The 922,382-nt window shown below is 48.7% G+C and overlaps 365 protein-coding genes across 365 annotated transcripts; 189 read left to right on the top strand and 176 right to left on the bottom strand.

Annotated features, from left to right (window-relative positions):
- Window positions 1-588: 588 nt before the first annotated feature.
- Window positions 589-1,830, top strand: N7503_007010 (zinc-dependent alcohol dehydrogenase; the record flags this gene model as incomplete). Its single annotated transcript, XM_057066557.1, has 3 exons — window positions 589-709; window positions 789-1,079; window positions 1,136-1,830. The coding sequence occupies 3 exons, from the start codon at window positions 589-591 to the stop codon at window positions 1,828-1,830; spliced, it is 1,107 nt and encodes a 368-aa protein (XP_056920238.1).
- A 789-nt stretch (window positions 1,831-2,619) lies between these two features.
- On the top strand, window positions 2,620-5,538 carry N7503_007009 (uncharacterized protein; the record flags this gene model as incomplete). The annotated part of the gene is made up of 1 exon (XM_057066556.1): window positions 2,620-5,538. The coding sequence occupies one exon, from the start codon at window positions 2,620-2,622 to the stop codon at window positions 5,536-5,538; it is 2,919 nt and encodes a 972-aa protein (XP_056920237.1).
- A 1,357-nt stretch (window positions 5,539-6,895) lies between these two features.
- N7503_007008 (Major facilitator superfamily domain-containing protein 10) lies at window positions 6,896-8,329 on the top strand (the record flags this gene model as incomplete). The annotated part of the gene is made up of 2 exons (XM_057066555.1): window positions 6,896-6,964; window positions 7,046-8,329. 2 exons carry the CDS (start codon window positions 6,896-6,898, stop codon window positions 8,327-8,329), a joined length of 1,353 nt encoding a protein of 450 aa, XP_056920236.1.
- A 1,335-nt stretch (window positions 8,330-9,664) lies between these two features.
- N7503_007007 (Catalase B) lies at window positions 9,665-12,102 on the top strand (the record flags this gene model as incomplete). Its single annotated transcript, XM_057066554.1, has 6 exons — window positions 9,665-9,952; window positions 10,014-10,239; window positions 10,294-10,709; window positions 10,760-10,924; window positions 10,976-11,150; window positions 11,213-12,102. 6 exons carry the CDS (start codon window positions 9,665-9,667, stop codon window positions 12,100-12,102), a joined length of 2,160 nt encoding a protein of 719 aa, XP_056920235.1.
- Window positions 12,103-13,930: 1,828 nt separating this feature from the next.
- On the bottom strand, window positions 13,931-15,081 carry N7503_007006 (uncharacterized protein; the record flags this gene model as incomplete). The annotated part of the gene is made up of 4 exons (XM_057066553.1): window positions 13,931-14,256; window positions 14,314-14,518; window positions 14,575-14,751; window positions 14,818-15,081. 4 exons carry the CDS (start codon window positions 15,079-15,081, stop codon window positions 13,931-13,933), a joined length of 972 nt encoding a protein of 323 aa, XP_056920234.1.
- Window positions 15,082-16,229: 1,148 nt separating this feature from the next.
- Window positions 16,230-18,026, top strand: N7503_007005 (uncharacterized protein; the record flags this gene model as incomplete). The annotated part of the gene is made up of 2 exons (XM_057066552.1): window positions 16,230-17,180; window positions 17,235-18,026. Coding segments are annotated over 2 exons (1,743 nt in total), but the record flags the coding sequence as incomplete, so codon positions are not given.
- A 701-nt stretch (window positions 18,027-18,727) lies between these two features.
- N7503_007004 (Zn(II)2Cys6 transcription factor) lies at window positions 18,728-21,081 on the bottom strand (the record flags this gene model as incomplete). Its single annotated transcript, XM_057066551.1, has 7 exons — window positions 18,728-19,112; window positions 19,166-19,348; window positions 19,406-20,013; window positions 20,098-20,178; window positions 20,236-20,543; window positions 20,597-20,859; window positions 20,915-21,081. The coding sequence occupies 7 exons, from the start codon at window positions 21,079-21,081 to the stop codon at window positions 18,728-18,730; spliced, it is 1,995 nt and encodes a 664-aa protein (XP_056920232.1).
- A 984-nt stretch (window positions 21,082-22,065) lies between these two features.
- Window positions 22,066-23,858, bottom strand: N7503_007003 (cytochrome P450; the record flags this gene model as incomplete). The annotated part of the gene is made up of 3 exons (XM_057066550.1): window positions 22,066-22,757; window positions 22,818-23,657; window positions 23,726-23,858. The coding sequence occupies 3 exons, from the start codon at window positions 23,856-23,858 to the stop codon at window positions 22,066-22,068; spliced, it is 1,665 nt and encodes a 554-aa protein (XP_056920231.1).
- Window positions 23,859-24,357: 499 nt separating this feature from the next.
- Window positions 24,358-25,866, top strand: N7503_007002 (uncharacterized protein; the record flags this gene model as incomplete). The annotated part of the gene is made up of 2 exons (XM_057066549.1): window positions 24,358-24,442; window positions 24,503-25,866. 2 exons carry the CDS (start codon window positions 24,358-24,360, stop codon window positions 25,864-25,866), a joined length of 1,449 nt encoding a protein of 482 aa, XP_056920230.1.
- A 1,577-nt stretch (window positions 25,867-27,443) lies between these two features.
- N7503_007001 (uncharacterized protein) lies at window positions 27,444-27,925 on the bottom strand (the record flags this gene model as incomplete). Its single annotated transcript, XM_057066548.1, has 2 exons — window positions 27,444-27,699; window positions 27,804-27,925. 2 exons carry the CDS (start codon window positions 27,923-27,925, stop codon window positions 27,444-27,446), a joined length of 378 nt encoding a protein of 125 aa, XP_056920229.1.
- A 1,797-nt stretch (window positions 27,926-29,722) lies between these two features.
- N7503_007000 (uncharacterized protein) lies at window positions 29,723-31,647 on the top strand (the record flags this gene model as incomplete). Its single annotated transcript, XM_057066547.1, has 3 exons — window positions 29,723-29,807; window positions 29,860-30,495; window positions 30,548-31,647. The coding sequence occupies 3 exons, from the start codon at window positions 29,723-29,725 to the stop codon at window positions 31,645-31,647; spliced, it is 1,821 nt and encodes a 606-aa protein (XP_056920228.1).
- A 1,647-nt stretch (window positions 31,648-33,294) lies between these two features.
- On the top strand, window positions 33,295-33,801 carry N7503_006999 (gamma-glutamylcyclotransferase family protein; the record flags this gene model as incomplete). Its single annotated transcript, XM_057066546.1, has 1 exon — window positions 33,295-33,801. The coding sequence occupies one exon, from the start codon at window positions 33,295-33,297 to the stop codon at window positions 33,799-33,801; it is 507 nt and encodes a 168-aa protein (XP_056920227.1).
- A 592-nt stretch (window positions 33,802-34,393) lies between these two features.
- Window positions 34,394-35,479, bottom strand: N7503_006998 (amidoligase enzyme-domain-containing protein; the record flags this gene model as incomplete). Its single annotated transcript, XM_057066545.1, has 2 exons — window positions 34,394-35,169; window positions 35,221-35,479. 2 exons carry the CDS (start codon window positions 35,477-35,479, stop codon window positions 34,394-34,396), a joined length of 1,035 nt encoding a protein of 344 aa, XP_056920226.1.
- Window positions 35,480-38,042: 2,563 nt separating this feature from the next.
- N7503_006997 (pepsin-like aspartic protease) lies at window positions 38,043-39,264 on the top strand (the record flags this gene model as incomplete). The annotated part of the gene is made up of 2 exons (XM_057066544.1): window positions 38,043-38,353; window positions 38,415-39,264. The coding sequence occupies 2 exons, from the start codon at window positions 38,043-38,045 to the stop codon at window positions 39,262-39,264; spliced, it is 1,161 nt and encodes a 386-aa protein (XP_056920225.1).
- Window positions 39,265-39,920: 656 nt separating this feature from the next.
- N7503_006996 (uncharacterized protein) lies at window positions 39,921-42,482 on the top strand (the record flags this gene model as incomplete). Its single annotated transcript, XM_057066543.1, has 3 exons — window positions 39,921-39,939; window positions 40,040-41,604; window positions 41,661-42,482. The coding sequence occupies 3 exons, from the start codon at window positions 39,921-39,923 to the stop codon at window positions 42,480-42,482; spliced, it is 2,406 nt and encodes an 801-aa protein (XP_056920224.1).
- A 587-nt stretch (window positions 42,483-43,069) lies between these two features.
- N7503_006995 (uncharacterized protein) lies at window positions 43,070-43,318 on the bottom strand (the record flags this gene model as incomplete). Its single annotated transcript, XM_057066542.1, has 2 exons — window positions 43,070-43,227; window positions 43,294-43,318. The coding sequence occupies 2 exons, from the start codon at window positions 43,316-43,318 to the stop codon at window positions 43,070-43,072; spliced, it is 183 nt and encodes a 60-aa protein (XP_056920223.1).
- Window positions 43,319-44,475: 1,157 nt separating this feature from the next.
- Window positions 44,476-46,288, bottom strand: N7503_006994 (cytochrome P450; the record flags this gene model as incomplete). Its single annotated transcript, XM_057066541.1, has 3 exons — window positions 44,476-45,136; window positions 45,194-45,958; window positions 46,029-46,288. 3 exons carry the CDS (start codon window positions 46,286-46,288, stop codon window positions 44,476-44,478), a joined length of 1,686 nt encoding a protein of 561 aa, XP_056920222.1.
- Window positions 46,289-47,012: 724 nt separating this feature from the next.
- N7503_006993 (uncharacterized protein) lies at window positions 47,013-48,479 on the top strand (the record flags this gene model as incomplete). Its single annotated transcript, XM_057066540.1, has 4 exons — window positions 47,013-47,064; window positions 47,194-47,646; window positions 47,702-47,794; window positions 47,851-48,479. The coding sequence occupies 4 exons, from the start codon at window positions 47,013-47,015 to the stop codon at window positions 48,477-48,479; spliced, it is 1,227 nt and encodes a 408-aa protein (XP_056920221.1).
- A 1,673-nt stretch (window positions 48,480-50,152) lies between these two features.
- N7503_006992 (cytochrome P450) lies at window positions 50,153-51,968 on the bottom strand (the record flags this gene model as incomplete). The annotated part of the gene is made up of 3 exons (XM_057066539.1): window positions 50,153-51,233; window positions 51,291-51,784; window positions 51,846-51,968. 3 exons carry the CDS (start codon window positions 51,966-51,968, stop codon window positions 50,153-50,155), a joined length of 1,698 nt encoding a protein of 565 aa, XP_056920220.1.
- A 926-nt stretch (window positions 51,969-52,894) lies between these two features.
- N7503_006991 (uncharacterized protein) lies at window positions 52,895-53,769 on the top strand (the record flags this gene model as incomplete). The annotated part of the gene is made up of 3 exons (XM_057066538.1): window positions 52,895-52,921; window positions 52,973-53,515; window positions 53,578-53,769. Coding segments are annotated over 3 exons (762 nt in total), but the record flags the coding sequence as incomplete, so codon positions are not given.
- A 1,147-nt stretch (window positions 53,770-54,916) lies between these two features.
- N7503_006990 (MAPEG family protein) lies at window positions 54,917-55,420 on the top strand (the record flags this gene model as incomplete). Its single annotated transcript, XM_057066537.1, has 1 exon — window positions 54,917-55,420. The coding sequence occupies one exon, from the start codon at window positions 54,917-54,919 to the stop codon at window positions 55,418-55,420; it is 504 nt and encodes a 167-aa protein (XP_056920218.1).
- Window positions 55,421-55,991: 571 nt separating this feature from the next.
- Window positions 55,992-56,891, top strand: N7503_006989 (uncharacterized protein; the record flags this gene model as incomplete). The annotated part of the gene is made up of 1 exon (XM_057066536.1): window positions 55,992-56,891. The coding sequence occupies one exon, from the start codon at window positions 55,992-55,994 to the stop codon at window positions 56,889-56,891; it is 900 nt and encodes a 299-aa protein (XP_056920217.1).
- Window positions 56,892-57,891: 1,000 nt separating this feature from the next.
- N7503_006988 (mitochondrial carrier) lies at window positions 57,892-58,928 on the bottom strand (the record flags this gene model as incomplete). The annotated part of the gene is made up of 2 exons (XM_057066535.1): window positions 57,892-58,755; window positions 58,809-58,928. 2 exons carry the CDS (start codon window positions 58,926-58,928, stop codon window positions 57,892-57,894), a joined length of 984 nt encoding a protein of 327 aa, XP_056920216.1.
- Window positions 58,929-59,590: 662 nt separating this feature from the next.
- N7503_006987 (uncharacterized protein) lies at window positions 59,591-60,517 on the top strand (the record flags this gene model as incomplete). Its single annotated transcript, XM_057066534.1, has 1 exon — window positions 59,591-60,517. The coding sequence occupies one exon, from the start codon at window positions 59,591-59,593 to the stop codon at window positions 60,515-60,517; it is 927 nt and encodes a 308-aa protein (XP_056920215.1).
- Window positions 60,518-61,324: 807 nt separating this feature from the next.
- N7503_006986 (acetylornithine aminotransferase) lies at window positions 61,325-62,644 on the bottom strand (the record flags this gene model as incomplete). Its single annotated transcript, XM_057066533.1, has 2 exons — window positions 61,325-62,122; window positions 62,174-62,644. 2 exons carry the CDS (start codon window positions 62,642-62,644, stop codon window positions 61,325-61,327), a joined length of 1,269 nt encoding a protein of 422 aa, XP_056920214.1.
- A 405-nt stretch (window positions 62,645-63,049) lies between these two features.
- Window positions 63,050-64,396, bottom strand: pgxC (putative extracellular exo-polygalacturonase; the record flags this gene model as incomplete). The annotated part of the gene is made up of 1 exon (XM_057066532.1): window positions 63,050-64,396. One exon carries the CDS (start codon window positions 64,394-64,396, stop codon window positions 63,050-63,052), a length of 1,347 nt encoding a protein of 448 aa, XP_056920213.1.
- An 873-nt stretch (window positions 64,397-65,269) lies between these two features.
- N7503_006984 (SDR family oxidoreductase) lies at window positions 65,270-66,316 on the top strand (the record flags this gene model as incomplete). Its single annotated transcript, XM_057066531.1, has 1 exon — window positions 65,270-66,316. The coding sequence occupies one exon, from the start codon at window positions 65,270-65,272 to the stop codon at window positions 66,314-66,316; it is 1,047 nt and encodes a 348-aa protein (XP_056920212.1).
- A 429-nt stretch (window positions 66,317-66,745) lies between these two features.
- N7503_006983 (SRPBCC domain-containing protein) lies at window positions 66,746-67,345 on the top strand (the record flags this gene model as incomplete). The annotated part of the gene is made up of 1 exon (XM_057066530.1): window positions 66,746-67,345. The coding sequence occupies one exon, from the start codon at window positions 66,746-66,748 to the stop codon at window positions 67,343-67,345; it is 600 nt and encodes a 199-aa protein (XP_056920211.1).
- A 320-nt stretch (window positions 67,346-67,665) lies between these two features.
- Window positions 67,666-68,862, bottom strand: N7503_006982 (protein kinase domain-containing protein; the record flags this gene model as incomplete). The annotated part of the gene is made up of 1 exon (XM_057066529.1): window positions 67,666-68,862. The coding sequence occupies one exon, from the start codon at window positions 68,860-68,862 to the stop codon at window positions 67,666-67,668; it is 1,197 nt and encodes a 398-aa protein (XP_056920210.1).
- A 921-nt stretch (window positions 68,863-69,783) lies between these two features.
- Window positions 69,784-71,717, bottom strand: N7503_006981 (uncharacterized protein; the record flags this gene model as incomplete). The annotated part of the gene is made up of 3 exons (XM_057066528.1): window positions 69,784-70,748; window positions 70,852-71,526; window positions 71,588-71,717. The coding sequence occupies 3 exons, from the start codon at window positions 71,715-71,717 to the stop codon at window positions 69,784-69,786; spliced, it is 1,770 nt and encodes a 589-aa protein (XP_056920209.1).
- A 57-nt stretch (window positions 71,718-71,774) lies between these two features.
- On the top strand, window positions 71,775-73,822 carry N7503_006980 (putative endosome-associated ubiquitin isopeptidase (AmsH); the record flags this gene model as incomplete). Its single annotated transcript, XM_057066527.1, has 2 exons — window positions 71,775-72,282; window positions 72,347-73,822. The coding sequence occupies exons 1-2, from the start codon at window positions 72,136-72,138 to the stop codon at window positions 73,820-73,822; spliced, it is 1,623 nt and encodes a 540-aa protein (XP_056920208.1). The 5' UTR covers window positions 71,775-72,135.
- Window positions 73,823-74,033: 211 nt separating this feature from the next.
- N7503_006979 (uncharacterized protein) lies at window positions 74,034-74,369 on the bottom strand (the record flags this gene model as incomplete). The annotated part of the gene is made up of 2 exons (XM_057066526.1): window positions 74,034-74,183; window positions 74,250-74,369. The coding sequence occupies 2 exons, from the start codon at window positions 74,367-74,369 to the stop codon at window positions 74,034-74,036; spliced, it is 270 nt and encodes an 89-aa protein (XP_056920207.1).
- Window positions 74,370-75,347: 978 nt separating this feature from the next.
- Window positions 75,348-76,539, top strand: N7503_006978 (putative oxidative stress response protein Oxr1; the record flags this gene model as incomplete). Its single annotated transcript, XM_057066525.1, is given in 3 exon segments — window positions 75,348-75,748; window positions 75,762-76,334; window positions 76,395-76,539. 3 exon segments carry the CDS (start codon window positions 75,348-75,350, stop codon window positions 76,537-76,539), a joined length of 1,119 nt encoding a protein of 372 aa, XP_056920206.1.
- A 1,550-nt stretch (window positions 76,540-78,089) lies between these two features.
- On the top strand, window positions 78,090-79,645 carry N7503_006977 (uncharacterized protein; the record flags this gene model as incomplete). Its single annotated transcript, XM_057066524.1, has 5 exons — window positions 78,090-78,218; window positions 78,289-78,325; window positions 78,382-78,449; window positions 78,526-78,908; window positions 78,979-79,645. The coding sequence occupies 5 exons, from the start codon at window positions 78,090-78,092 to the stop codon at window positions 79,643-79,645; spliced, it is 1,284 nt and encodes a 427-aa protein (XP_056920205.1).
- Window positions 79,646-79,824: 179 nt separating this feature from the next.
- On the bottom strand, window positions 79,825-81,779 carry N7503_006976 (uncharacterized protein; the record flags this gene model as incomplete). Its single annotated transcript, XM_057066523.1, has 6 exons — window positions 79,825-79,964; window positions 80,016-80,298; window positions 80,368-80,543; window positions 80,594-80,865; window positions 80,942-81,278; window positions 81,335-81,779. 6 exons carry the CDS (start codon window positions 81,777-81,779, stop codon window positions 79,825-79,827), a joined length of 1,653 nt encoding a protein of 550 aa, XP_056920204.1.
- Window positions 81,780-81,921: 142 nt separating this feature from the next.
- On the bottom strand, window positions 81,922-82,893 carry N7503_006975 (uncharacterized protein; the record flags this gene model as incomplete). The annotated part of the gene is made up of 1 exon (XM_057066522.1): window positions 81,922-82,893. One exon carries the CDS (start codon window positions 82,891-82,893, stop codon window positions 81,922-81,924), a length of 972 nt encoding a protein of 323 aa, XP_056920203.1.
- A 633-nt stretch (window positions 82,894-83,526) lies between these two features.
- Window positions 83,527-84,765, bottom strand: N7503_006974 (uncharacterized protein; the record flags this gene model as incomplete). The annotated part of the gene is made up of 1 exon (XM_057066521.1): window positions 83,527-84,765. The coding sequence occupies one exon, from the start codon at window positions 84,763-84,765 to the stop codon at window positions 83,527-83,529; it is 1,239 nt and encodes a 412-aa protein (XP_056920202.1).
- A 919-nt stretch (window positions 84,766-85,684) lies between these two features.
- N7503_006973 (NADP-dependent isocitrate dehydrogenase) lies at window positions 85,685-87,721 on the bottom strand (the record flags this gene model as incomplete). Its single annotated transcript, XM_057066520.1, has 6 exons — window positions 85,685-86,646; window positions 86,704-86,842; window positions 86,901-86,934; window positions 86,995-87,005; window positions 87,154-87,189; window positions 87,437-87,721. The coding sequence occupies 6 exons, from the start codon at window positions 87,719-87,721 to the stop codon at window positions 85,685-85,687; spliced, it is 1,467 nt and encodes a 488-aa protein (XP_056920201.1).
- Window positions 87,722-88,566: 845 nt separating this feature from the next.
- On the bottom strand, window positions 88,567-92,109 carry N7503_006972 (C-1-tetrahydrofolate synthase; the record flags this gene model as incomplete). Its single annotated transcript, XM_057066519.1, has 5 exons — window positions 88,567-88,878; window positions 88,991-91,518; window positions 91,575-91,612; window positions 91,672-91,692; window positions 91,767-92,109. The coding sequence occupies 5 exons, from the start codon at window positions 92,107-92,109 to the stop codon at window positions 88,770-88,772; spliced, it is 3,039 nt and encodes a 1,012-aa protein (XP_056920200.1). The 3' UTR covers window positions 88,567-88,769.
- A 492-nt stretch (window positions 92,110-92,601) lies between these two features.
- Window positions 92,602-94,363, top strand: tif34 (translation initiation factor eIF3 subunit i). The gene is made up of 4 exons (XM_057066518.1): window positions 92,602-92,760; window positions 92,824-93,342; window positions 93,410-93,526; window positions 93,579-94,363. Exons 1-4 carry the CDS (start codon window positions 92,734-92,736, stop codon window positions 93,936-93,938), a joined length of 1,023 nt encoding a protein of 340 aa, XP_056920199.1. The 5' UTR covers window positions 92,602-92,733; the 3' UTR covers window positions 93,939-94,363.
- A 392-nt stretch (window positions 94,364-94,755) lies between these two features.
- Window positions 94,756-95,293, bottom strand: mbf1 (multiprotein-bridging factor 1; the record flags this gene model as incomplete). Its single annotated transcript, XM_057066517.1, has 2 exons — window positions 94,756-95,064; window positions 95,135-95,293. 2 exons carry the CDS (start codon window positions 95,291-95,293, stop codon window positions 94,756-94,758), a joined length of 468 nt encoding a protein of 155 aa, XP_056920198.1.
- A 1,360-nt stretch (window positions 95,294-96,653) lies between these two features.
- Window positions 96,654-97,530, top strand: N7503_006969 (O-methyltransferase; the record flags this gene model as incomplete). Its single annotated transcript, XM_057066516.1, has 3 exons — window positions 96,654-96,698; window positions 96,753-97,436; window positions 97,486-97,530. 3 exons carry the CDS (start codon window positions 96,654-96,656, stop codon window positions 97,528-97,530), a joined length of 774 nt encoding a protein of 257 aa, XP_056920197.1.
- A 670-nt stretch (window positions 97,531-98,200) lies between these two features.
- Window positions 98,201-99,108, top strand: N7503_006968 (SH3 domain-containing protein; the record flags this gene model as incomplete). The annotated part of the gene is made up of 4 exons (XM_057066515.1): window positions 98,201-98,257; window positions 98,311-98,719; window positions 98,773-99,000; window positions 99,053-99,108. The coding sequence occupies 4 exons, from the start codon at window positions 98,201-98,203 to the stop codon at window positions 99,106-99,108; spliced, it is 750 nt and encodes a 249-aa protein (XP_056920196.1).
- Window positions 99,109-100,143: 1,035 nt separating this feature from the next.
- Window positions 100,144-101,498, top strand: N7503_006967 (AIM24 family protein; the record flags this gene model as incomplete). The annotated part of the gene is made up of 5 exons (XM_057066514.1): window positions 100,144-100,150; window positions 100,206-100,223; window positions 100,277-100,822; window positions 100,879-101,228; window positions 101,280-101,498. The coding sequence occupies 5 exons, from the start codon at window positions 100,144-100,146 to the stop codon at window positions 101,496-101,498; spliced, it is 1,140 nt and encodes a 379-aa protein (XP_056920195.1).
- A 326-nt stretch (window positions 101,499-101,824) lies between these two features.
- Window positions 101,825-102,164, top strand: N7503_006966 (uncharacterized protein; the record flags this gene model as incomplete). The annotated part of the gene is made up of 2 exons (XM_057066513.1): window positions 101,825-101,988; window positions 102,047-102,164. 2 exons carry the CDS (start codon window positions 101,825-101,827, stop codon window positions 102,162-102,164), a joined length of 282 nt encoding a protein of 93 aa, XP_056920194.1.
- An 800-nt stretch (window positions 102,165-102,964) lies between these two features.
- Window positions 102,965-103,918, top strand: N7503_006965 (uncharacterized protein; the record flags this gene model as incomplete). The annotated part of the gene is made up of 1 exon (XM_057066512.1): window positions 102,965-103,918. The coding sequence occupies one exon, from the start codon at window positions 102,965-102,967 to the stop codon at window positions 103,916-103,918; it is 954 nt and encodes a 317-aa protein (XP_056920193.1).
- Window positions 103,919-104,752: 834 nt separating this feature from the next.
- N7503_006964 (translation initiation factor eIF2 subunit beta) lies at window positions 104,753-106,315 on the bottom strand. The gene is made up of 4 exons (XM_057066511.1): window positions 106,195-106,315; window positions 105,881-105,980; window positions 105,188-105,796; window positions 104,753-105,122 (listed from the first exon to the last, which is right to left on the bottom strand). The coding sequence occupies exons 1-4, from the start codon at window positions 106,204-106,206 to the stop codon at window positions 104,956-104,958; spliced, it is 888 nt and encodes a 295-aa protein (XP_056920192.1). The 5' UTR covers window positions 106,207-106,315; the 3' UTR covers window positions 104,753-104,955.
- Window positions 106,316-106,934: 619 nt separating this feature from the next.
- Window positions 106,935-107,364, top strand: N7503_006963 (uncharacterized protein; the record flags this gene model as incomplete). The annotated part of the gene is made up of 2 exons (XM_057066510.1): window positions 106,935-107,202; window positions 107,261-107,364. 2 exons carry the CDS (start codon window positions 106,935-106,937, stop codon window positions 107,362-107,364), a joined length of 372 nt encoding a protein of 123 aa, XP_056920191.1.
- A 291-nt stretch (window positions 107,365-107,655) lies between these two features.
- Window positions 107,656-108,476, bottom strand: N7503_006962 (alpha/beta hydrolase; the record flags this gene model as incomplete). The annotated part of the gene is made up of 2 exons (XM_057066509.1): window positions 107,656-107,994; window positions 108,066-108,476. 2 exons carry the CDS (start codon window positions 108,474-108,476, stop codon window positions 107,656-107,658), a joined length of 750 nt encoding a protein of 249 aa, XP_056920190.1.
- Window positions 108,477-108,993: 517 nt separating this feature from the next.
- N7503_006961 (uncharacterized protein) lies at window positions 108,994-110,937 on the bottom strand (the record flags this gene model as incomplete). The annotated part of the gene is made up of 4 exons (XM_057066508.1): window positions 108,994-110,173; window positions 110,206-110,426; window positions 110,480-110,808; window positions 110,868-110,937. The coding sequence occupies 4 exons, from the start codon at window positions 110,935-110,937 to the stop codon at window positions 108,994-108,996; spliced, it is 1,800 nt and encodes a 599-aa protein (XP_056920189.1).
- A 1,438-nt stretch (window positions 110,938-112,375) lies between these two features.
- Window positions 112,376-113,266, top strand: N7503_006960 (RNA recognition motif domain-containing protein; the record flags this gene model as incomplete). The annotated part of the gene is made up of 6 exons (XM_057066507.1): window positions 112,376-112,395; window positions 112,503-112,575; window positions 112,642-112,748; window positions 112,817-113,067; window positions 113,125-113,154; window positions 113,226-113,266. 6 exons carry the CDS (start codon window positions 112,376-112,378, stop codon window positions 113,264-113,266), a joined length of 522 nt encoding a protein of 173 aa, XP_056920188.1.
- Window positions 113,267-113,822: 556 nt separating this feature from the next.
- On the bottom strand, window positions 113,823-115,108 carry N7503_006959 (gamma-glutamylcyclotransferase; the record flags this gene model as incomplete). Its single annotated transcript, XM_057066506.1, has 6 exons — window positions 113,823-114,344; window positions 114,449-114,533; window positions 114,619-114,623; window positions 114,754-114,803; window positions 114,909-114,940; window positions 115,014-115,108. The coding sequence occupies 6 exons, from the start codon at window positions 115,106-115,108 to the stop codon at window positions 113,823-113,825; spliced, it is 789 nt and encodes a 262-aa protein (XP_056920187.1).
- A 1,801-nt stretch (window positions 115,109-116,909) lies between these two features.
- N7503_006958 (uncharacterized protein) lies at window positions 116,910-118,208 on the top strand (the record flags this gene model as incomplete). The annotated part of the gene is made up of 1 exon (XM_057066505.1): window positions 116,910-118,208. One exon carries the CDS (start codon window positions 116,910-116,912, stop codon window positions 118,206-118,208), a length of 1,299 nt encoding a protein of 432 aa, XP_056920186.1.
- A 643-nt stretch (window positions 118,209-118,851) lies between these two features.
- N7503_006957 (BTB/POZ domain-containing protein) lies at window positions 118,852-119,427 on the top strand (the record flags this gene model as incomplete). Its single annotated transcript, XM_057066504.1, has 1 exon — window positions 118,852-119,427. The coding sequence occupies one exon, from the start codon at window positions 118,852-118,854 to the stop codon at window positions 119,425-119,427; it is 576 nt and encodes a 191-aa protein (XP_056920185.1).
- Window positions 119,428-119,674: 247 nt separating this feature from the next.
- On the top strand, window positions 119,675-120,710 carry N7503_006956 (putative short-chain dehydrogenase/reductase family protein; the record flags this gene model as incomplete). Its single annotated transcript, XM_057066503.1, has 2 exons — window positions 119,675-120,528; window positions 120,587-120,710. 2 exons carry the CDS (start codon window positions 119,675-119,677, stop codon window positions 120,708-120,710), a joined length of 978 nt encoding a protein of 325 aa, XP_056920184.1.
- A 574-nt stretch (window positions 120,711-121,284) lies between these two features.
- N7503_006955 (EF-hand domain-containing protein) lies at window positions 121,285-122,467 on the top strand (the record flags this gene model as incomplete). The annotated part of the gene is made up of 4 exons (XM_057066502.1): window positions 121,285-121,325; window positions 121,390-121,408; window positions 121,464-122,385; window positions 122,445-122,467. 4 exons carry the CDS (start codon window positions 121,285-121,287, stop codon window positions 122,465-122,467), a joined length of 1,005 nt encoding a protein of 334 aa, XP_056920183.1.
- Window positions 122,468-123,623: 1,156 nt separating this feature from the next.
- On the top strand, window positions 123,624-125,658 carry N7503_006954 (MDR family MFS transporter; the record flags this gene model as incomplete). The annotated part of the gene is made up of 4 exons (XM_057066501.1): window positions 123,624-123,902; window positions 123,979-124,008; window positions 124,067-124,499; window positions 124,553-125,658. The coding sequence occupies 4 exons, from the start codon at window positions 123,624-123,626 to the stop codon at window positions 125,656-125,658; spliced, it is 1,848 nt and encodes a 615-aa protein (XP_056920182.1).
- An 897-nt stretch (window positions 125,659-126,555) lies between these two features.
- Window positions 126,556-128,447, top strand: N7503_006953 (MFS transporter; the record flags this gene model as incomplete). Its single annotated transcript, XM_057066500.1, has 2 exons — window positions 126,556-127,123; window positions 127,177-128,447. The coding sequence occupies 2 exons, from the start codon at window positions 126,556-126,558 to the stop codon at window positions 128,445-128,447; spliced, it is 1,839 nt and encodes a 612-aa protein (XP_056920181.1).
- A 201-nt stretch (window positions 128,448-128,648) lies between these two features.
- Window positions 128,649-129,962, bottom strand: N7503_006952 (putative aminotransferase; the record flags this gene model as incomplete). The annotated part of the gene is made up of 1 exon (XM_057066499.1): window positions 128,649-129,962. One exon carries the CDS (start codon window positions 129,960-129,962, stop codon window positions 128,649-128,651), a length of 1,314 nt encoding a protein of 437 aa, XP_056920180.1.
- A 424-nt stretch (window positions 129,963-130,386) lies between these two features.
- On the bottom strand, window positions 130,387-130,797 carry N7503_006951 (uncharacterized protein; the record flags this gene model as incomplete). The annotated part of the gene is made up of 1 exon (XM_057066498.1): window positions 130,387-130,797. One exon carries the CDS (start codon window positions 130,795-130,797, stop codon window positions 130,387-130,389), a length of 411 nt encoding a protein of 136 aa, XP_056920179.1.
- Window positions 130,798-131,390: 593 nt separating this feature from the next.
- N7503_006950 (ankyrin repeat domain-containing protein) lies at window positions 131,391-133,436 on the bottom strand (the record flags this gene model as incomplete). The annotated part of the gene is made up of 2 exons (XM_057066497.1): window positions 131,391-131,899; window positions 132,140-133,436. The coding sequence occupies 2 exons, from the start codon at window positions 133,434-133,436 to the stop codon at window positions 131,391-131,393; spliced, it is 1,806 nt and encodes a 601-aa protein (XP_056920178.1).
- A 1,178-nt stretch (window positions 133,437-134,614) lies between these two features.
- Window positions 134,615-137,712, bottom strand: N7503_006949 (ankyrin repeat domain-containing protein; the record flags this gene model as incomplete). Its single annotated transcript, XM_057066496.1, has 3 exons — window positions 134,615-134,959; window positions 135,034-135,370; window positions 135,422-137,712. 3 exons carry the CDS (start codon window positions 137,710-137,712, stop codon window positions 134,615-134,617), a joined length of 2,973 nt encoding a protein of 990 aa, XP_056920177.1.
- A 745-nt stretch (window positions 137,713-138,457) lies between these two features.
- N7503_006948 (uncharacterized protein) lies at window positions 138,458-138,879 on the bottom strand (the record flags this gene model as incomplete). Its single annotated transcript, XM_057066495.1, has 2 exons — window positions 138,458-138,690; window positions 138,804-138,879. 2 exons carry the CDS (start codon window positions 138,877-138,879, stop codon window positions 138,458-138,460), a joined length of 309 nt encoding a protein of 102 aa, XP_056920176.1.
- A 1,074-nt stretch (window positions 138,880-139,953) lies between these two features.
- N7503_006947 (uncharacterized protein) lies at window positions 139,954-141,044 on the top strand (the record flags this gene model as incomplete). Its single annotated transcript, XM_057066494.1, has 3 exons — window positions 139,954-140,082; window positions 140,132-140,266; window positions 140,331-141,044. 3 exons carry the CDS (start codon window positions 139,954-139,956, stop codon window positions 141,042-141,044), a joined length of 978 nt encoding a protein of 325 aa, XP_056920175.1.
- Window positions 141,045-141,400: 356 nt separating this feature from the next.
- N7503_006946 (GFA family protein) lies at window positions 141,401-142,027 on the bottom strand (the record flags this gene model as incomplete). Its single annotated transcript, XM_057066493.1, has 4 exons — window positions 141,401-141,651; window positions 141,744-141,807; window positions 141,869-141,915; window positions 141,976-142,027. The coding sequence occupies 4 exons, from the start codon at window positions 142,025-142,027 to the stop codon at window positions 141,401-141,403; spliced, it is 414 nt and encodes a 137-aa protein (XP_056920174.1).
- Window positions 142,028-142,823: 796 nt separating this feature from the next.
- Window positions 142,824-144,700, bottom strand: rlmA (SRF-type transcription factor RlmA; the record flags this gene model as incomplete). The annotated part of the gene is made up of 3 exons (XM_057066492.1): window positions 142,824-144,380; window positions 144,437-144,593; window positions 144,645-144,700. The coding sequence occupies 3 exons, from the start codon at window positions 144,698-144,700 to the stop codon at window positions 142,824-142,826; spliced, it is 1,770 nt and encodes a 589-aa protein (XP_056920173.1).
- Window positions 144,701-146,491: 1,791 nt separating this feature from the next.
- N7503_006944 (DUF1708 domain-containing protein) lies at window positions 146,492-149,853 on the top strand (the record flags this gene model as incomplete). Its single annotated transcript, XM_057066491.1, has 6 exons — window positions 146,492-146,681; window positions 146,769-146,926; window positions 146,981-147,074; window positions 147,129-147,357; window positions 147,411-149,725; window positions 149,780-149,853. 6 exons carry the CDS (start codon window positions 146,492-146,494, stop codon window positions 149,851-149,853), a joined length of 3,060 nt encoding a protein of 1,019 aa, XP_056920172.1.
- A 1,536-nt stretch (window positions 149,854-151,389) lies between these two features.
- On the bottom strand, window positions 151,390-152,280 carry N7503_006943 (ThiJ/PfpI family protein; the record flags this gene model as incomplete). The annotated part of the gene is made up of 3 exons (XM_057066490.1): window positions 151,390-151,778; window positions 151,874-152,111; window positions 152,206-152,280. The coding sequence occupies 3 exons, from the start codon at window positions 152,278-152,280 to the stop codon at window positions 151,390-151,392; spliced, it is 702 nt and encodes a 233-aa protein (XP_056920171.1).
- A 751-nt stretch (window positions 152,281-153,031) lies between these two features.
- Window positions 153,032-155,182, bottom strand: N7503_006942 (putative sucrose transporter; the record flags this gene model as incomplete). The annotated part of the gene is made up of 8 exons (XM_057066489.1): window positions 153,032-153,942; window positions 153,991-154,106; window positions 154,159-154,348; window positions 154,401-154,472; window positions 154,521-154,587; window positions 154,648-154,892; window positions 154,967-154,992; window positions 155,085-155,182. 8 exons carry the CDS (start codon window positions 155,180-155,182, stop codon window positions 153,032-153,034), a joined length of 1,725 nt encoding a protein of 574 aa, XP_056920170.1.
- Window positions 155,183-156,164: 982 nt separating this feature from the next.
- Window positions 156,165-158,818, bottom strand: N7503_006941 (glucose-6-phosphate dehydrogenase). The gene is made up of 9 exons (XM_057066488.1): window positions 158,618-158,818; window positions 158,243-158,315; window positions 158,165-158,185; window positions 157,752-158,102; window positions 157,470-157,667; window positions 157,325-157,409; window positions 156,989-157,273; window positions 156,560-156,931; window positions 156,165-156,503 (listed from the first exon to the last, which is right to left on the bottom strand). Exons 1-9 carry the CDS (start codon window positions 158,659-158,661, stop codon window positions 156,391-156,393), a joined length of 1,542 nt encoding a protein of 513 aa, XP_056920169.1. The 5' UTR covers window positions 158,662-158,818; the 3' UTR covers window positions 156,165-156,390.
- Window positions 158,819-160,701: 1,883 nt separating this feature from the next.
- On the top strand, window positions 160,702-161,575 carry N7503_006940 (60S ribosomal eL33 domain-containing protein; the record flags this gene model as incomplete). The annotated part of the gene is made up of 5 exons (XM_057066487.1): window positions 160,702-160,726; window positions 160,851-160,860; window positions 161,059-161,112; window positions 161,178-161,320; window positions 161,376-161,575. The coding sequence occupies 5 exons, from the start codon at window positions 160,702-160,704 to the stop codon at window positions 161,573-161,575; spliced, it is 432 nt and encodes a 143-aa protein (XP_056920168.1).
- A 2,973-nt stretch (window positions 161,576-164,548) lies between these two features.
- N7503_006939 (DUF2406 domain-containing protein) lies at window positions 164,549-165,790 on the top strand (the record flags this gene model as incomplete). The annotated part of the gene is made up of 5 exons (XM_057066486.1): window positions 164,549-164,729; window positions 164,804-164,881; window positions 164,985-165,110; window positions 165,171-165,221; window positions 165,285-165,790. 5 exons carry the CDS (start codon window positions 164,549-164,551, stop codon window positions 165,788-165,790), a joined length of 942 nt encoding a protein of 313 aa, XP_056920167.1.
- Window positions 165,791-166,435: 645 nt separating this feature from the next.
- N7503_006938 (DUF3602 domain-containing protein) lies at window positions 166,436-167,298 on the bottom strand (the record flags this gene model as incomplete). The annotated part of the gene is made up of 5 exons (XM_057066485.1): window positions 166,436-166,555; window positions 166,657-166,779; window positions 166,913-166,982; window positions 167,158-167,188; window positions 167,259-167,298. 5 exons carry the CDS (start codon window positions 167,296-167,298, stop codon window positions 166,436-166,438), a joined length of 384 nt encoding a protein of 127 aa, XP_056920166.1.
- A 767-nt stretch (window positions 167,299-168,065) lies between these two features.
- N7503_006937 (uncharacterized protein) lies at window positions 168,066-169,304 on the bottom strand (the record flags this gene model as incomplete). Its single annotated transcript, XM_057066484.1, has 1 exon — window positions 168,066-169,304. The coding sequence occupies one exon, from the start codon at window positions 169,302-169,304 to the stop codon at window positions 168,066-168,068; it is 1,239 nt and encodes a 412-aa protein (XP_056920165.1).
- Window positions 169,305-170,551: 1,247 nt separating this feature from the next.
- N7503_006936 (putative mitochondrial phosphate carrier protein) lies at window positions 170,552-172,159 on the bottom strand (the record flags this gene model as incomplete). Its single annotated transcript, XM_057066483.1, has 7 exons — window positions 172,078-172,159; window positions 171,687-171,969; window positions 171,456-171,620; window positions 171,152-171,405; window positions 170,748-171,093; window positions 170,676-170,695; window positions 170,552-170,624 (listed from the first exon to the last, which is right to left on the bottom strand). The coding sequence occupies exons 2-7, from the start codon at window positions 171,954-171,956 to the stop codon at window positions 170,552-170,554; spliced, it is 1,128 nt and encodes a 375-aa protein (XP_056920164.1). The 5' UTR covers window positions 171,957-171,969; window positions 172,078-172,159.
- Window positions 172,160-172,501: 342 nt separating this feature from the next.
- N7503_006935 (putative cystathionine beta-synthase (beta-thionase)) lies at window positions 172,502-173,084 on the top strand (the record flags this gene model as incomplete). The annotated part of the gene is made up of 2 exons (XM_057066482.1): window positions 172,502-172,597; window positions 172,656-173,084. 2 exons carry the CDS (start codon window positions 172,502-172,504, stop codon window positions 173,082-173,084), a joined length of 525 nt encoding a protein of 174 aa, XP_056920163.1.
- A 385-nt stretch (window positions 173,085-173,469) lies between these two features.
- Window positions 173,470-174,095, bottom strand: N7503_006934 (vacuolar ATPase assembly integral membrane protein VMA21). The gene is made up of 3 exons (XM_057066481.1): window positions 173,833-174,095; window positions 173,679-173,770; window positions 173,470-173,620 (listed from the first exon to the last, which is right to left on the bottom strand). Exons 1-3 carry the CDS (start codon window positions 173,928-173,930, stop codon window positions 173,493-173,495), a joined length of 318 nt encoding a protein of 105 aa, XP_056920162.1. The 5' UTR covers window positions 173,931-174,095; the 3' UTR covers window positions 173,470-173,492.
- A 299-nt stretch (window positions 174,096-174,394) lies between these two features.
- On the top strand, window positions 174,395-177,733 carry N7503_006933 (DEAD/DEAH box helicase; the record flags this gene model as incomplete). The annotated part of the gene is made up of 1 exon (XM_057066480.1): window positions 174,395-177,733. The coding sequence occupies one exon, from the start codon at window positions 174,395-174,397 to the stop codon at window positions 177,731-177,733; it is 3,339 nt and encodes a 1,112-aa protein (XP_056920161.1).
- A 304-nt stretch (window positions 177,734-178,037) lies between these two features.
- Window positions 178,038-179,093, bottom strand: N7503_006932 (uncharacterized protein; the record flags this gene model as incomplete). Its single annotated transcript, XM_057066479.1, has 4 exons — window positions 178,038-178,058; window positions 178,125-178,593; window positions 178,645-178,917; window positions 178,969-179,093. 4 exons carry the CDS (start codon window positions 179,091-179,093, stop codon window positions 178,038-178,040), a joined length of 888 nt encoding a protein of 295 aa, XP_056920160.1.
- Window positions 179,094-179,654: 561 nt separating this feature from the next.
- On the bottom strand, window positions 179,655-181,644 carry N7503_006931 (uncharacterized protein; the record flags this gene model as incomplete). The annotated part of the gene is made up of 6 exons (XM_057066478.1): window positions 179,655-180,110; window positions 180,173-181,139; window positions 181,202-181,286; window positions 181,336-181,412; window positions 181,457-181,512; window positions 181,567-181,644. The coding sequence occupies 6 exons, from the start codon at window positions 181,642-181,644 to the stop codon at window positions 179,655-179,657; spliced, it is 1,719 nt and encodes a 572-aa protein (XP_056920159.1).
- A 440-nt stretch (window positions 181,645-182,084) lies between these two features.
- On the bottom strand, window positions 182,085-183,437 carry N7503_006930 (tRNA-dihydrouridine(20) synthase (NAD(+)); the record flags this gene model as incomplete). The annotated part of the gene is made up of 1 exon (XM_057066477.1): window positions 182,085-183,437. The coding sequence occupies one exon, from the start codon at window positions 183,435-183,437 to the stop codon at window positions 182,085-182,087; it is 1,353 nt and encodes a 450-aa protein (XP_056920158.1).
- An 826-nt stretch (window positions 183,438-184,263) lies between these two features.
- On the top strand, window positions 184,264-185,483 carry ipp1 (inorganic diphosphatase IPP1; the record flags this gene model as incomplete). The annotated part of the gene is made up of 3 exons (XM_057066476.1): window positions 184,264-184,623; window positions 184,691-184,810; window positions 184,911-185,483. The coding sequence occupies 3 exons, from the start codon at window positions 184,264-184,266 to the stop codon at window positions 185,481-185,483; spliced, it is 1,053 nt and encodes a 350-aa protein (XP_056920157.1).
- Window positions 185,484-185,840: 357 nt separating this feature from the next.
- Window positions 185,841-186,158, bottom strand: N7503_006928 (mitochondrial 54S ribosomal mL53 domain-containing protein; the record flags this gene model as incomplete). Its single annotated transcript, XM_057066475.1, has 1 exon — window positions 185,841-186,158. One exon carries the CDS (start codon window positions 186,156-186,158, stop codon window positions 185,841-185,843), a length of 318 nt encoding a protein of 105 aa, XP_056920156.1.
- A 601-nt stretch (window positions 186,159-186,759) lies between these two features.
- On the top strand, window positions 186,760-188,014 carry N7503_006927 (putative protein transport membrane glycoprotein Sec20; the record flags this gene model as incomplete). Its single annotated transcript, XM_057066474.1, has 3 exons — window positions 186,760-187,076; window positions 187,135-187,385; window positions 187,440-188,014. 3 exons carry the CDS (start codon window positions 186,760-186,762, stop codon window positions 188,012-188,014), a joined length of 1,143 nt encoding a protein of 380 aa, XP_056920155.1.
- Window positions 188,015-188,326: 312 nt separating this feature from the next.
- On the top strand, window positions 188,327-189,677 carry N7503_006926 (replication factor C subunit 2; the record flags this gene model as incomplete). The annotated part of the gene is made up of 4 exons (XM_057066473.1): window positions 188,327-188,451; window positions 188,507-188,585; window positions 188,644-189,456; window positions 189,513-189,677. The coding sequence occupies 4 exons, from the start codon at window positions 188,327-188,329 to the stop codon at window positions 189,675-189,677; spliced, it is 1,182 nt and encodes a 393-aa protein (XP_056920154.1).
- A 397-nt stretch (window positions 189,678-190,074) lies between these two features.
- N7503_006925 (GMC family oxidoreductase) lies at window positions 190,075-191,980 on the top strand (the record flags this gene model as incomplete). Its single annotated transcript, XM_057066472.1, has 3 exons — window positions 190,075-190,417; window positions 190,478-191,689; window positions 191,763-191,980. 3 exons carry the CDS (start codon window positions 190,075-190,077, stop codon window positions 191,978-191,980), a joined length of 1,773 nt encoding a protein of 590 aa, XP_056920153.1.
- Window positions 191,981-193,175: 1,195 nt separating this feature from the next.
- Window positions 193,176-193,664, top strand: N7503_006924 (uncharacterized protein; the record flags this gene model as incomplete). Its single annotated transcript, XM_057066471.1, has 1 exon — window positions 193,176-193,664. One exon carries the CDS (start codon window positions 193,176-193,178, stop codon window positions 193,662-193,664), a length of 489 nt encoding a protein of 162 aa, XP_056920152.1.
- A 1,630-nt stretch (window positions 193,665-195,294) lies between these two features.
- Window positions 195,295-196,995, top strand: N7503_006923 (sugar transporter family protein; the record flags this gene model as incomplete). Its single annotated transcript, XM_057066470.1, has 4 exons — window positions 195,295-195,387; window positions 195,446-195,619; window positions 195,675-195,867; window positions 195,917-196,995. 4 exons carry the CDS (start codon window positions 195,295-195,297, stop codon window positions 196,993-196,995), a joined length of 1,539 nt encoding a protein of 512 aa, XP_056920151.1.
- Window positions 196,996-197,159: 164 nt separating this feature from the next.
- On the top strand, window positions 197,160-198,408 carry N7503_006922 (uncharacterized protein; the record flags this gene model as incomplete). The annotated part of the gene is made up of 5 exons (XM_057066469.1): window positions 197,160-197,262; window positions 197,335-197,356; window positions 197,465-197,533; window positions 197,584-197,675; window positions 197,737-198,408. Exons 1-5 carry the CDS (start codon window positions 197,182-197,184, stop codon window positions 198,406-198,408), a joined length of 936 nt encoding a protein of 311 aa, XP_056920150.1. The 5' UTR covers window positions 197,160-197,181.
- Window positions 198,409-199,202: 794 nt separating this feature from the next.
- N7503_006921 (Phomenoic acid biosynthesis cluster MFS-type transporter) lies at window positions 199,203-201,658 on the top strand (the record flags this gene model as incomplete). The annotated part of the gene is made up of 14 exons (XM_057066468.1): window positions 199,203-199,358; window positions 199,411-199,491; window positions 199,549-199,601; window positions 199,667-199,748; window positions 199,814-199,906; window positions 199,955-200,037; window positions 200,091-200,172; window positions 200,228-200,585; window positions 200,655-200,719; window positions 200,777-200,936; window positions 200,997-201,152; window positions 201,207-201,417; window positions 201,501-201,558; window positions 201,617-201,658. The coding sequence occupies 14 exons, from the start codon at window positions 199,203-199,205 to the stop codon at window positions 201,656-201,658; spliced, it is 1,680 nt and encodes a 559-aa protein (XP_056920149.1).
- A 486-nt stretch (window positions 201,659-202,144) lies between these two features.
- Window positions 202,145-203,131, top strand: N7503_006920 (uncharacterized protein; the record flags this gene model as incomplete). Its single annotated transcript, XM_057066467.1, has 1 exon — window positions 202,145-203,131. The coding sequence occupies one exon, from the start codon at window positions 202,145-202,147 to the stop codon at window positions 203,129-203,131; it is 987 nt and encodes a 328-aa protein (XP_056920148.1).
- A 1,837-nt stretch (window positions 203,132-204,968) lies between these two features.
- N7503_006919 (alpha/beta fold hydrolase) lies at window positions 204,969-205,880 on the top strand (the record flags this gene model as incomplete). Its single annotated transcript, XM_057066466.1, has 1 exon — window positions 204,969-205,880. One exon carries the CDS (start codon window positions 204,969-204,971, stop codon window positions 205,878-205,880), a length of 912 nt encoding a protein of 303 aa, XP_056920147.1.
- Window positions 205,881-207,087: 1,207 nt separating this feature from the next.
- Window positions 207,088-207,869, top strand: N7503_006918 (DJ-1/PfpI family protein; the record flags this gene model as incomplete). Its single annotated transcript, XM_057066465.1, has 2 exons — window positions 207,088-207,151; window positions 207,223-207,869. The coding sequence occupies 2 exons, from the start codon at window positions 207,088-207,090 to the stop codon at window positions 207,867-207,869; spliced, it is 711 nt and encodes a 236-aa protein (XP_056920146.1).
- Window positions 207,870-208,051: 182 nt separating this feature from the next.
- Window positions 208,052-209,221, bottom strand: N7503_006917 (uncharacterized protein; the record flags this gene model as incomplete). Its single annotated transcript, XM_057066464.1, has 1 exon — window positions 208,052-209,221. One exon carries the CDS (start codon window positions 209,219-209,221, stop codon window positions 208,052-208,054), a length of 1,170 nt encoding a protein of 389 aa, XP_056920145.1.
- A 561-nt stretch (window positions 209,222-209,782) lies between these two features.
- On the top strand, window positions 209,783-210,755 carry N7503_006916 (ATP-dependent Clp protease proteolytic subunit; the record flags this gene model as incomplete). The annotated part of the gene is made up of 4 exons (XM_057066463.1): window positions 209,783-209,956; window positions 210,013-210,031; window positions 210,120-210,287; window positions 210,364-210,755. The coding sequence occupies 4 exons, from the start codon at window positions 209,783-209,785 to the stop codon at window positions 210,753-210,755; spliced, it is 753 nt and encodes a 250-aa protein (XP_056920144.1).
- A 326-nt stretch (window positions 210,756-211,081) lies between these two features.
- N7503_006915 (DSC4 family protein) lies at window positions 211,082-212,254 on the bottom strand (the record flags this gene model as incomplete). Its single annotated transcript, XM_057066462.1, has 2 exons — window positions 211,082-211,868; window positions 212,022-212,254. The coding sequence occupies 2 exons, from the start codon at window positions 212,252-212,254 to the stop codon at window positions 211,082-211,084; spliced, it is 1,020 nt and encodes a 339-aa protein (XP_056920143.1).
- Window positions 212,255-212,534: 280 nt separating this feature from the next.
- On the bottom strand, window positions 212,535-214,412 carry N7503_006914 (M18 family aminopeptidase; the record flags this gene model as incomplete). The annotated part of the gene is made up of 6 exons (XM_057066461.1): window positions 212,535-213,538; window positions 213,586-213,678; window positions 213,726-213,861; window positions 213,922-214,023; window positions 214,100-214,161; window positions 214,217-214,412. 6 exons carry the CDS (start codon window positions 214,410-214,412, stop codon window positions 212,535-212,537), a joined length of 1,593 nt encoding a protein of 530 aa, XP_056920142.1.
- A 956-nt stretch (window positions 214,413-215,368) lies between these two features.
- Window positions 215,369-217,368, top strand: N7503_006913 (WD40 repeat domain-containing protein; the record flags this gene model as incomplete). The annotated part of the gene is made up of 4 exons (XM_057066460.1): window positions 215,369-215,691; window positions 215,775-215,902; window positions 215,955-216,538; window positions 216,604-217,368. The coding sequence occupies 4 exons, from the start codon at window positions 215,369-215,371 to the stop codon at window positions 217,366-217,368; spliced, it is 1,800 nt and encodes a 599-aa protein (XP_056920141.1).
- A 673-nt stretch (window positions 217,369-218,041) lies between these two features.
- Window positions 218,042-219,378, bottom strand: pdx1 (uncharacterized protein). Its single transcript, XM_057066459.1, has 2 exons — window positions 219,139-219,378; window positions 218,042-219,003 (listed from the first exon to the last, which is right to left on the bottom strand). Exons 1-2 carry the CDS (start codon window positions 219,215-219,217, stop codon window positions 218,195-218,197), a joined length of 888 nt encoding a protein of 295 aa, XP_056920140.1. The 5' UTR covers window positions 219,218-219,378; the 3' UTR covers window positions 218,042-218,194.
- Window positions 219,379-219,726: 348 nt separating this feature from the next.
- On the top strand, window positions 219,727-220,578 carry N7503_006911 (uncharacterized protein; the record flags this gene model as incomplete). The annotated part of the gene is made up of 1 exon (XM_057066458.1): window positions 219,727-220,578. One exon carries the CDS (start codon window positions 219,727-219,729, stop codon window positions 220,576-220,578), a length of 852 nt encoding a protein of 283 aa, XP_056920139.1.
- A 680-nt stretch (window positions 220,579-221,258) lies between these two features.
- Window positions 221,259-225,317, top strand: N7503_006910 (cohesin subunit SMC1; the record flags this gene model as incomplete). The annotated part of the gene is made up of 6 exons (XM_057066457.1): window positions 221,259-221,289; window positions 221,344-221,437; window positions 221,496-224,454; window positions 224,507-224,814; window positions 224,871-225,237; window positions 225,300-225,317. 6 exons carry the CDS (start codon window positions 221,259-221,261, stop codon window positions 225,315-225,317), a joined length of 3,777 nt encoding a protein of 1,258 aa, XP_056920138.1.
- A 609-nt stretch (window positions 225,318-225,926) lies between these two features.
- On the top strand, window positions 225,927-227,694 carry N7503_006909 (glycosyl hydrolase family 79 C-terminal domain-containing protein; the record flags this gene model as incomplete). Its single annotated transcript, XM_057066456.1, has 4 exons — window positions 225,927-226,104; window positions 226,160-226,259; window positions 226,311-226,835; window positions 226,887-227,694. The coding sequence occupies 4 exons, from the start codon at window positions 225,927-225,929 to the stop codon at window positions 227,692-227,694; spliced, it is 1,611 nt and encodes a 536-aa protein (XP_056920137.1).
- Window positions 227,695-230,621: 2,927 nt separating this feature from the next.
- On the top strand, window positions 230,622-232,258 carry N7503_006908 (DUF2841 domain-containing protein; the record flags this gene model as incomplete). Its single annotated transcript, XM_057066455.1, has 5 exons — window positions 230,622-230,729; window positions 230,786-230,981; window positions 231,045-231,509; window positions 231,569-231,754; window positions 231,810-232,258. Exons 1-5 carry the CDS (start codon window positions 230,646-230,648, stop codon window positions 232,256-232,258), a joined length of 1,380 nt encoding a protein of 459 aa, XP_056920136.1. The 5' UTR covers window positions 230,622-230,645.
- Window positions 232,259-232,899: 641 nt separating this feature from the next.
- Window positions 232,900-233,121, top strand: N7503_006907 (uncharacterized protein; the record flags this gene model as incomplete). The annotated part of the gene is made up of 1 exon (XM_057066454.1): window positions 232,900-233,121. One exon carries the CDS (start codon window positions 232,900-232,902, stop codon window positions 233,119-233,121), a length of 222 nt encoding a protein of 73 aa, XP_056920135.1.
- Window positions 233,122-233,666: 545 nt separating this feature from the next.
- Window positions 233,667-235,916, bottom strand: N7503_006906 (arylsulfatase; the record flags this gene model as incomplete). Its single annotated transcript, XM_057066453.1, has 8 exons — window positions 233,667-234,402; window positions 234,453-234,540; window positions 234,591-234,604; window positions 234,657-234,968; window positions 235,023-235,199; window positions 235,253-235,419; window positions 235,482-235,790; window positions 235,851-235,916. The coding sequence occupies 8 exons, from the start codon at window positions 235,914-235,916 to the stop codon at window positions 233,667-233,669; spliced, it is 1,869 nt and encodes a 622-aa protein (XP_056920134.1).
- Window positions 235,917-236,451: 535 nt separating this feature from the next.
- On the bottom strand, window positions 236,452-237,442 carry N7503_006905 (UbiA family prenyltransferase; the record flags this gene model as incomplete). Its single annotated transcript, XM_057066452.1, has 2 exons — window positions 236,452-237,364; window positions 237,414-237,442. 2 exons carry the CDS (start codon window positions 237,440-237,442, stop codon window positions 236,452-236,454), a joined length of 942 nt encoding a protein of 313 aa, XP_056920133.1.
- Window positions 237,443-241,355: 3,913 nt separating this feature from the next.
- N7503_006904 (non-ribosomal peptide synthetase) lies at window positions 241,356-244,388 on the top strand (the record flags this gene model as incomplete). The annotated part of the gene is made up of 1 exon (XM_057066451.1): window positions 241,356-244,388. The coding sequence occupies one exon, from the start codon at window positions 241,356-241,358 to the stop codon at window positions 244,386-244,388; it is 3,033 nt and encodes a 1,010-aa protein (XP_056920132.1).
- Window positions 244,389-245,237: 849 nt separating this feature from the next.
- On the top strand, window positions 245,238-245,790 carry N7503_006903 (uncharacterized protein; the record flags this gene model as incomplete). Its single annotated transcript, XM_057066450.1, has 2 exons — window positions 245,238-245,528; window positions 245,593-245,790. 2 exons carry the CDS (start codon window positions 245,238-245,240, stop codon window positions 245,788-245,790), a joined length of 489 nt encoding a protein of 162 aa, XP_056920131.1.
- Window positions 245,791-246,679: 889 nt separating this feature from the next.
- N7503_006902 (glycerophosphocholine acyltransferase) lies at window positions 246,680-248,408 on the top strand (the record flags this gene model as incomplete). Its single annotated transcript, XM_057066449.1, has 2 exons — window positions 246,680-247,608; window positions 247,667-248,408. 2 exons carry the CDS (start codon window positions 246,680-246,682, stop codon window positions 248,406-248,408), a joined length of 1,671 nt encoding a protein of 556 aa, XP_056920130.1.
- Window positions 248,409-248,983: 575 nt separating this feature from the next.
- On the top strand, window positions 248,984-250,728 carry N7503_006901 (MRS7 family protein; the record flags this gene model as incomplete). Its single annotated transcript, XM_057066448.1, has 3 exons — window positions 248,984-249,050; window positions 249,120-249,610; window positions 249,679-250,728. 3 exons carry the CDS (start codon window positions 248,984-248,986, stop codon window positions 250,726-250,728), a joined length of 1,608 nt encoding a protein of 535 aa, XP_056920129.1.
- A 1,123-nt stretch (window positions 250,729-251,851) lies between these two features.
- On the top strand, window positions 251,852-254,060 carry N7503_006900 (NUDIX hydrolase; the record flags this gene model as incomplete). The annotated part of the gene is made up of 5 exons (XM_057066447.1): window positions 251,852-251,878; window positions 252,403-252,559; window positions 252,683-252,709; window positions 252,930-253,412; window positions 253,750-254,060. 5 exons carry the CDS (start codon window positions 251,852-251,854, stop codon window positions 254,058-254,060), a joined length of 1,005 nt encoding a protein of 334 aa, XP_056920128.1.
- Window positions 254,061-254,532: 472 nt separating this feature from the next.
- Window positions 254,533-255,798, top strand: N7503_006899 (uncharacterized protein; the record flags this gene model as incomplete). The annotated part of the gene is made up of 1 exon (XM_057066446.1): window positions 254,533-255,798. The coding sequence occupies one exon, from the start codon at window positions 254,533-254,535 to the stop codon at window positions 255,796-255,798; it is 1,266 nt and encodes a 421-aa protein (XP_056920127.1).
- A 3,942-nt stretch (window positions 255,799-259,740) lies between these two features.
- On the top strand, window positions 259,741-262,049 carry N7503_006898 (dynamin family protein; the record flags this gene model as incomplete). Its single annotated transcript, XM_057066445.1, has 3 exons — window positions 259,741-260,124; window positions 260,176-261,590; window positions 261,659-262,049. 3 exons carry the CDS (start codon window positions 259,741-259,743, stop codon window positions 262,047-262,049), a joined length of 2,190 nt encoding a protein of 729 aa, XP_056920126.1.
- Window positions 262,050-265,168: 3,119 nt separating this feature from the next.
- ams1 (alpha-mannosidase) lies at window positions 265,169-268,500 on the top strand (the record flags this gene model as incomplete). Its single annotated transcript, XM_057066444.1, has 2 exons — window positions 265,169-267,825; window positions 267,879-268,500. The coding sequence occupies 2 exons, from the start codon at window positions 265,169-265,171 to the stop codon at window positions 268,498-268,500; spliced, it is 3,279 nt and encodes a 1,092-aa protein (XP_056920125.1).
- A 287-nt stretch (window positions 268,501-268,787) lies between these two features.
- On the bottom strand, window positions 268,788-269,716 carry N7503_006896 (chromatin modification-related protein EAF6/MEAF6; the record flags this gene model as incomplete). The annotated part of the gene is made up of 3 exons (XM_057066443.1): window positions 268,788-269,051; window positions 269,123-269,347; window positions 269,519-269,716. 3 exons carry the CDS (start codon window positions 269,714-269,716, stop codon window positions 268,788-268,790), a joined length of 687 nt encoding a protein of 228 aa, XP_056920124.1.
- A 330-nt stretch (window positions 269,717-270,046) lies between these two features.
- On the top strand, window positions 270,047-270,931 carry N7503_006895 (low-affinity Cu transporter; the record flags this gene model as incomplete). The annotated part of the gene is made up of 4 exons (XM_057066442.1): window positions 270,047-270,136; window positions 270,200-270,401; window positions 270,570-270,753; window positions 270,814-270,931. 4 exons carry the CDS (start codon window positions 270,047-270,049, stop codon window positions 270,929-270,931), a joined length of 594 nt encoding a protein of 197 aa, XP_056920123.1.
- Window positions 270,932-271,092: 161 nt separating this feature from the next.
- Window positions 271,093-272,714, bottom strand: N7503_006894 (putative F-box and JmjC domain protein; the record flags this gene model as incomplete). Its single annotated transcript, XM_057066441.1, has 2 exons — window positions 271,093-272,278; window positions 272,428-272,714. The coding sequence occupies 2 exons, from the start codon at window positions 272,712-272,714 to the stop codon at window positions 271,093-271,095; spliced, it is 1,473 nt and encodes a 490-aa protein (XP_056920122.1).
- A 349-nt stretch (window positions 272,715-273,063) lies between these two features.
- On the top strand, window positions 273,064-275,145 carry tif1 (putative eukaryotic translation initiation factor 4). Its single transcript, XM_057066440.1, has 4 exons — window positions 273,064-273,335; window positions 273,479-273,553; window positions 273,639-273,707; window positions 273,765-275,145. Exons 1-4 carry the CDS (start codon window positions 273,299-273,301, stop codon window positions 274,775-274,777), a joined length of 1,194 nt encoding a protein of 397 aa, XP_056920121.1. The 5' UTR covers window positions 273,064-273,298; the 3' UTR covers window positions 274,778-275,145.
- Window positions 275,146-275,398: 253 nt separating this feature from the next.
- Window positions 275,399-276,385, top strand: N7503_006892 (uncharacterized protein; the record flags this gene model as incomplete). Its single annotated transcript, XM_057066439.1, has 1 exon — window positions 275,399-276,385. The coding sequence occupies one exon, from the start codon at window positions 275,399-275,401 to the stop codon at window positions 276,383-276,385; it is 987 nt and encodes a 328-aa protein (XP_056920120.1).
- Window positions 276,386-278,451: 2,066 nt separating this feature from the next.
- Window positions 278,452-279,464, top strand: N7503_006891 (oxidoreductase, short-chain dehydrogenase/reductase family; the record flags this gene model as incomplete). Its single annotated transcript, XM_057066438.1, has 2 exons — window positions 278,452-278,524; window positions 278,614-279,464. The coding sequence occupies 2 exons, from the start codon at window positions 278,452-278,454 to the stop codon at window positions 279,462-279,464; spliced, it is 924 nt and encodes a 307-aa protein (XP_056920119.1).
- Window positions 279,465-281,526: 2,062 nt separating this feature from the next.
- Window positions 281,527-283,398, top strand: N7503_006890 (uncharacterized protein; the record flags this gene model as incomplete). The annotated part of the gene is made up of 4 exons (XM_057066437.1): window positions 281,527-281,876; window positions 281,936-282,046; window positions 282,104-282,395; window positions 282,610-283,398. 4 exons carry the CDS (start codon window positions 281,527-281,529, stop codon window positions 283,396-283,398), a joined length of 1,542 nt encoding a protein of 513 aa, XP_056920118.1.
- A 2,332-nt stretch (window positions 283,399-285,730) lies between these two features.
- N7503_006889 (uncharacterized protein) lies at window positions 285,731-286,164 on the top strand (the record flags this gene model as incomplete). The annotated part of the gene is made up of 2 exons (XM_057066436.1): window positions 285,731-286,039; window positions 286,099-286,164. The coding sequence occupies 2 exons, from the start codon at window positions 285,731-285,733 to the stop codon at window positions 286,162-286,164; spliced, it is 375 nt and encodes a 124-aa protein (XP_056920117.1).
- A 394-nt stretch (window positions 286,165-286,558) lies between these two features.
- On the bottom strand, window positions 286,559-288,345 carry N7503_006888 (uncharacterized protein; the record flags this gene model as incomplete). Its single annotated transcript, XM_057066435.1, has 3 exons — window positions 286,559-287,619; window positions 287,641-287,890; window positions 287,953-288,345. 3 exons carry the CDS (start codon window positions 288,343-288,345, stop codon window positions 286,559-286,561), a joined length of 1,704 nt encoding a protein of 567 aa, XP_056920116.1.
- Window positions 288,346-288,660: 315 nt separating this feature from the next.
- On the top strand, window positions 288,661-290,542 carry N7503_006887 (uncharacterized protein; the record flags this gene model as incomplete). The annotated part of the gene is made up of 2 exons (XM_057066434.1): window positions 288,661-290,432; window positions 290,494-290,542. 2 exons carry the CDS (start codon window positions 288,661-288,663, stop codon window positions 290,540-290,542), a joined length of 1,821 nt encoding a protein of 606 aa, XP_056920115.1.
- Window positions 290,543-291,583: 1,041 nt separating this feature from the next.
- Window positions 291,584-293,271, top strand: N7503_006886 (cytochrome P450; the record flags this gene model as incomplete). The annotated part of the gene is made up of 3 exons (XM_057066433.1): window positions 291,584-291,661; window positions 291,711-292,557; window positions 292,616-293,271. The coding sequence occupies 3 exons, from the start codon at window positions 291,584-291,586 to the stop codon at window positions 293,269-293,271; spliced, it is 1,581 nt and encodes a 526-aa protein (XP_056920114.1).
- A 200-nt stretch (window positions 293,272-293,471) lies between these two features.
- On the bottom strand, window positions 293,472-294,935 carry N7503_006885 (alpha/beta hydrolase; the record flags this gene model as incomplete). The annotated part of the gene is made up of 4 exons (XM_057066432.1): window positions 293,472-294,333; window positions 294,389-294,497; window positions 294,555-294,687; window positions 294,741-294,935. 4 exons carry the CDS (start codon window positions 294,933-294,935, stop codon window positions 293,472-293,474), a joined length of 1,299 nt encoding a protein of 432 aa, XP_056920113.1.
- Window positions 294,936-296,066: 1,131 nt separating this feature from the next.
- Window positions 296,067-297,776, bottom strand: N7503_006884 (uncharacterized protein; the record flags this gene model as incomplete). Its single annotated transcript, XM_057066431.1, has 1 exon — window positions 296,067-297,776. The coding sequence occupies one exon, from the start codon at window positions 297,774-297,776 to the stop codon at window positions 296,067-296,069; it is 1,710 nt and encodes a 569-aa protein (XP_056920112.1).
- A 581-nt stretch (window positions 297,777-298,357) lies between these two features.
- N7503_006883 (uncharacterized protein) lies at window positions 298,358-298,783 on the top strand (the record flags this gene model as incomplete). Its single annotated transcript, XM_057066430.1, has 1 exon — window positions 298,358-298,783. The coding sequence occupies one exon, from the start codon at window positions 298,358-298,360 to the stop codon at window positions 298,781-298,783; it is 426 nt and encodes a 141-aa protein (XP_056920111.1).
- A 34-nt stretch (window positions 298,784-298,817) lies between these two features.
- Window positions 298,818-300,349, bottom strand: N7503_006882 (glycosyltransferase; the record flags this gene model as incomplete). Its single annotated transcript, XM_057066429.1, has 3 exons — window positions 298,818-299,076; window positions 299,134-299,751; window positions 299,820-300,349. The coding sequence occupies 3 exons, from the start codon at window positions 300,347-300,349 to the stop codon at window positions 298,818-298,820; spliced, it is 1,407 nt and encodes a 468-aa protein (XP_056920110.1).
- Window positions 300,350-301,950: 1,601 nt separating this feature from the next.
- On the bottom strand, window positions 301,951-303,300 carry N7503_006881 (putative integral membrane protein Pth11-like; the record flags this gene model as incomplete). Its single annotated transcript, XM_057066428.1, has 5 exons — window positions 301,951-302,383; window positions 302,454-302,830; window positions 302,886-302,953; window positions 303,006-303,042; window positions 303,103-303,300. 5 exons carry the CDS (start codon window positions 303,298-303,300, stop codon window positions 301,951-301,953), a joined length of 1,113 nt encoding a protein of 370 aa, XP_056920109.1.
- A 1,260-nt stretch (window positions 303,301-304,560) lies between these two features.
- On the top strand, window positions 304,561-305,576 carry N7503_006880 (DUF924 family protein; the record flags this gene model as incomplete). Its single annotated transcript, XM_057066427.1, has 4 exons — window positions 304,561-304,620; window positions 304,714-305,106; window positions 305,399-305,440; window positions 305,487-305,576. The coding sequence occupies 4 exons, from the start codon at window positions 304,561-304,563 to the stop codon at window positions 305,574-305,576; spliced, it is 585 nt and encodes a 194-aa protein (XP_056920108.1).
- Window positions 305,577-306,635: 1,059 nt separating this feature from the next.
- Window positions 306,636-307,811, top strand: N7503_006879 (uncharacterized protein; the record flags this gene model as incomplete). The annotated part of the gene is made up of 2 exons (XM_057066426.1): window positions 306,636-307,579; window positions 307,646-307,811. The coding sequence occupies 2 exons, from the start codon at window positions 306,636-306,638 to the stop codon at window positions 307,809-307,811; spliced, it is 1,110 nt and encodes a 369-aa protein (XP_056920107.1).
- Window positions 307,812-308,652: 841 nt separating this feature from the next.
- Window positions 308,653-309,830, top strand: N7503_006878 (kinase-like domain-containing protein; the record flags this gene model as incomplete). The annotated part of the gene is made up of 2 exons (XM_057066425.1): window positions 308,653-309,636; window positions 309,705-309,830. 2 exons carry the CDS (start codon window positions 308,653-308,655, stop codon window positions 309,828-309,830), a joined length of 1,110 nt encoding a protein of 369 aa, XP_056920106.1.
- A 1,759-nt stretch (window positions 309,831-311,589) lies between these two features.
- On the top strand, window positions 311,590-313,073 carry N7503_006877 (PWI domain-containing protein; the record flags this gene model as incomplete). Its single annotated transcript, XM_057066424.1, has 4 exons — window positions 311,590-311,693; window positions 311,760-311,850; window positions 311,918-312,082; window positions 312,150-313,073. 4 exons carry the CDS (start codon window positions 311,590-311,592, stop codon window positions 313,071-313,073), a joined length of 1,284 nt encoding a protein of 427 aa, XP_056920105.1.
- Window positions 313,074-313,678: 605 nt separating this feature from the next.
- Window positions 313,679-315,344, top strand: N7503_006876 (CRAL-TRIO domain-containing protein; the record flags this gene model as incomplete). Its single annotated transcript, XM_057066423.1, has 4 exons — window positions 313,679-314,431; window positions 314,552-314,593; window positions 314,653-314,752; window positions 314,821-315,344. The coding sequence occupies 4 exons, from the start codon at window positions 313,679-313,681 to the stop codon at window positions 315,342-315,344; spliced, it is 1,419 nt and encodes a 472-aa protein (XP_056920104.1).
- Window positions 315,345-316,049: 705 nt separating this feature from the next.
- N7503_006875 (putative cell wall protein) lies at window positions 316,050-318,770 on the bottom strand (the record flags this gene model as incomplete). The annotated part of the gene is made up of 1 exon (XM_057066422.1): window positions 316,050-318,770. The coding sequence occupies one exon, from the start codon at window positions 318,768-318,770 to the stop codon at window positions 316,050-316,052; it is 2,721 nt and encodes a 906-aa protein (XP_056920103.1).
- A 4,509-nt stretch (window positions 318,771-323,279) lies between these two features.
- N7503_006874 (serine/threonine/tyrosine protein kinase MPS1) lies at window positions 323,280-325,757 on the top strand (the record flags this gene model as incomplete). The annotated part of the gene is made up of 1 exon (XM_057066421.1): window positions 323,280-325,757. The coding sequence occupies one exon, from the start codon at window positions 323,280-323,282 to the stop codon at window positions 325,755-325,757; it is 2,478 nt and encodes an 825-aa protein (XP_056920102.1).
- Window positions 325,758-326,513: 756 nt separating this feature from the next.
- Window positions 326,514-327,626, bottom strand: N7503_006873 (rRNA-processing protein NSA2; the record flags this gene model as incomplete). Its single annotated transcript, XM_057066420.1, has 6 exons — window positions 326,514-326,529; window positions 326,585-326,611; window positions 326,676-326,861; window positions 326,939-327,481; window positions 327,540-327,550; window positions 327,624-327,626. 6 exons carry the CDS (start codon window positions 327,624-327,626, stop codon window positions 326,514-326,516), a joined length of 786 nt encoding a protein of 261 aa, XP_056920101.1.
- Window positions 327,627-328,074: 448 nt separating this feature from the next.
- Window positions 328,075-328,830, top strand: N7503_006872 (mitochondrial 54S ribosomal protein bL21m; the record flags this gene model as incomplete). Its single annotated transcript, XM_057066419.1, has 1 exon — window positions 328,075-328,830. The coding sequence occupies one exon, from the start codon at window positions 328,075-328,077 to the stop codon at window positions 328,828-328,830; it is 756 nt and encodes a 251-aa protein (XP_056920100.1).
- A 262-nt stretch (window positions 328,831-329,092) lies between these two features.
- On the bottom strand, window positions 329,093-330,345 carry N7503_006871 (uncharacterized protein; the record flags this gene model as incomplete). The annotated part of the gene is made up of 4 exons (XM_057066418.1): window positions 329,093-329,522; window positions 329,581-329,957; window positions 330,013-330,120; window positions 330,181-330,345. The coding sequence occupies 4 exons, from the start codon at window positions 330,343-330,345 to the stop codon at window positions 329,093-329,095; spliced, it is 1,080 nt and encodes a 359-aa protein (XP_056920099.1).
- Window positions 330,346-331,259: 914 nt separating this feature from the next.
- Window positions 331,260-332,687, bottom strand: N7503_006870 (VOC family protein; the record flags this gene model as incomplete). Its single annotated transcript, XM_057066417.1, has 1 exon — window positions 331,260-332,687. One exon carries the CDS (start codon window positions 332,685-332,687, stop codon window positions 331,260-331,262), a length of 1,428 nt encoding a protein of 475 aa, XP_056920098.1.
- Window positions 332,688-334,154: 1,467 nt separating this feature from the next.
- On the bottom strand, window positions 334,155-335,303 carry N7503_006869 (uncharacterized protein; the record flags this gene model as incomplete). The annotated part of the gene is made up of 3 exons (XM_057066416.1): window positions 334,155-334,433; window positions 334,487-334,960; window positions 335,010-335,303. 3 exons carry the CDS (start codon window positions 335,301-335,303, stop codon window positions 334,155-334,157), a joined length of 1,047 nt encoding a protein of 348 aa, XP_056920097.1.
- Window positions 335,304-336,167: 864 nt separating this feature from the next.
- N7503_006868 (fungal specific transcription factor domain-containing protein) lies at window positions 336,168-339,283 on the top strand (the record flags this gene model as incomplete). The annotated part of the gene is made up of 11 exons (XM_057066415.1): window positions 336,168-336,202; window positions 336,269-336,302; window positions 336,358-336,457; window positions 336,724-336,780; window positions 336,832-337,218; window positions 337,272-337,711; window positions 337,758-337,903; window positions 337,952-337,972; window positions 338,146-338,423; window positions 338,553-338,586; window positions 338,725-339,283. The coding sequence occupies 11 exons, from the start codon at window positions 336,168-336,170 to the stop codon at window positions 339,281-339,283; spliced, it is 2,091 nt and encodes a 696-aa protein (XP_056920096.1).
- Window positions 339,284-339,721: 438 nt separating this feature from the next.
- N7503_006867 (putative C6 transcription factor (OTam)) lies at window positions 339,722-341,851 on the bottom strand (the record flags this gene model as incomplete). Its single annotated transcript, XM_057066414.1, has 2 exons — window positions 339,722-341,447; window positions 341,505-341,851. The coding sequence occupies 2 exons, from the start codon at window positions 341,849-341,851 to the stop codon at window positions 339,722-339,724; spliced, it is 2,073 nt and encodes a 690-aa protein (XP_056920095.1).
- Window positions 341,852-343,104: 1,253 nt separating this feature from the next.
- On the bottom strand, window positions 343,105-343,676 carry N7503_006866 (DNA-directed RNA polymerase II subunit RPB4; the record flags this gene model as incomplete). The annotated part of the gene is made up of 3 exons (XM_057066413.1): window positions 343,105-343,232; window positions 343,296-343,423; window positions 343,486-343,676. 3 exons carry the CDS (start codon window positions 343,674-343,676, stop codon window positions 343,105-343,107), a joined length of 447 nt encoding a protein of 148 aa, XP_056920094.1.
- A 321-nt stretch (window positions 343,677-343,997) lies between these two features.
- trm5 (tRNA (guanine) methyltransferase) lies at window positions 343,998-345,652 on the bottom strand (the record flags this gene model as incomplete). The annotated part of the gene is made up of 4 exons (XM_057066412.1): window positions 343,998-344,971; window positions 345,025-345,102; window positions 345,170-345,271; window positions 345,364-345,652. The coding sequence occupies 4 exons, from the start codon at window positions 345,650-345,652 to the stop codon at window positions 343,998-344,000; spliced, it is 1,443 nt and encodes a 480-aa protein (XP_056920093.1).
- Window positions 345,653-346,096: 444 nt separating this feature from the next.
- Window positions 346,097-347,221, bottom strand: N7503_006864 (uncharacterized protein; the record flags this gene model as incomplete). Its single annotated transcript, XM_057066411.1, has 2 exons — window positions 347,043-347,221; window positions 346,097-346,989 (listed from the first exon to the last, which is right to left on the bottom strand). The coding sequence occupies exons 1-2, from the start codon at window positions 347,209-347,211 to the stop codon at window positions 346,097-346,099; spliced, it is 1,062 nt and encodes a 353-aa protein (XP_056920092.1). The 5' UTR covers window positions 347,212-347,221.
- Window positions 347,222-347,716: 495 nt separating this feature from the next.
- On the top strand, window positions 347,717-349,024 carry N7503_006863 (uncharacterized protein; the record flags this gene model as incomplete). The annotated part of the gene is made up of 1 exon (XM_057066410.1): window positions 347,717-349,024. The coding sequence occupies one exon, from the start codon at window positions 347,717-347,719 to the stop codon at window positions 349,022-349,024; it is 1,308 nt and encodes a 435-aa protein (XP_056920091.1).
- A 178-nt stretch (window positions 349,025-349,202) lies between these two features.
- Window positions 349,203-352,325, bottom strand: N7503_006862 (PX domain-containing protein; the record flags this gene model as incomplete). The annotated part of the gene is made up of 7 exons (XM_057066409.1): window positions 349,203-349,430; window positions 349,485-350,625; window positions 350,674-350,770; window positions 350,821-351,451; window positions 351,506-351,814; window positions 351,886-352,115; window positions 352,217-352,325. 7 exons carry the CDS (start codon window positions 352,323-352,325, stop codon window positions 349,203-349,205), a joined length of 2,745 nt encoding a protein of 914 aa, XP_056920090.1.
- Window positions 352,326-353,469: 1,144 nt separating this feature from the next.
- On the bottom strand, window positions 353,470-356,235 carry ace1 (putative C2H2 transcription factor (Ace1); the record flags this gene model as incomplete). Its single annotated transcript, XM_057066408.1, has 3 exons — window positions 353,470-355,191; window positions 355,350-355,594; window positions 355,746-356,235. 3 exons carry the CDS (start codon window positions 356,233-356,235, stop codon window positions 353,470-353,472), a joined length of 2,457 nt encoding a protein of 818 aa, XP_056920089.1.
- A 1,879-nt stretch (window positions 356,236-358,114) lies between these two features.
- On the bottom strand, window positions 358,115-359,791 carry N7503_006860 (putative MFS multidrug transporter; the record flags this gene model as incomplete). The annotated part of the gene is made up of 3 exons (XM_057066407.1): window positions 358,115-358,682; window positions 358,732-359,549; window positions 359,600-359,791. The coding sequence occupies 3 exons, from the start codon at window positions 359,789-359,791 to the stop codon at window positions 358,115-358,117; spliced, it is 1,578 nt and encodes a 525-aa protein (XP_056920088.1).
- A 1,184-nt stretch (window positions 359,792-360,975) lies between these two features.
- On the top strand, window positions 360,976-361,182 carry N7503_006859 (uncharacterized protein; the record flags this gene model as incomplete). The annotated part of the gene is made up of 1 exon (XM_057066406.1): window positions 360,976-361,182. One exon carries the CDS (start codon window positions 360,976-360,978, stop codon window positions 361,180-361,182), a length of 207 nt encoding a protein of 68 aa, XP_056920087.1.
- A 993-nt stretch (window positions 361,183-362,175) lies between these two features.
- pex6 (AAA family ATPase peroxin 6) lies at window positions 362,176-366,673 on the top strand (the record flags this gene model as incomplete). The annotated part of the gene is made up of 3 exons (XM_057066405.1): window positions 362,176-362,365; window positions 362,439-366,171; window positions 366,232-366,673. 3 exons carry the CDS (start codon window positions 362,176-362,178, stop codon window positions 366,671-366,673), a joined length of 4,365 nt encoding a protein of 1,454 aa, XP_056920086.1.
- A 369-nt stretch (window positions 366,674-367,042) lies between these two features.
- Window positions 367,043-368,314, top strand: N7503_006857 (F-box protein; the record flags this gene model as incomplete). Its single annotated transcript, XM_057066404.1, has 1 exon — window positions 367,043-368,314. The coding sequence occupies one exon, from the start codon at window positions 367,043-367,045 to the stop codon at window positions 368,312-368,314; it is 1,272 nt and encodes a 423-aa protein (XP_056920085.1).
- Window positions 368,315-368,871: 557 nt separating this feature from the next.
- N7503_006856 (3'-5' exonuclease) lies at window positions 368,872-370,110 on the top strand (the record flags this gene model as incomplete). Its single annotated transcript, XM_057066403.1, has 2 exons — window positions 368,872-369,136; window positions 369,200-370,110. 2 exons carry the CDS (start codon window positions 368,872-368,874, stop codon window positions 370,108-370,110), a joined length of 1,176 nt encoding a protein of 391 aa, XP_056920084.1.
- Window positions 370,111-370,517: 407 nt separating this feature from the next.
- On the top strand, window positions 370,518-375,053 carry N7503_006855 (uncharacterized protein; the record flags this gene model as incomplete). The annotated part of the gene is made up of 5 exons (XM_057066402.1): window positions 370,518-370,697; window positions 370,736-370,900; window positions 370,955-371,026; window positions 371,374-374,235; window positions 374,811-375,053. 5 exons carry the CDS (start codon window positions 370,518-370,520, stop codon window positions 375,051-375,053), a joined length of 3,522 nt encoding a protein of 1,173 aa, XP_056920083.1.
- Window positions 374,853-378,731, bottom strand: N7503_006854 (hybrid sensor histidine kinase/response regulator; the record flags this gene model as incomplete). Its single annotated transcript, XM_057066401.1, has 5 exons — window positions 374,853-375,115; window positions 375,171-376,774; window positions 376,832-378,102; window positions 378,168-378,306; window positions 378,376-378,731. 5 exons carry the CDS (start codon window positions 378,729-378,731, stop codon window positions 374,853-374,855), a joined length of 3,633 nt encoding a protein of 1,210 aa, XP_056920082.1.
- A 910-nt stretch (window positions 378,732-379,641) lies between these two features.
- N7503_006853 (mitogen-activated protein kinase Hog1) lies at window positions 379,642-381,030 on the top strand (the record flags this gene model as incomplete). The annotated part of the gene is made up of 8 exons (XM_057066400.1): window positions 379,642-379,697; window positions 379,753-379,800; window positions 379,855-379,984; window positions 380,044-380,087; window positions 380,146-380,245; window positions 380,301-380,657; window positions 380,714-380,792; window positions 380,843-381,030. The coding sequence occupies 8 exons, from the start codon at window positions 379,642-379,644 to the stop codon at window positions 381,028-381,030; spliced, it is 1,002 nt and encodes a 333-aa protein (XP_056920081.1).
- Window positions 381,031-381,437: 407 nt separating this feature from the next.
- N7503_006852 (uncharacterized protein) lies at window positions 381,438-384,625 on the bottom strand (the record flags this gene model as incomplete). The annotated part of the gene is made up of 4 exons (XM_057066399.1): window positions 381,438-382,741; window positions 382,813-383,398; window positions 383,458-384,239; window positions 384,292-384,625. 4 exons carry the CDS (start codon window positions 384,623-384,625, stop codon window positions 381,438-381,440), a joined length of 3,006 nt encoding a protein of 1,001 aa, XP_056920080.1.
- Window positions 384,626-385,695: 1,070 nt separating this feature from the next.
- Window positions 385,696-386,418, bottom strand: N7503_006851 (uncharacterized protein; the record flags this gene model as incomplete). Its single annotated transcript, XM_057066398.1, has 2 exons — window positions 385,696-386,098; window positions 386,153-386,418. The coding sequence occupies 2 exons, from the start codon at window positions 386,416-386,418 to the stop codon at window positions 385,696-385,698; spliced, it is 669 nt and encodes a 222-aa protein (XP_056920079.1).
- Window positions 386,419-387,592: 1,174 nt separating this feature from the next.
- Window positions 387,593-388,138, bottom strand: N7503_006850 (uncharacterized protein; the record flags this gene model as incomplete). The annotated part of the gene is made up of 1 exon (XM_057066397.1): window positions 387,593-388,138. One exon carries the CDS (start codon window positions 388,136-388,138, stop codon window positions 387,593-387,595), a length of 546 nt encoding a protein of 181 aa, XP_056920078.1.
- Window positions 388,139-389,689: 1,551 nt separating this feature from the next.
- N7503_006849 (SET domain-containing protein) lies at window positions 389,690-390,751 on the bottom strand (the record flags this gene model as incomplete). Its single annotated transcript, XM_057066396.1, has 3 exons — window positions 389,690-389,903; window positions 389,951-390,689; window positions 390,742-390,751. The coding sequence occupies 3 exons, from the start codon at window positions 390,749-390,751 to the stop codon at window positions 389,690-389,692; spliced, it is 963 nt and encodes a 320-aa protein (XP_056920077.1).
- A 289-nt stretch (window positions 390,752-391,040) lies between these two features.
- Window positions 391,041-391,448, top strand: N7503_006848 (uncharacterized protein; the record flags this gene model as incomplete). The annotated part of the gene is made up of 1 exon (XM_057066395.1): window positions 391,041-391,448. One exon carries the CDS (start codon window positions 391,041-391,043, stop codon window positions 391,446-391,448), a length of 408 nt encoding a protein of 135 aa, XP_056920076.1.
- Window positions 391,449-392,908: 1,460 nt separating this feature from the next.
- N7503_006847 (sugar porter family MFS transporter) lies at window positions 392,909-394,901 on the top strand (the record flags this gene model as incomplete). Its single annotated transcript, XM_057066394.1, has 8 exons — window positions 392,909-392,977; window positions 393,031-393,082; window positions 393,136-393,391; window positions 393,449-393,697; window positions 393,745-394,273; window positions 394,346-394,523; window positions 394,576-394,641; window positions 394,693-394,901. 8 exons carry the CDS (start codon window positions 392,909-392,911, stop codon window positions 394,899-394,901), a joined length of 1,608 nt encoding a protein of 535 aa, XP_056920075.1.
- A 158-nt stretch (window positions 394,902-395,059) lies between these two features.
- On the bottom strand, window positions 395,060-396,349 carry N7503_006846 (uncharacterized protein; the record flags this gene model as incomplete). Its single annotated transcript, XM_057066393.1, has 6 exons — window positions 395,060-395,535; window positions 395,619-395,845; window positions 395,890-395,929; window positions 395,997-396,024; window positions 396,082-396,118; window positions 396,174-396,349. 6 exons carry the CDS (start codon window positions 396,347-396,349, stop codon window positions 395,060-395,062), a joined length of 984 nt encoding a protein of 327 aa, XP_056920074.1.
- Window positions 396,350-397,080: 731 nt separating this feature from the next.
- On the bottom strand, window positions 397,081-397,820 carry N7503_006845 (putative quinol monooxygenase; the record flags this gene model as incomplete). The annotated part of the gene is made up of 3 exons (XM_057066392.1): window positions 397,081-397,191; window positions 397,242-397,576; window positions 397,625-397,820. The coding sequence occupies 3 exons, from the start codon at window positions 397,818-397,820 to the stop codon at window positions 397,081-397,083; spliced, it is 642 nt and encodes a 213-aa protein (XP_056920073.1).
- A 294-nt stretch (window positions 397,821-398,114) lies between these two features.
- Window positions 398,115-399,236, top strand: N7503_006844 (Zn(II)2Cys6 transcription factor domain-containing protein; the record flags this gene model as incomplete). Its single annotated transcript, XM_057066391.1, has 1 exon — window positions 398,115-399,236. One exon carries the CDS (start codon window positions 398,115-398,117, stop codon window positions 399,234-399,236), a length of 1,122 nt encoding a protein of 373 aa, XP_056920072.1.
- A 1,028-nt stretch (window positions 399,237-400,264) lies between these two features.
- On the top strand, window positions 400,265-401,302 carry N7503_006843 (zinc-binding alcohol dehydrogenase family protein; the record flags this gene model as incomplete). The annotated part of the gene is made up of 1 exon (XM_057066390.1): window positions 400,265-401,302. The coding sequence occupies one exon, from the start codon at window positions 400,265-400,267 to the stop codon at window positions 401,300-401,302; it is 1,038 nt and encodes a 345-aa protein (XP_056920071.1).
- A 773-nt stretch (window positions 401,303-402,075) lies between these two features.
- Window positions 402,076-402,682, top strand: N7503_006842 (uncharacterized protein; the record flags this gene model as incomplete). The annotated part of the gene is made up of 2 exons (XM_057066389.1): window positions 402,076-402,354; window positions 402,419-402,682. 2 exons carry the CDS (start codon window positions 402,076-402,078, stop codon window positions 402,680-402,682), a joined length of 543 nt encoding a protein of 180 aa, XP_056920070.1.
- Window positions 402,683-404,683: 2,001 nt separating this feature from the next.
- Window positions 404,684-406,229, bottom strand: N7503_006841 (DUF3712 domain-containing protein; the record flags this gene model as incomplete). The annotated part of the gene is made up of 3 exons (XM_057066388.1): window positions 404,684-405,420; window positions 405,487-405,911; window positions 405,979-406,229. The coding sequence occupies 3 exons, from the start codon at window positions 406,227-406,229 to the stop codon at window positions 404,684-404,686; spliced, it is 1,413 nt and encodes a 470-aa protein (XP_056920069.1).
- A 630-nt stretch (window positions 406,230-406,859) lies between these two features.
- On the top strand, window positions 406,860-407,768 carry N7503_006840 (oxygenase MpaB family protein; the record flags this gene model as incomplete). The annotated part of the gene is made up of 1 exon (XM_057066387.1): window positions 406,860-407,768. One exon carries the CDS (start codon window positions 406,860-406,862, stop codon window positions 407,766-407,768), a length of 909 nt encoding a protein of 302 aa, XP_056920068.1.
- A 719-nt stretch (window positions 407,769-408,487) lies between these two features.
- N7503_006839 (uncharacterized protein) lies at window positions 408,488-409,111 on the top strand (the record flags this gene model as incomplete). The annotated part of the gene is made up of 2 exons (XM_057066386.1): window positions 408,488-408,615; window positions 408,676-409,111. The coding sequence occupies 2 exons, from the start codon at window positions 408,488-408,490 to the stop codon at window positions 409,109-409,111; spliced, it is 564 nt and encodes a 187-aa protein (XP_056920067.1).
- Window positions 409,112-410,363: 1,252 nt separating this feature from the next.
- On the top strand, window positions 410,364-410,777 carry N7503_006838 (uncharacterized protein; the record flags this gene model as incomplete). Its single annotated transcript, XM_057066385.1, has 2 exons — window positions 410,364-410,672; window positions 410,727-410,777. 2 exons carry the CDS (start codon window positions 410,364-410,366, stop codon window positions 410,775-410,777), a joined length of 360 nt encoding a protein of 119 aa, XP_056920066.1.
- A 736-nt stretch (window positions 410,778-411,513) lies between these two features.
- On the bottom strand, window positions 411,514-412,105 carry N7503_006837 (uncharacterized protein; the record flags this gene model as incomplete). Its single annotated transcript, XM_057066384.1, has 2 exons — window positions 411,514-411,945; window positions 412,001-412,105. The coding sequence occupies 2 exons, from the start codon at window positions 412,103-412,105 to the stop codon at window positions 411,514-411,516; spliced, it is 537 nt and encodes a 178-aa protein (XP_056920065.1).
- Window positions 412,106-413,623: 1,518 nt separating this feature from the next.
- On the bottom strand, window positions 413,624-415,609 carry N7503_006836 (indoleamine 2,3-dioxygenase). The gene is made up of 2 exons (XM_057066383.1): window positions 414,860-415,609; window positions 413,624-414,802 (listed from the first exon to the last, which is right to left on the bottom strand). Exons 1-2 carry the CDS (start codon window positions 415,148-415,150, stop codon window positions 413,645-413,647), a joined length of 1,449 nt encoding a protein of 482 aa, XP_056920064.1. The 5' UTR covers window positions 415,151-415,609; the 3' UTR covers window positions 413,624-413,644.
- A 936-nt stretch (window positions 415,610-416,545) lies between these two features.
- On the bottom strand, window positions 416,546-416,983 carry N7503_006835 (uncharacterized protein; the record flags this gene model as incomplete). The annotated part of the gene is made up of 2 exons (XM_057066382.1): window positions 416,546-416,557; window positions 416,615-416,983. 2 exons carry the CDS (start codon window positions 416,981-416,983, stop codon window positions 416,546-416,548), a joined length of 381 nt encoding a protein of 126 aa, XP_056920063.1.
- Window positions 416,984-417,794: 811 nt separating this feature from the next.
- N7503_006834 (uncharacterized protein) lies at window positions 417,795-418,076 on the bottom strand (the record flags this gene model as incomplete). Its single annotated transcript, XM_057066381.1, has 1 exon — window positions 417,795-418,076. The coding sequence occupies one exon, from the start codon at window positions 418,074-418,076 to the stop codon at window positions 417,795-417,797; it is 282 nt and encodes a 93-aa protein (XP_056920062.1).
- Window positions 418,077-419,268: 1,192 nt separating this feature from the next.
- N7503_006833 (class I SAM-dependent methyltransferase) lies at window positions 419,269-420,123 on the top strand (the record flags this gene model as incomplete). Its single annotated transcript, XM_057066380.1, has 1 exon — window positions 419,269-420,123. One exon carries the CDS (start codon window positions 419,269-419,271, stop codon window positions 420,121-420,123), a length of 855 nt encoding a protein of 284 aa, XP_056920061.1.
- A 238-nt stretch (window positions 420,124-420,361) lies between these two features.
- On the bottom strand, window positions 420,362-422,157 carry N7503_006832 (putative ribosomal assembly complex component Ipi3; the record flags this gene model as incomplete). The annotated part of the gene is made up of 2 exons (XM_057066379.1): window positions 420,362-421,732; window positions 421,813-422,157. 2 exons carry the CDS (start codon window positions 422,155-422,157, stop codon window positions 420,362-420,364), a joined length of 1,716 nt encoding a protein of 571 aa, XP_056920060.1.
- A 1,240-nt stretch (window positions 422,158-423,397) lies between these two features.
- On the top strand, window positions 423,398-425,605 carry N7503_006831 (uncharacterized protein; the record flags this gene model as incomplete). Its single annotated transcript, XM_057066378.1, has 2 exons — window positions 423,398-424,546; window positions 424,610-425,605. The coding sequence occupies 2 exons, from the start codon at window positions 423,398-423,400 to the stop codon at window positions 425,603-425,605; spliced, it is 2,145 nt and encodes a 714-aa protein (XP_056920059.1).
- Window positions 425,606-426,097: 492 nt separating this feature from the next.
- Window positions 426,098-427,354, top strand: N7503_006830 (lipoate synthase; the record flags this gene model as incomplete). Its single annotated transcript, XM_057066377.1, has 1 exon — window positions 426,098-427,354. The coding sequence occupies one exon, from the start codon at window positions 426,098-426,100 to the stop codon at window positions 427,352-427,354; it is 1,257 nt and encodes a 418-aa protein (XP_056920058.1).
- Window positions 427,355-428,018: 664 nt separating this feature from the next.
- Window positions 428,019-429,531, bottom strand: N7503_006829 (phosphoserine phosphatase SerB; the record flags this gene model as incomplete). The annotated part of the gene is made up of 3 exons (XM_057066376.1): window positions 428,019-428,342; window positions 428,408-428,665; window positions 428,722-429,531. The coding sequence occupies 3 exons, from the start codon at window positions 429,529-429,531 to the stop codon at window positions 428,019-428,021; spliced, it is 1,392 nt and encodes a 463-aa protein (XP_056920057.1).
- Window positions 429,532-430,602: 1,071 nt separating this feature from the next.
- Window positions 430,603-432,187, bottom strand: met16 (phosphoadenylyl-sulfate reductase (thioredoxin); the record flags this gene model as incomplete). Its single annotated transcript, XM_057066375.1, has 2 exons — window positions 431,418-432,187; window positions 430,603-431,348 (listed from the first exon to the last, which is right to left on the bottom strand). Exons 1-2 carry the CDS (start codon window positions 431,599-431,601, stop codon window positions 430,603-430,605), a joined length of 930 nt encoding a protein of 309 aa, XP_056920056.1. The 5' UTR covers window positions 431,602-432,187.
- Window positions 432,188-434,022: 1,835 nt separating this feature from the next.
- On the top strand, window positions 434,023-434,259 carry N7503_006827 (succinate:quinone oxidoreductase subunit C; the record flags this gene model as incomplete). Its single annotated transcript, XM_057066374.1, has 1 exon — window positions 434,023-434,259. The coding sequence occupies one exon, from the start codon at window positions 434,023-434,025 to the stop codon at window positions 434,257-434,259; it is 237 nt and encodes a 78-aa protein (XP_056920055.1).
- A 2,304-nt stretch (window positions 434,260-436,563) lies between these two features.
- N7503_006826 (glycoside hydrolase family 30 protein) lies at window positions 436,564-438,074 on the bottom strand (the record flags this gene model as incomplete). Its single annotated transcript, XM_057066373.1, has 2 exons — window positions 436,564-437,174; window positions 437,225-438,074. 2 exons carry the CDS (start codon window positions 438,072-438,074, stop codon window positions 436,564-436,566), a joined length of 1,461 nt encoding a protein of 486 aa, XP_056920054.1.
- Window positions 438,075-438,791: 717 nt separating this feature from the next.
- On the bottom strand, window positions 438,792-439,463 carry N7503_006825 (uncharacterized protein; the record flags this gene model as incomplete). The annotated part of the gene is made up of 1 exon (XM_057066372.1): window positions 438,792-439,463. The coding sequence occupies one exon, from the start codon at window positions 439,461-439,463 to the stop codon at window positions 438,792-438,794; it is 672 nt and encodes a 223-aa protein (XP_056920053.1).
- A 502-nt stretch (window positions 439,464-439,965) lies between these two features.
- N7503_006824 (uncharacterized protein) lies at window positions 439,966-440,667 on the top strand (the record flags this gene model as incomplete). The annotated part of the gene is made up of 2 exons (XM_057066371.1): window positions 439,966-440,359; window positions 440,414-440,667. The coding sequence occupies 2 exons, from the start codon at window positions 439,966-439,968 to the stop codon at window positions 440,665-440,667; spliced, it is 648 nt and encodes a 215-aa protein (XP_056920052.1).
- A 91-nt stretch (window positions 440,668-440,758) lies between these two features.
- N7503_006823 (putative short-chain dehydrogenase/reductase) lies at window positions 440,759-441,694 on the bottom strand (the record flags this gene model as incomplete). The annotated part of the gene is made up of 3 exons (XM_057066370.1): window positions 440,759-440,821; window positions 440,873-441,597; window positions 441,652-441,694. 3 exons carry the CDS (start codon window positions 441,692-441,694, stop codon window positions 440,759-440,761), a joined length of 831 nt encoding a protein of 276 aa, XP_056920051.1.
- Window positions 441,695-445,138: 3,444 nt separating this feature from the next.
- N7503_006822 (putative MFS maltose transporter) lies at window positions 445,139-446,910 on the top strand (the record flags this gene model as incomplete). The annotated part of the gene is made up of 4 exons (XM_057066369.1): window positions 445,139-445,357; window positions 445,408-445,886; window positions 445,942-446,279; window positions 446,330-446,910. The coding sequence occupies 4 exons, from the start codon at window positions 445,139-445,141 to the stop codon at window positions 446,908-446,910; spliced, it is 1,617 nt and encodes a 538-aa protein (XP_056920050.1).
- A 974-nt stretch (window positions 446,911-447,884) lies between these two features.
- N7503_006821 (uncharacterized protein) lies at window positions 447,885-448,148 on the top strand (the record flags this gene model as incomplete). Its single annotated transcript, XM_057066368.1, has 1 exon — window positions 447,885-448,148. The coding sequence occupies one exon, from the start codon at window positions 447,885-447,887 to the stop codon at window positions 448,146-448,148; it is 264 nt and encodes an 87-aa protein (XP_056920049.1).
- Window positions 448,149-449,305: 1,157 nt separating this feature from the next.
- N7503_006820 (GDP-mannose transporter) lies at window positions 449,306-450,654 on the bottom strand (the record flags this gene model as incomplete). The annotated part of the gene is made up of 4 exons (XM_057066367.1): window positions 449,306-449,745; window positions 449,802-450,182; window positions 450,243-450,333; window positions 450,394-450,654. The coding sequence occupies 4 exons, from the start codon at window positions 450,652-450,654 to the stop codon at window positions 449,306-449,308; spliced, it is 1,173 nt and encodes a 390-aa protein (XP_056920048.1).
- A 1,035-nt stretch (window positions 450,655-451,689) lies between these two features.
- Window positions 451,690-452,252, bottom strand: N7503_006819 (uncharacterized protein; the record flags this gene model as incomplete). The annotated part of the gene is given in 3 exon segments (XM_057066366.1): window positions 451,690-451,954; window positions 452,168-452,198; window positions 452,216-452,252. 3 exon segments carry the CDS (start codon window positions 452,250-452,252, stop codon window positions 451,690-451,692), a joined length of 333 nt encoding a protein of 110 aa, XP_056920047.1.
- A 15-nt stretch (window positions 452,253-452,267) lies between these two features.
- Window positions 452,268-453,983, bottom strand: N7503_006818 (uncharacterized protein; the record flags this gene model as incomplete). Its single annotated transcript, XM_057066365.1, has 2 exons — window positions 452,268-453,684; window positions 453,751-453,983. The coding sequence occupies 2 exons, from the start codon at window positions 453,981-453,983 to the stop codon at window positions 452,268-452,270; spliced, it is 1,650 nt and encodes a 549-aa protein (XP_056920046.1).
- Window positions 453,984-454,711: 728 nt separating this feature from the next.
- Window positions 454,712-456,577, bottom strand: N7503_006817 (ankyrin repeat domain-containing protein; the record flags this gene model as incomplete). Its single annotated transcript, XM_057066364.1, has 1 exon — window positions 454,712-456,577. One exon carries the CDS (start codon window positions 456,575-456,577, stop codon window positions 454,712-454,714), a length of 1,866 nt encoding a protein of 621 aa, XP_056920045.1.
- A 36-nt stretch (window positions 456,578-456,613) lies between these two features.
- On the bottom strand, window positions 456,614-458,529 carry N7503_006816 (uncharacterized protein; the record flags this gene model as incomplete). Its single annotated transcript, XM_057066363.1, has 2 exons — window positions 456,614-457,897; window positions 457,945-458,529. The coding sequence occupies 2 exons, from the start codon at window positions 458,527-458,529 to the stop codon at window positions 456,614-456,616; spliced, it is 1,869 nt and encodes a 622-aa protein (XP_056920044.1).
- Window positions 458,530-460,157: 1,628 nt separating this feature from the next.
- On the bottom strand, window positions 460,158-462,079 carry fbx15 (F-box domain protein; the record flags this gene model as incomplete). Its single annotated transcript, XM_057066362.1, has 2 exons — window positions 460,158-461,870; window positions 461,924-462,079. The coding sequence occupies 2 exons, from the start codon at window positions 462,077-462,079 to the stop codon at window positions 460,158-460,160; spliced, it is 1,869 nt and encodes a 622-aa protein (XP_056920043.1).
- A 1,354-nt stretch (window positions 462,080-463,433) lies between these two features.
- On the top strand, window positions 463,434-464,944 carry N7503_006814 (caspase family protein; the record flags this gene model as incomplete). Its single annotated transcript, XM_057066361.1, has 4 exons — window positions 463,434-463,779; window positions 463,836-464,640; window positions 464,700-464,869; window positions 464,919-464,944. The coding sequence occupies 4 exons, from the start codon at window positions 463,434-463,436 to the stop codon at window positions 464,942-464,944; spliced, it is 1,347 nt and encodes a 448-aa protein (XP_056920042.1).
- A 1,241-nt stretch (window positions 464,945-466,185) lies between these two features.
- Window positions 466,186-466,755, top strand: N7503_006813 (uncharacterized protein; the record flags this gene model as incomplete). Its single annotated transcript, XM_057066360.1, has 1 exon — window positions 466,186-466,755. The coding sequence occupies one exon, from the start codon at window positions 466,186-466,188 to the stop codon at window positions 466,753-466,755; it is 570 nt and encodes a 189-aa protein (XP_056920041.1).
- A 3,198-nt stretch (window positions 466,756-469,953) lies between these two features.
- Window positions 469,954-470,988, bottom strand: N7503_006812 (SDR family NAD(P)-dependent oxidoreductase; the record flags this gene model as incomplete). The annotated part of the gene is made up of 3 exons (XM_057066359.1): window positions 469,954-470,433; window positions 470,492-470,776; window positions 470,830-470,988. The coding sequence occupies 3 exons, from the start codon at window positions 470,986-470,988 to the stop codon at window positions 469,954-469,956; spliced, it is 924 nt and encodes a 307-aa protein (XP_056920040.1).
- Window positions 470,989-472,321: 1,333 nt separating this feature from the next.
- N7503_006811 (uncharacterized protein) lies at window positions 472,322-472,801 on the bottom strand (the record flags this gene model as incomplete). The annotated part of the gene is made up of 1 exon (XM_057066358.1): window positions 472,322-472,801. The coding sequence occupies one exon, from the start codon at window positions 472,799-472,801 to the stop codon at window positions 472,322-472,324; it is 480 nt and encodes a 159-aa protein (XP_056920039.1).
- Window positions 472,802-474,237: 1,436 nt separating this feature from the next.
- On the top strand, window positions 474,238-475,792 carry N7503_006810 (uncharacterized protein; the record flags this gene model as incomplete). The annotated part of the gene is made up of 2 exons (XM_057066357.1): window positions 474,238-474,296; window positions 474,340-475,792. The coding sequence occupies 2 exons, from the start codon at window positions 474,238-474,240 to the stop codon at window positions 475,790-475,792; spliced, it is 1,512 nt and encodes a 503-aa protein (XP_056920038.1).
- A 330-nt stretch (window positions 475,793-476,122) lies between these two features.
- Window positions 476,123-479,190, bottom strand: N7503_006809 (uncharacterized protein; the record flags this gene model as incomplete). Its single annotated transcript, XM_057066356.1, has 4 exons — window positions 476,123-477,904; window positions 478,427-478,555; window positions 478,615-478,824; window positions 478,876-479,190. 4 exons carry the CDS (start codon window positions 479,188-479,190, stop codon window positions 476,123-476,125), a joined length of 2,436 nt encoding a protein of 811 aa, XP_056920037.1.
- Window positions 479,191-479,787: 597 nt separating this feature from the next.
- N7503_006808 (putative RNA polymerase II Elongator complex associated protein Kti12) lies at window positions 479,788-481,134 on the top strand (the record flags this gene model as incomplete). Its single annotated transcript, XM_057066355.1, has 3 exons — window positions 479,788-479,793; window positions 479,841-480,194; window positions 480,256-481,134. 3 exons carry the CDS (start codon window positions 479,788-479,790, stop codon window positions 481,132-481,134), a joined length of 1,239 nt encoding a protein of 412 aa, XP_056920036.1.
- A 733-nt stretch (window positions 481,135-481,867) lies between these two features.
- N7503_006807 (putative C2H2 finger domain protein) lies at window positions 481,868-483,688 on the bottom strand (the record flags this gene model as incomplete). Its single annotated transcript, XM_057066354.1, has 3 exons — window positions 481,868-482,513; window positions 482,578-482,844; window positions 482,913-483,688. The coding sequence occupies 3 exons, from the start codon at window positions 483,686-483,688 to the stop codon at window positions 481,868-481,870; spliced, it is 1,689 nt and encodes a 562-aa protein (XP_056920035.1).
- Window positions 483,689-486,237: 2,549 nt separating this feature from the next.
- N7503_006806 (uncharacterized protein) lies at window positions 486,238-487,150 on the top strand (the record flags this gene model as incomplete). The annotated part of the gene is made up of 2 exons (XM_057066353.1): window positions 486,238-486,428; window positions 486,526-487,150. Coding segments are annotated over 2 exons (816 nt in total), but the record flags the coding sequence as incomplete, so codon positions are not given.
- Window positions 487,151-487,982: 832 nt separating this feature from the next.
- On the top strand, window positions 487,983-488,963 carry N7503_006805 (palmitoyl-protein thioesterase family protein; the record flags this gene model as incomplete). Its single annotated transcript, XM_057066352.1, has 1 exon — window positions 487,983-488,963. The coding sequence occupies one exon, from the start codon at window positions 487,983-487,985 to the stop codon at window positions 488,961-488,963; it is 981 nt and encodes a 326-aa protein (XP_056920033.1).
- Window positions 488,964-489,594: 631 nt separating this feature from the next.
- Window positions 489,595-493,198, bottom strand: N7503_006804 (uncharacterized protein; the record flags this gene model as incomplete). The annotated part of the gene is made up of 3 exons (XM_057066351.1): window positions 492,934-493,198; window positions 491,282-492,836; window positions 489,595-491,238 (listed from the first exon to the last, which is right to left on the bottom strand). Exons 1-3 carry the CDS (start codon window positions 493,146-493,148, stop codon window positions 489,595-489,597), a joined length of 3,414 nt encoding a protein of 1,137 aa, XP_056920032.1. The 5' UTR covers window positions 493,149-493,198.
- Window positions 493,199-494,092: 894 nt separating this feature from the next.
- Window positions 494,093-494,530, bottom strand: N7503_006803 (mediator of RNA polymerase II transcription subunit 31; the record flags this gene model as incomplete). The annotated part of the gene is made up of 1 exon (XM_057066350.1): window positions 494,093-494,530. One exon carries the CDS (start codon window positions 494,528-494,530, stop codon window positions 494,093-494,095), a length of 438 nt encoding a protein of 145 aa, XP_056920031.1.
- A 785-nt stretch (window positions 494,531-495,315) lies between these two features.
- Window positions 495,316-495,852, bottom strand: N7503_006802 (uncharacterized protein; the record flags this gene model as incomplete). Its single annotated transcript, XM_057066349.1, has 1 exon — window positions 495,316-495,852. The coding sequence occupies one exon, from the start codon at window positions 495,850-495,852 to the stop codon at window positions 495,316-495,318; it is 537 nt and encodes a 178-aa protein (XP_056920030.1).
- A 1,095-nt stretch (window positions 495,853-496,947) lies between these two features.
- On the bottom strand, window positions 496,948-497,280 carry N7503_006801 (uncharacterized protein; the record flags this gene model as incomplete). The annotated part of the gene is made up of 1 exon (XM_057066348.1): window positions 496,948-497,280. One exon carries the CDS (start codon window positions 497,278-497,280, stop codon window positions 496,948-496,950), a length of 333 nt encoding a protein of 110 aa, XP_056920029.1.
- A 1,277-nt stretch (window positions 497,281-498,557) lies between these two features.
- On the top strand, window positions 498,558-499,004 carry N7503_006800 (uncharacterized protein; the record flags this gene model as incomplete). Its single annotated transcript, XM_057066347.1, has 1 exon — window positions 498,558-499,004. The coding sequence occupies one exon, from the start codon at window positions 498,558-498,560 to the stop codon at window positions 499,002-499,004; it is 447 nt and encodes a 148-aa protein (XP_056920028.1).
- A 1,366-nt stretch (window positions 499,005-500,370) lies between these two features.
- Window positions 500,371-501,495, top strand: N7503_006799 (RHO alpha subunit C-terminal catalytic domain-containing protein; the record flags this gene model as incomplete). Its single annotated transcript, XM_057066346.1, has 1 exon — window positions 500,371-501,495. The coding sequence occupies one exon, from the start codon at window positions 500,371-500,373 to the stop codon at window positions 501,493-501,495; it is 1,125 nt and encodes a 374-aa protein (XP_056920027.1).
- Window positions 501,496-505,274: 3,779 nt separating this feature from the next.
- Window positions 505,275-506,210, top strand: N7503_006798 (alpha/beta fold hydrolase; the record flags this gene model as incomplete). Its single annotated transcript, XM_057066345.1, has 1 exon — window positions 505,275-506,210. The coding sequence occupies one exon, from the start codon at window positions 505,275-505,277 to the stop codon at window positions 506,208-506,210; it is 936 nt and encodes a 311-aa protein (XP_056920026.1).
- Window positions 506,211-507,377: 1,167 nt separating this feature from the next.
- On the top strand, window positions 507,378-509,181 carry N7503_006797 (Pal1 family protein; the record flags this gene model as incomplete). Its single annotated transcript, XM_057066344.1, has 4 exons — window positions 507,378-507,429; window positions 507,586-507,833; window positions 507,888-508,344; window positions 508,397-509,181. The coding sequence occupies 4 exons, from the start codon at window positions 507,378-507,380 to the stop codon at window positions 509,179-509,181; spliced, it is 1,542 nt and encodes a 513-aa protein (XP_056920025.1).
- Window positions 509,182-509,908: 727 nt separating this feature from the next.
- Window positions 509,909-512,811, bottom strand: N7503_006796 (MCM DNA helicase complex subunit MCM2; the record flags this gene model as incomplete). Its single annotated transcript, XM_057066343.1, has 5 exons — window positions 509,909-510,005; window positions 510,064-510,233; window positions 510,284-512,577; window positions 512,635-512,747; window positions 512,807-512,811. 5 exons carry the CDS (start codon window positions 512,809-512,811, stop codon window positions 509,909-509,911), a joined length of 2,679 nt encoding a protein of 892 aa, XP_056920024.1.
- An 860-nt stretch (window positions 512,812-513,671) lies between these two features.
- On the top strand, window positions 513,672-515,347 carry N7503_006795 (putative metaphase-anaphase transition protein (Mlo2); the record flags this gene model as incomplete). Its single annotated transcript, XM_057066342.1, has 4 exons — window positions 513,672-513,771; window positions 513,828-513,882; window positions 513,931-515,284; window positions 515,340-515,347. The coding sequence occupies exons 1-4, from the start codon at window positions 513,686-513,688 to the stop codon at window positions 515,345-515,347; spliced, it is 1,503 nt and encodes a 500-aa protein (XP_056920023.1). The 5' UTR covers window positions 513,672-513,685.
- Window positions 515,348-515,612: 265 nt separating this feature from the next.
- Window positions 515,613-515,828, bottom strand: N7503_006794 (uncharacterized protein; the record flags this gene model as incomplete). Its single annotated transcript, XM_057066341.1, has 1 exon — window positions 515,613-515,828. One exon carries the CDS (start codon window positions 515,826-515,828, stop codon window positions 515,613-515,615), a length of 216 nt encoding a protein of 71 aa, XP_056920022.1.
- A 577-nt stretch (window positions 515,829-516,405) lies between these two features.
- On the bottom strand, window positions 516,406-518,174 carry ssn3 (cyclin-dependent serine/threonine protein kinase SSN3; the record flags this gene model as incomplete). The annotated part of the gene is made up of 3 exons (XM_057066340.1): window positions 516,406-517,474; window positions 517,529-517,682; window positions 518,078-518,174. 3 exons carry the CDS (start codon window positions 518,172-518,174, stop codon window positions 516,406-516,408), a joined length of 1,320 nt encoding a protein of 439 aa, XP_056920021.1.
- An 810-nt stretch (window positions 518,175-518,984) lies between these two features.
- On the top strand, window positions 518,985-519,424 carry N7503_006792 (LysM peptidoglycan-binding domain-containing protein; the record flags this gene model as incomplete). Its single annotated transcript, XM_057066339.1, has 2 exons — window positions 518,985-519,087; window positions 519,153-519,424. 2 exons carry the CDS (start codon window positions 518,985-518,987, stop codon window positions 519,422-519,424), a joined length of 375 nt encoding a protein of 124 aa, XP_056920020.1.
- A 1,287-nt stretch (window positions 519,425-520,711) lies between these two features.
- N7503_006791 (uncharacterized protein) lies at window positions 520,712-521,262 on the top strand (the record flags this gene model as incomplete). Its single annotated transcript, XM_057066338.1, has 2 exons — window positions 520,712-520,862; window positions 521,063-521,262. The coding sequence occupies 2 exons, from the start codon at window positions 520,712-520,714 to the stop codon at window positions 521,260-521,262; spliced, it is 351 nt and encodes a 116-aa protein (XP_056920019.1).
- Window positions 521,263-525,577: 4,315 nt separating this feature from the next.
- N7503_006790 (uncharacterized protein) lies at window positions 525,578-526,594 on the top strand (the record flags this gene model as incomplete). Its single annotated transcript, XM_057066337.1, has 3 exons — window positions 525,578-526,128; window positions 526,190-526,455; window positions 526,506-526,594. 3 exons carry the CDS (start codon window positions 525,578-525,580, stop codon window positions 526,592-526,594), a joined length of 906 nt encoding a protein of 301 aa, XP_056920018.1.
- Window positions 526,595-528,125: 1,531 nt separating this feature from the next.
- N7503_006789 (DUF2841 domain-containing protein) lies at window positions 528,126-529,415 on the top strand (the record flags this gene model as incomplete). Its single annotated transcript, XM_057066336.1, has 3 exons — window positions 528,126-528,669; window positions 528,719-528,904; window positions 528,958-529,415. The coding sequence occupies 3 exons, from the start codon at window positions 528,126-528,128 to the stop codon at window positions 529,413-529,415; spliced, it is 1,188 nt and encodes a 395-aa protein (XP_056920017.1).
- A 1,303-nt stretch (window positions 529,416-530,718) lies between these two features.
- Window positions 530,719-535,008, top strand: N7503_006788 (putative phosphatidylserine decarboxylase Psd2). The gene is made up of 8 exons (XM_057066335.1): window positions 530,719-531,066; window positions 531,123-531,380; window positions 531,490-531,534; window positions 531,607-531,822; window positions 531,894-532,323; window positions 532,380-533,891; window positions 533,948-534,699; window positions 534,760-535,008. The coding sequence occupies exons 2-8, from the start codon at window positions 531,234-531,236 to the stop codon at window positions 534,937-534,939; spliced, it is 3,282 nt and encodes a 1,093-aa protein (XP_056920016.1). The 5' UTR covers window positions 530,719-531,066; window positions 531,123-531,233; the 3' UTR covers window positions 534,940-535,008.
- A 715-nt stretch (window positions 535,009-535,723) lies between these two features.
- Window positions 535,724-537,621, top strand: N7503_006787 (Mis12-Mtw1 family protein; the record flags this gene model as incomplete). Its single annotated transcript, XM_057066334.1, has 5 exons — window positions 535,724-535,910; window positions 536,015-536,575; window positions 536,636-536,803; window positions 536,853-537,021; window positions 537,075-537,621. 5 exons carry the CDS (start codon window positions 535,724-535,726, stop codon window positions 537,619-537,621), a joined length of 1,632 nt encoding a protein of 543 aa, XP_056920015.1.
- Window positions 537,622-538,147: 526 nt separating this feature from the next.
- On the bottom strand, window positions 538,148-539,810 carry N7503_006786 (uncharacterized protein; the record flags this gene model as incomplete). Its single annotated transcript, XM_057066333.1, has 4 exons — window positions 538,148-538,465; window positions 538,531-538,819; window positions 538,877-539,397; window positions 539,454-539,810. 4 exons carry the CDS (start codon window positions 539,808-539,810, stop codon window positions 538,148-538,150), a joined length of 1,485 nt encoding a protein of 494 aa, XP_056920014.1.
- Window positions 539,811-540,112: 302 nt separating this feature from the next.
- Window positions 540,113-540,901, bottom strand: N7503_006785 (isocitrate lyase/PEP mutase family protein; the record flags this gene model as incomplete). The annotated part of the gene is made up of 1 exon (XM_057066332.1): window positions 540,113-540,901. The coding sequence occupies one exon, from the start codon at window positions 540,899-540,901 to the stop codon at window positions 540,113-540,115; it is 789 nt and encodes a 262-aa protein (XP_056920013.1).
- A 1,404-nt stretch (window positions 540,902-542,305) lies between these two features.
- Window positions 542,306-543,718, top strand: N7503_006784 (FAD-dependent oxidoreductase; the record flags this gene model as incomplete). The annotated part of the gene is made up of 1 exon (XM_057066331.1): window positions 542,306-543,718. The coding sequence occupies one exon, from the start codon at window positions 542,306-542,308 to the stop codon at window positions 543,716-543,718; it is 1,413 nt and encodes a 470-aa protein (XP_056920012.1).
- A 754-nt stretch (window positions 543,719-544,472) lies between these two features.
- Window positions 544,473-546,105, top strand: N7503_006783 (MFS transporter; the record flags this gene model as incomplete). The annotated part of the gene is made up of 5 exons (XM_057066330.1): window positions 544,473-544,566; window positions 544,613-544,858; window positions 544,911-545,726; window positions 545,780-545,953; window positions 546,023-546,105. 5 exons carry the CDS (start codon window positions 544,473-544,475, stop codon window positions 546,103-546,105), a joined length of 1,413 nt encoding a protein of 470 aa, XP_056920011.1.
- Window positions 546,106-546,288: 183 nt separating this feature from the next.
- N7503_006782 (uncharacterized protein) lies at window positions 546,289-546,489 on the top strand (the record flags this gene model as incomplete). The annotated part of the gene is made up of 1 exon (XM_057066329.1): window positions 546,289-546,489. The coding sequence occupies one exon, from the start codon at window positions 546,289-546,291 to the stop codon at window positions 546,487-546,489; it is 201 nt and encodes a 66-aa protein (XP_056920010.1).
- A 674-nt stretch (window positions 546,490-547,163) lies between these two features.
- Window positions 547,164-549,791, bottom strand: N7503_006781 (threonine/serine exporter family protein; the record flags this gene model as incomplete). Its single annotated transcript, XM_057066328.1, has 1 exon — window positions 547,164-549,791. The coding sequence occupies one exon, from the start codon at window positions 549,789-549,791 to the stop codon at window positions 547,164-547,166; it is 2,628 nt and encodes an 875-aa protein (XP_056920009.1).
- A 4,090-nt stretch (window positions 549,792-553,881) lies between these two features.
- On the bottom strand, window positions 553,882-555,651 carry N7503_006780 (uncharacterized protein; the record flags this gene model as incomplete). The annotated part of the gene is made up of 1 exon (XM_057066327.1): window positions 553,882-555,651. One exon carries the CDS (start codon window positions 555,649-555,651, stop codon window positions 553,882-553,884), a length of 1,770 nt encoding a protein of 589 aa, XP_056920008.1.
- Window positions 555,652-557,823: 2,172 nt separating this feature from the next.
- N7503_006779 (putative APSES transcription factor) lies at window positions 557,824-560,067 on the bottom strand (the record flags this gene model as incomplete). Its single annotated transcript, XM_057066326.1, has 3 exons — window positions 557,824-559,667; window positions 559,742-559,928; window positions 560,035-560,067. The coding sequence occupies 3 exons, from the start codon at window positions 560,065-560,067 to the stop codon at window positions 557,824-557,826; spliced, it is 2,064 nt and encodes a 687-aa protein (XP_056920007.1).
- Window positions 560,068-560,570: 503 nt separating this feature from the next.
- Window positions 560,571-561,001, top strand: N7503_006778 (NADH dehydrogenase [ubiquinone] 1 beta subcomplex subunit 7; the record flags this gene model as incomplete). Its single annotated transcript, XM_057066325.1, has 3 exons — window positions 560,571-560,622; window positions 560,686-560,807; window positions 560,897-561,001. 3 exons carry the CDS (start codon window positions 560,571-560,573, stop codon window positions 560,999-561,001), a joined length of 279 nt encoding a protein of 92 aa, XP_056920006.1.
- A 737-nt stretch (window positions 561,002-561,738) lies between these two features.
- On the top strand, window positions 561,739-564,335 carry N7503_006777 (glutamate--cysteine ligase; the record flags this gene model as incomplete). The annotated part of the gene is made up of 7 exons (XM_057066324.1): window positions 561,739-561,967; window positions 562,022-562,094; window positions 562,174-562,239; window positions 562,303-562,445; window positions 562,500-562,625; window positions 562,675-563,260; window positions 563,325-564,335. The coding sequence occupies exons 1-7, from the start codon at window positions 561,957-561,959 to the stop codon at window positions 564,333-564,335; spliced, it is 2,016 nt and encodes a 671-aa protein (XP_056920005.1). The 5' UTR covers window positions 561,739-561,956.
- A 454-nt stretch (window positions 564,336-564,789) lies between these two features.
- Window positions 564,790-565,236, top strand: N7503_006776 (uncharacterized protein; the record flags this gene model as incomplete). The annotated part of the gene is made up of 1 exon (XM_057066323.1): window positions 564,790-565,236. The coding sequence occupies one exon, from the start codon at window positions 564,790-564,792 to the stop codon at window positions 565,234-565,236; it is 447 nt and encodes a 148-aa protein (XP_056920004.1).
- Window positions 565,237-567,642: 2,406 nt separating this feature from the next.
- Window positions 567,643-567,861, top strand: N7503_006775 (uncharacterized protein; the record flags this gene model as incomplete). The annotated part of the gene is made up of 1 exon (XM_057066322.1): window positions 567,643-567,861. One exon carries the CDS (start codon window positions 567,643-567,645, stop codon window positions 567,859-567,861), a length of 219 nt encoding a protein of 72 aa, XP_056920003.1.
- Window positions 567,862-569,326: 1,465 nt separating this feature from the next.
- Window positions 569,327-571,159, top strand: N7503_006774 (uncharacterized protein; the record flags this gene model as incomplete). The annotated part of the gene is made up of 4 exons (XM_057066321.1): window positions 569,327-569,590; window positions 569,643-569,829; window positions 569,880-570,500; window positions 570,567-571,159. 4 exons carry the CDS (start codon window positions 569,327-569,329, stop codon window positions 571,157-571,159), a joined length of 1,665 nt encoding a protein of 554 aa, XP_056920002.1.
- Window positions 571,160-576,663: 5,504 nt separating this feature from the next.
- Window positions 576,664-578,424, bottom strand: nsdD (GATA-type sexual development transcription factor NsdD; the record flags this gene model as incomplete). Its single annotated transcript, XM_057066320.1, has 4 exons — window positions 576,664-576,876; window positions 577,015-577,335; window positions 577,476-578,322; window positions 578,393-578,424. The coding sequence occupies 4 exons, from the start codon at window positions 578,422-578,424 to the stop codon at window positions 576,664-576,666; spliced, it is 1,413 nt and encodes a 470-aa protein (XP_056920001.1).
- A 10,894-nt stretch (window positions 578,425-589,318) lies between these two features.
- Window positions 589,319-590,115, top strand: N7503_006772 (macro domain-containing protein; the record flags this gene model as incomplete). The annotated part of the gene is made up of 2 exons (XM_057066319.1): window positions 589,319-590,004; window positions 590,058-590,115. The coding sequence occupies 2 exons, from the start codon at window positions 589,319-589,321 to the stop codon at window positions 590,113-590,115; spliced, it is 744 nt and encodes a 247-aa protein (XP_056920000.1).
- A 2,494-nt stretch (window positions 590,116-592,609) lies between these two features.
- On the bottom strand, window positions 592,610-592,903 carry N7503_006771 (uncharacterized protein; the record flags this gene model as incomplete). The annotated part of the gene is made up of 1 exon (XM_057066318.1): window positions 592,610-592,903. The coding sequence occupies one exon, from the start codon at window positions 592,901-592,903 to the stop codon at window positions 592,610-592,612; it is 294 nt and encodes a 97-aa protein (XP_056919999.1).
- Window positions 592,904-594,893: 1,990 nt separating this feature from the next.
- N7503_006770 (sporulation-specific 71 family protein) lies at window positions 594,894-598,358 on the bottom strand (the record flags this gene model as incomplete). Its single annotated transcript, XM_057066317.1, has 3 exons — window positions 594,894-595,448; window positions 595,505-598,195; window positions 598,254-598,358. 3 exons carry the CDS (start codon window positions 598,356-598,358, stop codon window positions 594,894-594,896), a joined length of 3,351 nt encoding a protein of 1,116 aa, XP_056919998.1.
- A 346-nt stretch (window positions 598,359-598,704) lies between these two features.
- N7503_006769 (GLTP domain-containing protein) lies at window positions 598,705-599,561 on the top strand (the record flags this gene model as incomplete). The annotated part of the gene is made up of 4 exons (XM_057066316.1): window positions 598,705-598,846; window positions 598,906-598,964; window positions 599,019-599,137; window positions 599,216-599,561. The coding sequence occupies 4 exons, from the start codon at window positions 598,705-598,707 to the stop codon at window positions 599,559-599,561; spliced, it is 666 nt and encodes a 221-aa protein (XP_056919997.1).
- A 2,310-nt stretch (window positions 599,562-601,871) lies between these two features.
- Window positions 601,872-603,214, top strand: N7503_006768 (uncharacterized protein; the record flags this gene model as incomplete). Its single annotated transcript, XM_057066315.1, has 5 exons — window positions 601,872-602,024; window positions 602,076-602,183; window positions 602,247-602,656; window positions 602,716-602,780; window positions 602,844-603,214. The coding sequence occupies 5 exons, from the start codon at window positions 601,872-601,874 to the stop codon at window positions 603,212-603,214; spliced, it is 1,107 nt and encodes a 368-aa protein (XP_056919996.1).
- Window positions 603,215-604,316: 1,102 nt separating this feature from the next.
- On the bottom strand, window positions 604,317-606,628 carry N7503_006767 (uncharacterized protein; the record flags this gene model as incomplete). The annotated part of the gene is made up of 6 exons (XM_057066314.1): window positions 604,317-604,965; window positions 605,015-605,231; window positions 605,283-605,657; window positions 605,708-606,201; window positions 606,275-606,297; window positions 606,356-606,628. The coding sequence occupies 6 exons, from the start codon at window positions 606,626-606,628 to the stop codon at window positions 604,317-604,319; spliced, it is 2,031 nt and encodes a 676-aa protein (XP_056919995.1).
- A 751-nt stretch (window positions 606,629-607,379) lies between these two features.
- Window positions 607,380-607,799, bottom strand: N7503_006766 (uncharacterized protein; the record flags this gene model as incomplete). The annotated part of the gene is made up of 1 exon (XM_057066313.1): window positions 607,380-607,799. One exon carries the CDS (start codon window positions 607,797-607,799, stop codon window positions 607,380-607,382), a length of 420 nt encoding a protein of 139 aa, XP_056919994.1.
- Window positions 607,800-608,538: 739 nt separating this feature from the next.
- Window positions 608,539-610,054, bottom strand: N7503_006765 (uncharacterized protein; the record flags this gene model as incomplete). The annotated part of the gene is made up of 5 exons (XM_057066312.1): window positions 608,539-608,710; window positions 608,788-609,317; window positions 609,368-609,418; window positions 609,474-609,752; window positions 609,809-610,054. The coding sequence occupies 5 exons, from the start codon at window positions 610,052-610,054 to the stop codon at window positions 608,539-608,541; spliced, it is 1,278 nt and encodes a 425-aa protein (XP_056919993.1).
- Window positions 610,055-610,637: 583 nt separating this feature from the next.
- Window positions 610,638-613,043, bottom strand: sly1 (syntaxin-binding protein; the record flags this gene model as incomplete). Its single annotated transcript, XM_057066311.1, has 4 exons — window positions 612,881-613,043; window positions 612,597-612,819; window positions 612,153-612,535; window positions 610,638-612,103 (listed from the first exon to the last, which is right to left on the bottom strand). The coding sequence occupies exons 1-4, from the start codon at window positions 612,915-612,917 to the stop codon at window positions 610,638-610,640; spliced, it is 2,109 nt and encodes a 702-aa protein (XP_056919992.1). The 5' UTR covers window positions 612,918-613,043.
- A 1,106-nt stretch (window positions 613,044-614,149) lies between these two features.
- Window positions 614,150-618,026, top strand: N7503_006763 (uncharacterized protein; the record flags this gene model as incomplete). Its single annotated transcript, XM_057066310.1, has 6 exons — window positions 614,150-615,483; window positions 615,879-615,981; window positions 616,035-616,558; window positions 616,622-617,028; window positions 617,083-617,318; window positions 617,373-618,026. 6 exons carry the CDS (start codon window positions 614,150-614,152, stop codon window positions 618,024-618,026), a joined length of 3,258 nt encoding a protein of 1,085 aa, XP_056919991.1.
- A 4,480-nt stretch (window positions 618,027-622,506) lies between these two features.
- Window positions 622,507-623,842, bottom strand: N7503_006762 (NADH:flavin oxidoreductase/NADH oxidase; the record flags this gene model as incomplete). The annotated part of the gene is made up of 2 exons (XM_057066309.1): window positions 622,507-623,604; window positions 623,672-623,842. The coding sequence occupies 2 exons, from the start codon at window positions 623,840-623,842 to the stop codon at window positions 622,507-622,509; spliced, it is 1,269 nt and encodes a 422-aa protein (XP_056919990.1).
- A 1,359-nt stretch (window positions 623,843-625,201) lies between these two features.
- preB (alpha-factor pheromone receptor STE2) lies at window positions 625,202-626,308 on the top strand (the record flags this gene model as incomplete). Its single annotated transcript, XM_057066308.1, has 1 exon — window positions 625,202-626,308. The coding sequence occupies one exon, from the start codon at window positions 625,202-625,204 to the stop codon at window positions 626,306-626,308; it is 1,107 nt and encodes a 368-aa protein (XP_056919989.1).
- A 1,186-nt stretch (window positions 626,309-627,494) lies between these two features.
- On the top strand, window positions 627,495-628,981 carry N7503_006760 (MCT family MFS transporter; the record flags this gene model as incomplete). Its single annotated transcript, XM_057066307.1, has 4 exons — window positions 627,495-628,281; window positions 628,333-628,438; window positions 628,491-628,766; window positions 628,819-628,981. 4 exons carry the CDS (start codon window positions 627,495-627,497, stop codon window positions 628,979-628,981), a joined length of 1,332 nt encoding a protein of 443 aa, XP_056919988.1.
- An 874-nt stretch (window positions 628,982-629,855) lies between these two features.
- N7503_006759 (uncharacterized protein) lies at window positions 629,856-631,256 on the top strand (the record flags this gene model as incomplete). The annotated part of the gene is made up of 3 exons (XM_057066306.1): window positions 629,856-630,068; window positions 630,306-630,779; window positions 630,837-631,256. The coding sequence occupies 3 exons, from the start codon at window positions 629,856-629,858 to the stop codon at window positions 631,254-631,256; spliced, it is 1,107 nt and encodes a 368-aa protein (XP_056919987.1).
- Window positions 631,257-632,328: 1,072 nt separating this feature from the next.
- N7503_006758 (ankyrin repeat domain-containing protein) lies at window positions 632,329-634,176 on the top strand (the record flags this gene model as incomplete). Its single annotated transcript, XM_057066305.1, has 1 exon — window positions 632,329-634,176. One exon carries the CDS (start codon window positions 632,329-632,331, stop codon window positions 634,174-634,176), a length of 1,848 nt encoding a protein of 615 aa, XP_056919986.1.
- Window positions 634,177-634,809: 633 nt separating this feature from the next.
- N7503_006757 (amphiphysin) lies at window positions 634,810-636,392 on the bottom strand. The gene is made up of 3 exons (XM_057066304.1): window positions 636,119-636,392; window positions 635,040-636,041; window positions 634,810-634,986 (listed from the first exon to the last, which is right to left on the bottom strand). The coding sequence occupies exons 1-3, from the start codon at window positions 636,300-636,302 to the stop codon at window positions 634,964-634,966; spliced, it is 1,209 nt and encodes a 402-aa protein (XP_056919985.1). The 5' UTR covers window positions 636,303-636,392; the 3' UTR covers window positions 634,810-634,963.
- A 731-nt stretch (window positions 636,393-637,123) lies between these two features.
- N7503_006756 (IscS subfamily cysteine desulfurase) lies at window positions 637,124-638,653 on the top strand (the record flags this gene model as incomplete). Its single annotated transcript, XM_057066303.1, has 1 exon — window positions 637,124-638,653. One exon carries the CDS (start codon window positions 637,124-637,126, stop codon window positions 638,651-638,653), a length of 1,530 nt encoding a protein of 509 aa, XP_056919984.1.
- Window positions 638,654-639,112: 459 nt separating this feature from the next.
- N7503_006755 (phytanoyl-CoA dioxygenase family protein) lies at window positions 639,113-640,048 on the bottom strand (the record flags this gene model as incomplete). The annotated part of the gene is made up of 1 exon (XM_057066302.1): window positions 639,113-640,048. The coding sequence occupies one exon, from the start codon at window positions 640,046-640,048 to the stop codon at window positions 639,113-639,115; it is 936 nt and encodes a 311-aa protein (XP_056919983.1).
- A 647-nt stretch (window positions 640,049-640,695) lies between these two features.
- N7503_006754 (uncharacterized protein) lies at window positions 640,696-643,383 on the bottom strand (the record flags this gene model as incomplete). The annotated part of the gene is made up of 2 exons (XM_057066301.1): window positions 640,696-643,114; window positions 643,166-643,383. The coding sequence occupies 2 exons, from the start codon at window positions 643,381-643,383 to the stop codon at window positions 640,696-640,698; spliced, it is 2,637 nt and encodes an 878-aa protein (XP_056919982.1).
- Window positions 643,384-644,860: 1,477 nt separating this feature from the next.
- N7503_006753 (snoRNA-binding rRNA-processing protein UTP15) lies at window positions 644,861-646,486 on the top strand (the record flags this gene model as incomplete). Its single annotated transcript, XM_057066300.1, has 1 exon — window positions 644,861-646,486. The coding sequence occupies one exon, from the start codon at window positions 644,861-644,863 to the stop codon at window positions 646,484-646,486; it is 1,626 nt and encodes a 541-aa protein (XP_056919981.1).
- A 902-nt stretch (window positions 646,487-647,388) lies between these two features.
- On the bottom strand, window positions 647,389-648,467 carry N7503_006752 (DUF3716 domain-containing protein; the record flags this gene model as incomplete). The annotated part of the gene is made up of 3 exons (XM_057066299.1): window positions 647,389-647,957; window positions 648,074-648,406; window positions 648,455-648,467. 3 exons carry the CDS (start codon window positions 648,465-648,467, stop codon window positions 647,389-647,391), a joined length of 915 nt encoding a protein of 304 aa, XP_056919980.1.
- A 935-nt stretch (window positions 648,468-649,402) lies between these two features.
- N7503_006751 (SNF1 family serine/threonine-protein kinase) lies at window positions 649,403-651,920 on the top strand (the record flags this gene model as incomplete). Its single annotated transcript, XM_057066298.1, has 3 exons — window positions 649,403-649,791; window positions 649,869-650,701; window positions 650,758-651,920. 3 exons carry the CDS (start codon window positions 649,403-649,405, stop codon window positions 651,918-651,920), a joined length of 2,385 nt encoding a protein of 794 aa, XP_056919979.1.
- Window positions 651,921-652,430: 510 nt separating this feature from the next.
- Window positions 652,431-654,097, bottom strand: N7503_006750 (putative pathogenicity factor; the record flags this gene model as incomplete). The annotated part of the gene is made up of 2 exons (XM_057066297.1): window positions 652,431-652,837; window positions 652,894-654,097. The coding sequence occupies 2 exons, from the start codon at window positions 654,095-654,097 to the stop codon at window positions 652,431-652,433; spliced, it is 1,611 nt and encodes a 536-aa protein (XP_056919978.1).
- Window positions 654,098-655,206: 1,109 nt separating this feature from the next.
- N7503_006749 (DUF218 domain protein) lies at window positions 655,207-656,241 on the top strand (the record flags this gene model as incomplete). The annotated part of the gene is made up of 4 exons (XM_057066296.1): window positions 655,207-655,292; window positions 655,361-655,468; window positions 655,572-655,623; window positions 655,678-656,241. The coding sequence occupies 4 exons, from the start codon at window positions 655,207-655,209 to the stop codon at window positions 656,239-656,241; spliced, it is 810 nt and encodes a 269-aa protein (XP_056919977.1).
- Window positions 656,242-656,378: 137 nt separating this feature from the next.
- Window positions 656,379-657,470, bottom strand: N7503_006748 (spindle checkpoint protein MAD2; the record flags this gene model as incomplete). Its single annotated transcript, XM_057066295.1, has 8 exons — window positions 656,379-656,664; window positions 656,735-656,808; window positions 656,866-657,011; window positions 657,068-657,096; window positions 657,151-657,189; window positions 657,254-657,279; window positions 657,333-657,358; window positions 657,422-657,470. 8 exons carry the CDS (start codon window positions 657,468-657,470, stop codon window positions 656,379-656,381), a joined length of 675 nt encoding a protein of 224 aa, XP_056919976.1.
- Window positions 657,471-657,722: 252 nt separating this feature from the next.
- On the top strand, window positions 657,723-659,775 carry N7503_006747 (GTPase GUF1; the record flags this gene model as incomplete). Its single annotated transcript, XM_057066294.1, has 2 exons — window positions 657,723-658,456; window positions 658,512-659,775. The coding sequence occupies 2 exons, from the start codon at window positions 657,723-657,725 to the stop codon at window positions 659,773-659,775; spliced, it is 1,998 nt and encodes a 665-aa protein (XP_056919975.1).
- Window positions 659,776-660,305: 530 nt separating this feature from the next.
- N7503_006746 (DNA-directed RNA polymerase III core subunit RPO31) lies at window positions 660,306-664,739 on the top strand (the record flags this gene model as incomplete). Its single annotated transcript, XM_057066293.1, has 2 exons — window positions 660,306-660,400; window positions 660,488-664,739. 2 exons carry the CDS (start codon window positions 660,306-660,308, stop codon window positions 664,737-664,739), a joined length of 4,347 nt encoding a protein of 1,448 aa, XP_056919974.1.
- A 969-nt stretch (window positions 664,740-665,708) lies between these two features.
- On the top strand, window positions 665,709-667,924 carry N7503_006745 (uncharacterized protein; the record flags this gene model as incomplete). Its single annotated transcript, XM_057066292.1, has 5 exons — window positions 665,709-665,887; window positions 665,982-666,534; window positions 666,597-666,967; window positions 667,020-667,346; window positions 667,408-667,924. The coding sequence occupies 5 exons, from the start codon at window positions 665,709-665,711 to the stop codon at window positions 667,922-667,924; spliced, it is 1,947 nt and encodes a 648-aa protein (XP_056919973.1).
- Window positions 667,925-668,517: 593 nt separating this feature from the next.
- Window positions 668,518-670,127, bottom strand: N7503_006744 (aldehyde dehydrogenase family protein; the record flags this gene model as incomplete). Its single annotated transcript, XM_057066291.1, has 2 exons — window positions 668,518-669,933; window positions 670,047-670,127. The coding sequence occupies 2 exons, from the start codon at window positions 670,125-670,127 to the stop codon at window positions 668,518-668,520; spliced, it is 1,497 nt and encodes a 498-aa protein (XP_056919972.1).
- A 1,555-nt stretch (window positions 670,128-671,682) lies between these two features.
- N7503_006743 (uncharacterized protein) lies at window positions 671,683-673,626 on the top strand (the record flags this gene model as incomplete). Its single annotated transcript, XM_057066290.1, has 4 exons — window positions 671,683-671,733; window positions 671,782-671,890; window positions 671,951-672,189; window positions 672,247-673,626. 4 exons carry the CDS (start codon window positions 671,683-671,685, stop codon window positions 673,624-673,626), a joined length of 1,779 nt encoding a protein of 592 aa, XP_056919971.1.
- A 202-nt stretch (window positions 673,627-673,828) lies between these two features.
- On the bottom strand, window positions 673,829-675,472 carry N7503_006742 (uncharacterized protein; the record flags this gene model as incomplete). Its single annotated transcript, XM_057066289.1, has 1 exon — window positions 673,829-675,472. One exon carries the CDS (start codon window positions 675,470-675,472, stop codon window positions 673,829-673,831), a length of 1,644 nt encoding a protein of 547 aa, XP_056919970.1.
- Window positions 675,473-677,243: 1,771 nt separating this feature from the next.
- N7503_006741 (uncharacterized protein) lies at window positions 677,244-678,545 on the bottom strand (the record flags this gene model as incomplete). The annotated part of the gene is made up of 1 exon (XM_057066288.1): window positions 677,244-678,545. One exon carries the CDS (start codon window positions 678,543-678,545, stop codon window positions 677,244-677,246), a length of 1,302 nt encoding a protein of 433 aa, XP_056919969.1.
- A 2,263-nt stretch (window positions 678,546-680,808) lies between these two features.
- chsG (chitin synthase class III) lies at window positions 680,809-683,807 on the top strand (the record flags this gene model as incomplete). Its single annotated transcript, XM_057066287.1, has 5 exons — window positions 680,809-680,889; window positions 680,966-681,446; window positions 681,512-681,873; window positions 681,929-683,608; window positions 683,670-683,807. 5 exons carry the CDS (start codon window positions 680,809-680,811, stop codon window positions 683,805-683,807), a joined length of 2,742 nt encoding a protein of 913 aa, XP_056919968.1.
- Window positions 683,808-684,458: 651 nt separating this feature from the next.
- Window positions 684,459-685,283, top strand: N7503_006739 (NEDD8-conjugating protein UBC12; the record flags this gene model as incomplete). Its single annotated transcript, XM_057066286.1, has 4 exons — window positions 684,459-684,479; window positions 684,554-684,641; window positions 684,757-685,046; window positions 685,131-685,283. 4 exons carry the CDS (start codon window positions 684,459-684,461, stop codon window positions 685,281-685,283), a joined length of 552 nt encoding a protein of 183 aa, XP_056919967.1.
- A 320-nt stretch (window positions 685,284-685,603) lies between these two features.
- N7503_006738 (cytochrome c oxidase subunit VIIa) lies at window positions 685,604-686,682 on the bottom strand. Its single transcript, XM_057066285.1, has 5 exons — window positions 686,544-686,682; window positions 686,443-686,477; window positions 686,308-686,350; window positions 686,091-686,126; window positions 685,604-686,019 (listed from the first exon to the last, which is right to left on the bottom strand). The coding sequence occupies exons 2-5, from the start codon at window positions 686,470-686,472 to the stop codon at window positions 685,940-685,942; spliced, it is 189 nt and encodes a 62-aa protein (XP_056919966.1). The 5' UTR covers window positions 686,473-686,477; window positions 686,544-686,682; the 3' UTR covers window positions 685,604-685,939.
- A 263-nt stretch (window positions 686,683-686,945) lies between these two features.
- N7503_006737 (TBP-associated factor 8 family protein) lies at window positions 686,946-688,056 on the top strand (the record flags this gene model as incomplete). Its single annotated transcript, XM_057066284.1, has 2 exons — window positions 686,946-687,207; window positions 687,284-688,056. The coding sequence occupies 2 exons, from the start codon at window positions 686,946-686,948 to the stop codon at window positions 688,054-688,056; spliced, it is 1,035 nt and encodes a 344-aa protein (XP_056919965.1).
- A 243-nt stretch (window positions 688,057-688,299) lies between these two features.
- Window positions 688,300-688,671, bottom strand: N7503_006736 (uncharacterized protein; the record flags this gene model as incomplete). Its single annotated transcript, XM_057066283.1, has 2 exons — window positions 688,300-688,399; window positions 688,454-688,671. 2 exons carry the CDS (start codon window positions 688,669-688,671, stop codon window positions 688,300-688,302), a joined length of 318 nt encoding a protein of 105 aa, XP_056919964.1.
- A 323-nt stretch (window positions 688,672-688,994) lies between these two features.
- Window positions 688,995-690,461, top strand: N7503_006735 (putative Rad51 family DNA repair protein; the record flags this gene model as incomplete). The annotated part of the gene is made up of 2 exons (XM_057066282.1): window positions 688,995-689,054; window positions 689,115-690,461. The coding sequence occupies 2 exons, from the start codon at window positions 688,995-688,997 to the stop codon at window positions 690,459-690,461; spliced, it is 1,407 nt and encodes a 468-aa protein (XP_056919963.1).
- Window positions 690,462-690,529: 68 nt separating this feature from the next.
- On the bottom strand, window positions 690,530-691,732 carry N7503_006734 (threonine/serine dehydratase; the record flags this gene model as incomplete). The annotated part of the gene is made up of 2 exons (XM_057066281.1): window positions 690,530-691,299; window positions 691,396-691,732. The coding sequence occupies 2 exons, from the start codon at window positions 691,730-691,732 to the stop codon at window positions 690,530-690,532; spliced, it is 1,107 nt and encodes a 368-aa protein (XP_056919962.1).
- A 349-nt stretch (window positions 691,733-692,081) lies between these two features.
- Window positions 692,082-693,272, bottom strand: N7503_006733 (Ketol-acid reductoisomerase; the record flags this gene model as incomplete). Its single annotated transcript, XM_057066280.1, has 1 exon — window positions 692,082-693,272. The coding sequence occupies one exon, from the start codon at window positions 693,270-693,272 to the stop codon at window positions 692,082-692,084; it is 1,191 nt and encodes a 396-aa protein (XP_056919961.1).
- A 1,163-nt stretch (window positions 693,273-694,435) lies between these two features.
- Window positions 694,436-696,871, top strand: N7503_006732 (isochorismatase family protein family; the record flags this gene model as incomplete). Its single annotated transcript, XM_057066279.1, has 1 exon — window positions 694,436-696,871. One exon carries the CDS (start codon window positions 694,436-694,438, stop codon window positions 696,869-696,871), a length of 2,436 nt encoding a protein of 811 aa, XP_056919960.1.
- A 173-nt stretch (window positions 696,872-697,044) lies between these two features.
- N7503_006731 (rhamnogalacturonan acetylesterase RgaE) lies at window positions 697,045-697,854 on the bottom strand (the record flags this gene model as incomplete). The annotated part of the gene is made up of 2 exons (XM_057066278.1): window positions 697,045-697,685; window positions 697,743-697,854. 2 exons carry the CDS (start codon window positions 697,852-697,854, stop codon window positions 697,045-697,047), a joined length of 753 nt encoding a protein of 250 aa, XP_056919959.1.
- Window positions 697,855-698,540: 686 nt separating this feature from the next.
- N7503_006730 (NAD(P)/FAD-dependent oxidoreductase) lies at window positions 698,541-699,770 on the bottom strand (the record flags this gene model as incomplete). The annotated part of the gene is made up of 1 exon (XM_057066277.1): window positions 698,541-699,770. The coding sequence occupies one exon, from the start codon at window positions 699,768-699,770 to the stop codon at window positions 698,541-698,543; it is 1,230 nt and encodes a 409-aa protein (XP_056919958.1).
- A 356-nt stretch (window positions 699,771-700,126) lies between these two features.
- On the top strand, window positions 700,127-702,072 carry N7503_006729 (uncharacterized protein; the record flags this gene model as incomplete). The annotated part of the gene is made up of 4 exons (XM_057066276.1): window positions 700,127-701,083; window positions 701,136-701,231; window positions 701,299-701,426; window positions 701,478-702,072. 4 exons carry the CDS (start codon window positions 700,127-700,129, stop codon window positions 702,070-702,072), a joined length of 1,776 nt encoding a protein of 591 aa, XP_056919957.1.
- A 100-nt stretch (window positions 702,073-702,172) lies between these two features.
- Window positions 702,173-703,150, bottom strand: N7503_006728 (NADP-dependent oxidoreductase; the record flags this gene model as incomplete). Its single annotated transcript, XM_057066275.1, has 1 exon — window positions 702,173-703,150. One exon carries the CDS (start codon window positions 703,148-703,150, stop codon window positions 702,173-702,175), a length of 978 nt encoding a protein of 325 aa, XP_056919956.1.
- Window positions 703,151-703,936: 786 nt separating this feature from the next.
- Window positions 703,937-704,844, bottom strand: N7503_006727 (enoyl-CoA hydratase/isomerase family protein; the record flags this gene model as incomplete). The annotated part of the gene is made up of 2 exons (XM_057066274.1): window positions 703,937-704,678; window positions 704,732-704,844. The coding sequence occupies 2 exons, from the start codon at window positions 704,842-704,844 to the stop codon at window positions 703,937-703,939; spliced, it is 855 nt and encodes a 284-aa protein (XP_056919955.1).
- A 512-nt stretch (window positions 704,845-705,356) lies between these two features.
- Window positions 705,357-705,890, bottom strand: N7503_006726 (Hsp20/alpha crystallin family protein; the record flags this gene model as incomplete). The annotated part of the gene is made up of 1 exon (XM_057066273.1): window positions 705,357-705,890. The coding sequence occupies one exon, from the start codon at window positions 705,888-705,890 to the stop codon at window positions 705,357-705,359; it is 534 nt and encodes a 177-aa protein (XP_056919954.1).
- Window positions 705,891-707,259: 1,369 nt separating this feature from the next.
- tfb5 (TFIIH complex subunit TFB5) lies at window positions 707,260-707,614 on the bottom strand (the record flags this gene model as incomplete). The annotated part of the gene is made up of 3 exons (XM_057066272.1): window positions 707,260-707,307; window positions 707,394-707,545; window positions 707,596-707,614. The coding sequence occupies 3 exons, from the start codon at window positions 707,612-707,614 to the stop codon at window positions 707,260-707,262; spliced, it is 219 nt and encodes a 72-aa protein (XP_056919953.1).
- Window positions 707,615-708,530: 916 nt separating this feature from the next.
- On the bottom strand, window positions 708,531-710,394 carry N7503_006724 (putative MFS multidrug transporter; the record flags this gene model as incomplete). Its single annotated transcript, XM_057066271.1, has 6 exons — window positions 708,531-709,050; window positions 709,105-709,466; window positions 709,511-709,666; window positions 709,725-710,048; window positions 710,102-710,196; window positions 710,256-710,394. The coding sequence occupies 6 exons, from the start codon at window positions 710,392-710,394 to the stop codon at window positions 708,531-708,533; spliced, it is 1,596 nt and encodes a 531-aa protein (XP_056919952.1).
- A 380-nt stretch (window positions 710,395-710,774) lies between these two features.
- Window positions 710,775-713,125, bottom strand: N7503_006723 (alpha-N-acetylglucosaminidase; the record flags this gene model as incomplete). The annotated part of the gene is made up of 3 exons (XM_057066270.1): window positions 710,775-712,636; window positions 712,688-712,836; window positions 712,890-713,125. The coding sequence occupies 3 exons, from the start codon at window positions 713,123-713,125 to the stop codon at window positions 710,775-710,777; spliced, it is 2,247 nt and encodes a 748-aa protein (XP_056919951.1).
- Window positions 713,126-713,393: 268 nt separating this feature from the next.
- Window positions 713,394-714,679, bottom strand: N7503_006722 (isopenicillin N synthase family dioxygenase; the record flags this gene model as incomplete). Its single annotated transcript, XM_057066269.1, has 4 exons — window positions 713,394-714,128; window positions 714,183-714,251; window positions 714,301-714,624; window positions 714,677-714,679. The coding sequence occupies 4 exons, from the start codon at window positions 714,677-714,679 to the stop codon at window positions 713,394-713,396; spliced, it is 1,131 nt and encodes a 376-aa protein (XP_056919950.1).
- A 613-nt stretch (window positions 714,680-715,292) lies between these two features.
- N7503_006721 (putative MFS transporter) lies at window positions 715,293-717,068 on the bottom strand (the record flags this gene model as incomplete). Its single annotated transcript, XM_057066268.1, has 6 exons — window positions 715,293-715,647; window positions 715,704-716,147; window positions 716,200-716,397; window positions 716,451-716,564; window positions 716,624-716,800; window positions 716,863-717,068. The coding sequence occupies 6 exons, from the start codon at window positions 717,066-717,068 to the stop codon at window positions 715,293-715,295; spliced, it is 1,494 nt and encodes a 497-aa protein (XP_056919949.1).
- A 1,008-nt stretch (window positions 717,069-718,076) lies between these two features.
- Window positions 718,077-718,437, top strand: N7503_006720 (uncharacterized protein; the record flags this gene model as incomplete). The annotated part of the gene is made up of 3 exons (XM_057066267.1): window positions 718,077-718,179; window positions 718,229-718,343; window positions 718,407-718,437. The coding sequence occupies 3 exons, from the start codon at window positions 718,077-718,079 to the stop codon at window positions 718,435-718,437; spliced, it is 249 nt and encodes an 82-aa protein (XP_056919948.1).
- A 225-nt stretch (window positions 718,438-718,662) lies between these two features.
- On the bottom strand, window positions 718,663-721,137 carry N7503_006719 (LipA and NB-ARC domain protein; the record flags this gene model as incomplete). The annotated part of the gene is made up of 6 exons (XM_057066266.1): window positions 718,663-720,159; window positions 720,210-720,521; window positions 720,587-720,649; window positions 720,699-720,942; window positions 721,008-721,075; window positions 721,135-721,137. The coding sequence occupies 6 exons, from the start codon at window positions 721,135-721,137 to the stop codon at window positions 718,663-718,665; spliced, it is 2,187 nt and encodes a 728-aa protein (XP_056919947.1).
- Window positions 721,138-721,736: 599 nt separating this feature from the next.
- abnA (putative extracellular endo-1,5-alpha-L-arabinase) lies at window positions 721,737-722,923 on the bottom strand (the record flags this gene model as incomplete). Its single annotated transcript, XM_057066265.1, has 4 exons — window positions 721,737-721,872; window positions 721,930-722,015; window positions 722,070-722,546; window positions 722,657-722,923. 4 exons carry the CDS (start codon window positions 722,921-722,923, stop codon window positions 721,737-721,739), a joined length of 966 nt encoding a protein of 321 aa, XP_056919946.1.
- A 2,467-nt stretch (window positions 722,924-725,390) lies between these two features.
- Window positions 725,391-727,619, top strand: N7503_006717 (Arabinosidase A; the record flags this gene model as incomplete). Its single annotated transcript, XM_057066264.1, has 7 exons — window positions 725,391-725,543; window positions 725,594-726,108; window positions 726,165-726,248; window positions 726,308-726,384; window positions 726,448-726,632; window positions 726,680-727,168; window positions 727,224-727,619. The coding sequence occupies 7 exons, from the start codon at window positions 725,391-725,393 to the stop codon at window positions 727,617-727,619; spliced, it is 1,899 nt and encodes a 632-aa protein (XP_056919945.1).
- Window positions 727,620-727,751: 132 nt separating this feature from the next.
- On the bottom strand, window positions 727,752-729,066 carry sidJ (putative siderophore biosynthesis lipase/esterase). Its single transcript, XM_057066263.1, has 2 exons — window positions 728,912-729,066; window positions 727,752-728,842 (listed from the first exon to the last, which is right to left on the bottom strand). Exons 1-2 carry the CDS (start codon window positions 728,963-728,965, stop codon window positions 727,844-727,846), a joined length of 1,053 nt encoding a protein of 350 aa, XP_056919944.1. The 5' UTR covers window positions 728,966-729,066; the 3' UTR covers window positions 727,752-727,843.
- A 1,646-nt stretch (window positions 729,067-730,712) lies between these two features.
- sidD (nonribosomal peptide synthase SidD) lies at window positions 730,713-737,042 on the top strand (the record flags this gene model as incomplete). Its single annotated transcript, XM_057066262.1, has 2 exons — window positions 730,713-731,159; window positions 731,217-737,042. The coding sequence occupies 2 exons, from the start codon at window positions 730,713-730,715 to the stop codon at window positions 737,040-737,042; spliced, it is 6,273 nt and encodes a 2,090-aa protein (XP_056919943.1).
- A 458-nt stretch (window positions 737,043-737,500) lies between these two features.
- On the bottom strand, window positions 737,501-741,481 carry N7503_006714 (ABC transporter ATP-binding protein; the record flags this gene model as incomplete). The annotated part of the gene is made up of 1 exon (XM_057066261.1): window positions 737,501-741,481. The coding sequence occupies one exon, from the start codon at window positions 741,479-741,481 to the stop codon at window positions 737,501-737,503; it is 3,981 nt and encodes a 1,326-aa protein (XP_056919942.1).
- Window positions 741,482-742,438: 957 nt separating this feature from the next.
- Window positions 742,439-744,433, top strand: N7503_006713 (MFS siderophore iron transporter; the record flags this gene model as incomplete). Its single annotated transcript, XM_057066260.1, has 4 exons — window positions 742,439-742,725; window positions 742,782-743,052; window positions 743,106-743,448; window positions 743,502-744,433. 4 exons carry the CDS (start codon window positions 742,439-742,441, stop codon window positions 744,431-744,433), a joined length of 1,833 nt encoding a protein of 610 aa, XP_056919941.1.
- A 627-nt stretch (window positions 744,434-745,060) lies between these two features.
- On the bottom strand, window positions 745,061-746,440 carry N7503_006712 (GNAT family N-acetyltransferase; the record flags this gene model as incomplete). Its single annotated transcript, XM_057066259.1, has 2 exons — window positions 745,061-745,432; window positions 745,493-746,440. 2 exons carry the CDS (start codon window positions 746,438-746,440, stop codon window positions 745,061-745,063), a joined length of 1,320 nt encoding a protein of 439 aa, XP_056919940.1.
- A 427-nt stretch (window positions 746,441-746,867) lies between these two features.
- sidH (enoyl-CoA hydratase/isomerase family protein) lies at window positions 746,868-747,814 on the top strand (the record flags this gene model as incomplete). Its single annotated transcript, XM_057066258.1, has 2 exons — window positions 746,868-747,163; window positions 747,225-747,814. The coding sequence occupies exons 1-2, from the start codon at window positions 746,935-746,937 to the stop codon at window positions 747,812-747,814; spliced, it is 819 nt and encodes a 272-aa protein (XP_056919939.1). The 5' UTR covers window positions 746,868-746,934.
- A 4,472-nt stretch (window positions 747,815-752,286) lies between these two features.
- Window positions 752,287-754,110, top strand: N7503_006710 (MFS transporter; the record flags this gene model as incomplete). The annotated part of the gene is made up of 4 exons (XM_057066257.1): window positions 752,287-752,521; window positions 752,590-753,019; window positions 753,080-753,957; window positions 754,006-754,110. The coding sequence occupies exons 1-4, from the start codon at window positions 752,357-752,359 to the stop codon at window positions 754,108-754,110; spliced, it is 1,578 nt and encodes a 525-aa protein (XP_056919938.1). The 5' UTR covers window positions 752,287-752,356.
- A 751-nt stretch (window positions 754,111-754,861) lies between these two features.
- On the top strand, window positions 754,862-755,795 carry N7503_006709 (carbon-nitrogen hydrolase family protein; the record flags this gene model as incomplete). The annotated part of the gene is made up of 2 exons (XM_057066256.1): window positions 754,862-754,916; window positions 754,966-755,795. 2 exons carry the CDS (start codon window positions 754,862-754,864, stop codon window positions 755,793-755,795), a joined length of 885 nt encoding a protein of 294 aa, XP_056919937.1.
- A 172-nt stretch (window positions 755,796-755,967) lies between these two features.
- N7503_006708 (60S ribosomal eL31 domain-containing protein) lies at window positions 755,968-757,086 on the top strand (the record flags this gene model as incomplete). Its single annotated transcript, XM_057066255.1, has 4 exons — window positions 755,968-756,088; window positions 756,143-756,234; window positions 756,710-756,784; window positions 756,880-757,086. 4 exons carry the CDS (start codon window positions 755,968-755,970, stop codon window positions 757,084-757,086), a joined length of 495 nt encoding a protein of 164 aa, XP_056919936.1.
- A 700-nt stretch (window positions 757,087-757,786) lies between these two features.
- Window positions 757,787-761,572, bottom strand: N7503_006707 (uncharacterized protein; the record flags this gene model as incomplete). The annotated part of the gene is made up of 1 exon (XM_057066254.1): window positions 757,787-761,572. One exon carries the CDS (start codon window positions 761,570-761,572, stop codon window positions 757,787-757,789), a length of 3,786 nt encoding a protein of 1,261 aa, XP_056919935.1.
- A 335-nt stretch (window positions 761,573-761,907) lies between these two features.
- N7503_006706 (uncharacterized protein) lies at window positions 761,908-762,233 on the top strand (the record flags this gene model as incomplete). Its single annotated transcript, XM_057066253.1, has 2 exons — window positions 761,908-761,981; window positions 762,041-762,233. The coding sequence occupies 2 exons, from the start codon at window positions 761,908-761,910 to the stop codon at window positions 762,231-762,233; spliced, it is 267 nt and encodes an 88-aa protein (XP_056919934.1).
- A 2,113-nt stretch (window positions 762,234-764,346) lies between these two features.
- On the top strand, window positions 764,347-767,020 carry N7503_006705 (glycoside hydrolase family 55 protein; the record flags this gene model as incomplete). Its single annotated transcript, XM_057066252.1, has 5 exons — window positions 764,347-764,671; window positions 764,731-765,189; window positions 765,246-766,431; window positions 766,484-766,576; window positions 766,639-767,020. 5 exons carry the CDS (start codon window positions 764,347-764,349, stop codon window positions 767,018-767,020), a joined length of 2,445 nt encoding a protein of 814 aa, XP_056919933.1.
- Window positions 767,021-767,167: 147 nt separating this feature from the next.
- On the bottom strand, window positions 767,168-768,645 carry N7503_006704 (uncharacterized protein; the record flags this gene model as incomplete). The annotated part of the gene is made up of 5 exons (XM_057066251.1): window positions 767,168-767,171; window positions 767,308-767,846; window positions 767,901-767,975; window positions 768,031-768,322; window positions 768,374-768,645. 5 exons carry the CDS (start codon window positions 768,643-768,645, stop codon window positions 767,168-767,170), a joined length of 1,182 nt encoding a protein of 393 aa, XP_056919932.1.
- A 661-nt stretch (window positions 768,646-769,306) lies between these two features.
- On the top strand, window positions 769,307-770,433 carry N7503_006703 (uncharacterized protein; the record flags this gene model as incomplete). Its single annotated transcript, XM_057066250.1, is given in 4 exon segments — window positions 769,307-769,637; window positions 769,688-769,765; window positions 769,819-770,333; window positions 770,344-770,433. 4 exon segments carry the CDS (start codon window positions 769,307-769,309, stop codon window positions 770,431-770,433), a joined length of 1,014 nt encoding a protein of 337 aa, XP_056919931.1.
- Window positions 770,434-771,807: 1,374 nt separating this feature from the next.
- Window positions 771,808-772,133, top strand: N7503_006702 (uncharacterized protein; the record flags this gene model as incomplete). Its single annotated transcript, XM_057066249.1, has 2 exons — window positions 771,808-771,886; window positions 771,964-772,133. The coding sequence occupies 2 exons, from the start codon at window positions 771,808-771,810 to the stop codon at window positions 772,131-772,133; spliced, it is 249 nt and encodes an 82-aa protein (XP_056919930.1).
- A 464-nt stretch (window positions 772,134-772,597) lies between these two features.
- On the top strand, window positions 772,598-777,196 carry N7503_006701 (uncharacterized protein; the record flags this gene model as incomplete). Its single annotated transcript, XM_057066248.1, has 4 exons — window positions 772,598-772,648; window positions 772,695-773,003; window positions 773,057-773,570; window positions 773,625-777,196. The coding sequence occupies 4 exons, from the start codon at window positions 772,598-772,600 to the stop codon at window positions 777,194-777,196; spliced, it is 4,446 nt and encodes a 1,481-aa protein (XP_056919929.1).
- A 375-nt stretch (window positions 777,197-777,571) lies between these two features.
- Window positions 777,572-778,200, bottom strand: N7503_006700 (SCP2 sterol-binding domain-containing protein). Its single transcript, XM_057066247.1, has 3 exons — window positions 778,134-778,200; window positions 777,874-778,083; window positions 777,572-777,806 (listed from the first exon to the last, which is right to left on the bottom strand). The coding sequence occupies exons 1-3, from the start codon at window positions 778,147-778,149 to the stop codon at window positions 777,643-777,645; spliced, it is 390 nt and encodes a 129-aa protein (XP_056919928.1). The 5' UTR covers window positions 778,150-778,200; the 3' UTR covers window positions 777,572-777,642.
- A 413-nt stretch (window positions 778,201-778,613) lies between these two features.
- On the bottom strand, window positions 778,614-779,660 carry N7503_006699 (uncharacterized protein; the record flags this gene model as incomplete). Its single annotated transcript, XM_057066246.1, has 1 exon — window positions 778,614-779,660. The coding sequence occupies one exon, from the start codon at window positions 779,658-779,660 to the stop codon at window positions 778,614-778,616; it is 1,047 nt and encodes a 348-aa protein (XP_056919927.1).
- A 1,526-nt stretch (window positions 779,661-781,186) lies between these two features.
- Window positions 781,187-784,732, top strand: N7503_006698 (uncharacterized protein; the record flags this gene model as incomplete). Its single annotated transcript, XM_057066245.1, has 4 exons — window positions 781,187-782,394; window positions 782,461-783,223; window positions 783,279-784,643; window positions 784,718-784,732. The coding sequence occupies 4 exons, from the start codon at window positions 781,187-781,189 to the stop codon at window positions 784,730-784,732; spliced, it is 3,351 nt and encodes a 1,116-aa protein (XP_056919926.1).
- Window positions 784,733-785,495: 763 nt separating this feature from the next.
- On the bottom strand, window positions 785,496-786,594 carry N7503_006697 (Ran family GTP-binding nuclear protein; the record flags this gene model as incomplete). The annotated part of the gene is made up of 5 exons (XM_057066244.1): window positions 785,496-785,627; window positions 785,689-785,894; window positions 785,948-786,101; window positions 786,193-786,285; window positions 786,535-786,594. 5 exons carry the CDS (start codon window positions 786,592-786,594, stop codon window positions 785,496-785,498), a joined length of 645 nt encoding a protein of 214 aa, XP_056919925.1.
- Window positions 786,595-787,021: 427 nt separating this feature from the next.
- N7503_006696 (putative 26S proteasome non-ATPase regulatory subunit Nas2) lies at window positions 787,022-787,921 on the bottom strand (the record flags this gene model as incomplete). Its single annotated transcript, XM_057066243.1, has 4 exons — window positions 787,022-787,153; window positions 787,224-787,579; window positions 787,632-787,704; window positions 787,769-787,921. The coding sequence occupies 4 exons, from the start codon at window positions 787,919-787,921 to the stop codon at window positions 787,022-787,024; spliced, it is 714 nt and encodes a 237-aa protein (XP_056919924.1).
- A 676-nt stretch (window positions 787,922-788,597) lies between these two features.
- N7503_006695 (putative Rho guanyl nucleotide exchange factor) lies at window positions 788,598-791,273 on the top strand (the record flags this gene model as incomplete). Its single annotated transcript, XM_057066242.1, has 4 exons — window positions 788,598-789,116; window positions 789,171-789,485; window positions 789,787-790,288; window positions 790,339-791,273. The coding sequence occupies 4 exons, from the start codon at window positions 788,598-788,600 to the stop codon at window positions 791,271-791,273; spliced, it is 2,271 nt and encodes a 756-aa protein (XP_056919923.1).
- A 368-nt stretch (window positions 791,274-791,641) lies between these two features.
- Window positions 791,642-792,107, top strand: N7503_006694 (SBDS family protein; the record flags this gene model as incomplete). Its single annotated transcript, XM_057066241.1, has 3 exons — window positions 791,642-791,805; window positions 791,868-791,991; window positions 792,048-792,107. The coding sequence occupies 3 exons, from the start codon at window positions 791,642-791,644 to the stop codon at window positions 792,105-792,107; spliced, it is 348 nt and encodes a 115-aa protein (XP_056919922.1).
- Window positions 792,108-792,569: 462 nt separating this feature from the next.
- Window positions 792,570-792,938, bottom strand: N7503_006693 (uracil-DNA glycosylase-like protein; the record flags this gene model as incomplete). The annotated part of the gene is made up of 1 exon (XM_057066240.1): window positions 792,570-792,938. The coding sequence occupies one exon, from the start codon at window positions 792,936-792,938 to the stop codon at window positions 792,570-792,572; it is 369 nt and encodes a 122-aa protein (XP_056919921.1).
- A 1,172-nt stretch (window positions 792,939-794,110) lies between these two features.
- On the bottom strand, window positions 794,111-794,605 carry N7503_006692 (uncharacterized protein; the record flags this gene model as incomplete). Its single annotated transcript, XM_057066239.1, has 2 exons — window positions 794,111-794,484; window positions 794,548-794,605. 2 exons carry the CDS (start codon window positions 794,603-794,605, stop codon window positions 794,111-794,113), a joined length of 432 nt encoding a protein of 143 aa, XP_056919920.1.
- Window positions 794,606-796,683: 2,078 nt separating this feature from the next.
- On the top strand, window positions 796,684-798,501 carry N7503_006691 (putative NADPH oxidase (NoxA); the record flags this gene model as incomplete). Its single annotated transcript, XM_057066238.1, has 4 exons — window positions 796,684-796,793; window positions 796,847-797,101; window positions 797,154-797,563; window positions 797,612-798,501. 4 exons carry the CDS (start codon window positions 796,684-796,686, stop codon window positions 798,499-798,501), a joined length of 1,665 nt encoding a protein of 554 aa, XP_056919919.1.
- A 1,019-nt stretch (window positions 798,502-799,520) lies between these two features.
- Window positions 799,521-803,129, bottom strand: N7503_006690 (uncharacterized protein; the record flags this gene model as incomplete). The annotated part of the gene is made up of 3 exons (XM_057066237.1): window positions 799,521-802,207; window positions 802,298-803,057; window positions 803,112-803,129. 3 exons carry the CDS (start codon window positions 803,127-803,129, stop codon window positions 799,521-799,523), a joined length of 3,465 nt encoding a protein of 1,154 aa, XP_056919918.1.
- Window positions 803,130-803,396: 267 nt separating this feature from the next.
- Window positions 803,397-809,004, top strand: utp10 (snoRNA-binding rRNA-processing protein UTP10; the record flags this gene model as incomplete). Its single annotated transcript, XM_057066236.1, has 3 exons — window positions 803,397-803,773; window positions 803,837-808,413; window positions 808,467-809,004. 3 exons carry the CDS (start codon window positions 803,397-803,399, stop codon window positions 808,907-808,909), a joined length of 5,397 nt encoding a protein of 1,798 aa, XP_056919917.1. The 3' UTR covers window positions 808,910-809,004.
- Window positions 809,005-809,107: 103 nt separating this feature from the next.
- On the bottom strand, window positions 809,108-810,938 carry N7503_006688 (LLM class flavin-dependent oxidoreductase; the record flags this gene model as incomplete). The annotated part of the gene is made up of 8 exons (XM_057066235.1): window positions 809,108-809,335; window positions 809,390-809,567; window positions 809,620-810,176; window positions 810,226-810,285; window positions 810,346-810,358; window positions 810,414-810,624; window positions 810,675-810,815; window positions 810,866-810,938. 8 exons carry the CDS (start codon window positions 810,936-810,938, stop codon window positions 809,108-809,110), a joined length of 1,461 nt encoding a protein of 486 aa, XP_056919916.1.
- Window positions 810,939-812,067: 1,129 nt separating this feature from the next.
- N7503_006687 (sodium:solute symporter family protein) lies at window positions 812,068-814,689 on the top strand (the record flags this gene model as incomplete). The annotated part of the gene is made up of 11 exons (XM_057066234.1): window positions 812,068-812,173; window positions 812,228-812,291; window positions 812,343-812,400; window positions 812,453-812,639; window positions 812,691-812,790; window positions 812,841-812,924; window positions 812,982-813,168; window positions 813,221-813,271; window positions 813,318-813,488; window positions 813,543-813,861; window positions 813,920-814,689. The coding sequence occupies 11 exons, from the start codon at window positions 812,068-812,070 to the stop codon at window positions 814,687-814,689; spliced, it is 2,097 nt and encodes a 698-aa protein (XP_056919915.1).
- Window positions 814,690-817,194: 2,505 nt separating this feature from the next.
- N7503_006686 (uncharacterized protein) lies at window positions 817,195-817,512 on the bottom strand (the record flags this gene model as incomplete). Its single annotated transcript, XM_057066233.1, has 1 exon — window positions 817,195-817,512. The coding sequence occupies one exon, from the start codon at window positions 817,510-817,512 to the stop codon at window positions 817,195-817,197; it is 318 nt and encodes a 105-aa protein (XP_056919914.1).
- Window positions 817,513-817,887: 375 nt separating this feature from the next.
- N7503_006685 (amino acid transporter) lies at window positions 817,888-819,488 on the bottom strand (the record flags this gene model as incomplete). The annotated part of the gene is made up of 4 exons (XM_057066232.1): window positions 817,888-818,307; window positions 818,360-818,991; window positions 819,042-819,303; window positions 819,357-819,488. 4 exons carry the CDS (start codon window positions 819,486-819,488, stop codon window positions 817,888-817,890), a joined length of 1,446 nt encoding a protein of 481 aa, XP_056919913.1.
- Window positions 819,489-821,238: 1,750 nt separating this feature from the next.
- On the bottom strand, window positions 821,239-821,859 carry N7503_006684 (uncharacterized protein; the record flags this gene model as incomplete). Its single annotated transcript, XM_057066231.1, has 1 exon — window positions 821,239-821,859. One exon carries the CDS (start codon window positions 821,857-821,859, stop codon window positions 821,239-821,241), a length of 621 nt encoding a protein of 206 aa, XP_056919912.1.
- A 417-nt stretch (window positions 821,860-822,276) lies between these two features.
- On the bottom strand, window positions 822,277-824,295 carry N7503_006683 (GMC family oxidoreductase; the record flags this gene model as incomplete). The annotated part of the gene is made up of 6 exons (XM_057066230.1): window positions 822,277-822,482; window positions 822,532-822,868; window positions 822,921-823,709; window positions 823,754-824,024; window positions 824,083-824,164; window positions 824,226-824,295. The coding sequence occupies 6 exons, from the start codon at window positions 824,293-824,295 to the stop codon at window positions 822,277-822,279; spliced, it is 1,755 nt and encodes a 584-aa protein (XP_056919911.1).
- A 786-nt stretch (window positions 824,296-825,081) lies between these two features.
- N7503_006682 (uncharacterized protein) lies at window positions 825,082-825,937 on the bottom strand (the record flags this gene model as incomplete). The annotated part of the gene is made up of 2 exons (XM_057066229.1): window positions 825,082-825,294; window positions 825,356-825,937. 2 exons carry the CDS (start codon window positions 825,935-825,937, stop codon window positions 825,082-825,084), a joined length of 795 nt encoding a protein of 264 aa, XP_056919910.1.
- A 790-nt stretch (window positions 825,938-826,727) lies between these two features.
- N7503_006681 (uncharacterized protein) lies at window positions 826,728-826,865 on the top strand (the record flags this gene model as incomplete). The annotated part of the gene is made up of 1 exon (XM_057066228.1): window positions 826,728-826,865. One exon carries the CDS (start codon window positions 826,728-826,730, stop codon window positions 826,863-826,865), a length of 138 nt encoding a protein of 45 aa, XP_056919909.1.
- A 1,110-nt stretch (window positions 826,866-827,975) lies between these two features.
- On the bottom strand, window positions 827,976-829,512 carry N7503_006680 (arrestin (or S-antigen), N-terminal domain protein; the record flags this gene model as incomplete). Its single annotated transcript, XM_057066227.1, has 2 exons — window positions 827,976-829,258; window positions 829,311-829,512. The coding sequence occupies 2 exons, from the start codon at window positions 829,510-829,512 to the stop codon at window positions 827,976-827,978; spliced, it is 1,485 nt and encodes a 494-aa protein (XP_056919908.1).
- A 1,600-nt stretch (window positions 829,513-831,112) lies between these two features.
- On the bottom strand, window positions 831,113-835,196 carry N7503_006679 (DDB1/RSE1 family protein; the record flags this gene model as incomplete). Its single annotated transcript, XM_057066226.1, has 4 exons — window positions 831,113-831,139; window positions 831,195-832,479; window positions 832,687-834,763; window positions 834,953-835,196. 4 exons carry the CDS (start codon window positions 835,194-835,196, stop codon window positions 831,113-831,115), a joined length of 3,633 nt encoding a protein of 1,210 aa, XP_056919907.1.
- Window positions 835,197-835,576: 380 nt separating this feature from the next.
- N7503_006678 (ubiquitin domain-containing protein DSK2) lies at window positions 835,577-837,292 on the top strand (the record flags this gene model as incomplete). Its single annotated transcript, XM_057066225.1, has 2 exons — window positions 835,577-836,188; window positions 836,267-837,292. Exons 1-2 carry the CDS (start codon window positions 835,724-835,726, stop codon window positions 837,290-837,292), a joined length of 1,491 nt encoding a protein of 496 aa, XP_056919906.1. The 5' UTR covers window positions 835,577-835,723.
- A 1,087-nt stretch (window positions 837,293-838,379) lies between these two features.
- On the top strand, window positions 838,380-840,675 carry N7503_006677 (transmembrane 9 family protein; the record flags this gene model as incomplete). The annotated part of the gene is made up of 4 exons (XM_057066224.1): window positions 838,380-838,467; window positions 838,530-839,872; window positions 839,932-840,384; window positions 840,436-840,675. 4 exons carry the CDS (start codon window positions 838,380-838,382, stop codon window positions 840,673-840,675), a joined length of 2,124 nt encoding a protein of 707 aa, XP_056919905.1.
- An 872-nt stretch (window positions 840,676-841,547) lies between these two features.
- On the top strand, window positions 841,548-843,044 carry N7503_006676 (uncharacterized protein; the record flags this gene model as incomplete). Its single annotated transcript, XM_057066223.1, has 3 exons — window positions 841,548-841,764; window positions 841,830-842,179; window positions 842,238-843,044. 3 exons carry the CDS (start codon window positions 841,548-841,550, stop codon window positions 843,042-843,044), a joined length of 1,374 nt encoding a protein of 457 aa, XP_056919904.1.
- A 2,114-nt stretch (window positions 843,045-845,158) lies between these two features.
- Window positions 845,159-846,984, top strand: N7503_006675 (putative choline sulfatase; the record flags this gene model as incomplete). The annotated part of the gene is made up of 2 exons (XM_057066222.1): window positions 845,159-845,569; window positions 845,623-846,984. The coding sequence occupies 2 exons, from the start codon at window positions 845,159-845,161 to the stop codon at window positions 846,982-846,984; spliced, it is 1,773 nt and encodes a 590-aa protein (XP_056919903.1).
- A 1,284-nt stretch (window positions 846,985-848,268) lies between these two features.
- N7503_006674 (uncharacterized protein) lies at window positions 848,269-850,418 on the bottom strand (the record flags this gene model as incomplete). The annotated part of the gene is made up of 3 exons (XM_057066221.1): window positions 848,269-848,396; window positions 848,453-849,319; window positions 849,371-850,418. 3 exons carry the CDS (start codon window positions 850,416-850,418, stop codon window positions 848,269-848,271), a joined length of 2,043 nt encoding a protein of 680 aa, XP_056919902.1.
- A 767-nt stretch (window positions 850,419-851,185) lies between these two features.
- N7503_006673 (NAD(P)-dependent alcohol dehydrogenase) lies at window positions 851,186-852,265 on the bottom strand (the record flags this gene model as incomplete). The annotated part of the gene is made up of 1 exon (XM_057066220.1): window positions 851,186-852,265. The coding sequence occupies one exon, from the start codon at window positions 852,263-852,265 to the stop codon at window positions 851,186-851,188; it is 1,080 nt and encodes a 359-aa protein (XP_056919901.1).
- A 478-nt stretch (window positions 852,266-852,743) lies between these two features.
- On the bottom strand, window positions 852,744-854,472 carry N7503_006672 (glutamate decarboxylase; the record flags this gene model as incomplete). Its single annotated transcript, XM_057066219.1, has 4 exons — window positions 852,744-852,855; window positions 852,912-854,077; window positions 854,156-854,183; window positions 854,237-854,472. The coding sequence occupies 4 exons, from the start codon at window positions 854,470-854,472 to the stop codon at window positions 852,744-852,746; spliced, it is 1,542 nt and encodes a 513-aa protein (XP_056919900.1).
- Window positions 854,473-854,996: 524 nt separating this feature from the next.
- Window positions 854,997-857,286, bottom strand: N7503_006671 (acetoacetyl-CoA synthase; the record flags this gene model as incomplete). The annotated part of the gene is made up of 5 exons (XM_057066218.1): window positions 854,997-855,119; window positions 855,171-855,544; window positions 855,595-856,049; window positions 856,101-857,137; window positions 857,179-857,286. 5 exons carry the CDS (start codon window positions 857,284-857,286, stop codon window positions 854,997-854,999), a joined length of 2,097 nt encoding a protein of 698 aa, XP_056919899.1.
- An 877-nt stretch (window positions 857,287-858,163) lies between these two features.
- On the bottom strand, window positions 858,164-860,301 carry N7503_006670 (monooxygenase; the record flags this gene model as incomplete). The annotated part of the gene is made up of 6 exons (XM_057066217.1): window positions 858,164-858,981; window positions 859,033-859,175; window positions 859,226-859,543; window positions 859,593-859,876; window positions 859,934-860,013; window positions 860,079-860,301. 6 exons carry the CDS (start codon window positions 860,299-860,301, stop codon window positions 858,164-858,166), a joined length of 1,866 nt encoding a protein of 621 aa, XP_056919898.1.
- A 750-nt stretch (window positions 860,302-861,051) lies between these two features.
- On the bottom strand, window positions 861,052-862,272 carry N7503_006669 (2,4,5-trihydroxytoluene oxygenase; the record flags this gene model as incomplete). Its single annotated transcript, XM_057066216.1, has 4 exons — window positions 861,052-861,534; window positions 861,584-861,818; window positions 861,877-862,024; window positions 862,077-862,272. The coding sequence occupies 4 exons, from the start codon at window positions 862,270-862,272 to the stop codon at window positions 861,052-861,054; spliced, it is 1,062 nt and encodes a 353-aa protein (XP_056919897.1).
- Window positions 862,273-862,574: 302 nt separating this feature from the next.
- On the top strand, window positions 862,575-863,496 carry N7503_006668 (fumarylacetoacetate hydrolase family protein; the record flags this gene model as incomplete). The annotated part of the gene is made up of 3 exons (XM_057066215.1): window positions 862,575-862,733; window positions 862,790-862,867; window positions 862,915-863,496. 3 exons carry the CDS (start codon window positions 862,575-862,577, stop codon window positions 863,494-863,496), a joined length of 819 nt encoding a protein of 272 aa, XP_056919896.1.
- A 654-nt stretch (window positions 863,497-864,150) lies between these two features.
- N7503_006667 (uncharacterized protein) lies at window positions 864,151-866,474 on the top strand (the record flags this gene model as incomplete). Its single annotated transcript, XM_057066214.1, has 5 exons — window positions 864,151-864,801; window positions 864,851-865,051; window positions 865,246-865,296; window positions 865,348-865,466; window positions 865,520-866,474. 5 exons carry the CDS (start codon window positions 864,151-864,153, stop codon window positions 866,472-866,474), a joined length of 1,977 nt encoding a protein of 658 aa, XP_056919895.1.
- A 630-nt stretch (window positions 866,475-867,104) lies between these two features.
- N7503_006666 (metal-dependent hydrolase family protein) lies at window positions 867,105-868,439 on the top strand (the record flags this gene model as incomplete). The annotated part of the gene is made up of 1 exon (XM_057066213.1): window positions 867,105-868,439. One exon carries the CDS (start codon window positions 867,105-867,107, stop codon window positions 868,437-868,439), a length of 1,335 nt encoding a protein of 444 aa, XP_056919894.1.
- Window positions 868,440-868,592: 153 nt separating this feature from the next.
- N7503_006665 (uncharacterized protein) lies at window positions 868,593-869,522 on the bottom strand (the record flags this gene model as incomplete). The annotated part of the gene is made up of 1 exon (XM_057066212.1): window positions 868,593-869,522. The coding sequence occupies one exon, from the start codon at window positions 869,520-869,522 to the stop codon at window positions 868,593-868,595; it is 930 nt and encodes a 309-aa protein (XP_056919893.1).
- A 648-nt stretch (window positions 869,523-870,170) lies between these two features.
- N7503_006664 (Zn(II)2Cys6 transcription factor) lies at window positions 870,171-872,772 on the top strand (the record flags this gene model as incomplete). The annotated part of the gene is made up of 8 exons (XM_057066211.1): window positions 870,171-870,222; window positions 870,294-870,478; window positions 870,531-871,297; window positions 871,347-871,471; window positions 871,527-871,675; window positions 871,723-871,898; window positions 871,947-872,130; window positions 872,195-872,772. Exons 1-8 carry the CDS (start codon window positions 870,191-870,193, stop codon window positions 872,770-872,772), a joined length of 2,196 nt encoding a protein of 731 aa, XP_056919892.1. The 5' UTR covers window positions 870,171-870,190.
- A 906-nt stretch (window positions 872,773-873,678) lies between these two features.
- Window positions 873,679-875,022, bottom strand: N7503_006663 (uncharacterized protein; the record flags this gene model as incomplete). The annotated part of the gene is made up of 3 exons (XM_057066210.1): window positions 873,679-874,475; window positions 874,538-874,839; window positions 874,925-875,022. The coding sequence occupies 3 exons, from the start codon at window positions 875,020-875,022 to the stop codon at window positions 873,679-873,681; spliced, it is 1,197 nt and encodes a 398-aa protein (XP_056919891.1).
- A 556-nt stretch (window positions 875,023-875,578) lies between these two features.
- N7503_006662 (uncharacterized protein) lies at window positions 875,579-875,839 on the bottom strand (the record flags this gene model as incomplete). Its single annotated transcript, XM_057066209.1, has 1 exon — window positions 875,579-875,839. The coding sequence occupies one exon, from the start codon at window positions 875,837-875,839 to the stop codon at window positions 875,579-875,581; it is 261 nt and encodes an 86-aa protein (XP_056919890.1).
- A 1,795-nt stretch (window positions 875,840-877,634) lies between these two features.
- Window positions 877,635-878,140, top strand: N7503_006661 (uncharacterized protein; the record flags this gene model as incomplete). The annotated part of the gene is made up of 2 exons (XM_057066208.1): window positions 877,635-877,761; window positions 877,836-878,140. 2 exons carry the CDS (start codon window positions 877,635-877,637, stop codon window positions 878,138-878,140), a joined length of 432 nt encoding a protein of 143 aa, XP_056919889.1.
- Window positions 878,141-881,120: 2,980 nt separating this feature from the next.
- On the top strand, window positions 881,121-882,647 carry N7503_006660 (tryptophan synthase; the record flags this gene model as incomplete). Its single annotated transcript, XM_057066207.1, has 1 exon — window positions 881,121-882,647. One exon carries the CDS (start codon window positions 881,121-881,123, stop codon window positions 882,645-882,647), a length of 1,527 nt encoding a protein of 508 aa, XP_056919888.1.
- A 678-nt stretch (window positions 882,648-883,325) lies between these two features.
- Window positions 883,326-884,393, bottom strand: N7503_006659 (guanine nucleotide exchange factor SDO1; the record flags this gene model as incomplete). The annotated part of the gene is made up of 2 exons (XM_057066206.1): window positions 883,326-884,260; window positions 884,327-884,393. The coding sequence occupies 2 exons, from the start codon at window positions 884,391-884,393 to the stop codon at window positions 883,326-883,328; spliced, it is 1,002 nt and encodes a 333-aa protein (XP_056919887.1).
- A 275-nt stretch (window positions 884,394-884,668) lies between these two features.
- Window positions 884,669-886,641, top strand: cp3 (carboxypeptidase C PRC1). The gene is made up of 3 exons (XM_057066205.1): window positions 884,669-884,755; window positions 884,839-885,400; window positions 885,458-886,641. The coding sequence occupies exons 2-3, from the start codon at window positions 884,917-884,919 to the stop codon at window positions 886,621-886,623; spliced, it is 1,650 nt and encodes a 549-aa protein (XP_056919886.1). The 5' UTR covers window positions 884,669-884,755; window positions 884,839-884,916; the 3' UTR covers window positions 886,624-886,641.
- Window positions 886,642-887,035: 394 nt separating this feature from the next.
- On the bottom strand, window positions 887,036-888,261 carry N7503_006657 (40S ribosomal protein uS13). Its single transcript, XM_057066204.1, has 3 exons — window positions 888,173-888,261; window positions 887,866-888,031; window positions 887,036-887,580 (listed from the first exon to the last, which is right to left on the bottom strand). Exons 1-3 carry the CDS (start codon window positions 888,174-888,176, stop codon window positions 887,283-887,285), a joined length of 468 nt encoding a protein of 155 aa, XP_056919885.1. The 5' UTR covers window positions 888,177-888,261; the 3' UTR covers window positions 887,036-887,282.
- Window positions 888,262-889,030: 769 nt separating this feature from the next.
- N7503_006656 (uncharacterized protein) lies at window positions 889,031-892,303 on the top strand (the record flags this gene model as incomplete). Its single annotated transcript, XM_057066203.1, has 1 exon — window positions 889,031-892,303. One exon carries the CDS (start codon window positions 889,031-889,033, stop codon window positions 892,301-892,303), a length of 3,273 nt encoding a protein of 1,090 aa, XP_056919884.1.
- Window positions 892,304-892,875: 572 nt separating this feature from the next.
- N7503_006655 (peroxidase) lies at window positions 892,876-893,955 on the bottom strand (the record flags this gene model as incomplete). The annotated part of the gene is made up of 2 exons (XM_057066202.1): window positions 892,876-893,701; window positions 893,846-893,955. 2 exons carry the CDS (start codon window positions 893,953-893,955, stop codon window positions 892,876-892,878), a joined length of 936 nt encoding a protein of 311 aa, XP_056919883.1.
- A 642-nt stretch (window positions 893,956-894,597) lies between these two features.
- Window positions 894,598-895,263, bottom strand: N7503_006654 (uncharacterized protein; the record flags this gene model as incomplete). The annotated part of the gene is made up of 1 exon (XM_057066201.1): window positions 894,598-895,263. One exon carries the CDS (start codon window positions 895,261-895,263, stop codon window positions 894,598-894,600), a length of 666 nt encoding a protein of 221 aa, XP_056919882.1.
- A 439-nt stretch (window positions 895,264-895,702) lies between these two features.
- N7503_006653 (3-isopropylmalate dehydrogenase) lies at window positions 895,703-896,905 on the bottom strand (the record flags this gene model as incomplete). The annotated part of the gene is made up of 3 exons (XM_057066200.1): window positions 895,703-895,907; window positions 895,964-896,387; window positions 896,434-896,905. The coding sequence occupies 3 exons, from the start codon at window positions 896,903-896,905 to the stop codon at window positions 895,703-895,705; spliced, it is 1,101 nt and encodes a 366-aa protein (XP_056919881.1).
- A 608-nt stretch (window positions 896,906-897,513) lies between these two features.
- N7503_006652 (HSP70/90 family co-chaperone CNS1) lies at window positions 897,514-898,929 on the top strand (the record flags this gene model as incomplete). The annotated part of the gene is made up of 3 exons (XM_057066199.1): window positions 897,514-897,823; window positions 897,886-898,158; window positions 898,214-898,929. The coding sequence occupies 3 exons, from the start codon at window positions 897,514-897,516 to the stop codon at window positions 898,927-898,929; spliced, it is 1,299 nt and encodes a 432-aa protein (XP_056919880.1).
- A 1,158-nt stretch (window positions 898,930-900,087) lies between these two features.
- N7503_006651 (putative endo-1,4-beta-xylanase) lies at window positions 900,088-901,506 on the top strand (the record flags this gene model as incomplete). Its single annotated transcript, XM_057066198.1, has 5 exons — window positions 900,088-900,143; window positions 900,202-900,358; window positions 900,416-900,548; window positions 900,599-900,712; window positions 900,767-901,506. The coding sequence occupies 5 exons, from the start codon at window positions 900,088-900,090 to the stop codon at window positions 901,504-901,506; spliced, it is 1,200 nt and encodes a 399-aa protein (XP_056919879.1).
- Window positions 901,507-901,739: 233 nt separating this feature from the next.
- On the bottom strand, window positions 901,740-903,410 carry N7503_006650 (DUF2841 domain-containing protein; the record flags this gene model as incomplete). The annotated part of the gene is made up of 4 exons (XM_057066197.1): window positions 901,740-902,296; window positions 902,365-902,550; window positions 902,622-903,143; window positions 903,218-903,410. The coding sequence occupies 4 exons, from the start codon at window positions 903,408-903,410 to the stop codon at window positions 901,740-901,742; spliced, it is 1,458 nt and encodes a 485-aa protein (XP_056919878.1).
- A 5,239-nt stretch (window positions 903,411-908,649) lies between these two features.
- N7503_006649 (uncharacterized protein) lies at window positions 908,650-909,928 on the top strand (the record flags this gene model as incomplete). The annotated part of the gene is made up of 2 exons (XM_057066196.1): window positions 908,650-908,785; window positions 909,210-909,928. The coding sequence occupies 2 exons, from the start codon at window positions 908,650-908,652 to the stop codon at window positions 909,926-909,928; spliced, it is 855 nt and encodes a 284-aa protein (XP_056919877.1).
- An 809-nt stretch (window positions 909,929-910,737) lies between these two features.
- Window positions 910,738-914,026, top strand: N7503_006648 (putative nuclear serine protease HtrA2/Nma111; the record flags this gene model as incomplete). The annotated part of the gene is made up of 4 exons (XM_057066195.1): window positions 910,738-911,151; window positions 911,244-913,544; window positions 913,598-913,795; window positions 913,850-914,026. The coding sequence occupies 4 exons, from the start codon at window positions 910,738-910,740 to the stop codon at window positions 914,024-914,026; spliced, it is 3,090 nt and encodes a 1,029-aa protein (XP_056919876.1).
- A 1,014-nt stretch (window positions 914,027-915,040) lies between these two features.
- On the bottom strand, window positions 915,041-918,950 carry N7503_006647 (uncharacterized protein; the record flags this gene model as incomplete). The annotated part of the gene is made up of 4 exons (XM_057066194.1): window positions 915,041-915,619; window positions 915,679-918,567; window positions 918,625-918,715; window positions 918,772-918,950. The coding sequence occupies 4 exons, from the start codon at window positions 918,948-918,950 to the stop codon at window positions 915,041-915,043; spliced, it is 3,738 nt and encodes a 1,245-aa protein (XP_056919875.1).
- Window positions 918,951-920,028: 1,078 nt separating this feature from the next.
- N7503_006646 (uncharacterized protein) lies at window positions 920,029-921,502 on the top strand (the record flags this gene model as incomplete). The annotated part of the gene is made up of 7 exons (XM_057066193.1): window positions 920,029-920,068; window positions 920,241-920,264; window positions 920,336-920,452; window positions 920,512-920,543; window positions 920,623-920,740; window positions 920,796-920,992; window positions 921,044-921,502. 7 exons carry the CDS (start codon window positions 920,029-920,031, stop codon window positions 921,500-921,502), a joined length of 987 nt encoding a protein of 328 aa, XP_056919874.1.
- Between the last annotated feature and the right edge of the window lie 880 nt (window positions 921,503-922,382).

The raw sequence follows: 922,382 nt of genomic DNA, 5'->3' as shown, positions 1-922,382 counted from the left end.
TTGAACTCTATTGACCAAGGTTCACACCGTCGCATTAGGGGCAAATTGGCCAATCGGCCTTCCCTATTTGGAATTCCCAGTATAAAATTCGGACAGCAGCACCTCTCAGTATGAGGAGTAGGGTTTTGAAGACGGGATAATCTTTATAAGAATATCCATATAGAGTGTTCAAACGGGAATGTGTAGACGAATCTTGACATAGGAAGGTTTTGCGACGTATGCTGACCACGAAACATTTGATAAATGCTTAGGACGGTTTAGGCACTAGCATAACTAGATGATAGCCGATACGGCAGCTCGGCAATAGCGCGGATTTTCGGCTGAAAACTTAGATACAGCAGAAAAAACATGGATTGTGGCTTAGCTGATGTACCCATGTCTTCCAGCACAATCATGCCATCTCTTGCTACTGGAAGGCAGGGATGATGTTTCAGGACGAGAAGAGGGCTCTGGTTCGAGCGGCTGGCTTCCGTAGTTGGTTGCCACCGTGACAAAGCTACTGCAATCCGAAAGATCTATAAGCCGTGTAAGAGTGACTAGTTCGTAGTATCCTATTGATCACCATCGATGGCCTCTATAGAATTCATCATGAATCCAGTGCACGAAGAGCCACAATTTAAAATACCATCGCATTGCAAAGCTGGTGTCGTTGTCAATGAGGGCCCAAATTTCCGTGTTGAGGTCCAGATGGTACCAGTGCCCGAACCAGGTATGACTACGTAGAGAGGCTCCTCAAGTTGACTTGTTGCTTAGAAAATCTTTGCTGAATAACCATTCTTTACTTTCAGGTCCTGAAGATGTATTGGTTCGCCTCAACTTCACCGGTATATGCTCATCTGATATCCATGTGATGAAAGGGGATATAGGCATGCCGCGTATGTCAAAGTTTGGTGTTCGGTCCCCCGGTCATGAGGGTGCGGGAATTGTCGTCAAAATTGGTGCCAATGTGAAGAATCTGAGGCCAGGAGACCGAGCCGGCATTAAGCCACTGATGAATACGTGTGGTTCATGTCATCTATGCTGGGATAACAAAGAGACCTATTGCAAATCGGCAACTCACACGGGTTTGATGACAGCTGGTATGTCCAATAATCACCTGGCAGCTGAGATGCGCTAATTGGAGTTCTTTGATTAGGCACATACCAGCAATATCTGGTCTCTCCTGCTCGATATGTGACACCAATCCCTGATGGGGTCCCGGACGAGATTGCCGCACCTATTATGTGTAGCGCCAGCACTATGTATCGCGCCCTCATTGACTCCAATCTGAAAGCGGGCTCCTGGGTGGTTTTCCCAGGTGGTGCAGGCGGTGTTGGAATACAAGGCGTGCAGCTAGCCAAGGCCATGGGAATGCGGCCCATCGTTGTGGACACGGGTAGCGAGAAGCGATCCTTGTCTCTCAAAATGGGAGCAGAGGCGTTTGTGGATTTCAGAGACACGGACGATACAGCAGAGGCTGTGATTAGATTGGCTGATAATATTGGTGTCCACGGGGTCTTCATCACTGCTCCTGCGGCCTATAAGACAGCATTTGACCTTGTTGGTCAGCGAGTGGGAGCTGTCATCATGTGCATCGGAATACCTACGAAAGACTCGATGATATTCGGCGTTGAACCCCAGGATTACATTTTCAAGAACCTAACTATCAAGGGATCCTTGGTGGGAAGCCGCAGTGACACGGCAGCGGCTTTGGAATTTGCGAAGCGTGGTTTGCTCAAGCAAATCAGTGAGGTTTATCCGATTAATCGACTCCCGGAGGCTGTTGAAAAATTACGCAAAGGGCAGGTGGCAGGGCGAGTGGTCATCAACTTCAATTGGGAAGAATATTGAAAGAGGTTAATATAGTCGGAAGGCTATTTGTATGTTCCGTTACCCAATTTTTGTTAGTTAAATCGAGAAGCTTCCCATAAATTCAAATGTGTCCATTTCTCTTTACCTCTGTAGGCTGGTATTTCACCTTCATGCGTACCGAAATATCCTCTGATAACGCAGTAGATCATATTTTTAAATGATGGTCCACCCGTGAAATTGAGAGTGCCTTTATTGAGCTCAAAATATCCTGCTAAAAAAATGGGAAGCCCTTAGTGGAAGAAATGGAGCGAAGGGAAGAAGGCATAAAGGTAATCAGAATCAGGCAATCAGTGTTTGCTTCTCTCATCCTAAAACTAACGCTAAATAATCTTAAGTTGAGTGCACGCAAAGGTTGATTCATGATATTTTGAACTAATGACGATGGACCTAACCCCGGCATGACTTACTACATCCTCCGCTAGCTTCCGTCAAATTGTGTGTTATTTTTTTTGAGATGGTAATTTGGCTGGGTTACGCTGTTGGGCTGGGAGAGGTCCTAATCCAAAATGTGCCCTTTTACTGACCCAATTCATGGTGCTGTTCTTGTCAAGTCGCTTCAAAGTTACAGCGCTAAGAAGTGGCGAATGATTCAAAGCTGCCGCGGTTCGCCTCTTCCTCGGGATGACATCGACCCCGACCGAGCCGATCTCTGGACCCTTACTGGGAAATGCAACGCTTTGCACAAGACATTCCATATAATAGTCAAGTTTTCCAGTCCGTTATCATCCTCAATTTCATAGTCGAATTGTTCATGAATACTTTTCTAAGATGACTAAGGACAATTCAAGAACCACTCATGGTGATGCCGAGCCTGGGACTCAATCCTCTCATCGACGGCTTGCCCTGCCAGCGTGGCTGGACCATTTCAATGTTGAAGATATGAAGATTGTCCTGCGCTGCTGGGTTGCCATCTGGATATCGTCAATTTTGATGTTTATCCAACCGTCATTGAACAGCATTGGCGTAGCCACCTTTTTCGGCCCGTTAATGCTGTATCTCATACCACCCACTGGAGTTCTTTCCGCATACCTTGTGAATACTTTCTTCCTGTTGCTTGGCATGTGCTTGGCGTGGGCGTGGGGGCTTATAACAATGAAAGCAGCCCTGGCAGCTCGGCCCTCTTCCCAAACTCGAGCTATGATCGAGAAATTGAACCATCAAGTAATGTTGGAGTCCCAGGGGTCAGATAAAAGCGTGTCTTGGATAACGGAAAAATTGATCCATGAAGGGTTTATGCTGGATGCTCGGGTCACCGTGGTGTTTTATGTGATGAGTTGCATCTTTGTCTACACAATGGCCCGATTACGAGTTGCCAATCCGAAGTTTGCCCCGGGAGAGGTTTTCGGTAATATTGTCATGGATCTCTTCCTTCTGTACGGGCCAACACTGCCTTCCTTCACTGGAGAATTAGGTAAAGTCCTGGTTTTGCCTGGTGCAATAGGAATTGGCCTGGGTGTCGCGTGTTGTCTGTTGTTCTTCCCACAATCCACGTCCTATTCCATATTGTCAAAAATGGAGGAAATCGCTGAGACGTGTCAGACGTCGTTACAGTTCACGCGAACTTTACTGGCGGGAGGGTCTGTACAGCCTGGCCAGCTATATTCTACAAAAGCGAAGAACATCGCTGCCTTGAAAGCAATACAGCCCATGCTCTCGTTCTTACCAGTCGATATTTCTCGCTGTCGCTGGAATACAGAAGATATACGAAGTCTATATGAGCCTATGCGGCAGTTTATGGCAGCCCATGTGACCCTGCTTGACTTTCATATCGCTCGAGCAAAGTTCGAGCAAAGAATCAATGGGTCGCAGTCAAAAAAGACGAAAATCGAAGATATCTCAGAGAAAGTTGCAGCAGATAATCACAAACTACGAGGAGACGAAGATCTGACACTTGCATGGGAGGCGCCTGAATTGGGCTTGTTACGCTCGCAAACGAAAGAGTCACTGAATAGATCTATGACCAGGATATTGCCGATGTACTCAGAGTGTCTTTGCACCATCGAGGAGACTTTCCGGTTTATCAACACTCGTCGTTGGCGCCTTTCAACATCTTCAGAACAACCTGACCAGATTCTCACTCAGGGGGAATCACTCCTCAGTCGACTCAAGCTCGCAAAAAGCAAAGCAGTCAATGAGACTGCCGATTTATTGATTGAATGCCATGCGGATATATTTAGCGAAGAAGGGTCCCTCAAGTCTCCTGAGTTCGTGTATCCTCACTCCCTTCGCAGTCTAGCACTGGCAATGGTAATCGAGGAACGTATTCTTCAATGCGTCGAAGCCGGAGAAGAGCTTCTCACAAAAGTCCTACAGTTAACAAAAGATCGCCCGGTGGAGCGTGTTTGGTTTCCTGATGGACCACGTTATACTCTATCCTGGCTCCTTAATGGAGTCCGAGATATCCCGATGTCCATGTCCTTTTTTAGGACCGATCTGAATCCAGAAACGGCGAACATCGGCCGTAAAGATCCTCCGCAATTCAGACTAACTACTCGGATTATCCGTAACAGCTATCATTGGCTGACGGATCCAGCGGGCATTTATGCTCTGCGAATGGTAGTGGTCACCATTGCCACAGCTATTCCAGGCTCCTTGCCACATACCGCTGGGTTTTTCTATCGCGAAAAAGGTCTTTGGGGGGTCATCACAGCCCAAATCTGCGTACTCGTCTACATGGCTGACTTTGTGTTCTCACTTTGCGGTCGTGTTGCCGGAACCATAATCGGGGGAGTGTTGGGCATGGTAGCCTGGTACATTGGCTCAGGCAGTGGTCCCGGAAACCCGTACGGCCTATCAGCTATCACTGCTGTCATGACACTAGCGTTAGTGTGGTGCCGAATTTTCTTCCCACACTCCCTAGTAGGAACGGCCGTGATGAGCGGTGTATCTTTTGTGTTGGTCGTGGGTTTCAGCTACGATGCCACGCACATAGAAACATACGGCCTTCCTGGGTACGGATACGAAGCATTCTACAAAAGAGTGGTAACAGTCCTGCTTGGAATATTGGCTGCGCTGATCGTTCAAATATTTCCACGCCCGCCTTCAGCTAGCCAGCATGTCCGCAAATCTTTATCAGGCTCTGTACGCACATTGTCTGACAATTATGCAGTTCTACTCTCATGTTGGAACCGAGAGGATTCTGAGTGGGCCAATTCAAAGACAGATCAGATATCCCTACAGATTACAGAGAGCCTGTTGTCTCTGCAGGGACCAATAGGCATGCTGAAGCTGGAGCCTAGGATGGGGCCATTTAGTCAACAGACGCTTGAACGCACACGGGAGCTGTGCCAGGACATCAATCAGAGCTTTGCGAGCCTGCTGAATCTCCAAAGCACTCTTCCTCTCACCTTGCAAGATCGCCTTGCCCGCACAGTTGGCATACAGGAAGAAGAAAATATCAATGCGATCATGCTGGTTTTGCGAGTCATCGATCAGGCACTTAAGACCGGAGACCCTCTGCCGGAACGCCTGCCAACCTTGCGTACCGCAACATTTGCTGGTTCAAAAAGGCACGTTACAGACCTCAGTACTACACTACTTAGAGACAGCGACTACCGTCGCTACTGCGTAGCTGTTATTTCATATTTGAAGTTTCTGTCGGCCGTTGATAATATTGTGCTGTTATTTAAGGACGAGCTGGGTCAGAGCCATATTGTACATGGTCTAGGGTTTGCGGAAGCCGTGTGATTCAACGCACAATATAAGTGCATCGCGTTTCGGGGTTTACCATCTGCATATGACCTAATCCTTTGTGGCTATGTTTGACTAGGATTATATAGAAAGACAACAAAAAGCACCTTGCCCTATGAGTCCTACTCACTTGCTAGCGTCGGCTTTAGTAAGGTCTTATTAATATGCGGCCGTTGCTTAGCGCTCGAAACTATGTCGACAGTGCATAGTCCGGCCGAGTCTCGGAGCCGGCGAAGAGAATCAGCAACGGCCTATGGCAAGACTAAATACTCCAGTCAATATTTTGGATCATGCTCCATGGAGGTATCAAAACTAAAAGCTTGGAACCCTATGTCATGGCCTTACATCTAGAAACATCTACATAGTCATCAAGTCTTGTGTCTAGCCGCGGAAAAGCTGGTGCCGTCATCTTCAGCTATAATATCCTCTGAAGGTGTACTGCTTCACACGTGAAGGGCATATTGCCTTTGAGTTTGAGAAGGAATGGGGCGTAGGCCGCTTTCGGAATGAAGCTTTGCGTGAATTAGTTTTTCTAGATTTCAAAGCACGACATATCCTCGAAATTTGAGTTTCAATTGTCTCATTCTGGCGAATGGTTCTGTTCCTAAATTAAGCCGAAAGGATTTGTTCTACGAGAATGTCCTTCTTATTTGAGTTTGAGTAGGCGTTGGCTGATCATATCACAAACTAAGGGTCTCCAAGGCTGCTTTCCACTTGGAAAATAATATGTAATTGAGAAATCATTATAGAGATCCCGAAACGAATTTCAAATTGAGGCTGAACGGGAAGTTCTCCAGTGCGCATTTATTCCGCTTGTCAGCCAGTAGTACCACGGTAACGTACGACCCCGGACCACCTGTGTTCTTTTTTAACATAACGCCAACAAAATGATCGTAGTTAGTGGCTGAAGAATGACAGACAGTGGCAAGAAATCCACAAAATGCTATTCTGTTCCCTGGACCTGATTTAAGACTCTCCGCGATGCGAAGCTCGGCCGCCACGGCATCTCTCGGATGGATCTTACTCGGTAATTGACTAGAGTTAGAAAATTGCTTCTTGACGAGGTACATGGACCAGAAGTGGCCAAACAAGTCATTTGCCTCATGAAGATGGCGTCAGAATAGTAGGGATATATTCAATGGTACGCCACCAGGGGACAGCGACAGGTAATCACTGTGACTATCGTAATCCGCATCTACTTCAATTTCTTTATAACTTGGCTCTTTGGCCCTGGTTCTCAACTTCAAATTCTTTTTTTTCTTAACATCGATAGGGCATGGTATACTTTGGGCCTGCTGAGCAAATTCTATTTCACACTTAGACATTACAGTCACAATAAAGAAAAGACAACAACATGCCCGTTGATAACGTCCTGCGTAAGCAGGTCTTCAAAGTGTTGTTTATCTCGCTGCTCTTGGATCTGGTGCGTTTTAAGAACCCACCTTTCACATGGGCAATGATGCACAGGCTGACTAGCTAATGTTTTATTTATCAAATGGCCTAGATTTCCTTTACCTTCATTCTCCCGCTTTTCCCATCTCTACTATCGTTCTATCGCGCGCAGGATTCGTCGTCAAACTCTCTTCTTAATCGCATTCTCCACTACCTCAACGCCTACAAGAATTCATTTGCTCACCCTATCGACTCACACTATGACATTGTTCTACTTGGTGGAGCCCTCGGCTCACTCTTCTCCCTTCTTCAAGCTATTGTTGCCCCCATCATTGGTTACCTGTCTGATCGTTACGGTCGTCGTCGCATTTTGTTAACTGCAATGTTCGGCAATATACTCAGTGTCGCTCTTTGGGTCTCTGCAACAGACTTCCGCACATTCTTGGCCAGTCGTGTGGTTGGCGGCCTCAGTGAAGCCAATGTGCAGCTGGCAAATTCCATTGTTGCAGACATCACGGACGAGTCAAGTCGCAGCGCGTCGATGGCTCTTGTCGGGGCATGCTTCAGCATTGCTTTCACATTCGGCCCTATGCTCGGCGCCGCGCTGAGCTCGGTGGAGATTGTCACGGCAAACCCCTTTATTACAGCAGCTCTGGTATCGTTCGTTCTTGTTTTCCTGGAGACGGTTTACCTTTGGGCTTACTTGCCAGAAACCCATCCACGCTTGACTACGCTGAAACGTGTAGACGAGGCCAAAGGTTTATCTGGTAAAAAGCCGGCAACGAAGACGAAATCGGGTACCCCTACCATCCCTAGCAGAAGTACCAACAATCCCGCCATTATCAGTACCATCTACTTCTTTTTTCTATTGCCATTTTCTGGGCTGGAATTTTCCCTACCTTTTCTGGTCGCTACTCTACAAACTGGTCCGATGAAAATGAGCCCCGCTGCTTTGAACGGTCGTCTTCTTTCCTTGATAGGCTTGACCTCATCTATTCTTCAAGGGACTGCTGTGCGGAAACTTCCACCTCTTCTTATGGTGAGACTAGGTATCATTACCTGTGCGCTGTCGTTCTTCAGTCTAGCACACATATCATCATTCTCAGGGCTCTATGTTGTGAGTGGCTTGTTGGCTATAACTAGTGCTACTGTGGTCACCGGTCTTAATGGCCTCTGCAGCTTAGAGGCGGATGACACTGATCGGGGTGCGGTGATGGGCCGCCTTCGAGGCTGGGGGCAGGCCGGGCGTGCAACAGGCCCTATTGTGTTCTGCACCTTTTTTTGGTGGGCTGGCCGCCCTGTTTCATATACGATCGGTGGGCTGGCAATGTGCATGGTCGCGCTAGGCTCGTTGATCTTGCTAAAATCCCCTTCTTTACATGTCAAGACAAAATAGCCTTATTTTGGCATGTCTGGTTATCCAATACGATACGAGGAGTGGTAACAATCGATAGTCAGGCCAGATTGTTCAGTATTTGTGGCAAGACAGAAGATTTATAGAGAAACTACACAAGAGCAATGAAAAGAACCTTGAGTCTAAGCAGCCGTGGCAACTCCAGCCTCAACGCCTCATATCGAATTATTCCCAAATAGGAAGCCTATAGTAGGACTTGTAAACTACCTGACAGGTATTAAACTCTGATCCACCTGACACATTATACTCAGAAAGCTCATGTGTAAATGATCCGTCAAAATGGGCTTCCAGTTGGTTGCATGGTATCCTAGCACGCCATCAGATTAATTGGAAATGGTCATTTTGTTCAAAACGCCTAGACTCCTAAGCTTTAGCTCCCTCCACAGAGCCGGCCCAAGTATTGAAATTTGCGAACTTCATGATCGCTTCTGTTTAATTCTGAGTCAGACAATCATCTTCGTATAGCAAGTCTGCAAACCTGCAAACCGCTGCTGTTGCCGTGGCCCACTGCGGAATGTTGCCGCCTATGTGCCCTAACTTCGTGTAACCTAATATCCAAAGTCGCCAGATTATTCAAGCTTGCAAAGTCTAGACCATTACGTAGGTCATCTCTGAGGTTCGGATATAGTTTTAGACTACGTTTTTAGCAATAAATCCGGGGACCCGTGTCTTCCCAACTCGGTCACGACATCCATGGATTAATGCTATTAAAGTTCAAGCCCACATTTGTTAATTTTCTTTATTTGATGTGACTCAATGCCTGAGGAAGTTAGCCTTTTAAATAGCCAATGTATTCTGATTGACCTCCAGGTACGGCACGATTGAACACATGGCTAGATGCTTTAATGGCATGTTCTTAGGAGAGCCCCTAGAATTCATAAGCCATAATCAAGCACTCATTTGTGGACCACGGAGTCAATAGTGAGGCCCATAAACCATGAATAGTCTACTGACCTTCCAGATAGGGATGCATCGTAAGATGATGGTCGTTTCTAGAGAGCTAGACTGAAGACCCACTGCGCAACCGTAGATCGTATTCAAGTCGTGCCACCCAAGTTTCCATGTCATGTTAACACTATTAATCAAGACTTAATTAGTTAGATGGTGTCTAGCCCTTGCATCTCCGATGCATATGCAGGTGTCATGACTGGTCGCTTCGATCCGAGCAAGCCGACTAGTGGCGTGAAGAAAGGCGACATGAGGAGCATTTCCGTCTTCTCAACGTCTCATCTATACCTATAAATAACGGCTTCCTAAATTATCAATTGTCATTCATCTGCCTTTCATCAACCTCCAATTTGAGCATCTCGTGACAAGATGAAGTGTCTATCTTTCTTTACATGTCTTGTGGGCATTACCAACGCTGCCTGTCCATATATGACAGGCGAGATGCCAGGTCTGACCCGTCGAGATGAAAGTGATGCTACAGCGCAGACTGAAGAGTTCATGTCGGAGTTTTACCTGAATGATCAGAACGCCTACATGACCTCAGATGTTGGAGGTCCCATCGCAGATCAAAACAGTTTGAGTGTGGGAGAACGTGGCCCTAGCCTTCTCGAAGATTTCATCTTCCGTCAGAAGATCCAGCGGTTTGATCATGAAAGGGTATGTAGATTACTCAACCAGAATTGTTGAATTTGCACTTACTTACGCGTCTTATTCACAGGTTCCCGAACGCGCTGTGCACGCACGCGGTGCGGGCGCGCATGGAGTCTTCACGTCTTACGGCAATTGGTCAAACATCACGGCTGCCTCCTTCTTGTCCGCCGAGCAGAAAGAGACTCCCATGTTTGTGCGGTTCTCTACGGTGGCAGGCAGTCGTGGAAGTTCCGATACAGCTCGTGACGTGCATGGTTTTTCGACCCGCTTTTACACCGAGGAAGGCAATTTCGGTATATACAAGACACTCATACCCCTCTACAGACCTGTAGCTAACACAACGATAGATATTGTCGGTAATAACATTCCCGTGTTCTTCATTCAGGATGCTATTCTCTTCCCGGATTTGATCCATGCTGTCAAACCCCGAGGCGACAATGAAATTCCTCAGGCTGCTACAGCTCATGACTCGGCCTGGGATTTCTTCAGCCGGCAGCCAAGTTCATTACATACTCTTCTATGGGCTATGGCAGGGCACGGCATTCCTCGATCGTTCCGCCATGTCGATGGATTTGGTGTTCATACCTATCGTCTGGTAACTGAATCTGGCAAGAGTAAGCTTGTTAAGTTCCACTGGAAGAGCTTGCAAGGAAGGGCTAGTTTCGTATGGGAGGAGGCGCAGCAGGTCTCTGGCAAGAACACGGATTATATCCGCGAAGACCTCTTCGACGCTATCGAGGCAGGCCGTTTTCCTGAGTGGGAGGTAAGATTGAGGGTACTCATGCTTAGTGTTGCCAGACTGACCATCAATAGCTCGGTGTTCAAATCATGGATGAGGAAGATCAACTGAGATTCGGATTCGATCTACTTGACCCGACGAAATTCGTACCCGAAGAATACGTGCCCGTCACCAAGCTCGGGAAGATGCAGCTCAATAGAAATCCTAGAAATTATTTCGCCGAGACTGAACAGGTTATGGTAAGTCAAAGATTGAATTCTCTATCAGTGTCCATTTGTTAACTATTAAAGTTTCAACCCGGGCATATTGTGCGCGGAGTCGACTTCACGGATGATCCTCTTCTTCAAGGTCGCCTTTTCTCTTACCTAGACACTCAATTGAACCGTCATGGTGGCCCCAACTTTGAACAGCTGCCAATTAACCGGCCTCGAGTGCCAATTCACAACAACAACAGAGATGGAGCCGGTATTTACCCTCATTCATTTATCTCCACTTTGGTCTTCAATCCTAATGAAATTTCTTCTCAGCACAAATGTTCATTCCATTGAACAAAGACGCATACACGCCAAACACTCCCAACAATGGCTCTCCCATGCAAGCCAACCAAACCGTCGGTAACGGCTTCTTTACAGCTCCCGGACGCACTGTTGGCGGAAAGCTCGTTCGCAATGTCAGTCCCACATTCTCCGATGTTTGGTCGCAACCCCGGCTCTTCTGGAACTCCCTTGTTCCTGCCGAGCAGCAATTCGTCGTGGACGCCATGCGCTTCGAGAGTGCGAATGTAGAGAGCTCTATCGTACGAAGCAACGTGATCTTTGAGTTAAACCGGGTCAGCAATGATCTTGCTAAGCGTGTCGCTGAGGCGATTGGAGTTGACGCTCCTGAGCCTGACTCTACCTACTACCACGACAATACAACGGCCAATGTCGGAGCCTTTGGTCAGAAATTGCTTAAGTTAGAAGGTCTGAAAGTGGGACTGCTTGCCTCTGTCCAGAATTCATCATCGATTGCGCAGGGTGCGCAGTTACAAAGCTATCTTGCGTCAGTTGGGGTTGATGTTGTGGTGGTAGGCGAGCGCAAGGCAGATGGCGTGAATCAGACTTACTCTAGCTCGGATGCGGTCAACTTCGATGCCGTCATAATTGCCGATGGCGCTGCGGCTTTGTTCAACCCAGCTGCAACTGGAACTTCTCTGTACCCAGCAGGTCGGCCATTGGATATTGTCAATGATGCGTTCCGATTCGGCAAGACTGTCGGTGCACTTGGAAATGGATTCGCTGCGCTGCTTGCTGCGCAGGTTCCAACTGATCGAGATGGCGTCTATACTGCGGACTCAATCACCGATGACTTTGTGACCGGTGTTCAAGATGGTCTTCGCACTTTCAAGTTTTTGGATCGCTTTGCCCTTGACAAGTGATGAGTCTACTAGAAGCAATGGGACATTTCTCATGTCAATTCGGTATTACTGTAGGAGTCGCGAAAATGAGCTTGGCTCAATTCTTATAATGCCTGTTGGTTATGATATATCTTGTGACCGATCTTTCGTTTTCTTGTTCACAAAATAAAAAAGAAGGAATCGACGGAACATCGGGCAGAACTAACATAAACGCAAACTTGGAAAAAATATGAAAGGTTTAAAAGAGTAAGTACTACGGCATACCCGTGGACGGATAGCGACACATAGCTCAAGTATACTAGTATGACAACCTTTCTGCCGACCTAAAATACGGACCTGATACCTTAGATACCCACTTGAGCTAAGTGTCGCTTTCCGTGTGCCGTATACGACTTCTAGAAATTGATATGCCAATGAGCCTGCAATTCCTTTCCTATTCGTATGCTACCTTTGACATCCGTTCTCAAAATTCTGAAACACGTATCTCCGCCTGTGGACCGTTTACTATGTAGTTGGATTACCCATTGCATCAGGCGTCGAAACAATAAGATAATTGATATTTTAGCTTTTCGCTTCTATACATCTGCTACCTATACTTTTTTCAGTGTTAAAAATGTTCTCGATATCGGTATACCTGCATGATGTGGAGAACGCATGTGGGTATAATGACCCCCCAGTAGAAGAGGCGCTGAAAAGATCTCGGGAGATATTTTTCCTTTGTATCCTCCTCTAGAAAGTAGTCACATAATATGGCAATTATTGCAAGTTGCTCGAAAATCTTTCTCAGATAACTTGGACAGAGTTAACTCTTGTATGGAAGATCGAGTTGAACAAGGGTACGTACTGTATGGTCTTATCAATGGATGTGTTAGCTATGGGGAAGCTAGGCTTATCGACGGTTTCTGATGGAGTTTCAGCTGGCCTTTCAGAGGGTTTGACAGAGGATAATAGTGGTTTTGTGTCCATGTTGGATGTTCGATTGTCTGATATATAAAACATTGACTGTCCGAATTGTTTGGCAAGAACTCTGGAAGACGTGGGATAGCATCAACTGGGAAGGAATGATAGGGGTAACAAAAGTCACCCCGTATTGAAACCACATTAACTCCAGGCTGCAATGATTTCTCTGTTGTTCCTCACTAAGCACAATCAGGACAAGCTTCTCCGAAGGACGCCAAGCCGCGTAACCTAGTGGAGATCTTCGAGTTTAGCACTGACTGGCCCCACTACAAGATGCAAATTAGAGACCCACTCCAAAAAACTCGGGACATTATGTGCTGTTGTCAGCCCCAGCGTGGGATGGAAAATTAGTTTGTTCGGACATCTGAATCTGTGGCCCACAGGCACCAACAGAGCATGTATAGTCCCACATCAGAGGTGCTGCTAATTACATTACACCAGCACCAACATTGAAAGGGATACCTGGTATCTGAGTAAACGGTCAAATTTATACAATACATTCAATGGAAGATATTCAGCTTGATGTCTCTACCAAATACTTTGCCGGGGCCTTGATATCCTCTTTAAAAGCTCTCGTCATCTAGCCGGTGATTCAGGATTTGCCTCGGATCCACCGGCGTAGTTTCCGGCTGACAACCCTCCATACCAAAGTCGGAGAGCACCGGTTCGGCAAGACTGTCGGTGCTGCACTTGGAAATGGATTCGTTGAGCTAAATTCTGCGCACTGCATGAGTCGCGAAAATGACATTGCGTCAATTCTATTGAGGTCTCTTGGTTGTGAAATATCTTGTGACCGATCTTTCGTTTCATTGCTTACAATTTAAATCAACTGGAGCGAAATATGAGGGCAGAAACTGGTATGTGTGACTGTTCTCATGCAGGTGCTGACTCAGACTGCTTCCCAGAATGATTTAGGAATGAAGTCACGCTTGCGCCTGATAACCTCAATGAGACCCTCATCTCGCTGCTGTTCCACGTCCTTGGGGTGGTTGTTGACTAACATCTCCTGCACACTCTTGTCAAGCTTGTCAATATTGGCATCATTTCGGACGTATGCATGCTCCCTCATATCTTCAAGCCACTTCTGCGCACCTGGTCCCAAATGGGTAACAAGGTGACGGAACCCCCCTGGACCTCCACCACCACCAAGAACCTTAGTCATGTAAGGCCCTGTAAATGCCCATCGAAGTCCAGGACCGGTGGTAACACACAAGTCTTGAAGCTAATGTTAGCGATTGAAATGGATAAATGCCCAAGGTAGAGTATGCATACCGCAGTCCTCGGCAGAGATGATCCCTCTCTGCACGAGGCTATAGGCCTCATTGTCCAAAGCTACCTGCAAGCGGTTGGCAACAAAGCCGGGAGTTTCCTGGTGGATATGAACAGGCGATCTTCCAAGAGACTTGTAGAATTCGATGGCCGTCGCGATGACCTTAGGACTGGTACGCGGGTGAGGAACAACCTCGACAAGAGGCATCTAGTCTTTGTCAGCAAGCTCCAAAATCCTTCTATGCCGTCTTGAGTGTTTGATACCAAATGTGGAGGGTTGAATGGATGGCCGATGAGGATACGCTCAGGGTTCTGGCACCCAGTGATGAATTGAGAGGAGGGAATTCCTGACGAAGATGAAGCGATAATCACGTCTTTTTTCGTCTTAGCATCCAAGGATGCAAAAAGCTGACGCTTTAAGTCCAATTTCTCTGGTGCATTCTGATAATATGGTCAGCCCTCGTTCAGGATAATTTAGCATCAGTCAAGGACAAGTTGGAATTTTACCTCTTGAATGAAATCAACCTTTCCACAATGATCATCGAAATTCTCGCCGACGAACGTGCAATTGGATAGCGATGCTTCTGGGTGTAGACCTAGCTGTTGAAGGGAAGGCCATACACCTTTTAAATAGCCTGTTAAGCGCTCTTCCGCATCAGGGGCAGGGTCGGAGACTAGAACGCGAAGTCCATGTGCGAGGAACAAAGCAGTCCAACTAGCTCCGATGACTCCAGTTCCCACAACCCCAACGGTCTTGATAGTGCGTGCCATTTAGATAGAGAGTATAATCAGAGGCTTTCGTGATACAGAGATGCTCGAGTAGCCGCGTCTGAGCACATTTATAGGTCTAGTGTCCCTTCGGAAGTGGATGCCGGTCTGCCAGAAGCATAAGCCCATACCTCGGGTTCACCAACGATCGTTCCCCGCCGATGCGACTTCCAGATCCCCAATTGAGAAGATTTTACTGGATTGTCCGCGGTACCTTGTCATGCTTTGCCTTGGTGCCGTGCGAGCAGAATCTCATGAGAAGGCCTGGGGGCAAATATCGAGTATGTAGAAATCCCGTGTTTCACGTCCACGAATAAGCAGAATTTGCAGTACAATAGATCTGGGCTTACAACGAATTCAAAGAATTCGATCTTCCTAGCTAAGCTTGCGCCGTAGAACTCATGTTGGTGGAATGTTATGGTGTCTTTCTCAACTCTAGATACATATTGAAGCAATCAACTCCTGAAGCCTCGTCAAAGCTTGTCTAGCCTATTCCGGTAAAACTGCATACATTTTTTTGGGAGCAACAGTGTTCGGAACAACCTTGGAATGTGCCTAGGTAGCCAATGAAGTCTTTGTTTTTATGCGATTGCAATTCCCACGGCTGGGCCGATGCACGTTGTTGATCGCCATTCATCTTTCCGACAGAACCTCGGAAACCCTCGCTGACTAACCTTTGCAATCCCGAGGTAAGTCAAGACCAACCCGTCCGGTATGCGACCGGCGGAGGGTAAACAACATTTGCCCCTGGTGTTTCTTATTGGATTTATCGGAACGATGGTTTGGGAACCTCGGTGCGGGGCTGAGATCGTCTCACAGCCTCACCTCATCCCTCGCCGCTTACCATGTCAATGTGACAATTGTTAGCAAATGCATCGAAACGCCGATTTTGCCGACCTATCACATCGGCAAGCCGAAAGTTTCGCCCTGCTATTATGAGACATTTATTTCACCGGGTGGGTATCAGTTGAATGACCATCAAAAACGGTGGAAGAGTATCCTCGGCAGTCTTTTATTTGTTAAAACCGGCGGACGTCATTTCCCAGGGCGTTCTCTGCTGTGAATGTATTTATATCGGCCAACAGATCGATTGATGAATTGTGTACTATTGTTCCTTTCACTCAATTTTACGTACACAAATTGATACCAAAATGCCTGCATTTCATGAGACTGTTCCTAGTCCGGAGATCTACGGACCGGGCACCTTCGTTGACAAGAGCTTTCTTGCTGTCCCCGAAGACGCTCGCCGGGTGTTTGAAATCCTGGCGAATGCAACGCCGAACTTCACGAAAAGCTCGCGCGTGTGGGACTCAGTCAAGTTTGAGGGTCATGACAGACCTATGATTCCTGGGCCTCTCAAGGCCCCGGTCGTGGCCGCTGCACTTCACGCTATGTGCGGCGTCGTCGCCAATGAGCTGTTAGCTACACGCGATAGTCCAGAGTTGGCAGAGCAAGGCGTCACTGTCAATACCGACCACGCCGCAATCTGGCTGGGATCCATTCTCACTGTTAAATTGAATGGATCCGACTTGAGCGAGCGGCTCCATGAGGGCGAAGCCTCCGCTTCTATTTTCGACCATGATTTCCAGAAGGGCGTTTTTGATAGTACTCTTCGACTCCGAACGACTGCCATTTATCCAACCAAAACTTCTGGTGTTTGGTATCAACTGCATGGATCGCTCCATGCGGATACTGTCCTTGAGGCAATCGGAGTTGATCCTACGACAAAATGCAAGTCTCCAGCTGAGGCTTATAGCGTTATTCGCGAGCAAACTCAGAAGTTCTCAGCTGATGAGCTGGAGATGATGATGGTCAAGAACGGGTTTTGTGGAAGCATTTGTCACACTCCCGAGGGATGGGGGAAGACCCTTATGGGGAAGCGGCTCCAGAGCCACCCCTTGGTGAACTATTCCCTCCAATCCCATGCTGTTCGAACACCTGTGAGCCCGTTGCCGGTCGTTCCAGATGATAAACGCCCGTTAGCTGGTATCAAAGTTCTAGAGCTTGTTCGAATCATTGCCGGTCCGGTCATTGGTACTACCTTGGCTGCACTTGGGGCTGATGTCATTCGCGTCAACTGCAGCAAACTTCCTGATCTTAATGTAAGTGTCCCGACCAGGATTCCATGACAATAGCTGATCTTCCCGCCCCGATAGGCTTTGCAATTGACATTGAATGCTGGAGTCAGGACCATCGATCTCGACCTCACCATTGATGAAGATGTAGCGCGACTACGGGAGCTTGTTCAAGACGTGGACATTTTTATTCAGGGCTTCCGACCGGGCTCACTGGAGAGGAAGGGCTTCGGTCTAAACAATCTCTTGGAAACAGCTGGCAAGAGAGGGAAGGGTATTGTCTACGTGGAAGAAAATGCCTATGGGCCAGATGGACCTTATCACGAGAGACCTGGCTGGCAGCAAATTGGAGATGCCGCCTCCGGTGCCTCCTTTGTAACCGGAAGATCCCTCGGCCATACTGATGGGACAAGTGTCCTACCACCTCTTCCAATCTCGGATATGACCACGGGTCTAGTTGGGGCCCTCGGAGCTCTAATGGCTCTTCGGGACCGTACATGGAGTGGAGGTTCATATCGCGTGCTGAGCTCCCTGGTCGCCGCTGATGCAATTTCGCTTCGCCCTGAGATTGGACTGTATTCGCCGGACGTGGTGCGCGAGACCAATGAGGTCTTCAAGTGGGAAGTCATGGAACCTTCTCAATATGTTTCAGAGTTGCTCGTGGTCGTATTGAATGGATGGAAGAGGGTCTTCCCGGATTATTTTGCTGATGGATCGTCCATCATGACAGTGTTCGAAAATAGTCATTGGGGCCATTTACAGTTCCTCAGCCCAGTGGTCAAGCTTGCAAATGATTCTGTGACTCCTCATTGGACTACGCCATCTGTTCCGCTTTGTCATTATCCTCGAAACACCTCGTGGATTTGTAATCGTGGTTAGTAAACTGCTCGGTATTTAGCCATTGTGCATCCACGAAGCGTGTGTACCATTCTTGTCGATAAATGAGATTCGTGCTTCACTGATTTGACACGATTTGGAATCCGCTTAGTGACCGCGAATGTGAATATCTGTTGATGTCATTGATAGAAACAATTACCTCCAGCCCTGCACTCCTTATTTTCCTCTCTCGTATATATTAATCTACTTCCTTATTGCACTCTACACAATCGGCCATACTCACTACTTGTGCCTCGTGTTGTGCCCTTGCATTTCTGCCTGTAGCTCCAATACCAATGATAGTCGTTCTGTATAACTCTCTGCTGTGAATCTATCTAACAGGAGAACAGGCTGCGGCGTGACCCATCTTGCCTGTCGCAAACAAGACGTGGCTATAGCCCCTTGTGAGCACTCAAGAGAGTAAAACTGATTTCACCGAACTGGTTGGGACCTAATACGTCCAGAAAGCTCCTAAATCGGTATACAAGATCAATCCAGCTGCTATGTCTCTTGCCAGAAACCTGTCTATGTTGGTGGCAGCACAAGGTCTTCCCAAAATTCTTGTTGTGGATGTTAGCCTATGAATAGGGATACTGGAAGTTACAAGAACTGACTGATATGTGGGACTGTTTGGCCTGCTCTGAGTATGTACAAAGGATAGGAGTAGTAATCCTTTGGATCTTGAACTTCCTCCAATGCTACTCTGTATTCGCCCAGAAGCCCCTGAACAAGACTTCTTCCATTAGTGGATTTATCAAATTACCACTATCCGAATCCAAAGCTTCTGCATCACTAAACAGTACACCATCGTTAGAACCCTGTTTTCGCACAACGTCTTCCTGGACAATGTTGATGTCAGCCGTATTTGGTTTCGTCGTTGGGGCCAGATATCCCGGGAATATCTGGTCTATCGCTTTCGTGAAGAGACGGCGATACATCGAGGCAACTGCGTAGACTTCCTGGAGCTCTTCCATAACAAGCATGCAGACTTCAAGTTTGTTAAGTCCCACCCTCTTGGAAAGATCGTTACCAAATTTGCATTGCTGCAGGTATGTTTGCATGGCGGGAATGAGAAGTGAAGCTCTTTGAAAAATTATCAGTCTATTAACAGAGAGTTTTAGTCAGGGTTTACTCACGTCATAGCCCCAGCAAATTGAAGTAACCTTTCCTGAACAAGGGTCCCCAAGATCTCATTTGTTCGACACGCGGCAGCGTTAGCCCTAAGCCTCATTCGATGTTGCCAATCTCCATTTTCCGTAAGTTGAAGATCGAGCGGGTTTTGAATGCCAAATGAACAATAAAATGTGATGATCAAAGCCCTGGAACTTTCTGTGAGTACGGTGCCAGATGCTGATTAACGGCCAGGTGAAACAAACTGGTAGTGCAGGTGGACATGGTTTGAATAGAATCTTGAAACCCTCGTTAAGCCTGCTTCATATTGATCGGGGAGATCACATTGTGTTAATCGCTTCTCAAAAGCATTGATCTCTTGGCAGGATAACCTGGGACGAAGATTTTGGTGCTTAATATCCAGCACATCGCCCAATTGGCGAGTCAGTGAGATGAGCATTACCCAATACTTGGCTAATCGCTTCATGTCACCGGGCATATAAGCGCGAGCAGTATCTTCTTGCAGACCAACAACATCATAAAGTAGGTCATCCGGTGACGGGAATGGGGTGTCACAGCCCTCGAGCTTAATTCGAGCATGCGTGCCCATAGCAAGGCTAAGCCAGCGATCTCGGAAGAAGCAGCTCCACCAAAGGCGGCGCCAGAAAGACCTTTGCCGGTCAGTTATCGATGAGCTATTTTTTGAAGACGCGTTATTGTGATCCAGACCGAGGATTTGACAGGAGCTTATTGCAATGCCTGTCCAGTACCAAGGTTGGTTATATTCGTCGATATCTGCATGGTATAATCCCAGGAGTAGAGACGATTGCAAAAGAACGATTTTGCTTCTCTCGTTACCATTCCTGTACATGCACTGAAGTGATGTTAGTACTCAACGACGGAATAATCTGACGCTGATGGCTCCGATGATGTTATCAGGATAATGACAGGTCCTTACTTTTGCGCGTGAGTAGTACGTATTCTTCATAACCACTCTGAATGCATACCCCTCTGCTTTGAACGAGTCACTCGAAATGAACTGATTGAATTAGCCTTTCCAAGTAGCGATGAACAGTGTGTTGTCTGGAGCAAATACATTCGCTGCTGCTGAGAAAATACTCCATAGAAGACAAAGATTGTATTCGTGGAGCTTTCCAGCTCGGTGATGTACCAGAAGATCATCTACCTCAATGGCGGGCACGATGGGGTGAACGTAGAGACAATATGCTGCAACAAGGGCATCACATGTCTCACTTTTGGGTAGGCTATATACGCCCTTTTTCGCAAGAAAGTCGCGATCCTCATCTGACAGCTCTGTTACGACTGTTGGGGTCAGAAAGGACTTCGGTACTGATTGCTCTGTATAGCAAGTATGGTGGACGGAGGTGGGATCGATTCGATCATCTTTGAAGGCTGATGAGACTCTAACTAGATGACGGAGACGATATTGTTCATACCAGTATAAAAGTAAGTTTCGCCAACTCTGCGTTGTTGACCCAAGGCTTTGGCTGTCCTATCGGAGCGGTCGCCTTCTTCATATTGTAGGTCGTTGAACTCAGGGGCGGACTGTCCCAAGTCAATCCTCATCAAGTCGATTTGTGGACTTTCATCAACAATGTCAACGGCAGGTTCATGGTCGATTCCCACTGTTGAATTTAAGGGAGCAGAGTCAGAAGAATGGTCTTGATGATGAGTTGTTATTTGACTTCCTGTCTTGGCACTGACGGCGATCTCAACACTAATGAATTACGGCAGGTATCTTTGGAGTCGCTCACCTTTTGGCCTTTCTATCCACGATACATTGCGAGCCGTCCTGTGCACATCCAGCGCAAGGTACACCGGTGATCGACCAGCTGCATCGAACCTTTCGTTGGCGGCAGGCCTGACATGCGACTGCGGATCTGTAACGGCGCGTGTGAGTGGCTTTTTCGGCCGGCGGCATAATTTCAGCAAATAATGTAAATCCCGTTTCAAATTTCGGCTAAGAACACCTGGGGAGTATCTGGACTTTGAAGAGCTGCCGACCTCGGGAGGTTCTGGGTCAGTACGGGGGTGGCGACTTCGATCGGCAAACGTCGGATACAACGACAGAGCTAGCAGGACCTGACCGAGGTGAAAATCCTCGTATATCTTTTAATTATGGAAAATCTATTGAACTTTATCAGGAATATGTATGACTCACCGTCAGCCTTATCTTGGGCTAGATCCTCCTTTTCCCATGTCGCGGGATGTCAGACGACGGATGTCCATCCACTCCTTATGTCCCTCGCTTCTATGGCAGTCCCTACAGAATATAAGCCAAGAGCCATATTCTATGCTTCTCAAATATCTCCGACTATACACCTCGCTGTCGCGATGAGTATCCGAATCCGCTATATATACTAGATATCTTTATCAATTGTGGTAGTGTTAGACTGAGAATATTGAGGCCGAGTAAGACGTGATAAATATTACCCAATCAATTGCGAAAAGTCATCAAAATGTCAAAGCATTGGCTGCCATTTTCAAGACTTCTCACAGACCTCGCGAGACAAGGTTTTCCGACGTAAGACTTTTGCCCGAAGGTTTCCCCTGTATGATTGGCCCAAACAATCTGATATCACTTTCACAGTAGTCTGCATATTAAGAGGGGCAGGTAGAGTTTCGAGACCATCCATATCAGCATTTCAAGGGAATTAAGTCGATGCCATCTGCAAGCTTCTGCGGGAACGGGAGCTGAAGATCGAATTTGGCTCCTTTTTATGATTGGAACGGTCGACTTTACTATATCAATGCTTGAGGTACGGCGTGGCGCTGTTACTTTAAAATATTTTTTAGTTATAGACTTTTCTCAACAGTTGACATGGCGGTTGAATTCAACTAACAAATGATCTATGAATGATGAATTGTAGAATACATGGTACAACTTAACGATAACACCACTTTACTATTCCTGCTCTGTCTTTGGTGGCCATTTGACCCGTCTCTCAGCACGAACATAGAGATTGTTCGGTCTAATCAGCTGAAACTCGGGATCATACTCGATCGGATATTCTCCTTCACGATGAAATTTGTACCGATAAATCAGTTTCGGAAGGAAAACCTTGACCTCTTGAAGGGCGAAATTGAACCCAATGCACATTCGGGGGCCGACTGCAAAGGGGATATAGGCTGCCTTGTGCCTGGACTTGACTGCATCCGTATCCCATCGGTCAGGATCAAACGTGTTGGGATTGTCCCAGAGGTTGGGATTGTTGTGGATATGATGCAATGCTGCGATGAGGACGGCGTCTTTGGGTAGCCTATAGCCACCTGGCAGGATCAGGTCTTTCTTGGCTGTGCGACCCGGTTGGAACGACGGATTGTGGCGGCGTTGTGTTTCTTTGATGAACTTGTCGAGGAAATCAAGACGCTCCGTTAGTTCAGAAGTCATTTCAGTACTGTCGTCAATACCGTTGTCAATCAGCTCTTGAAGCAATCTTTCTTGCATTCCGGGGTAGGTTACGAGTCCGTAGATCAACCAAGACAGAAGGGAACTGGTCGTGGTAAAGCCAGCTCCAGTCGCCACCACGAGAGCCCACACGAGACTTGACTTGGGCAGTTTATCACCCTTGTTATCCGTTGCGCGAATCGCGTAGTCTAGGAATTATATATCAATCACATATCTTAATAAAAATCCTACTGTAATGTGTTACTCACCAACCATATTCGACGCTTTTAGTGCAGCATCTTGAAGGGGCAGGTCTTCAACACCTCCCCGTGCAGCATGTTTGATGGATTCATCGACAATCTCTTCCACGCGAGTCATACATCTCCTCAATTTTTGCGGGTCTCCAAATGGTAGCATTCGATACCAATTGCCTCGTGAGGTGACCTTCTTGTTCAAAGCAAGATTCTCGGCAATCAGATGGACCATTTCATGCATCGGAGCATCAGGGGAAGAGAAGTGCTGAAAGTCCAAACCGAGAGTGAGCTTTCCGACCGCCTGGGAGCCAAGTTTAAGCATATATTGATAGACGTTCCAAGCCTTGCCTTGCTCGTCAAATTCATCAAATACCGCAAAAGCATCCTCGACTGTTTTCTGCATTGTGGGAGCATAGTGACGAACAGCTTTTGGGCCAAGTGCAGGCGGAAGAAACTTGTGCGCAATCCTCCACTCCGGTGTATCGGTGTCTCCCAAGAAAACTCCAGCAGCTGGTGTTTTGATCCCGGAAAGGGGGTGTGCGGAATTGATTTTCTTTGTAAAGAATTCAGACTCAGCGAAAGCAATAGCTGCGATCTCTGGATCATTGGTTTGATAGATGGTTCTTCCCAGAGTAGTGGTCTTGATCAATGGTCCAAGCTTCTCGAAGAGACGTTGGTGATTGCCGAGGTGGTCGGGATAAACTTCAAAGTAATTGCCAACATATGGCAATGAGCTAGGCGTTGATGGATCACGGACCCCATATCCGTCAATTATGACTTCGATAGGGCCATTTGCAGCAATTATATCGGAGACATCGATGAGGGGATTGCTGTCTTTGCTTTGGAAACCGATGCCTAGTTTGAATCAATCAGCAGTCTGCCTTGCTAAGTTGTATCTATGAAAGCGGTTCAAGGGAGCTAACCATTGGGTCTCACGATAGAGAACTGATTTGCGATCAAAATTTTGAGTTCATCAATGTTTGACTGTTCCCTGACTTCAATGATCCTCACAGAAGAGAGAGGGTCTCCCAAAAGATGAAAATCCTGTACAGGCATGATGTAAATGGAACAAATTGCAAATGATTGTTTGTTCAGTGAACAGATATCTCACCGAGTCATTCTAGGTATTTAAGATGAAAATCATTCTCTCGCAATTGTGTATGTCATTCGGTATGCCGAGCTCGAGCCACGGAACGCGGTGCCGTGGGTCCTTTTTCGGGATTCGGAGATGTCGATGACCTCGGGAGTACTGATTATAGCGGGCCAAACAAAGCATTCCGGTTGGCCAAATACTGACATTACCTCGGTGCTTGAAGAAACGTTGCATCAAAGATGGTTCTTGTGATATACAAATGAACAGCAATATTGAATCAGTGGCTGGAAAAGCCGTTGGATTAAGAATCACTATATTTCCACCTCAATACGAGACAGTTTTGACTTTCTGTAACACTCTTTGAAGAACACTGTGCCTTCTGCGCCGAACCCTCACTCATTCATCACACCTTTTTGAATCGACTTCAGGGTACAATCCCCAGGAATTGGATCTCGTGACAGAATGACGTCCCTGAGAGAGTACACTTCTGCTGAAGTTGCGGAACACAAGACCAAAAAGGACCTATGGATCATCGTACACGGAAAAGGTAAATTTCAAAAATCCCAGACGGCAAAGACGAAGTAACATATTTTAACGAAATGCACAGTCTATAATGTCACCGAGTACGTCCGCGACCATCCTGGCGGACCGGATGTTCTTTGCGACGTCGCAGGAACCGATGCAACGGAAGCGTACGACGAGATTGGCCACTCCGAAGAGGCTGACGACATATTGGAGACCTACCTCGTCGGTAGGTTAGAGGGTACGCAAGATGTTACTCGTCCGAAGCCTGCTCTTCCCAGTCGAGAAGAGCTACCGCAAGCAACTACCAACATCGCGCCAAGCACAAGTGATAGCAGTCCTACTAGTAGTACAAGCAGAATTACTATTGGAAGTATCTCCATCGCTAGTGGTTCAATCGCGGGGCTGGCAGCGCTGCTCTATCTCTACAAAAGTTGTCATTTGCCCCTGGATAAATTTTGGTCCCTGCTGCCACAGTTAGCGCCAGCTTGGGTACACAGGCTTCCAGTGCCGAGATTGAGTCTGGCACGAAATGGGTTTCTGAATGGACTATTCTCTGGCTTTGTCTTTTCCGGAAGTGCTGGAGGTTTGATTGGTGTCAAGCTATCACAGTTCACTGAAATCGAATCAGGATTCACTCAGTACCCTCCGTACATCGAGGCCAGGAAAAGGTCAGAGATCAATCCTCACGAGGTCAAGGGATTCCTCTCGCCCAAGGACTTCAAAGAGCTTCCGCTTGTCGCCAAAACACTCCTTTCACCGGGCGTTTTTCTCTTCACTTTCCAGCTTCCAAAACCGCAGGACGTTATCGGCCTTCCAATTGGACAACACGTGGCCATCAAAGCAATGGTCAATGGACAATCAATTTCCAGATCGTACACACCAACATCGAACAACCTTGATCTTGGTATTCTGCAACTGGTTATCAAGTGCTACCCGGATGGTCTACTCACTGGAAAATACCTTGCGAACCTCACTGTGGGTGACAAAGTGCCTTTCCGAGGGCCCAAGGGTGCGATGAGATACCAACGTGGTCTCTGTCGACGTATCGGCATGATCGCTGGTGGAACCGGCATTACTCCGTTGTACCAGCTCATCCGTGCTATCTGTGAGGATGAGCGTGATACTACAGAGATCAGTCTTATATATGCCAACCAGTCTGAAGAAGATATTCTCCTTCGCAATGAGCTGGAGAGGTTTGCACGAAGATACAACAACGTCAAAATCTGGTACATGCTGGATCGACCCTCTCAGAATTGGGCTTACGGAAAAGGATTTGTTACGCCTCAGGTCATAAGCGACAAATTGCCAGGTCCAGCTGTCGATACGAAAATTATGCTCTGCGGACCACCGGGAATGATCAATGCCTGTAAGAAGGCTTTAGTCCAGCGCGGCTTTGAAGCCCCTGGCCCAGCCCCCAAGATGACCGATCAGATATTTTGCTTCTGAGTGATAGATTGTCTTCATTTCCTACTTCACTTTGCGCCTATCCTCAATTCCTTCTTTGTATCATTCGTGGTTTTTTTTTTCGGTTTGATTACATGGACCTTCTACTTTCCATACAGTGTCTAGATTTCAAGTTGCGTTACCTAGAGAAAATTTATAGATGACAGATAAATCTCACAATTTAGAATCCAAATGCCTATTCCTTTATTTTTGTGCTTATTACTATGCGAGGCATGGTAGAAGTAGTAATAGCTCTATCATAGTAGGGAAGGGGGAAATCTCCTGCCTATGGATCAAGTGTGGCGTTATGTAACCTGTAGTCTACATAACCTAATAAATATGGGTCATTACCGTCATAAGTGCCCTCCCCTGGAAACGCCTACACCGTCCTCGGCGTGACATAACAAATGCAGAATGTAGTATCAATTAGCGGTAGCCAAGCTCTCGATGTCGTCGCTAAGCTTAAATACGATAGCGGCTACGGCTAAACCTTGCTCCTCTACTAAGCTAGTAAGGTCTTTACTAAGGTCGAGCAACGATTGGCGTATCTTAACGGCGGCTTCCTAGGGGATATCAATCTTGGCTTTTAACGCTTTAATCTCTACTTCGTTATCTATAGTCGCTATACGGGTCTTAATAATAGTAATATCCTACTTCTTTTCCCGCTTAGTTTTGGCTATCTTAGACTACTAAGGCTAGGTAATTAAGGGAAATGCTTAGCGAATCATATTATTTAATGTATCCTTTACTTTAGTGCCATAGGGGCAGTAATAGAGTTAAGGACCTTAGAGATCCATAACACCACGTAAGAGGTAGAATGACTGTGCGGATACGTCGTCGCTAATGAGCTTTCGGACTAGGATATGATAAATTTTGTTTTTACTAAATAATGCTATATCATCGATTCAACGTGTCTGTATCTATCCTAATTTGTGGCCAAGTAGAGTAGATTCTAATTAGGAATGGCTAATCATTGCGTGGTCTTAAGCGTAAATACCAAAGTCGGCCACTGGTATGAAGTTAAAGCCAGGCTTTTGGCTAGCTAGAACGCGCGCACGGACAGATCACCACGTGGACACAGGCGTGGCGTTGTCTACGATCTACGATGAGGGACCAGCATGCACCGAGAAACGTATCAACGCAAGTCCATACCTGACCATGTTGTTATTGTTCTAGTTGAGCCGTTGCTGTCGGTCTGGCTACGTTCGGTCATGAGTTTTATCTGCAACCACTGGCCGATTTTCTTAAGCCTGCTTACTACCATCAGACTCAATACTCGGACGAAGTCGATCGTGACGTTCAAATGAGAATATCGAGGCGCTAACAGTGTACTCGGGTCTGTGCAGGTTTACTGTACCGAGCAAACCAAGGACAAGTCATTGACAGTAACAGAATGCCGCATAATAACTATGGTGTAGGGAAACAAATGTCGAGAAAGGTCTAGCTAAGGCGTGCACGCAATGACCTCATGACAGACGGAGGTGATCATCTGACCCACAATCCAATAAGTATCAGCCACTGGTTTCAAGAAAATGAAAAGACCTCGTCCTGCCATGTTCATGACCCTCAGTCTTGCCTTTCTACATACTCCGACCTAAGGCTGCGGCAAGCTGTCGAGCATGGCGAATATGGGAATAATCAGCATATGTCACATCCATGAGCCGTTCCCAGCCGTAATCTGACACCCGGCCCTCACGCTCATAGGCTAAGAACTCCGGCGCAAACCGCTCAAAGTCCTCGGCCCACTCAGCCGATGTATAATCATTGAGCGGCGGCACATCCCCACGCTGACTGAGTACCGCCATAATTTCCAAGATGGGTAGTTGTAGATCGATGCTGTTATCATGTTTCCGCCTATTAGTCTAAGGTACCGCGAAAGAAAGTTCGATTGAAGGGCTGAGAACAAAGGATGGATAATATCAAAGCCTATAAGCACGTACGGTTGATTCCAGCGGGGCGAAGTTTCGGGTCTATCGAAAAGCTCATCCCATTGATGGCCTAGGGAAGAATGGAGCATCGTGAGACGACCGATTTGCCATGGGCGCATCCGCGCCTCTTGCATAATCTGACCGTTAGAGCTGAAATTGAGCATGCGAACGAGCCCGTCCCGACAGCTCTGGTTATCGATCACAAAGAATACATAATGATATAAGATACGGAAAGATAACAGTGCCTGTACGGGTCATGGCCATTGCGCTGAAGTCGGCATTTTCGAGGTAGTAGCTCATAGGCAGGTTCTCCGGTATAAGGATTCGCTTATACTGGTCAACCATAGTAGTGTCTAGTATAAAGGCCGGAATCTGCGGTCTAGAGGTATTGTTGAACCTTAATGGATGATTGGACGTGCGCGCGAGATGGATGTAGAGTAGGATCAGCAGCTTAGTGATGCGAGTGTAGTTCTCAGGATCGTAGGGCTTATCGACAAGGCAGACGAAGAGTTTAGACTGGTCTATACCATTGAATCTGGTATCCAAATCCTCCGAGAATGATGCAGTCAAATAAAAAGACTAGGAAGTTCCCATTTCGTGTTAGATCCTCCAATCATTGCATAAGTTCAAAGGACATAGGACGGCGTACATCACGAAAGCTTTGATCTGCACACGCCCATTTTTCTATAAGATCCCGCCGTTGGGCTCTATCTTCCTCTGGGTCAGAAAGAGAAGTCCACGATTCCTGTAGGATGTTAATAAATTCTCATCTGCACAAGTACTAAGAAGCCTTATACCTTCAAAAACTGGCACCATCCTTTGATTTCTTCTTCTGGGTGATATTCATCCAAACGACTATTGGGTTGCAGGCGAACAGTGGACGGAACCCCACCAGGCCATAACTGCATAGGCGAAAGAATTGTCTCCATGATATTGGGGTTGAAAGTTACCAAGTCAACATAAGATAGATAACGGGTAGGAAAGGTAATTTATTGACAATCGGACAATCAATTACCCTGCCGCGCCCCACTGTGGGGGCAAGTCCCTGACTAGTTAGTGAACTAGTAATTGACTGGAAGACCGTGTTGGCGGTAAAGGTTCCCGAGTTCAGGATCCATCAATGCCTGGGACTCGGGGAAACTTATCCGAAGAGTAGTTCGCTAAGGTTCTCACGCTTAAGTTTACACAAGACCATTACTTACTGTAGCAGCACTAGCAGTTTAGTAAAATTACATCCCCTCTTCTCCTTAATAATCTCGTAGTCTATCCTCCCTTGCCCACTCACTCTCCAGTAAACTGGTGAGTCGTAGCTAGGTTTTCTCACAGACCGAACTTCAGAAATTGCTGGGCTAGCTATATTGGGATTCAGGCGGTACGAATCAAATATAGCTGACTAAGTAGATGACTCAGAAAAAAAAAGGGACAAAAGGTTGTGTATAAAGGGTGAGTGTACTAAAGCGGGAGTTTCGTATGTAAAATCAAGGAAAAGTGGGTCCATCCAAGCGAACTGTGTACTATAAGCGGGAGTGTTCTACGAGCGGGTGTACAATAGGTGAGAGTTGACTGTACCATCATGAAAACGAATTAGAATACATACGTGATAGTGCCGGGTCAGATCTTCTGGCACCTTCGTGGACCCGTCTTACAATATCTTGCCGAGGTAGCAAAGAGCGCTTCCGCGGGAACTCTCTACATCTCGCCACACGGTGGGCCATCTGTTATTCATTCCGCGGCTCAGTCGGGGTACCCATGACCTCTTTAGTGCCATTCATACTTGATAGAATACCGAAGTGATCCGTGTGATTTAGCATTGACGCTTATATTAATCGTGCACCATGTCTTATTTGTCTGCAAGATTCATCACTCAAGGGGCATCAAAGCTTCATCCAATTCTCAATCTATCCAACTCCCTCAAATACAGGACCTTTGCAATGGCAAGCACTTGGCAACCCCCGAATGATTACCGAAACAGAGCCGTCGTAGTTCTAGGTGGCGGTGTGCTCGGACGACGAATAGGTGAGTTTTCAACAACATATGCTCTTAGCGGATTGTTAATGACATACATTAGCTTGTGTATGGGCTTCGGCTGGTTACAATGTCCGGATCCGAGATCCTAGCCTCCAGCAGCGAAAGGAAAGTGTCGCGTACTTTGACGAAAACATCGCCCTATACACCCAGAAGACGTGCCAAACGCCAGGCACTGTGAAGTCATTGGAGAAACTTGAAGAAGCACTCACTGGCGCCTGGCTCGTCATCGAAGCTGTTCCGGAGGTTCTACAACTCAAGGTTGACACCTTTGCTCATCTGGAAGCATTTGCACCAAGTGACTGCATCCTGGCCTCCAACTCGTCTTCCTACAAGTCCTCCGAAATGCTGGACAGGGTATCCGATGCCACTCGATCTCGGATTCTGAACATGCATTATTACATGCCACCACGTAACATGGTCGTTGAGCTCATGACAGACGGTCATACTGAGGAGTCGATTTTCCCCTTCATGGTTGACCGATGCAAAGAAGGAGGAACATTGCCCTACGTTGCTCGGAAAGAGTCGACGGGTCTCATCTTCAATCGTCTTTGGGCTGCTGTCAAGAGAGAGATCCTGACTATTCTGGCAGAGGACGTCTCTACCCCTGAAGAGATTGACTCTTTGTGGGACCAAATGTTCGTGAAGGGAGGCGCGACCCCTTGCAAGACAATGGATGGTGAGTTTTTCCGCTTTGCCAGTGACATATGTTCAGGTTTAACAGCTTTTAGACGTGGGCTTGGACACCGTCGCCTTGATCGAATCTCACTATGTCAAGGAGCGTGATCTTTGTCCTGAAAACACCGTGGATTTCTTGAATGCCAGATACATCAAAGATGGGAAGTTGGGCACAAAGAGTCAACTTGGTGGTCTTTACCCTCCCGCAGTGGCCAAAGAGGCTGCAGCAAAAGCCCCTAGTATCCTTGTCTTGGACCTTGGTCTTTCCTCTGTCTCGCCAACGATGTCGTCTGGCTCTATCCTGGAATACTCGACCACTGGTCAAATCAAACGGGCTCTAGCCGTCAATCAGGCTCTTCCAGATGGTCTGGCAGTTGACACCAGCAGTGGCCTCGCGTTCTGGACCAACATGGGAATACCAGGAAAGCAAGACGGCACCGTGCTTTCAATCAACCTGCACACGACTGAGATAAAGACTATTGTTGCGCCTGGTACAATCAACACTCCAAAGCAACTGGCTTTGGACAAGGAGGCAAAGAAACTGTATTTCTGTGACCGGGAAGGCTGCCGCGTGTACCGCTGTAACTTTGATGGCTCTGAGCTAGAGACCCTCGTGTGGACATGTGAGCTTGAGGATACAGACCCTAAGAAGAACATTCACAACTGGTGTGTTGGTATCGCTGTTGACGCAGAGCTGGGTAAGTTTTACTGGTCCCAAAAGGGCCCGTCTAAAGGCGGACAAGGGCGTATTTTCTGTGCCAACATCTCGACACCTTTCGGTGAATCTGGTATCAACAGAAGTGATGTGGAGTGCATTCTCGACGGACTCCCAGAGCCTATTGACCTTGAGATTTCAGAGATCTCAAAGTCGCTTTACTGGACTGATCGTGGTGAGATCCCGTTTGGTAATTCGGTGAATCGCGCCCAACTCGATTCATCTGGTCGAATAATTGAGAACTCGTCGATTAAGAAATACGAGGTTTTGTATCGTCACTTCAATGAAGCTATCGGGTTAAAGATTGATGAAAAGAGCAACTCGATTTACGTGACGGACCTGGGCGGTCGCATTTATCATTGTGACTTGCATGGAACGGACAAATCTGTTTTGGTTGACGATGAAAAGCGAGCTTTTACTGGGCTCGTTTTGCTTTGATTGAACTTGCAGATCAGAAGATCCGAGGCATCTCGTACTCTGCGAATAGAATTATGTCAGATAACTGCTCTGGATTAGAAGATACAACCTCCCCTACATAGGGGCTCTATCTCGCTTTCTCTATGTCGAATTCCATAAACCAAACGTTACCCGAAGCATGTCCTATGATCAGAGTACTACCCATCATAAGCGCGCAACGCGGCCGATATTCTAGAGGAAGCCATAATAGCCGTTCACCACCTAGAGTTACCCATTCATCTTTCGTTTGCCCAATGAATATTTCCGTGTTGAAAGCAGAGGTGTCTGGTGTAATGTTGGAAGAAGATGACCCAATCTTGAAACATACCAGGTTGGTGTTCAGGGATGATGAATCCTGGGAGAACTTAATCAAATGAATCATGTGCTTGCCTCCAAGTATTTCTTCTCTTGTTCCTTGTTAATATCCCATATTCTGATTGCGCCATCAGATGTGGTAGTGGTTAGCAATCACCGATCCGGAGAAAAGTCCATCAAAGTGACCGGGTCTGGATGCCGTAAGAGTGTCTGGTACTGTGCACCTGTAGACGTGTTCCAGAGGCGGATGATACAATCTTCCCAATGCGCTGCAATAATTTGAGCATCGCGATAGAACGCTGCTGGCTTTGGGTCATAAATGGAAGATCGTTAGCCAAAGAAAAGAACCATCGAAGTGTGGTGAGGCCGTTCGAGAATATGTAATATGAACCCTGTCTTGACATCCCATAATGCAATGGTTGGCTTTCAGGCAAAGAAGCCAAAAGAGCATCATCATGCGAAAATACAACGACTTGGTTTTGATATTTGCGTTCAGGAAGCGCAAAACGTCCAGAGAACAGAATTTCCCTTAAATTTGCCGGTCGCGAAATCCCAGAGCTGAATCCAATTGGAAACACTGGCAGATGCGAGGTACCGGCCGTTGTTTGAGAACGTTATTGACGAGACAGCCACAATACGTATCCTTAAATCTTACACCGTTATAAAACTTTTATTGCACAGTTACTACTGTGATGAAACGTGTGATGGAAAGTTCGTAGCTTATTTGGCCAGATACTGTATGTATCTGTCTGTCCATTCTTCTACCTTTGAGCACCCCACTTCAACATATTTCACCACTCGGGCGGCCACCCCAAAACACATAGTAAATGCGATAAACTACAACTTGATATTTCAACAATAACGCATATAAATTGTAGTCTAATGAGTATCCTTTCATGTGGAGACTATAAGAGAAGCTCTAGTTATTGAAATATCAAGTTGTGATTTATCGCATTTACTATATGTTTTGGGTGGTCCGCCCGAGTGGGTGGCTCGCTTGGGGGTGAAATACGTTACTGACAATCAGCTTACATAAGGGCCATGATCATTACCGTCAAAAGGCATACTCATCCATCATCATGACAGCTTAAAATTAGTCCTTCAGGTCAAATACCAGGGCAGACGTCCCCTGCATGCCCAAATATTAAGTCTTCGTGATCTCGGTAAGATAATCAAATGCAGCCCTGATACTCCATTGCACTAAAATACTCTCCAGTTCTTCTCAGCTGCAATCTCAACTTTCCTTCCTGAATCTACAGAGATACAGACGTCTTCCAGACCTGCATTTGATTCTCCCCTTCTTTTGCCACAAGAATGCGCGCGAATCGAGAACCGCTTCCTCCACCGTCTCTCATGGTCCGCAAATTTCTTGATTACGAGGCTTCTGACGATACAAAGTCGGATCTACCAGCTTCTATTGAGCCTCCCGAGTCAGGCTGGCCACGAATGCCGTTCAGGAGCGGCTATTTCTTCCTTTATGGTTCACTGATGGATCCGCTCACACTTACCAGAGTGCTGCAATTGTCCGACCCTCCAAGAATGCGTCCAGCTAGAGTGGTTGGTTACGAAATCAAGTATTGGGGACGAAATTCTGCCCTTGTTGATGGAGAGCCCTTCCAGCCAGTTGATGGCTTTGCTTGTGAAATCCTTTGCCGGGAACATTGGGATCGGCTTGTTGCCTACATGGCGGATCACTACGACGTTGGCTCCATTTCTATCGATTTCATTGATACCAGGGAGACTGGTGTTGAAGGTGTTGCTTTCCACTGGAGAGGATATCCTGAAGAGTTGCGAGATGATAGCTTAAATCTGGAGACCTAAATACATGAGTAAAGATTGAAACAACCAGTCAACCCTTGATTACCCGAATGAAGCCTGCCTAGGCGACAACCCGTTATATCGATATTGTGCTTCACTTATACCCTTATTGCCCCCTTCTCGTTATGGTCGAGAATCCAGGTGCTCAAGCTTTCGCTGTCGCAGTACGTTGGTGGATGGTTGATACCCTGGCTTTGTTGACAGACTCGGATTCTCTTTTTGTATTTCTGCGTCTGTGCCCTTTTTTTTTTTTTGCATTGCTTTTCATATTGATAACAAATTTTGTTGCAAAATACAATCTATAGCCACAAGATCGATCCAAGCGTAGTAATCTTTGTTCGACTCGGTTTCCCGTGGTATCAGCCTGCTGATGACACGTTTATTCCAAGCACTCGGAGTTGTCACCGCATTTTAGCTCGGGATGTGCAATCAACTCAAAGGCTGCGGTCCAGCAAATCAACATACGATTAATAACTGGCGAAAGATCTACTTGGAGAGAAGGAGAAATTCTAGAAAGGGCTTCATGAGGTATAACTCGAGCTGCTCATAAGACTGCCCATAATAATGCAAGTTTGTCAATTGAGGCGGGTATACACTACAGCTGGTAGCCAAACTTCTTCATCATACAATTCCGTCTGCCGAGCTCCTGCATTCTGGTCTCCAGCTCAGCACGCTGTGCTTCTGTCAATTCTTGAGATGCTTGGGGAACTATGTATCCCGACTTTCCCTTGAAAATATGATCAAGGATGGTCCGATTGAGACCAGAAACTTCATGACTCAGTAGAAACCGGCGCAGGCCTTGCACATCTCGAGAGTATTGAAGTAAATCTCGGTACGATGATGTCGTCTTGGAGGCATGAGCAAAACACACCACAAATTCAACCCATGGAAGACACATGGTCTCATCAGATGCACCGGGCGCCATCCTGAACTCAATAGTTGCCAAGCCTCCATAGTATAGGTTTGTGAAGTTCCAAGCAAAGTATCTTTTACCGCCCTCGTTCATCAAGTCGGCGACTTCAACTGGGTGCTTGCATTTCTCTACAAGCCTGAGGCAACCCGAGATATCTTTTCCAATGAAAATACCATTGCCGCGTCGGTTATTGAGCGTATATTGATTCCGCCTGCGACATTCTGGCACCATTGCTTCTATAGCTCCGTCAAAGTATAGGATACTGCGACAAACTGATTTGAGGGTCGGGAGGCTCCAGCGAGAGTCTCCGGGGGGTGAAATGTGGACATGAACACCGCATGTCTGGTTGGATTCAATGATACATGCACGCCTGATTGTATTGAACATCGTACGAACTTCCTCGCGCCATGGGCTTCGTGCGTCATAATTAAGAATTGGCGAAACTAACTCTAACGGCCCTGGTAAAGGTCAGCACGCTACCAAACCTGGAAACCAGGAGAGCAACATACATTGGTGAACTTTGCTCGGCTTTACTGAACCATCATCGGTCAGAGACCACTCGAATTTGGCTTGAGAGCCTCCATATACCCCATCGACGTCGTTGTGAACTTTGGGCGCAGGCTTGCGGGCTGCATTGCAATGTTCGACCAGGAAATCGGCGAATTCGCTCAGGTCTTTGAAAGTCTCCGAACTGCGTCCTTTTGGTGATAAGAGTACTTCCATTTCAATTCCAATCTTGAACCCCTTCTCTGTCGCAGACGAAGGCATTGCGAAGGTGAATTGTGCGGTTTTCAATCAAACGGAGACCAAATTACAAGACATAAAACACAATCGACAAAGCAATTGGCGGAAAGAATAACATTTACTCAACCCCAAGGAAAGAGCACGCCTTTTTTGGAAGGAACCATTATTGCTGAAGCAAAAGAAACTTTATAAACTATACTGCATACATATGGCGAGATTTTCGTCTCGCAAGAAGTGCTGGATGCGAGTGAAGTATATTTGTCCTTCATCTGTTTATAGTATAGACATATCAAATCTCTCTTCGTGGTGAATCTCCCGTGTGCGTAATGGGGACAGCCTTCCCTTACATAACCATTCCGAGTCACGTTCGGCCCTGTATTATTGAATAGCGATGGCACTAGCAAATACACTTCCACAACTCTATGGTTGACCTCTCGCTTCCTTGTATGCTATTTTGGCTGTTGTGTTGTGGTCTTGCCATTGCTGGATCGACTCGCACATCTTCGTGCTGCCTGAGCGTTCCATGTAGAGAAACCGAGTCGCGCCGATCACCATTCGACGTCTGCATATGCGCCATTTTCCTTCAGGGGAAATCAACTCGTTATATTTGGCCAAGGCACGATTGCAGATGCCGCATGTTCATCACACTAAGCTGTGGCGGGCTGAAGCGAGCAAACTGTCGATTGGCAACCCATCTCAAAAGTAATAAAGCTCCTTGCTTCATCAATTATCTTGTTGAGCATATCCTCGGTCACTCTGGCCGCCTAGGCAAGCCCGTAGGAATCTATAGGGAATACATAAATGACGAAATTGTGTTTCCCAATCCTTCCCAAGGTGTAATCATTTTTGTTGTGCTGGCGTAGCAACGCGGTCGCGTCATGTTCTCCGTGGAGGAAGGCTTGGGCCGCAACGTACTCGCATATGTTCACGCATATCCAGCCTACAATATAGTCATTCGGGTCTGACATGAAGATAAATATTGGATGGAAACATCAGTCTGACTAGGTGAGAGCCAAACGGAAGGGACAATTCCACCTTCCACCGGGCCGGCCTGTGTTCAGCCTCACCACTTCTGCCAAATCGCATCTTTAGGTAACAAATACGCGGGACATAGAACTAATCGTCTCATGGTCCTTGATCTAACTGGATAAAGGACCTGTAGCAGGCAAGTCAGGCATACAAATGTCGTCCCTAAGCGCCTTGGCACGAATGACATTATGTACTTCGTAATGGATTTCAGAGTCAACAATGTACCGTAGAAGAGAATAATGCGAATTATGAATATTCGACAGGCCTCATTTATTTGCTTTTTCTTTACATGTATGGCTGTATCCACGGAGCTTACGATCCTGATTCCTTAAGACCTTTTGATTATGTATATGACAATGTAGTATCCGGAGCGCACGGGGCTCAGTAACAAAAGGATGGAAGATCTGCATTTCCCGGGTCAATATTCCAGATTTGTAGTGATCGTCATTCCGATCAACAATTCCCCTCTACTAGGGCAAGGTTCTTATCAATGTAATTCCTGTTATAAACTTCGCAAGGCTAAGATGGGTAGGCCCCTGAAGAATCTCGTGGATGCAATCTATCCGGTTAATTGGACGATAAGAGCGGGGGTGGCTTTTTTAGTCCAGGGTCACATCAGATGTGGATCATCAGTACTTCGTATATCGCCAGCGGGTATATATTGGTCCCGAAGCTAGAAGATTAGAATAATGCAGGGTCCACACCGGAACGTTGTAGATTGGATTTGTCTCGGAGCTCCGTCGGCAATTTCTTTTGTGCCCTAGACTATTTTCATCCCCCCTGAATTTACACCCGGAAACAAAAGAACTTGCATTATGGGGCAAAACCGTCGAATGCTCTAGAACTGAAGTGACTGGGATATTCTATCTGATTTACTTGAAAGTATTAGGTAATAGTATTGTTTCTTCTTCACTATCAAGGATGTATGAAAGCCGTAGGATTCGGGATTGACCATTAAGCTTTCTCCAAGCTTTCTTTACTGATCTCGTGCAAGACTAAATAGTTCGGAAAGCTCCGCCTGGGACCAAATTTGAGTAATTCCTAATGTGCCTTGATAAGAAGCGGATAAGCAAGGCCGCCTTGATATTTTTCTCTCTAGTTGAACCCTTTATGTCTTAGCGAGTTCTCCGCAGGCCTAAAATGCTAGCGCAGTTCCACTCCGGTCCCTGATGGTGCGCCACCAGCTCAACCAGACCCTTTGATCTTGAGTCCTTTGCTCTCTTTGGCTCCCCTCCAACACGGCTGCCTGGTAAATATCTCTAGTGTGAAATTGACCGATGGACTCCGTGAAGATGGCGTAACATAGGGTTTCCAGTCTGCATTTAGAGGATTCGGGTTAGAATAAGTTACATCGTCCGTGAATCGGGTGATAGCGAACTTCGTTGGCGCCATTGGGGGCTTGGATTCCTTCATGCATCTTGATATGTTGATAACGAGATGTACGAGTCCTGAGGTATACAGAAAGTTATAAAAGGGGCTTTGTCGCCAGGCATTCAAGTGCTTTCAATCCAACCCACATCACATCATCCTTCAATCCAATTCTCTTCAAGTCGCCATCATGGTCATTGTAAACAAGGTTATCCCGGCTCTTGCAGGCCTGGCTTCCATTGCCTGCGCTGCTCCCACCGCGGGAAAATACTCCGTCAAGCAGGTTGCCCGTCCTGCTACCAAGACCACCAACTTTGCGTCTCAGTATGCTCGTGCTCTTACAAAGTTTGGCGCAACTGTGCCATCCAATGTCCAGGCCGCCGCCGTTGCCAGCGGTGTGGCTACAAACACTCCCTCCACTGATGATGAGGAGTACCTGACACCTGTCAATGTGGGAGGCACTACCCTGCAGCTTGACTTTGATACTGGATCATCTGATCTGTAAGTATCAATCTGCCTTTTAGCCTTGTTTTCAAAAGGGATATGAGCTGATAATTCATAGCTGGGTCTTCTCTTCCGAGCTGCCATCTTCTGAACGGTCCGGTCACTCTTACTACACTCCAGGCTCGAGTGCCACTCAGATGTCCGGCTATACTTGGGACATCTCTTACGGTGACGGTAGCTCTGCTAGCGGCAATGTTTACAAGGACAAGGTCATTGTTGGTGGCATCACTGTCTCTAGCCAGGCTGTCGAAGCCGCTAAGAAAATTAGCTCTGAATTTGTCCAAGATACCAACGATGGCCTCCTGGGTCTGGGTTTTGACTCAATCAACACCGTCTCGCCCAAGGCTCAGAAGACCTGGTTCTCCAACGCCCAGTCTCAGCTGGCTGAGCCTCTCTTCGGTGTTGCCCTGAAGCACGGCGAACCCGGTGTCTTCGACTTTGGTTTCACTGACTCCTCCAAGTACACTGGTTCTCTCATCTACACCGATGTTGATTCCTCGGAAGGCTACTGGGGCTTCTCGGTTGATGGCTGGAGCGCTGGTAGTGCTTCTGGTGCCGGTTTCTCCGGTATTGCCGACACTGGCACTACTCTTCTGCTTCTTGCCGATGACACTGTCTCCTCTTACTATGATCAGGTTTCCGGTGCTTCGTACAGCAGCTCCGAGGGCGGCTATGTCTTTGACTGCTCAGCTGATCTCCCGGATTTCAGCGTCACCATTGGCAGCTACACCGCCACCGTCTCTGGCAGTCTGATCAACTATGCGTCCGTTGGTGGCGGCTCTTGCATTGGTGGTATCCAGTCTAACTCGGGTATTGGCTTCTCTATCTTTGGTGATATCTTCCTGAAGAGCCAATATGTTGTTTTTGATGCCAGCGGTCCCCAGCTTGGTTTTGCCCCTCAGGCGTAAACGATGCCTTTCTCGGCATTGGAACTCTGGTTAGGGGCTTGTGTCTTTGACAATTGATCCAGAGTTTCAATATACTGGGAACCCTTGGGCTAAGTTAGCCCGGATGCTGGCTTGTTGATGTTTCGAAAATGAATGATGTTTATATATATGTTGCGGTTTGATTGAATGCCGATGCCCAGTACAGCGGTAAAACATACTCTGGAATTCTGAAATTCAACATTTTATTTACAAATATACATACAAATCTCACAGTTGGTGTTACCCGTGGACAATGCACATATTCAAATTTTATAGTAAACCAAGCATGGACCTTTTGTCATCTGACCAATAGCGATGCAATTTCCAAGAACTGAACGAAAATTGATGCCCTGATTCTCAGGTGTCATGGGCGCGGGGCGATGACATAATCCCTCAGCCACAACGCCACATTCGATGACGGAGGCGATTATTTCTCTGGTGAATGGCACTTATCTTTCCTTCTTTTTTCTTTTTTGTCTCTCTCAAGCCTCACTCCTGTTCCGGTGGCCCTAAGTCTCTTTGGTTCTTTCGCTTTCTTCCCTTTTGATTGCCTCTCTTGCCGGACTTTTCCTACCTGTTAACCTCTACTTCCATCCGTTGTTTTGTTGTTGCTTAAATCGCAGCTGCCCCTCGCAACCATGTTTATGCTCCGCAACGGTAAGCAACGCGCGCCTGCCCCGCCAAACCCCTCCATACCACCTTCATATCGAACACAACGATCGTTCTGGAAAGTACTAATCTCAGGTTGACTTTCTAGTGAGCAAATTCATTTTCGGTGACACTTCGAAAGAATCCATAATCGAAATTCCCCAGGGCCAGCTGTATTTGGTTCGACCTTTGTCTCCCAAGGGTTACTCCGAACTCATCTTCAAGGACGCGGCAGCTACTATCCGACGCACTGGGCAAGACTTTCAATATCAGCTTGTCATCCAGAGAGCCTACGAGGAAGGAGAAGAGGAACTCGCGGACGACGAGGACGAACAGGGTGCGGCCGACAGCCTAGACAAAGACGAGAAGGTTTTCCTGCTAGACCAGACTCTTCACTTCCGCTCCGAGGTTCGTGACGGAGCTAGCAAGATTTTGGCTTGGGACGACCTGAGTGGTGACGAGGGTGACCTTTACGAATTCATTTGCGACGCTTCGGTTCCCTCCGAAAAAGTTGCCACCTTTGAGTTAGCCGCTCTGCAGTGCCAATACGAGCGCAAGTTTCGCTGCAGTGCTCAAAAGGCTAGCGAGCAGGACCTACAGGAATTTGCGTACACGGAGGAGAAGCCCATCCCTTCAGCCAGTCCCATCACTTCGCCCACTTCCCATTCTCGTGACCGTTCTTTCACCACCGAGGAAACCGCTGCTGAGATGGCGAAAGACGTGAAATATGCCCAGTCTAAGGGCCAGGTCAAGCCAGCTAGTGTCAATGAGGAGGTTACCACAGCCCCAGCTTCTGCCGCTCAACCCGAGGTGAAAGAAGTTCTTACACAGGAAAAAGCCGAACTGCACTTGTTCGACTTCTCCACTGGAACATTCGTTCTGCAAGACACCGAGGTGACCGCTGTTGTGTCAGAAATCGGGAACTGGCAATATTGGCTACAAATCACTGGCAAGGAGAAGGAGTGGCTGGGCCAGGCCGTTGTGGGAGACATCAACCCGGTTTTCAACTTCGAATACCTGTCCTTCATCTTCAACCATTATGCTGAGGATGGTGCAGCTTTCTCATGGCTGCTTCGATTCAAAGATCAACCCGCAGAGGAGCGCTTCCAAGAAGGTCTGATGCAGGCTCTGTGGGAACAGCTCAACGAAGTGAAATGGACTAAGGTCAAGGAGAACGAGCGTGATTACGTCCTGGATGCATTCCAAGATCTTACTATGGAGGACGCTGAAGATAAACCTGAAGAAGAGGAGGAAGAGGAAGAAGAGGACGAAGAAACCGACCAAGATGACGGACAGCGCAGCGAACACTACGACAGCGACGAAGAAGAGGAGGATGTTGTCACTCGTGATGAGGATGGAAATGTGAACTCCCAACTGGCGGTCGGCTACAAGCATGATCGGTCCTTTGTGGTTCGCGGCTCCAAAATTGGTGTTTTCAAGCACACAGACAACAACAATCTCGAGTTCTCAACTACCATCTCAAAGGTCGCAACTCCTGGTGGCAAGCTGTTCAGTCCTAAGAAGGTCATGCTTCACGCCGAAGATTCAAACATGATCCTTCAGAATAACGAGGATCCAAACTCCCTCTACCGCATGGATTTGGAGTACGGCAAGGTTGTTGACGAGTGGAAGATTCACGAGGACATTCCCGTTGAGACTTTCGCTCATGAGAACGTGAGTACATATGAACAAGAAGAGCTCTGATTATTATTGACTAACCGATTTTGCAGAAATTCTCCCAAATGACCTCCGCCCAGCCGTTTGTTGGTGCTTCCAAAAATGCCCTCTTCCGAATTGACCCACGTCTTGCTGGTACCAAGCTTGTCGATTCCGACTTGAAGCAGTATGCTAGCAAGAACGATTTCTCAGCAATGGCCACCACCGAAAAGGGCTACCTTGCCGTTGCGTCCAACAAGGGTGACATTCGCATGTTCGACCGATTGGGCATCAATGCTAAGACCCACATCCCAGCTCTTGGTGAACCCATCATCGGTCTTGATGTGTCGGCTGATGGACGCTGGGTACTTGCTACATGCCGTACCTATCTCCTTTTGATTGACTCCTTACAAAAGGAAGGTAAGAACGAGGGCAAGCTTGGCTTCGAGAAGGCATTCGCCAAGGACTCAAAGCCCCAGCCCCGTCGTCTGGGCTTGCAACCTGCACACGTCGCCCAATTCCAGCACGAGACTAAGCAGCCACTTTCATTCACGACTGCTCGTTTCAACACTGGTGTCGATAAGGAGGAAACTTCTATCATCACCGCTACCGGTCCATTTATTATCACTTGGTCTCTGAAGAAGATTATCGCCGGCCGCAAGGATCCGTACACCATCAAGCGTTACGCTGAGGATGTCATGGCTGACAATTTCCGCTTTGACTCTGACAAGAACGTTATTGTTGCTCTTCCCAACGAGGTCAACATGGTCGCCAAGCGTACCTTCCAGAAGGTCTCTCGTGAGAGTATTGCCGGACCCGTTACCCCCAGTCGTGCTCGAAAGGGGAGATTTAGCAGCCACCTCGGCCGCAACGACATTGTGAACTCCCCTTATTAGTAAATTCGCGCTGCCCCTTTATCCTCCTCTTGCCGGTCATCCCTGCTTTAATTTTCCTCTTTTTCCCTTGCTTTGTACCATTACCCATACCCCCTGTTGTTGATGTTTTTTTCCCCTTTCTTTTGGTTTCAAATCGCTTTCTTTCCTCAGAGATCGATCAGATGAGCTTTGCTACCAACAGTTTTTTCTTTTCACCGCGGGTATGTTTCTTGGGCCGTGCAAGCTTGAGTTTGGCATTTCTCTAGGTAGTGTAGCTAGCCTTCAACAAATACAGAAACCAATTTCGAACCCAAAGCATTTGAGCCTTGCGAAATCTACCTCCTCGAGTATCAGATGAGAACGTTGCGATCGAGCTAATATTGGAAACTCCATCCTAGAGCTGTAAACTATGAAAAACATCAAGGCATGACGTAGAATATTTGATTCATTCGTGTATCGTGATAATGTAGAACGCCTTAAACACTCCAATATCTTCCCATATGGACAGATTGCCTCCAGAGTCTATTGCTCAGTCGAACCCAGATATCCAAAAATTGAAAGTCAAATCACCAAACCGAATCCCGATGTCAACTGTGGTAGTCGTGTCATTACTCTTCCTTCCCAGCCATCCCCGAGCCCATAGAGCGATGCTGAAGCAGAACTTCGTATCCCATGATCATCAAGAGGAATTGGGCAAAGCCACCAGGACTTTCACTGGGGCGTCGGGATCGCATGGGAGGGGGAGCACTCTGAGCCACTGAGGTTTCTACGTTGTCAATGTTAGATTTTGCGATATGCCCGGAGGTTATATTTAACAGCGCTTCACACTTACGACTGATTGACTTGGGCGGCTCCATGATGTTGTTTGTTCCGAGAGGAAGTATGTAGATGACAGAGCAAAAGAGGACTTTGAATGTTGGAAAGTTTTGCCAATATCAAATCTGAAGGTGTATGTACCTTGAAGAACGGGTGAGAAGTTGGAGGTAGACGGGAAAATAGTGCAGTATTATATGTGATCGTTGGCGCGAGAGCCTTGTCTGGTACCGAGATATTCCCATATCTAAGTGTATTGATTTACTTTTATTTGCCGCGATGTACGTCATACTGCACCAGACTGTCATTCGGCTGTCATCTGGCCTCCCGCCAAGTCAGGTAGGTCCACCGCTCAAACCCCATGCAATCTGCAGGGGCCGTTTTGAGGGATTTATTCAAGTGTTCGGTTACTGCTATGCTCATTCTGCATATAGCTGGAATTATTGGGCGTCAACGTGCGGGGTCTGAGATACGGATCTAAAATAAGCCTCGAGGGCGTCAGCTTGAAGTCTGTATTTCATGACAAAATATGGGCCCGAGTGCTGTCTTTGCAGATCGCTCACTTTGTGGCTCCCGTGGCGTTGATTTTGGCCCCACGATGATGTGTACGTACCAGTACAGTATGGTCAACGTTTACGGATCTCAGATCTAGCTTTCTTAATCCTCCTACCGCACTTGGGGCTAAGAAATGGGGTCAAAAGATAGTCATTAAATCGAGGTGGAAAGCTTCGTGGAACGCCCCTTGCGCCACTGGTCAACGTGGCCAACGCCATTACTCTAGAACTCTGGCCCCCATTTTCAGCCCCCACTGATAGCACGAAGACGAACTCGAGATTATCATTTTGGCCGTCACCCGATATTACTCGTTGGTCATAAGCTTTCTCACACGGGCATACTACCTGGGCGCGTAGCAAGCATCCGGATGGTGGCTATGTATCATGCACTGCTATTGATCCTGGGAATATTCCTCAGAACAGCTCTATTCCCATGCCATGTATACCATACTAATTCTCCTCCGAGTAGATAGACATTTAGAATAGAAGCAATGTAGAGCGATATGCAATTAATTCTTAAGCATCTATATCTACATGAAACCGAAGGCATGGAAAGAGGGAATAAGCATGGACTCATAAAAACAGGGTTGAAAAAAAAAAAAAGACAAGAAAGAAATGAAAACACTCGAGTGTTTACAAAAAGTAAGCTATACCATACTCCGGCGACGGATCCTGACTGGGATCTCACCACATGGATCTAATACTCCAAATCCAAAGTTTTGGGAACTCATGGCCATGCTCTTCTCACTCGCGAGTATCTCACAGTCGTAGCTCGTTACGAGCAGAGCAATGGTCAACAAAATCTCCAGCCTGGAAAAGTGTCGACCTGGACAAGGGTGGTGACCTCCACCAAAAGGTGTCCAATGGCCTTTAGCCCTAGCCATGGAGAATGTCAGTGAATTAGTCTTTTCGGAGTATTGCAAAAAACGTCCGGGATGGAACTGATCAACAGGATGAGATTCGCACGATCCGCTGGCCCAGACTTCCGGGTTCATATGGCCAGGAGTTGAACTCATCAAGATCATACTATCCCTTGGAATGCTCCAGTCATGATTGATGATCACATTCTCCTTTGATGGGAAGCGCATAAGAAAGCCGTGAACTCGCAAACGGAGAGTTTCTGCAAACACAGCTTGCAATGTAGGCAGGCGAGTCAGGCGCTCAGTATCGAACCGGATCTCATCTGTTGGTGATCTTTGTCTAATCAAGCAGGATTCAACTTCACTTCGAACTTGTGCAAGCAATTCAGGATCACGAAACACATCCATGCATGCCCAGAAAGCTGAAGGAACCGAATTTGTAGTAGTGCTGTGATGAGGGATTAGCCGTTGCTCCTTGATTTGGAAAGAAGATGATTGGACTTACGCCCAAATAAATGCCAAAACCTCAGTTGCAACACTCTCATCGTCAAATCCATCCATATTACTGTATATCTCCAATAACGAGTGGAACATCTCCGTTCCCCAATAGGGACTTTCACCACCAGGACCGACTTGTGCAGGGTCGGAGTTTTCCTCTGCCCAAGCGCGCCAGCGTTTGATTGATTGGATTGCACGCGCTCGACAACTTCGAGGCTTGGAAACCAGAAAGGAGGGCAACCCACTCATAAGCTTTCCAACTCCGCAATCGACAGTCCAAAGATCATCTGGAAACCCAGGGTTTTGTCTGATCAGGTTTGGTCCACATATAGTGTCCACCACAGCAGAGGTAACTTGATTTTTGAAAATACTCATAAAGTCGTGTATGTGGGTCCATCCGCTGTCCGTGGCCACATTAAGAGACAGGAGATGCCTCGTGAGATGGTTCTCTAGTCCTTTCTCTAGAGTCTGAAGGGTAGGCCCACTCAAGAACCGCTTGAAGAACTCATGGGTCAAATAATTCATACGGTTCTTGGGTTCCACGTTGCTATTTGGTGCAGGCTCTGGGTTTTCACCCGAGTCATCTTCACTATATCGTACTGCTGCTTTTTCGGACATTCCGAATGCCTTTCGAAGGAAAGATCCATGGAAGCCAAAGGCAGTTACCGAGGGGGCTTTGAAAAGAGACTTGATGTTTGCGGCGCCTGATACGATATAGCATTCTAGGCCCATGAACTTTACTCGGACTGGATGAGGACTCCAAAAAAGCGTTCTTGAACAGAAATTATTAGTCTTCTTCGTCTTCCATTCTCTTTGATGTTTCTTTTCTATGGCCTACTTACTTTGACGAGATGACAAATTGCATTGGATTCCATAGGAACGTCAAAGGCAAGGTACCCAGAAATGGAGCGATGTGTGGCACGAGCGGGGGCTTTTTCTCTTGACCTGGTGCATCGACATATAAAGGGAAGCGAGCGGCAGCGACCGCATATTGGAAAATGGAGAGAAATATTAATAAGAGTCCAACTGAACAAGCCAGACTTTTCCATGGACTCAAGTCTTCGAGAGAAGCCGTCAGGCGTGACAAAACTTCAGACAACATGTTGAAGTCCGTTGAAATCAAGAATGAAACTTATTCCAATGTTTGCAATACGTAGCTTGAGAATCCGGGCTTTTCCGTCGAGTTTTATATTTTCATATGGCTGACATCCTCAGTGTATCTAAAAGCGTTCTTGTCTCCACATATATACCCCGGGGCCCCAATGAGAGCCAAAGTCAAGGCGCCTCATACTTCACTCTTTGAGATATCATCTGTGGTATTGATGATAGTTTGATCCAGCCAGACGGGACCTATTAGCTTTTCGCTCCCAAGCGATCCCAAGCCGCCGGAGAAATAGCCTTATTGAACACACATCGGTACGTTGTCCTGTATGGCAGCCCATACGAGGTATAGTCACTGCCTGAACATTGGGGGCCGCCATGCAGATACAGTTTGATTGGCCACGTTCCCACAATAGAAGAGTTTGGCCCCCCACCATCTGTTAACGAACATCGGAAAGAATATGGGTTTGTAGAAAGATAAAATACCGTGGAATTACAAGCCACCAGATCCTCCAAAGCGTGCATGACGTTTTTCCTGCATGATCGCGGGACAAATTGATTCCCCAATCGTATCCTTCACAGAAGAAGTGACTTATCTTGGGTGGAGTCTACTTTTTAACCCCACACGCTTAAAACAATTGTTTTCCCTCTCAGGCCCACTCTTCACCTCTGGAGGAATTGAAGCATTTTAGGTCCGACCAGCCCATTACATAACCTCATTCACCATGGACGCAGCAGCGCTTGAGGCATCGGGTATCAATCTGAATTTGACCTCCAGTGAGCGTGCAGCCATTATACAAGAGATTGACCACACTGGACTTATCACTTATGAGCAGTTCAAGGCAGGATTCCCCACCAAATCTTTCGAGAATCAATCTAACATAGCATAACAGATTGCACTTGGAGTCGTGTTCGCTCTTGCTTGTGCAAGTTTCATTGCACGTATCTCCCTGCGTCTTATTACACGCCGCCGGCTATACCTTGACGATGGATTGCTCTTTTTCGCCTTCGCTTGTCTATGTGGTGCTAGCGGCATCATGTTCAAGCGGTTGCGAGTTGTGTATCTTGAGTTTGCTGTGTTGAGTGGGCTCAAGTCCGCTTATTCGCTTGCTTATGAAGATATGGGAAACCTTGTTGCGCAGAATACCTGGGAGGTCGCATGGCTGGTTCTGTGCTGGACAGCTATTTTCGCCGTCAAATGGTGTTACTTCGCATTCTTCTACCCATTGCTTCGAAATATGTCCACCCGGTTCACATGGTACTACCGTGTCGGTATTTTCCTTTCGGTCGCTTGCTGGATTACGATCTGTGTTGCCGAACAGCTCATTACGTGCCCATATCTGGGTGCAGAGGCGGGTGGTACGTGTTGATACCATAATCCTTTGATCTTCATATGATTCTAAGTGAATTCTAGAGAAGTGCTTTCCAACTTTGCCGGCTTCGCATACCTCATTAATGGTCACGTTTTGGTTTTGGCCTGTCCTCGATGTGATGGTGGATATCATCAGTGAGTGCTTGATTACCTTACCCCTTCTCTCGCCAAACAATGCTGACTGTTCCTAGTTGTCAGTATTCCTATACTTCTCCTTCGGCGTGTACAGTTGGATGCCATGACCAAAATCGGCATTGGCTGCTTCGTATGCCTGTCCGTCTTCATGTCAGCCTGTGCAATCACTCGTGCTGCAGGGACATATTATCACGGATCTCTTGACTACCCGTGGCAAAATTTCTGGCTCCACATTGAAGCGTGCATTGCAGTGCTGATGGGTTCCATCACTGCCTACCGATCGACCCTGATTGGATCTAATGAGGTTTCTGGTCGATTCCAAGCATACGTGGAAAAGTTCAAGAGATCCCTCAAGCGAAGCACAGCAGAGGGAACAACGGATAAAGCTCCAGAGAACGCCCCCTCTCAAAGTGGGTTTTTCGGATTACCCCGTCTTCCTCGAGGGTTGGCAACCTTTTCAGGCCTCAAAACACGATTTGGGCTTAGGAGCACTCATGGTGCCACTCTCCCTACCACAGCTTCGCTCGACGACGAATTCTCAGATTATCACGCTTTCTTGAAGTCTCCACCGCCCGTGGCAACCGTAGCCAGCTCCAAGTCCCCGGCCTCTCGGGAAATGATGCAGTCGATGGGCTCTTCAACCACAGCCTATAGCCCGAATCAATATTCCCAGCGCTCACATTGATAATGGGATTTTCGCGCGAATTTTGTCGCTTTTAAATGAACGGCATAGAAGATTAGACGCGTCCAATTATCGTCTGCAACATGTATTATCATTGATGGGGAGATGGTGGTCACATTTTGATGGTTCACCAGACTTTACTTCACTTTCTCTTCCCTGGTCACTTTCTAAGAAACCCAGCACATCCCAGTTTGAAACTTCATATTGCATATAATATTATGAAGGTTACCACAGCATTTGACCTTGGCATGCTTCCATAAAGCTATCCTGAATAGAATCGTTTTAGTGTTAGCTAATGAGCTGAAATCAGTGATAAATCGCTCGTTGAAGCTAGTCAATTAGATTATGGTACCAAAATGAGGTCGACAACCCTTGCCACCAGTACATAATATTCAGGGTGCATGCGTTTTTCCTTGTGATAATCAGGCAGTGTTGTGCATCGTATCTATTCCGATCACGCTGACGCGTGGCTTCGGGTAAAAGAAAATTGGGAGTATTAGAAGTATAACGCAAGTCCGACTCCAGATGTCGAACTTTTCTGGCGCAAGTCGATTATTCCAAGATCTTGCCACAGACTTTCCCACAAATTGGGGTCCGTATCATATTCAGCTAAGCATTTAGATACCAGATGACAATTATCAATACCATTGGGCAAGGGTCGTCGCAAGGGCCTAGTAAGCTGGATTTCTTGGTGGGGGCAATATGTCCGGGATTCATGTTAAGGTTTCAATAAGTAAGAACTTGCACTCTTGCTCCGCCTTTTTTCACCCAGTACTAGCGCACAGATAGGCTCACAGTGGGGCCTTCGGGCTAAGGAAAAGTTAATCAGCACGCAGTACCAATTGAACCAACATTGACGACTGCGTGGCGACAAGATAAATAGCCAACTGGACAAGAATCCTTGTAATTCTATTTTTGTTTCTCGTCAGCCATGTACCTTGTACTTTTAACTTCCTGCATGGATGCACTGGCCACTTGGAAACACGAAAAGTGGCCGTTCGATACGTCATATCGAAACGACAAGCCACCTACATAGTAGGTATCAGTGCTCGGGGCTTACACATAGGAGGCCTCAGCAGTGGGGGCCAGGTCTTTCTCACTTTAGCCTAGATAATGCCGATCTGATTGATCGGCAGGCGCCTTTACTCAATTGATCCTTGCAAGCGCTCTGTGTTATCTACGTTACACAGACTTGTAAAAGGTAATACATGGCCCCCACATGGTCCAGACCCACGTCTCCAAAAAAACGGCCCGCTCCGATCTCGATGGTACACAAAAAGCGGTGGACATTTTATGCACACCATGTGGAGCACTGATACCCCAGAGGAACATTTGAAAGGTCATAGACAATTGTCTGTCTCATAGTTGATGTAGGCTAGCTCGACGACAGGGGGTTTTCTGGGGCCATCACAACCTGCATGTGGCCGAAAATAAGGAGGGTCTCAGCCTCCACCTGTGTAGTCGTTTCAAGAGAGTTAGGGTGAACTTATGTACAGTGGTTGGTTATATATCAAATTGTGATAATATTGATGCTTGGCATATGATGCCCTCAATTGTCTAAATCTGTCCACATCCTTACATGACACTAGCATCCCGTCTATTCAGTGACGACGAACCTGGCGTTCTTCGTTCGATAAATTGTCTCCATAACATTTCAATGCACTTGGATCAACCAACTATTCCCGAACTTTTACACGACATGGGTAATCATCTACTGGGTAGGCGGCTTTCTCGGTTTGGTAGGCTCTCTCTCCATTGACGGTATTAGGTACCGCCTTGCCAAACCGCCGAGTCAACCTACTGACCAAGCCTTCATTCTGTAATTTGAGCGCATCCCACTCGTCATATGCCGGCGAGATGTCAAAAGATCTCAAGCTCATCGCGAGAAGCACGCGTATCTCATTGTAGACAAGCGTCTGACCGATACAGTTTCGCGGACCCTGCTCAAATGGACGCCAAGCACCTGGTACTGGGTAAAGTTCGTGCCCTTCTTCGACTAGCCAACGTTCCGGGAGGAATTCCTCCGCTCGCGGCCATACACGAGGATTGAAGTGGCAAGCTTGGTGAAGAATATTGGCACCCACATAGTCAATGGGGTATAAATTGCCATGTCGGTCAGTTAGAGCCTCGTGCGTGCCTGCCAACTCTCCCCGGCTAGTTGAAGCGGGAGGGAAAATCCGTAGGGTCTCTTTGATTACCGCGAGTGTCAGGGGACAGCTATTCAGGAGAGCCGGGTCGGACTTGATAAGTTGGCCTGCGTCAGAGGGGTCGCTTCCAAAAACGCGATCGTGCTCCTCTCGTACTTGTTTCAGGATCTCAGGATGCTTGAAGAGGAGATGGTAGACATAGGTTATGGTGCTTGAAGTTGTGTCGCTTCCTGCAAATAAGAAGAGGCGGATCTGGTACGAAGCATATTGCGCAAAATGCTCATCCAGCACAGCTGTCTCGCTGACGGCCTTCTCCTCGCCAAGATCGGGATTAGCCAGATAAGCCTCGAGGGCAAGCGCAATAACAGATTTTCCTCTTTTAGATCCCGTCTGCGGCTTCTCCTGTCCCTCGCTTTGTTTCATTTCAATGAATCTTTTCTCGAGCTCTTTCCTGATAGAGGTATTAATGAGATTGCTATGATACTTTTGGATGAATGGTCGAAGGGGATTGATCAAGATCCGCGGATCCCAAAAGGAGTGCCAAGCTAAAATCTTCTGTAGAGAAATTGAGACCGGATGCTCGACGCGCTGGTTATTGGAATCCATGTCCCTGTAACATAATGGTTAGGTGTTGTTGCCTTTTGGTAAATGAGGAAACCAGACTCACAAAGTGACTTTCATAATGATCTCCATTGTCAATCGAGTTGTTAAAAGGCTCAGCTGAATCGGTTCCTTCGACCCAGCTTTCTCCTTTAGAATATCGCAGAAGACCTGGACTGAATCAACCACTGCGGGCACCAGATCCATCATACTGCCGCCACTAAACCCGGGATTGAAAATGGATCGCCAATATTTCCACTCATCATGGTTCATGCCGTGCAGACTTGGCCCTCCCACGATCGGATGCATGAATTTGAGATGCAGGGGAAGCTTGGGCAGGTTGTATTTGTTCGAGACCTGATACGCCGTCTGCGGGTCAAAGACCATGTAAAATGTAGGGTAAACGGGCCAAAAGTCCATCAGAAAGACTTCTGTATGTCCCCATTTTTCCAAGGCCAGAGTTTGCATGGCCAGTTGGACATTTGCGTCGGGTGGTAATCGCTCAACATATTCTTGGAGGACGAGAAGATGACCGGTGAACCAATTCCATTTTGGCATTGGCTAGAAAGAGCAGGTAAGTCAAGTGTCATTCACGTGTGAGGAAAATTGGCGGTTCACTTACTACACCTTGTTTGCGTAGCTCATTGATCTTGCAACGATGTTGATAGGCACAATGCAACCCATAGCCGAGAGCTGTCAATATTGGGGGTATGGCCAACTTGACCAGCGTATTAAGAATGGCCATGGTGTACCACGGCGGCAGAAATCAATTGGTGAGGCAGACTGAGAAAAGAAGAAATTCGCCAGCCGTGTTTTCAGGGGTCGCTGACATGTTTTAAGTCTAATTGTGAGCTGGGCCCCTCTTGTCACAATGTGACGTAGAGGTAGGGGTCAAGTGCTCGGGTCCTGTGGTGGGCCTGCAGTAGCCTGCGCGAGCTCAAACAAAGAGAACGAAAACCCAGGGCAATACCTTAGGTCTCAAGAGGGCTAAGCTTAGTGTGACCAATCAAATACTCGACGTACAAAATGCGACTGGCTGATTTCACGGTTAAGTGGATTTGGGATCATCCGGCACATTTGGCCCCCAAATTACTTGGCTGGTCAATTGGTATCCGATTAACCAATGGATAGCGGCCAAACTGTGGGACTGGAAAGATAGATTCACGACAAAGGTATGTAAAGTTTCCCCGCACCGCAAAAAAAAAAACAAAAAGCCGAAGCTCTGTCAAAGTAGGCACAAGCTGGCCAGAGACTATTCACCACCTAAAATATGGTCGGAATTTGCATGTTTGCCTACATATGAGGCAGATAATTATCAACAGTAGTTATCTGGACTCAAAAGATGCTACTATGGTGACATAATGCATACCGTAACGCGATAATCAACACACCACGTCCAATCTACGTGTAATAGCGCCAAGAGATGCAACCCCGCTAAGTTCTAATACAGACCGACTAAGCGCCTAACAATGCTATCACCTTCACGAATCCAGTATTCGTGCTTTTCCAACAAGCTTTTTCAACAACTTCATCTTTTGAAAAGAGCTGGCTTTCAGAAAAAGAAGATGCCCGTCAATATTAATACCGCTGCCCTCTATGTTGTCTTTATTTTGGTAAGATGCTAAAGATCCCGCATAGTGATACTTTAGTTGACGAACTTCGCCATTAGGGAGGACTGATATCCTTGGTCCTTGGAGCGTGAGTAACTCTTCTTGATATCTCCACCTAGAGCTTCTTTGACGAAAATAGCAATTAACTCTTTTTTCGTGGACCAGATTTTCCTGGGCTCGTACGGCCGCAGTGTTTCTGCCTCTGCCAACATGGGTTCCAGCAACCGTGACGCTCATATCACCGATCACAATACTCACAATGATAGCCACACGATACTTCTTTCGACATTCAAACAAGGAAGCGCCTCAGAACAGTCGATGGAGCACGATATCCAACATACTCAACCAGATTCAAACTGTTATATTGACCATCGTGGCCACAGTAGCACTTGCCTACCTCTTCCCGGACAGAATTCTCTCCTGCAACCTAGATCAACAATGGCAGGATTTTTTTCGTTCCAAGGATTCGCAAGCTATCCGCTCAATCCAAGATGAGTTCCGATGCTGTGGTCTCAGAAGTATTCATGACAGGGCATGGCCCTTCAAAGACCGAAACCACGGGGACAACGCGTGCGAGTTGCAGCTCGGATATCAAAGAAGCTGTTTTGCTCCTTGGAGAGAGCACCAGCAGCAGACATCTTGGATGGTATTTGCTGCAGCCATCTTTGTTTTGGTGGCCAAGGTGGGTTTACTATCACCCTGAGGCTTATGGTGTAATGGCTAATATCATATCACTGGGTACAGATCGCTTTTGCTCAGATTCTCGCCCAGCGAACGAGTTGGATGAGCACGCAATCTGGCAACACGAGGCCTGATTACCAGCGAATCTCACACCCGGTAGTGCAGGACGAAGAGGACGGCAATGAAGAAGGCCACGATGAGGCGCATAGAGCTTTCTTACCCCAATTGAATACCCAAAGTCGGAATGACTGGGAAGGGTAGAGACCCCATTGGCTCGGAATGCCCCCACATCCGTGCGAGCTCGAGATCATAGCAACAGTCCCATTGAATTCGCCCAATTTCTTTTATTCTCATGGCCTACCGAAAATTTGTTCACAGATGTAGAGATGACCCAGATGGAGGAATAGGAGAAATAAAGAAATCGATATTCCGGCTAATTTGAAGTCCTTTGAATCTCGGGTTTGACAGAGATATAATCAGTGTCTGTAGACCATCGGCGATAATCTCAAGATAGTTCTCCGCGAGAGCTGAGTAAATCTTTCGTTTTTCTGAATGTTCAGGAGATCAGCTCATTGGTTGTACACCATGGCTCATTGCTCCTCCAATGGAAACTCTACTATGAGCGGTGTCCTAGGAAGCTCGTCAATTCCCAACCTCATTACTCTCATTCCTGAGACCATAGCCATGTATTCAACACCTGAACACATTTCAGAGCCGCACATTCGTTTTCGATGATTCGAATATTGTAATCTTTAGGAATAGACTATCATTTTTTTTCTTTACATTGCGAGGGATGCACTTTGCAGTCGGCGAATCAGGTGCGCAGATAGACCTGGATGCCTCCCATGAGAGGCTTTCCAAGGCAATCAGACTATTCTTTTTACATTGAATGCCTCCGCGGACGCGTAGCGATATTTGTCATGAAGCTTTGTCATGGGCCGTATGCCGAAGAGCCGTCACCTCTTTGGTCCGAGCGTCAGCCCAGGAATCGTTGTCAAGTGGGCTTCTCTATTCAAGATTCAGATTTTAAGGTATTTGACGTCTCGACAGTTCTAACTCACATAAATGATCTAGTGGACACACATGATGCGCACAATAATAGCCTTGACAACGCTCGCAAGCACCGATGTCAATTGCTGACGCGGCAAGGCATTTCAACTCTGAACAGCCCCAGAATCGCAAGGGCTGGGCGATGATCCTCTTGGCTGCTGCTTACCAATTTGAAGATATCCATGGCAGACAGTTTTATCATCTTGGTCTTCTCAAGAGGGGGTTCCGTAGAGTCCGGTCATGAAAGGTTTAGCTCCAAGTGGGGGCCCAAACGTCCAACTGGACTTCAAGGAAGAGCCTCACTTTGAAATTTTAAGTCTCCTGGATAACTGTCCCTTGAAAGTTCCCCAAGATGAGTTCTTTACTCACAACCATCGGTCTCCGGGGCGCCTCCGCCACGGCCATCCCAAATTACGCCCCCGCATTCGTAGGCTTCCACTTTCTCTACGCCTACGGTGTCCTCTCCTCTCGAACCCTGAAACAATGGTACGGCATCGACCACAACGCCTCACCGCGCGAAGATCTCACAAAGTACGGCGAGACAGCCGTGCGCGAGGGAAAAATCACACGCAAACAACTCGATATGCTGAAGCGGAATGAGTCCGCCCATGCGAACTCAGTGGAGAACTTCCCGCTCTTGGTCGCGGGTTTACTTTTTGCTAGTCATGCCGGTGTTTCGGCGAAGATTATTAATGCGGCTGGATTGTCTTACACTATTGCGAGAATCTGTTATGGAGCGGTGTATATTCTAATTGAACATCCGAAGTGGAGTCAATTGAGGGGCTTATGTTGGTGGTGGGGGAATGTGAGTTGTTTCGTTTTGCTTTGGAAGGCTGGGAGGCTGCTTGCTGTTTAGTACAGATATCAATCCCATAAACTTCCATAAAGTCTCATATCATACGTTCTCCGAAGTTTTTGTTTTGAGTTCCAGAAAGAAACTTTAGAATTTCAACCTGCTTGCACGCGTTGCTTGCCACGTTTTTATGCACTCGCAACTTCACAGATAATGTATTATAGCTAGAACTATTGATAGAAACAATTTGTTAGCCTGGTTGATATACCCTCCTTTCTAGTGTTCAATCTCTAAATAGTAGTAGTAGTAAGTGGAGTGACTTTCATTCCGCGTTTAATTTCTCCCAGTATTTTCCAAGTCATATAATCGACATCCTACCAGCAGAGATGCAAGGGCACTTGAAACACGAGGAACATGGGTACGTAGTATATATTATTGTGGAAGTGCGGTAGGGAAGAAGAAGAGGATCTACGGAAACGGAAGCCTGAGTTTAGGATAGAAAGCTACCACTAGTCCTAATATGGGGTCAGCCAAAGTGAGGCATTCTTTTTGCAGTTATTCCACTCTTCGGACTCAAGCTCTTACCTCCGTGTCCCTCCCATCACGTGTGCGCTACACTCTAACGAAATACACCATGTCTTCCGACCACAAGAACCCGCCATCACCGAACGAGCCTTCAAGAGACAATGATGACTTCAAGGAATGCCTCATCTGCTATGATAGCGTCCAATCATCCGACTTTATCCCAGCATGCGGTGATTGCCCTGCAACCATGTGCGCAAGTTGTGGCCGTAAATGGTACGCATTCAATTCCCCCGGAAATGTGATCAGCACTCGACGACTCTGCTGCCCATATTGCTCATGCGTTCCAACTAGCAACGCAATCTACAAATACGGCAATGATGCAGCAAACGCTGTGAGATATCTGGCCGACACATCTTATGATTACGATATCATGTATGCATGGTGCTGCAAGTGTCAAGAGCCTCGACCCCTCGTCGAACGCAGTTGTTCACGTGATGACTTCAAGCTATTTCCCGAATGGGTATGCATGGACTGCGACATTCTCAGAAAGCCCGAGCTGGAGATCGCTGAAATCCGATGGGCCGCAGATGCAATCACGCAAGCACAGCTGTCCGGCGACTACGTGAAGCAGTTGAAGGCAAAGGAACACCAAGGCCGTGTGTTTGAGTCAATTGAGGATGGGACAATGGGTATCAAGCCCTGCCCTGGCTGTGGGATTCTAACCCAGCGGCCCTTCGAATGTGGCCATTTGCACTGCACTGTGGGTGGATGTGGGATTGATTGGTGCTACTTCTGTGGACAAGCCTATGACAAGGCTTCAATTTATCAGCACATGGAGGAAGCACACGGGGACGTGTTTGGTGGAATAATCATGGACCGTGATTTGGTTGCTCTGGCGGGCACTGACACCGACAGTGACCCTGACTTTGACTCTGACTCTCAGGATGAGGGTAAGAATGAGGATTGTGATGAAGATTATGAAGATGTTGAGGATGAAAATGACCTGTAATATCAGTAATACCTCAAGGATAATGACTACCTGTCACATATGTATCTACCACCTGGGCATATATCCCCTCTTTCTCTTCCCTAGATTCCTGTTCTAAGTAAGTGCAACATGCCTTGAGTTTCAGATAGCTGGGCATCTATGAATGACCTATTTCTCACTTTTTTTCTCATTTCTCTCTCAACGTTGTGTACTGTGTGATAAAAGCGTGTTCGCAGTCAGTTAGAAAGCTTCCTTCTTTAGCCCCACCGTGAAGAGACACAGGGTAAGTGGATCCGATAATCAGTATTCACTCTCAAAATTCCATCCAGCCCGGTATCAAATTGATATCGACAAACGTGTGGGTACTCAAGCCAGTCCTCAAGCAGCAAACAGTAATATAACCGTTCCATGGCGCATCTACCGCAGGTGATGGCTTTTATGCTAGAGGAAGACGAACTAGGAGCACTGGATGACGATAAGGCGCTCAAAGGCCCGATAGGTCAGGCGAAAGCGCTCTGGGAGACACGTTCCATATACAGATATTTTCGCATGAGTAAGCACGGTCGCTATAACGCCCATGGTGGAGATACAAGGCAAAGCACCCGTCAAGTGCGCTTAGAAATAGCTTGATTAATTAACTTGCTGATTGCGCCTGGCAATCCGACAAGAAGATAACCCAGAAATTTCAAGAATTCCATATATCAGTGACTGCCATTTTCTCTTTAAGAGTTTCATCAGTGTATATCACACATAGTTATGGGCCTTGATCTTTACCTAAAAGGAGAGCAAATGGGATATTGAATCCTTATCACCACAACATGAATGCATGTTGCACTCAGCCGAAACTAGTAGATTCAAGGTTCATCTTTGATTTCTCCTCTAGAAGGAGTTTTTGCAAGCACAACATGGAATGTATGCAACGGAATCCACGGCTTTCGACGTAGCATTGTTTGCCCGATTCTTCCAATATTATGATGCAGGCCTGGGAAAAAAAGACTGGATTATGTCAAATGCATCTGTACTAGTACACGCCCAGGTATGCTTTCATGCGGTCGTAAACAAAAAAGCTTGTCGCTACCATAGGCATAATCTTGATATAGCCAATCGTCAGGCCCAGGTAGAAGCCTCGCATGCCTCTTTCCAAGTATATAGTCCGAGCTGTCTGAAAAATGCTTGCTCGACGACCGCTTTGCATGTCCCTCCTGTTTACCTGCATGCGTCGACGTATGATCTCCAAAGGATAAGAGACTGTCTGCGCCACCAAGCCAGCCAGAGCTCCAGAAGTCAGCTCTGCAACTGCAGTCAACTGAAGACGCTTCTTCCCGCTCTGTGTCTGTTTGGATGGGTCAAGGGCCGTATATGGGGCCAGCTTTGGGGAACGGAGCCAGTCGCCAATGACATCGTGGGTGAAAAAGGAAGTGCCAGCGTAAGGCAAGATCCCTAACAATGTGGGAGCATACCCCCGGTAAAAGCTGGCAAATCCACCATCATGGTAGATTTCTCGGCAGGTTGCAATCAGCGATATGTCTTTTGTCTGGACGGCCAAATGCACTCGGATAAGTTCAAAAGGATATGTGCATGATGTCGATATAGCACCGGCTAGACTGCCAGAGATCAAGCGACGAAAGGGAGTCTCATGATTAGGAGATGTGATTAGAGTGGCTCGAATCTGGTCATAGGCGAGGAAATTTATGGCAGCGTACGGGAAGATCCGTAGCAATGTGACCGAGTGGCCTTGGAATAGTGCTTGGTTCCCATGATTCTGCCTGATTGCTTGAATGGCATGAACAAAGCCGAGCCAGTGCGTTGTATGCCGCACGTACCCGAAATGCGCCGTCTGAAACAGAATTTTTACCCGCTCTAGAGGTGCGACAACTGTTTTAGCCTGCGTTGATGTCAATGTTTGCGAATCTTTGCTGGGGCATTCCGAATACTTACAGCACATCCTGCCGACCCTCCAGCCAATCCCTTGCGCCATATCTGGCTCAAATTTCTTTCTTTTTGTTGCTCCTCTCGAATCAAATTTTTATTGATCTCTTCTGCTCGTGGGGACGTCATAAAGGAGCAGTACCTCTAGTGGAGAGGGGTGCATGAGCTGCTCGGAACAGGCGGATGGAAGAGGCAAGGGTAAAATGCCCAAAACAGCACTTGTAAGATAGATCCACACGACCAACCGGGTTGATACGTGTATTACCTGAGCAGAATGAGGGTATAAACTGATTCTATGTAGTGTGTATATGTATCTCCTTACACTATGCCGATTCTGACTTCATCCGTGACCTCGGGACCGGATCACGTGCCAGCTCCCCGTTTCTCAGGCATCAATATAGAAAACAAAGATTCCGACTCTCATCGTCGAGCGGAAAATGTATGGAATGTTCCAAGGAAGGAATTCCACCTCTCAGAACGAGGGAATTTTGATGTGGTACCCTTCAAGTCCAGGCCCTAGCCATCATATATCTTGTTACTTTACTTTGAATCATTCTTTCCCCCAAATGTTGAAGGGCAGGGAGTGATACAGGTCTGTTTCGGTAATCTATCTCACGGATTTTGTTGCATGCCCGACAGATGCTTGGCAAGTGTCGCCAGGACGCACTCGCCAAGACGCCAGTGAAGTAGCGCGATTTTACAACTGAGACAGTCACATCTGACCAAAGTATATTAAGCGAGGTGGCACATACCTGTACACTCCTTTGCATTTTGCAACCATTCGGATAACAATGCCTGAAGAGACGGATCTATTCCACGACGAATCATGGGGTGAACCATGGCGATCATCCGAGTTTCCACCAGAAGAGACTCCGCAAGAGAGACGGCAGCGATTCAACAAAAAGCCAGGATGGTCAAATGGTTGGAACGATTGGGTTCCTAGATTCTTCAGAACGCAAGCTGGATCGTCTAAAAGTTGGCCGTGGGGCTATGTCATATATCGGACGACATTTACAGAGACATCTGATCAAGACTGGGCGGCTGCGATCGAGATACTTGATCGATACTGTTCCACCTCAATAGACCGTTGGAAAGACTTGCAGAAATTTGAATTCCAACCTAATATCTGTGAAGTCGTCCATGAGGGTTATCGGAATGTCATTGTTCAGGACTCTAGCTTGGAAGGGGCCTCAGCAGACGTTATCCGCAAACGACACATTCAGTGGGACAAAGAGCGGGGGTTTTTTGTTGGATGCGGCACTCCTCGGGTTGACTATTGCATTGCGTTGGATGCCCGCTGTATACGGTCGATTCTGGCAAGCACGGAGCCAGATAAACCTGGCATGGTCGGATACGTCAACGTGATTGACTGCACCTTTGAGTATGATCCTACTGATCCCGATAACGAATGTTCAGAACACTATGATGGATCGGTCAGAGTCTGTCTGAATTGGCTGTTCATGTTCGCTTTGTCTTGTGCAAGTCACGATACCGGAGAGCAGACATGGGGAGACTGGGGGATGGAACGCCCTGGTTGGGCGATCTATACAGACGGACATTGCTCAGTAGTTGAGAAAGAGGAGGTCTTCCTTTGTTCATCCCATTATAATCTCTTCTTCGCTTCATGCTACCGTGACTATCCGAAGGAAGAAAGTCTCACCGAGTCTCAGTATAATGAGCACGTCCAATCCATCACCAAGGAGAGGCAAACTGATTAGTCTGTCTTCAAAGTGGTAGTTACTATAAGAAATCAAAAAAAAAAAAAAAAAAAAAAAGGAAGAAAGAAAAAGCATTGTTGATTCCCAAAAGTCAGTTTATTAGCTTGATTAAGCGTAAGCGTACGTACATGAAGCAATGGTGGCTGTTCTAAAGTAGGCTGTAGAGGAAATCGTTCTGCCTACTAGCTAAGTTCGTCGAGATGGAGATCATCGACGCACATTCCAACGAAGAGGCTTGTGAGGTCGTCCAGTCAATTACGAGTGTTTTGAACCCAAGTATTATAGTCAATACTGGCCTCTGGGTCATTGCTCTATCGAGTGCACACTTAGTCTATCGCAGTAGACGGAATTCTAGCCAGTCATTAACATACCATCTTTTCTCTGCTTGAAGAAACGACCCCACCAGTCCACAAGTATGACATCAGTATCAAACCTTGCTTTGTATGCTGTTGCAGCGCGGTTCAGCTCTATACAAGCCCTATCATTGGCAATTTTGAATTCATTGAGAGCCTTGAGCATGTTCTGATTGTTATAGACTGCAACTATCTTAGCAAATCACATTTAAGCCGGGTCAAGCTCAGTCTTATGTTGTTGTGCCACCTGCGTTTTGTATCCAGTCCAACGCCTGACGAAATTTGTCACTCTGGACTATTCCCGGCCAGTCCTTCGCGATACCTGGTCTTTGGCTTGGCATATGATGAGCAAAAGGCATAATCTTGCTACACCCTAGGTCATTGAATGGATGAACGGCTGGCATGGAGCAGGGATATAAATTCATTTATCTAGGAGAAACCTTCTGATCTAGGGTTACCGAGCAATACTGCCAAGAAAAGCAGACACAGCCTCCAAAAGGCGATCAATGGAAGTCTCTGTATGCATAAGATTCAGAGACATAAAACCCCGTCTCCCAATAGAAATCCCTTCAAGAAGAAGCATAAAGTAGAAAAACTCCCTCAAAGCCACGGAAGCAGACCCCGTGAAATGGACTCCAATCGCACTCCCATATCCACTAAAATTCATGTCTTTGAACCCGGATCTTTCGATAAGCAAAGTTGCCTGTTCCCGAAACCGATCTCCCATCCCATTCAACCGCTGCAGTTCCTCCTGCGTGATCAAATCCGCCGCAGCAACAGCAGCACACATCGTAAAGATATTGTTATTGAACGTCCCCGAATGATGAAGTGCAATTGATTTATCGCTCGAATCAAAGCGGTCCATAATCTCTGCTGAGCCACCAAAGGCACCGAATGGGAATCCACCGCCGAGATATTTCCCAACCGTCGTCATATCTGGAATGATATTCCATTTGCCCTGTAGACCGTGGTAGTCAAGTCGTGAGGTGACAACCTCGTCGAAGATTAGGACGGTACCGGTTTGACTTGCTGCTTCGCGGAGGAAAGATAAGAATTCTGGTGTTGCGGGACGCATACCGCCAGCTGCTTGGAGGGGCTCAACCAGGATAGCTGCGAGGTCTTTGATGAGAGGCTGCGTCGCGTCGATGTTGTTGTATGTACCCATCACGAACTCATGGGGCAGGTTCATAGGATTATCCTTCGCAGAAAAGCTCAGGGTGCCCCCGTGGTATCCGTTATCGAATACCATGATCTGGAATCGAATTAAAATCAAGCTCTTCATTGACAAAGAAAGATGTCATACCTTTTTTCGTTGTGTATATGCCATGGCAGTAGCAATAGCAAATGTATTCGCCTCGGTGCCAGAATTGCAGAATCGAACTTTATCCAGCGAAGGAAATCTGTCAATCAGGATCTCTGCTAGCTCGGCTTCTTTTTCTGTGATACCGCCTAAGCTGAAGCCGGTCGATAAAGCTTGCTGAACTGCATCGTAAATGACTGGGTGAGAGTGGCCGTATATGCCTGCTGAATAGTCTGACACGAAATCCTCAAATGTCACGCCGTCGACTGTTGTGAATGTGGCGCCTTGTGCAGATTGCACTATCATAGGAAAAGGAGAGGAGACGAGAACGGATCGTGTGCTTCCAGCTGGGAGCACTTTTTGGGCTCTTTCGAATGCCTTCTTGGATTTCTGGTGGCTTTGTTCATAATTTTGGATGAGGGTGTTGAGTTTGGCTTGCACTGTAGCGTTGGATGGAGAAGAGGCTAAATTCATTATGGCGGTGCTAGGCCAGAACAAACTTTGTTTTAAAATCTGTGGTTTGCAGTGTAGAATTGATCTTTCTTGGGCAATTCATGATCATGGGTATCCTATTGATGGCGGAGTTTTGGCCGTCGGGCAACCCGTGGACCCCGCACGGAGGCATAGAGTTGGAGAAAGCGGCGTCGATAAGTCTGGTTATCTAGGGTCCATGCGAGGCAGATAAGACTATATGAATGACACATCTTTATTGGCAATGTTCGAAAGGGAAAATCAGCATCGAGAATACAATGCTTCAAACCTTGGAACGTCTCAATTGCAGTTCTATCATCACGATAAACAAATATATACTGGATCATTGTACCATCATGGTACACGCTTTAACCCATCTAAAAATCAAAATATCGATCCTTCAGGAGATCAGTTGGGACTGAATGTACCATTCCGACAGTCAAATCCAAGGTCCGGATTCAATGTCGCCGTCGCATTGATACAGACAACTGTCGGCTCAGCCATAGTCTGCGGAATAATCTCAATATTCTTCAACTCAAAGTTCTTGCACGACGAGTTCGTATTGCACTCGATAATAACAGCTTCAGTGTGCTTGAAATCCGGCAGGCCAACATCATACCAGCAAGGATCAGTCACACAAGATCCATCACCTGGGCGCCATGAGTTAACGGTGCCAGTAAAGTCAGACCAAACGAAGTCTTCCATCATGACGGAGGCATTGTTCACACGTCCAGAAGTCACACCGTTTCCAAGCTGCGTCTGCGAAGAGCCCTGGTTGGTATAGCTCTGGGTGACGAAAATTGGGAAAGTGACATTGTACACGCGGATGTTCTTCCAGGTAATGTTCTTTGCGATGCCCTGGCCACCCATCCAGGACTTAAAACGAGATCCATAGACAGCATCAATGACTGTGACATCTTCAAAGTGAATATTGGAGACGTTGGCGAATTCGGACTGGGTTTGGCCTAGCGATCCGATGCTCATGCCGTGGCTTTGGTATCCAATGGTATTTCTTTCGAAGACCACGTTGTGGGATCCGGACTGGACAGCAATGGCGTCGTCTCCGTTGTAGATGACACTGTCTGAGATGTGGACATTGGTGGCTGTGACATCGAATCCATCGGTGTTGAAGGGGAATGACCCTGTCGACTCGGCGTCGATAAAGGCATGGCTGACGGTGATATTGTCTCCCTGCAACTGAACGTTCCAGGCAATTGGCTTGCGAGATTTGAAGTACTTGAGAGAACCATCCGTAGTCTGGAAGCTCATGAGATGGGGACGAGAGTCGATGCCCGTTCCGTTGACTGGGTTTGCATCCCACCAGGCCTGTCCGTAGGAGTTGATCCATCCATGGTTCACATTGGCCGAGCCGGTGTAATCGATATTGGGACCCTTGAGCTTGAACCAGTATGAGCCATCTACGTAAAGGCTACTGCTTGTTCCATTGACGATGCGTTGGACCTCTGTAATATTTTGAGGCAGGTGTAGGTTTCCGCTCATCTTAATCTCGACATTGCTGAGGTTTGTGGCAGCAATGGGAGTGAAGATGTTGTAATCGACACCATCTTGAAAGACGATAACAGAATCTGAAGCGCATTTGGCAAATGCTTGAGCGACGGCTGGGGAATCATTGGCTGTGCCATTGGAGGAAGGGATCACGCAGCGATGTGGGCGTTCGGTGGAGCGTTTGGAGCTAAGAGCACCCAATGCAAGGGAGGATAAACATAGGCATATCGATATCCTTGTAAATAACATTATGAAAGTCTACTTTATTCGATAAAATGATAATAGAAACCCAGATACACGCCATCCTTTTATAGTACTAGAATGCGCTCGGCCCTTGCAATGAACTCGGGTTTATTGAAAGGTAGATTCCCCATACCCCAGAGTAAAGAGAGTACTGTTCCCCACAATGCGGAGAAGAATGCTGGTAAAGTGTTGTATGTGGATGGACTTTTATTTCGGCGGATGGGGCTCCACAACTCATTGGTGGAAATAATGCGAAGATCGACGCCGCTGGACTACGTAGTGCCTAGAGAACACGAGGTAGTTATGTGCATTATTTTGTAGAGAGTGCTGCCCAAGTACATGTCTGGGGATGCACACATATATATTTGGGGGCTGGACAACTACATTGATTCGCGCGATGCCTCAATTGGCCGGCAATTGTTCCTTGACTTGCCGAAACTCGCACCACTAGGCACAGCCTGTGTACCGCCTGTGGGTCCCCTTCCGGGTTTTGGTGTCCAACCAGAGGTGCAGCGATTGTACTACCCTAGATGTCTGTTACTGACGTGAATCTAATCATCAGATTCAGCTCTTACCCAAATGTTGTTGCTGTAAAATATCAGAAATCCGAGACTTGATATTAGTGGGTTGCGCTTTCGTGTCGCCAATTCGGGAATAGTGCTGACATGTAGAATTTGCGTCGTTTGTGTCGTTTATGTTATTTTGCTCAAGCCTTTCATAGGATCACAGCTTGAAATCAAAAATAAATTCTGTGGATAGTTCACTTGTTCTGTTTCAGCTTCCATCATACAGCTTGACCCTCCCCCTTATTAGGCAAAACAACACAACCGTGCAAATATCTGATCTCTCATCTCTCATCTATCACCTCAGTTTGATATCATGTCTACCACCAAGCATTTGGTTCTCGTCACCGGTGGATCTGGATTTATCGGAGGTCACTGCATCCTCAAATGCCTCGCAGCTGGCTACCGGGTCAGAACGACTGTTCGCTCCCTGACACGGGAAGAGGAAGTGCGGGCTACACTTCGCGCCGCGAACGCAGTCAACCTCGAGGATCTGTCATTCGTCGAAGCCGACCTCAACAAAGACGATGGCTGGGCCGAAGCCGTCAGTGATTGCACTTATGTCCTCCACGTCGCGTCACCATTCCCTGCTGCGACACCCAAGGACGAGAATGAACTGATAGAGCCCGCCCGTGATGGTACCTTACGCGTGCTGCGCGCCGCCCGAGACGCAAAGGTCCTCCGCATCGTCATCACATCCTCAGTCGCAGCCATCCATGCAGGTCAGACAAAGGCAGGCGCAAACAAAGTCTTCACCGAGAAAGACTGGACCGATGTCGACGCACCTGGGGTCAATGCCTACGAGAAGAGCAAAACTTTAGCTGAGGAGGCTGCGTGGACCTTTATTCGTGGCGAGGGCGAGGGCCTCCAGTTGTCCGTTGTCAACCCTGTTCTGGTCATGGGACCTGTTCTTGCTCCAGACACGTCTACGTCCATTGAAGTTATCAGCCGCCTGATGAATGGCGCAGTCCCAGGCTGTCCCAACCTGAGTTTGGGCGTTGTGGATGTTCGAGATGTTGCTGACCTGCATATTCTCGCAATGGAGCACCCCAAGGCCAACAGTGAACGTTTCCTGTGCATGGCACCACCTGCAATGAGCATTAAGGATATGTCAATGGCTCTGCGGGAGAGCTTGGGGGACAAAGCGAAGAAGTGCCCGACGCGAGGTATCCCAAATATCATTATGAAGCTACTGGGACTATTCGACCCGGCTATTGCCATGGTGGTTCCTCAGCTGAGCCAAACCTTTGTAGCATCCAATGAGAAGGCTACCAGTTTGCTGGGATGGGCACCCCGGTCCAATGTCGAAGCTGTTGTTGCCACAGGAGAGAGTCTCATGAAATTGGGGCTTGTCAAGGTTTAATGAAGGGGATTCAGGTTATTTGTCTTGCGATGATGTTTCGAACCTGATTTTCGACATGCTTTTAGCTCTTGTGGATGAAATTTCCTTGCACATGTCATATTGATAATGCTTAATCTACATGTCTATGCAACCTTGAATAAGTCGGCGAATGAGGAGTCAATCTCCCAAGAAAAGAGGAATCGAAAATGACTTTTCCTCAATGCGCTACGCGCTACTGTACAACATCTTCAATGTGGATCATGATAGCCAATGATAAGTGGGTAAACAGCCCACCTTATCGGACCGTTATCACTCCACACGGAGATAAAATAGTCACCGTCATCACCCAACCCCCAGCTTTCTCCGCATAACAACAACCAAACACCAAACATCTATATTACAGCACGCCTCATCAAAAGTAAAATCTGGACTAGGGATATCATCGCAAAAATGTCCACACCCCTCTCAGACCCCCAAAATGCCGATCGCGCAACCCCAACAATCGAAGCCGCAAAGGCAACTCTCCACATAGGCAGCTCAATCTTCATCGCCGCCCCCTCAACAGCAGTCTGGGCCGCCCTAACAGACACCTCGACTTGGCCCTCCTGGAATGAGTTCATCCCCCGAGTAACCGTTACTTCCCAACCAGCCAAGGACGACTCGACCACCGAGCTCTCACCCATCCTACATAAGGGCACCAAAATGACCTTCCACGTCCGCATGGACCCCACCTCTGACAAACCTCAAAAAGCAAATGATACACAGCTCATGGTTACCGAGCTTGAGGCGCCGAATCCTGAGACGAATACACCTGGTCGGATCGTTTGGGTTTCGGACTCTGAGGCGCCGGGCGGGTTCTCGCCTAGTTTGCTCACTGCGGAAAGAGAGCATGAGATTAAGGAAGTGGAGGGGGGATGTGAGGTCAGGAATTGGGAGAATCAGATTGGGTGGCTTGTTTATGCTGTTAAGTGGATGTATGGGAAGAGATTGGAGGCGAACTTTGAGTTGTGGGTTCAGGATTTGAAGAGATTCGTCGAAGAGAGCCAGTAGGTTGGTGATTGGGGGACTTTTTGATTACCTTACCGAGTCTGCGATATTGAAATGCGAAAGTATAATGTGATGCATATCTGTTCCAAATTGAAAAGCTTCATTTGATTGAGGATGTAATTCATCCCATATTGTATTGATGCTGATGCTTCCCATTCCATCTAACCGGGTATCCTATTTATGCCAGGCCAGTGTTGAACCAAACCAACCGAAAGAAAAGAAAAAAATGCGCCGAGCCCATAATGCAACTATATCGCAAACAAACCGAACAAGAAAGAAATCCTAATAAAAACAACCTCAATCAAGGTAAATGCCGATCGTAATCAAGCATGTGCCATCTTCACCCAGTCAGAAGTGTCGATCCGTTCCATCGGGTCCTTGGCAACGGCAGGCAACAGCAACTTCTCCACGAACCCACCCCTTGGAACACGCGAACCATTCGTACCACACCTCGTGAACTCCAAAATCCGATGTCCATCCCTTGCCATCGCTAACCGCTGCATACTACTTGAACCGGGATACAACAATAAGTCACCAGTCGCAGCAGCAACAAGCGTTGCAGCAAGGGAGAAAACATCCGAAGCGGGCGAAGACACAGCCTCCCCCGATTTCAAAGCCTTAAGCGAAAGAAGCTCCGGCGCGGTAAACGGCGGCGTGAACGCCGACATGGAACTTTGACTCGCATCTTGTGCATTACCGCATAACGAAAGATCCAGTGCAGAGGAAAAGTCGGCAAAAAGCGGTTCATATGGAAAGGCACCGGCGCCTTCCGAGCCTTCATCCGGAATGGGTCGCAAAAGCAGATTATGCGGCTTGATATCCCCGTGAATAATACCAGCGCTCTTGTGTAACCATTCCAAACCACCAATAAGCTTACGGGCAAGATCACGCCATGAATCCGGACCTTGTACTGGATCAAACATAGTTGCCGTTGAAGGCCCTTGTTTCCGGATAAGGTCGGCTTGATCTTCGATGTATGTTGATAATGCCAGTGGGACGGCAGTCATAACCAGTGCCTCGGTATCGGAGTGGTACCCGTGAAACGGAATGATGTACCGCTCGTACCCAGGTGTCAGATTCAGGCGCGTCAATGTCAGCCCTTCAGCCTGCAAGACTGGACGTGCATCTTTGCGCAGGGGAGCCTTAACAGCGTAGACACGGGTTGTGGCGATAGGTGAACTGGGCGGAGTATGAATAGGTATTGGTGCACTTGGTATTGAGCGCGCCTTGTAGACGATACTCCAAGCACCGCGACCGAATTCAACAGGTCGATCCTCGACGTAATCTACCTTTAGGTCGTCGGTAAAGCGCAGCGGCGATGAGATATGGCGCAGCTGAGCTGTTTCTGCGGGGGTGGCGCCCAATGGAGGGATTGAGTGCTCGCCATCTTTCCCGATCGGAGTCACTGGGGGTGTGAGAGACGACGATGTCGGGGTCGGGGTTTGAATTCCGAGTCCTTTCCCATCGTGATTCGTTTGCAGCGATAATGTAGTTGGGGCGGGGGCGCGATTTGCGACCATTTTTCCCAGCGGGTAATTCGGTATACTCTCCAAGCTCGACTTCTTCGACGATAGAAGTGAAAATGTGTAGCAGATGTCGCGAGAAGAGGCTGACGCCAGATAAAGAGGCTTTGCACTCGGCGCCACCGGCAAAATAATCTAGAATCGGCGTGATACCAGGCGCATCATCCACGGGTTAGGGCACGGGTATGACGTGGTGGCAAAAATGTGACGAATGCAGAATGCGAACGATGCGAAAACGGCGCGAAAATAGACGGCGTACTCGTAGGAATCAAAAGAGAGAGAAAAGATTTGATGTTTATATTTTCACAGTCACAGGGACAAAGAGTCATAAAAGAATTGGGGGTCATGGGGGTCAGTGCTAATTAAACCAAAAAAAAGGAAAAAAGGGCCCAGTTCCACAGGGCGATACATGGTCTCGAACCTCACCCGATAAGTGTCAAGGTCGCAAATTGGCTAGATCGACAAACCAGTTCGATACGACGGTAGTAACCGTGGAATTGCTGTGGTAGCTTCGGAGTATAATGGTTTAGCGCGGGTGTTGGGAAATTACTTAGATTAGCTTACGAACCGGGAAATTTCGGGGAAACTCCGATGGTCTATCAAGTGCAGAAACGAGATTGTGATTGGGGCCAATTGTTTGTGATAAGGGAAGGATTCAGATGAATCCGGGGCGCAAAGCACATTAGCAAACGACTACGAATGCATGATCTCCACACGGCAGATGACTCAGGAAAGTCAGAAAAACCCTGAAAAAGATATAAAAGTTAGAATTAATATTTCCATCCAATTAAACGCCGTTGAACCCTTTGAACTCCTGACCAATCCCTTGGCCCCGTGGCCCCATCTATGTTTCTAATGCTTTCATTTCTATTCACATTCAAGCACTGACGTAGTGTAAATGATATACAATCCGGGGTATTAATGCAGCTTCTTCGCTGCGGTATCCAATCGGTACTCGCCGGTCCGGTAGGACGTCATAGTGCCGCCGAGAAGCCGGTTTATCTGCAGCGGCGACAGGTCCTGCGCGTTCTTATGATATTCTAACAGAATATCCCAGATAACTCGGATCGGCAGGGATATCACCCGAGTCTCGCTTAGGTCATAATCGATATTCTCCTGGAAGCACTCATTCGGGTCCAATGTGTCATCGGCCAGCGGCATAGGACCACAGTTCGGCTTGAGCCGTTTCCCCACATATTTAGCCAGACTAGGGATGCTTTTGACAACGTCATTAGCCGCTTGACCAGGGAAGAAGCGATCGGCCAGCTCAGCGATGCTCATGTGATTGCCGCTGCTGAAGCTGAGAGTCATGGCTTCAAATAGCTGCATCACTGCTTCACGGTCTTCGGAAGGGACCCTGCTGAGTTGTTGGGCTGAAATGGCATGTTCGTCCGCTTCGAAATAGACCAGGGTTTGATGGGCGCGAGGGAAGATCTCATCGGCCTCCATGAGCATTGGCTCGAATGGGCGCCGGTCCCATAGTAGGACAGAGTCATCCAGATTGTTCGAGGATGTTTCAATGCGTATATCGTCAAGGGCCCGTTCCCAGCCGCGAATGAGGCGGAAATGAAGGTCGGCCATTTTCTGGCTTAAGGCCACTTTTTTGGCCTCGATATCTCGATCGATCTCCTCTAGTGAGGCTGCAGTCACCTTAGGATCCGCGGCCGCACGCGACAAATCTCGTGAACGAGCATCGATTGCAGACATATCCTTGCTAATGTCCGCTCGAGCCCAGGCACAGCGGTTATCAAAGTTCAAGGCGGCCCGAGCTGTCCGTGCTTCCTTTCTAATTTCCGCTTCCTCCTGGGCCGTCAAGTCACGGCCTTTGGTTTTAGCCAGATTCTCTCCCCTCCGGATGGATCTCTCAAATCGGTGGTGACCTTCTGATCGAGCACGGGGATGATACACTACCTCTTGCTTGGCTTTTGCCCCCCCCTCTCCCGGGTGTTGGATTTTCCGGGGCCATCTGCATAGGCAGGGGCTCACGCCCGGGTGGAGTGATCACACCTAGCGCGGCGGATCTCTCAGCAACTCGCTGTTTATTGCGCTGAATAGAGTCCCAAGTTTTGAGTGTATACCACGGCTCTAGATCGTATCCACTGGCAATTTCAAAGTGATGCAATGCCACGTTTTCCGTCAACATCGCTGGTCGCCGGCGTTCGTGAATGCTGCGGGGGAGCACTACTTGCAATTCCGTGACAGAAAACCCAGCCAGGATGCGCACGCTGCCATAAGCATGGAGCCCAGTTTGGTTCATGCAGTCTTCCATCAACGAGGCCCACCACCGTGCCGGAGTCATATGGTTTTTCTTCGATTCCGTTTCTGGTGGGTTCGCAAGGACCAAGAGAGTGTCGTTCTTCGGCAAAGTGCCAGGCACTACATCCATGGGACGAATCTGTTCCGGTAGGTATTTTTTGTAGACTGTACTCCAGTTGGTTCCATAGATATCCCCAGATGCGAGCTTGTAACACGGTTTACTTTTGGCCAATTCCTTGAGGTATGATCCGAATACCTTTATATTTGGCTCGACCAGAACATGACGACGGGGACGAAGAAAGTCGTTCATTTTGGATGACCATACCCCAGAGCCAGGCCATAGGTCAAGGATGTCAACGGGCGCATTTCGTTGAAGGTAGGGAGACAAGCGGTGGATCATATCATCTAAGCCAATCGACACATTAGTCCGGGTTACTGAAAGTTACGAGTGATCTCATCAGCATACCACATAGCTTTTCGCTTATATAGCCTGCCGTAGCAGCCCTTTTCCGGCTGGCCTTTTTCACGAAGTGGTCGCGGAGGCTCAGAGTGATCGGGAAACGCGCGCTCACCTCCCATGTCGCCGCGGTTGTCATTTTCAATGCTCAATGCTGAGCAAAGCTTCCAATCCAGTTACTGTTCTTTTCATGCGTGTTATATTGAAAGCATTGTCGGGTGGTGGTGGATTGGAGCTGCAGTCGGAGTGGGAGTTGGAGAAGAATTGTGATTAATTTTCTGGAAGCGGAGACCTCGCGGGTTCCGCATCTCCCCCCACTAGGCATCACAACATCTCAGGCATCCTTCTTCCTCGTCTCATATCTGTTCGGCGCTCAACGTGGACCGCCTGAATGCGGTTGCCTATGCACCGAGTGTCTTTGGTCCTCGCGCCAGCTGTTGGAGATCGCTCCCTACTTATGTTAAGAATGCCCATTCAGATCCGGTCTGCGTGAAAGAGGGGCTCGTGATCTCAATCAACCTTCTTCGATTCTCAAACTTCACCTAACACACCACGCCATGGCTTCCCACATTTCAGGCCCTAGTGCGGGAGGCAGTCCTCCCCAGGCTGTAAACAAGATTACCAAGATTGCCCAAGATTATCAGTACAACGCAGCCGTCCCACTCAAATACTGGCTCCGGACCGCGGCCACACTGATGAGAGAGGTTGGTCAATCACCGCTGATCTAGTTGCGCGTTTCAATTTTGATTAACATGATCTTCTTAATAGGCCCAAATTTACGAGCGCGAAGGGCACGACGAGCAAGCCTACCTACTCCTTTTTCGACATGCCCAGCTGGTCCTGGTAAACCTGTCAAAACACCCAGATGCCGCCAAAGATGAGAAAGATCGCAAGGCTCTGGTGGCTGCTGAGAAGGAGGTGCAGAAAAATTTGGCCAAATTGGAAGTTCTCAAGCCCAGAATCAACAAACGATACGAGCGGTACATGCAGTTGATGCGTGAGCGCGACTCCAGAAAGCTGTCTCTAGAGTTCAACATGGCTCCGGAACAAGGCGAACGACCTGTAGATCCCGCATTGAGCGGTGTTGCAAAACCTCTGGAAGCTGGAGAGAACCAAGATCTCGCTGTTCGACTGGCGCAATCAGAACTCAGTCGCAGAGCTACTGTCCGCAGAACCGAAGATGATAATCGGCGAGCGGCGGGCGTATGGGGTGATTGGGAAAGTGCATTCAAAACGGACAAGCGGTCCGCCGACAAAGACTTGAGTCAACGTATTCAGGATATTAGGTCCAACATCGATCATACGCAGCCTGTCAGCCAGACCCAACGTGGGCAGAAACCGATACTACGCGAAACTCCCTCCGCCACGATGGCATATAACTATCCTACCGTACCTCGTCAGCAGGCTTTAGGACCACCCATCTCCTCTGGCCAAATTGCCATCCGTGACAAGAATGCGGAAAGGCAGCCACCCCCGATTCTACCACCGAAGGAACATGCTGAGCCACACAGAGCATCTTTCATCGATGGAGCATCTGCAGTGGAGCCTCCGCCGCTTCCATCAAAGATTTCAGCAGCTCCAGCCCTGCCTGAGAAACTGCAATCCTTGGATGGTGGTGCCTCTACGCCATCGAGCCTTAACCCGGCAAGTTACACCTTCAAGCCCTCCGCGTACCTGGAAAACGGTAGTCCACTGCGCTCTGTATTTCTTCCCTCCAGTCTTCGGGATCGATTCTTATCTCTGGCCGCTCCAAGTACCCGCCGGAACTTGGAAACCTGTGGTATACTCTGTGGTACACTAGTTTCGAACGCGCTTTTCATATCCAGGCTTGTGATTCCAGAACAAATATCCACCTCCGACACCTGCGAGACTACCAATGAATCAGCAATTTTCGAGTATTGCGACTCTGAAGACTTAATTATGCTGGGTTGGATTCATACTCACCCCTCTCAGACATGCTTTATGAGCTCGCGCGACTTGCACACTCATTCCGGGTATCAAGTGATGCTCCCGGAAAGTATTGCGATTGTCTGTGCGCCCAGCAAGAATCCGGACTGGGGTGTGTTTCGACTCACCGATCCTCCTGGTCTGAAGACGGTTCTCAATTGCACTCAGAAGGGATTGTTTCATCCGCATGCTCAAGAGAACATATACACGGGTGCATTGCGGCCCGGTCATGTCGTTGAGGTCAACGGCCTAGAGTACGAGACTGTGGACCTACGCCCCAAAGATGCGCGTAATTGAACACTTGTTTCTAGTTTATGTTATTCAACTGAATATGATACCCTCGGTCTTACACTACAACAGCGAAGGCTCTAAATCGGTCTCCAATCTGTAGTTTCCATAACAACTTTTGGGTGACCTATGCTCTGATGGTCGCTATGTACTCCACAAACCCCAAACCCCCTTTGCCACGTCAGATTCTTATGGGTGTGGGTGCTTATGGGCATGCGATTTAGCACCGTTCGCCCGGGTCATTCTTATGGCCGCCGAACCTCCACTCTCCTTCGCGTAATTCGACGGTGTGGGTGAGCGACGAACTCCGTCCCGGTGGGGAACCCTCGTAGGGCCCTATAGTCTGCATCAGGCATTGTCCACCGTCTACCTAGCAGACCATACAATCGACCCATACTGAGCCTGGTACTGCTCGAATCATAACTCTTATACTTACATCATTCCATGCTGGTTCATTGTGGGTGATACGGTGGTGGTGATGAGCACCGTACTTGTCCACCTCCATATTGATGATTTCATCGTGGTAACTGTCGGATGGAGGGAACCTGGTAGCCATTATCGCGGTGCAGGTTTGTTTGATAGATGAAAATTATAAATGGGAACTATTTTGATAATGAGGGTTGCAAGCCGTGTTTTCATAGTAGCACATTGGAGCGTGTGGGTTTTATATTTTTTCTATCCGCCACTCTTCCGTCATAGAGGCAAATCGGAGGCGTGCTCCCAGGACTTAAATCAAAGAAGATGGCACTAGCCAGGTGGTCGTTGGCACGGCATCGAGATGAAGGTGAAGGTCGTGTGACCCTGCCGTGCGGGAAGAGCCACGCCTAGCCTTATTACTTCGGTTATCGTTTATCGTATAAATATTGGAAAAAGGGAAAGAAAAAAAAACGAAAAAAAAGGGGTTGGATGGTATAACGCATCAGAATTCGATACGGCGCTTATAAAAATGTAGTCAGTAATACTTTAACCTAGTGGGGTACCCTCCATTGATTCCAATTGACTAAGAGGTATTGCATTGCACCCACGCCACTAGGCTACGTCGTTCGCCAATGCAGTATTCCTTTTGTGGGGTATAAGAGAACATATTTAAACTTGGAGTTTACTTTTTGTTTATTTTCTTAATGAATTCTATTCCCTTTTTGAGTTCAAAGCCGAGACTAAGATGATATATATTTTGAAGATTCCTCCTACCTTCTATTTGGATGATCGTGGATGTCATGCCACAGTATGGGCTAATCTATACCCCATGAAGTTTAGACTGCAATGCACCTAGAAATACCTAGAGATGACGACGCAAATAAACTTGCAAGCGTGTTAGTAATTTCGCAGGAATATAAACTTTGTTTATCACTGTAACCTTCAAATCTATTTAACTTTGAAGCTCGGAAGCTTATGGTGTACGAGCGCAGCTACCGCTACTTGATAAGCGATAAGTTTGTTTCATCTCCACCCCTCCTCGACTGAGGTCTATCTTGTCCTACATCTCTCCGCCAACTTTCCCCGGGTTCTCTCCCCACAATTGACTCGTGCCTGTATGTCGTTCTCATCTAAGGGGGATCGCCCCTCCGACACCCCGACCAGCTCCTCCAGGTCCGGATCTCACACGCCCCAAAATCCAGCCAACTCCAATTCCTACCAATCTGCCGCCTCCTACTTCTCTTACCCAGTCAGCCACGTCGTTACAGGTCTCTACCGACGCTTGACCGACCCCAGCATCGCTGCCCCCGCCATGCCATCCACATCCCCATGGTCGTCCCCCCGACGTTTTCACCCCCCGCCGAACCGCCTCACCCTTCCAACCACCACCTCTGACCCCTCTCACCCTCACAATTCCCAAAAGCGCCGACCTCCTCCAGCAGCAACTTCTCACCCGCGTACTGGCCGAGGAGATCCGCCTCCTCGTTCCACCGCGCCTCCAACTCGTCGAGAACTGGCGTCTCGCTTACAGTCTCGATCGCGATGGTGCCTCCTTGGCCACCCTCTACGACAACTGTGAAGAATTCTCCCACCGTAGCCCGCGGGCGGGCTACATCCTCGTCATTCGCGACTCTTCCCCGACAAGCGCTGTATTCGGCGCCTACATGACCGACGCGCCGCACCCTAACTCCCAGTTCTTCGGCACTGGCGAGTGCTTCCTCTGGCGCGCCAGTGTACTGCCTCCGCCATCGAGCTTGGGTCTTACGTTTCCCAGTGAAGGTCCCCAGTCTGAGGAAGCACTCGAACGCGCTGGTCTGCCACCTCCCCCCTCTGCTGACACCACTCACGCCGGTCGATGGAGCACGCTGCGCAACGAACCGAAATCGAGATCGGAGTCTCCTGCGCATAATCTAAACCTTAGTCTCAAGACTAGCATTGCTGCTGCGAGTGGAGGAGCTCTTGCGCCCCCGTCGCCATCGTCGATTAATACGACTCGGAGTGGGGCAAGTACCCCCGAGCGCATTCGGTTCAAGGCATTCCCGTACAGCGGTGTGAATGACTATATGATGTTCTGCGAGACTGGATTTTTGAGTCTCGGTGGCGGGTGAGTTATTATACTTGCTTGTGTGGCATTGATTTACCCAGGGACTGACAAGTAATACAGTGACGGACACTATGGCCTCTGGGTTGACTCTGGTCTGGAAAAGGGCGTCAGCGCGCCTAGCCAGACATTCGGGAACGAGCCATTGTCTGATGAGGGCATTAAGTTCGACATTCTAGGGGTTGAGGTGTGGTATGTCGGTTCCTGAGTTGCCTACGAACCGCGGGTGACCAGGACGGCACGAAAAGTATGCCAAAAATCTACATACGCTCTCTACAACTAGAAACAAAAGAAAAAGATAAAGGCAAATCATGATATTGGCGGGATTTAGAATACCCAGAGGAGGAAAATTGGATCCAGCGTCCTACAAGGGGAGGAGATTGACTTACTCATTCGGCGCATCGCTTTCTAGCATTTACTTTCCAATACCCGGGCAACGAAGCGATGCTGGACTCGCTCCGTTAGTCCCTTTCGGATATCAGCTCTAGCGTTCCCTATCTTCTGTCGCAATTTTGAGTACATTTGGTGGCGATAGTCTGCATATTCAAGTTTTAGCACCGGATAAGGGATTTGACAAACCCACTCTCCTATTTGTGATATCTTTGTCAGTCCAGATCCAAATATTGGTACTCTATGTACGGGGAGGAATATGTCCCACCTTGAGGCTGTATCTGCAAGATCCACTTCCTCCCCGGCAGAATTATAGTTTTAATTCCCCCCACGACCCGTTGATTTGCAAACCTAAAATCACTCTAGACTACGGCGATGTCCGAAAACAAGAATGTTGCATTGTCAGTCCGCCACTCATCACACTCGGAGACTTTAACCGCACAGACAGGGAAAAATGATCTTCAACTGTCGGATTTTCCGAGCGAAGATTTGCAGTCCAGACTTTTGGTTAGGCTCTGTTAGAGTTGAGTTTCACTGGGTCTTTTGCCCGGATCTTCATGGACAATAGAAATAGAGTATGGTGATCGGGGTTGAAAAGGTTAAAAGGGAATTAGCCAGCAGAGCTAAACTCCCAAGTCCCCCAGTCAAACGCTCTTTCTCAACCTCGCGAGAAAATAACCACGAAGCACTAGAGTCAACAACGGTCGCGATCTCTAGATCTCCGAGTCAGATCAGACTCGGCCGCCGGTCACCCCCGACTCGCACGAAGTAAAGATCCAAGCATTGGAGACTTGTCGGGGAGATGTCGCTCAATTGACAGACCCCACAAAGAAATTCAATTATCCAATCATATAAGACCGATGTACAAGTCTAGTCTAGATGCATGATGTCGTCGACGCAATCGCGATGCGGGCTTTGCCTAATGCGGCACGTCGAACGGCGGATCCACCAATTGATCAACGAACCACGAAATAAAACTCTGGTTTGGCGGACGTGAGTTTAATTGTGACGAGGAAATGGACGGCGAGGCTTTCTGCAGAATTGGTTTTTGAAGATAACGTAGGTTCACACGCTAGGGCTATGGTCGATCACCCCAGGGTTTGATATATATTGGATTCTTCCCACTTTAACACACCGTTGAACATTGAACACATGAATTCGACATTATTGCGAAATACTTTCTTGTCTATCATTGATAATTCTATTCGAGCTTTATTCATTCCCTGTCAACCTTCGTTCAGATTGGGTTCAGAAGCTACTTTGCCATCCAGATGAAGTGATATGTGCTTGTGTTGAAAATTGCCAACATTTACACAATCAAGGTCGTCCGATGGCTTTGAAAATATTATAACGTGAAGCACGGTGAAGATGCGCGTCCTCGCTATTACTACTATCTTTACCATTCTTGCGGCTCTCTTTGTCTCGATCCGGCTTTGGACACGATTCAAGCTGGTGCGAAGTCCTGGGCTGGATGATCTATTTATCTTTGCAGCTTTGGTATGTACTGCAATCTTTGACAATTTTGTTACTCCCACGATGCAGATGTGCTAATATGGATTGATTATAGCTATGTTCATTTGCATTCTACGGATTCATGCTAGCCGGTATGTCAATCCACCCTGGGTATATAATGCTGCATTAGAAACTAACAACAACACAGAGCGACACTATGGCCTTGGAGTCTCCAGACATCAATTATCAGATGATGTTGTCGAAAACCAGATGCACGTGAGTTCAACCCACCCCGCCAAGCTCCAATCATCCATAAAATCAGAAAGAAACCGTCACTAACAGGCCTCAACAGTACCTGTGGTTCTCAGTCCCATTCTACAATCTATCCCTAATCCTTTCCAAACTCTCCGCCCTATTCCTCTTTCTCCGCATCTTCCGCCTAAAACCCTTCATCCTCGTCACATACGCCCTCATGGGCTTTCTCGTCATAGCAGGCCTGTGGATGGTAATAAGCGGCTTCGTCTTCTGCATCCCAGTTTCAGATTTCTGGCGGGCTCCACCACCAGTTGCCGTCAAGCACTGTCTACCAAAGGGACCAGTCTGGTATTCCAACGCCGCGATGCAGATCTTTTCTGATGTCGTGATCCTCATTCTTCCTATGCCGCTATTGTATAAACTGCAATTACCACGGCCACAGAAGATTGGGATCATGTTGGTATTTGGCGTTGGGGTTTTGTACGTCTTCTCCCTTGCTCTCCCTTTCGACTTTACAAGAAGTATCAAGCTAACAAATTATCTCTATCAGTGTAATAGCGACAAGCTCCGCCCGCCTCTACGAGCTAAGTACCATGGTAAACGGCCGCGACTTCACAAAGACAAATGCCGCAGCAGCCGTCTGGTCCAGTCTCGAATCAAACGTCTCAATAATTTGCGCCTGCATGGCCCCCCTCCACCCTTTCATCTCAGGCATCTTCTCCTACTTCTTCCGTCCTCAACCACTCCACTCAACGCCCTGGTCAAAAACACACTCGAACGCGACATGTGTCGCTGACTCCCGGAAGCGATCTATATACGACCACGGACTCAGTTCGGAAGGCGGGATCTTCTCGAATGATTTCTTCTATGCGGGCCCTGGTGGGTATACGGCTAGTATCTCGAAGCTGGCAGATAGTGAGAAGGATGAGAAGGGGAATGAGTGTGAGGGTCAGGAAGGAATTAGGGTTGTGAGAGAGTTGAGAATGGTTTCGGATTCGGTTATGCCTAGCCCAAAGCTTAGTCCGAGACTTTTGGCGGCTGATGCTGAGAGGGATATTGAGTTGGGTGAGATTTCTGCGTCGGCGTCTGGGTCTGGATCTGCAGGTACTGGTGCTGGTGCTGGCGCTGGCCAAGGGACTTGGAACCCTAGTATCGAGTGGGATTTGGGGGATTTCGAGTTCCCGGATTATAAGGAGAGGATGAATGCTCCTATCTAGTGCCCAGGTGGCACTTTGGATCCCTGTATATTATATGTTGGATGGCATGGCGTATATATAGCATCTACTTAAGGGAAATACACGACACGCTATTATGATCATGAGAACTATTCATATTTGCTGTCCACGGGTGCTAAATTTCATGCGCCACCTGGGCTACATTGCGTTTTCAATGTCTATCAAAGACTCGGCCGAGCTAGATCCTTCCACCTCATCGCCTGCTCTATCGCTTTAGCTACAGCAACGCATTTCTCCTCTCCGAATCTGCCTCCTACAACCTGCACACCGACCGGCATACCATCAACCAGGTCAATATCATCTATGATCATCAGTATTAGTCGCACATACGCAGATGGGATGGCAAACTCACATTGTTCCTTGTTGAACTTGTCACCTGGATTCCTAGGGACATGATCCAGCCAGTCCTGACTCGGCACATCCTTGTCTCTAGAGACTGTAGTAACAGGAACGGTCAAAGCTGCGTATCCGACTAAGTTCCAGATACTAGTGTATCCAACATAGTTGTTAGACTTAACCCAGGTCCAGGGCTTATATCCGACCCAAGGCGCATTGGGCATGATCAAAGCATCAATGCCAGATGAGATCCAGCGCTCGAGGTACGAAGTTTCGTATTTATATTTGGCGGCGTTCAGCTGTGAAAGATTATTAAATGTACCGGTCACCATGAGGGGCTTGAGTCAGGCTGGAGATATCAATCATACCTGGTGTGTTTCCGAAGTCGTCAAGATGTTGTGCTCTTTCCCGACAAGCATACCCTCAATCAGAGGTTCACCTGTCATCTCAATCATCCGACGGCATCCTTCACCACCATCAGAGAGGATAGCTTTTTCCCATAGCTCGTATGCATATGCATGAGATGAGGCGTCCCATTCGAACACTGTACCGAAATTTAGCACGATTCACCATGTCAAGCCACTAATAACTCACCCTCGTGTCCAGCCGCTTTCAAAGCTTCAATAACATCCCGAACACTACGTTCAGCAGGAGGTTGGCATTTAACAACACCATCATCAACTAGAAACCCGATCTTTAACCGCTTAGGCCGCAGCGAAGCAAGACTCCTCCTCCACGGCACAGGAGCAACATGCTGATCCAACTCCCAAGGCGAAGCATACGGAACAGCTTCCATATACCGCTCAATAGTGGCAAGGCTGACACTCATCGGCCCAGCGACCGAGCGAACAATATCCTGACCGGGACTATTGAAACCTATTTTTTAGTTGATATCCTTCGTTTGAATTCGCAAACATCAAAAAAGGAGGAGACATTACTTACTTTCCCCTCTCATAAGGATGTCTCCCCGGGCTAGGCGAAAGTCCATATAGTCCACAAAGACCAGCAGGAATACGAATCGATCCGCCAAGATCGGTACCGATACCAAGTGGACTTCCCCTAGCCGCAACAATAGATCCCTCACCCCCGGAACTACCACCCGAGATCAAATTCCGATTGAAAGGGTTAACGCATTGGCCCCAGACATGGTTGTATGAGTCCGACATCATCATTGATTGGGGTAAATTGGTCTTCACGTAGAGAACAGCACCTAGTCGGCGAAGTGTTCTGGCGACAGACTTATCGTTTTGGGCTGGGTTATTTGTGAGCCCGACCCATCCTGAGAACGGTAAGTATATGACCGGGTTCAAAAGGTACAAATGCAATGGAACATACCGATGGATGTATCCACGCCCTTGACGGAGAACAGATCTTTAATTGAGACCGGGAGTCCGTGTAGAGGGCCCATGGTCTTCCCTGTATTAGCGAGATGTTCATCCATCTGCTTGGCTACTGCGAAAGCCTCATCAAAAAATATTTCCGTGCAACATGTCGTTAATTGATGTGCCAGCGCTGCGCGCTTAGCGAATGCCTGCGTGAGCTCGAGAGATGAAAGTTCTCCGGAAGAAAGCTTGCGCAGTAAGACCGTGATGTCAATTTCCTCCGTAAGTGCAAGCTCGGTAGGACTGAGTATCTGACGAATATACACCAGGGCGTTGGGTGCGGAGTCTACCGAGGGAACTGGTTCCAAGCGCCACTCGGGAGGGATCAGATCGAGCTGGCGCTCGCGCTTTTGCGCAGCGAGCTCTTGATAGGATGGAGTTGGTGTGTCGGTTGCCATTCTGCGATTACAATGAATGAAATCAATTTCTACGCATAGAGAAAGGAAATGAAGGCATTTATGGCTGGATGTATGTGAGATAAGAGATGCGGGGACCGGATAGATAGGTTTCCGCATTAGGAAGGCTATCTACCACTCGTATTCAGATCATTTTCCGCCTCCATCTTTCCTCGCATTGTTCTTGTGCATCCGGATAACGCGGAAAGTCGCATAGCTGGCAATTCCTCCAATAGGCCCGCAGAATCTCACATTGTTTTGTGGTGGTCGCGTGCATACCGGTTAAATAGGCTGGACTGGCTAGGTGCACGTAGAATCTTGATGATGTGGGGATCCTGGAGATAACATCGCATGCGCGGTCGACCATCTTTAGAAAAGCGTCCGAATATGGATTCGAGATATCAACGCCTTCGTTATTCCCATTTTCTCCCGCGCGACCAAATGCCACTATCGCGCCCGTGCATCTGTACACCGCGGCCGCCAGTCCCCGGTCTGTCGTATCGCTATCATCTACATTTAATATCTGATTCATCGCCCTGGAACTTAAATCCAAAATTCCGGGACTGATGTTCCGTTTTGCCAGATGTGCGAAGAGCTCAAATGTGTCCGGTGGGCAACCCACTGAGTCGAAGAAATTCGAGCATAGGATTCCGCGGTGCCAATCGTCGAATAACAAGTCTCCACCTCGAACCAGTGCACCTGTAACATCGAACCATACTAGGTAGGCTAAGACATCTCCAAGGCCAGGAACCCGAGCAGCAAGGCCATCGAGCTCGGCCTTGTTCTGACAGTGAAGGTCAAGAAGAGAGCGTGCACCTTGCAAATGACGATGCCATTTGCCAAACGAGCCACAGCATACTTCAAAGATGGCGAAAGTTGCAATCCCAAATAGTGCAATCGGGTGTCCGGAATCAATAACTTTGCTCAAGTTTGTCAGTGCGCCGAGATGCGTCTGAATCGATTGCTTGTTGTTTGATCCCTGGAGACGCGAGCGAGCGAAGCTCAGAGTGTGGGCAATGAGTTTGACAGCTTCCTCTGGTAGTTCCTCTTTCGTGGCTTGAATATCTTGATAGAAGTGCGACAGAAGGTCGATGAACCCATATAGATTAACAGGCATATTGTTGCTTTGTGGTTGAGTTGACCTTGACTCTCCACTCTCTGTTTCCATTATCGATGCTGACTTTGGTTGTGTATTTTCTGAGGTGGCTTTCTTGTCACCCATCCAGACAACTCTTTGGGGATAACTACAAGCCAATCCATTCTGCTGACAGGGTTGACAACGAGGGCGATTTAGATCACATTTGATGCCCTTGACTCGACAGCGGTGGCAATGTCGATCGTGTCGGATTCCTCGGGGCTTCTTGATGCTTGCCATTATGTTGTGAGTGTCTCGAAACGGAGTAGAGCCGGGAGATAAGGGTGCGGGGGAGGCGAGTTGCCCGTTTGGTTCTAGCAAGGAAATGGTAACGACCCTCGCGAACAACTCCATTTTAACGGCACGATTTATGTCAAACGAACAAATTGATGACACTGGTCAAGGAAAGTGTATTCCAACGCTAACCCGGTATAACTATATAAAGCAAGAATGTACATTGACGATGAGGGACAAGCACAAGTGCCAATGGACAGAACCTCAAAATGAACGTCAAGCACAGAGATACAAAGTAAGCACGGAATATCAACAAAGCAGAACAAAATTCAATAGCAAACAGCGAAGTTCCTGTCATTTCTGTACAGTTCAAATCATGTATCACTTTGAAATCTTGGCCATGTGCCAGTAGCGGCTCTTGCGGTCCACGTCATGCTGATGAAGCAGTCTCTTGGCCAGGCGTTCACGACGAGCACGTCGCTTGGTAGACGAATTGGTCTCGACAAAATTCGAAAGCGTCGACTTCCTTCCCTGGAGTTTGATCCGAGGGAGTTTGACATTTCGCTGGGATTTAGAGTGCACTCTGTGGGATTTGGGATTTTTGTGCCAACCGTCTAGCTTTGGGTCTTCTTCTTTCATGTCACCGACAGAGCCTGGGAGCTTCGACTCAGACTGCTTGAGTCTGGTCCGACGACGGCGGGAGAGTTTGACCGTTCGTTGGGATTCAGTTTCCAATCTGTGGTAATTGGGGCTTTTTTGCCAAACTGCGTCGAAATCGGCCGGGACTACTTTGTGAACTTTGCGATGGAAGCTGGCTTGGCAAGATGAACCCTTCAGCTTTATCTTTTGCCTAAGCCGTTCGACAGCGGCAGTAAGGGACCGGGTAGAGGCGATACTTGTTCCATTTGAGGAGTCCGCAGACGATCCCTTCGGTCTTTTCTTTTCCCTGAGCTGGTCGACAGCACCAGTGAGGGATCGGATAGAATCGATGCTTGTTCCCTTGGATGAGTCCGTAGGTGTCGTCGGGGTATCTGAACTGTCGGACTTGCTCGGTTCTGCTTCAGAACCCAAGATCGATTCTCCAAAGCTCGATGGCTGCGACGCAGTCGACACAGTTGACGCGGGCAAAGGAATGCTCTGAGGAGCCAGTGGCGACCCATTGGTACTATAAAGTCCAATAACAGGGCTCTGTTGCGTTGCATCAAAAGATGGGTTTCCAATACTGAACCCGATTGGAAACTTGGGGATGGTAACCGCCGCCGCATTCTCCCCCATGCCGTTGCAAGGTGTACCACTGCAATTCTTGTTGGCGCTGACCGCAGACTGAGGAGACTGAACGTCTTCATTGCGATCCGACATGCTTTGGTTGACGGAAGACACACTGCTCGAGCAGTTGATGCATGTCACCTCGTATTCACCTTCCCGTGGTATATAGCTTGGGGAGACGGGTTGCAAACCGATGTACGTATCGGGAGAGGGACTGGAAATTTGAAGCCATGATGGGAGCTCATCAATGGCGATGAGGGGTGTGGGGACACCACCGGGACGGAAAATGCAAAATCGGGGATGCAGCTGCTGGGGGCGAATGAAATGGACAGGACACACAGGTTGGAACTGCATGGTGACGGTAGTCGAGTCAAAAAAGAGTGAGTGACAGTAAACGAAGTAGTTGGGACGGCACAATGAGTGTGAGATAATGAACGTATTGTTCCAAACGATGGTGTATGAGTTGTAAATACGAAAGCAAAGATATGGGGAGAGGAAGAAGGACGGAACTATTGCTGCTGATGTTGGGAGTTTTGTCTACTATTTCGCGCCTTCCTAAATACTGAATGTCCGTGATACTAAATGAGAAGGAGCAACATACTGCCTAATCGAGCACATCGTTCACGGAGCCTATTTGAGAAGGCACAATGTCATAAGCCTAAGACAAATCGCCAACAACAGTGCTTAAACGCCTCTCCTTGTACAAGGCCTCAAATTCATTCAAGTCTATCACAAGTAGCAAAAATGGAGTTAAAAACCCCTATGAATGTTCACAATGATCCCGACTCTTTTTGCAGAATTTTGCAGATTATGAGTTATGCAACACTTGTCCACAGGTAATTTAACCCATGGAACCATGTCTGTTATTTACGTACTTCGGAAGCTTGGGGTAAGGCTCCACACCCCCTCAAAACGTGATAGGGTGGATTCCAATGACAACTGGACCCTGATAATGGCCTCAGGCACCACTGCGTGCTTGACTTACAAATTACAAATCAATGACTTTGCGTTGCTATAATGCTCCCATTGCACGCACAGAAACGACATCTCCAGTGCAGGACGGGGATGAAGGACTCTAGTGTCATTGATAATACATTTTACTATTATGGAAAGGTAGAAAAAATTGTTCATGCAGAGCGACTCGATTTTAATTTGTCCGACGACTATACATGTCAGAAGCTAGATCAAAATCCCCCGAGATCTATTTGGGGAAAAGATATCATATAGAAAGATTGCGCAGGCAGAAATGGGCATCATAAAAAGGGAAAAAGATCTACAGGCGAGCCTTGAGGTTGGCCTTGAGCTTGCGCTCAACGGCGGCCATGTACTCGGAGGTGGTGACCCAGGCCTCACGGTCCTTGCGGCCAGTGGCAAGGGCAAGATCCTTGGTCATGATACCATCGTCGTTGACAACCTCGATACAGGCACGCTCGAGCTCCTCAGCGAACTTGACAACGTCGGGGGTGTTGTCGAGCTGACCACGCTGGATAAGACCACGGGTCCAGGCGAAGATGGAGGCAATGGGGTTGGTGGAGGTCTCGTTACCCTTCTGGTGCTCGCGGTAGTGACGGGTGACAGTACCGTGGGCAGCCTCGGCCTCGAAAGACTGGCCGTCGGGGGTGACGAGAGTGGAGGTCATGAGACCGAGGGAACCGAAGCCCTGGGCGACGATGTCGGACTGGACATCACCGTCGTAGTTCTTCAGGGCCATGACGAAGCCACCCTCAGACTTGATCATCTGGGCAACCATGTCGTCAATGAGACGGTGCTCGTACCAGATCTTCTTGGCGTCAAACTCAGCCTTGTACTCCTTGTCGAAGATCTCCTGGAAGATGTCCTTGAAGCGGCCGTCGTAGCGCTTGAGGATGGTGTTCTTGGTGCTCATGTACAGAGGGAGACCCTTGAGGAGGGCCATCTTGAAAGAGGCATGAGCGAATCCACGGATGGAGTCGTCAGTGTTGTACTGAACCTGGGCGACACCACCAGCCTGGAAATCGTAGACCTGGGCAACCTCGGGCTCACCACCACCAGCGGGGGTGTAAACCAGCTCGAGCTTACCGGGGCCGGGGATGACACGGTCGGTAGCACGGTACTGGTCACCGAAGGCGTGACGGCCAATGACAATGGGCTTGTTCCAGCCGGGCACGAGACGGGGGATCTTCTCAATGATGATGGGCTCACGGAAAACGGTACCGCCAAGGATGTTACGGATAGTACCGTTGGGGGACAGCCACACTAGGTCACAAATGTTAGTCAACGAAAGGATATAATTGAGGGAAGACCACGACGTACTCTTCTTCAGCTTGAACTCCTCAACACGGGCCTCATCGGGGGTGATGGTGGCACACTTGACACCGACACCGTACTTCTTGATAGCCTCAGCGGCGTCATGGGTGACCTGGTCATCGGTCTGGTCACGGTACTCAAGACCCTGATCAATTGGTTAGCGGGACTGCGTCACAACTTAATAGGTCGGCTAAGAAGCTTACCAAGTCGTAGTACTTGAGGTCAATGTCGAGGTAACTGAAAAATGAGTTTAGTAAAACGGACGAAACGATCACCGCGTCTAGGTTTAGCACTTACGGCAGAATCAACTAAAAGAAAAGTAATGTCAGCCTTGGTCTAGACTTTTGGGGCGGTCTGATGCATCAACTGCATGCAGCTGTCTGCAGCCGGGAGCCGATCATGCAGGTTGAGCCGGCATGAGGGGTAGAGGGGCAATGAGGTTGTTCCGAGGCTTACCTTGTTACGGATGTCTTGCCAGATAATACGGGTCATCTATTGAAGATCCTCTGTTAGCAAAGTTCACAATTGGTGCCGAACAAGCCTCGGGTCGGTCCATTGGCATCGGGATGGCCCAATGACACATGTATCGAGACTAGCTCCCCCGTATTTCCCCGCGTTCAATGACTGACAAGACGAAAATGCACCGCTCAAAGCATGAGACATTGCAAGCTTGTGACACACCCCGCGCGAGGGAAAGTTCGGGGACTAAATTATAAAAGGAAAGGGATTCGCTCCATACCTCATCACCATCCAGCTCCACCACCGGGTTCACAACCTTGATCTTGCTTTCGGAAGCCATAGTGCGGGTTTGGGTAAGGTACAACGAAGGAGTCGATCCGGTCCAGCGGGAAGACGCAGAGATTCTGTGAGTGCGAGGAAGGGAGGCAGAAGAAAGAGATCTCTGGGAAGTAGAGAAGGAAGTAAAGGAGGAAGAGAGAAGACGAGAAGAAGAAGAGAGAGGGGCAACAGGAGGGGTCGCAAGGGACCGGCGCGCGAAAGCGGAACCAGACCGAAGAGCGTTCATGGTGTGGGAATCAGGCAAGAATTGGGGCCTATGCTCGGAAAAGCGTCAGCGCGACTTTCTCTCTTTCTGTTTGGTTCGGAGGCAGTATCGGGGGGGCAGTTTTGCGGGTTCGCCGTGTAGAACAACCGAGGGAACGATATTCGGCAGAAGGGAAAAGCGGCAGTGGGGTCGGAGTAGTCCTATACCCGATCGCAACGTCACTAGCTAAAGTTGCCGGGAGCAATGTCTGGGGGAGCGAAAGCCCGGGGGAAAACGGGAGTGGCCGGGTAATTGGGCAACTGGGTCCAGCAAGGCAAATGGGGATTGGGGGAATTACCGGAGAGTAGAGTGATGGCAAGGTCGAAAGGGAAAAGAGGAAAAAGCCTTGTCCGGGGGGGGAAACTCTGCTGCAAGGAACAAATGGATGAGCCAATGTTCTCTCCTCTTCTAACCGTTTGCCGCTACAAGAAGCGCCGAAGCCGGACAGTCACGAGACTTACTTTAGAAGAAACCACTTGATGGAGGACCAGATGGATGCTACTAGAAATTAAAAGGTAAGAAATGGAGGAGGTCTGGCTTCTTTCTTTTAAATCCCCTGGTCCTAGCCCTTTTTATGTTCCATTCATCGAGTCACCGGGCTCATAGCTCTATCCACCGACCCGCTACACGGTTGGGGGAAGAAGTCAAAACGTAGCGTTCTCCGGAGCTCGGAGCACTACTCCGCGCTCACCGAGGAAGGTGCTGGACCCACTTTTGCACCGGAGAACGATCACCCGAATAGCACGATCTACAGGTACAAGAACCTTGGATGCTAACTTCCTTGATTATGGTTGAAGAGAGAGTGAAAAGAAAATATTGTTCATAACTTCCTGAAATAGTATGAGTGATTCATCTGCTAATTGAACCTGGTGTTGAAATTCTCCGCTCTAAATATACCCATGGGACGCCAGATTATCGTTGTAAGTGGTATGTGTTGAAAAAAAGTCCCAAGCCGTGCTCAATGCACGGTTATATACACCCAGTCATTTTCTATTCAATCCGAACCTTAAAACAAAGTTTCATGCACGATCTAGAACAGACCGTCGATCTCACCAGTCTCCGGGTCAATGTCTACATTAAGGTAGCCGGGTGCAGTAGGCAGACCAGGGATGGTCTGGATGTCGGCAGCCAGAGCGTAGCTGTGAGTCAAATTAGAATTTGCATCCAACATGGTAGAATGGAAGGGGAACAAAAAAGCGGGTCATTGTGGGGATAGACGTAGTGGAAAAAGGAATGGGGAGAGAAGCTTACAGGTATCCAGCGCCCACGGCCAGTCTGACATCTCGAATCGGCACAGTGAATCCGGTTGGTGCGCCCTTCAGGGCAGGGTCGTGACTGAGAGAGTACTGTGTCTTGGCAATACAGATAGGCAGATTGGCAAATCCTTGCTGGGTGTAGGTATCAACCTTCTTCTGTGCGAGCTCGCTGAACTCCACCTTCTCGGCACCGTACATTTCCTTGCCAATGCGCTCAATGCGCTCCTGGATGCTGCCATTCAGGTCGTAAAGCAGCTTGAAGTCCTTTGGCTTGGAGCTGGCGGCCAGAACGCCCTTAGCCAGGTCAACGGCGCCGGCTCCACCCTCAGCCCAGTGGTTGGCGGGGATGGCGTCCTCGGCACCCGCTGCGATCGCCTCCTCCCGGATGACAGCAATTTCAGCCTCGGTGTCAGTCTCAAACTTGTTGATGGCAACGACCACGGGCACACCGTACTTGCGGGCATTGGAAATGTGCTTGCGCAGGTTCACACAACCCTTACGGAGGATGTCAACGTTCTCAGTACGGTAAACCTCGTGCAGAGCAGCGCCGGGCTTAATATCAGGACCGCCGCCGTGCACCTTCAAAGCGCGAACGGTGGCCACAATTACAACGGTATCGGGAGAAAGACCCGATGATCGGCACTTAATGTTGAAGAAGCGCTCACCGCCCATGGTGAAGTCGAAACCAGCCTCAGTCACCACGAAACCAGTCTTAGCATTGTGATCCTCGTCGGGCTCGGTACCGGCCAGCTTCAAGGCCAATTTATCGGCAATGACGGAGCTAGCACCGATACTGATGTTTGCGAAGGGACCAGCATGGACCAAAACGGGAGTTCCCTCCAAGCTCTGCATGAGGTTGGGCTTGATGGCATCCTTCATTAAAGCAGCAAGAGCACCGCCGGCGCCAATGTCATCACAGGTGACGGGGTCACCGCTGCGGGAGGTAGCGACCACCATACGGCCCAGGCGCTCACGCATGTCTGCCAAGCTGTTGCTCAGAGCAAGGATAGCCATACACTCACTAGCGACGGAGATGTCGAAGCCAGTCTCGCGGGAAAGACCCTTCTCAGTGGGGGCCTGGCCAACGGTAATGCCACGCAGGTGGCGGTCGTTGACATCAAGAACACGACGCCAGGTGATAGTCTCAGGGTCGATGTCCAGACGGGCAAAGCGGCGAATCTCATCCTCGGTAAGGTCATCGGGGTTGGTCTTCTCGATACCCAACTTCTTCAGGCGACGGAACATAATAGGCTGGAACTCGCGCTTGCCCTTCTTGGCGGGCACTAGACGGCTGTAGAGAGGACCGTCCTTCTGCGTGCTCTCATGGAACATACGGGTCTCAATGGCCGCAGCAAGAAGGTTGTTAGCGGCAGTGATAGCGTGAATGTCACCTGTCAAGTGTAGATTGAACTCATCCATAGGGATGACCTGACTGTAGCCACCTCCAGCAGCACCACCCTTGATACCAAAGGTCGGGCCTTGACTAGGCTGACGGACGTTGGCAAAGGTGACGCGGCCCAAATGAGCTCCAAGAGCCTGGGTAAGACCAAGAGTAGTGGTGGACTTGCCCTCACCCAGAGGGGTAGGAGTGATACCAGCAACGAGAACGTAACGTCCATTGCGACGGTGAGAGAGACGATCCAAGACCTCAAGTCCAACCTTGGCCTTAGTGTGGCCGTAGGGCTCCAGCTCGTGAGGCGCAACGCCAACCTCAGCAGCAACCTGAGTAATGGGCTTGGGGTATTGAGCGCGAGAAATAGCGATATCGGACGGGACTGGAGTCTGCAGACGAATAGGCAGGGGAGTAATGTGACGGTCCTTCTGCTTCTCGAAGTATGATTTGGCAGCGTTAACCACATTCTTCAGCAGCATGGCAACGGTCATGGGGCCAACACCACCGGGTACAGGAGTGATTTGTGAGGCCACCTGTGAGGCAGACTCAAACTCCACATCTCCGACCAGGCGCTCACCAGACTTCCTGGTCGCATCAGGCTTGTAGTTGATACCGACATCGATCACAACGCAACCTGGCTTCAACCATTCTCCCTTCACATACTCGGTCTTTCCAATAGCGGCGACGACAATGTCAGCGTTCTTCACGATATTTGGGATGTCGGCACTCTTAGAGTGGCAGACGGTGACGGTGGCGTGAGCATTACGGAGCAAGAAGCTGACTGGGCTGCCAACAATGTCGCTACGTCCCAGAACAACAGCCTGCTTGCCTGAGGGGTCCACACCACTGGCCTTGAGCAGCTCCATCACTGCAAGCGGGGTGCACGGGGTGAAATTTGGGCGACCACCACGCTTGGCCAGCTCACCAATGTTGACAGCACCGAATCCATCCACGTCCTTCTCATCAGAGACGGCAGAGGTGATGGTGTGTTCGGACATGTGGTCGGGGATGGGCAACTGAACCAGGATACCGTGAACGGTGGGGTCATTGTTGGCCTTAGTGATCTCCTGGAGGAGCTCCAACTCGGTGCTGGTCTCGGGGATGTTGATCAGAGTGCAGAGGATATTGGCCTGAAAGTGAGTCAGCGGCCATCCTATCTTGATTTTTGGCATTGGGTCAAATCTACCTCTTGGGCGGCCTTCAGCTTCATGCGCACATAGGTGCCTAGGTTATAATTAGCTCTATGCGTTCATTCGTCGATACGTCCTTGGTTTGAAACTAACTGGAATCCGATCGGTTGCCGACTGTAAATCACAAAGTGGTGTTAGTCAATCACATGCTTCTAGTTTTCCGTTTGGGAATGGAACAAGATGCTTACCCTGGAAAATGATCAGGTTAGGCTTGAACCGGGGGTTGGCAAGCTGAGTCTCCTCAATCTCAGTCTTGAGGCCCTGGCGAATGGCTTTGGCAATTGCCGTGCCATCAATCTTAGCGGCCATGGTTGCGGAGCTGCAAAACGTGCGATTCGAAGCAGCGGCCAAGGGTTTTAAAAAAGCAGACTGTTGGGACGAAGTCGTAAAGGTTGACAAGACAGAACCTCTTACCCCTCGTGCGGAGGATATGGTATGGTATGAAGACAAGCACAGAGAGGTGCGGAGATAAAAATTAGTCGCTCGCGCCTGGAGGGAAAGAGGACCGCGGGGTACGGCGGGGAACAGCATGAATATTATTGCTTCTTTAGGGGCGAGAACCCTCGGAGCTGATTATCGGTTCGGGATCACGGGGAAGCTTAACATTTCACTCTTAATGGTAGAGAAAAAACTCGGCATCAATGGAGATCTTCGCTAGAGTTTATGTCTTCTCAGATGTAATATCTTTTCCCCTTATATCCGTCTCTCCTGCAATGCCCTTTCTCGTTGCTGTGATACTTCGGGATCCGAAAGGGAGAACACAAGTCAAGACGGGAAATGGTGCCTAAGGCATCAAAGATACTGTGCTCCGAAGATAACGGTTGATGAGTCACGGTCTACAGTAACTAAATTGATCCGGTGAAGCATTAGTTAATCCGTAGAAATGGGCTCCTGATTAGGCCGGATAGGGCTTAGGGCTGAGGGGCAGTACATCACGTGTAGATACCGGATCAATGGTTCGGCCGGAAAAGCGCGATTCGATACGGTTTGTCAGTCTTGGCGCTGGAGGAGTGTGCGATGAAATTCACTAGTGAAAGAAAGTGACGGTTGACGAGATTGACCCCCCTCCTCCGATATACCCGCCATACATCCACCTCACTGAGACGATCAGCTCAGTGCATCTATTTTCGGTCCTTTCCTGTCGCATCCGCCAAGATGAGACCTATTTTGCTGTCAGGACATGTGCGTGGGATTCTTCTTAAAAGCTCGGGTCCACAGTGAAAACTAACCGCAATCAACTTATAGGAGCGGTCCCTCAACCAGATTCGTTACAACAAGGACGGCGACCTCCTCTTCTCGGTGTCAAAGGATAAGAATGTGTGCGCATGGTGGACTGCCAACGGCGAGCGTCTCGGAACGTACGCCGGTCACCAGGGTGCTATCTGGACTGTCGACGTGAGCCCCAACACTGTGATCCTTGCGACTGGATCAGCCGACAACACCGTCCGGCTATGGAACATCAAGACTGGCGACTGCATCAAGGTGTGGGAGTTCCCCACAGCTGTGAAGCGCGTGGCATTCTCCCCGGATGGAAGCAAGCTGCTGGCAGTGACAGAGAAGCGTATGGGTTTCCTCGGTTCGATCGCTGTTCTCGATATTGCCTACGGTGATGGTGAGGGCAACAACCTGGATGTTCAGGCAGAGGAGCCAAGCTTGCGCATCACTTGCGCTGAGAGCAAGGCTACTGTTGCCGGATGGAGCTACATGGCCAAGTACATTATTGCTGCACACGAGGATGGCTCCGTCAGCCAATATGACCCCAAGGTATGGCCGCTGAGATTTCGTTTTGAATCCAATGCCAGACTTGAAATACTGACATCTTTTTTCTCAGACCGGTGATCAGCTGGAGAACATCCAAGCCCACGAGTTCGACCACCAGATCAACGACATCCAATTTTCCGCTGACCGCACCCACTTCATCACCGCCTCCAAAGACAAGACTGCCAAGGTAGGCATATAAACCGATATCAAATCAGAACGACCTGGCTAACCCTTTCCAGCTCATCTCCGCTCGCAACCTCGCCATCCTCAAGACCTACCCCGCCGATACTCCCCTCAACTCCGCCTCCATCACCAACAAGAAGGACTACGTGATTTTGGGTGGTGGTCAGGCCGCCATGGATGTCACCACCACCTCCGCTCGCCAGGGTAAATTCGAGGCCCGCTTCTACCACAAGGTCTTCGAAGACGAGATCGGCCGTGTCCGTGGCCACTTCGGTCCCCTCAACACCATCGACGTTCACCCCGCCGGTACCTCATACGCCTCCGGTGGTGAGGACGGTTACGTCCGTATCCACCACTTCGATAAGCCCTACTTCGATTTCATGTACGAGGTTGAGCGGGAGCAGCTGCGGAAGTAAGGGATGAAACGCTACGCTACGAAAAAGTATAGGTGATTCGAGTCGAGGAGAGTTGTGTGTATGTGTTTACGATGCGAACTAGACTCGGGACGTTTGTTTTAATTTTGCCCTCGAGTCCGGCATATGGGATGAGATGATGACCTTTCGAGGCACGGTTTTCTCATTTCTTGATTCCTACATGATCAACCGGAGTTGGTACCCTTTTGCTTTTGTTTTTTGTTTAATAAAAGACGGCATGCTTCATTTTCAGTTCTCGAGTTATATGTCTATCTTGCTGGGGAGAGCGTGTGGATACACGGCTCGAACTTCCAGGGGACGTACATATCACAAAATAGACAATACAGAAGCCTTGCAAAATTCAATCAGTTCAGAACAAATATATGATACTTAGCTGGCAGGTCTAATCAGACATGATCAGCTCCTCGGCTTAAAGAACTTAGTTGGGTTGAGGTCGGGACTATGGCAAGGATATAACGCATGCGACCACCTGTCCGATCTAACTTCAAAATGAAGTATTAACTTATCCAGAACCACGGATCTACGTTTTATTAGAGACAGAAGAACTCGTGGAATAGATCACAATCATTGAGGTATCTCATTTATACATTTTTATCCGAATTTTCTCTAAGCCCATTCCATGCAAGGCCAGCGCTAATCCGACCAGCAGAAAAGAACCCCCCAAAGAGGTAAAAAGTAGACATCATATCAGAGAAGAAGGGGAAAGGCATGACGTTCATCACAAAGAAAACAAGTAAGAGGAAAGAAAATGCGTCTCATCCCCAAGAAATGAAAAGCCTCAGCCGAGGACTGAGTTTATTTATTTCTTCTTGGGGAACTTTTCTTTACCGATGTCACTACCACGGAGCTTAACGTTAAGCACGCGCTCCATGGCAGAGAGAACCTTCTGATCCGGGGCGGCGGATCCACGCTCGAAGTCCTGAATGACGGTGACGGTGGTGTTGCACTTGGTGGCGAGCTCCTTCTGTGTCATCTTGTAACCCTCGTCGGTACGGCGCTTCTTGATAGCATCTGCGACATCGAGGCCAACGGTCTTGGGCTTGATGATGTCGTCGCTGCGGTCGACCTTTGTGAGGTGCTGGCCTTCGGGGGCACCAGACTTAGCAGACTGTGGATTGGATTCGGGTTAGTGTTTGATTCATGTGTTTGGGCACTCATAAGATGGGGTGTGAACGTACGATATTACCAGTGGTGTACTTCTTCTCGGTGGCGAGAATACCACCCTGGCGCTGAGCGGCGTTCAGGGCACTCTTGCCCTTAACGACAGTCTCGCGGGGGGCCATACCGGCGCCACGGTGCTTGCTGCCGATCTTGGTGGTGGAGGTCCAGTCATCCATTTTTGCGGTTGTAGGTGGTGTTTGGAAGTTGAGTGGTGTGGGTTGATTGTGGAGGGAGAAGGGTGGATTATGACGGAGGCTCGCGTGAGGTTGGGTTTGATGGGATTTATACTGCACAGAAGCTTCTCGAGAGTGGGAGAGAGGGGAGTCACGCGCTAAACCCTTTAGGGTTTAGTGGGGGTTATTGTCGCGGATATTGTCATGCGCCTAACTCCGCTTGCCATGGGTACATTCTAGATTGTTGCTTAGCAATTGATTCTATGGATTTATCATTGAGTGCATTTGGCAATTGAGTATTTGTCGCCATTTTTCATTTGGTTGTTGAGTGCAAAATGAGGCTACAGACATCATTTAAGTGGGGCCACGATGATGTTGCCACCATCACCGTCTTTCATGAATCCAGTCGCTTGGGCCTAATCTTCTATATAGTCCAGTATTGAGCTTATTATTTGGAATATATCTAAGTGTCATTGCTATGTCCTCATTCTCGATCACACATTCCCATTGTTTATTAATGTGTTGTTATAACACTATGATGTATTCGACCCACTTGATGTCATAGATACTCGGTCCATGCTGGGGCTTTGATCTCACCGCACACTACAGACGGCTATTAAAAAAGAAATCAGTCATTTTGTCGTCGTATATTCACATATCAATTGGTTGACTCATTAATGAAGAATAGTAATTGTTGCAGCGCTTGAGGCGCAGCCTTTTTTCCTCTTACGGACCCCGACTTACCCCACCAAGTACAACACTGAGCCTCAAAGCGTCTGTAGGTATACAGTACAAGCAGTTTCTACTTAAGTCAGGTACCACTCTCTAGATGATAAAAATTTGGCAAATTTTTCAAAGTGTTGTTCACCACCTTGCACTATGCCTTCCTTTTTTCACCTACCTTGCCACCGTCGTGGCGTCTCAAACCTCGGAAATATACAACACCGGTTTTAAGATATACTGAAGATTATAGATCTGAGAATTGAAAATGACCGCAAATATCCAAGATCCAGACGTCCCCAGTTGATATTAGAAGACACCACGTGAACTCCATTACCGCTACCGCGACGCATGACTGCAGGCCAAGGCCTCGGACGGTCAGAATCTCCGAAGCATTCGGATATTTCCTTTCTGAGTTCCTTAACTCCTGACCTCGGAACTCCCATGAACATCATAAATCCCGGCTGGAAAAGGTGCGACATGATTTATTATAAATGCTACTCCCCAGGTTTCAAGTATTAGCTAGCTCAACAAATTGAATGCCCAGAAACAATAATCCGGAATTGCTTGCTTGAATCTGAAGCGAGACCTTGGAACCCGAAATATCCCAAGTGCTTCAAGTTATATTCTGTTGCATAGAAGCATGTCAAACAAGCTGCACGCACCTCGAGCGACTAAACATGCTTTTGTGAGTAAAGTCTCAACCTTGGTATTATGTAGATGCAATTCTAAGAATGACCAGGATGGCCGCGAAGTAGACCTCCTCCATTATATATACGCGCGCCCCGATATCAAAGAGCTCAACGGAAATCCACAGAAAGTACTCTCCGCAATCGATGAATACCACAAAGAATTCGAGATTCTCACCAATGTCGGAGCCAAGAAGGGCCAGCACATCGTTGACCTGATCAGCGAATGCAAACCATCATCCATGATCGAACTCGGTGTCTATGTTGGGTACAGCGCCATATTATTCGGAGGTGCCGTACGATCGCATGGCGGAAAGCAATACATCGGTATCGAAAAGAACCCTGAAATGGGTGCTATAGCCAGCCAGTTGGTAGATCTGGCCGGGTTACGCGATTTCGTGCAGATTATCGTTGGATCTAGCGATGAAGTCCTGCAAGAACTGGTTAAAGAGAAAGAGCTTACGCAGGTTGAACTTATTTTCCTGGATCATTGGCAGGATCTGTATCTGCCTGATTTATGGCTTCTTGAGCAGATGGATTTACTAAAAGTGGATGTTTCGGTAGTTGTTGCAGATAATGTGATCTTTCCTGGTGCGCCTCAGTATCGCAAATGGGTGGAGGCTACTACGAAGCAGAAGCGGGAGATGGTTAAAGGGGCTGGAATCGGAGCTGTTACGCCTAATCCTAACTTGGTATATGATACTATTCTTGCGGAGTTTGATACTGATTTTGGGCTGGTATGTTTGCTTCATTGAGTGTTTAAGTAAGATGTTAACTGTTGAACAGGACGGTATTACGGTCACTCGTGTTGTAGGCGATGAGACTGAATGATAACTTGGAATGATAATCTGCTCCACTGTCTATTTTCATCATAAAGCTAATAGCTATGGCTGGACGCCATAGCTTACCTGGAATCAGACTAGGTTTTGTTTAGGGTCAAACAGGTGATGCAAAGACCAGATATACCGTAGATCTAGTCTAGCGGTTCCGATATGTTGCTTTATCCAGCAATCGAGTCATTATTTTTTGCTAAACTGAGAACCACAGTGATCTCTTTTAAGTGAATGATTTTGATAAAAATTGATACCGGGAGACTCGGCTCTAAATACAAACACAGACAAGGATGGGGCCAGTCATGCTAGTTGTGCAGAGAGGCTACATCCCTTCAAATGCTGAGCTGTATAACAACAAAACACATAGAATCCATCTTGTGGAAAAGTACAATCAATACTTAAACAGAAATGTTCTCATAGCACAGTTCATATCTCATCAATGAACATGGCATGGTTGAAGAGAGATTACCCCTGGTGTTCCTGAAGTCTTGGCCCGCCAGGCAGACGAGACAACCCACTTGGCAGAGGAGTCCGGTCTCAACCTCCGCTATTCTTTCAGCTCTCTCCCTCAACCCATATCTCCCCTATCTTCGATTGCCGTCACTTTTCAGCAAGCGATTAATTCCTACATATTGAATCCTACAATCGCCCGAGTTTCCATAGCCGTCATGGCAAACAATTTTGCCTCTGCCATGACCACCCGGTCGCTCCGCATGGTCCGAACCGTATGTCTTCCCCACAGTACCTGAAAGTAACAGCCACTGACGAACAAACCCAGGAGCTGGAATTCCTAGCAGATTCATCTGTGATCTCACGTCAACAGCTGAACTCTATCCTCTCACAACTGCCCGACGAGTCCGATGCTCGTTCCGCGCCCCGACACCGCGAGGCTACGCCCGTGATGCCCACACCTTCACCCCTACCGGAACCTGTGCAGGCACAGCCCGCTCCAGCTCCCTATTCCCCTCCCGTGTCCCAAATGCACGATACTTCGTTGAACGAGAAAGCCCAGATGCACAACCAATATGCTTCACCGCCTCCTCAGATGGCTCCGCCGGCCTACCCTCAAGTTCCACCCATTCTGTCTCTCGCCTCGGCGCTATATGCATACACTCCCACCGATGCGGGTGATCTTGCCTTGCAGCCGAACGACCGTGTTCAAGTTATTGAGCACATGAATGATGACTGTATGTTCCCTCCAAGACGAATGGATTTTAAAATGTACTAATGTTTATGACAGGGTGGCGTGGTCGCAACGAGCGCACTGGTATGGAGGGTATATTCCCTCGCAGCTATGTCAATGTCTTAAATGAGAAGGTTGGCGGTGGTCCTCCGCCTACCAACTATGGTAACATGCCTTTGGAGGTCAGTCAAGGAGGACCTTCAGCTCCTGAGTCCAACGACCCGAAGGAGAAGAGCAAGTTCGAGCAAGGCGGCAAGAAGTTCGGCAAGAAGCTGGGTAACGCTGGTATGTGTCGCATCCCAAGATGATAATAAGTCAGTGAGCTAACTATGAGCAGCAATCTTCGGTGCCGGTGCTACTGTTGGATCCAATATCGTGAACAGCATCTTCTAGGCTTGCGGTACCATTCGGATCTGTTTATGCGGCACTCGTTTAATTTTGCTGGGATACTCCCATGATTTCATATATCCTCTTAAATCATTGAAAGGCGTTGGTGGATAATGGCTTAGTTAGCTTGGACAGATGGCTTACAGAGCAGATCAGTGATCTTCTCCAAACCATATGCTGCTATTTTGTATTTAGAGTGCTATCGTTCCACATTGCTATGCCTCAGGAAAATGGGTAGATGAATGCACCTGTGATTTGCTTCAAGCTCAACTTTGTCCCCTATTCTTTGCGATGATCATTCCCAGTACGCTTTGTTGTAAATATAACCTAGTGTCACCTGATTGGCAAGGAGCCAAGGTCTAACCCCGCGACTTGGCTGCCAGGTCAGCAGGGCCAGGACGCGTTACTAGTACTCTGGGCATTCTGTCCGAGCGGTAAAATATTCACATCTATCACCGTCGACCCTGTCGTGTCCCACTTTAAACTTCCGTATTCTGCTTGGCGCCTTCGTGAACCACCAATCACGCTTGAAGATCCACTTTACTACTGAATGCACCAGCCCATCAGATTGCGCAGATGGACCTTGTAAGCGCCCGGCTGGGATGATCATGCAGTAGTGAAGTGTGATTCGGCTGCCAATCTAAATGGCACTCAATTGTCTCCAAGACCTTCGGACCTAATAATAGGTTTGGAGCTCCCAGGAGTTCAGCCAGAGCTTTCATTTCTTTCGTGCATTCCTGGCGAAGTTCTCCTTTACTTGCATTTTGAGCAGGCTCTCAACTGTCATTGAAGTTAGCAGTCCTCCTCGATTCTTATTGCATTCCCTGCTGTTGATCAGCAAAGCGAGGCCGAAGTAGATTTGTTACCCCGCACACCACAAGTGGGATCTGTACGTTGAAATACAACCTGGGGTGATCGACTCTAATGATTGAACAGGAGTTTATTTGAAGTTCAATTGGACTTCGTCTATTGCATACATCGATGCCGTCCTTTTTCAACAAGAAAATGTCGCAGCCGCAAGCCCACTATCCCCCTCCGCCGATGTCTGGTAAGCTATTGATGGAAAAGATGTGTTTACTATTGCGCTAATGGTCATTACACAGCCCCGGCTCACCAGACAAGTAAATAACCCTCCATGATTGAGTATGAGCACATTCTGACATGCTCTATATAGCATTTTCTCTACCTCCCCAACAAACCTTTCCCCCACCCCAGCAAGCCTTTCCTCCACCCCCGCAGGCATTCCCTCCGCCTCCCCAGGCCTCTCCCCCACCCTCGCAACCATCGCCTGCTTTACATGGCTCCTTTGCAAATGCACCCCCACATAATTTTAGTTACCCTCCTCCACCCAGGTCCCAACCAACCAACAACGTATACCCGGGACCACCCCCGTCTGTTAGCCCTCCAATCCAGAGCCCACCACCGGAGAGTCAATACCCCCAGGATAAGACACCTTCCTACAACCAGCCGAGCGCTTCTGCGTTCCAGCAACCAGCTGCTGCCAGTATCAGCAGATCTGAGTCTCAATCGTCCTCATTGAACCGAATGGAAAAGATCCCCGGAGGAGCCCCCTCATATGGAGACTTCAAAGGAACAACCGCAACACACGACGACAATGTCGGTACATTCAACGGAGGAAGTTACAGAATCAGTCATCGTGATTCGAACTCTCTCTTGACAATCCAGCTAGCCATGGGTGCGCCATTGATTGTTAAACCAGGTAAGAAACATATCCTGAAGTATGTGATGATTTCAAATACTTAACGGTCTTTCTAGGTGCCATGCTTGCAATGTCCCCCACGATGACCCTTCGAGGTGAAGTCCATTTCACAATGAAGAAACTGCTAGCCGGAGGCAAAATGGGCATGTCTACCTTCACAGGACCCGGAGAACTCCTCTTAGCCCCCTCTGTCCTAGGCGACCTAATGGTGCTGCCCATCCGCCCAGAAAAGGAATGGATGATCGGAAGAGACGCCTTCCTAGCGCATTCATCTGCTGTCAGCCACGAATATGTGACTCAGGGTCTAACGAAGGCAATGTTCTCCGGAGAGGGTTTGTTCGTGTACAAGATCTCAGGAACCGGGCTACTTTGGATCCAAAGTTTCGGCGCAATCGTCAAGAAAGAGGTACGTTGCAACTTACCAGTTTTATGTGTTCTATGTGCTAATATACTACAGCTTGTGGAGGGTGAGAAATACTACGTTGACAATGGTTATCTTGTTGCGTGGAATTGCGATTACACACTTGAACGCGTTGCGTCAGGTGGAATTTTGTCTGCCTATTCTTCTCATGAGGGTCTTGCTTGCAAGTTTAAGGGTCCTGGAACAGTTTATTTCCAGACTAGGAACTTGAATACCTTTGCTATGCAGATGAAAATGAGTACGGCGAGTGGGTGATTTTTGTTTTGATGGTGTTAGGATGGGATGTAAGATGGACATCAATTTGTTAGTGTCGTTTGGTTTTCGTATCGTACTGTATACAGCTGCAATATACACCACTGCAATTTTTGAGTACATACATCTGGATTACGGACTCGAGCTCGCATCATGGCTGGGAATAAGGTTTTAGTCTCCGAACTGAGCTAAGTATAGGACATTTGAAGCCACCCGCTTCCCCATTCATATTCGGAAGGCTATAAAGATATTTTCCAAAAAGAAAAGTCCTGCAGTAAACATCACACTTGCAATTATTTTACTCTCCCCTCAATACCTCAATCTTTACAATGCCACCACAGCCCGGAAGTACAGATGAGTGCTACCATAGGGTCTCTGCAGAAGAGATGTTAAAGTTTCTCAAGAACAATGCCCTCCGCTACATGGTGGGGCATTGGCAAGCCAGTAAAGATTTATCACCAGCCCAATTCGTCCGTGAGTTCAAGCTATTTAAGTAAGTATCACCTGGATCGTGCTTTCAATAGGGTCTATCACTAACATTCTGTTTCTAGGCAAGGATTTGAAATACTTCAGAACATGATTACAACAATAAGAGATAATCCGGAGATAATACTTCCGGAGGTAAATGAGGACCCGCCACCACCATATGACGAAGCAACGACACCCTGAATCTTGTGCAAGGACTAGATGATTGCCTGGCTTCTTTGCAAGGGTTATGTTTGGGTTTGAATGTGAAGCAAATGGTATAATGAATATTCGTGGAAGAAGGATATATCCCTAGTGTATGGCTATTCAAGTAGTTGTTGCTTGTTGCTAACGATAAGGCAATTCCCCGAAACTTCGTCCCTGTAAGAATGTCGAAACGAGCTGCTGCTTTTTCATTTTTACAGTAGTGATGTGAGATGTAGTTCTATTCATCAAAGAACTCATTGGTGTAGTTCCGAACCATTACTTTTTTAGTTTATGATATACAAGGCCAGGGTTCCAGGAATTAAAGAAACGTACTGCGTGGCGAGACTGAGCCTTCAAAACTCTATAGTTGTTTAGACATATCGAAATACGGGGCCATCGGCAACCAGGACCCTATCAAGGTTGCCTGTCATAGTCGAGAAACAAAGACTTTCTGTGGCGCACTGACAGTAGAATTGAAAAATAGCCCCTACTCACGCTTTCTTCCCCAACGCCCTACCCAAAATACATTAAACTGGAATTCGTCAGGCAAAGCCCCAATCAGCTTTTTCCTCTTCCTTTTTTAAAATATACCTGGTAGGTTAACAGATTCACAGTAGTCACAATTTTCGGCATTGGCAGACCATACTTGCCGAAACGTGCCAAGGCATACGGTCCCGGAAATCGTATTTACTGTATTTATGGTGATGAGGCTCTGCTTTTTTTCGACTCATTGAACTTAATCTTTTTAGCCTAATTCACTATTGCACAGCTTGCTCGGCTCTTCATTACCACTTGGGATGGAGAGCACCGCAGAGCCACCCGCCGACGCGGAAGAGAATATGCGCCTGGCGGTGGAACGATTTCGCACCAAGATGGAGGCCTCCAATCGGCAGTTTCTTCAAGATCGAATGGATGAGATAGAAGCTATGAATCTCTCAACCGAAGAGGAAAAATTACTCGAGATGCGCACCTATTGGCCTGGCCTGAAAGCCAGGAACGACATTCGTTGGATGGCTACCCAACCACCAGAAGTGGTCCGTCAGTTGCACGAAGAGGCAAACGTTGACCGATTGAGTGATGTCAAATCGCTATACCATCGGCATATGGATGGTGTCGAACCGCCAAATGGGTGGACAGATGAGTGGCGCCAGATGTATTTGAACACCGTTCAGACTGTGTGTAATGAGGTGGCCTTTCGAAGTGAAGAGGACAACGATTTCGAAGTCCCGCCCTGCTATGATCTGGCCCTCTTTCTCAAGTACGCTAGTGGGGTCCAAGATCCGGACTTTCGCTACGCAGGCATGGCTTCTTTCGATCCACCTGGAAGTCTCGTGAAAGAGACCTTTGATATCTCCAAAGACCGAGAAGATCTGATTAGACATATACATCGCTATTATCTTTGCGAAGAATCCTGGTTCCAAGCCTATGCGCATCAAGACTTAGAAGTGCGAGCTGGCTTCCAAACCGGGAACGGCATCAAAGACAAACAGAGCGGGCATGATGAATGGTACAGCATGTATCTCTACTGTCGACGGGACCCGGAAGACTCTGATCAGAGCCACAAAGACTGGGCGTGGCGAGTGGTCATTTCTGAAGTCGGCACTTATAGAGACCACATCGAGGTATATGGGAAAAATCCAATATTCGACTCCATCGTTGAGTTTCTGGACTGGTACAGTAGCTGGCTAGAACATTTAGACATGGATCAGGTTCGGAAAGATGTCGCTCTAAATCATGGGGATTGGGACTAGTCTCTCATGAGTGGATGGATGGCGGTCAGGTATTTTGCAAGATACTATGTTTCTCTTGCAAAGAATTCTCTATCATTTTGACACCTTCGGCGACTCTCAATATCTATACGTACTAAGCGAGGAATGAGACGCGGTGGGCTATGTATGACCATAGTGAGGAGCCAATTGTTTGCATTAAGACCTGAACTTCATCACTGCCAGATAGTGCAATGACGCCTCAATGAAAATATGTGTGGATTCAAGAGCTTCAATGATAAGTATCGCTTTCTTCTCGGTTTGAATCCATTTCCCACTACCCTCTTACGAAACATCGAGAGATGCCTATCTTAATTGCTCTCTGAATGTAAAGAAACTAGGCCCCTGGTCCCTGTAGACTTGCTCAAAGTCGAGAGCGTTCTCCAGCATCAAATCCCGCCATATCTCGAAGTGGGTTACCAGGGGCTAGATACCCTGAGATTTGAGTGGGTAGCATTTCCCCATTAGGAGTACCCAGCAACAAAGGCCGTACTGACACCTCGAAGAGTCACCTCCAAGTATGGCTGTATAACTGATTTCGAAAACTACTGTACTTTGGAAAGAATATCCATGAATTTACTACTGGAGTATGAATCCTTCAATAGATTGTGCTTACTGGCTCACAGGTCACCCGGCACCACACTAGGGAACAAAGCCCCTTGAAACTGCCATACGTCAGTTGTAGGAAGTACTTTATGCGAAGGTTGAGGGTAGGATGCAAATTTAATTATGACTTAGTCGAATATCAAAGGTTGTTAGCCATTGAAGCTGTACCCAGAAATGAATAAACCAAGTCAATTAGTCAATTCAAACTTGAAAGTAGGTGGTCATATCAATCCATTTCATGGCGAACTATTTCTATCTTTCAAATCGTTTCCTCATCTCAAACCCCCAACGGTAGAAAGATACAATGCCGGGGTCTCATTTTCACCATCCACCAATCCCAGTACGTGACACGCCATAAAGAAGAGACAATAGGAAATTGCCTCTCCCACAAATGCCAAATCCAAAGCTTATCCCGCTTAACCAGTACGCTTCCGGCGGCCGACTTGTCCACGGAAACCGGTCTTGATAGCGGCGACGGAACGACGGGATCCGCAAGAGTTGCAGGTAATGAAGTACAGACGGTTCTCACCCTTGTTGAGCTCGGTGTCGGGGCTGCGGCAGGTCTTGCAAGTAACATACTCCACTGTAAATGTGTTAGAGCTTCGAATCCTATGATCAATGTCGCGAAAATAGAAAGGCGGAACATACCGATATATGACCTCAAAACAGACTCAATTTGTCTCTGGACGAAACGACCCTTAATGATCAGGCGACGGCTACCGTCGACACTGCCGCTGGTTCCCAATTCAGCGAACAGGAACTGCATGACGTGGTCGTCGGATCGCTTCATGCGCTTGCAGATATCGGCAATGTTGGCGAAAACGGTACGACGGTTACCCTCACGCAAGCACTGGGGAGGAGGAATCTTGTAGGACTTGGTTCCGCTGGACAGGAGGTCGGGGTGGTGGCTCTGGATGAGGGAGAAGAACCGAGAGACGAGAAGAGAGTAGGGGATGGTTTGGGTGGCATCGTGGGCCCAGATGCCGGTGCCGGCCTCAAGATCACCCTCGGGCAGGACTTCCTCCTCCTCAGCCTGCTCACCAGCCTCCTCGGAGACACCGGCCTCAGCAAGCTTGGCCTCGAAGTCACCAGTGTCGGCCTTCTTGGACTTGGACTTCTTCTTCTTTTTCAAGACGGAGGGGTCGAACTCGTCGCCAGCAGCCTCCTCACCCTCGCCCTCAGTGTCCTTGGATTTCTTGGACTTCTTCTTCTTGGCAAGACCCTTGAACATGTCGGTGACCTCGTCGACTTCCTTGTCTAGGATTTTAAATATATCCGTTAGCGGGTCCGGGGTTCAGACAGGTGGAACCCGAATCAGAAAGGGTAGCTATTGTGTCGTACCGGCAGGCTTCTCAGTCTCGGAAGACTCTGTGACTTGACCGTTGGTGTCCATAATGACCGATCCTTCGCTGAATGCAACGGACTTGCGCTGCTTAGTGTCCTGTTCGGGCCCCGCCACAAATTAGTGATGTGTAAAAAAATAGATTGTCAAAGCAAAAAAGTTCATGGAATGGCCTTTCTGAGGCGAAATAGGTCTCGGAGTCCAGCTAGAAAGCAAGTGGCTTGCGCGACTAGCGTGGGTGTCGATCGAGGGGTATTGTGCACGCCCGAAAGAAAATGTGGGTGCGGTAAAAAAGAAACTGGGTGTGACATACGGCGTCCGCCATGCTGGGTGGTTGCAGGATTTGCTTCGCTTGACCACCGAGGTATTTTTGAGGAGTATAGGAGTTGCGGGGAGGTCGGAGAGACGGCGATGTCGACAATGACGAATTTGATGCTGGGTCTGATATCTCAATGTTCGAGAGGCGAGTGTCTGTTATCGCGGGACAGCACGTGACCTGACTCATTGATAGAAGTCACGTGTAGCCACATTGTATAGATATTGTCCAACATTCCCAACATCGTGAGCACGTAGCAAGTAAGATATGAAGATACATGTGTCCAAAATCATTACTCGCTTAATTTTTAAGATTTTAAACATAAAGGTCGTTTGACAAGTCAATCAGTGGTACTTCGCTGGCCTACGTCCCATATAATAAAGCTGAGATTCTATATGCCTCGTGTTATGTACTTTAGATGACGATGACCATTCTTGAGAATTTCTAGGAAGATTTGCTCATAAAGGATTTCTCACGTCTGATTACCTTCGTTTGTACAATGATATACCTAAAATCCATGTATAGATCATCATGAAGCCCCACATGACTCAGCAAGCTCGCCGGCGCTTATGTAATAAGTGTACTACCCGCGGCGTCTACCTACAACCCTCAACACCGGGATCAACACCGTCCAGCTCACGGAACAAATGCTTTGATCATACACAGGGCAGTAGGCAGGCCACTGCTCTTCCTCAATCATTCCTACCCTTCCAATATCTCTCAGAATCACCGCCAACATGTCTTCCTCTCCTCCCTCGTCCAATCCCTCGTTCTCCATGTCCTCATACATGATCCCCTCCAACCAGCACTCGTACGACTCCGACGACGAGGTTGCTTCACTGCCATCGGAATCTACCACAGAATCTGACCTGGAAACCCTCTCCGATGACTACTCCGATGCCGAGGCTGAGTGGCGGGAAAGCATCGAGCAATTAGAGCTGCTTTTGACAATGGTGCTTGTGCCATTTATTGGCAAATACATGGGCCGGAAATGCGCATACTGGAGTAGGTCATCTGTCTTGCAGGATTTGGGGTACGCATTGCTAATATCAGTGATTTGCAGGCTGGACGCGATTCATGACATGGAAGTACCCGGTCGAGGTTGTAGTGCGGAGTCCGGGAATGTTCAAAGTCGCCGGAGCTATCGAGGCCGCTGCAACCCTTTAATACCATACCTTCCTTTGTCCTTTTGTCCTATGTTTCTTGTGTTCGCATTATTGGCGTTGAAAAGAATGGTCCTTGTTCATTTAGATGGTCAGATAAAAGCCATGTTAGGTTCCTTTGTCTGGCAAGCCATCTACTGAAGCATCGGATAGACGCGAGAACTTTCCCGCGGTACATCCTGTTAATAGTGCTTTGCCCCCTAGATTGCTCTATACCCAAACAATCCAAATCAAAATCCACAATTTCCCGGAGCTAGATTGATGGATGTTTTGTTCCACATCATAAATGACGTACCTACGCGGTGCCTTCTCGTGATGCAACATCATGAATAACATCTGCCACAGCCTGCGGCTTGCTCAGCATGGGGAAGTGCCCCGCATCGACAGAATAAGTACGAATGCCACCCTCCCCGAGCATGGCAGTTTGAGCCAGCTGGTGCACGGGGAGGACTGTGGCATCTTTCGTACATACAAGGTAGCTGGTAGGCACACTACGATACCCTTCATATGTAAGAGGAGTTTGAAAACTGGGAACAGCTTGGTAGACGATCTTAGCGAGATACTTCTCAGCTGCGTCATCGTCAAGGTCATTGAAAAACATATCTCTAGCGTTCTTGGGCCACAGCTCATTGCCCTGCGGCTTGTGCCGTTAGTTTCATCTTTTCTTGTGTTTTCCCATCGGTTATTGAGTCAACTTAAACCTACATCGATAGTCGCCTGGGACTCCAACATTGGATTCAAATCGACGATGCTGTTCCCCGCCAGCACCACCAAACTTGATATGTAGAGCAGAGCAACGATACCACCATTAAGGTCTTGTGCCAAGCAGTCTTTGCGGGCGAAGCCCTTGATACACTCTGTGCCGGGTAATCCACTGTATGAATGCATGACAATGACAACCTCTTTGCCTTGGGCGACAAGGCTCTTTAGGTAGTTCTGTCGGATGTACTCCGAAACATCATACATGGTGCTTGATGATGGTCCACCCTGAGAAGGGAGGGTGATAGGCTCGACAGGATATCCTTGAGACCGAAGTATCGCTGCAACAGGCTCATAGATGATGCCTTGGTTACAAGAACCGGGAATGAGGAGAATGGTGGGCTTTCCGTTAGCCATAATCGCGGTTTCGTAAAATGAGTCAAGGGATTTTTGGAAACACCGAATTAAGTGGAAATTGGCTACTAATAAAGGCCGGTTCAATGTTAAGGATTTGATTGGGCGCTCCTTTTCTTTTTCCTTGTTTCACGACGCTATTTGCGGGCGCTAATGCAGTATGATTATCATAAACATCACTGGCTAGGAAACGCATGAGCCGGGAACCATGTACAACCCGCCTATCATACCCGTGGAAAAGTTGATAGCGGTTGGAGTTTGATGTTGGAACTCGAAGATGGAAGATACTCCGATGCAATTGAACATTAGTGCAGGTGGTTTGGAAATATATGTTGAAGAACGCAGAATTTATTGATATCAGTTGGTGACTAAGAATAAACAACACTCCTCTGATACATGCGGCTCGTTATGCAGTCCATGCAGTCTGTTTTCGAAAAGAAACTACCAATTGAAACGCCAATCATTTGATATACACTGTATTCTTCGTCATGACTGTGAAGATCTGCCGAGAAGCCGCAGATCAATACAACCTATTCTGGCGCCAGAACCCAGGAGGAACTTGGTCATCGCTTGATTCATGGGTGATACTTGGATATAGGCGTGGCTGCCTTGGCCTTTTCATGCGACTTGAAAATCCCTGTTGGGGGCTTTGGAGCATCATAGCATCGCCTTGGTCATTCTCAGGATGCGTGACACGATTATTAGGGTCAAAATAGTCATGAGCAGCGGGAGGGAGAGGATACAGTGTTTCGACCCCGACCTGGGCATGTGATAACAAGCCCTGTGAAGGAACTTTGGACACCCCTGCGCCAACGAGCTCGGCTGTTGTCATGATGTCTTCAAAGTCAAAGGTTGGTAAGCTTTGTTGTACTCCCATCATCACCAAAGAGTCCATCTTGTTCTGGGTTTTGGGATCCACAATCGCCCAAAACGCTGCATCTAGATTGTTAAAGAAAAGGTCATCCGGTTGATTTTTCTGGGCTTCCTGAGTATCATTGATGTTGAGCCTCATTTTTTCCAGGCTCTCCGGCTGTGAAATAGAGTCGACCTTTTTCTTGTTGTGAACTTGACTGATCGGTCTAGAAGAAATTTGACGGGGCCCACGTGAAATAATCTTATCATGAGATAATTTCTCTGTAATTGAATTCCTTGCTTGGGCATGCACTGATTCCATCGAATTTTCTTTTCTCAAGCTTTCACAAGTCTTGTGGAATTCAGCATCAGGCGATGTGGCAACGATCTGGCGAGTTTGACTAGACTCCGATGCCCAGTATTCTTGCCGGCTGTTTAAGATGTCTTTCAATTCGTCGAGACTGTAGTATGTGTGATTTTGATTTGATGTTCTAGCCCAATCGTCTCTTTGGGTGGGCAAAAGACCCACGTGAAGAAGTTTTAACAACTCAATCTCCAAAGCAAGCTCGGGTTGCAAATTGCCGGGGTTTGTTTCAGACCAGGTGTATGGTGTATCAGATTGGGACCAACTCGCAATCTTTTTGACTGGATGTGTCAAAATTGAATGCTCTCTCTGAACATCAAGGTCCGAAGTTCTGCCCACGCAATGCCCTTGATCGATCCTGGGTTCCTCATTTGGCTGTTCGAATTTCCCGGCCTGGGAACTGAGTTGCTCTGTGTTGTTCCATTCGGTTTCCAGTTCCTTTACCAGCTCTGAGAATATGTATACAGGCCGCTTCTGTTGTCGACTAGTCCCATTCTTTGGAGGCTTGTGACCCACCTTGCGCCTCTTTTCCGTTCTTGGAGACTTTGATGGAGACTGTGGGTGCTTTTTGGTAAGAAATCTTCGTTCGGAGAATGCAGAATTGGGAACTTGTTGATGTCATCAGCGCTGCCATCTTCTGCCATCTTGGAGATCCGATTCTGCTCACCATGACCCAGCTTCATTGGCGATGATGCCTTGCCTTTGTTGAAAATTCCAACATTTAGATTGCCGCGGAGCTTTCATCAGAAGTTAGCGCAGTGACGGATAGGTATCAAGCACTTGTCTTTACCGTCAGCCTCTCACGCGCAACATTGGGTGCACGAAACACGTCGTTCATGGTGTGCTTCCTGCTTAGCCTTCGTTTCTTATTGTCTTTGTACGATGTAGACTGTGGTCTGATAGTGCTAGCGCCCTTATATTCGTATCGATCTTCCCGAGTCTTGTGGCGCGGCTTGCGGTCAAAACTGGGCTGTAGTTCGTGGCCAGCTTTCTCTGATTGGATTTGACCTTGCCCCAAGGAATCATCTTCTACTTGTACATGTTTGCGGGTGCTGTCGACAATATTGGGCGAAATGAGCGATGTATCCGCAACCGCTAGACCAAGTTGACTCGGGTCGTCTGTTGTTTGGTGTCAGTAATCTGGTGACACCAGTATCCACATAATAGTGGAACTATACCCGTAGCATTGCCAGCAGAATGAGCATCTGGAACTTTTGAAAGCCACCGATGTATTGACTTGAGATCCATCTTCATCGACCGGACTGACAAAATATCGACACGAGGTTATTGAATACATGAAAGGTCGCGGGTTCCGGAATCGACTCAGCCGAGTACATTCTGTTGATGGAAGTCACGATCCTTACCCGCTTCACCCCACCAGGGCCACCACCTCACCAACGTTCCATACTGCTGCGCTCTCCTCTTTTCGTCCAATGACTGCAAGCTCGTGGACAGGGTATTTTGTTTTGATGATCATCTTGCTTCAAGCTACAAGGGAATTTTTGAAAACCTGACGGTCTCATTCCCCTAACTCCCCGAAACATACCAGCTAATTTGAGGTTATCTTCAGACATTCAAGGTTCGAACGCCCTGCCAAGCTAATCCATGCGCTGATCTTTCCTTCCCTTCGGAGTCAATCCGAGGTACGGCCTTAGCGGTATGTGGGTCCTGTGCCCCTCCACCCACGCACAGCTTGGATTGGATGTGGATGAACAAGGCCGGGATTGGGGCTCCAATTGGTTTGACAAGGCCAGGTTGCTTCAGCCATTCTGCAGCCGGCAGTATTTGGGGGCCAGACCATTCTGGGCACAGGAACCCGGATAGGGCCACGGGTCAGGATTGCATACACATCGCAACTGCATGAAAACTGTGAGGTACCGTACCTAACTTAAGTGACACAGGTGCACGTTCCACAGATCCCAAATTGCGTGGAGAACCCCGCCCAGGCCAACGAATCGCTCCCAGGGTTCTTCGTTGCGGACCACGCGCTCTTTTGGTCTCCCCAATCCCGATATGGATATGTTGTGGCTTGAGTAACTATGTGGTTCCAACCGTTTTAGATGCGGTCTTGATCGTCTCACATCCATTGATGAGACAAGGGGGGAGAAACACCTGCCGTGGTAATCAGCCGTTTTGACTAGCGTCCCCCATCTTCCAAGATCCAGCCTCGGGTAACATCTGATTGATGGAGCGGGAAAAGGGCAGTCAGGCCGCCGGTTCCCGAATCAAATCACTGTTCAAGGTTTAGGCGGGGGTTATCTCGCTCTATGCAGCGCTACTACTTCTGGTTCGCTTCCCCCCCCACCTTGTCCTGTCACTATTTCCCTGTTGCCCGACCACTCCTTATTACTGGCCACAACCCGCCAAAGAAAACAAGGAAGACAGAAAAATAATAGGAAAGCCAAACCCAAATTCAAAGTACTCAGTAAGCATTATATCCTATTGATTTACAACATCTATTGGTTCTAGACCGATGGTAAATCTCGAGAATGTGAAAGCCCTAAGGCAGTGTGATTGTTACACGGGTTTGACGGCTGACTCGTTTCCGAACCACTAGGATCTCCCTGCCACTCTGCACCGGGCACAACCCTTTCATTTTCTTTTTCATCTCCAGTCGCTTCTTTCCACCTAGACTAATCTGGTTCCCAAGTTCTTTGGCCTCTTCCCGACGTTTCGCAAAGCTATTATGTCTAAGCTCTTCGTGCAGTATGTTCCTCTGCTTTCACTTTTCTGACCCATTTAAGGCCCGGGGGTTTTCCTCTTCATCGTGGGGGCTAGAGTAGTGAGCTCACTATATATGAAATGAACTAAAGCGGCCTTTCATGGCATACAAATGATGAGACCCTTCGTGAGGGATTCCAGAAGTTTGGCGAGATCCAGGAAGCTGTCAGTGCTGGCCCAGTCCATCTCAACGCATTCCTGAAGCATGCATTCTTACTCAAGTCATTTCAGATCGTCGTCAAGGATCGCGCAACATTGCGCAGTCGTGGATTTGGTTTTGTTCGCTTCGCCACTGATGCCGAGGCTGATGCGGCAATGAACGAGATGAACAACGTGGAGTAAGAATCCGGAGCAATCATATTCTCAATCCATAATTCAGTAACCTTAAGCTCATACTTCTTCGCAGATTCGACGGTCGGACTATTCGCGTCGACAAGGCATTTGACCGTCCCCAGCGCCCGGACGGCGGTTTCCAGGGTCGCGGCGGATATAACCAGCAGCCCGGTCAAAGTTACCAGCCTGGTGGCGGCGGTGGCGGTTATCAGGGTGGTGGTGGTGGCTACCAGCAAGGTGGTAACCGCGGAGGTTATGGTGGCTACAACAACCAATATGGTAATGGCGGCGGTTATACCGCTGGATACAACCCCGGCGGCTATGGTGAGTCTCATAACCTGTTAGTGGTTTGACGTTCATACGCACTAACATCATCTGTAGGTGGTGGTAATGGTGGTAATGGTGGTGCTGGTACGTTTGATTTCATGTCTTTGGAGATCCCGAGGTTGTAGGTATGCCTTGGTGTTCTAACATAGTGACAGGCTGGCGTCCCTCCCAATCCCAAAACCCAGAGGGCAACTAAGGCTCCAGATCTTTTCACGATACCCCATTGTCGTCTTTCTTGGTACTTGCAAAATCTTTTTTGTCTGCTTTTCAGAAACAGGGCTCACAAAATCCGTCGGAAATTGAGGTTTGATGCAATGCGGTACGGTACGTAGCTGGCTGGTGGACTTATGCAATGATTTTATAATCGACTTTCGCTTGTGGTTATACCTTCCCAGGTAGACCAAATCCGCGTGGGGACACTAATTTGCCTTGATCATGTCCTATATATGACGTCTTTTGTCTTTGCGTTGGTTTATGGGGTGTTTTACTGTACCAGAAACTTGGGATTGTAGGATAAACTTTGTATGTGAAACGAAAACGTCACAATCAATGCGATCACGGTATATCATCTCAATTCGGCATCAATTCTACTTCATTACTCTGGAAGAAATCCATACAGGAATGCGCATATTCCACCAAAACAGTTAGATATTTTTCAGCCATTTTTCATGCCCTGATCTTGCAAATGTCTATGCAACAAGCAATCTATGCAATCTAGATTGACAGGATTTGAAATCGATGAGCAATGTGACTCATTCGATATTATCTCCACGTGCCACTTCCTCATGAGAAGCCAATGAAAGCTTCACTTCCCGCTCTGCCTCCAGCTCCTCTCTATCGCCCTCACCCTCCACCTCAATAGCCTTAACCCTCTTCACCAAATCGGTAACATGAACATCTGCCGATCCCAGTCCAATCCCGTCTAACGCCTTCTCCAACAGGAAAAGATACTCCGAATTCTTCCCACTAAGCCCATGCCCCGCACTGATCACCTGCGCCACATTCTGCGGCTCACGCTGAGCTCGCTCACGCAAGAACTGCGGATTCGTTGGCTGGCCAATATAAACCATGCAAATTGAATATTTCCCAGTTGCATCAGTAGATGATGATTCCTCTCCAGAGACAGGATAGAAAGGCGTGAAATGAGCACTATAACCATCTATCTCACGCTCATCAAGGTAATCATGAACTTCTTCAGCATGTGAAGCGGGGATATGGTATGCGGCGCCCCACACCTTACCGGTAGATTCGGACTGGGATTCTAGTCTTGCCAGCTGTAGACAAAATTAGCTTGATTAGCTGCAAAGTCCAATGCCAAGGTGGGGCCAAGAATTGCCAAGTGATAACCTTGGAATAACTAAAAGGGCAGGTGAATTACCGGGTCATCCAGCGTCTCCCAGAACTTTCGTTCAATCACGGTAACAACCCGACCCGGCTGTTCGGGTGTCCCACGGTGGTCGGTACTAAATTCAGACAAAAAAATGTCGTTAGAGCCAATGTAAGGAATAAGATGTTCCTTTTGGGCTTGGCCCGTCCCGAGAGACATACCTAGCCTGAAAATAGAACGCCACGCGCGCGAATGTCAGCTTTGGATCGCTCTAGACTGTTGCGGTACTTTGTCTCTTTAGGTATCTTTGTAATGTCTCCACTGTTTTTTCGGTCAGACCATCATGGGGCTCTTACCTGCCAAAAGCGGCGGACATATCCACTGATGTAGCCTGGGACTCGTTGGTCTACGTGGCATGGTCAGTTCGCATTAAATAGCTACTTTGGGGCCTTGTAAGGGGTTTGATTGTGGTCCGAAATGGTGGACTTGGTCATAGGGTGGTTTCACGCACCATAATGTGGGGGTGGTTTCCAGATTAGACTCCTGAAGATTTGTTAGTTTTGCATGACTCAAGCATGCAAAGGAAAGCAAGGAAATTGGAGGGTATGTTGCTCACCCGTATCCGAATACCCAGAGGTCGCCTTTTGGAAAGTGTGTTTTCCATGTACGACCCTCAGGATGTACCTGGTGGCCTTGCAAACTAGCGGCCATATTCAGCCAGCCACCAAGACAGTTTTCAATGGGACGAATATGGGCGAAGCAGTGGGTACGAGACTGTCCACTGATTAAAATTGGTTGGCAATGTAGTGCAAACAATACAGAAACACAATGGTCTATGCAATTCTTGTTGAATGGTTGTGATTTGTGATCATATACATCCGCGCAGTCGGTGTGGGAAATCGTGTCCCCATTTGTTTGCAGTGTTTGTCTTCGTTCGCCGTACTACTAGAATATGATCCAACTCTGACATTTGAATTGATTTACTAAGCTGTAGCATGTTTATCAAAATCAAAGAGGGTAGAAATTGACTAGAGGGCGAGCGTTCTCAATTACCTTAATGATTATCGATGTGATATTTCAACATATGGACTACTTGAAAGATGACGGGGGAGTCGCTTAGTGCCAAGTGGACAGTGAGCTTAGCTAAAACAAGCATAACAGATGGAGAAACATCATGCTTAAGTTTTAAACTGCAAGTAATGTGACACCGATCAGAAGATCCGTTCTTCTTCTATTTGAAGAATTTTAACTGTTTTTCATTCTCAATATGTACCCATTACTCTCTCTCAGTGTTAGGGTAGACTGGCAATCGACAACCCGTTGCACCACAGCAATAGGCCCTTCGTCTCAACCACGTAATGTCAACTCAATTTATTAAGAGTCTGGATTTCTTCCCACTTTTACTAGCACAGTTAAGTTCGTTATCCGTGACAAATTTCCGTCAATTTATCGTGGGTCTGGACTATATATTACTACGCATCAAATCTGCAATGCTTTAAGCTGGGAATTGTCAAGTTGTCTACTGTAGTACACTTGTTGACGTCCTTTTGAATGAGCTGGCGAGTTTGATAAACACATCATCGTCAGCACTAAAAGGTAACAATCTATTTGGACTCTTTCATTCGACAAAATGAAGCCCCCGGAGGATATGAACGAGGTCGTTACGAGCTCATGGAGTACTTAGGAACCGACTCGCCGCCGGGTTGTCAGTTGCCTAGTATACACCAAGTCACTTGGTTCCTATTGGAGTGAAAAATGATATTTGAGGTATTTCTCACCGATCAAAGAGTGGAATACGAGCAAGGCGGGGTAGCCGTGCTGAACATTGGAAGATGGGACGCCAGTCTATTCAGCTGTTGATAGTAAAATCAAGCTACTAGAAGAAGTATCTGTGCTTGGACCCAAACTCGACATTGCCTGGCTTATCTTGCCGAATTTAGAGCAGTCTGATTAGTTCCAGCATCTTCAGCTCGGAGATCTTTGAGGGACTTGGCCTCTGATCTCATGCAATAATAGCCCTTTAGGTTGTGTTTTGCCCCGTTTTCTTGGACCCTGCTCATTAGCCACCAAAACGTGCTAAACTTTAATACAATGTGACATCTGACAGCTTCTTCTCTGAAGTTTCCACTGGGAAAGCCATCGTCAAAAACAATCTATCGCAATACGAGACCTACGAGAGGGCGTAACTTGTCATAAATGCTTGGGAGTTAAATGCCGACAGCGCCTTCTTCTAGGTCAGTCTCATTCATTGAGCTCGCCATTAGAGTTATGTACCGTTTGCTTCAGCCCCGTCATGGGTCATTCATATCCAGTGCTATTTCATGAGGATCGGCAAATATTGCCAAACAGGTCTGATGTTGCTCTTCTCCAGGTTTCAGGGAATAGTCTTCAGCTCTATAAGAACGGCCACCTGGAACGACAGATGAGATATAAGTCTTGTTGACACAATCCACGGAGAAACTTTAAATATCTTTTTCGAAGCAGAAGAATACTCAATTCAAAGGCATTTAAAATGGCTGACAATACTCCTGCTACCCAGGTCAAGCTCCTCACAAAGTTGCCAGCACCCCCTAGTGCCCCGCCATCACTGGCAAGTGGCATTGTGTCCCTCTTTGCGGACGACAACTGGGATAGCCAAAGGCTTGACTTGAACATGAATGACTTCTCTTCTGGAGATCGCCCGACCATCAAACGTTCTGCGCTCGATAACGCCACCTATGTCGCATTCAACTTGCCAATTGGCACAGTAGTGACCTTGATGGATAACGTCCAGCCAGTGCCTGCCGGAAAGCTGGCGGCCGACCTCAGCGGTTGTGGCCGATGTGTCGATCTGGTCGGCACCGGTAACACAGAATCAGTCGATCTTCAGTCCGTCAACATGAACGACTGTGTCTCCTCATTTTCATTTCGAGAAATCGATCTCAACATGGGAGCCATCGAGTTGTTCCAAGATGCCGACTTCAATGGTGGACGTAATACGATATTCCTAAGCGAATGGGACTCTGGAGTCACCTACTCGATCGGCGACTGGTGGATAACTGACGCGGTCTCTTCGGTCCGCTGGAAGTCCCTAAATGACCGCCAGGCCGCTGTGTTGGCTGACAACTCGGATGGCTCTGGAGACAATTTCCCTAACATCAAGGGATGGGGTAACAACAAAGAATCCGCCGATTTAGGAGATGACGCCTCTTTCAACGACCAAATGAGTTCCTTCCGTTGGGACGGAATCGTCCCAGCCCTGGAAATCATCGCACCCTTCAATATAGTCCTCAGCGGCGGGTCAACCTCCTCTGGGCTCACAGCTGCTGTCTCCGGGACCAACAACAGTACCCTGGCGCAACCAGTCACTGTAACACTCACCAAAACAGACGCCCAGACGCTGACTGTCACAACAATGGATGAGCAGGTGACAGGACTCAAGTCAACACAGACGATGGAGGAGACCGCAGGTGACCCTGGGATAGCATCGGCCTCGACGACTTGGGCGATAGAGCTGAGCTATTCCTACACGGAAAGCACTACCAAGGAGACCAGTGAAACGACGACCCTTGATCTGTCAATCGCGCAGACTGTCAATGCGCCTCCGCAATGCTCTTATACGGCGACTTTGATCGTTCAAATCGGTAAGATTCCTCCTAAGGTGTATACAACCACTGCCCAACGCTGGTATAAAGTTCCGGTGACTGGGGGCGTGATGGATCCGTTGAACAACAATTGGTATCAGAGGGTCGAGCCAGTGTCGGTCTCTGTTACTGGATCTCTTGCAAGTAGTACTACTGTCAACATTGTATCTACTCCGTTGACCTCCTAGATTGGGTCTACACTTATGTGCACCTTGATCGCGCTGAAATAAGCCGGGGGCCTTCAGTGTTTTTCATGGAATATTTTTGTTAATGAACACGTCGTAATCTTAATTGCAATTTTCAACTTCAGGCAAACATATTTACTGGGATGACCCACGGCCATACAGTACTTAGATTAAGTAGCAACTATCCATCAATCATATCAACCATCCCTAGAGTATTAAGTTTGTTTGACGTCCATTTTAGGACTAGTTGCCCTTCCTTCTTATACTTTGGCTTCATCTGGGTTAGATCTTTCTTCTTCCTTGCCACTCCCCAGGGCACAGGACAAGTACTGCATACTGCGCTCTTGTTGTGCTTCTCTGCTGGCTTTGAGTTCTACTCAAATGTTTTAACTGTCTTGCTCATCATCGTCAAGACTTTGCCTTTGTAACTTCAAGCGATGACCGACATGTCTGAAGGAAGTGACAAATCCTTTGCTAGGTCGTATGTAATGTGTATTCTAATTCAAGATTGATCCTATTTAACCACTGATCTAGGACTCTTCCACTCTATCATGGTTCCTTTGTTACAATTCGAATCGAATCCAGTGACCGCGAATACAAAGTCTCGAAAGAAATCATCTGCAGAGAATCTACTTATTTCTCAGCAATGTTCGAGGGCAAATTTAAAGAGGGACAGGAGCAGACAGCAATCTTGGAAGAAATTGAAGGGGTCATTTCAGTACAAAGTCTTGAGGCTTTCCTACAATGGATATACCTGCACAAGATCGAGTTTGATTTGAGAGAGCCCGAACATCAGATTTCAGCAGCCATAGAGTTGGCGCGGTTTGCAGACATGTGCAATGTGAGGACAATGGAATCTGAAATATCTCAGTACTTGAAGAGAGTTATGATCGACAATCCAAGTCCCGAGAAAAACCAACTTGGAGAAGTTGACACCTTCTCTGTCATCTCTCAGCATATAGTTTCAGCGACTTTTCTGCCTCAAGGCCACGAAATCCGACGCCTTCTGGCTATGGCGGCAGTGACAGGCTACCTTTGTTACGAGAACCACAAGTTCGCCCAGGAGACCAGAGACTACCCCACCTTTGGAGCCGACCTTCTCCAACAGGTAGGATACACTCTACAAGGACTGAAGATGCCTCGGTTAGCTAAGCCTGAGGTTACTTTTACGGATCCACTCGACGGTTGTCCAGTTACAATCCACAGATTTCTTACTAAATAAATGCCATCTTTCAACTTCAATAAATCTGAGACTTATTCTGCAACAGCAATGGTTGTAACTACTCATTTCACTTGACGTTGATTGGCTCCCGCAAGATGTTTGTAGAATATGACTAAGCATGCTGATGTCATCTATTTTGATCCATTCGAAGCTTTGGAGAAGCTCCATATTCACAAGTTCAACATTGCCTGCTCAATAAGTAATATTATTTACCAACAACATGGCGGGCTTGTTCCGCCTCCTCAAAATGCAATACACTCCCCCGACAGACCCTCGGGGGATTTCTCTTGCCGGCAAAACAGTCCTGTTAACGGGTGCAACCTCGGGTCTTGGCTATGAAGCCGCCATTAAATTCCTCAATCTGGGAGTCGATTCATTAGTGATTGGAAGTCGCAATCTAGAGCGCGGAAACCGCACTAAGTCCGAGCTTGAAAAAGTCACCAGTCGCCCAGGTGTGGTACAGGTCTGGGAGCTTGAGATGAACAATTTTCAAAGTGTCAAGGATTTCGCCAGTCGGGTCAACAAGGAGCTTCCCCGGGTCGATATCGCGCTGTTGAATGCCGGTCTCTGGAACCGTGAATATCTCCTATCGCCCGAGGGCTGGGAAGAGACATTACAAGTGAATACTCTCTCAACATCACTTTTGGCTTTGCTACTTCTTCCCAAACTCCGTGAATCCTCAGGCGCCGAGCCTACCCACCTTAGCGTGGTTTCAAGTCAGCAATTCGTTCGTGCCAAGGCTGAGAGCCTCACAATAGAGGGATCCTTGTTGGAACATCTAAATTCCCAGGATAGGTATCAGGGACCGAAGCAGTACGGGATTTCCAAATTGCTGCTCGAATACGTTGTGAAAACTGTCGCGGATCTTGTTCGCAATGAGGATGGCACAGTGCCCATTATCGTAAACACGATCAGTCCTGGCTTGTGCCAATCGTCCCTCACACGGCAATACCGTCGGCGATTTTATGAGCGATGGCTGTCGTGGCTGGCATACCGGCTCTTTGCCCGAACGACCGAACAAGGTAGTCGGTCTTTAGTAAGCGCGACATTTCAGGGCGTCGAGTCGCAGGGCAAATGCTGGCGCAGTGATGGTTATTTGGAGTATGGCTGAGTCTATATTTAGTTCTCTTTTATTATATCATCTGCTGACCGCATCCAGTGAATCCAAAGCCCTCACAACTGGACCCCAAGGAAAGGAGTTCCAGGACAAAGCGTGGAATGAAATCGTGGAGTTGCTAGAAAGCCAGGCAGAAGTGCGCGGTATTATCGAGGGTCGGGGATGAGCCATGTTTGAGGGTCGTATTCGTATGGTACTAATATCCTAATATAAAGCCAATTTAATAGGGCTATGCTAATAACCATAGTGGAGCCATAATAAATTTGAACATGGTTCAGGGGAGAAAGTTTAGCTCGCCATGAAGAATTTGAGTGTTCTAGAAAACACAAGGATCATAGCGACTATAAACCAGGAATCGCCAATTGGGCCACACACCACTGACTTCATATATAGGGCTGAATCTGCAGGTTCTTAAAGTGGGATATTGCTCTAAAGCCACAATTCGGTCCCATATAGTGGGGAAGAAACGTAGTGCGACCACTGATTTTTTTTTCTTGGCTTGGCTTCGGGTTTATCTACGTTAGGCCCAAACTGAAAACCACTGCCCCACGGCTCCGCTTTAACAAGAACCGTTCAACTTCGCATTCCTTTCCCAGCGAACTTTGTAATTTCTTTTCTCCCATTCACTCCTTTCGCCAGGTGAAGACTACGTTCCTTCATCCTTATCCTCAATTCCTCGTCAGGGCGAGAATTGCTCGCCCTTTGACACGCGTCCTTTCTTGCAGCCTAATTGCGTCACCATGGCCTACAACAAGAGTTACAACCCCGATGCGCTGCCAGCGTAAGTGCAAATGACTGGATAATTTGGAAAGTTTCCTGGTCGCTGACTTGGTGGATTGATACAGGCATGCTGAGCCAGAACAGGTAGCTTTTTCCAGGCCATGACAGCATTCAATGCTCCTGCTAAACCATCCCTTAGGTCGCGCAGATGATCGGGTCCATGCAAATGGGAGGGAGACCAGCAGCAGCACAGAAACCACTACCAACTCGTCCACCAGTTCAGAGCGTCCCTAGCGGAGGCGTGCCCCCTCGCGTACCCGTCTCCAGCGCTCCCCCGCAGCACAATCCGTATAGCTCGCCTGCCCCGCGCCCAGAGCTCCAGGCACCACAATCCTACAACGGTCGCCCTTCACCCGGAGCTGTCCAACCAAACCAATATACCCCATCAGGTCAACCCAGGCCGCATCCTTTGCACCCCTCACCACCACCCCAAAATTATGGTTTTGGTCCGCCTCCATCGCAAGCAAACCGCCCCCGACCCCCACCTTCATCTCGTCCTCCTCAATCACCCGCTCCCCCACCACTGGCAGTCCCTAGCGATGATCCTCAACAGCTATATCCCCTCTTCCGTGCGGCGAACTCGTCACACTCCGGTTCCTTGACCGAGCATGAGCTCGGCTCTGCTCTCGTGAACGGAGACTACACCTCCTTCCACCCGCGCACCGTCAAGATGATGATTCGCATGTTCGACCGTGAAGGCAACGGCATCATCAGCTTTGACGAATTCGTTTCTCTGTGGCGGTATCTCGCTGCTTGGCGGGAACTGTTTGATCGGTTTGACGAAGATCGCAGCGGGCGCATTAGCCTACCGGAGTTTGAGAAGGCGCTGGTCGCGTTTGGATACCGTCTAAGCCCAAAGTTTATTTCCGTACTCTTCTCGATCTTTGAGAGCAAGACGCGACAGCTGAATGCGGCGCCGCGGAGCCCTCAGCATCATGGTATGAGCTTCGATCTCTTCGTGCAGGCGTGTATCAGCTTGAAGCGCATGACGGATGTGTTCAAGCGCTACGATGACGACCGCGACGGTTACATTACCGTGAGCTTTGAGGAATTCTTGACTGGTAGGTTACCAAATACTTCCTGTGTTGTTAATCAGGAGCCCGGGCTGACAATATTGTAGAAATTCTTCAACTCCAGGATTAATCTTTTGACTCGTCTTCTTTTCCCGTTTCTTTCACCCTACTTCATCATTGTTTTGATCATTGGTGGTTTATGCATTTTTTTCTCCCTTCTATACCCCCACCCTTCATCTAGTTCTCTGATAGAGTCTCCACTGAGTGATGCCGATGAGATCGAGCAATACTGGCATTCACCCGAGTACGGCTGTTTCACTTGATCTGAGGCTTCGTCAGTTGTATCTCCATCAACACGTGTCGTCCATACGTATGTATATATGGTGATAGTAGACTCACCCAAATTGATCCACGTTTCTGGCGTCCGGAATCATAGAGGTGTTCGATTTGGGATTATATCTGTTTCAAATAATCAAATATGGAATCTTGATTTTCATTTCTTCTATTTACTTTCACATGACTTCTAAGCATACGTACGACTATAATTTGCCATGGAGGGTCTCAATGACATGATAGTCTCCACTTCCCGACAAGTTGCTGTCACACAATATGCTGCACAACTATAAAATCATTTGGCATATCAATCGATCATCAACTTCACCTCACTTTTGTAAACCTCAGATACAAATTCAACTACAAGCGGCGGTGCTCAATCGAGAAAAGCGAACAAATGTAAAGGCCGAAATCAAGCACTCGAGTGGAGTTTTGTCCCGTTACAGATTCGACCCACACCCCCTTACGTCAAGGAAGTATACACGTCCAGGCTTGGCCGAATGTTCGAGCCCCGGTTCATCAGGATCTTGGAACAAGCTTAGAAAACTGACCGCTACACTTTGCAAGGGTAACCGTGGCACGGTGATCTCGATTCGCTTTCGCATAAGCTCGGACAAATCAGTTCGGACTCAACGGAGCTCGGCCGTTCGGCCAACCCAAACTCCCGCAGGCACCCTTTTCCTCAAGTGGAGGTCCAGACCCATAATTAACCCGATAGGCTTTTTCTGCTATTTTTTTTCCTTTGAACACCAAATTTCCCAGCTTTATAAAAAAGGGGCCATGTCGCTTTAACGGTATATCGAAAATTTTCACAAAAGTGAACATCCAACGAACTCACCGTCCGAGCGTCGGGACAATCGATCCGGAACAGGTCACTTGACGCATTGCGCCTACATATCCACCATTTATTCCCCCGCTTGATTTTTTTCTTTCTGGTCCTCACCTCAGACACCATGACGACCGAAGCGCAAGCTGCGCCGAGCAATGCCTCGACTGGCGACACCGTTGTTTCTCATGAGTTGAATGAGAAACGTTCTTTGGAGGCTGTGGCGCCGGAGCAAAACCATGAGAATGTGGAGGAGAAAGCCGAAGCTGCACTTGAACCTGACTCGCCGACATCCATTGATGCGCCAAAAGAAAATGCTCAGTCTGGAGCTCCTCTCGATCGCACTCCTTCGTCTGCGCAAAAAATGGGCAACAAGAAGATCATTCTGGTGATGGTAGCACTTTGTGTAAGAAATATCCGAACCCGCGTGTTTCGCGCGGGGGATTTCATGCATATCCGAAAGCTAATTTTTCATATTTCAGATGGCACTATTTCTCGCCGCTTTAGATATGGTATGCTTACTTTTGCCATATCCCAAATGACTAAGAATATTGGCTAATTTCTTTGCAGACTATCATTTCAACCGCGTTAGTCACGATCGCAGACAATTTCCATGCTACCGAAAGTGGATACTCATGGATCGCCGCGTCCTACCTTCTCGCCAATGCCGCCTGTATTCCCTTGTGGGGCAAGATTTCTGATATTTGGGGTCGCAAGCCGATCATCTTGATGGCTAACGTCTTGTTCCTGGTCGGCAGTTTGATCTGCGCCTTGGCGAAGAACTTGCCTATGATCATTGCTGGTCGTGCGGTTCAGGGTATTGGTGGTGGTGGCATTATCATTCTGGCCAATATCAGTGTTTCTGATTTGTTCAGTATGCGTGATCGGCCTATGTACTATGGCATTTTCGGTGCTACGTGGGCTATTGCGGGTGCACTGGGTCCTATCGTTGGTGGTGCTTTTACGACCGATGTCACTTGGAGATGGTGCTTCTACGTGAACTGTAAGCAGCTCCGATCTATTCTTTCTCTGCAGTTTACTAACATGAGCTTCTAGTGCCCATCGGTGGTGTTTCGCTTGTCATCCTGTTTTTCTTCCTTCACATTGAATCCCCCAAGACCCCGTTGTTGGCTGGTTTGCGTACCGTTGACTGGATTGGTACTTTCACCATTATTGGAGGTACCCTTATGTTCCTCTTCGGTCTTGAATTCGGCGGTGTCAACTACCCTTGGGCCTCTGCCACCGTCATCTGCTTGATCGTTTTTGGTATCGTGGTCTGGGTCCTGGCTTTCCTCGCCGAGTGGAAAATCGCCAAGTACCCCATCATCCCTACCCGTCTCTTCGGCGAATGGTACAACGTCCTGATTCTCCTGGTCTGCTTCTGTCACGGATTCGTTTTCATCTCTGGAACCTACTACCTTCCACTATACTTCCAAACAGTCCTCATGGCATCCCCCATCATGAGTGGTGTCTACGTCCTGCCCTTGGTTCTCGCACTATCAATTGGCTCCGCAGCAACTGGTGTCGTTATGAAGAAGACCGGTCGGTACCGTGAACTTATCTCAGGAGGTCTCTTCTTGATGACTCTCGGCTTTGGCCTGTTCATCGACCTCAAGTCATACGCATCATGGTCTCGCATCATCATCTTCCAGCTTATCGGCGGTATCGGTATTGGACCCAACTTCCAGGCTCCACTGGTCGCATTCCAGGCTAACGTCCGCCCCGCCGATATGGCCATTGCAACTGCAACCTTCGGCTTTGTCCGCCAACTTTCTACCTCTATTTCCGTCGTCCTCGGCACGGTCGTCTACCAGAACGTCATGGGTCAGCAATCAGCTAAGCTGATCGCTGCCGTTGGAGCTGAGAAGGCCGCGACAATCTCATCCTCATTCTCTGGCTCTTCCAAGTCTCTCATTGAGAGTCTGACCGACTCCCAGCGCGAAGTCGTGCTCGAGGCGTTCACCTTCGCTCTAAGCCGCATGTGGATCCTATACACCTGCGTCGGAGGCATTGGCTTTTTCCTGTCCCTTCTCATCCGCCCGAAGGTGCTGAGCAAGTCTCACACTGTCCAAAAGACTGGTCTTGATCAGCAGGAGCGCAACCGACAGGATCTGATTGACATGCAGCGCAAGGCTCAGGGCAAGCCCGAGGAGGAGGCTTAAATATGCATTATTTCTTGGATAACTCCCCTTACATTTTATTGTATAATATCAGGTCTACCTTTGACCGCTGGCGGTATACGGGTGCGATCGATGGTCTATCATTTGCGGTGTTTGATGGTTTTCTACACTTGCATGATGTCACGGTTGAATGCATAGCAACTTCGGTTATATGATCAAGTTGCACATATCTTATTCATTGTATTTAATTTAAAATCTACATTGCTTCGGCATGATCTCACGTTTGTTCTTACTATCGGTATCCCGAACATATATGATATTTTACAAATCAAGGGATGATAAGACTTTATCACAATGGTTCGGAGATCCCCCTTCTCCCCGATAGTCTCGGTCGGACAACCCGCCGAACGCAAATCCAAGATCCACTTGGACTCAAGCATTTCGCCCCGAAATTTAGCCATTGGAATTTTGAACCATTTGATACCGCATTCTTACTCCAGTTTCATAGCCAAAAGACGCAAAAATCAGATTTATCTAGCTCGAGTCACCTTTATCAATGATTTCATCTCGCCAACCCGGTAACGAAGCCACCACCTCACAACAACGGCGAAAATTACGCTTTCCGACAATATTGAGTCACTGATCGGCCCGAGAAAACGCAACGCAAGAGACCCACAACCGTGCAGATCCTGAAATGAAATGTCTCCGGCCAGACAAACTCGATTTCTCAGCACTGGAACCATGAATTCTTAAAAGGCCGAGCGCGCCTTTCTTTTCCGTTCCTCTATTTTCCTCTGACCCACCCATTTTATACTCGGGCGAGAACGACACTACAAGGCCAATCGTTGTAGGGATACTAACCCTGCAGATTGGCTTGCACAACCGGTGAGAACACAACTCACAGATTTTCAAAAATCAGTCTAATCCGGAGGTGTGAAAATGCAGTCCTATCTGCAGTATCGTCGCTTAGGCAATGCGGTCCGAAAACAACTGGCGGACTTTCCGCTTCAGCAGCAACAGAAGGGCGTGAACGATAAAGAAGCCGAGAATGTGATCGCAAGTGCGAACGCGAACGCGAATGCGAGCGAAAAACAGACCGATTCGACTCCGAGCGATTCTGAAGCTAGCACTGCAGCTGAAAATGCCAGTGTGAACTCAGACCAGATCGAGGAGGATAACGATATTCCCTCGCACGACGCTCTCGGTAAAAGCCATACTCGTAACTCCGAAAAAACTGCCATCGCGTACCACCTTCCAGGCATTGAGGTCCGTTCTCATGTCGACGACTCCTCCGATCGGCCGAGTCGCGTCTTTGTCGTTGGTTGGGATGGTGTCAATGATCCCCAACACCCACGAAACTACAGTCTTGCCCGCCGTCTGACTGCCACGTTGATCGTGTCTGCGTTGGGTTTTATTGTTGGTGCAGCATCTTCAATCAATTCAGGCGTTCTACCACAGAACAATGCGGCATTTGGTATCAGCGATGTAGTAGGCTCGCTGGTAGATGGTAAACACCTAGTCCCATACTATACCAACGAATTTTTCACTAACATAATCCAGGCCTCTACCTACTAGGTTTTGCTTTCGGTTCTCTATTCAGTGGCCCGCTCTCCGAGATCCTAGGTCGCAACCTGGTCTACATTGGCTCCTTAACCCTATTCATGATCTTCGTCATGGGATCTGCCCTCGCACCTAACATCGGCGCCCAGCTTGCGTTCCGCTTCTTAGCTGGTGTCTTCGGTTGTCCACCACTGACATGTGCAGGCGGTACGATTGCAGATCTATGGAACCCGCTTGAGAAGACAATTTACTTCCCTATGTACGCCGTTCTCTCATTCGGAGGTCCGGTCCTCGGTCCTGTCCTAGCAAACTATGTCGGGCAAACAGGAGTCCTCTCCTGGCGCTGGAGTGGATGGATCATCCTCATCGGGTCAGGTCTAGTCATGGTACTCATTATCCTGTTCCAACCCGAGACATATGCCCCATTGCTTCTGCACTGGAAGAGCAAACAGCTACGCAAGATCACGGGAGATAAACGCTTCCGCTCAGAAATGGATCTGGAGAAAGTGGCTTTGTTCAGCCGCATTGGCGGGGCTATGAAGAGACAGTTCCTCATCACGATTCATGAGCCAATCATCCTTCTTATCTCGCTCTATATGACTGTGTTGTATATCGTGCTCTTCACTTTCTTTGATGGGTACACTTATATCTTCACCGATACATATGGTATCTCGCAAGGCTTGACGAACATCATCTGGGCCGCGATGTACGTCGGTATTCTCCTCTGCGCGATCCTCGTCCCGATCATCTACGTGCATACGAAGAAGGATTTTACAGCTGCTGCGGAAGTTGTAACTGGCTCCGATCCCTCTGTTGATCCACATGCCTTGGATGGCGTGCACACGGACCCTGAAATCAGACTTCTTTTCGCCATGTTTGGAGCGCCGTTCATTCCTATCTCGTTGTTTTGGATGGGTTGGACGGATTTCTCTTCTATCTCGATTTGGTCGCCCATCATTGCTTCGTCATGCTTCGGCCTTGGTACGATCTGTGTGTTTATCAGTTCGTATATGTATGTCATTGATTCTTATGACATCTATGCGGCGTCGGCGCTGGGATTCATGACTGTTTCACGGTACTGTGCTGCTGGCGGAATGACGGTTGTTGGAATGCCGTTCTACAAGAATATGGGGGTTCATTGGACTTTAACAATCCTTGGGTGCATTAGTGCTATTATGGTGCCTGTGCCTTATGTTTTCTATAAGTTTGGACCTGTTATTCGGAGGTGGAGTAAGTATGCTGTTACGAATGAGGTTGAGGTCAAAGTTTGAGGTTGAGATGTGACCTACTGAGGTCTAGTCTTTGTTGGCATGTATGATGATTTTGGGGAAGTGCTCGAGAAATTGGGCTTTGGATGGGTATGTGGCAGGAAGGTGTGTTTCTTTGTTGGCACATTATAATAGATAATAGATATTAGAAATTTAGACACTAGATTCCAAGTTTATGTTCATATTAATCAAGCGGTTCAGTGACTATTTCTGCAAAGCACTGACAATCCTACCAAGAGCCTCCTCCAAGTAATCCCGAGGATGTGAAAAGACAATCCTAAACCATCCATCATTTTCCGAACCAAACAACCCACCGCTAGCCAGAAACACCTTATACTCTAACAAACGCTGCATAACCACTTCCCCTACTTCATCATTCCCCGATATCTCAGGTCGAAGCTCTCTATATCTCTTCCCCAAATTGACCCATAAAAAGAAAGCAGCATTGCCCCCAGGCGCATACTCAATCTCATTCCTCTTCAAAAACTCCGCGGTAAACGCATAAGCCACCGACAATCTCTTCTGGTTCTCTTTAACATAAGTCTCCGTAAAGTCTTCATCTTCCAAAAGCAACGAAGTCAAATGATCAGCAATGCCAGAAGTATAAGAATACAAAGAAACGCCCTTCAACGCCTCGTGAAGGTCCCGATTCGCCTGAGAAATGATAGCTCCTAGACGAATCCCATTCGCGCCAAAGTCCTTACTCATACCCCAAAGCACATGTACCAATTGAGGATCGATAATGCCGTCCAAATTAATGGACAAAACGGATTCGAATTCCACCGGCGCCGGAGACTCATCGACCGTATTTTCCCAAACAGACAGCGCATAAATTTCATCGCTAATCAAATGTACCTGGTACTTTTGGCAAAGACGCATCAACTCGATGAGTACCGGACGTGAATAGCAGCGCCCAAGCGGGTTATGCGGGTGACAAAGCATCAGGCCTTTTACTCTGTTGCCGGTGCGTCTTTGGAAGTACTTCAGCGCTTCCTCGTACTTTTCCACGGCTTCCAAGCTAAAAGGATCACATTCCCCAAAACTAACAGGTACGACTGTCGTTCCGGGCCGCTGACTGATATCAGGAATGAAAGTACCATAATAAGGTCGTCCTAGTAGGATTCCTTCACCGGGATCCGCGAAAACCCAAGAGACATGCTCGATTGCTGGTGAAACGCCGTTCGTGATGACGAAATGATTCTGATTAAGCGGTATGACAGGATTGAAGTGTCTATTGAGGAATTTGGACATGGCGATTTTCAATCTGTTTGATCCGCCTCCTCCGTCATTGTAGGTGAGGAACCTTGCCGGAAGCTCTAGGTTGGTGTTGATGAATTTTAGGAGCTCGTCGTGCATGAGACCATTCTCGGCTACTCCGACGTTGACGTAGCCATTGGGGCTAATAGTTGGGTTCCAAGTGTCGTTCATTATGTCCCACATCATGTTCTTGGCTGAATCTTCCGCGGCGGTTTGGGCTCGGCGGGAGATGTGGGAGTCTATGCTTTCTTGATGTGACATCCTGCTGGTTCTGATGGACCGTGGGTTGCAAATGAGAGCAAAAATCGGGATAGGAGCAGATTTTTGTCAAATCTGCACATAGGTGTTTCGAAATGTTGGTTTGCCTGGCTCTGAGAATTGATGTCATGCTTCGGCTGCTATCGGCTCCATCAAAGGCCGAAATGTGGGGTCGAATTCCACTTTAATCAGACCTCCAGTGAAGGACCAGAAATGTCAAACACCGAGAATTTGGTTGATTGCTTATGAATACTGCATTTTGGTTATAGATGAACCCTGAAATTATCGTAAAGCAGTTAGGTGTCAGACTGAATTGTGATTGGTAGCATGTTATGTACGAGGACATGTTTGAGGTAAGGGCAGACGCAGAGCGAATAATGCTACATTGACGTATGTTTAATACTTTGTAGAGACCTTGAAATAATGCTCAACAAAGCATGTAGACGAACATAAAACGCAGACTACGCTCTCTGGGCATTTGTTGAGCATATAGTAAAAGTGGGTCAAGAGCATCGCGGGAGGTATCATTTTTGGGGCTGGGAAGAGAACATTTGCTGACCCAAAGGGAGCCAATGGCGGGATCATTCCGGATGGTTGCTTGTTGTTTGACTGACAGAGGTGCACTATACGCGATTTCGAGGTATGCATCCCGGATCATCTGAGCTGCGGATACCAAGTCCTCGGGGTCCTGAAAGTCCATCTTGTGCTGGAATTTCAATGTGAGAGCGATCTGGGTTATGGCAAAGTAAAGGAAAGATGCATTTGACTCAATCTGGCAGAATGGGCAGCTTTGTTGCGTGTGGGGTTCAGATTCAGTGGGGGCCAGCAGATCTTCCATTTATCCAATCCTGGCAGGTATCCACCTACCCAAGCTTGAATGGAACAGTCAGTTGTTACAGACCTGCATCTCTACTTTTAAGGTCACTCTGTAATTACTGTACACATGTCGTACAAGTGTCCAAGTGGGCTTGTATGTTACTGAATGTATGGGTTCCAAGCGCTAATCACCCCACCCCTGTAGGTCGACTGTTTTGTACATTGGAAACAAGCTTGACACGCACCCCAGGACACTTGTCTTGATGTATAAATACTATTATTTCTAGCTCCTTCTAAGATTGGATCCCGTGATGTAAAGAATCCATAGGGACCTTTGACTATACTTTTGGGTCTCATTATATTTTAGTCTGAATGACTGAAGATTGGTACTTTTCATGTATCTCATGATTGGTTTTGTATCGTCAGTACACCTTTGGTGACCCAAAGAAGCTCGTAATTGCCCCTGCATCTCATCAATTGTGGGGTTTGAACTCGAAAAATTGCCGAGCCTTGACCTGGGGTAAGATTATGACGGGAGAGAACACTGGTCAGCTTACCCCGTAGACAAACAGAGATGTAAAGATTCAAGCTATTAAGACTCTATTTAATATTTCTTCAGACTGAAATAGACTCCGAATGTCCATCAGAGTCAACGTTGGATTCAAATTCAGATTCGTCTTCTGATAACTCGCAGGATAAAGCACGATTGACATCGTCTTCCTGTGCTAGATCCCAAACAGCCTGACCTTTGTAATTCACCAAAGTGAGATCAGCACCACCTTTGCGTAGCTCAATGATAACTTCATCAGAAGTGACACAGTTCTCAGGATCGACTGCTTCATGCAAAGGGGTATTGCCACGGCTATTTCTAGCTGCGAAATCGATCCGGCCATCCAGTCTGAGTAAATAGATCCCATTGGAAAAACCACTTCGAGCCGCCATGTGGAGAGGGGTATCACCATTCACGTCTTTGTGATTGGGATCAGAACTCGCCTTAAGTAGCATCTCAAATACCTTTGAGTCCTCTCCCGGTCCGACAGCGCACGCCATATGAAGGGGTGTTTGACCGAACGAGTCCTTCGACATAGGATCGGCCCCTTGCTCAAGCAAAAATTTGACTGCACCTACACACATCTGGAATGATGCTTGATGCAGTATACTGCGACCCTGATTGTCTCGAGAATCCAATTTAGATCCATGTTGAAGAAATAGTTTTATCACGCGCTCGCACTCGTGAGGTTTGCCGCCATCCAGGCAATCTGTACACCAGGAACACGTACACCCGGAAAAGTTCCCGCTTTTTCGATTGGAAAAAGTAGTTCTTTCGTCTGCCGTATCAACGATACCTGATGGAAGAAACGCACTCCATCCAGATCTAGAGTTGCCATACTCCAACGCACGGAGTATTGGATCAATGCTCCCTGAGCCTGCGCTGTCGATACTGGCGCCCGCTTTGAAGAGAATATCCAGCATTTCATGGCCGCCCTCTACTAAAGCCCATTCAAGTGCAGTCTTACCATGACAATCCTGGGCATCCAGAGAAGCGTCATATTCAGTAAGCAGCTTTACCAAGCTGTGCTCCTTTGATAACACAGCCAGTTGGAGTGGCAACGCTCCTGTAGGGTCCATTCGGTTTGGATTGGCTCCATATTCCAGCAATACCTTAAGTACACCGTAACTGCCATTATAAGCAGCAATACACAGTGGTATGCAGCAATTTCTTCCGCCGTCTGCACCTCGTTTAAGGGCGGATACTATTCGATTTTGACTTTTGTTTCGTTCGAGGTCTCCGAGTGGAATGGGAACCTGTGGGTTACCCTCACGATCTAACCCATTGGGGTCGACTCCGTGTTCTAAGAGGCTTTCAACTTCGCGTTCCAATCCCTTATATGAGGCAAGCCATAGAGGCATGAAACCATTCTCATCCTTCAAGTAAGGATCGGCGCCATGTTCCAATAAGACTTGACTCAACGTTTTCTTATAACCCGGATAACCAAAGTAGCCCTGACCATGGATGGGTGCGTTCCCGTACCCGTCAACCGCATTCGGATTGAGGCCACACTGCAACAATGCTTCCACGGAATTCAGCTTCCGACTCTTGATGGCGATATGCAAAGCAGTGAATTTATTAGGACCAAGTTGAAAGAAATCGACACCAATGCGAGAAAGGAACCCGATCTTTGGTCCACTGTCGCTTTGAATTGCAAGATCAAATGGCTTATTCCCTTCCTCAAATGGACCGTCCAGGTCCGCTCCATTGCCGAGCAAAAGCTCCACCACCTCAAAGTGATCCCCTTGGATCGCTGCACTTAGCGCATTCTGGCAGTGAAAATCCGGATCACCGCGAAATTTCTCACCATAACAGATAAAAAGCTTGACGAGTTCGACATGTCCCTGGGATGCGCTAGCCCTGAGAAGGCTCTCGGCGAAATAAGCGGAAGCAATACACCCCGCATCGATGAAATGTCTCAATGTTGCCACTCGCCCATGCTCAACGGCCCAAATGGGTTCAAAATAAGGGTCAGCTGAACGATAGAGATGCCGATTCAGGGCACCGTAGCAACGGCGATTTGTTCGGGCAAAGGCATTGATTTCCGCCAGCGAATCGAGATGATCTGCGATAGCCACTAATATCTCACTTGGCAAGTTGAGAGGTAACATCGTGAGCTTCAAGCTAGGCTCTTAGGAAATGAAGTCGGCAACAAAGGCAAAATCACCCAGGGTGGAAGCCGATGTATCATCGCTGCGCAGAGACTGCATGAGGTTGGGGGCCGAAACGATGCCAAGGCTGGACTTCATCTTTCCGCCTCGGTCAAAGGTAATGATGCCCTGGACGCTAAGGTGGAGTCACGAGGGGTGTATCAGTGAGTAAGCTGGTAAACACCCTTGTCGCGCTCCCCCTTATTCCTTCCGCCGTGTCAGACAGCAAAATGCCTGCTGTGTTGACTTCGCCTTCCTCATTCGATTGTCTGATGAAACTGCTATTGACAAGGCACGGAAGAAACAATCGCTGAGCTACGGCGTCAGCTTCCTCTTTCCTAAAAACGCCGTCTAGAGTATTGAAGTGGCCTGGGCTAGTACGAGCTCTACAAAGGTTATCTTAAAAATCTGTCCGAGTTTGCCTGTGACATACAAGTTGGAAGGATAAGAGAATCCAGAATCCTGATTCGTCCGCTGTCGAAGAAAGTCCTGTCTAATCTGGACTGAACCGCTTCTCTATTAAAATTCTCAACCATTATGGTTATAAAGATAGACTTGAAACAGCAATTATCAATAATATAAAATGGAAGGATAAGCATAATCAAGGACCAGCTGTAGCCTATATATGAACAACACGGATATCACAATGAGCCACTGCATTGGGATATCGCTTAATATACTCGAAGCCAGAAAGCTCGTTGGAGTCATACTGAAGAATTTGAACTCCTCTTGTTTCTTCTCTCGCGCAAGAACACACCCAGTTTCCAAGTTGCAATACCTTGTACTACTTGCTAAAAAGAGATAGATGTCAGTTCTTGCTATGACATAGCTTGAGCTAGAATACCCACAGGAATACACTTGGAGATCAACCATATAGCGGCAGTAATAACAAGCGTCAAACCACCAAAAAGTAAATACCACCTCCAATCCGGATTATCTTGAAGCAGATTTATATTCATACCAAAGAGGCTCTATTATTCCAATTAGCCAAAGATATCGGATAAGAAGATTATGAGAATATACCAGACGACTTACCGAAACAAACATCAATGGCAGAAAAATGAACTATCGGAATTCTTTAATTGAATAGCCCCACGAGTCATTGTAAGACTTTACTTACAGTTATCCAGCTGAGACGCTTAAAACTTGCCGCCTCGTTTGTAGAAATCCATGCGAGCTCCTATTAGGTTGATTTTAGTACCGGGAAGAAGAGAGGCTTTGGTGAGTTTACGCACAATTTGCAACAGATCTCGTACCGCCTGTTCCATTGTGTCAAGATTTGCCGTCACTTTCTGGTCAATTCCGTCCATGAGTGCTCTGATCTGTGAGTCCGGCTTAAATGGAACGTTAGTGTCAACCAATCTATTGAGTCCTTCAATGTGCGATTTCAGGCATTGCCGTAGATCTGCACGCCCCAGTGCATTCTTGGCGAGCTCATCAATGAAGCCGTGGCTCCTCCCACGTCTCTTGATTTGATCATGTCTCTAGCAGATAGACCCTCATGGGTTAGCTTCATGGTTCACCCCGTTTGAGCCCAATAAAAGTGTAAATAACAAACCAGTAACTCAACCCTCTCATTGGCGACAGCGCAGCTTGCTTTCCATTGCTGCTGTAAATCTATAAGGAACAGTTTGAAAAACTCTAATGGAACTCTAGGAACCCAGCCACTAGAAAGCGTGCTGATAAATCCGTAGGCATAGCCTTCCGCTGTCCTCCTCCTAATCCAGGCTATTCCCCACGGAACCCCACCAGGAAAGGCTAGCGAGATATAGTTTATGGACCGATGGCCGTAATCTTTATGAGCAGAGCTCCAGTAACAACTCAAGGTGTGGAGTCTGTTATGAACACCAAGCGTCTGCGGTAAGTCTGACCATTTTGACGATGTCTCGCAAAGGCTTAGATCTCAGTTATAAGAGCGGTGATTCATGAACAGGAATGTCACTCACCTTAATCTTTCTTCCTTTGCTCTAGGCAACCAGTCGCATTTATCATGGTCGATTAATTCCAACTCATGGTTGCGGCCTCGAAACCTCCTAGTTATTTGAACCCACAAAGGCTTCCTGTTTCTCATGTTAAACCATTCATGGGACTGCACGGGCTGGAGGTCTGTTGATGTAGCGTCAAGCAGTAGATCTACGAGAGCTTTGCTTCGCACTTTCAGAGCACATTGCAAAGGGGTCTCGCCAGTGTAATCTGTGGAATTTATATCTGCCCCGCCCTTGATCAAAGCTGAAACAAGCTCCTGGCTTTCGTTGAGGCATGCAAGGTGCAGGGGGGTTCTTCCTTCCTGGTCAGTCTGGTTGAAATCATACTCTGCCTTATGAAGGGTCATCACCAATCCCAAAACATTCTCTTTTTCGATTGAACTGACACCTTCAACCAACAAATGCAAAGTGATTGTGTCACGGTCTTTCAACATATCAATCAAAGCCTTGTTGCCGCTCTCCAGTGCCCAAATCAATGGAGTTCGGGAAAAGAGGTCTTCGGTTCCATCACAAATATTTATGTCCACTTTGTCTGACTTGTGCTCATCTTTTAGAAAGTGCCTCGCCACTTCGTCGTCACCATATTCAGCCGCCCATGAGAGCCAGCTACGACCGCTTTGATCTTTCTTATTTGGAGTTGGTAAAGCCCGGATCAGAGCCGCGAGAATGACCGGATTCACAACCCCACCATGCCGTGGCCGGAGCAAATTATTTGGAGAGCTGATGTACAAATCATGCCTTGCTCTGAGAAACCACCAAAACCCCGTATGACCTTCGTTATCTGGAACATGGGGATCCGATCCATTTTCGATGAGCAAATGCATGATCTGGATGAATCCACGCTCTGCAGCCAGCGAAAAAGGAGTACGACCTTGTCCATCTTGGTGGCCCACACAACTTCCCAATGCTCTTAGTAAAAGCTTCACTGCCCGCACATGTCCATTTGCAACAGCCCAGCATAATGGTGTCCACTTCTGTTCGTCCTCTGAGTTGATGGCTGCATTTGATATGAGTAACTGGTTCATGATATTGGTTCTGTCAAGTCTTGCTGCCATAATCAGGGGTGTTTGACCTGTCGCATCTCGAGAGTCGACACAGATTCCCGGGATACTTAGTAAGATCTCGACTGTCGCATCATGTCCTTTTTCAACTGCCCATGCTAGCGCTGTTCGCCGCTTTGCATCAACCGAGTTCACGTTGACGTTTGCATTGAGCAACAGTTTCAGAATTTCGATACGCCCCAACTCTGCTGCGAGTAATAAGATTGGCTGCTTTGTTGGATGATTATTGGCAGAAAAGTGCTCAACTTGGAGCAAAATATCATCAGGTGGGAGATAAGTTTTGAATAGCCACTCGCTCAACGGGGGCCACTTGGCTTCATCTAATGCATGCACATCCGCCCTTGCACTAACGAGGAGCTCTGCTATCTCAGAATCTCCAATCTCTGTTGCCATCGAGAGTGGAGTGCGACCTTTAACACGATGATTGATCAGGCTCTCGTCGGTTTCAAGCAAAAGCTGAACAGCTGCGACATCCTGTTGAAAGATTGCCCATATCAGAAGGTTGCGTTCAATCCCAATAAATCGCTTTTGCTTCGTCGCTTTAGCAGCAAGCAGGTATCTTATCATTTCGCCAATTCCAGCCTCCGCAGCAATTACCAAATGTGTCCGACCGCTGACATCTTGATGGTCGTTATTCACGTCTTGATTCGAAAAGAGGTATTCCGCTGTCTCATGATTACACATCGAAAATGCCCAGTGTAGTGGCGTCCAGCCTTTCCCATCCGCCGAATTGATATCCGCATTAGACTCAACGAGGATTTTGACGTGGTCGAAGCACCCAAGCTCTGCCGCTAGTGATAAGGGAGTACGGCCTTCATTGTCCTTTTGGTCAATGAGAGCCCCTTTATCTATCAAAAGCCTTAAAGAATCGGTTTGCGGGTTTTTCACAGCGAAGAAAAGGCTTGTTCGGCCGTCAGAGTTGCAAAAGTTCAAGTCGATTGCTTCATGCTGCAAGAGCCTTTCAAGCACTATACATTTCGCTGTCGCCTTTGACAGCGGTGAGATGCCCAGTAATTCAAAATTGATGTCAAGTAAGGGATTTCTTAGGTACGTTTCGAGCTTTTTGATATTATGACTTACGCTATTAGGCCTTCGTAACACAGACGTGATTTTGGAAAGGAAATTTCGCTGAAGCTGAGTGGGAGCCATCACCTCCTCAGGACTGTTATCGTTAGACAAAAGGCCTTCCATTTTTCAGCTGGATCGCGTTTGATCAATATTGTAGTCAGAACTCATACGCTAGGTGTCTCAAGGGAACAATCAACTTACCCTGAGGCTCGGCGGGCAATCTAGGCGGCCAGCTAACTGACTTTGCTGCCTAAAATGATGCCTAACTGACTAGCCGTTTTGGTTCTTAAGCGCGCGCTATGGAGGCGTCATTGTACGTCGGGATGGGTCAAAACGCATTATTTTGACGCCGAATCATATTCGCTTTATCTCTCTCGAATATGACCTAGGTTAGCCGACAGGTTCCACTTAGAGTAACCGATATAGGTATCAATAGATCAAAGTAATTAATTTTGCTGTAGTCTACTGGGTAGACTGTAATCACCCCAGCGTATCTCACTAGCGAATGGACACCCGGTGGGCCCGTACTCAAATTATAGTAACGTCAGGAAAGTTTGGGTTCAATTGCCCACACCAAATATATAATTTTAAACTCGTAATAAAGGAAGTGGATTCAACTTTTGATACATTTTATATTCATGGTCACCGAGATATAAACCTTTTTGGAATCCATGTTTACTATATGTTCTGAAGTCTCCGGGCCGACCGGGTTGCCTGACTCGCTAATGGAATACGTTATTAAATCACTCCGTAATTGGCAGTTTGCAATCTTTCAGTGACTTGGGCAAGCTCCTCCATATGGACGCACCACCCAAAAAGTATATCTAGTTGAAGCAACCATCAGTATGCTTGCCGAAACTTTCCTTCATCAAAATGAAACGGTGTATTCACCACTGCGGGAGTGCTGTCTCGGTATAGCCGTGATTCCGATAGTCTCGCCTTGAAGGCAGACCCAGACCGTCATACATGGCTTCGTGCCACAGACAGCGGGGCGGAGTGAGAGCTTAGTCGCATCATCGACGGTGGTGAAGACGTATCGGTCATGAAAGAGCTGGCAGCCACGTTCATCTAAGTGATTTGTATGGCTGAGAAGGATGGCGTCTGTTAGGGAAAAACCTTCGGGTCCAAGGGACGTTGATTTCATTGTCATGACCGTGTTCCTATCCCTCACATATGAGCGAGAGGGAAGGAAGGGTCTGATAAAAAGCTCACACCGTCAATCTCGAAGATGGCTGTTGCTGTACCGATGTGGGTGATATTGAGGTGACCCTTAGAAGTTGATGAAGTCATGATTGTAAGAGAGATGGATGGTTTTGAAGGATAGCGGAGCGTACTGTCTGGCTTTGGAGGGTGATGAGGTTACGTTTGAAGAACCACCAAGATGGCTAAGATGACAAACAATTTAAAAAAACTCTTTTTCTCATGCTACACAACTTATAGTCCGCAGTGAAAATTCATGTGAAGTATTTATTCAACCTTCCAAAAGTTTATCTTCCTGTTGCATTTGCGGATTCCGTAGAACAAGCTCAAATGTAGAGATAGCGGACTTAAATACAACTTAAATACATTTGTCTTCTATGGTTTGATGATCTACACACAATGAGATTAGTTTTGGGATTGAGTAGAGTTTCATTATATACTTCAGTCTTCACTTTAGAAAATCCGCCAAGACTTCTAACATGACGTAATCACATATCACTTCAGCCATTTTTCACCGTAAGCAGACGTGGATTTTTCCCCTCTTTGCTGATTAGCACAGACCTCTACAGCGGACAATGTGATCTCATCTGCACTTGCAACTATTCATCAAAGTCAATATGAAGGTCAAGCACAGAAACGTCTGCCAGACTTGTAGGAAGCGAAAGTTGGGGGTAGGGACCACGAATCCCGAAACATAAGCAACACTCTAACCTTATGTTTATCCAGTGCGATGGAAAAAGTCCTGGATGCGGCCAATGTGCATTCTCAGGACTCAAATGTGACGGCTACCCAACAGACTGGACATTTATGCCCCAAAACACTTCGATGCCAAGACGGAAAAAAGTCCAAGCATTAGATCCAGTAGAACCAACAACAACACCAGTGACCAGTCAACAGTCAGTTGCAATATTGGCCAAAGCTCCTTTACTACCCAGGCAAAATCCGGACCAGCCAAATGCAAGTCACCTCTCGGCATTGATTGTGCAAAGTTTCGTGCCGGGAAGCGAAAGATCACCAAATGTATACAATTCAGATTACTCGGAACCTAGAATTTGTGGGTCCTGGGTGGAGGTGCTATCCATTCTTCCATGCCTAAATACTGGCAGCTTAGTTCTTACAAGAGCCGTCAAAGCACTGTCAGCTTCAATACTATCGCGGCCAAACATGGCAAACAAAGATTACTCCAATACCTACCACGAAGCTATCCATACACTCCGGAAAAGTTTCGGTGTGGATGGTAATAGTGTGAAATTTGAATTAATACCGACGGTCATGTGTCTCGCCTTGGCGGAGGTAAGTGTTTAGGCTAAGGGCCAGTATCTGCAGGTGCTGACTTTCCAAGATGATGATTCCAGATTCGGCTGCGGCTATAGCGGAGCATATCAAGGCTGCTGGACTATTATTTCAAGCCTATGGGCCCGATGCATGTAAAGAGGGATTCGGTCATAAACTTTTCGCTGGGTTCCGTCCTCTTCTGGTTTGTGCCTCTTACGTACCCTTGACTCACACGATATTATACTTGTACTAATTATTATTTTCAGACAATGCAAGCCATTCAACAACGCCAACCAGTCTTTCTAGCTTTACCAGCTTGGATTGATACACCGTTCTCTAGATTCGATCCTTCGCTTATGCAGCAGCTTCTTAATGAGGCTGTCATGCTTCCTTCATTGCTGCATCAGGCTGATATGGTGGTTGAAAATCCGGAAATCAGCAGCCATCCTGATCGTATTGAACAAATACTGGATATATTCATTAACTTTGCTTCACGCCTGGATAATTTTGAAACAGTACTGTGCGCTGACGGGTGTCCACCCTATTGGCCTCATGGCGATGCCAAATATGCACCCCTCCCTTTCTGGTATCCCAACATCACCCTGGCAAATGCATTTACATATCTATGGGCTTTGAAAATCATCTACATGGCCGAGATGAAGCGGCTATCCACTTATCTCCCCCGTGAATCGCCAAAAGAATCATTATCTCCAGGACGGCTGCATTTAAGTCTCGCTGAGAATGATCTGCTTATGGTAGTACTCGCAAGACAAATTCATTTGAGCATGGATTACCTGTTACAAGATGAGATGGAACTCTTTGGTCCATCGTCTACCTTCTTCCCGCTCAAGGTGGCGTATCAAATATTCAAAATGGATGAAGTCGGGTATAAGGCGGAAATCACCTGTATCGGGAGATATTTGGACAGACTCGATGAGAAAGGGTTACTCTCCGCTCGTTCTTTTGTCTTTGGTCGGTGATAGTCGGCAGCATCTGAGGTCTAAGCCGGTGAATGAAGGCGATCGTTTGCGACAGGTCGGATTTGACGAAATATTAATGACAGCTACATGAAAATCAATGTTTGAAGCATGCATTATGGCTGACCAGGGTCTATTCATAGAATCTGATATCAATTCCTTTGGCTATCGTTATCAACCAAGTGACTAAATCCGGCCTTTGATCCACTCACCCCACCCCCACATTGCAATCCGCAATCCACAATCTTATCACTGCAGAACCCCACAATCAAACACCGGACCATCAAGCTACTCCGAACAACCCCAATTCCCTGCCAACTCAAATTCCTTGGAATTTTATACAATAAACTCTTCGATATCTAGCCAAGCATGGGCTCCTGTTTCGCACCCTCAACAGCAGCAAGATAACTAGGCCGATCCTTAACATAAAACTCAACGTCAATCTTGCCGTTCATGTGGGCCTCCTTGTTATCCAGACCACCAGCCTTAATGCAGGTCATTTCTGGCATGATCTCTAGCTCGGTATAGAGGCTTGAGCCGCAGTTTGAGCAGAAGAAGTGCTTGTTGATTTTTCCGCTGTCACCGATGGCGTCATAAGAGTTTGGGGTTCCTGTAGACGTCGAGTTAGAGTGTTCGGGGATCTTTGGGTGTGCGTAACTGCTGAGTTGATGAATTGAGGGGATTTATGGTATTTGGACTCACCCTTTGTCACTTTGAGACTGCTGCGGGGAACGACGGCGTTAGAGGTGAATGCGCCTCCGGACCACTATGTTTGTTAGAATAGTGTTTGTATAGTATTTCAATCATGAAATTGTGTTTGAAGGTACCTTCTGGCAATCGGTGCAGTGGCAAAGGGCAGCGGTGTACTTGTCCACTGCAAAGAGTCTAGTTAGTTATTTACCCTAGTGATGGTAGATTGCACATGGTCACAAACCTTCAGCGGTGTAGTGGATAGCATCACACATGCAGCTACCAGTGAGAGTCATTTTGTATAGTAGTAAAGAAGTAAAGTAATTAAGGTTGTTTGGCGAGTACCTTGTGGGAATCAAAGATGCAGAAGAGAAGCGGGGGTTCACTCGTTAATGACGACGTTTTATACTTCATGGTCCTCGGCGTTCGGGGTTTGATCCGTACCCCCCACCTTCAATCGCCGAGGACCAGTTCGGTGTTGAAAACAGATGGTTGGGATCTGCATTTGATTCGGTGATTGCAAGGACAGGGCCTCTAGGGTTACACTTTCATTTTGGAATTGTTGGGAGACTCTAGATGCCCATGTGGTCAATTGGGTGGGGAAATGGGCCCTTGGAGCTTTGCTTGTCATACAAACTACGTCCACCGGTATAAGCTGTTTTTGGATGAACATTCATTGCTATCCTGATCAAATTGTATATACATCATCCGTACGCACGCGAAACAGATAAACGCCGACTTCCGACGACCGAGCACGACGAAGACAAATTCATAACAGGAAGGTTCATAGGCGGAGAAATTTCAGTAAATAATCAATGAGAGAAATGAGATATATCGAATCAAAATCATGAAACAGAAACCATCAAAGAAAGAATATGAGAAATGGAGTAGCACTGGAAAAGAAGAGGTATAAAGCCGGGGTATAAGAGCATAAAGATCCTGGACTCAAACCAAATCAGGAAAAAATGGAATCAAGAAAGAATGAAAGAGGTGTACGATGGGAGGAAATGATATCGACCGGGATATCGGAGTAAGGAAGATGGTTATCGGATAGGGTAAAGGGAGGTGAGCTGAAAGGAAGTAATGGGTTCCCTAGGTTTTTGGTTTTTTACTCGCGCCATCGTCTTGTGACCCGCTGTCTGGACTCTTGCGCTTCTTGTCCTGTTCATCTTCCCTTGCAAAGCTTGGTCCACTTTGCAATGCGGGCGTCGGGAAGTTGAGGGGACTAGGCAGAAGGCTTGAGTCTGGTCCCGAACGGCCAAAACCCCATTCCGGGAAGAAACTGGACGGTGACGGGAGGAGGGCATCCGAGACAAAGCGACTTGGAAGAGCGGAGATTGGCGTCTCGATGTTATTTGAGTTATTGCCATTGTTTATAGAATTGCCAAATGCGTTGTTGTGTGGCTGGGTCACTGGTGGTGGCGGACGAGCGAACGGGTTCGGCGGGCCTTGGGCGCCCGCACTGAGAATTGCCCCGGCCGAAGGTGAAGGCGGCGGCAGGACCACACCACCCGGCGTGGGGTTATCGCCATTTCCTCGAGCAGGTGTTGTTTTATTGCCAGCAGAATCTCGTGAAGAGGAGTCGGCCGTTGCACTACCCCGATCAGAGCATTCATCTGGGATCTGAACCTTCAATTGCGGACGTTTGGAAGGGAGCTGGCCACTGTTCATTCGCTGAATAGGCTTGATATCCGAAACTGATGAGGAGATGGACTGTGTACGCGGAGGCTCTGAAACAGCATTCCCAGACTCTGGCTTAGGGCCTGAGGCCTCATGTGACGTATCAGGCTTGATATTCTGGTTCACACGGGGTGATTCGTACATCGATGGACCCGCTCCGAAATGCCGGGCTAGCACGGATCCTCCGTCGTCAATGGGCGTGAAAATGCTGCGAGACTTGGACAAAAATTTCGGCTGCGGCGGTGATTGGCTATCCGGCTTCAGGCCACCCGACGGATTATCTGGACGCTCGGGGATTTCGGGCATGTTGCGCTTCTGGGTTTCAGGTGCAAAAGATGGAGGCATTGAGCCCCGCCCCTGATCCGTCATATAGGCCTGCGTGACTTGCTGTACCGGCGCATGTGATCCAGGTGGCATTCCCATCTGCTGTGAGGCAACGGCATGTGCGTGCTGGAAATGTTGCTGAGGCATTTGCTGAGGTAGACCGTGTGGGTGAGGCATTCCTTGAGGTGGTGTTCCTTGAGGTCCTGGAGGATGAGCATACTGAGCGTACTGGGCGGGGCGTGGCTGGTTCATGGCAGAGTGGACGTTCGGGTTGTACATAGACGGATTGGCCATATAATAGCCATTCTGCGCCGCGGGTGGCGGCGGCGTACCGTGATGGGGGCCGAGGTTTGAGCTAACGCGACGAACATGTGTATTCTGGGTATTTCTAGACGAGGGGCGGGAGATTTGGGAATTCGGGGTGCCATGTCGCGTCGGGAGACCGTTCGGAATGGGAGGAGACGCAGAGGGCGCATGGTTGACATGTTGGAAACCGGGCTGCTGGAGATGAGGGGGAACGGCCGTGTGAGTTTGTTGAATTTGCATATCCTCAGGAGCCGGTGTATGGTCCTCGTCTTCCTCGTCGTCATCGTCGCGCTTGCCGGAGAAATCATCTGGGCCTTTGTGCTCATGTGGGCCACCGAACTGTAACACCGGTTAGCAATTGCCTCTTGCCACTGATTCATGAGGGTATCACGTACATATTGGTACCGCCCGAGGGCCTCGTGCATGTCGCATGAGGAGTATTCATAAAGCTTCTTATTATGCCCAAAGATAATGACCGCGACGTCGACGGAACAAAGAACAGCCAACTCATGCGCCTTCTTGAACAGGCCACCCTTTCGCTTCAGAAATGTGCTGCGACAGACATTAGCATTTATCAGACATAATAACGCATCCTCGGCTTACACTGAGCGATTGCGATCATCCTTGATGGCTTTGATCTCGATCTTTCTGCGACCCATTTTGATCTATTCCCCAAACGCGCGTGATAGAATAGGAAAAGGAGTCGCCTCGTCGGGGACGGCAAGTTTTACAACCAGCACAGGCGACTCAAAAATTACTCGAGAATAAAGGTCTATATGCCACAGCGCAACATGGACATGTAGCAGAGCTGTGTGTGAAGTATTGCGCGATGCAGGTTTCAGAATGTTCGAGGGCAATGTCTAAGACTCGTGGTAGATAACCGTTGAAACGGAAACAAAGGAAGGAATGAAGTATGGTGGGGATAAAAGGGTTCAAAGGGAACCACGGATGCGAGACCGTGGAGTACCAGCTTGATGGGGGGGGCTGATTGACGATGCAGAAAGGTTGATTCTAAAGATAGAATCATTCATTATCGAGGGAAAGAAAAAGGAAAGGAGGGGATGAGGTAAGCCATGTGTTGGCCTGAGGCTGAGGGGCTATTAATAACTGGCTTATGTAACTCATGTATGTCCATCACAGTGGACCCCGTGATGCCCCGGTGATTGGTCGACACAGCACCCGATCAGGGTTTCGCGCCTAAAAAAACTATATCCAGCAGGAGAATGTCAGTGCTGAATCGGTTCTGATATCACTGGGGCCACATGGGGCTTGGCCTAAGCTCCCGACCCAGGTTGAAATCTTGCCGTTGAATGTCTAAGCATAAGAAGTATAAACCGGAAGATATTCAGTGGCCCGTTCTGAAACTTAAATGTTTCCCACGTTCCACCTTCCATTCATACCCAGTAGTACTGCGGGTAGGATCATAAAAACATTTAGTATTAGTGCATAGATGCATATAGATAAAAATATATAGATTGGTAGTTATAGATTAGCCATTACTATTTCTAGCCTTGAAAGCCAAGATCCAATGACAAAGCAATCCAGCCAAATTTGGGGTTCAACCTTGTGATTGGTTCCCGCTTCACCAATAGACCTGTACAATCTGATTCTCTCCATTTGACCCATATAGTACCGAGTAGATGGCTACAGGTCATTGGTACATATGATAGCTTCGTCGCCATCAACAATTCCAATTACTGCACTTCGTACTCCGTAGACAACAATGAAACACCCCCTAAACCCTGGATCCTGAAAGTCAATTTTGGAGATGATGATCGCCATCGGTATCATCCACTCCGCACATTGTTTTAGGCTTCACATGTGTATAGGTCGCACATTGTACTCGTCTTCGCTTTATTCCTTCTTTGGTTCGCAGGCAGTTTCTTATTCTTCCAGGATAATTTCTTATACGAATCAAAAAGCTAAAAAGCTAAAAAAACAGGGACCAAAACACTGCCAAAACCCAACAAAGAGGGGGGCGGTCGAGACCCAACGGTTAGTGTGATTCAATCCCGTTTTTACCCCTGAAGTCACCAACATCTCGCGTCTTGACGTTTCTCGTCAATGATCCATATTTCCTTCGCTATTCTCTCCTTTTGATCTCGATTCACTGGTTGATCACTTTTGCCCTGACCTACTCTCCAGCAGAGAGAGCACAGACTCCGTCCTAAGGAGATCGTTACCTTCTTTTTTTTTTTTTTTTTTTTTGCCTAAAGCCTGTCCCGGGGCTGCAGGACATCCCGGCTGGGTTTATCTCTTAATTTCTTCTCTTCACTTCTTCCAATCGTTGAATTACCTGTCGGTCTTCTGCAGTTCCCTTTTGAAATGCCCCCGCTAATGTTTATTTGTTGACGCAGATCAAGAAAAAAAAATTAACGGAGCTACCCGACACGCGTGCCCGAGCACACCTCCCTTCGAGCTTCCTCCAAGCGGTCGCGTGAATCTTCGAAATGCCGTTCTTTTCTCGCGTCTTCCGGAGCAAAGACTCCACCGCGACGAAGAAGCAGGCTAAACCAGCTACCACCGCGAACACGGTCCCCGCGAAGCCAAAATGGACCGACGCCTGGCAGCGGACAGAGGTCGCCCCCGAGGAAGTTCAAGACCTCATTCGAGGCTGTGCACAGGAATTGAAGGCGCGAGGTGGGTCGACATTTTTATTTCAACCATGTGGTGGTGTCACGGCTGCCACGCGCATACTTCGGATTGCTGATCATTCGTTCAATTTAGCTCTCGACACCCCATTCCTGCTCCTCCCCTTCCGTCCCAGTTCCGACCCTAGTGCGGCCCGTACATTCATCCGAAATTACTTCAATCAGTCCTTTGAGCAGGGTGCCCCGGTCAGCGGAGATGCCTTGATGCAGGAGCTGCGGCTCAATGAGCCGATGGTAAGAACTGTATCCTGGGGATAGCAGCAGGGCGGTCACTAACTCACGGCGCAGGTTCTTTGCAGTGTTTTGAAATGGTGTTGGAGCAGATTGCCTGGCGGTGTCGTTACTTGGGAAGCTTATGAGCTGTTTAAGGTTGGCGAACAAGGTACGTGCATCAACTACAATTTGGTGGGTAACAAATCCGCTAAAAATCCCATAGATTCGGATTGGGCCCGCGATGCTTTTGCGACTTTCATTCCTATCAGCGTCGACACTGATGCTCGCGCCAAAATTATCTTCGATTTCTTCGACCTTCTCGCATCGATCGCGGCGCATGGCAAATCAAATGGTCTTGGTGGCCGCAAGCTGTCTCGTTACGCTGGATGGTGGGCTTTTGAGCATCATGATACTGGAAAAGGCTTTGAAGCCTCCTATAAAAACTGGGCTGCGTATGAACGCCATCACTCTACTTTTTGGATAAACCTGACTTTGGTTGATATAGTGCCGCCGATGCAACAAGCCACTTGTTCTTTGCCTACTTACGCTCGCTTACCCCCGAAATGCCTCGTGGTGTGACTGGTATTTCTTCGCTACCTATCTCCCTCCAATCGCTCGTCGAGGCCACCGAATACCCCCCAGAGACGCCGACACTCCTACAAGTGACAACCACTAAGGTTGTCATGATTGTTGATACGGTTTCTCCCACACCTTTTTCTTTGTTGCGCCGCGCAAAGAACTTCGAATACCGCGACGACCACTGGCACTTGCAGGAATTTGCCAACTTCGAGGATCCGATCAAAGCTCTGACCGACGAGTGTCTACGTGTGTTGAGATGTATTTCATCAACTAATGAGTCGAGTGTTTCGAGCTCGAAGCAGTCAACCAGCTTGCGGGATGCGTCATGGTCTCGTTTTGAGGACATTGGATTTGGCGGTTCCATTGAGTCGGACGAGGATGAGGAGAAGCAGGCTCCGGCCCCAAAGGCTGATCCTGCCGCTAGCATTAATACTGCGCCTCGGTCGCAGGGTGGTGATCTGGGACGACCCACTACCCCATCTTGGGCAGACTTTATGTCGTCCGGCTTCTCGGATGATAGCCCACTGAAGGCCCCGGTTGGTCTCCTCTTGCCGCCAGACAAGGTCCTACCCCCGATCGCGGCTACTCGTGGCCAGAGCTCTCAATCGCACAGGCGCGCTTTGGCCCCCGAACCAGCCCTCGAGCCAGCTGAGCTGGCCAGCATCACCACTTTGGATTTAGATGACTCGTTTTGGTGGGTCTGGATCACCAGTCTGTCTGGTGATGAGCCGTCTTCGCGTAAGGCAGTGTTTGGTCGCTGTGCCCTTCTTGAGACGGTCATTCGGGAAACCAAATGGCTGATTCTCGAGGAGCAGATCAAGGGTGCTGCCCCTGAACCGGAGGCAGGCGCACAAATCGTTGAGAAGAAAAGTTTCTTCAGCTTCGGCAGTCGGAAGGGAAATAAGCTCGGTCGCCGAAAGTCTTCCGCTAGGAAGGTGGACTCGGTGGAGGACTCCTACAAGCGGGCCAACAACCAAGCCCCACAGAGCAAGACTAGCATTGGTCCTGATCAGCACAAGCGAATTCAGGCCGCGGCTGCAGCTCTACAGAAAAAGAACCGTGAGCAAGAGGCCGAGGCAAAGGATGCCGGGCGTCAATCGCGTTCTGACGCTTACTCGACCAAGACTAACTCAGTCCTGACTCTTCAGCCGGGCATTGTGAACGAGGCTTCATCGGCCATGAAGTGGGCCAGCAACTACGATAAGAACACTTTCCGTGCTGCCTATCTTAACAACAGCCGCGCCGGAACCGGTACCGTGTCTGGGGAAGCTGAGGAGCAGATCCCCGAGCAAATGGAAGATAAGCCCAAGACACCTTCAGCTCCTCTTCCACCCAGCACATCGAAATCTGGACCCCCGCCGCCTCCCAAGGATACCGCTGCCGTGGCCACCCCGCTTCCACCCTCGCCTGAGCCTGCTAAGAAGTCTTTGGCTAAAGCCGTGACCTTTCCTGAGGAGAACAAGGATAATGACAAGGATTCGCAGGCTGTTGTTGCTGAGCAGAGCGCCGAGTCTGAGACCCAGGCTGCCGCCGATGAAAGCAAGAAGCTCAAGAAGAAGGCCGGTAACACTGGTGGCTTCAAGAGCATGTTTGTTAGCAAGAAGAAGACTGACTTGCCCCCTGTGAAGGTCGGTGTCAGTGACACTAGCTCGGCCGTGGCAGCTGCTCGTGCCGCTCTCGAGGCCAAGGCCAAGGCTGCCCAGGAGGCCCCTGTCAAGGAGTCTCCCCCTAAAGCTGTCCTCAAGAAGAAGCCCGTTGCCGGTCAACAGTCTGCTGTGACAGAAGCCCCTGCTGCGGAGCCCATTAAGCCCTCTACACCTCAGCAGCCCGAGCCCGTGGCTAAGCAGCAGGCTCAGGTTGTCGGCTCCGGTAGCCCGCCCCAGACCCGCCGCGCTATTGAATACGACGCTTTGTCCCGTGTCGACACCAACGAGCGCGATGCAGCTGACCAGGAGTTCTCCAAATTCGACCAGGGTCCTCTGGTTGAGCAGCCCGCATTCCTTCCCGAGGATGATGATCCCGTCACTCCCAACAAGGCAGCTGATCCTGAACTTCCCCAGACCCCGACCAATGGTCACGAGGAGAAGATCGAGGCTGTCAGCCCCCTGAACGCATCCGAGGACCGGTGGAAGCAGATTCGCGAGAACGCTGCCCAGCGGACTGCTTTCCCGACTGAGGAGCCCGATACTCGCACCAGCCAATCGGAGCGCACAGACGAGGGAGACACCAGTGGTGAAGAGAGTAAGTTTTGCTGTGATTCTATCATCTAGTTTCCCTACTGACCTTCTTACCCAGCCATCGAATCCCGTGTCGCCCGCATCAAGGCCCGTGTCGCCGAACTCACCGGCGACATGGAAGCCGCCCGATAAATTGAGCCCTACTCTAATAGAGACTGTTCATTTCTGTCACCTTTACATTCAACCTACCTTCCACCTTCGCCAGGGGCCAGACCTAGTGTCTGATTGTCTCTTTGCTCGTCATTCGCGTCCCTCTCGACTAGACTTCCGTCTGTTCTTTATGTCTGCTATCTTATCCGACCACGTCTCACGACTGTAAGATTCATGTCCCTCCCATCTCACGGTTCCAAAGCGGACAAGTCCGACGAGAAATTCTGCGATACGATACGCCTGACGGGATCTTTTGGCTGTGATTTACCTGTTTTAGTTCTCTTGCCCCTACCCTCATATTCCAGACCCGATACGGCTGGACAGATATCTGGTTTCTATTTCCTATTTCCTTTAACTTTGTCACCTTTATTCCCCTGGGCTGATCCGATCTGCCCTTTTGTTTTGCTCTATTCCCCTTTCGCTACTGAATTCCCCAAGCTGATTCAGATTGCTCTTCAATACCTACGAATCGCTTTGTTCTGTTAAAGTCCAATATTATCTAGTCTTAAAATTTAGTTTGTTCTTAGTCAATCCAGATGTTATTGACTTGAACTTATCTTCCACCTGGATGTCATGAATTATCATTCCATGTCCAGATAGAAAAACCTGTCTAGATTTCGCAGATCTCGCGCACAATTGGAACGTCATCTTAATCCATCACTTCACTGGCAAACTTGCTAGCACGTCGAATCTTAGGTCCACAGAATACAAGTAACCAAGAGACTAGCGTCAAGGCCACCCCAATACCACCTAAGAAACTTGCAGCTGGGCTAAATCTCAAATACGTGAAAAGTTGCTTAGAAACCAGGGGAGATACCCCACCCATCATGTTCCGACAGAAGCTTTGCGCAGCAAGTGCCGAACCGGCGTAACGGTGATAGGTATCAGCAAGGTGATTGAAAAATTTATGGAGAGGATACCCATAGTCGAGATAGCCACAGCAATAGCCGGCACAATCCAATGAACGTAGAATTGCGATGTCCATCCAAAGAGGAAGAGCCCAATTGGAAGCAGGGTGCTTTGCAGACAACTGAAGTATAGTCTCTGTTCCGGAACTGAGTTCCACCCTTTGCGGCGCGACGCCAAGTTGGCTTGAACGATAGATATGGTCATCGCGAGTAAGCTTCCCACGCATGTCGCAGTGAAGACAGCATCTAACTCTGAGAGGCTAAAGGCATAGTGCTCCTGGAAGATCAATGGAACAACAGACAAATTGATAGTGACCTAGCCTTGATCCCAGCTTAGAGTTGAACTCTTCGTTGGCCGATTACTTTCTATTAGACACTTTCTTTCCCCCTGTGGGTAACTAAACAAATTTTCTTCCTTTTCCTATGCTCAGGTCGCTTACTACCTTGTTCTCTTCTTTCTTCCCATTGAAAGTGGGTCGTACAGTTCGTTTACTTTGATAAGCGCAGAATATGATGGATATAATATGGGTTTGATATAAGAGTGATATGTTTGCTGGGGAACTTGGGACGTATCAGGCACGCCAAGTGGCAGAGGGAATCATATATTAATTTAAACTCCCAAAGCCTTGAGAATAGCCTCACCAACCCCAGTAGCAGAAGCAGGGTTCTGACCAGTAATCAAAACACCACCAATTCCATTGGTCTTATCAGTGACAACCTTAACTCCCCAAGGCTCATCAGCCTTAACATACTTACCACCCTTAGCCTGCAACTCAGTCTCGAGCATGAAAGGCATGGCAGAAGAAAGCTGCACCTGGTCCTCCTCCAAGTTGGAGAATCCAGTCACCTCGGCACCTTTAATAAGAGGCTCGCCGGAGGAATTCTTAGTGTTGAGGAAGACGCAGGGTCCGTGGCAGACAGCAGCAACGGGCTTCTTGGCCGCGGCGAAAGTCTCGATGAGCTTGATGGAGGTGGGGTCGGTTGTGAGGTCGAACATGGCTGTTCAGACATGGATTAGTTGCATGCCATTGTAACTTTTCCTTTGCATCATGAATGTAGATTGATGTGGATTGAATGAGCGGTGTGGTACTTACGGCCATGTCCACCAACATAGAAAATAGCATCAAACTCGCCAGCGCGAGGAACCATATCAGCCAGCTTCTCGGTGTTGGTCCAGAGCGCCTCCTGGTTATCAAGGAAAGACTTAGAAACAGGGTCCGACTCGAACATCTTCACGGAGCCCTGGTCAAGTGGGGCCTTTCCACCCTTAGGGGAGGCGATAGTCAAAGAAGTCTTCTTGTGCAGGACTTCCCAGGGGTGAGCGAACTCAGGCTTAAAGAAATAAAAATCAGCATTCAATTCGATTTGTGGTGGTTTTGTTAAGCTGTTGACGTAGTCGGAGCTATGGCGGGGTAGCTGCACATACCAAATACCAACCCGTAGGACCGACGCCAGGGATCTGGTCGTGGGAGGTAAGAACGACGAGGACGTTGGGAGCCATAATTGATCTTATTGCGATTTTTTTAGAGATTGAGGATTGAGGAGTTAGGTTTTAAGCTTGAGAGGGGGTAGGGACTGAATTTAAGCTCGTGAAGAAGTTCTACCTTTCATTATTTCGTCACTGCCCCACTTTTCCCTGCGGATCGTTGATTATCAATCAACATGTGCTTGTGGTCGATTGTTTAGTGGTTTAGGGTTAGTGCAGACATCAGGGGTTTGTTCTAGGTTTTGGATATCCTATTTGCCAAGGTTATTTCCCAAGGTTTGAAGACTTGGTGGGTGCTTATTGTAAAGTCCCAAGTGTGTTAAGGTTTTAATATATATTTTGGCGTTGCTTGACCAATTGTTGCGAGATCAACCTTAAAATCTTGCAGTATTGAGACCAAATGCGCTGCTGAAAAATGGATAGTCATTTATAATTACAGTCGGTACTGATTGTCTAGGTAGGTCTCATATGCACGGATACTTCCACAATGATCCATAGACCATAACCTCTCCCAACATGCCCGGGAAACACCTCAAAGTGCGCCATCTTCGACGTAAATCGGTCACCCCGGCCCAGGCCTTCCTTAAATACTAATTCAGTTTAAAGTTGATGATCAATAAGCAGCATTCAAGATTTTATTATGTATATGACAGGCTCAAATTGACAGGATTGATGGGCGGGTATAAAGCTGTTTTTGTTTTTCTTTGTATCTCATACATACTCAGAATTATGTCATGTCCACGCATCTATTATTACACTGTAGGGCTTATGACACGTATCGTAACCGTCTCGTTGCCTCAGCAGCAACAAGCGCACTCAACGCCCCAATAAAAAGACAAATAGAGATCGCATTAGGCTTGTCTTTGTCCAAATTCATCCATTGAGTATCGGACGCATCGCCATCCTTTGGAGTCTCCGTTGCGCTAGGCTCAAGGATAGTAAAGACAATCCAGCTGATGAATGTGCCAACGAATTGGGGGAGTGTAGTGTACACATTCAGTACACCAAGGTAGATACCCGTTAACTCGCCCGTTGACGGGATATTCGAGTGTAAAGAGGAAGGATCTTCTTCGTCAGTGTCACTGTCCGTATCTCGGTGGTTTAGTCGAAGGACTTCCAACTCGGTATCTGCTGCGTTGGCACGTAGACTGGCTGATGTGATCATCGTCACGCCGGCGCGGGTGGACGATGCTGCGATGCCTGGTGCGCTGGCACCATTCATGGTTAGTTTGTTGATTTCAACGCCCATGAATGCGAAAGGGGCCCAGGCGCTGATTGCCCAGGGGATACCGCATACTGCGACCAGAGTGGTGGCGAAGGCGCGGGAGTGGGCTAGTGGAGCGAAGATCATTGTTACGGCGAACATGATCTGGGAAATGAACCAGGCAGTTTGAAGATCTGGTCGGACTGCGGTGAAGGTTTTAAGTACGGCGGCCATGCCTGGTGGGGGGCGGGGGGTGAAGCGAGAGCGTTTGCTGTCCGGGGACTGTACGCAGAATGGGAGTAGGACAGAGCTGATGAAGGTGATGGATGAGAAGACGACGAGTGAGAGACTGCCCACACGACCAACTTCGCCAAGCATATCGGTCGACTTGGTAATTTCATCTTTTGGTACTTCGTACCGGAAGTAGGTCTCGCCTACCCAGGTGGTACTATAGAAGAGGAAAGGGAACCATCCTGATTTTGTTAGCAAGGAACATCGTAACTTGCAATTTTGCAACATACCGATCCAAGCCCAGAATTGGGCCCAACAGATGGCCTGGATGCGCGGTGGCAGTTCCATTGTGGTCTGATAAAGCTGCGAGATCACTTGGATTGCACCAACTGACCCTTCAGAATCCCTAGTTAACAGATGTTAGTGCTGCAATACTTCAGCATGGAGAGGCATCTTACCTCGCGGAAATCAGAACACGCTCTTTCACCGAATATGAAGTCACCGCTACAGCAGCGATTAACGAAATTGCGGCTATAACGGTCATCTGCTTGAACTGCGTATCTCCAAAGAGACTTCCAAAAATGCTGACAGTGTTAATTGAGCCGATCACATAACTAATTAGTTGTCCAATAGCACACATCCGGCCCGCTATAGAGCGTTAGCACCCAACCCGAGTCCATATAACAAGATCGAAACATACCCCAGGCAGATCCAGCTTGTTGCAATGGAATCGGTAATGTATCCACAATAAGACTGCGGCAACATGCTTGTACTGAGAGCGGATTAGCGGTGGCCTCAAATCAGGTCTGCAAATACTGACCAACGTTGATAGAGAAATCCACAGCATAGATACTTGAAACCGCTAGCGCGATAGTAACATTCTTAGCCTGCAATCAAACCAATTAGTCTTAAGCCCCACAATTTAATCTGTCGCATAGCGTAAATACCTTTTCGGGATCCGTAACAAATAACCCCACAATTTCTGCTGTCCATCCCAGCACAATGAGACAAAACGCCACCACAAAAGACCCAAATACCATAAAAGGTCTCCGTCGGCCCCATTTCGACCGTGACCGATCCGCAATGACACCAATGAGAGGTTGAATAATCAATCCAGAGAGCGGCCCAGCAATCCACACCAACGATGTTTTCGACTTTGTCAAACCGAGTTGAAGAAGGTAGGGCGTGCAATCTAAAGTAACAGGCGCATTAGTCCAAGCCCCATTCAGTCACGGGATATTCGATCTGGGCCTCGTCTTTACTTACAGGTCATTTCAGTACCCCAAGTAAACCTGTCATAAACCCAGTCAGCCACAGATCATAACACCAAATTCACAGACCGATCTCCTAAACCAAAACTCAAATCGCAGGGCCGAAAACGTACTGTAATCCCACCAAGCTGAACGTCAACAGCATCATACGCGTCGACTCTGACTTTCCCTTGATGAAGGGAGTCCCCGCCCATCGTGCAGCCTGCGGCATCTTCCTATGCGCGCACTAGCATGTGCTCAGCTCCTGCGCGGGACGGACCCAATCCGATCGTAGTGCGAAGTATACAGTTTGTGGCGCGGCGTCGAGTGCGCAGCTTTCAATGTAGCCTGACCGAGTATATTAGGCGAAAAAGTCCGGGGATTTGGATTAGGACTGGTTGGCGCGTTGGCGTGCCCGATGCGGGTAGTGGATTGACGGAACTGTACGCGGAGCGCCGTAGGTTTCGATGTGGAACTCGGTTTGCCTATCTTCTATGCGGTATGATTGACCGATATATTTCGTGTGTCTCCGATGCGGTTTCAATTACTGGCTTGTGGTGCAGGCACGAGACTTGTTGAGGCTGCCGAGGGGGAGGTAACTTCGCGCGGGTTGGGCTGGGTTGTTGCGTGGTGTTCCCGGATCCGGAGGCGTTATGGATGTAGAAGGATTAGGTGAATATGCGAATGAGGTGTTCAATTGGGATGTACGGAGGTGAAAGGTAGGAATTGGGTTCTGGCGAGTGTTTCGTATTTCCTGGGGCGCAAGCGAAGCGGCAGGAGAAAAAAGGACTTGGCCTGAGCGCTGCTTATGCGGGCCCCCGGTCTTATCGCGCCAGCTAGACCCGCCAGGGGCTTGCGACAACTGATTACCGTTTTGGGTATCATGACAGGTGACAAACCGAGGTATTGTATATTGCTTGTTGGTTAGAGCCAGCGGTGATCAGCTCTATAGCATGGCTTGTTCGTTATTAAAGTTGTAGTTTTGCAGGTGTTTGTAGCTTGACGAATAATGGAGATACGTGATTGGCGCATTTGCTGAGTAATGGAGCCATTTATAGAACAAAATTGCGTGGACTTGCCGGGGCTTGGAGATTGAGTGGATAAGTTATACCCATGTTATGACGAGGAAAGGAGATAGCGGAAGCACCGGAGTACGAAGTATCAGAGAAAAATTCAAGGTCTTTATCCCGAGATTACATGCAAACACCTTAGATAACGATAGCAGGAAATACATAAAAAAGCTTCGAGATGTTTGCGTAACTTTGTTTCATTGCTGAGCCTCCATTTCTAGCATCATGGAGCTTGGTAACCCAAGATCACGATGCGACTCCCGCCAGCCCGGCCGGCCAGCTAACAGAAGTGAGGGGAAATCAAATAATTGGATTTTGTTCGTCTTCATAGCCCACCCGTATCGTCGTAAACTGCTACATTAACCACCATCTACAGACGGTTGGGGGTGGTGTTGGTCACCGGCCACTGGTAACCAGCGGCATCACTGAACTTATAGCCATAGGAAGCAGTGAAGTCGTCAAGGACGGCAGGACCGCGAGAGCCTAGAGGTCAATTATTAGCAAATGGTGTCGATGATTAACTGATTCTTCAAACATACCGTATGGGTACTCCATGGGAATGATCTCCTTGTTGTCATCCAGGTAGTGCAGGAGCGGGGTGAACATGCGCCAGCTGGCATCCAGCTCATCGTCACGAACAAAGTTAGAGTGGTCACCCTTGAAGGCGTCCAAGATCAAGGACTCGTAGGCCTCAGGAATCTTGAGGTCAGAGAAGCGGCGGCGGTAGGTCAAGTCCAGCTCGGTCACTACTGTCTGCATGGACAGACCGGGCAGCTTGGAGTTCATCTTAATGTAGACGGACTCGTTGGGCTGGACACGGATGACAAGCTCGTTACGAGGAATATCCTTGAAGATGCCGGAAGTGACATCCTTGAACTGAATGCGGACCTCGGTCTTCTGCTCGTTAAGGGCTAGAGAGGGATCAGTACTTTTGCTGATAGGGTGGGCATCTGCAAGTCGATACATACCTTTACCGGCCTTCAGGATGAAGGGAACACCGTCCCAACGCTCGTTCTTAATATAGGCAACCATGGCACAGAAGGTTGGGCAACGCGACTCCTTGGGCACAGTGTCGTCCTCCAGGTATCCGGGCTTGCTGCCGTCGAGAGAGCGGCCGTACTGGCCAATAATGACGTTCTTAGGCTCAATAGCATCCATGGCACGGAGGACGCGGACCTTCTCGTCACGGATGTCCTCGGAGGAGAAGGAAATGGGGCGCTCCATGGCAAGGAGAGTGAGAACCTGCAAGAGGTCTGAAATTTGTTAGTATCATAGTGTTGGCATCAAGACTCATGGTGACATACGGTTCTGCATAACATCACGGATGATGCCGAACTCGTCGAAGTAACCTCCACGGCCTTCGGTTCCGAAAGGCTCCTTAAATGTGATCTGTGAAGGGATTAGTGTAAATTCCTAATTGAACAAGGTTTCTTCCATCTCGGCACATACCTGAACATTGTCGATGTGGTGACGGTTCCATGTAGCGTTGAAGAACTCGTTTCCGAACCGCAGGATGAGAATGTTCTTGACCATCTCCTTACCCAGGTAGTGGTCGATACGGAAGATCTCCTCCTCCTTCCAGTTAGGCTCCAGGGCCTTCTGGAGGTCGCGCGAGCTCTGCAGATCCTTACCGAAGGGCTTCTCGACCTATAGTGAGAGTGGGGTATTAGCACCTACTGCCAAGCTGGGCTAACCTGTGCCTCGGTAAAAAAGCAATCTCTCAAAACTCACAATGATGCGGGCAAGACCAGTCTTGGGGTAGCAGTTGCGCTTCAATTGCTCGGAAACGGTAGTGAAGACACTGGGGGGCAGAGCCATGTAGAAGACACGGTTCTGCTCCTTGCTCTGTCGGCCCTTCTCAACCTCCTCGAGGTGCTTGTTAAGCTCGATGAACGAATCATCCTGGTCGTACTGGCCAGAAACGTAGGTGCACAGCTTGCAGAACTGATCTAATTGCTCCTCAATCTCCTTTGTGGGAATCTTGATGTACGAGCGCACGCGCTTCAGGTATTCTTCGTGGTCCATCTTTGTCCGCGCATATCCGACGATTTTAATATCCTTGGGGAGGAACTTGTTGCGGAACTAAGATTAAGTACGTTAGTTGAGCTCCGAAATTGGCGAATTTCTGCTTATCGAGCACATACGAGACCGAATAGTGCGGGGAACTGTCAACCGAGTTAGTCCTGAGTCACCCAAGCTGGGGGTTTCGAAGAGACACAAACCGTCTTCTTTTTTGCGAGATCGCCCGAGGCACCGAGCACCACAATAATGGTGTCATCTTTCAATTCGATGGTGCTGCGTTGGGAAGCCATTGTCAGTCGGAAACGATCCAGCTTGACGAGCGCAAAATTTGCAGTGGATAACAGCCGGTGGAGGGGTTTAAGCGGGGGTGAGATTGGAGTGAGACGAGGCGATCTGGTTGAGAAGCGAACAAAGCAAGAAAAGCAAAGAAAAAAAAGTCGAGAGAAGATAGCAGCGTGCGCTCGTTCAGAGAGCGACAATTCTTGGGTAGGGGTGAGGTTGAGGTGTAGCCGGCACGCTTCCGCTGCCGGAGAGAGAGGGGGAAAGGTGATGTCAGAGTCAGGAGCGGCACTCACCCAGCACTCTGGCGCTCATCGGTCTGGTTGATCGAACTGGCCATCTTTCCACACAACACAACTGGGTATAAGTAAAATGAATCAAAGGGAAGGAAATAACGACACAGAGAGTGGTATGGAAAGGAGGAAAATTAAAATTGGAAAGTTGTTGGGAGGGAACAGATCCAACAGGTTCCGGCGGAGCAGGTACTTTTCAATGCGTCGACCATGAGCTTTCGGTGGGGCGGTTTTGAGTGTTTGGGTATTTTATGTTTCAATGACCTGCAGGTATTAACATTACTGCTTTGGTCATGGACTTCGGGGCTAAGACGGTGCTTTCGCCCTCCTTTTGCCTATATAAGCAGTAGGTTCATGAGATTACCTCCTAGCGAGGCTATATTGCAGATACCTTAACTCCGGCTCCGTCTCGCCGGCCATTAACCCTATACTTTTTGGGACTACATAAAAGATGACACGACCCCAATTCTCCTCTACTTCTTAACCTTCTTTCCTCTTGTTACCTCGACCCTGCAAACTTCAAGCTGCACCGAGCTTACTGGGGGCTGAAAGCTATGTACAACCATAGTATCCTTCATGAATCTAATCCAAATGGATTTTCTAGAAGCCAAGACTGCATGGAAAAAAAGGAAAGAGACCGGTCATCTGATAAGCCATACATACGGTGACGTGATTTTTAGTTACTGATTTCCCACCGTTGGACACGGTTCCAAACAGCCTGAATTCATGGTGGAGTACGTGGCCCTGATCATGGCGGAAGCCTATGATACATGTAATCTGAAAAGTGGCTATCACAGAATGATGCGGTCAGCGATGCACTCATCAGTGGAGATTTTTTTTTCGTTCTTGTGGCTGCGACTCTAAGGTTGGTACACAGAAACCACCCTATCAGACAAGTGTATGGAATGTTGCAGGGAACCCTGGAGTGTATCATAGCTCCACAGAGTTTATTAATCACGGATTTTTGATCAATTGCCGTCAAAAATGATTATACAGCATTTGCCTCGTTGATTTAAAATCTTTGATTATATTCCTTGCATTTCTTTCTACAGTAATGTATTTCATACCTGGTAAAGAAAGTAAACGTACGGTATCCTGATAAGCTCCCCGGTGACCCAAATCGTGGAGTGAGGGAGATCGGCGCATTTGTCATCTCTCATACCAGACGGATTCTATTTTCCCGTGAGTCGCAGTAACTCCGGGGCATCGACCCGATCTACGCTCGGTCCAGTGAACGCCGGATTCGGAGCATATTAACCGTGGCCCTAGCCTGGGATGTATAAGAGCCAAATTCGGTACAAGGGGTACCGTTTTATGACAACCATCTTACCGTAATGAGAGACTCGCACGAAAGATGAGAATCTACCAGCTAGAATGGTGGGGCAAAATGGGGGATGGTTCTGGTTTTCCCAATCAGTGCTTTCGGTCTGTGGCACGCCGGAGTAATGATATCCGTTACTATAGATGAGGTGAACACCAATGCACTGGAATTGACACATAAAATCAACTAATTTGCTTGTCAACTTTTTTCATAAGCCGAAAGAATCATCTTATTAACCGTCTCCCACCGGCCCTGGAGCTCAAAACTAGGTTAACGTATAGTGTCGTCATGGTGAAGTTTGTCAGCGATATGCATCCAGCCCCGACTTGGACAAGCCGGGCCGGACTACTGTAGCCCGATGGCAGAATAGCTGTAAAGCGGTGGGATGCTCTGATGAGATCAAGTGGGATCAGGTAGGATCTGGAGTCAGGTGATAAGATGAAGGTCATGTGATATCTGGTAGATTTGCTGATGTGATCAAGCGTAGCCACGGAGCTCGGAGATACTGATGTTGCGTGGGTTCCTGAGGAATCCATGGATCCAGCTCTAGCCTAGTGTGTGGAGTCACGGGATCTCGCTTACCCTGTCGCTAAGATCCTAATTGGGACTAGGGCGAAAGTCAGCCACCACACCTTGCAAATTGATTGTGCGCTCGACTCTATCGAAGCGACGACATCCACGACAACCGGCAACGACTTCTGATCTCTTGCGGGTCATTTCTTCGACTTCTCCTCCTCGCCCGCTGCTCAGAGAAAAAGCCGTCAACATGCCTTCGGAACAAGGTCACCGCCGTGAGTGCGCCCCTATGAACTCCGTTATCTGTCTCGAAGAACCCCTTCAACAACCGAGCGCATCAAGATGGACGGCGATCCGATCCAAATGAACATGTTATGCTAACCCCTTTTCTCTTTCTAGTTTACGTTAAGTAAGTTAATCACCTTTTCGCCATCACGTTAGACATGCATGCACCAGTTCGAAAGTGGTTCGATCAGCAAGGAATATGGAATTCGGATGGACTTGGAACACTGCGACCACACAACACTTACCACCCAATATTCACCACACGCATTGCACACAAACGACACACGATATGAATGGAAGATTAATACGGAATTTTTTTTAGGGGTCGCCACCTGAGCTACCAGCGCGCCAAGCACACCACCAACCCCAACACCAGGTACATACCCCCCACGCACAACGAAATGATCGAATGGAAGAATGGAATCTGATTGTGTTATACAGCTTGGTTAAGATTGAGGGTGTCGAGGACTCCAAGGCTGCTCAGTTCTACCTTGGCAAGAAGGTCGCTTTCGTCTACCGGGCCAAGCGTGAGGTCCGTGGCTCCAACATCCGGGTGATCTGGGGCAAGGTCACCCGCCCTCACGGTACGTTACAAATCTTCAGGTATCCTCTAAAGTGGAAATTCTAACGATGTCCCAGGCAACTCCGGTGTTGTGCGCGCCAAGTTCCGCAACAACCTCCCCCCAAGACCTTCGGTGCCACCGTCCGCGTCATGCTCTACCCCTCCAACATCTAAACGGCAAAACCTGTATCTAGTGGCGATTCCCTTTCTTCGCGCAGACGGTCGGTCAGGCAAGGAAACGTCGACGGAACGAGCCGATGTTGTTGATATGAGGTGATGGAGTTGGCGGTTTGATAACGTTCTATTCGTGGGAGAAGACAGGGCCCATATCCAAAGCCCTATGAATCAAAAAATTACCTTTTTTCCGTTTCACTTGTGTCGGTTCCCAGCCGGGAAAGAGATGCTTCTTGTCATTCCCTCAAAAAGGAATTGGGGGCGTCTCTGTGATTTCTCCTTGTTTTTACTGGCACTGGCGCATGCATGATATCTGTCTGGTCATGCGGCGTCACTCTCCCACTGTGTATCTGACTCATACACACCAAATTCCATACCATTTTCAACAGACCGGTCAATCGAGTTCGATATCTTTCCTCGTGGGCCTCGTCTTGGTGTTAGAAGAATTGCAGTCTTGCCTGCTTTGGCTACTCCACCATGGCATGTCTTTAGGAACCAAAATATATCCACCCATTGCGACTGATTATGCCCACTTGTAGTGGTCTAGACCGGGACCTCGGCAGTATGTAGATTGTAGGGCTGACCATGACGTTACAAAGTTGCCTGTGTATCTCAGGCGCCTGTGTGACATGATTTCTGTGGATTTCGACCCTGGCTAATCAGTCTCATCTGAACCTCGGAAGTGACCATTGAACATGAGCTCCCATGTATGTATAGCTTGGAACGGCATATACCCTTAGAAAGTCCACCTCAATGGATATATATAGGCCCGGGGATCTTGCCCACATGTGAACCCACATGTGATCCGTTCCATATGTCAGGAACGCGCCTCATCAACTGGTCAAAATCGGCCGCTTGGCTTGATCTGGTTCTACGGTTGCACAATTTGTACACAATTCCATTGCTTAGCACGTCCCTATACCCCATGGGAGATCTCTGGGGAAATCTGCCTTGCCTCCTTGGACTTTGATAAATGCAACAACAACAAAACATGGATAACCTTGGGTGGAATAACAATAACTCAGTACTAGGTAACCAACGTTGGAACATATATATGGTTGGGCAATGCTCATACTATCCAGTCGAGAGTTTCTACTACTGTATATATATCTTGGAGTTCTGCGTTTCAAAGTCAAAAGAAAGCCCCGAGGTTTGAAGTGAAACATATATAAGATCTTCCTCAGTTCGGGTGGCTCGTCAAAATATATCTTTTCATCCAAGGTGTCCTTACTCGGAAGTTTCGTTATATAAAATCTCGAATGCATATTACGTCTACCCGTGAATGCATAGCCACCGAATAATGCTTAATATAAACTCACTTTAATCTCAAATAAGATTACGAAACCATCAGCCCAGGTGGTCCCTTTTGCTTGGCGCGGTAGTTTATTTGTCATTGCGTTCGTGTACTTCCATACCAGAACCAAAAATCTTGTAATTTCAGCTGCCAACATTGTGTGACAGCCAGAATTCTTGAATTATTGTCCAGGTGTATTTTGTGTCCAAGTTCATTGGGATTCCAACTCCAGACGATCATGACTTCAACTGTCCTCTGATAACCGGCAGATAGACTCTGTGGCTTGAATATGGATGCCTGATGATCAACAGTGGGGCCTGATCAACAAATCCCGTCCAGTTTGTCGCCATTGACAAAATTTCATCTGATTTGTTCTGGTGAACAATTCTGTGGAGATTGGCGGAGAGTCTCAACTTGCAAGGTCTGATCTATCCCCCATAGGATGCAGTTAGTCGTACGTATCCATGTAAACTTGATTATTGATTAAAATTCCCATCGTCTCGTCTTGTCGGGCCAGTCACGCATCTCGGCAAAGATCAATTCCGTGATCCGGTCTGCTTCTCGCTGATCCGCATCCGTGGTATCTTAGTCTGGTATATTAGTCTAGAAGCTACACTGGGGATAAGATTAAATATAAAGACGCACAAATGGGCATGAATCTAAAAATAATCATGACTGAAAGTGGGACCGAGGCACAAAGCCTTATCCGCGTAGCCAATTGGAACAAGCCGGGAGCCCATGCATCACGCTCCAAGCAAGATTTTCAACATTCTCTCGAAGTGAAACAGATCAGCAGATTCTGAGTATTTCGAGTGTGTTCTGGAATTTTGAGTTTTTCCAGCCGTGATCGCTGGGGGTGGAAGTCAAATGATGAATGAGCTAAAGCGGATTATGTATAAATGTGGATATAGATCAAATTGTAGCCGCAAAGATCAAATCAGAAAGAACGAGATTTGCTCGGCAAAAACGCCTAACCCCTCTCAGTCAGGTAGCTCGGTCCCTGGCGTCTTTTCATCACTGGGACGCTAAGGAAGAACCTCGCCAATCGCATGCACGCGACTCCCGGGCTGTGTACCACGGAACGTCAGGTACTGTGTGGAAACAAATGAAAAATATGCGCCGACTAGGAGGTCCTGTGAACCTAGCTGGATAGCTAGGTCTGTGTGAAATTGAGTATCTGAGTCTAATTTATAATTACTTTTTCAGTCATGGTTGATGCATGCACGAATTGACCCACTCCAAGCCAGATATCACAAGTAAAAGAAAAAAGAAAAGGGCTTGCGCGGCCTCGACGAACAACTAGGCTCCGCTTCACCAGGCGCCACGGGCTCGAGATACTTTCGGCTCCGTTGTACCCTCCATTGCGTGGCGTCTGTCGTCAACCATAGAAAAAAACTCTCTTCCACTTTTGTATTTAAGGCTGGTGACTCCCCAAGATTCCCGCCTCCATCGATAACGGTGCAACTCCACTCCCGATCTTTCTCCCCAACTCACTTCACCGTCTACTGCCTTTCTCCACCCAGCCAGGTAACCCGAATCCTATCTACCGAACTCCCATACGGCACTAGTGTCGCAAAAGCTTGCTTTAGTTCTTCTTTCGCGCGCAACGAACTCGCGCCGGCCCTTCAACTGGCCTGTGTACTGTCTTGGCAGTTTCCACCTTCATATCGCGCGCTCCACCACGCCCGTAGCTTGAGCAGATCACACCCTGTTTCAGCTTACCCCCCAGTTGCCTTGAATCTCGGACGCTAAACAAGAAACGGTGCCCCGACCCTAAATAAAATGGAAGGCCCCCAACAACCGACCCACGCTCCTCAACGGAGTCGTGGATTCAGCGTCAAATCCGACAATTCTCGCAATTCCGGTCACAAGAGTCAACTCTCCGAATCCTCCGAGGAAAAAGCCCGTCGCAATTTACACACCAAAGCCGATCCATTGGTCGCAATGACCGAATTACAGCCGAGTATGTCCTTATCGTGCCCAACGCGCGGTTTGACCTGCGCGGTCGCATTCGTGCCATACTGATGCTCTATACAGATTTGGTGGCCCTGGAGAAGTCCAACTTGGCTTCATTGAGAGAAACCCAGCACAAGGATCAATTTGGTGACCCGATCAGTTCGTCTCCCTGTCCAAGGCAAAATCCTCTTATCGGAGAGATTTCATCCATGTTTTTGACATGTCAATCGCTCATTTTTACTGACCCCTGCGTTCTTCATAGCCGATCCCGACTGGTCGAACCCCACCCGTCCACGTTTTGAGCGTCCCCTGGATACCATTCGATCGTTTGAGGCTGCCATAAATGGAACCTACGGTACCAAGCGCCGGGATTCCTACGCCCGCACAGGTTCGTTGTGCTCTATTCCCACCTTGGGACTCCGGACTGACCAGGATTACTCGCCAACAGAAGATGCCGCCTCACAAATGGGAGACTTCAGCCGACGAACAAGCTACTATGGTGAGTTACCAAAGCCCGTCGCACTCGCGCATCCACCAATGGCCGCTGATCGGGATGAACCAGGATCGAACAACCAACCGTACGGTCGCAATGGCCAATCACACCCTGGCAGCGTGATCGACTACGCAGGCTCGAGCCAGGCACCGGAGAGCTCATACCCCTACAACCAGAATGGTCAGCAGCGTCGACCTCGATACCCGACGCGTCAGTCTACGGATCAAGGCGTCTATGGAAACGGTAATCAGTATGGAGCCCCACAATATCAAAACCAGCGCTCTTACGATAATGTTACTGCCATGTCGGGATCAGCGTCTGGTACCGATTCATATGGTCAATCGACTGACCCCAGCTCTCTCAATAGTTCCGTGGACCAGTTACAGCAACGCCAAGATGGCTCCCCAGCCGAATACGGATACCAAGGCCAGAACATCAACGGCAGACCCTCCCCTGCGCCAGCTGCGAGCTCTACTTTCGTCCCGTCACAGGGTGGTATGAACGCTGTTAAAAAGCCCACGGCTGCGAATGATAAGCGGAAGAGCTGGTTCAAGCGACGATTCAGCAAAGACTAGATTGATTCGACTTGTTCTCTTCCACTTCACTGATGCATACGCAACCGCAATTCCTCTTGGAAGATGTACCACCATCCACCATCGGCGTTGAGTTCTCTTTTTCGTCCTTTTCTGCTTTTCCTCATTTACTTCCCTGCACAGTTTGATATCTCCGTTCTTGACCATTTGCTTCGGGTCATGTTTAATGTCGTTATGATACATGGGTGAGAGTCTATGGGTTATGGTTCATGCTCGAGGTGTTTTCATTATTTCTTTACGCGTACGATATCTTTGTTTTTGCGCGGTCAGCTGCTTTGTTTGATTTGATCTGTGCGAACCCGATCTCAGCGAGGCATGGATATGTTTTATGTTCAAATGTTATGTATAGCAACCAGATCTGAGTTTCAATCTCACAAAAATTCATAGCACCTCGAATCTTCATTAGTAGCTTAACCTCAACCTTCAGCATATACGGAGTAGGTATGGAGTAAGCATTTCGATGGATTATCCCTTATAACTCGCAGAAACTAAATAACCTCTAAATCAAATAAAGAATGGGAATCAAAACTAAAACCAAATCAAGCTTCACATCATCCCCACCGGCATCCACCACCCGCAATGGGATCCACCGTAGATCACACCTTGCAGCTCATGCAATGTATGAACCTACTTCTTCCCCAACAACTTATTCTTCAACCGATCCGCCAACCCTTCGTGTGCAACGTGCTTCTTATCCTTCTCCTTCTTCGCCGCCTCGTCGAGATGAACATTGCCCTGGCCACCGCGCTACAATAAAAGTTAGCAAGAAGTCCACCCAACCGCGCATCCCTGAATTGGAATATATAGTGACAGAGAAGAGAATAGAGGGGAAAAAGTGATCTGCATACCCCAACATGGAACGTCTCGTCGCTGGAATTGCGAACCGCCAGTTCCGGGATCATCTCCGCGTCGTGGGGGACTTTGGAGGTTGGGCGCACGCGTGGGGAGCCGATGTTTCCTGCGCCGCCGCGCTGTATCAATGTTAGTAGGTCTTCATAGCTATGATGATTGGGTGGGTATTGCGTGTTTGGTAGAGCGACTAAGCCAAGCCTAGGCTCGTGCGTATGGTGGGGTAGGAGGTGGAGAGGGAGGGGAGGTGCTTACGCCGGCAGAGTATGCGCCATCACCTTGGTCGCCGTAGACACCTTCACGGACGATTTCGCCGTCAATGTACCTGGTTGATTGTAAGCTACCGACCCGAGAGAGATCATGTGGTATTCGTGCGGAGTGGAGTGGAGTGGCGGGGTAAAGGTAGGGTATGCAATGCGCGGGTCTATTGGGTTGACGCTTGCGATCGGGACAGATACAGGAACAGGAACAGGAACCAGACTAGAATGGGGTTTGCATACTGCGTAGGATCATGGCCGATATTTCCCTGGCCTGCCGATTGCGATAGATTAGCCGGTGGTTCCATCGCGGGGAAGCGGACGAGCCAGAATGTAGTACATACCACCACGACCGTGTGAGACGATAGGAGATTCGTCAGGCATATTGATAGCGCTTTACTGCAAAATGGAAGGCTGTGAGAGATGCAAGCGCAAGGGTGCAGGACAGGTTCGCGAAGAGGAAAGACGTAAGTCTTATCGCACAGATCGGGACTAGGGAACCTTGTTAGTGGCACTCACGATAAGACGCAGGTACCGGATCTTGACGTTAGAGTTACGCGGTATGTTCAGTAGGCCTGACAGGTGGAAGAAAGGACTAAGGAGGAAGATAAATAAAATTAATGAGCACGAGAATCAACCGGGCTGATCTGTCCTACTTAACTACTGGTTACTAAGATCACGGCATCGGCCATGTAAGTAAGCTAGGCTGGTATATCCCGTTCCCTTACGAGCTAACATTGAGTAAATTTGACGGCGTCTGGTGCCAAGTGCGAGGCTTCTATTCTATCTTGTTTTGCTATTGATGCTTTCTTTTTCTTTGTTGAATACGATTGGTGACGTCGATTATGCGATAAGATAAGTGGCGGCGATTGGTGGATGTGTGACTAACCATTTGCTGATAGCGCTCTTGGCGGTCATTACTATTTAATATTGGCGTACAAAACATGGAGGCTAGAGAGATATTATGGCTGGATTAGGGGTCCATCAATCTACATCTTGACAGTTGACAACACTTCAGAGTAGATATGAAGAAAGTCATTCACTGTGCGTATTGTCACATATCAATAACAGCGACGAGAGTCACTGGCAAGGCAAGGAATCACGAAGTGGAAAGTTTCGTAAAACGCCATCATACAAATTGTCAACCGCAACTACAGTTTTCCAGTCGCAACCTCATTCTCTCGTAAATCCCAGACAGAATCTGGCACTGGCACCGGCACGGCCGGAACAAGTGTGGAAACCGAAATATGTGGCCAGGTAATTTTATCGAAGTTCATAAACACCACCTGAGTATACTGAATTTGTATCGAAGTGACCGTGATATTCTTAGGCGAAGTGATTTCATATGGCGGATGAACAAGGAACACCGGACCAGGCTGGCCAGATGCTAAAGCCGGGGCAGGAATTTCCATCGGTGCCTGTCCAGGTTTATAGGCAGGAACAACAAGAGAATATTCCACCGTCTCAATCCAGAAGGTAGCGTCCATCTGTAACGCATTGGAATTGGGCATCTGTGCTGCAGGGTTGCCGAGTAAGAAAGCGATATTCGCCGTTCCACCACCGAATTCTGGAGCCGGAGGGCTCGTAGACACGGTGAAAACGATTGTCTGGGTGATGTTCTGTCCTTGGATTGCATCACGTAAGACCGTGTTTGGATCATCTAAGATTGCTTGGGTGATTGTGCCTGCCGTGACGAATTTCGAGAGATCCTGTGGAATCCTAGGAGTATCCGCATTGGAAACGTCTAGGGCGTTAAGATTGATTTTTGGGTTTATTTCACCCACGCCGAAGGGTTTCAGGTTCACTGGTGAGATCTGTGGTGGACCTTGGGTTGTGCTTACAGGTGCTAAGCATTGAAAGCATTGAGCATTGATGGTTGTGCCATGTGGAATAGATGCCATTCGTACAAGAGAATCGGCCAGGACAGGAGTATTGTCTGTGGATGGGATATTCAACCACATTCCCGTCTCGAAATGAATACCAACGGGAGTACCATCACGTCCTCCATTCTCAATGTTTGCCACGTCGTTGACGGTCTGCATATAAGCCACGCCATTCAGAAAAATGTCGGCCTGCGATCCAAATCCCCGGTTGGCTATTTTGGATAGGGGCTGAGTAAAGGTTATGGTCTCAGTTGTTAAATTTAGCTCCAAGACATTGTCGCTAGGAAAGGTTGGGGGAACCGGATTGACAGAATCTGGGAATGATGTTCCTAGTGGTGGTGGTCCGCTGTTGGGGCGAAAGATTGTGTTTAATCCGGTCCCGTTGAAGCTTCCACTGAGCTTTGCTAGGACACCAAGCGGTGCTGGTTGTGTGTCTGGTACCCTTTGCTTCCTGCCGATTTGGGTATGATCGATCTTGAAGCCGGGGGGAAGATGGATTGTTGCCATAGCTACTATTGTGAATCTCAAATGATGATATTCACGAGTTGTTGCCGGTGAAATCTACTACCAGTTAGATAATTATGAGATGTTACTGCAGTCTAATGTCCAGGCTGACTGAACTAGGTATTTATAAAGTTGAGGAAGAGGGTATCAGAGATGTCATTAACATGGCCTTTACCGCTCGAATACTCAATTGCTGGTCTGATGCCGCATTCGTTGCTCTATTTTGGAATGCCCAGCACTGCACACCGCGTAGTGTTGAGTTCATGAATCTAAAATACATTAGATCAAATGACAAAATATCACAAGACCTAGTATCTGAAAAATTTATAATATTCCTCATTCTAGGAAGTCGGTCCTGCCAAAGAAAAGCAGATCTGGAACGTTCGGGAATTTAGAGTAAAATGGTTGTTTGCGATGCTTTCTCGGCCTGGTCCATGGCACGCAACCTCCAACCCCCCGGCTCACCCACGCCAACCTCAAAAGCTTACGTACAGCTTGCGCACAAAGCAAAATGACACCAAACATGCCTGTCAGATCCAGGGAAAGCAGAGAAAGTCGGTTTCATAGATTTGGTCTCGCCCTAAAACATTCCGGATCAAGAAGAAGCTTTGAGTTCTCTTTCCAGTAACCCGGTCTCGTATCACGGGATCCACAAAGACGGCCCGCTCCCCAGTGGGCCAGAACTGAGCATTGTTCCATATGTGCTGGATTCAAGATTTGAAAACACTCAAAGACATGGCATGGCCTGGGTCTTAAAGGATTGCCACGCAGACTGGCAGAACTCCCAAGTTTTAGTTGTCGCCAGCCATAGACTCCGCAGATCCCGCTGTCAGGCGCCCCAGGAACCGTGGAAGACAACCCACCGGAGACCTCGGGAATGTATACCTGGAACTTTCTCTTTCCGTTCATCAGAAGTTCTCGATCAGTCGAGGGATAATTGACATTATCCATCCTAGAGAAGTGCTACTGTTCCTGGCATGGTGATAGCTGTGTCATAAAATGAACATGTAGATGGTGCTTTTCTTCTTATCCGAGGGTAGATTCTTCTTCTGCTACGCAGTACGCAGTGCCCTTTTCTGGCTTCTATAGCTCATGACTATTATCAGAACATAGATTCAAAATCTTAAAATTGGCAAGATAATTGACGCAGGTATTCAGAAGTTTCGTTTGACAATTTCTTGGTTTCGACTGAGTCTGAGCTTGCATGATAAAAAGAGAATTGGACAGGGATAAGGCAGACATCGTCTCGCTTACTGAACTTTTTTCTGCTCGCCGCCTCCACCGGTGGTCGGAAGACCCATGAATATCTTGAAAGAATCGTAACTAAAAAGCGGTCAGCACTATTCCACATCTATCGCAGAAATAAAGTCATACATCATCCACTGGAGACCGGTCTGTAGGTTTCATTAGCATGGATTCACGGCTGTTCGTAGCCAGACTACTCACCAGGGTACCAATCATAACGATACGGACGGGTAGACCATTCCACAGACCCCGGAAGCCAATGTCACCGTAGATACGGCTCATCGCAGCACCAAATGCCTCCCCAGCCTGGCGGTTAGCATTCAGCTTGCTCACCATCACGTCAGCAGGGTGCGAGACCACAGCACAGAGAATACCCGCCAAGTAACCAGCGCTGAAAGCAACAGCGGTTTGGGCACCCTTGTTGTAATCGGACTTGTGTCCAGGCAGACTACGGTAAATCATCTCCACAATGGTCTCGAACGAAGCAAACTTCATCATAGTATAGGGGATCTGCCGACCCCAGAGTGGGTAGAGACCCTTATACAGCCTGGGGGGATTGTTAGTATCCTAGATGTGAACATTACTTCCATGCGTTTCAGACTGACCCGGCAACTCCTTCCTTGGCTACCACGCCGGAGATACCGCTAAAGGTCCCTTTGATGTCTGGCGGAATGGTAGTTTGCATCCGCACTTTGACGGATTCAAATGGACAGAGCGCTACATCGGCGATCAACTCAGCTGAGGCACTAGCGACAAGGTACAGCGAGGTCTTGTATTTGGTGGCACGTTCTTGGCCGACAAGATCACTGTAAAACTTTTTGAAGTATTCATATCCGCCGTACTTGAATGCACCTTGGGCCTAGAAAGTTGTGAGTCAGCATTTTTTCTTTAGTTATGGGGCTTGCTTACACTGTAGCCGAAAAACGTTGGACGCCAACCAGTGAACACGCCGCGCATGCCTTCGGCTGCACGAATTGTGGTGTACGCCTGTACGTTGCTCTTATAGAGCTTAGGATCAACTTGACGGCGACATTTGATCAGATCCAAGGGCGTGACAGCCGTGTGGGTAAGACCCTAAGATTACAAGGTTAGGAAAGACCGTTAAAACCCATAGTAATATATTATTGTCGGGTCACTGACACAAGCAAGAAGTCCACCAAAAGTACAGGCGGCGTAGTACTTGGGAGACCAAAGTTCAATCTTGCCCGCCTTATTCTGCGCTGTCTGACTAGCGGTCTCATATTCATGGACCGCTGTCTTTTTCACCTCGTCGACAACACTCCAGGCAGGGAAAGGTTCACGTCGTGGGGTTATATTTCCGGATTGCTCCGTGTGCGATTGCTGGCCTCCCAGTCCGCCTAGGGGATGGTGAGTAGCTAGGATTCTCACAATCGAGTCCGTAGGAATCATGGTGGTCTGTTTACTATGAAGTATTAATGTGGGTAACCAGAGTGGAGCACCAGACGTCCGAATGCAGCGATCTTGCTGGATGGGGAATGGCGGGGGCTCCACTTTCAAGTCAACAACGAACCTGCTAATATAGGACTTTTAGGGTGATTGAGGAGAGTTGGTCAGTTGAAATGAAGTTCAAAGTGACTCACAGGGAGACTGGAAGGATAAACGTCATATGATACAAAGGCGATAAGGCTGAGGGATCATGTCCGTAAGAGATGACGTAGAAGTTGAGGGGTCTTGGCGCGGGAAAAAGATGAAAAGCGCCGAGTTTGATCAAAGTCCGCTTTGATCGGTCAAAGCTCGTGCATTAGTCCCTTGCTGCTGCTATTATCTTATTTTCACACCAGAAGAACCATTGCGACTGGTTTTTCTTCTCCAGCTTTACCAATTCATAATATCGTACTTCTGTGACGCCTTTTTCGACCCCGAAGTTCCCCACTCTTGTCGCACTCCCCGAGCCCCTCCATCCTCCAACCCTCTCGATATCCACAAGCTACACAATGACCTCCTACATGACCGGCAGCGAGGCCTTCACTCGTGAACACCAACAGATGGACTCCGCACCCCAAGCAGCTTGGGCTGACAAGTACCGCGGGGTTAGTTTATACCCCAAGCTCCAGGAAACCGAAACAGCAGCTCATATTTTAATTACAGGCCACCATTGAAGACCTCGACCCGCCCCAGGCACTTTCCGTCTCCCCCGATAGCCCCATCTCCGCCGCACTCATGGCCGCTTACGAGCGCGACTACACCCACCTCACCGTCATTTCTGCCCAGCGATCTCTCCTCGGTTACCTGAGCATCCCCCGACTGAAGGAGCTGATCCAGAGCGGTGCCGTCAAGGATTCCGACCCAGTCTCTGCCGCTATGCAACGTTTCAACCGAAAGCGAGGCATCTACAAGGTGATCACCATGGAGACACCCTTAGAGGAGCTGGAGGAGTTCTTCGAGAGCGAGACCGGTGCCAATGGTGACAAGCGGGAGAAGCACCCATTTGCCGTGGTGACCGATGCAGCACGCAAGTTTGTGCTTGGCGTTGCTACAAAGGCCGATCTGGAGGAGTTTGTGAAGCGACGACCTTGAACGACCCATTGATCTTGGGTCTTGAGGTTCGGGTGGCATCCTTAATGGCTGCAAAGCATACCGGCGTCTCCGTATAAATAATTCGGGCATTATGCGTTGTGATTTTATTTTCTTCGGAGTGGGGGTCCCTTCAACATGGGCTGGCTTCTTTTAACATTTGTCTAAAATGGGGTGGGATCGCCGAATGGCTAGAGATCAGGGATCAGGCCTGTGGGAATTTCTTTTTGTCCTATGATATCCAAATAACACTCGAGAAATCTCGTAAATTTTTGTCACAATCCTCTGTCTAAGCTGAATATCAAATGGACTGCATAAATTGCCGAGAATTGAGTTCATCCGTATTAATACACCTGCAACGCCAGAAATGAAAAGTGGAGGCACAAGTACAAGGCTTAGAGCTTTCTATTATCACTGGCCTTTCTTTGATTTGGCTGCTTGCTGGTCTTCTTGGTCTTCCTTCCAGGCGACGTAGATGTAAGCGAACAAGACCACGTTCGCCGTGATGGCTGCTGTAATTCCAGAGTATATGGCATTGCCTTGATGGATGTTAGCAGTTTGAACCTTCATTAAAATCAAAAATGGGTTAGACCATACCACTAAAGATCGACTTCACGGTCAAAAAGTACATGCCAATGGGAGCAAACACCATGGCAAATGTGAAGCCCAGCAGCTTGTAGATGACATCACTGTATATGAGAGTCAGAATGAGCAAGGAAACTAAATTCTCAGGGTCTACCTATGTACATACGCTGGGACTGCAGGGGTCACGTCAGAGCTGCTTTCTTCTTGAGGAGACTTGGCCGCAACATCGGCATAGCTCTGCCCGTGAGGACGGCGGGCGGACATTTTGAATTGATTGAGGGTTGGGTTTGAAGGATGCAATGTGTTTCAGCAAGGCGAAGTTGATCAACCTTCCACTTGATCTTGTTGATAATGACGCTGAGGAGTGATGAAGCTATATTGCGGAGATCGTCCAAGCGCCCGGTCACATGGCGGAGAGAACAATGAAACGTCCAAAACTCCACTATTAACTTTTTGGTCAATTCACTCATGTTTGCAAGATTACGTTATATGGCCTTTTCTTTCTTTATTTTACATCTCTTTCTTCCCCAAATTGTCTGCACAATGTACAATGAATAAAGTGACAGTCACATGCGCGCTATCGGGCGACACGTGACTGTGGCGCGTTGGTATCGCGTTCTCCGCCGGCAGAAAAAAAGGAAAGCGATTTGCTATCGGTTCCTGAATCCCTTTGCAGACAGGGAGGTGGACCTCATATAGACATTCCAAAAAGGGAAGGGGCATTCATCATGAACGACACTATACCAGATACTCCCAATCGGGACAGGAAACAAACGCCCGAGGAAGACTACGAGACTATTGCCACGGTCCCAGTCGGGGCGCATTCACTGACACCCTCGCAACGAATGACCCAGCCAACCCAACTTGTCCAAATGCCTCATTCACATTCACGTGGATCTGTTGTTCAAGTGGCTGCTTCTTCACCCACTGCCCCGGCCCATTCACCTCCTCGCCGCAGTGGTGGTATATTATCCTCCCTCATGGCGCCTTCTGGAACACACTTTCGCTCTCCAGCAACTACAGTCCGCCCTGCCAAACGACCTTCCACAATTGATATTGACGACGGTCCCACCTACCGAGGAGGCTCGTCTGAAGACGAAGAAAACCACACCATCCGCTCCACCGATATAAAACCTGCGATGTTCGAAAAAACTCGCAGTCCGGAGAAGGTTGCGGAGTCGCCCGTTCGTACAAACGGTCCAATGGACCGTTTCAAGGAGATTACCTCTGCTGCAGTCTACGACCCCTCGACCAACGGTGTCAAGCGCTCTGCTTCCCAAATGAGCCCTACCGGAATCGACGATGTCGCCATGAAAAAAGCCCGACAGAATGCCCCCTCTCGCGCCATGCCCATTATCAATCAACAATCTTCTTTGCAGGCAATTGAAGACTACCGAGTTCGGGTCAAGGTGGAGCGCATTTTGAAAGTCATGCCTGGAAAATCCGTTCACGACTGTGTGGAGGCTCTCATGAAGTCCAACGGCAACTACGACGAAGCGCTGGATCGCCTCGCTGGTATCAATGGCGACAAGGCTATTGTCATTAATTCGTCTGATGACGAGTTGACTGCGTTGCCCACAGTGGCTCCGCTGCCAATGGCCAAGCAGCAGATCAAGGCCCGAGGTACCATCCACGACAAATGGGCCTCCCGAAATTTGAAGACTTCTCGGGATCAAAGCGCGATTGAGGATGCAAAGCCTCGAGGTCGTCTGATTCGCGGCCCTCGAAGCCGTGACTCCCCCTCCGCGAATGCAATCACCATCGACTCCGATGAAAGTCCACCCAAGCCAAAGGCTGGTGGTCGTCTCCAGAAAGGCCGCCGCCGAGAGCCCTCTGTGGAGTCTGTCGAGGCTGACATGACCGATTCTGAAGATGAAGATGTGCAAATGCAAGATTCCACCGCTGGCGGTTTGAATTCGAAGGTCCTGAAATTCTTCAATACTTGCAGCGTCCGTGATCTGGCCGACATTGCCTCCATCCCCGAGGATACCGCCAGTCACGTCACTACCCACCGTCCTTTCAACTCGCTTGATGATGTTCGCGCTGTCGAAGCCCCCGTTGACCCGAGCAAAGCCAAGAAGGCAAAGCCGCGCAAAGCCCCCAAGCCTATTGGCGACAAGCTCGTTGACAAATGTATCGAGATGTGGACTGGCTATCTCGCCATCGACTCCCTTGTGGCTGAGTGTGAAGCACTGGGTAAACCAGTCGCTGCAGAGATGAAGAAATGGGGTGTTGACATCTTTGGAAAGCGTGATGGTGATTTTGAACTGACTTCGATGACCAACGGCAACGCGCATGATTCCGGAATTGCTACCCCCTCGTCCAATCGCCAGTCACCCAATGACTCTGATGATGACGGCCCAGTGGCTGTGGTCCGAAAGTCCAAGTCACAGTCCAATTTCATTCCACAACCCTCGATCATGGCTGAAAGCTTGGTGATGAAGGACTACCAAATTGTCGGAATCAACTGGCTGTCGCTGCTGTTTGAGAAGAAGCTGAGCTGCATCCTTGCCGATGACATGGGTCTCGGTAAGACTTGCCAAGTCATTGCTTTCCTTGCGCATTTGTTTGAGCAGGGCGTGAAAGGCCCCCATCTCGTTGTCGTTCCATCGTCTACGATCGAAAACTGGCTGCGGGAGTTTCAAAAGTTCTGCCCAACTCTCTCGGTCATCCCCTACTATGCCGGGCAGGCCGAACGTGCAAATCTTCGGGAACAGATTGAAGACAACCGTGATGAGATAAATGTTGTCATTACCACTTACACCATCGCCAGGGCCAAGGTTGACGCGAAGTTCCTCAGAGACCAGGACTTCAGTGTCTGTGTCTACGATGAAGGACACATGCTCAAAAACCATCAGTCTCAGCTGTACGACAAACTTGTTCGCATTCCGGCTCGGTTTAAACTTCTCCTCACCGGTACCCCTCTCCAGAACAACCTTCAGGAGTTGGCATCCCTCCTGGGTTTCATCCTTCCTGATGTATTCCGGGAGCACAAAGACGATATGAACTCGGTCTTCTCCAACAAGGCCAAGACTTCTGATGAGTCTCATGCCACTTTGCTGTCGGCCCAGCGCATCGAGCGGGCCAAGTCCATGCTGAAGCCTTTTGTACTACGCCGCAAGAAGCACCAGGTCATCGATCTTCCGGCGAAAACCTCGCACGTCAAGTACTGCCAGATGAAGCCATCCCAAGTCGAGATCTACGAGCACGAGAAAGATCAAGTCCGCCAGCTCCTGGAAGACCGTGCCGCAGGCAAAAAGACCGGATCCAAATCGGCCAACATCCTCATGAAACTCCGCCAAGCCGCCATCCACCCTCTCCTCGCCCGTCGCCACTTCAACGACGAGCGAATCCGCAAAATTTCCAAGGCCTGTCTCAAGGACCCCCAGTGGGAAATGTCCGACCCCGAGACCATCTTTACCGAACTGAAAAGCTATAACGACTTCGAGTGCCATCGTCTCTGCGTGGACAACCCCAAACACCTAGGAAAGTTCAAACTGCAGAATGACGAGTGGATGGACTCGGGCAAAGTCGAACAGCTCCGTGAACTTCTCCTCAAGTTTATCGAGAACGGTGACCGAACCCTCATCTTCTCGCAGTTCACGCTGGTCATGGATATTCTCGAGCACGTCTTGGAGACGCTGCGGATTGAATTCGTCCGTTTGGACGGCCGGACCAATGTCGAGGACCGGCAGTCCATTCTGGACGCTTTCTATGAGAGAGTGGAGATTCCCGTTTTCCTTCTGTCCACCAAGGCCGGTGGTGCCGGTATCAACTTGGCCTGTGCCAACAAGGTCGTCATCTTCGACTCCTCCTTCAATCCACAGGAGGATGTCCAGGCCGAGAACCGTGCGCACCGTGTTGGACAGACCCGTGACGTGGAGATCTTCCGATTCGTCACTAGTGGCACGATCGAAGAGCAGATCTATGCCCTTGGGCAGACTAAGCTCGCCCTCGATCATGCCGTCGCTGGTGACGATGACGGAGGCTCTGCTAAGGGAGAGGAAGCGGGCATCAAGGCGGTGGAGTCCATGTTGGTAGCGGATATGGAGAAGGCGAAAGAGTAGGGGTGCGGTGCTTCGGCGCCGGTGTATGAGATTTGTATTTCCTTTGGGGAGTTTTATGTTTTTGTTTCATATGCACAGCGTGGGGCTGGGCCTATTAAAGATATCTGAGCCGGCTACTGACGGCAGCTAATAGATCATCACTGGCAAGTTTGCCTTCGAATCACTTTCTTCTTGCTTTAATGTAATATCTGAGAGATAGCTGCCTTTCTTTAACTTCATTCATCTCTCCGTATATACTCGTGGGATAACATGCCTTAGTAGATGGGTATTCTGGATTCAAGAAGAAAATATATGTGCTGTGATATCAAGATAAAAATACAAGCACCTGCAAAAGCAGCAACATAGCCAATGGGCAAGATCTTGTCACTTGATTACCCCCCGAATAACCAACATTCAAGGAGTTATTCTGATAGCCAACAGTACGAAGCCAAGTCGGAGTATCAGTGTCGTTCCTCAGAACATCGGAATGGTATTTATCAATAACGCCCTCAAAGCTCATAACAAATGTACCACCAAAGACATTCCCGTACCATGAATCCACATCCTGCCCGGTTACCAAATTGGCAACCGCCACAAAGTATCCCTTCATAGTCATATTTGCGGTCGTACCATCAAACTGAAGATTAACGACAGGGTCTGGGAAGTTTGTCCCGTTCAGACTAAAATTGAAGGTCACTGGTACAAATGTCCAGCTTGAGACTGTGGATTGACCGCATATTATTGTGCTGTTGATGTCCCAGTAATTAAATCCCGCATATTTAGTGAGTGTACTGGAAAGATTGTACGGCGGGCCTTGGGTTGTTTCAAGGGACCAGTTAAAATTCTCACTGCCGTACATTGAGTAATTTCCATACAAGGGGCTAGGAAGTTTTAGTTCTAGTGTTTGGCCTTGAGAGATTGTGTAGACTCACATGGATGAGAATAGTCCATATTCCAGAGAAGATACCTCATCGATATCACCATCGAAAGGTATTGAGCTGAAGTCAAAATTATGAGGCCAGAGAGTCAAGAAGGCATTCACTGGGTCATCGGGTGCGTTGTAGGAGGCTGGCTCTGTAAGACATAGCACCGTTGTGTAGTTCCTTGTGATCGTTTTGTTGCGAAGAATTGGACAGTATTCTGTTTCGGAAGATGCTAGTCCAGCATAAGGATTAAATTCAAGATACGTGGTTCCATTGTAGTACCTGTGGGTGATCAGAATTTATTTCGCATTCAGGGTTGGGGAATTGACTCACGATCCTACCCAACGGTAAAGTTCGCTCAAAGTCACGTTGTCGGGTCGAAAATTGAACGTCGAAGCATCTGCAAGCACTAGGCCGGTACTGGAAAGCACGACTGACACCGTTTGAAAACCACGCATCTTGCTCCTTTTGGGTAGGAGAATTTCTTTGAATTCTAGTAATGGGGCTTCGGAGCATTAAATGCAAAATCGCCGAAGATCCGGGCCTGATTAATATAATCGAAAATGCAGGGGAATATTGCCAGTTAATCCCAAGCTTTTCATTGACCCCCAAGGGTAATTTGGTGGCGCTATACAGCCACCGGTCCATCAGCCAAGCTTTCCTCCATAGATCTTAGCTTTGCGGGGCTGGCTGTAGCCGCACCAATCCCCGGGCGGAGACCTGTAGAGGCTCGGTTGTATGTGCCCTTGAACCCTTAGCCCCGGAGTATTCGGAGTTGATTAGGCCATAAAAGGGTCGGCTCTCCGAAGCTACGTAGTGTATAATTAGGATCCTTCGTACTCGTATCGAGCAAACAGCCGCAAAAGAAGCTTTCGGTTGATACAAAGCAAGTTAACCTAGTGGCTGCGAAGCTAAATGCCTGCTTGGCAAAAAAATTACTCACATTCTTCTGTCACAAAAGCTAGCATATCATGTTTCAATCAGGATCACTGAACATCTGATGCCTATTCTGCTTCACATCATTCCTTGAACCTCTCATACCAAAAACGAATCTTTCTGCTCTCGATGTTAAGCCGCAAATCATCTGACCATTCCCCTTTCAAAGATCGCGGCGATACCCGCGGAGGGGTTTCACCAACGTAAATGAGTTCATCCTCTGGCTCGAACTGGCGGAACTTGGTAAATTGCATGCATCCCGCCTGGTCGCGTTCCCCAGTAATGAACGACTCAAGGCCGTCCCAGCAACACCTCCCAAAGCACCCAAAGGGATACCAGTCGCCTATCACTATATCCAATGAGAGGAGCTCAGTGTCCATAGCGTCGAGGGATTGAATAAGGGTACGGCAACTGGCTTCAGTGAGGTTAGTATAGGGCCAAGGAGTGGTATTATCAGTACTCCAGTAAATGTCCCGGTGATTTAATTCAAGATGCTTGATGTTGCTTAGGCGAGAAATGATGATAAGGAGATCATGTGGCTACAGAGTCAGAGGAGTGTTGTTAATTGTATGGTCTGAGATGCTGACTTTTGTAGACTTACCAATATCAATCCCTTAAAGTTGGGCTTCATCCACAACCACTCATCGTTGGTCCAGTAAATGCTCAGGCCAAGGGATTGCAATTTTGGAAATTTATTGGGTAAATCAACAAGGTCTTCGATACTGGCGGAAAATGAACGTTCAATGGTCAATATTTCCGGTCCCCAAAACTCGGCGACATTCAATGGGACTCTAAACCGGAGGTGTTGTAAGGATCCGGCAGAATGACCTGCTAACACTGCTAACGATGCCTGCGGTAGGCCATAGCCTATGAACGTTGTCAAAGGTGGAAGTGCTCCTAAGAAACTTTGAAGCTGATCCATCTGCTCGAAATATGCAGGGGGAAGATCCTGATTCCTTATGCGGTACCGCAAAGAAGGATCAGGTACGCTGATTTCCAAACAATCTAGATCACGAAAGCAGCCAGTGATCTTAGGCAGCAGGTGAGTCCAATCTATCCCTATCAGCGATAGAGATCTAAGACTCTGCCACTGCAGCTGCGTGGCCCATAGCACGCTCTGCGATGGTCCAAATCTCATAGATTGAAAATGGAGGTTTTTGATTCGAGGCAGAACATCTCCTTCTTTGAGAGTGATCAGCCCTCTGTCGTTCCTCTCCCCTTCCTCCTCTACTCTCGCCTGGAAAGGGTGAATTCCACTGAATCCTCGTCGCCATTCTAGTTCCTTGATCAATCTTAAGGTTTCGAGATTCGGGCACCGGCAGATGATATCTTTCAAGTGGGCTGGGTAATTCGCAGCTGAGTCTGGCTTGATCGGGCTGTCATATTCTCCAAGGTTCCAACGAGCCGAGACAGACCGTATGAGAGAGAATTGAGGGGCTGATGTGTGCTTTGGGTGGATCTTCTGACATATCACGATCTTGGAGCTGGCAATATGAACTTTCACCTGGGGACGATGTTTGTAAAGCCGATACAGTATTATCCCGGGCATGTATTTCTCATGCCACCAGCTGGCTCTTGTGTCAGTTTATCTCACGCCAACCCTGGAAACATGTAAGAGGCAGTCACATACTAGAAATCATCAAGTCTTTCGGCTAATTCAAACAGATTGCAGATCAAGTCGACATCCCATTCAGAAAGTTCACGAAAGGGATCGCCTGGACCATATTTCAGCCAATCCGGGCCCATTACGATAATAGATCTCACATGTCGACAGAATCGAGTAGGACGGGGCCTGGCTTTGATAGAACGAAATCTTTGGACTCGTGGGGTCAATCCGAAGTCTAGTTTAAGAATTTCAAAAAGGATGGGAGTTGCCAATTCGTACAGTTGATGACTGGTCATGGCAACGCGTTTAAGAGAGGAACGGTCATCCCGATTCAGCTAAGTTGAATGTGAGTCAATGCTTGTGGGTATATCTCCATCTGGAAAACATACTATTTTCAGGATCCGAAGCCAGATTTCTGTGGGGAGCCAAGCTGACGGCCGTTTGGAGGAATTTGTGGCCGACGCCATTCTGTCAATGTCTGTGATGTGGATGGAGGCTTGCAAGAGAGAGGGAAAAAAAAAAGGAAAGTTTCCAAGGTTGAAGGCGCAACCTTTTGACGTTGAGAAGTGCCTAGGGGTATATGCCTTGGTGTCCAGGCAAACAGCACAACAGTTCCGACATCTGGATTCATGTCCCACTTCTAAGGTTGGCAGGTCTTTACATTCTATTTGTTTGGAGACCATTTGCGAGTGATCAATCACATGCAGCAGGAAAATGAATATGTAATCCATATCTTGTATATTATTGATGTATGTTTTGGGGAATCTATGAAGAGGAGAGGAGACGCGACACCTCAAAATGCAGTACCAAATCCAGGTAACCAGGCTATGCAGAAACAAGAAGAAAGAGAAGTGGCCGAGTGGAACAAGAAAGACTGAGTAGGAGTGAATACACTCTAGACAGCGATTTACACTGTCAACTGCTTCTGGGCCACCTCTGTCGCAGGAATAGAGGAATCTACAGAAATCTCGGGCTCAGCCTTGGCCATTGCCGAGGACTCTGGGATTCCTAGAGTACGAATAGGACCACCGGCGTGGGAAGGGGCAGAAGTAGACTTGGACCGAGCAGCATGGCCACCAGCCGCACGAGCCGACTCGTTATTCTCAATGGCATTCTGAACGGCCTTAGACCGGGCCTTTTCCTCCTCAGCAGGAGCTGCCTCCCACTTCTCTGTCAATTGAAGAATCTCGTCGAGACAAATCGCACTAGGGATGAGATCGTCGAATTGCATGTTCCGGCAGACATCAGTGTAAGTCTTAGACGCCTTCGCCTGGGCGAATTCCTTGTTCTTGCCGGGGATGAGCATGTTGAGCAGGTACTTGGTGTTTCCAAAGCGGTTCTCGCTCTCAATAGAGAACTTGACGTAGTTGTAAACGACCTCGCGCCACGGTGCAAGACCGCCATCCGCCTCAGAGCGAAAGCATGACGAGTTCGCCTCAGCAGATGTAGCAATCATAGCACCATCGACACCATACTCCTCCATCATTTTCAGCGCCTGATCGCGATTCTCAACATCACCGTTCATAACACACGCCACACCAGCCTCGTGGCAGATATCCGCAATCATACGAAGCTGATCTCTGATCGCACGCTCACGAGGCCGCATGGGCGTCGTACGGCAGTGAACAGTCAAACCAGTGATACCAGTGCGCACGAGTCGCGAGACAAGGCTCTTCGTCATTTCAGGATCACTAAGAATGCGAATCTTAACCGAGATACCGATCTTGAACGGCTCACCGACTTCGCGGACCAGTGCCTCAAGAATAGAAACGAGTTTATCCGGTGTGCGCAGTAGCGCGGCTCCCATGCCGCCGCTGGTACTGAATGGCTTGGGACAGCCTGAGTTGACGTCGACGCCAGCGACGTCACCGGCCACCATGCGGGCTGCCTGAACTGCGAGATCTGGGTCTGCAGTACCCAATTGGAAAATGAGGCGTCCTTTCTCACGCGCTGTGTCGATGCGGCTGATGACAGATTCCTTGGCTGGTGTGTCTGTACGGCCGCCGTTGGAGGGGAGACGAGTGAATTCGATGGTGCCGTTGCGAGGATTGACACGTCGAACGCAGCCGATTAGTGCTTTGTCGATTGTCTCTGGGCCCCAGACGAGGTCTGCGCCGTATTTGAGGGCCAGCAGGCGCGAAGGCAATTCGCCGGAGCGAACCATTGGGGCGAGCACAACTGTGCCGCGGTAGTCGACGCCATTTGCTGGGATGGGGACACGGGGTGCCTGTGCTGGAGAGGTTGTGGAGAGGGAGGCCATGGTGGATCGGAGAGATCGGATGAGTCTGTTCATAGCATGCTGAGGTGGGGTTAAAGATCGAGGGCGATATTTTTTTTTCTGGGGTTTGGTATCGGTCAACTCCGCCTGGCCAGTTCTATTGACGATCACGTGGAGATAAAAGAGATTAGACTTTTCCTTTACTGCCTTATTTCTCGGGCAATATTGCCCCTCCTTAAACTAAACAATTACGTGCCTGCCAAGACTTTGTCTTTCTTGCCCTTGGTTTCGCCACCGGCCAGATTCTGAATTTTGAATTAGGGTAATGTGAAATGGATGAACCAAACTATGCAGATATTCTGTGCACTTAGTATCTTCTACGCTATGATTCGGAATGCTACATTTTAAGCATATTCTTAGACTATGCCGATATCGGCTAGCTCTCGCAGCTGTCACGGGAACACTGGAGTACATGCAGAGCACATGGCGGAAGTGCAAGGGCACGAGACCCCTCACATATTGTTAATTGATCAATGTTCTGTAGATCTAACACTGTACCCTTTTAACCTACTTCGAAGCAATAGCGTCACGATCAATTAAGTCGGGATCATAATCCTTTCGGTATCGGGCCCGGTCCATTGCCGACACTAATACACGGAACAGCCAAACAACAGGCCAACACATCACACCGGACCCAGTTTGACCCCTGGAAACACCAATTTCAGGCCACGCAAACCACCATTATACCAGGCATTGAGTGTTCTTGGTGCACCAACCGCAGATCATTACCGTCATTTGGCGAAAAACCACGCTTGTATATTATAATTTTTGTCAAATTTGCTTGATTCCCTGATCTCCAAACTGCCCAATGGCACAGGCCGGTCCTCCCTTGGCCCGACTAGGATTCTGTGCCTCCACCGCCTCCCGAGGTGTTTGGCGCACATCAGCGACACAGGCGCCCCACACTTGGAAAGCCCCTCCCTCCTTTTCTTCCCCTCCTCTCTCTCGAGCTGCTCTCATCTCCCGGCATTTCTCCTCATCATCTCCCAAAATGTCTTACACTATCCGCAAGATCGCTCAGCCTTACACGCTGGAGCACCGTGTCTACATCGAGAAGGATGGCGTCCCCGTCTCTCCCTTCCACGACATTCCCCTCTACGCCAACAAGGAGCAGACTGTCCTGAACATGGTCGTTGAGATTCCTCGCTGGACCAACGCCAAGCAGGAGGTACGCATTACGCCTATACAGCGTCTCATCGATCGTCCATACTGATTGCGATTCAATTGATTTCCAGATCTCCAAGGAGGAGTTCCTCAACCCCATCAAGCAGGACACCAAGAAGGGCAAGCTGCGCTTCGTCCGCAACTGCTTCCCCCACAAGGGTTACCTCTGGAACTACGGTGCCTTCCCCCGCGTAAGTTTGATCGTTTACATACACCCCCACCTTCGTCCATCGAGTCATACATGGCGGGGTAAACAGGAATATCGCAAGACTAATCAACCCACTTTTGCAGACCTGGGAGGACCCCAACTCTGTCCACCCCGAGACCAAGGCCAAGGGTGACGACGACCCGCTCGACGTTTGCGAGATCGGTGAGCTTGTCGGCTACCCCGGTCAGGTCAAGCAGGTCAAGGTTCTCGGTGTCATGGCCCTGATCGACGAGGAGGAGACTGACTGGAAGATCATTGTCATCGATGTCAACGACCCTCTCGCCGCTAAGCTGCACGACATTGAGGATGTCGAGCGTCACCTTCCCGGTCTCCTGCGTGCCACCAACGAGTGGTTCCGCATTTACAAGATCCCCGACGGAAAGCCCGAGAACCAGTTCGCCTTCTCCGGCGAGTGCAAGAACAAGAAGTACGCCGAGGAGGTCATCCACGAGTGTGCCGATGCCTGGGAGAAGCTCATCTCCGGCAAGACCACCCCCGGTGACATCAACCTCGGCAACACTGAGGCTCCCGAGGGCGATGCTCACCGTGCTGACGCCGCTCAGCTCGCTGCTATCCCTGCCAACCAGGAGCTTGCCCCCGCTCCCATTGATGGCTCCATTGACAAGTGGTTCTTCATCTCCGGTGCCGCTGTCTAAGCGTCTGTTGCTGTTTTAAAATGAATCAAAATTAAACCTGTTGTATACCCACCGTCGTCACGATGATGTGTATATTTGAAGCATCTCTCTCTATTCTTGTTCATGTTTCTTCTCTTTGTTTTTGCAGCAATGGACTCTTGCTGGGTACAATCCTAATCCGATTAGCTGAGAAGAACAGAGAAAAAGTCATTGAGCGAATATCCATCAATATTTCTGTAGATCAGGTATAATATGCAAGGTATCTACTCTGGTATTATAGATATCCAACACTCATAACAGCGCCAGTAGTAAAACAACCCAAACAAATGCTATAGTACATGAATAAAATGAGCGATTCAAAAATCCAAATTGAATGGTCTAGCCCTTCAGACTGGCCTCGCGCTCCAACTGGCGACCAACTCGCGACACTTCCTCCACCACATCACCGATCTTCAGTCCACGCTTACCAACCTCCAGGGTCAGTTCCTTTCCACCCTTGAAGCCTATAGTCATAGTAGGTTCCTGTGTAGAGTTGCGCGGCAGCTGATTGACCTTGATGTCGATGAAGCTCGCGCCACCGGGGACGGTGTTGGGGGTGCGGAGGAGAGACAGGAAGAGGCGGCAGGGCCGAGAAGCCTGGGAGAAGGGGTTGAAGGTAGTGCGGAAGGTGGTGATCACACTGATTGGGATAGGCATGGTGGTGGTTGGTAGTCGCAGACTTCTGACGAGAGTAGTTCGGAGGTTTTGGGAGAGCAGCCTTATGGATTATCCACTATCAACAAAGTCAGCCCTTCAAATATCATGCAGTACAGGCCGTAATTGGTTCTGCTGTTGCAGAATGCCAGACATACCTGATCGGGTTGGATCTGGGGTTGTTCCGGAAGTTTTTTTTCGGGGTGCGATTCTGACCAAGAAGGCGCGCAAAGGATACGTTCTGCTTATTCGGATTGGCAGAATAGGCGCGGGAAACAGAAAAGCAGAGCCGGGTATTTCTTGAGCTGGAGAGGCGGGCAATTGGCAGAGTTGAGCAAATGAATGATATGGAGGAGCGAATTCGAGGGAAGTCCGGTGTTTGCCGAAAGTGCAAACACATCAATACAACGACGCAACTGCCACCTTGCGACGACCAACTTTACTCCCATTCTACAGCTTTTTTGAGACCAAGTCTAATTTGTGAGGTACTGGATCGAGCCTCAACCCACAATCCAATAGAAATTCACGCCTTCTTCCCTACGATTTGGCCAGTCAGATTACCCCTCGTGCCACAAACAAGTCCCCTCCGCGCGGTACACCAAACATGTCCCCCACAGCTGCTCTTCAAGCCCGCTTGAAGGCGCTGTCGGCTACGATAGGTCAGATCCAGCCTCTGATTGACCAACTCCGGAATTTCACACCCACCGAGAATGGTGATGAAGCTCGCTTGGAGCTCGGAGCGGAGATTCATGCGGGCCTTAAAGATGCCGAGGACGGACTTGAGCTGCTGCGGATTGAGGTAGAAGCTATAGACTCAAGCTCTGATACTAGGAGAAGACAGTCAGTGGCGACCGGTGAGAAAGAGGCAGAGAAAGAGCGTGTCGTGACAATGGCGGGGCGGTTGGCGGAGGACCTTAAGAAGTGTGTTGCGCCTTGCGTTGTTTCATTCAAGAATATTCCATACTTATGATGAAAACAGGACTCGAGGAGACTTTCGGAATGCCCAATTACAATCTAAGCGCCAAATGGAGCTTGCTAAGCGGAAGGAGCGCGAGCTGCTGTTGTCCCGATCGCAATCGGCTTCGGAGCGTCAGAATAAGCCATCAGAACATCTCACACAGGATGATTTAGCGCTGAATGCATCAAATGATGTTACTGCTGCTCTACGCAGAACACATCAACTGATGCAAACTGAACTTTCCCGAAGCCAATTTGCTCAAGAGACTCTCGGTCAGTGATAAGCTTGACGATCACGATTTGATCAATATGCTGACATATCAAAAGAACAATCAACCGCCGCTATATCATCTTTGTCTGAATCTTACACTAGTCTTGACACCCTCCTGGCTTCATCTCGTACCCTCGCCAACTCTCTTCTCCGCTCCCAGAAATCAGATACTTGGTACCTTGAAACTGCTTTTTATATTCTTATCGCGACAATCTCGTGGTTAGTCTTCCGACGGATTTTCTACGGACCTCTCTGGTGGCTAGTCTGGCTGCCGTTCCAATTCATTATGCGCTTCGTATTCGCCATATTTGGTGTGATTGGCCTCACAAGTACAAAGTCTCTGCAGCCTTCATCTAACTCGATTGCTGCTGATATCTCTGCTACTATGCAAGAGGCTGCTGCATCTTTCACAGGTGGCGCCGTGCCAGAGAACAACGATCAGGCTTTACAAGAAGAGGAAGATCGACTCATTGACAAGATCGGGGAGATGGTTGAGGAGGGACAAGAGCAGAAAGACATGAGTCTCGATGAAATACTGGCTGAGGAAAGGCACCGCCAAGAAGATCACCCTCGGAATCCTAAAAAGAGGATGATGGAAGGAGAACGAGATGTGCTAAGGGATGAACTATAGACCATAAAGGGGCACTCTAATGATATCAATGTATGTGAGAGACTATCGAAGCGTTTTCGCTGTAGTGAAAACAGTCAGCATGGTAGAGAAGTCATATATCAGCTCTGTAGCAGCCCAGGCCTATTGAATGTTTAAGTACGAATTGTACATTCTGATTGGCCGACGTGTAAGTGCTTCGCGTGTCACGTGCAGACGCGTTCCTATCCGCGGCGCGCATGGTGTTCGCAGGTTCAATCAATTTCGTCACAAAAAGCAATCGCCGTTCGTATCTCGAGAACGTCTTTGCTTCCTTTGACAAGCAAAGAAGCAATCATGGCCTCCACATTCTTCAACAACAAGGCCCGCGCAGCAGCAGCAGCAGCATCCAGCAGCTCCAAGGCGAAGGCGACTGACAACAAGGAAGATTCAACCCGGTTGCAACCCTGGGTAGAGAAATAGTACGCTTTAACCAATCTGAGCAAGCTATGCCTGCTGATATCTAACTGCAAATAGTCGACCCAAAACCTTGGATGATGTCGCCGCGCAAGATCACACCACTAAAGTCCTCCAGCGCACATTGCAAGCTTCCAACGTACACATTCACCTCATCAACCCCTCTTTACAGCCAATGCTAATTCAATGAATCAAAGCTCCCTCACATGCTCTTCTACGGACCCCCGGGAACCGGCAAAACATCTACAATCCTTGCTCTCGCCAAATCCCTTTTCGGCCCCGCCCTCTACCGCTCCCGTATTCTCGAATTGAACGCCTCAGACGAGCGCGGCATCAACATTGTCCGCGTCAAGATCAAGAACTTCGCCCGCGCCCAACTCTCCCAGCCAACCGGCCTCGATGCTGAATACCGCGCACAGTACCCTTGCCCACCGTTCAAGATTATTATCCTGGATGAGGCGGATAGTATGACCCAAGATGCGCAATCAGCTCTGCGCCGCACGATGGAGCAGTACAGTCGTATCACACGGTTTTGTCTCGTGTGTAACTATGTCACCCGCATTATCGAACCATTGGCCAGTCGTTGCAGCAAGTTCCGTTTCAAATCTCTGGATAATTCTGCGGCGGGAGTGCGGATAGAAAATATTGCGAAGGCTGAGGGCCTGAATCTTCAGGATGGTGTTATTGATACTCTCATTCGGTGCGGTGAGGGTGATTTGCGTCGTGCTATTACTTATTTGCAGAGTGCGGCTAGGTTGGTCAGTGCTACCAAGGCGTTGCCAGCCAAGACCGATGAGGATGAAGAGATGACGGATGCTGGGGCCCCGGAGCCGGGACTTATTACTATTCGCAGTATCGAAGAGATTGCTGGAGTTGTTCCCGAAGGCATACTGGATGAGATTGTGCAGGCTATGCAGCCGAAGAGCTCGGGGTCGGCATATGAGGCTGTGTCCAAGGTTATTACGAACCTTGTGGCTGATGGGTGGAGTGCGACTCAGGTTGTTGGCCAGGTTTGTGTAGCCCATTTCTTCCATCCCAGTTTGCATTTTTCTAATCCTTTACTTAGCTATACCGACGAGTCATCTTCAATGAAGCGATCCCTGATGTCCAGAAGAACAAGATTGTCATGGCCTTCTCGGAAATGGATAAGCGACTTGTTGATGGTGCGGACGAGCATTTGTCGGTTCTCGACTTGACTCTGCGCATTGCCGGGATCCTACGGAGCAGTTGATCCATTTACTATTACCAAAAAAGAGTGACAAGGTTTTCGGTCGAATGGGCTGGCCAAGTTGAAGGAGTTCGGGATGCATTTTTGAAAACATGCCGAGGCGTTCTGTATTTACTTTGATTTGATTTGATCATCATTTGAATGAAATGACTATGATACCCTAAGAACTGTTGTGCAACATATTATCGGCTATTCCTGCCGGTGAGAACGTGGTATGTTGGCGGTTATACAGAATGACGCCAGCATTCCACCGTTGGCCTCCCAGCAACCACTGTCGGGAGCCAAGCGTTAGGCCTTGTTAAGTATTCCAGAGCCCCTCAAACATTTTTTTGTCAAAGATCTTCTCTTTACCACGAGTACCCTAAATCATATCAGACGTCCTCTATCGCTTCCAGCGAAAATGATCGTTTCGACTCTTGTTTTGGGGAGTATATGGCTAGGAGCAGTCTTTGCGAAGAAACATGATACATTACTTGCATCATACGACTTTGTTATTGTTGGAGGAGGAACGAGCGGGTTAGTTGTTGCTAACAGGCTTACGGAGAAAGATTTTACTGTGGCAGTTATCGAAGCGGGCGAGTCGGTCCTCAACAATTTCAACGTTTCTACTCCTTATGGTTACGGCAGGGCCTTTGATACACCAATCGACTGGGCCTACCAGACAGAAGACCAAGAATATGCCGGAGGAAAAAAGCAGACTATGCGCGCTGGGAAGGCAATTGGTGGAACGAGCACGATTAACGGTACGTTCTTCCACCAGGACCGCGATAATCTAGGACTTGTACTGATGTTGCTTACTGCAGGAATGTCATATACACGAGCACAAAATGCACAAATTGACGCCTGGGAATCGGTTGGAAACAAAGGATGGAACTGGAAGAGTCTTCTCCCATACTACAAGAAATCCGAAGGTTTCCAAATTCCCACTCCAGATCAAGTTGCTAATGGCGCAGACTATTATATAACCTACCATGGACAAAATGGTCCAGTCAAGACCGGCTGGCCTTACGGAATGGCCAACAGCAGTGTGCTTCCAGTACTCGACGAAACCCTTAGCCAAATCCGCGTCTCTTATAACCGTGATGTCAACGGCGGAAACATGGTTGGACTAACAGTTCATCCCGATACCGTCGACCGAGAAGCGAATGTTCGACAAGATGCTGCCAGAGCTTACTACTGGCCCTATCAACAACGACCGAACCTCAAAATCATCACGAACACATACGCAAACAAGATCATTTGGTCCAATGATTCCCACGAAGCAGTTGCAACTGGTGTTGAGGTTACAGGCCCAGATGGCGTTTTAACAGTCCATGCGTCCAAGGAGGTAATTTTATCTGCTGGTTCTCTCAAATCACCCGTTATTCTAGAACTATCCGGTATCGGAAACCCCGATATCCTCAAGAAATACGACATCCCCGTCAAAGTCAACATTTCCACCGTCGGCGAAAACCTACAAGACCAAACCAACAACGGACTCACATACGGAAGCCGAGAAAGGTGGAGCGGTCTCCCAGCCTTCTCCGCCCTACCATCCGCCGAGCAGATATATGGTGACAAGGTCGAATCCATCGCCAATACCGTCAACGCCAGTCTCGCCGATTACGCTAAGGCCGTAGCCAACTTCTCGAACGGCGCTGTCCAAGAGGCCAATGTTCTTGCTGCTTTCCAACTTCAGCATGACTTGATCTTTCAAAAGCAAGTTCCTTACACAGAGATTGTCTGGTTGCCAGTCGGTTCTGTATTCGCGACTGAGTACTGGTCCCTTCTACCGTTTTCGCGGGGAAATATTCATATCACGTCGTCCGATCCATCGAAGCCGGCTTCTATCAACCCGAACTACTTCATGTTTGACAAAGATATGATTGCTCAAGCTGAAATTGCTTGGTACATTCGGAACGCATTCAATACTGCACCTTTGAGTGATCTTGTGACAGAGGAGTATGAGCCTGGGATGGATCTGCTACCTAACAATGCGTCTGAGAACGATTGGTCCGACTGGATCAAGGGAACCTGTAAGCAACCTCTTTCTTCCATTTCTCCTCCACCCTTCGTGAGTGCTGAGACATTTTGCTTACACCCTTCTAGATCGGTCAAACTTCCACCCCGTCGGCACCGCCAGTATGCTTCCACGAGCAAAGGGTGGCGTTGTCGACCCCCAGCTCAAAGTTTATGGAACAAAAAACGTCCGCGTTGTCGATGCGTCAGTCTTGCCGTTCCAGCTTTGTGGCCACTTGACAAGTACTCTTTATGCTGTGGCTGAGAAGGCGTCGGATTTGATCAAGAACAAATACACTGATTATTGAATGATATGAAAAGCGGAATGATTTATTTGTTGTTTATTTCCATGTATATTAATGCCAAAATACCCACCATGTTGATTGTCAATTGTTATTTTCATGTCATGAATGATTACCTGCATTCAACACTGAGCGTTATGAATGAAAAAAGCCATTTCTATCTCCCACCTTCCTAGTGTTCAAAGTTTTATCTTGGAGCGGTTATCACCGGGGCTTCCACCTTTCCATCTAGAATCAGAAGGTTCATTACTCTCGGTGTAGGTTGAGTTTCTTATGCAGCTTTAACTTTTGTGGCTGGAGAAGAAATAGGGTGAAGGTCAATTGCTGCAGCCTAACGAGCAAAGTTAAGGTTACATCAATCATACGATTGAATATGAAAACCACGGTATATGACTACAGTCTCGTCGAGTCTACTGTTTGTCTCAGATTCATTTCGATTCTTACTGCTGAGTTACCTGTTTGACGGACCCCAATTCACGTCACCATTGAGTAATATCAGATCTGCTGGGTTCTCCAAGCCTAGGGGCAAGGTAAGAGCATGTCAGACTACAGGTTGATGTTGCATTATGAGAAAGTAAAATCAGATCCTTGTCGTTTTCCGCTCTATTTTGATGACATTGCCTTCTTTGTCTGCTAGTCACGACCCTGGGCTGATTTCGGCCCCCGATGCTTGTGCTCCAAACTATTCAGAGATCTTCCGAGTCGTTGAGCACCTGCATTATATCTATTGTTTTGAAAATATGAATGTCTGTACTTTATGTGTGTATTCTAGGTATCGGAGAAAGGCTATGTCCACAAAACTGCCTCCCGAGATTGTCATAACTTTAGCCATTAACCTACTGAATATAAACAGTGTCGTTCGTCAGCTGTAGAACTTACGTGATATAAGCTAGCATGCAGAAAGACAGTACTTATGAGGACTACCACACCAGAAGGCTTCATGCGGTGTAACAGCAGGGGTCGAGCAAGCCGACAAACTCTGAAAGGTTCATGGTCTGAGTTCTTCGAATTGAGGTATAAATGCCATGAGTACATCCAGAACCTTGTCTCATCAGTTCTTAAAATCAAAAATTACATAGGAACAATCTTGAAAGCACTCAGCCTTTCACTTCAGCCGTGGTACATAAACACAATCACATGACACCACGTCCATAAACCACCAATGTTGTTCCACACTCTTCTCAGTACACTCCTCATCGCCATGTCTTTCGCAGCATGCGCCATGTCCCTCTCCCCTCGGTCCGCCATCCACGAAGATGAGCTTGACCGCTACGATGCCTTCTTGTCAGCTCTGCAGGATACCCACTTCATGGACATGTACCTCGAAAACAGCCAAGTTAAGATCGACGTCTACGAGCATCCATCCAACGATCTTGCACTTTCCGAATCTTTTGCTCCAAGTGACACTGCAAACCAGTACTTTGCCCAGGAGAATGAGCGCGCTCAAGAGGTTCTTCAGCCAGCCACCGACTCTAATGAGACTGTTGACGACTCGGCTGTGGAGAAAAGGAGTTCGGCCTCCTGCCCACGCGGCGAGACTCTCTTAGCCAGGGATGCAACCGCTTTCGACAAGCGAGCCTCTCGGTGCTACCAGTTCTGCGGAACGATTGCCAATTGTCGTGGAAACAATGGATGCCCTCACTGCTATGCTGTTCGACAAGGATGTTTGTGGCAGAAATGGTGCCGCTAAGTCATTTGTTACCGTGAAGGCTTATGGGTATGATGATATTTTTCTGTTAAGGACCTCTAGTGGCTTGGAACTTTTATGAGGGATTGCATCCAACATGCAATACATGCAGCATCTTCTTATCGCCCGTTTTACTATGACTACCAGTTCGAAATTTGTACTCAACATGCGATAATTCGCATCCATCTATCACGAAAACAATGAAACCAAGTTATTCTTCTTCTTCCTGTTTTGAATACCTTGACAATGAGTTCCATATACCCCAATTACCTTCCATCAACTTCTCCTCTCCTACCCCATTACCAAGTTAGCTACGAACTACCTACCTGGTAAATAGTATAGTACATGCTGCTATCAAGGATGGTACAATTCTTAATAATCAAGTTCAGACATGTAGAACATGTTGTACAAAGCTCATCCCTCATGACAGCAATCCTGATTTCCACTGCCTTCAAATAGTTTTCTTTAAATACCCAAAGCTACAGACCTCGGCTCGATTCTTTTTCTACGGAACGCCGAACCCTTGGTTTCCCACTATAGAGTCCATTGTGAAGGCAGGATTAGATTTATCCAAGATTTCTGTATTTGGTTCATAATTTGTAAAGAACTTTAAGAATGTCTGAGTTTCACTATGGTCCAGGCACCCTAAATTTTGCTGAGGGTCAAAATCATCAACCGAGAATGGGCTGAGAAAGGACCACCTAATTGGTCTCCGTCTTAAGATGATCAATAGACATTTCTACCATTTCAGGAGCTTTTGGAATGAAGAGATCGACTTTTCTCCAACTTTGGATCTGACTTTGTTTTCCTATTTTGTCCTTTGTGATTGTTCTTGTTCTAGGTAGGACATAATATCCTGGCTACTGTTTCCCAACGAAGTATCCAGATATGTAGCCCACGAAGGCATAATACCCAAATCATAAAGCATATCATACATGCAAGTATGTAGCAGTAAATCACATACCCCGCCTTTCAGCTTCCCCAGATCCCCGTGCGGCGTAACACTAAAGATCATAGAGGACCCTAAAAGCCAAGCCGGAGATACCCCGAGATAAACACATAGATTTCTATATATGGACAGCAGGTCGCTTTTGAGGCTTGGCTGACGAAGAATACGAGCGGGGAACTACAGTACAAGTTTCCCCTCCACCCCCTTAACATGGCTTCACATTGAATACTTTTATTCCATATTTGCTGTGGCGAAAGTTTCAATGACAATCAGCAAGGAACTAGGAACTATTCAGTGTTGGACAATCTTGCTAGATAGTATAAGCCCATTTCTCACAAGTGACAGGTCCAGCCTCACTAGGTATATCAAGTCGTACTCGCACAACTCTCGGACCTCACCTTCCAAAGCGCCACGCCACTGCGTATTCTTGTTTTCTACTTTGACTTCAGAATTAAGCTCTAGCACCCGTGCCGCCCCACATGTATGTGCGGGGAAAACATATACTAAAGAAGTTGATTGTTTAAGCAGCCACAAGAGGGGTATACGAGCTCTTGGCGCATACATAAATCAACAGATGAACATAGCGATGCTACTGAAGTGAAATTTAATAATGAATCCTATCTATAAATCCGGTAGCCCCATATTCATGTAGCACAGTGCAAATTATTCTTACCAAAATTCATCATGCGAAACCATATGGCTGCCGGGTGGTTTTATTCCCCCAGCCAAATCACCAGATACTTTGCTACACGCGTGTCCAGTCTCAAGCCACCCAAGGTAGGCCCAGTAAGCAAAAAGTCATGCATTACTACGTGAGACTGATTTATGGTCTCAGAATGAACTCAGAAACCCTTATGCCATCCTGCGCGAGCTCACAGCGCACCAATGGCTAATGTTCGCAGCGGGGTTTCTGGGCTGGACTTGGGATTCATTTGACTTCTTTACGGTTTCTATGACTATCACTGAGATCTCGGAAACCTTTGGTGTTTCATACTCAGATGTCTCTTGGGTGAGTCTCGCCTTGTATAGGTACATCGATTGTGTTCAGTAGCTGACCATGTCAGGGTATGACGGTTACTCTTATGCTTAGATCGGTGGGCGCGATTATTTTCGGCATCCTTGCGGATAGATATGGTCGCAAGTGGCCGATGATCTTCAACTTGACGCTGTTCATTGTCCTGGAACTTTGTTCTGGGTTTTGTAATACCCTGCCCCAATTCCTGGGTGTGCGATCTCTATATGGGATTGCTATGGGAGGTAAGTGTAAGGATTTCCAACGTTCGAGCATATCATTGATCTTTTTTAGGCTTATTTGGTCCTGCAGCAGCTACTGCTCTCGAGGATCTTCCATATGAAGCTCGCGGGCTACTCTCTGGATTATTTGAGATGGGCTATGCGACCGGATACCTACTCGCTGCGGCTTTTTACCGTGCGCTCGTCCCCACTACTTCGCATGGCTGGCGAAGCCTTTTCTGGTTTGGAGCTGGCCCGCCTGTGTTAATTATTCTGTTCCGGTGGTGGTTACCAGAGACCAACCATTTCCAAGTAATGAAAGCTGAGCGGGAAGCGCGTGCCAACGCTGTAGATGGCCATGCATCTGCAATGGGGTTCCGGATCTTCATCCGAGACGCTGGGCGTGCTCTTCGCGCTAACTGGGTTCTTTTCGTCTACCTCGTTGTCTTGATGACGGGTTTCAATTCCTGTTCGCATGGCAGTCAGGATTTTTATCCGACTTTCCTCAAAGATCAAGTCGGGATGGATGCGACGGACACGACAGTCATTACGGTGGTAGGCCAGATTGGAGCCTTGATTGGGGGATGCACGATGGGGTATATCAGCACGTTCTTCGGTCGCCGGCTAACCATGATGGTATCGTGCATATTTGGGGGCGCTCTCATTCCCGCGTATATCCTTGTTCGCACCGATTCGCTGATTGCCAGTGCCTTCTTCGAGCAGTTCTTTGTTGGTGGTGTTTGGGGTCCGATGCCTATTCACTTATTGGAACTTTCACCCATTGCATTGCGCTCGTTGATGGTTGGTTTGACCTATCAGCTGGGTAACTTAGGCTCGTCTGCCTCGGCGACTATTCAGTCTATTATCGGTGAGCGGTTTCCGCTGCCAGCCGGTCCAGATGGTAATAAGCGATTTGATTATGGGAAGGTGATTGCTATCTTCATGGGTGCAGTGTGGGCTTTTATGATGTTTTTCCTGTTTTGGGGCCCGGAGATGTCGCAAGAGGAACGCGACGAAGAAGCCGAGGCGTCATTGCGCCTGGAGCAGTTGCGTGCGGAGGGTGTCAGTTTGGCGGAGATTGGAAAGCAGCAGTTTGAGGCTCAAGAGGATGGAGACAAAGTAGAGACTGCCCACATTGAGAATGACGTCTGATGTATATACAGTAGGAAGACCATTAGCCCCACGGTTGCCCCGCGATCGGCGAGTCACCGGCGAGTCGGTTCGGGTCGTACACGATCGCGAATTTAGTCAGACTCTCCCTTTCGTTTCTCCAAGCTTCTCCTCTTTTACACTTGTGCATCTCTTTTGTGTGATTCTTTTGCTTGCATTTTCACAACCATGTCGCACTCGTTGTCTACAGAACCCCGCCATTTGACCGGGGACAAGGCCGGTCTCCGCGAGTTCCTCGACAAGTTCGATGTGAGTACCCTATTTTGATCCTATGCAGAGAGTCTCCATGGAACTCAATTGACTGATACATTGTTTCAATAGGTCTTCCTCTTCGACTGCGATGGTACGTTCCTCCCCTTCGAACCCGGCCTTCTCCCCGCCCTTGATTCCCCACGCGCAACCCGCTCGACTGCTCGTCGCAACAATGACTGAGACTCAAATGGCAATTTAGGTGTACTCTGGTCCGGCGATCACTGCTTCCCTGGAACAGTGGAGACCCTCGAATTACTACGAAAGAATGGTTGGTACACTGTCTAGTCACCATGCAGCGGAGGTTAACGCCCGTTGCAGGCAAGCAAGTGGTATTCGTGACCAACAACAGCACCAAGTCCCGCGCAGACTACCGCAAGAAGTTAGAAGCTCTCGGAATCCCAAGCAATGTGGTCAGTTGGAACAACACCCACCCCGAGACATACCTAGCAGGATGACTCACACCTCGAACAGGAAGAGATCTTTTCCTCGTCGTACAGCTCCTCCATCTACATCTCGCGCATCCTACAACTTCCGGAGAATAAGCGCAAAGTCTTTGTCATCGGTGAATCCGGTATTGAGCAGGAGCTGCGCTCCGAGAACGTGCCTTTCATCGGCGGCACAGATCCCGCATACCGCCGTGAGATCACACCGGAGGATTACAAGCTCGTTGCTGCGGGTGACGAATCCATCATTGACCCGGAGGTTGGCGTTGTGCTCGTTGGCCTGGATTTCCACATTAACTACCTGAAGCATGCGCTGGCTTACCACTATGTTAAGCGTGGTGCAATCTTCCTCGCCACCAACATCGATTCGACACTGCCGAGCTCTGGTGCTCTGTTCCCCGGTGCGGGTTCGATGAGTGCGCCGCTTATCATGATGCTCGGTCAGGAACCTACTGCGCTTGGTAAACCGAGTCAGGCGATGATGGATGCTATCGAAGGCAAGTTCCAGTTCGATCGTAGCCGCGCCTGTATGGTTGGAGATCGTGCCAACACGGATATTCGGTTCGGTTTGGAGGGTAAGCTTGGTGGAACCCTTGGTGTTTTGACCGGTGTGAGCTCGAAGGATGACTTTGTGTCTGGTCCCGTTCGGCCTCATGCATACTTGGATAAGCTGTCCGATCTACTAGAATCGGATTATTGATATACATGTAAAGACTCGATGAATAGACTCTTGGACTACATATGTCCCATATGTCCCAAGAAATGACATGGATGACTAGAATATCCCGATTGTTTATTATTTATCCTGGCAACTCAAGTGCTGCATCGTGCTCGTGAGATAGAATAGTACATGCCTTCACATCGAGATATAAGGAAATCTAGTCCAATAGGGAAAACCTATACCAACGCAGGGTCAATAGCCGCGACAAAGCCCCGTGGGGCTGATATGTGGCTTCCAGTGAAACCTCAGGTATACCGTCAAGTCCTTGGAACGTGCTAGCCCCAAAAGATGTTCCAAGGGTAACTAATAGGTAGATGGACCCCTAGCTCCTTCATTTGTGGGCTTCCACCAAGCTTCCACTCTTCGTTGCTGGAACATGATTGCTTACTAGCAGTCAGACAATCTCATTGGCCTGAAACTGATTTGATGTGTTCGTATGCTGGGTATCGAAGAGGTTAAGTGCGTTGAGTTCCGTGGCCCTTGCCCGGTCCGGCCCGTTGCTATCCCATCGGGATCCCATTGTGGCGTTTCGGCCGGTATCCCATCGAGATCCCATCGCCATCCCAGATTGTAAACTAAAGGTACCACCTTAATCCCCTGATTGGTTAGCAATATTATAGATCATGAGTCTTTTTTCTAGCGCAGGTCAATTCTAGCCGACCAGCTCTCCTTTTATAAGATCCAAATCATGTCCATAAAATTCGCAATCGCAATTCGACTTTATTTACAGAGCCATCAGCCTCTGCATCCCATATCACCCTATTCCGTTTACTATGGCTGCACTCATGAATGTAGATGGGGGTGAATCTGGCCTTCACCCTGTAACTGATGAGTCCCAGATCCCTAGCTCAGGCTCCCAATTCAGTGAAAAATGTGATAGCATCTCCCATGAAAGTGAGCAGGGGGAGAGAACCATTGATGGGGTCAAGGTACATTTAATTGCTCTGGCTTGTCATGGCTTTTCTAATATCCCAACTTTAGTGGATATTGGTTGTGATTGCCATCTTGTCTAGCCATTTGCTCTTTGCCCTCGACAACACTATTGTGGCCAACATCCAGGCTGTTGGTTCTTCCCATGCAGTTTTTGAAAGCGAGATTTCGCGCTAACTCGGTTCAAAGGCTATTCTCATGGAATTTGACGATGCTGAGCAGATCTCATGGCTCTCTGTTGGGTAAGTTCCGGCTTCTTCATTGATGAATCAGTTTACTGACATGACAATGCCTCTCGCCTCGCTAGCTTCACTCTCTGTTCGTGTGCTTTGTGTCTTCCCTGGTCTAAGGCCTACGCAACATACAACATAAAATGGCTGTATATCAGCGTGAGTTGAAGATTTCGACAAGAAATTCAGTGATGAAAGGGGAATGTCTAATCAATTTTCAATAGTGCGTCGTTATCTTCATGGCAGGCTCTGCTTTGTGTGGAGCTGCTCCCAACATGAACGCCATGATTGTCGGCAGAGCCATAGCCGGTGCTGGAGTGGGTCATTATGACTTCGATCTCTGATAAACACTAACAACTTTGCAGGGCAGTGGCATGTATTTTGGGGTTTTAACTCAACTGTCCATGAACACAACCGTACCTGAGCGTCCTTTCTATATTGGACTGACGTAAGTTTAGCCCAAAGTGCTAACTCATCTCCCTACTAATCAAAACTCCACAGCGCTGTCTCATGGGGTATTGGAACGGTCATTGGTCCAGCAATTGGAGGAGCATTCGCCGAGAGCTCCGCCACTTGGCGTTGGGTATGTGTTCGATAAACCAAGAACAACTGAACAGAGTCTAATTCACCGATTCCAGGCATTCTATATTAACCTCGTCATTGGTGCAGTTTTCGCTCCAGTCTATATCCTCCTTCTTCCTTCAATCAACCCCCTTCCAAACGCCTCCCAGAAGGAGAAGGCGCGGAACATTGACTGGGTTGGCAGCATCCTCTTCATTGGCTCTTTGGCTTCTTTGATTATGGGCATTGACTTTGGAGGTGTGGAGTGGGCTTGGGGCAGCGGCTCGTCAATTGCACTCTTTGTCGTATCTGGCATACTCTTTATTTTGTTCGGAGTACAACAGACCTTCTACATCTTCTGTAATGAGCAGAACCGACTCTTTCCGATCCACTTCATCAAAAGACGCTCTTTGGTACTGTTGTTCATTCTCAACAGTGAGTTATCTCCGTCACAGTATTGCCTTTTGGGTTCCTTGCTGCTAATTACCCTTGTTTTGTGATCAGCATGTGCCAGCAGTGGACTGTTTATCTCGGTTTACTATATTCCATTGTATTTCCAGTTCACTCAGGTATGAATCTCTTTCCCACATCGATGCCAGAAACTTGGATTCTAATCTATAAAACAGGGTGATACTGCACTCTACTCATCACTACGCATTTTGCCTTTTGTGATGGTTCTGATCTTTATCATCATTGCAAATGGCCACATGATGACTAGATTTGGCTACTATTTCCCGTGGTATCTTTTTGGCTCCGCCTGTGAGCTTGCTGCCGCTGTTTTGATGTGTGAGTTCCCCAGAATTACGATGACAGCGCGCACCATCTAAGAAGGGTCGGATATATTAGATCTTGTCAAGCCGGATACTTCCGCCTCTGCGATCTATGGATACACATCTCTCATGGCCTTGGGCGTTGGTTCCTTCAATCAGGCAGGCTACAGTGTAGTACAGGCAAAAGTGCCCAGGGCTGAGATTCCATGGGCCCTGGGCTTCATGATGGTTTGTAAGTGATTTCACCGCATTTTGTGGCGGCTGTTAAGCTAACTCGGAGCAATAGCCCAACTAGGAGGCATTGTATTAGGCTTGGGTGTTGCAGGTGCCATATTCGTCAACGTTGGAACAAATAATCTTTTACATTTGCTCCCTGATGCCGACCCCACTGACGTTAAAAACGTCATCGCGGGAACTAGTAGTGGATTTTTCGAGAGTTTGACACAGTCTCAACAGACTGCTGCTCTTGAAATCATTGTTGATGCCATTGATGATGTGTAAGTTTCATTTCACTACAAATCACGGATCACTAGGTCATCGATCATTCACGATTCTGGAACCCCACTGACTTTCCTTCCAGCTATACCCTTTTGATCGTTGCTGGTGGACTTGGTGTTCTCTTATCTATCTTCTTGAAGGTATTTCTCTCGCTCCTATCCCTGAACCCGAACATTGACTTACAACCCCATCTTTCAGCGGGAGAGACTGTTCATGGAGGCAACAGCCGGTGGTGCTTAGAAATCATGATCGTAAATGAATGTTGGTTTCAGAGAGAACGTGACAAGCAGAAGTTGGTGTTAGAGCAATTCCTTGGGGTTTCCTGGTACAAGGTAGATACAAATGAAGAACGTGAGATGTGCCTGAGCTGTGTACGATGATATCCAGACTGGAACTGATAATTGGCCTAGTATTGGTAGCCGAACATCCGCTAAACCGCATTTAGACAATTTTCATTGCCGCCTTATACACCGCTTAACAATGTATTGTGCATTTCTTGCCATTCAATAGCTTCAAATGAGCCTTTGTAGTGATAGGGCACTGCCTTGGGCTATCTTCAATTCCTCAGATTACTTGCATTAAACATCTCCGCTATGCACATGATATGCAGTAATAATCGCCAGTTACAGACTTATAAATGTATTCAACTTACTGGCAGAAAAGACGCGTGCGCTAGCCCTCTGATCTCCGATGTGGAAACCTGCACGGCCTCACACCTGACTCACCATGGATGACTACTTTAACCTGCCAGCTACGCCTGATCCTTCAAAGCACAAGATGAACATATCGAATATTCCAAATGAAATCCTTCATCAGATAGCCACTTTCCTAGACTATGATTCCGACATTTTCGCTTTATCACAAACCTGCAAAGATCTCCATTCTATTGCGGATCATATCTTGGCACCCCGAAAGCCAACAGACCCTCAGTCAAGCCATTATCTTGTGTTGTTGAAGCATGTCCTGACGAAACGCGATGTTGATAAGTTGCACCGTCTTTTGACGTCAACTATCAAGCTTCCACAAGATGAAAACATTGTTGGATTTATCTCGACCTTTGCCGTGAAACGCGGTTACTTGGATATTGTTAGGCTTGTTGTCGACAATTACCCGTCTTGCCTGACACAAACTTATCAGGGGATGTCTCTCACCAAAATCGCGGTGAGATACCACCATTCAAAAATCAACAGGTTCTTAACTTCTCGAGGTTGTCTCGACCCACGACCCGAAAACAGGCACATTTTTGATGCCCTGGATGAAGGATCGCTATCCAAGTTCCGACATGCCATTGAGGTCTTGAATTGTCCTATTGACTCCAAAACAGCCCTCACAAGTGACTTAGGGTACACTTTCGTCGCTGAGGTTCATTTTGCTCCACGTACTCCATTGTGGGTTGCTGCTTACAAGGGCCGATTGGACATCGTCAAGTACCTTCTAAACCTTGGTGCTGATACAAGCATCCGATCTGATCCCGTGCCGGCTCTCTTCGCAGCTGCAATAGCTAATAAACCCAAAGTTGTGATCTTCTTGTTAGAATCAAGCGCACATCCAGATCTACAGAAAATCGGATGTAATGCGTGGAGAATCTTAACAGGTTGCAAGAACAGAATGACAGAGCTCCTGATTGAAAAGCTTGATATTGATGCTCTGACGCTTCAAACCTTCAAATCAGTTGATTCCACCGATCCCAAACGTACCGAGGATGTCAAATGACCTCGTGAGATTCGCCATTGAAAGTGGCAAGAAAGAGTTCATGACACGTTTATTTCAAGGAAGTCATTCAGCGGCCATACGCAAAGCCATATCTGGCAGTGGTTACTTACTAGAGCCACTAGTAAGAAATGGCTATATTCAAGAAGCTGACTTATTGATGGCTTCCATTGACTTGCACAAATTGCGATTGTTTTTGCCTCACACTTTACATGGCGCTATATACTGGGTGCCTTGTAACCAAGAGCCATATGGCAATGCCTTTGTTTTGAAATACTTCTATGAGAAAACCGAAATTCTTTTTCATGCGCCAGGTATCACATTGGAGACTACAAACGCTCAGAATAGCGGAGCTGGCTGCTTTCCGGAGCCAGCTCAAAACCCCACCAACCAAGCAGCTGTATTCAAAAAAGCCTGGATGCAGTTATTCAAGTTATATTCAACAAGAGGGGATGTACTGCAAGCCTTCATAAACCTGGGATTCCTTCAATACCTCACCAAAGAAGAAGTCAAAAACACATTCCAATGGATATGTATCCATGGAAGCAGGGCTAGTTTCCAAATCTGGTTGCAAGTCCTGCCTCAATTTGGCTTGTGTTTGGATTCCTCATCTGAACCAGGACATTACCGCACGGATCACTGGCGTTATTATAAGGACAGGCGTCATCGAAGTCTCAAACATTCGCCAGAAATCCGACTCGAGACTCTCTTCGAATATGCTCTTTATGGGTGTCCGTCTAAGAGCCTTTTCTCGCTCCTCGCTAGACCAGACATGGATTTAAGACCGACGAACAAGACATGCCTAAAGCTGTTTGCTTTAGCTGTTTGTAATTGTCGAAACCAAACGGTCGAATGGTTTCTCAACAATGGTTTCGCTGCAGACATGAAATATGGGGAGGGGGACATGCCACTACTCTGCCTGGCCGCTCAATCGAGATTCCATGTGGCTAATACGGTGGATTTATTGCTCGAGCGCGGTGTTTCAGCCGACACAACGAATTCTGCTTTATTTCATGCTGCTGAAAATGGGAAGACACGAATGGTACGAACCTTACTTGCGCATGGTGCTGACCCCCTCATGGGCTCCCACGGATATCAAAAACCGCCTTCTAAGTACGGAATTCCACTTGGATGGGCCATTCTAGGGGAGAGAGTTGAGATAGTGAAAATTTTCTTGAAAACCTTGGAATCTCGGCGTGTCAGAATCGATTGGCTTCTATCTCTTGTTCCACGTGGAACGGGAAATAGTGATTTGGAAATTGCAAGGGCTTTGACGCGAACTCACTGGCGCATGGCATATCCTGTTCCAGAACCATGAAATACTACCCAAATCAATAGTATCTCACTAATAACAATGATAGTCCTTCTGCTACTGATTTTCTATCGTACTCATACCTTAGTCAAAAAGGTGTTCGGAGTAATAAATAATAAAAAATGACCAAATATTGACCGGGGCAAACTAAGTGAGCCTGAGCCTCAGCGCCCTCACTAAAGCGGCAGCCAAAATACGGCAGTGGGTGTACAGTCAGTACAGGGACATGCAACGAGGCGTAGAATGGTCTCTAGATTACCAATTTTACCAGACTCCAAATATATATTCAAAGTTACTTCTTAGAATAGGATCTCATCAATTATCGGAAGTTGACGTCCGAGTGGCATAATGATAACAGCGTCGGACTTTGCGTGAAACTCCGCGGAGTTTGGCTCTTCTCTAAGATCATTGAACTTGCAAAGTATAAAGAGCTACCACTTTCCGACAAACACCCATAGGAAACATTTCTTATACCAATACGTCTCCTGATTCACAGTTCTCAAGGCTCTAATCTCATTTTCAACCGCAATGGATTTCTCAAAGAAGTTTGAAACAGCTCCCGAATGCTGGATCAATACCCGCATCTGGCCCTGTTCAGGTACAGATCGCAAGCCTATGCTGGTCCTCCTCCACTATTGGGGTGGCTCAACAGAAACATGGCATAGACTCACTGATCGGGACTCACCGACATCGCTTAGCGCCGTCTATCCCACCGTTGCGATCGATCTCCGTGGCTGGGGAGAGTCGAGTGACCAGCCGTCCAGCATAGAGAATTCCTTCCAACCTTTTTCAATCAAATCAATGGCCTCAGATGTGAGCATGATCTTGCAGAAGATGAGATCCGATGCGGACACGAAGGATATGTTCGACCACGGCTTCGTTCTAGTTGGACATTCCATGGGAGCGAAAGTTGCTCTCACGACTGCCAATGACCTGAACCAGCTTCTCCCTGAGCTAAAGGGATTTGTCCTCATTGCACCAGCACCAGTGACGCCAATGATTTTGCCCCGCGAGATTATTGAGCTACGACAGACTGCGTACGACTGCGAAGCATCTGTTCGGGGTGCTATGGCGCATGACCTCGCCCAGAAGGGCATGCTATCGCCCTCTGACGCTGACTTGGTAGTTCGAGGTAGCTTGAGGGGACATCCTTTGGCCAAAAAGTCTTGGCCTGCTTATGCGATGCAGGAGGATGTTTCTGAGGCTGTGAGGGGTGCGCTGGGACAAGTGCGACATGGCAACTCACCACTCAAGGCAGTCGTGATTTATGGTGAGAACGATCCTGTTGAGCCACAGGAGCGAGTGATGGGTGAAGTTGTTCCTTTCCTGGAGAAGTGTGGAGTTGAGATCGTCAGTGCGTGTGGCGCCAGGAATGTGAAGCACCTTATACCTCTCGAAAGCCCAGAAGTAATTTATGATCAGATCTGTCGCAGATTCTGAGAAGATATTGCTTTGTCGTTTGTTCTACATAGACCGGGGTTTTGAGGAAAACTGGAAAGTCTCCTACTCAGTCCATGCATGGGTTAGAAGCCAAGGGTGATCTTCTACCATTAGAAACTACAAGCTTGAAATCTCGACTGTTCCCTGTACATTACGAATATTTTTGAGAACCCAACAGAAAACAACCTTGTAATTGAAGCCACTTAAGGTAAAGAGTCCTCCAAGTATAATGTTTGCCAGTGGAAGATGAACCTCCAGCTGATTTCTTATACCCTCAAATAGATATAACGGGGAGCCCACCTTAGAGTTAACGCTTTTCTTGAAATCTCCAGGACCTGTACGGATGTCCGGGCCAATACACAGATACTATGGTCCTCGACTTAATATTGACTACCAATACATTTCATTCACTCTAGTGTGCTTGTCATTCATGACTAGAAAGGATGGATATACGTGAATCTTGTACTACGTGTGAGGACTCTGGGACAGTTAGTAGTGCAGTGGTTTTGAATCGGAAGATGTTTCAGTATATAGTACTACCGGCTATTAGTAAGTGCTATCAGAACACAGACTTTTATGAAGACGTCCCTACTATCAATATCAAATCGTATAGACAGCCCGTCACACAAGAGCGAGTCTTATTTGCCTGGTATATAAATCTAGATTAGGAGTCTTTAGATTGACTTGACGCAGTGATTCTTCCTTTTATTAAGGCAGGCATGTTTCACTTCCACACCCGTATTCTATCATAGAAAGCATTTTCCAAATTTCTTCTCCAGTCAATTCCTTTGTTCAATGATTATTTTGAGAAATATGAAATTTAGAGTCTAAAATAATCTCAAATGGAAGTGATCGAATGTCACAAAGTCTTGGATAAAAACTCAATGATCCAACTTTGCTTTGCAAGCAGAGTGGAGCATGTCAATGGGGTTGATCGACACGGATATACCCGGCGGCAAGTATAGCTAGTGACCATTTACTCACCTTCCCATTCCAGTGTAGGATATTGTGAATATGTAGGTACTTGGTATGCACTTGATGATATTACTATTTTAGAAACGGGCACTTAGCCTTACCTAACACCGTCGATGTGTCTTCCAATTATAAATCAAACCGCTCCTTGTCCCCGGGAGCGTCAGCACGGATAACCCCGGAGCCAATGAGGACTCAGAATGGGATCACAAATCAACTCTCCCCCTCGTCCTCGATGGCTTTCTCGCCTTCTTCATACAACACTGCCAAAGACCTTCGACTGCATTCTACTATGGCAGGTAAGTTCTCCTGTCCCGTTGCCACTCCAATGACGGCTTCCAAGGAAAACAAACTACTAAGCGCGAAACAGATCAATCAACTCCGCTCCGTATCGGAGTGGCTTTATATCCAGGATTTCAAGCTCTGGATGTATTCGGCCCATTGGACTGCCTGAATACACTGTCTAAAGATGAGAATTTTACTCTGGCTCTCCTATCGTCATCTTTGGAGCCAGTCTCAACATCATCACCTCAATTTCCAAACGCAATTGGCCAAAGCGTTGTACCAACGCATACCTATGCAGCTCCACCGGAACTTGACGTCCTGCTCGTTCCGGGTGGTGTCGGTGCACGTGAGCCTGGCCCGTTAATAGAGGAAGTCGTCACGTTCATCCGGGATGTCTATCCGTCTCTCAAGTACCTGATTACTGTCTGCACTGGATCTGGACTTGCAGCGTGCGCTGGGGTTCTGGATGGGCGACGCGCGACGACTAACAAACGGGCGTGGCATGATACTACGGCGTTGAGTAAATTGGTGAAGTGGCAGCCGCATGCGAGATGGGTTGTCGATGGTAACATCTGGACTTCTTCGGGTGTTAGTGCTGGAATTGATGTTACGCTTGCTTGGATTGAGGCGGCCTTTAGCGCGGAAACAGCGAAAGATGTTGCAGACAGAATAGAGTACTCGCGGTGGAAGGATCCTAATCTGGATCCTTTTGCGGAACTTTATGGCTTGTGATGGGTGAAAGTGATTGACTGTTGCCAATAGCTAATATCTTCATAAGCTTTAGCTCAATGCTTATATGATTGTTTAACATTATATTTGCCTGCAGTATCCAGAGGCAGTCTCGATTGAAGATAGATGAATAGGAGCGAGATGGTAAGTATATTTGTGTGATAAAGTTATTGGTTCATATTATCTCAAATTGCCTCGAGTCCCTTGTCATTTGCAAGAAATTGCTTCAATTTCCACAGCGATAACATCAAATCATTCACGGCCTTGTTATTCGGTCTGAAAAACAATGCTGACTGGTAGAAGTGCGGGACAGCCTCTTTGAGCTTCGCCAAGTCCGAGTCCGATAACAGGATCGACAGGTCAAAAACAGGGACACCTCTCTGATTCTGAGGAAGGATAACAGACTCTGGGAAAGACCCACTGCTATTTTCATTTCCATCGGCCTCAGTCTGGCCTCCAAGAAGAAGCACCGCGCCGGATTCCATTTGTTCCATGGGCTCTAGTCGGTTTAGAGCCTCCGAAAGAGCCGAGTCCGAGTAACCCTGCATCTCGATTGCACTCCAAACTCGATTGGCAGCACCAAGGTGGTTTGATTTTAGACAAGCTGCCACAAGCTGCTTAACGACCTTACTTCTCATATGCCGCAGCATGTAGTCTGGCATGTTATCCATCCAGACCAGTTGCCTTTCTTCGCGCGCTGTAATAGGCCCTTGCGGATGCTTCCATCGATAGGGTATAAGTCTCGAAACAGCCGGCTTCTTGCCACCAGTTTTCCCGAGTGGCTTGGATATAGCTCGTAGAGATGACATGAAATTTGTCATCAGGAACACTAGCTGGCGACCAAAGTTTTCGTTCCGGGCCTTCATGGGACTGTTGTCTGTAGCTGCATTTGCGTCTTGACTCTGGCTTTGGCCCGTGGGTCTTGCTTTTCCTTCAAGTGAATCTTTGAGCAAGTCCACCGGTAAGAGATACATATTCTCCGTGTTGGGCTTTCGCACTAGGCCCCATTCTCCCATCAGGGCGCGTGGCATCCTTGCTCCCGATAGAGAACATGTTCTCATCGGCGACGCTAGAGCTAGCGCCCAAGGATTTTTGGCGAGAGGTTCGAGGCCGGCCTTTTTAGGGACACTTTTCGGGTCGGACTTGTGGTTTAATTCTGGGCGTAAACGGGTGAGGAGAGGCGATTGTGGTAGTCGTTGTGATGGGGGAATTGAGGCCTCATCTTGGGACTGGCTCTGGCGCGTCTTCGATGAAAAGGAGCGATGAGTTTGGGATCGCTGAAATGTGGATAGAAGCTGGTGAAATATACGGAGACGCAATACCCCAAGCGGGATTCGGTGGCTGGGGCAATTCATGTTGATGGTTGTGTAAGGAGGAGGTCAACTTTTGTTGCGGCGTTCCCATTACCCGTTGGGATTGTGCCAATCAGAGCTCGCCATTTGCGGAGTCGCTTCGGAGACAATCAATAGCGATTTGAGTAGTTGAATGAGCAAACATCGTCTCGGTTATGTCAATGAAGCTCTTACGATATTTAGAGCTAATATTGTATAGACGCCATTGCTAAGAGACATGCACCGTGCAGGGCGTTTCACGCTGGAGGCCTCAAGTCTCAGGCAGGTATGCCACGATGGATCTGACTGATATCTGGTTAGCTTTACTATAGTAAGGCGAATCCTGGGTCTGATATCAGTCGACTTAGTTAGTTTACGCAGAGCTTGCGGCATGAAACGTACATTTGAAAGTTATATAGTGACCTCGGAATTTATACAGAGCAGTCGGCCTAACTACAGTATAGCTAATAGTGGAGCCAATGGTGGCTGGAGCTTATCGTTATCAACTTTATCGACAGCTCCGCCATCTCATTTCACCTTCTCCAACTCCCACACCTCTGCATCTACTCCGCACGATCCGGCACAATGATGCGTACCGGTCTTCCCATCTTCCAGCGACTAGGCCGCCAGGTCTCTGTCTCCTCTATCCCCGCGCTTACGCGTGTTGCCGGCGCCCGAGCCTTCTCAAGCTCTGGGTCCTCGATGGACTACTCACCCCCGCGGAGTTGGACCCCAATGCCCATTGTCACCGAGACTGTCGTATGTCCACTCTTCCATTCATTGCTAATTCTTTCGCTCATTTTTATGCTATATAGGCCGGTGGCTGGCACACCTGTACGTCGGATCAAGACCCCACTTTCACCAATCCCATTCCCAAGTCTAGCCCGGACTGGCCTGGCTAATACATTGATACACGATTTAGACGATATCTTCTCCAAGCTCCTCAAGGAGCGCATTGTCTGCCTAAACGGAGAAGTCAACGACGTAGCATCAGCATCAATCGTCGCCCAACTCCTCTTCCTCGAAGCTGATAACCCGAAAAAGCCCATCCATCTCTACATCAACTCCCCCGGTGGCTCCGTGACAGCTGGTATGTGATACCTCCCACACACAAACACCACTCAGCTTCCATGTCTCAGTCCCGTTTCTAACCTACATACCTCCAGGTCTGGCAATCTACGATACAATGACTTACATCGCCGCTCCCGTGAGCACAATCTGCGTCGGCCAAGCCGCATCCATGGGCTCCCTCCTTCTTGCTGGTGGTGCACCCGGCAAGCGCTTCTGTCTCCCCCACTCGTCTATCATGGTGCACCAGCCTTCCGGCGGATACCACGGTCAAGCGACTGATATCGCTATTCATGCGAAGGAGATCCTGCGCATTCGGGCACAGCTTAACAATATTTATAAGCGCCATTTGAATGGTCCCAAGAAGCTTGAGCTTGATGACATTGAGAAGCTGATGGAGCGAGATTATTTCATGGGTGCCGAGGAGGCGAAGGACCTTGGCATTATTGATGAGATTTTGGATCGTCGTGTTAAGCCAGAGGAGAAGTGAGTATAGTTTAATTGCTTGGATAAGAGCTTATACCACTTGGATAGTCTGTGAGAGCTAAATACCCGGTCTGTGCTTTTCATTTCTCAAGTGTTCCCAGGTTGAGGGGATTGTTTTCTTTTCTTTTGGGCAATTGTACAATATCATGACTACTCATGTTTCTACACCATTTTTCTACTATTTATGCACAGGAAAGATCCGTTTTCCGAGATCTTAATCTGGATCTGTGTCTTTGTCTTTCATTCATACTCGGTAGCCAGCACCGAGGTAGGCATATGGCAAATCCGCATTATAGATCTTTCAATGAAGACTAAAATACATTCGTATAATCAGGTCGATGCATTCACTCGAACAATTCGGCCATCCGTCCCAACTTGCAGCCCGAAACGCTGTCGAAGGAATGTAGCCGTCTCCGATGATGGTACATAACCCGTTGGTCGCTGCGGTCTAGTCGAGTATACCCATTGGTTTCGTATTGTAGTAAAGAATCCCATTTCCATTATCACGGCCACACCCGAAGAGAACGAGTCAAGGGGGTGACCGTCCCGACTTGCAGCATTATCATCGGGATCCGCGAGGAGTGTCGTCCGTTCATCATTCACATCATCATCAATTTCAATAACGGGTGGGGTTGTGGATATATCGGCATCAGCTTCTTCGGTTCCGCGTACAACTCCTCGCTCCTCTGCGTCGTGATCTTGCCCCTCCGTCTGGCCAGACTCTCCGGCTTCCCCCGCCTCGGCATTCGTTGAAGCAGTGGTCGTGGTTGTAGTTGTTGAAGAGGGGTTCAGGGCGGCCGTCTTTACTCGCTCAATAATCAATCCCAACATGAGGAAGTCGACAAGGAAGATGAGAATATCGAAGGATATGAGTCGGAATGCAGGAACGGGCTTCTGTCCAATGAAGTCGATGAACACTCCGCCATGTAGGTAGCCGCGAGTAGCTTCTCCAGCTTCGGGGTTTATAATGAAGGCATGAAAGAGGATGCAGAGCAAGTTGCTGCCGATAATAGCAGACACGAACGGTTGATTGCGGGTAGGTTCGAAGGGCGCGGCTTTAGGTGTGAAGAAGATAAGTTGGACAAAGGCACGAATGGCAAACAAAATAACAGAGCAGCTGGAAAATTACAAAGCGCGTTAGAAAGTTCCTCGTTAATGTGGGGTTTCAGGACGAAAGCTGGGGTAATAGCTAGCTAGGCAGCTCCCGGGACTGAATCGCGATCGATCCCACCCCACCCAGCCATCAAATGGGGTCAGAGGCTTAACTTACTCCATATAATACAGCGCTGACAATTGGCAGTAAATGAGAATGTCCAGGTCCCGAAGTAACCGGTCGATGAAAGCGATCTTTGCCGTAGACTGGGCTTTCCTTACGCGACTGCGATCCTGGGCGCTGGGCGGACCAGTTCCGGCTGGTGAATCGCTTTCCGCGTCATCGAAGAGGGGTACTCTTGACACGTCAGCGATGTACTCTGCATCGCGGAAGACATCGACGTCTGTCATAGAGGGTCATGGGGGCATGGACACTGCTTTGCAATCGGGTCCAGTGCTGTAGTTGATAAGGTGTGGAGTCGATTTAGGGAGAAGCGGAGTTATCCCGGGCCGACCACCACGTGCTTTCAACTACAAGTATACAGCCTCGTGTCATCAGGCGTGCTAAAGTACATCTTTGTATGCAGGATAATTTATTTTGTGGTTGATTGAAGAATATACTTCATTTCATTCGCTTCATATGCATATTATCTACGGGCTTTATTTCAAGCTATTCTTGCAGACTAAAAGCTTAGTCCACGAAAATCTTGGGGGCCAACTCCGAATAATGCTCGAAGAATCCAGTGAAGAGACGAATGGCGTGGTCAACATCGAAAGTACCACCAGTCTCGCGAATGCTGTGCATGCTCAGCTGAGGGTTACCCAAATCCAGAGTACGGGCGCCCAGAGCAGCAGACAGCATAGGGCCAATAGTGCTACCGCAGCTAGAGTCGTTGCGGACGACAAACAGCTGCAGAGGAACGGGCAGGCTGTCCTGCTCACCCTTCTTGCGGGCAATCTCCTGAAGAAGGACGATACCGGGGGAGTTGGTCGCATAGCGAGCATTGGCGTTAATCTTGATCACACATCCCTTGTTAATTTCGGGCTTGTGGTCAGACTCGTACTTTTGAGCGTAGTTGGGGTTGATGGCGTGGGCCATGTCGGCAGAGACTAGGAAGGAAGTGGCGAGAGTCTGCTCGTAAGCGGTAGAGATATCTTCAGATGAGGAGGTAGCAGAAGGAAGAACCGACAGACGGCGAATGATAGAGGGGAGGATGTTCGAGTCCGCACCCTGAGCAGTGCGGCTACCGATTTCCTCGTGGTCGAACAGAGCAATCAGGCGGATGGCCTCCTCGTTCTCAAGTGCCTTCTCAGAGGGAGCTGACTCGGTGATAGCGGCAGTAGCACAGTAAGTGCTGTTCAGGTTGTCCAAGCGGGGAGAGAAGATGAATTCCTCGCTCATGCCACCCAGGCAGGACTTCTGGGTATCGAAGAGAGTGATCTCAAAGTCCAAAATGTCCTCGGGGGTGACTCCAGCCTCGGCCGCGATGAGCTCGACAAACTGGGAGTGGTGACGCTGGGTCACAGCCTTCAAGGGGGCGTACTCATCCTCCTTAGTTTCAGCAGCATTGGATTCGCTGGTCTGGTTGAGCTCCTTCGCAATTAGGCCAGCAATGGGGAATAACTGAGTCTCCTTGTTGAAAGAGAAATTCTCCTGGCGGTCGAGATGAATAGCCAGAGTGGGAATGCGAAGAACTGCCAAAAATTAGCCAACGCCCAATGCCTGGATTGATAGTACATACTGGGACGGTCAACCTTGACCAGCTTCTGCACAATGGATCCATTGCTGTCGCGGACCATGACCCGACCAGCCACACCCAAGTCACGGTCGAACCCTACAATCGTCAGCAAATTTCCCAGCAGATCAATGAATTATACATACAGGTGTGCCAGATGCCACCACCATAGCACTCAACACCAACTTGAATATAACCTTCACCTTGCTTCTTGCTGACAGGCTTGACCTTCAGGACAGGGGAGTCAGTGTGGGCACCAATCATAGCGATCGAGTTACCCGGCTATTTTCACATTGTCCTCATTAGCTATATTCGCAATGCTCTGAGCACTCTGACACAAACCTTCCATTTCTGGCCGATCGCAAAAGCGATGAGAGTGGTGGTGTTACGGGTTAGGTAGTAGCGACCGCCAGGCTTGCAAGTAGAGGCCCAGGAATCTTTTTCCTATAGACAGGATTAGCGCACATGTCTCAACGGTGATTCCACTATATAGATTGGATCAGTGGGGAACATGGAGTACCTTGATTTCCTGGAAACCAGCCTTGGCCAGAAGGTCCTTGGCAGATTGCACCGCGTGGAAGGCTAGACCCGGTTAACTCCACGATCGACCATTAAGGGTTCAATAGGAAAAGCATACGAGTAGGAGAAGCATTGACAAAGTCCAGGAACTGCTGGGCAGGAACCTTGGAAATCTGAGCCATGGTGGAAATAGATCGGATATTACGACTCAAAATAGGGAGGACAGAGGAGCGCATAGTCGAGTTCGAGTTGATGTGGTGGGGATGTGCCAACTGCGGGCAAGGTTTTCCCGCTGGCGGTGACAGGTGAACCATATGTTGCGGGGATAGATAAGACCTCAATTGAAGTATGTAGACAGTGCACACACAATTTGTAACTCATAAGTAAATCTAGTTATTCAGATCGACCCACTTGAGCTGAAGAATGTATTGATTTGACTCTTAATTCTCCGGTGAACCAAATGATTGGTAGAGTAAGCTCCTACTGTGGCTTACTGCTCTAGCGCGTCCGATGCGCGTGGGAGCGCGTTGATGGGTTTCACGGGTTCGCGTCTGATCCTCCTCAACCCCCCACTCTCAACCTATGACATAGTCCAATGAATCCACCATCACACGCGTAAATGTAAACAAGTCTGAGACTGTGCAGATGTGCAGAAAGAGGGGCTGGAACGTGTTTGAGTCAACACCCTGTTCCCGACCAAACTGAAATCATCTGTATAGAACCTTTGTAGATCATACATTTGAATCTAAGTAACCGTCGATCTGAGTGGAGCCATGGAATGAAAGGATTAGATCTATAAAAGAAGGGCTAAAACATAGTTTCCCATTTCCAACTAATAAATCGATGTAACAAACTCGAATTCCAAGACCATCCCAATCGGGTATAGCGTTCCCGACGCGTGACCGGGAGAGGGATGAAGTGAACTCGCCCTTGGATACGTTCCAACGCTTATCCCAGTCCCTTTCTTTGGATGCCATTCTCTTTGTCTAGATGGCCTTTGACACTTGAATCTTTGTGTTTCGTTTGAAGTCGTCCAAAGGTAATAAGTTGATTCCTGTGTCGAAGCGCCCATTTCAGTGGCTGGATCTGGCTTCCTCATCACAAATCAACACAAAGCCCCGGCAACCAGCGCACCTCAAATAGCAACATCGCCCATCACATTCTTGAACTCCAATCAATCAGCAATATCATACTTTCATCGCATGCGAATAATCAGCACCGTCAACATTCAGCGCGATCTGAACCTGGGGCCTGTGGATCAGCCGCCACTATGGGGGACCGATCTCAGGATACAGACGCAGGTCTGAGGGCTGGGAAAACAACAACAGGCAACACCCGATCGCAAGCCTCAAACGCTCGAGCTGCAAATATTGTTTCTCCTCCCGGGTCAAAAACACCGCCTTCTATGCCAGTAAAAAGAACGATATTGTATCCAGACAACATCGGCGGGCCACGAGCGCAGGACGGATCAGAGCCAGTGGATGCGAATGCGCTGGCCAAGGCACTTAAAGATTTTGATGAGGGCGGAATTGGAAGAGAAAGAACACCAGGAGCTAGTCCATGTCGAAAGAGACAACGGGTCTATGGAGATCGGTAAGTTAAGCGCCAAGGGCATCGAGAGAATGCACTCATTGCGAACGACGCAAAAGATGACAGTGAACTGACTGTTATCCAAGCTTTATTCCAAATCGTGAGGGACAAGACCTCCAGGCCACATACAGTCTGCTCCATGAGGACGGATGTCCTTCAACTCCATCGAAGTCGAAGAGACGTGCCCCTCACTCAGAGCTTCACTTTCAAAAGAGTTTGTGATTCTGTCTTGGTAGATTGAGAAGTGTGCACTAACATTCATGTAGCGGAAGAAGCAAATCGGACTTTCTCCCGGGTCTTGCGCAGTGAACTATTTGGAAATACCGTTCCACAACCTGACCTCAACTCAGCCTCGCCAGATCCATTAATGGGATTTAACGCCGGCATTAATGACAAAACTCGATCCCATACACCACCTTCTCTTGTCTCTAATCTCCCACCCGCCAGCATGACTCCTTCAACTCCACACAAGAACCTTTTCAACTACGGTCCCAGTCGCCCGGGCTCTAATCACCCCACACCCTCAAAAACTCCTCGAAGTGCGCATGCACCGAATCTTAATGTCCGCTCTGATCTGTATAGCCTATCACCTATACGATATGATAGCCAGCGGATCCTTGAGACCCCGCGCAAGCAGCCTCGTTATGTGAATAAGGTTCCCTACAAGGTCCTAGATGCGCCCGATTTACAGGACGACTTTTACCTGAATTTGGTAGATTGGGGCAGCAGTAATGTTCTTGGAGTTGGACTCGCCAATTCGGTGTACATGTGGAACTCTCAATCTGGCCGTGTGACCAAACTTTGTGAGCTCAAGGACGACACTGTCACCAGTGTTAACTGGATCCAAAGGGTGTGTATATGCATTTCAACTCCATAATCTCGTAATGTGCCGTGGCTAACAATAACTCCCTACAGGGCACTCATCTCGCCATTGGTACTGGCAAGGGCCTAGTTCAGATCTGGGATGCTGACCATTGCCGGCGATTACGGACGATGGTTGGCCATACCAACCGGGTCGGCGCTTTGGCATGGAATGACCATATTCTCACCTCAGGATCTCGTGATCGTCTTATCTACCATCGTGATGTTCGCTCCCCCGATCAGTGGATCAAGCGCTTGTCTGGCCACAAGCAGGAGGTTTGCGGGTTGAAGTGGAACACCGAAGATGGCCAATTAGCATCTGGTGGCAATGACAACAAATTGATGGTGTGGGACAAGCTGAGTGAGACCCCGCTCTATCGATTTTCGGATCACTGTGCAGCTGTGAAGGCCATTGCATGGTCGCCTCATCAACACCACCTACTTGCATCGGGTGGAGGTACAGCGGATCGCACGATCAAATTCTGGAACACGTCAACCGGCTCTTTGATCAAGGAAATGGATACTGGAAGTCAGGTCTGTAACCTTTCCTGGTCCAAGAACTCAGACGAGATTATCAGCACCCATGGATACAGCCAGAATCAGATTGTGATCTGGAAGTATCCGCGCATGGAGCAAATTGTCTCATTAACGGGTCACACTTTCCGTGTGTTATACCTTGCCATGAGCCCAGACGGTCAGACAGTCGTGACTGGTGCTGGCGATGAGACACTCAGGTTCTGGAAGATTTTCGACAAACGAGCTACCAGAGACTCGCGGCGCGAGGGTAGCAAGCTATCGGAATGGGGCTCCATCCGTTAGTATTCTCAATCTTGCCTTTCCATTTTCATCTGCATGCGACATGGAGTTCTGGGTCTTGGGCATTGATTCTTAGGGATCATCATTGCATGGTATCAAGGAAATTTGATCTCGATCATGGACATTTTCTGCATCGGCCTCTATCACATTATGGCCAAAACTTCTCTCATCGGTGGGGTTTGCAAGAATCCTTCATCCTGATTTCTCGGTGGGCAAGCTTTTCGTTCCCACTGAATCCATTCTTACGGCGTTTCATCATCTCCCCGGTCACTATTCTTTCTTGCGGTTTCTTTCTCTCCGGCGCAACTTTTTTCCCTTATCAGTCCAAGCGGTGGCGCTCATGGTGTTTCAACTAGGTCGCCGGTATCCGGCATTGGCGTCAGGGAGGATGGTTGTTTCTTATTGCAACTTGCCCTTTGATGATGACATGTCCCCTTCTTTCTCACTGTTTTTCCTCTTTTTCTTTTTCCCGACAGATTCACCTTTCAGCTTTACTCTTGATTTGATCTAATGTTATGCCATACCATCGGTCCGGCGCAGGGGTTCTGCCATTTTAGGATGAAATATCATGAAGGTTTTATACCTTGATTATTGAATTGACCCAACTTCTGAGTATACTTGTAGATCATGTGTAATGTAAATGAACCCAATCTATTCAATATCTAGACGTAGAAATCCACTCACTAAAATCTGACCCAGGCGGTATCAAATTACCTATGCTATACTAAATACAAGAGCCTTGGGTCCTCCAGAACGCAATGGAGATGTTAAACATAAAATATAAAATCTCTTAAAGATCAAAGAGATGTGATATCAATCAAAGCACATTTTAAAGCACTAGACGTGCAGGCTCGACCTGCAGGAGGGTCTTAATCCGCTCCAGGAACGCCTTGGCGCGCACCTCCTCACCAACCGGAACAACTAAGCTGAAGACATTGGAAGCACCAGCAGAGCCCTCAACGGAAGGCGCCACAGAAGAATTCTTCTTGCCAGGCTTGGCACTCAGGATATCAATGATATCCTCCGCAACAGGAGCTGACGGGCGGTATGCCTCAGCAGCCTCATAAGCATTCAACTCAGGGATGTAGTCACCACGCGAGATAGTAACGGGCTCGGCACCAAGGACCTCCTCAAACAGCTCATCAGCAGAGGGAGTGTAGTTCTTCGCGCGAGGCAAATCATCGTTGGCGAGATCAGTAGCCACAGCCAGGAATCTGGAGAGGGGGACAGTGACCCCTAGGTTATCCTGGATCTTCTTCTGAGCAGACAGGACGGCCGCAAGGGAAACTGAGATTGCGATTGAGGTCATGGGCGGGGGCTTAGCGACAACCGGTTCCTCCTTGACTTGCTCTGCGGCCTGCGCGGCGGGGGAAGAGACCGGCGCAGCGATCTTGATGTTGCTCAGGTCGAGGTGGGCCAGCTTGGCGAGTGAGGCGGCTTGAGCGGCTGGGTACTCGGCGGCGATCTGACCGATGTAGGCGAGGACATCACCCTTCAGGAGACGGCCCTTAGGTCCGGAAGCGGGGATCTTGGAGACTTCTGACTCGGGGATGTTCTTCTGGTGCAGGAGCTGGCTGACGGAGGGGTAGAGAGGGTAGGCGGGATTGTGGAATTGAGGGGCGGAGGTAGATTGCATGCCTATAAACATTATCATGGTCAGTTATGTCAATTTTCCGGTGCGTGAGAGCTGCGCTCTTGAGCAATTGAACTCCGATAAGGATATTCTGCTTTTGCGGAGCTCCGGATCGCATTGGGCCTGGAGCAAGGACTTACGCTTGGTGATTTGGATAACCTGTGGCTGGCGGCGGGCGAACATGGCCGAGGCCTTGGTGACGGGAATTCGAGCGGACATTTTGATAGGAGTTGCGGTGACTTTGGGAGGTCGTTTCGTTACTTGGACTGTCGGAGATGGTTCAAGCAAGGTCGCAACTCTCCGGAGGAGCTGGAATGTCGACGAAGAAGGACAGAATCGACCGAAAGTCCACCAGCGCGTCTAGCCGCGTTGATTCCCGTAATAAATAATGTGGTTCGTTTGGTCTAAGAGGTTGAGCTTAGGGATTGAAAGGAAATGAAGCCGGTGTTGAGGCCGTTGGGAGCTTCACCGGCGGCCGGGTCGGGAACATTTTTCTGCCGCAGCGGCTGTTTTCGACTCGCGGGTGCTTTCCGAGGAGAACAACGGTGGACTGATCGATCTTTTGGTAAGTGCTCTATCTTTTCTAAGATTGCTTCGCTTAATGAGGTCCATTCGGGCTTGGTTGAACTGCCATTGAATTGGTTTTTGTCATACGGCTATCTTATACGAAAATGGCTACTTAACGAAAGCGTTGTACTGATCTTGGCATCAACAGATTCCGCGCAATAATGGCCGCTAGACCTCCTACCTTCCGGTTATTTTGGCACAGGTTTGCCGGGCCTTCAGCTCGAAACAGTTGCCAGGCAGACTTTGCCCCTACATGGCGCTCATTCGTGACGAGCGCTCCGCGATCAGCTCGCGGACAAGCAAAACCATCCTCACGAAACGTCGTCCCAGGCTCGAGTGTTCCAGTTGGATCAATAGGACGACTTGCGCTTAAGGTCGCAAGAGAAGGCGATGTTGTTCTCTTCAAGGCACCTTCTCACCGCACCTATGTCATGAGCGCATACGGTCTCTCGGCATTCTGTTTCGCGTACGCACTGTTCAACTCCAACGACGTTTTTCGCGATGCTCAAATCGAGCGCCCTGTGTGGCAGAAAGGACTGTTTGGTGGTATTTGTGTGACAATGAGTGTCATGGGTACACTGTTCCTCGTCAGAACGGGCCATTTAGTTCGGAGTATCACCGCCGTCAAGTCTAACAACCAGACTTATATTCGTTTTTCGGTGCGGCGCATGGTTCCATTCACAAAGCCTTACCAAATTGAGGTTTTGCCATCGGAAGTTTCCATTTCCCGGCGGTTAGTAATCTCGCAGGATTCGAAACAGCGGTTTGAGGGGGATAGCAAGAAGATTGGTTCGGCACAGGATCCGCAGCCGGGTTTCTTCAAAGCTCCCGTTCAGACCATGAGTGTTGGCATCTGGAAGATGTTTATGTCTATGCGCCAGATCTTCACTGGTGAAGATTTTATCCTCATGAAGGTTGAGGGCCGCAAGCAAACGTTCCGGGTGGATTCCAATGGGTTTGTGTCAAATGATTTCATGGCTCTGGGTAACCCAGTGCAGTTCAAGAGGTCTTGAGCTCGCGGTAACATAGTGCTCTTTTTTCTTGTCATGTCTTAATACTCGGCTCCTCTGCAATGTTTGCATTTAAGCCTATCTTGGTTGCTTGTCCCTCGATGTTGGGAACAATTTCATAGTGTACATATACACCCTGTAACACCAATCACCATACAACTGACTATTCAGTTCATCTGTGTTGCTTTTCGTGCCTACGTATCTTTGCATATCTGTGTTTATATGAATAAAGTAACATCTTATGTTACTGTATACTTCAAAATTTCAATGTCCTATTGTAGTACCTCCTGAGGTATCAATTGCGGGTACCCAGATCACTTACGATATATAGTTCGGGTATGCGATGATTCCATTGGAAATTAGCTATACATAGACCACCATGTGCTTTGGATTCGATTATGAAATCTTTTGGTTATAAGAACCAAGTCTAGTCGTCTTCAAAAGGCTTTAAATTTAGCTTTAGATGTCCATAAAACATGTCTGCGACGACCTGTAGATAAGGGCAGAAAGTGAACACAAGCCACGTGACTAAACCGGCGCGTCGGGGTTGACGCGCGATTCCCCATATCGCGCCCCTCCCACTCATTTGTGTCCAGTCAGTCCCGCGATTTGACATCAACCACACCACATTCGCCTGAGTATTCTAAGCGCGTGGCTTCCTCAGGAAGCGGCTGCTTTGCACCATGGGCAAACTTATTCGCCTCGAGCTTTTCAGTATGTACGGCCTCAAAAGGGTGTATCGCGCAGATCGGCTAACTTTGCTTTCAGATTTCAAGTCTTACAAAGGACATCATACGCTGCTGTTCGGAGATGCGTACTTCACGTCAATTATCGGACCCAATGGGTCCGGTAAGTCGAATTCGTATGCAATTACATTACCACTTTTTTTTCCCCCGGAGGAATTAGCTGACCCGCAGCAGGATGGATGCCATCTCGTTTGTTCTAGGAATTAAGTCTTCCCACCTGCGATCCACCAACCTCCGTGACCTTGTCTACCGTGGGCGCGTTTTGCGCACATCGAAGGTCGATGGAGAGCCCCCCGCCAACGGAGAGAACGGCGAGGCGGAGGAGGAAGACGAGGACATGGATGCATCGCAGGATGCAGGTGGTCCGAACGACCCCAAGACGGCCTGGGTCATGGCTTGCTACGAGGACGATGCTGGTGAAGAACAGCAATGGCGTCGCTCCATTACAAGTCAAGGCACCAGCGAGTACCGCATCAACAACAAAATCGTGACTGCTCAGCAATACAACGAGGCTCTGGAGGAGGAGAACATCTTGATTCGCGCGCGAAACTTCCTCGTCTTCCAGGGAGATGTTGAGGCTATTGCATCCCAGTCGCCACGAGACCTTACCCGACTGATTGAACAAATTTCCGGCAGCTTGGAGTACAAGGCGGATTACGAAAAGTTGAAGGCGGAGGCGGAGGAAGCAGCTGATCAGCAGACTGTTCAACTCAATCGTCGACGAGGCATCAATTCGGAGGTCAAGCAGTACCAAGAGCAGAAGCGGGAAGCCGAAAATTACGCCCGGAAGGCCGAGGAGCGTGACCAAGCCATTATTACCCACATTCTGTGGAAGCTTTTCCACTTCCAGCGCTTGATCGACGATTCGAGTGCCGACATCCAGAAGTACCAGGATGAACTTAAGGAATACCGCCGTGGCGTCGAGAAGTATGAGACGAATGTTGAGGATGCCAAGAAGGAGCACGCCCGTGTTGGTAGGGATGTTGGCAAGGCCGAGAAGAGCATCCTGAAGAAGGAGAAGGAAATTGAGGAACTCAATAACTCCTTGGTACCTGTCGATGAGAAGGTTGATATCACACAGAAAAAGGTTGAGCGGTATGCTTCGAAAATCGATGAGATCCGTAAGGAGCGTGAGACCTACTCCAACGGCGCAAAAAAGCTTGAGAAGGACTTGAAGCTCGTGGAGAAAGCCCAGGCTCAATGGGAGGTTGAGTGGAAAAAGACAACCAACAAACAGGGCGTACAGCTCAGTGAAGCTGATCAGCAAGAATACCACAAGCTCCGCGAAGAGGTCAGCAAACGCTCGTCCGCCGACCAACTGAATCTCGACAACCTGCAGAGACAGAGAAAGACAGAGGCTGAAGCTGTCAACAGCCTGAAAGGCAAATTCGAGAACACCGAGTGGCAACTTCAGAGCCTGGAGTCGGATGCTCAGAATATGAATGAGCGCAAGGCATCTCTTACTGAAACAAACAAGACCACGTCCAAGGATATCGACCGCAAGAAAAAGGAGCTCAACACTTTGACATCTGAGCGCTTGAAAGTCTCGCAAATGAGAACAGAGCTTGAAGAAAAGCTGCAGGTTGTGCTGAGAAAGTTGCTCGAAGCCGACAATGGAAAGAAGCAGAACGAGCGTGAGCTGCGCGCCAAAGAGATGATCTCAACTCTCAAGCGTATCTTTCCCGGTGTCAAGGGGCGCGTCAGTGACCTTTGCAAGCCTAAGCAGCGTAAATATGCCGAGGCGGTTAGTACCGTGCTTGGCCGCCATTTTGATGCTATTGTGGTGGACAATGAGAAAACTGCCAAAGAATGCATCCAGCATCTTCGCGACCAGCGTGCTGGCCTAGCAACTTTCCTGCCATTGGAAACCATCCAGGTGAAGCCTATTAACTCTAACTTGAAGGGAATGCACCGGAATATGCGCCCAGCCATTGAGACCATCGATTACGAGGACTGGGTTTCTCGTGCTATCAGCTATGCGTGTGGAAACTCTATTGTTTGTGACGATCTGGAAACAGCCAAATATCTTTGCTACGAGAGGAATGTTGATGCCAAGGCTGTCACTTTGGATGGCACCGTCATTCATAAGGGCGGTCTCATGACCGGTGGACGAGGGCCCCAGCAGAATTCAAAACGCTGGGAGGACTCAGAAGTGGAGAATCTTTATAAGCTAAAGGATAAGCTGATGGGCGACCTTGGCAATCTCCCTAAGAGCCATCACCGCGGCTCAGAAGAGGAGACTCTGCAGGGCGAGCTTGTTGGTCTTGAGCAGCGACTCAACTATTCTCGTGAAGAGTTGAAGGCACTTGAGAGAAACATCAAGAGCAAGCGCAGCGAACTGGACTTTGTCAAGCGCCAATTAGAAGACCTGCGTCCCAAATATACTGAGCGGAAGGAGAATCTCGATGAGCTGGACCAGACTATTGAGGTTTCTCAATCCTCAGTTAGTCAAGTCGAAGATGAGATCTACGGCAATTTCTGCAACCGTCTTGGATATGCCAATATCCGTGAGTATGAGGCGCAGCAAGGTTCGTTGCAGGAAGAAGCTGCACAGAAGAAACTCGAATTCACTACTCAGAAGAGTCGTATCGAGAACCAGCTCAGCTTTGAAATGCAGCGAATTCAAGCGACAGAGGATCGGGTTAGCGGTCTTCAGGCTCAGTATGAGCGTGACATGAGTCTGATTGAGGAGCTCAAGAGTCAACAGGAGGAGATCCGCAACAGGCTGGATGAGTTCGGTGCCGAGCTTGAGCTATTGCGGGAGAACCTCGAGAAGCAAAAGGAAATCTACGCACAGTCAGCAGAGAACCTGACTGAGCAGCGAAGAGAACTTCAGAAGCGCAGCAAGCACGTCGAAGCGGCGCTCAAAAATATTAATGCACTTGAAGCTGAGATCCAGCGCAATTCGTCCGGTCGTTATGCCCTCCTGCGCCGATGCAAGCTCGAGGACATCGACGTTCCGTTGACCGACTCTTCCAACTCCTTCGACAAACTTCCCATCGACGAATTGGTGCAGGCTGCCGATCCAGATGCCATGGATGTAGATGACGCTGATGAACTTGATGAAACGCCGGCGGTGCAGGACTACGGAATTGAGGTCGACTTTGACTCTCTTGGAGAAACACTTAAAGAGGTATGTGCAGGCTTGAAACCACTACGAGATTACATGCTAATTCCATCTGCAGGAGGCCGATGATAAGCTCGAGGAAGAGTTGCTAGAAAAGGTTCGCCTTCTCAACAACGAGCTCGACAAAATGGCACCGAATACCCGCGCCATGGAGCGCCTCGAGACCGTCGAGAACAAGCTTCGTAGCACCGAGCAGGACTTTGAGGATGCGCGCAAGCAGGCCCGAAAGGCGAAGGATGGGTTTGAGGCAGTGATGAAGAAGCGTTCCGACCTCTTTAACAAGGCCTTTGCGCACATTTCCGAGCAAATCGGCCCCATCTACCGTGAATTGACACGCAGTGCCAACTATCCGCTGGGCGGACAAGCGTAAGTTCCGTCTTACTCATCCTTTTCCTTGTTCAATCCGACTGATTCTGTTACAGATATCTTGATATCGAGGACTCGGATGAGCCATATCTCGATGGCATCAAATACCATGCTATGCCTCCACTGAAGCGTTTCCGTGATATGGAGCATTTGTCTGGTGGTGAGAAGACCATGGCCGCACTTGCTCTGCTGTTTGCGATTCACTCATACCAACCCTCGCCTTTCTTCGTGCTGGACGAAGTTGACGCGGCTCTGGACAACACCAACGTTGCCCGCATTGCCAACTATATCCATGACCACGCTGCGCCTGGCATGCAATTCATCGTTATCAGTTTGAAGACCGGACTCTTCCAAAACAGTGAGGCACTGGTCGGAATCTACAGAGATCAAGTGGAGAACAGCAGTAAATCCCTAACTCTTGATGTGAGTTTCCTTTTTCACCCTTTGACCAGCTTGAAAATGAAGCTAATTTTTGTTTCTCCTAGCTCCGCAAATACACCTGATTCCTCGACAGAGGATCAAGAAGGACTTTTACGATGATCTGGTTGCTTTTTCTTCGTTTGTGTAGATTATTTTATGCCGGCTTTACTATTATTAGGTGATTAGCTGGCGAAGGTGTTCATTGCTCATGAGCTAGTCGTTGACTGATACCAGTTTTCTATGTGGAAATTACGGACCTTTATTTCAATTCCCAACACTTTGAACATTGTAGTATTTGTCAATCATATACCACTTTACCATTCAAGCATGAATATCCTGTCAAAAGCCGACTTTGGCAGGAACGAAGTAACGATCGTCCTCTCCACTACCCCAGATGTAACCCCCGCATTGTCAAGCCGGTACATGCGCTTGAAGAGTTTCCCCCGGTAATTCCCCACCAATGAACCCCTCAATGAACCCCTTAATTAACGTCATATCCCCCTGCCCAAAGCTTGTTACTGTTACAAGCGGCTTTTGAAGATTTCTGCCGGCTAAATACCATTAATCTACCCATGTTGACATCGGCAATGGGTGATTAGTACAAATAAACCCAGACAAGACCCGATGGAAACCAAATCAATCATTTGAAGTCCTTGAGTTTAGCGAGACGACGATAACAAATACATACCACTATGTTTGTGTCTCTGCTTTTTGGGGCTGCAGTAGTCGCCGCTAGCCCGACTACTGTTGCGAGAGGTAACTCATCCGCTGTGACAATTAGCCAGAATGCACCCAAGGATGCTGGTGCCGCAGTCCTGCGCCCATTTGTCTCGTTCTCGATTGAATTTGCATCCTTTCCGGACTTTGCCGGTATGTACATCGTGGCACTTCTCAGAAGATAAAAAGCTAAGCTGCTACTCACCAGGCAACTTATCGTTGCCAAACAAGTTCTCGAATCAGCTACTAGATAATCTTGCCGACCTCCAAGGTTTCAAGCCTTATATTCGAGTCGGCGGAAACACGCAGTAAGTTAATCTATTCATGAACTTACCCGGGTTATCTAATCGCCGCCATAGAGACTTTGCTTTATATGACCCCAACCTGAAAACTGGAATCAATGGTACGGTCGTTCCCGCTATCTCTACCGACTACCCATCTATCGTGTATATTGGACCGTCCTATTTTGAGTCATATGCAACATGGCCGGACACCAAATTCAGTTTCGGCTTTGACATGGGCAAAAACGGCACAGAAGGAATGGAGACGCTGCTGGCTACTGCTCCACTAGCATGCAAGGCTCTCAAAGACGGAAAGCTGGCCTACTGGGAAATGGGCAATGAGCCTGATCTGTTCAAGACAAGTGCACCGGATACTAAGCGGCCGGCAAACTGGACAGAAAGTGATTACGTGACGGAGTGGCTATCCAAGACCCGACTTGTCAAGCGCCAGATTGCGAAGGCTTGCCCTGATATGGCGAAGGATACAGAGTATCAGTATATCGCACCGTCATTTGCTGGAATAGGAAATAGTCTTGACCCCGTGAAGACATGGCAGGAGGGACTAGACACGGATCGTGATATCAAGTTGAACTCTATGCATAAGTAGGTTTTACTATTAAAAAACTTCTGACATGTCTTCTGACCTTGATCTAGCTACATTGGTGGCGCTACCCAGCCAGGGGTTACGCTCCAACGAACTCTGATGAACCATACGTCAACGGTCAACAGCGTCCAGCAACATGTGGATCTATCAAAGACTCTCAGTGAAGACGGCCTAGCCAAGGATATTCCTTACATCCTGGGTGAGATGAACTCCCTCTATAATGAGGGCAAGCCCGGATTATCCAACTCATTCGGCGCAGCCCTTTGGGGCGTCGACTTCAATCTCTATTGTGCATCACAGAGTATCCGACGAACACACATGCACCAAGGGACAGACTATCGATATGCATCATGGCAACCAATTGCCACCAACAAGACAACGATCGGTACCAAAGCACCATACTACGGAAACATAATGGTTGCCGCAATGTTAGGTGGCGACGGCGATCATGACAACTCGGACGATATCCGAGTCGTGAATCTTCCTCTACCAAAGGACACCGAAGCCGCCTATGCCACCTATATCGGTGGAAAGGTCGCCCGGATCGCCGTACTGAACATGCAGGAGTACAATTATACAGGAGCTTCAGCCTCGGCAACCCGCCCTACGGCGAGCTATTCGTTCCATTTGCCCGACATCTCCGCTAAATCTTTGACTGTCCACCGACTCATGGCCAATGGAAGTGACGCGATCACCGGCATATCCTGGGATGGCTGGTCATACAATTACGAGTTGAAGGGCGGTGCGCCCGTACGTTTGAGCAATATCACAGTGGGTGAGACGGTGTCTGTGGATGCCAATTCGGGGGTAGTGGAGCTTAAGCTTCCATATTCGAGCGGTGCTATCTTGAACCTGTAGTGGGTCCGATCCGCCGAGGGGGTAAGGTCAGATTTGGGGCCTATTTTGGCGAGGGAAATCAGGGCAGGAACGATCTGTGTCCATACAAGTTAGGAATTTGGAACTTTTGGCTGATGGGAATGTAGGGATTGTTCGAGTAATTGCTGATCATCCTATGGCCGGGATTTGCAGCCGGGCTTTGCGAGTCTGCGTTGACGCCAAATATAGAGAAGTGTGGAACCTGCAGTAGTCTCGGCTCGTGAAGGGATGAAGGATTTTAGGCAATCATGATATTGAATGATCGCCATTGATCTTCTCAACTTATCCAATGCATATAGTTTCTATTCGAGTTTAGACAATCCAAATGGAAATGGGAAGAGAATTGATGGGAAACCAAAAATGCCGCAGCATGACTTCTAATGCAATTGCAATTTCAATTTTTTCCCCCCCCTCTTTACAATGTGCAGAGCCGCTGCATTCCAGCGTCACCGCTTCAGCCTCACGAGTCACGACAATCCGACATTTGGAAGCGAGGATATAATGGCAGGATTACTTCCAAACTAAGGTATTAACGCCTTGCAAAGCCCAAGCCATCTGCAATGTGGAGCGCCCCAATGCCGGGCTAATGCATCAATAACCTGGTAACAGGAATTTGTCCTGCACGAAGTTAACAGAGGTAACACAATGCACTGGACGGGGTTTACGCATTAGCGAGTCGGAACGGTACTTTTGTCCTGTACTTGCTGGACTTACTGTACTTGTTAATTAAATTTCTAACGGCGGTGATAATGCATTCATGCAATGGCGTGAGCGGTACATGTATGGTCCGATCCCAATTACAGCGTCAGGTGTTGTACAAAGAACATAGCAGAGGCAAGGGGGCAGCGCATACGCCACTCATTCGAAGATTTGTTGAGGTCAATGCGGCTCGAAGATCAGGAGACCTTGAGAAAAAGTGCCTAGTGGTGTTTCTAAGTTCACGCCAAGGGTTGTTGGGTTTATCGATCTACTGTTCACAGTTCCCCGGAAGTTAATTTGGTTTTCTAATCTAGCCCTGGATTTATCGGTCCACAATATTACAGCCAGAGTGTGGGGCTTTCATTACGCAGATTCGATATCAATTTATCCTTTTTAGCGTTAATACGAGCGGTCTGATCGTAAAGGAAAAAAGCAATAGTCGCGTTCCCAACTGGGTTAAACGAACCAATCATAGGCCCCACGGGTGCTTTCTCCGGAGTTTCACGAAACTAGTCTAGCGGGGGATAGTTTCGTGTATGAAACAAGGAACTACGAATAAGAAAAACAATAGAAAAAAAGAAATATGTTGGGGGAGGCCGGGTTTATACAGGAGACGCTGCCACTACTGCAAGCCGCCGTGGTTGAGTGGCCACAGGTGTTGACAAGTGTTTGGGCATGGTGGAGTACATCGCCGATGGCACCTAACCTGGAATTCGTTGGCCGATTTACGATGGACTAAACGATGTCGATCCGGAGATATGGAATTGATTTAAATGGGCAAATTCGCTACTAGTCTTCCGCCGATGCAGTTAGTGTCGGCCTTTGCTCGGGCTCGAGATCCCATTCCATGTCAACTGGCCCACAAGGCGAAAGTCATTACCTACTTTGGAAAGAGAGATGCAAATGTGAACGTACAGTAGTGCTTCGACATATTTGTCATTTGTCACAATGGCATGATAGTGAAAAAAAAAAAAAAAAAGAAAATAGATGGGCATGACCTGGAGCAGACAAAAGTCCCAGGAATCAATGATCGCAAAGTGTAATTCGCATTGCGCGTTAAACCCAAGGTCATAGAGACCGGAAGTGCTCTCCCGGGAGTCTGAATAAGCTCAAGATTCGATGGTCTGTTTACATCGCCAATGGGTGGTCTAATTCGTAATCGCTTGGACCCCTTGAATTGGACCGAGGCTCGTAGCGCTTTCCTCTGGCTTCGATTCAAATATTAGGTCCACAATAGAGAGGAAAATAGAGTGGCTAGATGCGCTGTAAAATGCATCACGATCGGAAGAGGGAAGATCTTCCCGGGTCTACTATGGGTACTGTGTAAGCCAGGATGCTCTGTCAGCGCTTCCACATAACTTTGCAGACGATGACTTCAATGGCGTCCCGACCCGCTGCCTTTTGGGATCCAGAAAGTGTGGCTGAAAGCTTTGGCCTAGGGTCTGATCGCCGATCATGCCGTATCATTCGTCCACCGATGAGGCTGACCTTTTTCTCGCACGATGATAGGGTAATCGCCGATTTTCGGCATGAACTTGCTTCTGTCAAACCAGATGCCCCCTGAAAGCTTCTCGCGAAAGGTCTAATTCAATTGTCGCACAAAGAAAGGAAAAAGTGCAAAAACTATAGTTCAAAACCATACTTCAAAACTATACTTTACCTTTCGACTTTCTCTGTGGCTAGTGGCCCCAAGCGTAGAAGATCAACAAGGGTGGATACTCAGTTGAGTTGTTGACTTTCAAGCCATGTAATCGGGTGTTAGACGCGACCAATGAACTCCTTCATAAAACAGCCCTACTAAGGCGTCTGTGCGCTCGGCCTGGAACCCACTGGACCCATCTGAAGGGCCCTGTGCACCGATGATCCGATCGTGAGCTGCAGGACCACAGAGATCGAATGGAACGCTCCATTGCCACCGGTTCAGCTCCGCAGATATTCCTTTTTCCTTGCAGCTTGGTGCTGACGTATCTTCAGGGAACACCGATGTCTATATCTATTGCCGTCGGCTGCCTTTCCTAGTGGTCCAGGATTCTATATCCGTCAAGCAGCTGGCCGTGTTCTTTATTTCATCTGCTGCAGGTTTGCTAGTAAATTTCATTTACCTCAGGACCGAGTCCCACGTATTCCATTTCTATCCTTCACATCGGTCTTGACTCTGCTTTTGTGTCTGGACTCAAGGATTACTTTTTGGTTAAAGAAAACGATCTACTGTGACACATCCTCCTATTTATGCTATGGATATGAGTCGGTCACATCTAGGGGTTGGGGAAGCCCTTGAACGCAGGCATTCCGACACATCGGTATCACACTCCCATATGGTAATTGAATCGCCCTTGCGCAAGTGATTGGATTTTTTGACTCATATCATGCTTAGGCTGTCTCTAGCATGTCGAACAACGTGGAACTCCCGCACAAACACTTCGCCGTTATCTTCCTTGACCAGGATGGCAACCCTCAAGTCATGGCGTCCCCCTCAATTGCGGGCTGTGGGGGAGCTATATTCACACCGGACGTAAAAAACCGCTTCATGGAGATGACATCCCCAATTAGCCAATCCCTGCAGTATCCTAGTAAGTAGAAGACCCAAATCAGCCCGCTAGGAAATCACCTCAATTAACCTTTGGAACATTTAGACCAGGCATCACTTCCTCACTCGCCGTGGGGTATGCAATCAGACTTACAATGGGGGTTACCCAGCCACACCGGATCTCCTGAAAAAATACCCTGTGAATGGCAATCACAGCAAAGCCGACGGAAACGACGAGACATGAAACGGATTGGCATGGTCCGACCTCGACCCAAATCTGCGACACCACCACCAACGCCCCCACCCGGACGAAGTGTACTCCGTGTCGACAATGCGGATCTTTTGCGACGGTACTATGAGAAGGCATTTGAGGACTTTCAACAATTAAACTGCCGGGCTATCGCCAAGTCGTACATTAAACTCGTGGAACCTCGGAAACAGGTTCATTTCCCATACAATGGACGGAAGGTCATTGCAGGCGTATCGCAGCGCGTTAACCCTGAACTCACTAAGCCTGGGTGGTGGCCCCAGGACGTACAGCACAAAGAGCCGGATCACCTGTTGAAGCGAGGTAAAGATCAACCTATCCGAATGTTACACAGTAGTAATTTCATACTAACAAAAAACCAGACCGACTCAAGCTCCTGGTTCACATTCTTTGTGAACTTAAAGACAGCCACGGAGTCACAGCAGAGAAGTTGCGAGAAGCAGGCCAGGACGTGCGACGCCAAATCAGCCCAGCAAACCGCCTACAGGTTCTCGATGAGATTTATTTCGTGCGACAGATGGAAGAGCGATACCTCGACGGGAAGATCGGTACGTCTCTAAATCTTCAAAGTCATCAAGAGCCACCTCAATTAACCCTCCCCAGATGCAAGCACACTAGTCCAAGTGATTCACACTCACCTCCCCGAAGCAAACTACCAAGCGACCGACCCCGCAGCTCGCGTTCACTCCGCCCCTAGCACATCATTCGACACAGAAGATGATGAGCAAGATGACGAAGACCAGGGTCCTCTACTGGAGACCGCCGACCAGTACACCCTCCCAAGCCATCAAGTCGTCCCATTATCTCCCGCAACCAGCTGCAGCGAGTCAAGTGGACCCCACAGCCCGACTACAGGGTACGGCGCCTACCCCATCGGCATGGCACCAAACATGATCCCGCATGAATCGCCAGTCATCAAACAACAGATGCCGGATCCTCATGCTCACCCTCATCCCATGTCTGGATATTATGCACAGCCATTTGCGCCTACAGAGAAGAACACGGCGTACTGGCCCAGTGTGCCTCACTCGATGACACAATATGGATATTGAAATGATTAGTTTGACTCCAGAGCTTGAGGCTCTTAATTTCTTGAGAAAATATTTTGAAGCTACGAGCGCGGCGAACACGGATATGATATTTTGGGCAAATATAAGCAGTTCCCGAGGTCTATACATTTTTTAAATTCATTTCAATTAATTATGTGCTTTTCCAAGATTGAGTAGATTCAATTTAGATTTAGTTTTACCCCTGAACAGACGGGACGTTAATCAGATCAGGGTCTTAACGGGAGTCTTATGCTTAAGTATTGGTTTGTTGGTCGGTACTACTAACCATAACTTAACCTTCGGGAACTGACGAACGGGATGACGGGATGCGGTACACGTGGAAGCCCCACTGGCATACGCGGTCGTTCATACTAAAGCTCTTTCACCCGGCGGTAATTTCTTCTCTTCTTTTCAATCTGTTTCTCTTCAATCTACTCCGTATTTGCTTTCTATTGCATTTCATCTACAAAACCCCAGTCTTCACGCGTTTTTATTGTTGATCGTGATCTTCAACGATCTTCAGTGGCCCCATCCGCCCTACGCCCCACTTACAACGGTAGGATTCAACCGAACCCGGACAACCCGGCAAACTCCCATGCTCATATCGAAGTAGCTCATTTTTCTTGACTTCATCGCTCGCCAACATGCTGGACATTGTCTGGAAGGAAATGGCACCCACTGTGGCTGTCGTGGGTACCGGCCTTGTCTACTTCGGTATAGGCTTGCGCCAATATTCCAAGTTTACCAAGGCTCAAAGAGTCGTCTTTCAGATCGGTCTTGTGTGCTATCTTCTGGGCCTTTCACTGTTCGTCGCAACTCAGTTGCTGAGTCTTGTATCTTGCAAGGATGTTAGAGCTTATGTGTGATGGGCGATTCCGCAACACTGATATCAACACGATACCCGTTATCTGGATCGCCGATCATGTTGATCATGATGCCATCGGATATCGACAACGACTCAAGAAACCTACTGAATGACCACCAAAGTCCAAAGCGATTCGTGCAAAGTCGAAAACGCGATTATTCGCATTCAACTACCGGTCGCGACATTTGAACACCTGGATGCGCCAAAGGCCAACAAAATGCCGCTATGTCCTGTTGTACTCAGTGAGGCGCAGGCTGACTTGCGGATGCCTGAATCTACGAGTCAGGCCAACTGACGCAGAGATCGATCCGGTATTTGCATGCAATTTGAGTCGCATGTCAAGCGCTCTTGAATATGTCATCTCACGCGCCCCCTGGAATCTAGGGTCACCCGCTTGTCCAATACCGATGAAGTGGAAGGTCGAATACTTGATACCCATAGCCACCACCAGACCATGGCTCCCAAAACTGTATAGAATTGATATCATGAGACCATGGAATATTGTTCAGATTTTCACAAAATGAATATTCTCAAACCTGAGAAAATCTACTCTACACGCTCTCCAGCCTTAGCACCAAGCCAACACTTCTGCAACTCCACCTCATCCTCCCAAAGCTCAGGCGCATCCTCAATTGACAACCCAGGATCCATAGCATTCTCACCCCACACAATCCCACACTCATTCACATACTCCTCCCAACAAGCCAAAAGCTCCGCATATTTCTCGGGATGAGCCGCAGCTAGGTCCTTAGTCTCACCAGGATCCTCAACAACATTAAACAATTCCCACCCATCACCATTATCCTTCCCAACACCACCATTTGCCTTTGCAATATGAACAATCTTCCAATCGCCCTTGCGCATAGCTGCGCGGGCGAATAGTTCCCACCCGATAGGTTCAGAAGATGAATGAATATGCCACAATTCCTCGTCTTCGGCTTTCTGTCCTCGAGCGAAGAATGGGACCCAAGATTTTCCTCGAATGGCGTGGACGTCCTTGCCGCGGAACTTGGTCATCTTTTGGACCACTGTTGTCTTTTCGTGGCCTCTTAGCTTTTCTTTTGAGAAGGATGGCGGGAGGTTAATGCCTGCAAGCTCGAGGAATGTTGGGGACCAGTCCATCACTGTGCTGAAGGAGCGGTTGAAGGAACCTGGGGTGTATGGGAGGAAGGTGTCTTTTGGTGGCTTCACGACGCAGGGGACTAGAATTCCGCCTTGGGAGGGGAATCCTTTGAATAGGCGTGATGGAGCGGTTGAGGCCTGAGCCCAGAGAGGTCCGAGCCTGGTCAGGTTAGATTTGTGTGTTGGTTTCTCTGGGAGATGCGTACGTACCAGGTGAATGAGTTGTAATTACCGATGTTCTCGTATGAGTTATCGTAATACTTGTGAATGGCGGCCTTGATGTTATCGCCCATAACAGCTGCAAATGATTAGTCTGAGGATCTGGGTGTTAATGCTGTCTTGACTCACGTCTTGCTTCCAATCTATAGTAATCCGTTAGCAAATATACTCAACAATCAGATGGGAGACGCATACGCTGCACCCTCTGCTCCATTATCACTCATGAACACAATAAAAGTGTTATCGTACTCCCCAGCCTTCTTCAAATGCGCAATAACCTTGCCGACGTTGTAATCCATCGAGTCCACCATACCAGCGTAAGCTTCCATAGACCGACTAGAGCACCTCTTCTCTTCTGGTGTAAACTCCTCCCACTCGCTTGAGCCTTGTGTCGTAGTCTCCATCCTATGGGGAATAACAGACTCATCGATAATGCCAATCTCAGCAAGCTTTTTAAGCCGGCGCTCGCGGAGCGCATATGGGCCATCGTCATACATGCCCTTGTATCTAAGCAAGAGTTAGTCTCAAAGAGCTTATCAAGTATTCGGGGGTGAACCGTACTTGTCACGCTGGGCTTTGGAGCACTGCAACGGCCAGTGTGGAGCTGTATACGGCAGGAAAGCGAAAAAAGGCTTCGATTCATCGGCCTCAGATCGGGTATCGAGATATTCAATCAGCCGGTCAGTGTAAAAATCAGACGAGTAGAACCCTTCCGGGTCTTCATTTGTGTTTGGTGGCCTGATTTTCGTTAGAACCCCAATATGAAGAACGAGCTTCTTGATTTTACTCACACATCAAACTTGACACCACCCTCAGTGTGGACCGGCGACCCACCCATCGGGAACCGTTCCTGAACAGGCTCCCACGCATAATGACTACAGCATCCTGGAAGCATAGCAAACGCCTTCTGGAAACCACGTTCCGAGGGGCCCTGACTAGCCCGCAGACCCAGATGCCACTATGTTCTATTAGCATCCACTCAATTGAGCTCTTGAACCAAATCCGTAAGTGGTGTCATACCTTTCCAGAGATGGCCGTGAAGTACCCATTATCCCCAAGAATCTCAGGCAGAGTTGCAACATCGTTATTCAGATATCCTTCATACCCCGCCTTACCATTCCACCGCTTTCCACCCTTGGGACTGGCCCGGGATTCAATTAGGCAGCCAAGGCCACCAAGGTGTGCGTCTGTCCCACTCATAAGCATAGCGCGGGTAGGCGAGCACGCGGCCGCAGTGTGGTGGTTCAGCATGCGGATTCCATCTGCGGCTAGACGATCAATGTTTGGTGTTTGGATTTCACTACCAAAGCATCCAATATCGGAGAAGCCCTAAAGTACACATGGTCAGTAAATTGTGTTGATAGCGTTTGGAAGAGGAATTGAATGTACAAGGTCATCTGCAAGCATGAATAGGAAGTTAGGACGCTTTGGCGTCTCTGTTGCCGTGTTTGCCATGACGAGGTGCTGAAGCTGTTCCGCAACGTCTGTATCTCAGTAGAATACAGCTTTTGTGGCACAAGAGCTTGAGGAACCAAACTTCTAGCTGGGCTTTCTGTCAATGGCGGAAATGCGTTGGTTAAGAAGGGGAGAGATTCTCAATGACAATGGCGGGACAAGCATACTCCGCCCCACATCAATCTATTCTGTTCTTATCGCTGATTTATCGCGGGCCGCGACTGCTCGTTGGATGTGGGTCACGCCGGTCGGCTAATCCAGACCAATGCTGGTGCTTTGTAGCTTGCTTTCGTGATTTGGTGGAGAGATGGTGAATTCGGGTCTTCCGTACACTTAGTATAATGTAAATGACATGACGTTATTAGAGGGGCTTTTGTTCTTTGGCAGATGGAATGGAATTGATAAAATTTGAAACGGCACTTTCAGCCTATACAGGATTTACATTATTTTGTTTTCTCGGCTCCTCAGTGCTGAGATCACGGACCGGCAAAGTACAGATAATTTGGAGGCCATGAGTTGTAAACCCCAATTGGACTCAGCCACTCCTCGCTTCAACATGTGCATGGAAAAACAACATGAGATATGTTGCTAGGAAATAAAAGTATTTGTAAGTGATCTTATCGGCTTCCTTATGACGGAGCCCAACTAGTCGCACAGACAAAACCGACGTCGAGAGTAGAAGGCAGAGTCCAAGAAAACACACCGAATGCATCGATGAGCAATGGTGCCCAGTCAAAGTGACCCTCGCCAGTGCAGCCGTAATCATCACGATGGCCGTCCCGACTCGTAGCCAAATTTGTCCACGAGAACTTAGAAGCAGCGGCAATGTCTGGCGCCCTGCCTTTCTATCGCCCTCGATATCATGGAACTCCTGGACATGAATGGTCATAAATAGCCAAGAGAAGATCACATAGCCCAAAGAGCTACTATTTGCGAAAGTGGGCACATGATGAGCGAGCACAGCATCTATAAGACGCAGCTGGATGACAGCTCCAACAGCTGTAAAGGCATTCCGAGCAATCCAGTTGTCAAATTTCGGCCACACGTAGAATAGGAACGTCCATGCCTCCCATGAGAGCAGTGATGTCGCAGCGATAGGGCCAACATTCACATATATTATGGTGGGAAACAGTAACCAACTTAGTGCCCAACGGATGTATGCGCCCTCTTGGCTCATTTGACCTGATGGGATGGGCCTGTGCGGTTTGTTGATCAAGTCCTCATCAACGGAAAAGGCTTGATTTGCTATGTCGAATGTATAGGCGAACGCGATTATTGCGAGGACCATATCTGGAAACAGAGACTTGAACTGTTCAGGCACGACGCTCAAGTAGTATAGACGAGTGGAGAAAGATGTAAGTGCAATGCCACAGTGCGCTGTTAAGTTGTCTCCGAGTAGCGCTTTGGTTATTGACGTTTCTGCTAGAACAGCAGAGATGGACTTTTGCCTGCGCGGGTTAGTGCTGGACGGTTAAAAAAACGGAAATAGGTCCATACACGAAGCTAAATGGCTTCTTGGCCTCCATTTTGAAGGCAAAGCACCGCTGCCGTGGTATTCGATGTCTGAATAAAGGCCAATATGGCAAAATAATCTTTGAGCTTCCGAAGTTTGGGGGTGAATAATCGTGGAATTCCGAGAATAGCACACTTTCCATTCCTTCTTTTCTTGGCTGTGCTCGCCATTTATGTTCCATTCACTCATCACTATTCTTCTTGATTTAATATCTTGTGTCTTTCTTATTTACTCATACTGAGCTAATAATAAGGCGCATTACGTAGAACTCAGACAGGGCGCCTTAAACCACACTGAATGTATAGGGCGGATTGCGTGGCCCTTGTATAGCACGCCTTAAATTAGCACGCCTTAGATAAGCTTGGTGTTTTCACTTCAAGCGTCGAGTCAGATCGGAACCCAGGGAGCCTCCAAAAATACCATAGCCATGGCCTATAGCTACTATTGTATACGTAGATAGCCTCACGCCAAGATTATGCATGTCCACCCAATGTATTTTGCCCAATCAGATTAGGAATATAAGAGAGATATGCTCCGAAAGATCCCTACGCATCCGAAGGCGATGTATAAAACAAGTAAGATTTACTTCAAGAAGAAGGGGCTTCTTAGGAGATTAGATCATCAATAAATAGAGAAGTAAAAAGGTAACAGGCTTATACAACTTAGCCAAAGAATTAGACCTTTAGATACAGGATTTACAGGCAGGCAAGTATAATTGATCGACAATTGATTGATAAAATCGGCTTACTTGTTCTCGTGTACCAGTAAGATATGCTCAGGATTGTCCGGAAGCGAGGTAAAAACAAGTAGCCCGAAAGATAGGACCGGAAACCCGAGAAAGGATCTAAACACCGAGAGAAAGGACCGAAAACCCGAGATTTAGGACCGGAAACCTGGTTGCTGCAGGATCCCTAGAGATCTGTAATCTCTGACGGTAGACAATAGGCCAAGCGTACTGACGTTCGTTTATTTATTAGGTACTGGGAGGAAGAGCTACTTAATGAGGGTTAGTTATGTGACACAACTTTGTGATAAACTCGAGCTAGACGCGGCGCATCGCCATCATCCGCACAGTATGCATTCAGGTGGCTGTATGAGTGACTCGGCGATCTCGGCGATCTCGGCGTGACTGGCAATCATGCCAGGTACCCTTTTGGTGGGGGTTTTTGGCTACAATGCAGATCGCTCCGAATAGACCAGTTGACTCCAAGTAATTTGCCCATGCTCGCTCCTTTCATCTGGTTATCGGAAGATCTAGGCAGAGAAAATGTGACTTGCTATCTGTTCACCACGTTCCTTATCACTTTTTGGACCAACCAGCGTTGTTCGTATATTATTGGCTCGCCTTGGTAGTATAAGCCCATATACGCATATTATGCCATACTCCTTTTTGAGCTTACATTGACAGACAAGCTCGCCCGGAAACTGTTCCTATTACCCCCGCACGACGATTCTTCTAATTTGGCCATGTTGGCCCAAAGGGTGCTAGTTGCGGATATTGGTTTGACTCGGTGGCATGAGACTGGCATATGCTAGTCTGGATAGCCAGGGCTGATGATGCTGGGGTAACAAACATGCGTTCTGTATGAGCTTGGGTTTGACTTGGTTGTGGGCTGAATTGGGCTTCTACATTCTGCGACTTCCTGATTTTGCGACGAAAACGTTTCCAAATGCCTCTCAAAAGCTCATGTCGAAAATTTCTACCTGACTGCCGTTTTCTTGGCTTTTCAGTTGGACTTTGTGGTTGTGGGGTAAGATTCAAGAGAATGCAGGGGGCTTGTTCACTGTTCACTTCTCGCTGAAATTAGCAAGCCTGGTGGGCAAGGAAAAAGGCACTGTTCATCAACCAACCAGATAAATACACCGCCAAACACGTCACAATGGTGGTACTGCAGACGTATGTACACAGCGGTGTAGGTGTGGTGCGGAAGAGATTCCTAGTGGCTGGGGACAAACCTGGTCGTAGCATTTTCTGCATCACAGCTAGCACACTGTGTAACATTAGCATGTCCATTAGCTTTGAGAATTCAAGGTCTGCCCCCCCTCCCTCTCCCTTCTCAGTTTCATGATAGTGATTGCTAGCTAGACGCAGAGTGTCGGGCATGCGGGGCTCCCGGGACGGACCGCGCAGTCCGTGAACGGAGTGAAGAACGCCTAACATTGTGTTACCCAAGTCCTCAACATTCTTTTGCAGCCTTGGAAGACACCTGAATTGTTATTATATCATAAGCCTTCAGCTATTTAGACTAAAATTGATTCTACGGCCGGTAACAGGGTAATAGGAAGAGGTAAGAGTGATAGGAAGAGGTAAAGATGAAGGGAGCTTAGGTTCTTCAGATTAAGGTAACAATAGACTGGTACCCGAACAAACACTAAGAAGCAGTGAAAGGGTTAAATTTCAAGAAGGCCGAACTTTCATTTACTGTAGCGCCATAAATGCCGTGATATGATTATGCGTTGACTCTCTGCGTCTCTAGATATTAAGATGATGTACATCTGAGTGGTCCTGCAGTGGCTGTAGGTCAAGTCCGCACATAGAGCAGAAGCACAAATTAACCCATAACTGTGTAGCTATAGTTTGAAAACTCGTTCTGATGCCAATTTGCGGTTGGTTTCACCTTTAAAGAACAAATTTTAGAACAGCATAACCGACATCATCTGTGAATGCATGGTCTCCGAATGAGATTCAGAGTAGGAGTACCGGAAAACCACAGTGAAATCAAATGTCGCGTCAGGGAGGGCTATCATTTTACATGCATTTTCTAGCCTCAAACCAAGGAAACAAAGAGTCGGCCAAGCTCTTTTACCTGAGAAACAGGCTTTGAAATGCTTTGAGTATCTTCAATTATCTCAATCTCATGTGCCGCATACGCTCTGGACAACCATATGGATGGAATTTTACCACCCCCCTTCCCACGCCAGAAGAGTATATAGGTCCGTGATTCTGACGCAATCATCTTCTCAGCCAAGATGCCTCCGTGCAAATCCTTATCTGACAGTCCAAGGTCACAGCTGTCTGACGAATTGGCGCTGCACGGCTCCTAAAATGGAACTCTGAGAGGATTGTCGGACGCAGCCGAATCATCATGTTCGTGAACGAATGATCAAGGCTACTACGTATGCTCGACGTACTCTAGCTGTACATTTTCTCGTGTAGTATATAGCCGAGATATTATTTTTCTAACCATAAGCTCAAAATTTACATAATTTCCAAATATCACAGATTTTTTTCGGATAGTCCCCACTATTACCTTTGCAGGTTGACCTTAAACCTCAGGAAGCACCTTTTATCACCCTTCGGCCAGGAAACATACTTGTGCCCTGATTTCCGAAAAGTATAATTCCATTTCGTGCTTGCCTGAAACAATAATCACAGATGCGCCAGATGCGCTAACTGAAAGTCTCGTATAGTATTACTAATAACCTTTGTCTGATCCCATAACCTGTCATCCGGCGATCACTCTTGCTTTATTAAGAGGTCTGCATAGGAGATCGGAGAATATATACCCGTTCTAGACGAACTATATTAGAAGTTTACGAGATCGAAGGCAAATGTCCGCATATAGAAAGGGCAACGAACTGGTGGAGGGTCGCGTAGAATGCGAACAAATCACATACCCTTCAGCCTCTAGGTCGGAAGCATTTCAGGTCATAGATGACCCTCAAACTTGTTTTTATCAGGAAGGCTGTAGTCTTTTGTCGATTTGTGATATTCTTTAGTCGTGCTGCAGATGGCCCTCTTCCCAGCATGTCTAATGACGCCAACATATCTGAGGTCCTTGCGCTACTGACCAATCTTATAAATAACCGCAAGAACGACTCCTTGTTGCATTGAATAACTCACTATCTCTACTTCACAATCAAACAGTATCGACTGTTCTACTCCATTATCAAGAAGATCCAGAACATATTGTGACCAAGTCAAGATGGAACGTCTATTGTGCAACCGAGCCAATGAAGCCCGCGACTCTCTAGCTATTATCGATGGAGACCAGCGATTATCGTTTTGCAATCTCATCTCTGTTGCCGACATCATAGCTGAGAAATTGGCTGAGAAAGGACTGGGCATTCAAGAGCCGGTGGGAATTGTCCTTGGCCCAGGTTGGCAACAAGTTGTCTCCCAAGTCGCAGTCTTGAGAGCAGCTGGAAGTTGTACTCCCATTGATCCATCTGTGCCTGACATCCAACTCAGGGCCATGCTGTCCGACTTGGATGTGCGATTTGTCCTTACAACCACTGATCTTTCGGCCAGGGTGTCTCAGTTTGAGGTACTGTCAATTGAGTCCCTTTTGGAGTCTGATCAAAAAGTGGACATACAAGGAGAAATTACAGTGAGATCTGACATGCCTGAAGATCACAGAAGCCATCTTCTTCATACGTCAGGTTCATCGGGAAAGCCTAAAGCTGTTCAAGTTTCTTCCGCCGCCTTGATTCATCTGGCTACCTCATCCCCGATTGACATCAAGCCTGGTGATCGAGTTGGACAGTTGAACAACCCAGGCTTTGACCTGTCTTTGTTCGAGATATGGGTTACTTTACTTTCCGGAGCTACGGTAGTACACGTGCCAAAGTCCGCCATCAAGGACCCGCTATCCTTTGCCACTTTTTTGAAAGATGAAAGCATTACGAATGCTATCATTCCTACCGCTCTATTTAACATAGTGGCCACCAGTGCCCCTTCCGCGTTTCAAAACCTTCACCACGTTGTAACCGCTGGCGAGTCACCGAATCCAAATTCAATGGAAAATGTACTTGGCAGCGACGGCCCCCCTGCAAACTTGTGGAATGCTTACGGACCTACGGAGACGACATGCTTCTCGACTCTGCGGCAGGTGACTCTTGAAGACACCCGAAGTGGAGAAATCAGTGCAGGAAAACCGTTTGGAGATACTGTGCTCTACCTTCTTGACGAGGACAAGAAGCCAATTTTCGGTGAGGAAGTCGAGGGTGAAATTTGCATCGGGGGTCCAGGATTATCGGCCGGTTACTTGAATCGCCCCAAAAAAAACGCTGAAAAGTTCATTGAAATCGAGGCTCCAAGTCCCGAAGCATCTGATCAGCTGGAGAAAATTCGGGTATACCGGACTGGGGATGTTGGTGTCTGGAAAGGGGAACCGAAAACTCTCCATTTCGTTGGGCGCCTAGACCTTCAGGTCAAACATCAAGGCTTTCGTGTTGAACTTGAGGAAGTTGAGCGTACGATCGCCGCACAGGGAAACATCAAGGAAGTGGCCTGCTTGCATGAAAAATCTAGCGATGGTGCTGGATCCGACCGACTTGTGGCTTTCGTTGTTCCGGAAAGCGATAGCCCAATCGATCCACAAAGTATAATCGAGAACATCCAAGATCAACACCCTTACTACATGGTGCCTGATCAAGTCCAAGTTATCTCAGAGATGCCTTTGAATTCCCGCGGCAAGGTGGATCGTGCTACACTGGCTGAGAGGAATGCGGAATCCCACCAGGAGGAGTCCTCCCGCAACGGTGAAGGTGGAGAAATAGGCGGCGTCGAGATGATTTCCGAGATTCTGAAAGGTATTCTCAGTATCTCCACTCCCAGTCCCCATGAGAACGTTTTCTCTCTTGGCCTATCGTCATTACAAGTTGCTCGGTTCCTTGGTTCGATCAAGCAAAAGGTTGGAAGGTCGCTGTCAATTAAGGACCTCTATATCAACCCAACAATTGAATCACTAGCACAGCTCCTTGGCCAACCTGAAAAAGTCAATTATGGGCCATCTGAGATCCTGCAATTTGAAGCTGACAGCCAACTTGCCGACGAAATTGAGCTACTCCCGAATTGGTTCTCCGAGGGTCGCGTATTCCTGACAGGTGCCACCGGATTCATCGGAATTAATCTCCTGCATCGCTGGCTCTCCATGCCGTCCATGAAAGAGATTGCGTGCCTTGTCCGAGGCAATGAAAATCACTCGCCTATGGACCGAGTTCAAAATACATTCGAGAAGTACGATCTGTGGGAAGAAAATATGCGCGAGAAAATGAAGAAGATCATCTTCATAGACGGTGATATAACACAGGATCGCCTCGGGCTTTCACACAGCGATTATGAATGGCTTGTCGGTTGGGCGCCAGCAGTATTTCACGCTGCTGCCAAGGTCAACTGGTGTGAGCCTTACAGCAGTCATTATGCACCAAACGTGCTGGGCACCAAGAATGTTCTTCGTGTCGCAGTCGAAGGACGAAGAAAGGTTTTTCATTACATTTCCAGCATCGATGTTTGGGCGGTCACTGGACTCATTCTGGGAACAGAAGTTGTGTCCGAGGACGGCTCACTCAAGGTGCATCTTGCTTCCCTCCCTTTCGACACAGGCTATGCCCAAAGCCAATGGGTAGCAGATGAGATGGTGCAGAGGATGCGTGACCGAGGCCTGCCGGTGACCATTTATCGCCCTGGCTTCGTTGTTGGCGATAGCAAGACAGGGGCAGGTAACCCAGACGATTTCTTTAGTCGAATGATTGTTGGGTGCATTCAACTGGGATATTGGCCGCATCTACCATCACAAAATATGGAATATGTCACAGTCGACTATGTATGCGATTCAATTCTGCATATATCCTCAGACAGTCGCAACATCGGCCATGCTTATAGCTTGACTGCACCAAATCCAGATCTCACTACGCACATGGAAAAGTTGTGTACACTTATCAATGAGGCTGGCTTCCCCCTTGAACAAATCCCATATCCAGATTGGCTGCAAAAGCTAGAAACCTGGAGCCAGTTGGAATCGAGCCCGTTACTGTCTTTGATGCCCTTACTTGCAGAGCCTGTTCTACGTGATTCTACGCGTCTACAAACAAGCAAGTATTCTCCGGTTTATGAGTGCCCAAATACTTTGAAAGCAATCAGGAGCCGTGACGACATTTTTTATGTACAACTTACTTCTCAACTGGTACGGAGTTTCATCGAGTTCTGGACCCGTAAAGGGTTCCACAGCCTTTGACTTCCAAAAGAGGTAACAACCTGAAGTTGCTTGAAATTCAAAATTCCTTTTTTTTTCTTCTTCTTTTCATTCGTTGATAGCTATGGACACGCTCAAAATTGACAGCCTTTTTTCCAGTTTTCATAACCGGTGTACTTTACTGAATATATATAATCAATAAATACGGAGTGTTTCTTACCCCCTATAAACTCAGGGTTCTGATGATGACCTTTGATGGTAACTCTAGGTGTCTTCACAAGGAGTCTTGCCAGCTAAAAAGCTACTATGATACTAGAAAATGGCGATGATCAATGGTGAGCAGTTTCACCTGATTAAAATATAAAATCGCTGTATACCTCGAAGGCGGTCAAGACGCGGCAACATGGCATATGTGCGTGATCGGGCTTAAGCGAGCACCTCAAGTGTCAACATGAAAAACGAGTCTAATTTGGTGTCACTCTCTAGAGTCATACGCCATAATCGGGAGCTCCTCGTAAATCCACTATTTTGGACTTCTAGTCAGCTGAACGCGTTGAGATGCCGTTTCCAGCACATTGACTATGTCCCGGTCGAGGACGCTGATATCGACCAGATCACAAGGCAAAGGACATCTGATACACCAAATCCTGAGCTTGAAAAGGAGATGGAGGAAGTGGAATCGTTTTCCACTACTGTGTTGCCCAATAAGAGGGTCCGCTTCTTATTACGTCTTCTATTAACCGAAAGAAGCATATTCAATAAGTACCAGTGAGGGCCACAGCAAAGCACCGGTCGAGAACCTTAATATCATGTCACTAATACCAGCTTCTAATTAGAAAAGGTGCGGATCTGTTCTTCGCGGGGAAAGCTGTTCACCAGCCATCTTATATTATGTTCTGTCGCCGTATGCAGACAGCCCAGTCTCCTTCGCAAGACTTTCGTCCACTGGTCGGCTATATCGACTACATGCAAATTAATTCGTCTCGTAGGAAGAGGCTTACACCTCACCCACATCCGGACAAAGACAGAACTAATGATGTCTGTCAACGCATTTCTGATATCAGAGTAGCGCGAGCCACCCCTCAGGAATGGACCGAGGACCCATATTTGCTATGTATCTTGATATCTATTGCGCAATTTCAAAAAATTACCAAGGAAGGCTCACAGCCGGCAAGTCAAAAGGTACGTGCTATGGTTGAACTGGCTTTCCTTTGGTATTGTCACTCTACTGACTGATTTATTGAAGGCACGCCTTCTTGTGACGAATGGGCAGGATAAGGAATTCATACACCTTTATGAGGGCCATTTTACAACAGAATTTCTCAAGATGCTTGATGAACCAATGGCTGCTCGAGCTCCTACTAACGCCCCTACGATAAATCGGAGAAAGATCCCGTACAGACCTTTCGAAACCTTTGTGGAACGTATTCAGCCCAAGGCATAGGGTACTGGCGTTGTGCCTGTGGCCCGGTTCAACTCAGATGGCGCTTTTCATACCATTGATCAAGTGGCTCCAAAGTCACACGAGCAGACAAGTGAGAGAGAGCGCAAGACGAGGCGCAAAACATGACCTACGTGGCGTACGTGTTAAGCCTCATCTGAGTGTATTTTGAAGATGACTCAGGCATGATCTGACTCTGCCTACGGTATAGCAAACATGACTGCGACCGATTGTTTCTGGTGACCGCCACCCGGGGCCATAGTCACGCCTGAGCGCTCAACAGAAGATACCTAGGTCATCAAAGCAGTGAATAGACGGTGACCCGAGATATAAATTGGTTTCTTCACCCCTCGAAGTACGTGATTAGCCACCCAATAATCATTGGCAGAGACTCGTAGAGGTTATCAAAGGATCGAGATATTAAGGATTCCGATACCGTTTTCAGTAACGCAGATCGGGATCCGACCAGATGGAGACACAGTCTGGAACCAACAATAAACGCGGGCCCTGATCGGCGTGACCCTGTGGAGCTGCGTGATTGGACTAACCCGCAGACTGGACCGGGACCCAGATAAACCAACCAGCGGTCAAGTCAACAGCACACGCTCCGTCATCACCTTCTTGCTGGTCGATTGCACCCTTGACGGTACTTTCATCCAAAGTCAACCTTCTGTTTTCGCGACTTTGCCTCTGTACGTTGGGGTACGTCTTACCAACCACAATTCCCCCTGGTCTCCGCTGTTCTCCGCGTGAACCGTGGTCGTGATCCGCCCCTCCACTCCGATAAGGTAGGTGTCGCGCCTCTTGGTTTTTGCCCCTCAATGTATGTGAAGATAAGAAGGGTCGAAGCTGCACATGGCGGTGACTTTGCAAAACACGCGCTCGAGCCACCATGGGGATGCTAACGTTTGGTCGTTTCCTTAGCCGGCCTTACCCTCACCTCCGGGACGGTCCCACCCTCTTCTCCTTCCAACAACAGTTCCTGATGGAGGAATCAAGCGCCCACCAACGTCGGAAATCCGACTCGGCAGTCGCGCCAGAGTCGGTGGCGTCGACACCGGGGGCTTATGACTTGGATAACCCTTTCTTGGAGGAGTTCGCTGACGGGGATGAATTCTACTCCCCTCCTCCTTCCCCAGGCAAGCTTTCGCGTAACGGTTCCTTCTCAAACAGCAGCTCGTACCAAGAAGATTGGGAAACATTCCCGCCTCTGGACAAGTTGACTATATTCGATCTTCTCGACAACTTCCAGCTTACGCAGCGTCTGGAAAAATGGCAACATACAATCAATCTGCAGAAAGAGAAGGTGCGCAAGCAGCGTGAGAAGCTCCGATCGACCGGGCAGAACGCCAGACAGCGGGTTGTGGGAGAGTGGAAGCGTCGAGTTCCGACCGCGGACGAGCGACTCGATAGATACCGAAAGCGCATGAAGGCCGGGGTGGAGCGCCTGGGTAAACAGTGGAGCAAGACCGCCACTGTCACTCTTCGAGAGAAAGCCTCCTTCATCGCGGGTGTGCTCAACATCTTTATTAGTGGCTACCTGATCGGTGCTTGCCCCCAATACTTCTATCTCTGGTTTACCGCCCAGCTGGCGTACTTCATGCCCATCCGGTATTATACCTACCATGCCAAGGGCTACCACTACTTCCTCGCCGATCTGTGCTACTTCGTGAACATGCTCTGTATGCTGAGTCTGTGGGTTTTCCCTGGCTCGAAACGGCTGTTCTTGGGTACGTTTTGTTTGACGTTTGGAAACAACGCGGCGGCCATCGCCATGTGGCGGAACTCGCTGGTTTTCCATAGTATGGACAAAGTCGTCAGGTATGTACTCTCCGCCTTGACTCGAGCATCTTCTTGTAAACTAATCTCTTGCTTCCAGTCTATTTATTCACATCATGCCACCGGTCACGTTGCACTGCCTTGTTCACTTGACTCCAGTCGAGATGCTCAAAGAGCGATTCCCCGCAGTCTATGCCATCAAGTTCAGCAAGCCGGGTGACCCTGAGCATTACTCGCTATGGGCCATGATTATCTGGTCTACTATTCCATACTTGGTTTGGCAGTTGGCATACCATTTCATGATCTCCGTGCGCCGTGCGGACAAGATTGCGGCGGGACGCCCCACGAGCTTTACCTGGCTTCGCAAGTCATACTCCAAGGCCTGGATTGGACGGTTTGTCCTGAGCCTTCCGGAGGCACTGCAAGAACCGGCCTTTATGCTGATCCAATACGTCTTTGCGCTTTCGACCATGATCCCATCTCCCATCTGGTTCTGGTACCGGAATGCAAGCGGTATTTACATTTTCGCCTTATTCGTGTGGAGTATCCACAACGGCGCTACCTACTATATCGATGTGTTTGGTAAGCGATTCCAGAAGGAGCTGGACCAGCTGAAGATGGATGTTGCTCGGTGGCAAAGTTCTCCCGATGGAGCAGCTAGCCCGTTCATCTTCCCGGAGACTCCCGCTACTGTCGCCGCCGATGCATCCCGGACTCATGCTCCTCTCGAGAAGCGAGGCAGTGTTGACAGGATTCCTTTGTTGGATGCCAACCTGGCTGCCTCGACTGCCTTCCGTGATGCTGCCCGGGACACCGATTCCACTGTTCGCGAGAGAACCTAATTCCTGGGGTTTCTTACTTTCTTTAACCGTCCATGATACCCCTTGGCGTAGATGATTTTTATCCTTGCAAATATAGCGTTTACTCTCTTGATATATGGTGTTTTCATGCTGCATTGTTTTCAGATTCCATTGAGCTGGTGGAATACGCTTCAGACCCGATTAGATAAGAGACGATCATTCCTTGTTCAAATCCAGATTGATACGATGTGACACTTTTAAAGCAACACGTATATACGTTTGATGACAGAAGTTTCTTTGCATATTTTTAACACAAGACTGCCGAGGCTGCATGAGTGAAAATACAGCGCCAATAGAAAATCGGTTGATTTTATCTCCGTCGACACCTCCGAAGCCGCTCTAGGTCACGTGGATCAACGTGATGACCGGCAGCGTCACCTACATCTTCCGGATTCTCTTCAACCTACACAAATCCATACCATCCGTATTTTGTTTGAATCATCTTTTTCATCTCGGAATTGTCTTCATTTAAGGCAGTCTAATCGTTGTTGCGCCCTCCGCGACCCCCTGCTCGATTGATCGGGCCCTTTCTCTTCTCGCCCCAACATTTTCCGCAAATGTCCGCCACAATGAGGTCTGCTCAACTGGTGCGCAATACATCTGCATTGCGGTCAACCCTGGCTGGTATGTCATTCTGTTAAATCTTGAAGACCGAGGAACCGGTTGACTGACGTTTCTACCCCTGCTGAATAGCTCGCACTCGTGCTGGTGCTCTCGGCCCAGCTTCCATCGCTGCGGCGAACAGTTTCCTCCGAAATGGGCGCGGTCTTCCATCGCATGTGTCTGCCCTTGCTATTTTGATTCCCCAACAGCGTGCCTATGCCACTGAGCAATCCACCACATCCAACTCCTCCCAGTCATACCCTCCTCCTGGATTCAATGCCGAGCAAGCAAAGAAGCCTCTCCCCCAAGAGCAAGCGCAATCGTCACAAACAGTTGCCAAGGCTGATAAGCCTGCCACCAAGGATGCCAAGGTGGCCTCCAGCAAGGCTGCAGTGGACTCTCAGAAGAACTTGGTCGAGGAGAAGGAGGTCAAGAAGTTGACAATAGGACAGAAGGTCAAGAAGGAGCTGCAGCACTACTGGGATGGCACAAAGCTGTTGGCCACAGAGGTCAAGATTAGCACCCGGTTAGCTGTGAAGATGGCAGCTGGCTACGAGCTCAGCCGGAGAGAGCACCGTCAGGTAGGTCAAGGCTCCGATCGCCGTGATCGAGTTGGATCATTTGACTAATTTGGATTTGAATGTAATAGCTTCAACGTACCACCAAGGACTTGGGTCGGTTGGTTCCTTTCTCTGTCTTCCTTATCGTTCCCTTCGCCGAACTGCTGCTCCCCGTCGCGCTGAAGATCTTCCCCAACTTGCTGCCTAGCACCTACGAGGGCAAATCCGCTCGTGAGAAGAAGGCCACGAACCTGAGCTCCACCCGCAAAGAAGTTTCTAGCTTCTTGCGCAACACATTGCGCGAGACTGGTTTGCCCTTAACCGCTGCGACTGTGAAGAACGAGGAGTTCGCAGACTTCTTCCGCAAGATCCGCACGACTGGCGAGTCTCCCTCCACCGAAGATGTTGTTAAGGTCTGCAAGATCTTCAAGGATGATCTTACTCTGGACAACTTGTCCCGCCCCCAGTTGGTGGCTATCTGCCGTTACATGAACCTGAACACCTTCGGCACTGACGCTATGCTCCGTTACAACATTCGTCACCGTATGCGCCAGATCAAGCGTGATGACCGCGCCATCAACTACGAGGGCGTTGACTCGCTGTCCGTTCCTGAGCTGCAGATGGCTAGCGCCTCTCGCGGTATCCGTACACACGGTGTCTCCCCCGCTCGTCTCCGTGAGGACCTTACCATGTGGCTCGACCTCCGTCTTCAGCAGGGTGTCCCATCCACTCTTTTGGTTCTGAGCAATGCCTACATGTACACCCAGGGTGGTAAGGAGTCCGACATGGCCTCCCAGATTGATGCTCTGAAGTCGGTTCTCTCTAGCATTCCCGAGGAGCTGTTCCACGAGATTGAGCTTGAGGTTCACAACGCCGAGGGTGCTGCCACCAACAAGCAGCGTCTGGAGGTCATCAAGGAGCAGGAGGAACTCATTGAGGAGGAGAGCGTGCAGAACAGTGGAAACGACGAGCACGCTCCCGCGCCCAAGGATATCGAAGATATCGACGAGAAGGAGGAGGCCCGCATCGAGGCATCCTCCAACGGCACTGAGAAGCAGTCCGCTGAAGCTAATGAAGCCATGGCCGAGGGTGCCGAGGGTGCCAAGGTTGAGCAGACCAGGAAGAGCGATAGCTCGTAAATTTCATGAATGGCTCGGTTTGCACTTGCGTTTTCTTTCCGGGGATTGTTTTATTGGATAACATATAGATTTTTGTTTATTGTCTCTCTTCTTTTTTGACCCCTTCTGTTCTCCCCTTGTGTTACTTCTCCGCTATGTCGTTATAGACCCCCTTCTCTCTCCGACTCTTCTCTCCCTCTCATTCCCCCTTCTACTATTCCTTTTACTTTTTTGCTCTGATCTCTGGATCTTTGCCTGATACGCTCTTTTGAATCCCACCCTGTTCGCTGTGTCTCATTTTGCAATCTTGCGGTGTGCAAGGCAGTCGGTGTGAGTTGTCGCGGTGCCCTCACATGGGCAAGACCGGAATCTCTGCCCAAGTGGCCGGATATGTGGCAAGAATCTCAGCCATTGATATGAAGTTCAGAGCGAAAAGCCATGTATTGATAGAACAAATCCACATGATGCATCTAATTTGATTTCAAACACCTCACAAAGTATGAGTTCAAGATTAATAATCGGCAACCTTGAATGGCATCGTTAGCCGGAACAACACCCAACCTCGGCAAAACTACTGTTCGAATGGGAACCGAACCCTTTCCCCCGCAACCAAGCAATCGGCCTTATCCGAGGGCCACTATGAAGCTGGCCAAAATAGGCGGATCGAACAGGCGAGGGGAATGCCCACGTCCACATCAGAACCTTTTGAGATAACTCGTTAGTATTAGAGACATCGAGAAATATATTCATCGTTGTTGACAAGAAACTGGTTGTTGTCTATTTTCTTTCTTAGGTCACGACGTAGAATGGATTCATCCAGTACATCCCAGATCACGTGCAGCGAACCGCATCACTCATCCTTACGCCCAAAGAGACGGGGGTACCCCCGCTGCACTAGTGAACTAAACATTTTAATCTCCGGGTACTTTACATTTACTTCCTGTTGACTACTTTTGTATATTCTCCATTTTCATATCCCCCGAACTTCTATCCTCCAGCACATACCCAGAGTGCTATGCGGAGACATCCACGTCCTTTAATCCGAACTATCAGTCGCAAGTTCCCGATACCTACCAATCCACATCCAGGTCGCTTCCACGGTCTCTATTTGTATCAGGCAGAGAGTTGCCGCGCTTCTTCCAGTATGGCGCCGCTGAACCAGACTTCCTTGGTAAGTCACGTTATGTGCAAGCTTTGAGATGCACCGAAAGCCACAAATGCTGTATTTCTACGCTTTGGGATTAGTACTTCCATGCTCGACCTAACTATGCATCTACCTGTGCCTATCCGTGGTCTGCGTGTGTACCTATACACTCGGACCCCAGTGACCCATTCCATCAACACTATCCTATTTTCCGCATGAGATCTATGCGACCAAGATGACCACTGTCTTATCTCGTGGATACTATGTCGTCACGATTTCATTCCAGTCTTGTTTTGTTTTCTCCGTACCCGCATATTTGAGTTCCACCTTTCAAGTCTCACAGGCTTTTCATCGGGGTGTGTCACATTTCTTCAAGAAGATTGGCTTTGACGGCACCCGTGGATGGACATCCCGCCTAAGAATGGATGTCTTAAACCCAACCCAAAGTCGCGTGGCAAAGAAGAAAGACAAGAAAAACGCCACAGAACGATAGCAAGAACCAAAAAACAAGATTGATGGAATGTCTAGGCTAATATGATAGATGACAACAGGAAGCCATTCACCGATTCCGAAACTATGTTCCTCCGCCCACAGCGTACGAGGATGTCCCGGTGACCAGGCGGGCGGCAGTATTGCTGCTGCTGTACGCCGATGCTAAAGGAGACTTGAGAGTCGTGATTACGATGCGGGCCAAGACATTGAGTTCATGTACGCAACTCCCTTCCCCTTGCAACTAGACTAGCCCTGAAAACAGGGCTACCCTCCGCCGATGCTGCATGACATGCGGACTGCGCTAACTTATGCCCCCTATTTCGTCGGGCTGCATTCTAGATGCAGGAGATGCAGCTTTACCAGGAGGTGAGTTAATTATATAGTATACTACAAGGGGTGTGTAGCCCATGGCCACGAGAAAGAAAAACCAACAATGGGCAAAGACAAAAGAAAGAAGGATCAACAGGCACAATTTCCCTAAATAGAAAAAGAAGACATTCATCCAGTCTGCGGAAGAAGAAAAGAACGCAAACAAAAGCCCAACGGTGGAGTGGATCAGGTGGACCCTCGCTAACAAATAATTCAGGTCGAGCAGATGCGCCATCGGAGACGCCGTTCGAGACCGCACGTCGCGAAGCATGGGAAGAGATCGGGCTGCCGGGAATTGACCAACCCCTTCCCCACCCCTTCACAGTCGAACACCTCTGCGAGTTACCGGCAAATCTTGCCAAAACAGAAGTAGTGGTTCGGCCCTGCGTGGCTCTATTACATTCGTACGATGCAAAGACGGGTGAGAATGCGGATCCCGAGATCTCGCTCATTCCTAAGCTAGATGCGAGGGAGGTGGCTGCTGTTTTTACGGCGCCGTTTCACAGTTTTTTACGTATGAGGGAAGGAGAGGAATTGGCTTCGAATTCGAATCTGGAGCAGAATGAAAGTGCGGATTCAAGTGTGGATTCAGCTCGGGCTGATCAGGGTTCGTTGGGCGCGGACGCTAAGGGCTATGATAATGATCTGGGGGATTGGTATCGCGGATCGTGGAGCTTGTGGCACAATTCCAACTGGCGCAGTACGTATTCTCTCCCCTTTTTTCGTTTGCCTGCTCGCTTGCATTACAATTTGGGTTATGATTACCGAGCCCCTTCCTTCAACGCCCTTGTTTTTAATTTCCCGTTATCACACATGGCAAGGGGCCCTGTCAAACCGGACCCACTCTCTATGGTTCAAGGCTTGAGTCTAGAAGGAGAAACCGGTCGTACCGAACCATGTTTTCCAAGTGGATCCGGTAACACGAACGTCATTTGTTTTTCTGAGCTGTTCGTGTTATCGCTCTATTTGCTTATTGCGCTCAACAAAAATACAAGAAAACAATTCAAATGGACGACTGACCAGGCTTTCGACACTAGTGCACCAGTTCTTTGTTCGCGCCAATACCCGGGTGGTCACGCCAAAGCCCCACAGGGAGGGGAATGTTGAACTAGCGGCGGATCCGGATGGACAGGTCCAGCGCTATCGCGTGTTCGGCATGACAGCCCGCATCATTGTGGATGCCGCACGCGTGGCTTATGACCAGGAGCCAGAATTCGAGCATAACAGTCACTTTGGCGACGAGGCCATGATCGCCAAATTAAGGCGTCTGGGTCGTCTCAGTGCAGTTCGTAGACGGTCTGATCAATTGACTCGTGAGACAATGGAGAGGGCAGCCAAACTTAGTTAGCATTGCAAAGATAGAAGTCCCTTATTAGGCCAGGAAATGATTTGACCGATTACTAGAGTTGGATTAGTTCCTTACTGGGAGGATTGGGGGCGGTCATTCTTGGCGTCATCATGTTCCTACATAGATCGTCGATCGTTGGTTTGACAACGCATCATTTTAGGCCTAGTGGGCCACTTGGGAGTTCTTTCTGGAAACAGAAATTTCGGGGAAAAAAATACTCCAGAAATAAATGCATACCGTCAGCATAATTAATGTGATTTAATTCCTGATGGAGATCTAGAACTATTCCTGTCTTGTATTCAAGTATCCCTTGCGGCCCCTCGCGTTGTCCGTGCACGAACGCTGCTAGATAATAAACGAGCTGACTCCTCTTTTCTCCCTGTCCTTTGACTCGGTGTCTTCACAAAGAAAAGAGGCTTAATATCTTCACACCTTCCAGCATTTTCTTTGTGTCCAAGCCTCCCTACCCACCATGATGTCCACCAACCCTTCACGGCGTACTGCGCCTCCACTCTATTCGTCTCACTCGCTAGAAGGTATGGAACAGGTGGTTCCACCAAAGATGATGTACTTCACACCCCACCGCTCTGAGATTCTCATCAACAAACCCCTCCCTGGGCGACCGGTACCCATCATGATGCTGGATTCTCCGACCGAGGGCGAGTACTCTGCTATGTACAGCGACTCGGACAGCGACACAGAAAGCACCCTTGATGAAAGCCTACAAAGTCCCAGTGTCTCCTCAAGCTACTCACGAGAACGAGATTTCCCTATCTTTGTCCGATCCAACTCGGATGACTTCACCAATTTCGATCCCACCCCCGCACACGATATGGAACAACCAGTAGCGGTGCCGTCCCCACTTGATCTCCATCACCCGGAGGAGCGCACGGACGCCAGTCCCATCGACATCGACGCTTCCTCTATTATCCTAGGCACATCTGCACATTACGGTCGTCCGGTGGATTGGACTCGCAGAATAGATTCCAACCACTACTTCCGAGAAAAGACCTGGGATTTTTTCCCCGAGCTCGCGACCCCCTCTACTCGCCAAACTAGCGGCCGCCAGAGCCCCGCTTCTACTCGGACGGGCAGGGAAGGTCGCTTAAACGTTTCTGCCAAGACACCGAAATGGTATTCTATGCATTCATCGAGCTGGAAGCCTGCTGTTCGGGACTCGATTAAATCATATGTCAACAAAACATTGACCCGTGATGAGGCTGAAGAGAGGGATAGACCAGTCAGTGCTCGACGAGCCCCTCCTTCACGCCGTTTCACCGCACCCATGGGCCCGCTCAGCGCACACCCGCCATCCATCATGGGAGACGACGAAGATTTCGACGAGGAGTTGGAGATGGACGAGTTCCACGCTCAGTTGGTCGCTACATCGACAGCTAGCTCCAGCCGAGCTAACATCTTCGAACAACCACGTTCATCACCTCTTGCGCCGAAAGAAAAGAAGCGTGGCATGCTTAAGAGGCTACACAGAGCTACAACCTCGCCGGAGTATTTTGCTCATGCAAACCTGCCACCACCTACACCAACACTACCCAAAGCCAACCAACAACCCAAGCGCCAGACTTTGGCTGCGTTGCAAACTTCCTTTGATGACGCGAAGAAGCGAATGACCGAAACACCAGATGACCGTCGTCGCGAACTATTGAAATCCAAGATTAAATTTGTCGGGGCTGTTAATCCGCACTTGTGTGCGCCGCAGCCTGATCCTTGGTCTCCATGATCACATTTCATTTGTCTACCTTTTTCTTCTTGTTGATTTAGCGATTTATACCGATTACCACATGAGCTATTACCATGACCGACCATGCTTCTCCACTTGGAGTTACTTATGCATCCATTTCTTTTCTTCTTCTCTCTTGTGACGTTATTTGTCAAAATTCCGCAGCACCTCATTTTCTCCTATTTTTGTGCTGGATTGGCTTTTTGGTCTTTGTTTGTCATGCCCGCAGCTATGGCTGGATCCTAGCAGGTATACGAAATATAGAATTTAGTTATTTTCTTCATCATTTTGATCAATATATTATGTCTTTATTGCCTCAACCCCTCGCCTTTATCTCAGCATATTTCATCTATCAGCTACTCTACCGATAAATCAATTGCGTCAACCCGACGCGACTTTACCAAAATTCAGACACTGACCACTAGACAGGGATCCCCCCACACGACTTGCAGCCCCCTGCCTCACGCAGATTACATTTATCGGCGCTAGCTCAATTAAAGATGCAGCCACCTACGCAGCATTTACGCCCCTTTGATCCAATAAGGGAGAAAAAGAATCTCACCACATATGTAACAAACTAAAAATCCTTCGCTTCCCGCCGTCTGTTTCGAAACGCTGCATCCACTAATGTGGAAATTGGTCCATTGAGATCCTTCTTGGGGGCCGGTAATGGATTTCCCGAAATGTCGAGATTGTGGGGGGTGGGTGATGTTTGCCACCTCAAGATACTTGATGGAGTTGGTCTTGACATCGGTCGGCGTTGAGGATCAGCTGCTCAATTTGAGATTGAGATTCGAGGTACATATTTGCATACCTGCATGACAACTCTTGGTTATCGGATAATCAACTCGTTCGGGATTTACCTCGAGACAGGAGCCGCATCATAACGCGGGGAACAGGATCTACGATTCATTCACTCCTCTACTAACCCAATGCCAAGTACAGCCAAGTACCTAGCCCACGAGCCTCAGATCGGCAGAAGCTCTGAATCCTCGCCCCTGGAAACAAAACGTTGGGGCTGTTTGTTTGAGTTTAAGGTAATATGGTACAAAGCTCGAAGGCTCATTCCACGTGGGGCCCTAAAAATAGAACATCATGACATAAGGGCCCTTACCCGATTCGGCATCCTATGAGCTTATGCTCTTGCTTGGGCTATGCCAGATTGGAACATCTTACCTGATTTGTAAACTGCCTCACTCCATTACTGGATGCTCAACCAGTCAGATTTGATTCATGTCAGTTTTTGGAGCCAAATCCACAGCCTCGTGGCATTTGTGCGCTATCCTGCTATCTTGGGTTTAGTGGATTCATAGCTCTGACACCGCTTATACAGTGGATTCTGATCATAAGGTACCCTAGCTGCATGAGAGGCTCTGTGCTTGCTTGCAGATGGAAACTCGATTAAATATAGATGCAGGACCCAGCTGATTAAACTTTGTATGCATGTGCATGTTAGGAGATTTCGTTTGGGGTTTGCCACCCGGAGCTTAGTATTCTTTGAAAGATAATTCTATTTCCAAATTGATAGCATCGATTTCTATTAATATTGACTTACCTTAGGGGCTTGGAGATGATAATATGACGTTTGAGGGCTGAGAATTCTGTGTAGAAGAGAGATCAAATAATGACGTCTAGATTTCATCCCCAAGTTTGGATATTTGCGGCTATGTATAACCGGAGGCTATATGAGCGATGAGAGTCTGGGTATTATACTGTCCAACGATGTGTCATGAATGATGAATCGCAATTCTGAAAGAAAGGATATTGATCTCTTACTATGTATACACTCATTTGCTTGCGCTTGGAATTACCAATATAACGCTCCAATATCAGAAAGCTCAAGGTTAAACACCCAACTACGCATTAAGACTACATTGAAGGTTGTACTCATATATGAATCAAGAACTTAAATCCTATCCCGTAGCTTTGACCAAACAAACCGTTTAGGCAGCAACGACTATAAATTCCTCTTTTTCCTCATCTTCTTCTCTTCTTCTTCTTCTTCCACCACACCAAATGAAGTCCTCACATAAAGTGAGAACTGAATCTGATCACAGAGACCCCTGGAGGCTCCGAAGCCACCACGCACCGACCAAGTGTCTACCTTGGGCTGGTAAAGTGCTGTTATGGGTGTACTAGAGGTTCGGAATGATCTGAGGTCCTTTTCTTCCTGATCCGAGATGATTTATCAGGCGTCGTCTCTTCACGACTCCTTTTCAAAGTTTTTCACCTTTCGTCCTCACGACCTGTCTTGAGCTTTTGAGAAAAAAAAACGACTAGAAGCTCCTTCACGAAACAATGTTGGTGAGTATACTTGAGAGGAAAGTGGGTTCAAAGCTCATTTACCGGTGCTGACTTTTGCAGGCAATTATGCCTAAATACGGCGATACTTTTAGAAGCCTCACAGAGGCAGAACAGGGGACCAGCAATGAAAGCACCAACATCATCACAAAGTAAATACCCTATGACAATACCGAACGACGTTGCGCTTTGCGATGTTGTGCAAATTTATACTGACGTAGGCCTCTTGAAACCAAACAAACAGACACTACTTCCCCTCACAATCACCGACAAGTTTGACTGTTTTCTTGCTGTTCTATCAAATCGCAAGTTTCAGGATCTTGGACTCAATTCTGGGAGCGGTCAAGCGAGAACAAGTTGGTGACTTTGCGATTTGACAGACTGCGTGATGAATGTCCGGTTTCAAAGGCCAATCCATCGGTTACGGTGGACTTGAATCGCACGGAGAGATTCCTTATCTTTTTCACTTTCGGACAATTCTTCTAAGTCTTTGAAGTACTGGCACAGCATTCTCTTACGAACCCCTCAAACGCTCTTGCGTTCTGGAGCCGCTAAAACGCTTCGTGATGAGTATCTATCCTTGGTTCTCAACAGAGAACCACACCTATCGTGCGCAAAGCAGACGTGCTCCCTTCCTATGAGTCGAAGGTACCGCATGGGTCGTAGAAATGATCTTGCTTTGAGAAAGCGTGTAGGTATGTGGAGAATTGAAGACAACGTCCTTAGAGAAAGTTTATTAATGCTGACTCTATTCTGGTTGTAGGCCTTTGCCGATCAATGGCCAGGCATTCGGGTTCCATGCTTTGGTACCGAACGACATATGAGGCTTTACCATGGCTAGCAGGGATCCTAGCGCACAAGTCTTGTCATTGGAACAGCCCCGGTTATGCTTAGGGGGTTATGATGATCTATCATGAAAATTATGCGTTGGTGGGTCAGAGTCAAATGAAATAGGAAGGGAGCAATCCCAGACCATGGGTGTGCAGTGGCATGTCATGTGCCACTAGTCTGGCCTTTCTAATGAGGCGGAGGCATGTATCACGGATTGAATCATTTTTTCATCATGGTGGCCTCGGTCGAGCAGCTGGATAACGATTCCAACCAAAGTCAGTTCCAGGGTGGTAAGATTGATGCATAGCTCATGTATGAGCAATAACACTCAATTTTGCGATTCGGCTCACAATCTGAAATGCATGAAGTCCTTTTCTCCGAGCCTCCAAATGCTTTGTTAATATGAAAGCGAGTATGAAGCAGGCTGTAGGCAAAATTCAAATTTAACAAGAATTCCCAAACAGAATAGTAAATGTAAGTCCATTCAAAGTATGGTTGGCTGACTGTGCATCATTCTATACTTGGCCTTGTCGGGGCATTGAGCTATGACAGCTTCAGTAAACATTAATACCATTTTTATTGGTGTATCTAACGTACATGCTCACATCAATCCCTGGATCTCCTTCAGGCAGTGAATGACCCGTGTCAGTGTTTGTTATGAACTCAGCTTCTCCCTTGATTTCCCTTCCATTCTCCATCTCTCACGAAACCTTTCATCACCTTCTTTACCATAATCCCGCCATCTTCACTCATCCCGCTATCTTCACTTCAAAATTCTTCCTCTGACTGGCATTGCTCACCTACGACAAGATGAAGACGGAAGATACAAACGCATCGAGCCCCATGCTAGCTGACCCCATACTGTTAGAAAAGATCGACAAACTTTTTGCCTGCAATGTGGGGAAGTATGTTAGTCTCCCCCATCTTGTGGTTGTCGGGGACCAGTCCAGTGGGAAAAGTTCTGTCCTCGAAGGCTTGACCAAATTGAGCTTCCCTCGTGATAGTGGTCTCTGCACTCGGTTTGCGACTCAGATCATCTTCCGAAGAAATGCCAGTCTAGACGATCGGGTTATCTCTGCATCTATAATCCCGGAACCTGGTATTGACTCGCAACAAAAACAAAAACTGAGGTCATGGAAGGCAGAGGGAGTTCAAACCCTTTCAAAAGATGGATTTTCCGGAATGATGAAAGAGGTAAGACAAGACTGAATTATCATGTTTGATTATGAAGGTTGACCGACTCAGGTTCATCACGTTATGGATCTCTCCACCTCCATCGACGATGGAAAGGCAACATTTTCAAGGAACATTCTTTGCCTTGAGATCTGTGGACCTCAAGAAAATCATCTAAGTGTTATTGATGTTCCTGGAATTTTCAAAAACACCACATCCGGCCGTACCACGAAGAGCGATATTGACCTTGTGCGAAACATGGTGGACCAGTATATGCGAAACCCTCGATCCATAATGCTCACTGTCGTTCCAGCGAATGTCGACATTGCTACCCAGGAAATAATCGAGATGGCTCGCGAGGTCGATTCAACTGGAGACCGAACCTTAAGAATCCTCACAAAGCCCGATCTTGTTGACAAGGGGGCTGAGAGTAAGATCGTCGCTCTTATCGAGGAGGGAAATTCGCAAGGGCAACTTGGATGGGTTCTTGTTCGCAACCTGGGGCAAAAACAACTTGATGATGGCATAGTTGACCGAGACAACGAAGAGGAGCTATTCCACCGACAAGTGCCATGGAACCATGTTTCGAATGAGAATTATGGCATCAGGTCCTTGAGAACTCGTCTTCGGGATATTCTCACCTCAACGGTTCGCCGAGTCTTCCCTGACGTACGCTCTGAGGTATCCAAAAGGCTCAAGGAGTCGAGGGATGCCCTGAGGCTTCTTGGATTTGAAAGGGAAACACCGGAACAGCAAAGAAGATTGCTCATTGACATCGTCTCGGAGTTTCAAAAGGTCACACAGCATGCGCTTTGCACGAACTACGGTGCCTATGACATCTTTGATAAGCAAGAGGCAAGGCTTGCGACGTTAATCGCAAATAGGAACGCCCAATTTTCCTATGACATGTCAGATTTCGGGCATGAATATGCATTCAAAACGGAGTGCCCAGCTCTGGCTCAAGGCGAATCTCCAGCTCCGATCGCAGAGGAAAATTCTCCAAATCACAGTGACAGTTCTGATATCAAAGAGAGCAACAGTCCAGGACTTATGGAAAGCCGCAAATTTCCCGACTTGGAACAGCTAAATGAACTCCTGTGTGAGAACTCGGAGATCGAATGTCCTTCAACTTCGGGCATTGAAAGTTGGATTGAAACCATCCATCACGGTGCAAAAGGATTTGAGATTGGCACTTTCAACCATACGCTTCTTACCACCCTCATGAAGCGTCAAAGCAGCAAATGGCCAATGATAGCCAACGGATACATCAGTGATATCATTATTATTATTCACAATTTCATAGAAACAGTCCTTGGAGCTGTCTCAGTAGACAAGCACATCCCGTCGAATATCATGTCACTGTTAATGGACGACCTCATGAGCAAGTATCGGGAGTCAATCTCACAAGTCAATTTCCTGTTGAAGATTGAGCGTGAGGGAACGCCAATGACTCAAAACAGCTACCTCAGCGACAGTCTCCAACAGTGGTAAGTATATATGTACCCCTTACAGCCCATCTAGTCCTTTATGTGGTAGCTAACATATAGAGCTGCAGTCGACAGGACCGTGTCCAGTCTAACCTGGCCTCCCTGTCCACTCATTCGAAATGGGGAATGATTGTTCGACTAACGGATCTTACCGCAAAAAGCCCCCAAAGTAATGACAGAAAAACTGCCCAAGACATCCATGACATTTTGCAATCATACTACACGGTGGCTTGGAGAAGGTTCGTGGACTGTGTTTGCATGCAAGCAGCGGACTACCGCCTGGTGACCGGACCTGAGGCTCCCATGAGCCTGTTTTCTGCTTTGTGGGTTGATGGTCTCTCCACTGAGGAGCTCGAAGAAATTGCTGGCGAAGACATGAAGATCCGGCGCAAGCGCAGGCAGCTACAGGCGGAGATTGAAGGGTTGGAGGCTGGAAGGAAAGTGCTTTCTCGTGGATGAATTTGATTGAGTTTTTTCTTTGAGCCGTGTATCTAAGATGCGTTGGATTTGTTATTATTGATTACGTACGGTGGATTATCAAATTGAGAGAGATTACCAATTATGCCCTAAATATTCACATACTTTGAACTTGCGGCCCGCCACCAACACGTAGTCATTATGGACTGCGAGATGACATCTTGCCGACCAATAAATGATTTCTTGTCCTTTTAAATCGCTTCTTTTATGGATCTATTCGGGTGGTTAGGAAAGAGAATGCGGACACGGGAGGCCTAAATGCGACCGTAGAAGAATGGAAGTATTCATTCTTCTAACCCGCCTACATAGCGCACCGTGCGCCCCTGCATGGATCGTCGCTCTATTGAGTGGCGCAATATGCCTTAACGATATTATTGGATGACAGGCATTCGTATGTGGGATGATGAATAGCTCTGAAGATATATGAGTTATGATACCACTGGCAAATCCTGGTCTGTTGCCATCTTAATTGATTTAAAATCCCTCCATGCCCAGTATTTTGGGGAAAGGATTGAGTTCCAAGATCCATTATCATCATGTCGCTCTCTGATACTTCCAAACAAGTCAGAACTTCTGTTGGAATGGAAGTTGTCCAAGCTCCTCTAGAGGTTGACCACCGCCATGCAGTTTACTATCTAGGTGATACCCCTTTGGTTAAGGCTGACCCGCCACCTAAGCGTACTGTCTGCGGTCTACGAAGGGTCACTTTTTGGCTCACAATGTGCATTTTATTAATGACGATTCTGGTGTTTGCTATTGCAATTGGGTTGGCTATGGGCCTGACACATCAGAATGGTACAGATATTTCATTCTTATATAGAAGCTCTCACTAATTGACGAATTATAGGTCATCCATCAACACCATCCTGGGCCTCATCAAACAACAGCTATACAAACAGCTCATCGAATAGTTCCACAACTAGTCCCACAGATAGCCGCAAGAATATCTGGGCTGACACGTTGAACTCCACAACCCCAATCTCCTGCCCATCTGCAGACAACTCCATACAAATAATGAACGCACAGAAATATCTCATTCATTGTGACTACGACTTCATGGGTGACAAATCTATTTTGATGTTGCTACCTAACATGACATTGCATGATTGTTTGTATGTGTGTGACTCGATGAATGCTATTCAACAGCGGGATGATATTGGGAGCACCTTTTATGATCAAGATACATTAGTTCAGCTCCCTGGGAATTGCTGGTGTGTAGGGAATGCAACCCAGACGGCACGTGCACCTGGACGGGTTGCTGCTATCCCGCAGAAGTGATGTGTTCCAAAGATTCTCAATTTGTGAGTGTCAACGACTAAGGGAAGGATTCAATTTTTCTTCTCCAGGGTTTCTTCAGAAGGCTCAAGCCAGGACGTGTCTCACGGCCACCTCGTTGTTGACTTGAATCGCATGATTCAGTGCCTACTTTCAACATACTGTTTTGAACGCATGTGGGGGCACGCCTTTGATAAGCATAGGATGCCATTTATCTAATCCTAAGAGTGTAGAGTATCCGACTCCTTTATGATCAAGCTCTCTGTCACTCCAAAGAGTGCCTCTAATTTCGGGGATTTCAGTGTCACTTTGCTGATAGTGAGAGCTCTGGTTCCAAGAGAAATCAAGTTAGCGAGTGTTGAACTTTGTGTCATTGGTAGATGGAATATATATTCAATCTGAACAAACCTATACACGGATGGTCGAGCTGTTTCCAAACTACCACGCAGTAGCTCCCAGCCTCTTATGCTTTGCACTTCAAACTTTTGAACACTGGGTCACGTAACTAAACTCTGAAAAGCCTACAGTAGAAAGCAAGATGATCAATTGGGACCACGTAATACTATTCACATGGCTCATGTCGACTAACGCTAAGTGGGTCCGACCCACTCAAGACCCACCCGTTCTGGCAATGCTTACCTACAGTAGCCTTATCTCTGCTGCCCATAAAGAGACGTATGTATCGCCGCGGAAAGGCAGTTCATTCAAATTTGACACAATGGCAGAGAAGGCAATGGCAAGCATGGCCCTTGACGTGCTAGGCCAACAGCCAGACTTTTATAGGCTGTACACCCAGATATGCAGTATCTACTTAGTATTTAGTCCATCCACCCATGATACCATTGTCAGATCTTTGAGAGGCGGGCTTGATCGTTTGACACAGGCCATTCTATGCCTGCAGGAGAGGTCGTCAGCGAGGGTTCCAGTGCCAGTAACATAGGGGTTACGTAACCCAGATTGTTCCTTCAGGAACGATCCCCCTTGTCGTCAAAGATCTCCGACAAGATGCATGTGCGCCCATCGTGAAATCTTTACGAGAATACAACTTCCCCATGTCAATGCTTGACCATCAATCTTCCGGGAAGTACTGTCGGGTTGGCAGCGGAGTCAGCCCCAGTCTTTGCCGTCCAAGCCAATTTCATCACCGGTGGTCTCATCCTTACCATTGCCGGGCAGCATAGTGTCATGGACCTGACTGGGCAAGACAGTGTTATTAGCTGGATGTCAAAAGCCTGCCATGGAACTCAGTTCACTGAAAAGAAAGTCTCCATTGGGAACATGGATCGAACCAAAAAAACTTCCGCTGCTGGGTGACAACTACACCCCCGGTCCTGTGCTAGACGAACAGATGATCAAGGATTCTCCCGGAAATATGACTGAAAAATCGGCTCTGCCACCTGCAGATTCAACATGAGTTATGTGAACTTCTCGCTAATCGCACTAGAAACTCTTAAATATCTGGCAATAAACTCAAGGACCCTGCCGTCAAGGAGAAATGGCTGTTGCAATTTGCCATCGTGATGAAGATTGGAGCAATTGGGGGCCGATGAGGAACCTGGAATATATGCTACATATATTGGATAGCTAAGCTCATGTCAACAAGAGATCATAGATCTAAATAGAGAATCCATGGATACTGGGTTGTGGATGCCAAGTGGATGTGACTCGGCTGATCCCCGCCCTGACTCCGCATTCCGTCATGCCTCCGCATTTGGAACTCAGCTCCTCCCTTGAGTTTCACACTGCACAGCTATTCTCCCCCTCTTTGTCACACTTAACGCGTATCAGGAAATAAATCATTAAATTAAAAAAAACTTACCGTCAACATGGGTGGAGAAGCTCATGTCACCCCCATCCTGGCTACCAAGACCCTCCCAGTACTATCCGAGCGCCCGGTCGGTCAGCGCATCACGAAGATCTACACCGACCGACTGAAGCAGTTCACAGAAAAAGGCCAATATGCAGGTCAAAATCTCGTCTCCAAATTCTTTGAAGCAACCAACTCCGACGAAGACCATGTCAAGCTATCAGTGTATTCGGTCCCCAACCTGGAACGGCCGACGTTCGAAGAAGCAACGTCCCACGAATTCACACCTACGCATGTCGGAGAATCATTCGGACCCAGCTGGTCTACGCATTGGTTTCGCATCAAATTGACCGTCCCTGAGGATATGCGACAAAAAGAACGACTCGAGTTTCACTGGGACGCTCACAATGAGGGACTAGTATGGACAGAGGACGGTCATCCATTGCAAGGTCTTACCGGTGGCGGCGAACGAATCGAATGGATTATCCCTGATGCATGGCGCGATGGAAAGGAACACACATTTTACATCGAAATGGCTTGCAATGGCATGTTCGGAAATGCTCCCGGGGGCGACTCGATCCAACCGCCGAAGCCGGACAAGTCGTACCAACTCACGACAGCACGAATTACCGCTGTGAATCTGGCCGCACGCGCACTCTTTTACGATTTCTGGATTATCGGTGATGCTGCTCGCGAGTTCCCTGGTGACTCTTGGGAGGCACATGAGGCGAATGTGGTCGGAAATGCTATCATCGATGCTTTCACTGCAGGCAATGGAAGCCAAGAGTCCATCCTTGAGGGCAGAAAAATCGCTCAAAAGTATCTTGGTGACAAGGTGGATTCTTCGGATGTCTATAAGGCAGACACGAATCCATTTGTGTTTGCCATTGGCCATTGCCACATTGATACTTGCTGGCTGTGGCCCTGGGCAGAGACTAAGCGGAAGGTCGCGCGCTCCTGGTCGAACCAATGCGATTTGATGGATAGGTACCCAGAGCACCGATTCACTTGCTCACAGGCTCAGCAATTCAAGTGGCTTCAGCAATACTATCCGTCAGTGTTTGATCGTGTGAAGCGGTGGGTGCGAAAAGGCCACTTCCAGCCAATTGGTGGTAGTTGGGTCGAGCATGATACCAATATGCCAAGTGGAGAGTCTTTGGTCAGACAGTTCCTCTACGGTCAAAGATTCTTCGAGAGTCATTTTGGCAAGCGATGCTCGACTTTCTGGTTGCCAGATACGTTTGGTTACTCCACTCAAATCCCCCAGATTTGCCGCCTCGCCGGAATGAGTCGCTTTTTTACTCAGAAGTTAAGTTGGAATAACATCAACACTTTCCCTCACACCACTTTCCAGTGGGTTTCGTTGGACGGTAGCCAAGTGCTGTGCCACATGGCTCCTGCAGAGACATATACTGCTGAAGCTCACTTTGGTGATCTTAAGCGCAGTGTCACACAGCATAAATCATTGGATGCCGACAAGTCTTCCTTGCTAGTCTTTGGCAAAGGAGATGGTGGCGGTGGGCCCACCTTTGAACACCTTGAGAAGCTTCGTCGCTGTCGTGGCCTTAGTGACAAGATCGGTACTCTTCCCCGAGTCAAGATGGGCGAGTCAGTTGACGACTTCTTTGACAAGCTGGAAGCAGCCGCTGCAGGTGATACCCAGTTTGCCACATGGTATGGTGAGCTCTACTTCGAGCTCCACCGAGGTACATACACTACCCAGGCCAACAATAAGCGCAACAATAGAAAGTCCGAGTTTTTGCTTCGAGAGATCGAGCTTTTGGCTACATTGGCTACCATTCGTGGCAATGATGAGGATTACCGGTACCCAAAGAAGGAGATTGATGGGATGTGGGAGAACACTCTTCTTTGCCAATTTCATGACTGTCTGCCCGGTAGCTCAATCGAGATGTGCTATGATGACTCCGACAAACTCTATGCTGAGGTTTTTAAAACTGGGACCAAATTGCGCCAGGATGCTCTGGCGGCCTTGGGAATCACTAGTACCCTACGAAATGAAGCCCTAGCGGCTATCAACACCTTGCCTTGGTCTCGGTCGGAAGTGGTCAAGATCCCTGAGTCTATTAACACGGCTTCTGGTTCTAAGTACGCACTTATCGACGGTAAGATGGGTGTGGTGTCATGCCAAGACGTTAATTTCCAGACCACCAGCTCGGTGACCATAGCAGAAACTCAACCTGGAGTTTTCCGTCTTGATAACGGCAAGCTCAGGGTTGATGTCCAAGATGGAGTCATTACTTCATTGTTTGATGTCGAGGCCCAAAGGCAAATCATCGCAAAAGGCGGCAAGGCTGGTCAACTAGTGATCTTTGATGACAAGCCTCTGTATTGGCAAGCTTGGGATGTCGAGGTCTTCCACCTAGAATCACGAAAGGAGCTTCCTCGAGGCAAGACTGTCATTGCAGAGAACGATCCCCACCGAGTAAGCTTGGTGACGGAGACCAAGATCAGTGATAAGAGCTGGATCAGAACCACCATCAGTTTGTCGGCCTCGGTATCCTCCGAGCCCTCATATATTGAATTTGAAAGCGAGGTTGAGTGGCGGGAGACCATGAAGTTCCTCAAGGTTGAGTTCCCCGTTGATATTACCAACACTGAAGCCTCCTATGAGACTCAATATGGTATCATTCGTCGCCCGACCCACTACAACACAAGGTACGCAACCCCCCGGATAATGATTTGATCACTTCGATACTAACATACCATAGCTGGGACATGGCCAAGTTCGAAGTCTGCTGCCACAAATGGGCAGATCTTTCTGAGAACGGATACGGTGTTTCGGTTCTCAATGACTCGAAGTACGGGTTCGCAACATGCGGCAACCTCATGCGTCTCTCGCTACTCCGTGCTCCCAAGGCTCCAGACGCCCATGCAGATATGGGCCGCCATCGCATCCGCTACGCCATCCTTCCACACGCTGGTCCGCTCGACGAGCGTACCATTCGTGCCGGTTACAACTTCAACCAGCCGCTTGTTGTTGAGAAGGTCAGTTCCCATGCGGTAAACCACGTTGACTTCAGTGGCGTTTCGATCGAGGGCGCACCTTCCGTGATCTTGGATGCCTTCAAGCGAGGTGAAGATGATGAGGATGTTTCCACTGGGGAGATCGCTGCTCGTAGTGGAAGGAGTGTCATTATTCGTGTTTATGAGTCGCTTGGTGGTAAAGCTCTTGGAGCTATCAAGAGTACTTTCCCTGTCAAGCGAGTCTGGAAATGCAATGTCCTCGAGGACGATGAGGAAGAAATGGATTTCGTGCAGATGGTTGATAGCGTTGAGGTGGGCTTTACGCTACGGGCATTCGAGATCGCTACTTTCCGATTGCAGCTGTGATGGCTAGGCATTGATGCCTGTTCCTTTTACTGCTGATTGGACTCGCTGACATAATTTGCTATGAATCTCTGCCAAGTTTCAAGTCAATGATCTGACAATCAATATCTGGTATTCAAAACACTGTAGTCTTAATCGGTCGTGATGTACATGATGCGCAATAGAAGCGACCTTTTTGCCCTGCGCCATAGGCTCTCTTCGCCCATTTGAACGATCGCAGATTAACGCCTCCCAAACTCCATACCTAAAAAAATTCAAACAATAGCGACCTTCGACACGGAGATCAAATTCTAGTCCCGTCCGTAGCTAATCTTCAACCGCTTGACGGGCGGTTTGTCTTCATCAGACAGATCATCCGTCTGGTTTTTCCCCTTGGTATTCTTCGACCCACCACCGGATTTCTTCTTATTCTTCGAAGAGACTGATGCGTTCTTCGCAGACGCTGACGCATCGCCTCCGTTGCTCTTCATTGAAGGTGCGTTGCCACCAGCTATGGAAGTAGGCGTAGCCGCGTGCGACGGTGTAGTTTGTGCGGAAGAAGGGCCAGGCGAGTCCTATATAAGAAAGTCATTAGCGGTTGATACATCAGAATTGTAGCCATTAAGTCCTCGGATCTTCTACATACCATCATGTAGCTTGCAGAACTCCTTGAGAAAACCCGATCTGAATCTGTGACTTGCGCTTTACGACGCCCGCCAACGCCTGATCCAAGACTCAGACCCGAAGCGCCGAGACTTGATGCATTAGCCGATCCTTTGATGTAATTGTCGAAGCCCTTGATAATGTTGCCGGCGGTCGTCTCCTCGAGATAGGATTGTTCAAAGCGGAAAATTTGGTCTTCGAGTGCGGCCTGTGGAGATTGGAGGAATCAGTTCATGAACGAGCTTTCTCTCATGACCAAAGAAGAGCAGGCCGAGAAGTTCCGTATCCTTCTGTGCTGTCTTTTGAGAGCTATTGCAAAGCTCGCAGCCACTAAAGGAACGATGCAAGAATGACGCGCTGCTGGAGGTTCGACACTCACCATGCTCCTGTCCATCAATCGCTTCTTGGACAATGTGTCCCTGAGCTCCCGGCGCAACTTCTCGTAGTATGGTAATCCGCGACTCGCGGCATTCTGGTCATTAGGCGCATTTGGAGCCCCTGCTGTTGCGCCGCCTGCTGGCGTCGCAGGCGCGGCGGTCGCGGGTGCTGCTGTCGGGGCGGAGGCAGTGTCCGCCATAATGGTGTGGGAGGCAGATTAAATAGCAGTCGCTAAGAAGTTATTCACCAGCGCGTAGCATACAAGCGAAAAAAAGCGGAAGCTGGCTCGAGACGGGGAACGGCGACCAATGCGGGATTGGATTGGATTGGAGAGTTGAGGCGGTTCGGACCCGAGAGCTTATCGGTGGTGTTTGCCTTGTTTGCATCTGTGATGGTATCACCTCACGTCCCGCATTATGTTTACTTTCGATTACGCAGTCAGACGTGTGCTACTCGAGTAGAGGACTTTCTTGCTCCTTCGTCTTTGAATTTTGTTGTTTGATTTATCCGATAATATCTAGTACTCATCATGGATCACTCGATGCATATGGATCATGGTATGCCAGGTATGGATCACGGCCATGGCGATATGGATATGGGTGGCCAGTGCAACATGAACGTACGTGATTGACTATCTACTTTTCTTATAACATGGGTTCTAACTAAGCCTTCGCTCTGCTAGATGGTCTTCACATGGTCTTCCGAGAACCTTTGCATCATCTTCCGCTGGTGGCGCATCACAGGCCCGATCTCCTTCCTTCTTTCGCTCGTCCTTATCGTCCTCCTCACAGCGGGTTACGAAGGGGTACGCCAAATTACTCGCAAATATGAGATTGCACATGCACGACGCTTAAATGCCTTTACGGCAGTGTCGTCCACAGGAGGTAGGTTTTCAGTTGCGAGCCCAAACATACACACTTTGTTGTTGTCTACTGGACTATATGGCGTTGGCATCGGTGGTTGAGATTGAGGTTGAGATTGCGTGTTTGATTATAATTAAAACCCTTACCACTCCTGCTTGAGCGAGCTCTCATTGATGTCTTGCTCTTCAGATGGTGGTATCACCAACCCATCCCTCGCCAACGTCGTCTCCGAGAATGCGGGTCTTCCTATCAATAACGACGAACGCTCACCACTGCTTGTAGGAAGGGATAATAGGGCTGCCGTCGTGCGCCAGGGGAAGTTAACTATGGCTGCGTTGTATGCCATTCAGGTTTTCTATAGCTTCTTCATCATGTGAGTTGTCCCCTTGTTCTGGCTTTTCTTATGGCTACTGATTCCTTTTTGCTGTTGCAGGCTTCTTTTCATGACATACAATGGCGCAGTTATGATTGCTGTTGCTGTCGGTGCCTTTGTAGGATATCTCGCTTTCGCTGAAGGTACCCCTGCTGCCAAGTCGGTTGCTTGTCACTAAGGACTGGGCTTATCTCAGTGCTGAAGATGCGTGGCGGAGACTTGAACCATTGAGCATGACTTCGTAATTTTGTATTGCATCTGCTATGAAGGAGTTGAGTATCTCGTTGATATATTGTTGTTATCGTGGGACTGTGTCCTCTCCGGCTCAGTATAATTGCTTCATGGGACTTCAACATCACTCCCATCATCTCCAAATCCAAAGCTGAATCCACCAGCATCTTGTTCTTCTGCATCTTGTGTCTTGCCATGGACAATATCGTCCCACTTGCGCTTCTTCCCTTCTGCTTTCCTCTGCAGCTCTTCTTGAGCCTGTTGTAAGAGTTCCGGGTGTGCGTCTTGCATACCATCAATAAACTTTTGGTATGGATTTTGAACTGTCTTCTTGAACCCGGAGACTTGGTCGGATTTGTTGGATAGGAAATCCAGCGCAGCACAGAGATGTGCCCGGGGCATGAAATTTTGGGTAATGGCGACCGACGGTTCAAGATTCACAACCAAATGCCACCATCCAGACGGCACATGTAAAATCTCGCCTTCGCCGCAAATTCCCTCCATGCAGCCTGCCGTCCGTCGCGCCTCAGCGTGGAAAGTCAATAGCCATTCGGCGATACTGAGCGGTGAGGTAACCTCGCTCTGGTCATCCGAGACGAAAACTCCTGGTGGGGAATTCTGCTTATCGCCAGACGGGAACATAATCCAATACTTGGGCCCCCTGAGCACAGCATTCCAAGCACTGGTGGCGTTCGGGTCTTTATGGAATTTACTGCCCGACCGCTCTGGTCCCACGATCAACCACCGTCGATCCGGACGTTCATCCCCCAGCACCGAGAAAAAGTCTTCAGCGAAGCACGATGGCGGCCAGTAGGCTGCATCAGGGGTCTCACTGGGCGGACCAACTGCTAGTCCCATCTTGGAGACGAAGTTCCGATCGAATAGATACAGCGGACTTTCGTCCACATTGTCGGCCATGTAATCGCCGTATGTACGGAGGACCCAGTCAACTGCTTCTGCGCGGAACTTCTCCTGTCCGTATTTTGAAAGCAGATGACCAACCGTCCAGTTCTTGTAGACTGGCCAGTCTTTGATGGGCTCGGTCAGAATGAATGGGCGGTCAGCCCATTTTTCGTGGAACTCTTCCGGTGACAAGTCGGGTAGACGTGGAATTTGATTGCGCTTAGGGATCTTAGTGACATATGAATCCATAACGATGTGCGCGCAGTTGAAAGGTCGGTATAGAACATCCGAGTAGAGGTTAGAACAATCCACTACGGGGACTTTGCTGGCAGGCAGATTCAAATATGTTGATCGCCATGTTCCTCGCCATGTAAATGATTCAGGAGAACAGCTATTAGTGTCATTAGCCTTGGGTTTGTTGATTTGTTAAATATTCACCGGGCTCTGTTGCCTCAGTGGATCTTGGCAAAAATCAGCCAAGATATATAGATCAAAAGATCTACACTGTTCACCAGAGGCTGTGAGTTAGCTCAAACTTACCGAATGAACAGAGACTTCCACAGCTCCTCTGCACGGGTGAATGCGTAAAAAGCTTTACATGTCCTTCCAAATGCCAGTAGACTGGCCCCATCCAGGCATTCCAACAGCATCAGGATCAATTCGTCGGGTAGGAGTTGCCATGTGCCGATTGCCGAGCGAAGGTTCGATGTGGCTAATAGTGCATTGCCACTGGGCTTGACGCCTAGCGGATGGCTGGGAATAACCTCAACGCCCAGATCCTCATCTTGGGGTAGTGGATAACTCGGCAACGTTGTGATGTCAGGCATGGTCCACGGGGATCACTTTAGGGCTTCAAGATTTTTTTTTCTGCCCGTCCGAGCGCTCCTTCAACAACCCAATAGTAAGAGCGACTATAGAGCCCAACCGGGAAGCCCGACAATAAATGTAAGCTAGGAATTAAAGAAGTAAAGAAAAACGAATCAAGGGAAGACGTAGCGCCACGCGGCAGAACAAGGAAAAATCAGGAACAATACAATAGAAAGTAACCTTGGAACGATCACCAGCGTTGTACTCGCTTGGAGTAAAGCGGGAGGCCCCACATTGGGCAAGCGGTGAGGGTGTCCCGACCGTGGGTGAAAAAAAAAAAAGCGTCGCAGCAAATGGGCAGATCCGCTGGTCGATTTTTTCACTTCCTTTTTCTTCCCACTTCAGTCTTTACGACTTTCACTTTCCACCACCCATACAACTTTTACCTCTAGTATCCTGTCAACTCTTCTATTTGAAGAGTTCAGATACTAGCTTCTACAAAACTCGCGAACTACCCCACAGGGCACGTTCGCTAAAAGTCTCTCACCCCACCATCCAGATCACAGCAACACGCTTGTGATCACCACCTCAACAACCACCCAATATGTCGAACGATAAGGGTTTGGAGGATCTTCCCGAGGGTATGTGACGCTTCTATCCTCATATTCCTTTTTTGAAAGTTCGCCGATTCTCTTTTGGGGTTTTCACTCTCTGGAAGAGTTTGAGGTGGCGACGAGACGATGAAGAAAGGGACGACAAGACTAACTCGGCTTTCACCCAACAGGAATGATCGAGTCCAACTACGATGAGATCACCGACTCCTTCGATGCTATGGACCTCAAGCCTGAGCTGCTCCGCGGTATGTGATGAAATTTCCGACTTTTTGGCCCTTCCCTCGTGGGCGGCGGGACACGAAGAAAATTTACTGACGGGCCCCATTTCAGGTATCTACGCCTACGGTTTCGAGCGCCCCTCTGCTATCCAGCAGCGCGCCATCATGCCCATCATCAAGGGTGAGTTTTCCTCCGTTCAAAATATTATTTTTGCGATATCAGTCTAATTCCCCGCAGGTAACGATGTTATCGCTCAGGCTCAGTCCGGTACCGGAAAGACCGCCACCTTCTCTATCTCCGCCCTGCAGAAGATCGACCCCGAGATCAAGGGTTGCCAGGCTCTGATCCTCGCCCCTACCCGTGAGTTGGCCCAGCAGATCCAGAAGGTCGTTGTTGCCATTGGTGACTTCATGAACCTCACCTGCCACGCCTGTATCGGTGGTACCCCCGTCCGTGAGGATATGACCGCTCTCCGTGACGGTCCCCAGGTCGTTGTCGGTACCCCCGGTCGTGTCCACGACATGATCCAGCGCCGTGTTCTCAACACCTCCACCATGAAGCTCTTCATTCTCGACGAGGCCGATGAGATGCTGTCCCGTGGTTTCACTGAGCAGATCTACGACATCTTCCAGCTCCTTCCCCAGTCCACCCAGGTCAACCTGCTGTCCGCTACCATGCCCCAGGATGTCCTTGAGGTCACCACCAAGTTCATGCGTGACCCCATCCGTATCCTCGTCAAGAAGCAGGAGCTTACCCTTGAGGGTATTAAGCAGTTCTACATCGCTGTTGAGAAGGAGGACTGGAAGCTCGACACCCTGTCCGATCTCTACGAGACCGTCACCATCACCCAGGCCGTTATCTTCTGCAACACCCGCCGAAAGGTCGACTGGCTCACCGACAAGCTCACTGCCCGTGACTTCACCGTCTCCGCCATGCACGGTGACATGGAGCAGGGCCAGCGTGATGTTATCATGAAGGAGTTCCGTTCCGGTTCCTCCCGTGTCCTGATCGCCACTGACCTTTTGGCCCGTGGTATCGATGTCCAGCAGGTTTCCCTGGTCATCAACTACGATCTCCCCGCCAACCGTGAGAACTACATTCACCGTATCGGTCGTGGTGGTCGTTTCGGTCGTAAGGGTGTTGCCATCAACTTCGTCACCGCTGACGATGTTCGCATGCTCCGCGAGATCGAGCAGTTCTACAGCACCCAGGTTGAGGAGATGCCCATGAACGTTGCTGACCTCATCTAAACACCTTAACTCTTCCCCTTGATGTCTTGATGCGGATTATGATCGCAGAACCTGCGTAAAAAGTGGCTTTCTGTGTTTGAAACATTCCCGCTGCGCGGTGGCTCGATGGATTGGCTGGAGCCTATCTATATGAAGACTTGATGGACGCGGGCCGCCATCGGCGCCACTGCTATGGTTTCCTATGTCCCCTGCAATTAACGGAGATGTGATATGCTCGTACTTTTTTTGCTATCACGGCTTTCTTATTTTTTCCGCATTCTTCCTCCGTTTTCCCCTGTATCTAGCTCGCTCAGGTTGGTTAAGAATGTCTCTACTACCGTACTTAATCAATAGATCGGGCCAAAATGTGACTTGTTTCCTACGGATAATTTTCAAGTAATACTACACTGAGTCTGTGACTGTAACATATTCTATCTGACCAAGGTTGCGTCTTTCTTCCTCTTCATCAACCGTTTGTCGTTCTCATCTCATTCATTCACTGCAATTCTGGATTGATCTCTAATTAACTACCCCCAAAGCTCCTTCTCCAATCTTTCATCTCCTCACTTTCCCGAATGCATCTCTTTGGACACGTCCCTACTCACCTCACTAACTCTCACAGATTCACGCTGAACTACGATAATGGAGGCCACTCCACCTTCTGAACGTGATTCTCGTCTGAAACCTGTCCATCTCCTCTGGAATTACGAACTTCGCCGCACAAACCAAATCTTGACCGAGCGCCTCCTTCAGACAAAAAGAACAGTCAACGAAGCCGAAGAGGTCAACGACTATCTATGTGAAAGTTTGAAAGACCTCATCGGCATAATGAGCTCGCTCATGACAGCCAACATGAATTCAGCTGAAGATGACCAGTCTCTTGAGCTACGCAAGCTCCAACGCCAGTTCAAACGCACCCTGAAGGCAGTGAATAAATACACAAAGGCCACTGATGAAAAGAGCGACGCAATGATCAACTGCATTAGTGCAATCGGTCTTCTTCTGGGGCAGCTCAAAGAAAGGGCAGCTGCAAACAAAACGCGAGAGACCAGAATCAAAACTGAACCCCAAGAAAATACTACCATGACTGACGCAGCTCAATACCAGCAAACTACACGTCAATCTGCATCCACACACCCATTCGTCAAACAAGAGGAACAAGAAGAAGCTCTCACCAATGCCGAGATTGAAGCCAACTTGAAATCACGAATGAAACAGAATGGTCGTCCCCTTGAACTCTACTTTGAAGGAGCAAAACTATACCGTATTCGAATGCGTGCAATCCGGCCAAACAACGACATTGACCACATTGGCCCCTTCCTTGCTGGTCTGGATAACAACCTCTACCGTCGTCGTATTGTTCACTGGCTGAGACAGGAGACGTATGATTGGCCGTGGCTTGAGCATATCGTTCTTTGCATCCTTTCCGAGGAGGAATATTTCGCGAAGCAGGATTATGCGCTTGCGCACCAGTCTGAGGATGGGTCGGTCCTGTTACCGGATGGAACGAGACAGCATCGGTTTGTTATTCTTCAGCCTATAACCGCGGAGGACTTGACTGATTCCGAGGTGGAGGAGGAGGAGGAGGAGTGCGGGAATAATAGCCATGAAGCCTCGGGGCTTCGATGAGACTGGGTCTTTTTGCGGTATTATTGCACGGAGGGGGAGCTTCAGGCACGTTTGGGATATTCGTATCGGGTGCCTTTTTTGAAATATCCTTGATTCATATTTTATCATTTAGGAATCATTGAAGCGGATCAGGGAAAAATTAGGTTTGATCATCACATTTCGGTGTTTGAAGTGCAGCGAATTGTAGGATAATCTAGACCAAGTCGCCATGCGGGCTGTCATATACTCAAAGCCATTTGGCTCGAGACCACAGACAGACTGTCCATCCCTAAGTCGCATAGGTCCGACACCAACCATAAAACCGGCATTGTTTAACTCACTCTGCGATCACCTATCGAAAACCCGGGCCTCTGCCTCGAGGAGACGGCTATTTTTCTTTGGGATGAGTTTCGCGTGACGATCACGACCTCTTAACATCAAAAGAGCCCCTATCGCTAAAGATTGGTCTAGAAAAAAGGCCCGGCAGCAGCAAAGGAGCGTTATGCCATTTTACAGGAACTTTGTATCCACAGTTTGTTGGGATTTCAGTCGCATTTTTTACTTTATGTGGATCCATCGGGATTTGACAAGAGGGTTCCTAGTCACCATTTAGACGTGGCCCCCTTGCAGGTATCACAATCCCATGATGACCTGTGATATCAAATATAGAGGATCTCGAAAACAGACGACCCCCAGATACATACTTTCTCTTCTAGCGGCCTCCCATTACGATCGCGCTACGATGTAATTAGGCGGAGGAAGGCGCTTCTGTGGCGCGTGCAGTGGTATGGTTGGTCTCACAGTCGTTAGACCCGGCGACCTCTCTAGTGGGTCTCAGGGGAAGAAAGCGTGTGTGTCTAAGGAGGTTACAGTATCTGTTTTCAAATCCTTTGTACTATCTGTGTATGCGCAGGATGTGATCGTTCTCTCGCATGTATTCCGAGTTTCCACAAATGCTGTTGTGTCTGAATTTTTAGCTTAGCTACTTTAGCACTCGAAGATGGCAAAGATAGCCCAAACATTATTTTGTTATATTTTCATCAAGCTGGCCAACTGGCCGTGGATACTCAGATGAAGTCCCTGGTATAACATGGAGACTTTGAATAAGACTGTCTATCGGCTCGACTTTTATTGGATTCGTACACACCGTCATTCATAGATTATCCCTACGTCGCCCCAAACAAGCTCCCAACTTATCTTACTACGATCTAATTTGCGCATGAATGTTCGATCAGATGATCTGACTGGTTGCACCGGTCCTTTATCTCGTGCGCTCTTCTGAAAGAGGGGTTAGAAAGTTTTATGAGCGATTGAATGTGAGTGAGTGTCATTGCAGTTGATCTCCCACAAGGATTGTCGGCGACCAGCGTTATCCGTACAGACTCGAATAAGGTTCTGAGCTGGCTTTGCATACATATGCGAATGAGGTCGACCTATCAGTGAAGATCTTTCATACGCAAAATATGCACAGTGACGTCAGCCTACCTCAAGCTCAGCCGAACGAGCCGAACTTGATACATAATTGCTCTGACGAAAAGAAAACAGTAGTTAGTTTTGGTAACAGAATGATCTATTCCGACATATTGCAGCGTAATAGCATTACTTATGCTATCATATCTACACCGTGCTTTAATTTTGGCAGTTAATGAAGTGTGGAACGTAAATTTGTTGTTTCTACTTTCATACTACAGCCACTAGCGAAATCAGCTTGCTCCCTACAGACTGCTTTTGTTTTCTCGGGACTCACTGCCAAGGTCTTAGCGTAGAACTTTAATTGACCCATTGTAAATTGAGGGCCGTTAGGTAATGAGAGGTGTATGGTATAACCATCGAAACCGAGAATAGTGACAGCATATTTTCCCCCATTTTGGTAAAGATTGGCTGCTTTGAACGTGCGCGGTGCAAAATCGAACCGGCCGGCGCAACATCGAACCGACCGGCGCAACATTGAGCCGAATGGCACAAGATACGAGCCGTCAAGAATGTACTATGATTGCTGTATTTTTTGATAGGACTCGCATGAAATGTACTTTATTTTTTAATACTTTCCAAGATAATTGAATCGATCCTAGCCTAACGTTTGCATCATGCCTACCTTTAACTTCAACCCCGACAAAGACATCCCTGACCTCGCCGGCAAGTCCATCTTCATCACAGGTGGTCAGTATATCCCTCATCTCAAATCAACCTTGAGAACGCAGAACACGGCTATTGTTATCTCAACTCATATCATATCTAACTATATGCAGGAACCAATGGCTTGGGCGCACAATCTGCAGTCCACCTCGCTAAACACAACCCAGCCCACATCTATATTAGCGGACGCAATTCGAACGCCGCCGAGAAAGTCATTCAGCAGATCCGTGACAGCGGCTCCAACACTGAGACCACATTCATCGAATGTGACCTCGCATCACTCGCATCGGTAAAAAAGGCTGCCGAAGAGTTTGTGTCCAGCGCACCCCAACTCGACATCCTAATGTGCAATGCCGGAATCATGGCCAAGCCGCCCGCTCTCACAACAGATGGATATGAGCTGCAATTCGGTACAAATCACTTGGGTCACGCACTTCTCATTAAAAAGCTGCTTCCGCTCCTAGAGAAACGATCCAGCGAAGGTGGCGATGCCCGCATCGTCAGCCTCACATCTCAAGGCTTCATGCTCCACCCCAAGGGCGGAATCGTCTTCGACGAACTCAAAACCGTCCAGGACAATTTCTGGGCCATTGGTTCATGGCGCCGGTATGGACAGAGCAAGCTCGCCAATCTCCTCTATGCGCGCGAGCTATCCCGTCGCTATCCCGGAATCACGTCCGTTGCAGTTCATCCCGGCGTGGTTGCGACCGATTTGGTAGGCGGCCAGACGATTTTTCGAAAGGCTTTCATCCACGCTTCGCAGTTTGGAAACATCCTCAAGCCCGAAGAGGGTGCTTTAAACCAGGTTTGGGCTGCTACGGCCGCCCGTGAGAAAATTGAGAATGGGTCCTACTACCAACCTATTGGGAAATTGTCACAGGAGTCGCTGGCTACGACAGCTAAAGATGATTCGTTGGCGAAGCGATTGTGGGAATGGACTGAGGAGGAGTTGAAGGGTTATTGAGATGCTACATGGTCTGAACAGTGGTTGTTGTGGTGGCAGGGGCGTGGCTTTGGGGACAAACATTTAAGGCGGGCGACTTGGGCTCCAGTGCCTATATCTCTGGACGTAAGTCCACAGCTTTCGGTCCTGTCGAGCTTTCATACAGCCAACTGGCGTCTGAGACAGGACTGTCCATTTTCCCGTTGCATCGGAGGCCTTAAATGCCATATTAGAACCCTCAGAGTCAGACTTTGTATTATATGTGTAAAATGCTCATTTTGTTATACATGTGCTATTGCATGCGCAGTACGTGATCCAAAACTTGTAAAGGCTTATCACGCAGTTGGTTCATGAATTCCCTCCAATCGATGATCTTAACTTGCTCTCTTCTCGTCGGTAGAAAATCGAGATAAACGGCGCTGTTTTGTGTGCTCCATCATTTTCTTCGCAAATGGGGATCGTTCGCGAATATCAAAAGCCACATGACGATGAGCTCGGTGAGTAGCATGTAAGTGAATGCGATTTTTGACTTCCTATCTTAATGACCATAGCTTGTCACAATCTCATTTTATTAAGGCATTCTATCTCTGTATTAAATCTAGCATATCAAAGTTTCAGCAAACTCTAGATTGCTTTGATCAATGCCGGGACCTGTACTGTAACCAATTAACCCTCGGAAACAATTTCCCAGCATTTTGTCTAGTGGCGACTGTCACATTAGCCAACGGAACTGCTCCGCGGCGCACCTACCCTCAAATTCTTGGACGCGAGGATGATATCGACCTTTTTGACTCGTACTACTAGTTTCAGTGGTCTTAATATCCTATCCTTTTAACATCTATCTTCTGGATCAAAATGTAGGAAAAAGGAACAGCTTCACACTCTCTCAGTATACCCAGAGTCGGGAACAAGCAGCGGCAGGAAAGCGGATTGCGGACACCGTCCATACAAACGAGGTGAATACCAATGATTGCAGAGAGAATAGCCTACTGGTTTATCAAGATTAGCAATCCCCAAGTGGGAGCCACTCAATTAGAAGCAATCCATCTTTCTCTCCCAACGCATACAGCCAGCACCAGCCTGGCCTCCATGGTTATGAGATAAGAGAAACTTTGCATAAATATACGAGGAGATATGTTGGGATGGTCATGCTACTAATTGTGATCGGCTATTTGACCCGAACAGAAGCTCGAAATTCGAAGAACCAAGAATACCAGTGAAAGCGATTGGACCCACAAATCTAGTCAATCGTGATAGAAAGGATGTAGCGAAATTCGGCGGATTTTAGGTGCCACACTCATAGGTGATGCCCGCAAAACACGGTGATTGAGATCATATTTGCACTGCAACGCGGCGATAAGAAGGCATCGAAGAGAGACAAAGCGCGGCTTCGAATTTTTTCAGCTGTATTCATTATGTGACATGGAGGTTCGAAAGTATGCAGGGGTAAAGTCTCGAGATTGAGAAAGGCTTATGCTTCTTTCCTGTAGTGAATCATTTTGCAATGTTCTTGGTATTCAAGTGGATACTATAGATCATGGGATACTTGCTTTGTTAATTTCATTCATACCGTGCCAATACTCTTAACCGATTTTCCAGATCTCGGTTCCTTTTTTTCCCTCCCTTTCCGGGGCTTTCTTTCATATTATCTCTTTGACTCTGGACCGGCTGTGGGAAAAGAGCTTTTAATAATTTAAGAAACAACAAGTTTCCCTTTCATCCAGAGAATTTTTAATATGGCTCTTTGACTGCGATCTGCCTCTGTTGACATATTTCTTTCACAGCCTTGCAAATTCTCTATTTAGGGATTCTGCGCCAACACTGGGCGTGTTGAGATTGAAAGAAAAGAGGTTCTGTCCAAAGGCAATAGCCTGGTTTCTGCGATGTCGAGATCATCAACGAATCTCTCCACGCAATGGCTTGGTCGGTTGAACCATCTTTGTTGCGACGGGCCTTCATTCTGATCCTAGGGAAGAAAGGTCTATAAGTTTGGTGTGGCCCTCTGCAAACTCTTTGGTGATCGTACCTTTATCTCAGTGACCAAATACTATCGAAGCAACTAGGCCATAGCATTTCCGCGAAGATGACCGACGACGAATCGACAAAAAGTCCGGCTGTTCCCTCAAAGAGGAAGGGAAATGCACCAGCAAGACCCGGCAAGAGGACGAAGAAGGGCGAAGCGGACAAGGAATATGAAAGGATTGCATATGGAAGCGTCAAAGACCCAACACCTCGTAGAAGGCTTAATGTCAAACGTTTGGACCTTGATTGGACTTATGTGGGAGGAGAATTGGCACCGCTGGTGGAGGGGCAGGATACGGTTCCAGAGAAGCCTGCAAAGAAGAGATGGCAGCATCATGGCCCTGAGCCACTCACGGACTATAACTTGGTGCCTGATGACTGGAGCGCATATGATGATGATTTAGACGCCGAGTATGTTATTCCTTTACCTGAATTTAGTGGACTAAAGACCATCTATTGACAGCGTACAGGGACCTGGAAGGTCAGATCGAGCGATGCAAGGAGAGAATCACAGATAACATTTTGCCACACATTTTTGAGGCACGCTTGCAGGGGCTGGAACTCGAACTGGACAGACGGGTGTAAGCGAGGTTTCTAAGTGATACAAATCTACATGTTCCCTGGCTAATATTTTACAGTAAGACAGCTGAGAGGGAAGCCGAAGGTCTCAGTTGGGATGTTATCAAGCGGATACAGCATCTTAGATTGATTGGTAAATCGCTTTACAGTCAGCGGGACCCTCAAGAGAAACTAGTCACGATCATGGCTCTTTTGGATGCATATAATACCAAAAAGCTCGAGTGGACCCCTGGACTCATCACGTATTGGCAGAAAGGGCGGCAGCTATGTCAACCAAGACCATTTGATTGGGATGAATACGAAGCAGTACAACGTGAAAATGGTGATATCTGGAGTTTCTGGGTGGAAGGGGTAAATAATTTCTTTTCTCTGCTCTCATCCATCCACGTAGACACTACTGATACTGTTGACTTTAGCTCATGACACCCGGACCTGCGCCACAGTATCTTTCAGTGACGAGCCAAAGACAACCGGCTAATCCATATTTCAACACGGTAAGAGTCCAGTTCATCCTCTATCAATCTCCCATTTACTTCCATCTTTCTGAGTATCTTTCAACATCTAGATCAGGTTGGCTGTCCGTATACCAGGTTTGCAAGCATGGGCAGAGCTCGATTTCTTGTGGGATACTGGAGCATGCATGATGAACATATATCAAAGTGATCTTAACACTATTATGGGAGCCAATGCTGGTGACCTGCTTGGTACTGTTCCGGGCCGTTGGAACGCGGTTCCCAGCATTGGCTCAATTATCATGGCCGGCGTAGGAGGAATTCTTGCTCCAGCAGTATCAGTAGTCGAATTGGAAATAACCTTGCTAGACGCGAACCGCCAACGGATCATTCCATGGACGAGAGTGCAGGCTAGCGTGAATTCTGGCGTCTATAAACCGGGCGGTACGGATCATCGGCTTGATGGACCGTGGCTGCGGTCTCTTTTATTCATCGGCTCTGCGCCAGACAACAATCTCAGTCGCCAGGTGATTTTTTCAACATGCAAAAGTATGGCATTACCAGCACTCAACGTGGCCAGAGTTCCTCGAGTAGGCATGGCCTACGGTGCGGGCTTCTTTGCCCCACCTGTGGTTCCGGTGCAGCTGATTGCGACACCCGGGGTGGCTGGAGTTCCTCCGGTCGCCCCTGCAGCTCCAGCAGCCATGCTTATGCCACTTCCAGCTGCCTTGCCTCCTGGGCCTCTTGTTCCTGTACCTGAGCCAATGCCTGTAGGTGTGCCGGCTTCCTTAACCCCACTTTGGGGACCTGGGCCTGCAGGGCCGTATATTCCTCCTCCTGGTGTTCCTATGCCTGCTGTCCCGGCAGGCATATATCCAGTTGGGGGTCCGCCTGCGCCTTGAGCTCCTGTACCAGGGGTCTCTGGAGCCTCACCTTGCGTTCCCCTCATGAGGTAGAGGGAGCAGAAGCCTAGGAAGTAGACCTATTTCGAAAACCCACAACCTGTTTCATACAATCTTTGCGATCATGTCTTCTTACAGTTGCAGATGCAGTTTTCCGAGTCCCTATTTGGTTACTTCATTATCAGATTCCATTCTTTCATCTTTGCTTCTCATACATTCCATCATGTAGGAACTGTCCTTTCCAATGGTGTTATTCCTAGTCAATGCCCCTTTTTGAAATTTGGCATGATTCTCGTAAGTAAATCAGCTTTATATTTCCTTGAATGCAAAGTGTAGTTAGCACCCACGACTTGTTTCCTTCAATGTTGAGCATAGAGCCACCCGCTAGGTAAGTAAGCGACCACAAAACGTTCAATCTGTGAAAGTGGGATATGTTAATTGGTGATCATGATAGAAAATGTACTACAACATTTGGTTATATTTGGTATTTAGAGCTTAAAGTAGCCAAATTGGGAATTAAGTGTAGTAGCAGAATGATGATTTGTAGAAGGGAGGTCTGTAGGCTAAGGGAGAAAAGGAGAGGAAAGGCAGGGCAACTCTTTGAAATTTTTATCCCTATTACCGAGCGTTTAGCTGTCATACCAGCAATTAGAACATAAGGGGAATGAGGAAAAAGAAGTTCCTACCCTGACGCATGCTGTCCAAAACAAATATACTTAAATTATCATCAGGCTGTTAAAGGAGGGATCGCTCGACGGCACCACTCTATAAGATGTGGCCAATTTGACCATGGCAAACTCACACCGACAGCGACCACAACTATTTGGTGGAATAGAATATCGTGAAGACAGCCGGGAAAGAATTAGCGTTAGAGAGGTGTAGAACTTTGTTTTTGGAAGTGCATTATTCAATACTACTATGTATCTCGGACTGCCATATATGCTATACCGACGTACCGGCGTGCCAGCGTATTGAAATAAAGCGCCCTAATATAAACCAGCAGTATGTAAGAATATCTCGTCAGTCAATACGTAGTGAAAGGGGTTCCTCAATATATTGCTTATGTGCCCTTGCTTTTCTTTCCTGATGGATGGCCGGTTGATGTAATAGTGACCAGTATACAGGGCAACCCCGCGAAGCAGTTAGAAAATCAAAGGTCTTTGACCAACGTACAATTATAACATAAATGAGCTAACAATTCTCCCACTCTAGTTAGTCATGACTAGTCTGTCATCTGATTGGCTATGTCGTTTTTGCGAATGGGAGATCAAATCATCATCTTCCCGTCCCTGGATGAAAAGTGCGCGCGCAAGTAAGTACCGCAATGGAATAGTGCTTCATACACCAACTAAGATTTCAATACAGTATCTTTATTGAATGGCCAGGCTCACCTATCGGATGTCGACCTTTCGGACGATAGGTGGAAATACATCAATGGTCCAGCTTCCAAAGGTTCACAGGTTGCACATTTGATTCATAGCAGTTGCTGGGAAGTCTTCACATGCCACTTCAACGATGACCATCTCGATCTAAACAAGCTGTTTGAGATCATCAGTAATATGCCACCGGCTTATACGCGCCTCTATAAACGTGAGTGATGCCATCATTCTGTTAAAGTGGATTTATACTTAGGGTTGCATTAGATAATGGGCCGTGGCATCCCTTTACCACAGGTTTCACCTATATGGGTGCGCCTTTACCCAGATGCGCCAGACAAGTGGTCATTGTTGATTCGAACGCCGTCATACATGCGAACCCCACCGATCCATTTTCCTCTTTGCCCGCAGAAATCATGAAAGAAATAGCGAAATGCACTGATATGGTGGATTATCTCAATCTTCGGCTTGCCTCACGAGTCATGGCAACTTTGTTCCACACCCAGAGCTTCTGGCGCCACAGATTCAACATTCACATGGAAAGAGGGTTTTTGAACTCTCTTGTGGAGGAGGATAGAAGCAAGGGCTACTCGAGCAAGGAAGATTGGCATAAAATATACTACAAAACCCAACCCACCAGAATGTTGAGGTATAATGGTCGGAGCTCTTGCCAGCGTATTCTAGCTAAATACTGGTTCTGGCTGAGGATAAGCTGGGTCAGCGAAACTTATTTGAAGAGGAAAATATCACATACACCTCTGTCTGAAGAAGAACAGAAAGTTGTCACTGATGCTTGTTGGCATACAGCGAATCGACGACTTGCGGCAGGGCCAAGGGATTGGATCCCCAAACAACCTCTGGAATGTCCAACTACGGAGTATGTCATCCTTCCTAAGGCCTATTCTCAGATTGGGTTCTGGGTTTTTCAAACTCCAAATAGAGCTTTCATTGCCGGCATGGAATTCATCACCGACAGTAATGCACCGAACAAATGTTTCGGATACCAGATTCCTGGCAAAAAGTGTATCATTGATATCGGATCACGGGAGCAGTTGCGCGGATTTGAAATTTCCATTGGTCGAGAAGGAATTCATGCCATTCGAGTATGTACCTCAGGAGTCAAATCCACTTCAAAGAAAACCTTGGAACACCATTCGTCAGGATGGGTTGGGTCGCCAGAAGAGCCAGACAAATACGGACAATTGTCAGAAACTTGCAGTCTGGTTTCAAATAAGGAGATTTCTGCTATTCAAGCAGGACTTGACGTAAGTTAGAACTGATTCTGGATGGACGTTTGGTATAATTGCTAATATGCAGTTCATAGGACTGCAAGTTGGTTTCGCTGGCAATTGGAACTTGCTTGCAAATTTCAGCTGAGACGACGAAGTGACACTGAGTGTGTACTTGCTTCATATATTAAAACTTCAACTGGCCTTACTAATTGCTTCCAACGTGGACTATTCCTGATTGTTTCCAATATGGCTCGCTAAAAAGTTGCTATATACCGAGAGAATTGAACAAATATGCAAAGAAAGCAGAGGAGACCTCAAAACTGTCAGAATATCTTACATTGAACACTCATCTTGCTATTCAAGCCTGCGCGCCTCCATGCAGTATTCCACGGCTGTCACATTAGAATGGACAAAAGAAATAGTTCCATTTCAGCAACAGGCTGTGTCCCTTACATCTACAATTGAATGACCCTCGAAGCTCTAGGAACGTAGTGTATGGCGGCTATAGTCTCAGTAGGTATGGTGTTGAATTCTTGAACTAAAGAGCCGCGATCATGCTATACCCTCAAACCTCCTCAAATTTTCGACCAAAGGCACAACAATTTCTTGATACATCTCGCCCTGCATCTTTTCATCATCCATCGTCGATGATTTAGTGCCAGGCCAAAAAAGGCATTTATCAACAACAGTGGCATAGTCGAGTCCACTCTGCATTTCCACCTTAGTCAAGACGCGAGCAGCTGTTTTAAGATCTGCATATGACTTTATCGCATCGTTGTCTTCTGATATCTGTAAGGACTTGATTGTTTGACATAATGACAGCTCTACCAGGACAAGACCAAGAGGGAAAAGTATTTCACTTCTGATCAGCGCATTGCTGTGTTTATCTCGGCAGATATTCATATTCGCCATACCGACTTCGCTCTTCATATCCCATAGAATGAATGGGCAGTCGAGGTCGTTCGACGGTTCTGTGCAGACTTTGATATCGCGAGCTCTCCAGTGGTTTCTCAGCCAACTCCCATGAACCTCCAGAACACTGCATGCGAGGCTAGCAGCCAATCGAAGACGGTGTCTTTGACTGAACAAAAAACCATTGGTCGATCGGAGGCTCGTCGCTCCAAATGATTTTAAGATTACCTCTTCGAGTGATTGAGAATTGAAATTCTGAGCAATGCTCCGCACACGATACAAGTCGTGTCTGTGGCTCTCGTCTGGGAGATAACCAAGAAGAACGGCACATTGTTTTGGATTCGATGTCGAGGACAGGGCGAAGCATATATCCGCGATTTCAGGCACCGGGAAACTGCCCTCAGATGGAGTCGAACCATGATCATCCTCTCGGCCTTTATCGACGGCAAATTTGACTCTAGCTTCCTTTCTAAAGAGAGAGCTGTCTTGTAACTGACGTGGAGGAGTTGGTGGGCTTTCAATATTCGACTCCAAATATCTTGACTCGGCTTCGATCTCGAAATTTTGAATACAAGGTTGAAGATCGGTAGCTATCTCCGAAGTGATTATCATGCGGAATCTGGGATATGATGAGCTTTTGCTTGCCCTTTCCGGCTCTGGAAGCCATGGTGAGCTCAGCAGAAAACCAACATGATGGTTGTCTTTGCAAGTTCTCTTCTAACAATTGCCATGAATGATTGAGCGATGCAGACTAAGTGCTGATCTTCGGTTTTTCCTATGCTTCAGCAATGGACCCTTGACTCTGTTTTGCTTCTTCATCATAATTCGGCGGTCTGATTGTTCTGACAGATCCTTCAAAAAGCTGTTGGCCATGCGAATTCGATTCAATAGGTCAGCGTATATGCTTTTTGAAAAGATTTCCTTGAACTTCTTCAGCTCTTTTTTGAAAGTAGACCGGTTGCTAGAAGATGGCTTCAAGCAAGGGGATGGTGTATCAGCAAATTTAAGTCATGACAGATGTCGGTTTAACTCACTGTTGGAGGCGGGTTTTTATTCCATCCCAATTTGCGGTTCAAATCGTCCAATATCTCCGAAAGTCTCATCACAGTCATAGTGAATGCGGCGTAATCTCTTCCCAGCTTTACTTGAAGACTTTTTTGTACGTCTGGGTTCGTCCAGAGATTCACCAGGTGGTCGTTCACAGGCCCTTCGATGCCATCTTCATATTCGACTGCACCATCGAGTGACCACTCCAGCGTGTTGACAAGAATTGCCTTCTGGATTTCAAGCTCGGAGAGGTACCCATCGAGCTCCCTTCGATGGTCCTTTGCGCGGAAGCTCTTCAGAGTCTGAAGACCCTGCACGTAGTTGTCAAGTTGGTTTAAAAGTAGCGGAAGGATGGCAAGAGCAAGACCAACTCCTTCCATTTTGTTCTTGCTACGAAGAAGGCTGCCTTTTGGCCAGTCTCAAACTGCAAGGCGTGAGTCAGGCCTGAGACTGCCGGGGGGTGAGGTTTGTCTATGTACCTGTTTCAACCCCGCCTCAGCCTCATCTACCCCGCCTGTCAGATGGCGAGCCATCGGCAGTTTCGCATGCCAGAGCAGATATTAGCATGCTCATATCACTTGTACTTTAATCACACACTTCACTGGGTAGTAGCTGCCTTCGCTGGAGCTTGATTTTTGCCGAATTCTCGTCTCATTCTCCGCGTCGAGTGGTCTGAAGCAGGCCGCATCTCCATCATGGTCACCACAATATCAGTCTTCGTGACAAAGTGCCTGAAGCAGCTGAATCAACTTGCTCAGTCAGAAGGACTAAATCAGCATAAGTCCGAAGTTTCACCAGGGCTATGGGCGGATGAGCTCGGGCGACTACGTGTCTGGGCTGCCAACATTGGTGCTCATCAAACAGGGCAATCCTCTCTAGATTTTAGACTTCGAGATTCATCAAGCGCTCGAAGAACACTGATGCGGGTTCTAGAACGACTCCAAAGAGCTATTGAAGACCTTCAAGATATCCTGGACGGTTCCAAGGTCACTGAAGAGGACTCTATATTGGACTTCTCAGATTCGGAGGCAGATTGTGAACAACCAGAGGTCCAATCAACTTATTATGATCTGCGTGACACTATCAGCAGTTTATTCCAAGTGTCGATGGTGATAAGGCGACCGGCGCAATATGATCGCCTCGTTGGAACCAAAAGGTCCGACGCGGTCATGTTTGAGCCCTTTGATCGTGACCATGTTTTCAATAAATTTCCATCTGCAGACGCGACAATATTGAGACGCCTAGGACTGGCGATTTCTGAGCGCCGCGCTATTTTCCGATATCGCAAACGCCACCGCATGAAGCTCGCGCAGGGCAATGATCGTGTCTTCAATGATCTGCCTGATACGATGTCGAATTTAATGTCGGAAACTGTCGCGACTGAATTCTTGGAGTCACCCGAGCGTGAGACATCTGAATATGAAACTCGGTCAATAAGATCTCAGACATCCTATGCGCAGTCCATGGTTCAAGGAAATCACGGAATAGGGGTGCCAGCTCCACCAGAAGGATCTGATAATGGGGCTCCGTTCGAATGTCCTTATTGCTTTGTTGTAATATCTACATCGACTAGCTTTGATTGGTATCGCCATATCTTCAACGATCTCATGCCTTATGTTTGCATAGCCCCAATTTGCCTGCCACCGCATCGTCTTTACCGTAGCCGTCGAGAATGGTTCGAGCACTTACAATACCAGCACTCAATGACGGCTGAAACCAGTGCGGAGGTCAGTTGCCCTCTCTGTCAATCTCCAAGCCCTCCTAGAAGGTCGCTGGAAAAGCATCTTGGGCGGCATCTGGAAGAACTAGCGCTTTTTGCTTTGCCACGATCCGATCAGGATAAGGACGAGGAAGAGTTTGACTCCCTCTCTTCTTCACCTCCACTCCTGGAAATGCCGAGTCCAAGTGCATTTGCCTCTGAAGACGGGCATATTAGTATGGAGAGGCTAACAGAAGCGATTCGATCTATATCGAAGGATCTTCCAAATATGGTTGCAAATGGACTTGACGACGTGCTTCGAGAGCCATTTCGTTTTGTATCTGGAAACAGCGAAAGTCCCCAGAGCTCGAGATCTTCTGCATTTGCAGACGCGGGTCCAAGTACAAAGCTCATGCCCGAAGGAGGCCAAAATACGGCGGAGGTCATGCAACAGTTCGAGCCTTGCATATCAGATCTCTCGACCCCGGCGTCTGAATACACCCACAAGGACCGACCACTCGATGTGGATCGACAACTGACAGTCAATTCAACTATGTCATATTCAGCAAATAATTCCATGGAGGATTGGATCACCTTCAAATATACCCGTGATGGAATGAACATGGAGTATGAGATCCGCACGGATATAGAAACAATCAACCTTGACATTCTGAGCTCAGACTTCAAAGAGAAAAATTATGTTTACCCTCCCGCCAGTGCTGCCATTATGAACCCAGAAAAACAACAGGCTCGCGAGGCTCGCGACGTGTATGAAGATGAATGGAACAGATTTGGCTGGGCATTAGCCAAACTAAATCCAGTATTGCAGGGGAAGCGAGACCTTCTGCGGCGTGCTGTGGATGAGTGGCGATATTTGAAAATGGGTCCAAGACTTATCAGCAGGACAGAGCGTCCAGCTTCTGACGCAGCGATTATTCCAGAGTCACAAAATTCTCCATTCTTTAACCCGGAGCCACCAAAAGTTCAACCGCTTCCACCGATCGAAACCCAATCGAAGATTTTCATATGTACAATTTGTTCCCGGAGGTTCAATGAAATACACAGTCTCCGTTCACATATGCAAGTCCATCAGGGGAGTCGACCTTTCGTGTGTGAATTCTGTCAGAAGACTTTCACTAGCAAGAATGACTGTAGTCGACACATGAAGATCCATTTGGAAACCAATGACTGAGTTTGTGGTGGGTGTCAGCAAGCCTTTTTGCGGTCAAATGGATTGAATATGCGCGTCTTCAAAGTCAGAAACGTCAAGCTTGTCTTGAAGCGATTGATCAACAGCAGCGAAAGAGTTGATTGGAATTCAGTACTTGATGCGGTAGTTCCCTAAACTAAAGTGAAAGGCATCGGGCTTGTGAAGGGAGATGGTTTATGTACGAGGGCTGATTGACTTGTCTATATCAAATTGTCAGAAAAAGAATGATTTCCGGGTTACACAATCAGCCCAGAAATTGCAGTTTAAGATTAAGATTGACAGAAGCATACAGAGCTGGCCCTCCCGATGGTAGGAGGACAAGTGCTAATGATAAGGAGCACGGTGCCTACCTGATATACAAACTTCCCTGTTCCACTACTACGTGGCGGTTGTAAATCATTCTGGCATTACGTCTCAGTGCCCGAAAGGTGGGGTAGCAGGGCTAACTCGACGGGAAAATAGCTAGCTACATAATTAGTGCATGGGGCGCTTTTTTTTTCGGTCGCCGCCATCAAGCCAATGGCTATAGACTAGTTAGCAGGGGTCTGGGGAAAGAAGCCCCCAAAATCAAACCGGGGTAGCATCAAGTCGGACTATGTCGGGCATAATTAATTAACCATAGAGTTGAACGAACGATAAATTAGCGCAGTCTAGATTTCCATTGCACTTCGCGCTGCGCTTCTGAGTCAATTTTTGTTCAGCGGTCACAATGCTAGAGAATGCAGTCCAGGCGGTCTTAAGCCTCACCTCCTTCTGGGGGCTGGTCCTCAACCTCATCTGTGTGGTGGTTCGTGTTCCCAAGTTACTCCCCAGAACCTCCAATTAACACCTTTCAGACCACAAGCTATGTAATCTATCAAGCGTGGTTTCATCCATTAGCTGCTTATCCCGGGCCATTCTTTGCCAAATTGACCGACCTGTACTCAGTGGTACACGCACTGCGTGGCGACCGCCACGAGGACCTCTACCAGCTTCACCAACGCTACGGTCGCATCGTACGAATCGGCCCCAACCGCGTGACAATCCTAGATGCTGAAGCTCTAGAGCCAATCTACGGCCACCAAGCCAACGTCAAGAAATCACAATGGTACCACAGTTTCTACAGCGTCAGTATCTTCAACGCGATTGATCGTGACGAACATGCCCGCAAGCGTCGCGTCATGTCACAGGCCTTCTCAACTGAAGCTGTAAGAGGAATGGAGCCGCATATTCTATCTGCCATTCGCGACTGGTGTCTGGCCCTCGGCGATAAGTACCCTAGCCAAGATATCAAGCAGAAAGATGGCTGGTCGCGACCTAAGAATATGGTGCACTGGAGCGCTTGTCTCATCTTCGACGCTCTAGGCGAGATCTGCTTTGGAAAGACTTTCAATACTTCAATTAGTGATGAGAACACTTTCTTTTTCCCGCTTATGGCACTGAGTGTGCGTATCATGAATATCTGTGGTCAAATGCCGATACTGCGTCGCTTTGGCTTTGAAAAGTACATGCGTTACGGCACTGCTGCAAATCGTGATCGACAGATTGCCTTCTCGAGGAAACAGCTTGCAGCGCGATTGGCTGCCAATCCTACACAACGCCGTGATATTGTGTATTATCTACAGCTTGCGCGAGATCCTGATACAGGGAAAGGGTATTCAGTACAGGAGTTGATCAGCGAGGTTACGTTGTTGTTGGGTGCTGGTGCGAAACTCTCCTTCCAAACAAGATATACATTATTGCTAATCTTGAGCCTCAATAGGAGCGGATACTGCCAATACTGCACTGGCGGGAACTTGGTATTTCCTCGGCCAGCATGACAGCATTCGCAATCGCCTTACATCTCTGATCCGATCAACCTTCCCCACTCTGGAATCCATCGTCTCGGGCCCCGTGCTGTCCAGTGGCAAGATGGGATATTTGCGCGCTATCATCGAGGAAAGCATGCGGCTTTGTCCCCCAATTCCCATGGATCTGCCGCGTGAGGTTCTGCCGGGAGGTCTACGGGTCCTGAACTGGGAGCTTCCTGCTGGGACGGTAGTGGGCGTGCCCACGTACGCGCTGCACCACTCGCCTGATCACTTTGACCGACCGCTCGACTATGATCCCAGCCGCTGGCTAGTACGTGGGAGTGATGCAGCCGTGGGCACGGAAGGCGTGTCGGCTGATGTGATGGCCCGCCAGCGCGCTGCTTTTGTGCCGTTCAGTATTGGCCCACGGTCGTGCATTGGCCGTGGTGTGGCCATGGCTGAGTTGGAGATTGGTGTGGCCCGGGCCCTATGGCTTTATGATGTGCGACTATCTCCCGGGAGTGAGGGTCTTGGTGTGGGAAAGAATGGCGAGTATAAGATGAAGGATAATTTCATTGTAGGGAAAGAGGGCCCAGTGATGGAGTTCCGAACACGGCGAGAGATATAATCTCACGGGACCACTTTGTTATAGTTGCCTTACTCATGGCAATAACGTCAGGTGTGCGATATGTTTTATTCGCTTGTAAAACCATATACCGGCAAAGCAAAAGATTTGAAGACTCCTGCTGCTTGAGTACTACTATATCACATTTCTATGCCATGGTATAGTACTCAGGTATCTACATAAATCCACTTGTATCTTACAGCTTACAGCTTCTCCTTCCCTCGATCCTTTTCACTAGCCCGGCCGCCGCCAATAGGCTTCAAAACCTTGTACCAAGCCTCGCTCACCTCCAAATGATCCACACCCTTACGTTCCTCCTCCCACTGCTTCTCAGCCTTCCGAAACCGGTCCATCTCTTCTTCAAGCCACGCAACGCATGGCTCGATCACCTTCACCACCTCCTGAAAAGGCATCAAATGCCCCAAACCCGCCAACGTCACCTCCCGAACTCTCCCCTCTGGCAATCCTCCACTACCGCCAACCCCAGTCCCACAAACCTTGATACCCTCTCGGATCTCATCCAGCCTCAAATAGGATGAACCACCAAGGATCCACACACAAGAAGGACGCAGACTCGGTAATCGCAAGAAGGTACTCCGTGGCTCGGGGCGATACATAGGAATAAAAGCTGCAAGCGGATCCAAGTCCGCGTGTGTCGCGCGATCGATCACAATCCGACCTGTAACTGGGTCCCGGGCACCAAAGTTCTCCCGAATTTGACCAAGCAGGTCTTGATACTTACTTGTTGTCGAAGTAACGGGTGTTTCTGTTGAGTTGAAACGTGCTTTAACAGCATCCACGTCGGGGTAAAGACGGGTTGGGAGCTCGCGGAACCCGTATTGGGCCATGCGGTCAATGCAGCGTTGATCCCAACCCTTTGTAAGAGCGCGGTTTGCGCGCAGTGCGGTCTCACGGTTGGGCCAGATGTCGCCTCGTCTAAGGGTATAGTTGATTACGCCAGGGGCATCGGTGCCGAAGCCCATTTCTGGTGGGTTGAGTTGGATGACAGGATCAATTAACAGGACGGTTGTGAAGAGACGTGGGTGGAGGTAGGCCAGATTGGTGCTGAGAGATAATATCAGTCATGAATTTCCTTTTGGTAGGTGCAGGATAGATGAACATGATATTTCCTCCGAAGCTGTGGCCAAGACCTACGATCGGGCGAGGCATCTGGTCACGGAAGTGGTTGATCATTAGGAAAAGATCCCGTGGGTGGTCCATCCAAGAACCTGGGACGGGTCAGTGGAATTGAAAGAAATCTTTTGGAGCAAATGGTGCAAGCATACAGTCCATGCTAAGCTTATCCTCATTTCGGACTCCGCTCATGTTCATGCTCGCGCAGTCGGCTACCCAAATGCTGCGGATTCGAAAGCCGGTGCCTTTCTCCAACAACTCATCCCATAGAGGCTCGTACAGTTCCTGTATCGGGACGAGATCAGTATTTGATTTGGAGATGAATGGTTGGGGCTCACTTTTGGTAGCGCAACTCCATGAGCAGCAATCAGGGTAATGGCATCAGAGGGAAGGGGCAATTTTTGGTTCTTAGGGGTATACTGCTTAACATGAAGCTCTAACACGTCTTCCTGATTCACGGTGCTTCCAGGATATTCCCGAATGTGACATCCAGGAACGACATGCTCGGTAATTGTAAAGTTCTCGGTTGACATGATGACGGCTGTCAGAATTGAAGAGGTTTGCAATAAAATACTCTGGTGGATATGAGCTCATAAGAGCGGAAAGATGGGGTCAATGGGGGCGGTAAATCTGAGTGGGGATGTAAAGGAACGGTGGCCTGGGGGAGTGGATTAAACACTCCATTTCTTGCACTAGGCTGGATGTCACTTGAAACGATACCACGATCATCGTAAAAAGATAATAATTGGCAAATTATTCTGATCCAGCGAAGAAATAGTGAAATCAACTTCAGGACTGGATCATAGATTGAATTTGAGTTTGAGTTTAAAGATATGACCACATGAAAGTTATCAAAAACACCTCGTTTTCTAGAAGCAAATAATGGGGTCTAGCAATTTGGACCCGTTTATACAGTAGCGACTCGCTAAGCCGGCAGACAATGTCTCTTCCAATGGCTCAAATCACCAAAAAAATCGTCCGGAATTCGCCCCCAAATTGAACGGCACGACGAGCAAATTAATTGATGTTAACCGCCAATCAGATCCATTGAAATTCAGCCCCCACGCCCAGTCAAGGATCTGAGCCTCCACCCGGCCCGCACCGATCTTCTCCATCCCTGACGCCCCGGTGGCCATGATATGATCTGCACGCACCTATTCTGCAAAATGCGCACTGTAAATATTGAGGACGGTAGCCTGTATATCTCTCTGTCTATTCACAAATCACATGCGTCTTTTGTGCTCATCCCGAGGCCTTCGTCTGCAGGGCGAAAGGCCTTTATACCACTCCACTCGTTTACTCCGCCAATTGTTTTCCGCGCATCAGGGTCATCGTCGCCCTTTCCGTGTCCAATATGTTTGCCTCGGCCTTGTTGGTCAGTAGACTACCTAGGTTTGGGACAAGATTATTCGACTGGACACCATGGGGCTTGGGGGTAAGTGCTATATATGGAGTTTTGTAGGAAGCAGAGTTCAATCACAGTTTACGTGCTGGGTATGATTAAGTATGAAAGGGTAATTTCTTGAACCTTGTTAAGTCTACCGGCTGACAGTTCTATCTTCACGACGCCAAAGGAGCAGAACTTCAGTCTTGAAAGGTGGCTGTTCGTCTCGAGGCCATTGTCTAACATTTTCTAGATGATTATTATGTTGCCGAACCCTATTTTAGACCATGCTTGCCAACTGTCTCAACAAGCCATTGGGCTCCTCAATACCTTGGCTGCAAATCTGGTCCGCACGAGCCTGGGTATCGCTAACAGAGTAAATCCGAAGCTCGTCGGCATTACCGGAAGGCCGAATGTGAGCGACATCGCCATTTTCGAACGTGATACGGACACCATCGGTGTAGTTTGTCTTTTTCACCGGAGTGAAGCCAGCTTCAGCAGAGAATACCTGTTCAAGCTCGCGGCGAATCTGGGAGATATGGCGACCACCTTCCTCAGTAACGCTGTTAACGTGCTGGCCATTGGAATTGAGATTCTGCATGCCCCCCTCAGAGAACACAATTTCATGATCCTCCTTGTTAAGAGGAGAAAAGCGTTCGACAATTTTTGCGCTCGTTGGGCGAGGGAAGTTGCGAATCACCGCAGCCTTGCTGGATCGGGCTGGCAGCGATTTGAAAAGAGTCGGCACGTTGGTCTGACGCTTGCGGGCTGCGAATAGGACGCATAGGAGTGGCAGGACTGCATCGCGTGTAGGGAGAGCAGGAAGCTTTCGGCCATCAAGCTCAATATCGGAGCCGGTGAGGAAACCACCGTTGGCTTCCCAGCCTAGAACACGGCTGCGTCCTTGCTGGGCAGCGTTCTGCATGCCAGCAATCACGTAGGGGCTGCCGATTCTGGTCTTGGGCAGCAGGGCCTTGGCAAGAGGACCACGGTCAATGGCATCGTTGGTGCTGATGGGGACCACGACAGCGTCGGCACCGAGGAACTCGGCAACAACCATGCCTAGGAGATCTCCGCTGAAGAAGCGGAGTTTGCCATCCTCGGGCGACAGGAGGAGGGGACGATCACTATCGCCATCTGTGGAGATGACCGCATCGAAGGTTTGTCCGGTGCTGTCGGAAAGAGCTTGGACAGTGTCGAGTTGAGCCTGGTCAATGGCCTCGGTGTCGATAGGGACGAAGGTCTCGCTGCGGCCTGCAGGGACAACCTCAGCACCAAGAAGCTCAAGCAGCTCAACAATGAGATCGCGTCCGACAGCAGAGTGCTGGTAGACCAGTAGCTTCATGCCCTGCAGGGTATCACCCTTGAAGAAATCAAGGTACCGTTGAATGTACTCGCTCTTGCCCTCGGGGATGGGAGTCTCGAGGGTCGAAGTGGCAGCACGGAGCATGCCCTGCTCGTTGAAAAGGGACTGCTCAAATGGCTGTGCAAGAAGCTCTTTCCGGGCAACCTCAACAGACTCGTTGATAGGTTGCTCATCCTTCTTCAGCAGCTCACCCTTGGAGGTGTTGAGCTTGTAGCCATTGCGATCGAAGGGAATATGGCTACCAGTAACCATGATACTTCCCTTTCCTCTTTGCAAAGCGAAGAGAGTGAGAGCGGGTGTAGGGATAGCGCCTAGGCTGATAGGCCGCATACCCGCATCCTTCAGGGCCTTCTCAACGGCCTGGCAAAGACCGCCGCGGTTCGGCTCAACGTAGTTGATTGAGCTGGGGCGCAAGTCGTAGGCATAGTAGAAGTCATCGCCACGCTCAATGCCACCCTCAGATGGGGAAATGGCTTGAAGGTAGCGAATTTCACCAAGAACGTTGATGTAAATCTCCAGTTGGGTTAAATCGACGATCAAGCCACGTCGACCACTGGTGCCGAATTTGAGGATTTGAGGCTCGTAGGCGAGATTAGCCTCGAGTGAAGATGTTGAGGTGGACATTATGGGTGGTAATTAATATGATTAAAAAAGGGAGAAATCTTGAAGGTGGCGGGATGTTTCTGTTTACCCCACGCTCTGAGTTTCACCGCTCACCGATGCACGTCCGACAAGTCGTCGCCTATAGAGGATACTTCTTTGAGATGCTTTGAAGGATTTTGGTTTATAATGTATTTGACGTCAATTGAAATACTAAAATCAGGGAATCAAAGTCTTGAATTTTTACGTCCATGTTTGGATCTGTCTATGCTCTTGGGCTACGTATATGGACAGATTAAATCTTGAGGGTCTAGAACACGTGGAACATCGAAAATCTATATTATGTGGGCTCTCAATTTCAGGACTAGCCGCGTACATTTTACTAAAGTTCAGTTACAATCAATTGCTTCAGAACAGTGTGCCTGCTATAAAATATCCCAAGGTTGAAGTGGAGCGTTGGATGGTTTCACAAGCAGAAGCTGATCAGTGATCGCCTCGTATCTCCCCGCCAAGACATTCCTTATTCCTCCCGAACGTCATGGGATCCCAACTTCAACATCACAACTTCTCGATCAAACATCAAGCAGACTAGATCCCCATTTACAATGCAGGTAGCAGAAATACTATCTGATATCACGTCACTACGGGTTTGCGTAAGTCTCTTGTTCTCCAAGGCTGATGAGATCTCCCCTGATTCCACAAGGGATTGCCCCTCCACGCGCCGATCCCTTGTCAGCTCGAGCCACCTAAAGGCTAACACTGCCCAGGGCCAGAACGAAGCCCTCTCCCTAGTGAATGCACACAAATCCGTCACCGGAACAAGCGATACCGCTACAAATAGCCCAGTCGTAAATCTCTCCGATGAAGCGCCCGGAACCCAACCCAACAAAAAACATGAAGATTTGCAACGAGCCAAAGAACTGGTCAAGCTGCATTACGAATTCAAATCAAGACACTCCAACGGTGAGGTGGATGATGCATTACGAAAGGCACGCGAGGATGTGGAGCTGGTCCTGAGCGAGCTAGAGTGAACCTTGCAATATCCAAATAAATACCAGAAACCTTTCAAAGAGCGAAATCCGCAATCCTATCGTGCGCCAGGACCCGTCCCTCCGTCGTCTTACAAATATCCCGCATAGCAGCAGCTTTGGCATGAATATTCTTGTCGCCCAATACTGTCTCTAGCGCGTGCGAAAACTCCTCTGCGTCGATCCCGGGAGCTGCCTTTCGACTTCCGTGGACTCCTATACCTAGCCACTCGACTCGCGTTGCACAGTCGTATGTGTCGAGCCACTGCGGAATAATGACTTGGGGGGCACCCACCCTGAATATCACACACGATATCAGCAACAGGTTATATCTGGGAAAGGGAGCTACACACTTGCATGCTTCAAAGTATGAATTTGCGCCTCCATGATGAACATATGCCGCGATCTTGCCAGTTTCGAGGACAGCAATGATATCCGCCTGGATCCAAGGCACTAGTCTCACAGATCCCGAATCAATGAATGTCTCAAGAACCTTTTGAAATGCGTCTGAAGTCTTCCATTCGTATCGTAGTTTCCACAATACTTGATGGTCAGCGTGATCGTCGAGTATGGTTTGGATGGCCTTTGCCATTTGAATAGCAACATCCTCTGTGGGCTTAACATGTGACCCGAGGCTTATGAGAATAGTCGGCTTTATAAGCCATGTCGCCATCTCAGGATCCTTTTCCAAAAGTGACTGATGGAAACGGAGTATCGGCCCGCAACTAACAACATTATGTGGTACATGCAAGGGGAAATCCATTTCCCTAAATGCTGGTGTCAAATGCAGTGAGTCCCTTTGATAGGCATTCGTCAAGGGAAACGGACTCATCCCCTGGTGGTCTTTCCCTAATTCTTCAGTCTCTGACGAAGGGTTTCTCGTGGTCATAGCCATAGCTGCACGGAGCACGAGATACATATTCGGAAGTATCAACCTCCATGATAATGGATATGAATACCCCGACCCAGTCCTATAGTCCACTCAATCAGCAAATCCCGATCATCTCCACGCAAACCAGTCCCAGGATTCTCGCCTTACATAGGATATTTCCATAAGAATTCCGCATTGGGCTGATTCAAGATCACAACGTCCTTAAGTGGGACGGGCCACAAAACAGCAACACGAGACCCAACGCTCCGACACGCATTCAAGCCAACATGCAGTATCGGATCAACAACCACCACTGCAGGTTTAAGCTCATTCAAAATATCAACGCAGCTCCGGTATGCCCTTCCGTATTCGGAAGACGTCCAGCTAGACATTATTGTCCGGACTTTCTGGAAGCCGTCCACTGTGCCCGCAATCCCCGGCTTATGGTGTATCAAGCCGACATTAGTGCGGATCGCAAGGTCTTCCATACATGGCCCGTATATTTCGTGAAATTTCGCTGGCTCGGGACAGGGGACCTTCTTGTTTAATTCTGTTACCAGTGGTGCTACATGGCTGAAGGAGGCGATGTGGACTGAAAATTCGTTGCGTTGGAGGAATTCTTCTACTACTGCGAGGGCCACGTTGGCTTGACCCAGCTCGCTGTTGGTGAAGAATAAGATGTTTCGTGAATATGACATCGCTTCTGGTGAATTCACCGATGATTCTTTGAAATGCTATGGTAAATTTGAGCTGGATTACGAGACTTCGTCGCTTTAAATGGGTCTCTTATATTGTTTCACGGCTTTGTGGTACTTTCAGGTTATACAACCTTGTATTCATGAACAAATACTACCCGACCAGGTATGGACCGATTCGCTAAGCTTTGCAGTGAGGATTGAGCCTGTGGGTATTGATCAGAAGAAACGTCAAGCTCGTCAGTCCTTCGAAGTAAAATTTGGATCTGATTTGCTGTGTGATTGTTCCGAGGTCGACAAAATACATCAATGGTGCTATCCTCCAGTTTTTCTATCAGCTCTTTGTAGAAGCCACGTTCCGGGGGGAGCGCACTCATGACCAGATTAAGATTATGGAGAGCCCAGAGATTGAATAAGAGGAGATCAAAGACGAGTACCATCTCTCCCATTCGTTTCGCGACCCCGATCAACCGAGGGAATCCATCAATATCTGTCCACATCTTCCACGGGAATCTCCATCTCGCCAACTTCCAGCCATGTGAATCTTTGGGTTCCTGGGCAGTCAAATCTGGCTTTGAGATGGAGTCCCAATCATCGATCTTGAAGACACCCAGCGCTTGGTAAGGGTTCTACTTTTGCAGTCAGTGGTTATGGAGGGTCACCATCGAGAGAATTGTTGTACCCACTTGTAATAAACCTATATAACACAGCGTGATATAGCCAAGGTGTGTCAAAGGTGACAATTTGTCATGAAAATCCTCAAAGTGTATTCAAAACGCTAACAGAATTCGTCGGCCGGGTTTTATAAACTCTTCGCAGAAAGAGATACAATCAGTCAAATACCTTCAGAAGAGAAAGTCTTAGCTTCGCAATATGAAGAAGACATCTGCAAATAGCTGGAGCTTACCTGAATCCATAACACGTGAAATCACGCCGCTTGACTGGTGCGAGGATGTGTTGCGATTATCGCGCAGAATATGGCCAAAGCCATGCCGACACAAGTAAAAGAGACGATAGCAAATAAGAGTCTCGTAACATTTCTCCCACTCACTTCTTCCTCTTTCTCCAGGTCGGAAGATGCAGTGGGGAATCTGGTCAAAGGCTGTTCTTCCCCGTAGTATATCTCATGACAAGGATCATTGAGGCTGATTGTCAATGCCGACCCGTAACCACGATCCAGGTAACTCTTGCTTTTCCACATATCTTGGACGAAAGAGACCGATGTCTCTAGCTCTTTGTTGTAAGCACGATATAACGGAGAGGCAAGATTGCCTTTAAAAGAGCATTCTTTGGACAAAGAAAAAAGCAAATGAGCGTGATGCAAGGCTATTGAAAACAAAAAAAGTAATCTGGTGTGACGTACCACACATTATTATCTCGTTGTAGTAATCAGAGTCTTTGATTGGCCGAATGCTTTGATTTGTTTTTATGCCCCTTGCATGCAGCTGAACAGAGGAGCGGACGGCCCAATGAGAATTGTCGGCTGCAATCTACATCGAAGCATCTCTCCATCCGAGGAACACGTCCATTTTTAGTTTGTTTCAAATTAAAAGTTAAGAGTGGGCCGTATGCCATCAATATTATACATTTCAAACAGAGTACTTTCAACCACATGAATCTTCCCTCATATGAAATTCCCGCTGTACCTTGATACTCATCACATTGGTATTATTTTCAAGGTCGCTATCACGATCCTTGGGGAGGGGATCCATTTCCACTCGAACAGAACTGCAAGTCAACATAGCCTCATCACAATCCGGCCGAAAATTAACGGTTCGGTTCCTGGTGCTTCCTTTCTTCCTGGATAATTGCTGAAATAGTGAAATCTCTCCAAACGGCTTTGACCCTTTCGAAAATGTCAGATTTGTTGCCCACATGCAAATAATCGGTTGCAAAGTTGGCACACATGCGCAAATCACAGCCACGGAAAGTTCAATCTGAGACCACATGTATACGTCGCCCATGACCCATGACACGTCGAGAGAGGTTTTAAGATTGATTATGGAAGATATGCGGATGATACTGACAAAGATGGCACTGGAACAAAGAGAAGGAACGAATTAGCTATCGCTTGGAAGTTTGGAAAATTGAACGGTCTTCTACACACAATCCACCCAGGAAGAATATCCCACAGACTAGAAGCTTTTGGAAATTCTGCATTTGCAACTTCCAGATAATCGGCATTGGAATCATGAAGATGAGGCCGTCGGCCGCCACGTTTGTCGCCGCATTCCCAATATAGAAAGAATAAAGATCGAAGAGACATTTCCCTCCATCTGGGTCGGTATACCGATTCCAGAAGTATGAAATTGGCCGACAGGCGACCAGTAGCGTGATGAGACTTCCGATCCCCCATCCGATAACGATGAAGAGACATGCCCACGTGGCCCAGTTCATGCTGAAAATGCGGCGGTAGAAGGATATGATCGAGGACTTCACAAGAACAAGACAGGCAATATAGACGAAGGCGTAAGCCCACAGATTCTATTCCAATTGCAAGTCAATACACCTGAAACAGTGGGTAGTCGGATGTACGAACCCTCTGTAATTGCACCACATCATCCATTGTTCCAGCCCATATGTGCTTCCCAGCCCCAGAATCTTCGGCTTTTGTTTCATCAGGATAGTCCGCGACAATAATACTAGCAGTGCGCCTTACCTAAAATAGTCGCTGCAAATAATCCCACGACAAGAATCTGCATAAAGTCTGTTAAAACCCTCGCGACTTGGCTGAATATGCCTATGGTTTCACAAACCTGAGCAGCAATTATCGTCCAATCATCAATTCCCAATCCAACCTTTTTGACCGCAAGTCTTGAATAGATGCGCAAGGAAACACAGATAATCGAGAGAGCCAGCATTGCACTAATGGCCCCTGTAATTGTGTGAGCTTGGCTCTCCGACAAGTCCATGTCCGAGGGCGCCTGACCGAAGACAGCGTCTACACTAGCCATATCTTGCGATTGGATTCCCAACCAGAATCCAACATCTAGCTACCCATGCAGAGGAGTTTAGGAAAGGTTAACTGATTTAATGTTTGCCAGTCAGGGAGTTGAGAAAATACTAAAAATAGTTAGTGGGGATTTAAACGCCCACTTTAATCAACTCAAGGAGTCTATTTCCGCCGCTAAAGGTTCAACGAAGTACCTAGCAGGGGTACACATCCCGCAGTCAAATCAGTAGCATCTCTGACAAACCTACCGAATGGTTGGCCTTCATTAAGTGGGTACATGTACGCTGTGGCCACTATGGTCTGAGGATTCAATGCTTTCCGCCAAGCGGGTTTAGGCGCATGGCTAAGCCCCCAGGATTCCACTAACGTCTAAAGCCCCACCGGAAGCTCGTTTCGGGCCGCTCCTTCATTTTCTAGATTATTTTGGCAGTTGATCCGCTTTTGATCAACAAAACTGATATGAAGTAGATTAAACATACTTTGACTAGTGAAATTTTGGGTTGGTATGTCTTGGAACGCGGCCTTAACGTGCCCGACACTATTGACTTTGCTCACGTTTCCTTGTGGACGAGACTCCACTTCCGCGTACTTGAATCGGCGGGTGGCGCCGATTAAGCAAAACTCCCGCCGCGATCTCCACAAAGGGGAGTACACTCCGGGCTAGTAGTCTGGGCTTGCCTGGGATCGGAGTTAATATAATTCTGGCATTTCAATACTATCATGCAGGTGTCTAAATGTGTATCTATGATCCTCGTAATCAGCTATCGAGTCTGTCGGCGCTTTAACCTCATCGAGACCTTGCAGGTCTAAGTATTTACTGTGAAGTGAAAGATGGAGATGGAACAACTAATTTTATGAGTTTGTATCAGAAAAGACATGCCAAGCATTTCCAAACTTTCGAGCCAGGTTGAAGACAGCAACCGGATTTCTGTTTTTCGGTTTTTGTTTTGCTTTTACTTTTGATGTTGGCGACGAGTGCAAGGACCATGCCTTGAGTTCTATGCTTCACCCTGTGAGGAATATCCTTTGAGCCGCATCCTGCAGGCTGTCAACAACAGACAGTGCCATGTGATCTGGCATTTCCTGCTCCAGCCTCCTTGCCAAAAAAAAAAAAAAAAAAAAAAAAAAAAAAAAGCATATTATCTCCAAGCGAGTATTACCTGCTGTCCCAAATTTCCAGCAGGAATCCCTTCTGTGGACCTGATACTTGGATCATGTAAGTGTGGGGGATCTACAGCCTGAGTCAAAGTAGATGACCTAAATGTATAACATCCCTCATGGAACAAAGTCGAGTTTGTACATTTTTCTTCTATTCTCACAGGTACTTGCCTGTCCTAGCTCTCTGCAGCCTGGCGGTCTATCATAAAGTACTCAGTCAATTCAAATTTCATGAATCGAATTCACGTCGAAAAAGACATACGAGAATATACTCGATTTCTGGTTCGGTTCCAAATCATCCCGGGATTACCTGCGGCAAAAGTCATTCTGGTACGGCAGCCCTGCAGACGACGCCTACGTACGTGAAAACCTAAGTGAGACATACCAAGCCGCCAAAAATGGTTATCTCTATGCCTGGATCCGCGCCGGGGAGGGTGAAGGCGCATTGGCCCTGAATTTGTTGCTGGACCAAGTACCCCGCAATATCATCCGCGGGGCCCCACAAGCATATGCAACAGATCATAAGGCTGTATCAGTGGCACGGTATGCCATTGACCGGAAATGGGACAAGAAACTTCCTGATATTCAGAAGCGGTGCATGTATTCGCCGTTCAAACATTCGGAAAACATTGACGACCAGGAGCTTTCGGTAAGCTCTTCACAGAATTGGGGGATCCGTATCATCTTCACTGGGCAAAGGATTTCAGGCACCAAATTAAACGTGATTGGTGCTTTGTACATCGGGATAGTATTTTAGAAAGGTCATAAAGATATAAATGGTTTAACTAAATGCCATTATCGGGTTTCAGACCTGTGCCTGAATCTGTGAATCAGCTTGGATAATCTGATGTCCGCTCGGACGACTTCTGGAGCGCGGCTCTTAAGCAGTGCATCAACGAGCTTTCCCAAGACTTTTGATTTAACGCATCATAACATTATAGCCCAAGATTCACTCGTCATCGAGGCTCACCCAAGGCCTTATCGTAAGCGATGCCCCTTCATAGGATGTGTCCTACTAAAATGCGCCAGATCACGTCGCTAGATGCGCTTTCCACATCCCCCGCCACCATCGCACCGCTTGTCAATCTCACTCTCCTGAGCTTCTCACTAATGGCTTGACCCTCGCGCAAGGTTGAGGTGTGACGGGAAAATGTTGCGTCTCGCCGATGTTTGCGTTTCCGAAAATGGTGCTGCGGGATCAGACGTGGGGGATTGATTCCCAATATTGATGCCAAGTACGTCTACCCTTTTTGGCAAAGTCGCGCTGACCTAATGTGTCACTCACCTATTCCCAGCAAACACCTCCGCTCATAATTTTCAGGCTCATCGACGACAGCCACCTGATAATTTCGGACCTAGATATCCCCGGCGAGCTTTGTATTCGTATGCCCACGGTGACAGTGGGTATATATTATTTATAGCCTGAAGCAAACGCGAGCATTTCCATGCTAGATGACCAGTTTCGACGAGCGATATTGCACTATGCGACTCCGCTGCGCGAGAATGATATATTGTCGGGCGGAAAAGGAAAGGTTCGCGGGTTCCAGGTCGCGCCATCAGATTTTGAGTCGGTCTCGCTTTCGCATCCTGAAATAGCTGACGTGGCAGTGGTGGGGTTTTAACTTTCGAGAGCCTTACGAGGGCCAAACCAACTGACCTCGTGTTGCATAGCCCCTGTTCTTCACGTCAGCACCAGCCCTACCCAGCCCCACCCCGAAATATCGCTAATCGCCAAACTTATCCGCGCAAATACCATTTCTGGCCTATGTAGGCTTGTCATCATGCATTATTCACGCTCATCATCTACTTTTCGCCCAGTCAAAATGCTCTGCCCAAAGTTGGATCCAATTTAGGCAAATGAATGGTAAGGCTTTTCAAGCCTCTAGGTACTGCCCAGCTTTATTTACATTTGAGTTTGAACAAATTAATCTAATTCGGTTGCAGTATTTGGGGCCATTTGCTAGGTCTTATGTCATATTCAAATGTATAAAACTGACCTCTCTCTCCAGCAAAAGACACGATCATCATTCAATCCCAACCTACTATATCTGGCAAAGACATATTGATTTGATAGGAAATCGGTCTTCTCCAACTTCGGTCTTCTCCAACTTCGCTATCTCCATTTTTTTTCACGTTACTCTATTCTTTCTGAACTTATCATAAGACACGATATCAAAAATGCGTTTCTGTCTATTTGCTCTTGTCGCCCTCTCCCTGGGGGTGAATGCAATGCCTCATGCGCCGCAGGTAGTGAAGAAGTCCACTTCAGTGGGAGGTCAAAAGCCATTCTCATTCCCACTCGCAAACGGCTTTCCCAATATCGCTCAAGACTCGGATGCTCTGACAGAAATCGAGAAACAAGCACATGGCACACTGCCCAATGGAGCATCACCTGCCGAAATCGCAGACAACTCAGTTGCCGTATGGCAGCTAATTGCCTTCAATGAGCTTTTTGAAGTAGCATACTTTAGCAATCTCATTGACAACATCACGGACGGCATTTCTGGATATGAACTTGCCAGCCCTGCTGCACGGAATGTTATCACTACCGCATTAGAAGCAGTCAGAGCACAGGAAGAAGTGCATGCGCTCGGAGCAAATGGCATTCTCCAGGCGGCTGGACGTGACCCAATCAGTCCCTGCGAATATATATTTCCCGTCGACAATCTCGATTCCGCCATCAATTTCGCATCAGTCTTTACCGATATTGTCCTTGGAACTCTTCAAGAGGCTTTAAAAGTCTTTGGGTCTGATGGGGATGCAGTATTCCTTGGGTTGGTTGGCTCTGTCATTGGCCAAGAAGGTGAACAGAATGGCTTTTATCGAACCGTTGACAAGTCCGCCTTGCCACCGTCCACTCAGCCATTACTCACCGCGTCATCGGGCCCTTTCTTGCTATCTGCGCTGTATCAAACGGTCATAGTGCCTGGCTCTTGCCCTGATAGTCTACCCATTCCCGTTTTTGGGGCTTTGAATGTCGACACAAGCTATCCCAAGGCACAGACACAGGAGCTGGAGTTCAGTTTCTATACGAATGAGACAACTGTCAGTACTGAGGGCCTGAGCCTGGTATACATCAACGGGCAGAATACTCCAGTGGTTGAAAAGCTTTCTAATGTCCAGTAAGTTTGTTGACCGATATAAAGTGTTTTTTTATAAGGAATTCAGACTGATAATGTGAATAACAGCCTTGTTGATGATTATGTTCATTTCACCTCACCGTTCCCCTACCAGGAATATGTGATGGGCGGATTGACCATTGCCGCTGTCACTAATAGTGTTGGACCATTTTCAGATGCTAGTGACGTTGCTGCTGCAACTTTGTACGGACCCGGAATTATTGAACTTGCTTAGTATGATGGTTCTTATCCACCAAGACATTGGGAAGCGGGATTTGTGGCGACTTCAAAAGATCGTGCGACCGTGTGCTGTTCAGTCAATGGTCGGTCCAGCTTGAAAGCAATGATGAATCGTTTTACGCGACTGTAGATTAATTAAAACATCCCTAGGTCAGACATTGATGTATCTCATAGCGGCACCAGTGGTTTTTTTGATATTTTTGAAGCATTCTTTAGCATGAATAATTTTGATAATTTGATACAGCAATTGTTTAACATCATTCACTTGTCTCCAATATTTAGTGCGCAATATACATGTTGTGGCTGTGGTACTCGGCGAGCGGGAACCAGTCATTGGTGGTACTCAACATCAGAACCAAGGTTGCGCGTCTCAAGTCAGGTGCCATGATTTATCATTTCGTCATCCATCACCTAAAACTAACTTCACGACAGTCTTTCTGGAACGCTTAATAGGCTTCTTCCAGCCCGGGGTCTTTTGTCGGAAATTCTCGAGATCAATACACCCATTACACGGAGATCGTTCACAGAACCCGTGGACGCGGGAATAGAGAATGAATAAGGAGATTCCTCAAAGCCCTACCTATTTCCACGATCCCTTTGAGGAAGTCGAACTACCTACTCGTCCCTTGGCATCTCATCGTCATCATACAGTAAGGGACGATGGCAGAGAAACGAAAGACTTTGAAGCCCCTCGCATCTTCGATGGACTAACCAACATTTTGTCTGGCTGGGGATGGCTGTCTTCTGAACGTGAAGCCCGTTCAGAATCGTGGAAAGTCCTTTCTCGTCGAGATTCTACGAACGTGCCTTCTGTTGAGTCAGACCGGGCGCAAAGCATGCCAGCCACAAATTACGAGGCAAAGGCAGAATCACCCACATCATTCGCAAAAGATTATGGAAAATTTCATAGAGTTCTTCATTATGATGACTCAAATACGGTGCAATTATACGAAAAGAAATCATCGGTTGACCAGATCAAATCACCAGGAAGAACTCCATCCAGCCCTGTGGTGACAAAATTGAGGCGGGCTTCCTTAATCAACAAGACAATAAGAGAACTCTATGCAGTCAAAATGTTTCACTCTGCCCAAACAACCACACCACTCCCGTACGGAAAGCAAACTCCTTCTTTCTCACTATACCATCCTAACATTATCCCAATTATCGACATACTTTACAATGAACAAAAGCATCTCTGCCTCGTCATGCCCTACTGCGGCGGTGGCAATTTAAAGTCCTTTCTTTTCCCAGACGGACCACGAAAGGACAGAATCACGAAAGAAGAGTTAAACTGCTGGATTATTCAAATCATTCGCGCAGTTGCATTCCTTCACGATAAAGATATTGTCCATGGCGATCTGAGACCAGAACATATCCTTTTTACAACCCAAGGCGCAGTAAAGGTAAGTGGCTTTGGGGAAGACGAAGATGCAGTCCGAGAACTGGCGGAATTATTGCATGGCAATAATCGCACTTCATGCTATTCTGAGTCGGGAGCCAGTTCAAACATGACTCCGGCTTCTAACTATAAGCCCAAGATGTGCATTCGGAGGAAGCTATCGGAGGCAAGCGTTCCCTATCTTCCGCCAGAGAGGTTTTCTGGTCGACGTGGCTCTTTTCATCAAAGCTATGCACATCATCAAGGCTTTGATATCAGAGCGGGAGATGTATGGGCATGTGGTATGATCTACATGGCTCTGATATCAGGCAAGCTCCTTTGGCACAGGGCGCAGAGGATTCATCCTGGAAAGCCCTTTGCTAATTATCTGAACTATCGTCTGACCGATGACGGTTACGGTCCCATACAGTCGCTTCAACTGGTGAGTTACATTCGTCGCTTTTGTATGTAAACCTGAGCATGAGCATATTCTCTGACATCCCGGAACAGCGTTGTCGAAATGTGGTTTACGCGATGCTACATCCCGACTCGGAGTCGAGGATCACTGCAGCAGAGGTTTTGAGGTCAGAATGGGCCCTTGGCGTTGCGGTCTGCGAAGTTGGAGAGACGGGATGAAATACTGTGCTTTTATTACTTCTAATTGCATCATGAAGGCTTCCTCTGCACTACTTGCAAAGTCTAGATCGCGTTATTTGGACAGTTGGTCTTTACGCTGTATATTCCCGAGCGGAGGCCTTCTGGTCTCAGTCAATAAGATCAGACGAGCATCAAAAGGTGGAAGGCCATAGGGCCACCTGATATGAAAGCTTAGTAATCTCTTCTGATAATGTAAGTGTTTAAACAACATCAGTAAGGCTTCTCCTTTTCTCTGGCTTGCATTCCCGTCTCATAATTCACGACTCTAAATACCGGGGCACAACCGACTTCACGTTCGTGTCTATTACCCGCATAGTTCTCGGAATTCGAAGCATTATGATCCTGAACTATGATGTCTTTTCACTGTGATCATATCAGGAGTGGGCAAGTGTCAAAACAGGAAGAGACTAAGGCTGGGTCCGGTATAGCCAGTAAAAAGATGCCTTCATACTTAGCAAACGCCTATTCATCTGCTATCATCTACGTCTATCTATCCTGTTATGACATATTTATTTTCTGGCCTTGAGAGTATACATATGTCTGTAGAGTCATCAAGTCCCCTCAATCCGTTGGAATTAGTAAAAATAATGGTAATATCAAGGTCTCCCTGGTCTCGGGGAGTTATCTGGTTTTTATTCTTGTTATCTACATAGACAATGGTCTCAGTTCAGTAGTGTGAAATTTAGTATCTAGCTACTCAGACCTTTATATAGGTATTTAGAGATAATTGAACGCTGTCAGTCGTCCGCACTATAGAGCCACATAGTAGATGGTTCTGGAGATGGAATGAGAAGGGCACCAATTAAGTAGAAGTAAACCAGGAAGCAGCTTATGGCTAATTATCTGGAGGGGTGGGTCGAGCTCAATAAGCATTGTATGCCGAGTCACGTAACTTCGAGTTGAACGGCATGTGATTTTCGTTTACTTTTTATCCTAAACCTCACTGACAACCGTCTCTCACTTCATATTTCTCATCACCCCTTTCCAACTCATCATAATTCTCCTGCACTTGCATAGCTGTCTAGCACAACCATCATGCAACGCTCGACTCAGCCCACGGCTCAAGATATTGCCATGCAGGTATCGTTGCCGAAGCAGTTCGGTCTCCACTATGATCTGCTTGCATTTCATCATGGGTTGTATTTGAAACATCTATCTCCTTTGGTTCCAAGGTCCGAACAACGATATGAAGACAAGGTACCCGCAGAGCCTGAAGAACCAGCCAAACCATGGGATGCAGTGGATGGGCCATGTTGTCCTGGCTTGCAGCACCCTATAAATGATGTTGACCCTTGTTGCTCTGGCTTGGGGCTTTCAAAAGAGGACTCAATAATCCCATGCTGTGAAGGAGTTGTTCCAGAGAGCACAAGAATCATCAACGTTGAGTTGACATTGTTCCAGAGTATGCCGGAGGCCGCTGCATCTTTGTTATAGGTACGAGATGGGGCTTATATAGAATCTGTGGCACACAACTGCCCTTCTTCCGTTCTGTTGTGAGCGACTTTCTCTTGGCGACATCTTTGGTTGTGTATGTGGCATGGGGCTGGATCGAAGTACATACTTCGGTTAGGGTTGGAGCAGATACTGAAGCCCGATCTCTCAGGCGACAACGAACCTTGAAGCGGTGAACTCAGGTATGGCAGTTTCCTAGACCGCCTTCGAATCCGCGCATCTTTCTCCACCACGCGCCTCTTGCTCACCTTTCAACCACTGCTCGCCCAACCCCACAACTCCCATCATGGCCGCTCCGGTGGATGCGAAGCTTCTTCGGAAGACCAAGTTTCCTCCTGAGTTTAGCCGCAAGGTTGATATGCAAAAAGTCAACATTGAGGTGATGAAGAAGTTCGTCCACCCTTCCCCGGATTTTGATCGTGAAGGCGCCATGCTAATCTCCGTACTCAAATGCAGATGGATCGCAGGCCGGATTTCTGAGATTCTAGGCAATGAAGATGATGTGGTCATCGAGCTTTGCTTCGGCCTAATTGAAGGCACCCGCTACGTATGTTTCCCGCGGTGTCGTCTGGTCTTTGCTGGCGCCCAACTGACAGTATTTGTGGATCAATTAGCCTGATATCAAGGCAATTCAAATCCAACTTACAGGATTCCTTGACAAAGATACCCCCAAGTTCTGCAAGGATCTTTGGCTACTGTGCCTGAGCGGCCAAGAGAACCCCCAGGGTGTACCAAAGGAGCTTCTTGAAGCGAAGAAGCTGGAGCTCATTCAAGAAAAGGTGATCCCTTGCCCGCGACTCCGAGCAGATCCTTTTCCAAGCCCGTCGCTAATGCATTTTATCGCAGGCTGAAGCCGAAAGGGCCGCCGAATCCGCTCGACGACAGCGCGAGCAAGATATGGCCCGGGAGCGCGAACTGGGTGATATCAGGAACAGAGAACGTGGAGCCCGTGGAGATCGCGAACGAGGACAGAGGGGCCCTGGTCGCAACCGTGCTTTCGATAGCAATTTCGAACGCCGACGATCGCGATCCCCTCCCCGTCGCAACAGAAGCCGGGACCGATACCGTGAACCCCCACCTCGCCGTAATTTTGATTCTTACGTCCCGTCTAGCTCGAACCAAGGCCGCCACTCTCGCTCCCCTTCTCGATCTCGTTCCCCCCATTCCCCTCCTCGCTCGTCCATTCGGGAACCGCGTCATGCTGGTCGTGCCCGGTCTCCAGGCCGCCGCCGAACCTACAGCCGATCCATCTCCCCCAACTCGCGCAAACGCGAAGGAACTAGGCGCAGCCCAGACTACGGTGATCGACACAGATCCATTGACCAGAATAATTCACGCTCACCAATTCCCAGAGATGAACCAGGACACCGCTCGTTCTCCCGCAGCGTGAGCCCATCCTCTCGGCACCAAGACCGGAAGAACTCTGGCTCGAACGATCTCCCTCGCTATCGCCCACGTTCTCGTTCTCGTGAGAGAGGTAGAGGACGATATGAACCCGATACTTCCCGATTCAACGATGAACAGACTCGTGGCCGTGGATATGGACGACGCCGCAGCCGCAGCCGCAGCCGCAGCCCTCGCAGAGAGCATGAACGGCGCCGCTCTTTGGAGCGATACAATCCAGCTGCTCACAGAAAACGTGACCCATCTGTATCTACATCTGACAAAAAACAACCAAAGAATGCTGATCAGCCGGAAGATCCACCCACTCCCAACCCAATCGAGATGAAACCCAAGGCGGAGGATCAGGAGATGAAGGATGCTGAGTGAGGTGGATAAGTTCCTCACTCGCAGAGCGCTTGAGATCTTGAACATCTAATGGAATATCCACACATCCGTATTGACGTGGATCCAGGCTCATAATGTCTCGACTGAAACGATGTATTTTTAATGAAGAGATAGGTACTCGTTCTAGGCAACATGCCTACAGCGACGTTCATTCCTAGAAATAAAACCATACCCGAAATTCCTGTTCTTCACTATGCTAGTCCTTAAACAGCCTTGAAACTGGGGCCCCCGCTAAGACACAATAAGTCAAGTCATGCTACTCTGATGAACTCGATCACGAGCCCAGTCGTTCATCACTGCCAAGTTTGGATTATTACACCGGCTCCTACTTGTCACCAACGTCAGGACCTGCAGATCGAACCCTAGCTTTTCGTCAAGGAGATTTCCCTCGGCTTCTCCGTGCGGGGCTAATGCATCTAAGATCACATGGAGTGGGGGACAAGGAATTACCATTGGATATGGGGTCCAAGCTATCGCAAAAGCAAATCATTTGCCGAATAAGCACATAAGTACCTAGCTCGATCCCTCAACCCTGTTGAAAAGGACAGCATTTCGTGTACCGTGAAAATCACTCATTCCAGCCCCCAATGCCTGACCCGATCCCTATCCCAGAAGGCTATGTGGGGAACCTCACCCCAGTCCAACAAGAAAAACTACAACAGTTCTGGAAAGTGATCCAGCAATCATGGGATCCCACATTATCCAGTGCCGACGGTACAACCTCAGTAGCAAACTCCAATACAAATCCATCAAGTCGTCGACGATTCTTCTCCTTCAGTCGCTCATCAACCGAACCATCTGATGAAGAATTATCTTCAATCCCGCCGAATCTACTCGCATCTTTGAAACGTCTAGGTGCAGGCGCAAACGAGCTCCGAGCTGTTCAATCCCTGCTTATCCAGCTGCCCGGTGACAGAATCCGCATCGCGTTCTTGTCGATGCTCAAGCAAGACCATCCCGATGCACTATGTCTACGCTTCCTACGCGCAGAGAAATGGGATGTCCCTAAAGCTTGGATCAAATTCATACGCGCACTCAACTGGCGCGTGAACGATTATAAGGTCGACGAGGAGATTCTGGAGAAAGGCGAAGAATATGCATTTATCAATTCCAGATTGGAGGGTGACTCCACCGCGAAGAAAGATGGTGAGGGATTCTTGCTGCAGTTGTATACAGGCAAAGGACATCTGCACGGAATTGATCTGGAGGGCCGCCCTATTTGTATTGTTCGGGTTCGGGCTCATCAGCCGGGCACTCAGACGACTAAGGGGTTGAATGACTATATTGTGCATTTAATTGAGCTCGTGCGGCTGCTAATGGTCCCTCCTGTGGAGTCGATGGTACGTACGGCATGACACGTTCCGTTCCACCCCGGATCTTCGTTTCCAAGTTTCTGGAATGATCGCTTAAGTTTAGACTTCATTAGTTCGGTGGATACTAACCATGGATTTCAATTGTAGGCTATTGTTTTTGATTTGAATTCTTTCTCCATTTCGAACTGGGTATGGGGATGAACCATTTGATTTAGACTTTGAACTATATAGAAGCTGACGTTTGACAGGAACTGGCTCCCGTAAAGTTTATTATTGATTCTTTTCAAGAATATTATCCTGAATCATTGGGCGCTATGATCTTCTATAATGCCCCTTGGATCTTTTCCGGTATGTTCCGAATCTATCCACATCGCCTATCCGATATTATTGCTCAGCTAACATGTTGAGCTTCGCAGGGTTCTGGAAAATCATCAATGGTCTACTAGACCCGGTTGTCGCTTCGAAGGTCCACTTTGTCACTGGTGCTACAGAGCTGGAGGATCTCGTCCCTGCACAGCATATTATCAAAGAGCTTGGTGGCCCGGAAGACTGGGAAGTCAAGTACATCGAGCCCACGCTTAATGAAAACGAGAGGCTCCGTGATACGGCGACCCGAGATGCAATTCTTGAAGAGAGGAAAACGCTTGGCGATAAGTTGTTCAGTATGAATGCGGAGTGGATCACAGGTCCTGGGGGTGATTCCTTAAACAGCCGTCGTGATGTGGTGATCCAGCAGTTGTCGGACAACTATTGGCGGCTTGATCCCTATGTGCGTGCTCGTAGTCTTTTGGATCGCACTAGGGTTATTAAAGAGGACGGAAAGATTGACTTCTACCCTGGACCAGAAGCTGTGCCAGAGGTTGTTGTTGCGAGCGAGGTTGACGAGAAGGTGGCAGTGGAAGAGACTAATAGTATGCAGATGGGTGCTGTAGAAGCTTGAAAGAAGGAGTAATATCTGGTAGACTTTTTGTCACTGTTTCGGGCTTTATTTCGTTGAGTCGGCTCTTTTCTGGGTACCACACCTGATTCTTATATTATAACATGGAACACATCTGGCAGGCTGGGTATATCTCTGCACACTAAATCTGAAAACATTATCTTGAAAGCTGGGAGCAAATCGCAGTATGAGTAAGCCAGATTGGAAAGAGGATTGTTTATTTGAAAGGCATCTCTAATTTCTTCGTTTGCTGTATAAGATTCAACTTTTTCTTCGTAAAGTCAACTCGAGATATAAAAGCGGAAAAATCAGAAAAGTAATGCACAAAATTGCAAGAGGCTAAGGAATGTACTCCATTGATGGGAATAGGTATGATATCTTGATCTCAGAATAATAACAAATGATTTTCGCTCTGCGAAAAATACAGAGCCGCGATCCGCCAAGAGTCTATCCAACAGTGTAGACCAAATCTCCCAAAGCAGATTAGTATTAAAATTAGATATCTACAGGCAGGACAGAGGCAAGGAAACAAATCACCGCGTAGGTGAGCAGGGTGGAGGAATATTGACCATGGCCTGAGAGAGTTTGAACAGATCTGCAGGCCACACCACTTCAAGGGGATATGGTCATCTTGTCATGAGGGAAAAGGAAAATGGGTAGACGGCGGGCGTCGTGAATGTATGATGGGATGAATGGGTGAGTGATTATTTACTCGCATCCGCAGACGGTGGCGGTCTGAGTAACGTACACAGTGGTGATGGCACCGGAGCCCACGGGGGAGACGCCGGAGGGAGCAGCAGTGACGGCAGGAGCAGAGACGGTCTCGGTGTAGTGGATGGTCTCAGTGTAGGCAGTGCTGTAGTAAATGGTCTCGGTGTAACCAACGCTGCCAGTGCCGAGGATGGTCTCGGTGAAGGCAGTGCTGTAGCTGATGGTCTCAGTCTCACCAGCACCGGCTCCGCCAGCGCAGGGGGTGCTCATAGCAGCAGTCTCAGTCGGGGCGGGACCGGCAGGGACGGTACCAGTGCCAGCGGAGCCAGTGGCGGCAGCGCCAGAGGGCACAGAGCCAGAGGCAGAGCCGGAGGGGATAGAGCCGGAGCCGGAGCCGGAGCCAGTAGATCCAGAGCCAGAGCCAGTGGAGCCGGAGCCAGTGGAGCCAGAGCCAGTAGAGCCGGAGCCAGTGGAGCCAGAGCCAGTAGAGCCGGAGCCAGTGGAGCCAGAGCCAGTAGAGCCGGAGCCAGTGGAGCCAGAGCCAGTAGAGCCGGAGCCAGTGGAGCCGGAGCCAGTAGAGCCGGAGCCAGAGCCAGTGGAGCCAGAGCCAGTAGAGCCAGAGCCAGTAGAGCCGGAGCCAGAGCTAGTAGATCCAGAGCCGGAGCCAGTGGAGCCAGTACCGGTAGATCCAGAGCCAGAGCTAGGAGAGCCGGAGGGAGCAGCACCGGAGGGAGCAGCGCCAGAGGGAGCAGAGCCGGAGGGAGCAGCACCGGAAGGAGCAGCACCAGAGCCAGTGGGCGAAGCACCGGAAGGAGCAGCACCGGAGGGAGCAGCGCCAGAGGGAGCAGAGCCGGAGGGAGCAGCACCGGAGGGAGCAGCGCCAGAGGGAGCAGCACCGGAGGGAGCAGAGCCGGAGGGAGCAGAGCCGGAGGGAGCAGAGCCGGAGGGAGCAGAGCCGGAGGGAGCAGCACCAGAGGGAGCAGCACCAGAGCCAGTGGGCGAAGCACCAGAGGGAGCAGCGCCAGAGGGAGCAGAGCCGGAGGGAGCAGCGCCAGAGGGAGCAGCGCCAGAGGGAGCAGAGCCGGAGGGAGCAGAGCCGGAGGGAGCAGCGCCAGAGGGAGCAGAGCCGGAGGGAGCAGCACCAGAGGGAGCAGCACCAGAGCCAGTGGGCGAAGCACCGGAGGGAGCAGCACCGGAGGGAGCAGCACCGGAGGGAGCAGCACCGGAGGGAGCAGCACCGGAGGGAGCAGCACCGGAGGGAGCAGCGCCGGAGGGAGCAGCGCCGGAGGGAACGGAGCCAGAGCCGGCGGGGCTGCTGGGCAGGATGGAGACAGTGGCGGAAGGAATGCTGGGCACCGAGGCAGAGCCAGAGGGAGAAGAGCCGGAGCCGGAGCCGGAGACGCTGCAGCCAGTGAACCACTCAGTGATGATGACCTCAATGGAAACGCTGATGTCAACGCTGGTGCAGCCACCGAGGAAGGCAGCGAGCTCAGAACGGGCCTCCCAGGAAAGCAGAGTCAGGCTCTCGCCAGCCTCGAGGAGGGCAAGGGCACCACGGAGGTTGACGCTCAGAACAGCAATAACCTCCTCAGTCAGGAAAGAGGTGATATCAGTGACGAGACCAGTGACAACATCGACGGAAGCCTCAGCAGTAACGGCAACGGACAACCAGAGCAGGATAACGGCCTTGAGTTCAACACCGAGAGTGCAGTCAGAGCCGGAAAGCCAGACAGCCAGGGAAGTACGGAGATCAGCGCTGATACCAGTAGCAAGCTTGCCCTCGGCACAGGCCTTAAGACCAGCACGGACGTCAACATCAATCTCAGCCGAGACATCAGCCTCGAGGAAAGCAGCGATGGAGGCAAGGGCAGCGGTAGAGAGAACACCAGACTCCTCGACGAGAACCTCAACGGAGGCACCGACGGAGATAGAAGTAAGAGCATCGGTAGAAACAGAGCCAACGGCAACGAGATCAGCACCAGCCTCGCCCTTAATCCAAGCAAGAACGGAAGCCTTCAGGGTAGCGCTGAGAGCACAGTCGCCGCCCTGAACCCAGGCGAGAAGGGAAGCCTTGATGTCGGCACTCAAGCCACCGACAATACCACCACCAGCACAGAGGTGGAGACCGGCCTTAACATCGACATCCAGGTCGACGTGAGCGGAGATGAAAGCAGTGAGAGAAGTCTGAGCAGAGGCGCTGAGAACGAGGGTAGCCTCAAGCTCGGAGGCCGAGAAGATACCCTCAATAGTAACATAAAGGGACTCCTTGGCAGCGAGGTCGGCACAGGTGGGGATGTAGACAGCGAGACCGGCAATGACACCAGCATCGAGAGTGGCGATGGAGCCCTCACACCAGTGCAGGAGCGAGGTCTTCAGAGATCCAGTGATGTGGGTCTGGCTGTGCAACCAGGTCTTCAACTCACTACGAGCAGAAGCATGGATGGTGGAGTGGCTGCATCCAAGAGCTCCACCCTCAAGAGCAGCAGCACCGCGAGCGCTCAGACCAGCGAGCAAGCTAACGGAGCCACTGACAGAGGCAGAGGCACTGGCGTGGCCGTGACCACCCAGAACAGTGTCGAGGATGGTACCAACCTCGGAACCGACATTACCGAGGATACCGGCAACAAGGCCGAAAGTACGGCGCTCGTTGGTGAGTTCAGCCGGGTAGGCTAGGGACGAGCCCGCCAGACCGGCGAGCATAGCAAGAGAATAACGCATCTTCCTCGTGTGATGATAACGAATGTGTGTGTAGGTGCAGTAGCGAAAGTTTTATACAAAAATGTCGAAAAAAAAGAGACAAGAAAGGAAGAATAGCAAGACGGTCTAACAAAGCCGTCTGCAAAGGTATTAACGATAGACTGAAAAGATTGAAAATGAAAAACAAACTGATGAAGCAATAACAATCGAGGTGACGATCCTCGATCTTTATATACCCCTGGTCTCTCTTGAGAGCAGGATAAATCGGCCTGGGCAGGAGACAATTTGATCCACGCTGTACCAAGAGGGCTACCCCGGTCTCGAAGCCCTAGTCCACATTTCGAGCTAACTAACCCCTTAGGCTCTCGGATACGGGGGGGTAGACCTGGATCTTCCAGGGCAAGGTGTGGATCCATGAGGATCCACCGGCCAGACTGGAGACAAAAGCCCGTGCCGTCTACCTGTGGCGAGGTCGTTAGAAAAGGTGTCAGATTACGGATCATCTTCGATTTGCATACCGACTGTAGTGGCCCACATATTCATTAGGGCCTACCCGGCCCATCACGGCACCACACGTTGCCAAGTTATACAGATCTTCCCAGTAAGCTGGAAGGAATTATCCAGCACATCCACCAAGGCACGAGGGCGAGGTGGGCAAAATCTCTCAACGAGGTAAACAGAATGAATATCCTAGTCAAACATTCGGTCATCGACCATAGCCAGGGGAAAAGATCGTCATAGACCCACCAACGGTTGACCCATAACCCGAAGAATTAATTTCTATGTGACCATTTTCAACTCCCCTTTTTTTTCCGGGAGTATCAACTCAAAGTCTGGTCTGTCACAGACCTTTTTTGCTTCTTTTTTTGGTACCTGGATTGAACCTCTGCAGGGGTAAGCTCGGTGCGAAAGGGTTCCGAGTGGCTGATTATGGATCCGCCCAATATGGCTTGCAACCCCGGGGGTTTAAGACTAGGATACTGCACGGTCTATACGCTTTTTGGCAATATGTGGATTCACTCACTGTTTTGTTGTGTCAATTCCACTTGGAAACCTGAAAGCGACCTATCGAGCAGTAATACACCAGAAGTACCAGTGCACAACCATTGCACCATTGACATCGGTTGAGATTACCAAATGGGTGACCAATTATCCGTTCATGGATTACTTGTGCGGTTTTTTTCAAACAATTGATGTATTTATAGGACCGTTGACGTATGTACTCCGTAGTTTTACCGTGTTTGCGTACGGTGACTCGTTGCCTGCGATGATCTTTAATCTCTTTTTTCACCCCGTGTGATGACCTGCCAGATGTTATGCCATGGTTAATGCAGGTGCGGCGCCATCCCGAATGGATAGGCAGTGGCGAGGTACTGTAGATTGCAGTCTGCATGAGCTAGCAACCCACCCCCAGGGACCATCTCCACGGTCGACTTCCGAGGCTGTCTAGACGGGTCGACCCAAAATCCTCTCAAAATCCAGGAACAGGGTTGTTTCCAAGGCTGTTGCCAGCACTAATGCACGCCACGGCCGGGATCGCAACAATAGTGAAGGTCTCCTGCAGTTGAAAGTCCCCACTTACCAAAGCTCGGAACCATGAGACCGTGTCGCAGACTTGAAAGAGACCCATGGCTCGGAAGTGGGAAGGGGTAAAAAAGCTGAGGGTTTGAGGCTGTTCCTAAAATTGGCGTCCTTCACACTAGCGTGGAATACAAAACAAATGCCAAGATCCAGGGGTTTCCCGACGTCCCACACGCCTCGGGGAGGGTTAGGCTTAACTCAATCCGGCATAGTACTACTCGAGCAGGGGAAATGTTTAGCCTGAGTGGGGCATTCTGCTGTGTTTGCTAGCGTTTAAGCTTGTATGCAGCTTAGGCTCCACAAACTAATGCTCTCAAACAACGCTAGCCCTTAGTGCTACGCCATCACCACATTTCGGAATGGGGAACCGGTTCGTCGACCCTGATCCTGATTCTATGAAGCGATCGCGGTTTCATCATCAACCGTGGTTCTGATGCTTCTAAGAAAAGCTTTTTAGGCTTTTGAGGCGTCTGTTGAGAGACATATGGGTGTGAGATATAGTATCTTGTTCGAACATGTCTCAGCCCACCAGGTTTAAGGTTTGTGAGCCAGCAACTGCTCAATTGTGTGAACGGTTGTTCCAGTGGCTCTTGCTTCAAATTGCAATAAGTCAGATTTGCAATGAAACGTAGTGGGACAGGTGATCTTCTCCGATTGAGATTTGGTATGTACATGTAGGTGATCCGGCTGCTTCCTACGGTCGGTAACCGGCGGAAGCGATCAGGCATCCACCATACCAATTGTTTTTCTTCGATTTTTACTTCCATGGCATTCATAGAAGCAAGCCACCGGTAATCTAAACTGGAGCACATTCTTGATCTATTGATTTTGCTTCCACTGGTTCTACATATTAACCTCGAATTTAGGTACTATGAAACGCCCTATCCGAACCCTCGAACCACTGGGGGAAAAAAGGACTTATGCCCAGCTTGGGACATCGGCCGTTCGTTCGTTCCAATTTTTATTTTTTATTTCAACCAACTATCAGATCCTGTTTTCTAGCTTCTCACTGATCAGAAACTTTCACTGGAAACGGAACATTCAACCGAGACAATTAATCAAATTCGATCGATCAACCGACATCACATGTGAACCTCGCCTAATGTTGCCGGGCTTCGTTTGTGGATCGCATTGCATTGCATCCCACATGGCAAATCAAAAAGGCCATACACATGCGCGATAATATTGCCATTTCTTTTCTCACTGACAAAGAAACATTCAGTCCTTCTAGCACTTGGGGGGGACTCGAATCCATGCAGGAACCCGGTTGTTGCCCAATGGAATCGATGCCTCGGCGCCACCCCAAAGGCATTGCCCCTTGTTGCTTACATGGCGCAAAGCCAACTATGGGAACTGTATGCAGGAAGCAGAATGCGGCCTTGGAGAGAGTGGCGAAGTCTTGATCTTGCATCTGCATCGTCCCATGCACACAAATACGCGTCCTGATCTTTGACAGGTGAGTCAGTAAGATTAAAGGATTTATATTGGTCTTTTTTAAAACAGCATGCGTAAATACAATCGTCAATCTTCAGAGTCGGATTCGATAGCTCTAATGTTGGTGCTTCCACGGTCCAGCGTTAGGCTTTCGGCTCCGTTCACGTTGTTGACAGCTGCGACCGCTGTCCCACAGGGCTGGACGCGATCTATATTTGAGTTTGGACATGAACCCCCAACAAAGGGGTGATAAGATTTGAGCTTCGACTTCACCGATATTTTGTTTTTGTTTTTTTTAGGCGGACGTGGAGAATGATTCCAAATTTATTGTTTCCAATGCTGCCTTATTACTCCATAGGTGTAGATACATACTCGGCTCTAAATTGGGGCGTGCATGTCACAAAATATGGAAAACTCAAGAACTATGCAACCATGTCGCTGTTTAGAGCCTTCAAGCTCGCGATATTTACTAGGCAATCATAATTGCGGTTCCAGGATTATAGGCTTTGTACTTAGGTGTACATAAAATAAATTAACCCCCCCATTCTTCATCGTAAACCCTGTAACGATGCAACCATGCCATTGTCCAGAACTCGTGGACTCGGAGTCTTTACCAGGTAGTATGTGAATGCAATCTCCCGGTTCCTACCAAGCTTTTTACTCGGGCTTAAAATGTTGTAAATTGAGATGTTATCCATTAGAACACTGTAGCTGTACAACTATGCCTTTGTCTATACAGAACTCTCAAATCCAAGATCTTTACCAGGTGGTATAGGGGATTTTCAAGGATCTTTTAAGGCTTCCAAATATTCGGGCAATAAATGTTATCAATGGAGATTTTTCATTCGTAAACATCTTCGGTAAGCCCTGGAGGATGATGATGCACCTGCCCAGTGGATAATCTATGTTGTTGGTAGGTGAGAAATATATATCCGTCCCACTATGCATATTCACCTTGGCATTAGAACATCGGAATCATCCGTAACCTTTACAAAGTTGAACAAACGGACTATGTATAGTTCTATAACAAAACTAATAGAACCTTGAAAATTTACGCTTCCAGGTATCATCATTGCAAGAAGGCTGAATTTTTCTCGAACCGATCAGTAGCAATACTTGACAAACTGAAAGGGAACTTGCATGAAGTAGATCGCTACGTAATCGTGCTTTACTGTTCAACGTCAAAGTTGAAATTGTATAGCCTCAGAATTGACACTTTTGACTACAAAGCATACAGTGAGATAGTTTTACCATTATCTCGCTCATATCATCCATAACTGAACTCTGGTAGTCGCGATAAGAGGCAGCCCTTCCATTTAGACATTCTTTGTTGTGGCGATCGCCATGGCAACCACACAACACGTGACCATATAGCGCGCCCACTCGCGGTGGAACATCAGATTAATTGGACTTTCCCGTTTTGAGATCAACAAACATCCGACATTCGACATTCGACAACCTCGGGTCGCTGAGGGCTACATTGATTCCCGACTTCAATGTAGTGCGCTAGTCGCCATGGCCTCCCCGAATTCCCTTTCATCCGCATACAACAGCAACCTGTATCAACAATCATCCCGACCGGTGGCCCGATCCGCGGTTTCACGTCCCGGATCCAGACGGGTCTCCCCAGCCCTCCAGCACGCGGGGTCGAAAACATCCCTCTCCCGACACTACTCTGGCGACAGCTCTGATGATGAAGTCCCGGAACCGAAATTTAGCGCCTCCGTCAAAGCGCTTTTGGACGCAGATGGCTTAGGGTCTTCTCCCAGCCTCCAGAAAGGACATGCAGCATATGAGCGACGGGCCGCCGCATTGGGTTCTAGACATGGCAGCCAATCACCACGCAATTCATCGCCTCACGACAATTCTACAGGGAGCCCAGCACCGCGGGTCGTTCGCATCGGTGGTGCCTCCAGGTACTCGCGTGAAGGCTCTCCACTTTCCAACAGCCATATTGCCGAGCCGGAAGCGCAAAGGCATCCTGATGACTTCAAGACTCCTGCGCCACGACCACGCAGTGTACGCATCAATGCGTCGCGCAGCGATACAAGATCGCCGTCATCCCAGTCGCCGTCTCTGAACCGGTCTTCTGAACGAAACTCCGGTGATGAGTACGGCAGCGCTGATCGGTCTGATAGCGACCGGAAGTCGCATTACGAAGATGATCCTGTGGCACGAATCGGCACTGCTTCGGTCTTACGGAGTCGCAACTTGGATGAGTTTGGCCCACAGAGCTCTTTGCGAGTTAAGCGGGTTGGGCGACTTACTGGAACTTTCCTCAATGGACCTGCTCGAAGAGGAGTGTTGCGCCGCCAGAGTGAAGAGAACCATGAAGATAACTATCTGAATGACGGTTTAAGGGAGAACGGAGAATCCAACTATGACAATATTGAGTCTCAACCTCGAGATATTGAAAAGCCATCATCACCGAAGGTTTCATGGGCAGACCCGAGCCCACCCCAGGACAGTGAATGGCGACGATCTGAACGACCTGCAAGCACAGTGCGGAATGACGGTCCGTTCTCGAGACCATCTTCGCCCAGGTCTTATGGATCCCAATCCAAGTCCACTCCTGCGTCATCCGACCAGTCTTCAAGGTCATCCAGCGCAAGAGAACAGCCCGCTTTTAAAGTTCCATCTTTACCTCATCTACCCTCAGCAAGGGACCAGGAGAATGATCCGCCGCCAACTTTCAGACGGACAAAGCCACAGGGCTTGAATGTGCTGGACAAACCCGACAAGTTATCATCTATGTACGAAACCGAAAAGAAACAAGTTGCCGAAACACCAGCAGGAAACTCACCACGCAAGATTCTTGCTACCAGAAGTAGTAACACCCCTCATCGACCGGCGCCGCCACCCCCGAAAATGTCCGTTTTGGAGACTGCAACCGCAACTGGTGGAGCATCGACATCACAGTCACGAAAAAAGCGAACTCAAGTAACCATCAATCAAAAGCATTTCACTCGACTCGACTGCATTGGCCGTGGAGGTAGTTCTCGTGTCTATCGTGTGATGGCTGAAAACTACAAGATTTTCGCGTTGAAGCGAGTAAATCTGGAAGATCTCGACCCGCTCACGCTCACTGGCTACAAGGGTGAAATTGATCTGTTGAAGAAATTGGAAAATGTCGAGCGTGTGGTGCGTCTGTTTGACTGGGAACTCAATATGGACAAACATTCGCTCAGCGTACTCATGGAAATTGGTGAATCCGATCTAGAGAAGATTCTCGTGCATCGCCTCAATGCGGAAGATGCTGTCTTCGATATCAACTTCACCCGTTTCTACTGGAAGGAGATGCTCGAGTGTGTCCAGGCTGTCCACGAACATAACATTGTCCACTCCGATTTGAAACCGGCCAATTTCCTTATGGTTCAGGGACGCCTAAAGTTGATCGACTTTGGTATTGCCAACGCCATTCAAGACCACACCGTGAACGTTCACCGAGAACAACAAGTTGGAACACCCAACTACATGTCCCCGGAGGCCTTGGTTGACTCCAACGCATCCCTTGGGCTCCCTGCAAGCGTTGGCAAGGTGATGAAATTGGGTAAGCCTAGTGATGTTTGGAGTCTTGGCTGCATTTTGTACAAAATGGTTTACGGCCACCCACCATTTGCCAAGATCGCCAAGTATTATGAGCGTATCATGGCAATTCCCAACCCTCGTGTACAAATCGAATTCCCTGCTCATGCTATCGGTGGTGTCCCTGTGCCTCCTGGACTGATTCGGACTTTGAAGCGCTGTCTGCAGCGTGACCAAACCCTACGACCAACTATCGAAGAGATGCTCGGTCCCCGAGACCAATTCTTGCACCCCGATGCTCAGCTTGAGGGTGCCGTTCCTGTGACTCAAGATATGCTTGGACGCATCCTCGCCAACGTTGTACACCACTGCAAAGCGCGTGGCATTCCCAAAGAGGAAGAACTTGCTCAATGGCCCGCCGGATTCTTTGCGAAAATCAAAGCAGCCTTGGAAGAAGAAAATCCTTGACACACCTGACTGGTACCTTTTCCTATGTTTTCATTATCTGTGGTGGGCTTCATACCTTTTGTTTTTTTTTTAGAACGACTTTATGACTGGTGTTTGATGAGACATTCTCTTTTACTCTTTGTTTCAATAAAGATGCGGCTGATTCGGCTGATCTATCCTGTCAATCTGCTTTTTTGTTTTTTCCTACATCCGTTTTTCATTATTATTACCACGTCAGTTTACGCGATTCAGCGAGTCCTGTGGATCTTTACTTCTGTACATGATTTTGGATACTTTTCTATTGCATTGGATGCCGACTCTGGATATCGGCTTATTGGACCTTGGAGTTCATGCTTGGACTCCAATTTGGTTACGACGCTTAATTGACAACACTCTCAATTTCCTTTTCATCCGTCATTGGTGTACGGGTATACTAGTAGTCTCCAATCTGTTCTCTAAGAAAACCTCCATGGTGACATTGCGTACGTTGAGATATTGTAAGACTTGGTGTCTCTCTTGTCATGAAAAAATTGCATGAATGTGTAACTAATTGGTCAACCTAATCCACGGAAAACCAAGGCATGCAAGATACTTTTCGTTCAAAGACCAGATATTTAGAAAATGCGCCAGAAACACCAGAGTAATAGCATGGTCTACATCAACCGTATGAACCTCAAGAATCAATAGTAGTGTCCAGGACACGATGGTATCGAAGACAGACAGTTGTCTGCCAGGAGTGATGAACAAAGGAATGCCGGTCTCGTTAGAGCGACAATTTTAGACAAGAAGAACACTGATGGGGTAGTTAGCACAAGGTTTGAAGTTTAGTAGAGTTGAATATCACTTACGCATTGACACAGCCGTCATTCTCGGGACTGTAGATGGGCGTTTGTTAGTATGCATTTAAAAGTGCATGTATCGTGCAGAGGAGGAACTTACACATTGGTAATCTGGGCCCATTTACCCCAGACAACCTTACCGGAGGTGGTGACGAGACCCAACTCGGAGACGTTGACCTCGATAATGGTACCCTTGGTCAGGACACCAAGTTGGGTATATAAGGGGTTGGAGGGGTTCTTCTTGACCGAAAGGATGGGAAGCTGGACAGTGACACCCAATTCGGGGCTGGAAAAGTCATTGTTAGAATGATTTCCACCAAAACCTGACAACACCAAAAGCTGCCAATGGAGAAAAAAACATACTGAGTGACATTGGCCTTCTTGTAACGCAGACCCATAGGCCGGATGAATCGCTCGTACTTGACGGGCCGACGAGTGAAGTCGTTACCGACAAAGGTAGGCTTGGTAATCATACGCTTCCACGACTTCTTGTGGGTCTTCTTTCCGGTGTTGATAACCTTGAACATCTCCTCCTCACTGATACCCTTAACCTTAGGCAGGGGAACAGCGAACTTAGCAGCCTTCTCCGAACGCTTATCCTTGATAGCACTGGACAAAGCCTTGGCATTGGTAGCCTGCGAACGGTCGAGCAGGTACTGGGGCAGAGGAGTCTTGGAAGGCTCGTCGGGAGCAGCAGACTTGACGTTCTTCTCCTCCTGTGCCTTGATGCGCTTCTTCATCTGAATCTTCTCCTTGTGACGCTTCTGCTGGTACAGCTTGGCTCTCAGACCAGTGAGGTTCTGGGCATCGTAGGAGGCCTTGTGGCCCTCACGAGCCTGACGCTTGCGGACGCGCTCATCGTGATCGAGACGCTTACCGTGCTGCTTCTGCCAGCGCTCGATGTACCTGTTTTATGTGGGTTAGCTGTGAGTTTTATCGGGTGGTTGGCGGGGAGGGTACGGACTCGTTCTGAGGCTGTAGGTGGGAGAAATCGGTTAGTTGACTTGAAAATAACAATGAGCATGTAATTTGTGATGTGAAGACGTACCATGATGAATACAAAATGAGCACAGAGGGTGGGGTGTTAGATGTGGTTTGGACTGCAAGATCTAATCGCAGCCGAAAAAGTTGTTTCTGCGGCAAAGATAGCGACCCACGTGACTTCCTTATCAACACTGGGCTAGATCAGGTTCGAAGGACTAAGAAGTGCGATCAACTACAATTTAACCGGGGTATTATGAATTTGAAGAGAGTAATGAAAAAGTTCCAATTCACTATCATAGGATACCGTACATCCTTCAAGAGAAAAAGAAATCTGGTAAATCATAATCTCAGTATACATGGAATGAGATGGCGGCGCACGTGATCATACGGGTGACGAAGCGGCCACAAGCGCAGCATCTGATTTTCTCGAAATAGGAAGCCGCTCTAGCAACCCAGACCACCAAGATTCCAATTTCTCCCGCAATTCGTCTTTCACCGGGAAGGAATTGATCACCATGTTCTCCCGCTCAGTATTGCGGAGTCTCACCTCCGATCTGCGCTTGTCAGCGCCCTCGATCTCCACGGTTTCTCTGCCGCAACGAGCTTGCCTTCACCAAACGGCATCTCTCCGGAACGCGCAACAACAATCTCAGACCCAATCCTCATCTCTTAATCCCGAAACACCTTTGTCTGCTACCCCACGCGCGCAAGATTCCATCCCCGAGGCCTCCATCCACAACATTATTCCCCAAACACGCGATGATATTCCCCTCGCCAAGCAGCCCGTTGCTCCGACATTCACCTCGCCCCTCGAGGTGACCAAGTCCCTTATGGCACAGCTTCCTCACCTTGTTGGCCAGACACCTCACTACGTTACCGCCGAGATCCACGCCCGGCCCTTCCTCTTAACGGCGGGTGATCACATCCGTCTGCCGTTCCTCATGCCCAAGGTGAAGACCGGTGATATCTTGCGGTTCAATCGGGCCTCTGCGCTTGGATCTCGCGATTTCACCTTGAAGGGCTCACCCCACATCGACGAGCGATTGTTCGAGTGCCGAGTCCGTGTTATCGGTGTGGAGTCGGAGCCGTTGCGTATTAAGGAGAAGACCAAGCGGAGACAGAGACACACAAAGCAGGCTCGGAGCAAGCACCGGTACACTACTATGCGGGTTATGGATGTGCGGGTGAAGAGCCCCGAAGAGCTGTTGAAGGAGGGTGCTGTGGTGATTGAGGATGCGGCGGACTCTCCTCAGATTGAGGCCCGGTCATGAGGTCGTGCAGGTGCTTGCCAATAGCTTGGTGACTTGTCCTGCTGAGATGTGTTGCAATGACATCTTTGCAGCATATTTGTACAGATAGATGGAATTCGGCTGATCCTTTGCATGCATTGTATTTTATATCAATCTTTTCTTTGAATCTTAACAAAATTTATTCGAATTCCTGACAAATTTTTATACCTCAATGTGATTTAAAACAAAAATTGTCTCTAATCGTGTTATCATGAATTCGTTATCGTTATGTACAGAAAAATAGCTATGCAAAAGACTCAGGTCGAGCTTCAGGCTGACCCTGTATAGAGTCTTGAGAAATAGTGGTCTCCACTGTTTGCTGTGACAATGGTCTATCCTGTTCGTTTCGGTTCTCAACGATCTGCTCAATCTCCTCTTGCACGGGAGGATCTTCAAGTCCCCATGCGTTTTCTTCATCCACGATAGCCACACGGCGAGACAAAGGAGCTCGCTTTGGGAAATCCGACAAAGCACTGTCTCTACTCTTTGTATCCTTTCTTAAACTACCAGAAAGCCACCTGAAAAGGGGACGTAAAGTAGGCAGACAAGCACAGATAATGCCCACCGATTGCTCAACAGAAGACCAAGTCGCTGGCTCAATGTTCTTATAGGAACTATATTCGAGTGAGTCGTACTTAAAACTTGTCACCCGGAGAATAGAAATGATGCAGACACTGCCAAGAGTTAGAATCGAATACACTCGCTAGGGTTGAAAACTGAGAGTAGACTTACAAGGTTCCCAAAAGAAACATACCACTCAGAGTGACCTTTTGCCGCACGCTAGTCTGCAATCTCCAGGCCATTGGATAAGGAAGGCAAAGAATCAAGACATCAATGAGGAGGTTGGCCACGCCGGTCCAGCGTCCGAAGGCCCCAATGTTAATGCATTTCCCTGGTAGACTAGGATCCCAGATTTTGGCAATAGGCGAACATCCAAAAAAGATACCAAGGGTGCTCGCAATACACCAAGCGATCACCACAGCTCCAGCCACCCAAAGAGCCCAGCGGAAGTATCGAACTACTCCAAAGATACGGTAATATAGAAGAAGGAGAGAAGTTTTGGTGAGGACGGCATTGAGGGTGTATACCAATTGAATCGCCATGAAGATCTATTTAATAATTGATTAGAGATAGGAAGACCGACAATAGGATAAATATTCGTACCTTTCCGAATCCATGGACTTTCTCTGGAGGTAGGACATTACCGTCAGGACCATAATAATGCAGCAAAATTTGTGCCCATCGTAGAGCTGCCATAGCCCAGTTAACGACCTTGAAAAATGTTAGCAAATATGATAATACCATAGGACAAAAACAGAGATAAAAACTCACTAATGACATCGCGATAGTATAATCATCCCACCAGAACCCAGCACCTGAGACATGTCTCGCAGTAAATCTCAAAGCAACCGCAATGGTAGCAGGGACAACAGTAGCAATTGTTCCCACATAGATATGCCAGGTAGAATTAACCTCTGAATTCTGATTTGAATCCATGCGGGTCGAGATCAGAACCCTGCATGAACGATAATCTTGGCTTTGGATCCATAATTCATCTCGCTAAGACCCAGGACTTATATACAACCTTGAAAAAATAAACAAGGTTAACCGGGTAGGATCTGACGCGGTTAGAATTTCATAGATCAGTTGAGCCACATCTTGGTTGCTTAGCCTCCCCCATTTCCTTGGTACGCGGCGTTCATTCGGCCGGACCGGGTGCTGCCGTCATCGTATAGCGTATACGGGCGTATACGGCTCGGGCTGCCGCATTATCGGGCGCTTCCGATATTTGCTTCGAGACCTGGCGGCTGTATTCTCCTGTCTTTTATACGTAAAGAGTAATTGTGCGGTTGCTTGCGACAGGGGTCTCGGGGACTATGATCGGGTTTCAGGTGTGGCGACCTATCAAAGGCTCGGTATGTTTGGTGAAGTGCCGATGGTTAAGCCGTGCGGAGGCAGGGGGGCAAAGGGGAGCTGATTTTTTTTTTGGCTCTTCAGCATAACTTTTATCTTTCGGCTACGGAATGGAATTGAAGATTTTGAAGAGAGGTGATTAGTAGATTGTAGATGTAGTTCGTAGTAAGGAGTAGTTGAGTCGAAAAATCCGGGGAAGATGCGCTAAGCATGTCAGTCTCCACTGCCCCGTTGATTTTCTTGCGGATCTTTTCTTTTCCTGCCGAAACGAATCTATGATGCTTTCTATGTATAGGACGTAAAATATCGTCTGATCACCATAGGTACTCCCACAATCAGTTTTATTTATATCCTTTCCGTACGTCATTGTGTGTGAAAAATTAGGTTTATGAAAAGTTCAGATTGAGTTATTGATGGTATGATCACGCAAATAGTAGCCAGATAAAACGCTTGATGAAATAGGAAATTGGTCATGACCAGCAGCCAGGCATATACCGTTAAGCCTCAATTCTTTCTAATCCGAGTTGCCCCCTGCAAACCTCCAAGGAACTAGCCTCCATTTCAGCATATAGGTGAAACTCATCTGCGATAAGGCACCCTAGGGAGCGCTGAAAGCCATCAAGATCAGGCTCGGCACTCATAATAAGTTGTTTTGACTGCGAGGGACTGCCGAGATTGGAATTAAAAATCCCACCGGCCGACAACGGCAAAAAGTCTTCATAGGTGAGAGGCTCATAATACAAAACACCTTGGTCTAGAAGTTCTTGCAGCGGCACAGAGGAGCTTCCAGATTTGGAAAGAATGACGCCATCTTCCGACAGTTTCTTGCCCTTCGGGGTCACCCGATAGCAAAAGTATGCTAAATTATGCTCACGCAAAGCTTGCAACGTATCCGGGAATTCTTTGAACCGGTTTTCCAGAAGTATTTCGTAATCGTTGCCTTTGATCTTATTCTTCGCTGCCTCTGCATTGACACGGTCCAAGATCTGGTCGTAAAGCTGACGTCCCTCTCGAGTCAATGCGTAACCTCGTTGCTCCACCTCGCCAAACCGGGCAGTGTGCGATCCTTTCACGTACTCGGCCGATGTGTCATGGAAGTAGACAGTCTCTTCCAGGGCCTTGAAGCTCGTCTGCCGAAGAAGAATAGGACAGACTCGTTTGGGAGGTCCTTCGATTCGTTCCTTGGCAGGCATTCCACGGTCCACCATGAGCTTCTGCACTAGATCGATATCGATAGTGCGGGGAGTCAAGTGATTGATATGAGAGCTGGGGAAAGAGACAACATCGGCGATAAGAGGGTGCTCAGCTTTGAGTATCTGGTATTCATCTAGGGAGACTGTTGCTTTCGAATGCCATCTGAATGTCTCAAGGCCGTTCTTTATGAATTCAGAGCACTCTGTCGAAGATAAGGATCCTTTTGTATCGACAAGATCCAAGAGGGATAGAAGTCTCGGCGTGAAAATGTTCCTTCGCTTCAGCGCTTGTTGTGCCAGCTCTTGTGTCCTTTCTGTCAGGAGGTCCATTCTCAATACTGTTGTGAACACGCGGAATGGATGCTCGGCGAGAGCATCGTGTGTCTTTGGTCGGAATGCGGTGGCATGCATGGGAAATCCAGCCAGGCTTAAGTCATAGTATCCCACTGGGTACATTCCCATGACAGCAAACATCCGTCGGATTGTGCTCAGTTCCTGGGGTGTTCCTAGTCGAATAGCGCCGTGTCTCTCTACACGATGTCGCGAGGGCAAGATATCATCGGGGTCGATGACTTTACCTTCTAAGCTTTGACTGGACTGAATAGCTTTTGCATCTGCTTCCCAGACCACATCAACAAGATCACCGTAAAGAGGGACTTCGCTTTTGTACATCTCAGAGAGAGCATGACAGAAGCGCGCCCGTAGCGCATTTTGGTCCCAGTGTTCAGTCATAATAGAATCCGTTCAGGTTGGTTCCAAGGTTCAGAGTATTGTATTGAGGTTCAGAGTATAACGTAAAGTTGAATAGATACTGAGGTTCTTCTCATGGATTTCAAGCATAAACAAAGCATCGCAGATAACTACATTCTTTTATATCAAGTCTGACTTGTATAACCCCCCGATAACCGATCTCGTTATCGCCGTGATTATCCGTTATCGGGGATCCGTCGGAGGCGCCGATAAGATTATCGGATTACCTCAATGATGAAAGAGGTCAAGAATAGATGCGGGGAACGTACCATAAGCTGGTTTCCATTACCAATCTAAAAGCCAATAGTTGGGGCTATGTTGAAGCGTGGCGGGATTTATGGCGCAAACCAATAGGATTCAGATCCGTCGGGAATTTCATGAACTCTTTGTCTGCCGGATGTGCCGTATCGCCGTCGATTCGCCGAGGTCTGCCAGGAAGTAGTCCCTATGCATTTTAACACCGTAGATCTGAGTTACTACTCAATCTAATACTTCCGAGCTTGGGTTTTTGAATTTCTTTAGTTCATATGGAACGATTTTCAAATGAAGCCATAGATGATATCATATGGTTTTTATGCTGCTTGCTCAATCAACATTCGCGAGATGTTTGACTGAAGTTCAATAACACTTTCAATGTAACTTTGAACACGATTTTTGATAAAATATTGAGCGTGGTTAGCTCAAACAATATCATGCATCTCCCCTAGGTTCTCTTGAGATCCAATCTGCTTTACAGTCTCCTTCTTTCTATATCACTTCTCATATTATATAAATGGTTCGAGACTTGAGGATTTGAAATCATTCTAATATGACGAAGACTGTGTCTCTAATTTTGGAGAGTCACGAATCTTTGTAAGATGACCCAGGTCTGCATTAGCATATCGACTTGGTAGATTGCGGTCTCTAGAAGGATGGGAATTCCATTCTTGAAGCACCTTTTACGTGACTCGGAGTTCGCTCTTCTTTTAAAGATGATGCTGGTCTACGCGCGTTTCTGCCTTCATCAGAGTGACTTTCTCGCAGGGAACAGGAGCTCCTCACAATATGAGTCGCATTTGAGCTAGCATACTGTTTCCATAATCCGATGTGCAGCGCGGCCAAAGTGACCACCAAACTCTCATCATTCCCTTCGGCTCTCACTTTTCCATCCCACCCACCACAGCGTATTTATTTCCATCGGATTCCTTTCCTAGTCTGCACGAACATGTAATTTAGCAAGCTCTCACTTGTCCTCCAGGTCTTCAAGAACACTGCGCAATGATTTTGCTATTCTTCTAACAAAGAACTCTCCTTTTGTTTGATCTCTTCTTCCCCACAATCTATCGCCCTTTTGAGCCTGATTGACAAGTACTCATATCTTTCTTATAATCTTAAGTGGCAATACGGGTAGAACATGACTGTTTATATCATGGAAATTCAATATATCTATTGCTGCACTCATATCAGGCCCTAGTCATCCCTAACTTTACGAGGAGGAGGAAGACTCTTCTTCACCAATACAAAGTCTTGGTCCAACAGCCAAAAGCCCGTAGACTCCTTGCCATCAATGGTTTTCTTCATGGGAACCAGATTATGCTGCTTAGCGATTTCCAGATCCTCAGACCATTTATAGTCGACAATCAAACTTTTCTTGACGCCGAAGACAGTATCGCTTTCGACATAGTCACTGTCGCGGGAATACAGGGCCGTGATTAGCTTGGTGTACTCAGGGTGCATGACCATGAAGTGCTATATGGGAAATTAGTATTCAATATAAAGAACCTCAGAACACAGAGACTAACCATATGCGCTGGGCGGTACCAGTGTCTCTTTAGCTTGCGCAGGAGCTCTCCGACGGGGCCATCATTGGAGATGGGGTATGCAACCGGCTTGACACACTTGAAAAGGTACTGGCCACGGGAATCCGTGAAGATCTTGCCACGGCAGTTCGGGTCTTGGCTACCGTCGTATTCGAGATCATACACTCCGTTGCCATCGGTCTCCCAAACATCAATCAAGGCCTTTGGAACGCAGTTGCCCTCGATGTCGCGAACAGCACCACGGACAATAGTGGGCTCACCTGGAGTTCCATCGGAAGTGATTGATTCTCCGTATTCGAAACAATGCGCTTCTTCATCGTGGAATGGGCCCAAAACAGAGGACTCGGTCGCGCCTGGGACTGCAGGGTATGATAGCGCGTCCACCAGGGCCGAGATACCCAAAATATCGGACAGCAGAACGAACTCATGGCGGACATCAGTTGATATCTGACCGACCTATTTGGGTTTTAGTATTAATTCGCGTGATCTTGGAAGCTTCACTTACGCGCGTGAGGAACTGCCAAGCTTGCTCCCACTCATCGAATTGCAGATTGACGTCTCGCACATAGTCATGCGAGGCTTTGACTAGCTTCGTGATGAGATACATCATCCGAGGGTTGTCGCACATCGAGTTGATCTGCATCACATTCTCAGTAATGTTCTCGATGGTCAAGTCGAGCATTGGAGGTAGTCGGGCAGCGATATCTTCCGGGGAGCCTGCTGCCCATTTGGCCCTCGTGCGATCGCTGATACCATTGAGGCCACCAGCACTAACGTCGTTTGAGGATAGTTCCGACATAATTTCAGCTTTGATTGATGTGCCAATGGATTCCAAGACCTGATGTCAAGATGTCTTTCTTTCAATTGTTGAGGAATATGTTACCAATTTATATCTATTTTCAGTCTACTAATGGTGAACTAGTTAAGTACCAATAGGATTAATCTAAATGACTTGTATCTTCCCCGCGCCCCATATGCCCCGGAATTGTCTCATGAACTAGACAAGAAGTAGTCTTAAAGGTCGAGTATGCATGTAGAGTGGACTTGCAGGTGATCCGACGGATGTTCCGTTTTCCGTCGGAAGTTGGCGGCAACGTACTATGTCATAGCTGTCACCCTCAACTCACAAGAAACACCCCTTGTAATCTGTCAATACTCACTTTAGTATACGTATTAGCATTTAAACCGGATATAGATATAATTCTGAGCGATGAGTACGTCAATAAGTGAATTATTCCCAGTCACATAGAATTTAAGTAGAAGTAGATCCCGAAGTCTCGGCATCCCGAATCGACGATAGCCAATTCCAAAGCTTGAGTGAGAAGATCAAATAGAGGTAATTGAGAATAACCCCAAGCTCCGGCTAGCCATGGATATCTCCAGACCCCAGGATCCCCGCGATGAATACAAGTTCAAGGTTTAAGGGGCGGGTGGTTCGGCCCACGCGTTCAATGGTTTTCTGCGCTTATTGTCCGCCGCAACATTTTCTCCTACAACATCGCATGATGGAGATTGGGATTGGCCAAAGTTCCTAATACAAAGCCCCGTGGATCCCGAGCTGCGCTATGGACCCTTCCGAGGCTAAGCCACGATTGCCCTCGCAACGTCGTTTGCCGCGAGCGTCGCGTGCCTGCGAAACTTGCCGGTCTCGTAAGACCAAGGTATGCGTCCTTGTTTCCACCCCACTCCCCACCTCATGTAATTGTTCGATGCCAATTTTTATCTCCTTCGCGTTGGTTTACGTTTAACTAACGATTGTCGCAGTGCGATCAAGCTCAACCATGCTCATATTGCGCATGTAAGTTTCTTGCTGGCCCCGCTTGCAGTGGGTTGAAGTAAACTGACGAGTTAAGATCACTCATTTAACTGTGTCTACCGTACATCTGGAGGCAGGGGAACTGCAAGGGCACCCCATGCTCAAAGAAAACGGACCGCTAGAACCCCACAGGAAAGGTAAGCATCTTAGACTCCGCTATTATGTTGAGGGGCATTTCCAGATCGAATTGGATTATCCGAAGGGTTTTTCTGACAGTCACACAGCCGTGATAATGTGAAACACCCTTCACCTTGGCCATTGGCATTGGCCCAAAATAATACTGCTTCAAGTGCTTTTGAGTATGAGAACCGAAATCTGGTTCAAACAACCACTGGGACAATCAATGCGCCCACCTCACTAAGAAGAGAGCCTCCACGGACTTTTCACCCAATTGGACCTCTAGGATCGACTCCTGAGACTCCTAAAACAGCCACTGATGATGATGATGATGATGAATCCTGTAAGATATTATCTTTACTAGACATGAATTCAGAGCTGACATCCCGCTTAGCATCTTCAGAAATTGGCGACGCCGCAGGCAGAGATGGTCTCAGCGGAGTGAACCTCCATACCAAGGGAACGGAGTTCTATGGAAACTCATCAAATCTAGCATTTCTTGGAAACCTCTTCGCAAGAGCCCAGAACCAATCCGAAGGGCGTGACCCAGGCGGTAATCAGGATGTTGCAGCGAAGACCACGGCGAACAGACCACGGCTGTCCTCACCTGAAAATGGATCTACACCTGGCAAATCACAGCTTTCAATTGTGAACTTGCTCTACAATGCCGACTACACAGGCCACCCGTCGCCACAATCTCATAACAGCACAGAAGGTAGCTCACACAAAAGTCCTTCCTATGCAAATGTGCCAAAGAGTGCGGCGGGCCTTATCAACAATTGTGAGTTTTGCAGCGAATTTCTCCAGATCAAATATCTAACATCAAACAAATAGCCCAAGAAAGCGGTGGTCTTCCTGCGTTATTTACGCAGATCACCGACGGAGCACAGATGGAAATTGAGAAAATCTTCATCGGCAGTTACTTCACGAATAAGCACTACATTCACCCGATGTTATCAAAAGGTGCTTTCATGCGACGCTGCGAGCGCGAAGCATGGCCCATCTCCCGGAGGGCCGGACTTTTCCGGAGTACCACTAAATTTGCAGGTCTGTATTTTGCAGTGGTTGCACTGGGTGCTATCAATGCCAGCCCGAACGAGACCGCTTTGCTGGATCATTTTTGCCAGCAATCTACAGACCCAGAGAGCGCAGCACCAACGCCCCAGTTCTCGGCTTTGGACTTTGCTAAATTCTATTTTGGAATTGCGAAGGTGGCTCTGGGTGATTTGTTTGAGAGTAGTTCCCTTGAGACTGCTCAGGCCTTATTGCTTTTGGTATGTCTCTCCCTAAAACAGCAGCTACAGCGCTAATTCATTCCAGAGTGTCTTCCGTCAAAATTCCTTGCAGCCTCATAGTTGCTATATGTATAGTGGCATGGCTGTCCGGACGGCTGCGGCGATTGGACTCGCTTCAAGCATGTCCTCATTACCTCCCAGTCGGCGGCGAGAGGCAAAGCGCACATGGTGGTAAGTAAAGCTGTCCTGAGCTGTTCTACAAGCGCTAATCATGAAAAGGTGCATCTATTCGCATGAAGTGTAAGTATTCATGACCTTGCGTGTCTCATATCATTCTAACCCAACGCAGAGAAATGTGCTGCTCATCAGGCCGTCTGGACAGCATGAAAGAGTTAACCTACTACCAAGCCTCCCTGCCCAAGCTCAAGGCAAGAATCACCATTATCAATTGTCATACTAGAAAATACTAACAGGAATCAGATCCACTACGGAGACCTTGATCCCGACGCCGAAGACAACGACGTAGCCATGATCCCAGTCATGGTATCCCTGGCCCAGATCATGTCCGAAGCATCTCACCAACTCTATCATTCGACACAACGTTCTCTCAGCGAGAAATCTCGTCTAGCAATGTCCCTCGACGCACGACTCCAGGAGTGGAAATCCAATATTCCGGCATTCCTGAACCTAGACGCACATACACTCAGCGATCCAGAATGGGCTTTCAAACAAAAGCTCGTACTAAGACTCAGTTAGAGCCCCCTCCCCCTCTACCTGATAGAGAAAATCTAACAATACCAGGATACTATAATACCCAAATACTAATCCACAAACCATTCCTCGTCGCATCAACTACAAACGCTGAGTCATGCGAGTTTAGGCAACATCTGCATATTTGTCTTGAAGCAGCACGTGTGAGTATAAAAATGCAGTATGAGTCTTTTATGCATCGTATCTATATTCGGACTTGGTAAGTACATCTATACCCATACCTACACATACACAAAGGCAACCACATTTAAATGAATATCAACGATACTGATACCAAAAAGGTGGTACAACACAACCTACGCCCTATACGGCTCAATGATCCTCCTCCACCTAATCCTCTCAAATTTCCCCGGATTACCAGACGAAGAACTCCTCGAAGACGTCGAGAAATCCCTCGAGATATTCTCTTCCATGGACAATATAATCGTAGCACGACGCTGTGCGGAGATGCTCCGCGAAGTTCTCGAGGTCGCAAGGACTTGTCTTGCGCGTAGAAAGTCTCAAACGCAATCTCAAACAAAATTGCCGCGGTACTCGCCGTTGGATGGTAATCAGGGATCGAGCCTCGTGCCTGTCTCGCTTGCGGATGGGTTTGCGGGTGTTAACATGCCGCAGATCTCTTTTGAAAGTGCTTCGGGGCTTTTATCTGAGCAGGGACAAGGACAAGCACAAGCACAGGGATCAGGACTCCAGCCTGAAGACGAGAATTTCTTTTTCTCGCTGTTTAGCCAGGATCAGCAGCAGTCTGATCGGACAAGGGCGGAGATGTTGGCCAATTTGGTTGATCCGTCTATATTGGAGGATTTCGCGTTTGGCGGACAAGAGTTTTCGCTTTTCTAGTTGTGGTTAAAAGGTTTTGTGGTTATAATGTATGTATACAAGGAAAGCGGGTTTAATATATCCAATCATTATTCATTTCATCCGATCTATGCATTTCAGCCGGATAGTCTATAAACACTAGATCAATCCTTCCAGTTCCAATCCGTTCCGTGCTAGGAATTCAAATCCAGCAATCCAGTCCAGCGAATAGGGTAGTTCCAAGCGAGAAAATCCAACGTGTCCGTATCCATCATGTCAATGCCTTTTGTGGGGCGTACATGCAAGTAAAATCAATTAAAATCAAATCAATGTCAAACAATATCAGTCATGCGCTTCATCGAACTGAGATTCCTTTCCTAGAACGCCGGGGAATATGTCGTGAGAAAGAGGTGCGTAGGTGTGTGTGTATGTCGAGAAGAGGTAGAGAAGAGGTAGAAGGTAGGCGGTAGAAAATCAAAGTCACATCATAGAAGTTTCGTGCTCATCCATATCACTGACAGAAGTAGCAGGCGAAGCCAAGCCAGAGATAACTGACGAGGAAGCACCCGTTCCACCAGGGATATTATCAGGATCACCCATAGCCTCATCGTATGTGGCAGCATGCATAGGCGGCATCCTCGATGTAGCCTGCTTACTCGAAGCCATAAGCTCATCGATAGTCGGCTTTGCTGGAACATGCTTGTCGAGAGCAGTAGCATTATCCAGACTTTCCAACGCAAAGCCCATGAACTCGGCGTTCTTGTGGCTAACACTCAATGTCCACCGGTACTCGCATAGCCGGACACGGTAGAACTCCGATTCCTCGGTTGTTGGCGCGGTGATACGTAGTAACATACCGAAAGAGCCGATGAGAGAGAAGTTCGTGCGTGCTGATGCGGGCCAGAAAGAGCGCAAGTGTGCAGGGCGAAGACGGTTGACGAAGTCCATGGCTGAGATCAGTCGGGTCTTTGCTGCAGAGCGACAGATGTGTGCGAGGTAGGAGTCTGTTCCGTCTGTGGCGAGGGAACGGACGATGCAACGGTGGAGGGTGATTTCAGTAGCGAAGTATGCGAGGTGGAGGGCGCCGTTTCGGGCGTGTTCGTCTGTGATTGTTTCGACTAGTTCGCCGCTGCCGGTTTCCATTTTCAGTGCTGCTGGGAGTGAAGAGAACCAATCCTTCAGTCGAATCTGGGCTGGTTTGGCTTTTTCCAAGATAATTCGTGTGCGCTGGTTTCCTGCGGCGTGGAAATCTTCTGCTGCTTGTAGGGTGTAGAATCGGTCAAGGATGTCGGATAAAATGGTCGTCAGGGCTACCATGTGGCAGAAGAGAAGGGGTCCATGTCCGACTGCGGCCTCGTCGTGTGCGGAGTGGGTACCGGACAGGAAGGCATCTGAGAAGTCCTGCTCCACAAGATCCTTGACAGTCCAGTTGAAGGCAAAGATGTGTGAGGGGCGGCCATGCACAAGTGCGGACCACTTGTCTTGCATGTATAGAGCCCAAGCAAGTCGTTTGCGCAGACCCTTTTCCCATGTCTTCATTCGCCAGTTGGTGCAGTCTTGGTGCAGACCAAGCTCAAATCCGGCGGTCACTAGCTGGCCATTCAGCGATGCAGTGGCCAGTGTCGACTTCTGTGTCAACAACAAACCCGCCTGAATCGTCGAGATACTAGGAAAGGGCAATGAGTCGAGGAGCAATTTCAATGCTGCACTCTCCAACCGAGCAGAATCCGGTCGTCTCTGCGAAGTAGCACCGACATCCACAAACTTCAAGGTCAATACATACACCGCTGCCAATAGCAATGGTGATAGCTGACGACGCTCACGATATGACTGACGGAATGCATCCTCCATCAAAATCGGAAAAGAAGGGTGCACGTGCTCGAAAAACTTCTCGATCAATGTAGATCCATATGGAGCAACCAGGCTCTCAATGGCATCTAGTGACACGGCCTGCGAGTCACCAACGGGAACGGTATTGACGACACGCATGAAGGTGCGGTCGTCTGCGCATCTCCGAATGCGAGACGATGAAACTGAGAACTCGTCGTATTCATCCAGTGGCAAAAATTCCAATAGTGCCGGTTCCAATTCTGTGGTCATGCCAATATGTTGGGTTGACTGGTTAAAGAAGCCTGGACGAATCATGGCGTGACAATGGCCGGGGCGAGCAACTTCCTCAGTGGATGTGGACTGAACAGTAGAAGGTCTATTATGACTTGAGTCAGTTCCACCTCCACTATGACTCGACTGGACTTCGGCATACCGTTTGGCAGAATCGTCCCGAGCCGACTCGGACAGCTTTCTCTTTTTGGTGGGGCCGTCCCCCGCCGTTAAGGTAAAAGTGCAATCCTGGCGATGAAAGTCGCACGAATAGCATTTGTTGACCATATCATTCATAGCGCAACGACTCTTTCTACGGAGACAAGCGTCACAACTGGCTCCATCCCGGACCCGGGGTAGAGAAGAATTGACAGAAATGGGCGAAGGGGAAAGGTTGGGAGTGGAGATCGATTGGGGTCGGCGCCGAAGGTCCGGGGAATGGTGGCTTTGGGTATAGGGCGAAGCAGCCGGGCTAGCTGTTGAAGGCTGAATGGTAATGACGGTGGCCATTATGGGGAAAGGGAGAACCCGGGGAGATAAAGGAAAAAGTGGGCGGAAGATAGTACGAGATAAAAAGTAGATAGCGCGTGAGTATCGTCACGTAAAGGGATAAGTCTGGGGCCTCCGCAATCTGGACCGGAGATCCGAGTATAAATTGATGGGGTATTATGATTGGGAACTAGAATTGCAAATGATTAGTTGTTATTCGTTTAGGTAGGTATTTCCTATAGATAAGGTGAGGAAGGGGAGACATACGAGATAGTGATAATGTTCTTATCAACCAGTTCAAAAAAAAAAAGCGTTATCTCCGACGGTCAACCTATATAGCTCCTGAGGGCCTATAGTATTCAAGCAGATGAACCCGCCAGAGACTGTAGTAGGATAAGATGCCGGATTGTACGCTCCGTCATTCCTATCGGAAATAGTCCAAAGATTCAAGAGCACATCCAAGAGTAGTGTGAAAGAGAATTAGAAGAAAAGTAAAGGAATTCGGGAACATGATGACATCGATATAGAGAGCACTTGTATGGACTCTTCCCGACTTGACCCAGACGATCGCCTTTTTGCTCTCGTAACAGAAAGTCCATTTTAATCCTAATTATGACTTTCAAATTGTCACAGATAAGACCCGCTTCGCTGATTGGGTCACCCAAACGAGCCTCCATCCTTATTACGTACTGATTAATCCTCCTTGCTCAGCTGCGGTCCCCTTAAAACCGTATGATTCACGGCGTTTTTTTACTTGATGCTCATAGGTGCAGGCCTTCAGGGATTAATTATCTGGGGAAATCAGGAGGATGGCAAGCGTTCTCCTGGAATTTGCCCCAGATCACCCAGAACTACGAATCATTTGCCGTGGTTTAAGCAGCTAGGCCACCCACCAATCATAGCCTCATGATAACGGCCAAGATTGGAACCAATCAGCTCGGTTCGAGATCTGTGTGGGGTGCACACGGCTTTGTGAACTGCCACTGCCTTGATTACAATTAGGTGAGTTTAACTTATGCCCCACAACGGAGTCATTTAAGTAATCCCCGGGCATGTGAGCACTTGCTCTAAAACACTGATCCGGGTGGCAATTGCTAATGGGAATTCTTCGGAAAATGCTCAAAAGTCTATTACAGAGCCCGGAAATCCTCCAACGCCCTTAACGCCTAAATCCATGCTACCCAAATTTGGGGATTTGTAAACGGTCAACTGTCCTCCGATCTCTTACCTAATAGTAAACCCTTGCATCCGGATCTGCATCTGTGCTGCGCATCTTACTCCGTGAAGTTGCGCAGCTTGGTCAACTCATCCAGCAATTCCTGGAGGTCGGCATCGGAAATCTTGTTCTGGAGACTGGGAATAAGTGACTTGGCTTCTTCAGCATTGTCACAACACAAACTACCTAATGAAGCAATAACCGTTTAGCCTAAATCGGTATATATGCACGGTAGTCACCAAAACTTACCCAGCTGCGATCGTTCGAACATCTCCAGCTCTGTGTGCGAGTTCAGCAATCGCTCCACAGCCTTGATGTTCTCCTCGTCCTTGAAGCGGGCAAACACATCCAGATAGTCCAGGGTCTTGGTCAGGTTCCTAGATCCACCCCGCATCAGCAATTCCGTTCTTGAGTCCGAGCTTCGGAGGTGTGCACATACTCCGGCTCCTCGTACTTATTTCCACCACGGCGCTTGTTTTCTAACACCTTGTGGATGACAAGTCGGGCCTCGGATAGGGAGAGAGTGTGGGTGTGTTGATCGGCTCCCAGCTTCAGGGTCGATGCGGCTTCAAGTTCGCCTTGGGGCAGCACGCGCTGGCGGTGAGTGGCAGGGGGTAGTTGGACGCTCATGATGATAAGATGAAAGAAGATGAGGTATATCGTAGATTGCGCACAGTAGATTGGGTGTTGGTAAATGAAGGTGAGATAGGCGTTAGATGTTGAAGCTATTCATCTTCTCAGATCTGAGCGCGACGAAACTGTGCAAGTTTCTTGCCGGCAGTTCAAAGGCGGTGAGAGAAAGACTCACCGCGCCAAACAATGCAATGCTCCCAATCAGGTATATGCTTGAATAACTACGAAGATCATACCAGCTCGTAAGTGAGTAGGGTATCTATGGATTCTTTTGTCTATCCTTTTTACATCTCTCAAAACGCCGTGAAATGTCCAACTCTATACCTTCCGGAACGCAACCTCTGCCGGCAGACGGAAACTAGCACAGAACATCTGCTTGTTCGGGCTCACCAGTCGAACATTATGGATCGCTAGTTCAATGGCTTCGTTACCACTGCCTCCAACTCGGTCTTCGTGGGTGATGGTGTACCCGATGCGCTCAGACAGCCGCTGGCAGATATCGATGTGATCGTCCACCTCGTTATCAGAATGACCCGAGAAACAGTAGACATGGACCATGGGCAGAAGTTGAGCAGTGTTCGGTGCGAAAAGCTCCTCATGGCCAGCGTAGACACCCTGGAAGGCATCGACAAAATCAATGGCAGTGGCAGGCAGGTTCATGACGTAGTGGTCCACAATGGACGGACGAGTATACACCTCGGCTGGGGGCTCAACCACCTCCTTACCCTCCTCAATCTTGCGTTTCTTATCACTGCGGCTCTTAACCTTGGGCTTAATAGTGACAGTAACTGGTTCGGCTTCCAACAGAGACTTAGCCGACGTCTTGATGAACTCCCGACCATCTGAGTTAAAAGGCGTCACAAAGTCAGAGACCTTGTTCCGCACAATAGCATCCTGCATGACCTCGTATCCATGCGGGTTCAAATCATTGCCCCACACAAAGATCTTCCTCTTGCCCGCAGGAACGGCGAACGGCCCAACACCGGCCATAACGTCGCAGACCATCTGGCCCGGCTTGAACTTGTCAACAAGTCGTCGGTGCTCTGTCTCCAAGCGACTGTTCCAGTACACACGGGCGTAATCGAATCGGAACTCGCAGTCCTGCTCATGTTGAACAACGTTCAAATCGTTTTCACCAATAAGAACCTCGAATGGGAATGTACGGAATTGGCTCTGAGAACCAACATCTTCAATCTTGTTGATGACGGTGCGAATGGAGGGGTTTTTATCTCTCAGGATCTCGGCAATAAGGAATTTATACGGGAAAAATTGTTCGCGGAGGTTGAGGTGTGCTGGTCCCGTTAGTATCGAAGAATCGCATTTGGCGCATCGGGCAGAAACCTACCAACATGCCCCACCTGTGTGAACCCTTGAGGAACCTCCTGCATCTCCTTCTCAGGCAGAATAGCGCCAATAATCTCAGCTAGAAGACGTTTCCCGTTAGACTGCGAACATCACCATGCGCAGGTATCACAAGTAGAATTGCATACCGTAGGACCAGTAATCATAATTCAAAACCAAGTCATAAGGCATCACATCAACAGTCCCCTTCTCAACAAGCGCATTAATAGTGGGAGACCATGTCGTCTTGTCTGTAACCAAAGCCAACGTCAGCATAAGCATCACCATCAAAACCCAGATCGCAGCTCCCCAGCCGATCAATCAATCACAAGAAACTACCCACCATCGGGCCTCAAATCCCCCCGCAGCAAAAGCGCCTTCTTAACCCCATCCTCCTCCTGCAAATCGCGAACGCAGCTCAACCGCGGAACAGCCAACAAGTCCCGCACCTTATGAAGCTCCTGGCGCACTTTCGAGATCTCCGAGTTCTTGAAGACCTTGGCAGCGGCGATCGGCACGGTCTTGCGGAAGAACGACCGGTCGAGGGTGCGCATCGCGCGGTTGACGGGTGGTCGGAACATATCGGGGAGGTTGTTGGAAACCTGCTGGCGCTCGTCGTTGGAAGACTCCATTGAAAGGAGGTGGCCTGTGCACAATTGGAGAATCGGTGCGTGCTGTGAAATTATATCGGGCGTCGATAATGGATTTATTTCCTTATCGGGCACGTGAGGTGCGGCTGTTGGACGAGGACGGTGATTGGTTCGCGTCTTTAAGGTGTACAACCAATATTTAAGGTGTGTTCTAGCCTCGATTAGCTTTCGAAAGGCTGAATTACTGGCTAACTTTGAATATCAAAGTCATGTCTCATTATTTAATTGATGCTCATTGACAGAAATGTGGTTTTTACCTACTAACCCTAAGGAAATAACACAGAACGACACGCCAATCTAGCATATGGTTCCAAAGCCGCTGAAAAATAGGCAAAAAACAAGATCATAATATCGTGAAACAGTCAAAAGAATCCTTGCGCAAAATTTGAGCCCCGCTAAGAAACAACAAAAACCTGACAACCAACATCATTCGTGAAACGAATTGACCATATTCTGAACCATTTCAGCCTGGGCCTTCAAGTTCGTATTCTTCTCCTTTAGCTCCAAAATCTCCTTATCCTTTTTCTTCATAGCTTCCCTCAACATATCCCTCGCCCTCAGCGCACCCTTATATCTCGAATCCTCAAGATTAAGTCGCGACACGAACTCATCCCTCGCCTCATTCGGAATAACAACCTCGTGTTTCTTGAATATCGCCATGAGTTCCTTTGCAAAGTCTGATTCGTCACATCGCGAGTCCACGTTGAGTACATCGGAATCCCGGTATCGCTTCGGCGTGGGCGTCATGCATAGCTCAGCTGAGGCAGGCGGAGGTCGGAATGAGGAAGAGAGCGCTGAGCCTGGTGTCCCATAGTAAGGAGAAGATTCGGTGGTATTTGCTTGATTGTATGCGTAGTCTGATAGCTTGCGCTTGCCTGGAGAGTCATTTCGCGGGGTGCGGGGTGCTTTGGATGGCGGGGAACCAGAATGGAAATTCGGTTGTGACACGAAGGATTCCTCAGCGGTTTGGCTTGCTTGCGTTAACTCAGCGTTGTCTTCTGAGTCGAGATCCCAGCCGAACTCGTCAGTATCTTCGGCCATCATGCGGGCTTTGGGGGTCATGGAGGTTTTCGCGGGTTTGGAGGCGGATTGGCGGGGCGGGATGTCTATGATTCTGCGATCAGTTTGAGGTGTGAAGAGCCCGTTAGAGCGCTGGGTGCTCTTGGTTGGAGTTTGAGGTAAGTTGGAATTAGACTGGACCCGGAGGTCTTGTTCAGAGTCGGAATTCGCCATCACGACGTGTTTCTCGCGGATCTCGGCGTCTTCGTTCCAGAGAAAGAACGTGCAGCGCTGGCCCTGCGGTTTTTGACATGTGTAAACTAGATCCGGTAATGTTAGCTATTGAAACGATAGTAGGACTGGTTGTACTTACACCATCGTCCTCTATTTGGCCCTTCTTTCTTCACCTGGAACCTGATGGCTGGCTCTCGGTCTGGGCTGCAGTTGCAGTACCACGCGCTCTCTTTGTAGAGACCGTTCAAGCGGGCCACAGATCTAGGCGATTTGGGGGACTTGAAGTCTCTTCTATATGGAGACGACATCTTGAAGGGCTCAACTGTGCAGTGAAGATGTGAAGCGCAGGCGCAGGAATGAAAGGTACAAATCCAATGATCGTCGCCATGGAAACTCTTATCGTATCTTATCGTGTCTTATCGGCTTATCGCCCTATCGCCAGGTAAGACACGCCCCGCATTATTGCCTTCTTTTTAAGACGTTACGCCCTAAAAATGACATGAATCTTTTTATAGGTTCGCTAATTTAAAGAAGCTTACGCTTGGAGTCTTAGTCTGAAACCACAGCCACAAGCCACCACCTTTTAGTACGTGACATAGGTGGAATAAAACCGTCCCCCAGCTCCAATGTCGTCATACAAAAATCCTCTCGTCAAAAGAGGCTGAATACCCACACATAGCGCTTTAACCCCACACAAACTGCACAGCTATAAAACCCACGAAGCCCCAAATTCGCAATTATAAGCCTTCATGAGACCAGCAAAGAGACCACCCAATGCGACCCAATCAATGACCCCTATAAACAATCGGCAACATGATCCAACAAGATGAACGATCTCTCATGAATCTCCCAAAGGAACTCCTAATCCATATATCATCATTCCTATCAAAAACCTCAGACCTCAACGCTCTCTGTCGAACAAATAGCATATTCCATGACCTGCTCACCAAAATCCTCTATCGCCTGGATATCCACCAAACCAGCATTGCCCTCCACTGGTCCGCAAAGTATAATCAACCCTCAACAACGAAGAAATGTCTCTCCGCTGGCGCAGATCCACAACTCATTTCGGACTTCGACAAGAACGTTAAAGGCTGCACCCCACTACTTTTAGCAGCCTACTACGGTAGCGAGGGCGTCTTATCTCTCCTGCTAGAAAACGACGATATAAACTTCAACCCAAACGCGCGAGATAGGAAATATCTCCGGCCACCAATTTCCTGGGCCGTGAAACAGGGCCATCGACATATTGTCCGTGCGCTACTGAGAGACGAGCGCGTGGACGTTAATCTGGAAGACAAGAATGGGGACACGGCACTGCTGACAGCAGCTAACATCTCGGACTGGGAGACCGTTTCATTACTTGTAGGAAGTGGGCGTGCAGATCCAAGATTACGAAACCGACAGGGTGCAACGGCCTTATCGAAAGCTAGTCGTGATCGGGAGGCGGAAGGCGACGTGGATCTCTTATTCGCTACGCATTTGAGACTTATTCTTGATGGGAATACTGAGGAAGCTCATATCCAACATGTGTTCTTCTATGCGGCTATTATGGGTCAATTGGAGATTGTGCAGTATCTTGTACAGTTTTTTGGGGAGAAGCTTGATCCTAATGGTGGTGATCATGGGTATGGACGTGGAGCATTCTCTATAGCTGTGGATCGGGAGCAGATTGAGGTTGTGCGGTTCTTATTGGGGTGGGAGAAGACGGATCCAAATTTAAGAGATGGGTGGCAGCATCAGACGCCGCTTTTTGTGGCGGCTAAGCAGGGCCGGGTTGGGGTTGTGGATGTTTTGGTTCAAAGTGAGCGGGTGGAGTTGGAGTTGGCGGATGTTCATGGGACTACGCCTTTGAGTGAGGCTGCGACGATGGAGAGAAATGGAGGCGTGATTAATAGTTTGGTGACGGGGCCACGGGGGGCAAATCCGAATGCTAGGGATCAGAATGGGGAGACGGCGTTGTATAAGGCTGCCGCTATGGGATTCTTGGAGAATGTTAATGCTCTGTTGGAAGCTGGGGGGATTGATGCTACTTTAGAGGATATGGAGGGGAGAACGCCGTTGGATATAGCCAGGGATCATGAGTATCCGCTTGTATGTAAGAGATTGGAAAGTATATAGTAATATGCCGGGCATTGTATTGATATCGAAAGCCCTGGAGTTGCACTGCTACTGACTTTACCACTGCGATGTAAAGCGGAAGCATGTGGAGGGGTGCACTATAAGAATGGAGGTTCTACTATCAAATATATGAACTAGCATAACGGAGCAGTGTATTAAATCTATTAATAGCGAGCATCTAATCAGCCAGCACATGGCGTAGCATGACCACGAAAGGATCAGTAAGCTTGAGAATTTCAGTAATTTCAGGCTTCGCCGGCTCTCCCGCAGTGCGACGGAGCTGGTCTTGCTTCTTGATCCGCCGACGGCGTTCGGAAGCAATGGGGTCATCCTCTTCATCGTCCTCAGTTCCTTCATCCTCAGAATCAGACGCCTCGTCAGAGATAGTCAGATCCTCCAGATCACCCTATTAGAAACGTTAGATATATCAAAGTATAGTGAGACGTGGAATAAAACATACCTCATCAAGGCCGAAGTCACTGCCTTTGAAGGTCGTAGACCCCGGAATGGTTTCAGATGTGCCTTCAGCAGCCATCTTCTGGCGAGTCTTGTTTAGATGCCAACGCTTGCGATCTTCGTGCCACTTGATCAAGGCATTAATTTCGGCTAGTGCAACGTCCTTGTCGACCTGACCGGCGCCAGCAGCTCCCTGGAACATGGCGTTCATGTCCAGTTTACCGCCCGTCGGCCCCTTGCGCAGGAAATCAAGGATCTCCTCAATCCAGGACATGAGAGACTGGAAAAGTCCATTATCGTGCTGGTGCACCTCATGAATAAACTTGTAGAAGTTATCTTGATGGCGAGCACAAAGGTCAATAAAGGACTGGACTGTCTGGTTGGGGTCGGCAGAGGCATCTTGGCGCTGGGCACTCTCAATAACAGCAATCGCGTCATCGGCGAATTGAGCAAAGTCTGTAATACTGCTGTATACATTGGCAGACTTGTATACTCGAACAAGGGGTTCATAGAAGATAGTAAATAAGTCGCGGAAGAGTTGAAGAGTGGTAGGCTCCTCGACGATGCTGAGCATCATGGCCTTATCACGCTGGCGGGTATATAGCTTGAGTAGTTGTTTCATGTTAGCAAACCATTGGGCACCCTGCTGCATTTCGAGATCGACATTGTCAACGGCATAGTTCCAAGCGACCCAGCCATTGAATACCTTCTCGATCTGCTGTGCGGTGAGCTCAGGCGACAGTATCTCTGAACGAAGAATGGCCACAATGAGGTCAACATCTTCAGACTCGGCTTCATTGCGTATGATATTCTTGATGTCCTCTTCAGCATCTACAAAGCTCTTCAGCTTTTGAGCGAGCACCGGGTCCTCAACCTTGGCAGTCAAGGAAGCAATGCCCTTCTGGAAGGCCTTGATGCTGTCATTAAGAGTCAAGGAGAAAATGCGCTGTAGCAGCGACCGCGAGCCAAATGGTTGAGCCAAGAAAAGATCGAGAACACCCGACATGACGGCAGCAGGGTTGGCGATACGAATCACATTCTTCAACAATGTATACGGGACAAGGCCATGAATTCTCTTCGCCTGCGCAAACAATTCAGGCGAATTATCTTCTGCAAGGAACAAGTGGTACACAGTTGCGGCAACCCTAGTTTCGGTCAGTCAATGAAGCAACCGGAATTGCCTTTAAACGTACTCGATGCGAAGCCACTCCGCGAACTTCTGATATTGTGGGCTAAGGTCGGCAATGGTGGGTTTCTCCCGAATCTCGGCGAACAGTTTCGTTAAGCCATCTGTAACAGATTAGCAACTATCGCATCAGCGCTCATATCAGTAGACTTACTGCTCTCCACAATATCCCTCCGGAAATTCTCCATATAAACATCCAACTCCGCGGCTCGCTGCCTTGCGATCTCATAGAATCGCTTTTGCTCTTCAATTCTAACAGCGTCCATGTTCTTCCGTTTTTGGACATCGAGTAATTCCTCTTCATTAAGTTTAATGGGTCGCGCAGTCAAGAACTCCTCCATGGATTTTGACTCCGCAATGCGGTTATTCTGCAAAAGAGTACGGAGGAAGGCACGCAAAGACACCCGCTGCTCCTCGCGATAGAGAACAGTATCTCTTGAGACATCACTGGATGCGCGAGGAGACTTTGTAGATAGGAAAGATCCCCGTGAAGTTGACCGCGTATGAGTTGATACGGGTGCCAAAGTGCGACCCGAGGGTCCTGAGTCATCAGGGAGACTGGCATCTTGGGTGGAGGAAAAAGAAGATACGGAAGAAGCATCATCATCTGCTGCTGAGCCGAACCAGCTAGATGTTGTTGATGTCTTGTTCTTGCGAGGAAGAGGTGGCAAATGCTTGCCGGGGAACTCAGTGCGCAGTCTTTTGTGGAGGTTGACGAATTCGCCGTATCTTCTGCCGATGTGGAACTCTTCCTTGTCGTCTCGACGGACTCGGATAAGGAATTCCTATTGGGCTATCAGTAAGCGCAACCAATTTAGATGCTCGAAAATTCAACTTACTGCGTGGGGGTGGTATCGGACTGTCCGCTTAACAGAAGTGACCCGAACCGCAGCCACGTTCACGTCCCAGGTGTTAATCGAATTACCCTCGGGCATATTAACTAGCAGTCCCTTTTCATTAGCTCCGCGCTCGACAACCTCCATCTCCGAAAACTGAATGCGCTCTTCGTATCCCGACGCTGTCGGCACACCGGAGACCATCATCAGCTCCACGAGCTTCTCGCACTTGCGTGCCAATTTCCGGCGCTTTGTTTCCTCCAAACGATCTTCCGACGATGAGACATGCTTGTTCGCAAATGATTCGAGGAACTAAAATCAAAAGCGACCGTCAATACTCGTTCTGTGTTGCTGTGTTGATTGCGCACACGAGTGAGACCCACTATTTGCAGCTTATCTTGCCAGAATTGCTTCTCCTCCGCCTGGTTGAGAAAGGGGAAATTGCGAACATGGTGCACAAAGATATAACGGAGGATAGGGAGCTCGGAATCAACGGGGGCTACTTCGCCGAACTCTGATCGAAACGGGGCACCGAAGCGCTGGAGTGCTGTTGGGGAGTTGAGCTCGGAGATTTCTCCGTGTACTTGGCGGGCAATGAGTTCGCGCTTGAGATCTGGAGATCGGAGCTGGAATTAGCAATGGAGCAATGAAAACCAGTGTATCTGAATGTGCGCAGAAACATCCAAAAGACGAAAAGGGGGGGGGATATCTCACAGTGCTCCTGCTTGCCTGTCAGGATCTGTCCTGATGGCGGGGCCGCATTCTGACCAGACACTTTTCCGGCTTGATCGCCGTTAGGCAATGTGGACTGAGATTCCAGCATTGTCGCGTGATTTGAAATTAGTGAATGGGAACGATTTGCCGCTCCCAACTTTCTGAAAGAGACCGGGGTCGGGATGGAGAAATGTAGCAGAATTCGTCTGCCTGCTTGGGTTGACGCCGAGATTCAATAGTGGCCGACCACAGCCCCGTCAGCTTTCACGACAAATCTGACTGTTTGTGGCGATCACAAAGTAGGGGCAACAAAGAAATTGATGATTGCTGATTATTCTATTGAAGGACAGAAATGTATGAAGAAAAAAAAAAGGAGTTGAGTATTAAGCGGGGAGATGATGTCGTCACCTGCTTTGGCAGTATTAAAGGTGTTTAGCTTGGCCGCCCCGAGGACCGTCGATCAATGCGCTATGAGGCGTATTTCTACGGAAAAATGAGAATTCGAAACATCTGTCCTTTGGAGTTTTGTTTCAAATAACGCGATTTGCTTATGGGCTTGTACTAATTATAAGTGGTTTGTGTAAGTGGTACGACGCTGAGTTGTCATGCTCTATGTAGTCTGGCTCCAGGGCTATGGTGAGAATCTAATCACCGTGCAATAAATCATGACACGCAACTATGTATTGTATCACAAGCAATTAACATGCTCAGGTGGGTGGGTTTCTGCCTGGTCTACCAAGGCGCCAAGAGGCGTTCTTCAAGTTCAATCTTGGCTATGAATGTTGTCATATCCTACCAGATATGGCAGGTGGCGTCCCTGACGCGGCCTCCTCTAACTATTCCGGATTAGTCCATAGGTGGCCCCGAAGATTGGCATACAAAGGGTGGGGCACAGGGCTGAATGTCATGCGGCAAGAACTTCTCAGCGAATTCATGTGCCGTTTGTAATGCGCAAGACTTCAGTGCTAGGTACATGACCGGTAGTTGCACGACTTATTCGTAAGGGCTACACCTACTTTACAGAGAGGTTGAGGCACAAGAAATTCATAATAAAATTCAAAAGAGCAAATAGGATAAAAGTCATTCATCACTATCTAGATCGATCGGATAAAAGTAATGTCTTAGATTAAAGCCACATCTGGGCTGTACAAGGAAATCCAGGCAACATGGGGGGGAAATGTGACTCATAACGCTTGCTGAACCTCGCTTAAGAATAAAAAACGGCAAGAATTTGGCGTATCAAAATAAACTGCCTACTTCATGAATTCAAGCTCCATATCGTGGTGCATGTAGGACTCGGGCTTATTTCCCTGGCGAGGCTCAGTAGCCCAGGACTGCAGGCCCTGGAGAACGGCATCCTGCTCAGTGAGAGGGGGAAACATGGTCTGAGCCTGGGCATACTGACGAGTGGCCTGGTGCTGGGTCATGGAAGGGATCATCTGGGCCATCTGCATACCAGCATGCTCGCCATAGAGCATGAAGTCGTTGCCATTCTGATGCTGGGCACTGTACTCATAGTGCTCGGAGCCAGGGGAGTACAGCATAGGGTTACCCTGCGCATTGGGAGAAAGACCAGCCATCTTGTGGGGAGCAGTCATGGACAGGTGAGATGGACCTGTCGCCATTTGCCCCGAATATCCCTTGTAGATATGCTCGGACTGGGCAGGAGTCTGCAGCTGCATGTTGAGGGAAGTATAATCCGCATCCACTTCGGAGTAGTCCAGGTTACCCCACTCAAAGTCAAAGTTGAGACTGTTGTCTGTAGCGGCCATAGGAGAGCCATCGTAACCAGACATACCCATGAGATCAGGGACAGACTCGGCAGAAGGCACCGAGATCGAGTTCATCGACTGACGGTGCATTTCCAGAGAAGGAATCAGTCCGTGAGGATCGCCCGACTCGAATTGGGTTTGGAAGGAGTCGAGGTTGACGGAGGTTGGGAAGCTGATATCGTTGCTCATGCCGGCGGAAGAGCTGGGATAGGGCGAAGTCTCAAACAGGCGTGGGTAGTCATCGCTGTGGGCGATAGGAGGATCATTGAAATTGAAAGGAAGCGAATCAGGGAACATAGACGAACTCGGGCCAGGAGAGGGGCTGGGGCCAGTCATCGGAGTAGGGAAATCGACGGATTTCGAAGCTGGAGTAGACACACTAGGAGTGCGAGAGGCCTGGTTGGAGGATGCACGTTTGCTGTCCCCACGGGCATTGTTCTTGGATCGAAGGTATACCCAACCATGAGCTTTTTCCATGTGCTGCTTGCAGTTGCTCTCACGTTTCGAAGCGTAGGTGCAAGGCTGGAAATTGCACTTGTACAGTGCAGGCGTGTCGGAGTGCTTGTCGTTGACGTGGCGATCGCGTTCCTTCTCAGTTGGCCAGCCAATCTGATAGTATTTGCAAGTCGAATCGGAGCACTTCCACGGACGGGAGTGAGTCTTTTCATGTTTGGTCAAGTCGCACGGGCGCTTGAAGACCTTGTCGCAGTGGCTGCACTTTTGATTGATATCCATGGGCGGGGCATTCTTCTTGCGCCGAGCCATAGAACGCTGGACACCCTCATCAGCTCTTTCGTCGAAGCTGATGGTACGTTTGAAAGTAGCAGGAGTGTCTTCAGCAACGAATGGTAGGCCGGTACGCATGGAGATGGCCTTGCCATCTTGCATCACAACAAGCTCAGCGGGTTTGCCATTCTTGGAGAGACCACCCTCCAGAGCGGCGCTGGGAACAAGCGAAATCTTATTCTCCTTGTCGGAAGCTGTGGTTTGGGGCTGAGCCTGTTCGGCTCGCTCACGGTTGGCACGTATCATGGCTGCGTATCGTCGAACCTGTGAAACAAGGTCGAGGAAGTATCCGTTAGTGTATGGTCGATCGGTAGGTAGCCGCTGGTCGCGATCGTTAAGATGAGCAGCTGACGTGTGCAAGCACTGAATCGTAAATTCGGCGAAGTTGAGATATTGGTGTCGAGAGTTGGAGAACCTCTGTCACAAAATATAAACTCCGAACAGTTTTCACGACTACGGCATTCACAGTAAAATCGAGTCATTCACGATGATAGGACGAATTCACGATAATGGGAAATATTCACAGAATGCACAAGTTCACAAATGTAGGGGGGCAAAAAAAGTGATTGACTTACAGGAGCAAGCCAAAGCAACGACTTCTCCACATCCCTTAGGCACAATATATGCCGATTCAGAATGCGCGACGGAATTGACTTCACTAATGGGTGGAAAGGTTTGAGCTTCGGGTCCTTGAGTATGGGAACAAGTATGTAACGTTCGATTTGTTTGCAAGCGGTCAAGGAGAGTTGTCGCTTAGCCGTGGTGCCGACTTCAAAAGTAGATATCGGGCTGGTGATCGGGGACTGTGGTGTTTCATTTCCTTTTTGAGGCGTTAGCGTCGTTTTCTAAGGCAACCGCGGACGCGTGAATGAAATCAAGGCCAACGATGACAATAACTTCACGTCAACAGATTAACGTATCCAAGTGGCCGTCATTCACGGGGATGCTCGAATATGGAAAGGATGTGTTACCTGTTGTTTCTGCTGCCAGCTCCTCATTACTACTAACGGATGTGCCCAGACCACTATCTGATTCGTGACCATGCTCCTGGCTTTGGGCTTTCTCTTTCGAATCATCGCCAACGGAAGATCGACGTGATCTACTGGAAGAAGATGCTGGTCCAGTGGCAGCTTTCGAAGCACGTTCAGTACTATCAGATGGTTCTTCCCCACTGTCTTCGGGGGAGTCCAAGGTCAACCGGTTTAGGATCGACGTCATGCGCTCTTCGCTGGCAGCGATGGCCTCAAGCGAAGTTGGACAACGACGAGGCAAAGATCGAATGTTCAAGACCGGGTCACGATCATTCGATGGAGGAGAGGTTGGAGTATGGAAAGTTTCTCCTTTCTTCAAACCCATCTTGGAGGATTCAGCTGACTCGGTGACTAGAGAAGGAAGGTCCGCGTTTAAAACAGGCCGGCGACGCGGATGAACACGGGCATTTTCAGCCTGGGGCTTCGACATGATGGGCTAGTCGATGACTTGTTTCTCGTTAGCACAGGTCTCAAGGTTGCAGTGCAGCACGGAGGCCTTGATGATTGGCCAGGTGGGTATGACTCACAGAGACGGATCCAGCTGATACGAGGCTATTACTAGCGTACGAGTCACGAAGTTGAGCGCGTGCGGGGCTAAAGACTCTATATTAAGGTCGATTGCGCGCCCCTCTTCAACAGGACAACACGATGCCGACGATAAGAGATGCGGCGGTACTGTGACAGGGTTGGGTCGCTCGTTTGTTTAGAGGCCGAGTAAGGTGCCAGATCTACTGGATTCGATACTCGATCGCAAGCGATGACGGTGGAGCCCTCAAGATGAGCGTAGAGATGATATGAGAGACAAGTCGGAACACCGAGCCAATATTTGTGGCAGTGCTGATATATGTAAAAGAAAGATGAGTACAAGTGCCAGATATACGAGATAACGAGTATAGGTGGAGTGAAAAAAAAGATCAAAGGTAAGGGAGACTGGAGAAAGATGGGTCCCGGGGGAAAGAGATCTTTGGCGTGAAGGAGGATGACGGATGAGTGTCTGCCTGATAGACGAAGCCCGCTAGACCTGGTCGGGTATAGTGTGGATGGCTGAGCATGTAATACGAGCATCGATTGGTCGAGCCCCCGTTACAGAAATACCAAGCTCAGCCTTGTATTGTTGAATATCACGGGGAAGTTTGGTGGGAAAATGGCCCCATTCCCCTGTACCAACGTAAGTTACCCGTAATGTGCAGGATCCCTCCCTCGGACTCCCAAAATGGAAACATCAACGGGGTCCATTCCTGTGTTGCGGCTCAATAAATTCATCCGATCTGTTGTCCATGTCAGCACTGGAAAATCCGTCTGCCTACCATTCACAATCAATTATGCTGACGAAGATGCACGGATCTTGTATTCTTAATCCGATTTTCTTTTCCTGTTGCATATCACTATCTACGACCGTCATGCCATCCCAATTTCCCAGTTCAAAAATAGTATCGGGGCCCGAGGGCCCCTTGAAAAGAAAAGAAAAAGAAAAAGGGAACTGGTTCCTCCGACCCACTTAGTATCCACTCCATACGGAGTACTCCGTACAAGAATGGAAATCCGTTGGTACGGTGGGGCTTCTATGCACGTGAAATGTGAGCCTCTCGGATGGCTCGGCCACGTATTTCAATTGCTGCCTGATATTCCCGGCCGGTGCGCCCGGCTGCCAAGTGGCATCTCAATCCCGAAAGCTTGCCTCTTCAACAGCTGAGAAGACACCGTGAAAAGAAAACAGAGCTGCTGTGCTCAAATGCTGAGACTGGGAGATACATGACCTTGGTTTGAACTTTGCAGAAGTCTTGACACTCTTACCTGCACATCATGAACCTCGGGATATTTTTACAAAACCCAACAGATGTATCCTATAGTTCTGATTCAAACGTCAATTATCAAGGCTCCAAAGTTTCTTCACCCTGAGTACTGAGGATCATGAAACCTTTTCGGTTCACAGTTACCAGGTAGAAGGGTTCGGGGATTACGCGGCAGAATGAGCATTCCGCGGGTATGTTCCCGTTGCCCAATTAGGTTCTGGCCAAATCGCTCATACATCGTTGCGAAGGCATAAAAATATTTCTGCCTGAAGTGTCAATCTCGAATAGTCTCGGCCTTCTCGTAGGCCTCTCAATTCATTTGAGGCTTATCACTTGTTGGCTTGGATCATCGGGCATGTCTCCGATTAGATTGGAGTTTGGACCCGAGCGATTTTTGACTCAATTCCATACAATGTCTCATTACTACATTGCCCAAACCGTCACAGTAATTGGACGACGAGTATTGGACTGATTGGCAAAGATAGAGAACTATCTGGCTGACTGAATGTTGACTAGTCAAACTTCCCTGGTCATGCTTTCTCGAGTCTGCAGAGCTTGTATCTCATCCGCCGTCAACTCACTCTTCGCATGTCTTATCCTTACAAACAACAGAACAATAAGCAATCCGGTAACAGCCAGCCCTGTCTGAAACCAAAAGACGACTTTATAACTCTCTCGAATACCAAGGTGCTTCGTCTGAGTCTGGACAATATCCGCAAAGCCAAGCATAACGGCTATTCCTAGGTGCATAGTGCAGTAAATGATGGCACCAGCGAGTCCTTGTCTTGCCCTGGGCAAGCTGGTCGTGATGAAGATGTTTGCAAGGTTGAAGCTTATGTCGATTGCAACGGTACCACATATCATAGCTGGGAAGATGTATGCCCAATAATTCCCGCCGATCGGGATCACGGCAAAAAGCAGTCCTGAGCCCACATAGCCGAGACAAGAGATGAGCATCAGAAGGGTTCCGGATACTTTGTGCAGAATGAAGCCACCCGTTGCTGAGAGAATCAAGCCACCGACGGCCATGGGCACAGTCCAGGCAACGATTTGAAGGGGCGATCCGCCCATGAAATCGGACATGCTGTCATCGAGTCAGTGGAAATTTCCAATGCACAAGGTAAGGGACTCACTAAAGAACCCCATAGAGCAGGAAGATTCCCAAGCTTCCATAAAGGAATAATAAAGCAATGACAAGAGCTGCCATGTGCTTCACATGGAAGATGTCACCTGGAAGAAGAGGATTTTGAACAATCCAGCCTTCGATATAAGCCATCCCTCCCATGAATAAAATACCCAGTACAAAGAAGACAATGATATATGGTGTCTTCCATCCTTGCGGTGCGTATGAGCTATCTGCAAGTGCAAAAACAAAGAGTGTAGTGCCTGTGATAGAGAGTACCAATCCAGCCCAGTCCATACGGACCCCGAGCTCTTTCTTCTCATAGTAGTCCCGGGGAATAGAGAAAATCGACGACGCGGCCATGACAGCGGACAGAATTGCGCCGATATAGAAATACCACCTCCAAGTAAGGAATTGGCCACATATTCCAGAAACAAAGAAGCCGGCAAAAAATCCCAGGGCTGCACAGGCCCCATATACACTGAAGACGAGATTCTTCCGAGGGCCTGGACGATATGTGCTACCAAGGATCATCATTCCGGATGGGAGGAGAGCTCCCAGAGCCAAGCCCTGTAGTGCACGGCAAATGATTAACATGAGTGAGGTTGTAGATACACCGGCTAGAATCGAGGAAATTGTGAGCCAGATGGCTCCGGCATTATAAAGGAGGTATCCTCCGTACATGTCTGTCAAGCGACCGAAGATAAGGAGCGTGGCACACACCACGAGGGAGAGGGCTGTAGTCGGCCATATGGTGGAGGCTTCGGGGATATCCAGCTCTGTGATAAGTGTTGGTAGGAGGAGGTTCGATCCTGTGATGTAAAATTCCTAAAAGGTGTTAGGATTGTGGTGATGCTGTGGGCATGGAGGTGACGCACTGCTAAGATCTGGGACATGACAATGGAGAAGCAAAAAGCAAGCTCCGACCATTGACTAGAGAAATGAGAAGGGCGATCTCTGCCTAACTTCTCTAGATCAGGCTCATTTGTGTGTATGCCGGTCGGCTCTGAGCGAGTTGCCATCTTGGACATCTCAGGCGTAGAAGCCGCTTGGCCCGGGATCGACGACATGGTAAAAGTCCACAAGTAGACTGGAATCTCTAGAAACAAATTGAATAGCCATGACAGACACTAGTGCTTATTTTATAATGAAAGACCGATACAAGAACGAAATTTCTAAGCCTTCGCGGCCACTCTACCCTTGGCTTCCCAATGCGGATAGTCCAAGTCAAGCTGCTTCATAATCATTCTCCGCATAATTGTCGTGTAGCTTCAGATTGGTAAAAGTTGTAAAGTATCCACAAGGTGGCCGTCATTTTTATATAATTTCTTAAAGTCTAACGATTATTAGTGGTCCATGAGAATGCCAAGCTTTCGAGTGTAAACTTCCGAATCGGGAAGTTGTGGGGAGTGGAGCCCTGGGTTGGAGGGCTGAAAACGAAAAAGCCACAGAGATTGAGAACGCTACTCTTTGAGCTCTGAAGAATTCAGCTTATGATTTGCAGGTAGCCCAGATAGTTTAAAAAGCTAGAAACGGTACTGGAGGTCTTTCATCAGGCGCAATGTGTCTTGGCTCGCAGTCTCGCAATGTAGCCCTGAAGGTTGCGTAATATCTAGACTGAATTCCACGGGTAGGTAGCTATTATTTTCACATATTCTGGGAAAGGCATATAGTGTAGTTACAAGTGTCCTAAGAGGGCTCATTGGGTTTACTATATAGCATGAAAGGAACACATGAGTCCTGCCTATCGCAATAAGCAGATCATCAAGATCACCAAAATCACAGATCTCCAAAATACGAAAGTTGGGACTGTATGGCGATCTTGAGCAAGCTTCTAAAGCTTCTTATTGGTCGATGTAGCGAGAGGCAGCGATCCCGGTGTACCCCAGGTTTCTAGCCAAAGGTATAAAAAGCCTCAACTTTTTCACCTTCTCTCTCCGTTTTTGTCCCTTTCTCATCCACCTCCCATCTCGTCCAAATCCTGAACCCAACTTTGAGCTTTCTTCCTTGGAGCCTGCTTCTTGCTTCTACTACTTTGGACTTCCACCATGAATCTATGCATCCGACTGCTTTTCGGATTGATACATCATATCCATCCTTCTTGACATATTGATCACACACTCTGATCAGCAACCCCTCCCAGTTTACTTCGTAGAACTTCAATGTATTTCTGCAATCATTATTTCCCATCTTCCCACTCAAATTTTATATTACCTTTCAGGTCGTGCTAACCTCCCTCCCAGATACCGCCACCATGTGCTTCCGCCAATCGAATCTGCTGACAGGCCACACTCTTCTCTCCTGCGGATTCCAGTACTGGCATTTCAAAACAGACTTCTTGAACTCGTCACCTAAGTCGACAATGTGTGCCCGGAAGAGTGGCTACAAGGGTCATAACTGCAATCATAGGGGAGGCATGGCGATGAAGAAGCACCCACCCGAAGCATCTTGCCCCAACTAGTCTGCTATGTACTAGGGCTTGGGGTATGTGGCAGCAGTGAAGAAACACTGTTCCAAAAAGAAATCTGGTTCATGTTGCTTTGCGTCCATGTTCATAACGCTTGGCTTTCGATGTTGATGTTCATACTACCTGATATGTTCATCTTGGTAATTAATATCTAAGTCTGATATGCACCAACAGTTCAAACCTTTCGTAGACCATCTGATATCATATCAATCTATTTGAATTCGTGAAAATCCGTAATCGTTATTCTATTAGACAAAAGAGAGGGGCAACTCGAGATCTTTCAATCAACCTCTACCATGGATGACATGGGCTCCACATACTGGAAGACACACTAGATTCGGCAAGAGATGACCGACATGCAGTAAGCTTGGAATAATCAAGGCAGCAACAGCTGAAGTGCATTGGAAGGTAAAGATCTGTTGTGGGCATCTCCACGGTTGTGGCTGCAGGACCAGTATTTCTATGGCGCAGGTAGTTAGTATGGTGTCTTTGTGGACCGAGTACAACTCCGGTCACAAGCCGAGTATATATGTATATGTATCCATCACCACAACAAAGCCCTAGGCCTCAAATCCCGTGCAGGTCACGAATGGGTTTTCATGTTCTTAGCATCAGCAATTGAATACGTTAGCTCTTAACCACTCCAAAATAAAGGTAAGTGAAGACTGCACAATGATTCTCGCAAGCGTTTTTGGTTGTCGGCATGTCCCTGATCTAATCCCATTTGGGTCGCATTGGACCTCGGCTTCGGGACTGGCAGAATAGCGGGCGGTGCCGAGTTGCCCGCGTGGTGGTTTCCCCCGGATTCTGAGTCCCGCTACGTCCTCTCCGCGTCTACGTCTCCTTTTTGCGGGCTCCTTGCTTTCTGATTTCTGCAGCCTGATAGAACCGATAGATCGCATCAAATACCCCCTTCAGTACTCTTATCTGAACCGCTCTGCACCTTTCCCGACCGCAATCGGAGCCCGGAGCCCGCCCCGGACCGCTATGGATTACGATCACTTCGGGCAAAGCTCTCAGCAGCCCAAGCAAAGGCGCAAGAGAGTGGGAAAAAGGCGACAGAATAACAAGCCTCCTATTCCTGCTCGTCTAGCTCTCGACCCCAAGCTCCGTGGAAATGTTGGTGTCATATCGGAGGACATAGCAAATGACCTGTTCTCTCACCAGTCCCTTTTGGGTAAGTAGTATTAGGTCAATTGATATGGTCAGTCATCGCAGATTGAACTAACTGGATGGATTACGACTGGTAGATTCCGCGACCGGAGACGGAGTTCTGTATGTTGCAGTTTCCCCGCACACGCCTACTTATATCTCTGTCGAGGACTCGACATGGACGATTCTCCCCGTTCGCATCCAACCAGCAAGGTCACAGGCGCCGACATCTCAGTCGACTATACTTTTCCCTGAATCGGCCGATTCGCTCCAGTCTTTCCTTCTGGCTCTTGGGAAGCTCGACTCTGCACGTCAATCGCTGCAGACCCACCGCAGTGTAGAAATCCGGATCCTCGATGTTGCCCCATTGCACCTGGATACGGTATTTGTTACCGTGGAGCGACATCTGCTGCGAAATCATGACGATGTCCAAAACAAGTTCGGCGGTGGTTTCCAGATTTCTGGGCCGACTGGGTTGCGGCCAAAGAATGGGAAAGGACCGGAGAACAAGAGATATTCAAAGAAAGAGGCGGCCGATGCGGAGCAACGATTGACTGCGGCTGTGCGCGAGGCATTAGCTACGCAGCGCATTGTCCATACCGGGGATGTCTTACCTCTCCCTCTGCCAGCGCATCCTATCACTTATGCGCCCGCTCCACCCGCCCGTATATCCTTTTGCGAGCCAGTCTCACAAGGACTTTTGATGCCTGCGACAAAGATTGTGCTTGTTCACGCTCGCTCGCAGGCAAATCGCAGCCAGCAGATAATGCCCCCGAGATCGGCTCTGTTGAAACAGGTCGCGGAGGACGAAGCCGATGATACTTCCAATGAACAATTTTACTCAGCCGCTGAGGATAAGCCCGGAGAAAGTGCGACGGACATGGAAACCACTTCTGCCGCCGAAGAATCCGAAACTGAAGGCTCTGCTGGGTCCCTCAGCGATTCTTCTGATGATTCTCTGGAAGATATGATATCCCTATCTGCCCCGGAGCTGCCACAGCCTCCATCAGGTGTGATGTCTGCAATGACATCTGCGACTCCTCGTGCGGGAGGGCGCCGAACCGATGGCATACATACTCCCGGGTCGGTTGCTTCTAATTTCACATCAGCGACTATGCGACCTGGTCGCGGCGGTGGAAAGGTCTTCAAGGTCGAAGGACTCTTGCAGCAAGTTCCCAATGAAGTTTTGCACCCACGCCCTCGTGATGACGAAGATGTCGACTCTTTTGTGTTCGTTGATATCAACACATTAGCCAAGATTGGTTGTTTCTCTGGAGACTGGGTGCGAATTGAGGCCACAGAGGAACCTCAGCTTAATATGTTTGCCTCGCTTAAATTCGGGAGCTTTAATGAGTCTCCGGAGGATTCTGGTGACTGGCGCCCAGTTAAGGTGTTTGGCCTACCAGGACTTCCATCATCGAAGCCTCGGTATGCCATTAATCACTCCGGAGATCGTCGATCAAGCTTCTCACAGCGTCCCCAGACACGCTTAACTCCTTCAATTTTTGTGCCGCCTTTGCTGTTGGGCAATATCGACAACCCAAAGTATTTGCGCATCTCCCCCATGACATTCCCCGTCGTCAGTGCTGCGAAGCCTGGTCTTCTGCACCACATGAAGAATACAGCCGCGAAGAACCCACCTTTGGCCAAGGAAGTCACCCTACTCAAAGTTTCCACTCCACTTTCCATGGATCGGGTTTTGCAACCGGCGCTGTTTGCTGGACTGAAGCAATACTTCGAATCTCGCAGACGGATTTTGAAGAGCGGTGATCTGGTTGGTATCAGCGTCGATGAAGGATTAGGCAGAGCTGTCTTTTCTGGAACTGCGGGAGGTGACACGGCAAATCAGGAGGATGATATTACCTCTAGATTAGGCCAGGGCTCAAATCATGATAATTCTGCGGCTCGGAAGGTTGGTGTTGCTTGGTTCCGGGTCGGACAAGTAACGCCGACTGCAGTTGAAGAATTCGAAGAGACCGACGAAGACCAGTGGGGTGGTGTTGCAGTCATCGACCCTTCGAGTACTCGGATGGTTCAGGCTGGCAGCGATGTCAGCCGTGTCCCTGGAATTCTGGGCAATGGATGGGAGTACTGGCTTGGTGTCAAGGCCGTCCCGAAATCTGTGGACCAGGCCCCAGCAGCTCATGGAATTGTCACAGACCTTCCCCAGGCATTTATCCCTCCTTTGCAGCAACGAATCCGTGACTTGATGGCGGCAGCCACAAGCCCGCGTGCAATCCAATTGGGTATGAAGCCCGTTATTATTCTTTTGAGTTCTCAACAGAGACACATCGGTAAAGCGACAATTGCTACCCGAGCATGCGCCGATATTGGACTCCATACTTTCCCCATTGATTCTTATGATATTCTTACCGAGGGTGGTGCAAACGGCGGCGATGTGAAGACAGAGGCATATCTCAAAGCACGGGCGGAACGGGCTTTCCACTGCGGATCAAATTGCACCGCCTTGCTTATCAGGCACATTGAGGTTTTGACAGCAGATCGAATGGTCACTGCCATGACTGATATCGCGAATGAAGCTAGAGTTATCATCGCCACAACTACCGATGTCGAAGAAATTCCGGAAGGAATCCGCAGCATGTTCACCCATGAATTCGAGATGGGAGCACCCGAAGAGAAGGAGCGTGAGGGCATTCTTCGGAACGTAGTTGCAGAACGTGGCATCAAACTATCTTCTGATGTAGAGCTGGGAACTGTTGCTTTGAAGACCGCAGCGCTGGTTGCTGGAGACTTGGTTGATGTTGTGGAACGAGCTGCCACAGCTAGGACTGCCCGTCTAGAGGGTCTTGCAGAGGCTGCAAGCAAACAACTCACCGGATCACAAGTCTGTGTCCGGGATGTATTGCTCTCTGGTGGAGACGGGGCCCGAGGTGTCACCAAGGCCGACTTCGATGCTGCAGTTGAGGCTGCTCGGAAGAACTTCGCCGACTCCATTGGTGCACCCAAGATCCCCAACGTCAGCTGGGATGACGTTGGTGGACTAAGCAACGTGAAGGATGCCTTAGTTGAAACTATCCAGCTGCCACTCGAGCGGCCCGAATTGTTCGCCAAGGGTATGAAGAAGCGGAGTGGTATACTGTTCTACGGACCTCCTGGTACTGGAAAGACTCTGCTGGCCAAGGCCATTGCTACCGAATTCTCCCTCAACTTCTTCTCTGTCAAGGGTCCAGAGTTGCTCAACATGTATATCGGTGAGTCCGAAGCCAACGTCCGACGAGTTTTCCAGCGCGCCCGAGATGCCCGCCCCTGTGTCGTGTTCTTCGACGAGTTGGACTCGGTTGCTCCTAAGCGTGGTAACCAGGGTGACAGTGGCGGTGTCATGGACCGCATTGTCAGTCAGCTGCTCGCTGAACTGGATGGGATGAACGGCGGCGAGGAGAACAGTGGCGGCGTTTTCGTCATCGGAGCTACTAACCGACCCGATCTGCTCGACACTGCTCTTCTCCGGCCTGGTCGATTCGACAAGATGCTTTACCTGGGCGTGTCAGATACGCACAGGAAGCAAGCTACAATTCTTGAGGCGCTTACCCGAAAGTTTGCCCTCAATCCCGATGTGTCTTTAGATCGAGTTGCGGAGCAGCTTCCTCTGACCTACACTGGTGCAGATTTGTATGCTCTTTGCTCTGATGCCATGCTGAAAGCAATCACAAGAAAGTCCACCGCTGTGGACGACAAGATCAAGCAACTTCCTGGCGGTCCAGTCACTACGGCGTACTTCTTCGACCATCTTGCGACTCCGGAGGATGTGAGTGTCAATGTCACTGAAGAAGACTTTGTGGCGGCGCAAGGAGAGCTTGTTCCTTCTGTTAGGTAAGTCTCTTATGGATCTAAAAGAAGTATATTCAAGATTAGTACTAATATTGTGAACAGTGCCAAGGAACTCGAACATTTTGAGCGAATTCGGCAAAGTTTCGAGTCAGTCGACAAGCAGAAGCAGGACCCGGCAGCAGCCGCCCCCCAGACCATTGCCGAAGCCATGGAAGCATTCAATCTTGGAGGCGCTGAGTCTCCGAATGAGATCGCGATCAGCAACGGGGATGGCTCGTACCCAGGAAGCATTCATGGTCGCATCAAAGGATTGAAGCAATGGCCCGGTGGAATGGTACGCAGTGCCAGTGGTCAGTCCACAACGAGCAGCAAAGGCAAAGGCAAGAGCGTGGCTGGAAGGAAGGGCAAGAGCCCAAGCGGTGCAGATTCTGATGCTTCGGTTGAAGACGACGAGCACGATATGCAAGGTGGTGCGCTAAATGATGATGAGGATTATATCGTCCGAACTGACCATCTCGCAAACCCCATGGAAGAGGTGGAGTAAACGATTCTTGATTGAAGCTATCGCTTCGGAAATTACGTTCAGCGCCGGTTTGGCCATGTATATAATTTATCTACTTAACATGAACATTATGTGCTTATACAATCATCGTGCAAGGTTTATGCCTTTAGCCAACCCCCAATTGGAAATCATCACACGAGCCCGATTCGGTTTGTTTACTTTACCATTAACTCTCGACATTCACTTTTCGTTTTCCATTCTCTTTCCTCTTTATCACACACCAATACCACCTCAACATCCTTGCTGTTGACACATTTCTTCCTAATTGGAAAATTGTGTACACATCCCCAACGCATCCCCAGTCATTCGACTACTCCAGAAACTCTTAAAACTCGTGAATTTACCGGCATCATGAACCTGGCGGGTCCTCTCCCTTTCCCACTATTCGGAATACCGTTTGCGCAAAGGATTCCGGCTGGCATCATTGCCATGAGTAATCCCAAAATCACAGCGCACCTTGCCCATACCAAATGGCGGCAATATTCGGATCCACTTACCTGGGACGAGGAAACCCTGAAGAACTTGATTGCCTTCGACGACAAAGTCGACAACCAAATGTTTGGCGCCTTCAAGCCTCTCCCAAACATCGACGAGCATGAGTCTGCTAATACCATGAATCTGGGACTCATCGGCTACTTGTCACTGGAGGTGATGCATGAGATCATCAACCACATGGATCTCATAACTATTGCACGATTCTCCGGCACCTGCCGTTTTGCTCGCATTGCAGTCAATCACCACCCAAGCTACAAGATGGTGATGGAGCATGCCTCTCATATTTGCCAGACCCTCACAGCCACGGGACTAGGCTACTGGAACAGTCTCGGCAACTTTAGGAACGAGCTGCAGTACCCTTACTGCAGATCATGCGGCGGAAGTGGATCTTACGTCTTTCTACCGACATGTGAACGCATTTGCCCCAACTGCTGTGATCTCAACAAGGATTACTGGTGCATCACGGTGGAGGACGCTACAACAGCATTTGCTATCGACATATCTGACCTCCGACGCATCCCTATCATTCGCATAAAGCCACAATCATACCGTTCTACAGTCTACCCCGCTAGGCTGACATACATCGAGTACATGGTTCCCGCTAAGTGCGCTTTTGAGGCCGGTGTCAGGCGTTGGGGGACAGTTGCGAAGATGCAGCGCCAAGGCGATCTCCGATCGCCAGACCGTCACCCCGATGCAACCTCGTTTGAGATTATGGATGCCGAGCTGTTTCGGTTCCTCCGTTCTGTCCTGCTCCCATTCGGTACTGATCCTTTGCAAGCTCCATACCCACGTCGACCGTTGTATGAGCATTTCAACCCTATGATCGGCGCAATCGCCTCGTGGTTCCCACATGTGGAGCGCCCTCATGTGGACCCCACTCCACACTACTGTTGCAAGGGATGTGTATGGGCCTACGAGCGAAAGATTCACCCTGCTGCTGATCAAATTACCTACATGGGTCTTGATCCCGGTTTATCCAACGAGGAAACCAGTATTGCTTTAGCGAGACGTATGCGGATCCCACGAACATGGCCTCAGACCATCATCCATTCGGTTAATTGTGTTGGTTGTGGGTTGTTGATGTGGGATGCTAAGGCCACGAAGGACGAGAAAGTATCTACTTGAGATGTTTGTTCACATCCTCTTCTCGACATGTATGAATTTGTGATACGAAATTTGCAGGTCTGTTCAACGGTTGACTGTAAGCAAACGTGACGATGAGAATGGGATCTCAGTGCTTTGAAGACATAAAATGATCGGTATTGTGGAAGCTCAATTGACTATGATATTGTTATGACTCATCAATGAGACTGAAGGAAATTGAGTGAAGGCTGGTATTCCAGAATACGGGCGCAGTCATGAGTGACCTGCTGTGTAACTAGTTCTAGTAACAACTAGATAGTGAGTTCTAGAATCACCTTACTGCTTGGACCACGTGGACATTCTGAAATTTACTGACAGAAGGCGCAAAGCTTCCATACTCCATATTGGGCTAGCGTAGATCAACAGCCTCGTTCTTTCAACATCTTGTGTATCTCTCCCTTCAGAGTTACGTGCTGTTTAACCAGCAAACAGACCTTGAACCTTTGCATCTTTGTGGATCTCAAGATAACTTTCGCCTCTGCGCCTTTTGTCTCATATTGTCAGATAGAGTATCTAACGCCTCGCCGCGGCTGCATGGCATGCTCTCCAACAAGAAGGCCGCTCGAAGACGTCGTGATATCAAGAAGCGAGGTGTTGACACAACAACAAATGACGCTGATCCCTGGGTAGCTGGCCCCGATACTGGCCCCGATACTTGGAGAAATGAGCCAGATCGATGTGTAACTCAGTCTAACCCTGATCTATGGGTTGACTTGTCAGAATCTAGCACGTCAACACCTGTGCCCTCGGGGAGCGCGGCCCTTGTCATGCAGCATGCACCCAACACATCAACAAACCTCTTAAGTAAGTGATAGGTCTTCCATTTTTTGCGCGTACGTCTATACTAAAGCTGTGTGTTAATCTTAGGCTCCATTACATACCCTTCAGGCCCTGCCATCAAGCCTGCCTCACTTTCTGCCAGGAATCAGGTCCTCTTGAACGACTTAATATCGAAATGTCATCCAGCAAGTGTCCTTCTTGCGCATCGGTTTACCATTCCATGCAACGGAGCAGCAAAAAGGAGGAACACAACAGACAAATCGATACCGCTAAGAGAGTTAGACACCCTCCCCATACCATCTCGAGCGCACCCAAAGCGAGAGGCCATCGTTATGGACTGTGAGATGGTGTCGCTATCCGGAGGCCGTATGGAACTCGCCTTTCTGACCGCTCTCGACTTCCTGACTGGTGAAATACTTATCAATCACTACGTGCAGCCAAGAGGAGAAGTGATCAGCTGGAATACCCGATATAGCGGTGTGACTCGTCAGGCAATGAATGAGGCCATGCGTACGGGCAAAGGACTTCGGTGGGAAGAGGCTAGAGATCGGTTGCGCAGCTTCGCCGACTTTGATACCGTGCTCATCGGGCACGCCCTCTACAATGATCTGAATGTTCTGCGCTTCATTCACCTACGCATTGTCGACTCGTCAATCCTCACCTGTGACGCAGTGTTTCCAGACCACCCTGTCGGAAAGTCCGTCCCGAGAATCTGGGGCCTGAAGACCCTGACTAGAGAGCTCCTTGGATACGGCATCCAAGGAAGCAAGCTTGGACACTGTGCCCTGGAGGACACGCTGGCGACCCGCGAGCTCGTGATGTTGTGCCTCGAGGACCCGAAAAAGGTCCAGCATTGGGGGATCAAGACCCGGGAGTTGGAGGAGTGGCTCCGGGAAGAAAGAGAGCGCAAGCAGGAGGAGAAAAAGAAGGCGCGAGAAGAAGAGGCGGCGAAGTTGAGGGCGGAGACGGAGGAGAAAGAGAGGAGAGAGCGGGAGTGACCCCCAATGTGATCGATGCGTATGGGGTGGGCCAGAGTTGATTGGACAGATGCTTGGGGGTGTCCACTATATAGCGGGTATGACCCATGGTTGAAGCAAGTAAACAAAATCCTCGTTTCCCTTTGCTTCGCTCTTCACTCCAGTTTGAATTGAATGCTGACTTGATTTGAGATTTGTAGGCTATCAAGGAACTTCATGTGGCTGATAATATGCTATGTACCGGCATAAGCTTCTATAAAAAGAACACCAGTGCCTGCATGAAGTATGTGGCTGTGCAATAACGGGATGTACGCAGCGATCGGTTCCCCATTTGCGACTTTGCACAGGCAGTGTGCAGGATCAGGTGACCTATCTTCTCACAGACAAGGGAACCTTTAATGTGATCTCTACCCCCTTGCGCTTCATGGATGCGCTTTTTCCTGCACACGGGCGGTGAACGTAGCATTTCGCCCCCGACAATTGGCCCCGTTCCTGACGAATACCCCACCCGTCGATTAGACTCATTCCAACTGCGAAGCTGTTCACTCCGCGACGACACTAATGCACCATCAATTCTCATGCTGGGTGACTGTCCTACAGAATGGTTAGTATGCCACAGGGGCTGATATCTGCTCCACGCTTGAAGCCTGCCATCCGCCTGGCACAAGCGGTGTCCGAGTATGAGGCGGACCTTACCCGAGACCAAAAGGAGGCGTTCAATCGCTACAGATCTCGCGCATGTGAGGAGCCGCCATCGATTCAAGACGTGATGCAGCTCACTGCGGATATTGATGAACGATTATCCAATAAAGTACGTGGTCGCTGCCTAGGAACCAGAACGACCAGCTTTCTGCAATCCGTGCAGCAATTTGTCTCTTTGGGCGACATAATTGTTGGAGGAACGCAGAATCTGGTGGCCAGTGGAGTATGGGCATTAGTAAGGACATCTTTGACGGTTTGTACACCCCGATTGCTCACTGAAATATGCATTCTCTACCAGAAGCGGAAGGCAATTGCTCACATATCTCGTAGCTGGTACTTAACTTCTCGTCATATTTTGAGAAGATATCCAATCTTTTTATGATCATTGGTCGCTCAGCACCGCGTTACGAGAAGCTTGCTGTTCTGTATCCTCGGTCCAAGGAATTACAATCGCTGCTGCTTGATTATTTCACAATAGTGGTTCTGCTTTGCCATCGCATCCTAAAGTTTACTCGAAAATCGACCCTGGGACAATTAAGTGCCACACTAGATGACTCTTATCTGACTAATTTTCGAACACAGCTGGAGTCGCGAGCCAGGGACATCAAAGATGAGGTGAACTACCTCATGGCCCAGAGAATTGAGGAACAAGCCAGCTTTACCACCCAGCTCTGGTCAAGGAAATACTCAAAAGAAATCACGCATCAGCGTCAGATGAAAGCATATCTTGCAGCACTGGAGTTTTGTTCCACTTACGACTACATGGCACCGTGGAAGCAAGCGCGAAGACTTGGTAACACGAACCTGTTCTGCCAATGCCCACAATATATTGACTGGCGGGAGCGAGCCTCATCATGCTCTGTGATTCTTACGGGTAGACTGGGCTCCGGGAAGTCGGTCTTGTTGGCCAATATGGTTGATGACCTAAACCTGAAAATCCAAGGGCAGAACGTCATCGTGGCTTTTTTCTTCAGCAGGCATGATCTCCCAGAGAGTCTGAAGCCTCGAAACATTATTGGTTCGATAGCACGACAGCTGCTTTGGTCAACACCAGGGATGGCAGACAAAGTCAGGAATCTTGACCTTAAAGGAGAGCCTGATGAATTTAGAACAATAAGACGCCTGATTGAAACTTGTCTTCCTCCGGAGCTGAAGGCTTATCTTGTGATCGATGGTCTAGACGAGTGCGAAACCGCGGACAGACAGATTGTGATCGAAGAACTACGATGGCTTCAACAAAGGATCTCGCTTCTGGTCTGTGCTTCCGTTCGGAAAGAACCTCGAGATCTGTATGGAATTGACCTGGCGTGGGAGAGATTGGAGTCTGCTGAAATTGTTGCAACTCCAGACAATGCCAGCGATATCGAAGTGTTCATTGAGACGGAGTTGGAACTCTGCATCAGATCAGGAAAGTTGACGATCGGAAATCCACTCCTCATCTTGGAGATACAAGACGCTCTACTGAAAGGATCCCAAGGGATGTTCCTTTGGGTGGCTCTCCAAATAGATAATCTTTGCACGATGTGCACAGATGAAGCTATTCGTCAAGCACTAGTCGATCTCCCACGTACCCTCTCCGAAACATTTAATCGCATCCTCCGAAGGTTTGACTCGAACCTAGCCAGAGCTCATCAGAAATCAATACTGGAGATAATTGTCGCAGCTCGACATCCACTGAATCCCGGAGAACTGCGGGAGGCCCTCAGTGTGGAACCTGGTAATACTACCTGGAACCCGTCGAAGCTTGTCAATGATATATTCGGTATTTTGACATGCTGCGGAGGTTTACTCACAATTGACGAAGAAGAGAATACCGTGCGGCTTGTCCATAGCAGTGTCAGACAGTTCTTGATTGGGTCAGAAGCCGTGGATTCAGAGCCTATGGTTCCATCAAGATTCACGCTTGAGGAAGCACAACGCAAGATGGCTGACATAGTAATAACCTATCTCAACTACGGCGTCTTTGAGACGCAAATATCGACTCGAGTGAAGACACCACTGCATGTTGATTCCGCGCCTGCAAAAATTGTGGAATCTGTCTTTGAAGTACCGAATGTTGTTCGGGATCTGGCAATGAGCCTTTTGAAACTCAGAAAAACTCCAGGATTTGACTTGGGCAAAACCCTGGAACAGCTTCGTCCCGGGCATCAATCTGTAGCTGACCAGAGGTTTTCGTTTTTATCCTACGCAAAGTCCAACTGCCTATACCACGCCGTCTGCAAACTGGAACAAGCAAAGGCTCCAGAGAGCATTGATTCATTACTTCGGTTGCTTGGGGGCAATATGCTAGACACCAATACTGACGATGGTCACACGCTATTGCTCCTTGCCGCAGAAAAAGGCATTGAATCGATCGTGAAGGTACTCCTACAAACCGGCGAAATCAATCCAAATTCAACCGACCAATCTGGGCAAACTCCCCTCTTCCTCGCTGCTGCTTCCGGACACGAAGCCATCGTGACACATCTTCTCGGTACAAACACTGTAGACGCCAACATACCCAGCAAGGACAGACGATATGCTCTTCATGTTGCAATCCAGAGGAAAAACAACTCAGTCGCCGAGATTCTCATCAAATCTACACGCACTAATCTCAATGCCAAGGACGACTTTGGCCGAGCACCATTACACATGGCCCTTGATTCGATGGATACTGACCCTATCGCACGCCTTCTTCTCACATTCCCATCGACATTACTTGATGAGAAAGACGACATGCATGGAGCAACGCCCCTTCACAAAGCTATCAGCATTGGCAACAATGCCATCGCAAAGGTCCTCCTCAATTCAGGCAAAGTCAAAACCAACACCAAGAATCGGGACGGCCAAACCGCTTTCCACTTAGCTGCCAAATACGACAAAACAGGTGAAATCACCCAGATTTTGCTCCAATTGAATCACACCGATGCAGACAAAGAGGACAAAGAGATGATAACGCCCATTCACCAAGCCGTTAAAAGCAGAAATTCAGCCACCCTAAAAGTCCTCATAGACTCTGGCCAGATTGACCCCCCCTTCAAGGTCAACGGTCGCCTCCTGAACATCAATAGATGGACCGTCATGCACGCAGTCGCGCAATACGGGGACGAAGAAATGACGAAGCTCCTTCTGAGCTACGATCAAGTCGACGCAAATGCCCGCGACTACGATGGGGAGACTCCACTACATTATGCGTCATCGAGCGGGAATGTACCCTTTATCAGGTGCATGCTTGAGTCCGATAAGGTAGTTGTTAATGCAAAAGATGCTTCCGGGAGAACACCGCTTCATGTTGCCTTTATGCATGATAGTCCTGGTGTGACTAGTTTGCTTCTTGCTTCTGACAAAGTTGATGCCGAAGAAAAAGATCACAATGGTTTGTCTGCGTTCGATTACAAAGATTTGCTGCAGAATTTGACAGTCGGACATTCGCCGGGTATGAAGGCAGCGTTTTCTGCTAGGCGGGTAAGGGAATTGGAAGGAGGATGTTCTGTTTAAGTTGAAACCTCGGGATTCTGGGACCGCTTGGACTATTTATGCTGTATGATAATGTCAAAGAATGCAACGATTTCTCGAAAAGCGATTTTGAAGTTGTACAAGCTTTGGAATGCACGTAAGTGGACTTGAATACCCCTCGTTTAGGAAAAACAATCTGTCTGTGGAGCAGATTGCACGGCGCCAATAAACACGAACTACACGTCGAATGGGCCAGTGAATGATATCACCATCAGGTTTTTATATGCCAAGAAGCCTAACCATATATCGCAGTGATAAATCGGCCACTGTTCACCGAAATTTCCTAACCTTCCCCTTAGCCCCACGACTTTATACTTCCACACTCTGTTTAGTCATTAGAATTATTTCTGGGCTACAATCACTGCATTCCATATGCAGATGGTCTGATGGAGGGTTCATCCAAAACTCCATTTCAATTTAAAAAGCCCCCGATCTCAAGAGTCTGAAACAGGCCCTTGAAGAAAGCAAACATTGATCATGGAAGATGTATGTACAGTTGTCGTAAGTCATAAGATTCGTTAAAGTCGTTATACATCGTCGAGATTTCGACTCTGGACTCCAAAGTCTCACTCAGACGCTCCAGCCTCTTCTTTAGCATCGCTTTCCCCCTGATCCCAACGATCCAATATCTTCTTGACCTCCTTAAACGCAACGGGTTTCGTGAGGAACAAGTTAATTCCAGATTCAAGGGCTTCCGTCTCATCAGCTACACTGCTGAGTCCCGTGAGGGCGACGATCTTCGATCGCTTCCACCCCTCACCTCGTGACTTTTCAAATGCACGTATTGTTCGTGCGGCCTCGAAGCCGTTCATGACGGGCATTGATATATCTGGTGATTGTTTAGTATGAATGTTGAATTGGTAGTTTGAGAGATAAAAACTTACCCATGAAGATGATATCGTACCCCTGCTGCTCTTCTTTCACGGCAGATACGGCTAGCTTGCCGTTCTCAGCTGAGTCCAAGGCGGCTAGACCGCGTCTCTTTAGGAAAGCGAGCATCAGGTTAAGGTTGATTTTGTTGTCTTCGACTACCAAAATCCGAGGGCCTTGCTTTTCCGTTGAGGGTTCAGGTTTGTCGGAGGTGGAGTTTGTTAAAGGCTCGGCCGTCCCTGTCGGAGCTGTGTCTGGAGTTTGAGTTTCCTTATCCGAAATGTCGTTCTCGTTTGTCGTATCTTCATTTTTGGGTCGTTCTGAAGATCTTTCGGGGAGACTGATCGGTTTCGCCGTTGTTTTGGGTAGCTCTCTATCTAGACATCCCTTCACTATTCGAGCAAGCTTGTGCGGACCGCATGGACGGCTGATTATATGTATATCGCGAGGCCCAAATGCGGTCTCAACTTGTATAGAGTCGTGGCCAACATAATCGTTGCTCAACACAAGGAGAGATGAGTTCTGGTCGGAAAATATGCTGCTAGTATCCCCTTTGGATGGTAATGAGTCAAGGAAAACAAGATCGACGGGCTTTTTATATGAAGCTGATGCCATCTTGAAACCAAACCAGTCGGTTAGATAGGGTGACTCGGATGGTTTATTGGAGGCATCCTTGGAGTTTGCATTGACAAAGGCGATGGTTCGTCCCGCATATTTCTCTCGTAGAAGATGGGCAGCAGTTGATACGGTTGGTCGTTCGTTTGTGGGTGGTGGTGAGGATCCGAAATAAGCTTCGAACTCGTGCTCTGGACGGACCAGAGGCAGAGTAACCTTCACGGTCGTTCCGGCACCTGGCTTACTTTGGAAGCTGATGTTTCCGCCGAGGGGTTTGAGCAAGCTGCGAACAATAGAAAGGCCCAGTCCAGAGCCACTGGCGAGAGAATCTTCTTGAATGAAGGGAACGAAAAGATTAGATCGTAGAAATTCTTCCGAGATACCCTTGCCAGTATCAGCCACGGTCAAGGTGATCATGTCTTCTTGAGTATTGTGTCGTGAGGACGAGCTGTCAGCTTCCAATCGTAATGACACTTGGCCTGCCTCTGTATATTTGATCGCATTGCTGAAGATGTTCATGATGATGCGACGAATCGCCCCCGGGGGGATGTTGTAAACCCAGTTGTTGGGGGATATGTCGATTGTAATGTCGAGTTTTGGGGCTGATGAATTCTCACTAGCCGTGCCGTGCTTTGTTTCAGACGTCAGAACATGGGAAGAGGAGGAGGACTTCTGGATATGATTATGACCCAGACAGACTCCATCCACCACCTCCTCAGCTAAGACGGATAGGTCTGTTGCGGTATATTTGTCCAGGTGTGCTGCAGACCGATGCATTCTCTTGAGTTCCAAGCTTGAAATCCTTCGTCGATCTAGATGTCGAAATCGTTTTTCCAGAGATAAGATCTTGCTGTAATCCAAGACTTGGTTCATGGTATCCAGCAAGGTCCGACCGCATGCGTTGACGGTATCCATTAAAGAGCTCTGGTACTGACTTAGGTCAGTGCTCTGCAGAATTTCTGCCGCCGCTAGAACTCCATGAAGAGGACTTCGCAGTTCGTGCCTAGGTAACAGAATTAGGTGCCTGGGGTATATATTGAATTCGTTCAGGTTGACTTACGATATGCTGCCAAGGAAATCGGCCTTTTGGCGGTCTGAAATCAGAGATTCGATTCGACTACATTCAGACATGATGGATGATCCAAAACTCAACAGAGAACCAAGTTCTACTGAAGGGTCGAAAACATCGCTCTCCACGTTGTTCCAGCAGAAAAAGCCACCAAACCATTGCGAGTTAGCGGCATTCCACAATGGTACGAACATGACTTGAGTAGCACCAGGAAAGTACTGATTTAGCATGTTGTTCTCTTTGAGTTTCCGCCGCTTTGAACTTCCGAGAGGCATTGATCGAGGGGAGTTCCTTCCCGAAATAGACTGTTTCCGAGATCCATCCTCGCTGTCAGAGCTAGAAAGTTGGCCGTCGCGATGAAGAGACCAAATCCTGCCCTTATGATATCTGTTCAGAAGACGGTGCAAGAATTCCTCGTCCATATTTGTGACGGGATAGGACGAAGCCGATCCTTCAAGCGGACCGTGCAAACAGTTCGCCGTGGAGAGACCAAGAATGGAAGCAACCTTGCCATTCTCAATAGAGCTGGAAGAAGATTCACTATCGCTATTGCGATCTAGCATGAAATCATTACCGGCTTCAAAGAAGGCCACACCACTGTCACCGCCGAGCTCGAGGCTCTCGCGTATGAGGTTTGCGGCACGTCGAAATGTCCACGAATTTCCCATTTTGTTGTCCGTTGAATTTTGCGTATTCCCTGGTGCGCTCGGATTTGCTGAACTGTAACTTGAGGAGGAAGACGGTCCAGAGGGTTCGGAATCGGATAATGAATTTGCACTGCTACTGCTGGAGCGAGAGCAAAGGGAAGATACACTGCTATTCCTCCGATGACGACTTCTCTTTCTGCTCCTAGATGCACCCACAGACTCTGAGTTTGAACTTTCGGTGCTCCCTGTATCATCAACGAGGCTTGACCGACCCTCAACGAAACTGTTAACTCCTCGCAATAAGCGAGCCGCGCGCCGGCCTTCTGTGGCCTGGCGACTGACTTTCAGGAAGTCCATGATCAATATTGCCATTTGACCCATGGTGACTCTGTCTTTGTCAGAAAATTCCGAGTGGGGCTTTGTGTCGAGAACAAAGAGACATCCGACGTTGATATTGCTATCTGTGGTCAAGGGTGTGCCGGCATAGAATCGAAAGTTTGGTTTCTCCTTTACTAGGGGCAGATTTTGATAGCGTTCGTCCTGAGCCATATCATTCGAGACAACAAAACTGTATTCTGCTTGCCTTCGATCTGATCGGGGCAATGCGACGGTGTCCTGTGTCGAAAGTTAGTCAAGCGGTTCCAGAGTGAGTTGAATTGATGGTTCAGGGCGCGATTTACCTGACACATATTCCAGGTGGACACATCAAGCGTCGAACAGCCTGCATATACGCCTTCTCCGATCAGGTCATACTGGTTTGTATTTTCCACAGTCTGACCACCCTGTGCGATGATGTACTGTGAGTCCCTGTCAGATACACTAGAGGTATGAATTTCGTTAATATTAGGACACATGATGAACTCGAAACTTGGAGACGTAAACTCTTACCTGATGAAGGCGCGGTCTACATCCAGTCGCAGTGCAGCCAGCTGTGCGAAGGAATTTAGAGTGGTGTTTGCACCGCCAAGGATGAGGGATTCAGATATAGGACTTGGAGGAATCGCTACCGGCTCCGGGGATAATGATTTCGGGGACCGTGGGGATTGTGATGGACTGCATGGCGAACGACCTCGAGCGGCCGATGCAGTTGAAGTGTGAAGAAGATCCTGAATCGAGCCATTGTCACTGCCGGGTGCCGAGTTTTCATCGATAGGACAGAGACGCTCCGGGCGGAAATAGCGATAAACCTCCCTCGCTCGTCGCCCAGCACTGTGGTCTTCGGCCCTAGTCAAGGGAGATGACATAGTCGGTCTTTTTAACCGAGTCAGCCAGAACGGGGCACTCGGGTTGTTGCCAAGACCTCGGCCTAGCGTCGTACTTTCGGATAAGGGCTGTATGTTATCGTGCAGCGGTTAGACGCACTTGATCGATCCATAAGCGCTGTAGTGTACTGTAATATGAATGGTAGCCGCTTTTAAAGGTCCTCAACGTAAAAAAGCAGAGAGGTGGAGAGGAAAGAAAAACGATTGTAGTCGATCGCGATCCATAGCGGGGATTCCACATGAGATGTGAACATAAGATGATCTCTGCGGAGAATGATAACCTGGGGTCTGTGATTGGCGGAAGGGCAAGAAGCAATCAGATCTTTGGAAGCTGTGGCGCAGCAGGGGCAATTCGGTATCGGTATTGATTCCGTGATCCACATTGTGGCGAGTGGGGAGAGCATACTAAGCTGATCGGCACATGAAACAAGGGCAAAATCAAGGAGGGGGAAAGACGTAACCAAGGAACCGTCACGAGCTGGCGATGTATAGATGAAACGCTAGGCCGGGGTGGGACTAGCGTGACACAAAACAGGATGTCATTCAAGTTCCAAGTTTCTGGTCGGCACTGCAGACCAGCCAATCACGCTGCGCCATCTGGGTCCAGACACTTTCCGTCTCTACTGTGGCTGGACCCTGGGGGAGCTTTTCCGCGGCCTTTCATTGGTAAATCTTTATGAAACATGGAACGGGTCTGGGCCTGGGACCGTTTAGGTATAGGGCGATCCAAAGAACAAGTTCAACCCGGGAGTCCAGTTCAAGACTGATCTACGCTCGTAGCTCCTGCACCTCTAGCTCCCCTCGTCCGCATCCGCGTGCATCTGATCACCCCCTTCCTTTATAACAGCTGTTGCTGTCGTTGCAGCCCCGGTCGGCTCAAAGTTGCGCAAGAATGTCGGAATTTGTATGCACGCCCATCATGGGCGTCAAGTTCGAGCTCACCTCACGGTAATTCGGAGCCGTGATCACTGACCCGCCGAGGCTAAAGCTAATCTGTTCATAGCTATTCGGATCCATTGCCTGTTGAGCTAGACGCCTTTGGGCTGATATGGTAAGCCTGTGTCAATGAATTCGCAATAGTCTTATGACTGACCAACTTCCCTAGCTCTGCAAAAGATCGCATTCTAAACAAACTGGTCGCTGTGAAGAAAATCACTAGACCGTTTGGTTCTTCTATGCTCGCGAAGAGCGCGCTTCGTGAAGTGAAGCTTCTTCGATATATGCGACATGAAAATGTAAGTCTCCGCCATAGAAGCATGTGATGCCCAAAGCCACGTGGCTGATATACTGGCAGATAATCGGTCTTGCCGACGTCTTTATCTCTCCGCAAGAAGACTTGTATGTGATGAAAATCCCTTCAAGATTGATGGTAGTTCGGCTTACTAAATGATCACAGGTATATTGTGACGGACCTAATGTGGACCAACTTACAAGTCCTCATCGCAAAAGGCCCCCTCCATGGCGACTTTGCCAAATGTTTTTTATATCAAATCCTGGTAATTGAAATTCATGCTCACTGCACAGATCTTGAATAACAGTTAACGAAAATAGCGTGGATTAAAATATGTTCACTCGGCCGGCATCATCCACCGTGATCTGAAGCCACATAGTATACTCATTGATGAGAACTGCGACTTGAGAATATGCGATTTCGGCCATGCTCGACTTCAAGACTTCAAAATGACCGGATACGTTGCAACGCGATATTACCGCGCTCCAGAGATCATGCTAAATTGGCAAGAATATTCCGAAAAGATGGATATCTGGGGCGCCGCATGCATTTTGGCAGAGATGCTGAGAGGAACTCCGTTGTTTCCAGCTAACAGCCATCCCGATCAATTCGCCCTTTTCGTTAACCTTCTAGGAAACCCGTCAGAACATATTGTGGACAAAATTAAGAATAATAATGTACGTCTATCTACGTGCCTGGCTTGGAACCCACTGACAAGAATGCGGTCTTCAAGACGAGGGCTTTCGTCCAGTCTTTACCAAAGTGCGAGCGACGGCCATTGACAGAAACATTCCCTGATATGGATCGTGAAGGTATGCATCCAAGGAGTTCCAAATGATAAGTCAGTAACTTATAGATACAGCCCTCGATATACTCGAAAAAATGCTTTCTTTCGACGTTGACGAGCGTATCAGTGCAGAGGTTGCACTCTCGCATCCTTATGTGGCAACGTACCACGACCCCACGGATGAGCCGGTAGTAGACTTACAATTCGACTGGCGTTTTGATAACGCTGAAGTCAATATCGAGGCCTGGAAAACCGCAGTGTAAGTTTCCACTATTTGTCAAGTAGAACTGAGCTGACTTAAGTCGACGAGAAGTATCAAGGAGGTATTGTTCTTCCGTCAGCAGGCCTTGCACAGAAGACAACAGATCACTCTTCGCAATGCGATTATCGATGCTACTCAAGGTCATGTTCCTCCAAAAATCATCGATACCACCAAAGGGCGAATCCCTTCACCAGCCCCGGTTGCAGCTTTCCCTGTCATGGGTATTGAGGAGTTTACCCCACCTGAAGAAGATGACTTTTGTGATGATATTTCCGCTTTCATTCACGACTTTAATTAGCTGAGTTGGCGCTCTGGTTGTTTCTGAATACCCTGCTTCTCTATTTTATTCATTCTTTTCAGACGGAACGTGAAATTCATCATTAGGACATCACACTTCTTGTGTACAGATTACAAGACCTTGTCTTCGCGATAGGGTATAACCTGCACAGGATAAATCAGACCATAATCCTCCTCCGCTGGTGGGTCAGCAAAAACGACTGATGCAAGCTTCCCACTCGTTTCAAGCTTATCCCAATACGTCCGCAGCACATTACCCAACGTCGTGCTGACAACAACCTCCAGGGTGTTCTTTCCGTGCTGAAGGAAGGATCCGATATCGGCTTTAGCCCAGGAAATGTCTAGCGTCGGCACTTGGTGCCCATTGATCATGACACGAGCCGTATGGGTAATTGAGCCAAGATCAATGAAAGCACCCGATACGCTGGATGAGGATGCCGGTGGCCACGTGAATGTAGTGGTATAGTATCCAATTCCTGAGACATTAACCAAAGTGTGGGAGATCTGGTTCCACGGGATAAGGCTTGGGATGTGGAATGTTTGGTTAGTGCGAGTTGCGCCTTCCGCGTCATAAAAATCTGGTAGTGGTGTCCAGGACTCGATCTCCAAATCCCAATCATCCAGAGTGAAGGGCTTGGTGGACATTGGTGACAGTGATACTTTCTTTCCAGTTGAGAGAGTGATTTCTCGTGACTTTTGATCAAAGGATCTGAGGACAGTGAGAGAGTTGGAGTCACTTGTCGTAGGCAGAACAGGGATCGTCATGTCTTGAATGTGAACATTTGACCTGACATTCTTCTCGAAGCCGATGATGACCGTTTGGTTACCAGCTAACTGGAGAGGGATTATTGTATGCGTCTTGGACTGAGTATAGGAAAAAATTGGAGTCACTTCTCCCGACCATGCGTCATAAAAGAATGGAACACCTGTATTTTCGAACGATACGGTCCCAGATGTCATGCCTTCCTCGAAGGAGAGACCTGTAGCGTCATTGTATACGTAGATATAGGACTTCGCATTGGTGGCATCCTCTCTCCACAACGTATACCATGTGCCGTTGGCCGAAACAGAACTTCGTGGTAGGATGTTGAGAGAATCAAGGGTATCCGCAAGGCCATCTGCTTTGACTAAGTGAACATTCTTCAGAGACTTAATGCCGTTTAATGACTGGACAGCCTTGGTCGCAGCAGCTGGAGCGTATCCACTGAAGTTCGATGGCAGTCCTCCTGGGAAAATGATTGGAAGACCGGCATGGGCATACTGAACAAGTTTTTCGACACCCAAGGCCGTAAGAGTCTCGTTAGACCTAACAACTAGCGCCTTGAATGCCTGTCGATTCGGGGCAAAAGTGGCATCAGATACGTAAGCTTCTGGGAGCGCAAAGTTGTCTGGGCTGAGATACTCGTAAGTGTACCCTGAGCGATATTGGTCAGCATAAGAAATAAGAAGAATGTGGATTCCTAAAGGAGCGAATGGGTATCCTCACCTGCTTCTTGCAAATCCATTGGTGCATAACTAGTCGAGATAGTCTTGTAAGTTGTCGACTTTGACCAGAATGCAACATCAACCTTTGGAATACCGGTCTGCAGAATGAATTGATTTCGAGAGACCCAGTTCAGGAAATCCGAGTAGAAAGCAAAAGCAGGCTGACGTGGTCCATGCATAGCCGAAAATTCATACATAAAAGTCGTAAAGCCAGGCCAGGATGTGTTTGGATAATTGCCGGAGTTTGGAAACCCGTGAATAATGAAATTATTGACGGATCCAGCAAACGAGCGCTTGAATGCCCAAAGGATCTCGGATATTGGTTCCTGATAGGCCTCGCCAAAGATTGCACCAGCCTCGCTAGAGATCACGCGTTTGCCGGCGAGGTTTGCAGGCCCACTAAATTGCCTGTACCCATCGATGTTCTCACTGAAACCGAGCGTTTCGCATTCGGGGGCATTCACATGCGGAACATTGGCGAGCATGTCCATGGGGAGATTGTAGACAACCTGTGCTGAGAATTGGACTCCTAGGTTATTGCTCCATTCGGTTAAGGCGTCGAGGTATTCGGCGTTCAGCTCCGTAAGCTATTAAAGTCCACGAGTCAGCATATCCTTTCAACTGGGGAGTGAAGTAAGAGACGAACTGTTTGCTGGTAGTCCACGATATGGCTAGCACCCGCATCGCTCTCGTCTGTGACGTATGTGATGTTGGACGTGGTTCCTCCAGAGCCCACAACGAGTGGTATATATTTGTTAATACTATATCCTCGGTTGGAAAGAAATTTCTTCTGTAGACCAGGTGTCCAGAAAGTAGCAACACTGTACTCCTGGCTATCCTCCCAAAGATAGTTTCCAACCTCTCGAAGGAGCTGTCCAATCTCACTATCCAATATGGACTCCTTCCAGAAATTGGCCACGGTCTGTGCTCCGGCAGCGGACCAGTGATCGACAACCCATGAACCGTTCTGAGAGTAGGTTGTGACCGGGGATTGTGGAACGGCTGTCGCAATTGATGGATCGGTGGGGTCTGGAGCCTCACGATAACGGGAGTGAATGAGATAGTACGCAAAGACAAGGCTCTCAGTCCCTTCAGATTTGCTAGTTGCCTTTATTTTCAGGCTTCCATCCGATGACACCTTGCTCGTAACATCTTGTAGAGAGCTTTCATAAAGCACCGCTTCTGATGCAGTGCTCGACTTTACAGTACCTGTCGTAGCTGCAATGAAGCGACCGGATCCCCACCCAGGTAAGGTGCCTTTGAAGCCTTTAGTGCTCGAAAATGTTGAGTTGTATGCAGCGAGATCCCACAGAAGACCATCACTGTTATAAGGCGCCGGAACACCTGCTCCTTGGTTCGGCCCGTTGGCAAAATCAATGACCAGTTTATCCTCCTTCGCAACTTCAAGGATAGTATCCACCATTTCCTCTATTATGGTCAGACTAGGTTCAAGTTCCGGTTGAAAGTGGGTCAATCTTACTCCAGGGAGCACCACCAAACCCATAAACAGTCCAGTCGGTTTGTAATGGCGCAGCATTTCCTCCACCATAAGCCGAACTATCACCATACAGGTAGTAACCAAGAAGTTCAATTCCTCCCGCACCTGCTTTTCCAATGGATCTCACATCTTCTGCGAGAACACTCAGATTCATCGAGGCATCGTTCACCCAGTACCGAAAGCGGGGCCTCACAGCCGAGGATGGGTCTTGAAATGTTCCATAATCAAGATTGGGACCCACTTGGTCATTTGTGCCGATTGAAAGTACTCCTGGCACAGCCAAAGTGGCCAAAGTGAATAATGAGAGAGCCCGCATGTATAATGATGTTGCGAACTCCTGTCCAGCTGTCTTGAGAAAAAGAAAAGACTTCTATTACTGTTACTTAGAATCACTTTATACTAAGCTCTATGCGTAGCGGAGAAGCTCTGAGCAGCCCTACACGGGGTAATACTAAGCCGAAGATGTGGGGCTTTACTGCCACTTGAACTTACCGTGCCATGAGATCTCTTGTAGACGAGTCATATCTTTCATTGAGAGTACCTAATATGCAGAATATGACTATTAACTCGCAGCGGGGGTAAGCCACAGATGAACTTCTGGGATAAAACCTCCTTTCAAAGCAACCAGGTCCAAATTGTACTGAGGCTCCTGAGAACAACATGCGCGTTTCGGCTGGCCATTTCAGTGGTAGGCTGGATAGCTTTAGGTCCATCAAGTTCTGCATCGCATTCACATTTGCAAGAACCTAAGATACTGAAGAACTGTAGGGATCAGGTTTCCTAAGATTGGACTGAGTATCCCCCACAACTTGGTGGAGGCAGTCAGCTTGTCAGCCTTGATGCTCAGAACCCCGGGTTCTCCGCATTCTGCATCTCGGTGTCCGGTACAGATACGTCCGAGTAAAATTCAGGTAATGACAGATCGGCAAATCCGGTTCAAAGGCAAAGCGTCGGATAAGGCGAAATTGCATCGCTTAGGACCTGGAGAGGAGAATTGTACCCACAAGTTCAACTTTCGGGTCCACTTCACGTGTGCGGGGCCCCGCATTCCAAATCTCCCCCACAACCGGCAGGGTTACATTTGTCTCCAAGCGACCATGGCAAAGAGAACTATAGGAGGGTCCAAGTTACGCTTAAATCATTCACAGATTATCGGGGTGTATCTACCTTAGTCTTTAGTTCCTACGACGACTGATCTCAAGTATCTTAGAACAAGAATTTTCGGGATCGGGACGTGCCGCATGTTTCTTTCTCGAGTATTCAATGCCTATGATAACTTTCATGATTTCCAGAGTCACGACTCAAAACCCCCTCTTCATATACCAAGAAGTCTTTTCCTAATACTAAAGTCCAACATGGTCTATTTCCCCAACCAGTGGATCATATTCAAGAAACAGTAATGGTGGACGATCCGCTGCTCTCATAACCCTCAGTAGAAACAATCTGGTAGTTGAAGGTAGTACCAATATCCATTCCAAGATCGGCCCAAGCATTAAAGTGATTGGCAGTGGTAACAGTACCACTAGACCGGGTATCCTGGCGAATCGACCAGTATTGGTTGAAGGTCGCAGTACCACTAACAGAGGGCTGATCGACCTGCTGGTGCTCGTAGATATCGTAAACGGAGCCATCACTGGTAACAGTTCCCTTGTAGGTCATGGCACTACCGGGGTTATAATCGCCGTAGTTCTCGAGGATATAGTACTCGACGAGTGGGCTGGTAGTCCATCCATAGACGGACAAGTATGCGTTTCCGGAAGGACTGAAAGTACCTTCGAAGGTGATATCGCTGGAGAGAGAACATGTGAGTAATATGCGACGATGCGAGGAAGATTGTTCTTACCGGTCGCTACCAGTTTCCCATCCCTTGCCGGAGGTGAAGTCACCACAGTCCTCCCAGGTGACGCTGTACTCGCCCGAATCGCCGTTGGTATAATCAACGGTACCACCACCATTGGTCCAGAATTCATAGTAGTATCCACCGCTAGTTCCGGTCGTGCTGGAGGTGATGGTTTGGCGTTTATCATGTCGCTTGTGGTATTCACCAGGCACAGCCATCGCGCCCATCACGGTCGCGGAAGCCACAAGAAACGTAGTAATGGATTTCATTGTGAAGGGTGGCAGTGGTAAATAAAGTATAGTAGGTTGAGGCGATGCGTATTCTCCGTGTGGTAGGGATAGCTGCGAACGAAAGAGGAGCGAGGTGTTCCAAGGTTCTTATACTTGTCGATCGTTCTTGCGTGCAATATAGCTTGAGACATCCTTGAGACGATACCCTGCTGACATATTTAACCGGTAGCCTATTCTATTCAAAGGACGGTACCCGTGGACCTAAGGTGTCTTGTGGTGGAACTTTCTGTCAGTAGAAGTTCCACAAATCGTCTGTCTGAAACGCGGTTTCAAGCAACGGCGTGAAGCCTCGCCCGAGGCTACTTTGGGCTTAGAAAATCCAAAAGAGACAAGGAGAAGTAAATGTATAAACAAACTAGTCTCTAAATAGGCTCCAATGACGCCACGGCTAAAATGGACGGTAGAGGTAAATGTAAGCTTCGCGGATATCAGCCGTGAAGAATGAGAATCGCGGGGAAGTTCATGCAATATACGGGCTATGTACCATTATGCTTCGAGCCCATTTATCCAATTTGCTAATTCAAACAAGCGTCAAGGGTCTTTGGGTGTCCTTCAGTTCGGGAAGCTCTCTGAAGACATGTCTTAGGCAATTATCTTGAGGTCCAGACCTCTATGAGGAAACCTCGGAGGTTCCACTCATGCGAAATATAGAAACAAATGTCCACCAATACATAACGCATGAAACGCCTTCTCGGAGATTACATGGAGCAGACCGCCAGGCCCCACTTTCCTGGGTGAGTGACATCTCCGATCATTGGTGGTGTGTGGTCCCACATGCTCCCCCTTTGAAGAGGCGCTAGGCCAAGAACGCCAAAGACGTCAGTGGGTCGAGCTTGAACCATGTGGCTTGACACCCTCATTATTCTCAGCATCTGAATGCCATGAGTTGATGCTCTGCAGCATTGAGTCAAAGAATTGACCCTCAAGTCGAGTTCAAGATTCTGTCTGAATAATTTACAGAATGGGGATACGGAGGGATAGTTTGATTACAGATTTAGCTTGCACCACTGAACACTAGCTCAGTGCCAGTTAGCGCAGGACTTTTGGTATTATGATTATGAACAGGATATTCTAAATTGCAACGGTATAACCCTTATAGCCAGTTCATGCCTCTCCAAATGGGCGTAATCCCCCACTGCGAACTACAAGGAGATCAGAGGTTGATGCCAAGGTTCTTCAGAATGCAGGTGACGATGCTCAACAAACTGATGTCAGTGAGGTCGGTAAGGTCCGAGAGACCACCGGGGAGGACACTGATGCTGGCATCGATTGGGAGCTTATCAACAAGGGCAGAGATAAGGCTGAGGATAGGAATGTTGGACAGGTCGATGATATCGCGCTTCTGAACACTGGGTGTCTCGGTAGGGGCAACGTAGACGGTGTGGGTGCGAGTAATGGTGAAGGTCTTTCCAGCGCTGGTGGTTGGCATAGGGAAGAGATTCACGCTGGCAGATAGGGGCAGCTCATCAGTGACGCAGTTGAGAACAGCTTGAACGTCAACCTGGGTAAGATCCAGAAGGCCACCGGTGATATCGTTAACAGCGCCATCGATGGGAAGCTTGTCGACCAGAGCGCTGACAATGTCCAAGATGGAGACGCCGGATAGGTCGACCTCAATATTGCGCTTGGCGGGATGGGAGTGGGTGGCAACTGCAGTGCCAGCGGCGAGGACAGTAGTTAAGATAGTAGAGAAACGCATGATGATCGTATATTGAGGAAGTGGGCTTAGTATATGCGTAATTATTTGAAGTTCGGAGGCTGCAAGAGATTGAAAACACACAGGGATTGGGCCGACTTGATATACGCGAAGGAGGAGCTGGGCGAAAGACCAACTTCGTCTTCAGTTCGAAAGGGGTACCGATTTACTTCGTGGTCAATGTTAGTGCTGAAACTAGTACCCTAGTGTCAACAAAGATGAGCATATAGAGTCTTAGAGTTTTGACCTTCTAAGCCTACCCTGCTCTCTGTGCCGCGTTGGAGATAAGACAGAGGTCCATATTTCACCGTAAGCGGAAAACCTGTCCAGATACTTATTAGGACCACTCGGCCATGGGCTATTCCATAACGACAATATTAATCAACCAAACTATCCTATATTCAAAGAGTAGAGCAGTCGGTTTGTATAGTACCAATCCACCTACATGGCTCAGTAATGGATAAGAGGATCCGCTTCAGTATGACTATGCAAATATTGTATGATCCTGCAAATGATGTTCGAGAGTTTTGCGCAACCCCATGGATGTTTCCACATTATGGCAGTTGATCACGAAAAGGGGAAATTGAGTTTACATGGTGGAGCTTCGGCCTGGTAGTTGTGAAGTATAATCTTATGGGCAGGTATCGATCGTAGGCTCTACCTACATCGCGACGGTAGCTCTCAAGCTCCCTCCCCATGCATCATACCTCGGCAACGGATAAGAGGTACAATGTGGCAGCTTTTTATCTCCTTTGGGCAACACAAAGAAGTTTGCAAAGAGTGGTACCTTATTCACTCTTACCTCAAGTCAACTCGCTGAAGTGGGTCCATATATAATGACTGAGTGGAGACGAGCCTGAATTTTGCTCCTGAGCAGTCTTTGACTCAAGCTTCTTTGCTGATCTGCAGTGATGATCGCAACCCATTTTATCCGCCGTTAACTTCCTAATTTGTCAATAATGCTACTGCGCACGTATGATCTTCACTGGAGCCTTTCCTACGCCAGCCTCTGAATATAATCAACCCCTGCGCTCTGTCCCCTTCTCCCTCGACAAGAGCCATACCCCTAGTCCAAGACGGGCCAGGATCTGCATTTTAGTGCTCAGGGAGCACCGACTTCTATTTAGTATGTTGTCATTCGCAATCACAGTCGTGGTTGACTAGGCTGTATGGATAGGTTCCGCAGCCTTCATCAGAGAGGCCAGATAGCCTAAGGCGATCCAGTTTGCTCTGGCTCACTGATCAAGAATGAGAATTAACTATGTCACGCAAAGGATTTATATCTTAGAGATGATAGGCACTCAGAAAAGTGATTACTGCCAGGTGTTGTTCCGTGCTTTCAGGGGTATGTAGCTACTTCCAGTACTCATTTTGTATCCAGTTGCAGCGGCCAGTACAATAAGTCAGACAAAGATGCTTCCTTGTATCAGGAATTCAACGGCGTAATGGTTTCTTTCTTCTTGCTCCAATGCACTCCTCTTCTCCCAGCAGTCGCAAGTCTTTGGCAATTTATTCAGGGATAGAATATCCGTCAATGACCACTGGGGAGCGCCTTTACATGTACATGATGAGACCGGCTAGAACCGTAAGCAGGGGCTCTGGAATGGCGTTGAAACCTTGCAACACCCCCACGGTGTCAAGCATCTGCTGGTAGTCTGGATGATCCTCCCCCACACAGTAAAGTTCGACCTCCAGCCCTTTCTCGGCCCACAGGAGTGCCATTTGTGGATTACCCAATCTGAGGGAGTACATGGTAGCGTCGCGATAGCTGGAAATGTATAAGCATGGTAACTATATAAGTAAGAGGCCACTCACGAAGCTGTCAGGGCCCTGTTCACTAGGCCTTCGGATTTTTGGATGCCTGCCATCTTTTGCGCAAGTTGAAGAGCTCCTCGAGCAGACTCTTGGGCACCACTAAGCTCATTAATGGTGAGTACCTGGTCAATCAAAAATAACTCCAGGCGCCTTTTCTCCTTCAAGTCGCCCTCTGGGGTGTGCTCGCATGCTGGGCAAACGCACAAGAATCCCCACTGCAGTAGCTCGGACTGGCGTCTTGTCCTGGGGCGATTGGCCCCGTCGATGTACATAACAGTAAGCTCTTCCCCTGCCGAAATGTCACGTACAGCATGGAATGTCCCTTTTTCGAGCACGTTATTGTACGCATAGTTCAGATTTGGAATGCATGAGTGATTGATGCGAGAGCCTGTCAAGAATATCATGCCACCGAAGGCATTTGCTTTGAAAATGGAGAGCACTGTACGGTGCAACTCTGGGATGTCTTCCCAAGCTTGTTTGAACTCATCCGTAACTGACATTTTGAATATTGTACTCGCGTATCCGCTGAGCCCTAAGAATGAATCTCGCTGGGGAGGTGTAAGAAGCTCAAAACCCTGCAAGATTTGCTTAGATTCTGGGTCTCCGTCATCGTTTAGCTGAGTGTTGAGGAGAGGTGTTTCAGCAATGACACGTGTGCCACGAGGTATGTCGACTTTTGCAAACATGCCTAGACCTTTGTGTCCTGCCTCCTTCATTTCGATCAACACATTCGGGGCTGCTGTCAAAAAATATTAGTCAGTGTGTTTGAGATACCCGGAGCATTTGCGTACGTTGATTCATCTTGGAGATCCCAGAATGGCGTTAGAGGGGCGCTTGAGAGAAAAAGAAATGACTTTAATGATGAAGAAGAGGAGCGAAACTTGGATAGGACGTGATCAATCCAGTGAAGCTCCGTTTGCTTTTAGAAATATTCAAAGCCTTAAATATCACTTGTTCATTTCTGGCTGCTTCCGCTCACGATAAGCAAACGTTACTCTATCATATTACCATCAACAGTACCACCCAAATATTTCTACAATTCATGAAAACCGACCTCCACACGAACCGTTCACACCCACCCACACGAATCATGCAGAATTCTGCTCCAAGGGTCATCACTGACTGGGAAGCATGGAACCGCGAGCCTCTAGAGGATCAGTCTGTTGACCTCCCGGCGCCTGAGAATGTTAACTTAAGCAAACTCAGGTTCGACTGGGTGCTGTCAGAGCCCGACTTCTTCGAGGAATGGATTGAAACTGTCGCCCAAGTCCTGGATTCCGTTGGGCTGAAGGCTCTCATTTCCCAGACCATACCACGCCCTACATACCTGAACGATGCTAGCAAGAGATGGTCGATCCTTTCAAAGCAGCTTACAATCTGGATGGCTCGGAGGGTAGATCCTGATTTCATCGAGATTATCACACGCCATGAGGAGGTTATCTATGCAGACAGCTTTGTCAGGAAGGCAAGAGATTCTCTGTGTTTCTGGGACTTGTAATCCAGAGAAGAAAAGGTAAGCAACTTCGGACACCTGATATTTCTGTTTAGGCTTTATCGAAACTCGGCATTGTTGCGGTCCTATCAAGCTTTGACAACCATGCCCCTGATTAATGTGTCAGAGAGAACACCGGGTACTGACTTTAATATTAGCGTTTACGGCTCATTCACCAGGGATATGGAATGTCTTTTCACAACGTGGGACAGGTGGAGAACAAGATTTCTACTCACCGTGCATGCCAAGAAATAAGAACTATCTCTCTATGATAAGCAGGAATTGATAACTTCCATACAACAGCGTGATACGATGATGAATGATTTAAAGGACATAATGATCTCCGACCGCGTTTCCCGTTCATGGATGACCAGGTCAAACATGCATTTTAAGGCTAATGATACTCGTTGTTGTACGACGGTGCGTCTACTTCGTGACACGTTGACCTGTAGTACGAACAATTGTGAAACAGGGTCTTCGCAAATCAAAATTCTCTATCAAAAGCCTTTGATTAATTCTTGAGGCGTAATGTCAACAGAGATCTAAGTGGGAACTGAACAAACAGGGCCGACGGCGCACGTGATATTTGGCTCTTTCAGAGCATTTGTTTTCACGCGCGCAGGCTTCTTTGGGTAGGCGTGAATCAGTGTGAGCGATGACGTAATTTGAAATCGCCCCATCTGAGTCGTAACGCCAAAGTGGACACGTGCAATGATCGTATGATGAGGCTTTCCAGGTTTCGAATCGGGGGACAGCGCCAGTCAGGTGACAAGAGGTTCTTTCATGACTCGGGAAACTTTCTTGGCTTCGATCCAGGGGCGACCCAAGGCGGCAGCCACAGTGGCTTTTTGAGCACACTGGACGATCTTTATCTCTACGTTATCTTGGCTCTGAAACTGATAAATTTTTTTCAATTAATGAACTCGAGAGAAACCATGCTGGGCCACCCCGGATTCCCCTGAATCCACTCCCCACATTGGGCGACTCCACACTATGACGCAATGTCACGTTCGCCCAAAGCCTGGTGAATGACCAGCCAACTCCGCTACAATACTGGCCCGGGGATACGTAGTCAGCTCGTCTAGCGCGACCAATCCTTTGTTGTCGGGGGTGAATACCGACCAATGATATATTGCTGTTCAACAAGGAAATGCAAGGATACTCAGCAGGATCACTTAATTCGCCAATACCAGTATCCCCCACGCAGATCCCCCACCCTGGGGCACCCCAGACTTCGGGGGAAAACCGAATCCAAAATCATTTAGCCGGAAAGATGTTTATCGTGACTCGGATGGGTGGTAGCAATGGGAGACGCGGCGGCGTGTATAAAAGCGGCCGGGAAACCCCCGAATTTATATTCCGCGTTCTTCCTCCATTTGTGCCGCGGATTGTGAGGGAGCCCTCTTGATACAACTCCTCTTTCTTCATACTCCCTATTTCTGATAGATTTTGCCTTTCCCTTAACAATGACGGTGGTAAAGGAGAAGAAGCCCTACTTCGGGCTAACAGGAGGATGGCTCACTGTGTGGGTTACGGTATGCTCTCCAAAAACACAATCCTACTTGCGACTTCTATTGACCTGGGTAAGATTGCTTGTGCAACGGACATGTCTCTGTTTGGTTATGATCAGGGTGTTTTCAGTAAGAAGCCCGTCCCTGCGAAGAGTAATGGATCCCAACTGACTCTTTTTCAGGTGGTGTCGTAATTACCAAGGACTTCCTTCAAATTCACAATCTCGAGGGACCAACCAAGACCACGACTTTATCAACGGTGACAGCCATTTACGATGTTGGGTGTTTCTTAGGTGCTATCTTGGCATTCACACTTGGCGAGCGCTTTGGACGGAAGAAGTCTATTCTGTGGGGAACCACAATCATGGCCATTGGCACAGTTCTACAGGCCTCGTCCTTTAGTCTGCCCCAAATTTTCGTTGGCCGTGTCGTTTCCGGGTGAGTCATTATGATCAAACAAGAAGGAGAGTTCTTTCTAACACACCGGGCCAATAGTATTGGAAATGGTATTAATACTGCCTGCGCTCCAATTTGGCAGTCCGAGACCTCGCAGTCACGCTGGCGTGGCCGCTTGGTAACATTTGAGATGATGATGAATATTGCTGGATATGCTACGGTCAATTGGATCAACTATGGATTGTCCTTTGTCGGAGGTGCTATCGCTTGGCGACTCCCAATCGCACTACAGGCTGTATTCCTAATTGTTCTTTGGTCTACTGTTCCGTGGCTACCGGAGTCTCCCAGGTCAGTACCCCTCTAAAGTGTCTGTGGATATCTCTAACAACCCTAAGATGGCTTCTCATGCACGGTAGAGAAGAGGAAGCCGTCGAAGTCATTAGTTGCCTCGAGGCCAAGCCCATTGACGACCCCTTCATCATCGCGCAACGTAACGAGATTGAATACACAATCCGCTATGAGCGTGACAATGCTGTTCGGTGGCGAGACCTTCTCAAGAAAAACGATAATGACACCAAGACACTTCGCCGGTTGTTGCTCGGAGCTGGTAGTCAGTTCATGCAGCAATTTGGTGGCATCAACATCATGTCTTACTACCTTCCTACCGTTCTGGAGCAAGCTGTCGGTATGGGAGAAAGTATGGCCCGCCTGTTGACTGCATGCAATGCCATCTCCTACATGATTTTCTCGGGTCTCGCGGTTCTTCTGATTGAGCGGATGGGTCGTCGTGGCTTGATGCTTCTTTCAACGTTTGGCCAATTTATGTGCTTCCTCATCATTACTATTCTCTTGCGATACTCAGAGAATACTACTGGCGATGAGAGCAAGAAATACGGGTCGGCCTCTGTGGCATTTTTCTTCTTGGTAAGCAATCTGCGTAATTGTATTTTGCAGCTCCTCAACTTATCACAAGGCTGACTTTCCTGTGAAATGCAGTTCCACGGTGCTTTTGGCATTGGTATGCTGGGAATCCCTTGGCTATATCCCACCGAGATCAACTCTCTACCTATGAGAACCAAGGGAGCAGCCCTTGCGACCGCTACCGACTGGATCACCAATTTTGCGATTGTCGAAATCACTCCCATCGGAATTCAGAGCATTGGCTGGAAGTTCTGTAAGTCATCTGTCGACATAATGAGTGATTTTTTAGTGCTAACAAAAGACAGGGATCGTTTGGACAGTGACAAACGCCTGCTTTCTACCCATTCTCTACTTCTTCTATCCAGAAACAGGTCAGTCCCATGATAAATTAACCTGGAGAGTTTGACTAATGCCTTGTACAGCCAACCGAAGCCTCGAGGATATCGATACCTATTACCGTTCCAACCCATCTTTGATTGTTACCAGAGATCCCGATGCCATTTGCAGAGCCCGACCTCAGAAATATATTGAGCATGAGGATGAGGAGGTTCGGAGGACTGCCAAGAATAAGGTGATAGGTCAGCCCGTGGAGGCAGAGCATGTGGAATACACAGGCGAGACGACGGCATGAGACCTCGGGAGCTTTAAGGAGATGAGATCCATGTTTATATATTAGATATTTTAATGACATTCAGTCTAGTTCCAAGCATCCTTCCAGTAATCACTGAGAGCGATCGAGTAGAAAACATGTCGCATGTTCGGGCTGCTAATCCATTAAGTCTGAGAGTCCTAGCTGTCTGCATTGGGAACATCCTTGAGTTTCTCAAAGTACAAACTTTGAATCTGCTCGCAGATGCCCCAAATCCTCCTCCTGTTGGCAAGTCCCAAAATATAATCATCATTCTTGGATGTGTACTGACTTTTCACCGGAATGTCGAGAAGTAGCTTGGAAGCTTTAGCTTCTAATTCTTGAGATTCGAAGACGTCGAAATCATGAAGTTCCCAAAGCCACGGCATTTCACTTCTTAATCTGTGCTTCCAAAACTCGTGTGACAAGGTAGTAGTATGCATCACCCACGAGGCGGCCTTCAGAGCAAGAATACATCCAGCTGGAAGGAGTTTGAAAACCTCATGCCGCAACTCAGTTGGGAGCCTATTGAAAACGTCTTTGCCTTGGGGATTCTGAACCTGTCCTGCCTTTTTGTCTTGGGACTTCATGATGATATCAAAATCGACATCCAGCTGGGGAATTTCAACTGGATTGGCTACCAAAATTTGATCAGTTTAGGCGTGTTATTCCTTCACTAAGCTGAATATATTAATAAACTTACTTCTTGGCCTTTATTACTATACCAAATTTGCTCTGCGGGAGGCTCTGGTTCGCCATAATTAAGCTGCAACCTGACGTACTGCCCCCCATTCAACCCTTCAAAGACATCAAACAGGACGTCCCTCCTAATCTGCTTGGAATCTTCCTGGCGGATGCATCTCTGGAGGATATCCTTGTAGCAAATTGGATGGAAAGGAAAAACATGAGGCTCGCGAGAGTCACCAATGCCGGCATGGTCATGATAGCTGTAAGTATTAGAAACGGGTGGTGAAAATGTGAGGGAACATACGCAATCATAGGGGCATTATTCTGTATGGGAAAGTTCGGATCTTATAGCCGGATAAGCCAGTTTAGTCGAGCTGATATAACCCCTTGAAAAGTCAGTGGAAAACTCACCTTCTCCCATGGCAACCTCAACAATTCCCTAAATCACAGATATTAGCTCTTACTATTTTGTAGAACGGGCTAGAAAGAACCTTACATAGTCCTGAGCGTCACCGATACCAGTGAGAAAAGATCTAGCAAACAATTAAAATATATTCTTTCAGTTTTATTAGGAGATAAATGACAGACTTATCATTCCCAAGCGCGCCAGGGTTGATATCCAGAGCACAGAGATCGTCCAACCATCCCAGGTCGAAATCCCTCAGAACTTCGTCGCGATAACACTCGTCCGTATTCTCAGGGTCTATATCCACTTCGCTGGAGAAGGGACCACCACATATGGCACAAAATATCGCCCATCCCATATTGGTGATTTTGATATTGAGTGCTAGAATGAGCAAGGGGTTGAAGGAGTGCGTTCGACTTTGATTGATCGCGCAAGTGAAAGCCGAGAGAAAATTAGCATATCCGTAGGGGGTTCGTATTTGCCCCACCCGAGCCACTGTAGACCCTCCCTGGGGAGGTCGACCCTCCTTTGGCGCCTTGGCGGGTCCAAATTTAGGGTCCCAACTGCTACAGTACCAGATTTGCTTTAGAGTGAGCCTCAAGCAGAGGTCTAAAAGCAAGGCAGAAATTTGGAGAGGGCTGAGGATGAGCAATGCGCCTAGATGGGCAATGTTTCTTTTCGCTTACCTTAACTAGGAGTGGATGAACAATGAAGCTCTACGCATCTAAGAGTATCACGGGAGATTTTGGGTGTTTGTCAAACGTACAGCTTTCGAGTATAGGATATGAGTGCATAGTGGGAGACTCAGCCTGACTACAGTGCCAGATCTAGTTGTGAAGATGTATATTTGAGATACACAGATAGGCGGTTCCTCCAAGCCATGACCACGAGTTTGAGCGATACAGCAATATCCAACCCAGCTTCCATGTTTGCACAGAGATACTATTCCAATCTTTATGTCCTGTTTGGTCTGTATGATTGAAAAAGGAGCCAAAAGCGAAATTTTAAAAGATTTTTTAAAGCGGAGAAGTACCTGTATAATATCATTCAAGAAGCAAGTGATCGACATCACATTACACATTCAGCCTGTCAGAGGTCCATTACATCGATGTCCACAATTATCTGTGACACTTTACCCAGCGACTTGAGAGACTCCAGCGTTCCCGACCAAACCTCGTCCTGGGACATGTCTTGCTGTTCCTGTTAATGGTCAGCATGGCATTAATGGCAGTTTGGAGTCTCAAATTCACCTTCGAGGTTTGCCACCCTATTATTCCCACAACAACATCCTTATCAAGGTTCTTGCTCTTGCCATACGTGACAGAAGCCGTGCTCTCTCCATTGCTGGCTAGATGACGGCATGCCTTCTCCCACACTTGAAGGCCTTCCTCGACATCCTCAGAGTTGGGGAGCGTCACCCGAATTATCTCAACCATGGAAGCTGAAGCTGCATCCTTTGGGGACAACTTTGTTTCAAAAAATTGTAAAGTAGGCGGCCCAGTCAACAGATGCTTGATTGAGCCAGCAAAAGCGGCATACTGTTCCGAGCCGACGAAGGCATTGAAAGAGTCGGCTGAGTTCCACTCTATGCCAGATCAGATATACCCAAATTCGACGCACTGGGCGAACTTACCAAGAAGAAGGAACTCTTTGTAGTCCTTTCTTACATCCAATCCATCTTCTGTCAGAACCCAGCCACGAAATGCGCTGAGCAAGCCGGGATTAGGATCGGTCAGCCCCTTGCTCAACTTAGGCCAGTCTCGTTCAAGAGTCTCAAGTGTAGCTGGGTCGGGTTTGACACATGGAAAAACAAGCTCGGTGAAGGCCATTGCAAAGGAAGAATGTTAAACTTATTTTTCAATAGTAGTATGGATAGAAGGTCCAAAATATTCGTCCACCTCCTTTATATACAGTTTATTCTACACAATAGTAACATATTCACCAGACTCTTAATTACGTATTTTGAAATTTGCACTTAGTAATTCGTGCTGTGAAGCGTTGCGGAGTTCTGGGAGTTTGCGGAGTTTGCGGAGTTCTGCGGAGCTTTGTCATCACAGGCTTGAATTCCAGCGGGGCTGCCCCTCTGTGGGCATTTTTCTTATTTTCTCGGAAGTATACAGACCATGTCTAACAGGTCGCCATATGCGCGCTCGCGGCAGAAGTCATGCATCTCTTGCGCCGAGGGGAAGCGGCGTTGCAATCGTCAAACCCCGCAGTGCTCACGGTGTCTTGCCCAGGGGCTGGAATGTACCTACCTGAGTGCATGGTCTCCACAAAAGCGCCAGAACATATCGAGACAGTTGGAATCATCAAACTTTTCGGAAGTGTGGCCAGAAACATCCCCTGTTTCCGATGAGGCTCTATCATTTTGGCCGTTGAACGACTCTTCATCCGACGATACGAGTTTCACTACGTCATGGCTTAATTCGATGCCCTCTCTGCTCATACCATCACTTCCTCCAGCTGAATTTTACCCAGAAACCACCATCCTAGATAAATGGTCGACCAATCAACTTTTACATAATATCAAACGCTACCCGCAGATGTTCGTTAATTCTCGAAAAACACCATTCATTCATTCCCGCCTCTACGATGCATACTTGCCCGATACTATTCAAGATGCTTTTACAGCTTTGGCAGCTTATGGTACCAAGACGTCAGAAACAGAAGACTTGATTTTCCGTATACTGGAGAGCAAGACTACCAACCTCGTGGCGCAAGACCATCACACAAGTACCATGCCACAGGTCCTCGCCGCAGTGCACGCACTGATGCTGTTTCAAATCATTCAACTCTTCGATGGTGATATTCGACAGCGCTCACTAGCAGAACAACATATGGATACATTGCGGATTTGGACCTTTAAATTACAAATACGAGCCGGAGAGCTGACCCCTCCGCTCAAATGGCAAGACTGGATACTTGCAGAAAGCGCTCGAAGAACGATAATCTTTGCTATGATGATCGAGGGCGTGTATTTGACACTGAAAACTGGGAGTTGTCCGAATGTCAAGGCAATGAGTATACTGCCTTTCACATCCGAAACTACTTTATGGGATCTTAGTACCAGTGCTTCATGGCTTGCAGAATCAGATCAATTGCGATCTGAAACTGTACTCTATGGTGATTTTACAAAGGGTTGGCAGGAGGGAAAAGTCTCGAGACGACTGGATGGGTTTCAAAAGCTTTTACTCATACCGTGTCTGGGTGAGAGATACAGAGAAGTACTGGAGCTAGATAGTTAAGTGTCAATAGTATGTCGCCTGCTTAGATAAATGGGCTCTTTAATTGATGGAGGAAATAATATGCACTGGATGTGTATGCCTGTATCATATCTCAACACCCGACCGAAACGGAGACAGAACAGTAAAATCAAGATTTCCATACACAAATCCCTCTCTCATTCGGTGGCTGATAATCTTCTGCCTGCAGGCTGCAACGCCAAGAGAGTAGACGTACGGTATGCGAAGCTAATCGATGCCTACTCAATGACTCAGCGAACCTCTGATTGCCTTAAAGACATTCTACAAAAATGTACATTATGTTTACTGCTCCCACGAATTATATCTCGGGTTCCTAGAAAGGCATTGTACGAGATGCGGTAGCTCCGTAGGAACAAAACGCCTGTTAGACGTCATTAGATGTGACAAGGCCAAAGTCAGGCTACTTAACGCTACTGGCTCCCCGAGGTATTTAACACTTAGTCACTACCAGGGCTCATATTCACAAGTATGCGACCCGGCAGAATATGTCCAAGACTGAGGAGAGAACCTTTTTTGCCCCATATATGCCAATTATTGAAGGCATCCGAGCCTTTGGCCGTTTAGAATGCATCTTGCATCTTATTGGACAGTGAGTCCACACTAACGAAAGACGCTAACCACCTTTCGTATTCGTCGCCACTCATGATACTACTTGACCACGAATACTAACCACGGCTCGTACCTTCACCATTCTGATTCGGCGATCGTGGTTGTCAATGGGTACTCGTACCTCTCAATCATAGGAAGCTTCAATGACGTGTCAACAAGACCAAACGAATGACACTCTCTCGAAATCGGGCTTTAGGGAGGTATCGGGTTTAAAAGTCAGGTGAAGATTCATGTGTAAATATATCATTAGGTTCTTTAATATAAAATCCCCCATTTTATTCACCCTTCAACCTCTTAACCATCTTCCCTTCTACATGCTTCGCCTGCACAGATTGCATGATCTCTTCAGCAGACTGACACCTATATCAGTAATCACAGCATCAAATCGTCAAATGTCCATTATGGCTGGAGAGCACGAAGCCGCGATTCTCCCTCAGAAGGGTGGTCCCTTCGCCCTTGGCAAGCGCCTAACCCCAGAACCCGGTCCGAACGATGTTCTCATCGAAGTCAAAGCCGTTGCCTTGAACCCCTGCGATCATTACCAGCGTGACTACGGCATGCCCCCCGTGCCTATATACCCCGCTATCATTGGATCTGATATTGCTGGTATTGTTGCCAAGCTAGGCTCGAATGTTACGACTGTGCCAGGTCCAGGAAGTCGAGTGATTGCCTTTGCCTCTTCATTCTACCAAAATGGCTCTCCTAACCACGGTGCCTTCCAAAAGTACACTTTGGCACAATCCGAAGCTGTCACCTCACTTCCAGACAATCTGTCTTTCGAGGAAGGTGCGATCTTACCCATGGCCGTCTTGACAGCCTTGACTGCCTGGACCACAATCGGCATTCCGCTCGATACTAGATACACTCCTGCAGACAATCAAGCAGTCTTGATCTGGGGCGCATCTAGCAGTGTAGGTACTCTCGCCGTTCAATCGGCTAAGACGCTCGGCTATACTGTCTACGCCACTGCCAGTCCGAAGCACCATGACCTTATCAAGAAGCTGGGAGCGCATGCGGTTTTCGATTACAAGGAAAGCGACGTCGTCTCCCAGATCGTCAGCGCTGTGAAGAACGATGGCGTCAAGCTGCACAGTGCACACTGCGTTGTTGATGGAGCTCTGCAGCCAACACTAGATATCCTCAGGGAGACCAAAGGCGATGCACACGCTAAGGTTGCACACTCGCGCCTTCTCCCAGAAGGTCACCCTACCCTTGAGAACACCCAGATCACGTTCAATTCACCACCTATGGACGAAGCTGCGAGAGGAGAGCACATCAAAGATGTCTTCCATGGATGGCTGAAGGCTGGTCTGCAGTCTGGTGAAGTAATACCCAGTCCCACTATCCAGGTCGAGGGCGGTGGTCTGGGCGGAGTGCACGCAGCTCTGGACAAGCTTAAGAGTGGTGTTAGTGGCACTAAGATTGTTGTGCCGATCTAATGGATTGCCTTTTGCTAGAGTTGCCTGTTCAAACACGAGTACATCGCGGATGGAAAATGGCGATGGACAATCTGAGTTATCTCTCGCTTTCAATAAATACTTAGAGCATGTTGCAAAATTGGGCAAGAACCTTGAGGGACCCATAAGAAACGGCAACCATATACCTGTCCCGCTCTATAGTAATTTTCGAAACTAAGTCAATCTGACTCCTCATTCCTTACACTTGGTGTCTGGAAAAACAACTCCGAATCTTACGACTAGAGGTTATATTCTTAATTGATTGCGTTCTATCCAAAATACGCGTGATCTTTTACCTAAAACCTATCGAATATCAATATATAATGCTAAACAAAGCGTGGGTACAACCATAATGAACTATGTTTCTCATATATTTATTCGCAACCTTGAATAATAAGGACGCGACAATGACCAACCTTGGTATAACCTACCAAGAATTAGTTTTTACTGGGTCGGGCCGATCCGGACTTAGTGTGCGAATCGATGAATTGGTTGTGGCATTCTCCATCGTTGCTAGCGATTGGTCACAGATCATGAGGTGAGGAGTTCTCATCCCGTGACTCTCAGCCCTGGAGTACCAGCCGCATACTAGGTACCTGCTCACCGGTGGGGGCTTTTAGGGGGGTGGATAATCGAAAATCTTCGAGCCTGCTGCCCAGGTGCCCCTCCACAAACCCTGCTGCCGAGTCTACCGGCTGTCTTCTTTTGACCAGCGTCCAATTTCCCACGACCCTCATCAGAGACATACATCCAAGATGGATGCTTTGGTTACCTTCGGTGCTGTTTTTACCAGTACAGGCAACTTCAGCTTATCTAGTCTGCTCACGATATTGTACGGTCTATTCTTGGAGCCATATCTAGCGCCATTGACGGTGAACACCACCTTCATCAGTCAACACGCGGAATTCACACCGACTGCTGCAGTCATCGATGCGTTCCTAAAAGAGCAGTTTGGAGAGGGCGAAAGCGAGTGGTCGTTCACTTATGCAGTGAAGCTTAACCGGCATAACGGTCCTGCCAGGAATGCTTTCCAGGTTAGTCAAACAGGGATGCCTGTACTCGGGTAGAAGACGGTTCTAACGGGACATTCATCTATAGGTAGTCCTCCATAACAGTAGTATTCCGCACGAGAGTCCACTTCGGGAGCTTGCTCTCCGAGTGCTCTCCGCCAAATCAGTCGGTATACACCGAGTTGATGGACTTACCTTTCGAATACTTCCGGCGCATGTGCGAGGGCATATAAATAAAGTGGACAAGGCATTCGGCAGTAGCCTCTTATTGATGCATCTGAAGGAATTCTACAACGGACAGCATCAACCTAGAGGTGATGACTGGAGGAGTTCGGAAAATGACTGGATGTGAGTCAAAATTACGACTGTACGACATTATCTTTTGATGACCATCAAGTAGGAAGTATGTTTTCGAGGCGCTTGGAGCTTTTTCAGATGGATACAGTAACTTTTCAGAGTTTTTGACAAATGAGGAAATCCTGAATATTCTTAAGCTCAGTGGACTCTTTGATAAACCCTTGATGCAATCACTGGGGGAACTGCTCCTTAAAATGCTCGAGGCTTGCAGGAATAAATCCGAAAAGGACATGAAGGTAGTACTGTCCGAGCTCTTACTTGGTTGAAGACTAGGGATCCAATTCTGACTGAGGTACCTGAAGTCTTGCAAAGAAGCTCTGAGGAAGTTCGACATTCGAGAGAAGATTCAGCTTATCCAATGGTCATTCAAGCCTGTCCTGACATCAGGGAAAGAGTTTGAAGTTATTCTTCGGATGATAGGTAAGATGAAGTCCTCTTGGGGAGCTACTACTCGTATTTCAACTGAATTCTGTGCTGTTGATACGCAGATGACGGCTGCCTTCCCGACAGTGAGATAAAACAGCTATCAAAAGCTCTTGTTCAGGTCAAAGCATGCCTTGTGCCTTTCCGTGGAGCTCTAGGGGTCGTTATGAACGAAATATACGAAGAAAAGGGCCGTTACCAGACTTGGGGAATTATGTCAGGAGTGGCATGTGTTTCACTTGTGGCTTTTGCTTGGCCACTTGCGATAGGCGCCGGCGCGGCGCTTGTCTATTGTGGGAAAAGGTCCATGGAGAAAGGCAAAGAATTGAAGGAATTATCAGAAAGTGAGAACACAGCACTATGACTCACAATGCTGCCAGACACTAACTTAAAGCTATGTCAGTGGATGAAGCGAGCAAGGATATTGATGCAATGGCTGCTTGCACCAGGCTTTACCTTATCCTCGTGATACTGAAAGCCGCGCGATTTTTCGAGCTGGACTCTGTTGCTGTGCGTGAGTATCACTCACTTATGGCAGAGATCTTTGGTATCGATCTTGCTAATGAGAATCTCCAAATCAACCACTTTATCAAGGGAAAAGGGCTAGATATATGCAGCCACTTGGGGTTTCTCCAGCAGGGGCTGGAGGAAATGTGTCAGCATTTTGGAGTGCAGCCATTGAACTCGAACACAGACTGGTGACTTCTTGAAACTGTTTCATAAACTGAGTAATTCAGTGCATCTTTGACTACCCCAAAGCTGATCCCATGATTCAAGTGCACATTCCACAGCCAGAGACTACGTATACATCATTTTATCAAGTAATGAAATATTTATAGCGTAAAAAGAGAATTGAAATTCGAAACGATTGAAATGAATTCTAGTTTCATAAACTTCACCCAAGGTCCATAGTTGTTCCACCTTCGGACATGATCGCTAACGGCTCTTGTGGGGTGATGTAACAACCGGACAGAGTTTATCACATGAGTCCCGGGGAGGCTATGCGATCGATACGATTGAGTTTCTCGGCTGCATATTCCAGATTAGATATCGTTAGCTACCGAGTTTCTTGGCCATGATTTGGCGAGCCTGATGATCGGCGCGTTCGATATTGTGTCGTCACGAGGCGGCTCGGTTAAAGTGTCGGGAGAAAGTTGGTGTCCGTTGATGTAACTCAAGGAAGATCAGCTAATGAAGATCGACAGGATATGAGTCATTGGTCGAATTAATCTTGGTCTTATTAAGTTGCTGAGGAAGTTCAAGTGGGTATTCATCATATTAATTATTCATATCGACAGTGAAGCACATCAATCGATATACATAGCCGAGGCCGTAACTCCATTCATCCGTGAATTGTCCATCAAGTCCGGGGAATCAAAATCAAAAACAAAACATCAAAAAATCAAAAATCAAATCATGTCTGCGTCAACGTCGCGGGACGTGGCGGCATCTTCTAGAAGAAAAGAAAAACGCCGTATAAACGGAAGAGTCAAACAGAACTGCACGAAAGACAAATGTCTAGTCTAAGCTCTAAGCTCTAAGCTTCTAAACAGTTCTATGTCTAGAAAATTTCTCACTGTTGATTACCAAGCCATCCGACTAACGAGTCGATCATCGCGTCGCGCTTGATGGAATGTTCATCTTGGAAAATATCGCGGACGTGGATATTCCGCTTCAAAGCCTTGGCGAGGGATTTGGCGGTGTCTGCGCCATCGTCAATTTCCTCGTCGGCAACGAAGTCCCTGCTTTCGAGGGACTGGAGGCCTTCCTTCAGGTCTGCGAGGAGGTCACTACCGCTCGTAGTGGAGGTATGGTTCTTGAGGTTGGCGATGATCTCGGTGAGGTTCATGCCGGAGCCACTACCGAGGAAGCTTTTGATAGTGTTTTTCAAGGTAGCACCGATGGAAACGTCCGCTGTGAGAGGGAGTTCGGACATGACCTCAGAGTAGTATGGGACGCGAGTACCATTGTAGGTTACCTCACGGGTGGTAGAAGTGAGACTGAGGCTGCCATTTTTTATGGATGAGGCCTGATCCTTCAGGACGGTTCCGATGTTCTTGAGGATGACCCCGAGATCCAGAATGCCGGTCATGGGGTTCGCATGGTTTCCGGGTTTGAGGGTTAAATTCTCGACAGTCGCATTACCGATCAGCAAATCGCCGCTCTTGACGTCGAGTACGATGGTGCCAATCTCAAGAGTCAAGATGGATGGATTTGGCAGGGTGACGTTTCCAACGAGATTAGTGCCATCGCTGCGGGTGGGAACAAGCGAGGTATCGGTGATGCTGAAGCCAGCGAATTTGTCAAGTGCTGCAGTCATTATTAGCATGCTGTTTCAGACCATTCGGTTTGTGGCAGGAGCTAAGGTAAGCTTACTCGGAGATACCACATCCTTGTTCATGGTAACCTTCGACTTCAACACGCCCAGAAATGAATCGGTCGTGCCCTTGACTGACAGTGCAGTCTCCTTTTGGAAAACAACGTCTCGAACATAATCGGTCCAGGTAGTCGAATTCAGGATCGGTGTATACTTGTCAGTCACACCCAATGTGGAATTTCCACGAATGGTCATGCCGGTCAAGTTGGCCTGACCCCAAGGATTGGCTGCGCCATTATCGCGAACAAACAAATTCAAAGTAATAGGGTCAATCCGAACGGGCAGCGCGATTTTCAAATCCAGCGCCGATAGCAAAGTAAGCTGCATGGTGTTCGGCTGAGGCTGCATAACGGCCGCACTGACCAGTACCAAGTCCGACTTGTCAACGACAAGCTGTGAGATGGCTGGAATAGCGACCAGGAAGCTATTTTGGGGCCAATCACATTAGCGCGCAATTCAATGGTAGGCAGTAATCTATAGCGCAAACTTACAAGACCGGTAAGAAAATAGCCAGGAAAATGACATTTCCAATCAGGTAGCAGCACCAGAATCGCTTCCAATGGCGCGCGAACTTTGCTTTTCGCGTTTGAGTGGTAGCCAGCGAGAGGCCACCGGCCGTCTCGACTTTCTCCAGCTTAGGGTCGTCGACCGCGGTGGCCAGTGGCCCACGATGAACACCAAGGGAGTATTTGGCGTCATCGGAGCTCAAGTAGGCTGGCCGGTCGTCAATTGTCTTTCCCATTGTGACGGCTGTAGGAATGAGTTCTGGGGGCCTTTGTGACTGTCGCTCTCCGTGGGGAAGGGACTAGAAGCGGGACGCGGTCGCCTATATGTATCGAGACGGTCCGGGCGAAAGAAGAAACCGGGGATCGCCTGATGACCTATGGAGAACAAGCGAAATAAGCCCTTTCAATTTTCCCTGTCGCCTCCGTATGGAGACCCCCCGGACGTTCCATTGTTCGGCCTGACCCAGTGAGGATCTGGGTGGAGACGAGGGACTTTGAAAAAAAAAAAAATAAACCCAAAAAACAAAAAAAAGTGGATTAAGGTCACGGTGCGTCGGAGCACCATTCCCTGTCTGAGATAGGATTCACGAGCACACGCAGCTGGATAGAGCAGGGATCAGCGGAGGAGATGGTGATCTACTGCGAACCGCGGCCTTTCGTATTTTTGGCGTAGTGGCGCACTAACTCGCAAAAAAGGGGGTTCACATGGGCCGAGCCCACTATTGATGACGGCGCCCTCACTTATGGTTTTAGTGGGTATTTTCATTATGCGGGGAGGGCTTGTGTCTTTTATTCAAAATGTCTGCCTAGATTAATCCTTGAATAAAACTTATCATTACCAACACTTCTATATCCAAAAATCAATAATGTCGCGTGCCTCTTCACCACCATCTCCGTTGGACGACGAAAAGCCCGGAGCTCTACATGAGTTCCAACTGGAGAATGAAGGTCCCAACCCGACTACAGACTCCGGTCGCTTGCACGCCCTGGAACAACTAGAAATTCTCCCTCAAATCCTTAACGAGGGTATCTTATTTGCCGGCTCCGGAGCCGCACTACTCCTCCAAGCAGCCATGCCAGCAATCCGCGAAGAAGAAATCAAAGAAAGTTCCAAAGACCTTGCAACAGAACTTCTCGACGCTCTTCAAGCCCACCTAAGCTACATTTCAATCTTAGTGTTCGGCACAAACGCAGAGCGCAAGACCCTGCTGAACCTACTTCAACGAGGTGAAGCACCCGGTCTAGGCGGCGGACATAACAACCGTTTCGCCCACCACCCATCCCTGCAACGCTGGATGGCTGCAACACTCTATGCAACCGCAACAGACTTCTATCAGCGCGTGTATGGTCGCGTTGACTACGACACTGCTCAGCGCGGATATGCCGAGTTTACTATGCTGATGAACTGTCTCGGTATGCCTGCGGGTACTTGGCCGGAGTCTCGACAGGCTTTTTGGTCTTTCTGGGATGACCAGGTTGGACGGTTGACTGTTTCAGATGATGCTGCCAAGTTTGCGAAGGAGTTGCATGAGAGTAAGGATATGCCTAAGTGGGTGCAGCGCATTAAGCCTTTCTTGCGGGTGGTTACTATTGAGATGTTGCCGCCGAAGTTGCGGGATGCATATGGGTTGAAATCTACTGCTGGAACGAGATTGCTCTACCGTACTTGGATGGGATTCTCGGTGGCTGTTTACCCTGCTATGCCTAATAAGATGCGGGCTTATCCGCTGCGATACTACCAGGATCGTCTGCGTGAGAAGTTGAACGTGGTCTAGGTGATGGTTATGTTTTAATTTCTTTTGTATATACCCTTTCTTTAATATACGCTACGTGCTACGATCAGTCCTTCTTTTCTCGAGAACTCTTAGTATGAAGACTTTGTGCTTTTAGACCAAATCAACCTCGAAGCAAACTTTCATCGCCCTGGATTCAGATCTCAGTTCGTCCTCGGTGTTCACGTTTTCAAGTTTACGTTTCATATGCAAGAGTTAGAGTCGCGCAGGCCCACTCTTACTTGATTTTTCGTCCTTTAGGTTATTTCACTAAACGATGGAAGATCAATTTTAGATCAAATCTTGTCTCTATCATCGAGATCGACAGGCGATCACAGGTATATCAACGTTGGTGAAAATTTGACGCTTTCTCACAGGAATGGGCATTTTCAAGTTGAAAGGAAATGCATAGACTTCTTGAGCCCCGCATTCACAGTCGTGACATCTGACATGGGGTGTCTAGGTCATGTAAGTGAGCCTCGGAACAGATGCAACCGACCGGTCTAGAAAACCTGCTTGCATGCAAGCGCCTATAGGTCAGTTCTCAGTACAGGTGAATCACCTACTTCAGTATACTTTCCATGGTTGGAACATGGAGACCCAATCGTAAGACATTCCGTACAGATGGGCCAAGAGGGGTCAAGCATTTGATATAGTCTTCTGCTCCCAGCTGCGATCCAAGACCACCAAGACCACCATAATTCACATCTGTACAATTCAATATGAAATTGAACACAGTCTTATTCTTCCTAACGGCAACAGCCTGGGCTGAACCACAGAAGCGAGATGCAACCACCGTCCCAGCAACAACAGAGGATGGCTTCAACCTTGCATCCTTATCCAGTGCCTTGTTAGTCCCTAGAACTCGACTCTAGATTAATTGATGCACAACTAACAATGCTGATTCCAGAGCCAACCTCGCAAGCGCAACAACAACAGGGAATTTCGCAAACATCTCTCCACCACCCAAAGCGCTCATCCCCGAGATCCTTTCGGTCGTTCCCCTAACAGTAGTCGGAGAATTAATCGACGCGCAATCCCGCAGTTCCCTCGCTAGTCAATTCAAGGCTGGAACTACACCAGCTTGGTACTCCAGTCTCCCTGTTGACGTGAAGAGCTACATGTCTGTTGTCCGATTACAGATTAAGGATGGCGCTTTGACTGCTACTACTGGGCTGGGATACCAGACTACGGCTACCACTGGAGCTGGTGCTACGGCAGCGACGGCAACATCGACCGGCTCGGCGACTACGTCAACTTCTACATCTAGTGGTGTGGCAGCGCGGCCGACGGTATTTACCGTGATGATCGGGTTGAGTGTTATTGGGTTGGTCATAGCGTTGTGAGACTGTGGGGCGAGCTAATGCGGGGATTGTCACTATGATCTTTTGGGAAAGTGGCTGCCGGTCCTGCAGCTGGGATGCATGATCACCGTGCATACTTTGACGAGCTGGAATCTTTGATTTATTTTGCTTTTGATGTATCTCGTGGGTTTTCTTATCTAGCATGATACGGGACCCACGAGTCCATTGTATTTACGTGCATAGACGAAGTGATGAGGTGCATGACATCAACCAATTTCTTCTGTTGACCTCTGGTGTGGCTCTCTGGTTCTCGTACCTGGTTCCAGGGACAGAAACCGCCGAACCATTGGTGGCGCAACCCCTTTTTGTGGGAACGCACATGCTTATTCCGATTCCTCGGCGTCCCATACTTGTAACTACAAACATCATCCTGCAGGTTTTTAATATCGAGAATCAAATCTGGATCATTGTGGATTGTATTTAATAACTAATTCTCTACTGGATTGGAATTCACGATAGTATCACCTCGTGCCGATCCCTACCGAAGCCAACTCGTGCTCCGTGGAGTGGAGATCACATGGGCACTCGGTCCGAAGAGGGGTTAGCATTCCACTAGTGTCAACAGCTCCACTTAAAGGGGGTCTGATCGCCCTTATTTGTTGATCCTTTCCCTACGCCGGTAGTCTGGGGTGAGAACTTGGATGCGGGGATGCAACTAGCTGAGCTCGTACTGCGGGAAATGAGTGAGAGTCTGGGTTACATTTGGTGCTAGACCCAATTGAGTAGTAACTGTTGGATTTGTAGTAGATTCTAGGTTCGGTTCGTGGTGCTTTGTCGTAATAGAGCCTTCACATGGCAGCCCGTTTTTCGGTGTCGGTTCGATCGACCTCGGCCATTGATCCTATTCTGTGTTTGACTTCTTGACGGAGAGATCCGATGCTAATCCGGCTTGAGCCTTAGTAGCTGTGGTGAATCCCTCGATGCGCATTGGCCTGGTTGGAGTCTCGGGGAATTTCGTCCTGTCTTTTTGCTCTGTTATACTTTGCTTGGCCTCGCCTCCGATAGGAAAATCCAATCTAAGACATGCTCAAGTGGTCTAGAGTGCATGTGGGGTGGATTGTATCCATGTATACGTTCGGTCAAGTCTTGGAGGTTGCTTTTTATTCCTGTCTATGACTAGGCTTTCTTTTCTTCTTATTTCGTAGAACATCAACATCTATTTTTCTTTCTCCTTCCAAAGCTTCCAGCTGTGCTGATCTACCAGAATCTTGAACAAATTTCTTATAAGAGCAAAATGCGGTTCACACACATCTTCCTCCCTCTCCTTGCGGCTCCCGTGGCTCTGGCTGTCGCTGCCCCAGAGCCCAACCCCGTCGCGGCTCCTGCTCCTGCCAGTACCGGCCTCCTCAGCACACTTTCCGACCTCGAAGGCCTACTCAGCGACGAGAATATTAGCAACCTCCAAACTATCATCACCAACGCCGCTAAGGTTCTTTCGGATGACAATACCAACACACTACAGACTATCTTGACCAACGCTGGCTCGTTGTTGACTAAGGACTTCGTGGATAACACTACTACTTTGATCGGGGATGCTACACCGGTATGTGACTACGTCTACTGTTTTCTGTTGGACAACCGACTAATATCCGTATAGCTTATTGAGGATGTCTCGAAACTACTTGGATCTCTTCTTGGCTCACTTTAAGAAATGAAATGGTATTTTTGTAATTAACGATAGCATACGAAATCAACGGTTTTACACATCTTGAAAACGATCGGGGGTTTGAATTGAAAACATCGAACAATCAAGATCAGTGGATATGTGTGGTAGAGACGATTAGCTTACGCACATGACCTAGCATAATAGTATTGAAAAATAGAAGGGATGTGCGTCCATATCTAATGACAAATATCAACCCCAATCAACCCCAAGGCCTACGACTTTGAAGAAGGATACTTCATACTGGGCTACGAGGTTAATTTGCAGATTCTCGCTGGCCCCCGCGTCACCATGTCGGCGTGTCTTGCTCTTCAAGGACTTTCATAGTGGCTTGGTGAAGATTCCCCCAGAGCCCAAATTCTAGCAACAGTTATATTTTTTGAAGATCAACTTTAAAACGCTGTCAAAAGTTGCGCCAGTGCTGATTTGTATTTGATCGGCAGTCGATCCAGTAGGGCTGCAGGAGCGAGAAGAATATACAAAACCCATGTATAACAACAAAGCAATCTACTAATGCTCTACTACCCTCATACTTGGAATGAACAAAATCAAGTAAAATCAATATCAAATTGGATATCTTGAATCATAAAAATCGTAAAGGCTAAAGGAGCCGGAATAATACAGGCCAGTCTGCAGAAGCAAAACCCTGAGATCAAGTCAAGTCAAGCCTCGGCTCAACTGGACTCAACCCTTCAGTTTAGGCAAGAGGAAAGTAGGTAACTTAAAGACCCTGACGCTTGGACATATCAGCCTCAGCTCCGCGCTGTCTGACCTTGCCCTCATCGTGCATATCCTGGTACTTCTTCTCGTCGGCCCGATCACCAGTAACAGCAGCAGCAACGCCACCAACAGCACCCTGGGCGCGGTTCTGCATGCCCTCGCCCCAGTCCTTAAGCTGTCCCTTAGCCTCCTGCTCCTTGCCGGCGGCGTTCTGCTCAACACCAGCCCGGCGCAGGCTCTCGTTGCCGATCATGTTACCCAGAGACTCCTTGGCTGAGCCGACAGTCTGGTCCCAGGAACCGTTGGCGCGGTTGGGGTCGTCGGTGGCTGTTGCGCCAGTGTGGGGGTCGGCAGTAACGGGGCCTAGCTTGGCTGTTGTGTGGGAGTTCTCGTGTTGCTCCTTGCCCTGCTCTTGGGCTAGTTCGCCTTTGGCCTAGGGGTTGTTAGTTGATGTTTTGATGGGGAGCAGTTGAGGGAAATTAATTTACCTGAGTGGAGGAGTTGCCAGTGATGGAGCCCATGGCGCGCTGGGCGGCACCGGTGGCCTGGTTCACGTAGGAGCCGATGGTAGAAGAGTTGTTGTTGTCAGACATTGTGGTTGATTGTGATGAAGTTGATGGAAGAGTTGTGGAAGAAAGTTGTGTGAAAGTAGTTGTGTTTGTGTGTTGTTGTTTGTTTGTTTTTGTTGATGAACCAAACTCTCTCGGTGTTTCCTTTCTTTATATAGTGCTTCCAGCTACTCTACTTTTCTTGGCATCAATCAGCCACTACGTAACTCATCAACTCCGTGATAGATGACGTCACCCACTGATGTCATTCACGTGACATCCCACACACCACCAAAGAGGAAAATGCGTCATAAAGCGCCAGGCACGGGACAAAGAAGGTTCCACAGACTACAATGGAGCCATCCAGAATACAATTGTGCGAAGCTTAGAGATTGTGACTGGATGTCGATGATGAAACTGATATCATATTTCAGTCCTCTGATTCTTTACAGGTCAGTCTTGACTCTTGAGTCTTGATAAGGTATAGAGCTGCGCTTTGCATATGAATCCTGATCTATTTCTGTTGCCTAGTCCGCCTGCGTTATCGCAATATTGACTTACCTGTACTAGGTAGCTGATAGAGTAAGTCTGAAATTGTTTCTTAGTCATTCAGATATCTGAAATTCAAATAGTATAGCATAGGTGTTAGAACAAATTACTTAAGTACATATCAAATTATCAAGTACATAGTATACTATGACTTTTTCACAGATCCAGTGACACACTTCCCAATTTCTGCCCCAAATCACGAATAATAACTCGGCCAAAATGTGAAAAATCCTAATATGTCTCAACAACCATAGGTTTCAGAGTAACCATCCTGATGTCAGCAATAGTGCCTTGACTCACATCATCAAAGTTGGCGTGCACCACCAGGTGGGACTCTTAATCCAGCCTATCCATATTCTCGAATCTATATGGAGATCAAACAGTACCCCATTGCGTAATTGGAGTGGTTCCACCCTTGATCAACTCGGCGACATTCCAAAGCCAAATTTGCATGGTAAAAGAGCGGCAACATGTTGCAGGGCTACTGGAATCACTTATCAGAAGGCCACGGCGAAGGTCTAAAAGAACGAGCATAAGACACTGCTCCGAGGACCCTCAGAGATAGCTTGGTCACATAACTGAAGAGACTGGACAGTGGCAGTGTGCCCACCAGAGAAATGATGACATCTGACCCCAAACAGACGTGCTCGTGTATCCAAACATGAGGTCCAGCATTGTGTTCATAGATTTGCATTCATCGAAACCTTGAACCTATTCAATTGAGGTATTGACGGTTCACTATAAGCTACTCACTTTTACTCGTTTGCACAAAAGTTATGGAATAACAAGGGATTTATTTTCTGAGTAGAGCAATAATCATGTCTGAATTGTGCCATAACCGTCACAAGATAATGTAATCTAGAATCTAGATGCTAAGAATGACAAGGGTCGGGAATGTTGAGATGAGGACCCAGAAGATAAGATAACAATATAAACGCCTAATAACCCGCTAGTCACTGCCATACGCAGGAATGAACATGGAGATCCAATGCAGATATGAACGCTCATAAATCAGTAAGTAGAAAATAATTTTGATCACCAGTGGCAGATTCCACCTTCACTATCGTCCGCCGTCCATGAACCGCAGAGGCCAACAACCTCAAGATGCCCATCAGGATGCTCACCGACTTTACTCAGTGCAGCCGAGCCCACAACCGCAGGTCCATTGCTGAGAAGTCGTCGTGCCCATGCATCGATGGCCGGTTCACCGGTCTCGTCACGTGCCTGCTTAAGGAACGGAATGAGTGCTGTACCACCCGTTCCTCGTAGCTTCTTGCTATCGGCCGGGGCGGCAGTAGCCAGATTCTGGGGTGCAGGCTGGCTGGGCTTAGCGGCCTGTGACTCGCGACGGGCTCCGCGCGCCTGGAGAATGACATAGCGGGACACGATTTGAATGTGCTTGTCACGCATTGCACGCAGCATGCCTAGGCAGGCATCGTACGCCAGCCGTAGAGCAGGGTCTGTACGTCGAGCTTCAACGAAGGACCGGATATTGGCGATTGTATCGACATGCTCCAGGAACCGTCTGTGCGGGCCGGGCATATAGGCGCGCATCTCATGGATAAAGCCGTTCCGGGACTTGGGGCTATCTTCAGACGTGTTATCGCGTTGTTCTGGGCGAGACACGCCTGTTGGCCGGTGCTCCACGCCCAGCACGATATCGAAGAACTGAATCAGAGAGCTCTGGGCGTTACTGCCGCCGCCGTATTGTCTGTACTTGGGTTCATTTTTACCATCGTCATACAGTAGGCCGTTTGGTAGGCCTGCGTCGGCCATGTTCTTGCTACCGGCGAGGTAGGGGCGAATGCGGTTGTAAAAGATGTATGGGTCGCAGTTGTCGTACATGCGTTGCAAGAGAGAGTTGACCTCATCTATAATTTCAGCAAGCCGCTGCAGGCACTCAGTTACTACGCGGGCTTCGCCGCGTCGAGCTGCGGCAATAGCTTGCAGCATGAGAGGGATTGAGGGGGCACCGCGGGCTTCGATGGCTACCGAGATGAGGTAAAACCATTGTTCATCTAGGGATCCGGTGAAAGTCTGCAGACAGGCGAGGTTGTCAAGGTCATCGGTGGGCTCGTCCGGGAAAATGGGCTTGTAGTTCCATAGGCATACGCCGGCGTATGTGGCTACTGGGGGAACTTCAAGTCGGTCACAGACCTTGAACAGGGGCACGGTCAACTGAGGAGGGATTTTCTGTTGGTGGTTGTTAGGATTGAATGTTGTTGCTGGTAAATGGGAAGGAGTGCTTACCTCGGCAGGACGGTCACCACCCCATACATAGCCGTGCAAGATAAATACCAGGACGACATATGCCCGACGCCACTCGGCATCTGTACGCAGGTACTCGGTTGAAAGCAAAGGTAATCTGTCCACGATACCCCGGACTCTTTTACTGAGGAGCAAAGGCTGCAAGTTTGCAGCAATCGCCTCCCACTTGGCATAGTATGCATCTGGCAGAACTTCCAGCGGAGGCTCTGGTGACAAGAAGCCATTCTCCGGAGAGATGCCGTAGTCCAGCGGCGAAGGTACCGGGGGCAACATTATGATGGGAAATGAAATGAAAGGAAGAAGCTATACAGGATTGGAAGAGGAGCACGTGTGGATCTGTAGCCTGAACTCAGGCAATGTCCATGCGGGTTGACTCCCGTAGATCTCCGGCTTGAGACGTGGTCCGAGGTCACGCAACAGAGACTAAACCAGCAAGGTCTCTGAGAATTTGTCTCTATTTTCAAGAGAAATATGTTCAAAGAATGAATGTTGATCTAGCAAAATGACCCAGGAACAAGGTCCCCAGGGAGGGGTAATGAATGAGTGGCGTGTTTCCAAAGAAAAAAATAGTGTTTCCCCGAGAGGCGTTGTTCTCTCCGGATGCGAACGGAGAAAGAGAGGGGAAAGTTTGCAACTTTCACAAAGTCCGGGTCTCGTCCGAGTGTCAAAAAAGAGAAGACTTTCGAGTTCAAAATGAATAGAAATTATGCTCGTCGATTTAGCTAGTTGGCTTGGGAGGAAAAAATCGCAATTCCGAGCAGATTTTTCAAATGTAATTTAAGCGGGAATAGCGTCCGAGAGCACGTAATAACCAGCGTGAGGCATTTCTAAGCCGGGACAAGAATTGCACGAGGTCCGGGCTTAGGATCAGCCCAGTCCCGTTGGACTAAGTCCGATATAGGATCCTAAGGTCCGCAGTTTAAAGGCCTCAGCGGGCATGGTGCGGGACGGAACTGACGGAGATAGGGGGTGGATGCGGACCTGGGAAAGGAAAGGAGAAGCGCAAAAGCCTGTCTAGGTAGGTTTATTTTAGATGAGTTTATATATCGCGCTATGGGGAACGGGCCTCCGCGTTCTAGTGATGCGCAGATAGATTGAGTGAGAGCGATTTGGGTCCTACACGCTAGAGAATGAACCGGTGAGTGTTTCCTCGCCGATTCCGGTCGCTCGCTTAACCCACGCTAAAACCTCGTTCGGTCCTACCGGTGAGGGGCGGCCGATCCCCAGATTCCGGGTCCAACGTCACCTCTAGACTGCTTCTTGCTTTATTTGTGTCTCTAGCACTACTCTGCGAGACTGCTCTTTGAATAAAATGCAAGATTTCTTCTTATTAGAGCCCTTCTTCCTCCCAACCGCCCAATTCTCATTTAGACCATCATTCCGAAAGTAGTTTAGCGTATATTATGTAATACAACTTGCCACACCAAAACGTCACTACATGGTCACGTGCCTACACATGTATTTACAAGCAACTGATCTCTGGATCCATGGATGCAAGCAATCATTTGTCAGTCGAGTATTTACCACTAGACATGCCCAGGCATTTCCAAATTGAACTAAATCAGAGCCAGCAACGTAAACATTCCTTCCACTACCCGGACACCCAGTCAGCTTCCAAAGCAACTTCGAATCTCCACAAGTTGCCTATTCCTAGTTCTTACTAAGAGCTTAAATTTCCGGCTACATGTAAAATCAGCTCATCAATTCATACTCTCACTGAAGTATCAATTCACTTACGCAAGAGAAAGAAGAGTATGCCCCAGGCACACAATATCCATCTGCAACAATACGAGAAGATCCTGCACAGTCACTGGCGGTGAAGAACTCGCACTGGGACGAGTCTCGAACAAGGACACTCCCAGAAACAACCAGATCGTCCGTGCAGCTAGCTACATCGCCTAGCCCGCTATGCTGAGAACAAGTAGAGCCGGACTCTCCAGCGCCAAAGTTGTGGCATGCGTTGGAATCAGTCCCGTCGTATTCCCGGAAGTATGCGTCCGTATTGATGATGTTGCAGTCCGTCACCTCGGCGTAGTCGATCACGATCCATGCAAATGCTGAGGATGCCAGGCTGAGAGCCAAGGGAGCGAAGGTAGAAAGCTTCATGGTTGTTGATGGCCCCAGGGTAAATGATGTTTATTCTGAGATTGCAGGCGAGCTTCAAATGTGATGGGTGTGAAGTGAATTTTCTTGATGAACTGAATCGAATATCTGCGCTCTGAAGATACATTTATACTTCTATCTGGACGGTTTTTCGAGTTTTTCGTTATGAGTTTGGGACGCCTGAGCTCCAGCTTCCAAAATTGTGCACCAATAATCAACAATCATTACCCAGCCTTTTCAGTCCATACGAGCTCAGGTCACTGCCCAGTTATGCACATACGTAACATCTGGGGGCATTTTCCATTTTCAGTTCCTTGTAGCGCTCGATAAATTTCATGCCTCAATAAGCTGGCAGTGTCTAATTTGATTGGGCCCGCTGGATTGTCTTGGCGGGTCGCCTATGTCTTTCTTCTTCTACAACAGCTAGTATACGTGGACATTTACAAGTCACCGGCCCAGGTGAAAATAGTCGAATCATATTGAGTTCCATTGGAAGCAGGTTGTGTGGTATTGTATCGGCAAATCAGGACTGTCGACACCATAACTAATAATAACCATGAACCCATTGACCGCCTTATCAGGATTAAAGACATCATGCAACGTGACCGGCGGTGTAGTGGAAAGGTAGGAGGCCTAGATTTGTATAGTGTTTCTCTACATTTCCAAGATTTTGTTCTGGAGGCCTTGGTGATTACGTATTTAAGCAGACTAGGCGTGAGAGAATAGTACAGTATGTCAAGTTGGAAATATATAGTTGGGCTTCAAACAGTTCTTAACATTCAAAGTACATGTACAAAGGTACCCAAAGCCTATGCTACTCATCAAGATCCGTAATGCGTCTCACACCACCAGCAGACGACCCCGCCGGACCAGGGAGAGCTAACTGTTCCTGGCCTGTACTATCATAGCGCCGCTCCTCAATGACCGGAGCCTCTCCCAGGTCTTGGTGCGCCGTACGTACGACAGTCGTTCCATCAGGATCAGTGTGCGAGGAAGTAGAGTATCGGTGCCCGGTAGCAGTGGCTGTGCCTTCGCCCGTGCTGGTCGAAGAACTGGAGCTGTAGTAATAGGAAGAACTGGTATAAGAGTCGGCCATGTTGGAATAACTTGTGGCTGGAATAACTTGTGGCTTCAAATAGTTTAAAATACAAAGGCTTTGCTGCGTCTCGTTCGATGCAAATATCGTTAATTCGTATTCTTGATGCAAGAAATGTTCTTCCTAGCTTTCTCTATATTTATGCATTCATGTGGCGAACTTATGATTTCATTTGCCTTTTAGCCCCGCAGTGGCTTTTTTGACTAGTGGGGGCAAAGTGGCCCTGGCTAGATGGCTTGAGTGGGATCCAGTGAGAGGTTAGCACATGCTGCTGGCGTGGAGTACCACATAGGTGGATGAATGGTTAATGTGGATTGTACAGGGGTCATATTGAGAGCCCCTGATGCCCTCTTAAGTTCCATGTTTGTTTTCCATCATTTTCTTCCTATTAATTCAAAATATTCTATGACCCGAGGTACTTCTCAGAATTAGATTATGCCTTTTTAACGAAGGCGTTTAGTGCGCTCAAGAAGGTGAACGACGCAGCCTGGTTGAATTTCACCACCGCTTTAGCACTGCTATCTGTCAACCCCATATCCCAACTATTACCGTTTAGGAACGAGATCTGGAATTTCACAGACGAGTAGAGGAAGAAAAAATTCGCTGATGTCAAAAGAATAAGTTACCCACCTTGTATGGGCAGGAATCTGGTTGGGCCTTAGCGGATGGTTGCGTCACATTGTTAAAAAGCGGAGAGGTATAAATTAATCCCGTTCCATTATGCCCGCACCCCAAAGCGATCAAGTTCCAAAAATGATTTTGAGCCCATATCGCAGGGCGATTTGATTTCAGAGATAAACGGATATGTTTCTTCTTAGGAATGCCGGTCTCGGCCCGGTCAAGCCGCTGTGAATACACCGTCCACAGTATGGAATCGCGGGACCGGCATCCTTGTCAGCTTACAATCAATAAATTGCCCCTCATTGAAAGTCTTGTCTCACACCAAGTACACACTTCAATGGCCCAGAATTGAAGCCTTGTCAAGGTACAGTTCACTGTATGACTCGCATAGCTCACACGTTTATATCTCCATGATTCTCGTGGCTAGATCTTCTTCCTTCCCCCACCACATCATATCTGGCAAACCCATGCGTTATTCGCTTCCACAATCTATGCAGTAGAACGTTCACTAGGTTTTTGCGGCTTTACAGTGGAAGGATATGCTGACTCTTGATTACTTTCCAGAACAGCGATGACGAGTACTAGCCAAGCGGGAAATTACAAGCAAGGCTATTCCAGCCAGACTGTCTCGACCCAACAAACTCGCACAGTTGAGTCAGAGGCCGCCTTCTTACTGCCATATATCAAAAAGACACACTTGATTCTCGATGTCGGTTGTGGTCCTGGTACCATTACTGCGGGGTTCGTCAAATATGCCAGTGAAGGAAGAACGCTCGGCATTGATATCTCAGCAAATGTCTTAGCAAGGGCCAGAATAGTGGCCAATGATCTCGGAATTGCTGAAGACGGACCAGGCTCCATTGCTTTCGAGGAAGGTAATATCCTGGAAGGGCTCGCCTACGCAGATAATACATTCGACATCATATTCTGCGCTCATACCTTTGGGTATATGCCGCCACCAGACATGCCTGTTAAGGCACTTACCGAAATGCGACGGCTCCTAAAGCCTGGGGGGATCTTGGCCACGCGCGATACAGTGGACCAGCACTTTTACCCACGGAGTGTGGACCTTGACCGGCTTTGGGTAGGAAATTTCCGTCGAGCGGTGCTCAAAGGGGACACTGAAGCAGACCTTTCGCCGGCCGTTATGCCGGCATTGTTTCGTCTTGCGGGGTTTGACGCTGATGGGGGCAAGGTTCGTATTGGCACTGGAAGCTCAGTCTTCTCGGGTCCAGACACTCGACAGTGGCTAGCTAAGCGTGCACAGAGCCAGCTACAGTCCGGCGATCCTTTGCACCGGAGCTGGCTCGAGGCTGGTATTGCTCAAGAAGAAATAGACGAGACGCTGCGGGCCTCGAAGAAGTGGGCTGAGACGGAGGACGCTTGGTATGCGGCGTTGCAGTGTGAGATGCTCGCGTGGAAGTAGCTAAGTGGGTGCTTTCTTTAGTCAATGTATCAGCTACAGGAATTAAAGCGAACTGTCAGAAGATACATGATTGTCGGACATTAATAATGGGGATGATCTACAATTGTGAATATCGAAGTTCATATCTGTCTGAATATTCTTTGAATAAATATCGTAAAGTATATGCAAATGTTTAACCAGGCGCCATTCCCATTTTGAGTAGACCAAAGGCCGATATTAATCACCATATTGAGAGACTTTACTCATCGCTCTGATCATCCGAGTCGCTGGTCAGCATACCGCCATCAATGTCCATTTTTTTCATCACTGCATCGCCATTGCGCCCTTTACCTTCGGCAGCAAACCATGCTTCCCGTTTTTTTGCCTCACGAGCTTCCTTCCTTGCTTGCCGCTGCACCTTGTCACGCTGAGCGGCCTCCTGCTTCTCATGCATCTCGTTGATGTAATCTTGCAGATGGACAAGGTCCGAGCGCAGCTGCACAACCTCGTCTGTGGTAGAGTGTCGAGTCTTGTCGTTGACTGCGTCCTTTTTCTTCAGCAAAGCAATTTCGGCTTCCAACTCAGCAATGCGATCGTCATGAGCGGCAACGTCAACCGAGGCATCTGGAACAGCGGGAGCTGTGTACGAGACACGGGAGACTTCAGCGCCCGGCTGTCTGAAAGCAGCCAGCTCGGCGAGGCCCTCCTCAATCATGGAGGTGGGGAAGGCTGCATGGGTGAGGGCTTGAGAGAATTGGGATGTTTGGCGAGATCGGAGACGTGAGGGGGCTGTCAGGTGTGTGTGGAAAGTGTATGCTGCTGGGACAGCACCCGGAGCATGAGAGGGGTCTGAGAGCGCACCGTCATGGCGAGGCTTGACAATCGTGTGAATGCTGCGGGTTGGCTCCTGCGAGGAGTTTGAAAGGCCATTTAGCGGCAAGGGAACCAGGTTGGTCACAGGGTGTGTGTAGTCAGAGACAGTGGTTGCGAACTTTCGGCGCGCAATATTCCATGATAGAACCTTGCCGCTATCGTGCGCGGACAATAGTGTGGTACCATCATATGAGAGAATTAGTGCCCGGGTAGCACCGGACTCGGCAGATGGAGGAAGCCATCGGTCCTCGGCGGACACCTGGGCAGGGGTGGATTGTAGAGAGATGTCGTGGAGAGTGTGCTTTACTGAGCCGCTGCGGTAAAAGTCGATGGATTGCACGCTGCCGTCTTCATAACCAACGTAGCCAGCTCGATCCACCGGATCCAATGCTAGACAGGTCGCCGAGAATGGGAGCAGGTACGTTCGCAGAACATGTCCAGTGTTATAGTCCCAAACAATAGCGGTATTATCTTTCGCGGTCGAGACTGCGATGTTGTTTCGTCCATTGCTGTGTCCGACAGCCAGAGATGTAATGGCGGCACGGTGGTTGGAGAAGGTCCGAATGGGTGAGTTTGGTGGCTGTCGGTCTTGACTTTGAGCGGGCTTAGAAAAGGAGAGGATGCCAGGAAGAGACCAGACGTGTATACTGGCATCAGCGGAGCCTGACAGAATGAAGTTGGAAGTGGGGTCGACGACAAGCGAGGTGACCGGCTGCAGGTGTGAAGCCGTGGTAGCCACTTGACGTCCTGTGCATGTCTGAAACACGCGGCGCGAGTTAGTCTGAATCCACTAATTCTCTGACATATCCAAAGATAAGCGCAATTGACATATCATACCTCCCACAGAATCAACCGGCCTCCCTCCGTGCCAAGGACCAGCACATCACCATGCTTGGCTCCGACGACAGCAATGCTGCGGATACGCTCCGGAAATGGCACTAAAGCCTCCTGGTTCCCCTTTTCCCGACTGTAGACATGAACAACTGCCTTATCAGCCTGTGCTGCGAAAATATGCGACGGGCTCACGGCCAAGCAATTGGGTGTGGTCGAGCTCTTCTTGAAAGTGGATCGCAGCTGGGGGGCAGGCTGGAATTCATGCACGCAAATGCCGACATCGCGGAGAGTGGCGGTCGGGATTTTAGCGGATGACAGCGTCGCCGCTATGAACGATTCGGAAATCATGGGGAATGGGGCGCTTGCATGAAATATGGGGGAGACTAGAAGATCATTCCAACCGAAAGAAAAAAAAAGCTACGCGATAAGTCCAATCGATAAGGCAGTTTGCACTGTTTGTGGCCCCACCGCGTACCAGGAAATGCAACTATGAAGATGTGATCAATCCTAAACTTTCTCCTCATCCGATCAGATCTGACCCGTGTACGCGATTACTTTAATTCAGCTAATTTAATAGGACCGTCGAATTGACATCTATCATCTACAACAGCCGTGTTTGAGGATAAGCGGGGCTCCCAATGGAACCTGTCAATCCCCGGGAATGGCGACGGTATCCGCGAAATTAAAGTGGCTCAGCAGATATGGGGGCAATCACTATGAAGATGTATCGGATTTGGCGATGAAAATTCATGGCATTTTACAAGGCATGTTCAGAGCCACTCACACAGCTGGGAGGGAAAAGAAAATGGCACTTTCAGTATGCACGCCATGACGAAGCATGTTATCATTTATATTTCAAGTTTCAGAGTCTGGTCAGGCATGGGTGACTCCGACGCAAGGGATGGCAACCCCATGAAGGGGGGTTCTCCCATTGCTATTGCAACGAGACACTGCAGCCAATGAAGACCCGCTCTGGTACAGTGCAACACACCCTGTGGTCGATCTTATTGCCCTTCTCAAGGGCTGTGATTCGCTAATCCCCCTCTCTGCATCCCATTTGTCTCATTCTTCGTCTCGAACTATGACGATTATAGGCGACCCGCAAAGGGTCTATCCACGTTGACAGCGTCCTGCAGACCATGAATAGCAATCTAGGGCCTATCATCCCCCCACCGCCTGCTTAGATCTCACCTTTCTCGGGCATGCAAGGATGACTTGACTCTCATTCTCAACTATTATTATGATGGCCCGTGCCTGAGAGCTGAGCTAGTTTCGTGCAAGAGGGAAACCCAAAAACCTTGAAGGGGCCAAACTTCATCTGAACATACTCGAGTTTCTTCATGGCAGGGTGTTGAGTTCCTTGTCAAGGGATGTCCTACCTTGTATACCTGGTGACCCTATCGTCCTTGGAAGTCAAAACTAGCGTCACTCTGACTGTATAAGTCCATACTGTGCCCCTGCATCGTGCGGAGGTTCCATCGCTCCCACGACTGCATTTCATTCTCATCCGGGTAACTCTTGTGCGACCGCATGTTGCTTTTTCAGCATTTGAGTTGGGACTAAAACCACCTCATCTGAAAGGCGCAATATGTCCACTATGGATTGCGGTGTTACTAAAAGGCCTAACAATGCATGTTTCCCGGCCCCGATTCAAACTCACATTAAGAACCAAGACTCATACTCATCCGCGCCGAGCCACGATGCCATGGCAATTCCTGACCCCATTCCCTCGCCACGCCGATGGTCTCCCACATATCAGCCCCGAAGGAGGAGCAGACAATATCCGACATTGTCATTCGTGCCGTCACCCACATTACCTCGTTCGGAGGTTCATGATTCTTCTACAAACTCTCTCTGCCGGCGGCCCGCGAGCAGAGGGCCTCCCATCATCTCACCTTTTCGCTCTGTACGCAGAATGAAGGAACCCTTCCAGCTGATGCTCCCATCGTCGCCGGCGTCATGCGACAGTGCACCAACATTCCGCCCGAAATCAACCAGAGAATCTAAAATACCAGGTGTTCGTACACTACGGACATGGCGCTCTGATCAAAATTTGGGTTCTGCTAGCATGTCAGCTTTTGGTCTTTTGCCCAGTCCCCCAATATCAGAATCTAGGGCTGTAAGTGCGGGGGCTAATACATCATATTTTGAGTGCAAAGATGAACCAAAAGAGGCGGACATTATCAATGAGGACTTACAGAAAGAGCCAAGCTTGCCCGAACTGGAGGAGCCGGTTGAGCTGAGCGGAGGATTGGAGGACAGCGACACAGAAAGGATTAACTACAAAGCCTACCGCCCGCCTGACTGGATCGAAGAACGCCACGAACAACCCCAAGAACAAAGGTGGACGGAGGTTACTAGTGTCCACGAAGCACATTCGAATCTCATCCGGCAGTGCGAAGGCAATGAGTTAAGAAACACCGCCAAGAGCCATGATGGCCTTTCAAGTCCTATTACATCACCTCCAGGGCCCACCTACTGTCATGTTCCAGGCAGCTCGCCGAGACCTCAACGGCCGAGGACCGCCACCGTCTCAAGTGAAGCTAGTTGGATACCCAGTAATCTGGCGTATTGCGAGACATGGCTGAAAGGCGTTCCCTTTGATCCGCTTTCTGGAAAAGATGAAAACATCAGAGAATCCAACCGTCGAAAGGTCCAGATTGTTGAACAGGATCCACCACTTCCAATGCCGAAGATAGATTTCATCCCGGGGATGAAGTCTCTCGACGAACCCTTGGTAAGTCATCAGCTCTCCCAGACTACAGATGATCAACATCCAGCCATTCTAATACTGTCACAGAGATTTGCTGTTGCAAGCAAGCCCAAAAATAAACCAAGATTGGTTGATATTGCTCGGCAGTCCTCCCCGATGCCACCTCCACCATCATTAATACCACACCCTCTTCCAATGACGCCAGATCAGCGGCAAGAGGAAGTATCTGCATTCAGTCCAGATACACCACTTGAAACTCCGCTGGACATGTCGGATAGTGGCTATGGCACGCGGGAGTCTGGTTACTCTCTGAGCACCTATGAGGACGGTAAAGATGACGATGTATACACTGACCCAGGGTCATTGACCTCCGACAGTGTTACATCTACTGTGATTGGCGATCGACCTGGCACCGCGCAGGGAGAGCGCGACACTTTCACTCAGCCAGAAATTCGGTCTGGAAGTGTAAGCCCAGAGGCAACACCACAGACTGAACATTCTCCAAGCCGGAGGTCTACAAAATCTATTCAAGAAGAATCAGATGAAGCAACACCGTGGGATGACGCTGACCATGAGTGGACCCTGGATGATCATCAATGGACCCTCGACGAACTTGAACATTCTGTGAAGGACTTTCCTCGTCACATGCTTCGACTCACATCACCTGCAATCCTGCATGTAAGGAAAAGCGACGACAAGAATTTCCTCCGCCCGTTTCGAACAATATTTCCTGAAGTCACAGAGAACTTGCTAGATTGTCTCTGTGCAGCGCTCATTGCCCGCAACTACCTCCTTTCCTTATCTACTATTCACCGCCACAAACCTTCCTTACTGGCGCGAAACGACACATATGGCATCGATGCCATCCCCACAAAAGCATACAGCACACTGGGCATCCAGCTCCCATCTGGGTCCCCCGGCCGCACCAAGGACCGAGTCCTTGGGTCCCGCAGTTCAGAACTGCGCCGGCAGGTCGAGGGAATTATCGACAATCTACTATTCGCCATCTGTGGTCGATCAGATGAAGTGCTTAAATCTGCGATTGAAGTTCTCGCCCAGGTCCTGGAAGTCAATGCCCCCTAAACCTCACTCTTTCCCTATCTTTCCCGCTTTCCTTGTATCTCTATACACCTCCTCTCTTTGGTTTCGATTTCCTATTCCCTCACACATCACCATCCTGCATGGCTCTCTTTCATTCAGAGCAACAATTATCTCCATCGCTTGTCCGACCGTCTTCTTTCCTTATTATATTCATACCCTGTCATCGCGATTCGTTCCCTCGAATTGTTCTTGAGCTTGTGTCACATGTACAATTAGTATCATAGTACTATAGTAAAGCATAATCATAATAGCCATTGCTATAACCTCACTCTCTATTTTCCATTAGCTAAGCCATTACTCTACCACTGGCCATAACCATACATCGGTGACGGACGGGACCTCGGGAAGCACCTTGGATGATTGAGCCGCCACCATCTCCACTGCTGAGTCATCCGAGAATCCCGCGGGAAAGCCCAGCTATCTTTCTCTGCAGATTGCGTACTAGACCTCAACCCTTGACATACACACACCACAATGGCCGCTCCAGCACGAAGCTTACGGCACCTATCGTCCGTAAGGACATCCCTTTCATCCGCCCCTACATCAACCGTCTCCCTCCTCCACTACCGCACCTATGCCACGACCGACAGCGGCTCCGCCACCAACACACCGGGGATCACCCGTCGGCGAAAGACCCAATTCCAAGACAAACTAAATGCCGGTCCCTCCTTCTCCGACTTTGTCTCCGGTGGTGCAGAAGAAGCTCTCGATCCCGCAGAGGCCTACGCCCTTAAGACCGCCATGGTCGGCCCAGCCGGCCGCAAGAAGGAAATGACCCGGCTCCCCGAGTGGCTTAAGACTCCTATTCCGGACTCAAAGAACTACCAGCGCTTGAAGAAGGATCTCCGCGGATTGAACCTCCATACCGTCTGCGAGGAGGCGCGATGCCCTAACATTTCCGATTGCTGGGGTGGAGGTGATAAGGCCGCTGCTACCGCTACTATCATGCTCATGGGTGATACCTGTACCCGTGGATGCCGATTCTGCAGTGTGAAGACCAGTCGTACACCCGCACCACTCGACCCTCACGAGCCAGAGAACACCGCCGAGGCTATCTCGCGATGGGGACTTGGATATGTGGTTTTGACCAGTGTTGACCGTGACGATCTGGCTGATGGAGGTGCGCACCACTTCGCCGAGACGGTCATCAAGATCAAGTCCAAGGCTCCGAATATTTTGGTTGAGTGTTTGACTGGTGATTACCGCGGAGACCTTGAGATGGCGCAGGTGGTTGCTCGGAGTGGATTGGATGTTTATGCGCATAATGTTGAGACCGTTGAGGCTCTGACTCCTTTCGTGCGTGATCGTCGCGCTACTTTCCAGCAGTCCATTCGTGTGTTGAAGGCTGCTAAGGAGGCTAAGCCTGATCTCATTACTAAGACCAGTCTTATGCTTGGCCTTGGTGAGACCGACGAGCAGCTTTGGGATGCGCTGCGTCAGTTGCGTGCTGTGGATGTTGATGTTGTTACCTTTGGTCAGTACATGCGTCCTACCAAGCGTCATATGGCTGTTCACGAGTATGTTACTCCTGATCGGTTCGAGGCTTGGCGCCAGCGTGCGCTGGATATGGGCTTCCTGTACTGTGCTTCTGGACCCCTGGTTCGCAGCAGTTACAAGGCTGGTGAGGCGTTCATTGAGAACGTCCTGAAGAAGCGTCGTGGTGGAGCTGGAGCCGCAACTGGACAGACTGCCGAGCAGCCTGTTGCTCAGGCCGATGAGGCGACCCGCTAGTTCCGGTTCTTCTTCCTTCCTTTATTCAACAAAATAATATGCATGGTTCATGACCGCTGTCCGATAAAACGCGGCTCGTTCACCATCCACTCGGCGCCGAGATTGCATCAGGTTTGGCTTCGGTTTGGGGTTGGGATTTCTTTACTATTTTCGACATTCCATTTCAACATTGTCTTGTATCACCATCAACGGTTTCTATCCTGTCTATATTCCAGGCGCTTGCATGGAGTTTCTTAGAAGCAATTACATCAATCAAATCTCTAGATTTTACTTCCAAAGAATTCTTCTCATTCATGTATTTCTCATTAGACTACGTGTCGGTCGAGAAGTAAGCTGTACGTCCGTACGAGTCCTAGGTTCAGTTCACCTATACCACCTACGTCCAAGGAAATAGCAAGGATACAGCTAGACCGGCTATGTACCGCACTGCAAGAGGCCCTTCCCCTTCATCCTAATCCTCCTCTTCCTCTGACTCAAGGGTAACTCGAAACTGTTTGTCGAAAAAAAATAAATGATAGAGCATCATAAATGGTGAAACAGATAGCTTGTAAGCCAACGTCACCTGTCTCGCATCCAATAAAAAAGCGGATATAAATGGGTATTGCGTTCCAAGATGCAAAACGATCCACCTGGGTGAAAAAGGGCTCAACTTAGCCTAAGCCACTTATTGGGCCTTGCTGGTGAGCTCGACGATATCCTCCTTCTCGAGACCGAAAAGGTGGAGAATATCGACCAGGCTCTCTCCGTTAATACGGGTTGGTGCCTCGAGCTGGACCTTGGACTTGGCGCGCCAGGCGACACCAAGGCCAGCCTCGTGAAGCATGAGAAGATCATTTGCACCATCACCGACAGCCAGTGTCTGGGAGATGGGAATGTTGTTCTCAGCAGCGATGGATTTGAGAAGGGAGCGCTTCTGAGCAGCATCGATGATGGGCTTCGACTCGACCAGTCTACCGGTCAAGGTCTGAGTTTCATTGTCGATTTCGAGCTAGATATCGGATTAGTTTGAACGATCTATTAGCAGTACAGTAGAGGGTGAATGGGGGTGTTTACGTGGTTGGCGACTGCATAGTCGAGTCCAAGCTGGCCGGCTAACCATTCCGCAAGAGGCTGGAAGCCACCGCTCAGAACAGCCATCTTGTATCCCATCATCTTCAAAGCGGCGCAAAGCTCGCGGGCACCCTTTGCGATGGTGATGACGGACTTGAGCTTGTCGAAGACATCAGCGGGGACACCCTTGAGGAGGCTAACACGCTCCTTGAGCGATGCCGCGAAGTCCAGTTCGCCGTTCATCGCGCGCTCGGTGATTTCCTATACAGGGTTAGTTTTACTCAACGGCTTGAACTGTGAGGGTAATGTCGACGTACAGAAACCTCCTTCTCCACACCAATGAACTTGGCGATCTCGTCGATCACCTCATTCTCGATAAGTGTGCTGTCCATGTCAAACACAGCCAATCGCTTGTGTCGGCGGAAGACACTCTCCTGCTGCAGCACAACCTCAACGTTCCACTCGCGCTCAAAGCGCCAGATGCTCTCGTGCTTGCGCAGGTCCTCAAAAGAGAGGTACTTAGGGTCCGGAGGGGGAGAGAATGTAACCTCCACAACGCGGGGTTGAGCGTCACGGTCCAGGCAGCGGTGCGAAGTGTTCATACGCTGGTAAGGCGTTGGCAGAGACTCAAGAATCTGCAGGAAGTTGGTCAAACACAACTGCGACACATAAGGTCCGTAGATGTGATCCAGCGGTTCCGGTTCCGGAGCAGGCGGTTCGCGGGGGAACTTGTCCATATCTTCAGTGGGGGCGGAGCCTTCAGGAACATGGGGTAAAGGCAGCTGCTCGCCCGCAGCCGGCTTGGGCGAAGAATCGGGGTGGAAGTGGGGGTGAACGGGTTTTGAGGATTTGTAGAAGATTGTTGCGACGATGCGCGGGGTGCCGGTCTCCAGGGGATTAGCCTGGTGGTTGAAGATGCTGTAGGTGACACCGCTGTCATGGACCCGTTCGGGGTCTGGGTTGATAGGGTTGATTGATAGGGTTTCGGTGAGTTGGGTGCCTAGGACCTCGCCGATGTTCTGGCTGACGGAGAGCGGGGGCTTATATTGTTGGTGGTCTTGGAGGAATGAGCTGCTGCGCATTTGGCCAAGCGAGGGCCGCTGGCGGGAGGTGGTTTGGTCGACCATGGCCTTTCACTGGAGTGTTTAGAGAGATGTTGGACTGGATGGGGCTAAACTTGGGATTTAAACGATCGCTTTCTTGAGAAAACATTGTCGATCGTGATCCGTCACGTGGCCAGTTGGTGGGGTTCCGCTGCGGCTTGCGTCATTTCTAATCAAACCGTCCAAAGTATTGATTTGGAGAATAATTATTCGCATCACTGATAATGCGAGAGAATTGTTAGCTGTGTGATTGGGAACAGTGTATTCTCGCTATCAAAATGACTGGTTGCAACCAAAGACTTCATGCCAGTAACGGCATGTCGTAAGCAGATTGGATCGTCGATCACAATAAAACTTTGAAGTGGAAAAACGACTTGGAGTATGTTCGGTTGAATTCAAAGGTTCACCTTGTGCTTTTGAAGAATTTGATTTGGCAGGAAGCCTTCCAGAATGACTACTTAGTATGCTAGATGGGGGTACGATGTCACCTACGTAGCCTGGGTTATCTCACCAGTAAAATATTCTACGCGTACTTTGAATGGAGGCGAGTAAAGCCCCACTTTGGGTGTTAAGCTGCGGGGCGTTAAATGATAATCGCACCTAAAAGCCTGATTGCTTAATACCGGTGACTCCCTCGCAGCAGTTCATGGGACCAAACTTAGGGTTGGTGGGCTGCACGTGAGATCTCCTCCCAAGGGCATTTTGAAGAAAAACACTGGATGAATATGAAAAATAAAAAAATTACAATGTTCAGAACTACTTGAAATTATCATGATTTATAGAAAAAGTAAATGTTTATTGAAGACACAAATTGCGCTTTTGTATATGCGAAGGTCATTATCATGTCTCAACGGTCCCAATAAGGGCCGCGAGCGGAAACCAAACTCCCTATATACAAGGGGGGAGTGGGTTGTTTTATCTTTTTGGGAATAGAATCCCGATAACATAAGAAATCATGAATGTGCGTCGGTCTTTGAAGAGCCGATTCGCACCGCTCAAACGGGACACAAAATAAAAGAAGAGCCGAGGAGGTATCATTATAACGCCATGGAGTATGCGATGGAGTATGCGAGGCACAAAAAAGGAGCGACAGGATCATTGAGCAGCAGAAAGCTGAGCGTTCAATGCGGATGTCAAAGCTTCCTCTTGGCGCTTGCGCTCCATCTCCATCAGGTACTGAGCATACTTGGAGCGGGGGTTGTGAATACCACACTCGGTCTTCTGCTGACCCTTCCAGCGACCAGAGCGCTCATCCTCGTTCTCAGCAACGGGCTGGGTGGAGTGCCAGTCACCGACACTCTTGTAGCCACGGTCGAGGAGCTCGTTGTAGGGGACGTTGTTGTCACGAGCGTACTGCTTGACCTGGTCAAAGGACCAGTTGGCCATGGGGTTGATCTTGATAAGGCCAGCCTCGTCAACTTCAATAACGTCGAGATCACCACGCTTGCCACCCTGGCTGCGGCGACGACCAGTCAGAACGGCGTGGACATTCAATTCGCGGTAGGCACGCTGGGCAGGCTCAACCTTGGCAACCCAATCGTAGAGCTGGTCATCGACCTCCCACAGACGGGCGCCATACTTAGATTCGAATTCGGCAGCAGTCTCGGCACCGGCAGGCTTGTACACGTGGACATTGTTCAACGGGTAACGCTTGCGGACCCGGTCGACCAGGTTAAGGGTCTCGGAGAAGTGGTGCAGCGTATCGAGGAAGATAAGATCCACCATCTGGGGGCGGGGAACTTCCAGTTTGGACAACATATCCAGAGTTACCAGGCCAGTAAGACCAAAGGCAGTAGTCTGAAAGAGATGAGGGAGTGATGTAATGCACCATCTCAAGATATCTATAGAGGGGTAAGAGTCAGAAACCATACATTGGGACCTTTGTTATAGCGGGGTTCCGGATAACATACCTTGGGGCTCAAGGAACTGCAACTGGCGGTTCAAGAACTGAAGATGAGGCTTGGTGAAGACAATCTCTGGGATGTATTCTTCACTAGAAGAGCCACCGCTGACATAGCCAGACTCGGTCATGTTGTCACGAGAGTCAATGCCCTCTCCATCGGAGGGGTACTGGACAGGCATCTTGGCCGGCATTTTGAAAGCGTGCACAAAGAGTAATGTGTAAAAGGAATAGAAGTATAAACGCCTAGGGTAAGGTGTTTAACTATACACAACAGGGAATTGAAGCACCGAAAACGGATATGGAGATGATAATGGGAAGAAGAAGCAAAGGCCAGGCTCCGAATAATATAGGCTATGAGGCAATGATGTGATTTTTCAGCGTGCCTGACATACTTCCGATTTCCCTAGCCGCCATTTCATTTGAGCACGACATCGGGGTCTCGAGTGGGTCCTTGAAAATTCGATGGCGTGCTTGTTGGTGCCTTGGTGCCTGAAATTGCGTGATTGCGTGCTTGCATTCTCGGCATTTCTGGTCCTTGTGGTCTCCCGTACCCACTCAAAAGAGTCAAGTCTGGGGGACAAGTCCGGTTTTCACCCCATTATGCTTTTAATAATCCAGCAGGAACCTCCAATCTGGTTAGAGGGTATGCCCAGTGCTGAGCAATCATTCCCGCGGAGCTCCGAAGCTCGTGGAAACCTCTCAAACTCCGGTTCTTCCCAGATCTGGGGCTGATTAATCCACAACGTCAGCCCCGTTTCTCAGGGTCTAGCATAATTGCCTAATAATGATGTTAGCACTATTCGAGAAGCTTAATGGAACTTGTAAAGTACATAATGATCTGCGATGGTGTCATCTGGAGTGCAGCTGTGGCGGGTCCTGTTCTTGCCCCAAATCAGGAAGTTTGAATGGCGTGCGATATGTCGTGATGTAATTCTGCCAGGCGGTGGTTAAGATCACATGATCGGGTAAATACTATAGATCAGGTCTGTTGCAACACCCATCCATGGGTATAAGCTTGGAAAATGATGTAGAACATTTCCAGTCTTAAAATTAGTGCTATGCAACGAGTATTGGATTCAAGATTGTACTTCCTGTTTGCCGGACACGGCGTAGGTCAATATATAAATGATGCTTCATTCGAGGCAAGTTGCACTAGTATTCGTTTCCCATCTAAACAGGCGACCACTCATTGTCACTTCTTGGCCATACTTAATCCAGGGTATGTGAGCCAAGTAGGAACTTGAGTATGTATTTAATAAGAGTATGACTTTGAACTCCGAATCGTGTCTGACGGAGTAGAGATAATGAAAATGTTGCGTTTCTTTTCATTTCTTTGGCTACACCTTTCGACCTAACTTCTAAACTTCGATATTGACTTGGATCAAGCGAGGTGCTTATTTTTGAACTCCCGGAAATCAAGGCAACGTCCATGGGTTTTGTCTGAATTCAATTCTCCCAATTACCACAGTTATTTTGGATCGGACATCTCCCAACAACCTTGGAAGATTTGTCCGCTCCGCTATTCCAAGTCATATATATATATCGATCTTTATCAGTCGTGATTGCCACCTCGACAACCCAACCCGCTACTCCGATGATGGAACCCTGGATCACTGGCGGAAAGGAATTTTCTGGTGCCAGGTCTTACAGACTTCAAAGTCTACAACCTCTAATGCCGATCGGAGCAGATTGGCAGTGAATTTGCGGTAAATTACGAGGAACCAGGAGATGATATGTGCAGACCTCTAGCCCTTTAACGACAAGGGACCCAGGTTGTACTGTGCCTGCTAGATCGCGAGGCTATTGAGATGGTATGATCAAAGTAATTATTTTGGACTGGCACGTAAACCGTACATGGCATATTCGAATCACTCCATGGCTTTTTGGCCCGCGATCATGCTTTGGGTGTCTGCATCCATTGAGCTGCTCAGGGCCCATGCTAATTTTGAGAGTGAGATTTGATTCAGGTAGAGCTATTCTATTCAAAGAATATTTCATCTAGTTGTAATAAACATCAAGCCAAACATAAAAGAAATCGATGGGTCTTGATTGAATAAGTGGATCTTGAAGACCGGCCATAATTTGTGGGGCCGCTGATCGGAAAATACCCACAGGTGGGTATTCTCCAGACAGTATAAACAGCCTTTTTTATTCCTGGTCTATGTTCCACCATTCGTCACAGACAAAATCCGAAAGACATTTACTTGAGGTCTGGCCATTATTTGAAACATTCGCTGCATTATCAATCCGCTGCCCGCTTCAAGATGCTGTTACGCGCGTCACGCCACATCTCAACAACAGCCCGACTTTACAGAGTCAATGGAGTCAGCTTTCGGTGCGTGAATCAATATTTCCATGATACCTTCTAATGAATTACCAGGAGAAACGTCTCAACTCAAAACATACCCACCGAATCCCCCCATCACCGCCTCGCCGCACAACGCTTGAACCGACCAGTCTCCCCCCACATCAGCATATACAAATGGCAATTTGTTTCCTCGGCATCAATTCTTCATCGAATCACCGGGATACTACTCTCAGGAAGCCTTTACGCCTTTGGGCCACTGTATCTTCTTTCCTCAAATTTGGGCTTTCACCTCGATTCGACAACTATGGTCGATGCATTTGGGGCGCTACCGACTGCAGTGAAAACTGGTGTCAAGTTTGGGGTATCAATGCCTTTCACATACCACGCTTTCAATGGATTGAAACAATTGGTGTGGGATACGGGTCGTCTATTGGGAAAGAAACAAAACACAAGAGCGTCATGGGCTGTTTTGGTTTGTTCTATGAGTGCCTCCTTGGGACTGGCTTTGTACAACCCCGGAGACGAGGAGGATGTTCAATAGCTACCATGCATTATTGATCTTTGGGCATCGCGGAATCACAGATAAAATTCCCATTTATCAGGAAGGCCCTTTTAGAAGTTGATGAATTTGAGCCATAGAATCCTTTGCAACTTCGCCCGTTTCGGATAATGGCTTTTGCAGTACCAGTCTTGCGAAGACGCATAGATCGGGTGCATGGTAGGTGATTCCTGCTCGGTAAATCTCCTGCTGGCTTAATCGTGATTTGAGTCGTTCCCATAGACTCATCCATCTAGACAGTGCCCTTTCGAGCTGGCGTGTGGCGTCGGACATATTGCAGAGGCTTGACCTTAACCCGAATATTATTGGTTGGAATGCTTTGGGCACATGCTTTTCAGTTTTCAGCGCGCCAGAGATAGTTATCATGGAGTACTTACCGGAGACAACAATGAAAAGAGCAAATACGTTGAGATTGCTGTATCTTGGATCATCAAGCCCGGGCCAGTCATCAGATAGCAGTTCCTGTACGAATTTACTCAACAGTGAAGGGCGTTGATGTTTTCGTTCGTTGTGTGCCCATATCTCCCACGTAGCGCTGTCTCGAATATCAATACCCCTTTCCTCAGCTGGGAGATCGAACCCAAATTCGGATGCCGTGAATTGGGGAGGTGTGTTGAAAAACATAATATTGTGGCAGTCAAGCATGGTTATAGATGCCATCAGTCTGCATGCCGTTAGTATTGTGCAACAATGTATAGTAGGAACAGAATTCACCTGATGCAAGTCTCATTTCTGGTGAATTTCGCATGACTCAAGGGTACGTTTGAATCATGCCATTGGTTCTTGATTCGTGTCATGGATGTCGCCCGAGCAATAGATACCAGAGCGGGGTATCGTTGTATTCGCACCCGACGCCGAGCTTCTGGCTTGGGGCTAGCTAATTGGTTGAGAATGATGATAATCGCTGCTTGGATGCTTTCAATCTCAGACTGATTCAAACTGTCAGCGTCTCGAAATTGCTGGTTGTATACGAGTCGAAGAAAATTAGGATCTTCAAACACGACTTGTTCCGCCATATCGACGTAATTCGTAGCTTGTGACTTCGCGTGGTCTGACAGCCCGCAACTCGCACCCAACAAGAAGATCGCGAGAAGAAGGGGCCCCGAAGTACTTTCGAGATTGAACGAGGATTTCAAGACGATACGGGATCGAGGACGAACGGTATGATCAAAGTAGGCATTGATAAAATCGCCAACATTTCTCTCGTTGAAGAATGTGCGTTCAGGGTCGAGATTGAGCTCCCCGAAGGCATGGCTATGAGAGGTGTATACGCTGGATAGGCAATCGATCATTTTCTCAGCTGCCAACAGTCTTTGTTGCGGATCGTCGAGTCCTTCCGGCAATGGTGAATTTCGACACTGCCTATCATGTGTGACCGACCCAAAGAAAAGAGCCCAGGAATCCTCAAAGAAAAGATCGCTTCTGTCAGCTTCGACTTCCAGACTCGGGAGTGCAGAATCTAACTCTGGATCATTCGACTCGGTGGTCGACAGCAGAGAAAGAGCATGGTTGACATCCCCAGGATTACTTTGGTTACCCGGCGCAGAGTAATTCAACAAAAACGGAACTGATAATTGCCCATGTCGTCGTTGGTCTGATATCGCGGTCGCTTGTCTGTGTTGACTTCTAGTTGACACCCGAGTATTGGAGATTGCCCCGAGCGGCTCATCTGTGCGACCTTCAAGCCGCTGATATGTGCAATTAACGCTTTGGCTCTCGCAGGAAGAACAAGGGTAGTTGGCATCGCAGGTGCTCCTGTTCTTTGCGCAGGTGTCACATGATTTCCGATGGCGTCCGGCCTTCTTGGGCAAAGGCTGCCGCCCAATCTTACAGCTTTTATAATGGCGGCGAAGCGCATCTCTAATAATTCCATTAATGCCAATTTAGCACTGAAGATAATTGAAATATCATACTGTCTGGAATATATGCTCCCGCAAAACTCGCACGTCACTTGTGTCCGTGGGTTGTCTAGATGGTCAGTTTCCGCGCGTGTATTTGATTTCTGTTCCCACTTACGTGATGATGCCTCGTGCCGTTTGAGATGGCTCCGACTGGAAAAGGTTCGCTTGCAGGTAGAACATCTGTGACCTGCACTAGACATTTTAAACAAGTTGAAACCCTTGGAAGTGCGTGCGCATGGTGAGATGATGGCGGTCGGATTCCGCACCGATAATACCCGCTTACGGAGTCACAATGTGTATAATTAGTCATGTATTTTAGACTAGCAGGAATTGAAATATCTCGACTATAACATGTACACAAATTCTTCCAAGAATACCAACTATCCTAAGATGAAGCCGGAAGCACCCAAGTGGTGACAGACTCACTGGGAATATCACCCGACCACTCCTCGCCGCTCTCGGTACTGAGAGTCACATAAACGTCGTTATCAAAAGTATTCTCAATAACAACAGAGCGCGTTCCATCAGGGTTCAACGAGGCCACAGACTGCACACCCCCTCCAGTTGAGTAAGTGTAGCTTCCCGTTCCATTCAGGATGATAGCGCCGGTAGGAATGAATTTGCTGAATTGAGCGATCATGTAGTATGCTGTCTCAAATGTATAGCTTCCATCATCATTGACAGTGACCAGACCAGTGCAAGTGGCACACCCGCCGCTGGACAGATGTGGGCCATCGTCGGAATTGGTGCCGAGCGTCCATGCTGTCACGCCAGAAGCCCAGTTTTGAAGGGGGCCCATCGTGAAGTCGGCGGCCTGGTTCCAGGATCCGGTGGATGGGGTCCAGCATTCGGTCATGTATTGCTTCACGTCTGGATTGCTCTCGTGGAATGTGGTGAGAACTGTCCAGTCTACATCGGTAGCATAACAGTGCCAGGCGACCGAATCAACGTACTTGCTGGCACCGTCAATGACGGTCTGAGGGTAACTGGGGACATCTTGGCATTCATTAGTATGGAGACTTGTTCGGAGGAGCTAGTGAACTTACCGGTGTTGTGATCGTAGGCCCAGACAGCCGTGTCCAGGCCAGCGTCAGCAAGAGCAGGGCCGACGTAGTTTTGGATCAGCTCAGCGGACTCCTCTGCGTAGACATACATCGTAGGATATCCGGACTGGCTGTTCAAAGGCTCATTCTGGATGGTGATGGCGTCGATAGACACATCGAGATCCTTGTATGCCTGGATATACTTGACAAAGTAGTCGGCAAATTGACTAGCATACCCGGAGTTCGCGGTTCCCCCATTCAAATATCCATCGTTCAAATTGTTGTCCGTTGTGGACCCATCGATGACACCGTTCATCTTCATCCACCCAGGAGCGCTCCAGGGAGATCCAAAGATGGTCAAAGCTGACTGGATGGATTTCATAGAGGCCAGCATATTGGCCATAGCTGTTCCACGATCTCCGAGGCTGAATCCCGAGAGCGATGTGTCCGCAGAGCCACCGTTGTCGTCATAGGTGTAGGCTGGGTCTCCGGAGAGATCAGAAGCGCCGATAGTGTGCCTCATCAAAGCAAAATTGGCACCTGAGTCTGTCATGAGGGTATCGAGAAGGTCCTGGAGGTCTGAGCTGGACAGGGTGTTGAAGGACGTGACAGTCGCGTCAGTCACAGCTCCACCAAAGCCCACGATGGTTTGCTTGTGACCAGAGCTCGTGTCGTCGACAGTTAGCTGCCATGTCGAGGTTGAGCCTGGATCACCTGCACCTTGGACCGGCGCGGTGATTGAGGAAAGTTTGTAGTTTCCAGCGGAGTTAGAGCTGTAAGCCGATGCCGAGGCTCTCTTTTCTAATGCGTAGCTGACGGCAGCCAAGCTGAGAAGAGACACAACAGTGTGCATCTTGAAGAATAGCTCGAGCTACTTGTCTGTGATGTGGAAGAATGGCTTATAGATTGTTCAGTGGATTAGATCAAGCTATGGAAATCAGGGACTCTTTATAACATCAGCCATTGTAACCTCGCAGCCACGAGTAAAACATCTTCAGGTACGGGGTGCGAAGAGGCCCCCAATCAAAGAGGGGCGTCATCATTTAGTGCACATGGCTTGCTTCATTTCCCTCAAACGCGGGGTCAAATGCTTGGTTTGCACGATGCAACACTGCAGCAATTCGGGAGATCGGGTTTCGGGGTTAAGCTTAATCAGGAAAGTCGTCGGTTCGTTTTCGTTTAGGTCCATCATCGCCCCTTTAATCACGGGTGGGCAATTAGCTTCGGCACTTGAACGGCGCTTTATCGGTTCTATTTTTGCTAGTCGAATACTACCTCACTAGAATGGCACACTATACGTAAGGGAAAGAGAGAGGATCAATCGTAAAGCAGGCAAGCTGGCCCCGGTGTTGGGGGAGTGGGTCCAGACCAATCAGAAGTCCGGGTTCCAGGACAAACCACAGACATGTATAGATCAATTAGTAGCTAGGAAGGAATAAATGGTATAAGTTAGGCCTAGCGGAGACAGTAGCTTTGAGACGCCTAACCTTTTGTGATCCGACCATCTCTGGTAATGCCTCTTGGTGAGGAATTGCTTCTGACGTTGCGCTGGGTTTGCTTTTATATCTCGCTAGCCGCTAGTCTTATCATGAGAAGCACAGTTAATAGCCTTAGTTGCATTGTCTTCATCAGCTAGCCGGTGTTCCGTCCCGCCATCGCCAAGATTAGCTAGGCTATTCAGTTCGACCTCTTCACTGGCTCGCTCTGGGCTATGTTCTTCTTCCTGTTGTCCCCAGTCTTCAACACGACGACCATCTATATATAATGGCGGATTTTGTAAATCAGAGAAGAGTGGCAGTGGCCCTGAATCGGAACTTCGCATCCCCAAGTACTGTTCGGCCACTATTTGCTCCATCCCCTTCTTCATCGCTATGTGGTAGACATTTCCACTCTTGACTACCTGGTGTATTGGTCGCTTGGGTATGAAGCTCTTGTGGATCTCGTCCCGAAGCTGCTTATCGCACTCGGCGAGGAAGATATCGTAACAGATGTAGACCCTCGTCGAAGAGCGGAGCATTTGGATTATATTCATCTGTATATTGAATTCGGTGGTCGGTAGTCCAATATCGCGTAGTAATGTAGTACTGACTTCCTCGGCGCGTGAATGTGCCCAGGGAATGACATTTTCGGAGTGTCGGGACAAATCGCGTTTAAAACGGGCAGTGAGAAAGCATCGTAAAGTGAGGTCCGTCTGTAATGCTGTGAGAGTCTCCTTCGAGACTCGGGCTTCCATGTGCACCATGGCAGCAAGTTAAGATCAGGAATTGGTTGGGCCGGATGAGACTCGAAATGAAAAGTGCGTGCAAGGCATGTAATGGTCGTCGAGGCGAAAGATCGAAACAAGCAACGATTTGGCCCCAGCCTTCAGCAGGTAGCCATCACATGATATGATGCTGGTTAGATAAGCTCTCGAGCTCATTATAGACTCAGTTGATTACTTTTCTTTGTTATGCATATTAAGTCATGACACTACGTGCTAACGTAGGATAGACCATGCATTTTCAGATAAGACAGTTGACGCTTACTAGAGGGAGAGAAGAAATCCAAGAACCGCGAGGGGGAAATTGCTGATGCCTTCTATAGCCCCCAGTCATCAGTATGTGAACGCCTAGCCAGGCAGCCTCCTACTATCGCGATAGCGCTATCGGAATCAAGTTGCCTATTTTGCGTCGTTATATAAAGCTTTGCCATATCGAAACTAGAAGCAACAGAGACGCGCCAGTATAATCTTCGGCTGAAACAACATGACCCTTGATTATTCCATCCACCCTGTTGTTTCAAGTGACCTTCCCGCCCTCGGGAAGTTTATTCACTCCGCCAAACTCTCTCTGAGCATCAACCGCCTCATCTTCCTTGACTGGCCAAATGAGAAACTCCAGAGCGAGAGCTACTACCAAGCCGTGCAAAGCGGATATGCTAATCCAGCAGCTGAATGTTTTAAAGCGGTCGACAATGTGACCAAAGAGATAATCGGCTACATTGTCCTGGAGCGTAAACAGCCCGAAGAATCGGAAAATACTGATCGGGAAGTCGAAGCCGAGGGTAGCATTCCAGGTGGAGTGAACCCACCACTTCTCGCCGAGGTTAGCAATGCGACGAGACGGATCGCAATGGAGGTTGAGGGGACACATCGCTTCGGTAAGTTTGTTTGTCGCATGATATTCTCTAGGGTGGCATTAATGTTTTGAGTAGATGTGATATATATGTGTGTGAAACCTTCTGTTCAGAGACGTGGTGTTGGCTCCACGTTAGTCCAGCTGGGCTTTGATCGAGCCAAGGCCGAGGGAATTCCACTGGCTGTTTGTGCTGAAGCTCCTTCTATACCTTTCTTTGATAAACTCGAATTCAAGGAAACGGTGCATTTCGATATCGATTTGCGGAAATACGCGACAGCCAATAGTGGGTTTGGGGTGTTCCGTCTGGCTGGAATGATGTGGCATCCTTAAACTGAAGGCTGTGAATGGACAAATTTTACAGTATTGTTTCATTGCTTGTACTGAGAAAGAGAAATGATCATAGTCTAGTGCGCTATTGAGATTACCGAACCGTGAATCCACCATCGACCCGAAGATCTGCACCGTTGATCATTCCACTAGAGTCCTGTCACAAAGTTAGAGAAAACCATATAGACATTTCCCGGAGTTCACTTACTTGGCAAAGGAAGACGACCGAATCCGCAACTTCTTCAGGCAATGCAAATTTTCCGGTCGGGATATTCTTCAAGAAAGCCTCCCTCACAGACGTTTCTCCCCAAGCCTTCTGCCCAAGAGCAGTCCAAGCTACGGTCGGAGATACACTGTTTGAAGTGATCCCTTTAGGTCCCCACTCAGAAGCCATACTACGCGTCAAACCTAGCAAGCCAGCCTTCGAAGCACAGTAAGCTCCATGTTGATGCAAAGCAGCATGTGCAGCTTGCGACGAAATACTAACGATCCGACCCGGTGGCGGAGGACTAGTTGAAGACTCCGCTGCCTTCGACGCAGCGAAATACAAATGGGCAAAAGCCTGGGAGCAAAGCATTGGTCCAAAGATATTGGTGGTCAGATGCTTCATTGTTTCTTCGGGTGGTGTGAGCTCCATATCGCTAAGAGAGACATATCCAGCCGTATTGATCAGGATACTGGGGAAGGCTCTCTCAGTCTGAGATGAGGTGTCTGGTGACACTGAATCTTTCTCTAGTGCGTTGAACGCAGACTGCACGGACTCGGGGGACGTGATGTCGCACTCATAAGTGCGGATGTCATCCAGGTCTGTGCTGCTTCCATATCCTGTCTCGAGGAGCTGGTCGCGACGTGCGGCCTCAAAGGGCGCGTATAGAATTGCAAGGCGGGCACCTTGTTGCCTTAGCTTTTGGCCGATACTTGATCCCAGGCCACCTGGTGTGGTGTTAGCATTGTTGCTATCTTAGGCGGGTCAGCCTTTATCCCTACCTAAGCCGCCGGGTAAAATGGCAAGGCGACGAGCGAATGCCATGTTCTTTGCAGATCACACTGTGATTGGTGATAGGGTCAATCCAAGAACGGGAATTAGGGAAATGCAATAAGTTTGTGTAGCTTTGGTCCTGCCAAAATCGACGACCCCTCAAAATGCGGAGAAACATGACGGTTCAGGCAATGATCGGTGATCTTCCCGACCATGCAGGGATGGGAACAACTGACGTCAACCATTCGCGTGGGTTATGCATTTGGATTGTTTGTACCCTCGTGATCACAATTGTCATGTCGCTATACTCGTTTAGTCAAATTCTCTAGCTTCTGTGGAACCACAGGGATCTGATATCAAATTCTTCTCTTGTTCCAACTGCTACTTTGGCCCCACGGGAAATCCCATGTTCAAAGACCTTTGATAATACAGTTGGCATGCATCGAATATTTCAAGTGATGCCCTAAAGCTGGCATCCGACAGGCATACCTAGTGCGGGAGCAGAAATGCAAGGACAGCAAAGCACAAGTAAATGAGGGCTCTTAGACTTAAGCTCACGGAGCAGCTCTTCATAATCACATGATCGACCAGTGAGTAGTCAGTGACCATGATTGGCTGTTCACTGACACCCATTGATTAGTCACATGCATTCATTGACCAATCTACAGTACTGGCCATCCCCGAAGCGGCATCGGTTGCCCACATTGACTAGTGACCCATCAGTGTTTTGATGGCCCTCAATTGCCACACTGTCTCCACTTCCCGAGGTGCTGAATCCTATGCTACGTCTCTTCTCTTGACAATATAGCGCAATGACGTAAGCTTGAAGCCTGCTGTGGTGCTTGATAATCCCATTACTTCCTGGCGTAAACCCCATGCGTATACGTTGGAAGTTGCGAGCCAGTATACGAGAATCCGAAACAGCATAACCCCTTAAGACACTCACCGTTCCTTTCCTAGTGCCCTAATTAGATCGCGCTAAACCTAATCTGGTCAGGGGAATATTCCACCATGTTTCTTTAGTGTAGTTCAGGTATTTCTGGTAGATCACTAAATTACCGGCGTTAGGCAGGGGGGTGAAGTACGAGACAATTGATATGATTCGTTGTTGCCGGAGGGGCGATATCTTCATTACAGGCAGTGATCTGCGTTCCATATTCACCGTGGTTGGATTTTGACGACTTTTGAGGAATCCTTACATTAGCTAGGGCATACTGGCTTGGGTAGCTTTATCTGCTTAGATGGTTGCTCCACCTTAATGGCACTCTCGTCTGAAAGTGGCTAGACGCTTGGTTCGTTCAAAAGTTAATAAATTAAATAGCCGGAGACTAGTTCTGTACCCATAAAGGGGTAGGCCATGGTATAGGCGAGCCGATTCTAGATGAATACTAGTCGTGAAAAAGGAACAAAAGCGAGAACCGAAATCGCCGCACTCGACATTCCGTAGTCATAAAGAATTAGAAAGACTCCGTCCACAACCTTTCGCCAGGTCTTCCCAATGTGCATTCAATCTTAACTGCAACTCTAATAATCATTCACGCATGCACTTCCCGAGCCGGATTCATTGAATTCATGGATTATGGTCCCCAATATTTGATATAGTCCAATGATCAGTAAAGCTGTACCATGTATTCTGCGTCTTGGGCCTTGCTCAATGGAGCGCTTGTTCATGTACATGCTTCGACCCTCAACCCCCTACGCTCTGAGTGGTTACCGATACCAGTAATCTGGGGCAGGCAAGGGTCCGGGCTCTACTGCTTGACCCATGCTTGGAAAAGACTCTGAGCTTCCCTGACCGCAGTCATATCTAGTTCCCCAGCGCATATGAGCGCCCAGAGCACGATCAGGCATTCCTCCTGACCGGACCATATGCTGGTCTTGGCCCAGGACATGGCCAATCAAGCGGCGTCCACAATAGCTTAGTTGCGTGGAAGGGCCTCGAATTGTCACAGGACTATCCTGGGCTACACCGTGCATGAGGCTTAACCCCCAATCCCAAGTGTCCATTCGTGCGATATTGGCATGCGGAAGTCAAAATTCTAGCCGAGGGAGTCATAGCGCCCCCGAGCGCCTCCCCCAAAGCGCCTCTGTAGGACTCGCCATGCGGCCCATACCCCCCTGTCCCATGGCGTTGAGATCATTGGAGGAATTCGAAAAGACAGATGTGGAAGAGCTTTCCTCCTATATTCACGAGCCATGGACGCTCAGGCCCAATGGAGGCGTCAAGTGGTCATAGCCGAACAGTAAGCAATCACGGGTAAAGGAGAAGGAACCGATGTAACTAACCGTGCCAATTACTTTGGTCGCTGGATCTGTGCCAAGGCCATCCGCTGTGTCAGTCTGGCCACTAGGGAATTTCCACTAAACTCAAAATAAGAATGGGCTAAAAAAACCAGTAATTACATAGAATAAATTACCTAGTAGGGTTATATATCTAAATTAGGAATAGTTAACTTTTCTTTATTTTTTGAACTCTGGCCGCGCTTAGGGCACCTTTTCATGCATTTTTAGATTTTATACTATCCAATATCGGCATTTCTCCATTTCTCTGGTGGAGAGAATTCAGGGTCCGTCCGGGGTCATGGCGCGGGGTAATGACCATCTGGGGTCACGGCGCGGGGTAGTGACCGGGGTAGTGACCGTCCGGGGTAAAACTGGCCGAGCCCATAGTCCCCGGATGAGGTGAGACTCCGAGCCGTGTCCGATTCTGGGATTCGTCGGGTTCTTTCATGGAAAGTTTTTCATCTGGGACCCTGCACGTCCCATTGGCCCTGAGTATGGTCTTTTATAGAGATGGAGAGATCAAGCATCATGAGCATCCTACTTCATGTTCGGAGGCCAGCGTTGGAGGACTTTTTGAATGGGTCAGGTTTGCTGAACATTTATTTGTCCGTGTTACTCAGGACCTGGAGTCAAGCACATCGCTAAGTAAGAATGAGCGCTTATCCTCTCCCAACTCCTCGGTTAATTTTAGTTGCTCATTATGATAGGCTCAATGGAGTTGAACCACCTTGACAGGGAATCAGGAGGATCAGATTTCAGAATGCATAACAAGAGAAAACCTGGGACGGGACACGGGCATGACTCGAACTAGCCGAAGGAAGGAGGATCGTAAACTCTCTCCTAGCACTCAAGGGCCAAAGCAGGGAATTGTCCGGCGGAAAGAACGCCACATCTAGACGCACACCACCACACCCTGTCAGTTCAGCTGACCCCGCAAAGGAACCGGTACATTTCCTCCCGATACCTTTCAGACTAGTTTGCTCGACAAGAGCCTACCATAATCAAGTGACGCTGCTACCGTAGTGCTCGGAAAAATGACCCTCTTGAGTGGCGTTGTTAATTTCAGGAGGTCAAGGTCCGGAGCAAGCTTTTCCCCATTGCGCTTAGATCGGGCTCACCATCACGAGCGTATTGTCACAAGTATTTAGATCTGAAACCCCCAGTCGTGCCTGCCTCTCTTTCGTTCACCCGTTTCTTTCAGAAATCGTCAACATGAATAGCGACCTCACAGAGAAGCAGACCACGGCGGAGGAGGTCGAGGCGCAGCCCTCTTCCACTGGCGGACCTGTTTACGATGCCGGCGAGAAGGTCGACTACGACAGAGCGGGCGCCATCGAGGCCGAGCAGAACGAACACAATATGACTGTACTCCAGGCTGTCAAGGCCTATCCAGCTGCCAGCTGGTGGGCATTCGTGATGTCATGCACCATTGTAAGCTCTTGCTCATGATAGGGAGATCATTTTCTCTGACGTTGCGATAGATCATGGAGTCCTACTGTGTTTTCTTAATGGGACAGTTCATAGCCACAGCGAGATTCGCCAAGGATTTTGGTGTTAAAAGCGACGTGACGGGCGAGTATATTATCGAAGCTTCATGGCAATCAGCATTCCAGTGTAGCGGGCCACTCGGTGCCTTCATCGGTGTATTCCTCGCAGGTCCCATTACCAGTTGGATTGGATATCGATGGGCAACCATTGGCGGTCTCATGTGCTTGAACGGCTTCATCTTTATCTTCTATTTCGGCAACAGCCAAGGAATGTTTTTCGCGGCCCAGATCCTGGAAGGCATCCCGTGGGGCATTTTTATCGCCAACGCACCCGCCTACTGTGCCGAAATTGTGCCAATGAGATTGAGAGCTCCTGCAACGCAGATGTTGCAGATGTTCTGGGCGGTTGGGTCAATCATTGTCGGCGGTATCACTTACCACTACCAATCCAAGGATGACCCGTCGGCGTACAGGTTCGTCCACTCCCATAGATGCCATCGAGGAGCACTGTACTAATAGCCACCCCAGAGTTCCCATTGCACTCCAGTGGATGTTCCCTACTCCCCTCGCTATCCTACTCTTCCTTGCGCCTGAATCGCCCTGGTGGCTCGTACGAAAGGGCCGCCTGGCTGAGGCAGAGAAGTCTGTCAAACGCCTTGGACGCGCGAGTGCAACTGATAATCCCGCTGACGCAGTCGCCATGATGCGTCGCACGATCGAACTCGAGAAAACTGAGAAGAAGCCCAGTCTTATTGAACTGTGGAAGGGCACCGATCGCTACCGCACATTGATTGTGTGCGGTGTGTACGCATCTCAGAATTTGACGGGCAATTTGATTGCTAACCAAGCGGTTTACTTTTTCAAACGTAAGTCCAGCTATTTCCTGCAACCTCATTCCAGACTAACACCAGATCAGAGGCCGGCATGGCAGACAACACCGCATTTGCACTTGGCCTCATCACTTCTGCCCTCCAGTGGATTATGGTCATGCTCTCTTGGGTCCTCACCACATACCTCGGCCGACGCACCGTCTATGTCTATGGTCAATTCATCAATTGTGCATTCTTGATCGCACTCGGTATTGCGGCTTCAGTTGGCATGAGTACGGCGGCCAGCAATGCGCAAGCATCACTTGGCTTGATCGTCTCCGTCCTGTTCTGCTTGGGACCCGCCCCTGCCTCATGGGTCATCATCGGCGAGACATCTTCCGTTCGTCTCAGGCCACTGACAACTGGTATTGGACGAGGTGCCTACTACTTGGTCAACATTCCTTGCATCTTCCTCTCCAGCTACATGCTCAACACTGATAAGTGGAACCTCGGCGGCAAGAGTGGCTACATCTGGGCTGGTACAGCCTTTGTCTGCACTACCATGGCTTGGCTCTGGGTTCCAGAGATGAAGCACAGGTCTTTCCGTGAGATCGACATTCTGTTCAAGCGTCATGTTCCGGCTCGCAAATGGAAGCAGACGGTTGTCGATATCAACGACGACGAGTAGATGGATTTGCTGTTCGGAGAAGCCTGAGTGATACTGCTTGTGCAGGGATGGCTGGTAGAGATGAGTTCCTTACTAGGTACTTATAGGTAATTATTTATACCCAAGTTGAAGGGTAAAGATTGTAGTGGAATGTGGAATATTTTCTACTCTTTTTGAAAATGGCTGCTACAGTACTACCTAAGCTTGCCTTTATTAAAACTGATGTAAGAGGCTAATACTATGTGTTCCTGATAGCGCACGATAGCTGAGTCTGATAATGTATATAAGCTTACTCCTCCTGGAACCTGAACTGTCCTTAAGAGGTTGATTGATTAATTGATCAATTGATTCTTTGACTGTTTTAGCTGCTTAATTATTGGTAACTTTTGTCCTTAGGGAATTAATAGCGTGTCTCTTATGTCAGGGCCATGAAGGGAGAGATTATCTAACGGCGTATTGGGCCGCTATTTCGGGAACGATAACGGATTCCACAAGTCAACAGGACACTCCGGCCCGTGAGGGGAAGTGTAAGGCCTAATTGGGCATCGGAACGACGAGAAGGCATGCCGAATAGCAAAATTTCATGCGAAAGTTAGGCTTGATTAGCGCTACATCCCTGCTAGGTCTTATTACCAACACTATTCGGAATTATAAACCATCATTCTCAAGATAATTTGGCAAGTGTACTAGTAACTAATCCCTGTAAATTGTAGTGCCGGCGGAGCTCCGACGCCATTTACAACTGTATCATAACTAGCCCCAATCTTCGACCCTGCCAGCGTTGCATCGTTATATCGCCCAGATTGTTCAAATAGTGCTGCCTAGAAGCCAGAAATCTTTTAAATATAGAACACCTGTGAAAACTAAAAGCTCCCCTCTCTCTCCCTCTCTTCGTTCGCCTGTGGGGGTTCCTTGAGATTAATACATAGGGGCGTTTGAGTCACTCCCTGAACGTTATCAACTGCACCACCTTCGTAACTATTTGCACAGTTGCAATGGCAGAAGGTGTTACCCGGTACATAACCGACCCGCCAGCTGGGGCTGTTGTTGTGCAAGACAGACAGAGCCTCAACGACATAGTCCGCGCCAATCCCGAAACAATTCTAAGCCCCGAGAACGGAGGTTACTACCTGAATACCATGGATGGTGAAACATTGGCAATAGCTGGCGATGATTTGTGCGTGGAATTGGATGCTGCTATCGCAAGCGCCGACGCTATGGACACCGATACTGAGGATGAAGGAAAGGCCAAGCCTTAGAGAGGGGAAGACTTGGACTGCCCTGGCTGTGGGCTTCTTTATAATTATGCAGTAGTAAGTGTGAGGATGGGGATGATAGAGGCTGCACAAGCTAGCGCCCGGGACTAATGCGTCGCAAGTCTCAGTTGTAGTTTTCATTGCGCTTGATTCTCGATTCCCAGGACCTTATGTGAAGACCAAGCACGCTTTAGCGAAGTACATTCTAGGAGCGTTCGTAAAGATTAACGCAAATGATCCTTGACAGGTCGCCGAGAACAAGTGAGCCGGTTCGTGATTTCCTAAAAGCAAAGTGCTAGCTTAGGCCAAGGACACCAAAATACTCTTTTAGTCCATATTACTATTGCTAGATTATGACCTTGCTTGTTCATGTGGAATAGGCTATTCTTGTTTTGGGATGGGACAGTGGACACTTATTTGAGCAAATGGGGCTTTCGCGCGAAGTAGTGGACTGCATTTTATTGAGTTAGCTCTTGCATGAGCTTACGTGAGGCGCAGTGATGCGATCACTACTAAGGCAGTACTTAAGTCTACTTGGTGAGCAAAAGGGGCGGGAGGATCAGCACCAATACGGAAAAGGTAGCCAGAAATTCTCAAAGGAAATTCGGTACGTAGTATCGTGAAGTGCTGCAAGAAAAAAGATGTATGGAAGGTCAAGCCTCATCAGCCACTGAGATTGAGCGTATAACCCGACCCAAACTGGTCTATTGCCTCTTCAAAAAAGCACTGGCTTCATCGTGAGCATTCATCCGTTTACCTGCTACAACTGATTGCACAACAACAGAGCCTGCTAGTTGATCGTTCAATTAGTATTATATTCTATTTTACATGCTCCTGGGAGAACTTCGTCTACCGGTCCTTCGATCTCCAAACCAGGCTTTGGAGAATTACTAGTACCAGAGTAGATACGTCTCATCCACCTGCGGTGGTGGTGGTGGCTATTCCACAGCCTCTGTTGCCTGCCCCCAATATTTGTTCGTGGACGACTTGAATAGTCTTCCTGAACGCGTTTGGTGATCGCAATGTTCAGTGTATAGTAAGATGGTGGTTCTCCAGCGGAGATCCTGGTAGCCATTCGATAAGCCCTGGTGAGGACTTCTGGCCTCCTCACAACTTCACGACCTTTCTGGTCACTCTCGAGTAGCCTCGCCAGTACCGGCTTATAATTTATATGCGTCCTTCTGGCGCTGGGAGCTAGCACTCATGGGAGGTTGGGAGGTGGGGAGGACCTCCTTGGGTTGCTGCTTCTGCTTCATCTTGCCATAACCATAGATAAGGCCACTGAAGAATCCCAGGAGAATAGCCGTGATGCTACCAAATGTGACAGGAGCATCGAAAAAGACGATGCCGCTAATAGCGAGCGGGAGCTTATTCAGATATCCGACGAACGAATAAGTAGTAGACGATGTCTTACGGATGCACCAGGCCGATGAGTACGAGATGAAGATGGCACCCAGGCCAGAATAGAGCATGCCGATCATGAGGCTGTTGCGCGTCTCGGCAGGGAAGTTCTTAGCCAAGTTGGCCGACGACCAGTCCTCGGTGACCAGGGAGCAGATGATCATGATAGGGAGGGAGATCAGGTTGTTATAGAACATAGCTGGTCAATTCTAGTCAGTTTGAGTTGCAAAGCCTGGTAGTTGATTGAGAACTTACTGTCCCAGTCCTTGAAGTTCAACGAGGTGATGAACTTGCGTGTTCCCAGGACGTAAGAGGCAGTGCAGAAGACGTTGAGCCCCATCCACGCGTACCCGGCGTTCAAGGTTGAGATAGCGGTGGCAGACTCAACTGAGTGCCCAACGCCATTGACAGCGGCCTGGATATCAGCCCACGCAGCTACAATGGAGCTGAGCACCATAAAACCAAACGACAACAGAAGCAGCGGGGTGACATTGCCGCCGAACCATAGAATCTCACCATAGGCGATGACGATAATGGTCAAGTTCTTGAAAATAGTGTATACCGGCACAGATAGAAATTGAAGAGACTTGGTGCTGGTGTAGATCATACCGACGAAGAACACAGACACGGGAAGCCCTGACTCGGTGTTAGCATGGCTGGGATTGCAAAAGCGTCAGTTGGCTGTTGCAGACATACACCTCTTGGCCTTGCTGCTTTCCAAGGCAGCGAGGTTAGGAATAAAACCCATCTGTTTCAAGACCAGGATTGCAGCAAAGCAAATAACGGCCTATCGTATAGCTGTCAGCTTCAATGTCTTAATGCGGTGCCAGTGTGTCGCAGCGCATACCTGAATAGCCAGATAAAGAAAGTTCAAGTTCCAGGACGAACCCGAAACGACATACTTGTTCACGACCGTCATGCTGATCGAGGAGAAGCAATAGGCCAGAACAGCAGCGCCAGGATTGTTCTCGAGTTGGGAGAAAATGCTATCCTTCCCACTATCGGCGCGAGCCCGGTGGTGGAGCGCAGGCTCCAGCAGGTTCTCTCGCTCGTCGCGCTCCTCACCCATCCCACTCAACTCGATATCCTCGTTCTTCTTGTTCGACATTGTGGTTGCGTTGTGCGATCGAAAGGTACAAAACGAGAGACTTGAGGTAGGCTATCCCACAGGATGACGGGGTAAGAAAATTGTTGTTCGCGTAGGGTGGTTTGGTACGAGATGAGCGCTTGATTTTGCAAAAAACCAGGGGCGATGATGGAGACGGCAGGTCTGTGATTTGGAAATTCAAAATAGCATGAAGCGAAGGGAATGCGACGGGCTACTGGACACGTCAGCAGAAATTTGAACTTGAGGAATTGGTCTCTTTGATGATGCAAAAGAAGGACTGAGTTGCGCGAAAGGACTGTGTTGCGCGGACTACGCGTTGAAATCTAATTAAATTGCAATGGACGCGAATCTGGCCAAAAGTTGGTGTTTGGAAGGGGCTGACCCATGTAACGTGGGGGCGGTGGGGGTGGAGCAGCAAAAATCATGCCTGACATACTAGGCTACCAGAAGTCTTCATCCCCAGGAAATGGCAGAAAAGCTATGTGATACGCACATGGATTATTGGTATGGTAAAGAAGGATACCAGCATTCGGTACTTTAAGTATAATGGATTAGGTTTGGATAGACTTCTTCAAGGCCCGTGGTCTAGCCAGTAGACGACCCATGGGAAAGTCTAGATTTGCATTGCTTGTCTTATCAGATAGCGCGTCTATCTTGCGTGGCGATATGGCGACTTTTAGTGGATCTATTCATCAATCTTGAGCATGGCCAAGCAATCCAAGTGATACCTCTACAGTAAGTCGACTAAGTCGTAAAAATCGCATCAATCTTCGGGTCATATAAAGAAGAGGTTCGAGTGTTGAATCGTAATTAGAACCAGCACATTGATGCTCAAGCTTGATCACATCTTACCTTCATCTTCTTTCATATTGAGTGGAATATGGCAGGATACTTGACGCTAGGGCTCTTGTGGCGCGATGGGGTTAGGCTATGCAGTCCGGTGTACAACATAACCAATCGAAACTACCTATGGGTACCGAGCCTACGGATACACTACAAAACTACAAGCCTTGATTTGCCGCGTGTCTCCGAGTGTTAGGCCAGCAATTCGGGAGCCGGTATGCGAGGGTGCAAGGGCGCAACGGCGTGGACAGGGGCCGGGATATCCCATCCAGTCGAATCGTGTCCCATGATGCCTAGGAGGATTCCCTCAAGTCGATATGCGAGAGGGCACCTTGCCAAAGTGGTCATCGATAACATGCAGCATCTCCACTTGGTACTTCTGGTGCCCGAGTGAACACCGATGCAGATCCTCGCATAGTCCGTGCTGATGCTGCCAGAAACACTTCCAGCGGCAAACCTGTTTACAGAAACAGAGTTAGTAGCATCTGTCCTCAGACTGGGTCTGAGAACCAAGACACCAAGGGAGAGAGAGGTAGATGAAGCATGCATGTCCTTTCGCTGGTATTGTCCAGATCAAGTTCTAACGGTAATGTCTCAGAACGAGACCTTGCTAAGCAAAGTCTCGAACACCCGTCATGCCTGCTGTGCTGCCTGTGAAGGCTATACTTACCCGTCATCCAAGCCAATAATCGCCAAGCGATCTTTCAATCTAACGTACCTGATGCAATCTGACATTGCCATCCCGCGAAGTTCATGTCCGACTTGACACATCAAACTTCTTTGGAGTCGGCCAACATAGACCCATGTGTCTCACGCTGAATGGAGGTATCGGTCTCCGATGCTGTGTCAACAGGCTCAAGGTGCTGGAACCATTCATCCTTCGACTTGCGCCACCACTCTGCGAGGGCGAGGATAGTGACACCGCCCATGATGACAATCGCGTAGTTGAAAAGACTCGAGTCCTTATCAATCTGGCTGTTGGAATACTCTGGTGCACAGAGAACAGCAAACGCAAAGCCATTCCAAACGAACGTGACGACAGCTGCCACCACACCGAACCGGCCCATGTCCCAGAATCCGGGGCGGAAAGTCTTGCGGGTGATGAAGGTGCGACCAATGCCGACAAGACCGTAGGCCGCGATGGAGCCGGCAGCCGAAGTTGAGATCAAGCTAGAAAAGGCGACTTGAGACGGCAGCTGGGTGCAAAGCAGAAGAGCAGCAATGGTCGAAATGAAAATCACTGCGTTGTGAGGCTGCTTTGACTTCGACACACGAGCCAATACATGACTGTATGGGAAGATTCCATCGCGTGCCACGGCAAACACCAATCGAGACGCGGCAACCAGCGAGATAGAAGTGTTGAGAATACCACCAATCATTGAGACGATAGTCATGACCACATGGGCGTGTGGACCGAGGGCCAAGGCGTACATGTTGGTAAATGGCTGGGGAGCGCTGGTGTTGTAGAAAGTCTCAATAGATGGCATGCAGAACAGGAACAAGATGATGATCGGGAAACCGCAAAGTGCTGAAGCGACCGTTGCCCAAAAGACGCCCTTAGCAGCGGCCTTCTTAGCCGAGACGGTCTCCTCTGCGACATGGCCTGATGCGTCTTCGCCCACTAGACAACTAGCAGTCATAAACCAAGAAAGGACCCAGTTGAGGCTGGGAGTGACATCTCCACCATTGTAGGTCGAAGTGAACACGTACTCAGCTGATTGGAAGCCATAAGTTTGCGATACACCAATTGGGAGCCAGATGAAGTTCAGCAGCATATCGAAGGCGATCACAATGACACCTGTGCGGAACACCCAGGAGTACATATGCGACGGGAGGAAGTTCAAGCTGGTAGCCACTCCCAGGAAGAACAACGAGATGGCCCAGGCGATGGCTCGTGCACGGACATCAGAGGTGTCGTAGGGGAAGCTCGTGTCTGGGTTGAACACAACCACTTCTGACACAAGATAATTGGCGACACCGAAGCAGTCACTTGCCAGGAATGCCGTCCATGCAACTAGTGTCCATGCTGCGACCAAGAAACTTATGAACCTTCCCACCCGTCCACCGCCCCAAGAACGGAATGCCCAGTAGTAGATCGACCCCGCGGCGGGGTAGCTGGAACAAGCTTCAGCAAGGCAGGCGGCGGTAATAATCGAGAGAATGCTACCTGAAATCCAGGAGCTCCACCTATAAATCTTGTCAGACGGGACTGGTTGGCGGCGAAAGCTGCCCGGGTGGCTCGGATGTACTTACATAGCAGCAGGACCACCTCCGCTGATTGCGATATAGAAGAGCAGACGAATGCCGCCAATTGGATAAAGAGCAGAGAATGAGCAAGCAAAGTTGTCGTAAGAGCCCCATCCTCGCGCTAAAACAGCGCGGTAACCCAGCTTCAACAATTCGCGATCATCTTCGTTTTCTTGAATGTCTTGGATGTCTTGGCTGTTCTTGGCTGCCTCAGGGGCCGCAGCAGCGTCGAGAGACATGATGATCTGCTAAGCTGTAAAGCAAAAATTTCAGGGATGAAAACTTTTCTTTGGCTAAATTGCGGGCGATACGAGCTTGACAAGATTTACAAACGAAATTTTACATCAAGGTTTATTGGCGTCGCGAAATCACGTAATCACGTAATCACTGGCGATCTCTTCACCGGACGGTCAATCCATGGGTTTCTATAAACGCAGGACAGGGAAATGAAGGACATTTCTTTACTTCATCCTTCTATGAAAGAATTATAGTATCATTTCTCAAAACAGCTCACAATCATAGCTATAATCATAGCTTCCAGAGAAACGGCCCAGTTTGGTCGGAGCTCTGTGTGCCGGGAGATAAGATTCATTGCGCTGGTTCGAGTGTAACTGTGAGTAATTCTAGCTTCCCATCAGAGTTGCGAACGATTTCTGTTATTTGTTTTTCAGATGCTATATTGAATACCAATGATCTAGCTTTTCTAACAATGCATATTTCACTTCGTCTTTGGCCTCCATCAAGGTTATCCATCAGTCTGTGGTTCTGTATGCTTGAATGGACAGAAATGGTGCTGAGGTAAATGGCGCAGGCGCGGCAATCATATCCTGTGCAATGATTCCTCGGTCTCTCACATAGAATGTATATGTAAGTCTGTTCTTCGCGTACATTTAAATACCCGTATCTTCTGATTTCACACTGCAAGCTCACATGCTTCACCCTAATGGGAATTGTCAGCCCTAGCGCCCTACTCTAATATCTCGATGATCTGTTGGTGGCCTCTAGCTTGTGCTGCTTGAAGCGCTGTATTGTAGCATCCACCTTGGGAATCAACGTCGGCCCCCTGATTGAGTAGTATCTCGACGATCTTTTGGTGGCCTTTAGCTGATGCTGCCTGGAGCGCTGTATGGTAGTATCCACCTTGGATATTGACTTTTGCCCTCTGGTTGAGTAACATCTCGACGATCTGTTGGTGACCTCTAGTTGATGCTGCTTGAAGAGCTGTATTGTCGTATCCACCTTGTGAATCAACGTTTGCTCCCTGGCAGAGTAGTATCTCGACGATCTTTTGGTGGCCTCGACGTGATGCTGCTTGGAGTGCTGTATTGTGGTATCCACCTTGGATATTGACGTCTGCTCCCCGGTTGAGTAGCATCTCGACGATCTGTTGCTTGCCGTCAACTGATGCTGCTTGGAGTGCTGTATTGTAGTATCCACCTTGGATATTGACGTTTGCTCCATGGCAGAGTAGCATCTCGACGATCTGCTGGTGGCCTCTAGCTGATGCTGCTTGGAGTGCTGTATTGTGGTATCCACCTTGGATATTGACGTCTGCTCCCCGGTTGAGTAGCATCTCGACGATCTGTTGCTTGCCGTCAACTGATGCTGCTTGGAGTGCTGTATTGTAGTATCCACCTTGGATATTGACGTTTGCTCCATGGCAGAGTAGCATCTCGACGATCTGCTGGTGGCCTCTAGCTGATGCTGCTTGGAGTGCTGTACTGTCATCTCCTCCTTGGATATTTACGCCTGCCCCCCGTTCAAGTAACATCTCGACAATATTCTGGTGACCTCCAGCTGATGCTATTTGGAGTGCTGTATTGTAGTGTCCGCCTTGAATGTTGACGTCTGCCCCCCGTTTGAGTAGTATCTCGGCGATGTTCTGATGGCCTTGAGTTGATGCTGCCTGGAGTGCTGTATTGTATAGTCCAAATTGGGCATTGATATCGGCGCCATTGTCTAGTAGCATCAGGACAACCTGCTGGGATCCGCTCAACGATGCTGCTTGTAGAGCGGTCAAGGACCATTGATCCTGAATGTTCACCTCGGCACCTTCGTCTAGCAATACTTGGACGACATGCGGTATTCCAAAGTAGCTGGCAACAAGAAGACTTGTCAGGACTGAAATATTCAGGAAACTATACTTATTATACACTGGAGCCCAAGTGCTGATATGAGGCTTTGTTACGTCACAGAGAATACGCGCATCTTCCGTGCATCGGTCAGCAAGCGAAGCCTCCTGGTTGGTGAAATGCAGAGCCCAATATTTCGCAGAATACGCAAGAAAAGGGTATTTTTGATCTCTGATACCATCGGATTTGCTGTAATCGTCAAAAGACCAATCCTCTTCAGTTGTGTAATTGAGGTCGGGCAGCTTCAAGTACTGCATACATTGTCGTGATATTGTGCCGTGCGAGTGAGGCGAGCTGGAGGCACCTTTCCAAAACCCCTCCTCCTTTTCTTGCTTACATGTTACTATCAAAAATTCTCTTGCTGTCTGATGAATGAACGAAAGCTTTCCTTCGTTGACACTGATGAAAAGACCGCAGAGATCCATGATGTAGCCTCGAAACTGACCGCTTGGCCATCCCGCGGCCATCAGATCTTCGTGCGATTTGAATACTTGCTTCTTTTGGCCTTGGACAGCCAGTGTCATAGCGATGTTTGCTTCTTCAAGGGTGAGGGGCCGTCGGGAAGCGAGCACAAGCTCAAGAAGAGTCTTCAATCGTGACTTGTTCTTGCTTTGGTTTAGCATCCGTTCGTATACTTGAGAGACTTCCTTCGGTACGTCATCCAGAAGTGTTTCCAGATCTGAGCACCTGCTGTATGCCATGCGATCGTTGGTGATAATTTTGAGTATCAGGTGAAGTCAGAGGTATGTGCGACTCTGCATGCCTTTCAAACGAGTCTTAATCTTTTCTCGATCGCTTTCGGTGAAGCCCTTTGTGATGCCCTCAACCTTTTCGTCAATGACTAGATCAATCTCAAGCCGAATTTGCTCAGATTGGCTTTCGCCGTCAAGCTGAAGATACCTTTTGGTGGTTGATAAACCATCAAAGCGATCTTGCAGGTCTTGAAGCGGACGACTTGTGATAAGGAATTTGAGTTTAGATCCTGCTAACGCCTGGTCTGAGCTGTAGAAGTCATAAAGAGTTTCAATGATCTGGTGTGCGCTTTCCTTTTCACATTCGTCTAACGCATCCATGACACATACTAATTCACCGGCACCCGGGTCAGTGGCACACGCCACCAGAATTTGCCATAACTCGAAAAAGTTTGTGACAAGGGAGTCGCCTCTTGCCTTGTACCTTGGCAACGCATGTTTAATCAATGTGGTCGATTCAAGGGTGGAAGGAGACCAGAAGATCTGCCAAAGTATTGCACACAGCGCCTGGGCACCATCCATATCGCCACCAGCACCCTCTTTGAAAAAGAAGTAGGCAACAACGGATGGTGGGCTGGTCAGAACATTAGCGGACGTGATGGTTATCGTGCTAATATCCAGATGTTTCTCGTCTATCAGCGATCTCGACAAAACTGACTTGCCACGGCCAGGGCCTGCTGAGACCCAGAGCACGCCTGAGCTGCTCTCGCGCCACTGGCCAAACTCCTCATTCTCCAAAATCCACTCGCAGGTTCCGCGGACTCTAAGTGGGTTCCGACGCATGTTTTCCTCGTAGTTATTTGCAGCTTTGGCCAACGCATGCAGCAATTCCTGTTCCCTGTGGTCTTTCTGAATCTCCTCTAGATGCTGGAGGGTTTTTTCTTGGGTGGCACGCGATGTTCGAATCTCTTGCAAAATATGATTTCGATTATCCTGAATTTTGGATTTTACCGTGATTTGGAGCAAGTTGCGGCAGGATTCATTGCTCTTGCTAATCTTTTCCATCATCTCTGTCCACGCGTTTGATCCTTGCACATCCTGCCATGCGCGGGAGTGCTGGGGACTCGTAAGATGGAAGATGACTCGAGCCTTGTATTCAATGAAATACGAATAGAGTTTTGCTAAAGGATGGATGAGGTTCTCATAATGCTCTCGACGATCGGTTTCGAGATACTCTGTCTCGAAGATGTGCCAGAACATTTGAAGCTCCCCGATACCTTCCAATCCGTTCGCCATATCCTCTTTCTCTGTAGTACCGCTCAAAATGAGCTATTTGTTCAGCTTATATCCTGGAAGCCATGAGAAAGGCGACTTACTGGGAGAATCAAGGAGACGCCAGACCATGCCAGTGCTGCAAGTGGCTGGGTACTGACAGCAGTCTGCACGACGGAATCAGACCAGAGGAGAAATCTCCCCAACTTCTCAATTTGCTCTCGCACGCTGATACTGTGGTTCCGAATATGGAACTTCCACTGCTTTTGCTCTCGATCTGCCAATAGCGTTCTGACAACCCCTTCCACAGATTCTGGACTTGAGAAATCTATGCTGGCAGATGCGCCTTGACCCTGTAAAGAGGCCAGATAATTTGTATAGGCTGTGAGCAGCTCCTGGTCTGTATCTCTCTCCTGAAAAATGACAAAGGCTTCGGACCAGAGATCGTTTCGGTTCCCTTGACTTTTTCTTGTTTCCATTGGCGGCGCGTCTACCGGCATGGGTTGATCAGAAAGCGAAGCAGAGGACGGTAAATCGGGAGTGGAGTGTGAAGTTGAGGAGCCAGCGAGATTGGTATCCGGCGCTGTTGAAGCCGAAACTGAAACATCGTCACTGTCTGCTACTCTTGGATCTCCTTTTTTTCTGTGTTTTCGCAATAAGCGATCTTTGGCAGTCGAGAAAACCCCCATGTTGGCTTGCGTGTGTGGTAGGCCCGAAGGTTCGAATTTATCTGGCAAGGTGGGAGAAGTCAGAAGTTTTGAAACGAGGCTGTGCAATTAGGCGCATAGGGCATGGCTTAGGCGATCTACTTTTGCTGTGACAGGTGTGCTGTGACTTGTCCTGCATGAAAGCAACCGATTATGTACTTGGTACATAGCGCCACGGGGTGGCGCCAACGTGACTAATGATATTTCATGAATCGAGTCTTTCGTCCAATCTTTATCACTTTATCTGCCTTGCAGTAGCAATCGATACAACGCGACTTATTACGATTCATCACGATTCGTAGCTAAGCCACTGCCCGAAAAGCTGCATTCGAGTCTCATGAGAGAGGTCAAAAGTCAACTTCTATAGGGATACTTGAGCCATCTTGTCGGCTGAGAGCGTTTATACGGTTGTCAATAAAGATCGACCTTTTTATCGGGTAAAATGATAGTAAACATCTTGATTAAGCTGAGATAAGTATAAACAAAAGTAATATATATACCATTATGGGCATTTTGCTTTTCACTATTTTCTTTATCTGGACTATTTTTCTCGGCGAGTGTCTTCTCCGCATCGATTTACCCAATAGCAAATGTATCGGACAAATCGCTGAGCCGCACCTACTACTTTTACCCCACGCTTGACGAAGAAGTCCAGGTCTTCAATCTCACAAGCCTGCAGAAGATTGAGGCAAATCTCAATTTACGTCGCATGATTCAATGATAAAATTTCTGGAAGTCTTGTTGCTAAACCGTGACTGCTGTCACTCGGTATATTCCCTATGGCTACATCAAATAGCCTGTGAATGATGATTGGTAGAGCGCAGGAAGGCTGAGAAAACGAAGCTTCATTAGCCAAGAGAATGACTCGACTGCTGAGATAATCCAGCTCGGAGGAAATTATTTATATTGATCAAAGGACACATCGAGCCAATCGTAGAATTATCGGAGGCTTTTTTTTCTTGATTTCAAATCGCTCATTCTCCTCGGCAACTTCTCGCGAATGCTGTCGGGAAAGTGCTCATGGATTTCGATGTCTTAGCCTTGCTTCACATGTGAGGAGGGCCTTTATATGGGGAGTTTCCAGTTTAGTATTTCTTTCCTTCCGGATCTTGCCAACAGTATTGCCCTTCGTGGCGACATGCGGGTGCAGGTCATCGCATGACACGATACACATCCCACGATATAGGACATTGACCGGATCATTGCTTTGTTGGGACGGATTATCATTTGGGGCCGAATAGATTTTGGGGGTAAGACGCGTCATCTAGATATCGGAGCCTAGAAATCTCGGTTGGGGCCAGAGTTCGTTGTTCTAGCCCCTGATCTCTCCCATTGGGCTGTTCCTCCGCTTTGGCCCACTGGTCATGACCGGGGTGGACAATAATGCCGCATAGACATGTTATTCGATACGAGCCTCATTCTACATAGTTGATGTCCTTGGTTTCGGCATATCAAACTGGGAAAACTGCCGGAATTGATATGGATGTGTGTGTATTGAAATATTTGTTTCTAGATTATGCATGGGTACTACCTAAAGGCTAAGACCTGCTATTATCCCTCTTATCGTGCTTCATAGCACATAAAGCTTGAAAGCCATAGTGTTAGCGGCCCTATCGTAGCCAATATCCCCATTTGATAGCCTCATAAAGAGGCTTATCTTTTCGAACCAGCGACGCACTCGGCACTTCAGCCTGCGCCTCAACAGAGAATATTTTATCGGGTACGGGCGCCTTCATAGTACGCAATGACGACAACATGGGGAAGTGAATTTGTGGATCAAAACTTATCAATATCAAAGCCTGGTTTCCAGCTGGCACATCTGCACACCGTACAGAGTAGATAAGAGAGCGCTCGTCCGAGATCGCGCGAAATGCGTTTATTCGTGAATCTGGGCAGAGGAGGCGGCGTAGTTCAGCTGGTGCGTCATCTGGAGGCCACATGTAGACTCCGCGAGACACGTATCGTTCTTCTGAGCCTTCGACTGGTGTGCCGTCTTCATTATATTGTGTGGGTCGGTGTAGGAGTCCTGTGCCTTCTTCGTCGATGGGACATTTGCGTTTTCGGGACACGGTGCGGAGGCGGAGCCGGTCTTGGGATCGGAAGCCGTCCGATTGTAGGGCTGGATCGTTAACGAGGTCGATGAAGGTGGATGCGGCGAGGTTGTAACTGCGGTGCTTTGTGCGTGCGGCGATGAATTCTTGTCTTTCTGTTGCGTCGTGCGTGGATTCGTACTCAGCATGGTAGTCGCGGCGTAAACGCTTTTCGGGTCGGTGCTCGTTATGGTCACGGGTTGATTCTTGACATTCAGGGGTCGAGTCCGAGTCCGAGTCGTCTGATCGTGGAGGTGATGTTATGTCCCCCTCGCCGTGCATTGCGAGATATTGTTCTGGTGTTCGGAGAGGTGTAGTATAGTAGGTACGGTGATTTTCACTTTTGCCGTCGGCATACTCGCGTCGGCATTCTAAGATGACCGGTCGGCCGGTTGCTTCGTCGGTGCAGATTGAAAGATCGGTCCAAAGCTCATTAATAGGACCTTCGCAGTGCTCGCGACGCCATATACGTCCACTCCACTTACGACGATTGTGGCGCGGAGCATAGCAGGACCAATGATAGAACGAGGAGTATCTTTCATCCTCGTCTGAAGTGACTTGGGTAGATACCGCATAGAGATGCTCATTGTACATCTCAAAACAGACAGATTGGCCAAGATCGCCATCGCCGACTTGCGTAAGAGTAGGTTTAATAGGGTCGGAAGTGTTGGAAGTCATATCTACCCCGTAGACGGTCCATACGCCATCTGAGCCACCAACGGCTGTAAATAGGCCGTACCAAATATAGGTGCGGCTGTGCCGAACAAAGACCCGCGCCCCTGCAGGGATCCACTTCCTGAGTAGCAGGCGGCCCTTTCTGGGGTTATGAAGACGGGCGGTCATATCGATGGCTAACAATAAGTCATCCTGATCATCGTCGGTATCAACCCGAAATACGAGGATTTCATCTGCATATCGCAGCAACGATACCCGATCCACTGCATCCGCGCCCAGCGGTTCAGTCAAGCGGCGAAAAAGGACTAATAAGTTCAAGACACGTTCCTGCTTACCCCCAGCATGCACGTCCAGCAGACGGATATCGTGCCCCACTCGGTAGCATAGGATCCCTTGATTGTAGAGAAAGTCGGCCCCATAGGCTAAGACTGAAACAGAATACGGCGCAGCTGTAGCGACCGCTTCATGAATGTCAAACCGATGCCCAACAGCCTTGCGATAGGTATAACCAGCCTGATTCAAGGCTGATTGTCCCTCTTTGCTGAAAAGGAGAACGTTCTGTGAAGCAGTCAGCCTTCGTTCCGGGCGGGGAAATATTTTCCTTTGCTTACCTCTACAGTTTTCCGGGCGACGAGGTCACTCTGGGCAAGATCACGAAGGGCACGGTTGGTACGACTCAGATTGATAAAATCACGGTCGTCCAGCGATGTAGCGATTTCATAAAAGATGTCAAAGGGAAGGGAGTCAAGACTCCTCGCAGCCGGCATGGCTGTGAAATGAGAGAGCAGAGAAAACAATTAACATGAATACATGCTGAAAGAAGAAAGTATAATGATGAGAGGAAGGAAGGTTTGGGTGGTTGGGACCTAACAAGGAAAGACGGTGGGACTTAAGGGAATGCTAGTTTGCATTTGAGCCTCATGCATTGAGGGGGCAAATTTAGGAGAGATTCCGTAGATAATCCACACAGCACGGAGTAGCGCACAGCCACTAAGCCGGGATCGGCACTCGCGCAATTTAGTCCAAGGTTTTGACCAGATTAGAATTTAGTGCATATGATATAAATTGGGTTATTTAGCCTGGTGCTCCAGAATATTGGGAAATTGTTGCGGCTCAACTGCTGTCTCGGGCTTATGATTGGATGATGAGATCAGCCTCCGAACCGGCAAGGGGCGGGAATACGAAGGAACTCCGATGTAATCATTCTTAGTCGTCATGACCATATTAAAATGAGGCTCTTTCGCGCAAATGGTTTCATTCTGTCCTCCCCCACTGTATGATCTTCATGCAGGAGTGGAGCTACACCACATGTGAGAGACTCGTGTGATTGTCAACTGAGTTCCAGGGTACGGACGCTGTGGCCTCTTGAAAGTTTCAGGCTCGGATGGCGCGGTGTGACTGCGTGATACAACCCCGCATCATTTCTCTTCTGTCTTGTCTTGCAGGGATGGGCAGCCTTGCTTATACCAGACTGTAGAAGAATCGGAAGCTGGTCACGTAACCAAGTTACGACTACGTAAGCTATTTTTAGAGGCGTCATCACGCACGCCTCAGGCAGTCAACTTCACGATGACTGATGGGGGATCTTACCTAAGATTACCTAAGATTGTTGGGATTGTCTAACTTACCATGAGGTTCTGGAGAAGGTCTTGAGTCATTCATGGAACTAAATAATCGATACTAGTCTCCTTTGTTTACCTTTAGGCTTCCACTAGACACACGCTAATAATGTTTGTAGCCGAACATCCCGACCACGTGACTCATCACTGATATCATTGCCAAGACCATGGAGTTCCGCATAAACATTGTTGCCTGCAGACTCGTAGGGCTGAAAGTTCCATGGAACATTGAAGCCGAAGAGGCGCCGGGTGTAGAGTATCGTTGGTTGCGCCCTGTGTAGTTTTTTCCTTGTCTATCCGTTGCCTCATTCGGCCTTCTTTTCCCCTTCTTCTCTATATTCTGTCCGGCAAACATTGCCGTGTTTCCAAAGAGTCATTAACTCCGATCTGCGCGACCCACCCAAGTCAGCCAGCCAAAAACTCCCCGACAAAAAAAACTTCTTCCTTTAGATATCCCACTTTCTTTGATTTCGGGTTCCTGGTTCCTGGCCTTTGTCATATAATGTATTATCCTCCACCAGGACCCCCTCCACCTAACGGGCCTCCGCCGTGGGGTTATCATCAACCTCCCCCAGGTCAGTGGGCCCCGCCTGGAGGTCAGCCCTACGGCCATCACGGACCGCCGCAACACCAACACCATGGTTATTACCCTCCCCAAGGCCCTCCACCCAGGCCTTACAGCCATTCGCCGCAACCCCCTCCACGACCTTACAGTCATTCGCCGCACAACTCGGGGTCTTACGGGTACCATACGCCATCTCCACAGCCATCGCCACAACCGTATGGCTACCGACCTACATCTCAGCCCTACCCGTCCCATCAGCATAGTCTAAGTAGTTCCCGCAATGGTAGGTTTATAATAATGTATTGCCAGCTTCAGCGACAGATTGACTGACTCGGGCAGAACCTGGCCGCTCATCTTCACCGAACGTGGCACCCCCGCCTCCGCAGAGTCTCCAACACTTCGGATCAGGCGCGCCGTCCAATTACCAGTTCCAGTACTCGGCTTGTACCGGACGTCGCAAGGCTCTTTTGATCGGAATCAATTATACCGGTCAGCCGAACTCTTTGCGTGGTTGTATCAATGACGTGACCAACATGTCCACTTTCTTGCATGAGCGATTCGGGTATCGTCGCGAGGACATGGTCATTCTCACTGATGACCAGAAGAACCCGATGAGCATCCCGAACAAGCAAAATATTCTTCGCGCGATGCAGTGGCTCGTCAAGGATGCTCAGCCCCATGATTCACTGTTTATTCACTTCTCTGGACATGGTGGTCGTACACCGGACTTGGACGGCGACGAAGACGACGGATATGACGATGTCATCTATCCAGTCGACTACCGCACAGCCGGCCATATCGTAGACGATGACATGCATGACATCATGGTTAAACCGCTCCGACCCGGTGTGCGATTGACAGCCATTTTCGACTCATGCCACTCGGGCACTGCATTGGACCTACCGTACATCTACTCGACCCAGGGTATCCTCAAGGAGCCCAATCTGGCCAAGGAGGCCGCCCAAGATCTCTTTAGCGCGATTACTTCCTACGGACAGGGTGACCTGTCTAGCATGGCCAACACGGCCATTGGATTCTTCAAGAAGGCGGCCAACGGAGGGCAAGCGCGTCAACGTACTTTGCAAACCAAGACATCGCCGGCCGATGTGGTTATGTTCTCCGGATCTAAAGATACACAGACCTCGTAAGTGCGGGGAAGTGGCTTTTGATTTGACCCTGACTAACCCCTTTTCTTCTCTGCAGGGCCGATACTTTCCAGGACGGACAGGCGCGTGGGGCGCTCAGTTGGGCGTTCATTAAATCTTTGAAACAGTGGCCGCAGCAATCTTATCTGCAGCTGTTGAATTCCATTCGGGCGGAGCTCGACGGCAAGTATACTCAAAAGCCGCAGCTGAGCTGCAGTCATCCTCTCGGTAAGTTTCTGTATTACCATGAAAGCGAACCTGGCTGACTTTGAGATAGATGTCAATTTGCGCTTTGTTATGTAGATTACAGGTTTCAAAGAAATGAGCAACGATGTCACGGCCCTTTTATTTATTCCGTACTCCGTAAGAACTCCGTAGGAATTCCGTCATCCCAGTTTTCTTCTGCAATTATATGTCGGTGCATAAGGGGGGGTAGGATTTGTCCTCACCAATCTCCTCTCTTTGACCCAGAAATGATCCTCTTGCGGGGATTACGGTGGATAACTGAAATTACCAATGACCACGATTCAGAACCCCTCCTTGGCCCTCGTGTGTTCTCCGTGCATCGCTGTGGTTTGCCAGGTCTTCCCTCGGCCCCATACCGACCCACATAAGGAACTCTCGTCCTCGAACGCTGGAGTACACCGAACCCTTTTTACTCCTTCTCAAAGAGGGAATTGCTAGTCAAAAACATCAGCCGTTCAATTTCTCACACGGGAAGTATTCTCCAGTCTTTTCACTTCGCTCGGCACCAACCCAGTGGCTGCAGTATTGCACGATTCCCCTGAGCGGGAATCGATCCAATTTAAATTATAGCGGCAGAAGATCCCAGTGGGACCGTGGGTGAAATTGTACCCACGGTCCGCTTCTCGCATTTGCTTTCTCCAAGATCTTCGAAGTTTGGAACGCCCACGTTGGCGTCTACGTTTTACGTTTCGGTGTGTGGCTTGGAGATCTCGGGACCAAAGTTAAAAGGACCCGAGGCGCTTTTAACTGCCGCGTCACGTAGACAATGATGTGTCAGATTCCAAGACACTGTGTGGATGGGATGATCTGATACGGGCTAACTCCGCCTAGGCTTAGCGGGTCCGTAAAAAAAAAGAAAAAAGGCCTATTTCCCCATTTCTCGGGAATTCGCTCGTAGTGATCTTCGTTTTACCGTCACAATTATGCAATCCTTCGACAATAGCCGTATAGTATTCTTGTTCACGACTATCTCCACGGATAGGGGCGGAAGTATACCAGAAAATAGAAATGAAACAAAATTACAGTCATCTATGTGTTACACGGGATGGCGCCTCGTAGCTCGTGAACTAAAATGCTCAATGTCTTTGATCCACTTTTAGTTCTTTTAGTCTTTTTCCGAATGGAGTCTCTCTGCTTTTTTAGGATCAAATGGCACCTTTCTCCGACTCTGTAGACATTTCCGCTTCCAAGGTTCTATGTTAACTATTCCTTTCTCCCTCTTTTCCTCCCTTTTATATACCTAACCCCACCCCTCCCACCCTTGCTCCTTTAAACACCTGATATCACATACCGCAAACATGTGGGCATCCTCCGCTACAAACAGCTCCTACTCCTCCAGCGTCTCCTCCTCAGACCCTCACCTTCCCTACCAACATCCTCAACCAACATCAACCGTCTCCCTAGGCTCTCAACCTCGCCGAGCCCCGATGAAATACCGCCGCTTCTACTCCTCTCCCGTTGACGACGGAGACTCAACACCTATCCAACTCTACGGCCTCGAGCAACGGCCCCTCTCAATCATCGAAAAGCCAAAACTCCTCCGCCGTGTTTCCCATGCCTTGGACGATATCAAAGAAGACTTCGCCTACCAAATCGGCGATCCATCCAGCACAGCCGCAAAGCTCAAGCGTCGCTCCACTTTTCTGCTAGACGGTTCTCTCGGCACAGCTCCCCGCCCCGAAACAGCAGACTGCCATGGCCCACCTACCTCGCGACGGATGTCAATTATGTCCGCTGCGCCAGAGCGAGGCTTGAGTCGCAGACTTTCGCGGAGACTTTCCATTTTCGGTGGTCGGAAGGGTCTTGAACGTCCTTCTACAGCTAGTATTTCTACACCGAATTTGATCGGTTCTTCGGCTATGAACTAGCCTCGGAAAATGTGGAGAGAAAAACTCCCAAGGTTGGTGTTTATATTGGTTTCTGAGACCAATATAGACATTGATCAATGGGGTGTTGAACGGAGCGGAGCGGTCGGGTCAAGTGGATCCATGGCATGATTAATGAGCCAAAATTACCGACCTCGGAACACAACCACTGGAACCGAGCTCGAAGAATCATGAAAATTCCTGGGGAATATTGGGAGAGAAAAAAGAGACGATGCCGATAGATCGGCTCTATGCTGCTGCTTCTTGCAGCGACGATCATTTTACATACATGTCGATAAGACATACACATGCAATCCGCACATGGGAAAATCGGTGTTTGGCTTAATTCCGGGTGGAGTCTTCTTTATTGTCATTATATCCATGGTTTGGATGGGGGTTTTTTGCTTTTCGATTCTAAATCGTTCTTGCTTTTTTCCTTTCCTTGTTTTTGACTACACTCAGAAACTTGGTTTCGATTTGATTTCCAGCTAATATTTTCTGTCCTGGGAAAACTGTATTTATTTGCCATTGATTCGGTTTGCGCATAGCTTGGTGTTTGGGAATGAATTCTTTACAAAATTTAATGTTTACTTCAATAGATCTCAATAGTTCTATATAGTAGCTGAAATTAGTAGTACCTGCGGGCGGGTCCTTCCAGAAACAACCTAGTCGACGCTTCCCTACATGATGCATGTCAGGGCCGATGTCAATTTACAATAGTCACTAAGATCATGAATTTCAATAAAGTGTAGGTTCTTCACATGGTTACATGCATAATGTCTCAAAAAGTCGGTCATCGGACATGACAAGCGTGCGCCACGAACGCCGCCCGCCGCAGCGGGTGTGGACCGAAGTGCGTCAGCAAACGCCTCGCCTAAAAATAAAGAACCTAGAAAATTTTTTCCTATGATCTACGGCAGTGAGGGGGATTTACGTTATACTTGGAAGTACTTATTTCTCCGGTAGTTCGCATCGTGGCTTGTGGCTTGTCTTAAGTCCGGAAGCACTAGTATCGAACCGCTCCTCGCTTGTATGCACCTCGATTAGATTGGGACTTTTGTTACTAGTGTATACATGATGTTACCACGCAACAATAAGTTAGACTGTCGGGTACGAAGCATACACGAACACCCAGCGATCTCCAACTCTAAACGTAAGCCAAACTCAAACACGTCTGTGTTCATGCTATTTATGTTTTACTATTGTAGATCAACGGCTCTCCTCCGTTACCCGCTCTACTAACATCCCCACCAAGTGTATTCCCACTGGCTCGGCCCTGGTGGCTTAGTGAATCACACCACCGTTCGCTTGACAGAAGCTTATCCGTATCCATGTCGAGAGTCTTTTGCGCACTTGGTGGAGGTCGCACTCGTCAGAGACGGAGTAAATCCACTATTGTGAAACAAGCTTTTTGTGGGCTGGGGAGAATTGTGGGTGTATTCGTCAACGGAGGCTGGGACGTGATGTGTCCGTTGCAATATGTGGAATTGGTTGGTGCCTTGCGTGCCGTATGTGGGTCTTTTAGGCTATATATTCCGCCGACTACTATGGGTGTATGAGACGTGTGAGATCTAAGGTCTTACGAAGCTTTCTTTGTACGACGTAAGGGTTGAGAGAGATAAATTTTGGTGAGCTTTGCCGAAGGCATTGCGTAAACGAAACAGTTGGAGTGTCTGGGTCCCAAGATTGTTGCCCAAATTCCAATGTACAAAATTTCAGTAATGCCGGCTGTCACTGTTCGATCGATGGAATGCACCTGAGGATCGACTGATAGGGTGAAGCGATCTTATCGTTGGGCTTGGGATCTGCAGGATTAGCACTAGGTCAGTGAATCTAGAAGGAGAGACAAAGAAACCGCACTGTAGTTCTCGAATTCAGCTATACCGCCACATTCTTACTCATTGATTACTGGACCCCAACTTCGCATGACTCTAACTTCTTTGGCTTACCGCCTCATTATTCCGGCAGGGCTGTCATTGTTTTGATTATATTGTTATGAAAAAAGCATCATAATAGTGCAGTGATATTACATGTTCACGATTCCAAGGATGGAGATGTAGAAATGCATGAGACTCGAACTGTTCGGCTGAGAAAACTGGGCTTTGAAAATAGACTTTTCAAGCATACCAACTAGTGCAAATTCGTGAAGAAAAAGTAAGCATAATTTGCATACTTGCTCTCGCATATCAGCAAGGGATGTGCATGAAATAGTACAAAAACAAGAAACAACACCAATCATAAAGGTGGGACGGAAGGCCAGGGTTTTACCCTCCAGCAGGTTTCCCAGAGATCTCCGATCTCTGACATTTGGTCATACATTGCGGTGCTAGTATAAGTTCATTGGAAGTGGTTTGATAATGTATCTGTAGCCCCCCGATCGATAGCACTCCAGCTGTTATGACTTTCTACGATCACTCTCCAAGACTCTACAGACCACCTATAGCTTTTCCCGTTGTTGCAGAGACTGAATCTCACACACTACAAATGCTTATACGCATGAGGTGAATGTCAATCATCGTTTGAAATTATGCGTTTCCCACAATAGGAAAACTTCTGGCAATTTTTTGATTTTGGGTCCACAATAAGTATGATTTGCAAAATCTTGAGGTTTTCGCCGCTGCGTGGTTTGATAAAAGGTTGACAACCGCCTATAATGCTTGGAAAGGCCATTGGCCACTACAATAAATGCTCCTGCGGCTGGCCTGGGTGTTGGTTCTTCTTCGCATATGACGACCCTTTCTTTCCTTCCCTTCCCTTCCCTATTTAGCTTTTCCCGTCTTGGGATACGTGGTTTTCGTTTGGGATGATTCTTGTGTAAATCATCGGGTTCATGTTAAGTATTGTTGCGACCTGTTCTATGATTACCGTGATAAATCCACCAAGACTGCCACCTGGTGAGCTTAATGCAAGCCAAGAGTACCCCCACTTCGTACTATGAATAAGATCTACAAAAAAGTGGGCAGTGAGACATAGCCGCTGCAAGATTTTAATGGGATTGAATGAGAAAGCTCCAGTGTCTTCTCTTTAGGCTTCTATAATTGTAGGTCAATTTTAAAACTTGGGGCTATGCGTAGGTACCATCGGGAAGAAGTATGCTATTTTTCACCTGCCCAAGAAGTGCTATTTGATGCAGGTCAAGTAATTGGTGATGAGAATATCTTCTCGCTATAAGTCTATATAAGAAAACCTCGAAACACTAGGTCACTTTGATATCTCAACGGTCGCATTCGCCGCAAAATTAGCCTTGATCTTGAATTTTAATTGATCCTCATCCACAATCTCCCCCTTCCGCTTCTCAATCTCCTCAACATCCCAATTAGAAGAGACATACCGCCCCGAAAGGAAGTTCTTATCGCCACTCGACAACCACACAGCAGCACCTCCCACCAACTCAGGAGAATCGAGCATAAATGGTGCAAGGAATGGCACGCTACAACCCATATCCGTTGGCACGATACCCGGATCGAGACTGACCGATGTAATGGTCGGATGTTCGGAGGCAATGTAGGCCGTGAGTTTTGTTAAGGCTAGCTTTGCGAGGGAGTATCCTCCCATACCGGGTGCAGTTCCATGGGCAGCGAGAGATGTGATTGTAATTATCGTGGTTGGTCTCGCCGGCGTAGCTCCTGTTTCTTTTAGGAAGGCTTTGGTGACGTTGTAGGTTCCTTTGATGTTGATTTCCTGTGTATAGATTGTTTAGACCATATCGACATTTTTAATTGAAAGCTGGAAATCCTACCTGACATTCCCACCATGAATCCAGCGTGGAGTCAAAGGTGCTCTCAAGCGGAGAGAGATTGCCCGCGTTATTAATCAGAACTTGTGGAGCACCGGCCTGTGTAGTGATTTCCTTGAACGCGATTTCCACGGCAGTCTGGTCCGTGATATCGAGTGCAAAGCGAAGGACTTTGGTGCTGGTATTAATTTTCTTGATCAACTTCTCTGTTTCCTCCAGGCCACTCGCAGAGCGGCCTATGAGTGCAATGACTGCTGCTCCAGCTCGAGCAAATGAGGCTGCAAATGCCTATAGTATATGTGAGGAACGTACGCATTTCAATTGGACAGTAGTGCTCTTACCAAGCGTCCTAGACCACGACTTCCGCCAGTGATCACGACCACCTTTCCGGTTTGAGCAAGCTCTGCTCGAGTAGGGTCAATGGCAGGATAATTATCTCGGTAATTCTTGACTGTGAAAGCATTTCGCTTTACGTCTTCGTTGACATCGAGGTCAGCCATGATGAGACTTGGTCAGGTGCAATTGTGTGAGTTAAAGAAGACAAGTAGATCAGGGAAAGGAAGGAAAGAAGCAAAGAACTCAGTCTGGCTTTAGGGCTTTTATTAATTACGTGGGGTCCATGACCTTTCCTTATTTGGAAGCGGGGTCGTGGGACTGGTTCAGAGTGCGACGTGACTCCAGAGACCCTCTGATTCGTATATTTCTGATTGCTGGTCTTTGGTTAGTGATCTCTTTCGTATGCCATTGTTCCTTGGTGAATTTGAAGTACAAGGACCTCCAAGGCAGTCGCCAAACTTTAGAGAATCCCGCAACTGCATTGAAGTCTACACCCAGCATGCCCAGCAACAACGGAAGATGTGTTTATTCATGTTTGAATGGATTCCATTTGCAAACATCGTATCTCATGTCTGAATTCCAGTAGTCTATATGTTCAACATCAATATGACATCATATAGGTCTGCATATCTCCCATTTCCGATTGGTCAATTGGCCCCAGAAAACCACCGATATACTCTCTGGCGCATCAATTATCATTTAAGTAAGCAGCAAACGAGGATTGCGACAGCTGGGAGTGGACACCGGCTTAACGGAGCATCACTGGGTTATTTGACACGTAGGGCTAGTATCTGTACGTAAATTTCCTTTCTCGGGTTTTGAGGAGGCTAAGCTTGTATGCGGACTTCGCGTAGTATGTGCAGAAGGTTAATGATAAATCAATATCCATTGCTTGATTGAGACATCTGACTGGGTCGAAATATAGGCTTGCGCATGGTCTGTTTCGTCAGAGTTGTGGTCTATACTCACTGTGCAGGGGCAGCAGGACCAAGAGCTGAAGTTGATCCAGGGGAAATGCTAGTACTAAAGGTAGTAATAAATTCGAATTTAAGGCTCCGAATGAGCTGTTTGCTTCTTATAGATTGTTAGCAAGAGTATTACTCAATGAAAGTTTTTGAAACGAAGAGAGGTGATAGGTATTGATGTATCGAGTATATAGATGGTATAAGGTAGATGTGAGCCAATGAAACGCCATGGTAAAAACGCCAAAAGGCGCAAAGAACAAAGAGAAAGGAATCAAACCAGGATAGCAAATCCAAAGCCACCTGGCGTATCATCTCATCAAGAGAGATCCACAAGCCAACCATTATTTCCCCAATCCGCGATCGACGCCCAAATATAAGAAAGCCAATCAAAGTGTAGGTGTAAGGTGTAAAATGTAGAGCATGAAAACCCGTTCACGCTGGCTGGGGATGCGAATGCTCTTGCATTGCTGTTTTATCGTGTATAACCCCGCCGGGAGGACCTGCCCCCCGCCCCCTGCATCCCTGAACACAATTATAAAGTCACGCTCTCCAAATCGCGCATGACAATTCCCATCTGTGCCCGCTTAGCCGCCTCGGCCACAAGACTAAAGTCTTGTAAGAACGGTGCAGTCGCTGTCGGACCACCGAGGCCGTTAACCTGGTGAGGGTAGACATCGGTGGCGGGCTGGGTAGCGGGCATAGTTTCCGATCGTGGGATTGACTCGGAATCGATACCCTGTGAAGCAACTGGGAACCCAGAAGCGCTGGAAGCGTTCAGGGCCTGGGCAAAGGGTTGATTTTGAGAGATGGTGGGCGCGGCGCCGACGGACGTAGACTGCAGCGGGGGAGCAGCGAAGGGTTGCGGGGCGGGTTTTGAGGCCATGGTAAAAGGGTTTGACTGTTGGGAGACTGCGCTGGCCAGATCGGTGGCAGGAGTGAAGGATTGCATGGGTGCGAATAAGGAGGTAGAAGCGGGGGCTTTGGGGGGATGGGCTGATCGTCCAGGATCCATGCGGGGCAACTACTTTATGCTAAGGACGTAGCTGTGGTGGATCGATCGATCGGATGGTAGCGTGGAATGTAGGATCAAAAGGACCGAAGACTTTGAATCTGTGAAGTGGGCGAGGCAGATTCGTTCAGACGAATAGAGTGTAGCGTTCCGTTGTAGCGTCGTAGCCCCCAATGACGGCACCACTGGCAATGGATCCGGGTGGAAGAAATCGACGACGGTAGATGGTTGCGGGAGGGCGTACGAACCCCAGGTCGCTTAGTGAGTGACGGTCTGGGAGATGGTGAACAGTAATAAGAAGGAGGAAAGGAGAAGAGTTTGGCTTTGATTGGAGAAAGGGAGAAGATTCCGTGATAGATTTTATGACTTTCCAGTCGATGCCGATGATTACCCGCGCGGTAATGTGACGGTATCTCCACGCATCTCCACACGGTTAAGGTGGCAAATTACGGTAAAACGGTAAGTTGCCTCGGCCGGAGTCAGCGACATGTGTATAGAAGGGGGGAAGAACGATTACCAGACAAAGTTCACCTTCTTGGTTACTATTCCTATTGGCCGCCACCATGTTGATGCAAATGTATAAACGGGGTTTTGGCCCGTTTCGAATGGATTTCCTTCCCTGCCGCGACAAGCATCGTCTATCTGCTTGAACCTATGCACGACACTTATAGAGACTCGCAGTGAAGTTTTCCGTCTGAATCAATACTCACCTATGATGTACCATGTCGACTAAAGGTAAATTATGTAATATTAAAACATTCCCAAGGCCAAGTTTAAATATGCATACAGTGCAATTATGTTGTAATCCTCCCCGCATCTTACCTCGTATCCTTGCCTAATGATGTCTTCCCCATTTTTAGATCTGCAAAGCAATCCATTTCCCCAAACTCAAATTTTAGACAGCGGGGCGCTTGTACTCCGCGACTGGTGGTAAAGATACCCCTATGATGTCGAATTCGCATCATCCCATTGGAGCAAGCTGTCTATCCTTGATTATATCTAAGCGAGGCACACCTTTTCCCGGCTTTTGTCCGATATATGCTTTTACCCGATGCCACCTAGTTCGCCATATGGGGAACGGTAATCTTGGCATTTCCTTGGCCAAACATCTAATCTTCTACCATTGGACGAAGCAGTCTCAAACTGCGATGTCCTTTTTATTTTTTTTTGAATTATTTTGACGGTCACGAAGAAATCTCATGATATAGTCATATAAGAGGTTCATCCTCAAAATAATTTCATACCATATCAGCTGGGTATGTGCTGCGTATTGGTGGATACTCATGCGGCTATATGTAAGTCTATTGCCACGTCACTCTCGACTTCTAAGCGTATGCAGCTCAGGCAGATTACTCTCCCCTCTTTATAAATTCCATTGATTCAACCCTTGAAGATGAATGCCAAAAACTTCACAGACTAAACGTCATAGTCGGTGCATCATGAGTGGCTTAGATATTGCTCTTGCTTTGCCCGGTGTCATTGATTTATGTTCAAGTTCGTGTAAAGGGTATCGCTCATTATCTTATGTTAACATTTTCCAGATACGGAAAGAACATTGTGGCCACATACAAAGACTTCAAATATGCCGGTGAAGGGATCGAAGAACGAAAACTTGCCATCGAAGCTTCTTGGGCCAAAACTTCAGAACAATTGGCCTTCTTACGTCGTGTGTGGGACAATTTGAGCGACGATTACCGGGATTTGCAAGGTCGCCTTCTTCGCGCATTCGAGAAAAAGCTAGAAGCTGCCGTTATCCAAATCAGTAGCCTGGACAGACTTGCAGCTAAGAGTGGAGGGCTGTCAGACAGGTCAAAGGCAGCGAAATATGCTTTATTGAAAAAGGAATCACTCGATAGGGCAATCCGGGACCTTCAAGCATGCCAACATGAGTTCGACACGACGTGGTACTTGGTTCTACTGATAGCCGATCGTTTCATTGATGATGCGTTGGTCAAGCGCATCGGGACCGAAAAGCTATCTACTGCTAGGCATGTACGAGATGCGCTGAAGCCAGAGCCTCGCCAAGCGGCTTCACTTTTCCTATCCGAAAGCAAGATTCACTCTGCTAGACAGTCTGAAATTCTAAACTCAACATCAAAGGTCATCGAGATCACGGGCGTGGGTACGTTCATACTGGATTCTGCAGACTGTTCGTCTAGAAAAGACGCTTCCACGTTTGCCAAGAATGTTCGGCACTTGGCTATGAGGCTTCATCAGGTCGATGCGAATGGATTTCATCTCCTTAAATGCCACGGTGTAGCTCGCATAACGGACCCAAACACTAAGCAGCTCCTCTCATTCGACTTTATCTTCAACTTTCCAGAAGCGTGTTCTGCACCCCAGAGTCTTCGGAGCCATCTTCTCTCCAGAGCAACCCATTCTCTCGGTAATAAAATTAGACTTGCAAAGCAACTTGCTACGTCCATCAACTATATTCATGTCCTTGACTTTGTGCACAAGAATATTCGCCCAGAGACGATTCTGATTTTCGAGAGCAATGGGTCTCATCTTGGTCCATTGTATCTGCTGGGGTTCAGAGCATTCCGCTTGGCTGATAACAAAACACTACGACTGGGAAACTCTATTTGGTCGGAAAATATATACCAACATCCTGATAGACAAGGAAGCAACCCTGATACAGACTATGTCATGCAGCATGATATATACAGTCTCGGAGTATGCCTACTCGAGATCGGGCTTTGGAGTTCATTCGTGAGCAGCGAGAAACAAACCAATATTTCATTGGCAGAATTCAACCGTGATCCTTCTGCCTCCATCAGAAACAGCACGCTTAAGGACCACTTTACGACTTTAGCAAAGGTAGAGCTACCGGTCAGGATGGGTGAGAGATATACGGAGTTAGTTGTCAACTGTTTATCTTGCATGGACAAGACAAACAAAGATTTTGGCGATGAGACCGAGTTTGAGGATGATGACGGCATTTTAATTGGGGTCAAATATATTGAGAAGGTACTGTCAATACATTCGCTTTGATAAGTTGAGAGAAAGCAATACTAACGGTCAAACAGATCCTTCTTTCACTTAGTGAGATCATAGTCTAACAAGCAAAGGCTCGTAAACATTGTTCTCATCCGGTGTTTAATTTCCCTTCCACTTTTTCAATATCTGCAATACACCTCTGAGATATAGGTAGTCTCTTGATAGGTATCTTCAACGAAATCAGAAAGAAGAGGAGTACCTAGGATCTCACAAATGTAGAACTTTGAGCTCCTAGAACGTGAAAATTTCTATCGGTCTATGGGAGCAGTCTTTTAGACAATCTTATGGATGTATTCAGCTGGTAGAGAAATACTTCGACATTGCTCAATCACTCCACTGTAATTTCCGTCGCTTCCAAAACTTTAGATCCGTGAGCGTGGAGCACTTACTATGAGCATCGAGGAGCTTCTTATGAGACCACAGTGTATCTTTGTGATATTCTCCAAGCGCCTGTTTGCGACCTTCCCAGGCGTCTCGGTACGTTGTCTTGGCTAGTGCGTACTTTCTTTGGGAAAACAAAGCGTCGCCTACGCAATGGAGAGACAAAAGCGTTTCTTTGTGCTTTTCTCCGAGAGTTTGCTTGCGGCCCTCCCAAGCGCCTCGGTACGCCGCCTCGGATAGTGCATATTTTTCTTGGGAATGCAGAGCGCGACCCAGGCAATGGAGAGAGGAAAGCGTTTGCTCGTGCTGTTCTCCAAGAGTTTTCTTGCGACCTTTCCACGCGTCTCGGCACGTTACCTCAGCTAGTGTATAAATCTCTTGAGACCACAGAGCACCGCCTAGACAATGCAGAGACAAGAGTGTTCTTTCGTGATGTTTCCCGAAAGTCTGTGTACGACCTTCCCAGGCGTCTCGGTACGTCGCCTCGGCTAGTGCATACTTTTTTTGGGAATATAAAGCGTTGGCTACACAATGAAGAGACAAAAGCGTTTCTCTGTGCTTTTCCCCTAGAGTTTGTTTGCGACCCTCCCAAGCGCCTCGGTACGTCGCCTCGGATATTGCATACTTTTCTTGAGAATGCAGAGCGTGACCCAGGCAATGGAGAGAGAAAAGTGTTTTCTCATGTTCTTCTCCAAGAGTTTGCTTACGACCTTCCCAGGCATCTCGAAAGGCTGATTCGGCTTGCATGTATGTTCCTTGAGAATACAGAGCGCGACCTAGAAAGTGCAGAGAGAAAAGCGTTTGCTCGTGCACTTTTCCAAGGGTTTTCTTGCGACCCTCCCATGTATTTCGGTACGTTGCCTCAGCTAGTGGATACTTTTTTTGAGCCCATAAAGCGTCACCTAGCCAATGGAGAGATGAAAGTGTTTCTTTGTCTTCGTCTCCCAGCGTTCTCCTTCGCCCTTCCCAGACCTCTCGGTATGTTGCTTCCGCTTGGGCGTACCGTCCTTGAAAAAAGAGTGTGTCACCTAGCCGACTGAGAGACAAAAGGGCTTTTATATGCTCATATCCTAGCGCTCGTCTCTGCCTTTCCCATAAATATCGGTATGCTGTTTCCGCTTGGGTGTACTTTCCTTGTAAGTAGAGAACCAAGCCCAAGCCATCAAGAGACTCTAGTGAAATTTCGTGGTCCGCCCAAAGGGTTTGCTTGCGACCCTCCCATGCGTCTCGGTAACTTGTCTCGGCTGTGGCGTACTTTTCTTGGAAAAATAGCACGTCACCTAGCCTTTGGAGACATAAAAGCGTTTGTTCGTGCTCTTTCCCAAAGATTTGCTTTTGGGCATCACAGAGGTCCTGGTACACGCTTTCGGCTTCGGCATACTTTTTTTGATGGTAAAGAGCGCCGCCTAGCAAGGCTAGTGATTCAAGAGTCCGTATGCCATTCTCTCCATGAGCCCATTTGCTTCCCATCCAGGCTTCTCGATATGCAGCTTCGGCTTCGCCATACTTTTCAAGACCAGAAAGAGTATCACCTAATGCGCTAACAGAAGCCAGCGTGGCTTCATGGTAGGCGCCCAAAGTGCGTTTACGCAATTCGAAAACCTCCTGGAGCAATATCTTGGCGTCTGCATACTGTCGTTGGCTCAATAACGAAAGTCCCTTATCATAAGCTGTATGCGTGTCGTTGAGCAGACTGGTGGTCGGAATCCTTTGCGTGGGTGGAGACTGCAATGGAATTATCGATTCTCTCCCTGGCCCCTGTGAAAATCGACTTCTTTGCTCATCGTCCATTACGGAATATATTTCGGAAGGAGCATCCACGTCATCCCAGGCTTTCTAAGCTTCGTATGAGGGTACTTCTATTGAAATTGAAGCCTGTGTTGGTAGACATTCTGCTGCCCTGTAATGTTCGGAAATTGCTAATCGTGATACAACGGGTGTCGGATCAAAGGAAAGTTCTTCCAACCATCCCGCCTGGAGGGCTTCTTTAGCAGATAACCGCACTGTCGCATTTGCAGCCAGAAGACACCTGAGAAAGTTTTGGCCCTGCTGAGTGACGGAGTGGAGCAGGTCCAAGGACGGGAAGTCGGAAGTCTGAACGTACGACAAGAGGCTGTTATTATTCAAGAATGGGTAATTGTTGGAAAAGAGATAGAACAACATTACGCCCAGTGCCCATATATCAACACGATGTGTGTAAAGGCAAACGTTTTGCGGACTTAGACCAGGAGGATAAATTCCACGTACTTCGGGCGCGAGGTAAAGCTCGGTGCCCACGGTAGACTGCAAACCGGCACTCTGGTTGTACCGTTTGCTGAAACCAAAGTCACCTATTTTGACCCACCATTCGGGCCCTTTGGAACGCACAAAAATGTTCTTATGTAGTCAGCAACTTTGCATCCTAATCTCACCCAGTCAGTCCCATAGCTACATACCTCTGGCTTGAGATCTCGATGGACAAAATCATTGTCGTGCAGACATTTGATACCCTGTAGAATTTGGAAACAGATGTGCCTGGCTTCGGTTTCGGGTAGTGGGCCTGTCAAATGCTCTTGAAGATTCCCCAAACCAATATGCTCCATCGCAATGAAGAGAAATTCCTTGTTCTCAAACCATCCGAGGGATGTTACAAACAAAGCCGAGTACTGATCGATATCAGCATCCACGAAATGAACTGTGTCAAGCGCAGTACATACTTTTGGTTGAGAAAACTTCGCAATAGCCTCGAGTTCTCGGTCACAGTAGGTTGGATGAGAAGAGTGAGGTAGCTTCTTGATCATCTTCACAGCTCGCAGCCTAGCGGGACCTTCACTTGAAACACATTGCTCAACCCAGACTGTCCCGAATGATCCTGAGCCCAGTATCTTCCCTCGCTTCCAGGTTTCTATCTTTGGCCGCCATCTGTCAGTGGTCCCTTGGGAGTAGTCAGGTTGAAAGGTGTAGTGGGAAGTGCCATCCGGGAGGATATCGGCGTTCAATCTCATATCATTCACAAGTTCTGTCCTCGCCATGGTGTCTCATGTGCCTGGCCAGGATGGAAGTTTCCTGTTATCGATGAAGGTTTCAGCGCTCACGCTCTATGCCAGCCACACTGACATGTTGAGAGTCACGTGTAAGAAGCATAGCACAGAGAGCGAAGGGTACGTAAATAGATCGGGGCGCGTAATCACCCACCAATAGGCCAGATGGGACAAGCGCCTGACTGACCGAAGAGATTTCAACAAAGCCACGGTATATCCATATGCCGGGCTCGCCTGCTGGCTGTACTTCCAAGCTAGTCTCCACGGATGATGTGTTACGACCTTGGAAAAGTCGCGATAGTGAATATGTATCTTCGCTCTAGCCAGGTGGGGCTCTGTTGTTTTGAATTACTACTATCGTAACGTATATCGACGATGGGGTGGATGCCCCTCAAATACTCGGTATGTCAGAAGGTAGCCTCATGTTCAAGAGCATAGATTCAATCTGTGTAATTGGAAATGATACTAACTTTCTTCATTTCCAAATAAATCCCACCAATATCTACTGTCGATCAGCGGCTGTCCCGCAGTCACATGTCCAACCCCGCGCAAAAAAATCTCCGCCGCACCAAACACCACACTACAACAATGCCTGTAAGTACCGCTCCAAAACACATAAAATATCTTCACTAATATTCCAGCTCGTCATTCTTACCGGGTATCCCTGCTCCGGTCTCACCTACCGCGCAAACCAGCTCGCGGCACTCCTCGAGACAGCGCAAGATGAACTCTTCGCAGCCACCGAGTCCGCGTCGCCCGTCACGCTAAAATCCCGATTCAAGGTCCACGTCGTCGCATCGCATGATACCTCGCACCCACGTACCGTATACGATCATGCGCGGACGGAAAAGGAGGCTCGAGGCGTGGCCTACGCCCGAGCCAAGCGCGTGCTCACACGCGACAGCATCGTGATCTTGGATGGCATGAACTATATCAAGGGATGGCGGTATCAGCTTTGGTGTGAAGCTAAAGCTGCTGGGACAACATGCTGTGTGGTATGATAGAACTTTCCAACCTATACTGGGAGGTCCAGGCTAACCATACTATTTGGGATAGGTCCACGTCGGAACACCAGTTGATCAATGTGTCGCGAACAACGACGCCAGACTGCAGCGTCAAGCTTCAAAGAAGACCGCAGACGATTCCCAACCCTCTCCCACTACAGACGTTCCTGCGAAATCAACCGACAACGAAGAACCATACCCACCCGAACTTTTAAACAACCTTATCTTCCGCTATGAGGAACCATCAACCCACAGCCGCTGGGACAAACCTCTCTTCACAGTCCCCTGGGCCGACGAAACACCACCAGTAGCAGACATCTTCCACGCTCTGAGTGGCGTAATCCTCCCCTCAGCCCAAGAACCGACCATAACACCCATCTCCGACCTAACAACAACCCTAAACTCAACTTCTCTCTCCTCGGCCGCAAGTGTCACAACAACGCGCACAACATTCACGCGTGGCGGAACCGCAATAGGAGGAAGCGGATCCTCAAGACCCCGTATCGTTCCTCACCAAGCTACAATTCAAGCTGTACAAACGGACCACAGTGCCCTCTACGCTATGGAGAAGAAGACCTCGGCAGTTGTTACTGCCATCCGCGCGTTTACGCAGGCTACGCCTTCGGCGGAGGTGGCATTGGCGCAGAGTAAAGATGGGAAGGCAATTGAGATTTCTGTGCCTGAGGCGAAGGAAAAGATTGTTGTTCCGGCTCATGTTGCTACCACTGGTACTACTGATGAACTTGCGGGTCCGGGTGGTGTTTTGGCGCTGCCTAGGTTGCAGAGGCTGAGGAGGCAGTGGATTAGTTTGAATCGGACTTATATTGGGAGGGGGCATGGGGCTGGACAGGGTGGCTTGACGGCTGAGCAGATCGGGGATGCGTTTGTGAGGTTTTTGAATTCGAGTTTTGGGGGTGATGATGAGACTTGATCTGGTGGTTTTCGAAAATAGATGGTGTGAATTTCATAGAGATAGATGGAGATTTCATGATTTACGAAAATAAATTAAAAGCATTTGAGTTCGATTGTCTATTTTCTGTGAAGTTAAGAACTGCACGTCAGGGCTACGAGCTCATCTTGATGTTTAGACGAGGTACCTTTTCTTGTTTACTAGGAAGTGTATCACATGTATATCAATAAATTGTCAAACTAAACTCCTTCTGTCGAATATAACTATAATCAAAATTCCTCACAATCCTCATCGTTTATTTTTCTCTTTTTTTTTGGTAGTAGCATGGTTCCTGTCCATACTCCTGATTTCCTTCACACCACATTTCAGTACGGTGAAGGTTGGTGCTCTTCCATGGTCTAACCACAGATTCTAATGAGCATAGGATGTCCAAGAAATACTTGTAGCTGGAGTGCCCAGCTCCAACATACAGATTCCTGTTATGATTCCCTTTGGTGCCTTAAGGCATCCAGATCTGGAGCAATTGCTCCGGCGTGAGTGCATTTTAAAATGCGTACGCTCCCGAGGGTAGGTAGGTTAAACAGGTCATTCCGGAGTTCGAACAAGCGCGAAAATGCAGCAGTTTCGTCCAGGGTATGGTGATAGCAAGGGAAAGAATCCTCCGCAAAGATTGAAAACGATCATGGCTGCTGTGTAACATTCATCCATTGAGACAATGAAAGGATGGATTACAGAGCCTAAAAACAAAAATCATTCAAGCGGGCATTCCATTTGGCATGTGGGTGTTGACCTGGCTAGCCTCGATCTGACGGAAGTTCAGGCCGAGGGTGAACAGCTCCTGGAGGCTGGCGTTGACCTTCTCGTGCATGGAAATATCCTGGGGGTTGATCTTGGCAAGTTCCTCGACCAGGCGGGAGCGGCAGGTGTAGTAGTTGTGCTCGGCTGTGCGCAGGCGCTGTCCATGCTGGGCGGAAGTCTGGGTAGCCTTGACGGGACCGGAGTGGGAGTGGATGGAGCGGGTGCGCTTCATGGTTGGGGCCGGAGTGGGACCTGTGACGCTTCTTCTCTTGCGGCCGGAAGTAGAGGCAGGGGATTCCTTCTTCTTGGCTGGAACGGCAACCGGGGAAGTCTCGGGCGAGCTGTGGCGCTCGGAGGAGACGTAGTCGTGGACACGACGCATGTGGTCGTACAAGTTCCATCTACGTGGGAATCCATATCCGGGAACGGAGCGTTCGCAGCCCTCCCACAGGCAAAGGTGGGGGTTGTCTCCATGGCCATGTAGTCCGTGGGCTTCGCGCTCGTGGCGGAACAGGCAGGCGTTTGAAGAGAAACGCAGTTGGCCATCCATACAGATTGGGACCTTGCACCGGTAGGGCTTCAGGTGGGAATCCAGGTACTTGCTATAAGGGGAAATCGGTTAGCTTCATGATACGTCGGAATCCATAGCATTTTGGGAGAACTTGCTGGTAAGCGCATTTTTGCGTCGTGGGTGGGTGGTTGCAAGGCTTGTCTCCATTGGCGAACGGGCAGTAGTACTTTCCATCATTGTGAGTGGGAAGGGAATAGTAGTGGTGCTCTCGCGGGTTGCGAGCTTCGGCTCCATCCTTGGATCTCTGGCGGGCTGGCTCTCTCATAGGCAGTGGGGGGAAGAAGTCCGATTCGGCCTTAATGTTGGGCTGAGAGGCGCCTGGCAAAGCTGATCGCCGAGATTGCTTAGTAGGTCTGATGGTCCTGTTGGGGGTATGAATTAGAATCCCGATTCGTCTTTCTTGTTTCCATATTCATTACTATGGACCTACCTTTCAGGGTCCTTCTCGTTGAGAGTGGTGTTGGGGAACAGCGGCTCCGTTGGGTTAAGTCCGTGGTTGCCAATGGGTGAGGCAGTGTAATCTCCGAGAAGTGTATCATCATGGGCCATGAAAGAAGGAAATCCAGGGTGGGAGCAAGAAGATGTGATGGGAATGTCATTGCTGGCTTCCGTCAGAGGCGGAGAAACCGGGACAGTCTGGAAAAGACTTGATGAGAGTTGGTCCAGGGTTGTTCCAGGGTAGTGGCCATCGGGCATCATAGCATTCCATGACTCATGGCTCATGAAGTGTGCATCATCCGTGTGGGAGCTGTGAGCAACAGAAAGAGCATCATCCGGTGTGCTTGACTGAGCGCCACAAACATCATTATCCATGGAAGAGAGGTCCACAAAGGAGTAAAATCCATCATGATCATGCAGGTCTGAGACTGCTGGGAAGTCAACGCCTGTGTACATCACATCATTTGGTCCGACCGTGGGGGTCATGAGCTGATGAGACAGCGAGAAAGAAAGCATTTGCACCTGGGGAGATTCCTTGGAAGAAATGGCCTGATCGAGAGACTCTGTAGTGTTCATGTTCCATTCTTTCATGTCCTGGGAATTTCCATGGTTTGTGGCAATACTTGAGCACAAGGACGAGTTGTCCTGGCTCGACATTTCATCATCCTGGAGGGTTCTTGAGGCCATATGTGACATTCCGTGGACCATGGAGTGTCTAGACTGAGAAAGAGAAACCCGCTCGGGGTCTGTGCTGGTCCTGGGAGACATTGTGTGTTGTGTATGGTTGTGTAAAAGTCACTGTGAAGAAAAAGCATCATCAAGTCAGTTATCTACACCGTCACATCTAAAGTTGCATAAAAAGAAAAGAAAAATCAAAAATCAAAAAAGAAACAAGAGAGCTCCGAGGTCCAGAAGAAGTTGGAAGCCTATGATCTGTTAGCTTAAGTTATTGCGATGATGTCGACGGCTTGACGCACCAGAGTCACAATTAGAGTAAGCAAGTCCAAGCCGGTGGTGTCAAGGTGTCCTAGGATAAGTTTGTGTCGTGTAGCGAGTCCAGGGATATGGTAGTTCTATTGCCAGATTTGTTGTTTGGGAATAAGTCGGGTGTTCATCAAGGCCAGAGCTACTAGTCGAAGTATCATGCAGCATAATCAGGATCCAGGAGTCAAGTCAAGGTGATCATTTCACGGCAGGTCAGCTAGGCTTGCATGACCGGGTTCCATCAAGTCAGTGGCCAAGGTAAGTGTTGAGAATAGGCAGATCATTCCATTTGGAAGAGCAACATTAAGCTCAGAGAATCCTGGGATAGTTTTGTAGAAAGGCTCCTTGTAATGGCCGAGGAAGGCCATGGTAAAATCATTCCAGGGATATTTCATTATTTGTCCAGTAGGTAGTCATAGGTAAGCAAAGGCGATAAGGTCCATTCAGTCATCCAGGGAGCAAAGTAAATCCATCCACATCACACCAGGCTTGGGTGACGGGAGTCCAGGGCAAGTTTCAAATCCAGGGTCATAAAGGCAGTCCAGCGGAAGTTTCAATCAAGTGTGCAACATAAACAGCACTCGAAAGAGTCCACTCACCTGGCAACCGGTGCCAGGGAGTATCCATGAAAAAGAAGCATCATTCTTTTTGGGCTACCAGGTTGGTAGGGTATCCAGTGATAATCACAGTCAAGGTCAAGATTCAATGGTCCATGGGTCAAGAAAGGTTCTGCAATGGCCTGCAGTTGGCGATTTCCATGGGAGGTAGAAGGCAGGTTGTCGAGAATACAGTGTCGATGGTACAGGTCCAGTATAAGAGAAAGCGCATGGGAAACACAAAGTAGAAAATGCAAGGAAAATGTGATGGGGACTACCTGATGTGTTTCAGACACGAGAGTGTGCTGAAGAAAAGCCTGGGGGAACAACAAAGCAAATCCTGTCCAGGGCAATGTGGCAAGAGTATAAAAAAAAATCCTTAGGGCAAGATAAACCAGGCAGATGTTGTGCGAAGTAACAAGAAGGGGCGTCCAAGGTCCAGAGACTGGGTGACGTAGGGTATATGGTAAAGGGGGTATATATTGAAGGGACAAAGCACAATGGTCAAATTAAACCAGGTCGTCAGATGATGGGTATCCAGAGAGTTATAGAGAGGAAAGAAGAAGAAATCGAGGGAAAGGGGGATCAGCAGCCTTTTTAGTACTAGAAAAAGCACACCACCGGTCTTCGGAGTGGGGTGGGGCCAGCTCAAAACATGGCTTGTGCCAGGCGAGCAGACTCGCAGCGTGCAGCGTAGTGTTGGCACTATCGAGGGCCAGTAGATGGCCAGTGCTGAGGACTGGCGGTGACGGCATCTGCAGACTCGGTTTGCAAGTGGACGCCCCTTAGTGGATAGAAGGGACGGGATGTTCTAGCGGTGAGACTAGCCCAGCGTCTCCATGGCTTGGCAGGGTACGTAGACTAGTATGATTGGTGGCATCCCAAGGCTGACGCTGCAGGATGATGTTCTGCGCACATGGGGCCGGGAACATGTATGGTGGAGAGTCGTCCACGTCGGAGTGTTACGGAACAGGAAGAAGCAGCTGAGATGCAGCAAAAGAGGGGATACTACAGGACATCAAACACGAGCGCACAGAGGGTTACAGAATACAGGGACAACGCAGGTCCAGGGGGAACGAAAGACTGGAAAACAGGGCAAATGAGGGCTAGCATTATTGTCTATTTCACTGGTTCCCGAGGGAGCGGCCCGCCGCCGAGACCCACGTTGGGTAGCAATGCAGCGTTGGGCGCGAGATAAAACTATTTTGAGTGGACCTGTCGACAAATTGTCAGCAAAAAAGTCCGAAATTCGCATGAATGTCAAATTTCAGAAATGAGAAAATGGTATCAGATAGGTTGAAAGATGGATAAGTTTTATCGTTCAGCAATCCGAAGATTTCAGGTGAACTATGCTTTAAAATATTGCTTCATCAGGAAGACCAGTCGAGGGATTTTTCCGCACTCGGAGAGCACGGATCCTCGCAAACGAAAATTGGAAGATGGAAAAATAGAAAGGCAAAGGAAATTGCGAACACGGCTTACCTGTGGATCTGGTGAGTTGTCGCACATCCTAGTCGGTGAGAGCTATATCATGAATCATAATCATGGTCATATTAAGGAGAAAGAGAGAAAAGCAAAAAAATGAAACCGAATTTTGTGCGTGGAGTCATGTGACCTGTTTGTGCAGTTTGGCTGGGTGCCCAGTTTGGGAATAGTGTTTGGGCTGCTGATGATCTCCACTCACTACCGATTAGACTATCGACAACGGATCCACCATCCGATTGTGCATGTCCCGAGATGAATTGGACAGGAGGTCAATTGCGTCGACACTCGGCTCGCCCGGGTGTTCTATCCAAAACTCAGCGACAAAACTTTGCCAAGTCTCGTCAACTGACAAGCAGCAGAGCATCCGCTCAACCAACGCCATTTCGCAGGTTTCCAGACGGGTGCTTAAGAGATGGCACAGGAGAACTAGCAGAGGCGAACCAGTCAGTGCAAAAGCTGGATTTATGCATCGCTTTATCATTGTTTCTGGCAGTTGATCAGTCGGCGCGATACTGACCCGGGCTCTTCAACAAGTTTCAGGGCCACAGGGCCAGGCAAACCTCGATCTGCCAAGGTTCTGCCCAATGACAGACTGGGTGTCTTGAAGCGTCGACTCCTTCAACAACCAGACTGGGCTGCTGTATCTGTTGCACGTCCACTGGAAATAGAATTTCCTTCTATGGAGGAGGTTGGTCAAGTTGCAAGGCGACGGAAATTGACAGACGTTGACCGTAAACGCCTGTCGGCTCATGGAGATCTCACGTTACCTGAATTCTACAAAAGAAGGCTCCCATCTTCTGAAAGCTTTGGCTTGGGTCAGGTCAAAATACGCATTGACGGCCGGCTTGCCGGTTCTCCTTCTCCCTCGGATGACACTCAAGCACTACCCACTAACAATCCGTCGTCATATTCGATGCTCTTGGACTCCGAACCCCCTGCATTATTCCAAGCAGATAATCCAGGATCCTCCCCGGTTTTTTCATGGAAGCTTTCTTCCGGACGCCTTTCACTCCAGCCAAGCCACAACCGTGCGCCACCGCGTCTCGAAGAGCCAGATATCCCAATCAATACTCACATGGTGGAACACTCCGATCCTGCTGACTACACTCCTCTTCGAGATGTGGCCTCAAAATTCAATCTTGCCAATAGCTCGCCATATTGCTCCCGGTTGGAAACAAACAGAGACACATCCATAGCAAAATTTTCCGGGAATATAGCTGGCTCACCTTTACCAAGGCATCGCTTTACCATTGATGATCAACTGCTTCAAGAGCAAATACGACTCAATGCCACATTGAAATCGCCTCGGTACTCTCGGCCTAGATCTACTTGTAGCCTTCGACAGACGTCGTCGCCGTTACCCACCGTAGTCATGGCCGACGCCTCTTTCGAACCCATGGCCTCCAGCTGGCTTCCGCAGCCAAAACGAATCTCACAGCCTATCAGTCCACTTAATTCTCGCAGCCCTTTTCACAATCAAAGAAAGTTGTTTCAATCTCCGGTTGATGAGGTGCCTTGCTCAAGGTTTTCGAGTCCATCCTTGGAGCTCACAGAAAACCCCGCATGTCCCGTGTCAATGAAAATATTCGGACAAGTCGTTCAATTGTAGTATTGGAGCGGCAGTCATCTGAAGAAACATTGAATCTGTGCTACTAGTTACCTATTTGGTCTGACGTGTTTCTATATATATCTATAAAAAGCTCACCCAATGCCACAACTATGATCAAGTGACGGGCCCTGTTTTCCAACTGTAACCAGCCTTACATCTAGACCTATGGAATCTAGGACGAAGAAACCTGACTCTGTGGAGAACATACATGATAATTCTGGGCACCTCCAGTCCCACACCTGGCATCCATGGATTGTGCACTACGGCCTTAGGACGGTGTCGCACATCACGTGCAGATAGCGGATGTAGCATTCCCCGGATCCACTCCAGCTCACCAGAACCTCAACTTCCGCTCCAACATCGAGCCCTCATTCCAAACAGCGCAACTATGCTGCGTCTCATCCCCATCATATCACTCGCTACAAGCGCCCTCACACTCTCAATCAAATCAGCCTCCAGCAATGCCGAACCAACCCAACTCCCTCTAGTAATCTGGCACGGCCTAGGCGACGACTTCGAACGCGACGGCCTAAACTCCGTAGCGGACCTAGCCAAAACCACAAACCCAGGAACATACGTGCACATAATCCGACTAGAAGAAACAGGCTCCGGCGACCGCCAAGCCACATTCTTCGGAAACGTCAGCGCCCAACTCGAGACCGTCTGCGCTCAACTAGCCTCAGACCCAATTCTAAGCACAGCACCGGCGATAAACGCACTTGGCTTCTCCCAGGGCGGCCAATTTCTCCGCGGCTACGTCGAACGCTGCAACACTCCCGCCGTCCACAACCTAGTCACATTCGGCAGCCAACACAACGGTATATCCGAATTCCAGTCATGTGGAATGGGCGACTGGTTCTGCAATGCGGCTGAGAGTCTGCTGCGCGCGGGAACGTGGGCGGATTTTGTTCAGTCGCATGTTGTCCCTGCGCAGTACTTCCGGGACCCCGAGGAATTGGAGCCTTATCTTGAGCACAGTACTTTCTTGGCTGATATTAATAATGAACGGGCTGAGAAGCGGGAAGATTATAAGAAGAGGCTTTCGACGCTGAATGGGTTTGCTATGTATATGTTTGAGAATGATACTGTTGCTGTGCCGAAGGAGAGTGCGCATTTTGCGGATGTGAATGGGACGGATGGGACTGTTACGCCGCTGCAGAAGAGAAAGATTTATACGGAGGATTGGATTGGGCTGAAGGCTTTGGATCAGCAGAATAAGTTGGATTTCAAGACTATCCCTGGTGAGCATATGCAACTTTCTGAGGATGTTCTTGAGAAGACATTCAAGGAATTCTTCGGTCCTGTGAGCTCTGTTGTTATGCCTGCTCACGAGGATGAGTCTCCGGGTTTGATTGCGCAGCCTGCTTAAGTTCCTGGATCAGAACCCGGATGTATGCGATATGTTGAAATAGTCCCAGAATGGTTTAGTTTCGGGTGAAGTTGAAATGCCCAGGTGGCTGTTTATGATATCTCGGTTGTATCTACTATGTCATTGGTAGGAGTTATTGAGTATGACTTTATTATCACCATTGTCTATCAATATCACCACCATCATATTTGACCAACAGCTACCCGACGAACAACCAAATCCATCTTACGTGTAGATACAAGCACCATCTATTTTGTGTCTACCGACAACGTAGGTAGGTACAATACCGCGGAAAGACACTCGCCGACACACAAAAACAGTCGCGAGAAAAGAGAAGAAAAAAAGGTGAAAGGTCGCGGCAGGGTAAGAAGATAAGCATATGCGAAAAGGAAATATGATCAAGAGAGAGAGTATCGGGCAGTACGAAGAGAGAAAAAGTAAAAGAAAACCGACAGACGAGAGAATGCAGAAGGCTGCTATACCAATTATTGAGAATGGGCCAACCAAGAGCATGCAGTAAAAAGAGAAAGAAATTATAACATGTACAATGCAGGCGAAGAAACGAGAATCAGATGTCCGAAAAATTACCGGAATCGACTGTACAGGCGCAAAGCGTAGTGGGAATGAGATGTCAGTATGGAGGGCGTCCGATGCCGCCGCCGCTGACTCGGCGTTTGGAGTAGCTTCGAGTTACTGGGGCCTTGGAAGAGGTGTTTGAATTGTCTCCATTAGCCAAAAGACTGTTCTCTGGCGCCAGGAATCCATCCAAAAGAATTTTCAGCTGGTCTCGGTGGCTATTATCAGAACTGCCGTTGGCGTCCCGGAAATCAGCTCCAGCGAGGGTGTTGCTGCTGCGGCTCTTGTTGCGGTTCAAGGACTTTTTGTTGCGAGCGTGTTGTTGTGATTGCCCCGATGTACCTTGGAAAGACGGTTGACCATCGGGGGCGGTGGATGGACGGTCAATGACCAAGGACCGCTGAGAGTCGTTGGGGTAACCTCCTGGGATGTGCAGGTTTGTAGGGATGGGCGGGACAGGGGGTATCTCTGTAGAGTTGAATTGGCTCTGGCTGTCTAATTGTTCTGTCGGGGTTTGGTCGTCGGAAAGAACAATAGCTGATGCCGGGCGGGGAGTCTCTGAGCCCTCTGCATCGGGTGTTTGCTGTCCCTCCTGTTGGTGGATAGAAATGCCCTCTGCGTCCATCTCGGAGATCGCGTAATTGCCACTGACCATACTTTCACTGCCAGAGGAAATCACGCTGATATTTGATGCATTGACGTGGCCGCGAAGAGGACTGAGTTTCCTTTGCTGGCTGTCGTTGGTTACAGAGAGCACACGCCGCAGCTCTGTCACACGCACAGGAGAGCCTCGACTGGAACTATGCTCTGGTGTCCGTGAGATTTCGGGAACACTCATCCGACGGTTTCTGTTCGTAGCAGAGCCAGCAGGGGAGCCATGTGCGGTGCCATTGGCATTATTACGAGGCGCAGTGCCTGCACGGGATCCACTGAGAGATAGTGTCTTGACACTTTCCTTCTCGACGGCAGCCAGGCACGACTCTCGAGACCATGGAGACAGCATCTGGTCTCTGACGGACGATGGAAGACCGCTCTCTACCGGTGGGTGTGACGATGGAGGTTGGCTCAAGACTGGGAAATTGAAGCCCCGGGCTGGTGCTGTTGGAGGACTCTGTGGTGGCGACGAGAACTCTTTGCTATAGGATTCATCAATTTCACTCACAAGCCCCTCAACATTCCGGAACGGTGGCAGACTATCGGACGAAACAGAATGACCGTTGACAGCCTTCTCGTTATCAGTGATGGCATCGAGACCAGTGGGCGGCAGTCGAACAGCTGAAAGCCATTGTCCCTTACTCTGTCTTCTTTCGACTTCGTTGCGGATCTCAACACCGGCATGGGAAGATTCAAGATTGAATTTGTTCGAGACTGCCAAAAGATACCCATGAACTAAGCTTGCGATGTTGACGCGGGCCTTAGATGAACCTAGATCGACTGAGGTGGCAAGATCATCCTGAAGTTTCAAGACCATTGGTAGTCCAAATTGAACAGCATTGACACCGAGGTTATCAACAAGACTAACCATAAGAAGATGCAGCAGGAGGATCTCGGATTCAACGGAGGCAGAGTCAAGAGCAGCATCATAGATCGCCAAGTGCAACAGTCGGAGGAAAGTAGATTGCGCAGCCTGGGCAACAATCTCTCTATTGTTACCCGGAGCCGAGGTGCTCCGCCGGTTGGGCTTGTCTAGCTGCTCAGCCTTTGATGTGGGCTTGACAAATTTCGGGGGTATCACTCCGTACTTTGAGGTCATTATTGTTGGTTTCGAGACAAAGCCAAGACAAAAAGGCGTCGGCATAGGCGTAGCGGACCTCACGATCAGAATCCCGAAGAAGACCTTGGGTCCCTTCCCAAACATGAATACCAACGGGGTTTCTTGTTTCGGACGTTGAAGTAGACTTTTTCGAGTTTGCTACGACAAAGATGGCCTTGACAGCTCGGAGAGCCGTCGATCTCGCAGCAGCGTGCGAATAGACATCACTGTTCACTTTCTCGCCATTGATCTCGGAGCCAGACTGGGTGAAGGCCACTGGGGACGCAGTAGATTCATGGACGGTAGCCAGGGCAGATGGTGCGGTGCTATCGTTGTTCATGGATTGCTTGAAGCGCCGGAGAATGGCGCGCGTCATATCTGCAACCTGATCACCGTAGTAGATATGAGTGGCCAAGTCTCCAATACACTGTTCGAGAAGAATGAGCAGACCTCTCCTCCGACCAGAGATGTGAATCGAGCTGTCGGCTTGCAAGTCTGCCTTCTTTTCACCATCGATGCCTTCCTGAGGCGACAGAATGCTCGAGGCGTACTGCATAAGACCGGACAAAATATCCATAACGCTCAAGCCAATCATATTGACCGACGATTTCAGAAGCCAATCCACCACGGAAAGGATAGTGAATGCAGAGTCTAATGCCTTCTCCGTAGGGTTCGTTTCGAACAATGTGTCCATGGCCGTCATCAAAATCACAAATCGGACCTGAACGGGACACCAGTTTGCAATCAGTTCAATGAGAGAAGTAGCCCAGTTTCCATCTTGGTGCTTATCAAATGACTGCTCCTGCGAGTTGGTGCGAGGGAAACGTTTGCTCGAGATGAAATGCATGATGATGGACGCCGCAATTCGCATCTGACCACGGTTACTCCCAGAGACGGTGATTCGCTCAAGGCAGCGCAGTGCCAGTAGCCGGGCATCCATTTCCGCCTGTCGGTCGACATCTGCAGTCGACTGGGCTGCTAGTGCTGGATCAGCCTCAACGGTATCCACCGTGTGTACCGTCGCAACGCTCATCCGTCGGGGAGCACGACCTCCATCGCGCTCAGGCTCCTTGTTCTCTTGAAGTCTGGCCTTCAATGGGATAAGCACATCCTCGTCGGCTGAGTACAGATTCTCCAAAATAACGGGTAGAATGATTTTAAGGGAGTTTCCTCCGTCGGCGGCAAGACTCTCGGAGCTGACGATGCTCCGGATCGCGCGGAGTCCGGCATTCCTCCAACGAATCGAGACTGGGGGGCTAACTTTTGCGGGGGAGTACAATTCGGAGGACGGATCGGCGAAACTTGCGTACAAACGAACGACTTCTCGGTATTTCTGGGCAATTCCCTGTTCGGCCGAAATAATTGCGACATCCTGGTGCCGGCAGAAGGTTTCGAAGGTCGCGATAGAATCCTCCACCAAGGAGATCTCATTTGATCGTAACACGGTTTCGATGACGGTTAGAACAGAGCCCACGTAGATAGGAAGATCGCGAGGAACTTTTTCGATGAGTCCGGATAGAATGTGAAGCGCGACCTGGACATTTCTGCCACAAACAAATGTCAGTTCCAAGGTTTATGCATTCCTGGGCTGAAAGCCTATGATGTCTTTTTCATCGGTCTTTTTCATCGCAAGTCACTCACCCTAACCTGCGTCGCCAGACATCTTTGGCCACCCTCTTCTCCAGGAAGCCGCCAACCTTGGTCAGCTTACTGCGACGTGTACTCGCATAGTACAATAGGTATGAAAGTTCGCTCGGGTTTGGTTTGACCTCCGCCACGCCTTTTTGATATCGGGGATAGCATTTCAGCGTCAAAACCTGATGTTTAGGCCGACAGGATTGGCGTACGGACTCCATGGGCGCTTTGATGATAGGCCCCCCGGGGGAGGTCCGCGGACAGGATTTGCGAGGTTTCGATGATTGCCCGTAGGTTCAAGGTGGTGTAGGGTGTTAGGACTGGAGGACGACCATGGGGGAGGCGGGCTGTCAATGGAGGCGAACGTTCAGAGCCACGTTGGACGGGAACGGCTGTCCGATGAGGTAGTTGGAGGCCGATCACCAGGGGTGGGGGCTGTCTCCTCGAACCAAGAAAATCGGCAATTTCCAATGAAAGTAGAAAACAACACCAAAAACGTGCTATTGGAATGAAAATAAAGAAGAAAATCGTAGATTACTGTAGTGGAGGGGAGCACAAAAGGAGGCGAAATTAAATGAGAAGATCAAAGTCAAAAAAAGAAGGTTGGTATGAGCTCGGATACGTCCATGTCAGATACTGACAATGTAAGTATCAAGCTCTTATGTCAATTACATAGTTTTACGGATTCCAAATTGACTAGAAATTGAGACAAGACACATTCATTCGATTGGTGGTTCATCAATTGCCGCGGCATAGAGCGAATAGTTTGCGACGCATGACGCATGCGGTGCGCATATTAAATCATTCTTTATGGAATCGCTTAAGTATTTTTGCAGGCGCTTTGTCCCTTTCCCAACCCCGCAATACCAGTTGAATATGGATACCGGGACTGGCGGAAACCTTGGACTCGGATGAACCTCGTACCTGTTGTTCGATCGACAAACTCCGGCCGATCTCGTCCAATACCTCGGTCGCACATGAAGTGCCTGGCCCCGCAATCATGGTCTTGTAGATAAAGTGCCGAGTGGGTGGTAAGAGATCCATCTCCAATCGAAGGGGCCGTGTAACCCTCCACTCAAGTCTGATATGCGAAGCACTGCTGGTGGGGGAGGGATGGTGGTAGAAGAAGGGCCAATAATGAAGGTCCCAAGCTTAGCACGCGTCCTCAAGTCTTCGAGCCATTCTGTTCCTCCTGGTTCTCTGTGGCTCCTGCATCTTCGGCTTCAGCTGCTGCTGCATTGCCAAAGACGTTGACCCCCGCCAATCCTTCAATCACTTGGGGCAAGATAATGTCACGGCGGAAGCTGTCTTCCTGCAGCAAGCGCAAGGCGCGCAGGGTCGGGCCGGGGTGGGTGAGGAACTGAGAGTATTCGGGGGTCTTCCAGTAGGAGTAGAGGTAGGCAAGATATGCGGCGAATGCCTGCGCATCGGGGGTGGAGGCAGAATCGTCGTCTTCGTCGGCTTGAGAGATCCCCAGGAGGTTCGGGTAGGTGACTGCCAAGTGCGACAGGTAATACGGATTGGCGAGCGAGGAGACGAATTCTAACTCGAGAGTGAACCGAGGGTTGGTCAGAGTTGGAGGGGGCTGGGCAGCGGGCTCCATGGTGGGAATTGTGTTGAGTGGTAGCTTCGAAGATGTTTGGAGAGGAAAGCTTGCGGAGCTTGAGATTACGGAGCGCCAAGCCCTAATCACTCTAACCATGTGGTACTCAAAACACCGCTTAATCACAACCTTTAAAGATTATATGAGGAAAATACCACTTCAACTTCTACTGCAAGGCTCTCTCATTCACTCTATAGTAGTCAATCAATACAGCGAAGATTGATTTTATCTCCCAGCTGATAGGTGCTAGCTCCATATGCACTATGTAAAAAGGTTTGGAAGAGCATACCTTGGTGGGTAATTGGTGACATAGGTAGTCTTGAGAACTTGAAACTTCCTGATTTATGCTTATTTCAATTGCGCTCAGGTAGACTTTGCAGCTGCTATTATTTGCTCCCTGGCTGACGTAGTGCACAGGGTTTCAATCATGGTCACTGAGATTTGTGAATTCCATTTCTGTTTGGCAAGGGGTCAAATAACGAGACCGACCGAAACATGTGAATCGCACCAAGCATCCAGGCAGAATACTAGTATACAAGTTCCCACTCCTCACCAGCATAGCCAACTCTGAATGTCAGATATGGAATACGGGAGCCCGGGAAAGTACTCCAGTTCATACCCAGGTTTCCATCATAAAAACTGCCAAAAGGGAATGCAAAAGGAGTTGCAAAGCTGGCAGAGCGACCCGAAGCAATTGAAATAATCGAAGGGGCTGAAAGCTGGCTATTGTGGAGGCCAATAACACCGTGTTCAGTCGCTCCCAGCGCGGTCACAACAACAAAATCCTAATCACCAGGCTTCTCAGTGGAGGCAGGAATTGCAGTATTGGAGGCAGGAGTAGGAGAACCATGTCGAGTGATATGGAACTTTGACTTTCTGACATCACCAAGCTGGACGAATTGATACCCCTGCTCCCAGAACCAGTACTGATGGGGTGTAGACTTTGTGCGGATATAGTATGCACCCCCGGATCGATACTCCACGTCTGCTGTGGCATCGCCCACATTGATTGACATGACACCACTACTGTAGATAGCGGGCTTTTGGTAGCCACTAATTCGTATGAGCATGGCCGTCGGCCTGAGATCCTTCAAATGGCCATTCATAATGATTTGGTGAAATGGAGTGTCGGAGTTGAAAGACCAGAACTGAGGAGAGTATCTCGCGATCTGGGTGAGCGGATCTTTGGATTCGTTCCTGCTGATCGGAATTGTGATACAGCGGTTGTAGAATTCATCTGCATATTGCCTGCTAGGGAAAGTGAGGGTTTTGGTATAACTCATTTGACCAGTGGTTCTGTTCAGCAGGACTTGGAAGACCATCTGGGGAAAAGACGGTAAGTATTTATCAAGGATGAGGAGGAGAAAACGCTTACTTTGAGAACTTGAACCGTCAGTTGTGATAAGAGAGGTTCTTCATCAGTTTCGCGTGTTGGTAGAAAAAAGTCGAGGAAATAGTGAAATGTTTGTATTTATGGTTCGGGAATATTTGATGGTAGACTCCGGTTCCAAGACTTTCAGTATTTCATTTTTGTCTTCCATTGATAATGTTTTCAATATATGACAGGCTAGGTCAGCTTAATCTACCTTGACACTCATTCGCAATCCCAGACGGTCAAGCCTGCATTTAATCCCTGGCTCGGCTAATTAAAATATGGGCGCCAGTGCACTTCATGCATTGGAACTCCTACAAAGTCAGTTACCTGCTGATTAAAATATGTGCGAAGACTTGAGTATCTACAAGGTCTCGTGGATTCGGTAGCCCTTAAATTCCATGAGACTATGAAGTATTTAGTGTGAACTATATAAATTTGATTGGGTATCTAGAATGACGTGCATATATAATCGTAATATGAATGATCTTGTAGATGGTCTTTGAGAATGTGGAACCCGATAGCAGCTTTGGTGGGCCCGCTAAGGGTTGTTGGACATAAAGCTGCCTGGCTGCCTGGATAGGTTGATTGATTGCCAGTTGAAAGCGGACGATGTGACGGATGGATCGTGGCAACCTTAGGACATGGCCCTGCTGGGTGCTGTACTCAGACTGAAATGTAACAATTGACAGCTTTGTAGGAGCTTGAGTAGGTGGCGCATTTAAAGACATTATAGCCGAGAGCTCGTGTCACCGGAATTGCGGAGGAAAATGGCGTGGCTCAGGCTGATGTGGGTGACTTGATGCAGGTAGTCTCTATAGACCGTGTGGGGGGTGAAAGTAGTATAGAGCGACACCGGAGTACCAAAGAGGGCATAGTTGACGAACGAGTCCTGTTCAACTGGTGGTCGTTGCCCTCCCTTATGAAACCAAAGGCTCGATTTGTTGGCTGTTTCATTGCTTCGATGGGGGCTTCCTGATGGGGTTCAGGAGTCTGTGTTGAAATGAGAGAATGTGTGAGTTCATCCTTTGATGAAGGAGCCTGTTTACCATCCACCAGGACCTCCGCCGTGTCCACCACCAGGACCACCACCAAAGCCACCACCACCACCACCGCCGGGGCCTCCAAAGCCACCACCAGGACCTCCGAAGCCACCTCCATGATGTCCAAATCCACCACCCCCACCAGGCCCTCCGAAGCCGCCTCCAGGACCCCCAAAGCCTCCACCTCCGAACCCTGGCCCGCCGTGATGATGGTGTTGTCCAAATCCACCACCCATATCCATTCCCATGCCACCGCCAAAGCCAGGACCGCCATGCGGGCGAGGTCCTGGGCCGAAGTCACCACCCATGCGAGGAGAAGAGAAGCAACCACCCATTGTTATAGATTCGAAAGACGAGATGCGATAATAGTCACGAAAAATTGATTTGTTCAGTTGATGAGATTAAAATGTGTATAATTCTCTTGAGTCGGTTTGATGAAGACTTTTTTTCCGGGTTAGGGTTGCACTCTTATATAATTGCGGCGTGCGTCACTGCCAAGCATGAATCCATGGTTTGTTCACAGCCCTACGCGTCGGATCGCATGCGCCACATTTTAAGGGACAAAATTAGAAAGAACCCTGAGCGGATAAGTATTAATCCGGGTAATTTTGACTTAGCCACATTCGCTCATTAGTCGTTGTGTCGCACTTATAGAGAGGCAAGCCTCAGTGCGGGTTTCCCGTAGATGAATTCTTGGTTTTCACGTACTCAGCCACAGATGACCTGCCCAATGATTCATTTTCAATATTGAGAACGTGTACGCCACAGTCTATTGACCCCTTTGGAGATTGAAATTATTTCAATCCAGCACATTTTCACTAATCTACTAATTGACATCTATTCAGATTTCATTGTAAGATGCGTTTCACACCGATTTGATGCAGTAGTAGAACCAGAGATCGTATCGAGTTCAGAAAAGTTTTGTTCACTAGATCTGCAGATCAGCGGAGCTGACGCGGAATAGTGGGGCTTGATGCCCTACTCAGTACACACTGAAGACGCCGTTTTCCGGTCTCCGCAGGTATGACGACATACGTTTGACTTAGCCATCCTTGCAATCTTATAGGAGATGATGCAATATTTATGTATTCACGGAGTCGAAAATTCAAGGAGTCGAATCTCCCGCGACAAATGATGTGTGGTGTTTTCAATATGACGAAAATCTTATTTCGCCCATTTAGCCTAGGAGGAACAGAATGTATTATCATCTATTGTGGAGCTCATATCTGGCTATCGAGTATCGACTCAAAGACAAGGACGAATAGTTCGTATTTAAAAAATAGCATTTAGAAGCTAGGAGATTATATATTTGAGATCTTATTAACCTCTTTTGGCAGTAACAAGCCTCTGGGATCGGGGTACATGAAAGACGTTCTAGACTTCAAAAACTTTACTACAAAGGACTTAACCCCTGGATTCATTGCCAATACAGATGTCCTTGGTCTTGCCCATGCGAAAGCGGATGAGGCTTATCTGACGCATATCTTCTAGAAAAGTGAGCAATTCTTCTACAGGCATGGCTTGTCAGACTCAATTGTGTTCCCCGGCTCGAGTGTCGACTACCACAACCAGGCAAATTACAAATTACTCCGCGTTGGAAAGGAGCATCAACATGACCGACCAGTGCCAGATTCTGCTGGTCCCCGGCCCGGAACGAGTCATTCACACCCCCGGTATCCTTTACCAAGGAAAGACTGACCAGATTACCAGACACTGTACTGGAACACCTGACTGTATGAAAGCTTGTGGTGTTCGCCGGACCTTACCAGACTGGCAATTTCAACAGCTCCACACCCGCAAAGGTAGTCGACCATGGCTTTCACGACTCCTTCCTTACTCTTATCAAGTCATCAGCTGGGACGAGGGTGGTCACACGCCTACGTATATGGTGACGACCAATTTCGAAGACAACTCGGTCCCAACTACGCTCGTTCATAACCGTAAGCTTTGTCCTTGTGCTAATCCCACATGCTTGAGTCATGATGTTGTGATGCTGACTGAAGTTCCTCAGACACCGGAAATAGGCAAATTGGACCCAGATTGGCGTCCCGACTCATGAGGACTATTGTAATTGAATCTATCTATAGAGTCACGGGGTTCTTATTGTGCTTGGACGGTCGCGTGACTGCAAGATAAGGTATACAGTAGATAGCCGGAGAGTTCAGGTGCTCGTTTGATCGCCATGTTCCCTTCCGATCTTCTTATCTCCCCTTACATTAGCTACTATGCACTCTCTATCGGGCAATTTTACTTTAGAACACTCTAGTGCCCCAAGTCTATAAAGAATTCGACTTCGAGTATGTTCATTGATGAACGAAAGGAGTCTGACCTCATCTACGCCTATATCTAGGACTATCAAGCTCCCAGTACTGACTACTTGTGGTCTTTCAAGGTATCATATTGAAGACGGTATATCCCACCGGCTTCCGGTGGCGATCGGTTCCCGGAAGAAAGGCTGATTTGATTCACCTTACTGGCTTATCCCTACCGGCCTAACACCATCTGAGTAAAGTTATCCAGACTAAAATTCTACTGCCTAGGGGCCATTTTGTTATTTTGCTGCCCGGTCTGCCCAATCTGACGGAACGATATCGATTGGCTCATCCAAATTTCCAGAACCTCTATCTTGAATCCTGTTCAAATTGAAGAATCAGCTCTAGAGATAAGACCCCAAAGCATTGAAACCTAATATTGATGAATGAGCCGTTCTAAAATAGTGTATTGCGAATGCTCAGGGATTCTAAGTTCTGCAACCTCCCACGGTTGGTACGGCTCCACTGACTACTATTTGGCCCAGCCGTGCCAGACCCACCTCGTCATCATCTGAGCATTGCTTCAGTCTGACGGAGGCATCTCCAGTTCATCCCCCACAATTGATCCTGTACTTTGACCACAAATCTGGGGAAGTCTGACAAACATTACTAGTTAAGGCAAGTTAAAAGACCCGGTGTGGAACGGGTGCACGACCGAACCGGTGACGGATCGACCACGGGGCTCTAGATCAAACTTGAAAGATAATGGTGCTCAGAGCTAGGAACTTTATTCGCTGGTACCCTTGCCACAAGCTTCATCCGTCTTACGAAGATCCTGGAGTTGTCGATAACGTTCAAGCCACTCGGCCCGGTTGGGAAACCTCCCACCGATCACCTGATCGGTACCGAGCTATATCGCCCGTTGATAATGGCCACCTGACTGCGAACAGCACCTAAGCATACACTTGGTCTCGGGTGTGAAAGAATGGAGCACCGTGAAAGAGCTCGGATAAGGTGTTTGACTCCGTGGGTTCCGTGGAACCCTGGTAGTGATGGCTATCTATATAGAAGAGACAGACATCCGGTTCAATGGTAGATAGTAACAATAGCAAAGAGTTCAGATCTCAGTCTCAAAGCATCTTTGCAGCCCATCTTCGAATACAAAATTCAAAAATGTCCTTCTTGAGGAATTTCTTTGGCACCAGCAACACGCCTGTTGCGCCCAAGGACGAGAAAACTCCCGTTCGTGCCCTGCCTGCTTCCTGGTACACCTCCCAGGACATGTACGAGCTTGAACGACGAGCAATCTTCTCCCGCAAATGGCTCCTGACTACACACAAGCACCGTGTCGCTAACCCTGGTGACTCGGTCCGATACGACGCCGCCGGTTTCGAGTTCATCATCCTCAAGGACCACCAGGGAACCATCAGTGCCGTTCTCGCTGACGATCTTGCCCCTGTGCACCTGCACATCGACCGAAATGGATTTATCTGGGTGAACATGGATGCATCCGAGACTCCCGAGGTAGCATGGAAAGACGACTTCGACGGTGTGGATGAGCAAGCCCGATACGTCCACTACGATTTTGAGAATTACAAGTTTGACCACACATGGGATATGGAGGGTGAATTCAACTGGAAGATTTTGGCAGATAACTATAATGAGTGCTACCACTGTCTGGTCGCCCACCCGGATATCCCCACTATCGCCGATCTGAACTCATACTATGTCAAGACGAAGGATGGACACATTCAGCACTATGGTGCTGCCCGTGAAGATCAGATCGAAAAGGGTTTCCGGATAGCTACTACTTATTTCTGGCCGAACGCTTCTTTCAACATCAGCCCCAACTTCTTCTTCATGCAGCGCTTTACTCCGAGCAGCCCTACCAAGTGTGTCATGCGGTACGAGGTCTACCGTCATAAGGATGCTACCGATGAAGCATTCACAGTTATCAGTGATATGTACAAGCGTATCATGTCGGAAGACAAGTACCTCTGTATCCTCTCACAGAAGAACTTGAATGCTGGTGTCTTTGTCAACGGCGAGCTGCACCCTGAGATGGAGGCTGGTCCGCTTCACTTTCAGAAGACGGTGCGCGAAGTGGTTACGGAGCACCACAAGAAGGAGAGGGAAGCTGGTCATGAGATCTGGCCTGCTGCTGAGCGCTACCAAAAGTCTGCTACCGTCCAAGAGGAGACTGCTGCGCCTCAGTCAGCTCTTGACAGCTGGGCTGTGGAGAAGAACGAGATGCAGGACTCTTTCCACGGAAACTTTGCTCAGGCAATTGCAGTCTAGGGCTAGTTGCTATCGGACAGGTGGAATGGTAGAGCGTCTATTGGCGATATAATAACGAATCTTTTTTCTATTTAGCGTTGCGATTTATGATATCTCAGGACTTGGTGGTACATTATGTGCTGCCTTCTATAGCTACAAGGATTTAGAATGATATGCTTTTCACGGTTTTTCAAATATTTCCAAGTAAAGTGCTATCCACGATGAATTCTCATTTAGTACCCAACCCAACACAAGAACTCTTTTTTGAATGTGGTAGTACCTGCTTTGATGCCTTGCTCCTCAGGCATAAACAATCCAGCCAGGGGCTCCACATCCAACCTCCGCCATTCATCATCCACCAACACAAACAAAAACAAACACAGCCAGACATCGATTCCATATGACCGTTCATGATCCATCACCCCCGATAGAACCCAGGCATTCAACCAAATCCACCAAGACACAATGATCCTCTTCCCACGTTGGCATCTATTTGAGATTGGGGACCAGTCCTGGTGTCCAGAGTGGATGAGGTCATACATCCAATCATATCTAACTAGTGTCTGGAATCTACACGTCCCACCCTTCAGCAAAACCTCTCCAGCAGGCGTGGCAGCCAATCTCATCCTAGAGAATCTACCAGATGCATCCTCCTACACTTTTGTTGAACTCTGTGCAGGAGCAGGCGGACCAACTGGCAAGATTGAAACCATACTGAATACCAAACTCCGAGCGGAAGGCAAGCGGCCCGCTCAGTTTGTCCTTACGGATCTTTATCCCTGCGTGGAAGAATGGACTGCCATCAGCAAACGACAGGAGAATGTCTCGTTTATCGCTGAGCCGGTAGATGCAACGAGCTGCGAGAGAATCGCTCCAAGGGATAGGAAGGAATGCAGAATCTTTAATCTGTCTTTTCATCATTTTGATGACCCTCTTGCGTCGACGACGCTACGAAAGGCTATGGAGTCGGCTGATTCTTTCATGTGGGTTTTCCTGAAGATAAAGAATCTCGTGCTGAAGCTGACGATCTCTAGTATATGCGAAATGGCTCAGCGCAATTTCACTTCGTTGTTGAATATTCCTGTTATGTTTCTCTACCCCTTTTGGCATACTCTTGCCCGGTATAGAAACAGTCCTAAACACTTGTTTTTTACGTATGTCATTCCCTTGCTACCTTTGCTTACGGCTTTCGACGGTTTGGTATCGACTATACGCTGTCGGACAGGCGAGGAGATTCAAGACCTCCTGCATCACAAAGATCTTGATCTTAGTGGTTGGAAGATTAAGAATGGGAACCATATACTATATGAGCCCGTCGTACACATGTATTATTTTATTGCAGTGAGAACCGAATCTTGATTCAGCAAGTTTTGAGCTAAGCACATATATTATGTATATCAACGCGACACTGCTTTCCGGCAATATTATTACTGGCAATTGCACGCTAATTGAGTTGCTTTGCTGAGGCGATATTAGAGTGATGTGGATCCGAGACGTTGGTTGACTGTTCAGGAATGAAGTTCTGAATGAGTTCGAGACATCCTACTGTGCTGCCATTCATGTGTGCATCTTTTCGAGAGACTGATTAGACTCAACGGGAACAACATCGTTCTCACTAGAGAGAGGATGCCTGGTCAATTCCATGGAATTCCGAGGAACTTGGAGAATTTTCTTGAGAAGGGCTGCTTAAAGCAGCGGAAACACTAGAGGCAGTGACAAAGGAGACCGCCGACTTCGGAAGCAGGCCATACCAATGAAATTCTCCAGGGTCCTCGAAATTTTATAAGGATTGAACACACACCATCCTAGGGCTCTGGTGAGAACGTTGCGGTGGCCTTCGGCCCAGCCAGTCCTTCAAAGATATGTGTTCATGTATTCTGGTATAGTAGGAAGGCGTGGGGAGAATGGAGGGAGAAAGCGTGTTGAAATCAGCAAAGAAACGTTGGAGCACAGTGGCGCACTTAACCTGGGTCCGGGATTAGGCATCCTGCTCATACCAGATTAGTCAGGTTCATATCGTAGGAGGGAGCAAGCGGAGGCTCGTACCTAGCAAGCCCTGCTTTATCTGGCCACTTGCAATTCCCACGGCACCTGATCCAGAACTTTAGTAGCCTCGTAAGGCATTTCTCTCGTACGCCACGTGTCGTCCAACGAGCTCAAGTGCCTCATTCTGGTGATCCGTAAAGCATGATTGCTGTATTGAATGGCTGTGACTCCCTATTTCCAGTGGATCCATGGTGTTCGCGTAGGGACCCAATAAAGGGCTCAGTAGTCCCGAGCAATAACGTCTTTCTGTACATGTCGTGACGACAATATCGAGGCTATTTCTGCTCTTTTTGCTGTCCGTCTCCTTATCGGCTTTGTTTATACACTCTCGGGGCTCGCAGCATCGGTGTGCTCACATGGATCACTCGCTTCGCGATGTTTTGCTAGCCTAACTGTTAAGATAATATTGTTAATTTCACGTCAAGCAGGAGATTGATGAAATTCTGGAAAGAAGAATCGTACAATTCGCAACAGACTCATCATGGTATATTCATTATCTGAACGAGTTATGCAGGATAGCTATAAAGTAGCCATAATTTAATGGTATTGTATAGTAGAAAGAACCCCGAATAGCATTTTAAGGTTATGAAAGGTAGTATAATTAGCTGGGTTGTAAGTTGGAGATATATGGAGGAGGTAAACATCAAGAAGGCAAATGATGAGCTTTTATGTTAGGCTTGCCTGGAACTTTCCACTTGAAGATAAGATGACTTTTTGAGTGCGTTTGTATCAAGCAACCGTCATAGGTAGATTCCAGCTCTTGTGCTACAAATGACTAGAATTCGTCGTCCACTCAAACACAAACGTAATTCTAGTCGGTTCCATGGCTTATCTCACAAATCAATATATCCTACCCCATCATTCTATGGGCAACCGATAGCAGCATGTCCCCGGTGGACGGAACTGACACCGTGTCTCGCCGAAGGGTGATCAGGACTCCAGCAGTAATTTCATGGCTCGGTGCCATTTCCATGTTTTTAATGCATATTTAACCTGCTCAGATTGCCAACTCGACTAGTAGAAATGTCAATTACCGTCCCTTGCCTTGACGGACGTAATCCGACCTCTTATCAAGGGTAGCAGCGTGGAAAAGAACCGAGCAATCCTTGACTCATGGAACCAGTTACACAATGGCGCGAAAGAAATCAACATAACATTTTAGTTCACATTCAGTTCACTAGTCCATGGACTTGGCGCGTTCCACATGCCCAGTGCGCTCATGAACTATTGAAGTTCTGGGTCGAGATGTGTCACATGAGCGTCATTGCTCAGAGATAAACCGGTCTCGGGGCCTCGGCTAGGTGGATCGGATCGCTGTCGTGTTCGAAAGGACCGTGCGAGATCGCCGCCTGAAATTAGGGCTTGCCATTTCTCTCAGACGACATAGCATAATATCAAGGGGTGTGGGGGCGATAAGACGCATGTTGTACTGCTGTTGCAGCCTTTCCAGCGGACCTTGGATTTTGAAACTCGTCAGATGTTGTCCACTTCAAAGCAAATGTTTTTACACAATGTTCAATTCATTCAAGGATGATCGCTTTGGGTTTTAGTCCACCGCAAGTACTTAACTAACTACTAGTAGACTAGCTGATCAGGCATGACTCACATGTACTGGAATTACTTAGTATTTTTTGTAGAAACAATATCCTATGTAAACATCTCCTGTGTCATGATATTCGTTTTTATGAATTAGTGAACTACCGTATCATATAAATCTTGCATACCTCTTTCCTAAGCCACGAAGTCTCGCTGCCATGGAACACTTTCAGCACACCGCTGATATCGGAACCCACTCGCTGAGCTATGCGCTGCGGGGCATTGCCAGGCAGCCTGGGAGCCCCCTGGTTATTATACTCACCGGAATTACGAGCAGCGCCCTAGAATGGAGCCCCGTCTGTCGGTATATCGAGAACAAGGCGTCAATTCTACTCTACGAGCGTTCCGGATACGGTCGCAGCGAAGAGTCCCCCAACGAACCAGACTCTCTAACAATCGTCGACGAACTATCTCGTTTGTTAGCAGCGGCGGACCTTAAACCCCCCTATCTCATAGTGGGACATTCCTGGGGCGGGATTCTCGCCCGCGAGTTCATCGCTGCCCAACCGATTGAAGATATCTGTGGTCTGGTCTTGGTTGACCCAGTGCAGGAACGCATGCTCTTTGAGTCGTGGCCTGACCCCAGTATTGCGGCTGTCACAGAGGGACTGGACTATATGGAGGTGGTGGGGTTGACACGGGATCACCGGTTGACCGAGTCAGAGTGGAAGGAGCTTATGGCAGAGGAATCGAGTGATAAGCACGCTCACCAAGCAGTCCGGGAGCTCCCGTATCTTCAGGTTAGCCGGGGTGTACTCGCAAAGAAGCAGCAGTTACTTCCTGGTCGAGATTTGTTAAAAGGGAAGCCGGTCAGTGTACTCCGGGGCAACTCGAAACGTGATCACGAAATCTTATACCAGGTCGGTGTGGCCCAAGGAGGAGGTACTGAAGCTCAGAGAGCCAAATTCAGGGAATATCTGGCAAGGTGGGAGGAGAGCGAAGAGGCTTTCCAGCGGGAGCTCTTGCGTCTGTCGAGCACGGCGCGCTTCTCTACGACGACCCGGAGTGGCCATAATATTCAGCTCACGGAGCCAGAGCTAGTAGCAGCAGAGATCCAGTGGGTGCTACAGAGGACTTCAGGATCGATGGCTTAACATCATCTAAAATATACTATCCAACTGGATAATGAACCATAAGGAGTATATGTCTGGCTCTGACTAGAAAGTACAACGTATGATCGTCTCTTTAGCAGGCTAGATTGAACGCAGTATAGCTCGCTCGATTGTAGTTCTTTAAGGTGGATTTAAAGGATAAGACTATAACCGCTGACGAAAGTCTCGCCCTATCTAAAAACGTCATGCCGATTGACTTTCTCTAATGATTTTAAAACTAAACTAAGCTCTCTAACGCGGGGGTATAGAATTGTACTCCGTGTTGTTCCGGATTTCGTCATGCGTAGGATCAGAGCATTTCGTATGCTTCGTAATCCTCCAAGACCTCTTTACATGATAGGTCTCTTCTCCCTCGATTGCGTCTTTAGGAAAATGGTGACGGTATTGATAAAGAAGGGACCGTGCGTGCCTGACATCAGGGGCAGAGGAGACGCAGATCAGTTACCAAGGGACGCAAAGGGGGAAAAAGGCAAAAAGACCCTCGCGTGTTGCTGAACTAACTCCCAGCCACACTTATCCACATTCCCGCTTTGAGATGACATAAACCACATAAACCGGGGATTAGGAATGTGAACGTCATTCCGGGGGGGGGGCTAAAGGAATTTCTGATAAGTGATGGCAATAGCAAAAGTCGATAGAATCAGTGATTCCATCTGGTGAAGCGGCAAATTGCGACGTGTGGGTGGGGAAGTGTCGATCGAGGGGAAAAGTGTCCGCGTAGCGTCTTTTGCCCCTGGATTTGTTAGTCTCAACGGTACTTTATGATCTCGACTCGACGGAAGTACTGGGGGAGAAAAGGTTATAATTTCGGTTTAAAGTAGAACAATTAAAGTGCAAAAATACAGATTTATGTACGCCATACAGTACACCTTAAAATAATTCCTCGTAAAGTGGATTGGCGATCGCTCATTTACGTACTCCTGAGTCCCGTGTCCCTTTGCCCCCCCGAGCTTCGTCGTCTCTTTTCCTCGGTCTTTTCCTTTTCTCTTTCTCTTTCCTTCCTGAAATCTGCTTCGTCCTTCATACTCTTGGTCTGTTTCATCACACGCTTATCATCACCCCCGACTACGTACCCGCGTACTCGTGCGACACCTCACCACCCTATTGACGCACGCCATCACCTCTCCACTCCCTCCGTTTCATCTCACCATGAATGCCCCTCCAGCGCTCGGGTATCCGCCCGGCGTGTCGCTGGCACCAGGTGCGTAATCTCAAAAGAGTCTTTGTGGACTCCCCTTGATTGCTTGTTTCGTGTGATTCTGGCCTTTGTTCGAAACACTTAAAAGCAACTCGGTCCCCCGGCGACACAGCATATCTGGATCGTGAAACTGACTTGTGACGCAATTCTGAGAACCAGGCAGCCAGGTCTCACCTACAGCAGCCAATTTTGCCTCCAATAACCCATTCCGCAACCGTGCTCTCTCGCCTTCGACTGTTCCTGGCTCAGCTACCAACGCTCGTCCTGAACGTCCCCGATCGACCAACCCATTCTTAGACGACACGGACGCCCTGTCACCACAATCCGCCCCTGGCTTGTCGACCGGTGCCAATATGTTCTCTCCGACCGAAAGACCCGATATGACTAGCAACACCCGTGACCTTTTTGTATGTGCAGACGCCGACCGCAATCCAGACCGCTCAAGCTAATATACTCCTTAGGAGAACCTCTCCATCAAGCCCACCGCTACAGTCTCGGCGGTGCCTGCTCCCTCACCTTTTGCCGCCCAGTCCAATAGCTCTCGCCCAGTTCCCGAAGCCATTCCCCGGCAACCATCAACCAATCGCCCTCGTCCTCCGCGGGAGCGTCCAGCCCCATCCGGGCGACCTACAGAGTCGTCCCGTTCAAAGGATCCATTCAACATTTTTGCCGACCCCAAGACTTCTAGCTCGGGCGCTGGCAAGAGCTCCAGCTCCCGTCGACCCCGCCGGAACTCGGAGTCGTCTGTGATGGAGCGGTCTTCGAAACTGTTTGATGACGACGATGAGAAACGCCGACGTGAACGCCGCCATCGTGAGCGCGAGCGTCAGCGCGATGGAAAGCCCCGTTCATCTCGCAAGGACCGTCGACTGGATATCATTGACAAATTGGACGTGACGAGCATCTATGGTACCGGAAGTACGTACTTATCTTTTGTGGCTTATCTTGTCCTATACTAATTCACCTACAGTGTTCCACCACGATGGTCCCTTTGATGCATGCAATCCCCACCGCAACCGTAAGGGCGCGCGCACGGCGCCCATGCAGGCTTTCCCCAAGAACTCAACAAACATGGCTCTAGGTGGCTCCGGTCCGGTCAACCCTAACATTGATCTAAACCTCTTCCACGGCAGAACGGAGGAGGGCTTCAACGACTACAACTCCGGCCTCAACCGCAACCCCGAAACTGTTCAAATGGATGCTAAGACCGCATTGGAACCAGTTCACGGTGCGCAGACTATGGGCCTGGGAACTAGCACCTTCCTTGATGGCGCCCCGGCCAGTCGTTCGGCCATTGCACGACGTGAAAGCGCAAATGAAGCGCAGTTTGCCCAGAACGGCGGTCTACAGCGGAAGAAGAGTCTGGCACAGCGCCTACGTGGGAAGAGCGGTACCGGCCGTCTTGCGTCCCCCGGCCGTGTCGGTTCTCCCACAGAGCAAGGCGCCCTATCTCCACCACAGCTAGGCTCGAGCCACTCCGCATCTTCACGAACCAACGAGCGGAACCCGTTCTTCCAAGATGACCTCGACGAGGAGTGGGACAAGAAGGGCTCACGGATCGCAGAGGCACGTCTCGAGGGTAACGGTCGTCTTCGCTCATCGAGCAGCCCCAAGCAACCAACCGGACTGGAACGCAAGACAACCAGTGATCGGGCCTATGAAGACCAGCAGAAGTTGAATGCGGGCGGCGGCGGATTCTTGAACCGAATGAAGAGTTTACGCAAACCGCGCCCGGAGCGCCGCACCAGCGATTAAGAAAATGAAATGGTTTTGGGACGGGTTATCAATTGTTACTGCTCCCCACACTTTTACTGGCTTCGCTTTTATCCTCATGGGCCATGGGGACTGATGACTTTCTATGTAATACCCTTGAGCGCTAGCATCTGGCGCCCAACATGGCGTTGATATCTCACGGGAGTAGGCTGAATTTGCTTTTGCTTTTTATTTGGTTATGCTTTACTTGCTCCTGCTTTTTTAGGTGTTTCTTTCAAGGCAGCATGAAACATGCCCTGGTGCCCAGCATATCTATGTGAGCTTGTACTTTCTATCAATAGCCGCTTTGCCATAGTAGAATCTATCATTCTTGCTAAGTCCATCTACAATTCCTACCTAAACATCTTTTTGCATCGGTAAGAAACAATTAGTCTTTAACTGCGGCGAGCCCCATGACATAGCTTGGGCACCCCCACACTAGTCAAGCGCCTGACCAACCTTGTCTCCTGTCACATTACAAAAGTTCTCCCACACTATCTTGTGTAGCTGAAGCGGAAGGTGAAGCTTAGGCTGATTTACTTTATTTCGACCTACTATAAATGCATATTTGATATCGTGAATATTTGTTCAATTCATTAAATCATAGCCTGACTCCTAGTAAAGTCCTGCAGTAAACACTAAATAATGACAATTAAAACGCCTCACACCACATGCAAACAAGATGGTATTTTACTCGAAAGAAACCGCAGACACCCTCCCATTGGATACTTTACTGTGCGACGGACGTACTCCGTGGCAAATGCGGGTTAGGCACAGCGACACCCGCACGACGCTTGGACATCGGCTTGGGCCGGGCTAGTGTGTATCTGGAGACATCATTAGCATTCGATTCGAGGTTGAAGATTACCGGAATGGTGAACATACTTGGCAAATGCACGGGACAAGGCCTTCTTGCAGCTGATCTTTTGGCTGCCAACGAAGGATTCAACGGTAACGGCGATGGCGCGGTCGATGTCCTGAGAAGAGCAGTACTCTGACAGACGCATCTTGCAGAACGACTCGGCAATACGCATGATGGCTTCGAGGTGACGGACCTGGCGGGGTTAGATAAGGGACAAATCAGGCTCGGGTCAAGGGGGCTTACTGTAATCGGGTAGGCACCAGTGGCCAGGGACTCGCGACGCATGTCTGCGAACAGACGGGCGACCTTGTCCTGGTCGATCTGGTACAGTTTGGGGTGGCATCGCTCACGGGCGTAGAGGATGTACTTGCGTAGCAGTTCTTGTGGGATCTCGCCCTCTCTTTCTTCTTCCTGCTTCTTCTGCTCGGCTGCACGCTGGGAAATCTCCTCTTGTGTGGGAGGGAGAATCCGGCCATGCTCATCGACGCGGTAACCCTCCTCGTTGATAAGGTGGCCATCGGTATCAACCAGGTTGTTCTGGTCGTCACGCAGGGGTCGAGCGGGGTTAGCGCGGTGGTGAGATTCGATCACGAAGTTGGCCAAGCGCTCGTCCTCGCTGGGCTCGACCAGATCGCGGACCACACACAAGATATCGAAACGAGACAGAATGGGCTCAGTTAGCTCCACATTCTCCGATAGAGGCTTGGTAGCATTGTAGCGGCCACCCTGGGGGTTGGCAGCGGCGACGACCGCACAACGAGCCTGTAGAGTGGTCACAATACCGGCCTTGGAGATAGAAATGGTCTGCTGTTCCATGGCTTCGTGGATAGATGTGCGGTCCTGGTCGTTCATCTTGTCGAACTCATCAATCAGACAAGTACCACGGTCAGCGAGCACAAGCGCACCACCTTCCAAGGTCCACTCGCTGGTGAGCGGATCGCGGCGAACGCTGGCCGTCAAACCGACAGCACTGGCACCTTGACCGGTGGCGAAGACAGCTCGGTGCGCTGTTTTCTCCACATACTTGAGCACTTGGGACTTGGCGGTACCGGGGTCACCAAGCAGCAGAACGTTGATGTCACCACGGATGGACATCTTACCCTGGGCCTGCTTGCTGACACCACCAAAGAGAGAAAGAGCCACGGCAGTCTTGACATCTTGGTGACCGTAGATACTGGGCGCCATGGACCGAACAATTCTGTCGACGATGTCAGGCTCGCGGGACAGAGCGCGAATCTCACGCTCATCATCCTCCGTCAAACGGAAACCGGCCAGCTGATCATGAGACTTGACCACCTGGTTAGCTTCAATAACGGTAGAGAAAACGGGGAAACCGTTCTTGTTGTTCAACTGAGCATCGTAGCTGTTACGGTAGATACCAGTGACCTCGATCTCATCACCGGGCTTGGCGGTATCAATCAAATCAGCCAACAAGATGACCTCGCGCTGACGAGGCAGACGACCAGCAGGAACGGTACCAGGAGACTCCTGCAGAGTCAACTTCTGGTAGTTGCGGTAGACAGTCTTCTCGTTGTTGACCGTGAAGGGACCACGGGACTGGCAGTTCTGACAGAAGGAAATCTTCACTTCCGAGCTAGACTCTTGCTGGAAAGGACCCAGAGTGATACCACATTTCTGGCAGAGGAACATGACAAATTTCAATTGTGGGAAGACACCGGTACGGCGAGTGACCACACCACCAACACGGACAAGACAGTTGAGATGAGACTGACGCAGCTGGCGGAGAGTATAGATAACGGGGATATCGGTGATGCGCACGTGAATCTCGTTGTGAATATCGTGGTACTGGGGGTAGTAGAAGAGGGTGACATCAAGCGCAGCCTGGTCAAAGACCTTGAGAATTTCAGTAGGCTCGTTGGCAAGGAAGTATGACAGTGCCGCTTTGCTGCTACTCAGATGGGCGTAGGACACCTCCAGGGAAGCCGAGTTGACTTCACCCAGAGTTTTGATGCGGTTACCGTAAACTGACTGACCACTGGCATCAATGAACTCTGTCAGGAAAGCCTTGAACTCGCGGTAAATAGAGCGAAGGACTTGAGGCTGGGTGACCCAATCAGTGATATTAGCGGCCTTCACATCAGCCAACTCCTCTAATGTCAGCTCTTGCATGCCATCTTCTCCCATATCAATGTCCTCATGGTCCTCGTCGTAGTGGTGTCGGCGACGTCGTGGTTGGCGCGCAAGATCCAGTTCCTGGTCGTCGTCATCCTGCAGGAACGCAGCCGGCATGCGGCGGCGAGCCATATCTCTTTGGTCCAACCGAGAATCCAGCTGGCGGCGCTCAGCGGCGGTGAGCTCCCGGTGCTCTCCATCATCATCAATATATGCCTCATTGACGTACTCGTCCGGGCCACCTTCATAATCACGCTGGAAATCGTCGCCGAACAGGTCAATGCCCTCCTCATCTTCCGCCAGCTCATCCATATCATCAATATCGGGGATCATCTCAGCTTCCTCATCGTCGTCATCATCCTCGTCGAATGGCATTGGGGGAGGAGATGAACCGAGGGCGGCGGCTGCGCAGATTGTCAGTTGGCCAAAGCCCCGCAATTTTCTTCAGGGGGATCACGTACGACTGGAGGGGGGCAATGCAGCGGGAGAGGACATGTCATCTGGCTCTCTTGAGCGCTTGCGAGTGTTTGAACGCGGACCGCGGTTTGCGGCCGAGTCACTGGGCTGGAGGGGACTATGGCATATTAGCTTCGTGGGTTCTGCAAAAAATGAAAAAACCGGGCGCAAGCTCACTCCATGTTGTGTGGTGCTCAATGAGCAATTTTATTGTAGTGAACCGGGATAGAAAGAAAAAATCCACACGAAAAAAGGGTAGTATGGGGTAGTGTAATTTGTTGAACACCCCGAAGCGTGGTTGATAGAAAGGGAGGAAAGGGAGGATAGAGTGCGCAAGCTGAAGATTGGTTCGGATTTGGATCTAACGCGTTGCTACGCGACGCGTTTTCAATTTTACCCGATTGGGATAACACGTGATTCGAGTAAATCCAATGCCAATGAATAGAGAGGTCATTATAGAAACAGCGGGAACAATTACTTCAATCATGCTTTAGTAACCCAATCTGACAGATACATACCATTGATTGTCTATTTTCTTCTATGAGTCAAGTTGCGAAGAAATTTGATCGTACTTATACTTAAGTGCAAACTAAACAAACATCGCGTTTCGCGTTCCGTTCGCCGCATCAGCTCAGCATCGTCACTCGCCATCCTGGATCAAAGTACCATTGTTTGACCTGAGATCGAGCACAAACAATACCGCGACAGCTCTCATAACATTTTGGGCCATACAGCAAGATATCTTCGAGTCCTGATCACCGCCACAGTCTCCAAACCGTCATACAATCTGAGAGTTTCCATCGCAAAGTCGCAGCCGACATCAGAATAAAGCGCATCTCCCTGATCTGATTCGAGTGGGATTTATTTCGGGCGTGTCGCTGGTTACAAGGCTTGTTTGCTGTGAACACATCCAATTCTGGAGCAAGCTGTCCCGACTTGCAAGAGATCGTGTTGCTTCAAACATCAATCTTGACACTTTCCATCCGGGAAACCTACCTGGAATCATTCACTTAAGCAAACATTGACTCTGCAGTGTTCAAAACCCCAAGACTCAACATGGAACAACCCTTGACTGCTCAGCCTAAGTCCGAAAGTGGCCGGCGCGAGAGCTTTGGATCCCACGCCTCTCAGACAGCCCGAGAGTATGTCATAGCCCCAAACCAAACTATATCAACGCAGATGCTTATTTATGCAAAAGATTCATCGATGATCAGATGCGGCTTGAGGCCGATGCGCGCGAGATTCTTCCTTACGTGAGCGCATCAGAAACCTCTTGTTGATCCACTACTGACCAGACTTAGTCCTTCGACTCATGCACTTACGCTCTCGGTCCATTGAGACAAAGCCTCTTTGCCTGTTTGACCTGCAATCCCGCCTCCGATGGTAACGACGATGTCTCCACCGCGGCAGCGGTCTGTTACTCCTGCTCCATCGCCTGCCACGGTGAACACACTCTGGTCGAGCTTTTCAACAAGCGCAACTTTGTCTGCGATTGTGGAACCACTCGCATGCCCGCCACATCACCGTGCACTCTGCGTGAAGACCCCAAGACGGGCCACAAGGGCGTGCACTCTCAGGAGGCGGCCAAGGATAACAAGTACAACCACAACTTTCGCAATCGGTTCTGTGGCTGCGCGGAAAAGTACGATCCCCACCAGGAGAAGGGTACCATGTTCCAATGCCTGGGTCTTGGTTCGGTTGAAACTGGTGGCTGTGGTGAGGACTGGTGGCACCCAGAATGCCTCATCGGCCTGCCACGGGATTGGTACAAGACGATGAAAAAGGAGGGTTTTGGTGGTGATGCCGCCGACGATGAGGATGAAACTCCACTGCCTCCAAGATTCCCCGCTGAAAATGATTTCGATCAATTCATTTGCTACAAATGCATCGATTCAAACCCTTGGCTCAAGCGCTACGCCGGATCCAAGGGCTTCCTACCACCAGTATATAAAGATGGCGGCCTGAAGAACTCAGCACCAAAGGAATCGGAGCAACAATCGGAGAACCCCAAGAAGCGCAAAGCAGAGGATGATGATCCCTCCACTGAAGAGCCGACGATCAAGCGAGCCAAAGAAGAGTCTCCCAAACAAGAGCCAACCGAAACCTCTACTCTCGCCACCATCGCCGAAGAACAACCAACAGAGCCTAAAGAAGAACCAAAAGTGAAACTCGAAGCAACATCAACCCCAAAACACACCTTCCTCCCCACCTCCCCACCAACAGAATCCTTCTCCCTCTTCCTCCGCGAAGACTTCCACTCAAACCTCTGCCGCTGCGCAGAATGCTACCCAAATCTAGCACCGCACCCTCAACTCCGCGAAGAAGAAGAAACCTACGAGCCACCCCTCTCAGAAGATGGAGATGGAAACGGCGCCGCAAGTACAGGTACAGGCAGTATTCTTGAACGCGGCGAAGCAGCACTCAGCACCGTTGACCGCGTACACGCTATCGAGGGCGCAATGATTTACAACCAGCTCCGTGATAAGGTTAAGGACTTTTTGCGGCCTTTTGCTGAGAGTGGAACGGCTGTCAGTGCGGAGGATGTTAAGAGCTATTTTGAACGATTGAGGGGTGATGAAGAGGGGATTAAGGATGCGGCTAGTCGGGCTGAGAATGGGGGTGGCGATGAGGGGGATGGTCGACGTGAACAGAATGGTGAGTTTTATATTGGTATGCTTCTGGATTGATGCATTACTGACTTTTTCTTCAGGCTATTGATGCCATTCGGTGTTCTGTCCTAGTTTCGAATGGTTGGGGTCTTTTGCTTGAGGTCTTTTATTCTCGTGTGGGGAGGGCGCTCAGGCTTAGTCTCACTGATTAGATGCCAACGCAGGCGTAGACTTAGTGATCACGCTTGGTCCAGCATGGAGTGGCAAATATTGGCATGTACTTAAATGATAATGATAATGCGAAAGTTGGCTATACGCCGAGTTCTTGACATAAATCTGACTCGATCACGAACTGGATATAATCACCAGACCAATCATGGCTCAAACTCAATCTGAACAATATCATACTCGCCAGCAAATCCACCTCCTTCCTCTTCGGCCTCCAAATACCCTGGCGCAGCCTCTTCAATCCGCTCCATCAAATTTTTCCGACTAAGTTCATCTGATCGAGAAAGGAGAACCTCGACGAGAGATGGTCGCAGATCGAACGATCTATAGAGATCAGCTACCCATAGAAAATATGACAACATGCGAGGAGAAAACGAAAAAAAAAAGTGTTTTCCATTCATTATGAACGTGGTTTTGATACAAGAGAGGAAAACTTGGGAGGAAAGAAAGTAACAGCTTGCGGCGGGAGATAGTGGTTTCGGACGCCATATCCTATTATGCCTGATCAAATTTTACTGTCGAACACACCGCTGTGGAGAACACCATCAGCGTTGGCTTGAAGTCGAGCAAGAATACTGGTTTCTGCTATTGGGCCGAACGTCTCTACAGTCTCTTTCTCCAAGCCGAGGTCAAGCTCCGGTGGAAGGCGGCCGCTTCTCGCCAGAAGCTATTATTTTCAGTATCTTTTTCACAGGCCCTTATTCTCGATGTATGGTTTGATGATACGGGATGGGATGGGAAATGAAATCGTGGACAATGTCTTCAGGCGTATCGTGATCTTATGAAATTCTATTGAAATATGTACAGTTGTGAAAAAGGTGTATCTTTAAACCGAAAGGGCCTGTTGCCCAACGCCAGGCCATGAAAAACCATAACACCAAAGCACGGAGTTTCATGTCATGCAAAACTAAAATGACCAATGATGCAACGCGGAATCAATCATTCCTTGAGACGTTTCGAAGCTCTCATCAATGAATCATCAGGCAAGCCACTGCGCTTCGTACCAGGAAGACTTCCAGTTCGGATATCATTATCTTCCTGAGTAACTCGGCGATGTGGATACTTGCTCTCAATGCCCTCAAAGCAATTTGCGCTAATAGGACCACCATTCGCAAAATACGGATGTTCCAATGCCTCCTGAGCGGTTATACGCTTCGTGGGATCATACTCTAACATCCTCGACAGTAAATCAAAACCGTCTGCGCCAGGTGTGCCCACGCTTGATGTGGCAGAATACCCGCCATTCTTCAGGCAACTCTGGTACCAGCCTTCTAAGTTAGCGCCGCGGTGGTAATGGTTAGGTTGTCGGTGCATCACAAGAGACTGCAGCTGGGTATATTCTGGCATGGACACAAGGCCCGGCCATGTTTCTTTGCGAGGAAGACCAAGGATCTCGACGATCTTCATCATCTGGTTCCGCTGGAATGGGACCGTCTTTTTACTGTCCATTTTGGCTTCCTCGCCCTTGAAAATCGGGCGCAGGGAAAGTAGTTCGGCGAAGATGCAACCCAGAGCCCACATGTCAACGGCTGGGGTATAGTGTCGACTTCCAAGGAGAAGCTCGGGTGCTCGGTACCATATTGTGACGACGACTTTATCGCCGGAGAAAAGGGAGTTGAGAGGTTTGTAAAATAGTCGGGCTAAGCCCAAATCGCCGATGCGGATGGCGCCGCTGGAGGTGACGAGGATATTGGCTGGTTTGAGATCTCGGTGCAAGACCCAGTTGGTGTGAAGGTATAATAAGCCGTTGAGGAGCTGAAATAATATAGATCGAACCATGTGGGCTTGGATAGCGTGTCGTTGTGGCTGGGTGTGGTGGTGGATGATCTGCAGCAAGTCATGCTCCGTATATTCAAACACCATGAAGATACATTTGTCCTCTAGGATGATCTCCTCCAGTTGGACGACATTTGCATGGGATAGTTCGGTACAGAGAGACATTTCTCGAATGGCGGACTGTGACAAGCCAGTATATTGGATCGATTCGCCTTCCTTATCCGGTTTGAACCTAGTTGCATGCTGTCAGATCTCTCGCCAGATACGCACTCTTCGGGAAGCTTACTTTTTGATCGCAAATTCTCCCTTCTTGCCATTTTTGCCAACAGCCTTGTACACCCTTCCATAGGTTCCACTGCTAATGAACCCCACGACATGATATCGATCCCGGACTCGGACTTTGCTGGTGTAACCGGTGGTCTTTCGGGAATCGACAGTTTCTGCACGAGGAACGGTAGTCAGCGTATGCACAGATCGCCACGGTCTTGCAGGGAAAGAAACAGGGGACAGATCAACGGATGCACGCGTCTTTAGGAAACCTGCCGGTGTAATGAAGATCGCAAACCAGAGATGTATGCCATTCCCTCTCTTTCTCCAGGACAGTTCACCGAAACGAGACCCAAGAAACCTGGTATTGAAGGGGAAAGAAATTACCCCGAGGATAGAAAGCCCCAACAGAATTTAAATTTGAAAACGGGAATCCTTTTCCAAACATGATGCAACAGAAGGAAAGCCGCGACAGTTCAAGATCAAGGTCAAGATCACGTTATAGAAGAAAATAAAGTGGACACAGAAGGCGGTCATGCGGCAAGGCAAGGAACCAAGATATAATTACCATCGACTGTGGCCTGCAGGTTCCTTTTCAAGCTTGGGCCAACTGTTTTTGTTCGGGTGGAGAGTGAGCCGGAGGAAGGTGGGTTTGTCAGGCTCATTGGATCGTCACTTCCCCATATGGCACTTTGTCCATATGGAGGCGGCAAGCTGCGACTTCGGATACCGCTTTGGCGATGTCAAGATGTCAAGGAGGCGGTCTTAGTCAGCGTGGGGTGGTATGATTCGATTCGAGGGTAAAGGGAGGTCCGATTGCGCAGAAATAGGGGGGATTGGAGGGGACTTCGGTTTAATGCGCGAGTCTTTGCTGTGGTTGGGGGGAAATGCGGAGGTCGTCGAACCAGCGGGATTCAGTGGACCAGCGCTCCCCGGGATTAGATCAGCATGCCGAGTTCCATAGTGATCTTCAGGGCTCACGTGCATATTCCCATCTGGGCAGGTGATGCGCGAGCCTCGACGTGTATACTTATTTATAATATCTTTACTAAATTTGAGAAACTCTCAACGCCAATCCATGAATCTGCATATGTGGAGACATATGAATACGCTAGCCACATAATTCGGAAGTTGCGGTGTCAAAAGTGGAATTGTAGATTAACCCTAATTATATCAAGTCATTGTTTCGACGACCGCACAAACATTCAAAATTGTACACCAATTCTCACAGCAAGCGTACACCTTACTGCATATCGTAGATAGGATGAGACTTGTTTTGAATGTTCCGGGCCTGATGTTGGATCCTGTCATCACTCAAATATATAATTCGGATGGAACTTCCCGAGGTTGAGACCGTTTGCTGTCCAGGTGAATACATATTGTTGTTGTTTTTGTATAAGAATCCTCAGCCCCAAGTAATACGTATTTGACGTTCTTTATCGTCAGGAGATGAGAGTCGAAGAGTGGAGACAAACATGGAGGCTAGCGCGACTTGCTTGTCTTGTATATATAATCAATTCGATCCATATCAATCGAACAATCGCCTCGGCCAATGGTGTGAGGCAAACTCAGCAGGTGGTTCGATCGAATGGCTTTCATCACGACGGTGATCTCTTTCCACTAATAACATCCATTTGGGTCAGGGTCCAGCGTGTCTACTGTCACCTCTCCTTCAAAGGCGTCGCCAACGACCACCACCAGCGATGGAATCAGTACTCCATTGCCAATCCAGAGTGGCATGGTATCTACTTGTGATCAATCTTACCTGGTAGTATCCGGGGACACTTGTGCTGCCATTGCATCTACTTATGATATTACTATCGACGACTTCTACGCTTGGAACCCTGCCGTTGGAAGCAGCTGTGCAAGTCTCTGGGTGGATGACTATGTCTGTGTTGCTGTCAATACTTCTTGATTGCAGCTGCCTACACCGTGAACCATGTTTCTAAGCTTCCAAGCTTGGGGGCACTTTTGCGGTCTGGTATCTAGTAGGTAGGGGTAAAGAGCACCCGCGGAGATGGATAGACCGAAACAGCCCAACTTCTAGAGCTTGGAACGGGTGATTACAGAATATTGGCTCATTGAAATGTCCCAAATTCAAATTGATTGGAACCTTGTGACCCCGGCTAAGGTACCATCGATCGGGACTCTTTCAGGACGCTCTGTATCCTTAAATGTACATATATATGCCATTGTACAGAGACAGAATCAATGCATGGAAAACTTTGAAATAGAATCATATAATTGTTTCAAAGACTTCAAAGCTGTAGACGAGTCTTTACGCCAGAGGTCTGAAATCTCAGGTAGTCAGGCGAGATAGTCCACCTACCCACTAATAGTACCTATTCGTAGATACCTGTGGAAGTTAATGGATAACTTTGCGCTTAAATTAATGATTCCAACCTTGAAGGTTGTCAAACCTACATGTCCGACCCGGTACCCAAAATTTGGACCCTTTCGATTTGCTAATTAGTATTTCGTATTTCGTACGGAGTACATATGGAGAAATCCGTACTATAAGGAGATACAGTAAAACTATGCACCCTGAACGCGCGGCCTCGGGGCCATTCCGCGGCCGTGAGTCCCATGATTATCCGCATTATAATACCATACAATACAATACGTTACAAAACGCTCGGCCCCGCTACAATCAAATATGCGGTTTCCCGAGTCTCTTCGAGTAAGCGATTCAAACTATCGGTTTGTTTCCTTGGATGGGTAGACGGGCACATTACTCTACAAAGTCTAGCCATCGGAGAAGATTAGCGGGCATGATATTGTCCACAAGCCACCGATTACCCTTCCACCCATTTCTCAGAGTTTGCCGCCTAAGCATGCTTTGCAGTTCCAGCTTGCAAATTGCGGCTAACAAGGAGAATTTCATCTTGAGTGGGTTTCATCTAGCTAGTTACTCGAGTATTTGATTACTTGATCACCATTGAGTCTTACGCATATCGTCCGTGAAAGTCACAGATTCATAATCGTCCACATACCGAGCTCACGCTCACCCACCATCCTATCGAACCTTTGAAAGAAACCACATCGCACAATGAAGCCCTCACCAACAAGCAAGATGTCAACCTTACCATCCGAGATCTGGCTCAAAATTATCAAACTAGTGCGTAAACGTTGATATACACGGTTGGTTGACCTGTCACTCACCTCATTTAAGCTTCACAGGGATAGTCCATCGTCATTGAAAATGGTAGCTTTGGTTGACCGCCGGTTACATGAGACTGCCGCTTCCATTTTATTCCGATTCTTCTGCCTGACCATCAAGTCAGGGGTGCCTAAAAAGTGGGAGTATTATAGCAATGTTCCATGGCGCTATGTTAAAGTAATTGTCGTGGCAGGTGCATTTGGGGTTGGCTTTGTTGGAGACTGGCTAAGTTTTAACTTATTGAAAATGCTCGAGTCAGCAAAATGTCTCCAAGAATTCTAGTACGTTATACTATAGGACCTATTGCATTATGCGGACTACTAACACATGTCCTCCTGGGCACCCTTATAGCTGGAAAGACTTATCATACATGCCAGGTTTCATCTTATACAGTATTAATCGGCTTTACCCCCATGTTCCTGTGCATATCACTGGAAGAAATGTGTGTCTATCACAGCGAAGACGACCACATCAACCCGTTGAACCGTCCATCCCTCACCTTCGGTGCCTTCGCTATCTTTCCTCGCATTGGGATGGCGAGTGGGACGAGCTATCCAAAACTTTCACGAGTACAAGCTATCAAGCTCGCCTAAAAGACATCATATGCGCCAGCCAAAATTTAGAGACTTTGAAGCTGTTTCAGACCACGGAACCACCGACTACCCACAGAGGAATCATTTCATTACAGAAGGGCGATACCTTGCCACCATTGAAATATCTACATCTCTCAAATATGCACTTTGATAGGTCTCAAAGTCTTCTATGGGCAGAAAGTCTACAGTGGGAGTTATTGAACTCGTTATCGTTACTTAATGGTAATTGGAGTAACTTAGCTCCCCTTATCACGGGCCGTCTAAGAAACCTCAAGTCATTAGAGGTGTCGATCTCTCGTTGCAATCCCAAACTAACTGATTGGCGTTATCGCCCACACACTGGAATTCTGGAGCCGCCACCTATCTACTGGGAACGAGCGACTCAAGTTCGTCTTCTTCTAGAATCATTCTCTTCCCTTGAGACCTTTTCTAGCTATCACCTTCCGCAATATATCCTCAACACCCTATCAAGCCATCATGCACTAAGGCATTTACGATTCCGCAGCACCAATCGTCAGCGCAATTCTCTCACGCAGCTTCCTTTTCCTCCAAGTATTGAGGATCTAGTCAGTCTACCTAACAAGTTCCCAAAACTTCAGTCTCTAGGGCTTGACCTTGACTGGAAAAATGAGGAATGGGTATGTTTAAACTTTCCTTTATAATAGACTGACCGATCTGAAGACTAACCAAAGCACTATTAGCCATATGACATGATGGTTCATATACGCAGAATGAAATACCTCCAGCACTTGGAAATCAATCTTCCAGGTGTAGATCCAAACCAAATAAGGCCAACGCCTGATATCTTTCCTATCAATTTCATTGATGAATCAGCGTGCTTACGACTCCTTCACTTCCTTGAATTAGACTCTAAGGGCGATCTACTTTCTCTTAGGTCGTTACATATCAAGATGGGTGAATGGGAAAGTGATAAATGGAGCCCGCAATCGTTTGATCACACAACGGGCCCGCTGCTTATTGGGGAACGTCATCTATCCGAAAAAATGCACTTTTATCGATTTGCTCCACACCTACGGCGCTCGGACAGGTTCCATCGTAAATCTTATTTACCTCCGAAAGACGACTATCGAATCATTTTGGAGCTTCAGAGTCTGGATTCACCATTTGTGAGAGACAGCGGCCCATTGGCGTATGTTCCATACAACTCAGAGTGGGCTGCAAGTGCATGATATTACGGCAATCCTATTCTGAGGATGTTTCGAGTGACTAGAGAAGACTTTATCTGGATTGACGACTGTATGGATCAGAGGCGATTAGACTAATGACACATCAAATAAGGCTTATTCTGAGAACTATTCAAATCGTCGTTAAAGTACAACCTATCCATATTTCACCCGAGTGCTAGATACAAAGCTAAATATTACTTAGTGACCCTAAACTTGATTATTATAGATCGCTTAGACCTATTCATACCTCATTTAGGTTGATAGCATTTTGCGAGGCCAACAACGCAGTCCAATCATAGCCTTTAAGGACACCTGATTGGATATTGGTCTCACAAAGTCGCCTTTTTAACTCATCTTAGATGTCAGGGCAGCTGATGCAGCAAAATGAATGACACAGCAGTTTACGTAGACGCTATCTTCCACATATCCCGCTCTTTGAGTGGTGTCCAAAGTTGCCTAATTTAGAGCTCGACCAACACTTGGTGGTTCTTTGATTCATACCCGTCAGAAAATTCTCTTCCTTCAACGGAAGCCACTTGAATTCCTTGAGATTTGTCGGATTGTGTTATCTCATGTACTAATCTTTACTAACAGAAGATCGAATGTTGACACAGTCTGAGCTCATATTTACCTTTTGAAATTGACCAATTCCTCTCCACTTTTCCAGCCAAAGCCAATTCTATCGAGGCCTCCAAGCAAACATGGTCTGAAGACAAAACCCCGAACACTAGTCGTGATCATCTGCCATTGCGATCAACAAGGCTTTCCGGACCCACGTGACAACCCTCTGACTACATTGAATGACAAGGCAATTGTCCAAATTACCGATGACCCAGGCCAAATCCAAGACCTACTGAAACATTTACCAGCAGCAGCAGTCGTTTTCATCGCAGATGGAACTCGCTTTCAGCCAAAGCATACAACTCTTGGGTACGGGTTGATTTATCGTATGTCACGATGCTATAGGTCGGCATTGGCCTCATAATAGCTCAAGATTCTTCAGAGTCCTCGTTATCCTCAGAACCAGTAAAGTACCTCGAAATTGCGATCGGACCACACTTGAATATTTGAGAGCGTGAAGATTGATGCTGGTATTCAGTCCCTTTTTACCCAGTATAAGTTCCAAAAAAAAAAGACCAGCAGGTAGCCACAAGGGCAAACTGAACATCAAATCTGAGCTCCGAAATGGTGCAGCCCCAGGCTGGATCCGCCGGTCTACGCTCCAGAGCTAAGGCATCCACAGTGAAAATATGGGCATGCATCAATTTCCGTAGTAATATATATGATCGGCTTCGCAATGTTATCCGAACGGTATAGGATACAATTCGACGATCAAAGTAGCTCTGAAAAGGATACGGAAAAGGAACAGAGGCTTTTGTGGCCACCCAGGCCTTTCGGCACCGGCTACATGTTACCCCCAGAGGAAGGCAGCAATCATGCCGATCATATGGGCAATAAGAGATCAATAATCCATGTCAGTCATAGTTGGGAATGAACTGTGGTCTCACATTATTAGGCGCGAGAAAAAGTGAAGTACATATGTTGGCAGAACAGAGAAAGACAGCGGCACAGATGACACTATGACCCGGACGATTTGGCGTTGAAAGTCTATCAGCAATATCATCAAGACCAGAAGAGACCCACAGGAGGGTTACTCTAGACATACAAGTCGAACAACCAGGGTTGCGTTTCAAAGCTCATCTCATAGATAATTACATAAATTTTTCCGTTATACTACTTATACTATAATATCAAATGCAGGCTAGAGAAATTTGGACAGACCACGGGTGATGAGGCAGGTGCCCTAATATATACAGCTATGCCCTTTTGGATGGGTCTAGAGCACCGCTCTCGCCACCTTACCTGCTGCTGGGGATGATAATTTGTAGCCCCATGTCACTATCCGATCAAGCTCGAAGTGTCGCTGTATTTGCAACCAAAATGTTACTTATTTCCAAGGTTGAACTAAGGTGTCGGAAATTAAGAACGTCGTATATACTGGCCTATGTGACTCGTATCACACGACACATTAGGTTCTACAATCTGGTGGCAAAAATCTGACATCAAAAACTAAATGTCCACTATGCAAGGTGCCGACCGGCATTTTTGGATCTGCTATTGTGGAGTACTAGTTGAGGTTTTCACCGAAGCTGATGGGTTATCGACGGCAATACATACCCGAAGGAGTAGGTATATGCGCTAGCTAAGATTCAGTCATCGATCTTAGTGCCACTTTATGCTTTTCGGCTTGCGTAGATTGATTTCTAGCGGTTTTATGCACAAACTTATAATTGGGGTGTAATGGTGGGAATAAGAACATAAATGACCCTTAAAATCAACGTGCAACTGCAACATGGGTAAACAAGCTACGTTATTGAGAAGCACCTTGATCAACTTATCATGAATGGCAAATCACACCAATTCATTCAAACACTGTTGTTGAGCAAATGTAACCAGTCAGAGGTAAAATTGATTGAGGCGGTTACATGAAACACGATTCCTGACCATCAACCGCCCTTCAGCTACAGTGGCGGGATTGTTGAACCTTGATTACTGGCGATTTGTGCTCTAGATCTTCGTTGGGATTACCCGATCAAATTCTGTATTTGTCTCCACTAAAACATTGCCTCCAACAGACTAATACCTGGCTGCTTGTCTAATATAATCGAGACGCTTAATATCCCGGCTTCATGGTTACCATAAAAAGGGCTATGCGGGACCTGACATATGTCTGCCATGCCGCGGATCTGGACCCTTGTGGAGATCAGAAAACAGAAATGATACTACGATCTCTTGCTAAATGTTGGCAAGTTTAATTACTTCGGAATGAGTATAGCGATCGTCACTTTCAATCCTCTATATGGGAAAAAATGAAATTTAACATGTCATGGGCGGCCTTCTTGTTTCAGCAGAGTACACTATTTAAAAGAATGAGATCTCCGGTTCCCTAAAAAAATAGAGAATTCTCATCCTGCTGGTCAACGCGAGTTCTTGCCATTCTTTTCATTCTGTCCCACTCTTTTCATTCTTTTTTCACTATTCTCATTCTTTTCTAGCTCACCAAAGCGGAACATTCCTTGCATTTGCTTTTCCCCTACTGACAGAGTACCGCTGGTCCGATACTCAACATGCATCTCCCGACACTCTTTTTTTCTCTTAGCTGCCTGACTGGTATAGTGATCGCGCAGCAGGACTGTGGCACGGCCTACGTTACAGTCACGAAATCGGTTTACGAAACCTCTGAAGCCTCAATCCTACATGTTGGCCCGACCGATGCTCCAAAGGCACTAGAGTATTTTCACGGGAAAGGACACAGGGGTGGCCATGGACATAGATCCTCCAAAGAACCTAGCAGTGTCTCAAACCATTCCGCTATCGCTATACAAACTCCGACTATCCAAATTGCCTCCTCTCCGTCTTTCACCTCTTCTGGTGCAGGCGCAGCTAGCTCGCCGGCAACGGTAGCTGCTTCTTCGAAAACCGTTCTCTCCTCGACGTCTACCAGCGCGGCCAGTTCCTCGATTCCGACTTTTCCCAGCTCTGGGACCTACGAAGAGAAGGCCTTATACAGCCATAACATCCACCGTCTAAACCACACTGTCCCAAACATGTCATGGAATCAAACACTTGCGGATGCTGCAACAAGCTGGGCAAATCAATGCGACTTTGCTCATAACACGTGAGGCCTCCTTTGTCTCCGGAATGTATACACACACGTTCTTACCTATTCTTGTTTATAGAACATTACTTGCTGGTGGCTATGGCCAAAACTTGGCAGCCAGCAGTCCCACGGCCAGTATCTCGGTTCACATATCTGACTATTGGTACAATGGTGAGATGCCGCTATATGCTGGTCTTTATGGTGAGGCTGAGCCGAGTGGATCTGGATTCGGCCATTTTACGCAGGTTGTCTGGAAGGATAGCACTAGCGTGGGTTGCGGTACGGTTGACTGTACATCCTCATCTCTTGGAATGTGGTATACTGTGTGCAATTATTGGCCTGCAGGTAAGTTCACAGTTCCCTTTAATATGTCGGTAGGACACTAATAGAAACAGGTAATTGGGTTGGTGAGTATGACAGCAATGTACTCAAGCCAATTGGAAATCCAATTGTGAAGGGTAATGAGTCTGACATCATGACTTGAGCAATCCCTGTCTAATCAGTTGGTTATGGTGGAGACGAAGCTGGCAACGCGTTTAATAGCCCGTTGCGGCTGGCAGAAGGCCCCGAGATGAAAATCAGGTGGGCAGTGCCTCAAGCAGCAAGATGGTTAGCGCCGAATTGGATTATGTGGTGGCCTCATAGCGGGTGATGGGTGTCCTTGGGGAGACTCTGAGATCCCCCAGAATGTGCCATAGTTTACATTTATAGGTACATAAGACAAAATTGTGATGGCCCGCCTATGACTTCCAGCGTTGCAACCTAAATTACGTGATGTATAGATGTAATTAGTGTACGAAACTACTATTCTAAGACCAACACCGCGGGCAAAAGGCAGATAATGCGACTACAAGTAGATGCTTCTACTCGCACATTCAGAGAACGATCATCACCCTCGTACCTTAATTCAAAACCTCAGCTACCGGGGTGATGTGAAGACTATGGCCAACTAGATAAAATTCAACACCGTACGTATGTCATGTACCCCGTCCAAGACGAACTAAGTGCCTCTCCGAACGCCTGTCGTAGTACAGTAGCTGTTGTTGACTTCATGCTTCCCTCGTGGTGCACGGCTTCAGAATCATTACGCTTCATCCGAATGGTAGCTTCCACCACAGTCTTGGCCTGCGGAGCCCTGTTATTCCTAGACTATCATGTAAGCGCGGCGGGGATGACGGGATCTTCAGGGGTGCAATAACCTATGTCGTGTGACTGAAGCTGAAGACTGCATAATTCATGCGGAGTACCGGCTCGAACATCTCCGACTAGATCGTCTTAACCAGATTCGGCCTGCCACACCGATTGGATATACAAGCCCGGCTTGCTCTGCGAATCATGTCGGCTAGAACCGACGTCAAACAGGCTATATGGGGTATTCCTATAATATGGCAAGATTTGCCGGGAGAGGGCCCGCCAAATAAATTGGTCCAGATATGCTCTATCGGCCATGTTGCCTATCTCAACATGGCATCGCCACGTACACCTACGTCGGTCTTCATTGAATATGAAATGTCCGATATCTGACAGATATATGAGAGCATCAGGGAGGTCGAAAACTTATAAGATTGAGGCTGCCCGTCATCAATGAATGAGAAGTCACCGTCTAGACTTGGATAGCCTATGAGAATATGCAGGCAAGTTCAAACATCCTTCTATGTTTTGATTTAAAAGCTTAGTGGCTCAGTCAAGCCACACATACCCATTCCAGGTAAAGATCCAGGGTACATAATTGCCTTCCCCGCACAGTCACCCCAACGGAGATAACCGAATCAAGGAACCAGTGCGGTCCAGAGGAGGTACGTAGCCGAGATTTGCGTAATCCACCGGGATCCAGGCTTTGTCCAGCAAGGAGATTAACTTAAATACATTCAGGGGTTCCCAATGATGGAAAGATATATGATTGGAGGCTTCCAACTTTTTGCAAGGGGGTTTTTAAACCCCAATCTCTGTGCACACTGAGTATCGCTTCTTAAAGTACGGTCCTCCTAAGCTGGTATCCGTTCGGGTATGGCGATATGGCTCTTCGGCAACAGCACGTCACTTTAAATTATCGCCATTACGCCCTCGTATATATCGACCGACACGGTAACCTCCACCATGAGTTGTCGCCTTCCGTTGCGGATGCTAGTCAGTCGATCCTGTCACCTGAAGTCACTACTACCTTTCTGGCAGCGGCAGCGGCAGCGAACCCAGCGACAACAAATGTGCTTAGCGGCCCTAGTGGCATTCCTTTCTTCAATGCAGGCGACAGAGAAACTTGGTTAACGGCCATATCTAAGGCTTCTAGCCAATCGACTAGGACTACGATATCGATCGACAATGCAGAATTACTGCGTCTTTATTACGAAGAGGGGTTGGAAAAATTCCACCAAACAAATTGTCGAGCCCTTGCAAAAAGCTACATAAAGCTCATAGAGCCACACAAGCGGACACATTATCCATATAATGGGCGAATGGTTGTCTCAGGCAGACTAGTACAGCTAGATCCAGAGACAACTAAGCCGCCATGGTGGCCATCTGGGGTGACCCACCGTGAACCCGATCGCCTTACGAAAGCCGGTACGGGCAATTCTTTATCATTTGGACTGGAAGATACTAAAATGAACAGAACGTATCCGACTTCTTGTCTCTATCATATGCGACCTACGGTCTAGCCATCAAATCACTGCCAAGAAACTAAGAGGTGCCGACGAGGCTATTCGTGGTCAGGTAACCCCACCTGAGCAACTCCGAATTCTGGACGAAATCTACCGAGTTCGCGAACAGGAAGAGAAATTTCTTGATGGGGCAAATTGTAGGTCATCTTCCATCATACTTGCACATGGTACTGATTTTGACAATGAACAGACTCCCAGGTCGAAATTGCGATCCCAGGCAATCAAGAATCCCAAACGCAGTCAACTCTGGTTTCGTATGAGAAAGATAAACAGGAACTCACACCACGAGAGTATGGCCAGATGCAGAGGATATTATCTACCTGCGATATTGCTCCTCCGGTCAGGCCAGCTATGGTGCAAAGCCATTGCCCAACTGGCTCGGACCCCGTTTACTATGCACCAGTGGGCTTAGAGTACTCTTCAATGCCTATTTCTGGTGCTCCACAAGGCTTGAAAAGGAAGCGTGAATATTCCAAGATCCTTCCAGCATATCAGAGCAGCTCCATAGAACCGATACACAACATCTCGGGTCCTACCAGCAATATGCAGCCATACTCAAACGACTTTTATTACAACGCTCCTATGCTACCATACCATGCATACCATGGGACGGAGAACTTAGGTCAGCCTTACGTCGCCTACATCTAAGTCAGCCAGCCTTACCTCTCCTTCATACATGAAGGAACGGAATAGTTGTCCAAGCGTTAGTCAATTTCGCAGTGGGTCCTGTGTCTCACTTTTGACGGATCGTTGGACCTTATGCAGATCACGATGCTAGACGTGAACTCACACTTGTATGAAGCGCTGCCTCAAGCCCCAAAGCCTCAATTCTGTGTCGCCCACTCTTCAGGATGAACAAGGTTGGAAGCTGGTGCCGGAGCTTGATGTCAGACGGGAAGTCAGAGGTCGTCGGAAACTACGCTACGGCATCCGACAAGCGACACTTCCCTTCTTTTCGAATTTGGTGTTTTGGTCTGAATCTTATGGCTTGCAGAGACGTGAAAGCGTCATTTTTTTCTTCTGTGCTTTCTGGGTGTCCCTTCTTCTGGTGTTACTTCTTGGATGGGTTTAGGGCATGGGTGTTTGCAAAATAGAAGAGGCTTCCATTAGGGCGGCGTCAGCAAGCCTCTTGTGGGGGCGTAAGATAAGTCAAATATATTCTCGACAAAATTTATAGGTTTATCGAAACTCACATTAGAGCGTCCGTCAACATTTTAGCGATACCATACTCATAGTTCAGACGCTTTCATAAGTCGTGGGCGGTGAACACTTGCAAGTGACTTATCCACCTACACAAAAATAGGCGTTTGATAGTAGCGACTCTTAGATGAGGGAAAGCATAAATCTTCCGCAATTCGCTTCCTTCTATTAGATGAAGAGTTTCGGTGAAGGTTTTTACTTGGCCTGTCACTCTCGTCTGTTACACTGATAGCCGGGGGATAGTGGGTCTTTGCCCCTATTTTCCAATTTTGACAAATTCTTTATAAACGTGGCCTCAGGCCACAGTCGCCCGATAATACGTTTCTTCTTTAGCGAATTCACAGTGCAAGGTTCCAAAACTAATTTCTTCCTGGGAGATTTGTAATCTTGTGTGGATTGTCGTATATAGTCCAAGTATTGCAAGGACTAGGCCAAAAATAGAGCATCAGTCTTGGAGGCAAACCCAATGCAGGTCTACCTCGGCACGGGGCGGAAGTATACGACAGGATATTTGAAGCAACACCCACCATATTCCAATGTTCCATCCAAACTCACCAGACTCTATATCCGAATGAAGGTATAGTCCATTCAAAGCAATCGGACACTGGAGCCGACCTGTATTCCAAAGTCGCGCAGCTGAATGGGTGCGGGGTACTGCATGTCGTGGTGGGGTGGATCATGCACTGTATGACTTGCAAGAAAGCCTTGTAGGTTCCTTGTATAGCCTTGTCAAGCACAAGTATTCCGAATGAAGATATGAATAATGCACTAGGATCATTGGAGTAAACGTTTCTTAGCCCCATAGACAAGGCATCCATTTTCTTGTTGTGGTGGAGATAAAGTGGAGAATGGGAAACTGACGTCGAGACCAAGAACCTCCGTCTCTCCCCCAACAAAGCCCCACGGTTGTCTCTCCTTTCGCTCCCGGGCCTTGCCCTTTTAACTTCCCACCAATTTCTTCTAATCTAACTAAATATCTTCCCACGAGGCCACGTATTCCAATTGCCGGCGTGACCTTAAGGAGTGACCTTGATTTGTTTTGGAACTGTGGGTGGTACCGTGTCTTGGCTACCGTGCTGGGATCGACCCGTAGCAGATCGTACGCGGATCGGACTCTGGGGGGTGCTTTAATCTAAGCCACGCTTACCAGGACAGGAAATTCGACTAGGGGCTTAGGGCCAAACCTCGATCATTTTTCAAGTTTCTCTCCCTCCAAACCTTTCTTCCTTCCTCCACCGCCACTTCGGCCTGCAGGCGCATTCCGCCATGGTCCGTTTACCGCTCCCGCAGCGACTGAGCTCGCATCTTACCACGAGAAGCGCCACCTCAACACCCGGTCAGAGCAGGAGTACTAGCCCTATGCGCATACCATCTGACGCAAAACCTTTGCTACTCAAAGTCACGGTCATTCGGGTAAGGCTGAATCAATCTCACCTCCCCCTTGCCAGGCAGCCGCCAATACGAGCTTGTGACCCCACAAAAAAGAACATCGGCTAACCTATGTCTTCTTGCATTGGAATAGGGACGAAATCTTGCAGCGAAGGATCGGGGTGGCACAAGCGATCCGGTAAGTGACTTGATCGCAATTCCCTGAGCCCCAAGATTCCCGGTTCTGGTTGCTAACAGGCGGGATATACAGTATTTGGTTGTGACATTAGGAGAAGGAAGGCAGTCGACACCAACGATATTCAAATCACTAAACCCGGAATGGAACGTGTCATTCGAAATGCCCATCGGTGGTGTCCCGTTGTTGGAGTGCATCTGCTGGGATCATGACCGGTTTGGCAAAGACTACCTGGGCGAGTTTGATATTGCATTGGAAGATATCTTTGTCGATGGGCAAATCAAGAAAGAGGTAGGAGATACCCCGCAGTCCACACAGAATTCTGGGGTTGAGGATCAAATGGTTGACTCTGATATGCGTAGCCAACTTGGTACACCCTCAAGTCGAAACGGGTATCGAACCGCAAGAAGAAAAACAAGAAAAACAGTAATGTATCTGGCGAGATCCTGCTGCAATTCTCACTTTCGGACTCGGCGAGCCCAAATGCGTCGCCATCAGACACATACCGGAAATTTAAGAAGGTCGTATGCGCCGGTGATGATGACGACCCAATTGAAATTCCGGCGGTTGACCTCGATGATTTGGACCGTGATGAGGAGACTTCCGATGAAACTGACGACCCTTCGAAGCCAGAGGTTGTTGAAAAACGCCGTCGAAGGCTTCGTATGGCTCGCTTAAGAAAGAAGTCTCTTGCTGCTCGCGCATACCAATTTTCGGGTGCCGGGAGCGGCGTGCAGGGTATTGTCTTTATGGAGATCGTCAAAGTGACCGATCTACCTCCTGAAAAAAATGGTACGGGCTACTATTCATATTCTCACACTGCACATGGTTGATCTGTTATACTTTAGTGACGCGGACATCGTTTGACATGGATCCTTTTGTCGTGACTTCTCTTGGAAGAAAAACGCTCAGGACTCCTGTTATACGTCATAATCTGAACCCCATTTATCACGAGAAGATGGTCTTTCAGGTAATGCGGCATGAGAGGAACTACACGATTGGTTTCACGGTAATGGACCGAGACAAGTTCTCAGGCAATGACTTTGTCGCCTCTGCCGGTTTCCCTCTGCCAACTTTGATCCAAGCTGCCCCGGAGGCAGACCCTGAGACGGGTTTATACCACTTTGTCGAGTCTGAAGAGGATGAAATTGTTCCGCCGGCAAAGTCTAGTACTCGGCTTCCACTTAGCTCCTCTGCATCGTCATCCAGCCTTTCCAAGATGTCGCGGCCCACCATGAGGTCACGTAACTCAGCTACTTCTCTTTCAAGCAACTCTGTAATTGAGGCTGCCAACAAGGCCGGTCCCACATCCGTGCCAGAATCATCCAGTCCAGTGGATAGCAGCTCCAACCTACAGGTGCCCACCGTCACATCTACAGTCACTTCAGAGCCTGAGAATATTCCACCAGCCGATGAGGAAGGTTTGCGTTCTTATACTATTCCTCTGGTGCTTAAAAACCGAGAACGATGGGAAGACAAACATACACCGGAATTATTCTTGAAAGCCAAGTACCTGCCATATAGTGCCCTTCGACAGCAATTCTGGAGACTCATGTTGAAGCAATACGATGCGGATGACAGCGGCCGCATTGACAAGATTGAAATGACTACCATGCTCGACACTCTTGGATCCACACTCAAGGAATCGACTGTCGACGCCTTCTTCGAGCGTTTCAACGGCGAGAACGATGCCAGTGCGACACCCGACTTAACCGTCGACCAGGCCGTGATGTGTCTCGAAGATACACTACAATACTTGCAAAAGAAGAATGCCACGGCCAATTCCCAGAGACCAGCACTTGCACCGTCATCCTTCGGCAGTCAGGATAGTGAGGAGCCATCTAGCGGCGATGAGCTCGCTGTAGAATCCAGCACCACCAAGCCTCACAATGCTAACCCGGATTCAACAGCAGTCCCAACACTCTCTAGCGACGAGGCGGATCAGCCCAGCTCGAACGACGAATACCTCCGACCTGATGATCTTGGGGATGAGCGCGGTGAGGAGCACGTGGTGGAAATCCGCGAATGCCCGCTTTGCCACCAGCCTCGCCTTGGTAAACGATCTGATGCGGATATCATTACTCATATTGCGACATGTGCCAGCCGTGACTGGCGGCAAGTCGACAACCTGGTCATGGGTGGATTTGTGACCTCGAGCCAGGCTCAGCGCAAATGGTACTCCAAGGTTATCACCAAGATCTCCTACGGTGGCTACAAACTTGGAGCCAATTCGGCCAATATCCTCGTCCAGGACCGGATTACCGGCCAGATTAATGAGGAGCGTATGAGTATTTATGTCCGCCTTGGAATCCGACTGCTTTACAAGGGTCTCAAGAGCAAGGACATGGAGACGAAGAGAAGTAAGTCTTTTGCCAACTCGTGCCAAGTATCTCAATTCTAACAAAGAGGTCTATAGTTCGTCGTGTGCTGAAATCCCTCAGTATTAAGCAAGGCCGAAAATATGATGACCCGGCGTCTGTCAGCCAGATTCGGGATTTCATCAATTTCCACCAGCTGGACATGACAGAGGTGCTTCAGCCTATTGAGAAATTCAAAAACTTCAACGAGTTCTTCTATCGTGCCTTGAAGCCCGATGCCCGACCGTGCTCGGCCCCCGACGATCCAAGGGTTGTCGTGTCCCCAGCCGACTGTCGCTCAGTGGTCTTTGATCGCATGAACGAAGCCACTGGAATCTGGGTAAAGGGACGAGAGTTCTCCGTGGAGAGGTTAATGGGTAACGCCTATCCTGAAGACGCCGCGCGGTACCGCAATGGTGCACTTGGTGTGTTCCGTTTAGCACCTCAGGATTACCATCGTTTCCATGTGCCAGTAGATGGAATCATGGGTGAGCCCAAAATTATTGAGGGCGAGTACTATACGGTGAACCCGATGGCTATTCGTTCTGCCTTGGATGTTTATGGAGAGAACGTGCGAGTGTTGGTCCCAATTGACTCTGTTGCCCATGGTCGCGTCATGGTCGTCTGTGTCGGCGCCATGATGGTGGGTAGCACAGTCATCACTCGCAAAGCCGGTGAAAAGGTTTCCCGGGCAGAAGAGCTTGGATACTTCAAGTTCGGCGGTAGTACGCTATTGGTCTTGTTTGAGGAAGGAGTCATCAACTTTGACCGTGACCTAGTGGACAACTCCAAGGGCCCATTGGAGACACTGGTAAGAACTCGTCTGTGCCCTCCACTTCATCTTAGTTGATACTGATATTTTTTGAAATAGATTCGAGTTGGTATGTCAGTTGGTCACAGCCCTGATATCCCTCAGTATGAACCGGACATGCCCAAGAAAGCAGAGAATATCACTGCTGAGGAGATGCAAGAAGCCAAGCGTCGTATCGAAGGCAGCCTTGCACCTCCACCCCCAGGCGGCGCATCTCAGGTGGATGACGCCATGCAATGATCCTGGGGATCATTGTATATTTCAACTATATAACAGGGCACGGGCTCAACTCCTGTTCGCTCAAGATTCTGGGAGCTTTTTGTTTTTCATTGAACATATTACGTGTTTTACATGTGCAATTCCGGCGTCGGGGGGTTTAGTCTACATAGCGTATTTCATCTAGTGGCATCTGCTCAGTTAATTTCCTCTCGGAATTGATGAATTTGGCAGCTTTTCAAAATGACATTGCATGATCATAGGTAACAAGCTATGCTAAAATTGCTATACTATTCTTGAACGCTAGTGACGTGGTGGTTTAACTGTAGTTCAAGTGCATGTAGAAACCGTTTTCTGAGGGGGTTCCCAAAGTGGACTAGCGCCCCACGCGCCCCGACCAAAACAACCGCGTGCCCGAATCCCTCCAACCCACCTTCTGCGCTTCCCTTGCCGCCCGCAGCCACTTCATTGCGGGCATGATAAAGACTCTCTCAACACCTTGCGCATTCGAACCTCCTTGTAATTATTCTCGCCTCCAATCTCACGCGCCTATCAGCCCCAATTGAGGGGACCGCGACGGACAAGAAATCGGCCCGACTCCAAACACCAACGCGAGCAACTCGGATCAAAACCTGGTCGCGACCACATTCCACCAGGGGGGCTCTAGTTAATCGATACCCAAGGAAAAGCTACCGACATCGAGAGACTTCAAACGCGAAATAGCGGAACTCGGTGATTCCAATTCACCTGCTGAGGGGTCACGACCCTCTAAACCCCAACCTACGATCCCGCGTGATACCTGCTTGACATGACCATCGCGGTCTTGGCGGCTCCTATCACGAAAGTAAAGCGCCGCGAACCGCTGGGGACGATTGCAATGGCCGCGACACAGGCGCAGTCGCGTTCTGGCCGAGGTCGGCCGCCGAAACGGCTGAGCACTTCACAAGAAGGTTTGGAGGAAATTGCAAATCACGCTGAGGCGAAACGGAAAGCAGGTGAGTCTTCTTGACTCCTTGGAAGATCGGGCGCTCGGCTGCATTGGGCGAGGGACGTGAAGAATGGGAGGAATGTGAAGTTACTAACCACACGCTTTTTGCAGATTACGAAGAAGATTCAGAAGGATTTCGATTTTCAAGGAAACCGACGAAGAGAAATAGACCGTCCATAGAACCTGTTCCGGAGAGTACCCAGTCAGATGTGGAAAATGCGCCTCCGAAATCTACGCCACGCAGAGGTCGACCGCCCAAGAAACGGCCAGCTGAGGATGAGAGTGCCAGTGCAGTACCGACGAATGGGAAGACTACCGAACTTCCGACAAGACGGGGGACGAGGAAGGTTGCTAAGACGGGAAATTCGGAGCCGGAACCGCCAGTGAACTCGACACGCTCATTAAGGAATCACGAGTCGCCTTCAAATGCGCCAACGGAGAAAAAGGGCAAGAGAGGGCGGCCAGGACGTCCGAGGACGAGCGATACCAACGGGTTCAAATCACCAGAACCTTCAGCAGGTACGAAGGTGGCTCTGCCATTAGCGGATACTCCGGTTATCCAGCGGAACAAGGAATTACGTGGTACAAAATCTGGCAAGGGGCAACGGCGAAGCAGTCTGGGGATGCGGGGGCGAAGGGCCAGCTCTCTGATTGACTCGGGGGCGTCCAATGGTAAGGAATATTCGGTTTTGATATTTTGGTGGAGATGAGCTAACTTGTGTTTTGCTCTAGCATTACCGCATCGAGAAGTTGGCACTGCTGATTTTTATAAACACATTGCGGATGAAGGTCTCCCAGAACCGCGCAGAATGCGGCAGCTTCTAATTTGGTGTGCAACACGAGCGCTTGGAGACAAGCCCACGGGTTCGCGCTCGGAGGATCAGAGTTCACGCCTAGCAGGTAATTCTTCCTTTTTGGCGGCAAGAGAATTGAAGCTGACATGCATTAGCCCGTGCGATCCAAGATGAGCTGTTGAAAGATTTCTCCACCAACTCGGAACTATCGAATTGGTTTAGTCGCGAAGACGTCAATCCACCCACTGTGGTAGTGAAGAAGCCGAATCCAAGGAACATACAGAATACAGAAAAGATCAAGGAATTGGAGGAGCATATACAAAAGTATGGCTAGCAGCACCATCGACCGAAGGCTTCAAGCTAACATTATATCACAGGCTTCAAAAAGAGAGACATGCTCTAAATGCACTTCTCAAACAAGCACCAATTCCACCTGTCAATGCTCCTACACCCGATTCTCCCCAAGCCTCCAAACGTTACCCCAAGAAAACCCAACCTCAAATCGACTCCTCTCTTCTCGACCCCTCTCAACAAGCCATCCTCAAATCTCTCCATTCCTCTGTCCCAATCGCCGAGTCACAAGCGAAGGACGACACCTCTCCTCCAACAGTCCTACCACCTATGTCCCCATCTACCATCTCAAACCGCCTTTCCCAAATCACAACAGGCCTCGCCCCAACACTGGATGCCTTTGCAGCCGGGATCCACGATATCGAGCTATATAGTTCCAGCGCCGACGCTGTCTCATCACGAATACTTCGCATTTGTGCAGAGCGGCTAGAAGAGCGCGACGCACTGGTTGCCCGGCAGCGTATCGCCATAGAAGGCGACAGCGGAGAAGACAGTCCACCAAAATTACGGGAACGTCCACGGGAAGACCTAGGCCTTATTCTTGGTGCACTCAGTCGTGTCGAGAGACGGTAATAAGCTAGCAACTCATTCCTTTGAATTTTCCAGCGTCCTTTGCTTTTCGGTCTTGTTTTCTACCCTACCTTTCCAGGGTCTGGAGTGACGGTTATGATCCTGACGAACCTGCGTCTTTTTTGATCGGAAGGAGTAGGGTGCACATTGTGGTTGGTTGGTTTGCATTGCCATTCGTTCCAGCATGGAGTTCCGGTTTTCTAATATACTGTGGGGGATTGGATCTTATGTTCTTTCTATTTTGTTTTACAACGGTTGTTGTACCTATATCCTTAACATGACTGAGGAGGCTGGAAGTAAATTAGTGAATGAATGCCGGACATTGAAGAACCTGTGACTGATTACGGACTAGTAGATGGTTAGCCTAAAATGTAGGATACACTTTGATTGTTTGTTGGAAGCAGCCGTAACCATGAGAACTCGTCGAGTAAATGTATCTGCAGACGAGCATCCACTCATCAATCCGTTCCTGGAAGTAATCCAATAATATAAACCCAGATTAAGAACCATATCACTCTGTTCATCACAACTACTTCAAGGAAACTCGACATAAGAATTCACCCTCCATCTCCCCAATCCCAGAGCTAAGTACATTAACCCTCCTCTCCTTACCGACAGGCTCAAAGTCAAACCTCATAAGCAAAGTAGTAATAGTTTTGAGAACGTTCGTCATAGCCAGATTCCTCCCAATACACATCCGGTGCCCAATACTGAAAGGAATCAGGAACTTGCCTTTCTCTTTGTTATACTTCTCATCGAGCCAGCGATCAGGAATATACTCTTCATGATCCGCACCCCATATGTCGGGATTGTGGTGTAGGACATGGTTGGATATACAGACACTTGTCTGATATAATTGCGATTAGTTGATGAACATAATTTCGATTAACTGTTGGTAAGGAAAAGACTTACTCCCTCAGGGATATGGTGACCTGCGATTTCGATGCCGCCGGGGTAACCCACTCGACGCCATAGAGGCATGTTGAATACCGGGTTAATGCGGAAGTTCTCTCTGACGCAGGCCATTGTGTAGCTTAGAGACGCCTCCAGGCCTTCAATAGGGTATGAGATTTGGTCATTATGTAAAGGCGGCAGCTTTTCATGAAGTTCTTGCGTTACAGTCACGAGTATATCGGGGTTGTGCGTTAGATGCCAAAGGAGGAGTGTCAATGTGCCTGATGTGGAATGGGATCCAGCCACACTTTTCATGAATGGTGAGCTTTAATGTCACAGGGACTGGACTCAAAATGTAACTTACAGGACAGCAAAAGCCTCAGAATTAATCTCTTGCTCCGTCAACCTGGAACCACTTTCCGGATCAACAGCCTCAACAAGACTCTTCAATAGATCTGGTCGTTCAGATGGATTGTTGATCTTAAAATTCACACAGCGAGAGCATATATCCTTCAGATTATTCCTGCTCTTGACAAGCTGTCTCATCCATGGTACAGGCGACATTCTCGCGAGTGTTTTCCATAGGTCTTGGAAGGGTAGTTCACCAATAACACCGGCTAACAAGAGGTGATCATTAATGGCATGGAGCTCATCTGATTTTCCCTTAGCTTGTACACCAAATGGCTTACTGAAAGCCACTTCACCGAGGATGTCGAGGACGTATAAGGAGAGGACACTTTTGAAATCGAAGACTTCGCCTGTCTTTTCAAATGCTCGCAGTTTATCAATTAAAACTTTCATCTGACCTTCGATAAGAGGTTCCAATTTCTGGACTGATGCTTGCGAGAATCCATGGGATAATTGTCTGCGTCGGAGAGAGTGAATCTGCAATAGTTGTTAGATTGATACACAGTCCATATTCATAGTCTAAGTCTGCTCACATCCTCGTTCGTACCACCGAAAAGATTCGGATTAAAGGCCGTAAATGCGTTGTAGAAATCCGATTTCCCCATCTTTCTTCCACCCTTGTAGATTGGTGCAATTGCTTCTCCTTCCCAGAGGTGGAGGTGATTGGGTCCGACGCGCACAACGGGACCATATTGCATGTGGAGTTCGAGGAGTTTCTCGTGTAATCGCAAGTTGTAGACATAGTATGCCTTGTAGCCATTGGTTAGAGTTGCGAGGAGGGGTCCGGGGTATTTGCTTAATGGGTGCAGGAATCTCATGTACACAATGTAGATCAGGATCACAGCTGTCGAGAGGGTTGTGATGTTTATCATGTCGTTGGTGTTCCCCATGGTGGTAATGAGTGGTATAATAAGTTCATGGTATATTCTTCACTGCGTTGCAGTTCTTATTAATTGGTCTCGGTTATTGGTGTACGTCGATCACTCTCTGTCGATCATCGATGGTACCAAAGTTCGGCAGTTCTGTCAATCGGGGTTTCCCCGCGGATCAGATGCCGTGGGGTTTATCCACATTGTATTATCGCCCATGAGATGATCATTTCAATGTATGGACATACAATAACCCAAAGCTTGTTCTTCTGTAGTTCAACTCTTCCATAAGCTATCCACTACACTCTGTCTAAAGTAAACATTTACGCCAACAACAACTCGGCCTGGTCCTTAACAGCCTTCATGGCACACTTCCACAGCTCCGGCCCAAGACTGACCCTCGCAACTCCCAACTGCCTAATCTCCTGGATCCCCAAGAACCCTTCCCTCAAATTCATCTTCACATTCACCATCCCCTTCAATTCCCTCACTAGAATCTCCACCTCCTCCTTCGACACACCCCGCCCCTTAGGCCCACCCCAAACGAAAACAGTACAAGCCCCCGCCTCCAAAAACGCCTTTCCCCGCACGACGGCATCATCCACCGTCGTCCCTTCCTGGGCCAACACATCCGTCCGTGCATTCAGCGCAAAATCAGGAACCCCGGCCTCCTTCGCTGCTTCAACCACGGTCCTCACCCGCGCAACAGCCTCGTCCAGCGGCCGCAAGGTACCGGCCGCATTGTCCATATCCTCCAAGTTACAGCCCACCGCGCCTAGGGCGATGGCTTCTTTGATTGTCGCCGCTAAGCTAGGGAGATCCTCGCCGTAGCCATCTTGTAGATCCACTGTAATTGGTAGGCCAGGGTTGACACGGTGGGCGGCAGATACGATGATCTTCAGAGCGGCTAGGTTCTGGGCTTTTGTGAGGTCATTGTCGTCGACGCCGAGGCAGGCTGCGATGGCGAAAGAGGCTGTGGCGAGGGCGCGGGTTGTTGGGATGGAGGCAATGACTGAGGCGGTGCTGGCGTCGTAGGCGTTTGTGAGGATGATGGGGTCTTGGGGGTTGTGGAGGGCGCGGAAGCGTTTGGCGATGTCGTTTTGGGTGGGCATTTTGTAGATTGGTAAATGGTATGCTGAGGGTAATGGTATTATGGTATTTCGAAGAATTTCTACGAGCAATTGCAGAGTGTTTTATACCACGATGCTTCCGCGGGTCACCGTGAGTCATTTCAAACACGAAGTTGTGGCCCACTTAGATGATAGATCAAGTCTGTGCATTTTACCAATCTCGCACCTCCCCAGATGTTCCCGACTTCATTGCAGCCTGGATGGGAACCACGCATCTTTCGTGTGCTCTGTGGAGCTGATACTTGCAGCCGACAGGTCATAACTCGGGACCCTTGATCCGCGTCTTTACGCGATTATATTGGAACAGGGTAATATTTGTGATAGGCTGCAATGTGCACCGTGTTACAGTGGGACCTGCATATACGACCCAAGGCAGTGTCTTTACTTCAGCTACTTGTGTTGTTTATCTTGGTTTTGCCGATCATGCTTCCTGACTAGCCCGGTCTCCTCGGCCCGAAATGAGCACCACGCATTGTAGATCTCAGTCCCCCTTTGTTTAGCTCAATCACACAGCTAACTGTACCAAGCACACATCTTGCCATGATGGTGAAAGGTCTGTGCAGGGAGAAGCAACCCCAATGTTCAATTCCCCCTACGGGAACATTTCCTCTTGCGCAGAAGATCCTGCAGAGAACAGTATTGCAGGTCAATAGCTTACTGCTCGACATATCGCGACATATGCAGGTGACATTGAATCAAACATAGTTTACTCAGCTCAGCCCAGTACTCAGCTCAGCCCAGATTTCTGCAGAAAGCTAAAGGGATTACCCAGTCGAAACATCTCGGCAGTGGAAAAGGGCGACATACAAGTGATATAATGTACGTTCGATGATACAAGGATGGCAAAAATAGCTACGTGAAACGACACTTCTCCCCAGTAGCCAAGCCTCCACATTGAGGTCCTACCTTATGACTTCGGCTGGTATCAATCAATGGCAAGAGATCATATGATGCCATTTCTAAGCTCCGAGCTGCACGATGGTAGTGATCTGCGACCAGCCCCTTGGGGATGCTGTGCCACCTGAGCTTTACCGATCTGATCTACTGTCCGATATAGTAGTCTCTTGTGACCCTCCTGATTGGTCTCTTGGTGGGGTTTCGCTGTGCTGGTAGCCGACCCTCGCAATGGACTATACAGGTCAGAAAGACTAGAACGGGGTTTCGGTGGGGATTTAGTTTTGATTTCTATTCACGTGTTTATATTATAATTCTTGTTTAGCCCTCTGCTCGCTGGGGTATTAAATGCTGCCCATGGGAAACACCGTTATAAAGTATCAGCAGATTGGGCAGTCACAATATCTCTTCCCCTTGACTTTTCTCAACCAAAGCAGTAAGTACCCGGATTGGAGGTTATTCTCTATGCTCCGTGCTGAGCTCTCACAGATCATGTCCAATCAACCACTCCCATTGAAGATCACCATCGTTGGCGCCGGCATAGCCGGTCTCTCATCAGCCATTGCCCTCTCCGATGTCAATCCTAATCATCAAATCACAATTCTCGAGGCCAACCCGGCCCTCAGCGAATTCGGTGCCGGACTGCAACTGTTTGCCAATAGCACCCGCCTCTTACACAAATGGGGTCTCTCCCCGTCCATGGAAAAGGTCGCCTGCTCCGCTACCCACATGTCTATCCGTCGCTGGAAAGATAACACTGAATTGGTGCGCAACATGAACAGTCCAACTAGTTTATGGCTCTACGGCTGGCCTCAATGGCAAGTCTATCGCCCGGATCTACAGCAAGCGCTCTTTGAGCGAGTACAGCAGCTGCCTAATGTGTCTGTGCTCTTTAGCAAGTCAGTCAAGTTAATAGACCACGAGACGGGGGCTGTGTATACTGATTCAGCCGGTGGGGAGGTGATCAAAGCGGACCTTACGATTGCCGCGGATGGGATCTGGTCTAAGGCCAGACGTTGCTTGCCCACGACGAAGGACGTGATCCCTACTCCATCTATGGAGCATGCCTATCGTGCCATGATCCCACGGGAGCGAATGCTCTCTCATCCGCTAACTGCACCGCTTATATCCTCGCCCGAGGCTAAGTCGTGGGTGGGCCCTGGGGTGTTTATCCTGGGTTACACCGTTTCATCAGGCAAGTTCTACAACCTAGCGATTATAGTTCCACGGCCAAGTGAAGGAATGCCCCTTGGATCCTGGAACGAGCCCGCTGACGTGGAGCGGATGCGGGCACTTACCTCCGACTGGTGCGAAGAAGCGCAAGTATTGACTTCTCACGTGCGGGCTGAGGAGTGCGTTGCATGGACCCTTGGGGAAATCGGTCCTATCCAAAGCTACATTTGTCCATCTGGACGGGTCGCGCTAGTTGGGGATGCTGCACATGCTCTACTTCCGCATGCTGCACAAGGGGCTGGGATGGCGATGGAAGATGCTGCGAGTCTGGCGGAATTTGTAAGCTCTTTGTGGTCGAGGGAGGATCTACCGAAGGATCTGCCAAAGGTGCTAAGCGCGTGGAGTCGGTTCCGACAGGCTCGTGTGGAGCATCTGCGTGGTATGAGCCACGGGAATGCCAGTGATATGACTTTGCCAGATGGTGACGAGCAGATTGCGCGTGATGTGAAATGGAATGCGATTCTTGATATGCAGCGGGCGCAGGCGGAGTTAGCTGAGTTTGGACTGGAAGAGGTTAGAGAGAAGGTTATCAGAGAGAGACCATTGCCGGATCCGACTTCTAAAAGCACGGTGGACCCGGGTGGTAGAATGTGGATTAGTGGATATGATATTCGCGAGGAGAGTCAGAAGTTCTGTCGCGAACATTTGGCAGTTGAACAAGCTAGATTGTGAGGATTTGCTTAGGTAGCAACGTGTTGTTTTTTTCGGGCTTTCAACTCCTTTTCAAGAGATCGTGATGTCTTTAGTTAGATTGATTTTCTTTTGTAGATTTTTGCATCTCTGAAGTTATCTGATTCGAAATTTAGAAAGCCGCTCATGTCCTCCATCTCAACTATGATCATTTTGGGGAATACTGATGGCAGGGATGCGCCAATCGCTAGCATATCAAGGCATGTTTCAGGCGAAACTTATAAAGAGGACCACTCATTATACATTGGATTTGCTCAATTGCAGCGACAGTGTGGCGTTCGGCGCTCAGACCCTAGAGCAGCACTAGGATGAGCTTGCCAAGTATGTGATATGTAAGGCCTGTACTGGTAAGATCCTTAGTCATGAAGAAAGGAAAAGTCATCAGTATCAGATCGGAGTGGAAGCAAACTGGTGATTCCAGGAACGAGGGATCGACAATTTCTTCCTAGACTTTTAATCAATTTCACGTAGCCCACAGATACGGAGTGATACATGAAGATTTGAAATAACCCATGCACTGATCTGCGAGCCTAGTGAAACATTGAGAATAGTTCATGCACTGCTCATGCAAGCCTGGGGGGAAGACAGCCAATCCTAATCCAAGATTACCGGCACAAGATCAGATCGTATTGGTTTCAGCTCCTTCAGCCCGCTACTTAATCACAGATCCCACTCATAACCTTAGCCTCTCCATTTGCAACTATTCTCAACATTGAACATAGTCAAAACTGCTAAAATGGCGTGGAATGGAGGAGCGGGCTCATGGGGCTACTCATGGCGGTCCGCACGATGGTTCATTATTACCTGCATCGCCATTGCGCTATTCTCAAGTACGAACACTTTCAGGATTTAGAAGCTGCCACTGACTATGATTAGCAAACTTCCTTTACAGCTATATTGTTCCCATTCTCCCCGTCATGATCAGGGACCGTCTTCATATCGATGAATCCCAGGCACAATATACCACATCCCTCGTCCTATCGGCCCATGCTTTTGTGGGACTTATCACCGGTCTTCCGACCGGTTATATTGCGGACAAAATTCCAAGTCGACAAGCTTCTTTTCTGGCTGCTCTTATCGCAGAAGCCATAGGAACGGTTCTGGTCATGATCGCAACAAATGGTATTTCAGCCTTTGGTTTCCTAGAGCTAGAAGCTAATCTTTCGAACTAAAGTGCCTATACTTCTCATCGGGCGATCTATACAAGCTGTTGGGGGTAATGGAGCGTGGATTGTTGGGCTCGCGACGGTCGCCGATACCGTCGGACAAGAAAATACCGGCAAAGTACTCGGAGGCGTTTCCTCATTTTTTAACTCCGGACTGCTCCTTGGCCCCATGCTCTCTGGTACACTTCTGCAGCTGTTTGGTTACTGGCCTACCTGGATAGTCGCCATTGCGGTACTGGTTATTGATATCGTCATGCGGCTAGTCATGATCGAGAGCCAATCGAAGGACAGTAATGGGGAAGCGACTACCGAAGCTTCGGCAGATGTACAGTCTAGGATAGTGGATGAGGATGCTAATGAGCGGACTGCTCTTATTTCCCCATCCCAACCCCAGGAGGACTGCCCCAAGAGCGACGAAGTCCTTGCTGAGAACTTCTACAAGGCCATTTTGACCAATCCTCGCGCAGTTACCGGCTTACTTTGTCACTTCACTGCTGCTTTTATTCTAGTCACTTTCGACACTACATTACCGCTTCATGTGACCACCGAGTTTGGTTGGGGCCCTGCAGAGGTCAGTCTTATGTTCCTGATCCTCCAGCTACCTTCCTTGGTTTTTAGTACCTTTGTTGGTATCTTAAAGGATAGAGTAGGCACTAGGGCCCCTACAGCTCTCGGTTTCATCTCAAGCGCTGCCTTTCTCGTTATGGTTGGCATTCCGGATCATAGCATGGGGTATACAGGGCGTGTCATTTACATGGTGGCCATTGCTGGCATTGGCATTGGATGGACATTGACTGCTGGCTGTGGTATCATTGAAATCACACGTAAGTTGAAGCTCTACTCGGAATGTTTGTGCCTCTTCGCTAATTTTCTTCAGATGTAATGAAGGAGCTTGAGGACCAGCGCCCGGGTCGATTTGGTTCCAATAGTAAATTCTCTTCAGGGTATTCCATTTGCAAAATCTGTTTCACTTTGGGTACACTATTAGGGCCCGTTTGGACCGGCTTTATGACAAGAACCCTGGGATATCCATATATGAGCTACAGTGTCGGTGAGTCTTCCTTCGTCTTTTCTAATAGCCTATACTACCGTCGAAAAATGTGCTAAATACGCTTTTCAGCAATCTTATCCTTGGTTGTCGGGGTTCTTGCAGCAATCTTCCTTGGAAGGAGACCAGCATCTGACGACAGTTTTGAGCGTTGATGAATTCTACGTTATTGTCCAGTGTCCTAATTATCAGGATGACATTCCTTTAAAGCTTAATCCCTGTGCATTGTAGAAGCCGACTTTTGATCTAGATTGATATTCAACCAGCCATGAATTGAGACTCTTATCAAACTCACCAAAACCGACCGCTTTATCTCGAGGACGCGTATTTCAATCATCATGGAACAAGAGATGATAAGACCATCGGTCAAATCATTGGTGAAGAAGCGCAATGGTCACATTCGAGGGTTTCAATTCTTACTTGATTCAATGGCCAAGCATCGTTTGGGCCCATTCGCAGGGGGCGGAGCAGCTCGCAGCGCTACGACCAGCTACATGGTTACAACAAAAACTTCGATGATCAAAAAGCCTGAGAACTAAGTCACTCATTATACTAACACGAGAATAAGTCCGTCAAAATAGGACAACCGCGCAACAGACACCTAATTACCCAAACAAGATAAAAAAAAACAACAAATATAGCAAAAACTCAGACGTAGAATGGGGGCCTCGGTGATTTTGGTCGTGACTCGTGGAATCGTATCTTCTATGTATGTCCAGACTGGAAGTCCAGATAGGCGTCGATACAGACTTTGTCGGTTGAGGGGACGAAAGATGCAGACAGAGAAGGAAAGGAATGGAGTAGCTATAGGCGCAGGGTAGGATGCAAGGGAATGTGTAAAGTATAGTGAGCTTCCAAACTCCCGCCTCAGCTGTGACTCCGGCGTAAATAGGGATTGTTTTGGCCCGAGGAATTAAGAACAATTGACAGAGCGAGAAATCAAGTATAAAAAAAAAAACAGCAAGCAAGCCCCCCGCCTGTGTTGCTGTTGGAGGGTAAAGGCAATATCATGGACTTCGATCGATCGTGTTTGATCGTTGAGGTTCACGGATGCGAAATCTCCAAGAGGACTCGAATTAATCGAAAGACGCTGAAGGAACAAAGGAAAGGAAATCAAGGCAGAATATAAGGAGATGCATAAGAAAAATCAGAGAGAGAGAGAGAGAGAGAGAGAGAGAGAGAGAGGCAGCAAGATCAGACAGATGGGATTTTATCAGAAACTGAATAACCCGCTACGCTTCTTACCCAGTGGATAGACCACAAGGGCAGCCAGGAAAAGACCCACAGTCGTCCCGATGGCAACCTGAACCATACCGTAGCCAATGTCAAAGGCCACGCCCGTGCTCTGGTCCCTAGCTTCAGAAGTAGACATGTTCTTCGCCGCATCGACAAAACCCTGCGTTCCATTGCTCACAACATCATACCGAGTGCGGGTCATTTCTTCTGCTGCAGTAATCCCCGAGATCAAAGATCCACTAGCCGCCAGACCAGAAGGAACAAGCACCCAGATAGCAGGCAGCATTGCGGCGGCAGCAAGGCCGTGCCGAAGACGACTGTAGAAGTTGCCCAGGATACCGATGACGAAGGCGCCAAGGGCATTGGAGATTTGTGTATTAGAGTAGAAGCGCTTCCCACTGAAGTAGCTGACCACGTAGCCGGCGAAGGAGATAACGAGCATGATAGGGATCTGCTTCAATTTGGAATGGTTGACGATGGCTAGACAGACAGTGAAGAGTAACACGAATGGAAAGCGTTGGAGGTACTCGTTCGTGATAGGGCTAGCAGGGCATGTGTATTCCGTTGAAGCCTGGGCATCTAGGAGGCCATATACAGCTGTGCCGATTGTGATTCCGAATCCCAAGAACAGGGAGTAGATTATTGCGTAGACCATCCGCACGGAACCTGCAATGATGCTGCCGGATTGAAGCTCTAGGCTTGCGCAAAGAACCGTGTATCCCGGTAAGATGAGGGCAATGGATGATTGGGCCAGTGCTGAGAAACAAAATAGTGGATCGCCTTGGTATCGTATACTTCCGAAGGCGCGAGCCAGGAATGAAGTCAACACGGCGGCTGAGACCTCGAAGACATTCGAGTACAGGCTCGATTTTGGGGAGAGAACGAGCTGCAGGATGCCGAGGAGACATCCTAGTAAGAAAGCAATTGGCATGTCGATTGGTCGCGCGTTGAAGGCGAAAGGTCCAACACATGCACTTGCGCAGCCGTGGGCAAGAACTTGGAGTACAAGATGGTATTTGTTAGGCCTTGCTTTTGTTTCATCTAATCGCTGGATAGCCTCTTCCACTCCGATCACATCGTGGATCACCTCCTTGTAGATCTCGTGTACATCTGCCAGTCGGCCAAGGTCAACTCCTTGGCTCGACCGGACGACTTTAACCTCCGTCGTGTGCGTGGAGGCGTCGTCAAAGGAGATAATCATGCAACCGGGGAAATACAGAAACTGGCCATTTATTTCCAGCACGCGGGCAGTCATCCGCATATACTCCTCTAGTCGATGAGTTGGTGCACCGTACTTCATCAGGGCACGACAAAGCCGCATGAGATATCGTTGGCGTGTAAGAATCTCTGCGATGTGAACTGTGATCCGGATTTCATCTGCGAGATGGTCCGCCCTAGCCCATCGATGTCCCTTACCCCCCACTGCACCGCTGCTGTGGGATCGCTTCAGCATAGCAAATGGAGAGGTACTCTTTTGTGATGAGCCAGACCCAAAAGTACTGCTCGACCGGCTGGATGATTTTTCATACCATTTCCTAGGCCGGTGTGGTCTCCAGATAGGATCAGGACAGAATTCATGTTCACTGAATTCTGCGGAACTCCCCTTTCTGGGACGACCCCACCGGCTTCGGTTGGGGCTATAGTCTGGAGGCCCTCCAGTTTGCTGGTCGTATAGCTTCAGGATGGAGGATAGAATGCCTCCACGGTATTGTTTTGGCCGTTCGACATAGGTCTCTGAGTCTCTGCCATCACTGGGAGTGACATGGCCAGAGTGAGGTCCTGGAGAGGGAGGGCGAATGCGAGGCAAGAAAGGATACTCACGACGGGACATTTGTCGCACGCAATGAAAAGATTCGGCTGTGCGTGGTGTATATTCATTCTCGTTTGTTAGGTCGTCGAATAGTTGTTGTTTCTCGCGGAAGCTGATCATAGGAATCTCATCCCCATCTTCGTTTGGAAATACACCGTCAGTCGGAGTAGATGCAATTGAAGATACTAAGCTAGAGCGGGGACTTGGCTTCGGAGATTTTTGTGAGCTCAGAAGGGGTGCTAGTCGTTGAGCTCGTTCTTGTGCATAAGATACTGCCCGCCCTTTGTCATTTGTACCGAGTCCAAGCTCCTCTATCTTTCCGGTACCCGATGAGCTTGTCTGGTAGCTGATCGTCAAGCCAGTGACATCGGCTGGCGCGCTGGGGCTTTCTTCCACCAGTGAGGGTGAGGCAGGAGGGTCTGCAGGAGGGTCCACAGGTGCCGTTGCCTGGAAGAAAGGAATGTTGGCAGTGGGTAAGGGTCTCTGAGGGAGCACAGTCCCCCTTCGGTCCAGTCGGGAGTCAACCCTAGCTCCGTCTTGTTGCAATAGCTCTGCCTCTTCCACGGTGAACTTGACACGATTGGTGCTTTTGAGAGGGCTGGCATTCCGATGCCTGCCCTGTGCGCCAACATCATTCGACCTCTCATCCCGATACGTCTGCTGGCCCTGGAACCCATCATTCGGCAGGGGCAATGATGCTTGACGTGACACTGAAGATATTTTGCTTGGTCCTGCTCCGTTATCAGACACACTCGAGCGGCGGGAGACTGGGAGCTCAAAGTAGCCCCCCGCCATTCTCTTTTCGTGATATCAATCGTCTTTTTTAATATGAAACAGTCCACCTCAGCTCAAATCAGTCCTGAGTAAAATGGTTCTCCGACTTTCGATTTTTGGTGTAATCTTGTAGGGCCAAGTATTGTAACCTGGCAACGGTCAGCTATGTGAGACCCAAAAGGAGAGGGAAAGATCTCCAGTGAACCCACATGAGCTTCTATTGATAGTCCACTAGTAAACGTCAAGAGCTCTTCCAACCTTGTTTCTTGGCTTGGGACGAAATGACTGGTGGCCACAAGGGCGTCCGGGGGATCGGGGGTTTGGCAGGACTGTTGGATGGAAGGACCGCTTCCAGGAATGATATTATGTCACAAACAACATCATCAAAGATGAGGCGACTTAAGTTCAAGGTAATTATGACATCAAACGAACAAAGATTATGGAAGTGAACAGGACGAGTTTAAAGATGAAAGCCGGATATCCACGGTTGGACTATGCGGCTAGAGACAGCCTAAAAAGGGTGCTGCCCTAGGGACCACATGAAGTCTACAGGAGGGGGGAATGCCCCTCCCGACTTCCCCTATGATTTTATTTTTTTAATCGATTTCTTATTTGCCACCATGATAAATCACCGGGGTCTGACTCTAAGAATGGTTTGAGAATTACGAAACACGATCAAACGCACGACTCTTACTTCATCCAGCTCCTCCCCAAACGCCTCCTTTTGCCGGGTATGCTCCGAGACGAGTAAGATCGACAACCTGGATTGTATCTTATCGAATATTCCCTGATCTGAGCTGTAGTTGATCAAATCAAAAAGCGGGTCATCAGCAAGGTGTCCAAGCTCAATGCTAAAGGAACAATCTCGGTTCCACCAGAGGCCATGAGGTACCACAAGGCCCAAAGCCCAAATCATTTGAAAATACAGATAAAAATCCTAAAAAATAAAAATAAAAAATAAAAAAAAGCATAAGCTTCTGTAGTCTCTAGATGTAATTAAGATTGATATCCAGTAGTCCAGAGAAGGTTTGAAGGATTCGAATATTCACATGTAGATGCAATACAGTGGAGTCGACGCGAGGGCGGCAAATGTGCAATTTGGCATATTGCAAGAGCTATAGATAACGGTCAGGGACGCGTATGCCCTGAATGCATAGAGGGGCGATTTAAAATATGTCTCGATCAACCCCTTTGCATATAGGACATGAAATGTATGCATTATGTCTGTTCCTGATCGACAATTGCTCCACAAGTTATCCGGAGCTGTACAATGGATCCATTACTTTTGATTGCACCATCGGAAGGAATCTTGGCCCTTCATATCCTGCTGTACCCAGATCATCAACAACGCATGCGGGAATCCGCATGTCTGATTGGTTCATAGGCCCCGAGAAACGGTCGATGCAGAAATAACTAGAATCTTCATGATCACAACTTCAAAAGTGATGACTTGACACTGAACTAACTATTCCCGCCACTCTCTGTATGATCTATGACCTACATCTAGGGCTTTTACATAGTACAAATAATTCTTGTACGTGCGCGCATGCCTTCGCAAAACAAGAGCGTGTCCATAATGATGTCAGCCGGTGTCTCATAGACAGAGCCTTGTTGCGCGTCATTGTATCACCCACAGCCCCAGCAAGGGCTAATTCCAGGACTCACTAAAACTGGCTGAAGCTCTGACAATTAAGCTTCCGTGGCCCTGGATCCCTCCGGCCCTGCTAACGGCCCCACGGGCCCGCGATCTTCGCACATGAGCGCTTACATCGACGATCATGGGCCGAGGCCGAAGTTCCCCTGGATCGGCATCCCGAAAGCAAGGCAAAGGGATTTGCTTTTTACTTATGGATTGCGAATTCCTCTAAGAATAGTCATATCATATTTGATCAAGACATCTATCCACCTCGAAACGGAAAGCTCCACTCCACCCCTTTTCCCATTCGTGCTCGCTGCAGCAATGCGACCGCACCACTTCTCCGTGTCACCCTTTCCCCCTCCAAGTTGCACAGCCCCTCCGGTGAGCCTGCCGAGGTTGTCCGTCCGACACGGACGCAGGGACCAACTGTTAATATGTGAGCTAACGTCCGTCATAGTGACAAGCAGTGTCCCACGCCGGGTTCCCTACTTGGCACTCTGCAATAGACCGGGTTGGGGAAGAACAAATCTGCTATAAGATCACGTTCTTGATAATCTATTTTATTTTAATCAAGGAACCCAGGTACAAGGTTCATTAATGATAGTACTGTTTTCCCTCCGATAGATCTACGAACTCTATTCTGCACGAACCGTGGATCACTTCATGACTGTTCCCTATTCCGGAACCCGAGATCTATAAAAATAAATAAACATCCACGGTCCACGGGTCACAATAGTTGGCAATGTCCGAGTTGTCTCGAATATCCCCAAACACCAACCAACATAGGCATCCATGATAACTTGGTTTTGTGTCGCATTCACATTCAACAGAGTGAGCACTAGTAACGCCAATCTCTTTTCCTTACCATCAATGAATGGTCCGCGAGGAATGTGAGTGGAAAGTTTAGTTTATATGAGGATCATGTTCGTCGAAGCCTAAGCTCCACTGGGAACCTGATACTTTGAGTTTCTCGGCCCGAGTCTAGATCTATAGTCCGGGTTGGTTTCAGTGTCAGGTGGGAGCTACCAAACAATCTTCTTTTTCTAAATCTGGCTTGCGGATGCTTGAAGAGGCAGCGGTTGGGCAACCATAAGATTATTTGAATCTAGAACCCAATGAGGGAACTATCATTCCCAATTTGGAAAGAGGCTTCGATTAGCATGGTGGGTTCAGCTTTAATGCTTGGGGTGTTTAGGTACCCTACCATAAACTCCGGGATAGTTTGATTTGCCATCCTAGTAACAGGGTCCTGGGCTTCGCTTTCATGTATTGTTCCTTTTGGTAGGAGTCCGTGTGGACTATTGAGCAATTGCAGAGCCCGGTAATGTGATTTCGTATCCATTAATATATATCAGGAATGAGTCTGATATCAACCTCGGAGGAAAGGCATAGGCATTGAACAAGCATTCCTAGAATAAAGTATACAGTATCACATTTGATGTAAGATCCAAAGAAGGCTACGAATATGGCCTCCAAAGCTCGGGATCTGACACTCTTATGTCTTGCACCTGCTAGGTACCAGGTTCGTCCCAATCACAGATAACAACGAGTCCCGAGGTCTGTAACCTAAGACTATTATCACTACTAGCAGACTCTCGCCTCGTCCGGGAATTCCGCATCTGCCGTCCAACCGACAGATCTCCTCCATCCCTGTAGACCCCTATAGGGTTCGCGGGAAGTACACGCACTTGCCACGCTGGCTGCATTGTTGGCACAGAAGCTTGAGCGTTCATTCCACGTGGGTCGCATTGGGCTACTTGTTTCGTATGGGTACTTTGCACGGCACTTGATCTCTGATATACATTTGCAAAGCTCTTCTAGTCCCAGAATACGCCTGGGCAGCGAGGCAATATCTACTTTCAAATGTCAAGGAACATTGGACGTATCTACGCATTCCAGATGAAACTACTGGCAATAGCTTATGGACTACCGGGAAGAATCAATCATCAGCTGTAGAGCTATGTATTGGACTAACAGGCCCTAATGCTACAAGGGACCTATAGGGAGAACTGTCTGCACATAACCGGATGTACAACGGAACCCCGTCAAAAAAGGAACCAGAGAAAAAAAATGAAGGATGGCTGTAGCCATCGCTTCCATCCAGATGTCAGGCTCAAGGCCTCGACATGGGATTAAAGATAGATTAGGTTCCATCAACAGCAAGACGCAAGTGGAGCCGATCAGAATAGCGTCAAGAAGGGAATCTGAAAATGGACACTTCGAAAAGAAAGTGTAGAAAGGAACGGGAGAAGAGAAGGGAGTAGAAAAGAAGTCGTTGTAGACTGATCCAAGTCTTTCATCAAACGCGCATCAAGGCAAGATCGAGGTTGCCAGTGATAAAAGAATAACAGAGAATGAATGGCAAGAGCCATTGGCTCTCATAAAGGGTAAGGGCACTAAGATAAAAAGCAAAAACGGCCCACGCAACAAAGAAATTGAAGGTCATACGTCGCTGTCACATGATGATTGGCATTACATGAGAGGTGTCTTGCGCTTTTCGGCGCTCGACAACACAAGCATCGGAGTCTTGCGGCGCTCCGGTGCCTGAGCGGCTTGCCCTTGGCCCGCGACGACAGCTGCCACGGATGGAGACGATGTTCCCGAAGTGCTCGTTGGGGAATATTCCTGTTCCGCACGAATTTCTGCAAACTTGGCAGAGAAGTATCCGTCCTCGCTTGTAGGGGTAACGCTGTGGAAAGGACTCTCAGGGGATCTTCGGCTGGTCTTCTCCTTGCGCTCAGATCCAATGGCACCGTTGGCAGCCGCACGCAGGCTACCCAAGCTGGGCTTGCTGGAAAGGCTACCACTACGCACAGTTGCGTCATCACCATCCGAGAAGGTGAACTCCTTTTCGCTCGCTGGAGTGTTGGTGCCTCCGCTGCTGTTGTACCCATAGCTACGGCTGTCACCGCGGCGCTCAATCCCAGCGCGAACCAGGTTGTGGACGGCACGGCGGCGCTGACGGGTAGCAAAGTTCTTGCTTCCCTCATGCTTGGAGGTTGGCTTGGCCACGAGATCCTCAAGCGAGGGAGGACCACGAGGTTGGCGGATTGGGTGCTCACCAGCACGTGCCTGGCCAGGCCCGAATGTTCCAGTGGCTGGGGTAGGAGGGAAAACAGCTGACCGAGGGCCGGGTGCAGTATTGGCCTTGTTCGTGTCGATATTGGTCTTCAACGTAGGATTGAAAGATGGAGACTTCCGGTGATTGCGCCGGAAAGCACTAGCAGATGACTCGATGGGTGGGGAAGGAGTGCCACTGGGAGGAGACACGGGCTGAGGGAAGTACATCTGCGACGGAGTAGGGTCGGCAGGCGGGGAGATCTCAGCACGAAATTGAGGAACCTGCGAGTCAGATTGATTTCCGTGGTATGTGGAGTGGTCCTCCTGGGCGCTGTTGTCCATGACGTAGCTTTGCTGGCCAGTCAGAGGGTTGTAAACAGAAAACAAACCAGGCTGACCGGGGACCGGCTGCACGATAGGCTGCACACCCTGCTGAAGCTGTTGCTGGTAGAGTCCAATACCGGGCACAAAGGATTGCATCTGCTGTTGCATCTGCTGCTGCATCTGCTGCTGCATCTGCTGCTGCTGTTGCTGCTGTTGAAGAGACATCCCGAGGTTCAGTCCCTGAAACTGCTGGGCTGCAGCGGTGACACTGATCAACTGCTGCTGGAGACGCTGTTGTTGCGCGGCAAGGAATAAATTGGTGGACATGAGCTCTGCATAGAGGTTTTCGTCCATCATCTCGCCGCCACCAATGTCAATCATTGGTGGTGCAAGCACCTGCTCCGGCATTGTGTACATAAGGCGTTCCCGCTCCCTCTCCCGTTCTCGTTCCCGGTTCTTCTGCTGCTGGTGATGGTAGGAGTTCATGCCGTTATTGGAAGTGTAGGCGTGCTGCGGGAATCCAGCTCCCGTGGCGGTTTGGGGGACTCGATCGGCACCTCGGTTAGAAGGCATCCGACCTCCCTCCATAGCATATCGCTGCTGCTGAGAAGGGATGGTCGCGGACTTGGGCGCAGTTCGGAGCCCAGCCAAGAGGTGAGATCGACTGGTGCGCGGAGTTGCGATGGAAGGAGTCTGAGACTCGTCGATGGTTGCGACCTGTGGAGGCACGCTCAGGCGCTTGATATGAGAGCCCTTCCCCCGGGACGCGAAGCCGGAGCCGGGGACCCCGAGGGAACTGCCATTATTGAAGGAGGAGTTGTAGGTCATTTGAGCAAGACCGCCAGCGTCCATACTCATTGTTCGTGAAGTGAGATGGTGAAGGGTATGTGCAAGGCTGAGCGAAGGGTGAGTCGCGTTCAAAGTATCCGTAACGGGTATCGAGAGCTTGGGATCAACCACTAAGCTCAAAGCTTTCACGGGCGATTAGATGATTAGGAAGTCTAATGTCAAGAATGGTATGCCGAAACTGAGAGCAATCAAAGCTTCGGATGCGAGATGAGAAATCGTGGGTGAAGGACGTGATTTCTTGAATCAAGGAATCCGTCAGAGTGAATGTTCGCCAAGCAGAAATACAAGGTCACGGACCACAAGTGAAGGTATGCAGTAGAATGACAGGCTCAATGGAGACAGCAAAAACGCAATGCCAGTATTATCAAGCTGTACAAGGTTGTTGTTTTTTCACACTCGGGATCAGAAGCCGAGGATCGTTTCGAAGCGCAGAAACGGACGAAAAGGTGGAGGTGAATTAGGCGAATAAGTCAAAGAGATCTCTCTCAGTGAGAACCGGAAGAAAAGTATGGGAGATGCTCTGCAAGTCCCTGATGAAGTGAAAATGAAGCGAGGTGGCGCGGGTTATGGCGGACTCGGGGGGAGAAGAGATCCTGAAACACGACCAGCTGGCAAGGCACCACGGTGAGATTCGAAGGGTGGCGAGAATGGACGAAACAAAAATGGCCCCAGGCACAATGATGCAGATATGAGATGCGAATATCGTGGGGGGGGGTGGTCCGGGGCAAAATAATATTGACAATCGAATCGAATCTCACGAATCTCGCGCTTTTTCTTCAGGGGCGGAACGAATCGGACGAACTCAGTTGGCAGTTGAGAGAAGGCTTTTTTTTTGTATTATGAATTTTTTGTTCCCAATCAACGACGCGAGCCGCAGAGAATAAAAGAATGCGAAGAAGAAAAGAAAGAAGGATGGTTGGGAGGAAGAAAGAAGAGAAGTGGAAGAAGAACGGTGCGGATGTGGGGAATGGACGGGTTTCGTGCCTCAGGCACGCAGTATCGCGACTCTCGGTTCAAGTTTGGAGAAAATGTCTTGAACAGCCCTATATATCTAGGAACTAATCACAAGATAGAAGGGTATTATGGTTTTTATTGCATATCCAGCTGAGATCAGGGTTTCTCCCTAACCCTCGCCCTGGAGGAATCAACGATTTGGGGTCCAACACCCAATCACCAACGAATACACGCCTGGAAGGTGACGAGCCCATCATAGCCCAGAGCCCCCCGTCACATCCTCTGAGGTTTCATTGGCTCAGGGCCGCTAGTGCCCACCGACACGTCCGCCTCTTCGTCTCATATCGCCCCTGGAGCCGCCCGGCGTCAGTGCCAAGCCCCCAACCTGCAGCCAATAGATGCAGCATAAACGCCTTACGGGGGCTTTCCGAGGTTCGATGTGGCAAGATTTGCTAACTATTTCATGCATCGAATGGGCAATGTGGGCCATAGCTTCCTCTTTGTGCGGTGGGCACCGTGGGAAGTTTGTGAATGGGGATTGTTTTCGCTTTGGGGAGGAGATTGAGGGGGCCTTAGCGTGATTATGATCTACGCCCATGTTGCCGATCGATGTCAGCCGATTTCAAAGCTCCGCGTCAGAGCACACGGAGCTTGGATCGCATGTGGCTGTTGCAGAATTGGGATACACATATGTGGACACGTCAAAAGCGTTGCTCCACTTCTATGTACTCTGCTCTCAAATTCCTTTACAGGCAATGAGACAAATTTGCACAGTAAATGGTACCGATAATTGGTGCTCGAACGTGTTCTCTGCGATCTCCGTAGTACTTCATGAGCCTTGGATCAGGTTCGAGGACAGACAGTAGCTTCATCACTTTCACATTCCGGACACACCTTGTGTGTTTAAGTAATTAACTGGATATGTACTCGATATCAATACCACTATGGATTATAATGACTGCCTAACACCGAGCGGGTGGAAAACATTATGGCCTGGCCAGAATCCGCAGTGCATACATAATGTCCAAAAGAGTAGAAAGTTAAGATAGTAATAAACTAGTTAATAACAATAATATTGGGGCGAAATTTAAGAACAAGAAGATGAAGTATGAGCATGGCACAGGACGAAAAGGAAACACGGGGTATCTGCTGGTGAGGTTGAGAGGAACCAGCCAGGAGGATGGAAAAAGCACAAATGAAAGTCATTACATGTACACATGAGAGCACCTAGTTATCCACAGGGCCTGAGGGTAGCGGGGCAGATTCTACCAGAGATGGCAGTCGGTGGTGGCCTGGCTCGGGAGATGTACCCTTGCCATTCAAGCGGTCAAACTCTAGAGTTTCAGCCAGCTCAGCCGCCATCGGGTCAAGCTCCTCTTCCTTTAAGCCAGTGGCTAAAGCCACCAGCTTACGGTGCACATCAAACTTGGTGCTCACACCCGCATCTGCGGTCTGCTGAGCAAGGTCCCGTACAGCGTTGCGTCGCTTCTTCTGTGCAGCGCAGAGCTCGCGTGCAAGTTGGTATTGTGCGATAAGCTCTTCTGGGCTTAGAGAGGGTGCATTCGGGGAGGCGATTGCCTTGGCTGATGATAATTTCTCCACAAGACGATCGTACTGCACACGCTCAAGGAGAGACTCATAGGTGCCGCGCAGCTTCTCATAACGACGAAGTTGGTTGTCGCTGGGTTCGTACATAGCCTCTTTTTCACCCAGAGCAATAACTTGCTTCTGAATCTTCTCGCGGTCTGATTCGAGTTGCTCATAGAGTGCCTCGGGGTTGGCAACATCGGTGGAGTCCTGTGAGGAGACTTTGGTGTTGCTGTATGTAACTGTCAATTTCTTGTTGGCCTCCGCCATGATCGCACCGATCTTGGAAAGCAAGTCCTGATTTGCAGCGGGGTCGATGGGTGGTGGTGCAATAGACATGCGGTCGGAAGGCATTAGACCACTCATCTCACCATCCATGTGATCATTGGCCATGGTGACGGATGATGGGGCAGGCGGGATGTCATTCTCAAGTTGGGACCGTTGGAGGATCTGGGAAGCCGTTTCTCCTTTTTTGTTTACGAGGTCGGCAGATCGAGGGCAATGAGCTGTCAATAGTTTCACTAGGCGGAATGATCCGTTGCGAGCAGCGACAAGGGCAGCTGTGTCTCCATTGTCGTCCTGGCAGGCCAGCAACAAGTCGACCTCATCATGAGAGAAATTCTTGCACAGCTTATCGAGGAGGATGTCGCAGTAATACTTTGAGCTCTTCCATTTCCCTTTGCTCCTAGTGGTCTCAGCAACGTGGTGAAAAATTGTGGCTCCAAACCAGTCTCTGAATGTTATGGTGTCCAGCAACATATCCAGCAGAGTAGGGAAAGTCCGTTTTTCATAGTTGTTCGTGAACAACACAGCTCGAACAAGCGGGGTCTCTTCATGAATGGACAGAGATTTGGCATTGGCTCCTCGATGAAGTAGATCTTGAACAATCTCCAGATCGCCCATGGCGCAAGCCCAGTGCAATGCCGTGTTGCCCGAGTCATCAATTTGCCGGTCAATCTGGAAATGGGCGGGAGGTACTGGAGGTTGGATGCGTGTCGCTTGGGGTGCATCGCCTACAGTCATAAAGTAATCCAGCAATTGGTCACCATACATGATGTGCTCCTGCTCAGTAATGGTCATAGTGGGCGCTTCGTTCATGCCGCGCTTGCGCTTTCGCCCCCCAAAAGACATAGACAAATGCATATCTTCATCTGCCATCATGGAGGAAGTTTCGAGATTTGCCTGTTCGATGGATTCGTTGTCATCAAACCCGTTGCTCATCTCGTATTGTTCGTGTGTGAGGGTTGGAGGGCCCATGGATCGATTTGGAGTTGGTTGAATCACGGAGAAGGCCTCCGTGGCGACGGCCGCAGCATTTTTGGCCGACTTGCGTGGTGCACGTGGTTTTGAGGCTGCGGAGGTGTGTTTGGGTGCAGGTGGGGGACTGCGGTCACCAGCAACGTAATCGAAGATAGGTGCCAACTTGGCGAAGACATTGTTGCGCTCCGCCAACATGCGAGCTTCTGGAAGGGGAATCCATGTTCCTGTTTTGTCATAGGTCAGCTAAGTCCATTTAATTGTACGCTTCGTTCCTCGATCTTCGGGTACCACAACCCACCCTGGTATTTTCCATATCCACCTTGCACTTTCTCATGATTTCCTTTCTGAACCTCTCGTTCCAGAATTCGAGTTCTCGCGGGCTTGTCAAACCCAGCAGCCTTGAGGACATGAGTTGCATTCACCCAATCGTCTGACCTCCGTCGCATAATACTGTCGCCATCGATTTTGAATTCATACACCGGCACCTGGAGGAACGGGAATTAGCACCATTCAGGGAGAGACTAAAGCGCAATGTTTGCCCTGCAAAGCTCGCTGTGTGGCCTAGAGGCATCAGTAGACAAATAAACTAACATTGCTGTAGGTGGCCGAGTAAATAGTATCCATCTTTGCTATGGTGTGAATCACTGTAAGATTTGGTGATGTAGCAAGTTTCCGAGCGGCGATGTGGCCCGCACTTAAGCGCCCAAGAAACTTTTAGGAATTTCACAAAGGCAATTGATATCACAAATAAGTCAGGATTGATGCATTTCATGCACCTTGTAATTGCGCAGAGAGCGTTGGGATAGAATTGCTGGGTGGAGTCTAGGGTGCCATCCAAGATACGCGCAGCGACGCGGTTTGGTACCGCGTTAAGTGGATTTTATGCGCTAACCGTATTAGTGAATTATCTAAGACTCGATCATTCATTATCACGTGATATATAATCAATTGACTATAACCAAGCCACGTGACACAGGGGTCTCGTCCAATCATGTGATATCTATATCACATGACTCCGTATCCGCGAGCAAACGAGATACCTCAAAGTGAAGGCCAGCCTGCCTCTCCACCACTTGTGCCTGTCCCCCCTCCTCCCGACCGTCTCAACCACACCAACTCTTGCCACAATGTCTATTACTGAGTCGGTCAAAAGCGCTGTGGGCCTTGCGGAGACCTCCGGTACAAATTCAGTCCATTGAGACTTCTCAAACCCGTATGAAGCTAACATGATGCTCGATTCAGCCACCCGCCAGGAGATGTCCGAGGCCCGCCTCCCCATTCAATACCGCGACTCATGTGCACACCTTTTGATTCCTCTGAACCGGTGCCGGCAAGCAGAGTACTACCTTCCGTGGAAGTGTGAGGTATGGTTCTTCACCCTGCGCCCCGAATAAATCACCTCGGTCAGGCGCATATCTGCGGTGTATCCCGGCTAACTTTTCTACGTCACTAGAACGAGCGTCATACCTACGAGAAGTGCCAGTACGACGAGTTCAAGAAGCGCGTGGCCAAGATGGACGAGCTGCGCGCTGCCAAGGATGGTGCCCGCAGCAACTGAGCTTGCCGACTTTGCGTTGTGTGTTTCCGTGTGAGCTGCTGGCCAAGCAGCAGGTTATGTACATATATGATATCTCGAGAGTGCCCATGGACTGCCTTTTATGGCGTTAAGGACCTTGTTTTTTTTTCCTTTTCAATTTCTGGGGTAAAGAATGCCCGATAAAATTGCGGTTGGATTGATGTGTCAATTGCTTGTTTCATAAGCTGACAGCAGCACCCACTCCGCCTCCGAATACCGGAGTGAATATATGGAGTGAAGCTACACCAAAGCATAATAGTTGCATCAGGATGCAATTCACGAGCGGCACGAGCGGTAGTGACGGATTTGTCAGCCACATTTCTGATGCCACTTGTGTGCATTGGTAGCGGCTTGCAGATCCTACCATACCCTGCAGGGGATATATTTCTCGAGACATGCGACTGGAACATTGGTGTGAGATGGCCGGGGTCAGCAATAGTGTGGCGCTCTTACTCCGCAGAGATCAAGTCAGCCGGCATTCACTAGACAAGGGTGAGAATTGCTCATCCATGTATATGTACTCAAAGAGACCGCACACCACACACCCAGTAGCGTCAAAATCGGTCAGAAAGCTCATAAAATTAGTCTGTCTATTGGAGTAATGAATATATCAAGTAAACCATATAATGAAAGTAATCGGCATCACCTGATTGCTTAGAAATCCAGGTTCTTATCGCCGAGATCTTGCCCCGCCGGGAACTGTTACGGCGAAAATTCCCCCTCAATGCAAGAATTTAAAAGAACCGGTCGGAACGGGCCCATGCGCGGCTTGACTTGAAGTTCTTTTAGACACTTCCGTCCATACCTCCATTCTCACCTCTTACATTTCCTGGCCTTTGGTCCTGCCGTGGGTCGAGAGTGCCGTCCTATCTATTCATCTTTTGGCTTTGATCGGTATTACGTGAATTGCAAAACCAAAAGTGGAAGGCTAGCGACAATGGGACTGCTGTGCGTGATACTTGCTTCAATGAAGCACATGGAGGGTTGCTAACCTGTCTGTAGTGCTCTTGGAACTCCTCTCGAATGGCCAGAGGCAAAGAAGAGGGCCCAGCAGGTGCGCGAGTGGGGAATTGAGGTATGAGCATATAACTGCCGAGGCAGCTCAGTGGGGCTGTTGATTGCCGTGACATGACATGATCTGACTAGCTATGCAGCAACTCCTGGCGAATTGGCGACGAGCGCGAGGCAAGGAACGGGATGTTCTACTGTGGGGCGACGAAGTACGATCAACAAGCAAACTATGCTAGTCTGACGAAGCTGACATTTTGTTCTCGGTGTACTAGGTCGAATATCTTGTAGTGTCCCTCGACGATGCAGCCAAGAAGGCCCGGTTATCTTTGGCACAGGCCGAAATTCTAAAGTCTCTCGCTCGTGATGAGGCTCTGTGGCAAGCTGGCTCGTCTGAGAACGACGCCAATGGGGAACAGTAAGCATTGATTGCTGATCTGCGGAGCAAGAGCAGATTTTGACCCTTTGTTAGCGCCGGCGAAGATCCCCCACATTTCCATCCTGAATTTGGACGGTTCATGCTTGAGGCCACTCCAGGAAGCCCGTGGGGTATTGGATTCAAGGATTTGTTGAAGGTGGAATCTAATATGAAGTGGCGGTAGGTTGTTCGTCTATTGATTATGAGCAACAGTACTGATTATCTCAAGACGAGAGGTTGCCAAGGCGCATATGGCACCTAATGAGTCGCCCATAACTCTTACAACCTTCCCTCGGCTGGGCACGAAGGATGATTATATCCAGCCTTATTATCCACCATCAGGGCCGGCTCTTCGCTCACAATTTGTGCCCGATGAGATTGCCAACCCACATATCCGATTCCCAACATTGGCCGCCAACATTCGTTCCCGGCGAGGGCGCAAGGTTGAATTGAATGTGCCTATCTTTAAGGATCAGAACACCCCCTCGCCCTTTAAAGACCCCACCGTCAACTATGATCTGCATCTTTGGCCGGAAGATGATGATGTCCGCAACGGTGCTGTCAAGGATGACCATGTCTATATGGACGCCATGGCTTTTGGAATGGGTAGCTGCTGCTTGCAGATCACCTTCCAGGCAAAGAACATGACTGAAGGCAGGAGGCTGTATGATCAGCTGAGCCCACTTGGTCCGATTCTTTTGGCTCTTACGGCAGCCACGCCGATCTACAAGGGTTTCCTTGTGGATACAGATGTGCGGTGGAATCAGATTAGCGGAGCCGTGGATGACAGGACCCCCGAGGAGCTTGGAGAGGCTGTAAGTTCTTGTCGCCCAAGTTTTTACCGGACTTGGAATTTTGTACTAATCTGCTTTCAAATAGCCCCTTAAAAATGACCGGTGGAGGATTCCCAAGTCCCGATACGCTTCTAACTCGACTTATATCTCTGAAGACCCTCGGCTGCGGAAGGAATACCTTGACCCAGATTTGGTCGTTGACCACGATATTAAAAAGCGCCTGATGGATGGAGGCATGGATGACTTACTCGCCACGCATTTTGCCCATCTGTTCATTCGTGATCCCTTGGTGATCTTCTCTGAGGATCTCGAGGAACTCGACTTGAGCAAGGGTGATCATTTTGAAAATCTCCAGTCCACAAATTGGCAACACATGCGATTCAAGCCCCCACCATCCGACAAGGACGACATTGGCTGGCGAGTCGAGTTCCGCTCAATGGAGATCCAGATTACCGACTTTGAGAATGCGGCGTTCAGCATCTTCATCGTTCTGATCACCCGTGCTATCCTGAGCTTTGACCTTAATTTCTACATACCCATCCAGCGCACCACGGAGAACATGGAGACTGCTCATGCTCGCAATGCTGTTCTCGATCATAAGTTCTACTTCCGCAAAGACCCTTTCTCGGCGCGAGCTCCTAAGGTTCCCGCTCAGCAGTCTTCAGACGGCAGCACATTTTCCTCTACGACGTCGTCAGCTATCAACACGCCACCACCGTCCCCTCCTCTTGGCCCAGTCGAGGTCGAGTATGAGCTAATGACCATTTCTGACATCGTAAATGGATGCACTGATGGTTCGTTCCCTGGTCTCATCCCGCTTGTGGAGTCCTACCTGAACAGCGTCAATGTGGATGTCGAAACACGTTGCTTCCTTGCAAGCTACCTGGATCTCATCCGCAAACGCGCCGACGGTACTCTTTGGACGGGAGCCCGATGGATCCGCGAGTTTGTTGCCAAGCACCCAAGCTATAAGCAGGACAGTGTTGTGTCCGAGGAAATCACCTACGATCTTATCAAAGCCGTCAACGAGGTGACTACCAATGAAGGCCGAAACGGATCTGTCGGCTGGGAGCTCCTTCGGGGCAAAAAGAATTAGAGAATCCCTTACATCCGTCAATGTAGATAGATATCCGGGTGTGGGGTTGAGTTGCATTTTAGACGATGACTTGAATTTGCACATATTAACAGCCGGAGGCAGCCCTCTTGGTCCAATTGATTACTATTAGTCCGTTTCAGCCTTTTGTCGCTCGTATATTGACTCCACACTTTCCAAGGTACTGTGCTGCTGGGAGCCGAGATTGATCTATTCCGTACGACGCAAACTCGGATCCTGGACTCGTAGGGACGAGGGTTATACAGCATGCAATCCACCGAGCCACATTGCAACGTCACGATAATCAGAACTTACAACAACTGCCCCATTAAGCAAGAGAAAATAAGCATCAAACCCCCCCCCATAAATTTCCAGGATGAGATTTACATCTCGTCCCACCGCACCATATTCATCATTCTAATCTCTAATCTCAAATTGATACCAAGAAATCCCAATCATGTGCTGGGAAGTATCAACCCCAGAGCCCTCGCCCTCCAAAGAAATCGACGCCATATTAGCAGTAACAAACGGTTTCCTTTCAGCACTGAACACCAAATCCCGACTCGACTTCGAAAGGCACTGCGTACGTGCTGGTGGCATGTCCCTCTCCCCTCCGCCGCCAACATCTACAGCACTCCGTTTCTGCACAATTGGCTCGTTCATCGAGTACATGGCAACTTTACAGGATGACGTTGATGAGCGTATCTGGGATCCAGAGGTCAAGGTGCATGGAGGAGGCAATCTTGCGGCTGTTTGGGCACCTTTCCGGGCGAAGATCAATGGGGTTGTGGATCATGTTGGTGTGGAGCTTTTTGTGTTGCACAAGATTCATGGGGAGTGGAAGATTACTGGGCTGGCGGATTCTTGTATGAGACCTACTGGTGAGGAGATGGGGATGCAGTGATAGGGAGGTACGAATTTGGAATCATGTGAAGAATATTTACAAGTGCAAAGTTAATGGTTGGTTTGACAGAGTAAGATTGAAGACCACTGTCTGAGAACAAAAGCAATATGTACAAAGGCTGAGTCTTCTGCAAGTTAAGATCCGAATCACGAACACAAGGAAACAAGATCGTTTGGGTGGGTGCTTCTTCACCTCCTTGTGTGTTGATGTACTGTGTGATGATGAACTGTGGATCGATGTGTTGTGGGTTGGTGTGTTGTGGTTGGAATGCTTGTGTTCTGATGCGGTGTCCCAAACGCGTATCGTAGTTGTGGCTCAAGCCCAGTCTGAATTTGTACTGACACTCAATATGGGAATTTGCAGTTGAGTGACGCCTGTTCAGAAAAGACTGGCCCAGCATGATGTTGTTGGCCGGTGCTTCTTCACCGCATGCCCAATGTCGTTGTAAACCTGTGGCTTGTGCCTCCACACCACAATGAAACAAGATGCCATTGACGAGTCCAAGAATTGTGTCTCGAGATGCGAGGAGTTGAAGCTTCGGGAGGGAAGAGTGGCCTTTCAGAAGACTCGATTGGTGGAAGCAATTGCGAGAAAGGCACTTGGGGGCGCATCTGGGAGGAGGATTGGTGCAATCTAAAAAACAACACAAAATGTTAGTTGGAAGATGAGAACAATGATTGCAAAGTACCTTGAAGCTCGAAGAGGCGAGATGGGAGGGTCTGTTGATCAGAATGTGGGATCAAGTGTCAAGGAGAATTGACATCATGGGTGGAGTTGGAAGATGGTTGGATGCATGGATGCATGGATGCATGGTGGAAGTTCAAAAATGGAACTTGGAAGTTGGAAGTGATGAAGCAAGTTCAGGGTCCAAGAGGAATGAAGCTGCAACTTGGAGAAGATGGAAGCAAGCTCAAATAAGAGGAAGTATGAAGTTGGAACTTGGAAGTTGTAAAGGCAAGTCCGAAGTTTAAAGTAGAAGGAGGAAGTTGAAAGTCAAAACTTAGAAGAGATGGAGGTTGAGGAAGGAAGAAAGAGGAGGGAAGGTGGACAAGTTGGGGGAATTTATACCTTTGCGTGGAGACTCTGGGGTACCCCAGGATCACTCGCTCTCGCCTAAATCGGCCAATCAAACGAAGGGTCACTTGCTCAGGATCAACTTTTATATTCAGGATCGACCAATAACACGAAGGGTTACTATGAGATCACGCATCCCAATCTGCCTGGACGGATTTCTTCCTCCATTTCGGACCTTCTCTTCTACACATGTTTGCTACGCCTTCTTTTTGTTTGAGCCTTTGCTCAATACGTCCAATCCCAGTGCTATTAGTCCTTTTCCTCTTGCCTATGTAGCTCAATCTAGTACCACAAGATTAGGCGCGGCGCGCCCTTGCTAATTGAGCACCACAATAATGGTATTGAGAACGGGGTATGAACTATTGATATTGATATCACAGTCGAGTACATACCCAAGCACCTGCTTGGTTACGCTACTAATTAACTACCCTAGGATATGAGGTGTTCCCACGGGCAAAATTCAACTCCCATGTCTGTGAAACGCATATCTAGCCACGCTATATATGGTCACTCAATTCCTAATATTTCGTTGAATGGCCCAAGTATTTTTGATGTTTGACTCGCCTGTCGCAAATTTAAACAAATTTCAATAAGCACTACTGTTATTCATGGATATGCTGGAGCATTACCATTGCACAATGATATATTTGCAACGTGCGTAGTCGATTTACAGGGCTGCTCGGGTACTCGGGTGCTTCCGCCGCTGTGGGCCCACCGCGCCGCCGCACCGGTAAGACGCATGCTGCAGAAGTACCAGCCCCACAACAAGATCTACTCTTACATTCCTGTGCGACGGTCACGACTTATCGATCGACCTGACAAAGACTATGGCCAAGGAGTATGGTCTAAATACGATAATGATGAAGTAAGTAGCCTTTGCCGAGTGGTCGGTTCGAGAGGCTAACAAGACGTAAACAAAGGCAGATCTAAAACCTCGTCTCGCTCGATCTCTATGATCTGGCCCCTCCAAGAAGATGGGGCATGACAATTACAAGTAAAGCCTGCAAGTGCGCCAATTGTTCTAGCCAGACGGTTGCCAATGTGCTCTACTGTGACGAAACATTTGCGAAAAGCACGTCCAAGACCAGCGGGTGCATAATTCGGCGTCTTTCTCGTCAGGACCAATCTCTGCGCTGAATTTGGCGGCTAATTTCGATACAGGATCTATCATCACCGGCTTGCCGAGGTCAGTTTCAACAAGACGCAGTCCTGTGAAGGCTACTCGCAACATACTGGATCAGTCACGGCGACCGTCCATTCTCATTAATCACACCAGAATCAATATTCTAACTTCACACTGTGCGAAGGTTTAGCCGCAAAACTTCTTCACGAATGGTCGCTTGCTACGCCAGAGAAGCTGGTCTCGTTGGGAAGGAGCCTGAAAGAATTCAAGAGGTCACCCAGACGCACATTGCAAACGATCGAGAGGTGTCCGTTGCGAACATGCTGTTGACGAGTGAATGTCATATCGAAGACTTGCAAGCTGTCTCTGGTGAACTTAACCCGATTCTACCAGAATCGCTTCAACTGCAGTCTCTGTTAACACACTGATTGACACGATTACCTAGACAAACATCAATACGAACAGGGGGTGTTTCTTGTGAACGTACCGCTGAAGAGCGTACGTCAATTTGAAAGCTTACGAGCTGTTCCTGGTGGAAATGAACCCCGACTCTGCTAGGATTTTTTTCAACTTGGGTCTCCGTCCACATACTGATTGACAGATCTTCAACTAGAAGTAGCGGCTATAGAGTCGAGCTACGTGGAGGCACACAAGTGGACAACACTGGTGGTACCAATGATGTGGTCATACTGGAGGATTGGGAGAATGGGGGTCCGCAAAAAGCGTCCGTCGCATTACTGTCGGCACTGGCCACAAGGCACAAAAGCCTCGACAGAAGACAGCTCGCCTCAAAGCGCTCTTCGTATCATCGAGCAGACTACAATCTCCACAGAATTGGGTCATCTGTCAGGGAGGCTCGGGGTGAACTTGCCAGGTCGGAAATCCCGATTAGGGGCAAGAAGCTGCTGTTAAGGCACTTCGAAGTCCATGTTAAGGGGAAGATGGTATTTAAAGTTAGTACGGCCATCATTGTTGTCTAAAGCAGCACTGAGGAGAGCCCGACCAGCTCATCATTGTTTCTCTCGGTCCCTAGCCGGTCCACCATAGCCACCACAGAAGTCCTCCGAGCATGAGAAGCTGAGATCTTCACAAAGTAAAGCATGGATGCAATGCTGCCCTCGAATATTCTCCGGGATTTTGATATCAGATCCTGCCATATGACAGACTTGCACAAAAGCCAAATTGCAAATGTTGTACATGTTCTCTTTCTTCCTTCCTCTCTTCCCTACCACCCGCTATTCATCCACATACGTCAATGCCAAGGCCATTTCAACCGCCCGTCTTGCTATTGTTTTCTTCACAAGTCGCTGATCAGAGCTGTACTCCCCAACATGATTGGACAACATCGATGATCATGATTCAATCTTGCCAGACCACAATCCCTGATGCTCCACAAAGTCCCAGTTCAACTCACCGGTACGTACTATTTGTCTCAAATGCCACAACAAAAGCCCGTCCGGCGAAACTTCGGGTGACAAGACCCTAGTGCAGAACAAGGCCGGGCCCGGAAACTCTAAAACCTTGGATATTACTTCTCCGCATTGGCGTTTGCAAGTCAGGCTAGCCGACCAACACGATTGGGCACATCCATTCTCCCCCACCTTTACCCCCGTCTTCTCTCCGCATTTCACATCCTAGCGATGCCGGAGCATGCTTCAAATGAAACCTTAGTCGGCATATTTGCCAGACTCCAGAAAGAATTGTGCCGAACGACATCATTCTTCACTGCGAGCGCTGATCATGGCCTGTTTGGGTGTGGGGCCTGGCACCCTTGCCCTTCCCCGCAAATTATGCACCCCATAATTTTCCGAGCATGCGTACATAATAAAGAGGCCGAGAAGGCCTGCTTTGGGAAAATTCCAAGATTGTGAGGTTCTTATACCATATACGACCATGTTGGCGCTTGCGGTCAGCTTTCTCGTATGGGCGACAGCTCATGCGGCTCCTACTTCGAAATCAGCACCTACAGTCAAGGTCCTCAATGGAACGTATGTGGGAACACACAACACGCAATATAACCAGGATTTGTTCTTGGGTATGCCCTATGCCCAACAGCCAGTGGGCAATCTACGGTTCAGCGTTCCGCATTCATTGAACGAAAGCTGGAAGGGAACGCGCGAGGCAAAGGAATACTCGGACATTTGTGTCGGATATGGGGTAGGAATTTCATTATTGCCTGGTTGAGATTTTGCCTGACACTGCATACTAGACGGACTCGATCTGGTATCCCCAGTCCGAAGCTTGTCTTACCATCAATGTCATCCGAAGCTCGTCTGTAACGGATGATTCTAAGCTCCCCGTTGCAGTCTGGATTCACGGTGGTGGGTTCTATGAGGGATCTGGATCGGATCAACGGTACAACATGTCGAGAATTCTAGAGAACTCGTACGATATCGGTAATTCCCTCCATACCTTATTCTACGATGTAGGCTTATATATCATGCAGGTAAACCTTTCATCGCAGTCACGCTTAATTACAGACTCTCGGCCTGGGGCTGGATAAGTTCAAGCCAGGTCTGGGGCAGCGGGAACACAAACCTCGGATTGCGAGACCAGAGACTAGCCCTACATTGGGTCCAGGAGAATATCGCTGCATTCGGTGGTGATCCTACGAAAGTCACTATCTGGGGCGAGTCTGCAGGAGCCATGTCAGTTGGTTACCATCTCACAGCGTATGGTGGACGAGACGACAAGCTCTTTCGGGCTGGGATTATGGAGTCTGGTGGTTCCATTGGAGCCATCCCGTCAAATTACACTGGATTCCAGTCTACCTATGACCAGCTCGTGTCTCTAGTGAATTGCACGGGTACGGTCGACACGTTGCAGTGCCTGCGCGAAGTCCCTTTTGCTACTCTCAACGCTGTTTTGAATGGGACTGACGGATCCTCCGATTATAATTTCTGGCCGGTGGTGGATGGCGATTTGCTTCGGAACTGGGGTAGTGTGCAGTTGAACAAGCATGAATTTGTCAAGGTTCCAATTCTGGCTGGGACTAACACAGATGAGGGGACTGCGTTTGGTCCTACGGGCATTAACACTACCCAGCAGTGGTATGAGTATCTGACCGGTATGATCATTCTATTCCCCTTTGGTCTCGTGTCGATGCAGGCTAACAAATTCCGTCCGTGACTAGATGGAGGCTTCGATTTCCAAACCCCACCATTCATCGCCGATGAAATCCTCAAGCTTTATCCTGATAACCCATCACTAGGAATCCCCGAGTTCCTGGGTGACGAGCGAGTTCCATCTGAGGGCTGGGAATGGCGGCGGACCAGTGCCTTTGCAGGCGATTTCACCATGCATGCGAATCGACGCCGACAGTGTGAAGCCTGGACGGAGACCTCCACACCGGCATACTGCTATCGATTCAACGTACACTCCGCGGACACACCGCTCCTTGCCGGAGCGACTCATTTCGAAGAAGTGGCGTTTGTATTCAATAACATCGACGGACTAGGATATCATTACGGGAAACCGTTCGCCGGGGTTCCACAGTCGTACTACGATCTGAGTTCGATGATGACGAGTATGTGGGCCTCGTTCATCCACGATTTGGACCCGAATCCAGGGACCGTCAACGCCTCTGTTCATTGGGATGCGTACGGGCTGGATAGCCCGGTCGACCTCTTTCTCAATGCGAATACGACTAGTCATATGGAGGCTGATACATGGCGCAAGGAACCAATTGATTATCTCAATTCGGTGGCTGAGGCTTTCTGGCGGTAGACGGGAGATCCATGCGGGATAGTCCGGCTCCTGTCTGTACCCAAGATTTCCGTACAATCTTACGATAGTGGATGAATTTATCGGTGTATGAATCTAGATCGGATCCGCATTTGCCGGTCACAAATAAATGAAGTCATATGTTCCGATTCCGCCACGCGAGCGCAACGTGGGAATCTGAGACGAATCCATGGGGTAAGGCGGTTCGGATCCGACGGGTCCGAGAGAAGGCCACGGTCGGGGCGTGAGTTTCAATCTATAAAGCGCTAGAAGCAGTCTAGATAGTAGAAATTGTTCTAGGTATATTAACTACGATATTAAAAACCTTCTTTGCCGGGGGACTAAGCTAAAAGGTGCCTTAGGACCGATTCTAGTTCTAACGGGGATAAAATACCGAAACTCGTCGCTAGCGGCCCTTAATTAACACTGATTAGGTAGAAGTTCCAAAATCACCTAGTGCCTTTTGCCTAGTGCTTTTAGTGTACCAGATTGCACCAGTTGCGTCGCTTAGTCGCAGGACTGTTTGCCGACTTGGGCATGCAGAAACCGCAGATCGGCCGATGCCGATCGAGATCTCGCGTGGGGTTCGCGCACAACCTTCCCCCCTGTTCCACGGAACGCGACGGGTCGTTCAGCAATGTCCTGTGCCGTGCCTCCATCCACCATTGAATTTTTGGAACTTAGCAGGTCCCAACGATTCGGTTAGAAATTTAGTAGCTCCGGAGTGTGTGGGTAGCCGTGATTCGACGGATCTAGCTTCCAGTGTCTTGAGCGCTTATCGAGTGGAGACGAAAATCTATTTGTGTGGTTACAGTTGGTGCATTCAACTAAGACCAAAAGTAACGCTACTGTCACCGTTCCTTGATAAAGTTAGCTCCTGATAGGTGCGGCATTTTCTACCGAGGGAGCTAGCTGGACTAGGGATCGAAACTCTTAAGTAATTTCAAATCTGATGGAACCTTGTCTGCAGCTACTGCTAGATTTGAACAAGTCTGACTTGCAGAAATCGATCACGATGGCGCTAGTGACGTGGCCTGAAGCCCACCTACACTACAGGCACACGAGGGTGGACAACAATAAACGAAAACGACAAGACCGAAAACAAAATAAGTCAATAAAGAATACAATAAAATACAAATGCACTCACAATACAACCCACACCGCTATGCAACTGCAACCCGCGTGGTCGGCCAAAAAGATCTAAGATCCCACGTCAGCTAGCGGAGCCCTTGATGGAGTAAAGATCAACTAGATTCATGCAGCGTGAAGATCAGATTTACTTGTCAATGAGACGCGGCTGAGGATGAAAGAAAAGGAAAAAGCAAAAGAAAGGCCTTGCAGATACATGTAACTTGGAAGTCTGTTTGAGGAGGGAATTCGGATGATCGGTCACGATGCATGAGTTTCATGCGTGCCATGGTTACTCAAAGGCGCTCGATTTCGGAGTCTTTTACACCGCATAAGCATGAATCGAATCTTGCATATGGGGTCCGGGTAGATGTGGATTGTTTCTAATTCATCCATGTCTGTAAAGAGTAAACGCGTACCTGTACGTAACACCTACCCATACAAGGAAACATATCAAAGTCCCGCATGCATCAAAAGCAACAATAACAAATAGCATCGTAAATCAGGCACCCAGGCAGCTCAAACCCACATTAGTGCGTGTATAGCACAGTCCGAGACCATAGAAAACCAAAAAAATCAAATCAATAGTCCGACCCACCAGTCCGGGACCTTCGATTTCATCTCCACCTATTACGCCACTTGTCCCAGGCCACCAGATAGACTTTGACCCGGTTTTGATTCCCACGGTCCTCTAGCCTGTCAGCCCACTTCGCGGGAACCGTCATGTCTCGGGGAATCAGCTTTCAATGTAAGCGAATTGACTGGACGGTTCCCCGGGCCTTCCCAAGGCCCCCCCATCCCCCATCCACCCGTTATACCTCAATAGTGGCACACAGACACAGACGCATCCACATGATCTGTGGATTTTTGTGCACGGTGTTCCCGAGGGAGTGACTCCGTACACGGAGTTATTTTCCCGACTATGGAGTAGTAAAGTATAGCAATGAACGTCTCGGTAGATGACCGCTCTCACGTAGCCGCGCTCTCCTATGCGGGTAAAACCGGTGGAGATCTTGTCACGAGCCCAGCGTCTAATAGTCGATAGTCGTTCCACTAGAACCGGCCAAAAATCAGGATTTGGAATGGCAATTAAGATAAAGGTTGAAATCCTGCAGTGACGCAAAGAAGGTTAGAAGAACATTGGAACCACAAAAACCAAAAGCTTCAGATCCACCCTTCCAACCCCATCGCCTTTAGCGCGAGGCCCGAGAGCTTGGTCAAATGTTGATCTACCGTTTCTAGCCCTTGTAATCTCTTTCCCGTATGGTCTCAGCGGAGTTCAATCCTAAAAAAGCTCCATGTTTACGGAGTAGGGGAAATGAGATCATATTAAAGGAAATGAGATCATGCCAGATATTGATTTACTATTGTAAGTTATTCAGGGATACAATACAGTGACGTGGGTCGGCTCAACAGGGGTAATCCTAGCATCTGACGTACGATCTATGGCACCGATTCCCCTCTAGTTCAGATAGGGTCTTGGGCACCGATCTGAGGCTTGCTGCACGCACGGCACAGGCCCATGGGTGGCCTGACCTTCAATAGCCAATAAGCCCCGTTGCCTACGTATGCAGACTTTACTCGGCAGCAAATAAGCATGCTAAAACTTAGCTACAGTTGTCATTAGGAATTCTAAAACTTAGCTGCAGTAGTCACTGACACTGATAAAATTAAAATAAACGGTGCGGAGATGGACGGAGATGTCGGAGTACTAGCTAGTACGAAGTTGTAGATGGCAAAAGAAGTTATATTACACGAGGCTACTTTCTGTTTTGTTGATGCGCCCCGTTTTCGTTGCCACGACCCACGTTCTTAGTGTCTTCCACGGAGTCGCCGTGAAGAAACTAGTGATTTGACTCACCTCTTTATTTTTGGATAGTTTTCATTCTTACTTTTTATTCATTTGGCTTTTATGAATTTTATCCTTTTATCCTTACAAATCTAAATTGAAACCTTATGATCATTCTTGAGAACGTGTTTCGGCCAGGATCGGAATGAGAGGGATCTCGGCATTGAACTGTATTTCTTTGCCCCACGGAGTATTTTTCCCCTTCCAACCAATAATCGACGGTAAACACGGGGACGGACCGGACGGATATCGAATCGAATCGAAATCGGAATCGAAATCGCAATCGAATCGGAATCGTAATTATTGCATGTACGTAGAAGGGTCCACTTGACTTAGGTCAATGAACATGGGCATCAATTATTTCTTTGTTAGAAATCGCTGCCTAATTGTAAATGTATCGGGGTTTGGACGGATAACAAAGTTCGTTTCATCCATGGATCTGAGCTGAGTGCATGTCCTATGGTAATTTTTAAAAGTCAAATACTAGTATTATTACGGTAGATAGATCTCCACAGGGATATGCAGTAGGTTCCTGGTCGCCAGTACAGTCCCAAGGTTCGGCATTAGACTAATGAATTGGCTTCAAGGTAGATCGATCATTTATGTTTATTTTGGCGGCTATCCAGCTTGTCTGTTACCCGTGTTTCTACTAGTCACAAACAAACACGTACACTGAATGTAAAATTGGGTAAATTGGAGTAATGCCAATGACAGCAAATCCCGAGCCCCATCGACTGTATAATAGAGATGATAAAAAATTGGAGTAGTGCTAATGACAGCAAATCCCGGGCCCCATCGTAGATATGATTTCAAATACTTCATTGATCTCGCATCTCGATCAATGTGGCCAACACATCCCTACTAGCGCGCCTTGGCCCGAACGCTTGGCTCTCACCGTTCTTTCAAATTTCAGTCGTGACTCGGTCGATCTATGCTGCCTAGTGTCTTGATCGAGAAAATCATTCTTTGTACTGTAAACCTTGTGTTTTATTATCGACCAGGAATAACCGACCAAGGAAAGTCTTGGTCGATGTATACTTATGCATGCATACAAACTCCGATCGGACCTTTCATCGCAGATCGCCCGTCACTGAAAGGATCTTGTACCCCCTTGTTTCAACCCTCAATCGGTCGATGTGCAGGAGGATCCACACATGAACTAACCTGTCATCCTAAAAGCCCCCCCCGATGACAAATCTTGACCTGCCGCGGAGAAGGTGATTCGTGGCGGGATCTTGGCTATTATTTCCGGTGGGGTGGGATCCGGAACTCCGCTAGGAGTCCATGCGAGATTCAAAGATTTGAGATACTCTAGTTTTGGGTTTGAGATTTGATTTGAGATTCGAGTGTCGGTGTGCCAGACACGGGTTTGTTTTGATCTACAACACTATATGCAATGGGGAAGGAATGCCCCGCTGCAGATTTCTCGCTTTCGCTCTGTGCGTGTCGGCTGATCTAGTCGCGCGTCTGTTGATCTGTTGATCTTCAATTGCTTCGTTACCGATTGTTATGTAGAAGTACAATTATTTTATGAAATCGGGTTTCGCGAAGAGTTTTTCAATTGTATTTCTTTCTTTTCTATACGTAATTATACGACGTCGATGCGTTGGGTTGGTCTCGGGGTTCGGGGATCATTCAATCCTCAATCCCAGCGCAGCGGTAACCGCCCCCTCTATAGTTCTCGCATTGAACCATAGCCACGGATTCGCAAGGCAGCGCAACTATGGAATGTGGCTTTGAGATGTAGAAGAAAAAAAAAATAAGGAGGCAAAGAATGCCATCATTGTTTGCTTGGCGACCTAGAATAGTAGGTCGTTCGCGAACGTAGATGAGATTGGACCCTGACGATCTGATCTGTGGCTCAACCAAACAATTTCTCTCGGCCGCTGACTATGACAGCTGACCTCATCGGGGCCGGCCGAAGCTCTACTATGTGGCGAACATACTAAAACTATACGACACTATACGTAGTATACGTAGCAAAGATGAATACTTTTTTTTTATCTGAAAAAAACGTACAAAGAAAAAGAAAAAAACGGAAATGTCAGGTCATGTAGATCAAATTGCCACCCGCAACAGAAGATGAAATCAAATCATTTAGTCACTAATCCGCATAAAAAATAGAAGGCTGAAGATGCTAGAACCAAGATCGTACACATATCAGGGACATACTCAGACAGCAACAGAGACACAAATGCAGGGTATAACCAAAACAGGAACAGGAACAGTCTTGCATCCAGAGAGGGTAATCTATGCTTTGAAGGGCTTTCCAACGCTGCGAGGGTATTATATAAGACCGATTAGGAAGGTCCACATCAGATGAACAGTGTGGGAGACTGATGTCAATGGGGAAAGCAAATCTCAAAGATCCCCGAAAAAGAACAGATGAACCAGGAAAATGATCAAAGGACATGTGAAAGCAGTAAAAATTGAAAATCCAGGGAATAATAAAAAAAAATGGCCGGAACTCCTTTTTGCCCCCATTTCTATTCCCGCCTTTTCCAACGCCACAAAACAAAAAAAAAGAAGCTTAATGACTGGTTGGTGAGGCGGAGTCAAGGACCGACTTGGGCTTCAGATTCGATCCCAGAGTCGCCGCCTTATTGGCGCCCATCTTGCGAGTCAGCTTGGCGTAGTGCAGGCCGCACGCGTTACACAGCGTTCGGGCACCATCTGGACCCCGACGCCATTCTGGTGTTTCGGCTCGGTTACAACTGTGGCAACGACCAGGAGGGGCCGCTTTCTGTCAAAATAGAAAAACATGATTAGCCACCCAGTTCGTGACATGTGGGAAGTGGAGTATCAGAGCACGAATGAGACCGCTCTGACAGAGAATAAACGGGTCAAGTGCAAGAAACTAGGGGGAAAAATCAGAACTTACTCCACGCCGTTTCTTCGAGTCGGCTCCAGCAAATCCACCCACGCCTTTGAAGTCTTCTTGGTACATGGTCCCAGCCATGTGTTCGTCCTCGGGCTTATACGCCTTTCGCTGGGCCATCTCCGCTAGTGCCTGTTCCTGGTTCACAACGGCTGTTCGTATCCGGATCAAGGCATCTTGGTTCCGACGCTGCATGTGGAGAATGTCCTCCACTTCATTCAATGACGGTAGCGAGCCCATGACCGGTCCAGACCGCTGTGTTTGGTGAGCTCGTGCTGCGTAGTGACGTGAAAACTCCAATGTTCGCGTGCTCATTTCGACGATCTAATCGAAAACGGCAGCTCGTTAGCCTTCCAACTCTGGTACCAAATCTTGCCGGGTGGATCGACAGGTCGACAATCTCCTGCCACCCCACCAAGGGGGAAAAAATAGAAACAGTAAAATGAGAAGCAGAAAATCCATACCTCATTTAGAGACGTTTCCACGTCGAATACGTCTAGATGTCGCTTCACCGAGTCACTATGAGGTTGAGGCATTGGTCGGCCCACAAATCCACCTTTGACCTCTTCCACACGGGGCGCACTCATGTACCGATTGTCGTAGGACGCAGGAGGGTATGACGGGCCACTCTGCGGGAAAGAATAGTTGGGAGGGAAATGACCGTAGCCATTGGGAGAAGCCACGCTGCCTGCGGATGGCGGCGCGCTGTAGTCGTAGGCGGAATTTTGAGATCCAGAAATTGAGGTGATACCTGTTTTGGCACTTTGGGTGGGTGATTTGCCCGTGCTGAGGGAATGTAGCGACGCGTTCCGGGACTCTTGTGTGTTGATGGAGCCAAGGCTATTCCTCGACGCTTCAGGCGGAATCTGGTGAGGATAACCCGGTTCCCGCATCAATGATCCGGAAGCTGGGCCATTGGAGAATGGGTTAGGAGGGCCCGGCGGGCCCTCCGCGCCTGAACGGCCGATAAGGTGTGAGGGTGGTGCTGCATGACCTTGTTGTGGAGGGGGCGCGGAGGTTGGTGCCGGGTATGGGAGGTGATTGTCCTTGCCCAGAGCTTCGTGGATGGAAGGCAGCGACTGTCGAGATCCGGCCTTGTCCTTCTCATCTTCAATCACTCGGCGCGACTCTGGTGGTGAGATGTAGCCCGGTTGCGGGGGCGCATTGGGGTTCGACGGCGCGTAGGAATAGGGTAGTTGTTGTCCGGCGTACATGTTGTGAGGACTGTGGAGAGGGGTGGGAGAAGCGACGCTTGGGTGTGTATAGCCCGAATCGTCCTTTCCAAGGAAACCGATGGCAGGCAAAGGGTTGCTGTGTCGCGTAAAAAGCCAGTCAGCATTGAGTTTCAGACCGATCCGATCAGACGAGAAGCCAAACCAACCTGTGCCTAGGTGCGGCTTCTAAAGACCCCATCACGATCTGTGGTGGGGTGAAGGAAGGGGAGAAAGTAGAAAAGGATCACGCGTGGATTCCTGACCTCATCAACGGGGGTGTTATGACGGATTGCAGCGCAGACGATTTGACTTTGGCGTTCAAACGATTCGGCTTGAAGTAGAAGTCGAGGGCAGAGGGGTCAATAAGTACGGCGCGATACGGCCGAATGGTGAAAGTCGTTCGGATGGTTCGAAGGGTTCAGGAACCACCAGTTCGTCTAAGCGATTTGGAACCGGCAAGATCGGAGTATGGAACCAAGATGAAGGTGAGTGGCGTAGGGTGCGAGTTAAGTCCGATGCGATCGGGAAGTATGGGCAGTATTTTGGTGTTCTTATCTGGTTCCCGAGGGTAGCATCACCCAAGGAAAGTCGCGTTTAATCGTAATCGGAAAATGCCAGGGCTTAAAATAAGACAAAAGGGTAAAAGAAAAAAACGACCGTCAAAAGATCGATCGTGGAGGGGGAGAGTTGTATTGTAATGCAAGGGATAGGTGATGGGTCGAATTGCGTCGCGTGGGAAGCAAAAAAAGAAGGAGGAAATCGGGGGGGGAATGTTAATCCAAGTATGAGCACGAGGTGGAATGGGAGGGATAAAAGTAAGATTTCGATCCAGCGATCGATATAAGAGTTTAAGAGTTAAAGAACTAGGTGGGTAATATCAGTATTCCAATGATCGAGGCTACTATAAGTTTAAAATGAATTTATTTTTCTCAAATACGGAGAAAAACCCATTCAGGAAAAGAAAAAAAGGCGTTTTTTCATCGGAGGAATCAGAGTGGATCGAGATGGGGATCGGTATATACAGATTTTACAGATTAAATTTAAATAAAATGATAAAAACTAAAACTAAAATACTAAATCATAAATTGAAAATATTATTCAAAATGATAAATTACGGATCGGTTATGACCTGTATAGATTACGGTAAGAACTGCGGATCTTCGCATGTGGGGATCATACCTATCACTGCTGCAGTGGAGTCAAATCCCAGGGGAAAGAGGGGAGACCTAATTATTAGCCTATATTCTGTTAATTCTCCCGAATAGGATCTTATCCTGAATAGAGAAAATGATAATAATCAAAAGCAGAAAAAGCAAACCTGCCTCCCTAAACCCCATAGTTACCCAAGACCTCCCTATTTATTTCCTTGGGAAACTGAAGGAAAACCCTCAAAAAAATAAAAAATAAATCCTATTGATCCCATCAACCTGAAAGCACCTCCTGCAGCTCACGGTACGACATGACTCAGGAACACATGGGTTCGGGTACAACCTCCGAGTCCAATCGAGATCACCCCGGGCTCGGCGCATGTTATGGCGGTTTAATTTGCGATGATGCTATCTGCCTTTGGTGAACAACTTCCACCTATCAAAGTGGACACCCAAAAAAAAATAATGGCGCCTAGTTGTCTCGGACCATTCCCAGAGAGGAGGAGGATATATTAAGACCACCAAAGTTTATTGTTTTTATAGCTCACGACTTATATACCTGGTCTCCCCTTCCCCTATATTCTTGTACAAGGTAACGTGTCTCACATGAGTGATCTCCGATGTAGCAGACTTTTGACTCGTCAGCCTCGGATATGCATCATAGGGGGGGGGTGTTCAGACCCCGGGCTTATTAATGGAAGATCATCAGGGTATGATGTCAGTTCTCCAACACGATCAAAAAATGGACTTGAGAGGGAAAAACAAAACTTGGGAAACAACGCATGCAGGATGGTAGGCAAATGTCTGTGTCCCTCTAGATCTGAAGGGGTGGAGCAACAGCCACCGTCATACCTTCATAATCTGATCTGAGGGAAAAAAAAAGCAACGTCTAACGCTCCCTTGCTCGATCTCGGGCACTGCCGCCCCGTATGGATCTAAATGGATCTCTACATACTCCGACGTCACTCTATTCTCAAATCACATTTTGCGGCCAATAGGATGACTGGGATATTTATTATCTTTTCCCACGAGAGAAATCAAAGGAAAAAACCGGTTGGCCACATGGTAACTTTGCCGTCCCCCCTCTTTCTCTATATGAATCATCTAAAGTCTCGGCGCTGCTTCCCACTTCAGCACTGACTCCGTTTAAGTCACCCACACACGTTGTGCCTAAGCTTCGGGATCGAGATCGGACCACTCGGGACGTTATTGGTGAGATCGTTCCAGCACTGCGAGACCCTACATCAAGAAAAATGTACCAAACAGTTCACCTGAGTTATGTTGGGAATTCCCCATGACGTGAGGGTTCGAATTGCGCGATGGAATAAATACCCATGACGCCGGTTGCCTTTCCCGGCTGCGTGCACTATGCGCGTTAAAGACGGAAGAATTGGAAACCTAAGATTACGTCTGTTCAAAGCTTATCGAGGAATTGTTTAGACAGGGGTTGAATCCGGGAAGATACTATGTACTCCGTACGAGGTACTGAGTACCTGACAACCGGGTACTTTTCCCAAATTTTACAGGAACAGGATTTGCTGGAATTGCCTATGTGTTTGTTGCCCCGTTCAAAACCTTACGATGCATTGGCCCCTGGAGGACCCGCTCTGACCGTTGTCATGTCATACCCGTTAATCATTTCTCCGACCCAAACATCCTAAGCTAAGGTCCAAAAGACCCTAGTCAAGATCAGAAGACATCCAATCCTTGATTCCTTGGTTCCAAGTCCACGGTACCTTCCCAGCCTTGTACGGTAGGCTTCTCATCTGCTGGCGCACAGACAGTGGACCCATAACGGGTTGCTTGGCTCAACGGTCGGCGCCTGGGGCACAGGGCCTAAACGTCCACTGAGCGTCTTCAAAGTGGCCCAGCACGAAAGGTAATCGTAGCGAGATCTTCGGAACCTCATATGCACTGTGTGGATCTGGATTGCGACCAAGGGCCTTTGGTCACGGTTCGCTTTTTCCCCCTTACTGGGCCTAGCTCACATCCAGTGCAGAAACTTTGCCCACAGACCACTGAGAATATAGGAAGTAAGATGCATCCTGCAATCGCCTGAAGAACCAAATGCAACCTCATGCAGCTTGCGGGGACTGCAGATAAGGAACCGATCTGGTGCTCCGAAGATCACAACGCATACACACTGCGTCTGGGTCACACTTCAATCTCCTCGGCAGACAAAAGGATTGTTAACGGGCCCGAGATCGATGCGAGGAATCGATCTACACGGTAGTCGCTGCATCATGCAGCCGACCACACCACCCGGATTGCACCATTTCAGCCATGCTATGTGCTCCATCCACCTTGAGATTTAGTGCCATGCACGGTAGGTCACCTCGCCTACGTTCCCAAACTTTGATGCACCCCAAGACCATTCGGCTGGTGGTCCCCACTGCGCACAAACCGATGCTTCTCCGAGCCCCGAGCCTTGCCTGGGTACTCTGTACAGCTGGATGGGACTGGAACTGGAACTGGAATTGTTGTTTTGCTTGAGACCAGCACGGGCCAGAGAAGAATGGAAAGCAAGAAAAAAAAAGCTGTTTGTATACCCGGTGTATATTGTACGTTGTTATTTGGGAGAGACGTGGCCATAGCTGACCAGGTCCCGAATTTCCCCGTTACTAGCATGACGCTGCCGTTCCATTAGGGCGTTTCGATCTGAACCGATGAAATCGTGACCGGTGTCCCGGTCGCGCGCAGAGTTGTACGGAATCAGATATGAGCTGCCGCGATTGGACGCATGGGGATCGAGGAAAGGTAAACAAAAACTCATGAAATAAGAGCCGCTCTTTTTCATCTGAGATCGTGGGCAGTTGCCTCCTTCTGGCAACCATGCATCCCAAACTAAAATTTGTGCATGTCCAGTGCTCAGTCTGATACTCCAATCCACTCTAGCCCTGATAGGTATTTTCTTGGCAGGATTACACACTAAGTGTTAGTACATACGCAGTGTAGCATTCCCCCACTGACAACACATCCAAAGCGGAACCGGTTATATGGAGCCATCAGAGGATTTACGTCCCCATGTTGCTGGTCATTTGAATAGTCTCATGTACCACCCGCAGGAACGACCCCCTGTGGAGACCACTGAAATATGTGTGAAGGTGTGAACATGAGTCCACCGTGCAGCACCAAATTTCCCAAGAACACGAAGCTACGATCCACATGGGAGCATTCCTCCAAAAAAAAGAAAGCTACCTTCCATTATACCTGTTAGAACATTGACAAGAAGGACAAAACATAAAAATATGCCAATTATCCTGGATAAAATTTAAACTTGGTCCAACGGCATGTTTTTTCTGCCTTGGGTAATTTTAACGAAAGTAGAGTGGATGTCAAAATGATCGACGATGGAGAGACCGTTAGGAGCCGTAAACGGTCCCGAAGTCTCCGCCGGATGACTGGCCCTGACAAAGAATTCTTCACTTTACCCAGCCACTCATTTTCACGCAACTTCCTGTGGGACCTATGCGATCGCTCACAGGACGATCAGATAATCCTAACCTCAAAAGAAATTGACCGGCAACGCTTTTACTGAAGAGGGCAAGACCCAAGATCCGATCCCAATTTTAGTTTTCCTATTATTGGTGTCGGGATTTGATTCGTTTTTCCGCTTTTTTTCACCACGTCTCTCTTTGCTGGCTAACCTTTTTAGCTGGCCTACGTTACGGTATCCTTAAGGCCCATTTTTCTTAGCTTTTTGGGCTCATTGCCTAATCTGGTAAGAAACGCGCGGAAATCCTCCGACTGATGATCATCGTGGAATGCCCCATTCCAACCTGCCAGACGTCGTAATAGGTGGATTGAACTACCGTTGAATTCTAGATTCTGCACGCACGTATACTGAAAAGGGGTGCTGACGAACCTTGGCGGAGGTTGATCTTGACTTGAACAGCTCCGTAAGGCGATAGCTATGACTCGTGCAGAATCAAAAAGATGCCATCATTCCTGTTGTAATATTAGTTGGAGTTCCAATCAGATTTTTGCTGGAGTTCCACTGCACCATTTGGCTGGATCGACTATTATTCATAAGCTGCACTTCAGCCGCGCAGGATTTTAGTCCAACCGTTTAGCAATGCAGATCTTCAATTACATCACGTTACACGATTGATATATACTGCATGTGCCTAGTCTAGGAACTAAGCTACTGGCGAAAAAGAAATTAGGTTCCTTTTTGGTTAGGCTAGTTTATTTTGATTTTTAGTTTTCAGTAGGTTGAGGAAGGAAGAAAAAAAAAAAAAAAACAAAAACAAAACATGGGACCCCACTTGCTTACCCAGAACGACAGCACGGTTCACGCCCCTACTCAGTTAAACCTCCGTGTGAGGACCGTTCCGTGACGCCACAAATGTCAGGGATCTGAATTCTTCCCCTTCACCCTTCCCTGGTAACGGAGAAAAAAAATAATAACTTAGCGAAATAATTGCCGCACGCGCCCCAAATTTACTGTGGCGTGGATTAAAGGGGTAAGGGGGAGGCGGGCTTAAACTCTCCGAGACGTGGGGACTCGCCCGGTAATCCGTCCGATCTGTGGACTCAACTGACAGGTGAGTAAGGTCATCGTTGATAGACACTAGGATTAGATTGGAAGCTATGTATGTACATCCTGTCAGCTAAAATATGTATTTTTGTTGATGGTTCCTCTGAAATCCATTCAGTCTTAAAATTCAGTCTTTAATGCATGCAACTATCTTCCCGCCTGTCAAGTAGACGAACTAGACAAGGGTGTGTAGAACGTGCAGCGAATCGAATGCACGCCAGAACCGGGGGAAGAGCAGGAGGGCAGTATCTACAGGCCACAGCGCCCCGCTAGCATCATTGATGCGACACTATAAGGTAAACTGGAAATCTTGGTCCCGATCAGGGTTGTTATGGGGAACTACTCATCGGGGCCAATGAGACATTCGTGTGCCAGATCTTGACATCGTGACGGGGTCGATTGATTTTCTTTTTCTTTTTCGGTCATGTACACATGTACACACTAGTTCGGTCGGGTGGAAACTATTGCTAACGGTTCGGCTTTAGCTACATGCCCAGGTGCTATATATTTTAATCTACTTGCCCTATCGGCAGGAACTATTATCCATATACCCGACATCCGTTTGCACGTGAAAACTCGACTGGGGTCCAGTTTAATCTGCAAACTATCATGTCATTGAAGGCAGTGGCAATGGTTTTACAGCAGATACATTTACAGTTTGCCAGGGTCCTGGTCCCCAGTGACTCGAGTTTGACTTTCTGAAGGGGGAGGGGGAAGAGCCACCTGCGCTAATTGTGATTCAGCGGACATCTTCTGCACGTTCCAACCTGAAGTCCTAGCACACACGGCACACGAAAGTTTCTTCATGAGATTAAGATTAATAATCTGCTGAGATATCGGGACATCCCCGACAGAGAAGCATCCCGTTGAATATCGCGAGTCATGTGTACGTACTACCGATAGACTGGAAACAACGTAAGGTGAATCTAGGGGAAGACAAAGGGGCCACGCAAAATTAAACGGGCCACGATTTCAAGCCGGACCGTTCCCAGACCCACCCGATAGACCGCCTTGATCGGCGTGGAGAGAGAAGAGAAGATGGTGAGAACCTTTTCGTTCCGGACTAGTGGTTTTCCCGGTCATACCGGATAAGGAGGGTGGATACAACTGTTAAATTAGCTCGATACGAAGATACGCGCCTGTAGTCGATCCCTATGATGTGGGCAAGGCGCGTCTCGCTGCCGAGATTCCCAGACTGTGGGAATGAGCCCCCCAGTTAGGCTTGGTGTCTTAATAATGGGGTGGTTTTTTCATCTTAGTTTTTTTTTTCTGTTATTGCTGCTCCACGCCAATCTTGATGATGGATCCCAAAGGAGGGAGACTCCGTTTTATTGACCCACTTGATGCTGCAGACTGGTAGGCCGTTCTTCTGCAAATCCCGGGCTACCGGAGAATTCCCACTGTGCTCCGCAGGTAAACAAAGACGTTGAGCTACGGAAAATCATCTTTGGGGGGTTTTCCGCTGATAACCTCGAACTTAATTCCCAGTGGCCTGGATATAATAGGTATTTGGCCCCTGGAAACTGCCATACTGACAGGTTTACAGGTACGCCGATCTTGCCGTTAGAGCTCAACGGAGTTCTTCATTTCGTTTACTTTCTCATGCTAAAGCTAGTTCTGCAGTACCAGATCGATACGAGGCGGAGATAAGACCCAAAGACCCAAAGACCCGAGACGAGTAATAGCCACGAGGTAAGCAGAAATCTTTTGAGATCCGCCTCAGTGGATACATTGTGGATGCGACTATTGCTCCAGGTTTGCCATGTGCCGTCCTTCCAGAATATCATACAGGGAAAAGTGAAAACAAAACAGCCTAGTCCATTCGTTAATCTGTGTTCGTAATGACTATTGATTTTTTTTTCCCGGTTCGGTACCGAATCCACGATGGGATTTCGCAATCGCTACTAGTGCCCGTTTGGCTCGAGATATCCCGTGTCTGCGATGGGGTCGGTGGGTTCTGCATTGCGGTGGCGATGAGAGCGATCATTCTCTACAGCGCGTCATCTCAGGTCCTAGCTTCAGTTCTAGCCTTCATGATTCAAGTTTTGACCGCTGGTCTGACCTGTCCCCTGGTGGGAAGAAAGGATACTAGTAAAAAAAGAAAAAAATTGAAATTAAAAAGAAAAGCGGCGGTCACAACGAATGAGGGAGTTTCCTGTCAATCCAGAATCAAGCTAAAGAACAAATCAAGTGAGGAGAAAAGCACCTGTGGCAACAGTTGATCATCCTCGCACGAGCCCTGCAACGGCGCCTTTCTAGTCTCGCGGGAATTGAACTCGCGCTCCGGAAGGAATCCAAATCCAGGGGAACGCATTGAATTCCCTGTATAGATTGACGCTAGATGTGTCTATCTGCAGGATGCTAGTTCTGTCGATAGGTGGCATGGTCCCGACTTACGTTTCAGGGATCGTTGCTTTATGCTTTTTTGGCTGATTTCGGCCGAGTCGTGGCAGAGATAATGCCGGTTTCGACTTCAAACACCCCATGTAAGGCTTATGCACCGGAACCTTTCCGTTGCGCTTGGGTGGGTTTGTCAGGCTTGTCATCGCCCGTCATATCCGCGGCTTCTGCATCCGTCCGGCATGGTGCATCGAGATCAGCGGATGAGATGTTTGTTCGATCGGCGCTGCTTGACATGACAGGGGGGATCGACCCTGGCAGAAGTACGAGTATGGAGTATTAGCTAATTAGTTCGGTTGTCGGGGGACAGTTCCCTTGAAGAATCGGAGGCTGGGAACTTCGCATTCAATTGTCATTAGGAGCTGTCCAAATGGAGGTTGTATGCCGATGTTCGAGGCTTGAAACAATCTACGCATGGCAATCGAATGCGAAGTGCCAAAATGAGTGTAGTGCATGCCGGATCCTCTCTCAAAGAGCTTGATGCATGTCAAAATGTATCTCAAATTGCTTCCTTTGAATGTTACCGGGTTCATGGCTTGCTAGGACAGGGATGTATTTCAAATCCGTGCTCTTGGCCCTCGACTTCAGACTTTCGGGAGCTGTATGGAGAGCTGAACAGTTGCATTGCCTTGGAATGTGTCAACTGTGATCAAATGCCTTTACTGTGTAGACGATATATCAGACTGGGTCTGGTTAAAATAGCATATGCAGGAGTTGGCAGTCTAGACCGCCCGCAAAACGAGGAGAAAATTGAGTTTTTGTGACAGCTGGAGCTAATCCACAACCAGTCACTCTGAGGAACAAGGATTTGGAATCCCCCAACTCTCATTCCAAATATTCCAAATAACTATAACTTTGAGTACTCAGTACAGTTACAGGTACTGCCATGAATTGTACACCCTCTTTACACACCCTGTACAAAGGGCTCTGTACAATTTCGGTCGCCTAAACTTGGTGGCAAGGACGATCCAATGACCAATAACCACTAGAAAACTGTATCCACTCGGCTTGTCCTCCCCCATCCAAAAACCCAGGAATACGGTTTGACTCCACAAGAACCTCCAGGGAAACGAAAACGAAGATCTAGAAACTAATTGAGGAAAAAACGCCAAAAACGGGAGAGAAAAGGAACAGGTTCGGTCTCGGACCTCTCAAAATATGGGGTCGTTCCCCTTGGAAGCTTTCATTTCTCAACTAATCCACCCAGATCATCTTCTGCAACAGGAAGGAGTCATCAAGCTAGTGACTATTCTAGTGTCCATTGGCGAAATGAGATAGATCCGTGCGATCGAAGACAGCAACAGCCGAAGGATCGGCAATCTTCAATCAAATCAACCATCCGCGACTATCGACCGTAGACACATGGACTGGGCCCCGCAGATCCACGGGCCCTCGGAACGTCAAACCTCCCTGGCAGGAAACGGCTGTGTTCAGTCCCGGGTAACGTTTTTTCTCCACCTAACAAGGGGCCAGGGGGACAAGGGGGGAATTGCGGGCTCCACTGTCTACCATGCGGAAAACCACTCTTGCCCACTCCCAATTTTGGTCCTGATCCCCGAGACCTGAGCCCCGAGGTTGTGACCGTCGTTCTTTCTCTCCTTTTCTAGAAAGTGGGACCTCATTTTTGACGTGGGTGGATAAATCCGTATAGGAGTTTGGACGACAAGTATGGGAGGGAACGCCGACTGTCCAGTTTCTCGTATGCTTCCATGGTTATGGCCCGGGAGACTAAGACGGCTGTTATTCTTAGTGCTCAAACAAAGTGCGAAAGGGAAAACAAAAAAGTACCAATCCTTTACAATGGGGCATAACGCTAGTGCGACCCTCGGGGTTGGCTTGCGTCCTCGAGCGCTAACTTTCGGTTGCCTCCATGCCCCCCCCCCCCCCAGAGTCCTGGAATACCCTGATTTTCATCTCCAGGGAAAAACAAAAATCCAAATGACTCAGTGGCGATCTGTCATGTTGGTTTTGTCTTGGAGTCATGTGTTACCGAGGCGCCTAGCCCTTGGCTGAGTCCAGAGTATTCCATGAATCCGTCGCTACCCATTGCCAGCCGGGATCTTGAGGGGGGTCAGCAAATCCCGAATGGCTTGAAATGACCAGGCTAAGAGGGGGGAAGAAGGGGGGCTGGGCGGGAAATCGCCCCGGTACTTTTGGCCTATTGGATGGATCACGATTGACGAGGGGATCGACTGGGGAAATGGTTGGTGGAAGGTCAAGAACCAGTCCAAGCGTATCCCCTTTCCGTCGCGCGCAGAGTGCATATGCAATGCAGCTTACCGTTTTAAGTGCCATGCGATCGAGTCCTTTGGCAATATGACATCTCAGTTTGGGCTACGCTTGTCATGGGGAAAGGTCCGGCTGAGTGAAGGCCTGGACGCATGAGTCGTATGATTCCCGCTTCTTTAAGCTTCCAGCCTAGGCTGACTGTGTCTTGACTAGAGTGATCTCAGGGTCATACGCGGTATTATGACTGGTGGGGATTCGATTAGCTTTGCATGTGGACAATTGGGGACTAGGTAATGTTATAGAAAGGAAGGTCTAGATGCTGGATTACGGCGCTCCATAACTTGACGTTGCTTTTTTCCATCTTACTTGTTTTCACCTTATAAATCCTACTCTTATCTCCAATTTGTAATGTGCGATAATATATCCGGGGAAAGGCTGGCCAGCCCGTTGGCTAAGGAGTACTTTGTTACAGCCGTGCCTATTCGGCTGTCCGGCCCCCGAAGCGGCTGACCTTCATATTTAGTACATCTCACAACATGTTTGACTTGAATAGATACCTCACTTATCTCCCAATCCCACCTACATCCTTTTCCCTGCAGTAGTCGCTACGCAACTCGCTCATTTCCAATATCCATAGCACGTGACCATCTGGGGCTCGACGCGTCCAACGGCGCGGGGAATGATCATCTCCAACGTCTTTCTCCCCCGCATCCGTCAAACTCCCCACTTCTCTCTCATCGGTTCATCACGCTTTCTTATCAACGTTTTGACGCAAGATGACGAGTTCGTTGCTCACACTGGCTGAGATTCCCGTTCTCTCCCAGCTTTATCGGAGAGGCATCCTTTCCAAGACAACCCCACTACGCATCGAGGACTCGACCCAATCCGACAATGGAAATGACGCCACCACATTCACCCCGAGAACACCTATGCAATCCATGAACGACATGGTCTCTGTCTTGCAGGCTGACATCACCAAGCTGAAAGTCGATGGCATCGTAAACGCTGCGAATCGTGGTTTAGAAGGTGGTAGTGGTGTTAACGGCGTGATCCAACGTGTAGCTGGGCCCCAGTTGCTAAAGGACTGTCAAAAGCTCGGCGGCTGTGAGACTGGCGATGCGAAATGTACTCTTGCTTACGACTTACCCTGTGAACGGGTTATTCACACTGTTGGTCCTGTATACGGGATGGAGTACAGAAGAGATCCACAGGGCCCTGAAACACTTCTACGGTCTTGCTATCGTCGCTGCCTGGAGGTTGCTGTGGATAGAGGAATTAGAAGCATCGCTTTCTCGTGTATCAGTACTGGTATCTATGGGTATCCTAATAGAGAGGCTGCGATCGCGGCTGCGGATGAAGTTCGCAATTTCCTTGAGACTTCTCAAGATGCGCCCAAGATCGATCGTGTCATTTTCTGCCTTTTCCAAGACGTGGATGTGAAGATTTACAATCAGATTCTTCCGTGAGTGTTTCTTTTACTGTGCTTTGAATGTTAACAAATGCTAACCTCTTCAGCCATGTCTTCCCTCCCACAGATGAAGACCTCAAGCATTCCAATGGTGATCAGGATTAGAATTATGGTGCTTAATCTTGATATTTTTGTTTCTCGGTATGATTGGGGCGTTTTCGATTCAAATTGTCTTATTTTACCCCGGTATGCAGCGTTATGAGACGACGACGATATGTGACTATGTACACTAACAAGAAGGATAATACACTTCCTCCAACTTCTACAACTGTGCACTCGTATGTCCTGGTAGTCTGAGCATGTATTTCATTTATTTTGGATTCTTTCCCACATGTGCAGATTTTCCTAACGTCTCCGTCCTGTAGATTGACGTAGCCATGACCGAGGATCGTAGCCTGAGGCTTCAGTCTTAAAGTTCTAGAACTTCATAGACCACGAACCTCAACTATGCAAGACGAAGACTTCCTTTTAAATTAGGCTCCCAGTACTAAGTGCTGGACTTTTTGTTGCTTCTTGTAGATAGGGGTTATTACCTAAGGCTAGACTCATGAGATTGTAAATTGAGCATGAAGCCTACCACTACCTTTCGAGATCGTGAATTCGGCAGCGAATTATCTCTTCCAATATTTAACTTGTTAATTGACTAAACACTCTTCAAAATAACTTCGACTGGAACAAGCCCCTCATCCGTAATTTCAGTCACCTCAGCCTTGCGTGTCAAACCTTATGAGGCTCTGATATGGAGGCTCGTTGATCATGGCTCAGCAGCCACACTTCTGAACTATTGAGGCTATCAAATCGTAAATCAAAACTGGCCACCCGCCGTCTTGTCTGACCTTGATTGGCTTGGGCAGAGTAGTCATACATGGGCCTGGAATGTAACACTAATTTGGCTTGGTTTTGGATACTGTAACAGCCCCTCTCCTTCCAAAAGGAACGGGTTGAGGCTCATGGACCATGACTCGGCACTGCAATAGAGCCTCACAGCCTACTGAAATCGATTCAAAAATGACCACCCGCCATATTTCCTCATTCTCATTGGCTTGGTCAATGATAGGCTTGGGCTGTAAAGTATGCCTTACTTTTGGCCCTTTGGGAAGCAACATTCCGTTGTATTATTGAGGCTCGTAGATCATGGCTCAGAATGAGGCAGAATAATAGTAATTCGAAAATGCAAATCAGAACATGCCTGTCCGCCGTCTAGACTGTTTTTAACTGGCTTGCGACACTAGAATGGGACCTGGGTTTTCATAGATTTAAGGCTAAGCTTTGGGTAGCAACTCTTTCCACAATGGGTTAATGCGGCCTGTAAATCATGGCTCAGCACTAAACAGAGCCTCAATAGTGCACGTAAATTGGAACTAAAAAATGGCCATCCGCAGTCTAGGTTGATCTTAATTGGCTTTGACTGCAGGAACCTGATTCAGCATACAGTACAGTAATAATTGCAATAACGTGGCTAATTTTTATTAGCTTTGATTGGAGAAGGTCGTGGATCGTGGCTCAGCATTGTTGGGCCGTAATTAGTTCATTGAAACTGAAAAATGGCCGTCCCCCATCTTGAACAACTCTGATTGGCTTCACCTGGCTAGTGGTGGGCCTTGGATTATATCTGTAATATTTAGGCTTAGCTTTGGGTAGCAATGCTTACAAGAACAGGTTAGCGAGGCTCATTGATCATGGCTCAGCAAAGGTGGAGCGTGAACATGCGTGATGCGAAACGAAACTAAAAAATGGCCTTTCGACTACTCCATCGATCCTGATTGGCTTTGCGAGCAGCGGAGGTCTAGTCTACTATAGTGAATTGCAATATAATCTGGTCTGGTGTAGAACTTTCGTTGAAGACTTCAGTGGCCCAGCGGCAGATCGTGGCTCAAGTCGTCGTTATCCATTTTGTGGCTGAGTCCGGATTTCTATCGAAATATGGCGGACAACTATTCTTAATCATCTCGATTGATTTTTGATGAGAAAGTGGCGGGCCTAATTAAGATCGTAACTCTTCCAGATATAGAGATGCTTGTAGATCACAGCTCAGCACCACTCTTCATTGTTCGTGAAGCAAAATGATGGCCATCCGACTTCTCGATCATATCGGACGGCTTGGAAGATGGTGGGCCTAATCTAGGATCGCAACTCTTTCAAGACTCTCAAGACTGCAAGGGAGATCGTAGATCATGGCTCAGCATAATATTAACTCCACCCCGGGGAACTACCTGGGCATGTATCTAATCTAAATGAATGGCCGCCCGGCCATTCGATCAATCCTGGTTGGCTTTGAGTGCAGCGGGGGCATATCAGCATGTGCAGAGTTGCAGGTGAGATATTAGGCAGCAGCCCTCATGTTGGGCACCGAGTGATCGATCAGCCTTCCAAGGTATGCTGATAGAGTACTAACGAGGTAGACAAGGCAGTATTTGCAAGTACATACAGTATGGATCTCCAATTTTGCATTATCTGATCTGGGTATGGCTTTGTCCAATATAGGGAGCATTTGACATCAAACAAATAATATCATGAAATACAAGAACAGGACTTTGCAGATCATCCAGGTAAGTTATATCAACAATAGACGGTTCAGTTTTGTTCGACTCCACATGGCCTATTCCCTCGGAAGAGCATACAGCTCATCCTCAGTCCAAACCCTACCTTCATCATCTATGTACTTCTCCTCCTCAACGAGGTAGAAGTTTTTCATCTGGCCATCAATCAATCTCGCAAAAGAAGTAAGTTTAACTGTTATGTCGCCAGGATTATCCTTCAGGGACTTGGCCATCCCCTCATAAAGCTTGTTGTATTCACCAGCATCAGCCGTGTGCACTGTCCCGTATTTAGTCGTAAAGGTGACAACATTGCCAGTGCTTGGATGCCTCCAGCCTACATAAATTGCCAGCATGAGGGTGAGAAAGGTCCCACACAGGCAGGCTATTTGAAGTTGACGTTGGTGCATGTTGGTATGATGGAGTATGTTGATGATGCGCTGGTGAAGTGGGCGACTTAACATTATCGTGATTGCGGCTAAACTCGCAATTGATATGCTTAGCAGAAAGATGGGATTTTGCAGAAACTCCAAGTCTGGAAAGTATTTCGTTGTGGTATCAGATATTTGTTAGGGATGTTTTCTTGGTGTGTGGACTCGGACTGACAGGTAGTGGTTCATGGTGAGGGTATCAGAGGAAGGTTTGTGTCAATCGGAGAAAAGTGTTGGATTTTTCTCTGTATTGAGAATGGCCAGATTTGCGCTAAGCTTCTTCTTGTTCAAGCGCCGGACTTGACAGATGTGGTCCCCACTCACAAGTGTGAAACGACAACAAGCATGTAGTAGCGATGGTGAATGGGTGGCTTGTGGAATGCAAAGCGTGGTAGGCAATTGTAATAACAGAGATCGGGGGGTGGAAAACAAATCAAAGGTGCAAAAAGTGTGAATAGCATCAAAAGCTCAAGGGTAAAACAAAGTGTGAATAGTATCAAAAAAGATAATCCCTTAACTTGTCTGAATCATGGGCTGGTAACGTTACTCCGTGCTTACAGGCATTGCACGCGCTCCCCATTACTGCCTCCACAGACACACCTAGGCCGCGCCAGACCATCTTAGGACCAACTGCTGCTAACAACGTAGGTGCACCTACGTTTCGCAAGCAGTGGCATCAAGCCATGTGCACCTGACTTGACACCCTTAACCACTAGGTTAACTGGCTGGAATATGACATTTTACCTTTTTTTAGGGGGTATAAAGGAACAAGCGCTAACACATCAGGATGTTTGATCCACCTCCACAGGTTATTTTGCTTTTATATTCAGCACAGAGGAAGCTGACGATCTGCTTTATCTGGCGAGCTTTCCTCCTGGTGGGATTTGTTTTGTTTTGGTGTTGATATGGTCGTGGCTAGGTTTACATCGCGGAAAATTTCAATATATGAGGTTCTGTATACAAGTGAGGTTATATCAAATGCCAGTTGCGCCCTTTGATATCTGAACATCCCGGGTTCAATCCTTGACATGCTCACTTCTTTTTGTTATTGGCTTTTTAAACCACTTCAATTCAATTTTCGATAAACATCTAGTCGCTACCGTTGCACTTACACCCCGCCGTAAGCCTCGAGTAGATGCTTTCCTTTTTCCCATGCACCTTGACCTCAGATATGAAGTTCCAGGTTAAGACTCATTCCTCGATATTATAGACATCATGGCCCGGCATTCACTGCTGCTTACACCGAGGTTCAACTTTGATAGTGAAATGGTCGACGACTATGTTCATTAACTTGAATAGACTAGGCAAGCGGTTGATCCACATAGAATAGATATAAGCATTTGACCTTGGTGGCCGACAGGCTCGGATCTTTGCAGATCATGGCTCAGATGCGGACTGAGTGTTCTTCATCCGCCGTATTCTGAATCCAAAAAAGGCCGAGTAACCATCGGTTTGAATCCGATTGGACATTTACGGCTGGAGCCAAATGCGGTGGCATGCATACAAGTGCTGACATGCCTCGAAATCCCTTGAAGTTAGCCGTAAAGACCCCTCTTGTCAAGCTATGGGCTTGAAGCAGAGTCGCTACCCAGCTTTCAGCCCAATCTTGGAGCTCAGAATCCACGGCATAGAATCTGTATTACCAAGTTCTTGTCCAAGTGTAGATCGACATTGCCAAGAGCACTGTGGTTCGTTAAAAGGCCGACTGTCCAGGTAGCCTCCCTAGGCAAAACCCTACTTAAGATATAATGGCAACCTTTGGAATCTCCATTGTGTGGATTGTAAATTGAATAATTGCATCAAGATAACCTTAGAACTAAGGATATTCATAAATCACCGGAAATAAAACTAAACAATTACATAAAATCCCCGAATGTTATGCGTGTTCGTGACGGTGAATGTGAAAGATTAATAATTACTGAGAAACGATCCGTATATCTTCATGTTTCTCCTCCTGCAACCGATCAATCTCAGAAGATATACTCATCACCCACCGATCCTTCTCAACACGACTCCGCGCCTTGAACACGATCGTTCGGCCATGCTTGCCAAGCGTCGAGACATGCCGTAAAGACCTCTTCGCAGTTCCCTGCAGAGTATGTTCCTGGGCACGAAATAGGTTCTTCTTTAGGGGTTGCCAGATCACGAATGTGATTGCTGTGTCTCCATCTCGGCTGGTGAATGAATCTGAGGCGGGGTAGACGCGTGGTAGAGCGCGGAGACCGGGGTTATTACTATCGAATGTCTGATTCGCATATAGCAGGTCATTCTCTGTTATGAGTCCTGAGTAGATGTAGCAGTCTTGTAGGTCGATGGTTGTTTCGTGTTCCTGGTGGATATGTGGAATTTGGACACCATTATATTTGCGGAGTGTGCTTCGGAAAATTAGGAGCTTGCCGTCGGAGAGAACGGCGTGGCAGCGAGAGAACGTGGTGTGGCGACGAGGTTTGCGGTAGAGCTGGCCGGACATCTGGAGTTCACCTTGGTAAGTTTTGAGATTGATTTTCATTCGAGATAATTACATACCTTGATGGTCCGACAGCCGGAGAGCGTACACATATTGTGTAGATGGGGCGATGCCTCGGCCTTCTTAACCTCCCACTTCTCTGCAAACTGGCCTACGATTGACTCCAACTCCTCGTCAATCTCCAAGAGCTTGAGATTGCGCTGGCGCACAGCGATCAATTCGGCAGCATCGTCAGCATGGCGTGCTCTCCAGTACTTGACCAGAGCATCTAATCTTTTTACCCACTCGTCGCGGGTGTCAGGGTCGTATGCTTGCAGACGGATCACCAAGTCGTTCTCAAGTGTCATTTCAAATGTCCGGTCATCATCGAATTGCTTGGTAGAACCATCGTCCTGACGAGAACTAGCTCCTTCAGGGTGAAAGTCGACAGCTGGACCTTCTTCAATATTAGGGTCGGCAGGACTGCTTCCCCATTGCATGCGGCGTACTTCACGCACTTTGCATAGATCAATATATCCATCCGCATGGCTGATGTTATGTACTTTCCTTTGCCACTGTGCATAGGCATATTCGTCGTGCCGTTGAACATACTCTGGATTTCCACTAGATAGCCACTCAACGTCACCATCTTGAACTGGGTAAGGGTCAATATCCCAGGTGATTGGTGCTTGGCTTAGGATTTCTTGAGCTGACGGTATGCTCTGATCTTCTGATTGTGCAAGTTTTGGTGGTGCCGGAGGAAACGCTTTGGCAGGTCTGCAAAACATCAGGTGTTGGTCCTCGGTGTAAAAGTAAAGACGTTTGTAGAACATCTTGTTCATTCTCTGATGTACGCCTTTCTGTGATGTTAAACGAACCAGAAATCCCTCCAATGGCGGTGGCTCTTCTTCCTTTTTATCTGCCTGCTTCTTGATCGCAGTTGAGTAGTGGTGGCGTGGCCGAAGCTCTAGTTCATGGGATGACTGCATGGCAATCGACCCATACATGTTCTCTTCGTTGGCGCCGTACACCCACTCAAGGCGATCATATCGCTTCCAGGCAAGGCCCATCTTCTCGGTCTTGGACCAAGCCTTGAGCACTTCGGCCCACTCGGGGCGACCTTCGAGCATTTCTATACAGCCCCGAATGATGGCAGCAGCGGCGTGTTTTTCCTCTCTTGCAGCTCGGCTGAGCACTGTGGTGTGTTGGTGATCATCATGGTCTAGGCCGAGCCGGGCCTCCAGCTGCTGAAACGGGTTCTTGAAGATCAAAGAGACACCAAGGTCAGGAACATTGATTGGTAGCTTGTTAGGCCGTTGCCACCCAAGTACTTGTCGTATAAACGTGTACCATTCAGCACCATGAGCGGAAGACTTAGGTCGAATGATGTAGATCTTCGTGCCACGCTTGCAGGGATGCCAAATAACGATGGTCTTGTCCAATGTAGAGTAAAGATTGACGCGAGTATTCTTATGGTTCAAACGAACCTCGTAATAAGGCCGTGTCTTGCCATTCGAGCTTTGAGCGTCAGGAATCACACGGGTGCGGTACATCTGGAGGACGAAGGGCGCATGCTCGATTGAGCTCTTGCGACATACGACCAGAAACTCGCGCCACTTATCCACGGTTCGGTTTTCCATTCGCATGCTGGCATTTTCAGAGTAGTCCTCGGGAATCTCGTCTTTCATGGACTCTTCCACCAGAACCAACATTCTCTCGGCCTTGATAATCTCACCATCTTGCAATTTCCGTCGGCGTGGCCGATTCGCAGATATGGTATTCCCCGTCTTGGCAATCTTGTGGCGCAGTCTCTGCTGCTTATCCTTAATGTTGTCATCCAGGTTATACTTCGCCATTCTTCCCCTGATGCGCCCCGGGGCCCGTCCCTCTAGCCCTGAGTCTGTTTGTTCAGTGTCATCTTCGTCTCGGGGTTCTTGATGCTCCAACGTGAACCTAGTTATAGCAGAAGCCTGGCTTTTCTGGGTCGCTTCCTGTTTCCGCTTGCCTTTCAACAGATCAGTGGTAGAGTTGGCTTCACTTGGAACACCAGAAGTACCACTAGTATTTCCAATGCTAGGGCCCCCAACGCTCAAATTTTGAGACCACTGAGACCGAGGCCTTTGGTCGGAAAAGGCCAGGTTCGGGCTAGGGTGTATAGTGGATGTAGTAGATTCCGAGTCGGCGCTGCTGCTTACTTCCTCTCTGGCTGTGACGAACGAGGATGATGCGGTCCCATCGTTGTAAACATTTTCTCGTGTCTTCGCACTTGCCGGGGCACTCGGGCGTGGTGTGCTTTCGCCATCATCGTCATCCTCTGTATCATTGTTGTTCGTTCCCCTTTCTGTTTCCGTTTCCGTTTCCGTGTCCGTTTCTGTCTCCGTCTCTGTCTCCGCCTGAGTATGTGCCTCTCCTTCTAGTGGAGGGTGAGATAGTGTACGAAGCTCCCCATGTGGCTCTTCAGATTCATCTTGTTCGGATGTTATATCTTCCTCTTCTTCGGATGGCCCGTCGTGGGTATGGGTATAAGTGAGAGCAACCTCCTCCTCCAATGGCTGCGATGATGGCTGATGGCCGTCGCCAAAGTTTTCTTGCTGGCTGTAATGAAATGTGACAGGATCGACCTTAAATGAAAGGGTCTGCGAAGTATAATTCTTAAGTCGAAGCCGTGATTTGTACCAGGATTTTCGGTGGCCCTGAAGCCATCCAGCAGGAATCGGTCCGATAAAAAAGCGACGATTTGTCATGTGCAGATGTTGGGCAGAGGCATGTCGCTAGATAAGGTTCCAGTCAGTTGGGGTATCAAGAGGTGGAATTATGGGTCCAGCATACCAGCTTCTGGTCCGTGTAGGACCCAACCTGCAGGCCCTTGTAGTGCTCATGGTAGATGGGTTCAGTGGTATCTGGTCGAGTGCCGTCGGACTGAGAGGCGCTCATAGCACTGGTAAATTGCCCAAAAGGGTTGTATTGCAGAGCAATTGGCTGCACCTGAAGAACGAGGTTCTTGCAGCGGGGAAAGGATCGAATCAGGCAGCTATAAACTCGGTGGATCAATCGCAGGATCTCGATGCAACATGATTCGATGACGTCAAAGCAAAGCAAACAAACCAAATTTGAAGATCATGTCACGTGGCTCTCAACAACAATAATGTTTGCACTGTTGGCATCCATACTGCCCCGCCATTGGTTCACGTGGCAGGCAGCGGTGAGTGACAGCTGTTAGTTATCTCCTTGTTGTTTCGAATTCCACTGAACTTCAATTCTTGTTTGTATCATCGCAATCATGGCTGCTAACCCTGAAACCAATTGGCTCGCAAAGATCGAGGGCAAGTCCTTCGTGAACGTCTCCATTGACTCTGCCAATGGAGATGCCATCAACACTGAGGAGTTCCTCCAGGCTGCTCGGTCCTTGGTCACTCTGTTCGGTATGTTTGACCGGTTCCTATTTCAAATTAATGTTGATACTGATCCTGTCATGCTCCAGACATCCTTGGAGCCACTACTTTCAACCGTGTCATTGCCGACTTGAACACCAACATCGAGGTTCGTCACCCCTGCCCCTCATTCCGTCATAACACCGGCTGATGTCTATAATAGAAAGTGCAAAAGCGCAAGGATGCTGCTCCTGCTGAGTCTGAGACTCTGCAGGACCTTGTCCGTAACGAGTTGAAGTCTGGCCAGCACAAGGCCACCGAGGGACTCCTCTGGTTGGTCCGGTAAGTTACTCTTGCCCAATGCAAACAGCCCATTGCATTTCCATTGTTCAGCGGGATACTGACCATTTTGTCAAATAGTGGCCTCGATTTCACCGTCCAGGCTCTCCGCCACAACCTCGACAACCCCTCCTCCCAGCTCTCTGTCTCTTTCAACCAGGCTTACGGCACCACCCTCAAGCCCCACCACAACTTCGTTGTCAAGGGTGTCTTCAGCGCTGCCATGGGCTTCTGCCCCTACCGTACTACCTTCTTCCGCAAGGTTGATGACAAGAACGCCAAGGCCGCTGATAACGAGAATGAGAAGGTTGACCCTGAGGTTGAGGCTCGCGTGTCTGCTGGTCTGAGCCGCGAGGTTGAGGCTCTGGAGCGGGTTGTGAAGATCTTGAAGACCTTCCAGGCCACCCCCGAGGCTCAGTGGAAGTAAGTTCATTGTGAGGCAGCTGGCTGGATCATTGGGAACGTCTTCAATGCAATTTTGATTTGTACATATTGAACCTGTTGCTCTGTGAGCACATCAAGTCTCTTTGATATAGCGAATACGCAGTTTGTTTGTGGCTGCGACAGTTATCTTTAAAAAATGATTCATATATGAATATTTGACTTGCGCATGGTTGTTAAAAGTAACACGGATGGTAGTTACCATCAGGAAATCTAGGTGGTGTTCTTAGTACTTCAAGGACAACAGCTGCGTTCTGTTGTTCCAACAAGTGATTGGTTTCAAATTACTTCATATATCTTGTCCAATCACTAAGCTGTGATCGTCAAGGTTACTAAAATAACCTTCGAAATCACCTTGCGTCATCTAAGAGTGATATCCCTGGTCTCCAGGCTATCATGCTAGCTCAGGCAGGCGCTTAGAAAGCTTCTTCAATTGACCACCGGCAAGAAGTTGGAACGTGGTGGCAGTAATACTCAATTGGTATTAGTAGGGCCCTCTTTTATACTCGCTTACTACAAAGCATGAATGCGATAGGTTGATTCCCGAGCAATTCGAAAGGGGCTATAGGACCACGTACCACGGTTGTATGGTGTACTGCCACCCAATGCCGCACGATCCAGATCGTTTTAATTTTAGCAAGATTAGAGAACCTGGAGCCGATTGATAGGGATCGAACATTTAATTTATTCGCGATCCACCTCAACGGATGTCTCAAAATGCTGACTTTAATGTTCTCCCCGGACTGAATGGCATTGCTCCAAACGTCCCTGGGGATGCATGCAATCCGAAATTTAAGAAATTTAAGCATGCAAAAGGAGTTTTAAAGTTTTAACAGCTTTCTGGCTCCACCAACGTCCACATATTCTATATTAACTCATCGAGAGGCGTCGAATTGTTTGTGGCATTCGTGGCACGCCAGGTATCAAGCGATCACTAACTTGCAACGGTCCACTCTGGCCATAATGGCCATACTGGTGGAGACACCACAATTGTAAAGTAATCTCCGGGAGCCCACAAGACTGCAGATCGTGTCTCGCTTCTGGCACCGACGTAATTTTTCTCCCGTCGATCGCCTATTGTATTGGCAAGTAGTCCGGACAGTGCGCTGGGCTTACTTGGCCTCGACACGATGAGGTACACCACATCTCACGATCTCGATTCGATATCGTCGATACGATGAGAATTGATCGGATTTTCCAGATTCATTGACCTTCCCTCTAAAATCCAGCCGAAAACTCACATGTTGACAGTTCATTAGTTTGCCACTAGTCTGCTGTCAAACCTTCCCAAACTTTTCTTTTCCGTGGTAATGGGCACATGCCTTTAGACTCCTTGGCCATCTATTCCAGCGCCCCGGGCCAACACTTGCCGGGACAGGGGGTTGCTGCAGACCAGCATGTGCAAAGGTGGTCCAGGAGTGGGGTGCGGAAATCGATCTAATGCATCGTTCATCCATACAGAGACAACGATGTTCCCGTAGAACGACTATAACGAGACTAGTTCGTGGTGTGTGTTCTGGATGGTGGGATTGCCAAGACTTTTGCTCCACATTGCGGATGGAACGCATCGCTCGTTGGTGGGGGCATACAACAGGCTTTTTCCCTTTTGGCAGACGATTTCTTCTAGTCGCAGTCCCCGAAGTTCTCCAACCATGAAACCCATGTTTTCGAGGGGTGTTGCGTTAGGTCTGAGCGGCTAGGAGCGGTAGGCTGGAACTTACCACGAACAGAATTAGGTAAGACCCGAGCTGCAGGCAAGTCGACGGAGGACTCCGGACAATCTTCTCCGCATATGGTGCTTGCCGTCCATGGTGAAAGTGAAACATGTAACGTTTCCTGTCAAGCTAGTATGACGCCCCTGAGGTTTGTGAAGAAATCCCGTTTTCCCAGTGGTAAGAACGGAAGGTTGACCCACAGGCTCGGCTGGTAGTTCCCAGGCCCCTAGAATTGCCGTCGCGGGTCAGTGTCCAAGATTGATCGCACTAGTTGGTAGTATGTGCATATCATCCGTTCTGGAGCCTCAGTAGATTTTTTCTTTCCTTTTCCCTTCGTAAATCTTATTCAAAACGAGAACAGTGCCCGTCTCGCCTTGGCGTTCCATTGCCACTGGATCATAATGTGCTAAGCTTGTGGTTCAATTTCCTTCGTTTGCTTTTCTTTCCTTTCTTCTCCTCTAGACTGCACTTCCATTGGGGAGTTACGAAGCGGGTTCTGGGGTTACATCTTAATCCGCCGTTATATCCACTTCCAGATGAACATGAATTGGTGATCCTCGATCTCTTACCTTGCTATCACCATGCTTCCACTGGAGGGTCGCAGTTTGTCCATCTTTGTTGTTACTACTATTTTCTTGGGTCTTTCTTTTATCGCTGTCTGCCTACGATGCTTTGTTCGAATCAAGCTAGTCAAGGCCTTTGGCTGGGATGATGGCCTGATGGTCTTTGCAATGGTAAATAACGACCCAATTTATGCATATGACATGTGACTGATTCTCAATTAGCTTTTGAACATTCTCTTTGCATTATGTGGTATTACCGGCGCACTATACGGCATTGGCCAGAGAACGGAGGTGTTGATAAAACGAGGCACCATGGAAACCGCAATGTTTGTATGTGGTCTTATCTTGCCGTCTTCGCATTTCACGAGAATTTGAAGACTAACAATATCTCAGTGGTGGTGGCTCGGCCAAACAATGTACGTCTGGGTCTGCAGTGTCGCAAAGGCTTCGATCGCCCTCGCCTTGCTTCGCCTTACCGTCTCCCGAGTGCACCGACTGGCCCTATGGGCTGTTATCGCCGTGACCACGATCATCGGTCTAGTTTTCTGGTTCATGTTGACATTACAATGCCACCCGATTTCATTCTTCTGGCAGCGAGTTCGAGAGTATAATACACCACCCGAGTTCGTCAGTGGCTCGTGTGTCAATCTCGACGGCATCATCGATATCGCCTATGTCTACAGTGTCACCGCCACGTGCTGTGATCTGACCCTAGGACTCTTGCCTGTTTCCCTCGTCTGGAATCTGCAAATGAATGCCCGGACCAAGGCTGCATTGGCTGGTATTCTTGGCATGGGATGCATGTATGTTCATACTCAACTGCAGATATGTGCTTGGACTCCAGCTAAATCAGATATTACAGTGCAAGCGCAGCTGTCATCATTCGCATTCCTTTCCTGCACGATTACAAGGACGAAAACTTCCTCTGTAAGTCTTCCTCGATACCAGGACCTACCCAGCTCGAGACTGCAATACTAATGCCCATTATAGATGCAACTACCAACATCTCCATTTGGTCCAACGTCGAGGCTGGTCTCGGTATCGCCGCAGGCAGCCTCGTCACTCTCCGTCCACTCTTTCGCTGGTTTCGTGACCCCAGCTCCGTCGGTACCCGGAGCAAGCGCACTGGTGGCAGTGTCCCCTTGGATAGTGTGAACGCAGCACGCTCCGGTGATCCCTCTGGCCCACGGTACTGGCGACCGGATCTCGATCCCGAGGAGGCACATGTGATCACTACTGTTCACACATCGAATCAGGATAGTCGCACGAGTAGCCAGGAGGACTTGAACCCTCATAAAGGGACGTTCTTTCGTGGGGTGAATGTGCAGAAGACTTTCTTTGTTTCGGAGGACGAGTCATAGATTTCTTTTTGGGTGGTTTTGTGTTTTAATGCTTTATATCCTTTTAACTGTTAAAATTAGAATTAAAATCAATTAATTCCTTACGAACGATTATCTTCGTGAATGTTGTGTATCGGTGCCTAGCAGATGTCTATCGAGTAGCCTGTTGATGTTGATAATTGGCATGTCAAGAATTGAAGTATGACTTCCTGATATATATTTGGAGAGATATACACTACATACACGACACAGTATAGTACCAACTACCTAATTTGATACCCAGACATGTCGAAACATTCGAGTAAATAATGAAGGAAAGGAGAACAAGCAATTTCAATTGAAATACTACAGATGACAAAAACAAAAGTATAAACCCACGAACCCGAAAAATGTAGCCAAATCCAACCCATCAAATCTGCAGATCTTGATATTAGGTTATGTAGTCACAAATGTCAGCCCCTTCAACAAGCCCAGCCGGGCTAGCTCAATCGGTAGAGCGTGAGACTCTTAATCTCAAGGTTGCGGGTTCGACCCCCGCGTTCGGTTCTTTTTTGAAAAATCGGCACTTTTTTGAGTGGAGATTTTTTTTTTCGGTTAGGGCTTGCTCCACTTTACCTTTATGAAACCACAAATATATTTGCCTTCAACAAGCCTGCCGGGCTAGCTCAATCGGTAGAGCGTGAGACTCTTAATCTCAAGGTTGCGGGTTCGACCCCCGCGTTCGGTTCTCTTTTTTGGAAAATATCCTTTCAACACTTTTTTTCTTGCCTTTTTTCGGGTCTCCGTCGATTAGCTAGCTGGGCTAGCTTACGGATTCGCGGAATGACCTGCCCAACGTATAGCACAGTTTTTAATCGAGGTACATTTAAATAGGACAGCATGTTGTTTCTAATCAGACAACGGAATATTTTCTTATTCAAAGATAGTGGCCATTCATTATATAGTTCCTTCAATGACCGCTCAACGCCCGATGCTATGCACATATCAAAGTAAGGTAGGTGCTCGAGAACGCCTGTCACAACATCAAGAATCGAAGGAAGCAATAGCAAACAGAAAAAAGGAAATGTGGTAATTGACAAGACACCACGAGTCTGCGTAATATGCAAGGGAATGTAGATTTCGATCATCCGCTGACCTCTAAATTGTTGGCCCCAGTGTAGACACCTTCGAAGTCAAGACTGGCCAGCATGCCGTTGACTCGGTCAATCTCGCGACTCAGGTCCTCCACGTTCACGGCAAGACTGCTTACTTCGTCGAATTTTCGTCGACGGTTGGCGTCTGCGATCATTTCAGACACGAAGAACTTCTGTTCTTCGAGTACGATGAGGCGCTCCCGCAGGGATTTCTCTTCTGCTTCGAGGGCGGAGACGGCGCTGCTTGTGTCGCTGGCTAGACTTGTGTTGCTGCCATTGGGTGCGAGACGTTTGTTGTATGCAATTGATGCGAGCGCGGAATCTTGTGGTTTGATGGGGGCTGGTGATCCGTTGACCAGGGTGCTTGGGGAGGAAGTACGACTTGGTAAAGAGTCCCTCGACGGAGAGGCGTGCTTGAGTACCTTCGGAAGGGATTTCAAAGGGAGCATGTGAAGATGAAGGAAAGCGCTGGCTTGCTGATATATAGCTTTTTGTAAGCGTTGCTGTGTAGGAGAATTGGTGGGCAGGTCGCGGATACGTCGAGCTGCAACATCGTACTTCGAGAAGGAGTCGATAAGTCGCTTGCGGACCCTAGAAGCATCTGCAATTTGTGCCGAAGATGGTGGTCTTCTCGGGTCTCTGTTGTGGTGTTAGCAACTGTACATTTGGTTTGGAAAACACAACATACTGCAATGAAGCAAGGAGCTTCTGGAACCTGGGAAGATGAAGGCGAATGCCTCTTTCAAACTGAACCAGGTTCTCATACGCCCTAACCTCTGGGGGCTTGCGCGAAAGGTCTGCTTGGAAATCACGCCGGTCAAATAATGTTGTCTTGCAATCTTTGCAAAGTCGGATATCGACATTGATTAAACGGTCTGCAGCGGCTTTCTCTGATGTTTTTGACACTGAACTATTAGAGACATGGCTATTTGGAATATGGGGTTTGATATACTTACGGGGTGCGATGCTTAGTCCCACCTCAGTGGAACAACCTGTACTGGTATCACCACATATAACCTGCCCGCAAGTTCTGCAATGATGCCTCCGAAAAGAGTACCCCGAGAAGTCTTGCTGGCAGAAAGGACATCTGCTAACGCTGGCATCATCTTGCCAGCTGACAATACTCTGTTCAAGAGCTTTTCGCTGATCACTCTGCCAGGGGATGGAGATTAATTTAGTCGTGCTGGACTGTATCTGATCCGGTGGTAGACCAGCGAGCAATTGTGTAAGCCGAGTCAACCGTTTCTCGAGTCGGGAAACCTCGAGGAAATCCTTGTCCACCGTCTGTTTTCTGATGTTTTTGAATGCCTGCGTATGGTCCCTTATTGTTCCTGCGCTTTATAAGCTTCGTGAATCCACAAGAAGGTTGAGAATTGCATACCATTATGGTCATTATAACCCTCCCTTGACTTATAACAGGTTTCGCACACCCGAGCCCAGATACCTCTGACTGGTTCAGGTTGGGCTGAACGAGATAGCTTCATTTGGTACATGGTATGCTCTTCGCAAAATAGCTTGCCGCAATTCCGACAGTTGACGCAGCCGTTGGTGCTGTTCAGGCGTTTACCACAAGACGGCTCCAGACAGGTGTCATAAAGATTCCCAATTTGCCAATGCTCCTTTGTGATAAGGTCTTCTGGATCAAGTAGTTTAGGAGCGCTATCGGACGGCCCGGCATGGGTGATGCTCAAAGGGCGGCTGGCGACTGGGGCTGTTTGATTTTCATTTGATTCGAAGACATCAAGGCCCTTGAGTTTTTGATTCAACACAGCTAGAGGCTGAAATTTCCTCGCCTTCTCCATCTGGACCTTGAACCAATCCTTCACTTCATCTTGTCGGTCATCTTCTAGATTCTGGTGTAGATCGTCGAGGTGTCTGTCGACAATTGTTAATTTACCGCCGCATGCCACTTTAGGGGTATGAACCGGAGATGGGGATTGGAAAGCACCTGTTGAGCTGGAGGAGGGTAACCTATCAACACAATGTGTTAGTGTCTGCTACCTCGAAAGTCATAGCAAGCTAGACATACCATCTCCTCACTGCAGATCGGGCAAGAGAGCTGAGCTCCGGGAGCCGCCGGCGCCGCAGATATAGAAGTGTCGCCATTCTCGACGGAGATGCGGGAGGTGAGATCTTGGGTTTCTGTTGAGAACTGCGAGATAGATGTCTGGGAACTGAGGGACACGCTGCTGGCGGTTGGCGAAAGCACTCTTGGCTTCGGCTGCGGGGACGGGGACGGGGCTGATGAAAGCGCGGTCGGGGTGCCTAGAACACGACCTCCACCCAACGTCCTCCGGGACATGATTACGGGGACATGGGAAGCTGGGGTGGAAACTGTTTTCTGCCCAACATCGAGTTGGCTGCACAGGGTTAAGCGCCCGGGGGGAACAGTTGAATCGTTGAACTGGGTGACGATGCAGTGGAGCCTTGTTTAGTGTCAGGCCTTAGGCACCCACTTATTTTAGGGGCCGGACCTCGGGATGTTCCTGATCAAGAATGTATAGACACAATCAAGATGAATTCTCCATTAGAATAGTCTCAGAGCTAGGCAAGAGTCATTGTCCGTATATCAAAAATATATTCTAATCAAGAACAATGTGTCTTCTCGTGAGGAAACAAGGAATGTTGTCTGTACTGGTTTACACTATACTTAATCCCAAAGTTACTAGGTCCATGTACTTGGGTAAAGTCTTAACAGGATTTAGACCGTCAAATCTATACTTACTGGTCTATTAACGTAGTAATGCTTCTATATAGCTATATGATGCTGAGTCGCTGAAGATACTAGCAGTATACGCAGATTCGTAACGGTCGTAATATTTATCGCTTAAAGACAGGCAGAAATAAATTTTTTTTTTGATGTTTTGAAGCATCTCTTTATCTTTTTACCTTTTTATCTTTTTTTCCGTCGTCTGATTGACTTTTTGAACTGTACTTCAATCTTTTTTTTTCCCTCTTGGGAGATTTCACTTTTAGTCTTAAATCATGTCCCTATTAACCAGCTTGGATCAAAATCCAACGCATATCCTCCAATAAACTACCACTATGTTTATTCAACGCTCATAGTCACGGTGGTAGCTGGTACCAGTATTGGGGTTCATGTATTCCCGATGGACGTGGGTACTTCCGTCGTCGCGGCGGTCAACATCCCGGTGTCGGTATGTGCCGGTAGAGTCGAGGCGCTCACGGTGGTGTCGTCGTGAGTCATCGGTGCGATAGTCGAGGTGTTGATCGTATGCACCGGTGCTGGGATCGTATGCTGTTGTACCATACCCAGTGTCATAAGCGTCGGCATCGTAGCTGAGACCAGTGGCGGCGGTGGTAGTCGTGCCGTAGCCTGATGGAGAATAACCGACTGTGAGATCATATGTCGTGCCGGTCGAATCATAGTTTGTTCCGAGGGTGTCGTATGAAGCACTTGGCTCGTAGTCACTTGGGTAGCCAGTATCCGCTGCGTAAATGCGGTCACTCATTTTTGACTTTATGGACTTCTTTCGAAGGTGCAGTATCTAGAGTTGAGGTTGAGAATGTGTTTCTTTAGCTTGTATAAAAGCCATGTAGTGTCGTAGCGACTCGGCTCTTATACCTGTGCCTGTGGCGTCTGATTCACAATCATGATCCTTTGTGACATCACATACATGGAGTAAATTAGCAATGAGGCAAGATGTTTCGATCAAAGCAGAATGCGCATTCATCGCTGGAACTCAATTTGATTGATTAACTTCGGAAAACGTGGCATCAAAATATTGCCTCAGGAGGCGGATGATGTTATATGAATCCACGATAATGAACTACACGCCACCATTGGTCCACCAGGCCCCTACCACCTTCAAGATGCACTAGCAAAAACTTACTCATTCTTATCGTGATTTTACCTGGCATAGCGGCAGCTAAGAGGGCCCTGCTTCATCGCCCAATTGCTTGTTGCTCCATTGAAGACAAATTCGTTGAAAACCCAATCATGGTGGTGGCGCAAATACAAGATCTCACGACAATTTCGCCTTCAATAAGGACGTAGCTCCTGGCACCTTCGGGCATATAACCATTACCGCAGAACCCGAGGGCTGAGCCACTAACTCACCGACCCTGGAACCTACTATGTAGAATTTGCTCGAATAATGCAGAAAACCTAAGCCCGCCAACAAATATTCTCTCACTTTCTAGCAGGTACATCTACATGTCGAGGCCACTCTAGGTCTAGATCACTCTGATTTACGTGGATTCGTCCTCCCATGTCACCTCCATGATAGCCAGGAAGGATTTCTCCGGTCTAGACACTCGCGTAAGCTTGAACCGAGGATCAGTGTCTCGGAGAAGACTCTCCCAGTCCGAACGTGTCCGCTCTTGAGCATTCGTAAGAGTGAACATGTAAAGGTCATAGTCCCTGTGGGTTTGTTAACGGCCAGCTCTGATAGAGAGAAGATTTGCGATCAAGATAAAAAAAAAAAAGTAGAAACATACCTCGATTCCCGCTCCAGAAGATAGTGTGCCTCGCCAAAATCAGGAATAATCCGGTCGTTAATGACGACCTTGGCTCCAGGTTTCAATGCCGGAATCAGACTTTTAAGGATCTTACGAGCATACTTATTGGACCAGTCATGCAATACATGCCGCAGAAGGTAGACATCCGCGTCCTTTACTGGCTGGTCCTGGAAAAAGTCGTGCGTCTGGAAGGTAACACGGCCTTGCGCCTCCGTTGATAGCATCTTCTCTCCTTGAGCGACGGGCTCACTGAGATCCTGAACAACGCATTGGACATTGGGATCGTGGATAACTAGACCTTGTGCAATGTGTCCAAGCCCGCCGCCAACATCGACAACAGTAGTAGTCTCATTATCTTTGAAAGGAAAGTGGTCGATTAGATGCTTTGTAGAAAAGCCTGGGAGCTGGTTATGCCAGGCCATCGCCTTTGAAAACACGATTCCACGCTCTGGCATTTCATTCAGAGCTGCGAAGACTGGGAGATTCGTCGAGTTGTGAACAGACCAGCTCTAGTAGTCTGGTTAGAACAGATATGATATTGATAGAAGTGAATACTTACGCTATCTTGTGGTTCTTCTGAGTAGCCATTGTTTTGTAAAACATCAGGAATCTAGAAAATTCAAGTTAGCTTGTGCGCCATCTTTAGTCAAACAGTAAACCCATACTCTGAAAGTCGCTGGTATGGTCTCTCCTACGCCCATCAAAATCCAATTCCGCATACCCTCATTCTCAGCCAACAGCCGTGAGCTCGCTGTGTGCACGAAGTAGTCACGCTCTGATTGGAAGAACACATGATAGGTAGCAGCATGTGCCATCAGTCGGCGGACAATTTTCGCGTTCAAGTTCAGTTTACCAGCCAGGTCTTGAACAGAAATGCCCTCTTTCGGTACATGATTGGCAATTTGAAGACGGGATATTGAGAGAATACTCAAGGTTGGATTTCGCTGAGACGGGAGTCAGAATGAAATGATTTACTACTACTAATGACCATTAGACTTACACCCTCTGGGCTCAAATGCATAGCCGGATCAATCAACAAATCGCGGAACTCATCCAGCAAGCCTACCAATTTCATGCGGCTGGCTACCGCCCCTTCATCCGAATCTGGCGCATCGCTTCTCAGCGCATCAGGAAGACCATGCTCGAAAGATGGCTCTCGTTGTCCGGATTTCGCCAGAACACCTGCGAGAGAGTGGGCAATCTCGCTGATCTCTGCAGCGCGACCGACAATGTTAGAGCGATCCATTGGAACATGGGAGAATAAACAGTGGCTCTAAGAAAAGCTAAGAAGGGTGAAGAGAAGTGCTGTGAAGTTGATTGGAAAATTAAGGATTGTTATATGTTACTACGACAAAGGAACTCGTTTCTTTCCACGACGATCTGTCAATCTTGCCCCAAAGTTGGGATGTACGTAATGATGGCCCCCAAATGAAACCCCTCTTATATGTACAGCACGTTTGCTGGCCCCGCAGTCATTCGCTTCCACTGACGAATAAAAACTCATACCAATCCTATAATGAAATCTCCCCACGCGCCTCCGCCTCCGCCTCCAGCCTCCTGAGGCCCACATTTTGATGCATGCATAATGGATCCTCCTGCATAGTTCAAAGTGTCGATGATGTATTCTGCCCGTCTCGCAGCACAGATTTGGGGGCGGGATCGCTAAATCCGCTAAACCCCGCATGTTTACAGCACAGCAACAGAAAAGCACTAGACGTAGAGGACTATACATGAATATGTTTTGCACAAAGGGCCTTGAATTAAAGTATGTTTTACAACTATAGAATCTACCCTGTTGACCATACCATCCCATAAAGCAACTTGCATATTTAACTCTCCTGTCCCAATGGCACCAGCGAGTCCAACAAGAATTCATTCGCATTCATCAAATCCGTACTTCCATAAACAACCCTACGGCGGGCCACAGGAGCACGAGTACCAGCAGGTGCACCGTCGGCACCTGGCTGACCGCTCGTACGCTTCACCCAGTCCTGCAAATTGCCGTATTCATCCATACTGCCACCACCAACAGTGAACACAATAGCTTCGTTGAAAGCCTGGCGGCGTTGGCCAAAGGTGGCACCGGTGCCAGGGCCAGAGGCACCCATGGCACCGGGCATCTGCTGGTTTCGTGAAGCGGAGGCCGGGGGCATGGCACCGCGAGCGTTGGCGCTGCGTGGGTCAAAGTAGAGATAGTTTTCTGTTTTGGTGATAGCAGAGCTGGATGCTGAGGCTGGATCCATGATAGACTCGGTGATCTTAGTCACGGTGAGATCTTTGTTTGCGGGAAGGAAGTTCTTCACGCCGGAAATGAGGGAGTCAAAGTTGGCACCGAGCGCACCGGAAGTGATACGATCTGTTAGGCGGTTGGAGAGTGATGAGAAGCCGCGGAAGATGTCGGAGGATTGCTGCTCTGGAGCGGCGGTCGTCATCATGGTCATACGAGTAATTTCGCGAACTTGACGGACGTATGCGATAGGAGTGATGTCGGTAACACCGGCCTGAGTAAGAGCCTCTTCGAATTGTGTCATCTCTGTACGGTTCAGCTCGGTCTCGGTGCTGAGGAACCAGATGATGAAAATGCGCAGCTTGTCTGTGGGGTTGCTGCCCTTGGCTGGGTCATTGATCAATTCCAGAAGCTGTGCCTTGGTTTGTTTTGTGATGTTCTCCTCCAGCTCGAAAAAGTTATCCAACTGTCGGTCCTTGATGCCCTTCAGTAAGGCAGTGGCGATGTTCATGTGCATATCAAGAACAGCCTTACGCTCCCGCAGCTCTGGGAGTAGCGTAATGGCCGCCTTCAGGTGCTGCGCAGAGGCACTGGTATCATTCTGGAGATCCTCAATAGAAGATGCACCAGTTTTCTTCGTGATATCGTTTGCGTCCTCTTTGTACCGGGTCAACTCAGCATCAATATCTTCAGCGACCTGAGGGAACGGTGCACCAGCATTCCGCTGCCAGAAGAAATCATTGCTATTCAGGTCATACGACTTCTTCCCACTCTTGCCCGAGTCCTGCTCGTCGGCATCCAAGGTAATCCGGTTCAACCGCATTTGCAGCACATCTTGCACCAGAGACTGGTATGTCCAGGAGTGTGAAAGCATGGGCACCAAATCAACGTTTCGATCCATAATGATCAATACGGGGCGCGTCGAAGGTACTCCTGGTAAAGCTCTTTGATTTCCGGAGAAGAGGTTGTCCTTAGAATTGAGAATGTGATCACGGAGTTTCCGATCAAGCTTCGTTGCGATGAGCTCTGCTGCACCACCTTTGGGGCATCGAATGATAGGAATGGAACCTAATTGATTTTAGCATATGACCATGGAATCAAAAATAAGAAAACGTACCCATGGTCACGCTGACGCTAAAGAGGCCGCTAACCACCTTATCGACAATGGCATCCAGATCCTCATCAGTCGTCTTCGGGCTGTTGATCTTGTAGTATGCGTTGTTGCCCATGCCCAAGGAAAAAAGGTCAGGCTCTGCGACGATAAAGTTGAGATACTGATCGAAGACCTGGGCGACATGCTCCGAGGCGCCAGATGTAGCTATTTGCGAAGCAAAGTCCTCGAGGAGCGGCCGGGGAACGGAGGATAGGAAGTTGACATAGGCGGGGGAGTAAAGACCCTGGGAAAGGTCGCGGGAGATCGCTTGAATATTCGCCTCATTTGGCTCGACCAGGTACACGACGGGCACGTCGGGAATGGGGTATCTTTGAGAATTGATGCTCCTGAGACGATATTAGTTAGCCACTTCGGCTTACCGAGGGGAACGGGGTCGCAATAGCATACAGGTGAATAGTAATCCCCCACGCTCGGAGATCATTAACTCGCAGGACACTGCTGATAACATCACGGCCCATGCCATCGAATACCAGGACCTTCCAGATCGGGTCGCCATCCTCATTCAAGATCGGGGTGGAGTGGGAGATGAGGCCGCCATGGCTAGAGGGATCATGGGAGTCCTCTGCAGGGCGGGGATCATGATTTAGATTCAAGAGTTTCTGAATTGAAGCTAGAATAAGTCTGTCAGCCAAAGACCGTAGATTTGAGGCCAATATAAAGCAATCACCTACCGACCTGTCGGTCTCGGAGGGACATTGGATGCGCCATGGCAGACCAGGCACCACGGGCTTCGGTAAATCAATCAGGGATTGGTATTTAGCACCACAGCATTCAAAAGAAGTATATGAATTCCAACTGGAGGTCAATCATCAAAGTTGGAAGATCTGGGCTTTTTCCTTGTTGATATCCCGCTTTCCCCGTTAAGCATGAAGCGTGGCCCGACCTAGGGATGAGGTAATCAGACAAACTGAGCAAACTCCGGGGGACGTATCACATGTATGACATGTCACCAGCGGAGCTTGAAAGTATTTACTGTTTCAGTACAGTGAAACGGTAATATATCACGCTTTTAACGAATGATAACCATTCACAGCGTACTAATTCCGTCCTCAACGTTACCTACCTTGCGTAGCAATTTGCTGCCCCTTCCGCCTCAAATCTCTCCCTCCACATCACCCCATCATCTCCCCCAATTTCCCCCTTTTCTTCGTAAAGCGAATGGCTATGATGCTAGAGTGGCTCTGGATATAGGAGCCTATCTATTCTCTGCCCCAGAGTATTTTTCTCCTGAAGGAAACAAGCTTAAAACTCCAGAGGAGAGAGCAGCTGAAGCTGGAACCAGGGTCCAGAGTACAATCAGTGCAGGAGAGAATACAGAAGGAAAAAAATCAAGCAGACAGCCATAAAGGATTCTGGAAAATCCAGGCGTCTCAGAACTATTTTCCACTTCTTGATCTTCTTCTTTACGGGTTGTATACAGCCATTCAGGGTCCTTAAAACGTGCAGAAATACCAGGAATCGACGCCAAAACCACAGGATTTCATCAGCGACAGTGGATGCCTGAGGCAAACACGATCTAAACTCATCACTAAGACACGCATATTCTGTTTTGCAATTTAAACAAAGGAAAAGAAAGGTACGACAGTATCCTTGGTTACGTCTCAGTCCTGCTCTAGCTGTACTATCCGTGATATAACCTTTGCAAAGGCTGGGGACGATCACATCCTGATAATTCGTCATTTCCTCAGTGTTCCTTGTGTTACCAGTTGCCGCCGACGCGCATTTTCAGCCAATCAGATCGCTCTCATCGATCAGACGCGTGACCCCCGCACCTGACTCCCGGCCAAACGTTTTCCCGACAAATCTCCGTTCAAGGCAGGCGGTGGTAAAGCACTTCAGAGTGGACCCACGTGATATACAGGGCAAATATACAGCTGCAAGCTTTCATTCAAGTAAAGTGAAGTGAGAGTGTTTTCATTCAACTCTGGTGGGCGCACATCATGGAGCAGTCCTCGGCTCAGAATCGAATGCCGGGTCTGCCCCATAGCAGAACGCCCCAGGGGCCTTCGCCTCAATTCTGGAACAGTATGGACTCCATGTATCCTGATTCACAGATTCAACAATCCCAATCCCAGCAGCCCCAAGATCCGTCCTCCCAGCAGCCATTGGGCATTAGCTGGGATCATCCAGTGCTTCAACAACAGCAGCCGATGCTCCAACAACAACAGACCCAGATGACTTCGCCGAACGACCCAAACCTAGAGATTTACTCAATTCCCCAATCATGGCAGCCAAACCCATTGCACCAACCTGGTCGTGGTGGTTATGTGCCATCTCCTCAATACCAGACTGCACAACCACTGCAGCAATATCAACCAAATCAAATGCAGTACGATTCGCGCTCCTTGCAAGCGTCCGAGAGCTCAGCCTTCCCCTCCTACTCCTTCCCACCGAACTTCTACCCGCAACAACTCTCCATGCAGGACTCGTTCCAGACCCGTCCCACACAGCAACATCCACAATCGGCGGAGTTCCAGGTGCCTAATCCACAACCTGCCTTGTCTCAGTTCGCCGCACCACCTGGGTACCCTCCTTCTGAGCTGCACAATACCATCGACCTCACCGAAGACTTCCCTTCCGAACCCGGACATCACCACACCATCGACCCGCAATTTCTTAACCCGACAACGCAGTCTACAGAGCGTCAAGCCATGCACAACAACTTCATGTATGGAAATCCTGCTGAGTTTGATCGGGCTGGTGGGCAGATGTTCAACTACTTTGAAAATGGCATCTCCGCTCAACCTCAATTCCGTGTTGGGCCCGGCCACGCTGGCTCTCAGAATGGTATGTCTGTTTCAAGTCACACGGGTCTTCCTGTCCCCGAAGTCGTAATAGCGGCAAAGAAACCTCCCAAGAAACAACCAGCAAAGAAAATCGCGAAGAAGGAGAACAAGGCCAAGGGGGCTAGTAGTGAGAGCTCTGACTCCGAGCTGGAAATTGAGGCTCCACCGGAGCCATCGCCCATCCCCGCTGTCCGGCCCATTGAGCCTATTGCAGCAGCTGTGTACGATACACTGCAGGCCGTCTGGTCGCCCCGAAACAAGAGAGTTTCAGCCGATAAAGTAAAGAACGGGTTGATGGCATTCAAAGAAATTATTAAGACTCTTCGGGATTCTTGGAAAGACCAGGTCCAGGCGATGAAGAACGCAGAGAACCAAGGCGATAATGATAAAGCTGCCGCGCTAAGGAAAGGTGTGATACTGCAGCGCCAGACAATGGATAAGATAATGACCACTGCCATGGAGATGGGCCATCCTGTGATCGTCGAGAAGTATGCATCCCCTACCCCCAGTCCCATGCCCACTTTTTCCTTCCTAAGATACCATGCGTTTGCACATGGTTGTCGTGACGATATAAGTCTGAAGCAAATTGAGAGCATTGCCCGCGTAAACCTGTTTCCCGTGGAATGAACCAAGATACAATTAATATGGCTAGAAATAAGGGTTGCCTCCTATGCTCCAGACTGCATCCCATGATGCTTTTTTTGGTCACATATGGACAGATACCAAAGCCTGAAGTTCCAGGTAGATACGCTGACTAAAGCTATCTGCGAAGCCTTGGACAAAAATGCCTCGTTTGCTAAGCTTTAAGCGTGTCATTCCGCCTTGCCAAGCACTGTCTCATCTCATATTGGTGTTTTATACCGGATTGCTAATTGGCGTTTAGATGTGGAGAACATCCGGTGGCACTTGCAGCCATTTACTCCTTTTTGGCAGACCGTTTCCAGGCCGCTGATTTCGAAGGCTCATTAACCATTAACATGATCAAGGTAAGTTAATACGCGACGAAAATGTTTTCCTAAATGACTGACATAAGATCCAGCTTTTGGCGCAATTCATTACTGTAGATGAAGAGATTTTGCAGAAAACCAACCTTGCTAAGCTGCTACCTCGCTTTATTAAGAAAGGTGGACCGTCCATCAAGGAGTCAGCGCAGAAAATCCTAGATAATGCTGCGGCCGCCACGAAGTGGAAGCAAAAGATTGCCGAAACAGCAGCGGAAGACTCCTCAGGGAAGGGCTCATCGGCAGATTCCCCCTCCGAAATTGCTGGCTCAAAACGTGCCCGAGACGGAGAAAGTAATGTCCAGCCTGCCACGAAGCGGATGGTTGTTACGTCGAACCCCAAGGATGCGAACAAACCCGCCGTGCCAGCTAATGGCGTGGGAAAGCGACCTGTCGAAGGCGCTCAGAATGGCAAGCCTGCAACCGCAGCAGCACCTCGCCCTAGAGCCAATGTCGTCGCACCCAAGCCTTCGAGTCTGTTTGGCGCATTGAGCTCCGCTTCCAAGCGACCGGGAACAACAAATGCTGAGAGAGCCGCAGCAATCGCTGCAGGCAAGTCCACGTACGTGTCACATTCACATAGTGTCCAATTCTTGAAATGCAGCCTAACTGATATTGTAAACAGACCTGCCACGGAGAAGAAGGAAAAGCCCGCAGCACCCCCTCCCAAACCCGCTTTCTCTTTCGGTGACATTATGGCCGATCTTAGTAAACCCAAAGAGACTGTTGTCGTCAAGCCTACAGAGGAAAGGCCCCCGGAGACAGAAGAAGAACGCACAAAGCGGCTGCGCAAAGAAGAGCGACGTAAGCTGCGTGTTACCTGGAAACCAGAGGAGTCACTCACAGAAGTCCGATTATTCACTCACGACCCTGACGAAGAGCTGGGCCCTGGCGACGGTTCCTTGCGTGGCGCAGGCGACGTGAAAGGTGAAGGTAGTGTTCTTAAACTTCATAAAGATTTGGAGGAGCTGGAGGAGGACGATCTTGGTGGTCTACGGGAGACCAGTTACGGCGAATACCCTGCTCTCACTGGTGAGTTGCACTTTCCCAGAATGCCACAACCAGATTTGACTAACCCCGAACCAGAAATCGTCATTGAATCCGAGGAAATGAAGAATGGGAACTTCATCAAACGTGGCGGAAATCAGATTCCCCACAGCCCGGAGAAAGAGGCCCAGGATCACCGAGAGTCCACCACCCTCATGGTGTTCCACACTTCTCCAGCTGATGTCCCCTCGACGCCGAAGGAACCCCCCGCTCCTGATGTCGACGAGGTCGCCCCCGATGTTATTCCCTTCGGAGAATTGCCCGATAACATCAAGGTATGTCATCTTCGATCACAAATGAGGAATAGTAACTAATTGCAATTGGTACAGGCTCGCCAAGAACGGTACTTCGAATACATGAATCCCAAGCCCGCGCCACCTCCTCCGGCTCAAATCCAACCTCAACCGAATCAAGCACCAGGCGGGTTTGACATCTCTAACATCTTAAAACTGATACAGGCTGGAACGCCACAGCAATCGACACCTCCACCGCAAACCGTGCAGCAACCTGCACACCCAATGTCCGATCTGGAGCGTACCATCAGCATGTTTCGCCAGACACAGCCCGTCGTCCCTCAAGCCCCGGTACCCCCAGCACCGGTGGCGGGCGTTGATTTCCAAAATATTCTCAATGTGATGAAACAGCTGCAGCCTGGCGCATACACCCAACCACAGCAGACCCAGCCTGCAATGGCCCCCAACTTTGGCGCCATGTTCGGTCCATTCACCGGCCCAAACCAGCAGTCTGGTCCCCCGCAGCACATGCAGCCAGCAGCCAGCTACGAGGACACCGAACGTATGAAACGCACGCGTGAGCGTGAGGACGTACCTGTCGATGGCCAGTATGACCCTTCATGGAGTCGTCAGAAGCGGACAAAGGCCAACGATGCTAAACCTTACAAATATGGATTGGTTGCATGCAAGTTCTGGGCTGAAGGAAAGTGCAGGAAAGGAGACAACTGCACATTCCGTCATGACACTTAACCCGCCTCACAAAGGCCTTGAAGATGCTGGTTCAGAATCCTGCTGCTGGCATCAACATCTGTGCCACGATGTCCGGGTTTGATTTTTCTTGTTCTTTTCTTCTTTTTGATCTTCGATCCCCGAAGCAAATTCATGCATGGGCCTTTACGAAGGCTCGAAGGCGTTCTTGCGGCTATCTTTACCATGTTATTTTTTGTCTGTGTACTATTTGGCCATGACCTTCATCTTCCATATGTCTACGCATTCCGAAGGGGTTTTACAGTACCTGGATTCATCTTATGGCGCATGCCTCGGGGGAAAGAAAACATATGTACATTAACAACTATTATTGATAACCACTTCATTCAATGAAGATTAAGTGCCTCATCAAATTTCTTGTAGTCCTTTTCCTTGTGTTTACAGATGCTTTTGTGGCTTCAACTATTTGGCTGGGCTGGACTTCTTTGTGTTACGCCGCCGATCAGCTTTTGTTTTCGAACTGTATAAGACCGTTCATAACGCAGCTGCCATGGAAAATTCCAAGTTGAGTCCAGTGCTGAACCCTCGGTTCTTGCCTGACTAAACCCGAAGATGAGGCATTCGGGGATATCTGTATCATGTCACATCCCTGGACTTGTTGACTGTATATCGTGTACCGAGTTTCCAACAGCAATGAGTATCTACACGATGTACCCACGCTATCTAAGATTGCAGGTCTTTCCCCAGCAGCGAGGAGGAATTGGCATACAGGAACTTGGAGAGTTCAATATCTTGAAGTTACTGAGAACATTTACAATTATTGCAGGAAGTTTGATTGGTTGGACAGAGTAATATTGACGATCACTGTCTAGAGAAAAGTACAACAAGTTGAGTCTCATTTCCAGATCCGAACCACAAACACAAGAGCATTGTTGCGATGAAGAAGACGTAGAAGGTGCAGGTCTGAAGTGTTGTGAAGCCATGTTTTGGAAGAGTGCTTCGGCGAAAGATTGCTGGCACATGAAGATGCAGAATTGTCTCATGAAGAAATGATTGTGAAGGAGAGTCGATGGTTGTTGCTTTTGATGTTATTGCTTTTGATGTTATTGCTTTTGATGTTATTGCTTTTGATGTTATTGCTTTTGATGTTATTGCTTTTGATGTTATTGCTTTTGATGTTATTGCTTTTGATGTTGTTGCTTTTGATGTTGTTGCTTTTGATGTTGTTGCTTTTGGTTGTTGCTTTTGATGTTGTTGCTGCGCCCAGCGAGATATCCTCAAGCCATTTTGCGCGTGTGGTTGTGGCTCAAGCCCAGTCTGAGGAATTTGTCTTGACACATAAACTGGGTAGATACGTGACGCCTGATCAGAAAGGACTTGAGCAAAAAGATGTTTGTATGGCCGGTGCTTCTTCACCGCATGCCTGTTGTTGTAAACCTGTGGCTTGTGCCTCCACACCACAATGAAAGAGATATTTGTTTCTTGATGCCAATGACGAATTCGAGAATATTTTTCCGAGATGCATTGATTGGAAGCTTCAGGAGGGAGGAGTGGCTTTTCAACAGACTCAATTTGTGTAGAAGCAGATCGCGGGGAAGCAATTTGTGCGGCGTCTCCTGGAAGGAAGAATGGCGGAGTCTGGAAAACAAGAACAATGGAAAAGGTCAGTGACGAGTCAAGCAGGAAAAGAATGGAATTGATCAGTAGGAGGTACTTTGAGTCTTGTCAAGGCGGGTGGGGAGGGGTTATTTGTCAGAGAGGTCCGTATGTTGGTCAGGGTGACCAAGGTGTGATTGGAGATGGCCATTCAAAATCCTATGTGAAGCGTCAGGATAAAGAAAGATAAAGAAAGAACGAGAGAGAGAAAAGTAAACGAAGCAAACATGGCAAGACTGGGGAGGGGAAGGAAGTGTGAACATGCATGTTGAAAGACTTGAAGTCGATGAGAGATAGACATGATGGATGTCAAGGTTGGTAGATGAATGAAGGGAAGTTCAGAGTTCAGACTCAAAGAAGAAGTAAGATGGAAGTTGATAGTTAGAAGAGTTGGAAGGTGGATGGAGAAGGAAGAAGGTAAAATGAAGAAGACGGAAAAGATGGAGGTATTTATAGCTTTGGGAGGGGAAAGGAAACGTGCAAAATCACGCTTTGTATCCCAAGATCACACTTGATATTCAGGATCGACCAACCACGAGAGACGCCATAGGAACCGCAAAATCACTCTCTTTCCCAAGATTGACATATCACGCAAAGCGTCATAACAAAACCACACATCCCATTTGGGATTGCTTTTTTCCTGATTAAGCTTCATAATATTTCTCTCCTTGAAGGTTGTATTATGCCGAGCTTCAGAGATTGAAATTACGACGTGTCAATCAGTCATAGAATGCCTCATGATTCAGGGAGCAGGTGCCTGAGTAGGTACCTGGATATGTTGTAATAGCGTAGTTGGTTTCGGGGTGTGGGAATATATGCACTCAACAAGATTACTCGTTGGGTTTCGAATACTGCGATACCATAAACGCGTATAGTGGGGGGCTTAAACTAGATTTATGGTGTTCGTTTTTGGCGCTCTTTATGTAGATCCAGATATCCGCATGTCTTTATGATTCTTTGTCTCATTTCTAATTCAGGTTGTCAGAATTGGGGAAATAGGATCTATATACCATACGAGAAATGCTGGTCTTTTGGCCTTATGGTATGGTTCCATCTTGAATGGGGCCAAGGTGGAGCTCAATCGGGATGGGCCGAACCTAATCGGGAGGCGTGATCTTGTTGTAATCCTGCACGTGGAAGGCCAGTATCACCAAGCTCACCATCACAGATCACCAAAACGCGGAAGTTAGGACTGAATGATGATATTGAGAAAACTTTCCAAGCTCTTGATTGGTCGATTCACGCGAGAGGCAGTGATCCTGGGGTACCCCATGTCTCCCAAAAGATATAAATAGCCTCAACTTTTCGACCATCCCTCTTGCTTTCTTCCTTCCTCAACTCCCATATCATCCAAGCTCTGACTTCCTACTTGAGATTCCACTCCGAAATTTGCACTTGCTTCCATCAAATTCAATTTTCAACTTCACTCCTTTCCTTCAAACTTGCTACATCTCTTCTCAACTTACAACTCTATCCCTCCTCTTTGAAATTTGGACTTGCTTGATCACTGACTTCCAAGCTCCTCGTTCTCGAACTTGCACTGTCCCCACATTCCAGCTTCATGCTTTCTCGAACTCCGGACTTGGATTCATTTCATGTTCCAAGTTCCAAGTTCCATCTTCTTTCTTCAAGCTCCAAATTCCTTCAAATTTCTCTTCATGCATCCATCATGCATTTATCTTTGACATCAATTCATCATGTCTGTTTTCCTCCTTGATGCACCGATCACAAAATCATCTCAATCCCTTCCCACTTGCATCGACAAGTTTTGAGGTAATTGTACAATGATCATTCCATGTACCTACTCTCATTGACCTTTTAGTTTGTGCAAGTCCTCCTTCCAGATGAGCCCCCACAATTTGCTTCCACACCAATCGAGTCTGCTGAGCCACTCCTCCCTTTTGAAGCTTCGAATACATTTCTCGGCATCTCGGAATACGGCCTCAAACTCGTCGCACGGCTTCTTTTCCCTCATGGTTCTTTGAACTATCCTTTCTGGACAGGCATCACTCGGCTGAGTGTCAGGACAAATTCAATTAGGATATGGCTTTTGATATCGTCACAACAAACTTCTGTCTCATTGTGGTGTGGAGGCACAAGCCACAGATTTACAACGGCGGCATGCGGTGAAGAAGCACCGGCCATACGAATTTATCTTGCTCGAGTTCCCTCTGAACAGGCGTCACTCAGCTCCAATCACAAACCCGCAACCTGAGTGTCAGGACAAATGCAGACTGCATTTGACAACAAACAACCCACTGATCACACTGATCGACAAGTCTTCAAGTTGCCTAAACGAGTTTCAAGGTATGCTCGATGTGGCCCTTCCCGATGATCATGTACTAACCCTGAAAGTGCTCTTCCAGATATTCCCTACATTTTACTTTCGCATAACTCCTCTGCATCTCGGAACACGCTCGAGATCATCACCGGCGCAACAACAAAAGAAAAAACCTACCCAAAAAAGAAACCTACAGCAGGCATGGTAGTGAAGAATCACCCATCCGAATCGATCCTGTGGCCTTGTGTTCGGGTTTGTGCTTGAGATATGGATTTGAAATTGGATTCTTGCATGAGATTCAGCTATTTATTGTAACATTTTTGATATCTAGACAGTGTTTCGTCATTACTACTCCGTCATTGTCAAAATCATCAATCATATCCGCATTCGCATGAGCACTTCCTCCAGTGATTGTAAATCTTCATGTTATGGTCTTTCACGCTCTGTGATCTCTAAACCCGACTTACATGAATGAATTGCTTATAAGGACGGGGTTCGAAAAGCTATTTTCTTCGTAAACCAGAGAATCATATCGTATTCTATCGTGCTCTATGTCCAATCGCTATGCATATTCAAAAATTAAATCTAATCAAAGAGAGTAGCCTTCATAGAGTTAGGCTGGATGTACTCGGAGGCATTGCGGAAGCTGTTGAATCCCCAGCGGATCTGACCAGCCATAGCAATCTCAACATTCAAATCCTTGGCAAAGGCCCAAGCCATACCACTGTCACGCTGGAAGGCACGGCCAACCAGGATCAAATCAATGTTCTCCTCGTTCAAGATCTTCTCGGCAAGTTTGCCGTTGTTGATGCTACCAACTGCCGAGACAAGCATCTTGTCTCCAACAGCCTTCTTGACTGCGGCAGCAAATGGGACCTGGAAAGGACCGCCACTCTTAATCTTCTGCGAGGAGTGTACACCACCAGTACTGATATCGATCAGATCGATAGCACCCTGTGCAGCGAGGGCCTTGGCGAACTCAATAGTGTCCTCCAGTTTCCAGCCCTTCTCCTCGGGCATGCTCTCCTCCAACCAGTCGGTAGCCGAGACACGCAGGAAGACGGGGACGTTATCGCCGACGTTATCACGGGTCAGCTGGGCAATCTCCAGGGGAAGACGAATGCGGTTCTCGAAGCTGCCACCGTATTGATCGGTACGCTTGTTGGAAGAGGCGCTCAAGAAGGAAGAAAGCAGGTATCCGTGGGCACCGTGGATCTCAATGAAATCGACACCGGCGGCAATAGCACGCTTCACAGCGGCAACCCACGCATCCTTGACCTCCTGGATATCCTGCAGAGTCATAGCCTGGGGGATGATATCGCCCTCAGTGAAAGGAATGGCGCTAGGGCCCTTGACGTTGTCGACCCAGCCACCAACGGCATTGGTGGCAGTGGCACCACCCATCCAGGGGGCAACGGTCGAGGCTTTACGTCCGGCGTGACCGAGCTGGATACCAATCTTCTGGCTCTGGCTGTGGGCGAATTCGACAACATCCTTAAGCGGCTTGATCTGCGAATCCTGCCACAGACCCACACAGCCGGGAGTGATACGGCCCTCGGGGACGACGCCCGTGGCTTCGATAATGATCATTCCGGGTCCACGCATGGCAATGCCACCGTAGTGGGCCATGTGCCAGGGGGTCATGTGGCCGTTGTCGGCACTGTATTGGCACATTGGGGCAACCTGAATGTCTCATTAGTACTCGGTCTCGGGTGGACATGGAACATGTTTTTCCACAAAGATTACTTACACCCAGACGGTTTTGGAAGGTCATGCCTCGGATAGTCAGGGGCTGGAACAGTTTCGGGATGGCCTTGCCATCTGTCTGAGGGTTGCGAGCAGTGCCAGCTGCGGGCTCCTGGGCCGGGGTGAAGTAGGAGATGCCCTCGGCGGGCTTCACGTGGATATCGGGCCAAGTCATGTTGAAAGGTATATATAAAAGTTTATATATAAAATGTATAGATAAACGATAACAAACTAGCTCAATATATGCTTTAATCAACAGGGGTAATCCAAGGTTGTTATCGAAGTCTTTATATACTCCACTAGAGTCTGATTTCTAATCCCCGAAAATTTTTCCAATAGAGGCGACTAGAATAGGCCCGCTGTCCCCACTATGCAAATCCATTGGGCTTAGTTCCCGCCGATTTCTGAAGAATTTTAGGGAATGAAGGACCAGGCGAGTGGATTGACTTGGGCTGAACCTTTGGAATATGTATTCCGATTCGTCATCATAAGTAGTCAGCACTTAAACATTGCGGTGTGAAGAATCCTAGTTCATTATTTGCAGATGGCAAAAGTCACCGAGGTTTTTGTCGGCCGGTTCAATTCCTCCCCGAGATGGACCCACTTATGGACCGATCTTCGACGGAATATATTCTCCGTCGGCATTGACTCGGAAAGTTCAATCGGAGGCGCCTATAGTATTGGAACTAGCGGACTAGAAACTTCGATTAGATTCGTCACTGCAGCAAATGTACTTCGTCCCTGTAGACATGCATGTATTTAAGGTTTTTTTTCGGTTCAGCCACATTGACACCTGAGGGAAGTGGCAAAAGACAATTTTTGGGAAACAGACACCCGAGTCGTGCCACTTTTCTGAGGTGTCGGTTTACCTAATTTGGTAAAAGTGACCGAGTCAGTGAGCTCTATGTCTCCGCATATGCACCATTGGGATAGTCTCAGAATAGTATGGTCACGTAGATCACCTCGTTGCCCCAGAGTTTTGTTTGGTCTTAAAAGGTCCAAAGGTACTGGGTGGTGGGTGTGATTGTACTAACCGTCATTATTTCGAGGTCGCTTTCTTCTATTGTCTCGCAAAGAGCCAAACTACCCGGTCGGGCTAGAAAGCATCACAAGATAGGATAAATGTGCTCGTTTTGGACAAGAGATCTAGACGCGTCTGTGTGACTGCTGCCCGTGTCTGGACTTGGTGGCCGTAGATAGTAAAATGAGTGTCTGGGTGGCTTTGTTCATTCTTAGTATTGTTCTCCCCACTTAATATTGTTCTCTCTTCCTTTGACTTCACTCCTCCACCAGCTTCGCCAGATCCAACAAGAACAATCCCTATCCCATTGTATGTCTCGGCCTCTTCACCATGAGACAATTAGACCCTTTGAGATGCCATCCGACAGTTGTAATAATCAACTTCGTGGTGAATGATGCTTCAAGGAAGTATAAGGCTTGTCCCCGACCGACTCCTTTACACGAAGTCTTAACATCAGACCCTACTCTATTACTTTGAACTAGGTCTTTTCCCCAGATTTCGTTCTTCACAAGAATGGCTTCGTCTAATCCCGAGCAACAGACCCTTGTTTTCCAGACCGGGGATGGCCAGGCCTTCAACGTGACTCTTCCGGAGCTCGAGGAGTTCGTCCAGTACAACATCAAGTCCTGCATCGACTATGGGACCCAGTTAGGCGCAACAGCTGTGCTTTTTGTGATTCTGATCCTTTTGACTCGACGTGATAAGCGTCGCTCGGCGATCTTCATTCTCAATGGACTAGCACTGCTCTTCAACTTCCTTCGCTTGCTCTTCCAGTGCATCCATTTCACAACCGGGTTCGAGAGAATCTACCCGTATTTCTCATTTGATTATTCCGGGGTTGATACTGCAGCATACGCAATTTCAATCGTTGCGACTGTCTTTGAAACCCTCGTTGTTGTGTGTTTCGAGAGTTCGCTGGTGTTCCAAGTCCATGTGGTGTGCGCTACCTTGCGTCGTCGATATCGTCGGGTCCTATTTGTACTTTCCATACTGATGGCCCTGTTAGCAGTCGGGTTCCGCATGGCCTTCATGGTCATGAATGACATTGAGATTATCAACCTCTCGTCCTTCAGTGGAATTCAGTGGCTGGAAAGCGCTTCAACGATTGTCATCACAATCAGCATCTGCTTCTTCTGCACCGTTTTCGTCACAAAGCTGGGCTTTGCAATCCGACAGCGAACTCGGCTCGGGATCCGAGACTTTGGTCCCATGAAAGCTATTTTCGTCTGTGGATGTCAGACTCTCGTTGTTCCGACTATATTCACCATCGTTCAATACTTCACGGTCACTCCCGAATTGTCATCAAATGTCCTTACTCTCGTTGCAATCTCTCTTCCACTGTCGTCCATCTGGGCTGGTGCCACTCTTGAATCTCGCCGTGTTGAATCGGTTCCTGCACGTCGCCAGAACCTCTGGCAAGCACTTGCCCTTAATGGAGACAGCCTTCACCAGACCAAGCAAACTGTGACGCAAATGACTGGCAGCACCGCCGCACAGACATTGTGTTATGTGGATCCAATTGGATCCAAGCAATCTCATGACTCTGACATCCCTCTCGGAATCTCTGTGGAACATGATATCTCCGTTAGTAGTGTTCATCGAAATGATTCATTTGTTTGAACAACTGGGTTGATATTGCAGCTTCTTCTGAATGTCAGCAAGTTTTGGAAGCAAACGGATTACTAGTAACTGCATTACCATGTCTTTTATCATACTCGGGGTTTACTTTAGCCCTGGACACGGTACACATTATCTTTCTTATCTCATACCTTTCTCTGACACGTGCACTACTGCCAATCATTTTTTTAATTTGTTTGCCGTGATCTTTTTTGACTGTACTTCTACTTACACCATCATATGAAACTTCCAGCAAATATCAAGACGAAAAAACCTGCGGACTTTCAACGCATTGTAAATGAGATTTGGCAGATCGTAAAAAATTTCAAACCCCCCTTCAATAAAACATGATAGCAAGACGTAACATTGGGATGAGCACAAAGCAATCCTAAGAAATATATTTCCAATGAGATATATCTCGGAAATCTGTCAAGGCTCAGCATTCCAATCCAGGGTTGTGGGACTATCCTAGCTCCGCTCGACTTCGAAGTCTGACTGGATCCAAGTTTATAAACTGAAACGTGCAGTGTGTAAAACGTAAGCTGCAAGCGAATATTAAGCTTGTTTCGCCCAGCCTTTCAATTATTCCGATGTGTTTATTCAATGATCTACAACATAGATCATCGTATTCGTCAGCCTCTCCACTCCCTGCATTCCTGTCCCTAGATATATAGGCGAGTACGTACGCGATCCACTAGTCCGGAATCCAAATGGATCTCATGAACTACTGGCTCCCGGCAGTTGCGATAGCAAAAGTGGAGCTATTCCCAACCAGTCAATTGTATGCCCTCGCAGGCACATTCGTCTCCAATCACCCGGACTCGATAGTGACTTATCCTGATAATTGTCCGAAAAAGTGCAGATCTTTCCCAATGTGTGAGGCTAAGTTATGCTACAGATAACAAGAATAGCCAAGCTTTATAGGAAGATCCTACTACGACTGAAACATCCCTCCGACAATGATGCCATGATCGCCAATGAATGGTATGCCTCAATCCACAGTTCTTGAAATCTAGGTATGTTCAGGTTATACATTGCACAACCAGGCATATTACCAAGAACCCTTGACAGACGTCACATATTTCGGAATTGTCAGCCAGGGGGAAGAGCAATAGATAAAGGATAGTGATAATGAACTACTTATCTCGATTCTTCTTCAGTTTATTCACGCGCATCAGCTTCCGTGACCATGTCCGAGAAAACCCCACAGGAGCTGGCAACAGACGACTTACCGAAGTTTTCAAACCAGCTACAACATGTCGATACCGATTCCTCCCAAGATGATAGTATCCTTGCAATCAAGGCAGATGTCTTCGACGATTTCCCCGAAGGTGGACTCCGAGCATGGCTTGTGGTAGCCGGCGTTTTTGCGAGTTTGACATGTACCTTCGGTATGCAGTTCACTGTCGGCGCTCTGCAGTCACACTGGGAAACACATCAACTGCAAAATTACTCCTCCAGTACAATTGGATGGATCTCCTCAGTCTATCTGTACCTCAATATGGTCTCTGCGGTACAGGTCGGCCCGATGTTCGACAGATATGGCCCCCGGTGGCTAATGCTTATCGGATCCGTGCTCTTCACCCTGTCTATATTCCTTTTGAGTTTGTGTGAGAAGTATTATCAGTTCATGCTCTGTTTGGGTTTACTCAGTGGAGTAAGTGCTGCATTTGTCTCGAACCCATGCATGGTTGTTCTGTCGCATTGGTTCCACCGTCGTCGTGGCATGGCGACTGGTATCTCGATGGTTGGGGGTAGTCTGGGTGGAGTCATCTTCCCCATGATATTGAGGGCGACGCTTGAACCTTTGGGTTGGGTCTGGTCACTGAGAATTATCGGATTCATCTTTATGGGACTTCTCACCATCGGCAATATCTGCGTTCGAAGCAGGCTACCGGTCAAAGGCCAGACGGCTGTCTTTGATTTTCGGTGCTTTCGAGACACGCGATTTATCTGGTTCACGATGGCCCAGTTCTGTATGTGTTCGATCCCAAATTGATGATTTAATGTACTGATTGTGTCTCTAGTCGCTCAGATTGCTCTTTTTGCGTCGATGGGTCTTGTCCCTACATACGCACTCGCGCAGGGTTTCAGCTCGGATACCGGATTTTACCTGCTAGCTGTATATAACGGGTATGTAATTTTATTCTTTATATCTCTTTTGAAAATAGCTAACACATTTTAGTGCGGCGGCTGTTGGTCGGGGGCTTTCAGGAATGATATCCGATCGTTTTGGACGCTTCAATACGATGTCAGCAATGATGACCACTACTATGATCTTTATTTTCCTTCTTTGGTGCCCATTTGGGAATCACCTTGGTGTGATGTACTCTTTCGTTGTTTTAATGGGACTCGGTACCGGAACTATCCTCTGCTTGCTTCCTGTCTGTCTCAGCCAAATGTGCAAGACAGAGGAAGTTGGACTTTGGTTGGGAAGTTGCTATCTTGTCATCAGCCATGGGTAAGTCTATCTTAATTCCTCCTAAGTAAATCTGCTGACCTCTATTCACTAGACCTCTCGTGGCAATTCCCATTGGTGGACAGCTGTTACAGGCAGTTGGACCAACCAATCTTGTCGTTTTCATTGGCGGCATGATTACTATATCCCTACTGTGCCTACTGACAGCACGTTGGGCCTGTCTTGAATATCGTTGGAAATTCCAAATCAAAATATGAACATATGTCAATGCAATGCTAGCGAAGGTCGATTTGCGCCATTGCATAATCGTTACATTGTTAAATAGTTTTTTCCGAGGCATATATGATAGAGAATGTTCGTTACCAGTATTTAATCTTGCCGACAAATTGCAGCAAATATTTTTTTTTGAATTCGTCAATGTACGTTATTAGATTCTATTCGCTAAAAAGTGATGCATTCGAGCCGGAGTAATACGAGCTTGGCGGCCCTCCGCCCCCAAACAACCCCTCTTTGTAGTAAATTTCAGGCAAAATGGCAAGGTTAGTCTTTGATTATCTTTGTCGAAGAATATAAGTCCTCAGTGTATGACTGTTATGAGTAGGGTGGATTCCAACTGAAATTCTAAAATTGTGCAGATGATGGCTACCGAGCAAGACACAATCTAAGCCACTCCACGGCTCTCGGCAACAAAGCAAACTCCGCTTTAGATAACGTGCACTAAATTACGGCCGTGGCATCAATTAGCGTTTTTAGCGTCTACGGCCCGTAAACGCGGACTCTACGTGACGTATGCTACTTGGGGGCCACTTTCAGGCAACGCAGGTCACATATCTGCAAACTTTCATTGTTGCATAATTGCCTTGCTTATCGCCTAATCATCTTGGCACATTATCAGCCACGGGGATGCACGGGGGGCTAAAGCTAAATACCCTGATATAGATTGCAGGGTGGCCTGACCGTCTATCGTACCTGTCAGCGCTCCATCACATAAACTCTGGGGACTTTCCTCTTTTCACGCCAATCGTTCATGTTGGATGAAATGACCTTCATTGCAAATATTGACAACCAACATTAGAGTCCGATTGGTATTTATGCAAATCTGTCGGTGTAGTACCGGCTGGTTTTACCACTATGACATATACAGATCAATATGTGCCAGAGCTGGGAAGTCAGGAATATAATTCCCAGATGAGCAAGTGGAATGAGGATAAAAGATCGCAACAATATGCTGCGATTACTATAACTACAGTTGCAGCAACTATCGCGGTCATGGTGAGACTTTATGCTCAGCGAATGTACAAGAAAAGATGGGGACTCGATGATCTTTTTGTCACCATTGCCTTGGTATGAATATTCATCACAATGTTTTGATCAATTACTGAAGATACTATGAGTTTCTTTAGCTCATCCTTTATGCCGAGTTTGTTGCTTCTGTCCTTCCTTGAAGACTGGGGCTGGACTGCACCAGGTTCGCGTTCTGCACGAAGACAGAAATCCGCCCTGTGGACTACAACACATATACACTGTCAGTCAAGATCGAATTATTGAACACTTGCATGCCTTTTCTCACCACAGAAGCAGAATTACTGGGTCATCACCATCCTCTGGGCTCCCGGTGTCACCTCCATCAAGCTCTCCATTCTCGTTTTATATCAGCGTCTATTTCTTGCGCCACAACGCTGGGTCAAGATCGCAATATGGACCAACGCGTTGTACGCGGTTATGCTAGGAATCGCGTCAACAGTTTTATTCATCTTCCAATGTTCGCCTGTGGACTATTACTGGAAATGGTACATCGTTTATTATGGCGAATCATTACCAGCTGGAAAGTGCCTTCCTCACACTCATCAATACCTCGGCATTCCCCAAATTTTGAGCACAGCATCAGACCTGGCAATTTTCTTTCTACCCGTGCCAATAATTTGGAAATCAAGTACTCAGAGAATGCGCAAGGTTGCTATATCCACTGTATTCTTACTCGGTGCTTTCACTATCGGCTGCGGTATTACAAGAATCGTGATGATCTTCCGAGATACTGATACCAAAGACGTGACAGTATGAGCACTCCCTCACACCCAGCCAGTACAAACATGAAGTCTAACTTGAGAATAGTGGGCAAATGTCGATTTCGTCACCTTCACCGTCATCGAGGCAGCAATCGGTATAGTCTGCGCCTGTCTACCACCGTGCGCACCGCTGTACTTCCGTCTTCTGCAGAGACGGGGCTTCATTTCTGGCATATCCGACGAATCAGAGTTAAGAGAAAAGTATTACGGCAGTTCAAACACAAAAGGAAACAAGAGTGCGCCTTTTTTGAAAATTCCTATCTCGACTACAAGAGCCAGTGCGGGTCCCAGAGACTCTTTTCAGAATTTGGTCATCACCGAAACTAATGCTCATGTTTGGTCACCAGCCAGTGAAAATAACAGAGGCAGTTTCTATTTGAAGGAAACGCCGGAAGGTGGAATTCTGGTTCAAAATAGGATAGAGCTATCATCGGACCAGTCGTTACCTGAGAACTCTAAAGAATGATATCTGAATACAATATTAATGAAAACTCAAGCCTCTCTGTTCCCTTCTCGGGTTATACTATGTCTCCAGCTTCTGGAGAGAAGCATACGCTGGCCAATCACAGTAATGGTGATCACTAAGAGTGCATGAACTTCTAGAACTTTTCAGGCGTGAAAGTATGAACCATCTGCCACATGGCTGTCCTCACCGATAGATTTCACAGGTATCTCGGCCCTCTTGGCTAATGACAATGCATATAAGCAGCATAGACGTCCAACTCAAATGCTGAAAAGTTATGTAGGGGCCATATGCAACATCATCATTTTGGCCCCATTTGCGGCATTAATTGGTATGACACGGTACCACTGACCATCCGATTGGCTTCAAGATATGTAGGCAGCATGCAGTGCTTTCTTGGGCTTTTTATTTTTAACTCTCGGAGTTTGTGATCAGGCTGTGGCTTTGTGCTGTCCCTCGGCAAATAATCAATTCATGAACTGGAGCAACTGCCGCGTTGCGAGCTGTGTAATATCGGTGAGTGGGTACTAGTATCACGCTATAGCTGCATAAAGCATGCACTGCGATGTGTAACGATTGAACAGCTGCTAATTGAATACTTGGTAGATGTGATCAGATCGCTGTAGCTGTGCCTTACGTGAGCTCATGCTCATGCTCAGCAGACTGATCCGCTCACTGAACACAAGAGAAGGGAGATTGAATGGGTCGACTCAATGAAGAGATAACAACAGTCACACTACTGTTGAATTTCCTTGTGAAAGAGTCGCTTACGGCATGCACTATCTACCAATCACCGAGAGTGTGAATGGAACTATTCATACTTTGGTCCGATTACCTCAATGACTATCTATTGGCATTTATAGGATCACCGAGTAGGTCCGAGGCATTGATCGATATTTGAAGATTTGCTCACAGAACAGATCTAAGAAGTGGATCGCCTAGCCTTATGTAAGCTTCATGTTCGTGCTCAGTGGCCTGAGCAGACTGATGTGCTCACTGAGAGTGTTGTGATTCGCGCACACTCCATAATCTCCCTATCCAATCGTTCTCCATCTCACCATTGATTGGAATCGTCATGGCATACCATCCCTTCCATCAACCTCACTCTGACTTTGAAGGACAGGATGTCGAGCCTATTTTCAACGACACAGACGGATCTCCAGTCTATGACGATCCTTACGGCGCGCTCATGGGTTATATTGCCAGCAGGAACGATGTTGCAGCTTTAAAACTCTATCAAGACCATCCGAAAACGAAAATATTCTGGGAAGGTTACGACAATCCGTCCTGGCATCCCTTACTTGTTGCTGAAGAAAGTGGTAGCTTCGATGCACTTCGTCTAATGCTAGAGATCTACTTAGCGGATCCGAGTTATATCGAGCCGCTTGACCAGTACCTGAAACGCATTGACTTTTCTCCAATCAATGTGGCTTGCGCTGCAGCGCAGAAAGAGCTAATGCTATGGTTACTGGACCATGCTCTACCTCAGGCGACAATCCATGATCGGTTTAAATGTGAAGAAACCCCACTCTTCAGCGCGGCACGCGGGCTCAAACGCGATGATGATGATTCTTCCATTTGTGACGATGCGAACCCTCCAAGGTCGATGAATAAGCATGAAGAGTTTATCTGCTTCCTTCTGGACCAGGGCTGTTCGGTCAGAGATTCAAACATCTACGTCAAACAGAGCGAAGAAGACCAGAATTCCTCTAACCAAACTGCTGAGCTCGAAGGAACAGTCCTCGGCGCTGCCATTCCTAATGCTGGCTATAAAATGGTATCTCGTCTGATTGCGGAAGGAGCCGAGGTTCATGCCTGTCAGATATGGCTCGATCCTACAAAGACCGTGGGTGAATGGTTCGATCCTACCAATGTCTTACGAAAAAGGAAAGGAGTGACTGCTTTGCATATAGCAAGCCTTAATTGGAACCTTGAGGGGATTCATGCGCTGATCGATCATCGCGGTGACTTGAGTGTGGCAGAAATGGTCTCCAAGACGGACGAGAATGGTCGAATCCCTCTCCATTGGGCTTTACTTGGGTATTATAATGACCGGAATACGAATACCGACGAGAATACCCAAACCGAAATTCCGTCTCGGATGATGACCACTATAAAACTTCTTCTTGAGGCCAAACCCGACACAATCAACGCCCGAAGCCAACAAGGCGAATCGGTATTCAATTTTGCAGTTCAATGCCACGCGGGACCTGCGACCATTATTGCAATTGTGGATATGCTTCTAGATTTCAAACCGCTGGCTTCTACTTTCGAATACCCCGACATACTTAGCCGGACAGCTTTGCAGGATGCAGTGGATAATCATGCTGATAGGTACGGCAGGAATCGTGACGTTAATCTTCATGACGGTCAGCTTATGCAATTAATCGAGAAGTTGCTGGCGAAAGGGGTCCCTGCTCGTTTATCCCTACATAGATTATGTGATGGCGGTTGGAATGAAGAACCCATTGGTATTCATATGATTGACCGCTTGCTGGAGGGAGCTAGTATTAACGACACCGATGGCGATGGGTGCACGGCGATGCACTATCTAGTTCGAGATTTGGATCAGATCGACGCTATTCGCTATCTGATCAGCCTGGAGGCGGATGTGAACGTGATCAATCACAAGGGGAATACGCCTCTTCACGAAGTGATGAAAAGTACAATGATTAGAAGGATGGGTGAGGATGGATTGCCTGATCCTTCGCAGCCCCTAGACAGCCCCTACACAACACGGGAGGAGTTGATTAAAATGCTGGTGGACGCTGGAGGCTCGATGAATCAGCCAAATAAAGTAGGACACACCCCAGCCCACCTACTTGATGAGCTCAACGAGCGAAGAAGACGGAAGGCAGATGCCGATAGGCAGAGGGCCCAGCGTGGACGCGGCCGTGGACGCGGCTGTGAATCTCAGCGTTGATGAGAATTTGGCTGGCAAAGAGAACATATGCAGAATGAGAGGAAAGTTGGAAAACAGAAGCCACTGCGTAATTTTGCTAGGAATATGCAATAATGTACATGAAGCATCTTTACCATCACTGTACTTATAGTGAGATAAAATTTTCATCAACGATAACAGCGAAAATCAAGAGTAGCTAAAGCCAGCAGTCGGCAGGAGCCATTGCTGAAATTGCTCCAGATCCATTCATCTTCTTTAGATCGGGGTGATCTGCGTCTCTGATCTAAGAAAATGATGTCACTTCCCACTATTGAAGTAGCGGTCCCCCACTAAGAAAAATGTGGCTAAATTGAGAAGATGTCATAGGCCCGATGGGATGCGCTAGACTGCTCAAATCTTTTGTTTCAAGGTCATCCCCGCTTATGATAGGGGCCCAAACACTTGGATCCATACGAAGTCACCTATGATCTGCGAGATACGAAATGATGTAATTTTTATTGAACATGCAAGTAAATATGCAAGTGGGTATGATGCCCGATATTGGATAGTATTCAAGATGGAGATATAGTCTGGATAGTTGCAATGCCATAGGCGGAAGCTAAATATCAGAGATATAAAGCAATGTTGAAGTCCATGGATAGTTCAGGTAGCACGTATGTCACCAAAATATTACAAATCCCATAGAGCTGAAATTAGCGAGCGGTCGAGAAACGAAGGTTATGTACACACAGAACGCTCTATGTATGAGGCCATATGCGCCAGAGCACGGAAAAGAACAAGAAACCCCAAAATACCAATAAAAGAAACACTAACTCAGTTGCACATAGTTCGCTGGATAGAACTGTTAGTATATAAACACATTGATCGCGAGGTTTTGTACTTACCAGGGAATTGTCCTTCCCGGCCACCGGTCCGCCCGGTCCACCACTCGTTTGTGTTCTCAGTTCGTTGGATAATCTCGATCACATCACCTGCAGAGAATCCAAGGTCGCCATGGGCCTGTGCTTCGTAGTCGTAAAGAGCGGTGGCCGTCTCAGCAGGCTTGCTGAGGTGAGCGGGCTTCGCTCTTGGTGGCGGCGGGGCCGGCTTGCCCTTTGCCGCTGAGGAGAAGCTGCCGGTTGGGCTAGCACCGGCCGAGTAAGGGGGTGGAGGGTTTTCATCGACGTTAGAAGCAGATCTCCCACGTTTGGCTTCGGCCAGCTTGGGATGCAGTTTGGAGCTGGAGCGACGGACGCCCTGCGCCTTAAAGTGGACGATTGACAAAGCTTCAGTGCGTTCCTGCACATCACCGCGCTTTTGCTCAAATGCCTCCTCAACATCCAGGTCGAGATTGAAGTAGCTGATATTCATGCGTTGCGTCTTATCGTGCAGGGTGTAGAAGACGTTGAGTTGCATGTAGTAGAAGGACTGGAAAAGTGGGCGGATGAACTCTGCCTCAAGGGTGAAGAGCTTCGGTAGCTCCTCCTTGAGCAGATCATTGTAATAGTTGTATTCCTGTGTCGCCTGCTCGACGTCATTCTCGGCCTTGTATAGGGCCTTCTCATCCTTGATAGATTTGTCCTTCTTCTCCTCCAGCTTCTTAAGCGTGGCAGTGCGACGGTCGTAGTCCAGTTTCTTATGATCGCGCTTGACAGCTACCTTGCGAATGACCTTGATCACCTCGAGGAGTTGATCCGCAGGGCTGATCACTCGGCTCTCGATCATCTCCAATTCAGGCACGAGGGCCTCCTGCAGCTCCCGCACGATCGCCTCATACTCCTCACAAGCCTGAATTCCCGCATGGTTTCCTTCATCATGGTATGAGTTGGGGTCGGAGGCTCGGCCTGAGATGGGCTTGTAGATTTCGGCGATTGATTTGGAGAACTCGATTTGGTGGGTCAACATCCCTGTTGCAAAGAATCAGCCTGAAGTTCTTGAAAGGGGATGCTGGGACCTCGGAGTGCGCCGGAACACAGTGGCATACCATTAATGGCGTCAAAGTACTTCTTAGACTCATCGTGTAGCTTCTTGGTTTCCTTCTCTAGCTCTTGGAAGCGGCGCTCGGAGTCGGTATACACGGCATCCTGAGTGTGTTCACCGATGTTAAACTTGAGTTTGAACTGCTGTGGCGCTCGGGCGAGACTCTTGGAAAACCCCTTGAAGCTCATCTCGGACTATATTGTTAGGGAGCGAATTGGGGAAGAAAGTGGGAGTAAAATAAGGTCGAGAAGAGCAAGGCGGGGTGTTCGGCCTTTCCGTTCCCAACTTTCGCTTCAACTATGACATAAGACTTCTCACACCTTGGAGAACATTGTGGCTGTACCTAACTTTTACCCTATGGGACTATACCACATCGAGTTGGTGCCTCCGGATTGAGACGTGATATGGGTCAATCTGTGGCTTGGCTAAAGAGCTGAATGGTTCTTTATTTTTACTATTTTTTCATGTACCTGTAACATACTATGGTTATTCGGTGCCTGATGTGTCGCAGTGATGCAGGCTCCAAGATTCCCCTCGGGCGCAGATTCCGGTGGGACTCCATCCCTTCCATAGTTCCACTCGGTGATCCTCCACGTTCGCCAGCCCTATGAGTATTATTGCAGTGGCTGAGATGATGATTTGCGTGGCTTGTTGACGCATAGGCTACAATTTGTAATCCCGGACATTCCGTAAGTTAATATGCGGAGATGAGGTGAGCCCGGTATATCTTCTAGTGCCGGAAAACTGGTGATTACCGCCTTTCCTAAACCTTGGTCAGATTCCATTTTAGGTGCATTCATTCTCATAACTGTTTATACAATACTATCACTGCAGTCCATCGTTTGATTTGCTCCAAAGCCATGTGTAGGGGAAGTCACGTGCCTCAGGCATCACGGAGAAACCTGAGTCCGGGATGACCTCAATGGGAATTCCCCGAGTTATCGGGAAATTGTTGGCTTATCCTCTTTCCTTCCATCTTGATGGTCCTTTCTCCATCATCATCGCCATAATGCCTACTACCCCTGCTGCTTGGAGACAGGCCTCTTTGGCCTGTTCTAGGCGCTTATCGTCCTACGGCACCTTGAATGCCCCTCGCCGCGTCCTCGCCACCGGTTTCCGCGGAGCTCGTTCTTATGTCACCGAGACCAAGGCTGGCCATGCCCAGGTCAACATCGAAACTGCTATCAAGGAGGAGCAGAAGTCTTTCATGAAGAAGGCCAGCGTTGCTCCGGGCAGCGTTACTTTGCCTAGTTCCGGGGTCTCGGGCGACGCCGCCATGAGCCCTTCTGCTGGTATCCTCAAGCAGGCTACTGTCATGGACCAGGGCACTCGTCCCATCTACCTTGATATGCAGGCGACTACCCCCCTCGACCCCCGCGTTCTCGACGTCATGCTCCCCTATCTTACCGGCATCTACGGAAACCCGCACTCGCGGACACACGCCTACGGCTGGGAGTCCGAGAAGGCCGTTGAGGAGGCCCGTGAGCACATCGCCAAGTTGATTGGAGCCGACCCCAAGGAGATCATCTTCACCAGTGGTGCGACCGAGAGTAACAACATGAGTTTGAAGGGTGTGGCGCGATTCTTTGGCCGCTCCGGCAAGAAGAAGCATATTATCACCACCCAGACCGAGCACAAGTGTGTCCTTGACAGCTGCCGGCATTTGCAGGATGAGGGCTTCGAGGTTACCTACTTGCCCGTCCAGTCGAATGGTCTCATTCGTATGGAGGATCTTGAGGCTGCTATGCGCCCCGAGACCTGCATCGTCAGTGTCATGGCTGTCAACAACGAAATTGGTGTGATCCAGCCCTTGGATGAGATTGGTCGTCTCTGCCGCTCCAAGAAGATCTTCTTCCACACCGACGGTGCCCAGGCCGTCGGTAAGATTCCGCTTGATGTCAACAAATCGAACATTGACTTGATGTCCATTTCCAGCCACAAGATCTACGGTCCCAAGGGTATTGGTGCTTGCTACGTTCGTCGTCGCCCTCGTGTTCGTCTCGATCCCCTCATCACTGGCGGTGGCCAGGAGCGTGGTCTGCGCAGTGGTACCCTGGCCCCGCATCTGATTGTGGGATTCGGTGAGGCCTGCCGCCTCGCCCTTCAGGATATGGAGTACGACACAAAGCACATTGAGCGTCTTTCAAAGCGTCTCAGCGATGGTTTGCTCTCCATGGAGCACACCACCCTGAACGGTGACCCTAAGGCCCACTACCCCGGCTGTGTGAACATCTCCTTCGCCTACGTTGAGGGTGAGTCCCTCCTGATGGCGCTCAAAGATATCGCTCTTTCCTCCGGAAGTGCCTGTACCTCCGCCTCGCTGGAGCCCAGCTACGTCCTGCGTGCCCTGGGTAGCAGTGACGAGAGTGCTCACAGCAGTATCCGCTTTGGTATCGGCCGTTTCACCTCCGATGCCGAGATGGACTACGTTCTCAAGGCCGTGCGTGAACGTGTACACTTCCTGCGTGAGCTGAGCCCGCTCTGGGAGTTGGTCCAGGAGGGTATCGACTTGAACACGATTGAGTGGAGCCAGCACTGATTCATAAGTTTCATATCTTTCTCTGGTATTAATTCCTTTCGTTGGAGAAACAAAATACTTTGCCCTTCAAGGGATGGCGTTGGGATTTCTAATGTAACAACAACCTCCGATGTACAGAATGCAATCACTCCTTTCATTATTCAAGTCCTGGTTCACGTTAGTGGGCTTGTAGATACGTAGTATCTTGAGCTTTTCAACCAATACTACAACTTCTAATGTTTCAACCGAATGGAAATTTATTTATCATAAGTAGCACCACATCTACTCGGGTCTCGATGCGAAAGTAAATATAGCAAATAAAGCACCCGCCAATGCATCTTACATTGAAAATTATAAACTACAGTGACAAACAAGTATATAACAAGCAGAGAGGAACTGCCTATGCAATGATATTGAATGTTCAAAGAATATGTAAATGCTGTCAACTCGTATGCATCCAATCAAGCTCAAATGCAATCATCACTGATAAAGCTTCGAGAAACCACCCTCAGGCGGCTGCAACCAATTCCGTTGATCATACTCCCACCCCTCTGCCCCCTCGATAACATGGAAAGTGTACGCATACCGACTGCGCTCACTAGTGTTTTTCTCACTCTTATGCAGCACATTGCCATGGATGAGCACCAAAGAACCAGCCTTAACCTCCAAAATCTCCAAATCCTCCTCAGAAGGCTCGGAGACCTTCTCCTCCTCCATTCCCTTGGGAAGTGCAGGACCCTCATTAACAATAAACTCCGTCCCAGACGCACCGTTCTTCCGCACAAACCGTCTCTTGATATGTCCACCCTTCGCACCCTTATGCGATCCCTTAATCATACCCAGCGTCCCATTACCGGTTCCGGCATCCTGAAGCGCATACCACCATCCAACAGCGGAGGGCGGGTCCGTGTATAGGAACTCCGAGTCCTGGTGCGAGGGAACTGCGCCGCCGATGGAGGGCTGTTTGCAGATGAGCATGCTTTGCAAGACGCGGGGGTCGATGAAGCCGAGGGATTTGGCGATTGCGGCATTGCGGTCGTTGAGGGAGATCGATTTGAAGGGTGGGCTCAAAGTGTGTAGCGAGTGACCGATTTTGTTCACGGCTAAGTTTTTGGGCTTGAGGAGGGATGCTCGGCCGGTTGTTGGGTCGGGTGTTGTGCTGAAGGCGTCTTTTTCGAAGAAGAAGCGGATTTTGTCGCCTGATTCTAGGAAGTAGTCGTCGCCTACATGGTCGGTTGTGTCGTCGTCGCCCGTTGTGAATTGAGTCAGAGGGTGGGTGTCCAAGTCGAAGTTGTGTAGGAGGGTGTTGGCTTCGGTTAGGACGTCGTTGATTTCGGTTTGGCTGAGGTAGTCTGGGAGGACTAGGTAGCCGTTCTCGTGGAAGGAGGCCACTTGGGCTTCTGTGAGGCCGGTCATTTTGGTTGCTTGGCTTTTGCTTTGTTCCTGTGGTTGAGGGAGTGGGATTGGACCGGAGGATATTGTAATTGCATGTTTTGATAAAAGGCGGGGAAGTGATAAGCGATATTGATCTGTTGCGGGATTGGTTGCATCGCCTACTTTGATTCGGAGTTTGCCGCCGATCAACGGCAGTTGAGATCTGTCATCTCTGTGGGTCAATTGCTGTTTACATGATAAGCACTTTTTTATGACCAACTTGTGGATAAAAGAGGTGCATATCGGTAGGCGATGTACGGAGTCCGAAGTTATCTCCATGGAACTCGCCCGTCTGTAAGCGAGAAGTCCAACTCCTTAATTTAAGCGCGAAATGACAGGGCTAGAGCTTACATGTTATGTAACTCTTAGATAGGCAAGGTAGAATTCTTAAGCGGATGGGTCAGCAGGTATATTCTGCAAAGCCGTAGGGCCAAATTGTATGTAAAAAACAGGGTAGAAACGCAAAAGAAAGGAAAAAAGTAAAGATAAAGGAAACCAAATCCAAACGCCGCCATGCTGGATATTGAACAATAATCAAGCCTTGTTTCAAATCATGAACATAAGTATCGGACAAGAATCTTAACCTCCCAAAAAGACGTAGCCGCGCATAAATCATCATACATTTCCTTTTAACTAGCATATCCAATCGATGCTGATTGACGAGCTGGGGCATATCTCCGAACAGTACGACTTGGGCTACATCCAGCCGAGCCAATCTCAATGGTCTTTAACTCCCGACTCAAGGCATCCATACCAGGATTCCCGCTGCTGGCATTACTGGCAGCAACCGGGTAACTAGGAGAGGCTTGGGCAATCGGGACCTTGGATGGGATTGGTGGACCGGAGCTGTAGTCGTACAGTGGAGAGCGAGAACCAGGAGATGGTGAAACGGAGCCACGGGATGAGCGGGGGCGTTCAGTTGATGTTGGTGCGCTATAGCCTCGAGTTTGTGTGTAACCACCTCCATAGTTATCGTACCCTCGTTGCGGTGCTGGATCAGGGCTAGGCTGATGGCTCGGTGTGTATCGCGGACGATCGGAACTGTATGAACTAGTCTCCGTCCTGAAGCCCACGCGAGGCGGCGCGGGGCTGCGAGAAGCGGTGTCATTACCACGGGAAGTGGGCCGGTCCCGAGGAGAATGCTTGAAGCGAATGATGACCTCCGCCTTGCGATTCTTCCGCTCTGGCTCTGGAGCCCAAGTGTCCGTAGGAAGATGATCAGATGGATCAATCTCACGGCCATCGTCACCAATGATAGGCTGGCTGAGATCCCGAATAGATTCAACCTCGGAGCGGACCACTGCATTTGCGTCCCTGGCAGTTGATGGCGAGTCATAGGCTGGTGTAGGATCTCTGCTGTTGGGCCGTGCTGCATGTGGGTTGATGGAGTTATATGAGTCGGGCGAGAATGGGATCGAAGAGGCACGTTCACGGTCACTAGAGATTGAGGGTCGGGGGCTGACCGATTTTCGTGTTACCATTCGCATATCTGTGCTGGTAGACCCACCGCGGCTGGAGGTCGGTCGCTCGGCAGTCGGTGGCTGTGGAGAGGTACGGAGAGGATAGATGGGAGAGTCATAGGGCGAAGGTGGTGCTTGGGCAGTCTTGGATACGGGTACAAGGGCCCCCGGTCCTGGCGGTTGAGAAATCATCATCTCATCGTCAAAAAGAGCGCTTCGTCTCCGGCCGAGTCGATCCTCATATTTCGGGAATTCCTCGGGCTCGTAACCAGCGACGAGACTGGTGGGCATGGGAGATGTGGAGTTAGAGTGTCCCGGGGTGTACGGCTGATACGACGATGTGGGCTCCCTGGCAGCTGGCGGGGCTGGCTGGACTGACTGCATTGGTTGCATCGGTTGTTGCATTGGCTGCATCGCCTGTGGGTGCTGTGCCATACGAGACCGATGAACTGGTGGGGGTGGAGGTGGGCCATCCTCATCTTCATCTTCCACACGTGGCTGCATAGTGGCGTATTCAGGATGATAGACTTCACGATGCATTGGCTGCAGTGCTCGAACGTCGTGCGGCTGGTAGCGAGGGTCACCTGCTGGCCCGGACGATGAACTCGGCCGCGAGTAGCTCAGAGGTGGAGGCTCATCTGCATATGCTGGCTGGCGTGGGGTGAATGTTGACACCGGTCCGAATGACATAGGAGGTGCAGTATATTGGGGTGAGAGTGGACTGTAGATATTCTCACCCTGCTCGTATACTGCCCTACTGTGCATATCGACCTCATACGATGGCTCTTGGGACACAGTGCGATACTCTCTCGGAGGATGCTGGTCATAGTCGGAGTGGCTGCGAGGTTGCAGTGGGCGCGAGTCATATGCAAGCTCTGGGTTCTCGTGACTGGCATAAGTCGTTTCGTGTGGAGGGTTACGTCTCATTGCACCTGCCGGAGGAAGCGCTGGGGCTGAGGCTGGAGCTTCCCATTCGCGTTGATAGTTTTCAGGGGCGTCATACGCCCTAGATTGAGGTGATGCATTATAGTGTTGCTCATATGAGGGCTCTGAGTGATGTCTTTGCGGGTAAGTTTGGGCGGGCTCGGGAACAGAAGCCATGGGCATATTTTGGACTTGTTCCCGTATGTTTCGTGAAGGCATTGGGTGATGCAATGCAGGGGCTGGCTGAGGTTGCTCTTGAACAGGAGGTCTAGGAGGGGCTACTCCTGATGGGTCAGTAGGCAGTGGTCGTCGCTTGAAAGCATTCAGTTGTCTAGGACCCGACAAGCCAGAGCTTGATGTGATGGCAGCAGCAGCTGGTTTGCCCTGGACCCTTTCTGCTGCTTCTTTTCGCTTCTCAATAATTGCCTCATCTTGTTGTCGGGTATCATAGTATGTCATCTCGATTCGAACTTCACCAGAGTATTTGCCTTTTGACTGCAGTGGGTGCCAGTGGTCGTCCTGGCTTCCTCCAGGAATAATAAGGTTGTTCAAGTCGATCCACGTTTCTCCAATAAGATCAGTCTTTTTGTCGTCGTTGAACACAGAAACTTTTAGCTTGTAGTAGTCCGGGGATTGGTGTACAGTGAAACGGAGCTCGTGGTCCCTGTGTTGACGTCAGTTTGTTTACTTACACACTATATGCTTATGAACGTACCATCTAGGAGTTTGTCCACCTCGCAAATCCGTTGGAGTTTTCTTTGCTTCCTTTCCCAAGCGTGCTGCGCAGTAAGGGTTCTGTTTCCCCATAGTCTTGCGATTGGGGAGATTCTTTGCGCGATCGATAATAGCCACCAGAGTGCCAATAGGTGGCCCATCAACCGACATGTCGGCGAAGATGCCAGCCGCATGACTACCCTTGAACACTTTAGCCATGGTCAATCAACGATAGCTCGTGTTCAACATGTATGGCAGGAAAGAGAAGGAGAATAAAAGAGACGATCAATCGAAAAGAGGGGGGATCGTTAAAGATAAAAGCGCCCACTTTTCTGGAATGTCAGAGACAGTATTGCAGGTGGCTGGGGGCGGGTCGTTCTGATCTCTGATTGACTGACTTGACTGTATTCCCCTGCCGATCAAAGCGATGTGACAATACCAAACCAGATTTATATTACCCGATAAACATCGTTATCTATCCCAAAGTTGATCGTGAATACGCAACTCGTCCTCCATATCCTTGTTCCTGTTCACCAGCCTCACGAAAACTTATGAGATTTTAGATTAGATATCCATTTTCATTTTTACTTTCGTCCAACCCGGTCTCAAAGTCCAGACTCCAAGTGGAGCAGCATCGTCAGCTCCGATCAGCTCCCCCAGCCACCGCGATCCACCGATCAATGCATTCCCGGCGCCGACAGGGGGTCAAGTTGGCAGGAAGTGCAACGATTGGCGACTGGCCTGCAGCGATCGTCATCCTTTCAATAGTTTTGTTAGTGAATCCGGTTTCAATTTGTCTCAATTGCGAGGCCTCGCAGCTGTCAGGCGCAGCCATCCCCACTCATAAGGTCAAGCAAATGCATGAGTCAACCCCACTTGATTCTAGATTGCTATGGCGACGGGCAAAACATCTGATTGGGCTTGACCGCAATTGCTGCCCATACTCCAACGAACCTATACAGAAGAATAGTGTCTAACAAATAATTGTTCTACGTGAGACAGATCTGGAGTGTACATTTGTACAACCCTCGATAGTATCGGTATCCCCTGCTTGTTTTGGTCGCTGCCTGCTTCACAGCCCCGGTGATCCATGGGAGCTCTGTCTAGTCGGCTTACACGCCTGGGGCCGATTTCTATTATTATATTGAATAAGTTTCTTGATATATCATAATTGATGGGGCAAAGATATATGGAAGCCTGGAAGAATCATTTTATTATCCGGAAATATCTTGGCCATCAGCTACACTATTCACCAACGCGGCAACGCCCAAGATGAGCTCACAAGGATATTTGACGCGAATCCCGAAGATTTATGGGTCGGTCAACTACGTAAATTATCGGAATAAACACTTAATCGGAAACACGGAATGTGCCAACCATGACCATTGGCGAGCGATCGTGACGTATCTAAGAATCTACGAGACTTGAAATGCACGATTCGCGGGGGTGTCCTGCCTTAATACCTTAATGCCTTGGTGCCTGGGAAATCGGTGATTGAGTTAAGGTGTTATGCCTCAGGTGTCTATAGACACCGCCGCCATTCCCGATCAGGGCGAACTTTTTTGATTGGCAGAAAAAAAGATCAAACCTTCATGATCACGGCGCTGCCACGAGCTTTGAGCGTGTATACACTCTCTTTCCTTTTTTGGCAGATTAAATCCTACCTTGCATCAGTGATTGAATACCATAGCTCACCATGGCGGCTCCCGTCCTGCCTTTGCAACAGGTGAAGCTCGCCTCGTTGCCATCCACCCGCCTTACACCAGAGCAACAATACTGGCGCACATTCAAGAACCCTCTCCTCATCCCGTCGCCAGCCAATGGACCTATCAATCTCATCACTCAACCCTCTGCCCCATCATCTTCTGCTGTCTTCAGCTCCCTGTCGCAGCCCCCCGATATTTTCACCGTGACCACCGGTGCCCGAGTTCAGATCTACTCAATCCACACCCGGAAATTGCTGCGCACAATCACTCGATTCGATGATACAGTACGGGGTACAGATGTTCGGCCGGACGGGCGTGTGTTGGTGACTGGTGACGATACAGGCACAGTCCAGGTTTTTGACGTCAAGTCCCGCGCCATTCTGAAGACATGGAGAGACCACAAGCAGCCCGTGTGGGTGAGCAAGTTCTCTCCGAGCGACCCAACTGCTCTTATGACCACTAGTGATGACCGGACAGTCCGTCTGTGGGATCTGCCTGCTGAGTCCAGTCAACGTACCTTCACCGGCCATACCGATTACGTTCGCAGTGGTGCCTTCATGCCCGGCGCAATGGCCTCCTCTGGATTGATTGTCTCTGGCTCCTATGATCGCACAGTTCGCATCTGGGATCCCCGTGTGCAGAGACGCGCAGCTATGACCTTCAAGATGGCGGCTCCTATCGAAAATGTGCTGCCCATGCCGGCGGGCACTACCGTTCTGGCTTCCGCTGATAACAAGATTGCGGTGCTTGATATTGTGGCTGGAAAGCCCATGCACATGATTCAAAACCACCAGAAGACAGTAACCTCGCTTGCGTTGGCATCCAATGGAGAGCGATTGCTCAGTGGTGCATTGGATGGTCACCTGAAGGTCTTTGAGACAACTGGCTGGAATGCGGTCTCTGGCTCTAAATACCCATCGCCCATCCTGTCTCTGCGTGTTATCACCTCTGGCATAGCACAGGAGGACAAGCACATCGCCGTTGGTATGCAGTCAGGTCTTCTTTCTATCAAGACCCGGTTGTCTGGTCAACAGAAGGTCAAGGACCGCGAGCGTCAGAAGGAGATGAAGGCTCTGCTCGAGGGCAAGCTGGAGGAACACGACCGCGAAGTGGCAAAGAAAAATAAGACTCGCGGCTCAGGCTGGGAGAAGCGGTTGCGTGGCCGCGATTTCATCGGAGAAGGAGTCGAGATTGTGATCGAGGGCCAGGACAACAAGAAGAGGAAGCGTGAACAAGCTTGGGAGCTTGATTTGCGTAAGGGCCGATATGCCGCTGCCTTGGATCAAGTCCTTGGAGGTCCCGATAAGACAGCCCAGCTCACGCTATTCACTGCCCTCCGTCACCGTTCGGCTTTACGTGCTGCCCTCAAAGACCGCGACGAGGTCACACTCCAGCCCGTTTTGTCATGGGTTTACAAGCATATTCGCGAGCCCCGTCTGGTTGATCTCTGCGTTGAAGTTGCCATGAACCTGCTGGACATCTACTCGGCCAATCTGGGCCAGTCAGCCCAGGTTGACAAGTTGGTGGACCGATTGCATTTCCGCGTACGTGACGAGGTGGAGATGGCACAGAATGCCTTCCAGCTGAAGGGCGCACTTGACATGTTGAAGGCATGATGCTTATAATATGAGTTTTTGGAGTTCGGCTGGATTTACCATTCGTCGGTGTATTGGCGGGCCATCGGTTGTACAGATTTGCATAGAAATAAAAGTACCATTTTCAATGTCCTGTCTCTCATGGACTGTGATTTGCATCAGCCCCCGCGTTAGTAGTAAATCAAGCTAGATGACGGGCTTGAATCTACCGATCAAAACGTTCATTGGAGGCCTGAGTTAGTATTCTTGGATAGAATGTTGCTGAGTTAGGACCCGAGACTCGTGTCCCTCGTACTTGACCTTTATTTCGCTCATCTGCGCTCGTAATTGTATTGACTTTCCAGCATATGACTCGTAAGATGCTGAATAGTTCAAAGAAGGGTCTCATGGATTTGGTACTCTATCATTCCCTTGACAAATTCGAGAACTTGATGAGGTGGTTGGATTGCCTTGCGGAGAGCCTATAGTTATTTGATATCAGCGAGGATCTCTTTTGGGTTGCAACAGTACGCGCTGGTTGTCCATTATTACGACATCACTGATCCAATAATCAGTGGTGAAACATATCAGTAGCCAACTTTTATATGAACGGCCACTGATGGAGATTCTGGGGAATAGAAGTCGCAGAACTAATGAATCAAAAGGTAGCGAAGTGATGGAGAAAGCGAATGCAGAAATGGGAAATGAGGTCTCTGATATAAGAGCACCGCTGACTTCAATTTCACACTTAGAAGATGAAGCATCAAGAAGTAGTGCCGTGGGAGGCGAGTTACAGGCTACAAATGCCTTGATACGATATTGAAACGTAGATGAAGACTGGTTCAGGGTATCTTATGCTCATATGTATCGATCAAACACTCAATACACTGGGAAGGAATCATAATCCTCCATGCCATCCATGGGCAGAGCCGCCTTCCTTGATTCTAATCGTACGACTCACCCATTTCTTCCAGCCGCAGACGTAGGCGTATCTTATCGTCCTCTACCCGGTTGATTATGGCATTGCATGCCAGCAGGGCCCTGCGGTGGGCCGGGAAGTCGAAAAGGTTGCAGACCGTGGAGTCATCCCAGGGTGAAGTGAGCCACTTCTCGTCATAGAATCGGCCAGAGTGGGGATTACGGGGAGCCCGAAGACGGACGGCGAAGGAATCAATAACGGTATCCTCACCATCCTTCACTTCTGGCTCCCCAATATCCCGGAGGTGCTTGGCCAGGTATGCCTTGTCGTCCTTAAGGCGCTCTGCAATAGTGTTGCAGCTTTCCAGAGTGCGTTGGAGCAAGGACAGGTCATGGGACTGAATGAACCCTGCGTCATCCAACGGGGACGTATAGTACCGTCCATCGTATGGAATAGCAGGGGTCAAGGGCTGAGGTGGGGGGTGAGGCTGGAGCTGAGGCTTCTGTTCGTTAGTATTGGCTTGAGACTCGGGGCGAGGTATGAGTCTACCTGCTGCATAGCCTGCTGGGGAGCCATCTGGCGATTGATTTCCTGCTGGATAAAGAGAGGTTGATCTGTGGCTGTGGCTTTCCGATCTTTGTTGATTTCAGTAAGCAGAAGATTCACAGAAGAGGAAAAAGTTCTGGGATTGAGAAATAGGTGTCACTCACGGTGGCTGCAGTGAACACCTTGATTATTCCATCCACAGTTGCTACAGGCACCGCGACTGTCTGGAACTCCATTGACAACAACCACAACACAAAACGCAAATGGACCTTTACCACTTTTACAGCAGTCACACTCTTGACCAGCAGGAGCCTGGACCCCAACACGCTGTTTGTAACCAAGCAAAGCCCGGTTCTCTGTAGTGTATCCTTCTTCTGCACCATTTCGCCAGACAACTTGACGCACCACTGGGAGGGCGTAGATACCTCTGCGACGGTTGCTTGTGAGTGGGACCTGGACTGGATTGCCATTTGCATCAGTCCATGTCTGACGCGCATCTAATTATATGTTAACACCCGCTGTTCAAAACAATATAAAGGGTATACTGCCATCCGTCATCGTCGAGGTCACGTGGAATATCTTGGCAGCGGAGAGCGGAGCGGAAGGGCGGCGTATGCTGGCAGAATAGGAACAAAGAAAGTCCGAAATACGAATACGAGGGGAAAGCGGAGACCAAAGGCAGTAAAGCACCTCGTTTTATGATTGGTCACCCACCATGGATGAGTCATTGCGGAGCTCACCATTGCGGAGAATTTATGCATAGCAAGACCAGCATATCATAGGTATCGACGAGTCCTGTATCTTCCTAAAGGCAGGTACAGTAGAAATTCAATCTTCTTCTATATCACATCATGGGCATTATTTTCCTCCCATTTTTCTCCCTTTTGGCGACGACATGTGTTATCAGACTACAGCGTAGCTGTTGATGTTGCAGGACACAATTTGAGCTGGACATGTGACGTAAATATCGAGTTGGATTCAATCCCTTCAGCAAATGCCCCTTTCATACGACCTAATTACTTGTTGAATTATTTCAATCAAGATCAGTAAATTTTGTAGTTAATTTTTCCGAGTATACGGTGTTCAAGGTTGGGCAGAATAATGGACCCGACCCCAGTCTCTCCCACCGGTCAGAGCTTAAGCGGCATCGGCTTCTCCTCCATGGAACCTTTGACTTCCCCCAGAATTTGGTGAACTCTTGCATCGAACTGTTGTCTCGTTCTCTATTCCATTTTATTTGCATCAAACGTTACACGTCTCGGTTATCACTTGGCACATACTTTACCCCTCTATTCTTGCCCCGCCCCCTCGAGAAAACAAAAATCCTAGCTGTCCCAAGCTCCACCTTCGGTTCTACTGTGGAGAGGGTCGAGACCGACTGATTGGCGATGCTCTAAGGGCAGAAAAAAATTAAGAAGAACCACGGCACAGTCAGCAGTCCGGACCGCTGGGCCCGACCCAGAAAATCAATCACGTCACGTTGTCCTTCCATCATGGCCGCCGCTTTTGATGAGGAAGATCTATCGATCCCACTCGCTCCTTCCGACCGTGAACGTGACCACCCTCGTGACCACACCAGGCCGGTCAGCTCGAACCCCTCCGCCATGGCTATGCCGCCGCCGCGCCCGACCGCTAGAGCGGAGGCCACCCAGTCCCCCGCAACCACAAGAGATATGCAACGCCTTGACCAGTATCAGACCGTGAGGATTTTGGGTGAGGGGTCGTTCGGAAAGGTGAAGCTGGCCATTCACCAGCCGAGTGGTCGGCAGGTTGCCCTCAAAATCATCTCTCGGCGTAAGCTCTTGTCCCGGGACATGGTCGGTCGTGTGGAACGAGAGATTCAGTACCTCCAATTGCTCCGACATCCTCATATTATCAAATTGTATGATTCCCTTTTCCCTCCTCACATAGTTAAATTTGTTGTGCGTCCAGGCTGATCGGGTGGATTTACCCCGCTAGATACACCGTTATCGCCACCAAGACCGACATTGTCATGGTCCTCGAGTACGCCGAGCGAGAATTGTTCGACTACCTGGTGCGAAAAGGCAAATGCAACGATGACGAAGCCAGAAAGTTTTTCCAGCAAATCATTTGCGCTGTCGAATACTGTCACCGACACAAGATCGTCCACCGAGATCTGAAACCCGAGAACCTGCTTATCGACAGCCAGAAGAACGTCAAAATTGCCGATTTTGGTTTGAGTAATATTATGACAGATGGCAATTTCCTCAAGACTAGCTGTGGTAGCCCGAACTATGCTGCCCCAGAGGTCATTTCTGGAAAGCTTTACGCAGGCCCCGAGGTGGATGTCTGGAGTTGCGGTGTGATCCTCTATGTGCTGTTGGTGGGCCGACTGCCCTTTGATGACGACTATATCCCCGCTCTGTTCAAGAAGATTGCAGCGGGTAACTTCCACGTTCCAAGTTATATCTCCCCCGGAGCTGCCCGGTTAATCCGGGCCATGCTACAGGTTCACCCTGTTCACAGAATCACTATCCCCGAGATTCGGGATGACCCGTGGTTCAGTAAGAACATCCCCAAATATCTGGAACCTCCAGCAGAAGAATATATCGCACCCGGTGCCGACCAGAGCAAGGCCAATGATGCCAAGGTCGCTCCTGGAAAACCGCTTCCAGTGCAACACAAGGTTCACCAGATTGCCGTGTCGAAGCTCGAACGAAGCATGGGATATGGCCGTGAAGATATTGAAGATGCACTCAGACATCCGGAGCCCAGCGCAATCAAAGATGCATTTTCTATCGTCGTTGAAAATGAAATGATGCAGACGAACTGTGAGTCTTTCTCCATGCCATTACTTAGGTGTCAATTTCTAACTGGGTCTTCATAGCTCCCACGGAAGATAATTTAATGGCCTCGAACGTGCCCCCACAACCCAAAGGACCCGCACAACCGACAGTCGATCGAGCGACTGCTGCACCCAAAGCTCAGGCGCCGCCTGCTCCAGTTGCCGCTCGGAAACAGAGCATCTCGCGTCGCATCCGTACGGAAGAGACACAGGCAGATTCCGAGTCCGAAGAACCACGTCCCAGCCATGTCCGAATCCTGCCAACTAGTCTACCATACGTGCATGACCAGCTCATGGAGCAACGGGATCGAGAGCAAAGGGCTCGTGTTGATGAAGTGCGTCGGAAAGAAGCTGCTCGGAACGAGGCGGAGGGATTGGGGTCCGAGCGTCTGGAGCTGACACCTGAGGAGCAAGCTGCTACAGCTCGAGCATTGAAGCCCCATGCTCGGAGTATAATTGATCTTGATAAATTGCGCCTGGAACCACCAATTGGTCACCCCATTTCGCAGCAGCCTCCCAAGCGATCCCGCAAATGGCAATTTGGTATCCGCTCACGGAACCAGCCCTATGAGGCCATGTTGTATCTTTATCGGGCAATTGCTGCCCAAGGTGGTGTTTGGGATGTCCAGCCTGTCGAGTCAGGAACTCAAATTGGACCGGAAGCAACCCCTTCCCCGGACAAACCCAAGCCGCTCCAGAACAAATACCCTGATCTCCCATCGGACTACTACATCCCCAAGGACCCTTGGTTCATTCGTGCACGCTTGCTGAAAGAGGGAGTCAAGGCCCCCGGAGCATCAACCAGTGTTTTTAATAGCCGCAGTGACCTCGGGGAACTGCGTCGGCGATTCCACATTTCGGGCATCTCGACTCCATTTGAGGACAAGGAGGTGAAGTCTTTTGCATCAGACAAGGATAACAGTGCACCCTCTGCACCTTCATCAGCTACGCAACACAATGGCCTCCCGAGTATTTCCCACGGCGTCTGGGTCTTCGTTGACATCCAACTCTACCAGTTGGAAGAGAACAACTACATGGTCGATTTCAAATGCGATGGCTACCAGAATGTTATTCGTGCTCAGGGTGACACAGAATGGACTCCCATCAGCAAGCGTCTGAAGAACAAGGAGAAGGAGGTGACTAGCCCCTACCCTTTCCTAGATGTGGCATCCGACCTTGTGGCTCAGCTGGCTGTTGCCAGCTAAACATTTATCTCTGGTGGATATTGACTGGAACGACGAATATGATATCTTCTCCATACTCACCTTCATAATTTTCATAATCTCTTCTTATCCAATTTTCTTTGGTTGTCCATCCCAATGAGATGTGGTTGTACAGCGGACAATCTGTGCTTCATGAGCGAATGTTGGTTTGATACTTTTCCCGTGTACGATTTTTCATCTGCATGAACAATATCATTTACATTCGATCTGCTCCGTTCTTGTCGTAGGTCTAAATTGAAAGCTTCCAGACATGCTTACACTACAACATTTAAAAGGCAGGACTTTTTAGAAATATCAAGGCACCCTGGTTTCCATTCTGACATGTTTCTTATTTTTTTCTGCTTTTCTTTCTTTCTATTTTTCTTTGGAGGATAGTCAAATGCAAAGACAACATAATAACATAATGGGGGTTCGCTCGGCTCAAATTAACGTCAGATCTCTCTCACTTTCCAACCAGGTTAATGATAGATCAACTCAAGTCAACGCATTGTATTAGAGTTGACGGCTTTTCCCTTTCAAGTCACGGGGCTTCTTGACTGAGCCGCGCGGGGTGACTCTGGTGACCATGGCCACGTAGCTCTTGTCGTTGCGTCGACGTTGGCTCGCCGAATTTCCTCGGTTCAATCCAGTCCGGCCGATCTCCGCATCCTCTCGACCACGCCCATCCTCCATGGAACTGGCACTCTCAGTTCCGTCCAGAGAGGCAGCCTTCTCCTCCACGTCGCTATCCTCTCTCTTGCTAGACTCCCCGTGCGCCGCAGCAGCCTCAATACCTGCCTGCTCACGCTGCCGAAGCGCAGCATCAAGGACCCATGGCTTGAACGTAGGAAGTATCTCGATGTCCGGAAATCTCGCCCGGCTGCCTTGCTGACGCTCAAGGTCCTTGGAACTGCTTCTCGCTGGAAGCCATTGACTTTTTTCCCGGCCGAGGCACTGCTTTCACCGGCACTGATACCGAGAGATTCTTCATGGGCTTTTTCCTCCTCTCGCATATCTATCATGTATTGATGAGTCTGGTTGACAATGTCACGGATCTCTTGGAAAGACTTTCCGCATCCCACACATTCACGGAGCCACTCTGGCACGGGAGCAGTAACAGCTCTTGGAAGTCTTCGCCCACGCATGGTCAGACCTCGAGTAGTCGAGGGTTTCTTCGTCTTAGTACGAGCAGAGGTCTTTTTCTGTTTGCTGCGGCCAGCATTGCTGGGACCAGACCGACTTGAACCCGCACGACTTGGGCCAGCGTGACTGATATCACTCTGGTGTTCCTTCTCTGAGACTCGCAGTACCTCGCGGCGGCGGAGTGTAATTTCGAAGCTTTCAACTCCATTCCACTGCTCCATGCGGGAGAGGGATTCAAGAAGCAACTCGCATTGCGTGAAAGGCCATTGGTCGGCGCGGTAGCGGGCTCGCTGGTAGTGCTTCCGACAATAGTGGACCCAGACAGCATCGGGGAAGAGCTTCGTCGAAGCCTTGTTCCGTCCGAAGAAGTGGGAGACGACCTTGCGGAAGTGCATCCCGTCTGGGGAGGGGCCCATGTGGCATGGGTGGGAGAATTCGCAGAGTGCGCTGCTCTCTTCGTCGGCGTCGGTTTGATCGGCATCTTCGTCGGCGTCGTGTTCTTCAAGGCCGTTGTCGTCATCGTCGTTCTCACCGTCGTCATTACCGACATCGGTCTGGGTTCTATCGTCGTCATCTTCGTTTCGGTGACATACTGAAGCGGGTGGACGGAAATTAGGGTCCGATTCTGTGCCTTGAGATGAAGTGCTGTCAGAAATCTCATCCTTTATTTCTGAATCTGCGACTTCAGAACAGATGAACTTGAGCGGATCTATCTCATATCCATCTGGCAGCTCTAACGCATCATTAAGAAATCGTGTGATCATGTATGGCACAGGCTGGACGTGATGAAGCTCATCTGGCCATGCAGCAGGAAATTGAACAGGTGGCTGAGCAGCCTTCAGAAAAGGGGAAAATGAAAAGGGATCACTACCAGCATTGCCTGGCATGGTTCTCTGTCTTTTGCTTGCTTGATCCGAGACGTGTCGAGAAGGACCATCATGTGCGAGCTGTCTCTTCCTTTGACCCTCTTCGACGGCCTTATCAATACCTACCCAGTCAACACGGTCAAAATCGGTCCATTCAGATTGTAGACCCATATTGACTTTCAAACTATCTCCAGGTGACAGACGGATTTCGCCCTGTGGGGGACTTGGACGACGGAGGGGGGATAATCAAATGGAGGTGGCCAGCCATATTGTTCACCAGGTACCGGAGGGAACTTTGGAGGCATTTTGGAGATCTCCGAGAAAAGAAAAAAAGGCAAAGAGAATCTTTCAGATGAGGATGAATGAGATGGCAAATTATTGCGATGATGATTGTCGATGGATTGGGGAAAGAGTTCGGATAAAGTAATCAGGTGAGTTGTATGGGATCACGTCAAAGTCTCAACCGAGGAAATCTTATATTCGCTTACCGGCAATCTCCCACTCACAGGCAGGCATTGTTTGCGTGCCTACTTGATGTGGGCTACGTGATGAACCCTCTTTTACCCCTCGCCTACCCTCCATCTTCGACTTTGATTTCTTCATGTTCTCTCTCGCCAATTCGTCCATCCAACTATCTGCCTGGCTCGCCTATAGCTTCAGCTTCACAAGCTTCCCCATCTACATTCAGCAGCTCGGGATTGTTTTCTCCTTTTGTTTCCAGGCCACCGACAATGATAATGGTGAGTGTGGGTGGGTGCTCCTACAAGATGACGATACATGGAAGGAGTATGATGATTGCATATATTTAGGTATTTACTTTCTTCTTTGTGCGTATTCAAAGGGTTCAAACCCCATTATTACAGATAGACATTGATTATTTAGATAGAAATCTAGGTATCAAAGGCTTCTCGTTCAATCCAGCCTTTCAGTGCAGGTAGAACGTTCGAATGTTGCACTTGGCCCTCTGCTCTAGTTATCGGCATGTGAAGTTGTTCCCAGCGGTGCTACTTGAACATGAGAGCCAGGGAAATAGGCATTCTAGGTGCAAGCTGCGACTATTCAAGGAAGTTGCGTGGGGATGGACCATGGTCGTGGAGATTAACGTTTTAGGAAGGGCGCTAGCGTTTCTATACTTCGGAAAAACGCACGGGCCGTTTCTTACTGTCACCTCACAGGCGCGGCATCACCCGCCACGCGGTGTAAACGCGTGGCTTACGGATACATCAAGGGCCGATGCTCTAAGTCTCAGACCCATACGACATCTTGGCACAGAATTGATCATGCATCAATTGAACCACCTCATCATTGTCTGCTGTCATGCCATTTGTGCTGTTGGCCCAAAACATGGATTGTCTGAAGACGAATGGTCAGTCGCCGCTGAAGGTTATGTATCAACATACTGTTCAGGCTGTCCGCTGATCCCAAGTAATCTAGGTTTATTGAGTCTTTCCAGAAGGGGGAGACACCCACTTTTATCAATCATGCGATAGCTGGACTAAAGGCTTTGTCTGACGACCCTCGTGCGCTGCTTATTTTCTCGGGGTAAGTGCATACTATTGCACATCGCTTACTGCAATGTGAATTGCGTTTGCAAATCACGCATGCGCATGTCTTATGCATGCACAGCTTATGACTATTTTTGCAGGGGCGCAACAAAGAAATCGAGAACATACTTGAGCGAGGGACAATCATATCTTGTAAGTCGTCTTGCTCTTTGAACAAGGGCTGGCTGATTGGTAACTTCAACACAGAAACTCGCAGAGGAGAACAACTACTTTCAAGACCCGAAACAAGTCACAGTATCTTACACATCGAGGATCACAACAGAGGATCTCGCGACAGATTCATATCAAAATGTACTCTTTTCACTTCTACGTTTTCGATTGCACACAGGGATTTACCCGCAACGCGTTACCGTCGTGACCCATGAATTTAAAAGAGCTCGGTTCATGGAGTGCCATTTCCCCTCCTTGGGGTTATCTCCGAGGATTGATGGTAGACATGCAGAAGCTAGTGCGGTTTCTGTAATTGGTATAAACCCGCCAGAGGATGTCACTCCCTTAGAATCATTGGTCCGTGGCGAAGCGGGCAAAGGGATTGGGCTCTGGAAACAAGATCTATATGGAGTTGGCGAGGATTTGGCCGGCAAGCGACGTCAAAGAGGCTGGACCTCGGGTATGGAAACAGGAGCCTTTGTGAATGTCGGACTCCAAGAAGTCGTTGAACAATTGGTATGCTGGCAGGGCGGGACCGGTAATGAATTGTTCCCAAGGATGAAAGAGCTGCCCTGGTTCTACGGCAATCTAGCAACATAGGTAAGAGTTATGGACATAATGCAGTATTCATTAAGGCATACTATCTTCTGATTCGATACGTGAAATTCAACTTGTCCCCTCCAAACGCCAATGCATAGAGCATCCCTCGTGGATATTCATAAAAAGGCTTCAAATGCTTAATCTGCCATCCGGTAGCTGACCATAGTCCCCACCCGGTGGTTATTGGTACTGAAACTGCGCAGTTGAACCTTCTCCGCGTTCTTGATTTCCTTGGCGTCGCTGTCACCCCACTCCACAGGGACATCGGAATCAGCATCGGCATACACCAGGACGTTGAATGTGCAGTCTCCGTCAAGGACGGGCAGGAAAGTCACCGAAGCGGTAATCTGGCGGAAAATAGCCTGAATCTCGTCTTGGATCTCCTTTTCGGTCTTTTCAACAGGCTCGGCGGGCTGGGCTTCGCTATAAAATACAGATTATCCGGGTTAGCAATGACATATCGGATGGACCAGACTCGGCTTGGAAGGCTTACCCAGGAGCCGCATTCTCCTTGTCACCTGATTTTCCAGCACTCTTGCTCTTGGAGGATTTGCCAAAGACCTCAACCTGTGGCCGACATGTCAGAAAAACTCGTGGGTAGGAATTGTAGACTCCAGCACGTACGTCAAATTGCCATCGCTCCACGTGCTCTCCAGTGTCCCGATCAGTGATGACCACCACAAGCTTCGATATTTTTCCACCGGCCATCCACCTGTTCAGCTGTGACATGATCTTCTTGATATATGCCTTCACTTGATCGTCGGCGGAAACTTGGGTGGGTTAGAATGAAGCGGGGCTCGAAGGGTCTCAGGCAGAAAGGACGAACCGAGCATGTTGAGGCCATATTTCTTGACACTGTTTTTGGTCAGGCTTCTGAATACATTTGGAAAGCATTGGGTAAACACTTACGTTATAAAATCATCGGGAGGGTAAACAGCGCGTTGGAATCTGCAATGATGGTTTCAATGAGCCTCTGGCACCATAGTTCTGTTGAGATTCATCCATAGCTCACAGTATCGAGTTAATCGAGTACTCAAACTATTCAATCATCAGTACTGAAAGATTGTTTGTGATGAAGGCATGGCACTCACGAATTCCGCCACGAGCTTCGCCGAACCTGCGCATAGGCTTTGTGAGCTTGTTGATACCAGCAAAAGACGGTAACCCCCCAATCACCTACCTCTGATAACCAGCTTGTGCACCTTCGACTTATCTTTAGCTTCAGGCATAATGAGCAGAGTCTGTTGAACGTGAGAAAGGGTAACAGAATGGGAGACAAAGCTGGAGGGAGGGTTTGTTTATGCCGATAGACGATAGTCACCGCAGCGATCGCCGTCACCGCCCGCACTCGGTTTTTATTACGCTCCGCAAGTCAATTGATCTCGCCGCAAATTCCGAGACAATCTACCGAGTCGCACCCATTGGACTGTGACAATTTACCTAGGCGATTGTCCTCGTTCCATGCCACTGCACGAATCCCGATGCGAGGATGTCTGCAGGTAGCCCGATGGCTGAGCGCAGCGCGGAAACCTCCGGCTGCGAGCCTCAAGTCGCTGGCTGGACTTTCATCCTGCTATAACTCCCTACGATCCTTCACAACCTCCGCGGCCTGGAGCGCTCGATCAAAGTCATATACACCGGATACCGATCTCGAGCGACGAATCGCAGCCATCCCCCTCGATCGATATCGCAACTTTTGCATTGTCGCGCACGTCGATCATGGAAAGAGTACCCTTTCCGACCGATTACTCGAGCTTACCGGCACCATTAAGCCGGGCCAAAACAAGCAGGTGCTAGACAAACTTGACGTTGAGCGGGAACGGGGAATCACAGTCAAAGCGCAAACGTGCACAATGATTTACAACCACAATGGCGAGGACTACTTGCTGCACCTGGTGGATACACCAGGGCATGTGGATTTCCGTGCGGAGGTTTCGCGTAGTTATGCCAGTTGCGGTGGTGCTTTACTTCTGGTGGATGCTAGCCAGGGTATTCAGGCACAGACAGTGGCCAATTTCTATTTGGCTTTCGCACAGGGCCTTGAGTTGATCCCTGTCATTAACAAAGTTGACCTGCCGTCGGCAGATCCAGAGCGGGCTCTGGAACAGTTGAGAAACTCATTTGAGCTCGATACTGAGAACACCGTCCTGGTCTCTGCCAAGACTGGACTCAATATCGAGGCTATCCTTCCGACGGTCGTTGAAAAAATCCCTGCGTACGAAAGTCCCACGTTTCCGGTCAGATCATTGAATACTAACGTGATTCAATAGGCCCATTGGCGACACCCAGAAACCTCTTCGTATGTTGCTGGTCGACTCTTGGTACGATTCTTATAAAGGCGTGATTCTTTTGGTGCGCGTTTTCGACGGCGAGGTGCGTGCCGGCATGCAGCTGGTATCATTTGCTACGGGTCTGAAATACTATGTCGGTGAAGTCGGAATCATGTATCCGACGGAGACACCCCAAACAGTCCTCCGTGCAGGTCAAGTCGGATACATTTATTTCAATCCCGGAATGAAAATCAGCAAAGAAGCCAAGATCGGTGACACATTGGCTCGAGTGGGCCAGGAGAAGCAAGTCGAAGCTCTGCCCGGTTTTGAAGAGCCAAAGTCAATGGTTTTCGTGGCTGTGTATCCTATCAATGCTGATCTTTTCGAGCATCTGGATGACAGCATTAACCAGCTCGTCTTGAATGACCGAAGTGTGACGGCCCAAAAAGAGTCCTCCGAGGCTTTGGGAGCTGGTTTCCGTATGGGTTTCTTGGGCACTCTTCACTGCTCCGTTTTTGAAGACCGTCTGCGTCAGGAGCACGGTGCCAGTATCATCATCACACCTCCTTCCGTCCCCGTCAAGGTCGTGTGGAAGGACGGCACCGAGGAAATCATTACTAATCCGGCAAAATTCCCCGATGATGATAGCCTGCGGCTTAAGGTCGCCGAGGTCCAGGAGCCTTATGTCTTGGCAACATTGACCTTCCCCGATGAATACTTAGGGAAGGTTATCGAGCTTTGTGAAGCCAACCGAGGTGAGCAGCAAAGCATTGAATACTTCACCGCAAGCCAGGTCATCATGAAATATGAACTTCCCATGGCACATCTTGTGGACGACTTCTTTGGCAAGTTGAAGGGAGGCACCAAAGGTTATGCTAGTCTGGATTATGAGGAATCTGCTTGGCGAGCAGGAAATATTGTCAAGCTCCAACTTCTGGTGAACAAAGAGCCTGTGGATGCTGTGTCACGGCTCATGCATATGAGCCAGGTCAGCCGCCAAGGAAGGCAATGGGTGACCAAGTTTAAAGAGCACGTTGATCGGCAACTGTTCGAGATTGTGATCCAAGCTGCTGTTGGAAAGAAAATCATTGCTCGTGAGACCATCAAGCCCTACCGCAAGGATGTCTTGGCCAAATTGCATGCCAGTGATGTTAGTCGGCGGCGAAAACTGCTAGAGAAGCAGAAGGAGGGTCGTAAGAGGCTCCGCGCAGTTGGAAATGTGGTGATCGATCACAAGGCATTCCAGGCATTCCTGTCTAAATAATCACCTGTATATTAGAAACACTTAAACCTGTACACAAGATACCAAAATCTATCGTTTTTGGCCATACATTCCAGAGTTCCACTCTTTGCGTATAAAAAGACAGCATGCACCCAGCACCCATGCATACTGAGCTTGGTAAAGCTAAGCGAACACTACTCGGAGACGAAGCATGAATAGAATATCCACAAACAAGCGAAGTCTTATTGTTTGATATCTTTATACTTCTAGGGTCCCACTTGAAGTTGTGCTATTGGTCCAGCGGTGAGAGCTTTGCGGCAGAAAAAAAGTGTTCGTCGCCGACCCCGCGGTCCATTCTGATTCCTCTTCCTCTCTTCATCGCCATTCCTCTCCCAGAACGACTCTTCGGGGATTCAAACCTCGGAATATTACTGCGCTGATTTATTGAGCAGCATCACACGTTCATTTTGTCCCGCGAGTCTTCTACACCGTGGACTGCGGCTGACACCCGCACGCGCCGATCAAATCATCCTTGAGTCACCCTGCCATGCTCCAACTTTGACCACGGCGCGATGCAGCCCTCGGAGGATGCGCAGATCGATCTGGGCAAGGCCCAGGTCATTGACCGCACCCCTAAAATTATCAAAGAACTGAAGTTCGGTGTATTGTATGGGATCCCGATTTGCTTCAAGACTGAGCTACAGTACTCTTTGCGCGGAATGCGATAACTAACAAACATGTTCTCCTCTTCCAGGACAAAAAATGATATTGTTGAGCAAGCTGCGGTGGAAGTCTCGGACAGAAAGTTTTTCGACCTCGAGAATGGCAGAAAGGTGGTTTCCAATGGTCCTCTCGACACACGCATGGGTATTTCAGGCAAAGTTGCAACCTGTGCGACTTGCGGACTGAACTCAAAGGATTGTAATGGTCACTTCGGCCATGTACGACTGGTTCTCCCGGCTTTCCATGTTGGGTACTTCAAAAGGGTTATCGGCATCCTGCAGGAAATTTGCAAAGAATGTTCACGCATCCTCCTCCCGGAGACCGAGCGCCGATCTTTCCTACGAGAAATGAGACGTCCTGGTCTGGATAATTTGCGACGAATGCAGATTGCGAAGCGAATCAATGAACGATGCCGGAAGACTCGGCAGTGCGAGCACTGCAACGCGATAAATGGTGTGGTAAAGAAGATTGGCACAAGTGCGCTGAAGATCACCCATGATAAGTTCCGTGCGTTCAATGCCTCAACTTCTGTCAAGAAGCAGCCACCACTCAGCAAGACCGTCTTCGATGATTCTTTTTCTGAGGTGCGAAATTCAAATACCGAGGTTGAGAAACACTTCAAGAAGGCACAGGATGACTTGAATGCCTTGCGCGTGCTCAAGTTGTTCAAGAAGATCTCGGACAGCGATTGCGAGCTTCTGGGATTAGATCCCAAGGAAGCCCGACCGGAGATGTTTTTGTGGCAGTTCATTCCGGCCCCGCCCGTTTGTATCAGACCGTCCGTTATTCAAGAGGCAGCATCTACCGAAGACGACTTGACCGCCAAGTTGGGTGATATCGTGCAAAGTAACATCAATCTCAAGAACTCCCTGCTTAAAGGAGCGCCTGTGCAAACCATCATGGAATGCTGGGATTACATGCAGCTCCAGATCGCAGTCTACATTAACAGCGATGTGCCTGGTCTCAACAAAGCGGATCTTGGAAAGCCCATACGTGGATTTGTCCAACGATTGAAAGGAAAACAGGGTCGCTTCCGTGGTAACTTGTCCGGAAAGCGTGTTGAGTACACTGGTCGAACGGTCATTTCGCCCGATCCCAATTTACGAGTAGATGAGGTTGCCATTCCGGAGCTTGTTGCCAGGAACCTGACCTATCCTGAGGTGGTCACCCGATACAACAAGGAAAAGTTGCAAGCCGTTGTGCGTAATGGAACGAACAAATACCCCGGAGCGAGATACTTGATCAAGAAGGGCTCTATCTGGCAAACAAACTTGAAGTACGGTAATTTGAATCATATGGCCAATCAACTCCAAGAGGGTGATGTGGTCGAGCGTCACCTTGAAGACGGTGATATTGTACTGTTCAACCGGCAGCCGTCCCTCCACAAACTCAGTATTCTCTCTCACTTTGCCAAAGTTCGACCGCATCGGACATTCCGTCTGAATGAGTGTGTTTGCAATCCTTACAATGCCGATTTTGACGGAGATGAGATGAATCTACACGTTCCACAAACCGAAGAGGCGAGAGCAGAAGCAATGGAGTTGATGGGTGTCAAGAATAACTTGGCCACGCCCAAGAACGGTGAACCCATTATTGGTGCCATTCAGGATTTCATCAGTGCTGCTTTCTTGCTAAGCAGCAAAGATAACTTCTACGATCGTCGCTCTTTCACTCAAATTTGTCTCTATATGTTGGGCCCCGAGACGCGATTTGACTTGCCACCGCCATCCGTCATGAAACCACAAATGCTCTGGACTGGCAAGCAAGTTTTCAACATCTTGATGCATCCTAACAAAGATGACCCTGTCTTAGTCAACCTTGATGCGGCATGCCGACAGTTCAAGCAGCCAAAGGATGGAAGACCCAAGGACTTGGATCCGAACGATGCTTGGCTGGTGATCCGCAACTCCGAAGTCATGTGTGGTGTCATGGACAAGTCTACAGTCGGTGACGGTAAAAAGGACAATGTGTTCTACATCATGCTTCGAGATTATGGACCTGCTGCGGCCGCCCAGGGCATGAACCGCCTGTCTAAGTTGTCAGCCCGCTGGCTCACCAATCTTGGATTCTCTATTGGTATCACGGATGTGTGGCCCAGCGAGAGGCTAGTCCAATCCAAGAACGACCTAGTCGAAGCAGCCTACGCCGCTTGTGACGAAGTTATTGCTAAGTTCAAAGCTGGCACTTTGGAGAAGTATCCTGGTTGTGACGAGTTGCAAACTATGGAAAACCAGCTCTCTGGTATTCTCAGTAAAGTTCGTCAGCAAGCTGGTGATGAGTGTATTGCACAACTCAGCAAATACAATTCACCCCTGATCATGGCCACGTCCGGATCTAAGGGTTCTAGTATTAACGTTTCCCAAATGGTCGCGCTTGTGGGTCAACAAATTATCGGCGGTTCACGTGTTCTGGATGGTTTCCAGGACCGTACTCTACCTCATTTCCCGAAGAACGCACGCCAGCCTCCTTCCAAGGGTTTCGTCCGCAACAGTTTCTTCTCGGGTCTTCTGCCTACCGAGTTCATTTTCCACGCCATGTCTGGTCGTGAAGGTCTGGTCGATACTGCCGTTAAAACGGCCGAAACCGGTTACATGTCTCGTCGGTTGATGAAGTCTCTTGAAGATCTTTCGACTATGTACGATGATACTGTACGGAACTCATCTGCGGCTATTGTGCAATTCCAATATGGTGACGACAAGTTGGATCCTTTGGATATGGAAGGCAAAGCCAGACCTGTCCACTTCGAGCGAACCTTCATCCACTCTGAATCAACCACATACAAAAATAATGAACGGAGTTTGCTGCCAGCGGAGATCTTGGAAGTCTGCGAAGAGATGCTTGGCGCAGAGCGCGCCAAGCTGGTCCGCAGGGACCTTATGGGCAATGAGCTGGGCTATATGGATCGCAGTGATCACGGAATCGATCAGCTTGAGAGTGCGCGTGATTTCCTCGACTCCATTCAGGAGTATGTGGAAGGCAAGGCCGAAAAGCTGATTAACCTTGGTGGTGACGTCGGTTCGATCGAGGAAGGTAGCCGACAAGGATTAGACCATACCGGAAAGCTGACCGAGACCACTCTACGCGCATTCATCACTTCTTGCCTCACGAAATATAGGAGAGCTCAAGTTGAGCCTGGTCATGCTGTGGGTGCTGTTGGAGCCCAGTCCATTGGTGAGCCGGGTACTCAGATGACTCTTAAGACTTTCCATTTCGCTGGTGTCGCTGGTATGAGTATCACACAGGGTGTGCCTCGTATTAAGGAAATCATCAACGCCTCCAAAGAAATCAGTACGCCTGTCATCGCCTGTGAACTGGTCAACAAGGAACATATGGCTGCAGCACGTATTGTCAAGGGTCGTATTGAAAAGACCTACCTGCGTGACATCATGCGCTCTATCACCGAAAACTGGACCGGCAGCTATGCTTATGTGACCATCAAGATCAACCTCCAGACCATCTCTGATCTGAAGCTCGAGCTAGATGTGAGAAAAATTGCTCAGGCGATTAAAACCCACAAACGCTTCAAGGGTGCAGATCTCACATTCCGCGTTGGCACGTCTAGCATCAGGATCTTCATGGACATGGACCCGGCCAGTAAGACAGGTCTGTCGAAGACTGAGGTCGCTGCCACGAGTATGGACCCCTTCCTGCGTCTCAAGCATCTTAAGCGACTGTTGCCCGATATCCAGATTCTTGGACACGCTCGTGCTCAGCGCGCCATTATTCGAACGGATGAGACTTCCACCTCCAACACTCTATTGGTGGAAGGCTACGGCTTGAAAGAATGTATGACGACCGTCGGTGTGGATGGCCTCCGCACAAGGACAAACAACGTCATGGAAGCGCGCGAGGTTCTCGGTATTGAGGCGGCAAGAACTACAATTGTTGTCGAAATTAGTGAAGTCATGAAGGACATGAACATCGATCCTCGCCATATGCAACTTCTGGCCGACGTCATGACGTACAAGGGCGAGGTGCTTGGTATCACTCGGTTCGGTCTGGCCAAGATGCGTGACTCGGTCCTTCAGCTCGCCTCTTTCGAGAAGACTGCAGACCACCTCTTTGATGCTGGTGGTGCTGGCCGTACCGATCTGATCGAGGGCGTCTCTGAATGTATTATTATGGGCAAGACTATCGGACTAGGAACCGGTGCCATGGAAGTCGTCCGCAAGCTGAACTTTTACGAAGGCCAGATTGGTCCACGGAAGACTGTGTTCGAAGATGCCTGGACCGAACTGTGTGAAGTACCTCAGGCAAGGAAGGGCAAGAAACGGGTTAGGTAGTGGCGAGATCTTGCCATCATCTTTATTTCTCTCCTTTTTCATTTCGGTGGCCGCTTTCATCCGCATTTTCCTCGGCGTTGGAATGTTTGCTTTTCTGCCCAGTTGCAGCCTTTGGGCACGACTCTGTACATGTACTCCCAGTGCGGCCAATTGGCGCCTGTTTTATGCACGTTAGCGAATAGTGACGATCTGCAATCGACGACGACTTTAGCCAAGCATCATTAGCTTTTTTTTTGCTTTCCTTGTAGCGGCTCCACCTTGGAGAGTATCAGCCACTCCTCCGAGAGGATACCTAACTGACACAGAAGCAGGGCGCCTCGCTATTACCATTATGATGTATTTTTTCCTATTTCCTGTCCAGCTCATGCACATAATTGGACCTGTCATCCCGGGGTAACCGGAGCTCGACGCCGCATGATGAGCAATTGCAGCTTTCCAACAGCACATCCCTGCACGTACATGACATGCACTTTCCTTATCCGCAAAACTCCAGCAAAACTCCAGTGAGGCACTGCATCAATGGTGGAGGTCTGTCGATTGGCCACGTTTCGCCTGCATCAAACCGGCAGCAGTTCCCTAGTTCCATGGCTTTCACCATCTTTGGGGCTTGTCGAGGGGCGATCAAGTCATACTCGCAAGCCAATCAGGTACTACAGCAATCCTGGTCAGGACATGGGAGGGTTGCAGGCATCCACCCTCGAGTTCTTTGTTCGGGACGAACACCCTAACCCTCATCGGTGAAGATTTGCCGGACCGCCCTCGACATCGCCGTTTCTTTGTTTCCCTACTAGTCTGTTGGGGCTGCTGCATAGGTCTTTGACACTCTTCTAATCTCCTCTAATTACGGCTTCCCCGTCCCACGGGTTGCACTTTTATATTCCTTTTCTCGACTAACTCCCCGAGGCTCCCCGAAGCTCTCGGGCCAAATATTGCCTATACCGAAAGCAAGGCTACTTTACAGTGAGTGTCATGGAACCTGTCGATTTGAGGTTGGCAAAGAAGCGCGAGAGTCGGACACGCGCTCCGACGGCCTGTCAGACATGTCGTCTACGCAAGACCCGGTGCGACAATAACAGGCCCACATGTAGCTATTGTGCTCTGCAAGGGGTAGATTGCATCTATCCTGAGACGTCCCCACGCCCTAGCCAGTAAGTCAAGTGGCTTGGTTACCTTTCTTACGGGCCTTGCAAAATGGCCTTGTGAAGCGAGTCCGAGACTGAAACATTTTCTCCTGTCCCGTAGATCTGGGTACGATTCGTCCAATCAGGAGATCCTGCAACAGCTTAATCATATTTCCTCGCTGCTGGAAGATATCAAAAATGACAGTTCTCCGGGCGGTTCCTCGGCTCGTTCGCTCCGGAGCTCCTTGCTCGGATTGACTGCCCAGAACCCCAGTCCACTGGCTGATATGGGGCTTGCAGGAATACATAGTTCACGCGGCAGTAGCTCCAATGGTGACTATCGTGCTTGTGAGCACGATCCCGACTTACTATATGCGGCTAGTTCCGCAGAGCTTATGCTCCGTTGGCCGATCTATGATAAGGTCGTCACAGATGCTGAGAAACACATTCGATCCTTTCTGCTCGATTCTCTGAATTCTCATTCCAAATCGGGAACTTCACCTCCCCAGATGTTGGGGGTTGGCCCACTTGTGGACGATATTCAACGTCTATGTCGGAAATATCTCCGGTTAGTACATCGGCGGAATCCCGTAGTGGATATAGAAAACCTCGAGCGCTATGCCCGTGAGGTGACCATCCAGGGATTAGGGTGGGACGGTCCGGCTTGTCTGGTGGTACGCTTTATATTCAAAGGCTGGGTTCTTTGCCCTTCATTGGGGACTAATCTCTTTGGTAGCTTCTTGCGTGTGCTCTAGCCTATTCCACATCTACATTTATACCGCTGGGGGAGATTCCCGAAGATCTAGATCTCATTCCTGGACCACCTCCATCTGACGCTGATATTGGCCGGGCAGAGGCCTACTTCCACGCTGCAAAGCAGCGGTTTGGGTCACTACATGCATCTACGACGGATATCCAGTGCTTTCTCTTAGCTGGATTTTACCACAGGCATGTTATGCGTCCGTTGGAAGCGTGGTTCTGCTTTCAGCAAGCATCATGCAGACTAGAAGTTCGACTGCGGTCATTATGCAGAGAGCAGTGGAGGGCAGATTCCAACTACCATAACTTGGAGTCTAGGCTATACTGGTCTTGTATCCAAGCTGAATAGTATGTACTTTGAGAGGGGTACTTGTTTCTAAATACTAATCGCATTCAATAGCGAAATGCAAGGTGAATTGCCTCTGTGGAGTAGTCGCCTTGAAAGATTAGGATTTTCGGACTCATTCCCAACTTTCCCTTTCCCAACATCTTCATCTTCCCCAGAGCACATGGGTGGTGAGAATGAAGCCCATATGGGTATATTGGGTGATCACAGTGGCACCGACGAGGAAATGGGCTGGAAATTCTACGTTGGAACTATTTGCAATCGTCGCACCGTCAATGATATGTTAGTTGATATGTGGCGGAATGGCGAGGAAGGATGGGTAAACAATGTCAGTGGTGTTGTCGAACGAACCTCTGAGGCTGTGAAAGTAGTCACAACCTGGTACACCTATCCCTTCCTGCTAATTTTCCGTCCATAATTTCTACTTACTAACAAAATGAAGGCATCAAATGTGCCAAAGCAGCCTCCCGTCACCATCCACAGCTAACCAAGACCTTGAATTTTTCCTGTTAGGTCGTTACCACGTCGCATGCGAGAAGATCTACCGCCCAGTCCTCTACCTTGCAATCCACTTCCAATCCCTCCCAAGCTGGGTGCAAGCGGACCCCCAAATCTCCGAAGCAGTGTTCATCCAAGCCCAGAGAGCAATCGATAACTGCGTCATTCTCCTCCCAAATTGCTGGTACCATTTCCGCCACGAATGGGTCCATAATGTCGTGCGGGCTGTGTTCTCTTGCGGTATCCAAATTCTTGGTGCTGTACTAAGCAACGTGCCTATCTCGCGGAGCCCGAATCCTGGAGGCTGGGCTTTGAGACCGCCTGGGAATTGGGGTGCGCTTGTGCGGCTTGGTATTCGGATTTTGAGGTTCTGGGAACATGAGTCTGTGGATGTCGAGATTATGAGGTCGATGTTGGAGAGGATGTTTCAAGGGACTTGTCGGTTGGCTGGGGTAAGGTAGAATTTTTTTTCAGGCCGATATCTTCCTAACGGCTCTTTCGCGTCAATTTCTACTCTTAATGTTTCTATTATCATATCTATGACTTTTGTTAGGGGAGCTATGTATCATTCCAAGGCCGATGGCACCCCCTATGCCCTGATTGTGGAGATTAACTATGGCGAGAAGGTGCATACCAGAAATATCGAGTTGAGGGGATTGGTCCTATCTAACTGGGGCTTTGCGACTAGTCTCCACCCTACTTCTTTCCCCTATATATGGATGCACCCTTACCTGTGGACGGTATTGGTCTCTAAAGGGACATACCCTTGTTGGTTACATACACTTCCTGTATATAGTCTTAGTGGATCTATGGTGTTACCCATGACCGATAATCTGCTTAGGGCTAGTAGTACATGTTTAGAGTAGACAAATAACTATAAATGACTTAACATTTCCTTAGCAACCATGTTATTAGCAATTTACCATGGCCTGTGTTAGAACCATAAAGCGAAGAAGCTCTTCTATAAAATCGGAGAGAACAACGGAGTTGATTTCGTTTTTTGATGCATTTTCCAAAGATAGAAATATGCGACTCTAGTCCCCAGTTCAAATACCTATCTGGGTCCAACATCCATATTGATGGTGATGGTTTTGGCTTCCAGATAGCTTTTTATAGCCGCGAATCCACCCTCACGTCCCCCGTTCCCGCTTTCTTTCCACCCTCCAAACGGGACGGTAGCTCCTGGCATGTAGTTGGAGTTGATGGCCACCGTTCCAGCCTCGAGTAGTCCAGAAACTCTCAGTGCACGCGCAATATCACTTGTGTAGACGCAGGCAGATAAGCCATAGCTGGTGTCGTTTGCAAGTCGAATGGCCTCTTCTTCGGATTTGAAGGTTCTGATTCCCAAAGCCGGACCAAATATCTCTTCCTTCCAGACAGACGAGTCAAGTGGAGGGTTCTTCATTATCGTTGGTTCGACGAAATTACCATTAATTTTCCCACCTGTGAGGAACTCAACACCATCTTTATTACCTTGCTTGAAGAAAGCCTGGACGCGCTCTGTCTGCGCCTTATCGGCCAGTGGGCCAAGGAATGTCTTTTCTGCCAGAGGTTCTCCCATAGTATTTTTAAACATCTCGAAGCGAGCCTTCAGCTCTTTCGCAAATCTTTCGGAGATATCTTCATGGATGAAAAGCCTTGTCGCAGCAACGCAGATCTGACCGGAGTTAAGCAGAAAGTTCTGAGAGGAATTCTCAAGGGCGTTTTCCAGATCCGCATCAGAAAAGATGATCGACGGCGATTTACCTCCAAGTTCGAGAGTAACGCGTTTAAGGTTACTATTTGTTGCAGCGACTTGGACTTTGCGTCCGGCATTCACGGAGCCTGTGTAGCTAATCTTTTTGATGTCCATATGGGAAGCAAGTAGCGCCCCTGTCGACCCAGGACCTGATATGATATTGATAACCCCTGGAGGGAAACCGGCTTCTTTGACTAATTCCCCGAGGGCCAGGGACCCTAGAGGTGATTTTTCTGAAGATTTGAATATGTATGTGTTTCCAGCTGCAATAGCGGGCATGGTTTTCATGCAGAAGAAAGCCAGGGTGGCATTCCATGCAGCAATACCAGCGCAGACACCCAAAGGCTGGTAGCGTACCAGTTTGAATCGACCATCACCATCCTCGGGCTGTAGCTCTCCTGGAAGCTTATCGCACCACCCGGCATAATACCGGACCATGGATCCCAGGCGTCCCCCGAGTACAGCGCCAAAGGCAAGTGGCTGTCCCATTGCAATGCTTTCGAGCTTCACAAGGGTAAGATAATCTCTATCGAGTAGATCGGCAAGTTTGAGCATTCTTTTTTGACGCTCGCTGCTGGCCATCTTACCCCAAGTCTCTTCGAACGCATGTTTGGCTGCTGCCACTGCATCATCAACGTCCTCTTCCCCGGCACAGTGGACCTCTTCTGTGACAACAGAGTCATCGGTCGGGTTTCGAACCGTCCAAAACTGGCCGGATTTGGTAGGGACGTACTGAGGACGATGGTAAGCTACTTTGCAAAAAGAAAAAGGGACCAGGGCAACACTGTGCATTTGCACAGTTAGAAGGGGCTTTCGTCCAGAAGGCAGTGCTTCATGTAACGTACCTTGTTACCGATGAAAAGCTTGGTTTGAAAGGTGAGGCTTTGGGGATCAGCACCATTGGTGAACGAACCGTTCGATGTCATTTTGCAACCGAGGAATTTGCGTGACTCCAAATTTATTTCTTGTTCTTTATTGTCATTCCCTTCATTCCAAGTGACGGATAGCAATATTTATAATCGGTCAGCACACTTCTCTGCGGTCTGGGCCATATTGAAACTTCCGTATTGGCATTGGCTTCGACCGAGTTTCATAAACCAGGCATCCACTGACTAATTAAAATGGGCCATGACTGGTCGGCCAGGCCATTCAGCAAGATCATACGCTTCTCTACAAGTATTTGGCATTTTCCCGTTTCGGTCATTTGGAGGATGTCAGACGACACTATGAGATTTATATTTTTAGTGATCCTTGGATCTCTCGCACACTTCTCTGTTGAAGAGAAATATGCAATCTATTAGGAAGATACATTTGTCAGAACTCTATGGAGAAGCTTAACTTTGCGTCATTATAGAGAAGTCTCCATACCGTCGTTCGAGAGCAACGATTCGTTTTGGGGATGCAAAGTTGCTCATTCGTCGCAAGACCCATTCAACAATTGACACATTTAGACCTATATGGGAGGTTCGATCTCTCATGACGTGCTCCATTCTAAGGTTACAATAGCATTGACGGGCGAGTTGTGGCGAAAACTGATATAACCTAATCTTCCACAGCCCCTTAGGCCAATAAGTCTGATGTCATCTCCTGGACCTTGGGACCATTATGGAATGCGCCTATTTTGATTATGCAGCAACTTTACTATATAGTTAAGGTTTCTTATATATACTGCATATGGAAAAAGTAATAAAATATAAACGGTCATAGTATTATAGAGTTTTTATATATCATAGTCCTTTCTATACTAAGATAGGATATACTAATATATACGTGGAGATTTTATACTTCTTAGAGGATAGCAAAGATTTCGTCGATATTAGGGATAGCACCATTAGATAGATCTTTAAGCGACATCTATTACAAATATCCAGGTGGTGTTTTCGCTGGAGATGAATTCTTGCCATTCAACCTCGCGATAGTGTTGTTAACGGCGTGCAAGTGGTTCTGTTTCTTTGGGCGTTCCCTTGCGTTCTTCTTAGGCTTCATTACACTGGCACGGGTGGCTGATCGAGTAGTAGCAGCAATTATATGGTATTTCGAGGTGGTGCCAAACAAAAATTGAAGGTCGAGGAATATTAAGAGGAAAGGACTCAGGGGTATTGTTGAAACGTGACTTTGCCCCTGGGGATGCCAAATATTGGAGCCCTATGCTCCAGGCATCAAAGTAGCCAGTAGGCCTGTCCAGTCCCGGGTTTGCAGCTCAGAACTGTCAATAGTGGATTAAGTAGGTCTATAATATTACTCTTGTCAAAGTGAAACATTACACGAAAGTTAATCAGTGCGAATAAAGTAGACTTTGGGCCTGATTGAAATGCCTCACGAATGGCTTCCATTTCCAATAGCAGCAGCAATTTCATGTTGCTGAAAGACAATTTTTTTTTTTTGTGCAGTTGTATGTCATGGCGGAAGCTTGGCAGGGAGCGGGGAAGTGAATGTCCTCCGCACCGCGAAACTCCCGTTCCACCATCCCAGCCTTTCGACATGGCAGTCCCTCAGCGGACACTCAACTGGTTATATTCAGCCTTGACCAAGGTCCGCAGCTTCTCAAGGGCTTACAAAAGCTATCTAACACTTAATTAGGATCACTACGACCCCAAACAGACCTACCACGACCCTAATCGAGCCTACCACGATGTTGTCAACACGCTTGCTCAGTACCCCTCGCTCTCCCCTCGCACTGATGTTTATAGTGAGTTGCCACTCAATTCCACGGTATCTGGCATTGCGTGCTAACGATATCCGTCTTTAGCCTACGAGAATGGCTTCTCTGCCCTTCTTCTCCACCTTGTCGGCACGCTGCCTACGGTCTTCCGAGGGACAACATACCGGTTCCCTGTCGCTATTTGGATCCCAAATACGTACCCGCGCGAACCGCCCATGGTATATGTGACACCACCCCAAGATATGACAGTCCGTGTTGGCCAACATGTCACACTCGAGGGGCGGGTGTATCATCACTATCTTGCGCATTGGGCTGAAGCCTGGGATGTAAGCAATTGCGCCCCACGGGACCGTGAACATTCACTGACATGTCGCATGAAATAGAAATCAACACTTGTCGACTTTTTGTCAATTCTCCGTGATGTATTTGCCAAGGAGCCTCCCGTTCGCTATCGTCAACAGATGCCACCTCAGCAACCCCAACAGGCGCAGACACAATCTCCCCCGCCGGTACCACCTCTTCCACCTGGGATGGGGCCCTCGCAAGCTGCGGTCCAGGCACAATCTCCTCGCCCAATAGTTCAGACCCAATCCCCTCCACAGCTCCCTCCGAAACCTGGGTCGGTTCCCACGCATCAACAATCGCCAGCCCAGTTGGCAGAACGGTACCGATCCCCTCCACCGCTGCCACCGCTGCCTCCGAAGGGATATGACCCTAGACGAGCGTCGTCAATCCCCATGGGAGTAGCAGGCTCTGGAAGCCAGGTACCTCAGCAGTATGCGCCATCACAATACCCAGCTTCGCAATCTACGGGGCACACCATGTCTCCGGTACCCCAGAGCCCAACATACAATAGAAACGCCGGTTTCAATGGACCTCAACAACCACCCTATGCTCGTCAAGCTGGGCCACATGGCACACAGGCTCCGCCGATTCCACAGCAAGCTCCTCACCAATATCCTCCCCAAGCATCACAGTCTCAATACCCGGGTTATCAGCCTCAACACCCTCTCTCACAACAGCAACCACCACCACCTGGGCCCCCATACCCACAAAACTCTCCTTATCCATCAAATTACCCACATCCGCCTCCAGCAGCACCTGCTCCAAAGACCCAGGCACCAGACCTTCTTACGTCTCCCTTTGAAATCGGGCTCCCATCATTTGCACCCACAGGACCAGCTCCTCCAATCCCACCAAACCCAGAAAAGGATGCTCTCCTACAGGCTGTCTCTAGAACACTGGCCGAGACCTTAGCAAATCAAGCCACGCAATCCGATGCAGCAACACACTCCCTAGTCTCGCAATCCCACTCCCTGCATGCAGCAATGGCAACCCTGCAAAACGAAGTGTCCGCCCTCAACGCCTTACAAGCAACTCTCCAATCCAACACCGCCATCCTCCAGCAATCTATCCATCGTGCAGATGCCACAATCGCAGGTGCCCAGGCCCGCGCAGTATCGTCCGCTACCCCGTCAGCATCTACTGCAGCTGGACCCTCAGATCCTCCGTCTGGCCTCCCACCCATCGACGAGGTCTTGGTTGCCCCCACAGTCGTCGGGAAACAGCTTTATGATCTCGTTGCGGAAGAAGAGGGTATCCAGCATGCGCTTTATGCGCTGCAGGCTGCTCTCGTACGTGGCGTTATTGGGGTGGATTCTTGGTCTCGTCAAACACGCGGTCTTGCGCGTGAGGCATTCTTGAAGCGAGCACTGATCACTAAGATTGGACGTGGGATGGGATTGGAGACTTCCGTTTCATAATGAAGCTCTTCCTTTCTGTGTATAACTGAGAGCTTTTGTAGATACCCTTTTTGGAACTTATTACCAGCACGATAGAAACAGGTTAGACTACTTCATTCTATACTGCTGGCCATACTGCTTCTGCCTCTACTTCTGATCATAAAATTTGAACGATCATAATAAAATTTTGGTTTGTATGTATGATAGGCTTTATATTGTATGTTCATTCCCATAATAGCCGAAGGATCTTACTCGCTTTCGACCTCTCCTTGGGCATCCTTTGAGGTTCTTCAAATTCAAGCGCCTCAACCTCCTCCAATCCTAATGTCAAATCAATATCCTCGGCCTTGATCATCCAAGCATCTTCCCAATGCAGCAAACGATGAACAAGATAAATGGCCAAAAAGACGAAGATCCCGATATATGCGACCAAGAAGTCTGTCACAGACCAATGTCCCGGGAAGAACACATAGAATCCATTACACAGTAATAAAATGGGAAATATCACAGTCGCAACCCATCCGAGATAGGGCTGAACCCGAGAAGTATAATGCAGATCGCTCGGTTTAATGGAAGCAAGTCGGCATGCTTTCCGGAATCGATGAAACATAACACAGCAACAGATCCACGAGATAAATCCTGCGGTGTTGGTTACGCTGACGAACCAGTTGAACACTGTAGCTGGGCTACTTGCGCAGTTCATGTATGCAAGGAAGGCGAAAAGAGAGCTCGCCATCACGGCGTAATAGGGGAGTCCGTAGCTGTTGCATCTTGTGAAGATCTTTGGTGCTCTACCCGCAATAGCTAGGGAGTAGAGTGAGCGGCTGGACATGTAAAGGTAGGAGTTGCCAGATGACAATGCTGATGTGATGATCACAGCATTGATCACGCTGTCGAGACCATGGATCCCGGCTGTCTTGATGGCGATCACGAATGGCGAAGCTGCGACGCCGGAGCCGTTCGTTAGGCCAGATGCATCGCTTGGGCAGATAATACCCATCGCCAAGATGGAACCGATGTAGAAGATCAATAGTCGCCAGAAGCACATCTTCGCTGCGCGAGGAATATTCTTTCGTGGGCTTTTCATCTCGCCTGAGGCGATGACGATCAATTCAGGCGTGAAGTTGAATGAGAAAACGGAGTAGCATAGCACGTAGAGAAAAGCGCAGAAGCGGCCTTTATCTCCGCTGACGAGGTAGGGCTTCATTGCACCTGGATCTTTCCAGTAGTGGAAGCCCAGTTTTTGGCGATCTGGTCCACCTCCCCAAAAAAGAATAAAGGAAAGAACGAACAGGCCGAGGATCATAATGACTTTCAAGGACGCGAACCAGAATTCGGTCTCGCCGTAGACTCTGACCGGAGCAAAGTTGAGGGCCAAGATGACGACTAACATTATAGTTATGAAGGCCGCGATGGGGACTGAGTTGGGCCAGTAGTTGATGACGATCGCCGCGGCTGTGATTTCGTAGGCGACGATTATTCCAAATGAGTACCAGTATAGCCATCCTAGCGCAAAGCCTATGCTAGGTGATATAAATTGGGCAGCATAGTACGCTGGTGATGCACCGGAGATTGGTAGGAATGTATTCATTTCGCATGTCGCTGTCAATACGCCGTAGACGAGGATGCAGATTATGATGTAGGCGATTAGAAGTAATGCTGGGCCCGCGAGGGCTAGGGCTTCGCCTGTGCCAACAAAAAGACTTGTACCGATGGCACCACCGATAGCCAACATCTGAGCATGTCGTGAATTGATTCCTCGTCGTGTTTGACCTTGGGGTTTATCTATGATTTGGCCCTCGAGAGGCAATGACTCGGGGTCTATTGACAACGTTGTCTTGGGCTGTTTGTCGAAAGACGTACCCATTTTGGCGGTTAGGGAGGCTAAATTGAGAATGCGTATGGGGGACAAAAGACTGTGTATAAATATGTGGCATCTGTCGCTTTTCCGTTCTTATTCCGGTATCATGCCAACCTGAGTCAATGAGGTTCAAGATGTATATGCTTTCGGGGTGTTATCTTTTTATCAGAAAGTCAGGCAAGTCTAACCGGCGTATCAATAAATCGTCTCCCTCCCACTTACCTTGTATTAAGTGGATCCTGAGCCTTTCCCCGCATGTTAGCACATCTTGGGGCTAGACTGCATAGCCAGGCCTCTGTGTATGAAAACGGGGGTCGCCACGCGCAGTATCGGTCTGGGCTACGCGCGCATTTGAAAAATCGGGCTTCAGATAGCGAGCAATGTGCGGCAATGAGAAAGGTACTATATCCAAAGTGGCTGGGGATCGAAGTCCTTGGAATGGACCTCTCTGGCCCAGCCTCATGCCTCCATGTTCGATATGAGGAATGCTACAGAGGGCCCGTGCTTCGTAGTAAGATGAGATGCCCCTGGGCTCCACGCCTATTCGGCTTCAATGTAAGATGTGGCTGATAAAACCATGGATGCATTTATATCCGGGGTAGATAAAGACAAAGGTGGTTGGAGCTTGGAAATTGAGAGCAGTGAAGGGATAAACGGGACCTCGTACACCTGCGCAGTGGTGAGCACATACTTGCCTATATGGGTACGAAGTCCGAGCAGCTTACCTAGATAAACAGATTAGACATTCTAGAGAAATGGAAGGTTTTCACGAGAGACAAAGAGGCCTTATCGCCAACCTTCCAAGTTGTCTTTCTTTGTCATCATTTCATTGGAAGGCAGTGGCCCATGGATAAGGGACTCAATCTCCGAAACGGAGAAGACGACGTTTTCAGCTTTTATCTTGAACGGCTTAAGGCCAGATAGAATGCAGACATCGGTGCCACCATCGCAGATAAGGTCATTATTCAAGCAAATCTAGGCGAAACCTGCTCGCATCGCTAATACTTGAGTCACTCCCGAGGTTGCTGCACCTTTGCAGCGTGTATGCACATATTAGATTGCACACTCCTTCTTATCTGTCCACTATATACATAGGTATACCTATATCTGTTCAAGTAATCAGGTGTCTATCTAAAGAATCAAGTTTTCAAGGTTGTTCCAGGATACATGAATTTAAGGTTTATGGGTTGTGTAACACACCCATGGGTCACTCCCGTCACGATATATAACGGACATCCATCTGGGCACCACGAAACAATCCTGGGAACTTGGAACCTTAAAAGGAGTAAAAAATTCCAGTACAGTACAACGACCTAGAATTGGAAGTGTCATGACGTCCTAATAATTATGATAGTCTAGGTAGATCAATACCAGATATGAATCATACCTATAACCTTCCTTCTGATGTAGATACTTTTAGCTGATGTCGTTCAAAACCATGGTCAAGTTCAAATGTTTGATAGCCAAAGCCTGACTAAATAGGGGATATGCAACTTGCTAAGATTACAATGTATAAAATATGAACATATAAGTTGACTTCGATTGAGTGTTTCCACTTCTGCTTCCGCTTTCTGGGTGCATTCTCGCTGTACAGAGCACCCAGATAAAACGAACCGACGCCCATGATGAAAATGTACCACACACAAGGGATCCATAAGTACAGAGAAGTATATAAAATCAAACACAAGGAGAATAACACATCAAGATCCACAAGGAAATGAAACCAGGAACAAACCCAAACAAACCCAACTCTATAATCTCAAAATACACGCTCAGCTCATTTCACTTCATTTACATCGGAGAATGGACTCTCCACGCGCGCGGGCGGCATCCGGTCTGTGTGTCTGGAGCTGCGCTTGGCGGGGCCAGTCGAGGGAGTTGCACTCGAGCTGTCGTGGAAAGGGCTGGTCTCTGAGGTCTGAGAAGGAGACTCGTCGACCTCAATGATGGAGATAGAAGGAATTTTCTTGGCGGTATTTGTGGAGTGGGAGGGGCTGGAGGGCATCGTATCATCGTCTTCATCGGAGGAGTTACCGTCAAAGGTGGAGGTTTGGTGATCGAATTGTTGGTTGCTGCTGTTGGCAGAGGCAGATGTCATGGGCTTTTCGGAGATGGTGACTTCCTTGGCACTGGTTACATTGGCTCCATCCTTCTTCTTCAATGACGGACCACGGACCATGACTGGCTTGGCCATGACGGTGCGGGCGACAATAGAAGAAGAGGTGTTGGGGGAGTTGCCGGCTTGGAGGGCCCCAGCCTTGGCGAGTTGGGCAGAGGTAATGGCGGGCACAGCCGGGGCATCGGATGGTGTGATCACCACCGGTGTACCTTGGCCACTGGGAGAGGAGGTGCCAGATTCGGGACCAGAGTGGACACTGACGATATTGGCGCGTGTTCGGCTGATCTGTTGGGCGGGGACGGCGCTGACAATGGCATCGTTTCGGTAGATAGTAGTCGCAACGCTGCTTCGTAGGGTGTTCGCCATGCTCTGATGACCGGTCATGGTGGTCCAGGTGGAGTCTCGCAAGTCACCGGGCATGAAGAAGTGTTGGTCAGGGTGAGCACCGGGCAATGGAGGAACCGGGGGAACCAGGGTGGCCGGGGTCTCTGGAGGTGAGCGGTTGGTGACACCAGGGATATAGGCGATTTGAATGACGTTGGAGGCACGAGTGAGGACGGTGGAGGCAATGGACTGGGTGGACTGGCGCTCAGAGCGGGCAGCGTTGAATTGGCTGCTCTTCTCTTGTTGTTCGGCGCGCTCCTGGCGCTTCTTCCGAATGGCGAACCAATAGATCAGGAAGAGGATCAGGGCCAGACCGGCAATACCACCAACGACACCACCTGCGATCGCACCCGTGTTGGAGCCACCCGATGGTGCTGGCGTTGAACTCCCAGAGGTCGATGCAATACATTTTGTGGTGGCACAGGAGTCGCAGGACTGACTGGACATGCTACATGTGTAGCCAGTCGCGCATGATGGGCAGGTGGGGGAGGTATCAGAGCATGATACGCAGCGCTTGAAGAGAGAATGGGACGGTTGGAATTCCGAGAAGGTGTTGGAATCGATGTGGAAGGACATGATGGGCGGATAGAATCGGATGCGAAAAGGGGTGGTATCAACAGTCGACCGGTCAACGGTTCAAACGAATGTGCAGATGGAAGTTCGAGCAGAAAAGGAGTGTGGGAGGCTCAAACGGCGTCAAGTCGTGAGCGTCAAAGGCTAAATCATGAAAGACAAAGATCTAACTCAAAAAAAAAGAAGCAGGGATTGTTTGTTGATGGGTGGACGTAATCCAAAACGAGTGTGAGAGAATGGATCTGATCAAGGACTGACGCCGAACATGATCCAAACTGATAAATGATGGAGTAACCCGTTGAGATCGGATCGGGATATAGAGGGATGAAGGAGGAGAGAAAGAGGAGAACGTTCTCCTGGGAGAGTTCAAGTCACGGGCGGCCTGAGCGTGAGAGGCTTGGGTTCCACTCTACACGCAAGATGAGCGGGGATTAGGCTAGATTAATTTAGCGATCGGGGAAAAAGATAAAACCGAGATCAAGAAAGATTATTATATGCCTGAAAATGCGGTGATTCAATTGTACAAAGATCATGATATATCATGTTTCAACCCCCTTTTTGCGGCACCTTGCAGAGTGCCTTGACTAGATGTTCAGTGTACCTGAACTTGACCCGTCCTACGTATTACTACGGTCTAGAATCGGATCATTGTCGGGCCGGGAAATTACGTCCGAGTGGAACTTGATGATTGGCTAAGCATCAAGCACAGATCAATACACATAATTAGCAACAATTTTTGATTTTTTCATCTCAAAGAACCGTCAGAGTTGAGGAAAGTTAAATTGTAGTCTGACAATACAATGTGAGAGTAAGGACTAAAAATAGGATATGAGGCTGAAGACAAAGGGAACCAGGGGCAATTTGAGGCTGGAGTTAATTTACCTACTACAGAAGATTCGATTTGTTCCGATCCCAGCCTTGCAGGGAAACTTCAAGATTCGATACTCCATACATATCGGAGAATCTCATGTGCCAAGGATGACGGCTTAGAAACTGAGTAAGATTTGAGGAGGGACGCTGAGACACGGGAGGCGCAGCCCTTAATTAATCATGTTAGAGGTCACATGACTGCCGATCCACCCCAAGTCCAGTGCTCTCCATCTGTACAATCAAGGGACATTGCCACCGTACAAGACTCCATCGTACTGTACAGAGTGCAGGTACTCACTGGACGAACAGATCTATCCATCTCCGGCACGGGTCGGGATACATGATAGGGTGGCGTACCCGGCATCAATTATGCATGCTCTCCCGAGCCGTGCGGCACATACCAACGATATCATACCTATGGGACTGGTAGTATCAACGTTCAACTCAGGAATGTTGGAATGCGGTCAGTCCACTTTGAACCGTGTTTCACCAGTGGAGTCCGTTGATTGGAGTCGAGACTCAAAGTGGGACCACTTGCTGGAATTAGTTAAGTGTGCGGGTGATCTGGAGAAGCACCAAAATAAACTAGGATAAGGTAGCAACAGCGAAAAAATTCGAGTTTGCCAACGCAGAAGTTAAAGAAAGACTGGGCATGATCGATAAGCTAGGACGAATAGACTCATAGTAATGGATATTGTGATACATGCATCATCATAACGCGGTAACACTTGTAAAAATACAGAATTCCAGCCCAAGCGTTAATGCCAAGACAGGACCCTGGTCCCTGATTTGTCCCTGATCTGTCCCTAGTTTGACCCTTAGAGTGACCCTATTTGACCCTATTGACCCTGACAGGGACCCATAATCGAGTACTCCATACCAGTTCGATACCTCAACTTTCAAGGGATGAGATATGCGTAGTGTTGCATAGGCTAAATAATCCAAGCAATCAGGAATAGAGAGAGAGACAATATTACAGCTCATACGTGGATACCGGATTTCCCCAGAAGAACAAGGTTGGGCTAGCCTGGATGGGATTAGAGATGATCTATTTTTGCCCTCTTACAGAATAATACGATCACGCTCTCTGACCTGCAGACTCCTTTTTTCTTCCTTTCTTCTCTTGTTTTTCCTACCAGCCCCTCTCTCGTTTCCCATCTCTCACACCCCTTCCATCATAACATTCCGGAGTTGTGCTGGGACCCGTGGAACCAGTCCTCCTTCCCCAGCTTTGTTATTGCTTTCCTTTACCAGACTCAGTCTGGGTAATCTGCAAGGCCCTGGCGGCTTCATCGGTGGATTTTGGATTGCAAGAGTCCCTTGTTTCTCGATACCCCTCTTTCTGATTTCTTCCTGTACTCCATTTTAATCACTCTTTGATTTGCGCGCTTTCAACATGGCCTACCAAGGGTCAGACGCGCACACGCACTCGGCGGGTTACGAAGAAACTCGTTTGCAGGATGTACCCTCTTCACAGGTATGATCTCCTCTTAATCCAGGGCTAGATCAAACATATCCTTTGCGATCAACAAACTAACGCGTGACCTGCACAGTATCGTGAAGATGAGGATGCATCGCGAGGACTATTGTCCAGCCAACAGGGTCCATTTGCGACACCCTTTGATGACCCACACTCGCGCGGCCAGTCTCCCATCCGAGGGCAGTCGCCCATCCGCCCCGCCTCTGGTTACAGCTTGACCGAAACCTACGCTACAGACGCCGCGCCAGCATACCACGACCCCTACAGCGTGGGTACAGAGAACCCCGCAACCGCTTTTGGGGTACCAGCTCGAGTTGAATCGCCCTATGCTCGCAGTGAAACCTCATCCACCGAGGCCTGGCGCCAGCGTCAAGCTCCCGGAGGTGGAAATGGTGGTGGTGCCTTGCGCCGTTATGCCACTCGTAAGGTGAAGCTGGTTCAGGGTTCCGTCCTGAGTGTCGATTATCCGGTTCCAAGCGCCATCCAGAACGCCATCCAGGCCAAATACCGCAACGACCTTGAAGGCGGCAGTGAGGAGTTTACCCACATGCGATGTACGTGACGGAGGAAGCGACTTTGCTTGGAACAGGGACAGGAAACTAACGAGATCTTCAATCAGATACCGCGGCGACTTGCGATCCGAACGAATTTACGCTCCACAATGGCTACAACCTGCGTCCAGCCATGTATAATCGCCATACTGAGCTGCTGATTGCGATTACCTATTACAACGAGGATAAGACATTGACTGCGCGTACCTTGCACGGTGTGATGCAGAACATTCGCGATATTGTCAACCTGAAGAAGTCTGAGTTCTGGAACAAGGGTGGGCCTGCTTGGCAGAAGATCGTTGTATGCCTCGTCTTTGATGGTATTGATCCTTGCGACAAGGATGTCTTGGATGTCCTCGCAACCGTTGGTATTTACCAGGATGGTGTTATGAAGCGCGATGTTGATGGAAAGGAGACAGTAGCGCATGTTGTATGTGGCTGAAAATCGTGAAATAGGGAGAGATTGGCCTGCTGACATTTTTTAGTTCGAATATACTACCCAGCTATCGGTAACACCAAGCCAGCAGCTTATTCGGCCTACAGAGGATGGCCCTTCGACTTTGCCTCCGGTGCAAATGATGTTTTGTCTTAAACAAAAGAACAGCAAGAAGATCAACTCTCACCGTTGGCTCTTTAACGCATTCGGTCGCATCTTGAATCCTGAAATCTGCATCTTACTTGATGCGGGAACAAAGCCTGGCCCCAAGTCGTTGCTTTCCCTCTGGGAGGCCTTCTACAACGACAAAGATCTTGGTGGTGCCTGTGGTGAGATCCACGCCATGTTGGGCAAAGGTTGGCGTAACTTAGTCAATCCTCTCGTGGCCGCCCAGAACTTCGAGTACAAAATCAGTAACATCCTCGATAAGCCTCTGGAAAGTTCGTTCGGATATGTCAGTGTGTTACCTGGTGCGTTCTCGGCTTATCGATTCCGTGCGATCATGGGTCGCCCTCTGGAGCAGTATTTCCACGGTGATCACACATTGTCCAAGCAACTGGGTAAAAAGGGTATCGAGGGCATGAACATTTTCAAGAAAAACATGTTTTTGGCCGAGGATCGTATCCTTTGTTTCGAGCTGGTCGCCAAGGCAGGCTCGAAATGGCACTTGTCATATGTTAAAGCCTCCAAGGCTGAGACTGACGTGCCCGAAGGTGCCGCTGAGTTTATCTCGCAGCGTCGTCGTTGGCTTAACGGTTCGTTCGCGGCTGGTATCTATTCGTTGATGCACTTTGGTCGTATGTACAAGAGTGGCCATAACTTGATCCGCATGTTCTTCCTGCATATTCAGATGCTCTACAATATCTTCAACACTTTCCTCACCTGGTTCTCCCTGGCTTCTTACTGGCTCACCACCACCGTCATCATCGACCTGGTTGGTACTCCCAGCAAGAGCAACAAGGAGACTGCCTTCCCATTTGGCAAAACCGCTACGCCTATCGTCAATACCATCGTCAAGTACGTGTACTTGGGCTTTTTGCTCTTGCAGTTTATCCTTGCGCTCGGTAACCGTCCAAAGGGTTCGAAGTTCTCATACCTTGCATCTTTTGTCGCGTTTGGTATCATCCAGCTCTACATCGTCATTGATTCCCTATACCTGGTAATCCGTGCCTTCGGTGGAGGCGCACCAATGGATTTCGTGACCAACGAAGGTGTGGGTGCTTTCTTGAAGTCATTCTTCGGATCCTCGGGTGCTGGTATCATCATCATTGCGTTGGCTGCAACCTTCGGTCTCTACTTCGTGGCTTCGTTCATGTACGCTGATCCATGGCACATGTTTACCTCTTTCCCCCAGTATCTCGTGCTGCAGTCATCCTACATCAATATTCTCAACGTCTATGCATTCAGCAACTGGCATGATGTCTCCTGGGGTACCAAGGGATCTGACAAGGCCGATGCCTTGCCTTCTGCCAAGACGACCAAGGACGAAGGCAGCAAAGATGCAGTCATTGAGGAAATTGACAAGCCCCAAGCAGATATCGACAGCCAGTTTGAGGCTACCGTGAAACGTGCCCTCACTCCCTATGTTGCCCCTGTGGACCACGACGAGAAGTCCCTCGAAGATTCCTACAAGAGTTTCCGTACTCGCCTGGTGACCTTCTGGATCTTCAGCAATGCTTTCTTAGCTGTTTGTATCACCAGTGAAGCGGTAGACAAGTTTGGATTTACGGTATGTTCCGCGATCCGTGCACTCTGTTCATATGGTTTAAAGTACTAACTATTCTCTCCAGAACACGGCTACTACCCGTACTTCCCGGTTCTTCCAGGCTCTCCTGTGGTCTAATGCTGTTATGGCCCTGTTCCGTTTCACCGGAGCCTGTTGGTTCCTGGGTCGCACCGGTATCAAGTGCTGCTTCGCACGCCGGTAGAGGATGACGAGATGATGGACCATGGATACACGACCTTTTTTCTCGGCACATGTTTCCCTTTATTGATTTTTATTCTTCATTTCTTCTTGTCCTCTTGCGATATGTATTCTACCTAAAGATGCCCGGTTATTTGTGTTGGTTTGATGCCGGTATGTAGCGTGATGGATCATGGAGGTTAGCGACAGCCTTCAACTGTGATGTTTTTGTCGGAAAGTGATGCAAGGAATGCATTCGGGGCGCAATGAATTTCCCAATCTGAATCCATACTCAGATTTTCAAAAATTGTTCGTAATATCAATGTCGAACTTCTTCTGTGTAGCTAGACTGCCTTGAATTGATTTCTCGTATCGCATGTCTATAGCTAAAGGGCGGTGTATAGAGCGGTAAGCAAAAAGCCTAAGAGAATAGATTCTGTCGGCGGCGACCGCTTTATAACACCGCAGCATCGTGCCTAAGGACCCCGCAAGGTTGGGACTGCTTTGATCACTTAGTCCAGTTGCTTTGCCACACCTAACATCTCTTTTATATAAGCACAATCCGGCTGCACACAAAAAATAGCGCTGCTCAAACTCTCTTACTCGGACTGTCTTTCCTCCAACCGCCGTCCCTGCCCGCACACGACCTCCACCAGCGGGGTGATTCACAGCCAAGATGTTGAAGATTTGGTCCATGGTAAGTAAATTGTCTCAGCCCAACCTATACGCTATACGCTATACACAGTGATCTAGATGCTAACACTCCCAAAGAAGCAGCAGCAGCAACAAGCTGAGAATGCCGAAGGCGGAGGCAAAAAGAAGAAGAAGGTCACCGCCGCACAACTGCGCGTGCAACGAGGTCGATACCCCCTCAAACCAAACCCACCCAGAACTATATTCTGGATCTGAATCCATGCTACCAACACTCTGTTCTCTGTTGAAGATCCGTATCTAACTTGAACTTTCTGGTTTAGATCTCCAAGAACTTACCCTCGGCAACACAATGAAAATGACCTTCCCAAACCCCGACGACATCCTAAACTTCACCCTTAGCATCGAGCCTGATGAGGGCATGTACAAAGGAGGCCTATTCAACTTTACGTTCGCCGTGAACCAAAATTTCCCGCATGATCCGCCAAAAGTCAAGTGTACGCAGAAGATTTATCATCCCAATATCGATCTTGAGGGGAATGTGTGCTTGAACATTCTAAGAGAGGATTGGAAGCCTGTTCTTAATTTGAATGCTGTTATTGTTGGCATGCAGGTGCGCTTACCCATACTTTTCTCGTTATACTTGGTTCTAGGCATACCATGGTGGTGATGGACTTGGCTGACTATGACGTTTTAGTTCCTTTTCCTTGAACCCAATGCGTCGGATCCTCTTAACAAGGAAGCTGCAGAGGATTTGCGCTCGAATCGTGATGCTTTCAAGCGGAATGTGCGCGCTTCGATGGCTGGTGGAACTGTTCGGCGTGTTGCTTATGAGCGTGTTCTTCGATAGAACGGGCTCGGGCTTGCTGCTTACTTGCTGTGGGAATGAAGAGCGAAAAAATATCGCTTCGGACCTCTCCGGAGTGGTCAAGTATCGATGCGCATTATCATCTTACCTTGTCGTTCATCGTTACTATGTCCTGATCATGGCCCAGTGGGACTTACAGACGAGCATGTGAGATCATCTATGGGGCTTGAAGGTGATAAAGTGGGGTTTAGTACCCCAGGTTCCGCTGTCCAGGTGGCCGTGGGAGTTTTTGACGTACATATACCGGCGTACTTAGCGTTCAATTTATTGATAGATTAGGCCTACAATCAGGTCTACGCAAATCTTCAAAGTAGAATAACATGTGATATTGCCCATGCAACACCATATACTGGCAGCATGTCCAAACCACTGGGACAAATCAAACGAAACAAATTGATCACGGCGTATATATACAATCGATCCAAAACGTCACCTCCCTCGAACACAGTCGACACCTTCAACCCGATGGAAGATTACAGGAGACGAATCGAAAGAGCCGCGGATCTAGTCTGCCTTGGAACGGGTTGTATATTGGAATTTGAATGTCTTTTAGAAATCGAGATTGACAACAGGAGATGCCGACGGGCGAAACGAAACGAACCAAATTGGTTCAGAGGTGATGATCATCGTTGACCAATTTAGACGCGGCCAGCGGCGCGCTCAGCCTCGAGGCGAGCGTAGAAGGTATCACGCTCACGGACGCGGGGAAGGTGGAAGCCTGTATCCATGGAAGAGAGAATTAGAACGCATTCCTGGCGAGAAGGAGGGTGAACGATTTGCTCTACTTACCGTACCACCAGAGGTAGCCGAAGGTAGTACCGAAGCCTGTCGGAGGGCATGGTTAGTATGTCGTTCCTTGCATATTGTGTCCAGCAATCCCAGTTCCATAGCGTATATCGAAGTCGAATTACAGGTATCGCGCAGGTTGAACCCGATCCGTTTTCGAGTGGATCATGCCACCCGACCAACGACTTCCACCTCTAATCTGCGTATTGAAAGCACTCACCGAAAGCGACGCTCAGGTCCAGGACAAGACCCCGGCGGAGCATCTGTAGCGCGGGTTAGCTTCCGTTCTGTGTCTTTGCGACTCATCCGACCAGTCCGATCGGGGCGAGCCGGCTGGACGAAGGGGCACACTTACGCCGGTGATTGGGGGGATAGCGGCAGGCATTGTGACTGGAGAATAATGTTAATCGATGCTCGGTGCGATGTTGATTGCGTAAGGTGTTGGTGGGGACCTGCCTCGAACGTTGGGGGTTGGAGAGGTGGAGGGGAGAGAGTGTCGGGGTGATGTGGACGGGAACTGAAGTTGAAGCTTTCGGGCGGTAAGCGAGGCTCCGGATTGGTCGATTGAGGTTGAAGATTTGATTTGGCCTATGACATGGTGTATGGCATGATTTTGTATTTACTATGCTCAATGGAATATGACTATTATTTCTGGATTCTGTATACTGGATATTCTATGGTAATTGAATTGAATACTGGCACCGTCACTTCACCGCGATATGACTTAAGTATGGAATAACTGACACCTGATATCTCGGGCACCATTGGTCACGTGTCACATCACTCCCCGATTTGATCAACAACTTGGCAAGCTCCTTCTCACCAGCTTCTGCTTTGCTCTGCGCTGCGTCTACGGCTATGGCGTCGACGAGCCTACAAGTGAAACGTTCTTCGTCTCACCTCGAAGCTGCTGACAACAAGCGCCCGAAACATCATTATCATCGTCATCACCGCCTACAGGAACCTATCACCCTGCCACTTTCGTCCGAGCCGGCTGTACAAGATGAGACCCATTTCGACCACCTGATGAACCGTTCAATCGGCCATATCCTCAAAGAAGCAGGGTTTGATCTAGCAGATCCCGCTGCGTTGTCCAGCTTGCGCAGCGCTGCAGATACATGTACGTGTAGTGATGAGAGCAACCAAGCGGGTTGGCATTTGAGGAAGATTTGACTGACCCATGCGCCGATAATCAGATTTGACTCGTATATCTACACATGTTCGTCAGTCCATGTTGGCATCTCGTCGGATTCAACCTATTCCTCCAGACTTCGAGCACGCTCTTGGCCGCGTGAAATTGTCTCCCGATGACCTCCGTCCATATCTCAAATCATCGAAACCTGTTGTTCCTATCCCCACACTACTCCCATCACCTCCGCCGGAAGATGAGCTCAAGCGCAAACTTCCATTCTTGAATGCTTTGCGCGGGGAAGAAACTGTTACCAACCGCTCCTACATCCCGAAACATTTTCCCGACTTCCCAAGCAAACACACATACTCCGCCACCGCAGTATTCACCGAACGAGACGGCGACCCACGCAAAATTCGTGAGCGTGCAGCTGAAGATGGTCGTCACGGTGAAGAGGCGTTGCGCAAGCTGGCTAGTGCCGCGTTCCGTGACAATCCGACCAGCTCAAGTGGCAAGGATAAGAAGCTATGGGGTCGGCGCATGGAGAGCATGGAGACCATGTTTGAGAAGACAGTTAAGGGACTTGCGAAGAAACTCCAAAAGGACCAGAAAGATCCGTCTGCTCCTGCGCTCGGTTCTGCTATGGATATTGACTCGGGCAAACCAGGGGATGGAGACGGGAAAGCTCGCTCACAGGCGTCATGGCATTTGGAAATGGGACCTATCGTCAACTGCGAGCGGGACTTCTGGCGTCGTCCGGCGACAGGTTCGCGGAGCAAGGATGAGAAAGCATCAAAGCCTTCTGCTAGCGCTGAGCCAGTAAATGTTATGGGCACATAAGATACGTACAGGGACAGGGAGGTTGGTTTGATCTTATTATTTTGGATATTGGCGTTTAGTCTCGGTGCTCTTTTATGGGCTGGCGCTTTATTAGGAGTCGTTCTTGAGGAGATACCCCATGGCAGCAAGTCATAATGACAATCATTGAAATTCTCAATGCGCTCTGTAATGTACAAGTATAATACAATTGTAACCTAAACTCCACCCAATGCATTCTTCGTAACCTCCAGGCCTTGTGGAGGTTTATGATGCCTTAGACCCTGATGCCATTTTCTCCTTTGCCTCTTCAATCTCCCTCAATGGTTCCCACGATGTAGTCTCGACCGTCAATCCACCAGCGCATCTATCAGAAACAATTAGCCACCAGTTCCAGCATAGCAACGTTCCTCCCACTCACCGACGAAACAGCCGTACAACTGGCTGGCAGACAATCACTCCCGGTTGTGGAACCTGCTCTGAAGGTGGGTTGCAAGAGTACTGCATCATCTCTAGCAGTGCGCACTCCTTCAGATTGACTGGTTCGCCTTTGCGCTTCTTCTCTATGAAATTGCGGCGCACGGTGTTGACGTGGTCGGGGAGCGTGTCGGCGGAGAAGACGGGGACGAGGGGGGCCATTTGGACGGTAGGAGTGCGGTGCGTAGCAGTCGTCGGTGATTCTATGTTCTGAAATGTAAAGCTCGATGCGAGTATGCGTTCGACGTAGATGTGGTCGGTCCGGGTGAAGCAAAGTTCCTGCGGGTCCGAGTACTTGCAGTTAAGTTGGAGCTCCGAGTTCCCGATCCGAGCTATGATTTTACACTTCCTCCCAGATATCTCGCCAAATACACGCTTCTCATGCCACGGTCTTGAAGTGCAGTGCTACATGCTGCTTAAGTTTGGTTCGTCGTTTTATGAACTCAAGGCATGCATGATCCTGGCATCTTGGACATTTGTCTGCTATGGCTGCCAGCTTAGGCGCGACGGCATTAGGTGAAGTGCATCATGAGGGGCTGGACGAGGTATGTGTTACCGAAAATTAACACATTATATCATGTCATAAAATTCTAACTTTGAAAAAGCTTCTACATGATCTTGCCAATGTCTATCCTGAAGACGAATTTCAAGGACCGTCACTAGGCGTCCCAGTCCTCGATGCGCTAGTTGAAGTCTTCATGTTGAGGACTATGGGCCCTGTCCCTGATCATCACCACCAGAATATGCAGGATCTGCCCCCGTCATTGCTGCAAGGGCAGCAACCCGAACAGGGACAGGAGCCGAATGAAGCTGACGAGGAGATGCTTTTCACCGATGAGTTCGGCGATGCCGCATTTGATGAGCAAGTAGCCCAGTCCAATCTCATCTTCTTGGATTCTGCCTACCGAAGAAAGCGGCCAATACCCACCGTAGAGATTTCCAGCAGTCTTTCAGGTGCTGGTAAATCACAGCTACTGTATTACATGTCCGCGCGCGCGGTTTTGCCTCGCGAGTATGGCAATATCCCCATCGGCGGACAAGGTTCAGCCGTGGTTTTCATCGATGCCGATGATTGTTTTGATGTATGCAGGCTGCAGATGGTAGCTCGGGGAATTGTACAGCAGGCACGGGAGTCTCTGCACTCGAATACTTCAAAGACTACAGAAGATGAACCCCCTGCAAAGATACCTGATGATGAAGTGGAAGCTATGATTTCCTCCGCGCTAAAACACGTTCATATCTTCCGTCCACAATCATCCTCTGCGCTTCTGGCTACACTTGCCAGCCTGGATGCATATCTTTATGATATTTCTCGTCATTACTCTGCGTCTTGTCCGCTGCAGATGATTGCCATTGACAGCGCCACGGCCTTCATCTGGCAAGACAAACTGCGTGACAGTCTCGCTCGAGCCGAGGATTTAGGACGTTCTCGAGAAGAGAATGACAAATTACGAGAGCTGAAGCAGAGCTTCCATTCCATCGATCTTTATGCTGAGATTGTCAAGGAACTGAAGCGCCTACAGGCCCTATTTGGCTGCACGGTTGTCTTCACAACGACCGTCACTGGGTTCCGGCCGAAGAACATCAAAGATGACCAAACTGGTCCTCTGGGCCCTTATGACACACCTGTATCTCGGACCCCGGCTCTCCAGCCTGCTCTCCCGGCGCCGTGGGGTGAATTCCCCCTTCTGCGTCTGGTTGTCCAGCGAGATGCTGTTCGTTCGTTCCCACCTGCGATGAGTGCGCATGATGCCAGGAATGATGCTCCTATGCGGCAAAGCGCAGTTCGCCAGGGCAAGTTCTCGACCTATGTCAATGCCTGGAGACAAGAGGAATGGCCTCGCCGGGTTATAGACGGCCTCCGGCCCTATGGCGATGGAAGTTTTGCATTTTATGTCCGAGAAAATGGCATCGAGATCCCTCTGCCTGGACATGATAAAGCGAATACATGATATCTTATGTTCTCTACGACTCTATGTAATCTATCGCCCTGGTCACGCCTGTATGTATATAAACAAAATCAACTATACAACTTCGCAATCGCCTCTACAGTCGTGTTACCTCCACTAAACACGATTCCAATATCCCAACCCTTCTCCCCACCTTCAACCTCCACACGCTTCCGAAATTCTTCATCAAAAAGACAGACAGCCAACCCAACCACAGCACTAGGCTCAACAACAACCTTCATCCGCTCAAGTACCAACCTCAAGGCGGCCTTAATCTGTTCCTCTGTAACAGAAAACACACCTTCAATCTTCCGCTTATCAGATATAACCTCCCAATTCAACAAACCAACCGGCGTCCGCAATCCATCGGCAATAGTAAGCGTCGATACCTTCTCCACCCGAGCCCCAGCACCAAGTCCACGCCGACAGTCATCAGCGCCTTGGAAACTAGGCTCGGCGCCAAAGACTCGTGTAGATTTATCGGAGAAGTATGTCGCGACACCAGCGTTCAAGCCACCTCCACCTACAGGCGTGATCACAGCATCAAGTTCCTTACTCTTGCCCTTCTCAGCGAACTGTCTCTCCATTTCTAGAGCTGTAGTTCCCTGGCCGCAGATAATATTGAAGTCGTCGTAGGGTGGGATAAGGAATGCGTTTGTTTTGGCTTGAATCTCCGCGACGACAGCTTCGCGCTCTACACTTGTTGAACCACTGAATGTTACCTCTGCGCCGTGCGAGCGTGTACCGGCGATTTTGGATGGTGTGCTTATCTCCGGCATGACGATGTAGGCGGGGACGTTTAGTGTTGAGGCAGCGAGGGCGAGGGCTTGCGCATGGTTACCTGTCGGAAACGATTATTAGCTCTCTGTCCTATTCCATTCAATTGATCCGTTTCCACTGCCGGATTATAGCCAACATAGGGGTTGTAAGGTCATACCAGAACTGTGCGTTATGACTCCCCGCCGCTTTACCTCCTCCTCACCCTGCTTCTGGATCAATCGCAGAAGTGCGTGGTGCGCACCCCGCGCCTTGAACGCGCCAATGCGCTGCAGGTTCTCGCATTTGAAGTGGAAGCGTATCTGTGGTTTTGCGGGGGTTTGACCTTCGAATGGGGTCCCGACGAGGGCTTCTGGGGTTTGTGGGGTGGAGGCGATCTTGTCGAGGGTCTTGCAGGTGAGGAGCGGGGTGAGGTGGACGTATGTTTTTATGAGGTCGTAGGCTGCGTGGATAGCTGCTGGGGTTAGGTCTTGGGCTTGTTCGGAGGGAGTAGGCATCTTGGTTCTGGTGTTGGTTCTGGTGTTGGTTCTGGTGTTGGTGATGGTGGTATGGGATTGAGGAGGGTGAGTCGGCTTGATGCGAGATATGGTGGGTGTGCTGGTCCCCGGAGATTTCTCCGCAGCGCTGAATCTTTCAAGGCGGGGTTAACTCAATTGAGTCAGTTTTTACTTTGTTTACGATTTTACAGAGGAAAGATGGAAGATGAAGTGGTTTGAGAGAAATTTGGAAACGGCAGTGCCGCGATGATAAATTCGTATACCCGGACCCAAAAAACAAGTTCATAGTACATTCATAACTTTTTATCCAAACCCTCCCTGCAAGCGGGTATCACGATAATTATTTCATTTATTTCTGGTTCTCGGGGCGGAGAGAGCGGACAGCCTTTCCGGCGCGCCAGATCTCGAGCTCACGGATCTCCTCCATCTCCTTCTCGTACTTCTGGCGGTAGTCGGGCTGGGAGTTGTAGTCGAGGGAGCGCTGGGTCTCGGAACCGTCCTTGACGGCGTTGTAGAGGTCGTTGAAGACGGGCTTCAGGGCATCCTTGAAGCGGGGGGACCAGTCGAGGGCACCGCGACGGGCAGTGGTGGAGCAGGCAGCGTACATCCAGTCCATACCGTTACCACCGATGAGGGGGTACAGGGACTGAGTGGCCTCCTCAACGGTCTCGTTGAAGGCCTCGGAGGGGGAGTGGCCACGCTCACGCAGAACCTCGTACTGAGCGAGGAACATACCGTGGATACCACCCATCAAGCAACCACGCTCACCGTAGAGGTCAGAGTAGACCTCCTTCTCAAAGGTGGTCTCGTAGAGGTAGCCGGAACCGACGGCAACACCCATGGCAATAGCCTTCTCCTTGGCCTGGCCAGTGACATCCTGGAAGACGGCAATGGAGGAGTTGATACCACGGCCCTCACGGTAGAGAGAGCGGACGGTACGGCCGGAACCCTTGGGGGCAACGAGGATGACATCGACGTCAGTGGGGACCTCGACCTTGGTGAGGTCCTTGAAGACGGGGGAGAAACCGTGAGAGAAGTAGAGGGTCTTGCCCTTGGTGATGAGGGGCTTGATAGCGGGCCAAGTCTCAGACTGGGCGGCATCGGAAAGCAGGTTCATGACGATGGTACCCTTCTCGATGGCAGTGTTCATGTCGAACAGGTTCTTGCCGGGGACCCAGCCGTCCTCGATGGCCTCCTTCCAGGAAGCACCATCCTTGCGGACACCGACAATGACGTTGAGGCCCTGGTCACGGAGGTTGAGACCCTGGCCGTGACCCTGGGAGCCGTAACCGATGAGGGCAAGGGTGTCGTTCTTGAAGAACTCGTGGAGACGCTCACGGGGCCAATCGGCACGCTCGTAGACATCCTCCTTGACACCAGCGAAGTCAATGGTCTTGATACCACGGACGGGGGTCATGGGGGCAATGACACGGGACGCGGCCTTGGCCAGGGCAGGCCGGGGAAGGGCGGCGGTGATGACCGAGCGAGGGGCGGCCACACGGGCCATGCGGAGGGCACGGGGAAGACCACGGGAAGCCATTGTGAATGTGAATTGGGGGAGTGGAGAGTGAAGAGAGAAAGAAATCTTGAGCTGGGGGGGAGGAAATCTGGAGACTTAAATGCAGCAGCGGTTGGGGTGGGAAAGCTTCGAGTCTCCACTTTTTGCTGCGAGTCACCTCACGTGAGCTCCGGAGAGGTGCTGTTGCTCCCCGGTCCGACACCGGGGCCATCCTGATTGGCTTTCTGTGGCCGAATGGTTCACCGCACGCAGTCCATGACAATCTAGGTTGAGTGTTTACGTTGTTTGCAGATCTGCGCCAATCGCCACCGACATGATATTAATTATTTTCAGATAATTCCGGGGACATTGTTTAATCTTCCGGGGGAACTCACATTCCTAATCTCTAAGTCTAAAGTATTAATAAACTAGACTTAGCATTCCAAGTATGCAGCTCAATTGTCCAAGGCTAGCTTCCATGACGTAGTCCCTAACCCTAGCCTATTTTATTTAAGCTATGAATTAAACGTACCTAAATTAAGCCCTGGAGGACCATCCGAGCTATTCAGTGTGATTCTTCATATATGAGCCAATCTATGCAAAAGGTTCGAGACGATCTACCTTAGTGTCCCTCATTGTGTCATGTTCCATTGAATCATCTCCGATATCAACTCGGGGAGACTGTGGTGCCCACCGAGAGATATATCCACTGCTATGACTCAGGTGCTCCATAGCAACCTGGAAACCCATGGATTTGGACCTCAGGACAATTTCCCCACGGCATCGTATGCTGACAACTAGAACATGTTGTGAATAGACCTATCGAATTCCCAATTCCTTCTATACGGTAGACTAGTTACCAGAGACGTCTCTAGACTGAACCACCCCCCGGCTCATGGCCAATGACACTCGCTCAATGGACCCGACACGACGGACATCATGCTCGTTGGCAGCGCCAGTCACTCCTACCGTTGAAGGTCCCAGGGTTACCCCTCGGGTGGATTCCCACCTTGAAGTTCAAATAAATCCGATGATTCGCACCCTTTCAGTCATTTTGAAATCGTGGAAAAGTGTGCTTAGTTTCCTGCCTGAGGTGTCCACCTCCGCTTGAAAGTTACGCCCCACGGAACCAAAGTAAAACAAGCCCGCTTCTCCAACTCCAAAACCCCTCATATTAATTATTGGGGCTAGACCATGTCTATACAATGAGTTTCTTCTCATTTAATGACATCCCCAGGATTAAGACGCGTAAGGCGCTCTTGTTGCTCGACTTTCAGAATGACTTCGTTCGCCCGTCCGGAGCGCTTCACATCCCTAATACTGCAGAGATCCTGGAGACCCTGCCCCCACTCGCGGCAGCATTCCGTAAAGTCGGTGATGTGATTTGGGTTCGTTCACAATATGAGGCCCCCCAGTCGATCTCCGACTGGAATTTCGGCGATCGCATCGTCTTGGCAAAGGAAGCGCCCAAGAAACATACCATGCCCCAGACGGACGTGATTGAAGTCGCATCAGATCGCGATTCTCCAGAGCCCGTCGATATTGAGGCTTTCCTGTCTCCTCAGTCACCTATCTGCTGTGCCGCGCAAACTGCTGGTTTTCAGTTCCCCGCACCCGTTCTTGCCGCCATCAATCCGGAGCACGACACAGTATTGGATAAGACTGGGTACTCCGCACTGGAGTCGAACGACCTCGTGCTCTCATTCCGGACTCGATTTGTGACGGAGGTATACCTCTGTGGTTCTTTGTCGAATGTCTCAGTCTACGCCACTGCGTTAGATGCCGTACGGAATGGCTTTTCGGTCACTTTAATCGAAGATTGCCTCGGATACCGCCAGTTTGGGCGCCATTGTGAAGCAATGCGCCGCATGGCAGACATCCTTGGTGCAACTGGGTTGACTGCCGAGGAGTTATACCAGGAGTTGGATTGGGAGGAGACTCACGCTATTGCTCAGGGTGCACCACAGCCCAAACGGCCTGCTGGTGCGTCGCTAGGTCTTGAGAATGTCATGGACACTTGGGGGTTGGAAGCGGATGAACCCGACGATACAAACGAAAAAGGCCCAGAAGAGGCACTTGATATAACAGCGATTGCTTCTCTTAGTCGACTGCACCGAAACGCTGCGGGGGCTGGGCGGTCTCCCGTCGAGGGAAAGAAGCAAGTCCGCGCGCGAGTGCGCCGACCCAAGCGCCGCCCAGCTCCAGATGCTGCAGAAGAAACAGGCGATGGCCCATCAAATCCACCCGCAGAGAAAATACGGAAGCCGGATGAACCTGTTATTGGCGAAGGTGATTCGCGTCTTGTCAAAGAACTTGATATCCCAAGAGATGCCTTCGAGCGCATCCGAAATGAGGTATCTTGGCAGAAAATGTACCATCTCTCCGGCCAGGTACCACGACTGGTCGCAGTCCAGGGCCAGATCGAGCCGAATGAGGCCATTCCAATTTATCGACACCCCGCCGACGAGTCTCCACCCCTGAAGTCATTCACATCCACTGTTGATGAAGTTCGCATCGTTGTTGAGAAGATATTGGGCCACCCACTGAATCATTGTTTGATCCAACTCTATCGAGATGGACAGGATAACATCTCAGAGCACTCTGATAAGACGCTGGATATCGTTCGAGGCTCTTCCATTTGCAATGTGAGCTTAGGGGCCCAGCGAGTCATGGTTCTTCGCACCAAAACTTCCTCGGAGCGCAAGAGTGAAACAGAATCAGGCCGAACGACACAGAAAGTACCACTTCCACATCAATCACTTTTTATCCTCGGCCAGAAAACCAACATGCGCTGGCTGCATGGTATCCGGCCAGATAAACGCCAAGAGAACACCAAGGCCCCGGAAGAACAAGCATATGGTGGTGAGCGAATCTCACTGACCTTTCGACACATCGGAACATACCTCCACCCAACCACCGATTTGATCTGGGGCCAAGGTGCGGTGGGGAAGTCTCGGGACACAGCTCGCCCCGCTGTCCACGGGAACCCTGAAGAGACGGAACAAATGATTCGTGCATTTGGCCAGGAGAATCGCTTGTCCGAGTTTAGCTGGGATACCGTCTATGGCGGTGGCTTTGATGTGGTTAATTTTGTGACTGCATCGTCGACGCAATTGATAATGAGTGGAGACCCGGTGGCAGACCTGAGGGTGCGCCTTGGCCTGGGAGAAAATGGTATTCGATACGAGATATCAGACAAGCCAGATATGGAAATGAATGGCAATGAAACCAAACGACCCGTGTATGTTGATCCTCAGGGAACGACTGTTACCGGCGATCTTGCCATCTTGAGACATCTGAGTTCTCGACCCGCCGAAAGTTCACGACCTGGAGTCGATATCCTAAGAGGTGGAAGCCATCTCTCCTGGATAGAAGACTTGCAGCTAGAATGGCGCGAGCATTATGCAAGCAAGCCCATGGAAGGGTTTAATGGTAGCTTGCGACAATGGGAGCGTGCCCTAGAGGGACAGCATTACTTGGGAGGTGCAGTCTTTGGCATTGACGATTGTGCCCTTTGGCCGGTCTTATGGGAGATAGTACAGACCCAAGGGTCCCTTGATGCTCGGTTTGCCAATCTGACCCAGTACTATCATCGAGTTGACAAACGGGGTATCTTGCGAGGCATCCTGGAGTCCCGATGACCCTGGTCTGAGAAACTGTGATAGCAGTGACTTTAATACCCATTTTACACATGTACCTACAGACATATTACGAAACATAAACATGATGAAACTACCGGCGATTTGCCAAACTTTATGAACACCTTACAATCCGAACTGCCTTTGCTATCAGAGCGTTAATCACCCATTCGACTCTACAGACAATCGCCTGGGAAAACAGTAGTGTTCAATGCACTCTCCAGCGCAACACCTCCACAGACCACAGCCTTGAAAAAGGCCTCAGCAACCACCAGCGCTCCTGCAGGACTAGTATGGGTATGATCAAGAGGATAATACCCATTAACAACATCGTCTCCAAGAGAATCAAAGATACTCGCAACATAAGCCCCGTGATCAACATACGCCACGCCCGCCGTCTCCGCCGCCAACTCTGCATACCCTACAAACCGCGACGGTGAATAAACAAATGACCCAGTCTCCCACGGGTTATCAGGTGTCTGACTAGAAATCAACACATTCGCTCCAAGCGCCGTGAACGTGTTCGCTGCATTCTCCAAGTACGCGGGGAACGTCAGGACTGTTTCGGTTACCCCATCGTACACCGTAGTGCAGGTCTCATCGCCTGTCCCGGAACAATCAGTGCGTCCGTTATCTGTCGGTGTCAAGGATCCGCCGTCGTTGTGACCGAATTCGATGACTACCCAGTCCCCGGCTTGGATTTCGTTGGCGATGGTCGTGAACCGGCCGTCGCGAGTATATGAACGTGCGCTGCGGCCTGCAATTGCTTGATTGGAGATTGTCCATGTGGTATACGTTGATACGTATTCAGCCCACCCTGGTCGTGTTAGCTATATCTTTCCTGAATGCTGCCTGGTATGGATGTTGTTTGTACCATTTGTGCCAGTGCCACCTCCGCCCTTCGCCATGGTAGAATCACCGGCAAAGTAGATTGTGCTTCCAAGGGCACTGGGGATAAGCGCTGAGAAAAGCGTAGCAGTCTTCATGGCTGGGAGTATAGAAAGAACGTTTGAATAGGATTGATTCGATAGTATGCTTTTTTTCCTCCTAAGAAAAGGCATGCACCTGGTGGCGTTATATAGACACCGGAGCTTCAATCACTATATATTTGAATCAATTCTCCGAAGTCATACCGGAAATACTTCCTCATAGGATACGCGGAAGAAAGTACCCCATAAAACCCTGACAGCATTGTCTGCCAGGGTCATCCGACCCACAGACGCTCGGATCAGCGGAAAAGAGGGCTCAATGTGCAACTGATGTGCATAAGCGTCCAAAGCAAAACCAGAAGAATGTCCGCATTGACGAGATCGACAGAACCAGCGCTTTTTTTGATTCATGGAAGCTGGGTTTCTGCGATCCACGGTGGAAGCTCCTTGGCTTTCGGGGTAAGTCTTATTTGGACGTGCGGAGAGGGAATCCTTGGTGTTGAAACTTATTGTGTTTCGGGGTAGATGAAACCGAGTGGATGTACTTGGTTGAAACTTGGCAGGACTGGGGTAGGATACGAGTGTCGGATTAGGTGATGGCTCTGGATCCGCTTTGTACTATCTTGAAACAGAATGATCTAGGCTGTATTTTGATGGTTGGAGTATTTACATAGTATAATATATGCAACTGAACAAGATCCTTCTAAATCTAAAGTGAATTGAGAGCTTGGACCGGCAGCACATTATGCAACAGATTCCTGCATCTGCCTGAATAGCTCGTCCGAGTCTGGCAAGATCGGGTTCGCTTGAGCCAGCGCCTCTTTCAGGCCACTAGGTGGGTAGATCAGCTGCTGATTGATATAGCACTTGATTTTCTTTGCCTGAGCTCCGGAGAGACTAAGCTCCCTATTCCATCCCGCGGAAATAACAGCACCCCAGCCACCAAGGTCCAGACAGCAATTATACGCAGCCTGTTGATAATCCACCAAAGGCTCCCCAAGGAGATCAGCTGCGGCATTGTGTCCCGACACGCGACCAAGGGAAAGAGCGTGCTGGCAGCTCATCAGCACATAATGCTTCCTTTCCGCATCGGCATAGGCACAAGCAGCATCGCCAGTGGCATACACATTATCGACCGATGGCACGCGTAGATGCTGGTCGACACGAAGGCGGTCGAGATTATCCTTCTCACCGGGGATTTGCTGTGTCAAAGGTGTAGCCCGAACGCCCGCTGTCCAGATTGCAGTCTTTGCTGGAATATGCTCCCCAGACGCAAGTGTTACGCCGTCTGCATCGATGGCTGTGACGGCAGACCCAAGCTTCAGCTCAACTCCGAGCTCGGTCAAAGCTTGCGTGATAACAGAGCGAGAGTTCGATGCGAACTCGGGGCCGACCTGACCTGCACTGCTGACCAAGATGATACGGGCGTTTTGGATATGACTGAGGCGTTTAGGCAACTCGGCTGCAGCTTCAATGCCTGTGAATCCCGCGCCGCATACAACGATAGTATCGCGTGATGGGCTTGGCGGAAGGGAAGTAAGGCTCTGAAGGTGGGCATCAAGTCTCCCAGCCGATGCTAAGGAATCGACGTCGAAGGCATTCTGTTTGATGCCAGCAATTCCATGGGGGTGCACGACGGAGCTTCCGGCGGCTAGAATCAGGCGGTCGTATGTGATTGTTGATTCGACTCCCCCGATGGATCGCGCATGAATCGTGTTCGTTTTGGTATCAATGGCCTGAACAATGCCCTGGAAGAAAGATATTTTTGCTTCCTGGAAGATGGGACCAAGGGGGTGAACCATTTCGAATGGGTTGGCTTCGTAGAGTCGTGGACGCATGACCAGGCATGGCTCTGGAGCGATGACTTGGATCTCCAAGCTGCTTTCCTTGTTCAGAAGTGCTGCCAGACGTTTGGCTGAAAGGGCACTCCAGACGCCAGCGAAGCCGGCGCCGATAATGACTAATTTTGCCATGTTCCAAAATTGAAACAAAGTGTTGAAGGTTCGTACGAACGTTTCAATATTGGATAGGTGGGGTAGATGGTAAAGATAAGAACTAGATCGCAGAAATTGAGGCCCTTTAATGTAGCCTCTTCAATGCCATCTAAGGCGAATTCAATATTTGACCATTTGATAGGCAATTTGATACTTGTCGATAGGCTAATCAAGTCAATGGCGTGACAGAAATTAGAATCTAGAAATTAGGTTCAAGTCAGCTAATAAGTTTCCCCGCTAAACCGCGCGCGGTGGATACCCGATTCCCCGCCCGGATACCCGCTTCAACGACCATCAACGCATCTTCAAGTCAGCCGACTGCTTTCCACCTTGATATGGACGATAATAATCGGAATAACCCCCTGCAAAATGGCAGAGCCACGCGATCTTCACTAGCGTGCTTGTCCTGCCGCTCGCGTCATCTCAAGTGCGATGCGAAGCAGCCACGTTGCTCACGCTGCGCGGAATTCTCCAGGGAATGCCAATATGCCCAATCACGGCGGGGCGGGTTGGACCGTGCAGCGTTAACCGAGCGGCGCAAGCGACTTGCAGCCATTGAGGATTCCAGGTTGAACACCAACCCGAGCCTGCAGCGATCTGCAGGGTTGCAGAGTGGTGTCCAAGGTTCCAGTACTGGAATCGTTGAGGTGGATCTCTCAAACAGCTATGGAGTGATTAATGAAACTAGTACCGGGGCTCGATCGTCTAGTACTGGGTCCCTGAGCACAGTTTCAGTGCAGTTCAGCAGTATTGAGAACGATCCTTTGATTGATTGTTACTACAAGAAGTTCCACCAACTTCATCCGTTCCTTTTACCTCAGAGATATCTGACAAGAGCTTATCAAGATCCGACGCGACAACACTCTTTGAAAGCGCTCATTGCGATTATGCGTCTTGTTGGGAGTATTTACAAGTCGCATCAGTGGTCGACTCCATTGCAGGAACACGCAGAAGCTGGACTTTTGCAGTTACTACCAACAGATCCTGTCATGGTCCAATGTCGGATGTTATACTCAATAGCATTATTCTGGTACGAGCAAAAGAGTGAATCACAAGGTCAAATGAACATAGCGGTTCAAACCGCCCGTGACATGGAAATGTTCAAACAAGAATTCGCAGTCAGGCATGGAGGTGGTGATCCGGTGTTACAGGAAAGCTGGAGGCGAACATGGTGGATGCTATATACCATTGAAGCTTGTTATCAGGGCACGTTAGGAACTATGTTATTCGAGGTTGCCAACGTAGACGCCACTGTGGAACTACCTTGTGAAGAAGCAGAATATGAACTTGGGGTAAGTATTTGATTCTGCTCCTGAAGAGGCTGTGTATCTTATTCGACTGCAGGATATTCCCACACCGAAGACTTTAAATGACTTTGACTGTCGCGAGTTTGCTCCCGATGATATCGACTTCTCATCGTTTGCGTACCTTATTGGTGCTGTACAATGTGCGGCATTTGCCATCTCCACGGCGCCCCAGATTGTCGCGAAAGAAGACTCCCCCACAGGTGATCCAGACTGCGGACTCAATTCTGGGTGCTTGGCTCCTTTTATTGCCCAAGAATCGCAAGCAAGTTTTGAGGAAGAACGGAGAAATTGACGAGCTCATGTTCCAGGCCCATCATCTTATTCACGTGTAAGTCATTCTCTGCTTACTAAGATAGTAGTGATATTGACCCTTCTTCAGCTCGTATATTGGCCTGCACCGTCCATTATCAGACCTCAAGTTCAACCCCGTGGAAGAGGCATCAAGCTGTGCTAGGGAGCCGCCTGAAGATATTGCCGCGCCAGATTTGGTGAACGTACACACCGTCCGCGTCTTGCGGTCCGTCGAGGCACAAATCCGCCTTTTAGCATTACCTACTGCAGAATTCCACCATAGCCCTTTTATAACCTGCATGGTCAGCGAAGGGACGCTCGCTCTTCTCTCTGCCTGTCACTTCCTGTTGAAAGGAAAAGAATTGGCAATTGCACGAGAACAAATCCGGATGTCTATTGGATGTCTCAAAGCACTTGCTGAGCTCTGGCCACGAACAGCAAGGAACGTGCGGGAGCTGCAGACGATTGCCCACCATGTGCTAGGAATTGGATCCAAATTGACAACCCAGCCCAGTGAAGGGTCAGACTTTTCCAGTTGCCAGTCACAGGGGGACGCTTTTGGGTCTGAGACTGGAACATCTAGCGACGACTTTAACATTCTGCCTTCCTTGGGGTCTATAGACGATTTATGTGGGTGGTATAATATTGGAGATCTGGATCCAAATATTGCTTGGGAGAATTAAGGCCTGACATTTGGACATATCAATGAAGATGGAGACAATAGTACCTAATAAACTCTGGAACCAGGAGCCCAATCATTCCAAAACTCTATTGATAGAGAATTTAACAGCCCTGAGATTCCTCCTCGATAAAATCAATAACAACCTTATATCCGCGATTCCTCTGCCGAGCACAGCCCCACGCTGCTTTTGCTTCATCAAAAAGAAAAGATTTGATCTCAAGTTTCTCCAGGCTACCATTGTCAATCATTTCACCACTCTTCCTTAGTCCCTCTGCATTTGGAGACACGATAAAGTGCACATATCGCACATTTGGATGATCAACAGATTCCTCAGCTTGACCTCGTCCAAATGCCCACGCAGGCGCAGGATCTCCAACAGTCACGATGACTCCATCATCCTTGACGCACTCCCAAGTCTTTTTCAAGATATCACCTCCAACCGTATCGAGAACCATATCAACGTCGGCGATCTTATTTTCCCAGTCGGTGACCCCATAGTCAAAAACTTCACTCGCACCCAGTCTTCTCAACATTTCATGATTCCGAGAAGAAGCCAACGCAATAACGTGCGCATTGAACGCCTGTGCTGCAAATTGAACAGCATAAGTACCAACGGCACCCGAAGCACCTGTAACGAGAACCCTCTTTCCAGATTCATGTGATTTAAGTGCTCCATGATCGACAAGCGCTTCCCAAGCTGTAAGAAGGGGAATAGGCAATGCGGCTGCTTCTGCATGAGACAATGTTGTCGGTTTCTGCGCAACTTCACTCGGTAGGCAAATCACATAGTCTGCTTGGCCCTGACCTCGATCCCCCCCGAGAAAAGCAAAGACTTCATGGCCGATTTGCAGTGGGCCTTGGTAGTCTGGCCCAGTAGAGGAGATCACGCCCGAGATGTCGTGTCCTGGGATTCGGGTTGAAGTGGCGTATGGTTCCGGCCAGATAATTTCGTCTCCGGTTATTCCGGCGGCGTGGACTTTGACGAGAAGTTCCGAGCCTTTAGGAGTTGGCTCGATCATTGAGCGATTTGTGGTGATTTCGGGCGAGGAAATTTCACCTAGGATTTGAATGGCTTTCATGGTGGAGTGTGTTTGATCTACCAATTTGACAATGTTTTGGCGTGGAAGCGAACATCTGGGACTGAATAGGTGGATGATATGTTAAAAAAATACATTGTCTTTTTCATGTACTAATAAATTCTGTAACTATAACATTCATTGTGTGAACAAAGGGAAATCGGAGTTTGAGGCGTTAATTGAATCCCGAGTTGCCGGTGCCGGGTATCCGTACGAATTGCCGCACGTCTGCGTCCTTTACTGTGTAGGTGTATAGTCAAGCATGTGTATAGAACTTGCGAAATAAAACTGATTTAACAAGTTTATCAATAGTAGTTGAAATTCCAGTAACAAAGTTAAAGGTCCTATGTGCGCGGAACACTTCTAAAGTAAAAATCCCTCCTCTTCTTTGCTCCACCTGCTGATATCAATGAAGCAACAACAGAAAGTGTCTGTCTGCCTATGATTAGACATAGAGGTGGGAAGATAGACGAAGGTGGAAAGGCAACGAGATCATGACCTGAAATAGGGTACAGATGAGCCTTTAATACCCTTGGCACGGCGACTTTGGCCCCTTCGTTTGCTCAGATAATAAGAGATTATATCCAAGACAAGGCGAGTCTGCCTTGTTTGAAAGAGATCATGTATCAGGTGTCTGACATGGAGTCGATGAAATTTATACTATATACATGGTTTTCGATTGACTGAACAGTATACCCTCTATACACAATCCAGATCAACACAACTGCGTCCAATACCTTTCAAAGGGATGTGATCCTCCAGCATTCACTATCTGAAGAATTATACTATTCATAGCTTCTCGAAAGTCGGCGTCCGCTTCTGGATCCCAGACAAAAGCGCCTTGGAAACGTCCTGCGTCTGGATAGCCGCAGCATTCCATACACCAGTATACCGCAACCCGTCCTGCACGGGGTGATCCCTCGACCAGTTCAGAATCTCCTTGGTCCCCTGCACAGCAACGGGACTCTTACTAGCAATGAGACCAGCCATCTTCAAAGCCGCAGCAACAGTTTCCTGCTTATTCTCATAAACAGCATTAACAAAGCCAACACGCAGCGCCTCCTCCGCTCCAAAGACACGAGCAGAAAGCGCAACTTCCTTCACCCATCCATAGTTTCCAACAACCTTAGGAAGGCGAGTGAGTGTGCCAATATCAGCCGCAATACCAATATCGACTTCCTTCACTGCGAACTTCACATCGCGCGAGCAGAGACGCACATCCGCCGTTGTCGAGATATCGATTGCCAGTCCGAAGCTATACCCGTGCATGGCGACGATGACGGGCTTCTCGCATTTCTCGATGGATGTGATGCAATCTTGGAATTCAGCGACGTGGCGGCGGAAGTGTGCGGCTTTGCGGGCTGGGTCTGTGCCATCTATGCCGTCTTTGGCGAGAGCGCTGCCCTCTGATGCGGCTTTCACGTCGAGGCCGGCTGTGAAGGCTTTGTCGCCGGCTCCGCTGAAGACTACGGCGCGTACGTTGGAGTCGTCGGAGAGTCGGGCGAATAGTTGGCCCATTTCAAGCCACATGCTGTGGTTATTAGTGGGTTTGGGAGCATAGATTAATTGTGAATCGTGGCTTACGCTTCAAGGAAGGCATTCATCTTGTCTGCGCGGTTGATTTCCACGTGCGCGACATAGGGGAGGTCGGCTGGGAACTGCACCGTGAAATACTTGAACGAGTAGTCTTGCGCCATATTGGATGGGATAGGTGGTGGTTGGAGTGCGGAGAGATGTGGGTCGCTCGAATGCTGGCAGCTTGATGGGTAATTATTTGAAAGCTAGAGTTGTTATCGATAGAAAAATCTGGACTTTCTACAGGTAAGAGTCTAAATACTTCTTGAAGCGTTGAAGTGGGAGCTTCGGCATCAACGCATGTGCCTCGGCCTCGGCTCAGATAAGGAGCGATAAGCGCCCACCGCCTTTACGTGCATGAGCGGCTACTGTTTTAGATCTACGTTGTCTGCACTGTATTTGTAGCAATCAAAATAATTATGAGATTTGGTTTCAAGAAAGAGTGTTAAGATACATGTTCGAATTAACTCTGAGATTTGGTGGTCCTTAAAAGAGTGTGAATATACATGTTAAAATGAAACATCAGACAAATGAAACTCCTCCAAACGATGCGATCAAGCAAAAGTATTAAAATCGTAGCTCATGTTGCGTGTCGTAGTTAGCGTCAGGGACACGCGTGGTCGTGGTACTTCCTTTACTGGACGGTAATCTTCTTGGGAGCAGTAGCTTTAGCCTTGGGAAGGACAATGGAGAGAACACCACCCTTGAGGCTAGCCGTGACGGCGTCCTGGTCCACGCGTGTGGAGAAGGAGAAGGTGCGCTGGAACTCGCCGATAGTTCGCTCACTAGCCCAGTAACGAGCAGCAGCAGGTTTGTTTCTCTTGTTGGAGCCAGCGTCGGTCTCGGAGGTTTCGGATTTGTTGTTGTCCTCACTCTCAGTCTCAGGCTCGGTGTGGTGGTACTCGCGCTCGGTGCGACCCTTCACGATCAGATTATGAGCGTCGGAGAACTCGATTTCGATATCCTTTTGAGCGACTCCAGGCAGCTCTCCATCCAAGTGGTAGGCATCTTCGGTCTCGCGGACATCGAAGCGGGGAGTGTAGGGTCGCGGAGCTAGGTGGTGGCTGCCTCGACGGTGGACGTCATAATCGTCAAAGAGACGGAAGAGGGATGACAAGTCACGAGAGAACTCTCCCGTTGGCAAGTGGGAACGGAATTGAATAGACATGGTGGAAGTTGGATAAGTAGATTTGAAGCGCTTAAAGATGAAGTTTGGAGCTTGGAGCTTGGAGCTTTGTAGTCAAGAGAACTGTTTGTTGTATGATGGGATGTGAAGGTCAGAGGTCGAGGGGGTATTTATGCATTGTGAGTGAGAGCAGAGGCCCAGTCCAGAACCCTCTGCCACCCGTCCATTGCGCAATTCAGGAAGTTTTCAGGTGTTACTTTGCATCATCGCGTTGTTGCAAGATGTTTCTAGATATCGCTAGACGTGGGTCGTACCTTCCCGTCGCATGTGGGTCCTTCTCCAGGATTCCATTTCTATCACGTGATCTGCATAGATCCATGACTACGTTGAACCAAGCTTAGCATTAACCAATCAGTGCGTAGTGGCACGGTCATCTCCAACATTTCCTTCTTGATACTGATTTTCGTATAGACATGAGGAGGCAGTCATATCAAACAAACAATAACGTAATCATTCGAAAAATGAAGGATGTGTGTAAGATGGCTGACATTCTAAATACTGTTGCTGCTACTACACTATTATTGGCCTACATATCTGCCTGATAATGAGGGTACTATTCCTGAATACCCTTACAGAGATTATCAAGAAGGCACTCAAGGGATTTGCGTCGTAGGATCATACACTGGGTAGTTCCATATGCATAAACTACGAGTGAAGATTGTAGACCTGGAGAAATTGATTCCTCATAAATCAGTCATTGCCACTGACAATTCTATAATGTACTCACTCGCAGTGAGGAGTCCCTCGGACGGTCAATTGGCACCCAAACTTGGAGGAAACCTGGAAAGGGGAATAGAGGAGACCAAGCAAAGGAAGAAAAGGAGGTAAGGAACGAGATCAAGAATGAATCGGTCCAGAGTCTCCAGTGCGTCTCAACACTGGGGCTAGTGGGTTCCAAGATGATGCTGGATTGATAGCAGGTTAATACATACAGCGAGGAAAACACCGAAAGCCAACAGAATATTTCAGTAGATGTGTTTTAGGGTATCTCATAAGGCGATGAGTGGCCAGTCATGCCATCCTTCTAAACAAATCATGATTCACCGGTCGCTTTTCTAGCGCGCCGATTATATGGACTCAAATAAAATATATGGACTCAAATAAAACGCCAGGTAAGCCGAATCCACGATATGAATTCAGTGGTGGGTATCATTAGGGCTCGTAGACTCGTCTCCGCACGCGGACCTCCCTGTTTGTTCCAGCAGTGGAGGCTGCACGCAGGAACAACATGGAAGCGCAAAGGGTTGAATGCTGGCAGCCATCTCGGTATTTGTCACAAATGGGATCGGAATCGTGCCTTTTAAGAGCATAATGGTTCGAGAGGATGGGGCCTTTCGAAGACACGGTCGCTTTACTCGGATTCGGATTCGTCAAGCTGCATAATTTTCTCATCAAGGTCCTGAATTGCACCCATGTTAGATATTGTTTCCAATGCGCCAAACCCTGGGTGCGGAGATGGCGAGTCAAGGCTCAACGGGCACATACATGGTCCAGACGCGCCTTCAGATTTTCTAGCTGACTCTCCTTGATGACCAAGTGGTTTTCATCGTCCAAGTCCTCCACAATGTAGTCGTGTCGTTCCTCGTCGTACTTCAGGATCATGGATTTGATTGAGGGATCGCACTCGATGAGCAGGCCTGGTAGTCCACGTTAGCGCAGGTATTTCGGCGATTATGAATTACCTTACCTCGCACAGCGCGCGGCATTGTGGATTTGGTGGCGGTGGAGGTTGGTAAGAGTTCGAGGGCGTGAGTGAAAGAAGATCAAGAGTTGGAGATGTTGGAGGTGGAGCTATCAAAGCGATAAGGCGTCAAATAAGGCACCAAGGCACCAATACTTTCAGACAGACACAAATGGTTGACTAAGGAAAGACTAGAATTTCTGAATAAGACTACTTATTGAAAAATTCGAATACATTCATTATTCATGTCTTCTCACTTCTGATGGTTTCTCTGCAAAAGATTTGGCTTGAAGAATATCATGGTTGACCCAGACAACGATCATCTAGTTGGATTAATTGACTGGGCCGAAGCTTAGATTGGTCCTTCGGGAGGATCTTCACTCCCTGCAGCAACTTACGGGCAAATAACGCCTCGGCGATGGCTGAATACGGTATGAAGACTATGAAACTTTGGACCGAACTTTCTGGGATATTCTTTCCACGAGCACTGGTCTTGGGCACGAGACCATCCAAACAATCAAGTGGCAAGAATTGTGGGGCTTCTACTTTCTCATGTATTCACGAGTCGCCTTACAAATGCACCAGACCCGGAGTCCATTCGCGATGACGAAAGCGGCGCCTACAAGATGCTTGGTCCAAAAGGCTTGCTTACAGGCCGGCTACGAAGGTTCTGGTATCAAGAGTTTTATGAAAAGTGTTAAGAGATTCATTTAGCTCATCAAATCGTCAGCCAGTTGAATGACCTGGCAACTTGATAAGCCAAAGAAATATCTATAATAATTTCGAAATTATCTTCTAGAATACTCTCTTCCAGTCAAGGATAATCTCATAGAAGGCCCTTGATCCTTTATCTTCTTCCTTCTACGTGTATCCTGTGTTCCACAATTTGATTCAAGAGAATTAACAAAAAAGAGAATTAATGATTAAGCCCGGTATTTCCCTCATTCATCAGTCTTGTCGTCGTTTCCCGCCGTCCATCCAGTCCCAGCCTGGAAGACTGCAGCCACCAGTATCAAGAAAGTAGCCGCCATAAATAGCATACTGAATGCATGTTCATAGCTCTGAACAGCTACTAGCCGCTCAATGCCATCCAAATGGGATACCGTGGCAGGACTACCAAGAAGGGTGCGAACCAAGTCCGGTTTGGGCGAGAGTCCATGTCGAGAGAAGCCCGATTCCAATGACCCCTTGAGAATCCGGGTGAAGAAGCCTCCTCCGACAGCGGATCCAAAGCTACCCGCGAGCGCGCGGAATGTGGTGAATAAAGCACTAACGATGTAGTGCATGTGAGGACTAGTGAGATGTAGCAGATGTGACATGGTGTAGTTCATTAGTGCACCGGCAAAGAATCCGTTCAAAAAGGTCGCTGTCATGAATAATGCTGCTGCAGAATCCTCTGAAGATAGAATTGAGAGGGCCATTGTCGCGAGTGCAAAGAGCATGAAGAGGACTAAGCAAGATCTATAAATTGAGGTCAGTTGATGGTCAATGCAAGAATAGTGCTGGATTACTCACGCATAATAGCTACCTCCTTTGCGAATATGAAGCCAACCCACAAGTATCCCGCCAGTTCCGAATCCTGCATTGGTCGGGACAAGAATGAGTCCTGCGGATGCGGGAGCCCATCCCCGAACCGCAATCGCGTAGACGGGACTGAAGAATACGACACACCAGCGAGACATCATTAAGCCCACACCGGCGAGGCATGATAGCAGCACGCTACGGTTCCGGAATAGGTGGACCGGAATGATGGGTTCGCGGGCCCATCGAGACTCGATAAGAAGAAAGAAACCGAGAAATGCTAATGACAATGGAATAGGCCAGATGAGAACCTCGGGAGAGGCCAAGCTGGTGAGAAAGAGGACGACCGAGATTGTCTAGCTTGTTAGCAGGGCCATCTAGAGCAGTCAAACAAACTTACTATTGTCAGGGCACCAGCATAATCTATCCGAGCAAGACTTTGGAGCAAAGTCCCTTCCCTCAGCGAGCTATGATCTTCGGCTGGTGGTGGAATAGCGAGGTATAGTAGGGGTCCTAGAACAAGCGCCGCTGGAGCTTGAATCCAAAAGATGAGGCGCTTAGCGTTGGGCTCGGAGTTAGCCACGGTAACAAGTCCGGGGTGATTGCAGACAGACCCATCCAATAATAGGCGTCAAAAGTCCGGCTAGGACGGCACCCGAAGAAAGTCCCACCGTGTAATTGGTGCTGATAAGCCCAATAAACAATCCTCGTCTCCGGGTACTGGTGAAATCCAAAATCAACATGATAGCGATACTCATCAAACCCCCACTTCCCATTCCTGTAACAGCACGGCCCAATAAGAAGACCGCTAATGACGGGGCAGCAGCAGTGATGAATAGGCCGATTGCCAGGATTGTACTTGAGAAAACCAAGCAAAGACGTGCGGTGAAGATCGCTGCGAATCGTCCTGCCAGCGGAGTTACGCTCGAGGCTGCGATCTTCAAGCAATTAGATACCGCAATGTTCATCCCCGAGATCCCGGTTGTCCTACCATGAATGTGGAGGTAAACCATGTTGCCTCGGCGAAGGCATCTAAGTCCGCAGCGACTTCGGATTGCGCGGTTGTCATCATTGAGATGTTGGTTGCTTTTAGAATCAATTCGTCAGCATATTGTCTAATCGAGATGAATAAGGATTCAACTTACCTTGAATGAAAATGAGGAGGGACATCAGGGCACAAATGCCCCATCCTCGGAGGGTGCTCAGGTCCGTCAGAGAGTCATGTTTTGTTGCTGGCTCGATGAGCGGCGTCTGTTCAGATGGTGGTGTTTGTGTATCAGCCATGATGGAATCTAATCAATCCAAGGCTGGCAAGGGAATGGTAAGATGGATAAACAGCCATTGGATTTTGCAAAACAGGATCAAGATTTCGGAGTTAAGCGGATTTGCATTTCTAATCATGTTGGGAACGAGCTTCCAACAGATAAGGAACCATTGGCCAATCTCGGAGTGCGGGGGAAGCGACCCGATTTGAAATCCTTGTCAACAATGAAATGAGTCGCGTGAGATAAGTCAATTTCAATATTGAATGATGCTAATAGAACTCTATAACCATAGTTATGTTCAATTTAATCCTTACTCTAAATGATCTTCATTGTAGACTGGGCTTTCTATATGATGCTCTAAATAAACGGTTTTGTCTTGGCGTCGATCCCTGCATTGTCTCACGCAAAAACAGTTTGCCACCGTTGGTGCACTTGTGTCAGCACCTTCTTCAAATCAGATGAATCAGTGGATTCATCCAACCACGTCTGATTTTGCCATCCAAGTTCAAAATCGAGCAGTTGATCCCCCAAAGCCGTATCGTTGTACGCCGAAACGGGGGTTGACTCTAAACATTCTACCAAAATCTTCCATCGAGGGACATAGTACGAAGAAACAAGACCGCCCCATTGCTTCGAAGCATAGTCAGTGATTTCTCCACGAGGACCCCACAGAGTGATTTGATTACGAGCATCATACTCGTAGAATGAAGCTTGACTTGCGTCACCATGAGCCCATGATCGAGCGGATTTAATCCATTTCGAAAGTCGGAAATTCTCGTTCGTAGAAAGGACGGAGTCGAGGTCGGTCAGTAATTGGACCAAGTTTTGTCCTTCTCGCGAAATTGTTGCCCTGTTTGGGTTGGAAGTATTCCAGCTCGAGATCAGCTTGGTATACAGTGGAATGAAGGCATTGGCCATCACTTGACGGGTGATATCGACCATGTCATGTTGGTAGGCTGGATTGGTCCACAGCTTTGGCTCAGAGTTGGCAGCGTGGTACATGGATTGCCATGCCTGTGCGACCACAGACGGGTCGTAGGTAAGCATTGTGCCGTGGTGACCAGTCTTATTGATAAGACCCGTGACATCTGGCTTAAGCTCGAAAATAGATTTGATCACAGCATCAATGTCGTCGATATCGGTGTTATCATAGACGGGCTTCCGCATAGTTTCCCATGCATCATAGAGCCCCTGGGGAATAGAGCCAGAACCGGCGTATCGGCTAGTCACCCAGTTGTGGAAGTATTTCTGTGTATTGATCGGGGTTGAAGACCAAGCCTGGTCCAAGAGCAAATCATAAACAATCTCGTTGCCTTCTTGACCCTCTGGACTGAGCCCATAACCGACCATAGAAGAAGACTCAGTCAATGCCTGCGATGCGTTCTGTGTGATGTTCGAGATTTGTCCGTAGAGGCCCATATTGCCTCCATAGTCGTGTAACTGACACCAAATCCACGGCTTGCCGTAATAGGAGTCTGTGCGACGCCACTGAGGCTCGGACTCGGAGAAAAGGTCCAGAATCAGCATGTCGTTATCATCTTCAACACCGGAAAGATAAGCTTTCACCCGTTCATCAGTCCAAAAGGTCTCCGAGCTGTAAAACAGCCAACCTTGCATCAACCAGATCGCATCAGGATCCACATTCTTGAGACTCTGCCAAGTAGTACTAGTAACATTGCGGAGGTAATCCAAATCTCCCGAGTATGGATCCATCTCATTATACTGATCCAAAGTATAGACGTGGCTCACGTTGCCATAAGCAGCTTGCTGTTTTTGCAGGAAGCTAGTTTGAAGAGGCGCGAAATGGTCATCGAATGGCTCGAGGAATGAATCATTGGTGTATTGGGTCTGGAACCCATTCCAAGATGATGAGCGAACGACGCTCGCATTGGGATATACGCGGGTGATGTTGTTGGGAACAAAGCCGGTAAATGCAGGAAGCACAGGTGTCATTCCCAACTCAACCATGCGACGTACGATCTTCTTCTGAAGGGCGAATTGCTCGTCAATCCATGCTGTAGGCAAGTCGCCGCCCCAGGAGCCTTGGATATTTCCGAATCTGTTCCAGGCTTGGAAGGCTGGTCCACTGAGGAAAGTTGCAATCTCTGCGTCGGTGAGTCCGATTTCTCGGAATACCTCTACCATGATCTTCTCGGCGCCAACCCAAGCAAGGGGGAGATTGATGCCACGCAGAGCCATCCAGTCTAGCTCTGTCTCCCATTCCTCCCATGACCAGAAAGCAGTGGTGTAAGAAAATGTTACTATGATAGTTAATTATCAATTGTGGAACGTGGAGGGGCGGAACAAGTTACCGGTGTTAAAGTGGTATCTCCAAGGAACTGTGCTCGAGCCATGGATTGGGGCGCGGAGACGAGGAAGCTTAGCAGGTGCCTGATCCAGCCGGCTTCCAATGAACCAGTATATGTCCACATGAGCGACGTCGGCCAAATAGCGATGGAGACTGAATATGTGAGCAAATTTTTTGTGATATTCAAATGGACTTTGATGACATACCCCGACGAGAGCGCACTGAGAGAGGTTCCCTGCACAATTATGGTGCCATTGGGAGCATCCTGAACGATGAAATGATCATAGCCACCATTGCTTCCAGTGATATTGGAAACCAGACTAAAGCGAAGATTGTCAACGTGGTTCGGTAATCTCCGCTTGACCAGATCGTAGAGCCCGTCGGTGGACTGAGCTGCCCCTGACGCGGCAAATAGCCCAATCAACAACTTTGTCCACAACATGGCAGACCAAAACCAAGCGCCCTTAATGGAAAAGAAAATAACAAATACAGAATAAACAAGGTTATTTATGCATTTCCCTTGAGGCTATCAAATCGCGCCTGTTAGTTCTAAGACGCGACTGTTGCATCATTCCTGCAGCCAAACCCCGCACGGCGACCGCACTACAACCAACCGATCCTACATGTGCCGATCTTCTATCAATTCCCACGCCTAACTAATAAAGGAAAGATGATCCTTTCATTATCACGATATTAAAAGGTGGGGGTCATCAGGCCACAAAATCCTGTTGCCCTTTTAGAGCCCTTGTCAGGACCTCTGGATACCATCGTTGGCCAACATCTTGGTGACTGGTGATTCGAGCGACAAAAGTGCCTTCACCAATGCTTGTTTGAAACATTGCATTGAAGGTTGCTTCAGCGTCAGATTTCACTTTGTCGTCTTTGACCAGGTCTCGGATGTGATCCGGGATGACGAGGTTGATCTTGTCGGCAGAGAGATCGGGATTCACGCCTTGAAAGAAAGGAAAGGAAAATCGAGGTCCAAGGGGGTTTCCCTCTGAATCCATGAAATTCTCAGGCCGGAGGCTGACACGATGGGTGGTGGCTGTACAAATACCTCCTGTTAATGCCTCGAGCGCTCGGCCGATGTTGATGACGAAGGAATTCGGAATTGGCGGTGCTGAGATCCATGCTCCGGCTTTGTTTTGAACTTCTAGGCCATGGTGTGGTGTGGCTTGGAGAAGGAAGGTAAGGAAGCCGGAGTCTTTGTGTGCACCAACGCCTTGAAAGCCAGTGTCGTTGTCATTGGCTGTCGGTGGGAGAGGATATTTGATGAGCTTTATTTTGTGCTGTTGAGGGATACTGAAGGCTTGATCTAAAGCCGTTGGCGGAAGATCTAGAGCCTCTGCAATGAGTTTTGTGAAACTTGCTGCGAATTCGGTGACTTCTTCGATATAATGTTCTAGCGTCTGGCGAAATCCTGGAATCGCATTTTTATCGGGCCACTGAGATCGTTAAGACTTAGTCAAAAGGCACGAGGAATCATCCATAGTTCATACCTGGTTTGGACCAACGATGTTTCTATAGAGTGGCTCCTCAGGACCGGGAGCAGGCAGCTCAGTAGCAAACTAGGGTATGTTAGTATAACGCTAGGTGAAGGATAAGAGGAAAACCCACGTCAAACTGCTCGCGATGATCGGTTTTAAGAGTAGTGATCTCAGCTCCCAGTCTAGAGTAACCGAGGAAATGAGGGCTATTCACCATTTCAATTTCTACTTTCTTTTCTAAAGGCAACTCAAAAAGGTCCAGCCCTTTCTCGATTAGCAGAGACCGAGATGCAGGAGAGACAGGCGGATTCTCGAGATAGAAAAATCCAACATTAATTAGAGCCTCGCGGAGCTTGTTAAGAAAGTCCGACTTCGTCGATGGAGATAGCGTCTGAGAGTAGTCCAGGATGGGAATTGACGTGAAAGCGGCAGAATAAGATTCCTCGTGTTTAGCCTAATCTAGTCAGCATGTTCAGTTTGTGTTCGTAGATTGATTGAATACTCACCATTCTGGAGGCGAAGTTCAGTCTCCTGTTGATGCTGATCAGCGTGTATGGTGGACTCTTATGTATAGCTTGCTTCAGGCACGTCTGAAGAGATGAAAAGAACTTTTGATTATGGTCTGTCTGGGGAATCTCAGGAGAAGCTGGAGCATCACGCTCGAAGTATCTTTAAGAAACAGTATTTATGGGCGGAAGGTGGCACAATGCCTGACTTGACTCCGCGCCAGATAACGTGCATTCTGATTGGGCTTTGATGACGAATACAGGCTGCCCCGCTACGGATTAACACACATTTGCAGCTCGCGCCACAGGCTATATCAACTTCAAAACTGACAGTCATTTGAACAACTGCACAATGAAAACCAATGGCTTTGTGGAACGTTTTCATCAATATCTGTGCTGGTGAGAATCTGCCGAGGCGGGGAAGTAGTATGCTGGCCCCCGCGGTCACGTTGGAAGCGAACAAGTAGGAGAACAAGCACTGATCACCATCAATATAGATAAAGGTAAGTCTTGGGTATATTTTAGCTCCTCTACTCTATCTGGGTTATATACCAGCAGTACTGGGACAGCTAACACAGCAAATCGGCACAGCAAAGCATGGATGTCGTGGAATGAATCAAAGGATATAACGGAAGCCAGTGGCACGACTTTCCAGGCCATTGGTATCCAAAGGAGTGATATCTTGCGAGGACTCCGCCTCTTCTAACTGCTTGTTCATCTTCACATGAACGAGACGAATGACAAGAGCCACGAGAGCAACTAGTAATGCGATCGCAGCAGTAGCGCTACCGCCCGGGATGTATCGAGGACCAGACGAGTCAGGCCACATGTAGCTTCCATAGATTGAAGCAGTATTACCAATCATGTTGGCCAGTGCAATAGCAGCAGATCGCTTGACCAAAGGTCTAGGGAAGGAATTTGCGACCCAGGCGAGGATAATCTGGTACGCGGACACAGCACCCATTGGCATCCTGGCGGGGTTAGTGATATATCCCAAGGAAGTTTGTAGAGTACTCGAGTGACTTACAGGAACATGGCGAAGAACCTTGCGCCGGTGTTTGTTGTTGCGGTGCAGATCACTCCTCCTACCACACTGACCATCATCAAACAAATAATGTGCCAGCTGCGGTCATTCGTCTTGCCAGATGACCAAGTGACGATAAGTGAGACGAAAAAAGTGGCAATCCAGACAGGCGCAGTGATCAACAGAGTCTCAATGTCATTGTACCCAAGTGTTTGCACAATGGTTGGGAAAAAGTACTGGAAGTTCTGGGAGAGGAGCGACACATGCTGAAGCAAGATGAAGAGGTAGATACGCTTGTCAGCAAATACCAAAGCCAGTGCTTCCTTGATGCTACTGGTTTTCGCATCATCGGCTTCCCCTGCATCGTCAATCAAGCGCCATTGTGCATATGCTTGCTCCTGGGCGTCTAGCCATGAGGTGGTTGCAGGGTAGTTTGGGAGGAAGATACTATGAATGGTTAGAAAGGAGGAATCGAGAGCAACTGATTGGAATAATTCACGCTGCAAGTAGAGATACTCCCGTAGTAATACTCCCCTCAATGATGAATAGCCAACGCCATCCAGCGAGGCCATGTGCACCATCTAGGTTACCCAAGACGCCAGCTCCAATCAACCCACCAAAAGCGTTTGCTAGCGAGCTGCCCGCATAGAACCACGCGATACGGACACTCAACTCCTTCCTGGTGTACCAACTCGACCTATGAAAGCTAGTTAGAGGCTGCGAATAATGTGTTCTGGCGCCAGCACTCACATTAGCATGACAGCACCTGGGAAAAATGGGGCTTCGACAAAGCCAAGGAAGAATCTTGTAACGACAAGGCCTGCGAATGACTGAACCGCAGCTTGACAAGCAGAAATTACACCCCTATATGAGCAATAAGTATTTCATTTCCACTCTCCATTGATACTTTCTTCAAACCTTACCAAATGGCCATGGCAATTCCCAGAAACAGTGAAGGTCGAATTTGAGTCAGAAGAAGATTAGATGGCAGCTGCATCAACAGATATCCAACAAAGAGAATGCTCGTAGCTAAGTTATAGTCGGTGCCTTTCATTCCTAGATCCTTCTCGAGGGATCCTAGACGCGCTTGTGACAAATTGCTGGTACGAGAATCATCAGTAACTTCGAAAGAGAAAGGATTTTTGCAGGCTGAAGTTCTTACTTGCGGTCTAGGAAATTGAGCAGATACATCAAGATCAAGAATGGCAAAAGATGGATGTCCACCTTGCGTAAAAGAGAGCGAGTCATCTTCTGATGCCATTCGGGACTTTTCGAGACATAGGCTTGATAGAGCGCATCTTGTTCAAGCTCGGCGCCCTTGGCGGATGTCTCCTGGTATTCAATTTGCTCTGCGTCTGACTTGGCCATGGCTTTGACGCAAAAAATCTGTACTTCAAAACAAAAAAGTGATCTTTTCACGCCCTGCAAATGGATTTCTTTTATAGGAAACCCGTCAAGAGACTAGGAAGTACAGGTCGCTCGGTGCAACTCCGATAAGATGTCAAGTGCCCCGTGGGGAAAAGACAAAGAATAGCTCGTGAGAGCAACACATCCTGCCGTTCAGGGTCTGGATTGAAAGAATATGGTTTGATTCAGGGCCTCCGGAGCCTTCTATTGGTTGTTTACCCATGGGGAAATTGGTGGGATTCTGTGACCGAAAGTGGAGCGCGGGGGAATGGTCTTGCTCGGTGAAGCGCAGCCCGAGATATTCACATTCTGCTAAATATTAACAAACTGCTGGATCCATTTCGATTGCTTTTTGAGATCATGTCGTCCAACCAACACGCGATAACAAATGCATTGAAATCCGCGAAGACAACCATTCCCATAGTCAAGCATCCAGACAGTAGGCGAGTATAGGCAGGGCCCAAGCGTGCTAGAAGTCGGGAATCTCCGCCTGCAACCCCAACTCGGAGCAAAAGCCGGACAGAAAGTGATCGACAGTCGAGATGCTGATTTGAGCGCAGAGCTGGTTGCCTTAATCGTGCCTTATTTATGCGGCGTACATTTGTCTCGCCTGAGGCTGATGAGTTATTTTAGAGAAAACTCTATGACGTCAGTCAATGCTGTATCTCCTGCGCCACATCCAATGATCCTCACTAACTTGATCTGATCGGCAACAATGACCTCAGATCCAAAAAAGTCTAGCTAATATGACCTAGCCACAGAGCATCAACAAAGAAGGGGTCCGTGGGGCAGCCATCCAAAATTATCGATCGATCTGAGCACAGCAATGACGATTCCAAACCAAATCGCTGTCCCCATGATGTAGACGATTGTATAAATTGATCCTCCTTTCCCTCTACTTTTCCACCTTCACATCTACTTCAACTTTGATCTCCAAACAACTTTCAAACAACTTTATCATCACACACAATGGATAAGCTTTCTGGTCTCGCATCCAAGCTCGGCGGTGGCAGCAGCTCCTCCGGCTCGAACACCAACCAGGCTGCTGGTAATGAGGATTATCTTGACAAGGGTGAGTACACATTATAAGCAAAGCACTTTCATCGTCTAATTCTTTCTAGGTCTCGATTCCGTTGAAAAGAAGTACGGCGGCGGCAAGGTCGACCCCGCTAAGATGCGCTCTACAAACGAGAAGATTACCGATACCGTGCGTGAGAAGTTCGAGGGTGCTACTGGGTAAGTACTCTGCAGATCGCTGGGGCAAATTCAATACGGTACTAACCATTCTTCTACGTACAGCAAGAATGTCCCCGACAAGTTCTCCAACTAGAATCCCCATGATACCATTGCCCAGCATGAATGAGGGGCATTTATGATACAATATGATACGAAAGACTAGTCATGCTGCATGCATGTTTAAGACATGATACCCCGCACCTGGCCAGTTAATCAGCTGCGTGGAAATAACAATATGCCCATAATTATCACCATACTTCCAAAGCTTCACAGTAAAACGCGTACATTCCTAGTCAACCCCAAACGCCCAACCCTAAAACTAGTACCGCTGCAGAGAGGACAGAAACCCTCCGATTCCTGTCGTACCACGATTGGTAAACATGGTATTAGCCCGACACAATTGCAGATTAGTACTGATCCGCTGCGTCACAGTCGAACTTGTCCCCCCATAAGCAGCCAACGCACGCTCATAATATTTTTGCGCGGGTGCGTACTCCGCCGCTTGGAAGTGCACATTGCCAAGCATCTCTAGGATGATTTGCGTTTCTGGGTTATCTATGCCCCTGCGCCGCTCCGTCCATTCAAGGTAGCGAGCCAACCATGGACGTGCCTCGGCCCTCGTGTTCGCGCCAATCATGTACTGAGGCCCCTGGAACATATACATAATTCCGATGCTACTGACAACATCCATTGTCTGGGGGTGGTCGGGGCCAAAGGCTTCCTCGGAAAGCGCGAGGGCTCGACGGAGTGTCTCAGATGCTTCGACGGTTTGTTGTGCGCGCGTCAATCCTCGGCCTACAAGCGAAAGGGCCCGGATGGTGACTGGATGCACCTGTCCTAGAGCGGATTTGAGCTCCTCGTGAACGCTTGGGAGGATATCCACTGCTTGTCTCACATCGGGTTGCAGGTGGATCGTGACATAGGTGGATTCCGTGTGATTATAGAGGACCCATTCGAGCGTGTCCAGAATAGCAGCGTATACTCTGATGTGATTATCGCCTAACAGACGTTTGTAGGTCTCCGTGATCTTTTCTGCGGTCATGAGGGCGTTCTCTCGTCGATTTAGCCCGTTGTATGCCATACCCAATCGGCGACGCGTTTCCAAGGTGTCGAAGTGGTCTTCGCCGATTGTCATTTGTTGTCGAGCTAGCACGTTTGCACAAATCGACTCAGCTTCTGAATATTTGCCCTTGGCACAGATAATTTCGGCCATCAGGCTCTCTGTCTTCATGGATAATGCATGTCGCGTTCCAAATACCCGCTGCGCATTCTCGGATACCCACTGGCCCCATTCGATTGCTTTGGCGACGTAGCTTCCTTCTAGCTCTACTTCCGCCAACTGATATCCCATGGTCAAGGTGCTGATATGATCTGCACCAAGCGTTCTGAGATATTCCTGGAAGACCTCATAATCGATCTTCCGAGCTTCTTCCCATTTCGCAACGTTTTTCAATTCTGCAGACCTTATAGATCGGGGGTCCCTATCCAGAGCAACAAATATTGTCCCCGTTATTCTCTGTGCCGGCTCACTGGATCGTCCAGGGGGTGCATATGGTGTACTGCTGTTGGAATGCATGCGAGGTGGTACCGGAGGCGGGGATCGACCTGCTGCCGGATGAGGTGTCGCTTGAGGGATAAATCCTTGATCCGCCAGCATAGCCTGGTCAACTAATTGTTTGATGTTTCCCTTAATGAGCTTGTACATGGGACCCCGGGCTGCTACCTTACACATCTGCGAATGGTCTGCATCGAGCTTTAGTTGGGTTTCGCGCAATCCAGAAAGACCCAGGACGGCGGACTCTTCGTCCACGACCAACTATTCCAATTAGATACCGGCATAGATGGCAGTAGATCTCAAGTACTTACATGGCTGAGAGATGCCGGACCCACACCTGCGATTTGGACTTCCTTTCCCTCAATGAAACTGACAACGCGGTAGTCCTCTAGCTGGTGTCGAAATCGATCGGACATTTGTCGCGTGAAGAGGGAGTTGTGTTCCAAACAATCAAGAAGGTCATTGCTAGCTTGGCCTTTTGAGATAAATCGCGCTACCCTAGCCGCGATCTTTCCCAGCTCAACAGCTTTCGCGCCTCGGTGCGGAGTTCCAAAGAAGACAAGCCCAGATGTAGCTGTGCGGATAGAGTTGTACTTGGGGTCCTCCTTTGCATTGAGAAGTGCCTATGGAAATTCCGAATCATGTTAGCCACTGACCACGCGATTTTGAGCACTAGATATCATTCTACCTGCTTTATAACCAAGCCACCGAGACTGTGTCCAATAAAAATGATCTTCGGTGGCAATGAATACTACTAGAAGTCAGCTCATTGCCTTTCAATCCTCTGAGGTGATTCTTGCCATCGAGGGGTCTCGCTCCATATCCAAAAGATTCAAAAGTGTGTTCGCATGGTCCTTGATGCTGGCCGTCGACATAGTTTGAGCGTTGGTGATATTGGAGTTATAACCATAAACAAACACGCGAGCGAACGGCATGTCTTCGGCCAGGAAATCCGTCGGCCAGAACTTGCCGTTCGCATGCCTCCATGTCTCGAAAGGGTGATCATTCCGACCACGAGGATTCAGCCCATGAACAAAAACGAAGCTATACGTGATAAATATCAGTCATACATTCCATAGGAGCCTCAAAGCGTGGAAGGTCAATCATACTCGACTTTTGCAGCATCGTGTGGGGTATAAACTTCCTGTAGGAACGGAAACTCGTACTGCTCCCCGTCCTACCACAGATGAGATCTTTAGTTCAAGCCCAAGTGGGAAAGTGAGACATATTCCATACCATTTTCAAAGTTGAAACGTGGGTGTATGTAAATGTAAAAGGGAAAAGGACTGATAGAGAGGACGGTTTCTTGAAGTGAGATTTATCAAGGCAAATACAGCCCGCAGGCTGAATACGAGGGTGACAGCCAATGTGACCATTTCTCTTCCAGTCCCCGTCTCTCTTGGCTAAGAGTCCCGCAACTATATGCCTTGAATACGACCAATAGGTTTGACTGTCAGCAATCGGCTGAAATTGCCCTGGACCACCCGCCGGGGCGTCGTCTTGGCAGAGCTAGTGTTTTAACGGAATCACTAGGCGAGGGTCTTGCATACGGCTGACGGACCAAGAATTGTTTCTTAGCCAGTTATAATCCGCAGGCATGACGAGGATAATCGTTTCCACGATTTCTTGCCACTTGGGCTGGGCCTTGGCGGCAAGATCTAACCTACCCGGGCTGGACCCTGATGCTTTATGCAATTTAATTTGGAAACGGGCATCAAGAATGATGGCACGCGGAGCTTAATTGTTCCAATAATCCGATACACGTAATTTCAGTGGAGGCAGGTTCAGTGTTGGGGCAGCGCTTGACTATAATCATCAAGATGCTTCGCTTGGCCCACTTAGACGACAGGCCATCCAGTAGACCAGTCAATAACATTCCAGCCAAACTGCTTCTCGTCGTCGGCATAACCAATGCTGGTGTCTGTGTAGGCATAGTACAGCACAGTACCATACGTCGGGTCATCGTATACACCCCTGCACAGTGTTAGTCTATATTGTAGAGTGATCATGACCATCAAGGGTGCCACTCACTGTCCACCGGGTCCATAAACCTCTCCGTGACTCTCCAACACGATAGTGCCACCGCCATCAGTGCAGTCAGTGCCATCCGCATCGACCTAGTAGACATTAGCAATCAAGTCGGGTAGGAAGTATGCATCAAGGAAACTTACAAAGCTACCAGTCGCAGAAGTCGACCGACAGACCTTGATGTGGTATTCCTGACCCGAGGCAGGCAAATCAACATCGTAGTCACAGCAAATACCCCACGAATAGAACAGATAGTAGTAATCGCCATATTTGTACATGTAGGAACCTTCCTCTGGGTGGGTACCATCTGGATAGTAGGCAATATTATATGAAGATCCACTGGCAGCAGTCGCGGCAGAGTTCATCTTCACTTGGTAGATGTCGTCCCAGAATGAGCCAAAGTTCATGTAATAGGTGCCATCGACTTCAATCAGACTAGGATCAATCGCGTTGTAAATTTTTGAAGACGAGGACTGGATACCGACAGACCCGTGATCCGTCCAGGAGTCTAGCTCCATGGTCTCGGAGGTTGCAAGACCGATTGCAGAGTCTTGTGAGCCAGATGTCGAGACGGCGTAGTAGACATAGTAGAGACCGTCTATGTAATGGGCATCAGGGGCCTATCGTAAATAGATTGTTAGAAATGGAAAGACCTGGGAATGAAGATCAATCGCATCCCGATGACACAACTGTTGCCAGGCAAGGTAGATGTTTTGAGAGGGAAACTCACCCAAAGGTCCGTGTTCCCATCCAGGTCAATGGACGAGCCATCCGGCAGCATAGATCCAATAGTTGTCCATGGCCCCAAAAGGCTCGATGCACTAGCATAAGAAATCTCATTGCCAGTAGAAAAACGAAAGTATTTACTGTCAGAGGATCTTTGAATGATCGTGGGGTCATACACAACACATGCACCAGAGCAGCCTTCCGGATCTGCATATCCGGAGGCTAGTGCTGCAAAAAGCGCCACCGGTACTGTGAATTGCCGAAGATACATGATCACGAGTTGTCACGAAGAAGAGTCGGTGAGGATTAAGACTGAAAACAGCAGCAGCGGGCGATCTATTTATAATCAGGAACAAGCTTCGCCCTCATCTCCGGCCAAGACTCATTCGTGGAAATGGGCCTATGAAATTGGTGCGGCACGGGCGGACAACCTTTCTAGAAAATGCTTAACTCATGCAGAAATGAATCAATAAGGTTAAACCGCATGTGGGGCTATCTTTGTGCAATTAATATCAAGCTGAGAATAAAGGCATGTGGGCTGATTTTGCTGCGCCGAGTGGTGGATTTCGTATGGTGCCGGTGTCTGTGCTGGAGCGGCCCAAGACCGATTTCTGCGCAAATTCAAGGCTAAAGGGGAAATACGCCGGCTTTGACTTACGGAATTAGTTGTATATTCCGAGGTTCTCCTGCTGAGGGGCTTAAGTAGCGCGTAAACATCTCCGGCCCTTCATGATAAGCTGGCTGGAGGCTGAAACACTCAGTTATCTACAGCCCTATTATTCGCGGATAACTTCCGCTATCGTTAGCGGAATGAAACAATTTAAAATCACTTTCAATGATAAGTTTTGAGTGGTTCCATTTTCATGGATGATGGACAAATGCTCGGAATAGCTCAGAAATATATGAAGAACTATGCCCAGGCGGGCGTCAGGCTAGGATGTATACGTACTCTTCATGGACTGGGCTGAAGAGACCTAGCCACAAAAACACATTAAGCAGTTTGCACAGCCTACAAATCATGCAATTTATAATTAGCTCTCATATGATAATGTAACATTTTCACCCCTTAGTTGAGTTATCAATGGGGTTGGGGCAGATCAGGGCGGTTGCTTGGTTTCTACGTGCCGCCGTTTGCTTAGCTTTGTAAACACGGTGGACTGCAGCAAGTATCTTTTCGCCGTGGCGCTGCGACTTCATTGCTTTTCCCATGATATTTTGTAATGCACAGCCCATGAAACTTCGATTTTCATGATTGCAGTTTCCCTTTTCAAGCGCTTTTTACACAGATTCAAAAGAGTTGCTCGAATTGCTTTGTTTGGGCTGCATGGGTGCAGAATATTGGTTGGTGGAGAAATGGGTGGAGACAATAATGGCGATCAACTACTAATACGGGTTAGCGTATTCGGCTATATATGGGGTTTGTTTTTCTCACTTAACAACCAGCCGACGTAGTGTAGTGGTTAACACGGTCAACCCCAAACCACCGCCCCGACGTTCGAATCCTGGCTACCGAATGCCCATGATATCCTTATATCGTTATCCACAATGGGTCGCAAGGTCGGTAGTTCTTGGAATATTCGGACAGAGGGCTCGGGACCTTGACAGAGCGGAGGTTCAAATCCTTCCGTTGGCGATTTTTTTACAATCTCCACATACTATGGTCGAGCAATGCTCACCTTTGATTGCATCCTTGTGTATCAGTAGCAAGCTTTCACGCTACAAGCCGTGGTCTAACCCACGGTCATACCCGTCGCAACCATGAGCTTCTTGGAAGTATGATAGCTTTGATCTGGCTCACTACATATCTTGTCCCACTTGAAATCGGTAGCCAGTGAGTTTGCATAAAAGACGCACCAATAAAACGCGAGATTAACCCATAGACACGGTCATCAGGTACAGTTGACCATGATTTCTGATGATCTACATGAAGAACAACATAGAGGGATCTAAATTATTCCCCGCATCAACCAATGAGCTGCGCTCAGATGGGGTAATTATGGAGACCCTGTGGATTCAAAAGCTACTCCGCCGGGGTTTTGCCAGACACAACCGATCTACACTTTCACCCCGCGAATAGGCATGGTCGCATATGCACGATACCTGCAACAAAGGCTGAACAGAAATCCGAGAATGACCAGGGTGTTGGCATGCCGTGGTTCCCTCACGCGCATGCGTAAAGATGGCTTGCTGGCTGAAAAATAAGCAGCAGCTGGCATCAGCCACCGATCTGTACGAGTGCCTCTTCCGAAAGCCATCGTCAGGGGTATGGAGTTCCTGACCCCGCATTCCGGCCATGGAGACTCGGATGATCCCCCGAGGTTTGACCGTGAGATCCATCTACGATATGCCGTGAACGAGCCGAAAACCTGAATACTACTTCGTCTCCACTTGAGCATTCCTTGAAAGCTCACGCTTGGTTCGGTGCCTCGATATATTCTGCGGGGTAACCGACCGACCGAGGATGACATGTTTGCACTCTTGGACAGTCTTGGTAGACGTCAAGCAGGTCTTAGACATCTCCACCTTCGGTTCAATGGCATTGGCTGATGCTATTGTCGGATGATATACAGGCGTCCTCGGGAGAAAGGGGTAGTTGATGCGGAAGGACGATCACAGATCGAGGGTAAAGATGCGCTTCTTCTCGGTTAATTCCATGTACCGGGTTAGAACGTATAAGAAGGACAATCTGCATGGTATGATAGAATTTTCAAGTCAAAGAATTCATCAGGCGTAAAAAAATGGTTTTCAAGAGACTTTCTTCTTTGAAGCCTGGGCTTGGTGCCCTTGCCCTGTGCAATGGACTTTTCCAAGCTGCGCAAGGTATTTCGCTTGAAGTCTCTACAAGTGGAGGAAATGCTTCAAGCCCTCTCATGTATGGCTTTATGTTTGAAGTAGGAGTGCCGGGTCCAAAGATTGAGGGAAAACGCTGATCATTCCACAGGATATCAACCACTCTGGTGATGGAGGCCTCTATGGCCAGATGTTGCAAAACAATGGCCTGCAAGGCAATGATCCAAACTTAACTGCTTGGGGCACTGTAGGAGATGCTACAATCGCCATTGACTACGACAACCCACTCAGCTCGGCTATTCCACACTCTCTACGATTGGATGTCCCTAGCGATGCTACTGGAACCGTTGGTGTCACCAACGCCGGCTATTGGGGAATCCCAGTGGACGGGAGTGAACATCAGACTTATTTCTGGGTGAAGGGAGACTTATCTGGAGATATCACTGCAAGCCTAGTGGGCAATGGCACTGGGACAGTGTATGGATCAACTTCAATCCCCGTCACTTCGACCGCAGACAGCTTCACGTACATTGATGCTTCTTTGTCAACAACCAAGGCACCCGATGGAAATGTCTACTATGAATTGTCTTTGGATGCTTCGGCTATGACTGGCTCTTCGCTGTACTTTGGTCTTGTTCAGCTGTTTCCTACGACCTATAAGAGCAGGTATGTTTTTGATGTCCGTCTCGAAAACTTATCAGTATACTGACGAGCTAATATAGATACAATGGTCTTCAGCCTCGGATTGCTAATGTACTGGAGGCTGTAGAGGCTTCCTTCTTGAGATTTCCGGGTGGGAACAACATGTGAGTCACTATCCACACAGGTCTTGTCCAACTTGTCCAAGTTGTTAATACTAGTATAGGGAGGGCGAATTTTTGGATAATCGCTGGAAGTGGAATGAAACAATCGGAGATGTGCAAGACCGCCCTGGACGGATGGGTAAGCAATGCAGCTAGTGACTAAGACATCACCGAAGAGACGGCTTACAAGTACTGAAAACAGGCACATGGACCTACTATAACACTGATGGCCTTGGTCTTGCCGAGTACTTTTATTGGTGTGAGGATATGGGTCTGAAACCTTTGCTGGCTGTCTGGGATGGTTTCGCTTTGGAATCCGGCGCCGGTACTCCAGTGACTGGCGATGCGCTGACTCCCTATATCGAAGATGTGTTGCACGAGCTAGAGGTAAGTGAATGCGATTTGCATCTAGGTCTGTCGCTAACTCCTCGTAGTACATTCTTGGCGACTCAAGCACAACATATGGTGCAATTCGCGCTGCAAATGGGCAAACTGATCCCTGGGATCTCACCATGGTGGAGATTGGCAACGAAGACATGCTGGGAGGCGGCTGTGACACGTATGCTGAGCGATTCACCGCATTCTATGATGCAATTCACGCCGCCTATCCCGATTTGACTCTGATCGCCAGTACCAACGAGCAGTCCTGTCTTCCAAGCTCGATGCCCGATGGATCTATGGTGGATTACCATGACTACAACAGTCCCGATGGACTGGTGTCGCAATTCAACTATTTCGACAACGTTAGCCGCAACGTGACATACCTTGTTGGAGAGTATGCACAGACCGGGTCCGACTACCCCATGATGCAAGGCTCTGTGGGCGAGGCTGTGTTTATGATTGGTATGGAGCGTAATAGTGATCTAATCAAGATGGCCTCGTACGCTCCTCTCCTGCAGCTTACCAACTCTACTCAGTGGACTGTATGTGGACCCCAGCAAGATACCCTATCTACATGCTAACCAAATTCCTTCCTAGCCCAACTTGATTCCATTCACTCAGAGCCCTAATGTGGTTATCGAAACTACGAGCTACTACGTTCAACAGATGTTTGCTTCCAATCTTGGAGATACCGTCAAAGAGGTGAATAGCGACTCGGCATTTGGACCTGTCTACTGGGTTGCATCCAGTGCCGGCGATTCATCCTACTTCGTGAAGCTGGCCAACTATGGTAGTGATACCCAGGATCTGAGTGTTACTATCGATGGAACGACCACTGCAAAGCTTACAGTCGTTGGAGATGATGACGCAAATGCTGCAAACACAGTTGATGAGACTCCTGTTGCCCCTGTGGAATCGACCCTGACTGCCTCTGATGGAACATTTACATTCACTATGCCTGCGTGGTCGGTTGCTGTGTTGGCCGCGAGCTAATTTGGCTGAGACTGTGCCGCCAATGAGATTCAAATCTTCTTACAGGTTTCACTATTCGATAGAAGGAGGTACGTTCATAGAAAGGATCATAGAAACTGTGTAATTCTATGCAATATGGGATATTCATTCGCTATAAACATTTTCGCGTCCCAAATAAAGACACAAGAAGCACCGGCTAAAAGTGCATGACCATCCAACTCCATCTAGTTTATGACCGTAGCTTTCTATTTCGCAAGGGCGGTTTCCAGATATCCCATCACCTTGCCAACAAGGAACTTGCGCGGCTCGGCTTGATCATCGTTACTCAAGGCATGAGAAGCATTCGGAATAATAGCACTGTGCTTATCATCCCAGATCTGGAACTTATCGCCGTGGTCAACGGCCTTCTTCCAGCGAGCAAGGTTCTTCTCCTTATCAACCCAGCCAGGGATAGCCTGATCGGCCCCAGAGTACAAGACCATAAGTCTATGTCTTAACAGCCCCTGTTGCTGAATCAATCCAAATGTTGCTGCCAACTGCTCGTCACTCAAATCCGCACTGAACAAATCATCTTCACCAGGAATATGAGGACTCTCGGGACTATAAAGACTCAAGAACCGGCGACAGCTAATAGGCGTATTGGACGGGTAGATAGCCGAAGTCAACTCAAGCGGAAGCATAGTATCATATTTACTATCCGCCTTCAAAGCCTCCTTCGCAATAGACTCCATCTTATCACAAATCTCCCGCATCTGTTCTGGCGAGTTACTGCCGAATCCATGCTCAATGCACAGCTGCACAGCCTCCCGATCCGAGACGGGTGCCTGCATAATCGCTCCGTCCAGGGGTAAACGGTCGGCGTGCTCGAGACTGGCATCGAAGGCTGGTGCCGAGAGGTGCGGGTTCGGTCGGTAGAGGTAGTGCATCACGCACTGGCTGCCGGTTGAGTGGCCCATCATGACGATCTTGCCCTCACCGAACTTCTCAGTCTTATAATCCTTGATATAGCGAATGCATTGCGCAATCTCGTTTGTGTCGCGATCCAGGTGGCCAAGACCCCAGGATTGGTAGGAGGATGTGAGGTTCAGGGTGAAGAGGGACCATTCGGTTGGTTGGAGGGCTTTGGCTAGGTCAGCCATGTAGGATGTTGTTGCGAGGCCATCGCCGAGACCGCCGACGAAGAGGAGACTGTGGGGTTTGCGGGCAGCGGCGGTGGTGTATTCGAATGTGACGAGGGATTCGGTCTGGGATGTGTTAGCTATGCCGCGGGGCCCAATTGGCGCACCAGGTAGATGCTGGAGAGGATGACGAACGTAATGGTGCAGAACTCCTGGGAGACCCCCTTTTGGCCAGAACTTGGAGTACATTTTGTAGCTGTGGGTGAGGATTGTGTGTGGTGACCGTGTGGGATTGTGTATGAGGTGGCAGGTTGTGGAGGGATAGGTATCTCCGTAGAGATAAGTGACTGACACCGGGTTATGTATTCAGCCGCGGGGTTCATGCAGCTTGCCCGTTATCAGATCGAACTAAAACTAATTTCCGAGCATCGGCTGTGTGTCGGCACCGCGACGGATGTGCCCTAAACCTCTTCCATAACAGACCCACTTCATCATGATCTCATTCGGGTTCTCGCTTCCCCGATTCACCATCGCTAAATTTAATTATGGGGTATTACTCTGTAGAGGACATGCCGAAATGAAGACCGGACAAATGTCAAATGTATGGGAGTCCACCAATGCTGGGCACCGGTGTATTCGGAATATACCCGTATTGCAGTATGCGTTACGCGGTATGTATTTAGTATGTGGTACGGAGTATTGAAGGCTAGTAATACGGGAAATCCGTCCGGTATCCATACGTTTACTTACGTGAAATCACAACGTGGGTCTAGCTCTGGTGCTAACACGGCGTCTTGGGTATCCTAGGAGATTAGATTTTGTGGCGGTAAGACCGGAGAATAATCATAAATAATCAGATTATCGGCGCACGACCCCCCGCTTTCGGACTGGAACGGACACAAATTCCTAGTCAGGGTCAACAGCCTACCCTACTGTAACTCACTTATGCATGCAATAGGGCACCGTGCTAGTTGAACGTGCATCAAATGACCTCGTTTAAATGATAATGCATGTTTCATCTGTGCGGGTGCAGTTTTATCCAGCGATCTTGACCTAATAGGAACGACTGTACCTGCCTGACACTGCAGCTGGGGCCGCACCCTTGGATCGGTGAATCGGTAATTCTCGCGTCAACAAAATGGGTCCGATGGGGCAGCATTCTTGAGTCTCAGCTGATGCGATTCTGGGCGGTAGGAAGACTCATAACTGGAACATCGCGGTTTATACCGACATAATCGATCCTTTGACCAGAAATTATAGAATAAAGACCTAGATGGAAAAGATCAATGACCAGATTAAGCAATGTTGACGAGGACTTGGGCAACGAGAATGGTGATAGCCCCGTATGTTAGTGGAAAACCCCAAGCGAGCCAAGAAACCCAACATGGCGCCAGGCGCGGTCGAAAGAGCCAAGAGATTGATATTCTTGTTTCTGGTATTGAATACCAGTACCTTGGTAACATCGTGTCTGTAAGTCTGAAACCCAAAACATGACGAATACGCCAATCGGATAAGATTGACCCACTATCGTGCGGATCTGATAAAAATTTTCTTCCTCACAAATTCATTCAATATTCTGGTTCCCGTTATTGTGTGGATTTGGTTTTTTATTTCCTTGGTATGGACTACCACAGACCAGTGAAAATGACCGAATGGAATTCTTTACGAGAATTTCGAAGGTTTCTTGCTGCAGGAGACCCCCCGCTTAGACCCAAAACGTGCAAAAGCATCATGACGAATCCACTCACACCTGCCGATCTCGCTCTGTATACAGTAACTGTACGGAATATTTCCTTCTGCCCCGCGGTTGGCTCGTCACGAAAAAGGGACAGCTAGCATCATGCAAGTTGCCTGACTATATATTCTACACTATACCCTTTCCGTCAATTAAGACTTGCGCAAAGCTCACGGACGACCGAGGTTCGACTCCTCTTTTCCAAGGTTCCCTGCTTCAATCCGTTCCTGGATCTCACGGAGAAGAAGTACGGTCGCCAGTATGGGCTTCATCCACGAGAATGATCTGCGCGATCAAGTTCAGAGTAACGGCGTTGCCTTGCCGTCGCGCCCGGTGGATCGCGACGGCTTCCGCTGCTTCCAGGTTGCTGAACTTGCGCCCGAGGCTTCGACACCTTCAGGCATGAAGGAGGAGATTGTGCTTCTCGCTTGGCTGGTCGTGCTAATGCGCACCCGCGAGGGTACCTTGCCTCGCTTTGAATGGGCCTACAAGAGTCGCGCCGAGGATGCCGGCGTTAAGTCCGTTAACAACGAACTCCCCACTGAGACTCTGGTCCCGGGCCTGGACAGCAGCGTTGAGCAGATTGCGACAGCTATTTCACAACACATTAAAACAGTGACCCCGGCGGAACTGGGAGCTACCCGGAACTCAGTGTCGCTCATCTTGAGCTCCGGCTCTTTGACGTACGATGCGGAAGCTAATGAAGAAGTGAGTATACCCTGAGATCACGATGGTGGGGTAATGAAGACTAATTGCGAACTTCAGGGAGCAATGCACTTCGAGGTCCTCTTTGAGAACGACCAACTTCAGATCCGCCCAGTATGGCAGACCGACAACATGCTACAACATACCGTTAAACACACTGTCGAGCAATTCGCAGACACTATTAAGACTTGCCTCGCAAACCCATCCGCATCCATAGAAGAGAGCTTGAAGCCAGTTGAGTGCGACATTGAGGAAACCTGGCGCCTCAACCATGAGCTACCTCCCACATACAGCTTCGGAACACACGAATTGTTCTCCGAACGAGCTCAACAAATCCCCGACAAGGTCGCTATTGATTCATGGGATGGCCAGTTGACATACGGCGAGATCGAGCAATGGTCATCCTACGCGGCATGGAAACTCAAGGAAGAGATGGGCGTTCAGCTCAATGATGTGCTGCCCGTGTGCTTCGAGAAGTCCAAATGGACCATCGTCGCAGTACTTGCCGTCATGAAGGTAGGCGCAACCTTTGCGCTCATGGATCCCACGCTTCCACTCGCTCGACTACAAAATATGGCAAAGCAAGTCGGTGCAAAGGCAATGGTTTCATCTCGAAATCAATTTGAATTCTCAACAGAGATCATGCCAAGCGACAAAATTTTCGTTGTGGAGGCAGAGGCCTTCGCCAATATCCCCAAGACGGAGGTCATTGCCCCATTGCCAACAGTGCCCCCACAGACCTTGATGTACATCATCTTTACATCTGGAAGTACCGGTACACCGAAGGGTGTCACAATCTCGCATGAAACATATACTAGCAGTTGCATTCCTCGATCCGAGGCTGTGGGCTACAAAGAAGACTCGCGTGTCCTTGATTTCGCGTCTTACGCCTTCGATGTCAGTATTGACAGTATGCTCTGCACTCTGACCAAGGGTGGTACTCTCTGCATTCCCTCCGACGAGGATCGCCTGAATGATATCAATGCGGTGATCCGAGGTATGAGAATCAACTATGCCGGCATGACACCTTCCGTGGCCCGTATCTTGGACCCGGATGTAATCAAGTCGCTCACCAATGGTCTTGGTCTTGGTGGAGAGGCTGTTCCTGCCAGAGACGCCAACATCTGGGGCCAGGACGCTCGTATCATCATTGGATATGGTCCTTGTGAGTGTACCATTGGATGTACTATCAACAGCAGTGCTGCTACAGGTAGAGATTACCTCTCCATTGGACCCGGCAATGGTGCGGCCATGTGGATCGTGGATCCTAATGATCATGAGCAGCTCATGCCCATTGGTGCTGTTGGTGAATTGCTTGTTGAGGGACCGATCGTCGGACAGGGATACCTGGGTGACCCCGAAAAGACTGCTTCCGTGTTCATCGAGGACCCTTCATGGCTGGTCGCTGGCTACAAGGGCCATGCTGGTCGCCACGGCCGTCTTTACAAGACTGGTGATCTTGGACGATACGATCCCGATGGATCTGGTGGCATTGTTTTCGCTGGACGAAAAGATACCCAGGTCAAACTGCGTGGTCAGCGTGTTGAACTTGGCGAGATCGAAAGTCAGCTTCGCGCCATCTTGCCAGCGGAATCCAACGTGATCGCCGAAGTTATCGTGCCCCAAGGAACGGGAGGCCAGGCCACTCTCATTGCATTCGTGACCACCCCCTCCATGAAGGAGCAAGGCGGCCCCGGTGTTCACTCAGCGGAGCCTTCTGATGAGCTGCGCGAATTCCTGCCCAAGGTCAGCACAGAACTGGCTAAGGTCGTCCCTCGATACATGGTCCCCACAGCCTATATCCCGGTCAACGATATCCCAGTCTTGATTTCAGGGAAGACCGACCGCAAGCAGCTCAGAGCATTTGGAGCAACCATTGACCTGCGCCAGTTGGACTCTGACAACGGAGCTGCGGCCAACCGCGAGTTGACCGACCTGGAAAAGCAGTTGCGTGATGTTTGGGCCCAAACATTGAAGCTTGATACGGAAGGCATTAAGCCCAATGATAACTTCTTTGCTTTGGGTGGTGACTCTGTGGCAGCAATGAAGCTTGTCTCCGTCTGTCGGTCTAAGGGCCTTGACCTTTCTGTGATTGGCATGTTCGGCAACCCATCACTTGCCGCCATGGCTAGCGTTATCGAAAAGTTGGATGGCGAAGCTGCAGTGCAAACCGAGACACCTGCATTCTCCATGATTTCTCAGGCTGCGGAGAGTGCCTGTACCGAGGCCTCTCAGATCTATGGATTCAAGAAGACTGCCATTGAGGATATTTACCCTTGCACACCTACGCAAGAGTCACTGTTCACATTCTCCCTGAAGTCCGTCAAGCCGTATGTTGCCCAGCGAGTCGCGACTATTCCATCTAATATCGAGGTCGCTACCTGGAAGACGGCTTGGGAGAAGGTCGTCACCAACAGCCCTATCCTGCGCACTCGCCTCGCTCAGCTTCAGGAACCCGGCCTCCAGCAAGTTGTACTGCAGGACACCATCTACTGGAGAGATTCGGATAATCTTGAAGCTTACCTGGAAAAAGATCGGAATGACAGAATGCAGCTTGGAGATCGCCTCGCCCGATATGCCATTATTGAGGAGGATGGCAAGAATTATATGGTTTGGACAATCCACCACGTTGTCTACGATGGATGGTCCGAGCCTTTAGTTCTTGCTCAAGTCAGCAATGCTTTGAAAGAGCAGCCGATTGAGATTCAGACTCAGATGCGAGAGTTTGTGAAATGGGTGAAAGATACCGACGAGGGCGCCATGGAAGAATTCTGGCGCCGAGAGCTGAAGAATGCCGTCGGTCCCCAATTCCCTCGTCTCCCTTCAAGAGATTTTGTGCCAAACCCCGATGGCAATGTCGAGCACTCCGTCTCAGTCCAGACAGGTGCTGGATATCCTTTCACATTGGCGACATTGATTCGCGGTGCCTGGGCACTTGTTTCCTCTCAATACTCGGGAAGTGACGATGTCGTGTTTGGCGAGACTCTCACTGGTCGTGATATCTCTCTACCTGGAGTCGAGGGTATCGTTGGACCGCTCATCGCTACTGTCCCAGTGCGTATTCGCGTTAACCGACAGACCACCATCGAGTCTTTCCTCCAGGCCGTTCAGTCTGGTGTGCTCACTCGCAGCCCTTACCAGCATATGGGTATGCAGAATATCCGCAAGGTCAGCCGTGATGCCCAGCATGCATGCGAGGCTCCCACCGGTTTGGTCATCCAACCAGATCCCGACTCTGTTGCAGTCGGTGAGCTTGGTTTCGCACTTGGCGATGTGGTTCGCGAAGCTCTTCACTTCAATCCCTACCCGCTGATGATCGGTTGTGGAATCCGAAAGGGAGGCTTCAGGATCCGCGCCAACTTTGATACTTCGCTGGTTCAGGCTCCACAGATGGAGCGCATCCTTGCGCAGATGGAGGCTGCTTGCTTCGAGCTGACCCACAATCTTTCAAGGAGATTGGATGAGATTTCTTGCATTCCTTCCACAGAGCTGAATCGGATTTGGAAATGGAATGAGACCCCTCCTTTGTCTCTCGATGGGTCCAGTAACACGCTCCGTGCCAATGCAAGCATTAAGGCCGGATCCCCGTATCCCAGTGCTGTGGTGCCTTGGGTCGTTGATGTTCGAAACCCTTCGCTTCTTTCACCCATTGGCTGTGTCGGTGAGCTTTGGCTAGAGGGTGCCATGCTTTCTGGAGAGACCCTTGACTCTCCGGCGTGGCTCGTAGCAGGAAGCTCGGCCTATGGTGGTCGTACTGGAAAGGTTCAGCCCACAGGAGACATCGTCCGGCTACAGGAGGATGGAAGCCTGGTGTTTGTCGGTCGCAAAGAGAACCTTTTGCCTGTTCAAGGACATGCAGTGAACATTGCAGAGCTCGAGACCCACTTCACCAAATATCTTCCTCCGACAGTTCGTGCTGCTACTGCGGTCGTTCAATCAGCCTCGGAAGGTCAGAAGGATCAACAGCCAGAGCTAATTGTCCTCCTCCAGCCCCGGGCTTCTAAGGAGAAGACCGTTGACATCATGGCTGAGAAGCACGAGATCGGAACAAAGGGCTGCAAAGCGACAACCTGTACAGCCGTCACTTCTAGTCTGGCTTTGGGACTGAAGAAGCTCGATAAGTTCATTCACGATTCTCTTCCCACCTATCTGGCCCCTTCAGCCTATGTGGTCGTTGATAAGTTCCCCGAAGAGTCCGAGTCAGTTGATTACCAAATCCTTCTCAATCAGCTGGCTTCTAGCATCCCTGCAGATGTGCTCGACAAGCTCCGTGAAGGCTTCCAGGAGGCGTGGAAGAAGACCTCGGCACAGGCCAACCTGACCCCCAAGGAGAACGTCCTTCGAACTGCCTGGGCCAAGATCCTCCGCATGGAGGCAGAGAAAATTGATCTTGATGACAACTTCTTTCGTCTTGGTGGTGACTCCGTCCTGGCCATGAAGCTGGTATCCAGCTTGCGTGCGCAAGGTCACGGCTTGACCGTGGCAGATATCTTCCAGCACATGCGCCTCGGAGATGCTGCACGAGTCCTGAAGCTCGACCAGGCTTCCCAGCAGAACATCAAGCCTTACAAACCCTTCTCTACCCTGGATCAATCGAACCTGGACTCCTTCCTGTCCGATATTGTCCGCCCCAAGCTGGCCAACCCCGAGTGGACCATTCACGATGTCACCCCTGTGACCGATTCCCAGGTCGTGGATATCAAGGCCACTGTCAACGCTCCTCGCACTGCTATCCAGTACACAATGCTGTTCTTCGATGAAGGCATTGACCGCGAGAAGCTCTTCCACGCTTGCAATGAACTCATCAAGACCCACGAAATCCTGCGCACAGTCTTCATCGAACACGAGTCTAAGTTCTACCAGGTTGTCTTGAATGAGATGGAAACACCTTTGACCAAGCACTTGGCAGACGAGGATCTCGAAAAGTCCGTCAAGGAGGTCTGCGCCGTACACGCCGAGCTGGACTACAACCTCGGCTCATCGTTCCTGCAGATCTTGCATGTTGAGGGTCGAAACGGTAGCGAGTGCCTCGTCCTGGGCTTGTCTCACGCTCAATACGACGGTGTCTCTTTGCCGAAGGTGCTTCAGGATCTCGAGACTTTCTACACCGGTGGTGAGATCGCTGCTCATGAGCCTTTCTCCGTGTACATGGGTCGTGTTTCAGATGAGCGCGTTCAGAAGACGGCTATCAACTACTGGGGCAACCTCCTCAAGGGCTCTTCATTGTCTGTCCTCGAAGGAACATCCGTGAAGGCTGGCGACAAGGGCGTTTTCAAGACGAAGACTGTCGAGAATGCTCAGCCTCTGGAATACATCACTACCGCGAACCTGCTCACAGCAGCCTGGGCGCTGGTACTGGCCCGTCGTCTCGGCAAGGCAGATGTCACATTCGGAGGTGTTACATCTGGCCGTACAATCGACCTGCCTAATGTTGAGAACATCGTTGGTCCTTGCTACCAACTCACACCTATCCGTGTTCTCTTCGAGTCCCACTGGACAGCTATGGATCTCTTGCAATATGTCCAGAAGCAAAGTGCCGAGTCGGCTGCGTACGATTTCCTTGGTTACGAGAAGATTGCTCAGCAGGTTGAGTGGTCTACTGGTCAGTTCTATGATTCTCTTGTTCATCATCAGGATTGGGATGATTTCGATACCATGCCTTTCGCCGGCGGAGTGTGCAAGGTTGACATTTTGAATCCTCATGGTGATTCTCCTTATCCGATGAAGGTTGTTTCATTTGTGAAGGAGGGCAAGGTCAATGTTGGTCTTGTCGGAAGTGAGGATGATTCAGTGTTTGTCGATGAGGCTTTGAATGAGTTGGCTGCCACGGTGCAGGAATTGAGCTGTCAGAACGGGGAGGCCTTGCTTGATGCTGAGGTCTTCTAGATGGGGTTTAATGGTCTTTCATTGTATCTATTTCTACTTTTATTTTCATGTCTTGTTTTATAGCTATATCGATATTGATTTTCTTTTTATCTTCAAATATGAGTTTCTAACGTAGTACGTCATGGATAGAGATTCATAAAGATAGCAGTGCCCATTTTAATTTTACAGGTCGAATTCCCATTAGACGCTTTTTGATGAGTTCAAAGACATGAGATGAGTGGACGCACCAGCCGCAATGAGGAATGCCCCTTCGACGAAAACCCCTTGAACTACGAAGCTCCAATGTACATGTCATATCATAGTTAATGGAAAAGGAAAGGTAGGATTGAATCAGTCTATAAGACATCTATAAAGAGAGAAAGATTAAAGCAACGCTATGTACATGCGAAGGTGACGGCCGAGTCAGCACCGCCAGGTATTAAAATCAAGATCTACAAGTATTTTCACGCCATTGTCACCTAAGTGGCAACAGTCTGGTGCATAACATTAGCCCGATAACTCTCGGACCTCTCAAGCAACTCCTCATGCGATCCATGGTCAGTGCAACGTCCGCCATCAATCAAGAAAATGACATCAGCTTTGCGGATAGTGTGTAGACGGTGAGCAATCGCAATAACAGTGATACCCTTAGCAGCCTTGCTTAAGCCATCTTGGAGAAGCCTCTCAGACTCAGCGTCCAATGCACTGGTCGACTCATCCAGGATCAACAGCTTGGGCTTGCGAACCAGCGCACGGGCAATTGACAATCTTTGCTTTTGGCCACCGGAGAACTGGTTACCGTTGGGTCCACACATGGTGTTATAGCCCTCTGGCAACGACTCGATGGTCTCGTGGATGTTGGCGAGCTTGCATGCCTCGACAATGTCCTCGTGGGTTGCTTCTTTGCCGGGTCTGGCGCCGAGACCGATATTGAACTCGACTGTTCCCTCAAACAGGACGCTCTCTTGGGGTACCAAGGACAGGTTTTCGCGGAAAGAAGGGTCGCGGGTCTTTGTCACATCCAGACCGTCGATCAGGATTGATCCGGACTCTGGGACGTAGAGACGCTCGGCAAGGGAGATAATTGTCGATTTACCAGCACCACTAGGGCCGACGAGGGCGCAGAACTGACCTGGCTTGATGTTGATGGACAGGCCGTTCAGGACCTTCATATCCGGGCGAGCGGGGTAGGCAAAGTGGACATCACGAAGCTGGACGCTGGACGCGGGCGAGTCAGATTGGATGAACTTGGGCTCGACGGACTCGATGTCTCCGTCTGTCTGGGCGACGTTGGGCGCGTGGGTAGGAACACGGCCACGCATCTTGTCAGAGCCCTGCTCAATGAGATCCAGGATTCTGGCCATGGCAGCTCGGGCTTGAGAAAGTTCGGGGGCAAGAGCGAACATCTGACTCCATAATAGAGCGCTCACAAGGAGGGAGAAAACAACAATCAGGAACTGTGTCTGGGTGTAGGTACCGTTGATGATCTGCTTGGCGCCCCACCAGTATGCTAGGGCGTTCACACAGTTACCGAGGAAGTAGGTAGTCGACTGCCAGGCGCTGGCTTGCAGGGTGACATTAAGGGTCTCCTTGCGAGGGCCACTGAGGGACTTGCGGTAGGTCTTCAGAGTCTGGTCTTCAAGGGAAAGGGAGGCAATGGTTTTGATATTGGTAATGGCCTCAACACCAATATCCACTGAAATAGAGTAGGCGTTCTCGTGACGCTCCTCGAATCGGCCGAGAATGAGGAGTTCCATGAAACCCGCTCCGAGAAGAAGGGGAACCAGAGCAAGACAGACCAAGGCGATCTTCCAGGCAATAATGTGGGTCAGGATGATAGCCGCGAAGAGGTTGACGGTGATAGAGAACAAAGTACCAATAATGGAACCGCTCAGGCCAGCAAGAGCGTTACCGTCTCTGGTAATATAGGAAAGAAGCAAAGGAGGAGTACGTCCGTTAGACTGGTGCCACTGGAGATCCTGCTCGAACAAAGACCGGAAAGACAAAACACGGACGGTGTAGACAACCTTCTCGGAGACCCAGCCGAATCCAGCCCAACTGACAACGTTGGCGAAGAACTCAATGATGGCAAGAACAAAGAACATGAGAGCATAGAAATCACCCTGCGACCGAATGTAGGCCGCGCTGTTGCAAGGGTTCAGACTTCCGATAGTGTTTCCGAAAATGACAGCCTCGCCAGAGAAAGCTCCTCCGACAATGACGGAGCCAAGCAGGGCAAGAGCAATGACGAGTAAATGCGGGCGCATAGTAGGAGCAAAACCTTTGCAAAGAGCCCAGACTGACTTTCTGGGAGCCGCGAGCTCTTCTTCCTCGGCCTCATCTTCAGAGTCACCAACCGGGGTTTCCTCGGCTGAAGGAACCTTCTCCTTAATGATCTCATGAGCAGTGCTGGATGATTCGGCCTTCTCGATATCACCAGCTGTCACGGAGCTCTGATCCGATCTGCTGGCAGTCTCCACGCTGATGGTAGTTTCGTTTTTGTCGGGTGTGCTGCTGAGGGTCTGCAACTTGACGAGTTCGGCATACGATCCATCCTTGGCCATCAATTCAGCATGGTTACCCTGCTCAATGATGACACCCTTGTGCATAACGATGATGTTGTCAGCCCCAGTGATGGTGGACAATCGGTGAGCAATGGTGACAACGGTACGCCCGGTAGCAATGTTGTTGATGGCCTTTTGAATACGCTGTTCACTGTGGGAATCCAGTGAGGCCGTGGCTTCATCGAGAATGAGAACGGCAGGATCACGGATTAGGGCACGAGCGAGAGAGATACGTTGCTTCTGGCCACCACTGATCAACCGACCACTGGATCCAACGACAGTACCAAGTCCATATTGCAAGCGAGAGATGAAGCCTTCGGCGTCAGCCAGTACGGTAGCCTTCTTGACCAATTCCACAATCTCGACAACGTCAGATCCGAATTTCGCGGCTTCGGTCATCAGATCCTTTCCATTGCGCAGATTCGTTGCGAGCTCTTCCAGATCAGGACGGATGAAGACCTCCTTGAGGTGAGCATGGTTTGGATTGCTCGAGTTGATTAAACCGTGGGCGATATTCTCCAAGAGAGAGCGGTCAAGCAGAGAAGGCTCCTGCTGGACCAAGCTGAGGAAACTTCTGAGATCCTTCACATTGACTTCCTGGATATCATGTCCATCGAATGTAATCTGGCCGGAGTTGGGGTCGTACAGTCTGGTGATCAGGCCTGCGATTGTCGACTTTCCACTGCCAGACAGACCCACAAGAGCGGTGTGCTTGTTGGCGGGGATGCTCAGGCTGATGTTGTCGAGGACGGTAATCTCAGGTCGGGAAGGATAGGTGAAAGAGACGTTCTTGAACTCGAAGCCACCCTCGGCCTGAGTCATACGAATGCCGGAATCAGAAGTACCGTCAATCTTGGGCTCACGCTCAAGGTCATCTTTGAGCTTGGAATATGAGGAAACAGCCTGGACGAAGAGGTGAAGAAATGGCGAGACTTGACTGAAAAGCAAGGTGGCTTCAATCAAGACAAAGATCACAGTGAAAGTTGCACCAACAGTCACACCTGCATTTCCCGTTGCTACAGACTTCGCGACTGACTTGGCGCCTTGCCAAAAGGCCAAACCGTTCGCACCGTATGCAACAAAGTATAGGACACCAGACTGGATACCAACCACCAAAGCCTTTTTAAGGCCTTCAGCTTCCGAGAGCTTGAGTGACTTGGAGAACTTCTCCTCTAGACGAGTGTTGGCACCAAAGGCTTGCACTACGACAGTGTTGGACAGGGCCTCTGAGGCAATGGATGCTGCGGTAGCGGCATGATCGGACATGAGCCCGGAGTACTTCTCAATATAATGACTGCCGACAAACGACATCAACATATAGGCCGGGATCAGTGACAGCAACATGCATGCAAGCTTCCAGTCCTTGATAAAGGCAACGATGTACGCGGTGACGAAGAACGAGATCGCCGAAAGAACAATCCCGACTTTCTCGGATGTACCGGATCGAATGGTCTGAATGTCACTGTTGAGACGCGAGGCGACCTCACCGGGAGGCAGGTTATCGAAGTATGACGGTTCCTGGCGGAGCAAGTTCTTGAGGTAATTCTCACGGAGTCGCTGCGCCAATCGGGCGCCAGTCATGGTCCAACATGTGAGGTGAATATAAATTGTGACGAACTGCGCAATGGCCAGGTAGACGATCAGAAGAATTTCGCTGTTGATGGAGCCCTGGTCGGAAGACTCAGAAGAGGCTGTTGCGGTCCCATCTTCCTGGGCGCAAGTCGCCGAGTTGAAATCGTCAAGCAGTGAACCAAAGACAATACCAATGATCGGAAATGGGACACCAGATGCAATTGCACTGAAGAATCCCACTACTAGCATGCCAATTTCACGTCTAGAGGGGTTGCAGGCAACCAAGAGCTTACAGTAGCTCGTGAGCTTCGAAAAGCCCTTCATGGTGACGAGTAGGACCCGGCTTTCGTTACCAATTGGGGGGTTGTCGACCGCGAGGGTAGAAGTTACTTGGACGAATCACCAGAGATGTACCCATGCATCGATTCCTCGAAAGAGTGCAGAGAAACGCGCAATGGATTGAAAGCGAGTGGGTTGCTAAAGCTAAAAGAGCTCTGTCGAGGGAATCTGAGCCGAATCTTATCAATCAGGGGGAACTAAGCCTGAAGGGGAGACTGCCGAATCCACTTGAATGATTTCTATTCGATTCTGAAAGGACCACTTTTTTTCGCAGAGTCTGCCCGGCTCCTCGCTGGTCCGGCGTGGGTTTTTGTTAAGAGAAAAAAATTGAAACCCCCCCAGGGGTGAAGGCTTTCGGATTCAGCCGACATCGGTCCACAATTACTGTCAATGATGATCAGATAACTTTCCCCACTCACACGTTGCATTGGAAGCGAGGTGGGCTGTTGCTTGGACATTACGCATGTTCCGCGAATACCGCGAGACGAGCCGTTACGGGTTAAATACAGGTATTCCGTCCGTAATACATGTCGGTACAAGCGCATACCAGCCCATACAGAGCCCCGATTTCACTAATTCCACTAAGAATCGAAACCTACGAAATGCCCGAGCGCTAGAACAACCTTTGCCGTTAGTCTCGTCCGCGAAGGAACACACGCCACAGGTGGATAGGTGGATCGGCTCACGTTTTTCCTGTTTTGCCGCACTTATCGACAAATGAAATGCCCTCGTCAGTATTGCGTCTCGGGACTGGGCTTGCGTGGCTTCATGCGGTGGGTGATTCCAGTTCCATTACAGGCTAGCGAAGTTCGGCCTTTATCAATCTGTGGATTCTAAGGAAGCTGTACATCACTATAAGGGACAGAGTTTTCCCTCGAAGCTTGGTCCCTCTTGATCTTCCATCTTATCTTTTTCCCATCTTCCGACGTGAGATCTTCGATCATGGCCGGATTCCGGAATATCTTTAGTCGCCAGTCGACTGAAGATGCTGTCACCACAGTCAATGTGAACTCTGCGAATTCCAAGGCCGCTGAGTCTGACAATATCAGCTCGGATAATGCTGTCAACGAGAAGGGTGCCGTTGACACCGAGAACCCTGTTGTTCCCGAGGTCAACGGTGAGGGCCCTGTCTTTGAGGCCCCGGATGAGAACACCCAGCGTGGTGTTGCCGATATGGAGGCTATGACCCAGACTTGGTCGCGGCGGTCGCTGATCTCAGTCTTCTGCTGGTAATTTCTGCTTCTTCATTTTTATATGATATTTCCATACTGATATGTTTGCACAGCATCTGGATGCTGTACTTCATCAATGCCTTCCAGAGCTCCGTCCTCTCCAACTTAATTCCCTACGTGACCAGTGACTGGGATTCTCACTCCTTGCTGAATGTCATCTACATTGTTGCCGATGCCATCACCGCTGCTTGTTACGTTCCCATTGGTAAAATCATGGATATCTGGGGTCGTGCCGAAGGTTTCGCCTTCATGATTTTCTGCGCCACCATCGGTTTGATTATGATGGCTGCTTGCGAAAACCTGCCCACTTTCTGTGCTGCCTACGTATGTCCATTCCGCTCCTCTATTCGAGACTTGGCTAACAAACACAATCATAGGTCTTCTACTCTCTCGGTACCAGTGGTATGACCTATACCGTTGATGTCGTGACTGCCGATGCATCCATGCTCAAGAGTCGAGGTCTCGCATACGCTTTCACCTCCTCTCCCTACATCATCACCGCATTTGGTGGTGCCAAGGCTGCCAACGATATTCTTGACACGATTGGCTTGAAGTGGGGTTTCGGTGTTTTCGCCATTATCTTCCCCATCGTCGCTAGCCCTCTCTTTTTGATCCTGAAGTATAACCTGCGCAAGGCTGTCAAGGCTGGTCACGTTGTCAAGGCTCCCAGCGGCCGCACTTTCTTCCAGAGCGTGTGGTTCTACATTGTTGAGTTGGATCGTAAGAGACATCTCCTGAAACCCAGCTGTGTAACATACTAACCCTGTTAACAGTCCTTGGTCTAATCCTCTTCTCCGCCGGTCTTGTCCTCTTCTTCCTGCCCTTTGATATCGCCGGCAGCGCCCCTAATAGCTGGGGCACTGACTATATCATTGCTATGATCGTGGTCGGCTTCTGCTTGCTCTTTGTCTTCATCATCTACGAGTGGAAGTTCGCTCCCAGACGTCTGTTCGAGTTCAGTTTCCTCTGGAACCGCACTGTTCTCGGTGCCTGTTTGCTGGATGCCACTTACCAGCTCTGCTACTACTGCTGGGATAACTACTTCACCTCCTTCCTGCAGGTCGTGAATAATCTCTCCGTCGCCGAGGCCGGATACGTCAGCAGCATCTTTGACATTGTCTCCGGTGTCCTGCTCCTCTTCGTTGGTTACCTTATCCGCCGCACTGGTCGCTTCAAGTGGCTTCTTTGGGTCGCCGTGCCCCTGTACATCTTTGCCCAGGGTCTGATGATCTATTTCCGTCGCCCCGATCAGTCCGTCGGTTACCTCATCTTCTGCCAAGTCCTGATCTCCATCGGTGGCAGTGTCTTCATTATCATCGAGCAGCTTTCCATCTTGGCTGCCGTTGACCACCAGCACGTCGCCGCTGTCCTGGGTCTGCTCAACGTCGTCGGTACAGTCGGTGATGGTATTGGTGCTACCATCTCCGGTGTCATCTGGCAAAACACATACCCCAACGCCCTCCGCAGACTCCTCCCCGACTCTGCAATGGACAACTTTGAGAACATTTACGAGGATCTCACCACCCAGCTCAGCTACCCCGTTGGCAGCGTCACTCGCATTGCTATCCAGGAGGCTTACGGTTACGCCCAGACCCGCATGTTGGCTGTCGGAACTGGTGTCTTTGCTCTTGCTTTCATCTGGACCATGATGATCCGCAACATTGACCTTAAGGCTGTGCCCCAGGTCAAGGGAATGGTCTTCTAAGCTAATTGTCTTGGAGGATGGTTCGAGTGCCTGGGAAGGGATCCATATACCCATTTCTTTGTCCCTCTTTATATACCCAGAAACCTGTCTATACCACTACCTTAAGTAGTTTTACAACAGGATGAGATCGAAGTTGAAGTATTGATATATGATATGTAATGGCTGTTTACGCAGCGAATGTGCTATAATAATAGTTAGTTCCATAGTTGTTGCACTGTAGACTTCTTCTATTAGTGCAGCCGCTTAAAAAAGAATCTTGGTTTTTGTCTGCATCTTCTCCGTCTCGTCCAGCGTAGATACTGGTCTCTCCTAACTCCCAAGGTTTCTGCTTTGCATAAGAAGTATGTATGAACCGCCGACAGAGAGATCTGTTAATGCCCAGGTGCGGTCTACACATGTAACACCTTGATACTGGTAAACCTACCTTAAAAATGGATCACATCAAAAGTACTCATCACCCACTAGGAGTATGGATCTACATAGCAAGATCTTAAGCAGTGAAAGCACAGAGGATCATCGATGAAAAAAGGCTGTAATTTTAAGAATAGAAAACGAAGAAACTATAAATATACCCGGGAATGACTATACATGGCAACCGTAAAAAAAAACACAAAGCCTCAAGTCCGATTATAGCTTAGCATTCCAAGCCGCACGATCAGCAGACTCTAACGGGCGCTCCCGTCCATCCCAGAAGATTGGGCATAACTGGAACCATTTTTCTCGGCTGGCGATCGAGTGCACGGAACGCTTGTGTCCCAGATCAACGTACGACCCGATCGTGAGACCCTGCGCATTCTCATAAGACAGGATGATTGAGCCCGTAGCGCGAGGCTCACCAACGACGTTTGCTGTGCGCGGGTCATCGAGGAAGCAGTAGTGAATACAGCTGGAGTACCAAGCGTTCACACGCTGGGAACCACGGAAAGAGGCGTCACCGACGAGAGAGTGGCGGCCACGGTCGTAGTCGCCAGCATTGTAGTGAGCACCGTAGTGATCCTCCTATGGACATTATTAGCATTGAGTTGACAAACACTGAGCACAATGGATATTTTAGCTTACCTTTGCCCAGTACAGCTCATAGTATGAGAACCGGGTGTCATTGAAGCGACCAAACAAGCACAGAACGTGCGGGTCAACGTGCAGCTTACGCAGGTACTCCCGGTGCTGATCTAATGTACCAGTCTCGTTCCAGCCCTTAGCTACACGAGGATCATTCTGCCAAGTGTTGAAAAGCTTCAAGTGCTCCGCATCCTCCCAATTGACGACCTCCAAAGAGAAGTGCTCGTCAATCTCGGGGATGTACCGACTGTATGCGATAGAGCCAGGTGCGGGCTTGGGCCGACGAATGGGGTGCCGGGTGTACACGGGCTCTTCAGGGAACTTGTTTGTGAAGTGGTAGTTCTCTGGTAGAACGGGATACCGGGCCAATGACTCGCGGGCAGGTCCGTCGATTCCATCGCCGGCAGCCCAGATCGGACGTGGACCGGCTGGTGAGGCGGCGCCTTGCCAGAATGAGCTGCGCAGGATCAGCAGTTCCTCTGCTTGCTCTGATGCGATCTCCTTAGAACCGAATGGCTTGGGGTGCTCAACAGCTAGGCCGGTCGCGAGCAGTTCGCTTCGCAATGTCTCTTTGCCTCTTCCGTCCAGAGTCACGCGGAAGTACTCATTTGTAGGGTAGGCTAGGTAGATCGCGTGGACGATACTCCAAATTTGACCCAGGGAGGGAGTATCCTCAGTCCATTGGAAGATGGTCTCGGGGCTGCGGCGGGCTCGGCCCCAGGCGGTGTTGTTGTTGGAGGGAGGTTGCTCCTCCTTAGGGCGGTAGGTCAGATCACGCCATGAAAGCGAATCGAGGTGTAGAGGCTCAGATAAGGGTTTGCCGGCAGCAGGCTGATCTTGCAAAGCCAGTACACGCTTTGTTGGAGTTGCGTTGTCGACGGCGCGCACTTGATAGGCGGTGAGGAAGGGATGGGGAAGTTTAACAGCGGGATAAGTGTGTCTGGCCATTGTGTCGGTTTAATGTAACTTCTTGTCGCACGGACAGGTAATTTGACCTTGTAGAGACTATCCCAGCAAGATAGAGTGTGAAGAAGTCAGGCCCAAAAATTATCAGATTATCAGATCTAATAGCCACGTGGGATTGGTTTGAAGGTTTTTAAAGAAAATGCCGGAATTAAGAGCAAACCCTGGAAATAAATACAAGCCGAGGCAAGACTGTCTTGGATTGGGATATTGATTCGACTAAGCGAACCTTTCTGCCTTGGCTAGACCGAGATAGGCATGTTTTGAATGGAAATTGAAAAACCCAGGACGCCGACTTACCCTCGGTTCTCCACAGTGCGGGTTTATCATTGGGGTTCCAAGGCTCAATCCGGCGCCACATTTCTGCTTGTCAGTGCGTAATTTCACGGATTGTCCGTGTAACTCCGCCATCTTGGCTCTTGTTTGTTTATAAAGGTAAAACCGGGTCTCACGGTACCACAGTCCTGCATAATCCCACCATGTCACTTCGATCAAGACCCTTATCCTATCGGCATTTCAATGTCTCCTTCCCGCATGAACGCGTGGTGCAGGTCACCCTAAACCGACCAGAGAAACTGAACTCCATCAACAAGGAGACTAGCGCCGAGATTGCAGAAATCTGGGAACTATTCGATCAAGATGAGAGTCTATGGGTGGGAATCATTACTGGCAACGGCCGAGCCTTTTGTACCGGTGCCGATCTTGGCGGTATGTCACGAGATTGAGATATTCATACCCCTGGAATTATATTCTTACTAACGTCCATTAGAATGGAATGCAATGGTCAAGGCTGGTGTAGTCAATGACATGTCACCACCTGGTCTTGCCGGTCTCCCACGTCGCAATGGCAAGAAGCCGATCATCGCCGCTGTGAACGGCATCTGTATGGGCGGCGGCTTCGAGATGGTGGCGAATTGCGATCTGGTAATCGCATCCGCATCCGCTGTTTTCTCTCTACCTGAAGTCAAACGGGGCATTGTCCCTGTTGCGGGTTGCTTGCCGCGGCTTACTCGAACCATCGGTCTCCAGCGGACCATGGATCTCGTGCTGACCGGACGCACAGTGCCTGCCAAAACACTCTACGATTACGGTCTGGTCACCCAGATTGTGGATGCCGACAAGGACGTTGCGCAAGCTGCAGTGCAGCTAGCGGAGGAAATGTGTAAGAATAGTCCGGACGCGATCATTGTGGGTCGTCTCGGGGTTCGGCTGAGCTGGGAAGCTGGCAGCGCAGAGGATGCTGTTACAAGTCTGGCAGATCAGTGGTACCCACGGCTGTATGCCGGTGCCAATTTTGCCGAAGGAATTCGAGCGTTTGTGGAGAAGCGACCGCCGAACTGGATTGATTCCAAGCTGTGAGGCAAAATCAAAATTGTAGATAAAATCATCTTATCAGTCTTATCAGATGAGTGATAAGGTGTGGCATGCGCTAGTAAGATATTACCATGGGTTGCTAGGCGGGTTTTCTGTTTGCGCTTCCCGGTAAAGATCAGATAATTCGTGATTTTAGAAAATGGACCTGTATTTCTTATGCTCAGCGCGTGGAACTAGCCATTTCGGGAAGAGGAATCTGGAGGATGTTCTCATGATCAAGTCGCTGAATTTTTTTTTCAGTCAGCATATTATGAAAAGGTTCAACATGGTCAAATCGCCAATAAGATTAATGACTCCACCAGCATCACTCCACTGTAATTTACTTATTTTACATACTTTAATTACAATACTAGAAGCTGGTAAGTTACGTGGTAACTTACACACTGTTTTATATACGGGTGATGCCGCTGCCCAGGTGCGGGGTGGAGCCCTAAATAACGAATTTTCTGCTCGTTGATTTCGAAGTCAATTTTTGTGTCCACCAAGCTTTCCAGTCACAAGGCTCAATTGGGCCCCAATAACTCGGCTACACAAACCTACACGAGCCAAAGGACGGAGCACGCCGTCTACATCCAAGTTGAACCACCGGTGATAATTCGGCTCCCGGCGCCGACCCACGGGCGGGCACGATCAGATAACTTTCTTTACCCCGTACACGGACCTTGTGACCACCGAGCAAGATAGAAATCATGTCAGTTTTCGGACATATAAACGAATGCCATCCACGTGGCCGCGTAACTTGATTCATCCTGCAACTAGGGGCCAAGAAGAAATCCAGAAGGGAATAATCCTCCAACCGAGTTGGCCTGCGGCGTGATAAAGCCCTTGATTGGCTACGTCCGCCTGCAACTAACATATTTTCTCCACCCACAACCAAGTCAATTTTAAAGGAAGTGACTTCCAACCACGGTTAAGATCATCTGATTAGATTTCCCTTTGGTTTCAATTCTATGGTTTCGAAATTGCAAGGGGTCCGTGTCCATGATTAGTTACACCGCTGGTGAGACCTCGATCCACTTATCCCGTAAAGGCCCGCGTAATGCGGGTGTTGGGGGTCAAAATTTATTCGAGATGGAGCTGGGTGTAATGCCATGACCTTGCCAAGCTGCCAAGCGATTCTTAGTGGTTCTTGATCATGGCTGACGGGATTTCGCCGTGTTTCGGTCGTTACGTAAACGAGTGGATTAGGTCCGGTAATACGGGGTGGGCCTTTACCTTGGCTGAGACAGCAGAGTTTTTTATCAGATCAAAGCTAGAATCGGAGGTGTCATACGTTTGAATATTGCCGCTCCGATGTAGGGTTCGTGCAAGCTGAGGCGTAGTTTGTGGAGCTGTCAATTTGCCATTTCGTGCGGCGACGCCGGCATGATACAAAGAGTGGTGTCATGAATATTGACTCTGACCTTGGCCAATTCCAGTGAAAGGATTTTATCCGGTTTTCCCAGGGCTAGCCGCTATGTAGCATGGCTCGTGATAAGACTACTCGGTCAAATTATCAACCTCAGGGTCGCCTTGCAAGCATTGATCTCAAGCAACTGCTAAGGTTTAAAGACGTGGTATCAGTGAGACAATCTGGAACATTCTAAAATCTGAGAGTCTCTACAGGATGGGAATACTGTTTGACAGAAGCCGTAGCCTCAATCCACTCCATCATAGTAACTCCCCTATGAACAGGCTTCTACTCTCATTAATACCTCATGGGTAGTGGGTCTGCGTAATGAACCTAGAGCGGGCTAGACTCCATCAGAAGATATGACTGCAAAAATATAGAGTAGATCAATGAGCACCAGGCAAGGATCGACAAATGTATTCGAATATACACCGAAGATCCACCTCAGCCACATGAACTACAAGCCCTATCGGTAAGATCAGCCAAATGCAAACTACTGCGAGTTTATTTACACTTCATGTTGATCTCCCCAGGGTACCAGACTTACATCAATCAGGCAATCAAAGATGTTTGGGACGCACTTCTCCAGAAGTTGAGAATGACCAAGAAGTGAAGCTTGGATTAAAAGAGCACTGGGCTTTCCCCACTATTTTTGTAGCGAAGGTCATCCTTCACTAGTATACTTGAAACGACGAACGGCACACAAACCTCAATGATGATTATCCATAGATTGCCATATAGAATCAAATAATAAGGGCTTCTGCCTGATAGAACATATGGGAAGTGCCTTCATCATTGTTTGGGTAAATTGCACGGTTGGGCACCCCACAAGCCCTGCAGTGTCTACATGTGCTAAGCGTTTCAGACCTATACCTCCACGACGAAAGCCTGCTCTACTTGACTTGACGAAAGTCAAGGCTCAATCCTTTTTATCGAATGAATGGGGTCTAAATCAGTCAGTTCTGGCTCTTCTCACATACATCGTAGCAAATGTAGCTTCACGACTTGCAATATCAGCCTTTTGATCTTCCCCCTCCATCGTTTACAAGGTTTTGACTCCTGGTTCCTTACTGACACACACCTTTTGGTCTGTTCTTCAGCTCCTTTTTGAAATTACCAGCGGCAATTTGAGATTAGGGCTCACCCCCAAAGCCAGCCATGCCAGTTTGACAATTACCTCGCCATATCGGGTCTGGTTCTTTTCGCCCATTGGTATTGTGTCATATACAAGAGTTTCCTGAGCTCAAAACTCCTAGCCATGCTTTTTTGGAGTGTTTGATTGGAAAGAGTGTGCCAAACGCTGGTCCCTTTCGTTTTGTCTTCACTGATACCAAATATCACATGGGCTGCACCCGCATCCAGAAATTTCAGACAGCGCTTGCAACGAAATTCCAATCATGCAAATACAGCAAGAGGTAACCTCCGAAGGAGCTATAGAGGATGACCAATTTTGCAAGGGTAAAAAGCCCTTGTTTCAAGGAGCTCAAACGGCTCAGCTCCTGAGCAATTCTAGATGACCTACAAAAGTATCACAACGAAGAAGCGATTGAAGAGCATCTGTAGGATTTGAGAGCCTCTCTTGTCGCAGTTCGGATCAAAATTGTTGGAATGGTCGAATGTCGTGTTGGAAGTGTTGAATTGGTTCGCATGGGATGTTTTGTTTGTCAATAATCTTTGTTAGGAAGATGCGATTCTCGAGCCTAAACCCGCCCTCTTTTTGTTCAAATCTGCATTACTCTTTTCTATCTATTCTTGTGTTCTTGATTGTTCCCCTCACTCTCTCCTATTTCGGGTAAAAGTTCTGTAGGGTTCAGTAGTCTATGCTTTCTCAATCGCCTTTCCATATGTGATACGCAGTGTTTCGCCGCGCTTACATAATTTATTCTCGTTCTAGTACCCTGTCGCCGGAGCGCTATTGCCGCCAGGTTCGGTGAGTTAAACATGGTTAGAAATGGGAGTCTGCAGGATAATCATGATGAGAACCTTGACATCGGGAGACTCTGAAGCATTTGATACCAAAGAACAATGCATAGATGGAATGCAGGGATTATGCAGATAAGCGCACAGATGCAAACCTTAAACAGGGATGTGCTATCTGTTATCTGGTCTCATCCAATCAATGTTCATTAATCTCAATAGGGCCCTCGATATTTCCCTGTTGCGGCGCCTTGAAAATACTTTGAACGTTATATGCAGATAGAAATTTGTTCGAACGGCCAGATTACTTACAAGTCATATGAGAGGCTTTGATCCTGTCTAACTTGGGAGATAACTATCGGTAGTCTAGACTTCTTGGGGCTCATCGGAGACTAATCTAAGATGTGGCACTAGCACCGATACTTTAGTCTCGGTGACTTATTTACGGGGCTATACTTGACCAATGCGGCCCCTTGACATCGTACGATAGCTATCTGTGGGTACATCTTGAAGCCCCCGGTTTCCCTATCGAATCCCAGACATTTACTTCCTCATCGAGTAGTCTAGTCCTGGTATCGGTTACCCTTGCAAGAGTGGGGTGATAGATCAGATACTTAGAAGCGATAACCGTAGACCTAGATAAGGGGTTAAAATTTTAGCCATGTCGAATTAAGCAGTTTTCAAGTGGGAACCATGCCATTCAATTGCTTAATGGATTGTTAACGGTTGGTTCAAGTTCTTTGAATTATGGTCTATAGGACCCATAGATCCCCATGACCCACTTGGCTACCCTGGGCTTGACCTGCATGGGGCTTTATTTCAATGAATCAATTCCCCTCGTGCAATGCCAATTAGGAGAAGCCGAGGGTTATCAAGGCACGCGGGCAGAAGTACGCTGGTTGGTTGGTGCTACGGAATGAAAAGGCCGATTGTTTCCTGAAACGGTTAGTGCGCTATTTGACCTCCCACGGACCCTCTTCATAGCCAATCAGCTTGCCTCGTGCGCGAGTAGCCTCGACGATGCAGCACTTTGCCACGAGGAGAAACCGCGTGGGGGAGGAAAGAGGGAAATGAACATGCGACGATTTCCCCTCAAGTCATTTCCGCTTCTCTGTCCTTTTTCCCTCTCATAAATATCACTTAGTTTGGCCCTCAATTCCCAACGCCTGTGTTTTCCCCAGATTATCGCTCCGATAAGCTGATAAGCGCCATCGCAACCAATGGACGTCGAAGCAAATACGAGCACTGCGTCTGCAGCCGACAAAATAAAGTCGCGCAGCAATGCTTCGTTAACGGAACGCTCGATCGCGCATGGTGAGAATGACATTTTGGGAGGAGAGAATGTGGACCAGGTGCTGGCGGCCAAGATGACTCTGATCAACGACGTGAGTCCCCTTGATGCACCGTACAGCCCAAGACAAGAACAAAAGGGCTAATCATTTCCCTGGTCCAGGCTATTGATGAGATCGGATTCACTCCCCATCACTGGAAGCTCTTTTGTCTGAACGGTTTCGGGTATGCCGTCGACTCGCTCATCCTCCTTATCCAGTCGATCATTTCCACGCAGGCCGGGTACGAATTCCAGCCTGGCTTTTCGACGGGCTTGACAATTGCTGTCTACGTGGGCATGCTCGTGGGCGCCATTTTCTGGGGATTCTCGGCAGATATTGTCGGTCGTCGCTTTGCCTTCAATGTTTCGCTGTTTGTCTCTGCGGTTTTCACTGTCGTGGCTGGCGCCTCGCCATCCTGGATTGTCCTCGGTCTCTTTATTTGCCTCAGCGCATTTGGTGCTGGTGGAAACCTCGTGTTGGACACCACCGTGTTTCTCGAGTATCTTCCCAGTCAGAACCAATGGCTGTTGACTCTGATGGCGGCCTGGTGGGGTAAGCATGTCCTCTAGAATCAGTGGAAGGCGACGACTAACCACTTTTCGCATCTCCTAGGTCTCGGTCAGCTTATCGCCGGTCTGTTTGCTTGGGCTTTCCTTCCGAACTACTCGTGCGCCGATGCAGCCAGTTGTACATACGACAACAACATGGGCTGGCGCTACGTCTGGTATACATCCGGCGCCTTTGTGTTTGTTCTGTCTATTTTGCGCATCACGATCATCCGGCTGGAGGAGACTCCCAAGTTTCTTCTCTCAGAAGGAAAGGACGAGGACGCTTTGCGTGTTCTCCGCAATATCGCTGATAAATACCAGCGCCCTTGCAGTCTGACCCTCGAGCGACTCCAAGCATGTGGAATTACAAACCAACGCAAGACGACAGCAGCCCGTATGGCCGAACGACTGATCGACCCCCGGGAGGTGATCTTCCACTTCAAGGGGCTGTATGCGACACGGAAAATGGCGTTGTCTACTACCTTGGTGTGGTTCTCCTGGCTTCTGATTGGTCTCGCCTACCCCCTGTATAACGTCTTCCTACCTTCCTACCTGGCATCCCGCGGCGCCCAATTCGGGGATACAAGTCAGTACGTCACCTGGCGTAACTATGCGATCAACAACACTTGCAGCATCTTTGGACCTGTCTTGGCAGGTTTTATGTGCCGCTCGCCCTGGTTCTGGGGTCGTCGTGGAACCATGATCATCGGCGCTTTGGTCACCATGATTTTCTTCTTCTGTTACACCCAGGTGCGCACAGAAAGTGAGAATATCGGCTTCACGTGCGCTATTTCGTTCTGTTTGAACATTTACTACGGTACTCTATACGCGTACACCCCCGAGGTTTTCCCCTCGGCTCATCGTGGCACTGGCAATGGTGTTGCCATTGGATTCAATCGAATCATGGGTATCGTCAGTGCCATCGTGGCCTATTTTGCCGATGTAAGTTGCACGCCTGAATTTATGCAAGCGATACTAATTGTTATATAGACCAAGACAGCAGTTCCGATCTACATCTGTGCAGCGCTTTACATCGTCATGGCTATCGTTGCCGCAGTCTTGCCCTTCGAGCCATATGGCCGACGAAGCAGCTAAGTCAGTTGCCGGGAAAACCCATGAGAAACATGCCTGATGGTTTTTTCTTTTCCTGGGCCCGGTGATTATAAAATGTGCTCTCAATTGTGAAGCAGATTTTTTCGCTCTGCCGACGTCGTTCGTTAGGCGGCTACTATGTTCTTGGAGACTGCCTTCTTATGGCTACTCTAATGTTCCAATGCTGTAGACTTCTATCGGGATATCAGAGCTATAGCAGCAATGTGCTGTTCATTCCCGAAGGGGATCGGGTAAAAATCCAAAATACTGGGGCTTTTCCGTGCATTACGGATATTCTCATCATTGACTCGTCGAAGCAACTTTGATCATGGCAGCTTTGACTCTAGAATACCACGCAAAATCATGATTCAAAATTTGACTTACTGTACATACTCGACCTCATTCCTCATAGATTCCCCTGATTCAAATCGTGGTACAGTATATAATTGTGAGATTCCATAATGGCAAGATTCAGACCGTGTAAACATCCTGAGATATATTCCTGAGTGTCTGCACTCAAATGCCCAGTGGTCAAGGGTGGCTTGTAAAAAAAAGATCTGACAGCCAGATCATAAATCGAAGTTGAAACAATAAGCTTATCAACTGCAATCTACTTAATATTTGCCTTATCTAGCGGTCCCTTGCGTGATGTATGTCGGCAGCACTCCCGAAGTCGGTCTTATCAGCGAAACTCCCCGCAGTTCCCCAATTCCCCGTTACGCAACTTCTCCCCTGTTCACATTCCATCACCACAATGGCTACCTTCCTGAAGAAGCCCTTAAAGCTTGCCCTGGTGCAGCTTGCATCCGGTATGGATATTATTCAAATACATCAATTTTGATGGCTAACCTCTTTCAGGCGCGGACAAGGCCGTCAATCTCTCGCACGCCCGGAGCAAGGTCCTTGAGGCTGCACAAGCTGGCGCACGCTTGATTGTACTCCCAGAGTGCTTCAACTCCCCCTACGGCACACAATACTTCCCTAAATTCGCCGAAACCCTCCACCCTTCCCCTCCGACGAAGGAACAGTCGCCCTCCTTCCACGCGCTATCGGCCATCGCCGCTGAAGCGAACGCATACTTGATCGGCGGCAGTATCCCTGAGCTCGAAGAGTCCACGAATAAATACTACAATACCTCGCTGGTCTTCTCGCCATCGGGTTCATTGATCGGAACCCATCGCAAGACACATTTATTCGACATCGATATCCCGGGCAAGATTGCGTTCAAGGAGAGCGATGTCCTGTCACCCGGCAATCAATTGACGGTGATTGATCTTCCGGAATATGGAAAGATTGGACTGGCTATCTGCTATGACATTCGGTTCCCCGAGGCTGCTATGATCGCTGCCCGCAAGGGCGCTTTCTTACTAGTCTACCCCGGCGCATTCAATACAACTACCGGCCCGCTCCACTGGTCCCTGCTTGGCCGGGCGCGCGCTGTGGATAACCAGTCGTATGTGGCGCTGTGCAGTCCTGCCCGTGATCTGGACGCCACCTACCATGCCTATGGCCACAGTTTGGTTACTGACCCTAGTGCCAATATCCTGGCGGAGGCGGAGGAGAAGGAGACTATTATTTATGCGGACTTGGATAATGATAGCATTGTGAATATCCGCAAGAGCATCCCCATTTACACTCAGCGGCGGTTTGACCTATACCCTGATGTGAGCGGCGAGGGATCTCAATAGATGTACTCCACACGCATTTAGAAGGAGATTGAATACAATAGATGTAACTTTCTTCCAATTTCTGCCCTGATCGTGGAGAAATTAAGAGTTAGTGCCTGATTATTAAGGATCAACAGCAACACAGAAGTGGACACCCGAAGTTCGTGGCAACAACTGATCCCTGCAACATCACATGACCCACAACCAATCATCGTCCTCCCACCGCCTAAGCGAGCCACACTCACCCGAAACCACAAATTGTGAATTTCCACTCATCGACCACTTTCGCCCACAGTCGACACCGAACCCTTTCAGTCAGTCTTTCTGCGCTCATTCACCCTCCCCAACCCTCTCTAACATTCTCGCAGAGATGTCCAACGTCCAGCAGACCGGAAAGAAGCAGCGCTCGGCCATTGCCGACGTGGTGTCCCGCGAGTACACCATCAACCTGCACCGCAGAGTATGTTGAACCCGAAACCCTTTACCTACGACGAATCAGTGAGAGATCTGTGGAGGCATACTATGGAAATGGACAGAGAACACCTTGCTTCTGAAATATGGAGTCGGGGTTTTGAATTCTTCAATGAATTTTGAGGGTTCTTGTGCGCGGGTCTTCGTCTTGGCTTGGTGATCAGGATGTAAAATTCCTTATTCTCCACTCCGACTCGAAACCCATGCCAGCGCCCTCGGAATGCGATCTGTGGGCAACCGCAGTGTTAAGTCGTCTTCGCGACGAACTTGTCATCTGCAGATTTGAAACATAGTTTTGCAAATGACATCCCAGACCCTATAAACGGGAACGGGAACCAGAAAAAAAGAAGAATTAGTTTGATGAAGTCCACCTATATGGCCGAAACCAGAACATCACAGAGATTCGTCTCTACATGATGGCATTCGGGCGGAAGACTAATTACAACTTCTTTTCGGGAATATAGTGCCACGGTGTTAGCTTCAAGAAGCGCGCTCCTCGTGCCATCAAGGAGATCCGTGCTTTCGCCGAGCATGCTATGGTGAGTAACAAAACTTTTCTTTCCTTTTTCTCTTGCGGGGGAATTTTCGTCTGGTCCCAGATTTCTGACTCTCGTTTTTCTTCTGCACATTATAGGGCACCAAGGATGTCCGCCTCGACCCCCAGCTTAACAAGAAGGTCTGGGAGGCCGGTATCAAGGGTGTTCCTTTCCGTCTCCGCGTTCGCATCTCCCGCAAGCGTAACGATGAGGAGGGTGCTGAGGAGCGTCTGTACTCCCACGTCCAGGCTGTCAACGTCAAGAACCCCAAGGGTCTGCACACCGCCACCGTCGATGACGCGTAAATGAGGTCCACCTTGTCGTTATCTTCGCTTCTATGATTCCATGTTACACTTGGGGTTCGGTTGGGGCTTTTTCAAAATAAAAATACCTTTTTCATACCTTTGCTTCTGTTCTTGTCTGTAGATTCCAGGTAAACCACATTACAGTATTAGTTCCGACTACGCCAATTCTACATTGACAAGCACGAACCCAGCTACCATGGGTAGTTCCTCGAGATCTTTGGAAATCTCCTGCCTATATTGCTGAATTGTAACGGACCACTACATGTGAGTACCGTTGACATCGCTTGGCTGTACACAATCGCGCAAGTATATGAGCAGGACTCGGCATTCATGGCTGAAGATTTAAATAGTGGTGTGAATAGATTCGACTCCTAAATTCATTGAATATCACAATGATGCAACTCCAAGAATATGTATATGAATTGTACCTTATATTCTAAGAGAGCCTAATCAAGAGGAACTTTCGCAGTCTTAATGCTATAGCTCAAAACATATTAAACGACTGAACTGAAAGCGCAACCAACACTCAGTGAGACTAAGTACTTGTGACTAAAGGATGAGTGGGCGAATTGAGAAAATATATTGAACAAGAAAAAGTGATAACATGATTTTGATTTGAAACTCCGCAAATGACTATCCATATCATAAAATACATTGTTTTGAGTCACCGTGGGTTTGGTCTCAAAGTATCTAGGCACGTCTAGTACTTGATAGACTCCACCTTCTCGTGGAAAGCCTTGATCGTGTCGGCCTTCACCCGGACGGCCCAGTGCTCGAGCGGGCCATCCGCCTGGGGTACCATAAATTGCACCGAATTATTGGTCAGTTGATAATCAAATTCCTTTTTGAGAAGTGTGTTCAGAATAACAGAACCGCTTGGGTCCGCACGGAGGACAATGCGTGCACGACCACTCTCGTGGACGAGAAGGCTGGCAAAACCAGTGCCCTGAGATACCCAGCCGGTGCCGAGCTTGAAAGCGCGGGCACGACACTTGAAGACACATTCTTCACCTTCGGTTTCAGCTGCGTCTTCAGCCAGACTAAAGATGGCACCAGGTGCTGATTCATCATCATTGGCCTCGGAGTTGACTTTCTCGGAGGTCGCAGCAGAAGGTGTCGGGGTAACTTTCCCTGAGATCTCGACAGCAGGTGTTGAGGGAGTCCCTGCTGTCGAGGAAGTCTGAGAGACTCCGAATTGTATTGGCTGGGTGGGCTTCCATGTCTGATCAGAAGGCTTGGCTCTCTTAGAATCTCGCAGGGCGTCCTCGGCGGCATCATCTTCAGCGTGATGTTTGGGCGTGGCAGTCTTGTCCTCAGCATCAGACTCATCACTGTCTTTGTCACCCTCGGAGGGCTTCGGTGTAGAAATACGACCAAAGATATTCTCCGAGTTAGAAAGAGGAAGGAAGGATGATTCGAAGATGGAAGCAGAAGAAGATGGAGCGGGAGATGGCTTTTCAGCAAAGGATGGAACGGGGGATGGCTTCTCAGTAGGAGTAGGTGTGGCAGACTTGGCGGCATCCACCGGCTTGAAGCCTTGTCCGGGAACCCAGGCAGTTTTAGCGGATTCAGCCTTTTTAGCATCAGCCGCAAACTTTGCAAGCTTCTCGCGTTGTTTTTCGGCGTCGCGACGTTCCCATTCTTCCTCGTCGTCTTCTTCAGAGTCAAACTCCTCAGCCTTGCGCTGAGCCTTCTCCTTGGCCGCATTGCTTTCGGCTGTCTTTTTGAATTGTGCCATGAAGTCGATAGGGCCGGAGGTACCACCCCCAAACTTGGGTGCAGAGGATGCACCACCAAACAAAGGTGGGGCAGAAGACGTATTTGCCTCGCCAAATTTGGGAGGAGCAGATGATGATGGTCCACCGAATAATGACGGAGCAGTAGAGGAAGAAGCCCCGCCAAACTTGGGAAGAGCAGGGGACGATAGACCACTGAACAATGACGGGGCAGGAGACGACGTTGCCCCACCAAACTTGGGAGGAGCAGGGGAGGACGGCGCGCCGCCGGACTGCGTTGGAGTAGACTGCGGCGAGCCATTGCTCAATTGGAGGGGAGCAGGTCCAGGCGATGAGAACGACTTCGCAAAAATGCTGGATGTGGCGGAACCGTTTACGCCATTGGTCACAGAGGTTTTAGATTGGCCGTTCTGAGTGGACGTTTTCTCAGATGGCCAAGATTCGTTGTCACACTTCTTCACTGGTTGACCTAGGCTCCTGCGAACCTTAAGATAGAAAAGTAGGATGTTATCAAACGAAGTCTCTCCAGGCTTGACCTTCGCGATTTGCTGTTGGAAATGCATATCCAAGGTCCGAATCTTCCAAAGCACTTCGGCTTTGTCCTTGAGTTCCTGGGTCAAATCGTCACCGAAATCTGGAGTTGAGATCTGGCCTCCCATGTCATTTGAAGAGGTGGTATTACGGCCCGCGGGCGATTTCTGACCAAAAGTTTCGTGCATGGACTGTGGAGGCGTCGTTCCAGGTGTCATAGAGCTAGCCCCATTCACTTTCTCAGGCTTGGAGGTCGCTGGAGTGAAGGAGAACGGAGTGGAAGGCTTTTCTGATGTCGATGAGGCGCCGAATCCAGTGAACGGATTGCCTGAGGGCACTGGTGCGGTAGTCTTTGTGGCAGAAAAGAGATTAGGAGCTGCGGATGAAGTGGTGTCCACTTTCTCTGGTTGAGAAGGCTTCCAGGCCGCTGGAGTGGAAGGCTTCTCAGCTGTTGATGAGGCGCCGAGTCCAGCAAATGGATTGCCTGAGGATGCTGACGCGGTAGTCTTTGCGGCAGAAAAGAGATTTGAAGCTGCGGATTCAGTGGTATTCACTTTCTCTGGAGTGGAAGGCTTCTGTGCTGTTGTTGAGGCGCCGAGTCCAGCAAATGGATTACCTGAAGATGTCGGTGCGGGAGCCTTTGTGGCGGAGAAGAGATTAGAAACTGTGGGTGGAGTGCTGTTCGCTTTCTCTGCTTGAGAAGCAGAAGGTGTAGCAGCACCAAAAAGGGATGCTTTTTGCGTTCCATTGACCTTTTCAGGCTCCGCAGACTTCGAAGTCGCTGGAGTGAAGGAGAACGGGCTGGCAGGCTTCTCTGCTGTCGATGAGGCGCCGAGTCCACTGAATGGATTGCTTGATGTTGCTGGTGCAGCAGTCTTTGTGGCAGAAAAGAGATTGGGAGCTGTGGATGAAGTGGTGTTCGCTTTCTCAGGTTGAGAAGCAGAGGGTGTAGCAGCACCGAAGAGGGATGCTTTTTGCGTTCCATCTCCATTGACCTTCTCAGGCTCCGTAGGCTTTGAGGCTGCTGGAGTAAATGAGAATGGTGTGGAAGGCTTCTCTGCTGTCGATGAAGCGCTGAGCCCGGCAAATGGATTGCCCAAAGCTGCCGGTACGGCAGTTTTCGTGGCGGAAAATATATTAGGAACTGTGGATGGAGCGTCGTTCACTTCCTCTGGTTGAGAAGCAGAAGGTGTAGCAGCACCAAAAAGGGGTGCTTTTTGCGTTCCATTGACCTTTTCAGGCTCCGCAGACTTCGACGTCGCTGGAGTGAAGGAGAACGGGCTGGCAGGCTTCTCGGCTGTCGATGAGGCGCCAAGTCCACTGAATGGATTGCTTGATGTTGCTGGTGCAGCAGCTTTTGTGGCGGAGAAGAGGTTTGAAGCTGATGATGAAGCGGTGTCCACTTTCTCTGGTTGTGAAGCAGGCGTAGAGGAACCAAACAAGGGGGTCGTAGTTTTCGAATCACCAAACAGACTACGATTCAGTGAAAGCGAGGGCAAAGAGGGCGAGGTGTTCCCAGCAGGCATCTTGGGCTTGCTGTCAGGTGAGGTTTGCATGGAGTCTGCAACAGAGTTCGTGGTGGCATTGTTGATAGCCGGTTGTCCAAACAGGCCAGTCCCGGTAGTTGTGCTTGGGGTCTGGGCTCCGAATGGAGCGGATGCAAAGGATGATTGTTGGGTGGTAGTTTGGTTGCTTCCGAAGCCGCCAAAAGAGAAAGGTGTGTTTTGCTGGGCTGGCTGGGAGGGAGTGGAGTCACCAGCAGGGAAAGAAGCAGGAGAGAACGAAGAGCCGGCGGCAAAAGGGTTAGCGGCAGGAGCAGAGCTAGAGGCGCCGAAGCCTCCAGAGAAGCTGAAACTTGGCTGGCTGCCACCCCCAAAAGAGAAAGGGGTTGAGTTGCCTTGGTTGGATTGCGCGGGGGTCGAAGTGGCCCCCGGGAAACTTTGAGTCTGGCCGAAATTGAAGCCTGTCGACTGAGCTGGGGGAGCACCAAATCCAGCAGTAGGGACCGCGGACAGGGAGGAGAATGCACCGCCAGATTGCTGGGGAGCACCAGCACCGGAAACCGGGGTTGTGCCCCTGGGGCGCTTTCTAATGTCTTTTATCCTGGAATCATCGAGGTCCGAGTCAGCTCTCCGTTTCTGTCGCTTTGCTCCACCATCAGGGGCCTTCGAGGATTGGGCCCCGAAGTGACCCCGCATACCAGGTGCAGGAATAATCATTGTGGTTTTAGGACGGGGAGGGGGAAAGAAAAGAGGAAGAAGAGGAAGAGGGGAGAGCAGTGAAGCGACATGCTGGAGGATATCAAAAAACATCCGGCACTTTCAACATGCGATGATCCCCCAATTGGGAACAAAGCATTGCCATCTCCAGCATCTTCAGCATCAGCATGTGAACCGGTTCTGTTACCTGGTATCAATGCCCTTCCAAATCCTTCCTTCATTCAAATAGCAAGGGTCGAGAAATCGATATGGAAAGTTAAAGAAATTCACAAAACTCACTTTCTACTCGCCAGCTGCGCAGCTGTTGCCCGCTGGGGCTTCTCCTCCGGTGTGCCATGCATGCCGAAAATGTTCTCATCTTCTTTGGATCCCTGAGGACCTTGCGCCGTGCGTTTAGACATCTGTGGCGGTATGTAAGGCGGTATGTATGGCGATATTATCACAAGGTCCTTATCTTGCTATGCACAGTCGTGAATCGCAAGAACCCGATGCACCCTTTCTGAAGATCGATGACGATCCCTCGATTCAAGCTGTGGACATGCACGACACTAGCTTGCAGGTCTTTTTGGCCTTGTATGAGCTTGGTGGCTCTCAATGGACGATCGACTTTGAACTACCTTTGCGCTCGGTAGCGGTCCACACTCGAGTCCGTCACGCGTGATGTTGACCTGTTGTCGCAGGTGGATCTCTGGGTCCACGACTTCCCCGGGAAAGCTTAGCCACCACTTCAACGGGAGAATAAGTTGTGGAAGCCGATCGAGGAAAAAGTTGAATGCGAGTTGATGAGGATGGACTCGATGGGTGGAATGATGATGTCCCGTTTGACACGACCTTGTTCGCGACCCGTCGCGCAAGCTACCACAGTCACCAGGGTCAGAATCAAGATAATCAAGAGAAATGTAGGGTCGGAAGAGGCTCTCTTGATGATCGAGAAGCTACTCTGGGTAGATTAGAATGGGAGGGAAGAAGTGGCGCTGGTTGGATTTTTTTTCGTGGTCGCGGAGAGACATGAAGGATGAACGAAAAATCTCGGTCACGTGATAGTGCTCTTGGCATGCAAAAACAAATCAACAGGGTTGTTTTGATTGTCGATTACATTGATTTTGTCAAATTTGACTGCAAGGACTTGAATACTAGTACCAAGATTAAAACATGTTATGAAATGAAGCTGGGCGCATCTTCCTAGCATCCATCTGGAGGGAATTTCGGCTCATGACGCAGTGGAAGAAAAGTCCGTCTTAAACCCGTTGACCTGGTTGCTGCAAGTTCCCGTGCACAAGTCAACTGGTTGGACTTGGTTAATCAGGGATTGTCTCTATACACTTCATCTTCTGGGGTTCCAAGGTTGCTATTACTTAATTCAGTCATTCAACTTCCACATGACTCATAAAATTGTTCTCGCTACAGGTAGGTACCTATTTCAAATGTTATTTTGTGACTTGTATATCACTTGGACAGTCAGCGCTTGAATGTCCAGACTATGATATATATCTTCCCCGGTCGGGACAATGAAAGTACTGTACTGTACAGATGGTAAAACATATGTGGACAAGTATATTTCAGCTCTGCATCAAGCCCTGGGAAATAGATCAAGGCCCCTTTTCCAAGGTTCGAATATTTTGGAAATGAAAACAAAAACCAACGGAAAATTCTCGTATAGGTACTCAGCAGATGTGCTCCTTTCAAGGTTACAAGGTTACCCGCTCCACCCCTGCACACCTGCACATAGGCCCGACAAGCTTTGTGGACCTTTCAAAGGTCTTCTCAAACTTCATGTCAATGATTTGTTTTGGATACCCGTGAACTATACCAACGTGAACTATACCAAGTCATTCTATGGATCAGACAGATCCCACTCCCGCGCCAAATGGAACAAGGCATTCGTCATCTTCAGCCACGAGCGCTTGCATGCCATTTTCAACCATAGTGATGAGGCGTCATGATCAACCAGATCCTATGAACTTTGAAAACTAGGACTCTCCAGTGTGAAGGCAGAATCAGGAAATCTGGAAACTCTTCACGAATCCGCAGCGGGTGATACCTCCAATCGGCAATTTTTGGCTCTGGGGATCAAGCACAGCCGGCTGACCCCACCCCGCATGAAGAAAATCAAGGAGCATCATCTCGCTTCATGTTTGAGGAATTGAAAAGAAAAGCATCCGTCTCTTCTCATCCCTGTGACACATATCACACCCAGCATGACCCCTGAGTCGCATTTTCTTCAAGTGTGGCGGCAATAAAACCTGCAGCTAGTCACATTCCTTTCCGCTTTTCGATCAGCTCCGCTTGACTAGTCCAAATAGATCGCCGACATGATGTGTTTACTGCGGACATGATTAACTCCTATAGGCCAGCCCCAAATGTATCGACAGGGGAACGCCCAGTGGGGCAGGATCGGCATGTTGATTACAATTCTTTCCACCCAGATCATGAGGCAGTCCGACCAGCGTGACAACCTGAATCCTAGCGGACAATGGAAAAGGCAATCTACTGGATCAGGTTGTCACGCTCTAATTTAAGGGTCATTTGCAATCTATTTCCCCGTGTCAAGTTGTATTCCGGGGTAGGATTCTATGACTGGTTCGCGATGGACTAAGAATGATGTGGAGGCGTTCCAGTTCCACCCCCTGGGTCTGTGTTGACACGCGCGTATCATGCATCACATCGATCTTGATGCTCGAGACTGTGTCCCAGGTGGTTATAAGACCGGGCGATTCCCCTCTGCACCAATGACCCACCCCACTTCCATTCCCTAGTGAAGGCTTGGTGTCAAGATGCATTTTGCTTCGCTGATCTCCTGTGTTTCATTGCTAGCATATGCGCATGCCCATGTGCTAGACACACGGCATGTGGGTAAGCAACACCGGGACTTGCATCCGGACCGTCGATCGGTCTATGCGCCTTGCAATTCAGTAGAAGCTGATATTAGTGTCCCAACACCCATCGCGTCTCTCAAATTCTCGGTAGATGTGTCCATTGACGCGACGGATGATGCTTCGTACTGGCTGGCAGATATCACGCACCAGGGTATCGCGGCTTTCAACTCTAATCCCTCAGATTATACTGTCTTCCGCAACGTCAAGGACTATGGTGCTAAAGGTAATGTCTACAAGCATTCTCTTAATAGGACTGCAATTGCTCACATTTCTTTCTTAAAGGTGACGGTGTAACCGATGACACTGCAGCCATCAATCTTGCTATTAGTTCCGGGGGTCGTTACGGTCCGTCGAGCGGACGGACATCTACCACCACGCCAGCTATTGTATACTTCCCTTCGGGAACTTACTTGATCTCCACCTCCATCATCGACTATGACTTCACCCAATTGATTGGCAATCCAAACTCAATCCCGGTGATCAAGGCTACTGCAGGCTTCACGGGCCTGGGTATGATTGATGGTGACCAATACCAAAGCAGTGGAAATGCGGGCTGGACTGCGACGAACGTGTTCTTCAGGCAGATTCGGAATTTGAAACTGGATCTCACTTCCATTGCAGCAGCAACTGCCGCGACGGGGATTCACTGGCCTGTAGGCCAGGCTACTAGTATCCAGAATGTTGAGATCGTGATGAGCTCTGCCTCAGGAACTCAACACCAAGGCCTTTTCATTGAGAATGGTAAGATGACCATCTATTTGTTTTCGAACAGAAGTTGATTGTGATCGGTTTTCTAGGATCTGGAGGCTTCTTGACCGACATCACCATCACTGGTGGTCTCTATGGCGCAAACATCGGCAACCAGCAGTTTACCATGCATAACCTGGTCATCTCCAACGCAGTTACTGCCATCTCGCAGATCTGGGACTGGGGCTGGACTTACCAAGGTCTGACCATCACAAATTGTACCACTGCAATTTCGATCAATAATGGTGGTGCTGGTGACCAGCTTGTTGGCTCCGTCAACGTCTTCGACAGCAGCATCGTAGACTGTTCGACCTTTATTACCACAGCCTGGCAAACCTCAACTTCGTCCAACGGCAGTCTAATTCTAGAGAACATCGCTCTCACTGACGTCCCTGTTGCTGTGGAGGGGCCCAGCGGCACCGTCCTTGCCGGGTCGTCAGGCTCTACTACCATCAGTGCATGGGGTCAAGGCCACAAATACTCCCCTAATGGTCCTACCAGCTTCCAGGGCACATTCACTGCCCCCACGCGCCCATCTGCTTTGCTTGCCAGTGGGTCTTCCCGATACTACACCAAGACGAAGCCCCAGTACTCAGCATCGCCCACCTCTTCTTTCGTCAGCATAAGAAGCGCAGGTGCCACAGGTGATGGCACAACCGACGACACCACAGCTATTCAATCTGCCCTGACATCGGCTGCATCATCCGGATCAATCGTTTTCTTCGATCAAGGAACATACAAGGTCACCAACACTCTCTACTTCCCCCCTGGACTTCGACTTGTTGGAGAGGCCTACCCTGTGATCATGGCCAGCGGTAGTGTCTTCTCTGACATTTCCACTCCCATCCCAGTGATTCAAGTCGGCAAGAGCGGAGAGTCTGGCTCAATTGAATGGTCCGATATGATTGTTAGCACCCAGGGGTCCACACCTGGTGCTGTACTCATTGAATGGAATTTGGCAGCTGAGTCAGGTTCTGGAATGTGGGATGTCCACACCCGTATCGGTGGCTTCGATGGCTCAGACCAACAGATCGCTCAGTGCCCTACTTCTGCAGCTGTCTCTGCAGCCTGTGAAGTTGCGTATATGTCTATGCACATCACTAGCTCCGCAAGTGGTGTATACATGGAGAATAACTGGCTGTGGACAGCTGATCACGATATCGATGATGCAAGCAATACTCGTGTCTCTCTTTATTCTGGTCGTGGTCTGCTGATTGAAGGAACGACCATATGGCTGTGAGTTGATGATCTCTCTCCCATGATTGACTTCCTGCTTACAAACTTTTAGATACGCAACCGCCGTTGAGCACCACTCGCTCTACCAGTACCAGTTCTCTGGTGCCAGCTCAGTCGTAGCAGGCTTCATTCAGACCGAAACACCGTAAGTAAAGCCAGGCGCAAGCATGGCACCGAACATCACCATGTTAACACTTTACCTCCCAGATATTATCAGCCCAATCCTGATGCGGCCGACAGCCCATACCCTACCAACTCCACTCTTAATGACCCCGACTATAGCACCTGTCTTTCTGGCAACTGTGACGCCCTTGGTTTGCGTGTTCTTGACAGCGACAACATACTTATTTACGGTGCTGGTCTATACAGCTTCTTCAACAACTACAGCACCGACTGCTCTACATTCCCTACACCAGAGAATTGTCAGAGCGAGATTTTTAGTGTTGAGGGCTCTACCAGTGCTTTGACAGTCTATACTCTCAGCACCGTGGGTACGACCAACATGATTGTCAAGGATGGGACTTCTTTGGCGGTCGTGAGTGACAACTTGGATACGTATGCCGCTACGATCGCATACTTCACCCTGTAGGGCTTCCACTGTTTTCTTAACTCTGTTGTACATACTTCGCTATATGTAATCCCTTCTGTTGATTATACCCTGGAATCATCTATCATGTTTGATTTCTATGAAATATCAGATCACATATTGGAGAAAACGTCCACCTGGCAATCAATTTCACCTGGAAAATTTGTCAAGTCTTAGACTTAAAACTTATATACTTCAGTTCCCTCCTATCCACTGATAATCCTCCTTCTTTTGCGGCATAGGAATATGCCCTTTTCGCCTTCCTTCGGACTCTGCGAGGCACAGCATACCGAGAGCGTACCAACCTCATCGGCTTGATAAACTTCGCATCAACTTTGGGTAACATGTCCTTCTCCGTTAACCCGGTTTTCGTAGAACTGATAAATAGACGCTGTTGAGACCCCGGCGCCGTTGCAGTAAAGAGAGAATACCTCATCCAACGCCCACTCAGTCTCTCATTGGGCCCGACCGGGCCCACCGACTTCGCAGGATCAACTAGAGCCATTGCCGGGACCCATGACGGGATCATGAATTGGCGATTCGGGTGGCCTCTCGGCCCATCGTAAATATTGACTTCGACCATGATAGCGAGGATATAGCTGACTGAGCCATCTGCACACTTCATTGGCTCGTATCCAATGAGCTGCGGCCAGGGCCAGTGAATTCCATCTGCAGAATTGGGTCCTTGTAGCATTGCGACATCGTCCGTGTAGATCTTCAACGGGCCGCAGCCTGTATCGTCGATGAAGTCGAATTCAATTTCTGGCTCAATCTTCATTGCGTTTTTGTCTTGCATTAATTCTTGTCCTAGCCTGAGGACCAGTGGGATCTTCATAATGTATCAGTACGGTGTGAACTTGCCCAAGGAGTGCGAAGCACATACCACATATTGTCCGTCAGTATCTGTAGAACAGATGGCTTTATAAGAATTCACCGATGAGGGTCCTTGGTCGCCTCGCTAAGTATCAGTTAGAATATCGCACATTTGTGAATCAAGCTCGTGGCCGACCTACCCCTTCCACCCAAAATCCTTTGTAGCCTTGATGCGTCCTGTTTGCCCGCTTGAAATCATCCCAGTCAAATGAATGCGAACGGTAGACAACTCTTCCATAAGACCAGTATGTGATCTGTCCATCCATCCTCAAAGCACCAGAGTCATAAGCCTTGATAATGGACTCGATATTGGGCAATTCTTCAAAAACATCGCCATTTGCTGTAAGCTCCTCTCTGAGAGCTTTGAGACTTTCTAACCGCTGGATGACGTCCCAGCTTAGTCCTCTTTCTTGATATTGAGCCATTATAAAACTAGAAGAATCATTAGCAGCCCTTTCTGCAATTTTGACACATGGATCTCACTCGCGACTGGCCTTTGCATCCTCTAAGACCTTCAGTCTTATTTCGAATATGTAAGGCATGATATTGTCTTCGATTCTTTCCTTGCATCTCTGAATCTGAGCACCTAGATCTTGAGGATCGAGATCAGGCTCATCAATATTCCATCCTTGGGGCAGTAATGCCCAGTCATTGAGGGGTTTTTTGTCTGAATTTGTCCACCGATGTCTTTGGGGCCTGGAATGTGGCCTCTCAGGACCACTTGATGTTGGTGCTCCTGCCTTGTGTGTATTCATTCTTGCGGGCTCTAAGAACTAAGAAATTTTTCTTTGTTGAAAAAACGTACGACCGAAAGATGAGGAGAAAGATGCGACGAGCCGTTAGCTGCGTAGAACCCGGGGTGTTATGAGCCGTGACTCCCGTGAGAGAGATGGATACGTTCATCAATAAATGGCTAGAGAAGATTGTTTACTAAACATTCCACAAAGACGCAACTTTTGGAGTGAATCAATTTGCTAAATGTCAACTTCAATTCTCCTCTTTGTCTTGGAGAGACAATCTTGTTCGTTACTGAGTAGGTTTTCTTTGTCGTTCTTAACAAAGAGGGCAGTGACCGTGGTAGGAGCGACACCTAACCTCATTGATTCGTTCCTTGTACAAGCAGAGGCGAAAAGAGAAAGAAAACAACATTTTTTAGAACGAATAAGATAATAAATCTCTCACATTTGGGTTTCTTTAATTCTTAACCAATTATGCTTTGTTTATTAATTTGAGCGGAGAGAACTCCGGATGAACAAGCACACGGAAATGAATCCGGCCTTGAGTGTGGGGTAGTGGAGTAAGGCGGGGGTCATGATTCGGCAATGAAACTAAGAAAACGCCGAGGACCATATATTTAATGGGAGATTCCCATACTGATCAATACTCCTCTGCTAAGTCAGTCATTCAAGTCCCACAATGGCAGCAACAAACCAAACAATACCCTTCGAAGCTCTCCCGCTAGACCCGACAGGCCCTCGCGGAAATGCCTGGGGACGATTCGGACCCAACGATGAACTAGGAACTTTGAACCTTCTTACACCAGAGGTGATCGTAGAGGCTGCCAAGGAAATTCAGACCGGAGTGCGCATCTCGCTGGACTGGCCACTCAGCATGCCCTCTTATCCGAGCTTCAACCGGAATCCGTTCAAGCAGGAGATCGTGCTAAGGAACCCGAACTGTGTTTTCGACGACATCTTGACGTTTAACAGCCAAGGCTCCTCTCAGTGGGATGGCTTCAGACATTATGGTTGGCCGTACCCAGCTATCTGCAAGGATTAAGCTGATCAATTATTACAGCTAATCAGAAGTCACGGAAGTTTTATAATGGACACACAACGGACGAAATCCAGAACTCGAACGTGATCGGTCTTCATAGTATGGAATAAATCCCCACAGAGAGTGAATACACTAATGAATTTATCTTGCAGCGGTTGCTGAGCATGGCGGCATGACTGGCCGTGGCGTCTTGCTAGATTTTGCCGACTGGGCAGCAACAAACTCCGTCTCAGTCTCGGCGCTCGAGTCTGAGGCTATCACTTTGGACAACCTCAAGCAGGTGGTGAAAGACTACAAGCTCGAATTCAGACGGGGTGACATCTTATTCATCCGCAGTGGATTCACCGCAGCCTACAACGGCTTGAACGAGCAGCAACGGATAGACATGCCAAATCGCCCAAACCCAGATTTCAGTGGTGTGGAAGCGACTGAAGGTATGGTACGATGGCTCTGGGAGCATCAGTTTGCCGCTGTTGGAGGTGATGCACCGAGTTTCGAGCGCGCCCCAATTCGTGGTAGCCATGCAGACCCTGACTACAACCTTCACGAGTGGGTTTTGGCGGGATGGGGTACTCCCATTGGTGAGATGTTTGATCTGGAGAAACTCTCGGCACATTGTAAGGCTACAGGAAGATATAGTTTCTTCCTGTCTAGTATGCCGCTCAAGGTATGCCTAGTCATCCTGTCACTGGATTGGACGCTCGACTGACTCAAACCAGGTTGTTGGTGGAGTGGCTAGTCCACCAAATGCTTTCGCTATTTTCTAAGACATCTTCTTCTTCTGATTAATGGAAACTCCGCATGTCAGTGTACATAACAAGTATGAATGAAACTTTGAAATAAGCACACAATAGCCTGTGCTTTTAGTAGCAACAGTCGTCCAACAGTCATCAAGCAGACAACCCTTGTTTGATCATTTTCAGAACTCACACTGTCGTACTACTATGAGCCTATGAGCTTATCCTAATTTATCATGATTTGCATGGGGCCGAGGTGCCAGGATAATGCTGGAAGATTTGATATGTAACCTCACATGGAACGAATGGCCCACGTCAACAAAGGAACTCTCCACATGTTTCATTTTAGCTTGAAGTCGGAGGCTCAGGATCTTGTGCGACTGGGCCAGATTAGCATATTCCCCGAAGATCTAGGCAAAACTCAATTTTCACATCGAAAGACCTTGACCATTACAATTGATCGATTTTTGCCTTCAAAGCAGAATTGTAGAAAGTTTTCAAGGTCGGCTTAGAATGACGTTGACTGTTGGTCGAGACTCTACTTACTAGCAGTCTTATCATTATGGCATAATGACGCTCGGGTAACACTGTCAGACTGGTTTGGCCTTTCCACATGGTTCAACAAGCACCAAAACCACGGAAAATGTGTAACAAGGTCGAGCTTTTGACAGATTTATCCCATCAACAGCAAAGATAATCCCTTCAAACAGAGAAATGAGGACTGGGAACGATTCCACTGATACTATCAATTTCCCCGTAAACCTTAGAAAAGCTCTTCCACTGGACTTAAAAACTGAGTATACAGACCATGACCTTGTCATTACATATGAAGTACTTGTCAAACCAGAGGCAGTATCAATTGGTGATGCATGTCAACTAACGATATCACCATTTGATTATTTGATTCTGTTTTTTGACCCAATGAAGGCCTCCAAATTTCATGTTTCATGGCCTTCAGAAAAGGATAATCAAGAGCAGAGCCAATCGACCAGCCACTTTGAGATGTCGGACGAGTCAAAACAACCCCCGAGGAACAACAGACAGAAATGCAGGGAATAGAATTACTTTGCCTGTCAAATTTAACTCGGATGCAATGGAGACAGCGTCACTGGCTCCAAATCTGAAGATCTCGGGGTGTATTCATATCACAGCTTAGAATGTCCAACCCAACTCATGAGGTTTCGTCATCTCAAGATCTGTGAAGGGCGGGAAAAGATATAAAAGGAGTCAATCATCCTTCGACCTTGAAAGTTCTCCAGACAGATAAATCGATAATCACATCACTATACTCAAAATCTTGGTAAATTTTCTCCAAAAATCTCCTTACCATATACCACCCGGATAGGCGAGCTAACAGCCAAGGTAGCCAAGACTATCCAATCCATCATAAATTACAACAACAATATGCATTTTAGCATCTTTGTTGCTCTCATTGGCTTAGTGGGTGCCGCAGTTGCAGCCCCTCAGCCCGAGGCCGAGCCTGGTACGTCTTGGGATGATTCAAATTACTCACATGCCCGCATTGTACCACAAATTACTAAATAAGCTCTACTGTTGTAGAGATGAGACGACGAGCCGACGAGGCCCAGAGTAATTCTCAAACTGGCCAAAATGCTCAGAATGGCCAGAATGGTCAGTGGTGGGGACCTGGTGGTGGTTGGGGATGGGGACATCCCGGCTGGGGATATGGCGGCGGTTGGGGACATGGCTACGGTGGTGGCTGGCACTAGTTGGCACCATTAAATCTATTGATACTTGCTGTCACACTGTGTCAATTGGAAATGGTGCCACTGGCTTAATTGGTGATTAGGCTTAGCTATGGAAGATTTAGTCGGTCTTTACTGAATGAGATCTATACCATGCGGATCCTTGTATACTTTTGATTAGCTAGTAGAGCCCAAAACATGAGATGTAATAATTATAACGCCTACGAGATGCAAAGGTATGGGAATCATTTGTTTTATTTTTGATCAGGAGCTAGATCTATATCATTGTAGACAAAACTAATTCGATAACTTTAAAAATTTGCCTCGGAGAACAGTATACATTCCTATCTTACTCATTGCCGCCTAGATTGACGCCTAGACGCCCCACCGGAGGAATATTGTTCCCACTCCCCCGCGAATGCAACGCATTACTCTCGAGCTTCCCTCATGGATCTCGTAGGTAGAATTTTGGTTCCAATGGACTGAACATGAATCAGATTCCTTTAATTGACGCCGGGCGCGGTTGTCGCCAATTTTGGGTACGAGACCTCCTTGCAGTGGTACGCGCGGAACTGACCAATCCAGGACGCGGATAACGCATGGTTATCCCCATGTGCATTGCCATACCTCGTCATTGCTCCGGCGAGTATCGCTCTGCTCATTGCATTTGGCCATCTAAGTGGCCCATTATTCCGACGATGGAGTCCCCAGTGGACGCGTCCATTCATCTCAGAGTGGGATGACCAACCAGACATCCCTTCTGAAGGGCCGAAACGATCTCTTCAATGGACCGTTGCTCTTTTGGCCTTTTCAGCCATCGGTTTATCAGGGGAAATTGTGCAATGTTTCCCTCCGAAAGTCGACCTTCCTTCGCTGGTACTTGTCGCATCATGGGTATGTTTCCTTGGTAGAACAAATGTTTGAAATGGCCACTCATCCATATTTAGGCGGCAATATGCGTTCTCATCGCTGTCGAACGACCAAGATCATGTTCTATCTGGATGCTGGCATATTTCATCTTGACCTTTGTGGTTGAGATAATACTAGCAGCGCATAATGATGCTCGTCCGAGAGTGAAAGTCATTGCCTGTTACATTTCTGCCATAGCAGCCTTGGCGGCTTCTTCTACAATCCTGCTGATGCCATTTCGAAAGGACTCTTTCCCAGGATCTGGGATCAGTGCTGTGGGGGAAGCGCCATCCAGCATGCTTCGTAGCCCAGAAGACAACCTACGGCTCTGGCAGTTTCTTACAGTCTCGTGGATGGCGCCCCTTATCTCCCTTGGCCGGAAAAGGCAGCTCAATGAGCCCGATGTCTGGTTTCTTGGATTCGAATTTCAGCATAAGCGCCTCCATGAAAAGTTTCGCCACATGAGAGGATCTGTGCTAGCACGAGTCCTGAAGGCAAACAGTCTAGACGTGCTCATTATCTCCGCAGTTGCTACAGTGCAGCTGGTGTGTCGTATGTTCGAGCCACCGAAAACACGCGAGCACCTTTAGCTGATATTTGCTGCAGAATTTTCCACCCCAGTCCTCCTTCAAATGCTTCTACAAGCGATGCAAGATACAACCAAGCCCAAGCGCGTACCATTGACTTACGCATTCATTTGGCTCATAACCCGATTGATTGCTGCGCAATCTCAAGTTCTGAGCCTCTGGTACGGTCGACGCTGCTATGAAAGATCTCGAGGTGAAATGGTCATGATGGTTTATGAGAAAGCATTATCAAGAAAGAATATTCTCGGGTTAAGAATCGAGAAAGATGATTACCCTTCTGAAGAGGAGGAGCGTGATGTCCCCAATCAAGAGACTGAATCAGCATCACCAAAGCCTAGTATTTGGAGCTGTCTCAAACCAAGAAAGCAGAAAGACAAAGCCGTCAAGGCTAAAGAGGCTGCTTCTATTGGCAAGATTTTTAATCTCCTGCGGGGAGATGTCTATGAGGTGGCTCAAAGATTCTGGGAGGTCGATACCCTGATTGATGGACCTGTGGGTTTGTTCATCGCCATTAGCCTCGTTTGGTCACTTTTTGGACCATCATGCTTCCTTGGAGTCCTGGCTGTTCTGTTGGGCCAAGTCATCAACGCAGTCATCACTAGGTACTTGTTCAAATGGGAAAAGACCAGACGAGCCGCAACAGATGCTCGACTCCAAATTACGTCGCAATTTGTGGAAGCGCTCCGCCATCTGCGATGGTATGGATGGCAAAATCACTGGCTGCACCAAGTGATGGAGGCCCGGCAGCATGAACTGAATCTACGCATCGTCACTAGTCTTTGGAACATTGTCATCCGTTTTGTCAATGCCTTTTCCAGTGGCGTCTTTCCAGTTATTGCTTTGTACGCCTACACCAGGCTTGCAGGTCATGAATTGCGAATTGACATAATCTTTCCAGCGCTTCAGCTTTTCAGTATGTTGGAGGTCCGCTTGCGCGACTTCCCTAGGCTTATCACAACCATGATAAACGCCTACATCGCCCTCGGACGAATTGAAGGTTTCATGGCGGAACCGAACAAAGAAAGCATGCCACTTGATAGCGAAGTGAATGGCACGAATTTCGAAATGCAATCATGCTCTTACGCTTGGCCTGGGAAATTGTCACCGGTGCTCAATGATATAAGCGTGGCGATTTCCCAAGGTCTGACGGTTGTCGTTGGAAAAGTGGGAGCAGGAAAGACAGCTTTCCTCCAAGCTCTATTAGGTGAACTCGATCCACTGAGCGGAAAATCCTACATTCCAAACGAGATGGTGGGTTACTGTGCACAGACACCTTGGTTACAAAGCATGAGTATTCGCGACAATATTCTTTTTTCCGCCCCCTATGAGGAGGTACGCTATAAACAGACTTTGGAGGCATGTGCTCTTCTTCCAGACCTCTCACAATTTAAACACGGAGATCTAACCTTCGTGGGTGAAAACGGAATCGGTCTTTCTGGCGGGCAGAAAGCACGCGTGGCGCTTGCTCGTGCTGTATACAGCTCGTCTCGAGTGCTGTTGCTGGATGATCCGTTATCAGCCCTCGACCACAACACCGCCGAGTTCGTCGTCCGGAAGTGCTTATCTGGTCCCTTAATGCATCGACGCACCATTGTTCTTGTGACGCATCGGGTTGCACTTGTTCGAGAAATCGCAGATCAGATCATTGAAATAGATGATGGACGAGCAGCAGTTCATGACAAAAACTCTATCGCTGATTCGATCAACAAAACTGCCATCGAGAATACTATTCCATTCCAGGACTCTGAAACAGAGACAGAAGAGGAGCCCAATGCTGAGAGTCACGCAAATGCCGTGCCGGACAAATTCATCGAAGAGGAGCATCGTGCAGAGTGGGGCGTTAAAGCCCGTGTCTACTGGACTTATATCAAGGCTGGCAAATATCGCTGGTGGATTACTCTCGTCTTGGTCTTGACCATTTACCGACTCATCAACGTGGCCCAATCATGGTTCCTCAAAGGATGGGGTGAGGCCTACAACCAGACTGCAACTTCTCCTAAGGAGGACTTCTCTGGCATCAACCCGATGGCAACGACATCGAATGTTGATGCATTCTTCCTCCCTCGAGACCCAATAGACCGCCTACCATCACCTCGTGATGACGTACGTCCATGGCTATGGGTTTTCTTTGCTATTGTCACCTTGCAAGCAGTGGCCCTTCTAGTCGGACAACTCTTGATGCTGGTTATCGTCTATTACGCTGGAAAATCACTGTTCCGACAGGTAATGGTTCGAGTCAGCCACGCAACCTTCCGATTCTATGATGTCACCCCCGTTGGTCGACTCATGAATCGTCTGACATCGGACATTGGTGTGGTAGATGGTAACATCAGTGAACAATTCCAAGTCATTGCGTTTCAGGCCATCACCTGGGTCTCTTCGGTGCTAGTAATTGCTAGTGCTACTCCAACATTTCTTGTCTTCTCTCTCGCTCTCACCATCGCCTTTGTATTGATCTTTTTGCATTTCCTCCCAACATCCCAAAGCCTCAGGAGACTCGAAATGGTATCTCTGACTCCACTTCTGTCCAACTTTGGAGAACTACTGCATGGCTTGACGACGGTCCGTGCTTTTCGTGCAGAAGAGCGATTTCAAAACCGTGTCATTTCAGTTGTTGACAAATTCCAAGGCATGGACCACTTCTATTGGTCTCTTCAAGCCTGGCTCATAAGCCGCTTTGAAGCCCTATCAGCTTGCTCGACTTTCCTTCTCTCTGCCTTGGCGTTGTACACAAATACAACACCCGGACTGACGGCATTTGTGTTGATAGCGGCGAACAATTTTGTAGACTCAACGCACCAACTGTGCAAGCAGTACGGTCAGCTACAGATGGATTTTGTCTCAGTGGAGCGAGTTGACGAGTTGCTTCACACCGAAGAAGAAGCACCGGGGATGTTTGAACCCCCAGCTGCATGGCCCAGATATGGCAGTGATATCACTTTTGAAAACGTCACCATCCGGTATGCACCACACCTGGATCCCTCTCTGACCGACATTTCTCTCCGAATTCCCGGAGGATCTACCACTGCCATCGTCGGCCGTACAGGTAGCGGCAAGTCTACACTGGCAGTATCTCTCCTCAGTGTCATTAAACCGGAGACTGGCTGTGTCAAGATAGATGGCATCGACATTGCCAATGTGAGCACCCAGGCTCTTCGAACCCGAATCACCTTCGTTGCACAAGACCCGGTTCTTTTCCCTGGGAGCATTCGCCTTAACCTCGACCCGACTGAGGAATTTGCAAACGAACAGTGCGCAGAGGTTCTAGAGCGTCTTTGCGGTCGTCATGGCTGGAATCTTGATACGCATATTGAAGCAGGTGGTCGAAACCTGAGCCAGGGTCAACGCCAGCTGATTGCTCTTACTCGAGCTGTACTTCGACGAAGCCCTGTTGTTATTCTGGACGAGGCCACGGCCTCGATCGACCACGAAACCTCGCTTGAAATGCAACAGATTGTTCGCGAGGAGCTACAATCATCTACTGTCATAACTATTGCCCATCGGGTTGAAGCTGTCAAAGATGCAGACTTTTTTGTGGTCCTGGATCAGGGTCGAGTAGCTCAGCAAGGCCAAGTCGAAGAAAGAGGATAACTCTCTAAATTTTTTGAACTATGGACTGCGGAAGAAAGCTAGATATGGGCACAAAGGACACAGACAAAGACTTGCAGTTGAAGAGCCCTGCACGTGGGAAGGTATTTCTAGAGCATTCAAATAGATGACTAGTTTTGTGAGTTAATCCAAGTGAGGTATCCTGTGTATGGGCTTCAATGCAGAGGCATTTTCATTCCCTGTTGTGTTCCGCCCACATAAAGACAATACATTTCCTGACCTAGCACCCATCGTTACAGGCACCATAGTGAAAACTGAGGCCCTGACTTGACCTATGTGCAAGGTATGAGAGCCAGCTAATAATTTCATTTTTATCCTACAAATGTGTAGCAAGACTGCCAAGACATATCGGGGGCTGGAAAGCCAACCCCCCCAAAAGGAGACATTCATATACAAATTCCTTGAAAAGAAAGGGGGTATCTAGATCTTCACAGCTTGGCCTTAGCCTGGGCCTTCTTGAGAACAGGCTCCATCTTCGTAGCCTTCATAATGTTGCCCTTGATCTTGAGCTTGCCACCCATGAAAAGACGCTGGGCGTTGGCCTTGCCGGAGACGAGGGACGCAAAGTCGGCATCGGAGAGGGAAAGGGTGACTATATTGCAAGAAAAAAAAAGATCAGTATGGATGATTGCTGGTCACGCGGTCAAGGCGCAACTCACCGTCAGCTTTGGCGCCCGCGGGAGCGGCGCCGTGGCCAACCTCGCCCTTGTTCTTCAGGTCGAGGTGCCAGGTCTCTTCCTTGCCATCCTTGTTCTTGACGTTGAAGGCAACGATAGCCTTGGCTCCGTTGATAGCCTCCTTGCGACCAGCCTCATCGCCCTGGAGGGTCTCATTGATGACGTCGAACGCGGCGGAGGAGGGGTGGGAATCTATGGCGCGTGGTTAGCATGGACCTGAAATATTGGCGGGTTAGACACACCTTTCTTAAGAGCCATAGTGAGTATAATGTGGGTTATTCAAAGTGGTTGAGAGCAAGGGCAGAAAGTTGACGTTAAATAGCGATGATGAAATCGACCGGGGTCGCATGTGAAGCGCCGTAGCCCGTGCCGAGGCCCCGTGAAAGGCGTTCTCCACACGTTGATCAGTACTACTCCGGACTTTACATGTTTGAGTGGAACCCTTTTACCATCACAATTTGATTACACTAACCATTGAATCGTCGATCTCTACCACTTTGCATCTCCCCACAAGCTAAGATACTATAAAGCAAGAACGTTCTCCGAAACCCCTTTCCGCCCCAGAATCCCTGGGCCCACATGCAGACCAAGCCCTCTCCTTTCAATGGGTCGTACAAATCCGGCATTCATCGCGAACGACAATCGCTTCCCTCCGAGGAAAGCTCGTGACTCGGCCTCCCCACACACGTCACTTCCAGCCCAACACCGATGTAATAGCCGCTTCAAATGATCGGCTTTCTCCCACCGCTTCCCCTCGCTTTTGCCAAACTCCCTATCCCGCCTCGCTGTCGTTTAGCAGCGCAAAGCACTCGTTGCAACTGTTGCTGATTTATACCTACCGGTGTCAACTTGATGGGCACGTTGACGGGGTCTTCCTTGAGGGTTTCTATACAAGGCTCCCGGTCCCTGCGTTGGGTTAGTGGGGCCAAAGCGTCATCCCAGGTTCCATTACGCAGGGTTGTGTTCTGAAAATTGAATTCCCGCAGACTGTGGCGATGGTCATATACAAAGGAGGCTAATTGTGACGCATCAGTGATTGCGTTGGCCAGTTCTATTTTCTCTAGATGGCGGAATTGCAATGGACTCAGAAATAGTCTTTGTTGTCGGGGGCGGTGTTGAGACGAATCGGCTTTGATCTTGTATTGAAGACATGGCTCAGTAGCCAGGGAAAACGGTGACAGACCCCTCTCGCCTTTCCAATGAAATACCAATCTCCGGAGCTCGGGAAAGCTTTTCAAATAGGCGTGGAGCAGCTTGAAATGATCGGTTGGCAAACCTGGATGGTGGTGGAAGCTCTCCATATGGATGGTTAGACTGCGGATCTGAGACCAGCGCTTGCGAGAGGCAGGCGATGCACCGAAACTCAGTTCTGGTCTCAGATAAAGTGCAACCCCGGGATGAACTGACAGCAGAGAAAGAGACTCCAGGAACTGCAACGGAGCTCGCTCGATAGCAATCCGCAATGATATTAGTGCGTAATCTACCACGCTTCGACGATACCGATGGCTTGGAGGTTGGCCTCCACAATTGATTCGAAGATGACGCAGGTTTCTCATTAAGGATAGAGCCCGTACAAACGAAGGGACATCGGTAGAGGCATGGAACAATGGCGGATATTGCTGGACCAGCAGATTGGTCATCTCGCGACTCCCATACTTGGTGATCTTGGAAGAGGTCCGGTGACCTTGTGGCATGTATGCAAATGTCTGCTCCATGCCTGCAACCATATCTAGCACTGGAGGTAGAAAGGTTTCTGCCGTATGTGACATCTTGAAGGTGATCGCTTCAATGTGGTTCCCGATGCGTCGCAGAGCAGCCACTCGAGAGGGTCGACTCAATCTACGGCTTCGAAATGTTATTGTGATGTCTGCGAAAACAGCCGGTGCCAGCTGAATAGCCAGGCTTTGGCATACCAAACGGCATGATATGATGTCGCTTTTGGTCAAATAGCAGACTAGTAAATCACTGACGGCTTCTTTTCTCCATGCTCGAGCAAGATTAGGTTCTGATGCCATTCTTATTGACCGAATATACGGATCCGGTACCTCTCCAAGGCCCGGGGGTGGACAGTACTAGATCAGGAGAAATCACCTTTCTGCTCGTTTAACATATGCAATATACCTCCACCTGGGCAGATTAGTTATATTTGAACAATAACATTTCTACTACATATACATGCTGCATGTCTAAGGATAGATTGAAGCCTAACCTGCAACACGGGATCTCTGGTGTATATTATTCAGCCTCCGATTCGGGAATTATGCATCCAGCCACTTGAATGAGTCACTTCAGGACGGAATCAAACCTGACCTCGGAAGAAATAGGTAGCGGTCATAATGGCAACTGCAGCATGCATAGCCCGGTTCAGCATTTGTTGAGCTGAGGTATCACAAACATGACCAATTCGGAAGTCAGGGCTAACACGTTAAGCCCTGTTTGTAAGGTTTGACTCACAGCGCGTGACGCGTGCTATCATCACGTGGAGATAAGACATCGAATTCCGATCGGACGCGATTTGTATACGATGAAGACAATTACAACGTAGAGACTGACTTATTGTCTTTACAAGGAGAACAATGCGAACGGAGCTACTGTTTGAAGTTGAATGAAGAAGTGGAACCAACAAGTGGCTCTATAGATAACGGTGGTTGCCTAACTTTGCCACGAAAAGAGTCGGCAAGCGTTGGATTCTCGCCTGGCCTTGGCAACTTTTAACATCACATCTTCATCACCAGCGAGCCCATTCGTTAGTCTCACACCCTCGTAATAGATGCCTGGTATGGCCGCCTAAGATAGTAAGGGCATCTAATCTTTGAGCCTCACTTTCGCTGGGCGCCCTGCCCCGCTCTCCACTGCGGACCCGACACGCCCAATCCCCCGGGTTTGAGCCAAGCGTCTTATGCAGTGTTCTTCTGCTTGAGAAGGTGAGTTATCACATCAGCCCATCATCATGAGGTGGGACAAACAAACCTACACCCATGGATGTGCAAAACCCCGAGGCCTTCCTGTTCCTTTTGCCTCATCTCCTTCTGCTCCTCGCACAGCCACCGCTTTCCCGTTTGCACCCGCAGCATAGGCTTTCTGAGGCTAATACAACGTGCAGCTCCACAACAATACTGACCAGATTGTCTTGGGTTGTTCGATTTCCCCTGTCATTCTGGATTCTAATCAGCCTCACCTTTCTGCTTAACTTCAACTCTTTCATTTCGCCAAAACCTCACTTCCATTACTCTTTGGCTACGCTCTGCTCGCGAAGACAATCTGTATTTGTCCTGCTCTCCTCCCATCTGTCACAATGGCGGACCCAAAAGAGGACGAAATTAAGGATCTCCTCGAAGAGCTGGATCTTTATGAATTCATTTTGACTGATCAAAAGACAAGCACACCGGATGACGTGGAGGCAATCGGGGAGACACGCGACACTATCAAAAAGCTGCAGGCTAGGCTCGCGGGTCTTCTTGGGAACGTCGCTCCAAGTTCTCCACCACCTGAAAGTCATCCTGCTCCCCAGCCTACAACTCCAGAGCTTCCTCGGGTAACATCAGTCACTCCCCCAAGACCGGAAAATCCTTTGCCAGTCTCGAACCCGCATTGGCCTTCGTCAGCACCGTCACCCTTTGGCTTCCAGCCTAGCGCTCATGCCGGGCCATCCTTGCCACCAATCTCATCATTCAGTCCTGGCGAAGGGTCTCGTAAACGACCACGGGAGGGGTCGTTCGGATCTCTGAGCTCACAACAGCCGTCAAAGAAGGCAATCATGGACAAGTCTAGGAATCGGATCCAAGAAATTGACATAAAGCTTCGTATGCAGTTGGAAAGGAACCGCCGCCAATATGCTAACATGAGGTCGACTGAGGAGGTTCGGGAGACAGCCAGGTTGGAGAACATGTCTGAAGAACAAGTCCTTCATGAAATCAATGAGGAGGAGCGTGAGAACGAGATGACCATTCGCTCAATGATTCAGATGGAGAAGGACGAGGAATACGCTCGCATGATCCAGGCTCAGGACGACGAGGAAGTTCAGCCGCTCCCGCATCCGAGCTTTGCTATCCCTGATCGGACTTTGCCCCGCCCTCCTTCGTTTCCAGCACCAAAGCATCAGGCGTACGGCAATAATTATCGTTCACCTCATCCAGAAATCCTGGACTCAGATGATGATCTTCAAGAAATTACCCCCGAGTCTTTCAATTCGGTACAAGGGTACCCTCCTCGCCCGCCGTCCTACTTGTCGGCACCAGGTCACGCATACCAAGCACCCTACTTGTCACCACATAAGGGCATGCCCGGTATGTACCCTACCTTGGCGGCACAATATCCTTACATGCCCCAAGGTTATTCTCCAGCTTCTTCTGCTATGCAACTGGGTATGGGGGGTCCATTGTCCCATATGTCCCATATGTCCCCTAGACGCCTGCCGTGGATGCAGGGCCAAAATCTCGAAACGAAGGCTTTTGACCTTATCCGTGAACAGCAGGACTTGGAAGAAGACGCCATTGATTTCGAGTAGGTCTTCCCCCAAATTGTTCTATTCGCTGGCGTCCTAGAAGACTACTGACATGAGATTTGCAGAATGTACAAGGAGGCAGATTTCCCGGATGACATTAAGAACTTGCTCACGGGAATCAAGGACATCAATAAAGCGACACAGGCAGACAATGATGATACACCCCCAGAGCTAAAAGTGACGTTGATGAAGCACCAAAAAGTCGGACTGGCATGGCTGAAGGCAAAAGAAGAGAGCAACCACAAGGGTGGTGTTCTAGCAGATGACATGGGTCTTGGGAAAACCATTCAGACAATTGCGCTTATGGTCGCTCGCCCACCCACAGATCCTGATCGACACCCGTCCCTGATTGTCGCTCCAAAAGCTCTGATGGAGCAGTGGAGGCTCGAGATTGGTAGACATGTCAAACCTGGGGATTCTCAATTGTCTGTATTCATCTTTCACGGGCTTCAGCGCCAGATTCCTTGGAGAGATCTCCGGAATTACGATGTGATCATCACGACATTCGGTACTTTGACCGCGAACCACAAAATCCTTCTACACGCGGAAAAGCTCCAGAGCGAAGGGAAGGATGCGAGTATCGTGAAAAAGGTTCGAGATGGTGCGGTGCTCTATAGCTCAGCGAGTAAATGGCATCGCGTCATCCTCGACGAAGCCCAGAATGTCAAGAATCCAAATGCCAAATCCACGAGGGCCTGCTGCAGGCTTGACGCAACTTACCGATGGTGTTTGACTGGAACTCCGATGATGAATCGGCTCGAGGACTTTCAGTCTTTATTAGGATTCCTCCGAATCCGCCCTTATAACAACAAGGAGAAGTTCAAACGGGTAAGCTATCAATACAAGCAACGAGTGACTATATCAAGGCTAACCAACAAAACAGGACTTTATTCGACCTATTAAGAACGGATGGGGAGAGGAGAATGTCATGAAACAACTCCGCGTCCTTGTCAAGTCCGTGTGTTTACGTCGTACAAAGAAGACCAAGATTGACGGACAGCCGATTTTGCAGCTTCCACCAAAAGTCATCGAGAAGATCCATGTCGTTTTCAACGAAGAGGAGAAGGGGCTGTACGATGAACTTAACTCCGATTCCCAGAACCAGATTCGCAAGTACTTGAATGCAGGTACCCTGGGTAAGAACTACAGTCATGTACTGGTTCTTCTTCTTCGGCTCAGACAAGCCTGCGATCATCCTCTGTTGATCAAGGGCTTCAATGCCGAGAGTTCAACCGTTGTTCAAGGCGTGGATCTAGTTGCCAATGCTAAGCTCCTAGATGATCAGACAGTGGAGCGGATCAAAAATAATAAGGATGATGACGATGGCACTTGTCCTATATGCATGGACAGCCCTGAAAACCCAGTCATCTACATCCCTTGTGGACACTCCTCTTGTTCGGAATGTTTTGCCAAAATTTCTGATCCTACATTGCTTGCCCACCAAGACTCTGGCTTGGTGAAGTGCCAAAACTGCCGCGGTGAAGTTGATCCCACCAAGGTCACGGACGCCATCTCTTTCAACAAAGCCCACGGCTCAGATGCTGAATCACCCGTGGCCGAGGAATCTGAGCAGTCTGACGACACTGATTCCGACTCCGATTCTGATACTGAGACCGACGGATCGGCCAAAAAGCGCAAGAAGAAATCCCTGGCGGAACTGCGTACTGCGGCCCAACGGAACAAGGCCGAGAAACGGAAGTATTTTCGCCGTCTGGAGAAACACTGGACACCCAGTGCCAAAATCACCAAGGCCATCGAGATTCTTCAGGCCAACGAAACCCGCGGCATTGGTGACAAGACCATCATCTTTAGCCAATTCACCTCACTTTTAGATCTTCTCGAAGTTCCTATCGCCCGTGAGGGATGGGGATGGGTGCGGTTCGATGGTACCATGAACGTCCATGACCGCAACGCAGCCGTGGCCTCGTTCACTGACAACCCGGATTGCAGAATCATGCTTGTCTCCCTCAAGGCTGGTAACGCAGGCTTAAACCTCATCGCCGCGTCCCATGTTATTCTTTTTGACCCTTTCTGGAACCCCTATGTCGAAGACCAAGCTATTGATCGTGCACATCGTATCGGACAGACGAAGGATGTCTTCGTTCATCGGTTGCTCATTGAGGGAACGGTTGAAGACCGTATCATCGAGCTACAGGAGAAAAAGCGTGAGCTTATCGAGGGTGCTCTGGATGAGGGTGGTAGTATGAATGTCTCTCGACTTGGTACCAGGGAGCTGGCCTACCTCTTTGTTAGTTCCCCCTCTCCATTATGCGGCTTATTCGTTTCCCTTATAGCTCTTACTAACCCGTTTAATCTCCCTAGGGTGTTTCGACCTAGAGCAGGACCAATTTTTGATCTAAATCCTTCCTTTCGGTTTTCTTTCGACGGATTTCAGATTGCATTCCGCTTTTCTTTTTCTGGCGACTTGGTTCTACTTTCCACCATTTGCTTCAAACCTGCAGAGAAGGACCATCGTTGCCCTTGGTGTTCCTTTCTAGCGGGGTCCCCATGTCGTGATTTTCTCCTTGTAATTTCTCGCTCCATCTTATTTGCTAGGCGTTTCCTCGTTGTCATTCTTATACCCTTTTGTCATTTACACGCGCATGCAGACTGTCTTGGTAGAGAACCACCATCTGTTTTTTTTCTTGGAAGTACAATAGAGCATTTGAGTCAGAATCAGAATCAGAATCAACTTTATTTTTATTTTGTTTGCTCGGCCTATTATTGCCTTGTAACTTGCTTTTGGTAAGATAATAGAGAACAAGTTGTTTTAAATCTTGTTGAAAGAGGACTTGCTTTTATTCAGCAGCTCATTCGGGGAGAAAAAAAAAAAAGGCATTGAGATGGTAAGAGTCTAGCTACTAAGGTTGGGGGGGAGAAAAACAAAAAAAAAATCGAAATGCATAATCGTGCTGTCCCTTTCTTCAAGCCGCCACTGCCCCAACCGCGTTCATTGTATCGTGATTCTTGAGAACCGATTATGCCTCTGCAACAAAATCAGGCAATCATGATACCCTCCCTACCTCCTTGAATGTCTTCAGAATACACCAAGAGGGGGGGGGGCGCGAGGACTTCCGTTTTCCAAATCGGAATTGGTCCTCTACAGGTCGGCGTCATCCTCATCGGGAAGGGGCTGCTGGGCGGCATCCTCCATCTCCTTGCGGTAGACCTCGAGCTGGGCCTCGTCGACGGTGACCTCTGGGGGAGCAAGGGCGAGACCGGCAACGAACTCCTATAAAATAAATTAGTAATCCGGACATGAATCACCAGTTCCCGAGTATGGGGATACGTACCAGCTGGGGGTTGCCAACCAACTTGCGGGCGAGCCACAGGAAGGGCTTCTCGAAGTTGTAGTTGGACTTGGCGGAGATATCGTAGTACTGGAGGTTCTTCTTGCGGTGGAAGGTGATGGTCTTGGCCTTGACCTTGCGCTCCTTCACGTCGACCTTGTTACCGCACAGAACAATGGGAATGTTCTCGCAGACACGGACGAGATCACCTGGAAGGAATGTGAGACAATGTAAAAACAATTTCGTGATCGATGTTACTTACGGTGCCAGTTGGGAACGTTCTTGTAGGTGATACGGGAGGTGACATCGAACATGATGATACCGGCCTGACCGTTGATGTAGTAACCATCACGGAGACCACCGAACTTCTCCTGACCAGCAGTGTCCCAGACATCGAACTGGATGTTACCCAGGTTCTATTCAAATTTTTAGTGGTTAGTCGGTTGTCAAACGGCAAGACAGCGAGGGAACCGTTGGAAGCGGGGCTCTCGGCGGGGTATAACATACGGTGGTGAAGGCAAGCGGGTGAACTTCGACACCGAGGGTGGCGATGTACTTCTTCTCGAACTCACCAGTCAGGTGACGCTTGACGAAGGTGGTCTATTTGGTCGATCGTTAGCGATCGAGTGATTCGTGGATGATGGATGAGGCGGTCGTCGGGCAGATATTTTTTCGTCTTTGTTGACAATGGCGGGGCAAGGGAAGTGATGGGAGGGGTTCGGTAGTAGCAAGGCTAGTATGGCCCTTGTCAGGGATTCAAGGACGTTTGCTCCCTTTGAAATGATCCTTCTTGCAATTTTTTTTTTTGAAGACCGCCCGACGCCTGGATATTCAGTGATAGTCGCTTACCTTTCCAGTACCACCGTCACCGACCAAGACAAGCTTGAAAGTGGGGACCTCCTGAGCCATTGCGGAAATTTGGCGATGTAAACTCTTTTGATGAGATAGACAGAACCGCTGGAAATTTCGCGGGAAAGTTTCTGGGGAAAGAGGATGAGTTTCGAAGGGGGGAAGGGAAGGAGGTGAATAACGCTCAAAGGGAATTTTTGCCCGGTCGGCGGGCGGTCACGTGTCTGTGTGCCTGAAGGCCTGACGTAGTTGTCCAACATTTGATTCTTTAGCATAAGAAGGCCTAATTATAGCCTTCGACCTGCAGTGTTTCCTAAGTATGGCTGGTATACTCCTTCCATCTCTCACTTCCTTTTTACTTCTACTCAAGGGTCAAATCGTGATTCATAATTTCGAAATTGCGCGCGAACGCTACACGCAGCCCTACAGAGCCGCATAGAATACCCAAACAAGAGGTCAGTCATCACAGATGGGAGGACCAGCCTCTCTACAGCGGAACAAGATGACATCCCAGTAGTCCCCGACCTCCCCAATTACGTTGGGGAGTGAGCTGCAGCTCCACCTCGATAGTCTGGGATCCACCCTCCTCCTTGCGCGATACCTTGATCATCACTGGTCGCTATGCATTGATATTCGTTAGCTTGACGGCCCATGCAGCAGTGAATCAAGGCAAAATAAATCGAACATACCCCTTCGTTCTGTTGGACCACTTCGGCCACCTTCGAAAGCCGTTCATGGTTCAACCAGTGTACACTTCCAAAGGCCCGAACCAAATCATCAGCCTTCAGACCAGCCTGATTCGCCGGACTCCCTGATTCAACACTGTTAACCTTGGCGAATGGTGTCCCGAGGGCAGCCGCATCGGTAATGCTGTTCTCGAGAGCCGCGGGTGGTGCGGTAATAGGCACAGTGGTACCGTTCGTTGTCGCAGTAGCTTGGGCTTTCTGTAATTGCGCAAAGTGTGCATGCAGACCTTTTTCGAGGTATTTCATGATTTCCTTGTGGTCATTTTGAATATGGATCATCCGGACACGCGTAGCTCGTACTATTGAAGTTCTCAGTAACATGGTGGTCCACGGGTGTTCAGAGTTAAGTACCCTGTGGGATGTCGATATCGTCACGAGGATAGCCGTCAAAGGTTGTGAGGGTCGAGCGCATCGTCACTCCATGCTGTACAAAATGCATATCATTAGGGAATGCAAGGAACGTCACCGATATGGAAGTGGGAGCTCACCGAGGTCAGAACCGTGCTGAGCGCCTTCAGCTCCTCTTCGATCTTCTCCTTCTGCTGCATCAGCTCGGGCATCGTCAATTTCGACCAGTCGATCTGGATACCTCCAGACGTCGGTCCGGAGGCCACTGTGGGAGCATGGATGTTATCACCCATAGCTGAGCTTTCTTCAAGTCGAGAAATAGCAAAAGGTGGGGGAAGAAGCTCGAACCAACGCGTGTAAATGAGGGCGGTGCCCAGGTGGGGCAGTTTTATATAAGCGCCTATAGCCGCGCCAACAACTATGAGTGGATATTTAATCCGCGATGTTATTCCACAGGTACACGTACGATCATTTGGCAATTCTAGTAGGATCATTGTCTCCAAACACATTGAGCATCTGTGCTACCGGTGCTGTGCGGAATCATATCATCCTCAAGTGACCGTTCAATCCCTGCGCTTGTAGCCCTGGAAGCAGGATTTAAAATCCATTTAAATCCCACCTATCCAGTGGCCTCACGTCATGACGTACATGGATGAGATTCAAATTGCTGATTCCTCAGTACAACATCTGTCTGAAGCCGACGCGATTACCATGGCGCGGGTCTCTTTATTCCTGTCGAATTTGGTGAAATGCAGTCCCGAGGAAAGAAAGAGCCAGCATCTTGCTTTCCCTTATAAAGACGAACACACATTCTTTCCCACACGATACCCAGCCCATCGTGACTGCCAAATCATGACGCTTGACATCGTCTCGGGCGCTGCGTGTGGTTTGGTTGGGGCGCATCCTTGTCGTCGATCTTCATGACCTCCGCGCCTATACTAAACCAGCACGCCGCGTCCGGGCCTGATCATGGAGCACAAGGATGAGATCGAGGCAAAATCACTGACAGCTGGGGATGATTTGCCCGACAAAATTCAGAGCCCAACGGATGAGACAACTCCAACGCAGGCCGCTCATCCGTTCAAGAAGTGGATGGATACCTTCCGAACCCGCAAATACGTGCCTCCAGGAATTCCCGAGCGTTATGTAGAGGGCTGGCCAGATGATCTACAGACAGGCAATGCTCATCTTTCGGCACAGGATCCGCAGTGGGAGAGAAATTCTGGACACTCGTCACATCTGGCCTTGAAGACTGCTACGATTAGCAATACAAGCCAGAGTGAGGAGAGGTCGAGGGGAACAACACACAGCACGACAACACAAAGTGTACTGTCTGATTTGCGGGCTTCGGGAGACAGCTCCCGACCAAGTTCCAGCAACTATGTGGATGAAGCAGCGGAAATCCGGGCCACCAAGAGGCGCTGCGTGCTGCAGGAACTGCTCGCGACTGAAGACGATTATGTTCTTGGTCTCAAAGCTCTGACTGGGGTGAGCAACAATTTCTGCATATTCATCACTGTGATCCATCTGATCATTTGATAGGTTCTTTCGCTTTTTAGCGCCCGAACGCAGATTCAGCACAACATTCAACACATTGGTGAAATCCACGAGCGTTTCCAAGGTCGGCTACATCGGACGTCGCCTTTATCGAGCCGTCAAGCTGCAGCAGAAGCGTCGGATTTTGTTTCTCGTGGATTATCGAAGCGCTTAGGGGGCATCGACATTCGAGGACTGAAAGCTCTCCCGAGTCGATCATTGAGAACCCGCAGCTTCAAAGCAGCAGTCGACCAACACCGCAAATCTCTGGTGGCAGACCCAGTTGAAGTCTTGGAGGTAGCACGAGAGATCGAGAAATTGGTATGCTCCAAAACTACTAGACTGGGAAGAGTGTCCACTAACTGCATAGAAGTCTGCATCTTTCTCGGCATATGAGGAATTCTGCAGCAACTATGACCTTCTATCACAGGATGTCGCTATCCTACGTCGTTCAATTCCAAATTGGTCAGTCCATGATCAAGGCATTGAAGCACTGTCAAAGTCTGTAGCCTCTGTCAATAGCCGCAAACACGAGGAGAACAAGTCAATGTCGATGGGCGATTTGATGATCAAGGTTTAAATTCTCTGCTTATGTTTCTTTCAAGCGCTAACCACACAACAGCCCATCCAACGCCTGTGCAAGTATCCACTGCTCCTCCAGGACCTCCTCCGGCACACGCCTGTCAGCGACTGCCCAACTTCTCATGATGCAATCCGGCAGATCCTGGACAATATACGGATTTTGGTGACGCAGATTAACTCGGCAACGGGCAACCCTATCAATAAGGATCGCATTCACAAGACACTGCTTTTACAAGAGAGGATTCAGTTTGCTGACTCGGTATGTCTTTCCCTAAGTATGTTGAGAACATCTGATAACTTGGGCAATGAACAACAGTACATGCTACAAGATGTGTATAGGGACCTTGGACCGATGGTTCTTTGTGGAGTGCTACATGTCACCTATCAGACATCAGAACAGATTACTGGCGATTTCATGGTATGCGTTTTGTTCAATAGTTATTTTCTTATTGCGAAAATCATTGACGACTCCCACCGACTGGAGGCCGTCGCTTGTATTTATATGGATGATTTGAAAATGGACACCATCCAAAATGGACGAGGTAAGTTCTTCTTTCCATCATCATCATCGGGAAATTCTCTGACTGGCCAGGTATTTACTGCTATGGTTGTCCCTTTTCATGGAAGATCTTGTTTCAAGACCAAGAGGAAAACTTCGAATTTGTGCTCAGTGCATCATCTGCTACTGAAGAAAAGCAGTGGAAGACAGACACGTTGAAATATTCGGCAGCTCTGTCGGAATTGGGCAAACCAGGCGCACAGGAACCTCGCAAGTACTCACTCTTGACTACTCTTCTGGTGCCTTTGGATCGGACCCAGTATACAGTGGCCTCACTTGCACGAAGGTCCATGGATGCCGTGGCAATCTCACGAAAGTCCACGTCCCAACACGTAGTCATTCGGAAGACACGTTGCCCACAGACTCACGATGAATCCACCGAATCGAGTAGTGAGATTGATCGGCCCACCTCCCCGATTGCACGAACCCCATGGGTTGTGACAGCGAAACGAATGGATCGAGTCCGATTGGAACGACTTATTTCGGAGGTCTATACGCGCGATGTGTTGCCATGGCCCGGAATGATTCTCGGTCGAGGGGACCTACTGTTCGGTCGCGGGTCGATCATGAGACATCTTAGCTTGCACAAAGGATTCGCGAAACGGCCCATCTCGATCAGCACTTCTCACTCAGGGCCCCTGGTAGCTGAGTCACTCGCCATTGACAATTACAATGGAGAGGAAAAGCAATTGATTACGAGCCAGGATGGGTGTGGCGACCAGCAATCGCCAGTAACGGACTGTGAGTCTCCCAAGACGCCCACGTCGATTATGGGGCGCTCCAAAACCGTCCGGTTTGGAGCTACGTCCAAGAAATCACTGTCTTTACCTCGCGAGAAGCGGCCGACCCAAGACGATAATCTTGACTCGTCGCCCCGCAAAAAATGGAGCTCACCGATGACCTTGTTGAGCGCATTGTCACCGAAGAATCTCATCCGGTCTCGTGTGGAGTCAGGGACAGAGGAGTGAGTGTGGGAAGATCATCGAAGCTTGGAAGTGGGGGAAAGGGGGGTATGGGGTCGGATGAAGCAATAGGACACATTGTTATTAGCTCGGCGAAACAAAGGGCAAAGAATGGAAGGTATTGGTACATTATTGAACTGGGTTCTTCTCCACTGTAGAGGATCATATGACGTCTTAAAAGCAGGGAGCTCATGTTCCATGACACACGAGCTTTTCCATTAGCAGCCACCGCGTGACGTCATATACCATCATCAGCTCTTTAAAGCTCTTTAAAGCTCTCCATCCCACTTCTCTTTCTCCTGCATTTCACTCCTTAATTCTTCAATTGAATTAACTTAAACCAATCTTTCAATCTTCAACTACTATTATTCATCATGACTCGCGGAGCCAGCACAGCTTGCAAGGTCTTCTACAAGGGCAAGTCTGAGGACTTCATCGTTTACGTCGATGACCTTGAGATCCTGCAAAAGTGGAAGAACGACCGCAGCATCGCCCTGTCCGATGTATTGAACGGCTGGAAGATCCTTGTTTCCCACAGGTAAGCTTGGATTGAACATTACTTGATCTTGTGAACCCCCACTAACGTTCTATCCACCATAGCCATGGAGCCCAGGGTATCCTGGACACCGCTAGCAAAGCCGCTCTAGAGAACGAGTTCGGTACCAAGAATGAAGACGAAGTTATGATTAAGATTCTCGAGGGTGGTGAATACCAGCCCGATAGCGTTAGTTTCCCCTTATCTCCACATTATAGCTCCAAAGTTTGACTAATATTTTGCAGAACTCTGGACGCGTTGGTAGCACCAATGATTCCAAGGCACCTGCCAACATTGGCCGGTAAATGTTTTGCCCATTGAACCTATTCGTGGGGTTTGCGGTGCTACTATTCCCCCGCTTACCCCCCCACTTCCCCGTTCCCTGTGAACCACTCGTCTACCCTACCTTACCCGGGTTTTGACATGATTGTGCTCGTGTAGTCGTACACGAGGGGGAGTTCTATCCCTGCGGGGTTGTCCTTTTTTCTTCTTGGTTGTATTGCATATGAGCAGTGGCAGGTCCCCTTGATTGATATCATGAGATAATGAGACGGGTTTTCGAACCCATCATACAAATACCAATATTGAAATGAAACCAAGATTCAGAACTGAGATTGTCATTCCCGAATAACGAGAGAGTTGGTATCACCTAGCTCTACGTTGACGTAATTTCGTAAACCGTAATTAAATGGCGTCTATACTGCCATTGCGAGATCTAAGTGAATAATGCGAACCCAACCAAAGCAAAATACCCATGACACTTAAAGCTAAGCTGCCCTAGCAACTTCAACCTCCTTATCCTTTTCTCTCTCCTCCCTCCTCTTCACCACCCACTTTCCAAGCTCCGCCCAGATGGCCTCCTTCTCCGCAATACTCATCGAAGCCGCAAGCCCACTAGTAGTAGTAGCCACGAAAACCGGCGCGCCTTCCCAAACCCCAGGTATACGACCCATATTCTCACTCTCCCGCTGCCACCCATACGTAAACTCCTCTTTCCGAATCCCCCGCCCATATCGCACCCTCCAAACAGCCTCCCAGATACCCTTGCCAACAAGACCAACAGCCTCAGGCCGCTGAGATGCAATCTTCGCCTCGAGAATCGGCACGCCTTCGTCCATCTCGGCTTTTGTGAGCATGCTTGCGTCTCGTGTCGGTCGCACCACGATATTCGTGTTGCCGACGCTGTATAGCTCTGGAAGCTTGTATGTATCTGAGGGTGGGTGGCGGATTTTGGTTATTCCTGATGTGTGGAGGAGGTGCCAGAAGCGGTTTGAGGGGGTGGGCGTAGGAGAAGCCTGTTCTTCCGGTCATTAGGCCTGGGTTTACGCCTACTAGAAGGAGGATTAGGTTTGGGGGGATTGTGTCGCGGAATAGGGAGGATGAGGCGGGCGGGTTGTCGGATGCGCATATTGGCTTGCGTTTGCGGCGGCGTGGGGATGAAGTTGTTTCGCTTTCGAGAGTTGTTGGTGAGAGTGAGGGTGAGGCAATCGAAGAGGTGCTGGACCGAGTGAAGTATGTTGATTTTGTACTTTCGGATTTGATTGGAGTCGAGGTATTTTCCTCTTTCTTTATCTTGGGACTTGCAGTGGCTTTGCGACTTCTGACTGCCTTGGTGGGTATCATTGTGTCTGTTGCAGGTAGTCCTCGGTCTGATTCATCGGGTGTAGAGCTTCGTTTTGAGGGACTGATTAGTTTCTTTGAAGACTGAAGCGCAGTGGAGCTGCCTGGGTGCAAAAACCGAGCTAGGGCGCCGTTGAAAGTTGTAAGTTTGTTAATTGGCATATCACCGATTTTATCTGGTGTGCAGTCATTGTGTAGTTCATGGCAGTCATGGGAGGCATCAAGTGGTGCCATGATATAAGCTATAAGCGAAAACACACGCTAAGTCAGTTGGTCCAATGAGTATGGTTCCAAGGTTGATTTGCACCCTCAAAAGTATAGTGAAGAGTATTTGCTTCATTGTGGTGGCGTGGCGAACTTGGATCCTGCTGCTATCACGTGATGCCAATTACAGCTATATGAACAAAGCATTACCAATTAGCGCTGTATAACTTGGGTTGAACATTTATTTTTGTTGAATTCGGTAATAACTGAATCTTAGTCCACGACTGTAGAAACACACTCGCATGAGTATGTTTAAAGTGCATAAATGGTGGTAGTACTGTTGATGTGCTAGTTCCGGTCTGTACTTCGGCTGACTCTCGAACACCTACATAGGCAAGTTAATCATCATGTCTTCATTTGTATTATATCATTACTATATACATAATTTGTGTCCAACGCAATCAATGCATAAGACGAATCAAAGCTATCCCCTCATGACCATTGATCGTTTAGGTAATGTCCACGGTTCAGGACATACCACCTCTCCTTCACTGTAGGCCCAAAAGTACACACCAATGCCGATAAGATAGTAACCGGCTGGATCGGTGCCTTGATAGAGCAGTGCTGCAAGTAATGCGCTGAGTGGGTAGATGATGAGCCGAATTTCGATACTCCGGTGGGGAAATGTTCCCGCAAATGGCTTCAACGGCCATTCCCAAGCCAGACCGATCAGGCCCATGATTAAATTCAATATTTGGAGAACAGGTATCGGGTTAACGGCGGCATCTAGGTTTTTGGATATAAAGTCCCAGAAGACTTTTGGCCAGATGAAGCCTTCGATTGCGCTGGCGACTTGATCTGTGTCGCACGGGTTAGCGCGCAAGTTCTAGAATTTGGTAAGCTATGGGATGCGATACTTACAAGCTGAGGCAACCATGATGAGCAACCTGGCCCAGTGGTTCTTGATCAGTCTTCCCATTTTGGCAGATTAATGTAGTTGTAGAAGTAAATCTCTCGGCCAGCGAGCGACTCGAGTGTGGAGGTAGAAACGCTCGCCTAGAAAGCGTCTACTTCGTGACCCAATATTTCAGAGATGCATGGAGGGATATGGTATATCGCTTGGGAATGCGCAGAGATTCCGCACTCAACGCTTAGCTTTGTTGCGTTGGCATGATATGACTGTTCTGGGGAAGAAACTGGTGAAATGACCAGGCACCCTGGAAGCGGGGGAGGGACATGCATCTATACATAGCTTACCGACATCCCCACGGTGAAAATAACCCGTAGATCCGTCAAATATGTGACAACTGGGCGCCAAACGTGACCGATGCACCTCTTGGTCGACAGTTCATCCACTTTCGTACATCGTAGAAAGGAGGGCTTCGTGATCCGCACAGATGCACCTAAGCGCCCTGAACCAATGAATCCCCTGGAAGGGTCCGAGCCCCGAGCCACCCCCTCTTTTTGTAATTCTTCACGGAGACTGGGTGCGGTGTGATTGGGGGGGTTGGGATGTGATGAAGCGGATCTTGACGTGGGCGTGCACCTATCAGAGGCCGTGGAGTCAAGGCTTGGCGTGATGAGATGCAGGTCAAGGCACGCCTCCAGGGAGTTTCACGCACAATTCGAATTGTATGATTTCGAGTGGCTTGTGTGGGCTTGGTTGGCTTTCGAATTTCCTTTCTTCTCTACTGCAATTCCCAAGGTCCCCCGAAGATTCCAGCATTATGTTGGAGACAAGCAGTCATAGATCTATTCCCAACGCGACCAATCAGGTGACCATACTGGCCCTGGATTCAGTCACCAAAGCTCTGAAATTAGTTTCACACCCGCTTGCACCATGATACCCAGTTCATTTCGGACTGGTGAGCGCGTGAGCAAGTCAGCTTGAAAAAATTGTGCCCAAAGTGATATGCGGTGCCAAGTGGGTCGAGACCTACAAATGTATTCAAGAACGAAAACGAGAGATAGCGAGAAACGAATCACACCACAAGCTTTAAGAACTATATTTGGATTTACGGAGTGGCCGAACCGAATGACATGCTTCACCGACTTGCCCCAGAATTCCAAGCTTCCGTGTGTGATGGGAAATTGAGCGCTTGCAGCTTGATTCTCATAGGTCGAATTCATAGTAACGGTTGAGGTTCCAGTTAGCGCTGACCACTCACCAGCCCCCGTGAATTCTGACCATTGGAACTGTGGCGACGAAAGTACATATTCCAGGAAAACCCGTTCTTTCACTGGTGCCATTAATGAACAAAAGGTCGAAATCGAGTTTATGCTTTCCACAATGTGGACCGTACGTTCCTTGACTTTTAACTGCAGCCATTTCAGCCATGTGGTGATTAGGCCGATCTGGTAGTCGTCCTCGGAATAGCTATAAATAAAATTCCACCAAGAGAGAGGTAATATTAAACGAAGAGACTATAAACAGTTGCTATGACCTACCTATCACATTGGGGAACCGAGGAAATGTACAATATAGAGTTTAGTCGATTGGTAGACAGAAGCGACGTAATTATAGATCGGCCCCTCTTCCCACCCCTGCAGCTAAAACCACAATGCGACTTCTGTTCTTTCGGTTTTGTCTTTACCCATATGCCTCAAGTTTGTCACTTCCACTTTCCATAGAGATATTGGACAACATCACTCGGTGTCGCTCCTGAAGCCTGTTCAACGGCCTCTGTTGGGCCCAAATCCACCTAATATCCCCGCGGGGCTTTCATCGCATCCACTGCTCGCCTGAAAAACGCAGCAAACACGCCTTGTCTGCACCGTGGCTTTTTGACGTCGCATGTTCATTTTGAATCGCGAAATCGTTCTCGATCGGAGATTGTGTCTTGAGCAAAGTCCATGGAGCAGCACATCCAAAGACGCATTCGCCCAGCCCCGTAACACTTGACTTTTGAAATCAAGGAAACGATCGCTTGAGAACACAGATCTTGAGATCTACCTATCAAGGTTCTCTATTCGCGGCTTCTGGTTGCCGGTCAACCTACGTTGCTTGTCGCTCCTTTAATCACCACTGTCGCTGGTCGACCCTCAAAATCACACATTATGGCTGTGTCTAATATGTCTCGTCGGCAAAGAGCCGAGTTAACTTTTTCCAAGATTTGGTTCCATTTAGTATTTTGGGCTGTACATTTTGGTATCTTTGTCGTGGGATGGTAAGTCTTTGATCACCGACAATGGAGACCCAGGATCGCTAACTTGGAGATAGTTGGGCACAAGCTACAAATAAGAGGCTAGCGGGCTTGAATGTGCTTACGTACTCCGTATATATCTCTCGTGGTGCTGGTCTCGTACTTTCCATCGACGCTACCTTGATTCTTCTGCCTATGTGCCGAAATGTGCTTCGATGGATCCGACCTCAGATTCGTTGGTTACCTCTGGACGAGTCTGCGTGGTTTCACCGTCAAATAGCCTACGCCATGTTAATCTTTACCTGCGCTCACGTGGCAGCACATTACGTCAAGTAAGTTGACCTCCTGCCTAAGCAGATATTGACCTAGTGCTGACCGGTTTAGTTTCTACAATATCGAGAAAGATAACATCCGTCCTGTACTTGCAGTGGAACTCCACTACAAGACTGCGGCCGGTATCACAGGCCATGTCATGTTGTTATGCATGTTGCTAATCTACACCACGGCGCATGCTCGTATTCGACAACAGGCATTCGAAACGTTTTGGTATACCCACCACCTCTTCATTCCATTCATGCTCGCTCTATACACCCACGCCACTGGATGCTTTGTTCGAGACAGCCCCGAGAGATATTCACCATTTGATGGTGAAAATTTTTGGAACCACTGCATAGGCTATGAGGGATGGAGATGGGAACTCGTGGCGGGCACCATGTACCTACTTGAACGGCTGTACCGCGAGGTTCGATCTCGAAAAGAGACTGTGATCACCAAGGTCATTCGTCATCCTTATGGTATGTCAGCACACCTTTATCTTAAGTTATACACTAACAAAGAAATAGCCGCCATGGAAATCCAGTTTCAAAAGCCAAGCATGAAGTATAAAGCAGGACAATGGCTTTTCCTTCAAGTTCCGGATGTCTCAACCACCCAATGGCACCCTTTCACCATTACATCCTGCCCATTTGACCCATACATTAGCGTCCACGTCCGCCAAGTCGGTGATTTCACCCGCGCTCTCGGAGATGCTCTCGGTTGCGGTCCCGCACAGGCGAAAGACCTCGAAGGTCTAGATCCAAACGGAATGTACGAAGTCGCCCTTCAGAACGGGCAAACCATGCCGAAAATGCGCATCGACGGACCATACGGAGCACCAGCCGAAGATGTCTTCGAAAATGAAATCGCCGTCCTAATCGGAACAGGTATCGGCGTCACACCCTGGGCCTCAATCCTGAAGAATATCTGGCATCTTCGCTCAAGCCCCAACCCACCCCGCCGTCTACGTCGTGTAGAATTCATCTGGATTTGCAAAGATACCTCCTCCTTTGAGTGGTTCCAGGCTCTTCTCTCGTCCCTTGAAGCGCAATCAGCGAGCGCCGCAGCTTTCGAGGGTAGTACAGAGTTCTTGCGGATTCATACATATCTCACTCAAAGACTTGATGATGATACTGCCGCGAATATCTATTTGAATTCTGTGGGCCAGGCGCTTGATCCGCTGACTGAGTTGCGGAGTCGAACGAACTTCGGTCGTCCGGATTTTAAGCGCTTGTTCAAAGCTATGCGGGTTGGATTGTTGGACCAAACTTATATGCGGGGCTTGCAGAATGCTCATGCCACTGAGATTGGTGTTTACTTTTGTGGACCAAATACTGCGGCTTTGCAGATTGATGATGCGGCGAGGTTTGCGTCGACAAAGGATATTCGGTTTAAGTTCTGGAAGGAGAACTTTTAAGTTTACGTGCTTTTCTTGTTCTGATTTACTTTTTTCCAGCGATGTCGATGATATCGAATGACTTTACGTGTGACGAATCTCTGTTTTCCTCTTTGTTTCCATTTCGTTGTACCCCGAAGGTTCTTCGACTTCGGAAGTATATACGCCAGATTATTTGTTTTCATGTACTATAGTTGATAATACCGTGAGGTGTCATCAAAAGCTACTTAGCATATTATATCAAATCAAGACCATTATTAATTTGTTGAGCTAAGTAGATCTTTTTATTGGTTTGAGAAGCTAATCTGGAAAGTTTCTCAAAAGACCTCTACCAGACTGATGTGAGTACAGCTACCGAGACCGAGCATAGTCAGTTCATAATATGCCCACACACTTTACCGGGATTGTCGCAAGTGCATCCTCGTTGCGGTCATTATGGAGAAACGATAGAATACATCCGCCCTAAGCGCCAGCTATTATGCCAGCAGCGTTACTCAAGCATCATCTTATGAGTTACTCGCTTGTAGAAGCATGGTCCTCGATCGCGAGGATTGAGATCCTGTGAGGGTTTGATCAAGCTCTTGGGAGGCTGAAAAGCTTGTGTAGCATACGAAAACCTTTCAAGTCTGGACGAACTCGAACTCAGGGGTGATCATACATGATATTCAGAATGACTAGTGATACATTTGCGCGCTCTACTCCCAAGCTCCGAACCAGGATGGAAACATCCACGACTCCCTGTATTGTCTCTTCTTTGGCATTATTGAAAGACCTCATGTTGCTACGTTGACAATAATCCTCGACTGACGTATTGGGATGGCTCCAGAGAAAGCAATGAAGGGGTAACTGCTTTGTATTCTCTGAGGAGTTATTGTTCCCTTTTTGCTTCGGAGGAGTGAACATAGATTGGCTTATCGTTGTTAGATTGGATTGCTTCGTTGACAACTGGAATCGAAGCTCCGGAATATGGCGGATTTTTGGAGGAAACATTCCGCGTGATGTAAGAACAAGCGCTCTAATAACTCATAGGCTTCATGTCCTCAGCTGCTTTGAGTTTCCTCAAAGCTGTCCGAAGGAATGACATCGAGCTTGATAGGAAGATGCAGACGAAGCTGCCTCTCACCAAGAACGAGCACTAACCGGCGCAGCTCTTCTTCCTTCAGCCCGGCACCTTTCGAGGGAATATCCTCAGGCGAGACTGGCATTCCGTCGCGAAGATGCTCGAAGGCAAACATGATCAGCTCCTTCGACCATGGACACGCTCGGATAGCTCGAAAAAACACTGCCTTCGCAGCTTCGAGGTCCTTTACATGGTAACGCTCGTAGAGCATGTAAAGCTTCCAGATGGTGAGGTTTGATCTGGCACTTTCTTCACCGAAGCGGCTTCGTACAGCTGCCCCGCCTGAGCGAAATTCTGCAGGGTTGAGAACCTCGCTTAGAGCCTTCTCGAATGCCGGACGCACGATCCAACTTGCGGGGCCAGTGGTTGATCGCGGGCTAGAGAGCTGGATCCAGATGGGCAAGAGGTAGCTTGAAATCGGTACCAGTTGTGGGAGAATGACTGGCGAGGAGGCTTGATCGAGTTGGTATTGACTGTCCATGGCCTCCTTTGCGAACTTAAGTGGATCTCGCAGCCGGTCGAGTGAGGTGATTCTGAACTCATTCCACAAGCCCATTGACTGGAAGATTGTGTTATGGGGGAAAAGGGCTGCGCTCTCTCTGAAAAGCTCGTGAATCTCAAAGGGGCTGTGCTCTTGCTCCTTTTGGCACAGGGAGTCGTACAGTAACCTAGCGCGGGCTTGATGGAGTAGCTCGGCCGTGAACTCCTTGAAGGCTTCTTGGTCCGAAAACAATTCTTTTAGCCTCAGAACGGCTTTTCCATAGACATCTAGGGCGCTCATCAGCGGCCACTTTGAAAGGTAGTAGATGAGACCCAAGCAGTCGGTGTAGGCTACGTATGCCTGGGCTCTTCTGGCTGCCAAAGCTTGTTCCTGGCACGCTCGTAAGTACTGCTGTACTTTGACAGTTGTGGTTGGTTGGAAAAGCAGCTGGGTCTCTCCCATGGGAATTTGCACTGGGTCAACCTTTTCCTCGGCTATATTGTGCAGGATGTAGAAAGCCTGGGCCTTGTCTCCTCTTTCCATGAACTGCCAGATCCAAGACTGCCAAAGAATAGCACGATCAGTCTTTTGCTCAGTGTCCGTGAACGTGACGCTCATTGATAGAGCAGTCGCCCAAACTCCATTAGCTCTGTTCCTACCCTCATAATCCTCACTTCTTGACTCCATCAGAGCAAAAGCGTTCCATAATCTCAAGCTGGATGGTCTTTTTTTCACAGTCTTTTTAGCAATCTTCCTGCCCATCACAGGGTCAGATGCGAACTCCAACGCCAAGGAATATTCTGCTAGCTCCTCATCATCTGGATACCGATCCACTAGAACACGCAGAACACGCAACGTCCAGTCATGGGTCTTGAGAGGTGGCTGAGCCGAACGGGATTTGATCCACCACTGGAACGAGTGGAACCACTGATCGGGCGAAGCGAACAGAGTGGTTGTGGTGTGCAAATAGTTCTGCAGAGGGAACAGGAACGGCTTTGTTGACCTTTCGCTTTCTTCGTCGTGAAGCGAGATCCAAGAAGAAAGCCCAAGTCGATGATCTGCCACAAATTCGTTGCGTAGGAGGTTGTCCCATCCCCACACACGAGTGGTCTGGATGTTGCTCGGAAACGTCAAGTGTGGCAAGTGACTGAAGTACAGGAAAGCATCGATCAGTTCATCTGACTGGGCCAAATTACGGAATAACCGAATAATCTGATCCACGTCACAAAACAACGTCACTTTGTATGGGTCGTCGACGTCTGGTATTGATCCATCTAAACTGCGCCATGGCAATTGAGATTCCATAATACGCTCCCTTTCTGCCTCTACCCAAGAGGCCACATTAGACGCAAGAGAAAGATTGGTGGAGTACTGTGTAGTGATGGGGTCTGGGCCTGAGTTGGTGTTGTTACTCCAGCCTTTTGCTCCATCCTCACCAATACGAGGGGCTTCTGAATCCCAAAATTCGCGAAAAAAGGACAAGCTTTCGTCGGTGTCATCGAGGAACTCGGGTTTGAAGCAACAAAACTCAAGCACAGCTTGCCAGAGACCAACCGCGATTTCACTGTAGCCAGCTTCCCGGTAGAGAAGTGTGAGACGAAGGAATATGTAAACAAGGACCTGAACCATGTTAGGGCGGAGTGGAATCAATGATGAAACATGCCTCAAGTACTCCTCATGAGTAGCGAGACATTTCCCAAATGTGAAATCTGGGGAGTCAGTTTGACAAAAGTCGAGGAACTTAACCCACAGACTGATGAACTCAGAATTCTCTAGGAGAGTCTTTTTCCACTGAGCCAACAACTTTTCAGAATCCCACAATTGTGCTCCAGCTTGCAACCTGCCCAACAAAAGACGATCTTTATGGGGGCTTCCAGTCGCTTTCTTAAGGGCCTTTTCATACAGAGACAGCTTTAAATCGGCAAGGCTAGTCCTCTCATCGCGTGTGAGGCAATGGGAATCATCTCGCGACCCAAGAATCAATACATCTTGATGATCAATAAACCTGAGCCAGGCACTGACATCCTGCGGATTATCTTCAACTGTCTTCCATAAGGCTGCGTTCCGGGTTTTTCTTTCGGCATTTAGGTCGAATTGTTCGGTAGCCTGTTCTATCTCCGAAGGGTCTGCGGGTGAAATCACAGTCAGCATAAATTTCAAGATGGGTAGCCATTTCTGGCGATCAGTTTTGTCAATTGGGCAAGGTTGTAGCTCACCCCAATCCTCTCCGTCAATTAAGACGAAGTCATCGTCCACCTCAATAGCAGAGGCAGCCGAGCCACGAATATGATATTCGGGCAAAGGCAGCCTGCGGGGTTTCAATGAGAGGTGGTTTTCTCCGTCTCTCGTCGATGAGTCTGCGAATGCGCATGGGCGCAACACTATTTGGCTTCCATGGGACTGGTCTCGATCAATCCTTTGTGTGCGATCAAGCCCAAGAACAAAGCCTCCACCTATTCTGCGATAACGTGGTACACTCCAGCGGTTCTCTGTCCCATATGTGAGGATATCCCGATCGCCCTTGGAGTCAAGAAAGAATTCCGGCGAGGAGTCTAGGTAAGAACCTTGAGCGGTCGAAACCGTGTCGGTCCTTTCCAGCCGGCTGCTGCCCGGAGTAGTAAATTGGTCGGGGAGCCGGAAAACATCTTGGTTACTGCTGGACCCGGTAGATAGACTCTGGTCGGTGGGTAGATCGCGTTTGCTGGATCGGGGCTCTCGGGATTGTCGAGTGCGGTCGCCGGACCGGGAACGGTTTCGTGAACGGTGACGGTCTTTGGAAGAAAGATGACGACTATGATGTGAGCGAGATGAGTGGTCATGTAATCTGTCACGAAGACTTCTTTCAGATCGCCGTGATGAACGAGACTTAGAATCGGCGCGTTCCGAATGGCTTTGAGGGCTGTAATTAGGTGATTCTGTTGTGACAGTGGCTGAAGGTAGCTTGAAGCTACCAAATTTAGGGATGGACTTTTTGTCCTGAGGCGGGGGGTCAGGATGTATCATTTAAAGCCGAAGAATGGAACTACTCACCTTTGGATCGGACACCATCGTCGTTGTAGTGTTATCGGGCGTAGAGTCCGATAGTTCGGCGCAAGGGTTGTTCCGAGAGCGGTGAGAAAGAAGATGCATATATCGGCAGATGGTTGTTCCGTGAGCGGTGAGCGGGGATCGGCGACAGAAAAAAAGTTGCGATTCAAGCCGCTTCAAATAAGAGGTGCGCGCCCACTCCCCACCTTACAAACTAACACCCACTATCTGGGTTTCAGAGATGGGCTTCTGTGATCTCTGTTGAACTACGCTTAATTAACCTGAACAATGGCTTCTTCTCTTGCGGCGCAGTTGTCGCAGATTGCGGCAAAATCGACGCATGAGCTTGATCTCAAAACCCAGAGAATCGCCCATTCACAGTCACTGATCTTTGATTCCCAAATTGCCGGAAATCAAGACTTTGATACTATCTATGAAATCTGTTACGAAGGTTTCCGTGAGCTTTGCTCCTTGGATCGCCGATTTGAGGAATTTGAGCGCACGATTTTCAGCGAGCAGAGCAAGGCCGAGGATCGAACACAGATGAATGTCAGCCAGAATCAGGAGCTGGATGCCGTCATTGAAAACTTCCTCGCGCTTGTCGGAGGAAGATTGCAGCTGAGTCCCGCAGTCAAGGCGGTGGATTGGTTGGTACGAAGGTTTAGGTATGTAGCTTTTATTGCGCATTTCTTGGGAAGAAGAACTAATCACGGTTATCTTGACCTTAGATCGCACGAGTACAACACAACCTACATGGTTTTGACATTTCTGCCTTATCACACCACACCACTTTTCCTGAACCTTCTCTCGATTCTGCCTAGCGATCTTACACCGACATTGAAAGTGCTCTACCCTTATAAGACAGGCTTGATCAACCCTCCACGACACCCAATCGTGCATAGCGCCACTACAAACAAACCTTTCTTCGCCGCGTTCAACAATTATGTGCTGAAGGCCTGCCGGCAAGGTGCCCAGAGCCACTCCCTGCTCTCCTTCTGGGCTGGTATCACCACAGAGGCTGTCGCAGGCATGCTGGAAGGCGCCCGCTCTGGTCGACGAGAGGCTGAAAAGCAGAAGCACGAGGATATCATCATTCGTGTACTCCCAGTTCTCAGCAGCGCCTTTGCACTGAAGAAGGTGTCTGAGTTGATTATCGGTTGCTACATGATCTCAGTTGTGCTTGCTCAAAAGGCTTCTCTTTCCGACGATGTTTTGAATGGCCTGATGGAGACTGTGGTGTCTTCATGGACAGAGGAAACTTTAAGCTCGGGGTTGATTTGTTTGTCGGTTCTTGCCCAGCAGAAGCCAACAGCCTCCCTGCCGAAGAAGGTATTCAAGGCTCTTGTTCGCCTTGATCGTCCTATGCAGCAAATATCGGAAGTTGCCACACAATATAACACTTCTAAACTATTGATTGGGCTTGTTGATGGCTTCGCCAGTGACCTGCAGAAGAACAGCTCGCACCTCAGCCTCTTGTCATCTGTATTCGAAGCAAATGTCTTCCAAGAGGGGGAAATGAAGCAAGCTATGGCCATGGTCATCAAGTCAGCCAGTGATGTTGAAAAAACTCGCGACATGTCTCTGGATACTCAGACACAGCTGGCCGAGATGGTTCAGGGATTCAGCCGCTCCAACTCTCTTCAGCCTGCCTTCCAAAAGCTGCTGGCTGAATCATCTCTCAATATCTCAGCATTGGAGCACAACCTGCAAACCGTGGTTGAAGCCCCTATCCAACCCCAGCTTATTGAAGATGTGGAAATGGAGGATGTTGATGAGCGTGATCTGGACAACTTCACACCCGCCTTTGAGTCATTGTCTAAGGAACCCAAATTCCCTTCCTCATTCTTGACCAAGCAGTACATCCCCGAGTTCAACAGCCTTGTTCAAGTATTCGCGTTGGCTGTCGAATCCGAATCCAGGATTGCGCAGTTTGTTGATCTGCCAATTCTTGCCAAGGCCGATGCGACGAAATCTCCCCAGTTCTTGTCGTTCTTCACCCGCATTCTTTCCGGACCTTATCCGATGGGGACAAAGATTGCTGCCCTGAACGCCATCGCTTCTGTCCTGTCATCCGTGACTGGTGATTTCGACCCTCAAGCCCTGTTGCCATTCCTGCTCGTTGCTCTCAGCGACCCATCCGAGCGAATCCGTCGTGAGACCACTGGTGTTTTGGCTCTCATTGTTACTATCTACAAGAACAACAAGAAGGCCGATGTCAAGCCTTGGGCCCACGATTCAATCTACGGCAAGGGAAGCCAATCTACTAACGTCTCTTGGCTATCAACTAGCGATGCACTGAAGGTGCTTGATCGTGCATTGCTGCCTGGACTCGAAGAATATATTTTGGATCCTACCTATATTGCCAAGGTCCTCGATGCCACAATGCGTGGATCTGTTTTGTCGGAGGACTCTGGTGCTTCGGAGCTGAAGAAGTCTCTTCGTCTTAGCTTCTTCACTTTCCTGTCCTCGCACACTACCCAGATGCCAGTTTATGGTCCCAAGTTTGGCCTGCTCCGCTTGCTCAACAAGGTTAAGAAGGTCTCGGGAACTACTCGTGCCAAGGAACTTCTGCCTCTGCTTCAGAACTGGCGTAGCTCTAGCCAGAAGGAAGTCGAGGACATTTGCGCGGCAGAGCGCCTTGCCCTTCCCGAGGTTGAGCAAGAGATCGTTGCCATTGTCAGCGCCAAGGACAGTGATGCTATTGAAATCCTTCTCAACAATGTTAGCCCCGCGTCTGTTCGATCCTCATTTGTGACAGCTGGATTCTCTCGCATGAAGGAGGTCTGGAACAAGATCCCAGAAGATGCCCAATTAACAGCTGCTGAGAAGCTGTTGGACATTTCTCTTGACATGTCTGATGAAACTCCCCTCGCTGACAACTGCCGCTCTGTCCTTCGTAGTGTCGAGCTGTCGGGCGCAATCCTTGTGAGCTTCGTTAACAAAATTCCGGTTTCCTTGACTCACATTGAGAGTCTTGGCCCCGCGCCAAAGCGGAGACGGACCAGCCAGAACAACATGATTGCAATGACTGTTAAGGACGAGGGAGAGTTCAGCAAGCTTATGGATAAGATGACCTTCATTCTCGAAGTCGTCGATAGCTCTAGCCCTGATTCTCACCCCGAGCTCGCCGGTGGCCTCTTCCAGACCCTTGCTGCACTTCATCACTTTAAGTCACAGATCCAGTCCGGAATGAGCTACCTTTTGAGTCTCACCCTGGGAAGCCTGTTGGCTATCGTTAACAGGTCCAAGGCGTCACCTAAACCGCTATTTGACACTTCTGCCATTCGGGCCGACTTGGTGGTGGATTGCGTCCGCACAACCGAAAGCCCACAAGTGCAAAATGCCGCTCTTCTCCTGGTTGCTGGTCTTTCTGTGATTGCACCTGAGCTCGTTCTTCACAGCGTGATGCCGATCTTCACTTTCATGGGATCAAGTGTTCTCCGCAAAGATGACGATTACTCTGTTTCTGTCATCGATCAAACTATCGACCATGTTGTGCCGGCTCTTATCCAGTCTTTGCGTAGCCAGAAACGCGATATTGTTTCCGGAACTTCGGAGCTCCTCCTCAGCTTTACCGCAGCATTCGAGCATATCCCGTCGCATCGACGTCTTCGTCTCTTCCATGCATTGATCACCAAACTTGGCACTCAGGACTTCCTTTTTGCTGTTTTGGCTATGCTTGCGAACCGTTACTCCAACGACAAGGACGTTCTTACATTGATGACTGGTGTGGCGTCGGACACTACTCCCGTCGTCGAGCTTACCACTTACAGCAAGTACCTCAACCTTGTCATCGATGCGTTCCAGCCTAAGGCCGGTATCTCTCAGGTTCTGCTTGGAATTGGGAGTGATGATGGCCGTGACCCTCAGAAGGTGGCTGTTGACTTGCTGCGTGATCTCGCTCATCTGCTCAAGCATTCCTCCCTCAAATCGAAGCTGGTGGCCGCTTTCGAGAAGGATGATGAGGTCGCAGGCCAAGTTCGCGCTTGCTTCTCCCGCGTCTTGGGACAGGTTCTGAACATTGGCGAATCGGTACAAAACATGAAGCCCGTGAGCCAGGCGTGTGGTGAGGTCCTTGGTGCTCTCTTCAGTACCCTGTCCCTCGTCGACTTCCTGGATACCATTGAGGTATTGCTGCAGGAGCCTAACGATGACCTCCGCCGCAAGGTCCTCCGACTCCTGGAGAACCGTTTGCGCCAGAACCCAGAACGTGACAACGAATCCCAGATCCGCGTCCTTGACTTCTTGCCTACTCTGGTCAAGATTGTTGAAACATCGCCCGACACCATGCTCAAGCATGCCGCTGTTGCTTGCATTGATCGCATCACCGAGAAGTACGGTCGGAAGGATCCTTCTAAGGTCATTACCGCCGCCAAGGTCGTTGCTAGTGAATCTTGCCTTGGCTACGACGATGAGCGCATTCGCATCATGGGTGTTCTGTGCCTAGCCTCCATGGCTGAGGTTCTGGGCCAGGCGATGATCCCCGCCCTTCCAGATACCCTCAACCAGTCTGTGAAGCTGCTCGAGCTCAGCCTCGTTTCCGGAAAGGAGAACTCGCGTCTGCACGACGCCGTTTTCTCGCTGTTCTCTGCACTTCTCGACAACCTTCCTTTCATGATCTCCGCTGCCACCCTTGACAAGATCCTGCTTCTCTCTTTCAAGTCCACCAATGCTAATCTTGACGACTCGTGCGAGGACAGTCGTGAGGAAACTCTTCGCCTCATGGCTGCCCGCAAGATGGATCTCACCGCCACCCTCGGTGCGATTGACCGCAACTGGCAAAATGCCGTTGAGGCTGGACCTACTGCCACTACCGAGGTCCTACAGGTTTTGAGCCTGGCTGTCGAGAAGAACCCCAAGTCGACCGTCTCCAATAACATTGGCGTTCTCACTACCATTCTTTTCAAGGCGTTTGATCTGCGACGTGAACAGATCGCCCTCGGAGACCGTGCTAAGTTCGACGCCGGTGAATTGGATGAAGCCGAGACCACCATGCACGATGTCACCATTAAGATGATCTACAAGCTCAACGATAGCACATTCCGACCTCTGTTCACCAAAATGGTCGAATGGGCCACCAGTGGTCAGAAGGACGAGCAAGCTCAAATCTCTCGCCTCACAACCTTCTACAAGTTCCTCCAGGTGTTCTTCGGAACCCTGCAGTCTATTGTCACTGGTTACTCCAGCTACATTTTGGAACAGACAGTCAAGATCCTGGGTTCAACTGGACCCGCCAAGGCTACCAAGCCACTCTGGTTGGCCACACTTGGCACCCTGCGCAACTCGTTCGAGCATGATCAGGATGGTATGTTTACCCCCCCAATTCTCATCTTTCGCAAGTACTAATTATAATTTCAGAATTCTGGCAATCTCCCTCCCACCTCAGCAGCATTACGGTTCCTCTCATTGCGCAATTGGCTCACGCAACCACTTCAAGGTCAGCGGATCTCGTTGTCGCAGAGGTTATTCCGGCGATTACCGAGCTTGCTACCGCGGCCGATTCCACCGATAACCACAAGGAGCTCAACATTGCTCTGATGAAATACCTCCGCCCCTCGACTGCTCCTAATGCAAAGTCCGCTGGTGGTGATAACCCATTCACTCGCCTTGCTGCCTTGAAGGCCGAGCAGGCTCTTACTGAGCAGCTTGGCGAGGAGTGGCTGGCTCTGCTTCCGGAGATGCTGCCCTACATTAGTGAGCTTATGGAGGACGAGGATGAGAGTGTTGAGAGAGAAGTGCGGAAGTGGGTTAAGAAGATTGAAAGTGTACTGGGTGAGCGACTAGATGATATGTTGACCTAAGGGTCTACGGCCATGTACAAAAATCGCATTTACCTGGCGTTTGTAAAAATAGACCGATAGGTCTTGCAGCGTAAGACCTGCACAAAAAGATATTTTTTCTCATATATTTCACTTCAAGATTTTCCATGAACATGGCCTTGGGGGCGTTAATTCTCATATACCTGGCATTGTGATTTAGTTACTCGTTCTTGAACGACTTTAATTCTCCGGCACTGGATGATCAGCAGCGTCAACGCCTGCCTTCCACCTATACTTCGCCGCAGGGTGATCATCCCGGGGACCAGATTGGCCAGGCGTCGCGTTTAGATTCTCGCGGTATGTTCCCTTCTGCACCGCATAATCATCCCAGAACAAACCACGACGGCGCAATTCAGGGATCAGCAAATCAATGACATCCTTGAATGAGCCTGGTTTGACCGCATAAGCCTAATGTTTGTGTTAACGACAATTCCACCGGATGTATCAAGTTGCTAATCCTACCAGGTTGAATCCATCAACATCGGCCTCTTTGATCCAGCGTTCCATATTGTCAGCCACCTGCGCCGCTGTGCCAACAGGAGTGGCACCTAGGCCACCCACGGTGATATGCTGGCCCACAGTGGCTTTGGTCCATTTTGCGACCTCAGGAGTGGCTTTCGACCAGCCTTCAACAGCAGAACTATACAACAGTCAGTATGTGTTCTCCAAAGGCTGATTTAACAACTTCTTACCGAATGGCATTGCTCTCCACATGTCTCAGCTCTTCGTCATCGCCATAAGTATCCAAATCAATCCCAGTCCAGCCCCCAAAGAGCGCCAAAGCCCCATCGATCGATCCTAAACTACGATAATACTTGAACTTCTCAAGCGCCTCTTCCTCCGTCCGGCCAAGCACAGGGCAAAGCAAAGCCAAGAACTTGATGCTCTGGGGATCACGTCCAAACTCACTCTGCGCAAGCTGACGGATCTCGGCGACGTTCTTGGCGACGACCGCAGGACTGTGTCCAGCGACGAAGATGGCTTCAGCGTGTTGCGCTGCAAAGGTCTTTCCAGCCTTGGATGTTCCCGCTTGAAGGATGACGGGGGTGCGCTGTGGACTTGGCTGGCAGAGATGTGGGCCTGGTACGTTGAAGTATTTGCCTGAGTGATTGATTTGTCGTACACGTGAGGGCTCGGTGTATACGCCTCGCTCGCGGTCTAGGACCACGGCGTCTTGGCGCCAGGATGATTCCCAGAGCTTGTAGGTTACTTTGACGTATTCCTCTGCCACGGCATATCGGTCATCGTGCTGTGTCTAAGTGAGCGGGGTGTTTCCCATACTAGAAAGCAGAACTTACGTGTGGCTGTTCGGCTTGGCCCATGTTTCGGGCTGCAGAATCGAGATATCCTGTTACAACCTATAACTTTTGTTAGTCCTTTTTTGCTGTGTTGGTTGATTGTGGTGGTATTTTACACACATTCCAACCCAATCTAGAATTTACACAGTTAGTGATGTTCCTAGAGTCATATGGTTGATCTCACATACCGTCCTTTAGTAAGATGATCGACGGTTGATAGACGTCGAGCCAAATGATAGGGTTGCTCATAAGTCGTCGTGACAGTAACTCCGAACCCAATGTTCTTGGTTGCTGCTGCCATAGCCGGTACCACAGCCAAAGGCTCATTAACTGGCCATTGAGCACCCGAGATCACGGCTGGGTCCAGGTTTCGGGGTCCCTTGTAGACATCATAGCCTCCTGCATGACGTGTTAGTAAGAATTAACTTGATCGTCCAAAGTCAACATACCAAGAACGTCGGCGATAAAAATTCCATGAAATTTGGCCGACTCAAGCAATTGAGCCAGTTCTACCCAGTGGTCAATGTCGTTGAATCTGTGAGATTCATCTTCGGGGTGTCGCCACAGTCCAGGAGACTGGTGACCACTGCCTGATTGATAGTTAGATCTTGACTCATTATTCGTGTGCAACCGAACTTACACATCTCCACGAAGGCATTGAGAATCAAAGACTTCTTAGGCTTCTCGCCAATTCCATTATTGGTCTCTGACATGGCTAGCGGTATCAAGTTCTCCCGTGTCGAGTGTTCTTGGCAGGAGATAAGGTGAATTCTCGCACCCAAAGTAAATCTACGATTATTTCCGTATATGTTTCCAAGTAAGCAGGAGGGGTTTCTTCCAATTTGTATCATCGAATGATCGACTAGCACACCATTCCTTACATCCCCGCGTGCGTCACTTCCCATGGGATGTAGTATAGCATCAAAGTGGGGCGGGATGGCGCGATGAAGGAGATCGTTGAGGGGCACGGAAAGGAGGAACAACCAACATTATTGGTTCAATCTGGATTAGGCTTGAGCATGCTGACCAGTGAGATACATTCTCAGTAAATGTCGTTGCTTTTTACTATGCGCTTTCTCTCGCCCGAGAGATAGAGCCCTGCAGGATGCACTCCGCAGTGATGAGCTGTGACAAAATGTGGACTGTCGTGTCTCGGCCAATTTATGAGCTTTGCCAATTCCGAGGAAGCGCAGTTCATCTAGGCGAGAGGAGCTAGATTCGTAATCTCACTAATATCATATGCTTTTGAATGGCTAATATCTTTACTGAACCTCGGGTATTCAGGGCTCCCATTTCCCCGGCCAAAGTCAATTATTCCTTAGCTGAGCTGTGAGATAACACCTGGTGATGGAATCAAATATATAAACCACTATTCTAGTCCAAGGTGTTCAAATTCACTGCCCATTCTTTTCCTGGGCAATGGGTTTCCTGTTCATATGAAATGGTGCAGCATTATCGACCATCTCAGCAACTTAAACTTTAAAATATTAACCTAGTATTCTTCGAGCTTTGATCGCCCATGAGCACCTCATCACCAGTATATATCAAGTCATTGTGGATCAGACTCTTTTGATTCGCTCTCAGATCAGCTGGCACTATGCTGTCGTAGATCTGGGTTCCCCTGCAGTCTACGGGGTCTATCGCATTTAAATGCATCTCATCCCTAGTCGACCACGAACCCGGGACCTCACCAATTTATTTTATAATTCTCTTTCTGATCGTTGCTCGCATAAGCAGTCAATGTCAACTTAAGAAGCTTCACTTGAAACTCCTATAATTTGGCTCTTTTCCTTCTTTGTGTTATTCGGCACATTTCATTTCGCCAGCTTGGATTTACTTAGGATGTCCAATTTGCAGGCGCGCGATGGCGTATCGAGCGTGCAGCCCCCTCTGTCCCAGGCGGTGGGATATGTCGTTGTTGTCGTGATTGGTCTGGTTGTAGCACTGGGTGAGACGACTTATCGTGAGATTTCCCGACAAGAGCTGAGCTGACTTTGGCCAGTCATGATGCTGATCACTAAGATTCTGAAGAAAACCACTGGAGAGGATAATCAGAAGACCGAAATGTAAGGAAGCTAATCAAACAACACGGTGGTTGATACTGATATCTGAGTTAGGTTTATGACAGCAAATCGCACCGTTAGAACGGGCCTCACTGCCTCGGCTGTTATCTCTGTGAGTCGCCCTTGACTTTAATTGCTTCGGGTCTCTTACCATACATCTATAGTCCTGGTTATGGTCTACTGCACTGCTTGGCTCATCATATGTGGGCTACGACTATGGTGTCGCTGGACCTTTCTGGTTCGCTGCTGGCTGCAGTCCAATGATTGTTTTCTTCGCTTTACTTGGTATCTCCTGCAAGCGAAAGATTCCTGAGGCACATACATCTCTCGAAGTGGTTCGGATTCGCTATGGTACGTTAACCCTAGAGGTCCGGTTGGATTTGACTGATTAAGCTCCATTAGGACGGACCGCTCATATCGTTTTCATCATCTTGTGTCTGATCAACAATATCTTTGCATGCGCGAACATGCTTCTTGGAGCGAGTGCAGTCATCACCGCCATGTACGTCTCGAGTGGAATAATAAACGAGGTCAAGCTTCTAACGAACCAAGGTCCGGAATGCATATAATTGCTGCGACACTCTTATTGCCGGTCGGAGTGACAGTCTATACTTTTGTTGGAGGTATCAAGGCAACGTAAATTCCCCCTGAAGTCGAACGCAGATTCTTGTCTTCATGGCTGACGTACCGCAGTTTTCTCACGGACTACTTCCACACTGCGATCATTTTGATCATCGCATGCTACTTCACGGCCAAGGCATTCTCCGTGGATCAAGTTGGCTCTATCGGGGATTTGTACGAGCTACTTGTCGCGGCTGCCGAGCGACACCCAGTTTCTGGAAACCAAGGTGGAACTTATTTGACCATGAAGTCAAAGAGTGTAGGAATCTCGTTACGTCGAGCATGAAGTAATTATAGCTGACACTCTCTAGGCAATTATTTTTGGTATTCTGCATACCTTGGGCAACTTCGGTCTGGTCATTGTAAGTGGTCCTTGTGTTCAGGAGACATCAATCTGACATTGTGTAGATGGATACCAGCTACTTCATCAAAGCGTTCTCAGCATCCCCCGCTGCCGTGGTTCCCGGATACACCATTGGAGGTATTGCCTATTTTGCCGTTCCATGGGGCCTGGGAACCGTGATGAGCTCTCTCGCCTTGGGACTCGAGAACCAGCCCAACTTTCCAACCTATCCTCGGGTATGCTTCCTATCGGCTTTAGGTGGAATATGGAATATCTAATATGTGTTGCAGAGAATGACTACATCTGAAGTAAGTAATGGCCTGGTACTGCCCTATGCGGCGATGACGATCGCAGGTAAAGGTGGCGCTGCAGCGTCTCTCTTGATCACCTTTATGGCGTGTACTTCGACGCTCTCTGCACAAGTCATTGCAGTCAGCTCCATTCTTAGCTTCGACGTATATCGTGAGTATTTCAAAAAGTCTGCCTCTGATCGAGACTTAATCCGCTCGAGTCATTTTGGCGTTATATTCTTTGCGGCATTCTCTGCGGCGTTCAGCACAATGCTACATTACGTTGGAATTGACCTGGGATGGACACTATACATGCTTGGTAAGTATTGCTCTCTATTGAACTCATTAGCTCACATTACTGACAATGAGATTCACAGGTGTCGTTACCTGCCCCGGAATCTTCCCAATGGTTTTCACCATCCTCTGGCGCCACCAAAGCAGGGCCGCTGCTATCCTCTCTCCAATCATGGGTATGATCACTGGTCTAGCAGTCTGGCTGGGCACCGCTGCCCACTTTGGTGGAGAAGTCTCGGTCGCGACAACGGGCGAAGTGCTTCCTTGCATGTACGGCACAGTGGCATCTTGCTTCTCACCCATCGTGTATTCCCTTGTAATCACGTTTTTTAAGCCTCAACGATACGACTGGGCTGATTTCAAGAAAGAAAAATTGGCACTGGAAGAGCTGGATAGCAATTTGACTACCGCCCATCACAATCAGAGTCCAGTTCAAAATCAATTGAATGGCCTCGAAGATGGAGCTGTGCGAAGTTCAGCCTCCGATGCTCAGGAGCTGAAGAGGTGGGGCCGCATTGCTGCATTTTGGTCTATCGCGACATTCTTGGGCCATTGGGTTATTTGGCCGTTGCCTATGTATGGGTCTGGTTATATTTTTGAGAAGAAGGTATGGTTCATATTGATCTCTACTTTCTTGGAAAAGAAGCTAATGTTGGGTCAGTTTTTCATCGCCTGGGTGGTGGTTGCCATCATTTGGCTCTGGGGTACCATGTTGATCGCGATTGTGTACCCACTTGTCGATGGTGGTATTCAGCAGATTCTCCAAATCTATCGCGGTTTGACTGGCCGCAATGGCTCTCCATCATCTCCGTCTGCGGCATCCGTTAGCGATGAGATTCAGGAGAAGGAGTAAAGAAAATTTGCAAAGATTGTCACCATGGTATTGATTCAGGGTGCTGGGCATTTGTGATCGGTGGAGTTTTAATCCCTAATTACGAACGTATGAATGATTTCCTCACTACTGATATTCTTCGAATACATAATGAAGTTTCAACATGTTGTTTTTAACCCAAGGATCCCGAGGAATACTTGACATTATGCTGCCGTAGTGAGAGCATAAGCATGATATTTGTTGTTCATTAGATCTAAGCGAATGATGATCTAGACATAAATACCCATATTCTCAACGGTTGATTCTTCTTGAGAAATCATACCTCAAATGCTACGCTGATACCCAATCGTCAAATTCCCGGTTTTCAAGCATATACCCTGAATCTGCAAGCCCCATGTCAGATAGTTAATATTAACATTCATTGATTGGGGAATCCAGCTTTCATGTTGTCGTACACTGAAGCTGGATAGCCAAGTTGATTCTGAAACTGCCTCAAAGCGCCAGTGCCTCCAAGCGTATTCACAACCTACCAAACATTATTAGTACAAATATTATTCGTTGCGCAAGAGTAAACAACAAACCGTAGTAATCAAACTGTCTGAACCTGTCTTATCGCCGCTACTTTCCCACCACATTCCACCACCGAGACCCTTGGAGGCGATATAATGTGCCTTCTTCTGCGCAACCTGGGGAGTATCATAGCTAATCATCGTCCTCTGGGGAGAGTCATAGCTGTAGCTTGCGACGGGTTGATCAAGGTAATTGACCGATGCTCCAGGCCGAGGTAATGCCTTGTAATCCCATATACCATTCTCCCAGCTTCCGCTACCCACACCGCTATAAGCAGTGCCAGGTCCGTTGGTGTTCATGAATGACCGACCATAAAGCGGCATTCCTAAGACAATCTTGTTGGCTGGTACACCATTGGAGGTGTAGTAGTTGATAGCTTGTTCAGTGTTAAACGGAGTGCTACTTGGGTTGGAGCTCGATGCGTAGAGATTGGCATCGTGCCCGGCGACGGTGTCCCAGCTTCCAGAGTAATCGTAAGCCATGAGATTCCAAAAATCGAGATACTTGTCCATAGCTGCTAGTTGAAGTTGCTGGTAGTACGAAGGGCCTGTTTATCTGTTAATGAGGGTGCTTTTGTGATAGATGAGGGCCATACTAGCTGGGCTAGCAACAGTTATGAGAAAGTGATATTCGTTTGCATTTGCTGCACTGTACGAATCTAGAGATTGGCGCAGCGCTTGCAAAGTGGCTACCATATTGGCAGCTTGGGTACTGTCGGCAGGATACTGTCTCTGATATCAGTAAAGCATAGCTAGAGGTGTATTGCAGAATATCTTACTTCCCAATCAATATCTATGCCATCGAATCCCATGTTCCGAACTAGACTGGTCGCCGAAGAAGCAAATTGTACCCTACCTGCTGCCGTACTTAGTGCCCCTGCAAAGCTAGTGGAGTAAGTCCATCCGCCAACGGATAAGAGGACTTTCAGATTCCGGTTTCTCTTCTTAAGCAGAAACAGCTGTTTTACACAGCCATAGACATTGTTTCCCGGATCATTCCAGGGGTCTCCAGCAAAATGTTTATCAGTATCCGCCCAGGAGTCAGATAGAACAACCTGCCCGCTGGACTGAACGTTGGCAAAGGCGTACAAAACATGGGTCAGTTTATCAATAGGCAAATTCTGAGGAACATAATTCCTTGCATAGATAGACTGGATATAAAAATCTTGTTAGTCTTCATAGAACGACAGCAGTAGAAACCTCACCCAATTCGTGAAGTAGGCCACTGAGCGGAAATTGGCTCCTCCGCTACGAGCTTCGATTGCAGTAATATTATGATCTTGACGGGGGATAGAAGCAGCCTTTGTAAGCCAGCTTAGGCCTAGAAGGAAAGCAATGACAAAATGCATGTCAGACAACGTGGGTATTGAAGGACTATGGTTATGGTTGTAGCAGCGCCAATAAAGATCGAGTGTATCAATCGAAATTCGAGAGAAGCCAACGTCATTATTTGTAGTCCATCACAACAAATCTTCCACCAATCTTCCCATTTTGTGAACCGTCATTGGAACAACATTCCCTAAACTCATTTCAAATATAAAGGCGCATAAGACTGGATGCGACGCTCCTGCAGGGTGACTCTGTTGGAAGGAGTATCCGTAATATATAGAGCGCATATTCCTAAACAGGAATTGAATTTTCAAAAGTGAAGTTAATATCAGCATAGCAGTATTCTACTCCTGCACATGATGAGCATAGAATCATTTTTTCCGCCAGCAGGTTCAACAAGGCAATAGATGACACATCCTAGAGAGAACGCAAATACCGCCCGATAGCCATAAGATGGACCTCTGAAGTCGCTCTCTAGGGCATCGGGATCATGTAATGTAACCAAAGTAAGGCGATGAGCTTACCAAGCCAGTACTTTGTACCGACCAAATATCCGACCTCATGGTTCGGCGCACTTCAGACCAATCGGCGAGCAGAATTTTCGCCAGATCCGCGGATGCTGACATCTTCATTCCCTTTCGTTCTCGATCGACTCTATATCTTCGGGGTGTATAGAGCATTTCTCTGTCACGGATGCGGACGCCAGGAGGGCTCGTGTGCGTGACACCCTCTCGAATAGCGAGGCCGAGATGGCTTTTGGGCTGATAGGCGGATGTAACATGCGTTCACCGTTGTTGAAGCTTGGAGATTTCTGGGCCGGTATCTTCCGCATCGCAGGTGTTGCCGAAGGCATGTTAAGACTAAGTGTCGGGGTTTGCTTCAGGAACTCATCATCTGGGCGTTCAGCCGATGTAACACCTAGCCATGCGACCGGGGCTTGTGCCATACTACCCAGACGAGGAATATAGAGTCACCTTACAAGAGACGTGGAGATGGAGTTCGGAAGAAAATACATTCGCGTGGCTTGTGGGGAAGGAACTAACAATGCGCCCACATTTCTCCGTTCCTCCTTTGTTCGGCATGTTTACCTTTCACGCTCTATTCAAATTCTATTAGACTTCAAAGGTCATTAAAAGCATTTAAAATTCAGCAGTATTCTATTTTTCTTTTTTTTTTTTTTGTAGATACTTTCACCTTGAGACCTCCATTTGAGAGCGAAATTCGGCCACTGGCATGTATCAATTATGGACTTCTCAGTCAATTTTGTTCACAGCTACCCTAGGTATCTCATATCCCTCTTCGATAGTCCTTGTAAAGTTTATCAGGATTTAGAGTTGTCAGCACACGACCAGGCGGCTGAGCCCCCGGATTTTCCGTAACTGTCAATGATACTGACAACGGAACCATAAGTGCCAGCGATCATCAAGAAGGTTCCTGACACTATCACAAAGACGCTCCAGCAGACCATGAACTTCCATTTGAGTGATCTTTCTGTCTTATCTTGGGTCCAATTGTCGTATAGCCACATGAACCCCATGGGTTGGAACGACATAAGAGTACCGAGTAAGGCACCCACAAGTGACACGAGGCCACTGAATACCGGAATGGCACTCGCAATAATATAAGAGATCATAGCAATTATAAAGGTACAACTGATCCAGGTCATCCAGTGAGTCACGGTGTTCGCCGTAAGATGCCGAGAACCCTTCAAAAGACGGAGAAAAATGTACTTCGATGGTAGCTAATGCCCTGTTAACAGTTTAATACTCTTCATTGCACCAAGACAGACTTACATGAATGAGCAGCATAGTGCTGACTATAAGACCAGGAAGTGCAAAGCCATAGCTTATTTTCTTCATCATCGGCCCTGCTGAACCAAGTGCAGGCGAGGAGACATAAGATCCACAGTAATAATAGACCATGCAGCCAATAAATACGTAAACCCCCGTCACGACACTTTGACAGAATAACAGGGACCGGGTGTATAGTCGGGGATCACGCATTTCGGATACGATTGAAAAAAACGACGGTGTTCCAGCGTACGCAAATACGATCGTCGAGACCGCGGTTATAGCATCGGTGAAGCTCGGGGTGGCGGCAATCTGGTAATCAGACACCCATACGCCATCCTGCGGCGCAGCTGATGGGCGGCTCTGGACGCCGACCCCGATTGTCACTATGAGAACTAGGATCTTGTCAAAAACAGTCGACTGATTCTGGTGGAGGAACTCACTCGCAGTAAGAATACAAAACAATCCACCCCATGCAAGCCAACTCATACGACCCAAAGTCTGTATGCTACCCAGTACAAAGCCTATGATTGCGGCAATAGCAACAAATATGGCAGTGCAGGCACCGTGACTTGAGACGGCATTCAGGGAGATGGAGATGCTTAACATTCCTGACCCGGCACAAAAGATCCAGTCTATCTTCATATTAGTGAACCCTGGGACAAACAAGGTGTGTAGCACTTACAGAGGACGAAAGCGACTCCAAAGAATATCTTCCCCGGACGGCCGAATAACATTCCGCCGACATCCCCAATGCTATAGACCTCGCGATGCCGGAGTTTGAAGACACCAACCATATAGTCCGACCATGTTGTAATAGTAGCAACAGTAATCAATATAACAACCCCTGGAATCATACCGAGGGTATCCAAGGCTCCGGGGATACTCAGAACACCCAACCCTATCTGGCTTTTCATCATAAGCGCTGAAGTACCAACCCAGCCTAACTAGTGGGGGTCAGTTTATATCAAGGTATGTATTCTGATCAGGTCATACATACGCTGCGGTAGTTTGGCCCTTCTCCCGTGATCTCGCCGAAGACAGCATCGTTCTCGTAGTATTGATCTTCAAGAACTTGTCCGACTTGTGAAGGGACAGTATTTAAGTTGTCACCATCCTTCTTCTCTGGCATTGTGGCATAGGATAGCAGGGTGGAGGCGAAAATAGCTTGATCTGTCACTACTATAATACGGAGGATATGGACCTCCTTTAAAATAAATCTTGTAATTCATGGTCGGGTACACGGCCGATGTGACCTTATCGTGGTTCTCCTTGCCTGTTGCAGTAGGAATTTCTCAATGTAGCCACCAGCGAGGGAAAGCAGCACATTACAATGCCTTACTAGTGGCTGAAAGTGGACACAATTCAATTCAATAGTCTGAAGTGCTTCTCCATGTTGGGTTCACCAATTGTACCATGACGAGCGATGATGATGTTGTCGTGGCTCCCGAGGTCCATATCTATGCGGAATACCTGGTGTATTTTCCCCAAGACAGGCGTCTCAGCTTCGGTAAATTGTGTTTCTTGTTATCTGGCTTTTTTTTATTCTGGGATATGACTGTCGCTTAGGATGCCGGGGACCTTCCCGGTGAACCGACGCGATCCGACGTGACGAAAGATAGACAACAGTTGATAGGATAAACTTAGTATTTCCCGGACGCTTTCCCGCCTTTCAATCAGTATCCTGGGCCTAGGAGTCTCCGCACCCCGCATCCGTATCAACGCTGTGGTATCCACATAGTTCCACCTTGACGGCAGGCGGATTTCCCTGGGTCGATTCGGATGATTTCCCGATGGTCCCAGTTTCACTGAGACCCTCATAAGAGGTGGAAACTTAAGAGAGATTTTGGGAATGGATTATATGCTTGGTCTACGTCAATATATCCCTTACTTGAATTTTGAGACACGTTCTCAAACGACTTCAGTGCGTTGATCGGAGTTAGACAGGATGGAGTCATGTGGTTCGCAAAAGGTCCTGATGTTGTACATTCAAACGAGCAGATTATGGAGCCAGTGGACCTGACATCATCTGGTGCCAGTAATCAAGTCACTGTTCTCACAGTAGAGGATAGGGTCTCATAATTGGCGCTCAAAAGTGTTCCGTATGGCGTTGGAATGCTTCCATGTCACTTACTTGCCCCTAGCATGCACTGCAACCGTCCTTGCAGAGCGAAATGGAATCAAATATATGTACTAATACACCAGTGACCAGCTCTTGATAGACCACGTGAAAAGAGACATCTATGGCATGTAGCGTGGCCTTCGAAGAAGAAACAGCATATGGTGACAGTTTAACTGGCAGTTGTCGGGGCACGTCTACTTATCTGCATACCAGGTGCTTTCTCTTCAGTATCACCAATTATTTCAGTATCCCTTCCTCTCTCTCAGTATTTTTGAGTCGATAGGAATAACCAGTGGACATTATTTAGTGTTGGCGCCAGGAGGTGAGCTCGAGCCTGGTCTTCTCCTGTTTTCGATAAGAAACCATTCAATTTTGCGGAATGAGGCTACTGCACTAGCCTTCAATCAAAGGTCTTGGATCCACATCCGATTCGGATATGGATATTCACTGTCAAAGTTGAGTCATTTTCAAAGTCGTGGAACGGAAAGCGCATGATCAAAAGGGGAAACCACAGCTGGAAATAATCTATGTCCTGAACAATCGGCCAAGCTTGCCATTCAAATCACTTGTTGCAAGTCTTCAGATATCCTTCGATTGTCCTGGTTCCATCAAAATCGTTCCCATAGGTAAGCATGACGTTCGGAATAAGTTGGGAAAATTTCCAAATGATTCTTTGCCTTATGACCATCTCCATTCCAAATAGAACGAGTTTGACGCCTCTCAGAACCCTCTATTAAAACCGCTGTATCAGTTTCTACCTTTATGAGCCGGGCCAGTAACGTACCTGAATGCGGCGGATGAGCCTCATCACTATGCTGGACTGAAGCGACGGCCCCCGCCAATGTTTTCCTTCAAACCTCACTTTGACATTGCTGTACCGATCAATCCACTGTATAGTCGCCAGTCGGACATGCAAAGCCTCAAGCTGCGGGGCATTGAGATATGGCATCCATAATTTTTGTCGACCGCACTGGTTAACTATGACAGCCAGGTACCGAAGTTTGGGGAAGACCATGCCACGAAGGATTTTGTTATTTTTGCGGATATTCGCCTTGCAGACATCTACAAAGCAGGCGCTTTGAATGTAGTTTGCATAGAATTGTCTGCGACTGGGCTCGATTATGGATAAAATCTGGATGAGTGAGCGGTGCTTGACTGCTGTTCCATCTGGCCAAAGGAGACGCATTGCTTCGCGGAACCAGGATTTGTTGATGCGGCTATACTTTGCTAGCATTGAGTACCAGGATGGTGGACTGTGCTCTGAGATTTCGTTAGTCTCGTCGGTGGAATGGTATTCGTAGAGATTCTGAAGAATCTCGCTGATTAATTCGCATGTTGATAACACCTTCTGAGCCGCTGTGGCTTTGGTAGAGTCTGACATGGCTGCTCATCAATTGTGATTAGAAAACCTGAAATGGGACGCGTCAAGAAGGAAAGACGATGGAGATTGAGGTGTGTGAGGGGCCAAGTAACGGAAGAGTGAGGCGTTTGACACAGCATTTATACCTCGATATTATGGCATCGTTATGTTAACTTGGAGTTTTTCATTTGCGATGTGAAATTACGTTCGAGACTTTGCGAAGGAGTAATTTGTCGGCCGTCTTAAATGTGTATTGCGCTCTTGGGGTTCATTTACGCTTCAATATTCAGCCATTGGACATGGCATAGTGATATTACTGTATGAAGCACAGCTGCAGGCTTTGTAAGCTTCTTTTGATAAAACAAAAACCAACCAGCGTCTCATTATTCTATGATAGCTCGTCGGATAGACTGTCTTCACTATTGACATTATTTTCATTCAGTAAAGGTCCTTATGGTCCGCCTTGATCAGTTCAGCGCCCTTTTCTCCAACCATATAGACGGCATTTTGAATACGGCAGTCCGGAATGACAGGGAAAACAGATGCATCAACCACCCTTAGGTTCTTGAAACCATGCACTTTCAGTGTTCCATCGACCACACCCTGATCAATGTTCTGTGAAAGACGACAGGTTCCACAGGGGTCTAAAAGATGTTAGTAAAGCTACAACAGGGCGTCATAGGAAGGACGTACGGAATCCTGTCTGAGAGCGCTCAAGAATCATCTTTTCCATCGCCTCGTCTGAGTTGCGCGGCATAGGCCATGGATAATCTTCGCCAATTATGTCTTTGAAGCCCTCGCCAGTCATGAGAATATCATCTACAGCTCTGACACCCTCCCGCAGAGCAATCACATCGAGGTGATTATTGAAATAGTTAGTGTTGATGTATGGATCGTCAAGCGGATCTTTGGAGCGCAACTTCACACAGCCTGGCTTTGAGATTGGTCGCAGAAGATCAACGATCACAGTTAACCAGCTTCCCTCTGGAGGAACAGGGAAATGCCACTGAAATGCGTCCGAGAACATAGGCTGCAAATGATTAGCTATAGTTCAAGACACTACCATCAATGTATCAACTCACCACGAAGTCAACTTGAAAGTGCGGCTGTCCCGCGGGCCCAAATGGGTCTATTCCGCCATTCTCTTGCTTTGCTTTGACATATTCCTTGATTCTAGAGAGACGTTCATCAATACGTGGGAATCCAACCAGCTCCAAAAGACCACTACCCAGAGGACCAGAGTGGTTTCGATTGTATGCCGTGACTGCGCCCTCCTTCTGAGGACCTGCACGCAGTAGGTGGTCATCTAAGCCGAGTCCATCCTTCAGGCGGAAAGTATGCGGCATAATCGGGTGGTCCAGCAGATTTTGGCCGACATGGGGAGAGTTGGAAATGGCTTTGATGCCGAACTCCGACAGCTCTTTTTCAGGGCCGATGCCAGACAGCATCAATAGCTTCGGTGTTTCATAGACGCCACCGGCAACTATAACCTCCTTGCGTGCCTGAATCGTAGTATCCTCGCCATTTGGTCCATGAACTTCGACTCCGGTGACTCGATCACCATTGATAAGCAATCGCTTGCAGTGCGAGGATGACAATATATGGACATTGGTTTTCCCAACGAGAAAGGACCAGCTCGAAGAGCGGACGCCCTTGTATATGGTGTTGACGCAGTGGGTCAGCCCATTTTGTGTGCCATCGTAAATATTGTCATTAATGTTGAGCCCTTTACTCGTCCACGCCTTCAGCAACGCGTCCCGGAAGGGCCGTAGCTCGGGAACGAGATCCGCATGCTCCACATGAAGCGGTCCTCCCATTCCAATATCCCTGACATGGGGGTAGTTGTTCTCGTCGTCATGGTACGTGGCAGGCTAAAAGATTAGCACAGTCGACTGAGGGTGAAGTTTGTATGTACCTTGTCAAAATAATCTTTCAGTGCATGCCAGTTCCAGCCCTTTCCGCCGAACTCTTCCCAGTCGTCGAATGTTGCCTTGCTGCCTCGGACCCAGGTGTAGTAGTTCAAGCAGCTACTACCACCTAGTACTTTTCCTCGTGTGTTGGGCTTCTCAACTCGTGTATAGTCTGGGCGATCAATCAAAGTGGTTTTGTATTTCCAATCGTTTGGTCCATTGCGGGTCTCAAAAGCGCGAGCAGGAGTGGTGATTTCAGCGATGTTTTCTGGATCTCTGTGACACGTTAGTAGAAAAGTCTTGCATTGTACGACTAAGTTGGTGCGACTCATACCCTCGTCCAGCCTCAATGACCAAGACCGACACTTTCGGATTCTCAGCCAGCCGACCGGCCACCACGTTCCCTGCCGTGCCTCCTGTTTAAGGTTAATCTCCATCATTATTGTTCAAGTAGCACATTAGTACTATGTCTCTTACCTCCAACAACAACAAAGTCGAATTCGTGAGCCGAGCCGGGCGAAATAAGATTGACCTTTCCTGTAGACATGATTGATGATTACTCTAATTATAGTGTGGTACCACTGGTACATATATCAAGGGTTTACATTTCCTATTAATATCCAGCCGGATGGGCCGGCACAGCGCGTTCTTTACTTCTGATGTCATGTCAATAAGATCTGACGAAAGAAATATGTCAGTGTTGACTTCCAAGTCTTTAAATCCGGACACTTTAAAGAGACTTACATAATCAATCTTCATCTGCGCAGATCATAACGAAAACAGGATGGTGTCTGAGTAGTGTACATGTCATTGAATAAAGCCGTGTCCCGGGATTTGTTTGAAAGCTTGCAAATCCCGGTTCCTGAGTATCAAACCGCTTCCAAGGTTTAATTCGTCACGTGATATGTCAATAAGATGTGATTGGCTGTCACTCACCACATACTGCCCCAGCGACGGCATGTACAAATAATTATCACAGTCTATCTGAGCCTCGAATATCAGGTAAGTAGATGGATGGAAGATTCGGAAGAATGCAGACAGTCAAAGCTTCGCTACAGCACTGTGACCAAATATTGGATCTTAAGTAAAAGCAGAGTAAATCATCCTGCCACCCAGGCTGAAAGAAGACACTAGTCAATCGAATAAAAGTTCGCTAACGAAATACTGTGCTTATATCATGAAGTGTAGAAAAGAAATACAAGGAGTAAATGTAGATTTAGACTTGAATACCACCGCAATCCCAGTCCACCCCGATAATCATGCTGGTCCGTTTCCCCTGATCTTGATCACAAATTCGACAGCCTTGTGTTTCAAACACAGCATTTATCATCTTCTATCCCAGAGAGGTGTGATAACGAATAACTCTGTAAGCCCATCGTGGTACCCTCATCCCAAACACCAAAGGTGCATCTGGCTGCCGAACCGACCGGTCGTCTTGCCACAACCGTTCCACATTCACATTCGACAAATGTTCCGAAAGGGTCTTGAGAGCACTCGTTTGGATGTTGGCTTGGAAAAGCACGCTTCTCAGCTCAGGAAAAGACTCCTAATCAACAATATTTAATACTCGTACTATCGTTTTTGAACACCCAAATACAAGTACGCACCTTGATCCACTTTGCCATTCTGACAGCATTACGATAGGACAGGTCATCATTTCGGGCGGTCCAAGGATCCGCGTATTCGTCAAAGATGATTCTCAGGGATTTCAAAGCTGGGGCCCTCATGATTGGAATATTGACACTCCGGACATAGTTATTGATTTTCAGCTCTAGCTGTTGAAGCTTTGGGAAGGTTATTCCTTTGAATGCTGCATTGGCCTTCCGGATCTTCGAGTGTCTGACGGAGGTGATTCGGGCTTGTTCGAGGGAATCTGCGTAGAATTGTGCACGATCACGAGATGTGATTATTTCAAAACGTGGAAGTAGTGGTAAATTATGGCTTTTTCGTTGTGGGTGAAGGGTGTGCAGAGGGATTTTCCCAAGGAGTCGGACAGATTCTGAGAAAAATACCCGGTTTATTGTGATGTACTGAGCCGCCAGGTGATGTCGTGAATGGTTGTTTGCCCACCAGTTCCTCAGATGGGGCGCATTCCGAAGTGTCCCAGCTAGCCAGTAAAGGATCTCAGCAACAAGTTCTGGTATCAGGAACACCTTTTGTGTAGCTGTGATTGCTGCGGTTGGCGGCATGATTGTGGGTGGACGACAGCGAATGTCGGAGCGGTGGATGCGTGGGGTGACAGAAGGTGAACAAAGGGGAGGGGAGTGGAAAAAGAAGTCAATATTGATTCTTTGGCGCAGCAGGATCAAGTGACACGAGGAATCTGATATGAGTCGGTTTACAATATCCCCCCCCCCAAAAAAACGATGGCCACGTTGGTAACAAGCGGGATAGCGGGAAGCGCCGCAACCTTAATAGTAGTTTATTTAACATGCGCCACCTTCAGTAGGAATCGGAGCAATTCCAGAGAATCGAGTGTCGATTTCTAAAACAATAATGGTTACAACGAGAGGTATTGAAGAATTGTCTCAATAAAGTCTGGTAATTCAGTCTTCTACTCCCACGCTATCCGCCACAGCGATGCTTTCCAGACCAGCCATCAAAGGCCAGCACCCTCCCAATACTATAAGTTGCCACAAGCAAGAGAGATTCCCAGCCTAAAGGAACATCTAAGAATCTTACTATCTGGATTGACTCCATCTTCCGCGGTTGAAATCTTGGAAAAGATGGAGCGTATCAGACTTGCGACGTGATCTGTCCAGAGTGGTTGGTTTCATCGGCCTAATCCACTCTGGGTGTCAATATTGGTTATAGCTCCAGCATTTCGATTCATCTCGCTTACTATCGCTTCTAAGGCAACCATGGACTTTGCCAAGGCACTTCATAGGGGTCTGTCTACCTCCCCAACCTTTCGATCAATGTGCTCAACCTCACCATCGTGCCACCTAACACAACACATTCCATGAGTCATGTCTCAAGATGCCGAAGAAGACTTATTCCAACACCCTTCGTGACCCGAGCGCTGGAGTCATCCTGAATCTGCCGATTCTTGCGATGAACGCCGAGCCCGCTGGATCCAACAGGGCTGGTATCGTGACAGGAAATGTACATCTGTGAGGTTCATGAGCGGTATCAAGTGGCCTTAAGGCTCCATGATTTATCGCACAGTCTATACTTCGGAGTCAGATCAAGTATGGGCCGCTTGTCTGAACAAAATCGAGGGATCCGTCCGCTGGGAGATCGACATACACGGGAAGGAATGCACAGATAAAAGCCCTGAACGAACTCTCAAAGGAACACTCAAAAACGTCACCCTTGAATATCGAGAACGCTGGGACGGTGCATCGGTGGAACAGATCCGTGCTGATTTCGTCACCTATCTGGAATCAATCGGCTTATCTGTCGGAGAAGGCGAAGCTAGATCCACTGCATGCCTTTTCATTGATGAGGCGTGTTTGCATCAGGAATACTTTCGAGGAGCCTGAAAATAACAGGGGTAGCTGCGCTCCGCAGGGCTTTGTGGGAGTCATTGATCCTCATTACGTGGAGGGTCAAAGCTATTGCAACATGCAGTATCGGGGCTTCATGAGAGTTGAGATTGACTCCATCTACGAGATTTTTGCCCGTCAATTGAATTGCTTCTTTACGCATGATGTTTGCCCTTTGATGTATATGCGTCGGAGGGTGATCGATCCAACAAAGATCCCTCTTTACACCGGGTTTTGATTTACTGAAGACATAGACCCATCCATATTAATACTTGTGGCAGGGCCTTAAGCATAATTTTGTACCCATCTAACTATCTGATGGCTATATTTCTCTTGCCACCATTCATACTTGTTCTCTCAACATCATGATTGTAATTTGTACAGTACCTTCAAATTTCGATATGCAGCCGCATGTGACGTCACTTGTCTCTAAATGTACTGAGTCATCATGTTCTGCCATTCGGTTCCGTACCTAAGTTAGGGAAGAGATCAAGTTAACTACGTTCCGTTATCATTTTTTTATACTGTTGAATTGTATTTGGTATTAGGTTTTATACAAGCAGAAGTTTAACAATCAGGGGTATATGCAAACAAATGAGAAATCGAGGCCATGTCAGTCGTAAACGCCGTGTAGAAACAAGAACTTTTTATGGTAAGCATAACAAGCAGGGTATTAACCAGTCCAAACAAAAATTGGAAATAAAAGGAAATAAAACATTTGTAGAATGTGATGGCCCAGTTATTGGGTAGCTCGCACACTGCGCCGCCTTGGTCGTTCCGAGTACTGGGGCGGCTCTGCCACATCGACAACCAGATTCGAGGCTAAGCTCATAGATCGTGGGCGGAAGAACTCATCCAACTCCTCTTGCGTGACAATCAAACCCAAGTCCGACTTGGTTGAATCAGCGTATTTGGGCTGGGTGATCACTTGGATTGGGAGTCGAAGCGAAATTGTCGGGGTCAGAACATTGGCTCCTGGGGTGTGGTATGATAAAGACCAATCGAGCGAGTATGTGCGAGACATCAGACACGAGTGGAAGGTCGGCACGAAGGTCTTCGAGCTTGGTAGTGATACGGGGACAACAAGAGAAGCGGTGTAATAGGTATCTCCAGTGAAGGAAGCAGAGGGGCCGGTTGAGTCATCGGAGGAGTCAGTGGAAGATGATGAGGTTGAGTTGACAGAATCACGGCGCTCATTTGAGGAATGCTTTTCCCATTTGGCTGAAGCCACACACATGCTCGATAGGGAGATAGTGTCGGTGAATAGACCCTGGCCAATTTGTGATACCAGTGAGCCTGACTGGCATGGGAAATCGTCCCAGGGGTTTGCGCTGTAGTATGTGCTTGCCCTGATCTTGCTGGTCATCGAACCTAGTCGTGGTGGCTGCTCATTGCCTACGGGGTCGAATCGAAGCTGCACTTTTGCCACTGTGCTAACTGTATCGTGTGTCTCGCAACTTGGAGGAAGCAAACGAATCGGCTTGGGTTGCAAGGCCGCGGCGACAAGCTGACCCTGCTTTCCGCGCAAGAAACCACGCTTCACGGTCTTCTCTTTGCGGGTGCAGTAGTTGGTATGATCCACCGTGTTGAGGGGCGGTTCCTCCTCCACAGTGGGGATAATGCGGACCTTCTTGGCAACATTTGCCAATGTTTTGTTCTCATGGTGGCCCGATCTCTTCAACACAGTGACACGAACAATGTATGCGATTTGGCTCATGTCCGGTGACATGTCATCTATCAGAGTCTTTCCATCTGCAGAGACCATAGAATCTCCCAATGTCGGTGGAAGCATAGTGTGAGATCGGTGGATGTGGTTGTTCTTCTTCGCATGCGAGCAAACCTGGGGCAGCAAGCGGGCTGGGACCACAAATGTGAAGGGAAACGAGTATGTGCAACCAGCTTCTAGTACTCGAGGGGTAGGGTAGTCGGCATCTTGAATCGGTTGGCGAAGTTTGAGGAACATCTGCTGTGAACCTGTACGACCGGGACATGCCGCTCGTTCTACTGTAGTGTGCGAGGTTCCTTTGGAAATATCAGTAACAGATACTCTATCTTGTGAATTTGTAGAAATTACCTTGCAAGATGATTTCGATTTCATCAAAACGCGTCTCCTGGTCAACAGTAATCTTGGCAGTGCCTTCGATATAATCTCCTGTTGTGTAAGAGTTCACCAGACCAGGCTTTTGTCCTTCGAGATCAATCTCAATCTTAGGAGTTGAGCGCCGAGCAAAAACATCTAGCCCTTCCGAGCCACGACTCATAATAGAGGTTGCCATTGTTTTGTGATGGTGGAATGTACGGCAGGAGACAAGCAAACCCCTGTTTCCCGGAGGAACCACGAAAATCCAAGGTAGTCACGTCACTTGGAGAATGGGGGAAAGAAAAGAAAAGGTGAAGTTATCACTGGATTCCTCATATATCTTAAGGGTAAAAAAAAAAAGTAGAAAGTGGAGCCGTGAACAACCGCGTATGTATAACAAGGGGAGGGGCATCACCCCCGCTTTTATACAAAGTACAAAGGATCACAGAATCGTCAGAGATGCGTTTACCAATCATAGCATTCAGCATTTCCATCTGACAGTTCATCGTTCGTGACTCATTCGGGAACTAACACAGAGAAATCGAACCCGTCTAAGCAGTTAAAGGGAGTTGGGGTGTAAAGGACCCATAGAAAAGGCCCCCGTACCCAATCGTGCATGATTGGCTTATACATCTTGGTCCATGCTCACGCCCTTGGATTGACATTCCCAGTTCAAGCTATACTTTTCGGGCGCTTTTCCTCTGACCGATCAGGGAGAGAATCCCTTGTGCTGGGATTCGATCCGATTCTACCCATGGATTCGCAGTTTCTGTCTTCGTATCGCAAATTGAAAGCTCTGGACTCAAGCCTCAACATCTGTCAGGGTTTGCAAATGCGATATCGGGATCAAACTCCAGAACCTAGAAGACCGGTGGAGTGCGCCTTACGCCGACATGCACGCCCTTGGTGGCTCCACATGTGTTTGGACGACTCGGCTGGCCCACTCACATTCCCCGGCGTCATGCGCAGGGCGTCATGGCTTTAGATGTGGCCAATCATTTCCATCATGCACGCGGAAAGGCCTGCTGACCAAACACGGGATTTGAAAGCAGAAAAGCAAAACAGGACAATACTTTTTGCATTGTTTTTAGGGCATAATCGTGCTTGACAGACTGATAAAGCAAGTTCTGAAGCGATGAGGTGATCAAGGACTTTCCCGCGGACGACGGTAGCCGTTCGGCAAGATCCAGATCTTTCCGACCGTAACCGAGTTGTCTGGATGCCGAGTGGGTTCTTTTCTTCGGCGTGGACGGGGAAGTCCTTGATGCAGGTAGTTAAATCTCGGTGCTTTTGTCGGCCCAGGTTGAGATCGGCGTAATTTACGTGATCCGATTCCGATTCCAAGGTTATTCGGTAGCTACAGGTGAAAAAAAGTGTGGATAGAGAAGATTTTTTTTTTCATGGTTCAATTGGCTATATCTTTGACTATGTATATGCCAATGGCACTTACGAGATGTCCCAACAGATAAATTACGGTGTAGATCCGTGGTGCAAAGCGGACAAAACCGTACTCAAAAAACGTCGACGCGTGGAGACCACGCTTAATTTTGTCTCATACAACCCCAACCACCGAAGTGATTGGACTGCATCCAGCTCAAGATTAGCCGAGGGAAGCGGCAGACCGAGCGAGGCAAGAGACGTCTCTGAAGAAAAACGGAAAAGGCAAGGACTAGAATCACAGTGAAAAGAATCAAGCGGTCTTGACCGCGAATTGGGATATCAATTAGCATAACCTTAATACCTATGTGAAGCCAACAGGGCATGAAAACGCCATTGGACGCCAGAACTGCCCGAAATTAATAAGCCACCCGTGTCCGCATGTCCTAAGCGCAAGTCAGTCAATGAACGTCATTCGAGAGGGTCCCAGGGGCAACTTACCGAGATCTTGCGCTCGATCTCCCGCACAGATCGGTCCAGCTCCGCGGCAATCATCATCTTCGTGTTGTTGGGCAGGAGGAAGTACATCTCACACAGATCACCGTCGATAACACCCTTCACGGGCGCGTAGTAACCGCGATAGATCAGGTGGTCGCGGCCGGCGAGAGGGGGATGCTGCGTAGCCAGCTGCGTCTCCAGACTTTGGAAGAAATCAACATCTTCACGGCTGGCAAAGGGAACAAACATTCCAATTGTTCCCTGGAAACCAGTCCAGACAACAATGTCACGACCACCAGCCACAAGCTGTGCCTTGTGCAAGCTAGTCGGGATGTCTTGGGTGTAGTAGTGAACCATCAGCTCAAGACGATTGGGAGTACCCTGCAGATAGCCCCGCTCGTGAACAAGATGCGCCCCAGATCCATCCTCGTCAGCCTCTTCCGAAACTTTGCTCGGGCATCGCATCATCCACAGGTTACCAAACTTGTCACCACCGGCAACGGTTTCGTAGTCAACCATGGTCGTGGCAGAGGTCCAGCGAGCAATAGAATCATCCACGAAGGGAATCAGGACGTTTTCCTGATGTTTGTAGACCACATAGGTCACACTCTCCCGCACATCACTGACCACAATCCGGCTACCTTGGGTTTGAAGACCAACAATAGTCTGGGGAACCACAGGGGCTTGCGATTTGCGAAGGAGTTGTCTCACACCTAGGTCGTACAGACGGAGAATGGAACCAATGCCTGCCAACAGCTTGCCTTGGAATGGGAGGAGAGCAAGAGGAGGTTCCTCAGTGCTCGTCTTGTGGATGAGCTCGAATTTGCGGCCATCTTCGGAGAATCGGTAGATATGGATGAAACCACCCTTTGACTTGGGAGGACTGACTTCCATATCTTTTGCAGTTCCCACAACCAAGAACGACTCATCATCCTGACTGGAGAATGGTGCAATGGCAACACTAACTGCTGCTTCGTTGTCTTCAAGGTCAAGGGTAAAAACAACTTCCTTGTCAGAAATTGGATCGACGACTTGAATGCACGATGCCCAGTGACCAGTTCCACGAGGGTAGCCGAACTCGACAGGTGGGAGACTGGCAGCCTCGCCATTGCGGGCTTCTGAGTCTTTGATGAGGCTTTCCCGTGTTGCAGGAGAGAGGACGTTGTTGTCGGATTCAATGACGTAGAAAAGGGGTTGCTCCGGGTGCTTGACAAAGCGACGAGGAGTGTAAGCCAATGGGATCGACTCTTGGAGCATATTATTGTCGAGCTTCTCGATGGAGAAAATCCTAGAATGGGTCAGCAAAAATGCTCACGTTGCAATAGCAAGTCGGGGACATTGATAATGACGGTAGTTGATCTCAGTAGGAACAATTGGAAAAATAAAAACATGTTTTTGATCCACATGGAGGTTCGGTTCCCATTTTTTCATCATATGATCATAGCAGGCAATAAGGGAAGAAGGGAAGAAGGGAAGTGTTAGGTGAACCACATACCGTAGATTTCGACCTTGAATGCCGACCATACCCTCCAAGCATTGCTCGCTGGAGAAGTTCCAACCCCACTCAAGGCCAACGTAGTCCAATGGGGTGAGCATGAAGCTCTTGGTTTGGGTGTCTGAATACCCGAGCCACGAACGGGAGCTCAGAGCAAGGACGGCAGTTTGACCTTGAACCGAAACTTGCGACAGCTTTACAGGCTTAGCTCCAAGGAACCGGGTTCGGGTATCTGAAAGCTCGCCAGTCACATCGTCAAGGACAGTACGGAGGTATACACCAGAGTAGAGACCAATGTGCAGGTACAGCGTTGTGCCTCCGGAGCTCGAATCGGCCATGGCCATGATGTTCAGAGCCGAGGGCGCCGATGTGAGTGCTTGGACAGACATGTTTTCCAACATGTTCTTCGTGTCCAGGCTGAGGATGCGGACAGTCGAATCGTCACAGCCGACAGCCAGGAATGAACTCCGAACACGACCCTCGGGGACTTCCCCGAGGCTGAGGCAAGTGACTGTGCCAGACATCTGGCGTCGCTCATCATACTCCGCTAAAGATCCGTCGGCATCCATTTCAAAGTAGACAATTTCTCCCGAGCTGAGAGCGACAGCAACTTGACGTTCGTTTGTAGCTGCAGCGACGATGGAACGATGCTGCGGGGCAGGCCACTCATTCACTCGGTGATCCGCGAGGAGGTGGCGGATACCACGAGGGTGCACTTGAATGAGAGAATCTTCGCCAAGCTGTTGGACAGCAAGCGTAGGGGCTGTGGAAAGGAAGCCGGAATCCTCGGTGATCTCCTCCACAATCTCGCCGATTCCCAAAACAATTGTTCCGTTGGTAAAAGACAGAACAATGTATCGATCGTACTCGTCGGATCGCGTCAACTTGGTAGTCCAAACAGCAGAAGGTACTGCACGAAGCTCCGACTCTACCAGCTCTGAAACCTCGAGTCCATGCTTGAGAGTGCGGAATGTACTGCGGGCGCCGGTGCCACAAACAGAGTAAATTTGCGGGGCATCCTCCTCTGTGAGATTGGCGACCTTGCTGTCAATCAATGGGTTCAAGGAGTTGATCGATTCCATGAGGTTCAAGTTTTCGGCCGGACGAGGGCGGAAGAATACCGGTTCATACGGAGCGGATGGATCCGCAGAGAAAGACTCGCTGCTAAATTCGACCTCTTCATCATCATCACCAAGTTTTTCAAATTGGTAGAAGTGATGGTTGCCCGATTCGCTAGCAACGTAGAGGAAGCCACTCTTGAGGATCAGGAGACTTGATGCGACGGGAACGGTGTCAAAGAACTTTATTTTGAGACCTTGGACTTCACCGGTCACTTGGCCATTCTCATCTTCGGCCATCTCAAGGGTTACCTTGAAGATGTCACCATCTTCGGTCTGAAGGAGGAAGAAAAATGCGCCCCGCATTTTGTGCATCACACCCGCAACGATGCTTCGTTTGCGCTCAGGGTTTTCTGTGGGGCCACTTCGGCGTGGAATGGGCACGCGGAATGCATCTTGGTTGGAGTGACGGTAGGTGATGTTGTCCTCAGCGCAGACCAAAACGCCGCTAGGTCCATCTGCGCCTCCTGGCACTTGGAACAGCATGTTTGCAGTGCGGTCGACTGGGTCGGACCATTTACGGACGACATGGTTGAGACCCAAATCAAGTTCGTAGTAGACGAGGACTTTTTCCATTTCCTCATACGCCTGGCCCGTGGGATCCTGGTCTGCCTCTGAGTAATCTACTTCAAGAGCAGCAAAGATAGGGTTGTCGTAGCCGACATCCAGGGAAATCATTGCAAACACAAGGGTTTGGGGCTTGTGGGCTTCCAGAGGCGACGAGATCGTGAGTTCAGCCTGAGAATTCCGGTTAAGAACATAGACCAGCTTGTTCTTCTCCACCGAGGCGATTAAACACGCACGCCCCTTGGGATCAACCGCGAGATACTGTCCCGGAACGACTCTGCGAACCCCGGACTTGCCAAATGTTTCCAGATGAATACGGTTGAAGCGATTCTGCGAGGGAACATATTCAACGATCGTGATGCGACCCGAATCCGAGCCGATGATCAGATAATCTGCAAAGGAGAATGACTCAGCAAAGTTTCGCTTATGGGTTTGACAGCGTCCACGTTGCTGGCCAGGGCAGGTCCCCCACCCTTCAAGGGGTCGGGTCGAAAAACCAGGACCGTGCTACCCGGGAAGCTTCAAGAATCACTAAGTTGAACTCGTGTAAATGCAAAATTCGGGTTAAAAAAACGACATACCTTTGTTGCTGCCAGCCAGCCGAAACACTGCCAATGAGCGGATGATGCCAAAGACATCTTGTGAGAAGATTGGGGTAACCTTTCCGAGGGTCGGGTCAGGTCGGTGGATAGTGAGCTTGGAGCCAGACGCCGTGATGACCTGTTGCTCCTTGGTTCCAGAAAACTGGCCCAGAACCGCCTGTGTGATCGCAGTTGGAGGCTGAATTGTCAGGGAGTACATGAACATATGCGAGGTAGTAGCCATGGTGGGCAATTAGCTCGCAGAGCTTTGCAGCTCCAACACCAAGCAAAAGACACGCGTGAGTATGGGCAATTGCAGTCCAGGAAGATGGAAGTATCACATCAATCCCATATCTGCTTGGTGGAGTCACTAGCAAAGAAAAGACTCCGTGCTTGGTGCCGCTTTTCTATGAAGAACGAACGTGTGGTGGTGGCAGAAGAAAGCAGAAGCAAAATAGAAAAGTGCGAAGCTGTCTCCTCGGCTTGTCACGTGGTACCAACCATCCGGTTCGACCGCCTTCCAACTGTCATCATCCGCCATTATGTAATGACGCTCTTGGAACGCTTTCGCTAGGGCAGACCACTTCGAGACTACATTCAAATCTTTATCACGTCTTTGGACTTTTTGGTTCCTTTACACCATTGCCTCTTTGAAACATATTCCTTCAGTGCCTCATCTTCTGTCACTGGTAGAATTCATCTGGATTTGATTTCCTTGGTGCTGGCTCAGCTTCCCCTCACCCCACTCAGCAGCAGATCCCCCAAACAACCATGGCCGATAGCGGTGCTACAGAAGATGCTCCCATCACCTTTACCGTCAAATCCTCAACTGATGCCAAATACACATTCACCCTCCCTCTTTCTACTCCTGTCTCCGAGTTGAAACAGAAGCTCTCAAGCTCTGAGTATGCAGATACTCCAGCTGAACGCCAGCGTCTGATTTACTCTGGTCGGGTTCTGAAGGATGATGAAACCCTTGATTCTTACAAAATCAAGGATGGGCATACCATTCACTTAGTGAAGAGTGCTGCAAGCAATCAACAACGATCCAACACATCCGGCCAGTCTACCTCGACGGCAACCCCTGCTGCCACTGCCTCAAGTCAGCCTGCAGCAGGTGTCCCTACCAATCTTGCTGCAGGTACTGGCAACAACCCTCTAGCTGGATTGACTGGAGCCCGATATGCTGGGTTCGCCCAGCTACCGGGTGCGGGACTCTTTGGCCCAGATGGTGGGGTAAGTGAGCTCAATATGTAGCCCTGGTCTGGAACCCCGCTGGATATACAATGTACTAACTCATGTTATTTATCACAGATGGGTCCGCCTCCCGATAGCGATACCATGTTAAACATGCTCGAAAACCCTCAATTCCAATCGAGCATCAATGAGGCCCTCCAAAACCCTCAGGTGATTGACATGATGATTCAGCAAAACCCCATGCTACGGGACATGGGACCTGGAGTGCGACAGATGATGCAGAGCCCAGAATTTCGTCGTATGTTGACGGATCCCAACTCTATTCGCTCCATGATGCAAATGCAGCGATCAATGGGTATGGGAGGAGGTGGTGCAGGTGGTGAAGGCGCCTTCCCAGCTCCTGGTGTGACTAACACAACCGAGGGAAATCAGAACGCTCAGCAACAAGATACACCACCCAACCCTTTTCAAATGGGTCAATTTGGTCAGCTACCTCAAATGGGCGCGGGAAACCCATTTGCTAGTCTGTTCGGGGGCAATCCTGGAGCTAATCCGTTTGCCCCTCCAGCCCAACCGGCCGCCACAGGAACGGCTGGTCAGACTGAGGGCACTGAGGGCACACAAAACACCACTGGCCGATCTCCTACCGGAGAAGCACAGAACCCATTTGCAGCGTTACTTAACCCGTCTATCTTCGGTGGTGCAGGTCAGGCGGGTGCGGGCATTGGCGGCAACGTGAATCCTTTCAATCCTCAACAAAATCCGTTCCTGCGCGATCCTGCTCTCATGACCCAAATGATGCAGGCGATGGGTGGACAAGGTGGAGAGGGCGGTGCAGGTCAGGCGGGTGCGGGCATGGGCGGCAACGTTAATCCGTTTCTGCGCGATCCTGCTCTTATGAACCAAATGATGCAGGCGATGGGCGGCCAAGGTGGCGAGGGTGGTGCCGGATTGTTTGGAGGTGGTGGTTTTGGCACCCCACCTCCCGCGGACAATCGGCCTCCTGAGGAGCGATATGCGGACCAGCTCCGCCAATTGAACGATATGGGATTCTTTGAGTTTGAGCGAAACATTGAAGCTTTGCGACGGACTGGTGGTAGTGTGCAAGGAGCCGTGGAATATCTCTTGAGCTACCCGTCATAGGCAAACTCCGTCCTTTTCACAACTCTTTTTTTCTGCTGTCCATTTTTTCCACTCTATGTATTCCATGGCCAGTTTTGTTTTTAGCTACCGAACGGCCTTCCGAGTTGACGACTTTCCCATTCCCCCTTGTTGCATGCCTACTCTTGAATGTGAATCTATCTTTCTTTTACACTATGCCCATTCTGCCCGGCCTCAACAGGGCCCTAGCGAATAATCATATTTAAATCTAAGTCATTTCGGTTCTGGATTCCAACCATAGATTTATTAGCCAGAATATGTAGGTTCAATATCAAGTCTTTTCTTCGGGGGGTTGTATTTTTATTTATGTATCTGTGGTGGATACTTTATGTAGCACATACATAATCGAATCCCCATTAAGTGGGTCCATCGATCCAGTTCCAAAGGAACCTTTTTGGAAATATGTATGTTGTGGCCGACATATTCCGACCGCATGCGTCATATTAACAAACCACATGCGCACGGGGGTTTGACCTAATTACCTTCCGAATCTAATTAATACTGTTGCATACCCCATGGAAGTTTTTTTTCATTTAGGTACGTTGATTGGCGATTAAGGCTGCAGCTTCAAGAGTCCTGCAAACATCGGTTGATAGATATTCCGGTGTTCCAGACACGTTGAGCATCATCTCCGGTGCTTCTCCCTCAAACTCTCTGGACGAGCACCGAATCCCCATTTTGCTGGCACCTGCGGCATTCGGTGCCGATTACACTCTTTACCCTTTCCCATTCTCCACGATTTATTATCCCAATTGAACCCTCATCGATCTGAGACAATCCAGACTGGAACCCTAGCGCTTGCCAAGCATCACCCTAACGAGCATTTACCGCCTCCTGGGTAATCACATATATACTTCTCACCAGGCGACTTTTTGGAGAAGTGTCAGTCAGTTCTCGCAGGGCGAACCTTGGAAGATCGAAGGATCTGCCTCCTATTAGCCGCTGCTGATCTGCACTCCGCTGACGTGCGGTCTTACCAGACTCGCGCTCGTTCTAAGTGCATGGGGAACAAGCAGCAGCACATCCAATCCAGATAGCAAACAGGACAGGATCTGACTTTGAAGCAACTATGGCGACGTTGACGTCGCTCGGCCTTGGTGCCTGGACGCTGTTAGTGCTATCGTTCGTGTCCTGTGCATGTGCTTTTTACATCCCTGGTAAGCTTCTCCCAATCAAACGAAGGTACCCAGGCGCCGCTAACATGGCGTCTCTTCCATAGGATATTCAGTCACTCGGTACAATGATAACGAGCCAATTCCACTCCTCGTCAACAAAATCTTCTCCGACCACACGCAGCTCCAGTATGCCTACTTTGATCTCCCCTTCGTCTGCCCTCCGAGTGGTAAGACACATGGCGGCTCACCCTTTGGATCCGGTCAAAGCATTTCCCTCAATCTGGGTGAGGTGCTGCGCGGCGATCGCATCATGACTTCTGATTTCGAGCTCACAATGGGCAAGGACGTGGAATGCCAAGCACTTTGCACTCGTGAGGTCAGTCGCTCAAATGTTAAGTGGGCTCGCAACCTCATCAAGGAGAATTATGTGATCGAGTGGATTGTGGACAACCTACCTGGGGCGACAAGCTTCGTGACCGTTGACCGAAGCCGAAAATATTACGCCTCCGGATTCAAGCTGGGCTACACGGACATCTCCCCATCTACCGGCCGATCGCGCTATTTCATTAATAACCACTTCACGATTGTCATCCGCTGGCGGAGCGCACCGGAGGGAGGCAAGGTGATTAATGGATTTGAGGTTTATCCAAAAAGTGTCTCCGCTGCCGATCGGAAAGAAGGTGGTTGTCCGAAAGACATCCACGCGGATCATGAAGGGCTTGGTCTGTATATTGCCCCAGACAAATCAAAGCTGAAGGAAAAATACCCTGGCTCATCATACATTCCCGAGGATGACGATGACGATGACGATGGATCTACCTTGAGCATTCCGTACACCTACTCCGTTTACTTTCGCGAGGAGCCAAAGATTGACTGGGCCAACCGTTGGGATCTGTACTTTACGAACCAGGAGGAAGGCTCAATGACACACTGGCTGGCAATTGTTAACTCCTTGATCATCTCCACTGTACTCGGTGCGACTGTCTTCGTGATCTGGAGCCGGACTGTGCAAGGCGACATCAAGGGCCGTGGTGATGGAGCTATGGAGGACCGAAAGCTGAAGGGCCAGTCTCGCCGGAAGCGCAGCGAGAAGAAAAAGGAAGGACTGCTGGACAATGCCGATGTGGAGAATGACGCTGATATGTCCTCTGATGACGAACCTCTCGAGGACACTAGCGGCTGGAAGCTTCTTCACGGTGATGTTTTCCGAATTCCAGCATATAGCGGCCTTTTGGCGCCATTGGTTGGTTCGGGCATGCAGTTATTGTTTATGGCAACTGGCTTGCTTGCGCTTAGCTGCCTGGGAGTTTTGAATCCCAGTTTCCGCGGCGGATTCGTCAGTGTCGGCATGGGCCTGTTTGTGTTTGCTGGATTATTTTCTGGTTACTTCTCCGGAAGACTCTATAAGACCTTCAGTGGAACTGCATGGCGGAAGAATACCTTGATTGTAGGTGGATCGGTCACAAAATGGCATCGTGAAGATTTTTGTACTGACTTCATTCCCAGACTGCCTTGCTTTTCCCCGGACTGACATTCCTTCTTGTCTTGATCTTGAATCTGTTTGTCTGGACTCAGGCTTCCAGCACGGCGATCCCATTCGGTACATTGATTGGCTTGCTGGCTCTCTGGCTGCTCATTCAAGTTCCCCTTGTCTACCTTGGTAGCTGGGTTGGGTATGTGCGAGCGAAGCCCTGGGAACACCCTCTGAAGACAAACGCTATTGCTCGACAAGTCCCTCCCCAGCCGTGGTATCTGAGTAGTCCCGCTGGTCCCCTTTTGACTGGATTGGTCCCATTTGCTGTTCTCTTCATTGAATTGCTGTTTGTGTTCAAGAATCTATGGCAGGATAAGAGTGGTTACTACTACGTGTTTGGTTTCCTGAGTGCGGTATCTGCAGTGCTGATAGTCACCGTCATTGAAGTGACTGTCATTGCAACATATAGCCAACTCTGCTCTGAGGTAAGTTTCCCCGAACCATTGGTTTTCGGTACATCAACTCATTCCTTATAGAACTACCACTGGTGGTGGCAGAGCTTCTTGACAGGTGGCAGCAGTGCCTTCTGGATCTTCGCCTACTGCATCTGGTACTATATGTTCAAGTTGCACGTCACTGGATTTGTGTCTACCCTGCTGTTCTTCAGCTACAGCTTCCTCGCCTGTACAGTGTATTTCTTGTTGACTGGAACCGTCGGATTCCTGGCTGCATACGCCTTTGTCCGTCGTGTCTATAGCGCGATCAAGGTTGACTAGAAATACCTCGATATTTTCACCACAAATACACTGGAACCGACCACGCCTCTTAACGAAGTAATCTGTTTGATAAGCATCGGTGATTCAGCTGACCACCACGGCGTATACTGTCTTTTTCATTGCATTTATTTTCGACTCCCTTATCACCAGCTTGTGCTCATCAAGACGATCCTCGTTCATCTACCCTCCTCTCCCTTCATAATCTCTTTATTTTTTCTATCTGTCCGACTCGAGTCAATCTGTCGCTTTTTGCAATTCCAGGCAAGCGAGTGTTAGCGTGTGATGGTTGGCTGACATCGGGTTGGATAGTCATGGGCTGTTGCCAGATTTGTGTACTTTAGCTACCTCGCCGGCGCTCAATTATCTTCCTTCTTGATATTTCTTCATTGTGAATGCCATTACGTTTAGCATACCTATCTCTCTCTTTCATTCTTCTCTACTGCACGTCATTGTACGTGACTCGCCTTACTTCTTCACGCCATCATCGCACAGCTTTCACGCCATCATCGCAAAGCTTTCACACCACCATCGCCATGTATTTGACCTCCCACCCTTGACGATTTTCCTTCCTCCGCCTCCTTCCTTGATCATCCTTCTCTACATGTTTCTCTCTTCACAAACCTTCTGGTACCAAGCATCAAGTCTAACATCCCTTCCAGAGTCCCTTTACTACGTGAGCCTCGAATCTTGTCCCTTCAACCCGAGTCTTTCACTGGAAGTTGTTTCCTTGTCTCTACCCTTGAGCATAGATAAGGACGGTGACTTTTGAACGGTCTTTGTTCTCATCTCCATTCATCTTTCCGATTCTTTCGCTTCGAGCTTTGAACGTTTCAAGCTTCAGAAAAGACAGAAGTTTCATCATGCCAGCAACCATGGCTCCCATCAAGTACAATAGTGCAGATCATCCGCTGTTCAACCTTCAGCGTGTTCCTCGTGTGCTGGAGGATATTGAAGAGACACGTCCGATCATGGCAATCATGCGTGGTCTCTACCTCAAGCCACAAGACCAAGCCAGATTGGACTACCGGTTTCATCCCTGGTTGCGTGGTTGGATAAACCCAAAAAAAGCTCGCTGTTGTCGCTGCTTCCGTGAGTTTTCTCTTACTGTCTTTTCGTTTCCCATATTTTCTGTCATAGCTGACATCCGGTGACAGTTCTCAAGAGAAACTTCGGGAACGGGTCCACTAGCAAGAAGGCTTTTGAACTTCTCCAGGAAGCATCCAGGCTTTACAAAGGACTTCCTCAGGAAGACTCTACTGTGATTAGAGTTGGGAGAAAAGCCAAATGTGCTTGTCATAACGCTGAAGAAGGCGAATGTAAAACCCACGAGGTCCCAACTACCAACGATGGCAGTGATCAAGTCGTCTCATACAAGTGTCAGACTGACCACGGTGAGCTCACCTACCAGGTACTCGTATCTGCCGAACACGAGCCCGGTCAATTTGGGCGGGGTGCTAGCCGGGTCCCAAACTGCCTGTATCACCCTGGTGAGCCTCGAGATGATGTCAGTGAAACTCTTTTGTTTTTGCTTTTTTTGGAACCAAGCTCTAACCAGTCAGCAGGTGTTTACGTGTTGTGACCAGAGCGTTTTCACACGTGGATGTGCTCTGAGATGGGACCACCTGCGAGAAGTCCAGATGGGCATGCACAAATATGATCCAAGCCACCCAGGCAATGGGCCTGAGTGGCATTTCCACGAGACTCCCGACAGATTTCCGATCCCACCGAACACCCGCTCTGGCGTGGTAGTGGCCCTCAAAACGGGAATTAACCGTTGGGGGGAACAAGAGTTGATTCGCCTCAGTGTCGTTGACCTCTATTCCGGCCAAGTCCTCATTGATAACCTTGTGTGGCCCAACAATCCCATGCTACACCTCGACTCCAGCAACAGTTGCATTACTTGGGAAATGATGCACAAGGCTCACGCCAGGGGCCTCTGCTTAGAAGGTCGTGAAGAAGCTCTTCAACGTCTTTGGGATTTTGTCACGCCAAACACTTATGTCGTTCTGCACGAAGGCCAGAAAGAGCTGATCCATCTCCGGTGGGCCCACAGAAAGGTCATTGACACCCATGAGCTGGAGGGACGCATGCCGGCCTCGAAAGAAAAGAATCGGACTTTGAAACGACTTGCCTTTGTGCATCTCAAGCGCAATATTCAGCAGGGTCGGTTTGGGCTGGACAGCCTCGAGGATGCAATGGCCTGCCGGGACCTTGTCTTCTGGTATGGCAAACACCTGCCTCCCCACAAGCGTCAGGATGACCATGAACCTCTTATTAGGTTGGGTAGCAATCGTCCCGGCGAATGGGAGAGGGAGCTAATGGAACATGAGTGTCGGATCTTTCTGAGGATTAGGGCCTACCACAATTGAAGGTGATTCGGGGTTCGCCCTCCGGGTCACTTCCCACTTGGTCCAATTTTCTTGGCGCCTGAATCCTTCTTCCAATGATCATAGTCGACTGGATGATGGGTTGGCGAGGCACGTATGGCCTTGATTCGGATTTCCTTTCTAAGTTTTCTTTTTGATTTCGTTCTTGATTTCGGTTTTGATTCCGTTCTTGTTTTTCGAGCTTTGGGAAGTTTGCATTTACATTCATTCTGGTTTATCGTTACGCGAGTCTGTTGGGTTTTGATTTTGAGGTCACATGGACCATATTGATATGCTCAGTTCGAGACTGCGAACAGAATGGGAACAGAATGCAGTGGCGGTAGTTGACTTTGATTCAGTGATTGATGTGAAAAATAAAACCGCAAAAACAGGTCAAAATGTTCCAACTCCTTTCCATGCAGTAGATCGGAGGTTTAATTTCCATGTTTTGTGACGAAGGCAGTGCATATGCAGGATAACTTCGAGTATGTCATTGGATGCGATGCCTCTGATTGCGCCATTCTGCATCGGGTGATCCGGTCCCGCCACGAAATGCAAACGTGTCGAGGTGGAGACACTGCAACCTCTCTCAGCCTTTCCCGGAAGAGCCGCCACGAAAGACTAGCGGTGACCACTTGGCAATCCGGGGATCAGAAAGCAGCTCATCTGGGCACTTGGAGGTGGGTCTCTGGGGGTTCGATGTGGACTGGCCACATGACGTGATTGAAAGGGGGGATTGCTCATGAAACAACTGGAGAAATGCAGATCCCTTCCAATGCCTCATTTAGATGTGTATTGCGTGTTTCCGAAGGTATTGATTGAATTGATACATTCGCTGCGCGACCGTGTCAGCGTGGACATGCACGTATACACCGCTTGTTGTCCCACTTGTCGGCCTACTCCGCGGGTCCTTCACAGGCATTCTTCGCTTCGTCACTCTTTCAATTTGCGGTTGCGCTCTTTCCCCTGTGATTGGTTCTCAAGATAAGCAAGTGGAGCTCCTGCCCCTAAACCCCCCTAAGGATTCATGCTAACTGAGTTCGGTAATACCAGGGGCAACACCTTTGTGGTGATTGGTTGCGAACGCGATGACAAGATCGGTGGGTCTTAGACTTTGCATTGATAGTCGGTTTGGATCGTCCCCGTTACAAGGGTCTGTCGCGGAGCCAACGGCAGCGTTCGAAGCTTCCTGTCCACTCCGGGGTCGAGTGGACTCCGAGAAAAAAGGCACCGGCTTCAAATATGGCTGAAACAGTCGAGTGAAATTAATGGCTTCATGCTAGTCGGGAGTGGGCAGATGGGTGGGAATCAGAGAGCAATATTACGACGCCTGGCGGTATTACGGACGTATCGGCCTTGTTACACTGGTGGCAACTCGGCAATCACGGTGTCCCGGGACTTCTGCGGGCCAGCAAACCTCCTTTTTCCAAGCCTCTGAGTGGACAGGACTCGATTTCTCGAGCAGGACACCCATTCCTGACTTTTCAGATCAATAATAGGCAATGAGCCACATGACCCAACTGACCCAAACTTGATACGATTACGAATACAATACAATACGCCACTCCTTCCACCGCGTCGTCTCCATTTCTGGGTCAATCACACCATCGCACTCTCGAATTGTGCTATCTTGCGCCTTCAGGATACGTCAGTGCCGGATCATTCCCCTGATCTTCCATGCAGTAGTACAGCCGCTACTGTGGATTTATCGGGGAAAGATCTGGGCCTGCAGTCTTTTGCACGCGATTTTCATGGCGGTCTGGAATGCACAGTGACATGGTGGGTTTGGGAAGTATAACCCCGTGGGCAATACTCGCGCTTGTAAGCGCAATACAATTCCCACTTGCTAATCTCTTCCTGATCAACCTGGGCCATTGTAGATACTCTCGGACCTTCTTATCAATCATAGAAAAAAAAAAACTTTTTTCTTTTCCATTCTTTTTTTTTTATCTTTTTTTTGGGGGATTGATTCCCCACACGTGCCACTTTTGGGATTGTTATATGAAGCCCCATCCTCCCCAACCTTGGTTCTGGCCTTTCTTTTTCTTTTAAACCCATCTCCTGTCAAACCTTCTTTGTTCTGCCGTAGGCCATCGTGAATACTAGCATCCTTCATCATGGCGAACAAGAAGCCTAACATCCTTTACATTATGGCCGACCAGATGGCCGCACCCTTGTTGTCCTTGCATGACAAGGACTCGCCCATCAAGACCCCTAACTTGGACCGTTTGGCGGCGGGTGGTGTGACTTTTGACTCGGCCTACTGTAATTCACCGCTGTGTGCTCCTTCTCGCTATGTGATGGTGAGCGGCCAGTTGCCCTCGAAGATTGGTGCTTATGACAACGCTGCCGATCTGCCCGCGGACACTCCGACTTATGCCCACTACCTGCGCCGAGAGGGTTACCACACGGCTCTGGCCGGTAAAATGCACTTCTGCGGTCCGGACCAGTTGCACGGCTATGAGCAGCGTCTGACGAGCGATATCTACCCCGGTGACTACGGCTGGTCCGTGAACTGGGATGAGCCGGTAGGTAACCTTGAAATTCCGTGAATAGCGAAGCAGTACTGACAATTCTCTAGGAAATCCGCCAGGACTACTACCACAACATGGCCTCGGTGATGGATGCGGGTCCGGTGGTGCGCACAAACCAATTGGACTTTGACGAGGAGGTTATCTACAAGTCGCAGCAGTACTTGTACGACCATGTGCGTCAGCGCACTGACCAGCCCTTCTGTCTGACAGTGTCGATGACCCATCCCCACGACCCATATGCCATGACCAAGGAATTCTGGGACATGTACGAAGATGTCGACATCCCGCTTCCTAAGAACGGCAACATTCCCGACGACCAGCAGGATCCCCACTCCCAGCGTGTGATGAAGTGCATTGACCTTTGGGGCAAGAAGATGCCGGAAGACCGCATTCGTGCTGCCCGCCGCTCCTACTACGCTGCCTGCACTTACGTTGACACCAACATTGGCAAGCTGCTGAAGGTTTTGGAGAACACTGGTTTGGATGAGAACACAATCATTTGTTTCACTGGTGATCACGGTGACATGCTTGGCGAGCGTGGTCTGTGGTACAAGATGACTTGGTTCGAGAACTCGGCCCGCGTGCCAATGCTCTTCTACGCCCCCAAGCTGTTCGAGCCCAAGCGCATCAAGGAGAATGTTTCTACTATGGATATGCTCCCTACGTTTGTCGATCTGGTTGGCGCTCCTCTCATCAAGGAATTGCCCCTTGACGGTGTTTCTCTGATGCCTTATTTGACCGGCGGCGAGGGCCCTCGTACCGACACCGTCTATGGCGAGTACATGGGCGAAGGTACCCAAGCTCCTTTGATCATGATCCGCCGTGGCTGCTGGAAGTTCATCTACTCCACCATCGACCCGCCCATGCTGTTCAACGTGGCGGCCGACCCAGAGGAGAAGATCAACCTGGCAGCTGGCCTCTCTACCCCATCAACCCCCCGCCCTCCTCTCGCAGTGAAGTCCGCCAATCCTCTGGGTGTGCCTGCATCTCTCCCCACGCCCGGCGAAACTCCTCGCGTGTCTCCCATCCCCCAGCGTGTTGGCGAGAACGCCGGCTACCCCTTCCCCACGCCTACACCCCCACGCACCCCTAGCCCTGCCAAGTTCCAGAGTCTCCCGGACACTACCGACCCCGCCAAGATGCTCGCCTACTTCACCGAGGAGGTTCACGCACGCTGGGATCTGGAGAAGATCCGCCAGGATGTCCTGACCTCGCAGCGCCGTCGTCGTCTGGTCTACTCCGCTTTGATCGAGGGTACGCCCCGCAACTGGGATTGGGAGCCACGTGTCGACCCTAGCACTCAGTACGTGCGTAACCAGGGTAAGGGCATCCTGGATGATGTCGAGCTTATCTCGCGCTGGCCTCGCGTTTTGCAGCAGGCAGCTAACGAGCACGGCCTTACCGTCTAAATAAGACCGTCTTTCCTCCTCCCTTACTAGGGTAGAAAAGGGCAATCACCACATAATTATGTCGTGTCTTTTCAGCATTTTCGATGTTTCAACTGCGATTTGCGATTTCATCTGCCATTCAGCAACGACATTGCCTTTCATTTACATTGACTTTTATTTCCGTTGGGACTTTCTGTTTGTTTTTTTCATCTCATCAGCGAGGCGCTATACCCGGGAACTATTTTCTCTTCGATGAATTTTTTTTTGATCCCCCGATTAGTTTGCATTTGGCCCTGTCGCGTGTTCAAAAAGCATGTTGTGGGTTTGCACATGTGGGTTCTTGTATATATTTGTTATTATCCCGGGTTGGGTGTCATGTCATCCATTGTGATTGTTTAGTTGATACCTTAAGGTATATATAACCAGACTGAATATATATGATTATTTGAATATGATTTTTCCAATCTATATTTGAGTTTCTCAAGGTTGTACTGCATGTGTAGTACGTACGCAAGTAACATGGTTTGCCGAGAGGTTAATTCCTATGTCCAGTTATAGCAGACATGCCCGCATTGGGTTTCCAAGGTCCATGAATGTTTATAATCGTCTATTATGATATACTACGGATAGTCCCGTACTCTATACTCTAATATAGTATTATTATCCAGTAGAAGCGTACTTGTGATGTCATTTTAGGTCGGACTCCGCAACTTCCAAGGTTGTCTCAACCCCACACTTGGCATAGAGGGTCCGTTTCTAATAGCGCTGCATAGTCCCTATTGTCACATGAACTATTTAAAAATATGCTGGAGTGGGGTTTTTATGGAGCGCTAGTTGTAATTATTAGTTTACCGCGCGCATAGTTTGAGTTCTAGTAAATCCCTCCTCGTGATAGAGAATTCGTAAGTATATCTAGAAAAACTATGCAACATAATTCGGGTCCAGGGGTCGTTCGAAATCGACTATGTGATTGCCAGCTATAATCAGGGCATGAGCCCAGTACTCGGTGGGATGGTATCTTGAAAAGCTGGGTTATATATCAGGCTGCCCGGGTGGAGGATTCCAAAATTATCACTATGTAGGAAACACTGAATGAAAGAACACCTTGGCAAGCAAAGCGATAAATTGGATCAAAGCCGGCTAAATTCAAAAAGATATAAAAGATTCCCAAAGATCAAACAACCGCCACAAAAAGAAACTCGATGGGATATCAATGCGATCATGGTTGTCATCAATGCCACATAGTCGTGGAACTATCAATTATATACAACGCTCAGGGTCATGAAATATTTCGCTTTTGGGCATTCACTCGATCAGCCATACCGGCGCTTTAATCAGGACAGTCGCAGGTCCCTTGCCGCGTACTTCGACGGTGAGGAATGAGGCGAAGCGGATGCGAGATGGCTCAGCCTGCTCTGTCTTTTCTCCACCCGCTGGACGAGTGGGTGGGTCGGCGGGTCGGCGACCCATTAAGGCACCGAAGACGGACCTTCTCCGAGGTTCGCGTGGGGCGGGGGTGCCCCGTCTGCGCAAGGTCCCGTGGAGTTCGAGGCCGGCGAAGAATCGCCTTCATCGTCGACTTCCAGATCCGCTGGCGGAGGGGGTTGGTGCGTGAGTGGTGGCAGTTGACCTTCAACCTTCATGTAGTTATCGTGGAAGGAGATGTTGGGTGGGAAGTACTCGACGCAGACATCACGGGCCTCTAGCGGTATCTTTTCGATGATGTTGATGGTGTTCTCGATGATCATACGCACACCGGCCTCCAGTCCTGGGAGTGCTTGGTCTTGCAGCTGTGTGCTGAGGAAGGTAGCTAGCTCCACAGTCAAATGCTCGATCAATTCGGCGCGGTGCTCCTGGGCGGTGGGGTTCGCCAGGGTATCACCTAGACCGTCGAAGGTAGTGCGGCGCCAGTTGGAGAGTTTGGCAATGGCATTTTCACGGTCCTCGTCTGTGACTGGTCGCATCTGCTGTCGTCGCAGGTTCATCTCGATCGACTTCAGTTGAATACTCAGACCAGGGTCCAGCCCTGGATGAAAGTGCCGTTGGAATACCTCTTCCATCAACCAGCGACTGACTACTGCACGTCCTAACGCCATCATTTCTTTTGTTCCCACCGTCAGGGCATCGTCCGTTACAAGACCATGCAGCCATGTGGGAATGATCCGCCAGTCCTTCCGCACGGAGAATGCTAGGTCCTTGATGGCTCCGTCCAGTCGCTGGAATCGGTTTGTATATTCATTGTCATCGAGCACAGTGCGAGAAACAGCCATCCGTTGGTGTGCGACGGTGTTCTGGAGATGCTGAACCTGTGCCTCCTTCTCGAAATAGTAACGCTTCACCTTGGAGTATTTACTCTCTACAATCCCCGTCAATATCATTCCACACATGCATCTGGTCTCAGACTTACGTAGTTCATCATGTTTCTGAATCAATGCCCGAACATCAAGGTTCTCCAAGTCATCGCGCGTCCGTGGCCCAGCTGGCGTGTTCCGGGTGTGTTCTGTTGGCATGTTCTGGGCGGTGCTTCCCCTGCGCTCTTGCCCCGATCGATCAGTGGATTGGGCCTGTGGTGTCGCCTGTGAGGCCTGCTGCATGGCGTCAGGAGGGTTTTGCTGACGACTTGGGGAAAGGGACTCGTAAGTCTGCCGGGAAGGGGGCCGGGAAGTATTTAATACCAGATCGTGCTCAGGGCGAGACAGCGTCGGACCCCGGTGGCCGTGGTCAGGGAGGTAGCGTGGAGAATCCGGGGTTCGCTCAGTCGGTGAGGGTCGGCCGTATTGCTGGACCAACGTTGGATCGGTATTGGTGCGTTCGAGCCCTGGGGGAATAAGGAGCTGTCCCTGTTGTGGTTCTGACTGTTGTGTCCAATCCTGGATATCACTACTGACGGAAGGGTGGGATTGATGCAGGGATCGTTGAGAGTGTTGTAGGTGCTGCTGCTGGTAGGCTAGTGATGCCGACCGCGGTTCATAAGCGGGCGGGTCTGTTGGAGACTCGTCCTCTGGGTATATGTTCTGATGTTGATCTTGCGTATCGAAGGGTGGGGCGTGTCGGGGGGAGCTTGGCTGCGAGAGGGGCTGCGAAACCTGTCTGATCCCTTTGACGGAGGAATTGCGATCAATAAAGCCGGAGGTTGGGCGCTGAAATATGCCCCCGGCCTTTTTCCGACGAGGCTGTGAATCCTCAGGGTTCTGTCGGTCGCGCTGTGGTTGCTGCTGCTGTTGTTGCTGACGTAGGCTCTGAGCGCGACGCAATGACGGTTGAGCCAGGTTTTGAGTTGATGGAGGGCCGGAGGATGCCTCGTAGGTGAGGCGGTGATCTGAAGGGTGGCGGTCCACGTAGTTGGAGTTGTGGTCCGGTGGAGTCAGCGCGGGGTGGACCAGATTCTCGACAGAGCGGGCGGAAAAGCGACTTGGCTGATTCGCAGGCGCCTTGGATTTCTTGAATAGGGGCATCCTTGATCTGATGGACAAGGACACTGCGACCTTCTCTGCAATGAGGGGAGGGCAAAAGCAGGTGGGGACCTCAGATCGGCGGGAAACGATTGGATGATTGGCGGGGATTTCTATATATAAACGCCGGGTCAACCCTGGAAAGGCGCCAAGGGGTGGAATTCTGACAAGATTATGGGTCATGAACAGGCTTAGGTGAACAAAGAAAGTAAGTTCAGTCTGAATATTGAATGTTCCAAAGTTGGGGGCGAAAGAGAAACCTGGCAAAGTGTACCTTGAAATCCTTGTAAAGTAGCCCTGAGGCTTGATGGCTGAAGGTATATAGAGTCAATGTATATAAATAAACAACAATGAACCGTGGATCTATTCTGAATGTGACATGCTTGGACTGGTATTCGCCACCAGATGTGACGATATCTGATATCTGATCGACATACATATTGAGTTGCTATACAGTACATGTACAGTCAACTTTCAAATATTTACCATCGAACATTAAACGTTCCAAATGCTTCTGCAATTAAACAGTGTCGGATTTCGCCGACTTGTGCATTCCAAGGTTTCCCTTTCTTTGACATTCGTGATCCACTCAAGCTCAAGGGGAAAGAAAGGGCACAGACATTTAGAGATAGCTTATTCCAAATCTCTTTTTTATCGTTGCAGACTAAGTATCACTTGAATAGCGCTTGAAGAACCAAAATGCAAAACGAGGATGCTACTGGTACATGTTTCGACCGAGGTAAAACCCTTTATATACTCGCAAGGTCCGATCAAAGGCCAATCCCAAAGGGCTCCATGTTCCGAGCAGATGGATCGCTCACATGCAGAACGATCTTACCCCTAGATCGGCCTGACCGAAGCCTCTCATAGGCCTTCACAGCATCGCAGAATTCAAACACACTATCCAACTGCATCGTGATAGTTCCATCAGCCACCCATTCTCCCAACTGTGCTAAGCGCTTCTGATCGATCGTCGGCATTAAAGTGACATACTTCCTTCTTCCACCACCCAAGAAAGAGGGCCACCCAAGTCTCGCCACAAACGTCAACATCGACGAAGCGCCCACCTGCACGAACGTCGCCTCGTCCTTGGAGAAAAGATGACATTGGTAGTAAAGATTGTCAGGAAGCCCAACATGATCCACAATATGATCAAACGCAACCCCAAGCTGCTGTAATTTCGCAACCAAATCCTCTTCGGCTGTATAATCAATCACAGCATCCGCTCCAAGCCTCAAACACAACTCCATATTCCGTGTCGAGCATGTAGTCGTAACATGACACCCCATCGCCTTCGCAATCTGGATAGCAAACACTCCACATCCACCGGAACCGCCATTAATCAATACCTTATTTCCAGCTTTCACGTAGCCCACTAAACTCTGGTACGCTGTCTGCCCCGCAACACCCATTGCAGCGGCATGGTCAACCGAAACACCATCGGGTACAATGGAAACGCTGTCCGACGAGATGACGATGTACTCAGCAGCCGAGCCAAATTGGACCGGTCGGCTCGAACACCCGTAGACTAGCGTGTCTTCTTTGAGATGCGTGGCAAGTGGTCCGGTGCTGACTACGCGTCCGCAGAAGTCCATGCCGGGCGTTGCAGGTGTGCCTATCAGCATGCGAAAGGGAATGCCTAGCTCGGGGAGCTTATAGTCTGCTGGGTTTAGTGCAGCTGAGATGACTTTCACGAGGATTTCGTTGCCCTTAGGGGGCGGGGGTGTGCGTGCTGATGTGTCGAGGTGAAGATTCTTTTCCATTCCGCCTGTTGTGTTGGTGTAAAGCCAGGCTTGCATTATTTCTGGATGGAATGAGGCCATGTCAAAGCCTGGTATTGTTGGATTCATCTTTATTGCAGTCTTGATGGTCTTGTTTTGGTTCCTCTTTTGACTGAATGGTGGTAGTCCAATGTGATCTGTGGTTGAAAAGATCCACCTGGTAATTGTGTGCCTTTGTCAGTGGACCCTTTGCCTATCCCTTGTCATGGGAGGTGTGATCAATGAAGATCGAATATCGGGCCATGAGCTGGACGATGCGTATCGAAGATGAAATTGTATCCTGTGGCCTAATATGGCCTAGCGCCATTTGCGACCCCACTAATAAGGTCTAATCATGCCTATGAGATCATGCAACTTCGGGAACATTGGCTATACATCCTACAGGCCACGGAGCTTGTATTCGATAAGTTATTCATTCCTAGAATCATGTGGTAGGGAAAGGCAAAACAAGCTCAGCACACAATATCATGTGACAAGCTGCCTAGTTACAGATAGGATCTCGTGGGTTTCCTCCTTGACCTTACACCTATCTTACTATCTTAATAATCTAGCACACAACGTGAGACTTGCCCTCCTTGCCCTGCAGGGAGTGCTTCTCTCCGTGATAAGCATGGTGGCTGTGCTTGTGGCGGGGGTTGTTTCTGTGCGAGACCATGTGCCTGGAAAAGGAATATATCAGTAGAGTCGGGAATCGGCGGGATCGAGGTAAACTTACGCCTTGTATTTGGCCACCATGGTCTGATCCATGTCATCGAGGGTCTGAAGAGCCAGCTTAATATCGGTCAAAAGGCTGTCACAGCGGTTCATGCTGAAGTCCTCACGGACAACAACGCGCATCAGCTGCAGCTTCTCGCTGTGAGGGGCCATGGTGTAGGCAGGAACAATCCAGCCGCGCTCACGCAACTGGTGAGCAATGGTGAACTCGTCGTACATACGGTCATTGTTCGGGGGCAGACGGAATGCCACCAAGGGCAGACCCTTACCCTTACCCTGGCTCATGATGATCATGCCCATCTTCTGCAGCTCGCTGGCCATGTAGTCGGCGACGCGGGTCAGGTTGATCATAATGGCACGGAAACCGTGCTTGCCAAGACGGATCAGCTGGTAGTACTGACCGATGACTTGAGCGGCACCCTTGGAGAAGTTCAGGGTGAAACTGGCCTGGTCGGCACCCAGGTAGTTAATGTTAAACACAAGCTCCTGGGGCAAGTACTCAGGAGAGCGCCAGATGACCCAACCAACACCGGGGTAGACCAGGCCGTATTTGTGGCCAGAGACGTTGATAGAGACAACCTTCTCGAGGCGGAAATCCCACTCCAGCTCGGGGACAGTGAAGGGAGCGACGAAGCCACCGCTAGCGGCGTCGACGTGGATAGGGCAGTCAATGTTGCGCTCAACGAGCAGGTCGTTGATAGCTTTGACATCCTCGTACTCACCGGTATAGGTGGTTCCGATAATGGCACAGATACCGATAGTGTTCTCGTCAATCAGGTCAACGGCTTCCTTGGGGTCGATGACAAAGCGCTCATTGGTACAGTAGACATAACGCTCCTCGATGTCGAAGTAGCGGGCAGCCTTCTCCCAGCAGACCTGGACAGCACTGTTCATGACAATGTTGGGCTTGGAGTAGTCCTTGCCCTCAGCCTTGCGCTTGTTCTGCCAGCGCTTCTTCATAGCAAGCGTGCCGAGCATGATGGCCTCGGAAGAACCAATTGTAGAGGTACCCATGGCATTTTCGCCCTTGGGGTCGGTGGGGCAGTTGTAAAGACGGGCGATCATGTTGACGCAACGGTTTTGGATCTCTGCAGAGTGGGGGTACTCCTCGTAGTCGATGAAGTTCTTGCTGAAGGAGTCGGTCATGATCTGCTCAATTTCCTCTTCCTACATCGACGCGGATTTATTAGCTATTCTCTGTTTGTTGTGCCAATGGAGTGTATCAAGTTCCGCTATAACACATACCATGTAGGTGGTCACGAAAGAGGCCAAGCTGTAAACGTGGGTTAGCTGTTGCCGTTATCAGCCTAAACATTTCAAACCTACTTGAGCTTGGGGTTGCCATCCAGGCTCAGCTCGTCCTTGATCAAGCGAGAAGCGACCTGGCGAGGCATCTCCCCCTCGGGCATCTCATGTTGTGGCAAGTGGTCGGCCGCAAAGTGGCTACCGTAGACATTGGAAGAGATGTCATCCACAGTAGGGGCATCGCCAATAGTCTCGAAGTCCCGAGAAGCGGGGTGGAAGACTTCGTCGTCCTTCTTAACGGCAGCAAGATGAACCATGATGGATAGTATGGAGAGAAAGTTAATAGAGAAATGAAGAAAACGAGAAGATCAGGAGCAGGAAAGCCAGTTTATCATACGAGCTGGTCGGTTAACCAGGTAAGTTTTTCCAAACAACTCGTGCGGGGCATGACGCAGTGGCTCCTCTCAATTGGTTTCCCGAATCCTCCTTTTCATTTACCACGTTCCAGATCGGCGTATACGAGGCCAATGAACGCGCATGACTACTGGGATCAAGGTTTAATTGTTTGATATCATATGTGCACCTGTACTATTCTGGTGGTTTCAAAAGCTTGCGCAAAGCTTAGCAATGTACGGTAAGGTGTTATGGACAAAAGCTTGGCGGAGGGGGGGATCATTGAGCTTAGTACTCCCGATGTATCCGATCGACCCCTCCATTGCCAATTGTTAGGGGCCACGTTTTGCGCTAGCGGTGGGTCTAGAACCTGAACCAAGTGGATAAGTGGATAAGAAGTGGCGGTGTTCAAAAATAATTGGAGATACATGATGCGCTGGCGTCTCGTTTACAGCTTACTCTCCCGCACGAGCTTCTCAACCTCGGCGAATCGGTAGTAGTATTCCAAGCTACCGGGGTTAAGTAGGGTGCCCGATGGCTTGATCCGCTTGCCGGATACGATCTGCTTCACCTTTCCCAATAGTTAGTATGCAATAATCTCACCTCGGAGCTGAATTCTTACTGGCAGTTCGACTTTCTTGAAGTTCACGGTGGTGGGGATTTCGGGAGTCGCAAAGATGTACATTGGCACGTGACGAGCACTGAGTTCCGTTCGAATGGCTTGTTTAATCCGAGTCACCAAGTCTGGCGTAAAAGCGACCCCTTCCTTCATTAAGCAGAAAAGCAGGACTTGCTCATCACTGTCGGTTGGTCGACGCTGACCGACACAGATGGAGTCGGCTATCTCCCGAGGAAAAAGGCCTTCGATAACTCGGTAAATTTCTGCCGACCCAAAACGAACTCCCGAGGGATTCAAGACCCCATCTGCCCGACCCATAAAGGTGATTTGCTTCGTAACAGGGTGTATCGAGATGAAATCCCCGTGGGTCCATACGTCTATGAAGTCGTAAGTCAAAACCTTTGCACCAAGGACAGATAACACTTACTGTCGAACCTTTCAAAGTATGCATTAAAATACTTTTGGCCGCTGTGATCACCCCAGAATTGCGTCGGCATGTTAGGGAAGGCAGCAGTAGAGACCAGGTCTCCTGGCTCTCCATCGGCCACAGGAACTCCCTTGACACCATCGCCTTCGATGGTTGAATCGTACACTTCCACTGGCACTCCCAAGCTGAACCCTGCACAGCCCCCAACAAAGACTGGCGTGATAGGATTACTCACGCCAAAACATCCGGCTAGATCCGTGCCTCCTGAGATGTTATTGAGACGGACATGAGATGGAAATCCTTCATCATAGAACCACTCAAATAATGCATCCCGTAGGACCATGCCAGTGCTGGTCACCACGCGAAGAGAGCTTAGATCGAACATTTCACGGGGTTTGATATTAGCTTGCTGAAGCTCCTGTAGCCACCGTGGGGAGATCCCCAGGTGTGTGACCCTGTATGATGAGTTAGCAGATTTTAGGTTCGCTTTCAATATCAGCACTTACTTCTCTTGAGCTGCTAATTCCACCAATGCTGTTACATTCGGGATGAATGGACTACCATCGTAGAGCACCACTCGAGCTCCGAATAGCAAAGTTTGCATCGCGGTCAGATACATAATCCATCCAGTCGTCGTATACTGTAGCGCAACACTATCCGATGTACTTTCCATATGCAAATTTCCTTCCTTGTTAGCATTGAGCAGCACTCCTCCGACCGAGTGGACAATGCACTTGGGTTGGCCAGTTGTTCCAGATGAATAAACGATCAAGAATGGATCCCGGAAAGCAACACGCTCAAATTCGAGACGGTCATTTCCGGCTGCCTTCTCCAGATAGCTTGCCAGCGTCTGAGCTCTCGGGATCGATCCCACCTCGGCTGGATTTTCAGCGAATCGTGGTTGGGAAACAACTCCTTGGAACTCAGACACCGAATCCATTCCCTGGACGATTTCCTTCATCTTGGCCCGCAGGTCAATCGTCTTCCCATTATATACGGCAAAATCATCCATGAAAAGCCAACGCGGCTTAATCTGTAACAAGCGGTCCAAAACCCCCTTAGTGCCCATATCCGTAGAGCTGGATGAAAAGATCGCGCCGAGAGCGGTCGTAGCCACGAAGACCAGCATTGTGTGGATTGAATTTGCACTGCAAACCGCAATACGATCACCACGAACCACTCCGTTAGCCTTCATCGCCTGTATCAAAGTTCCAACCTTCGTTCGCAGCTCTCCCCAGGTAAGGTGAACGGCATCTTTATTGGCGCCCTCTCGGACTTCGGTGATTGCAATCTTGTGATCTTCTTTGCCTGTCGTATTCCCTGGACTGCCGGAGAAGAGCATATTCTCGGCGAAGTTCAACTTGACACCCCTGAACCATTCTGGCACACTATCCATACGGGCAGATTCATCCACGATCTGCGTGTATGAGCCTTCGTGGATAATGTGGAAGTATTTCCAGCAAAAGTCCCAGAATGCAGTGCGGTTTTGAATGGAATAGAGGTACATGTCATAGAATGCCTTGCCATTTTCGCTGTACGTTAGCTACTGAGGTGATTCTATCAGTTTGGCACAAAGAATCTTACATTAAATCGCCGCCCCGTTGACCGCTCCAGCTCTCGCCGGAACCGACCCATTGATGTTGATTCGGGGTCTGGATGCTCCCATAGCTTCCGGGGGATGGGCACTGACATTATTGTGGATATGGTAATAGATCTGGTAATGGACGGCGGTTGATAATAGGATTTCCAGAGGAAAGTATTCAGGACAATAGTGAGTGATGAGCTGAGCTTTATCAGCATTCCTGGGGAACCGAGGCCCAGATGCGCCAAGCATCAGAGCGGGCCGCACATCACTACCCCATGTTCCGGTGACAAGCCCCGCACGCAATGGATCCTGTAAGCCCCACGGAACTGAATGATGGGACCCTTGAATGCGGGATCAGTCTCACGTAAATGGCAGGTGTGAGTGGCTGTGACAAAGGTATCTACGAGTACAATCGTATGCACTGTGGTTTCCATTGGATCTGATCTGGTGATTGGGATGTGTTCAAAGCTAAGAAGAATCGAACACCAGACAAGAATATTGTCAGAGAAATACAACAAAGGCACAAGATAAACGAGGTCACACTTCCCATCCAAGTACTACTTGTTGCTCGGTGCTACCAGAGTAAGGTAACAAGATACAATGTTGACTGTTTTGGTCCGTGATTAGACCCAATTACTCAAAAAGCACAAACTATTGAACAGGAGGTTCGATACGTTTGACCATCTGTACCTGATTAAATCGTAATGAAAATTTCTCCCAGACCAGAAGAAGAAAATCTGCCTAATGGGAGAGCAGAGTGGCGCCTGTTCAAAGAGAGCAAGAGGGGCGTATCTCAGCACTCTCTCCCACACGGTCTCTACCTTCTCGTTACCACTTACGGCTGGGGAGTCAAAGGTGATCCCTCAGCCTTGTGTGTTTGAAATTTTTTTCTATATTTACCTAACGTGGACTGTTGGATGCGGCGGCGAATCATAACATTAAAGTAGACTCCATAGATCACCAAAGATTGTACAATTGCATTTTTCAAAACATCTCGGATATCTGCGTGGCGGCCTTCTCCAACTCGGCTTTGGTATCACAAAGGGCGTAAACGAACCGGTCAAATCTCAATATCACATAACGTTTGCCGGTTTTGAACATAAGCGATTCATCATAACCGTATGGAGCTGGCCGTGAAGTACACAAAGGCGATTGGCTGAATTCATCAGCACTAGCAGTTCGGAACAACCGACGCTGGCATTCGTCTCCAGGTACCTGATCAAGAATGCCAGTGCACTTGGCACGGGGTACGAAAAATGTGGTTTCCCCCTGCGACAAACCTCTGGATCTATTCAATCCATCGAGATCGCGTGTCGCAGCATCAAACTCAGAAGGATTGTCCAGTAGAACGACAATCTTAAAAGGTTCCCCCCTACTGGCAAAAATGACATCATCGGTAAATTGCACGACTGAATCTCGCTGGAGTCCGATGCAATATGTCTGGGGAAAATACGCTCCTCCATCAAGCTCTGGCATGAAAGGCATACCGGGCGAATGAACGTACCGAGTGGCACCCTCGCCTCGAGGACCGCGTTCGATCTTATGCTTCCAGGAAGGCACGAACTGCAACAACCGTAAACCCCAATCGCGGAGGAAGCTCTGTACGCGGCCATTTCCGTTGACCATGTCACCGTTTCGGACGGTGGTTGCGAGCGATTTGTCCAGTTGCTGTTTTCTTTCGAGATACCAGCCTTCGAGGAGACGGTTGTAGTCTACCTTGGATTCGGGTAAGCATGCTATAGCAAGGCGCCAGGAGAGCGCAATAGCGTCTCGAAACCCAGATGCGATTCCTTGTCCTCCGACTAAAGTCCATCATTAGCTCTTTATTTTGGCTTGGGGATAAAGGTACATACATGGCGGGAAGACATGGGCTGCATCACCACAAAGAATCACGCGGCCGAGTGCCCACTTATTGCAGCTTCTTGCAGAGAAGCTAAATGGCCGAGATCGGAGAACTTCGATACAGTCTTCGGGGAATGAAACGTCTTCCCTCAGCCTGCCCGTGCTCTTAGTATGTGGAGTATTCAGAAAAGGTGTGGACCTTACCCATAACGTCGCCCTGGGTGGGTCAAGTACGGGTACACCACTTGGCGGATTTTCTCTTCCCCTGCCATCTCCATGCCATCTTCGTCTTTCGCAACGACAAATTCGAATCGCCAATGTCGATCTTCGGGGCGACCGAATCGACCACATACCGCTGGCCTATCAGGGTTGCACAGGAAGCGAAAATCTTCTGGAAAGAAGGTGTCGTAGACTTGTTGAGGGGTGTATCCGAGTTTCCATAGCGGAAATGAAGGGTGGGTTTCTTTTGTAGGGAGACTTAGCTTCCAGTTGAGCGCAATCCAAGTCTCCTGATATTTGGTTCTGGTTGCCTGGTGAGTTACTCTCCTGCTTCGGTGCGGGGTAGACATACTGTTCAGCCCATTCCAGTTTCACACCTTTGGGCTCCAAATATTTCTTGCGAGTAAAGCCTGTTTTCCCATCTGCCGCAGCCAGGAACTTTGCGCGGATCTTCTTTTGTGTCCCAGAGTCGTCATATGTCACATAGACCCAGTCTGCATCTTCGGATATCGAAGTCACAGTGCAGTTGCTTCTCAATTCACTTGTTTCTGCTTTGTTCACTGCTTTCCTAAGATACTTTTCAAGAATAGGCTGTCGGTGTGCAAGAACGCCGACATGTCCAGTCATTCCTTCGCTCTGATTTAGGTATGTTAGTACTGCTGGCCATCGAGATGTAAACCGTTGTGGACTCACCGAGCCTGCATCAAAAGTAAGAAATGGGGTTGCATCTAAGTTTTGATGCGTTCCACCAAGGAAATTGATTTTAGACAAGCCTGAAATCAATCTTTTATCAGTAAACTCGCTCAACACTGGCAGTCTCGACATATGATGTGCTCACTGGACCCGATCTCTGTGAATACGTGCTCGTACAATCCAAGGCCCTGAACCAATCGAATTCCGTCATCATCGAGAGCAATACCACGCGGATCAGTCGTGATGCCTGCTTCTTTTTCGACAATGACGTTGGCCACACCCAACTGTCCTAGATAGGCCGATAACATTGCCCCAGTCGGACCGCATCCGCAAATCAGCACGTCTGTTGTCTCTACCTGATCAGCCATCTTGATTGACTTTAAGAGTTGGCTGAGCTCCAAACTGTTATTGAAAATAAAAACCAGCTTTATACATTGTTTTATCAGCTGTAATTAAATAATCCCGTAGCGGTGAAGCCAAAATTGCGGGGCCAACGACTTGCGGGAACAAAGGGTTAGGCCAAGTCCGTATAGCGGGTGTCATCTATAGGCTTCCCACAAGTGGCAAAATAGAGTTGTGGGATCTTTAATGCGAAGATATTCAATATAGCCTTGCAGATTGGACTGGCATGAATTAGCCCCCTGGCCTCATGGCACGTATGCATCTATCAACATATCTCCGCAGGTCTCACTTATGTCCGAGTCCTTGATTCCTTACCGTTCTTGTCTCCGCGATGGTCACTTCTAGTTCCTACCTTATTTTCTGCCATTAGTAAGTGACCGAAGAGAGGCAGATTGCGCTAGCGATGCGGAAGGATAGCATCTTTGAATTATGGGACTTCATCGTCGATGGATATCCTGAGGTTAAGGGCGGATGCTGTGTGAATGAGACGCATCAGTAATTGAGAGAGTTCTGGGCCTTTACGAAAACAGGCAGACCGAGATACCTACCTGAGGGCTGAAGCTACAGGGTTCATGGCTCAGAGTCAGCTCAGCGTGATAATAAGCAAATGTTGAGGGCTCCGCCATCGTATATGAGTCGTCTTTTTATACGATAATAAATAAATGTAGAACAGCTGAAGAATGAGATAAATTGTTGAAATAAGATACATAATCAATTTACTGCAAAAACGAAGCAGGAACCTCCGGACCCCATACAGCCAAAGCTTCACTTCCAGCTTGAATTTGTCCAATAGGCGTGTCCTTGTTGACCAAATCGCCATCGGCATAGTGCTCGACCATGTTCCCCGTAGTATCCCACCAATAGTCGAAAATCTGCGACCCCAGAATGTGACGACCCACCCCCCACACAGACTTGTAGCCTTTCTTGGCAAGCCATTGATGCCCCAGCTGCTGAGTATCATAGTCATTGACTTCAAATGAACAGTGATGAACATGAGCGGCCTTGGGATTAGAGCTCAGGAAAAACGAATGGTGATCAGTATGGGTCTCCCCGAGATCAAGGTGGGCGAACATAGTCACGAGAACTTTCTGGCCTTCTATCTCGATGTACAGCAGATCCGTTGGGACTATGTTGAAGGTCGACGTATAGAATTCCAGCTGCGATTGAAGTTGCTGTGTCGCGTATCCAAAGTGACCCAGCTGTGGTTATGTTTAGTAAAAGGAAGAAAGGCGAGAATATCGACCATACCTTGTGAACAGCTGCTGGTCCCGGTTCGAAACGATTGAATTTACGCTGTCTCGGCTTCTCGCCGGGGAAATTCAAGGTGAGCCTTGCGGGATGAGAAACTTCAATGTGCGTCGGCTCCTGACCGAAGACAACATTCACTGGGAATCCTTCTGGGTCGGTAAGGGTCACCAAGCATCCACCACCCGGCGCTTGGCTCAATTCTTCCACTGCACTTGCTGTGGGGAGGCTTGCTGCTCTGTGTAAAACTTAGCTTTTAAATGCTTTCGTATTTGAAGGGAGCGACGTGATTTCACCTGTCAAAGTCTTCTTTGCTCTGGGCCTCGAAAACAGCACCGAGGAACTTTTTGGGTCCTTTGCGCGCATAGTACACGTATTGATCAGGTCCATATCCTTTAAACCACATTTCTTCTTCGGTCTTTTTCGCGATTTCCATCCCAAAATCTGTTCATGTCAGATGTTTACTTTGTCAAATCTTCAGATCCGAGAAAAATACCAAGCATGAACGCCTGAATTTCTTCCAGGTCAGGATGTTGATACCGCATGTGGGACAGCTTCTTCAAATTGACACGCTCTTTGGTGTCGATCTGTTGCTTCGCAAGCCATTCTGCCTGGGACACATTCGATTCACCGACAGCAATCACGTCAGGCACAGAGGCCCCACGGTTGGGCGGGATTTTATCCGTTGACATTCTGAGGTTGTTGTACAAGTGAATGGAAGAAGAGGGGGAATGATGTTGATAACAGCTAACGCTCGTCTGGACAATATATACTAAGTTTCTTGTCTTTGCAATGTGGAGATCTTAGGTCTGGCTGAGGGGCCTGTGAACGAGAGAATAAGATCCCCGCGACATGCATCAGGTGGGGATTAGATTGATCCCACATTCGACACCTAGACTTGCTACTCTTTCTTCCCCGCCATGAACATTGTATAAATTCCATGCAAAAGCTTGCTGCAATGCTCATGCTTTAGACTTGATTCATTGATTTCATCATGGCTACTTTCAAAAAACTCGTGCGCTTCGCCGCTGGTGCCGAATCTCACTACGGAGACTTGCTCGGGGCAAGTGGAAACAACTACACCGTTCGCAAATTGAAAGGAAGTCCATTCACAAATTTGGAGACCACAGAAGAAATCCATGAGACACAGACAGTATGTCTACATGTGTGAACATCGGGTTTTAGGATATTCATGCTGACGCTTCCTAGCTCTTATGTCCGATCGAAAGCACACCACTCGTGATCTGCATCGGTCTTAACTACAGGCAACATGCAACAGAAGCAAATGTGAGTTAGTTCAAGTTTTTACGATACACGATATCTGACCTGAGCAGTTACCCGTACCCAAATACCCTAGTGTCTTTATGAAACCGGCAGACAGTCTTTCTCATGCCTTTGAAGATATCCCAATTCATCCTGACGCCGCGGAGCTACTCGATTTCGAGGGAGAGCTGACTGTGGTAGTCGGAAAGGATGCAAAGGATGTGTCTGAAGAGAATGCGCTCGACTATGTTCTAGGTTATACCGCTGGCAACGATGTTTCCGCAAGAAACTTCCAGCTTCCCGAGGTATCTGGCGGGCAGTTCTGCTACGCGAAATCCTTCGATAAGTTCGCACCGATCGGACACACCATTGTATCGGCGCAGGAAATTCCGGATCCCCAGGCCTTGCAAATGAGGACAAAGGTCAACGGGGTTATTAAGCAAGAGACCAGTACAGGAGACATGATCTATACGGTTCGACAGATCATCAGCCACCTCTCCCGAGGAACAACTCTTCGCAAGGGAACGCTCATTATGACGGGAACTCCTTCGGGAGTAGGATTCTTCCGGAAAGAATTCCTGAAGAATGGGGATGTAGTGGAAGTGGAAATTGATGGCGTTGCTGCCACCAGAAACCGGATGGTTCACTATTGAGTTTCGCGTGTTCGGCTGCTCGGATATGGAGGGGATTAAGCCCCGCATGATAGATCCCACATTCGTCACAGCTCCCAGAATCTCCCATCTTTGATTGCAACCGATACTTTTCTGAATACGGAAACCAAATTATCCACTTGCGAATCCACCGGGCTGAATGTTGGTCCAGTCCCTGGCAGACTATTGTTGGTTATTGTAGATCGCCACCCGCTGAGCGGGGGAAGCATGAAGCCTCCGGAATTCCGGGGTAAAAATATTCCAGCTTCTTCACACCTTTCTGTACATCTTTGAAATCTGACAATCACCGATCCCTTGAGGACTTAATTTTATGATTCCGAATCTGTCTTGGCGATATGTCAACCTCTCAACAGTCGCCTCTTGGTGACAGGAAGCTCCATCGCCGGCGCAAAACATCCAAGGAGCAACGCATCTGTACTATCTGCGGGAACGATTTCAAGAAATGGGAGCATTTAGCGCGCCATATGAGATCCCATACAAAAGAAAAGCCATTTAGCTGTTCTGTCTGCCAGAAGGCCTTTGCTCGGCAGTAAGTTCCCCATGAATTCAATCACAGTCGGTTCTTAATCATTCAGGGATACTCTTCTGCGACATTCACGATCCCATTCAAGCAATGAGAGTCTTGAATCAGCTGGAATGGATTCCATGTCTGTGGACGATCACGAGACAGATATTGCCTCCAGAATTATGCCTGCTGCTTCCATCGCTGCAGACCACCCGTCAGTTCCGATCGGGCCAGATCCTGGCTCAATGACCGGTGGTATGGTATCTATTATGTCTCCGCCAAATAGTGCGCCGGTTGACAAACAAACTCCAAATCTATCGGTTAGGAACAACACCACTTATCCTAACCATGTGAGCCCCTTGACCTCGCTGTTTCTTGATGGGGACGTTTGGAAAGATCAGACCTCTCCCCTGCCACCCCCGGTGTGGGATTATCTACGTGACAATAGGGAGTGGGATACTCTTCTCACAGGAGAAAACTTTGATCTGGATGCGGTCAATTTGTCCTTACTATGCGCAACATCAGACTATCCACCACCAGACGCCATGCCCGACTTAGACACGAGTCGACTCCAACCAACTCCCAATCTTGTCGCAGACTCTATTAAGCGACATACAAACCTAATTCAGGAGAAATGGCATACCTTCTCTGAAACCTGTTCTGGTCAAATGACTCCAGGACAACCGGAGAACAGTATTATTGATGAGTCTTATCGTAAACGACTCGCAGAGCGTCTCCAACCACGCGTACAGCATGGAATTCTACCATCAACACCTTTTCTTGTATGGTTGCTCGCCTCGCACATCTCTTCTCATGCTAACACTCATCAAGGACCTATGCATCCAAGCATACTTCTCCAAATTTCACCCTTTATTCCCTATTGTGCACGTGCCCACTTTTCGACCCGGGACCCAAAATTCGATTCTTCTTCTTTCCATATGTTCCGCAGGAAGCCTAGTAGTAGGGTCACCGCGTGCAATATCTCACGGTATCAGCATGTTTGAAAGGCTGAACAAAGCTATTCTCTCTTCGGTATGACTACAGCTGGCATAATTGGTCCAATCTACTGACCTACATAGTGGGAAACATATGTAACAAAATCAGCAGGCTATTCTTTGGTGGCTCTGCAAGCGGTTATACTGGGGCAGACTTTTGCTCTTCTGCTTGGGGTACATGTATCCGACATTCTTGGCTGAGAATCACAAGACTAATTTGCCTTTTGACAGAGACCAAAGCATCTTGCAGGAATTGACGTATTCCACGGCACTATAGTTGGAGTGAGTTAATAGCTCCTGGTATACAAATTATTAATACTAACAAAGCTTCAGTGGGCACGGAAGATGAAGCTCTTCAACTTACCGCGGTTGGAATACAATCCTATCGATGTCAACGGTCAGGCGCTTGAGGATATGTGGCTAGATTGGGTTCAACTGGAGGTTAAAAAAAGGTATATCAACCCGAGAAAGAAGGAAAAAGAAGCGAAGCTAAAACCATACCAAGGATTGCTCTGGCCATAACCATTCACAATGCCGAGCTAGCCATTCTTAATCAGCACGAACCTATTCTACGAAGCTCACCTGAACGCCTCCCTCGTCTATCCTCCGACGACCTGTTCATGGCATCTAGTGCTAACCACTGGAAAGAACTAATGGTAGAAGCTCAAATACAAAAGCCTTCCACGGAAATCCTTGGTTCATCATCAACAACGATCCCGAACCGATTCTACAACCGCATCCCCCAGGCTAACCCAACGGGGGACTTCGAACTATGCGCCATGCTAGAATGCATAAGTGCGCTCGCCAGTGAAGAGCGAGAACAAGAATCAGGAATTGATCATTCCGCATCGTCGCAAACCTCCAGATGTCACCACCTCCTCATAAATTGGTACGCCAACTACCAGCCCACCATGGCCGGAAGACCAAGCTGGTCCTGTCTTATGATGCTCTGGCACTCGGTTTTCATCATGCTCCATGTTGATCTCAACGCCCTAGAATGCGTCTTGGGTCGAGAAGGTTATGACGTTGCCCAGACCCATCTTCCCTACATACGAGACTGGGTTCGCTCTATGGATGCGAAACGATGTCTTTTACATGCTATGCTCATTCAGAAAGATTTCGAGTCTCTCCCCGCGGGTGCAGAGCCGGCATTCCATGTTCCAATGTGCTTGTATTATTGTGGTCTAGTCTGGTCATGCTTTTTGTCTTTCAGAGCAGACCAAAACCCAGTTACTCTAGTCGCAGGAGACAATTTTCAATTCAACGAGCTGAGACTACAGGGTGTTGATGATATTGGACCGCTTTTGGAACAGATGGGTGGTTTACAGCCCACTAAAATGGCGATGGGGTCTTTGTTCAGGATTATTGATCTGTTGCAGCGGATCAGTCATTGGAAAATCTCGCAGGGTTTGGCGTCGACTCTTTTGGCGCTTGCTGAAGAGACACAGGATCTGTTTTGATGATCTGCCGGATGTCTGCAGTTCTACCTCACTTAGGGCGCAATTGGATTTGAATTCATTCGTTGGATTTATAAGCCAGTGTGACGGTGTAGTCAGGCTCTTCAGTTCCCACGTCATGTAAGCTACGATTGCCCTCCCACGGCAATCAGTATGCATCATTTCTACAACAGTCTGTGTCGCACGTGGAGTCCCCATCCTCGTGATAACACTTAACGGTCCATCGGCGAATTTTTCGTAGGTTTGACACTTTAACACATATTTTTGTAGTTGCTGTCTGTGGTCGAATCAGGGGCTCGGGTCGGGTCTCCGAACCTTATCTCTATCAAGCCCCCGAGCCCCTCACCGCACGTAATGCACTGCCGTACACTATAATCTTGCCGATCGATAAGTCAAAGTGGACTTGGGGTGCTCAGATCCCTGGAGGCCTTTCCCCGCTCGATATTGTCGGATGTAACCGCAATTTACGGTGTTTTCGCCGTCCATTAACAGAGATGACGATTCACGGCCACCGAAGGACCAAATCCTGCCCCCATTTTTCTCGTGCTCAAAACTGGCTCTCATCCGTGATCTTTGGAAAGTCCCATTATCTACTTTTTTCCACTGTACAGCTCCACAATCTCACCAAACACAATGAGCAAGACCAGCAAGCCATGGCTGCCGCAGACAGCAGCCCCAGAAATCATATTCTACAATGCGAATGTCGTGGACGTTGAAGCCGGCATCGTCATTTCAAATTCCACAGTGCATATCAAGAATGGGCGTATTGCTGGTGTGACCACAGGGGACGCAGCGAAGCCGTCCACAGGGCCGAATACGGTGGATCTGATGGGTCAATACATCTGCCCTGGCTTGATTGACTGCCACGTGCATCTTACTGCAACGCCTGGCTCGTCCTCTCTTAAAGAAATATTTGCCGCGAGTGCCAACAGTATTGCATACCGCACATCATTTGTTGCACGCGAGATGCTTCTCCGAGGATTCACTACAGCTCGTGATACAGGCGGTGCTGATTATGCTCTCCGTGAAGCGATATCTGAAGGCTTGATCATGGGACCGAGGCTATTCATAGCAGGCAAAGCCCTCTCGCAAACTGGCGGACACGGAGATTCCCGAGCCAATTACCAGGGCGATGAGTATAAATGCTGCGGTGGACACTCGGTAAACTTATCCCGGGTGTGTAATGGCGTGCCAGAGTGCCTGAGCGCGGCGCGAGATGAGCTCAGGCAGGGCGCCGACTTTATCAAGATCATGTGTGGAGGTGGTGTTGCATCGCCGTCTGACGCCCTTGATATGGTTCAGTTCACTGCAGAAGAAATCCGTGCAATCACGACGACTGCCAAGCAGTCCAAGACTTACGTCACAGCCCATGCATACAGCATTGAAGCTATTCGTCATGCTGTAGATAATGGGGTCCGAGGCATCGAACATGGAAACTTCATTGACGAGGAAACGGCCGCCTATTGCACGGAATTGGGTGTGATATTCACTCCAACTTTAGTTACTTACTACGGCATGTCACGACCTCCATTTGACAAGTTCTTGGACAATGTCAATCAGGTCAAGAATCGCCAAGTGCTGGCTAGCGGCTTGAATGCATTGTCAATTTTGCGCAAGGCTGGGGCAACGATTTGCTATGGATCCGACCTCCTAGCTGGCTTGCACTCGCTCCAAAACGAAGAATTCTCCATCCGATCGGGTGTTCTAAGTGCAAAGGATATTTTGCAGTCGGCTACTATCAATGCTGCGAAGTATTTGGGGATGGAGGGTCAACTTGGATGCATCAAGAAAGGGAGTATTGCTGATCTGTTGGTCTTAAAATCTAATCCGCTGGAAGATATCACCATTTTGGATCACATCCAAGATAATCTTGTAGCTATCCTCAAAGATGGACGGATCGTTTTCAAAAAGTCAACCTGGCTTTCCGTCGATCCTCTATATGACCCTTGTCGCATTCAACTTCAATGAATAACGTTAACATGGGTTCCAGTGAATAGCATATCAATATTCAATATATTGCTACCTTCTGCACCTTCCGTAGTCATTGACAGCTGTCATCATATCGATGGGAAGATCAGACTGCAGTTTCTGATACAAAGATAGATCTCACATTCCCAAGTTTCAATCCTCGCCAGCAAAGAACAAGAGGACTGCCTCTGTAGCGACCTTGGAGTCATCTCCATCATCATTTTCTGCTCTATTTCCGCGCCAAATTGCGTCCAAATGGGAAGATAGGAGATCAGACGGCCAAGAGAATTTTTTGCTAAAATGCAAACATAATTCAGCCGCCGCGAATGCATCGTACTCGAAATGTCCTTGAAGAGTGAGCACACGTCCCGGATAATAGAGGCCCTGTATAAGACATGTCTCGCTGCTACCAACATTGATCCATGGCGCCGGAAGAAAAGCATTCATGCTATCCCGCTCAGTTGAAGGAGTTGTGGTAGGAGCCACAACATCACCATGAATCAGCTGAATTTTGAATGGTTCCATTTGCTTAAAGCTAGCCAAAGAAGAGAATCTGCAAGCAAAATCCGGATTCAGAGTAATTGATTGCAAACCTATCTCGTGGCTTGATTGCGCTTGAACCGAAAATTTTGTAGGCCATTCTCTAATATAAGAAAATCCACTCTTTTCAAGTAATGCTTGACCAATGAGCTGATGGCCGAAACATGAACCAAAAATCTTGACCAGTGGATATTTGATGTGTACTGTTTGTATGAACGATTCGAGTGCAGGGATCCAGTGGATATCATCGTATGCGGCGGCTACAGCGCCAGTGACGAGTATGGCATCAACTGGACATATGCCATTGGGGGTAGTCCATTCAGCTCTCAAATCCTGAAGGTCAGGGAAAGAGCCCCCCACAACATCAAATGCCGTCACTCGAATATCGATTGGACCATGTTTGAGATTTTGTGAATTTCGATTCAGACGGTCTGCGGCTGCACTGAGAAGCTTGCGGAACTGTGTATTGTAGAGACCTCGTTTAGCATACACGGCCGGAGAGGGTATGTCTGTTTCGAGAACAGCAATGTGGACTCTATGCATCCTTTGCAAATAACGCCTCTTGCCGGGAAAGCAGGCGATCAAACGATGGCTATTGGGCTATGGAAATATGATGCCTTTCAGGTCTGGAGTAGAGTATGAATAGGTCATTCGCTTAATGAGTGGCCAAATCATTCTTTCCTTTGCTCAATTCGGCTGGATTGTCCGACTCCTCGGCGACTCACACCGAGAAGCTGCAGCCGATACGTGTCGATGTTCATGGGTAAATTTATAGCCTGATTACAGCATAATAGCTTCATAGACTCTTGAGAGTATGCGCTAGCATATTATGGGTAATCACAAGGCGTACAATGGCTCTGATTCTGTCAATATCGAGTTGCAAATAGGTCACGTGACTCATTCGGCCACTATTGAAGCTCTACAAGTAACCCGACACTAGTCTTTCACGACTTTCCAGGTGTATTCATCTATATGACCTATCAGGCTTACTCGAATTGATTAAAAGTCTACTCGTGTCATTTATTCTGTTGCTCAGCTCATTTCAAACAGAGTAGATTGATTTGGTTGTGTCGTGTGTTTCTTTAAGCACGGCATGCCACCCGCTTGACCCCACCAAGACCACCAGCTCGGTTCAATCTTCCGAAGCCCCAGCCCCAGCACAACTCATCAAAATTGGGAATCAATATGTGCTGTTGAGAGTCAAATGTAGCATGGCGCCCTCTACTCCTCGATCGGCAAACGCGTATGTTTATTCTTTGGCAACTTTGCATCTCTGGTACTTCGGGTGGCTGATCTCGGGTTTGACCTAGGAAGATGTGAGACCTGCCGTAAAAGAAAGGTCAAGTGTACCGGCGAAAAGCCTTGTCGCGCATGTGTCAAGCATAACTTGCAATGCATATTCGGCACCACTGGCCGTAGAAAATACTCCGAGGCCGAAGTGAAACAACTGTTAGAGAAAATTCAAATATACGAGGAGCGGCTTGCATCTGTGGCTGAAGGTTAGTTGCATACTGTTATTCATTTTAAAATACAGTGCTCATAACCTTCTAGGTCCATCACTATCGTCGCCGAGAGCCCCGGATCCGATTCTGAGTGGATCATCACGGCAGCACGATGCTGTAATGCCCGGCAACCCTGCCACGCCAGGCAACTATCTGCAAAGGGGCCAACCACCGGAGGCGCTGCTATATGATGAAAGCGTTGATGGAATTAGCCCAGGTAAGTATGGCTTCCATGTCCCCAGTGTAGCAGATCGACTGATTGCACATAAAGCAACGGATCGGACGTCAGGCCCTGCGTTTGAATCTCAAGTAAGATCTCTGCTCCACAGATCCAAAGCATATGTCTCCCCAACGAGTGGAATATACCACAATACTCATGGGTCGAGTGAGCCGGTGGGGTGGATATCAGTGCGGGGACTTGTTGACAACGTTGATGAACCTTCTATTCCGTCATTGGAGGAGTCTCAACATTTGCTAGATCAATTCCTCTACTATCTGGGAGTAAGCCAACACTTCTTTGACTCTCGCTCGTTCTCCGATCAGATGGGACTACTTTTTCAGACTGCAGAGTCTCAGGAGCAACAAAAACAGACAACATGGTACACGGAGTATCTTCTCGTCATGGCAATGGCGAAGCTGATGGATGTTGAGCAGCCAACATCTCAACCACCGGGTTCTGAGCTTTTCTCAGAAGCACTGAAACGTCTTCCCCCACTGCATCACTTCGGGGGTGAAGGAGTGATTGTTGTGGAAATCCTAACACTGGTTGCTACTTATCTTCAGTGGTGTGATCGAAAGCATGACGCTTACATTTATGTATGTCCCTTTTCTCTTTCTTCTAGTATAAGATACTGACTCGGATCAGATCGGTCTTGCTTTAAGACTAGCTATTGCCCTCGGCTATAATCTACCGGAGAATGAACAGAGCTGCCTACCCTCTCAGTGTGCCCATCGGGTTAGATTGTGGTGGACTGTTTACATGCTGGATAGGTATTCATCTCCCCTGATCATACTTGTTCCTTGGCATCCTTGCTAATGAACATAGACGCCTTTCGTCGGGTCTTGGACTGGCCGCAGGAGCCGATGAACGACAGCTGAGAGCAGGGTACCCTCGGCATGCTGTTGGCTTCCAATCACCAGTTGCGATCACAATAAATGTGCGCATTGCACGCATTACAGATGAAATCATGTCCTGTGAGTTGCGAGACTAGATTATCATTTCATCTACTTATCCTTGCCAGCTTTATATGGCAGTGCCTCTATCACTCAGATCGAGCTAGTGAGAAAGATCCAGATCATCCTCCAGGAACTTTATGGTATCGGCCAATCTTTCCCTCCATCCCTGGCCATGGACTTCAGTCGACCACTAGAGAGAGTGACACGCACTGGGTCGTCTCTCTTCCTGATGTTGTTTCAGGTAGGCTCTTTATCTCCTCTTCCTCTTCTATGTCTGACGGTTGGAAAGGCTATTATACTTTGCACTCGGCCAATTCTATTAAGGAGGGTCCGTTTAGAAGTCCAGAGGCAGCAGAAGTCTCTCCCACCGGAGCCAGTTCCGGAGATATTAGCCAGACTCTGCGATACCTGCCACGAAGCTTCAATGCGAAGCCTCGCAATTCTGTACAACCTTCAGCAACAAAAAACAATTCGTAAGTGAGCCTGTTCACTAATAAATCACTAATCCTCAATCAATCAGAGCTGACTCCTTTACAGCACGTTATGGATTTTTTGATCTGGATGCAACTTTCTCTGCGGCCTTTGTACTGGTAATGGCTGGAGTTTTAGACAACACTGAAGATCAGCCGCCACCAGCTCTAGAGCAAGCATTTCACGTCCTCAAATTTCTCTCTCAATCTGGAAATTCTGCTGCTGAACAAAGATTCCAGGATATATCCCTGTCTTGTTCTCACGTTTGGCCAAATTACGTTTTTAATGGAGCTCCACTTGAGACACAAACATCTCAGGTGGATCCATCCAGGGATCAAGCGCCAAACGTTACTTCAAGAAAAGATTTGAGGAGAAGTCCCTTAGAGTACCCCCTAGCCTCTTCAACTTGTATGGCTCAAGACTCCGGTCAGTTTCGTCTGGATGAGGGCAGACTACTTGAATCTTGGTCTCAGTCGGGAGCTCCAGAGACAGTATTCGATATGGAGGTAGACTGGGGACTGGACCTGACAGGTGAGGCGGAAGGTATCTACTCAAGCTTTCATAGTCCGATATTCCCGTTGACGGGTGTGGATCATATGGACTGGCTGGAGATTGAAAAGGTGTTCAGCGCTCCAGGTGTTTGAGCACATTAGCACTCCATATTACGGTTGGATGGCTGCATATAGCTCCCATGACATGGAGACTTGATGTTTTGATTCAATCTTCAGGACCTTCATCAAGCACTGGGCTCCGGACCGACGGATCGACACTAGCGTGGCAGATGATAGAGAACAGAGGGTTGGATGCCGCCTTCCAACATCGATATAGGTAATTGCGGTCTGCTCAAGTCGACTGTCTTGCTTCAATGACCCCTGGGAAGAGCTTGGGTATCCAAACTCTCGGATACTACTAATGGCAAGTTGGCCCAGGCCCAGAGAAGGATGCTACTATAAGCCCCACCATGGTCGACTACAAATCCACTCCTATTCTCCATCCAAATCTCTTTACAATAGCAACTGACGTCGCTTGAGGCTGCCAATTGATCGTCGAATAGCCTGTAGTCTCATCTATAATGCCTAGTGTATAGCGTAATGATTTTCGATCCACCGCGATGCAAAGACCCTCATTAGTCCTATTTTGGGCTTCAAAAGTCGTCATCAGCTCCACTCAAGACCCAGATTTCCGTAAACCACAGTAATGACGAGATGATCATCAATGGCCCCGGTCAAAACACTAACCTGCATTACCCACCGCCACCGGGCCAAGGCTACGCATTGACCCAACTAGCGGTGAAGTACAATTCACGAGAACAAAAAAGAACAGACTAAGAAAAGGGGAAAATACCAGAGAGGAAAAATTTAGTCAATAAGCACTATGATATATAAAATTTCGGTTGGTGTATCATCAAAAACCCGGCAAAACATAAAGAAAACACCCTCCAGTTCCAAGTTTCCATCCATGGATTCCGTTTCCTTCATCTCGTCCGACAACAGCAAACACGTCACGCGTCACGCATATCGTACAGCAAAAAAAAGCAAAGGGGGAACCTCTCACTTGAACATCCGCTTCAAACGCGCGAAGAACCCGCCCTTCTTCTTCTCGGCCGCCTGCTCTGCTGTGTGCTCAGAGGTCTTGGGCTCATCGGCCTTTGTCTCCTTAGCAGGTTGTTCCTGCGCAGTCTCTGTCTGGGGTGCCTCGGGCTCTTGTCCGCGCTTCATGGCAGCCTCGGGCTTCTTCAGCTCGGACTCGGCGGGGGCGGCTGAAGCGCTCTTATCGGTCTTGGAGGTGTTGATAGCGGCATTAGCAGCGGCAACGGCATCGGGGTTCGCCTTACTGGCGCTCTCGACCTTCTTAGGAGCCTCGGCGGCAGGGGCAGTAGGGGCAGCAGGGGCAGCAGGGGCAGCAGGGGCAGGGACTGTGGCAGGCACAGGCTCGGGAGCGGTGTACGCAGCGGTCGAAGCAGGGCCAGCACCGGCCAAAGCCTTCTCCTTGTCAGCGGCGGCGGCCTCCTCCTCAGTCCGGGCCATCTTGGGGGGCTTCACCTCGTCATTGGAGAAGATAGGCTTCTCGTACGGACGCTTGGTGTGTATCGCCTCGGCGGTATCGCTCGGGGTGATCACGGGATCGGCAGCTATGGTAGGGGCAGGGGCCATGGCTGGCTCGGCTGTGACGGGGGCAAGGGCGTTGGTTGACTCGGCGGTCTTGGGACGCTCGGGGATCGAGGTGGGCTCGGCGGTACCAGTTGCGACGGCAGGAATGGCAGACTCCTCGGCGGAGGTCTCGGTGGTAGAGGGGTAGGTCTCTGCGCCGAGGCTGGTCTCCTTTACAGTGCTCTCCGGGAGGATACCTGCAATTTGAGGTCAGTACAGGCGATTTTAAAATACTAATTCACTTGATGGTAGCTCTTACTGTTGGCCTGTGCCTCGCCGTTATCCAAAGAGCTGACTTGGCCGGCCTTGGAGGCCTCTACCTTGTCAACGGCATCTTGCACTGTGCTCTCGTCCTTCTTGGCCTCTGTCACCGGCGCAGCTGTTTCGGGCTCCTGAACGGTGTCCTTGGCTTCCTCGACCTTCTTCTCGGTCTCAGTATCCGCCTTGGACTCAGTCACAGCAGGCGCAGCGGCAGCCTCGGTGGTCGACTCAACAGGCGCTTCTGTCTTGTTGACGGACTCAGCCTTAGAATCGTCGTTTGTGGTCTCGTCGGTGGGATGTCTATGGGAATTGTTGTCAGCGCTGCGCAAAGATTGGTGTCCGTCGCACACGCGACCACTCAAAAATTCTTCCAAGGCCAACTTACACAACATTCTCGACCTTTTCGGTAACCTTGTCGACAGCAGCAGTAGCAGTGGCCTTAGCGCCACCCTTCTTTCCCTTCTTGCCGCCTTTTTTGGCCATGGTGATGATTGTCCGTGAGTTTGGGTACTGCGACAAACGGTCAATATTGCCACGTTGATACGACTATGACGACACAATGCGCTGGGGGTGCTGACTTGGTCGCAATTGATAACTGATCGCAATGGCTGACACTGACACTTGGCAGGTGCAGGGTATGCAGACTTACTTTAGAGAATTGGTAGTTGAAGAGGAGATGGTGAAAGGAAGAAGTGTCTCGGAGTGGGCCAAGTAAGGGATGGTATGCAGCTCCCTATCCGTGGTTCTTCCACTGTTGAGAGTTTCTGGAACGCAGGAAATTGGATTTCGAGATGATCGCAATTGCTAATTACGTGGACTTCTTTAAGGACAATTGGCTTCTTTCAGATTTCTGGCCCGTTTTTGTGCCTGCAAATACAATGAATCTTTTGTCATTGGCTGTGTTTACCAGATCTATTGTATACATGTCCGTGAACGTCATGGTCTTACTTCACTGTATCGGCATCTTTGACTAGATCTACTGCACATATTGCGCTGTCACAAAAGAAGTCCTGCAAGCGATGGCATACATGCCTCCCTTTCATAGTTCCGCCTTCAGTCGTGTGCCTCCTGCAGCGCGCTCGGGCCATAGTGCAGCCCTAAGGCTGAATCGGGTAATAGGGCTGCTGCGAGTGTTAACACTAGGGATAACGGCAATCTGGGGCTCCGCGTTAAGCCAGTACAGGGCAGTATACAGGAGACTCCCTAGAACGTCCTTACACACCCCTGATACATCTAAATTGCTTTCTCCTGGGTACAGTATATCGGTCTCTACTGCTGGTATGTTCTTCATGGGGGACATTCTTGGGACGGGCTGGGTCAAGTGACATCATTGGCTGAATCCTCTGAATAATAAACAATGGTAGAGGATAGTACAGTATGTCATAATAGTACAAAAATAATCAGACGAAAATAGTATTCTTTAATTAAAGGCATCCAAGGATCAGAGGTAAATGTGCACTGCCAGGACCCACGACGTGGGCCGTGTAGCAGGACCCGGGTTGTTTCCGAGAATATTTACATGATACTCCAGGTGCAACAAAAAGAACATATCACAAAGTATATATCTTTGCTCAAAAATATAATTGATCACGATAGAAAAGAAAAAGTGTGAAAAAGTTTCTTGACTTTTTCCCTCCAAAAATGAAAAAAAGAAATTGACCGACGCAGGGGTCGAACCTGCAATCTCTTGATTCGTAGTCAAGCGCCTTGCCATTGGGCCAGCCGGCCTTGTTGAAATAGGTTCCAACTTGTGCAATATGACCCAAAACACAAATTCACCCTCTCCATATTACCTAAACACTCGGCACAGAGTTGCCGAGTGGGCCCTTAGGGAACCCGCGACAACCCGAAAGCTTTTCTGCCGATTCTCTGCCAGTTTTCCCGAACTCGAATACGTACAGCCCCTATTTGGTCGGTCTGAACAATTACGTGATGAGCATATACACACGGAACAGCTTGGCATAATAGAACCTTTCATATTCGTAAATTGGTGGCGCTCATATAGATACATGCTGACATCAGTACGCATATGAGGTAGGCGGTGGCAAAACGATGGGCGGTGAGAGCGGCTGTAGATAGGCGTCACTGTAGGGGCAAAACCGGGTTCTGCTTTTACCCGATGAAAATACGAGGCCAATGAACTTGCTGCTGATGCTTCCATGATGTAACTGGGCGTTTCGCCCCGATCGGACGCCGCTTGCTCCGAGTCTTCTGGAAGCCTTCGCTGCATATTCGTAAACTTTGCCAGCTCTCCAGGCACACTGGATCGGGGCTGAAAGCGGTCCGTGGTTCATGAGAGTGACAGTGAGCCTTGCCAGGCCTAAGACCTTGGAAGGTAGTATTTGTTCAAGAATCACAATTTATCCTACATTTTCCGAATCCCGTACAGTTGGTCATATTCATGACTACACGCTACTGCAATCCGCCCCTCTTCAAGGGCTCCACGCAATCGGCGTTCAGTGGTTCCCACTGGGGCTATAATGGCGTCCCCGGTGTGCAAGTGTATCAGTTGTTCTCGCACAGACAGTGGATATCGCATTACACCAATGACAGACGAAAGAGGGAATAAGTTGGAAACTGGAGTACTGTAGCACTGGGGTCATGTCCGGAGTAAGTGCTCCGTCAACGCAACAATACACCGGATGTGGCTCGGATTCGTTCCCACGGTTTGGCTTATCTTGAATCCACTTTCGGTCTACAACCCCCAATTCCCTCATATTTGCCCCCCATTCTCCTTTTGTCTCCGTCCTTTCTCTTTTTTCTACTTTGAATTCATTTTACTCTCCTTAAGTACTCTGTGCAGAGAATGGTCATACAGTTCCTAGACCGTTACTCCACTACGTGCTTGCACTTCCGCGTCCGTTCCCAATCCGGGATTGGTCTGCTGTGAGGCCAACCTCTGTTCTTCTTGCCATCATGACTTTCCGTGAAAGGGTCAAGCGGGTGTTCCACCGCTCATCCAGCAGCACCAGTCAACTGAATGGAAAACCCAAGATTGAATATTATCGTCGACATGAGGTTCCCCCTCCAAATTCCGCGGCCCGTTCGATAAGGAACACCAAAAGCGTTTAGCCGCTTGGTCCTTCGACCGTGCCATGGGGGAACGCTCCCGTTCGCTCGACTTGCCTATTTCCCCTTGCGCCACTTATGACATTGGTCCATTTGACTCCGACGACACTGGCGATATTTCTCCCGATGATGATGGAGTCGCGATCGATCCAGGTATGTACTAAATTAGCCCACGGAAGACCTCCGATCGACCCCTCGAATCCCCGTCCTGACGACCCCCGCCGCAGATTTCTCTCATTCTCCCGTGTCCCCCATCTCAACCAACTCGCCCCGCCCTGTCAACACGGGCTCCCAATCGTCTACCATTGTCAACTCGAACAGCTCTAACGGCTCCATGATGACTCTTCTCCCGGAGCCTTCGGTCTACGAAATCCCAGAAGACACCATCGCTCAAATTAAGGAGTCCATCCGGTTCTCCTCGCCTATTGTGCGCGCGATGTCCCCCGCTCCCAAGTCGCCCCGTGGCAAACAAATGCCATTTGCACCAGAGGACCTCACCCGCGCCCTGGCTGCCGTGCAGCTCTGCGCGTAAACCTGTACACCTACCTACATTCTTGTTACACATCCCGGAGAGTGTATTTCTATCTCTTTCTCCCGTGATCGTCCTGGCTTGACATCTCTCATGCTTCGGATCGGTGCCCCTCGAAATACGACCAAGTGTCCGATTCTGGTTCGAATGGACGCTGATCCACGACCTTTGCACGAATCCTTCCGATCATATGATACTACGATTGGTACCAGCTCTGTGAGACTGGTGATTCTTTCCGCCGAAGACTTATGTCCTGGACTTGAATTGGTCCCTGGCCTTATCTTCTACTTATTATTGTCCCCCGGGTCTTATCCCTGCATTGCATTTGAGCGTATACCCGTTCGGAGTTTTTGCTTTACGCGATGTGTCATCGCCCGACAGAACGGTCTATCTTAGATTAGATATAAACCAGTCGCTAAATATAAATCAAATTATAAATACACTAGTTCCAAATAAACAATATATTAAGCTATAGTTCTAGAAGCCTGTTTTGTGGTGCTTGTCAACCCCGCTAAGCCAAGCCTTTGACCCCGCTGGACCGCCACTAAGTCTGGGCATCGGACAAACGAGGCAATGATCCTTCCTGATCGGCCTTCTATCCTGGTCTATTGTTTTTTGAGTGGCTAGAATGCGAACTTGGCTTCGTGCTATGACGACAAGCCCTGTGAGGTTAGATAAGTTTGTTACGAGGTGGCTTAAGGGGCATCCAGGGGATTGCCCTGATAAGGACTTTGGGGATGGTATTGATAATATGGTCTGTTATAATAACTCGGAAACCCTAGAATCACATGCAACCTTTGAATGCGGGTCAGGAGTAAAGAGGTTATTATGTAGTTCCACACTTATATGACAGCAAGCTTAAGTATAACTTCCAGTTATGTCCCTCGGCTATATCAGTCTCTGTCCAGCAATGATTCATGCCTATGTCTTATTTTTGTGCTTCTGGTATTGCCTTCCAGCATATTTGAACATCAAGATGCCGTGGACGTGGGGATACATTTCTTGAGTGGACATGTGTAATGAGTAGAGTAAATCGCCCCTGAGACAATTAGAAGAAGCATTGGAAGGCATTAAAAACGATGGGTACTTACTATGTGAACGATTGCAGCAGTAAAGCTAGACTCCCAACAAGCTTCCTCACAATTTTGTAAGAGAGCCAAAAAATAAATTTCAGATCAGCTATGCAAGCGCCGATAAAAGCCCCTATATGAAATCTCCACGGTGTGCTACCGCCATCGTTATAGTCACACACAGCGTCATCGCCCATCTTGAGTCGGGATCCGAATTTCAAATATGACCAGCTGAGATCAAAGCCCACGTGGAAATATGAACACCGGGCGTACACAGTCGAAGTTGAGGAAGAGGGAGGGTGGCCATTTATCTTCAAGCTGGGCTGATGAGCTCATTTCCCCCCATCTCAGGACCCCTGGCTCGTATGCGTGATTGCGCACTGGCAGCTGACTGGCACAAATTCTCCGCTCTCCAGTGCTAGGGTTCGTGCAGGGATCCTGCTGTCCGGTTTTCTTGTGGGGACTGATGTGTGTGATGCAGGGGTTCAAAATTATTTGGATCGGGGACTTGTCGGGGATCTAGGCGTGCCTTACTATAGCTTCTAAATACTTCTCCAAAATATGTTTCCGTGTATCTCGACAGGTGGCCGTTGCTTCTCAACATCTAAGGGGAAAGGCCCACATTCAAAAGCATGGACTGAGCTTGATGACAGGGCACATTGATTACCTAGGGTTGCAGACAAGTTCCTTAAGTTACGCTCCATTGGTATCCCAAATATGACAATCGGGGGCGGGAACCTCGGTCATGATAAAGCTCTAGCTCGGTATGGTGGCAATGTGTGCCTATGCTCCATTTCACTCGAGCGCTGAAATAAGTCCAGAATAAAGAGATGCAGCCCCAACCGAAGAATTTACCCTTGGTTGACCCTGGAATGCAAGGTTTGACGGAGGTTTAACCCCACAGGGATGCACATAATCAATAATCGCAGACCTCTCGTCCACTAATCCTATAAGGCCATTGCGAACAAAGCACACCTTTTGCTCAATAATCATCTAAAATATATATCCATGAGTCTAAACTGATTGTCGAATCTTCTCAAGAAGTGAGGGCCTTGCTTCCAAGAGGTGCCCACATTTCTTCATACTGCGCCAATTGGCGCATAACAATCAAACCACACATCTATTGGTTAAACAATTCTCCAATTGGATCAAGACATAGATGTTAGGGAGGTTTGAGCTGAGCGTCTATTCATGTTTAGGCATGAGGGAGCCTGGTGAAGCCTCGCCATGTTTCAAGTCTGCCGCGGCAGGCCATGAATGTGAGCACGTTGAAGTCAAACTAGCCGTTGGGTTCTGATGATGCATGCCGAATGTCACAGTATGATTTTCTCGGCAAACTTGGTCTATCAGAAAAAGGGAATGGTAATCGCTGCTCTTACTGTAGAGCATATTCCGCTTTGGGAATTGTATACAGTAGCAGGCCACGAATATCTAGATACTAACAATAGCCACCGCGATTCCGAAAAATGCATATGGATTAACACCCGAAATTGAGCCCAATCAAGAGTGATGTATGGTCATTGGACTATGGTAGAAGTTAATGTTGCCGATACGGAGATTTTTCAGGGAGTAGGGCTAAGTTGGAAAATACAAAGACAACTCACGGGGATACGATAATAACTAGGATTCTCATGGAATAGTGCCCAGCAATCTACTTCAAATCGTATTTAAGCAAGGTACACACCCGTCAGATTTTGATTCTCATCCTGCTGTATAACCTCGTTCACCGTCTATCTTTCCACGTGGCAGTCGCGCTTCATACGGCCCAGGTGGTGATATCCTTATATCCTCGTGCCTGGCATCTTTCAGACCAGAACAGCAGTCAAAAAGTGGCTCTATACTTCTACATGCATCTTTGGTTCTTCTCGAAGTACTCAATACTGCCACTGGACCCAGGGTCTTCAGCACAAAGAATGTTTCAGTCTTTGCGCTTTCTTTGCTTTTCTTCTTACAAGGGTTCTGAGACCCTTGATTCTACTGGAGACGATGCACAAAGTATACCTCGCCTGAGATCAATTCGTAGGGCAAGTTATTATGCTCGCGTTCCTCGCCAAGTCCTGATCAGTACACTTCTTCGAGAGAACAGTGTATCTCGGTCAGCTCCTCTATCGACTGGTACCGCTAGCACCTACTCTTCATCTTTCGTATCCGATACGGAGTCCAATGTCACCAGCAGCTCTGCAACCAGTGAGAGCCCCTCCTTACCACCCGAAGCGCTTGCCAAATCGACTGGCACCATACCTTCTCTGGATAGTGACACACCGTATGTTTCGATCCTGCAGGTAGATGGCACACTAAGACCGCCACAAATCACATTTGATGGCTACGGCCCATATGGTGGCCGGTTTGCACCAGAATCTCTCATAGACTTCCTCAACAATCTGACCTCATTCTTCGAGGCCACTATCTCAGACCCCTCTTTTTGGTCCGAGTATGCCACGTACCAGCGGGCCGAACCCACTCCGCTGCAGATTGCAAGCAAGCTCACATCCTTAGCTGGAGGCGCCACTATCTGGCTAAAGCGAGAGGATCAGAGCGAATACGGCAGTCATAAGTCACGGAATATCCTCGGTCAGCTACTACTAGCCCGCCGCATGGGCTTCACAGAGGTAGTCACCGACTGTGCCGCAGCCAAACATGGTAAGTTTACAGCGTCGATGTGCGCACGCCTAGGTATGCGCTGCGTCGTTATTATAGGCGCAGCGGATGCACTTGCGCAGGAAGAGGACGTCCTTAAGATGAAGATACTGGGAGCTAGGGTCCTGACCGCACGGACCCCTTCAGGAATAGGTTCCCTACGCGCTGCAATCACAGAAGCACTCCGTTATTCGGTTTGTAACTACGAGTCTGCGTACTACCTGATGGGAGGCCCGATGGGGCCAAGTCCCCTACCTACTCTCTCACGCACGTTCCAGGCTCTCCTTGGCGAGGAGGTGGCGATCCAGATGCATAAGGCGGCCGGTTGTCAACCAGATGCTATCGTCACTGCAGTTGGTAGCGGGAGCGGCGCTGTTGGATTGTTTAGGCCTTTCCTCACGAACCCTACAATTCGATTAATTGGCGTCGAAGCCACTGGGGCGGCCGCTCTAGATAACGGGGAAATGGGCGTGCTCCAGGGCGCAAGAACTTTAATACTCCAGAATTGGGACGGGCAAGTCCTTGACTCACACTCAATTTCGCCAGATCTCAATCTCTCGACTGTCGGGCCCGAGATGGCTCATTGGAAGGAATGTGGTCGTATTCAAATTAAGACCGCTACAGATGCGGATGCCCTGGATGGGTTTAAAACAATGCGATACCACGAGGGCATTCTGCCTGGGCTGGACTCGAGTCACGCGGTGTGTACAGCCATCGATCTGGCAAAAGAACTTGGACCAGGCAAAAATGTTATTTTGTTGGTGACAGGCTGTGATGCTATTGGTCTTGGGTTGGAAGTCTGAAACTCCTTCCTGTTCAGGCAAGAATGAGGGATTGGGACGCGCTCTACCCGGTAGCCCTTTTCCAAGGTTGGTCCTGATCTTCTGTTTGTGTTTTCTTTATCTTTCTCCTTGTCCTTCATAGGACACTTCTCATACCCAGGTATGTTTTGGCGTTGGTTCTAGGGAGTTGGATTGGTCGTCCTTTTTTTATATTTTTTTATTTTTCTCTACATTTGTATACAAAGTGGCTAAGCTATATTTGTGGTGCGTTATATGAGATTCAAGTTTTCAGATACCTACAGACCTAGAACAATCAAAGTTTGGTCCACCTAAACTGCAAATGCTATTCAATTTTTTCAATCTGCCTTAAATGATCACTTCGGCACCATTGTGTGCGCAATACCTTCTCCCTATCTAAGGAGGTATGAGGATTGGTATCGCATGTACGACAACCTTGGGATCAAATCTTCATGGCATGATGCAGATTGGGCAATATCTAGGTAGCACAGTCTTGTTAGCCAGGCTAGCATTGAACACCATCCCAACAATTCAAAAACCTTTTATTTGCTTTTCTATCAAGATCATCAGTCATGGGGCATGGTTCGTGATGGATGTACATAATGCTTGGCGGTGTAGTATGCAGGTTTGCGGTGAAGAAGGCTCTTAAAGAAGGACATCCTAAGCTTGCTCCGGACGCATTTAATCTTCATGCCGAACGGACATATCCAAGACCTCCACGCGTCCTCTTCCACGCGTTTCGTTGCCAACGAGATCATTCAATCCTTTGAAGGCACCCGGCTCAGCAAATCCAACCACCTCCCACTCGTCCCCACCAACCACTTCTTGTGATTCAACTGACTCAATATAGGCCATAATCTTGTCCTTGACGGTAGACGGGGCCTTAGGGCCAGACTCAGCGTCAGACGCACCACCGGCCTCGGCATCAGAGTCATCTCCTCGCTTGGCGGCCTTCTTGCCACCTTTGCTCTTCTTGTTGGACTTTGATCCACCCGAGGGCGCTTCTTTCTCCTTGCCAGATGCCGCACTGGGCACGGCCTTGACGGACTGCTTGAGGAGTGATACGGGACAAGTCACCCGTAAGCGCATCCGAGCGCGCATCACAGGAATGGGTTGCCAGGCAATGAGCGCCTTCATAGCGTCAAGCGCTTGACTCTTCGCAGATCGGTTGGAAGAAACGCCCGTCCAGAGTGGCTTCTTGGGCTGCTCCTCACCCGCGCCATTCGGGTCTGCACTCTGCTGCTGCCCACTGGCCGAGCTCAGCTGGTCTAGCGCCTTGGAGATCATGCCAGAGGTGTACACGCGCTTCGTAGTCGGGTCAACCAGCCTGCCCGATACGATATCAAGTACCTCTTTCTCCACACGCTCGAGAATGTCCTTGCGCTCTCGCTCGCCTACCTGCACTTCGCCTTTGCGCAGGATTTCTTGCAGGATTTCATCACGGGGTGTATCTGCGCCGAAAGACTTTGCGAGCTCGGCGGATGGGGCTGTCTGAGCCTTTGATACAGAGAGGAAAACGGTTGGGACTTGGAGCACATTGTCGAGGTCTTTTTCAGCGCCAGATCGGTATTCTAGCAATTTGTTCTTGTAGCAAGCAAGTTCGAAGCGCTTCTTTCCTGTAACCCCCCAAAAATTAGCAACCAATACTCTTCAGAAAGGGCACTCTAGCGTTTGGAAGATACCTTTCTTCAGACGAACGACAGACACATTTGTGAATTTAATTTGGTTGGAGGGTTGGTTGATCGGCATAGTGGGGGAAGCCGCAAAGAGCGGACTTGAAAAGTCGGAAAAAAAACCCAGAGAGGAAATGAGATTTCAGCGAGCGTATAGATGATCCAGATCTAAGTACAAAAGTCCGCAGTAAAGACCCTGGAGAGCGACGTCGTATTTGTATGTTTTAACTTGATCGCGCCCTGAAGAGGATCTTTATCAGCCGCTGAGTCATCCATTCCAGGTCGCAGGCTCGTGACCCCGCACGTGCCTCCTCTTATCTCTCGGTCCGGCGTCATCACCCCCAGGGTTCCAACCTCCTCTCCTTCCTCCCCAGATTCGGGTCCTCTGTTATCCGTTTCGTCCTACCCTTTTATTATTATCATCGACCACTTCATTGTGTATGTTGCTTTTATATCCTTCTACCTGTTTACATTGTGGGATAATGATGTTCTGAACCCTTTACTGATAAGAAGCCCTGTAGCCCGTTAGGTACCCACTGCTGTTCATCAGCTATCGTTACCTCCATCTTTACATCATTAGTTATTAAAGACCATTCAGAATGAGACTTCTGCCCGCCACTTTGCTGGTGGGAGCTGCTTCGGCGGCTGTCCCCATGCAGCAGGTCATGGGTGACCTCCAGCAACAGTCCCATGCTCTGGTCCAGGATGGTGCAGACTTCATGTCTAAGCCACTCCAGAAGCTTCAGGATCAGTTCAAGACCCTCTCTGACGAGGCTCGGCTGATGTGGAAGGAAGTTTCAGACGCCTTCCCCAACATGGATCAGACCCCCATGCTCTCGCTCCCCAAGAAGCACACTCGCCGACCTGACTCCCATTGGGACTCTGTAGTCCGTGGCGCGGATGTGCAAAGCGTCTGGACTGAAGGTGCCGATGGCTCCAAGCACCGTGAGCTTGATGGAAAGCTGGAGACTTATGATCTTCGTGTCAAGAAGGTGGACCCCAGCGTCCTGGGCGTCGACCCTGACGTCAAGCAGTACAGCGGTTACCTCGACGACAACGAGAATGACAAGCACCTTTTCTACTGTAAGTTCAACATCCAACTCATCAGGTATCTCAGGTTTCTAACTTATGCTTGTGTAGGGTTCTTTGAGTCCCGCAATGACCCGGTAAATGACCCCGTTGTCCTCTGGCTGAACGGCGGTCCCGGCTGCTCTTCTCTTACCGGTCTGTTCATGGAGCTTGGTCCTAGCTCCGTCAACGCCGAGATTAAGACCGTTTACAATGAATTCTCCTGGAACTCCAATGCCTCTGTGATCTTCTTGGACCAGCCAGTCAATGTCGGCTACTCTTACAGTGGCTCTACCGTCAGCGATACTGTAGCTGCCGGAAAGGACATCTATGCCTTGTTGTCCCTGTTCTTCAAGCAATTCCCTGAGTATGCCAAGCAGGATTTCCACATCGCTGGCGAGTCCTATGCTGGCCACTACATCCCGGTCTTTGCTACCGAGATTCTTGCTCACAAGAACCGGAACATCAACCTTAAGTCTGTGCTTATCGGTAACGGTCTGACTGATGGTCTCACTCAGTACGCATACTACCGTCCCATGGCTTGCGGTGACGGCGGCTACCCAGCCGTCCTGGATCAAAGCGCCTGCCAGTCTATGGACAACGCTTTGTCCCGTTGCCAGTCTCTGATTGAGTCTTGCTACAACAGCGAGAGCGCCTGGGTCTGTGTACCGGCCTCCATCTACTGCAACAACGCCCTCCTGGCTCCTTACCAGCAGACTGGTCAGAACGTCTACGACGTTCGCAAACCGTGCGAGGGTGATTCCGGTCTGTGCTACGACGGCATGACCTATGTTAGCGATTACCTGAACCAGGAACACGTTCGCGAGGCTTTGGGTGCCGAGGTTGACGGCTACGACTCCTGCAACTTCGACATCAACCGCAATTTCATGATGCACGGTGACTGGATGAAGCCTTATCACCGCCTGGTCCCGGGACTCCTCGAGCAGATTCCCGTCCTCATCTACGCTGGTGATGCCGACTTTATCTGCAACTGGCTCGGCAACAAGGCCTGGACTGAGGCCCTCGAGTGGCCTGGCCAGAAGGCATATGCTGGTCTTGAGCTGGAGGACCTTGTCATCGAGGACAATGTCCACAAGGGCAAGAAGATTGGCCAGGTCAAGTCCCACGGCAACTTTACCTTCATGCGTCTCTACGGTGGTGGCCACATGGTCCCCATGGACCAGCCTGAGTCCAGCCTGGAGTTCTTCAACCGCTGGTTGGGAGGTGAGTGGTTCTAAGTGACCATTGATTATCAATATTCACCACTACTGCATTAATCTATTCTTTGGATTTGCCTCGCATAGAATGTGACAATTTGCAATGCTTGTGGGAGGTTTTAGAAACAATTGGTTTGCGTTTCCTAGCTCTCCTGGCTTTAGTGGTTGGGTTGTCTCGATGTCAAGTACATACAAGTTTCGGATTTAATCAAGTTTATCAATGGATCTCGTTGACTCTAAATTGCAAGGTTTCATAGCATGTAACAAGCGTCGTACCATCAAAGCCGGCCAGATGGATCATCAAAGCTTGGATATAAATCAAGGTAACGCGACTTTCATACATTGGCAGCGGTGGGCTACCGAAGCCGGGCTAGTTTGCCCTTAGCTCCCTCTAAACTAATCTGCCTTGCTAAGTCTAGGAATAGGTATCACATGCACAAGGAACATACATCTATATGACTGACCAGGCGAGACGATAAGGAACATGCCCGGTTATAGGTAGCATACGTATATAAGGAAATCAATCGGTTCATTTCATATTGGTATGATTCATTTTCAATTTTAAAGACTGGCATCACACCCAGCCAGCGGGGACAAAGATCCCACGGATGCCCATAGAAACACACCGACAATAAAGGAATCCCTCCAAATAAAGCCCCCGGAAAAACGACACGAATAGTTTAGCCCTTCTTCTTGGACACACCGACGGTGCGTCCACGGCGGCCAGTGGTCTTGGTGTGCTGACCACGGACACGCAGGCCCCAGTAGTGACGGAGACCACGGTGGGAGCGGATCTTCTTCAAGCGCTCAAGGTCCTCACGGAGCTTGGAGTCAAGACCGTTGGAAACGACCTGGTGGTCCTTGCCATCGGTGATGTCGCGCTGTCTGTTAAGGAACCACGAGGGGATCTTGTACTGGGTAGGGGTCTGGAGGATGGTGACAATGCGCTCCAGCTCCTCGGTGGTGAGCTCACCAGCACTAATAAAAATGTCAGCACTTCCGCTTGAGTTTGGTGATAATTGTCCAGGCCTCTGCAATGTCTTTCACGATCGGTTCCAGTCCCAAATCCTTTTGCGGTGGTGTATTCTGTTATGCAGAATTTTTGGATCGTAGACACACACACACACCAAATGTGTGCTCCTTCAAGGCGTTGTATGATGACCCTTGTTCCCCCTCTTCATTTCCATCCAAAGATTCGAGAAAAGATTCGACAAAGACATTGCAGATATTCCAGGATCGTTGTAGATTGTATCGAAAACGTACCGCTTGCTGAGGTCGACATCGGCCTTCTTGCAGACGAGGTTGGAGTAGCGGCGACCGACACCCTTGATCTGGGTCAGAGCGTACATGATCTTCTGCTTTCCATCAACGTTGGTGTTGAGGAGACGCAGGATGTACTGGAAGTTCGTCTTCTCGCCGGACACGAGCGCTGTATCAGAAAGGGCGACATGTTAGCCAGGTCATTCCTTCTGGGGGGTTTGTCGTGCGATCCCCAAAAATCTAGCAACGGTGTTTTTTGGTGTGTTGAATGCGTAGCAGGGAGTCGAAGCTTGCGTGGGAAAGAACGTACACATAATGGGCGATGGGCGCGAGGGCTCGCGATAATTGTCGACAGAGGGATGGAGAGGAGCAGAGTCTCGAAAGTCTCGAGTGACTTTGCTGTCCGTTGTGGGATCGGGTAATTGGGACGCTAACCATCTTGGGAATTAGTGTGTGAGGGCTCGCTTGATTGCCACTAGTCCTTAAAAGGTAGTCATGTGACTGGCCCATCTGCACGTATCACATGACCTGTGGTATTGTAACTTTAGTAAATGCAGCCTCGAATTAAATGCCTCTGTTACCTGTATTTACCGTCCAAGTTTACGTTCTCACTGCCAAGGTTCTCTTTGACACCATCAGCCACATAGTCTTTGATGCTTCAACATGATGCTTTCAAGCAAAATTTAAATAATTATTGGGCTCTTCACGCATCATACATAATGCCTCGATCACACATTTTAGCGCTTCTCGAGGGTAAAATCGGTAGAAACCGTTGGGTAGACTTTTATAAGACTCTTAAGGCTCAACGACTTCTGAGTTGAATGATAGCGGTATTCAGGAGATGAGTTCTTTGTTTTCTGATCGAGGTCGATTGCGTGCATTCCACATACTTTTGTTCTATGAAATTTTAAATTTAGAACTATTCACCTTCAAGGCGCTTTCATTCAAGTCCATGGCCCTATGGTATAATCTTTGTCCTCGAGATACTTCTTGCCTAGACAAAGCACAAGAGAAAAATTTCCCCTCGTAGACATAAATCGTGCGATCTCGCCTTTTTGAAGACCCTCTGTTTATCCTTCAATTCAATTTTACCATTTTACCGTCAAGCTCCTTTTCTTTGTCTATTACTTCGATTGCATTCCTCTAGTATCTTATGAGTCCCGTCGCAATGAATTCCGATATTGATTACATACGGAGCTTCCCAACTCGCGTGGAAGATTTCAGCCTTCCTCCAGAGCCGAATAATTTATGGGACTTGACCGCACTGGAACCATGCCCTGAAGACTACACCTTTCTTGACATCCGATATGATCGTGTCCATGATGTTAGAGCCGTCAAGTTGGAGACTGCAAAACTACTTGGACGACTGCACTTTTGGGGCATATCCAAGAAGACTCAGAGCAAGAAAGCAATCATGCAAAGTTTATGGAAGATGTTTTATCACATGCCAGACAGATACCGCCCCACGAGTTTTGCAGAGCTTTTCAACTTTCACCGAGACACTGGTCCCCGTCTCATGGGCTGGGAGCATTGCGATGAAGAGGTTGGACCGATCAGCCGGTTCTATCCAGTTCGACCAGATCCCCGTGCTCCAGTAGACCCCGAATGGGTGCGCCCAATTGCTGCGCCTGATCATTTATCGGACAGTATCATTCACCAATTCATGTTGCCCGTGGTGCCCGTGGTCGAACACGAGACCCCTGTCAAGTCAACCAAAAAAGATAAACGGCGTGCTGAAAGAACTCAATCCTTGCCACACAAGAAAGATAAGCCGGGAGCTAAACAACAGAAGAGCTCGAAAAGCCATGTGGTGAAGCAACAAGCCCCAAAAAGGACTCGCGACGTCGATTCAGCTTCGCTGCTTGGACCTGCCCCTAGTGCAAGCCAAACAAGTGAAGGAAGAATGCATGTCATCAAGCCGGCTCCAGAAAATTTTTGCGCAATTGAGAGTTTTCGTGCTGGATCATCTAGCCATTCTATTAGCGAATCAGAAGAAAGCCTATCCGAAACAGATTTAATCATGTCCGAGATTACCCAAAGGCTCACGGAGGCTATTGAGAGAACTATCTTGGAATTTGCCTACCATGACCTCCAGCGGGACCCCAATGCACCGAGCCGAGTACCGGAGTCATATGCAACTGCTTCCTCCACTGACGACTTACAAACGGTGCAGATTGGAACTTTTGCTGCACATGCGTATCTCAAACTAGATCCGATCAACTTTGAGTTTGATCACAGCTCGACCACTCTCTACCCATATCGAGGGAGGGGTCCAATCTGGAGCGATTATAGCTGCTCAATTGACTGTGTTATTGTGTTGGGTATGTTACTTGACGTCGGTTGCACCAATATAGACCGTCGAAGTTGGAGATATGGAGAGATTACCGAGCTCGAAAAGGCATTTATCGAAATAACAAATGTCAACTGGGAGGCTCTTGATTTGACTACAAACATTAAGATGAGAGACCTATTCTCGAGAAAGCTCTGTGCTACCGTCCCTTCTATCAAAATGGGAGAGCCCGCTCCGTCGTGGGCCATCTGGTCTGAATGTACAAGGAACTTTTCGCAATTCTACTATACATTCTCTGAATACCATCGGGCGTGTGCTTGCAGTGGCCAGGAGATCCTAGAGAGTGACAAATATGCCAACTGTTTGTTACCCAACATTGCAGATCATAATACCAGCGAAGGTGTATGGATGGCAGATTTGATCGAGAGCTGCATATTCACTCCACGCGAAACCAAATGTATTCACTGTGGCACGGGAAACGACCGTTCAGAGACAAGAATTGATGAGCTGCCACTTCGCTTGGTCGTATCAAATTGGGCGGGGATTCGAGTCCGTATCAAAAACCATACTGAAAATGTCAATTTCCGCTACCTTGATTCGAATGGAAAGGAGAGAATAGCAACGTATCGCTGGCTCGGGGGAATATACTATAAAGAGGGTCATGTGCGTGTCTATTGGAATGACCAAGAGCGAGGCGATAACGAAAATGAAAACATCCGCATGTACGATGACGAAGTGAACGACGGAGTCATTTTCGGTGGCATCCCCCCACAACATCCCTCGGACCGAGTCCCCCATGACTGGACCGACATTGGCTTCTTGATTGGTATCTACGAACGTATCATCAATCCGTCGATGGACATGATGAATGCTGTTCTTTCCACCGTTAGTAGCTGTAAGCGTATGGTTGCACTGGGTCGATCGATCTTACGAAGCCACGACCCGTGGCAATATGTACGATTGCCAGTACCTGGAGATCCATCTGCCAAGAATGTCATTTCACCACCAGAAGATCATGTTATACCCGTGGCTACTACTCTTTTCCGAGAGGTGCATATTGACGAACTTCCCACTCCAGTGCAAGTTACATCGCGCTCCACGTCACAACAGGTGCCAAGTACACCCGGAATGGCTCCTGCTGACGTCGACATGCAAGATCTAAACAATATACTCGACGCCTGGCCTCCAGAGCTACAAGATGATGGGAATACCGAGAGACCACCTGTATACGATAACTTGTTCGACTCGATGCTCAACTCACCTTCCAGGCTGGCCGAATTCCCTGAGATGTGGCCTCAAGGTGTTCCAGGAGATAACGGCGCCTTCAACTTCCCGTCTCTTCCACGGGCTGATGATGCAGATAGTTTGCCTTTCAGCCAGCCACGTACCCCGGTGATGGACTACGTGCACTGGCCAAGCCCGGAGAATATCATTTTCTTGGATGAAATGGAGTGGGCGGCGCATGCTGGCGCAGTCCGACGCTCTAGCCGTGCCCGACGCTCGGGTCCATATCTGAGAACTATAATCCGGAAAGCACGCTCGGGCGATGGGACGTCCAATCAACCTTCGCTGAAAATTTTCAGGGAAGCGCATGCTGAGAAACGAAGCAAAGCTCCTGCCAGAAGTAATCACCAGAAGAATATCACGGAAACTCCTATGCAGAGGGTCGCAGTAGAATTACCGAGTGTGCGCCCAAGCGATGGGTCTACCAAGAATGCACCGGGAAAGAAAACATGCGATAAAAAGAAGGTCTCCGATCCTGCTAAGAAAGCAGCGAAAGAGACAACAGCCAGTGATATTACCAAACTACGTACTGAAAGGCAGGGCGATAGGTCCAAGGACAAAGCTCGAGGAGCGACATCTAAGGACACTGGCAAAAAGGACAATAAGAAGTCTTCCACGAAGGGCAAGTCGATTGAAAAGTCTGGTAAGGACAAGGAAGGGGATGAAGATGTTGGGGAGGAATTCAATGAAGCAAAATCTGCTTATGAAGGCCCTCCAGAGCCGAGGCCTTATTGGATTTCCAGGCCCCCAGGAGAACTTAGAATGCGGAAGACGGCGATCCGGAATGCAATGAACCAGTCACCTAACAAGAGGGCTCGCTTTGCAGATGACTTAGAGCAGGGGCCATCTAAGAGAATGAAGCTATAGGAATCATTGAAACCAATGGAACAGTCTAGACTGTTGAGGCGTAGATAGTTGCTTTTTTGAAAATTCAGGTACTTTTGATTATGCGATGACATGCATGCGTCCAAGGTTGTAATCATGTTAATAATGGAAACTCCGACTTAAGTAATTCTGTATGAGAAACAAGGCCGTTACTAGTAAATGGGGCGCTGTGCCAATCACAACAGCGCCATTAAACATCCCGCTGTATAGTGGACCGAGTCCGTGCGACGTGCCCCCGCATCTCCATACCCCAGACTCTCGCCCTTTCTCCCTTTCCCTTTCTCTTCACCTCTAATCTTCCTCTTCTTATCCTTTCTCCTTTTATTCTGCCTTTAAGGTCCTAGGACATATCTACAATATATTTATGACATGGATATGTATACTGAACTGACTTAGGGACTTGGCACATTTAAAGTGGAATGTATCTTTCGCTTATGATCTATGATCTATTTACATCAACCTGGCTAAATACCGAAACCAGATCTATCAACACAAAGGGGAATTAACCATATAACATGCAGGGACAAAACAGAAACAGAAACCCCCACACATCTCTAAAGGCGGGCACGAGGCTCGCTCTTCTTCTTGCTGGGGCCAGTCGGTTTGTTGCTCTTCTTGGGCGCAGAGATATAGCCACCCATGACATTGTCAGAGTTGATGATGGCACCGTTCTCATCGCGCTGGATACCTAGCTCGACGAGCTTGGCGAAAACCTTGGAGAAGTGATCAAAGAAAAGGTCCTTGTCCTTGGCATACTTCTGCACCCACGGCAAGAATGCAGGGTCGGTCTTGAGCGCCATATCAGTCGGCAGCATCATCAGGGCTTCCTCATCCTCTTCAGCATCCGGGTCCTCATACACAAACTGTGTCATACCCGTCGACAGTGTGCGAGGCTTCCAGTCGAGCTGTAACAGCAACTTAAAGAACGAGTTCGAGAACCGTGTTGGGTTCGTCACCCACGGCCCCTCGAACCCACTGCGGTCACCGTGGCACCGGCCCATGTTGTGTCCGCCGGCCAACGCCACAATCTCCTGGTCGTTGAAGCCCATGCGATTGAAGATGAAGCGCAGGTGGTCGGCACCTAATGCGCCGTCGGGCAGACGTCCTCTTGGTGGCACCTTGGAGTCATCTACTAGGTCTGTGCGTCCCCCTTGCCAGGGAATATCAGGTCCGCCCATCTCTTTGATCGCTACGATACCGGCCAAAGTCCAGAGGTCCGAGTATGTGATCCAAGGGTGCTTCTCCTTGACGGGCTCCAGGAAGGCCCGACCGTGCTGCAGGCCTGCGTTGGCTGGGTCGCCACCCTCCGCTTCATAACGCATGCCGGCGCCGTTCGAGCCACCGGTGTCTGACTCGAGATCATATGTACCTGAGGAGTGCCTGCAAAAGTTGTATGATTAGTTGATGGTTGCAAAGCTGGTTTACACCGGTCGCGTCGGGCTCCTTTCCCCCAGAGCGGGTCCAGGCCCGGGGACAGCAAAATCCCCGCAAAAAAAGATTAAAAGGAGAACCAGGTCAACTCACCATGCTAGTCGCACAAACACTGGGCCTGCGCTTCCATCGTCATAGTCGGGCTTCTTCAACTGTGCGACGATGTCCTTGCGGACCGCCTCATAATCATAGGGAGAGCTCATCCTTTCGGCCGAGATAGTGTGACGTCGATACAGAGTTTCTCAAAAAGATTGGTCCAGGAACACCACAACCACAGCTATTTGATGATTCCGGTGATGATTTTGACCTTTAGCTATGTGTGAATAAAGAGAAAAGGATTATCGAGGAAGAGGAAAAGTCTGGAGAATGATAGAGAGACAATACCACATGAAGGGAAAGAGTGTGGATCCGCCGGTCGAATCAGCGCGCACTCGTTACTTTGCCAGATGCCGAGGTCCCTCTCGGTCTACGATAACCCGCTATCAATTGCCACTGAAATGCACATGGAAAGAAGAACTCTAGTCAATACTAATGTCTTCACGAACCTCCTCCTCGGAATCTCGGCTTGAATCGGACTGGGAGAGGAAAGGAAGTTCACGTTCAGAGTCGTCAAAAAAACGCCATTTGAATGCGTTCACGGGTTTCAAATGCCGTCGGCCATGAGATCTAATACCTCGGAACTCGAAAGCCGATTTATACCCGTGCTTCTCTACACATGGAAAGCTTCGGCTTCAGTAGAAGATCCCGGCGAGATCGGGCTCGGAATATTTTCTTTCATTCGAATTTCCTCGAATTCTCCTATGCTAATCAATTTGAATCCGAATTAAACGCAAGAAACATGCCCTTCAAAGCTCGGTCTCGGGATCCTCTTCCCACTCCCCATCTTCATCCGTTAAGCCAGCCATATCATGATCCTGTGGACTCTCCAGCTTCTTTTCATCCGCAATAAGATCACATTCTTCATCATCCCCAAAATCACCTGCTTCCAGATAGTCGATCTGCTCAAGATGCAGCTCCCGCTCTTCCTTCAAATCACGCACCTCCCCCCGCAAACTCAGGACCCGTGCTTTCAACATGTGCACTTTCGCCTCGTACTTTTCTAGCGCTTCCTTTGTCGCGCTGGCTAAAAGTCGGTATGCCCGTTTCTGTTCCCGATTTCGTTTACGGAGCCGCCGTATTTTGCGCCTCGCGAGCCGCTCATCCGTGTTGAGAACGATATCAATAACATCACTGATTCGCTGTGTGTGTGTATGGTTCAGAATGCCGGTCTCTGAGTGCTTGCCTATAAGCATTAACGCCATGGCTACATCATCGGCGATGGAGGTTAGGGTCGCGGTTTTGAGTTCCGAGCTCCAGTCCTCAATGCCTTGCAGGCGCATTGCCAAGCTTAATTCCGCTGGGGGCTGGCGGGTTGACTTCTTTTCGCCCTGGAAGTCGGCTGAGGTCATGACTTGAATATTGAGGTCTTGTGGCGCGCTGCCGCGCTCGCTTTCATTAGAATCGGTTTCCATGATATTGTTTTGAGTGTCGCTAACAGGGGCCGTCGGGTGGATATGGTGAGTTTTTTAGTAGATCGTGGGAAGTGGCTGTCAACAACAACAAAAATGAAAGGCCGTGTAGGGCATTCTTTGCGAGAGGTAGGGAGTAGAAGAAAGAAAAGAAAAGGAACTTTCGTCTTATGCTAATCACGCTCAGGTGTAGCTCAAACAGTCGTTTGCCGATGACAATTTGATCTCATTGTTCTTATGCTTCTTTATCTCCATATGCTCTAGACAAATAACGCAAATAGTAAGATATTGTTTGAGACCTGTGTAACCGCTGTATTTGCCTTAGAATCTACACGTTTATTATCACCGAGCAATATACAATTTCATCATTTAAGACTAATGACCATGCGTACCTAAAATATGCGGATTTGGATCAGACCCAAGTCCACTCTTGCTCCACTGTTTACAAGGCAGCTACAATAGCATCGCCCACTTCTTTCGTCCCAGCCTTTCCTCCGAGATCAGGAGTTCGCAAGCCCGAGTCCAGCACTTTGCGTACAGCATCTTCCAATCGCCGTGCCTGGTCTTCCATATTCAAAGAGTAACGGAACATCAACGCAACGCAAAGGATCATGGCCACCGGGTTTGCAATATTCTGCCCAGCAATTCTAGTACTTTAATCAGTAGCTACAATATGTAAATCTCAAGATGAAATTGGACTTACGTTGGTGCTGATCCATGTGTAGGCTCATACAACCCATAAGGTCGTGTCTTCAGCGTCTTGTCCCCCGGGAGACCATTCAAACTGGCACTAGGGAGAACCCCTAAAGTTCCAACAATAGAGCCGGCCTGGTCGGACAGCATATCGCCGAATGTATTATCAGCGAGAATCACACCATTCAGAGAACGAGGATTGGTCGCCATGATCAATGATGCGGAATCTGCAAGCTGATGCACTAGCTTGACATCTGGATACTCGGTCGTCATAGTCTTCTCGACCACCCGCCTCCACAATCGAGATGATGCCAGGACATTTGCCTTATCGAGAGAAATTACTGGCCACGGAGGATTGTGACGCTGCGCAATCTCGGCGGATAGACGAGTCACGCGCTGAATTTCAGCTTCGCTATAGCCCCATTCATCCATTGCTGCCCCTCGTCAGAGCTAATTCTCTTGGTTGAATGTAGCACATACCATAGGTTTCCTCTTCGATCTTCTTTCCAAAGTAAGCACCTCCACAGTTCTCCCTCACAACCACAAAGTCCACACCTTCAATAACTTCGTGTCGAAATGGACTAAATTCTTTGGCGATAGAACTACTTGGTGAATCAGCCGAACAAGGCCGCAAATTCGCATAAATATCCATCGCTTTTCTCAGCTGCAATAAGCCACCCTCAGGCCCATCGAGACCTCGTCGCGCATTATCCCACTTTGGTCCGCCAACTGCAGCGAAGAGCACGGCGTCGGAGTCCAGAGCTGCCTGCTTGACTTCCTCCGTAACAGACTTGCCGGTTGCGTCAATGCTACAGCCACCGATCAACTCCTGGCGCAGTCGAAAGGTGTGTTGGGGTGATTCAAAGGTTTTGAGGACTTTAAGGGCTTCCGTCATTACCTCGGGACCGATGCCGTCGCCGGGGAGGATGAGGATGTCGTGTGTTTGAGCCATTCTTACCACTATATTCACTCTTATATGACCTGCGAAGGGTTTCGAAAGCTGTAGGCGTGTTTGTTAGTTTTAAATATCTATCTGTCGTCCCGATATAGGCGTGATTCGGTCTTTCGTCCGATGAATGCGGGGTTGATTGCTCTCGGGCGAGCCCCGATGGCATGGCATCCGATGACGGAGATCATTGGGCTTGTAAAACATGAGCTCATATCTTTATTTTAATGTCTTCTATATTTCTATTTTCAGCATGAATACCCGTTGCCCAGCGGTATTGAGAGTTCGTCTCCATAGTGATAGTGGATCCTTTTCGTCCTCAGGCAGCAGCTCAGATCAATATCGACACCTGGTATTTCAGGAAGCAACAGTAGGGCTTCATATGCACGTGATATAGAAATTAAATTGTTCCAGTTCATTTCTTTTGCTCTGGTGAGATTGTGTAAGTGAAGGGGACGGGTTTAGAAGTGAGATGGGTAGAAATGCAAAGAATCCACGAGCAACTGCTCACTAATCGCCCCTCGTGTTTGCCCTGTTTGTCTTGAATTTTCCCCGCGGAAGTGACATCAAAAGAAAAAAAAAAGTTTCCTACAGACCATTCAAATCCATTCAAAATGTCGCGAATTGAGGAGCTCCCAGATGACTTCGATGAGTCGCTCAATCTCAATGAGTTGCCTGTCAATGAGGTGCCTCCAGTGGCACCCCAAGACCAGCTGCACTCAGGATTCGACCTGTTCGCTGCTTCCAACGAGACACCGTTCCCCATCAACGAGGAGCGCCTGAAAGCTGCCAAAACTGACCCATCTGCTCCTGATATGCCGCCAGCTATGGCATCAGTCAAGTCGCATACATCCGCTGAGCTGCTGGACTTGATGAACAAGACTCCGCTGTTCATGACCGATATTGATAAAGCGGGCGACGAGAGTATGTTGAGAATTACGACTCCTAAAGGGAGGAATCGGTGCTAATCTTTTTCTTTTGTATAGATGGCGAGAACCCTATGCTCGATGCGCTTACTGCTCTGCAAAACGAGGGTACCCGAGGCGATGTTGCACAGAGCTTCAAGGAGCAAGGCAATGAAGCTGTTCAAGAGAAACGGTGGATCGACGCCAAGGAGATGTACACCAAAGCTCTTGCGGTCATTGCTGTTAAGGAAGATAAATGGGAGAAGCCCGAGGATCTGGCGGTGGAGAAGAAATTGCTACTTCAGATGGAAGAGCTGTCGCATATCAACCGGGCTTTGTGCAACCTTGAACTAGGTAAGTTTGGGTACGCACGATGACATTATGATACGCGCGCTTACAGATACTACAGGAAATCACCGTGCTTGCACCCTTGACTGCGCCGCTGCTCTCAAGCTGAACCCCAAAAACGTCAAGGCTTACTATCGCTCCTCTATGGCCTTGTTGAAATTGGAGAGGCTCGACGAAGCCGAAGATGCCGCAAAGCGGGGTTTGGTCATTGACTCCGAGAATAAGTCATTGCAGATTGCTGCCTCTAAAATCGCTGAGCGCAAGGCCGCGGTGGAGCGTGTCGCCGCCCGAAAGAAGGCCGAGGCAGAACTTCTCCGCAAACAAAACCTAGTTCTTAGCACTGCTCTCCGTGCCCGTGAGATCAGAACCCGCAAGACCGACCAGCCGCCCGAGATGGAAGATGCAAGAATTCGACTGGTTCCTGATCCGCTCTCGCCGGAAAGCTCAGTCGAGTTCCCCGCCGTTTTCCTCTACCCTATGGATGCCCAGTCGGACTTCATTAAGAGCTTCTCGGAGCTGCACTGCATTGCGGATCATTTGGACTACATGTTCCCGCTACCGTGGGACACAAAGAATGAATACACTATTCCCAATGTTGAGTGCTTCATGCAGACCGTTTCGGGTGGCCTGATCAAGGCAGGCAAGAAGCTGCCCTTGTTGCAAATTCTGACTGGTGGAAAGGTCGAGGTCGTGGATCAGATGGTTCGCATTTTCATCGTGCCGAGTGGTAAAACTGGAGCCTTCATTGCGGAAATGAAGGCTCGGAAAACAGGATGAGATTGGATACTATGATACTCTTATCCAACATGCCTCCTGTTTCCGGCGCCGTACCGCTCGCCTGCTTTGCCACCAGGAGCAACCATGCCCGCTCCGCTTCGAAGAGACTCTCATCATTTTATCATTGGACATGTTAGAAGCCTCTACGTCAGTACCCCATTGTCGCACTCATCGGGTGTCTGCTTTTGAAGCGATATTTGGTCTCACTTGTGTCAGGCTAGCTTTGACCAAGACCTAAGCTATGATCTTGGAATTCCCCGTCGGCAATTTCCTAGTCATGCACCAAAAAGCTCGATACCCTATCAAAATTGTTTCATTTTGTATATACGGTTTACCTATAGATAAAGCCCAGAGAAGCTCCCTGGCAATCAAAATTCCACCATTACGGAATCAATATAAGAGATTACGGACTTATAACTAGTGGAAATTAGCCTATTCACCTGAAGAGTACATTTTAAGCTAATTTAGGCTCTTATTCACTCAATTGCGGGGTTGTGAACATACGCAGGTCCTATGTTGCCGTGTGGAAGACGGAGGCTTGTCCGACTTGGCATTTCCCTGCAGAATGTCCAAGCGCTACGACAGACCAAGCAATAGGACGCGAAAATTATATTTTACCATCTCAAATAGGATCCATGGTGCTCCGCAAATGTCAACTGTCAGATATGAATTGCTTTGTTTGAAGTACAGTGTTCATTATACCTTCATCTGCAATTTGAAACGATGGCGGTTTGAGGGCCTGGCTCTAACGTTCACCCGATAATCAGGGTCCCTGGACTTGACCTTCTGACGTTCCTGAACTTTAAGGGGAAAATCAAAAATTGTAGTGTTTAACCGGTACAGTCTCCAGGCTCTTCTTTCTAGGGACTGAAAAGAAGAACGTACGGGTCATTGTAGGTTAGGGTTACAGCCGAAACTCAAAATAGATGTTGAATAGCGCCTTGTTTTCTTTGGATGCCGCGCCCACTCCGCCACGGGGTAATTGTCCGACTTGTACAATCTGAGACTCACTAGTATAGCGTTGTCTTGAACGATCTCTTAGTCGTTAGTATAAAGGATGTCCAACCCACGCCATGGTCTATTCATTCTGTTTTACCTAGGCCTATATCAAGCTTGACACTTGCTAGGCACTGAAAAGCAGTCTCTGAAGGTTCCAGTATGCTTTATCTATCTATTAAGTCTCTGGCATTAGCAGCCAGTATCCTGCCACAACTGTAAGCATTATACTCTTTGCCATAGGAAGTCGAAGTCACTAACCCAAATTCAATGTAGTGCCCAATCAGCCGGTCTAGATACTGCTGCTGTTGCTCTCGGAAAACTATACTTTGGAACCGCGACCGACAATCCAGAGTTAACAGACACTGCTTATGAGACACAACTTAATAATACAGATGACTTTGGTCAGATCACGCCTGGAAACTCTCAAAAGGTAGACTCATCTTGTCTACCCGAATGAAGTCCAAATGCTAATAGAGTTTAATCATAGTGGGACGCAACCGAGCCAACGCAGAATACCTTCACTTTCACCAAAGGAGATGTGATTGCCGATCTGGCGGAGGCTAATGGCCAAAAACTGAGATGCCATAATCTTGTGTGGTATGAGCAGTTACCAAGTTGGGGTGAGTTCACATTAATCATACAAATTTACGGATATTGACCATCGCAACAGTGACGAGCGGTACTTGGACCAATGCGACCCTGCTCGCTGCTATGAAAAACCATATCACAAACGTAGTTACTCACTACAAGGGTCAATGCTATGCATGGGACGTTGTGAATGAAGGTACGAAAGATGCCCCTTCCTCTTTCCTCTGAGTTATGCATCTCACAAATTCAGGTCTCAACGATGACGGGACTTACCGTGACAACTTGTTCTACCAATACATAGGCGAAGCCTACATCCCTATCGCATTCGCAACTGCTGCTGCTGCTGACCCAGACGTCAAACTCTACTATAACGACTACAACATCGAGTATGCGGGCAGCAAAGCCACAGCAGCGCAGAACATCGTCAAGTTGGTCCAATCTTATGGCGCCAAGATCGATGGTGTAGGTCTGCAAGCTCATTTCATCGTGGGCAGCACACCTAGCGAGAGTAGCCAGGCAAGCAACATGGCAGCATTCACTGCTCTGGGCGTCGAAGTCGCAATTACGGAGCTGGATATCCGGATGACTCTCCCCGAGACAGATGCATTGCTCGCCCAGCAGAAAACTGATTACTCCAACACCGTTGCGGCCTGTGTGGCTACTAGTGGATGTGTTGGTATTACGATTTGGGATTGGACGGATAAATACTCCTGGGTACCTGACACCTTCTCCGGACAAGGTGCTGCTTGTCCGTGGGATGAGGATTTTGTCAAGAAGCCTGCATATACGGGAATTTTGACTGCGTTGTGTGGGACTGCGACCGAAACTGCTACTTACACAGTGAGTAGTACTACTACAAGTTCGAGTTCAAGTGCGACTGGTGTGCAGGCGTATGGGCAATGTGGCGGTGAGAATTGGACTGGGGGAACGATTTGTGTTAGTGGGTATACGTGTACGTTTTATAATGATTGGTACTCGCAGTGCGTCTAAGTATAGCTGGGGCTTTATGATCTACCTATGGTTGAAAGTCTAGAAGGGAAGACGCTAGGGCTTTACCCGAATTGGATTCTTCGTATTGCTATGCCATTTTCTGGTACGCCCTATCAATCAGCGCTAATTAGATTTCAGTAAACCGGGAATCTAGTAACGCCATCCCTCATATCAACATTAAACAAAAGAGAATCGTGATCCATCACATTGTTCACAAGCAAGTGGGAAGAACGCTAGTACTGGAAATAGAAAGGGAATGTGGATGAGTCCATGTCCTCTCCAAATGACTCGGGGGGGGGTTGCGCTGGGGTGGATTCGGCTTGTGCAGGAAAGCCATGAAGTTCATGGTAAGATTCCGGCATATACGGTGGTGCTCCCACGTACACTGGGGCATAATACTCCAATGGATTGGGGCTGGGGTTGGGTGCAGTGCTGGTAGGGACCGGAACTCCCGTTCCGACACACTGACGTTTCCTCTTCAGATCTTGTGCGGCCATGGCAGCCTGGGTAGCATCACCGACGCGGTTTATAGAGGGCTCGGGTTTGATATAATTGATAGGACTGTGCGAGAGAGGAAGGGGTATTGGAGACACGTTGGCGGACACATCGCTCGCTGCATATGTAGTCTTGGGGTCTTTCGGAGTTCGTGTCGGTCCACTGCGAATACACATGGTTTCGTAATGAGGTTCTTGGGTGGGTTTCTCTTCATTCGGTGAGGTTCTTCGGCTGCTTGGTGAATCTACGGGGTCAGGAAGGTTCGCGCGTGCGATGGATACTAAGGTTTTCCCGTCTGTTGAAGTTAATTAGTATTTTCCTTTTCTCTTTCTTCGCTTCAACGTAAGGGGCAGAACCATGTACCTGTTTTTCCATCTAGGAATTTCTCTTCTTCTTCTCTAACCTCGTAGAGTTCGTCCATCATTTGTAATCGTTCGACTGGGGTGATTTGACGACGAATCGGCTGGTCTGCCTCTCTCAGCCGCCGGGCGGTGATTCCATAAGTAGTGCGCAACTCGCAAAGTAGATAAACAAGTAGTCTCACTCGCTCTAAAGGAGGTGTTAGTGGTTTGACCAAGGCTTTTTCTCAGGGAGACTGGAGGGCATTGGGTCTGCCTTACCGGCCTTGGGAAGGTGATCAGGCTCTCTGTGGCTCACCCCTACTGGCCACCACGGCGGCTTGGTCTCTTCTGGATTGAGTTGTTGTGTCCGACCATCGACAATCTTGCGCCCATTGTATGGATAGTTCACTTGCTTGCGTGGTTCTACCAGCTTGACGTATGCTTTGGCCAGCACACGGCAGTTCGTCTGCTGTAGGTTTTGGAAAACCTTCTCATAGTATCGACGCAAAAATTCTTTGTCCCGAATAGAGATGAGGGACTTGTTAGGGCTGGCAATGCTGATCTCCTCGTTCCATGGCTGTGCTCGTTGTGTTTGTGGGCTTCGAGACCACTGTGATGGCCAGTGCTCTTGCTGCTGCGCTGGCCACATGGTCGGGTCTTGAGGCGCGGGTACCACTAGCCTGTGTCTTTCCATGTTTCTAGGCTCTGTGCCGGGGGACACTTGACTCACTTGAGTCGGAAGCATACCCTGTCCAGAGGCTGTTCTTGGTGGTGAGGCTGATGCGCCCGAATCCACTTCAACTGCTTTCGGATCAACACACTGGCTTCCCCTAATTCTCGCCGGCGACGACACATGAGGAGTAATGCACACTTACATGAAGAACGCGATGGGCCGGATTCTCCGGAGCGAGCCACAGCCTGCAAGAATGCGTCCGTGACTCTTGGGGACAAGATAGCTTCGCGACTATTGGCGATAGATGGTGACGCCTCATGTCGAAGATTACCATCGCGGTCGATATAGATGAGAGCAAAGTGCGGATGAGCCAACTCATCATGTTGGTTGGACATGGCTGGAGGGACCTATGGATGGTGGTCAGTTTCGATTTTGGTGCCCAATCCGACAATTTCCAGGAGATCTCATCGCAGATCAGTTATGATCATACCATATAACCGAAGCTCAATACCTGGGGATGAAATTCAAGTTTCGCTAATGAATTGGACGAAAAGGGACTCCAAGCAGCCAGCTGGGAGGAACAGGAGGGCATACAGCCAGGGAGCATTGTTTTGTGGGATTGGAGCACAGCAGTATAAGGAAACGATTTCACTAACCGCTTGAGGCCCCGCCAGGAGAAATGACTCCGTAAGACCTGCCCCGGAGATTTTATAGTAGATATATGTCCACCGCCAGCCCTGGCAGTGGCGCTCAGGGCCGAAGGGGCCTGTTGACAGTGTGGAGAAATCGGCTCCAGAGCGAGGAGAGAGCGTGAGAGATCAAGCACGGACTTTGGTTCAGATACTGCAACCGCCCCAACACCTGGGCAGGCCCACTATGACCACGCACCGTATTTTTCTTACCGTTGAACTATGTACAGATACAGATTGCATGCAGCTTTTTTATTTTTCCTTGACGATCTTCAATGCTATGGCCCCACGAGTCATAACTGTTCCCTGGGCCGCATGGTCCGTACAAAGGGATAGTCAGGCCTACTTGGGGGGGCCAACCGAGGGAGATGCTATGGAACACATTCCTGTTCCAACGTAAGAAAATTTCATTTGAACACAATAATAAGAGCCGCTCCAGTACCATGGATGAACTACAACAAACGGCGTGTAGAAAGTCAGATTCCTAGCGCGATGAGATGTGGCTTGGCAGGACAAGATCAGCATCCTATTGGAACTAGTATCTAAACAGCTCCTGCGAGCTGATAGTCTGAGAGAATTTTGAATTTCCACGCAAGGTTGGGGCCATTAGATTACGCCAGTTCGGCCGGACCGGAGGCGTGGAATGTAGATCAATTACCGGCTGTCAATGACAGAAGTACGTAAAGTCACTACATCTGACCCTAGTCAACCTATTCATCATTGCTGTTTCAAGCTTTGTGCATAGATATGACCATTATTATGTAGATTCAGGCACCCAGATAGGTATCCATCAGTATACAGGTCGAACTAGGATCGTGCATGATCCTTCATCCTCGACAGGGGGTCGAGAAAGATCTAGTAAATGCCGGTGTGGCGTCAGCGAATGAAGAACGAAGATTGGGTTTGAATCTAAGCGAACTGTGGCTCATCGGCATGTCTTTTTTTCTTCTTTTGTTATTTTTGGTGATTTTTATTTTTTTTATTTTTCCTATTCTCCTTTGCTCCGGCCCGCATTCGCCAATGCAAGGCGATCAGATCTGTACGATACCCGTGCCTATCCACATGGAACATAGGACTATCATCCCAGCTCGTGTGGGGCTTTTGTTTTTTGCACATTGATAAGGCTGGTTCGGTGGAGTTGAAACCAATGTCCGAGAAATGCAGGATGATGTTGCCACAATTGAAGGTTGGAATCCGGCCAATTTTTCCCATTTCAGGTCGTAGAATGCGTGGAGTTGCGGAGATGATACATTGACATTAATCTAAATGACGGAGAATTGATATTCTCATCAAGGGGAATATTCAAAAGGTATTTGATAAATACCATGATTCAATAGATCGTAACGGTGAGGGTCCCTTGTCTCTACTAAATTGTTATAATATGAGCTCCGATATGGACCAAATGGTTCTCCTTTTTCCAAATAATGTAAGAGAAGTATGACAATACGACTAACGGCATTGACCAAAGATTGTGCAGTCTAGGACCATGGGTAGCACTATTCTCCACAATGCAAGACAAGCTAGTATCCATAATGACATGTATATGCAAAGACAACAACTCGAAAATATGATCCTGGCTAGTAGGGATTGATTATCAAAGCCCCTCGTAACCAAGGGATCCTGGTCACGAACTGTCTCTATTTCCCCGTATCTGAGATGCACGTTCTCGTCACGAAGAATACATTGCTCTTGGCTACACTAACTTTGCGCCACTGTGTGGCTGAGTCGGTCGATCAATTTACTCCCTTCACCGAAAGATGATCCTTACTGTAGATGCGGTAGTGGATTTGCAGTCCATCGGATGAAGTGGCTTTCCCCCGCGAGGGGAGCTGAAACATACCCGAAAGTCAATGCAACAATACTGTTAGTAGGAACACTATTGTTTTCTTTTTTTTTCTTCAAAGTTTTTTCATTTTTTTTTTCATTTTCATTTTTTTTTTTGGCAGATCGAACTATGGATCATTCAAATTTGCCACCCAGTACTGGTCGACTCGGCCGGACCCCGCTCGGTCCCAGTCTTTGGCCTGGACTGGGCCTCGTTGAGACATTCGGCTGCAATTCACCGAAGCCCTGGTTCAACAATTATTTGGTTCGAGTTGCAGTCAATGGTATTGGACAAGTGAGAGCCAGAATTCGAGATCTTGGAAAACCGTTTTGCAGTAGATCCACTAGGAAACTTGTTAAGGTGTAGACCCTCACGGAAATTGCTCCCTGTCAGTGGCCTGTCAACATTGTCAGAGATGTCATCCAAATGGGGGAGGTATTTCTCCTTTTGGTGGGACGAAGCGCCACAAATGGCCCACTATTGCGAATTTTGGATCTATGCCCTTGTTGAAGATAAAGAAACTACTACATCTCCACTTTATGTCGGTGGGACGCTCTTTAATGCCCGATATCCATGATAGATTAGTTCTCATTTTCAAAGCTTGTTACCGTCCTTAGTTACTAGTGCTGACAGCCTTTGGGTTCGTTCCCCGTGACCGCTTGGGATATTCGGGCACGCACTTTGGGATCGTCGTGAATCCCGATATTCCCGCGCTAGACCGTAACGGAGAACACAGACGAGCGTTCTCCGGATGCAAGTCATGCAACACGGTGTGGGCCAATCGACTTTAGGGTTGACAAATTCTCGTGCATGGCGGGGGTTCTTGCGAGGTGCAGGGATTTGATGCATGCTTCGATAGTCCGCGCCAGGCAGGTCGTAGAGCAAGCCTATCATAAGGCTTTTAGATTAGGTTTAGATGTATCTCGTGAATTTGGACATTTGATCCAGCTTCTACTACAAGTTCATGTGCTGTAGAAGTTCTCTTTTTTTTTTGATTTCAAGTAATGGACTAGTCAATAGATTGGGATCGATCCGATGCCAGCCACACTTGTTGACATCGCGCGATATGCATGGAGGGGGCTCCTGCAGGTAGTACCGAGCACCAGGATGCTTCATACTGCTGTGTAACACACTGCACAGGGCGGACACTAAGCATAGAAATTCATTATTTCTGACGTCGTCTCGGCGAAACCATCAGTTGCCTTTTAGAGATCAAGGCTTGGCTATTCCGGAAATGGCATCAGACATATGCTGTGCCTGGGCGGAACTCAAACCTCCGACATCTCCTTCCCTGTGGCTGGCTGAAGTGGCTGTCATTCCTCCCCTAGGGCTGTGCGTGACCTTCAGGGCCCATCTTCAATCCATCTCTATTAGCGTGGACAAGGAAAAGATCACCGACTTGCATTTCCTGGAAACTGGTAAGAATGGATCCCTCTAAAGTGCATTAGTGGCGTCAAGAATACCTGACCCATTGTGCCCCTCCTTAGCGAAATGCAGGTCGCCCGTTCCAGATACCTTCCGTCTCCCTAATTGTGGGCCCCCGATACCCGTAAAGTATGACTTGCGGTATGAAATGGGATTTGGTGTTTTCGACCGCGTCACATGGCTATGTTCCCTGGAAATGCAGATCCCATTGCTGATCCGAAGTTCTGGATTGGCCCTCCAGCACTCAACGGTCTGGGAACCAAATCTGATATCAGATGCACCCGGAGTCGCCGTTAGTGCCCCACGACCAAGGACACGTCAGTTTCTGTTCCAAATTCCTGAATTTTTAGGACCTGCCAATCATGTACTCGAAGTCTTTGCATTTCCGTTTCCAGGAGTATTATTAATTTCGTCTCTCCCCTGTCTTCGACCCTCGGCATGAAGTTGACAACCTCGATGAATTCCAGACATCGGGAATCTCATGTGGTCCTCATTTGGAATGTGTGCCAAATGCCACTTCAAATCGAATATCAAAAGTGATTGATCTCATTGCCGTCATACACCGCGTCTACTAGAATGACGAAAGATACTGTCGCAGACCAGCAACCTTGGAAACCCATGTGGGCTGCGCCACAGGTGGACCCTATTGTGGCGCAGCTCGTGTTCTGCGGCTGAGAATACGCAATGAAAACATCATGACTGAACGGTAAAGGGCTGCCGATCTACCCCTGTCATGATGCAATGTTCGGACAAAGACTTTGATTCAAAATTGGGCTCAAATTCTGAGTTTGTGTCTTAGCTTGGACCTTACTAAGAATCTCCATGTTAAAGCCTCAGGCCACAAGGTTTCCACGTGTTTGACATCACATGTCGCTGTGAACGGTCACCTGATATTTCGGTACTGAGCATGTCTCACCGCTTGAGAGGGTATTGTGTATTATGATACTATCTGGTATCAGTATCACACATGGGACTGCTCAGTCCCGTGACCCATTATCGTCATTCAAGAACTCCTCCTATTTATGACGCTTTCTCATGTGGAATGACTCGTTGAAAAATCCAAACCTACCCCATCACTAATGAAACAACATTCAAAGGGAATTCAATAAAAAAGCAAGCCATTATCCACCATCAGGCCCGTGTCCCCACTTTCAACCAAAAAGGCTCCGCTGCATTAGCCCGTCCGCCCACGGCTGATCACTCTGAATCCGGACCACACCCACCAAAATCTGTCTTGCTCCGAGTCCAGCTCTGTCAAAGCAGCGGTCGATCGTGTTCCATCCCCCCTGCCCATTCATTGTCTGTCATCTGGGCCAATCACTGCCCTCCATTTGGTGTCATATTGTCTAATTCACTTCCTCCATACCCGGCGGCTCAGTTCCCCTGCCCATCCCTGGATTCCGGCGAGTGAGGAAACTTCAGCCCTTTTGCTTTGTCCGTGCGGCGCGTGCGTAATCGACGATTTTCCCCGGGCTTGATCTGGGCGGTTCAGAGAAAAAAGAATACCCACGAACAGGAGGATTGATTGACTGCGGGCCAACCGTGGACGCCTCGGCCCCTTTTTAACATTGATAGTCTGTCTTCGTGATGGGCACGCCTTATTATCCAATGGACCCCAATACTGGTTACAATCCCGCAGGCTTTCCCGTCCCGACGCAGAGCCCCCCAAATCCGATGTCGTTCTACCCAAACTCCATGCCCCAACAATTCCCCCAGTCCAAGGCCCCATCACAGCCTGGACAGCAGCAACATTCCTTTGGCTCCATCCCAATGCAGCCAGGTGTTCCCGGTGGAGCTATGATGCCTTCAAACTTCCCCCAACAATCTTCCGGTACGTTGCCAATTCCCCCCCCCCCTCTATATTATCACACCTTTCCTTTTTCTCGGGGTTTTCTTTTTCCTTTTTTGCATTATTATTACGACTAGTGCCGTACACATTGACCTTCCCCCTGTGGGGTCCATGTGTTAGCTCTAGCTATGCAGGGAGCAAAAGCCGCATCCTTTATCTGAGGCTTAGGATTGATCGCTATCAATACCCCCTCCAAGACGCGCTTGTTTGTTCCGGAGGCTTGCAGCATGGACCTTCTCGTTGGAGAGCCCCCACGACTGTTTCAACTGGCTCTTAGCTGTTTGAGAGGGCTCTCAATCTTTTGCTTTGTTCTTTATCAGCATGGGAAAGGCGCATTTCGGGTCGCGAGTCGATAGTTAAAATCGACACTGATTGACGTTGGATCTGACCGCTAATATGACAACAGCACCGATGGAGAATTTCTCTGCGCCATTTAGCCAACCTCCCCTCCCCGCAAACATGGCTCATTTTTCCCAAGCCAACCCCGCGCCAAACACCCCCTCCACCGTTGCGCAAACCTTCTCCCAGAACATGGCCTCCGTGACCGCGAATAATCTAATGGCTAACCAGCCACGTCCTCATATGAATTCACCCCGGTCCGCTCAGCCAGGAACCCCCAACATGGGTCAGGTCCAAGGCCAGATTCAGGCTCAGCAGGCTCAACAATCCCAGACTCAAATGCAAGGGCCATCCCCGGCTCAACTACAAGCCCAAGCGCAAGTGGTAGCACGAGAGAAGGTTCGCATGACGACACTCCTTGACATCAACTCGACCTTATTAGAGGAGATCGTCACTCTACAGACGTCGGGCAAGGCAGGCTCAGTGTCTAATCCAGATGGCACGGTTGCCCCTCAAAAGCCAAGCCAAGAGTATATTGATTGTATGCGACGACTGCAGGCCAACCTGTCGTATCTCGCATCTATCACGGACAAACAAAAAAGACTTCTAGCGCCGGCCTTGATGACCCCACCTCCGAGTATGCCCATCCTGAACGACTTATATCAAAAATTAAACGAGCTCTTCCCTCGATCTGGTCAGGCTCCCACACCTCAGCGGTTCAGTCCCGCACTGGTGCAGGGAAACGGCGGGCCTAGTCCGTCCCCCATGCCGGAATCAGTTGTCTGATGACTGTCTTGCCTATATGTGTCGAGAAATTGTTATGTATTAGGAGAGGTGTTTCACATCCCCCCTCCTTTACTGGTCTTACATTGATCTTTGTCGCCCCCGATACACCAGTCAGATGAGGCATCATGAGGGACCACGGGCCCCCAACATTGTACCAACCGGTTTGGGGACGGCGCCTCCCGTTAACAGGCGCCCCGCCCTGTTTTTTTTTTTGCGCCCTCCGAGTCCCGATTCTTGGATATGTAGTACATTCAAGGGTATCGAAATACCTGGGGTTTAATGAGTGTAAGATATGGGATTTGCAGAAACCCGCCTGGCTACTTTGGAGATAGCGCGAAGAGATATCCAAAATATATCGAGGAAAAATATAGTTTTCTCTATGACAGAGTGATCAGACCTCTAGACTTTTCTATCTCTCTATTTTTTTTTTCCTTCTGTATAGGCATACTAAAAGTAACTATGTAAATCTAGTCCAGACGATCTTCGCATGGGCGCGTGGTCTGGGCTGGGCATGGGATCGCAGAGGTCGTGTGAACGGGGACCCGCCAGGCCAATTAGCTGCGCCCTTTTCCTTTCTCATCTCCCAGGCGCGAATGTCTTTGTTGACCAGGAGCTTCCCAGGTTTTGCTTCTGCTTCTGCTGTGCATTGGCCGATTCGTGTCGCTCCTGCTACCTTCTCTCTTTCTTCACGACCCGACCCTTCCTTATCTTCTGGTCGTCGCCGCTTAGACCATCGCCGCTTTTCCCTCCAAGTCACTCCTCCGCTCCGAGCTTCATTCCACTCCCGTCGATCTCCCTTCACCTACACCATGGATGCGAACGGTGATGCTGGCGTCAAGCGCAAGCGCAGCACTATCGCTGGTGCCGCGGAACGGCCTACAAAACATCTCAAGCCCGAAGGCTCGGTCTTAACCCCCGGCGACTCAACGCCGGCCAATGGAACCGTCTACGATGTCGAGGAGGATGATGATGCGGGACGCATGCTCACTGTTGGGCCTGCCCAGGCGGACTCACCAGAGTGGCAGGCTATGATTGAGACTGTCGTAAAAAGCGTCGTGTCAATTCACTTCTGTCAGACCTGCTCCTTCGACACAGACCTTTCGATGAGCAGCCAAGCTACTGGTTTTGTCGTGGATGCAGAGCGCGGATACATCTTGACCAACCGACATGTGGTGTGCGCTGGTCCGTTCTGGGGATATGTTATTTTTGACAATCACGAAGAGGTCAGTTCTGTTCGCACGGGTTGAAAGAGAGAAGGAAAGAAAATGAAAAGTGGCAAAGGCAAAGGCAAAGCTAACTCCGGTTGCCCTGATAGTGTGACGTTCGCCCTGTCTATCGAGATCCCGTACACGACTTTGGTATTCTTAAGTTTGACCCGAAGGCCATTCGGTACATGAAGCTCACCGAGCTCAAGCTCCAACCCAATGCGGCTCAAGTCGGTACAGAAATTCGAGTGGTTGGTAACGATGCTGGGGAGAAGCTTAGTATTCTTTCTGGTGTAATCAGTCGATTGGATCGTAACGCACCCGAGTATGGCGAGGGCTATAGTGATTTCAACACCAACTATATTCAGGCTGCTGCGGCTGCTAGTGGTGGTAGCTCAGGAAGTCCTGTCGTCAACCTTGACGGTAATGCCGTGGCTTTGCAAGCTGGAGGTCGAGCAGATGGGGCTGCAACCGATTATTTCTTGCCTTTGGATCGTCCTCTGCGCGCGTTAGAATGCATTCGTCAGGGCAAGCCGGTCACCCGGGGTACTATCCAGACCCAATGGATCCTCAAGCCTTTCGATGAATGTCGTCGCCTTGGCCTAACCCCCGAATGGGAGGCTGCTGTGCGTGCCGCTGCCCCTGCGGAGACCAACATGCTCGCGGCTGAGATTATCTTGCCTGAGGGTCCCGGCGATGGGAAACTGCAGGAAGGTGACGTGCTCCTGAAAGTAAATGGCGAGCTTCTAACACAATTTGTTCGTCTCGATGATATTCTAGACTCCAGTGTGGGAGGTACAGTTCAGCTGCTGGTTCAAAGAGGAGGCAAGGATCTTGAGGTCGAGTGTCAAGTTGGTGATCTCCATGCGATCACCCCCGATCGGTTTGTAACTGTTGCTGGCGGCACTTTTCATGATCTTTCTTACCAGCAAGCTCGGCTCTATGCCATTCCCTGTCGTGGAGTTTATGTGTGCGAAGCTGCTGGCTCTTTCAAGCTGGAAAACACCCTGTCCGGATGGATTATCGACTCGGTTGACAAGCGACAAACTCGAAACTTGGATGAATTTGTGGCTGTGATGAAAACCATTCCCGATCGCTCGCGGGTGGTCATCTCCTATCGCCATATCCGAGATCTTCATACCAAGGGCACCAGCATTGTCTATGTCGACCGCCATTGGCATCCGAAGATGCGTCTTGCGGTTCGCAACGATGAGACTGGGCTCTGGGACTTCTCCGATCTTTCTGATGCCATTCCTGCGGAAGCCCCCGTTGCGCGCAAGGCAGACTTCATTCAGCTCGACGGTATAAGCCAGCCTGCGGCAGCCGAGATTGTACGCAGCTTTGTGCGTGTCTCCTGCACAATGCCTTTGAAACTTGATGGGTATCCGCAAGCCAAGAAGACAGGCTTCGGTCTGGTGATTGACGCTGAGAAGGGTCTAGTAGTTGTTTCGCGAGCCATTGTACCATATGACCTCTGTGACATTACTATAACTGTTGCCGACTCAGTCATTGTCCTTGCCAAGGTTGTCTTCCTGCACCCGCTTCAAAATTATACCATCATTCAGTATGACCCCAGCCTGGTTCAGGCGCCTGTACAGAGCGCTCGCCTCAGCTCCGATTTTATCAAACAGGGTCAGGATACCATCTTTGTCGGTTTTAACCAGAACTTCCGCATTGTGGTTGCCAAGACTGCTGTCACCGATATCACCACAGTTTCGATCCCAGCCAATGCGTCTGCTCCTCGATACCGGGCGATTAACCTGGATGCCATCACAGTGGACACGGGTCTGAGTGGTCAGTGCACCAACGGTGTTTTAATCGGTGAAGACGGCGTAGTGCAGGCACTTTGGCTGAACTACCTCGGCGAACGGACCCCCAGTTCTCACAAGGATGTTGAGTACCATTTAGGATTCGCCACTCCTTCGCTTCTTCCCGTCACCTCGAAGGTTCAGCAGGGTGTCACACCTCAGCTACGTATTCTGAACATGGAGAGCTATGTTGTTCAGATGAGCCAGGCCCGCATCATGGGTGTGTCCGAGGAGTGGATTCAGAAGGTCGCGCAGGCCAATCCCTCGCGCCACCAGTTGTTTATGGTGCGCAAGGTTGATTGTCCAACGGCAGAGTTGACATCCAACACAGACAGCTTCCAGGAGGCGGATATTATTCTTACTCTGGATGGTCAACTCATTACTCGGGTTTCGGAATTGGATGTGATGTATGAGAAGGAGATCCTTGAGGCGTTGATCGTCCGAAATGGTCAGGAGATGCGTATCCGAGTCCCCACAGTTCCAACAGAAGATTTGGAAACCGATCGTGCTGTCGTATTTTGCGGTGCTGTTCTGCAAAGGCCTCACCATGCTGTGCGACAGCAAATTTCTAAACTTCACAGCGAAGTTTATGTGAGCGCGAGGGTAAGTCAATTCTTCATTCCTCTCACTCTGCATATTACTCACCCGTTTTATAGAGTCGCGGCTCTCCTGCTTACCACTATGGTCTTGCACCGACCAACTTCATCACTGCCGTCAATGACACCCCGACTCCCACCCTCGACCTGTTCGTCAACGAAGTACGCAAGATTGCCGACAACACATACTTCCGTCTGCGTGCGGTGACTTTCGACAATGTTCCTTGGGTTGTCACCATGAAGAAGAACGACCATTACGTGAGTATTACCCTGTGCGCATATAGAGGTTCAATCACTAACTATGGCTGCTAGTTCCCCATGTCTGAGTATCTCAAGGATCCCACTGTTGCTGCCGGTTGGCGCACAGTCTCCCACGACAAGCTTAATGAAAAGCAAGGCATTGCGGCAGACGCGGCAAATCTGAACCCGGATGCGATGGACGAAGGTCTTGAGGGCGGAGGTAGCGATATGGAGCCTGATATGGAATAGATACTTTTCTAGTTAGTGGTTTTGTACAATATTCGGTATGGGCGGCGCGACTAGGTCAGGCTAGGTTCTGGGTTGTGTATCATTGAAATATTCGTTTTATCATCCCACTTTTATTCATGCTGTGGATCCATCTCATATGTTTTGGTGGATGTTCTGAACTGGGAGCCAGGTATGACCCTTCCTTCGGGTGCTCTGGTTGGAAGACAAGAAAACCCCGATAGATAATGAAGGTGCATGCTTATGTATGAAAAAGTGTTCTGTTCCAAGGTTTCATTAAAAGCATTTCCCACTTGCCTTAATTGGTATCTTGCCTTGTGATCTGCAGGGCTCCATATGTGGTGATTAGGGAATATATATCATTGGCACGCCATGCGCTAACACCCATGACTTTTCTTCCGACCACGTTGCTAAAAAAAGTATAATTAATGAGACAAGAACCAATGATAAAAAACCCAGATAAAGACAAAACAATTCACAGTGGAAAAAGGGGATTTCCTAAACCTTGGAAGTTCTTCAAAAAAAAAGACCCAAAAAGAAGAGGCTTGCATCATCCGTGAATCGAACACGGGCCTCGTCGATGGCAACGACGAATTCTACCACTAGACCAATGATGCTGGTTCATGCAAGACACAGCCACTTGATGTTATATGACCAAAAAGTAAATATCTACCAGATTATGTTTATCCTTTCTAGCAACGAGCGAAGTAGTAAGAAAGGGTCTACACCAAAACCCTATAAACCCCCTCCTTGGAATCAAGCCCGTAGATGCAACCTTGGAAAATGACAAGACTGTTCGAAAAGGGTCCAATGATTGATCATTTGCACTGGATGCTGCCTATGTCCCTGTAGTCTAACAGATTCAGGACTGATGGTAAGAATACATAACGCCAATAAATCCATGTGGAACACCACACCACACCCAATGCCCAAGGTGAATACCAACGCCTTAACTGCCAGTGCTGCTTGAAATCACATCCAACCGGATATGCGCGAAAATCCAGGACAATTATCACCCTACGCATTAAAGGACCATCCACCATTGCGACGTAGCTTTTGTCGATCAGCCACATCTTTGCGAATTTCCTCCTGAGTAAGACCGTCAGGACCAGACCAGTTTGCACTGCTGGTTCTGTCGCGGTATTTCTTAATCTTTTTGTCCGCCTTGAAAGTTTCTTCCAAAGAGAAGGGCGCAATAGGTCCGAAGATCGAGTCGACTTCCATTCCGTCCTGCTCCACAAGGAGATCATTGAGCTCCTTAGCCTGCGCCCACTTAGGCACGGGGAACATCTCAGAGTCTGAGTCGTCTTCGTCTTCGCTGTCCGTGGCAATCTCGGGGAGGTGGATACTGTCACCGCTGGGGTACTTAGGTGAGGGCTTGGGCTGAGCAGGGTTCCGCTGGACAGAGCTAGGAGCAGGCTTGTGTGCTGATGGTGGAGGTGCACGGTTAGGCTCCGCGAAGGGAATCTTGCCATTTGCCAACGAGGACATGTCCAGCGGGTGCCCAGGTCCGGGTCTTTGAGGCTGACCAATTTTCAAGACTGAAGATCCACTCTGATGACCGATACCAGACTGACCAAACATTGAAATTGAAGGCTGTTCAGTTAACTTGTTAGTATATAATCAACACGACGAAATGTAGAATTAATGCATACCTTGCGAATAGTGCTGGGCGGGCGGACTGGGCGCCCTATTGTTCGCACAGGTTGTCCGTGCTCATCATCTGTCTTGACCCGCTTAGCCTCACCAGAAGGCTGCACATTGCTGGGCTTGGTAACGGCTGCCCGGTGACCTGCCTCCTCGTCCATCACTCTCTTAGGCGGCTTGGCAGGGTTAGAAGCAGGTGTGTTGATCGATCGTCCGTAGGGTTGAAGAGAGCCCAAACGCGAAGCAGGTCGTGGAACACCGGGTTCTTGTCTTCGCATGTTCTCCATCCGCCACTTCTCAATCGCCTGCTTGTTTGCTGCCCTTTGGGAATCCTCCTGAGCAGACTGCTCTCGGCGCTCACGGTCCGCCTCAGCACGACTCTCAGCCTGTCGACGAGCTTCTTCCTGCTGCTTGAGCTGCAGAGCTCGCTTGCGGTCCTGTTCTCGCCGTTGTTCGTCTTTCCGACGAGCCTCACGTTCTTCCTGCTCCCGTTTCCTCTCCTCCTGTTCTCGCTTTCTTTCCTCTTGCTCCCGTTTCCTTTCGCTAGCAAGCTGGGCCTTTCGCTGAGCCTGTGTCTGACTGGAAACGGAGCTCTTGAAACTGCTCGTGGATGAAGCGGTGTGAAGAGAGTTGTTGCTGGCCTTCTTTTTCAAAGTTGCGGGTTTCGATGCAGGTGCCGGAACATTCGTTTCTTGAACAGCAGAAGAAGCTGTGGGCATTGGGATCGCGCGGGACAGAGTGCTGCCAACGCGGACAGACACAGGTTGTGGCTTGGGCTTTTGCATGGGTTCACGAGTTGGTTTAGGCCGTCGATCGTTCTGCTTGGCCTGAGACATGGCAATCCTTGAGCCTTCTGTGGCAGATTCAGGCTCACGACTCTGTGTTCTTAATGACTGCGAGGACTTGTGGGCCTGTGTGTTCGTTCGCTCTTCCGGTTCGATGGATGATTTGTCTTGGGCGGCTTTCAGTTGGATAGCGCGCTGTCTTTCCTGTTCACGGGCCTTCTCTTGGCGAGATTCTTCAAGTTGTCGATCCTCCAAGTCCTTCTGCCGCTGCTTCTGCTCCTTTTCGGTAGAACTGCGGGTTCGACGGCCCTCCTGTCGTGGAGAATTGGCTAATTGACGAGGCTGTGGTTTGTCTTCAACTTCATCGTCAACCCTTTCCGCACTCGTTCGTTGATTGGGTTGAACACGAGCTTGCTCGGGTGAGGATGGTTCAATCCGGACCGAGCTGCCGGTGCTTGTGAACAATCCTTTGGCGCTCTTCATTATTGATTGCAATCGAATCTTTGAAGCGCTGATGGGGCCATCATACCGCCGAGGCGATCCAGTGGGAGTAGTGGACGCAACCGGGGTCATATGCGAGAGTGAAGCGCTTTGTTGATGACTTTGAGGGCGAGGCGATGAAAAAATTGAGTACGATGACTTGGGACGTTCGGGCTCAGCAGAATGCTTGTCTTTGGTAGGGAATGCGTCCTTCTTGCCGAAAGATTGAATTTTATCTGCATGAAGGTTCTCCATGACGTCTGCGGTCTTGCTCCTTTCGAGAGTTGGTTGTTGGGGAATCCAGTCATCCTCATCAGCTGCCGCGGAATCCGAAGTCGGAATTGCACGAGTCTTGAGATCAGAAGACTCGGATCGAGACTCGGCTTTGGTAGCAGGTAGCTCTGGATAAGCCACTTGACCAGCAGATGCAGTTCCCACCACGGGTGCCGCGATTGACTTCTTTGGTCGTGATGGTGGAGCCTTTCCAAGCATGCTAATTCTTTCATGGAGACTCTGAGTCGATTTCGTGCTGTGCATTTTGCTGGCCTTTTCCGCATTCATGGTATCGCCATCATGCTTCTCGTCATCAAGGTCCATGGAGCCAGAGCTACGAATATGGTCGTCCGATGGGGCCTGAGCATTCTTGTGGCTCCCAGTCTGTCTGCCCAGGTAACTAGGTCTACCGGCATTACTTAACTTGGGGAGATCAATATGGCTGGTACGGGAAAGCCGTGAGCCTCCAATGCTCTTGGTCAGAGGTTCCCGTGCTGGAAGGGAGGCGAAACTGAGACTGCTCTTTCGAACAAATGGGCGTTCGGGAGTAGAATTGTCAGAGGGAGACCCAATGTCATCGAAGCTGTCAAGGATTGTGTCTTCCTTCAAATCATCTTCCATATCCATGTCCGTATCTTCATGCTCCTGGCCCTGCTGCACTTGCGACACCGCAGCAGCGACAGGCTTCGCTGGAGAGGACTGAGCTTGCAAAGCCGGCTCTTTAATGGGCACCTCCTGAGGTTTATCTTGGGCCTCGTCCTGGGTATGGGGTTCTTGCGGATCTGCTGGCTTCTCTTGTTGTTTCTGCTTGCCGAGTCTCTCCTTGACCTTAGGTTGTGTCTTGGGTGTCGGTGTGGAGCTCATTTCCCGCTCTAGTCCTGGCTCCTTGGAGATCACCTTCGTAGGCGTTGTCGTCCGTTCCGACGTGGGAGTTGGCTCCTCATTTGTGGGATCTACAGTCTCCTCTCGTGCACGAACATTTTCCTGGGCAGAATGGAAGGAATCTTCAGTTGCTTGGTGATTGGTCGAGATATCGACCTGAGGGGTCAGCACTGTCGGCTCCTCCACTTCCATCGACTGTGTGGAAACCTGGGTGTTTGGCTGTGTGTCGGGCAAAACCACATCGTCGTAATCTTCTATTCCATGATAGCCCGAGTCGGTGTTATAAGTTTGGAAGGAGTTCAAGTTGGAACGGACTGTTGGATAATGGGGCTGTGTCTCCTTGTCTGCATCTTTGGGGCGGGGTGATGCAGACGTTGTCGCAGCTGTAGATTTTGAGATGACGCGATGAATGAAAGGACTAGGGCTTGCCCTGCTGTCGCTTTGCTTGTGAGTAGAGGAAAATATCTCGCTCAATGGCTGTTGAAAATAAATTAGCTTGGCAACGGCACTTGGGGCCCTGCAGGATAGCTTTACCACCCGACTTTCTTCCACATTTCGCTTGCGTGCTGTGCGAGGTGTTTTCCCTCTCATCTTTCCTGGTGTTTTGAAGACATCCGTAAAGTTGCTGAATCTTGGGTTAGCGCCAAGTCCGATGCACACCACATGTTGGTCGCAACTCACGTTTGACCTTTGGAGAAGATGTCCGCCATATGCTCGTTTAGCCAGTCCATTTCGTGCCGAACGGGGTATTCAACCTCCTCCATTTCTTGTTCGACTAGTTCCGCCATGTTTTCTTTCTCTGCGGCAATCCATGCGGCAGAGCCGACGGGCTTTTGAGCCCTCGCGCCAGCGGCGGCCATGATGTAAACAACGCGCCAGCGGCGGGGTTATAGGAAGAGTCGAGTGGCGCGGTCGAAGAAAAAAGATAGTGGTCGATAAGCCGGCTATTGGTGATGGTCGACCATGAGTATTCGAGTCGGGAGGTTGGAGTGATTGGAGAATGTGTTGTGTGTATGTGTGTGCTCGGGAATGGAGAGATCGAGGATCAAAACAGACCTCCCAATCAGGAAACGCGTAGGTCACGTGCATCTATATACTTGAGCGGAGATTGAAGATCATGCTATCTAAGAATTAAATAGATTAGTGATAGAGGGCATAATACTGCCCTGTAGATGAATTCTTTCTACTTGGAAGGATATATTATAACTGCCAATTTACCTCTATCTCCAAGCTTGTCAAGAATCCCCCAGCAATGCCTCCTATCCTTGATGCATGACAGATCTCAGTGCCTACACCAAGAGTACTGAAGTCTAGTGCATATCAACACACCTACGTAGCTAAATCCTTGACTTATATATATGAGTAAGTGCTTTGATGGTTCTGCCAGCTCCAACACCGGATTTTACTGGTAAATCTATTGCGCCATTTTCGATCGTAGTGCACCATCCTTAGTTCATCGTTGACATCACCGGCGAGGTCGTTACCGGTATCCTGGAGAGAAAAAAAAGCGAGCGAGCTTTGAGGGTTTGAGACCGGGAGCAGGTCGGATCCATGAGCATCGGAGGGCGAGATAAAGGTATAAGCACAATTATAGACGCTCTGATCTATGCCGGGCCAAGCCGGAGCTGCTGGAGACCGGACCTGAAGACTGAAGCACACCGCAAGGTGTTTATCACTTTTTCTGTGGTGTAACACAGCTTCCTAATCCTCCGTGGAAAAAAAAAAAAGAGGTCATGTCGATCCAAAACAGGCGGATTGTATAAAGGGAAAAGGGTTGACATCATTAGCTTTTCGGCAGGGAAACCTTGGCGGCGCACATGACGGTGGTTGCATCACACCAAAACAATTCTTCGGTTTCCCTTATCTTTCCTTCCTTCCACCCCCAATTTACACACCATTTCCCCTTTTCCCGGTGATTCATCGTTTGATATTATCGCCATGGCTGACTCTGGTGATGTGAGCTACCCCAACACGGGCAGTAAGGTATGCTATCCCCCCTCTCCTTTTAGGAAAACATCAGGCCGCGACAACCGACTCCTCCCGACTCTGCAGGCACCATGATGCTGACCATGATTCCTCTTACAGTACCCCTAAATTTCGCTCCTATTCTCCCTTCAGCTGCAGCCTCTGACCTGGAACTCTGCATTTAGGTATCCAAGATTTCGTGACTAAGGGTAAATGGCATTGTGCTAGGGGTTCTAGAACGTGATCCATCTAATACTTTCTTTTTCGCCCCCTCTTTTAGGCCCGATTGTTGATAACGTCAAGTCCGAGGTTTCCAAGACCTCCGGAGAGCTGCAAGAACTGAAGAACTCCCGAGTCACCCCCTCGACCACTACCAACAATGGCCAGCCTTTGACCCGTATGTTTTCGCTTCGAAATTCACGACAAACAGCTCATCAAGCTAATAACCCGTTACAGACTATCACTCCCTGCTGTACAGCCTTTTGAGCGTGAGTGCCGCAATTCTGTTTGCGAAATGGACCGGCCAAATTTCTTTTCGTCTTTGCTAACCGCCCCTCCGATCTACAGTGGGAACAACCGCGCGCCACTGCCGTTTCCTATGCCAGCATCATCGGCTTCATCTTTGCAGCCCGTTACCTGCCCCTACTCCGCTGGGCTTTCAAGTTTCTGTACATGTCGTTGGGAGGTGAGTTGGTCGCGTGACCCACCAATCTGAGCGCACATGACTAATTTAAGGATAGTGACCGCCGCTGTTGAGATTGCCGGACATGTCATTCTCAAGAAGGGCATTGCCAGCTCGTTCCGCCCCCGCCGATACTACACCATCCCCAAGGAGACCCACGAGGCCGTGCTTGAGGATATCTCCCAGCTGTTGGACTTCTTCCTGATCGAGTTCCAGCGTATTTTGTTTGCTGAAAACGTTGTTCACACCGTTGCGGTACGTTGCTCCAAAAATAGCACTATAGAAGCATGACTGACGATTCATTAGGCTTTCACCGCCGCCTTCCTCGGTTACTGGCTGATCCGCTTTGTCCCGGTTTGGGGTTTGACCGTGATCGGTGTGACCACCGCCTACTTTGGTCCTCTTGTGTACATTAGCAACCGTGAGATCATTGACGAGCAGATCCAGAACATTCAGGATATTGTCAATGCCCAGACCAACCAGTTGAAGGATCTGGCTGGTGAGCGCACCTCGCACGCCACTGGCTTGATGAAGCAGTACGTTGGTGACTACAGTCACAAGGCCCAGGAATACATTGGCCGCCGTTCCGTCTCCCCCGAGATGACCAAGGCCCCCACTCCCGTGAAGACCGAGCCCACTCCCGAGCCCACAATCAAGACTGAGGATTTCCCGGAAGCCCCCAACCTTGAGCCCGTGGCCCAGGTCGTGGAGTCAGTTGAGTCCGCCCCGCAGGCTGCGGAGCGGGAGCCTCTCCTGGCGGTGTAATTGTCTACCCAGTCTCGCTGGAGATCACCCATGATAGCCAAACAGCAATTGTGGCGAGGATCTGAAACCGGTTTCAATTCTTAACGGATATTCTTGACGCGCAAGATCAGGGTGAATAGGGGGGTTTACACTGTTCAAATACATTTGGAATGTATATTGGGCCCCCAATACCTCAATCTTCTATCTCGATGACGAAAAACTTATGTTGAACGAACGGACGATGAAGTGATTTTCATGTCTGTGGTTCTTCGCTTTATCCCCTTCACCCTTTACCCCTTTGACTTCTACAATTGTTTTTTACCTTTTACATGTCTATGCTCTCTTCTTCATCCCTCTGTTTATTTCCCTTTCGGGTTCATATTGTTCTAATGTAATTGTCGTAAGATGATTTACGAATTTGACGTTTTGACTCGGAACCCGATTCACCTTGGTAACATGGATATCACCAGTAATATTAATAAGCTCTACTGCTGAGTCTTCTAACTTCGTGGGATTCTACCTTCGTGGGATGACAATGTTAGAGGCACAGCAGCCCCCCGCTAGAATAAGCTGGAGCACAGCTTCGTACCCGGTAGGGCAGCATAGATCAAGATGCGCAAGAGCCTCGACCTCGACGAATTAGGTAGCTCTTGCTTTGAGCGCTGCAAATAACCTCGCACTCAGCTTCCTTCGCGCTCCCACATGAGACTTCATGTAACAGGTAGCCCCGCAACGTACGAGTGCAGCCGTTGAGTTTCATCCTGGTCTAGCTTCCCCCAAACCCCATTCTCCGCATGGTGATTCGGGCTGGGCTGGGGCGCGACTTCCCTTCTTGCTACCCTTGCTTTTATCCTCAAGTTCCCTCTTTTGAATAACTGATGTTTCTAGCAAAATTTAGCAA

Source organism: Penicillium pulvis (assembly GCF_028828015.1).
Source record: "Penicillium pulvis strain IBT 33274 chromosome Unknown contig_5_segment0_segment0, whole genome shotgun sequence".
Lineage (NCBI taxonomy): Eukaryota > Fungi > Ascomycota > Eurotiomycetes > Eurotiales > Aspergillaceae > Penicillium > Penicillium pulvis.
The sequence above is the reverse complement of the archived record's forward strand: the minus strand, read 5'-3'. Positions and strand labels throughout refer to the sequence as shown.

What these genes read in the sequence shown, in the direction of transcription:
- tif34 (XM_057066518.1), top strand. Translation starts at nt 92,734, where the DNA reads ATGAGACCTATTTTGCTGTCAGGACAT. An exon ending in CTATTTTGCTGTCAGGACAT is followed by an intron (nt 92,761 to 92,823) that starts GTGCGTGGGATT and finishes ATCAACTTATAG; the next exon opens with GAGCGGTCCCTCAACCAGAT. An exon ending in CCAAAGACAAGACTGCCAAG is followed by an intron (nt 93,527 to 93,578) that starts GTAGGCATATAA and finishes AACCCTTTCCAG; the next exon opens with CTCATCTCCGCTCGCAACCT.
- N7503_006964 (XM_057066511.1), bottom strand. An exon ending in CGAGACTGAGAAGCCTGCCG is followed by an intron (nt 105,797 to 105,880) that starts GTACGACACAAT and finishes TTAAAATCCTAG; the next exon opens with ACAAGGAAGTCGACGAGGTC. An exon ending in TGTTTTGAGGTCATATATCG is followed by an intron (nt 105,123 to 105,187) that starts GTATGTTCCGCC and finishes ACACATTTACAG; the next exon opens with TGGAGTATGTTACTTGCAAG.
- N7503_006941 (XM_057066488.1), bottom strand. Translation starts at nt 158,661, where the DNA reads ATGGCCAGTTCGATCAACCAGACCGATGAGCGCCAGAGTGCTGG. An exon ending in ATCTCGCAAAAAAGAAGACG is followed by an intron (nt 158,186 to 158,242) that starts GTTTGTGTCTCT and finishes CTCGGTTGACAG; the next exon opens with TTCCCCGCACTATTCGGTCT. An exon ending in TCCCATGGAGTACCCATACG is followed by an intron (nt 156,504 to 156,559) that starts GTATGTTTGAAG and finishes ATTGACCTCTAG; the next exon opens with GCTCTCGCGGTCCTGCCGTC.
- N7503_006934 (XM_057066481.1), bottom strand. Translation starts at nt 173,930, where the DNA reads ATGTCCGCCCGCCGTCCTCACGGGCAGAGCTATGCCGATGTTGCGGCC. An exon ending in GTGACCCCTGCAGTCCCAGC is followed by an intron (nt 173,771 to 173,832) that starts GTATGTACATAG and finishes TCTCATATACAG; the next exon opens with TGATGTCATCTACAAGCTGC. An exon ending in CGTGAAGTCGATCTTTAGTG is followed by an intron (nt 173,621 to 173,678) that starts GTATGGTCTAAC and finishes ACATCCATCAAG; the next exon opens with GCAATGCCATATACTCTGGA.
- pdx1 (XM_057066459.1), bottom strand. Translation starts at nt 219,217, where the DNA reads ATGTCCGCTCGAATTCCCGTCACCAAGGCCTCGGCCATGTTCGCCCGC. An exon ending in GGTTATCCAAATCACCAAGC is followed by an intron (nt 219,004 to 219,138) that starts GTAAGTCCTTGC and finishes TAATGTTTATAG; the next exon opens with GCATGCAATCTACCTCCGCC.
- tif1 (XM_057066440.1), top strand. Translation starts at nt 273,299, where the DNA reads ATGTCGAACGATAAGGGTTTGGAGGATCTTCCCGAGG. An exon ending in TTTGGAGGATCTTCCCGAGG is followed by an intron (nt 273,336 to 273,478) that starts GTATGTGACGCT and finishes TTCACCCAACAG; the next exon opens with GAATGATCGAGTCCAACTAC. An exon ending in CAAGCCTGAGCTGCTCCGCG is followed by an intron (nt 273,554 to 273,638) that starts GTATGTGATGAA and finishes GCCCCATTTCAG; the next exon opens with GTATCTACGCCTACGGTTTC.
- N7503_006836 (XM_057066383.1), bottom strand. Translation starts at nt 415,150, where the DNA reads ATGTTGCCCCCGGTACCTTCGCCGCTGGACTACGGCATCTCTCCGGAG. An exon ending in GTGGTGACCGTCCTGCCGAG is followed by an intron (nt 414,803 to 414,859) that starts GTAAGCACTCCT and finishes AACCACCAACAG; the next exon opens with AAAATCCCTCCTCAGTTGAC.
- N7503_006788 (XM_057066335.1), top strand. Translation starts at nt 531,234, where the DNA reads ATGGTCCGTTTACCGCTCCCGCAGCGACTGAGCTCGCATCTTACCACG. An exon ending in GGGGTGGCACAAGCGATCCG is followed by an intron (nt 531,535 to 531,606) that starts GTAAGTGACTTG and finishes CGGGATATACAG; the next exon opens with TATTTGGTTGTGACATTAGG. An exon ending in GGACATGGAGACGAAGAGAA is followed by an intron (nt 533,892 to 533,947) that starts GTAAGTCTTTTG and finishes AGAGGTCTATAG; the next exon opens with TTCGTCGTGTGCTGAAATCC.
- N7503_006757 (XM_057066304.1), bottom strand. Translation starts at nt 636,302, where the DNA reads ATGAGCTTCAAGGGGTTTTCCAAGAGTCTCGCCCGAGCGCCACAGCAG. An exon ending in GTACTTTGACGCCATTAATG is followed by an intron (nt 636,042 to 636,118) that starts GTATGCCACTGT and finishes TCTTTGCAACAG; the next exon opens with GGATGTTGACCCACCAAATC. An exon ending in CCGGGAAGGACAATTCCCTG is followed by an intron (nt 634,987 to 635,039) that starts GTAAGTACAAAA and finishes AGTTCTATCCAG; the next exon opens with CGAACTATGTGCAACTGAGT.
- N7503_006738 (XM_057066285.1), bottom strand. Translation starts at nt 686,472, where the DNA reads ATGCCTGCCGCTATCCCCCCAATCACCGGC. An exon ending in CTATCCCCCCAATCACCGGC is followed by an intron (nt 686,351 to 686,442) that starts GTAAGTGTGCCC and finishes CCCGCGCTACAG; the next exon opens with ATGCTCCGCCGGGGTCTTGT. An exon ending in GGACCTGAGCGTCGCTTTCG is followed by an intron (nt 686,127 to 686,307) that starts GTGAGTGCTTTC and finishes GCCCTCCGACAG; the next exon opens with GCTTCGGTACTACCTTCGGC.
- sidJ (XM_057066263.1), bottom strand. Translation starts at nt 728,965, where the DNA reads ATGTACTCCAAGTTCTGGCCAAAAGGGGGTCTCCCAGGAGTTCTGCAC. An exon ending in CAGGAGTTCTGCACCATTAC is followed by an intron (nt 728,843 to 728,911) that starts GTTCGTCATCCT and finishes AACACATCCCAG; the next exon opens with ACCGAATCCCTCGTCACATT.
- N7503_006700 (XM_057066247.1), bottom strand. An exon ending in CGCGGGCGCCAAAGCTGACG is followed by an intron (nt 777,807 to 777,873) that starts GTGAGTTGCGCC and finishes CTTGCAATATAG; the next exon opens with TCACCCTTTCCCTCTCCGAT.
- cp3 (XM_057066205.1), top strand. Translation starts at nt 884,917, where the DNA reads ATGAGACTTCTGCCCGCCACTTTGCTGGTGGGAGCTGCTTCGGCGGCT. An exon ending in TGACAAGCACCTTTTCTACT is followed by an intron (nt 885,401 to 885,457) that starts GTAAGTTCAACA and finishes ATGCTTGTGTAG; the next exon opens with GGTTCTTTGAGTCCCGCAAT.
- N7503_006657 (XM_057066204.1), bottom strand. An exon ending in GATGTCGACCTCAGCAAGCG is followed by an intron (nt 887,581 to 887,865) that starts GTACGTTTTCGA and finishes CATTTTTATTAG; the next exon opens with TGCTGGTGAGCTCACCACCG.